This window comes from Lissotriton helveticus, chromosome 1_1 (genome assembly GCF_964261635.1).
Source record: "Lissotriton helveticus chromosome 1_1, aLisHel1.1, whole genome shotgun sequence".
NCBI classification, from domain to species: Eukaryota; Metazoa; Chordata; class Amphibia; order Caudata; family Salamandridae; genus Lissotriton; species Lissotriton helveticus.
This window is the reverse complement of record NC_136057.1, coordinates 696,228,706-697,236,935: the sequence shown is the minus strand read 5'-3', so window position 1 is coordinate 697,236,935 and position 1,008,230 is coordinate 696,228,706. Positions and strand designations below refer to the sequence as shown.

The 1,008,230-nt window shown below is 45.0% G+C and overlaps 1 protein-coding gene and 1 pseudogene across 1 annotated transcript; both read left to right on the top strand.

The window, feature by feature from the left end:
• Positions 1-33,940: 33,940 nt before the first annotated feature.
• METTL25 (methyltransferase like 25) lies at positions 33,941-724,424 on the top strand. The gene is made up of 12 exons (XM_078674227.1): positions 33,941-34,285; positions 201,235-201,399; positions 250,193-250,299; positions 265,654-266,289; positions 289,917-290,064; positions 363,382-363,476; positions 399,594-399,623; positions 530,648-530,721; positions 599,738-599,831; positions 657,842-657,916; positions 697,876-697,947; positions 724,120-724,424. The coding sequence occupies exons 1-12, from the start codon at positions 34,033-34,035 to the stop codon at positions 724,207-724,209; spliced, it is 1,839 nt and encodes a 612-aa protein (XP_078530353.1). The 5' UTR covers positions 33,941-34,032; the 3' UTR covers positions 724,210-724,424.
• Positions 145,915-147,787, top strand: LOC144762841 (uncharacterized; annotated as a pseudogene).
• Positions 724,425-1,008,230: the final 283,806 nt, after the last annotated feature.

Below are 1,008,230 nucleotides of genomic sequence, written 5' to 3'. Positions count from 1 at the left end.
TGTCGCCACCACAACATCACTCAGCGCCACCACAGCATCAATCTGTGCAACCATTAACACCTGGTTCAAATATGTTCTCTCAATGTTTCAAGCTTTATTACAAATGTCACAAAAAGATGTTAATATTTCACTTCTGATTTTCGTCACAATAAAATACACTGAACATAATCTTCACAAAAGTTATTTACAAAAGTTTCAGCTATTGCCATTATAAATTACAATAACTTTTATTTAATTATTAATTATTTAAAAAAATTAAAAGCCATTGTTATTTGTAACATCAATACATCTAAGTCACGTAAATACAACACATATTGCATTACAAATGCTATAGGTGTCACATTTGCGAAAGTTATAACTATTGGCATTGTAAATGACGAAGCTATTAATTTCGCTATTTTCAAAACAACACATAAATACAAAATTTGTCATTTACAATACCAATACCTCAAACTTTCCTAATGCGAGACCTATTGCATTGCAAATGCTTGTTATTCTTGACCACTACTGACAAACCAGTAGGTCTTCCTCCAGGTGGAGGTCAGCATACTTACAAACAAAAAGACCCAATGATGATGCTGAAGCAGTACACGTAGGTGGAGAACCAAATATACCGCCAACGGCCTGTGTACTCATATGAGGGTTTTTTATGACGGTTCACACACGAATAAAAAGACCCTGGTTATACAGGACAAGTGGTCCATTCTCCCCCCCCCAATCTTTGATTGTTGTACTAACCATTGGAAGCCGAATGGATCACAGCTTCTCTTTCCCTCCACATTGATTATTAAGAAGTCTCAGGGAAAACAGACTTCACCAGCCAGCTCCCCAAGAGGTCTTTTGAAGTGCCTGCTGTTGTGTTGGGCCTTCTGAGGGACTGCGTATTGCAAGGAGCTGGAAGCGCGACTCACGAAGAAGAACCGTGATGCCTCCGCAGCCGCTGTCGTCGCATCACTGGAGAAGAGTGTCTCTGCTGCCGCTTCGCCTCGCAGAATCGCCTCGCATCGCCGGAGAAGAGTGTCGCCGTCATATCATCGGAGAAGCGTGTCGCCGCCGCTGTCGTTGCAACACTGAAGAAGGGTGTGGCTGCTGTCGCATTGCATCGCCGAAGTGCCTCGCATCACCGGAAAAGAGTGTCGGCGTCGCACAGTCGCCTTCGCAGCGTGTCACAGGGCCTGTCGCGACTCAGAAAAATCATTGAGTCGCTGCACGGCCGTCGGGTGTGCACGCATCGTGTCGCATCAAGAAGACGCCTTTTTTGTTTCATTGCACCGGATCTTCATCGCATCACGGTGCTGCTGGTCTCATCTCCACGAAAGCGCAGTAAGAAACCAATGCATCACCTCCCCACGCGGAGAAGAACCAACGCATCCCGTACACAGTAGTAGGGACCCAACGCATCACCGTTCTTGAGTGTAAGGAACCGACACATCACCTTCCCTGCAACTCTTTCGTTTTATAGCGTTACGCATCAAAAGGTACATTGAACTCAAAGTTTCACATTTTACATCTAAAGAGAACTAAGTTATTTCTACCATTTTTAAAGTACTGTACTGTGGATTTTTGTTGTTTGTGGTCTTGTGTGAAGTCTATATAAAAATACTTATTTTTATACTACAACTTGTGTGGTGTCCATCTGTAGAGTTGTCACTGGGTTACTGTATATGATCACAAATGCTTTACACACTGCCTCTAAGATAAGGCTGCCTGCTCGTGCCAAGCTACCAAGGGGGGGGGGGTGAGCAGGGGTTATTTTAGGAGTGTACCCCATTACCCTGACTAGACACAAGTGTCCCCATTTGGTCAAAGGTACCTACCTCTCCCAACTAGAGACCCCCAAATCTAACAAGGGTCACGTGGGTTCTTCTTTTACCAAAAGACGGATTTGTGAGTCGTTTTGGTGATCGAGAATGAACACCGAGTTTGCTGAAGTCTGCTGACAAAAGCCCAAAGGTGATTACCCCGCTCCTTATACCTACTGTATCTCCAGATGGATAATGGGTTAAACTGGGCATAGATATTATGGGTCCATATTATACCTTACCAGGAGGTTCCAGATTTATAGTGGTCTTGATTGACTATTGTTCAAAGTGGCCCGAGTTGAAAATAGACAGAGATCTAAATGCAGGGACCATTGTTGATTTTCTTAGAGATATATTCACAAGGGAATGATTTCCTGAGTACATTGCTTCTGATAATGGTACGCAATTTGTTTGTAGGTAAATGGCAAGTTTTCCTCAGGAGCGTGGAATCAAACATCTTAAAAGTTCATTGTGTCACCCTCAAACCAATGGTCTTTTGAAGTGGATAAATAGAGTGGTGGAGTTGCATCAGGTGGGCAAAAAGCTCTAAGATTGATGTGGTGAAAGCTGTGAACAGTATGTTATGGTTTTATAGGACCACACCTCACTCCACCACCAACATTTCTCAGTTTGAACTTCTTAGAGGCAGGAAAGCCAATACTAGTTTCTGTCCTGTATGGATATCGAGATGGCTCAAAAGTGAATCTGATGTGGAACTGCTGTTGGAGTTGATGAGGAGTGATGTGGAGTCTACTCAAGAGACACAGAAAAATTGGTATGATAGAAGGAAGAGTGCCATATTGGTTCAAGTCAAGATTGTTGATTTGGTTTGCATAAAAAACTTCTGTCCGTGTTCAGAAAGGAAAGAGTAAATTCAGCAGTCCTTTCAGGGTGGATAACATTTGTAGCAATGCTATTAAAGTTTGTGGCAGACATTAATAGAATCTGGCAAAGGTAGTAAAGGTTGGGAAAGTGCCAGAGGAGTGTGATGCATTGGTCCCAGATTGCTGGTTCCATCAAGGTCTATTTGGTATGATCCTCAAACCGGGTGCCAAAGAACAAGTTCTGGTTGTTGAATGTGAGGATGTTGCATGCATTTGGATGGAGCAGGAAAGTTTCCACCTTGTTTGGAGAAGAGCTTGGCAAAATGCATGGTTTCAAACACAAAATTAGATTGAAGCAAGGGGCTGTTCAAGTTAAACGCAAATGTAGGGGGTGGGGGGTCCCTTTCAGCGTCAGATATGATCTTGAAAAAGAACTCAGGAGTCTGTGTGAAAAAGGGATCCTTCAGAAGCTTTTGCCTTACATTGTGGCATGTAAAAGGTGTGGCCAATTGCATGTGTGTGTGGATCTTAGATAGCTAAATAAAAAAATGTTAGTAGATTCTCATCCATTGCTTAAAATCTCATGATTTATGTGCTTGTACTGCAGGTGCCACCGTTTTTTCTAAACTTCATCTACCTAGCGCTTATCATCAAGACGAACTTCATTTGTCTTCCAGCCATTTGATGGCATTTATTTTCCGTACCTTATGATGGCTTTTGGTTTGGCCTCTGTATTTCAGAGGGTCTTGTACAACCTGTTGAAGAATGTTGAAGGGGTCCTGGCTTTCCAGGATGATGTGTTGGTTTTCTCTAAGAATGCTGTAGAACACAAAACTATTCTTGAATGTATTTGGAAGATTTTTAAAGATGATGGTGAGGTACTGATGAAGGAAAAATCTAACGTCCTTTGCAGTGAGGTGGAGCATCTGGGACGTGTCATTTCTAAGGACAGCCTAAGTCCTACAACTGGTTTAGTGGATTCATTAATTGGAGGTGCCCTGTGCAGTGCCTTGTCCAGGTAGGTGTTCGAGGCCCTCCTGCACCCGCAGGCTGCTGCCTGCGCCTCATCCCTGGTGGTCCAGTGGGAGAACCTTGCTCTTCTGCTTGTTTCGCTGCTGTCTGTATTGTGTTGTGCCTGTTTTTCTGTCAGTTATTTTTGTTCCTCTTTTTCTGTTCTACTGTTATTGTGCCTACATATTTTTATTTGTGATCTGTTATTTGTTGCCTTGTCATACTTTGTTTTTGTTTTGTTATTTTCTGCCCATTTCCCTTTCCCGCCACTGCTGCCTCCACCTCCCAGCTGCGCTTTTCTCCTCCCTTCCCTATTTAATAGTGGCCGCTGGCGTGCAAAGGGTGCACCAAAGGTAAGCCCATCTGTGCCTGTCCGTGACCAGCGCCATGGACCCTGGATCTCCGACCACCCACTGCTATTACTCAGCTGCCCTCCTTGCACTCAACCCCGGAAGGAACAACAACTGCCAGTTGTCCATGCTTAACACCACCCACGGACAGTTCTCCTGCCGTCACTGTCGCCAAACCTTCACCACCCTCCGCACCACTCCGACTGCTACCCTCATGCCGGATGCCAACACCACTGAAACCCTGAGGTGCATCCTCCTCAACGTGTGCTCCATGCACAGGCACGCTGTAGAAATCTGGTACCTCTTGCCAAACGTTGCCTTCTTCACAGAAGCTTGGACCAACTCCAACTCTGCCCCCGACATCGCCACTGCCATCCCCAACGGATAGACAATCCAGAGGAAGGACCGCCCCAACCGCCTAGCTAGAGGACTTACCCTAGCACACAAGAGCTCCTTTCTGCTCACGACCTCCAGCTCGAGCGACAGCAGTCCCGCCACCGAAAAACTCAATTTCCAGATCCAGACCAGCCCCAGAATGACCCTACGAGGCACCCTCGCCTACAGACCTCCCGGACCTCGAATTGCGTTCACCACTACCATCGCCTCCATGGACTACGTGCTCATCGGAGACCTCAACTTCCACCTCAACAACCTCAGCGACCCCAATTCTGCCACCCTTCTGAACAACCTAGCCAACCTCGGACTGAAAGAACTCCCCAACACCCCCACCCACAAGACAGGACACACCCTCCACCCCATCTTTGCAAGAGGTAACAACAGCCACTTCAGCCACACCACACAACCCCCAGACGGACCACCACTGCGTACACTTACACATCGACAAACCCACTGCACCCAAACCTGCACCCCACCCTCCACGCAGGAACTAGAGCAAGATCACTGAGGAGCATTTCAACTCCACTCTCAACCGCACTGTCCCCTCCACCTCGACCGACGCCAACCTCGCAGCCAAAGAACTCCACAGATGCATAACCAAATGCGCAGACAAGCTCGCACCCCTAGGTAACCCTGACAGACAGCACTCCAGAAAGGCCACCTGGTTCACCGCCGACCTCAAAGAATCCAGACGCACCTGCAGACAGCTTGAGAAGAACTGGAGAAATAGCAAATCCTCGGAGAACCACACCACCTACAAGAACGCCATGAGAGAATACCACTAACGTATCCGATCCACCAATAGGACATTCATCTAGAACAAGATCCTCGCCAGCTCGAGCAACTCTAAGGAACTCTTTAGCATCATTCAGGAATTCACCAAACCCCCAGCGAAACCACAGACATCACCTCTTCCCAGGACCTGTGCAACAAGCTTGGCTCCTACTCCCATCAGAAAATCAAGGGCCTTTATGACAACTTCAACGACCCGACACCTAACGCCGAAACCACTCCCTCCTCCAGCAACACCAGCCAGCCCACCATCTCCTCCTGGACCCGAGTCACCACGAATACACCACATCAACCATTAAAAGCATCCACTCAGAAGCCCCCATGGACCTCTGCCCAAGCACATCTCCTACAGAGCCGCTGCCACCATCGCACCAGAACTACGTCACACCATAAAATGCCACCTTCCAAACCGGCATCTTTCCCGATGACTGGAAACGCGCAGAAGTCAGACCCCTACTCAAGAAGCCCTCAGCAGATCCCATGGACCTCAAGAACTATCAACCCATCCCCCTCCTCCCGTTCGCAGCAAAAGTCACTGAGAAACCAGTCAACATCCAACTAAATTCATCTAAGAAAACTCCATCCTCGACCCCTCCCAATCCGAATTCTGCAGCAACCACAGTACTGAGACCACTCTACTCGCTGCCACAGACGACATCTGCACACTCTCAACCAAGGACACATCGCAGCCCTGATCTTTCTCGACCTCTCTGCAGCCTTCGACACTGTCTCCCACTGCACACTCACCACCAGACTCCACAACACCGGCAACTGTCTCTACTCTTTCCTCACCGACAGAACTCAAAGAATCAGACTTCCACCCTTCCTCTCCGAACCCACAGAGATCAACTGCGGAGGACCTCAAGGATCACCGCTCAGCTCCACGCTCTTCAACATCTACATGGCCCTCCTTGCCATCATTGTCAAGACAGCAGGGACTCAGCATAGTATCCTACGCCGACGACACCCAGCTCATCCTCTCCCTCACCAAGGACCCCCTCACCACCAGACTCAATTTTCAAGAAGGATTGAAGGATGATGCATCCTGGATGAGCAGCAGCTGCCTAACGCTGAACTCGGAGAAGACAGAGGCCCTCGTCCTCGACCCTCCCCCTCTGCATGGGACAACACCTGGCGGCCCACTGCACTCGGAAGCCCCCCACCCCTATGGACGACATGCCAGAAACCTCGGCATCATACTCGACTCCTCCCTCTCCATGAACCAACAGGTCAACTCAGATGCCTCTACCTGCTTCAACACTGTCCGCATCCTCTGGAACACCTTCAAACGGATCCCCCCCGAATCAACGAAGACCGTCACCCACGCACTCATTAGCAGCAGACTGGACTATGGAAACACCCTCTATGCCGGGATCAACAAGTCTCTGTTCCTCAAACTCCAGACCATACAGAACACCATAGCCAGACTCATCCTCAGCATCCCTCAGCACAAACATATCTCCCAACACATGCATAACCTCCACTGCCTCCCCATCGAGAAGAGAGTAACTTTCAAGATACTCACCCATGCCTACCAATGCCTCCACAACACTGGACCCCAGTATCTCAGCGATAGAATCTCCTTCCTTGTACCCAAGAGGAACCTCCAATCCGCCAACCTCACCGAACACCCGTGCATCCGCAGAGCAAGAACAGGTGGATAAACCTTCTCCTAGATCGCTGCCAAGATTTGGAACGAGCTCCTGGTCGACATCAAATGCACCCCCACCTTGCACATCTTCAGGAAGACCCTCAAGACCTGGCTCTTCGACTGACTGGAGCTGCGCCCTCCCAGTGCCTTGAGACGCTCTCGGGTCAGTACCAATCTTAAAACTCCCTGATTGTTTGACTGAGCTCCACCTCCCTCCGACAAAGTGGGGATAAAATCATTTTTTCGATTGTGCAAGTTTTATTTGTGTTTCATTCATGATTTACTAAAAAAAAGGCACTATCTTTGTATGGTGTGAGTAGTGTGATCTGGAGTTTCAACAGATTAAGACATAGTTGAGGTAAGGTGAAGCTCTGGAACCTTATAATCCAAGGTTGCCTTGTTACATTACTGTTGATGCCAGCCAAGTTGGACTTCGGGCTACGTTTACACAGTTTGATGAAAACAAGGAACTCACTATAGCTTTTGCTTCTAGAGTTCTTAGGGAGATGAAAGTGCAATATTCAGTCACAGAAGATAAGTAATGTAGTTTATTTAATAAATATAGCTACTGAATAGTGGAGGACAGACGTGCTCCTCCACTGCTAACCACAGCTTAACTGTCAAAACTAATGTACCAACATTCTTTGACCCACTACATCAGAAGATTACTGACTATGATCTTCACAAAATATGTTCAAGAATACAAGTACATTCAACCTACACATACAAAGTAGTACATGTTGCTATGAGGTGACCCTGAAGAGAATTTGCTGCAGCGGAAAGGAAAGTAGCAGGAGCTGCGGCAAATTGAATCCCACCGGCGATGCACCTGAGTTGGATCAGCCTGCAGGTAGGTCCTGGTCTCCTGTTATTTCTCAGAGTAGTTTTTGCTGAAAATGTTTCTATGTTCCAGGTTTTGGATTTTGGCAGGAGGTGGCCACTTTAACATCACAATAAGGGTGCAGCACCCTGGGGGGCACCACATGGGGTTTAGGGCCCACTCCAGCAGGAACCTTCCGCAGAAGGCAGGCACATTTAATTGTCTTTGGTGCTTAGTGTGCCCATGTAGCTCACACAGGATTTCAGCCAGCTAGCCTTTGGAGTCACTCTCTACCCCCACCTCTGGTTCTGTTAAGTTCTTACCCTCCCCTGTCAAGACTCCAAACTGCCTGGGGTGACAAAAGGCTGGTGTCAGGTTCCTTTATGTGTGCCGGAGGCACAACCCTTTGAAGTTTAAGTTGGGCAGGGTAAAGCTCTGCCCCAGCCATCCAGGCAGGATGGCCCATCCTGTCCACACCTAATCCCCTTTGTGTCACTGTCTTGGAGGAATACACAAACTACAACAAGTAGGGCCTTTCAAAGTTATGTGACCCAGGATACTGGCAGAATGCACAATTGGTTGCGGCAAGAAAATGCCAACTTTCTAAAAGTGACATTTTTATAATTGTGACTTAAAATCAGACTTTATCATTAAAGAGGATTTTAAATTACAATTAACTAGAGCCTACACAGCACTTCTTTATGTGCTCCAAATCCAAAGTTTATTACAAAAAACAGTGGACCCTAGTAGTTTGGGTGATCAGGGTAAGGATAGACACAAACTGGAATAGTATGTATGTCCTTTGTCCAGCCGGACAGGAATTTATTTGGCGATGCACACAATCAGAAAGTAATGTCAAGGGGCACAGCCCGTGACCCACAGTGAACAAGACAAAACAACAAGTATAGGCAAGAACGAGCAAATCGGTCTGTAAACTTATAATCAGTGAACAGACTTGATTGTACTTTGAGTGACCATTGTACATAGTATTCACAAGCATATTCAGTACATATGATCCTATTGTGTCGACGACGTTTCGATGCCGAAACACAAGATAAATGGCATAATCTTCAGGACAAATGTATAAATCATGTTTGTCTTGGAATTATAAACAATTGCCTTTCTTGCTACATACAAATGACGTTAGTGGGGAAAAATAAGGGAGAGAAGGGAAAAAAACAATGTAATTACGTGGCCAGGCATTTTTAAAACAAAAAACACACAGTGGTGCATTTTACTATTCGCACATCAAGGACCGTTCTTTGCTGCCATGCTTAGTGCTGGAGCAATGATGTCAACCTGTGCACTTAAACATCGGTGCAGTGAGTTCGGCGCAGACGGCGAAAAAGGAAGAAGTGATGGCGCAGTGCGAAATGGTGTTGGAATTAAAAAGCCTGAGTTCCAAATGGGAACCAGTTCAGAGAAGGGGCAATTAAAAAAACAAAACGTTGCATATGGCGCAGTGCGAGACAGTATCCAGAATAGAAGTGAGAGTGTCCAGAGTGACTGGTGCATTAACGAAGACTAAACAGTGGTGGATACAGGGTTGTCTATACAGGGAGCAGTTTTATGTAACCTGCATGGAGACATATGAAGGTATTATCACAGCAGATCCTAACCAGGTATACAATTGTCTATACAGTGAGCAGTATTTGGTGAACGGCGTGGTGGCATTCGGGGAGAAAGTTAATATCATGGCTAGTCCTTAAGGTGTGGACAATTATCTCTACAGTGAGCCAGTTTGTGTAAACGGCGTGGTGATAATAGTGGAGAAGGGTATTACCAAGACAGATCCTTAGGCGGGGAGGTAGTACAGGTCGAGAGAGGTGGATCGATTTGGACCTATGGAGAAGGTGGCCTGGATAAGTATTGTGCAGTCATGGTAAATTGAGCGTTAGAAAAATGAGCAGATAATTGTTACCAATGTTAGCGTGTATTTCAGATTATCCCGCTTTTGAGTCAATTAGACCGCCCAGATCACGGCTCGCTGGGGAAAGGAAGCATGGGCTCAGTCAAAAATGTGTGACAGGGGGGCTGGGGTAAGGTTAAGCGGGTTGGGGTGGGTGTACTTACAGTTGTGCCGGGTGCAGAATCGCAGGACGTGGCATCTCTGGTGGGGAATGCTGTTGGGCTGTTCTATGGGAGCCGGCTAAAAAGACATGTGGTCTGGAAAAATAAAGAAGGGACTAGCGCTGACCGTGTGATGGCCATATTGGAATGGCAGTCATGCAATTAGTACGTGGTGGCCATCTTGGAATAGAGAATGAGATAGCATGGGGCATGTGATTAGAGGAGGGACTAACGCTTAGCTAAGCGGTTCAAAGGTTAACTAGGACGTGGTGGCCATCTGGAGTGGAGAATGAAAGGTGGTGAAGTGGAAGTGGTGGTGATATAAGTGAAAATCAAGACTTAAAAACAATGTACATTCAAAATATCAAGAAGTGAAACAGATGATCACATTTGAGAAAATATTTTCTATCCAAGGACAGAGACAAAACATTTCTTTTGCACAGTAATTTTTCATTGACACAATGATTTTTAACCAGGCATATCATGGGGATGTTTGCACCTTCAGTTAGAGGAGGGTTGTCCAATCCTCAAGGCGGTTGAGGCCCATACGGATACTGTTGGTCCTTAGTATCCAATGGAGCTCCTCCTTGTTAAGTAGTTGTGACACATCCGCACCACGTGGTGGTGGTTTGATCTGTGTAATAATTGTCCAAGTCAAGTCTCTTTCATTGTGTGCCTTTTCCACAAAATGTTCCACCAAGGGGGCGTTTTCCGTGTTGCATTTTATTCTGCTCCGGTGTTGCCCAATGCGAAGCTTTATGTTCTGAGTGGTTTGACCTATATACATTTTCATGCATGGGCAAAAGATCGCATACACCACATTTGATGAATTACAATTGGTAAAATGTTTTCTTTCAAACTTGATTGAGCCAAATGAGAAGGTTTTACCTTCAATAGTTGAATCACAGGCTACACAGTTGCCACATTTCATGTGGCCAGTAAGTGCGGGTAGTCCCCATACATCATTTAGCGTAACTTTGGATGTAGGTTGTGGGAGGGATGCTCGTACCAGATGATCTTTGATATTTTTGGCCCGTTTGAAAGCAAACATTGGGCGTTCTAATTGTAGTTCCCCTGCATTCAGTACTGGCCAGTGTTTCAGTATGCTTTTCCTTATAGAGTTTGAAGCTGGTGAGAAGGTAGTCACACATATGAGTCTGTCTTGGTTCTTTTTAGGCTTGGGTTTAAGCAAGACCTCACGGGGCAGTACCAAGCTCTTTTAAGAGAGCGGCGTACCAATTTTTTCGGGTACCCTTTGTTTTTGGGTTTATCACTGAGAATTTTAGCCTCCTTAAAATAATCTTCCTTAAAGTAACAATTCCTTCGGATACATAGGAACTGGGAGTAAGGGAGGGAGTCTCTCAGGGTACGGGGATGATGGCTGTTGTAAGTTAACAGAGTATTACGCTCAGTGTGTTTACGATGGAGACTAGTGGTCAGATGGCCATCTGTGTGTTTAATTTCCAGATCAAGGAATGGTATTGAGTCTTTACTCATGGAGAGCGTGTATTTCAACCCTCCACTGTTATTGTTAAGCCGGTGTAGAAGGTGAGTGTCTGTAGAGTTAGTCCATAGTAGGAAGATATCATCTATGTATCGTTTCCACAGGACTATGCCACTGTGGAAAGGATTAGAGGAGTTCAGGATACATGATGTTTCTATGTGGTCCATGTATAGAATGGCCAGGTTGGGAGCAAAAATAGCCTTCAACACTGGCTTAACAACAACAGTGGAGGGTTGAAATGCACGCTCTCCATGAGTAAAGACTCAATACCATTCCTTGATCTGGAAATTAAGCACACAGATGGCCGTCTGACCACTAGTCTCCATCGTAAACCCACTGAGCGTAATACTCTGTTAACTTACAACAGCCATCATCCCCGTGCCCTGAGAGACTCCCTCCCTTACTCCCAGTTCCTACGTATCCGAAGGAATTGTTACTTTAAGGAAGATTATTTTAAGGAGGCTAAAATTCTCAGTGATAAACTCAGAAACAGAGGGTACCCAAATAAATTGGTACGCCGCTCTCTTAAAAGAGCTTGGTACTGCCCCCTTGAGGTCTTGCTAGACCCCAAGCCTAAAAAGAACCAAGACAGACTCATATGTGTGACTACCTTCTCACCAGCTTCAAACTCTATAAGGAAAAGCATACTGAAACACTGGCCAGTACTGAATGCAGGGGAACTACAATTAGAACGCCCAATGTTTGCTTTCAAACGGGCCAAAAATATCAAATATCATCTGGTACGAGCCTCCCTCCCACAACCTACATCCAAAGTTACGCTAAATGATGTATGGGGACTACCCGCACTTACTGGCCACATCAAATATTGCAACTGTGTAGCCTGTGATTCAACTATTGAAGGTAAAACCTTCTCATTAGGCTCAATCAAGTTTGAAAGAAAACATTTTACCAATTGTAATTCATCAAATGTGGTGTATGTGATCTTTTGCCCATGCATGAAAATATATATAGGTCAAACCACTCAGAAAATAAAGCTTCGCATTGGGCAACACCGGAGCATTTTGTGGAAAAGGCACACATTGAAAGAGACTTGACTTGTACAATTATTACACAGATCAAACCACCACCACGTAGTGCGGATGTGTCACAACCTCTTAACAAGGAGGAGCTCCATTGGATACTAAGGACCAACAGTATCTGTATGGGCCTCAACCGCCTTGAGGATTGGACAACCCTCCTCTAACTGAAGGTGCAAATATCCCCACGATATGCCTGGTTAAAAACCACTGTGTCAAATAAAAATTACTGTGCAAAAAAAATGTTCTGTCTCTGTCCTTGGATAGAAAATATTTTCTCAAACGTGATCATCTGTTTCACCTCTTGATATTTTGAATGTACATTGTTTTTAAGTCTTGATTTTCACTTATATCACCACCACTACCACTTCACCACCTTTTATTCACCAGTCCAAGATGGCCACCACGTCCTAGTTAAGCATGACTGCCATTCCAATTTGGCCACCACACAGTCAGTGCTAGTCCCTTCTTTATTTTTCCAGACCACATGTCTTTTTACCCGGCTCCCATAGAACAGCCCAACAGCGATCCCCGCCAGAGATGCCGCGTCCTGCGATTCTGCAACCGGCACAACTGTAAGTACACCCACCCCAACCCGCTTAACCTTACACCAGCCCCCCCTCACACATTTTTGACTGAGCCCATGCTTCCTTTCCCCAGCGAGCCGTGTTCTGGACGGTCTAATTGAATCAAAAGCGGAATAATCTGAAATACACGCTATCATTGGTAACTATTCTCTGCTCATTTTTCTAACGCTCAATTTACCATGACTGCACAATACTTATCCAGGCCACCTTCTCCATAGGTCCAAATCGATCCACCTCTCTCGACCTGTACTACCTCCCCGCCTAAGGATCTGTCTTGGTAATACCCTTCTCTACTATTATCACCACGCCGTTTACACAAACTTGCTCACTGTAGAGATAATTGTCCACGCCTTAAGAACTAGCCTTGATATTAACTTTCTCCCCGAATGCCACCGCGCCGTTCACACAATACTGCTCACTGTATAGACAATTGTATACCTGGTTAGGATATGCTGTGATAATACCTTCATATGTCACCATGCAGGTTACATAAAACTGCTCCCTGTATAGACAACCCTGTATCCAACACTGTTTAGTCTTCGTTAATGCACCAGTCACTCTGGACACTCTCACTTCTATTCTGGATACTGTCTCGCACTGCGCCATATGCAACGTTTTTTTTTTAATTGCCCCTTCTCTGAACTGGTTCCCATTTGGAACTCGGGCTTTTTAATTCCAACACCATTTCGCACTGCGCCATCACTTCTCCTTCCTTTTTCGCCGTCTGCGCCGAACTCACTGCACCGATGTTTAAGTGCACAGGTTGACATCGTTGCTCCAGCACTAAGCATGCCAGCAAAGAACGGTCCTTGATGTGCGAATAGTAAAATGCACCACCGTGTGTTTTTTGTTTTAAACATGCCTGGCCACGTAATTACATTGTTTTTTTTCCCTTCTCTCCCTCATTTTTTCCCACTATTGTCATTTGTATGTAGCATGAAAGGCAATTGTTTGAGGTGTGGCGCCGCGGCCATGGCGACTGACTCCGGAATCTGGGGATCACGGTTTGATCCCCGGCACCGGCGGCAGTTTAGCCCAGCACCATGTGACTCTGGGCAATAGCTTGCTTAATCTTCCCGACGGCCCCCAGCGCCTAGAGACCCTAACGGGTGATTGTGCGCTTTACAAATGTGGATATTATTTTTATAATTCCAAGACAAACATGGTTTATATATTTGTCCTGAAGATGATGCCAATTATCTTGTTTTTCGGCATCGAAACGTCGTCGACACAATAGGATCATATGTACTGAATATGCTTGTGAATATTATGTACAATGGTCACTCAAACTCCAATCAAGTCTGTTCACTGATTATAAGTATACAGACCGATTTGCTCGTTCTTGCCTATACTTGTTGTTTTGTCTTGTTCACTGTGGGTCACGGGCTGGCTGACATTACTTTCTGATTGTGTGCATCGCCAAATAAATTCCTGTCCGGCTGGACAAAGGACATAAATACTATTCCAGTGTGTGTCTATCCTTACCCTGATCACCCAAACTACTAGAGTCTACAAACTACACTGTTTTTTGTAATAAGCTAAACGCCCAAGGTCCCTAGTGTACTACTTTCGGGTTCCCTTGTTTCCTATAACCAAATCCAAAGTTAGCACTTCTTAAATGTAATAAGGTAAACCAGTGTTAGTCAATGGGAGATATTGGCTTTACTCTAGTGAAAAATGACTTTAGGAATTTTTCACTGCCAGGACATATAAAACCTAAGTACACATTCCTCTATTTTTTAAATTCCCTGCTCTAGAAGCTGTTAGCGCCTACCTGAGGAGTAACTTGTACATTATTAAAAAGAAAGGTTTAGGCCTTGCAAAAGGTTTATTTTGCAAGGCCAAATTTGCATTTAAAACTGCACTATTGGCTACAGTGGTAGCCTAAGACTTGTTTTAAAGGGCTACTTTAGTGGATGGCACAATAGGTGTTGAGTGTCCTCTAGAAGCATGTAATTTATAAGCCATGTGTGCATGGCATGTACTACCATTTCATGGGACTAATAAGTAAATTAAATGTGTCAATTAGATGTGGCAACATTTACCATGTTTTGGAAGAGAGTACAAACAGTTTACACTTTTTAGCAATGGGAAATCTCAGAGTCCTAAAGCCAACAAAATCGAATTCAGCAAAACAGGAGAGGTGAAGGCATAAACGTTTGGGGGTGACCCTGCAAAGAGGGCCAGGTCCAACAATTTCACAGACTGAAATGCTGTCTTGATGGTGCCGGTCAAGACAAAATACTAAGAACATCCCTTACTTGGGACCTGGATATTGTTCCACTATAACAATGATTCTTAGCGTTTTGACTGCTCTGGGCCTCCACTGACTCATTACCAGAAGTTAGAGACCCAGAGCCTAAGCAATTTCTACAATTTGAACCTCAAAACAAACCCCAAAAATGCAAAAACATGTATATACCAAACACATGTCCAAATATTGGAACATTTAGTTTAATTCACAATCAATTTTTGGAAAGGTTTTAACATTTTCAGTTTTTCTTCTTTATTTGTATATACTTTTTATAATTTTATTTATGAATTTTAATATTATGTAATTTTGTAAAACATCCGCAGAACCCTGAAGAGGCCTCGTGGACCCCCAGGAGTCCCTGGACCATAGGTTAGGAACCACTGCACTATAAATCTATTTATAAATGAGTATACCAAACTTGGTTGCATGAGCAAAATTATCTCGGAATGTGAATCTCGAGGGTAGTTTCAAATCTTTATTACACAATTCAAGTATTCTACACCTGGAGCAAGTGAGAAAGTTTTGTAGTTATAACTAGTGTGTATGATCAGAGACATTAATATTTGTGAAGCTTCTTTAGAACTTACTGATAAAATGTTTGTTTCTTACTTCATTTGGTTTGCTTTGAGACCGGCCTCATCACTCTATATTATATAATTACAAGAGTTTGATAGGAAGTTTATTCATGTTGAGGTCTTTAAAACAGAGTATATTCTAGGAGTCCATTTTTTAGGTGAAAAGTGAGACAGGCGGTATTCTTGCACATGTTCTTTGTCAATGTTTTTTTATTTTTCAAAAATCTTCATTGATAAACTTGCACATCAAGTTACAATGCACATAGGCGGGTGTTCCGCACCAAAAGAAACGAACCAGATCTGGTACATGATTCATGAAAACAACTATACAAGAGCAGCTCATGGCATAACCTGGAGCGAAATGACAGGGGATGGGGTGAGAGAGAGATGAAGGGTTGCCCAGAGGAGATCAAGTGCTAGTGAGAGAGGCAGCAGAGAGCCGACAGACAGCACAGAGGGGAAGGCAACACCCTACGAGTCAACACCGGTGACTGCAGTGGACAGAATGCTGGCAGGAGACTCGGAAGAGGCTGCGGGGGCCAAAGCGCTCTGGCATAGGAGGTAAGAGACGAGGGAGCCCCAGATGTCAAGCGGGCGGGAAGCAGCCAGCATTAAATCCCAGAATTCGGCTAAAAGCGTCTGACAGCACGCAGCGTCCTCAAGCCAAGCGCTAACCTTTGGCGCGGGTCTCTGACCCCAGTGTATGGAAACCCTACACCGAGCAAGAATAAGCAGCATAGCTGTGAGTCGGCGGGAGGCGTCCGGACAATATTTCACGAAACCTAAAAAACATAGCAGCGGGTCAGGCATAACAGGTGTAGAGGTCGTCTACCTGATGGCGGTGCACACAGCGCGCCAATATGCAGAGACCTTTGGGCACAGCCAGGCAAGATGGGAAAATTCAGCAGCGGGGATTGAGCAGTGGAGACACCTATCGCTGGGAGTGAGGTCCATTTGTGCAGCTGGATGGGGAAACGGTACAGTCTATGCAGATATTTAAAATGTATGAGGTGCAGGCGGTAGTTAGGGGACAGCCGCCTGGTCTGCTTGCAGCAGTACAGCCAGACTGTCTGTGAGAGATCGCTTCCCAGGTCCTCGCTCCAAGTCATGCGGGCACGGTCAGTGGAGATCTGGGATGCTGCCAGAGTGAGGGCATAAAGTTGAGAGACAAGTTTGTGTGGGGAGGCGGTTGTGTATGCAAAGTTGAGGGCAGCCAAACGAGGGGAGGGCTGAGGAAACGCGGGGTGCAGCTCCCTGCAGGACGCTCTAAGTTGATAATACAGCAGAGTATCCAAGGGGCCAGACTCGGCTGGAAGGGAAAAAAAGCCACCAACCGGACAGAGGTCAGACAACGTGGACAGCTCCAGGTGCGTTGCGCGTTTGGCCATCCCGGCGGTTTGCAAAGGGGGGATTACGGGATTGTGTGTGAGGGGCATGGCATTGGCAGAGAACATGCAGGCACCGGGGTATCTACGAAGGCCGTTCCAGGCCCATCGCAGGGTCTCCACGATGTCAATCTCGCCGCGTGGGGATTTTACAGGGGCAAAGATGGTGGTCTGGAGTTGCCAGGGGGCTGCAAGATCAGCTTCAACCGCGATGTGGGGCTGGAAATGAGTCGGGTGTAGCCAGAAGTGAAGATAGCTGGTCTGAACGCTAGGAGCGTATAATTTGAAATCTGGGTGCCCATTCCGCCACACGATGAGGGAAGCGTGAGGATACTCTAAGGGATTCTAGGCTGACCCTGGCCCAGACAAGAGAAATAATAAGGGAGCACATTTTACAAAAAGAGTGAGCCGTGGGAGGGATGGGAATATTCAGAAACAAATAAAGAAACTTTGGGAGCACCACCATCTTAGCGATGGCTATGCTCCCCGACAGAGTCAAGGGCAGGCGCCGCCAAAGGTGGATCTTAGTTTCAAGCCAGTTGACTGCCAGGACAAAATTAGCCCTCCAGAGTTCGTGCACGTCCCGGCTGAGCCAGATGCCCAGATATCTGGTGGGCCCGACGCCCATACAAACGGATACTCTGGGGTGAAGGGAACAGTGGCATCCGTCAGGGGAAAGAGAATGGATTTACTCCAGTTGACCTGGATCCCAGACTGATCCCCGATGCGCACCACCTCGTGGACCATGGGGCCCAGGTGTTCTTGGGGTTTGCGGACATAGATTGTGACGCCGTCCGCATACATGGAGACAACCACGGCTCGGGCCGAAGAGCCAAGACCCCTCTGGGTGTGATGCTGCCGGAGCCTAGCGGCAAGGGGCTCCATAGCTACAGCAAAAAAAGAATGGGTATGAAAGGAACCCCTGCCTCGTAACCCTAGCGATGGGGATAGGCTCCGTGATTTAACCATTGTTCCGGGGGCGGGCTGTAGAGAGGAGAAAAAAGAAGGTGGATTTTGCACAGAAAGACCGGGCTAAAGCCTAAGCAAGGGAGAAGATAGAAGAGGAAGGACCATTCAGGAGTATCGAAAGAAAGCTTTGGTAGCGTCCAAGAGGGCAGCCACAGCCGGGAGTGCGGGATTGATTTGATGCAGAACGGCAAACATAGTCCGGAGATTATGCGATGTGGCGCGGCCCGGAATAAAACCGGAATGTCTGGGCTGTAGCGATTCTGGGCATGAAGTCCCGGGCAGGGCATTATAGCAGTAGCGGTAGCACTACATCTCCCAGAACACCCTGGGCTCAAGCAGTCCGGAACAGGCAATTAGAAACGGATACATAAGCACCTCCCAGGAAGTGCTAAGTGTTTGTCAATCTTCCCCGATTCCTTGCCTGAGCCTGTTCGTAGTATCGTCATCAACGTTGCTGAGTTCCGCGGACGCTTTCCTTCCCGCTATCTGGAGGACGCCGCTGACGCCGCTGCTGGGTCCCGCGGACGCTTTCCTTCCCGCTATCTGGAGGACGCCGCTGACGCCGCTGCTGGGTCCCGCGGACGCTTTCCTTCCCGCTATCTGGAGGTAGGAAATAGACGATAGCTCGGCCGTGCTGTCCAAACTGCTTCTTTTGTTTATATTTCGTACTTTTCCACTTCCCGTATTCAAAAGCGTACATTACCAGATAACCACTCCTGCTTTGCAACCAAACAGTGCCTGCCCCGTGGGGATTACATTGCAATCCCAGGACGCCTTGCAAACACTGTTAGACCTTGCTTTCCTAAGGGCTCTGTGAAGAAACAGCCTTCGGATTGTTAGGGGTATTCTTCTCTTCGGATATCATTACTGCCGAAGTATTTCCAGACGTAAAACTGTGGGGCATCTAGTGAGTATTCCCAGAGTTACTCGTGTATGTAATAGTCTAGTTCAATCTACAGTCCTGGGTAATCAGTTTTCTTTTTGTTTTAATAGCTCCGCTGAGCCAAGAAGAATCCCATATTCTGGACCAGACCTAGACGGGTGCCCTATCAACAGTGTCTTTTCTTATTTTGTCCCCTTCCCTTTTCCCCGGAGTGCGATCTTTCCTAAGTGTGTTTATTCACATTGGGAGTGTTGGCACTTGTGGGAACTGGGAGGCCTCTCTTCAAGCTGTGGTCCCCGCTGGCTAGAAGAAAACAGGTTAGTGGCATGTGCGTTACTTGTTTGGGCTGCTAACCATCTGTTATCCGTGACATGGGCAAGCTATCAGGGGCATAAGCGGAAGGAGACGGGAGGCCAACAGCTTAGCGAAGATCTTATTATCGGTGTTAATGAGGGACAGAGGGCGGTAAGAATCTCGGAGCTCGGGGGACTTGTCCGGCTTTAAGAGAAGCGTTAGCAGGGCCTTGCGAAGCGAAGGAGGAAAATGGCTGCACCGAGTTGTTGTACATTGTGCTGGACTCGTGCCACCCCCATTCCATGATGCTGGACGAGGAGAGGCGAAAAAACTTTGTAAAAGGATGCAGGCAGACCGTCGGAGCCCGGAGCCTTATCGTCAGGTAGACTATTAATAGCAGCCAGGATCTCCTCCTTAGAGAAGGGTTTGTTGAGATTCTCCCGGTGGCTGTTGCCCAGCCAGAGGAGCTCCAAAGTGTGAAATAATTGGTCAAGGATGTCACGCGAGGCCACAGCCATAGGGGTGTAGAGTTGAGAATAGAAGGTGGTGAATCTAGCCACCACCTACTCAGGAGAGGTTGTTCTGTCGGGGCCACCGTCCTGGAGCGCTGTAATATAGGAGGCAGCGCGAGGTTGGTGTAAGAGATTGGCCAAAGTCTTGCCTGGGAGATCTCCCTCGCCAAAACGGCGCACCCTCGCCTCTCTGCCCAGGAAGGGAAGTTCCCTGTCAGCCTCATCATTAAAGTCAGAAAGTTTGGTCTGAAGCTGCGCTAGTGTATCAGGGTTAGGGCTAAGAGAATGCAAAGAGTCAAGAGCCTTGATTTCTCCCACCAGTCGCTGAAGGGTACCCCGAATAGAGTGCAGTACGCCAGACTGCTTAGAGATACATTCACCCCGAATCAACGCCATAAAGCTTTCCCAGAGAGTGGAAGGGGAATCAACGGAGCCTGCGTTAAGTTTGAAATAGTTTACAATAGCAGTTTGGATCTCATTGCCGAACACTGTGTCCCGGACCGCATTAGGGGGCAGTTGCCAGGCAAACATATGCTGTGGGGCGCAAGCTGAGGCGGGCAGGAGCATGATCAGAAAGGGTGCGTGCCATATGTTCTACGGAGGTAATCCATGCAAAAACATCCGGAGTAGTGATCCAGAGGCCCAGATGGGACCAGCGGGCCAGAGAGGCCGTAACGCAAGTGCCCTCGAGTGCCCCCAGATGAGTAGGTCTCCACACATCGAGAAGTGGGTTGTCGATGAGTATGGAGTGGAGGAGAGAGGTAGCGCGTGGGTGCAGAGCGCAAGGCCCAGAACAATCGAGGGTGGCCCAGGGTGTAATGTTGAAATCGCCCCACCAGAGCAGTGCGGAAAGGCCCAGGGAAGAGATACGGTGCTAAAGCTGCTCAAGGAATTCAGGGTCATCGGAGTTGGGGCCGTATATCGCTGCAAGAATCAGGGGTTGAGCAAGGAGGGTGCCACACAAAAAAACAAAGCGCACCCCAGGGTCCGCAATGGCCTGAGATGTATGCCAGGGAAGCCCTTTGCACAGTAGGATGGACACCCGCGAGACTAACAAGAATAGAAGGAAGAATGAGTTTTGCCCCAATGTCTTGAGAGAAGCCTGGAGGACGTGGCGGGTAGCAGGTGGGTCTCCTGGAGAAAACAGATGATAACCTTATGGTGGACATGTACTAAATGGGCCTTACGATGGTCATTGAGACCACGGACGTTCCACATCCAGAGTGTGATGTCCGTCATATCGCTTTACCAGAGAGGCGAATGGCAGATAAAAACAAATGCAAAGAGGAGGCCAGATGTGATAGGGAAGGGACGTGCAGTGCAGAATTCAATGTAACAGATGACATAGTACACAAAAAAAAACACAATACATAAAAGCCAACAAGCTTCGTGGAGGAGGCAACACCCCAATGAACCCCACTGCCCACACCAATCCCCCAATTAGGTTGAGAAACCATCCCCATCCACCTAATAGAATCCCAACAGGGAAAAGGAGAATCAAGAAGAAACAATACCAAAGTGCATTACACCCCCCCTAACCCGCCACCCACTCCAACCCCCCCAATAAGGTTGAGATGCCGATCCCGCACCCAAGGAAACCCTAACTGGGAGAGGAAGAAGCACAAGAACCAAAGGGAGTCATCCCATGGAGGCATGGCTCTACCAGGCGTACACCCCCGCCACAAGGACAAGGTGGCCATAAAAATTATACAGTGCAGCCCCCCTACACCAAGGGAGCATCACCACAGAGCATAGCGCAAAAGGAAACAGCAATGAGCATTCGAGGGCCATCAGCAATTACAAAAGGTAAAGTCAAGGGAGGATCACTGGTGAAAGTCAGTCATTATCACTCGTGCCACCCCCATCTTCTGGGCTGGAACGGGGTGGGGGCAAGCCCTGCTGCTTGTCCAATTATTTCGCAAAGGCCAGGACAGCTTTCAGCTCTGTGAAAATATTCATATGCGCACCACTTTTGACAAGCAGCTTGGCCGGATCGGCAAGGGAGTAGGAGACTTCATGCTTCTGGAGCAATCGCTAGGCCGGGAGGAATTCGCCTTGGGCGGCCTGCACCGCCATTGTGTAGTTGGGGTAAAAGGCAAGGGAATTTCCCTGATGGCGGACCTCACCTTTATCCCGGGCAGCACGGAGGATCACATCACGGTTCCTAAAGTGTAGCAATTTAGCGATGATTGGGAGAGCAGGTAGGCTGGGGGCAGGCCCTTGACCCAGAGAACGGTGCGCCAGCTCAACAATAAAGACGGAGGACAGAACATCACCAAAGAGCTCTCGGAGAAGTTGCTCGACAAAGTCCTCCATTTTGGTGATGTTGGAGGATTCGGGCACACCCGTAATGTGAAGATTGCTCCTGCGGGAGCGCGCTTCCAGATCCTCATTTTTATTTTTGATAAGTTCCAGCACTTTATCCATCTGTAAGAGCTTCCGATGATCCATTAGGTAAAAAGGACTATAGCAAGTTAAATTAACATATAGCAATATATTCTAGGCATAAACGTAACCACTTGTTATAATCTATGAACAAATCAGTAATACACAAATATTACTAAAGAAATAAATATTTTCGGTTATTTTACACATCTCCTTTTTTCTTTTTTTGCTTTAGTTCATTATTATATAGTGTCATTAACAAATCAGTGTACAAAAATAGAGTTTAGATAAAATGATTCATCGTATTCGCAGCACATTTCCAAGCTCAGGACAAAAATGGCAACAAATATATGGTAGATGTAAAGTTGATGGAGGCAATGCAGTAGATGTAAGCTACGCGCGTTTCGGCATTACTGCCTTCATCAGGACACCGTCTATTGCACTGAAATTCAGTATAGGGCAACTTGCTCAGCATGAAAAGCGATAGCAGGTTTCCATACGATGGATACAGAAATTAAGATGAATAATTCTTAGCGATCTCAGATATTCCGTCCTGTCGGGGACTTAAAAGTCTAACCCCAGGTTAAAGCGATACTGTACCAATTGAAAAATTAGCATAATTTCGTAAAAAATAAGTTATTAGCTTTCATAGGGCACCGCTATTGGTATGTATCTGGGCAAAAGTCTCACAAATGAGCATCCAAATCGATGTTGGCAGACATTAAAGACTGGAGCCTACAGGTTATCGTGCAGGATAATTAGGCTTGATAATCGTATTGGTAAAATGCCACCTGGATATAACTCACAGCTGTCCCTTGATTATTTGAAATGGATTCCTCACAGGGCTCAGGAGAGGTAATGCATCTCAGGAAACGCCGGAGCTTCTGATGATCACCAGCCATAGCGTCCTCAACATCCGAGACCCTTGCCTACACCTGGGCCAGCTGCGCGTCATGAGAGTCCACCCTGGCCTTTACTGGGTCCAAACGGGCCGCCAGCTGGTAAAGCTGAGCAGCGAAGCCTGAGACAGTAGCCTTTACATCCAGAATGATCGTTTTAAGGTCATCTTCACGCATAGGGCAAGAGTCCGATGAGGGAGTGGGTTCACCAGTGTCCAAAGCAGCGCTTTCATGCCGAGTTGATCTGTGCTGGCCAAACGCCAGCTTGGGCTGCTTGTAGTCTGCTTTTCCCATGACTGAGCCACCCCAGCCGGGCGAGCCACCCCTGACCACACAGCGGGACACATGCAGGTAAGGAGTCCACGGCCCAACAAAGCCGCCCAGAAGCGTAAACGCTGTGGAGGAGGCGACCGGCGAGCTCAGCTAGAGCAGGGGCCCAGACAAGGGGCCACGAAGAAGGAAAGAGGCAAACTAGCAGCGCAATGTACAGGCAGGAGCTGCAAATGAGGGGCACATCGGGCGAGGTACCAAAGTAGCCAGCAAGTACTCAATGCAGCGCCAGAGCCAGGCATCCGTAGAAGATGCCCGTTGTCAGTAGAGACAAGGTGGAGCAGCCTCCAGTCCCCACTCGAGAAAGAAATGGTGAGGGAGCAGGTCGCGGGGCAGTGAAACAAACAGGAGGCGGCATGGAGGCTTGAAGCGGCATCCCGGTAAGGAGCTAGCAGACACTGAGCGGGCCCCCTGCAGCGATTGGAAAGCCGGAGGGCCCGTGCAATGAGGCCAGGTTAACAAGGCGGCAGCGCAAGGCTCACACATCCGGGGGGGGACAGAGAACAGCGGGGAAACGTGGAGAGCACACCGCCCGCATCGCGGGCCCGGGTTCAAACGTGACAGGCAGTGAGGGAATGAGCGCCAGAGCAAGCGCTCACCAGCAAGGAATGCAACTGCAGGCCCCGCTGTATGACACGCGCACTCCCAACCCCACAGCTAACCCCCACACCCACCGCACCGTCCTACCAGGCTGGGACCTCCGACGGGTAGCAGGAATCAGCGATGAGACGCCCCAGCGTCGGCAAAGCAGTCCAGGCGGGATCGCGTCTTCACAGCACCGCGCTGGAGCCCCAGGCTGTGCGCTGCCAGGAAGGCTAGGCAGACACACGGTGGTTGATGTCGCAGTCCATCTCTCTGTGCCTGAGAGAGCGTGCCACAGGCAAAAGGATTGACAGGTGCCCAGTGATGCAGGGGGTGGAGGGTCAGCGCCCCCCTAGTCCGCAGGATGATGTCGGATAGATAGGCTTGGCCGGCAGAGCCCACTCAATGTGCGGCCATCTTGCAGCCGGCCAAGCCAACCCCTTCTTTTTCTATGGTTAAGAACTGTACAGCACCATATGTCACCATGGTCACTCCAAAGTGCATAAATATAAACCTACAGAATAAATAAAATGACATGGGAAGAGGATTTGAGTCCAGTTGGGTTCTGGGACTACTCCAGATCTGCCATTCTTTGAGTAATCCCCTTGATGAGGTGCATTCTTCAGCATAAGGATCAAAGAGACCATTGACTGACTGACTGACTGAAGTACTTATAAAGCGCTCGAATGCCGAGGCGTCTTGGCGCTGCAGTGACGACGAGAGCGGTGAAAGCAGATCTTAATGTGAGGAAAAAAGCCAGGTTTTCAGTGCCTTTCTAAAACATAGTTTGGATTTTTGTGAGCGCAGAGCAGGGGGAAGAGAGTTCCATAGTCTGGAAGCTTGGTAGGAAAAGGACCTGCCACCCCATCGCATTCTTCTTATTCTTGGCTGACATATCATATCATGACTGGCTGACCTTAACGTACGCGATGCTACATGCAGCTGGTTCAAGATGCACCCTGTTAGCTCTTCACCTCTAAGTTGGCACCACCAATGTCCCACTGCTGGTCATGTGAAACCAGGAGCATCCATATGTTAAGGAGTCACTCCACCCATCCCAGGTGGGGCGTCCCAGCACATGGTGGAATGGTCCAGAGGCAGCAGCCCATGCAATACTTGTTTGCCCTATTGGGAAAGTGAAGCACATAATGCATAAGAAACACATCTTGATAAACGTGTTATATTTTTCAGGGCATAGATTACACACCACCATGAGCAGAAAAAGCTTCCATGCGCTTCAGAGGTTTGCCATTAAATGATCTCTGTAAGAAATGGGGTTACTGGTTGACGGGGTGAAACCCTACTCAAGAAGGAACCACAATCCTTGTCAAAGTGAAGTCACAAGTAAACCCTAAATTGACCTGTGCTCAACCATCAGGTAACTTGGCATAGAGCAGTCAGGCTTAACTTGGAGGCAATGTGTAATATGTGTATGCAACACTTTAAACAGTAACACAGTGAACCCACTTCACAAAATGATCCCCACCAGCTTAGAACAAGAGTAGTTTTTAATAAATAAAACAAGATCAAATCGACAAAAATACTATCAGCAGAACCGGAGATATGAAAATTTAAATGTTTTTGTCAAAATAGTGCAGAAAAGTAAAAAGGGCCAACTGTGGATATCTGGTTGAGACGGACTGGGAAAAAGTGACAAGTTAAGGCCTACCGCGATGGAGTGTGGGCTGGCCACAGGGACCCAGTTAGGCCCGTTGAACAAGAGCACCACAAATCCAGGTAGAGGAGTGGTGCAAGGTCCTGACCTGAAAATGCGTTACATAGCCAAGGTGATGAGTTGTCATTGAGGATCCTGTAGACGAGGGCTTGTGATGTGAAGTCTGGCGTCGAGGATGCGCTGCGCAGTCAAGGCATTTGATCGGTACGGAAAAGCTGCGAGAACCTGCATCAGCATTGAGGCTAGTCTATGAGAGATTCGCGATGCGAGGGCCTGCATCAGCATTTCCTATACGGGCTGCGAGATTGATGCGGAGTCCTTATGTGGGTAGAACCCTCTTAGCAGAGGCAATGCGTTGGTTCGAATCAGGATTGCGCTGCATAATTGAGGAGATGCTTCAGTTCTGCTGGATCCACAGATAGGCTGGCAGAGCACCTTCAGGTTCACTTTTCAGGATCCAGGGCTGGGGTGGCATCACTTAGCAGGGTAGGACTAACAGATGTCAGAAACCAGGTGCTGAGTTCAAGGTTGCCGTAGCCTTCTGTACCCGAGGCTCTAGTCAGGAGGCCGGTCAACTAGCCTGTGAAGTCACTCTGGGGTCCTGTGTTCAACAGATGCAGTATATAATTTAAATAGGGAAGAGTCTTTAGCCTTGAAGAGCATTTCTGAGAACAAAAAATTGACGATAAAGGGATGTGATAAAGGAGGAGGAATTGTTGTCCTCAACTCTAATGATTATGAACGGAATATGATCTCCATGCTAGATGATAGTTCCACTTATACTAAGATCAATTCCAACCCTATTGAAAGTGTAATGAAGAAGATACATTGTTTGACTGATGAAGCCTTGCTGAATGGCGACATTAATGTCAAGGAGTTTGAATTTTTAAATAGTCACAGGAACAAGACTGCCTGTATCTATGGTCTTCCAAAGATACACAAAGATATTAACAACCCTCCATATAGACCAATTGTGTCTACTATTGGCACACCAACTGAACCGTTATCCAAATTCATAGATCACTATTTAAGACCGTGTATACCGATGATCAAGTCATATGTGAAAGATACAAGCCATATGATCAATATAGTGGAAAATCTTGAATTTGTACCTAACAGAGACATAATGGTGACAATGGATATTGCATCTTTATATAGTAACATCCCACTTGATGATGCCATTAGGGCCACAGATTGGTTTATCGACAAACATGGAATAGCTTGCCCCAAGAAGTTCCTGATTGACTGTTTGTTCATCGTGTTGACTGAGAACATCTTTGAATTTGGTGACTCTTTATATCGCCAGTTAAAGGGAGTCAGCATGGGGGCTTCTGTTGCCCCTTCGGTCGCAAATATCTACATGTCTTTCTTTGAAGACAAATTCATTGAGAATGAAATAGCTCCGTTCTTTGAGTCCATTTCCCATTGGTCCAGATATATTGACGATATATTTTTTATCTGGACCAATGGGAAAGATTCCCTTCTGGAATTCCTGGAATGGATTAATCTTATGGACGATAATCTGAGATTCACCGCTCAATACAGCACTGATCAGGTTGAGTTTCTGGATTTGTTGATAAGGGAGAACAACAACAAGTTAGAGGTAGACTTATTCGTGAAACCCACGGCCCGAAACACATTACTACATTTTAGTAGTTTCCATCCGAAATGTCAGCGGGAGAGTATCCCGTTCTCCCAATTCCTCAGAGTTCGCAGGAACTGTACAAACTTGGCAGATTTTGATAGACAGGCGTCCCTTATGAGGAAGAAATTCCTCGAACGTGGATACCCACATAGGCTCATAAGGAACTCTTACAAAAGAGCGCGTTTTTTTGATCGTGACGCCCTACTGAGTCCAAAAGAACAAAAAGCGACAGACCAACTTGTCTGCGTAACAACGCACTCCACTATGAATGAACGTGTGAGGCAAATCATTAACGCTAACTGGCACATTCTTAATTGTAATCCTACCTCTAATGTGTCATTAGTGAAACCACTTTTCGCACATAGAAGAAATAGAAATCTAAAGGATAAGATTGTGCACTCAAGATTTGGTAACAACCAGTCTGGCTCATGTTTAAAACAGAGATCCTTATTGGGCAATTGTCCGGTATATGGAACAGTTCCTTGCTCCTCTTGTAAATCGTGTAAAAATATTCTTGGTGGCGCGGAGCTGGCCTACAATGGTTTTGTGGCCAAAGCGAACGAGTTATGGAATTGCAAAACCACTAATGTGGTTTATTTCCTTCAGTGCCCATGCGGCCTGGGCTATGTCGGTGAAACCTGTAGAACAATTCAGGTACGTTTGACCGAACATAGGTCCGCAATAAGAACCAGTAAATTGACAGCGCCTTTGGTCAAGCACTTCATAGAACTAAACCATAAACCCGATGATTTTAGCTGGAGAATTTTGGAGAGAATTAGGACGCCTGACAGTAAGGGCGGACAGGCTATTAGAAAGAAAAGAGAAGTGTTTTGGGTGTTTGTTCTTAACACTTTTAAAAAAGGATTGAACAACGAAATCCCGTGGGAGAATGCTATTGTATGAATCTCTTTTTAATATATCTGTAGTCAATACTTTACTGAGTTTACTGTTCTTGACCATACGTAAAAAATTACGCATAATGTGCGCGGGGTCTAGAAAGCTGTTTAGTTTGAAAACGCGAAATAATATTACCTAGATATGGTCATAGAATCTGTATTAAAATTTGGATTATTTATTCAGAATTTTTAACTGAAATGTATGGTACACATCTTTATTATTGCGATATTCCAGCATTGGGAAAATTGCCGCTAAATTTTGAATCAATAGAGAAACGGGCAACTTGCTCATAAGGGTGTAGAAAGTTTCCTTTTCCTGCGCTTTTAAATCTATAAGTCGATTTCCCTTTAAGAACCAAGGGAACATGCAATGCGAGCGGGAAAATGCCACGCCTTTCATACATATATAGGCGTTTCTTTCTTTGTAACAAGCGATAACATTTTTGGCCGTCGGCGGGTTGCGAGCAGTTATCCCTTGCAGCACCCGGACGTATCTCTGCACCATCCGAGTTTCAAAACGGTAACTATTGCACTCCTAATGAGCGAGTAGTGATAGGAAAGAGAAGCAGCTCTCTTTTAAAACGTTAATAAGTTGTGCGCGCATTTTTTCTTTCTATACAGATTGTACCTGGAGTATTATATCTGTCCGCTTTCAAGTCAAGAAAAGGTGCACCATTTAAACAACGGCACGGTAAATATTGTATTCCTAATGAGCGAGCGGTGATAGGAAAGGGAAGCGGATTTATTTTAAAACGTTAGTAAATAGTGCACGCGTTTTTCATTCTATACAGATTGTACCTGGAGCAGTACATCTGCCCGTCTTAACGCTTAGAAAAGGTGCACTATTTAAACAATGGCACGGTAAATATTGTATTCTTTATGAGTGAGCGCTGCTAGGAAAAGAGAAGTAGCTTCCTTTTAGTAACGTTAGTGAATTAAGCACGCGTTTGTTTCCTATGCAGACTCTGCTTGGAGCGGTTTATCTGTCCGCTTTCACGCTGAGAAAAGGTGCAGTGTATTGCCTGCAGCTAGTGGACTTTAAAGAATCACCAGAGCGGACACGCCCGACATTCTTTAAGAGGTAAGAGCAGCTGAAGAAACTTGTGTCAGGACTTGCCTTGCCCTCACGTTAATTGCTAGTAATTCAGATAAGGCTTACCGTCGGGAACTGATGCAAGCTTATGTAAGTCGCTAGTTGTTAGTTAATGTGAATCTCCCGTATGTTACATAGAAAGTATGCGTGGTAACATAGCTTTGACATAATTTATAGCTAAGCGTCAGCGTCTAAATGCACTGGGCCTGAGAACAGGGAGGCTCTTGTCACCGAGTTCTGATTTTAAATAGACAGGAACAAGTAAATCGACTTGAAGACGCATGTCGTTTTTCAGGGCAAAGACATGTAATTTGAGGGGGTTGTTTGGAATAAGAATTCAACTTAATTAATGAAGAATGTATAACGACATTTGCTGTGAGTGCTATAGGCTAAAGTATAAAATACAAATTTATTATGTTTATAGCAGACAGTGTATCACTATCCTGAATATACAGACAAGCTCACATCAGGAGCAGTCGATGTCAATTCAAATAACTGCAATACACAGTTACCTCCAAGTGCATCGTTCATTTACTACAGAGGCAGTACTACCACATATTTTAGGTAAGGATAGTGGGGTGGAAACTGAATTCTCTTTTTTTAAATAATTGAAGAACCGTTAGCACACTTACATGTATATTTTCTCCACATGTATTATTATATTTTTTTACTATAGATTTAGAAATTGTTCGTGGGGAAAAACTCTTCGCAAAAGGTGGCTAGATCTTGGCCATTCTTATACTAGAAGCTGTTATAAGTGATCAACAGAATATCTTTCTGGTAAGAGTAACACCCCATTGTTGAGATCCAATAACCAATCTATAAGTAAGGCCTTCTGGTGTAAGAGCAATGTGTATCTGATCCCATTTTATATCCTACTTTGTATTACATGTGTAGGATAAGTAACATTGGACATCCTATAGCACCTGCTAAATAAGCAATGACTGGTTCATGTTTAAAAGAGGCCTCATGGATAAATATATAGTTTGATGCCAAACCTAGGCTTGTAAGTAATCTGTGGATGAATAGGTTCCTATTTTAGTATAATAAGCACAATGAAAATCTATTCCCCGTAATTTTGAAAACTAAGAACTGTTCTGGGTTTATTGGAGACTGTGGTTCAGTAGGCCCGGTATAATTGAATGTCAACTGCTCAAATATATATAAAAAAATGGATATATTATTTTGTATTATGTCGAGTAATATCAGGACTGTACTCGTAACATAGGGAAAGTGTTTTCAAGGTTTTGCACTATCACTGGAGTTTTAGATTGTAATAATATTGTATAGGAAGTGGATGATTCCTGTTTTTTTTTTTTTAATTGTTAAAATTAGTTTTTTTGATAGATGTCATGTTGATTATGTGCATATTTTGTATTTCTTTAGATGAGAAATTGTGGCTCCTGAAGAAGGCGTTGTCTGCAACGCCGAAACGCGCGTCGAACAATAATCATTGCCACTGATTATTATTTTTTATTTTTTTGTCAACTTATATATATTGTAGTACAGTATGCTGTGTAATCTGTTTCTTGCTTTTAATTATTAAATGTATGTTTATGTTAGTATGACAGTTGATGTCTACTTTTTAATATGATTGTTATTAAATGAATCAAACTTATTTTATAAATAACTTACTCTTGTGCCGGTTTCTTTGAATGTACCTTTCCCTGTTGACCTATAGTTGTTTATTGTAACCTATAGTTTTGTATTCACTTTGAGTTGCTATTCACACACAGTTTTTGTCCCTGCCCCAAGAACTATCTATTCTATTAGCAGGGGACCCTTGATATTCACAGTGTTCAACAGATGCAGGTCCAGTCCTTCTCACCCAGACAAGAGGGCAGCGGGTCAGCAGTCTTTTAAAGCAGCAGTCCAGCAGAGTGGTAGCCATTTCCACAGCATAGCAGTTCTCCTTCCTGGCAGAGTATCCACAGGTCCAGAAGTGTACTAAAAGGCTCCTCTGCTGGCTGCCAGTCAAAAAGCACATTTTCTTTCGGATATTCTGTCTTGCTCACAAAGCTCTATTGGGCAAAGCCCCTCTGTATCTGAAGGAAAAATTAAGCTATGACTACCCCTCTTGCACTCAGGATATGCGGCAGAGCTTTCTCCTACACTGCAACGTGGGAATGGAATCAGCTTCCTGATCATATCTGTAGCAGTGTGGATGTTGCCCGATTCAAAAGACTCCTAAAAACCTGGTTGTTTTAACACCTTGCCTGCTAAGGCAATTACCGCTGGGTGCTGAAAGTCCTAAAATCCTATTCTTCATGACAAGGTCAACTCGTCATAAGCACAGATCCAGTGTACTGCATGACAAGCTGACCTTGTCATTAGCATGGAAGTGGTTAATGTGTGGGTGCGACTCTGAGGTTGTCAAGAGCCGAGATTCACCTTAGGTGTGATTCATTGCACTTTATCAAATGAACATAACATAAGGGTTGCCGTTTGCGGGCCAATATTTATACCTGGGCCTTCCTTTAAAGTGGGAAAATCTTCTTGAGGTTTCCCCATTGAAGTCCACAGGTTTCCTACCTTCCCTTCTCTGGCTCCAGAATAACTACAAGGGCTATGCAGCCCTTTGTGTGGAGGCAGGACCAATTCAAGTGTATATAGGACTGTGCCCACCTCCTTCCTCCCATCCTGCCAGGGATAGCCCATTCAGGCCCCCCAAAGCTCTCTATTGAGTGTGGCTGTCTAGAAGGAATACACAAAGCTGAAATGTCAGCTATACCTAGTCATGTGACCCAGGTACAGGCACTAAATGGCTAAGGTAGGAAAATGCCAACTTTCCAAAAGTGGCATTTTCAAAACTGTAATTTAAAATCCGACTTTACCATAACTCAAGAGTTTTCATCACAATTTCAAAGACACCAACATGAACACATTACCTGTTCCCATTTGAAAATTACAGCTTATTGAATGCAATAAGGTAACTCCAGAAATTTCCTATGGGAGAGGTAGACCGTGCAAAAGTGAAAAACAAATGTAGCTTTTTTTCACTATCGGGGCATGTAAAACTAAAAAGTACATATTCAATCTTTTAAATAAACTGCACCCTGACGTTTGGGATGTACAGGGCCTAACCTGGGGGTGACTTACAAGTATTTAGAAAGAAGGTTTGGGCCTGGAAAAAGGGTTGAAATGCCGGTTAAAACTGCCTGCACAGGCTGCAGTGGTAGGTCAGAGACCTTCTTGAAAGTGCTACTTAATTGGGAGGCACAATAAGTGTTGCAGGCCCACTAGTAGCATTTAAATTACAGGCCCTGGGTACATGTAGTACTGCTTTACCAGGTACTTATAATTAAATTAAATATGACAATTGGTTATAAGCCAATGTTACCATGTTTATAAGGAGTAAGCACATGCACTTTGGCATTGATTAGAAGTGGTAAAGTGTGCAGAGGTCTATGGCCAGAAAAAAATCGAGGAGGAAGGCAAAACATTTGGGGGAACACCACACTAAGGCTGAAAGGTCTAGCAATCTCACTCAATCTGCCCACCCGAATTCAATATAAATCAAATAAGGTACCTGCTATGCCACCATTTAATGATATTACATGCAACTGAGTAGTTATGCGACTAAACATGGGAAGGAAAGTGATGACCAACTTTTATCAGGAGGTTACAGAACTTCGAGGCAACTTGCAATATCCTTTTCACATATAGTAGCGTGGATTTTATTACTTTTAACACTTGGTCACACAATCGCTAGCTACTCCGACTTTCCATTAAATACCTGTCTTTTGCATCTTAACAAAATAGTTTTTCTGGGTGAAGATAATGGTTACGTTTGCTAGCAGAGCCATACTAATGGAAATATACCAAATTCATAGTAAGCAAATACCTTTCCATTCACCCTTGCCCTCACAATGAACAGCTGTCGCAGGGCGCCATCCCCAGGAAGCACCAAGTTATTATTGGAGAATACAGGTACTAATTGCTTTAAGAGGGGCAGGCGAATCCATACTTTTCCGGTGGGAACATAAACGTGTTTGCCGCCCATAAACAGCACCACTGTTTCATAATGAATTGGGAACTTTAAACCTACCTTAAGCACCACAACTGTTTCTTTTAAATAATTTACGAGGAATTTTAAGCATGGGTACATACATAATGTTTATATTTCTTTTTTATTCCCTGCATTTTCATAATACTTCTCTAATGCAGGGACTGGTGGTCGAGAAATTGAGATTGTTCCACCATTCGGTGTCAAAGTTTCATCTGTTGAGCAAGGGATGGGTTAAAATTGGTTTCCCTTATTAATATAGTTTTGATTCACATTAAGGGATTTAATGTGATTAAAATACTACGATTGTACGAAATAAGCATTGTTATTGCTAATTATACATTCAGGCGAAGCAGAATATTCTTTTTGCATTTGTCACTCCGCTAGAGGATTTTACCAATTGACGGAAGCGCCAAACTGTTCCAGTATCGATATCAATGCGCTTTAAAAGCACCAGAATTTAGTTTTTTTTTCTTTTTTTATTTTTGAGCTGTGCTTTCTTTTGAAAATGAAGCTCACTCGCGGACATTTTGGGAAGGTCGGTCATTAATGGCTTCAAATGTATTGACTAGGTTGTGACGCGCTACAGAAGTAAAATAATGTTTACTTTAATAGCTCGAAATTTGTCAGGGGGAGAGGGCCGGGGACACTAACAGGCAAGCGTGGCAGCGCGCTGCAGTTCTAGGGATGAGGCGTGTGCTGGGCGGGTTGGAGGCAGGGCTGTCGCTCTTTAGCGGGCCACGCTGCAGGAGTAAGCTGCGTCTCACAGGCAGGCAGACCCCGCCGCCCTAGACCAGCAGCGGCAATGTCCTCCTCTGACCGCCGCCCGCTCTCTACCCTGGAGCAGCCTGCCTGGGAGCTGCTGCGCCAAAGGCTGCGGGCCGTGCGGAGCTTCCTGTCCGTGGCTCTGCCCATCTCCAACGCGCACACGGGGGACTTCTACACCCGCGGGGTGTGGGACGAGTTAGTGTGTTGCTCCCCCGAGGCCGTGCTAGCAGCCTTCACTCGGCACCACCCACCAGAGCAGCTGAGGCACCCCGAGCCCACAAGGACCTGGGGTAAGTTCTGCCGGGGAGAATAAACTGCTAGAAATGGGTAGGAGGGACGTAGAAAAAGTCCCACCTCTGCATACAAACACTCTGCCTACACCATGCTCTTCCGGGCACACTGTGCCTCGTCATATATCACTTCCTGTAACCGGATCATAACAACTGCGAGCGTTAATGGGAGGCAGTCCAGGCTTAGATGCTGTGTGGCCCCATGGCAGCTGTGATACATTTAGTTGATGCCAGGATTATCGTCGCTGGCGGTGTGATCGCTTCATTGCTTTCATTTCTTTGGGAATACCTGCAATGCATTAAGTGAAACTACGAGCTCCAGCAAGCAGATGCTGTTTATTAAAAAGCCAAGGGTGCTCGGAGAGGCTGTTAACGTTTTTTGACAATGTGAAATTTTAAATAATATTTGTGAGATATTAATTTTCATAATGTGTATGAGCATAACCGATGAAGTAATGATTATACACTTTCAATAGTAATGTGTAGAAGTGTGATTAAAAATGTAGTTTAGTATTGACATATTTTCGTAAAGACATCATTTTATTTAAAAGAATACAATTTCTGTTGTTTTGCTTATTCTGCTGGTGCTCATTCTCCCTCCCAATCAATGCCCCCCTATGAGATTTCTAACCCCACAGTTTCCACGTAGCCCAGAGCTATGTGACATAATTGGAAGATTCTTTATTATTCTTAGAAGTGGGCTAGCGTTATAGCCTTTATTTGTGACAATACAATTTCTGATTTGTCTATGTTTTGTCAGTGATCATGCTATGCTGAATCTTGGGTTTTCCTCATAGTTTTCGCTTAATATATGTATAAAACCCGCAGGTTTTATGTGGCTGGGGTGATTTTTTATTTTTTCTCATGGAACTCTGTCCTTTTGAGAGAGACTTTAATTTTTCTCAGTAAGTCTGTTCGATTATTGAAAGACTTCCTTCTCAATTAAAAATGCTGTTAGTGTTCTTTAAGAACCTGACAAAATCGATACTGATTTTATATCTTCGTATCTGTGCCTTCATGGCGAGCAGCATTCATTATTTTGTATTGCATATTCTAATTTTTGTAATAAAACTCTAACTTTTTATTGATCTAGACTTCAGTTCTTTAGTGGTCTCGGTCACTGTTTGGTTTACTTTGCTGCTACTTGGGTGGGCCTGATGTTGGGTAAGGTGGTGTCTCTTAATGCTGGATCAAGGGTGTTGGAGTTGAATCGCCAGAGGTAAGTTTTGGGGGTGATCAAAATATTGGTGTTCATTAAATTATTGGGATCGGGCTTCCACAAATTTACGAGCAGAGGATGGTTGCATAAGAGTGCCTCCTAATTCTTGGGGATCCCTAGAGTTGCCCAAATGTTTCCCCATGATTTTTGAGGTTTTGATTTCTGTACAAAGGGAAAAAGAAGTTTTTGGAACTCTGCCAAAAGTTTAGTGTCATGGAGATTCTTACGAAGTGACAAGCTGATGTTCCTGTACAATACGGTGTGCAAATTTGAATTGGGAGAATTGATTTTTTGTAATGCTTTTAAAAAAAACAAGCATTGAAAATGCAATAGGTCTCGCCTTAGATTAAGTTAAAGCCATTTACTTTGCTAATGGTATTGAATTGTAGCTTTGCATTATTTAGTGTACATTTGTGATATGTGCATATATGTGCACATATTTGCTCTTCCCTCGCCCCTTTTGTGTGTCTTTTGCTATTGTAATCTCACTACGAAATTAACACACATGCTATTCTTCTATTCATTCACCTCCCAAATCTGAAACACTGCTCTTTTCCTAATAACGCTATGCTTTAAACTACAACACAGCAATTTTAACTACATACAACTACATCATATCCAAAATATACACTAAATAATGCAAAACGAGAATACAATACCATTAGCAAAGCAAATGGCTTTAAACTTAATAAAAAGCGACACCTATTGCATTTTCAATGCGTGTTTATTAAGGCAGCTGCCCCCAGTCAGTTCTCTGCTGCTCCACATTTACTGCCCAACTAGAATGTTAAGATCCGCTGATCTCAACCTAGCTGCTATTCTACACTTCAAGCTGGCTAGACAGGGAGGTAGGTAATGCCGCGTCTTGGCTCCCAGACTCTGGAATAAAGTTCCCATTTACCTAAGCAACGTCCCTAACCATCTCAGTTTCAGAAAACAGTTAAAGACTTGGCTGTTCTAGGCGGGAGTACCTGTTTTAGTGACTGAGGCTTCTGACGCGATGGGAAGCACTTGCCTGGGCAGCCATTAGCAGTGTAAATTATTATAGCATAACATAATTGTCTGTCTGTAACTGTGCTGGCAAGCCACACCATAAAAACACCCCAATGTCATGGCAGAAATTCAATAAAATATGTTATGAAAAAAAAAAAAACAATACAAATACCCGTTCAAGTCTGTTTTTGCATTTGATTGCTACTTTTGCTGGAAACAATTAGGAGTAAAGTCGGCAAACGTTTTTGGGACATTTTTGGGCACAGCTCTACTCTTCATGATTGCATGTCAGCATGTTACTGAGGGGAATATTGTCTGACATTATATCCTAAATAGGGTTTACAGAGATATTGTCCCAACGGGTGTAGATTTTTTATGAACTCAAATGGGGTGAGATTTTGGTAAATTATATTTGGAACCCAATATTAATGACAAATAATATTCTGACACTATTGTTGGACCACACCCCCTTCACACAGATTTGCATGCTGTATCCCGTAGGTGGATCTTGCAGCAATGGCCTTCACAGAAATTGTGAGAGTGACAATCAAACCAGACACGTAGCTGGGAGAGGAGGGGCAGACCACCATGGGTGGCACTTTTTGGGGGGCGGTGGCGGGCGCAAGCTAAGTTTTCTTTTTTTATATTTTATTCTGTCTCATAGTCTGTTGCCTCCCGCCGCTCGTCGTACTCTGTCAACCCTCCCCCTCTTACCTGCACAGCTGTCATAAGCAGCCAAATGAAAGATCGACCCAGCGGCAAAAGCTCTAGCTACCCCACCATATAGAACTGTGCTCCGAATTGGCGCAAAGTGCAAAACTGGGGACAAAAATATTTACGATCATCAATTCTCTATGCGTCAATTTTACAATGAGGCAATAAGCCCACAAAATGGGTAATGAGCCCACAAAATAAGTGAAAATCCTTCCAAAATTCTAGGCATGGAAATTTAAAATGTCTCCTCTCAAAAAGACAATTGAAGTTCTTCAAAGTTTAAGCAAATGTGAAGACAAACAAGAGAGCCAACAAAAAGAGAGAAGAAGGTGAACAAAAGACAGAGCAAGGCAGAAGGGACAAAATACGCAGCAATATGGAGAGGGACCGGAATGTGATAAAGAGATCCGGAGAGACGGCGAGAAACCTGCAAAGCGTATAGCGGGAAGGAGAGGGGCTGCAGAGACATCGAATATTTATTTATAGGCAGCACTTTTACCCAGAGGTCTCGAGGGATGTGAACCTGGAGAATAATTACAGCTGCATCCACACAGTAAGAGACACAGCAGGAGCAGAGGCTAACCAAGGTGCGGAAAATACCGCAATCATTAACTGCGAAAGGAAGCCACGGAAGGGATAGAGAGGGCAGGGAGGGTCGGGTGAGGGAGGGTTGACGGATGGAGAGAGACGGGGACGGAGGGGGTAAACAGAAGAAGAAAGCGAGCTAGAGGTGGGGCGAGAGGTTGACAGATAAAAAGCAGGTGGCACGAGTAGACAGGAATTTGGTTTGAGGGCTAAATGTACGGAAAACGAATGAAGAGGTAGGGAGAAAGATTGGCAGATGACAACATATGAACAAATGGGAAGAGAGCGGGAGAGACATGGATAGATGTAACGAGGTACACATTGAGAGAGATGCGTGAGACAAGGAAAGCGAGAGAAAGACTAGGGAAAGGGGTAGAAAGAAAACAAGCTCGGCATTGCGTGGCGGGAGGGGGCGGGGGGAACGTCGGAGGGGGGGAGGAGAAGTCTGGGCAGGCAGGATGACTCAGGGGAGGGGGCGGAGCGGGGCAGAGCGGCATGTGGGTGTGAAGAAGCCGGGCCTTTGAAGTGAAGCTAAGCTTCACTTCAAAAGGTGTCGGAGGAATGCGGGCGGCTGTGCACGCGCTTTTAAGCTCAATGCACATGCGCATTGAGCTTAAAAGTCACGGGCACTGCAAGGAATCGCCACGATTCCTTGCAAGTTAGATAAAGTCTGGATGAGCCCCTATAGTCTCGCTTGCTCGATGCGCATGCGCATCGACAGGCGAGACCTAAAAAGGGAGTTTGAGAGATGAAATTCTGTTTCTGTTGTGAGTTTGGGTATGTGATGGTGATTACGGGTTCAATTGCTGTATTGATTACTGTGGTGCTGTCTTATTATTCATATTTCTTAAAAGCACGTGAGGTTTTGTTGGTTTGGTTATCAAATTTCTCAAAATCCAAGATCTCGAGATATTGACAGCACCTGTCTATAATTGTTGGTATGTGGACCAAAGCACCGCTCACATATTGATAGGGATTCTTGACTAGTTCATTTTTTTCCTATGAGGTATGCCTATTTCTGGTTGGTGTATATTATTTCTGTGCACAGAGCAAGTGCACTGACTCGGGTGGATTGCTGCTGGGGGGGGATCTACCTAGTGTGAATCATGGTTTAAACTGAGCTTTTGTTTTCTGTTCTTGATTTGGAGTTTTGTTTGTGCTTCTGAAGTTTCATGGTTTTGATTGAATTGGTTGATTTTCCTTTCTTTCTAGGGTAACCAGACAATGACTTTATTTAGTTATTTGAGTTTAAAGAGGCTATGTAGTTTTCTGAATCACTGATAATTTGTGACATGATTAGTTCCCGCATCCGGAGAAGACCCTTCACGTTACACTAATGGCATACCGCCGTTCATGAAGTGACAATTGGCAAAACCCGCCATTGTCAGAGCTACACGCCTTTACGACATTACCATTTATTTCATGTGCGGACCTTTGCACACTATTATTATAAAAACCCGAACAGGAGCGGGTTGGAATTATCACCGTTCTGCCGATATTACGAAACTCCATACATTCTCAGCCCTGAAGAGTCAGGGGTTATTACCCCAACTGACGAAACACGTGTCGGCTGGTTTCCTTTTGTATGGATCTCCTAGATAGGAGAAACATTCACAGACTTATTAAAACAGGAATGAAAAGAACATTCGTGTGTGATCTTATCCTGTGAATGATTTCAATTTGATTACTCATATCATTAATATTGTTGTGTGCGCTTGACTGGTTAGTTCATGATTAGTTGCTCAGCTAGGGAGCCGCTCTTTGATTAGTGTTCTGATTGGTTGCTGATGAATCTGCACTGTGATAGGGTGACCCATCAAAGAGCCTTGCTGGGACTTGTCATTGTTTGCTAGGTTGTTTATTGTGATTTTGAGTTGATCCTGTGGGTTATTTTGAGTGAAAAAAAGAATGGGAAGCTTGTCGGTAAAGCCCAAGGTTACTGTAGTATCCAGGGAGGGTCAGAACAGACCTACAGAATGAACACTAGCCTGGAAATGATGAAAGAGATAGGGTACTAAATGTGTACCTGAATTTTAGATTGGAATGAATATACCACACACAATGAAGCTCTACAATTTCCAATAGAGGGTACTTTAAATGTCAGAAAACTAGGTTTCTTGAGACAAGCTATAGACGACACAAAGCCAATGCCTAGACCTACACAGTTACAGGCACTTGACAACTGGGATCGCATGGCTACAGAAAAAGAAAGCAGGTGAAAAGCTCGTTTTGACAGTGGCTGAAGAATTAAGTGAATAAACAAGAGAAAACTTGGAGAGATGAAATGATAGACCGTGTGAAAACGTTCCTTACTATAGTCACAGAAAAAGAAGAGCAGGATAAAGATAAAACAGAAATTAAAATTGAACATGTTGCTCGGGTTTGAGATCTTTAGAAAAAAAATAAGACAAGAGGCGTTTGGCAAAACAGGAACATTTTGTTTACCCAAACAGTTCGTCCGGGAGAACAGTTACAGGCACTAAGTGTGAGAACTGTCACGATTTACATTTGGTAGATGTCCTTATATACAAAAAATGACAGATCATAAATGTTTCTGGCATACCATATATGGTGAGGAATGTTGGTTGCTGCCTTTGGAGTCATAAATGAATGGTCAAATGGTTACTACAGGTGGGTCTTGACCTCGCGTGGACACAATGTGGCCAGTGGTGAACGCATTGGTGGCCAGCACAGGTGAACGTGGCGGCGGCGGGGTGGGCGGTGGTGGAAGTCGACAGATGACAGAATAGGTATAATTAAATAAATAATACCTATTACGTGGTCTGTCGGCTCCCCCTCCCTGCCGCGTCCTGCCCCACTGCACTTATCTGTGCCGGCCGCTGCTGGGTGAACATGACCAGCTTGGGAAGGTAAACAACGTTTACCACAAATTTTTCTCCCCGCAGGGATTCCGCATACCATTATTCCCCAAGTCAGAACGACGACTTGCGGAGTGGTGGAAAGGTGTTGGATTTAAAATCCAACACCTTCCCTATTTTCCGCATAGACTGGAGTTGGAATGGTAAATTATACTATTCCAACATCCAGCGCCCCCCCTCTGCAAGTCGTTGTTCCGACTTGCGGGGTAATGGTATGCGGAATCACAATACAGTCGTTGTAACAACCGCGTTGTGATTCCCTGCGGGGAGAAATACAGCAGGATAATAACATACATTCGCTTGGGAAGCACATCATCACTACATGTGCTGGGTCCTGATTAACTATGCATTCCGAACACATGTGGCATGTGACTTTGTGTTGTTTTTAGGAGCGCGTGTACCCCCTACGGCCATGTGTGTTTTTATTGCGCAATCTCCCCTGACCATTATAGTGTCACTGTGCTTATCTGTGGAATTTCAAAAATAACAATTGAATGATATAACGCTGAACAATGTCACTCACTCACCCCAGTACAGAGATCTGGGTCTAAATCCATTGTTTATTTGCTTCCATTTTAAAGCTACATTCAGATCAGTCTTGACCATGCTCCTATGGAAACAGCCCAGACCGAATTTCCAGTCCAGGTCCTCCATGGACCGGAAACGAGCATCCTGTGGGACCAGTTTCAGGGTATCACCCCTCTTCAGCCAGGCTAGCTTGACTCAAGTGGCATGGAGAGCATTTGACCCACGTCTGGGCATACCCATCCCACTTGGGGTGACAAAGGCAAAAAGAACAATTGATGGACAGAATGTTCAACAATGTTAAACATTCACTCCATTACAGAGATCTTGGCCTAAATCCATAGTTTTTAACCCAGATCTCTTGACTGGGGGTGAATGTTGGATTTGTTCCGCATTCAGTACACATTTGTGTGTCTTTTGCTTTCTCCCCCTAAGTGCGCCAGGTATGCCCAGACGTGGGTCCCAGGCTCGCTGGGCCACTGGATTGAAACTAGCCTGGCCGATGAGGGTTGATACCCTGAAACCAGTCCCAGGATGCTTGTTTCTGGTCCAGAGAGGACCTGACTAAACAGTTCTGGATGGACTTTTCCCATGAGGAGCATGATCAAGACTGATTTGCAAATGGCTGCGTCTAAACTGGGGTGGCATGGTGATCAAAAGAAGGATGTGTTTAACCCAGATCTCTTGACTGGGGGTGAATGTTTATTTGTTCCGCATTCTTCCATCATTTTTGTGTCTTTTGCTATCTGTGGAATTGATCAAGAGTTTCCTGCTCAAGTGTTTGCCTGCCAGCTGTGCACCCTCTCACCTCTGAACCATCAATCAGTAACCCCAGGCCAAGGTCTCAGGGCCTGCTTGGCTACATATTTGCCAGTCGAGATAGATGTGGAGTTCAGAATGGGCAATTCTGTTAATAAGGCGAGATTTCATTTTTATCGATGAATGCAATAATTTCCATATTAACAAAAATGCAGATTCATCTGATGATGATAATTTTATACATGAGCTTTGAATTCTAGACCTCCTCCATATACAGAGGCAGTGACCACCTCTGTTCCTGCTACTGTGGGAGTAGACACAAGTGCTAGGAGAGACTGTGTGGAGGTACAAACCCCTACTGGGGTGGTATCAAGTGCACTGACAAAATCAGTAATGACAGCAGTGTCTGTTACAAGTAGAGATATATCAATTGAGATTCAGAGACAGGCTGTAGCACCAGAAGTGATAATTGAGCCTCCTCCTGAAGATATTAGCATAGGCATTTTGAAAATTTAATTTAGAGAGATGATTCAGGGCAATGTCAATTTGAATATGATGTTGGCTTACAAGGCTGATGAAATTAGACATTTGATTAAATAGGCAGCCAGATTTGTGAATCAGGCACATGTTACATTTGAGGAGTTAGCTGATGAATTAGTTGAGATCAACAAACTAAAAAATGTGAAGCAAAATTATTAAATGGATTTGACACATGACATTAAAGAAATGGGCTTGATTAACTTGAAACCTTATGTTAAAGATTTAAATAAAAAAACTTGAGATTAGAATGACTTGAAAAAATATTGAGAAAGATGGTAAAAGGGGAAAGCAACTAAAAAGAGGAAGAAAGGCGCCGAATGCAGGGTGACAAATGTTGCAAGTGACTCAGGTTGAAGGAGGGCCATTTTTTGAATTTCATGGACGGAATCTTGTACATGTCCCATGGACAAAAGCTGATTTGTATGCCTTTACATATAATTTCCCAAGTTGTGAGAGGATCCAGCAAAGTGGTACAATGAAACACATAGGCTAACACACATTTCTAACATATTGTGGACAGATTAGAATTCATTGTTTAAGGTCGTGGTCCCTTGAGATTTTTGGTTAGCATGTACGGTTGTGATTTATTGGCCAACACAAGAACCAGCTAGAATTGGCCCTAATAATGCACTGGCTACTGAGATATCAGACAAATATAAGGCTGTCATCTCTGGTTGCTGTACCAGAATCAAGGAGAGTAGCTAAGAACCTTGGATTTCCAATAGACCACTCCCTTTCCATGCAGGATCAGGTGAATGCCACTTGTGGCAAATGCTTTGACCTGCTCAGACAAATAGTCAAGCTCTTCAGCTTGATAGCGGTGGAATTGATATGAACAGTCGTTCAGGTATTGATTATGAGCAGACTGGGTTCCGGGAAAGCTTTATGTTTGAGAATGGCAGACATGCTGTTTACTCCTCGCAGCAGCTCGACCGCTTCTCTGGCTCAAGGTTGAGTTAAGTGTAACGGAGCTTAGAAGCTGGGAACTTGGCTATACATGGCTGCCCGAGCATTTATTTGGGTCACGTCTTGCTGAATGTGCGTCCTGATTCTGACACGTGGCCTCAAAGTAAAGTGCCTGCATTTTTTAATTCGACCTTATTTGTAGGTTTCCCCATGATGCACGGCACCAATATTATAAGCCCGTATCGAAAATTTCTCTATTATCAAAACTGTGCCATTTTAAGCAATCAACTCTTACAGGTTTTCTTTTCTGCTTCGGTCATCCTTTGTAAGGTGGTGATGAACGCTGCTTGCATCAAATTAAGTCATTTACATAGAAGAATGACTTCCTTTCAGCTGGAAATAGTGGAAAGCCTTATGTTTTGCTTCTGCTAGAAGAAAAACTACGAGCATAATTAAGTGATCACTGTTGGTATGTTGAATAATAATTTTAGATTTTTTAAAATATGTTATAATTTGTTATATTGGTCTGTTATTTTAGCAAATTGTGATAGTTTGTTATTTTGATTCTCTTGCATGTACGTCGGAGAAGATCATGGTTGCCTCAACTAGTTTTCTAGCGGTACCTAGGGAGCCAAGTATCCCTTGGAAGAGGTGGAAAAAAATTGTTTTTTAAGTATATGTTGCCCATAGGTGGAGACAAGTATGGTCCGATTGGAAAACAAGCCATATTACTACACCATATAGGAGTGGAAGGGAGGAGGATTTACGATGATCTTCCCCTTTGGCCTCACTGGGCATGGGGAATGGGAAACCCCTGAATCCATATGAGATGTCACTGCAAATGTTGGAGAAACATTTCACGCCAAAGTGAGCGTGGTTTTTGAAAGACATATATTTTTTTGCTGAGTGAAAGGGCATGATGAGAATATGAGTTATGTTGCTGCATTACGAGGGTTAGCAGTAACGTAAATTGATCAAATTGTTAAGTGCTCAAATAACAGAAATGTGAAAGAAAGGCTACTATCTATTGATCCCACATAGGAGGAATCCATACAAATTACAAGGAGTATGGAACACACTACTATGTGGATGAACAAAGTTGATATGGGCAAACTTTATGTAAAAAGTTCAGAGAAAGGAACTTTGGTTGAGGTAAAAGAGATCAAGCTGAAGAAACCCATCAAGCTTGTGGAACCTAGTAGTCGTAAATCTGAGGAAAAACGGAGAATAACGTGTCACTGATGTGGTTGTCCTGGACATATTGCCTAAAGTTGTGCCTGTGGGTCAAAAAATGCGAATTGTAGGTCCTGGCGAAGGAAAGGGCATCTAGCGAAAGTTTGAAGGCTAAAGGGAAAGATGCAGGGCATTGGTATGAAAATGGTGGAAGATCTGGGTGAAGTTGAGGAGGAAATAATATTAACGATAAATGAGACAGAGGATTCAATTCAACAAGAAAACAAGTGCACCTGTAGTAGGGGTGGAAAGGAGAAGAATTTACGAAAGTTGGAGAAGCCTCATTCTAGTATCACAGTGGGAACTGTGCAGGTTAAAGTATTGGTGGACTTAGGGAGTCTGTTTACTTTGATCTCCAAGGAAACCTATGAAAATGACCTGAAAGCGCAGATTGGAAATTTACAACAAGCTGATGTAAAAGCAGTGGAATATGGTGGCAAAAGGATCAACATTATAGGAATGCAATGGGTGGATTTCTTCTGAAAGCAGAATGGCGTGCATGGGAGATCCGTCTTCGGATTGACTTAAGAGCTCTAAATAGAAATATATGGGTGGATAGACAACCCTGTACGAATACTGCAGAAATGCGGAGTATGATGGGAGAGGACAAGGTATTCAGTGTTTTGAATATGTTGGTGGCATACCACCAGATCAAATTACATCTGGAATCCCGACCATTGACATTATTCGTCACGCCTTTGAGGGAATATTGGTATTGAATGGACTGTAAACGATTAAAGAAAAAGTCTGCCATTCCAAAATATAAAGCGTTGCCGTAACACAGCCGGCTCATAATCACTGCCTGAACAAATGTTCGTAGCTATTCCACCAGTAAACAGCTGAAGAACTGTCACAATATGTAGTAACCACGTACACTCCAGGGTTTCTTCTTCGCTTCCTTTAATTACAGGAGCATCTTATTACAATGGTAGCCTCCAGCTATAATGACAAAGCAACACTCCTTGACACCCCATTCCATCTGCATCATCAGTGCCACCACAACATTCCATCTTGCAGTACATCTCCAAACATCTCCCCCCTTTTCATAAGGCAGCACGATTTACACTAAAACTAATCAATACCCCATAAACCTAACATGTAACCAAAATATTCTCTTCGAACAAAGACTAAGATACATGAGGTCACATTTCTATACTTTAATTTTTCACAAAAAAGAAATACAAAAATGTGAAATGCATAGAAATACACGTTTGAAAACTTGAAATGTATAGAAATACACACTCAAAAGTTTTAAGTGAATAGAAATACACATTCTCAGTGTGATCATTACAGAAGATAAATTATAAGTGGAGGTACTACACTCATTCCCCAACATCGGGGTTTTAACCTTACCCAGATTTCCCATACTCCATTCTCTACCATCATCCAATCTCACAACAGACTTCATTACCTTGATCACCTTCTATGGCTAGGAAAATGTACTTTCCCCTTTCTTTACATAACCCGTTTCCCCACTACTACCCAGTCGCCACACTCACAACCTTAACCCCTTTCATGTTATCATACCATGCCTCATTTTACTCTGCCCCTGTAAATATTCCACTCTTGCCCTCATGCATTCACGATCTACCCATACCTGAACCTTCTGTGCAACCACAGAGCATATATGACATCTTCAGGAGCTCCTATTACAAATAATGTGTACATATTACTCCTACTAAATGCCATACAGAATCCAAAGGAAGTTGCTGTTGTGAATTGAACAGCTTTTAAATCTGGCAAAGATTTGATCACTTTAGGAAACAAATATGCAGACCAGTTGGCTTAGTATTGCACATTGCAAGAATAATCAATTGTACAGGAGAATGAAAATGAACCAAAGATTTGGAAATAGTTTTCGTACAAAATGTAAATAATGTGAATTGTTTTTTTACGGATTCAATGCAAATTGTTTGAGGGAGTTGAGGTAGTTACAGAAAGATGCTACAGAAAACGAAAAGAGAAAATGGGAGAAGCTAGGGTATAAAAAAAATGATCAGGATTTGTATGTCAATGCAGAACAAAAGAATATACCACCATATTCAATGCTACATCCGATGTGCAATTCTTTGCATAATCAAGCACATGTGAGAAAAGATAATCTGACCATGACTTTTAAAAAGTAATGGGAGAATAAAGGATTTCAAAATATTATTGAGGATGTTTGCAATTGATTTATCACATGTCATTTAAATAATCATGGTAAAAGAACAGCTACAATCATGCATTTTATGAGGCTCCAAGCAGGTTTTTATTGAGATGCCAAATTGTAGTGGCTTAAAGTATGTCCTAGTAATTATCAGCTTGTTTCCTAAATTGGTGGAATTAAAGTTTTTGACTTCCAACTTCTGTTGAGACTGATCATGGTGCCCATTTTAACAAGCATTTGCAATGCAATAACTCTCACATTTGGGTGAGTTTGAGCTATTGGCATTGTAAAAGATAATGCCTTTTATTTATGTGTTTACAAAACCTGCAAGTAGTGCGTAAACGCTGTTACAGGTTTTGTAAACACATAAATAAAAGGCATTGCCATTTACAATGCGAATAGCTGAAACTCTCGCAAATGCAAGTCCTTTGTGGCACCCGCGCTTCAGCTTTCAACATCGTAAGCTAAAGCTCAGGTGCCGCGATAGCTTTAAAAGTAAAGAAATATAATTATTTTCTATTTCTTTACTCTTGAAGCAATCGTGGCTCCCAAAAGTAAACAAAGAAAACCTACTTTTTCTTTCTATTTATTTATTTTATAAGCAATCGCTGCACCCACGCTTTAGCTTAAGATGTTTAAAGCTAAAGCGCAGGTGCCGCCAATTAAAAAAAACATAAAAAGAAAGGCATGTGGCCACTTTCGGCCAGCAAATAACAAAAGAATAGCGCAGCCGCCATTATTCTTGCCGAGGCATGCAGCGCTGAATAAATAAATAAAAAAAACATTGATGGAGAGGTGTCTTGCCTGCAACAGCAGGCAGGATAAAGTTATTTAAGAAAATAGTGCTCAGAGGCTGTAATTAAAGCCTACCGAGTAGCAACACATGTAACTGGGGGTGTTCTCATGGGAGGTTACAAGAATTGAAAAGGTGGTACTAAGGAGGGACTTCTATGCCCATTGACCAATGAAAAGCTTCCATTTACAAAGTACAGGGACAGTAGCCAATTAAAAAGATGGATGGAAAGTGGGCGGAGCTTCATGCCCTATCCAGTGGACACTTTATCTCCTGAGGCACAGCCGGGAGAAAGCTTGGTAATATTTTAAATATCTTGTTGTGATACTGTGTTTGTCTTTTAATTCCCCCCTCCCTGGGCACTTACTCATCCTCTCCTCGCTCTGGGCTTCCCCGCGCAGCCGATATTATCGCTGCTGCGGGATACATTCTTGACGCCATTTCCCTGCTCCCACAGGCGACGCCCACTGCATCAGGCCACGCCCCCTGCCGATAGTATATAAAGCGCGCTGACTACTAGCGCGAGCCAGTGGACACTATATCTCCTGAGGCACAGCCGGGAGAAAGCTTGTTAATATTTTAAAAATCTTGTTGTGATACTGTGTTTGCATTTTAATTCCCCCCTCCCTGGGCACTTACTCATCCTCTCCTTGCTCTGGGCTTCCCCGCGCAGCCTATATTATCGCTGCCGCGGGATACATTCTTGACGCCATTTCCCTGCTCCCACAGGTGACTCCCACTGCATCAGGCCACGCCCCCCTGCCTTCTTTTCCGGTATATCAATGTGCATTTCCCGGCCGCGCAGCGGGCGCGCCTAAGGCAAGCCCGTCTGCGCCCGTCTGCGCCCGTCCGCGCCTGGACCGAGCCTAGGGCCACCCCCCCTGCCAGTTTTTCTAAAAATAGTCCTGAGGTGATCTTGACTTATGATTCTAAGCAACTTCACTTGTTAAATACATCCCCTCTCCTCTGTCCTCGTCTTGAACTTGCCAACCAATCATATTCCCTCCCTTATGTTTGTCCTAGATGTTCTTTTGTTACTAATAACTATTGTCGTTTACCAACAGTCACCCCTTGCAGGAAGAAAACACTGTCTAAACCTTGCATTGCAGCATTAATAAATGCACGTTCCCTACCCAAGCACAAATATGAAATCTTGAGCTTCATTGAGGACTATAATCTTGATCTTCTTTTCTTAACCGAAACCTGGGGTGATCCCTCCTGTGGACCTGATTTTGTTACCGCAACTCCTGACGGATTCTCGAACATAAGAATGGACAGACCACCCCCGAAAAAAGGAGGTGGCCTGGCCATTATGTATCGTAATAATCTAATAGTACGAATGGAGGCTGTCCCTACCACCAGTTGTGAATCAATTATTTTTACAATTGCAACTCCCAATGTTTCCCCGTTTAAAGGCACGCTTATCTATCGTCCTCCAGGGCCTCGTGGTGCATTTCTTGCTAATTTGGAAATGCTATTAGAACCACTGGCAGGCGAAAATCAGTACACTATTTTGGGTGATTTTAACTTTCACCTAGAGATGTCGGACAATCTTGACACAGCAGCTCTTTTATCTGAATTGGAAGTAATAGGACTCTCACAACTAGTCTCTGGTCCCACCCATACTGCGGGCCACCGTCTGGATGGTCTTTTTTCCAGTCATACATCACTCAGGATGAGAGATGTTCTCCCCTTGACATGGACAGACCACTTGGCGATTCTTTTCGAATTTTTACAAAAAGACACCTCCTCCCCAACTAAAAATCCCTTATCTAACAACTAATTTAGAGCTTGGAAAAGCACTGATATTCTCGCATCTCAGTCATCATTACTTACCTCGCTGCCATCTACTGTGACTGATCCTGAGCTAGGAGCTATTAACTATACCAATTGGATTCAGAACACAGTGAATATGACGGTTCCTTTGAAGAAACAATCCATTAATAGGGCTTCCTGGTCTGCCCCTTGGTACAATGAGGTCCTCAGGCAGGAAAAGCAAAAATGTAGACGTCAGGAACTTAGATGGAGACGAGATTATGACCCAGAACAAAAATCCTGCTACAGAATCATGATGTCTAAGTATAAACAACTCATTGTTACGGAAAAAAGAAAATTTTACAGCACCCAAATTAACCTTGCACATGACTCTGTGAAACAACTCTTTCAGGTAGTCGCGCGTCTCTCTGGTCAAGCGACATCCACCCCCATTATAGCTACTCAAGAGCTCTGCGACTCTCTGGCGGACCACTTTCAAAGTAAAGTGACTGACATCTATACTCAATTTAAGGCACACACAATCAGTACTGGACATTCATCCTCCACTCCTAAGGATCATACGGACTTGATGTGGGCAGGTTCTACCCCACCTGACTTAACCTCTCGTCCTTCTTTTCAGAACTTCACTCAGGTTCCATCAGAACTGGTGTCACAACTACTTTGTACTACCAATTCTGGCTCGCCTGAAGATCCATGCCCCCCTTCCATTCTTAAGAAGTTTCCTGACATCATAGGTCCCAAACTTACGGAAATATTTGATGCTATGTTTTCCTCTAACATCTTTCCGTCTATCTGGAAGAAAGCGACCATTAAACCTCTCATTAAGAAGAGTTCTCTAGATCCCTCTATAGTTGCTAACTCTAGACCCATATCCTGCCTCCCTCTCCCCGCCAAAATTGTTGAAAAGATTATGAATATCCAAATTTCAGAGTACATAGATCACAATAATTGTTTGGATAATTCACAATTTGGATTTCGAAAGGGACATGGGACGGAAACCGCGCTTATCAAAGCCACGGATGAAATCAGGATGACACTCGATGGGGGAGGATCGGCAGTGCTTATCTTGTTGGACCTGTCCGCCGCGTTTGACACGGTCGATCATTCCATCCTGATCGACCGTGTCTCAGCGATGGGGATCACACATGGTGCCAGGGATCTTATTTCCTCTTTTCTCACTGATCGAGTACAATCCGTCCCCTTTGGCAATTTCACCTCACCACCTTTTGCTATCCCTTGCGGTGTCCCCCAGGGATCCTCGCTAAGTCCAACACTATTTAACATCTATGTGTCGGACTTGGCGAGGGTCATTAAATCCCATCACCTGGCGGTGACATCCTATGCCGATGACACTCAGATTGTCTTGGCTATTAATAAAAACGGAGATGAAGTGGCTTCTAATTTTAGTTCAGGAATGTTGGCAATAAGTGACTGGATGTCCACAAACTGCCTGAAGCTTAACTCCTCTAAAACGGAGGTGATGGTGTTTGGTAATCTCTCCCCAGCTTGGTCACCCACTTGGTGGCCAGATGTTCTTGGACCACCACCATCTCCAGTGCCAAAGCAAGAAATCTGGGGGTGATATTGGACACTAAACTTACACTTAAGCACCATGTTAATGCTGTGGTGTCATCCTCATTTTACACTATGAGAATGATCAAAAAACTCCTCCCTTACCTTCCCATGAATATGGCCAGGACTTTGGTCAGTGCATTAGTCATATCTCGCATTGATTATTGTAACGCGCTCTTAGTCAATGCCCAGGAAGGAGTCCTAAAAAACTACAATTGGTGCAGAATGCTGCGGCCAGACTGATCACTGCGACCCCCAAGTTTACCCCTATTTCTAGCACTATTCAACGGCTTCACTGGTTGCCAGTAAAGAAAAGAACTAAATTTAAGTCACTTTGCATTGCCTATAAAGCAATTCACTCCCTAGGACCTGCTTTCTTAAAAGATGCCCTTTGCCCTTACATTCCTGTTAGATCCCTTCGCTCTGCTACTGCCGGTCTTGTACAGGTCCCAAGGACTAAGAAAGTTTCCTGGGGTGACAGGTCCTTTATAGTGACTGCCACCAAACTTTGGAACAGTCTTCCTAGCCAAATAAAAACCTGCACTTCTCTCCTTTCCTTTCGCAGACAGATAAAAACCTGACTTTTTAAACAGTAATCACTTCACGGACAGCATAATGGACACTCAGCGCCGAGACACCCTCGGGTATTTGTGCACTTAACAAATTTTCTAAAATAAATAAAATACCACATGTCTCGATTCGATACGCAAGTGCTGCCTGGGCAAGACCTATAAATAAAAAAGGCACTTAATAATAAAATGGCTTTAACTGTTTTGAAGTGGCCTGATGCCCTACCTCTTATTTTGATGGGCATGAGAAGTACTCCTGACTGGTTCCTCTCCCCATGAAGTCGTTATGGGCGGAGCAATGAGACTTGCATTTGTACCTTCAGCTACACTAGTTTTAATAATTGATGACATTATTCTAGATTATATCAGGGGTTTGGCTGATATGGTGAAATCTGTCTCTCATCAGGTGAATGTATTAACAGTAGAATACAAAGATACTCTGCCATGGATTAAGGCTAGCGGACTGGATAGTAATCTGAAAGCACATCCGCAAGGGGTGTCTGGACGAATGCTGAAAGATGCCGTGTCAGGTGATTTTGATAATAAATACTGCAATGACATGCAAATGTGCCACTGTGGATCCATTTTAATCACACATGGAGTGTGCGAGTAGCTAGAAAAGTGGACAAATCAAATAATCTGGTAAAAGGCACATCGACTGCACAGAGTCAAGTACAGAATCAAGTTCAAGTTAGCAGCATGAATCGGGGGGAGAGGTGAAAATGTTGATAATGAGACTAGTGAAGACAATGAGCAAAGCCAATCTGATGGTTTGAAGTTTCAGGTTAGTGAAAGCTCCTATGAATTACCTGAGAATCCTGACATCCAGTTTTCAAACAGTGATCAGAGTGAAGAGCTGTTACTGTGCAGAAGACAAACAATTGAGTGGCAGAAAGAAGAAGTAGTCTCCGATCCAAGCAGTGAAAAGTTGCAGTTGAAAATCAGACCCCCAAAGGAAAGAAGAGGTTTATGTGAACAAAGGAGACGGAGACAAATCGGATCAATGTTCGAATTTGAGTTTGGGTTTGTGCACAAGACAAAGTGTTGTTGAAAATAAAGAGACAAATAATGTTGCTGAGAAAGAAAAGTCAGGGGGAGACATTTCAAGGAAAATAACTTGTAAAAGGAAGCATTGTGAACCAGAATAAAATCAGCAAGACAATTAGATCCTGAACTAGTGGGAGTGAGTCACTAATTGATGAGGTCGACAAGAAAGAGAGTTCCAAATCGAAAATACGCCTCGCCTGAATTGGGTACCTTGCTACTGTTTCAGAAGAAGAGGAAATCACAGATGATTACTCATTGAAGAATCGGTTCCAGTACAAGTTTGAGAGTGAATCAGAGACTGAGTTGGAGACAGAAGAAGAACCACCTTGAAAATGATAAAAAGGACTGTTGAGGAAAGGGAAGCAGGTGAATATATAATTTGGATAAAAGAATTTGATAAATTGAAAAGATTTTTCCTGAACAGAAGACTTATTAATTTTTGACATTTTCCTATTTTGAGCCGATTAGGAATGATGCTCTTTGATTGAAACTTTTGAAAGAAAAAGAGTAAAGAAAGTAGAAAAACAGATACATTTTGTTTTTAATTATTGTTTTTAAAAAATAAGAAAACATTGTTTTAAAGAAAACTGTAATGTTCTTTGATTTTTGAGTTCTTGCCATGATAAGACTTTTTGTCTCAATAGAAGATGGAATGCAGCAATTGCTACACAATTATAGAATACATAATACTAATATTAACATAACTGTGTCGGAAATGTTTCTGATCGTCTTAACAATATCAGTGTTTAAATGACTACTAAAAGAAAGTAATTTAAACATGATATACTGACACAGGGAATTCTTAGTGGTTTTAAGGATAATATTTATACTAAAATGATTAGAGAGTGTGTAGACATAATGAAGGTTAGTAAATGTTATGTGTCTGCTTACCTTCCTACGTCAGATATTGAGGGATCCACTTGGGTGCAGTTGCTGATTTTGCATTCTGTATTGTATATTGTTTATACTGCTATTTTTAATCATGATGAATTTCTTTCTCCATATTTGATTGCTTTTAATATGTCTTTAGAGGATTTACCTATTAGGAAGGATGGCTGTGAAATTAAATATTTTTAAGTATTTGTGAGGGATAACGCAAAACATATTTGATACTAACCCGGATAAAAGTTATTTTTGTCTTTCGAGTAAAGAAGGGCCTGATTTTATTAGAAAATAAAATGGGAGAGGTCTAAAGCTCGAGAGAAACTGGGAAGAGCAGAAAATTGCATTAGAAAAAATAAAGGAAGAAGAGGAGTTTGGATTGTCAGGGTTGCTACTTAATTTGAGAATGGAACAAAAAAGGAGAGGTTAGTTGTGCATAAAAAGGATGAGCTTCCCTTTTGCTAAAATTGAATTTTCTTAAAAAACAGATGATGAGGTGTTTGGCAAAATGGAAACAGTTTGTTTAATTTAACAGTTTGTCCAGGAGAACAGTTACAGGCACTAAGTCTAAGGACTGTCTCAATTTACATCACGTTTGTGCTCTACATATATACAATATCAGAAGCAATAAAAGGTTTCTGGCATACCATATATGGTAAAGAATTTTGGTTTCTGCCTTTAGAGTCATAAATTAATGATCAGTGGTTACTACAAGTGGGTCTTGACGTGCATGTGAACATTGTGGCCAGAGATAAATGTATCCAGATATCCGACATGGGGAGCGCGTGATCACTACATGTGCTAGGCTCTGAATGGCTGGCTTTGTGTTTCTACCTCATGTGACATCTGACTTTATGGTGTTTTAATAGCACGCATACGCCCTCCGGCCATGTATTCTTTATTGGGGCAATCTCCCCTGACCATTGTAATGTCGATGCGCCTATCTGTTGAATTGATCAAGAGTTTCCTGACCAAGTGTTTGCCTGCCCGAGTGTTTGCCTACCAGTGTTGCACCCCCCCCCATCTACGACTCATCAATCAGTAATCCCTGGCCTAGGTTGCAGGGCAGGGGTGGGGAATTCCTATCTCCCGACGCCCGAAACATCTAGATTTCTTAGGAGGGCAAGAGGTTTTAATTTGCATTTTGTCCAAAGGACAAGTAGACAGTTTAATGGTGCTGGGGCCTGCACTTTAATTTCCCAAGAGCAGAACAACAACAGAGATATAGCAGAGCTCAAAGTTGCAGCCAGCTCCATAAGCTTGTGTGCCCCCCAGGCCCGCCCCTGTTCCTTTTATTTTCTTTGAGCAGGAGACAAACATCGTGCTTCTGCAGCTCCAGAACACTCGCAGCAATGGCATGTAAGAGGCTGCCTTATCTGCCTCTTGGCCCCTTGCTCTGACTTGAACTCTATGACCCCTGCGTTTTAATCTCTGCTCCACTCTTGGGCCTCATACGGCCCCAAGAGCAGCGCTTTCCCTTCTCATGCACCTCGTGCACCCCCTTCTTTGCACTTTGCCTTTCCTGTACACTTTATGTTTCACCCGGTGCCTAAACCTTGACACCCCGGACCTGCTCCCCTTGGCCTCTCGTTTTCTTAGTCATTCAGGGCTTACATTAAAGCTCATAAGTTTCTCCATGAGGCTTTCACGCAGGCCTAAGGCCACCCCAATTTCTGTCCTTGCACTAGGCCTCTCATCTCACTTTGTGCATACACTAGGGGCATTTTGAACACACTGCCATAGCAACTACAGCAGCTGTGGAGTTCTTGATGGGCCTCTTCAGTCTGCAGGTCCGCACACAAAGGCCCATAATGGATTTGAAAGGGGTGGGTGGATGAGTGATAGGGTGGATGAATAGATGCATGGATGAATGAGTGAAAGGGTGGATGGATGAATAAGTGAAAGAGTGGATGATAGATGCATACATTAATGAGTGAAAGGCTGATAGATAGATGCATAGATGAACGAGTAAAGGCTGGATGGATAGGTCCATGGATGAATGAGTGGAGTGAAAGGGTGGATGGATAGATGCATGGATGAATGAGTGAAAGGGTGGATGGATAGATGCATGGAAGAATAAGTGAGAGGGTGGATGTATAGATGCATGGATGAATAAGTGAAAGAGTGGATGATAGATGAATACATTAATGAGTGAAAGTGTGGATGGATAGATGCATGTATGAATGAGTGAAAGGTTGGATGGATAGGTGCATGGATGAATGGGTGGAGTGAGGGTGGATGGATAGATGAATGAATGAGTGAAATGATGGATGTAAGGAAGGATGCGTGAAAGAATGGATGGGCAAGGGTGAAAGGATGGATGGCTGAGTGGATGGATGGGGTGAAAGTGGATGGATGGGGTGAAAGTGGATGGATGAGTGAAAGGATGGATGGCTGAATGAAAGGGGGATTAATGGTTGAGAGAGAGTAGATAAATGGATGGATGGCTGGGTGAATCGGTGGGTGGGTAGGTCGCTAACTGGGTGGAAGGGTGGATGGATGGGTGGATAGTTGAGTGTAAAGGTGGATGGAGGGATTAGTGAAAGGGTGGATGGAGGGATTAGTGAAAGGGTGGATGGAGGGATTAGTGAAAGGGTGGGTGGATGGATATATGAGTGAAATGGAAGATGGATGGGGTAAAAGGGTGGATGGATGAGCTAAAGCGTAAATGGAGGAAGTGAAAGGGTGGAAGGATATACGAGTGAAAAGGAGGATGTATGTATGAGCAAAAGGATGGTGGAGGGATGAGTGAAAGGGTGGATGAATATGAGCGAAAAGGAGGATGTGTGGGGTGAAAGGATGGATGCGCAAAAGGATGGATGAGTGAAAGGAAGGCGGGATGGATGAGTTTGGTAGATAGGTTTGGAGATGGAAGGATAGAATGAACAGGGGCTTCGTGAACACCCCACTTTAGCAGCTACTGTAGAGGTGGAGCTCTTGATGGGCCTCTTCTGTCTGCAGCTCGACAGACAAAGGCTCATAATTAATGTGAAAGGGTGGGTGTGAGTGAAAGGATGGATGAATGTGTGGGTGAAAGGATGAGTGAGTGTAAGTGTTGCTGGCTAAATGCATGGATGAATGAGTGACAGGGATGGTTAAGGGACGGGGATAGTGGATGGACAAAGGATGTTATAATGAAGGAAAAGATGGATGGATGGGTTACAGGGTGTATGGATTAGGGAGCGAAAGGATGGATGAGTGTAAAGGATAAATGGCTGAGGGGAAGGATGGATTGATGGATTGGTAGATGGGTGGGTGGATGAGTGAAAGGGTGGATGGATGAGTGAAAGGATGGATGGATAAGTGAAAGGATGGATGGATAGATGGATGGAGGGAAAGGGTGGCTGTATGGATGAGCAAAAGGATGGACAGATGGCTGAAATGGTTAGGTTTGGAGATGGATGGGTAGGTTTGGATATTAATGAGCGGATGGACTGACAAATCCACAGATGGACGAACACATTGGTGAAAGGCTAATGGATGAAATAATGAATGGATGACCATGTAAAGATGAAATGCTAGATATCAGTGGGTGAAAGGATGAATGGATGAATGGATGGATGCTTAGATGGAAGAGACGGAGCAATTCTGGAGAGGACTCTAGTGACTTTTTTCGCTTGCTTGGTGGCATAAGAGCTTTGGATCAAAGTGGGGGGTATTTCAATTTTCTGGTTACTCACTTGGCCTGCACTATGCTCCTTTCTCTACCTGGGGATTATCAGGTAGGTGTGGTGCTGTTCGCCAGCACGTTCTTACTAGACAGCCAGTTTTTGGTCTCATAAAGACCTCAGTGCCATAGAAATTCCTGGTACTGAACAAAACTACTTTGTAAAATAGCAGAATGTTGTCACACACAATCAAGCCAGCCGATAGATAGGATGAGAAAGCATTTAAATAAAAACAAAAAGTCTTGGTTAACTCAGATTGAATAAGGGGCTCAAATGTTAAAGAAAGTCACAAAAGTGCACCCAGGATATATGTCCTTATATTAATGCAGATTTACGTTTTTCATGAATTCACATGAATTTCCTTAAGTAGGCCAGGAAACCGTAATTCTAGAAAACATTTGTGAATTGCATTTTAGCATGAGCAAAGATGAATGTGCCCCAGTGGAAATCTGAGTGTTTACAAGTTCACTTTTCCTCGAACCACATTTTTCCCAGCCCTGGAAGAAACTTTACTTCGGTCATTGTCAGGGGAAGTAAATTTCCAACCTTTCTCAGTATGGGAAAAGATTAGAGAAAAGCTAGTGAAAACCCCCAAAAGTCAAATCCTTTTATAGTATTAGCCTGACATTAACCAGAGAGGCTACTATCAAAGCTCTTCTATATTGAGATGGCTGCCATTATTTTACGGCGCACTATGTGGCACCAAAGGGACAAGTGGGTTTTGTTACAGGACAAGTAGATTTATGAAGCTACTTGTCCCTTGGATAAGTACATACTTCATTAAATTCCACACCCCTGCAGGGCCTGCCTGACTACACACTTGCATGTCGAGGTAAATGTGGAGTTCGGGACGACAAATCTATTAATAAGGACAACAGTTCATTTTTAGCGATAAACGCATCGATATACATATTAACATTCCCGCTCTAGTTGATTCTTCAATTACACAAGCTAACTCTTGCGTTTGTACCATTATTTTATTTTGGCCCTGCTTTTGACTACAACAACCTTCCTAATTACGTTCTTTCTACCCAGTTTGAGGACTGCGTTTTTACAAAAAATGATCCCCAATCAATTGTATAATCCCGAAACTCTATAGAAACACAACGATTACTGGCAACAGTGATTTACACAGACCAGATATCCATCGTGGGAGCCAGGAGAAACAATTTGAAAATCACTCCTGCTCAGGGACACCTCCGTCTTCACACATTCTTCTCTGTCGATTATGCAATGCTTCGATTGTAAGTGTAAAAGTTCCACTGTTCATGTCATTCTCTGGGATGAATTTACAGCAGATGGCGCCGATCTTGGCACAGACCCTTCCCTCCATTTAGGTCATTAATCCAACACATATGGTGCTGCATTATCATGAGGCAGACAGCTCGCATTCGTTCCTGATTTAATTGAGGCCGAGCTCAGTGCTGGTCCACCTTTTTCAGAATTGCCCACTGGGTGATCTGGAGCCAATGGGCGTTAGCTTTTGTCTACAGGGTGAAGAGGGGCATTTCCCCCCTTCTTAACCCCAGTTGTGCTTCGAGGATCAGTCTAAATTCTTTTGGAATGTCTTTGAACTGAGCCCAGCCAAAATAGTCCACCACTCTCCTTTCGCGAGCTTTGTCAGTACGGTGGTCTTTTTCTTTGATGGGTACTTTTACAAGTCCATAAGCTCTTCTCTGGGAATCACCAGTGTCTGAGTGTGCAAGGTCACCAGGGAACACAAACCTGTCCATCAGGGAACCAGATGAGTATAAACATGCTCGCCACACAGCCAATAAAAATACATAAGCGTGAATGTGCCCTATTGCCTATCCGGAATATGTAAAATCACTCTGGAGTTAGCATTCCTGCCCATTGGAAGCGTTCCTTTTCACATAAGGAATACAAGGCAAGTTTCCATACAATCAGGGGTTAACCCTTCCCTGCTGACCAATTGTATCCAACCACCTCGGTGTCCATGATTTCCTGACATGGGTTCGCCATACTTCCATTAAACCCTCCTCCATTCAACCCATTCCCCCTTTTATGTCTGAGCTGGATCGCCCTACAGTGGAATTCTATGCCGGGAGACCACATGTTGTTAAAGAAGACTACCCCAGATACACTAATAGCCACTCTTGGTCCACAGATGTACCCTGGAGCGGAAATATTAGTGCACTTAGTTAGGGGTTTGGCTACATCCAAAACTCTCTTCTCTGAAAATCTTGGGACCAGGTATAGGGCTATAGGGCGAAGGGATGAGATGTGGGGATGCAACAGTATTTTCTGGGACCGGTATTCTAGAAAGGAGTCGAACCAAGATAAAGTTGTCCCCATCACTTACTAGTTCGAGGTGTGAGTCCCTTCTGAGCCGTCTGCACTCCCCTGGTGGCTGTGTTAAGGCCTGTGGGGTTTTCTTCCTTCAATTGGTGTAAGTTTGGAAATGTCCTTTTTCCCTCCTTCGTGTGGGTTGATGAAAAGTTGCGTTGGTGCACTCTGTTGTCTTTTTGGTTACCTGTTTTTTTAAAGTAGTTAGTTGATTGTAGAACAAAAGAAATGGGGTCCTATGGGGAACCACAAAGAGTGGTATCAGTGGGAAAACTACCCGTGTTTAGTCGCACCTTAGTCAATGATACCAATCACACAATGGACAAAGAAACCTCAAGATGTTCAGTTGTGTTTACCTTCTAGTAATCAAAGTAAAACATTTGGTTGGACCTGTTATATAATATTCAAAGTGATGCATGCAGCAGACTTAGTAAAAGTTAAGTACATAAGTAACAGTAAAAACAACAAAAATATTTATCCGGCAAGAATATTTTTTAATCATAAAGGGTTGATATCATTTATACAAAAAAGTACACAGTAGAAAAATCAAACACAATGCATCATATTTAAAACGAATAAAATAATGTAAAAAACTCAAGATGCACACTACAGAAAGAGAAAATGATAAAAATGTTCAAGAGGAACAGTTGTCGACGCGGCGTTTCGGTACAGTGTTAAAAACCTTCATCAGGACAGTTTCTGTTAAAGAAACAACAAAATTACTGTGTGTTTGGTTTACATATATCATCATTTTTTTAAAAAAATTACAGACAAGCTGTTATAACCCAAACCATAATTCCAAACTGTTTGTTTTACATATTTTAGTCTTGTTTATTCTTCACATTATTGCACTGCAACAAGAGGCCAACACAAAAAGTAATCGGGCAATGAATCGAGGGAGGTTTACGTTATTGGTATCATGAAAAAGGTGGGGGTAACTGAAGGAGTGCTAAACACTACTATTAAGGAATTACATATATCCTTATTCTCAATATACATGGTAAGGAAATGCTTACCTCGGTCATTAAGAGGTATGATGATCTTAATGATGCACTGAGATAGCGTGCAGGGTATTGGGTATGAGAAGTACAACCAAATTCATAAATTTTTGGCTGGGCTTGAAGATAAAAACAATCTAAAAAATAACAAAGAAAAAGGCCATCAGCAAATTGTAATTGGAGGTATAGTTGCTGGCACAATGCGTTTTGGTGGGCAGATTGAAAATACACCCGTAATCAATACCTTTCTTAGTTAAAGAGCAAGCTCACACTGGAGTAACAGGAGCCACCGATCTCAAAATCCTGTTTAATTGGGTGTATCTGAATATCCTGTTTGATTGGATATACCTGAGACGAAAAAGAGGAGGGCAAGGCGGATTTATTAGTGCTGTTACTGCCTATTTAGTATCATCAGAAGCCCTCTGACTCTGATTTTAACTTACCCCGGTTGTTTACTTGGGTAAGAAGCAATGCGACCACGGTTTGTGAATAAAAACCCGTGTGTGCACTGGGAGAGAGGGGGAAGTGACAGCCTCCCTCGTAGCCACCGAAATCTGTGAAAAGAGAGCGCTATTAGTTTGCAGTTTGTAACTATATTAAGCGCATGAGATATACTGTTTATTTACTTTAAATTAAGTAAAATTGCGAAGCAAAGACCCCACGGGTCAAGGGCTGTTTGTACATAGATTTGTTATTGATCGAGTGGCCACGTCTGGTTCAAACCGCATGTGGCATCACTCGTGATGATCAACTCTTAAGATATGCTATTTGTTTGCTTTAAGTTGAGCAACGAGGATTTGTCTGTTCAGAAATTATTGTTAATAAAATAACCTCGTAGCGCTCACTAGACACGTAGCAACATTAGCGTCTACTAGTGCTTGGTTGTGCGCATTCAAATGACTGACTTGGCAGAATGGCAATATTCACGCTGTTATCCGTGCGTGCAATTACACTTGACCGAGCCGCTGTTAGGCAGGGCTACAGATCTAAGTTGGAGGTTTAAAGTCCCTATCGCTTACCTCAATCAATCGGGCCGGCCTCCCTGCTCCTGTTAACTTCAGCGTATCGGGGGTTCTGGCAAAGTATTTTTGTATTATCGCGCGTAGAGCGTCTTATATCAAAAAGAGCCGCTCATTGGTTTGTTAAGATCTACAACCTGATTGGACTCCAGTGGGTCACATGTTACGGACGCTTTTTTTTGGAAATTGCGAGATTTGAGAGACAAACTTTATTGTATGTTACGGGGACATCCGTGGCGGCTTATAAGCCTTAAAACCACCGCACTATAGTTAGGGAGAGTCAAAATAATGTTGTTTGGTCAAGTGCAGTTATGCAAATTATAAGGGACCGAATTGAAGATATTGGCACCCGTTTACTTGGTAAAGAGGTGGTATCTGGGTACAATTCAGATGCAAATGTATAGACAAATTTAAAAAAAAAATACATTTATTAGTAATAAACCATGTTCAAAAGCGTCTCTTTGTATAGAGAATAGGCGTTTGGTCTTTATATTCCTACTGACAATAACGTAAGGGCATTAGGAGGTACTCTCATAAATGCATTAAAAGGTCCTATACTATGCGCTCCCAATCTTCTCTGCTATTTAACCCTTGCCTGACACTATTAAACTTAGACATATAAAATTGCTCACGCTTCTTTCTTTTCTGGTTAAGGTCACCGCCTCTCGTTGTGATGGTGACAATTTCAAGGCAGCACCACTTAAGGTCACAGATGTTGTGTTTCGCCTTGCACCAGTGTTCTGTAAGCGGTGCCCCTTTCTTATTGGTGCGGAGGGCTGACCTATGTTCATTCATCCTAATGCGAATTTCTCTAGAGGTCTCCCCTATGTATATGAAATTGCAGGGGCAGCGGATCAAATATATAACATTTTTAGTCCTGCAATTCATAAAACTTTTGGGTTTACAGGTTGCGTTATTATTGGTGATGGTGCTGCCGCGGATAATATCGTTGCAATTACTGCAACCAGAGCAAGGGAAAGTTCCAGTTGGCAAAGGGGCATGGTCAATACATGGCTGCTCATGTCTTTTAGGTTCACTATATGTGTGCACGAGGTTATTATGAATCGTGCAGTTTCGTCGGAAAGAGAACATGGGTTTAGGAAGTCGACTCTGATGTTTGTCGCTTACTAGATGCCAGTTTCTGTTAATTATGTTCTTGAGTTTGTTGGTGACATGGTTAAAGTTAGTTACAAAGATAATAGGTTTAGGGGAATCATCTCTGTTTGTCTTACCATTGAAAAGACTTTCTCGATCATAATATTTCGCACGTTTGTATGCATGCCTAACCATTCTTCTCGGGTACCCTCGTTCGATGAATTTAGTTTTTAATATGGCTGCATGTTTGTCAAAGTCTTGGATGGTAGTGCAGTTTCTTTTAAGCCTAAGAAATTGGCCAAATGGGATGTTGTTGACCTGGCAGGGGGGATGGTTACTTGTGTAGTGTAACATAGTATTCCTGGCTGAAGGCTTGGTGAAAAGTTCGACATTTAGGACACCGTTAACATGTTTGATGATAATGTCCAAAAATTCACAGCTTTGAGAGTCGAAATGTGATGTGAATTTGAGGTTATCATCACCTAGGTTGAGCCAAGCAATAAACTCAATGAGAGTCTCGCTTGTGCCTGTCCAAATAAAAAAAAACATCATCGATGTAGCGGGACCACATCGATACGTTTTCAAAGAATGGGGAAACCTGGTTGTATATATGTTTCTCTTCAAATTGTGATACATACAAGCAGGCCAGACTTGGAGCACAGGTAGCCCCCATGCTGGTCCCCTTGATTTGACAATATAAGTCCTTATTGAATAAAAATAAATTATGTTTAAGGACCAAGGTAACACAGTCAATGATGAAAAGTTCATGTGCGGTATGATCCCTGTCCTCAGAATTGAGCATAGAGTTGATCATGCTAATAGTATCGTCTTGGGGTATATTTGTATATAACGCCTCGATATCCAGAGTGACTAGCATCTGGGTATCGGGGTTATATTCCACACCTTCTAGTTTCTGAATAATGGCCGTGGTGTCTTTAATGTAGGCCTTTTGGGCTATCACGAGAGGCTGTAGAAAAATGTCAGCATACTTGCTGAGTGGTTCGGTTAGGGAGCCTATGCTGGACACAATTGGCCGCATGGGAGGATTGGTAAAATCTTTGTGGACTTTGGGTAGCCCATACAAAGCCGGAATGGTAGGGTTCAGATTGTTTAGAAATGAGAACTCTTCCTCACATATAATCTCATCATCTTTTGCTTGAGTTAGAAGGGTATTAATACTTGTTTTGAGTGAAGCCCAAGCTTGCATGTTTGCTGCTTCGTAATGGTCTTTATTCTGTAATAGTAAATGCATCCTATTGATGTAATCGGTGGTGTCCATGATTACAATGCCACCACCTTTGTCTGCTGGTTTAATAGTAAGGTTGGTGTTTTCTCGCAGGGCATGGAGTGCCAATGATTCATCTTTGCTGAGGTTAAAATTGATCCACTGTTTTTGTTTAAGTAAGTCATCTACGCTTTTATCTACAATACGCTCAAAGACTTCAATGTCTTTAGGAACCATGTTAATATTAGGTGTCCATGTGGACTTATTTTTAAGGCCAGATCTATTACTGTTGGTGTGCCTATCCTTGCCATCAAAAAAAATGGACAATCTTATTTTTCTGAAGAGGCCTTGAAGGTCTCTTTCAAGTGAGTATCTGTCCACTGTGGAAGATATAGCAAAACCCAGGCCTTTCTCTAGGAGTGTGATTTCATGGTTACTCAATACATATTTGGAAAGGTTGATTATAGGGGCTTTCTTGGAACTATTTAGTCCCAATGCTTCTGACTCCTTGTGTGAGGACGTCGTAGGAATGGGGGTGTGGAGTTGTAATTCCCACGACCCCTTCCTCTCCCTCTCGGGGGACCAGAATTTTGATGGCGCTGTTCCAAAAAAGAGAGCCCTTCTTGGTTCGGGCCTGTTGTTGTTTCCCTCTCTTTGGTGTTTCTGTTGTCATTGGAGTATTCACCCTCTGAGTCTGTGCTGCTGTATGATTGATCAAAAAATCTGACCTTTTTTTTGGGGAAATTTCTTGGTTGGTTTTGCCATTGTTTACGTTGTGGATTGTTGTCTCTAGGTCTGTCATAGAAGTCTCTCTGAAGGTAAGGATACACGTATTCTAGATTGTAATTAGCAATATCTTTGCGCAGTTTATTACTCTTTTTATTAATCAGATAGTCATTATAGCCTGCAACATCTTTATTTATTTCATCTAATTTTTGTTTTGCATCTAGCAGGGCAGTATTATCATTAAGTTTTGTTTCTAACTCTTCTATTTCTTTACGCTCAAAGACTAAAACCTCGTGGGCAGTTTCAATGATTAACAGTATCCAATCGCGGCTACATCGGTTTGCCACCAAGGTCCAGTTTTCAATGAACCTTCTGTTATTGATAAAAATTCCTGGTTCATTGACCACCTGCAACCCTTTAGGAAAAATACCCTTTTTGCAGTATTCAACTAGGTATTCGGCGTGTAATTCAGCTCTAACGACCTTCTTTTTTAGGTTCCATAATGTCCGCCATTCTTCCTCATCATGTTTATCGAGGCGAACTGTGGAAATATTTTTAGTTGGAGGACCATTAATAATTTTGTTAAATTGGTCTTCTGTGTAGCTCAATGTTTTGAACCCTTCCATAAAGGTGTTCGGTATTAACGCCCACACAGGGTCTGTTGGATAGGATTTGAGTGAACTGCCTCCTCAGCAAAAATGCTGAGTAAAAATAAGTAACAATGAAGGAGGCCCCCTACTGGTAATGATTATGGACCAGGGGAGAACAAAGAACAAAAGAAATGGGGTCCTATGGGGAACCACAAAGAGTGGTATCAGTGGGAAAACTACCCGTGTTTAGTCGCACCTTAGTCAATGATACCAATCACACAATGGACAAAGAAACCTCAAGATGTTCAGTTGTGTTTACCTTCTAGTAATCAAAGTAAAACATTTGGTTGGACCTGTTATATAATATTCAAAGTGATGCATGCAGCAGACTTAGTAAAAGTTAAGTACATAAGTAACAGTAAAAACAACAAAAATATTTATCCGGCAAGAATATTTTTTAATCATAAAGGGTTGATATCATTTATACAAAAAAGTACACAGTAGAAAAATCAAACACAATGCATCATATTTAAAACGAATAAAATAATGTAAAAAACTCAAGATGCACACTACAGAAAGAGAAAATGATAAAAATGTTCAAGAGGAACAGTTGTCGACGCGGCGTTTCGGTACAGTGTTAAAAACCTTCATCAGGACAGTTTCTGTTAAAGAAACAACAAAATTACTGTGTGTTTGGTTTACATATATCATCATTTTTAAAAAAAAATTACAGACAAGCTGTTATAACCCAAACCATAATTCCAAACTGTTTGTTTTACATATTTTTGTCTTGTTTATTCTTCACATTATTGCACTGCAACAAGAGGCCAACACAAAAAGTAATCGGGCAATGAATCGAGGGAGGTTTACGTTATTGGTATCATGAAAAAGGTGGGGGTAACTGAAGGAGTGCTAAACACTACTATTAAGGAATTACATATATCCTTATTCTCAATATACATGGTAAGGAAATGCTTACCTCGGTCATTAAGAGGTATGATGATCTTAATGATGCACTGAGATAGCGTGCAGGGTATTGGGTATGAGAAGTACAACCAAATTCATAAATTTTTGGCTGGGCTTGAAGATAAAAACAATCTAAAAAATAACAAAGAAAAAGGCCATCAGCAAATTGTAATTGGAGGTATAGTTGCTGGCACAATGCGTTTTGGTGGGCAGATTGAAAATACACCCGTAATCAATACCTTTCTTAGTTAAAGAGCAAGCTCACACTGGAGTAACAGGAGCCACCGATCTCAAAATCCTGTTTAATTGGGTGTATCTGAATATCCTGTTTGATTGGATATACCTGAGACGAAAAAGAGGAGGGCAAGGCGGATTTATTAGTGCTGTTACTGCCTATTTAGTATCATCAGAAGCCCTCTGACTCTGATTTTAACTTACCCCGGTTGTTTACTTGGGTAAGAAGCAATGCGACCACGGTTTGTGAATAAAAACCCGTGTGTGCACTGGGAGAGAGGGGGAAGTGACAGCCTCCCTCGTAGCCACCGAAATCTGTGAAAAGAGAGCGCTATTAGTTTGCAGTTTGTAACTATATTAAGCGCATGAGATATACTGTTTATTTACTTTAAATTAAGTAAAATTGCGAAGCAAAGACCCCACGGGTCAAGGGCTGTTTGTACATAGATTTGTTATTGATCGAGTGGCCACGTCTGGTTCAAACCGCATGTGGCATCACTCGTGATGATCAACTCTTAAGATATGCTATTTGTTTGCTTTAAGTTGAGCAACGAGGATTTGTCTGTTCAGAAATTATTGTTAATAAAATAACCTCGTAGCGCTCACTAGACACGTAGCAACATTAGCGTCTACTAGTGCTTGGTTGTGCGCATTCAAATGACTGACTTGGCAGAATGGCAATATTCACGCTGTTATCCGTGCGTGCAATTACACTTGACCGAGCCGCTGTTAGGCAGGGCTACAGATCTAAGTTGGAGGTTTAAAGTCCCTATCGCTTACCTCAATCAATCGGGCCGGCCTCCCTGCTCCTGTTAACTTCAGCGTATCGGGGGTTCTGGCAAAGTATTTTTGTATTATCGCGCGTAGAGCGTCTTATATCAAAAAGAGCCGCTCATTGGTTTGTTAAGATCTACAACCTGATTGGACTCCAGTGGGTCACATGTTACGGACGCTTTGTAGGAAGGTGGCTACCTGACTATGGTTACCCCAGATTTTTTGCCTGTGTTTAGCTGGTTTTTTGACTTAGTTGACCTGGTTCCCTGCTAATCAGGGCCCCAGGCCATCTGCTCTCTCTGTAAAATGGATTCCATGTACCCTAGGTACATACCAATTGGAAATGGACTCCTTGTCAGCCCCTGTAGAATGCACTATAGGTGCACAGGGCACAGGAGCCACTAAGGCCTACCAGGGGCTGCAGCATATCTTTTGCCACCCCTGGCTGGTTCTTAAATTGACACAACTGGCTGATCACTCAGCTGGGGTAAGGTGGTGTACACACCCCTTGCTTAGATATAGTATACCTATGTCTAAACCTATATCTGGACACATGTAAACCTGTGAGCCACTCCTATAGACAGGCCTCACCAATCCTGGAGGCTGGGTGCATGGTTTTTATGTGAGATGGAGCTCTAGCATGAGCTGAGCCTGTCTGCAGCCGTCGGGAACAAATCCCTAAGCTGTTTCAGGATAATGCCATACCATATACTATTAAGTGCCTTATAATCCTCGCGGTTATTTAGCAACTCTGGTTTGGCTTTATCAAAACATGTCGTGTAAGGTGTCATACGCTTTGGAATACCATCCCCTCGCCAGTTCTGGCGACGGGGATGGCATTCCACCCCTCTAGAGGGGTAAGACATGTTACTTCACTTTAATGCGGTTGATTTCTCCAAAGGCCTTAAGATCCACAAAATGGATGCCTCTGCCACAGACAAATGTCTGGACCCCTGGAGCTGACCGAAACCCAGTCAAGGGGGTCCTGGACAAAGGGTTTCCTGTCACAGGAGGGTGTCACCGCCCTCCAGACAGGAGATAGTGTATTGTAGCAGGGAGGTTTGAAAGAAACCAGACACTGCCTGGGGCGCACAAGGCTGCCCCTTGCATAATCCGGCCAAACCGGTTCTGGGGCACTCCAGCCCTCGTGCCAGGGCGGCCTGGATCAAAGGAAGGGGGTGTATCCACCCACTTCCTGGGTCCCACCCATAGGAGGGGACCTAGCAGGTAATCACGCCCCCCAGATTGGAATAAGAGTGGGAGCAGTGCCAATGCACATCAGATTTCCTGGAAGAAACATTTGAAACGATATTCTGGACCCTTCGCCCTCCATCTCAACGTGGAAGCCCGAAGAATCTCCCTTGTGGTCAAGGAGTGACCACCCTGCAGCAGCAGGCACCATCCAGCCCTCGACGTCTACTTAGTTGCAGTTCCCGCCGGAACTCGAGCGACTGAGATCGACGAGATCAAGCCTGCCCAGCTTCTAACAGCCCGATCCACAGTCCATGCAAAGCTGAGACCCGTGGAGGCGACCGGAAGCGTGGGGCACGCCATCTTGAAGTGACCACGAGACGCTGACCGTGCAGCCCACGAGTGACCCTCGAAGCTGTACACCGGGGTTTGAGAAGCCCCCACCCTGAGCTACTCCTGAGCCGAAGTTCAGCCCTCCACACTCGACGAGTGCTGCGTGGGGCCCTTTGGCACGATTTGGCTCAACGCGTTGGCCCGGTCACTTGCCAGCTGGCTTGTGGTCCCTGTGCCGACGAACTACCAAAGAAGACTCGTGAATCTGGTTGCTCCAGATCCACACCAGCTCCCCTGAAAAGGAGCCCCGACTCTGACCTTCCTGGTCCGAGTGAGAAGCAATCTTCCGATCCTGCGTGGATTGCTCTTACCAAGGCTTGTTTGCTCCAAACCTGAAGCCGACTGCACCGACAGTGAGAGCCTGCGTGGGACAGATCGTGACCTGCTCCTGGACGTCGCAGATGCCCCAGAGCCCACGTGACAGCGGAGAGAAGCTCCTCGACGACCACCTGATTGCGCCCGACATTGCCTGGTTCCGTCCTGGTTCCACCCTGGTCACTGCTGAGTGACCCAGACTCTGTCCCCTCTGCTTTCAGGTACTCTACAACTTGAGTCCACCCTTGGACTCCACCGGACACTTCGTCTTCACCCTGCCTGCAGCCCTTTCAGCTTCAAGCACCAAGAGCCTGCGTGTCAAAACCCGACGCTACTTCGACCCTGTGCACCCACTTCCTGTGGGTGAGGTAACTTTGCTCCGCCGGTGTTCCCACACTGGTGCACACCTCTAGGGTCCGTGTGTTAAGTTTTGTTCCTCTAGGTTCAGCGGAAGTGCCCTTAAACTTTAACTATTTGACTTTTACGCACCATTGGTTAACATTGGTGCATGCGTGCGCTTTCCGCACATCTCCCGAATCCCGAGGGCCATTCCCGACTTCAGCATTGCTTGTCCTGACTGCTCCCAGCGATTCCCTAGGCCCTAGGCCTAACCACTGTTCGAGTGGCCTCTCTTATACCACTTGTTTAGTATATGGTTTGAGTGGCCCCCTGCCCTCATCCATAATTGTGCAACTTGTATGTTTAAACAGTGCTTTTGATTTAACGCTTGTGCCCCTTTATTCATAAAGAATACTGGGGATTGTTTTTAGTAATAAACACATATATTTTTATAATATATACTTGTGTGGTGTCCTTTCATTTGGTATTACAGGATTGTATGTGGTAAAACAGCTCGCTTAACACGACCTCTTAAGTTAAGCCTTTAGGCTGCTTAGTCCATGCTACCCCTAGGATAGCTTGTCTAATAAGGTTGACTTACAACCAGACACCATAAGGGATTGTTTGGTCAGGTAGTAGGTGGTTCCAGAATTGGAAACATCCCCTACCAGGCCAACTTCTCACATTGGTGAGCAGCGGTGCGGATTTGAGCTTGCTGTTGTTTTACCATTGCAATCTTTATATCAAATTGAAAGATCACATCAAGTACCTCTAGGTACATATAAAATCAAAAGCTTAGCATATTAAGTTCTACTGAACTTAGTAGTTGTAGGTTGAAGGGATTAGCACACCCTGACTACAACTAACTAGCAAGGTACAGTAGGAAAACACTTAGTGTAGGTAAGTGCACCACTTACACCTCACTAGTAACCATGTCTGACACAGGAAAGGCCTCAGGGTCTAGTCCTGTGACAGTTGACCCTACCCAGGCAACTTTTGGATATGACAAACTAACCCGCAGAGACTTGATTGCCTTGTGCAAAGCAAGAGGGTTAAAAAGGGGCAGAAGCCCCACCTGCCTAATCCTGGTAGAAATCCTAGAACAGGATGACTTAGAGAAGGCAAAAGCAGCTTCCCTAGATACAGGAACTGGAGGGAACCCCCCTGCAGTTGATCCCCTTGAAGAGGAGGATGATGATGACTTGGATGAGGACTCAGATGTTGAGGACTTAGGAGTACAGGATCAGGGTAGCCAGGTTCCAGTTGGTAGGCTTAGCCAGGCCAACTTGGACCTACTGGGGAATGGAGAGGGCCAGCACCTCCCCAGAACCCAACATATGATTCTCCCAGGCAACAGAAGAGTGAGATCTCCCTCAGGGGACTCTCATCTTTCTAGTGCCTCCAGAGAATCAGAGAGAGGCATGAGTGCTTCTCAGAAAGCTGAGCATAGGGCTAGAATGAGGGCTGTCAGACTCCAGATAGAGAGAGAGGAGGTAGCCCTGAGTCAAGCTAAGCTTACCTTAGCTCAAGCTAAACTTGCCTTGGCAAGAGAGCAGAAATTAAGTGGCTTAGATGTCACTGGTGGCAGCAATTTTCCAAGAGAAAAAGACAGGGCCTATGACAATAGAAACCTGACCAAGATTGTGCCCCCCTTTAAAGAAGGGGATGACATCCACAAATGGATGACTGCTCTTGAGAGAGCCTGCATGGTACAGCAGGTTCCTGAGGAACAGTGGGCAGCAATCTTATGGTACTCCTTTTCAGAGAAAGGGAGAGATAAGCTCCTCACTGTCAGACATGAGGATGCAAACAATTACAGAGTCCTGAAGAGTGTTCTGATAGATGGGTTTGGCTTAACCACTGAACAGTACAGGTTGAAGTTCAGAGATACCCAGAAGACACAGACTCAGGACTGGACTGATTTTGTAGATTGTGCTACTAAGGCTCTGGAGGGTTGGCTACATGGCAGCAAAGTACATGACTTTACAGGATTGTATAATTTGATTATGAGGGAGCAGATCCTAAGTAATTGTCAAAACCAGCTCTTACACCAGCACCTGGTGGACTCTGATCTGACCTCTCCCCAAGAATTGGGAAAGAAGGCAGACAAATGGGTCAGAACCAGGATTAGGCCTAAGAATCAGGACAGTAACCAGAAGAAGGAGTCTACCAAGCCTCAAGATAAGGGTGGGGATAAAAATAAAGAAAAGACTTCCCCAGGGCCCCAAAACTCCAAGAATGGGGGTGGGTCCCAAGACACTTCTTCAACTGAGAAAAAGCCTTATTGTTATGCCTGTAAACAGGTTGGGCATTACAAAACAGACAACTGTTGTCCCAAGAATAACAATAAAGAAAACATACCTCCAAAGCCAGCTTCAACACCTCCTGTTACTGTCAGCAGTAATCCCCCAGGAAGTGGAAGCACACCCAGGAATCTGGGTGGGTTTACTGTTGGAGCTCAGGTGGACCCTGGCCTATCCAGGTCCCCATCACCCAATGATCTTGTTTATGAGACTGGCATGGGGTTTGCCAACTTCTCTGCTTGCCCAAATACTTTGAGCAAGTATAGACAAGAACCCATCATCAATGGTTTGAAAGTTGAAGCTTTTAGAGACACAGGGGCTAGCATCACCATGGTGGCTGATGGCATAGTCCCCTCTAAGCAACTTTTACCTGGTGCCACATACCAGGTTACAAACATTGATGGAATCCAAACAAATCATCCCATGGCAGTAGTAAGTCTCAGCTGGGGAGGTGTCATTGGCCCAAAGAGAGTGGCAGTGTCACCAAACTTGCCTGTAGACTGCCTACTTGGTAATGATTTGGAGATCTCAGCCTGGGCTGAGGTTGAACAGGAAACTCATTCTAGAATGGTGAATTCCAATGGAAAGGTTAGTGGGGCTGTAATGGCTACAGCCCCAATTCAAGATGTCCTTCCTGAAAAGGTTGGTAGGGCTGAGAAACTCTCTGCCCCATCTTTAGCAAAAGCTCTTCCTGAACAGAATAGCAAAGCTGTTATGATAACAGCAGAAACCCAAACTGAGTCTCCTCCTGAAAAGGTTGGTGGGGCTGTGATGGCCACAGCCCAAACTCAAACTGATATGTGTGTTGTGAAACCTGAAATGATGGATAACTCCACACAAACTGAGAGCATGGAGGAGGAAGAGAAATCTCCCCCTCACCAGACTTTAGAACAGGATCAGCCTCCTCAGGGAACTGATCTTACCCCTGATGAAGGAACTGCCCCAGAGGTTGTTAGGCCTGGCCTGACAGAGCCTCTGATGGCGGTGGACCCTTCTCAGGTGGGACCCAGTCTGGAGCAGGTAACCTGCCCCTCTCTACCTTGCCTTAGCCAGCCCAGGGCTGCAGAGGACAAGAAGGACAGTGAGACCCAGAGGGCCCCCTGTCAAATAAAGCACCCCCATCAAAAGATTAGGTGCACCAAAACTAGTAGCCCTAGTAAGGTGAAAACTTTAAAAACTCCTAAGGGAGCCCCCTTAAAAACAGTTAGGGACCTCCCACAGATGGATTCTGTTGGGCACAGCCAAACCTGGGACCCAAAGGGCCCAAACCTGAACTGTCCCTCCAGCAAGCCAAACAGAGGGACCCAGCCTCCAGCTTTAGGTAGCCAGAGGTTGACCCTGAGAGCACAGTGCAACTCAGTTAAAGAAAGGAAGGCACACATGGTGGAAGATAATTGGAGGAAGCTAAGCCCTAAATTAGTAGAGCCTCACTTCAATACTCCATATCCAAACCAGCCTTTAACTTTGCATAAACACACCCAAGGTAGTGATTCCCTATGGTGGAGACCCTCTAATACCCAAAGGGTGAGGGACTGCTTAGTGGACCATGAGACAGGGGGTACCCATGCTAGTGCAGGTACTTCCTTATATGGCCACTCAGGCAATATAGGCTTACCTGGCCAAGGATAGCCTTATCTCCTTTCGTTTGGGGGGGGGTTATGTAGGAAGGTGGCTACCTGACTATGGTTACCCCAGATTTTTTGCCTGTGTTTAGCTGGTTTTTTGACTTAGTTGACCTGGTTCCCTGCTAATCAGGGCCCCAGGCCATCTGCTCTCTCTGTAAAATGGATTCCATGTACCCTAGGTACATACCAATTGGAAATGGACTCCTTGTCAGCCCCTGTAGAATGCACTATAGGTGCACAGGGCACAGGAGCCACTAAGGCCTACCAGGGGCTGCAGCATATCTTTTGCCACCCCTGGCTGGTTCTTAAATTGACACAACTGGCTGATCACTCAGCTGGGGTAAGGTGGTGTACACACCCCTTGCTTAGATATAGTATACCTATGTCTAAACCTATATCTGGACACATGTAAACCTGTGAGCCACTCCTATAGACAGGCCTCACCAATCCTGGAGGCTGGGTGCATGGTTTTTATGTGAGATGGAGCTCTAGCATGAGCTGAGCCTGTCTGCAGCCGTCGGGAACAAATCCCTAAGCTGTTTCAGGATAATGCCATACCATATACTATTAAGTGCCTTATAATCCTCGCGGTTATTTAGCAACTCTGGTTTGGCTTTATCAAAACATGTCGTGTAAGGTGTCATACGCTTTGGAATACCATCCCCTCGCCAGTTCTGGCGACGGGGATGGCATTCCACCCCTCTAGAGGGGTAAGACATGTTACTTCACTTTAATGCGGTTGATTTCTCCAAAGGCCTTAAGATCCACAAAATGGATGCCTCTGCCACAGACAAATGTCTGGACCCCTGGAGCTGACCGAAACCCAGTCAAGGGGGTCCTGGACAAAGGGTTTCCTGTCACAGGAGGGTGTCACCGCCCTCCAGACAGGAGATAGTGTATTGTAGCAGGGAGGTTTGAAAGAAACCAGACACTGCCTGGGGCGCACAAGGCTGCCCCTTGCATAATCCGGCCAAACCGGTTCTGGGGCACTCCAGCCCTCGTGCCAGGGCGGCCTGGATCAAAGGAAGGGGGTGTATCCACCCACTTCCTGGGTCCCACCCATAGGAGGGGACCTAGCAGGTAATCACGCCCCCCAGATTGGAATAAGAGTGGGAGCAGTGCCAATGCACATCAGATTTCCTGGAAGAAACATTTGAAACGATATTCTGGACCCTTCGCCCTCCATCTCAACGTGGAAGCCCGAAGAATCTCCCTTGTGGTCAAGGAGTGACCACCCTGCAGCAGCAGGCACCATCCAGCCCTCGACGTCTACTTAGTTGCAGTTCCCGCCGGAACTCGAGCGACTGAGATCGACGAGATCAAGCCTGCCCAGCTTCTAACAGCCCGATCCACAGTCCATGCAAAGCTGAGACCCGTGGAGGCGACCGGAAGCGTGGGGCACGCCATCTTGAAGTGACCACGAGACGCTGACCGTGCAGCCCACGAGTGACCCTCGAAGCTGTACACCGGGGTTTGAGAAGCCCCCACCCTGAGCTACTCCTGAGCCGAAGTTCAGCCCTCCACACTCGACGAGTGCTGCGTGGGGCCCTTTGGCACGATTTGGCTCAACGCGTTGGCCCGGTCACTTGCCAGCTGGCTTGTGGTCCCTGTGCCGACGAACTACCAAAGAAGACTCGTGAATCTGGTTGCTCCAGATCCACACCAGCTCCCCTGAAAAGGAGCCCCGACTCTGACCTTCCTGGTCCGAGTGAGAAGCAATCTTCCGATCCTGCGTGGATTGCTCTTACCAAGGCTTGTTTGCTCCAAACCTGAAGCCGACTGCACCGACGGTGAGAGCCTGCGTGGGACAGATCGTGACCTGCTCCTGGACGTCGCAGATGCCCCAGAGCCCACGTGACAGCGGAGAGAAGCTCCTCGACGACCACCTGATTGCGCCCGACATTGCCTGGTTCCGTCCTGGTTCCACCCTGGTCACTGCTGAGTGACCCAGACTCTGTCCCCTCTGCTTTCAGGTACTCTACAACTTGAGTCCACCCTTGGACTCCACCGGACACTTCGTCTTCACCCTGCCTGCAGCCCTTTCAGCTTCAAGCACCAAGAGCCTGCGTGTCAAAACCCGACGCTACTTCGACCCTGTGCACCCACTTCCTGTGGGTGAGGTAACTTTGCTCCGCCGGTGTTCCCACACTGGTGCACACCTCTAGGGTCCGTGTGTTAAGTTTTGTTCCTCTAGGTTCAGCGGAAGTGCCCTTAAACTTTAACTATTTGACTTTTACGCACCATTGGTTAACATTGGTGCATGCGTGCGCTTTCCGCACATCTCCCGAATCCCGAGGGCCATTCCCGACTTCAGCATTGCTTGTCCTGACTGCTCCCAGCGATTCCCTAGGCCCTAGGCCTAACCACTGTTCGAGTGGCCTCTCTTATACCACTTGTTTAGTATATGGTTTGAGTGGCCCCCTGCCCTCATCCATAATTGTGCAACTTGTATGTTTAAACAGTGCTTTTGATTTAACGCTTGTGCCCCTTTATTCATAAAGAATACTGGGGATTGTTTTTAGTAATAAACACATATATTTTTATAATATATACTTGTGTGGTGTCCTTTCATTTGGTATTACAGGATTGTATGTGGTAAAACAGCTCGCTTAACACGACCTCTTAAGTTAAGCCTTTAGGCTGCTTAGTCCATGCTACCCCTAGGATAGCTTGTCTAATAAGGTTGACTTACAACCAGACACCATAAGGGATTGTTTGGTCAGGTAGTAGGTGGTTCCAGAATTGGAAACATCCCCTACCAGGCCAACTTCTCACACGCTTTTTTTTGGAAATTGCGAGATTTGAGAGACAAACTTTATTGTATGTTACGGGGACATCCGTGGCGGCTTATAAGCCTTAAAACCACCGCACTATAGTTAGGGAGAGTCAAAATAATGTTGTTTGGTCAAGTGCAGTTATGCAAATTATAAGGGACCGAATTGAAGATATTGGCACCCGTTTACTTGGTAAAGAGGTGGTATCTGGGTACAATTCAGATGCAAATGTATAGACAAATTTTTAAAAAAAATACATTTATTAGTAATAAACCATGTTCAAAAGCGTCTCTTTGTATAGAGAATAGGCGTTTGGTCTTTATATTCCTACTGACAATAACGTAAGGGCATTAGGAGGTACTCTCATAAATGCATTAAAAGGTCCTATACTATGCGCTCCCAATCTTCTCTGCTATTTAACCCTTGCCTGACACTATTAAACTTAGACATATAAAATTGCTCACGCTTCTTTCTTTTCTGGTTAAGGTCACCGCCTCTCGTTGTGATGGTGACAATTTCAAGGCAGCACCACTTAAGGTCACAGATGTTGTGTTTCGCCTTGCACCAGTGTTCTGTAAGCGGTGCCCCTTTCTTATTGGTGCGGAGGGCTGACCTATGTTCATTCATCCTAATGCGAATTTCTCTAGAGGTCTCCCCTATGTATATGAAATTGCAGGGGCAGCGGATCAAATATATAACATTTTTAGTCCTGCAATTCATAAAACTTTTGGGTTTACAGGTTGCGTTATTATTGGTGATGGTGCTGCCGCGGATAATATCGTTGCAATTACTGCAACCAGAGCAAGGGAAAGTTCCAGTTGGCAAAGGGGCATGGTCAATACATGGCTGCTCATGTCTTTTAGGTTCACTATATGTGTGCACGAGGTTATTATGAATCGTGCAGTTTCGTCGGAAAGAGAACATGGGTTTAGGAAGTCGACTCTGATGTTTGTCGCTTACTAGATGCCAGTTTCTGTTAATTATGTTCTTGAGTTTGTTGGTGACATGGTTAAAGTTAGTTACAAAGATAATAGGTTTAGGGGAATCATCTCTGTTTGTCTTACCATTGAAAAGACTTTCTCGATCATAATATTTCGCACGTTTGTATGCATGCCTAACCATTCTTCTCGGGTACCCTCGTTCGATGAATTTAGTTTTTAATATGGCTGCATGTTTGTCAAAGTCTTGGATGGTAGTGCAGTTTCTTTTAAGCCTAAGAAATTGGCCAAATGGGATGTTGTTGACCTGGCAGGGGGGATGGTTACTTGTGTAGTGTAACATAGTATTCCTGGCTGAAGGCTTGGTGAAAAGTTCGACATTTAGGACACCGTTAACATGTTTGATGATAATGTCCAAAAATTCACAGCTTTGAGAGTCGAAATGTGATGTGAATTTGAGGTTATCATCACCTAGGTTGAGCCAAGCAATAAACTCAATGAGAGTCTCGCTTGTGCCTGTCCAAATAAAAAAAACATCATCGATGTAGCGGGACCACATCGATACGTTTTCAAAGAATGGGGAAACCTGGTTGTATATATGTTTCTCTTCAAATTGTGATACATACAAGCAGGCCAGACTTGGAGCACAGGTAGCCCCCATGCTGGTCCCCTTGATTTGACGATATAAGTCCTTATTGAATAAAAATAAATTATGTTTAAGGACCAAGGTAACACAGTCAATGATGAAAAGTTCATGTGCGGTATGATCCCTGTCCTCAGAATTGAGCATAGAGTTGATCATGCTAATAGTATCGTCTTGGGGTATATTTGTATATAACGCCTCGATATCCAGAGTGACTAGCATCTGGGTATCGGGGTTATATTCCACACCTTCTAGTTTCTGAATAATGGCCGTGGTGTCTTTAATGTAGGCCTTTTGGGCTATCACGAGAGGCTGTAGAAAAATGTCAGCATACTTGCTGAGTGGTTCGGTTAGGGAGCCTATGCTGGACACAATTGGCCGCATGGGAGGATTGGTAAAATCTTTGTGGACTTTGGGTAGCCCATACAAAGCCGGAATCTGGCATCTAGTAAGCGACAAACATCAGAGTCGACTTCCTAAACCCATGTTCTCTTTCCGACGAAACTGCACGATTCATAATAACCTCGTGCACACATATAGTGAACCTAAAAGACATGAGCAGCCATGTATTGACCATGCCCCTTTGCCAACTGGAACTTTCCCTTGCTCTGGTTGCAGTAATTGCAACGATATTATCCGCGGCAGCACCATCACCAATAATAACGCAACCTGTAAACCCAAAAGTTTTATGAATTGCAGGACTAAAAATGTTATATATTTGATCCGCTGCCCCTGCAATTTCATATACATAGGGGAGACCTCTAGAGAAATTCGCATTAGGATGAATGAACATAGGTCAGCCCTCCGCACCAATAAGAAAGGGGCACCGCTTACAGAACACTGGTGCAAGGCGAAACACAACATCTGTGACCTTAAGTGGTGCTGCCTTGAAATTGTCACCATCACAACGAGAGGCGGTGACCTTAACCAGAAAAGAAAGAAGCGTGAGCAATTTTATATGTCTAAGTTTAATAGTGTCAGGCAAGGGTTAAATAGCAGAGAAGATTGGGAGCGCATAGTATAGGACCTTTTAATGCATTTATGAGAGTACCTCCTAATGCCCTTACGTTATTGTCAGTAGGAATATAAAGACCAAACGCCTATTCTCTATACAAAGAGACGCTTTTGAACATGGTTTATTACTAATAAATGTATTTTTAAAAAAAATTTGTCTATACATTTGCATCTGAATTGTACCCAGATACCACCTCTTTACCAAGTAAACGGGTGCCAATATCTTCAATTCGGTCCCTTATAATTTGCATAACTGCACTTGACCAAACAACATTATTTTGACTCTCCCTAACTATAGTGCGGTGGTTTTAAGGCTTATAAGCCGCCACGGATGTCCCCGTAACATACAATAAAGTTTGTCTCTCAAATCTCGCAATTTCCAAAAAAAAGCGTCCGTAACATGTGACCCACTGGAGTCCAATCAGGTTGTAGATCTTAACAAACCAATGAGCGGCTCTTTTTGATATAAGACGCTCTACGCGCGATAATACAAAAATACTTTGCCAGAACCCCCGATACGCTGAAGTTAACAGGAGCAGGGAGGCCGGCCCGATTGATTGAGGTAAGCGATAGGGACTTTAAACCTCCAACTTAGATCTGTAGCCCTGCCTAACAGCGGCTCGGTCAAGTGTAATTGCACGCACGGATAACAGCGTGAATATTGCCATTCTGCCAAGTCAGTCATTTGAATGCGCACAACCAAGCACTAGTAGACGCTAATGTTGCTACGTGTCTAGTGAGCGCTACGAGGTTATTTTATTAACAATAATTTCTGAACAGACAAATCCTCGTTGCTCAACTTAAAGCAAACAAATAGCATATCTTAAGAGTTGATCATCACGAGTGATGCCACATGCGGTTTGAACCAGACGTGGCCACTCGATCAATAACAAATCTATGTACAAACAGCCCTTGACCCGTGGGGTCTTTGCTTCGCAATTTTACTTAATTTAAAGTAAATAAACAGTATATCTCATGCGCTTAATATAGTTACAAACTGCAAACTAATAGCGCTCTCTTTTCACAGATTTCGGTGGCTACGAGGGAGGCTGTCACTTCCCCCTCTCTCCCAGTGCACACACGGGTTTTTATTCACAAACCGTGGTCGCATTGCTTCTTACCCAAGTAAACAACCGGGGTAAGTTAAAATCAGAGTCAGAGGGCTTCTGATGATACTAAATAGGCAGTAACAGCACTAATAAATCCGCCTTGCCCTCCTCTTTTTCGTCTCAGGTATATCCAATCAAACAGGATATTCAGATACACCCAATTAAACAGGATTTTGAGATCGGTGGCTCCTGTTACTCCAGTGTGAGCTTGCTCTTTAACTAAGAAAGGTATTGATTACGGGTGTATTTTCAATCTGCCCACCAAAACGCATTGTGCCAGCAACTATACCTCCAATTACAATTTGCTGATGGCCTTTTTCTTTGTTATTTTTTAGATTGTTTTTATCTTCAAGCCCAGCCAAAAATTTATGAATTTGGTTGTACTTCTCATACCCAATACCCTGCACGCTATCTCAGTGCATCATTAAGATCATCATACCTCTTAATGACCGAGGTAAGCATTTCCTTACCATGTATATTGAGAATAAGGATATATGTAATTCCTTAATAGTAGTGTTTAGCACTCCTTCAGTTACCCCCACCTTTTTCATGATACCAATAACGTAAACCTCCCTCGATTCATTGCCCGATTACTTTTTGTGTTGGCCTCTTGTTGCAGTGCAATAATGTGAAGAATAAACAAGACTAAAATATGTAAAACAAACAGTTTGGAATTATGGTTTGGGTTATAACAGCTTGTCTGTAATTTTTTTAAAAAAATGATGATATATGTAAACCAAACACACAGTAATTTTGTTGTTTCTTTAACAGAAACTGTCCTGATGAAGGTTTTTAACACTGTACCGAAACGCCGCGTCGACAACTGTTCCTCTTGAACATTTTTATCATTTTCTCTTTCTGTAGTGTGCATCTTGAGTTTTTTACATTATTTTATTCGTTTTAAATATGATGCATTGTGTTTGATTTTTCTACTGTGTACTTTTTTGTATAAATGATATCAACCCTTTATGATTAAAAAATATTCTTGCCGGATAAATATTTTTGTTGTTTTTACTGTTACTTATGTACTTAACTTTTACTAAGTCTGCTGCATGCATCACTTTGAATATTATATAACAGGTCCAACCAAATGTTTTACTTTGATTACTAGAAGGTAAACACAACTGAACATCTTGAGGTTTCTTTGTCCATTGTGTGATTGGTATCATTGACTAAGGTGCGACTAAATACGGGTAGTTTTCCCACTGATACCACTCTTTGTGGTTCCCCATAGGACCCCATTTCTTTTGTTCTTTGTTCTCCCCTGGTCCATAATCATTACCAGTAGGGGGCCTCCTTCATTGTTAGTTGATTGTAAACTCAGAAACATTAATAACGAATACCCAGTATTTCACCCTAGCAGTGCGAGTCCAACACTACACTAGTCGCGATCTAGTGAGGGTACCAGAGGGTGACCCCTATTAAAAGCGTCTTTCAGTGATATAGGGAGTGAGGGTGATTATTATTCCCTAGACAGATCTTACTTTCACGAGCTGTTGAGCCCACCCCTCTAATCCTACTTGGGTGGTTTTTAGACCTACGACATTTCGATTCTGAGTGATCAGATCAGTGAGGGGTATGTTGGTGAGGTGGTCTCATGAATACAGGGAGCAATAGGACTGTGGTATTTAGTAGGAGTCCTATGAGTGACGCTAGTCTTGCAGAAGCGTTGCAGCTCCGTATCGCTATAGGTGCGCGGAAATGTAGGAGGAGAGGGCGTGTTGTTGTGTGGTGTAGCTGGTGTCTGCCACATGCCCCATGAGCACGTTTCGGTGCTTGTGCTCCTCCCTGTTCTCGGCACATGGTGTGTAACATGGCCTCCCTCGTGGCCACAGGTTGTTCTGAGTTCGCCCCCGCCTTTGATCTAGAATCTTCCTTTTGTGCAGTTCTTAATTTTGATTTTAGGCCACACCATTCATTGTTTCCCTTGCCCTGTGGGGAGAGGGTCCAAGGCTGCTTTGTGTTTCTTCTCCCCTCCCCTATACTGATCCCTGTGGGGTGGGCAGTTAGCGCCGACTGTTTCCTGGATGGAGCCTGCAAGGTTGAAGCAGCAAGAGTGGCCTATGCTTGCAACAGTGTTAAACCTAGACGGGGTGCACGCGGTGACCTTAGCGGGGGTAGCGACTTGGAAGCCTTCGTTCCTGGCCCCCCTCGCCCTCGGGCCACACCCACATTGGAAGGTTTAGTGAGCCCCAGACTGGAATCTCAAGTTCTTAATTACTGTGAGGTTGGGTGAACAAATTTCCTAAAAACCACAAAAATCTGAATATTACACAAGAATGGGAGTAGATTGCAATTTCACTTCGCAGAGGAGTGCAGAACGCCTGGAAGATGACGCTCGTCAAGGGAGCCATTGCAAATTCCTAGTCGCTACGGGACATGCATAGACTAACTACGGGTTGAAAGGCTAGTTAGGTGGGGTCTCCCAACACCTCGGAATATCTGCCGAGATAGATGGCCAAAAAGAACAAGCATTGGCATAGCCAATAGATCTCGCCTTTGGGACCTTATAAGTGTTTAGCTAGAGATATTGACTTTGCCTATGTCTTTAAGCTGTGCTGTACAGAAGTCTGCAGCATGCTGAAAAGTTATAATAAAGAAGTGTCAGAAGCATTTTTGTTACCTTATAAATGAGCAAGAAAGCATTATGTACAACTGAACGACCATATTAAACAAGCATTTACAATGCAATGGTTTTGCCTTTGTTAAAGTTAGAGCTATTGGCATTGCTCTTGACATTATTTTTATTTATGTTTTTTTTAACATAAATAAATGGCATTGTCATTTACAATGCCACTAGCTTTATCTCTCGCAAATGACACCCACAAACACACACACAGAGCCCTTCCACACACACAGCCACACAGAGCGCCCAAACACACAGCCACACAGAGCCCCCCACACACACAGCCACACAGAGCCCCCCACACACACAGCCACACAAAGCCCCCCACACACACAGCCACACAAAGCACCCCACACACACCCACAGAGCACTCTACACACATTTACACAGCACAAGCAGGCAACAGGGGCACACGGAGGCACAAGCAGGCAACAGGGGCACACGGAGGCACAAGCAGGCAACAGGGGCACACAGAGGCACAAGCAGGCAACAGGGGCACACAGAGGCACAAGCAGGCAACCGGGGCACACAGAGGCACAAGCAGGCAACAGGGGCACACAGAGGCACAAGCAAGCAATAGGGGCACGAAAACGGAGGCACAAGCAGGCAACGGGCACACGGAGGCACAAGCAGGCAACAGGGGCACACGGAGGCACAAGCAAGCAACAGGGGCACACGGAGGCACAAGCAGGCAACAGGGGCACACGGAGGCACAAGCAGGCAACAGGGGCACACGGAGGCACAAGCAGGCAACAGTGGCACACGGAGGCACAAGCAGGCAACAGGGGCACACGGAGGCACAAGCAGGCAACAGGGGCACACGGAGGCACAAGCAGGCGACAGGGGCACGAAAACGGAGGCACAAGCAGGCGACAGGGGCACACGGAGGCACAAGCAGGCGACAGGGGCACACGGAGGCACAAGCAGGCGACAGGGGCACACGGAGGCACAAGCAGGCAACAGGAATCCTTGCAAAATTTGTTTGTGTGCTTTTCGATAGCATAATTTCCAGGGGCATGTATTAAAAAGAGGAAGCAGGTTGGCACATAAGACGACTTAAAATTGACTTACATTTTTACTGTATTATGTATATAGATTAAATGATTTTTAACTTAATCTATATGGTAGCACTCTTAAGACTCAGGATTTAAGCTATCTTTTATAACGTCTTTTTTCTAAAATGTGACTGTAAATATTTTTATGATACTTTTATGATCTGTGTAAGATCGAATAAAGGATTTGATTGATTGACTACTGCTAGTCCACTGAACAACATTAGGCCATGTGTTAGTTGACACCTACTTTGGTATTATAATCCCCAACAGAACTGAGCCAGAAGAGTGTCCGAAGCTTAACTGCAATAGTGGATAAACATTTCACATTAAAAAAATTAAAGTTGGCTCAAAATCAGTGTTTCCTGCAAAGTGTCTTTTGCATAGAGACCATTTGCAGTTTGAGTTGTGCAGACTAACGAAAAAGCATTGGAATAATGAGCTCCAGATCATGCTGGATTTCAGATCCTGTATTTGGAAGGTTATCTTCGATGAAGAAGCATCATAGCAGCATTAAAAAACTTAAATGTGCAAAGAGAAAGGACCCTTCAACTTGACAGCATATTTTTCTCTTTTGCTAAATATGGCGAGTATGAAATGTAACGAGTCTTAAAACTGACCTGAATGTTTACCTAGACAGAAATATGGTAAGGAATGTGTGCCCTCTTATTACTTTAATGCCGTCCAGTTAGGTCATGGGAATAAAATCGTAGAAAGAAAAGCCCTTCTTGAGGTTGGTAATGCAAATGTATCTTACATTTATAGTGGAAATGAGCATACCTTTCTAATTGTCAATTCTCAGTTTACCAATCAATCTTCAAGCATCAGAGTAACTGTACATTATGGATTACTGATTTAGAGCATCTTTAATATTCTAGTAATTTAATCCTATTACATTGATTTTAAGTATTTAATCTGATCCAGACTTGGCTCCAAATACTAAAGGAGGCCTATGACAAAGAATTGTTTCAGAAGCATCAGGAACGTGAAGTTTTGTAAACAGAGAGCCTTGTCTAATATAGGCAAGATACCAAGATGTGATGGGAACGAGCCACAGAGATGTGTAACTGCTACATTACCATAAAACACGTATTTTGTATTTAATACATATTTACAATTTGGAGAACAGAGGCATAGTGGTGTATCAAACATGACCTTCATTTCAGGTGCCCAATTGGGAACGGAATCCAGCTGACCAATGTTGACTGTCTATTATTAGGGTCACCTGACCTTTCAGGTTCAATGTAAAACCATGGCCTTGTTGAGGCTTACATCCATGACCTCTCCAACAGGATATTCAACTAAATCATTTTATTTCTGTAGAATATAGTTCCTAATGTGGTTCCTGCTGCCATATAATATAGTTGGTCAAAGACATGTCGGCCAGAAAACCATGTCTGATTTTAGAACCAAAGTGCAATGCAAGGCTCACAGATTTTCCCAAAAAGCCATCAGTCAAGAATCCTGTGCCGGTGCATGTGCACTACGTGCGCTCGCCAGGCAAACCTAAAAACTCATCACACAGTAAGGACCCAGAAGATGACCTGGAAAGGAAAAGCACGCTGTGCTGAATGGTTTGGTGGTGGTCCTTTCGTACTAGGACAACCACAGACTGAGTTATGTGCAAACACATTTTTTTAATAAAGGGCCCTCAAAGCATTGTGGGGTAAGTTTCCATAGTGCAGTGAATATTATAGTATCGGCTCCCACACTGACCCAGGGAGAGATGCAGTAAACTTTTACTTGTGTTTTCATTCCTTTCTGCGGCCTCGCGCTGCATTTTCCTTCTTTTAATGGGTGCACTTCCGCGTGCTGCTGCGACAACCGTCAGCCTTTCCTGGTGTCTGCCGCTCCAGCAGAAGCACACACAGTCTGGGGTTCCTGACCCCTTTAACATAAATCCTCCCAGAAGCACCTATATCGCATACAAGATGGTGACAGTGTAACGAGGCCTGAGATGGGTGTGTGTGGAGCGGTTTTCTTTTTTTAGTGGTGCATTGGGAGGAGGGAAAGGGATGGGAGAGTAACACGAGGGACGGGACCCACTGCTCAGAACTCAGGAGTCCAGAGAGCATGTCCCCAGGGAAGCTGTTTGTTGTGGCCTAAGAAGGACTTCTTTAGAGGTGTTACAGGATACTATGCTAGAGGTCGAGTTCCAAACTCACTACCACCACCTCTCGGAGTAAACATTGGCTGCTTAAGGCAGGTGACGTCGATGGAGAAAATGTCTTGGTTATCCAGCTGAAGACATGGGACACACCCAAGGGAACCCCCCTTACCCCCAGGGAGGCCGCCTGATAACTACAGACTGGACCAGAGAAGAGGCAGCAGCACTCGCTGGATGCGGGTCTTGTACACTTTGTAAAGCCTTCACTGTGGCTATCCTGCAACCTGGCAGAGAAGAGACACGTCTAATTGTATGTAAAAAGAGAAGCTTACTCACCAGTCAGGGACACGGAAGCCATCTACTCCACCGCCCCCATTACAGGGGAAACTAGGAAGACGGTAAACAGAGCGCTATCTCGGCGGGAGATGCATTTTGACAATTTACCCAGCGGTTCCACAGCTCGTCTTCCCCGTCAGGTCCCGGGCCGGCAGCCAATCACAGCGCGGCCCGGGAATGACGTCACGGGGGCGTTCCCGAGAACAGGCGTTCGGCTGACGTAGCCAAAAGCCAAAAATTCTCGGGAACGCCCCCGAATCTGGTCCGGCATTGACGGACAGGCCCGTCTTCCAATGGCTAGCCTCCATTTATGGAGCTAGCCAATGAAAGACGGGGGCGGATTCCCAGCCCCATACTATACTCATTAGGTTTTCGCCTAGCGAAACGATGCTTTTGCATCGTTTTCGCCAGGCAAAACCTAAAAAGTATTAACAATAAATATTGTCTTGAGTTTTTTTTTGTCCTTTCAAAGCTGGCAACTTCTATCTGCCTGTCCCAATGGTTGCTTGTTATGGGGGGCATAAATAACAGGAGGGTGAAGGGTGGGAAATAGTACCTGTATAACAGACAGTAAGAGAGTCAGTCAGTGAGAGAGTCAATGAGAGAGAGAGCGAGAGAGTCAGTCAGTTAGTGAGAGTCAGTGAGAGAGAGTCAGTCAGTCAGTGAGAGAGTCAGTCATTCAGAGAGAGAGAGAGAGAGAGTCAGTCAGTGAGAGAGAGAGACGGCGAGTCAGTCAGTCAGTGAGAGAGTCAGTCAGTGAGAGTGAGTCAGTGAGAGAGAGTGTCAGTGAGAGAGAGAGAGAGAGAGAGAGAGAGAGAGAGAGAGAGAGAGAGACGGAGTGATTCAGTCAGTGACAGAGTCAAGTAAGAGAGAGTGAGAGTCAGTAAGTGAGAGAGTGAGAGAGTCAGACAGTCAGAGAGTCAGTCAATGAGAGAGTCAGTCAGTGAGAGAGTGAGATTGAGAGTCAGTCAGCGAGCGAGAGAGAGTGAGAGAGTCAGTCAGTGAGAGAAAGTGAGAGACACCACCACTAACAACGGTCACCCGCCCAAGAGGATTACAAGAGGACCAAGAAAGGGTCCAAGTATTTCATGCTAACACCTGGGGCTGACCCACAAGTATATTCCAAATTTATTTAGCAACATTATTTTTCTTTTATTTTCATAATATCAGACAGAATTATCACATTTCAAAAAGTACATGAATACAATTTACAAAATCATCTATGGATATTTATTATATTTTATTTTATTTTATTTATTTAAGAAGTTTTCTATAGCGCTGTCCAGACCCAGGGGTATCGGAGAGCTTTACAGTAGGAGTATAGCAAATAATCATCAGATACATGACATAGGAACGATGTAACAACCAACGAGTGTCAGAGTAAAGAGCAGCGTATTGTAATGCTGAGCCTTTTTGGCTTCAAGATTCTTCAAGTCTTAGTATTGGAGCATCTCTCGATGATTGCTGTCTGTCCCAGGTTATCCACTTCCTAGGGAGCGGTTGAGGAACAAGGATTTGAGTTGTCTTTTGAATTCCACAAAGGAAGGCAAGGTTCTGATGTGCGGGGGGATGGAATTCCAAATTTTGGGAACGCTTCTAGTGAAAGAGCATTCAGCTGTTCTTTTCCTTCTGGTTTTGGGTGGGATGAGAAGGAGGGAGTTAGAACTTCTCAGATTCCTGGATTGGCCTGCTTTTCTGAGTTTTTTCGCCAGGTACTCAGGTTTGCCAGTGTGCAGGGCTTTATGGGTTAGGCAGGCTGTTCTGAAGCTACTTCGCATTTCGACTGGAAGCCATTTGAGTTCTTTGAGTGCAGGGGAGATATGATCAGATTTTTTTAATGCCTGCCGGTGATCATTCTAGCTGCTGCATGTAATGTTGTTTTGATGGGTGCCAGGTGCGATTTAGGTATTCCTGTTAGGACTGTGTTCCCATAGTCCAGTCTAGTCTAGATAGTACCAGAGATTGGGTGGTCAGTTTAAGGTCCTTGGTTGGAATGTAGGGTTTGATTTTGTTCAGAAGTGTGAGGTTAAGGAACGCACTTTTGGCCGAGTTCTTAATGTGTCTCATCATGTTCAGTTTTGGGTCTAAGGTGATGCCTAGAGATTTGACAGAATCTTCTAGAGTGAGATTCCCTTTGAGTGCATTGATAGCCTTTAACGATTCGGTGATTTGGGGGTTATCCTCCTTGTGCGAGATGAGGAGTGTCTCGGTCTTGTCTGGATTACGTTTCAGGTGGTTGCTTGTCAGCCAATCTTGAACATCTTTCAGGAAATCATTTAGTATTTGAACGTCTTTGAGAGAGGTAGTTTCCAGATAGATCTGCATATAATCCGCATAGCGGTGTAAGCAGATGTTGGCTTTTCGGAGTAGTTTGGAAAGAGGTTCCATGTAGACGTTGAAGAGTTGTGGAGAGAGCACCGATCCTTGGGGGACAAACTTGTTGACTTGTTGGATTTCGGAGGTGAAGTTTTTGATTTTGATTTTTTGCGCACGGTTGTGTATAAAGGAGGAGAACCATTTAAGATCTACCTCGCCAAGACCAGCTCTTTCTTGGAGAGCCCTTATGAGGAGTTCGTGGTCAGCCGTATCAAATGCTGCCGAGAGGTCAAGGAGAATGAGAAGGCAGCATTTTTCAAAGTCTAGTGATCCATGCATATCGTCCATGATGTTCAGAATCGCGGTTTCTGTGCTGCAGCCTTTTCTGAGTGGTACAACAGGGGGTGGTGATGGACGGAGCATCTGAACCAATCAAACACTCACACCCAGTCAACAGATCTGGGTTTAATCCATCACCATTCTTTAGCCCACTCTGTCTGCCACCCCAGTTCAGACATGACCATATGCAAATCAGTCTGAGCCTGTGCCTCATGGGAACAGTCCAGCCCGAACTGCCAAGCCATGCCTTCCCTGGACCGGAAACAAGCTTCCGAGGACCGGTTTCTGGCATTTCAGCCGTCTTCAGCCCGGCTTGCTTGACTCCGGTGGCAAAGTGAGCAAGGGACTCACGTCTGAGCATACCCTACCAACTTATGGCGAACAAAGTGGTACAAAAGGGGGTGGTGATGGACGGAGCATCTGAACCAATCAAACACTCACACCCAGTCAACAGATCTGGGTTTAATCCATCACCATTCTGTAGCCCACTCTGCCACCCCAGTTCAGACATGGCCATATGCAAATCAGTCTGACCCTGTGCCTCATGGGAACAGTCCAGCCCGAACTGCCAAGCCATGCCTTCCCTGGACCGGAAACAAGTTTCCGAGGACCGATTTCTGGCATTTCAGCCGTCTTCAGCCCGGATTGCTTGAATTCAGTGGCAACGTGAGCAAGAGACTCACGTCTGAGCATACCCTGCCAACTTATTGCGAACAAAATGGTACAAAAGGGGGTGGTGATGGACGGAGCATCTGAACCAATCAAACACTCACACCCATAAGTTCGACTGTCTGTGGCTTTTAATACAGTCTCACACACCATTCTTTTAGATTGTCTTGCATCATTTGGCCTATCAGGAAATGTTTTAGAATGGATCAATAACTTTTTACAGGATCAGCGACAAGTGATCGCATTGGGACACTATAACTCAGTGGAAAAAGAACTCATATCAGGGGTCCCTCAGGGATCGAGCCTGATCCCGACCCTCTTTAATGTTTATATGTCCCCCCTGATTAAGCTAATATCGTCCTTTAAGATCAATACGATTTCATAGGCGGATGATACGCAGATTATTCTGGTCCTTGATAATAACACTACTGAGGCGGAAGTAAATCTCAGAAAATGCCTCTCTGCTACTTTTGAATGGATGACTAACAACCACCTGAGGTGTAATTCAGAAAAAACTGAGATTTTGCCATTTGGCAAACTAAATCCTTTCGTGCCTAAACTCTGGTGGCCAGAAAATGCTATCCCACCCCCCAATACCATTAATGCAGCTTGAAATTTGGGAATAAAGTTTGACACTACTCTTTCTTTCAAACATCAAACCCTGGCAGTTGCAGGCACCTACTTCCATATCATAAAAAGCCTGAAGAAATGTTTTGACCTACTCCCCTTTTCAGCCAGGCACACTGTTGCTGTTGCTCTTATTACATCAAGACTGGACTACTGTAATAGCCTGTATGCAGGAGTTAATAAATCAGTCCTGAATAAGCTTAAGATGGTCCAGCATGCGGCTGCTCGGCTGGTACTAAAGTGGTCTAGGAAAACTTCTGCCTCTGCTGCATTAGACACCTTACACTGGTTGCCAGTTCATAAACGGGTGTTGTTTAAGGTCCTTATTATTACTTTTAAGGCCTTTCATGCACAGGGACCACAATACCTTCAGAACCGTTTCAAGTGCTATGTTCCCTCTCGTATTCTCAGATCTTCCAAAGCCAATCTGTTGGTTATGCCAACCTTTAGATTGGTATCTAAGGGAGGTAAATCGTTGGCAGTCTTGGGATCAAAGGCATGGAATCAATTGCCTTCTCAGCTTCGCCAGACTGCCTCTGAGTTGGTCTTAAGAAAAGCTCTTAAAACCTGGATTTATACTGTACCAGACACACTGTGTAAAACCCTGATTTGATTCCCGTAGTTCCCTGCCCTATGAGCAGCATACCGGCTTTTTCCTTCTTTTGTCCGGTTTCCCTATCAGCGCCAAGATGCTCCTTGGAGTGATAGCTGCGGTCTACAAGTTTATCTTTACATTACATTACATTTGCATATGGCCATGTCTGAACTGCGGTGGCAAAGTAGGCTAAAGAACGGTGATGGATTAAACCCAGATCTGTTGACTGGGTGTGAGTGTTTGATTGGTTCAGATGCTCCACCCATCACCACCCCCTTTTGTACCGCTTTCTTCGCCATAAGTTGGCAGGGTATGCTCAGACATGAGTCCCTTGCTCACTTTGCCACTGGATTCAAGCAAGCCTGGCTGAAGACTGCTGTAATGCCAGAAACCGGTCCTAGGAAGCTTGAATCTGGTCCAGGGAAGGCATGGCTTGACAGTTCGGGCTGGATTGTTCCAATGAGGCACAGGGTCAGACTGATTTGCATATGGCCATGTCTGAACAGCGGTGGCAGAGTGGGCTAAAGAACGGTGATGGATTAAACCCAGATCTGTTGACTGGGTGTGACTGTTTGATTGGTTCAGATGCTCCGCCCATCACCACCCCCTTTTGTACCGCTTTGTTTGCCATAAGTTGGCAGGGTATGCTCAGACGTGAGTCCCTTGCTCACTTTGACACTGGATTCAAGCAAGCCTGGCTGAAGACGGCTGTAATGCCAGAAACCGGTCCTAGGAAGCTTGAATCCGGTCCAGGGAAGGCATGGCTTGGCAGTTTGGGCTAGACTGTTCCCATGAGGCACAGGTTCAGACTGATTTGCATATGGCCATGTCTGAACTGCGGTGGCAGAGTGGGCTAAAGAACGGTGATGGATTAAACCCAGATCTGTTGACTGGGTGTGACTGTTTGATTGGTTCAAATGCTCCGCCCATCACCACCCCCTTTTGTACCGCTTTGTTTACCATAAGTTGGCAGGGTATGCTCAGACGTGAGTCCCTTGCTCACTTTGCCACTGGATTCAAGCAAGCCTGGCTGAAGACGGCTGTAATGCCAGAAACCGGTCCTAGGAAGCTTGAATCCGGTCCAGGGAAGGCATGGCTTGGCAGTTCGGGCTGGACTGTTCCCATGAGGCACAGGGTCAGACTGATTTGCATATGGCTGTGTCTGAACTGCGGTGATGTGGTGTTCTGTGCAAAGGACACCCCTAGCCATCATTCCGTTCTCAGTATTTGTCCCAAGTATGAACGTTGATCCCTGTTGGTGCTTATGCTAAATAAGAAAAGAAAACCACGTGTTTGGTTTACCAAGGACCGCTAAATAATACCCATCAGACAAACAGGGAGTGGCGCAGACCGTGAGGCCGCAGGCGCGATACGGCATCCATTACCACAAAAGGGAAAAAAAACATTTATCAAATCAGACTAAATTAGTCTTACAGAAACAGCCCCGGGTGCCACTCCTTATCGCCTCGCCATTGTGACTCGCCACAGCCCCCTGCTGCACACCAGTCCCAGGAGGCCATGACTGGGTTAGCTGAATGTGCTCTCAGGGGCTCTCCAAGGCGCCAGCTTTGCCATACCTCAGCACTAGCAGCAGCCCACCGCCCCCCAAAATACCTCACAATGGATAGGTCTGGTCCCAGGCGTCTTTTTGTTCATTCGTGTGAACGAACGAAATGCACCTACGAATGCATTTCACAGATGTTATCAGGGGCGATTCCAATTCAAGCATTGCACGACCGTCTCTCTCAATTCCACACTGAAATACCACCGCCCCCGCCGGTTGCTACCATTGGTCTGGCTCGGAGGTGCAAACCACCCACATCAGTGCCAATCGAGCATCAACCCCCCAACCCCCCCCCCACACACACACACATAAGTGAGGACCATAGGGCATAGAACAGCCCATGGGGGTCACCCCATGTGGAGCACAGACTCAAAAGTGTAAATCGAATGCTCAGACCCCACCCCCATCCCTTTAACAGACACACGTCTCGGGTTGCTTCGATTGGTTTATCTATCTGCGCCCCAGCCCCATCAGCCTGACCAACGCAAGCAGCCTGTACAAACAGCAGAAGTCATCTCTCAGACCAACACTATCTGCTAACAATGCAGGCCTCGGGCTCCTAGCCATGTGCCCCCTCCCCCCGGCAGGGGCCGAGAGCCAAGTGTACTGATAAGAGCGAGCCAGAGGCCTCAGTCACACACTCTGGGCTGCCAGTGCCGATAAAACCACAGCTCCGCCGAGGCACCTCGGATGTGCAACAACACAGCCTGCTGCAGCTATCCAGGGTTTAAGACACACACACACACCGCTCTGTTACAGTTCTGGGACGCACACTCAGATGTCAGTGCACTTCAATCCTGAAGTGTAGCATTTGTACCATCTCAGTACTTCAATCCACTCAACTCTAACGACGCGCCCCGTTCCCCCTCTTGGAGTCTCGCTCCCATTCCAGGAATTGAACACACGCACATCTTTCCGGAGCTGTAGCACTTTTCACTGGAAGCTGGCTTAAATACACAGATCCGCCAAAGCGCATCAGCAGCTACTTTGCTATTACTGCAGATCTGACCTGCAGACCTCCGACCCCCAATTTCAGTACTGAGCTCTCTTTTTTATGTGAAAGGTTTAATAAAGCGTGAACATGCAGTAGGAACAGGGATACACCTTACTATAACCAATACAATCGCAACAACTTTGCCATTTCGTTACTTGCACCCCCATGCAAGTACCACTTTAAGTACCTACCACCGGCCAAAATGGAAATGGCTCACAGCCGCCTCTGCCAATGCAAATCGGTCATAACTAGAGTTAGAGTACCCCTAGTATCTCAGGCCTGTGGATAACATCCACAAGCTGCTCAAACCAAGTCTCCCAATTCCTGCCCTGCAGCATCTCACCTGGCCTGCCGACTCTGCCAATGCACCTCCCACTTAATCTGCAGCCACCCACAACACTCCCGTCTTGTGGCTTACACAAGATTCAACGAACGTACACCCATCCTCCCAAATGGCACTGTCTGCCAACCCCCTTGGCCGCGCACACGCCTGGTCTAGTCTAGCTCTGCTCTCTGCATCCACCGCAGTTCAATCAATTCATAAAGTAAGTCCCTGGCAAGAGTCACGGGTCAACGTAAGGACGGAAGCGCAGAAGGGTGAAAACAAGCACTGGCGTTGCCAATAGGTCTCGCAGTAGGAAAGTTGGAGCTATTACAATTGCAAATAACAATGCCTTTTATTTTTGTTTTCATTTTAAATACATAAAGGGCTTTGTCATTTACAAAACCAATAGCTCCAACTTTCCTACTGCGAGACCTATTGGCAACGCCAGTGCTTGTTTTGTTATGCTATGCTATGCTGTGTTTTGTTATGCTATTCTGGTGAGGGTGAGGGAGTGTGAGGCTGAGGGTGTGTGAAGGTGAGGGTGTGTGAGTGAGGGGGTGTGAGGGTGAGGGTGCGAGTGTGAGGGGGTGCGAATGTGAGGGTATGTGAGGGTGAGGGTGTGCACACAGGCAGAGCTCCGTTTGCTAGAATGAACCTGGAACACAGACCGGCCGTGCACACAGGCGGAGCTCCGTGTGCTACCATGAACCTGGAACACAGACCGGCCGTGCACACAAGCGGAGCTCCTTGTGCTATCATGAAACTGGAGGCTTTGAAAGATATGCGGCTGGGGGGTGGAGTACCTGCATTGTATCGCAGGACTGCACAAAGCAATGGTTAATCCCACAATGGCTCGCGGCCATGCACCCCCTGCAGACTACAGAAGCAGAGACCTGTGTAAACATCACAGAGGCGAAAAGATAAGTGAAAGAATAGGAAAGGCAGATTTACCGCCTATCAAAGCGCCAACTCCTAACATTTGCTTAAGATAGAGAAAGAGATTCAAAGTTTACCGAGCAAGGTAAAGCCAATAGCCGTGGATTTTGTATACTGAAGACCAATTCTTGCTCACACGGACACTCAAGGCAAGGTAGAACAAGGAGGAAGAAATGGAGACGAGAGGGGTGTAAAGGGAGGGCGATTAAGGTACGGTAGTGCACTCCCAACAAAGGCAGGGCACAAGAGAGGAGAGAGGTGAACACATGAGAAAGGTGGGCAGCACAGCCCGGGCTAGAAAGAGGTGGGCATGGAAAAGAAGGGAGCGGCATTATAGATGTGCACAGGGGAATCATGGGTAAAGGAACAGTGGTGAGATCCGGGGACGGAGGGGGAGGGACCGTGCAACCAGGTGTACGTGGACACAGGTGTACCATTATAGAGGGACGCAGGGGAATCATGGGTAATGGTGCGCTCGTGGAGGGGAGGTTAAGTGCAGCTCTGGGTAGAGGTGAGCGTGGGTGCAAGTGCACCAGGACAAAGGAACACAGGACAATGGGGGTGAAAGTGGCAGTGCAGATCTTGCTAGAGGTGGCGTTGGCACAAGTGCACAACAATAGAGGGATACAGGGGAATCATGGGTAAAGAAACATTGGTGAGATCCGAGGGCTTGGGGGGTGGGGGTGTTCAGTGCAGCCAGGTGTAAGTGGACACAAGTGCACCATTATAGAGGTATGCAGGGGAATCATGGGTAAAGGAAGAGTGGTGAGATCGGGGCAGGGGGCAGTAGAGATGTGGCACGGGGAAAGGAGGGGGTGCAGGACATGTGCCCTCTAGTCTTCGGCAGAGACAGGAGGTGGCCCTGGAGAGAGGTCCGCCTGAGGAAGAGTGGTGAGATCGGGGCAGGGGGCAGTAGAGATGTGGCACGGGGAAATGAATAGTGCAGGACATGTGCCCTCTCGTCTTCGGCAGAGACAGGAGGTGGCCCTGGAGAGAGGTCCGCCGGAGTGAGAGCTGTAGTGCTCCAAGAATGGAAAGGCACACATTCTAAGAGCAGCTTCCGGGAAGAGGCCCTGCACTAAAGGGTGAGCTCTGGGGGCAGAGGTGTAATAGGAGAGGGGAGGGGGTGAAAGACAGGAGGAGAAATACAACAAGAGGAAGAGAGCCGAGGGATTAAAGTGAGAGAAAACCACGAGAGAAAGCATAAGAATGGGGTGAAGTGGTGGCTCTCACTGCAGTGAGGGCAGTGCCCACTGCAAGGTCATTCAGTGAATGAAAGCAGTATTTGTAAAGCGCGAACGAAATTGCCAGCAATCCTCTGACTTCACGGCTTGAGAGTGGGGTGGGGGTAGATGGGAGAGGGAAACAGAAGACGCACTGAATTCTCCATGAACCTTTGCTTGACACGCGAGGAGGGGGAGTGAAGGTGCCCTCGGAATGCCTGTGCGCAGCCCAGCTCTCGTGAAGACTTTTTTATCAGCTTGCTAAATAAACAAGCTGATAAGAAACGTCTTTACGCCAGCTACGGTGTCTGGAGGGGCTGTCCGAAAAACCGACAGGGTGGCACCCAAAAACACTCCTTTCCATTGGGAAGCCAGACGCTACCCAATGGAAAGGAGGGGTGGGGATTACAGTCCCTTTTTATTTACAATATCTCTCGGAAGGTGGGGCAGCTTTGCTGCCACGCCCAGCCGAGACTTAAAAAGCACGTGAGTGCTTTCTAAGCAAAAGGGAAATTTCTGTAATCCTTATAAAGGGCACGCAGGAGTTTCAGTACCCTATGTGTTCACTTGGAATTACCGTTTGAAGTGTTGTAGATGTGCAGGGATGCTGCACTCTATATGTTCATGGTGATATTTGGATTTTTGTATAACCAAACTGCTGCAATGTCATGTCCTGATGCGTTTATGTAATTTTTCATGCCTGGTAAGTATTAAGAGAGAACTCTCTTAGACATACATAGAAAGCTACCTTTAGTCAAATATGCAATCAGCCAGGTACGTTACCACATATACACTGTTTTATCACACATATGATTACATCCACATGAATGGAGACACAAATCTGAACGGAGGAGGCAACTATATGTCACACAAGGATGAGAAACTCAAATATATAACACTATCAGGGTTTATTAAAAATTAATTTGAAATGACAACTTTGTTTTGATGACACTTATAAAATACATAAATTCACAATTAAAAAAACATTTAAAAACAGCATGAGAGACAAATTAAATATTTGTGAAACACTTGAATTCATGAGAAAAGGTTATTCCCAATAGGAATCAAATGCATATACATCATCAGTCTATTAGTTTGTAGTTGCATTAGACATGAAGCTGTTCCTGGATATAACCCAATACAGAGGTTCAGGCGTCGACGCGTTTCAGTGGTGGAAAATTATAAAAGTACCACCTTCATCAGGACATATATAATAATTGTCTCTCTTTCAACAGATTTAGAGTTTGAAACACCTAATTAAAACAAAAGCATATAATGAACACAATCCTATAATGAACACAATCCTACAAACTATTTTACATAGATATTGGTTATACTTATTTTCATTAACGGAAACCCCCACATTCCAACAACCATTTACAAATACAATGTATATTCTCAATATACAAATAACACATATATATAAAAACAAACGAACTTCATTACCATTGTCTGAAAGTCTGTTATCAACGTGTCCACACAATTGCTTAACAGGTTCAACATTGCCACACAGTCTCTTATGGCCCTTTTTATCACATGAAAATACGCCATGCTCAATCCATATAACACCCCTAACATCATAGCCCTCCGTCGCGCATATATCCACACTCATTCAAACGCTCATATGATTCATTAATCATTCGCAAAAAATACGTACCGCTAATCGTGTGTAAAAAAAAAAAAGGGAGTGATGATTACAAAACCGATCCTTCCAAAATGTCTTTAAAATTTAAACATGGTCTATTGAGATCCACTGTGACTTCACCTTATCGGTGGTTATGGTCCTAATGGGAGAGCAGTAAAGGTACAATCCAATCTAGCCCATATCCAATCTATAGTGATCTAATGTAGCTCCATTCAGACACTATGGTCACCCACTCACCTCAGTTGGTTTGTGTATATTTTGACATATCGCCGAGGGTCAGGCTTTCAAAGGAAGTGTGTAACGGAGCTTAATGTCTAGAATCCGTTACTATATTCCAAAAGTGGCACACAGGCTTCACACCTAAAATGATGACATTATATCTTTATTATTATTACTGTTGTCCTATTTAGTGCTACTACCGCTCTTTTATCTTCAATTTTTCATTAATGACGGATACAATTTTATATCAGTTATATCCATTGACTGATCGATTTTGCATCTGCTCCTAATTGCAGGCCTATGGTCATCATTATATGAAGAATAAGGAGATATCTGCCAAATTGCCCCTATATCGAAATAATACCCTTATAGTATACCGATTATTTTCTCACAAATGTATTTAGTCCAGGTTCAAAATCTGCTCTTATGCTGTTTGAAAGTAATGCAAATAACCCAAAATTGGCCCCTTCATAATGCGGGTAAAATACCTTTTTCTGATGGCAAAAGCAATAATCTCCTTAATTCTGTCTATCTTCGAATTCTGCCCCTTCACTCAGTGGACTAAAGGTGCCAGCAGTTGGGAGCACCTACGTATTATTCCTTTCTCCATATCACTATTTATTGAATCTCACAGGACCCTTCCTATCGCCCAGTATCTGAGACTCGTGATGGTGTATCGTGATGTATCCCGCCCTTCTTATAACATACTCACTAGATTGTATACAGAGTATTAAGACATCTAGATGCAATCCTACAATAACACCACATTTATGCTTACCTTAAAAACTGTACTGAAAACAGATAACCGTGTGTCAAACAATCGTCCTCTATTTCATGCCTGCACTGTCAGGATAACGAATACTATTTCAGGACCAGTATTTACTTTATCACACTACCTATAATGTTATGACAATTGCCTAGTTGAACAAAAAAACTATGAGACTGAGGTGTCAGCTTTGCCCAATCAGGATAGCTATGTCACAAAAATCAGTGTCCTGGGAATTATCTAGGGCTATACATATTACAGTATATTCACCTCAGCTAGCGGTCAGCTATCGAACAAAGGTGGCTACCACTGGAACACCGCCTAGGCCGCCTTACACCTAATACAGTTAGGACGTATACAATAATTAATATGCCAAACCTGGTCACTGACAGGGCGCTCATTTATTTTTACGCTTCTCCCTAGTTTGCCATATGCCAAATGCTTTAGATTAGGTTTTAGTTTCGGATGTAGTCTCTTATCCTCTGTGACAGCTGCTTCAGGACAGACGGCTAATCAATTGTGGTGTCTGCCCACCTTTCTCATTGTTCAACGGAAATCCGACAGGGCGGGATCACCTTCCTTCGGCTGGAGTCGGATACGAGGTCCCAATTGTCCTGGCTGGCTTGCCAAAATGTTGCTCAAATCAAATTCCCTTAAAAACAGAAGACAAGAGGCTTTGACAAAACAGGAAGTTTGTTTCATTTAACAATTCGGCTGGAAGAACAGTTACAGGAACTAGGTCTGCAAACTGTCTCAATTTACATCGAGTTTGTGCTCTACTTCTATACAATACATTAACAAGCAATAAAAGGATTCCGGCTTACCATATTTGGTGAGGAATGTTGATTACTGCCTTTAAAGTCATAAATTAATGGTCAGTGGTTACTACAGGTGGGTCTTGACCTGTATAGACACAGTGTGACCAGTGATGAACGTGTCTAGATGTCCGGCATGGGGAGCACATCTGCTAGGCCCTGATTGGCTATGTCTTCCTAACTCATTTTGCATCTGATTTCGATATTTTTAGGAGCGTGCATACCCCAGTGTCCATGTTTGGTTTATTGGTGCATTCTCCCCTGGCCATTATAATGGTGCAGCGCCTATCTGTGGAATTGATCAAGAGTTTCCTGTCTGAGTGTTTGCCTGTCAGATATATTGCCTCCCACCTGTGACCCATCAATCAGTAATCCCGGGCCTAGATCGCAGGGCCTACCTGAATACATACTTGCATGTTGAGGTGGACGTGGAGTTCTTAACGGGCGATTCTGTCAATAAGGACGATAGTTCATTTTTATCGATAAACGCATCTATATCCATATTCGCCACTTAAAGGGTGACAAGGTGGAATTTGTTGGGGAGAATGTGTGCAGTAGAATTCATTAAGTTAGTGGAGATTATTTAATTAGTTTGAGATGGGTGAAATATAGTTGTACAAATAGCCTTAGATATGAAGTGAAGATTAGGCATTTGTCTACAATAATAGATGGAATTGCTGTAGATACAGCAGGGTCTTTTAAGCTTGTAAATATTGAGATGGTAGCAATTTGAGCTATGGTGATGCAAAGTTGTCTTGCATTAGCTATTCATTTGGCAAAAGGGGTCAGAGTTTGAAAAGTGATTAAGGAGAAAAGGTGTTTTACATTTATACCTTATTTTTGTATGGTTATTGATTATTCAATTACGGATATGACTAATTTGACTCATGAGATTAGGTCCCTAGGGGAAACAGGCTTATTGTAAGCTGTAGCTCTTTGTTTAAGGAGTTAGGAGAGAGTTTTGATGGTTTGGTAATATAGGTGGTGGTGTATTTCAATCAATTCATACGCCTGTAATAATCGGAATGGTTTGTGTAATTATTCTTTTCCTTTTGCTAAAACTGAGTGTATGATTAGCAGATCTCAAATTAATAGAAATGGTGGTGAAAGTAGGTCAAGGAACAGGAAAAGATCCATGGAAATAAAGGATTTTAAGAAACGTGTTTACATCTAGCTAAAGATAGTGGAGGAGAATGTTCGACAAATGAAGATGTAGATTTCTACTAAATAATGTTTCAGAAATCAAGTTTATTAATTGCTTATAAGTCAATATTTAAAAAATATCAGAGGGGGAACTGTGAATGGTTTTTCACAGTGTGCAATTTTGAATGATAATGTGTTTGAAATATTTGTCTTTAGACTGTGTTTCATCATAACCGATGTACTAATGATGTTACACTTAAAACAAATTAAAAGCAATGTTTAGAAGTGTGATTAATAATGTTGTTTAGTTAATCCACATTTGTATGAAGACACCATTTTATCAAAATGGATTCAGTTTCTGGTGTTTTCCTCATTCTGCTCCTGCTCATTCTCCCTCCCAGTCAATGCCCCATGAGTTTTCTCTACCCACAGTTTCTGCTGAACACAAAGCAATGTAATGTAACTAACTGTTTCTTTGGAAAGGATGCATAGTAAATGACACTTTCATCATGCACCTGATGTATTATTTAGAAGGACACTTATGTTGGAATTTTCAATGCTGTCTTCCTAGCACATTAGTGTATTGGTATTTGTTAAAAAATGTTTCATATTGTGTTTTGCATCTCCTGAATTCTGTTGCTGTGGAAGGTAATGGAAGATACTTATTGTTATTAGAAGTGGGCTAGTGTTATATTCTTTATTTGTGATGATCCAATTTCTTATTTGTCTAAAATGGTTGTATGACAGAGGCGCTCATGGCTACAAAATGCATGCCTCTACAACACGGCCCGAACAAAGAATTCATCCTAATCCCTTTACCACACATACATTTTCCCACGCATGCCTTTGCCACGCAATTCAGTTGTAAAGGCATGATTGCTAAAGGGATATGTGTGCTAAAGATCACACCCCAGTCCCTCTGCCCTGAGCCCAAAAACCCAACGCTACGAACTTAAGACTACCCTGACCCCAGACCTGCCCTAAATGTGCCCCTAGCCCGGAAAACAGCCCCCCCTTCTCGCCCTGAACGTTAAAACTTGCCCCATGTCCTAAAAACATTCCTGATCCAGCCCTCCGCCCTGATCCCTAAAACTGCCCCTAGCCCTGAGAACTGCCCCTTCCTCCAGCACGTCCTGAGCCCTAAAAAACTGACCCGCACGTCCGACCCCAAAATCCACCCTGAGCCCTAAAATTTACCCTCTCCCCCCTGAAAACTACCCTGACCTCCCTGTCCTGAGCCCTAAACCCTGCCTTCTGCTCTATAAAACCACCTGACCCCTAAAAGCTTCCCACCCCTAAAAACTACCCCATCCCTCCAAAACCCAGCCCCACTAACCAGACTGCATCCTCACCCGATCCTTCCACTTCCTGTGCCTACCCATCCGTGCATCTAGACCATGCACTGCCTCAACAACACATATGCGTGGTTAAAGCATATGCGCGGTTGAAGCAAGCATGGTTCCACTTGCGGGGAAACGGCACACGTAGCACAGCCCGCATTGTAAAGGCTGTTTACCGTCTAAAATTTGTCATTAATGATCATGTTGTGCTGAATCTGCAGTTTTCCTCGTTGTTTATGAGTGAAATATGTAAAAAAAAATTACAAAATGGTTTTATGTTGTTGGGGACGGCTTCTGTTTTTCCTCATGGAACTGTGTCCGTTTGGGCGAAATGTTAATTTGTCTCTCAAACTCTGTTTGATTACTGCGAGACTTCTGTCTCAATTGAACATTTAGTTAGTGTCCTTTATGGACCTGACGAATATCAATACTGGTTATTGATTTTATATCTTTGTATCTGTGCCTTCATGGGGAGCAGCATTCATTATTCTGTATTTTAATTTTGTAATATAACTCTTTAATTTTTTATGATCTAGTACTCAGTTCTTTAGTGGTCCCAGTAACAATTTGTTTTACTCTAATTGCTTGGGCTTTATGTTGGGTTGTGTGTCTTAACGCTAGGTCAAGGGTGCTGGAATTGAATCCCCAGAGGTAAATTCTGGGGTGATCAAAATATTGGGGTTCAGAAAATTATTGGTGTTAGACTTGACAGCTTTAGGTTGGTCTTCCTCCGCAACCTTTTTGTTTCCTCCTCCATTTTTCTGACCTTGATTTTGATGGCCTTAGGACTCTGAACACCTTACCACTGATAATTAACGGCTAAAGTGCATGTGCTCTCTCCTGTAAACATGGTAATATTGACTCATACTTAATTTACTTCTACGTCCCTAGCAAAGAGTGCCCAGGACCTGTAAATTAAATGCTACTAGTCGGCCTGCAGCACTGATTTTGCCACCCACTTAAGTAGCCCTGTAAACATTTCTCAGGCCTGCAATTACAGAGCCTTGGTGTGCAGTTTAAACTGCCATTTTGACCTGGCAAAATAAACCTTTTGCCAAGCCTTCCATTTTAATACATATAAGTCACCCCTAGGGTAGGCCCTTGACAGCCCAGAGGTACAAAAGGGGGTGGTGATGGACGCAGCATCTGAGCCAATCAAACACTCACACCCAGTCAAAAGATCTGGGTTTGATCCATCACTGTTCTTTAGCCCACTCTGCCACCCCAGTTCACACATGGCTATATGCAAATCAGTCTGAATCTGTGCCTCATGGGAACAGTCCAGCCCAAACTGCCAAGCCACGTCTTCCCTGGACCGGAAACAAGCTTCCGAGGTCCAGTTTCTGGCATTCCAGCCGTCTTCAGCCCGGCTTGCTTGAATCCAGTGGCAAAGTGAGCAAGGGACTCACGTCTGAGCATACCCTGCCACACTTATGGCAGCCAAAGCGGTACAAAAGGGGGTGGTGATGGACGGAGCATCTGAGCCAATCAAACACTCACACCCAGTCAAAAGATCTGGGTTTGATCCATCACCATTCTTTAGCCCACTCTGCCACCCCAGTTCAGCTATGGCTATATGCAAATCAGTCTGACCCTGTGCCTCATGGGAACAGTCCAGCCCGAACTGCCAAGCCATGTCTTCCCTGGACCGGAAACAAGCTTCCGAGGACCGGTTTCTGGCATTCCAGCCGTCCTCAGCCCGGCTTGCTTCAATCCAGTGGCAAAGTGAGCAAGGGACTCACGTCTGAGCATACTCTGCCACACTTATGGCGGCCAAAGTGGTACATAAGGGGGTGGTGATGGACGGAGCATCTGAGCCAATCAAACACTCGCACTCAGGACGATATTAGCTTAATCAGGGGGGACATATAAACATTAAAGAGGGTCGGTCTCAGGCCCGATCCCTGAGGGACCCCTGATATGAGTTCTTTTTCCACTGAGTTATATTGTCCCAATGCGATCACTTGTCGCCGATCCTGTAAAAAGTTATTGATCCATTCTAAAACATTTCCTGATAGGCCAAATGATGCAAGACGATCTAAAAGAATGGTGTGTGAGACCGTATCAAAAGCCGCAGACAGTCGAACTTATGGGTGTGAGTGTTTGATTGGTTCAGATGCTCCGTCCATCACCACCCCCTTTTGTACCACTTTGTTAGCCATAAGTTGGCAGGGTATGCTCAGACGCGAGTCCCTTGCTCACTTGCTCAATTCAAGATAGCCTGGCTGATGAGGATTATGAATCCAAAACCAGTCCCGGGATGCTTGTTTCCGGTACAGGGAAGACATGGCTTGGCAGTTCGGGCTGGAGTGTTCCCATGAGGCACAGGGTCAGACTGATTTGCATATGGCCATGTCTAAACTGGGGTGGCCGAGTGAGCTAAAGAATGGTGATGGATTAAACCCAGATCAGTTGACTGGGGGTGAGTGTTTGATTTGCTCAATCCATCATCCCCTTTTGTATCGCTTGACAGCCCAGAGGGCAGAGTGCAATGTATTTAAAAAGCAGGATATGTACTTTATGTTTTACCTGTCCTGGTAGTGAAAAACTTACATTTGATTTTCTCTACTGAAGTTGGCATGTACTTGACTTAGCCATTTGGTACCTGCAGCCTGTCTCTGGTCACATGACTGAGTGGAGTTAGGCTTTGACTAGTCTCCCTAGACAGCCACATACAAGGGGAGCTAAGGTGTCAATGAGTGGGTCAAGACTGGCAGGATGGTGTTAGGAGCTGGGCCCAGCCTCACTTACACATGAAAAGGCTGTGTCCTGTCTTGACACAAAGGGCTGCATACCGCCTAAAGTGAGTCTGGATCCAGGGCATGGAACGTAGGGCATCCATGCACTTCAGTGACATGTGTCTAGAAGCCTCTCCCCACTTCAAAAGCAGATATGTGTATAAAAGAAGGACCTCAGACACCACCACTTCAGTACACTTCTGGGCCGGTGGATACTCTGCCAGGAAGGAGGCCTGCTGTGCTGGTGATTGACTGCCACTCTGCTGAAGTGTACTCTGCTGGACTCCTGCTTTGCTGACCTGCTGCCTTCTTGCCTGGGTGAGAAGGACGGGGCCTGCATCTCTTGAACTCAAAACCCAGAGTATCTCCAAGGGCTAGTTGGCTGGCCATCTGATCTGAAGCTTCAGGGACATAACAGGCTTCCAACCACCTTGCACCTGGACTTTGCCATCTGTGTATACCCCGCCAAGTGGTGCCACCCCAGCCCTGGCCCCCTTCTCTGCTGAGCGATGTATCCCTTAGCAGAACTGATGCATCTTTTCAGCTGAGCTGTGCATCTCCACTGCTGCATCTAATGGACCCATCGCAAAGACATGGTACTGTAGTGTAGTCTCCTAGCCTGGAAATTAAAAGGGACCTCACTGAAAAAATATAGTCTTAAATATACACAAGCCCCATCTGTTATTAACTCACCGTCTAGTGATTATGACCAAATGCTGTAAAACTCAATTTAACTGCCATGCTATGGACCACTTCCACCCCTAGTTGGAAACGAACAAGGTTCAAAAGAAGGGTCTAAAACAAGCACCATTTTGAAATGGTCACAACACTTTTAATACCATATCATCCCAGCTTCAAAAAAACTAAAACTGGCCTTTATAGCTATATATTAAAAATCAGAAGGAATTAACATGTCTCTCTGCACATATCAATCATGTAACCTATCTACCTAGCTACACAGTGATCCCAAAGAATAAATACTGCCACCATCCATGCGGATTCGAGAGGTCCGGCTACATGCTGTTCTAGTTCATGTTTAAATAAAGGGGAATTATACTGTGATATCAATATGCAACAACTATAGCAAAAACCTATGATGAAAGAGTATATCTAAATAACGTAATCCTCCTTTCTGTTAAAAATACACACTTAAAAAACAAGAATAAAAAATCTTTAATAATCTCGACATTAACCAATTTTGCAAAATCACCTAAACACTTCATTCTTACCAGATACAAACTTCCCGTTGCTTGTGTTCCGGTTCAGAGAGGACGTGGCTTAGCAGTTTAGACTGAACTGACCTATTGGAGCAAGGTCAAGACTGATTTGCATACAGCTGGTTCTAATCTGAGGTGACACTGTGGGCAAAAAGCGATGCACTGGGATGTAGCCCCAAGTAATTACCAGAGGTCGAGATTGATTCAATCATCCCTCACATCTAGTTTTTGTTTACATCAGGCATAAATGTGGCATCTCCAGATACTTGTTTCAGAAAACTTGTGGACCTGAGGAATAATAGAAGCAGAGGAGACCTGGGCTTGGTGTCTATGACCTGAGAGGAGCCCTGAAGGACTGGACCTGCTCTATTTTGTAGCCAAGACAAAGAAGTGGACTCCAAGGGTCATAAGGCTGACCTTATGTTCAAGCTGCAGGAATACAACCAGGTACAAGAGGCCTTTCCTACAACTGCTTAGCTGACCAGTGGCAGCTAGACCTGGACTGGACCCTGCGGTTGGCCTCTAGCTGACATCCGATGAATCTCTTAAGTGCCTCTCCTGAGTTCTTGTCGGCTTTAGAACTGTACTTCTGCTGTGGATCGGGCCTAATAGACTAAGTCATAAGGTAAAATCTTTGACACGGATGAACCTGGTTGGTGTATCCGATGTGCGCTCCATTGTGTCCAGCCTTGAATTGTGCCTAAGGTCCGGTCTACTGTGTCCAAAGGCTGTCATTTGTACTTTATGCTTCTTAGTGCTGTTCCTTGCTTAACATTTTAAATATACAGTTTTCTCGTTTCTCTAATTGGATTTTTGTCATTTTGCAGTCAATTGGTGTTTTTTTTTTTAATTTTTTTTTTTAAAATGCAAGACTTTATTGAATTCCCAACAGCATACAAACGTGCGCCTGCAACCCTGAGGCCGGCTGTTACTTTCATATGTTTCACAAAAACTGCGCGTATTCATACTAATCGGGCTGTGACTCATTTTAGTACATACATTTGTTATCATCTTGCTTTTCAATTTTATAGCAACAAAAACTCAAATTGTGACTCAGTAAAATAACACACGACATTCCTTATCTCATCGATCTTTCAGTCTATCCTGCTAGGCATCACACTAGTGAGCAGTATGAGCACCCAACCCCCACCCGGAAAGGTCCATAATCATAATCTGATCAGAGATCACTTCGTCCTAAAGTTACAGCAAGATCCCCGAGTAATTACTGCAATCAATTTGTTATCCTCTGTCTCATCCTCAGAGCTATCCATTTCGTCCTCTGATAACGGGTCACAAATGTCCCCCCTGTATGTGTTCCAAGGCTGCCAGACTTTGTTCCACTTGCGCGGGTTAGCTCTTGTTTTGTATACCGCCCTTTCTGTCACCATAAGTGCGTCTACATTTCTGCACCATTGCGTCAAAGTAGGAAGCTCTGCCGCCCCCCACTTCTGCGCGATGTCACGTTTAGCTGTCATGAGGCCTATTGTAGTCCACAGCTATTTGTAGTCCGTGGTATGATAAATCATTAGGCCCCCATATGTTCAACAGGCATACTCGGGGGTCAGGTGTTAGTGAGACTTCCAATGTCTGTGAAATGGTGCGCAGCACCTGCTGCCAGTAACCCTCGAGGGCCGGGCAGCCCCAAATTGTATGTATGAAGGTACCTTCGCCTCCGCATCCCCTGAGACAGTTTGGATGGTCTGCTCTCTGCAATTTGTGTAGTGTGGTTTGTGTATAGTAAATCCTATGTAAGATTTTCAATTGTATCAGACGGAACCTAGCCGATACGCCAGCCTCCCGCGGCGACGCCATTGCTGCATTCAAATCTGTGTCGTCCAGGGCTCCTACGTCCTCCACCCATTTCTCCCGCAACTTCCCCAGCGCATCGGGCAAGTTATTCAGTAATTTCCGGTACGTCAGGGAAGTCGCGCCTTCCTGCATAAAGTCCGTAAGTAGGCGGTCCTCAAGCGGTGAGGATTCCGGGATGTGCGTCCCTGGTGGGATGGCTGCTTGTAGAGCGTGTGCAATTTGGATGTACCTAAACCTTTCTGTGGGACCCATCTCGTAGTGTTGTTGAAGATACGAGAATGGGACCACCCCTTCTCCCGACCACAGGTCCCCAACCGTCGAAATCCCTATATCATCCCATCGGGTGAATCCTTTAGTACGTCTTAGGTGTCCCAACACCTTCGCATCCCACAATGGGGTCATCTTCGTTATAACTCCTCCCCATTTAAGTCTTGTCTGTGCCCTATACCACAGTGTTACTACATGTTTGGTGGGTCCTGTGAGTTTTCCAGCAGCTCCCTTATGATATAGCGGTGCCAGTAAGCTATGTATGCCTTGTTGGGCCCTGTCAGCCATGTATGCCGGGTCGGTCTGTGGGGCGTGAAGCCATTGGTTAATAAGTTTAAGCTGCGCCGCCCAGTAATACAATTGCATATTTGGCAGAGCAATCCCGCCATCATACCAGCTCCTGTTCAGTTTTATATGTGCTATGCGGGCTGGGCGATCACCCCACAATAAACCCGATATCACCGCTGTTACTTTTTGAAAATAACTCTGAGGTATTAGAAGTGGTGTGTTTTCGAGTATGTATAGGAAACGAGGCAATGCCATCATTTTGAACAGGGCTGCCCTGCCCAGCAGCGTCAGTGGGAGCCCCTTCCAGTGCTTCACGTCGCTACGTAATCGCGTGAGGGGAGGCATTAAGTTGGACTCGAAAAATTCCGCAGAGTCCTGTGTAATGTATATTCCTAAGTATTTGAAGGATGTGGTGGCCACTGCCAGAGGGCAGGTGTCTGCAAGCGCAGGGGGGGAGCCCTTCAGTGCATAAATTATCGACTTCGCCCAGTTAATGGTGTAGCCCGACGCTTGTCCGTGCGTGTCACATACTGCTAGGAGATTCGGGATACCTCTCTCCAGGTCCGTCAGATAAATCAGCATGTCATCTGCATACAAAGACACCCTATCTTCCCAGTTGTCATTCCAGCGAATCCCCTTCAGCAGTGGCGTCGTCCTAATGGTAATCGCCAGTGGCTCCAGTACCAGCGCGAACAAGATGGGCGATAGCAGGCAGCCCTGTCTGGTCCCCCTTGCCAGGCGGATCTCGCGTGATATGTGTCCGTACGCCACTACTCGCGCCATGGGGTCAGTGTATAGTAGTTTCACCCAGGAAATAAATTTGGGACCGAACCCCATGCGGGTCAGTACCGCAAACAGGTAGTGCCATTCCACCATATCGAATGCCATTTTGGCATCAAGTGACAGTATTGCTGCCGGTTCCGCCAATGACGGTGCTCTTGCCAGCACCCCATGTACCCTTCGGAGGTTCAGCGCCGTACTTCTATGCGGCATAAAGCCTGACTGGTCTGGATGTATCAACTGCTGCAGGTATGGCAGCAGCCTGTTCGCTAACAGTTTCGCAAGGATTTTAGCTTCTGCATTGAGGAGCGATATGGGCCGGTAGGACGTACATTCGCTAGGTGGTTTGCCAGGCTTCGGTATAGCCACAATGGTCGCCATCCGGTGGTCAAGGGGCATTGTTCCCTTCTTCCTACTTTCTGTGTACATCCGTAGAAGGGGTGCACTCAGGGATTCAGACATCATTTTAAACCACTCAATGGGTATCCCGTTCGGGCCCAGAGCTTTACCCGACCGAGTCGCGTTGATAGCCAATTGAATCTCTTCAATTGACAAATCTGATTCGAGGTCGTTTACCGCCTCCGCCATCAGTGTTGGTGTTTGTACGTCACGGAGGGCCGCCAAAGCTGTACCCTCATTTACCTCTACTCTCTGGGTGTATACCTCCCGGAAGTGGTCGGCCAGTATGTCCACTATCTCCTCAGGCCGTGTGTGCGATTCCCCGTTTACATCATTTAAATTTAGGATATTCCTACTACCCCCCTTTTTCTTGTCTAGCCATGCCAGTAGTTTACTCGCCTTGTCCCCTATGTCATATACTCTATGTGTGGTTGCTGCAATGTCCGCCGTCGTTTGGCGTGTCAGGTGGTCATCGGGAAGGCGTTGGCGCAGTTGTAAGGAGTGTAGCATGTCGTCGGTTGGGTTAGCCATATGGGATGCGTTTGCCCTGTCGAGCTCCAGTTCAAGCTCTACCAACTCCCTCCTTTGAGCGCGCTTATACTCTGTTATCGTGGCAATGGCTTGTCCCCTGAGGACTGTTTTGTAGGCTTCCCAAAGGATTGAGGGGGAGTCAACTGAGGTTAGATTTTCTTCAAAGTAATGTCGGGTTGCCTCCTTTAGGTCTTTACCAATCGACGGTATTCTTAAATACCCTGGATACATCGGATATAGTCTCCTGTGGGTCCTCTCATGACTGGACAGGGACAGCGTTAGTGGTGAATGGTCCGAGATGCCCCTCGGTTTTATCTGTACATCATCTACAATAAGAAGACCATTGCCTAGTGTGAGGAAATAATCAATTCTGGACAGGCTATTATGCGTTGCGGAATAATAGGTGTACTGCTGTTCTTCCGGGTGTGTCTGACGCCAGATATCGACCAAGCCCTGTGTCTCCAAGAAGCCGCTGAATCTATTTGTGCCAGCCACTTGTGATCGTGCAGGGAACCTATCACGGGCGTTGTGTAGGACAGCATTAAAATCTCCCCCCACTATTAAATCGCCTTCCGGAAGCTCTAGTAGGAACCTGCCAAGGTCCGGCAAAGCCACGGCATGTAGTGCCGGAGGGACATAAACCGATACCACGTTCAGCGGTCTACCTTCCCATTGTCCGTGTACAGCAGCAAAGCGGCCCTGATCGTCTACCTTGGTGGACTGAAGTATGAATTGTGAGGACTTTCGTAACAAAATGCCTGTTCCGCGTGAACCGGAAGTGAAATCAGCGTGTGCGATCATTTGGTACCCCCGTCTGTCTAACGCCCGTCGAGCAGTGCCCGCTAAATGTGTTTCTTGAAGAAGTACTAAGGCCGGGCCCAGTCTCCTAATGCCCTGAAGTACCAGTCCCCGTTTTATCTTATCCCCCAACCCCCTGACATTACAAGACATTATCTGTAGTGGCACCACCGGGGCCATTCGGTCAACCTCGCCTAAGGCGCTATTCTGTCGTGGGGCCACCATTCTGTCGTTGGAATGAATGCCGCCATCTCTCTATGAACGAACCTCCCGGGGGGCTGAACCCATCCCTCTTTGCCTGGAGCATGGTGTCTTACCCGTGGTGAGGTAAATGTATGTGATGTAGGTGCGCTGTCGCGTGTCATTTCTTCCCGCTTGTGATCCCCTACAGTCTTGTGTCGTGTCGTGATGTCATGAGTCAGACAGTTACCCTCTCTAGTTAAACAATCTGAAAAGTCAAAAACACCTCTTCCCTGAACTCCCCCCCCTCCCTGCCCCCCTGCTATACGGACTCAGAACTGCCCGCCCCCCCAACTTAGCAGAGTGCTTGACCCCTCCCCAATACAGTGTACTTGCACGCTGGGGTAAAGGAATCTCCGGATTCGGCGGCCTCTCTTCATCTCCTCGGAGGCCTTCTGCCCAGTGTCCATTGGCAGTCCGTCAGGCAGGCCGTGCATTAAACTCGCGTTGCCCGAGTCGGGAAGTTATTGTTCCTCGGCTTCTTCGTCGCCCTCAGTTTCTCCCAGCGGTGATTGTTCCCCCATCTCGCCTCCTGATGCTTGGGGGCTCGGACGATGGCCATTGTCCCGGTATTTCTGTGTTCTGTTGGATCTGCGAGGTTGAGTAGCCGGCCTCCACCCCTCCAGCAAGTCCTGTGCGAGCTCCGGGGTGTCAAAGAACCATGTCCTATTATCCACCACTATCCGTAGCCTGGCTGGAAAGAGCATTGAGTATGGAATCTCCCTTGTTCTGAGTTCTTTCTTCACTTCAAAGAACGTTCTCCTCCTTGTGGTAAATAAATAATTAATTACCGGTACTATTTTTGAATACATTGAATAAAACAGATAGCTCAATAAATAAGAGACAGGATTCGAGGTATCTTGAGTCTTACAGGCTTTAATCAGGCATAAGGGAAGGGACAGGAACGGGATAGCCTGCACGGAAATAGAAAGGATGGCAGCTGCCAGAGAATGGGTAAGGGGATAAGGGGTAACTTTCAGTAACAGTACACAGTATATATACTAAAACAATTACATTACATTCAATACAGTAGGCGTAGCAGTAGGCGTAACTCGTAGCAGTCGCGAAAGATAAGAGTAAAATGGGTGTAACAAGAAGGCGTGTACAGGGCGTATACATAGACATGTGATGTAGACGTCATGGAAGTGTCATAAATGGGGCGGAAACATGGAGGGGGCTGCCTGAGAGCAGCTGGGACCTTTAACCTAGTGGTGCGCGCAAACGGGCAATGACGTGTTACCAGGAAGAACTGGGGCTATGACTTCTACGCTGGAAGAGGAGACTAAAGTCTGCAGTGTCAGAACGACTTGTACCTATATCATATCTGGTATCTTGTGTTTGGAATACATGTTGATAGAATCCAAAAGTTATCAGGGCAAAGGCTACTTGACACTAAGACTGGTGCATGCATAATTCTACATGTATTGCGTGTGCTAGGAATATTCTATGAATATTAATACAGTATTTCTCTTACATGGAGACAGAAAGGCTAGACCATAGCTGGAACTATTGATGCGATTCAGTAGCTTAGGAATGCAGAGAAGGAGGGCTGGACTGATAACTAGAAGCATAACATACTCTTGGCAGACTGGGAGGCAGAGCCAGGCCGGGCCGGGCACCGCGAGGCAGGAAGTAAGTGAAGGGTCAGGGATGCAGGTGGGGCTGCATCGCTCCTCGGAGCGGGTTCAGAAGACTGGAGCTTGAATCTGGTGTCCGGGCCCTTTTGAGGCCTAGAAACGGGGACAATGCGGTAAATTAACGTGCACACTGAAAATCGTGGTAACATGAGCCTAATACTTGTTGCTTTCACGAGAACTGGAGACTGGCATACTAGAGATGGACACAACTATGATTGCGTCTTTAATCGATCATAGGGGGATACATGCATATCGATCATGCACATATAGCATAAAATGGGGAACACGTAGGCACATATAACATGGCAAAATTTACTTTTCCACATTCCCTCCTTGTGCCCTACGTTTCCATCAGGAAACATCAATATTCATGATACCATCTATCTGTTCATATAGCATCATTTGCTCGTCTCGAATTGTCTTGGAACGGGACTTAGAACTAGGAATACAAGAGGTAGCACACATGCCGCAAATCGCAGGGCCACATTGTAAACAGAGGCAGCAACTGAATATGATCATTACTGCTATACCTAGGAATGACAATACTTTCCATCCCCAGGCAGATATAATACTCCAGAGCCAACCGGACCACGTCCAGGTGCCTGGATTCTGGTGTAACTGATGGGCAATTTTATGAAGTCTGGTTATAGCTGAATAAACAGACGGCGCGTTATTAGGAATGAAAATGCAGCAACTAGATCCGATGACTCTACAAGCTCCTCCTCTATCGGCCAGTATGACGTCAAGGACGAGACGATTTTGGAGCACGACAAATCTAATGGCAGATTGCTCTTCGGTTAAGTTACCTAGAGCGGAAGTAGTCTCATTCACTACTGCTTCAAGGGTTCTGGTTAACCTACGTATTAACTTACTATTCTGGACAGGGCCTATAAAGAAGAAGAAACCTTTATTGAAGTCTTGATATTGTTCTAGAGCAGTTTCAGTTTGATCGACAATTGGGGACTCGGTCTCCCTTCTATGTCTAACGTGTACTAGATGTGTGTTTCTGTGATAATCAGATGGGGCTAGAAAAACTGGTGGCAGTAGGAAGGCAATATAACATGTTCCATCCCAATCAAGGGGCAGACGAACATATGCGGTCTGACCACAAACAAAATAAGAATGACGTGAGGCTTTGAAAATAGATTTCCCACTGTCACTATACTCGACAGTAGTAGTACAACCACTATGTCCTACATGTGCGGAACCATTCTTTCTGACACATAATTCGCCTTTGACGGGTAGTACTGAAATAGCAGGCAAATCTGGAGTAGTATCGGACTGAACATTCAGGACCATGAAATTCGAGGAATAATTACCTAAATCATATACTTCGTTTTCTAGATCTAACCCTGTTCTATGGGAAAGACCTTCCTTGTCTGGAAAACATGTTCTATTCAGAAGGGACATATCAGTTGAGGATGACGTTAACGTGGACCATGCTCCACACGAACCATTATGTGAAAACGGATAAGGAAAAAGTGGCAGAACTCCCTTCGGTGTCTGGAAAGGGGGGAGTCGACCACACACCCAACAATTAGTGGCATTGCTGGTCTGGTGTGAATAGTGCAACATTCGAATGAATGTATTGTTACGCATAGCAAGACGATAGGATAGCTCGTGAGGAGGCAGATCACTAAATGTGTGCTCTACTGTAACATTAGAAAGCATATGTACATGTGAAATTGGAAAACATAAATGTAAAGCATAACTTATGCATGTAACCATAAGACTCAAAAATAACAAAAAGAATAGAACGATAATACATCTTTTAAAGTTTTGACTAACTCTCTCACTGTGTGGGTCTATCTCATACATGTCAGGAACCTGTCTAACCGTTTCACCCGAGAGGGACTTAGACAATTAAACTGGCTGACTTATTTTACTAGACCGGAGTTTGGCTTTATACTCCTGCTGCGGAGTTTTCTCTAACAGGGAAAGTTTGAATACAGAGTCTGTTTTTGGGCAGTCCTTAGGAATAAGGCAGTCTTTAATCAATGTCTTTTGTCGCAGTCCATGGAATTTCTTGATATGACTGATGTGGACCCATCCTCGGCGTCCTTCTAGCTTGACTGCGGTCCTTGTAGTTAACAACACCATTTGGGGCTCCTTCCAACGGGGCTCCAGCGGACTTGAACGATCGAAATTTCGCACCAGGACATATTCTCCCGGAACGACCTCATGCGGTTTCACCTCAGTGTTGTCTGGAAATGCAGCGGCAACCTGTGAACGACAAGAGTGTAGGGCAGACATCAAGGAAGCTAGGTAATCTGTCAGCATATTACTGGAAACGTCTGTGATCTTTCGGGGCATAGGTGTACCCCACATGTTAGGAGGACGGCCGAATACGACCTCGTACGGGGACAGACCTGATCTGGAATGTGCAACCATTCTCATGTAGAACAGAGCAACTGGCAGGGCAACTAACCAATCAACACCTTTTTCTGTACATACTTTAGCAATGCAGATTTTCAAAGTCTGGTTATGTCTCTCTACGAGACCGGCTGCTTCAGGATGGCGTACACAATGGAACTTCCACTGGTACCCTAACAGAAGGGAAACTTGTTTCATGAGCTCGGATGAGAATGGCTGGCCGTTATCTGAATACACGACCCTAGGCAATCCAAAGCGGGGAAAATACTCACGAACCAACTACTTGGCAGTGGTCGCAGCTGTATAATCTGGAACTGGATATGCTTCTGTCCACCTGGACAAAGCGCATACAACTACGAGGACATACTTAAAACCTCGACATCGCTCCATCTGAATATAATCCATTTGGAGGACTTCAAAAGGGTGGTCAGGAGGTTGGAATCCCCCTTGTTCCACCGGGACACTTTTACCTGGATTGAACTGACAACATATCATGCAGGTACGCACTTTCTGTTTGGCTGCTGCTCGTAAATGCTTGTTGAACCAAAGGTTCTGGATACTGTCTAACATAGCTTTTTCTCCTAGATGTGCTGGACTATGTGCGGTATTAATAATGACTTGAACCATAGAGTCGGGGAGAAACCATGTGGCTTTTCCCTTCGTCAACCATCCTTGATCTGTCTGGACCCCTCCTTGTTCGGACCATTTCTTGATTTCTTCGGGAGTAGCATGTAACTGTATGTCTATGACATCTTGTGTAGGGTCCTTAACTGTCATACAAGTAGTCTGATCTGGAGTGAGTGTCTGTGTCGTGTTAACTGGAATGTCTGGAGTCTGAGCTGTAAGCTTGGCTGTTCGATCTGCTAGATCGTTACCTTGAGAAATGATATCAGTAACTTTCGTATGTGCCTTGCACTTCATGATAGCGATAGCTGTCGGCAAATGTATTGCATCTAACAGAGCTTGAATGAGGAGACCATGCTGGATCTTGGTTCCATGAGAAGTCATAAAACCTCGTTCTTGCCAGAGCACTCCGAAGTCGTGTACGACTCCGAATGCATAACGTGAATCTGTGTATATGTTAACTTTCAGGTTCTTGGCACGTATGCAGGCTTGGGTCAGAGCGACTAACTCTGCTGCTTGAGCAGACAGGGTGTCAATACGATGTGTTTCTATAACTTCGGTGTCAGTAGTCACTGCATACGCGGCTACTAGTTCTCCTGTACTTGTTCTCATACATGAACCATCCACATAAAGTGTCAGGTCGGGATCAGGTAATGCAATATCTGTCAAGTCTTGTCTTGGCTTTGTCATGGTGTTAACAATTTCCACACAGTCATGTGTGGCAGGATTTGAAGTAACTGACGGTAACAGTGTAGCTGGATTTAGAATGTTGCAGCGTCGGATTTCTATGTGTGGCTGAAACAGTGTCAATTCATAACCTGTTAAACGTGCAATTGTCAAGTGCTGAGTCTGGGTTCTGTTTAAAAGAACTTCTACGGAGTGTGGAACTTGTACTGTCAGAGAATGTCCTAACACTATGGAATCACTTTGTCTGATAGCTAGAGCTGTGGCTGCAACTGACTTGAGGCACGCAGGTAGAGCCTGGGCCACTGGATCTAATGTGCTAGAAAAATAAGCACAGGGCTTGTATTGTCCTGCTTGATCTTGTGTGAGAACAGATAATGCAGTACCATCACGTTCTGTAACAAAAAGTGTAAAAGGCTTACTGTAGTTTGGTGTTGCTAGAACAGGTGCTTGGCATAAAGCTTTCTTTAATTCATTAAAAACAAGTGTATGTTCCTGGGTCCAAGGGAGGACAGTCGATACGGCTGCCTCCTGTGTCGTTAACTGTATCAGTGGTTTGGCTAGATATGCATACTGAGGAATCCATTGTCTGCAGTAAGAAGTGAGGCCAATAAAAGCTCGTACCTCCTTCTGAGTCTTGGGCTGTGGAAGATGTGCTATTAACTGGATACGGTCAGGTGTCAACTGCCTACCCCTCTTGGACAGTAAGTGTCCCAAGTATACCACTTGCTGGACACAGAATTGTAATTTGGAAGGGGACACCTTGTGCCCCATCTCGGCTAGAAAATACAGAACTGTAAGTGACGCACGTTCGCAGTCACGTTCAGAACGGGCTGTGATCAGTAGATCATCGACATACTGGAGCAGGGCAGTGTCAGTTGGCATGTGAATACTGTCTAGTTGTCTTTTAAGTGCTTGACTGTAAATGCTAGGGCTTTCTGTGAAGCCTTGAGGTGCTCATGTAAATTTATAGCTTCTTCCATTTAAACAGAAACCAAAAAGGAACTGGCTGTCTGGATGAATAGGGACACTAAAGAATGCGTTCTTGAGATCGATAACTGTGAAGAACGTAGCTTCAGAATCAATGGCTGTCAAGAGTGATGAAATATCTGGGACTACTGGGTACTGGGGTATGATACATTTATTAAGTTCTCGAAGGTCAATCACTAATCGATATACTGGGGGTGCATTTGGATCAGTACGTTTCAGGACTGGAATGATAGGAGAATTACATACATTGGAGTCAGTTTCTACAACCACTCCTTGAGCAATAAGTTCGTCAATAATTTTGGATAAGGCTGCTACAGCCTCAGGTGGCAATTTGTACTGTCTGATTCGTGGTAATACTACACCTTGCTTCAGAGTCACACGATGGGGTGTGATATGCATACAACCTACATCAGTTGGACCTTGCGCCCATAAATGCTGTAGTACATTCAATAATCTTGGATCAAAATCACGTAATACATAATGACCTTTGAAGTCTCTCAAAAACAGGCGGACCCCCTCTGGGGAACAGCAAATAACTGCTCCTAATTCTTTTAATGTCTTAATGCCTAACAAATTTTCTGGACAAGATTTCGTGAGTAACTAATCAGTAGTTCGGGACAATGGACCGACTTCTAGAGTAACTGGTTTCGATATTTCATTAACAATAGGCTTTCCTGAAAATCCAAGGGAAACATTTCTTTAGCCTGAGAGCGGAGCCCCTGGAACCTCGTCATGACTGATGGTAGCCCTACTTGCCCCTTTGTCAATCAGAAACTTTCTGTCTTTCCCTAATACTTGACTATGTACATAGGGACCCTCTTGATCTACAGGAATCTCGATGAGAGGCAAGCCTACCTCCCTCTCTAGGCTGTTTCATGAATACGGCTGATAATCTGGATACTCTGTCTGTGCATACTGGTACATCTGCTGTGTAACATGCTGTGTTGCAGCTATAGGCTGCGGTACTGTAACTGTCTGTTGTGCATTCTGCGGTGGCTGGGAAGTCTGTGAAACTTGTTCTTGTCTCGGCGGACGTGGTCTTTCTTTAGTTTTACCAGTAGCTATGTTGTGTTTCAGAACTGCACATTCGTTTATAAAATGACCTGGCTGTTTACAGTAATTGCAAGTCCCTTTGACGGGAACTGCAGGATGACTGGCTTGATTCGGACCCCTCTTCTGACTGTCTTGTGGAACAGATTGTGCAACTAGTACTTTCATTTTCGTGTCTTTCATACGTCTCCTTTCGTGTTCCTGCTCTTCCCTGATTCTGTTCTGGTGATACTGGAGCATTTGTAACATTTGTGACGGAGTATTAGCTTGCCAGGTACTTTCGACTTTCAATACTCGATTTTTAACTTGTGGACTTGAATTCTCGACTAGTTTGGTAACAAAAAGATGAGGGTATGACTCACTACTTGTTTTCAGACCACTGTTAATAATAAAACATTTTTCAAATCTAGAATAAAAATCACTAGTGTCTTTATCTTGTTTCTGTTTACAGGCTGAGATGGCATCCCAGTCTTCCTTTTTCGTGGCTAGTAATCTTGGCAAGACTTGTATCAATAACTCGGGCAATTCTTTGGCTTTTGCCCCAAGACCGGTACCTGGTACTCGTGTGTTATCTTCAGTTTCTAATGCGGACCAATCTATCTTTTTCTCTCCCACCTCCCATTCTTTTTCCTTGAGTTTTTCATATATGCCCGCAGGCAACAGGACCTTTAACATTTTAATGATATCAGGATACGTGTATTCTCCCATACGGAGCATGTCTTTTAATTCACGGTGGAACCCTGCTGGATCTTTGTCGTGACAGGGAATTAACTTTTTCATCTCTAAGAGTTCCATTTTCGTGATAGGGGTGTAAACAAATACTCGTTCTAGATCACCACCCGTTGTCCTAACTGGGTGTACTTCTCGTAACGGATTCTGTCTGTCTATGTAGAATGGTTGACTTTCTGGGGGTGAGACGTGAACAAAATGCGGATTCAGAAACGTTCGATATTTGTGGCGTTGTTCTAGAATGACACTAATTAAATCGGTACCTAGACCTCTCCATCTATACTGGAGTAACTCGTTCAATACATCATGTAAAGGACCTGGATCAGAATGCTGTTCCTCATACAGTGTAATGAGGTACTGGATCATATACATACCTACCAGACGTTGCTCGGCTGGGGGCAGTTTCAGAAACATTTGTGCCACTATTTCGTCTGGAAAAGTGGTAGAATCAGTAGTCCACCGGACTGCTGATCGGGCTAGTTCTTGTTCATGCATTGTACTAAGCTCACTATAGCCTATTCGTGATTTCAGAATGTGATCGGTAGCTTGGAATACTTGCTCAAGGGAACCTTGTTCTGGTGCTGGAGGAGGGAAAACTTTCTTGTAATCTGGACGTGAATGTCTGTCGGAAAGTCTAGTTCTACCTACATACGCTATTCTGGAGGGATTCTCGTCGTCTACCTCTTCGGTAGGAGAGTCGTCTTCTTTCTCGGTTACTTGTGCTGCTTCTCGTTTCTCGTGTAACTTTATTATTTCCCTACGAATTTTCTTGTACATACTCTCTATACAATTCTGTGTCTTGTGTCTTCCCTCTGCTATATGGTCACTCCACCTGGTCAGGACTTTCATTTCTTCTTGATCTTTTCCTGGACAATCTTGTTCTCTTATTAAACAGTTAATTAAAAACTTTAAAAGCATAAGCTGGGTCTCGACTTTTCTTTGAATCATGGCGTCGCGAACACTTTCTGGATCCACTCCTGTACGGATAAAACGATATATTCTGTCTAGATGTTCTCTCATATCGGGCAGGGTGTCCAAATAGTCGGTCACCCGTCTTAAACGTAATGAATATATGACCATAGTACCATCGCCTGGAACTGGATCATAACGACATTCGGTAAGTGCTCGCTTGATATCTGTAAATGTATGAACTTTTGGCGTACGCTGTAACGCTAGTTCATGTAGCGTCATACGTCTGTGTTGAGGCGGGGTACCAGGAGGACTTCCCCCCGCGGCTCCTAAACTGGAATCGTCGGTGGGTACTGTACGTGTTGGTAGAGTGACTGATGTAGCTGGAACATGTACTGTATGCTGGGCCGGGGGTGCTGTAACAGATGTTGTAACGGGTGCGGTAACGTGAACTGTACCCACGGCCCTGGTGGCTGGAGGAACAGGAATTACATTATTTATGGGAGCAGGCGGAACAGGATTTGCATATTCTGGGACTGTATCGTCCAAATAGGACGAGAGAAAAATATCAGCTGCGGTCGGTTTGTGACGTAGCTTAATCGGAACTAATGGTGGCGGGAAATTACATGGTGCTTCTGGGGTTGCCTTTGGCAAGCCCTCGGCAAGAAGAGGATACATGCCCTTAACAAGGGCATTTCTCTGTCTGTCTGACTGTTCTGCTTTAACTCGTTCACCTACTTCGATTAATTCCCTTTCTTGGACTTTTTCTGAACATTTCCTACTTAATTCTGTTTTTCTGATTTCTTTTTCGGTTCTTCTATGAGATTCTTTGCGCCATAACTCGATGGCATCTTTCTGGGACTGTCGGGCTTTCTTTTTCCATAATGTCTCTTCTACTCGCATGATGCACTCGGCATCCCATGTACCTGATATGGGCCATCTATATTTCTCTTCTAGATCCTTGGTATAGTCGACCCATAAATCTAAATACAATATGGCACTTAAGCCATGCTTATGATACATAAAATGTCCTGGACTGTCCCTAGGCGGGACAGGAACTGCTTCCTCGAGCAACCCTTTTCGGGTTTTTAACTGACGTAACTTAGAGAATAGAGGCATTCTGTACTTGATTCTGAACACAATACAATACACGATAAACACAATAATGACTAGAAAAACAAATCACTCATACCACGACATGACACATTAAATAACATTTAGAATAACAGTTCGGACAGAAATATTACCTGGTATACTGAAAACAAAGACTTGAATTTCTCGAGAACGAAACTTACTAGAATTACTAGATGCACTGCTAAAACAGTACGAAACATACCGGTCCCCTAAAGAGACACGTCAGGACCCGTATCCACCTAGGTGGACACTTCGGACTGGATCTGCGTACCCAAACCCACGGACCAGAGACAAATTAATTGACCCTGTCTAGATACTACCCCAGCAACGGTACTCACCGGGCAGCAAGAACGGAAGGCCTCGGACTGGACTGGACTGCTACGACGTCAGACTACGAACTTCGGACACTTCGGACTTCAGTTACAGGTGGGCCTCTGGATACCTCGGACCTTGGACTCTCGGCTTGGGCTCTGGTCGGGACTCGCCGCGTTCCTCACCGCCTCGTCTGGATGCTGGACCGCAACCTCCGTCTCCTCCGTGGGCCTGAGGGATACTTGAAGCAGAAATATCTGCACGTGCACGGTATAGTTCCGTCACGGCTGCAGAGGGTCAGGGGGCCTGCGTGGCTTCGCCGGCGCGTGGGGAAAGGGCAAGTCCCTATTCGGGCGCCATTATGTGGTAAATAAATAATTAATTACCGGTACTATTTTTGAATACATTGAATAAAACAGATACCTCGAATCCTGTCTCTTATTTATTGAGCTATCTTGAGTCTTACAGGCTTTAATCAGGCATAAGGGAAGGGACAGGAACGGGATAGCCTGCACGGAAATAGAAAGGATGGCAGCTGCCAGAGAATGGGTAAGGGGATAAGGGGTAACTTTCAGTAACAGTACACAGTATATATACTAAAACAATTACATTACATTCAATACAGTAGGCGTAGCAGTAGGCGTAACTCGTAGCAGTCGCGAAAGATAAGAGTAAAATGGGTGTAACAAGAAGGCGTGTACAGGGCGTATACATAGACATGTGATGTAGACGTCATGGAAGTGTCATAAATGGGGCGGAAACATGGAGGGGGCTGCCTGAGAGCAGCTGGGACCTTTAACCTAGTGGTGCGCACAAACGGGCAATGACGTGTTACCAGGAAGAACTGGGGCTATGACTTCTACGCTGGAAGAGGAGACTAAAATCTGCAGTGTCAGAACGACTTGTACCTATATCATATCTGGTATCTTGTGTTTGGAATACATGTTGATAGAATCCAAAAGTTATCAGGGCAAAGGCTACTTGACACTAAGACTGGTGCATGCATAATTCTACATGTATTGCGTGTGCTAGGAATATTCTATGAATATTAATACAGTATTTCTCTTACATGGAGACAGAAAGGCTAGACCATAGCTGGAACTATTGATGCGATTCAGTAGCTTAGGAATGCAGAGAAGGAGGGCTGGACTGATAACTAGAAGCATAACATACTCTTGGCAGACTGGGAGGCAGAGCCAGGCCGGGCCGGGCACCGCGAGGCAGGAAGTAAGTGAAGGGTCAGGGATGCAGGTGGGGCTGCATCGCTCCTCGGAGCGGGTTCAGAAGACTGGAGCTTGAATCTGGTGTCCGGGCCCTTTTGAGGCCTAGAAACGGGGACAATGCGGTGAATTAACGTGCACACTGAAAATCGTGGTAACATGAGCCTAATACTTGTTGCTTTCACGAGAACTGGAGACTGGCATACTAGAGATGGACACAACTATGATTGCGTCTTTAATCGATCATAGGGGGATACATGCATATCGATCATGCACATATAGCATAAAATGGGGAACACGTAGGCACATATAACATGGCAAAATTTCCCGTATAATGCGTTAAGAAAGCCAGCGTGGAGTTTTGTATTTTGACTGGAGGGGATATCCGCGCTGCCTGTAGGATCGCGTCCCTATCACGGAAGTTGAACAGCCGGGCAATAATGGGTCGTGGAGCAGCTCCCGGTTTTGGTTGTCCTCCCGGGACACGGTGCGCTCTTTCTACGGAGAAGAATGCGGACAGACCCTTTGGTTTCAGCTCCTTTTTAATCAGCTCCTCCACATAGAGGTCCATTGCCCTCGACCCCTCAGACTCCGGCACTCCAAGTATGCGGACGTTATTACGTCTGGAGCGTCCTTCTTGATCATCCAGTCGCTCTCTCAGCGCTTTATTTTCAGCTGACATCCATTCCACCGCCGTCTGCAGCTCAAACACATCCTCCACCAACGATTTCGTCACAATCTCCATTGTATTGACCTTCTCCGACATTTTATGAAAGTCCGCTCTGATCAGCGTAATTTCAGTGGAGATCGAACCCACAGTTGCCTGTACCTGCGTTAATGCTTGCATCACATCATCCAGCGTCGCCCCTTTGCTTCCCGTTCCATCTCCGGATTTGCCGGCCGGTGCTTTTCCATCCTTCGGGGAGGATGTGGTCTTGTCCCACGCATATTTCTCGATGCGGGTCTGTGCGATGCCACTCTTGGGGCCTCTGCCAGCCATTTTTATGGGGCTCCTCGGCAAGCACCTTTCGCCACTAGAGCTGTCTTTTGGCGTGGTAGCACTACAGCATCTTTCTTTAATTTAATGTGATGATCATAGTTCTTCAAACAACCCAATTTCTCAGTAAAGACAGTTGGGAAATTCTTTTTCAAGTTATTTGAGAAGGGCTCATCACAATCTTGGTTTACATTGACAGAATTAGTGTTAACAAAGGGTAAGTCCTTTAAGATGATGGGAGGAGAGGAATTTGGATCTAACATCACACCCAAATCTTTTTGAACAAACCAACTCAAAATATTGTCCCCTTTTTGTGAAATATAGATTTTTGAGTCAGTGAGTCTCTCTTTGTAATTAATGTTTCCTTGGAAGTATCCTAAAATTTCTATGGGTTTCCTACCATATGCAAGTGGTTTTATATCTGGACGAAACATGTTAACTTTACCTTGTAAATATTTGAGATAAAATTCCTTTGCCACAATGGTGATTTTTGCACCTGAATCAAACAATACTTTAACAGGATGACCATTGACTAAAATTTCATCAACAGGACAATTCTTTGGTTGAGGACCGAAAACTACTTGAACTAAAACTTGACCACACTCAACATTCCCATCATAATCACTTGTGTCATCAAAATCATAATAAATCTCATTAACTTTGCCTTTGTATTCCTTTCCCTTGCAAACATTAGTAAGTGTCCCTTCCTTTTGCATTTGCCACAGGTAGCTTTCCATCAGGGCATTGTCTATCATTCGCAAAGTGTCCCATTTTGCCACATCTAAAACACTTCACTTGTGTAAAGTCGAATTTCTTATCTGATTTGGCACTGAGAGGTTTGTTATTAGTTATATCTCTCATACTACCTCTCTGGTTAGCATTTTCTTTAGTTGCATTTGGGGTCTTTACAAGATTGACAGTGCTATTAGTTTTACTTTCACCATTCTTTTTTATGACATCTACACACTTAATAGAATGTTCAATCCTTTTTGCTATGGTAATTACATCATCTAAGTCAGGTTCATCTTTTTGCCACAATTCCTCTCTAACACGCTCAATGCTACAACCTAGCATGAACTGATCTCTTATTCTTTCATCAGAAGAGGCAGCAAACTTACAAGATGATGCTAATTTTCTTAGCGCAGTTATATAATTTTCTATGCTTTCTTCTTCATGTTGTAATCTGCGGCCAAAATGATACCTTTCTAAGATAGTAGAAACTTTCGGAAGATAGTGTTTATCTAACATAGCAATACAAATTTCATATTCATTAAGATTCCTATCTTGTATCTCTGGTAGATGATCAAATACCTCCTGGCCCTCTGTCCCTAAACAGTGTAATAACAGAGCTGTTTTCCTTTCCGCACTTAAGTTGGCCCCACAAACTTTTGCATATCTTTCAAACACTTTACACCATTTTTTCCATTTAATGGGAGGATCCCCAGAAGTTTGTAAGAAAAATGGAGGAGCAGTGACGTTCTGCATTATGTATACTTGATCAATGTCACCCCAAATAAAAGAAAGTGAAACTTTTTCAGGATTAATAACAATAAATTGTTACAGAACTTTTTAAAACTTGGAAACAAAATTTGTGTTATGAATACAGTTAGAACATTTGAAAAGTAATCACAGTGTCTCTCTTTCCTTTTTTAAAATTTAAACACAGTCTCAGTGTCTCATTTCTTTTCTTAAAAAATGTATGAATTGTCCAGTTTAATACCTGTTGCTGCACGACTTCTCTGTAAAGAAAACTACTTGAAATGTTTAAAATTGAAAATAATGTAATCGTGGTGAATCTGTTGTTCTATAAATTAAATCTGTGTTATTTGTGATGAATCGGTAGTTTTCAATAAGAAAATGGCTGCCGCGTCGTGGTAAACGTCATGACGCTTCTTTCTAATGGTAACAGCTGAAATGTCCGACGTTGTCTTGGAGCGCGAGAGAACGAGCGTTGTGCTCGAGTGGTAAGCCTTTGAGAAATGCTGCCGATGTAATGGTTGAAGCTGCGCTGGAGCGCGAGAGAACGAGCGTTGTGCTCGAGCGGTAAGCTTTTTAAAAATGCTGCAAATGCAATGAGGTGTTGCCTGAAGTTAGTCAAAGTAAATAAACAAGTTGTTGATGTGCCGCAATATACAAAGACATGGGCTGTCACAGCGATGAAGTACACAAACACACGGCTTGGAACAGCGATGCGATGTGACCTGAAATTGCCAGAAACGAAATACCTAGGCAGAATAGGAGCTCTGAAGGCTGTCGCGTTAATTGAAAGTAGCAACACCAGAGAGAGCACAAAGTAAACAAGTTGTAATTGGTAGATTGTGCTGGCAATTGGCAGATTGAAAGTACTAAAAGGCTAATGAGCGTTGCGTGTGCTAGATGAAATCATCAAACAGCGCTGTGTATAATGCAGAGTGCAAGTGAGAAAGTAGAGTTTAGTTAAAATTCAAGAAATAACGCTGGGGTTTTTCCTGGAAGTAGGTTTAAAGGAAATAAGAGTTACTCAATCCATGAAAGGTCATAGAAAGTTGCAATTTTCGTCCCCGGATCGGCGCCACTTCCTGCCAGGCTATGTCGGGAGGACACTCCCCGGCCTCTCTTCACCTCGCAGGCCGCTACGGGATTCCGCCAGAACTTGTCTTCCCGACTTCGGATTTTCTTCTAGGTTGCCGCCGTCTGTTCCGCCCGGTCCTGGGTTTCGGGTCACTCCTCCAGAGCTCTGGATTTTGTCGGATAGCTGATCGGATTGTAGGAGAGGCCGCCTCAATCACGGAGCCTGTCCCTTATGCTGCCGCCATCATCGGCTGCTAGCCACGCCCCTCAGTCAATTGGTGTTTTAAATTTGAATCTATTTTTCTAATTTGGTTTTTAATGGTATATTATTATGCATTATATCTCATTACTGTTCTGATAATACATAGCTACTTTACACATTGCCCGCCATAGGTTAAGCCTGTTTGCTCTGTGCCATGTCTAATTGGGTTAAGCACAGGTTGATTTAGTTGCTCTTATTGTTCACCCTGATAAGGGTTGTGATTATTCCTTAAGGTGAGTAGCTGCCCACCTCAAATAATATTCCAATTCCCTACAATGGTGATGTTTGATTGTTGATAAATATTTAGCAAAGTGACTTTTAGAAAGTTTTTTTTGTCTCCTGCCTGTAGATTCTTTGGACTAATGTACATTAGCCTGTCAGCAACTGCCCTTGCCAGTGCTTGACCATAATGAGGTATGACAATGCTCACAGAGCAAAACAGTGGATTCATCTTTATGACATGATGGATTGGGTGTGGGGCCCACTGTCCCTATCTGCTCAGGAAAGGCAGCTGGGGAGGTTCCAGGAACTGCATTAGTTTGAAAGGTGCAGAGGTTAGACCTCCCCATTCATAGTTAAGTTTAAGGAGAAAACTGGAGGGGGTTGGGACTCTATGATCCCAGGACAAATGGTAATCAGTCTGGCTACGTTTGGTATTTTATATATAACTCAGCAGGAGGGGACTGTTTATTTCGCCAAACACTCTCCTGATTGGCACACAAGCTCCATTCAAGGGCAGTAGGCCTGTGCCATCTTGAATTCCCAATAGAATAGTGCATTTTGGACCAGTTTTTAGTAAAGCGAATAGGATATTCCGCAAAAATGGAAAGGGTTGCCCATGGTAACCTTTTCTTCATTGCTTGGGGCATGTCTAGGAGTCACCCCCACCCACTGGCTATTCAACTGTACAAAAGTGTACACTAGCCTCTCAGAACACATTCTAGACCTGTGAAAGAATAGAAGACAAAGTGCACCTGCTCCTGGAGACCTGTTAGGAGACCTGTCTGTCTCTTTGTAGTTGCTGCGAAATTGTGCCTCCTAGACCAAAAATTGTGTTTAATTCATTGATGGAGAGTTAAAAAAATTCTCCCTATCTTTGTTTAGCCAATGAACGATCCTCACTTAGAATTGCTTTTCCCATATCTTACTTTTGATATGAAACCCAACTGGTTTAGTCAAATAATAACTCACGCGTCAGGTTATTAACTTAGATTAGATGTTTATCTTTTTTGTTTCTTAGATTTCATCTCATATTTTTAAACTTGACTATAACAGTAACATACATATTACACATAACTCAATGATGACCGGTTGTAAATACAAAAGTGAATGAAATAATGATTGAAACATAGTGACCATACTGACAAATTAGAAGTACAAAAGTAAATGAAATATTGGTTAAAACATAAATTGACAATACATTTAAGAGTTTTTTATGCAGTGATTCGTGATTTACTACATTGCATGCATCCAACACAGTAATTGCATATTATGTGCGTTATATCCTATATTTATACATTAGTGTCCAACTCCAGTTTTATATTGGAACCTGTTACCCTTATGTCCTCATACACTTTGTGGTAATGTGTGGTCCTGTGGAGGTCAGAGCATGAATATGTAGACTCCTGTCTAGGCTACCTTAATTGCGCTTTATTATATGGGGCCTTTTGTGCTCCAATTAATAGTTCATGGTGGCTCTTGGCCTCAGGTTGAAATGTGCCAATGCGTTTTGACCTTCTTGCTTGACCTTCCAATCTAGGTGTGGATTGTATAGAAGGTCTTCTTCAGGGCAGTATGTGTTCTTATGGGACTTCTCATGGCTGTGCACTTTGCATATTTTGTTGGCGAGGTAAGGCGGTGTATTTTGATGGAGGACTTTGTGTCTAAAGCTGGCAGTTTTGTAGGTGGACCTTCCTTCAAAGGGGAGCTATTTAAGGGTTTTGAGGGCTGGGGAGATGTGGTCGCAGCGTTTGCAGTCAGTGATGAGCCTTGCTGCTAGGTTGAGCACAGATTTGAGCAGAGCAAGGTGGACCTTGGGGATTGCGGTGAGGATGGTGTTGCCATAGTCAATACGATTTTCCCTTTCTGTGATTTCTGTCTTTGCCTGTAGTTGTTACAGTTTAAAAATTGTAGTTGTAACGTGCCTGTGATTGGATATTTTATCACCTGTTTTGTGTTTTAAACTTGTGTTTTTTCCTGCCCATGATTGCTTCCATTAAACGTGTTGAATTGTGGGATTGGCAGTCCAAACTCTGTAGTTTTTCCCTTTCATTGCTGATGACTTTCCGTTTTCCCTCCAAATTTCTCCTTTGCTCTGTGCTAAGACCTGTGTGTTAAAACAGTGCACCCCCAGCCACCACTTTGTGTTCACAAGCCAGTGAAACCATCCCCCTGCCTTTTACTCCCAGCAACAGGGATATTCTACATCAGAGGGTGCTTCTGTGAGCTGTTTAAACTGTGTTTACTAGGCACTGTGCACTTCGTTTTATGGCCAGTAGAGGGAGTAAAGTTTTATTCAAACATCCATCAGGAGTAGCAAGCTCTATATAAATACAAACCTCTTTCCCTGCACAATCCCGCCACCTACCCTTCTCTACCCAAATAACTGAATAACATCCATTACTCAAATTACTTCATATTTTACTATACTCATTTTCAACACTAATCCTTTCTGAGTTCCGGAGTGGTGTGCTACTCGCCAGAAAAGCGCTTCAACATCCATCAGGGGTAACAAGCGCAAAATGAATACAAACCTTTTTTTCCTCCTCTATCCTTCTGCTATCATTCCAAATCCAAATAACTGACTAACCTATCCACCACTTAAAATGTACTTGCATGATTCACTATACTAATTCAACTCTAATTCCCTATGGGTCCCGGAGTAGCGTGCTACCCGCCGAAAAAGCGCTTTGACGCCTTGTCAGGGGTAGTAAGCGCTATATAAATGCAATTACAATACAATACAATATTAAGGGACAAGGTGAGATTGGTTGTTGTCACTGGTACTTATTTCAAAGTTGGTACTGTTATCGTTCCAATATATTCTACATACCGTATTTTTTCTTTTGGAAACCAACGGGTTTCTTAATTTTAATTCATGGCCCTGCACGGAATGTATTCTTCCTTGGAGGGAAGTGTAGGCGTGATGCCTTTAGTTCCTGTGCCTGGGGTGACAGGGGAGGGAAAAGATTATAGGTATTTCGTTCTTATTATTGTCTATGTAATTTCCCTCCTCTCTTTCCATCAGTGAAAATACACGATATTCAAAACAGCCACAAGGTGGTGCTGTTCAACCACTCAAAATGTTTATCTCCTTGAGGACCGTTTTGGATGAGATGAAAAAGTTCTTTCTGATTTGGGATTTGGAGCGTAGTCTACGCAACTCATGGAATCGTGTGATGGGGCAACTTAATTATGATACTAACATGCTAAAGTTATCTGACTTTCAGAATCAACATAATAACGTAGAAGTGTCTAGAACGTTTGAAAGGTGTAATCCCTGATTTTCCCCTTGTTTTTAGCTGTTTCTTGTAGTCGGCTATTCTTCCCACCTAGGACAGTCTTATCTGAGCACCATTTTTATTTCGTCAATTACGATCGATGAAAGAGCTCCGATACCGATATGTTTTGTCTCACAAAGAATGGATTTGTTAATATGATTAAGAGACGATCCCACCAAAGGGATCAATCGGTGTTCTTCCGTATATTATTGGCCGCATATGCGGCTTTAGCACCCATTCTGCTACAAGGCGTCAGGGGTATGACAGAACCTCATGATAGAAGTTGGATTCCTTATACATGTCTACTCAGACAATGATAGCGCGGCAGTGAGCACAGCCTCGCTGTTTATTAGTGCACTATGTAACGTTAATAATGTTGTAAAGCACCTGAATACCAACCGGTATCTTGACGCGATTGTCAGACATGATGTCACTGGCCAAGGCAGAGAAAGTGAATTTAAAAAGAGGAGCAAAAAAGTCCGGTTTTTAGTTGTTTACTAAATTGTAGGAGATTTAGCTAAGCTCTAAGGTGGCCAATCGCTGAGTTCCACTATTTAGATGTAAAGAAGTATGTTGAGCTGGGTACCTCGGCCACATTGTTGAGCATCCAGGCATTTTTTTCTTCTGAATGTGATGCAAAGATTTCGAAACCATATGCCTATGATTGAAATAATACGTAAGATATAGGAAACAATCTGGCGATTAATATCTGATAAAACAATATGGCTGTAGTAAAATGACACTACACAGAGCGTTAGAAGTGATGACTTTATTAGTCATAAAACATCCGATGCATCCAGCTGGGTAGCAAAGTAATCACAACGTTCCAGAGCTGCCTCCAGCTGACAGCCAGGGTTAAACCAAGGTGGTGGAAAAGGGAGGGGGGAAACGGAAACCAGGAAAGGGAAAGGTTAAGGTTACAACACACCTTTTTCCCTAAGGGAAGAAGCAAAGGGGAAAAAAGGAAAGACGAATAAGGTAAGGCTGAAGTAATTGACATGAGTATTCAAAACAAGCCTATGCAGATAAATACAACACCTAGGGCAGGGCCCAAGGAAAAGCTTTGATGGCTAGGGGAAATTACCTCATGCTATACTGACGGTGCCATGCTGGGATGCTCTTTTTCCTATGACTCTCCCTGCGGTGCCCTAGCTCCCTTGCTCTGTCGCTAGAACCAACCCTATCCTCTCTAAGCCTGTGGTCCTCTGATGTGGCTGGAACCACCCTATCCTGACTCCACACCCTCCCGTCCTGCATAACAACCACATTGCTCTTGACTTCTCTTATCTTCCCAGGAGGGTAGAACCTGTCTTCACCTTTCCCCATTCTTTCAGGCTTCCTGATGTACACCATCTGACCACACTTGAGTTCCTTTTCTCTAACTCCCCACTTCTTGTCATACCACTCTTTATATTTGTCTTGCTTGTCTTCAATCTTCTTCTTCACTTCTCCAGAGTCTATTTCTAGACGACTTCCTCTCTCCATCCATTGTGGGGACAGCTTAGATCCAACTTTCCTCCCTCTCATAAGTTCGAAAGGTGAATGCCCAGTTGTAGAATTGGGGGTGGTATGGTAAGCCCACAACGTTTCCACAATAGCGTCTTCCATATTTTTTCCTGATCTTCCTGCCAACCTGATGCTCTCCTTAAGTAAACGATTTGCCCTTTCCACTTTGCCATTGGCCTTGGGACAGTACAACGGCGTGCGGACGTGGGAGATGGAACAATCTTTTAAGAATTCCGTCATTTCTTCTGAAACCAGCTGGACTCCGTTGTCCGTTATTATAGTAGCAGGAAACCCCTCTCTCGTGAACACCTCTTTCAAGAAACCTATCAAAGCTTTGGTGTTGATGTTAACCACGAATTTGTGAGAGATCCAGTTGGTAAAATAGTCTATCAGCACCAAAAGATACATCTCCTGTGAACCCCTTCCATGAATGGGTCCTGTGATATCGAATCCCAGTTTACTCCACGGAGCCTCAGGTACTTTAACTGGTATCAATGGTGCATGCTTGGTGATTTTTGACTTGTCGCTGATGCTGCATGCATAACAGTCCCGAACTTTTTCCTCCATCTCACGGTCCATCTCTGGGAACCAATAGTCAGCTCTTAATCTGTTCTTGCACAAACTCCTGCCCAGGTGGCCTTCATGGGCTAAGTTGATGACTTGTTGCCTCACTCCCTCAGGAGGCACTAGTTTCCCTGACTTCATGACAAAGTTCGCATCAATAGAGAGATCCTCTCTTACATTCCAAAACGGTTGGACTTCTCTTTCCAGCTCCTTGCACTTATTTGGCCATCCCTTGACAATGTACTCCTTAACCTTTTTCAAAGTCTCATCTTTTCTTAAGTGCTCTTCCCACTCTTCTTTCATCACCGCAGATACTTTTATCTCCAAGATGTCATCTTGCACCTCTTCCTTCGCTGTTTCATCGGAGACCGGAGCTCTAGAGAGGAAGTCCGCTACTCTGTTTAGTTGACCGGGAATGTAAACTGCTCGAAAATTATACCCCTGTAGGCCCAAGACCCACTTGGCTATGCGTGGGGTCATGTCCTCCATATTCTTCTTGCTGAATAGTGGGACCAATGGCTTGTGGTCCGTGTGTATTTCAAATGGTACCCCCCACACATAGAACTTGAAGTGTTTGATGGCCCAGAATACTGCCAGAGCCTCCTTCTCCACTGTGGAATAATTTGCTTCTGGGGAAGTCAGAGTTCTTGACGCAAAAGCAATCACCTTGAGCTGTTTTTCCACCCTCTGAGATAATGTTGCTCCTATTCCCTTGTTGCTTGCATCTGTGGTTATTACTATTTCTTTACCTTGATCAAATTTACCAATGAAAGGGGCCTGAATTATAGCATTCTTTATGTCTCTAAACGCCTCTTCCTGTCTTTCACCCCACTCAAACTTGCTGTCTTTCTTCACCAATTCTCTCATGGCATGTGTTCTGATAGCGAAATCTTTAATGAACTTAGCCATGTATTCTGCCAGTCCTAGAAATGACAACAATTCCTCCTTGTTGGAAGGCGTGGGTGCATCTCTGACCGCATTGACCAAATCACTTTTTGGTTTGATTCCTTCCTCAGAGATAGTATGCCCCAAGTAGTCCACGGAACTCACTCCTAACTTGCATTTGCTCAGCCTGGTAGTAAATCCAACATCTCTTAGCTTCCTTAAAACACCTTTCAAGTTTTCACTGTGTTCCTCCTCACTTGAGCCATAGATGAGAATGTCATCTTGGAAGCACATGGTCTTGCTGCATTCCCTGAGTATGTGCTGCATAACCCTTTGAAAGGCAGCTGCCGCCGACGCCAACCCAAATGGCATCCTTAAAAACTTGAAATTGCCGAACGGAGTAGTGAACGCTGTCAAAGACTGTGAATCTGGATGTAGCACTATCTGATAATAGGCTGAGGACAAATCCAACACACTAAAATACCTCGCCCCCTGTATGGTGGTTAACATCTCTCCAATTCTCGGGAGGGGGTATCGGTCCACGAGAATGTTTGCGTTCAAGTCTCTCAGATCCACACACAACCTAATGTTCTTTCCTCCGTCCTTGGTCGTGATCACAACTGGGGCCAACCATGAGGATGTCTCTATCTCTTGGATCACTCCTTGGCTAACCAGCTTGTCCAACTCGGCTTTCAAAGGTTCTTTCATGCGTAGAGGTATGGAACGTGTTTTGTGTATCACAGGCCTCGCCCCCTCCTTCAGTGTAATCCTGTGCATATAGTTCTTTAGCACCCCCAGCTTTTCATTAAATACTTCCTCAAACTCCTGGATAACCTCTTCCGCGACCCTAGAAGGTTCCACTAAGAGTACCTGCTCTTTGTTGTTGGGATCCAATTTGATACCCAGATCTTTCTGGTGTTTCCACCCCAACAGATTAGAGCCCCTCCTGGCTACATACACTGTCCCTACTGTGTGCCTATCCTTAAAAGTTATTCTCATTTTCGCCATTCCCTCTAGCGGTATGCGCTCCTTGTAATAACCTACTGGGTTTATGTCTGCTCTCTCCAAAACTATCCCCTGACCCGCAAACTTTTCCTCAAACTCCTTCTTGTCTATGAGAGTGTAGCGGGAACATGAATCAGCAAAAACTTCGAATATTTGACCATCCAAGGTAATTTCACATTTGGGATGTTCATCACATTCACTTTCCTCCTCCTCCCCCACCTGGAAAATATAAGACTTCTCCTTTGCCTCATCTATTTCAACACTTTCCACCATATGTATTTTCTGGTTTACATTTTTACACACCTTGGAAAAATGCCCTCTTTTGTTGCATTTCCTACACAGGGTATCCCTGGCAGGACACTTCCAGCTGTTAGCCAGGTGATTAGGGCTACCACATTTGTAACATAACCAACCCTGGGGGTTATTGCGCTGACCAACCTTCGTTTTCTCCCCTACCTTGCAAATGGTCTCCCCCTCTTGAGCCCCTCTACTCTCATTCTTCTCCCTCAATGCTCCATCATGTATTTTCATCTCCTTCATACACATGGCCGTATGCTCTAACCCTTTAGCTATACTCAAAGCCTCATCGAGGTCTGGATTTCTCGTTAAGAGCTCTTCCTGAATCCTTGAATCATTCGTGCACCTTACAATCTGGTCCCTTATCATAGAGTCCGTTACTGCACCAAAATCACATGTAGCAGCTAAACCCTTTAGAACCGCTACATAATTTGTGACTTTCTCATCTTTCTTCTGGACCCTTTTATAGAACTTGTGCCTCTCCAGCACCACATTGAGCTTCATTTTAAAATGTTCTTCCAATTTTATCAAGGTATAATCATAAACATTCACACCTTCTACCTCTTCTTGCTCATCATCTACTAGTCTTCCCGTTATGTCTTCAAACACCTTTCTTCCATGTATGCCCAAATTATGTAATAATATGTGCTGTTTCCTTACATTGTTATAATTAGCCCCCCCTATCGCTATAAGATAAGACTTGAAAATTCCAACCCATCTCTTCCAAGGTATTTCTGGCTCTCCTAGCTCGTTTAGAAAAGGTGGGGGCTGGCTCATACCTGCACCTGCCATGGCCATGCAGTGGGGAATGGAATTACTAGCTTTCACTCAAATTTAAAGAAGAATAAACTAATGTCACACCGAGTATTCAATAGAAACACCTTTTCACTAACATAACCTTGAAGAATGAAGATTGCGAGAGTTAAGTTCCCCAGTACTCCCTATAACACAGCCTTACACATAGATATTATCCCTGGCTCCTATTCTAATAAATCCCCCAAGTCCTCTTTCAGTTTCCTCAGTTCGTGGAAATGGGCGGGAACTTCCTGTGGTGGGCGCCGTCGCTTTCCCTCAGCCTCACCGAGCAGGAAAAAACGCTGAAACTGTTCAATGCCCTCACAGCGCCGGTTTCCCTCAAAGAACTGACGAGGCAAGGCTGTAATGAGGGGAAAACGTTCAGCACTTCTGGCAAATCACATAGGGGCTGTGGAAAACAGAGCGCCTCATATAATGACCGCCCTTCACCAGAACGCCGCTCTTCACCAAATCGCGGCTTTTCCTCAAAGGAGGCTCGGCCCCCTAACGACGTCGCAACTCCTCTCACACTGGGCACTGAATCTTACTTGAAGAAGTCAACATGCGCGACCCCAGCACGGTGAAAAACGAAGCCCTCTCAAAGGTGATCGGCGCCAACAGCCTCAAACGAAATCAGTCACCATCCGCTCTTCTCCTCACGGTGATCAGCGCCGACAGCCTCAGACGAATCCAGTCACCTTCCGCTCCTCTCCTCACGCGTCACCCGACACCGCTTTACAATAGAAGACGAGCCTTCACTTCAGAAGTCGGGACAAGAACCAGCTCCGCCGCCTCAGCTAAAATACCTTTTAAAATGTATTTCTCTTTCACGCTGTCCTCCTCACTCAACTCCGATTCCAGATGACGATATCCATTGCTTCCGAAAACAGGACACACAGCCAGCTCTGCCGCATCCGCAGATAAGGGTCAGCTAACAGCCAACTCCCACGACGGTGCCTGGAAGCCACTCAATGATAATAGTGCTTCGCTTTCAGCATCCCCGGCAAGAGACACCGAGAAGTCACCAGCGGTGATGCCTGGCAAAGGTTCATCGGAACAGGTAGGAGATAAGTCTCAAATTTCCTTTTCCTTCCCCAGCATAAATTCACTCCAGGGGGACGCACCACGCTGACCCTGGCTCAGCTCCTTGACCCTCGTCGCCATAAAATGTAGTAAAATGACACTACACAGAGCGTTAGAAGTGATGACTTTATTAGTCATAAAACATCCGATGCATCCAGCTGGGTAGCAAAGTAATCACAACGTTCCAGAGCTGCCTCCAGCTGACAGCCAGGGTTAAACCAAGGTGGTGGAAAAGGGAGGGGGGAAACGGAAACCAGGAAAGGGAAAGGTTAAGGTTACAACAATGGCGCTATATTAAAATTTGATAAAAAAGCATGTCACTTACTTTTAAATATTTATTAAGTGCGAACCACGCTCGTTTGGGTGCTTGAGCGCTGCGAGGTCTGGCTACATTGAGTTTCAAACTCAAGAAAGGCCTGAAACGAAGACCAAAAAAAACAAGCACCCTTGGTTTGACAGACGATAAAAGAAATTAGCGAAGGAATCACCGAGAATGAGGCTGTGGAGGAAGACAGAATAGGATCTTTTGGGCAGTGCTTAATTTGTAAAATATGAAGTGCATGTGCTCAAATGTTTGGCAGAGGCCACACCTACTTTTCTCTGGCTCCGCCCACTTCATCCACTGGCTCCACCCACTTACTATATTAGCTCCACATATAACAGCGTTAGAGACGCGTCTGCGGATGGCCTCCAGCTTCATCTCCCGCCACCTGGGCTCCCACCTTCTCTCCTGGACCTCTTGTCTTTTTGCTCTGTCCTGGCCGACACTTTCCTGCTGTTTTCGGACAGTTTTCTCTGGAATCTAGCCCTTCTCCCAATCCCTCGTCCTTTAACCCTTTTCCCCGTGGATGATCCTCAAATGTTTCCTCCCTTTTCTGCTTCCCCTTATCTCCATACCCTGGCATCCCTCGCACCCTCCCTTTATGCTGTGACTGCATCCACACTTATGGAACTCTGCTCTTTGACTTATTGTAATAACTCTAATCAATGATGGTATTTGCTTTAGACCTTGCACCATATACCATTCCTGAGTATATCCATGTGTATCCCCTCCCTAAGTAGATAGAGATATCACTAGTATATGCCTAGAGTTTATCTCCTCCTTGTGTGACTTTATCTCTTGTACATTTGCATTTTTTTCTGTTTGTAAAACTTTGTACCTTTTTTATAACGCATGTATTCCTAAGTCCGTATGTTTTCAACTGGTTCTTATGTAAGTCAAAAATTTGCCGCTTGTAGCCTTCAGTCCTTATGTTTGAAACTGGGTCCTATGTAAAGCGCTCTGACACCTTCGGGTAAAGTTCGCACTATATAAAATTGCACAAATAAATAAATAAATTCTTCCATGCCTTCAGTGTGTACTTGGTTTGTGTGTCTCTCTCACTCAGGACTGCTCTCACCTCACGCCGTATCCAGTATTGCTTCAGAAAACCCCAGCCCTGCTTTGCAAATGTTAATGTGTAAGTCAGAACATTTGCGCACGCTGCCTGCAGTGCTTGCCTGGCACAGCCCCAGCCAACCCCCACAGATTTTATGAGCATGCCCGCCGGCCTGCCCTGAAAACGAACACGAATCCTGCCCTGGGCCTGCATCCTGTACTGATTCCAGGCAGCCTGCAACTGCGCAACAAATAGCCAGTGCACCTGTCCTGCACACACTGCTGGCAACAACAAAGTTTCAAACATGATCGTGCATCGATTCGTGATGATCAAAGTACCAGTAGCCAGGGCATCAGAAACAACATTTAAGCAGTGTGACCTGCGTCCATGAACATAAAAAAGTAAATCTGTAGGCCTCGCCTGCACAGATTTATTAGTTAATTCATTATGTGTCTGACTCTGCCGGCCTACGCCGCCTATCATTCCCAGGCCAATCTTCATGATAACCAACGACCAACCAATCATCAACATTAACAATGAATTGATTTTTAAAAAACTTAATCCTGTGCCTGCGCAAACATCCTCTCACTGGCTCAACATCTTCTCACTGGTACAATATTCTCTCGCTGGAACAAAATCCTCTCCCTGGTACAACAACCTCTCACTGCTCCATAACATCCTCTCACTGGCACAACATCTTCTCACTGGTGCATCCTCTCACTGTCCCAGCATCCTCTCACTGGTACAACATCCTCTCACTGGTCCAGCATCCTCTCACTGGTACAACATCCTCTCACTGCTCCAACATCCTCTCACTGGTACAACATCCTCTCACTGGTACATCCTCTCACTGGTAAAACATCCTCTCACTGGTACATCTTCTCACTGGTAAAACATCCTCTCACTGGTAAAACATCCTCTCACTGGTACATCTTCTCACTGCTCCAACATCCTCTCACTGGTACATCCTCTCACTGCTCCAACATTCTCTCACTGGTACAACATCCTCTCACTGGTACATCCTCTCACTGCTCCAACATCCTCTCACTGGTACAACATCCTCTCACTGGTACATCCTCTCACTGCTCCAACATCCTCTCACTGGTACAACATCCTCTCACTGGTACATCCTCTCACTGCACCAAAATCCTCTCACTGGTACAACATACTCTCACTGCTCCAAAATCCTCTCACTGGTACATCCTATCTCTGATCCAACATCCTCTCACTGGTGCAACATCCTCTCACTGCTCCAATATCGTCTCACTGGTACAACATCTTCTCACTGGTACAACAACCTCTCACTGGTACAACAACCTCTCACTGGTACAACAACCTCTCACTGGTACAACAACCTCTCACTGGTACAACCTCCTCTCACTGGCACAACCTCCTCTCACTGGTACAACCTCCTCTCACTGGTAGTTTCACTGACTTCATCGACCCTACCAATGCTGCTCGGCAAACCCTCCACAGCAAACTGTTTCCAGGCTCTTGAGCCTTTGATCTGTTGGTAGGCAGCACCATATGTTCTGTTACCACTTGTTCTGCAGACTAATCAAAATGGCTTCTGCTTAGTAGTCTCAGTACAGGTGCACCCGTACACAGAGTTATCAGAACAATGAAAGCTGAAAGAGACAAATACACCATTCACCCTTGGACCTCCAATGCAGCTCTTTTAATAGCTGTAAGGCTACGTCACATTCAGATACCTTCACCGCAGGGGCTTCTGGTTAGATGACAATCAGTTGCCCCCCTGTGCCAAGGCCTTATAATAAGGAAGATGTTGTTCTTTCTCAAGGAACCTTTCTTTTAAAGTCATTTTAGTTAGATCAGTAATGAAAACTCTCATCCACGCCAATAAAGTTCCAATTCAGGGTGGTGGTGCAATATGCTTCATATTTACTAGTAAAGTGCACGGCGATCAGTGTAAAGTGAATGTGATGGAATTCAGATCTACAATCGGATATTATATAAAACAATAAAGGTAACAGTCACAACTAGGACGCTTGGGGTCATTTCCCAACTGGATCGCAGTTCCCACTTGTCTGCTCATGCCATTGTCAACGCCTATGCACAAACACTCACACTATACAGAACGGCAACAACTGGGAGACTTCAGAGTTGCCAAAACAGAGACCTGCTGTGCAGGTGCGGCGCATCCCGTGCTGCGTGCCTTATTATGCTCAACACGTGCTGCTTACAGTCTGTGCATGTACTTCTATCCTTTCCTTATGTGTCCGGAAATGCAATTGAGTTCAATGTCAGCGCATTCCAAGGACTCCGTTTCCTATGCTACCTGGTGCACAGTCGCAAGGCATAAATTGGGCTGGCCAGTGATGCATCACTGACGCCCTGTAACACCGTGTCCCACAAGCCTGATTATGTGCAGCCCTGCGGCCCCCGCCGCCCCCCGCCAGGCCCTGCCCAGTGCCACTGTCAGCCAGCCCTGCCTGCTGCCTCGCCTCACCTGCCTGCGGAAGCGCTGCTCTGCTTGCCTCATCGTGAGGATTATTTGTTTATTTATTTCGGCCGGCGCCGGCCTACCCCCCCATCTTGTCCGACTCCAGGCGCTGCTCGTAGCAGACCAATGCCAATCAGGAATGGATGATTTTAAAAACCTGACTGGCCACCACCACCAGTAAATTAATTAATCACCACTACTAGTGTAAGGGCGCCAGGCCCTGCCTCGCGAGTCGCGCCTCGCCCTCACCTGCTGAGCGCTCGGAATCGGATGGATGGCTGCGCTCCCAACTCCGAGTCCAGCAACTTTGGGCGGCGAAGGAATACCAGAGCAGATACTCGCCGAGGGCCAGGGAGAGGGGTGCGGCCGTGCGGGTATGCTGGGGCGGGCAGAGAAAATGCGCGTGCAACATGCAATCTGCGCACGCGTCGCTTCCTCTGGCGCGCACAGCCCCAACCCCCACAGAGCAAAGCCCTGCCCAGTGCCCTGCCCTGGCCCCGCAACTGCAACAACACTCAAACAGTGTCCCACCCACTGGGGCCCTGATCCGCGCCACGGCCTGGAGGAAGAGAGAGAGTAAACTGGGACTGGGAGCAGCAGGCACGTGACGTCACGTCACCGACATAGCAGTAAGTACTGCCAGTGCAAGACAGTGCATGCATGATCATCGAAGACTAAGTGAATGAACAATCAATCAACAAGTTTGGCAGTACAGCAGCAGTAAGCACAGCAGCGCACGCTCTCTGTGTGTGCCAGAGTCACTCACCGAGTCACCAGTCAGTGCGCAGTGACATGCACGAGTCACGTCTTTAAAAAAATTAAATTCTGAGGCAGGAGGACAGGTGCACTTAATGCCGCGTGATAGACCCGGCCCCCATAATTAAGTGCCGGTGCTGAGCACCGGCAGGCTCCGGCTCAAATTAAGCCCTGCTTTTGGGCCAGGAAAAATGCAGTAGTGGGTAAATGCCAAAGTTCTTGGTACACGAAGAACACGTGCTACCTGATTTGAAAGCCTGTTTGCGGGATGTTTTAAGTAACAGTTCAGATATTCCTGGTTCAAGGATTGGAATGAAAGTGAAAAATATCTCTAGGAAGGTTTAGATTGATCCGAGTTTCAAGGTACAGATTAGCCTAGGAGTAGACTGCGTTCTAGTCATTACTCCGTTCTAACTCCACTGGAGAGAGTTAGATTCCAGATAAGCTTCATGAGAAAGAAAGCCTCGTAATTTACTGCGTTCAGAAGCTCAGGGCATTGGGAGGGTCTTTGGTGCGAACAGAGCCATCCCACACGAGACTGTGAACAAGGATGCGTCTAGGCACTTCTTTTATTGTATTGTATTGTATTGTAATTGCATTTATATAGCACTTACTACCCCTGACGAGGCGTTGAAGCTCTTTTTCGGCATGTAGCACGCTACTCCGGAACACACAAAGGATTAGTGTTGAATTAGTATAGTGAAATATGAAAGTAATGTGAGTGGTTAATAGGTTAGTCAGTTATTTGGATTCAGAAGGATAGCGGAGGGAGAGAAGAAGGAAAAAGGTATGCATTTATCTAGCGCTTGTTACCCCTGATGGGGCTTTGTGAAGCGCTTTTTTCGGCGAGTAGCCGGCTACTCTTGAACCCATAAAGGATTAGTGGTGAATTAGTATAGTGAACTATGAAAGTAATTTGAGTGGTGGATATTAGTCAGCTATTTGGATTGTGAAGGATAGCAGAGGGATAGAAGAGGGAAAAAGGTTTGCCTTTATATAGCACTTGGGGTGTTGAAGCGCTTTTTTTGGCAAGTAGCATGCTAGTCGATAACCCATTAAAGGATTAGTTGTGATTCAATCTATATACTGCAGACCTAGGAAGTGCACAAAACATATTGCTTCCCTCCGAAGATTTGTCTGTAAAAGTTTCCGATTGTTCAATATGCCGACAATCTGGTTATTTTAGACCAGACCACACGGGCACTGGATGACTGAATAGATACAGTGTAATTAATAAGTTAATTGTGAACGCAAATAAAGCCAAAATTATGGTGTTTGAAAAAAAAAAAAATAAGCATGTGCATTTTTGGTCGGTAGATCAGTTAAGGATTACTTATACAGCAATATACCATTATCTTGATGTCTGGATAACTGCTAATGGTAGTTCAACTGTGCTATAACATTTACCTTGTGTAATCCACATTTACAGCTATACAGTCCTTTGGTAGAGGCGTTCATAAAGTCACCAAAGCAAAGTTGATCCCAGCAATTTCCTATGGCCATCTTGCTTTCCCTTCTAAATTCTTGCAAGTATTACACACACTACAATATATAGCATACATCTCCCACCCTATACCCAAAGAGCCCAGATTTGCCTTGAGTTTGCCCTTCATAAGTAGTACTTGGATTGCAAATGAGCAATCATGAAATATTATTAAATGGCAATGGTTATCTAAGAAATTTACAAACTAGGAAACACCCCCTCGTCAATATACCTAAATGTGGCCTTAAAGGCTCTAAACCTTGTTAATGATGACCTATTACAAATTAGACCTATTATTCTCTAAAAGTCATATTGAAAAGGAAAGTAACATAATTATAGTGGTAGACCGATCTAAGTAAACTTGAGGTGGGTGGGTCTTTAGACAAATTTTCCATCTCTTATGAAAAAAAATAGAATTCAACCACACCTGAGGGAGCCTCTAACTAGGCCATGCAAAACCATAGAAGAGTATAGAGCAACATGGTAGAACAAGCCTAGATTGAAATCGCAGTGCAGATTTTGCAATCATAGGAGGGAATCCATTGTTTGGCTACTCTGCTGTTGCCCTAAAGTTTTACCAGCACGCCACACTTTACTCAAATCCTTTCTCCTAAAAAAAGATGGGGTCTCCACATGTAAAGAAGCATTACACCAGTGTTTCAATGCCAGTGATATTACAGAACTAGTCCGGTTTGGTTAATAGATGAACATATTTTTTTACAAAATGAAATGGCTCATATGATGTAAATTATGAAATATTCCGATTTAAGGACTATGCTGTGTAAATCATGTCGATCATGCACCACATGTATTTTACAGTAGCAATTCTTCTATTTTAACTTGTCTGTAATTATGTATCATTTAATACATTTTAATGATGTATACATTGTAACAATCCATAACCTCATTCATTTGTTCACTCAAGACTGCGAGTTTCTTTGACAGGTAGCTGCATGTGTTTGTGTGAAGAGGAGCAGGGGTTGGGCAGCTGTTTTCATGATGGACTTGGAAACCAAGGCCTGGCCATTTGATCCCGTGGATAAAGTTTCTTAGCTAGCGACAGTCCTAATTCCTCTGTTTTCTTTAATTGGCATTTAGGTGTATGATAAACCAAACAATTTGTGAATGCATAATGTATCTTAATTTCATGTTTGCAGTTGTATTCATCAGTTTATAACTTTGCAAAAACTATTCGACTCCCATTTTGGATGAACACTTGGTAAAGCACTGAGGGCCGATGTAGGTCGCCAAATACCGGTCGGTAACGGCCGATTTCGGCCTTTACCGACCGGTATTTGAAGATGGAGATGTAGGGGCATATTAAAATACAGAATCGGTAATTTTACCGATTCTGTAAAATACCAAATCGGTAAAATTACAGATTCTGTATTTTGACATGTAGGTAGCACTGCAATCAGTGCTACAGGGGTCTAAGAATTCGTTATTTACCACCAACTAGAAGTTGGTGGTCAATAATGAAAACACTTTAAAAAGCATTTTTTTGCTTTTTAAACAGTGCCATGTTGCAGACATACATGTATGTCTGCAACATGTGCACCCATACACATTTGAGGGGTTCAACAGGGTGTCAAAGTGACACCCTGCCACCCTTCAATGTTTCCCCCATTTACCGAATCGGTATTTACCGATTCGGTAATTGACATTCATTCCTATGGGCCTCCAGGCCCATAGGAATCAATGGCAATTACCGAATCGGTAAATACCGATTCGGTAATTACCGAAACTCACCGACTCGGTAAATTTTTGAGAAAAATTACCTACATCCCGATTGCCAGTTCTTAAATACCGAATCGGTATGATTCGGTATTTAAGAATCGGTAATCTGGGATTACCTACATCGGGCCCTAAGTGTTCAACCCAATGATGTATATGCTATTTGCATAATTACAAAAAGGGGGTGGTGATGGACAGAGTATCTGAGTTAATCAGAACACTCCTACCCAGTCAACAGATCAGGGCTTGATCCATCACCGTTTTTTAGCTCATTGCACCATCCCAGTTCAGAACCTGGCTATATGCAAATTAGTCTGTCCCTGGCCCAGTGCATCATGGGAACAGGGCAGACCAAACTACCAAGCCAATTCTTCACTGGAAAGGAAACAAGCTTCCGGGGACCGGTTTCTGGCATTACAGCCGTCTTCGGCCCGGCTTGCTTGAATCCTGATGGTGCAATGAGCAAGGGACTCATGTCTGAGCATACCCTTCCACACTCATGGTGGCCAAAATGATTACAAAAAGGGGGTGGTGATGGACAGAGTATCTGAGTTAATCAGAACACTCCTACCCAGTCAACAGATCAGGGCTTGATCCATCACCGTTTTTTAGCTCATTGCACCATCCCAGTTCAGAACCTGGCTATATGCAAATTAGTCTGTCCCTGGCCCAGTGCATCATGGGAACAGGGCAGACCAAACTACCAAGCCAATTCTTCACTGGAAAGGAAACAAGCTTCCGGGGACCGGTTTCTGGCATTACAGCCGTCTTCGGCCCGGCTTGCTTGAATCCTGATGGTGCAATGAGCAAGGGACTCATGTCTGAGCATATCCTTCAACACTCATGGTGGCCAAAATAATGGCCAAGCGTGGAAGGGTATACTCAGATGTGAGTCCCTTGCTCATTGCACCATCAGGATTCAAGCAAGCCGGGCCGACGACGGCTGAAATGCCAGAAACCGGTCTCCGGTAGCTTGTTTCCTTCCCAGTATAAGATTTGGCTTGGTAGTTTGGTTTGCCCTGTTCCCATCATGCACTGGGACAGGAACAGACTAATTTGCATGTAGCCAGGTTCTGAGCTGGGATGGTGCAGTGAGCTAAAAAACGGTGATGGATCAAGCCCTGATCTTTGGACTGGGTAAGAGTGGTCTGCTTAATTCAGACACTCTGTTCATCACCACCCCCTTTACTGAATCGTATATGCTATTTGCAGCAGCCCAGTTATTAGTCAGACAGAATACCATCTTACAAGCTCTGAAGATCAGGTTCCATGGTTATCTGTTGGGTCAAGGCTAGTGGGCATCCCCTTCTCTGAAATAAAAAGTTTGACGTATGGATCAGGTTCTCGGTCCTCTTCAGAGGAGATACGAGTACAGGATCTGTTTGTCAAAAATACATGCATGTGCAGCTGTTATTAGGCGAATCTGTTCTTTAATCAATGCTCCTTTTAGAGTGAACTAAGCAATATACAGTCCTAGAAAGCAACTTCTTGGTAGGGACAGTTACTCGAATAGATACCGAAGACACGCAAAATCCCTTCCCTACATGAAGAGAGCGTTTCTAGTGAACGAGATTGCTCATTTCATTGTGGTTCGAGCCCGATCATACACCCTTCAAGCCTGAAATATTGGGACACGTTGGGAGATCTACAAGAAGAGGCCCACCGTCACACAAAGCAAACCGTTCATATTCATTTTCTGTTGACATGGCGCCCACTGACCGTGTTCTAAAACTGCAGTACCAAGTTAGGAGTATTTTTTTTGTTTCAGAATTCAATTCAGTTCATGTTGTATTTGTATAGCGCATGGCTACCCAAACAGGCCTCGCAGCGCTTGATGCGAAACAACCCTTCCATGAACCTGAGATGAACCATTTACTCAAGCCACGTTTAGAAAATATGTTTTTTTTGCATTTTCCTGTAAAGGGCTTCCAATGGCTGACTTCGATGGGAAGCTGGAAGAGCATTCCAGAGCCTGGAGGTGAGGAAAATAAAAGAGTGGCCTCCATTCCTTGCTCTTTTGATCTTGGGCACCACGAGAAGTCCCTAGTTGCTAGAGCGAAGGGCCTCTTCCTGGAGCATATGGGGTAAGCAGGGATCGAATGATGGGTGGTCCTTTTTCATGGATGACCCAATATGCGATACAGAGAGCCTTCAAGTGAATTATTTTTTAGGTCTCTCGTGACGTTCTGCGCACATGTGCCGTCAAGCTCGCGAGATTTTATGTTTTGAGGAGAACTTCACTAGCGAGGGTTAAGCCCCGCCCCTCTACTCCATTGGCTGGCCTCCTAAACGGTGGCCAGCCATTGAAGAAGAGGTCCTAGTGACATTCTTCTTCCTCTATAAGCCCCGTCCTTTTCAGATTGGGTTCCTTGACTTACTGCTGAAGTAAAAGGTTTCTTATCTTCTTTATGGGTCCAGATGGCCGCATAAAGAAGATAAGGAACCTTTTACCCCAGCAGGAAGTCGGGGCGCCCAGTCTGAAAGGGACGGGGTTCAAAGACAAAAGGCTGTGTCATGGCAAGCGCTTTTCTCTGACGCCGGAACGTTTTTCTCAGCTCGCTATTTCCGCCCGGAACAGCTTGTCCATTCCGCTATACTTCCGTATTACTGCTCGGGATGCTCTATGTTCCGATCTGGACGCTGCTTCTTACTTTAACTCTCTATTGCTTTTGGATCAAAGTCATTTACCAGCGAACTAAGGGGTTGAGAGCTAGGGGCCTTTGCCCTGCTTTAACTGAGAGGTCCTCTGAAATAAATGGCAATACGGAAAAACCTTGCTGCGCTCGGTCAAGAGAGCCTTCACCTGAGAGGCACTGTGATCGCTCCTGTAGGGACCTATCCGGTCCCTGTGCTACCGTAGAAAGGCCGTGCGCCCCTCCTCAATCACTAAGCTTTCCTATCGGCCTGCTGCTAAGAGTAGTTCCCATTTCCTTGCCTCAGGGAGATTTAGCTGCACCCCGGCCATCACTAAGAGGCCCCTTTGCATCTCCTATGGGACTCCTTGTCCTACCAATGACAAGTCCATACTTTGTTGCTCAGCCACTGAGCGGTCCAGACACGAATGCATCTCTACTGAGAATACACTCTGCCCCTGCTACCTCCCTGTGACACTTGCTGAGCCCTCGCTTGAGAGGCGTTGTGACGGTTGTCCCTCCGCAGAGAGGCCCCTTGACATTAAAAGGCCTGGTTGCCGTTGTCCCGTCACTGAAGAATACTGTGCCCTTGGCACTGGGGGACTTATTGAACCATCTTTACTCAAACCCGCATAAGTAGTCTGTCCCGAAAATGTAGGCGTTACGGTCACAGAAAAGGACTGTTCCAAGACACTGCCTGCCGTCGATGCCAAAGTGCTTTGCATCTCCATTACAGCAGGGCCCGCTGCCACCCTCTCTAAGGAGGTATGCCTCCCCTGTCCAGGGATTCTGAATCTGTTCGGTGTCCCCACATCGGAGACGCCCCACGTCCCCGGCCCAGAATGCCTTAAGAGGACCAGTCCCTTCTCCCAGAAGAGCCGTAAGAGCAACAATTTCCCCTGTACGGAAGACACCGATGTACCTTTCCGCTGGAAGCCAGAGGTTCCACGGGTGAATGTCCCCTTCAACGAAAACGCAGATAGTCTTGGTGTCTCCAGCCCGGAGAGGTCTGAGAGGTCCAGTATCTCCTGCCAGGATACCCCAGAGGGGCCCGGTGTCACCCAACAGGAGAGCCTTGAAATGCCCTGTGTCCCCTTCGAGGTGGGGCTTGAGACTTCGGGCATTCCCTACTCGAAATATAATCGGAACACTATCCCCTTCCGGGAAAACAAAGAGGGGCCGTGTATCTCCCCAGAGAATCCAGGGAAAGCCGGGCTATCCCCTAGTAAGTGCCACTGGAGGCCCAGTGCCCCCTCCCAGAAACATCCAGAAAACTCTCCAGCCCTCAACTCAGAGTACTTTGATAAGCCTCTCGGGACACAGTCGGGGTCCCTGACCCAGAAGGATGCGGAAAATCCAGGAGTCACGGAGTGCACGAAAAGCAGAGAGACCCATGCAGAGTCAGCTGTGGTTTCCACACCTATGCCATCTACCAGAGGAGCCCAGAGAAGCTGTGTACCCCAGGACCAGAGACGTCCTACGCCCAAAATGCTGAAAGGCCCAGAGGGCATGTCCCATGCCAAATGAGTCCAAGTGTTCCCTTTCCTGGAGGGCTTAGGCATGTATTGCTCCTGCTAGCTCACCCTGATGATGAATGCATGCTCTTTGCACCAACTGTCATAAGTTTGGTGAAGTTACGCTACTTGCCCGAACCACCTCACATTAGACTGGAGCGTACACACTGGTACTCGAGGCAAGCTCTGCAGGGAGTCGTGGATTTGCGTGTTTTGATTCACTCCCGGAGCAGTGCCTTGTGTCACTGCGGAACGAACATCACGGGGTTTTCCCATCTAGACATCTCAAAATGGAAGCCAGGCAGGAATAAGGGGAGGCGGAAGTGTTGCTGCTTGGCTTAATGGCTTTCAGATGTGGGAGAGATGGCACTGAGCACTGCAGTGCACAGCGCACTACATCATGGGTGGAACTGCTGAGGCGTTCAGACATCTTACAAGCCTTCCTGTTAGCTCATCTGCCGAACCGACAGTCCTCTGTGCGGCCGCCCCCCGCCCGTGAGATGAAGGAACGGCTGCTGCGGACGTGAACGGTAAGTGGGTGACCACCACCACCCGAGCCCCGGTCAGCCCTTCACCAGAGTAAACAAATGTGATGTTGGGGGGACGTGCTGTGTTCATTGGGCAGGCTGCGGGGGAGGGGTGCCACCACTTTCCAGACTCTGCACCTGGGATGATCCAGACAATGCTGGCGCTCAGAACCAAAACTTTCATCTGTTCAAGTCCTTGAAGCTCCCGCTTCACACACTCACATAACACATTTGCATCTGTGCCTCTCCTATGTTGAGGCGGAATCCTTGTCATCTCGCTAAAATTATCATTCTGACACCAGTCATCTTAATTATATGGCTATTCCTCTGTCGCCGCCAACCCTCCTCCTGACCGCAGCAACTCCAAAGCAAAAAGTGTTTTTAAGACGCGGACATTATTTGATCGATTTCCTTTTAGGGGCTATCTCTCCCATCGGCAGAGGTCTCAGTGAGCGTTAAGGAAACTAAAACACACACTCAGAGGACCTAAAGTAAAGAGGTCTCCTTGTGAAACTGTTCAGCTAATGTCACACTCTGCAGGCACGCGAACATCCGATTCCTTACGGAGGCTGGTTCGGGGCATTTCAAGCCCATCAGACAGGAGCGTGGCTCTGTGTGTGTGGCTTTGTGTGTGTGTGTGGCTTTGTGTGTGGCTCTGTGTGTGTGTGTGGCTCTGTGTGTGTGGCTCTGTGTGTGTGTGTGTGGCGCTGTGTGTGTGGCTCTGTGTGTGGCTGTGTGTGTGTGTGTGGCTGTGTGTGTGTGTGGCTCTGTGTGTGTGTGGGGGGCTGTGTGTGTGTGTGTGTGTGGCTGTGTGTGTGTGTGTGTGTGGCTCTGTGTGTATGTGTGTGTGTGGCTGTGTGTGCTCACCTTCAGGAGGCTCATCAAGACCTGGCTCTTCGAGCAGTAGCAGCAACCCCCCCCCCCCCCCAGCTCCTTGGGACCCTCACGGGCTAGTAGTGCGCTTTACAAATTCTGTGATTGATTGATTGTGTGTGTGTGTGTGTGGCTCTGTGTGTGTGTGTGGCTCTGTGTGTCTCTGTGGCTCTGTGTGTCTGTGTGGCTCTGTGTGTGTGTGTGTGTGTGGCTCTGTGTGTGTGTGGCTCTGTGTGTGTGTGTGTGTGTGTGTGTGGCTCTGTGTGTGTGTGTATGGGTGCAAATGCAATAAGTCTCACATTTGCGAGAGATTAAGCTATTGGCATTGTATATGACAATGCCATTTATTTATCTGTTTTCAAAACCAACACATAAATAAAAAGTTTGTCATTTACAATGCCAATAGCTCTAACGTTTGCAAAAGCGAGACCGTTGCATTGTAAATGCTTGTTTTAACTGGAAGCCAGTGCAACTTCGGTAGTTTTTGAAGAATTATTGTGACAGCATTTTGTACCACTTGGAGCCTTTTGATCTCATATTGTGGGATCCCAAGACACACGTAGTCGCAGTAATCAAGGTGAGAGTTTATAATACCGTGCACCACTATCCTTCTAGTAGGGAAGAATAGTGTCTGCAAGAATTTCCTGAGAGATCCTAAAATGCCAAAGCAAGAGCCTGCCAATTTTTTGACTTGTGCCTCCATCGTGATCTTGTTGTGTATCCAGATTCCTAGGTTCCTAGGCTTTTTACTGCTTGGACTGACTTAGGGCTATCGCTCAGGTAGTCTGGCCATGAGAGTTCCTTCCACTAAGAACTAATATTGTCTGCCACCAGAATCTCCCTTTTCTGGCCGTTAAGCTTTAGACTACTGCTGGACATCCAATCTGTGACTTCCCTGAGGCAGGAGTTTAGTTGGGAGGTAGTTTGAGTGGTGTTGGGTGCAAGGGCCAGGATAACCTGAGTGTCATCAGCATATGAGACTAGGTTAAGCCCATGTGAGTGGACAGTTTCAGCCAGAGGGCGTACAATCAAGTTAAACATTGTTGGGCAAAGGGAGGAGCCCTGTCGGACCTCACATGACAGCGGATGGAAAGAGGAAGCAGGGGTGTCTTTACAATCTAGGAAGCTCCTGTCCGCTAGAAAGGCTTCCAGCCATTTAATGGTGATCCTTGTGATGCCAAAATCCGGCATCCTCTGGATGAGGATGGTGTGTGACAAAGTATTGAAGGCTGCACTCAAGTCTAGCATGATCATTGCCGCAGAGCCACCTTGGTCTAGAATGGGGCGGAGTTCTTTGGTGGCTACCAGCAGTGCAGTCTCTGTATTGTGGCCAGACCTAAAGCCTATCTGAGTGGGATGGTAAATGTCATGGAGTATCAAAAAGCTGGACAGATGTTGATTAACATTTATTTCGAGTATTTTACTCACTACCGGTAGTAGGGAAATAGGTCTGTGGTTTCCTGCTAGCTCACGGTTTGCTGTTGGCTTCTTTGATAGTGGCTTCACTATAGTATGCTTCTAGGCAATAGGAATATGTCCTTTTTCGATCGAGCAGTTGAGGATAGTCCTGAGGGTATTTAAAGTATCAGGGTAGCAGGAAAGTAATGCGGTCAGCTATTGTGCTACTCTACCTTCTGCCAATCTGTTAGAATTGGGAATAGGTTCATGCCATTTTCAAGATACATTTCTTCTTGTCCATACTAAAGGAGGTAAAAAAAAAAACTGGAATTGCAGAAAATGTTCACCATGCTTTTACAATATAGACAACAGATTTCTCCTTTGTACAAAAATAATGTTGCCAATTTCATGACTCTTGCGCTTTACAGTTCAAGGGACATGGCCTATTGCAGTTGCTGGAATTGAATGGCTGAGCATCAATTACATCTTATTTTGGGCAACTGTGTTCCCTTTCACTCCAAAATATTAAGTGGCTGAACATAGTTACCCATAGTGTGAAATTCATCGTCAGATATACACTTTAGAATGAAAGTGAATCCAGGGCCACCTTTCTCCCTTACATGTCTGAAAAACATTCAGATTTTGTTGTGGACGTAAATGTATCTGTTTTTAGGTCTTGCAGATGACAGTGCATGCTCTGTCTTTTGCAAGACATTGTTATTTTACAGTGGCCCGAGATCCCACCCATTGCTACCATTGGTTGGCTTCACTTTTATTCTCATTTACTTGCTTATCATGTGTTAGTTGTGAGGGCTTTCCTTCCTCCTCTTGTGTTTGTTCTGCCCCTGGAGCACAGACAAATTACTGTGTCCTACCCCTGCTCACTTTATTAGGTGTTACTTTTTTCTGTTTTGTTTAAGCACTCTATGATAGGGCACGTGCTCTCCTGCTGTCTCCCTCGTGTGCTTTTCTTATCCCATCACCTCATTCGCTTTGGTAGTGTTCCTCTCCTGTGTGCTTCTTCACTCCTCTGTGTTGCCTTCTCACCCCTGTGCTTCCTTCCTGTCAGCTTCACATTGCTCTCTTTCATTAATGTAATCTCCCACCTGTGTTGCGTGTTGTTTCCACCCCTTATGTTGCTTCTTCCCTCCAGTGGGCCCCTGTGTTTTTTCATCCCTCAATACTGCTTTCCTCACTTGCTTTAAAAAGCCACCGCCCAGGTGTGGTCCTGTGTTGCTTCCACCCCCAACACACACCCGAGTTCCTTTCTCCTCTTCGTTTATTACCTGCTTTAAAAATAATAAAAGAACACTTTCACACTATTTTTCTTTACCCAATTATTTACCTGATTCAACTCAGATTGGCAACTAAAAAGAAAAAATAAGCGCTCATCTCATTTTGTAGGTGCTCACATGCATGGGGCGCATGTGTACAAAATGATGTGACTTGCAGCGTCCACATTATGGGGCAGATTTATGAAGGCCTTGCGCCGCCGGTGCGTCACTTTTTCCCATGTTAAAAATGACGCACCGGCGGCGCAAGGCCTTCATAAATCTGCCCCTTTTTTTTTAACCTATTGGCTTTGCCAGTGCTTATTTTATTTGTTGGTTAGGGCATGAAACAGATAATAAAGAACGCTTTATCTTTGTTAGGACTTTCCAGAGTACTTTATTAACTGGCAAAATGTACCTTCTATTTTATTGGTTCCACTTTCTATTAACTGCTGGCTTCCCTGCAGGTTAGATGAATAATGCACACACGTTTTCTGAATTTGCATCTAAATGTCACTAAAACTTTGTAGCCTAAACAGGGACAGCCATTTATTCTTCGCGATTCATTGCTGGAAGTCTTCAGTAATGGGGATTCCAAGTCAATTAATTTCACCTGCAGCCTCTTACAGCTGATTAGGGGGCACATAAAACTATACTCTTGAGTCTTAAGTACTTGCTTAATTTGCACGATGGAGAGATTTAAAGTTCGGAAAGGGTATCCTTGTAATAACGTATGTGGCAAGCAGCGCTTTTCTTTTCGGAGGACTCAGACAAATTGCTTAATGTTAGTGGCACACGTTCAAACTTGGACAACGTAAGTGTATTTATTTAATCACGCTCCTCTATTAACTGTCTGAAGGGAATTTAGTCTGCTCGTTTTGTGAATATTTTGAATATTTTTCTTTTGTGCTAATAAATATTCAACTTGATCTTATCTTTTACTTGCTTCTGTGGATCAGGTGGATTTGTTAGACCCAATTTCGCTTTGCTATTGACAGAACAAGTCTAACAATTTTTAGTTCTGGCCAAAAAAAACTTTGGCTCTCAAGCAGTCAGTGATGTAATTTTCTATGATTAAATGTGCACATCCTCCTAAAAAGAAATGCACTTCAGTACCAGAGATGCTGGGAAAATACTTTGTCAATTATTTTTTCTTTCCACTCTTTATCTTCTTTAGTTATCCGTGTGTGAATAGACATTTTCTTCATGATTCAGTAATTCAAGGCCCACAGTACATTTTTTTGTGTCAATAGAAATCATTTTTCTTTGAAAATACTGTTCTATTTATATTACAAGCATTGGTTATTAGTTTTTGTATTTGAAATGTTAATTGTAAGCGTATGGCCACTGCCTTTGTTTGTCACATGTTTTTGCAATACACTTTAAAAATACAATTTCAACATCTTGCCAAGGCCAGACCGAGCATTGCCAATTTGTATTTTTCTTTGGAAACCCGCTATTCCAGGGATTAGTTTACAGTAACACAATATCCATGCTGGAAGAAAGGGAGTGTTTTTTTAGTGCTTCTTTATGGAGATTATGGATATTATAGATTATGGAAATGCTTCCCTCATTTACTTCCTCTCTCCTCAGTTTCTTACCATAAAATATCCATCGTTGAGTAAAATGTGTTGTGCCATGTGTTGTTGCCTCTGCCACTCTCCTGCAGTACTGACGACACTTAGTATAAGAACATCCGGATTCATATTTTCAAGCGGTTGTATCACACTGTTGGAAAATACATTTACTGAGTTCCATTTGCTAGTTTTCCCTTCCTTACTTGTTTGTGAATGATCAGGTCGCGCCCTTCATTGCAAATTGGTAATCTAAATTGTTAATTTTCCTCACTCGATGCTAACATAGGTTATTTCGTTTGCATGATTAGGTTAAGCAATTCCAAAACTAAAGACAATAAAAGCGTCCATATACCGTGGCCTCAATTACAAAAGCTGCAATAATGGTAATGTTCCTACAGGCATGAGGGTGAACTGTTCTCTGATTTAGCCAATCTCCCACAGTACCTGACCGTTCCCAGAAAGCGTCCGACTTTGGACACATTCGACTGCATTGATGCCATTGTGAAGTACTCTCTCACGACGGGAGTGATCCTGTTGTGATGGGAGGGGGCAGGGCTCAAATGTCACTGTATGAGAATGGTTCATAATGTAACAATGTCGTATTCTGGGTATGTATTTAGTTCAATGTGATGTTTATGTAGCAATCCTTTTTAAATGTGTATTATTTGTTTGTTGCACTACACAGAATGCATTACGGGCGGTACCTGAAGTAAAGACACTTAACTAAGTGAAAAAAGCTTTATATATATATGCCACATCCTTTCTTTGTCTCTCGTAAAGGGAATGTGCACTGATTTGCATTAAAGGTAGGTGTGTGGGAGCAGAGTGGCTAGAAAAGAATATTGAGTCATGATAAAATAATTGCAGATACAAACAATCGGCGTATTGTGTTATAAATTAGGCCAGGATTTATGGAAAAGGGGGTACACACATTCTTAACACAGTTTGAAGTACTAGACAGTTCTTGCGTCTTTTGAGATTTCATACAGAATCGAGGCATAACTGAAGGACTGCATTTTCGGTTGAATGCACTGATGTTACTTTTTGTTCATTTAGTCTATGGTCCTCCAGATTCCAAAGGAGTCTTTTGTGGCAATCTTTTTCTTCCTTCCCATGGTTCAGGATGCCATTGCTGGCTGACTGATCAAGACTGCAATTTGGCATTCTATTTTTTATATTTATGACCCTGTACCGTATGCAGTCAAATAGCTCAAAACACAAAGCCTTGTCGTATTTTTTTATGTGCTTCATATTAATATTGATGCTAAATACTTGGGATTTTATAATTAACAAAATGGCTGAAGGGGACGGACACCAATGAAAAGACAACAAATATGGAGACAGGAAACATGATATAGAACTACACAGAATGAATGTTGCTCTTCAAGGCTAATGAACTGCAGAATCTTTTTGTCTTTTAACGAGATGCATGAACTTCATTTTCCTTTGAACGAACATCATCATATTTTCAGTGCTTTCTATCGCTTGCCTTAAACATAATTTTCTCATTAGATGCCAAAGAACACAAGTTATAAAAACATTTGTCTACTATTGGATTCTGGACTTCTGGTATTTCAAAATATCAGCCTTCCAAGGCACAGGTTAAAGTTCTTTGGATTCATTGACTCGGACATGTAGACCATGTTTTGAAATTCCACCTGTGCATTGAAGGTTTTGAAGCTCAACCTGCAGAAATAATAAAGCCCCACGTGTTGAAAATGTGCTTATGTACAATGAGTCGGGCTGCAGTGGTGTTTGGTGAAGCCCACTCCATTCATCCTAACATCCATGTATGCCAGTGAGAGCCACTACCTTGTCATGAGGGTTTACAGTCCTCTGGTGCTTTCTCTTGATGGCCCCTTGGTCACTAAGCTCATGTTGATTCAGATGCAACATCATCTGGGTTCTTGACTTCGTTTCCCACTACAAGCTATTGTGATACCCGTGGTGTTAGATTTTACACTTTTATCAGTGATCCCTGCTGCTTCTAGCTTTTTGAGTTCTCTTTCCAGTTGCGCTAAAAGCTGTGCCACGGGTTGGCCAAGAGGATTGGGCATATGCTCAACTTTGATTATGATTACAAATTCTAGTACTTCAATGCAAAAAGCAAATGTTAAAGTGACATAGTTAGGTTTTGAAATGAGATAAAAACTAATGACAGAAAAAAACACAGAATTTGTTAAGATGTAATTTAGTGAACAAACTATAACATACTCCTCAGCCACGCACTGCTTATGAGCTCACATATTACATCACTCGTGATCTGGTAAATTACATCTCTGATGACACTGCTGTTCAGATTACCTCATAAACCCGTACAACATTTTTAAAAGGAAACCTATTAGCAAAGGGCCTATATTCATATATACAGTTTCTGTCGACAATAGATTTCCAGCCCGTGGATGTCTGGGCATGTGCCTATGTAAAATAGTTACAATACAGTACTGTAGTCTAATTTTATGCAAAAAGGACGTTTGTAAGGTGTGGCTGTTAATTTTCAGAATTTCGCTGAAAACTTTGAGGATGTTAGTTGATTTTTTAATGAAGTTGAATATAGGGGTGAAGCATGCAGAGATGGTTTAATTGGCAGTGGGATTGTAAGCCTCTTTCTCAAGTTGTATGCCATTGTGTTCATCTCTGGAATGTGTATAGTGTAATTTAGCAAACTAGCGAGGGTTATCTATAGGGCCTGGCAGAAAGTGTCTTATCAGTGGTAAATTCATACCTGTCAGCCTCCTGACTCTAAATTGTGGATCATGTGAAGCCTTTAGGATAGGTGATCCTGTTACATGAATAGAGTACTCTTTTTTTGTAGTGTGTACAAGGTTTAACAAGCATTGGCATAGCCTATAGGTCTTGCTTTTGGGACCGTATAATTATTTAGTTATGCAGCACAATATCCTTGGTGCAACAACATCAACTGTTGCATGGCTAAACACTTACATTGACAGTATTATAAGGACTTGGTTCAGTTTGTTACTAAGTGTCACTCATATGGTCACACGATGTGGAAAGGTCACACCTAACGACACTGAGAGTATGGAAATGTCACACAAGTGAACTGGTCATTTATCAGCTGTGAATTGGGTTTAGCCTATGCTGTCCCTCCTAAAATAATGTAAAACCTCAACACAAGTCACAATAAAATTTTTTTATAAGTACGGTGCTTTCCACGGTTGACTAAGCACAACAACAAGGGCACAAAAAAGAAATCTCAGTAGCTCAAGAGACTTAGCTAGCAGTATGACCACCAACCAGACAAACCCACCCCACAGAGCGATCTCACAAAAGCTCCATGACATGCGACAAAGACAAGAACAGGACCTACACAAACACAACCTACCCTTCCTGTCTGTTATCATTCATCTACAAAAAAACCCAGCTACTTCGTCAACCGGAACCTCAAAATACAGAGCTTCCACCATACGAGTAACACGTGCTTCTCTAGTCAGTGTTTGGCTGAATATGACTGACGCGCATATGGCCAATGTGGACTCAAGGTTAAAGGGGCTTGAATTTTGGGGAAGAAAGGACTAGAAAAATGTGGTGCTGTTGCTAGGTACGGGGAGAATGGTGTACCAACCTACTGTCTGTAAAAGGGTATGCAGGGATCGAGCGTGAGATTCCTTTTAAGACGGGTCACTATTCCAATGGTAAATAGGTTTGAACAAATACGGTAGTAAGTGCTATATACATCCAATTTCAATGAAATACAGTGTTGTGCTGATATTAACTAATGCAATGCCAGTGTGTGGCTTCCGTGCTTTCTGTAACACTTTACATTATCTGCAGTGTAGACGTGAGCGAGCAGTAGCATCACATAACACAGATGGCCATTACCCTAACGCTCATTAAAAAAATACATCCGACACAGTAAGTAACATACCCTGACTTTCGGTGAGCTTTTCATTGTCTCTGTAAATCTTAAGTATGCGTTGCTTGGCTTGATTGCATTTGATGAAGCCATACATTGCTGTAATTTTGGGATTAGAGATCCAATTGTAAAATGGCAGGCAGATTCTTCTTGAAATTTAAAGCAGCAAGCGCGGCTGAATCCTTCTTTTATGTCTAACCTCTTGTGCTTAGAGTGAGAGCACAAATATCCGGAGAGCACCATTCTCCGGTCTACGTATTTTGTGTAGCAAGTAAGAGAATACTGTATTTCCAGCAAGTAATTTGTGAGACGGCTTTCATAATATTAGTCATAATTGGTTGTAAGTCTTTCGGGCTGGGCTGGTGACTAAGCAGCTCTGTAAAACAAAGAGCAGCATGGTGGTGGAAGGCCGTGGGTCGCGTGATGGTTTTGTGGAAGGCCGGTACTACTAGCTGTAATGAGTGTGCTAATCAGAACTGCTAACGAGGACAAAAACCATGGAAACAGAAAACAAGTGCGGCCACGAAAGTGAAAGCGACCGCACTGTGTTTTATTAGTAACATGATCCACAACAACAAGGGAGGAATGCAGCTCCCACAATGCGTGCCGCTGCTCGCTCCCGACACCAAAACGCTATGGGAGTGAACATTTAGAGAAACGGTTGTTCATACACCCCCCTTTGGCAATTTGTGTGCTTTTATTATTGAAAGCCACACGCAGAGGCCAATGGAATGTGTGGGAGTTGCCAAACCCACACGGAGATGTTTCAGGGAAGTTTGGAGTGCTCACAAGAAGCCTCCCAGTGCAGCGCATGCTCGCTGCGTTAGGCTCACACTAAATAGAGGGTCACCCCAAAGTAGTCTATGAAGGCATTTTAATTGTTAGGCGGGTGAATTTAAGTAAAAAGAGGATAATATCCACCAAATGTGGGTTACTTGACAGATCTGCTATGTGTGCAGCATGAGGTGATAGGTTATGTTCATTATAATTAATTGGTTACAGGAGAATGGACACAGGAGTAGTGTGTTGAATTACTTTAAGTCAACAAACTCTGTGGTACTCACCTGAGTTTGAGTTTAAAATTACTTGTAAAGCGCACATACACCTGCGGTTTCTTGGCGCTACAACTGATAAGATCCGGGGCTAAGAGACAAGGGAAGCTATTGGGAATTTAGTCAAAGGCCTTAGTGAACAGGTGAGCCTTGAGGTGTTTACGAAATTGCGAGTACAGAGTGAGGGAACGGAGTTCAAGGGGAAGGGAATTCCACAGGATCGGGGCAAGGGTAGCAAATTTCGAGCCTCCCCACTTCTTTCTCCGATAGCGAGGGATGGTGAGGAGGGACTGAGAGGAAGAGCGTAGTTCCCTGGTGGGAACATAGGGGGTGATCTCAGAAGAGATGAATGCGGGTGCCAAGCCCAGTCGAGCCAAGAAAGTGATGGAGGCGAGCTTGAATTGAACCCGAGCTCGCACAGGGAGCCAGTGTAGAGATTTCAAGAGGGGGGAGGAATGGTGAAATTTCGGAAGATTGAAGACCAGGCGGGCCACCTGGTTTTGTATCTGCTGCAAACGCCGTAGACTATATGCAGGAATAACTGCATATAGGGCGTTGCCGTAATCCAGGCGGGACACCACCATGGCCAAGATGATAAGTTTGAGAGCAGAGAAGGTAAAGAAACGGGACACCCTGCGAATAGTGCGCAATGAAAGGAAAGAAGAATATACCACGGAACTGACCTGGGAATGAAGGGTGAGTTGAGAGTTAAGTTTTATGCCAAGGGTTTTAACAGAGGTAGTGGGTACAGGAGAGGGGCCCAGTACAGGGGGCCAGAAAAGAGAAGACCAGGGGCTGGATGAACCACCCGTCAACACCAGCTCGGTCTTATCGGGGTTGAGTTTCAGGTGATTGTGGTTCATCCAGTCCCGGATGTGAAGCATAATAGTTTGGAAGTTAAGAACAGAAGAGGGGGAAGAGGACAGGTTGAAGACAAGCTGGAGGTCATCCGCATAATTAAATACGGCGACCTCCATTTGTTGAAGAGAAAAAATAAGAGGGGCAACGTAAAGATTAAACAGGAGGGGGGAAAGGGAGGAACCCTGGGGAACCCCGCACTGAACTTTCCGGATGTCCGCTGTAAAGTCACCAAGGCGAACGGCCTGGGTGCGGTCACTCAGGAAGGAGGATAACCAAACCAGAGCAGTGCCCCCGATCCCCCCGCCTTGACACGGGAAAGTAAGATGGTATGATCAACCGTGTCAAAGGCGGCTGAGAGGTCGAGGAGCACGAGGGCCTGGCATTGGTTGGTATCCATACCCTCCCTGAGGTTGTCCAAGACCGAGATGACAACGGACTCCGTAGAGTGAGCGGGGCGGAAACCGGCCTGGCGGGGAGCAAGAGCTCCGTGCATCTCCACAAAGGAGCTCAGAGCGCAGGTGACATGGCGCTCGAGCACCTTTGCCAAAAATGGCAAAAGGGAGATGGGGCGGAAATTGGCAGGGACAGAGGGGTCTGCCCCAGGTTTTTTAAGAATTGGCACAATAACCGCAGACTTCAAGGGGTTGGGTACTACACCTTGGGCCAGGGAGCTGTTGAGGAGATGAAGGGGGGGGTCTGGGCAAGTAACAAAAATGTGACGAAGGATGTGAGCAGGACAGGGGTCAAGTGGAGAGCCAGATTTAACCAAGGGTACTATGGAAGTAAAAGCTTCCTTAGATATGAGAGGGAAAGTAGTGAGCTTTCCCTTGGGAGGGGGACGTTGAGGATCAACAAAGGAGGGAGAAGGGGGCGGGATATTGGCTTTGATGGTAACGATTTTGTGAATAAAGTAGTTATTGAGAGATTGGCAGAGTTCTTCGGACGGGGCGGGCTTAAGGGTTGTTCTGTCCGAGAGCGCCAGATTATGAACAATCATAAATATCTCCTTAGACTGGTTTGCTGCGGCAAGGATTTTAGAGGAGAAGTAGGTGGTTTTGGCCTCCAAGATGTCTTTTTTGTACTGGGTAAGAATGTTGGTATACTCCAGTCGTAAAATGGGGCAATAACTTCTCCTCCAAGCCCGCTCCGCGCGGCGTACTGTAAGTTTGGTGGCCTTAAGTTCTGCATTGAACCACCGATTGGCATCCTTATCGCGCTTGGAGGTAATGCGTTTGAGCGGGGCAGCAGAATCACTACCCGCGGAGAGCCACTGATCTATAGCCTCGACCTGGGAAAGGGTGGAAAGGCCCTGCAGGGAAGGGAGGGAGGTGGTAAGAAGGGAAGAAAGTTCTTCCAGGTTGGCTCGGCCCCATGCTCGGACCCAGATGTTTTTGGGGCGAGGGGGCTTGGCTGGGGGGTGAATGGGCAGAGAAAATGAGATCAAGTGGTGATCGGACCATGTGCAAGGTGAAATAGAAAGAGATTCCACGGGACAATTCAGGGACCAGATCTGATCAAGCATGTGACCTTTGATGTGGGTGGGGGAGTGAACAAAGGAAGTGAAATTAAGGGATTGAAGGGTTTCAGAAAATTCCTTTGAGGACGAGCATTCAGCTGGGTCAGAAGGCCAGAAGTTGATGTCGCCAAGGAGTAAGATAGAGGAATTATTGACTGTAATGGTAGCCAAGACTTCCAAGAAATCAGAAAGAAACTGTAAGGGAGATTGGGGAGGGCGGTAGGTAAGAAAACAGGTCAAAGGGGGAGAGGTGGCGGTGGTACGGATAACCAGGTATTCAGTGGTTGCAATGTCAGGCAAGGACACGGTTTGAAAAGGGAGATCGGTGCGTGCGATGACCGCCACTCCGCCCCCAGCTCTGCCAGAAGGGCGGTCTGCCCGGAGGGCATAGTAAGTAGCCGGTAAGGTGGCCAGTAGGGCGGGGAGGGAGTCATCGCCGAACCAGGTCTCCGTTAAAAAAAGAAGATCTGGGGTATGAAGATCCAGCAGGACCGAGAGTTCGTGCGTATGGGCGACAGCGGACCGAGTGTTAAGATAAAAAGCTGTTAAAGGTTTGAAGGTTGTAGGGTGAGTGGTGCATGTGGGTGAGAGAGAAGGGCCAGCTATAGGAAGGGGGATGTGCGGAGGAACAGCATGGGATAGACCAAGGGAGGAAATGTGAGAACCAATGGAGGCTGCGATGGGCCAGGGTCCCTGGAGGCGGCGTAGTTGGACCGGGGTATAGGTGATAAGCGGGGCAGAGTAACGCGCCCCTAGCCCCGGTCGGCCGCGGACGGGCGCAGACGGGCTTAACTTAGGCGCAACTTCGGCGCGCCTTCGTCGCGCCCGCTGCGCCCGCCCGCTGCGCCGTCTATGAGGGGAAGTTGTAATATAGGGACACATGGGAGGGGGTCTAAGAGGGGGCGTGGCAGGGGGTGGAGGGACAGAGGAGCAGCCCCGCCAACCACAGAGCAGCCCGAGATGGTGGGCACGCCCGTCCCCGCCCTCGTGACCTGCCCGTCAGAGGGTGAGGGAACGAGCAGCGTGGGGCGCTCTGGCGGCGGCTGGCAGGGGAGTCAGGAGGCGTCTGGGGGTGCGCGATGTCCAGAGCGCAGCCCCTGCACGAAGAAGGCAAGGTAAATTTAAAATAGTCTCGTGGTTTCTAAAAGCAAAGTTGCACCGCGCCTCAGCAGCGTTGTAGCTCCCGGCAGAGCCTCGGGAGATCTAATCAGTATCAGGGCCTGAACTCGCCCAGCTGAAGTAGATTGCCAGGGGAGGAGGGACAGAGGAGCAGCCCCGCCAACCACACAGCAGCCCGAGATGGTGGGCACGCCCGTCCCCGCCCTCGTGACCTGCCCGTCAGAGGGTGAGGGAACGAGCAGCGTGGGGCACTCTGGCGGCGGCTGGCAGGGGAGTCAGGAGGCGTCAGGGGGTGCGCGATGTCCAGAGCGCAGCCCCTGCACGAAGAAGGCAAGGTAAATTTAAAATAGTCTCGTGGTTTCTAAAAGCAAAGTTGCGCCGCGCCTCAGCAGCGTTGTAGCTCCCGGCAGAGCCTCAGGAGATCTAATCAGTATCAGGGCCTGAACTCGCCCAGCTGAAGTAGATTGCCAGGGGGGGAGGGACAGAGGAGCAGCCCCGCCAACCACAGAGCAGCCCGAGATGGTGGGCACGCCCGTCCCCGCCCTCGTGACCTGCCCGTCAGAGGGTGAGGGAACGAGCAGCGTGGGGCGCTCTAGCGGCGGCTGGCAGGGGAGTCAGGAGGCGTCAGGGGGTGCGCGATGTCCAGAGCGCAGCCCCTGCACGAAGAAGGCAAGGTAAATTTAAAATAGTCTCGTGGTTTCTAAAAGCAAAGTTGCGCCGCGCCTCAGCAGCGTATTGTAAAAACTGTGTGGCAAAGATACCACGTGGTAAAAGATGCATGGTGAAGGTTACATCCGGTATTTGTGAGTATGTACTGTCACGAGACATCTTTCTTCTGTTACTTTATTACACTTTTTACATAGTAAACTGAAGCAATAAAATGCTGCTAAACTGCAGCATTTTGAGAAACGATCCTGTATTTAACACGCAGGTAATTTTTGAATCTGGCTTTTTTAGTAAAAGGGTTTCATTATTCATCTGTTAATGGCTGAGCTTACCATAATGAAAACTAATTAGTTTTAAACTTCAGCTCATGGCTACTCCTATAAGTCACATTCTGACCGGGTACACTCACTTTGGTACACCTCACTGCATTATATTGACTCATTTGTTTTATGTCTGCAGTTTTTAATGCTGTATATTGAAAGTTTTTGCATATAAAACACAGCAAACAATGAAGCCATACTAACTTCAGGCAAATTTGTACTTTTTAAAGTTATTATTTTTAAATCATCTCCAGAGACGACTAATTTGGAAGTTCTTTGAGCAATTAGGTGTTCATTATGTACCAGGAATAAAATAGGATGCTTGTGAAATAACAACGGCTCCACTAAAGAAATTAAATTGTAATTTTAGCAAAGAGAGCGAGAACAAATATCCAGGCAGTGGCTCAGGAAGTCTCGAACCACCACTTTAGCATTCACTTAAGTGACAAATTGTTTAATTTTAATGAAATAGCGCTTATGCCTGCAGAGAAAATCCCCGGTGAACATGCAAAATGCAAAATAAAATGAAGTGACTGCAGAGCTACATTCACGTAGCCATTAAGGAGAGGTGAAATTCAAGTCGTTCAAGATAATTCAAGTCGTTCAAGGTTTCATATGAATTTGCCTAAGGCCCAATATGAGAAACAAGGTGAAATGTACTTATTACTTATACAGTAGAATGTATGTAATTCTCTTTTTTTAGCTTGATGGGGAGGCGAATTCAGCTTGTACATTTTGTACATTTTCCCTCTGATCTGTAGAGAAAATATACTTTTGTTTGCAATTTGTCGCTGGACACTGTATTTTGATGTCACAGCTTAGCACCTATCCTGCACGTTCTGTGGGGCCATTAATGTAAATTCATGTCACCCTACTATATTATCCCAAGACAATGTCCTCTTCACAGGTTTTCTCCATCCAAAATACTTCACTGCTATAGAACTCTGGAATTCTTTGAGGGATGATACAAAAACAGATGTCTCTAAAGCAGATGATCCGCAATATATTTCGTCAGTGCCCGTCACACCTCTAAACCCTTGCTGCTGTTGCCTGTATTGCATGTGATATATTGTGTGATATATATGACATGTAACCCTATAGTAGTGAAATCGCGCTAATGGAGTAGCATTGTGCCCTTCTGCTTCAATCTCAGCCCATTTACGACTCACGCAATCCTGAAACAAGTTGCCTATTTTAGTTATCTGGAGTGTTCCTATCGCAACTACAACCTCCTTTTCCATGCAGATTGGTAACAACCAATGACACCACTCCAGCAGTGTCAGAGGAGAGTACAAAACTGTACTCGCTTGTCTCTTCAGTAAATTCTACGAAGCATGTATTGTGGCATTAATAGAGTCCAATATACCCACTCTCCTAGAAGGGGCGTTGAACAAAAATGTTGGGAGGGGGGCAGGCCTATCTGCCACCCTTTTGATTTGTAGGTGTGGAGGGATATCATCTTGATGCACCCAGTGGTAAGCATACGAGCACTCTGCCACCCTGTAATAAAGCTCTATATCTGGTGCCGGTAACCCCCATGGAATAAGGGAGAGTGAGAACACTCCATTGGGCATGAGGCTATTTACCAGCCCATACCACCTTAACCAACAGTGATTGAATGGTCTTAAAGAAATGTGAGTGGAGGACCATGGGTAAATTGAGGAACAAGAATACAAATCTGGGTAGTACCACCATTTTCATCAGGGAGATATGGCCCATAGGCGACAAAGGCAAGCGAATCCAGCGCTCTACCTCATCCGCCAATTTTTTAATTGCCTTCTCGTAGTTTTCTGTGAAAACTGTTTCTGAAGACGTATGCACCTGTATCCCAAGGTAATGTACCAAGTCAGTAGTCCAAGTGAGAGGGAATTCCAATTCAATGGGCTCCATGACCTGCGTCAGTGGAAAAATGGTAGACTTTGTCCAGTTTATTTTAAGACCAGAATATTCCCCGTAGCGCACTATCTCCCTCAGAACTGGGGACAGATTTGTTTCAGGCTCTCTAATATACAGGAGTGTGCCGTCTGCATATGCGAAAATAATCAAGTTATATCCTGGGAACCTAAGTCTCCTATGCCCGTGATATTCTCTAAGGGCACAGGCTTGCGGTTCAGCAACTAAGGCGTAAAGAAGCGGGAATAATCGGCAACCCTGCCGAGTGCCTCTGGAAATTGTAATCGGGCTGTTACCAGGTCTCCTACCCTGATCCTGGCAGTAGGGGCATGATATAATACCACCACTAATTGTAAACAGACGTCCCCTAAGCCCATCCTCCTCAATACTTCTGACATAAAGGACCATTCTACAGAGTCAAATGTCTTCTCTGCATCCAGAAAGACCGCTGCCGCCTTAATCTCTGGTTCCGTGTGTTGTATCACTCCAAACACTGTGCGTAAGTTATATGTCAGAGTACACTCCGGCACAAATCCAGCTTGCTCAGGCGCAACCAGTTGTGGGACAAGCCGGGCTATGCGATTAGCCCACACTTTGGCGAATAGTTTAGTATCGACATTGAGGAGTGAGAGGGGTTGATATGAGAAGCATTCGTTAGCAGGTTTGTACGGTTTCAGGAGGGTTGCTATCAATGCCTCCTGCACAGAGGGGGGCATCTCCCTGTACTCACCCATCTCCCCGAACAGGGAAGTCAAGTGTGGAAGCAGGATGTCCTTAAATTGCTTGTAAAAGACTACAGTGAGGCCGCCTAGATCCACCTCACTGCCAGAGCACATAGTCATCAAAGCAGTTAGAAATTCCCACGATTCCAGGGGTCTCATAAGGTATTCCCTGTGAACATCAGCTAGCCACTGTAGCTTAATATGTTCTAGGTACTCTAATCAGTAGACCCTTTCGAGCAATATAGCTCAGAATAGTATTGGCTAAATCTATCTGCTATGACTGCCAGATCTCAATTTGCCTCACCCACCGCTGAGCATAGTTCTGAGACTCCTAAAGCTTCCCTTCTGCCACGCTGCAATGCCGCAAGAGTCGCCCCAGGTCTCTCACCCTTTCCATATGTTTTTGCTGTTGGGAACTTTCCCATGTGTTTGATCTCACTAGCTGCAACTTCGTGGTACTCCTCTAACGTTTTCTTGTATTCTTCACTGTTCAGACCCCCTCCACCTGCTAACTCCTCGTGCTCAATCTCAGCTAGGCATTTTTCAAGTATTTCTAGTCGTCCTTGTAGTGCAAAAAGGACTCTTGAATGCTTTGCAGTAGCTATCCCCTGAATATAAACCATAAAGGTTTCCCAAACCGTGGCAAAACTGCTAACCAAGCCTATATTGGTTGCAAAGAAAGTTTCAATAGCTTCCGATATTTCAGTTTTAAAAACATTGTCCAGTAATGAGTATGGGGGAAAATGCCGTGTGAATGGGGCTGGTTTCGTCTGCGGGATTTAACATCTATTTGTATATGCGAGTGGTCAGAGTATGAACGAGGGTGTTTCATACAGTCCCGAACATAGCTGAGTAGTGTTCTGGAAAAAAAAACAATAATCTATTCTTGTGTACAGATTGTGAGGCGCGGAATAGTGTGTGGAGCCTCCCACCCCTGGCGAGCGCGGACTTCATGTGTCTACCATGCCCTTGGCTGCAGCTGACGGACGCCTGGCAGGGCCCGCTGAGCGATCCAGTGATGGGTCTAGTGTGCAATTGAAATCCCCACTCCATAGTAGTGGAAGGGAGGTGTTTTGCTGTAAACTATCCAGCCTGTCTCGGAAAAATTGCGGACTGTCGTAATTTGGGCCATATGTATTAGCAACTAGCAAGTCCATACCCCGCCCCTTGCACCTAGAAATGACGTACCTGCCCTCATTGTCTGACTCTATGGCCTCTTTGGAGCTATCAGACTTAGGGTTTACCCATGTGAGTACCCCCTTGTGTGTGAGGTGAAACCGGCCGCATGAAAATGACTGTGTAACCGCCGGCGTATTAGTAGCTTGCTTTCTATGGGTAGGTGAGTCTCCTGCAGAGGAGCAACGTCAACACCATATCTAGTGAGATAGGCTAGTGCTTTACATAGTTTTCTGAAGTCGTTAAGGCCCCTCACATTCCATGTGAGAAATTTAATAGTTCTGTTCTGGCCTGGCATTATGGTAGGTCATATTTGCTATACCTGAGCAAATGTTGACAGTCTTGCTATCCCTTATCTTAACTGGCAGCGTACTCCTCCAAGAGGTGCATCTACAGCCTTTAGGTACACTGTGATCATTACCTTGATTCAACAACCCCCCCCCCCAAGCCAGGTCACCCCCAACTTGACATGTACGAAGTCCCCTTCCCCCCAACTTGAAAAATTTGTGTTGACCCACCAGTTTAGTGGGTAACAGGCAGAGGCAGATGTTGCCTCTTCACCTCCTAGTACACCACTGAAGTGTGGATCTGATCTAGCCATCTAAGCAAATAGTGGACATATAACATATGACAAAATGATGTGTATCCTCCATGCGTGTTACGAGTACCACCCCCTCCCACACAGTCTGCCAATTGGTCTGGCTTCTGGCAGCAGCATCGCACAGCTAGGTCTAGTTCGTATTAGTTATAACCATATTAAATCAATGCAGGCATTAGGGCACAAACTGTAATGTCACCTCACCCTTTCGTAAGGACTAGGATTAGGTCCCTTTGGCAGCAGACATCTCTGTGTGAACACCATTACCACCTGTCTGCATCGTGTCATAGTGGGCTTGCAAGAGATCTTCTTGCTAGTCTTGCTGATCAAGTGGGCTCCCTGTTTCCTCAGAGAGTTTGTCGGCCTCTTCGTTTCTTGCTACTGGTTTTAGGTAGTCTTTGAGGGATTTCTGCAGGGATTTGGAGTCTAGGAATGTCTTAGACTTTCCGTGCATGGTGACTCTTAGTCTGGCAGGGTAAAGCATTGCGTATTCCAAGTTATGGTCTCTCAGTCTCTTCTTCAAGGGGGCAAATTGACGCCTAGCCTCCTGTACTTTCATAGTGAAGTCCGGCATAACGAAATCGCCCTCATATTGTAAATCCCCCTTTTCTCTGGCCTGTCGTAACGCTGAGTCTCGGTCTCTATAATTTAGGGATTTAGCATTGATGAGACGAGGCGGTGCACCTAGGGGAGGCCTATGTCCAAGAGAGCGGTGTGCCCGTTAGATGACGAACATAGTGGTGAAGGTGTCTCGGCCCAGCAGCGCAACCAGCACCTTCTCAATAAACACCTCCATATTGCCGGTGGGCGTTGATTCCGGAAGGCCAGTGATTCTCATATCACTTCTTCTTGACCTGGCTTTTAAGTCTTCAGCCTTGTCCTGTATGACAGGTAGGAGCTTTCCACACTGCTTTTGGACCAAGTCTGCCTCCGTTTGCATTTCCTCTATTTCAGTAACACGCCACTCAGCCTTATCGAGTCATTCTCCATTGTTTTATGAGTCTCTCGGACATGCGGTCCGTGCGGTAGGATAGTGAGTCAATCTTCCCATCTATGGTGGACAGGCTCTTTTGCATGGCTGCGAGTATTTGGCGCAGTTCCCCCACCGGTTCTTCTTCCATTTCCACATGATCTTCGGGAACCTGGGTGCCGCAGGCCTCCTTGTTCTTTGCCTTTCGCTGCTCGAACTGCAGCTTGGGCTGTGTTCTGTCCACTTTGCAAATTTTTATGTGGGTGTGTGCCCGATCACTCTATGCCTCTTCTCCAAGTGCGTTTTAGTCAAGGCGCCGTGCGTGGTAGGCCAAGGATGTCAGTCTGGTTCTTCTATTTGGCGCTATACTTGGTCGGACGCTGGACAGGCAGTCCACAGGGTACTATCTGCCAGCGTGTGCTCTACGGGCCTTGGCTTGCAAGGGTGATGGGGGCCGTGTAAATCCTCGTTCTAGAGCAACCTCCTGCCTCACTCTGCAGATAGATGCTTATATTCCCAGGCAGAGTATGCTGTGAGTCTGACTTTGCCTTGGGTGGGTAAGCACAAGCGGAACCATAAGCCTCCTACGAAGCTAGGGTGACCCCTTAGGTGCAGGTTCATGGAGTGAGCCGCTTGCTGATTGCATTCTCTCTCTTGCAGATCACTACTCAGCTCAGCCCCTGCTGCCTTTCAATGCATGTAGTTCCACCCTCCATCTAAGCAGCAATCGCGCCTCAATCCCGATCAGGTTTCAGCAGGGTTAAGTGTGTCAGGCCCAGTTGCTCTAGGTGCCCAGCCTCACCTTAGTTTGTGTCACCAAGCGCTCGCTGAACATCACACATTCATAGGTCAGTGTGCTCCGTGCTGCCAGGGCGCTGCAGGGCTCGTTTCTCAAAGATGTGCGGAGTATCAATGTATGTATTAGCCTATCTGCTTGTACCAGGGTGGGTACCCTCTGCTATTTTTGGCCCCGTCCCAAGGCCCGAGGGCAAGATCCGCACTCCCGGGTCTCGGCGGTAGTGTCGTGCAGTTTCCGATCCCGCCTCGAGTCGGCCATCTAGCAAGGATCGTGCTGGAGCCACGCCGACAATCACCACCAAACTGCGGTCACAATCCGCTTCCGCTCAGGCCGGCAGCCCCCTACCGCAAGGACGTCGGAAGACGCCATCTCCGCCTGGCCACGCAACTCACCCTCGGTTGCGCCCTCGAGGCCTCAATATCAGCGCTTGGCCACAGTGTCACTTCCCGCTCCTGGCACACCCCGCAGGACCTCCAAGGTATCGATTGGAAGTCTCAATACTGAGCAGTAAGGTGGTGTCTTGGAGTGCTGTTTTGACCACTAAGTTGTGAGGGTTTCTGCTGGATTAGTTTGATGGCTTGCGAAGCATGTTCAAGCCACAGCCATCTTGCATCTTGGCCAGCTCCGCCTCCCCCACCATGCATCTATTTTTTACTGACTCAGTCTATCTTCTCCACTCCTCTCTTTTCAATTCCATTGTCCTTCCTCTTTTTTTAATTCCTTTTGGATTATGTGTTTCCATAATTTCGGTATGTGTGGGACGCGCCAAACCTTTGCAGCAATGCCGTGAGGGGAACGGCTTCACCTACCCTCTGCAAGAGCTCTCACCTGCTTTCCTGGGGCCCAGTCACTTTGCCGCACCGCGCCGCCGTGAGGGGAACAGCCAGGCGGTTGCGGACTACAGATCCCAGAGGGCCTTGCATGGCACCACGCGACGACATCACCGGAGGAGGCCCTCTTATTCAGCGCGGTCCTCCCGCAGCGCGGGAGTGCCCGGGCAAAGCCCGGGCGAAGGGCAGGCCCGTCTGCACCCGTCGGAGACCGGAGGAAAATGTGCTGGACCACTTCCCTTTCACCTGTGTTTTGCTGATCTCAACCTCTCTTAGGTGAGCCAAGTATATTTTCCCATATCTATCAGATATAAAAGTTAACGTGACTATGCGGAAGCGTGTGGGACAACCGGCATTTAGGCCTTCCACAACAAGCATTGATAGTATGCTAGAAAGAGCAGTCAGCATTATCAGCAATGAAATCGTACTGACCGAGAGGCACCTCTCTCTTGGCCTGTGGGTGCCACCCCCACCCATAATTCCAACAGTGGAGGGCATTAACTCGAATACCAGTGACTTAGACAACTCTATCATTACTTGTACGGACCCCAGAGGTGACACCACATCCCATGCTCCTGCATCAGACTTTAACACATCAGCTATTCCAACGAACATTGATGAATCTATTTGGGCGAAACGTAAAAGGAAGCCAGTTAAGGCAGTAAGCGCCAAGAGGAAGCAACCGATTCGTCCTTGTTCATCTCGCGCAACGATGAACTCTTGGATACGCCCTCCTACCAATCATACAACAGTTGTGGCCCAGGTGCACACACCAGTTATCAACCCCCTCTGTTGCTCCATTGGAACTCAGACTGAGACTGACCTGTTTTTTATTGATAGCAGCAGTAGGAGTGAAGTGGCCATAAGCCATATTGTGGATACCATTACTGATAGTGTTAAGAGTGCACTTGATAGTTTCCTTGCCACATTGAGGGATTGTCTGCTTGTGCCACAACTTGTGCACCCTATGCCTCAGCTTGTGATTTCTAATACTGCTCCCCCGCAAATGTCAGTACGATTGTGTCCACTGATTTGGGAATGCCAACTATGCCACCTAATAACTCCCCAATTCATCAACAGACCCCGATTGTGGTCCCCAATTTGAATCCAGGGTCTACTCATTGTGATATGTGTAACAAAATTCGGCTGTGTTTTGAACCTGGGGGTTTTGGTGGGGCAAATAGGAATATTGTGAATGGTGGCATAAATCGAACTCTTGATGGAAATGCGACACAAATCATGCCACTCACGAGTATTCCCTCTGCGGTCTCAATTAACACTCACGCTGTTAGCAACACACTGCGAGAGGGTGCTATCGACTCCACCTGTTTATCAGACCTTAGGGGCAAAAGGGAGTTATTAAATTCACCTCCGGAGGCGTGCCTCTATGTCGTGGTTTTAGCAGGTGTGCCCCCTTTAAGGCCTGACCGAACAGAATCATGGGAGCAATTACGCTATAAGAGCTTGGATTGACTCTCCCAACATAAAAGGTTTAGGGCGTCACTAATAGAGAATATTATTATGGTACGGAGAGTAGGATGGGTGGGTACGTCCCCAAAATTTTACAAGGGAGATTGTATAGTTATTAACTTTCGCAGACTATCTGTGGCAAAAGCAATACTATCGCTGCTGGAGGAGCAAGCTAATTTAACTACCAGTATTTGGGCTCTGCCACTGGGTTATTTTTATAAGCCCTCACCAGAGGCATCCCGCTCTGATGTGTCTTTTACCCCCGCCCTTTTCCCCTACTTAATAGATTTATGCCCTTATCAGGTTTGGATTGTCAAGATTGACTGCCTATTCCTCTCATAAACCCAGAGCCACCAGAAGTAGAAGAGCCAGTACCCTGCCGAATTTGTCCCCTGTCTTGTGAACCCGACATTCCAACTGTACTTAATGAAGATTCTACTCTCAAAATATTGAATTGGAATGTCGCGGGCCTGGGATCTCAATTAAATTTACCAGATTGGTTAGAGTTAATTCACAGCCAAGACATCGTAATGTTTCAAGAGACCTGGGCAACCCGGGAGTTAATCTTGGAGGGGTTCGAATATTTTAATATCGTATCCCCTGCCTCAGATTCAGGACGGCCAGCTGGAGGCCTTTCAACGTGGGTTAATATTAGGGCAAGGGGTCGTGCCAGGGTTCTCCATACCTACAATGATAAATTCCAGGCCACAATCTACACACGGGGGATTTCGTTCTATTTGATACATTTTTATAAAAATGATTTTAAAAATGTACCCAATATGAACTTTATCGGGTTGTTTAAATCGTTTTCTAATTTACAAACAGTCAATCGTGGCGTTCAAGTTAAGGGCATTTGCTTAGGTGGTGACTTTAATGTAAAAATCCCAAAGGGTATCTATTCAGCTAGTCAACCTACTGACACGACACCGTTATGTCACAGAGGGCACCAGTTACTAGAAATTCTAAGTTCCAATAACTTCTTAGATGTTATGGAGCTTGCAGCTGTGCCCATAGGGATGGCCGCATAGAACCAACCTATAGAGGTAGGGGTTCAGCATCTACTATCGATTACATTTTCTTCACCGCTTGTCTAGAAAACTTAAAAGCGGAGGTAATTCCTACACTTCAGGGGGACCACAACCCGATTAATTTGACTCTGAGTCTCACATCCAGACCAATTTATGACAATGTGCATGGTGCCAGCGATCTGACCCCCACCACTGACAACCTTAGACTAGTTTGGCGTGGTATAGATAACAAAATGGTATTTGATAGGATGGTAAGATCTTACCCTCACCTGATTAACGCTTGTTTGATGTTCAGAGAATGTAAGCCGGAGGTAGTTGGTGCTTTTTCAGAGCTTTGTACCGGTATTCAATCCTTGTTGTCCAGGCCCAATAAGAAAACTCGCATAGATCCAGGTTGGCTTAATGCCGACTGCTCCTCAGCTGATAGAGCCCTTCGAAGGGCACTTGCCAACCAACCTAGAGATAGCTCGCTTATTAAATCACCTAGGTTGAGTTATAAGAGAGCTATCACAATCAGAAAGGAGGAGATTAAAAAAGAGCATTGGGATAACCTCGTTCGGGCCAACACCCTAAAAAATGGCAAGGATTTCTGGCTGGCTGTTAAATGCATGAGGTCTCTGGAAAACTCAATCAGCTGTAATATTTCCAGTGAGTCTTGGGAGGCTCATTTCAGCAAGATCTATGCTGCCCCGGCTTCCCCCTCTGTTATTAAAGAGAATACACCAATTACTAGGGTCCCAATTGATTTATCAGAGGTAGGGGAGGCTATTGACCAGAGTCTGCAAAGCCCCCAGGCCTGATGGTTTGCCTATTGACCTTATCAAAAGCCACCCATATGTTTAGGCGCCACTATTGCTAAATGTTTTTAATAACTTAACTAATTCCCCTATACCCCACACTTGGTCCTCCAGTATTATAGTGCCGATTTTCAAGAAGGGGAATCGTTCGAATCCGAGTTGCTACAGGCCGATCTCCCGGATCGATAATACTTTGAAAATCTTGGGGAGGGTACAGTACAATAAAATTAGGTCATGGGCCGAAGAATGTCAGATTTTACATCCGTGTCAGTTGGGGTTTAGGAGTAACATCAGCACTGTGGAACAATGCCTTAACCTCAACTTGATTATTAGCAAATACAACAAAGCCAAGAAAACACCTGTATATCTGGCATTCATGGACCTTATGTCGGCCTTTGATTTTGTTAACAGATCTCGGCTGTGGGCCAGTCTTGTAAATTATGGATTGGAAGATCTACACGCCCGGGTGCGTATTAGCAGGGATGGTGAGGTCTCTAAAGCCATTGAGGTAGGCAGGGGGGTCAGGCAGGGCTGCGTCCTGGCCCCCCTCCTATTTGTCTTATACATCAATGATTTAAATAAGTCTCTGGTAACATTAACTCAGGACGTCCCACTTATCAACGGTAATAAACTCCCTTCATTGTTATATGCTGATGATGCGGTGCTGATGGGGCGTACCCCAAAAGCTCTCCGCATCTTGGTCCGTGGTTTCGTAGAGTTTATGGCAGCCCTGGATCTATGCACCAATTTAAAAAAAGCTTTTTTAATGGCGTGTGGGTCTAAAAAGTATTTTAACTCCTCTATAGTTTTAAATTCTAATTTTTTACAGAGCACTCGCACTTTCCCATACCTTGGTTTGGTATTTGCATCTAATGGGTTGTGTACTGACCATGTGGACTATTGTAGAAGAAAGTTCACAAATTCTATTAACACGATACTTGGGCTTCCTAAGCCGAGAAATATAGAGGTGGTGCCTGCAACTGTTAAGGTCTTCAAACTCCAATGCATACCAGTTGCAACTTACGGTGCCGAAGTCTGGGGGCATACTAACAGTGCTAGCATCCAGGGTGAAGAGAATAGATTTTGTTGTAAAATCCTGGGTCCACCCATCTCATCATCCAAATATGCTAGTCATTGTAAACTAAATCTGCCATACATTGAAGACTACATTAAGGCTCGCCCAGCCCTATTTTAGTTGAGAATCTGGAAAAACCCAGCGGCTCAACTCACCAGAGAGATAATTTTAGATTGTGTGAAATGCGACAGGGGGATGGATATACCATGGCTGGCTGCGGTTCACAAAAGTTTAGCTAGTGTGAACCATAAATCGGTATTCCTAAATCCCTCAGACCTTGGTACCATTAGTAGTATATCCCTCCTAAGGACCCTCTATGAATCGTATAAAAGTGCTAGACTGGTCACAGAGTGTAAAAAAAGTCAGTCATCAGATATATGCATATTGAGAACGTCTCTCCTGCGGTCTCCAGTTATTTGTTAAAACCAATTGGCCATTGGGAAAGGGGCTTACTCTTCCGGCTGAGGACTGACACTATGAAATTTATGCTCTCATTCCCCGTGGGTTTTATTTCTAATCTTGACCTTCTGCCTTGTCTGTGCAATAACCAACACAAACAATCGATGCTGCACTTTTTATTTTTCTGTTCTTATTATTTAATTCTAACCAAAAGGTTTTTGATCCCTTATTTTAAAGCTTCATGTGAGATTGATTACAAGGCAGCTTATGGGATGGTCATTGCTCCAAATGATGATGAAATAACCTTTTGGGTTGGCTCTTTTTTGAAGGCGGCGGTGTGCACCCATAACTCTATGCACCCCTGCTGAATTATCGCACTTTATTTCATGTTTTTAACCTGAATTGTCAAATTTTTTTTTAAAGATTTATTTTATTACTAGATTGTGCACGGTATTACTGGAGGCCCAATTTTAATCTTAATAGATGTCCTAATTGTTTTTCTGTTTTTGTACCTTTATGGACATGTATTTTATTTTCCTATTTTTTCTATTACTCTACCTCTTTAACACTTTCCTTATTTCTCATCTGTTTCTGTCTTCTTCACTTCTCTCTCATTTTCTTTCCACTTTGCTTCATCTACTTTTCTGTTACAAGACTGCAAGCTTTGTTTGTTTCTCCTTTTTGTACATCCTCTCCATTTCATGCTATTTCCTTGTTCTCTTTAGGGCTTTCCTTTCCCTTCCCTTTTACCGCAATTGTTTTCTCCTTTCTTTTCCTCTTTTTCCTCTCCCTTTCATTCTTCCTTTTCTTCTACAGTGCATTGTTCTAATTCACTCTTTGGAACTCTACCTTCTTTTTGTCTCTCATTTTTATTATTAGTTTTTTCTTTATAATCATAATAAGTCCCTTTCTCCCCAGGTACTGCACGATTGTCACTATTACAATCTTTATGTCAACAAAAAAATGGTACACCACAGACAGGAGTACATGATCCTTGCCAGAAGGACAAGGTTTGCCAAATGCAGCAGCCCTGCAAGTTGTGGTTACCCTCTGAAAAGTTAGGATTTGTCTAATGGCAGAAATAATGAATGGTTTCTTCACACAGATGTCACACCACACGAAGTAGCAGTCCAAGCTTCCATTACATAAAACAGACATAGCGCAGGCAGCTGCTCTGCAAGCTACCTCCAAACACAGAACATGGAAAGCTGTAGAACACACTTTCTCCCACAACCAAGGAACTGCAGTGACAGTAGATATGAAAAACCACCCTCAAACAAAAAAGGTACAACAGAGGAAGCTGCAGAGGAAGCCGGCCTTATAAAAATGGCACTGAACAAGAATTAGCAGTTAGCAGTGCATCACTCACAAAACAGGTAAACAGTTGAGTATACTGCCCTCACGAAACAATTGCTGTATGAGAAAGAATTATACAAACCTCGGTTGCACAAATTATGAAAAGCATGAGCAGCAGCATTGAATCCTGTTTTGCTAAACAGTCACAGCACAGGAAGTGATCCATCAGTGCAACTCTTCTTAACAAAAAAAAATTCAGCATGGGCAAAAGCTGGTTTAGTGCTCCTCCCTCCTAAAACAAATGTAATATGGACATTAGCTAAACCCGGCCACCACACAAAACAGGTGTACCACAAGAAACAAGCAGTAATGAAGATTTTCCTCACAAATCTTGTACAGCCTGGGAGCAAGATTAGGCTATTAAATGGTTTTCCTATGTAAAGCGGTCATGAGCAAATGTTTTAGGTCCTACCTGTTTTATATTGGCATGGCACAACTGCCTTAAACCGTTTATCGCTTGAGACTGTACCTTCTGGGATATCCTACTGCAATGTTCTAGTATTTGTGATAATATACCCATAATTCACATCTGTCAAATGTGGCAGTGTGGCAAAATAACACCCCATCGTATGTAGCATCTATGTCAGGGCAGTACTGCTGTACATACACACCTAACATATGTGAGTGTACTGTGGTACAGTAATGACATCTATGAAATGCAGAAGCACAGATATGCAGATATAGTGAGGTAGATTAGCTTTAGAATTGTGCAAAATGTGAGATGTTTATTGTAACCCTGCAAATGATCTGTCCTTGGATGTTTGCTAAGGACCACAACAACTATGCCAGGTGGATGCCAGTGTTCATGAAAACGCTTGTCGAGCTGAAAACAAGAAATCCAGATGTTTATGAAGAATTTTCAAACTGATATTTTGTTGCTGGTAAAAGTGGTAGACGTTGTTCCTGACTATCTCATGATCAGATGCGTGAGCAGTGTAGCAAGGATATAAAATCAGAAGGTGGGGCAGTTGGTATTCTTGCTAATCCTAGTGCATTGATGAAATGGCTGGTGTCTGGACCTCTAATTGCCAGCTTACTGGGACAATTCAATGAAGAAATGGGATTCAGTGAAAACAAAAATAACTGTGTTTACCATGAAGACAACGTCTCTTGCAGCACTCAATTTGTAAATGATGTTAAGGAACTTACACAAGTGTTTTTGCAAGATAACAGAACTCTTTATGCCTGTGGTACTTGTGGAATGATTTTGGTATTGGGAAACATCAAAGGCTAGTACCCATCCATGAGTATGCTAATAAACAAAAGTATTTGTGATGGGATTTTATTTTTCCATGCTTTTTTCCATGCATTTACATGTTGCGACACTGTAGACTATTGTCTCTTCCATGTACTAATCTTTGTGTTTGTAATGGACAATGCAATCAGGAGAACATGTTTTAGATGACTGACCAAATTGTAACCTTTAAAAAAAATGTTGGATAAAATAACAATAAACATTCATAACAATATCATTTGTATCTTCAATCTTTTTCAATAAAAACATGTTTAATGTTTAAATGTTAAAAAAAATCAGTTTTAATATTATAACAAAAAATATAGAAAAAATATGCAGGGTGTCATTTAAAAAATGTGTAATAGACTTTTGGTACACCCTGTATATTGGTACCAATATAGAATAAACTAGACATTTTTTGATGAACCATGATTTTGTATTTATATCTTTTGCCGTTCAAAGGCTAAAGGGGGGGGGTGACCATGTTATAGGGAACACACTGTGTATATCTACAATATAGCTACATACTTATCATAGTGTACTATGAGTCAATTAAATTGCAACATTTTTAAAATCCTTGCCCAAAAACAATTGCAATTCTGTGCTGGAAGACTAATATTACATTTATGATCATTTACTGGCCTGGCCCTTGAGGCAGATATTTTGTATTATGACATCACATGCCTAAAATGGGAGGTCAGATTATTGGGGTCTATATCAGAAATCAGTGCTCATATGACCACCTAACACTTTGCTAAGTGCCATATTTGTATCACATTTTGTGCAAATCTTTTGGGTTTTGACGCTAAGCTACCTCACTAATAGAACACTGCAGTTATTGCATATGTCTGTCATGCATGAGTGTGATAAAGCATATAGTTTGTGCCAGATTACAAAGGAATGTGAGCATATGTGTTACACACCACTGTAATATGTGGGATATTGCAAAAATTAACACCTAGGACGAATGACATATGAACATTAAGGATTCATAGATAAGACATGCCTGCATTATGTGAATGGTCAGCTGCATCAGCATTCTGACACCTTAAAGGAGACTCCTCCATTACCTTTCCAACACTCCCCTCAACTCTTGATCCCACAAATCTCTGTTCCATCACTGACCCTTGAGTAAAAGGAGGGACATATTAATCTGCCTGGCCCCCACTCTATTCCGTCCCACCTCCAACATAATAATGTCACCAAATACTTTACACTAGACTTAGTTCACCACCTCCTCAGCAACATCACCTACCAGTTCTAACACCATCCCTCCTGCCTCACCCTACTCATTTCCAAACATCCTTTCAAGAGACCATGCACCTCTTCTACACTCAGAGGCAATTACATGTCTGGCCCCTTACAACCCTTTGCTGCCATACCAGGATAACCTGCAATTTATGCACTGTGTGCTTTCAAAAACAGCTAACCTAATATATCAATAAATCATTGAAATGAGGATAATATTTTAGACAAAGGATAACATTAGCAAGCAGCTGCAATGTTACGACAGTGTCTTGGAAAAGGGGTACAAGCAGCAAAGGAATAGTCTGTGAGCAATCAGCGAGACGCATACCAGTGCGATTATGCCAGAGATAGGACACTGCTGTATGATAGATTAGTAGAGATTGTATACCGGTGATGATTCCCTGTGGTAATCACTTGACTTTGACTGATGATTACGTGGTTAAGCCCACTTGGGTATAGGTGTACTTTTGAACACGACTGTGAAGTAGTTTAAATATAGCACATTACAAATACAACACCTCTTTGCAGGAAAGAAGCATGTCTCGCTTTCGATACCCTGGGACAAACAAGTACTGGTGCTGTGTATACTCATGATGAGTGTATGAGAGAATTGTCTTTTTTGCCACTGCACGGTTTTCTAATGCACCATTTTCCAATCTGTGTTATAGTTTCTTTTTCTCTGGCATCACTAATTTACTGAGCCATTATTCATGATTAAATAATTAAGAAACTCTTTCTTGTATCAGTGTTATATATCTACTCTTATTGCAAGGCCGTGTGGAGTGTGCATCTGTAAGAAATTGGGTTATCGGTTGAAGGGATGGAAACCCCACTCGGGCAACAATCACAATCCTTGTCAGGGTGAACCACAAAAGTCACTAAATTAACCTATGTTTAACCCTCTGGTAGTTTGACATATAATGTTGGAACAACTATTAGGGAATTCAGAGGTTAGAAGGCTTAGGATTATTATAACAGCCAGACTCCTCATGGTGGCTTGCATCTGTTCTGGCCTCCAAAGATGGGGGCTAGAGCATTCAAATGTGTACACAACTTAAACAAGTGCATCTGGGTTGACTTATAGCCACTGTCTCACATTGCTGAGGAACTGGCAATTTTAACCCCTTCACTGCGGCGGCTATTCCGCCGCATTGCTAAGGGGGCGGGGCGGCCGTGCGGCGGGCGCATGCTGGTGACGGAACCGCTCCGTCACCAGCCGCGGTTGCGCTGTGCTCATGACGGAGCGGTTCCGTCACGGCCCCGCCCGCTCAATGGAACGCTCAGCGCAGGCGCGGAATCCGCGCCGCGCAGGTGCTCCGAGCGGGCCGTGACGGAACCGCTCCTTCATCAGCACAGCGCGACTGCAGCTGATGACGGAGTGGTTCCGTCACCAGCAGGGGAGGGGTTAAATAGGGCGCAGATGTTCATTGTGTTGTACCTGTCTTCAACTTACCAGCAGGTGATATTGGTTGAAGATTCAAAGCCTTTGAACTCTTTTTTGACACCTGCGGGATGTTACGTTTTTTTTCATGCCATGCGATTAGCATCTGCCGTGGCCTGCTTTCAGCATGTGATGAAAAATGTATTGGAGGGACGCGAACACCTATTGCTTTTCTAGGATGATATACTTGTATATTGTAAGGACATGATGGAACATGATGGTGTGCTTTTGAAGTTTTGAGAATTTTCCAGTCAGAAGAAATAAGTGCCAGTTCAGGGTTGCAACTGTGTCCTATCTGAGATGGTCTATCTCAAGGGAAAGAATATGCCTAAAGACAAACTTAGCAGAGACTATCCTTAGGGGACTAGCACCGGACAGTAAATATAATATCTGTTTCCTTGGTTTGGCTGAGTACTTTTCAAACTTCGTATTAAACTGCTAGTTTAGTGCGTCCTTCCATGGTAGTCATGAAGAAGGGTGAGAAATATGTGGTTCAGGGTTGACCAATTTTGTTGAGCTCTCGGAGACAGATAAACTCTTCTCGTAATTGGAGAACAATTCTATTAGTAGATGCGTGTTTTGCAGGTGTGATAGCCTGATGCTACCTCAAGGATAAAAAATAAGTGGCAAACTTGACCCATTAGTGCCATCGAAGCAGCACTTGAACCAAGTCAAGGGTCCAGGTTTCTTACTGGTAGCCCAAAATAGACCGGTTGCTAGAAGGTATTGTTAAGGAACCTATGCAGTGCGTGTGGTATGATAAAAGCAAGAATGTGAGCAAAACTTCTCTGTCTACAGTGGAAGTGCCTCGTGAGTCATGGCGGAAGGTGTGCATCACGTTTGTTGATCCTTCAAGTTTATTGCAAGGGTATGAGAGGAATGTTATTTTGTTGATTGTGGACATGTATAATTGGGTCATAGCTAAGTGTGTTGGATCTATTTCAACTGGTGTTGTTCTGACATTTTTCTGGGACGTTTTTGCGAGTGAGGGCATTCCGAAGGCTAGTATGGCAGATAATGCAGTGCAGTTTGTGTTGAAGGAAATTAAAGTATTTTTCGATTAATTGGGTATTATACAGTACAAGATGGCTTAATATCCCCCTCAAGTGAATTGTTTGGCAGAAGGTATGAATAGGTTGGTGAAAGGTTGTATACAAAGAGAAATCCAATTCAGGATAACATTGAAAGGGTATTGCGAAAACTATTCAAACCACACCGACGGGGCACTTTTTGAGAGCTTGAGAGGGCATGTGGCAGGGACTTTTTTGATCCCAGTATGGCAGAAGCTAATTGCAGGAGAGAATGTATGTAAGAAATCTAGCTTAGATGGTTGGATTGCTAAATATTGGAGCAGGTACAAATTGTGGTATGATCCAATGTGGAAGGTCATGAGGCATGAATGTCAAGTGTTTGAAGTTTTTAAAGGTCACCAAAGTGATTAGGAATGTTGTTGAGGTAAATACAGGTAATGTGTAAAGCATGTCTAGATTGGTGAAATGCACAGGTGCGCGTTCACTGCAAATTAGTGCTGGCTGTGATGATCTTGATAGACCCCAATGAGTGAGTGGGTTCCGATGTTAGGTGGTGAACAGGAAGTTTCTAAGTGGGAATGGCAAAGAGTATGTGTGCAGTTAGCATCAAGTATGTTTCCATAGCTCCTGTGGCATTCCCTGTTGTGCAGGTAAGCTACCTCCTTACAGATGTTTCCGTTGAAATTGGCCCTTTCTGTTTCATTAAATCAATTATTTTCATTTATAATGTTTTCCCCATTTTCCTTTTTCTTGCTATGTTCCTTCTTTTGATTGTGGTTTTGCTTATTTATGTTCATTTTTATAGGGTAGAGTATGTGTCATGTCTTATCCCTGCAATGTACCAAGTGGAATCAAGTAATGTCATAGGATATATCACTTGGAATGTGACATGGCTGAGAACGGAACCTGAAGTGTGATCAAGTGAGGGTGCCGGCTAATCCTCTCTGTTTGGTGGTGAATGCTCTTATTTTAATTAAACAGCATACTTTTTGTTACATCCATTATTAAAGCAGCGACTTGCAACAGTGACCTGCCCATTAGTGTTTGGTTGCTTCCTGGAAGCACGATTTTTGACTGTTCAAGCACTGCTCCCCACAGACAACTGCTAAGTAAATCTATACGACCTTTGTTTTTACGTTTTCACCATTTTTCGATGTCATTAAGGTATCTATAGATGGTAGAAGGTTCAGAACACTGATGGTGGTGGGTGAATTCATAGAAAAACTAAAACATAGAAACCACACTGGAGGAAACCAAATCATGGAAAACAATTTTAAGGAAATACCAAAAAATCAAAAATTAAAGGAAACATTTTGCCTATTAAAAGAAAGATCATTTTAAATCAAAATGACATTAAACTTGGGTGGAGTCTAGGATTACTGTGGAGTTTGTCATCTCAGCGATTGCTCATGCTTATGGTTATGAGGGGGTTCTTAGAGGTCAGGAATAATTGGCGTAAGGGCATATAATTGGGCTTTTAGGGTTCAGATAAGGGTGGAGTGCAGGGGTCAAGAGGGCTTTTTAGCGTTCACGAATGAGGTGTTTAGGTGTGTCAGATGTTTTCAGGTTTCAGGGTTCTTCGATGGTGGAGTTTAGGGCTGGTGAGGATTTTTACGTTTCAATTATGGGTAGCGGCTGGGGTGGTGAAGAGTTTTTAGGGTTTAGGATGAGGTGGAGTTTAGGGTGGTTAGGGGTTTTAAGGATTCAAAGATAAGTGGAGTTTAGATGTTGAATGGGTTTTTAGGGTTCAGAAATGAGTAGTTTAGGGTGATGTGTTATTACGGGACATGGATGGCTGGTGTTAAAGGTGATGAGGGTTTTTAAAGTTCGAAGAAGGGTGGTGTTGGGTGTGCTGAGATGTTTTAAGGGGTATGGGATTGATGAGGTTTAGGCTTAGAAAGGAGTTCTAGGGTTCAGGAATGGAAGGGTTGAGGAAGTGAGTGATTTTATGGTTCAGGGATTGTGGATTTGTGAGGTAGAAAGGACTTCAGGGATGAGTGTTTAGGTGTGGTGAGGGGCTTTAGGGGACAGGGATCGATGGTGTTTAGAAGTTGTGAGGGGTCAGCAAAAATGTTTCTGAAAATGCAACCATTGCATTTACACATGATAAATATGCATTCAAAAGCCAATTTCGACCAAAAATACTTTCTATTAATTGGTTTCTACGAAATGGTAAATGCCATTAATTCTGAAAATACCTATTAAACAGTTTAGATAAATTGGTTTCTCAGTAATGGTATTCCATGAAATCGTTTTTCTATAAAATCACTTACAACCACGCTGACTATGTTCGCCATTTGCTACATACTATTCTCTGGTTTCCAAGAGTGTGTGCACACATTTTAACAAAGAAAGCAGAGACTAGTTAGAGAAATATAACTGGCTTGAAGATTCTGTTCGCAATGTCACTAGAACCATAAAGTTGTGGCACAAAAATGTCACTCTCCCCCATGATTCTTTTTTTGGTGTGGAGTTTTATGTAGCGCAAACTAGACCCCAAGGTATCAGAGCGCTTTACATGAGCACCAGTTACGTTACAATTACGATTTCATATTAGAGAAGAATTTATTTTTTCTATACTTATCGTGGATCGAAATCCATATTTCATGAAGTGGTGTTATTCCATTGCATTATGCAAAATATTTCAAGGGTGTGACATCATTCCTCATTGTTGAGGCGTTTGAACGGAAAGCTCTAACCCATCTTTAACCCATTATGACGAGACATTATTATTGTGGCCAACACATATTTGTATCTTAGATGTTTTTCTATTCTTCCAAACCGACGTGTAGAAGTGATTATTGTGTTCTTTCGGAATATCTAATTCTTCCTGTATGTGTAATGTATAATGCGGGGGAAAACAACGTTTTAGATGTCTTTTCCTGGCAATATGAAAGTCTCATGAGTTGTACAGAGTCCCGAAATACGTGCAATGCTGTAACGTGCCAGGACAGTTAATAAATGTAAAGAGACTAAACTAGATACAAAAACAAACTTCTCTGCTGGCACAAAATTGAGGTGGGGGACGAAGCCAACCTTTACTTCAAAGTCAAGTTATTCAGTCAGGCTTGGTGCCAAAGAGATGCAAAATGTGCTAGACATTTAAAAAAAAAAACCGCACAGTGATGCGTGTCAAGGAAAATCATAAACACATTCAGAATATGTTGATAGGCCAAAAGTAACTGATGCATTGCAAAAACATTAAATAAATAAATACAGTAAAAAGGGCACATTATGGTTAAGATAATAAACACCTCTCCTAGTCACCGCCGAACACACCCACATTTTCAGCTTCTGTTAATAATAGTTGTCTTGTGAACATAATCATAATGTAACAATTTCAGAGATTTTCAATCTCTAAAATGTAAACATTTTTTAAGGTTAGAATAAGGGGATATTTTACAACTGATTTGGATAAGTATGGGTCCATTGTCCCTTCCAATCCTCCATTTGTTTTGTAGAACACAATTCTGCAACCTGTTTTTGCAGTTCAAAAGCAATCTAAAAGGAGTTGCAGCGAACATCCCTTTAACTTTAGGCCAATCAGGTTCTTTGCAATTTTCGAACCAGGGTTGCTAATCTGAGAATTATACAAACCTCCTTGCCTGTCAGGTTTGAATGCATGTTTAAAAATGTACATCGATTCTCGATTCTGTAGCTACAGATGGTTCAATTTTTAACCCTTTGTTTCTTGTTTTTCTAATATAAGTTTCTCAACAACTACAGATCACAAACAAACCCTGTTCTGATGTGGACCTATATCTTCATGTAAAGATTTTCCCAGCAGATTGTGCTCCACGAGGGAGTAAAACATTGTTCTGTAATAATAATGGGACAAATCACCTTGTGGAACACGTTCCTGAAACTTTGCCCCCCCTGAAAAAATCTGCACAGAATTCAGCTAAAATTTCAAAGATAGATTCTAACCTAAATTCAAAAGGATTTTGCTAACATTTTTAAAATGGCATCTTTTTTCTATGTATCATTTAACTTGACAAATAGAATTTGATATTAAGATAAACTGTTTCTTAAATGAAACGCCCCACACTCAACTTTTTAGGTTTTGCCTGGCGAAAAGATGCGCTCTGCGCATCTTTTTCGCGCAGGCGAAAACCTGATGAGAACTGTAGTGTGGGTTTGGGTCGGCCCTCGTCATTCATTGGCTGGCTCCATAAATGGAGCCTAGCCATTGGACGAGGGGCCTGTCCGTCAATGCCGGACCAGATTCGGGGGCGTTCCCGAGATTCTTTGGCTTTTGCCGACGTCACGCGACGTCAGCCGAAAGCCGGGAACGCCCCCGAATCTGTTCCGGCATTGCCGGCACCCGCCTTCCTGCTTGCGTGAGTGCTTTTCCGCCACGTCTCTCCTGCGCTCTCAGCGCTTCCGGTCACCTTCCCCTTGCTCCTCGTTATGCCCCCACAACAGTCGGGGATCTCTGGTGACGAGTTCGCCACACGCGGGGTAGGCAGCAGTCACGCGAGGTCCCAGGGGCTGGCAGGAGGACTTCCCCCGGCAGCAGCGCCTCTTCTCGAGGGGCACAGGCGCGCGTCCAATCCGTGCGCGGCTCTCGGGACGAGCCCCTGATGACGCCGCACGCCTCTCCGGTCCTAGGCCAATAGGAGCGCAGCTCCTTCGTGTAGACCCTGGCGGTGGACCAATGGCAGCGCGTCCTTCTCAGACGAGCCTCCCTGAGCGAGCCAATCCTAGCGCGGCCGCTCCGATGCTGCTCACGGGTCCCGGGCCGCTGGCGGTGTGTTTTCTTAGCTCAGCCTCTTTTACAAAACTATAAGCCGTTGCGGTGTCTAGGTGCTGAAACCAGGATTTTTGTGGCCGGTGTAGGTGAGCCCAGATGTGGGGCTCATGTGGCATTTTTCCCATATCATAGTGCGCTGGGAAAGCACTGAAAAAACCTATGGCCCAAAGATGTGCGCCCCTGCTTAGTACAGCACGGGTAGGGCGCTTCTAACTATAAACTTCTAAGCCTGAGAAGTGGGCTCTTACTTCCTCATGATGAGAGCAGCCGTGACGCCAACTGGAAGTCAGGCTGTGGAAGCCTGGTCCTTGGCGGGGCTCCTGTGAGGAAGAGTGCTCCGTGGGTTTCCTCAGCCTTGTTGGGGGTAGGGCCCAGACACACACAGTAGAGACCGGAGCCTTGCGGGCTCCATTCAGCCGCTTTCGACATGGACCCCCTAGCTGGATAGCAGCCCTGGGTGCGTGCATTGTGAACGATGGCAGGAGCCTCCCAGCCGCACCAGGCGGCCTGCAGCAGAATGTGAGGAGACCGGACCAGCGGGCGGCTGCAACCTACACTCGCTCAGCCCCCAGGGAATGGTAAGTGAGACTGAGCTTCAGGCTGATGAGCCCCATGCAATGCGCTCATGGGACCAGTCCTTGGCATGAAGGGAGGTCCCCGGTCAACGTGGGCAGAGCATGGGACACCTCTACCCGTGGTATTTCGCCTACATTGGGGTCTCCAGATTTTTGGCGTTAAGGCAGGGTGTGTTGCACCCCTTACTTGTGGTGTTGTGCTCCAAAACGGGGTGAAACCTCAACGGAGGCCCCCGGGGACGAGGACTGCTGCATTTTCTGGTGTAGTTGGGTGTCTGGCCCGGAAGCCTGTACAAAGGACACCAAGTACCCAAAGGAAAGCGCAGGTGTTGTGCTGATTGGGATGTTCATGTATTGGTGTTTGCACTGCTACAAGTGGGCTGTGGTGCACGACTAAATGTTGGTGCTGGATATCATTAGGGGGCACAAATGTTTCTGGGGGACTTATGGTCCTATGGCCTCCTCTGAGACAAAGTGATGTGCGACTTATGTGATGCTTATGCCTAATGCTTTATACTAAGTACAGTTTCTACAAATAGTTATTGACTATCCCTAACTGTAATGGTCATGACAGTGGCCCGATTGGTCTTGTGATGTATGTAAAGTTATGACACCTGCCTGATTGGCACACTGATTTATGTACTACCTGTGAAGTCATGACAAGAGCCTGGTGGCACAGTATATATATGTGATTGTGTTCTAACGTGTTTTTATGGATAATTCATATTACCTTGTGTGGAGTTTCTTTTGTGGTGTGCCTAGTGTGTCGCTGATGTATGAGTGTGTTGCTCAACTGCTTTACACATTGACTTTAGGAAAAGCCTGACTGCTCTGGTCAAGCTACGAAGGGGGTGAGCAGGGGTTATCTTCAGCTTGTACCTCCTTTGCCCTGACTAGAGTGGTGGTTTCTGCCTGGCTTCGGTGCATGCCCTAGCGAACCAGAAACCCCATTTGTAACAGTGCCTCTCTGTCCTAGACAAGAATTGAAGGAAGAACTTGACAAATTGTGTTCCATGTCTGTTATTGAGCCCATAGAAGAGGGGGAGTTATCTCAAATTATGTTGGCACTTGAAGCAGGTAAATCTTTGCGTCTATGTGTGGATCTACGCAATCTTAATCGCAAAATTTGGAGGATTGTCAACTGCTTCAGCATATCAATGAGATGCTAGCTACATTGAAAGTTATTTCAGTTTTTACAATTTTAGATATGTCTGCAGCATACATTAATTGAGTTACACCAGGATTCGAAACATCTCACTTCATTTGTGACACCGGAGGGGTCATGTTGATATAGTTATTTGGATGATAATTTGGTCAAAATAATTATTAAGAATGGCTTTTGGTGTCAGGGATGGGATGGAAAGGTCGACTCATAAATATTTAGTGATTATCTCTCCAGCTGAAGGTTCTATTATATGCCTTGAAAGTGTGTGGCAGTCAGTGGGTGCTGGTTCTCTTTTTTTTTTACTTTCTACATTTAGGTCTGTCATTGAAACTAGACAGTAGCTATGATCAATCATTTATCACAAGTGAGTGGAAGTGACATTTGTGGATCAAGTGATCACAGAGAATGCTGTTTGGTTCTTTCTAGAGATATTTAACAAAGAAGGTACATCTGGTGTTATTCTGATAGAAAATTAGGTTCATTTACCTTTAATGTCATGAACAATGTTTAACAAAGTTTTAGTGGGATGTGTGCAGAGTGCCTACCAGTGCAGAGCTAAAGTTGTAGATACTGTTAGGGACAATCTGTGGTCATGCAAAACTGTGCAATTATTAGCTACTGTCAGGTCACCATGGGTTTTACTAAGAAGAGGAAGGGTATGCAGTGAGTTGTGTTCTTTGTGGATGACTATAGCAATAAGTAAGGGTATGAGTGGTGAACTGTCGAAAAGGCCAGGGTGCATGCTGATGTCACATCATGTATGGAGGAGTGTGGTAGCAAATGTCATCGTTCTCTTGTTGGTTTTTGGGTGCACCCCTCCTCCCGCTCTCCGTGTGTCCGTTCCTGCCCCGGCACCCCCCATCCCGCTCTCCGTCTGTCCGTTCCCTCCCGCTGATTCTCCCTCCTTCTCTCTCGCCCCCTCCCCTGGTGGCCCTGTTGTGGAATGGGGTGTATGTCGTCCGCAAACACCATGAGGCAGCGGCAGGGACGAGCACACAGCACCCCTCAAAAGCGTGCATCCGTGTATGACCCTTGCTGCGTGGGGGGCCGGTGAGCCGACCGATGTGCACGGCGGCGCATTCAGGGGGTCCTGGAGAGTCGGGTGTATGTCGCTCTTACAGCTCCCACTACCGCACCTTCCTCCGCCCTCAGTCTTTGTGAGGTAGTGTCGGGCTGGTCACTCGGAGCTCCCTCGCTCCTCACAGTATTCAGCAGGAGGATCCGGGCAACAGCAGGCCCGCCGCACCCTCGTTCGCTGCACGGACAGAATTTGTCCACCTACCCTGTCCCCGCAGAGCAGCACGAGCCGGGGCTCCCAGTTTCCAAGAGAGGGCTGGTACAGTGATGACGCCCACCAGTGGCCGAGTGGTCAGTGCCGAGAGCTCCACACCTTAAGGAGGGGGGTCAGTACTCACAGAATTATGGCGCTATAACATGCCCCATTTTCACGGCGTCCTCAGTCCCAAGGCACAGCCCGGTAGTGTCCTGCCTGCAGTGGCCTCCGTGTGCCCCTGTTGCTTGCTTGTGCCCCTGTTGCCTGCTTGTGCCCCTGTTGCCTGCTTGTGCCTCTGTGTGCCCCTGTTGCCTGCTTGCCTCCGTTTTCGTGCCCCTGTTGCCTGCTTGTGCCTCCGTGTGCCCCTGTTGCCTGCTTGTGCCTCAGTTTTCGTGCCCTTGTCGCCTGCTTGTGCCTCCTTTTTCGTGCCCCTGTTGCCTGCTTGTGCCTCCGTTTTCGTGCCCCTGTCGCCTGCTTGTGCCTCCGTTTTCGTGACCCTGTTGCCTGCTTGTGCCTCCGTTTTCGTGACCCTGTTGCCTGCTTGTGCCTCCGTGTGCCCCTGTTGCCTGCTTGTGCTGTGTAAGTGTGTGTAGAGTGCTCTGTGTGGGTGTGTGTGGGGGGCTTTGTGTGGCTGTGTGTGTGGGGGGCTTTGTGTGGCTGTGTGTGTGGGGGGCTTTGTGTGGCTGTGTGTGTGGGGGGCTTTGTGTGGCTGTGTGTGGGGGGGCTTAGTGTGGCTGTGTGTGTGGGGGGCTGTGTGTGTGGGGGGCTCTGTGTGGCTGTGTGTGTGGAAGGGCATTGTGTGGGTGTTTTTGTCTGTCATTTGCGAGAGATAAAGCTAGTGGCATTGTAAATTACAATGCCATATATTTATGTTAAAACAAAACATAAATAAAATAAAAATAATGTCAAGAGCAATGCCAATAGCTCTAACTTTAACAAAGGCAAAACCATTGCATTGTAAATGCTTGTTTTTAGTGGTGTAAGCGACAGTGGCAGCTCCTCGAGGGAGTGCTGCAGGGCAGTGGGATGGACGGGGTAGGGGCAGGGTGGGGATAGTAAACGCTGGCATACGGCTGAACCTAGGTAAGTACAAAACAAAATAAATAAAACTAATTCCATTGCGCAACCAGCATTGCCGATTGGGTTGCAGCGCGCGCAATGTAATTCGTTTTATTTATTTATTTATGTACAAACCTCGGTTCAGCCATATGCCGGAGTTTACTACCCCCATCCTGCCACTCCCCCGCCCCACCCCACTGCCCCCCAACAATCCCTCGAAGAGCCGCCTCTGGTAAGTGAGGGGGTACTTTTAGGCATTAGAAATTCAGCTTATATGTTTTATTGTAGTGTATCCCACCCCCAAAATCTCCAAGTCACACAATTTGTGAAGAACAAGATTATATCCTTATAGAAAGCAGCATAACTGCTTGGCATCAACCAAGGTATGGCTTCAGTGGTTCCCAAACTTTTTTCCCTTGACCCATTGGCCATTGCCTGTGGCTCCCCACCACTTTTTTTGGACCTCAGCTCGGCCTCAGGAGTACTTACATTTTTCTCCCTGAAAATAATTGGGATGAAGCTGATGAAAGTATTATAATCATATACGCAGGGTGTTTTGTATTACTATAGCAGGTCCTCTAATAAAATATTCCTAGTTACACTTCTTTGCCCATTCCTTTTTTAGAGTACCCTTTCAAACTTTTTTATCCCACTTACAGTGCTAGATAGCACCTCTATGCATGTAGGCCCCATTGCCAAAGAGTTTCTGCGTTTGAAGAATATTTGCATGCTCTTCAATTTCTACCCATGTCATACGTGCTAACAAACCTGTCTCAGCACTGTGACTCATGATTTTTAAACCACATACAGCTTTATCTTTGCTCTCTCCTCCCTAAAATTGCCTCCAAATCAATGCAAGCCAAATAAGTTTTTTTTAAACATCCCTCTTTCTTGCTTCCAAATGTTGACATTATGCCATATATGCTGTTTTACTTCCCTGTGGCTCAAGGAGAGAGCAGGCCTGTCGGGAAAATTGTGTGTACTGAAAGAAATGTGTACTGGTAGTACCTATGGTTCAAGTACAAGTGTCAGTACTTAATAATACTTAATGTGTTTAATAGACAAGACAACTGCACTTTCCTGATAACTTGCATTGGTGTAAAATGCATTTGGAAAAAAACAAAACTATTAACGAGTCTAACAAAATAAATCAGGCATCTTTCGTGTACTTTGAGAGTGTTGGAACGTGGGGATTCAGTGAAATATGGAGGTCATCTCCCTTGACATGCCATCAATTAAGCACTATGTTTACAGCTTTAGGCATGTCACTTGCAAATCATCTACATCATGCGTTTAAGTCTAAGTAGCTTAACTGAAGCCAACAGACCCTTAAACATCAAATGCATTAAAATGCTAGGTTTGTCGGCTCCCCAGGGAGCCACGGCGCACAGTTTGGAAACCTTTGGCTTAATCCACATATTCTCCTACTTTCTGAGAGCAAAGCAAGTTTTTGATTTTGTGTTTTAACACACTGTTTGTTACAATCTGCATGTTCTAATCAACAAACCCTTTAAATTAATGATAAATATTAATGGCATATAATAAGGTGCTAGAGCAAGCCCATGCAGTCAATCAATATATATTTTCTACCTTTCAACTTTTTCATAGATGGCAACATTGTAAAAAAGATTTGCTGATATCTCGAAGACCCGTTTAACTTAAGTATATGCTATTGTGAAGGAATCAGAATTTTATACTCCAAATATCAAGAACAATAACTGCTAAAATAGCTGCAAGCATGGGTTAGCTGGGAGCTCATTGTTGCATGTGTCAAACATAGCCTTGATTTAAAAAGACATTAATTATCACCATGTTTTCTGAACCATATCAGGGGGTTGGGCATTTTTATTCCTGACGTTTTTAAGCGATGCTTACTTTACCTTATGAAGAAGACATACTTTCAAGCTGTCCGTAAGAGCACCTGGTTGTATGAACTTTGCAAAGGTTAGCTTCTAATGTCCGTAAATCGCCATCTATGTATAGAAGTTGCATGTATTGTGGTGTTGGGCCTAGGCCATGCAGCACTTTGTTGAAGTACGTACATATGTGAGGGATTACTAAATACAATTGATATTTAATATCTCAGCTCATCAAAATGTAAAATTTGCTAGTAATCATGAAGGAAAGTTTCAATTCTATAGAGGACCCCAAGGTGAGGATTATCCTCAAACTTTCTTTTATTCACTTTCCAGCAGCTTCAACTAACAAGACAAAAAACTGTCTCTCCCATGAGGCATATGGTAGCGGTCAATGCGCAGTCAACCAATAGGCAGTCCAGGATATCCACGAAGGCAGGCTCTTCCTGGAAGACTTCCTCTTTCTTTATTGCGACCTGCCAATCCACGAATTTCCATTACTCTGTTTTGGAATTATCGGAACCTGAAAGAAGCCAGAGGAAGTACGAATTAATCTGAACTCGGCCGATCCAATGCAAACGAGAGGCACAGATTTATCGGACTATTCATGCATCGACAAACTGTAAATACTCTAAAGGAAGATGAGACAATGGCAGTATATACACAAAAGAAAATGCACAACTGCTATCACATATACTACTAGAGAAAAAAAGAAACTGATACTTATAGCATACTACTGCGTAAAGCAAAGTAGGGCTCTTCAATTTGCAAATTCACGGGGTTGGGACAAGGATCTCAGGAAGCTTGGGGCGGTAATAATGCTCCTCTCCATGTCCTTCATAGAACTGAAACTTTCCTTCATGATTACTAGCAAATGTTTCATTCTGTGTCCGGACCGAAGGCGACGATTATGCTTGTTCAAAGCTTGCCCACCATCAATGATGCCATATCAGCAACTGGCTAAAAGTAGAATCTTTTGAATATGGAGTCTGAAGACCAGTCTGCTGCATTTACAATGTCTTCCAGACCAGCGCCAAGGGCGAAATCTTTAGAAGCCATTGCTTTTCTAATGGACGCCAAATTGCGAGAAGTCGATGCCTGCCTCTTGCATGACCCACCTGATCCAGCGGGCTATGGTAGGAGGAGTAACTGCTTTGAAAGGCTTCCTGAGACGTTCCCCTGGAGGATGAAACGCCTCTGTCATGCTCTCGTACACCTTGAGACAATGGACCACACACAACTTTGGAAACGTATCGAAGTCTTGTTAGGACACTACTTTGAGTTGGACCAGGCACAGTAGCATGGCTAGCTTCTCCGAAAATTCCTTGCAAGACAAATATTTACAGGCTGCCAAGAGTGGAATAACTGAAGGACCTTATTAACATCCCATAAGGTTGAGTATCTGGGTTCTGGAAAGAACGTCAAATGAATCCCCCACATTAATTTGCATACCAACTGATGTTCACCCACAGGAGCTCCTTGAACCGACACATACCCAGCAAAAATAGCATAGCTGATCTATAGGAGCTGATGGTCCATTATGCCAAACCTTGAGATGCTAAAGAGGCCAAGAAGTTCATGATGGCAACCACCTTGCACCCCATGGGGTTCTGGTTTTCCGTACACACTAACTAACACTTTTGGGCCATGCCGATCCATAATGCTTTTTTGTACTGGCAGCCCATGCTGCTGCCAGTAATCCTTCAGCCTCATTCGATAGGCCTGGTATTCTCCAGCAAAGCCTGAAATCCACTGTGCCATGAGAGGCATGCTACCTTGCAAGACCAGAGGGTGGGGATTGTCTTGGGGATCCCTCAGAATAGTCTGATCAAGAGGTAGAAGGATTGGAGAATCCCAGAAAAGTTCCAGTAGTACTAAAAACTGCACTATCTCCTTTAAAACGTGAACACCATGACCATCGCCTTCTGCCTGCGGGCCTGCGCTTTGAGTCCCTTTATCATTGCTTGAAACTTTGCTCTTTGTCCAACATTAAATGGCAAAGGACCCGCCATCAGTTCCAGGCAGTTGATGTGAAGGTGATGCTTGTCTGCAGATCATTTTCATTCGATAAAGGAGTCGCCACATCGAGCTCTCCACCCGGACATGCTGGCATTGGATTCTATCACGATGTCCAGATCTTAGCCGAAGGTAGCCGAAGGTAGCCTGCGCATTCCATGCCTCCATATTATCCAGCCATCATCTCATCTCCACTCTCATCCATTAGGGCTATCTGGCCCAAGCATTGCAGCCCCCAAAGAAGGTAGAACACTTTGAGGCATTGCAGGGCTCTGTAATGGAGTGGCCCCGGGACGAAGGCCTGTATATATGTAGACAGAAGTGCTAGCATCCGAGCTGCCTGCCTTAACGAAGTGGTGGAATGTGCCAGCATCCTTTTCAGCTCTTTGCAGATTTTGATCACTTTCCGGGAAGGAAGGCTCAAAGTCTGTGTTTCTAAGTCAATGACGAGCCTGAGGAAGGTTTTCTGTTTGGACAGTACCAAGAGTGACTTCTTGGCATTGATCACAAACCCTAGGCCCAGAAGCAGATCAACCACCACTTGTAACTGCTGTGACATCCTCGACGGATACTGACCCGAAAGGAGGAGGTAATTGAGATAAATGATGAGGTGGAAGCCCCTTTCCCTTAAGTTCAAGTTCAGGCATTTATAAAGCGCACTACTCACCCAGAGGGTCTCAAGGCGCTAGAGGGAGGGGTTCACTGTTTGTCGAATAGCCATGTTTTCAGTTCTTTTCTGAAGGTGATGTGATTCTGAGTAAGGCGGAGGTGAGTGGGGAGTGAGTTCCAGGTCTTGGCAGCCAGGAAGGAGAAGGATCTGCCACCCATGGTGGTTTTTCGGATGCGCGGGACTGCGGCGAGGGCTTGATTGGATGATCTTAGTTGGCGGGTGGGATAGTAGAAGGACAGTCGGGTGTTGAGGCATTCGGGTCCTAGATTATAAAGGGCCTTGTGTGCGTGGGTAAGAAGGCGGAAAGTAATTCTTTTGTTGACGGGAAGCCAGTGGAGGTTTTTTAAGTGACCGGTGATGTGCTCTTGGCGCGGGATGTCTAATATGAGTCTCGCTGATGCGTTTTGGATGCGCTGGAGCTTTTTCTGCAATTTTGTTGTAATTCCGGCGTAGAGTGTGTTGCCATAGTCCAGTCGACTCGTGACCAGTGCATGGGTGACAGTTTTTCTTGTTTCGAGGGGGATCCAGCGGAAGATCTTTTTGAGAATGCGAAGGACGTTGAAGCAGGAGGATGATACGGCGTTGACTTGTCTGGACATTGAGAGCGAGGAGTCTAGAATGAAGCCAAGGTTGCGTGCATGGTCCGTGGGTGTGGGCGCTGATCCCAAAGCGGAAGGCCACCAGGAGTCGTCCCAAGCTGAGGGGGAGGATCCTAGGATGAGCACTTCCGTTTTGTCTGGTTGTTTTTGGCGGTGTTGGGGTCTTTGGTGAGGGAGAGGATCAGCTGGGTGTCGTCGGCGTAGGAGATGATGTTGAGGTTGTGTTGACGTGCGATGGAGGCGAGGGGACTCGTGTAGACGTTGAAGAGGGTGGGACTGAGTGAGGAGCCTTGAGGTACGCCGCAGATGACTTCGGTGGGCTTTGAGTAAAAAGGGGGAAGTCGGACTCTCTGGGTTCTCCCGGCTAGGAACGAGATGATCCAGTCCAAGGCTTTTCCTTGAATGCCGATGTTGTTGAGGCGTTGTATTAGGGTGTTATGACAGACAGTGTCGAAGGCGGCGGAGAGGTCGAGTAGAATGAGGGCCACTGTTTCACCGTTGTCCAGGAGTGCTCGGATGTCGTCGGTCGCCGCAATGAGGGCGGTTTCGGTGCTGTGTTTGGCTCGAAAGCCGTTCTGTGAGGGATCCAGGGAGTTGTTGGATTCAAGGAAAGCTGCGAGTTGGCTATTGACGGCTTTCTCGATGACTTTGGCCGGGAAAGGGAGGAGGGAAATGGGTCGGTAGTTTTTCAGTTCTGAGGGGTCTGCTGTTGGTTTTTTCAAAAGGGCGCTGAGTTCGGCGTGTTTCCATATTTCTGTAAAGGTGGCGGAGTTGAAGGAGCAGTTAATGACATCGCGGAGTTGGGGAGCGATGATGGAGTCAGCTTTGTTGAAGATGTAGTGGGGACAGGGGTCAGAAGGTGAGCCAGAGTGGATTGAGTTCATGAGGCGAATGGTGTCTTCAATGGTGAATGGGTTCCAGGAGTTAAGGTAGTTAGTTGGAAGGGTGGGATTTGAAGGGGGTGGGGTGAGTTGTTCATTGGGAGTATTCTTGAAGCTGTTGTGGATGTCGGCAATTTTGTTGTAGAAGAAGGATAACGCATCACAGAGGTCTTGGGAGTTAGTGATGTCGTTGGATGCTGCGGGAGGGTTGGTGAATTCTTTGACGATATTGAAGAGTTCCTTGCTGTTATGAGAATTGTTGTCGAGACGGTCCTTAAATGCTGATTTCTTGGCGGATCGAATCAGTTGGTGGTGTTTGCGGGTGGCAGTCTTGAGGGAGGCCATGTTGTCTGAGGTTGGTTCTTTTCTCCAATTCTTCTCCAGGGTGCGGCATGTCTTCTTGGATTTTTTAAGGTCATCATTGAACCAGGGAGCCTTTTTGCTGGATGATTTCAACTGGTGTTTTTTCAGGGGTGCTAGTTCGTCAGCACTGTGGGTGATCCATTGCCTGAGGTTGGTGGCTGCTTGGTCTGGGTCCGTTGCTAGGGTGGGAGTATTTTGGCTGAGTGATGTGAGGAGTTGGTCGGTGGTGATTTTGTTCCATTTTCTTCGGGGAATGGGTTGTGGACGGTTGTGGGTCAGGGTTGTTTTGTAGCTGAAGTGAACACAGCTGTGATCCGTCCAGTGGAGATCTGTAGTGTGATCGAAGGAGATGTGCTTGCTGGAGGTGAAGATAGGATCGAGCGAGTGTCCGGCTGTGTGAGTGGGGGTGTCAACAAGTTGTTTGAGTCCGAGATTGGACAGGTTGTCCAGAAGGGTGGTGGTGTTGTTGTCGAGAATGTTGTCAAGGTGGTAGTTGAGGTCTCCTAGAAGAATGTAGTTCTCTGAGGCGAGGGCGTGCGGGCTGACGAAGTCAGTGATGTCGTCGCTGAATTGAGATCGGGTGCCTGGGGGCCTGTAAATGAGGGTTCCTCTAAGTGTGGTCCTGGGGTCGGTGTGGATCTGAAAGTGGAGGTGTTCGGCGGTTGCAAGACTGTCGTCAGAGCTGGTTGTAATTTTGATGGTGTTTCTATGGACGATGGCGATGCCTCCTCCAGTTTGATCAGTGCGGTCTTTTCGAATGATCTTGTAAGTGTCCGGTATGGCTATGGCGATGTCGGGGGCAGAGGATGCATTCATCCATGTTTCAGTGAGGAAGGCGATGTCAGGTGACGCAGTGTCGATTAGGTCCCAGAGTTCGGTTGCATGTCTGTGGACCGAGCAGGTGTTCAGTAGGATGCATTTCAAGTCGTTGGGTTCGGAGCTGTGGGTGGAGGAGGTGTGTTTGGTGAGGGTCCTGAAGCAGTTGAACTTACAGGAGAGGCAGGAGAATGGGCCGTGGGTACGTCCTGGGGTAGCTGCGCAGCAAGGAGGGGTGCGTCCGGCGTTGAGGGCGAGGAGAGTAGCGGCATCATAAGTTACTCTGGGGAGTTGGGAGCGGCATAGAGCAGGGGGACGGGCGCTGGGCGCGGTCCAGGCGCGGACGGGCGCAGACGGGCTTACCTTTGGCGCGCCTTCGGCGCAACTAGGGCGCGAGCGCTGCGCGTGAACGCTGCGCGTAGGTCCTACTGACATAAGTTGGGAGATTGAGGGGGGCGGAGCGTGGGAGGGTGAGCTGGGAGGCGTTAGCGAAGGGGGAGGGACGGGCTGCAGGCACAACAAAATGGAGGGCTCACAAACAACAACAGGACGCTATGCGAGGGCAAAGTAAATACACATCAACAAATGCGAGGACTCAAAACAGCAGCGCTATGCACACAGGTCAGCAAATAATATTATAAAGCCTGAAATGGTCAACTGCAGTAACAGCGCAATACACGTAGGACACAATATCTGCAATTAACTACGCAAATGCGGAGCGCTACGCTGGGAATTGGGCGCTTAATCAGGAGTGAATGAAAATGCCAATTAGAAAAGATAATGCCAGTGGATAGTCAGCGCTACGATACCACAGTGGCGCTTGTAGGTCGGGAGGTGGGCAGGAGCAACCGCTTCACGAGGAGTTCAGCTGGTCACAGGGGCTCCTCAGCCGAGTAGTTTCTAGTGCTTCGTGGGTGGGAGGGTGAGCTGGGAGGCGTTAGCGAAGGGGGAGGGACGGGCTGCAGGCACAACAAAATGGAGGGCTCACAAACAACAACAGGACGCTATGCGAGGGCAAAGTAAATACACATCAACAAATGCGAGGACTCAAAACAGCAGCGCTATGCACACAGGTCAGCAAATAATATTATAAAGCCTGAAATGGTCAACTGCAGTAACAGCGCAATACACGTAGGACACAATATCTGCAATTAACTACGCAAATGCGGAGCGCTACGCTGGGAATTGGGCGCTTAATCAGGAGTGAATGAAAATGCCAATTAGAAAAGATAATGCCAGTGGATAGTCAGCGCTACGATACCACAGTGGCGCTTGTAGGTCGGGAGGTGGGCAGGAGCAACCGCTTCACGAGGAGTTCAGCTGGTCACCCTTAAGGTCCCCACAACCAGTTTGAGGACCTTGGTGAAACACCAGGGAGCCAAGGATAGAGGCGAAGGGTGGTGAACTCGTACACTTGGTCTTTCCACCTGAGCTCTAGGAAAGAAATGGGTGTGCGGGGCAAACATTTGGACCACCAGGTGTGTCCTTCCAAGCGCACCTTCCAGTCGTAGGAGATCTCGCAGAAGATGGATTCCCTCTATCGTGAAATGGTGGTAAACCAACCAGTGGTTTAATTCTCTGAGATTTATTACCAGATGTTGACCACCATCCATCTTGTCCACTAGAAAAATGTTTCTGAGGAAGTCCCTGGGGTGGAGGCAGGAGTGGACAATCCGGCATTTTTGCAGTATGTCCATCACCTCTCGATCTATCAAGGGGACTTAGTCTACTGCAAAAACTAGTGGAGGAGGTCAGGATTCTTGGTTCGGTGATCCGTATAACTCTATATGAAAACCTTTAATGGTCTGAAGGATCCATGCGTCTGAAGTAATTCTTCCCCAATTGTGTTCGAACTATGCCAACCTGCCACTCATCCTTAGAAGGGGAAAGTCTCACCTGCTGTGGCATGGAATTGCTCTCTGAGGCACCTCAACCACCACCGCTGTTGTGGCCCCTTTGCATCTGGAAGAATTCTCCCTGCTTCGATGTGTCTTGGGACCTCTTGAATCCTCACTGAGGGCCTTGGGTGGAGAACCGGCTGGCTAAGCGCACTCTGGCACGTCTGGCCTGAACAAAAATGTGAGGATGACAAATCTTCTTTATTGATGCCTGCGCTTTATCCTAGGTGGTAAACGTGGCCACAAATGTGCTCAGCTCCTTGATGAACGGGCCTACGAAGAGCCCGTCCTGAGCCACCTCACTAACATTGTAGTAACCAGGTCTTCTAATTTGGGATCCACCTTCAAGAGAAGGGAGCAACACCTCTCAGTTGAGAGAGCGCAATTAGCATTTCTGAGAAAAATGATCACGTGCTATGCTCAACTAGAGATTCTTTCTGGGGAAAGGGGAGTGCCTTATGCCTTGACTTTTATCGTCAGTTCTAGGTCTTTGTAATAGGGCCTGAAATATCTAACAATTTATCCTGGTAAGATCTCCAGGAGCGATCAATGCCCTTCTTTGGGTCCCTAATATATTTTTGGAGGAAAGTGGGAATACTTCGGTCGATTTCCAAAGTTACCGCCACCTTACACAGTAGGGTGGGGCGAGGACATTCCGCTCAGAGGCAGGCTCTAAGCTTCTTCTCTCTGGGTTCACAGAGGTGCCAGGTAAAAAAACGTAGAAACGTTTTTGGAAGGGGCAAACTGTGGAGTGTGGGTGTAACAGGTTTGCAGGGACCAACAGGTCAGAGGGGTCCTCTGGGTCGTTCTCTGGCCCCTCATGGGCAAGTCCCTGGGTAGGGCGCTACAGCCTGGAGGGGCCGGCCTCGTCGTTTGAGTTCCCTGGGTAGTCGTCCTCCTCTGCCTCAAGTCCTTGTGGGGTGGATACATCAGTCACGTCCAATAGGGTGTCATACACCCCTGCATCTGGCTGGGCCAGGAAAGCCTTCTTCTGGAGCTCGAAGATCCCCAAGTCTATTCCAGAGTCTCCTTTGCGCTTAGGGACATCCTTCGTGGAAGGCATGAGTGCTGGATGGGACGGGGAATTCTGGCAAGTGTAGGCCATTTCCATAATGCGGCACTCCAAGGGGCTCATGGCTGCCACCACTGCTTGGTGCATAGAAGCTTCTACAGCTTCACAAAATTCATCATCCGGGGGCAGGACTTGCAGAGACTCTTCCTCTGTGTAGTCCTCCTCCATGGCACCAAAGTGGTATGACTAATATGCTTAGGGCAAAGACCACAATTAAAAAGGTGTAGAACCAGAAGTTCTAGAGCCCTCTACTAGGCGTTTCAGCACTTTCAGCAGTCTGACGCTTGCAATCACTAAGTGAATAGCAATTACTGTATTTGCGGTGAGCGCTTGTGTCTTTTGGCAGCTTGAGGCCTACATTTTTGGCAAGTCAAGTGTTAATAGTTTGTACACACTGAACATGTGAAAACAACGGGCCGCTGCCCTGGGGTGGCTCACCCTGCCTTGCTCAGGTGTCTGGACCCCTTGACCTGCCCTCCCTGCCAAAAGGGAATGTGGACATTTTGCCGCATTGGTGTTTCAATAAGAATACAGACCTGCTGCATGTGGGCATCAGGCTGAGAAATTATTTATGTGCACACCCATGACTTGATGGGCGTCCGACTTCCAGTTGGCTTGAGATTTGCTGATACTGGGGGAGCGGCGTGTCAGAGCACTAGTTGCCTGAAAATTACAGCAGCGGTCCCACATGGACCAGCGAGATGCACTGACACTTGTGCCCTCAAGGCAACTCCGGTACGCACCGCACCAACGCGCTCCTGTATTCTAGAAAGGGCGTGCGAGCGGAGCAATGACAACGCTCCAGCGGGCCCATAGTAAACATGCAGTGAGGCTACTCGCCGCACAAAAGCAGAAAACAACAAGGCATTAACATAATAGCATCGCAAAAGCAATATTCACACAATAAATCGCTCAAAACATGAGAAATAAATCAATGTGCACTTAACAGCTGGAAGCAAGAAAAGAAAGAGGAAGTCTTCTAGGGAGAGCCTACCTTTGTGGCTATCCTAGAATTCCTATTGGTGGACTGTGTGTTGACCATGTGCATCATGGAGAGATAGTTTTATGTCTTGTTAGTTGAAGCTGCTGGAAAGGGAATGAAAGAAGGTTTGAGTATAATCCTTTCCTCCGCAACATGGAATTTAGAGAGGTTTTAGAGGATAACACATAAAGGTTCTCTGGTTAGTGCAGTTTAAAGAATACCAGTTCTGAGAGATTGATACTGTTGGTTTCATTGCTGCAGTAGCTGCTTTGGATATTCAGTCAATACTATATCGCCCTTCAGGACATTTAATTTTTATAAAAATTCCCATTTTACAAAATTTACTTTGAAGATACACACAGTTACAAAATATCTCACTTCACTCACCAATCCTCCTACCACTCATCCAGGTAGCTGTATGCGCCCGTGGGTCTGCTGTAGATATATGTATGTAACTTGTAGGTCCATCCATGGATGATTAAATATGTGCAATTGGGTCAGATAAAATTAAAATGTTATCTGCACCAATTGAATGCACTCTATTAAGTTGTCTGCTATTACTATTATGCATGTGACATTTAATACTAAAAATATAATACTAAACATGCATATTGACCTCATCATTGACATGTTGAAAATAATTCTGATTCAGCCAATCACCCTTTTGTCTGTCTTATTTTCCATCTGCAGATGAAAATGAACTGTCGCAGATTTTCTGCAAAGCGTCTCACAGACTTTTAGATCTGGAGTCCTTCCTAGAGGCTGCAAAGCATCATTCTCTGCCTTACCTTGGAGTGTGCACGCCATTAGGTCATCTGCTAGGATTTCTGAATGAAAAGGAACATGGCAACTATGGTGCGTTTGTCATTTTAATTTAAACACATGTATGATTTTAAGTTTCTAGTTTGTTGCTTCAGAAAAGATGTAATTTTTGGGTGGCTCCTTGGAAAGAATTTTAATTAGAATTGCAAACTGATCTAACACTGTATGGTAACAGTAGGTACCCATTGGCATCCAAGTGTTTCTAATTTATTATGAGTATCAGTTATTAAAATTAATTAGCCCTTTTCCCACATTTTTTAAATAGCACATTTTTCTTGCTGAAAATAAATTATGTAAATCACCCGCCCCTTTAATTTCAAATATCTAATCTTGAGATGAATATACTGCTCAAGTGCACATGTTTCTTCTTAAGTCAAGAAGTCCGGATAAGTTAATTATGGTAATTTGTTTGAGAATGTAAGAGAGGTGTGTGTTTTAATTCTAACAATGCATCTTCTCCTTCTGGTATTTTTAGCTCAAGCACACCAGGACGCACACGCTACCTAGTTGCAAATGACTTATTGTGAGCTTACCAAAAATGTACAGATGCTTAAAGAACGCCCATTGCGTACCATCGCTTGTGTTTATTGTCATTCTCATTTTCTAACTTCTAATTCAATTGGTTTCTGTGTCCCAGCTTGTCCATCTTATGTTTGCTGTCCCCTGGAGCAAAGCCTTGTTACGATCTCTCTGATTGGCAGTCTTCCATCTTTCTACTGCTCACTTTTAGGGACCTTTTTTCATTTTAGTTAAGCACTCCATGAGAGTGCGTGTGTTTCAGCTCTCTTCTCCCTTCCATGTGCTCCCCCCAAATGCCCACCCCAGACTCCATGTTTCTCTCTTTTGTACTTCTCTCCGACCCCAGGTCTTTGTTATTCTCTCTTGTGTACTTCTCCTCCTGCCCCCTCGTAATTGTTGTTCTCACCCTTGCCTGCTTTTTCCCCGATCCCTAAGTTGCTTCTCTCAATATCTTGCATGTTCTACTCCTCTCTCTTCAGCTCTTTGTTCTTTTGTCCCTCTGCACCCTGTTGCTCTGGGTTCTTCTCTTAATTTCCATGTTACCTTTTCCCCACCTGCGGTCCTTTAAAAAAAAAAAAAAAAAAAATGTGCGCTTTTGCACAAAAAGAAACCTTCATTTTCTTTTATATTGACCGAGTCAAGTGCCATCCAACATCTTGGATTGGTTAATAAAAATGAGATCTCTGGCTTTGCCAATGCCTTTTTTTAACTTTAGCTCAGAAAATACAGCTATGTTGGGCTGCATCAATGTTTTTTTTAAAGAAAAAGGTAGTTTTTCTAGTTGTGCACATCACTCCTCCAAACGAACCACTGAACACAGATTCCTTTCTGCAGGTGAAGCCGGTTTCCCCCACTTTTTGGGTAACAAAACCACACCGCTTGAGTCTGCTACTATACAGTAGATGGTAAGAGGAAAACAGCTCAGTTTTTATAACCTGTTTTCCTTTTTCTTACTTCTTGTCAGATCTGCTGTCTGTTTACAAACAAAAGAACATTATTTGCTTTTTTGTTGCAAAGCAGAAGATTTGATATTGGTACAAACATACAAGAAGCTTATGTTTTTATGTACAGTTCTATCAGCAAAATCATTCTAGCCTCAGATTTTTTGCCTGGTTAAGGACTCATTGTTTTTCTCTACTCATTACCTTTGGCTTGCTTGTACTCTGTGATCCCATATGTAGATTCAAAATATTGCAATTTCAGAATAAAGAATATTTATTTTTAACCCTTTTTAGGTCTCGCCTAGCGATGCAGTGCTTGCTGGCGATATTGTGGATGAGGACTTTCAGAAGTAGGCTTGAAGCCCCGCCCCTCATTTCCATTGGCTGGCGTCACAGTTTATGCTAACCGGTGGCCTGTCATTGGAAATGGGGTTTTGTAGTCACTGTCCTGTCTCCTTTTCAGACGGCCCATCCGGACAGGCTCATCTGATTCACGGCTGTCATGGAGCAATTCCTTATCTTTCTAGGGGCCATCTGTTTTTAATTAGTCTTCTACATGTGGTTCTGTAATAGAGGCTTGTTTACACCGGAAGGCACAGAGCTCAGAAGTGCAGGGGGTCACGGGGAGAACAGTGGGATCTCGGCACACTGGGTGCTTTTCTGCCGAGGCAGCAGCGAGTTCATTTTTGCTTTGTGCTTTTACACAAAGTGAAACGCGATGCTAAAATAAACACGCTGCTGTGTGCCTAATGGCAACAGCTTGTTGTAGGAGTTGACAACTAATGTGTGACCTTCTCGCGGTTGCAATTTTGCAGCCCCACCCCCCTTTTCATCACTCTGCTAAACAATGAAACCGATTAACTAATTGTGCATAATTCAATTTTGGTATCGGTGGCGATACTCACTGTGCAATCGATTAAAACTCAATCTGGTAGGCTGCCGGCTGATATCGTCTCTCACTCACCTGCTGTTCGCGGTATCGACTGGTGGCTTGGGTGGGCCCCAGCCCTCTGTTCCCCGGCGGGTTTATTTCCTATTTTATCATTTAACCGCCGCTTTAAGCCAGCCTGACTTCGATTTCCCCCGACTGAAAGCAGAATCTGATATCACAGGTCTATGCCTCTCCCCCGGCACCAATTGGACATATTGATTGGTAATTAGTAGTTGACGGGCAGTAGCTATGGCCAATGGCTAGGGGTCTGGACCACGCCCACCGCGAGATGTCAAACTAGGGATAGCGGGGTGCAGGCTGCTCGGAGAGCAATCTGTCCTGCCCATTTAGCCTCGAACATGAGCGATAGTAAGAGCAGCTAATAAGAAGGGCACTTTCCAATGGCCACACCTTCGGCGATTAACACGGTGAGCGCTCAGATGCGCTTTTAGATGCGAGCAGCAATTGGTTCTGCCCATTATAATTGAGGCAAGAGGACAAATGAAGGAGCCGATAGGATAAGAGTATTTACAGTAGCCTGCAGCATATTTAAGAGTGTGATGTCAGATTTGCCTTTATCTCATCACCAATGTGATGAATGGCGTCAGGGGAATATGCTACTCTTGTGGAATGAAGTGGGCAGAAAAGTAAGCGGCACTGGGTATTATAACACAAGTTGAGAGATGGAGGTTAGAGGGGAGTAGAGGTGATCACGTTTGCTGCAAAGAGTGGAGTAACAGGTACAGGGTAAAGAGAGAGAAAGGGGCTAGTGTGAAAGGTCCTAAAAACAAGCATTTGCAATGCAACAGGTCTCGCATTTATGCAAGTTTAGCCTATTGCCATTGTAAATGACAATATCTTTTATTTATGTTTTATTAACCAAAACCAAAATGAAAGGCATAGCCATTTACAATGCCAATAGCTCAAACATGCATAACTGCGAGACCTATTGCATTGCAAATGCTTGTTATAGTTGAAACAAGGTTTATTCAGACAATTTGGATTCAGCAAATTGTGAGAAAATGCTTTTTTTGAATGGTCGGCCGTATTTTTGGTGGATTAATACTGCTGGTAGATGAACTCTGCATACTGGAGTATTGTTGTTCAGTTCCCAATGTAGGTGATATGACCACTAAAGCATGATAAATTGGCTTATCCTCAGTTGGCATATTTAACTTTCCACTAAGGCCATAGTGAAGGAAAATACACCAATGGTATAGAAAGTAAAACGACATCTGTGGACTGCAGCACCTATTGTGCCATTCACCAGGCTGACAAGGAAAATATGGCACGAGGCCTACTTTGCTGCAGGCTTTAAACCTTAAGGGAGACTGGCCAAAATAAACTTTAACAGGAGGGAAGCCCCGATGTTCAATGTTAAATAAGTAATCCCTAATGTAGCCCAGAAGGAAGGGTGCCTTGTTTTTAAAAGTGATAATGCCATCTATCGCTGCCTTCCGAAGTACTTGCTGCAAATCTTATGATAGCCCAAAATTCTGCCTCCTCTGCCCTTAAAGATGAGCATTTGTTTCCTGTCAAGAAGAGTATCATTTTTAAGGTTCTGAGCTTTGTACACAAAGCCATCAGCAATTCAAGCCTGCTTATTGGGGTCCAAATTTAAACTTTATGTTCCAGTCCTTTTTGTGCACTTTATCTACATTGGATGTTGCTCTTTTGTTTACTGTGCACCCAGGCTGTGGAATGAGCTCCATATTGGTCTTAAGTCTACAACCTGCAGCTTATCATTCAAGGAAAAAACGGAAAACTCAGCAGTTTTAACTCTTATTTCTTGCAGTCATATTTTCGTTTCCTCGCTCCGATGGACTTTGTTGCCAACTCCCCTACTTCTTTTTAGATCTCGCCTATGGAGCGCGCATGCGCTGCATAGGAAAAAGACCTTCTGCAGTCGACACAGCTTTGCCGGCAAAAACGTGCACCCGTTGCATTGCTCTGAATAGCAATGCGTGTACGTTTGGCGATACCCTTGCGGGAATGAGATTTGAAACCATTTGGTTCCTGCTCGCTCCCGCAAGGGAAACCGGCGCAGGCCTCCTCGGCTCTCCCCTCCCTCTTGTAGTGTAGTTCCTATATTCCCAATAGGCTCTGGGCATTGGAATAATATATCCTATAGATTAGACGTAGGACTGAGGTCGACTAGGTCTCTATCGAATATATTAAACTTAATAGTGAGTGCCAGCTAGCTCAGAGGTCACTAGAAACTTTCTCTAATTCACAAGAAGGGATTCGTTTCTGACAACTGCATAAACATGACAACTTTGTTTCCCAAGAATAAGAAATATATCTCTAGAGTCGTGGAATCAATAGATAAGTATTTCACTCAGTCACTCGTGCATGCTTCGTTTCTACAGAGTTGCAGAGAAATAGAGAGATGGGCGTTTTCAATAAAAGGTTTATTGAACAGTCTTCTTTCTCATGCAAGAAAAGTGAACTGTTACAATCGTAATGCAGACTGCAAAGTATAATGCGTACAGCGAGAACAATGTTATAAAATAATACTGTAAGAGCATTGTATGGTTTCTAAACCATATATAAATACATACATAAATAACAATGACTATAAATACTCAACTGGTGCTTCTAAAATACGCCTACCCCAATGTACCTAACCTAAGTCTAGTACGCGGGAAGAAGTAAGTATTGTGTAGCATAGGTTTAAGTTATCTTTGCAAAGAATCTATCCAAGATTTCTCTAGGTTCTAATCAGCTCCATACCTTAGTTTAGAATGAAGGAGGTCTGGTGTATCAGTCTCGGGACTCGATTTCCCAACACCCCGCAAGGGGAGCTTGGAAACACTGGATCTGGATTCTCGGCGAGAGAAAGGCAGCCTCTTGATCAGTGCGTCAGCTGGAGGGTCGGCTTCCTTCGGCACTTGCTGTAGCGAGCTGCGTTGGGCAAGTAGATAGTTGAACTGCTCCGAACCACTGCGTCTTGCTAGAGCAAGTAAAGGTATATTTATACCTTGAAGGTGTATAGGAATGCCATAGTTTGACGTAAAGTCAGGCATAATAACGTCAGGAAAGAACCCCTAGGGAATAGTCGTTCTTTGCAAAGTACATGAGGTCTTTGATAAATCAATATTCAAGCAAGGGAAGGTCCCTGACTGCTTAAGCCGTTTTTCCAAGAAATCATTGTGACGTTTGGTACGGGTGGAAGTAGCCATGCCTGTATTTGGTCTGCATAGGCTATTTCTAAATAAGGGCTTGATTTCTATGCCTATATTAGGGTAATGTAAATTGTACCTATGTAAGGGCATGAATCGGGAAAATTCACTCGCAGCCTAAAACGCCACACAACACCCTGCTGCCTCCTTTTAGCGAGAGGAACGCGCTTGTTTTGTCTTTCTGATGGCTTCTTATCCACAAGGACAGACGGGGGCATATGGGCTACTTCTTTGAAAATATCCACTGCGTTTTTTTGTACTGACTGATTAAAAGTGATTTTCTTGAAACCCGCCTGTGCCCAGTTTGCAGCCTTTTTGAAGCTGCTTAACTAGCCTTACGGCTTGCGGGCTTGGACAGCTCGCACAAGCAGCCCACAGACTTCCTTTCCACCTAGTCAGCTCTCGCGTCTCCTTCATGTTGGGGGCCAATTGGCATGGGCCACCGAGGAACTGCAGTAATCCAATGTGGCTACTCAGATTGCACTTTGCTAACCAGGCCTGCAGGCCAAGGTGAGGGTATCCAATCTGTGTAATGGCCCCTCTGTGGGAGCATGGGTGAGGATTTGCAGCAATGGGTAACACTCTGGCTCTGTGAGGAGGTAGGGAAACAAAGCTGCTGTATTAGCAGGAGAAAGCACCAATCCCCATGCGTCACGTTTTGCCATCTTGTCCGGGCCTACACCCTCCCAACCACTGGGACCATACTTTTGTGGAAAAGTACAGTTAAGTGGCACCGAGCATTGTCACGGATATACGTCATTTTTTTAACTGAATACATTATATGGGTGTTTTTGCTAGTTTTAGAAGGTGTAATCAGGGTGATTTTGCGCGTGTTTTACGATTCCTAGGGGTTTAGTCTCCGAAAAGCTCTAACATCTCATAGCTGCAATAGTTATTGTTGAACACAGATGGTACAGCCGAGGGTTTTATGTCTTTAATAGAAACCAAAGGTGGGGGTGGACTGGGCTATGTTACTGTAGTGGAGTAGCACCGCGGTGACCTCTGACCCGCCATGATCCCACAGAACAGGTGATTGCCGCCTCGGGGAACTAGAGGTCACCGCTGTTAGGCTGAGGTCGGTATGCCCAATGCAACTGGATCCTGCGACCGTACCCAGGAGGTGGTACCTACTGGACAGCTGGCACGTGCCCCAGGAACCACCAGACCAAGAGTGAACACATGACTGGTACCCTCGCAGAAGGGGGAACCTGTTGCAAAGTTTGGGTAGGCATATGTTGATGAAGTGACTGCATGTGCGGGAGTTAACCCCAGGCCATGGCAGTTCTTAGTAGCTGGGCATGAGATCTTGAACTACACAACTCTGCTGTGTGTTCAGTGTTGGATATCGCTGCCATGGCCGCAAGTGCACGATAGGTTGTGCCCGTTCTGGTAAAGGATGAACGCTGTTTCCAGGAATCAGTTGGAGATATGTCCTCAGAGGGGAAGACAAGCCTCATTTTCCATTTTATGTTTATCAGTATTTTTAAGAGCTCTTGCAACATTTCCGTGGCACTGGCACCAGCCAATGACAATAGGACGCATCTGACAGATGTGCAAGTAAGCAGGAAGGCTTTTTGAGGAACCCTTCATCCTATCCACCATTCGTCATGCAGCTCCCTCAGCCTTCCTATTAGGGGCTGTTCCACTCCGTGTACCCTACAATACTGCCTGGGCTGTCGACCTCATCCTCCTATGTCATATTAGGGTGTGGGGTATCCAGTGCCACGTTCAGTCCCTCCTTTCTTATAGTACTTGCTTTACGTAGCACAGTTTACACTCCCCTCTCCTACCACTACCTACCTCCCACCTCCTCTGCTGACCCTTGTGCACCATGCCTACTCCACCACTATGTCCTGTTTTACGCTGTTCTACATCCTCCATGAGGTGAGTTCATGCTGTTGTGTTCCGCTAGTGCGATGCTCATTGTGTAGATATGGTTGAGACACAATAACCAGTAGTTACTCCCCATCCATGTAGAAACATTGGTATTGGGTGAACGTATATCTGTAAAATGAAAATATTGGGTGATCGTGTAGGGAAGGACTTGTCTGGGTAGCTCTTGCAGCAACCGGGTACCAGACTACAGGTTGAAACAAAGTGGTTAGTGGTTCTGATCGGTGAGGCAGTTTACTACCAGTCCGAGGTTGTACGCGACGTAGGCGGCCGCATAGCGTATTTTCATATCAACAGATAGCGCTATGGAGTGTTCCGTAGGGCATTCCTTTGGAGGTGGGTAGGAGCCTGGGCGGAAATGGTCTCAGTGGTAGACTGCTGAGCCTTGAGAGTAAACTTGCACCCGGGTAGAGAGGTTGTTGGGTAGATTTGACGTGGTTGTGCACACCACAGAAAAGGTGCTGGTAGGTCCAAGGGTGGTTTCTGACTTTCAGTTGGTTGCATTGTCTGGTGGAGAGTTATCCTGCTTGGTGTCTGAGTGTTTGGGGAGGTCCGAATATGACCCGGTGGCAAAAGTGGAAAGCCCTGCATTTTAATTCATTCTTTCCTCAAGCATTTTTGTTGATGTCGTTTGTTTCCTGGGGTTAATCTGGCATGTGGATTTATATCATCTAGCGCCTAGAAGTCTAACTGTATTGTATGTTGTGCTTAAGAAACAGTTGAATGGAACTTGAACAAAGGGTTTGAGGGTGGCAGTCCACAGATGTGCTACACCCCATTGCCAAGGACATAACTGCAGACTTGTTGACCCTCTGAATTGATTGTTTTATTTGGTTGCCTCACCTAGAAGCCTGGTCACGGACATTTGTTTGTGCTCCATAAATAAATATAACTCACGGAATGTTTTTGGATGAACTTCACTTCTCCCAGTAAACTGCAGAGTGCCCGTCGTTATGTATAATTACATATGCACCACTAGCGCTAATAGTGACAAATTAATTTTCACACATTAATGTATAAGGCTAGTTAAATATGCATTACCTCTTTTCCACGTAGATATTCAAGCTGTGTCTGAAAGAGTACATGTCTACAGTAAGAACTTTTTTTGCCGGGGCGGGCAGTTTTTAGTATTTAAGTCATATTAAGAATATTTTGTATTGTTTACGTTAATTAAAACCACAACAATACATTTTCTAATTAGTTAGTAAACTGTAGTAAAAATTGTTATTATATGAATCATAAAACCGACTTTAAAACAACTTGTGTTTAACCGTTATGAGCTCTCGAGTCTGTATAAAATGTCAACAATTAGTTTATCAATCTCTTAATAATATGCTGAGGTTTTCAAATGTTCTTAGTTAACAGGTGATTAGACCAGAGCTTAATTACTGCCTAATCAGCTGCACAAGGGGGAATGTTTCTTCAGATGTTCTTGGCCAACTCTTCAAAGAAATGCAAGTTCTGGGGCAGGACTGGTCAGTCTTATTTGATGTTAAGGTACCATGCTCAGAGATCTTCATAGTTTATTTATTTATTGTTATTAGTTATTTTTTATAATGTTCCCATGTGCAGAGAGGAACTTTATTAATTGACAGTTCAGCGGGGTATCTGTTGGGTCCAAGCCTGCTATAATAGCGGATCTGCATTTCCTTATGCCTCTGGTGTTCATGGCATGTTTTAGAAAGGTGGTTTGTTCTTGTGATAGTTTTGGACAAATGCAAACTAGGTGATCAAAGTCCCCTGTACTACTCCTGCATAGTCTGCAATCTTTCGGCCCTTTGTATGCCCATGTTGGCTGATCTGCGATGGACGGCAGTTTGCCTAGGCGCAGGGCCATTAGTTGTAACTTCCGGTGGGCCGAAAATATGATATTTAAGTAGGGCGCTGGAGTAAGTGTTTTATAATTAGTAATTACCATCCAGGCATGTTTTCTCTTACTGAGGATGTTTTTGTCGACTAGCAATGAGAGAAATTTTGCTGACTTATTTATAGCTTGCTTGGAGGCTGAATAGGACAAATTGGTTTCCCAGAGCTCGCATGTACTGGTTTCTGATAAGGCTTTTTTTAGGTAACGGTTGTATGGGGACTTTACATCGTTCTATAACTCCTCCCACAATGCCTTATTTAATTCTGAGTCTGCTGCGTTTTGATTCAGGCTATACGTTTAATGGTTGCATACATTCTGAACCTAAATGGAATAAAGAGACTCAATTGATGAACTTCTTTCTCACTATGGACTTAATAATTGACTTATATTAAATTGTAAACTGTGATGTGATGCACCTGTGCTTTTTTCTGGTTCTAATTGTTGAGGTCCCTTGGAACGGGCACTGTGACAGTGGGTGCTTATCGGTGTGCACACGGACCCCTGAGAAAATATAAAGGGCAATATATACTTTTGGGAGTAATATATGATTAGGTGCTGGCAGTGAGAAGGCTCCACTGGCTTTCCAAATAACTTTTTGTGGTTGCATACATTCTCCCCAGTGTCTCATTAGTTACTCCAAATTCAAGCCTTACTTGCGCTGGAGATGCGGTCTGATGGATTTGAAAGGCTCTTTTATAAATTAAAACTTAGATTTATGTCATATTGTTTTCTGGAATGCTCGGCCAAGGAGTTAAAATCTCTCTCCCCATGGCAGCCCACTATTTAATGCACAAAATATAGGCCGATAATTGCATTAAGATATGTATAATTATACCCTGAATAAAAGCTCCCTGTTAATTGCAGGGCTGTTTTGCAACGATGCTGCTGCACCCTGCTGGACAACCTCGCCAACCTTGGACTCAAACAACTGGTGAACACCCCCACCCACTATGCCGGACACACGCTTGACCCCGTCTTCTCCTCCAGCAAGGACGTCTCCTTCAGCCACACCACCGGACTGCACTGGACAGACCACAGCTGCGTCCACTTCAGCTTCAGAAGAACCACGACTCACCACCACCCGCAACAGGTTCCCCGCAGGAGCTGGAACAAGATCACCTCCGACCAGCTCTCCACATCCCTGAACCTGAATCCTCCCGCCAGCTCAACGGACCCAAACCAGGCAGCCAACAACCTCACACAGTGGATCACCAACTGCGCGGACGACCTCGCACCCCTGAAAAACCACCCCAGCAGACCCGGCAGCAAGAAGGCCTCCTGGTTCAACGACGATCTCAAGAACTCCAAGAAGAACTGCCGCAACCTCGAGAAAGCCTGGCACAAAGACCCGACTACAGACAACATGACAGCCTTCAAGCACGCCACCCGCAAACACCACCAGCTAATCCACGCCACCAAGAAAACAGCATTCAAGGAACGACTAGACAGCAACGCACACAACAGCAAAGAACTCTTGAACATCGTCAAAGCGCTCTCGAACCCCAGCGCCGGGACCAACGACATCACCCCCTCGCAAGAACTCTGCGACTCACTCACCTCGTTCTTCCACAACAAGATCGCCGACATACACAACAGCTTCGGGGCACAGACCACGCACCTAACCACCGAACCGATGCCCCCCACCACCACCCTCCGCGCCTGGACCCCGGTCAGCACCGAAGACACCATCCACACGATGAACACCATCCACTCCGGATCACCAACCGACCCGTGCCCCCACCACATCTTCAACAAGGCCGACTCCGTCATCGCACCCCAACTCCGGGACATCATCAACTGCTCCTTCAACACCGCCACCTTCCCGGAGAGCTGGAAGCACGCCGAACTCAGCGCCCTCCTGAAAAAACCATCAGCAGACCCCACTGACCTCAAGAACTACCGCCCCATCTCGCTCCTCCCGTTTCCTGCCAAAGTCATCGAGAAGACCATCAACCGACAGCTTGCCGCCTTCCTCGAGACGAACGGATCCCTCGACCCCTCGCAGTCCGGCTTCCGAGCCAACCACAGCACCGAGACCGCCCTCATCGCAGCCACTAACGACATCCGTATCCTGCTCGACAACGGGGAAACAGCTGCCCTCATCCTCCTGGACCTCTCCGCTGCATTCGACACTGTCTGCCACCGCACCCTAGTGCAGCGCCTCAGCAACATCGGAATCCAAGAGAGGGCCCTGGAGTGGATCATCTCCTTCCTTGCCGGAAGAACCCAGAGAGTCCGCCTCCCCCCGTTCAGATCCGAGGCCACCAAAGTCATCTGCGGCGTACCACAAGGATCATCACTCAGCCCCACCCTCTTCAACATCTACATGAGCCCCCTCGCGGCCATCGCACGCCAACACAACCTCAACATCATCTCCTACGCCGACGACACGCAGCTGATCCTCTCCCTCACCAACGACCCAGCCACCGCCAGAACCAACCTACACGAAGGGATGAAAGAAGTAGCCGAGTGGATGAAGAACAGCCGCCTGAAACTCAACTCTGACAAGACGGAAGTCCTCATCCTGGGAACATCTTCCTCCACCTGGGACAACTCCTGGTGGCCCCCGGCCCTGGGCAGCGCACCCAAACCAACGGACCACGCACGCAACCTGGGCTTCATCCTGGACTCCTCCCTCTCGATGACCAGACAAGTCAACGCCGTCTCATCCTCGTGCTTCAACATCCTACGCATGCTCCGGAAGATCTTCCGATGGATCCCCACCGAAACCAGGAAGACGGTCACCCAGGCACTCGTCACCAGCCGACTGGACTACAGAAACACCCTCTACACCGGTACCACAGCCAAACTACAGAAGAGACTCCAACGCATCCAGAACGCCTCCGCACGACTCATCCTGGGCATCCCCCACCACAGCCACATCTCCGGACACCTGAGAGACCTGCACTGGCTCCCCGTCAACAAGAGAATCACGTTCCGACTCCTCACCCACACACACAAGGCCCTCCACGACCTGGGCCCCAGGTACCTCAACAGCCGCCTGACCTTCTACAGTCTCACCCGCCAGCTTCGATCGACCGGCCACGCCCTCGCAGCCGTTCCACGCATCCGCAGGACGACCATGGGAGGAAGATCCTTCTCCTACCTGGCAGCCAAGACGTGGAACTCCCTCCCCATCCACCTCTGTCAGACCCAAGACCACCTCGCCTTCAGGATGCAACTCAAGACCTGGCTGTTCGAGCAGTAGCAGACCCCCTCCCTAAGCGCCTTGAGACCCTCCGGGGTGAGTAGCGCGCTATATAAATCTCTTGATTGATTGATTGATTGAACGATGTGCGTTGAGTGATTCAGGCTTCGCTAAGGCTCGCCTAGCGGAGCTGGTAATGGTCTGGTGCGTTAGACTCCGCCGCCGCAGCGGGCCTGCCTGCCGTAAGCGTGGATATGTGCTCCAGATACAGTGATGTCCTATTTTAAGATGCACACACTACTTGGTCAAGATAGGCTGACTTTGAGCGAGATATAAGTCGTTCCCCAAAAGACTGACCACTCTTGGTCAATTCTTTGAATTTTGACCCCTAATGAGGGATGTCCTATAAGGCCCCAAAAGGTTCTTGAGCAAAACACTGTTAGCGGAACTCTAGTGTAAGTCCCCGATCCTAGAACACCCACGGGGAGGAGGCCAGTCTGCTCCTGCCAATGGGATCATGAGTTAAACACAGTTGGTGGAATTCTGGATGGTCTAGCTCCAAGAAAACTCATAGTGACGAGTCCAGTGGGCTCTTTTCCCATTGGGTCATGAGCTAAACATGCTTAATGGTAGCCTGGCAGAAGACACCGTTCTTCATAGGTTATTTTGGTTGGGAACAATTCAAATTACTGGTCAGCTACTTGCTGGATGGCCAAAATGAGACCCCTCCCTATTTCCGTTAGCAAAGCAAAAAGTTTGGGAGTCATTTTAGACGATCGCCTAAATTTAGGCAAACAAGTCAAAGCAATAATCTTGTCCTCATATCATGTGCTAAGAATTCTGAAGAAAATACCTCCCTATTGCAGTCAGAAAATCCGTTATCTCTACGCTCGTACTATTGAGAATCGATTATTGCAATGACCTCTACAACAGCCTGCAGGCCCAATATGTGAACAAACTGCAAGTATTACAAAACTCTGCAGCAAGGTCGTTATTGGGACTTCTCACACCAATCAGCCTCCCATGCATTGAAAGACCTTCACTGGTTGTAGGTCAAACACAGAATCTCGTTTAAGACACTTTGCCTTACTTACAGAGCTCTTCATAACTTTGAACCCTTGTTTCTGAAAAAAGCCTTTACCTGGTGTTCACCTGCTATTAATGTAAGATCGTCCGGTGCTTTCAAAGGCAATTTTATCAGATTAAATAAACCAAATCGGGAGGAAGCAGTTTTGTGGTGAGAGCATCCAAAGCTTGGAACCTTCTCACCGTCCCCCTAAGGACAGCTCCCTCTCTTCTCCAATTCAGAAAGCATTTAAAGACATGGCTTTTTAATCAGTAGGCCCTTCTTTTCTCTCTGGCTCACTGTTGTTTGCAGAACTAGCGCCAAGACACCTTCGGGTAAACGCAGCGCTCTATAAATTGGCTAACATAACAACATCACGTAACATAGAAAACACATTGTGTTTAGTCCAGAGGCTCTGTTCTCATGGAGCGAGGAGCGGAACAGGCTTAATGGAACTCTGGTAGAAGATCTTGTTCCAGGAAAACCCATGACATGGAGTTAAAGCTTCTCGCCAATGAGGTCATGAGCTTAACACACTTAATGGAACTCTGGAAGAAGACCCCGTTCATAGAAAACCCACGAGGAGCAGTCCAGGAGGCTCTGTTCCAATAGGGTCATGAGCTAAACACACTTAATGGAACTCTGGTAGAAGACCCCATTCATAGAAAACCCATGGAGTGCAGTTGAGTCTTTTCTTGCCAGTGGTGTCGAGATCCAAACACAGGCAGCTGAACTCTGGTGTACCCTTGCTCAGTGATGTTCATGGTGGACATTACGTGCTAGCAGAGGAGCTACCAACAGAGTAGTGAGCGGTGGCAGCGAGGCTGCAGTTCTGGCCCTTCTGTGTTTATAGGGCTTTTTGTGCATTCTACAGCACTACTGTCATTTTTAGCCACCGCGTGATGGATTGTTCCTCTGTACATTTGTGCTCGCCTCAGAAGCTACCTTTACCCAAAACTGCCAAACTGCAGAGTATTCATGTTGATAACACTAATAAACATGAGGACGTTACAGAAAGGAACTGAGTAGCAGTAATATTAGTAGGGCATGTAGAAAAGGAGAGAACATGGCTCTAACTGGCGTGAAAACGCGTGCCCTGGTAAATAATCCCATGGCGTGTAGTCTTGAATCCCCAGCATGCCTCTTTCATCCATCACCAGACTTCTGCCGCACCTCGGTCTCACTCCGCCAGGTTGTCTACGCACTTCTCTCACTCTGCCAGGTTCTTCATCTCTGCTTTCTATCTATTTTTAGGTCGGGCTTGCGGCAGCGCGCATGCGCTGCTCACTTTGCGAGGCAAGCTGTAATAGAGTATGCAGTGGAAGCCCCGCCCACACGTGGCTCATATTTTTATTTGGCTGGTGTCATTGTCCTTCGTAAAAGCTGAATTGCGATTCATTATGAGGCTTGTTAGTCCCGCCTTGATACCGCCTGGTCTCCATTTGTTACCTCCTATAACGACTGAAACTTTTTCTTGGCTCGTTACACGGTCTCTGTTATTTAGGGGGTGAGCACTGTTTTCTTTGATGGACTTTCCTTATTCCAGCACGGTCCACTATCACTTTAGTGGCCGAGCTGCTTTATTTAATTAATTTACTACGCGGTTCGCATCAGTTCAGTGCAGCACAGGCAAACAAGCATTTGCATTGCAACAGGTCTCTAGCTATTGGCATTGTAAATGACAATACCTTTTATTTATGTTTTAGTTTTTGAAACCTAAATAAAACGCATTGTCATTTACAATGCCAATAGCTTAAACTCTCATAAATGCGAGACCTAATGCATTGCAAATGCTTGTTCTGGTAGCAAGTACCCGGGCACCCATTGTTTTTTTAACGTCATGTTCAATAAATCCCAGAACATAACAATGTTTGCCTGTCAGTGACTATGTACCAAAAGTTATTTTCACTATTAGGACTGCAGTTGGTTCTGTCAAGAAAATTGCTGTAGAGATTTCTAGCCACATGTTCCTCACCTTTTGATAATTCCCCAGGCATCAGACTGGATCCAGAAACTTTTCATCACTATCTATGCACATCAGAAGGTGGAGGCATGCGACTCCACACTGATGCCATTCTGCTCTGGAAATGATGTGAGGGACCTATGTAAGTGCCGTTCCCACACACTCATGTCAGTTCCTTTCTTTCTTCGGTGTGCAAGCGATGTCACCTCCTAAAATGACTGGTTTCAAGCCCTGAAGGGACAGTTGAAAACAAATGTCTGTGACAGATCCTCATCATGTATGTCTGTGATGCCTGGGGGTGAACCACAACTTCAAGGCCAGCAGTGACTGCCCGTTGATAAACCCCAAAGGCCATGAGGGAATGCAATGCGAAACACTACATCGCAAATCATAACAAGACACCTTCCAAGTCACGCTCTGCATCCAAGGTTCGATCTTGGTCTAGTTCTGATTTGCATAGTCGACGGAGCTGCTTCAGCGGCCGGTCTTTGTTGTGTATCAAGTCTTCTGATAATGAAAAAAGAACAAGAAATTGAAGTTGGACTATGTCCCTCGCGCCACTCGCATTCACCTAAGCAGGCATGGGGTCATGCCACCCTTCTCGATCTTGCTCCCAAAGTCTTCAGAGCTAATCCCATATCTGGCTCCGGCACAAGTTGTGTTTCTGAGGCTTCTTTCATGGAGCAACAGATCAAAGAATTTTGCAAAGGCATGCATCAGCTCTTTGGATCCCTAACAACTCACTCTCTGGTATCCCTTTGGTCCCAAGGAGCCGAGGGGACATACACCTGGGATATCACCAGCAGCTTCACCCTCCACATCATCTGGACCATCTGAGCCTACCTGGCCTCCGGCTCTTGTTCCCACCCTGTTTCTTGCTCCCCGACCCACTCAAATCCCAGACACATGAACACCAATGCCAACTTCAACGATGCCTTAGATGGGGCCCCCGATTGTTCTCTCTGACGCGAGTCGACGCCGGTCCGCCCTCGACTGACGTCACAAGTACAACAACACACTCTGCATTTCCTTCTTGCGTCAGATGCGGATAGTGACTGTAACCTAGGAGATTAGTTTATCTTAACCCTATCAGGAAGACAATTAATATAATGGCTTACTGGAGGCTTTGGCCTCAAGATCTCCCCAGAGATGGCCAAAGATCTTGACTTCCAACTCCCCACCTTGGAGAATAAGACAAATGTTTTGACTGAGGTCCTCCAACAAGGGCAGACATCTTCGGAGCCCTTTTTGCCTTCAATGAAGTGCTGACTGTTACCTTATTGGGTGCTTGGGCCAAACTATGATCTGTCCGACCAGTCACTTAACAGATTGATAGATAGTATTGCCCGACTTCAGGCGATCTGGCTTTTCTTTCACAGCACCCCTCAGTAGAAAGCTTAGTGGTGCAACATTCCACCAGACACTCCCTGAATGGGAATATAAGCAAGTGGAAACGGTCAACAAAAGTGTCTTTTTCTACCTGCTTGGCCCTCCACCCTTTTACGGGCAGCTGTTTGTTGGTATGCTACTCTCAGGCCCTTTGGGATTCGATGACACAAGTCCTCCTTGGTGTGCCTGAAGACCCTATCCTGTGCTCTCTCAGGTGTTTCAAAATGGTCATGAGGCAGCCAAGTTCATGATTCGTTGTGCCTTGGAGACCACACCATAGGCATCAGTGTTACCATTTGACACCATTCGTGGCTACAATGGACTGAGTTCTCTGGCGATGTCCAGTCCTCCTTGATTGAAATGCCCTTTGATGGAACTCGCCTGTTCAGGAACAAAGCTAACTAAGCTTTCAAGCTTTTTAAGGAGAACAATGCTACTGCTCGCTCTGTGGGCCTTTCAGTCCCACCTCGCCCACAGCAACAGTTCCATCGCTCCTTTTGCCTCTTTGGTCACAGTACCCCTTACTGCAAGTCTGTCCAGCCCCCACAGAGAACTCAGAGTTTTGAGGTAGAGTTGGAGGTGTCCATCACCACAGCGGTCCAGGTCAGCATGCCGCCCCTCCTGGGGCTCCACCTGCCAAACCTCTGTAGCAGTCCCTTGCAGGTACGCAGCCACCTGGTGGGAGGCAGAATACACCAATTCTGCTCCGTTTTGAAGGTGTGGCAGGAGATCACATCTGACAGGTGTGTCCTACAGATTATTAGCAGGAATACTACTTACCCTTCCGACCTTTCCCGCTGTATCTTCCACCATCCACTGTCCACTCTACCTCCAATGACTGATGGAGGACCATCTCTCTGGTTTGTGGCATTAAGTGTAAGCTCTTTTTGCCAAAGGGGCTGTTGCGAGGGTGCCAGCATGGTTATTTATGCTACTTTCTGGTGCCTAAGAAGGACTGAGCTCTTCAGCCTATTCTAGAATTGCACCGTCTAACTGCCATTCTCTGGAAAGAGAAATTCAAAATGCTCACCCTGGCCTGACGCATTCTGCCTCTTGTGTAACTCGACACTCCTTTATGGCTTTCCACTGATACCACTCCTGACCTGAGTCTTCAAGAAGATCAGGACTGACTGTGCCCAAGTTATCCTAGTGGCTCTGGATTGGGCATGAAGAGTGTGGTTTCCAAATCTTCTGGGCTTGAGCATATGTCATCTGATCATTCTTCCCCCAGGGAAGTCCTGCTGTCTCAACAACAGGGCAGGGTTGTGCACCCAGGCAGTTGCAATCTCCACCTTCATGAGATTGAGCAGCGATAGCTGAACAATTCCGACCTTCTTCTGAAGGTTGTTGATGTCAACTTGGCAGCCAGGGGTCCCTCAACGTAACTGTATACACCTGTCGCTGCAACAAATTTGTGATTTGATGCAGCAAGTGTCAGATTGACCCCACTCCAGGACAAGTTATTGGACATTTTCTTGTTTGTTCTGTCTCTTGCCCCACAATGCTTTGCTTTGGGCACAGTTAAGGGTTACTTTTCAGCCCTTTGAGGCACCTTACGGTTGCCAGATGAGTCCTCATTCTTGAAGTTACCAGCTGTGATGCTATTTTTGAAAGGGGTGCAACTTATGTCCCCCCCATTTCTCCTTTTGGAATGTCCCAATGGTGCTGACTTATCTGACGTGCACTTCGTTTGAGCCGCTTCCCAGCTGTCCTTTGTGACTCCTTAATATTAAGACTGGGTTCCTCATCACCTCAACGTGTGAGTGGGTTTCAGGGTCTTTGTGTCACTCCACTGTACACCACCTTCTTCCCAGTAAAACTGGTCCTGCGGAATCAGGCATCTTTCCTGCCAAAAGTTGTGACACTGTTTCACATCATACAAACTATCACCCTGCCAGCGCTCTGTGCTCCGCCTCAAGGCTCTGGGCATTGGAATAATATATCCTATAGATTAGACGTAGGACTGAGGTCGACTAGGTCTCTATCGAATATATTAAACTTAATAGTGAGTGCCAGCTAGCTCAGAGGTCACTAGAAACTTTCTCTAATTCACAAGAAGGGATTCGTTTCTGACAACTGCATAAACATGACAACTTTGTTTCCCAAGAATAAGAAATATATCTCTAGAGTCGTGGAATCAATAGATAAGTATTTCACTCAGTCACTCGTGCATGCTTCGTTTCTACAGAGTTGCAGAGAAATAGAGAGATGGGCGTTTTCAATAAAAGGTTTATTGAACAGTCTTCTTTCTCATGCAAGAAAAGTGAACTGCTACAATCGTAATGCAGACTGCAAAGTATAATGCGTACAGCGAGAACAATATTATAAAATAATACTGTAAGAGCATTGTATGGTTTCTAAACCATATATAAATACATACATAAATAACAATGACTATAAATACTCAACTGGTGCTTCTAAAATACGCCTACCCCAATGTACCTAACCTAAGTCTAGTACGCGGGAAGAAGTAAGTATTGTGTAGCATAGGTTTAAGTTATCTTTGCAAAGAATCTATCCAAGATTTCTCTAGGTTCTAATCAGCTCCATACCTTAGTTTAGAATGAAGGAGGTCTGGTGTATCAGTCTCGGGACTCGATTTCCCAACACCCCGCAAGGGGAGCTTGGAAACACTGGATCTGGATTCTCGGCGAGAGAAAGGCAGCCTCTTGATCAGTGCGTCAGCTGGAGGGTCGGCTTCCTTCGGCACTTGCTGTAGCGAGCTGCGTTGGGCAAGTAGATAGTTGAACTGCTCCGAACCACTGCGTCTTGCTAGAGCAAGTAAAGGTATATTTATACCTTGAAGGTGTATAGGAATGCCATAGTTTGACGTAAAGTCAGGCATAATAACGTCAGGAAAGAACCCCTAGGGAATAGTCGTTCTTTGCAAAGTACATGAGGTCTTTGATAAATCAATATTCAAGCAAGGGAAGGTCCCTGACTGCTTAAGCCGTTTTTCCAAGAAATCATTGTGACGTTTGGTACGGGTGGAAGTAGCCATGCCTGTATTTGGTCTGCATAGGCTATTTCTAAATAAGGGCTTGATTTCTATGCCTATATTAGGGTAATGTAAATTGTACCTATGTAAGGGCATGAATCAGGAAAATTCACTCGCAGCCTAAAACGCCACACAACACCCTGCTGCCTCCTTTTAGCGAGAGGAACGCGCTTGTTTTGTCTTTCTGATGGCTTCTTATCCACAAGGACAGACGGGGGCATATGGGCTACTTCTTTGAAAATATCCACTGCGTTTTTTTGTACTGACTGATTAAAAGTGATTTTCTTGAAACCCGCCTGTGCCCAGTTTGCAGCCTTTTTGAAGCTGCTTAACTAGCCTTACGGCTTGCGGGCTTGGACAGCTCGCACAAGCAGCCCACAGACTTCCTTTCCACCTAGTCAGCTCTCGCGTCTCCTTCATGTTGGGGGCCAATTGGCATGGGCCACCGAGGAACTGCAGTAATCCAATGTGGCTACTCAGATTGCACTTTGCTAACCAGGCCTGCAGGCCAAGGTGAGGGTATCCAATCTGTGTAATGGCCCCTCTGTGGGAGCATGGGTGAGGATTTGCAGCAATGGGTAACACTCTGGCTCTGTGAGGAGGTAGGGAAACAAAGCTGCTGTATTAGCAGGAGAAAGCACCAATCCCCATGCGTCACGTTTTGCCATCTTGTCCGGGCCTACACCCTCCCAACCACTGGGACCATACTTTTGTGGAAAAGTACAGTTAAGTGGCACCGAGCATTGTCACGGATATACGTCATTTTTTTAACTGAATCATTATATGGGTGTTTTTGCTAGTTTTAGAAGGTGTAATCAGGGTGATTTTGCGCGTGTTTTACGATTCCTAGGGGTTTAGTCTCCGAAAAGCTCTAACTTCTCATAGCTGCAATAGTTATTGTTGAACACAGACGGTACAGCCGAGGGTTTTATGTCTTTAATAGAAACCAAAGGTGGGGGTGGACTGGGCTATGTTACTGTAGTGGAGTAGCACCGCGGTGACCTCTGACCCGCCATGATCCCACAGAACAGGTGATTGCCGCCTCGGGGAACTAGAGGTCACCGCTGTTAGGCTGAGGTCGGTATGCCCAATGCAACTGGATCCTGCGACCGTACCCAGGAGGTGGTACCTACTGGACAGCTGGCACGTGCCCCAGGAACCACCAGACCAAGAGTGAACACGTGACTGGTACTGTCGCAGAAGGGGGAACCTGTTGCAAAGTTTGGGTAGGCATATGTTGATGAAGTGACTGCATGTGAGGGGGTTAACCCCAGGCCATGGCAGTTCTTAGTAGCTGGGCATGAGATCTTGAACTACACAACTCTGCTGTGTGTTCAGTGTTGGATATCGCTGCCATGGCCGCAAGTGCACGATAGGTTGTGCCCGTTCTGGTAAAGGATGAACGCTGTTTCCAGGAATCCGTTGGAGATATGTCCTCAGAGGGGAAGACAAGCCTCATTTTCCATTTTATGTTTATCAGTATTTTTAAGAGCTCTTGCAACATTTCCGTGGCACTGGCACCAGCCAATGACAATAGGACGCATCTGACAGATGTGCAAGGAAGCAGGAAGGCTTTTTGAGGAACCCTTCATCCTATCCACCATTCGTCATGCAGCTCCCTCAGCCTTCCTATTAGGGGCTGTTCCACTCCGTGTACCCTACAATACTGCCTGGGCTGTCGACCTCATCCTCCTATGTCATATTAGGGTGTGGGGTATCCAGTGCCACGTTCAGTCCCTCCTTTCTTATAGTACTTGCTTTACGTAGCACAGTTTACACTCCCCTCTCCTACCACTACCTACCTCCCACCTCCTCTGCTGACCCTTGTGCACCATGCCTACTCCACCACTATGTCCTGTTTTACGCTGTTCTACATCCTCCATGAGGTGAGTTCATGCTGTTGTGTTCCGCTAGTGCGATGCTCATTGTGTAGATATGGTTGAGACACAATAACCAGTAGTTACTCCCCATCCATGTAGAAACATTGGTATTGGGTGAACGTATATCTGTAAAATGAAAATATTGGGTGATCGTGTAGGGAAGGACTTGTCTGGGTAGCTCTTGCAGCAACCGGGTACCAGACTGCAGGTTGAAACAAAGTGGTTAGTGGTTCTGATCGGTGAGGCAGTTTACTACCAGTCCGAGGTTGTACGCGACGTAGGCGGCCGCATAGCGTATTTTCATATCAACAGATAGCGCTATGGAGTGTTCCGTAGGGCATTCCTTTGGAGGTGGGTAGGAGCCTGGGCGGAAATGGTCTCAGTGGTAGACTGCTGAGCCTTGAGGGTAAACTTGCACCCGGGTAGAGAGGTTGTTGGGTAGATTTGACGTGGTTGTGCACACCACAGAAAAGGTGCTGGTAGGTCCAAGGGTGGTTTCTGACTTTCAGTTGGTTGCATTGTCTGGTGGAGAGTTATCCTGCTTGGTGTCTGAGTGTTTGGGGAGGTCCGAATATGACCCGGTGGCAAAAGTGGAAAGCCCTGCATTTTAATTCATTCTTTCCTCAAGCATTTTTGTTGATGTCGTTTGTTTCCTGGGGTTAATCTGGCATGTGGATTTATATCATCTAGCGCCTAGAAGTCTAACTGTATTGTATGTTGTGCTTAAGAAACAGTTGAATGGAACTTGAACAAAGGGTTTGAGGGTGGCAGTCCACAGATGTGCTACACCCCATTGCCAAGGACATAACTGCAGACTTGTTGACCCTCTGAATTGATTGTTTTATTTGGTTGCCTCACCTAGAAGCCTGGTCACGGACATTTGTTTGTGCTCCATAAATAAATATATCTCACGGAATGTTTTTGGATGAACTTCACTTCTCCCAGTAAACTGCAGAGTGCCCGTCGTTATGTATAATTACATATGCACCACTAGCGCTAATAGTGACAAATTAATTTTCACACATTAATGTATAAGGCTAGTTAAATATGCATTACCTCTTTTCCACGTAGATATTCAAGCTGTGTCTGAAAGAGTACATGTCTACAGTAAGAACTTTTTTGCCGGGGCGGGCAGTTTTTAGTATTTAAGTCATATTAAGAATATTTTGTATTGTTTACGTTAATTAAAACCACAACAATACATTTTCTAATTAGTTAGTAAACTGTAGTAAAAATTGTTATTATATGAATCATAAAACCGACTTTAAAACAACTTGTGTTTAACCGTTATGAGCTCTCGAGTCTGTATAAAATGTCAACAATTAGTTTATCAATCTCTTAATAATATGCTGAGGTTTTCAAATGTTCTTAGTTAACAGGTGATTAGACCAGAGCTTAATTACTGCCTAATCAGCTGCACAAGGGGGAATGTTTCTTCAGATGTTCTTGGCCAACTCTTCAAAGAAATGCAAGTTCTGGGGCAGGACTGGTCAGTCTTATTTGATGTTAAGGTACCATGCTCAGAGATCTTCATAGTTTATTTATTTATTGTTATTAGTTATTTTTTATAATGTTCCCATGTGCAGAGAGGAACTTTATTAATTGACAGTTCAGCGGGGTATCTGTTGGGTCCAAGCCTGCTATAATAGCGGATCTGCATTTCCTTATGCCTCTGGTGTTCCTGGCATGTTTTAGAAAGGTGGTTTGTTCTTGTGATAGTTTTGGACAAATGCAAACTAGGTGATCAAAGTCCCCTGTACTACTCCTGCATAGTCTGCAATCTTTCGGCCCTTTGTATGCCCATGTTGGCTGATCTGCGATGGACGGCAGTTTGCCTAGGCGCAGGGCCATTAGTTGTAACTTCCGGTGGGCCGAAAATTTGATATTTAAGTAGGGCGCTGGAGTAAGTGTTTTATAATTAGTAATTACCATCCAGGCATGTTTTCTCTTACTGAGGATGTTTTTGTCGACTAGCAATGAGAGAAATTTTGCTGACTTATTTATAGCTTGCTTGGAGGCTGAATAGGACAAATTGGTTTCCCAGAGCTCGCATGTACTGGTTTCTGATAAGGCTTTTTTTAGGTAACGGTTGTATGGGGACTTTACATCGTTCTATAACTCCTCCCACAATGCCTTATTTAATTCTGAGTCTGCTGCGTTTTGATTCAGGCTATACGTTTAATGGTTGCATACATTCTGAACCTAAATGGAATAAAGAGACTCAATTGATGAACTTCTTTCTCACTATGGACTTAATAATTGACTTATATTAAATTGTAAACTGTGATGTGATGCACCTGTGCTTTTTTCTGGTTCTAATTGTTGAGGTCCCTTGGAACGGGCACTGTGACAGTGGGTGCTTATCGGTGTGCACACGGACCCCTGAGAAAATATAAAGGGCAATATATACTTTTGGGAGTAATATATGATTAGGTGCTGGCAGTGAGAAGGCTCCACTGGCTTTCCAAATAACTTTTTGTGGTTGCATACATTCTCCCCAGTGTCTCATTAGTTACTCCAAATTCAAGCCTTACTTGCGCTGGAGATGCGGTCTGATGGATTTGAAAGGCTCTTTTATAAATTAAAACTTAGATTTATGTCATATTGTTTTCTGGATTGCTCGGCCAAGGAGTTAAAATCTCTCTCCCCATGGCAGCCCACTATTTAATGCACAAAATATAGGCCGATAATTGCATTAAGATATGTATAATTATACCCTGAATAAAAGCTCCCTGTTAATTGCAGGGCTGTTTTGCAACGATGCTGCTGCACCCTGCTGGACAACCTCGCCAACCTTGGACTCAAACAACTGGTGAACACCCCCACCCACTACGCCGGACACACGCTTGACCCCGTCTTCTCCTCCAGCAAGGACGTCTCCTTCAGCCACACCACCGGACTGCACTGGACAGACCACAGCTGCGTCCACTTCAGCTTCAGAAGAACCACGACTCACCACCACCCGCAACAGGTTCCCCGCAGGAGCTGGAACAAGATCACCTCCGACCAGCTCTCCACATCCCTGAACCTGAATCCTCCCGCCAGCTCAACGGACCCAAACCAGGCAGCCAACAACCTCACACAGTGGATCACCAACTGCGCGGACGACCTCGCACCCCTGAAAAACCACCCCAGCAGACCCGGCAGCAAGAAGGCCTCCTGGTTCAACGACGATCTCAAGAACTCCAAGAAGAACTGCCGCACCCTCGAGAAAGCCTGGCACAAAGACCCGACTACAGACAACATGACAGCCTTCAAGCACGCCACCTGCAAACACCACCAGCTAATCCACGCCACCAAGAAAACAGCATTCAAGGAACGACTAGACAGCAACGCACACAACAGCAAATAACTCTTCAACATCGTCAAAGAGCTCTCGAACCCCAGCGCCGGGACCAACGACATCACCCCCTCGCAAGAACTCTGCGACTCACTCACCTCGTTCTTCCACAACAAGATCGCCGACATACACAACAGCTTCGGGGCACAGACCACGCACCTAACCACCGAACCGACGCCCCCCACCACCACCCTCCGCGCCTGGACCCCGGTCAGCACCGAAGACACCATCCACACGATGAACACCATCCACTCCGGATCACCAACCGACCCGTGCCCCCACCACATCTTCAACAAGGCAGACTCCGTCATCGCACCCCAACTTTGGGACATCATCAACTGCTCCTTCAACACCGCCACCTTCCCGGAGAGCTGGAAGCACGCCGAACTCAGCGCCCTCCTGAAAAAACCATCAGCAGACCCCACCGACCTCAAGAACTACCGCCCCATCTCGCTCCTCCCGTTTCCTGCCAAAGTCATCGAGAAGACCATCAACCGACAGCTTGCCGCCTTCCTCGAGACGAACGGATCCCTCGACCCCTCGCAGTCCGGCTTCCGAGCCAACCACAGCACCGAGACCGCCCTCATCGCAGCCACTAACGACATCCGTATCCTGCTCGACAACGGGGAAACAGCTGCCCTCATCCTCATGGACCTCCCCGCTGCATTCGACACTGTCTGCCACCGCACCCTAGTGCAGCGCCTCAGCAACATCGGAATCCAAGAGAGGGCCCTGGAGTGGATCATCTCCTTCCTTGCCGGAAGAACCCAGAGAGTCCGCCTCCCCCCGTTCAGATCCGAGGCCACCAAAGTCATCTGCGGCGTACCACAAGGATCATCACTCAGCCCCACCCTCTTCAACATCTACATGAGCCCCCTCGCTGCCATCGCACGCCAACACAACCTCAACATCATCTCCTACGCCGACGACACGCAGCTGATCCTCTCCCTCACCAACGACCCAGCCACCGCCAGAACCAACCTACACGAAGGGATGAAAGAAGTAGCCGAGTGGATGAAGAACAGCCGCCTGAAACTCAACTCTGACAAGACGGAAGTCCTCATCCTGGGAACATCTTCCTCCACCTGGGACAACTCCTGGTGGCCCCCGGCCCTGGGCAGCGCACCCAAACCAACGGACCACGCACGCAACCTGGGCTTCATCCTGGACTCCTCCCTCTCGATGACCAGACAAGTCAACGCCGTCTCATCCTCGTGCTTCAACATCCTACGCATGCTCCGGAAGATCTTCCGATGGATCCCCAACGAAACCAGGAAGACGGTCACCCAGGCACTCGTCACCAGCCGACTGGACTACAGAAACACCCTCTACACCGGTACCACAGCCAAACTACAGAAGAGACTCCATCGCATCCAGAACGCCTCCGCACGACTCATCCTGGGCATCCCCCGCCACAGCCACATCTCCGGACACCTGAGAGACCTGCACTGGCTCCCCGTCAACAAGAGAATCACGTTCCGACTCCTCACCCACACACACAAGGCCCTCCACGACCTGGGCCCCAGGTACCTCAACAACCGCCTGACCTTCTACAGTCTCACCCTCCAGCTTCGATCGACCAGCCACGCCCTCGCAGCCGTTCCACGCATCCGCAGGACGACCATGGGAGGAAGATCCTTCTCCTACCTGGCAGCCAAGACGTGGAACTCCCTCCCCATCCACCTCTGTCAGACCCAAGACCACCTCGCCTTCAGGAAGCAACTCAAGACCTGGCTGTTCGAGCAGTAGCAGACCCCCTCCCTAAGCGCCTTGAGACCCTCCGGGGTGAGTAGCGCGTTATATAAATCTCTTGATTGATTGATTGAACGATGTGCGTTGAGTGATTCAGGCTTCGCTAAGGCTCGCCTTGCGGAGCTGGTAATGGTCTGGTGCGTTAGACTCCGCCGCCGCAGCGGGCCTGCCTGCCGTAAGCGTGGATATGTGCTCCAGATACAGTGATGTCCTATTTTAAGATGCACACACTACTTGGTCAAGATAGGCTGACTTTGAGCGAGATATAAGTCGTTCCCCAAAAGACTGACCACTCTTGGTCAATTCTTTGAATTTTGACCCCTAATGAGGGATGTCCTATAAGGCCCCAAAAGGTTCTTGAGCAAAACACTGTTAGCGGAACTCTAGTGTAAGTCCCCGATCCTAGAACACCCACGGGGAGGAGGCCAGTCTGCTCCTGCCAATGGGATCATGAGTTAAACACAGTTGGTGGAATTCTGGATGGTCTAGCTCCAAGAAAACTCATAGTGACGAGTCCAGTGGGCTCTTTTCCCATTGGGTCATGAGCTAAACATGCTTAATGGTAGCCTGGCAGAAGACACCGTTCTTCATAGGTTATTTTGGTTGGGAACAATTCAAATTACTGGTCAGCTACTTGCTGGATGGCCAAAATGAGACCCCTCCCTATTTCCGTTAGCAAAGCAAAAAGTTTAGGAGTCATTTTAGACGATCGCCTAAATTTAGGCAAACAAGTCAAAGCAATAATCTTGTCCTCATATCATGTGCTAAGAATTCTGAAGAAAATACCTCCCTATTGCAGTCAGAAAATCCGTTATCTCTACGCTCGTACTATTGAGAATCGATTATTGCAATGACCTCTACAACGGCCTGCAGGCCCAATATGTGAACAAACTGCAAGTATTACAAAACTCTGCAGCAAGGTCGTTATTGGGACTTCTCACACCAATCAGCCTCCCATGCATTGAAAGACCTTCACTGGTTGTAGGTCAAACACAGAATCTCGTTTAAGACACTTTGCCTTACTTACAGAGCTCTTCATAACTTTGAACCCTTGTTTCTGAAAAAAGCCTTTACCTGGTGTTCACCTGCTATTAATGTAAGATCGTCCGGTGCTTTCAAAGGCAATTTTATCAGATTAAATAAACCAAATCGGGAGGAAGCAGTTTTGTGGTCAGAGCATCCAAAGCTTGGAACCTTCTCACCGTCCCCCTAAGGACAGCTCCCTCTCTTCTCCAATTCAGAAAGCATTTAAAGACATGGCTTTTTAATCAGTAGGCCCTTCTTTTCTCTCTGGCTCACTGTTGTTTGCAGAACTAGCGCCAAGACACCTTCGGGTAAACGCAGCGCTCTATAAATCGGCTAACATAACAACATCACGTAACATAGAAAACACATTGTGTTTAGTCCAGAGGCTCTGTTCTCATGGAGCGAGGAGCGAAACAGGCTTAATGGAACTCTGGTAGAAGATCTTGTTCCAGGAAAACCCATGACATGGAGTTAAAGCTTCTCGCCAATGAGGTCATGAGCTTAACACACTTAATGGAACTCTGGTAGAAGACCCCATTCATAGAAAACCCATGGAGTGCAGTTGAGTCTTTTCTTGCCAGTGGTGTCGAGATCCAAACACAGGCAGCTGAACTCTGGTGTACCCTTGCTCAGTGATGTTCATGGTGGACATTACGTGCTAGCAGAGGAGCTACCAACAGAGTAGTGAGCGGTGGCAGCGAGGCTGCAGTTCTGGCCCTTCTGTGTTTATAGGGCTTTTTGTGCATTCTACAGCACTACTGTCATTTTTAGCCACCGCGTGATGGATTGTTCCTCTGTACATTTGTGCTCGCCTCAGAAGCTACCTTTACCCAAAACTGCCAAACTGCAGAGTATTCATGTTGATAACACTAATAAACATGAGGACGTTACAGAAAGGAACTGAGTAGCAGTAATATTAGTAGGGCATGTAGAAAAGGAGAGAACATGGCTCTAACTGGCGTGAAAACGCGTGCCCTGGTAAATAATCCCATGGCGTGTAGTCTTGAATCCCCAGTATGCCTCTTTCATCCATCACCAGACTTCTGCCGCACCTCGGTCTCACTCCGCCAGGTTGTCTACGCACTTCTCTCACTCTGCCAGGTTCTTCATCTCTGCTTTCTATCTATTTTTAGGTCGGGCTTGCGGCAGCGCGCATGCGCTGCTCACTTTGCGAGGCAAGCTGTAATAGAGTATGCAGTGGAAGCCCCGCCCACACGTGGCTCATATTTTTATTTGGCTGGTGTCATTGTCCTTCGTAAAAGCTGAATTGCGATTCATTATGAGGCTTGTTAGTCCCGCCTTGATACCGCCTGGTCTCCATTTGTTACCTCCTATAACGACTGAAACTTTTTCTTGGCTCGTTACACGGTCTCTGTTATTTAGGGGGTGAGCACTGTTTTCTTTGATGGACTTTCCTTATTCCAGCACGGTCCACTATCACCTTAGTGGCCGAGCTGCTTTATTTAATTAATTTACTACGCGGTTCGCATCAGTTCAGTGCAGCACAGGCAAACAAGCATTTGCATTGCAACAGGTCTCTAGCTATTGGCATTGTAAATGACAATACCTTTTATGTATGTTTTAGTTTTTGAAACCTAAATAAAACGCATTGTCATTTACAATGCCAATAGCTTAAACTCTCATAAATGCGAGACCTAATGCATTGCAAATGCTTGTTCTGGTAGCAAGTACCCGGGCACCCATTGTTTTTTTAACGTCATGTTCAATAAATCCCAGAACATAACAATGTTTGCCTGTCAGTGACTATGTACCAAAAGTTATTTTCACTATTAGGACTGCAGTTGGTTCTGTCAAGAAAATTGCTGTAGAGATTTCTAGCCACATGTTCCTCACCTTTTGATAATTCCCCAGGCATCAGACTGGATCCAGAAACTTTTCATCACTATCTATGCACATCAGAAGGTGGAGGCATGCGACTCCACACTGATGCCATTCTGCTCTGGAAATGATGTGAGGGACCTATGTAAGTGCCGTTCCCACACGCTCATGTCAGTTCCTTTCTTTCTTCGGTGTGCAAGCGATGTCACCTCCTAAAATGACTGGTTTCAAGCCCTGAAGGGACAGTTGAAAACAAATGTCTGTGACAGATCCTCATCATGTATGTCTGTGATGCCTGGGGGTGAACCACAACTTCAAGGCCAGCAGTGACTGCCCGTTGATAAACCCCAAAGGCCATGAGGGAATGCAATGCGAAACACTACATCGCAAATCATAACAAGACACCTTCCAAGTCACGCTCTGCATCCAAGGTTCGATCTTGGTCTAGTTCTGATTTGCATAGTCGACGGAGCTGCTTCAGCGGCCGGTCTTTGTTGTGTATCAAGTCTTCTGATAATGAAAAAAGAACAAGAAATTGAAGTTGGACTATGTCCCTCGCGCCACTCGCATTCACCTAAGCAGGCATGGGGTCATGCCACCCTTCTCGATCTTGCTCCCAAAGTCTTCAGAGCTAATCCCATATCTGGCTCCGGCACAAGTTGTGTTTCTGAGGCTTCTTTCATGGAGCAACAGATCAAAGAATTTTGCAAAGGCATGCATCAGCTCTTTGGATCCCTAACAACTCACTCTCTGGGATCCCTTTGGTCCCAAGGAGCCGAGGGGACATACACCTGGGATATCACCAGCAGCTTCACCCTCCACATCATCTGGACCATCTGAGCCTACCTGGCCTCCGGCTCTTGTTCCCACCCTGTTTCTTGCTCCCCGACCCACTCAAACCCCAGACACATGAACACCAATGTCAACTTCAACGATGCCTTAGATGGGGCCCCCGATTGTTCTCTCTGACGCGAGTCGACGCCGGTCCGCCCTCGACTGACGTCACAAGTACAACAACACACTCTGCATTTCCTTCTTGCGCCAGATGCGGATAGTGACTGTAACCTAGGAGATTAGTTTATCTTAACCCTATCAGGAAGACAATTAATATAATGGCTTACTGGAGGCTTTGGCCTCAAGATCTCCCCAGAGATGGCCAAAGATCTTGACTTCCAACTCCCCACCTTGGAGAATAAGACAAATGTTTTGACTGAGGTCCTCCAACAAGGGCAGACATCTTCGGAGCCCTTTTTGCCTTCAATGAAGTGCTGACTGTTACCTTATTGGGTGCTTGGGCCAAACTATGATCTGTCCGACCAGTCACTTAACAGATTGATAGATAGTATTGCCCGACTTCAGGCGATCTGGCTTTTCTTTCACAGCACCCCTCAGTAGAAAGCTTAGTGGTGCAACATTCCACCAGACACTCCCTGAATGGGAATATAAGCAAGTGGAAACGGTCAACAAAAGTGTCTTTTTCTACCTGCTTGGCCCTCCACCCTTTTACGGCCAGCTGTTTGTTGGTATGCTACTCTCAGGCCCTTTGGGATTCGATGACACAAGTCCTCCTTGGTGTGCCTGAAGACCCTATCCTGTGCTCTCTCAGGTGTTTCAAAATGGTCATGAGGCAGCCAAGTTCATGATTCGTTGTGCCTTGGAGACCACACCATAGGCATCAGTGTTACCATTTGACACCATTCGTGGCTACAATGGACTGAGTTCTCTGGCGATGTCCAGTCCTCCTTGATTGAAATGCCCTTTGATGGAACTCGCCTGTTCAGGAACAAAGCTAACTACGCTTTCAAGCTTTTTAAGGAGAACAATGCTACTGCTCGCTCTGTGGGCCTTTCAGTCCCACCTCGCCCACAGCAACAGTTCCATCGCTCCTTTTGCCTCTTTAGTCACAGTACCCCTTACTGCAAGTCTGTCCAGCCCCCACAGAGAACTCAGAGTTTTGAGGTAGAGTTGGAGGTGTCCATCACCACAGCGGTCCAGGTCAGCATGCCGCCCCTCCTGGGGCTCCACCTGCCAAACCTCTGTAGCAGTCCCTTGCAGGTACGCAGCCACCTGGTGGGAGGCAGAATACACCAATTCTACTCCGTTTTGAAGGTGTGGCAGGAGATCACATCTGACAGGTGTGTCCTACAGATTATTAGCAGGAATACTACTTACCCTTCCGACCTTTCCCGCTGTATCTTCCACCATCCACTGTCCACTCTACCTCCAATGACTGATGGAGGACCATCTCTCTGGTTTGAGGCATTAAGTGTAAGCTCTTTTTGCCAAAGGGGCTGTTGCGAGGGTGCCAGCATGGTTATTTATGCTACTTTCTGGTGCCTAAGAAGGACTGAGCTCTTCAGCCTATTCTAGAATTGCACCGTCTAACTGCCATTCTCTGGAAAGAGAAATTCAAAATGCTCACCCTGGCCTGACGCATTCTGCCTCTTGTGTAACTCGACACTCCTTTATGGCTTTCCACTGATACCACTCCTGACCTGAGTCTTCAAGAAGATCAGGACTGACTGTGCCCAAGTTATCCTAGTGGCTCTGGATTGGGCATGAAGAGTGTGGTTTCCAAATCTTCTGTTATATGGAAAACAACAGTGGTCCCTGACAACAAGACAATTAATTACAAATAAATATAGACTCAGTCAGTTCTATATTGTAGAAGACATGCCCAGCCGGGCAGAGGTCCTCAAAATATGTATTTAAATCAGAAAATGTTTTCAAAACACAATAACACCTTCAACAATTCACGTGCGTGGGGCACAACCTGTACCCAGCCGCAACATTACACGAACAACATACAGAAAGGGCTTGTAAGGCAAAATCAACAACCTCTGAAAAGTTGAAATTTAGACAGAGAATATCTTATAGGTACCATTACACATTTTTTGTAACTAATAGTATCACAGGTATATGGTACACACTAGGTCGACGACGTTTCGGACCCCTTGCTAAATGATGGGGTCCATCATCAGGACAAAGCAATGGTTGCCTTTTGAGTTTAAAAAGCCTCTTTTGCCTAAGAAGAAAGAGGGACAAGAAAATTACATTAAGTTCTAATACACATAATCATGGTGACTATCAGGCCGAATTACCAGCATCCAGGTGGAAAAAACGAGTGGCATTGGTAGTAGTGTCCCCAAGTTTGTGGCTAAGTGAGGAGGCACATTTTCTGGTGCATAGTACGGTGAGTGGGGGCACGTGAGTGAAATCAATACTAAGGCTCCGAGTGGCAAGCAGGCTCCGATCAGATAACATACGGCGCGGTGATACCAAGGAACATCAAGGAGAAAGTGCAACAATATATTTATAATTTTTTAGAGAACATGTCAATAAAACGGTATACAAATTAAAAAACGGCGCAGTGATACGAGGTGAGTAGTGAGGATGTGGCTACAATGAGGTAGAGGTAAAAGGCTTACCAGAGGGGTAAAGGTACTGGAGCTCAGTTAGACCCGGGATCCCTTTAATTAAAAGTGGTAAAATCTTCTGGGCTTGAGCATATGTCATCTGATCATTCTTCCCTCAGGGAAGTCCTGCTGTCTCAACAACAGGGCAGGGTTGTGCACCCAGGCAGTTGCAATCTCCACCTTCATGAGATTGAGCAGCGATAGCTGAACAATTCCGACCTTCTTCTGAAGGTTGTTGATGTCAACTTGGCAGCCAGGGGTCCCTCAACGTAACTGTATACACCTGTCGCTGCAACAAATTTGTGATTTGATGCAGCAAGTGTCAGATTGACCCCACTCCAGGACAAGTTATTGGACATTTTCTTGTTTGTTCTGTCTCTTGCCCCACAATGCTTTGCTTTGGGCACAGTTAAGGGTTACTTTTCAGCCCTTTGAGGCACCTTACGGTTGCCAGATGAGTCCTCATTCTTGAAGTTACCAGCTGTGATGCTATTTTTGAAAGGGGTGCAACTTATGTCCCCCCCATTTCTCCTTTTGGAATGTCCCAATGGTGCTGACTTATCTGACGTGCACTTCGTTTGAGCCGCTTCCCAGCTGTCCTTTGTGACTCCTTAATATTAAGACTGGGTTCCTCATCACCTCAACGTGTGAGTGGGTTTCAGGGTCTTTGTGTCACTCCACTGTACACCACCTTCTTCCCAGTAAAACTGGTCCTGCGGAATCAGGCATCTTTCCTGCCAAAAGTTGTAACACTGTTTCACATCATACAAACTATCACCCTGCCAGCGCTCTGTGCTCTGCCTCACGGAGGAGAGGCTCCATCACTTGGACCTTAATAGAGTGCTTAGCTTCTACATAGATTCCACCAAAGCACACCAGGTGACCAATCAGATCTTTGTGGTGTTCTCTTGAGCAAAAATATGCAGGGCAGTACAGAAGAGAGCCATCTCCCTCTGGATCGTGCCCTGCATTAAAATCTTCTACACCTTGCCAATATGCATTCTCCGGAAGGACTGTGTGCTCATTCTCCCAAGGCCAATGCTGCTGTCACTGTGTCGGCAAGTAGAGTCTCTGTTCTAGACATTTGCCAGGCAGCTGTATGGGAATCCCTACATACGTTCACATGGCTCTATTGCCTGGACAGTCAGGTTTGTCAGTAGGGGAATTTGTACCCCTTAGGTCTATATGACTTTCTGGTTTGAGTCAATTAACAGACCCTCCTCTGAATAGGTATTGATTTTGTATCTATTCAAAAGGTGAGAGAATCTGCGGCTATAAGCCTCTATCAGAAGTTATTTACTTACGGTAATGCTGTATATAGTAGAGACTTTATCTAGCGTGACATTCCTCACCAACCCTCCCATCCTCTCCGTTCTGTGATTGTACTCTATCCCTTAATAGGATCCCAAGTCTAGGAATCTGTACACTCTCTAACAATTTGCTTCTGGGACTGTGCTTCTCGGCGCCCAGACAGGCTCAATAGCAGGAATGGCGTCTTTATTGGCCCTGCGCACCATTTCCGGAGTGAACCGGCTTCAGTGAGGAGCTGCATGGCATCATCTTTCAGCGCACTGAGGAACTGTTGACAACTTTCCAGATCGAGTCTGACACCTGGGTAATATTGAAAAGGTGAGGAATATGTGGCTAGATAGAGATTATACCAGAAAGAGCTTTACCATTGCTTTTAACATTTATTAAATAGCCAATTTAATAATACATTTGGGTTTTTGTTAAATGTACAGGAAATTCATTTGTAAAAAGTAATAATTTTCTGCCTGAAGTATGTGCAGAATAATTAGCATTAGGTTGTATTTGGCGGGCCTGTGAGTGCTGATTTGATGACGTGTGAAAGAGTACCCTCAATTAGAATCAATGGTGGGTGCCTGGTAGTATGGCTTGGCGGAGGAATATGACACAGCTTAATCCAAGAAGAGCAGTTATGGTGTGACCAGTAACTTCTCCAATGTTAAGGGGCCCATGAAAGACCCATACCTTTTTAATTTAGTGATGAGAGAAGCCTGTAGAAAGGGGTGTCTTTTGATCCCAATATACACCTTATCCTCCTGCCCTTAGTCTCAGTAGAGGAGGGAGCTGACTCAGAACCAGTTTGAAATCGTTGATTTAGAGGGGACTGCTCAATTTATCAAGCACAGTCCTACCTGTGCCACAAGCTCCTTCGAGGGACAGAAAGATGTTGCCCTGTAGGATTTTACTGAGATTAGTGCCCTGTGGGATAGCTTCCAGTGAGGCAAACAGGATGTGCTGCAAAAATGGAAATGTTTGCCCCTAGGACCTTTTTGCCCATTTGGTCAAAGAGTGTCCATTAGTCATGCTTCTCCACTGGCTAGTGAATTCAACAAAAGTAGCACCTCACCCCCAGTTCCTCAGAAACCTTTCTGGACCTATGCCAGAATGGTAGAGAAAATGGACTGCTGTCTGTAACCTGTTTGGAGTCCTAATGGGCTAGGGCTACTCCCACTTATACCCAAAACTATGAAGTGGATTCTAAGGTTCCAAGGCTGCATGGTTTATTCAGTGAAGTCCTCTCGAAGTCCGACAGTCTCTGTAAGAGGTCTCGCTGAAACTGTTGGTATGGTGGAAAGATCTCCACACAGGAAGATTCAAATTTCGTTCCTGCCAAAGTCCTCTTGTCTGGCAGACACTTTTCGCCTCTTCGCCTAGTCAATATTTCAACCTTTGGAATTAGTCTTTATTTGGAGATCCTAGTCTCCCATCAGGCCAAAGGTATACTTGAAAGAGTCTTCTCGAACCCAAACACCTTTGTTGTGAGCTCCAGAGGTCTTGGAGGGGAAAAACTTCCCATCTTTTCGGACTTTTGGGAGCCCTTCTTCTTAGTCACTTCTAAAGCTCCCAGGACATCAGGGACAACACTTAGTGGCCAGGACACGCTCCAACAGAGGCCAGCAGCAAGGTTCAGTCCAAGCACAGTTGTAATTGGGCAACTGGTCACCCCAGGAAATAAAAGTCTCTTGTAGCTTTTGTTTTCCCGGTAGCCACACAGGAATTAACTTTAACTTGAATACTTGCTCTGCATTGTGATGTCATTAATTATGTCATTTCAGATGTCATCAGAGATGGTATCAATGATATTATAGAACATATCATGAGTATGTGAGGTCATAAGCAGTGAATGCCAATTGTGCAAGCTATAGTTACTTCAGTTAACTATAGCTTGTGAATTTCAGACTTTTTAAACATTTTAAATGGTATTTTAACTATAACATCACTTTAGCCTTTGATTTTTTTCAGTGACTTTCCAAGTGTTTTTAATGCAAAGTATTAGCATGCCTAACCATAAAATCACTTTAACCTTTTGTTTATTCAGTGAATTTCTAGGATTTTTTTCAATGTGAAGTATGATTTTATTACCATACCCAACTATCCCAACCCCACCCCCGCAGCGCATGGCAGTTGAGGCATTTTGGCTGTAATGTGTCTAAAGTTCCTATGGGAAATTGCATAGGGAAATCACGTTTTGGAACTACTAATGAACAGTGGTATAATGCTTAGGTATATTGGCGCCACTCAGGAGAATAACACATGTATGTGTACATAAAACCACTTATTTGGAAGGCGGTGCTGTAAAGTTAGGAGAACCACCAACCTCTCCAAAATAGTGGCCACAGCCAACAAAATATACAAAGAAATCCTCAGCACACGTCATAGGTGTATCAACAATTCATTAAGTGCACGATGTAAGCACAAATTATAAACAAGTTATTTCAATTCTTATTTTCTTTATTCATTCTTTTGGTCTTGCTTCAGACAGCCAACACGTTTTGTCGCTTACAAAGGGAAACATCCCGCAACTTTCTCAAGTCTATGTCCTTTTTGATAAAGACCTTTCTTTTGTGGTAATATTTCCAACCCACAAAGGGATTCAGTATCTTGCGCAACGTCAATAACACAGTCCAAAAATCTGAGGGATCCTATTTTGTCCCCAAATCTTGATCTTGTGAGTCTGGCGGTCTCGTCCCAAACGTTGCTCTTCGTGTAGCTCGTACAGCTACAAATCTGGAAGTACTGTTCGATGATCAGCTCTGTTATTAGAAACAGATTAATCAAATTACATCCTCCTGTTTTTTCCTTTGAAAAATTATGAAAAATATCTTTCCATTAATCCCACAAGAGTTTCAAAAAAGTAGACTATTGCAATGCCCCTTTCTTGGGTATTGACAAACATTTACAACTAAAACTACAGTCTTTACAAAATGGTACCTCTCAGGTGCTGTTGAATATTCCCAAATTTGATTCCATATCCAACAGCATTAGGGATCTCTGCTGGCTACATGTCCAGGAAAGGATTAGGTTTAAAGAACTATGTTTGGTGCAAAACGCATTGTACGTGGGGGCCTTTCAATCTGCAGAAAAAACTTTGCTTGCTACATCCTGCACCAGGACCTAAGGTCTGTCAATGCTGGGTTTGTCCTTGTTCCGAGGATTAGAAGGGCCAGGTTGTAGGGGGGGGGAGGGAATGGCAGTAACCTATCCTACCGGGCAGCGAAACGTTGGAATGCACTGCCTGCCAAATCAGAGTGCAATCTAATAGATACTCCTTCAGGAAGCTGCTCAAAACTTGGCTTTTCTCCCCAAATAAAAAGTAAAATATGTCCTTCTATTCTAGATGAAGTACGTGTCTCCTCCAGCGCCAAGACTCCTCGGCATTTGGTGCACTTCAGAAATGTTGTACTTACTTACTTACTTACTGAACATGCTCTCCAACATTAAGTGCTAAAGTGTAAAGGCCTAATTAGAGTTTATTGCCACTGCACAGCAAAACTGAAAGCAATATTTACTGCTTAACAGATTCCTAATAACAATTACTATACACAGGGAAATAACTCTCCTAATAGTTATGAAGTCTCTTTAATGTGAGTTTACCATACTGCACAATCGTAACCTCTGTTATCCCTGTTTTCATGAAATATCTTTCGTTAAAACAAGCACATATGAACAAACACAATGGCATAAACAATATACACAGATATGTGGAGTATACTATTTATTGCCACTGTTAAGGGAGAGTAGGGGCATCATGACTCACTTGACACTTCGCCTCTCAGGAGTCATTGCCCCTCCCTACAAGGAACAATGATAATAATTAGCATATTACATTCTGGCATCTGCATGTATAAAATATATGTATGTGCAAATGGCTGCTCTTAAGGAGAAATGATGAGCCTGTTTTGGGGGGACAAAAAGATGCCTAAATTCCTTGAAAATAAGTATACAAACAGATATAGACATAAAAGACATACTTCCACAATATCAGCTTGAGTGATAATGTAAAAAGTTATATTTCTTATCGTAATATGCTTCCAATGTTTCTGGTTATATTAATGAGTTCTATTCAGTAAAAGCGATCTGACTGAGATTCCATTTGCAATGACAACTATACAATTATAGACATTAAAAAAATGCCAAATAAATCCCACGTAAATCGAATTATATGTGAGGAGCCCTCAAGAGTGTCAAAAAATAATTAATAATCATTCAGATGAAAATATGTGATGTGTCACAAGAATAACATTTACTAAGTGATATGTGATGTGAACTATTCCACAACCGAAAATTATTCAAGGGAAGCAGGAAGCAAAGCGACTGATCAGTCCCAGTCTTTAGGATCTGTATATATTTCTGTAATGTTTAAAAGTAACAGAGTGTGTTCATTTAAGATGGGTGATAATTGATAGCCGTAATAGATTATGCCCAAGTGAGCAACCCATTAATGTATAGGACTTCACTGTGTGGATCAGTATATAAATCTTTATTGTTAGGAACTATCCTCATGGATTGCCTATGGTGTCTTATTATGATGGCATTTGATACCCAATTACATTTCTGGAACTTTTTATTGCCCCAGTATTGGAACTTTCATAGATTCCCATGCTTTGTATCATTCCCCCGTCGTCGGATTGGGAACCTCGGTAAATAAAAAATACTATAGCAATAGGCACAAAGAGAGAAAAATTAGGCCTAGGCCTCATCTCATTTTGTAGCTTATACACCTCTTTGTGTAAAAGAGCCCAAACTTTCTGCAGTAACCAATCAGCAAAGCCTCACCCCATAGAACCCTCCTGAGAGAGAACCTCAGAGCCGCAGGATTTTTCTACCGCACGTTGTGCTAGGGAGTCTCCTCTGAGCTCAGCTCAGTTTTTTCTCTACAACTTGGATTCTTTTACATTTTCTTCAGATTAAAATGTCTGACAAGGAGAAAAAAGCATTATTTAGAGCTTGTGCTACTTGTTCTAAGAAGAGGCTGTTTGTGGGGGACAAGCATGAGGACTGTATCTACTGCTTGTACCCGGACCACAAGGCCACAGATTGTAAAATCTGTAGGACTTTCTCCACAAAGACTTTGAGAGACAGAGAGGGCCGCCTGTTAATTTGGCTGCAGAAGGTAAGGAGGTAATTTCATCTGACGATGAGGACTCTTCTTCAGCTGCTTCCTCCAGAAGATCCAGAAAAAGGGGTAGGTCATCCCCTTCTGCTTCTACTGGGCCACGTGTCAAAGCCTTAGAAAAGATCTCTGATAGGTCTGAAAAGGCTAGTCCCATTAAATCTCCTCACCGAGGTGAAAAGGAGAGGCTGGGATAGGCTGCAGAGTCAGAAACAACCAAAAAAGAGAGAAAAGATGTTTCGGTTACTTCTCCACCATCTCATAGGGAGAAGAAGGGTAAAAAACCTTCTACTGTCCCTCAGGAAGGAAGGCCTGACAAAAAACAGCGTCCGTCGACGACGAAATCAGGAGGTACGTCGACGACCGCTTCTAAGAAAGACCAGAATACTCGTGTGGCGGTGACTTCGTCGACGACGGCAGCCTTGATAACTTCGTCGACGTTTGAAGTGCCTGTTTCCTGCTCGTCGACGATGGTGTCTACATTCTCGACGTTGACGATTATGACAGCGAAGATGGTGTCGACTGCGGCTACGACGACGGCTAAAATGTTGATGACGACGAGCTCGTCGACGACACAGTCTATGATTAATCCACCGTCGACGACGAAAACTCCGTCGACGAGATCCTTTTCTCCGTCGGCTGTCCCGTCGACGGTTCTACCGACGACGATCACACCGATGTTACCGTCGACGACGAGTCCGTCGACAATCCAAAAAGTCCGCATTTCAATAAAAAGGCAACAAATAACACCAGAGATGACTTCTCCTAGGCGGGTAACACCTTTGCCTCCCACTCTGCTATTGGATGAGGAGTCTGACGAGGATGATAATGGGCCTTATGGGAATGTCTACAGCCCATCAGACTTAAATGTAAAGTGTCAAGATACAGATTCTGAATACTATTATGATGAAGAGCGCCAGTATGTCCAACAGGACAGGCCTCCACAGGATTTGCGTCAGGACATGGTGGCGATGCCCTCTTCTCTGATTTCGGGTTTGCAATTAATGTTGCAGGATTATAGGAACAGGTTTCCTACGCAGACGGCAGTACAACAGGAGCGTCTTCCTATTCCATCTATGCCTGCTACTTCTGCGGCTGCAGTGACGCATGTGGTTTCACAGGTTGCAGAACCAGCCCCTAGAGAAACTTACTAAGAGGTTGTGCCTGTTCAGGATGACGATGTCTCCTCTGATGACAATCTTCAAGAAGATCCTCCTCAGGATCCAGATAGAAATTTTGATGATGATGATGATGACCTTCAGGATCCGGATGCTCCAGTACCGGATGCTGCCACCTCCCCTCCAGCTGATATTGGAGGTTTCCATAACATTATGGAGAGGGCGTCTAAGAGATTTGGCCTGCCAATTACTACTGTTCAGACAGACTGTTTCCTTTATGACTTTAAAGAACCTTACAAGAAGTCCATTCGGTCAATCCCAATAATAGAACACGTATGGTCAGAAGGTATTAAAGTCATGCAAAATCCGGCGACAGTTATCCCTGTTCTTTCCCGGCTGGAGAAGAAGTATAAAGCACCAGAGGCCAGTCCAGCTTGCCTACTTGGACAACCAAAACCGGATTCCGTCATTTCCCAAGCGGCGCAAAGTAAGTCTTAAAACCCATCGACTCCACTTACAACACCGCCAGACAAACAAGGGAGACGTCTGGACAATGTGGGCAAAAGATTCTCTTCCATGGCCAGTGTATTGGTTCGAGCTGCGAATGCTCTTGCCATCTTGGGCAGGTATGATTATTTGTGGACCAGCTTCCAGAGGCTGCGAAAGATGAGGCCAGGAAGGTCCTGATGGAAGGAGAGCGTTCCTCTTCGGAGGTGATTGATTGTGCTATGGACATAGCTACTACTGCTTTTCGTGCCCTGGCTGGGTTGGCTGTATCAAGATGCCAGGGCTGGCTGAGGGCAACCTGGTTTCGCCAGGAGGTCCAGAACAAGATCTTAGATTTGCCATACAATGGAGACATGCTTTTCGGAAAGCATGTGGATGAAGCCCTTCAAGGAATCAAAAAGGACACGGACACAGCTAAGTCCTTGGGGTCTTTAAATTACCGTAAGGTTCCGTTCAGAGGTGCGAGGGGCAGAGGTTTTTTCTCATACAGAGGTGGCAACCAACAGCGGTACTCTTCATACTCGCAATCCTCCCAATCTTACAAGCCCCAATACTCCAATCAACGCCGAGGCTAGTTGGCGTCTTTCTCTCGCCAACCGCAGAGGGGGCACCAAGGTCGTCAAGGACGGGACAATTCCAAACGGCAATAGCGGCCTCTCGGCTCTTTCTACTGTTCCTACCCCTCCGATGACATCAGTGGGGGGCAGGATTTCTCATTGTCCAAACAGTTGGATGGTTATTACATCAGACCAGTGGGTCCTAAATATCATTCAGAGTGGCCACATGTTGGAGTTTCAACATCTTCCTCCAAACAGAGCTCCAGGCGCCAACGAGTCCAAACATCTGGGCCTGCTACGTCTCGAAGCCCACCAGCTTTTCATCAAGGGGGCAATAGAACCCGTACCTCTTTCACAAAGGGGGAAAGGGTTTTATTCTAGGTTCTGCCTGGTTCGCAAGACGACAGAAAAATGGCGCCCCATATTAGATCTACGGGAGCTAAACACCTATCTCATCAAGCTCTCCTTTAGGATGGTCACTCTCCAGGATATTCTTCCTTTGCTAAATCCAGGAGATTACATGGCAACTCTGGATTTAGAGGACGCTTATTTCCATGTGCCGATCCATCCAGCTCACAGACAATACTTGCGCTTCACAGTAGGCAAGAGCCATTTTCAGTTCAAATAACTTCCTTTTGGCCTCTGGTCTGCACCAAGGATATTTACAAAGGTGTTGGCTCCGGTGGCAGCATTCCTCAGGAAACAGTCTCTGGAAGTTTTTCCCTACATGGACGACTGGCTGGTCAAGGCTCCATCTTTCCAGGGAACTTCCAAGGCCATTTCGACCTGTATCCAACTATTCAGCCACCTGGGCCTTCAGCTCAACAACGACAAATCGGTTCTTCAACCATCCAGGACTGGAAGGTTTCTGGGATCCATGCTAGACACGACACGCTGCAAAGCGTATCCAACAGAGGAACGTAAAAACAAATTGATGTTATCGGCTCGCCTCTTGATGAAGAGGAAATCCCGGTCAGTACGGCTCTACAAGTCCCTGCTCGGATCGATTTCTTCCTGCATACCATTGATTCCACATTGCAGGCTGCGAATGCGTCCTCTGCAAGAGCATCTCGACCAGCAATGGTGCCAGGCGGAGGGCTCTTTTGACGACAGTATTACGGTGACACCAGCAATGAAAAAGCATGCGGCTGGTGGTTGGTGAAGGACAACATCGCGAAGGGGTTAACATTCACACTTCCGCCTTCTCCCATGGTTATCACCACGGACGCCTCGTTAGAAGGCTGGGGAGCAGTGCTCCAGAAACTGCACGTGAATGGTTACTGGGATTCAGTTTCAACGCAGGTGCCACAACCTGTTAGAACTCAAAGCCATTCGATTAGCCTTACAGGCTTTTCTGCCGCGAATTCAGACACGTTCAGTGCTGGTCCGGACGGACAATACAACGGCCATGCACTATATCAACAAGCAGGGCGGGACAAGATCCAGGATTCTCTCCAAAGAAGCTCAAGTGATTTGGGATTGGGCGATTCTTCACAATATTGCTCTGAAGGCAGAACACCTCCCAGGTTCGCTCAATATTACGGCGGATGCCCTGAGTCGACAGAAATCGAGCAGTCACGAATGGGAATTGGACCAAACCATTCTGGAGGAAGGGTTTTCGGTCTGGGGAACCCCGACCATAGACCTGTTTGCAACTCCGGAGAACACCAAATGCCGGTACTATGCAAGCAGGGATCACCATCCGGGGTCCTTGGGGAACGCGCTTTCGATTGCCTGGTACGGCGCATTCTTTTACGCTTTTTCTCCGATACCTCTAATCCCGAGGTTGATCAGGAAAATCAAGGCAGAGCCGTGCAGAATGATCTTGATTGCACGGGCGTGGCCCCGCGAGTTCTTTTACACGGAACTCCTCCTGCTCTCTCAGGACCATCCAATTCACCTGCAACCGGTTCCTTCTCTGTTGTCGAGGTCTCAGGATCAAGTGCTCCATCCGGACCCGAGCTCACTTCACTTGACAGCGTGGCTCCTGAGCACAGGGAATTCCAAGATCTAACCCTCACCAAGGAGTGTAGGGACATCTTGTCTCAAGCTTGAGCGCCAAGTACGAACAGAACGTATAGAGCAAAGTGGAAAAGGTTCTGCCTCTGGTGTCGAAAGCAACACCTTCACCCTTACACTTCAGCTCTGCATCAGATTTTGCCATATCTTCTGTCGCTAGCTAAATCGGATTGGCTCATTCTTCTGTTAAAGTTCATCTGGCAGCCATCGCAAGTTTCAGACGTACGTCTTCAGGTCCTTCGCTTTGGTCCGCTAGGATTGTCAAGCAGTTCTTGAAAGGCCTGTTCAGGGTTTTTCCTCCAGTCTGTCCTTCTCCACCAGTCTGGCAACTTAATTTGGTCTTAGCCCAGCTAATGAGGGCACCGTTTGAACCCATTCACAAAACGGACCTTAAATTCCTATCTTGGAAGTTAGCTCTTCTGTTGGCATTGACATCAGCCAGAAGGATTAGCGAGTTCCAGGCACTGACAATCGTGGAGCCTTTCCTGCAATTCAAACGGGATGTCCTGCTCCTACGGAAGAATCCAAAGTTCATCCCTAAGGTTCCAACTGACTTCCATCTGAATGAACCCTTAATTTTGAAGTCTTTTTTCCCACGACCTACAACTCCAGCAGAGAGGTCCTTGCATTCTTTGGATGTTCAAAGGTGTCTAAAGTTCTATTTGGAGCGCACGAAACCTTTTAGGAAATCTTCACAACTGTTCGTCTCCTACAGTGCCCCGCGGTCCAAACACAGCATTTCTCGCTGGATTTCCAGTGCTATTCAGTTCTGTCATCAACAAGCGGGCAAACCGCTTGAAAGAAGAGTCCTGCACATTCCACAAGATCAGTGGCATCGTCAGTGGCTCTACTTTCAGGAGTTCCTATCAAGGATATCTGCAGGGCAGCAACGTGGAGCAGTACGCATACCTTCACGAAGCACTACTGCCTGGATTCCTCTGCGAAGGATGATGCAGCTGTTGGACAGGCAGTCCTGAGGAATCTTTTTCAATGAGAGGTGAGCTTTCCCTACAATCCCTCCTTCCTGTGTTGCACATTTTGTTTCACTTGTGTTTTTCCTTGCTGAGGTTACATGTATGTGTGTATATATATATAGATATATATATAGATATATATATCTATATATATATCTATATATATATCTATATATATATATCTATCTATATATATATATATATAGATAGATATATATATATATATATTTGGTTTTTCCAATGTGAGTCTCTATGTAGCAAGGTGCTGATATTCCTATTACAAATTGTGCTTTTATGGCTTACTGCTAGCTTCTCTGATACACAGCATGGGAATCTATGAAAGTTCCAATACTGGGGCAAGAAAACAAGTTACTTACCTGTAACTTTGGTTCCCCAGTATTGGTAACTTTCATAGATTCCCATGCACCCACCCTCCTCCCCTGGGAAAGCTCGGCCTTTTTTACTGAGATAGTGGCTGTTGCACAACGGCTACGAAAATCTGAGGCTCTGAGGTTCTCTCAGGAGGGTTCTATGGGGTGAGGCTGTGCTGATTGGTTACTGCAGAAAGTTTGGGCTCCTTTACACAAAGAGGTGGATAAGCTACAAAATGAGATGAGGCCTGGGCCTAATTTTTCTCTTTTGTGCCTATTGCTATAGTATTTTTTATTTACCGAGGCTCCCAATCCGACGACGGGGGAATGATAAAAAGCATGGGAATCTATGAAAGTTACCAATACTGGGGAACCAAAGTTACAGGTAAGTAGCTTGTTTTCATAATATGTTATGGGGAAATCAGTTATACTTTAAGTTTATGTAAACAATGTATTGTGTATAAGAAGCATAATCATGTGTTATGAAGTGAAATCTGGGCCCACTGACATTAATTCAATTTTAGTGGTTAAGAACCCAAAATTGATATAACCTTTTGCTACCTCTTGTTCTCTTTTGATCCTCCGAAGGATCTTCCTCTGAGCTGAGAGGTACTAGAATATTTGGAGGATGGATAATTATCCAATGAGGACCAGGAACGGGATAATTGCCACTTTCTCTAAGCAACTATAATGCACATAACCCTATTAATACTCACCCCACCGTCGTCTTCGTTTCATCATTTCTCTTCAGAACTGGCACTCGGTAAGATCTTCTACTGAGCTTGAGTTTTTGGACAGAACTATAGGAACCTCAATAGGAATGAGATGATTGCCACTTTCGAATTTACCCACAACTTTTAATCCCACATTTGAGAATTCCCTATTCGTTAAATCCCATCAAATTGTACTCCACGAAAAGATGAGACTGAATCAGCAGAGTTTAACATTTTTAGTTATTTCAACTCAGATTTTGATAAAACAATTTAGCATTTGATTTAATAATATGTCCAGTTCTAATATCAAGTTAGTATGAATTATTAATATGTCATAAACCTCTCAGGAAAGAGCCAAAAGATTGTATCCCCCTCATCTGAGATGGATCAAGGATAAACCCATGGTATGAGTCAATACAATATAGAGATCAGATAAAACTAATGCATACCCTTTAGGAAGGCCAGCAAAGTTTCTGAGTAACCAGTTCCAGTTTGTAAAGACTGCAACAATAAGTCACAGTAATTTTGTCATGAAACCCTTCATCTGAAAGGTTTACTTTGCACTAGCACATCAGTAGTAGTAGTAAGTGCATTAGCTTTTCATAGATTGCCAAAATCCTAAATGTCCAAATAAGCCGCCATCACAATATGTATTGTCGCAAAGTCGTAAATCGGCAATAGCCTACTATCAGTTCCCAAAATCGAACATTTATAGTCCTCAGGTTTCTGGGTGACACCCTTTGGCCTCACCCTAAACGTCAGACCACTCAGTCCCATGGGTCAGAATCCTTGAGATAAGGATGATGTAGCAGAGAAAAAGAATACAATCCGGAAAAATCAAGTAAACCATTACGTCGTTTCCTTTAGTCAAATAAGCTTGAATTGAATTAACTAAGGGATTATTTCAGCAAAAGGAAATATAAGCATTTGTTCAATGCCTTCTCGGGCAGCTGTTCTAAAATGTTGCCATTTTCTTGCAACTGTATTGAAGCTGAACAGAGCATGTCAAAGGAAACTTATCAAGTTGGAGTGTATGTGGCAACACTGCAGTTCTTTACCACAGACTTCAGAATAGTCCGTTAGCGTTGACCTAATAACAAGAGAATGAGGCCTACCTGGCACACAGCTAGTACATGGACAGATTGTTGTTATAGGTCTCATATTAAAATATAACCTAACATTGGTGATTTTGTATATGAACGCACTAATACACATTTTATCAACCTGTAATTAATTCACATAAGTATAGGGTACCCATAAACTTTTTGGGGGATAAATATCAACATTGCATATATATAACATGCACATATAAGTCATTTATGCAAAATGTTATTCGAAGCACACATAAATGTATAAAACAGGACATTTTACAAACATTTCCTAACACTAATTAGTAACACCTGCTTTTCTTTTGTCCTTTTCGGTGCACACGTTTAACATGAATCAATGTTTTCCTACTTTTTTATATGTTACTTTTATCTAATACACAACATCTCTTAGTTTATTGATAGTAGGTGAATAAATAATGAAATCAAACTATTAATACTTGTTATTGATCACATGTATTGCAGTAGTTAAAACATAAACCTGTTCAGTTTCAAAAGCGTAGGACCTTTGAACACATTAGTAATACTTTTTTTAATGCTATCAAAATCATCGCTTCTGTCATCGATTTTATCAAGTGTAATCTTTGCTTTTTCAGATGTAATGGACCCATCCCCATGTAAAAGGCTGATTTCATAAGGTGCTGAATTGTTCTGTCAATGAATGGCTTGCTCTGGATATCTGATATTCAATTGGTTCTGCTAGAAATTCTAATTAAGAATATAGATGTGTGAAGAAACTTCCTGTGAGTTGATTGATCAATGGACTTCGGTCATTTTTTTGGGCCCTACTGTGTAGCTGAACATCTGTATTTAATACATTTTTCTGAGCGTTCTAATATTTTGTGACTAGAAGAAATTATTCAAGAGTGTAAGCCCATCTCTAGCACCACATTTTGGTATAAATATGTACATTTCTCATGCTCATATAGTTGTTTTCACAACTCTTGCTGCAATACCATCTTATTTTATAGTGAGTGGGAGGTCGAAAACATAAGGCAATTCCTGCCCACGTTAGCGCCAAAAAAGGCTAAAGAAGGTGGAAATGAACTCATTACAATAAAGTGAATACCTTTTAGTGCCACTGTGTTTTCATAAAGTGTAACAGAACTCCTGTACAAAAGTCTGCAATTAACGAAAGAAATTGTGTTTGCAACTTTAAGGCACTTTTTTTTAACAATATATTAAAACCCTTTTAGACTCATAAAAGTGATTCCTACCCATAAAGCGACTTTGACGATCCATTATGAACTGCAAATAAGAAGAGTTGTGGAAGGGGCGTGCCCCTCCTGTTTGGGACTCTCGTTGTTATGTATCAGTGATTTGTGACTGCAGCTGCAGTCACAACCCAATGATCACTTGACCCCTAGTTCTTGTGGCAGCTGAATCTCAAAGGGCAGCTTCCCATTTTAGAATCGTGTCGGTGGCGCTGAAACACTGCTTGCTTCACCCGTTGTATCCCCAAATGGGAAATATTTTTTTAAAGAAGCCCTTGTCCTTTATTTGTATGGGGCTCATTTTAAAAAGAGAATCTTACCTGCTAGGGAATGCAGATGCAGGGATTGCTGTTTGCTATCCCTTGCAAGCGTTATCCCTGCATTAACAGCCATTCACAGGGAGATTACAAATTGCGAGTTGTCTAATTAATATTTGTTAGCCCGTTTGTTTTGCAACCATCTCCTCCTCATGAATGGGCATATTACAACGTAACCTATTGCTATATGTAAGTCACATCACAAATGTACAGGCAAGTTGCAAAACGCTGGTGCTCAGTTTACGCCCAGTATTTCCGACCTGCTTATTTGTATTCCTGGCCCAGGATTCTGACTTCAGCTCTGTTCAGTTTCATGTAGATAACTGTAGTAATTGTTCTGTTGATTTTTTTTATATTAGATACAAAGATAAAAACAGACGAATTTATGAACAATAAGAAGGCGCATGAAGTTCTGGTGATGTCGCAGTTGATAGACAGCATTGCAAACTATTGTGGTATAAAACAGGTAAGCTTCAATCTAGCCATTAATACACTTTATGATGAAGAAGGGTTATGTGTAGCCCTGCAAACCAGGTTAGGAACGTATGATTTAGATATTTTTGCAAAGTAATGTATATAGTTGTTCCTTATATAGTCTAATTATATATTATTACAAAAAAACATACACCCACCTGTTTTTCTTGATGAATTGTGATTTTTTTAAATGTCGTTTTTTACCTGCTGTTTCAAATTAACAAGAGCTTTTTAGCTGCTGATTAAATTAGAAATAGCTTACCCTTTTGAAGGCACCTTAAAACCGTGATCCAGTATATTTGCTCAGCCCAGAGCTACCCCCATTTTGTTGGTTAGCTGTTTAATCAAAGGGGCTTGTTATTATGCTGTTTGTTATAAATAGAAATACTGGGAGCTACTTACTATAAAGCAGGAGAGACAGGTGAGCCAACCGTTAAATCAGTAACTCTTGACTACATTTTTTTTTTTTTTGTCCTCATCTCACCTTGGCACGTACAAATGAACACTCGCAACCCGCTATCCATCCTGGGCGCCCCGGGTTGAAGTTCTTGCTGTACCCAGAGCCGACCCGGCTACCCCTTTATTCCGGGGCCAGGTGTAATCATTGGATCATTTCAGGGTTTCTTACCAGCCTCATTTCCTTGGCCCATTCCATCAAAGGTTGCCATACTGCGCTATTCCTATTGTGTGCTGTGCTGGTTTCTAAGCGTGCTATTCCTAGTACAGATTGAAGCCATTTTTCGTGTAGGGGGGTGACATCCTTCCAGACTTTACAGATTTCCCTACGTGCAATTAGAATAAGCGTGAAAAATAAAGCCACCTGTGTCTCCCTTAGCCCATTTAAGAGATCAATGTCCAGACCAAAGAAGACCCTTGCAACATTAAACCTAAGTTTCATCTTGAAGACACTCTCCAGTGTCTTCTCAATGGTGGCCCAAAAAGAGCCAATCCTAGGACACTCATAAAAAACATGGATATCATCGGCCTCTGGCGTATCACATCTGGGGCATACAGGGGGTGGGTTGACAAATTTTGCGATTTTTTTAGGGGTGTAGTAAAGCCTATTTATAACATAATAGTGATTCTTTTTAAGGGGAGCGGATTTAACAAATCTATATAAATATTGAAGGGAGAAATTATATAGATCAGCTGAGGATGCCTCTAAGACAGAAAGTCTCCAAACTTGATGTAATGGTGTAGCTCGAATTTCCTCTGCCTCAATCAGCTTCCTATACAAAAATCCCACTTCTTTCTTCCTCTGAGTTGGGGGCGAAAGTGCAAACTCAATGTCCCAGTTTCCACCAGTGTTATTTTTCTCAGAGGAATACCACGAACAGAGTTGAATATATTTAAATTTTGAAAAGGAGTCCCCAATCCCAGACCGCAACACCTCCCAAGGATGTACCCCCTCTGATGATATTAGGTCTGACCAGATTGTTATTCCCGCTCTCCTGACTGAAAGAGAGAGGCTATCCTGGAGACATTGCGGAGTACCCGGGGAGTCCCATATAGGGGCAAGATCTGAATAATATTTTATACCCCAATACCCCTTAACTCTGTTCCAAAGAATCAAGGCCGATTTCAATACCTTTAGGCGAACCTTCTTGTAAAATCTTGGCGCACCAAACTTATATAAAAAACCAGGGCCACCCCCTTCCTGATCTAACATTGTATTCAAAATCTGCCCCCAATGAGAGTTGTCTGGACTACTTAAAAGTGTGCGGACGTTTTTTAGCTGGAAAGCAAAAGCATACCACGCAATGTCCGGAAGTGCCAACCCCCCCTTTATCAGTCTTCTTTTCAGTTTTTTCCAGGACATCCGGGCGTTCTTATTTGCCCAGATAAAACTACCTATCTTCCCCTGGATCTTCCTTAAGATTTTATCCTGGAATGTTAAGGGGATCGCGTTAAATAGATAGGTAATTTTGGGCAAAATGACCATTTTGACCAAATTAACGCGGCCATATATTGTTAATGGAAGGTTTTGCCATCTCGAAAATCGATGGTCAATATCTGTAGTCACCTTTTTCAGATTTATTTTGACTATATTATTAAGATCAGATGTAATTAATATGCCTAAATACCTGAACTGGCTGCTTGTTGCTTCCTCCCACTGGTCTACACCCCAGCACATTATTTCTGTTTTTGTATTGTTGATTAAATAACCGGAGTATCGACCATAGTCTACCATTATCTCCTCGACTCTGGGAAAAACCTCTACTGGGTTGCTAGTATAAACCAGTAGATCGTCTGCATATAATGCCAGTATTCCTTTATTTTAAAAGGAGTAATTTGCTCGTCTAGCCTCAATGCTTGTGCCAAAGGTTCGATATAGAGGTCGAACAAGAGGGGTGAGATGGGGCACCCCTGCCTTGTACCCCTCCTGATATCAAAACGTGGTGATAAAGAGCCATTTAGTTAAATTGCCACCGAAGCACCCTCATAGCATCCTCCTATAGTTTGAATAAAGGTCTCTCCGAACCCCATGATAGTAAGAACATCCCAGAGAAAACCCCAATTGACACAGTCGAAAGCCTTTGCCGCGTCATAAGCTGCCACCGCTAAAGGCTCCGACCTCGTCACGGCAAGATCAATATTACCGATCAACTGTAAGGTCAACTCATGGATGTATCTCCCCGGAATGAAACCCTTTTGGTCCGGATTGATCAAGCACGGGACCAGTTTGGCCAATCTCCCTGCCAAAACACTAGTAAAAACTCTTGACTACATTACAAAGGGACTGACTTTTAAGCAAAGAAATAGAGGCAATGTAGCTCAACCAATTAGTGACTAGTAAGAGTTTGCTTCCAGGGGCAGAGCCAGCACAAGCACGGCGCGCAACACATGTCGCGGTGACCACAAAACGGCGGCTCTTAGCATCCTGAGGGAGTGATTTTCGCCTTGCATTCAGGATAATATTCCCATGATTGCCTATTAAGCATTTGAATACTGAACAAGTAGTGTAAGTACAATTTTGTGTGTACGTCCTGACGAAAGCTCCACCGACCCTTCTGGGCCTCTAGGAGCTGAAACATGTCGACTTTTAAAAAACAACGTATATGATAATCTGGTCACACGATTATCGAATATATCCATTGGTTTTTAGTTTACAGTATTCACCTTCTTTATTAAATTTGTTTTTGGTGCTTATACTGTTTTTTAACTATACCCTCGCTGGTTGGCCATTGTACCTCTCTGTTTTTGATCTCTGGATACTTCTACACTCTCCAGAGGTGCCTCGGGTGAGGCAGGCATACCTTACATTTGACTACCCAATGACTATGCCATGTCGCTAGAAGAGGGGCGGACAAACAAATATACCGCATCGTAAAAACTTCTGGCTTCTATGAGGGTTGTCAAAGTGAACCAATGGGTTTGTAGATACAAGTGTCCTTTTCTACTTGATTACTAGAATAGTAAGAGTTTCTACCACCCAGCACTGGAACTGTTACACAATCAGAGAAGTATGCACATGGGCCGTTTAAACCCACTCTGTGGGGAAACAGAACAGAAATACTTAGCCACTTTGAGGAAAATACGATTGACATTTTATTTTTAACTAAAATATGGGTAGTGGACAGACCTGTTCCGGGAATCTTAGCCGTACTGCCCCCTCAATACATAGGGCCCGATTGTGATATAAGTTGTCGGACCGCCGACTACTGTTGCAGCGGTCAGGAGACCTCCTGACAAGCAGTCGGTGGTCTCACCACCCAATTACGATATGACCACCGTGGTGGCGGTTGGAAAGTGCTTTTTTACACTGTGGCTTGTGCTGTGGCCCAGGATAAGGCCTTCAGCACAAGCCACACTGTAAAAGACCACATCCATGCAGTGTGTGCCATGCACCATGGCAAATGGTGCATAGATGTGTGTGGGGGCCCTAAATGTGCCCCCAGGGCCACTTTGCAGTGGCCCACGAGGGACCAGGGTCCTGTTTGAATGTCCACGAAAAGGCTGTTGGAAAGACACATCGTAATCCCGACAGTGGTGCCTGCCTCAACACCTCCGCCACTCAAAGGATACGATTCCGACTGCTGCCCAACGGGATCGTAGATCCTTTCGGAGGCAGCTGTCTTCCCTCTATAGTTTTGGTCCAACCCCCTGCATCATAATGCAGCGATCGGACCCAAGGGCTGTCTGTCAGTGGGATTGCCACCAACGGCCTGTCGGTGGCAGTCCCACCGGCATCATAATCAGCTCCTTAATTTCCATAAAAAAATAGGGCTAGTGATAACAAGCATTTTCAATGCAATAGGTCTCACATTTGTGAGCTTTTAAGCTATTGGCATTGATACTGAAAATGGCTTTTATGTATGTTTTTTTAAAGGAGCACATATATAAAAGGCATTCTTGTCTAGACAAGCTCCCGGGGGACTTATTTCGGTGTGAACCGAAAATTTGGGCACCATATTTGGGTGTTCTCTTTAATGCCATATTAAAGGGCATGGACCCACCGGATACCTGGTTTGGAGCAGAAATAGTCCCCATCCACAAAAAAGGCTGTCCCCTTGTGCCATCAAACTACAGGCCTATCAGTTTGATAGATACTACTCAAAAACTGATGGGACGGATTCTTTTAGATAGAGGTCAGGTCTGGATAGAGGAAAACGAGATCTTGAGTCCCCTCCAGGCCGGCTTTAGGACGAGTATCTCGACCCTGGACCAGATATTTAGACTCCAGGTTTTGTACTGGAAAACGGTGAATGTGGAGGGTGGCAGCCTCTACCTCATCTTTGTTGACCTACGGTCAGCTTTTGATCTGGTCCCGAGGGATAAGTTGTGGAGGGTACTACTTGACTTAGGCCTGCCAACCTACCTATTGGATGACAAGTGTGGGAAGCACGGAGAATTGACAGCCCGCTTCCCAGTGAAAAAGGGGGTGCGCCAGGGGTGCATCCTGGCCCCTACCCTATTCAGTCTATATATAAATGGGCTTATAGACCACCTACTTAGAGTTGAGGATACCAATGCACCGAGGCTGGTCTCTGGTAGGGTGCCTGCATTGATGTTTGCGGACGACACTTTGTTGTTGTCCAAAACATCAACAGGCATCCAACGAACCCTGGACGTCTTTGCTGATTTTTGTGTTTCGAGAGGTCTAGAAATAAATTTAGCTAAGACTAAATTTATGATTTTCAATCCTCCTAGGCAGACTCGGCCAAATCCACTTTTGGAGGGAATCCCACTTGAACGAGTAAAAACTTTCGAGTACCTAGGTATTACCCTCACGGAACACTTTGATTGAGACGCCCAGTTAGCAAAAGCTGCACTTAGATTAGCACAAGTGGCGGGGGGATCCTGAAAGTGCATAGAGTTTCCGAACTTAAACTAGCTGCCCCTGTTCTAGAAATCTACAAACTTCAGGCTAGAGCGGCTACTATGTACGAGGCGGAACTTTGGGGACACCGTAGGCCATCCAACCTCATGAAGGCAGAACACACGTTTATGAGGAACTTACTGGGCCTTCCAGTGAATACACCGCTAGTGCCTGTCCGTATGGACCTAGGGTTATCTCCGATCGAGGAGGAAGCAGCTTTATGGACACTGTCATACTGGAGAAGATTATGGTCAGTTCCTGAACTAGCTTCCTATAAAAATGAATTCTGTGAGGTCTGGGCTGCACTAAGAACAAAGAAAATTCCGTGGCTAGTACAAATCAAGGCAACCTGAACCAGGATTGGCCTGTATGAGCTCTGGGAAGCTCCAGATACAACTTGCCCAGTAATATCTAGGGCTGATCTGGTCTATCACTTCAGGCAATATAATCTATTGTCCTTGCATGCGAGTTCTACAATGGAAAGATTAACAATAGAGTTCCTTCAGGTAAAAGTAGATTACAGGCAGGAGGATTTTCTCGACTTGATCTATCCACCACTGGCGAGGAAACTCTATATGCAGTTCACAATTGGTAGTCTTCCGCTTAGGGCATTTACTAGTAGATGGGATAGTACGAGGAATACTGAATGCCCTGCATGCAAACACAGTCTTGAAGATGACCCTCATGTCTTCTTCTTTTGTCCAGCTTATCAGGCCACACGGAAGTACTGGCTGACTCCGATCTGTAGAAACCTAGGCTTCAGACAGTGTACTCAAGCCTTTAGAGTTCTAAGGTACTACACCCATCCCCCCATTACCTTTGCTGTCTCGCGTTTTTTAAATAGTATGTGGCATAGTCGTAGGAAATTCTTTGAATAATTTAATTGTTAACAGGAATATTCGCCTAAACAGTGTTTTAACTTTTTCGATAACTAATCATTGTTTAATTCGTTTTTATGATGCATTACTTCTTCGTTTTAACCTTGTGACTAATGTGTACATATATGATGGGGTTTGAATTTGCACTTTATATATGTTATTTAATTAATTTACCTTGTGTAATGTATATATTTTATCTGCACTTTTATGGTACTTTGTGACCGAAATAAAGTTATCGAAATAAAATAAAAGGCATTCTTGTTTTTAATGCCTAGAGCTCAAACTCTCGCAAATGCGAGACCACCATAATGGTGGCCTTGCCCCTTTTTTTCGACGCTGCTCGCATATTCAGGTTACTTTGAGCAGCATCTAAACAAAGGGGCTCGGCCACCATTATAATGAATGCGTATATGGTGCTTTCACCCAAAGTTTAAAATAAAAAAAGTAATTTCAAAAGCTCTGTAGCGCGGTCACTAAAGTGAAAGCGACCTGCGATGGTAATTAAATAATTAAATAAGCACGGCTGCTAAAGTGAATGCGGACCGCGCCTTATATTAAATAAGTAAATAAACGCAGCCGCTATAAAGAGGACCGCACTGTAATTTGAATAAAAATCTATTACTATTTTAAACAAAGTGGGCGAGTGCTCCGATGCTGTGGGTGGAATATTGGAAGAGCATTAAAGAAAATAGTGCTCACCAACTTATAAAGCAGACCGTGTAACAACCAAAGTAAAAGAGCCAGTCCTCGTTGGAGGTTACAAGTGAAGACAGCGGTACTAAGGAGGGACTAACAAGTCTATGTACGAATTAGAAGCCAGCATTTACGAAGGGCAATGAGATAAGCTAATGACAAATATGGACGGAGTGTGGGCGGGGCTTCAATAGCATACTCCAATACAGAATGCCTTCCGTAGCGAGCAGTGCATGCGCACTGCCCTTAGGCTCGACCAAAAAACGGTGGAGGGGTGGCAGTAATCTCACAATGCTCACTACATATTTCGGCCATTTCTGAGGTGAACAATGCAGTGGTGGTCCACCCAAATTCTCTTATTACTTACCACCCAGCGCAATATGCCTAACTTTTCTAATACCCATTATGCAGTTATTTGCTCATTAAGGACCACCTACGCTCAATTGTTCATGGTCCGTGATTTTAACTACTCGTATGATGATCCTTCAGTCAACTCAAAAGATATGGAGTATGTTGAGCTTATGACATCCTTTTCATTGACACAACACATTAGGTGTCCTTCTAAAAATAAGGAACACACACTAAATTTAATATGACCTGCCAGTTTCAATAATAGCGAGTTAACTATCTTACCCTGTCTTTGGTCAGACCATTATCTAATAAAATTTGAGACACCATGTGTGGTGGACAAATATCAAAATACCGCTAAAGTTAAAATCATACAATGGTGGTGATGATGATGTCTGAGTTTAAAAAAGTAGGCCTGTTTTTAGCACCACTGCAGATACTGATGCATTGGAATTTACAAATTGGATGCACAATGCTAGCAACATTAATGCCCCTGAGTTGTCATAGAATAAGGATTTGCTCAAAACATGCAGTCAGTTCAACACTGAGCTACAGGCAGGGCACTAAGCTACATCTTCACCAATTAGAAAGTCATTGTCATAAGGACTATAACATTGAAAAAGAGCAAAATTCAAAGAGAGAATGATAGAGTATAAAAAGTTACTCTTAAAAATGTAATCTAACTTTTTAGTAGCAGAATAAATGAAGCTTACAATAAAGGAGACCTTTACAATGTTGAAAGAACTCTCCTAATAGAGTGTCACGGGATCTTAAACCATCCCAATAAATGTTTTATTATTTGAATACTTACTGTATGGAAAAGATTAGGATAATTAAAGAAAGTATGAATGATACACCTACCTAGACTGTTGTGGATGACCGTAATACTCATATTGTTTCCTCTTTTAGTCCCTTAAAAGATAGTAGATGAGAAAGGTTAAGTCCAGCCAAAATGAATAACTCGAAGAACCACAGGTCCCTCTTGGCCAAACACAGGCTACAGCTGATCTCCTAGATCCAAATCTTTTTTCCTAACATCTGAATTGCACCCTGTTTCACACCCAGGAGCTTAACGTTCCTCCTCTGTCACGCCCAGCGGTCCAAGTGAATAATACCTCTCAAAACTTTCAGATACCAGTAGTTTTTAAGAAACTTGTTGTACTGAGAAAACCCTGTGGGACTAAAAAATAAGATTGAGGTGCGGGATCTATATCACACCCCAGGTCCATGAGTACCATCTGTTTCACACCCAGTGGTCCGATCGGTGAGGCCTCAAACCTGTATCACACCAAGGGGACAAGCGTACCATTTGTGCCATGCCCATTGGTCCAATAGACAATCAATTTCACCCTTCCTAGCGTGCTGACTATTGAAGAAAGGTGACCTCCGCGAGAATGCCTCTGAGGCAACCCTACCACTGTTAAGTACAGACACATAAAATAGATAACATGTCAGATTTCTGTCAGAAGCAAGGCACTCAGGTGAAATTTTTGTGCTTCTTCCTAGTTTGCCGTACGCCAAATGCTGGGACTAAAGCCAAGATGTGGTCCCTTACCCTCTGATGGCAGCTTCAGGGTGCATAATAAGTAGAGTTTCCAAATAATTGCAGTGTCTGCTCACCTTCTTTGATGCACAAGTGTGAATCCGTCCGGGCGGGTTTACTTTCCTTCAGCTGCAGTTGGGTCTGAGGTACCAATCTCTACTGGCTGGCTCACCAAAATGTTGCTCGAATAGGAATTTACCTTGACAAACAAAAGAGGCGTTTGGCAAAACAGGAACAGTTTGTTCAATAAAACACTTCAGCCAGTAGCACAGTTACAGAAATTGGTCTAAGGACTGTCACAAAGTACAATCAATCTGAACAGGGATTTATACATTTATTTGGGTATCATAAAGTGCTTCCAGCGATCCTTGTTTGGTAAAAGAATGTGATGTGGGCCTTGCCTGTGGAGTCATAAATAAGTCCCCTGATAACAAATGCAGGTGGGCCTCGACCTTGCTTGGGCACAATATGAGCAGTGGGTAACATGTCCAGATGTCCGCCATCAGGGGCGCGTGAACACTCTGTGTACTGTGTGTGCTGTGTCCTTATTGGCTATGTGTTCCAATCTTCATGTGGTATCTGAATTTATGGTGTTTTGGACTTTTGCCCACCCCTCTGGCCATGTGTGCTTACTTGGAGCCAATTATCCTGGACCAATGTGGTGTTGCTGTGCTTATCTGGGGGATGGACCCGAGTTTCCTGTTTGCACATTTGTCTGCCGGCTACATGCCACCCCACCTGTGACATGTCAATCAGTAACCTCACTTAGGTCGCAGAGCCTACCTGACCATTCATTTCTGAATCGGGGTTGATGAAGAGTTCATGACGGGTAAATTTGATAATAGTGATGCAATTTCGTTCTTATGTGCGAATGTATCATTATAAACACTGACATCGATTCGACCAATATTAACAGTAGTGCTTTCAGTTACAAACATGACCTATTTGATTTGCTGTTAGTTGGTTTGGGAAGGCTTCCATTTGTGTGTGCGTGCTAGTTTGTGAGTAATGTAAGAGTGCTATTGGTATGTCAAGCCGTTAGACTGTGAGGAGTTTGTGGGCCCTGCCGGTAGGTTGAGGCTTGTAGTATGAGGGGTGCGATAGTGCTGCCAGTATTTTTAGGCTTCTACTCCATTTCTAGTGTGAGAGTGCTTCCAGTAGTCTAATGCTTCGAGTCTGTGAGGGGTATCTACATGCTGTCTGTAGAGCCTCTCTGCCACAAAAGTACAAGGAGAAATTGAGTATAAATATTGGGGCTCAGACCCCAGAACTTTAGCTTACTTCTGGGCTCAAGAGGAACCTCTGCCATGGAGAAGAGCAGGGAAAGCTGAAGGAGAAGTAGTGCCCGTTTACTGTGTGCTGTCTGGGGTTGGCCTGCAGTGGCTGTTTCTGCTAAGGAGGGTACAAAGACTTAGCTATGTGCTGTGTATCCTGCTTGAAGAAGATATCCAAAGACTTGAAGTAGAGTTTGCCTCCTGTTCTGAAGTCTCAGGGACACAAAAACTTCACCACCAGATCCCCTGAACTTCCTTGCTGGGAGTTCTGACCTGCCAAGAGGCGCCTGTTCTTGTGTTGGGCCTCTATATGTTGTTCCTGCTGCTGGAGAGAAGCAACTAAAGAAGCGTGACTCATCTGTACTCGTTTCCGATGCAACACCACTGTGATGGAATGTTAGACCTGGCACCATTGGTGTGGGTGTCTCTCCGATCTTTCGCTTTTTGTCTCCTCTGTGGTTGCTGGTGTTAGATGCTCTTGGCGCTGTGCCACTGCCATTCAGTGCCACAGCGCGAATGCTCCCTATTGTAAATTGACTGCATGAATTGGCATTCCCATAATTGGCTCATTTGATTTACCTGTTAGTCCCTAGTGTAGTGCACCGTGCATGCCCAGGGCCGGTAGACCGAATGCTGCTAGTGGGCCTGCAGTGCTGATTGCACTACCCACCGAAGCAGCTTGTAAAGTGGACAGTCGAATTTAGTACATCTTTTAGTGAGGATTATTTTTATATTCTATGTTTGAAAATATCACTTTTACAAAGTAGGTATATTCTTGCCTAAGCCTTCCAGTGAGTTCTGCTGTTATGTGTATTGGCTGTCTGATTTTTGAGGGGCAGGGCAGGCTGAGCCCGACCTGGATTGAATAGAGAGATCTACAGTTGGAGTATGGGGAGGGGTAACCCTTTGATCTGAGCAGGGCTGTGCCTGGCAAGGTGAATGATGGCTGCACCTCCCACTGTGTGTCTGATGGCAGACCCCCTCTTCCTGAAAGGCAGGATGCAGCCTTGTAAACAAAGTGCTCCAGGACGACACCAAACTGGTTCTGGCTGGGTTCAGGGGTTTTGTGACTTTTGAGAACAAAGACTTTTTGGGGTATAAGGACCTGTGCAAAAAACCCTACACGGTGCGTTACTTCTGGATGTCAAGACGAACCTCTGTCCGTGTAACTAGAGGGAAAGGACTTTGAAACTTTCATCCATCTTGCTGAAGCAACTACCCAAGGGCCTGATTTGAGCTTGCCTCCTGCTGAAGTCTCAGGGACATTAGACTTCACCCATCAGCCGTCTGGATTTCTATTTGAGGGGAATTCTACTCGCAGATGAGGCCTCTGTTGAGAATTCCAGAGCCTCTGGTTCTACTGCGGGGAACGGCGACTGAAAGTCATCGATGTCGCTATTTTGAGCCGCCGCAGCTGAGAAGCTGTTGCCGCTGAGAGCCCGCATTTGCCTATGTTTCCAAAGTCATCGTTATCGCTATTGTGTGCCGCTGCAGCTGAGGAGCTGTGCCGCTGAGTGCCCACATTTGCCGTCCTATGAGAATCATCGCTATCGCTATTGTGGGCCGATGCAGCTGAGGAACTGTGCCGCTGAGTGCCTGCATTTGTCGTCCTACAGGAATCATCGCTATCGATAATGTGGGCTGCTGCAGCCTAGGAGCTCTGCCGCTGAGTGCCCGCACTAGTCACCACTTCGGGGATCTTGTTAACACCTAAGTGTGCCGCTGGGTGCCCACCTTTAAGCCCCGTCCCAGGATTATCGGGAGTGCACGCCGCGGATCGCTACAGCTAGGAGCTGTGGCCGCTTCGAGTCCGCCTGTCACCACCACGGCTTCCGTGTGAGGATGTGTGCCGTGCCCTTTTAAATCTCAGGTACATTGTGCATCACCGGGTGGCGTGGACCCCAACCTCAAACTTAGTCCGTTCCACGCACTTTTTGAGTGCCTTTATTGCTTTGAAGTGAATCTGTAATTATGTGCATTGTGGCTCCTTGAGTGCTTGTAGCCTCGTGTTCAGTCTATATAAAGATAACTATTTTTCTATAACTACTTGTGGTGTCCGTTTGTAGCGTCTCTCCTGCGTTATTGTTTATGGTCATAAATGCTTCACACAGTGCCTGTGAGATAGGCCTGTCTGCTCGTGCTACGTTACCACAGGGTTGAGCAGGGGTTTTCAAAGGGTGTAGCCCCTTTACTCTGACTTAGGAAGAAGGATCCCTATTTGGACCTCTGCGCCAGCCGCTGCCAACTAGAGATCCCCATTTCTAACATGGATGAATTCCCACACATCGCCATCGTGCTGCTGAAGAAACCGACGCAGCGCCTACCTGCTGCTGGAGAAATTGCTGCACACTTAGTCTCAATCACTGATCGCCGAAGTCCAAGATCACCGCACCGATTCCAACGCTGGCCATGCTGCGCGACTGCAAAAACTGATGCACCGGGGGACCGCGGCTGGCGAGATGAACGCAGTGCCATTGCAGCTGCCGCATCGAGAACCTATGCATCCCCGAATCCCCATGCATCGCACTGGGGGGCCAAGTCTACAACAATTCCGGGGTTGCAGTAAGAAACCAACACATCGCCTCCCTTCACAGTAAGAAACGGAAACATCACCTCCTCTTCAGTAAGGAACCGACCCACCACCTCCCCTGGAGCAAGGAACCAACGCATCATCTTCCTTGTAAGTAAGGAACCGGCGCATCTCCTTCCCTGCGGCTGTTTTTGCTTATGATTTTGGAGCATCCACGGTACTATGTGTTGAAAGTGTTGCATCTATAGTTTGCTATGGACAGAACTGTTTTTACCTTTTAAAAGTCATATCTTGATAACTGTATGTTGTTTTTTTGTTGTTTTGGTCTTGTTTGGTTTAGATAAAGAATACTTATTTTTCTAAAATGGTGTGGTGTCCATTTGTAGTGTTTCCACTGAATTAGTGTACGTGTGCACAAATGCTTTACACACTGCCTCTGAGATAATCCTATCTGCTCGTGCCAAGCTATCAAGGGGGTGAGCAGGAGTTGTCTAATGGCGTAACTCCCTTACCCTGACTAGAAGCAGGGGTCCCTAGTTGGAGAAAGGTACCTACCTCTGCCAACTAGAGAGAATTGATAACAGAAGGGTGAATTTCACTCATACAGACTAGGGACAGTGATACAGATGTAGAGCTACCTTACTAATACAGTGATCACATACAGCACATGTTCTCAAACTGTATGCTCCCTTCCAGAGTTAAAGCTTCCCTTATAAACAAGTACAGTAAAGGCAGCAGCAGTGCAAGGTTCCCTAATACACAGAACAGGTATAATATAGGCATCCGCAGTGCAAGCATCTCTCAGAAACACAGAAGGTATGCTAGCAAGCTTAGCTCACACACTTGGAGAATGATGCACTAGAGACAGGACGTGGATGCTTGTCCCTCTTTCAAGTTTCACATTAGAAGCTTCACTAACACACAGAACAGGTAAAGTAGGCTAAGCCTCCATTTATCAGACTTTGTATAGCACTGTCAATAGGAATGCAAGTTTTAGTGCATGTACGGTGCAGGCATCCACATAATGACCTTCCCACTCACACAAACACACAGAAGGTGCAGTACAAACATCCACAATAGTCCTGCATAGTGCAAGCTTTCCTAACACACAGGCCAGGCTCAATACACTCATCAGCAGTCGAAGTGTCCATCATACACAAAGCAGGTACAGTACAGTTGCATGCAGTGCAAGTTTATGTAACAATAGTGCATGTCGAGTAGCAAGCTTTTCACACACACATACATACACAAAAGATACAAGACCTGAGAGCAGGACAAGCTTCCAGTTCTTGAACTGGTACAACAGCAGCACAAGCTTCCTCCACAAACGCACTAGGTACGGTATATGTATTATCAGAGCAACCACCACTGAGCTCAGAATATGCATAGCAAGGGTAGCAGTGCACTTTTTCTTTACGCTCAAAAACTGTGGTCAAAAGGACAACCATAACTCACTCAAAGCAGGATTAAAATACAAGTATATATAATGCACAAATATGTCGCACACAGATTAGGTGTTCAGGCATCCACATTGTATGCCTCTTTAACACAGTAGGTCCAGTACAAAATTCAAAGAGTAAGCTTCACACTCGCAAAGAAATGTAGGAGTCCTGCGTGCTTTTTCCACATTTTTTGGTCGAGCATTCAAGACCTCTTGTATAAACTTTAGTATATACTTATATGTGTATGTACTTTGTGGGCTCTGGAGATTAGCCCTAGGACTTTTCTGCTTCCGCTTAAGGACTTTTTTTTCTGTCCAACTGCCTCTATTTAACTGTCTTGATGGAAAACGACCAGTAGAGGTCAGTAAAATACTAGAATTGCTTTCTGCTGAAGGACTTTCTTTTTTAATTTTTCTGGAAACAGCCTCTATTTAACTCTCTTGATAGAAGACGACCAGCAGAGATCAGTAAAATACCAGAATCACTTTAGCATTCTCTAGATTCCAGTACATAGAAATTGTCTTCCACTAGCACCCGTAGACAGTAGTATTTTTTTCAAATCTTGTATTTTCAGTGACATGACCACCGAAGGCCCTGATTTTATATTAAAATCAGAGCTTTGGCCATTTCCCGCTGAAAGGCAATATTTCTCTCCATGTGTTCTCATACCTGGCGTGTCACGCAGTTTGGTGCTTACTTTCCCTCCATGTTGAAGAACAGTAGATTTTTTAGCACCCAGGCTAATGTGCTGGATAGCTAAATTTCAATAAGGTCTTAAAGGCGAGACTGGTTGCATTGCAAATGCTTGTTACTATTGTCTACAACTATATATGTACCTCTTAGTGTATATTTCCTAAATATTTCCAGTTTCATAGATACATATTATAACAACCCAACCTACCATTCTTTAACTAAGTGTTCCATGTCTTAAATACTGCATATTAAAGAAAACAGTTGGGATACAGACTTATTGCCGTTCCACTGCTTGTTTTAAAATGATATAAATGTATTTAAAGAAACTTTTAAAATTAGATTCAAACTCTCAGAAACTAGTACAAGTAACCACTGTGACTGACTGACAAATTGTTTCCTGAGAAAAACAATCCAATTTGAAGTTTGTAACTAAAAACCGAAAGTCTAGTCAACACTATATCCCCTGGCAGAACAAGAGCTGAGAAAAATCAGTAGGGGCCTACATTTGTTTGCTTTGAGTAGACGAATCCTTGCAGTTGACATTTGGTTTAAATGTTTAACTAATCTGCTGTTCATTAAGATGGGTGCGTTTTATTGGTGATTCTTTCTGTTTTTTCCTCTCTAGGTGATTGACCTTGGCTCTGGAAAGGGCTACCTGAGCTCATTTTTGTCCATGCATTATGATCTCAAGGTTTATGGGATTGATTCCTCCAGCACAAACACCCATGGAGCTACTGAGAGGAACAGGAAATTGAAAAAATACTGGAAGGTTTATAGAAGCCGAGCCAGGGCAGATTCCAAGGGCCAGCTGTCAGAAACGAAGAAAGAACGAGGGGCATTGCCTGACAACCCGGAATGTAAAGCGAGTATCAGTGGAGAGCTTTTAAGTAACAATAACATTGGTTTAGGCCGAGGCCAGGACAAGCCCAAGCTTCCTCCTGTAAACTCTTCTGGTAGTTTTACAGACCTTGCCATGCCTGATAGTAATGAATTAAACAACCAGTTTTGCACAGTGCAGGATATAGACAAATCTCCTACAAGCGAATTCTCTTTTTTAAATATCCTGCCTGTTGATGCTGTGGAAGTTGTAACATCGCCAAAACTTTGCCAAAAAGTTCTCTCTGATGAAGAAAGGGAGCACAGAAAAATGGCAAACCTCAAGGCCAAAGCAAACAGGTTGAGGGAATCAAACTTATATTCGCCTTTAACTTCATTTATCACCGCAGAAACTGAGCTCCACGATGTAATTGAGGACCTAGAGGTATGTGTACATATTTACATGTTTTATTGTAACGAGGGCCATGCGAAGCCGTCATGTGATCTTTAGTGACGTTAATGTGTTTGTTAAAAGCGGTAGGCATTTCTTCTCTTTGCAACCATCATATTTGATAGCATGTGCCCTCTCGCATATTTGGATATTCGAAATACACTGCTGGGATAGGGCTCTGTTTTATTTAGCAATTCTTATGAAAATCTGCTTATGAACTGCAGTTTGGCCTGTCCCACCAAGCGGACCAAGTATCTGTGGCATGGAATGCGTTGGCACAGTTGGAGATGGGCAATGCTGAGTTCCATCCATCCCATCACCAATGTAACCTGCAATGGATGCAAGTTAATTTTTCCTTTTTTCTTACACTTACTTTCTATAATTTAGTAAAGTAGTATCACTTTTGCACATCACTATTGGTCCTGAAGAAAGCCCATAAGTCCGAATCCCGGCTAATGGGGCTGAAACATGTTGGCCATTTTTTATCCTAATGCTGTACGTCCTGAAAAAACCTAATTTTTTTCAATAGAATGCACTGTATAGAGCATTCCCTTATGGGATTTACCCGAACCCAGATCTAATAAAAAATTTTCCTTTCTGGTTTTCCGGGTAATTTTTAATTTTGAACACTGTCCACATCACTGGGTCACTACTGTTTTAAACCAAGGGTAAGATCCTCCTGGTGGAGGCTGGATACCAAGAAACTAACCCTATGATTATGCACACACGTGTATGAAGAGCGGAGAATCAAGATATACCGCTAACCATACTTCCCAACACGTGCATGAGGGTTTTTTACTGGAGACCATTTGTTTTCGTTTCCTACATACCCTGGTTCATGCAGGACAAGTGATCCTTCCCCATTTGATTATTTGTTTCCTCCTGGGGCCCAGCAGTAGCAAGTCCCCAAGTAGCACAAGGAAGCACACTTTCATGGGGTAACAGCCCCAGTATATATACTGTATTTCTCTTTGTCTGCCCTGACACAGGGCTTGGGGGAACCAGTCTCAACTGGTTCTGTGGGGTGTTGAAGCACTCTGTTTACCAGGCTTCCACCCTCCTTTGTCAGAGTGGGCTCGGTCATCAGACACACCACAGGGGGTTGAGCCAGCTTTCACCTAGGCAGGTACAGACCTATTCAGGGTCAGGGGACTACTCCTCCCACTACTCGAAATGCAGATCTCTTATTCAGCCTAGCGCTGACTCACCCTACCCTCCCGGGAGCCACACACCTCATGATCCCCTGTCACGCCAGAGACAGACATGCTGTACACATCCAGCAGGCAGACACATAGCACACAGAAATGCCAACTTCTAAAAAGTGGCATTTCTAGAATAGTGATAATAAATATGCGCACACCATTGCACAGCATTTATTATTACTATTCCAAACATACCAAACTTGACCACGCTGCTCCTCTCATACCAGAAATTACCACTGAAACACTTATCAGGGAATCCCTAATGCATTCCTATGAGAGGGCAGCCTCACAGCAGTGAGAAACCAAAATGGCTGTTTGTCACTACCAGGACATGTCACACACTTAAGGTACGTGTCCTCACTTTTAGCTACAATGCACCCTGCCCATAGGGCTAGCTAGGGCCTACCTGACATGCAGTAAAAGGGGAGTCACAGACATGGCACACACTTTATGTGCCACGTCACAGTGGCGGTAACACTGCACGCACAGGTCCTCCAATGCCAGAGGCCTGAGACAGGTTTGAAGGACTACTTTGGAGGGTGGCGTAATCAGCGCTCCAAGCCCACCAGTAGCATTTAATTTACTGGCCCTGGGTATCTGAGATACCACTTTACAACGGACTGTAGGAAAATTAAATACGCCAAACAGGTGTAGACCAATCTTACCATGTTTACCACATACAGCACACGCACTTTACACTGGACAGCAGTGCTAAAGTGCTCAGAGTACTAAAACCACCAACACCATGTCAGAAAAAAGGCTAGGAGGAAGGCAAAAATTTTGGGGATGACCCTGCATAAAGGGCCAAGTCCAACATCCATCCATAGCAAGAACCCATGTTTCTTAAAAAAAATTGGGAGTCTGTCAGACAGCAAGACATTTTCGCTCAAAGGGAGTAAGTCTTCTAGTGGTGGCCCGCTAGCAAAGCAACAATAAGGGGGCAGGTCTTCTCCATTGCCGTACTGTTCCTTGGAAATCATTGGAATCACAATTAAGGATAAATGGTGATGATCATAGTTTCAGGAGAGCCCTCAGCACATTACTGTTCCCAGTGTACTTGTTTGGCTTTATCCTTAGCGCCTGAGCGCTCAACCAAAGCCCCTCATAAACACCTGGCATGGCTCAAGCTTCAAAGTATGCATGGAAAAAAAAAAAAACATCATTAAAAAATAGCTAACTTGTGGGGAATGCAAGATTAAGTAAAGTATGTAAACTAAGAGAGGAACAAAATTGCTGAAATGCATTCCCTCTATGTTTTTAACACTCATTGTTTGCAAGTCAATCCATGTTTTTAGCACCAGTGGTAACTTAGGGGCATTTACACAGGACCAGTTTTAATGCCATACATCAGAGAACTGGCCACTGTAAGCACGCGTTCCAGGATATTTGGATCTATTTTACAAGGGAACAAAAGCTAACCCTGCTCCTTATTTGGATCCATTTCACAAGGGAGCAAATACCACAGCTTCACTTCTAAAGGAGTGAACAATGTCTTTGAGGGCCTGGGGTGTCACAGTGGGGGAGGTTAGAGTGATGAGAGGTTGTGGCAAAATATACAGAACACAGCATTAGCTTGCAAACACTTACCATTACCAAAACAAGGCACCGGATAAGACGTGCTTGAACCCACTTTCACGTATGTCGAAGGGTGGGATCTACACCTTTGAATGATGAACATCTGAAATCATGCAGGGATGAAGTCTCTGATGCCCGAAACCGTGATGTTTATTGCGTCACTGGCCTACAGTGTGCATACAACCAGAGACCACAATGGCAATGAAGGGCTTTAAAACAGAAAGCCCTGCTTCGTGCTTTACGTTAAGAGAGTTGAATTACTACCTGTCTTCCGTCTCCTGCTTCAGAAAGAGGTGGGCAGGCAGCCTGAAACGGACAACCCAGACTTAAATACATCAATTTATTTAGAGATACGATTGTATCTCTAAATAAATCGATCTATTTTATATTTTTGAATGTAAATGTGAAGGAATTTTCAGAGGGGTGCAGCCTCACCGCTCTAATGGAGAAACCGCCCCTGTCCAAAGTATTGTTTCCTGATCTATGCTGAGTTCTTCAACCTTCCAAAGGGATTTTTACTGTCTGTTCCTGATTTTTATGTCTCGTTGATGCACTACAACAAACAACAAGGTAGTGAAACGAATGTTTAACTGAATCTCAGCATCTGACGATCACTCAGGCCACATTCCAGACTATCGTTTTTCACCTACTATGCCACATTTCTCAGAGAACACCCATATGCACATTAGTCTTGGTCCTACAGTAGGACTTCTGCAAATCAGTTTTGGTACTGGACCATGACCATGACTGATTTACATATGGAAGGTCTCTTTCTAGAGTAACAGTGTGGCTAATGAACAGTCGACTGAATGCAGCCTGAGCTATCTCCAGTCGCTGAAATTAGTTCATTCCTTCCATCATCTTGCTGCTTGTTACAGCAGGCGCCATAACTATGATGGATATGGCACTACCTGCCGCCCCTGTTTATTGTCCCACAGAACTGATGCTATACCTTACCGATGAGACCTAAGTAAGTTGAGACCAGTTCAGGATTGCTCATGTTACCATCTTCAGGAGATATGGCCTGGCAGTTCAGGCAGGACTCTTCTATCGGAGCAGAACCAAGACTGATTTGCATTTTTCAGGTCTCTCTCTAGGGCAATATAGTGGGTGAAAATGCTCATCTGGAATGCAGCACGAGCAATCACCAGTGGCTAAGATTAATTCAGCATTCCTTACATCACCCTACTGTTTGTATGTGAAAGAAACACTTAGTGATAGATTCCTTACCTTAGAATTACCCCCAGGCGTCAGACTGGATCCGGGAAGCTTTCGTCAGCAGTACCCACGCTCGTCGGTAGGCGTCGTTGTGTGGCTCCGCGTGCGTCGTAGGCGTCGTTGTCATTGAGATGATATCGCTGGAGCTACTTAGACGGGCCAACGCGCGCTGACGTCAGTTCTTTCTTTTTCCACGCCAGCAAGCGCAAATCCGGCCTTTCTGCCTATACCACTTCTACCCAGAGTGCTGAAGAAGTTCATGCACGACCGGACCCAAGTCATTCTTGTGGCTCCGGACTGGGCTCAAAGAGGATGTACCCCGAGCTACTCAGCATGGCTATCGATCTCCCGATCCAACTGCCTCTTCGGGAGGATCTTCTGTCACAGCAACAGGGGACGGTTCTACACCCGAACCTGACCAGCCTCCACCTCCTTGTGTGGAGATTGAGCGGCAGCAGTTGACATCGTTTGACCTGCCTCCGGAAGTTTGTGATGTGATATTGGAAGCCAGGCGTCCCTCCACTAAGACGGTATACGCCTAAAGGTGGAATACATTTGTGGCATGGTGCACAGCAAAGGCTGTGGATCCCCTTTCTTCCCCTCTTTCAAAGGTCCTCCTATTCCTCCTTTTTTTGGCTCAGCATGGCTCTGCTCTGGGCTCTATCAAGGGCTATCTCTCGGCCATATCAGCCTTTTTACGGCTTCCAGATCAGCCTTCCCTTTTCAAGTCCCTGTTGTAAATAGATTCTTAAAAGGCATTACTCATCTTTTCCCTCCTTTTCCTTTCATAATGCCTCAGTGGGACTTGAACCTGGTTCTGACATATCGGATGTGTGCTCCCTTTGAGCCACTTCACAACTGTCCTCTACGTCTTCTTACTTTAAAGACATCTTTCCTGGTGGCTATTACCTCTGCCAGAAGAGTGAATGAGCTCCAGGCTCTTTCTTCTCACCCTCCTTTTCTCTCTTTCCATCCGGACAGAGTTGTTCTGAGGACTCGTCCATCTTTTCTGCCAAAGGTTGTCACTACCTTTCACATCGGGCAGACCATCACTTTGCCCACCTTCTTTCCGCCTCCACATCCCTCACAAGAGGAAGAGAAGCTCCACCATCTGGACCCAAAACATGCGCTCTCATTCTACCTCAACAGCACACAACAGTTCTGGGTGGATAACCAGCTCTTTGTTGGCTACGTGGGCGCCAAGAAAGGTTGAGCCGTGCACAAGGGGACCATCTCTCGATGGGTCATTCTGTGCATTAAGGCTTGTTATTCTTTGGCTAAAAAAGAGCCTCCAGTGGGGCTATGCGCCCAATCTACCAGGGCTACGGCAGCCACTACTGCTTTGGGATGGGGAGTACCCTTGCATGACATCTGTCAGGCAGCTACGTGGGCCTCGCTGCACACTTTTACCAAGCATTACTTACTGGACAGCCAAGTCTGGAGAGACGGCTTCTTTGGCCGCTCTATTCTCCAGGACTTTCTGGTGTGATCTTGGTTCGCAGACCCACCACCGGGGTTGGTATTGATGGGTATCTATTCTAAGGTAAGAAATCTATCACTACGTGTTTCTTTCAGATGCACAAGTTACTGACCTTCGATAACGATATATCTGTAAGAAACATTAGTAGTGATAGACTCCTTACCGCCCCACCCATCCTCCATGTTCTGCAAACTGATTTCTAGGGTTAAGGTCATCCCTTTCAGGGCACTAGTTTCAAGGCACCAGTGGTCAGTTTCTTGCATGGCTCTGCGTTCCTGGCGCGGAAAGTCGTGTACAGAACTGACGTCAGCGCACGTGGGCGTGTCTGAGTAGCTCCAGCGACATCATCTTGGTGACAACGACGCACGCGGAGCCGCACGACGATGCCTACCGACGTGCATGGGGACTGCTGACGAAAACTTTCCGGATCCAGTCTGACGCCTGGGGTAATTCTAAGGTAAGGAATCTATCACTACTAATTTTTCCTGCAGATATATCGTTACCGAAGGTAAGTAACTTGTGCTTCAGTACACTTGTTAGAAATGGGGGGTCTCTAGTTGGCAGAGGTTTGGACCTTGTCCAAGTAGGTACACTTCCTTCCAGTCAGGATAAGGGAGTTACACTCTTTAGATAATCCCTGCTCACCACCTTGGTAACTGGGCATGAGCAGACAGGCTTATCCCAAAGGCAATGTGTAAAGTATTTGTACCCAAACACACAGTAACACAGTGAAAACACCACAGATGGATACCACACCAGTTTAGAAAAATAAAGTATCTTTAACAAGACCAAAACCACAATACATATATCAAGATATCACTCTTTAGAGCAATTATTGCAAAACTAATTATTGTAGAAACAAATAGCTCCAACTGGGGCTATTACGATGTCATGACAGGCATATATCCAAAGTATAGCGGCCTCTGTGAGTTGCAGGGACCAGTCACGGATTCACACAGACCCCCAAGCAACAGTACCTTGAAAAACGAAGTCAAATGACGATGCACAGTATCTCTGAGGTGAGGCATCAATGGGCTAAGGTGAGGCCGGCTCCTTACTGCCACGCAGGAGGCAAGGCGTTGAGTCTGGGCTGGCAGGGGGGGGGTGAGGTGGCATCGGCGATGAGGCTTCGGTTCCGTTCTGCAGTGCTGTGTCGATGAGTTCTGAAAGTCACCTATATCGATATTTTGCAGGCGTCGGCAGGCATTAGAGCTGCAGGGCGGTGTGTTGTTCACTTCACAAGCAGTGCCCACAGCCTCATTGCAGATCACTGCATCACTGGCGGTGTTGCTGATGGCGCCAATGATGTTTTTTTGGGTTGGGGCACCAACCACACGATTCCAATGGCCCAGGAACTGAAATGGGCACTGTTTGGCAATCAGGGGTCCAGCAGAGGAGTCCAAGGGCTGTTTAGCAAGTTGCAGGTGAAGTATTTGTGTCCCTGAGACTTCCGAACAAGAGGCAATCTCTACTTCAAACCCTTGGAGAATTTTCTTAAGCAGGATACCTCAGCAAGGTAAACGTCCAGTCCTTTCCACTGTCCACAGATAGAAGCAGCAACTGCAGGCCAACCAAGAAACGGGGCAGCACTCCTCCTGACAGTTTTTCAGCTCTTCTTCTCGGCAGGGTCTTCTTAGTCCAGAAGTAATCTAAAGTTCTGGCGGTTTAGGTCCAATACTTATACCCGAATTTCTATTTGTAGTTTTTGTTTCAGGAGTCTCTGAACTCTTGAAACAGTTCTGTCCTCCCTGGTCACTACAGGAGGTGGAGACAGCATTGTGCAGAGCAGACACAGCCTATTTAGTTGCTGGTAAATACTCGTCCGACCACTCTAAATTCAGAATGGTCTATTCAACCTTGCTATGCGTTACCCAGGTAAGGCAGGACACACCGCAACTCCCTTTGTGACTGTCTAGAGCCATGATACTGAAAGTACGGCCTGGGGGCCGCATGCTGCCCTCCTTAACTTTAGAAGTGACCACTGAGCAGCAGCAGGACTGGGCTGCTGTTTACTCGACTCAGCACTAACATTAAAAATATTTTAAATATACAGCATGCACTTAATTCAGGGTTAATTGCAGTTAAACAAAAGTAAATAATTAGGCCCTTAACTTTAGGAACACCTTCATTTTTAAAGAGAGCAAACATGTAAAAATACGATAGTCTTTTCCAAATTCAAAAAGTGTATTTCATTGACCTGTACAACAATTTCACCTTAGGAAATCAAATCATAGCAGTGCATTCAGAAGTAATATTTTAAAGTGATGGTTCGGTTCTCCAACATGAATTTAGAAACGTCCATGCTTCCCCCCACCCTGACAACAATGCCATTAGGGATTACATCCAAGCCCTGAAGATAGTCTTGTACAGCATGCATTCTGATGTCATATATTTCGAGGTTCTTATATGTTATAATGAAGAAAAAGGAGGGACATTTATATTAATCAATTGCCCAGGGTCACACAATTTGTTCAAGTGGAGAAGCTGAGATTCACCCCATATTTTCTGGTTTTGCATTGCGCAATTTATTTTAGCCACTAGATATACATGCTTCGCTTCCTCTACACCCACAATACACCCCACCTCCCCTGCTGGCATTAGTGCGGCCCTCGGTCACACCAAAGACCAAACTTTGCGGCCCTTGGGAATGTTTCAAAATTCCTGAGCAAAGCTCTTTCCTACTGCATCGAGTAGGACAATTTGTTGGTAATTTCTTGCTGTTTTTTGCATCACTTTTTATGGAGTGGTATGATAATACTCACTTTCCATGATTTCGGGATTGAACCAGAACCATAGAAATAACATAGTGGCCTCAGTAATTTGGCCCGCAGTTCAACATTTCGCTTATATACAGCTATCAGAATTTCATCTGGGCCCTTGGCAGCAGCAGATCTTGCTCTGTTTATATAGCCAACTATTTCATCATGATTTGGAGGAATATAGGTGCACAAATGGTGGCAAAATTCAAATGTTCATGTACCCACATTTTTCCTATAGAGATTTGAAATGTAATCTACCAAATCTTGAGCGTCCATCACATTTGCATAAACTTTAGTTTGTGAGCAGCAGTTTAGGGCTACAGATCGCCAGAATGACCTTGATTTTTTTTTTGTGTGTAATACGATGGGGGTGGTACCAGTTCAGATCCAACTGTCTTTTCCCTTTGAGCTGCACCAATCTTGCTTTGTTTCTTCCTAAGAGAACTTATCATTTGCATTTCTTCTGTAGAAAACGAAAGAAACAGTTTTTGAGTAAGTTTATTTATCTCCTCAGACAATTTAACTTCTGTAAGCTACTTCATTGGCTTATTGAAATTTTATTATCTTTCATAAGTTGTACCAGGGCATACATGAGAGATTCATAGGAGCTTATAGGGTCTCCGAAAAGAGAATCATATGGTGCTAAAACAAAAGCGGTAACTACATTATTGAAAAATTTAATATGACGAGGGTTCCAGGGGAACGAATATCAATTAAGCCAGTACCTGTTTTTAGCAAACAATCAGTGGTTACCGCAAGAGGCAGGGCAATTATCATTCGAAGACAGGCATGATCAGTGATTATTGTATTTAATACCTTCATTTACAGGACAATATCAAGTACGTTTCTAGATAATTATCATATAATCATGGATTGAAGATCCCCTGAGGCAGTGCCTAGCTACCTTTGTTGGTATATTAGGGTCAATTCGTCCATTTCGGATTGTAGCACCTACCTATGGGCTTCAGCTCACCCAAGAGAATATCTCCGAATTTGCCTGCTCTATAATTGCTTGGGAACTGAGACTCTGGGATATTCTAACTTTCCTCCAAATCAGTGTTCACAACATCCTGCATTGACTTATTGCATTGACCTTTAGCATTAAAGTGTCCATTGATAATAACAAAGGTAGTCCTCTTTCTATTGTTCAATTTGTAAGCTGCAATGCATTAGTGAGTAAACTGTTATTCTGCTTTACCAGAGGTATATAAACATTAAACAAAAGCAAAAGGCAGCCCACTATTTCATTACTCATTGAGAAACCGATTTTTAGGCACTGAAAATGATTATTGTAATATAAAATGAGAAGAGCGTATCAATCAAAATCGGTCCAAAGTAAAATAGTGGTACCACCATTTGCATGGCCATGGTGGGAATTAGTGCCTATGCTATTTAATACATAGCATGATTTAACCACAAAGTCCGCAACTGACCAAGTTTCCTGGAGACAGATGATGGTTGCTTTGTATGCCTTTAAATAGTTTGTTTTTGATTTATCGAGCCAGACAGATTTGCTATGATTTGTTTTGAGATGTATTTTCTTTCCATGGCCCTGAGAGCCAAGTCCATAAGAGATTAGTATTTAACTGCTTAAACACTTTATTTTGATCTTGTGTTTTTACTGTTCTGCCGAATCTGTGAATTCCCCCACTACTGAGAAAGCCAAATTTGGATCCTGTGATCTTTCAGAAGAGTTGCTACATTCCAAATCGAAGACTGCTAAGTCAAGAAATGTAGTTGTTTCTTTTCTCCCCATGCTACTTTTATGGGTTCCCATTATTGGGAATACATCATATGCTGTTCTTTCTGATAGCTAGCTTAGACCTAAAATCCAGTTTACTATAAGATAAGCCATTTTTTTCTGGGAATGACACTCTTTATTTCTGCCGAGGTTACGGATTTCAACAATGGTATCAAGTGTAACTGTTTCAAAATGTGGGCTCTGCTTAAAGGGCCAGCTTCCATCAGAAACAGAGCACAAAATCCATTAGTATTGGTTGAATTCAAAGATTATTGTGGATCACGTGACAGGATCACATTATTTGAGTGTGGACTACATAGTTTGGGAGATCGAAGTTGAAAACTCGAAGGATTATTATCATTTTCAAAACACTTACTTGATTTGAAAACTATGGTTAAAGGACTCAGACTGGTACCAGTGGAGCATTCTGAAAATACCTTATTTGCTGGAACCGTTGTTCCTGCTAGAGCTTCTCTCTCAATAATGCAACATACTACTTCTGTAGGTGGTACGTCAGAGTGAGGTATTTAATTAGAATCTTGACAGAGTCCTCAACTCTCCAGGATGGACCTAATCTTTCTCCTGCTTTTTTTTGGCATCCTCTGTTTTTTTGCCTTTCCCTTTTTCTTTTGTTGCTTTTTTGCAGATTTCCTAAATATGTTTTCTTCAGAGGGCAACTCTGACTCCCTAGTTACCACCTTTTGGGGCAATACCTTATTACGTGGACCTTTTATTATTATTAAAAATCAGAAACAGAGTGATTTGGTTTGTAGACGTTGAGGGGGTAAGGGGATACCTGCAATTTATCTATTAAGACTTTGGGGACAGATGTGTGGAGAAAAGAGGTTCCAAAGTCTATGTGATCCTTGTTATTGCTGTTTTTTTCTCCTAGGCTCCATTTGCCCATAATGACCCTCCTACTTGGACCATTACGTTTTTTTTTCCTTTTTCGCCCTTTTCCACGAAAGATGATTGAGGTTGGCTCAAGCTGGGAAGAAGGTTGTGGTAAAAATTCCTTGTGCTGACCTGCTTTAATGCCATAATTTGTTATAGAAAAGCGAATAGCAGATAATGTTTCCGGTGTATAGTCAGAGTCAAATGTAGTTTTTTCCCCAATAGTTTAGGTTTAAAACCAGAATGCCCTGTAACACATGTAGGGTATTAGAGACATGAACATACTCTCCTGGAGGGTGAGTACTGTTGTTTAAGAGCAACTCCGGAGTATTAGAAAAATCCTCCCAAGGTAGAAGGGTACTTTCAAAGAAAGTAATATCTCTCTTGGTGATGGAGTTCTTTACAGTTCCTCTGTAGCTTTTTTTCCCCTACTGTTATATATTTGATCATCTATATCTGGTAATGTATAATCATCTGAGGTTGGATCGGGATGCAAGTTATCTGCTTTCTTTGTGCACTTCCTCTCTTTTGTTCTGATTATCATCAATTACCGATGTGGGGGCTGGTGAAGCGACCAATGAAGGCTTCCTATAACCTGTTGAAAGATTTGCTGCTGACAATTACTGCCTGTGTGAAATGGCTGAACTGAAGTTATGGTCTGCTTTTCATCTCCATTGCTTGGAAAAAATACTGAATTTGGGGCAAGCCAATCAATGTGCCAAAATGTAAGGACTTTCTGCGGACCAGATTCGAGCTTTTGGGGACAAATGATGTAAACCTGTTGAAAGACTTCACAGCTGACAATTACTGTCTCTATCAACTGGCTCGACTAGCGTTATAGGTTAATTTTTTTCTGCAAAAAAATTCTCCAAATTTGGGGCAAGCCTATCAATGCGCCAATATTTGAGGACTTTCTTTAACAAGTTTTGATCTTTTGGGGACAACTGATAAGCAAGTTGATTTCAGGGCTAAATTCCTGCTTCTTAGATTTTTATAAGTCATTTTTGTTCTTTAATATTGTGCCTGACTTTTATCGAGACAAAGGGCTCTGCCACACAGTAGATCTTGTCTCTATGCAGATCATAGCCCAGAGGACCCCAGGCTTAACATCTCTTAGTATAGTCTTAATTTAGACTGTCACTGCAGTCCGGAAAAAAGTGCCAGGATGCAAAACAAAGCCCGATAGAGACCCGTTTCGAGACAGCAAGCACATCGATGTGCGCTGCTAACACTGCTCACTTCTCACTAGTGGAGAAGTTATGGCAAGACGTCATGCCAGGTGAGTGTTGTGGAGGAAGGGAAATCCTTTAAAGAGTCATGTTCTTTCTGTATTTCTCTTCTCTTTCTGAAACGCAAGAGCAGCAACATTGTGGTAGGGTCACCAGGGCTTTAATTGGAAGCTTTGTCAATATTATATACAAGCCATAGTTGCAGCTTATTTATCTTCTGCAACTAATAACCATTGACAAAGCCTATAGTTCTTACTTGTTGTAGGTATGATGTTACTTGTTGTGTCACATGTCTGGATGCCATGACCGAAACAGCAAAAAACAAGTCGGGCGGCACACTATGCTAAGCACATATTTTTAGTGTGAGTGTTTTAAAGCCACGCCCCTAATCACACTGGCCACGCCCCTTTGAGAGACCCCCAGTTTTTTCATCCCACTTAAAGCCCTGCTTATATGCAGGGCCGGTCCTAGGCCTTCTGAGGCCCCGGGCGAATGGGAAGATGCGAGGCCCCCCTAGTTGCATATTGCGTCACAAGAAGTGACATCACAGAAAGCGACATCGCAGTACTATTGATCTTATTTGGCATCACTGAAGCTAACTAATGTGGATATCAGTAACATGGACAAAAAGTAGAGGGGATTGAAAACAGGTGAACAAATATCAATTTATTATAAAAAGTAGATAAAATTAAATATTGCAATCAAACAAGGTTGAGAGAATGAACACAATGCTTGTTGCAAAATGCAGTGAGGTCACAAACTCCAAACCAGATCGCTTGTAACCACAAAAATGCTTTGAACATCTGGCCCATGGCTCTTCTAGCTGACAAGTTAAAACTTTTTGATTCTGCTGGTTTTAGTTTGAAAGTGAAAATTACATAGATTGGTCCAAAGATCGCCGACCTTGCACCAGGAAGCTCAGCACCTACAACAGTGATTACTCAGGATCAGGCACGTTGCCTATTGGGCTCAAAGGGCTTCAGCATCTTTTTAATTGATATTTTTCAAACAAAAAGTACAGGCACAGTATAGAAGAAAGAGGAGCAATCGCATAGTGGGGTATGAGGACTGTGAGACGGAACAGCATGCTTTGCTATCAAGTTGTAGAGTCAAGGTACCATCATGACGTAACATAACATAGTAACATTTAATCTTAGTATCCTAGGTCATAGGTGCTTGAGAAGAGTAAGGAGCTATAAGAGGAACGGCGAGTGTTGAAGCGCAGAGAATTCTAGAGGAGGCCACCACACCTACCGGTAGTGAGCAGCAATGTAGAGCAGACTTTTTGTGCAGTGGCGAGCGTTACTATTACGTAATCTTTAAGGGTGTGTAATATACCGACCTTGGAAGGTTAAAAGCGTTAGCTTGCCTAGGCACGATTTACGTGTAGGAACCGCAGGTCAGGAGTGAGCATCTGATTTACTGACACATCTTGCCAGTAACGCATAAAGAGCATCTTCTGGTCTATGCCGTACTTCAGGACTAGAGGATAAAATGTGTTTTGAAGCAATATGGTTGAGATGTGATAGCATGGCCATCGAAATGATCACTGCAAGAAGTCACTCAGCACCACCACAGCATCACTCAGCGCCACCCCAGCATCACTCAGCACCACCACATTATCACTCAGCACCACCACAGCATCACTCAGCACCACTCAGCACCACCACAGCACCACTCAGCACCACCACAGCATCACTCAGCACCACCACAGCATCACTCAGCACCACCACAGCATCACTCAGCACCACCACAGCATCACTCAGCGCCACCACAGCATCACTCAGTGCCACCCCAGCATCACTCCGCACCACCACAGCATCACTCAGCGCCACCCCAGCATCACTCAGCACCACCACTCAGCACCACCACAGCACCACCACAGCATCACTCACGGCCTCCACAGCATCACTCAGGGGCACCACAGCATCACTCAGGGGCACCACAACATCACTATGCGCTATCATAGCATCACTGAAAGTCACAGCATCACTCGTCGCCACCACATCACTCCGCGCCATCACAGCATCAATCTGTGCAACCATTCAACAACAACTGGTTCAAATATATTCTCTCAATGTTTCAAGCTTTATTACAAATGTCACAAAACGATATTAATATTTCACTTCTGTTCTTGGATTTTCTTCACAATAAAATACACTGAACATAATCTTCACAAAAGTTATTTACTAAAGTTTAAGCTATTGCCATTATAAATTACAATCACTTTTATTTAAGTATTAATTAATTAAAAAAATTAAAAGCCATTGTTATTTGTAATATCAATACATCTAAGTCACGTAAATACAAAACATTTTGCATTACAAATGCTATAGGTGTCACATTTGCGGACGTTATAACTATTGGCATTGTAAATGACAAAGTTATTAATTTAGCTATTTTCAAAACCAACACATAAATAATAAAATTGCCATTTACAAGACCAATAGCTCAAACTTTCCTAATGCGAGACCTATTGTATTGCAAATGCTTGTTTAAAAGGTCCACTATACTTAAACGGCAAGGTGCTGTTCTACTAGTAATTTATGAATGTGGTTTCCACTGCAACTGATTTTGCTTCACTTACTTTTTCACGTCTCTGCTTCCTGCCCAATAGCCACCGATGGCTACAATGCCCACATTACAAAGATGATAAAAATTTTGTGGTCCAGGACAGGCTCATTGGAGGCATACATTGCCACCTTCACTGACTTGCCGAATGTATCACCAATATATGAATGAGTCCTGCTTAAAACCTACACTCTTTCTGCACTTTCTGAAACAGACACCGAAGGCTACAAGGCCCAGGGAAGGGGGCCCCCACACCATGACCTTCCAGCTCGACACAGTGCTATGAGGCCCTGGGAGGGGGCCCCCCTCCCCAGGGCCTTCAAACCGTAACAAGGCTCTTCCCAAGACACTGCAGAGAGCTCATCAGTGAGCAAAAAAAAAAAAAAAACATCAGCTGAAGGGGTGTGCTTCAATTGTAGCTGTACCTAGCTTAGATGGCAACAGTAAATATATTTTCGATTTGTATGTAATACTGCCCCCCTGTGTCAGATCAGTACAAGCCAAATATTGCTTCTGCATAAATGAAATGCGTTTAATGTATCGAGCTGTTCAATTAAGATACGAGACACTGCCCTACCAAGATTCGAAGTATAACAAAAGCCAGTTGATCTGGCTGCTCCCTCCTCCCCCCCTCACCCACCTTCTCTTACCTGTGTCCGGCTGGTGCTCGAAAGAAACAAAGGGGCCTCTGTTGCCTGGATACAAAATGCCCAAACAGAGCCGAGAATGGCCGGTACTTAACCGAGGCGCTGCCGGGGGCCCTGTAGTGAGCTGTGAAAGTGTGACCTTTCACAGGGGCGCGAGGCCTCCTGTGTTTTGCTGAGCGCGAGGCCCTGGGCGGCTGCCCACCCTGCCCATGCCTAGCACCGGCCCTGCTTATATATGTACAATTCTTATGCAGGTCTTATTAAAAAAATGATCGTGGAGATTTTTACTATATCTACAAGCTCATCAAAGCATTCTCATAACAAAAGTAGACTTAGATGAGGTGGGGTTGTAAAGCAAAGTGCCACTTGGATAATAAAGAATGCGCTTATAGAAAAATCCCTCTTAAGCAGTGCAGGAGATGATAGCCATCCGTTATTGCAGTGCCATTCTGCCGTAAACCTGCAACTGCACGTCTATCTATGGCTTCAGCTTGACTTGACCCCAGGGAACCTGCAAGCTGCACCAGAGGCTACTGTCACCCCAGTCCGATCACCACGATGAGAACTCAAGCCCATCATTTCACTCGCCCGCTCCTCCCACACGAGGCCAGTCCCCCTGCCGTACTCACCGCTAAGCCTCCACGCTGAACAGCATCTGAAGAACAAAAGTGCGTGGAGGCCCAGAGCGGGAAGGGGGACCTGAGGGAAGACCAGCGGTGCACAAAAGCACCACCCTGCCACTTCTGTGGACCTTCAGTTCTTCATCTCCTGTACTGCTGAAGTTCAGTTCAGCTGTGACACATCTCCGGTATCTTGAGCAAACTCTCGCCCTGTAGGAGGAGCAATCCGTGCACAACTTGCAGAAACTGTTTTCGTCCTCAAGGTGGGAGCAAATTAATTTAAAACATACACTGCCGGCCACTCCGCCATTGTAGCTGTGGTACACAAACAATGATGCGTAGTCCAGGTGTAGTAGTAGTTCCTTCTTTATTATCAGGTAGTAAGGTGGCAGATTACAGGATAGGAAGTTACAAGGAGAAAACCCCACCAGGAGAGAGCTTCCAGCTCCTCAGCCTGAGATGACCAACTGACTCTCTAGTTAGAGTCAGGCACTTAACATTCCATGATGTCACAGGACATTCTGATGCAGTGGTAGAGGGGAAAAGATATAGTAAGCATTTACCACACATCCTCTTCCGTTAGTGAACAACAGCAAATAATAAGTTAAGATAGAATAGAGGAAACCAGAAGAGACTATGGTGTAGTAGTAGTTCCTTCTTTATTATCAGGTAGTAAGGTGGCAGATTACAGGATAGGAAGTTACAAGGAGAAAACACCACCAGGAGAGAGCTTCCAGCTCCTCAGCCTGAGATGACCAACTGACTCTCTAGTTAGAGTCAGGCACTTAACATTCCATGATGTCACAGGACATTCTGATGCAGTGGTAGAGGGGAAAAGATATAGTAAGCATTTACCACAGTAGCATTCTATTTTTTTAATGAAAAAGCAGTGACCGTGATATGCTGTTTTCTCCCAGCATGTGGGATGCATTGTTCGTTTTTTTTCTCTTCGGAATCACCATAAATACAATAAATAGAGATGGCCTTCCGATGCCCTATCCAAATGATGCTTCTTACGGTGAAGCCGGTCGTGTCTCTGTTATCAGAAGCACAGCTCCTCTCCTCCTCTGAATGAGGGACGGGAACTGAGCACTGGTCATCCATCAATTTCTGAAGTATGTCCATTACTGCCAACCTTTAAATGAACCCTTTGTTTTCCGTAATTCTGTAGGGATATTGCATCCATCAGTAACATGGGCATGAACATTCTGTCAGCATGAGCTCAAAAAATAAATTCAGTCACTACACAGGCTGCCTTCCAACACTGAATTAATAATGTAGTCTCTTTCTTCTACTGTTCAGTCATTTGTGGACCTTATGTTAATATCTGAGTTGTTCTTGGCAAGTCTAGAGACATTTTTCGTAATTCTGCCTACGTTGAAAACCGAAGCTGTATTTTGGTTAATGTTAGACGACAGAATATTTTTCATCGAAAAGGCAGCATGCACAATATAATTATCCAGACGATGGCACCATCTGTTCACCTATCTGAACGTGTATCCACCGAAGATTCACGGCTGATTTCCTCTGTACGTAGAAACTGTCATTTGTCGTTGAGTAGCACATCTGTCATTTTTCTGTGGAATCGTAACTTTTCTAAATACTTACAAGGCACTTTCTTTGACTATTCTCCCAATCCATATCTAACTTCATGTGGGGATTGACTGATTTGAAATCCAAATATTCACTATATCTGTTTCTTGAACGATCGATCAAAGTTTTATTTTTATTTAAGTGTTGTCGAGGAAAGCCATTAGCATGCTATTTTAAGAGGCACATTTTTTTTGTAAAAATTGCGTAACAGTTGATATCCCCTTTGGTTTTCATACAGAATAATGTTTTTTTCTCCTAATGTGATGGTGCATCAGTACATGAATCAGTGGTCCCTGTACTCAGGCATGTAACCAGACTATTTTGGATTTGTCATGTTTGTTCCTTTGTAGTGCTCATTCTAGTGGACAATATGAATCGATGCATGTTCCGTGGAACTTGAAAAGAAAGTTGTAGATGTCCTCCCATGTAATCGCTTCACATGTGCTTGTAGAATCCATAGTTTTCCAGTTTTAAAGAGGGTGTTGATTAAAGTGTTAATGAAATCTGCAGCACGTAAATCATGTGTGATACTTTCATCAAGAAACTATATCCCTTTATTCCTGGCTCTTTTCCAGCTTTGTTCTTTCGTGATACCGTCACCACTATAAGAATGTGTTTGTGTGATTTATTCTTCTTACTTTATTTCTGTGAATGAATAGGACAATATACAATGAAATTTGCTGTGGCAAATATTAAAGCCTTATAGCCCGCCGTAGCGGGCTATACCGGCTATTAAAGGCCCGCTGCAGTGTTAAAGGCCCGACCAGGGGCGGTGGGTGAGATTTTAAAGTGGTGGGGCGCAAACTAATTAGCATACAGCACCGTAGCGAGCGAGCGCAGCGAGTGAGCCCGAACCCCCAAAGGGGGGTTTGGGGGGATGACCCCCCCCCCCCAGAAAATTTTGAAAAAAAAGAAGAAAAATCGTGCATTTTCAAGCAAATTTGAGAAAGCAGGAAGGTCAATAAAGCAATTGTGAAAGTGCAGTTATTACATTAATAGATGGCATAACATAGGTAGCTGCTTATTCAGTATTACCACAGAGCTTCATACATTCTGTCCTATTATGCTCAGGTGCTGATTCAGACTATAAGACTTTCATGGAAATCTCAGCTCTAAGAGTAGAAGAAGTTGCACAGCAGTTGGGAAACAGCCTTCACAAAGCATTGGGAACCACAGCCCACACAGCTCTCACAGCCCGCACTGCGCTCACAGCCCACACAGCTCTCACAGCCCACACAGCTCTCACAGCCCACACAGCTCTCACAGCCCACACAGCTCTCACAGCCCACACAGCTCTCAGCCCACACAGCTCTCAGCCCACACAGCTCTCAGCCCACACAGCCTACACAGCTCTCACAGCCCACACAGCTCTCTCAGCCCACACAGCTCTCTCAGCCCACACAGCTCTCTAAGCCCACACAGCCCACACAGCCCACACAGCCCTCACAGCCCACACAGCCCTCACAGCCCACACAGCCCACACAACCAGCATATCGACGTGGTTATAAAACAGTTGCAAAATAGAAATTATGCATAGATTAAATACTATATAAATATATCAAAATGACATTGACTCCACATTATCATGCTAGAACACGTTGAATCATTAATTGCCCATGATATACTTTTATGTTTCGTGGCGGAATTTGGCGAAAGCAATGACAATTTTTTCAAAAAACGAGAAACATGACAAAAGTATCGCTAATGCCCCACAAGCTCAATCAACTACACACCTGAAAAACACAGAAACTAAATAATGGGTTCATCTACATAGCGCATTCCAAAAATTCTAAATACTTCTGCGTGCAACAATTACATTGGCCTAAAACATTAATTAAAATGCACGGACCTAGCGAAATTCCCACGTAGTACCTAGCCGTACTATTAATGTAACATTCACTGCTTGAACTTCACAAACCTTACAATGAATTACATAAAAGTGACATTGTATCCGTTTGACAGATTCTGTAAACAACGGCCCCTGCCGGGATTTACCGAGTGAATCTGACCCGGAAGGAAACACGTCCCCGCCGCCGTTGAAACTCACAGAGCAGAGCGGCTTTTTTTTTTTACAAAACACACAAACAACACGGTAAAATAAAGTTAAGTAGGCAGAAAGTGAGTACTTCCCGGAGTGTCTGCACTTACCCTGGGATGTAGTGCGGGTCTGGGGTCATCAGCGTGGGGCTGATCTTGGGGGCAAACTCAGTGGCCATGCTGCTGGATGTGGAACACACATCCACCCAAACACACATCAACCCCCCCCACCCAAACACACATCCACCCCCCCACCCCCACCCAAACATACATCCACCCCCCCAAACACACATCCACCCCCCACATACATCCATCCCCCCTCCCAAACACACATCCACCCCCACCCCCCACATTGCATTTTATTTTCCTTAGGCATGGCAGAGTCAATATATTTCGACACTGGAGTACCTCCTTCACACACTTTCCAGTTATAGTTGACACATATCTGTAAATCAGCAGCGACTAAGAGAAACAGCCCTTGGTGTCAGCTGGAGATTTCAAAGCTGACTTGTCCAAAACTATTCTGAACTAACCCTTACTAACTTGCACCCCAAGGGCAGTGTCAGTGGGCTGAAAATACCGCTTTCATTTGATCTTAAAATGATTTAGGAGTTTGACTTCTAAGGAGTGAAAGCCAGAATTGTGTAGAATATTAGAGCATGCCTGCGCCTTACACAAAAGTGTCTTTAAGACCGGGTTCTCGCCTTGCACGCCTGTTAAACCACAGTTCCTCGAGGATGCGGCCACAGCTTCAGTGTGCCCCCTGATGTCGAGGCATGCCCTGGACCAACAGATGGCCATATCAAACACGGCAGATGAGGACATCCGACTGCCTGAGCGAACCTGTGAGGCTAGTACAGGCTGTGAAGACAGCTCAGACTTTTTAACAGCGTTTCAAAAACCCATCGGCTCCAGACATTAATCACACCTCCGGGCTGTGAAGCGCCAGCGTTGAGGCTGCGCTGAAACCCACCAACCCTAAACAGCAGCCACCACTTAAAGGCGCCTATTTGCAGCGTTTAACACAAGTGAACCTGCTAGCCTTAGAAATGTCTTCAGTACAGACAGTGTAAAAATGTTATTTTTTAGGCCGTGTTTATCGAGCACTCATCCCCCAATTACCAATGCCTTTTTCTGAGGCAATTTTGAAGGAACAGCACTCTCGCTCTCCTTGTCTATTCAAAGGATGAACATTGAGCCATTCGGCCAAATAAGGCTTTACTCCTGAGATGTAAGATCATGGCCCATTTTCCTTTCTTCCTGCACCTCAACTGCCTCGAAATATAACTTCACTCTTTCCAACAAGTTTCTTTACTTGGGCACTTGCACAGAGGGAGCTCCCTTTATTACTAAAGGTTCTATTGCAGGAATGCTGGCCATGATAGAGGCGGCACTTGGGTTCTTATTTTTGAGCAAGAGATGCAACTGTTTAATGCAAAGCTGGCACTGGTGAGCTGGTGTAGGATGGTCTGGGGACTCCACCTAAGCTACCACTGCCCATGAACATGTGGGTTTGTGTTGTGGGCGATCCATCTTGTTCATTCCTGCAGTTGTAGTACTTATCCTGGTGCGCAGCCTTAATATTACCCATAAACCTGGCTAGGCGAGCAGTGTTGATGCAATCTATGTCTGAGGCCTGTAGTGGCCGCTTGTTGAATGTCACTCACGTTCCTCTGGCAAAGATGAAAGGCTTTCGCATGTGATGATAAACGGCCCTCTCATGTGGGTGCAAGCAAACGTGCAGTGCTGCAGCCGGATGGAAGCCACCCGATTCCCCTTCAGGATGCACATGGCAGCACAGGTAACCAGGAAATGGGGCCATCGGCAGGTCAGAGAACGCGATTTAACATGCTCCAGCAGACTGCTAGGCTCTCATGGCACCACGTTCTCAAGGAGGAAGCATGCAGCCGCCGCACACCGGCGTTCAACACTGAGGGCACGGCGTGAGCAAAAGGCGCAACACACCCTCTGCAACAATATTATGTTGGTCGCTCAGGAGCGCCGGCAGACGCAGTATATCTGAGCACTTACCCTCCGATGTAGTGCGGGTCTGGCTGGGGTCATCAGCGTGGGGCTGATCTTGGGGGCAAACTCGGTGGCCATGCTGCTCCTCTCCCCTCTCTCTGCAGAGTGCCTCCACTGATTTGCTAGCCAATCCTGGCGCTGCATGCAGCGCCAGGATTGGCTGGTCCAGTGCAGGCCAATTAGTGATTGGCCTGCACTGGACCAGCCAATCCTGGCGCTGCATGCAGCGCCAGGATTGGCTAGCAAGGCACATGGACTGCTCGCCCTTGGGAAGCCTTTAGAACCCGCCCGGCTGAAGCCTCACCCCCGGCCTCTTCTCTATGCCTAAGGGCATCAGCGCATGCGCGGGCAAGTCGCCGCACGGTGATATCATGCGCACAGTGCTGGCCTGCTGCAGACTGTCACTCAAGCAGCCGCAGCAGGCCAGCAGCCCCGCGCCCCCCCCACCCCCGCGCACTCCGAGTCCGACCGCATTGAGACACTCAGTCGCGCTGCGTGCGCTGTTATATTTAATGTATTTGCTTTAGTCGGAAACCACGGTGCGTCCAGGGCTTGCTTAGTGGGGCTACACCCCTACGCCCCAATGGACGCACCGCTACTGGGCCCGATCCGAAGGCAAGGGACTCAAGGCAGCAGGACTTAATAGCCTGTATGGCCCTGCTAGGAAGGGCTATAAGGCTATTAGAACATTCTGCCACTAGAGGGCAGAATGTTCTAAGAAATAAAACAAAGCCTTCAGGGAGCGTATCCACTCGTGAGTCTGTGAGGTTCATCCTGTACGAGCTTTGACAAGATGCACCCTTGCAATAAAGAAGGTACATTGGTGCCAGATCAAATTAGAGACAATGGAGAAAGCGGCATACAGTACTAGTATAGGGCAGAGCCGTGGCATTAGCGCTAACACCATACAGGAAGGCAGGATTGTCCCATTACTTCATCCCCCTATTACATGTCTCCCTCTTGTGAAAGCCATCCCTCCCTCCCCTCACACTCATGTTTATTTTTAATTCACACTGCTGCTGTGCCTGGCTGTTGTTCCCTGCTCACATGATCTGGGTTCCTTCCGGTACTCTCCCACTAATGTACTATTGCCTGCACTCTTCCATTACTGATGCTCATAGTGCTGCTGCCTTCACTCTCGTCTCTGGCCCAATGTGCTGTACGGGCTACTTGTGAAGCATTCTTCGGTCTAAAATATCCTTACCTTTGAGAACGTCCCTGATGCCTGTAATAAATAATTGTGTGTCGGTAACAGTGAATTATGTCTACTTGTTCATTGAGCAATGTACTGTAATGTTCAGCAAGAAAGAGCGTCACTTTGCAAAAATCCCGTACAATTTCAGAGGCTTTAACTTGGCACATTAATTTCATTTTTATTACCTGTCCCTTTCTACATTTTACTTTAGAAGAAAAAAAAATCTATTAGATTATGTTGGGTGGACTCTGATGCCAGTTCCATTATGTTTTCCAAGCCCTGTAGGGATTCCGCACTGGGTGTCTCTGGGTGGCGCTGGAAGTTTTGTAGTCTCCTTCGGTCAATTTTTCACTCTAAACAGAGGCTTGTCTTTCGTTTTGTTGACGTCACGCGCCAGTCTGCCTTACCTTGCATGTTCAAGCAGTCTACTTATTGCTGCTACTGCGTTCCTGCCCTGTCACTGCAGGCTGCTGGCATGTCCTCCCTTTCTTAAAGCCTATACTGCTAGTCCTACCTTCGAGTTTGCAAAATCCGTTTATAGTGTTTGCATTTCAAGGGCTAAACGCGGTGAAAGAACTGTGTTCTGTCTGTGAACTGCCCCCGGGGCGGCCATTTTAAGTAGCCCCAACTCCTTACGCAGACGGGTGTCCGACACCAAATATTGTCTTATGTGTTTACTGCTAAGCAATGCGAATATCTTTCATCTGCATTCAATTTTTTTTACCATTAACTCTGGTATGTCATCGTTTAGAAATCTTTATGGTTTTATCTACAAATCTTTGAATCTGACTAGGAATTTTGGACTGTTACAAAATGTGCTTCCTGTCTTTTGTAGGACTCTATAATGGTAGGTCTGCATACCTGTGGCGACCTCGCTCCGAACACTCTTCGAATTTTTGTTGGAAAACCTGAAATCAAAGCAGTTTGCAGTGTGGGCTGTTGCTACCATCTCCTATCGGAAGAATTTGAAGTCCAACCTGAAGGTAAAATATTTTCCTACACATAGCAAGCTATTCCAGACCTCTAGTTTCAAGTGATGAATACATTTCACAGATGCAATTCAGTGTTTTTTATGTAATGAAACCATGTCAACTTTACGATGATTATGTTTACGATGATGATTGTTTCTAATTCCACCAAAACAGCCCAAGAGCAAGAACTTTCATTGACACTGGGAAAATAATGCACGGGAGCTTGGTGACTCCATGTTTCCTACCAAAAAGTCAACTTCTGAAGTAATTTGTTGCACAGTTGTTGGTACCATAAGGCAGCTGCCTGCAGAAGTCTTAATAATGTGTCCAGCACCAAAATGGCCTCATAGCAAACAGTGATCAATTGCATGATCTGCCAGTGCTTTGTGCTATAGGCTGCTGTGGAAATTCACCTCATGTCTTTTAATGCTCTGGGGTTGACTGCCCCTTTCCATCTGCCACATGGAGATTTACACTGTTCAGTGACCAGTAGTCTTTGTGTCTCTTTATCACTGACAAGATGCTGTCCTAGGTGTCTAGTAACTGTGGTGTGTGGAGCAGAACAGGCCATTTTATCCTCTGCTTCCGCCTCAGTTCACTGCTGCTCCCCAAATTTAATTGGCTCTCTATTTAGTACGCTATATCGGACTCTGTGATACGAGTACAAGCTAGCTTGTGGTAATAGTACAAACAACCAACATAATATCCTTTATTTCACAGGAAACCATCACAGAACCTCACTCACTGAAAAGCACAACTAGCTTGATCATTTTCTCACCCATCTCACTAGTGCTTGGTTAAGTCACCAGCCTGCAGGATAAAACAACACTGTATATTTTTGTCATCTTTGGGGGTGGTGTAAATACACCCTGCAGCCCACACAAAACATTTAAGTCTCATGCCATTGCTGCCTTATCTGTATCCTCTCCTGGGGCCTTACAGTAAAGGTGAATAGTGATGTTGGGTGAAACCAATTTTACCAATGCTATATTAGATCCAGAGCACACGCACTGTAACAATGAATGGCAGTTCAAATGCCAGAAAAAGCAGTATCAAGAAAAAATGCTAACAATCTGTGATGGTCCCTATCCAGGTGAATACACAATCATAACCACAAGACTACAATCCGTGTTGGGTATGTTACTGTTCAAATGGAAGGTATTGTATTTATTAAAAAAATTAAATAAACAAGAACCAACATATAGTATCATGCAGTGATCAGGAAGTGACGGGGTAGTGGAAATCAGCCAATTTTCAGACCTCAGGCATAGAGCTGCAAAGTGACTTTTGGTGACACATAAGTTACAGTACTCACAGTTGAAAAAACATCCTATGCTCAACATAAATCATAAGTAACGGTATGGAGTCAAGATGTAGTTGTCGGTGACGTTTCGATCCCCAACAATGGTTATGGGATCATCGTCAGGACAGGAGAATCAAATGCCTGAGATGGTTGCTGTACATCCGGGATGTGGACCACCAGTATATGTGGTGTACAAGGGCTGATGTTCGGGGTGTCGTGGCACGGTAACTTGGGCTAGGTCAAGGGATATAGACTTTCTATTTGGTGGCTTTATTTGTTTTAGGCTTACCAGCTTGAGTTCGCCCCCACAAGGAGCAAAGTCTTTTCACTCTAGCTCTCCTTGTATTCTTCCACGAGGGCTCCTTTCTGTAAACAGGCCTGTACACCTTGTTCTAACCTTGTCACATTTTCTGTGCATTCACAGAGGTTAATGTCAGCCTCTGTCTTCCGAAGGAGCTTGGTGTTAACTTTTCTTTCTCTTACTTCAAAGTGAGAGGATTTATGTGACAATCTTGCTGGATATTGGTGGTAGGAAAGGGTTTATTTTCCTAGCACACAACAACATTTAAATTAATGGTTTAAGTATTTCAGAATATATCAGAATTAGAAAAGAACAAATGAAGCATATGTTTTGTTAATTCCGAAGCAAATCTACCAAACATTTCTTAAATGCAAACTGATCATTTAGGAAATGCTATTACCATCGACTCCAAGTCAATGGTAACGATGTGCAATTTTTAAAAATGCACAAAAAATTCATTTTTCAAAGTGCCTTGCAGGACACACATGCCCCTAGGGAATGTGTGCGCTTTACATGTGGACAATGTTTAGGGGGGTGTTTCAGGGGGCCTTGGGCCCCCCGGTTTTGCATTACCTAATTTGCAATTACCAATTAGGTAATGCAAAACCATTTGCACCTATGCGCCTTTAAGAACAAATGGAGTAGCATTTCCTAATAGCGATTCCCTAATTGCGATTGGGATTCTGTAGGAATCGCTATTTTCTTACATACCATTTTGCATTCCCTAAATAGCGATTACCTAAAATCCGCTATTTAGGAAATGCAAAATGGAACTTTGATACAAGTCTTTTTGCACAAGATAGCGATTTTCCCTCCAATTTATTCAGTTACTTTTTAAGTGTTTTCAGATTTCAGACTGTCAGCATTCCATCCACCGACGCTTGCTTAACAAATCCTGAAACATTTGACGATCCTTCTCATTGGTTGAACTGCCAAACCTCCACTATAAGCACAGCACTTTGCTAACAGTCCTTTGGGCAGTCTTGTATTCAGATACATTGTCTTTCATTTGAAGCATATCGCAATTTATTACCTGAGTTCCATACTTGGTAACGTTTGTAGGGCAGTCTAAATTGTTGCTTAACAAATTCTTAGGGCTCAATAAGGGTTTGAGGCAGGCATAGTCACAGAAAGTGACACAAGGCAGCCGACATTCCATGGACTTCGATTCATCAAAATGCTTTGGGTATCGGAAGTGACATCACATGCCATGTGACCCACCCCAATGATGTCACAGGTAATGACATCACATGAACTTTGACCTGGCAATATGAGGGTAAGTGACACCACCTGCCCTTTAGACCCCCCATGAAATCGGAGGAAGCGACCTTTGACTTGGTGCTATCGCAGGAAGTGATGCATCTAACCTTTGGGTACCCCCGTCACACATAGAGGCTGGAAAATCACTACAGATACAAAATAAGTACCCTATGAACAGAAATACCTAAAATCCTATTCACGGGCGCGCAACCAACTTGTAGCGTAGCCAGTGTGTCCTTGGCTGTGCTTGAAATCGAAAAATACAAGTGCAGGTACCAGTGCGAATACCTAGTCTGCCAAGTCTTGATTTGAGCTCTCAGGCCTCTTTAATTCACCGCCAGACTCTCCCTGCCCCTTCATCTCACTCTTGGTTGCTCTTTTTCACTACTGCTTTCTCTCACTGTCACATTTTTTTTGTCTTTCTCTTCCTGCTTCTTCCCCCCCTTGTGGGAATTGCGCTCTCTTGTCTAATTCAAAGTCTGATGAAGACAAATTATTGCTGGTCCCCAACAGTGAGTGGCGGTGGGCCCCACCTGCAACCACTGGCTCAAATTAAGCACTGGCAGTGGCAGGTAACCACTATGCCACGGTGCCTGCTTGTTTCTCAGAAATGCCATTACTCTCCAATTATAAATATTGCACCTCTGCTGAGAAGTGCTGATATTCTCCTTCTCAAACTAACCCGACATTAAAGCCCATTTAAAGAACCAGTCATGCTCCCTAGTGCAAGAATGGAAATTGCCCCTGGCTGCTGTTTGAATTATAAAATACAGCAGTAACAGGAAATTGCCCCTGGCTCCTGTTTGAATGATAAAATACAGCAATAATCAGGGTTCAGTTGCCTAACTTCCATTAGTGCTGCAGGGCCAAGATGCCTGAAGGGCCCACTGAACCCTGATTATTGCTGTATTTGTTCAACACTGACATTGAATTCACAGGTTTCTATTGGTGAGCAATACATATGCAGAGCCAGGGATGGGTGGATAGTTCACAGGCTCAGGGGGTGGGCAAGTTCACAGGCTCAAGAGTGGGCCTCGGTCCCTCTCGCACCCTGAGCCCAGCCAGACTCCAGATTCATTCCTGCTGGCTTCACATCACCTAAACGATACCTTCGCCTAGATCTCCGCAGCGGATCGGGGACCCGACCCTGCTTTATAGGCTCTACCCGGACTCTTCCATTTAAACTGTCCCTGAATTTTTCTGAATCGGCCCTTGACCCCTGCAGTCGATCGGGACTCCGACACTGCACCACTGGCCACCTTTCATTGCCTGGCAGCACAACCTTTTTATGGAATCGAGCAGTACTTTGACTGCACTTTGAACAAGCCTCCTCCAGCCTCGCTGACCCCTGGTCTTTTCGCAGAAGTTCACTCCCTCTCACGTTGATGTTTTCTTCACCACGTTATCCTCATGCCACGTTCCCACATGCAGTTCCTAGTTGATCCAATTCTTCCTGCTTGCCTACACCCTACCGCACTTCCTTAAATTGGGCAATCTGGTCCTGCTGATGGTCCTGAAGGAATAGGACCAAAACGCCATCGACCTCTCCCTCAGCGCAACTTATGGTGCATCCTTTTGCTTTGGTTCTTCCAAAATTAAGACATTTTGTACAGTCATTGTATATAACTGCCCGTGTGGAACCTTTGATCACTGTATATAGCTTTTTGCCACCTTGTCACTTTGGGCCGCCCGCTGTGTTCTGCACTAGTTACTTGCGCCGTCATTCTTCTTGCCATGAGCACAAGGTGCACTTTGCCACCTTGGTTGCCACTACTATTTATGCTCACAGTGCTGTTGAAACTGTAATGGATAAACTGTGGTTTCTAAAATATATGATGCCATGAGCACTTTCATACAAACTCTTAGACCTGGCACCATTGGCGTGGGTCTCCCTTCCATTTTTGCTACCACCTCATGTGTTTTTGCTGGTGTTAGATGCTTTGGGCACTGTGCCACTGCTGTCCAGTGCCACAGTGCAAGTGCTCCCTATTGTAAATTGATGTACTAATCAGTGGTTCCATGTTTGGCTATTTGGTTTACTTGTCAGACCCTAGTACAGTGCACTGAGTGTACCCAGGGCGTGTAAATCCAAATGCTGCTGGTGGGCTTGCAGCACTGGTTGTGCCACCCACAGAAGCAGCCTTGTAAAATGTGTCTAAGGTCTGCCATTGCAGAGCCTGTGTGCAGTCTGGTACTGTCATGCTGACTGGACAAGTGCACCCACTTGGCAGTCCTTAAACCTTCCCTTTTCTTCATATACGTCACCCCTATAGTAGGCCCAAGGGCAGGGTGCATTGTAAATGTAAGGTAGGACATGCCCTGGTGTGTGTGGCATGTCCTAATAGTGAATTACAGCCATTTTCGTTTTTCACTATTGCAAGGCTACCTGTAATGGGCTACCTGTAATGGGCTGTTAGAATTATTACATTTTATAATCCTAACTGACTCATAGAACATGGTAGAAATTCGAGTTTAGTATGCCTGGACTCAGAGTGATAAAATGCATCTTTTAGTGAAGTTGGTTTTAACATTCTGTGTTTGCAAATGCCACTTTTAGAAAGTAGGTATTTGCTTGCCTAACCTTTCAAACATGCCTCTGCTAGGTTGTGTATTCCTTGTCTGGAGTTTGTGAGTGACAGGACTGGGTGACTCCAAGAGACAAGGGGCTAGATGTAGGTAAATATAATTTACCGATTCTAAAATACCGAATTTTACCGATTCGGTATTTTAGAATCGGTAAATGATATGTAGTTAATGATTCGGTAACTTTTACCGAATCGTTAAAATTCGGTAAATACCGATTCGGTATTTATCGAATCTGTATTCCCCATTCATTCCTATGGGCCTGGAGGCCCATAGGAATGAATGAGAATTACCGATTCGGTAAATACCTAATGGTAATATGGGGTAGACCTACAAGGGTGGCAGGGTGTCACATTGACACCCTGTTGCACTCCTGTATAGTGCATGGGTGCACATGTGGCAGACATACATGCCCTGAGGGCATGTATGTCTGCCACATGACACTGAATAAAAAGCAAAAAATTGCTTTTTGAAAGGTATTCGGAATTTACCACCAACTAATAGTTGGTGGTAAATAACGAATCCTGAAATGTAAAAAGCACTCACTTGAGTGCTCTCTACATTAAGGATTCGGTAATTTACCGAATCGGTATGTTAAGAATTCGGTAAATTACGTGCAGGGCCTTATGCATCAGGACAATGGCCTTAAAGACCACCATCTTTTTTACCGGGAGCCATTGAAGGGCCCTCGTGGGGTGTCATTTTGGAGCTAGTTGGGAGTCTAAGTACCAGTCTTGCCGCCGAGTTCTGCACCACCTGCAGTCTCTAAAGGAGATAGTCTGGGAGACCGAGGTACAGAGCATTCCCATAGTCGAGTCTCGACGTAATCAGGGCCTGCACTACCTTTCTGCCAGCAGACTCAGATAGAAGGGTTAGAAATGTTTTCAGCATACGAAGCACGCTGAATCAGGACCTGGCTAGGGCTTTGAATCGGTGGTCGGAAGGAAAGGGATTTATCTATTTTGATCCCTAAGTTCTTTATGCAGTTTTGTGGGGAACCCGGGTACGGCAAGTTGCTCGGACAGCAGGTTTCCATGAAATTGTGGTGGACATCTCCAAAGGTTACGATCTCTGTTTTGTCCGGGTTGCATCTCAGATGGTGCAGATCCAGCCAATGAAACACCTTGGTGAGACACCGTGAAATCACCTTTCCCTATTAGTCCTTCCCCTTCTCTCAAGCAAACAGAAGGCGCGTGTCATCAGCATATGAGATGACTTTTGCGCCAAGAGACTCTATAAGGATTGCTAGGGACATCAGATATATATTGAACAGAGTGGGACTGAGCACAGAACCCTGCGGAACGCCCACATTCAGCGGTCTGGCTTGTGCGGTGGAAGGCGGCAACCAGACTTCCTGAGTCCATTTGTGCACAGCGGGTGGCTTAGAAGTTGCAGTTGGGACCCCTAATTGACGTCCTTACGAAATTCTTATAAGGGTATTTGGGTATTTACTTTCCAGCACAAAAGGTATTTTGCGCTGGAAAGATGCCCTTTTCTCAGTGCAAATTGCACTTTGCGCTTCTTAAAGTCATTTTGCTTCAATGGAACTTTATTCAGGTGTTACTTTGGCAGATTAGCACAAGCACCCATAGGTTTTGGACCATAGCCTACTAAGCTAGCCAGAAAAGTTTTACCTAAAAAAATAGCATGTAATTGAAGCAGAGGCTAACATGGAAATATTTTATCATTTATCGAAACATTCCACAGATTGCCTGTGGGCTTCACTGTAGCAGTGGAATGTTTAAGAATTTGTCTCGGCACAGAAATAGTAAGGATATGCTTCTAGTACAAATTCTATGCTAGAAAAACACACACACAATACATCAATTAATCAATCAGTATTTATTAGGAGCGACTACTCACCTGCTAGGGTGTCAAGGAGCTGGACACACACACACACTTCCTCATTTTCTCCAAAGGACCTCCCTGTATCTCTCTTCAAACTATTTCCCCTCTCACATAACCTCATCTGTTATGTTAGCTTCCCTCTGACATGCTTCTACTACCTTACCTTCCCTCAACCCTTTCTCTACTTTGTCACTCAGCCATATCTCTGTCTCAGTTCTGTCTTTACCTAACACCCCCTCACTACCTGTGGAGAAGCGTGGCTCAATGGTTAGAGCGGCAGACCCTGATGCAGAGGTCTGGTCTGGGACCAGGGTTCAATTCCTGCCTCGGCGGCTCTTGGACTCAATTTCCCCGGACCTGATAATTCTCGCCTCAGTGCCTAGTCTAATCATGGGTCCCACTCTGTGACTCTGGGCAATAGCTTGCTTAATCTCCACAACGGGGGTCATTGAAAGGCTTACCTGCAGCGGGGGTCAACTCTCCCTGCCAGTTTCCCCCTCGCCGCCGCAACTACAACAGCGGCCGGAGCGCGAGGGGTGGAAACTACATTCCCCAGACGCCCCAGCATCTCGCCAGACACGGGAGCAGCGCGCCAGGAGGCGCATCAAAAGGACAGCAGTTCCGGGGGAGCGGGGGGTCATTGAAAGGCTTACCTGCACCGGGGGTCAACTCTCCCTGCCAGTTTCCCCCTCGCCGCCGCAACTACAACAGCGGCCGGAGCGCGAGGGGTGGAAACTACATTCCCCAGACGCCCCAGCATCTCGCCAGACACGGGAGCAGCGCGCCAGGAGGCGCATCAAAAGGACAGCAGTCCCCGCGTTGCGGGATCACGCGTGGGTCGGCGCCCGGGGCTAAGCCCGGGCAAAGGGCGGGCCCTCTGTGGCCCTCAGAGGCAGGAGGAGGCCGGGACGGGCCACCCCACTTGATCCCATCACAGAGGGAGGTATTGTGTTGCAATTTTAATAGACCTTTGTGGCGTTGTAAATACTTTCATAAACACGATGTCCATATGGGAAGAACTCAACGCCCTGTGTGGCACAAAGTACGTCCCTGACTCTATAACCTCCCCTGTTGTGGATACATTTTCCCTTAAGTCAAATGGCTCCGCTCATAAAGCTTACAACCAAATAAATGCTGTGCCCCTGGTTTCCGACAATAGATGGAAGAATGACAGCGAAACTGACATTGGGAACAATACATCTACACAAACTCTGTGCACCAATGTAATATCATCACCTGCTAAACCAACAGCATTTATTGAGGTCCCGGCCGCGGATAATTCAGAGCACCCTCTCTTGTCTCCAAATTCGACTTTATTGGCCAAAATTGAGCAACTGCTGCTAGCTGCCATTTCTCCCTTGGTCTCAAAAATAAACGATTTAGGGGAAAGACTGACTAACATTGAGTCAGTAATTAGAAAGCATCCTTTTCCAGCTAACATAATGGCCACATCCGTCTGCTCTAACTATCCCATCGCCCCCGAAAAGGATAAATCTGGAAATGGTGCCACCCAAATACAGCCACCCTGCATACCTGCTCTAACAGGCCCCAAAGTAATTTTAAAACCTACACCATTAACCCATACAGTGGTTAGGTCGGCCTCGGCAAGAATGCCACATATCAACCTGCCCCCTGAGGCCGCCCCGTATGTGTCCGTACTCTCTGGGGTTCCTGCCCTCACCCAGGGAACACGTGAATCCCAGCAGGATTTGCTAAATAAGGCAATTTATTGGCTAAAAAACAATAGACCCTTATCGCCGGAGCTAGATGGGGGTATCTTGAGTGTCAGGAGGGTGGGGTGGTTAGGGACGCTGCCTAAATGCATTGCTGGGGACCTGGTACTAATTAAATTCAAAGACAGGAATGTTGCCCCCTTTTTACGATTTTGCCCCCCCAAAGATAGACAAGGCACCATCCGTATTTGGGATCTGTACGATTTCTACCCGAGCTCCCCCAATATTACATAAAACTAATTCTTAAGCCTTTTAATGGTATTTGAACTTTGCACAAAAATTATTTATTGATTCATGTGTATTTATTTAATTCCGTAATGATTGTTTTTATTGTGTCTATGAAATGAAATGTCTACGGTTTTTATCTCTGTACTGTTGATGCTTTTATGATTTTTAATCTAAAAATCGAATAAAGCTTAAAGCTCCACAACGGCCCCAGCAGCGCTTGGATGTCTGGCTTCACCTTGGGGGTGCCCAGGAGTGGACATTTCACAGGAAAGCCAGGATGGGTTCCACAGCGGTATGAATACAGCGCTACGAGACCTCTGGGTAGAAGTGCGCTATATAAATACAAATACATTTACATTTACACTTACCTCTCTCTCGCTCTCTCTCACTAGCTAACCTCTCAATTTACTTCACCATTAGTTTACTACCCAACCTCTTCAACCATCCCTTTTCTTGGTCTATCTCTGTTCTTTTTCCTTCACCTCTCTAGATATCTTACTCCATTCTTACTACCTCTTTTTCTCTATCATCAACTCCTCTCTCTCTCTCACTCACACAAACAGATATCTATTTCTGTGCCTTCTTCATTTTAACGCACTCATCCACCTCAACTATCTCTCTCAACCTCTTTCTTTAAATATCTTGCTACCCCACCATCTCTTTCTATTGCAACTGTGTAACTCTGTATAAGTATCCACTCTCGTTCTCTACTTCATGTATGTCTCTCAACTGCCTCTTATTGCTCTACACCACATTTCTCTTTCTACCCTTCACACATCTCTCTGCCTTTCCCTCTTCCCCAGTTTTCTCTTTCTTTGCCTGCTTTTCCTATACTTCGCATATCTTTGTTTTTCCTGCAGTTTCACTAGCTACGTGTGCTTCTGGCTACTTTTACCTATGTGTAACATACATCTTTTTTAACTTTTTTTGTTTCTCTACTTCACCGCTTGGTGTGCATCACCGTGCTGTCGCTTTATCTATTTTTCTTTTTCTCTACCTCTGTCTCTCACGCCTGCTCTACTGCACTCTAAAGCCTTGCCTATTTCTCTACTTCTCTTTCTCTACCCACATCTTTATGCCTCCCTTTATCTTTTATTCTGGCTACCTCACATTTCGCAGTTTAATACTGTAACTATTTCACAAATCTTTCTACATCATCTGCACCTGTACCTCCCTCTACTGCACGTCTCTAGGTATATTGTTCTCTTTGTCTCTGTCCATCCCATGTATGCAGCCCATCTAATTTTTCTTACTCAGTAGGATCCCATGTAACTATCTTTCTAGAGAAGTGCACACTTATAAAGAGGAGAAAAGGGACACGCTGGGGAAAAGGGGGACGAGAAATTAGGAGAAATGTATTTCATTTTAACCAATGGAATGCAGACAATCCTTGGAGCAACACTTTTATTTTCACTGCTGCAGCAAGAATGTCAGTAGTGATCGGAAACATATTTTTGATGACAGATATTCTGCAATTTCAGCTACGATTTCAAGTGCTATGTGCATATGTTTCATTTTATTATCATGTCCACTAAACATCTAACAAGTCATCCTTAGCATATTTTTCCTACAATGGGTGTAACAAAGTAGTATGACGTTGAGTTCCGCATGAAAAGGTTGTTCTAAGTAAATAATCTAGATTCAAACTCAAAATGAAATGGTTTTTATCAAGGTTTGTTTAAGTTTTATTTTAAAATTAGTTGGCTGTTGGGCATCAGGCTGCTTGAGCTTTGAGCTGTATTTTGCGTGTCCTCATTTATGAAGGTTTAACATAGAATTCAGTGTTGTTTGGCATCACCAGGGCTTGAATGAGCTCAAAAGGAGAACTACATTAAAAGTTGTTCCAAATAGTGCGGCTCAAAATAATACATCATGTCTGTGACCCCACAAACCCTAAAGGTACTGGGGTCTGTCCATCTTTGTAACTGCCTCTCAGTGTTCCTGAGAGCAGTAGGTTACCAGCTGTACACATTGAATCTAAAATCTCTGTACTACTACGCTGAGCCATAGAGGAAGCCAGCATGTACCTGTCTGAATGAATTTCACCCTTGGTTTGACAACAGAGCACATGCAGATTAACTGTGGCATGATGCCTGTGACTTTGTGCTTGGGAGGGGAAAAATGCACTCGTTTTTTTAGACGTTTTTCAACGGTTTTCCTTGTTTTCTTGTGCATTGATCATCAAAGGTCCCAATACATTGTCACCCTTGTCTTGTTTGTTTTGTGAAATAGTCAAAGTGCTGAACATCCTTTTAGTCTCTTAAATGAGCTAACATCGAATTGTCTTTTTCTGCCCTTGTCCCAGACTTTTTATATCTTGATGGCCCTACGCACTACATTCATCTTTGGATCTGGATCTTTGGACCCCAGGCAGTTTTTAACATTAATCTCTCTCGGTAAACAGTGAGACTCCATTGCCTGAAGGTGGCGGTAAACCAATATTGATCGGTCATCTGCTTACACCCACTAACCTTCACTTCCACAATGACAGCCTGCCTGCTGCAGCATACTAAAATTGTTAGCATACTTGATGTTCCCTTGCCTGTATTTGGTTTGCTCTTGTCCTCCCCTGAAATTTGCAATTTTTCAATATAGACAACCGACCTCTAAGGAGTAGACAAGACATAGTGGAAAGGGAAGCACGATGGGAGATTCACTCAAGGACAGCTATGTCTTTCCATGGCTAGTATCCCAAAGACATATTTTCTTAATTTGCATTAGATTTCAGCCAGATGTCATGGATGAAAGAATTGTTTTCTGTTTCATTGAAGAGCAGTTCATTCCTATGATCTATGTACAAAGCATATACTGCCAGATGCTTTGTGCCAGTTGGCTTTGGGCCAGTATGAGCAGTGGAATAGCACAGTGTTCCATAACATTTTAATATGAAAGAAGTAAACTTATTTACAGAAGTTAGCTAATTGAGCCGCGAATACGCTTAAAGTCGAAACGTAGAACACATTTACTTTGATCAAGAGCATTGTAAAATGCGTTTGAATGTGAAGTATACACATTTATCCTGCCCTGAAGTTAATTTTGCATTCCATTAATGTAGTTGTGATCTGATAATCAATTTGGAAAGTATTACAAATAAATAGCCAATACAGCTGTGAAACAGAATGGGAAGTAACGGTATTAGTACCCCACACTACTTTACTGCCCTTAGTTTGTAGCATGTATCCTTTCGAGCATGGGTTTACTATATAAAGGGCTAACATAGTCATTGAACGTTCTTTGCCATGTCCTACCTTCACTCAATGACGTAGAATAGAATGGCAGAAAGCCTACCTTGTTGTAACTTACAATACGCTATGTCCTGGCACGCTGAGCGAACTCTGCCTCCTTTAGTTAGTGTGACCTGTATAAAAACAGCAAAGCACTTGCATTTCCCACCATTCCCCAGGTTTGATATTGATTTAAATATTTGGTCTCCAAACTATCCTTCTCACCTAAACTACCCGATTTGTATCTATTGACTGGACAGCAGAAATTCTGACCAATTACATAAACCTTTCGATTTGTTTGGATTTGTGGTGGCATGGTTTTAGCTCTGGGGAGCTGAAATTGTGTCTGAATGACTTCACTGATGTTCTCTCTACCTAATTTCGCTACGGCATTACTGAAATTAGTTTTGAACATATGATATTGTCACTTAGTGAAGCACTGGGATGAGCTACTGGAAAGCTGGCCTACAACTCTTCCAGTCGTGGTGATTTCTCTCACCATCTTTGAAATGATGATCTTATGTTTAAAACCTATGACTCTTCGAATTTACAAAAACACATCCCTCAGTCATGACAGACTGATATGTGGGACCCATCTCAAGATCCTAACAGTAAACAAGACGTGTGACACATCCTTGAGCTACAATTGGTCTTCCTGTCATTAAAGGTCATCTCAGTGGACCAATCCAAGGTGGTCATGATATAGATCGGTAACACAATTGCCTTTAAATATGTTCTGAAAGTAAGAGTCACTTACTTTCTACATCCTTTGGCAGCTGCAGAGTATGCACACAAAGGAAATGACTGGCACCATCACTCATCTGACCAGACAGTTATTGAACCAGTCTCCAGGGTATAGGGATAAATAGACATAGGGCCCGATTACGATCTTGGCGGATGGGATACTCCGTCAAAAACGTGACGGATATCCCGTCTGCCGTATTACAACTTCCATAGGATATAATAAAACTGTAATTTGGCGTACGGGTTATCATGTTTGTGACCCTGTCCGCTAAGAACGTAATCAGGCCCATAGATGGCTAGGGAGCTGAAGAAAGAAGATGTACAGCTCACTGTTGCTTCAACTGGGCCAACGTGTTGAGAGGGGACCTGATCCAAGCATTAAAAGAAGGAGATCCTAGGCTTTATACCGGAGTCAAGAAGTACCAAAAATGTGGTGACTCCTAACGCTAGAGAAAAATTATTAGAGGTAATTCTAAATCAAAGACAACTAATTGATTATTCATGGAAGGAAAAGTAGTATGAAGGGAGAGAGAAATAGCATCAAAAAGGAACCAAAAATGGTAGGACTAAATCACAGGGAAAAAGGAAGATATACTAAGAAAAAAAAAAATATATATATATATATAAATATATATATATATATATATATATATATATATATTACCTACTGGCGGTCGCCAGTAGGTATATATAGTTAGGATTTTTTCTCTATGGGATTTTTGAAAATTCTATGTCTAATAACTTTGGCGTTTGTGGACGGAATTGGCTGAAATTTTCAGGAAAATGGCACATTTTGTTTCTGAGCAGCCCCTGAAAATTTTGGGGGGGTTCGTCAAGGGGGGGCCGAGAAAAAAGGGGGGTCCCAAAACGCGTTTTTCCCATGTTAATTTCCATAGGGCGGTTGGCCTCACTTTTAGCCCGAACGGCTGAATGGATTTGCACGAAACTTGGCAAAATTGTAGGGACTGGTAGCCCGATGTGCCTTTTGTAGGTCTCAATATATGTGCTCCAGTGGATTTTGAGAAATTAACGTTTAAAAAAAGATATATATCTGTAACAGCGGACCGGGCAGCGCTCCAGTTCGCGTACTTTTCGCGCAACGGAGCTTTGTGAAGCGAAGCTGATTGGTTCTCCGGCGTCTGTAAACATTCCAAACAGTCCGTAGCGGCCGCCATCTTGTCTCTCGGTAGGATCGAGAGACAAGAGGAGGCCAAAGCGAAGGGGCAAATGACCATAAGGGGGCATAGTAGATTGTCGCTGACCCCCTAGGTTTGATGTGGAGGTTTTAAAAGGGCCCCGCGGGGCAAAAAAAAAAAAAATAATAATAATCGAACGGCTGAATGGATTTGCACGAAACTTGGCAAAATTGTAGGGACTGGTAGCCCGATGTGCCTTTGCTAGGTCTCAATATATGTGCTCCAGTGGATTTTGAGAAATTAACGTTCAAAAAAAGATATATATCTGTAACAGCGCTCCGCTTCGCGTACTTTTCGCGTTACGGAGGTTTGCGAAGCTGATTGGTTCTTCGGCGTCTGTAAACATTCCAAACAGTCCGTAGCGGCCGCCATCTTGTCTCTCGGTAGGATCGAGAGACAAGAGGAGGCCAAAGCGAAGGGGCAAATGACCATAAGGGGGCATAGTAGATCGTCCCTGACCCCCTAGGTTTGATGTGGAGGCTTTGAAAGGGTCTCGCAGGGCAAAAAAAAATGCGGACGGGAGGCGTCACGATGTTGTTTTCTAACGCGGCAGTTGCGGTAAAGAAACGTTTACCGGCTCGCGGTCTATTTCGCGGCATCAAGGTCAGCTAACGGGAAGCTTCCCGATTCGCGAAGCGGGAACGAAGAAAAAAAATTAAAAAAAAAAAAAAGTTATTAATAAACATATAAAATATATTTTGGGATTTAAAGAAGAATACATTTTACAGCTACAGATATTTGCTATTAAAAAACCATTGAAATTCACTGAAAAAACCATAGGTTATAGATTATATATAGTTAGGAATTAGCATTTACAAAACCTTGAAAATTTACTGAAAAAACCATAGGTTATAGACCATATATAGTTAGGAATTAGCATTTAAAAAACCTTATTTTACTCACACAAAACCATTGAAATTCCATATATAGTTAGTTGCACTAACTATATATCGCGCACCCGCAATCCACTGCTGATGATGTCACATATTACATCATTCATGACATGGTCAGTGACATCACTGATGACATCACTGATGACATCTCAAATGACATCACTGATGACATCACTGATGACATCTCATTTGACATCATTCTTGTGCTAATACGATAAACGTCTTCAGACTCTAATATAACCTTAGATACACTCAGTGTATACAGAAACTCACACACTGTCACTCATCCATGGAGTTACTCACACACCTAGTCAGTCATGCAAAGAAACAATCTCACCTCCATTTCCTCAACTATACAGTTATACACACCTTACTTATTCAAGCATATACTAACACATATTTACTCTCTTATACAATCCCTGATACAAGTTCACAATGATCCATACAGCTACTCACACATTCAGTGGCTCTCATGCACAGTTATTTATATATGCCAACTCTCACATGTACTGTGTTTTACATATGTACTTACTTTGACATGTAGCACTGAGATATCCATTCACTCACCAATGCACTCATGCACACAGTCAACCACCCATACAGCTGTTTCCACATGCACTTTTGAAGCCATACATCTAGTGAATCAACTGCTCACACATCTATGCACAGAGTCATACACCTCCCAGGCACCCACACACACACTCAGTCTCCCATACAAATACTTGAGCAACCAATCAATAACCCATATACTTACTCATATAGCTACTGATCAACACATGCAGCAGTTTACAGAACAACAAACATAATGATGCACAAATTAAGACAGTTTAGTCACTAACCCGTGCACTCAGTGAGACACATTTAATCACTCACTCATACAGTCAGTCATGCACCTACTAAATCCTTCGTCCAGACACTTATACATCCACTCATTCTTCAATATGTAAGACATATTTAAACTTTACAGAAACAAAAAATCACTGGATGTTGTTATCAGTGATGTCATCAGTGATGTCATTTGAGATGTCATCAGTGATGTCATCAGTGATGTCACTGACCATGTCATGAATGATGTAATATGTGACATCATCAGCAGTGGATTGCGGGTGCGCGATATATAGTTAGTGCAACTAACTATATATGGAATTTCAATGGTTTTGTGTGAGTAAAATAAGGTTTTTTAAATGCTAATTCCTAACTATATATGGTCTATAACCTATGGTTTTTTCAGTGAATTTTCAAGGTTTTGTAAATGCTAATTCCTAACTATATATAATCTATAACCTATGGTTTTTTCAGTGAATATATATATAATTATTTTTTTTGCACAAAGGACGCCGCACACAGCAACTTCTTTTTATCAGTTTATTTCAGTGCCCAGTCTAACACCAACGCGTTTCAGTACTATACCATAATGCAGGACATATACATAGATGCAAGTTGCAATGAGCTGGTCTCATATACACAAAAATAGTTGAAAAATGTATAAATGCAACACTGCTACATGTATGAGAAATGTTATTAATAGCATTTAAATTTAAAATTTTGAAAAGCTTGCTAACATGTCTGATCAAATACACACTTGTTTTTGAAATACATTGCGAAAAAATATCCCATGAAATAACTTTGAGAACATTGTCTAACAGAAAGTGTATTCTTGTATGTAAACATGGACTACATATCCCAGAAGTCTATGGGAATAGTAGAAATCAAAGAAAGTATAAACAGTTGCAAGAAAGTAATTGCACTTACCGTGAGCAAGGCCGTCAGGCTGAAACGCGTTGGTGTTAGACTGGGCACTGAAATAAACCGATAAAAAGAAGTTGCTGTGTGCGGCGTCCTTTGTGCGAAAAATTGCCTTTTTGGCCATTGGTCTGGCCCAACGCCAGCACCCGCTGTGGAGCGATCCTGTGAGCAGACCACATTGTTTGGAAAAAAAAATATATATATAAATATATATATATATATATATTACCTACTGGCGATAGCCAGTAGGTATATATAGTTAGGATTTTTTTCCTATGGGATTTTTGAAAATTCTATGTCGAATAACTTTGGCGTTTGAGGACAGAATTGGCTGAAATTTCCAGGAAAATGGAACATTTTGTTTCTGAGCAGCCCCTGAAAATTTGGGGGGGTTTCGTCAAGGGGGGGCCGAGAAAAAAGGGGGGTCCCAAAACGTGTTTTTCCCATGCAATTTTCCATAGGGCGGTTGGCCTCACTTTTAGCCTGAACGGCTGAATGGATTTACACCAAACTTGGCAAAATTGTAGGGACTGGTAGCCCGATGTGCCTTTGCTATGTCTCAAGATATAGGCTCCAGTGGTTTTTACGAAAATTAACTTTGAAAAATATATATTGGGCTACATTGGGCTATATATATGTTGAAGCCCAAATGTAGCCCAATGTAGCCCAAAGATGGCCACCAGAGACAAAAAAAACAAATGTAGCCCAAATATCAGCCAGATGTAGCCCAACTATAGCCCAATGACAGAATGTCCCAGAGTGTTCTAAAGAACAACTAGAGTGCTAACAGTCCTACTTATTACTAAGGTATGGCACACCTGAAGCCATCTTGATTGGAATAAAGTGGTAACTCTTAAAACATTTAATTTAAAAAGGAACAAAATGAGGGGGTTCATTTTGACATAGAAAGTATGATTAGCGAATATATGACGAAATCCCGCATGTACTATTAGGCCGCAAATTAAAATAACGAAAACTTTTAGAACGAATATGCCTTTAGCATACACTAAACAACTAAACTACCCTAAACCCTAAAACACTACCCCCAGCATGACCCTACACTACACAAACAGTACAACACTACCCTAAACCCTAAAACACTACCCCCAGCATGACCCTACACTACACAAACACTACAACACTACCCTAAACCCTAAAACACTACCCCCAGCATGACCCTACACTACGCAAACACTACAACACTACCCAAAACCCTAAAACACTACACCCCAGCATGACCCTACACTACGCAAACACTACCCTAAACCCTAAAACACTACCCCCAGCATGACCCTACACTACACAAACACTACAACACAACCCTAAACCCTAAAACACTACCCCCAGCATGACCGTACACTACGCAAACACTACAACACAACCCTAAACCCTAAAACACTACCCCCAGCATGACCCTACACTACGAAACACTACAACACTACCGTAAACCCTAAAACACTACCCCCAGCATGACCCTACACTACGCAAACACTACAACACTACCCAAAACCCTAAAACACTACACCCCAGCATGACCCTACACTACGCAAACACTACAACACTACCCTAAACCCTAAAACACTACCCCCAGCATGACCCTACACTACGCAAACACTACAACACTACCCAAAACCCTAAAACACTACACCCCAGCATGACCCTACACTACGCAAACACTACAACACTACCCTAAACCCTAAAACACTACCCCCAGCATGACCCTACACTACGCAAACACTACAACACTACCCTAAACCCTAAAACACTACCCCCAGCATGACCCTACACTACGCAAACACTACAACACTACCCTAAACCCTAAAACACTACCCCCAGCATGACCCTACACTACGCAAACACTATAACACTACCCTAAACCCTAAAACACTACCCCCAGCATGACCCTACACTACGCAAACACTACAACACTACCCAAAACCCTAAAACACTACCCCCAGCATGACCCTACACTACGCAAACACTACAACACTACCCAAAACCCTAAAACACTACCCCCCAGCATGACCCTACACAACGCAAACACTACAACACTACCCAAAACCCTAAAACACTACCCCCAGCATGACCCTACACTACGCAAACACTACAACACTACCCAAAACCCTAAAACACTACCCCCAGCATGACCCTACACTTCGCAAACACTACAACACTACCCAAAACCCTAAAACACTACACCCCAGCATGACCCTACACTACGCAAACACTACAACACTACCCAAAACCCTAAAACACTACACCCCAGCATGACCCTACACTACGCAAACACTACAACACTACCCAAAACCCTAAAACACTACCCCCAGCATGACCCTACACTACGCAAACACTACAACACTACCCAAAACCCTAAAACACTACCCCCAGCATGACCCTACACTACGCAAACACTACCCTAAACCCTAAAATACTACACACCAGCATGACCCTACACTACGCAAACACTACAACACTACCCAAAACCCTAAAACACTATCCCCAGCATGACCCTACACTACGCAAACACTACAACACTATCCTAAACCCTAAAACACTACGCCCAGCATGACCCTACACTACGCAAACACTACAACACTACCCTAAACCCTAAAACACTAGCCCCAGCATGACCCTACACTACGCAAACACTACAACACAACCCTAAACCCTAAAACACTACCCCCAGCATGACCCTACACTACGCAAACACTACAACACTACCCTAAACCCTAAAACACTACCCCCAGCATGACCCTACACTACGCAAACACTACAACACAACCCTAAACCCTAAAACACTACCCCCAGCATGACCCTACACTAAACAACCACCACAACTCTACACTACACTAACACAACACTACACTACACAACACTACACTACACTACACAATCACTAACCCACGAAAAAATTAACACAAACCCACTTACCTCTCTCGTCATCGTGGTTTTCACAACGCAAATGCATTTACCATACATGCCTTTAAAACGTAATTCTTTGTAAAGGCATGCGCGATAAATGCACATGCGTTTTGAAACAATGCGGGATAATGGTATGCGAGGTCAATGACCTTGCGGGATAATGGTATGCGGACTGAAAGTCTGCGGGATAAAAAATCCAGGAAAATGGCTGCAAACCATGATTAGCAGCAGACTTCCCTGGTGAGCACTAGCTTTACTACAGTGATCTAATGAGCAACTAGAGTGCTAACATTCAGAATTTATGGCAAATGTGTGACACATCTGAATGCCTTCTTGGTAGAACCAAAGTAAACAAGCATTGAAAATGCAATAGATCTCGCCCTCGTTTAAGTTAAAGCCATTCTGTTTGTAATGAGGTGGCTTTTTCGCTTTGCTTTTATTAGTGTTTTTAAAACTTTCATGTAAATAACATGCATATGTATGCATATATGTATATGTATGCATGCATTTATATTTATATAGATATGCAGATTATATATGTTTATATATGTATATTACCTACTGGCGATAGCCAGTGGGTATATATAGTTAGGATTTTTTCTCTATGGGATTTCTGAAAATTCTATGTCTAATAACTTTGGCGTTTGTGGACGGAATTGGCTGAAATTTTCAGGAAAATGGCACATTTTGTTTCTGAGCAGCCCCTGAAAATTTGGGGGGGGTTTCGTCAAGGGGGGCCGAGAAAAAAGGGGGGTCCCAAAACGCGTTTTTCCCATTCATTTTTCCATAGGGCGGTTGGACTCACTTTTAGCTCGAACGGCTGAATAGATTTACATGAAACTTGGCAAAATTGTAGATATGGTTTGCCCGACGTGCCTTTGCTATGTCTCAATATATGTGCTCCAGTGGATTTTGAGAAATGAACGTTTAAAAAAATATATATATCTGTGACAGCGCTCCGGTTAGCGCCCCGGTTCGCGTACCTGACGCGTAACGGAACTTCGCGAAGCGAAGCTGATTGGCTCTCCGGTGTCTGTCAACATTCTAAACAGTCCGGAGCGGCCGCCATCTTGTCTCTCGGTACGATCGAGAGACAAGATGTGGTGAAAAACGAAGGGGGAAATGAAGGAAAGGGGGCAAGGTAGACCACTCCTTACCCCCTAGGATTGATGAGGGGGATATTAAAGTGCCCCGCGGGGCAAAAAATAAATTTTTTTTTTTTTTGCGATTTTACGCCGTAGAGGCGCGTCCCGGTACGCGAACCGGGCAGCTCACCGGGCAGCTCATCGGGCAGCTAACCGGGCAGCTAACCGGCAGCGTAGCTGTCAACATTGTAAACAGTCCGGAGCGGCCGCCATCTTGTCTCTCGGTAGGTTCGAGAGACCAGATGTGGTGAAAAAAGAAGGGGGAAATGAAGGAAAGGGGGCAAGGTAAACCCCTCCTGACCCCCTAGGATTTTCGCGGTAGAGGCGCTTCCCGGTACGCGAACCGGGCAGCTAACCGGCAGCGTAACGGGAGTCCGCCATCTTGTGTTTTTGGAGCGTCCGGTTCGCGTACCGGGTAGCGTCCCGGTAAGCGTAACAAGGGAAAAACCAAGAGAAACAGTAAAAAAAAAATTAAGGGAATAGATTTCCAGCAAACTTGGCAAAATTGTAGGGACTGTTTGTTTGATGTGCCTTTGCAAGGCCTCAAGATATGTGCACGTGTGGATTTTGTCTAATTAAGGTTAAAAAATATATATATATCTGTAAGCGTGCTCCGGCACGCTTACGTTACGGGTTTTGTTTGCGCTGCAGAGCCGATACGTCACGGTTATGCGACGCGCCATGAGGCGTCTCACGTGGCTACGTGATACGTCACGTAATAAAGAATATATTTTACAGCTATAGATATTAGCTTTTAAAAAACCAATGAAATTCACTGAAAAAACCATAGGTTATAGACCATATATAGTTAGGAATTTGCATTTACAAAACCTTGAAAATTCACTGAAAAAACCATAGGTTAGAGACCATATATAGTTAGCTGGACATTTTATTGACATAAAACCAATGAAATTCCATATATAGTTAGTTGCACTAACTATATATCGCGCACCCGCAATCCACTGCTGATGATGTCACATATTACATCATTCATGACATGGTCAGTGACATCACTGATGACATCTCAAATGACATCACTGATGACATCACTGATGACATCTCAAATGACATCACTGATGACATCATGACACACCAATACCAGTTACTACATACGCACTCACTGATTCCTACGTCTACACACACATTCACTCATTCACCCATACAATCACTCATACATACAGTCACTCATTATTACAACACTATCATATGCACTCATACACCTATGCAGACACTCACACACTGCCACTCATCCATGGAGTTACTCACACACCTAGTCAGTCCTGTAAAGAATCAATCACACTTCCATTTCCTCATCTATACAGTTAAACACAGAACACCATACTTCAGTGACATCACTGATGACATCACTGATGACATCTCAAATGACATCACTGATGACATCTCAAATGACATCACTGATGACATCATGACACACCAATACCAGTTACTACATACGCACTCACTGATTCCTACGTCTACACACACATTCACTCATTCACCCATACAATCACTCATACATACAGTCACTCATTATTACAACACTATCATATGCACTCATACACCTAGTCAGTCCTGTGAAGAATCAATCACACTTCGATTTCCTCATCTATACAGTTAAACACAGAACACCATACTTTTCACACATATACTAACACATACTTACTCTCTTATACAATCACTGATACAAGTACACATTGATATGCACAGAGTCACACACCTCCCAGCCAGCCACACACACACTCAGTCTTTCATACATCCACTCATTCTTCAATATGTAAAACATATTTAAACTTTACAAAAACACACAGACACTAGATGATGTCATCAGTGATGTCATTTGAGATGTCATCAGTGATGTCATCAGTGATGTCATTTGAGATGTCATCAGTGATGTCATCAGTGATGTCACTGACCATGTCATGAATGATGTAATATGTGACATCATCAGCAGTGGATTGCGGGTGCGCGATATATAGTTAGTGCAACTAACTGTATATGGAATTTCATTGGTTTTATGTCAATAAAATGTCCAGCTAACTATATATGGTCTCTAACCTATGGTTTTTTCAGTGAATTTTCAAGGTTTTGTAAATGCAAATTCCTAACTATATATGGTCTATAACCTATGGTTTTTCAGTGAATATATATATATATATATGTATGTATAGGACAAAATGGTATCTGCAGCGTGTGGAGCAGGGCAATGGACTGCAAGGGGGAGGTGGCTGCTGCCTGATCTCCCAGTTCTCTTGTGTTGCAACATCCATATAAACATTATACAGAAAGGATCAGCTGCTAGTAGAATTATAGGCATGAAAGGTGTACCTTCATGTACCTTGAGAATATGAAAGTACGGCTTCATCTGGCAAAAGTATTACTAGCATATCCCAGTAGCGTCTGTTAGTGGCTGTCTCTTTCCCCTAGAAAAGAGTAGAGAACAGTACTTAGCGCAGTACGTATGTCTGTTTTAAATAGCAGCCGAATAAAGCTTTTCTTGAACTTGAACTACTTAGCGCAGTATTGGAACACATACCACATTGTTTGTTTTGCTCTCTAACCTGTGCAGAGCAGTGGCTTGTCTTCACCTCTTCACAAATCTGGAGATGGGCTATCTATGCTGACAAAAGACTTCTGGAAGGAGGTAGAGGGAGCGAGCTGCCAGATTTGAACTGGGAACCATGTATGCAATCTGAAAAGAGTACTTAATCTTTCCAAATCTCTAATATTTGGGGAGTCCCCAGTGCTAAAGTAGTTAAACAAAGCCTACGTTGCAAGCTGGCAAAGAGGGAAGCATTTTAGCGACCTATGAGTGGAATGCTTGGGATTCCTGATGATATCACAGAAAAATATCTGTCTAAAGTAAGATGCTACTTTCCTCTAACGCTCCAGAAATGTGTCTACAACAGTTGAAGATGTGATGAGGCATTTGGGGGAACTGAAGACAGCCGCAGCCATGTAAGATTCTCACATCCCTCATGCTGAAGTATTTTTGAGGCCAACAAGAAAACGAAAAATATCAGTTTGTGTGCTGGTTACTGCACTGTGGAGATCAGGATTGTGCTAGAGTTGTACACTATACCCCACTTGAACAATTCACTCGGAACCCTTGTTCGAATTGGCTGGTTTTCAGTACTGAGCTTGAAGAGCAGCTTATGTCAGATTCCATCCTGAAAAAGGATGAGGGAAAGACACTGGTCTTCTCAGGATTTCATACCGAATACATTCAAGTATATTTTGGTAAAAGTAGTGCCAGATTAGAGTCATCTTATTGCCTGGTACTTTGACTTTAAGATTTGTCATATGTTTTGCACCCATTTAAGTAAAAAAAACAAGTGTCTGTGGGATCGTCAGGATACACACTGATGAGGTGTCATTAGCATATGCCATTAATGGCCAAAATGAGTTTTCCGTAGATTATACAAATTATATTATACTACATTTTCCTTGTGTAAAAAGTATTTCAGGTATGGCCTAGAGACTATTTCGCCAGCCTCAAGTAATAAAAAAATCAGGAATTAAAAAATACCTGCATATTAGCGGCTTTGGACCAGCCTTCTTCATTGTTGCTTCCCACTCACCACAGCATACACAATAGGGCAGTGGGTCAGCCCACTCTAGCCATTGGCTATTGCACTGTGAGTGCTTGTATTTTGCCAGATCGGATGTGCACATTTACACAAAAAGAATTGCACTTTAGGCTCGGGGTTGGTGGGCCAGTACTTAAATTTAGCTGTGTGTTGCATTTGTAACTGTGTTTTTGGTAACTAATTCGAAGTCATTGCTTCTACCTTTTCACTGCAATTCAAAGCCAATAACGTTGTGCATTACACCTGAGAATAGTTTTTTATACTTGTTCTAAGTATACCTGCCTTCTCGGAAGTATCTGTGCTGTTCTTTAACATTATGTACGATCATTTCTTTTTAAATGAAGATTTTTTTTATTGCACGCTTATGAAGGCCAAATTTAGTTGTTGGAGGGTTTTCTTTTGTTTCCTGTTTTTTCATTGACATATGCTTGCTATAAAAAAGAAAAAACAAACCACACCGTCTTGACATGGCAAGGCCTTCTGCCTTTGTTAATGTTTGTTTCTTTCTTCTTGTCCATCCTTTGGCAGTGTATCTATTTGTGAGAAACACACATTCACAACACTTTAGGAAATGCACATTAGCAATAAACAATCATTTAAGCAATTATTAATGTATTTGCTGTTGTTCTTGAACCAAATATGTATTTGATGGTATTCTTCACTTTTTCAAACACTCTCTTTCATTAACTGCAATGTTTTTTCTTGTGACCACCGAAAGAATATTCTGCCCTAAAACTGTTTCTCCATCGCTTTTTCCCATTAAATTGAAACAGTCGTGGTTAATTTTGGAAAGTCCCTTTTGTGTGTCGGACAGCATGAAAATTGAATCTGAGTTGCATTGGTTTTGCAGGAATACTTTTTACGTTCAAACAGGCGCACATTTTCTTAATTTCCAATTGTCGAAAAGCGTTAGAAATTACCATCAGAATTTGCTGACAGAATCGAAATTTGCCTAGCATTGTAACGGTAAGTTTCAATTCTATTAAGGACACGGAGGCGAGGGTTATGCTTTTTCCTTCTTCGCTGTTTTATTCACCACAACACACAGCAGCCAAAAAAGCAATAACAAGAGCCCAAAACCCTAAACAAAGGTAAAAGGGCTGAAATTACAACAACAAAAATTTTCTCAGTAAACTACAAGTCCCATGACAGCAAGTCAGGCAGTCCACAACATAGTCCTTCCTCCATCTCCATGCAGGCTAGAAAGGACGTCCTCCCTGTGTCCACTTCCTCTTTCTTCGCGCGAGTCACGCCATAGCATCACTGGCCTTGTTTCGCACCATCATTTCCTAGCAAGAAAAATACACAAAGCGTCAGCCGTGCAAGGATAAGAAACCCTATGTGCACCAGCAGGAAAAAGGAAGACTGTGAGCACAGGACAGGTCATCACCATACAGTAAAGGAAAACTGACTACTTACTGCAGAACGGGGAGGGATCTGCTTCCACCGAAGACCTGGGAGGGATAATCCTCGCCTCCGTGTCCTTAATAGAATTGAAACTTACCGTTACAATGCTAGGCAAATTTCGATTCTATGTCAGGACCGGAGGCTTCAGATTATGCTAGTTCAAAGCTTACTTACGACCAAATGTGCAATATCCACCACCGGTTTAAAATAGAACCTTTTGAAGGTGGAATCCGAGGACCAGTCCGCCGCGCGCATGAGGTCCTCCAAGCGGGCTCCCAACGAGAAAGCCTTTGAAGCCATGGCCCCTCTGGCCGAATGAGCACCAAACTGCTTCGTGTCAATACCTGCTTCTTGCATGACCCACCGTACCCATCTGGCAATGGTGGGAGACGAGACAGCCTTGTGCGGTTTTCGCAACGCAATCAGGAGCTGTCGTTCGCCCGCAGGGCGAAGTTCTAGGGTCGCTTCCTCGTACGCCTTCATGCATTGCACCACACAGAGTTTGGGGACGTCGACGAAAGATGGGTAGGAAATCGTCCTTGACCCACATTTCGTACGGCGCCCCAAAGTGAAGACGACCCCATCCGGGGAAAAAACCCTCGCTGAAACGTCCAGAGCTCGCACATCCGAAACTCGCCTGCAGGAGACCAGGCACAAAAGCATCGCTAACTTAGCGGAGAGCTCCTTCAAGGACAAATACCTATTCTGCTGCCAAGACAAAAAAAGGTTCAACACCAGGTTAACGTCCCAAAGGACCGAATATCGCGGTTCCGGGGGTAAGGAAAGGCGGATGCCCCTCAACAGTCTACAGACAAAGGGATGCGCCCCAATCGGTGCGCCGTCCACCGGATTATGGCCCGCTGAAATCGCTGAGCGCATTGCATTGACAGTGCGATATGCCTTGCCGGCCGAAGCCGAATCTGCCAGGAAATTCAGAACTGGCACGACTCCAGCGACCACGGGATCCACACCCCGTCGAATACACCAACGAGACCACTTATTCCAGGCCGAGCGGTAGCGTTTCGCTGTGCTGCCGGCCCAAGCCTTGGAGAGGAAAGCCTCAGCTGGCCCCGAAAGGCCTGGGAGCGACCAGCGTCGCCCGAAAGCCTCCACGCCATGAGGTGGAGAGAGCTCTGCATCACCAGAGGATGGGGATCTCCGTCCGCGTTGAGAAGAAGCCGCGGAAATCGGGGGAGTAGGATTGGAGAATCCCAAGAAAGTTCCAGAAGAACTGGAAACCACACTTGAGACCTCCACCAAGGGGTCACCATGACCACCTCCGCTCGCTGGCGGCGCATCTGGGCCGCCGCCCTCAGTATCGTTGAAAATGGAGGGAAAGCGTACGACCTCTCCGGATCCCAGTCCTGGAGGAAAGCGTCCGTGGCTTCTGCGAGAGGGTCCGGCCTCCAGCTGAAAAACCGCGGCAGCTGACGGTCCAGGCGGGATGCAAAGAGATCCACCGAAAACTGGCCCCAAACACTGTCCAGCCACCTGAAGACCCGCGGGTCTAGCTTCCACTGACTGGAGTCCCGCAAGTGGCGGGAGTGCCAATCCGCTACCTGATTGGCCCGGCCCGGCAAGTATTCCGCCGTCACCGAGACGTGGTGTGCCAGGCAATAATCCCAGAAATCCTTCGCGAGATCCGCGAGGGCCTTGGAGCGAGGTCCACCCAAATGGTTGACGTAGCGGACAGCTGAAATGTTGTCCATCCGAAGCAGGACGCAGGAACGCACTGACTCTTTGGTCCAACAGCGCACCGCGAAGGACCCCGCCAACAGCTCCAAGCAGTTGATATGCAGCTCCTGCTCCTCGGACGACCAGGCGCCGCCTGTAGAGAATTCTCCGCAATGGGCGCCCCAACCAGCCCTGCTGGCATCGGATTCTATCACCAGGTCCGGAACTGGTCCGAAAATCGCCCGACCGTTCCAGGCCTCCATATGAGCGAGCCACCACGCCATTTCCTCCTTCACTTCGGCGGAGAGAGGGACCACCTGATCGTAGGACAATCCCCGACGTAGGTGGTGCGCCTTGAGGCGCTGAAGCGCTCGATAGTGGAGAGGACCCGGGAAGATTGCCTGGATGGACGAAGAAAGCAGCCCCACCACCCGGGCAATCTGGCGTAGGGAAGTGTGCGACCTCGAGATCGTCTGGCGCAAAATGTGACGGATCTTCCCCACCTTCCTGGGAGGCAAACTCAGGGTGCACTGCACCGAGTCCACCGTAAACCCCAGAAACACCACCGACTGGGAAGGAGAGAGAACCGACTTTTCCTCGTTCACGACAAACCCCAGACCCTGAAGCAGGGACACCGTTTGTTGAAGTTGAAGCGAGAGCTTTCGGGGGCACTGCGCCATTACCAGGATGTCGTCCAAATAGACAATCATCCGCACCCCCTGGCTCCGCAAATGCTCCACCACAGGGTGGAGAAGCTTGGTGAAACACCAAGGCGCCGAGGAAAGTCCGAACGGAAGGGCGGTAAATTCGAACACTCGACCTCCCCACCGAAATTGAAGAAAACGACGGTGCGGGGGATGGATGGGCACCACGAGGTACGCATCCTTGAGGTCCAGCCGGACCATCCAATCGCCGGGAAGTAACACGTCCCGCAGCAGATGGATACCTTCCATCTTGAAATGCCGGTAAACCAACCATCCATTGAACTCCTTGAGGTTGATCACCGGTCGCTTGCCCCCATCCGCCTTCTCCACCAGGAAAAGATTGCTCAAAAACCCGGCAGGGTGTTGCGTCGAAAGACAAACGGCTCCCTTGGAAAGCAAGTCTGAGACCTCTTTGTCGACCAACTGCGCATCCGCGTGGGAAAAAAACGATAGGATGTGGAGGCCTTCGCTGAAAGGGCCGATCGTAAAAGTCTAAGCGAAAACCTCGGACGGTCTGCAAGACCCAAGAGTCCGATGTGATCGCGGCCCAGGCCTCCTGGAACAAAGCCAACCTCCCCCCAATGCGGACCCGATCCGCCGGGATGACACTCACCGTTTGAACTGTTTCCCGCGGAGTTCTTGAAACCGCCTCTGCCTCCGAAGCGCTGGCCCCTGGTGGGGTAGAAGGAGTTGTAGTTGGAGGAGGCGTTAAATTGACCTCTGCCGGAGCCTTGATTCCTGTTGCCAGCTTGCTGCTGGCCGCCACGGCCGGTCGCGCGGCCCCCACCGCGACCAGCCCCCCGGGAGAAACGCTGCTGGAACACTTTTTTAATGCTAGACTGGGCCCTGTCCAGAGACGTAAAGGTGGAAACAAATTTCCCCAACTCTTTGATGAAAGGGTCCCCAAAGAGTCCCCCTTGGGCCACCGCCCCGCCTCAGAAGAGGCCAAGTCGCCTAGCTTCGGGTCCAATTTAATTAAGAGGGACCTACGACGCTCGGTCGAGAGGGCACAATTAGCATTTCCCAGGAACACCACCACTCTCTGAGCCCAATTAGATAGTACGTCTGGAGAAATGGGAGTCCCTGATACCTTAGCCTCTTCAGCCATGTCAAGTATCTTTGTGATCGGGCCAATGGCATCCAAAAGCTTATCCTGGCAGGAACGCCAGGATCTATCAATCCCCTTGCGAGGGTCTTTAACGAATTTCGCAAGGAAAGTGGCCATCTTTGGATCTAATTCGGGGGTAAGGGCCACCTTGCCCTCCAACGTAGGCCTAGGGCACTCACCCCGCAGACAACTCCTCGCCTCATTCGCTAGGGGCTTGCGGAGGCGTCCCGCGACGAACTTCGCCACCTTTTCCCCCGGAGCCCAGGCAGCCGACCGCGGATGCATTATCTCATCCGGGTCTAGCATACCCGAGCTATCCTGGGGCAAGTCGGCAGCGGAGCCCGAAGGGCGCCAAGAACGCACAGACCCATCCTCGTCGTCCGTGTCTGCCGGTGACATACCCCCCGGAGAGGAAGGGGCCGTGGCTATGGACCCCGAAGGATCCAGGGTAGACGGAGGCGCAGGGGTGGACGCGGTTGCCTTAGCCAAAAAAGCGTCACGCAGGCGCTCAAAGGCGTCCCTGTCCACACCCTGCGTCACCCCGGGAGCACCCTCCTTACACACCTTCTTAGGGGCAGGCGGAGAACAGCCCTCAGGGGCTGCCGCCGAGCCTGCCATCCCTGAATGGGCCTGGGAGAGTCTCTCACACTCCTGCGTGATGCGAGCAGAGAGGCGGTCCTCCATAGGGCCCACTATCTCCTGCACGCACCTGTAAATAGAGCTGTCTACAGCGTTATTGTATTGTATTGTATTGTATTGTGATTTGTAAAGCGCGATTGCTGCCCAAATGGGCGTCCAAGCGCTAGAGCATGGATAGCCGAGCTGAGGGTGGCGGAGACTGAGATTTAAGTGGGCCTGGCAAACAGAAAGGTTTTCAATTGTTTGCGGAATGAGAGTAGGTTAGGGTTGGACCGGATTTGTAGTGGGAGTGAGTTCCACATTTTAGCGGCCTTTAAGGAAAACATCCTTCCTCCGGTCCTGGCTCTCCGTACTCTTGGGACTACGGCCAGAAAGGCCTCCGTGGACCGAAGGGGTCTATTAGGGTGGTATTGAGTGACCAGTTTGTTAATGATCGCTGGACCTGACTTCCAGAAAGCTCGGTGGGCAATACATAGTGCCTTGAAAGCCACTCTCTGTCTCACTGGGAGCCAGTGTAGGCTGCTCAGTGCGGGTTTAGCAGACTGTGTCCTTGGAATCTGTAGCAGGGCGCGGGCTGCGCAGTTCTGGACCACCTGTAGCTTTCGCATGGACGTCTCAGGGGCACCCACATACAGGGCGTTGTTTGAATCCAGCCGGGACTGAATCAGGCCCTGAACTGCCACTTGTTTGGCTTCCATTGGGAGGAGGGGGAGGACTTTCCTTAGAGTTCTGAGTAAGCTAAAACAGATGGCGGATAGTTTTGTAGCCTGGGTGGAGAAGGAGAGGTTTTTGTCCAGCCATACTCCTAAGCTTTTTACACTTTCTTTGGGAGTGGGAGGGGTGCCCAGACACCCAGGCCACATGGAGGGAAGTGACGTGGGTGATGCGGGACCTAAGAGCATGAGCTCGGTTTTGTCTCCATTAAGTTTCAAAGAGGAGCATGTCATCCACTTTTTAATGTCCTCTAGACAGTTCGTCAGACTTCCTGAGGTGTGACCGGCGCCTTCCTGAGTCATTGAAACCACTAGCTGGGTATCGTCAGCATATGATACGATTTTTATACCCGAGGGTTCGACGAGTCCAGCCAGTGGTTGCATATAGACATTGAAGAGCGCGGGGCTTAGTGAAGAGCCCTGCGGTACTCCACAGTTCAGGGGTTTTCTGGCTGATATTGTGTCCCCGTCAAAGATCTGGAAGGATCTATTGTGCAAGAATGAATCAAGCCATCTTAGAGCATCGCCTCCGACACCGATGTTGCGCAGACGGTTCAGCAAGGTGGCATGGCTGACCGTGTCGAAGGCTGCGCTTAGATCAAGGAGGATCACTGCCACTGATCCTCCCTGGTCTAGTATCCTTCGGGACTCTTCGGTGACTGTCAGCAAGGCGGTTTCAGTACCGTGTTTGGGTCTGAATCCTGTCTGGGATGGGTCAAGGAGTGCATGGCTTTCCAGAAACTGTGTCAGTTGGGTATTTATGTACTTCTCCAGTACCTTGCTTACCCAGGGAAGTAGTGAGATTGGGCGGTAGCTGGAGTGATCTTCTGGGTTGAGGGTGGGCTTTTTCAGCAGAGCCCGTACCATAGCTCTCTTCCATCCATTGGGTACTGTGCAGGAGGATATGGATGAGTTGAGGAGCTCTAGCACCACGGGAAGAATGGCTTGGCTTGCTTGGAGCAATATTTCTGGTGGGGCAGGGTCAAGGGGAGAGCCAGATTTAACTTGGCGTGCCAGTTGTTGCAATGTCTCCAGGTTTAGTGGGGGGAAGTGGTCCAGCGTTGGCTGTCCTGGGGAGGGGGAATTAGTCGGAGAGGTCTGATTGGGTGTTATTGAGTTGTTGGCAGCTGTAGGGAAGGCGGAATAGATCTGAGTGACTTTGTTATGGAAGAAGTCTGCAAGTTCATTGCATTGTTCTAGCGTTTTCGGGGCTGGGGGGGCAGTGTTGACGGTAATGCATTTTTTGACCAGGTGGAAAATTTCCTTGGGTTTTGATTTTGCTGCCATTATTTGGTCTGCGAAGTAGGAGGCCTGGGCCGCCCTAACCCCATTTCTGTAGGCCTTAATAGCCTCTTTGTATTGGGTTTTTTTTTCTGGGAGAAAGTCTAGTCGCCAGGCTCTCTCTTTTTTCCTGCAGAGGCGTTTTAGGTCTCTCAGGGAATCTGAGAACCAAGGAGCAGATTTGTGTGACCTCTTGGGAATGGATTTCCGTAGAGGAAGGATCGTGTCCAGTGATTCCCTGATCCAACCCTCATAGTTGTTATTTGCTTGGTTGGGGTTTGTGCAGGGAGGTGGGCGAGAGCATTCAAGGTTAGTTGTCCATGGCTCTATGAGAAGTTTTTTCCAGTTTCTCTTGGTAATGGGATGGGGGGTCAGTGAAGGAGGCTTGGTGGTAGACCAGGTGAGTGGGACAAGAAAGTGGTCTGACCATGGGAGGCAGATAGGTTGTCCGACCATTAACTTGGAGCAGTTGCTAAAAATTGGGTCAAGTAAGTTCCCTTTTTCATGGGTGGGGGATCTCACCAACTGGATCAGTTGTAAGGCTGCTAGGTCCTCTGTTAGTTCCCTGGCAGCAAGGTCTGTAGGGGAGTTAAAATGTAAGTTGAGGTCTCCTAGAACCGTATAGTTGGCCGAGGTTAGAAGTCGATTAGCGATGATATCTGGGAGAGATCTGTGGAACAGCTTTCCTGGGTCTGGGGGGCGATATATCAGGGTGCCAGAGAAGGAGCTGTTCGCTGTGAAGTCTATGCTGAATGCTAGGCTCTCGCACTCAGGAATAGCTTCAGTAGTAGTGCGGCAACCAAACTTATCTTTTAGGATGATAGCCAGGCCTCCGCCTCTTCCCTTGGTCCGGTCTAGTCTGTGGATTTGGAACCCGGGGGGTAGGGCTGAGACTATGTCTGGCTCTGAATGAGACATGAGCCATGTCTCGGTCAGAAAGATAACGTCTGGGTTGTAATTTTCTAGTAAAAGACATATTTGTGTGCTGTGCCGAGGAAGGGATCGACAGTTTAACAGGTACATCTGGTATTCCTGGGACGTGGCAGGCGTCTCAATGGTGTCAAAGGAGTGTTTGCAGCCAGGGCATTGGATTGGAAGTTCGACTGGGAGGAAGGAGAGCGGGCATTGCGCCATGGTAGAGGGCCTAATCTTTTTTATGGCAGCCGAGCTGTAGGTCCTGACCTGGGTGGGGTGAGGGGCAGGGGGCGTGGCCCCTGGTCCTGTCAGGTCGCGGGCGGGCGCGGATGGGCTTGCCTTTGGCGCGTCTTCGGCGCACCGCCGGCGTGCCCGCTGCGCCCGTCCGCTGCGCCTCCGGAAGCAGCACATTCTTAAATGTCGTAGGCGGTGGGGGGGGGTGGCCTAACTCAGTGGGCGTTGCCCGGGGGGGGGGTCACGGCGGCTGTCCTCAACCCGCTTCAGTGCCTGACTCGGCTGCGTGGGGGGTCAGTCACCAAGGGAGCAGTAGGTAGGGTTATTGGGTGTTACAGGTTTAAACATTGAGAGCGTTCAGTAGAGTATCGTGAGACATATTGCAATGATCGGCAGTGGGGTGGACTAAGCAGAGGAGAATAAAAAAAAACAGTATAACAGGGTGTATAACAGAAAGGGGATATAGCATAACGAACATTCCTGGATAAAAAAGAAATAAGATGGAAAGCGTCACAGTAAAAAAGCATAATCGTAACGGTATAAAAGGTAGTGCAAATATAAAAACATTGTAAACTGAGTGAGAACAAAAAGCTGTTAGCCCGGAGGGGGCTGGAGAATAGGGGGAAGTAGAGAATGAGGAAGAAAATATTATGGAAGGGGTATAGGTAGTAGGGTGGTTCAAAAGGAGAGTCAGTGGGATGGGCGATAAAAATAGAGGGAGGTGGTAAAGGTAGGGAAATGGAAATACGTGGTGTAATTGAGTAGGAAGAAGAAATGGTTAAAAGGTGGAATAGAAGAGGGAAAGAAGAGAAAGGGAAGTAAGTGGAAAGAGGGAGTTATAATTATGGATAGCGGGGGTAATGCATGCTAAAAAAAAGTATGTGGGAGAGAGGGACATATCAAGATGCAGTCGCTTAATATAGAGAATTTAGATTGAAAAGGAGTGACATATAAATTAAGAGAACATGATCAAGGTACAATATTTAAATGGAGTAAGGACACGTGATAATGAGCAGTAATAACAATTATAGGGTTAGAGGCGAAGAGAGATATGCAGTGTAGGTTTGAGGGGGAACGACAATGAAAATAATAGATTTAAACATAGTAGTATCAATCTAAATTAATAAAGTACCCAAAGTGAACAGCAGTGCAATAATAATCTGAACATAAATTTGTAAAGTGCACAAGGTAATAAGGTAGAGAGTGTTAAGGGTTGTGGGACGAAGGATTTAGTGATAAAAAAGTGGTGTCAGGGCTACTTTCAAGATGGCTGCTGAATTCGTGTAGGTGATGTTAGTCCTTTCACAGTGTCTATAACTCCGATGGGCAGGGGGGAGTGACAAAATGGAGTCTTAGTTAACAATGTAGATTGTCCGAGAGTAAACAAGACAAAATGAGTTCCAATTAGATTAGATTGTCATGAGGGAGGGGAAAAAAAAAGTAAGAGTAAAAAATAGTGCAAAAATCGAATTATGACCAAATATTTCTGGGAAGTGGGGTGTGGGATCATAAGCTTCTAGTTCGGGATTCAGTTTAAAGGTAAATATGGGAGCGAACTGCAACTATCCTGGAGCTCCTGTCGCTGAGATCCCGCAGACTTACCGATGCCTACTCATCTCGCGGTATAGGGTTGGAGAGAGGGGTATGCGGCGCTTGGCACAGATTGCACACAGTGCAAAGCCTCAGAAAAGCAGCGTTTCGGACCAAGCAACAGGCGCACAGGCTCGACTGGGATGGAGGCGCAACAGCAGGGGGTTCGGCGCCCAGTGAACAACAGTCACCTCCTCAAGGTGCCTCCTCAGGCCGCCGCGTGCAATCTCTCCAAATCGGCAGCGGCAGATCAAAGCAAGCTCCGGGCATCGTCGAAGGAGCCAAATTAGGACCAGAGCTCCAAAGAACCAAGCTCCTCGACACGGGAGCAGAGAGCCAGCAACTCCCGAGTGGGAAACACAGGGAGCTCCGATGTCCGGGAGGCACCGCCAGAGACCATCTCAGGCTCTGAGCAGCCTGTGCAGCGCGAAAGGGGGGGCGAGGCAGAGATGATCGGGACGGACCGCGGGATCCTCCAGCCTCGGGAAATGAAAGCAGTCCGGAGTGGGGGGGGGGGGGGTCAGCCCCGCACCGTCACCGTCACCGTTATAAAACTCCTCATCGTTTAAATACTGATGGGATTCCTCCTCAGTGTAGTAAGTTTCCTCCTGATCCATGCCTAGCACCTTAGGCCCAAAGGGAAGGAGAAGTATCAGGCACAAATCAGGGCAGCAGGCAGTGCCCGTGCAAACTGTGGCGCAGATGGAATCTGCCAAATGAGGCCCCGGTGGAACCGGAGGGGGGGGGGGGACAGACCCCAAGCGCGCTGACCCTTGCAGGAACCGGGCCTACACCACCTCCCTGCGCGCTTACAGTAAGGGAAGCAGGCTTTCAAGCGTCCCCACAGAAAAACGCCCGCAAGCGGCAACGCGGTAAACACCGCAGTACAGACCCCGTCGGGGCGTCAGAGCAGAGCACGGGCCAAGTACAGACCCAGGAAAGGCACCGGGCGTCACGGTGAGGTGGCAGGAGGCTCCGGCGGCTCGCGTCTTCCAGCGCGTCTCTCCTGAGGAGAAACCCGCGCTGGGACCAGCGAGACGCTCCGGCGCCCCCTAGCGGCTGGAGGAGGCCGCAAACCTATGGAAATACCGCGGAAGGGACCGCGAACGTCCCCGCGGTTAAGAAGGGGCTCTGAAAAGGAAAACAGAGCCACAATACAAGAACCAGTCGCAACAGCGACCCAGCATACAAAGCACAACAAATTACCACTCCAAAACAACCACATTAAGGGAAGACAAGGAGAAGCACTTAACTGGCTGCGAAGCAGCGAAGAAAGAGGAAGTGGACACAGGTAGGACGTCCTTTCTAGCCTGCATGGAGATGGAGGAAGGACTATGTTGTGGACTGCCTGACTTGCTGTCATGGGACTTGTAGTTTACTGAGAAAATTTTTGTTGTTGTAATTTCAGCCCTTTTACCTTTGTTTAGGGTTTTGGGCTCTTGTTTCTTGTTATTGCTTTTTTGGCTGCTGTGTGTTGTGGTGAATAAAACAGCGAAGAAGGAAAAAGCATAATCTGAAGCCTCCGGTCCTGACATAGAATTGCATTCCTTCCCCATACGCCTTTGATTTGGGTCGGTTTTAATGTGACCGCTAATATGAAGGGAACCATTGGAGGTTGAATGTGGTTTGTGTCGTGGTTACCGCCTAAGTGGCATTGTTTTGGTAACCTTTTTTGTAATTTATAGCCTAGGAGGAAAAACCAGTGTATGCAGCTGCTTAGCAATTTTTCCTGCCATATCACGTTAGACTGTTAAGAGGGTCTGACCCGAAAGTCTGAAAGAAATTTCTGACAATAACTGTAAATGAGTAATTTGGATATTTCCCATTGTGCTTGGCCGTTTCTTTCCCAGCTACCTCATTCAATTTCTAACCGCTTCATCTGATCTCAGCTCAGTTTTGTGTGTTTAGAAGGCTTGGCTCCTCTAGTATTATTTACTTTTACCCGAGGGTATTCTGTTGCTACCCACATGTGGTTAGGAACTGAGCTCTAACATTTATTTCCTTTCTACATTTTTAACTTGCACTTTATTACAGCTTTTGTGACAGAAATTGGTTTTCGTGTGACTCCGATGTTTGCTTTGGCGTACACCTCACACGTCTTTGCACAATGTCATCACAATATGAGGTTAAATTATATGTATATTTATTGGATTGGCAGAATAAATGCAGTTAAGATGACAATACTTTTGAAACTCCTATACCTGTTTCGGGCGCTCCCTATAGTCCTAGATCGGGAGTCCCACTCCCTCCCAACTCCTTCAACTTTAATCACATGCTTTACTTGGCAAAATGGGAAAGCCCGATTGCCCTTTAAACTGCTCCGACGTCCTCTGAGGTCGGAAGGTGGTCTGGCATTACCAGATTTCCACCTTTACTACAAGGCGGCCCAATTACAAGTCACCTCTGAATGGTTTATGTGTTCTTCTGACAAACATTGGCTCCACATGGATAGGTCAATAGTAAGTAGAGTCATATGGTACGTACTTTGGAAGCCCAAGGGAGACTGGCCCCTAAGTGCTTACTTGAGCACCCCTACAAAAACAACCCTCAAAATCTGGGACTAGGAGAATAATACTGTGAAATGGGTAACTTTTCCATCGCTACATATACCAGTTCTTTTAAACCAATATTCCCTCCATCTGTGAAACCTGGGTCCTTTGATGCCTGTCGGGACGGTGTGGCCTTACCTTAGCGAGCTTTTCCACATTGGGATATACTGACCTTTGAACAATGTCAGCGCAACTTCCAGCTTCCCTATATTGAACACTTCCATTATCTACAATTGAAGCACTGGGCTATACAGCCGGAGGGTAGAGCTGCAGCCACTACAAAACAGACACCCATAGAGCAGTTTGTGGTGCGAAGAGCGGGCTCTTCTAGGGGCTCTATATCCTTTTCGTATTCCCTATTGTTGAGCACATTACATGTTCCACAGCCATGTCAGGTCGCATTCTGGAAATGCACTTTGGGCAAGGAAATAACCAGGGGAATATGGAAGACATTGTAGAAAGACATCACTGACAATAATTACTCAGGCATGAGAGAAGCCCATTATAAGATACTATATGGCCTGTACTTATACCCCAGTAGATTAAGATTAATCTTTCCTAACACATCTGATCTCTGTTGAAGCGGTTGTGGTTTCCTTTGAGATTTTCGACTTATTTGGTGGGATTGCCCAACAATTATCCCTGTTTGGACAGAAATCTTGCTTCAAATTAAAAATGTGTTGGGCTATCCCATTCCTTATACCCCTGACTTTGCACTCTTGTGTCTGCGGACCCCTTGTTTGAAATACCAAACTAGGAGTGATAGGTCTATAATATGGACATGTTTAGGAGCGGCAAGGCTGGCACATAGAAGAAACAGGAGGCACAAACTTTAACAATGGCATGCACGCTTATGGCACACACCTGCGATGGAAGGTATGGCAGACTTATTTAGCAATGTCTTTAAACAATTTGAGAATTCATGAGGTCTATTGAGGTCCTACCTCTCCCCTTTGCCCTTATTGGCCTGCTTCCAGAGTACACGAGCATTGCACCTCTTTCAGTTCTAATGCTCTTGGAGACATCCGGAGGAGATTAATTCCCAATGATCTACTCAACTGACAATGCTTGAGAGATTCTGTGTTCAACATCCATGATACCCTTCCTTTATTTTTACCATCCTGCTGGTGTTTGAAGTTTAATACTGTTAATTTAGGGTGGGAGGGAGACAAGGGGAGGGAGATGGGAGGAGGAGGGTTTTTTGGGGGTTAAGTTCATGTTTTTGGATGACACTTTTTCATGATTATGGCATACAATGTGATGGATCGAAAAGTGTTTATGTGAAACTGTTGTTTTATGGCTCTATCATTTGAAATGCAGAGATTTATTAACTAATAGAGTGGCCATGTCTGTAACATGTAAATATTCAATAAAAAGAAGTTTGAGAAAAAAAACACCTAGTATATTGTATTTATATTTATTTAGGGTTTTCCATACCCCTTGCAGGACTAAAGAACCGCTTTCTCGATTGTTAAGAGAAGGGTGTAGCTTCAGGGGGTGTTTGGGGTGGTCTCATTGCATTGGAGCTCTGATCACTTTGTAAGAAAAAGTAACGCAACAGAGTACATTGTTCTGACTTGCTTTATTTTGAGTCAGGCAGGCATTCCATGGGTTGTGCATTGGCGTTCCTGTGCATTCACCCATGGATTTTGACACAAACCCATATTTACAAAGAGTTGTAGTCATGGGTTTATGTCAAAATGGTGCGCCTGCCTGATGCTTTCATAATAAAGAGAAATATCTATATTTCTCCTCGTTATTTCCTCTTTGCATTTGTGCTGCATTCTGCAACACACATGCAAAGAAGACCTGAAGACCCTTCAGGATAGTTTATGTGTAGGAAGGTGGTACCCCTTCCTGCACAAAACGTATCATTACCATAATGCAGACACCCTTGAACTATGGAGCAAGGGTGCCTGCACTGGTGCTAGGCAGCCCAAAGTGTGGCAGCGCTTGGAGAGAAGAGAACTGTGCAATATCTTTGTCGATATAGTGCAGTTCTGCTCTGTTCAGATGACACGATACAGTGCAACAACTTCGTTTGTTGAGCTGCGTTGTGCCACGTCTTTGTAAATAAGCCCCTTAGTGACCAGTTTACCAAAAAAGTAGCAAATCTGGACCCTTAGAAGTACTGCTTGACTGGATGCAGATTTACTATATTATGAAATTTACAAACATTGTCAGTAGTAGGCGTGGAGATCTTAGTCTGTCTCAGGTTTCCAGACATACTACTGGCAATCAAGCTCTCAAAAGGTGATGGGACAAAGTCTAACCACTGACAATCCCTCAGGATAGCATTCCAAAGCATTTTCTTTCAACCACTGTGCCACTCCGGACAGAGGGCCTGATTTAGGACTCAGCAGACAGAGTAAAGGCAGACAGGGTCGCAGAAGACTTTACTGCCTTTACTCCACCTACCAAATTTAGAGATGACTGCTAGAAATGTGGACATCTCTAAACATTGACAAGGTACCATCATCATGGTGTTTCTTGTGAGTTTAGGAAATTTTTAATGGACGGCTCTGTCTAACATGATGTCTGGCTGACAAAATATTCCAAAGTTTATATTTTTCAAAAAGAAACTCCCAAAGTGGGAAAAATTAACCCCCCCTACCCCCCCCAATAGGTTGTCTCCCATGTCATTGGAGTCATTTTTCCCATCTAACCATCCATTTTAAATAAGGCGGATTGTTAACTTCCAATGGCAGTTACTCCATCACGCTACCGAAAGAAGTTTTACTCTGACCGTAAATTTGACTCAGTTGGTATAAAACTTGCAGTCTGCCCAATTCAAAATCAGGCAGGAAGACCTTGCGAAGCTCACCTAATGCATATAAGTACTGACCCTGATCCTCATGGGAACAGTCCAGCCAGAACCCTGGTCACCTCACACATTCACCCTCAGGTCATCTGCTTTTTTATTTGGGAAATTTGAATTTCAGACTCTGTAAATCTCACCGACAAAGCTACATCCCTGTTGTTAAGTAAGTGGCTCTTCTGCAAGTATAATTTGTATAGTGCTTCACGGTCCTGGTGAAGATACTAATCTGGAATGACGAAATCAAGTAATTGTTTCCTACCACTTTAGGTGGTCCCGACAATCTAATTAACGTGTTGCCAGCAGGTGCAATGTGTATCGTTGGCTGGGGTAGTTTGAGTGGCTGAGGGTCTGGGTCACGAGGCATAGTCAAAACCAGTGATTTCTTGACAATTACAACTGTATTCAATATTTAGGAATGCTGTGGTTTATGCAAATGTGATAGTGAGAAAGTGGAATACCTCTAAACAGCCTACATATATGTTTCTGCCATTTTTGATGTGGGAGGGATCGCTTGGATCGTGAATACCTTGGGAAAAGGATGCACATGGGTTTATGTCACTTTCGAGGCTGAGGGGATAACGAAGCAAGCGAATTCCTATGAAGTGTACATATATGTTCATGTTGTTCTCCTGCTTATGGGAGAGTTTGACAGTTACACATAACTGTAAAGCATATATCCAATGTGTATGTCTATTTGATTTCAATGTGTTATACAAAGACCAGTGTTTTATACATACAGTGTGGAGTCTTTTTGTAGTGTACTCCGTGTGTTGCGTGGATGGAGCTGTGCCAGTGCTTTACTGTTTGACCCTGAAGATGAGCCTGACTGCTCTGTGCCAAACTACCAGAGGGTGAGCACAGGTTATCTGACGAGTGGATCATACTTATCCTATCTAGGACAGTGGATTATCTCTGGCTTTGGTGCTTCCCAGCTTCCAGAAACCTCTGGACCTAACAAGCCAGCAAATAGAAAGCAACAAAATGTGAGTTACAAACCACAAAGCCAATGGTAAGCAATGGCCGGAATGCATTCCCAGGGAAATCTTTCCACAAGATGTTGTAGGAATCGACCTAAAAATGCCTCTTTGAGGTGTTCAATTAGCATTGCTAGATCCCCTGCCCACTTGTGTCCTACAAAAAATATTCAAGGACCTCCTCAAGGCTACCTCTGCAATGATACCAGCCAGTTGAAAAATAAATGAATCACTAGCGTGTGACGAATTCCTCAGGGACTAAACATTTTGTACTGCAACCCAATCACAAAGAAGCTAGAGCTGGACTCTAAGAACCAGATTAATAATAAACTGATATCAAAAAGCCCATTTCTGCTTAAACTATATGAAAAACAGCGTTCATTCAGATCCCAAAATTCCTTTTGAAAAATATCTCCACTCTAACCAACTAGCAATAGCAAGCAGTTTCTGACCTGCTATTGGCACTAAATCAGCATTGAATGCAATGTAACAGGGTAGCTTCAATTGTTGTACTTTACCTCAATGGGCCACAAATTGCTAACATATTTATGTATTCTGTAATACAGAATACAGCCCTAAAATGGTTTCAGTCCTGCCTGACAGATTGAAAAGAAGTTATATCACCACCTCCATACCCATCAGCTCTATTTTTGCAAAAGGTGTTCTCTGGGGCTCAAGATTGTCCTTCTTTTCTCAACATATACCCAGCCTCACTCTCTGAACTTATGAACAGGTTATGTCTTCATAAAAATTGATATGCAAAACGAAATGCTGAACAAATAAAATATTCACCCCAGTCCAGAGATCTGGGTTAAATTTGTTGTTTTTTTGCTCACTATGCTACCACAGCGTTCTGCTGCGGTAGGACACATGTTGAAAATGACAGTCGTTTGTTGGCATCCCCCTATATTTTTTTGCCTCCATTTGCTGAACCAATTTTTGTTGGCCATCTCAATCTACACAATATACTCCAGCAGACCAGTGGCAAGGGGTTTGTGCACTCGCGTTTAAACATGGCAAAATTGGTATACGCCTAGTCTGCACATTTAATTTACTTATACGTCCCAAGGATATGGTACTACAACAACATGCACATAGGACCTGTAATTTAAAGGCTACAGTGGCCTGCAGGACTCATTCTGACATCCAGTAAGGAAGCATTGTAAAACATGTCTCTAGACCTGCCATTGTAGCCTTACTGGAGCTGGTTTGGGAATTTAAAACCATACTTAAGCAACATAATTTATTTGAAATAAAATACAGATGATACATAATTTGGGAATGTAATACTGGTAATATATGGTTCTTCACAGATCAAGCAAGGATTTCTATTTGCATTTTGGATTTCAATGCAAATAGTACAGAATCATGAGAGTTACATACATACATTCATGCGATCTATGAAGTGTCTTGTGTGTTGCATATGTCACTGCATAAAGGATGACATACACACACATGTTCTTTAAGAGGAGTAAGAGCTCAGGTGCCAGCAACTCTTTAGTAGCCCAGTCACATCACATTTGACACAGGTGGTGCATGGTTGAGCAAGTGTGAATAACAGCCCCATGCAGAGGCAATTGTACATTAATGTCTCCTCAGGGCACTACACCCCTCCCAACAATCAAATAGAAGTCATAGTTCAATAGGGAAAAACAAAACACGGAAATAGGACACCACTTTCCATCAGTCTCGGGGTTAATCAGCAGGTCAGTGGAGGATGCCAAACGAGTAGTTTTGGCTGTAACAGGACTTTGCCACTCGGGTTTATAATTTAGCTTGATGGCGGGTGAGGGCATGAACATTCAGGGGCATAGCTTTCATTGGGATGTGACACCTACATGCCAAATAAATACTTTCTTGGCTTGGTAGTTTGGTCTCAGGGACCTGAGTCAGGTGTGCTATGTGTGTGTCGGTTTTTCATGTCATCCTGATTTCACAAAGAGGTTGTAACTTGTTTTTAAAAAACAGAGTCTTAAATATATTTAGGCCCAAATTTACAAAAATTCAGCACCGGGGTGGCGTCACTTTTTGACGCAAGCTGATACGAAATCCTTTTTAGGTCGAGCGTAGCGAACGGACCTCATGTATACTTTAGTATACTTTTGTAAATGGGACAGGGAGGTGCACGCGCTTTCCGTCTCGGATCTCGGATTTGACCTCGTGAGCGCGCATGTGTGCGAGCGCGACTCTGCCATGCGCTATGGAAAACGAAACCTAAGAGCCGCGCGACGTGAGCTGTCTACGGTAGAAGCTCACGCGCGCGGCTCTTAGGTTTCGTTTTGACTTGTTTGTTTCCATGTTGCTCATTATGCCGTTCTGTAATGGTTGTATCCGGGCAAAATGCTTGTTTAAAATAAAACACTTTTTCTATTTTAATTTAACATGTTGGCTATAGGAGTGTAGGCATGGCTCCTCATGACGACTGTAATCTCACAATGCCTTACTTGCTGACCACAATTTTGCAAGATTGCATACGAGAACAGCCTCAAGCTCAAACCTATTACAACAGCTCTGTATCTAGTTATTGTTTCTTTTGCACTTTGAGCTTGTTTTAGATTAATTGATAAATTAACAGTATCCCTCGTTCTGAAACCGCTCAGCACTGCTCTTTCTGTTGTGTTGGCATACAGGAGATTCCTTGTTCATCCCTCTTCCTCCATTATTTTTTCAGTGAATTGGTAGAGACTCAGTGCTCCCCTTAAATCACACAGTGGGGGAGCCATGCTGATTCTGGATTCGCAAAGGCTACCTGCCATTTGGTTTAATTCCTTACTTGTTTTCATGTTGTCTTCTGGTGCCTTTTCTCCGAACCTCTCCTGTGCGCCTTGAGTTGAGTGTGCATTTTATCCAGCAAGTCCGACCTAGCCTTTGAGAAACCAGCATACCTGCTTAGCAGAGCACCTGGGTATTGTGCCTTATATAAAGTTTGTCAATGCAAGAATGCACCTTGTTTGAACCTGGGTTTCAATAACAGTCTTTATTATTTTATTTTTTACAGTGTTTATATTGGACAGGATATTATGGATTGCAATATTTGGCCAGAAATATTGGTGTAGTGTAATAAACAGCTACAGAACAGTGTTCGCTATCACTGGCTGTATGCATAAGGTGGCATGCTAAACGAATTTTCACAAACTCACTGGTGAGATAATACATGCTTCTTGTGTGTTGATTGTTGCTGTCGTGAGATAATACATGCTTCTTGTGTGTTGATTGTTGCTGTCGTAAGCACAGATTATTCTCGCAAACAATTTTAACAGTCATGTTAAATGTCGGATTTAGTATCAAAGACCTGAATAAGCCTGCAAATATAGTCACACAAATAGGGCTGTTGCATTTGTGGAGATTAGCTTGTTTTTAGATTTGGTGTCAGTCACGAGCTTTTTTTGATTTTACTAAAATTGTATCTCCCTCATGCTTATAGGGGCTTTCAGACTGCCCTCTTCATCCATTTGTCTATTGCTGTGTTATTCTTATTTTTGAGGTCTCGGCTCTAGACGGCACTCGAACGAAGACATGCTGTATCTACATTATTGGCTTACAGGCATCCCTTCTTTTGCTTTGTTTCCTTTTGCCTCCTCTATGCCCTCCTTCTTATGCCTCCTCCTTTTTCCTTCTAACTCTCCTTTTTAGCCATTGCTCTGCCCCCACTTTGACATTCACCCAGCCACCGGTCTTTTTCTCCCTCACAAACTTTTACTTTTCTGCCCTCTTATGCTCTCTACCTGTGTCCTACTTTTGCCATGCTGTTTACCTGCCTTCACCCTCTGCTTCACCCCATTTCCTCTCCTCTTGGTCCCCTTTTCCTTCTGTGCCCATTTTCCACACGCATCTTGATTCCTCATTGTTCCTGATCAGTGGAACTCCCTCTCTCACTTCATCCTGCTTTTCCCAATGTCCTCAAAGAAAGTGCTGTAACACGGTCAACGCTGGCCACATCACACGTCCTAGCATTTATTCGATTTGTTTTTGTTTTTACTTTCAACCATTCACCATAGCAGTGCTGCTGTACAACATGGATAGAAAAGATTGACAAAGCCACCCACTTCTAGAGACCGTAGACCACACAGTCCCTGTGCTGTTTTCCTGTCCTGTTTCTCCGGTTCCCACCCAGCTGGTCTCGAATTTCACTATTTGGCGAGCAAGCCTCTTGTTTTTAAAGTGTTGATGAACGTTTTCTCACGATAACGAAAGTGCAGGGTCATCGGTAAGCATAAAATAATGGACAAATTGGTTCTCCAAATCCCTGCTCACATGGAAGATAACAGTGGTCGAAAGACCGTATATGGGGTTCTCCTTTTTAGGTCGAGCGTAGCGAAGGGACCTCTTGTATACTTTAGTATACTCAATATGTGGACAGAGTCAGACGCGCGCATTTTCCGTCTCGGATCTCGGATTTGACCTCGTGAGCGCGCATGTGTGCGAGCGCGACTCTGCCATGCGCTTTGGGAAACGAAACCTAAGAGCCGCGCGACGTGAGCTGTCTAAGGTAGAAGCTCACGCGCGCGGCTCTTAGGTTTCGTTTTGACTTGTTTGTTTCCCTGCAGTCTCGATCTGCCGCTGAAGTTTCACCCGGCTGCTCTCGGTGCACACTCCTCTCCCTTGCGGTCCCAAGTTCACCGGACGCAGCCTCGAGGAGACCGTCTCTTCTTCGCACTGGCTACGGCAGCCTCACCTCGGGCTGCCTGCTTCCCAGCTGCTGTATTTTTTTTCTACGGGGAGAGAGCTCCCAGTTCACTCCTTCACATTCCTCTGTGGACCGCGGCCCGCTGCAGATGCCGACCCAGGGACTCCGATGTCGGCCCCTCCCTGCTCAGTCGGATCGATTCACTCACCGCATCGTCCTCTCAGATCGACGCCGTTGTCCCTGAAAATGCTTCTTTCAGGTGGGTGTCCGGATTGCTGTTTACTTTTTGTAATGGCCGCTTGTTTGGTGATGGTGTGTAGTGAGAGCTTAAAAGTGCCAGTCTGTGTACCGCATAAAACAATGCATGGAGTTATTCTTTATTTATTTTTTGCAAATTATTCATCTCCGGTGGTGTTTTTTGCAATTTATGACTAGATGTTAAAAGCTGTTTGGTTACCATAGCACTTAATAAGCTTTCAGCTTTAAGACGGCATTCCTTAAACTAGGGTTCGGTTCAGGTAGCCTGAGCGCACGGATAAGGTTCCGCCACTGACTTTGGCATGACCTGGGTTGAAAAATGACAAGGACAACACCAAATTCAGGGGCTCTCTGTCGTCGAGAATGTTTGATTTGCGGTATTTTTGTCCTCTCGCGGTTTGTAAATACAAAACATATTGCATTACAAATGCTATAGGTATCACATTTGCGAAAGTTATAACTATTGGCATTGTAAATGACAAAGCTATTAATGTAGCTATTTAAAAAAAAAACCATAAAACATAAAAACTTTGCCATTTACAATACCAATAGCTCAAACTTTCCTAATGCGAGACCTATTGCATTGCAAATGCTTGTTGGTATTTACAGACATGTAAATGTTGATATGCATGGCTTTGCAGGGTTTTATTTGCATTTATTTATTGATGTAAAATGGAAAGCCAAAGTACAAATAGCATCCTACAATGATATCTCATCTGATCTGTTGGGTACAAATAATAATAACACACACAGCACAGCTTTCTTCGACCTAATACCTGGTTACCATGTTAAGTTAATTGAAAAACGAAAAGAAGTAAGGTGGGGGAGTATGTGCCTCCAAGAGGGGGCTCCTGAGGAATGTTGGTGTAAGGAATGGAGGGTCAGGAGAAGAAGGAGGAGACTATAGGGGGTGCGAGACAGAAGGGTCCATGGTAGTATGCTAAAAAGCATGACGTGCCCCACGGTTGGGCTCCCATTCGACAAACATCAGAAGCGGCTGCTAAGTAAGTGCCTATGGTTTTGTTTGCTGGAGGTGGGGGTGAGAGTGGAGACGGGTTGAGAGGATACATGCGATCAGAGCCACCATCCGCTAAGAGTCACTGATCGTCCTTCTGAAAAGGTGACCTTGTCGGCCTTGTCTTGCATATTATAAATGAGTTTCTCCTACGAGGCTGATTTCTAAATTTTTATGGGCCATTCCTTGTGTGTAGGTGTCTGTGAGGAGCACTAATGGCAGAATATGCAAAACGTAGCCGCCATCAGTTCTGTGTTAAGCAACCTGCGTTCTTAGTGGGACAGTTCGGGAGAATCCACCGTAGCGTGAAAAAGAATCAGACGGCGTGGCTTTGGTGCAGAAATCAATATTGTCCCACTCTTTGTGGATCCCACCTCATCCCAGAGGGCATGGATGTCAGGGTAGTTGTGCAGTATATATGTACAATATTGCAGTGTGCATGTCCGCAGGGCCAGCAAGTAGAGTGAAGTAAGGAGCCCAGCCGCTTTGAGTTTCGCCGGCACCCAGTGCTACCCCTGCAGCGTTTAAAAAAGGCAGAATATCATCCAAGCCTCTCCCACTCCATGGCTGAGTTTGTCCAGGATCTCAGCCCAGTCTTCTGCCTCATAGTCCACCTGTAGTCGATCCTGCCATTTAGCATGCAGTTTCACTGCTTGTGGCTAGGAGTACAAGTGACAGATCAGGAGATTGATTTGCATGTCTTGTAAGACATTGCGCTGCCTTGCATTACTCTGGTTCAGGTAAGTGTTTCAGGCATCCACCGATGAATTTTAAGGCAAACCCATATTTACATAAGGCCTGATTTACAAAGATTTTGTATTGCAAAATCCTTTTTGGTATTTGCAAAGCCATGCAAATATGAATTTGCGTGGCCTGTTTAAAAAAGTAACGCAACGCAGTGCATTGCGCTGCCTTGCAGTACTTTGCATCAGGCAGGTGTTCCCGTGAAATCACCCATCGATTTTGACACAAACCCTTATTTACAAAGAGTTGTAGACACGGGTTTACGCAAAAATAGTGAGCCTGCCTTAGGCTCGTGTAACAAGGAGAAATATCTATGTTTCTCTTTATTTCCTCTTGGCATGTGTGCTGCATTCTGCAACATATATACAAAGAGAAGAGCCATCCAAGGATAGTTTTTAGCTGTCGTCTATTATATTCCGCAAGGAATAAATAGACGAGAGTATTGTGAGCAAACCAAGCTCTGAAACCATGCGGATTATGGACAGTGCCTGTGGATTACTCAAGCGGAAAGCGCGTCCACATGAAAGCCATCAGCCTCCCTCCCACAGGCATCTGAAGCTCGTGTGAAACGCGCGTGCACAAAGCCATCAGCGTCGCACCGCAACGGAATGCTGCCTCCCAAGCTGCTCCCCCGCCCCCCCATCAGACTTCATTGCAATGCGCTCCCGCCCCGCCCTCCCCCCACAGCAATGCCAAGAACTTGTTTCTTGTTACTTTCTACTTATTTATTTTACACAGCATCTCTCCCAGGTTCTTCCTTGAGTTACTATGTTTTCACCCCCCCCCCACTCCCCCCAAAGCAATGCCAAGAACTTGTTTCTTGTTACTTTCTACTTGTTTATTTTACACAGCTTCTCTCCCAGGTTCTTCCTTGAGTTATTATTTTTTCACATCTCCTGGAAAATAGCCGATTAGTTTCTCGCAACTTCTCTGTGCAGCGCTGCAGAGTGCTGTGGACACAGCGCGCTGCTAATTTCGGTGTGGAAATCCTTCGACGTGCATTTTCGAAATATTGTTATATTGTTTTAGAGAGGAGAAATTTTGCATCAGCGTGCACTTTCACATTGAAATGTATTTTGGGTTGGGCAGAGAGGCTGTATTGTAATGTGGCCGCCATATTAACATGCTCCTCTGCTTCCTTGCCGGGTGTGAGACACTTTCAGTTTGTGTGTGCTTCTTACTGTCCTGACTCCTGTTCGGGATTGGTTCACGTGGTTGACCAACGTCAAGATTGGCGAAACCAGAGCACAGCAGGCACATTGAGAATCGCCGCAGGCTGACTGTGTCTATCTCTTCATCTCACACCCCGTCTCCTGACCCCCTACGCGGTTCGCCTCTCCTTTGTTTGGATCCTCTCCCACACAGAGAAAGCTCTTCACATACTATGCTGCCTAACAAACAGCCCAGGTCTTTCACACGCGGGGGGCCTGTCACCTTCTCCTTCACAAGCTGAACCTGTTGCTTTGTGCACTGACCTGTCTCTTGCTCCGCTACCTCATGCAGTGAGCCTCTTCGCACACACACACACAGACCTACCTGCATTCCGCTTTTCCTTTCTGCACCCTCTATCCTGGACCTACCTTAGATCTACGGGGTGGTCTGCTACTGACAGAGCCAGCACCCCAGCCCTGCACCTTGCAATTAATCATGTCCCATCCATGCGCTCTGTCCCATCGCTCACCAGCTCCAGTCCTGCAATATGCCATATGCTGTTCATTAAGCCCCAGTGCAGCATTACTCTGTCATAGTACCTAATTTTTCCAATCATTCACCGTTGCAGCCCTGCCTAGTACCACCACAGTCTCCTTCCAAGGACCTGCACTCCCTCTGCCTCGGGATCTGTCCCACTTCCCCACACTGCCCTCAGTGTCTTGCCCCCGCCCGCAGTCTGCTCACAGAGTTGCCCCAACATGGCACTTTGACATCAGCCTTACTCTGCCCCCAAGCCGCCTCTCACTTTTACCCTTTACTGTGGGCTCATTGGGAAGTGAAAATAATAAAGTCACCCCACTGCCTGTGGGTTGCTGCTCTCACATCACCTTACCCTTTACCCCCTTCATTCACCTGTGGCCAGCCCTTCACGCTTCCCCAAACATGTCCCTCCCTGCACCTCTGAAGCTTCCCCAGCGTGCGCTCGGGCTCAGGCATTCAAGCTTGAAGGTTCCCAAGCGCACGATCAGCCTCACTTCTCCTCCCCCCTAATTCACCCCTGCTGTTGCTGCCCATCGCCGTATTTCACTTTAGCACTAGCTCATTATGCCGAGAGCTTCACTTCAAAGGGGTCTCAGGATGGCTTCTTGAAGGACCGCCTACTCCAAGACTCTCACGCAGGACCTAAGGCTGACTTCTTAGGACTGACTTTTCCAAATCTCTGTCCCTCAACCCTTCTTTATTTCTTCTTTCTCTCACCCCTTTCTTTCTTTTCTCGTCTGCTTCTTTTCTATGTTTACTTCTCTCACCCCTATCGTTTTCTCTCGCTAACTCACACTTTGTTTCTTTCTCTCTCCACACTATTCTTTCCTACTTCCCCCTGTATTCTCCCTCTCATCCTCCTTCTTTCTCTTTCATCTCCCCTCCCCTTCTATCCTTCCTGCCTCTCTTTAACTCTCTCTTCGTATTGTCGCGTCTTCTCCGGTGTCTCGACTTTTCTCTTGTTTGTTCTCTTTCTCACCCTCTCTACTGTCGTTATCTCCCCGCTGCTTCTCAAGAGACTGAAAGGGTGTGTTCTGAAACAGACGATTCAATAGAAGTTGGAATTTACTTGAAAAACCCACTATAAGCTAAAACATAATGCATTTAAACCTGCGAGGATTGTACCTCGGAAAGACTGGGATAATTGCCGGCAAAATACATACGCACACACAAATGCGCGTACATACTTACACACACACTAAATAAATGCTCACATATACACAGATATGCTCGCATATACACGCATGCCTAAACGTATCCACACACACATACATACACGTGCATAAATACCTTCAGCAGTTCAGTTGTTTGATTATGCGGTACTCACTGAAGCAATATTCTCGTGGTGTTTAGTAAATATGTATACTATCTGCCTGTGACGTTTCTCGGGGCTCAGATAGCTGGACCAAGGAATGTAATGTTTATGAAATGCGTGAATGGCCCCTCCACTGTTTTCCTCGTTAGAGTCAACAAAAAACAATATAGGGTTATACCTAATGTTTATGAAAACACAAGTCCTGTAGCAGGACCCATGGGAGTCGGGAGAGATACAGGCACAGCCTACGCTTTCAAAGTCATTGTCTTATCGGACTGTTCGACCTTCACTATCATTGGTCGCATTAGGTCACAGGTAACTGGAAACAGATAGGGAAAGGCTGGGGATTTCGAGCACATAGAGGCAGTAGAGGCCGGTGTAGCCAGAAGCACCACTCAGCACCACCACAGCACCACTCAGCACCACCACATCACCACTCAGCACCACCACAGCACCACTTAGCACCACCACAGCATCACTCAGCACCACCCCAGCATCACTCAGCACCACCACAGCATCACTCAGCACCACCACAGCATCACTCAGCACCACCACAGCACCACTCAGCACCACAACAGCACCACTCAGCATCACCACATCGTCACTCAGCGCTACCCCAGCATCACTCGGCACCACCACATTATCACTCAGCACCACCACATTATCACTCACCACCACCACATTATCACTCAGCACCGCCACAGCACCGCTCAGCACCACCACAGCATCACTCAGCACCACCACAGCACCACTCAGCACCACCACAGCATCACTTAGCAGCACCACTCAGCACCACCACAGCACCACCACAGCATCACTCAGCGCCACCCCAGCAGCACTCAGCACCACCACAGCACCACCACAGCACCACTCAGCATTACCACAGCACCACTCTGCAGCACCACTCAGCATCACCACATCATCACTCAGCGCTACCCCAGCATCACTCAGCACCACCACATTATCACTCAGCACTACCACATTATCACTCAGCACCACCACAGCACCACTCGGCATCACCACATCATCACTCAGCGCTACCCCAGCATCACTCAGCACCACCACATTATCACTCAGCACCACCACATTATCACTCAGCACCACCACATTCACTCAGCACCACCACAGCACCACTCAGCACCACTCAGCACCACCACAGCACCACTCAGCACCACCACAGCATCACTCAGCACCACCACAGCATCACTCAGCACCACCACAGCATCACTCAGCACCACCACAGCATCACTCAGCACTACCACAGCACCACTCAGCACCACCCCAGCACCACTCAGCGCCACCCCAGCACCACTCAGCATCACCACAGCACCACTCAGCACCACCACAGCATCACTCAGTGCCACCCCAGCAGCACTCAGCACCACCACAGCATCACTCAGTGCCACCCCAGCAGCACTCAGCACCACCACAGCACCACTCAGCATCACCACATCATCACTCAGCGCTACCCCAGCATCACTCAGCACCACCACAGCACCACTCAGCACCACCACATTATCACTCAGCACCACCACAGCACCACTGAGCACCACCACAGCATCACTCAGCACCACCACAGCATCACTCAGCACCACCACAGCATCACTCAGCACCACCACAGCATCACCCAGGACCACCACAGCATCACTCAGGAACACCACAGCATCACTCTGGAACACCACAGCATCACTCTGGAAAACCACAGCATAACTATGCGCTACCACAGCATTAGTATGCGCCACCACAGCATCACTCAGGGACTCCACAGCATCACTCAGAGCCTTCACAGCATCACTCACGACCTCCACAGCATCACTCACGGCCTCCACAGCATCACTCATGGCCTCCACAGCATCACTCAGGGGCACCACAACATCACTATGCGCTACCACAGCATCAATCATCGCCGCCACAGCATCAATCATCGCCACCACAACATCACTCCGTGCCATCACAGCATCAATCTGTGCAACCATTCAGCAACAACTGGTTCAAATATGTTCTCTCAATGTTTCAAGCTTTATTACAAATGTCACAAAAAGATGTTAATATTTCACTTTTGTTCTTGGATTTTCGTCACAATAAAATACACTGAACATAATCTTCACAAAAGTTATTTACAAAAGTTTAAGCTATTGCTATTATAAATTACAATCACTTTTATTTAAGTATTAATTATTTAAAAAAGCCATTGTTATTGGTAATATCAATACATCTAAGTCACGTAAATACAAAACATGTTGCATTACAAATGCTATAGGTGTCACATTTGCGAAAGTTATAACTATTGGCATTTTAAATAACAAAGCTATTAATTTAGCAATTTTCAAAACAAACACATACATAAAAAAATTGTCATTTACAAGACCAATAGCTCAAACTTTCCTAATGCGAGACCTATTGCATTGCAAATGCTTGTTGTACAGGCAGGTGCGCTTTTCTGCACAAAAACGATCCTTATCATAATGCAGACACCTTTACACTATGGAGCAAGAGTGCTGGTGTTGGCACTATGCAGCCCATAGAGTGACAGCACATGGAGAGAACAGAACTGTGTCATTTCTTTGAAGATATGGCACAGTTCTGCTCTCTTCAGGAGACGCAATGTATTGCAGCAACTATGTTCACTGCCCTGTTGCATAACTTCTTTGTAAATTTGCCCTATATTGACTTGTATACCCAAATCATAGCAAGTCTGTACTGATAGAAGTGCTCCAGGAATGGATAAAAATGTACTGCATTTTAAAATTCACACAATGCATACCGGGGATCCAGAGGGAGATGCCCTACCAGAAATGATTGACTCCCTACATATAACTGAAACTCACACAAAGTACGTCTAGTATCCAACAAGGGGAAAAAAAGTAAAACTGCAAAAGGAATCTGTGTCTCATGAAAGAATGCTTCTTTAAGGAAGAGAGCCCTCACTCTCCCGAAATTGACATGCTTTATCATTGGGTTCCATCTTCACACCAGGACCACAGGGTATCTGGTGTTGGCTACAACTCTGCAAGACTGGAGGAGCTGAGATGTTTTCAAGCAGATTTTGGTTTACATTGAGGGGCAGAGTGCAAAAAATGAAAAAGAGAAATAAGAATAAAACTAGCTCTGGATGGACTGAGTGAGTTTTATTCTGGAGCCCTTCGCGATAGAACTAAAAACAAGCTAGGGCATTTTTTTTTATATACCCTCTTTATGGGGTCAGCATGTTTCTGCCTACCATTGACCCTAACGAGGGCACTAAGACACTGATCAGGACCAAAAAGGAGTCTCTCTGCTAAGAAATCGAATTGATTTTACCTGCCTCCCAATAAGGTAAGCCGTGTAGGAATGGGATGGCCCAGTGAAGCTCAGGGTCCACTGAAATTCTACAAAATACAAAAAAAATGAAATAAAAATTAGAAGCGTTCAAACAGCATTGCATATCAGACAATGGGACACAGTTGCGGCACCCTGTTTATAAATTCAGTTTGATGTGCCTAGTCCCCAACACCCAACAAGCAAATTCATGCCCGATGAGAGAATATGGGTCATCTTACCCACAATGGAGAGATATGCTTCACTCTCAAGCCTAAAAGGCTGCCTTGCTCCTACCGCTGCATCATAGAAAACAAGAGAAACAGTACAATCTTTCCTATGGATCTTTACGAAAAGTAGCTCTTACAGCGAACCCTGGAATGACATCTGTTGATACATGTCTGATATAGGAGACCACATTGTCCACATACCCCTGCCATGTGTGTGCCTTTTGTCAGTACTCAGGACATGTCTGCTTTGTAACTTATGGCCCATGCTTTTGAGGGCATCCCGACAATAAGATGTGTGCTTATGTTACATTCACAGGAAGAAATATGCAGCATCAGGAGTCATTATTAAACTGAAAAATATCATCAATAAGCATGACACACATTGTAGAGTGTCGATAAAAGACTACCCTATGTGGCTCATTCGAGTGTCGTGCTGTGTCAAGTAAGGTAATGGCCAATAACAGCTAATCCTGCCGAGACTGTAGGAAGATTAGCAACGTAACCGCTGGGTGAAGTAACCGCTGTCACTTAAAGCCGGGACCTAACAAAAGTAATCATGATTGGCCAACACAGTTACATGGGGATCCCAGTGGTGGACCATGCTCCTATGGAAGTAAGGCATCAGTGAGACGTGGTGTGTAAGCGTCTCGTGCCTTGTAAGGAAAACGAGATACAGGTAGGAAGCTACGTGGCCTTAACTGAAGAGGACTCGTTACGGCCACAGAGCGATCAACACAGTTGTGGCGGAGGCAGAATTGGCACGACCTCTAAGCAACTGAATAAGTAGTTAAACAAGGCCCCTAACTCCCCAAATCCATGTGACAGAAAAGTCACTGTGGGAGAGATCTACAGTGCGCTTGTTGAGAGTGGAGAAACAGTGCCCGGCACGTCATCTGAATGGGCCGCCAGTGATGGGGAAGCGTTGGTGAGGGTGCCGGGGAGAGTGGCAGGAATCTGTGAAACATGTTGTCTCACAGTAAAATCCACTCAACCATCAAGAGTTGAAAGGTGATACCAAACAACCCCACTGATATTTATCAAACAGGACCATACAATGGTCTACAACTACCTGAGGAATGTGGCAGGGTCACTCTATGATATGTACTTAGGTAATTGAAGGGATTTATTTGAAGAGTCATGCAAACTGACACCGTGAATAGTAAGTAAGTGGGGCAAAGAGTTTTGGTTTTTAAGGAACTATTTATAGGGTACTGTGGCCAGAGCACCCTGCAAAGACTGCACAAATAGAGCTGGTATTGCAGATGGGAGACGCCATCAATCTACAATGTAAATAGCTCTTTTCAGTGAAGGGGCACCTGGGAAGACTGATCCCAAGACAGCCATTCTTTCCTTGGGGTGGTGATTCACAAAAGACATTGTAGGTCAGAGCGAAAACCAGGTAAACAAATGTGGAAAAAATAATATTAAAAATTATATATCAAACTCAGTGACAGACCCCACTCAATTAGGGCTATCTAATCGAGACTCCCTATCTCTATGCCCATCATTCACATCCTGAAGTGGTAACAAGCTACTTTATCAGTGGTGAGAGGAAATGGTAAAAATGGATAGAGATTGACTAACATCATAGCAAGCATTACAGAGAGATGCAGGAGTCCAGCAAAGTGAAGCATCTGGGCTGGACACTCAGGTGTTACAGAGTGGCCCATGGAATATTGTCATTGAAGCACTGTGTGCTACTTTTAAGTCGTAAAATCCGGTGCTGTTATCTCTGCAAGAGTACTCCGCCAGAGTGCCCATAATAGTCATATATTAGGGTTTGTCTAGGACCACCCACCTGATGTCATCCTCAGTTTGCCCAGATGTAAGATTGTGTCTGCTTAGTTTGGTGTGTGATTTCTTGCCTCTCACCAAATTTCGGTGTTCTTCTATCCTAGTTTTGGCTTTGCTGGTGGCCATGCCTACATACAGCAACTTGCTGCTGCAGGTTATGAGGTAGATGAGCCCCTCAGTGTTGCAATTAGTATGTTTAAATAGTTCCCACAGTGTCTTGGGGCCAAGGTCAATCCAGGTAGTAGGCTGTGTCAGATGACTTACTGAATAGGAGCCACACAGAAAGTGACCCTTCACCGGGGCAGAGACCACAGAGTATCGTGAAGCCCTCTGTGAATGGTGGAACGTGGTCTGGTATGGAACACCAGATCTCCAATGTTCCTACTCCGTTTAAGCGCAAACAGCTGTTTAGGTAGTATTTTATCTCTTGTAATAAGAATGTGCCAATTCTTAATAATAGCCTTGTTGTTTTAGGGTAAGACTGGAGGAGAGCCTCTCTGCTGTTGTTCTTAGCTTGTTTTGCTTCCTTGCGAATGAGGTCCTGTGAATACTATCTCATGGATGGAAATTGTTGTAGCACAATAAGGAATTATGGGCCATGGGTTTATTTTACTGTTCATAGGACACTCCTGCTTCTTTAGGGTATGGCAATAGACCCAAAAATGGAAGGGGCACCTTACTCTACTCTCAGGTGAATTTGAGATTATTACCCCTCATGTGTAGCCATTCCGAGAACCTGTTCAGAGATGTTAAGTCCCCCTCCAAAATCACCAAGATGTCATCTAAATACCTCTTCCACACTTTGAGATTTCTACTATAACAGAATATGATCCAGTGCCGTTATTTTGAACTTGGTTTAGGAAGGGCCTAGCAGTGCTCATATTACGATTATGCATTCTTACTGCCTTCGTTCATACTGAGCACTGCTTTGAGACAGTTGGTCTGTTACATGTTCATTACTTTACTAGGAATTATTGGTTCTTATTCAATTTTCGTCCTCGAGGCTCCGAGGCACTTATGTTATGTCTATGACATATTGATTTGGAACAGGTGTGATCAATCTAAAATACATTTAAGCCTTGAAAATGTTTCAAACGACGAACATGTGTCGGCTGTATTCACCGTTGGACTACACTCCAGATTGCTTCTCTATGAAAATGAAAGTATATGAAACTTCAGAACCCAAAGGTGTCTTGTGTTTGGACCCTAATTAAGGCTTGTACTTTCAAAAGTGACATCTCCTTTGTGAAAAAACATTTGAACCTGTCAGGCAGACAGACCAAGATTTTTTAACTCTGTGGTACTTTCGGACATTTTAGTATCATTTCCTGTAAGGGGTTGTCAACTGGATATATATGCGTGTTCTTGAAGCTCTGCATGTAAAGATTCACCATGCTTGGGGCAAAAGTCCTGCCCATAGAGGTCACGATGAACTGCCAATACAATTGGTCCTGTATTAAGATTTTTTTTTCTTTCATGGCAATCACTGCACATTCATTGACACATGAGATGGAGTCAAATCCTCCAGATGTTCCTTAACTGTGTGTAAAGTATCATCTTGTGGGATGTTTGTATACATGATTCAACATTGTAGGGGACCAGGTAGTGCTTCTGAGGATCAAAGGGAATGTCAGTGAGTATTTGCTTGGTGTCCTGTAGATAGGAGGGCATCTCAGTAGCCAACTGGTCTTAAGAACCAATCAGCAAACTGTGAGAGAGGCTCTAGGAAGGAACCAGTACCGGAGGCAATCAGTCTTCCTGGTGGTGGTCGTCTAGGTTTGTATATTTTTGTTAGAATATAGAAATAGGAGGGCCTCGGGTGGGTGTTTAATAAGTACTCAGCTTCACCTTTGGTGATCCACCAGGCATCCCTCCCTTTGTCCGCCAAGGTACTGATGGTCTTCTGTAATCATGGAGTCGGATCTCTCTGTAATGGTCTTTAGTATTTGAGGTCACTCAGTTGATTGAGGCATTCCCCCTGGTAGGTCTGGTGATCCAAAATCACAGTGGCTCCCCCCTTGTCGTTTGGTTTTATATGATCTCTTTATCAGAACCTAGTAACCTCAGGCAACCCATCTCCTCCCTAAAGAGGTTAGAAAAGGGGTGGTTGGCGAAGGTTTTTTGGTTCTCGAACTCTTTGAGAACAGGCTTCTCAAAGGTTGCTACACCCGGGGGAACCAGGTGCATTGATGGATTGAAGGAGGACTTGTTCCTCAAACGAGTGCTAATTCCGGTATCCAGAACAGTATTCTCAGTTTTGTCAAAGAAAAAGGGCATGCGTATCTTATGAAGAAATTGGGACAGTTCTTTATGTATGGTGAAGTCATCTCCCAGATTAGTGGGGATGAAGCCCAAATCCTTGTTTAGGACGTTTCTGGGGTAGTCATTTCTGCGGCTCACATTTACGATGAAGCTGCCATGTTGCTCGTCAAGGGGGTCAGTTCCTTGGTCCTATCTCTGCGTCATTCGTTGTTCTATCGCGGGATCACAGTGCACCTGGTTCTTCTGTTGAGCCAGATGATTCTACTGTGATGGTCTGTTTCCTCGTCTTCTTCCTCTTCTCCCGCAGACCTTCCCCAAAAAAGGCAGATGACCTTGGCCACCAAGAGGGGGTCGGTAGAAGGGTTGTTCTGAAACCCCCCAGGGTTGAGTGGGCCACCACATTGCCTGTGTAGGAAAGCCCAGAAAAAGCCCCTGTCTCTTGGTCGTTTCATTCTTACCCGAAAGGAGCTATCAGTCATTCCAGTTGAAGTCCTTTGTATTGCTCCATTCCTCTGAATTGGAGGTCTGTTTGTAAGTTCCTTGGCATCACCCTCTAGTACCCCTTCTATTGTTGTTTTTATGCTGTTGTAGCTGGTAGTCATCTGCCAAATAAGAGTAGGCCTTCTCATAAGTAAATCTGCCTATGTCTTTCTTAAGCTTGTTTATCTTATACCTAGAGATTTTCTTTGGTCTTGCTCAAGGTGTTGTTCACCTCCTCCAGTTTCTTTTTGAAAAGGATAATTTGCAATGTACACTTCATCTGATTCTCAAGTTGTTAAATCTCAATCATAAGGAGGTCAACTTTTCTCCCCTTATTGGATACCAGACATTCTTTTCAAATTCACAGACATCGTCCATTAGTAGGTTTGGAGAATCTTGTCAGTCTAACATTTCAAGACATACTACTGGTAATCAAACACTTAAAAGGTAATGGGACAAATGCTTGCAAATAGTCTAACCACTGGCAATCCCTCAGGGTAGCATTCAAAATCATTGGTTTTATTTTATCCACTGTGCCACTCTAGACAGTGGGGCTGATTAATGATTTAGCAGACAGAGTAAAGGCAGATACGGTGGTGGAGGACTTTACTGCCGTTGCTCCATCCACCAAATTTAAAGGGGTCTGCCACGCGGGCGGAAATCTCTATACATTGGCAGGAACCACCGTCATGGTGGTTCCTGTCAGTGTCAGAAAGGTTTTACGTACAGCTCTGTCAAACATGATGTCTGGCCAGCAACATTTTGTAAAGTTTTTATTTTACAAAACAAACTCCGCAAGTGGGATTTTTTTTTTTAACTGATGACCCCCACACCTACTATGGTGTAGGGTTAATGTTTCTCCTTTCACCGTCTTTCATTCACCACTGAGATATATCTAGCAGTGATGTACAAAAAAAAAAAAGAAAGAAAGAAACAATCTGACCATCCACTCTAAATCAGGTAGACAGTTGTATGATGACCATCTTCCAATGACACTTACTCCATCGGTATGCTGAAGGACGTTTTACACTGACAGGGTAAATTTGACTATGTTGGCTTAAAACTTAAATCCGTCCAACTCTGAATCGGGTGGGAAGTCCTTGAGAGGCCCACCTAATGCAAATTAGTACTGACCCTGCTTCTCATGGGAACTGTCCATCCAGAGCCTTGGTCATCTCACGCATTCACCCTTGTTTTTTTTAGTTGATAAATTTGAAATTTACACCTCCGAATCTCACTGACTAAGCTACGCCCCTGCGAGCATTGATTTATGTGTGGGTCCAGGATCTTTGAAGGTATGCATGGTAGAACGATGCTTTAAGAGTTCAGTGTTGGCTTACTTTTCATATGCTTCTGGGCATTTGTAGCTATTGTGCTTGGCAAACTAGAACAGTCATGTGGGATCCGGTTTGGGCAGGTACAGTGTATCTGGCGGCTGCAATTTTTCTCTCTTGCTGTGCACCCCTGGTGTGAAGAAAAAGAAACCAGCATGGCGTTCAGCTACCCCAGAGCCAGTTTCTGGTGCAGGTCGGACCCGACTTATATTGGAACACATGCTGTACGACTACCGGCTCACCGTGAGAAGGTGATATTGTGGTAATTGGTTACTTGCTGCACTGTGCTAGCCTGCTGCTTCCATATCGAATATCTTATCCATACAACTCTAGAATGTAGAGAGTGCTTGGACCCTGTTGCCAAGTGCTCAGTTCAGTTACTGCTGGGTGCCCTGTGGGTGGGACGTTGATGTACCCTGAAGCTGAAATAAAGAAGTTCATCTTGCTGTCAACCAGTCTACTGTACTTCATCACACTGGCGACGTGCGAAGAAGATTGAACCCTGCAAGACCACCTTAATGAAGACTAGAGGAGTCTCCTGTGTGGCCTGACAGCTTTCAGCAAACGTCCTATCACAGCTAAGTTTTCTTGGAACTTCAAAGTACTGTGCGCGCCTCTTTATAGAGATTTACTCCAGGCTATTTTTCTCGCTCCACTGCTTTACTTTACGCTTCTACTTTCCTGCCTGCTGTTGTCTACACACTCGCAAGACCCGTTTCTACAGGTGGATAATTTCCCCAACACTTCTTGAGCACCCTGCTCATCCTGCAGCAACCTGGCGGCCTTCCTATTCGTTTGATCTGGATTTTCCCCAAGCCTACTACCTCTACTACCGAACCGCCCTCGCAAGGCCTGCACTGTTTCCTTCGCACATGAACGGTGCACACCCTTTGTTGGCAGGATTTCCTTGTGTTGTTTGTGACACTCTGACACTTTGTGTTGCGCAATTTCGCCAAAGCTTGAGACTCCTTTATCCCCTGCTTTCTTTCATAACGGCGCATGTCTCATTAAGCATCTTTTGAATGCCCGCAATACCTCCTCGCGCCGAACGCCTCGCCACATGACTGGAACGCCTCCATTCTTCCTCTCTGTGAACCCCAACGTCAATCCCGAGTCTTACACTCGTGACGTCCTACGCTGTTCAAAGCCCTCGTTGCCGAGCAACCTGTCCTGTCTAAAGAGCTTCTTCGTCTCCAGACAACGCGCTGACGCGCACAGCCATTCTTCTTACGCATTCCTGCTTTGCGTTTCTTCGCGCTGATGCGCTCAACAATTTGCATCAGTTTCTCGTAATGCGCTGACGTGCACAGCTCAACGTCTTATTTTCTACAACATCTGCACATCTCCATGCTGATACGCACAGCACTGCAGAGTAAAATCCACGTATCTGCTATTGTTTACCTGTCGTCCTGCGCTGATACGCACAGCTGACCATTCATTTCTTGGAATTTGCGCTGCTTCTTCCATCACCCTAATGAGCACGACTCAATTACTTACTGTACCCTTAAACATTAATTTCTGTGTTACTCCTTACTTACTTTGTGTGCTGTTTACGCCGACGCGCACAGCTTGAATTTCACACAGAATAGAAACTATACACATTTATTTTTTTCTACTTCCAAACTTTACTTGACTTTTATGCTGGTACTTTTGATACTCACTCGCTTACATACAATATTTTTGTTACTCTTGTGTCAACGTTTCACATCACCTTTACTACTTATCTACATCTTCAAGTTTTACGTCCTTATACAAAATGTAACTCCTCCTCCCTTCTTTCTCTCTAACCCTGGTGATCCAACCTTGTGTTGGTCAAAATAGAAAAAGGTCTTCCTTAATTATGCAAGGGTTTGTGGCGTGCTGAGAGAAAATTACTGTTACACTGTCTAGGCTCTGAAGGACAGGATGTTTTCAAACATCTTCCAGATCTTAATCATGGTGAATCAGACAGCCTCAATGAGTTTGAAATCTGTCTTAAAAAACTGGATAAGCACTGCCTCCCAAAGGTTAGCACCATTCTTGAGCACTACCACTTTGGGAAGCGCTTGCAAAAATCCGACGAGTCAGTTGAAGCGTACATCACCGATTTGCGTAAATTGGTTGCCACATGTACATTTGATGGATTCCTTGAAGAGCGCATACGTGATCAGTTCATGCTTGGTTGCAGTGTTGAGAAGATTAAGGACGAACTTTGGCAAAAAGATGACCCAAAGCTTGATGAGGTTGTGGTGTTAGCCAAGAGGATAGAACACTCTTTGGCCTCCGTGGAAATCATTAAAAAAGAGAATGGGGTTTTGGAAGAAAAGGTTCACACTGTTACCAAGAAACCTGAGAGGCCTGTTTGGAAACAACGCGAACCTGTCCATATCTCTTCTAACTTTAAATTCAAGGGAAACACCAGAATGAAACTCTACCATTGTGACATGTTTGGTCACCTCGCCAATGACAAATCGTGCCCTACTCTCACTTCTAAGTGTCACAACATGGGAAAAGTGGGGCACCTAGCCAAAGCTTGTAGAGCCAAAAAGAACTAGCCAGGCAAGCGTGTCAAGGAGGTTTCCCTTGAGAGTGGAAGTGACTCCGATTGCAACTATGATGATCTACATTGTGGTGAGGTTATCAGACCTGATGTTAAAAACAAGTGTAAGGGGCTGTTGATGATGATCTAGTGAATGATTGCAACATTAGGATGCTCTTTGACTCTGGAGTAAAGATCTTTCTCATCCCAAAGAGTTCTTCGACTTGAAGCTGCACGCGAAGGTGAAGGTGTACAAGCCCGATATTAAGCCACTAGCGTATGGTGGTCAGACCATAAAATTGTTCGGCTACTTCATCGGCAACATTGAATATAGAAGATGGCAAACTGCTGGGAAGATTTATGTTTCATGCAGAGGTGACAGCATAATCAGCTGGTTTCACCAGGCTGATCTGGGCGTGTCCTTGGTTCCTGGTGGTGATCCTTGCATTGTTCTCAGAGACATATCCTCTTATTCTTTTCCTTCAAAGTCTATCTCGACTTTGAATAATGCAGATGCTGTTGCTAGTGTGGGTGATTCTAGGTGTGCCTTACGTGCTGAATTTAATGAAGTCTTTAGTGAGAGTTTAGGTTGCCACTCAGGCTATACTCACAAAATCACATTGAAACCTGATACCTTGCCTGTCACGTGTAAGGTGCGCAGTTTGTCCATGAGAGAGTCTATGCGTGTTTGAACTTGATAAGTTAAAGAGAGAAGGTATCATTGTTGAGACTGGGCTAGTGAGTGGTTGGCCCCAGTTGTTCTCGCACGCAAAGCCTCCGGTGAGGTACGCTTATGTGTGGACCTTCACGCCCTCAAACCCGCAGTGGTCGCAGACTGGTACCCTCACTAACATCACGGAAATGTTAGCCCAGTTGAAGGATGCACGTAACTTCTCTACCTTGGATCGTCGGGCTGCCTATCATCAGGTCAAGATTGATGATGAGTCCATGGACTTGACTGCCTTCATAACCCCTTTTGGAATGTACAAGTTCACACGTCTTCCCTTTGGTTTGATATCTGCAGCCTCCGTCTTTCAGAGGGCCATGGAAGACGTGTAGAGCGGTGTGGAGGGAGTCAAGATATACCAAGACGATGTCTTGATCCATGGCTCCTCTCAGGATGAACACAATACAAGATTGATGTGTGTGCATGATCGATTCCAATAGAGAAGTCTGACTATGCGCAAAAACAAATGCAAGTTTACACTTCCTGAAATTGATTATCTGGGTCATCGCTTGACTTGTGATGGAGTCAGGCCCAAAACCGCCTGGTAAGAACCATTGAGGATCTTCTCATTCTGCAATCAAGGGATGAACTGGTAACCTTTTTGGGAATGGCCGAGTACTACAATAAATCTGTCCCACGGTTCGCCTGCTGCACCTATGCTCTTAGGTCTCTCTTAAAGAAAGGTGTGAAGTTTTCCTGGTCGCTCCAGTGCCAGTAGGATTTTGAGGGAGTCAGAAAAGCTCTTTGTGCCGCTCCCTCTTTGCAGAGCTTTGACACTTCTTCGAGCTGCATCCTGATCACTGATGCCAGTTCTAAAGGATTAGGCGCTGTTCTTAAACAGACAAAAGATGGCAGGGAAGAAGCCATCATGTTTCTCTCAAGAGCTCTTGTTGGTCCAGAACTACAATATTTGGTAAATGAAAAAAAAGCGCTGTGCATTTGCTGGGCCATCAAGAAGCTCAAGAAATGTCTATGGGGTACCGCTTTCGTCGTTCATTCAGAGCACAAACCCCTTAAGACTTGTTCTACAAAAGGGCCTTAGATGCTTCCTCTTCTAGAATATGTAAATGGATCATAGCACTTCAGGATTTTGACTTTGTTGTGAAGTACATCCCTGGTGTGGACAACAAAGTTGCAGACTGTCTCTCCCGCTTGGTGCCCAAACAGTGTGATGTTACCACTCTTGACTCTGAAGATACGTGGGAGGTTGAGGACTTCAAAGTCTGCGAGGTTGTTGAAGGTGTTGTGTCTGAGGCAGAGTGGAGTGACTCTATGAAAGGTGACAATGATTTGCTTGAAGTGTGCAGATTGGTTTCTGGTGGGTGGACGGGCATGAAGAGTCTGACTGAAGGCGCACGGAAATTCTGGAATGTACAAATTAAATTTCACTGTGTAGTGACTTACTTTGGAGGGGGACGCGCCTTGTCCCTCCAACATCTCTCAGAGAGAAAATAGTTCATTTGGATCACCAGGGTCACCAAAGCATCTCCAAAATGAAGGAGAGGGTTTGCCTGCACTTCTGGTGGCCTGCCTCGATATTCTTGTAGGCCGTATGGTGAGAGACTGCACAGAATGTAATGTCTTTGATAAAGTTTGCAAAACTAAGGTACAACCAATGATAATACGAGAACCTCCCACACGGCGCTGGCAACATGTAGCCTTGGACCTCTTGGGGCCTGTCTCCTCTAAGGTAGGCCAATCCTATGTTCTAGTTTTAATTGATATGTACTCCAGATGGCCTGAGGTCAAGGTAATGCAGAGTATAGAAACCAGAGATATCACAAAATTCTTAGAGGACGTTTTCTGCAGGGAGGATCTTCCTGAATCTCTCCTGACTGACAATGGGGTACAACTCTTGTCAAGGGAGATGGAGGAGTTCTTGGCTAAGAAAGGAATTGAACACAAGCGTTGTTCTCTCTACCACCCAGAATGCAACGGAATGGTGAAGCTATTCAACCGTGTTCTGAAAAAATCAATCCAACTGGCCAAGGAGCAAGGTCGTGACAGGAGATCTGTGATACTTGAGAGAGTTGTGGCTTATCGCTTGACTCCACCAATGAGAAAGTTCCTTTTGAGTCGTTTAGAGGCTGCACTCCCAACACTTCCATATTACAAACTTGGATGAGAGGGAAAGGTGCTGACTTTGAGATTCGTGAAGATCCCCAATGGCGGGCACTGCAGGATCTCAAGTCAGCTAAAAGAAAGGTCAACTTTGATGCCAAGTAAAGAAAAAACAAGGGAGGTACCCTTGATGCTAAAGTTGCGATTGCTTGCACCTTGGTTAATGTGGGTGATCACATGAGTATACCCTTTCCTCAGAAGTCTGGTGGTGCAAAATTCTCTCCTACTTTTAAAGTGACTAAACTGTTCCTTAATGCTGTAAAACTTGATGATGGGCGCATATGGAACTTAAGTAGGATCGCACCTTTGCATCTCTCTGTGTGCTCCAGTTGTGAGTACCAACTTGTTTCTTCTAAGGTTGTTTCTCCTCTGCGTAGGAGTACTCGCACACGTAAAACTCCAGAGAAATTGCATAGCTATGTTTTGAATTGAATATTTTTTCCTGTTCTTGTTTTTGTGTTGGGGGAAGGTGTGTGGTAACTGGTAGCTTGCTGCTCTGTGCTAGCCTGCTGCTTCCATATAGAATATTGTATCCATACAACTCCAGAATGTAGAGAGTGCTCGGTCCCTGTTCCCAAGTGCTCAGTGTCAGTAACTGCTGGGTGCCCTGTGGGTAGGACGTTACTGTACCCTGAAGCTGAAATAAAGAAGTTCATCTTGCTGTCAACCAGTCTACTGTACTTCTTCACAGATATGTTTGTGGACAGGTAGGAGCAGATCCACGTGCAGGGCCAGGCTGTAATAGGCAGCTTATTTATAGCTGCTCAAGTAATTTTCTTTGGTCTTCTATATCATTGAACTCTTTTCTGTGGCTGAAGCAGAGCCCCATTGATTCTCTCGGGCACATATTGAGGCTGGAAAGGCTAGGCTTCATTGCTGGTGCAGGCCAGGGTTTGTTTAGTAAGTGGTGCAGGTGCTTCAGACCTGGGACTCCTTCCCAGGAGCATCATGATGAGAGGGAGGTGCCAAGTACTCTATCTGATCCAGTGCCTACCGCTACTAACAAAGGATGGTGGGGGTTGTGCCGGGGGAGCGATGGAGAGCGAGCATGGTGAGGAGAGCGAGCATGGGGGACGGGTTAATAATAATAATAATAATTTAAAAAATGTACCTGATACCTCCAGCCACCTCCCGTGTCGCGTCATACCTGCTGACCTCTTCCTGGGTCCCAGCAGTCCCTGGGACAGACTCCCCACCAATCCCTCTGCAGCACAGGGATTGGCCTGAGAGGGCAGGAAAGACACTCCGTTCATGGCATTGAGTCTGTGGGGTTTCCCCAGCCCCAAGTGCGCATGTGTGTTTTGGTAGGCCTGAGACGGCCAGCAAAACACACATGAGCACTTAGGATGTGCACAAGCACTCCTCCTCCTCTCTCCCATGCCCCGCCCCTCCATGCTCACAGTGGCTCAGAGCCGCCAAACGAAAAATAAAATGATGTTTGAGCATCGTTTTATTTCTTTTTGCTAGCTCGGTGCCAGGCAGTAGGGCGATGCTCCTCTGCCATTGTGGAGGAGCCGCACTGAGTCTGACCTCCTTACTTTCCCTCAAATGAATGAGAACATTCCGCTCCAGGTCAGAAGCACTTGAGGTCGTGCAGCGAGGAGGGGAGGTGTGCGGGATAACCACTGCTTGTTCGCCTCCTGTTGAAGGACTGGGCTAGGCAGGAGCACTTCAGGCCTAGCAGACTCTCTTCAGTGGCCCCTTTGCTGCTCCGTGCACAGGTCATAGAGGTGGTATCTTAACTCTTGGGGCACTGTATTCAAATCGACTGCAGGTGGAGAGCAGATGCCCAACGCCTATAGGACTCAAAGGGCTTCAGCCTCCCCCGTTGTGTGTGTCAGCCCGGGCTGTGACAGCTTCCTGGGCACCCACACAGACAGTTTTTGAGTACTTCACAGGTCTTTAACAGACCACTTACTTGTTAATGAGGCTTTGTTGTATTTTTACCCCTTCTTAGAGCCCCTGCAGCTCCACTCTGCCTATTGATGGAAGAATTAGCCCCCCCCCCCGAAATTGCTATTAGCCTCTACCCACCACCCGCCTGAAATTTGGCTCTAGTTGCTCCTATGGTGGAGAGGGCCTGTAGATGGTGCAGCATCTGCTGAAGGTGGCAGTGTTTCACGCAGTGCTTTTTGCCAAGGGAGTGCTGTTGTCCAGACATCTTATCTTTCCCTGAGGCAGCATGACCCCTTCAGACCTTTGGAGAAGTGGACAGTTCTGCTGAAGGTGGACTCCGGAGATCGGGCCGGCTACATGAGAACAGATGCAGGAGCCGTTCGCCGTGGCTCGTTTGACAACTTGCTGTAGTGACACAAGCATCCTAGGTGTCCTAGGGAGAATGGGATGCTGGGTTTGTCAGAGGTGAGGCATCAACAGAAAGCCCGCACACATATTACACGTGGGATCCGCAGTGCAGATACGGGTCTGTCAGTTTCTGCTGGGAGACACCATCTTCTTGGCCTGCTGCTTGAGATGGCGGCTTTTCTTGTCTCAGACGTGCACGGGCCTCGTATGTAGGAGTCAGTAGGCCAAATCGGGTCCTTGACATGTGGTGGGAGGGAGGGTCCCGTCTACCTCGGGGCCAGTGACATGTCCCGATGTGTCACAGGCTTCGCTGAAAAAACAACGGCACAGATGTTCACATGATGAGTAACTGGAATAAAGAAATGCATGCTCAGCTCCTCTTTATTAGCCCAAACACATGACATGTAACACGGGGATGCATAGGTGTGGCCTTTTGTGAAGTAAAGGGTCATGGAGAATGGACCGTACAGTTATGTGTCCCCGGTACTCTTCAACTCTTACCAAAATTAAATTGCCTTACTAGCACAACAAACTAGTCAAGCACAGGCACACCGTTGCATCACAACACATCATTGCAGCATCACTCTTAAAACTATACCAGAAGCACAGGCACAGTTGCAGCATATCACTCTCGCACCAGTACACCATCATGGCACCACACCATCAGATACTCAGACGTGCATCACACATTCACACATCCAGACACAAGGCACTCCCTCATCCCTTCTCTGTCACACACACCACACTGAGTGCGGAAACCCTAAACTGAAGCTGCACGTGCTGTATACGAGGAAGCCTCTCACTGCTGCTACATGACCTGCAACTGTTCTCTGTATGTGAGGGAAGCAAGCATTATCTGGGAATGCAGTTCAAGGTGTGTGTAGATGTGTGTTTGGAAATGTGCATCAATCAATCAATCAAGACATTTATAAAGCGCACTACATACCTGTTAGGGTCTCAAGGCGCGGTGGGGGAGGGTGGAGGGATGCTGCTACTGATCGAAGAGCCAGGTCTTAAGGAGTCTTGTGAAGGCCAGTAGGTCTTAGGTCTGCCGTAGGTTGGTGGGGAGGTTGTTCCAGGTCTTGGCGGCGAGGTGGGAGAAGGATCTGCCGCTGGCGGTCGTTCTTCGGATGCGAGGGACTGTGGCGAGGGCGAGGCTGGCGGAGCGGAGCTGGGGGTGGGGGTGTAGAAGCTGAGTCGCCTGTTGAGGTCTGCTGGCTGGTGTTGTGGAGAGCTTTGTGTGCGTGGAGGAGGAGCTTGAAGATTACCCTCTTGTTGACGAGGAGCCAGTGTAGGTCTCTCAGGTGGGGGGTGATGTGGCTGCGACGGGGGATGTCGAGGATCAGGCGTGCCGAGGCATTCTGGATGCGTTGCAGCCGTCTCAGGAGCTTGGCCGACGTTACTGCATAGAGGGCGTTTCCGTAGTCCAGCCTGCTGGTGACGGGGGCCTGGGCGACTGTTTTTCTTGTATCGGTGAGGATTCACTTGAAGATCCTGCGGAGCATCCGGAGGGTGTTGAAACTGGATAAGGAGACGGCATTGACCTGCTTAGTCATGGAGTGGGAGGCGTCGAGGATGACCCCTAGGTTGCGTGCGTGGTCGGTGGGTGTCGGTGCTGTTCCCAGTGTTGTCGGCCACTAGGAGTCTTCGTAGGCTGAGGGGGTGGGGCCGAGGATGAGGACCTCTGTCTTGTCTGAGTTGAGCTTCAGTCGGCTGTTCTTCATCCATTCTTCGAAGTTCTTCATTTCTTCGTGGAGGTTGGTTTTGGCTGTGTGAGGGTCTTTAGTGAGGGAGATGATCAGCTGGGTGTCGTCGGCGTAGGAGATGATGTTGAGGTTGTGCTGTTGGGCGACGTGGGCGAGGGGTGCCATGTAGATGTTGAACGGCGTTGGGCTGAGGGAAGAGCCCTGGGATACGCCACAGATGATCTCGGTGGCCTTGGAGCGGAAGGGGGGGAGGCGGACGCTCTGAGTCCTGCCGGAGAGGAACTATGTGGTCCAGTCCAGGGCCTTCTCTTGAATTCCGGCGCCATGTAGGCGTGTTTGTAGTGTGTTGTGGCAGACCGTGTCGAAGGTGGCTGACAGGTCCAGGAGGATGAGGGCTGCTGTTTCTCCGTTGTCAAGCAGGGTCCTGATGTCATCCATGGCGGCGATGAGGGCAGTTTCGGTGCTGTGGTTGCTGTGGAAACCGGACTGGGATGGGTCCAGGATGTTGTTCTCCTCGAGGTAGCTAGTCAGTTGTTTGCTGACGATTTTCTCGGTGACCTTCGCCGGGAACGGAAGCAGGAGATGGGTCGGACGTTCTTGAGGTCCTTGGAGTCCGCCTTGGGTTTCTTGAGTAAGGCGTTGATCTCGGTGGGCTTCCAGCTCTCTGGGAAGGTTGCTGTCTCGAAGGAGTTGTTGATTATTCTCCAGAGATGGGGTGCGATGGCTGTGCTGGCTTTGTTGAAGATGTGGTGAGGCCATGGGTCTAATGGTGATCCACAGTGAATGGTGTTCATGATCTTGCTGGTGTCCTCGTCGTTGACGCTGGTCCAGGATAGCAGGCGATCGGTGTGGGTGGTGATCGTGTGGGTGGTGGTTGTTGGGGTGGTCGTGGCGCTGAAGCTGTCGTAGATGTCGGCGATCTTGTGGTGGAAGAAGGTGGCCAGTGAGTCGCACAGGTCTTGCAAAGGCGGGATGTTGTTGGTGTTGGAGCTGGAGCTGGGGTTGGAGAGTTCCTTCACGATGTTGAAGAGCTCCTTGCTGTTGTGTGCGTTGCTATCTAGGTGGTCCTTGCATGAGGCCCTCTTGGCAGCTCTGATGAGTTGAAGGTGTCTGCGGGTGGCGTTCTTGTGGGCTGTGTAGCTGTCCGGTGATCGTTCGCGGAGCCAGTTCTTCTCCAATTTCCGGCATGTTCGTTTGGAGGCCTGGAGGTCTTCGGTGAACCAGGTGGCTTTCTTGCTGGTGTGGCTGTTAGAGGGTGACTTGAGCGGGCGAGGGTGTTGGTGCAGTTGTTGATCCATTGTCTGAGGTTACAGGCGGCGGTGTCGGGATCGGTGGTGACGGCGGACGGGTTCTGGGTGAGGGTGGCCGTTAGCTGGTCTTTGGTGACTTTGCTCCAGCAGCGTCAAGGCCTTTGTTGAGTGCTGTGGTGCGTGGCGGGCTTCCTGAAGGTGAAGTGGATGCAGTGGTGGTCTGTCCAGTGGGGTTCGGTGGTGTGGTTGAAGGAGACGTGGGGGCTTGTGGTGAAGATGGGGTCGAGCGTGTGGCCGTCAGCGTGGGCGGGTGTTGTCACGGGCTATCTGAGTCCGAGGTTGTTGATCAGGGTGGTGAAGTTGGCGTCGTTGTTGTTCTCGAGGTGGAAGTTCAGGTCCCTGAGGAGGATGTAGTCTGTGGAGGCAAGGGCGTTCGTGCTGATGAAGTTGGCGATGGAGTCCCTGAACTGCGGTCAATGTCCGGGGGGTCTGTAGATGAGGGTTCCTCTGAGGGTGGTGTTGGGGTCGGTGTGGATCTGGAAGTGCATGTGTTCGGCGGTGCTGAGGGTGTCGTCAGTGCTGGTTGAGAATCTGAGAGTGTTCCTGTGGATGATGGCGATTCCTACTCTGTTGGTACGGTCTCTGCGGGTGATCTTGTGGCCTTCCAGGATGGCTATGGCGATGTCGGATGCTGAGGCGGGGTTCAACCAGGTCTCTGTCAGCAAGGCGACATCCGGGGTGGTGGAGTCGAGAAGGTCCCAAAGTTTGACAGCATGTTTGTGGGCGGAGCGGGTGTTGAGGAGGATGCAGTTGAGGTAGTTGGGTATCTTGGTTGGTGGTTTGGCTGGCCGGATGCTGGTGAAGCTGCAGCTCCGGCAGGAGAAGGGTCCTTGGGTGTGCTTCGGGGTGTCCCGGTAGCAGGTTTGTTCTCGGCCGGTGTCAAGTGCGAGGAGGGTGCTGGCATCGTAGCTCAGTCAGGTGTCGTTGCGACAGCGGGGACCAGGGGTTCTGGTGCTGGGCGCGGTCCAGGTGCGGACGGGCGGAGACGGGTTTGCCTGAGGCGCGCCGCTGCGCGGCCGCGCAGCGGCTGCCAAAAAAAGGGGAGGTGGGAGGGAGAAGCAGCTAGGAGGGGGGAACTGACAAATGGGAGCGGGGGGGCAGTTGGTTTGCTTTCTCGATATCTGTTTTGATATCAAACACTTCTTTGAGTAGTTTGCTGCAGGAGCAATGGTATTTAAGTCTCTGAAGAGGAGGAAGCAGTAGATTTGGTGTCATGATTTCCTTTAATAATCTGGACACTCATGGGCAGTGCATTTGTAAATATCCTCTCCTGTCACTACTAGCTGTACACAAGCCACAGTTGCGTTAAACTGAGTGACATTAAGTTTCTCATTTATGACAAAAACCTCATTTGGTGCTCTTGACTAACATGGACCGTTGTGATAATGACAAACTAGAGGACTAGTCAGTGGGACTTAACCTTGAATTCTGTGAATATTGTCTCTTTCCCGTTATTTACCCTGTTATAAAATTTTAATCCCAGATCCTCATTTACATCTTTCCCTAGTGGATGGGTGGGGTAAAGAGAAATTAAAGAAAACTGAGAATAAAGTAAGGCATGCTGTCAGCAGGCCTGTAAATTGCACCTTCAGTATTTGGCTGTCTAGCAACTCCCCCGAAGTTAGTTTTTCTCAAATTGCAGTTCCAGTTCAGTAAATAAAATTTTGAGTGAAGTTATCACATTAAGTAACACCGAACATGAAGCCAAATTGATTTGCTGTTTGGAACAAGAGTATCTTCAGGAGAGTGTTGTACGAACAGCGACACGGCTGGTTCCTTCTGGAAAACACGCACAAGAGATAAAAACCAGATCAAGGGACTTGGAGCTTAGCTATAAAATATAAATGCGCACATTATTCCAAGCGAGGCTGCCAAGAATCAGCACTTTTATGACTAAAAGAAAACACACAGGTAACACGAGTATATCCGGCTACCAGTTACGCTGGCCAAAATAGTACATTTAGAATTGCAAGTCTGTTGTTTTTTCCTATATTTGGTTACGCGATCTGCATTAAGAAACTGCGGTTTTTGTTTAACAAAAAAACCTTCATTGATTGACTCCAAAGGAATTGGATGTAAAATATTTAGGCCTCTCGTTTAGAGCTTAAGCTTACTTTGTGTAAACGTGTGCATGTGTGTTTAGTTTTGCACAACATTATTCTGCAATGTATCTTGTATAACTTAATATACATACTGTTATCCTCTCTACAGGGGAATTATGTAAAAGAAACAACATATTTATAGTAGGTAGCTTATATACTTTTCCTTTGCAGAAAACACCCTAGAACAGTGGGGGTTCCCCATGTGCCAAGATTTGAAAGAAGAAGGCTGGTGTTGTGGACGAAATGCTAGGATGTCAGCTTGCTTGGTACAGTATGATACTTTCTTTTAATATGTGGCATGGATGATTTTGCTGGATATGCTTAAGTTTAATATTTGTGTTTCATAGTTATCAGAAATCATGAAATCAGTCTCAAGATATATATAGATATATAATATATAGATATAGATATAGATAGATATATATTACCAACTGGTGGTCGCCAGTAGGTAGTTATAGTTAGGACCTTGTTTCTATTCAAAAAGCATTTTTCCTTTTCCCAATAACTTTGGCACCGGTTGACGAATCTTCGCAAAATCTTAAAAACTTGTAGGGCGCTCCGGTCAGCTTCTAACTAGAAAGTTTCGGGGAGATTCGGAAAGTGGGGGCTGAATAAAAAGGGGGGTCCCAAAACGTGTTTTCTCCATGTTAATTACCTTAGGAAACTTTAGACACGGCTACAGCCCGAACTGCTGAGCGGAATTACACCAATTTGGCAAAAAGGTAGCCCTTGGTTCAGAAAGAGACCTTGTTTTAAATGGTGTAAATCCGTTCAGTAGTTCCTGAGAAAATCAAAAAATAGAGGCTGGAAAATCAATTTCCCATATGAACCTTTAGACACGGTTACAGCTTGAACTGCTGAACGGAATTACACCATATTTGGCAAAAAGGTAGCCCTTGGTTCAGAAAGAGACCTTTTTTTTAAATGGTGTTAATCCGTTCAGTAGTTGCTGAGAAAATAAAAAAAATAAAGTTTCGATATTTAGAGGTGCACCCTCCCGACCACGAGCTTTATTCTAATTGGCTGTCAACACTCCAAACCAGGAAGTGTTGGCAACAGAAAAAGAAACACAAAAAACAAGAAAAGGGGGCAGGGTAGAAATATCCTGACCCCATTGGCCTGCTCAGTGGGTCCCACAAGCCCCCTCCCGTCCCAAAAAAGCATTTTTTTAAAATAAAATTTGCCGAATTCGTGCTGGGTGCACAAATCCGACCGAGGAAAAAAAAAAAAAAAGTGCGGGCTCCCGCGCCTCATTTAATTAAGCCCCTGGGTGGGCCATGTCCCGGGGGCATGCTGAAATAAAATTTTCGGAGGACCAAGGGGACCACCGCAGCCCCAGGGACCGCCACCCCCCGGGACTTTGATAAAATATTTGCGGGGGCACACGTCCCCCCCGCAGCCCCGGGACCACCACCCCCCCCGGGGCTTCTTTAAATATATCCATGTGTGGGGGGGCTTGAGCCCCCCACACGCCCCAGGGATCGCCACCTCCCCGGGGCACTATAATGAAAATTTGGGGGTCTGTTACGGACCCCCAAGCCCCGGGGACCACCACCTCCCTGGGGCTGTGCATTGGTTGGGAGGGGGGCCGGCCCTGCCATAGCAAACACTGGTTTGGATTTTGGAAGAGAGAGCAGGAACCTGTTCTTTCTTCCAAAATCCAAACCATATTGCTTTTCCACACGGGGAGCTGCATGTTAGCAGCTCCCCATGTGAAAAAGCAATACCGGCTCCCACAGGAGGCGGGGAGCCGGCAGGGACCGTGAGGGCATTGGGACTCCCCCCACGGTCCCCAACGAAGTGGCCAGGCCCCGGGATGAGGTCCCCGGGGCCAGAAGTGGCCAGGGTGGGGTGCCACGCGGCCCCCTCCCCCATAATAAAATGGGGTCCCCGGGGCTATTAATGGCCTCAGGAGGGGGGCCACTCAGCCCCCCTTAAAAAAACAAATACAAAACAATACTGGCCATGCCCTGGGACCGAACATGGCCTCAAGAGGGGGGCCACGCGGCCCCCTTCCATAAAAAAAAAAAAAATAGGAGTTAGGCCCTGGCGGATAGGGTCCCCAGGGCCCATAAAATAGGAAAGTAAGGGAAACAAAAGAAAAAAGACGCGATCGGGCCGGAGGCCCCGCCCCCTTCCAGCAACACTCTGCAAACGTGCCCTGTGGCGCGTTTTAAGTTGGGGAATTAATTCCCCTTCAATACTGGGGTACCTGGGGGCCTACTAGCTCACCAGGTACCTCCAGTAAGTGCCACTGTGCTGTATTGCAGAGAGGTGGGCCAGGCCATGCCTCTTTTTACACCTCTCTGCAACGCAGCTCTGTGGCGCTTAATGGAGGTACCTGGTTGGCTAGTTGGACACCAGGGACCCTCAGGATTCAAGGGGACTTAATCCCCCAACTTACAACGCGCAAGTGGGCGAGTTTGCAGAGTGGTAGAGAAAGGGGGGATGGCCTTTGTCTACCTCTTACCAATCCCACTGCGTGGGGCTTACTGGAGGTAAAAGGTAGGCTAGTTGGCCCCTAAAGGACTCCCAGCAGTGAAGGGGACTACAATGCCCATCCAAGGGCGTGCCAGGGAGCGCGTTTGTAGAGTGGTGGGCAAAGTGGGTGTTGCCTGGTACGAGTACTTACCAGTGCTGCTGTGTGGGACTGACTGGAGGTAATAGTTTGTGAAGTTGGCCCCCAAGGATCTCCTTGGAGGCCTACTACCCCTCTTGTTACCTCCAGTAAGTCCCACACAGTGGGATTGCTAAGACGTCTTCGGAGGCCCTGGCCCCCTTTCTCTAACACTCTGCGAACGTACCTTGTGGCAGACTACGGGATGGGATGAAGTTCAATTTAGTGGTGAAGGAGTACCTCCTGTAAATCCTACGCAGCGGAATTCCTTAGCATTGGTTGGACGCCCAGCACCCTTTCTCCACCACTCTGCAAAGGTGACTACTAGTAGCATATTTCTGCACCTCTGACTTAAAGGTAGTTTTAATCCCCCTGCCCTATTATGTACTAGGGCCTTACAGAGGAGGTCATGCTAATCACACGGGTACCCCAACGCATAGTGTTCCCTAGTGTATGCAGGTGTTTTCACTGTATTCTAAGTATCTTTTAGACTAGCACTGGCTCTAGGCCTGGTTAATCAGAGTCAATTACCACCAGTACCCATATGAAAAAGTTGTGGGCACAGGATGATTTTGCAACTAGGCCTCTTTCTGCTCCTCTGATGGTTCTTTCTGCACATGTCTTGCTTCTTCCTGCACTTTTCTTCGTCTTTGTGGATGTCTGTTGCTTCTTTCTGCATTTCTTTTGCTTCTTTATGTGTGTTTTTTCTTCTTTCTTCACATGTCCTACCTCTGTAGGCATAGTTAGAAACTAGCATTTAAAAAAAACTTTGAAATTCACTTAAAAAACCATAGGTTTCAGGCACGTTATAGTTAGAAATTAGCATTTAAAAAAACTTTGAAATGCACTGAAAAAACCATAGGTTTCAGGCATGCTATAGTTAGAAATTAGCATTTAAAATACCTTGGAAAATCACTGAAAAAACCATAGGTTTTAGGGAAAGTTATAGTTAGTTGGAAATTTCACTCGTACAAAATCATAGAAATTCCCTCTTTATAGTTAGTTCAGCTAACTATAACTCGCGCCCCCGCAATGCACTGCTGATGATGTCACATCTTACATCACTCATGACATGGTCAGTGACATCACTGATGACATCACTGATGACATCTCAAATGACATCACTGATGACATCATCCATGTGATAGGTTGATGCATCTTCTCCCACCCTAATATAACTTTTGATATACCACTCTAAATTACAGACTGCCATTCTCAAAACCGTAGACACTCCAACACCAATAACTACGTACCTCCTCATTGTTTCTTAGGTTTACACACACACATCCACTCACTCACCCCTACAGTCACTCTTACTTATGGTCACTCAGTACAGGACTATCATATGCACTCATATACCTATATAGACACTCACACACCGCCACTCATCCATAGAGGTACTCACACACCTAGTCAGTCATGCAAATAATTAATCACAGTGCCATTTACTCACCAATACAGTTATGCACACACCAGCTCAGTTCCTCATACAAATACTAGCACATTCTTATGCTCTTATACAATCACCGATACATGCACACACTCATCCATACAGCCACTCTCACAATCACACACTCTCACTTATAGCCATTTATATACTCCAACATACATATATACTGCCTTTCACATATGTAGTTACTCACACATGTACCACTGAGATGTACATTCACCCATTAACACCCCCATACAGACACTCACCCACCCATACAGTCCATCACAGATGAACTCTTGAAACCAAGCACCCAGTGAATCACCCACTCACACATCTATGCACAGTCACACACACCCCACGCACAAAAACACTCAGGCACCCATACAGATACTCAGACAACCAATCAATAACCCATATAGACACTCATGTAGCTATTCGCAAACCCATGCAGCTGCTTACACACCAACAGACAGACGGATACAGACATTCACACAGTTTACTCAATAACCCATGCATTCAGTAAGATACGTTTAATCACTCACTTATGGAGTCAGTCACGCACCTACTAAATGGTGCACATTGTCTCTGCTGTATTGGCAGCCAGTGGGCCACTTAGAATGCTCTAGAACCACGCCCTGACATTTGGGACAGAGGGCATTTTGAGCTCCAGAGAAATGCCAGTTGGCCTGGGGTCAGCTTTATGGTGTTGATGGGCAACAAGGCCCGAAGGTGATGTATGCACCTAGGGAGTGTCACTAAGGTGCTCTCCTAATTGTGAGAGATTGCATAATGTTTTTATGCTTATGATTTATGCATGTGTGTTTTATGCCTAATGTGATGCAGCCATAATGTGTTTATGTTGCTAATGCTAATGCTGAGAACAGTATTACGCCACTAGTTACAGGTAGAGATTTATTTTTACTACTTCTGCTTGAGATGGTTCTGACAGTGGCCCGATTGACCCTGTCATGTATATAATCCCCTGTAAATTAGGACCTGGTGCCGGTTGGCGCAGTGTATATGTGTGATTATGATTCTAAAGTGTTTTGGATAATACAAAGGCTATTTTTTATATAACCTTGTGTGGCGTCTCTTTTGTAGTGTGCTTAGTGTGTTGCTACTGTGTGTGTGTTACCCAAACGCTTTACACATTGCCTCTGGGATAAGCCTGACTGCTCGTGCCAAGCTACCAAAGGGGTGAGCAGGGGTTATCTTCAGCATGACTAGAGTGGTGGTTTCTGCCTGGCTTAGGTGCATGCCCTAGCCAACCAGAAATCCCATTTCTAAAAAGCACTTATTGTGCCATCCTCTTAAGTAGCCCTTTCAAATATGCCTCAGACTTGCCATTGTAGCCAGTGTGCAGTTTTAAACTGCCAATTCGACCTGGTAAAGTAAATCTTTTACCAAGCCTAAACTTTCCTTTTAAGTACATATAAGTCAGATTTTTAAGGTAGTCCCTAAACAACTCATAGAGTAGTGTGCAGTGTATTTAAAACGCTGGGCATGTACTTTCATTTTTACATGTCCTGGTAGTGAAAAACTTCCAGATTCGTTTTTCACTACTGTGAGGCCTACAACTCTCATAGGATAGCGTTGGGTTACCTTATTACATTTAATATGTGTTAACTTTTGATTGGCAACAGGTAGAAAAGTCATGTTTGGTCTCAAAAGAATTGTAATTTAAAATCCTATTTAATGATGAGGTTGGATTTTAAGTAAACATTTTGAAAATGCCACTTTTAGAAAGTTCAAAAAGAACAATTGATTGACAGAATATTGATCAAACATGCCTGGCTCATGAGGGGTTATGCCCCGAAACCGTTCACAGGATGCTTGTTTCCAGTCCAGGGAGGACCTGGCTTGGCAGTTCGGGCTGGACTGTTCCCATGAGGAGCAAGGTCAAGACTGATTTGCACAGGGCTGGGTCCAAACTGGGGTGGCTTAGTGAGCAAAAGAATAATAGATTATTCCCAGATCTTTGTGGCTGGGGGTGAATGTTTGCATTGTTCAGCATTCCGTCCATCATTTGTTTCTTTTGCTTTTGTTGCCCTAAGTGTAAAGGATATGCCCAGATGGGGATCCTGTGCTCACTGCACCACTGGATTTAAGCTAGGCTGGCTGATGAGGGGTGATACCCTGAAACCCGTACCAGGATGCTTGTTTCCTTGCCAGGGAGGACCTGCCTTGGCAGTTCAGACTGGACTGTTCCAATGAGGTGAAGGGTAAAGACTGATTTGCATATGGCTGTGTCCAAACTGGTGAGCAAAAGAATGATGGATTACACCCAAATATTCGTGACTCGGGATGAATGTTTGCATTGTTCAGCATTCTGTCCATCATTTGTTCCTTTTACTTTTAGAAAGTTGGCATTTTCTTGTACTAACCATTTGGTTCCTGTAGCCTGTAACCTGGGTCACATGCCAGTGAATAGAGTGGGAGTTGGTCTTTGTCTATTCCTCTCAGACATTGAGACAAAGGGGGACTAGGTGTTGGCAGGATGGGCCATCCTGTCTGTATGGGCGGAGCGAAGCTGTTCCCTACCCCTCTACATTTCAAAGGGGCTGATGCAGCACACTCACAAATAACTTGACACCACACAATTGTCTCCATAGACCTCTTGTGGCCTGGGCAGAGGAGGAAGGAAAATTCATGAACCAGATGTGGGGGAAGACTAGAACTTTTTCCCCCTTTAAAGGCTGGCACCAAGTATAAATAATGGACCCTGAGACCAACTCTTCAGTACATTCCTGGACCTGTGGAGGACACTTTGAAGGCCTGCCTCCTTGTACTTCAGAGGACTGCCCTGTTTGAGGCCTGCCTTGTACCCTCAGAGGACTGTTCTACTGCTTGAGGTCTGCCTTGTTGCTTGAATCTAGGGCTACCAGAGTGTCTCCTAAGGCCAGTTGGCTGGCTTTTTTATCTGAACTACAGAGACATAAAAAGCTCCAACAACTTGAACCCTCCACCTGGACCATGCCTGAAGTGAGCCCTACCTTCTAAGTGGTGCGGACCCAGTCCTGGACCCTTGAAAGGTGCCCAAACAGCCAAAACTGTGACTCCTGAAATATTCCATCACAAAGTGGCCTGAGAACTGCCAGAAAATAGGGACCTCACTGCTCAACAATCTGACCAAGGTGCATTGCTGGTTGACCTGACTTTGTGGTAGCTCCTGCTATGTTTTTCTACGCTGCAGCAAATCCTGTTTAGCAGCTCCTATTTGAAAGGTATCCGGTCTTGTGGATCCCTCGTCAGCTATAGGTTGCAGCTTTGTCCCACTGACGATTATTGATTTCATATTGAAAATGTAGAAATCGTAACTGTGACTACATCCAGTGGTTCCCCAATGATGACGCTGCCTCCTCCTCGGACACCGCCGGCTGATTTACACTGCTGAACTATCCTTCTCAGACATTTTTTCACAAAATTTCTCTTCAGGCTGAAGATGAACCAAGACTAGGCTCAATCCACTTTGTTTATCCGAGCCGTGCTTCATCTTGGTCAGCCATAACTTTTGACTTTGCCCCAGTTCTCACACAACTAGATGTCTGCTGTTGAGGCATTGTGTTTCACCAAAAATCAAAACAAAATCCATAACTTCAGTTATACTGATTGGATTTAATTTGTTTTGGTTTAATCTTATTTATTAAAATGGTCTCTATTTTTCTAAATTGCTGTGGGACTTTTCTTTTGTTGTATTGTCACTATTTGAGTGCTGCAAAAATACTTTACACATTGCCTCTAAATTAAGGCTGAATGCTTTTATGCCAAACTACCAGAAGCTTAACACCAGGTTAATATAGTGTCTGTTGCTGTTCACCCTTCACCCCCCTTAATCAAAAACCCTATTTCCTACATTATGTATCTCCTTTCTAATTGCATCTGTCTCATCAAGGGTGAGAACGTAAGCATTGTAATTGGTGTCCTCCCTTGTTCAGCAATATTCCTATATTTAAAGAAAAAAAAGAACACCATTGAAATTATTAAGGAGGACACCTCCAACCAACTCTATACACCCACTCTGGTTAGGTAGGAACACAGTTCTGAGAGAATCTCTGCTCAGTCGCTCGTAGCTACGGCACAAGCAGCAGGAATCCTTAGAAATGTGTTTGCTAAGTTGAAGCAGTACCAACAATTTAAAAGTAAAGTACACAGCACAATAAAGTTCTCAAACCTATTTAGAAAAATAGTGAAAATGTTAATTAGCAAAAAGATACTAAGATCATAAGAATAAAAGTTTCAAGGCAAAAAGCTCAGATAAAAAGTTGAGCACCATGTAAAAACAACAGTTGTAGTGGACCCTGTCCTATGTGTAATTTCAGGCCAACCAAGAGTGAACGGAGGTCATGTGCACCAAGAGAGTTGTTCCGGTCAAGGTTTTACCTTCAGATGTAGTCACCATCAGCTGGAAAACATTCTTCTGGTCAGTCCTTCAGCCCCTAGATCCTCAGGGCAGACTTCGGGCACCAGGTCTCTCTCCAACCAGGTATCCTGCAGAGTGTAGCCCTTTTTAGTCAGCTGGCCCTCTTGGATTCATATATACATTTCTAGGCATTGCAGATTTGTGCAAGAAATTATTACCATAATGGTTATAACAATACATTTGTTCATAGTCAGATGAACCCTCTAAATATTCATGATTTGTGAATACTGCAGACATCTCTAGATCAAACATATTATTAACAGTCTCGAAGTCCCAATCATTAGAAAAGTTACTAGAGGTAATAAAGTCACTTAATGAGATCTTGAATAAGTGTGGAATCTTCAACAGCTCCGACGGTCCAAAAATGTCATATTCTGTTTTGTCCCAAGCTATACCATCAAGTATAGGAACGGCTGTGATGTTCACTGCTAACAAGTCTCTTTGTTCATGATGGGATGATTTGTGTGGCTTGAGGAGTAAGTTGACTTTCTTACTTGCTGTGTTCATTTTTACATATCTTCCATTTATCAGCATACCTAGAGTTATTACCAGAGTTAACCAAAGTAGAAGAAAAAATATTCCCAACACAATCCGAAGTTCAATCCATGGTGAAACCAGATAAGTGTTTTCCAAGTGATGAAAAAAGTCATTTGCTTGTTCTTTGAAAGTTCTTTTTGCTGGCGTTGTTTCAGGTTCGCTGGGATCCTCAGAAAATGTATCAAAGTTAATAAAATAGCCAGAGGCAGTTCTGTCTATGGTTGGAATTGCATCCGGATTTGTTGAAATCGCTGGCACCACTTGATCACTTGTTACTTCGCTGTAGACAGATGTTAGTTCGTTGTAGACAGGTGTTTCATGACGAACTGTTATTGGGTCTCAAGAGGTACAATTTCCATAGCTTTGTTGCTTAGTCCTTCTTTTCTCACTGCAGATTCCTCAATGGTGATGAGTCTCTCAGTTTGAACCTCTTGGACTGTAGCTAGAGGAGAGCTTATGCTACATTGGGGGAGTCCACTTGGCCTACTACTTAGTATCGTCCACATAGTGTGGTTTGATCAGGTCAATAGACACAAATCGGTTCTCCTTTTTACCAGCAAGGGGCGGCAGTATCACTGTTCTTGTTCCGTGGATTGCTAGGACAGGTACTGTTTGTCTGTAAGAACGCCCAAGTTCCTTCTTGTCCGCTATCTTTTCTCTGACTAGATCACCAAGCTTTGGGATCCAGACAAGCCTTGCTGGGACGGTTGGTTTTTCCCAAGTGGTGGTTGGCTTCAGGAACACATTGCTTTGTTTCGTTCTTAGTTCATTTAACCTGTAAAACATCCAAATGATCTTTGATATCAAATTTCTTAGTTTCCACCACTGCTGTGTGGCAATCAAGGTCCGAGACCAACATTCTTGTCCCAAATAGAACCTCATATGGAGTGATACTCCCTAGAGAACTTCTTGGCAAATTGTTAAGACTACGGTGGACCCCAATTAGATGTTTGACCCACCTGTCACCCAAACCTAATACCCTAGCTTTTATAGACTGCTTTATGTCCCTGTTTTTTCTTTCCACAACCGAATTTCCCTCAGGATGGAATGGGCTAGAGTACCGCAATGCAATGCCCAAACTGGCCATGGCATCTTTGTAAGCTCGAGGGCTAAATGCAGGACCCTGGTCAGAATGTAGCGTGCCTATTGCGTATGTGCCGAAAAAGACTCGCAAATCTTTTATAACAGTACGAGTGTCAGCCGAGCGCTGTGGCCACATCCAAAGGAACCTATATTTAGTGTTTGTGGGACTGCATTCGTCCATAAGGACGCCTGTATGTAGATAGTCTAATGCTGTCTAACAATGGTGTCTGTACTAGTGCTGGCTATGCCATTGTCCTGTATCTGACGGCATTCTGTGCTGCAATCTCTATGTAGTCTTTGCAGTCAATGACAAACATGTGAATGTGTGCGTTCATTCCTGGCCACCAGCACATCCCTTTTACAGTTAATATTGTTTTAGAGATCCCCTGATGTATCAGACCCCCTCCCAGATGTGCTTCATAAATCAAAGTGGCTTTTCGCTCCCTGTTTGGAATTTCTCTATCCCCCACTCCAGGAATTCTAGCAAACGGAACGCTATTCGCATCAATTATATATGAGTATTTGAGTGGAAACTTCCAAGGTAACGCTGCACCCCTGCCATTGCTTGTCGCATTGAAAGCCAGCATTATTTCACTGTCTATTTTCGTTTTTGAACGAGTGATTGCAGCTACAGAAGCCGATTGCACAGCCCCTTTCGTGACCTTATCAGCCAATGAATTCCCTTCAACGTGAATGCCATCAAGTTGATGACTCAGCTTGTATATCACGTGAGTGTTTTGTAGTCCGTTTCGCAACTGAACTACTTGTTCCCAAAGCGTTTTTGCTTGATTGTGCAACCTTTTGCATCTCCTAGAGATTGCGTTTTTGTGACCATAGGTCTAAATTTGCCATCGTGCATACAACCTTTAACGATCGTGCATGCAGCACTATAAGCTTGTTTACCCCCGTAGCTGGTTGTGCTGATCCGTCAGTATAAATTATACATTCATACTGGTCTAGAGGTAGAAATTCAGTAGGCAGAGGACATTCTTGTTCGTATTGCAGGAATGCTTGTGTTTTCAAATAAGGATCAAAAAAATATTCAACATCAGTTGCTGCAAGAGAATTAACACATTGTGTCCATCTCAGATGTAAAGCTTTAGCATTTGGAATGCTCGCTTTTGTCACTGCCTCTAAGGCAGGTATAGGAGTTACGACCATTGTGCGTTTTCCCCTGTGCTAGGATATTTCTTTTGCTACAGCGGTTTGAATGCTGTCAGAATTTTTTCTGTATAAATGAATTTCATTTCTGCTTGTGTGTACAAATGTGAATTATATGCTATTGGTATTTTTCACCTTCGTTAAAAGTTAAGTAGGTGAATCCGCATTGACCCGGAATGATTCGGATCACTAAGTAGCGTACGTTTAGGCGTGTTTGTAAATGTTAAGTTGCTAACATGTCTGTTTGGAGTGAACACAACATTTCTGTGTGTTTTTGTGTCCAATGTTCTGCGTAGTTTAGAATGTAAGTTCTTCCGAAATTCAGGAAACCTAGAATCGACTGTAAGTTTTTCAGTGTTTTTGGTGGTTGGAGCAGTGCACACCTTTTTTTTTAAACCTTTATTTGTGAAAGTTTTGCAGTTGAACATGTTACAACATTACATCATATACAATTGACTCAGTACGGTGTCTCTACATCGTCCACATAGAAAGCATGAGGCATAACCCATAAAACATTTGTGCGGCTGTACAGGAATAAGTCCAGTCATTAACAACATTGACATGGTAGTCCGTCACATGAGGGGCATTGCATTTTTCCAGAGTAGTGGCCACCAAGGGAGGGGGCTCCAATGAGGCGATCCATCATAGTGCATTTTACAGATGTAACAGAGTCCACAGCCGTATACAAAGATAAAGTGGCGCATAGAAAAGGGCGTTGAGCAACTCTTCCTTTATACAAGACCCCGGAAACAAAAACATCGCCATACCCATAACCCACAGCATAGGGATCACACTCCCAGATTCCTCGTTTCAGGGTTTTCATTCTCTATATCTCCCCCAGAGTCTCCCACCTCATTCTCCATCAAGTATGTCTGCAGTGGTTCCCCACACATCCTTCGGTCTAGAGGACATCGGCAACAGCTCCGAATATACAGAGAACTGCTCCTGACAATAAATGAGATCATGCAGTCATTCTTTGAATTTCGGGGCTCTCCCCCTACCCCATCTACTAGCAATGCTATGCTTTGCCAGAAGAAGGGCATTGTCAAAAAGCCTCCACATCTGTTTAGGGATATCCCTGGTATACCCCAATACCATCACCAAAGGGTCCATTTCAGAAGTAATGCCTCCCATGCGTTCAAGTGCCCCATGTACCTGTGACCAATACATATATATAGCTGGGCAATCCCAAGCCAAATGTAGAAATCCCGCCCCAGGCCTCTGACATCTTAAGCATCTATCATTATCTGATAAGTGAAAACGATATTTCCTGGCAGGAATATAATATACACGTTGCAAAAATTTATAATGGATGACCTTGAATCTACAGCTAGCTGATATACTCTCCGTAGTAGTGCAGCAGTACCTCCACTGCTCGTCCGATATGTCCTGCCCCAGGTCTTCCGCCCATTGGGCTGGTGCGGAACCAGTAAGTTCTTTCCTATCTGCCCGTATCATTCTGTATAATTTCAACACTAAGTGCTTCCCGTCAGGCGAACTAAGGATAAGGAGCAAGGGGGCAAAAGTCTCCGGTTCAGAGGGAAACTCTGGGAGCAACTTCCTCATTCCCTGTCGTAAACGGATATATAAAAATACCTCCAGTGGCGTGGGTTGAACCCCCTGGAACAAATGTTCTCTTGTCCGAAACTGTCCGCCAGAAAACAGATCACCCCATGTGGTAATCCGCAGTCGTGTGCACATGGCACGAAACCCTGCTTCCTGCAATATAACCATGCTCGGGTGATAGGTGAGGGGCATACGTGGTGAATAATGTAACTGTGTTCCCAGGATGCGCGCCACGCGCCTCCACGCATCCAGCGTATAGGTGACCGTTGTGAGTGGAGTCTCCACTACGCTAGGTGGACCAATCTATAACCCCACTAAGTGGTAGCGGGCGAGCCACCCAGTCCTCCACTGCTAGCTGGGGAATGAACGGCGTAGGGGCCATCCAGTGATACGCATAGTGAACTTGTGCACTCAAATAATAAATCTCAAAGTCTGGGGCATCGAACCCTCCCTTATCGTATGGTTGTGTGATAATAACCCATTTAAGACGAGGCTGCCTACCACCCCATACCAGCCGCAGCATTTCAGTCCGTAGTCTCTTAAAGAAATAGGCACCAGGGTAGTACGGGACATTGAGGAAGAGGTACAATAATTGGGGAAGTACTACCATCTTCACCAGGGAAGCTCTGCCCGCTAGCGACCGCGACAGCACGTTCCATCGAGTAATCTTAGCCTCCAATTTAGTTATTACTGTGCCATAATTTAATCTAAGCGTCTCCTCTCGATCTCGGGAGACCTGTATCCCCAGGTATCTAAGGTCGCCATCCCACCACTGCATCGGGAAATCTAGGGGGAACCTAGTCACGACCGGCGTAAGGGGGAAGAACTGTGACGTACTCCAGTTTGTTAATCCCTGAGAGTCTACCAATACCTAGGAACTCTCTAAGAAGTGGGTTCAGGTTGTGTTAAGGGTCCCTCACATAGAGTGTAATGTCGTCGGCATAAAGCGACACCAACACCTGCCGTTGTTGACATTGGAACGCTCTATCATTATGGATCTGCCGTAGTATGGCCGCTAATGGCTCGATCGCTATTGCAAAAAGCAATGGTGAGAGCGGGCAGCCCTGACGAGTGCCCCTTGTGATCCCCATCGCCGAAGATAAATGACCATTGATCACTATCTTAGCTGTTGGTTTAAAATACAGCAACTTGATCCATTCCACAAAGATGGGCGGGAAGCCCATCCTCTGCAATACTTTAAACAAATAACTCCATTCCACAGAGTCAAAAGCCTTTGATGCATCCAAGAAAATCGCCGCTACCGGAAAGTCAGGGGCTATCGTCTGTATTAGGGAGAAGAGAGTTCGTAAATTATGTGTTGTGGCTTGCCCTGGGATAAATCCCGATTGGTCGGGAAGGACAATCTTGTCAATTATTAACTTTAATGGGGTAGCCAAGACCTTGGCTAGGATTTTGGATTTTGGTGTCACAATTGATGAGTGAAAGTGGTCTGGTTTATCAGGTTTTAATAGCAAGGTGATAACCACTTCTCTCATCGAGGCAGGCAGTATCCCGTCTGTCAGAGATTCCTCAAAGATTTTGCGCAACACCGGCGCCATAATATCCACATAACATTTATAGAATTCAACAGGGATACTGTCCAATCCTGACGCCTTCCCATTTTGTAAGGACATTATCGCCTCCCTTATCTCATCAGTCTCCAAAGGGGCGCCTAAAACCTGCCTATGTGTATCACTCAACCAGCAGATTGCCAACCCCTCCCCAGGAATTCCTCCAGATCCACTTCGCCATTGTTAGAACTGGGATTTCTGGTTGGCTAAGGCTTACACCAAAGCCAGGCAGAAACCACCATTCTAGTCAGGGCAAGGGGGTCACACGCCAAGATAACCCCTGCTCACCCCCTTGGTAGCTTGGCACGAGTAGACAGGCTTATCCCGGAGGCAATGTGTAAAGCATTTGCACACGCACACAACAGCAACGACATCCTGGGCACACCACAAAAGGAACTCCATACAAGGTTATATAAAAATAACTTTTGTATTGTCAAAACACATCAGATAGTAATCACACAATATACATTGTGCCAACTGGCACGGGCAATATTCATAAGGGATTATTTACACCAGGACAGGGCCACGTGGGCCACTGTCAGAATCAGCACTTAGTAGAACTAGCACTTCGAATAACTGTAACACAAACTGACAATTGTAGAACACCAGTAACCACTGGTAAAGGTAGGTACACATTACGCAATACTAATAACCATAGGCCTAGATCACGCAGGGACACAAACGCACTAGTATAACATACTAGGCAAAGTAAACTTCTAAGCATGAGCACATTTAGAAGTATAACACAAGCATAAAGGCAAAGCACATTACACAACAATCTCATTTAGGCCTAACCAGTAGAACTACAGTAGGCAATCTCTCACTAGTCTAAACACATTAGACTCTGCCTCCTAAGAATAAATCACATTTTGGGGCGTAACTCACAGAGTGAAAACATCTCACTAGCATCAACCTACATAGGTAAAATAACCTCATAATCATAAACCAAAGTTTAGAGGTATAAAACACAGGGTGCGTAAAACATACTAAATGCATTACATTTCCTAGCACCACATCACTTAGCATATAAATCACATTAGGCAATTACCATCATAAACATAGTAACATCACATTGCGCAAAAATCACATACCAGCCCCCTGGCCAACTGGCCATCTCAAGAAGGGGCTCAAATGCCTTGTGTCCAGAATGTCAGGGCGCGCTGCCAATGCAGCGCCAGGCAGGAGTGCGCCACCGGCGCAAACCTAAACGTTGCAGCTGCCCACTAATTGCTGGGCAGCTGAGCACAACCACAGGGCCTAAACGTTGCAGCTGGCACTAAGTGCTGCGCAGCTGTAGAAGGCCTGGCACCTCTGTACCACCTCTGTCCCTCCCAGGGACTTGCTCCCCATTGGCGCCTAAATGGTGCAGCTGCCACTCCTTGCTGGGCAGCTGGGAAATAAGAAACTGGGGCACGGGCCCTCAATAGCCCTTTGGAAATAAAACTGCGCCAAACTGAGCAATCTGGCTCTGAAAACAAATATGCGTAGGTTGGAGCCCTCTAGGCTCTAGGACTCATGCTGCGGGGCGGGTGAGCCATCTAGGCTCAGGAACCAATGCTGCGCCCGTTGGAGCCCTTTGGGCTCTGTAAACAAACGTGCCCCCAAAGGTTGGAGCCATCTAGCTCTGAAAGAAATAAGGCGGCTGTTGGAAACCGGCTATTTCGGGTAGGCTAAGGCTGACGCCAAAGCCAGGCCGAAACCACCATTCCAGTCAGGGCAAGGAAGTCACACGCCAAGATAACCCCTGCTCACCCTCTAGGTAGCATGGCGCAAGCAGTCTGGGCTAAACTCGGAGGCGATGTGTAAAGCATTTGCGCCAGCGCACAACAGCAACAACATACTAGGTACACCACAAAAGAGACTCCACACAAGGTTATATTAAAATAACTTTTGTATTGTCAAAAACATATCAGATAGAAATCACACATGTACATTGTGCCAACTGGCACGGCAATATTCACAAGGGATTATTTACAAGACAGGGCCACATGGGCCACTGTCTGAATCAACACTTTGCAGATATAGAAATACTTGTCAGAAATTAGAATAAAAGTATATAAACTTCACTGTAACACAAAGTAACAGTTATAGATCACATCCAGTAACTACTGGGAACAGGTAAGTACCACCTACGCAACCCTAAACTCCTTGGGAGACTGTCACGCAGGGGACCAGGACCTCACTAGGACCACCTGTACTAAAAAGAACAACCACCTAAGTATCACACAGCATTTAGGGGTCTAAGAAAGAACACATTACCCATGATGTATGAAGATACATTCAGAGGAGTAATAAAGAGAAACACATAATGTATAAACCTACACATTCAGCGGTGTTAAGAATAAAGCACATGATGCAATAAAATTACATTCAGAGGTACCAGAATAATACAGTAGCGCAAAAGTCACATGATGTCTAAAACATTCAGAGGTGCAGGAATAAGCCATGATGCAAGAAATCACATTCAGAGGTGCAAGAACCATACAATTGCGCAAAACCTACATAAGCCACCACCTGTGGCAGTCCCTAGGCCAACTGGCCTTGTTGGGGCTAGAACGCCCTGAGTCTCAATGTCAGGGGCCTAAACGATGCAGGGGGCCACTACTTGCTGGGCCCCTGGGAACACTCATAAGGGCCTAAACGTAGCAGCTGGCACTAAGTGCTGCGCAGCTGGGTAGGCCTGGCACCACGGTGCCCTCGCTGTCCCATGCAGGGACTCTCTCTCCAACTTGCGCCTAAACGGTGCAGCTGCCCACTAATTGCTGGACAGCCGGAGAATCATAACTGCGCCGGGGCCCTCACTGGCCCTAGAACGAACTACGCGAAAGGTTGGAGCCACACAGGCTCTGTCAATAAACTTCGCAACTCCGTTTGAGCCACACAGGCTCTGTCCTCAGAAATGCCCCCTGAGCCTAGCAGGCTCTTAAAGCAACTGTGGGGGTCGTTGGAGCCCTCCCTCGGGGGCCCGACATCAAGCACCTGGCCCCCGAGCCTCTCTGGGCTCAAAGCACACAAAATGAGGCCCCTGGAGCCTCTCGGGGCTCTGGATATCGTTGGGGCGACCCGCTGCCAACCGGGGCCGCCCTGCTCCAATTATGCCCCTCCGAGCCTCTGGGCTCGCCAAACGAGATGAGGCCCCTTGAGCCCCTCTGGGCTCATAGAACGTTGGGGCGACCCACTGCCATCTGGGGCCGCCCTCGAAGCCCTCGTGGCTTCACACTGGCTATCGGCGCGAGCTCGCGCCACTGGGGGGGGGCGGACACCGCAGCGTGCCCCGGCGCCCCTCCCCTCTTCTGCCCGGCCCTCCGCCCAGACTCACCGGGCTGTACTCGGCGGGGGCTCCTCTTCGCTCGCGGTGGGGGCAGGCACCGACAATGTGCCTCGCGCCCCCGCCGCAAGTCTCCGCCTGCCGCTCCTCTCCTCACTCGGCGCGCCTCCTCCTCAGATGCCACCGGGCTCCCTCAGCTCACGGGAGCCCGGCCGACCTGCCGCCATGCGTCCTCTTCTCTCCCTTCCTTCCCCGGGCTCGCGGTCGCCATTTCTCGGCACCCGGGCTGCGGGGCGGGACTTCCGGCCGGCCGCGCTGGGATTGGCCGGCCGGCCAGGTACTTCCGGGTCGCCGCGGGCAGCGCGGCGGCCCGATTCAGGCAGGCAGGCGGGCAGGCATTAAAGATATCGGCGCGGGCAGCCGAAATACAAGGACAGATAAGCGAGGTGGGCACTCGCAATGTAAATAAAGCGCTCCCAGCGCTAAATGACGACCCACAGCGCTATAATTCAAATAAAGCGCTCTACAGCGCTAGAAATCAGGCAGAGCGCTCCCAGGCGCTCAGGGGGAAGCACAGCGCTTCCTGCAAGCAAATGCAGCTCCTCCATGCTGCAACACGGTCCCAGAGATTCCAAGGGGGCAAGCAAAGTCCCCCCATCAGCCCAGCAAGGCAGAGGGGTCCCCCAGGAGTCCAGGAATGTCCATCAGAGGTCCAGGAGCTGGGCAGGGCTCAGGGATTCCCTGAGCCCAAGCATCAGCATGCCCCTGGCAGATTCAAGTCAGAAAACAAGAACATTTTGGAAGGGGCAGAGCCCCTTCTTATACACAGAAAAAGCTTTGAAGCCCTTTGAAGTCGTTGTGTAAGCGAGCCCTAAGCTCTGGGTGTATCTGGTTTCCCTCTCCTGTCAGCCTCAGGTCAGAGGTGACAGGGGGCCATCAGGAGGGAGAGCCATCAGGGGTGGGCTGCCAGGCACGGCACGGCACCACCAGAGCTCTTTCCACTCCTCCCTAACAGCAGATGGGGGCCTTTCATCTACGGCTTGACTCAGACCCCCCTCCTCCAGACAGTCCATCTACCAACAGGCCCAGGCATGCCTGGGCCAGGCCCATCAGCCAATCACGTGCTAGCAGACTCACTACACAATTATGCCAACTTCTAAAAGTGGCGCTTCTGGACTAGATACCGCCATGCCGCATACACCATTCTGCAGCATTCATTCTCACGAGTTCATACATATCAAACTCGCCCCTGCACTCCCCATGCATCAGGAATCTACCATGGGCATACATATTCCCCATTCATTCCTATGGGAGGGCAGGTCACTCACCATCCATACACAGAAAGCACACGCACTTTACACTGTACCACAGTGAAAAAGTGCGCAGAGGCCTAAAATCACCAACCCAGGTTCCAAAAACAGGCTAGGAAAAAGCAAAAAGTCACGGGGTGAACCTGCCCAAAGGACCGGGTCCAACAGCGGCCAACGTTGGAGCCACACGGCTCAGTAACCAAATCAGGTACCTCTGGGACTAAGGGGGGTGGCCAATGTCCATCATGGACAGCACGGGGCCTTGGGACCCCCCCACGGGGGCCCTCTCATACAAAGGAATGCCCAATCCTTGGAGCCACGCATGGGTTCTGTAAACTATTAAGAACTTGTTAGGGCGGCCCACTGCCATCCGGGGCCGCCCTATATGCACCCCTACCCATGTGCCTTTCCCAGGCACCAGGATCAGCCCCTACGGAGCCCCCCAGCCCGTTTTTGCTTACCGGGCTGCTCTCCCGTTGGTCACGGCGCGGCTCCTCTCTCTGCTGCGGGACCGGCATTACTCCTCCCGGTCTCGCAGCGCAGCGCTTTACTCGGCGGTGGCAGCGGGCGGGGCTCTCTCACTCCTGAGAGCCTCGCGGAGAATGCTGCACCGCGCTCCACCGGGAGCGCATCCAGACGCTGCAGGGCTCCCTCCGCTCACGGGAACCCTGCCGACCAGCCGCCATGCTCCTTCTTCGTCTCGGGCTGCGGGGGCGGGACTTCCGGCCCTTCTCCCGGGGCCGCGCTGTGATTGGCCGGCCAGCAAGCTGCTTCCGGGTCGCCGTGGGCAGAGCGGCGGCCCGAGGGAATGCTCTCTTCATTGGTGTCAATCCGGGGTAGGCTCCCGGTCGAAATAATTAATATAGAGGAAAAATATGCGGCGTGGGCAGCCGCTTGGGAGGAATAGGAGCGCTACCAGGCGCTTAGGGGCAAAATCAAGAGCTCCCAGGCACTAGTGTAAAATAAAGCTCTCTCAAGCGCTAGGGGCCTAAATAAAGCACTCCCAGGCGCTAGTGTAACCAGAGGACTTAAAATAAAGAGGACACAGCTAAAACCACAGGCCCCCGAGCAGGAAATGACCCCTACAGCAAGAAGGGTCCAAAGAAGTCCTGGAGTATCAAGATGGAGCCCAGCAGCTCCCAGCAAGGCAATTCCTCCAGCATCCAGGGATCCAGGGGCTGGGCAGAGCCCAGGGAGGCAAGCCTTCCCCTGGGCCCCAGCAGCAGCACGCCCCTGGTTGATTCCAGTCAGAAACAAGAACATTTCACAAGAGGTCACAGCCTCTTTTTATACACAAAAATCCCTTTGTCTTTCAGGGTGTAGGAAATGTAAGAACCAGCTACAACTGTTTATGGGGAACTCCTTTCACTGGCCAGGCTAGGGACATCAGATGCACCATAGGGGGTGGAGCCAGCATTGTGGAGGGAAAACCCAGCCCTATTCAGGTCCCAGGTGTACCCCTCCCTCACAGCAGCATGCTAATCTCTCCATTCACCACCGGGGCAGACCCATCCTGCCTCCTGGAGCCAGGCTCACCAGCCAGCTCCAGCCAATCACACGCCAGACACAAATTACACTAACATGCCAACTTCTAGAAGTGGCACTTCCACACTAGACACAATCATGCCGCATACATCATTGCGCAGCATTCAATCTCACGAGTCCGCACATACCAAACCCGACCCTGCACTCCCCATACATCAGGAACTACCATGGTCACACATATTCCCCATGCATTCCTATGGGAGGGCAGGTCACATCACCACACATACACAGAGAGCGCACGCACTTTACACTGGACCACAGTGAAAAGTGCGCAGAGACCTAAAATCACCAACACCAGGTTACAGAAACAGGCTAGGCAAAAGCAAAAAGTTTTGGGGTGAACCTGCCAAAAAGGGCCAGGTCCAACAGCCATCCTGTTGTGTAGTGTAGAATGCTTCATAGTGCGCTTTGAAGGCATCCAATATGCCCATCATATCACGTCTTGGAGTTCCCTCTTGTGTTTCAATTTCTAACACCGCATTACTGAATCTGGGACATCTAGTAATCTCAGCTAAAGCCCTCCCTGGGCGCTCTTCCTCTCCATATCTGCGTGCCACCCAGTGCCGTCCTCTGAAATTTGCCTCTCTAATGGCTTCCGCCTCGTATGCAGTCAGCACTTTCCTAAACTCAGCCTGCAATGTCGCCTCTCCCCCTCGCACCATACGATCCTCTATGTTCTTCAAGTCACGTTCTAGACTATTCAACGTACGTCGGATGTCCCGCAAGACCCCAAAGCTCTTAGAGATGCAGTAACCGCGTATAGTGTCTTTAAAGGCTTTCCATATGATTTCAATGCTGTCCACAGAGCCTTTATTTCGTGCAAAGAAATCCTTAATCTCTTCTCCTAGCTCCGTTCGGAACACCAAATCTAACAGCGCCTTGGGCTATTGCCGCCATATAGGCCTTGGTCTCTCAAGGCCAGGCAAATTAAGCGTGATCACCACTGGACAATGATCAGAAAACGTGCGCGCCAGGTGTTCCGCTTTCTCCAAACCCACGACCAGCCCCCGCGACAGTAAACAGTAATCTAGTTTCGCCCACGATCCTGTGTGCGCTGTGTAGTGCGTGCCCTCTCTCACACCGGGGTGCAATCGCCTCCAGCCATCAGTTAAGTCTTCCCCTGCCATTAAGTCTAGCAGTAGCTCTCAGGATCTATTATGGTATTGCACAGTACCCTCCATCCTATCAACCGTTGGGACCAGACTGACATTAAAGTCGCCTCCCCAAATCACATGTGTGGACCCCGCCATCACTATCTATCCCGATAGTATGGTAAAGGACTCCGGCGTGTCCACATTGGGAGCATAACAATTGGCAAATGTGATTGTATCGCTGCCCAGCCGTCCCCAAACAATGACATATCTACCTTGCGGGTCCGACAGGGAGCCCACCAGTGTGAACGGGACACCCTGTTTATTCAAGAGGGCAGTCCCTCTAGCATATGAGGAGTAAGAAGAGAATATACGGGTAGAGGCCCATCTAGCTGCAAAGGTATTTTGTGACTGTGGGTGTAGGTGCGTCTCTTGTAGCATCGCCACCTGGATTCCCTGTCTGTTTAAATACGCCAGCACCTGTCTACATTTATGTCCATTGTTTAACCCCCTCACATTCCAAGATAAAACGTGTGTGTTACGATCCATAACCTGCCCCGCTATAGTCTCCATCATCAATACAACTATGTATTTGCCTCTCCTTTTGATGAATCCAATACTGAGTCCATACGTACACTCCTTTCTCAACATAAATGCCTCTACCAGCGATCATATAACACCCGCACATTATCTCCTGCAGCCATTGATACTTGCATACGCCAGCCAATATCACACACATCTCCCAACTCCCAACTCCCCACCCCAACCCCCCTCTCCCTCCCTCCCCCAGAACCTCTCCTGCCATCAGAGATGCTAATAGTAAGTATCCACACGACACAGTAACATCCCAACCCCCTGTTCTCCGACCCCCCACCACCCACTGAAGCAACCCAAACTTGCCAGAATGCTCTACCCTCCCCCCCCACCCCCCACCCCACTCCCCAACATCAACATCCCCAACACCACCCTGGTGATAAACTCCAGCATAGGGGAACACCCGTTGGGGTTCAGCTCTAGACTGCGACACAGCCACTCCCCTCCCCCCAAGCCCCACGCACTGTGCTACCTCTGGGCTTTGTCAGGGGGGAGGAGGTGGTGCCTGGAATACCTTACCACTGGAACAACCGATATCGTCTTTAGTGTCTCGCCATATAAGTATCCTCAGTCCCATCATCGCAGAAGAACCGCCATTTGTCTCGCTCCGAAGATCAGTGTCTATTCTGCGAGAGTTTCCTTTCATTGTTCCTCATCTGCCTCCTGATCATCGGCGTGCTGTGCAGAACCTCGACCCCCTCCTTCTCGATTTGCTCGCTTCAGCATTCGAAGGAAATCCGCCACTTGCTGTGGATTCGTAAAGAAACGCTGCCTGCCCTGGTGCGTCACTCGAAGTTTGGCAGGGTATAACAATGCATAGTCAATCTGTGCCGCTCGCAGATTTTTCTTCACATCAAGAAACTTGCGCCTCTCCTCCTGCACTATAGGAGTGAAGTGCGGATAGATCGAGAATGGGACTCCATCATACGTCAAATCTTGCTTGGTTCTTGCCGCGCACAGGGCCACATCCCGGTCCCGGTAATTCAAAAGACGTGCAATGATGGACCGAGGTGGATTACCAGGTGCCGGTCGTGGACCAAGAGACCTGTGGGCCCTTTCAACAATGAACTGTGCGGAGAAGGCGTCCGCACCGATGGTGGTCAAAAACAAATTCTCCACATACTCCTCCATACGCCCAGTGTTGGTGGACTCTGGCACACCAGTAACGTGTATGTTATTCCGCCTACTACGGGCTTCCAAGTCCTCATTCTTCGCTGCTATAACCCGCAGTACCTTGTCCATTCTTGCTATTTGCACCATGTGACCATCCGGGGTGTCATCGTTGTCCAATATGCGCCTCTCAGTCTCTTTAATTCGTTCTTCGCGCTGGTCCATTTTGTGCGCTATCGCGTCCATTCTGGACAACATCCGATCCACCTTGTCAACCACGGTAGCGAACCCTTGCCGCATCTCCTGCAAAATCTGTTGCATATCCATGCCTTTAGCGGCCGCAGCATCTTCCGGCATATCCGTCCTGTTCGACGCACCTCCTCCGTAGTAGGCCTATTTACTTTCTTCGCCGCCTCAAAATTAGTTTCGTTTGGCGGGTATCCGGTTTGCCCATGGCAGAGCCAATATAGGTCTCCTCAAGCTCACCACAGCCCAACGTTGTAGGCCTTCCCTTAGGACCCGGGCAACTGCCCACCTCACCTCAATAGTTCAGTGCCAATATCTCTGCCTAACTGATTCTCCACTCTCCCAACCGTTGGCGTTCAGGGCACTTCGTCGTCTGCTACCAAGTATATCAGTGAGACTACTTGCCTGGGCGGGGCAGGAGCACTCCACAGCGCCCCGATCCAGAACGCGAGTCCGAGGCGTCTGCGTGGGCAAAGCCCTGACTCAGCTTCTCAACCCTCCGCAACTCCTGCAGTGGCATGCACTCAGCAGCCTGGCAAGTCTCAGGGCATTCAGACACCTCAGCACTCTTCCTAGGCAGGGCCTGCGCAATGCTGTAAATCCCGTCATGTATGCGCCACCAGTACCAACCATCACCAGGTCCCAGCAACTCACTACTTCCTTGCAGCTTTAAGGTGCCCCGATGTCCCAGCAAGCCTCACAGTAATTTCAGCTCCAATCCCACCGCACCTCAGTGAGCTGTTCTCACGCTTCTCGCGCCTATGTAGCGCTATGAAACACCACTCGCTGTGCCCCCAATCAGGCCGCTCTCATGCTCGCTCACCACCAGGGCCGGCCGCCCGACCCCCGGCGGTAACAAACTCTCCGTTCCACCGGTCACCACTGCAGCACAGCTCCTCCACACCTTGCGGTCCTCAAAATCAGTCGCAGCACTTCCCAAGGGGTCATGGTTCTTTTCAGAGCAGTCCCGGCCGTCCAATATCCCCGGCCATCACAGCTCTCACGTACGCCGCCAGCAGCCTTGGCCTAGCCACCTCGTGACAAGCCTCGGACTTTCCCAGCTTCAGGCTCTGCGTCCGTCACACCTCCCTTCTCCAGCGCTGGCCTCGGGCAACTCTTCCTCACCCCATCCGGCAGTCAAGCAGCATCAGATCCTCACAGGAATTTCACCGAGGTTAGATCGTAGGTCAATCTGCGTTCCGGGCCACTTTACCTGAGATAACAACCAGTTGTTAAGGATAAATTCAGGATTGTACTTCGAGGCAGCGAGAGCCTCACCGGAGCGCAGCCATTCCGCTTGTGCGCCCTCTAGCGCCCGAGCAGTGCACACATTTCTAAAAAGTTGGCTGCCAGGCTTTTGCCTTCACTTGATAACTCATATCCTAAGGAAAGGACGTTGCGATGGGCGATTCTAGACTTTTTTTAAAATTGAATTTGTACCCTTCAGAGGCGAAGCCCAGTATAATGGTGTTCACCCTGTTCAAGTCTTTATCCAAGTCATCGTCTGTCAGATAGATATCGTCGACGTATGACAATGGCTCGTCATCATACGTTTGTAGTAATTCTGTTACCCTTGCTGAGAATAACCCAGGACTATTCTTGAATCCTTGAGGGAGACGCTGTGTCCCCATTATTGAGAAAGCGGTCACATACCTACTTTCTTATGCAATGTTTTGACAAAAGAAACCATTTGATATGTCTAATGTGGTTTTATATTTTTTACGCACAACGTTATTCATTAATGCTGTACTGTGTGCATTTTGAACTGCAAACGTTTTGCAACAAGAGTTTAGATGTCTGTAATCCAAAACTAGGCAATATGTATTGTCTGGTTTGGAGACAGGAAACAAATGATTGTTCATTGATGAGATGCATGTTTAACTCACCCCTTGGTATTCAAGTTGATTTAAAATCTCCCTGACCTGTTTTTTTTAGCTTCCTGCTTAACTGGATACTGCCTTTGTGCAGTTGGTTGATTTTTCAACTGGAGTTTAAGGTGAGGAGAATCCTCATCCCATTCTACATGATTTTTGTATAATGCTGGGTGATTGGGCAACTGCCTATTTCCTGGCATAAGTATATTTTAAATGTATTGGAATATGATTGGAGAAGGCTGGCATAATGATGTCTTCGCCATGTGGGCACTCCCTGACAAATTCTGGTGGCCAGTCTTGTTCAGCCAGAAGTATATCATAGCCTTTTGAAAGTCGCTCCCAAAAGAGTGCTTTCACTTTTCTTGGTATGTCTCCCTCCATCCGGAGTGTTATTTTATATAACCTATGTGGAGAGCTAACCCTGGTGTCTGCAGTTTCAACTTCAATGTCTTCATTCAAGTCCACTGTCTCCAGAAGTCACTTCAGGTTCTGGCGAGCGATTGTTACTTTTGCTGCGCTGTCCAGCATTGTCTGAGCCCATTCTCCGTTCTTGAGTTGTGTCCTCAAGATCCTCGGCAAGTCCGATTTTTAGACCTGCTACCTTCTTTTTGGTTTATTGAGGTTTTGGTTTGCTTTTCTGAACTTGTTGATCGTCTTTGGACTTCACGAGTTCTTCCTTGTTGTCTGACCGTCCTCTTCTTTCGGATGTCTGTGACGAGATTTGAAAGGTATGAGAGGAACGTGTATCAGTATCTTGATACCGGTCAGGTTTTCTCAAATTATCCCTGTTCTTGAGGTTATACCTCCTTTCAGGGGGCTCCTTTTGAGGAGACCTACCTCTGGAATAAGACCGCTTCTCTTTGGAAGGTTGTTTGCTATTTTCCCACTTCTGTTTAGAAGATGTAGGAACGTTTTTTGTAAAGACCTTTGGCTGTATAATTCTATTAAATTTTGTATGTTACTAAGTAATTCCTTGTCCGAAATTGATTCAATGTCAGGTGTGTAGTCGGCTAAGGCTGACCATGTTGCTCCTGGTCTACCTAGTGGACCGAGCCTGGAAATGTGATTTAAATGTTTTAGGGCACCTTTAAACAGGAGCTCATGCTCCTGGTATGCAAGTGGAATTTTAATATCCTTGAAAGGAATATATTCATCTAGTGGATCACCTTCTTTGTAGAAGTGAAACATACGTGTTACTGGATTTGCTTCTGGGAAGACTATCCATGAGTAGAATACCTCTGTCTGGTGATATTCATGTGCCTCTATCACAAAAGCTGCACTACCACCTCTGTTATGTTATTATATGTTATTATAGGTCTTCTATAGCGCACGGCTACTCCAAAGGAGAGTCCCGGCGCTTTATGCTCCAGACCAAGAAAGAGAAAAGAAACATACACCACATAACAATAAAGAACAGAACAACAGGGTCAGAACAGGAGAATGAGAGACTCTAGCCAGTAAAGAGCCAGGTCTTGAAGCTCTTCCTAAAAGCAGATAGGTTGGACATGGAACGCAAGGACAGAGGTAAGGAGTTCCAGAGCTGAGGGGCCAACAGCCTAAAGGATCGCCCTCCGATACGGGCTTTCTTGATGCGGGGGACTACTGCTAATGCCAATGCCTCTTGATGATATGCCATGTGTTATAAGTTTTATAGTGATGGCTTTCCTTAAATTTGGAGGAATTATTACAGCATTCGCATCGGTTTCAGTAAAACCTGTTATGTTAAAAGCTGCTCCAGTGTCATCGCCTGTAGCTCCACCGCTTTCGGTGTTATCCTCGTCAGCCATTTTAATAAAAGTTGCAGAGCAAGTTTCAAGGGAACAAAGTAAGATGAACAATATTTTGGAACACTGTATCCTTCAACGTTGAACAAACCAAAAAGCTAATACATAGGATTTTTTGCCCTACTCAGCTATGGTGGATATTGTCCCTTACCCAGTCCTGATGTCTATTAGAGTTTTACGAGTAAAGGGGTCTCTGAGAAAAGCACGACTGAGTTACTTCAGTATCTAGCAATAAATTAGTGCCTTACCAAACCATTGGGCGCCATGTAGTGTAGTTCCTATATCCCTGCTAGGCTCTGCGCATTGGAATGATATACACTGAGAAAGGACTGAGGTCAGTATGTCTCTATCGAGTACATTAAACTTAATGACTTGTGTGTGCCAGCTAACTCAGAAGTCACTAGAAACTTTCTCAAATGAACAAGAAGGGATTCGTTTCTGACAACCGCATAAACATGACAACTTTGTTTCCCTTAGAGTCGGAACAATATCTTCAGAGTTGTGGAAACAATAGATAACCGTTTCACTCAGTCAATCGTGCATGCTTCATTTCTACAGAGTTGCACAGGAAATAGAGAGACAGGCGTTTCAATAAAAAGGGTCTATTGAGCAGTCTTCTTTCTCATGCAAGAGATATGAACTGCTAAAATTGTAAGACAGAATGCGAAGTATAATGCGTACAGTGTAAACAGGAATATAAAATAGTACTGTAATAGAATGGTCTGTTGCTATGACATATATAAAAAAACATACACAAATAACACAGGCTAAAATACTCAACTGGTGCTTCTAAAATAATCCTACCTCAGTGTACCTAACCCAAGTCTAGTACGAGGGAAGAAGTAGGTGTTGCTTTAGCTATAGTCTAGTTTAGTTTAGTTTTGCCCAGAATTGCCAAAGGTTTCTCTAGGTTCTAATCAGCTCCATACCTTAGAATGAGAGAGGTTGGTATCTCTCTCCCGGGACTCGATTCTCTAACACCCAGCAAGGGGAGTCAGAAACACTGGAGCTGGATTCTCGGCAAGGAGGATGACAGCGTCTGGTCAGTGCGTCAGTTGGGGAGATGACTTCCTTTGGGACTTGCTGTGGCCAGCCGCGCCGTGCAAGTAGGTAGCCGAACTGCACTGTGCCTTGCCATAGCAAGTGACGGTATATTTATACCTTGAAGGAGTTTAGGAATGCCAGTATTTACGTAGAAGTCGGGCATATGAATGTCATGACTGAACCCCTAAGGAGTAGATGTTCATGCATAATAAATGAGTTCTTGGAGAAATCAATATCCAAGCAAGGGTAAGTCCTAAAGGCTTAAGAGTCTGGTTTTCCAGGAACTCGTTGTGACGTAGATGAACGGATGTAAGTAGCCATGCCTGTATTTGGTTAGCATGGACAATTCCTAAATGAAGACTATATGCCTATATAAAAGCAATGTAAAATGTACCTGTATAAGGGCATGAATCGGGAAATTCATACAGAATCTAAATCAATACACATCACTCCTGCTTTTTGTGTCCCTGAGCTGATGAACAGCAGGCCAACCACTTAACCCTTGAAGAGCAGTTCCCGTCTGTGGGAGCCAGCAGGATTCAGGGGTCTGTGAGTCCTTATGTGATTGTTGTTCTTACAGCAGGACTCCAGAGTCAGAAGTCAGGATTCTTCTTCTTCAGGGCCAGACTTCCCAGGTCCAGGAATAATCTGAGGAGGTAGAATAGCAGATTTATCAAGTGCATCAGCCAGCGTTTAAAGAAATTCTACCACCCAATGCTAACAATTTTCAGCACTTCATTTTTGCCTTACTATTACGTTGCCCTTGTCTCAAGATGGTGGCCACCAGGCAAGCTTGTCTTCAGCTTTTTCTGCTACTCTTCTTTCTGACAGGTCTAAACTGGTTATCTTCTAAGAGAAAATCCCTCTTTTGCATGGTCACCCCATTTTTGCTGACTGGTATTGCTAGTTTTGTAATTCTACACACTGGGGCACTACTGTCCACTGTCCACTCACAAGTGGCCTCTGCCAGAGTGAGTTATGGCCTCTAAGTACTGTCCCTGGTGCTCTGGGTGTCCTAGAGACCAATAGGGACTTCTCCAGAATGTCTGAAAAGTTGGGAGGATCAACGTGACCTTGTTGCAAAGGTATCAAAGTTTGATAAGATTTTGTTGAATACTGCTTCCACGTTTGGCCACAGGAGGATTTTGAGCTCCAAAAAGGTAGAAATCTTGAACGAACAAAGGCATGAAAAGTATCCGCCCAACAAGAGGACTTTGACCGCTGCAAAATTAAAATGTTCCTCCTCAGACATTTACCCACAAAAACCAGTAGCTCATCCAAAGGATATCCTACTTTTTTTTTTAAAAATTGTATTTATTGGCATTTGTAAAACAAAGCAGACATATACAATACAGTATCCGGATATACGTCATACAGGGCGTTTAGTTAATACATACGGTTAAAACAAAACCTAACAACAGAAAACAGTCAGGTCAGCATCTTACAATCATTACGAATCTTACTGTGCACATTGCGTGGCAAGGTTACATCTACACATTTCGAGTGGGTACTACTGTAGGTGGAATAAGGTCACACATATAGTACATCGTGTCTTCTCGGGACAGTCATTTGGGTGAATATCAAGGAACATGGGAGCATCATATATGTACAGTACACATAAGAATGACATTTGCAGCTCAACAGTGCCTGCGGAGCTATGAACAGAGAAGGATGGTCGCATCTGCTTACATGAAATCAACATAGACATAATCAGGGTTCTTCTTCAGAGTCTCCCACGGGAGGGGATTGCGCCCGGGCTCTGGACCATTGGAAAAAGGGCTCCCATATGTCTCTAGGTCTAGAAGCTGCAGGCATCAGTTCCCAAAAGAGCCCCAATTGTGTGTGGCCATAACTCACATCCGACAACCATGCCGCAAATGTTGGTACCCTTCTTCTTCCCCATTTCAGAGCAATTTGCCAACGAGCATACAACAGTAGGAGAGCATGCAATTTTTGATTCTGGGGTACAGTATCCTTCACCAGACCTAGCAGGCCCAAATGTGGGGTGAGGGTGTCAGACCTATCTATTATCTGCTTGATCGCCTCAGAAATGTCACGCCAGAAGTCCATGAGTTTCGGACAGTTCCAGGCCATATGAAGGAACAAGGCAGGTTCAAACCCACATCTCCAGCATCTTTCATTCTCCCTCAATCTCATACGGTATAAACTAAAAGGAGTCCTATAGTACCTGTGCAAGAATTTAAAATGAATGAGTCGCAGCTTATAATTTGGGGATAGTTCACACAGCTGTTTACAACAGAAATTCCATTGTTCCTCATCTAGCGGGGGGTCTAACTCTGCATTCCAGAGTCTCAGGGACTGCGGGTGGATTATTGGGGCTTGGTTCTACATGGCTGTGTATAGTCTTGTCACCAATTTACGCGGTGATGCCCACCCTAGAATACTTTGCAGCGCCTGAAAAGTAGGGGGCGCCTCAGGGAATCCGTCCCACAGTGCTTGACATGCTTTCTTTAGTTTGTGATATTCAAATTTCTCCCGAAAAGGCACCTCTCCGCCATCTACACCAGCAGGAGGGGGCCGAAATGTCCCATCCGGGTACAAGTCTGCAAAAGTACGCATCTGGGTGCCATCCAGCTCAACGATGCCTCCGCCTACCTCCAAGCAGGCCAGCAAGGGATTATTACGGAGGGGGACAGACGGAGCGAATAGTAATGGGAGGCGAGCGCGCCGCTGGAGGGAGCGCCAAGCCCACCTCAACATGTCCGCAGTGTCGATTTTTTGTACAGCGCCACCGTCAAAGAGGTCGGCGCTACCACGTCCATCTCAACTGCCACATGCGGCTGGTACGGTGTCGGATACATCCACAAATGTAGGAACTGGGCTTGTGCACATAGTGCATGGAGCTGCATATCTGGAGCCCCCAAGCCGCCCTGCCGCAGCGACAAAGTCAGGAGGGCCCATGAGACTCGTGCCTGGCCCCCCGCCCATACAAGAGACAGCAAGTGGGTGCGAAGACATGTAAAGAATTGCTGTGTGAGCGGGATCGGTATGTTTACGAAGAGATACAAAAATTTCGGTAGTATAACCATTTTTGTCAGTACCACCTTTCCGGCGATGAAGAGAGGAAGCTTGGACCATATTGCCACCTTACCCTCAAGCCACGCAACTGCCCGCCCAAAGTTCATGGTCCAGATATCTTGCAAATTACGACACAGCCAGACGCCCACATATTTGACTTCTTCCGCTTCCCAGCGCAATGGGTATTCAGACACGACCGCAGGGGTCCCATCCGTTAACGGAAATATAACTGTTTTTTTCCAGTTGATAGATATGCCTGACAGCCCCCCAAATTTTATAAATTCTCGCAGCACTGGGTCTAGGTTCTCAGAAGGATTAAGTATGTATAGGGTGACATTGTCCGCATACAGAGAGATCAGTAAATTACGAGAACTGAAGCCTATCCCCCTGGCCGTGTGGAAGGATATCCTACTTTGAGAGGATTTTAAGGGATACAGCCGGCTTCCCTGCCCCACTAGAGTATTTCGACATCCATTGCAGAAACTAAGTCAGAATGTAAAATCTTTGTCCAGAATGACACGCATTGTATATGCAACTACTGCTCCATCGCAGTCGGTCAGAAATCATGTCTAGATCCTGTTCAACTGTGAAAAGAGACTTCTAATTGGCACTATACTTCTGCTTTGCGTATTTTGCCCTAAAACTTAAAAAATCCATAATTCTGGTTCCTCTAGTCAGATTTTAGTCATTTTGATGTCATATTTCCTACTAACGTTTTCTCTATTTAATTAAATCGGTTGCAGGATGTTTTGTATTTTTTACTTTTTAATTGTATTATTACTGCTAAATACTTTACACACTTTTCCTTAAGTTAAGCCTCTCTTCTCTGTGCTGCCAGGGTTTGAGCCTAGGTTTGTATATTGAATTTGTGTGTGAGACCTGACAAGATTTTGGATGTATTACTTGGGGACAACCTCCCGAACTAATAACCTTTTTTTCATGCAACCTCCTACTGTGGCTAGGGCCTGACTGTCTAGAAGGGTGCTGGAGATGTATAAGAGAATCTCTTCCACGTCAAACAACTTACTTCTATACCTGGACTTTGTCCTGCCAACCATTCCTTCCACTTCCAGACAGATAATTCCTGCTAGGGGGCATCAGTTATCACCCATTGGTCTTACCTGACAAGCCATTGTCATCTTAGCTAGAATTGTTAACTCTGCCAGCCAAGGATGCATATTCCAGGTCTTGAGGTTTGATGAGTGACAGAACTGGTTTTAAGCCAGTTCTGGCTTATATAGTCTAAAGTAAATTTTTACAAAGTTATTGCACTGCTTAGGTTATCAATAATCTGATGTCACCTTTAAGGCAGATCTTAAAAAGTAGTTGAGTAATAACTTTAAAGCATTTGTTTTTGGCCCATACCTATGTGGGTGTGGGAAATAAAGATTTTAATCCGTCCAGGCCTACAAAATATAGCCTGGCCTACATAGTGAAATATCTTTGGGTTTTATTCCACAGTGAAGGCATACTAAACCCAATATGTGGTGTGCCCTATTTTTACATATTAGCTCCATGCCCTGTGGGTTTTATAATTACAAAAGAAACACTTGGGGCCAGATGTAGGTAGGCTTTTACCGGTCGGTAACGGCCGAATTCGGCCGTTACCGACCGGTAAAAGGCATTTGAGATGTAGGGGGCAGAATCGGTAAATTTACCGTTCTGTAAATTTACCGATAGGTAATTTTACAGAATCTGTAAATATACCGGTCGGTAAATTTACTGACCGGTATATTTACAGATTCTGTAAAATCGATATGTAGGTGGGACTCTTATGAGTCCCACAAGGCCTTAGAAATCGGTATTTTACCATCAAATTCAATTTGATGGTAAAATACCGATTCAGGTGTGCATGCAAATGTGCGCATGCACACCTGTGCCATATGACAGGCAGACCTGCCCTTAGGGCAGGTATGCCTGCCATATGGCCCCCGAACCTTTTTTGGGGGTGCTAGAGGGTGTCAAAGTGACACCCCCTGCACCCTTGCCAAAAATCTGTATTTACCGATCGGTAAATACCGACCTGTAATGCCCCATTCATTCCTATGGGCTTCAAAGCCCATAGGAATGAATGGAGCATTACAGGTCGGTATTTACCGAATCGGTAAATACCGACTTTTACCGATTCGGTAAATAAACATCTGGATTTCCCTACATCTCCCCCCTTCATATTTACCGACTTTTAAATACCGAATCGGTAAAATTCGGTATTTAAGGGTCGGTAAATATGCTTTACCTACATCTAGCCCAGGATGGACGGAATGCTGAACAATGCAAACATTCATTCCCAGTCACAAAGATCAGGGTTTTATCTATCATTCTTTTGCTCACCACGCCATCCCAGTTTGGACCCAGCCATATGCAAATCAATCTTGACCCTGTGCCTCATGGGAACAGTCCAGCCCGAACTGCCAAGCTAGGTCCTCCTTGGACTGGAAACACGCATCCTGAGACTGGTTTCGGGGCATCACCTGTGGGTTTTATAAGGCACAAATTAGAGGCGCCTTCTGAACATGTAAATAAATAGGGTTTTTGTACATTGCAGAGGCATTTTTCCCACTCACATGTCACTGTAGTGTATATAAACTGCCACCTAGCCGGAGCACAGTTGGGTTCCTGGCAGAAACATATTTTTGTTATACCTGTGGGTACTGTAAATAAACACTCCAGCCCACACATGACATCTAACTTACCATTTAAGGCAGTATTGCAGTGGACTTATGGAGAAAGTAAATGTGCCAAATAAGGAGTTCTAATGTTCAGCTTATGTTTTCGTGATGAAACAGGCAATTTACTGCTTCTGGGCACTGGCAAAATGCACAGAGTTCGAAATCCGTCACATCTAGACATGCAGATATTGGGGGACCAAATAAAAAGGGGTAATTTCTTAAACATTGAATGAGGTAGCTTTTTCTACTGTCATCTACAGTGGATTCACACATCTAGCTATGTATATTTGACTCTGCCGTGCTCTGAATTGCTGGCCGTCACAAAATATTTTCTGTTACATCTGCCATTGCTCAACACTATTCAATGAACACCGTTTTGGGAAAAATAGCGAATAAAGGGATCTTAGGATAACCAAAGCTGTAATTTACTGTTTTTTGGAGTAAATACACACACTCACTTTCTCTCACTTTCTCTCACTGACTGTCTCACTCTTTTTCTTTGGGTAGGGAGAGAGAGAAGGATTTATTTATTCATTTATTTATAGTTTTATATAGCGCGAACAAGATCCCGAAGGATGTCAGAGTGCTTTACAAAGGGATGGAAGGAAGGTAATAAATGCAGTAACAACCTCAGGTACGAGTAAAAACAAGACTAATCGCATATTGCACTACGAATGGGTCTAAGGAGATTGCGCATCATTTCCACACTGATGATCCATAAGTAAAGCAAGGTATTGCTAATGCAACCAACTTTAAAAAAATACTCACAGACCACAGATTGATCTTTCAAAATTTTGTGCAAATTTATGTGAAAGCAGTAAAGTGTCTAAGGGATCCCAAAAGTCGCATTCCCCATTCGAAATCAAACTGGAAGTCTACACATTTAAACTCGTTCAGTAGTAACTGAGAAGATTAAACAAGAAGAATATAGGGCTATATTGCCCATTTGGTTCATGAGCCAGCACATGAATCTCAGTTTCAAGGTTGTATCATGATTGACAGAGATACTTTTTCCATCAGTCATTTTGAGTTTTGAAATTCACCATCTGGTGCAAAAGATATCCTTGTTCTGATCTATGCTTTTAAGAAACGGTGCTTACAAAGACATGCAAGGCAGATGTTCCAATTTACAAGTGAAAATAATAAAAATAGCTCCACGGTAGATATTCAATAGGCTTTTCTCAGGGGTCCAGTGCCTCTAATCCCTATGGTTGGACTTTTTACAAAATAGCAAAACCCTTCAACCTTCCTGGCCTACTCAATGTTCTGTTCAACAACTCAATCCATGTTGCCAAGCCTTCTTGCCACCTGCCATGCCACGTGGCAGCCTGCCCCCGGCCTTGCACAAGTGCTGGGATCAATGTGTATGAACCTTTATTTCTTCGTCCATCTCACCTTACCCATGGTTTGAGGCATATATTTGCTGTTCCGATCCTCCTGTAGCTGCAGTCGGAGTGGTAGAGGTTGGGCTGCTAACCACTCTTCTGTTGTCCTACAACATTAGGAACAACTAAAAAATGCTATAGGAAAGTATGCCCCACACTGTCCAGAAAGAAGACATGTACCATCCTTCCACCAGCCCCAGTGGGTGACAAAAAAGCGCAAGACAAAAAATAAAGCAATTTAAAAATAACCATGGGGGCAAACCTTTGTGTGCAAAAATAAGGTTTATGGGAAGTTAGGCCTCTGCAGTTTTACAGAGCGTGTCACTTTGCCATGTTCTGTGCCCAGAGCGACCTGGAAATGACCAGGGGCAGTAACCTGGTGACTTTGAGGACCATTGGACTGGTCACATGGAATGCCGATGGCCACCTTGTGTACTGTGATCCTGCTAGGCAGGGAAAGTATATTATATGTAGAGGCACAGTGAAATGCCTTACCCTTGTTTAATTATAGCATGAAAAATCCAAATGAGTTTCCAAGCAACTTCAGGCGACATCTGCAGTCACCATTAGGAAATTAATATGGAGAAAACCTACATTCATATCTAAATATATCTAAATACGTGTTTCCACGATTGCCTATTCTAACCTATATATTAGCACCAATGCAAATATTTAGCATATTGTTTGGAATTGACAGCATTACTATTAAACCAATGTGTTTTAAATTCTTGTGATATATGATTTAGTTATGCTAGAAAGCAGTTTAATGTTTCAGCTAGCAAACATTTTAATGTAGTCTAAACATGCGTTTATGGCAGAACTTGAAAAGGCAGACTTTTCAGTTTGACTGCACTGTGTAAACGTAGAAAATGATGTATGAACTGATGAAAGCCCCAATAAATTCTAACACTTTTAAGCACACAACTTTATTATGTATAAGACAGACAACGCCCTAGGTCATCAGTCTCACAGACCTTTGTATTTTGTTTGGAACCATCTGACAAAATATTAAACATATTATCTGTTTCACTTTTAAGGCTTTGGATCGAGTTGCGGTTGGCCAAGGAGTAAGTAATGCTCTTTATTATAACATTATAACATTTATACTTAATCATTTAATGCGATGCTTTATGCTTGACGACAAATGGAATAGATTGTTAGTAGTGCATGCTACATTTTGCACGCTTTAGTGGTAATCTCTGTATAAACTGTGTAATCCAGTTGGGGATTTTTATTATTATCTACAGGCTACGTTATCCCGTTTTCTTTGGCTTTAAAGATAACTGTTTGAAAACGGAATCACAGAAAAAATAAATATTGTGCAGCTTTTAGGAATACGTCTGTGTTTCCACCTTGGATAAAGATGGATTGTATCACAGAATATTCGATATTTTGAGAATTATGTTGCACAATAATTTCAAATGTGTGCTTTGTGCAATTTTTAATTTTCTTTTATAATACTGTTGTATGTCATGAAAAAACACTTTTACAGACTTGTGAAACATCAGGATATTTTTACTTATTATTGTTCTGAAAACTCTATAATTTTGGGAGGAAAGTTTTCTAAAATCTCATTGTAGCTGTAAGATTTTTCCTTTCCTTTTAAGGATCTTATGCTTTTGAGTTCTTTAGAATCTCTTTCCGCCAAACTCCTAAACCGTAGTCAGGGCTCAGACAGTTCTCATATAGGCAGAATAGTATTGTTTGCAAGTTACGTGGATGGTACTATACCAGGCACCGATCCCACTTCAGAAACGTATACAGATCACTGGTTAATATAATACAGGTCAATTCAAGTAAATAAAATGTTAGATAGCCCGTTATGCAAACATTCACACAAAATAAGTAGGTCGCTTAGCTGTACAGCCAAGATGTTGGACATAGCTAGATGAGGCTCTGGACTCTCGTTCCATCATTAACGAATGAAAATGTCCTCAGAATGAGCTAAAGGATAGATGAGGTGGCTGGTTAAGGGGCATGGAACACTGGCAGGAGGTTAAGTATACCATGCCTAAGTTGTGATGTAGAGCAGATTTGGATCCAAGAGGTAGGGTGCCCCACAAGACTTGTGTGAGTAGATGACAGTCCGATGCCGTCATGTTGTGTAATTGTGAAGACAAAAATCTGAGAGAGAGGCCAGGATAGACTTTCTTGAGCCTTTGACTTGGAGGTGGGCGGCTGGAACTCTGGGAGGGTGGAGGCAGCGTCCGCACCATTAACATAAAATGCATCTTATTAGTACAGTGTTCAAGTGGAGGCACAAATAAGACACAATGGTTCGTGAAACAGGAGGAAGGGATCAGAGAGGCATTTGGTCTCATCACACACACACACACACACAATCCAGCATGGAATTCTTTACACCAAGCCTCAAGTTCAGTAGCCCACTTGTATTACTCACTCCTACAAGAGCTATGCAAGAAATGGAAATCAAGCGAAAATAAAACAGGACATTGAGGAAGTTCAGAGAGATATATAGGAGACGGTAATCACTCTGGGGCGAGATGTGGAGTAGGTGGGCTAGTCATTAATGGACCTTGTCAGAGGCCTGGCAAGGTAGTAAAAAATAGAAAGGTAGATTCAGTGACCTGCAGCACCCACTAGAAATCCCTCACGTGCGATTGAAAGATTTGGAAAATCATGCAAGAAGGGACCATATCAGGGTGTGGGATGCAATGGAAGATGCAGCAGGTTAAAATGATGGACTTTGTCACATGGTTAGTCACACAAATACTGGATCTTAAGGAGAGGAAGAAATCTGTGCTAAAAGAGTGCACAGGGTGGGACCCGGAAATCAAAGAGAAAAAGCCTGCCCAAGAGACATATAGGGCTAGATGTAGGTAAATAGGTTTTACAGATTCTAAAATACCGAATTTTACAGATTCGGTATTTTAGAATCGGTAAATCCTATGTAGGTAATTATTCGGTAAAAATTACCGAATCGTTAAGATTCGGTAATTACCGAATCGGTAGTTACCGATTCAATAATTGCCATTCATTCCTATGGGCCTGGAAGCCCATAGGAATGAATGTCAATTACCGAATCGGTAAGTACCGATTCGGTAAAATAGGGAAATAGTCAAGGGTGGCAGGGTGTCCCTTTGACACCCTGTTGCACCCCTGAATAGTGCTGGTGTGCACATGTGGCATACATACATGCCCTAAGGGCATGTATGTCTGTCACATGGCACAGGTGTAAATGCACACATTTGCATTTACACAGGAATTCCTTATTTACCACCAACCAATAGTTGGTGGTAAAAACCGAATCCTTATAGCACAAAAGCACTCTTTAAAGTGCTTCCTACATCTCATTTACCGATTCGGTAAATACGGAATCAGTAAATGATGATTCTGTAAATACCGAGTTGGTAAATGATGATGCGGTAAATACCGATTCGTTATTTACCGAATCGGTAAATATACCACCTACATAGGAAAAGGCTATTACCGGTCGGTAACGGCCGATTTCGGCCGTTACCGACGGGTAAAAGCCTACCTACATCTGGCCCATAGTCGCCAACCTGATGCTGTAGTAAAAAGAGCAGATTCTTAACCTTTTCCATGCTCATGACGAGCTCAGCTCGTCCTGAGGCACGGTTGAGCTGCACTCATGACGAGCTGAGCTTGTCATGACCGTTGGAACGTTCACACGCGGGGATAATTTCCCCGCTGTGCTGAACATTCCAAAACGGGTGTGGCTGTGACGAGCTCCGCTCGTCATGAGTGCAGCTGCACTGTGCCTCATGACGAGCCGAGCTTGTCACAAGCACAGCGGCGACGCGCACAGCCCCCCTCCCCCCCCACACAGGGGGGAAAAACACCCCGCAGCGAAGGGTTTAAAGAAAGCAGAAAGAACAACTCCTGGCACTCAAGCACTGCTGCTGTAAGACTTTTCCTAGACCACTCTCCCTAAAAGGAGCCGTTCCTGCCCATTGACTAGAGATTTTAAAATGCTAAAAATGCTGTTTCGTTGGACATTCTTGTGAAGAGTAGACCTCCAACTAGAGGGTAATGATCACCTCGTCACAGAAGTTAGAGGGATCAATACTCCTGGAAGAAATTACAGATTCCCCTGTTGCGTCATCCGTGAATGCCCACAAAGCCCGCTGCCCACTCTTATGGAACACTGAAGAATCCTGGGACATAGGTTGGGCATGAAAGTAAAATTGACAGGATGTTCTGGAGTCGGGCCCCCATAAATGATGGTGGTAGACAAAGGATCAAATCATTTTAATGAAATGTTACTAATTTATGTATTTTATTGTACTTTTATGGTTGTTTTTTTAATAATAACCGAATAAAGTTATTGATTGAACTCATTTATGTACACGGACGTAGCATAGCCATAACTCAATTATAATGGAAGTAGTATTCACATTGAAACATACATTTAGCATGCAGTATGATGTCGATCACACAAAACTATCAGCAAAGTCTGACTTCACAAAATGGATGTGAAACCATTTAGTACTATTTAGAAAATGTTAACACAGTAGAGATACCGCAAGAAATATTGTGTGGCACCTTAAAAGTGGTGGTGAGGGGGAATCTTTCACCTTGGCGGCAGCAGGAAAGTGAAATAAGTCACAAGAGCAGGCACAATGAGAGAAGGTTTTCGGGAATTCTGCAAATATACACTAAACAGCCAATACTAGATTCAACTCTGGAAAGGAAACGGCTGTAAGAGACCAACTAAATAGGCTACTAATAAACAAATCAGAAAAATGCCTACTCATGTTAAAAAGGTATAATCGCAGTATATATTGCATAGTTGATAAGCAAGGGCCCTGCAGGCTTGGTAATTCAGGAAAATGGTTTATTATATATGGGAAGGCAGAACTGAGGTTGGTTCTTTAAGGATAGAGTATAAGTAATAGTTTTCCTGGATTTCTTTAGACTGTACAATAGTGTGTAGAGTTTTTGGAGATTGAATTGATCAAGTTAGAAGGACTAAGGGCCTAATTACGAGTTTGGCAGTCCATACGACCCCCAAACCTGCAGTGGTATGGTGGCTACCGCTGTATTACTACTTCGGCAGTCGAACTGACATTGGACTGCCGCACCCACCGGGGATCCCCGATCCCTCGTTGTTGGCATGGCACTCTGGGAGAGCAATATGCTGGCGGTGCCACAGTGTCACTCCAAAGCATACTATGACTTTCCTGACCTCCACACTTTTCATAGTGCTGATCCTGCCATGAAAAGTGTGGCAGTCAGGAAAGTACGCGGGCCCTACTGAGCCCCCTGGTGCCCTGTGTATCGGGGTGCATGCAGGGGGCACATGGTGTTACCCCGGTGCGCATGCACCCCAGTTCTTGCATGGCATGGACTGCAAAATCCTTGCTGTGCAGGAACTTGCTTTGGCGCTCCCTGGGCGTTGCAGTACAAATGCAAATAAACACATATGAGCCTTTGAACTGCATCACTGCAGGACAGCCGCGCAGCCAGCCTGTCAGACCACACCACAAAATGACTCATAATCTAACGGGTGGCGTTCGACTTTGGTGGTGTGGAAGTGGAGTGCTGGCATGGCGACCCGCTCGCACACTGTCAGTCATAATCAGGCCGAAAGTTTCCCCAGGCTTTCAGCTGAAAATAGAGACACCATGCGCAATCCTATTGCGTCAGAGTAGACTGATCTGTTATCAATGTTTCAAAATCCTTGGCCCACATGAGTTTACAGGAGCATTTTACAGGACCTTTGTGAACTCTACCACCCTATGCTTTACACAGATATTTCAAACCATAGTGAGTAAGGGACTGATTATATGTATGATGAACATATAGTCGACCTAGATATGCTAGAAAGAGATCTCGTAAATTGCTTATCACATAGACCAATAGCAAATTGAAATTTAGACATTAATTATAAGTGAACATCTTGGTCAACTAACTAGCATTATTCCTGCTGAACCTAATACACACCTTCCATTGAGGCTTTATTTGTGACAGGCAAACCTTTGAAAATATAAGAAGAATGGTTCACCTTGTTGAAAAAAAATTACCATCATATGTCAGCCATGAATGCTGAAATGCTTTTGACTGTGTGAGCTTGTCCTTTTTAAAACCTAAAGAGGAGAGATTTGGCATAGGGAAACAATGGTTAATAATTGTGATTGTCCCATATGTTGACACTTGAGCTAAGATTATGATTAATGGGAATTTCTGAAGGCTTATGGAAAGGAACGTGAGGCAAGGATTTCCGTGTCTCACATTTTTCTCTCTGGCAGTAGAGCGGTTGTCAATAGCAGTGAGACGGTCTCTGGACATAGGGGTTGGTTTGCTGGAGGGATAGAACAAAAAATTCACTTTTCGCATATAACATGCTGCTTTATTTGACTGATCCAAGGGTCTCGATTCCCCTGCTAGTAGAGCTGTTGAAACAGTTTGGAGACGTCATGGGATTGAAAATCACGTCATGATGAGTCAGAACTGCGATTGCTGCATATAGAAGGAGCAGAACACAAAAGGCCGAAAGAGAGCAACTCCATTAAAAAATCAAGGAAGGCTCAAGGAAATATTTGGGGACGGGGGGGAACGTCTATATAATCCATTGATTCCCAGTTCTCTTTCTGCCAAATGCAGTACCATTATTAACAAAAATGAAACATGATCCTTACAGGTGAAGGACTCGATATATGTCATGCCTATGAACAATAGTCATTACAAGGATAGCCAATAGGGCTGAGGTTGTTTGTATGTTGTCCAAGTGTTGCCCTTTAGAAGAAGGAAAGAAACCTTTCTAGCACTGCAGAAATTCTTGATGACGGTTGTATGGCATGAAAAGGCAGAAGTTCTTGACATAAAGTACTTATGACACCGAGAGACATGGGAGACCAGGGATTCCCACACATCACTAATTATTGTAGAATATTATATCTACCAATATTAAGTGACAGGACTAGGAAAAAGCCCAATGGTCATTAAGTGCACATGGATAGACCGGTAGCAGTCAGGTCAGTATGGGACATTTTACAGTTCACTAAGGCAGATAGGCCGCTGCAGTTGATCCAGTGGCCTGGCAAGAGTACAACAGTTGTACTCTTGACAGGCCACTGGCACTGCATTATAGATATGGGATTCCAAGCGCTAATCAAAGTGGTTGCGAATTTCCTGTCCTTCCTTGACGGCTTTCCATCACAATAAGGATTTCACACCAGCATTCAAATGAACCAGACCAGATTTAAAATAGAAGGGACAACTTAGATCCATCGAAATATATAAGAAGACATTTAACCCCTTAACCGCTGCAGCAATTCTGCCGTGGTTTAGCAGGGTAGGCGGGGCCTCATCGGCCAACGGACGTGCGCAGCACTACGAAGGTAGTGCGCTCGACGGCCGTTGCCCGACAAACACGCAAGGGGTTAAGGTGACGAAAATAAAATATGTCAGATATCTTCAAATAAGTTTCATGCCAAACCTGGTAAGTATTGTGGAAGGATAGTTTTTCATATAACAAATCCATATTACTCGAGGTGTAATCCACAAAAATTATGATGGGTGGTACCTTGCACCAGGCCATGTAGACCGGAGGATTGTAGGGGCTAGCAATGGTTGCTGTAGGGAATGTAGGGTAATGGGGACCCATTTCATATTTGGTGTAGGTGTCCAAAACATGAGATTTTTTGAAAGAGGTACTAACATCTACCAAAGAAATAGTAAGTATGACCACTTTGTTTTTTAGGTCTCGCCCTGCGATTGCAGGCCAAAGGCCTGCTGTCGCAGAGCGAGACTATTGTTATCATTCCGGCTTTCAAGGACTGAAAGGGAGCCGGAGAGGACAACAGACTGTCACGCGCATGCAGCAGCAGCAGCCTGCCGGGATCAGGTCGCGCGCATCAACAGCGCTCCGATTCCGGCAGGCTCTTCACAACACATGCACAACACACATACAGCCCCCCCCCCCACGCATACACACACACATACATACATACAGAACCCCCCCATACATACACACACGCACACACGCACGCACGCACACACATACACAGAGAACCCCAGGCGCTTACACGCACATCCCCTACCTCGTCTCGGCGTCTTCGCGCTCCCTTGCCCCCGCTCCTCTGGTGCGCGCGCACCACTAGGTTCGATTCCCGCGTCGGCTCCTCTACAGCCAATCAGGAGGCAGAACTCCTTTTAGAGATGCTCCCTCTCTGGTCCGCTACCATTTTTTTCTTTTTTAAACAGAAATCAATTAAAATATTAAGTATACATTTTCCCCAGTGATGCAAGTGAGTGCGGGCACCTAAATAACGCCACTGTGAAGTCACCCGACACAATGCAGTGGCGGTAAGGTGTGCAGAGGTGTGTAGTGCGGTGAAAGGAAGAGGCGTGACGTGAAATCCAGACAAGGCGTCATGACATTCGGCAGCCCCGAAGGCGGACCCCAGGGAAAAACGTTGAACACCTGCACTTATTTATTTGTTTACTTGTTTATTAATTCATCCATTTTTACACATTCAGGTAAAACAAAAGGGTTGTTCAGTGATTAGCCCAGACCTCAGTGTTCACCGTAACTTGTTTATAGCGCGAACTCGACCGAAGGTATCGGAGCGCTTTACATATGGAGCACCAGCGGGGCTACAGACGGACACATTCGGGGAGAGAAGTGATTTATTTTCCCAGGACCACGGGATGTTTGAGCCGGTCCCTGCTCCGGTCTTTAGCGCCTCCTGCAGCGCTGCCATCAGTTCTCTTGGGCTCGAGGCGCCCTCGAGGGTCTGTCCTTGGTGCAAGCTTGAAATTAAAATCTGTTTATTTGTTTATCTTCTCGGTGGTGGCAGAAGGAAAGAAAGACACAGGCCTCTTAAAAGAAAGAAAACAGACTGCGTCGAGCCCTGGGCCTCTTTTCATCTGGGTAACCCGACCCCCTATCTTTAAGAGCAATGCCACCTGGGCCTGGGAGAGAAAGGGCGGGCCACAGCCCCCAACATTCAGGAGTTAAACAGAGGAAGCGGGGGGGGGGGGCGGTGTTCAGAATCCGGGCAGCCCCGGCCTCCCCCATTACATGTCAGGGTGGGCTGCGCTCTGGTTCCCGGTGCCTCGTGCTCCCTCATGTGTGGCACCTTGAGCCAGCCGTAACTTTAGCCGACAAAGCTGTTTTTTAAGCCAGTAAGTTCACCGGAACTACAGGTACCAGAATGCACCGTGCGTGCTTCACAGAGCATGGGCTGGCTGAAGACCACTCGCCAGGCTCGCACATGAAGCCTGGCTCGCCTCGAAGTGCTGTTGTAACAGCGAAATCATACCGAGCCGAGCTTTCATGTGGCGTCTGCCTTCCTCAACCCGCGGTTTGGTGTTGTGGCGTTGTGGCCTGAGCTGCCAGGTTCGAATCTTAGCGTCCGCTCAACATCGTGTGATTCTAGGCATTCATCTCCCCATGGCTGTAAGCAATGCATGGATACTAGTTGTGTAATGAACTGATACCCACGTAAAGCGCTCAATATCTGGGGTCCAGGTTTTGCTGTATTTTTTAAATGCAGAAGAATGCACTGAGGTTAAAAAAAACAGAACCCTACTTACTGGCTGTTTGTACAGAGTGAAACCAGAAAACCTCCTGGACAGACACCTGCTTCCTTGCTTAAGTTGTGTAATTCTAGGCATTTTTTTTTGTTTTTTACCAAATCCCTTTTTTGTTCGTTCTCACGCATGAAAGCCCCTGCGAATACGTGAGTTCAGACTAGCATTTGTAGAAAACTATTACTTTTAATAAGTGCTTCTCAGAGCAGCCCTATAACGGGCCCTGTTGATGTCAGATCGTCCACGCGTTACAGAAATACATTTTGTGAACTCTGAAGACTCGTCATCATATTTGACGTGGTTTGTTGTATTTGTACTCGTGGTTTATGGTGGGGTGTACATATGTTCAGGGCTCGGCTCGTGCACGGCTCTAAGATCCGAGCCCGACCCTCGGCTCGGCTCGCCCTGTTCATTTGTTGGCTTGCCCACCTCTATTCCGCACACACATTGTTTCAGAAAGAGGCACAGCGCCTCTTCAGCGGCAGTCTCTCAGACCCCCCCCTCCCCCAAAGAGTGAGTGGAGTGGGAGGGACAGACATGATTGTTGAGAGGCAGGAGCAAGTGACCCTCGACTGTCAGATGTTTGAGCCTGGGCCATCTCCTTCCTGCCCCCCCACACCCTTGTCATCTCCTCTCTATATCAGTTCATCATCACCTCCTGCCCTCCTCCTCACTGGCACACTCGCGTATCTTTACCCCTGTCCTCTCTTACCACCCCCGCTTCTTTACCCATGTCTCTCCCCTGTGGTTGGAGTGTCTGCCTCTTTGGAGTATTTTCCATGTACTGGTGTTCGGTGCCCTTTTGTAACATGCACACACCACTCTGCCCTTGCAACACACGGCTGCTACCTCTCACTTGTCTTTACCTATGATACTTGCACAAGTGCCACCTTGCCCACGTAACGCTTGTTCCTGAGCCTGAGTGTCTAGCACTTATTGCAGGACTATACATCTAATTATACTCTGTTTTCTCTTATAACTGTACACTTGTCACTTTTCCTCTTGTGCACTTTTAACTACATGTATTTTTGGTTGCTCACAATTTTGACTACCTCATGTATTTTGTTTGCTCACAATGTCACTATTACCTTAGGTAAGTAACGTATGTTTTTGCAATCTGTTCTTTTGTAATGTTTCTCATTATGTTTCATTTCTGTTCCTATTGTGAAGCGCTCTGACGCCTTCAGGTAAAGTCCGCGCTATATAAAAGCGTGCTCTCGCTGAGAGCCTATAGCTGTCGGCCGACAAGGACTGGAGACAGGAGATGGCCACGCGCATTAAGACGGTAAAAGCTCACGCGCGCGACTCAATCCCAAGGCGCATGGCAGAGTTGGATTCCGACGCGCGTGACCCAATCCCAAACCGCGCGTCGGAATCCGACTCTGCCATGCGCCTTGGGATTGAGTCGCGCGCGTGAGCTACCGTAGACCGCTCACGTCACGGGCCTCGTATGTTTCAGTTTCGTTTTACGTGTGGCCGGTGGAGAGGAGCCAAGCGTCGGCGGCCGCAGAGGCATTGCTAAGTGCAGTGGGGAGACAGCGTCCCGGATACCAGCACGTCTGAGCCCAGGTAAAGTCCGCGCTATATAAAAGACTGGCCCGTTGCTCATTCGGTTCATGTTTGTTTTTGAAAAGGAAAGCTAGAAGCTGGTTTTGCCCCTCAGTAGAGACGACGACAGGCCAGGCACCTGAGTACTGTGTGCGTTTCTCCCCTGTGCCAGATTCCAACTTGTAATAGAGAGCCCTGGCATCGCCTGACCTTTGTGTGAAGCACGAGGGTAAAAACAATAAGTGTGGGAACTCACCCCTGATTGGTTGATTGAGGTTTTAATGAGGTCTGCTGAGAAGATTGTTCACAAATCAAGAAATGTTTAGTGAGTGAGCCATTTAGTGATACGTGAGCGAATCATTTCTACTCTCTTGCTACTAGCAAACCCTGCCAACATTTTTTTTGTACCCCTCTGACTGAAGTATCTGACAGCTGACTTGAGTATGTGCTTTGGTGGATGATTGTTCATGTTTTCATTGTGATTATGCAATTGCTCCGGCATCAACTTTGAAAACAAGCATTTGCAATGCAATAGGTCTCGCATTTACGTGAGTTTACACTATTAGCATTGTAAATTACAATGCCTTTTATTTATGTTTTAAAAACAAAAACAAAAATAAAAGGTATTGTCATTTACAATGTCAATAGCTCAAACTCGTGTAAATGCGAGACCTATTGCATTGTAAATGCTTGTTTTTGTTTTTGACATTTGCTTGACCTGGTTTTTAAGCTCTTTGGCCTGTCATATTCCATGCAAGTAAAATTGTTTTGAATCACACGCTTATCGCTTGTATTTTAACAGTAATATTTAGAACCCCCTTTTTGTATTTATTTCTCTCCAATTTGATGTGAAACAGATGGTTTTATATCGCTCTCCTGAGTCCCACTGATTAAGTCTAAAAGGGTCGAAACGTCGACGAAATATTGAAAACATTGGACTGAGACTGTCGAGCTAGAAGTGTTTGAGTACTTATTTGGACTGTCTCCATTTCTTACTATGAAACACAATACTAAATAGTTAAGACATTTAAGCTGTCTGTGTAAATCTAGATATTCTGCATCAGCTGTTAGAGAGCACAGCACCAGCTGCAGTTTTGTCACTTAGGGCCTGAGAGATCGGCGAACACGACAATCTGTCACAAATGTGACGGATATCCCGTTTGCCGTATTCAAGTTCATTAGATCCTATCCTATGCCACTCGTAATACAGCGGACAGGAAAGCCGTCACGTACGTGGCAAAGTAGCCTGTCCGCGGAATCAGGCCCTTAATGAGGAATGGAGGAGAGACATGACCTCGATGTAATCATTTGTGCGTTACTTCATAAAATGTGTTCACATTGGCTTGATTGAATAAAGACAGCAATCAAGTTGCAGAAAATGGGCGTTCATGAAATTGATACTGAATAAACCCCAATGTACCATGATAGTTTTTACATTTTTTGGCAGAAGGATTAGTCTTGGGATACTATACCCAGTTTAATACAGCAACTAATAATTGTATTTTGTGATAACTAATTGTGTTCAGGTGCTTTCAGTTGCGTGTGGTGAGGTCTGTTGTATTTCACCAGGAATGATTAAACACACAGACTAACAAGCATTGGAAATGCAATAGGTCTCGCAGCATTAGAGTTTGTGCTTTTAGAATTGTTTATGTTTTTTTTTTTTAAATCTTTAGCATTTTTGTTTCCTGTAGGCAATGCTAAAGAATTACAAAGAAAAAAAGCCATAAACAAATCTAAAAGCTCTAACTCAAATGCTCCGAGACCTATTGCACTGTGTGAGGGTGAGGTGTTGAGGGTGAATGCAATAGGTCTCGCATTAGGAAAGTTTGACCTATTGGTATTGTAAATGACACATTTTGTATTTATGTGTTGGTTTTGAAAATAGCAAAATTAATAGCTTTGTCATTTACAATGCCAATAGTTTTAACTTTCGCAAATGTGACACCTATAGCATTTGTAATGCAATATGTGTTGTATTTACGTGACTTAGATGTATTGATATTACAAATAACAATGGCTTTTAATTTTTTAAATAATTTATACTTAAATAAAAGGTATTGTAATTTATAATGGCAATAGCTTAAACTTTTGTAAATAACTTTTGTGAAGATTATGTTCAGTGTATTTTATTGTGACAAAAATCCAAGAACAGAAGTGAAAAAATGTAACATCTTTTTATGACATTTTGTAATAAAGCTTGAAACATTGACAGAACATATTTGAACCAGTTGTTGTTGAATGGTTGCACAGATTGATGCTGTGGTGGCGCTGAGTGATGTTGTGGTGGCAACGAGTGAGGGCGGTAGAGTGAGGGTGGTAGAGTGAGGGCGGTAGAGTGAGGGTGTGAGGGCGGTAGAGTGAGGGCTGTAGCATGAGGGTGGTAGAGTGGTAGAGTGAGGGCGGTAAAGTGGTAGAGTGAGGGTGGTAGAGTGAGGGCGGTAGAGTGGTAGAAGTACAGGCTTACCTGACTCTTCGCATGCACCCATTCAGTTGTTGGCCTCTCAGCTGAGTCTGCCAACTAGACAACAAAGTGGAGGTGGGGCGGTTAACTAATGAGGCAGTAAAAAAAAAAGTGCGTTCTGAATTAGTGAGACCGTGGCAGAAGTGCAGGCTACCTGACTCTTCGCATGCACCCATTCAGTTGTTGGCCTCTCAGCTGAGTCTGCCAACTAGACAAAAAAGTGGAGGTGGAGCGGTTAACTAATGAGGCAGTAAAAAAAAATGCGTTCTGAATTAGTGAGACCGTGGCAGAAGTGCAGGCTACCTGACTCTGAACTATCCCACAAAGTGGGTCATCACACTGCCCTCCAAAAACTAACAAAGGGAGCTAAGCATGAATGCCGAGAGGCGAGTGAGATACTAGCGCTGCCTGCTCTGTAAGCATTAGAAACAAAAGTGCGTGGCAGAAGTACAGGCTACCGGACTCTTCGCACGCACCCATTCAGTTGTTGGCCTCTCAGCTGAGTCTGCCAACTAGACAAAAAATCTCAATTTACTAAACTACCCATAAAACGGTAATGGGATCCATGCCTCGTGCGGCGGGGATTATTCAAGCAGAGTCCCGCTCGCGGGCAGATGTCAGAGGGGGCGGGGGTGGGATGCGCGCGCTCTGGATGAAGTCGGCCGAGCTCTTCCTGAGCCCTCGGGTCCCGCTCGTGCAATCAGGACATGCCGTGGATCACATAACATGAGCAAGACCAGCAAGTAGCACAAATTGATGCGGAGACCACAAGACGCAGCCGAGGGCCTGAGTGCATTTCTTCTTAGAGGGTGGATTTTAAGTGAAGCACGTAGGAGGTTACCATGGGTAACATGAGGGAATGAGGTAGCATGAAATGGAGGAAATCAAGCAAATGTGCAATAGCAAATGTGACACCTATAGTATTTGTAATGCAATATGTGTTGTATTTATGTGAGACTTGGATATATTGATATTACAAATAACAATGGCTTTTTTTAAAATAATAATAATAATACTTAAATAAAAGTTGTGTAGAGAGAGAGAGTGCGAGAGAGGTGTGTAGAGAGAGAGAGAGATAGTAAGAGTACGCGAGGTGTGTAGAGAGAGAAAGATATGCATATAGAGAGAGAGAGATGCATATAGAGAGAGAGAGGTGTGTAGAGAAAGAGAGAGAGAGAGGTGTGTGGAGAGAGAGTTAGAGAGAGCGATGTGTAGAGAGAGAGCTTGTGCTCTCCTGGCTCCTCGGGTCGGTTTAGTGTTAACACGTAATTGACAAACCCATCGTCAAGCAGGATGCCTCTGTCTATGTTGTTGCCCACTGGCGCCTGTTGTCTGTTTCAAGCAGAAGAGCTGGAGAAGGCGGATGCACATGCTGCTAAGGGAGAAGGGAGGGGGTACCCCCATAAGAATGGCTCTGTCTGCCTTGTCCCCAGTGGCGCCAGTTGTCGGTTCCAAAGTAACACTTGCTAATTAATAATTGTAGCAGAGAAAATGAAAAAAAACGACACAGATGTGTACCAACAGAGTGTAGAACCGGTATTTCTGTAACAAAATGCACAACCACGCAAATGTTTTTCCCTTCAGTAAATACTTAATGTAATAAAAGCGCTTGTTTTTTGAAAATTACCTTGCACCTCGCAAACAGAATTCCTTAATGCACGCGCTCTATATATTGTGGAACAAGCATACTAAGCCCTGTTGAGTTTTCAAACCACATGTAATATAATTGGGCATGTATGAAAATGAACTGTGCTTCCCTTGTGTACTTGTACACAAATGTAAAGGAGTAGTGCGAAATAATTCCAGGCTGTATCCTGAAAAGCGATCTTTACAGGTTATAGGTTGAATCCCTTCAATCTTGTACGTTTGTTTCGGTACGTTTGTTTCGCTACCAAGTGAAATGTTGGTGGTTTGCATGTAAGAAGGGATAGATGTTATATTTGTCTCAAAATACGTAGCAAAATAATTAGATGTATTAATTTAGTGTAAACTTTTAAAGCTTGTAGAGATTTCCCTGCATTGGGTTCTTCATTATGCGCCGTTAGTTATTGTCACACCTCTCGGTTTTAGTAAAAAAAAAAAAAATTTCATCCACCCCAGAGACTTAATTGCAATTAAATAAAACTTCTAAATTCACCGATGCACAGAGACATACAAACGCGCAAGCACAGATGAAAAAAAAACGTGCAAACACAGACCAGGCACACCTTTGGAAACCCATCCACTTGCAGCCGTATACACTGATGTATGCAACTACACATGCATGCAGCGACCAGCACATACAAACCTACACACGCACATAAATATAAACACAAAAAAAGCATGCACAAACATATAGGGCATTAGCAATTTACACACACATAAACAAGCACACATATGCAGGCACTCCTACATACCTACACATATTCACACTCAAACACACATGCATGGAGGCATGCTCCCGCACATATACACGCACACGCTCTTGTCTGTGAAGCGACTTTAATGAAACATTTATTTTAATCCTTCAAAAAATGCAACATTTTAAAGTGCTAATACGGTGGCAGCATGTGGGAATGCCCTCTGTGTGGGAGTACACATACTAAACGTGGTTAGTGGGCATGTGAAGCGTACGCTGTGTGGGAGGCGGGTTCAAATAAAGGCATGGACACATGCTCCCGCACATATATACAAACACTCTCTTGTCTGTCATGCGACTTTAATTAAAAATTTATTTTAGCCCTTTAATAAATGCAAACTTTTACATTGCTAAGACGGTGGCAGTGGGTGGGCATGTCCTCTGTGGGGGAGTACACAAAGTAAACGGGGCAGTGGGCGGGTGGAAGCGTCAGATGTGTGGGAGGTGGGTGCAACTAAAGGCACTGAGGCATGCTCACGCACATATACACTCACACGCTCTCGTCTAAAATGCGTCTTTAAATAAATGTTTATTTTAAGACTTTATAATTTTAAGACTTTAAAATATTTAAACTTTGACAGTGCTAAAACGGTGGCAGCGGGTGTAAATGGCCTCTGTCTGGATGGACGCAGGGGCAGTGGGCGGGTGGAAGCGTCCGCTGTGTGGGAGGCGGGTGCAAGTAAAGACAGGGCAGCTGGTGGAAATAAAACTGCTAAAATGAAATGGAAGAAGGGAGTAGGTGCATGCGAGATGGTAGCGTCCGCTGTGTGGGAGGCGGGTGCAAGTAAAGACAGGGGAGCTGGTGGAAATAAAACTGCTAAAAGGAAATGGAAGAAGGGAGTAGGTGCACGCGAGATGGAAGCGTCCGCGGTGTGGGAGGCGGGTGCGAGTAAAGACGAGAGCTGCTAAAAGGGAAACTGCTGAGAGGGATTGGGATAAAGGAGGGGGTACATGCGAAACAAGACGGAGGGAAGAGAGGGGAGGGGGGAGGAGAAATGCGAGGGGCCAGAGCGGGTAAAATAAACAAGACGGAGGGAAGAGAGGGGAGGGGGGAGGAGAAATGCGACACGGCGGGAAGGGGCAGGCAGGATGACTCAGGGGAGGGGGCGGAGCGGGGCAGAGCGGCATGTGGGTGTGAAGAAGCCGGGCCTTTGAAGTGAAGCTAAGCTTCACTTCAAAGGTGTCGGAGGAATGCGGGCGGCTGTGCACGCGCTTTTAAGCTCAATGCACATGCGCATTGAGCTTAAAAGTCACGGGCACTGCAAGGAATCGCCACGATTCCTTGCAAGTTAGATAAAGAGTCGATGAGCCCCTATAGTCTCGCTTGCTCGATGCGCATGCGCATCGACAGGCGAGACCTAAAAACGCACACTCTCCCTTTCTATGTTTGGAAAGAGAATACATGTTGGTTATTTTACAAAATAATGTGTTTTCTCAGTACCCTACCAATCCGCATTACTCTCCCATTCCACTGCCTCTTAAGCCCCTCTCATGGCCCCTGCTTGTCATATATTAATATTTAACATTATGAGATATATTTACTAAGATTTTGTGATGTGTTTGCATCACAAAATTAACGCAAATCGATATAAAATATTTATTTCCCTTTTTAATTCTCCAGCACTAAACCTGTTTTGCTCTGGAAATTCCATTGCCATACAAAACAGTGCATAGAGCTGCTTTGTATTACTTAGTACCACGTAGGCATTCCATTGGTGATAAAAGGGCATTCAATGCATCTACCCACGTTTTTGACTATTTACTAAAAAAAAGTAGACCGAGTTTTGCATCAAAAGATAACACCCATTTCAAACAGGCACTATTGAGGAGAAATGGTTTTATTTCTCCTTTCTTTTTCGACTTTGCATGTGAGCTGCACTTTACAGAACAGATACAAAGTGGGAAACGTTTTAAAGTTAGTCTAAGCATAGTATTTTGTACTGGAAGGGCGATTCCAGTAAAAAACCTGTACTAGACTCAGACACCCTTGCACTGTGGTTTAAAGTTATGTGAGTGGCGCACGGCTACCTGATCGTGCACTGGTGCTAGGAAGAGTAGAAGAGAGTGCCATATCTCTGTAAATATGGCTCACTCCTCCTCTCTCTCACGCAGCGCAGCATGTTTGTCTGCAGCGCTGCATGAGAATTTGGTAAATTCACCCCTATGTGCCAGCATGAGTGTTCGGAAATCTGCAGCTCACATCCCTCCAGTCTGACTGACCAAGCACTGCCCCTTATGATATGTAATCTAGCGTTCAGTGTTTTCATGTTTGTTGAAAAGCATATAGCCTTTACATTTTGATATCAGTACATTTGAGTGCATTACGATTGCAGACACATCTTAATTCAGCAACAAAGGGCTGCTTTTGGAATTAAATTCTCACCCAGAATAATTGTATTTGTGCAAAATAAACAAAAACAATAAGGATGTACAAGAAATGCGCCAGTATCAGTTTGAGTGCAACTTAATTAGAACCAAAATAAATGCCCTACTTTTAAAAAAATTATGTTCTACAGAAATGTAAAGAAAGAGGTCTCTAGTCACACATTTCAAGACCGAATTTAACCACTTCTACGCCTGCCAGGATATTCTCAAAAGGATTAACGTGTACAGAAATCTCCATCATGGTGCGGAGATCTCTGCACACTTAAATCCCACTCAAGAAGGAGGAAAACAGTGTTCCAAGACGTGGATAGCCCTGGGAGTTTGTGAATGCCCACAAACATGGATGCTTGTGGACATTCACAAATCCTCCTTCCTCTTCAGACTCTGGAAACCTTAGGGTTTTTACTCGAGTCAATGGTTGGCATAAAGGGAGTGTAAAGGAAGGGGTTTTGCCACAGTGAAAAATATTTTCCCTGTGGAGAAAAAAAGGTGCTTTTGCCCTGGGGTTCCTATCCCATCTGTGTTGAGGTCTACATTATGGATAAGGCCGCACAACGGGAGTAGGATTCTGCTGGGAATGTCTGTTCCCAGAAATATGCATGGAATCCTCTTTCCAAGTGGAGTTGTGGGAGTGCTTAAGAATTCCAGAAATAGGTACACATCAATAGATGGAGGTTTAGTGCTTCCTTTGTGAATCAACCATTTCTTTATGAATCAGGCTCAATGTTGTTAAAACCTTTAAAATGTGATAGGGAATATAATAAATACACCCTATATGTAAAGTAAATGGAAGAAATACTAGAATGAGGAGCAGTGCTGTTTCAGAACCTTTGAGTAATAAAATAGAAATGCGGACAGTGGATCTGATAGTAATAGGTCTGATTGTATGAGGTACACTTTGATCATTATTAATTTGCATTCTTAATGCGAAATGCATCTACTGCCTGTCGACTTAAGTTCTCTGCAAGGAGGCCTGCATGTGTAATTATTTACTTCAGAGAATCAAGATTTTTGTGCGAAGTTGATTACATTTAGTATTTTCTAATTACTTTTTTGAAAATCTTGCATAAGACAGCTTACTTCTCTCCATGATCAAAGGACCTTCTTGCCAGTAGAAGTCCTTTTGAATGGTCCCCTTGTCCGTCATCTCAGAGGATGGTCTTGTAAAAATAATCAAATTAAGTATGGAAATACCTGCATTGGCTGACACTTCTTTGTCCATGCACAGCCTGGGGGTTGATGGATGCGTGGAATATGCGGAAGGAGCATCACATGAGTCCTTGAATCCCTAAGTCTCTACTGTAAACCTATTAATTTTATATTCCTTCTCCCGCTGTCTTCATTGGCTGGTGTACACTTTACTCCATTTCATTTGTATGTGGTATTTTTGGGTATTCTGGGTATCCACTAATGGATGTTGGTAAGCCAATGATTTCTCCTCCCAAGTGAATTCCCTCCCCTACTGGACGATGTCTTACAGGGTCAGGTAGTCCTGCTGCATTTGAAACAAAAGTGGCATTTTCTTTTACTTTTATGCACTGATGTACTTTTCTCAAGAGTTTATCGGTATGTCATTGCTTCTGGATGTCATATATATAATATTCATTTTCCTGGAACTAAACTAATCCTCTAATTATACCAGGGAACTCAGAACACTAGATAATCATAAATCCAATGTCTCGCTTTGAGAAAGAAGTGAATTCATTATTTTTCTGCCATATCCTTAGGTTGGTAGTTATTTCTATCAAAATTAATTCACCCTTCCACTGCACATTTTCCTTGAAAGTACCATTATTTTGCTGTGTAGATGTATATTTCACTGCTGCATCATGATACAGGCAAAGTGAATAGGTTAAGAATTACAGGTTGACAAATCTTAAAAACCATCTTTATTACCTTCTACTAAGCACATCTAGAACCCCAAGGAAGTGTTCTGCTATAACATTGAATCATATTGTATCCTCTCGAGTAATGAAAAAAGGGGGATTTTATTTCTCCGTTGACTTTCCCCATCATATTTTTCGATTATTGTAATTATTCATATGTTTTTTGTGACTAGGTTTGATAGATATCCCTTTCTAAGCGGCCTGAATATGTATGTAAAAATGTACTGGTTATTCTTTCCAGTATTACTGGTCCAGGCAACACAATTGATTTGGGACTATATTTATTTGTGTCCTTTCGCCAGAGGTGCTTGAAACCGTGTGTTAAAGTGATACACACTGAACACTTAGAGTAGGCCATTTATTATCTTCTGGACTCAGGGCCAGTGCTCAATCTTCAGTTGTATTCTGACCTCTGACCATCTGTGTAGAGGCTTTGATATTTCAACCGGTTTTCTTAATCTAGATTAAACCAATGACCTAGCAGTCAATGTCAGTGACCTTTATGGCTGCTTTATGTCTCCTTTGAGTTTATGGCCTTGCTTAAAGCCAAGGAGAGTATGTTCCCTCGTGGCTAGGATAGAAGACCATTTAAAACAAGCATTTACAATGCAATAGGTCTCGCAGCATTTAATTTAGAGCTTTTAACATTATTTTGTGACCAAGTTCTTTGTAATGAAATGATAATGCTTAATATTATTTGTTCGCGCCGCCGTAGACAAAGCAGAAATATATTAATACAGAGTTGTGAGAAGTCTGCTTTACATATAAAACCGCGCGCGACCGGCTCCGATCGCTTTCGCTTTCCCCACCGGAAGTCAGGCAATGTCGCCTGTGACGGGGGCGGGGCCGCGTCAGGACCGGAAGAGGAGGCATGCGTATCGCGGCCCGGGGCTCCTGTGAGCAGTGGAGAACCCCGGGCCCGCCAGCAGGAGGTTAGGCGACTGTTGCGGGGCTCCCTTGACCAAGAGGGAGCCCCGTGAAAGGAGCTGGCAAGAGCTGCAGCGGCGGAGTCCCCCGAGATTGCCCCGGTAAGTTAGAAAGGGCTGGGGGGTGCGGTGTGCGGGGGGGGGGGCGAGGGGGGCAGCACTCGTGTGTCTGTGTGCGTGTGTATGGGAGGCTGTATGTGCGTGCGTGCGTGCGTGCATGGGCGCTTCTGTGTGTGTGTGTGTGTGAGAGTGCGCGTGCTCGTTTGAAATCGCCTCCAAGGCGATGCGCGCGGCCAGCAGTGTCTCCTGGAAAGGAGACACGGCAACAATAGGCTGTCGGCGGACACGCGCTTCCGCGCGTGCAGCCGAGACCTAAAAACACACAACTTCCCTCTAAGGATTTTAACCAGATATTGTTGTCCCGCATTAAAACTTCGCAGATGGAAGGTTTCATGTATCAACTTCTGGTTAAGTTCATTAAGCCTTAGGTAGCCAGTGGCACTTGTCAAATCACCAGAATTCCACGGAGCACAGACCTCTCGCAGTTAGTTAGGTCCGCAACTCCGCATGTGTGCAAGAGGAAGCATGTTTGGAAGAGAGCGAGTGCTACATCATTTCATGGACTATTAGACACGGCTGTGTACACCCAGGAGTTTAAATCAGGATGAGCAATCCATATAGAAAACCTGGGTTGGTCCCTTTAAAAATGTGTTGCGATGTTCATTGTTGTGCAGTTGAGTGTAAATGGAAACATTTCATTTAATTAGATTTTGCAGACGTTTTAGAAAGGCTTGCAGCCTTTCTCAAGCACGTGCGATTGTATTGTATAGTTTACTGATGCACTGCCTTGTTGATGAACCAGACACGTCTGGTTCCAGAAGTCAAGTACACCTAACGGAACTAGCATCTTGCAAGTTACTAGTAAAAGTGCTTACGGCTAAGGCAAGAACAGTAATCAGTTCAACGGACAAAATATACCAAGTACCACGGCAAGCAAATTGAAAGCAAATCAAGCTGTTCCATCTTGCCGTTCCATTACTACCCAGATTTCCTGTTCTGGACTGGTAGTATTCCAACATATGGAAGCCAAAATAAAGAAATCTATGCCAAGGTGAATGGTGGAATTAAAGCGCCTCTCTTTCAAAACATTTCCCACGTTTAGGGAGGGGTATTTAGTATAAAATGTTTGATAATTGTTTGTTTAAAATTGTTGATTTGAATCATAAAAGCAACTTAATTTGAAGTTTTTTCGTGAACAACTTGAATGTTGAAAAGTGAGCAGCCCTCTGCACATCGCAAACCGTATTGTGGCATTCCATCTTTTGGATATACACCATTTAGGGAAGTGAGGAGGATATACATATAATAGAGGGTACATTTTCAAGTGACGTTGCTTTAGAAAAAAAGATGTGTTTTGATTGCTAAAACAAAAAATGATAGGTAGAATTGCATGAGATGAGTCTAGCTTTGGTTGTCTGCCAGGAATTATTTTAGGTATCATTCTATTATTTTATTTTTCACCGATCTATGCCGTTACAAAGAGGATCAACCATAGGCACTGCACACATTTTCTATTCAACACTTGGGCCGTAGTAGCACCAATACCTTTCAAACCTATCTCTCATGATCCGTATTTGTTAAACAAGCTGGGCCTTGAATTAAGCAATGACGGAGAAATGGCTCCTAGGAATTTCACTAGTTGGATAAAAAACGCTGTAAATAAATGGGCTCCTCAAAAAAATGTAAAGTCACATAGGAAAATTCTCTCTGCCCCCTGGTTTACACCTGACTTGAAAAAATGTAAACAAAAATGCAGGGCCCAGGAACGGCGGTGGTGGAAGGAATACCGGGAGGATGAAAAAGAAAAATACAAATGATTAATTAAAGGGTATAACGCTCTGATCATGGTAGAAAATCTAAGTGTTTCCCATAGAAAATTAGTTAAGCCATGGATTAGGCAAGAGAACTATTTAAACTGATAAACACCCTTTCGAAATATCGTAACACACAGAGCTTTATCCCTTCACAAGCTTCTGCTCAAATTTGAGTTCTTTCAAGCTAAGGTCAATGTTACGTTGAATCATTCCATAGTCGGCTGGAGAGATTTGGGTTAAGAGGCACAGCCCTAGCCCTAACCTTTCTTAGCTCATTCCTCTCAGAGAGAGAACAACATTTCTCCTTCAAGACTTTCAGAGCCTTTCTCTCTCCACTGTGGGGTTCTGCAAGGCTCATCTTGATCAGCTACTTTGTTCAACATCTATGTTACCCCTTTGATTAAACTTATTCGCACATTTGGATTCAAAGCTGTATCCTATGCCGATGACATACAAATAGTGTTATGTGTCATCAGAAGTTGAAAAAGTTGCTAGCAAATTCAAAACTGTCTTGAAAATATCATTATCTGGACGCAGGAAAACTGTTTAAAATAAACTCAAATGAAACAAAACTAATTATTTTTGCGGCCAATACCTCCATTTGGAGTAGGATTTGGTGGTCCATCAATTTGGGATCTATTCCCTATCCTGTGTAGAAAGTTAAAAATCTAGGAGTTCTATTTGATAAACAGTTGTGTTTTCCCGACCTTGTTACCTCGTCTTGCTGTTCCCTTCTAAGAATGCTGAGGAAAGCACTCCCTTTAATCCTTATGGCAATGCAGAAAATGGTTGTGTAGCCCTTGTACTGTCTCAAATTAATTAATCCAATGCACGCAGAAACGTTTGATTCGGAGGCTTCAATCGCTTAAAAACGTGGCAGTCCTTCTTTTCTTGGACATTCAAAAATCTGCCCCTATTTCTACAGGGATCAGGTACCTTCACTCGTTGTCAGCGCAATAATTACATTTAAGGCACTGTTTATAGTCCATAAGACCCTGCACAGTGATGGCCCAGCTTACATCCAGAAGAATTTTGCGTGGCACGTCCCTGGCTGGAATTTGAGATCTGTCACAACAAAATTGGTCTCAGTGCAAACGATTAGGAAAGCCAGATGTGGTGGGAGAAGCAGCAGAGTCCAGTCCTGGTCCAGTTTTCCCTGGTCCGTTAGGCATTTATAGAAAAGCCCTCTTACCATATGTTAAATATGCTATATCCTTGTAGCTTGAACAGGAGGTCAGCCTTATGACCCTTGGAGTCCAATTCTTTATCCTGGGTACAAGAGGGTATTAGTCCAGTCCTTCGGAGCTCCTCTAAGGTCACTTACAGCAGCTCCAGTCTGTTTCTGTTCTTTCTCAAGTTCAGGAATGTTCTGAAGTGAGTGCCTGGAGGTGCCACATTTATGCCTGTCACAAGCTGGAGGGTGGAAAGGACTCAGTAGGGTAAAATTTACCAGGCCCAATCCTATCCCCTTTGGCATTTACAAGATGGCAAATGTTTTTGGGCACCTAAGCCTGGACTCTGGGGTTGATATGTGTGTGCGGAGTGTACTATAGTAATCCTAGTGCCTGTCACATCTAACACTAAAATCCATTTTGAGCCCACAGCTGTACGCACAACAAACCTTTACACAGATGTCTGGTAGATCAAAAGTAGGGTGTTCCTGCAACCAGGCAGTGGATACAAAAGGATTGTTTGGGCATCCTGTTTCCCTTCCTTTCAAGTGCTCCTCCAGTGTTATATATGAAACCCAGAGAAAGAAGTCTGGTCGGACAAAGCAAGTCTTTCAGCAAACAAATAGCGCATACACAAGAATTACCTTGTCATCCTGTCCTCTGCCTTTCAAGTGCAACCAAAGTATTTTCCGTAAACCCAGGAGACTGCCAAGTAGGTTTTGACTCTCAAGCAGGATTTGATACTCTAATTTCAGGATGTTCATAGTCCCCATCCTGCTTATTATGCGAGGTTCAGAGACGTTATCTATGCCCATTCAAGTCAGTTTATTGTTTGCTGCTGGGAGTCATTTCATTCACCCTTTTCAAACTATTTGAAATGCTAATCCCTGGCTGAAGTTTGAGAACAAATGTTCTTTAGGAGCATTAGGCAGTAAAAAGGTAACTTCCTAAAAGCTACTTTTCCATATTATTGATTAAAATCCCGCTTCACCATTGAATTTGATTTTTAATATCTATTAAAAATAGTTATTTAATAATTTTGCTATCTAGTCCCAGCCCTGAGATATAGTATCTGGATTTTAATCTGAACTCTGATTTTCTACATAGGACAGGTAGGCCTACCAAATAAAAAAAAAACACTTTAGCGTGCTAGTCATTAAATTTCTACATATCCTACTTTTGAATACCGTAAACCCTAACTCATGGGCTCCAGGGCCTACATAGGGGGGCCTTATTAATATTTAAAAGGGAGGTTTGAACCAGTCAAAAGCATTTATTTTGACAGGTCGAACTGCAATGTTAAAACAGACACAGTTAGGCTACAATGGTAGGCCTGAAGCCATGGTGTACACTGTCACAGTAGCGCCAGGACCCCTGGACCCCAGAGACGCCACGACACACGCCAGCACCCTCCATGCACTCAACCCAGGACAAGAACACACCTGCTACCGGGCCACCCCGCAGCGCACCCAAGGGCTCTTCACCTGCCGGAACTGCAGCTTCACCAGCATCCATCCCGCCAAACCGTCGACCAAAGAACCCAACCACCTCCGATGCATCCTCCTCAACACCCGCTCCGCTCGCAAACACGCCTTTGAACTCTGGGACCTCCTCGACTCAACCGCCCCCGATGTCGCCTTCCTGACGGAGACCTTGCTGAACACCACCTCGGCACGAGACATCGCCATAGCCATTCCCAGAAGGCTACAAGATCTCCCGCAGAGACCGCACCAACGGAGTGGAATCGCCATCGTCCACAAGATTACCATCAGAGTCTCGACCAACACCGATGACACCCTCAACACCGCCGAGCACCTGCACTTTCAGATCCACACCGACGCCAACACCACCCTCAGAGGAACCCTCATCTACAGACCGCCCGGACCCCGACCACAGTTCAGCGACTCCATCGCCGACTTCATCACCACCCACGCCCTCGCCTCCACGGACGACATCCTCCTCGGGGACCTAAACTTCCACCTCGAGAACAAGAACGATGCCAACTCTACCACCCTGATCGCCAACCTCGCCAACCTCGGACTCAGACAGCTCATGACAACACCCACCCACGCTGCTGGACCCACGCTTGACCCCATCTTCTCCGGAAGTCCCCACGTCTCCTTAAACCACACCACCGAACCCCACTGGACCGACCACAGATGCGTCCACTTCACCTTCAGGAAACCCACCACGCACCACTGCACCCAACAGATGCCACGCCGCTGCTGGGGCAAGGTCACCGAAGACTAGCTGACCACCACCCTCGCCCTGAGACCACCCGCAGACCCCACCAACCCCTGCACCGCTGCCCTCAACCTCAAACAGTGGATCAACGGCTGCGCCGACACCCCCGCTCCACTCAGGACCCCCGCCACCAACCACTCCAACAAGAAAGCCACATAGTTCACCGAAGACCTCCAAACCTCCAAGCGCACCTGTCAGAAACTGGAGAAGAACTGGCTCCGCGAACGATCACCAGACAGCTACACAGCCCACAAGAACGCCACCCGCAGACACCACCAACTCATCAGGGCAGTCAAGAGGACCGCATTCAAGGACCGCCTGGATAACAACGCACACAATAGCAAAGAGCTCTTCAACATCGTGAAAGGGGGGCGTGGCCAAGCAACATGGCCGACAGGATGTGAGCTCCACCAGCTCCGACCCGAAGACCCGCGAATCCTACAAAATAATCCTGCCTGGGCTGTCGAATTGCCTGGAAAACGTCCTGGAAGCCCTGCTGACTCGACTGAGACCCCTGAGTTGCGGGAGCGATCCGGGGATCGCCTGTGAACGGAGGCGGCTGCACTATCGGCGCTCAGGGCACCGCGCTGATCTACGTGATGCCGCGGTCTGGGTCTGCGACGCGGGGCCGAGCTGCGAGCGACCCGCCCTGCAGTGACGTACGGAGGTCTCTGGGCCGAGCGACTCCTTGACGGACCCCGGCGCCCTGCACTCTACGTCTAGTGTGCGGTTGGAGGTGGTGATCGGCCGCCGAGGGACCCCGGTGATATACCCCGTCCGGGGTTGGAGGTTCGTGACGCCGTCCTTCCCTGGCTGTGCTCCTGCGGCGAAGCCCCTGACTGCGTGCAGATGCTACCGGGGTTCGGCTGACCGGCCCCGGGGCCTCGGGGATCCTGTCGGGCACGGAGGATGAAGTGAGTACCATTGCCCTGACCCCTGTTGGGAGCGCACGACGAACGCAGCAGATCCTGCACTGTTGGGCGGCCGGCCTGACCCGCTTCCTTTTCCTGCGACCTTCGAGGGCTGCGAACTGCTTCCCCCCCCCCAACCCCCGAACTGAGAACTGGCTTACACTCTCCCGCTGGGAATTGCAGATATTCGAGGGGAGACAAGGGACAGCGCCTTGGGAGCCGCAACCACGCGGGCCCTCCTCCCCCACTCGCCCGCCATCTTGATTTCCTGCTCGGGCGCTTCCTTGGGAGTACTGCGGGCACACGCGGCGGGGGGGACCTCTCCAACAACTTGAGCTGCAGCTGTGGGCTCCCCCGAGGGGGTGCTCCTGGAGCCCCGGGGGCCGTCTGATTGCGGACTGGGGGTGTGGGGGAGCACCGTGGAGTGATTTGATGAGCATGCCGGCCGCCCCCTTCATCGTTGCCTCTGCAGGCCACCGCTAGATTCCCAGCTTTGACGGGGGGACGTGAGCCCGCTGCCTCCTTTCTATCCTTGGTATTGAATTGAATAGCCTGATTTGAGTACTGCCCACACTGCACTGGCCGCTAGCCCTGGCGCGACCTCACCGTTCCTGCTAACCCGGACCTAGGACTAATTGCCCATTACTTCTCGGATCGACGGGGCCTAGGAGGAGCCCTTTGAAAAGCGCTGGATTGGCGCCGCTTCTGCCATACACGATGGCGACTCGCAAAGATAGATCCTCAAAAGCCTCCCACCCTAACACTATTGTACAATATACTACTCCACGTCTGCCACCGCAGAGGATCACGCGCCAGACGGGGCCTGAGGTCGGGAGTGAAGGCTCTGAGGAACCATCTAGAGCCGAAATTTTGAAGGCTATTCAGGGATCCCACACTGCCCTGGAGCGACAGATAGAAACTGTTTCTATAGATGTGAACCTACTCCGGACTGATCTTCGCAAAGTGGCTGACAAAGTGTCGGACGCGGAGGGCAGTATTACCCAATTGCAGGGTGAGGTGGCCTCTCTGCAAAAAAACTGTTGCGCAACTTACATCTACCACCCGCGCACTGGAGAGACGTGCTGAGGACGCGGAGGGTAGGGCCCGTCGAAGCAACATAAGGGTCCTGGGGGTTCCGGAACGATTGGAGGCGGGGAACGCTCAACGCTTCCTAGAGACCTGGATCCGCACCCACCTGTGCCGGACTAGTTTGTCCAATGTCTTTATCGTGGAGCGGGCACACAGGGCCCTGGTGCCCCCTCCGCGCCCGGGCGAACCTCCCAGAGCTCTCATCGCAAAGATCCTGAACTATAAAGACCGCCACTGTATTTTGAGAGCTGCGAGGGAAACAGAGTCCCTAACCATTGAGAACAGCCGCATATCAATCTACCCTGACTATAACCAACAGGTACAGGAACAAAGAAAATCCTACCTGGGAGTCAAACAAAAACTCAGTGAAATGAAACTCCAGTACATGCTTTTATATCCAGCCAAACTTAAGGTGCTCTCCCAGGGCCGTGCACACTTCTTTGAGTCACCTGCGGAAGTATGGGAGTGGCTGGAGATTAGAGGAGATGATCTGCCCCCGGGTGAGCGGGGTGTCCCTCGTGAAACTTTGGGGATCAGACCACCGAAAAGGCGTCGAGGTAGAGGAAGGCGCCGTTCTGGATCCCGTGGTTCTCCTGAGGCTCGAGTTACAGTAGGAGCGGATGGCGCTCTTTGTATGGACACGTCGCAGGCGGGGGCGGGACCGAGGTCGCCTGGGGTCCTTGCCCCTGATGAGATGTTGGTCCCAGACACCTTGCAGGAAACACCGCTTGATACAGACTCTACAGCCCCGGTGGTCCCGGAAACTGCCCTCTCTGCACCAAGGTTGGAGTAAATTATTGACTTGAGTTGCATATCGCTGTGCGTGTGGTTGTGCTCTGATTTGGGGGACCTCATGTGGACACTTTGGTAGTCCGCTACTGCTTCTCATTGACACAGAGGGTCTGGGATAACCGTCCGCAATGAAGGGCCTGCGCCCAGTATGGCCTAGACTATGGGGTGGGAGTGGGGGGCAAGCTTTCTTCCTGAGTAACGTGTTGCCCGTGCTAATTGCTGATATATGAAGTCATGCCCGGGAACTGTATTCGGACCACTGGGTCTTTCAGCGAGCTGGGGGGGAGGGTGGGTGGGTTTGTTTTTTCTGTGTGTGAGTGTGTGTTGAGTGAGTTGTATGGGGTGGCTGTGTACGTCCTGGCACTGGCAGGGGAAGAGCGGGGTGGCGTTTTCTTTTGTTGCTATCCTTCTGCTCGTGGGTGGGGGTGGGGGAACTGTGTTTGCAAACGTTCTGTATTCCGGGGTATTTGGGGGGTGGGCTGGGGTTCGTGAAGAAGTTGTTATTGGCATCGTATACATGTTGAATCCGAATTGTGTGTGGCCCACTAACAGGGCTACCCCTTCCGGCTTACCTGGGATGGGAGCTGAGTGGCGACCGGTCATGTTGTGCATCTATTGTGGCCCGAAAGGGCGTGTTCATCGACCATGGGTTTTAAATTCTTAACTTGGAATGTGCGTGGTTTGGGTACTTGCACTAAGAGACACAGAGTCCTCTCCTTCCTTAAACGACATGGGCTCTCAGTGGCCTGTTTACAGGAGACCCATTTAGATGAAGATGGTGCGCAGCGATTGTCCAAGAAGTGGAGAGGTCAGATCTTTCATTCTTCCTTTTCCACGTATGCCAGGGGAGTCCTCATCTGGGTGGCCCCAGGGGTTCCTTGTGCTGTTCAGTATGTCGAGGCGGATGTTGACGGCAGGTATCTATTGGTGCGGCTTAGATTAGATGATAAGGAATTTCTTCTCCTTAATACCTATGAACCAAACACTGATGACCCGGCCTTCTTCTCTCAAATCCAGGATCTTGTGGCTTCGGATCTGGATGCGCCCCTCCTCTGGTTTGGGGACTTTAATGCGTGTTACATTCTGAATTAGACCGTCATCCACCCCGATCGGGCACTAAGCGCCGTATGACGGCGCGTCTTCGGGAAGTCATGCTCAACCTCGGGGCGCTAGACGTGTTGCGGACTTGTCACCCTGTCCAGAAGCTCTACACGTGTTACACTCCGACACATGGCACCCATAGCAGGTTGGACCGTGTCCTGGCGGCTAATCTCACCCCCTCTCTTACCTTGACAGTTACGCATCAGGCCCGATACTTATCGGACCATGCCCCGGTGACGTGCGTGGCGCAGTGGGCTGATCGAGCTGCCCGTCCCCGTACCTGGCGAATGCCTACTGATATTCTTCAGGACCCAGTGGGTAAAGACCATGTGGCGACATCACTGTCGGACTACATAGAGCTAAACTGGGGTGGCAAGGATCTGCCCTACTCCACCAAATGGGAAGCCCTGAAGGCGGTGGTACATGGAGCATGTATGGGCCTCACCTACGGGGTCCGAAAACAACTATTGTCTGAACTACATGATGCGGAGGTTGTGCTTCAGCGCGTCCAGTCCCGCTCCGATCCGGACGCGTTGGATCAACAATCGGAGAGGGAAGCTCAAGTATCGATACATGACATCCTTACCCGCCTTGACAAATTCACGTTGGGCCAGTACAGGCAACGCCTCCACCGCGAGGGTGATAAATCTGGCCGTTTACTGGCTTGGATCCTTCGCCGTGAGTTCGCACCTGAAAGGATAGTTGCTCTGCGGGACCAAAAAGGTGTTATGGTCCACTCCGAGTCCGATATCCTTGAGGTCCTCCGATCACACCTGCAGGTCGTGTATCAGGCTGACCCGTTGATTACAGAGGACTCTTATAGCTCATACCTGGAAGATTTAAACCTCCAAACCCTGCCAGAGGCGGTGGTAAAGGAACTCGATACTAAGCTGACACTGGGTGAGATCAACGCGGCGATGGCCGCCCTCCCTCGTGCTAAGACCCCCGGCGGGGACGGATTCCCGGCTGAATTTTATCACTCATTTGGGGACGTTCTGGCTCCCCTCCTGTTGCAGGTTTATGATGAAGCGCTGAGTACTGGCACCCTTCCGCCCACCATGAGTCAAGGGGAAGTCTGCATGATTTTGAAACCGGGCGGTGATAGTAGTGATCCCGCAGCGTTTCGCCCTATCACCTTGATTAATACAGATGCAAAAATCCTTACCAAGTTGTTGGCCACTCGCCTCGCCCCACACATGACTCGGTTGATCCACTCAGACCAGTGCGGATTTATACCGGGGCGTAATACGGCGATGAATTTGCGCCGCCTGAATCATGTCCTACATGAAGTACAGGGAAGAGAGGGTCCCCATGTGTTGGTGTCGATTGATTTGGCTAAAGCCTTTGATACCGTACATTGGGGGTATCTAATGCAGGTGCTCCATAGAACAGGGTTCGGACCGGGATTTTGTAATTTGATTTGGGTGCTCTATGGTGCGCCCCGAGCCAGGGTCCGGCTGGGTTCAGCCCGCTCGGAGGAATGGTCATTGGAGAGGGGCACCCGACAGGGTTGCTCTCTCTCCCCTCTCCTGTTCACTCTAGCGGTCGAGCCCCTCGACGTCTCCGCCCGCGCTGAGCTAAAGCAATGGGGAATAGCAGTGGGCGACACTATAAATGTGGTCTCACTCTACGCCAACGACGCACTGTTCTATCTGACCTCCCCCACTGAGGCCCTCCCCGCTTTGATGCGAACTCTTGACCGCTTTAGTGCAGCCTCTGGATTACGTATTAATCTCAATAATTCCCTGGTATTCCCGCTGACGGGTTGTGTTCCGGACCCAGGCGTGGATTTGTCGTATCTGGGTCTGCGTTGGGAGCGGAAGGTGTTTCGATACCTTGGCATTCAGGTGGCCGCATCTGATGAGGCTTTGCTGACTCACAACGTAGACAGAATACTCCAGGCCCTCCATAAATCGGTTACCTTCTGGAACACACTTCCTCTCTCTCTTATGGGGCGACTGGCGATCGCCAAAATGGTGATGCTCCCCAGGAACTGGCACTGCTGGCGGGTACGGCGACTGAAAAGGCTCTGAGGGAAGCCTTGATGCAGGGTCGTGGCGCCGCTATGACTCTGCCGTATGTGGTGCGTCACGCGGCGGGGATTTGGCAGCGGTTTGTTGAGAGGGTACTGAGGAGGGCTCCATTTCATAGAGAACTCCCGGTTTGGATCCTGGCCCCGGTGCTCCGGTTGGAAGAGACCATGTCCTACCGTGAGTGGCGTCGTGGCGGATGTGAGACCCTAGCGGACCTCTACCCGGATGACTCCTTCGTGTCCTTTTAACGTGCCATGGAGTCCTTTGAGCTCAGTGGGGGACAGTACCTCCACTACGGAAGCCTCCGGGACATAGCCAGAACAACGTGGCCCCAATACCCGGAAGCACCTTCACTCACCTATACTCTCGACATTATTTTATCCTGTGGGAGGGGAAAACGTCTGATCTCCCTGCTTTATTCGGACATGCGTCGGGACTCGACCCCCCCGATCGCACCGGCTTGGGCGGCCTGGGAGGCTGACTTAGGAACGGAGTTGGAACCTGAAAAACGAAAAAGGATCGGACTCTTGACCCGTAAGGTCTCTTGCAACGTCCGTTTTAAACTTATACATTTCAACTTTGTCCACCGCACTTATATGACCCCTGTATCCCTGAATCGCATATCAGCAGATAAACGACACAATTGTCCCAGGTGTGCGGCGCAAAGAGCGGGCTTTCTCCATCTCGCGTGGGAATGTCCCCTGGTCCATGACTTCTGGAGGGCATTGCTCGAGCCTCTAACATCAGAATTCTCCTAGACCCGCTTCATTGTCTCCTAGCACTAGTGCCCAGGCCCAGAAAGAAGAAGCTGTCTTATAAGTTCTTACAGCTGCTGCTAGTTTTGGCGAGGAGGCGCGTGGCTATCACCTGGATGGGTCAAAGGGCGCCCGAGATTTCCCTCTGGCTGAGGGATGCTAGAGAATGGGCACTGGCTGAGGAGACGCAAATGCAGCACGCTCGTAAAGATGAGAAGCTACAGGATAATCTGATTGCTTGGAGGATGTTGTGCATAGAGGGGTTGGCGGATGATGACTCGGATGCAACCAGTGCTGAATTATTCACTCCAGCGGACTCGAAGTCTGAGTGTACTGAAGTGGGAGCTGACTCGGGGAGTTTGGACCTAGTGTGAGGGCCCTATGCAGCCGCGTACGTATTCCTTCATACACATAATTGTACTTAGCTGTGATCCCCATGGGTCCTTACTGTATCAAAATGACTGTGCCTCAGCTGGCCCTCACATAATTGACCTGTCTCGTTAAAATCTGTACTAATGATGCCATAGTTGGGGTAATTGGTTCTTGTTACACGTTACATAGCATAATTGCACAGAAAAAGAAAATCTAGCGAATACAAGGATAGTTCCGTATCCTTAGGGCACGGTTGAACTTTTTTCTCTTTACATGCTTTGTTCCTATGCCGCCCAGCCTCCGGGATGTGGGACGAATATGGCTGTGTATTGTTGTAGACACTGCATGTTATTGACCTTTGCATGGAAGTGGGTTGGATGACCGTGTACCCTGTGCTTTTTTCCAATTTCACAATAAACATATTTTCAACAAAAAAAAACATCGTGAAAGAACTCTCCAACCCCAGCTCCAACACCAACGACATTCCCCCATCTCAAGACATGTGCGACTCGCTGGCCACCTTCTTCCACCGCAAGATCTCCGACATCCACAACAGCTTCAACACCATGACCCCCACGTCCACCGCCGAGCCCACCACCCCTGCGACCACCATCCACACCAGCCGCTTGATCTCCTGGTCCAACGTCAGCGACGAAGACACTATCAAGACCATGAACTCCATCCACTCCGGATCCCCGTCCGACACATGCCCACACCACGTCTTCAACAAAGCCAGCACAGTCATCGCCACCTTCTCCGGAAAGCGATCAACATCTTTTTTCACACAGCAACCTTCCTGAAGCTGGAAGCATGCCGAGATCAACGCCTTACTCAAGAAACCCTAGGCAGACCCCAAGGACCTCTGGAACTTCCGTCCTATCTCCCTGCTCCCATCCCCGGCGAAAGCAACAGAGAAAATCGTCAACAGACAACTGACCCGTTACCTCGAAGACAACAACATCCTGGACCCATCCCAGTCTGGCTTCCGCAGCAACCACAGCACCGAAACCGCCCTCATCGCCGCCACCGACAACATCAGGACCCTGATGGGCAAAGGAGAAACAGCTGCCCTCATTCTTCTGGACCTATCAGCCGCCTTCGATACGGTCTGCCACCGCACCCTAAGAGCACGCCTCCACGACGCCGGAATCCAAGAGAAGGCTCTGGCCTGGACCACATCCTTCCTCTCCGACAGAACCCAGAGCGTCCGCCTCCCACCCTTCCGCTCCAAGACCACCAAGATCATCTGCGGCGTACCACAAGGATCCTCACTCAGCCCGACGTTGTTCAATATCTACATGGCACCACTCACCCACGTTGCCCGACAGCACAGCCTCAATATCATCTCCTACACCGATGACACCCAGCTGATCATCTCCCTCACCAAAGACCCTCTCACCGCCAAAGCCAACCTCCACAGGGGAGTGAAGGCCGTTGCCGAATGGATGAAGGACAGCAGGCTGAAGCTTAACTCTGACTCATCCTCGGCTCCACCCCATCACCCTGGGACAACTCCTGGTGGCCTACCTCCCTGGGAACAGCTCCAGCACCCACCGACCACGCACGCAACCTACGGGTCATCCTCGACTCCACCCTCTCCATGACCAAGCAGGTCAACGCCGTCTCCGCATCCTGCTTCAACACCCTCCGAATGCTCCGCAGGATCTTCAAGTGGATCCTCTCCAAAACGAGAAAAACCGTCACCCAAGCCCTCGTAACCAGCAGGCTGGACTGCGGAAATGACCTCTACGCAGGAACAACAACCAAGCTCCTGAGACGGCTGCAACGGATCCCGAACGCCTCAGCACGACTGATCCTCGACATCCCCCGATGCAGCTACATCACCCCTCACCTGAGAAACCTACACTGGCTCCCCGTCAACAGGAGGATAACCTTCAAAGTCCTCACCCACGCACACAAAGCCCTACACAACGCCGGACCAGCATACCTCAACAGACGACTCAGCTTCTAAACCCCCACCTGCAGCCTCCGCTCAGCCAACGTCCCCCGCATCCTTAAAACGACCGCCGGTGGCAGATCCTTCTCCCACCTCGCCGCCTAGACCTAGAACACCCTCCCCACCAACCAACGACAGACCCAAGACCTACTGGCCTTCAGAAGACTTCTCAAGACCTGGCTCTTCGATCAGTAGCAGCTCCCTCCCCCCAACGCCTTGAGACCCTCACAGGTATGTAGTGCGCTTTACAAATTCCCTGATTGATTGATTGATTGATTGATGGCACAAGAGGTGCGGCAGTACACTAATTACATTTAACTTACAGACCCTGGGTCCATTTTGTACCATGTATTAGGGACTTATAGGTAAGGTAAATATACCCACCTGACTCCTGAAGCATAATCAACATACCATTGTCTAATATGATTTACATTTTACACCAATACATGGCATATTTAAGAAACTTTGCTATGCACTAGGTTCTCTGAGCATTATAGATGTGAATTTGAAGAATTGTCTTCCCTGGAAAGTTTCTTCTTTGGCTTTTAAATTTCTTCAGGTCATAAAAATACAATTTTAGTTTTAGAACAGCTTAAATGTTTTTTAAAATAGCATATACCGCTCTGTTCCTCTGCGCCATTCAAACTGATATTTTAGACTTTTAAAAATATTATTTTCATACCATGGTTCACACGCTAAACAACTACAATGATGATGATGATTGTAAATCCACTTTTTAACTCCATTCATAAGTGTAAGTTGTGTATAACATTGCCAGGTATTGTTTGGTACTATTGGATCAATGCTTGAGACATCTCGTCACTCCTTAATTTCCGAATTTAAGTAACAAATGCTGTCCTTTTGCCATCTTTTTGCTGATTATTGACATTCAAGTTAGTGTATTGTTGCAAGAAGTTTAAATACCCACTTTGAAGTTCATCACAGGATGTTTGCGTTCAAAAAAGGAAAACTATTTATGAATGCAGTTTAATTTTTTTTTTAATAACTAATTTTATTCGGTTTTTCTGATATAATATGGGCCGAAGCCCTACAAATACTTGCAAGATATAATATGAATCAGAAACACCATAATGTTTTGAACAATTGTAACTCCTGCAGAACTGCAGGTTCAACAGTGTAAACATTGTGCAGACAATAAGTCCCAGCATTTGCATAAAAATTTCAATAATACAGAGGCAGACAATTATATGATATGGAATGAAACAGCTAGCGGACATTGGTAAAAAGTGGCGGGGTATGTCAAGGGTCTAAGGATTCTATCCTTCGGTATGTCGCCCAACGGGTCCATATTTTTCTATGCTTCTGGGGGCACCCACGGGCCAAAAACACCGCCACCTCAGCGCCCATGCACCTGTCCAGTTCAGCCTTCCATTTACCCATAGTCAGGGGAGAGGTTCCCTTCCACAGCTGGGCTATGTCACATTTGGCAATGGTAAGAGCCAGAAAGAGTAGATGTTGTTTATATTTGTTGCCCCCTATCTCGTCAGTACTGTGTAAAAGAAAAAGTCTCAGGTCCTGTGGGAGCTCCCATGCAAGTATGTCCCCTAGACAAGAAGCCACCCTCCTCCAGAACTAACCCGGGGCGGAACACTACGCTACGCTCGCGGAGTGTGCGTAGTTTGCGCAACTAGGCACTACAACAAATTGCACATAGCACAGTGCAAAAACGTATAGCGTAGAGGGCATTTTTTGCTCGCTCGCGGACCTCAACGTCAAGTTGGCCCACGTGAGCCAGCAAAACACCATCCCGGCGAGACTTTCTCCTCGTTCGCGATCAGCACGATCAAGTTGCCGATTGCGAGCATGGAAAATAAACCTCCCGGCGAGATTCTCAACGCGGGGAGGTCAGTACAAATCTACTCGAGCAGCAGAAAACGACCACTTGCACTGTGCAAATTGGTGTTTGCAATGATTGCACAGTGCGGACAAGCTTTCGGCACTGCAATCAGTGCAAACAGCATTTTCCCTCCCGCACTATGCAGTTTGCGTAGCTAGCGTAGTGCGAAGTGCACTTCGCGTAGCTATGCGTATCGCTACTATGCGAACTATGCCCAGGGTTATACAGAATGGCTGTAGCACCGAACAGCTCCAGACTGTATGGAAGAACATACCCTCTTCCCTTTTGCATCTCAAACAGGTGGGCGATTGAATTACCCCCATTTTCCAAATGCGGGATCGAGTGTAGTACGCTCTATGTATATATTTAAACTGAATAAGGCGGTAGCATGTAGATACCTTGGCACCCCGAGGACTGGCTGTAGCTTTGGCCCAGTCATCCTCAGTCAACTCTGGAATATCATCCTGCCATGCTCTCTTAGTTTTATCAAGGGTTGTTTGTGTGTGCATCGTCAGTGTTTGGTAAATTTGCCGGATTTTATAGAACCCCAGGTCACCCATCAGTAGGCGACCCTATAGTGGATGAAATTCTGGTAGAGTTTCCAGAGCACGTATCCGGGGGTCCAATGCGTGACGTAATTGAAGATATTTATGAAATTGCGTCTTATGTAGGTGTAATTCCCATTGCAGCTGTTGGATAGACTTCAGTGATGTGCCTTGCATTATGTCTCCCAACGTAGATATCCCCACTAATTCCCCTTGACGAAAACCCTGCAGGGCCGTCACGGGGCGTAGGTATGTGCCTTGCCAGAGAGGGGGTGTACGAGTCAAAGTCCCACACCATCCCATCTGTCTCACCTTGTACCACCAAAGCTGAATCACGGTTCTGCTTGCGGGGGGGCAGTGCATTGAGGTTCCTAGAGCTATATAGGAATTGGAGAAGGTGAACCCCTTCCATTGCTGCATGCTCCACTGCAAAGGCAGAGTCAGTGGGGGAATTGTACCACCATTCATTTATAATTAACAGGTGAGATGCAGTGTAATAGGCGTACACATCCGCCGCCGCGATCCCCCCACAATACGTGGATTGTGTGCCACCTGGATCGCCCCCCGTTCCATAGGAATTTATTGTGTAGGGCATTAACCTGCGCAAACCAGGACCTCGGTATGTTGTAAGGGAAGTTTTGCAGTTGATAGAGAATTCGTGGCAGGGATGCCATCCTAAATATGGCTGACCGCCCATATAAAGATAATGGAAGGGAGGACCATATTGCTGTTTCATTGTTTAAACGTGTGAGAAGTGGGTTGATATTTGCCCAAGAAATCTTTGGACAGGATGACATGAATATGCCTAGATATTTAAACCACCACATACTGGAAAGAGCACAGATATAGCAGGGTTAGTGTGAAGGCCTGTGGATTCCCCGAACACCCTAAGAATTTGTAAGAGACGCGGGCCTGAGAACCACAGGTCTGTTAAAAAGAAGAGAACATCATCCTCGTATAACGCAATGCAATACGGTCACGCATGAGGCCACTCGAAGCCACAAAATACCGGGTCATTCCGAACCCACACAGCCAGGGGCTCCACGGCCAAAGCAAAAGTGGGTTCAGGGGGCACCCTTCCCTCGTACCCCTGTGTAGAGGGAATTGGCATGAAAGGTCACCTTCTATACGGACTGAGGCTGTCAAATCAGTGTACAATAGATGGATATATGTTATAAAACAAGGGCCAAAATTAGCTGCGTCAAGTAATTGAAAAAGGAAGACCCAGCTGAGAAAATCAAAAGCTTTGTCTACCTCGGCCAGTAGTATAGCCTCTGGGCGTCCTAACTCTGGGGCCAGCGCCATAGCATTTGGTACCCTACGGATGTTGTGACTGGTAGATCAGAATGGCATGAAGCCAGATTGATCTGGATGGATTAGATCCGTCACACAGGTCCATAGGCGATCCGCCGGGACCTTCCCCAAGAGTTTTGGTTCGAAGTTAATGAGGGAGATTGGACGATAGGAAGAGAGCTTTTCTGGAGGGTGACCGGGTTTGAGGAACAGAACAATCCCTGCGTGGCGCCACTCCCGGGGCAGTGTATTCTGGTTGTGGGCTTCCTGATTTGCCGCTAGTAGATGTGGGCCGAGTGCATGCCTGTGCAACCGAAGGAATTCAATGAGAAATCCGTTAGGTCCGAGGACTCGCATAGTACGCATGGCCTGCGGGGCGCCATTTAGCTCATCCAATGTAATTGGAGCGTCTAATTGTTCCCTCATATGATCGGTGAGTTTGCGGGGTGGAATATCTTAGAGGAACTCTGCTATTTGGGATTCTGAGAGTTGCTCTTGGTGTTCGTAGAGTAAGGTAAGGTGTAGTGCAAATTCTTGAGTCACCCGTCCTGGGCATGAGCAGAGGCAACCCTGCGTGTCACGTATGGTGTGGGCCACGGCGGGGGACCTGTCTTCTTGGTAGAGCCTATGCAACATTTTGCTAGATTTGTCCCCCCACTGACAGTATTCTATGCTGTGACGCCTCCCAGATCTCCTTTGCTTCATTCATTAGGTGTTGTTGTATAGCTTGTTGCACCTGCACTAAATTACGCTGCAGTGAGGGGTTAGGGTCTGTATTAAATTGCAGCGCCATGGACTCTGTCATGTCTCTAGGTCCACCAATTGTGCCCTCTGCGTGTGTTTTTCTTTGGTGCGAAAGCTAATTTCCGCCCTCCCGGACCGTGGGTTTTAGGGCTTCCCGAAGGATACCTTTTGACGGAGCCGATGTAACTTTTACATCAAGGTAGTCAGATACTGCCTGGGTTCGCATATTTTGATAATCTGGGTTATGAAGATGCCACGAAGACATGCGCAATTAAAAGGGGGGTCTGCGGGATCCGGTATGGAATTTGAGGGTAACTGGAGAATGATCTGATAACCCTCTGAGAAGGTGAGATATTTGCGAGAATCTATGTATATAAGTGTGCAGCGTGAAGAAGTGATCTAATCTGGATTGTGTGCCGTGCACTGCAGATAGGTAGGTGCAGGCTCGTTCGGTTGGGTGGTATTCGCGCCAAATGTGTGCCCATCCTAAAGTAGTGGCAAGGAGGTGTAGTTTAGAAAGGCCTGCTGGCTTGTGGTGGTCAGAGCTTCCTTGTCAATCACCAGGGGTTTGGTTTGATTTTTAATTAATTTTCTCTTTGCATGTCTTTTTTTTTTTTTTTTGCTACAGCATGGAACATTTACTAATAAAAATTTGTGTTGCATTAAGCATGATTTTTTTGCTTAAATACATTTTTGTACTAGAAAGGTAACCATACAATTTTTTACTTTAGGTTACGTTTATGTTTTGAATATGTATAACCAGTATTTCAAACGTGGGATATTTCTCCCACTTTAGTGCACCATGGGATACAATAATGGCCTATTCATTTAAGTTCTTAGATTGAGGATAAATACTAATGTTTTTCATGGTTAAAGATGTAGTGTTATCCATGGTTCTTCTTGCTATAGATCTTCTCTTCTGCTTGTTGTGCAACAGATGAGGTGAAATCTGTTGTTGATATGAATGGCATCCCTGTTTCCTAGTTAGTTGAAAACGCCTTCATGCAAGGTCCTCATATTTATTGGTGTATATTGACCACAAATCCTGATTTTCTTTGAAACTCATCTACTTGCTACACTCTCCATTCTAAGCTATCTCCAGTCTCCCCTTTGTACATATTAGAGACTGAAGGTGTGAATAGCAGCAGCGGGCAGGTAGGCTCTCTGGGATGGTGGTGATTTTGTGTTTCTGGGGTTCTTTTTTATTTTTAACTATTTTCTTCTGGTAAAAGCAACATCTCCATTCTTCAAACTACTACCCAGGCCAACCCATGAGTTTTGTATTGTTTTTTTCAAGAATGAATCAATGTAGAAAATAAAGAAGGAAGGAAGAAGACAAAACTATGAAAACAATGACTAAAGGAGGACGAAGGTTTGAAAAAGAACCAGCAAGATTGTGACAAGGATTCGGGAAGTGTAGGGTGATAGAAAAAAGAGTCATGAGGTAGCATGGAGCCAGCGCTGGATTTGCAGCTGGCACCATGTTGCATTCAGTACTTGTATTTAAATTAAAGATGCAATAATGCTAGTACTGATGGCTAAAGTGCTGAGACTGAATGAAGGTTTCATTGCCACTGTCTTCTGAACTCATTCATCTGCGTGTAGCTCCTCTCACCTGTGGTAGGCTGTTTCTTTACTAGCTGTGGTCAATCACAGGCTGCCAACACCTTCCTCGCCATCAGCTACCCTCTCACCTCTACCCAGAACCTTGCTGCAATGTCTACACCTTCCAGATCCATCACTTTACTTTATTCAGTAAAAGCTACACAAATTATAAATAAACACACCAACAACGGCAACAAAAATTAAATAATAATCCAAAAGTTAAACAGATAAATATCAAGTTAAAATGTAGACTAATTCGACTGGTATCTTGTTACTTTCCAAGTTGTCTCAATATAAGAAGCAAATGGGTGGAAGGTACTCGGGAGTCAGACCAGAGGCACAGAGTCATGCTACAGAGCTGTTTATTATACTTTCAAAAAAAGGGGAAAGCAATTGTTTGCTTATTAGTAGAGTTGTTGTACATAGCACCATAAAACGTTTCAATATCTCTTGTCCACCTAGATCGCAAGTACAATGCAGTGAGCATTCCTTATTTTCAGTTCACTCTATTGTATATGTAAAAACGTGTAAAACGTGTAATCTGCATTTAATAGAACGACTTCTGTTTGTCTCTGGCTGTATGGGTCATAGAGTCTGGAAGACTTAATTTCCATATAAGAGGCTTTTGTTTTTTTACAACATTATTATTATTGATGCTAATAGATTCTTCTAATGATATTTTTACAATATTGAAAAGTTGCATATATTATTTATTAAGCTTGGGCTATTACAAAAATGAATGCATCCTATTTCCTTTTAGAATTTGTCAAATGAAGTACTGCCATTGAGTTCTTGTGGCATCTCTGCTCCCCAAGAGATCAGAAAGTTTTTAGATAGATGTGAGCTGCAGGATGTGTCCTAAATCTAAACGACAAAGAATGGGATTTAGATGTTTTTCAGACTCAAAACAGGGAAGATCAGGGCGTGGCCAAGATGGCGACCTAGGAGGTAGCAAACCCTCGAGGCTCCCCACCCTGAATCCCCCTTTGTGGCCGTTTCGGAGCTTTTTCACCCCGGTTCTTTGAGGAACCGAGCCGGGAGCAGCGCAGAAACGAAAGGCGGGCAGCAAGGACGTGTGAAGCTCCGACGACCTTCGGTGGATCAACGCGATGGTTCGGGGCCGGCTGCAGTGAAATGACGGCTGAGTGAGTCGGATGCCCAGGAAGGTGTGCCTGCTCCCCACAGGACGCCCTAAAGCTGTGCAGGGTCGCCGCAGCTGGTCGGTGGTTGGCCTAGACGTGCCTGTGGTGCTGGGCAGCAGTGGCGGAGCGAGAGACGGCAGACTGAGGGTACGGCTGGTGGCTGGTGCGTGGCCCCGTCACGGGGGTCGCGAAAATTGAGGTGCTGGCGTCTGGGCCTGGTCATCGGCTCCGGAGTGCTCTTGGGCGGCGGACGGATGTCGGGCCCTGCAGTGTACCCCTGGGGCTGCGGCAAGGAGCGGTGAACTGCAGCAACGACATGTGTGGTGGTGAGTGAAGACGACGCCGGTGGTCGGGGTGGCTGGAAGGCCCCACTGGGGCAGATGCAAATATCGACCCTGGGGCGCCTGGGCCTGGGGGCCTGGCGCGGCAGCGGCCTGAGTTCCGGCGGATGGTAATAGCAGTGAAGTCTGGCCCCGAAGTGCACCCACATTTGCAGAGGTGAGGAGCGGACCATGGTAGCCGGCGGAGGGACTGAGCCCCGATCCCAATATGCAGCTTGCGGGCCGGGTGTTCTGGGAGGCCCAGGAGCAGCCAGGTGGTCACAGCGGAGGACTGGGGCAAAGACTGAGACCCCTGGCAGGGGGCCAGACGGAAGCGGCGGCCCTGAATCTTGGTTGAACTGCTGTCATCTTTCGACTAGCGAAGGCGGGGGCCCCAATTCTATGAACTGGCGGGACGCCCCCACAGGGTGGAACGAAGGGCCCCAAGTCTCTAGCCCGGAGTTGCCTGAGGGTCTGAGCACGGGGCTCTAGACGACCAAGACAACTGAGTTCCTGGCTGAATACCGGGGGATCCGGAGGTCAGAGTTCCCGGGGTGGGGCGGCGCGGAGGATCTCTCCGCCGTCACCGATTCGGCACAGAGCTCGGGGTCTGCATCGTGGAGGGCTCCCCGACCCCAACGTAGCACTTGGAGGAAGTACCTGTCTATTCTCTCATAGGGCCTGTGGAGCTAGATTTAAGGGTCCAGGAGCCCACAGAGGAGCGGCGACCGGCGTAAGTGCTCAAACACACACAAAAGAGTCCGGCATTACAGGAAACAGCGCCAAGAGTGTGATACCTTGCAGAGAGGCCCCTGTGACAACTCGGATCAACGTGCTATCCGCTTACCGAGGCTTGGGTGTGTCATGGCTAATGCAAGGAAGAAGGGAGAGCGCTCTCTCAAAGACATGCTCATCAAATCACCCTCTACAGAGGATGCCAGGGGTGCGTCTCAGACAAATGCACGGCCACAGCAGTTCCTGATGCCTACGGAGACCCCCGTTACAAGGGAGGTCTTGGAGACACTGTTCAATACCCTCCGGGATGAGTTTCGGTCATTAAAGCAAGAAGTGGCGGGCGAAGTAAAAGAAATACGCCGAGATGTTGATGGACTGGGGGAGCTGGTCGCAGCTATTGAAGAGAGTGCGCACTCCAACTGCGAGGAAATCGAGTCCCTGCAACAAGAAATCATTCGCCTAAAGGACCAACAATTGAACCTTCAAGCACACGCCGAGGACCTGGAAAACAGGTCCCGGCGCAACAATATTTGCGTCAGAGGGGTCCCGTCAGGAGAAGAAGGGTCAGATATAGTGGGATACCTACAAGGCCTTTTCAGAAACATTTTGGATGACGCTGCCGATTTGGAAATACGCATTGATCGGGCACACCGGGTGGGCCTGGGTAGGCGAGCGCCGGCCCCACCTCCGGACATTTGGCTTTCCTACCTGACTTTGTGTTGAAAGAACGTATTCTGCGGGAGGCCAGGAAGAAACAGCCTCTCCAGTATCAGGGTCATCCTGTAGCTCTCTATCACGACCGTGCCTCTATAACATTACAAAAAAGGAGAGCCTTTAAGGAAGTGACATCCTATTTAAGGGACATAGGGGTGCCTTACTTGTGGGAACACCCATTTCGCATAACCTTTAAGTGGAACGGCAAGTTACAGCAGCTGAGATCTCTTCAAGAAACCTGCGATCTACTGGGCATCGAGATGCAGAGCCGCGAGTCCTCTCCCGCCCCAGCACAGCGACCGTCGAGGGATGGTTGGCAAACAGTGGAACGCAGGCGTTCCCCCAAAACTGTCATGAAGCTGGACACTCTGGCGTTGACCCAGGAAAGAGAAGCGGCCCTAGAGGCGGTGAAGCGCGATACCTTCCATATCGAGTGAATGCATGGTAGCAACCGGGGTGTGCATAGCACGATGATTTAGCTGGCCGGGCGGAGTGGGGTTGCCCAGACTCCACCTGGACCCCTCATTCTTTCTATATGCCAAGTGCCCGCAACTGTGGACAGCAGGCGCTGGACAATGGTGACGGGATGGGGCAGCATTGTTGGGATTAGGGAGGGGAGAGGGGGAGTTGGCGGGGGGATGTCTCGTTGAGGTTAGGGTGGGGGGAGAACTAGGGTGGGGCTGGGGGGGATGGGATGCAAGGGGGGTGGAACTGGTGTGCAGTCTTTGGGGTAGTTGGGTATTGGGGTTTGCGCGCCCTGGAGCTCATGCATCGCAGAGGCCCGCACACGCGACACTTACACTTTTTTCCCCTGCCAATGGGACACTGTAGGTCAGCGCCATTTCCAGGTCTTTTCTCGTGACCAGAGTCTTAACACTTAACGTGAAGGGGATAAACAACCCTATTAAGAGGCGTGCGATTTTGAGCTATCTAGAGAACTCGGGGGGCCTCTATCTGTTTATTGCAGGAGACACATTTACTACCCAAAGACTGGCATAGAATGATGTCCTGAGCCTTTCCGCAACAATTTTATTCCTCCATGCCGGATAAGAGGGGGGGGGTGGCCATACTCCTTGCAAGGCACTTTCGAGGTAGGGTTGGTGATAAGGTGGCGACACGAAAGGAAGACTCTTGGCATACAGATTTCGGGTGGGAGACACTTCTGTAGTTATAGGTTCTATTTATGCCTCTAACTCTGGACACAAGCCATTTCTCGTCGATTAAATTTCGGACATCCTCCGTCACCAAGACAGAAGGGTCTTATTGGGGGGGTCCTTAACATAGTTATGGACCCAGATAAGGACAGGTCAGGTCATAGGCACGGGGCTACAGGGGCTCTTTCCAAGGTAGGGGTAGACTAGCTCCGGGATAGAGGATTGGTAGATATCTGGAGGGTAGCCCATCCCCACAGAACGCAATACTCCTTTTATTCCTGTGTCCACCATAACTATGTTCGCCTAGATCACTTCATAGGGTCATCCGCACATAATGCCCTGGTCCGTTCGGTTGAAATCATCCCCGCGGCATTGTCGTATCATGACGCGATACAGTTGACTATTGACTTGCGCTCCATGAGTCAAGGGAAAGGGAAGTGGCGTCTACGGGAGTCTCTGCTGCAGCGGCCGGATATCTGCGGGCAAGTGCAAAAATGTCTGACGGACTACTTGGCATCCAATGACACCGCTGACACTCCACTGACGACCCTATGGGGAGCTCTCAAAGCAGTGGTGAGAGGGGAGCTTATCGCGATCTCCGCAGCTGACAATCGCGTGCGTAGGGAAAAGAGAGAGGAGTTGGCAGCCAAGGTGCTGGAACTTGAGCGTGTTCACAGCCGGACCGGAGCCCCGCGTACATGGCGGCAACTCAAAGCAGCCAGAGCACAGTTTGCAAGTCTGGATCTCGATAGAGCTGAGTATGCCGCTCTCCGGCTTAAACACTCCTATTATATAGGTGGTGATAGGATGGGGAAACTACTGGCAAGCAAACTGAGGGCGCGCACAGAAAGCTCCAGAATTGCGGCTGTCCATTACTCGAATGGGGATAGGGTCGAAAGCGACGATCAGATTGCGGAAGCCTTTGTGCTTTCTATGCTTCCTTATACAGCATGGACCCCACCATTGATGGAGCAGGAGAGGGATACCTTAGTCGAGCTGCAACTACAGCTCTCAACGCTTCGGGGACTGCGGCGCTCGATGCTCCCATTAGGGTTGAGGAGGTGATCTGCGCGATAACCCGCCTCAAACCGTTGAAATTACCGGGCCCGGACGGGTTTTCCGCTGGCTTTTATAAGATTTTTTGCCAGTCCTTGGCGCCTGTCTTGACGCACTTGTTCAACTCCTTTCAGGGCCCAGGGTCGTTTCCGGCAGATATGTTGGAAGCAGACGACGTTGTTCTTTCCAAACCGGGGAAGGATCCCACCCAATGCGCGGCATATCGGCCGATCTCCCTCCTCAATCTTGATCTGAAATTATTCACTGGTGTTTTATCAGCCAGGTTGGGCCCGCGCCTCCCCGGTATAATCGAGCCTGACCAATCAGGCTTTATTCCTAACAGGCAAAACAGCGATAACACCAAGAGAATTATGCATTTAATAGATAAAGCCCACTATATGGTCCTGGATGCCCTGTTGCTCTCGGTCGATGCTGAAAAAGCATTTGATCGGGTGGACTGGGGGTTATTAGATAAAACACTGGCCCATTTCAGGATGGGAGAACGCTTCTGGGCCTGGGTGGCGAGTTGCCACGATAAACCTAGGGCAATGATACGGGTCAACGGAATTTGTTCAAAACCTTCTGATATTCGACGGGGCACAAGGCAAGGGTGTCCCCTTTATCCCCTGCTTTTTACGTTATACATAGAACCCTTTGCGCAGCGTATCTGAGACAATCCCCAGATATCCGGTATCCCCTTTGGCGGGGAACAGCACACGGTCAGTTTATACGCGGATGACGTTTTGGGGATGCTCGCATCTCCTCAGCGGTCTGTTCCAGCTTTTCTGGGAGAGCTTGATGAGTTTGGCACGGTATCGGGATTTAAGGTCAATGTGGGGAAGTCTATGCCTTTGCCCCTGGGCCTCCACGAGGGTGCCCCGGTGGATGCTTTTCAGGAGATGGGGGGATTGAGGGCCCAAGGCGAAATCCCATATCTAGGGATCACACTAACACCGTCTACCGGCTCAACACTTACCCGCAACTACACCTATCTCACCCTTCAGGTGACCACCGCCCTGCAACGATGGAGAACGCACCCTCTGTCGCTGTTGGGCAGGGTGGCTGCAGTAAAAATGTCCATGTTGCCTAAAATACTGTATGTATTCCAGACGATACCGGTAACACCCCCCCCCCCTACGCTACATTCGCATGTTGCAGTCTGAGATCCAACACTTTATTTGGGCCGGGAAACGGCAAGGCTCCGTCGTGATTTGGCCTCTCGTTCTCCCGATGAGGGCGGTCTAGGAATTCCTCATCTTATGACCTACTACAAGCCAGCCCAGATTCGTTATTTAGTGGAATGGACCAGACCAGAATCCGAAAAGTGGTGGCTCTTTCAGGATAGGGTCATGGCCCGCCTTCCCTTGTGGAAGGTTCCTTTTTTTAAACCAACTGACCGCCCCTCATACATGATGAGATCTCCTATTACCCGCTCAGTGATGAGGGTATGGGACTCGGTCGCTGTGCAGAGGAATCTCGCTTCCTTCCCCTAGCATCTTACTCCTCTTTTTTGACAACCCTGAATTTCCCCGGACACGCTAGCTTTCCCTCAGTGGCGCGTATCACGTTGTCGATCGGCGGGCCACCTTTTTGATCTTCAGGGCTTCATCTCTTATTCGGATTTGCCTGAATGGTATGACATTAAGGACCCCAAACGGTTTCAATATTTTCAGCTCCGTCACTGGCTGCTCCATTCAGATGTGCGCCCCTGGGTTAGCCGTAACCTTATGACCTTTGAGAAATGGCTTCTCTCCAAGCACTCCGATCGCAAAATGATCACTGAATTGTACTCTATGTTGCTCCCCCCCGCATCGCAAGACAAGCCAGCGGGTCAGCGCCGCTGGGAAGCAGAACTAGGACGAAGCCTCTCGCCAAAGGAATGGCAGCAGATCTATTATAGGGCTCACCACACAGCACGGAACGTGGGGAGCAGGGAAGCAGCGGTTGAGGTGGTCATTTACTGGCATTTGACACCGGCTAGGCTGCATCAAATCAATCCCTCCCGTAGCCCTGAATGTTGGAGAAGTTGTGGAGCAACAGGCACCTTGACGCATATACTTTGGGAGTGTAGGGAGGTGCAGGGGTTTTAGGAGGAAGTTCTTACAGATGTGGACACCTATTTTGAAACAGAGGTTCCCCGCTGTTTCCGCCTACACCTTCCTAGGTTTTCCTAACGCACTCACCTTTCCTCTTAAATCTCTACGGGGGAAACAAATGGGGATAGCTTTAGGAGCAGCTGTACATCATATCTTATCTCTCTGGGGCACTAAAATCCGGCCCTTGCATACTGGGTGGCTGCACAAATAATGGTACACTATTGGCATGGAGCGCTTGCAACCCTCACGGCCTCGACAGCATCCTTTCACAAGGTGTGGCGACCGATCCTCTCGCTGCTGGCGCAAGAATTTAATGAAGTGACTTGCCCCAAATATCTGCGTTTGCTTAGGCTCACAGATGCTCCGACTCCTGCGGAAGGGTCTCAAGATGTATAACCCATTGTTCCTACATGGCACATGGCACACCGTTTCCGGGGTGGGGGGGGGGCGTTGGGCTAGGGTGGGATTGTTGGGGGGGATGTATGGACGGGTGCGCTTAGGGGAAGGATGCGTTTTCTGTTGGCTACAGCACCATTGGCATTCATAGCCCTGGGTTAGATATCTCACTTCTATCCTGGGTGTTTGCTGGTGGGACACCGAATGTTTATGCTGGGGCTGGATGCTTTTGTTTTTGATTATGCCTACTGGGCTCTAATAGGGGCCGTGGGTGTCTTTCCTTGATTCAATGTACCTTTGTCTGCTTAAAATCAATAAAATAAAGTTATTTAAAAAAAACAGTGAAGATCCAGTTCTAGCCTTACAGCTATCATCAGTGTACCTGGGCCTACATGTGGCATACGTTGGGAAAAATGTTTTCGATCCTTTGTAGCTAAGTTAATTAAGACCCATAGTTTAGCACCATATGTAGTTGCAGCTACAGCTTTAATTTTGAGGACTTCCAGAATGGTCTTTATTTCTGTTTTTCGAAGGCAGGACCCAAGTGTTTATACAGTTCAGAATCAAGCATACAGTGGATTGAGTATACAGAAAACCTGGTCAACAGGACTCACATAAGCAAGAGAAAGTCCAGCGTAGAATTCCTCAACTTCATGTATTTAATGCACATAAAGTAAAGCATTATTGAATGGTCTTTAGCTTCCACTTCTGAATCCGGCCTCAAGATTGGATATAATCTTATCTTTTTTTACCCTCTCTTGCATGCAATTAATAAGTAGCATATTATAAATTTTCACTGCCGTTCTAGCAATGAAATCGGGAACTAACTCCTAGGATCTGAGCAAGATCTGTTAAAAAAATTAGAACCTATGATGATAGGGTGGGGACATCCCCAGATTTCCAAGTAACATCAGAGAATGTTTTTAAAAGTGGGATGCAAATTGATATATATATATATATACACAAAGATATCTGATATGTGAAGGGAATCTATTCAGCCATGGTGCTTTATGCAGGCTTTAGCTATATATTGCTTCGCTCACTTCTTCCTCAGTGAACACTAGTTCCAGATTCAAGTCTGTGTGCTTTTGCATATGTTGTAAATAGGAATACATCGTTAATCCATTGAGCAGGGCAGACTTCTGTGTCTAGATGTGTAGGAGGGGTCTCAGAGTCCCAGCCCACTCCTTTCTAAAACTTTCATGAGCCCTTTTTCCTTATAGCATACCAGCTCCCAAAAATGTGTATTAGATTTGTCTCTTTTTGATCATAATTAAACGTTTGAAGCTTTTCTTTAGATCTTTTCAGGACTTCTCTTTTAACGTATTCAGATGTCTGTGTTTTAATGCTTTCATAAGTGCTTGTTTTTTTCATAAGGCATTCAACATCATACCTTTCTCTGTTTTTCATGTATGTGTTTACAGATTTTGTGATTATGACTTCTTTGATAGCAGAGGAATCTCGGTATGCCTCTAATGGAGTTTTCCCTTGATTGATATTTTCACAGTATTGTCTCTTGAAGATGTCAACCAGTTTACGAATTTGTGTGATAGAAAGTATGGTTTCCAAATGATGTTCCTCTAGCCAGGCTTCACTGCCAGATTTAGTGATGTTAGGCGATGCTCCACTTTTGAGGAACGAAGTTTAAAAAGCTGTAGCAAAATTGTGCAATAAATGGGTCATGAGCACTTTCAATTCTCGTTTCAGCATGCATGTCAGTAACAAAGACTCAATACTATTTAGAATATAATCTATTAGGCTTGCAAGATTGCCTTCTCTGAAGGTTTTCTTTGCAAGAGTATCTGATTATTTGGCCATTAATAGTACAATTTCAACATATTGCCATCTTTGAGGCATATAATTGTCCTTCTCTAGTTCACCTAAATTCATTCATTGAAAGTTCCTCTACACCCAATACAGACTCTATATTAATCAAATCTGGATATTTTATCATTTTGTGGGGTTTAATATCAACATTTTTGTAGATCATAAATATTTTTGTTTTTGTTTTGCTTCTAGACCCTGGGTTACCCATTGAGCTTTAATTTTTGCTGATACTAGGTTTTTTAACAGTAGCTGTCATTAATTTTGTACAAAGGTAAATAAACATTGAATAAATATATGGTTGTGGTATTTTTCCTAGCATTAAATGTTTTAGGTTGTTATTAATAATATACCTCACTTGGGCATTTGGAAAGAGCCTGATAGAAATTCACCTACTTAAGCCACCTTTTGGTCTACCATTCTTGGATTTAGCAGTTGGTACATAATATGATGTTTTGCTATGCAGTGCAATTTCTTCAGTTGTGCAGGTTTTCTGACAACAGCAGACATCAAGGGATATTATAAAACATTTCATTGTAACCCCCATCATTATTCCAGATTAATATAAAGCTTATGAAAGACAAGGTCTTAAATATTCCCAGCTGTTGTTTCTTATGACACTGGTCGCGCTGCTGACCACCTCCAGTCATGACTGTTTTGGCCAACTTTACTACATTGGTTGCTGTTATTTATAGGAACATGTTTTTTTTTGTTTTGTTTTTTTGGTTTTGTACTTTGTACTGTGACCTTTTTTATTCTTCTTTCGGGATCCTGGGATAGGGTTTCTCTAAGCTTCAAGATATTTGTATGCCCCAACTTGCCAGATTCCTGTAATTGCCCAATATTATTCTTACTATAGTAAGTCTAGACCATAGGATCACAGTTGAGACTCTCACCTCAGGATTTTATTCAGGACGTTTACTATTGCTTTATCATTTGAGGATGCATGTTCCAGACCTGGCAAAGATATGATTCATTTACATTTATTTCTCCTATTCAAAATATTGTGATGCCCCTAGAAGCATACAATGTGATTAAAATTATGGCATTACTTCATATGCAAATGACCATTTGCCATTTTTCTGCCTAATGCCATTGAGGGATATCATTTGATCTTTTCCAGATTGTATCCTGGTGTAATTCGATGGGCAGGCCAGTGTTTTGAAAGGCAGAGAATATTAATTAATTCCCCAGTTTTTTGTTGATACCATAATAATTTTATCCAATTTAAGAATTCTACTCAATTTGTAGTAGGCTGTGATTGCCATTTTGAGTGTGCTGTGCACACTCTAAACTATGAAGCAGAGAGAAATAAATGATTCAAAGAGTCATATAGCATGTTGGCTGTGAAATTGGAAGCTATGATGAACAGCAACTATTAGATGATGATGAACTGATATCTCAAGGGAGGGTCAACAATCACTGCAATAATTTTTTTTTTTACTGAAGATACTAAACGGTCGGGAAAAGACCTCGGAGACCAATCATGTTTTGGTATTAAGTCTCATACAGAACATGTTTCAGATTAAGTGGGTGTGTATCTGGCATGCATGGTGAGCATTTAATGGTTCTATATATGATATACTGAAAACCTACTAGGACAGTTGAATGGTAATCCATGGTATAATGACTAAAAACTAATCACTATGGATGTAGACAGACTTTATACAAGCATAGGCCATTGTTAGGACTTGAAGCTTTGAAATTCTATCTATTTATGAAATCAGCTAGTTACTTAGAGGATTTTGTCATTCTATTAGATCTCACCAGACTTATATTAGAAAAAAACATTTCACTATCAAAATGATTTGTATCACCCAAAAAGTAGAAATGCAATGGGACCCAGGTTTGCTCCCTCTTTTGCCTATCTATTTATGGGTTTATATGAGAGGGAGCATGCTTGGAGTGGACCCAAATACATCCCTGAAAAGCTGGCATATTGGGGCCGATATATAGATGACATTTTGATGGTATGGAAAGATACAGCCTTGAACTTAACAACACCTCATTTTTCTGAATGTTGGTATCTAGGATGTATTGGAAGCTAGTAGTAGTAAATATATTTTTGCATGTGAAATCAGGACATCATAAAAGCCAGAAAATCGGTATGCCATAGGGCGAACTACTAATAGCCAAACATGATTGTAGTACAAATGTAGAATATGATCATGAAGAAGGAATTGTTTTTAGGAGATTTAAAGAAAGAGGCTACAAAAAATGGGGCATGGCCTTGTCGAGCACCAAGATGGTGCCTTGACCATGAAGCTCCAAGGAGGCTGCATCAACGCAGCTACATGCCGGCACCCAAGTGGGAAGTGCAGCATTCAAATCGGTGGCAATGACGACCCAAGACTGGCGGGCATGCAGGGAGAGCTGTGGGGATGGTGAGAGAGTCATGTGACGCCTGCAGCCGTGCCTTCGCGGCCTGACGCGGCCCTCGGAGGCCCCGCGACGTCAGGGGATTTGCACCTACCACTACGCTGCTGAGTGGGAACTGTGCCACTGGATCCTGACTCTGGATGGCTGGGTGAGCATCGCACTAGGGTGAGGGGCTCTCCTGTTTCCCCCATAAACTAAACAAGTGCCCCAGAAAGGTTGTGGAGGGCTGAAGGAGGCATGACTGGGACTGGCTGTCCATCTCACATTGAGGGCTGCACCAACCATCAGTGGAGACTGTTTGAGCTGTGAGACTCATACCGGTCAATCAAAATAATTAGATGCTCAGCTGCAGACACTTGAGAAGCGATCACATTTGTAGCTGAGGTGGCCTGCGTAGAGAGGTGGCGAAGATGCTTGTGGCCTGTGCCCTGGATCTTGGTCTATGGCATGGGGAATAGCTGTACCCCTCCCCCCACCGCCCTGTGCTCTATGCCTCACGATATTGCCTAGCCCTGTTAACTGATTCCCTATATTGCCACTATAAGTACTCGAGAAGCGAGGGTCGGGTGACCCTAAACAGAGGCAGCTCACCTTTGAAGCCTCCAAGACCCAAAGAAAGAATGGCGAAGATGGCGTGCCATGGGAGGATTCCTCTGAAAGTGCAGATCCCCCCCAGGGCTGGTGGTGCTATGGCACAGGGAACCACCACCATCATGGCTGAATTGCGAGCTGGGTTTAAGGCTATCGATGCACGTTTTGAATAGCTGGGCGTGCGGATTGATGGCATGCCAAGCCGCCTGGAGCAACATGAGGCCTGCATAGACAATGCTGAGCAAAGCATTTCTGATGTGGAAGACACCCATGCTGCGATGAACAAGCACCTAGAGCGCGTAGAGCACCTTCTGAAAACAACAGCGGCAAAGTCGGAGGATCTTGAAACGCTGTCGCGCCACAATAACTTACGAATTGCAGGGATCGCAGAATCCACCAATACTGGCAACATAGAAGGCTTTGTGGAGCGGGTTCTAACTGATCTCTTCGGCAGAGATAGTTTATCAAACACATTCGTGGTGGAGCATGCCCACCGTTCCCTGGCCCCCAGGTCTGCACCTGGTGCACCCCCGTCTTGTCATTGCGCAGCTGCTGAATTACCACAACAGAGTTATTGCGTTACGAAAGGCGGGAGATGGAAAATTCACAATTCTAGGGAATGTCTCTCGTTCTACCCAGTCTCTACACCTATGGTGCAGGAGGCCAGTCGCAAGTTTCAAGAAATTAAGCGAACTTTGAGAAACAAAAACCTCTGCTACGCTATGTTGTATCCTGCACGCCTGTGTGTACAGTTGGGAGGTAAAACACTTGTCTTCGACACCCCGGCAGAGATAACAGACCACTGGAAACGCCATAAATCAGTTCAATCCGCTTCCCCATAAAAATAGATGTGTGCATGGACTGGGGATATGGGCTGAGTAACTGGGTGCCCATCGCCCTTTTGAGGTAACATGGTCTTCGGCACAAACTCAGACATACTCAAAAAATGGGTAAATGTGATGTCTTTTCATCTTCTGTTCTTTTTACTTCAATAGTGCCGCACTGGTTACACTATTGTTGCATGGATGTAGCTGCATATAACTGATGTTGTAATGTTATCACAATCTGTGGCTTGCTGGGGGCATTGCTGCCCCCCTAGGAGATCTCCTACGACTCACATTGTGTGCAGGGTTAATTCCTGGATTTTTTTGTTTTGTTAGAGTGAAATGTGCTGGGATTCACCGGATATAGGTTGGGGGGATATCTGATGGGGTGGGTTTGAGGGAATTCCGGTTGATCCTATTTGTTTTGTTTGTTTGTATACAGGTCATGGACAGCACCGATGATTGACTATCTAAGCATACACATAATGTTGCACTGTTCCTCACAGTAACACGTCGGTAGGGGCGGGAGGGAGGCCTGGAGGGCTTGAATTGTGATGTTTGTCATGGAATGGCAGGGGACTATCAAACCCGCGTAAGGGTAGATAGGTGCTTGCATATCTAGCTAGGCTTGACATACATATTGCATTGTTGCAGTAGACCCACTACGCTCCACAGTCTGACAATAGATTTGCAGCCTCCTGGGTGCACGACCGATACTTCACTGGGTATAGTATCTATTCCCGTGGGGTCTGTATATTGGTTCGTAAAACACTCCCGTTCGTTGCTCAGTCTGTGCTCAAGGACCCAGAGGGCCACTACCTCTTGGTGCACAGTGACTGTTGCTCATAAATGTCTACGCCCCTAATGTGGATGCTCGGGACTTTTTCACTAGTATTTCAATGCACATCACTGCCATACCAATTCACTCTATAATATTTGGTGGGGACTTTAACGTTACTCTACAGCCTGGGGCGGACACCACGGGTGCTGGACACACCACTCAACCATGCTCCCCGAGGGAACTTCATGCGTTACTACACACACAACTGCTGACAGATGCCTGGAGACACCGGCTCCCGACTGCCAGGATGTATTTATTTTATTTGTCCACACGCAGTAGTTGGTCCTGCATACATCAATGGTATGTCACACCTGATTTACTCATTAATATAAAGACAGTGGATCACCTGCCACATACTCTGACCACTCGCCAGTCCTTCTGTCACTTATCTTGCCTGCTGTTGTGCGTCCGTCCATGGCTTGGTGCTTCCCTGCTGAAGCACTTCTGGATACTGTGTTTAGCAGTGAAGTGCAAGACACAATAGTAGAATACTTTCAGATGAATACTGGTTCCGGGCACCGTTATGCCACCCTGTGGGAGGACTTTAAGGTCTATGTCAGGTGTATCTGCATTGCCAAACAATACGGGGTGCTCCGCACGATTTGCCTAGAACTTGATCCTGCCAAGCAAGAACTACAGAAATTGGACACCCGGAAATTGACCAGTGCGGATCCCGCTCCACTGCACTGGCGTGCCAGGCTACTTGGTGAATTCCAAGAGCTGGCACTGCGGGAGGCAACCTACTTTGGGAAATGTGCACGTGCTAGGGTATATGGAGAGGAGGAGAAGCCAAGGCGCACTCTAGCACATTTGCTCACTCCCAGGCATCAAGCCACATATATAACTCGGATTCAAAATACTAATGGCGCCCAGGTTATGAATGGTGCTGACATTCAATCTTGCTTCTTCTCCTACCATACCCGCCTTTATACTTCGTGCTCTCCGCCAACTGGTGAATCACTAACAGAATACCTGAATGAAATAGCAATGGTATGGCTGGAGAGGGGGCAGCAGGGGTTCCTCGCCTCGCCCATTGGTGCAGACTGAATTATTGAGGCCATAGATGGCATGGAGGGCTCGTGGTCCCCTGTCACGGATGGCCTCACTGGCGTGTTTTATAGGAACTACAAGGAGCAACTTGTCCCGCAGTTGCTAGAGGTCTATGCTGAGGCATTGGACTCAGGTGAACTCACTATGCGCGTGGCGATAATAACCCTACTATTAAAACCGGGTAAACCGGCTGACAACTGTGCCTCGTACAAACTGCTATCCCTACTAAACCAGGTCTACAAAATATTAGCAAAAGTATTGGCCATGTGTATCTCGCTTATAATTGGACAGATCATATCCCCCTTCCAGTCGGGTTTCATGCCTAACAGGTCCATCTCAGTAAATATACACACGCTATTCACAGCCATTAACCAGGTTAATCCTGAGCTCTCTGCTGCGGCAATTTTATTATATGCTGAAAAGGCATTTGATTCCTTGGAGTGGGATTTCTTGCATGCAACATTGAGTAAATTTGGCTTCCCTCAAAATTGTAGGTCCCTGGTTCGCCTTTTGTACACTAACCCAGTTGCACAGATTTGCGCAGTCGAGGGGCACCCGGCAAGGGTGTCCGTTATTACATTTACTTTTTATTATTGCGATGGACCCACTGGTGCGGCATTTGCAGGAACGTCACTTACAGCGGGGAATAGGGTTTTATCAAGGGCCCTGCTTGCGTCATTATATGCGGACGACATTCTTCTGTTTGTCGGCGAGCTGGCTGTAAATCTCCCTCCTGTCATGAGAGAGGTGGTAAGGTTCGGCATTTTCTCTGAACTGGTTGTTAATTGGAAGAAATCCGAAATATTTCCCCTGACGTACGCCACCACGCCTTTCACGCTTGAGTTCCCGATGCAGTGGTACGATGATCCCCCCCAAGTACCTCGGGGTAACTATACCCTGCGTGGCCTTGGAAGTAGTACAACTAAATTATGCTCCTGCTATTGATAGGCTTTCTGGACAGATAGACCACTGGGCGCATAGCAATAATTAAGATGGTGGTGCTACCCAGATTTTTTTTCTGAACATTCCTATTCCACTCACAGTAACCTTTTTTAAAACCCTTAGAGGGATGCTTACTCAGTTGATCAGGGCCGGGAAGCAGACGCGAGTGAGTTGGAGGACACTCATTCAACCCTTTGAGAGGGGGGGTTTGGGGTAGCTGATTTTAACCTGTACTATTGGGTGGCACAGGCACATTACTCCTACTTTTGATATCACCTGGATATCTGCGTTCAATTCCTGAAATCCGAGCACATGCAGGCCCGTCCCTGCACACTCACCACAATTCTTCTGCGTGTGCTTAGGAGAACTCCGGCTGAAATCAACACCTTACAAACCACAAGTTGGGCCTGGGAGCGCTTGCTCAGATATTTGGGAGCTGAACAGCTGTATTTCCCACTTCTGCCGCTTTTAAATAATCCCTGGATGGCACCCACGACTGAGGCGCTGACACAGCAGGTGCTCTGCCCCTGTCGGGTGGACACTGTGGGCGGCATGTTCCAGAACAGTCTACTCCGTACGGTGGCAGTTATAAAGGCGGATCGAGGTGTCAGCATGCTTGACCGCTTTCTGATGCATACAACGCGGACCGAGCTGGCTGTCGCGCTTTGCCCTGAGACTGGGGAACCTGCGGCTCTCCCTCCATTAACCACAATTATTGCAGCGGCAGATGGTGCACACTTGGTCTCCAGACTCTACTGACAGGCACCAGCATTGTGACCGATGATGGGGTGTGATGCCTGCACAGCCTAGGAGAGGGATCTGGCGCACCCTGTGACTCTTAAGATGTGGGCATACTGTTATGAACACCTTTAGTGTCCAATAACTATAAACACAAACTTCTTCATTTTAAATACCTGCATATCATTTATGTCACCCCAGTATTGCTCACAAAGATGGACCGTTCGAAACCAGACCACTGTCAGAGATGTGCGAAGGCACAGGCTGATTTTATTCACTTGGCACGGAGCTGCCCCGCGGTGTTGGCCTAGTTGAGACGGAGCTCGCACACACACCTTGCTTACCCTGCTGGGATATGTGATTCCGCTGAGTTGGGGGATTAGGCGCTTTACTGCCATTGCGCTAAATGGCTAAAATAGCCAAAACATGTGAGAAGAGGGACTTCGCAGCCCCGTATCCAAATGCACAGCTCTGTGCCGCTGAATTTGCGTGCACATAATATTCACTCTCCTTAGTCCATTCTGACTTTTTTAACCATTTTTATCCATATCTTGACGCTTTTATATGACATTTTAATTCATTGTTTCAATCCACCAATCGGGTAATGTGCCAATTTTCAATCTTTAACATTCAGACTGTGCCATTCCAGGCCTTCATGAAAGAATGCGCTAGATGCAAGAAGTCCTTCACAAGTAGTCGTTTATTATGTAGTTAAAAAACCCAATGCATTTCGGGCCTCCATGTGCCCTTCTTCGGGGGTCACTACAAATCAATAACAATACAAACAAGTTAATCACATTCTGTATCTAAAAGACTCCATGTTACAACGCACTTTTAACACTGAGCTTAACTCGCGATAATTATAACATTTCTCCCTGATGCGCTGTGTTCCTATGTTTACCCTTCTTATACCTAAAATCATCATGTGCTTAATCATCAGTATGCGGGGTATGAAACCAAATGTTCACCATAATAGTTCTCCTGCTTGCAATGTCAGTTTGTTTCTCTCCCACCAAATGTAATCACAAAACAGAAACCCTCCTGTGCCCCTCTGTTTACAAACGCGATGCCTCCGTTAGTGAAACTTCACGCGCTGCTTTATACCAAGGTTTTTAACTGTTCCACATGAGCTAGGCTTCACTTTAAACAGCATCCTGCAGATTGTAAAGTCTATTTTCACTATTACGTGTTACTCAGATTCCCACATAAATGAGTGCTCATTCCCCCTGACACTTACCCATTTCTACGAACTACTAGCGTCTCCCGTCCTCATCCTGATTACTCAAGCCGGTATAACAAATCGTTTCCCGCCCTCGCTATTTAAAGTCCTCCACCCCTGTGTTCTCCCTCCCAATTCCCCCGTGGTCCTAACGCCTCCCATTGCCTCAAGACCATTTCCTCTAGGTAAACCACATATCCCAAAATGCATCAAAGGAATTTATGACGAAGTGGTGGAACACAATTTGATGAAACACACAATCGGAGCAAACATCGGAGTCCCTCGCAAGAGAACCAATCACACGTATTGACCTTGCAAGATTTCAGAATTGAGTTGACACACCTAAATGACTTTTTTAACCTTGCATGCTCATGTACAACGTTAACCTTTTTAAAAATGATGCATTTTGGGATATGTGGTTTACCTAGAGGAAATGGTCTTGAGGCAATGGGAGGCGTTAGGACCACGGGGGAATTGGGAGGGAGAACACAGGGGTGGAGGACTTTAAATAGCGAGGGCGGGAAACGATTTGTTATACCGGCTTGAGTAATCAGGATGAGGACGGGAGACGCTAGTAGTTCGTAGAAATGGGTAAGTGTCAGGGGGAATGAGCACTCATTTATGTGGGAATCTGAGTAACACGTAATAGTGAAAATAGACTTTACAATCTGCAGGATGCTGTTTAAAGTGAAGCCTAGCTCATGTGGAACAGTTAAAAACCTTGGTATAAAGCAGCGCGTGAAGTTTCACTAACGGAGGCATCGCGTTTGTAAACAGAGGGGCACAGGAGGGTTTCTGTTTTGTGATTACATTTGGTGGGAGAGAAACAAACTGACATTGCAAGCAGGAGAACTATTATGGTGAACATTTGGTTTCATACCCCGCATACTGATGATTAAGCACATGATGATTTTAGGTATAAGAAGGGTAAACATAGGAACACAGCGCATCAGGGAGAAATGTTATAATTATCGCGAGTTAAGCTCAGTGTTAAAAGTGCGTTGTAACATGGAGTCTTTTAGATACAGAATGTGATTAACTTGTTTGTATTGTTATTGATTTGTAGTGACCCCCGAAGAAGGGCACATGGAGGCCCGAAATGCATTGGGTTTTTTAACTACATAATAAACGACTACTTGTGAAGGACTTCTTGCATCTAGCGCATTCTTTCATGAAGGCCTGGAATGGCACAGTCTGAATGTTAAAGATTGAAAATTGGCACATTACCCGATTGGTGGATTGAAACAATGAATTAAAATGTCATATAAAAGCGTCAAGATATGGATAAAAATGGTTAAAAAAGTCAGAATGGACTAAGGAGAGTGAATATTATGTGCACGCAAATTCAGCGGCACAGAGCTGTGCATTTGGATACGGGGCTGCGAAGTCCCTCTTCTCACATGTTTCTTAACCGATGGCTGCAGGGCATGCCTTCAAATCTCATTTGCACGCAATTCAAGCGAAGGATGGATTAAATGGAAGAATAAAAAAATGTTGGTCATAACTGGTGTGCATCCCCCACTTTCATGATTCGTCTTAAAATAGCCAAAAGACAGGTCTCTGTGAATTGGGGAGGAACTGCATCGCCTTTGGTGGGGGCATGGCTCAGGGATATGATGTATTGTGACATGACTAGTGATATATATTCGTCCCTGCTTCCACCTGCTTCCCGGCCCAAAACGTCTGGCAGCCACTCCTCATCTATCTGTTGGCACATCCGTAACTTGCTGATTAGTGTATTACACAGCATGCAATGTTTATTGGATTAGCCAATCGGTCCTATGCATCGGAATTGTAAAAATGTCTTAACTACATGAACCTGTATTGTTGTTTTTTTATACTTAACGATGACGAACTTATTAGTGCTCTGTATGGATAACTCATTGTCGATATCTGTCAACCTATGCTTCATGAAATCTACATTAAGAGAACAATGTACTTTTGTTATCCTTTTCTTTAGGGGAAACACATGGCAAAGCATCCAAAATTTCTAGATTATAACTACTAAAAGACAAACCCAAAAAGAGGATTCTGAGAATATTAGATTGACTACTAGAGTCACCAAAAATAATGAATTTATCTTCAAGAGCACATTAAAATGCTGGAGGATACTCAAGATTGATATGAGTTTAAGCAAATACATAACAGATAAACCATTGGCCACATACAAACGGGCTGAGAAATGTATTAACTCTTAGTGATACCATCAAATATTGTGAGAAAAAGAAAGGCACATACAAATAGATGTTAGTGTTGTAATAAATGTATATGGTGTAATTATGTCCTAGAGAAGATGTGTGAGTTTCAAGATTTAAAAAATTCTAGGACCCATAAGATCTTCTCTTTCAATAATTAACACAAATAATTGTGTTCGTTTTATCATATGCTCTTGTGGTTTACGTTATTTAGGGTCCTGTACCAGAAAACTGAAAGTAAGATGCAAAGAGCACCTTAGGTACTCCGAATGGTGATATCCAATACCCAGTGGTTACGCATATGAAAGAACAACATGCAGTTAGCTGTATTAAAAAGATCAGATGTATGGGTATAGAATGCTTCAATCATAATGGGAGAGGTAGAGACATAGAATGGCAAGTGAGGGCAAGAGAAACCTCCTAGATTGATAAGCTGTGTACAGAGATAGGGAATTGCATGCCCTGATGTATTAATGTTTGGCAGAATTATAATACTCAAATTCAAGTGGCCCTGCAAGCTGGCTCTTACATTTGAAGTCTAATTTCTGAACATAGTTCAATTTCAGTGTTAAGTAAAGTCTACTGCAATCAGCACATTAGTTATGTTTGAATAGCTGGAATAATGACCAACAAATGACTTAGATATAAAAAAAACGGACTTTGTCCAACTTGTCAGTTTTTCTGGCTAATGCACATTGTGTGAAATATCAAAAATATAATTCTGCAGCTAAATGCATAAAGCTGTGATGAAAGCCTGTAATATTGGTGAAGAACGGAGCACAGTATTGACTTGCAGGTTCGAGTCCACCCTCTGTTAGAACGGTTACATAAAAAAACTCTTTCTGGTGACTATTTTTGGCATTAATTTGATGGATAAATAAATGGTATTCATGTGACTATAAGAAATACACAAACATGTTGAAAGTATGTGTTAATAAACAAGACAAGAGTGTTCCAAGGTAGTAGTGAACCACCGTTTTGGAGCAAATAAACGACTTCACTTAAGGCGTTAAGGAAAGCCCTCACTCACCACCTAGTGATGACATGCTTCATCATCGGGCCCCACAAAAGAGACCTAGCGCCTCTTTTGTGTGCTTCAACGCCAGATCTACTGGGGAGCGGGTTGGTGGGTTAAGGCAGTGTTGTGCAAAGAAAATTAAGTGGGTGGTGAGAGGTTAAAAAAGAGTCAGTAGTGTATCAAAATTAACTTTATTATAATGATCACTAAGGACTTATAGATAAAAATTATGTGTAGGAAATTCGTCCACAATTAATTAAGTGGTAGTTTCCTAATATCAGTCGACATGTTTCAGCCACGAAAGGGTATGAATTTACCTGGCATTCATCAAGACTCAGTGTAAATAAACCCTGGCGGTATGGACTCTCTAATGCCCACCCTTACCTAGGGGCGTGAAAGTGAAAAATACAAAGTGAAAAGTGCAAAAAATTAGGAAGAAAAATAATGTCTTCTTAATTACTCCTGGTTTAGGAGGCTTCCGAACTTACGGTTTCTGCACTTTTAAGGTGTCAAGGGGTCAAGGATTCACACCATGGGTCACAGGAGGGGGGTGGGAGCGTAATTGGCACATCTTCGGGGTCCAGTCGAGGGTCGATGCAGGTATACAACGGGTGCCGAGCGTCGAGGGCGGTGTGCCAATTATGCTCCCACCCCCCTCCTGTGACCCATGGTGTGAATACTTGACACCTTAAAAGTGCAGAAACCGTAAGTTCGGAAGCCTCCTAAACCAGGAGTAATTAGGAAGACATTATTTTTCTTCCTAATTTTTTGCACTTTTCACTTTGTATTTTTCACTTTCACGCCCCTAGGTAAGGGTGGGCCTTAGAGAGTCCATACCGCCAGGGTTTATTTACACTGAGTCCTGATGAATGCCAGGTAAATTCATACCGTTTCGTGGCTGAAACATGTCGACTGATATTAGGAAACTACCACTTAATTAATTGTGGACGAATTTCCTACACATAATTTTTATCTATAAGCCCTTAGTGATCATTATAATAAAGTTAATTTTGATACACTACTTACTCTTTTTAACCTCTCACCACCCACTTAATTTTCTTTGCACAACACTGCCTTAACCCACCAACCCGCTCCGCAGTAGATCTGGCGTTGAAGCACACAAAAGAGACGCTAGGTCTCTTTTGTGGGGCCCGATGATGAAGCATGTCATCACTAGGTGGTGAGTGAGGGCTTTCCTTAACGCCTTAAGTGAAGTCGTTTATTTGCTCCAAAACGGTGGTTCGCTACTACCTTGGAACACTCTTATCTTGTTTATTGATTCATACTGGGGTATAAGAGTTTCCCTCTACTCTCCCTGCCTCTCTTCTTGTTTTGACTCTTGACGAAAGTATGTGTTAGACATGGGGTTTCTTATTGGCAAAGGTATGCACTGTGTCCAAGAAGGAACCACAATCCTATTCAGGGTAAGTCAGTAACACACTTTAAATTAACCTGTGCTCACCCTCTGGTAGCTTGGCACAGAGCATTCCGGATTAACTTAAGAGGCTATGTGTAAAGTATTTCTACAATACTTAAAACAGTAAAACAGTGTAAACACCACAAAAAGACTATACCAGATCAGAAAAAAGTACTTCTATTTTGGTATCAACAAAACAAGACCAAAACAACAAAAATCTAAATAATAGAAGTCAAGATATGAATTTTTAAAGAATACATGTTTTTGTAGTGCTTAGCAAACAGAAAGCACCAGGGCTATCTGGTTGCGCTTAACCGGGACAAATCCAAAAGTTCAGGCAAACTGTGACGGATGCACTGTCATCGAACTGTTGGGTTGTAGGGGTAGTGAGCAGCAGTAAGCGATGCGTTGGCACTGAGCCGCTCAAAGTCGGAGATGCGTCGGAGGCAGGGGTCGATGTGTCATGCGGTCAGCGATGCATTGTCTGCTGTTCGTACAATAAGGGGTGGTGATGGACAGAGTCTCTGAATTAAGCAGAATACTCTCACCCAGTCAAGAGATCAGGGCTAGATCCAACACCGTTTTTTAGCTCATTGCACCATCCCAGTTTCAGAACCTGGCTGTATGCAAATTAGTCTGTCCCTGGCCCAGTGCATCGTGGGAACAGGGCAGACCAGACTACAAAAGCCAATTCTTACACTGGGAAGGAAACAAGCTTCCGGGGATTCTGCTTAATTCAGAGACTCTGTCCCTCACCACCCCTTGTTGTAAATATTTTTGTCCACCCTAAGCGTGGAACGGTATACTCAGACATGAGTCCCTTGCTCATTGCACCATCAGGATTCAAGCAAGCCGGGCCGAAGATGGCTGTAATGCCAGAAACCGGTCCCCGGAAGCTTGTTTCCTTCCCAGTGTAAGAATTGGCTTTTGTAGTCTGGTCTGCCCTGTTCCCATGATGCACTGGGCCAGGGACAGACTAATTTGCATACAGCCAGGTTCTGAAACTGGGATGGTGCAATGAGCTAAAAAACGGTGTTGGATCTAGCCCTGATCTCTTGACTGGGTGAGAGTATTCTGCTTAATTCAGAGACTCTGTCCCTCACCACCCCTTGTTGTAAATATTTTTGTCCACCCTAAGCGTGGAAGGGTATACTCAGACATGAGTCCCTTGCTCATTGCACCATCAGGATTCAAGCAAGCCGGGCCGAAGATGGCTGTAATGCCAGAAACCGGTCCCCGGAAGCTTGTTTCCTTCCCAGTGTAAGAATTGGCTTTTGTAGTCTGGTCTGCCCTGTTCCCATGATGCACTGGGCCAGGGACAGACTAATTTGCATACAGCCAGGTTCTGAAACTGGGATGGTGCAATGAGCTAAAAAACGGTGTTGGATCTAGCCCTGATCTCTTGACTGGGTGAGAGTATTCTGCTTAATTCAGAGACTCTGTCCCTCACCACCCCTTGTTGTAAATATTTTTGTCCACCCTAAGCGTGGAAGGGTATACTCAGACATGAGTCCCTTGCTCATTGCACCATCAGGATTCAAGCAAGCCGGGCCGAAGATGGCTGTAATGCCAGAAACCGGTCCCCGGAAGCTTGTTTCCTTCCCAGTGTAAGAATTGGCTTTTGTAGTCTGGTCTGCCCTGTTCCCATGATGCACTGGGCCAGGGACAGACTAATTTGCATATAGCCAGGTTCTGAAACTGGGATGGTGCAATGAGCTAAAAAACGGTGTTGGATCTAGCCCTGATCTCTTGACTGGGTGAGAGTATTCTGCTTAATTCAGAGACTCTGTCCCTCACCACCCCTTGTTGTAAATATTTTTGTCCACCCTAAGCGTGGAAGGGTATACTCAGACATGAGTCCCTTGCTCATTGCACCATCAGGATTCAAGCAAGCCGGGCCGAAGATGGCTGTAATGCCAGAAACCGGTCCCCGGAAGCTTGTTTCCTTCCCAGTGTAAGAATTGGCTTTTGTAGTCTGGTCTGCCCTGTTCCCATGATGCACTGGGCCAGGGACAGACTAATTTGCATACAGCCAGGTTCTGAAACTGGGATGGTGCAATGAGCTAAAAAACGGTGTTGGATCTAGCCCTGATCTCTTGACTGGGTGAGAGTATTCTGCTTAATTCAGAGACTCTGTCCCTCACCACCCCTTGTTGTAAATATGCTGTTCGTACAGCAGCGGCAATTCATTGGTGTCCAGGGGAATACTCAGGTTCCAATTAACGCAACATTGGCGATGCATGGATTTCCTTAGTTGCAGTACTTGGTACTCGCTTCTAAGGGCCCTGGACTGGATTGGCACCGCTTGGCAGAGCGGGACTCACAGCAGACAGAGTCGAGGTGCTGGTTGCAGGATGAAGAACGATGTCCTTGGTATCCCTGAGACTTCAGAAATCAGAAGGCAAGCCAGCAATTCCTGGGAGATACTTTGGTTCTGGAATCTAGAGATGCAGGTCCAGCCCTTCTCACTCTACGGCAAGAGGCAGCAGGCCAACACAGCAAAGCAGTTCAACAGCCCTTCATCCTGGTAGAATGGCCTCAGTTCCAGAAGTGTTGTAATTTGGTGGTGTCAGAGGTACAGTACTTATCCACAGTTGAGCCTTTGAAGTGGGGTAGACTTCAAAGAGATGCTTTAATGTGCACATTGTCCCTTTCTTTACTGCCCTGACTCCAGACTCACAACATGGGGGTATGCAACCCTTGTGGGGACAGGACACAGCCCTTTGAGGTGTAAGTGTCATGCAGATGACCACTTAGTCACACCTACCCTTCTTTTATGTGTGGCTGTCTAGAAGGGATGCAGGAAGGGAGCTGTCAACCAGCCCAGATGTGTATTCCAGAAACAGGCAGAATGCATCAAATGGTTACTGTACGAAAATACCAACTTTCTAAAAGTGGCATTTTCTTAATTACTATTAAAAACCAACTTCACCATGAGTTGTGATTTTTAATTGTGATTGCAGAGACACCAAATTTGGGACCCCATCTCTTCCCAATTGGAAATTACAATTATAAGATGTAATCAGGCAATCCCAATGTTTTCTTATGGGAGAGATAGATCTTGCATAGTGAAACAAAAATGTAAGAGTATTTCACTACCAGGACTTCCAGGATCTGTAAAACTTAAAAGTACATGTCCTACTTTTTAAATACAATGCAACCTGCTCATGGGCTGCCCCGGTACTACCTGAGGGGTGACCTACATGTAATGAAAAAGAAGGTTTGGGCCTGGCAAGTATGTTAACCTGCCTGGTCGACATGGCAGATAACAAATGCACACACAGGCTCTGTAGTGGCGGTCCTGAGACATGTTTAAGTGGCTACTTAAGTGAGTGGGACAATCAGTGCTCCAAGCTCAATAGTAGCATTTGATGTACAAGCCTTGGGCACATGTAGTTCATTTTAGTAGGGACTTATAAGTAAATTAAATATGCCAATTGTGGATTAACCAATGTTACCATGTTTTAGGTAAATGGCACATGCACTTAAGTACTGGTTAGCAGTGGTAAAGTGTGCAGATTCCTACAACGAGCAAAAACAAAATCAGCAAGACAGTCAAAAACAGGAGTTCAAAAGGCAAAAAGTCAGAGGAAACCATGCCAAGGATGCCAGGCCTAACAGTACAAAACACAATTTGCTTCCTGGGATTGAAAATGTGAAGAATATTTTTAAGGGTTTACACTTTATTGTGATCATTCGGTTAAAGATGATGAGCATTGCGAGACTTAAGTGAGTAAACTATGAAATGCTCTGTTAATTTGCCTGTAGTGACCTACCAGAACATGAATAGGCTGATAAGACAGCCTAAACATAATTCTTAAGGAAATGTGTGGTGGCAACAGAAGAATACTCACTGAACTAATATGCTGATGATTAAGGGTTTGAATCTAGTAGCCGACTTAGATATAGAGTCATGAAAGTATATATACAAAAATACAAATATGAATAGATTTAATCAATTCTAGATTAGCTATTTTAGAACATGATCTGTACGTAGACTCAGATAACCAGGAAGACAAGGCATACAATATATTGAACAATACTAATTGTTGCCTTAATGTGCTATGAATTGATCTCATGTGACACATTGATGCTTAGAAATAATATTATGACAGCATTCTTTTGTTGCTGTATTCATCAGTGATGAGAAGGGTGTCTTGCTATAGCCTAATATATGAGATGTTTTATGCTGCTTGTGTTCAAGTGTATTGTTGGGGTCTGAGCGGTATGTGGGGAGCTGGAATGGTTACTGTGTTATTTATTCAGTATGGTGGGGATGGTAGGAATTCTATAAACATTTGGATGAATAAAACATTCCTTTTTACTAAGTGATTATGCATGAAAATAAAAATTAAAAATATTGAGATATTTCAATTACTAAATTTGTCTTTTTGTTTAAATTAGACAGTTGACTCTATTTATAGAGCTCTGTCTGGAGGCGTTTGTTTTCCTGGTTGTTCTGTATTTTCCCTGTCCTGCTCCAAAATTTGGTTTGTTCTAGGGATCCCCTTCATATACAATTAAACACGCGGATAAGACCATGAGGGGGACACAATTCTACTAGTCTTCTGAAAAGATTAAATATTTAAATCTACTAGACAGAAACAACTGTCTGTGTGATTTCGTTAGTGCTCCCCCGAAATAAATTGTTTTTGACTTCTGGGTTGAACCAAGTGGAACCCGTTTGAGCAGTAATCTATGCTAGGTATACATAGATGTTCCAAAATGGCAGTATAAATGCTGCATTACTAATTGACGTTTCCAAGCTGCTGCATTTGACAGACAGAAGGGGTGAGTACCATAAAGGGACAATGATTAATGCTCACTGAAATATGAGCTCTTTCCAATGTAAAATGAAAATTCATATTCACGAGCAAAAAAAAACGGAATCAGTACACATCAGTTTTAGAATATTGATAAAAGTTCAAATGAAATCAAGTGTCCATGATGATTTGAAGACATTTGCAAAAGTATGTAAAGTTGTAATATCAAAATATTAATCTTAAAATGACGATGGTGAAATGAGGATCATCAATAAGTGGCAAGGTGGCCAGCGGTAGTGTGCACAGCATATATTCGCAAATATATGCTTTTTTTGCAAAAGGCTTTTGACTAGTATTGGATTTTGTAAAGACCACAACTTAAGAGCCCTGAAGAAGTCTCCTATGAGAAGAAACACGTTGGCTACATGGCTTAATGAAATATGTGGATATTGGATTTTAATGACTATTGATCAATAAAGAAAATATTTGTGGATACAAAGACAAATTTTGGACCTTTCAAATTTCTTCAAGTCATCATGGATACTTGATTTCATTTGAACTTTTATCAATAATCTAAAACTGATGAGTGCTGATTCCGTTTTTTTTGCTCTTGTTCTTGGGGTCCCTAATAGGAAGTGTAGAGGGGTGCACTCCTGGTTTCCTAGCACCATCACTAAACCAACTAGCCACTTGTAGTGATAGGTGCGGACTTGTGCCTCAACCCTCTTTCTTGCTTTTTTCTTGAAAATTCATATTGTTGACTTAATTCCTAGTGATTTTAAAGAATTGTAAATGGTTTTCTTGTAACCTTCAGCAACATCAGAATAACAACGGGCAACTAAAAATTAAAAAGGTAAAGAAATATTTGCTCGATCTCAGGTATATTGTATATTCTTTATTTGAAGTAATGTTTATGGTATCTTTGTGTCTTTTTAGATGTCACAATTTACAATGTAATAGTCAGTAGTGAGATCAATACAAAAAGATTAATTGAACAGAATAGATATAAATAATGTCAATACATTTTGAAGCTTCCAATTAATACTCCTAATTTTTTTATCATAATTTCTTATATGTGTTTAAGTTAGGGATCTAAACTACATCATATAATTGAGACATATCCCCATAGATCTAGACTAATGTCATATTATTAGTTTTCACTTCTTATTGGAGTTTATATTTGGTAAATCAGAGAATGTAAATGGGAAGGGAGATTGAATATCTTGTGGAATGTCTATATGTAGCGAATATCATTTAGAAAACAGTAACAAAATGATCAGAAGTATTCACAAAAATCATCTTAAGAAACAGGTGGGTTAGCATATGTAAGAACGACTTTTTTTTTTGTTTTGCAGAGTTTTATATAGCGCGAGCTTGACCCGAATCTGGCATCAGAGCACTTTACATAGCACCAGTTATGTTACATGAGGACACACATTCATTTTTGTTAGGCACAGGGAGATTCAGTGATTTGCCCAGAATCACAGGATGTTTTAGGGTCATTACTGAGACTCGAACCCAGTTCCCGAGGTCGAGTGCTCTAGCCGTTAGACCGTTTTGACTATGTATGTGCCACCTGTATTGAGAATTCATATCTATGAACCGTCAATAACAATGAATTAATGGTGATGTTTTCCAATTTAAGATCAATTGTGAGGTCTTTACAAACAAGTATAAATTACATATACATTGTGAAAGGTTTAATGTGTTTGAGCAAATTAATATGGTTGGAATTGTGATGCACTAAATAATGTACAAAAGTTTTGTTACATCAGAAGGCGTGATGATATTAGATTCAGGTATAAAATGTACATATATTTATGGATTTAATAAATTATAGAGGGGCTATTTTAGAATGGGATACGTATATACACACAGATTAGACAATAGGGGCAACATGATTCCACTGGTCTTCTGAAAAGATAAAATATTGAAATCTACTAGACAGAAATGACTTTCGTGATTTCAGTGGTGCTACCCCGAAAGAAGTTGTTTTCGACTTCTGGGTTTAGCCGTGCAGACCACGTTTGAGCAGGAATCTATATTGGGTATAAGTAGATATTCCAAAATGGCACCATGAACACTGCATTACTAGGTTATGTTTGCAAGTTGCTGCATTTTCAGGATTGAATGGGTAAGTACCATAAATTGACAGAGATTAGTGCTAAATGAAACATGAACACTTTCCAATGTAAATAGAAATTGATAATGTTGACTTAGGGCCTGATTACGATCTTGAAAAGGGGGTGGTGATGGACAGAGCATCTGAATTAAGCAGAACACTCATACCCAGTCAAAAGATCAGGGCTTGATCCATCACCGTTTTTTAGCTCACTGCACCATCCCAGTTCAGAACCTGGCTACATGCAAATTAGTCTGTCCCTGGCCCAGTGCATCATGGGAACAGGGCAGACCAAACTACCAAGCCAATTCTTTACTGGAAAGGAAACAAGCTTCAGGGGACCAGTTTCTGGCATTGCAGCCGTCTTCGGCCCGGCTTGCTTGAATCCTGATGGTGCAGTGAGCAAGGGACTCACATCTGAGCATACCCTGCCACTCCTATAGTGGCCAAAACGATTCAGAAAAGGGGGATGGTGATGGACAGAGCATCTGAATTAAGCAGAACACTCATACCCAGTCAAAAGATCAGGGCTTGATCCATAACCGTTTTTTAGCTCACTGCACCATCCCAGTTCAGAACCTGGCTACATGCAAATTAGCCTGTCCCTGGCCCAGTGCATCATGGGAACAGGGCAGACCAAACTACCAAGCCAATTATTTACTGGAAAGGAAACAAGCTTCCGGGGATCGGTTTCTGGCATTGCAGCCGTCTTCGGCCCGGCTTGCTTGAATCCTGATGGTGCAGTGAGCAAGGGACTCACATCTGAGCATACCCTGCCACTCCTATAGTGGCCAAAACGATTCAGAAAAGGGGGTGGTGATGGACAGAGCATCTGAATTAAGCAGAACACTCATACCCAGTCAAAAGATCAGGGCTTGATCCATCACCGTTTTTTAGCTCACTGCACCATCCCAGTTCAGAACCTGGCTACATGCAAATTAGTCTGTCCCTGGCCCAGTGCATCATGGGAACAGGGCAGACCAAACTACCAAGCCAATTCTTTACTGGAAAGGAAACAAGCTTCCGGGGACCGGTTTCTGGCATTGCAGCCGTCTTCGGCCCGGCTTGCTTGAATCCTGATGGTGCAGTGAGCAAGGGACTCACATCTGAGCATACCCTGCCACTCCTATAGTGGCCAAAACGATTCAGAAAAGGGGGTGGTGATGGACAGAGCATCTGAATTAAGCAGAACACTCATACCCAGTCAAAAGATCAGGGCTTGATCCATCACCGTTTTTTAGCTCACTGCACCATCCCAGTTCAGAACCTGGCTACATGCAAATTAGTCTGTCCCTGGCCCAGTGCATCATGGGAACAGGGCAGACCAAACTACCAAGCCAATTCTTTACTGGAAAGGAAACAAGCTTCCGGGGACCGGTTTCTGGCATTGCAGCCGTCTTCGGCCCGGCTTGCTTGAATCCTGATGGTGCAGTGAGCAAGGGACTCACATCTGAGCATACCCAGTCAAAAGATCAATTACAACAATTCTCAGTTTTAAATATTACACCATGTCTACCAGCCACTGGGAGCACTGTGTGTAAATTCAACACTTTGAAATGGGAGAAAATTAAAATGAAGAGTTAACTTTATGTTCAAATGGATTCCATAAAACTCATCATTTAAATTTTCTCCCATTTAAAAGTGTTGCATTTACAAACATTTACAAACAACAGGGATCTTGTACCCAGTGGCCTGCAGACACTGTGCCACAATTACTACAGAAAAATACAGCCATTTCTTTAAATATAAGGAATTTAAAGTGAAGAAATATGCTTCATGAAATACTAAGACGTAATTGGTTTAATTGTAAGTGGAGAAACACATTGACACAATTTTTCATAGAAATATTTGTATCCAATTTAATTTTTTCCCATTTGAAAAAAGACAGTATTTTTCAGTTATAAATATGGCACAGCTTCTATGGGCCACTAGGAGCAAGAGTCCTGCTTTTTGTAAATGCAACACTTTGAAATTGGATCAAATAAAATAAAGCAGTAACTTAATATTAAGTGAACTCTTCATTTTAATTTTCTCCAATTTAAAAGCATTCAGAAACATAATTATGTTCTCATTCTCCAATATTGAGTGGACAAGGACTTTTATTGAAAAAGTAAATAACTCAGTGCTTCAGTTCTTCACCTCTGTACCCTGGGTAATAAATCTGACTACAGCACTTCTCCATTATCAGGCTCTGCTTTCTGCAACCTTAAGGTAATAATGTAAAATAGAAACAACCTTCCCTTTATTTTAAAAGGAGAATGTGACCCTGTGATTAGTTAAAAATGAACTCAAGTCTGTGAAGGTGTCTTTGAGCTACTGGTTTCTCGTGATCGACTGGTTGGAGACACCTGATGTAGGGAGTATCATTCAAGAAATAATAATGAAATGACCAAAAGTATTCACAATTACCAGCTTTAGGAAGAGAGTAGGTATGTATGGGTTATTGAAAACACAATTTTGAATCCGTATGTACCACATGTAATTGAGAATTCCTGTCTATGTACTGGCAAAACAATTGAATTAACTGTTGATGTTTTCCAATTTAAGATGAATTGTGAGTTCTTTACAGAAAAGTATAAATTGCATATACATTGTGAATGGTTCAATGTGTTTGAGCAAATTGATATGGATGGGAACTGTGATTTACTAAATAATATATACAAGTTTAGTTAAATCAGAAGGCATGATGATATTGGATTCAGGTATATCAAGCATTTTCCATACAGACCTGATTAAAATGGAAGCTTTATCTAGTTTATATATTCAATTTAAATGTTTAAATTTAAATGTTTCTAATGGTTATAGGTATTTGTCTACTAAAAGTATAATAATATGCCGATATACCTAAGTAATATTTTGTTTTTGATGTTATTTTATAGTCCTGAGGAAACATGTACCCTGAAAACACGTGTTGTACGTGATTTTCATATTACTTGAGATTTGAATTAATCTATTAGAATGAATTATTATTGATTACAGAAAGATCAAGAGAAAACCTTGACTCTTTAATTCATTAGCTATTGGAAAAACATAAATGAGTTTTACCAAGTGCTGCAATATTGATATAGTTACTGACACCATTGGTTATTGGTGCTGCTAGAAACAATAGTGCTGGGCTGTATGTCTGATTATTATTATTATTATTATTAACCATTTTATAACGCGCTCCATTACTGGGGAGTATCCTGGCGCGAAAAGAGGGAAAAAGAAACAGACAGCAGAACACAGAGAAAGAAAAAACACATCAGATTGTACTCTTGAAGAGGTGAGTTTTCAAGTGTTTTTTGAATGCAGCCACTGTTGGCATGGAACGCAGATGGAAAGGGAGAGCGTTCCAGGCCCGGGCCACAATCACAGAAATCGACTGGCCACCAAGTCTGGCACGTTTAAAGCGTGGAAGGGACAATTTGAACAGAGTAGAAGATCTCAGGGTACGTGCAGGGACATAGCTGATAAATCTCTTTCTCAGATAGAGGGGGCCTTGATCATGGGTTGCCCGAAATGCCAGCACCAGAGATTTAAACACAATGCGCTGTCTAACAGGGAGCCAATGGAGCGTGCGCATCTCCGCGCGAACGCTCTTCCATCTAGGTATGTTAAATAATAGACGGACGGCCGCATTCTGAATAATTTGCAAGCGCTGCACCAGATAGGCAGGAATGCCACTAAATAGTGCATTGGCATAATCCAACCTAGCCAATATGAGCGCCCGAGCAACCGACTCCCTCGCATCCCTGGGAAGCAGGGGGAAGAATTTGCGAAGCATTCTCAAGGTGGCGAAGCAGGTGCCTGTAAGCTTCTTAATATGATGCTCAAATTTAAGGTCCTCCGCGAACCAGATGCCAAGATTTTTGGCAGGTCTCCCCATCTCCTTAGGGCCAGGAATGTTAGAAGGCCACAGTGAGCTCCTGAACGAGAGGGGAAAAGAGCCATAAAAGAGCACCTCTGATTTGTCCTCATTACACTTCAGCTGGGCCTGCGTTAACCAGCGAAATACAGAGGACAAACACAAGTGGACCGTAGATGTATCCAGATCGGCATCAGGCCAGGTGAACAGCAGTTGGGTATCGTCAGCATACCCTATGATCTTAGCCCCAAACTGTTCCGCTAGATAAACCAGGGGAGTGATGTAAATATTGAACAGTAAGGGGCTAAGAGTTGACCCCTGCGGGACACCTGTGAGCAGAGGTTTAGGCTCAGAGGCATGGGGAGGCAGCCAGACCTGCTGGGTCCTATCAGATAAAAAAGAGGACAGCCAATCTAGGACAACACCCCCAATGCCTATAGCCGCCAGCCGGCCGAGGAGGAGCTCATGAGGGACAGTATCGAACGCGGCAGAGAGGTCCAATAAAATTAGGACCGCTCTGCCACCTCCGTCTAAACAGTCCCGGATAGCCTCGGTCATCTCCACCAGGGCCGTCTCGGTGCTGTAAGCAGCCCTGAAGCCCGATTGGGCGGGATGGAGGGCGTTAGAGGTTTCAACAAAGCTCTCCAATTGTTGAAGTACTACCTTCTCACAAATTTTAGTAAGTGCCGGTAAAAGGGAAATCGGGCGATAATTCCCAGGAGTCGCCACGTCCAGTCCAGGTTTCTTCAAGAGTGGCAGAAGTTTGGCCCGTTTCCAGACAGGAGGAACCTCGCCCGTATAGCCTTGAAATGTTTATATAGAAGATGACTCCCATATGTTAGAAATGGCGTCTCTAGTTGGCAAAGTAGGGACCCTTCTTCCTAGTCGGAGTAAGGGGGATACACTTCTAAAATAACCCCTGCTCACCCCCATGGTAGTTAGGCATGAGTAGACAGGCTTATCTCAGAGGTAGTGTGTAAAGCATTTGTGCACACATATAGTAACACAGTGAAAGCACTACAAATGGACCCCACAGCACTTTAGAAAAATAGGAATTGTTTATCTAAACCAAACAAGACCAAAACAACAAAAATCAACAATACGTATATTCAAATATCATCAAAAATAGGTTATTCACACAAATAAAGCTTGTTGTAACAAATAACTCCACCTGGAGCTATTACGACGTCATGACAGATAAAAATCCCAAAGTACAATGCCGACCACGAGGTGCGAGGCTTCGGGCCTGGAGTCACACAGACCCCAAAGAACAGTACCTTGGCAAATGATGAAAACAGACAGTACACGGCATCGGGGAGGTGATGCTTCGTTGGCGCTGGGCAGCGGCGGTTCCTTACGTCCACTGGGGAAGTAAGGCGGCGGTTCCTCACTGCAATGCAGAGGAGGTGAGGCGTTTATTCCTTACTGTTGCCGGGAAGGTAACAACGCAGTGGTGCAAAGGCATCGGTTCCTTACGAAGGCACAGGGGCAGTACTTCACCTTCAGCTTTCCCAACTTTTCTCCTTGTCAGAGGCTTCTCTTGAGTCCAGAAGTAATCTAAAGTTCTGGGGTCTGGGCTCCAATATTTATACCAAATTTACCTTTGTTCTCCTGTGGCAAAAGCCTCTCAGCTCAGTCCAAACCAGTTCTGTCCTCTCTGGCCCAGCTTCCTGGCAGGAGGTGGAGACAGCATCGTGCAAGGGAGACAGGGCCTATGCAGTTACAACAGAAATCTCCTCCCGCCACTGTAAATGCAGACCAGGCCTATTCAGGTGCTAGTGAAACTCCTCCCACTACTCTAAATGCATCCCAGTTCTATTCAGACCAGCTCTTAGTCATCTAAGAAAGGTAGGACCGACCTCACCCCACCCCTCAGTGGGTGTCTGAAGAGAATGCACATCCCCAGCCTCTGTCACTCCAAAACCAGACAATCAATCCACAAACTAGCAGAGGCACACAGAATAAATAAGCAAGAAAATAGCCACTTTTTAAAAGTGATATTTTCAAACACACAAAAAAAAATCACCTTTACTAAAAGATGCATTTTTATATTCTGAGTTCAGGCATACTAAACTCTGTCTTTCCATCTTGTCCCCATGGAAAGTTATACTTGTAAGAGCCTACAAAGTATTCCCCATCCTATCCTATGGGGCAGATAGCCTTTCAAAAGAGAAAAAGGAAATACACTGTATTTCACTATCAGGACATGTCAACTTCACCAGTTCATGTCCTACCTTTCACGTACACTGCATCATGCCCATTGAGGTGCCTTGGGCCTACCGTAGGGGTGACTCACATGTAACCTGGCAAGTGGATGCACTTGCCAGGTCGACATGGCAGTAAAAACTGCGATCAGACACTGTAGTGGCAGGTCTGAGAACCCTTTGAAAGGCTGCGTGTGTGGGTGGCACAATCAGTGCTGCAGGCCAACTAGCAGTGTTTGATTTAAATGCCCTGGGCACACACAGTGCACTGTACTAGGGACTTAGTAGTAAATCAAATAGGCCAAACATGTAATCACCAATCCATAAACACAATTTACAGGGAGAGCATACACACTTTAGCACTGATTAGCAGTGGTAAAGTGCTCAGAGTCTTAAAACCAACAAAAACAGGTCAGAAAGAGGAGGCCAAAAACGAAAAGGTCTGGGGATAAACCTGTTGCAAAAGCCAGGTCTAACAGTATAGATCATGATAATATTTTCGTAGACATCTTTTCCTAAACTTTAGACCCTGATTGTACTGAAGAAACTCTTTGAGCTCTAGAAGCAGAGACTTAATAGCTTCACCTTTTTGGAGAACCTATTCCCTTTTTAGGTCGAGGGACCATAGGCTAGCTTGCCAGCCGGAAGTCCAGAGAATTAATGTGTCTTAGTGTGGCAGCTTAAACCCGCCTCCCTCCTCATCTCTCATCCATTGGCTGGCTTCCTAAACGGAGGCCAGCCATTGGAGGAGAGAGGCATCCCTGGAAAGAAGCTCCGTCTCTTTCGGATTCGGGGGCGTGTTGGTGCTGTTCTTTCCACTTTTAAGCCCCACCCCTTTTGGGGACGTCCAAACACGCCCCCGAATCCGAAAATTTTCGGAGCTTTGCGGCGCCATTTTTCTGCTCGGTAAACCAGGAGAGGACATGAGGTAAGTGTCCTGCCGTTTTTATTCTTGCCTTATACCTTCCAATTGTGCAGCGGCCTCTTTGTGGTGTGCTCGGCTGGTCGGGGCGTGGCCGGTGTCTTCGGGCCGCAGTGGAGTTTAGGGGTCCCCTAACCTACGCACGTCTCTCTCCTGTGCCGGTGCAGCGCTCCCTCGGCTGGCAGCCGAGGCGGCGCTCTCACCTCTCCAGCCCGTCATGGGTTAATCCTGGCTGGGAGGGGGAGGGGTGTGCTCGGCTCTGCCCCCCTGCTCCTCTCCCAGTGTGGGACAGCGCGCTCGGGGCTGCTGAGTGAGAAGACCCAGCAGTGCCCGTTGAGCAGCCCCACACGGGCATGGCAGAGGAGAGAGGAAGGTGTCCGCGTGCAACGTTACCCTCTGCCCCCTCCCCAAGACCCCCCCGGGAGCGCCCGACCTAGGAAGCCACTGGCTTGGAGATGGCGCAAGGTAGGCATCAGCCACCTAGAGAACGACGTGTTTGACTTTGTGTGTGGCTAGCGCTCCGTGCGTGGAAGATGCTTGAAGGCGCTTATTTGTGGAAGTAGCTAACAGATCGTACGGTTTCTGTCACTTGTAGCAGTACTCATTTGCGAAGCAAAAGAAGTGGCGATAGATGGCTGCCCCACACTGTTTCCGATGCCCGTGAGGTGGCGTTGCATTTCAGAGATGGAAGTCACCCCTTGCCAAGTGCTAATAGCGCCGCACGTTGGTTCCCATGTGTACCTTTTGCACTCTGCTGTGGTTTTACATGCCCTGTTAAAAAAAGCAGGACTACAAGTACCAGAATGCACTTTAAACACCGGGACTGCTAGTGCGAATATCATGACTGGCTTATCTCCTCCGTCTAGGTATCCGATAACTTGTGTTTTTTGACTCTGCCCTTTTGTTCCTTCCACATACCTCAGTGGCAGGCTGTAGGCTAACTACCCAGCGTGTTCCTCCATTCCCCAGTGCTATTTTTGTGTTAACGAGGAGCTTAACGAGAACAGCATGGCCGGCGTGTTTGTTTTGGTGACAGAAGTCACATTTTTACTGCCTCCTGTCTTGGTTTGCAGCAGCCCCCTTGCTTTCTTCTGCTTTCCTGCCCGGTGGAGCTGTTAGCCCCGTGCGCTCCTTTTACTGCGCGGGGTTTATTTACCATATAAAGCCATGTGCCCTGGTAACTCTTGTTTCTACAGGGAGCAGAGCGCCCGGGACTCAAGCATGGTGCACACGGACTGTACTCACCCACCCCCGCCCGGGACCGGTGACCTTCAGAGGGCAGTTGACGTGGATTAGGGGATTTGGCCGATAAGACATTTACTTGGCTTGTGTTCTTTAGGAAACCTGCATTCTGCCTTTTCCCCTTGGCTTGCGTTTTTTTTGTGTCCATTTCAGCCTCCTTGGAAGCCTCGAGACAAAACAAACACCCCTCGCTCGCAGCACTGCCAGTCTGCTCTGCCCCCGTGGGCTTTATCTGTGTTATAAATAAGAAAGAGGCGGAGGATTCCGGTAAGTGAAGTTTATTCCATAAGTAGATGACTCCACCCGTCATGGACGTCTGGTCTCCCGTGCATACTGTAATAAACATGTTATGATTTAAATACTTTCCTCGTGCACGGTCGACTGTGTCTTCCCGTTTACCATTGTAACCACCGGCTTAACGGAGACCAGACGTCCATGACGGGTGGAGTCATCTACTTATGGAATAAACTTCACTTACCGGAATCCTCCGCCTCTTTCTTATTTATAACATATTTTGGCGACAAGACGGAGACTCCACCTCACCCACGCTGATTTTTCCCCGATTCAGCACCTCGTCAATCACAAGCATTTCCATTGGACGGTCGAATCTCTTGGTTTCCCAATCAACGGAGCTGCCTCTACAAATTTCCTCAACCGGCAACTCTTATTGGACAGTGGCAATCTTCTTCAACACGATCAGCCTCATTGGATATCCTTCCATACAACTTTATTGAGGTATCGTGCGAAGTCTGTTTACAAGACGCAACCACAAGGTACTGTGTTGATTTAAAATGTTTCTTTGTTGTACACACCTTCAACGATACGCACGTTGTAATTGAAGACATTGCGTGTCACTTCAGCGACACGCACGCTTTCGACTTACAACGCACTTGTCATTTAAATAATTCCTTTCAAAAATACAAACATTGCGTGTCATTTTCAACGATACGCACGTTGTTATTGGACCAACATGTAAACATTGCGTATCATTTCAGCGATACGCACGCTTTCAACAGATAATCACAGGATATTCACAAGGTTGTGCTTTACAGCGATACGCACGCTTTTCATTAATTGAATGTGCATATTTACAACGTTATAGACGTTATTAGAAACATTTATCTCGTTATTTAAACAACTTTTCCACATCTTAAATCACAAATACTCATTTTAAAAATGACATCTTGTTAATGTTAAGGTTATTGTGATTTTAGATTTATAAAACCTCACTCATATTTCTGCATTTATATTTAACATGGCTAATAACCAGTGGCATCAAATAACTCAACCTCCACCTTTCTTGAGCAAACCAGGCACTCCAGACATAATTTGGTCTGAGTGGTTCGGGTTGTTTGAGAATCATTTAATTGCTATTGATGCCGCTGAATATTCTGACAAAAGAAAATTCGCTATTCTTTTTGGTTGTTTAGGACAAGCTGGTCAACGAATCTTTAAGAGTATTGTTCCCATAGCACCACCTATTTCACTAGATGAAAGTGGAGACAACCTTTGGAACGTTTACATCGAAGCCATTGCAAGATTAAAAAAACAATTTTGTGATGAACCTAACATTATGTTAGAAAGGCACAACTTCTATGCCAGGAAACAACATGAGGACGAGAAGGTAGAAGAGTACATCGCTGCACTCAGAGTTTTAGCAATCACTTGCAATTTCGAACCTTCTCCTGATAAATTTATAAGAGACCAGTTCGTATTTAATTGCGCATCAAGGAAGATTAAACAGAGAATTCTGGGATGCAAGAACCCATCTTTAAATGAAGTCATAGACCTTGCTCTTAGCATTGAACGTTCTACATTAACCAGCAAAGTTGTTATGGACCAACCTAAACAGGGTGTTAATGCTATAGACTGCTATGACTCTGATGAAGGAGAAACTCTCTGTGCCATTACTAATAAAGGCAAAGTTCAACCCAATAAATTTAACCAAAGAAAAAAAACTTACTTTTGTTATAGGAACTCGTTATATCTCTCAGGAGCCCTGATGTGTCTGCCGAAAGAAGAAATTTTTGTGTGGGAGGGGACTTCCTGGCTAACAACAACGTTTGGAGGATCCAGAGTAATCTCCCCTGAGAGTTGCACCGAAGATTGAGGAGTTTGTGGAAGGGAATGTTTAGGAACACTGGAAACAGAAGGAGCATCCATCCAAAAACTCCAATTCAAGTTACTGGAGTTATCATTATGCTTCCTTCCTTTGATAATCTCTGCTTGGTGATCAGAGACTTTCACTAGTTGGCGTTTGTTCCACCAACCCTTTTTTCCTAGAAAGGCTGCACCCTTACTTACTTTAACTACCTGAATGGGTGCAAAAAATTTTGAGCGTCCTTTCATTACTCTACCTGGACTTTTGATTAAAACCCAGTCACCAACCTGCAGGTCTACCAATTTACCATCTGAGGTACCATCAAACTGTAACTTCATTTGGTTCTGTTTTTCTAGAACAGATTTCTTAATAGAATTCAAATCGATAATTTTATTAGCAGAGTCCTGATGTAACCATGAAGGAAATAGAACAGAACGATTCTCTCTACCTCTCAGCAAGGAAAACGGGGAGACCCCAGTTACGCAGTGAGGGGAGGTATTGTAGTGCCACACTTTTTGTTTTACAAATTCAACCACATTGTAACCACAAGAAATCGCCGTCTGAACACCTTCTTTAACCACCTTATTCCCCCTCTCGACAAGACCATTCGAAGCTGGGGAATAAAGAGAGACTTTGAGTTGTTTGATGTCTAATTGTTTCAAAAATTTGGACATTTTATCCGAAACAAAGTGAGTTCCGTTATCTGTGACGATAAACTTGGGAGATCCCTCTAAATCAAACACTCTCTTGAGAAAGGTTATTGTGGAATCTGAATCAGGAGTCTTAACAAAATCAAAGTACATCCACTTTGAAAAATAGTCCACCAAAAGAATAATGTACTTATTCTCTTGTTGAAGAATGGAATATGGTCCCGAAAAGTCTACCCCAACTTTTTCCCAGGGAGAGCTAGGAAAATCCGTGGGATGTAGGGGAACTTTCAGTGTGCGCCAATGTTTATCGGATAATAAACACTCTGGGCACGAGTCAATCAGATTTTTAACTTGGACATCAATTGAGGGCCACCAATAGCGCTGCTTAATGCGCATAGAGGTTTTAGTTGTCCCCAGATGCCCTTGATGTGCCTTATTAATAATAGACTCCCTTAGTTTAAAAGGAGGGACAAATTTCTCACCTCTTCGTACTATACCGTTCTCAACAGACAGTTCCTCAGAAATTTGAGCAAAACTACGTAGATCGCCATTCAGACTTCTTGGTTCAGGCCAACATCGTGTGGTAAACTCTATCACTTTTAACAACACATTGTCTAAAGCAGTGGCTTCCTTCCAATCGCCCTCAGAAATCACATCACTAACTTCATCTACTGCATCCACAAAGGTAACACATTCGACGTCCTCTACAAGAAAATCCTCCTCATCGTCCTTCTCCATAGCCATTCTAGATAGGCAATCAGCCCGAAAATTCTTGCCACCAACAATATGCTTAACAGAAAAATTGAACTCTTGTAATTTTGATACTAATCTCATCAGTCGAGCTGACATGGACGCTGAACTGGATTTATCGAAGATGTAAATTAGTGGCTTGTGATCAGTGACCAACTCAAATCTCCTACCCCAAATGTACATTTTAAACTTGTGTACCGCCCAAGCACAAGCTAGAGCTTCCCTTTCGATAGTGCTGTACCTCTGTTCAAACTCTTTGAGTGCTCTAGATGCAAATGCCACAGTTTGTTCCTGACCATTCACCTTCTGTGTAAGAACTGCCCCTAGACCAGAATTACTCGCATCTACAGTGATAACTGAGGTGGCATCTTCTCTGAAGGCATGTATGGCTTTAGCGGAAACAATCATCTTCTTGATCTCACAAAAAACCTTGTCTAATTCCTGTGTCCAAACGAAACTAGACCCTTTCCTCAAAAGCTTCCTTAAAGGTTCCACTAATTGGGAATACGACTGGACAAACCTTGCATAATATTCTGCAAGTCCTAGGAAGGATCGTAAGGCATCCTTATCGGGAGGAGGTTTTGCATCTTGAATGGCTCTAATGACTGAAAACTTGGGAGTGATACCTTGGTCTGATATTGTATGCCCCAGATAATCAATCTTGTTAACCGCAAACTTGCATTTGTCTGTGTGAACAGTCATGTTCCTAGACATTAAAATTGAAAGCACATTTCTAAGAATAACGTTGTGTTCGTTTAATGATTTTGCAAAAATCAGGATGTCATCAAGGTATGCCTGCACACCCGCTAAGCCTTGAAACATCACATCCATCAGCTTCTGGAAAACGCTTCCGGCAGACGCTAACCCAAAAGGGAGGCGAAGGAATTTGAAAGCTCCGAAAGGAGTAATAAAAGAGGTAAGTTCTTGGGATTCCTTCGCTAAAGACACCTGATGGTACGCTGACCTCAGGTCGATTAAAGAGAACCATTTAGCGTCGCCTATGTTAGCCAGAAGCTCGTGGATTCTTGGTAGCGGGTGACAGTCAACAATAATGTTCTTATTTAATGAGCGTAAATCCGCACATAATCTAATTTCCCCAGTCTTTTTGCGTGCGACTACAATTGGTGCGACCCATTGTGAAGAATTGATGGGGGAAATGATACCTTGTTTACACAGATCATCCAACATTATTTTTAATTCAGATCTGACACTCAGTGGGACAGCTCTAACTTTATGACTAACTGGTTGTGCCCCGGGTATCAGTCTAATCTTGTGCTCAAATCCTTTGACACTCCCTACCATTTCCATGAATACTGGTTTAAATTCTGTCAAAATTTCTTGAACCTTTGCGTTATGATCATCAATTACAGCAACAGGTAAATCAGTTTTAAAGGTAGGTAACTTCCCAACTTTAATGGGGTTCTCATCACCTGGAACTAAATAAAGACCCATCAAGGCTAAGTCTTTCCAGCCCACGATGTCTTTGCCTTTTTCTGCTACATAAATTTTAGTGACGGTCTCCCTCCCCAAGCATTGGACTAATCCTTCAAAATACCCTAGCATGTTAATATTCTTCTCCCCAAATGCTAGTGGATTAACATCAGATTCAATCAGTTCAATTCTTTTGTCCCATTTTTCGTAAAAGGTTGAATCTCTAAGGATAGTGTATGGGGAGCCTGAATCCGCCATGACTTGGAGATGTACATTATCAATAATAGCTGCGCATAGTGGACCTTTAATAGAATCAATGTCACCGTTAGCATCAAGAGTCACGATGATATTTTTAAAAGATTCAGTACATGCGTCAAAGTCCACCATATTAACGTTTGGAGGTTTCTTCGCAAATCTGCAAACCCCTTGAAAATGTCCAATTTTTTTACAAATAGAACATCGCTTCTTGAGGGCAGGGCAATTTGGTGCGTTCCCAATGTGATCCTTTGAACCGCACCTATAACAAAAGTAAGTTTTTTTTCTTTGGTTAAATTTATTGGGTTGAACTTTGTCTTTATTAGTAATGGCACAGAGAGTTTCTCCTTCATCAGAGTCATAGCAGTCTATAGCATTAACACCCTGTTTAGGTTGGTCCATAACAACTTTGCTGGTTAATGTAGAACGTTCAATGCTAAGAGCAAGGTCTATGACTTCATTTAAAGATGGGTTCTTGCATCCCAGAATTCTCTGTTTAATCTTCCTTGATGCGCAATTAAATACGAACTGGTCTCTTATAAATTTATCAGGAGAAGGTTCGAAATTGCAAGTGATTGCTAAAACTCTGAGTGCAGCGATGTACTCTTCTACCTTCTCGTCCTCATGTTGTTTCCTGGTATAGAAGTTGTGCCTTTCTAACATAATGTTAGGTTCATCACAAAATTGTTTTTTTAATCTTGCAATGGCTTCGATGTAAACGTTCCAAAGGTTGTCTCCACTTTCATCTAGTGAAATAGGTGGTGCTATGGGAACAATACTCTTAAAGATTCGTTGACCAGCTTGTCCTAAACAACCAAAAAGAATAGCGAATTTTCTTTTGTCAGAATATTCAGCGGCATCAATAGCAATTAAATGATTCTCAAACAACCCGAACCACTCAGACCAAATTATGTCTGGAGTGCCTGGTTTGCTCAAGAAAGGTGGAGGTTGAGTTATTTGATGCCACTGGTTATTAGCCATGTTAAATATAAATGCAGAAATATGAGTGAGGTTTTATAAATCTAAAATCACAATAACCTTAACATTAACAAGATGTCATTTTTAAAATGAGTATTTGTGATTTAAGATGTGGAAAAGTTGTTTAAATAACGAGATAAATGTTTCTAATAACGTCTATAACGTTGTAAATATGCACATTCAATTAATGAAAAGCGTGCGTATCGCTGTAAAGCACAACCTTGTGAATATCCTGTGATTATCTGTTGAAAGCGTGCGTATCGCTGAAATGATACGCAATGTTTACATGTTGGTCCAATAACAACGTGCGTATCGTTGAAAATGACACGCAATGTTTGTATTTTTGAAAGGAATTATTTAAATGACAAGTGCGTTGTAAGTCGAAAGCGTGCGTGTCGCTGAAGTGACACGCAATGTCTTCAATTACAACGTGCGTATCGTTGAAGGTGTGTACAACAAAGAAACATTTTAAATCAACACAGTACCTTGTGGTTGCGTCTTGTAAACAGACTTCGCACGATACCTCAATAAAGTTGTATGGAAGGATATCCAATGAGGCTGATCGTGTTGAAGAAGATTGCCACTGTCCAATAAGAGTTGCCGGTTGAGGAAATTTGTAGAGGCAGCTCCGTTGATTGGGAAACCAAGAGATTCGACCGTCCAATGGAAATGCTTGTGATTGACGAGGTGCTGAATCGGGGAAAAATCAGCGTGGGTGAGGTGGAGTCTCCGTCTTGTCGCCAAAATATGTTATAAATAAGAAAGAGGCGGAGGATTCCGGTAAGTGAAGTTTATTCCATAAGTAGATGACTCCACCCGTCATGGACGTCTGGTCTCCGTTAAGCCGGTGGTTACAATGGCAAACGGGAAGACACAGTCGACCGTGCACGAGGAAAGTATTTAAATCATAACATGTTTATTACAGTATGCACGGGCCGTGGCTCGTGCATATAACTTTCAAATGGAAACAATGTTAGTCTCGGGCTTTGGCTCGTGATATAGATGTGAGTCGAACTCACGAGCCAAATCCCATGAGCCAAAATCATGTGAGAGTCAATGCGAGCGAAGCCCGCCATTACAATCTGGTTCAAAGATGACCTGGTTCACCCAAGCACTAATGGCTGAAAGTTTACTTTGTTCATTTAGAAGTTCCAAATGTGTAAAATATGACAAAAATGGTTATTTAGACCCGACAAATGGGTTGGCAGTAAAGGAACCGGTATAGAAAATGTTCTGCTTCAATGGTAAAGCGCTTTAACATAACTTTTTATATGTGGTTATTTTAACCCACGTAAAGTTTGTACTCTTTTTAACAACATTTAACAGATTAAAAGGCCGACTTTGTAGAGATTTGAATCTGTAACCTGCGGGTCTCATCAGCGAGTGCTTAGCTCGCTGAGCTACCTAATTCGGTAGTCCAGGCTGTTTCCTTTATAGAGCCCCTGAGGGTGCCCAGGAGTAGGAGTCACTTACATTCATTAAGGGGGGGGGGGGTTCTACTGCTTGCTGCCTGTTTCCTGTTACAGCCTGCAGAACTTGTCTGTGATTTGTGTTTAAATGTGAGCTCTCGCGACAAAGTTGTAAACCTGATTGATTTGTTTTCGCTGTCTGAAGTTTTTTACACGTCATTGTTTGTCTTTGATGTGATTTGCGGTCTTTGAGACACGCCCGGGCCCCCAGGCCTGTATCTTCTGGCCCCGGGCCTCTGCAGACAGTTCACAGGGGCGCTTTTGTCTCTCAACAATAGCCCCAGAAGGAGCCCCCGTGGGGGGAAACAACCCGAAACGTAATATAGTTGTCTGGTGGCCGCGCTTCCGACCACAAGATGGAAATGTGAGCACGTACCGGGTGATGTCACTTGGTGAGGAGCCCCCCCATCCGTGTCTTGAGTGGTGCAGACCGGTGAGGCGTGGGGGTCTGGACCTGTGGGCTACTGTGGGGGCTGCGCAGAGTTCAGCTGCTAATGCCAGGTGCTGAGCCAAGGTAGATCCTATCTGATCCTGGCTGCTGCCGACGCTCAGTGTCTCGCCTTTGTACTGGTGCACATCTCTGACTGGACACTCCTGGCCCTGTGGGTGTAAGGTACTCCAAGGAAGGCTTCAGCTTTTATAACGGAGTCCGCCGTGTTTTATTATCCTGATAAAGTGATGCAGGGAGACAGCCTGGTACTCATTTTAGGTTTCACCTGTAGAACCCTTGCACTGTGCTTGAGAAAACGATTGTGTTTAATATAAATCTACAAGGGACTTATATCCTGCCTCACTCTCTCACTATAGAATACTTACTCTTTCACTTTTTACTACTCGCTCTCTAATACTCTTTACTAATAACTCTCTCCTACTCACTATCAACTACTCACTCTATTACTTGTTTTGATTGTATAGAATGTACATGTACATGTGATGTGTTGTATATGAACTGTTTTCTGTTGCGCCTCTCTGGCTGTCCGCCCATATATGTGTATATGAACTTATATATATTTTTCCTTGATTCAATTTGTTAATCACAAGATAATTTATTGTTTCTTCTTTGATAATTAAAAGTGGATTGATCCCTTCAGTACCATTTTTCTCTCTACTTTTTCATCCTTGGATGTCTCCTGCTCAGGTACGGGAGGGTGAGGTGGGCAGAACCCCTAACCATTTTTTCTAGTCTTTTCAAACATTTGCAGACACATTTTCCCATGTATGACATTAAATACAGACATGCAAACAGGTGTTTGAGAAAGGGAAGCCGGCTATCTCCGGACAGTTAAAGGTCGATTAGGATGGCGGACGGAAACGTGTACCGTCCGCCGCGGAAGGTGGCTAGATACTCCGGACCTGTCCGCGGAAAATCCGCAACAGCAATTAGGATAAAACATGCAAAAAACGCCGACCGCGGCGTACGGAGCACACCAATCCCCGTCCGCGGCGGTCGGAGTACACCTGAGTCCGCGGCAGGCGGACGGAACAGTAAAAACACCGACCGCCGCGTACGCACATGACCGCGAATACATCCACCACCCCCGCGATACCTGCGCAATGTCCGTGTCCGCTATTAGGATAACTCCGCAAGTACCCCGGTAGTCACCGCCATCCACGTCCGCAGCGGTACAAATGCACCGAGAATCCGTGCACCACAGCGGAACGACAACACAAACAACATCCCTACTGTCAAACCAATGCCATACATTGGCACGGAAGTTAATCACCAAACACACGAAAAAAAACGCCCACCCACCGCAAACATCCAAACCAATCACAACACACAATGATCCACCGCCAAGCACCACACAATCCACACCTGGCAACACTCCCACCTAGCACCTGACTGCCAATACCCATTCAGACACGGTCTAGACACACACCATAAAAGAACTCCCACCCACTCCACAACTCCTCTGCATCACAGCATAGCTGCTAGCAGGACACACCACTGAACTGAGACCAAAGAGAAATAGCATTCACACAACCCACACCCAAACACACCCACCACACAAACTTCCACCACACCATTCTTACACACCACACACCTGCACCTCCCCATCCACGCAAACCCACACCCCGAGCACCACACACCATGGCACCAAAAAAAAACCCCAAATTCACTGACACCGAGTTGAAGGTTATGGTAGATGAGATCATCCGTGTGGAACCCCACTTATTCGGGGCCCTAGTGCAGCAGACCAGCATAGCCAGGAGAAACAGCATGTGGGACCGGATAGTCACCAGGGTGAATGCCTCCGGGAGCGTCCCGAGGACGAAGCAGGACATCCAGAGGCGGTGGCACGATCTAAAGACCCGAGTCAAAGCCATACGAGCCAAGAACCATCTCCGGGCTAATCACACCGGCGGTGGAACCCCTCCGGAGCCCTTACCCTACACCGAGTGGGAGGACAAGGTGATGACCATCATCCACCCTGAGAGCCTTGATGGACTTCCTGAGGGAGAAGAGGCTGGTAAGTACAAACCAAGCACCACGAGCACTACTACATGGTGTGCCTCACACAACTGTGAAGACACATCTCCCAGACCCCAACCCATGCATGCAGTCCACATACTCACCAACGTCGAAATCACTCCAACAGGCCCCCATGTCCATAGGGATGGCGGTGGTGGTGGGTGTGAGGGGATGGAACTACAACTCCCAACAGGCCCCCATGTCCATAGGGATGGCGGTGGTGGTGGTGGTGGTGGGTGTGAGGGGACGGAACTACAACTCCCAACAGGCCCCCATGTCCATAGGGATGGCGGTGGTGGTGGGTGTGAGGGGATGGAACTACAACTCCCAACAGGCCCCCATGTCCATAGGGATGGCGGTGGTGGTGGGTGTGAGGGGATGGAACTACAACTCCCAACAGGCCCCCATGTCCATAGGGATGGCGGTGGTGGTGGTGGTGGTGGGTGGTGGTGGGTGTGAGGGGACGGAACTACAACTCCCAACAGGCCCCCATGTCCATAGGGATGGCGGTGGTGGTGGTGGTGGTGGGTGGTGGTGGGTGTGAGGGGACGGAACTACAACTCCCAACAGGCCCCCATGTCCATAGGGATGGCGGTGGTGGTGGGTGTGAGGGGATGGAACTACAACTCCCAACAGGCCCCCATGTCCATAGGGATGGCGGTGGTGGTGGGTGTGAGGGGATGGAACTACAACTCCCAACAGGCCCCCATGTCCATAGGGATGGCGGTGGTGGTGGTGGTGGTGGGTGGTGGTGGGTGTGAGGGGACGGAACTACAACTCCCAACAGGCCCCCATGTCCATAGGGATGGCGGTGGTGGTGGTGGGTGGGGTGAGTACCAGTGCAGACAGAATCGGCAAAAAAAGTGAAAACAACCTGTCAAGTCCACATTACTCATCCTCACATTTTTGTTTTGCAGGTCATCCTAATCTGACAGCTGGAAGCAACACCCGCCCTCCAGACTCGCCAATCACAGACGTCTCAGGGGACGATTGGCCAGCCACCTCCGGGGCAGAGGATGATCCCGGCACAAGCAGCCAGCCAGGGCCATCTGGCTCCCAGGTCACCCCTGCACCAACAACTACGGCCTCTGCCATTGTGACAACACCGGCCACTGTGACCTGCACAGCCACCACCAGCACCACCTCCACCACCACCACTACTACTACCACCACTCCTGCCCCTGCCACCCTGCCCAACCCAACGGCCAACGCCGTGCCAGCGCCATGCCAGCCACGCAGGGAGAGTGTGAGGCAAGGCAGAGATGCAAGGCCAGATCCGGCAGGCAGGAGCATACGCCAAAGAAGACGGGAGGATACCAACACACCCAATCCAGTGCAACAGTCATTGGAGGCACTGGGCAGGGTGGAGGTGAGCTACCAACGTGGTCAGGCACAGGCAGACCGGGCCCACCAGGACTTTGTAGATAACACTGCAATGTTGGGGGCCATTGAGAGGCGGCTTGGCCAACTAGTGGACATCTTCACCAGGACAATCAGGCCACAAACAACGCCACCGCCACCGCCACCTGCGGCGGATGTGGTACCCGATGCCCCAGCGCAACCAGCTGACTCCGTACCGGCACAAAGACGGAGGGGCCGTCCGAGGCAGGAAGTGGGCGACAGCAGTGTGGAAGCAGCTGCCACACGCTCCAAGAGGAACAGAAAATGACTGTACCAGTACCTGCGCATGCCATTCACCCTGGCAACTATCCGGTCCCACCTGCCACAGGCCTGCTGTACTAGGCAGACACCACCCTATGTGGTGTCCGCACGGAATTTTCATCTGCCATAACCTTCTACTCTCACTCCCCCACCCCTTCACTCATTTGTAAATATGCACCTACACCCATGCACAATTTGTAAATAAAAGCCACTTACTCACTCAATCATGTGTTGCCTCCATGTTTATTCACATGAATGCATCAGAAACAGATGTTACTAGGTACAGGTATCCAACTGGTACAGAATCATGGCGCTGCGGGAGTGACCTAGGGAAAATAGAAACCGCAAAGACACGTCAGGAAACATGATCACACTCATCAGAACACACTGCAGTGCAACATATAACAACCCACACGCATCACAACAGTAATGGATGAGACGACACACATCATGGAGACGTGCATTGGCCACAATTTAGCACACACACACACATGCATGCATCACATAGCAGAACACAGAGATGAAGCACACCACTATGCCACAACACCAGCACACATTCACAGGGCATACCCAAGCAGCACAAGAGGAGCACACTCACAATCAAGGGAAGTAGCGATCAATGATCTGGCGCCTCTGGTCCACACCTTCCTCCTCACCACTATCCTCATCAGTTGACATGGCTGGGTCGGGAGGGCGAGGAACTTGCAGTTCATCAGGGTCCAAGAGCAGTTCAATGTTATAGCGCACAGCCAGGTTGTGAAGCATGCAGCACGCTATCACGATCTTGCATACTTTGCCTGGTGAGTAAGGCAGGGCCCCTCCAGTCTTATCCAGGCACCGAAACCTAGACTTCAGCAGGCCAAATGTCCGTTCTACCACTCGACGTGTCCTACCATGGGCATCATTGTATCTCATTTCTCCAGCTGTAGTGGGATTGCGTAAGGGACTGAGCAGCCAAGGCCTGTTTGGGTACGCCGAGTCGCCTGTGTTGGTGGAAGAGAGAGAGAGAGAAACATCACAACCTGCATTGTGGGTCACACCATGCCACACAGATATCACTCCTGTCACCACAGCATACTCACCAACAAGCCACGCTTGTGCCGGACGCAGATTAGCCATCAGTTGGGGGACCATGCTGCTCCGCATGATGTGGGCGTCATGTGCAGAGCCAGGGAATCTTGCACACACATGTGAGATGATGTTGTCGGCCTGGCACACCACCTGCACGTTCAGGGAATGGAAGTGTTTCCGATTCCTATACACCTGCTCACGTGCCCGTGGTGCAATGAGAGCGATATGCGTGCCATCAATGGAACCCACAACGTGTGGTATACGACCCAGGGCATAGAAGTCAGCTTTGACCGCTGCCAAGTCCGCCGCCTGAGGGAAATGTATATAGTCATGCTTGTACAGCATCATGGCTGTCAGTACATCCCGGAGTACCGTGCTGAACATGGCCTGTGACATTCCCCCGGCATCTCCAACTGTGTACTGGAATGTGCCTGTTGCAAAGAAATGGAGTGCCGCCATCACCTTTTGCGTGGGTGTCATGGAACCTGGATAGTTTCTTCGCGGCTGCAGGTGAGGAGACAATAGGGTCACAAGTTCCAACAATCGACGGCGATCCAGCCTGAATTTCCGGATCACCTCCTCGTCCACCATATCCTCCAGCACAGTGTATGGGCGATGGACATTTGGAGCCCTCCTGTGTGGGAGTAGATGGAATGGAAGTCAAATCACATACAACGCATGTGTGTGCACCTCAATCACATGTCAACGCCCTCTACCAACATGTAGTATCCAGTGTATGCTTGTCATATGTGTGACTCCTCTGATTGTCAGGACAACATGGATCGACGTGGCAACAATGTGCATCCACTAGCAACATGATGTTTAGCAACATGTGCAATGCACACTGTCTCACCTCAACATCACTGCCAACCAGACATGTGACATGACCCACATGTGTAGGCCCAACATCACATGCACACATGTAAGTACATGCACACATACTAAATTAAACACCCCCCCACCCCCCCATATCATGATGCACCAATGGCAACACCAGGAATGGTGGGCATACAGACATCACATGCATGGGGACACAATAGGCAACACACATGTACAGTACACAACAGAACCCCCACCATAGTCATCATCTGACACATACCACTCACTGACAACTGATTCACAGGTGCCCATACATACGGGATCTACTGTGTACATGTGAGGTACGACAAAATTGTGTAGGGTACTACCCGATGTGGACATGCACACGTGATGGACACTTGTGGCTCACCGATGCCCATGGTATGGACACACATGGGATGGAGCATGACATGTGTAGCCACGCAATCACGCACACAACCGTGAGCAGGCAGCTGCAGACAATGGTACAAGGTGCATCATCGGCTAAGATGCAAACATTGACCACGCCATGGCGGTGCACTGCATCCGCTGTTTACGTCTGGGCATACGCGGGCCGCCTTCGACATTCACATTTTCTGCACGTGCACAGACCGTCACGCCCACACACCGGCAAGTGCATGTGCAAGGATCCGGGACGGATGGTCGATTTGCAACAATGTTGTATCACTGGCGCCTCCATGGCGGTGCACGTACACAGCGGGGGAGGTGCAGGCCTATACACCCTGTAGATGTACTCAATGGACATGCCAGTTCATGACCCCCCTTACAGTCACCTTGCATCATCCACCGTACACCGGCCGGAGCGGCCGGCCCTTCCACTACCGCCGTGCCAGGCCCTGCCCAGGACCGCCGTGCCGGCCATGGCAACAACCGCCATTGCACGGACCGCCAGGGAACGCCGGTAGTGGAAGGGCCGTGCTATGGCGGTGGTTGGCATGGCCGGCACGGCGGTCCTGGGCAGGGCCTGGCACGGCGGTAGTGGAAGGGCCGTGCAATGGCGGTGGTTGGCATGGCCGGCACGGCGGTCCTGGGCAGGGCCTGGCACGGCGGTAGTGGAAGGGCCGTGCAATGGCGGTGGTTGGCATGGCCGGCACGGCGGTCCTGGGCAGGGCCTGGCACGGCGGTAGTGGAAGGGCCGTGCAATGGCGGTGGTTGGCATGGCCGGCACGGCGGTCCTGGGCAGGGCCTGGCACGGCGGTAGTGGAAGGGCCGGCCGCTCCGGCCGGTGTACGGTGGATGATGCAAGGTGACTGTAAGGGGGGTCATGAACTGGCATGTCCATTGAGTACATCTACAGGGTGTATAGGCCTGCACCTCCCCCGCTGTGTACGTGCACCGCCATGGAGGCGCCAGTGATAGTACATTGTTGCAACTGAAGCATCCGTGCCTGAGGCTTGCACGTGCGGTTGCCGATGTGGGCCCGTGACGGTCCCTGCACATGCAGCCAATGGGAAGAGGGACGCTGGCCGCATACGGCCAATCGCAAGTAGCGGAAGCTGTGCACCGCAACAACAGGGCCAGTCATTGGCCCATTTCACGATCACGCTTCCAGGGCTGACCAATTGCTGGCGACGTATGCCACTGACACGTGCTGAGGGCCCTATATATGTGTCTTGGCCAAAATGAAACTTCCTACCCTGGGGACCATTGCTGCCTGTGACCATCACCTCGACCTGCTGCTGCTGCTGAGCTGACCACCGACTGCTGCTCTAGTGCCATCACCTCGACCTGCTGCTGCTGCTGAGCTGACCACCGACTGCTGCTCTAGTGCCATCACCTCGACCTGCTGCTGCTGCTGAGCTGACCACCGACTGCTGCTCTAGTGCCATCACCTCGACCTGCTGCTGCTGCTGAGCTGACCACCGACTGCTGCTCTAGTGCCATCACCTCGACCTGCTGCTGCTGCTGAGCTGACCACCGACTGCTGCTCTAGTGCCATCACCTCGACCTGCTGCTGCTGCTGAGCTGACCACCGACTGCTGCTCTAGTGCCATACTCCGTGATCTTGCCATGTCGAGAGGCAAAGAGATCCGGTCTCGACCCTTCACCGCCGCGGAGCTTGATGTCCTCGTGGACGGTGTACTCCGCAACTATGGACGCCTCTACGGCGCACCGGGACGGGTGGTAAGTGCAGTGTGGGACATGTTGGTGTGCATGAGGGGGCCAAATGATCAGGCCTATTTCTATCTTAGCTGTGTAGTGTGGGCTAGACATATGTTCCTGATTGTGCATGGCTGCTGACAGTAACGTCTTGCCCCTATGTGTGTGACAGGCCACCTGTCCACTGACTTACACCCTTTTGTCTCCCATCATGGTAGGTCAAGCTGCACCTTCGCAAGGACCTGTGGAGGAGCATAGCACGGGAAGTACGGGCATTGGGGGTGTGCAACAGACGACATACACACTGCCACAAACGCTGGGACGACATTTCCAGGCTGAGCAAGAATGTAGCGGAAGTAACACTGGGCCTGATTCCAAGGACGCCCCGTCTGTCCCGACGCTCCATGACCCCTCTCATGCACCGTATCATTGCAGTGACGCATCCTGAACTGGCCGAACGTCTGAGTGCCGATCAACAGCAAACTAGCGGTGAGCATACTGTCTGTGTAGGAAACTTGTGAGTGCTATGCATGTATTGGTGCACAGACACACTATTGAGTTCCGTGTTGCGTATGTATGCCTGTGAAGCCATTTTGGTCCCATTGGGTGGTACTCATTTGACATCCAGGTCCGCCATGTTGACACGCCACTTGCTTAGTAGTTGAGTGTAAAAGCACATCCCCTAGTGGTCCATGGCCCCATGGCAGAAAATGTGAGGATGACTGGTAGGGGTGGGCCATGTGCAGGATGAGGGCTCCTAAACCTTTGTCTGCTATGTGATTTGGCTATCCTGTTCCTTCTGTACGTGAGTGTGCCCATGACTCACACATCTTTTCTGTGCATTTCAGCTTTGACAGAGGACACTCAGCCACAGACGGTGGAGAGTAGCCGAGGAAATGAGTCCGGCTCAGACTTCGCACACACGCAGACTGACACGGAGGAGGCCAGCGCCGGAGAGGGGGACAGGACCGTCCCTGAGGACTCGCATGTGGAGACACCATCGTCCTCCTCGTCGGACACTCGTGGTGAGCCTGCACTGTTGACACAGACTGGGAGTGGGCACTCATCACCTTCTGTCGTAAGACAGCACACAGGGCCCACACTTCCGCCAACTGCACCATGTACTGTTCGTGGCCGGAGGAGTAGGGGGAGCAGAGTGGCGTTCGGTGCAGGCACCGCTGCCCCTGCCACGGTGAGCCAAAATGCACTGTGTGCTGAGGCCGTTGATCTGCTGCGACAGCTGTGTGTGGGGCAGACCAATATGACAAATGCTTTCCAGGACCATGATAGGAAGTTGGGGCAGGTGGTGGCATTCATGGAAGGGATGCATGGCGATCTTGCAGGTCTACACAGGACAGTGCAGTCATTGGCAAGCAGTGTGTCGTCTGCAATAGTACAGTCGAACGAACAGGGTGCTACTTCTGTTTCACCATCTACACCGCTGGATGTCTCAGGGGGTAGTGATTATTCTGAGCAGGACTCAAATACAGGTTATTGCACTAGAAGCAGCGTCAGACAGCACGTCAGGGCACGCAGGGCACAGACCCCATCCCCTAGATCAGCTAACTCTGTTCACGTAGACGACGTCAGATGCACTGGAGTACACACACAGGATCCACAAGTGTTGTTGGGGGACATGCCTTCCGGAGCTACACAGGCATTCAACACGAAAGGTACTCCCAAGGCAAGGGATACTCACATGTCCATGGACTGTTCCTTGGACAAGGCCAGTCAGAAGACAAAAGCACCTACTAAGAGCAGGGAGACTCCCAAGAGCAGGCCCACAGCAGAGGTAAGGGACACTCCCAAGGACAGTGAGAAGACTAAGGCACCTACTAAGAGCAGGGAGACTCCCAAGAGCAGGCCCACAGCAGAGGTAAGGGACACTCCCAAGGACAGTGAGAAGACTAAGGCACCTACTAAGAGCAGGGAGACTCCCAAGAGCAGGCCCACAGCAGAGGTAAGGGACACTCCCAAGGACAGTGAGAAGACTAAGGCACCTACTAAGAGCAGGGAGACTCCCAAGAGCAGGCCCACAGCAGAGGTAAGGGACACTCCCAAGGACAGTGAGAAGACTAAGGCACCTACTAAGAGCAGGGAGACTCCCAAGAGCAGGCCCACAGCAGTGGATAGGACCACTCCCAAGGGCAGGGACACACACAGAGAGCAGGTGTCTGCTGGAGACAGGTGCACCACAGACGACAAGTCTGCTGGCAGGAACAGGGCGGCGAGCAGGGCACAGGCTACATCCAGAGACAACACTCCACCTAAGGATAAGGCACATCCTACGGACAAGGCATCTCGCATGGACAATGGCGCTATCAAGGACAGGCATACATCACTGAGGCTGATGTTTTCTACTAAACGCCAAACTGATGTCTCCGCGGCGGAGTCCCCCCATACCTCCACTCCCATCCAGGCCAGTCAGAAGCAGAGGAGGGTGTCCCCTGTTGTTGCATCCCCCATTACACATCATTCCGAGTCCAGGCGGCAGGCACAGAGCAAACGGCAGGCAGGCTCCAGCACGTCCCCCGAAACAAGATCCCCGGCAGCAGTTGCTCCACCTATGCTGGGTGGTGATTCTTTGGAGTCCCCACCACTTGGCAGTCCTGTCCTGTCCAGGGTGCACTCACACCTCCCTAAGAAACGCAGACACACACCATTGACACCTGCCAACCCCGATTTGGCTCTAGGTGAGCTATCCCCAGCTCCCAGGCCCACCCTGCCTCCTGGCCCATACAGCCCTGTGGCTCATCATTTCAGTAGTCCCAGTGGCGCTGGTGCAGTTGACTCTCATGTATCAGATGGTGGCACAGTGTCAGTTGTGCCCTCTCCTGTTGCAGATCCTGGCAGGGTATGTGGGTCTATGGCTCACGTGTCAGTTAGGAGATCTGTGTCTGTGTTGCACACTCCTGTTTCTGGTGCTGGCAGTCTGTCTGGGTCAGTGGCTCACGTGTCAGTGACTACATCTGTGGCTGTGTCTCACACTCCTGTTGCTGGTGCTGCCAGTGTGTCTGGGTCCGTGGCCCATGTGTGTGTCACTCGGGCTGTGGCTGTGTCTCACACTCCTGTTGCTGGTGCTGCCAGTGTGTCTGGGTCCGTGGCCCATGTGTGTGTCACTCGGGCTGTGGCTGTGTCTCACACTCCTGTTGCTGGTGCTGCCAGTGTGTCCGAGGCAGGTAGTTCACGCAGTCCCCCTGATTCTGTGATGTGAGGTGCTGTACACTTCACTCAAATGTTAGTTCACATGGTGTGTCCATTGAGAACTGTGTGGCACTCTTGTGGTCCCTGTGACGGTTTGGTAGGGACACGTAGTTGTGCTGCCTCTGATGTACCTGCTCTGTACTGCACAATGCCCTGTTGATGCTCTGATACTGCATACTGCCCTCTCGTTACCTGCCTATGATGTACCTGCTCTGTACTCTACTATGCCCTGTTGATGCTCTGATACTGCATACTGCCCCTCTCACGTGCTGCCTCTGATGTACCTGTTCTGTGCAATGGACTGTTGATGCACTTAGCCCCTCTCACGTGCTGCCTCTGATGGGCCTGCTCTGTGCAATGGACTGTTGATGCACTTAGCCCCTCTCACGTGCTGCCTCTGATGGGCCTGTTCTGTGCAATGGACTGTTGATGCACTTAGCCCCTCTCACGTGCTGCCTCTGATGTACCTGTTCTGTGCAATGGACTGTTGATGCACTTAGCCCCTCTCACGTGCTGCCTCTGATGGGCCTGCTCTGTGCAATGGACTGTTGATGCACTTAGCCCCTCTCACGTGCTGCCTCTGATGGGCCTGTTCTGTGCAATGGACTGTTGATGCACTTAGCCCCTCTCACGTGCTGCCTCTGATGGGCCTGCTCTGTGCAATGGACTGTTGATGCACTTAGCCCCTCTCACGTGCTGCCTCTGATGGGCCTGTTCTGTGCAATGGACTGTTGATGCACTTAGCCCCTCTCACGTGCTGCCTCTGATGGGCCTGCTCTGTGCAATGGACTGTTGATGCACTTAGCCCCTCTCACGTGCTGCCTCTGATGGGCCTGTTCTGTGCAATGGACTGTTGATGCACTTAGCCCCTCTCACGTGCTGCCTCTGATGGGCCTGCTCTGTGCAATGGACTGTTGATGCACTTAGCCCCTCTCACGTGCTGCCTCTGATGTACCTGCTCTGTACTCTACAATGCCCTGTTGATGCTCTGATACTGCATTCTGCCCTCTCGTTACCTGCCTATGATGTACCTGCTCTGTACTGCACAATGCCCTGTTGATGCTCTGATACTGCATACTGCCCTCTCGTTACCTGCCTATGATGTACCTGCTCTGTACTGCACAATGCCCTGTTGATGCTCTGATACTGCATACTGCCCTCTCGTTACCTGCCTATGATGTACCTGCTCTGTACTGCACAATGCCCTGTTGATGCTCTGATACTGCATACTGCCCTCTCGTTACCTGCCTATGATGTACCTGCTCTGTACTGCACAATGCCCTGTTGATGCTCTGATACTGCATACTGCCCTCTCGTTACCTGCCTATGATGTACCTGCTCTGTACTGCACAATGCCCTGTTGATGCTCTGATACTGCATACTGCCCTCTCGTTACCTGCCTATGATGTACCTGCTCTGTACTGCACAATGCCCTGTTGATGCTCTGATACTGCATACTGCCCTCTCGTTACCTGCTCTGATGTACCTGCTCTGTACTGCACAATGCCCTGTTGATGCTCTGATACTGCATACTGCCCTCTCGTTGACTGCCAATGATGTAGCTGCTGTGGTGCCCACTTTGCCCATGCTCACGCATACACTGTGATTTAACCCCTATTTTGTACAATAAAGGTAGTCTATCAGGTCTCGTGGTCTGTCGTTGTCATTCCTGCTTGCGTACTACTAATGTGTATTTGTATTTGCTTCTCATCAGTGGTTTCGGTAACATGACACTCCCCCTCCCTACGTCACGTCCCTTACTGGTATTCCCCTGCAGACGGCCAATGGTTTGTGCCTTACCTGCGTCGTCGTCCATGGTGGGCCATGACTAGGACGTGGTGGATCGCGAAGAGCATCGGGAAAGCGTGTAGCGCTGGGTCCATGGTGTTGGTCAGCTTGCGGTGGGTATCTCTGCTATGTCACCTGTCTTCGCAGTGGGGATTCCGCCGTGTTCAGACAGGTTGTTTTTCCGCTGCGGTTTTATGTGTATTTTCCGCCATCTTGATTTGGGGGACGGTCTTCGACGTCAGTACGTACGGCGGGGCATCCGGATGTGTTCCGTCCGCCACGGTCTCGTGTGTAGTTCGGCGGCGGAGCGTGCTATTCCGTCGCGGACGGAAATTTGACACGTTTTCCTATCCTGATATGGCGGACGGAGTATCCGCGGCAGGCGGACACGGAAAAGGCTTTTTCCGCCTACTCCAGGGCCGCGGTGGCTCTTCCGTCCGCCATCCTAATGAGCCCCTTAGTGTTTTACGTTTTTCATGAATACATCGAGTCAATTTACATTAAAATCACCTACTCTCTGCGTTGGTAAAAGTAAAACACTGTTTTTTCATGGCAGTACACAAAGAGTTTCAAGGAAGGCTTTTAGTCCTTGCTGGAGTACACTGAAGTCACATTCATGCCTGACACCCCCTGTTGGTTAAACTCATCTTTTGCATTTGACACGCTCCGCTGGCTGCTGGTGAAATGCACTTTGAATAATTCACCAGTGGAGAGAAAAACATATAATGTCTCCTCTCTTTGTTGTTTTATATTTAATGCGTTTGGCGGAGGATTGAATCTGTTCCTAGCTGCTGTGTTTACAAAAGTGTGTCAGTGGATGTAAAACCGTGCCCTGCATGGCAACTCTTTTTAAAGACCCTTCCACACTCACCTGGTGCCAGCTAACACAAGACGGCCTTTGGTACTTATTTTACACTACACTTATTTTAATGGGCATTCCTGGAAAATAGGGCCTGCGGTTGTGGTTGACTTTCGCTGTTTTTGGCGTACACACACGCACACCTTATAACTCAGACATACATATACAAACACAGACTTCAACTGTCCACCAGCCAAACAGGCACACTATAAGTGGATGCACACGTACACAAACATACATGCACAAATACACATATGCAGATTCCTATACACAGACCAAAGCAGACTGCTGGAACAAAACACACATGCACACACAAACACACATAATACTCGAAATTGCAAAACTGGGCTTTGAAATTACCAGTACTGTTTGATTTCTCTGCAGCGTTTTAACGCAGACTGTTGACAAAAAGGCTAACTTTTTAATTATGTTTGACGCCCCCCCATTGTTGCCAGTTCCACAATGAACACAGTCAATAGTTACTATTTCTGTATCCGTGTTACGGGACAGCTAGTCTTTGTGAAACCATTTTAAAGTGGCTACAAGTAGTGAGAGTACACATCAATTGAACTTTCCTAGCTGGAAGCACAGGCGGTTGTCGTCACCACAGCTTTGCGTTTTATAATGCAGTGGAAATCTTGTTTCAGCTAGGCTCTGTGTGTGTGTGTGGGGGGGGGCTCTGTGTGTGTGTGGGGCTCTGTGTGTGTGTGTGGGGCTCTGTGTGTGGGGCTCTGTGTGTGTGTGTGGGGCTCTGTGTGTGTGTGGGGGGCTCTGTGTGTGTGTGTGGGGCTCTGTGTGTGTGTGTGTGTGGGGCTCTGTGTGTGTGGGGGGCTGTGCGTGTGTGTGGGGGGCTGTGCGTGTGTGTGTGGGGCTCTGTGTGTCTTTGTGTCTTTGTGGCTCTGTGTGTGTGTGTGTGTGTGTGGCTCTGTGTGTGGGTGGCTCTGTCTGTGTGAGGGTGGCTCTGTGTAGGGGTGTAGCTATTGGCATTGTAAATGACAATGCCATTTATTTAACGATTAAGCTATTGGCAATGTAAATGACAATGCCATTTATTTATGATAAAAAAAAGAAAAGAAATGTCATGAGCAATGCCAATAGCTCTACCTTTAATGATGCCGAGACCATTGCATTGTAAATGCTTGTTTAGCTCTGTCTCTAGGATGGATGAGTAATGACTACTAATAATGGCTAACTTCTTATGTAAGGGACTTAGGACAGTCTTTATACTCCTCCTACAGTCCACTGGTATTATTTGTATTACTTCTGGAACCTCCCTGAACTTGGCTAAGATTTTTGAGTTACAGAGATTATTTTGAATAACACAGATTTTCGATGAGTCAGCCACAATATCCTCTAATAATGCTGTTCTTTAGTCAGTGGTAGCATTGCAAGAAACCGTTTCTTGCATATTCATGGATTGAGCATCCATCATCAGTGATTGTGATGTTTAAGGGGTTATGTCCAAAATTCTGCAGATGATCCTCATTAATGAGTAGGACTGGTATTGGTTTGTCTAGTTTTTTTGTCCCTTTCATTATTGTTGGTTTTCCTTCATTTGGTGTTAGTGAGATTATTTGGGGTGTTGTTCATGATATTTCTTACAGAGGGGGTAAGCCACGGAGAGGCAAAGGTATCCATCGTTGCCATCACATCTCCATCTATCTAAAATTAAACATCTGTGATTTTATTTTCCTTGGGATCTTCACAGAATGAATCAGAGAATTAGAAAAGTCCAATAAAGCTCACAATTGACTACTTCCTGCACATATTAGATAAGGGACTGTTTGGTAAGGAAGCAAGGGTTTTGTTCATGTTTAATGGTATATCGAGAATTTCAGCTGTGACTATGTTGCATGCTTTCATTGGTTTAGATTGAATTGGTCTTCTTGGTAAAATCTGCTTAATTGATTGTGTTTCAGTTTCCTTGCTCCCTCATGTGTAACAAGCCTTTTGAGTAAGAATTACTTTGACAAGATAATTTTACCATTTGGAGATTTATCATTGGTGAGACTTAAGTTGAATTATAATTGAACTTAATACCAATGAAAAGGGTATCGATATTGACTGAATGCAGTTTCAATTTCACCTCTGATGCTATAGTCAAACAAAATATTAATACCTTTATCCTGGGATGAAGATCGATTCGATTAATAGCTTTAATCGGCAAATAAAAAAACTTCCATAAAAGTACAAACATAACATCAATCATAAATATATACAAGCATAAAAATGCACTAATAAGTTAAAACATTAGTTAAAACAGCCTCATCTCAGCCATCTTTTACCTGAGTTATATTGCCTTCTTAATAAAGTGCCATTTCAATACACAAGGGAACCCAAGGAAGCAATACGCTAGGGACCTTAGGGAATTACGTTTTTACAGAGGACAGTGGTCCCTAGTCAATAGGATTTTTTACAAAATAAATATAGACTAAATAGCAACTATATTCATTGTCCAGCCGGACAGTAAATACTGTCCGGCTGGACAATGAATATAGTTGCTATTTAGTCTATATTTATTTTGTAAAAAATCCTATTGACTAGGGACCACTGTCCTCTGTAAAAACGTAATTCCCTAAGGTCCCTAGCGTATTGCTTCCTTGATGCACTTTATTAAGAATAGGATTTTTTACAAAATAAATATAGACTAAATAGCAACTATATTCATTGTCCAGCCGGACAGTATTTACTGTCCGGCTGGACAATGAATATAGTTGCTATTTAGTCTATATTTATTTTGTAAAAAATCCTATTCTTAATAAAGTGCATCAGGTATGAGAATACACAAATAAGGTAAAACAACCTCCTCTCAACCATCCTTTTCCTAAGTTATATTTCCTTCATAATAAAAGAAGCAGCATTTAGACACAGGGATAGGTAGTCAAGTGCATACAGGTAGCTTAGCGCAGACTTATAGTCTCTAATATTTTGTGCCAGGAAGATTAGTTTAAAATGGTATCTCCTCAAATGCGTGTAAAACCACAAAATAACATGAAGTGCAGAGGGCTTTGTTTAGTGCGCCCATCACAAAGACAGGGCGTCATAACCAGGGGGGCATACCTTCATCACTGGGAAAGCAACTGAATGATGTGCCAGCACAAAATCTACACAATACAAGACAATGCTGAATATTTGTCTCACAAGATAAATAATACTGACAACCAACCAGTAGGGCAGATGACATGTAAAAGGCAGCAGTGACTTCCTTAACTCAGCACACATTCTCCGGTCCTGCCTATAATTAAGAACGCAAGTCTTGATAGAACTTTTATCAAGGGTCAGGAATTTGAGGGGATTTTGATGAACAGAAATATTGAATAAACTCCTAAATGATGCACGAATGTAAGAGAGCCAAGAGATATTTAAAACCTGGTCCAGAGCAGGACAGTCTGAAATGATTGATTTGGTAGCTTTTCTTTGGACAGGACAGAGAACTAGAGCGATCGGGGTCTTGCAAGGAGCAGATCTACCAGAAATTGCAGACCAACCTCCCTATAAATAATCACTGATGAGGCTGAGGCAGGCAGGCATAACAGCCGCTTAAAAAGGAATTCTCCTCTACCTGGAGGGGCTGCTGAGCGTATAACCCCACAGGCCTCCTCCAAATGTGGCGGTGGACAGTCCTCTCGCTTTATATATGTCTACCATCCCTTATCTGTCGACTGCCCTACTTGTGTGAAAACCTAAAAATTCCCTGGCAATTCCTGGTCATCGTGGACCAAGCATTAGCGACCTGTTGAGGCCATGCGCCATTGCTTGCAAATAGAATCTCTAAATAACATTGTGTTAGCTCTAACAATGGGTGAATCCCCAATAAAAAAAATCTACGTCTCTGTGTCTTCTTCCCGCAGGCCATAGTAAATGTTTTGGACTTATTAATAAATATTTTTCGGGAAACCATAAAATCCCCAAATGCATTAATCAGTTTCTGAAGGCCATTTAGTGTCCTAGATAATAACACCATGTCATCAGCTGATAACAACACGAGAACAGGCCTGCCTGCTACACTCGGTGCAACGGCCTGCACAGAGTACCATCCACCCCATTAATAAAGAGGGAAAAAAAAAAGATGCCAGTACACAGCCCTGTCTGATTCCCCTCTTCACTCTAAAGAGGGCAGAGCATTCCCCACTTGCGCCATACCAGACCTTTGATGAAAGATGAGCCAAAAAGCAAATAATCTCCTCCGGGGCGCCAAGGGAGATCCATGTAGACCAAAGGAATGAATGGTAAGCTAAATCAAAAGGCGCTACTTAAATCAGCAAACGTAAAGGGACCCAGACTTAACCCTGGTATACTTGCCAATCAGCAGCTCAAGGTTCACACATTGTTCAATTTTACCCAAACCTTTCCTGAAACCAAACTGCACCTCTGAAAGTATGGAGTTTTCCCTTGCCCAGTCCTCAAGTCTCGACCGGTGAATCCTGCTCATCACTTTTGCTAGGAGGCAAATGGGGCAATAAAATGTCAGGTCTGCCTTGTCCCCCTTAATAAAGATTGGGACAATAACAGACACAGCTAACGAGGGTTGGAATCTTACACTCTGCTGCCGCATTAAACCCCTGTGTCAGGATGGGGCCCCAAAGATCCCTCGAGGCTTTAAAGGCGTGGACCGGGACCCTGTCTGGGCCTGGTGCTTTCCCTCTTCTATTGTGTTCAAGGGCAATAAGAACCTCCTTAAACAGTGATATCAAGTGGAAGATGGTTTGAACACAGGCCTTGGTCACCGTCGACTGGTCAGCAAACCTCCAGAGCGGAATCAAACATGGTCGAAAATGTATGCCTTGCAGGGGACTAAAGAATTTAGCTCTGGAAACCTGTCATCCTTAAGAAAGGGGGCAATAACAGTATTCCAAAACAACTTATGGTCATGTGTCTCAGTGGCCTGTAGCAGTTTAGACAAGGCCTCATCTTGCAACTCCTTTTTCCTGGCTGCTAATACTTGGCTATACTTCTTGCGCAGTAGTCTGATGGCCCGGTGTTCCATTGGGGTAATGTGTAGAGCTGATTTCAGGAGCTTAAAAGCCATAGTGCACGAGTGGTCACACCACCTAACTTTTTTGGAATTATTCGAAATTGTTGGTCGTGTAACAAGTGTTCTTAATGTCCTACTGATCATGTCAAAGGATGCCAATAACTTTTCATGGTCCACCACCATTTCTAAACAGTAATTGAACTCCACAGAGTTTCTTGGTACTAGTTGATGTAATATGGAATTAGGTTCAATACCTGCCCATTTCATACGTACACCATTGGGCCTTGCTGGAGCAATATTACTTACACATTCTGAATCTCTAACACATTTGGCCCGGAAGGATATGGACAGAACAAGTGCGTTGTGATAGCTCATTACAGTTGGGATAACACACAAAGAACTAACCAAATATTTGCTGGGGAGGAAACAAGGACATGGTCAATAATTGTACGGGCATCTCTACCTATTAAAGAGGGGATCAACATTCCTTTGTCATTACAACTACTTGTAACTAAAAGGAAGTCATATTGAAAAATCAGTGAATTAAGTGCATCCCCATACTCATTGTGTGGGTAATGTAGGATACCTGCCACTTATATATTAATAATCCCATAAATCCACTTGACCGGCAACAAGCAGACCTGAATATTAAAGTCACCACTCCAAAGTATAATAAAATTAGAATGGATTGGGCTTAATAGTGCTTCCAACCCTGTGTCCAATGCATGGACCACCATATTGAGTGACGAGTCAAATACATTATTGTAAAAATTGACCACCATAGTCACAATTTTAAGTTTGACGATAAATTTAAAAAAAGTTTTGATAACTTTTTCATGACATTAGGATAGTATAGAATTCAATTTCAAGAAATCATTACGTTTTTTTCCTAAACACCCAATATGTTTTGTATGCTTATCTTGGGGATGAATACTCTGCGGAATTGAATTTGAGAAGATATCTAGTTATTCCTACTAAAAACATATTGCAATACTTTAGATGACTGTGTCTTTGACGGATATTTTCTTCATAAAATTTTTTACATGAACAAGATGATTGGTTCATTAGCCCTGAAGAATTGAGTGTTCTCATGAAACACATGTTGGCTGTTTGTCACAAATTTATTTTTATGTAGTTATCAAAATCAAGATCAAGGTTTATTGACATATATGAACTAAAAAGGTTTTGTATAAAAAAAAATAAACATCGAGATTGTGTTGTTTCCACCTCTCGGAAAACAAAGTATAAAATAGGACCATTAACCATCCGTATGTACCCCGCCCCTAACTTGAATGTGTGCATGCAACCATTCTAGAAAAGCCCACAAGACTCTGTCATAAGGCTTTTCTGCATCTAATGTGATAGCTACCCTGGTTCAGCTGTTGCGGCCGTGTGTTCTAATATGTGGCAGAGGAGTCAGGTGTTATCGTTAGACATTCTATTACGTAAGAATCCTACCTGGGGGTTGCCTATGATTTTTGGGAGAACAGAGTTTAGTCTGGGTGCTAGTATTTTGGCGTAAATTTTGCAGTCTACATTAATAAGGGATATGGGTCTGTAGTTTTTTGGCGACATTTGATCTTTCCCCTCTTTAGAGATGACTATAATGTTGGCCTCTGACATGGAATTTGATACTGCCCCTCCTACCGCTGACTGGTTAAAGACTTGTTTCATGGTGGGCTTCAGCTGGTCTAAGAAGGCCTTGTAAAATGCGGCCGTAAAGCCATCCGGCCCCGGGACTTTATTATCCTTCAGTGATTTGACCGCCATTTCTATTTCGGAACAGTTAAACTCTTGTCCAAGCCTAAGAGAGTCCTCTGCGCTTATTACTGTAGGCCTAGTCTATCAAGGTATTTTATGCACTCCTCCATATTAAGCTTCTGTTCATTCTTGTGAAGCTCTTGGTAGAATTCTTGAAAAGTCTTTAGTATATTCTTGTGTCTTGTGTGCGTTTGCTTCTTAGAGTCAGTGATGGATGAGATGGCAGTCTGATTTCGTTTGTGTTTAAGGTAGGAGGCTAGGAGTTTCCCAGCTTTATTGGCCTCACAGAGGTTAAGGGCTTTGTATTTATGGATCCATAACCCCGCCCTCTCGCTCAGTATTTTGTTGTACTAATACGTTGTTTGTGTTAGAATCTTAGGTTTGTGCTCTTAGTTTTATTTCAATTACTGTGTCAATTACTGTGTCTCTAATAGTTGCCTTCAGGGCATCCCAGAGTGTGGCAGGGTTGGTTTCAGGGATGTCATTGTGCTTGAGGTAATCTATAATGGCCTCCTTGATCTTTTCCTTGTGCACGGGATCCACTAGCACATCGTCGTTTAAGCGTCATCTCCTTGGGACGGCTTCATTGTGGTTCCCGCTCAGTTTTAGGCTAATGCATGAATGATCTGACACTAGTCTCTGAGCTATATCAGAGTATTCGATTAGGCGTGTGTGCAATCCAGATATTAAGATATAGTCTAGCCTGGTGTAAGTCTTGTGAGGGATGGAGTAAAATGTGTAGTCTCTAGTGTCCAGGTGTTTTAAGGCGCCATGCGTCCTTTAAGTCGTATGTAGAGCAGATATTTTGGAGTACCATGTGCGAGTTCGGGGGGTGATATTGACAGGAGGATTGTCTGTCCATTATGTGATCCAACAGGATGTTGAAATCCCCTGCTACCACCATAAGATCGTTTTTGGGGAAGTTATCTAGCGTGTTTGCCACCTTCGACCAGAAGGATGGGTAGTCTGCGTTGGGGCCGTATATGTTTGCAAAGTGTATTAGCTCCTCCCCCTTCTTAGATGTGTCACTAGTAGCCTACCTTCACAGTCCTGGGACTGTGATTCTAAAATAATGTTGGACCTTTTGGATATGAGTGTCATGACTCCATGTTTCTTTTTGTCGGCGGGTGAACAAGCTACCTGCGAGATCCAATTGCCCCTCACCAGGTTTGCATCCTCCAGGGACAGTTTGGTCTCCTGTAGAAAGATTATATCGCTCTTGGTTTTGGCTAAGTAGTCTATAATTTTCCAGCACTTAACAGGGTAGTTAAGTCCTTTGACATTAAGCGATACTATGTTAAGGCCGGTGACCAGGGTGGGTGAATTATTGCGGTCCATTGTTTGGGTTTAATGTGCTAAAAGCCTCTGTTGTATGTGCTTGAATCATAAGGACGCTGGCTCTGGTTTTGGCCCTGATGAGTTGGAAATGGGGCCCCCCTTATGCTCACGTGGTTCTGTGCTTATGCCCTACCCCAAGGGTTTTGCGTACATTGTGCTTGACACCACTGGACCCTCCTGTAAGACAGGGTGCTTTATGGAGTTGGCTAACATGGCCTGTCGAGCCCAGTTTCTGGGTAGAAAAGAGTTGAAAAGAAAAGGGAAGACAGAGAATACAGAAAGCCACGAAGCGATAAACCCTAGTGCAGATTTCCCTCCCTCCCACTGCTCGACATTCAAGTGGACAACTAAAAGGTGATGTTTTTTCCAGATTACACAATCCAAGTGCAGAAACAGAGACACTCTTACTTGGCAGTGAAGAGGCATCTCAGACAATATGATTTGAAGTATTTGCTGTTATTTCCGGCGCGCTTGAGGGTTGTGGCCAACGGCAACGGCAAGACGCATTTCTTCACCACCTCTGAGGAAGCTGAAGGCTGGCTTGACACCTACTCCCCCTCGGGGACTTCGTCTCTACCTGATTGTCCTAGGAGCAATCCTGTCAGTGAAACAACTCGTCGCCGGCGCCCGACGGGGAAGAAGCCGAAGGAATTGCAATCTGCACTAGTAGCGTGTAGCAGGGATTCTGTTCTCCTACAGAACTGTGCATAGAGACTTGGAACCTCAGTGAATTAGGGTGTGCCAAAACTCACCTCAGTACCCAAAATCCCCTTACCGAGCTAGCTACAGTGTCTCATTGGTCATTACAAACTCCCAATGTTTAGACAAACCAGAACATGAACTTAGAATACCTCAGGTCACATGGAATACATGAGCACTCTTTCGTTATACAATCATTTCAAACCAGAACGTGGAGTAAATGAGGACTCGTGTATATTTGAAATATTTATCCACTAATGCAGTGCTCTCAAACGCAGTATCTTAGATAATACAAGCAAACATATTATAAGAAGCAAAGTTATCAGCATAGTTACTAGTCCATAGAATACAAAAGATGACAACATACTAGATATGCTGAAATGAATAGGAGTTAACAACACCTAATTCTCACCCTCCCTAACTAGCATAATATATTATATCTAAGAAGGTCTCATTGGGTTTTAGCAGGGCGGCCCCATACCTCAAGATCCTAGTGTGAAGGGATCACATCATCTTCCACCAGCTCTCTGCATGCGAAACAGCATCAAGTGTAACGTGTGCCCTGTGTGCAGCAATATAAAACGTGCCTAAAGCAAGAATTTGGCTGATGCTTGCATGTATGTTATGTCTAGGAAGGTGCAAAGATCAGACCTCACAACAACACTGTGTCAAGTTATCCTTGAAGGCTTCAGCACTCACTGTACAGACACAGTTTACCAAGCAAAGCTGATATCAGAGCAATAACATATTATTCTCGAGTAAATCACACCGCTCTACTGGGCTGAAAGCTAAAACAACAATTATGTGTCATGTGCAGAAGCAGCAAAAGGTAAAATGGCGTTTAAAGCATTTAATAAGCTCATGCTAACTTAACACAGTATATAGGTAATGCGTATCAATATGACAAGCGGGTCCGGACCTGGACCAAGTACTGTGTGGTTAACGAGACGCTCTGCAAGCCGTGGCGACCATCAGCGGGTCACAAATGAAAGCTAATGAATCTGTCACTAGCCAGCAAGATCAAGGTAGCGATGCTGATGACCTCTCAGACAATCCACTCACCACGCAGGACTCTTACGATCTACCAGTTGTCACTCCACAGACTGCCGATAACATTGATTGCTATCGCCTCCTGTTTCACCTGATCCTTCAGACTTGATGCAAACGCACGCAAGTATATGGTTGTGAGTTGTTTGTCATTGTGGAATGTTTGTGATAATTGTACGATTTGATGCTCCACTGTCTCGTTATTTTTATGGGATCGCCATGAGTGTTATATGCAGGAGATGTAACATGGTGTGCGATGCTTCGTGGTCTCTTTCATGATGGACGTGTGGGGCGCTATTGGTGGGTATTGCCCGGGTGGGTTCATGATGGGCTGACCTTCAGTGGGGGCCTCGGGGAAGACTCTCCCCCCTTTCTTTCTTTTTTCACTAGGCGTTTAAAAGTTGCGACACGCAGCTCATCCCCCCTAGATAGAGATTACATGATGTTTCCATGCATCGTTTGGACGATTGCCTGTTGCATATTCGCCCTTTTGGTATTTCTTTTATGTTTTTATGGCTGTCAATTGTTTGTACTTTGTATGGCTTTGTTTCTTTGGTTGTTATGGCTGCTATTTGTTCTGATCTTTATAATGTACTGTTTTGCTTGCTGGGCTGGGTAACCTGTGACATAGGTCGACATGGAGAGATAGACTCTGGGCTCACGTCTGCATGCATGCGCTTTCCAATCCTGCCTTCAGCCCCGCTTGGATTGACTATACTGTTAACCTTACTACTCCTATGGCATCTATTAAGGTTGGTACCTGGAATGTAAGGGGCATCCATAGTCTGTCACGCCGCTATCTCATTTATTCATATCTCAAACGACATCACGTACAAGTAGCCCTATTACAGGAAACACACTTGCAATCCTCAGAAATAACGCAGCTGCATAGGCGCTGGAGGGGTCAATTGTATGCTACTGGCAATTTGGCGTATGCGTATGCGTGTGGAGTGCTGTTGTGGGTTAGACAGGGGACTCCCTTTCGAATGGTAGATTCCTGCATAGACGCGGAGGGTAAATACGTAATAGTCAAGGGTGTTTTGGATGGAAGGTGGGTTATCCTTGCCTCAATATACGCACCCAACATAGAGTAGGTGGTTTTCTTGGATTCAGTCTCCCTTAGGTTAGCCGAATGGCACGATGTCCAGATGATTCTGGGAGGCGATTATAATAGTGTGATGGATGGGTCGTTAGACCGCTCCTTTCCTCCTTTACCTAGCACGGCTACACATGCGGCTGCGAAGGCGTTGACTCAATGGGCCGCACATTGGCGCTTAACTGACATCTGGCGCCACCGCAACCCACATGACAGGGTATACTCGTACTACTCGGGTGCACATGGTCTCCATGTGCGTTTGGACCGCTTCATGATATCAAATGACCTTCGCTCTAGTGTATCTAAATCCTATTATATGGGGCAGACGCACTCTGATCATAATCCGCAAAAGGTAGAAATAAAATGGCGAGACACAGTAACTCCAATTCCTGTATAGTGATTGCAGCCGGATACTCTGCTTGACGCTCCCTTCCAAGACTTGTTGGCCACGAATGTAGCACAATATTTTGATGAAAATGCAGGCACAGCTTCCTCACCTGTGCTTGAATGGGATGCCCTTAAAGTGGTCGTGAGAGGTCACTGTTTAGGTACACAAGCGGGTTTCAGGGTGCAGCTCGAAAAGGAGTTGACCGCGTTGGAAAGAGACTGGCAGCCAGGGAACAAGATGCGGTGGAGGGATCTCAGGGCTCGCCTGCTGGCTACAGGGAGGAACATGCGAAATTGTTAGAACGGCTGCGATGTCTCAATTATGCCACACACTCGGCGAGGACGCATCATATGGGAGACAAAGCTGGAAAACTGCTTACATGGCTTACGCGCCAAGACGACTCTTCAGCCCCCATTACGTCTATACGTACGGCGTCCGGGAGCGTCGCTTACACTCTGCGGGATATACACGAGGCCTTTGTGGCCCACTATGTGGGCTTATACATATCTCGCCGACGCTCTACGGGTCCGGAGTTACAGCTTTATCTGGATGGGATAGATCTGCCGGCACCTACCCGTGCACAGACGGAGGAAGTGAATGCTCCTCTTCTTGTTGAGGAAATGCGGGACAGTATATATTCCTTAGTGAATGGGAAGTCGCCGGGACCAGATGGCTTACCGGCTGAATTCTACAAAGCGTATGCATATGTTTTAGTTCCACAGATGGTGTTGGTGTACGAGACGGCGTTGGAAGAATGCACGCTTACTGACATGCAAAATGAAGCTTTATTAGTATCCCTCCTTAAACCAGACAAAAATTCGGAGGCGCTGGGCTCCTACCGACCCCTCGCGCTTCTTAATACTGGTTATAAAATCTTTGCGTCCTTACTCGCCAGGCGTATATCGCCCTTAGTGAAGTCATTGGTGCACCCAGACCAGAATGGGTTCGTGCCGACCAGGAACACCTCACTTAATCTCCGTAGAATTTACAGGGTACAGCAGTATGCGACACACAGATGGCCCTGTTCAGGGTGCTTAGTGTTGGAGCTGGAGAAGGCCTTTGAGTCGCTTGAGTGGCCTTATCTGGTTGCGGTGCTCAACAAATATGAACTAGGTGACCTTTTTCAGTATGGTACAGCTGCTGTATCAACGTCCTACTGTCCGTGTTCTCACTTGTAGGCTCATATTGGGTCCTATCCGAGTGCGCAGGGGGACGCGCCAGGGGTGCCCACTGTCCCCGCTGCTTTTTTCCCTGGCTATGGAGCCGGTGGCAGTGTTACTCTGTAGAGGTGGCGAGGAGTGGGGCATACGACTGGGTGACGGGGCGCATGCAGTGTCTCTGTATGCTGATGACTTATTACTATATGTATGTGATGTAGCTGACATCCCCGCCTCTATAGCAGAGGTGCTGAAGGCGTTCGAGGAGGTTTCCAGACTCCGGGTAAACTGGGCTAAGTCTGGAGTGTACCCATTTAGTGCGGACACGTCAGAAACAGACGTGATCATCAACGGTTCGCCCCTCCCATGGTACCCCACTACTTTTTGCTATCTTGGAGTCCTCATGTATCGGACGCCAGACAATTCGCTAGAGGGCAATTTAAAGAGGGCAATCTCAGCGGTGAAGGCCCAAATGCAATTTTGGAAATCACTCCTGCTGAATGTCATGAGTCGTGTGGTACTGCTGAAGATGATAGTCCTTCCTAAGCTCTTACACTATCTCTCGAATCTCTCAGTTTATGTCCCTACTAAGACTTTCCGTGAACTGGAAAGTATGTTCCGGGATCTCATTTGGAACAAAGGCAGACCCAGAGTAGCACTGTGGAAGTTGTATGCCCCCACCTCGGAGGGAGGGCTAGCGGTTCCTAATCTGGAACTGTACTACATAGCAGCTCAGCTGCAGTAGGTAACAAAATGGCCTAATGGCACTAACCTGGAAGAAACGGCAACCCTGCAGCAACCGTGGACCCGGATGTATGATAGTACAACGCGATCATTTTGATCACTGTACTTTACATCGCGGATTTTACAACGCAAGTCGTTACACCGACTTGCGTTGGAGGGCGCGGATTGAGGATTATAATTTTATATTCCAAAACCAGTCCACGTAACAGTAGGGAAGGTGTTGGAATATAAAATTACAATATTCCTTAACCAACAGCGCCATCCAGCGCAAGTCGTAGTAATGACTTGCGTTGTAATGGCAGCGTGGTAAAGGTCGTGCGGTGTAAACACCGCGTTGCAAACGACGTTTACCGTGGACCCACACCCAAATATGTCATCTGTTCCATCCAGCGGCTAAACCCCCGCGCCCGTCTCAATTACATTTGAATTTGGCGTATAGGTGCTACAAGAGAAGTTTGTCTCTTACCCAAGCGGCACTCCCCTATGCCCCGATATTGCCACTCCTGTGGACCCCTAGAGGACGACAGATCACCTCTGAATCCACTCTAGTGCATTGGCATGCAGCAGGTATAGACACCCTGGGAGACCTATACGAGGAAGGCGCTCTTTTGACATTTGAGGCCCTGGCAGAGACCACTGGCTTGCCAGCTGGACAATTCCTATTGCATACCTCCATTACGCGAGCGTTATCTGCTTTCCTGAGAGATTTAACGTCCGATCCACCAACACATTTATTGTCAACTGATCGATCAACTATGTGCTTACTGTTAATCAGCGCCGGGAAACCCTTATGGGTAGCTGTCGCGCTCTATAAGATTAATTAATAAATAAATAAATAAATGGGGGCGGGTTCACACATCGTACACTGGCTGGTGACAGCCCTGCTCACGCATACACTGAAACCAATGTTGGCACTTCGCATCCGCTGAGAGACGGACAGAGGCAGGGCCTGGTCGGATAAGGAATGGTCCACCGTCTTAGCTGGTGTTACCTATATACCCAGGAATTCCAGGTTCAAATTATATAATACATAGGGCATATTTATCTCCAGACAAAGTTAATAGATATTTCCACACAAACACGGCAGAATGCCCACGCAGTCGGCAGCCTGACGCGGACCTGCTCCACATGATTTGGTCTTGCACCTCCCTTCACGGTAATTGGAGAGAGGTCGCTGCAGCCCTAACGCATTGCATTGACACCTCCTTTCCACCCACATGGGAAATTTGCATATTAGGGGTATATGCCAGATCTAAGAAAAATAGAGTCACATCGAGATTCAGAGACCTGGGTTTCATAAATGCCAAGCGCTTAATTACAAAATGGTGGAAACAGGTTGATCCTCCAGACATTAACAGCTGGAAGGGCTCGCTCAAGATATGGGCACAGGCAGAGAGTACGGCGATGCACAGGGAGGAGACAGGGGGGATCCGCAAGTACCCCATAGCGCAACAATGGAACACCATGCTTGCGACATTCAGTAATGAAGTAGGTGGGGAGGACAGTGACACTTAGTGAGTGGCTACATGATATACTACTTGAAGTTTCCGGGTGACCCGGAGAGAGATGGCGGTGGACATTTGTTGCAGTCCACTGGACGATACCCCTTAGGGGCAGTCGGATGTACTGGGGGTCCTGCTCTTTTTTGCCGGACTTTTGGTGCTGCGACATTAGTCTCCTACATACACGTGAGCACAAGTCGAGTCTCGATGAGTCTCCACGTAGTTCTTCATGCCATAACCGGTCCCGCACTCAGTAAAGCAATGGTTAATATATTCTTTTTCAGATAGCTGCTCTTTAGTTTGATTGTTCAGCACGTTAATTTAGATAAATATGCTTTATTTATAGGTCTGTTGTTATTATCATTCATCACCACTTTTCCTCTTCGGCAAAGCCCGCTCTGCTGCAATATTGAGCAGGCCACATGTATGGATCTTCAGCGCCTAATAACGTTGTGCTTAATTGGACACAAAGGACTTAAATACTGCGGATGAGGTTGACCCATGCAGTTAGCAGCATCTCCCTCTGCCCCCCCCCAACCCCCCCTCAGCATAGATATATGGAGGCTGTTGAGATATGTGGTGGGCAGGTGATCGCAACAATGTATGAGAAACTGATAGAAATAAGCTAATATGAGATTGTGCATGTGAAATTGTGCTGCAGCAGTAGGAGCAGCTAATTACTCTTATGTTGTTCTGATCACGATTGCGTGCTGATGTTTATATTGCATCCTTCACCATCTTTGCTTTGTCATGTATTGTAAGGAAATGGAATAACATGAAAAAGACCAATAAAGACCAGCCTGTTCATAACCTCTCTTCAGCTTACCTGTCTGTTCTCATCTTCTACTTGCATATGTTTTACCACATTACGGTATATGTTTTTATTTCTACTGTCTCTTTAAACAGCAACTGCTAGGGCCCCACTTTATTTATTATGTTTGCATATATAACCTGCATATAAATCAAATAACAAAGAGTGCTATATTGGTATCACAAAAAAATGCCGAAGGCGACCTACAGCTAGATCTAAAAAGTGAAGAAAATTTATTTATAGAATTGAATCTCTGAAACATGTTAGTTTTAATGACTTCGCTCTGGTTTTCTGCTCATAAAGATAGAAGTTAAATATCTATGATTCATTTTTTTTCTACATTTGGGATACTAAACTAATCTCCTTTGGTTACAGTTATATTAGCTCTATAATTTGCTTTACTGTGATGTTTGAGGAGATATTATTTTTAGAGGTGCTTTATTCACTTGAGGAGTACGATTTTTATAGACACAGTAATTTATTCTAATACCCTGGTTCTGATTTCTATATTTGTCAGAAATGCATTCCGTTCATTCTTCTTTACTCAATGTGCCAAGATTGCACATATTATCAAGAATCAGCCAATAAGAAAAATGGTGGAAATGATGGCTCAGGTCTCTTCTTTCAGTTATACTATGTGCCAATGCATGGCATTGTGACTGCGTTGGCATACAAAGCACCCTAAAGTCTATGGCATTCTCATTTGCAACACCAAGCTAGAGTGCCATAATGGGTTGATTGCATGTATGGAGACCTGAAAGCAGTATGGGTTATACAAATAGAGATACAACATGTTTAGGGAATGCTATGGTTCATTGAAGGATGAGATATCAACAGAAAAAAAAGATTATTACCAAACTGTACAGATCATGTGTGACCTCAGTTAGGTAATTGTTGACAGTCTGGAAACTGCATCTGTTAGAAATGGCGGTCTCTAATTGGCAGAGTTATGCACCTTTGTCCAATCATGGACTGTTGCTTCTGTGGTTCTGAAAATCTAGACCCTATTGTTATCCCAATATCGAGGTCCAATACCCGTGTCACAAAATATCAACGTACCATGACGAATTTAGTGTCCGTGAACCGATAATGATTAGGACATCATTCCTATGTATTTGCGTGACAATCGAGGGTAGCCAACACCCCTAAATCGTAGTTTCCGTCCCAATCCCTTAGACTCCATTTTGTGAACGGCATCCATCTTACGTCTTGCCCTCATGTTAAGTCAATTAAAGGTCGAGCTTGATCCAAAAGGACATGTCCACCTTCCCTGACTTCCCCCTGACCTGTCCAAACTGACTCCATTGCCTTAAGCCAAACCTGTTTGGGCGGCTCCCCGCCCAGTGGCCGAATACGATACTATCGACACATAACATTCCACAAACCATTCACCCCATACAGAACATGCTTTCTACAAACATGCACCTGTCCATACTTCTTCTTTATGGCCAGTTTTATGACTGGGTGGTACCTGCCTTTATTGGTGTTGCATCGATATCTGATGGGAGTCCCGGATCTTGCTGGGTAATCTGTCACGAACTGGACATCTAAAATGTGGGTTTGCTTACGTGACGCCGCACTTTGTATTATTACAGAAATATGTTTACAGCCATATCATAAACTCAAGAATTCTTGCTTGAAGCCATTATTTCTGTATAAAAGGAGAAGACTGGTTCTGTAAAAACGAACACGTACAGTCTCCTGAGAATACATGACCCGTGTTTGTCGTGCTTCTAGGACACGTGTTACTTGGTAGCTACCAATAAAAACTTGATCTCTGACTGCGACTAGAAGACTCATTGTTTCTGTGGTCCGGAACAAGGGAGAACTCAGAGGTCTTCGGGTGTTGTCCCCTGGCACCACCGGGTTCCTAAAAACCCGGCACCTCAATTGGCGCCCAACTCGGGGCGATATCAAGCGGCGACGGTCCAAGCCAGATGTTCGTGAGGAGCTTCGTGTGAAAATTCCGGAGGACGGCCAGCCACTTCAGCGACCCCTGTATGTCGACGTGGTTCCGAAGGTCTTTGCTGCGAGGTTCCCCGCGTCCCGACGGCTACAAAGGACTGCTGCCCTGACTATCGCCTTGTTTTGGACCCAGTGATCCTTGGTAGAGCGAAACGATAGACGAGTCTTCTAGCGACGTCACCGATCTTCAAATACTTCAGTTAAGTATAAGTGGAGCGTCTCCCAGTCCTTAGTTTGTCCTTAGTTTTTTGTATCCTGGAGATACGACTTGATTTGGCACTTGCAAGCCCCAAAGCCGAAGGACTCGTGTTTTCACGAGAAATATCATAATAGATAAACCTTTGAAGTTTGAAGCTAGACTAGTGAGCGAAGATGCCTGGTTTTAGCAGACTTGGAAACTTGTTTTGTCTTGGTTATAATAGGGACTCCCGATTAGAGGATTCGTGTCCGGTTCCTCCAATTGGAACTCCAACGTATGAGCTCTATGTAAAACATGGCGTAGGTCCTATCACATATAATGAAGTGTGGATAAAATACACCCGTAAAGATGGTGTTTTAAAATGGCCCCAATATGGTAGTTTCGGCTCAGAAATTCTAGATAACCTAGAGGTCAAACTGTTCAAAAAGAAAGCCCGACCTGCGATGTTTGACTCTTTCCGCTTATGGCGTAAAGAGGCCAAACAAAAGGCAATTAAACTAGAAAAGAAGAATAAGAGGGAAAGGGGTATTTCAGTAATACAAGCCGCGATAAAATTTAACGAAGAGGATCGAATAAGTGAGCAGTTGCACAGGCAACGTAAAATGGCAATAGATAAATGCTATCCTGTTTTACCATCTCTTCAGCAAGAGACAGTAAAAGAGCGTGAGAAAGATCCATTAATGGCGCATTTGCTGAGTTCGCCACCACCCTATGCGCAAAATGCCACAGCACCTCCGCAACCTTTAGTTGCACCTCTGGTAGCTGTTATACCAGCTCCTCTACAGCACTCACCAGCTACTCTTCAGCTGGCTTCTATTTCTCTAGTGCAGCCTCCTCAAGGCTCACCAGTCACATCTACTTCTCCTACTGTTCCTTCTACAACTTCGCCTAGCGCACCTTCTATTTCTTCCGATACTAGTTCTGCGAACGCTTCTGTTTCTGCTTTGCGTGACTCTGTTCTGACACCAGTTATTCCTCCACTTTCACCTTCCGTCTGGCATAAAACGGCCAGCATTATTACTAACATTCCTTCACCACTTTTTCGGTCGCCTAAAACGACCCCTAATACGGGACTAAGACAGTTACGAAGCCAAATGCCTGATTATCGAGAGAGGGAATGCCTGAATAAGTTAGCACGGAATTGGGCTCTGGATACAGCCAGATATGATGTAGAGTCTGTCATGAACGTTTTCCGTCAATGGGATGAACCGACGCAAAGATATGTTCTGTGTGAGGATTTGGAAGATAATGGTCAAGAGAGCAACTCTCGAGAGTTGTGTAGTATACGATATAAATTTGGGGAAGGCATGATTGTAGGTCCCGATGTCGACAAAGCAGTTGAGGTATTATTATCATATCGAAGCACAGGTGGTAACTCTGGGTCATCGTCTGAATGTGGTACGTCTAGTAGGAAAAGAGCGAGACAGTACCCCATGAGAGAGGTTCCTCCTGTTTGGAGGGAAGGTGATGCGAATGCTAATCCACCAATTCTGCCCCATTTCCAGCGTGTATGGGTACATGTCCCATGGAAAAGATCGGAAGTATTAGCACTCAAACAGTCACTACCTGACCCTCGTAAGAACCCAACTGGGTATTATAAGGAGTTATCGCAAACTGCAAGCTCATGTATAATGAATTTAGCAGATGTAGACATGTTATTTGGGAACGTTGTTCCACATCCTTTATGGAGCAAGATACGTCATACGGATCACGATCAGGAACTAGGTGACTCATGGGCGAACATTGCGACTACAGATGCTAGACAAGTCGGTGGTTTTAAACCTGAGCCGTTAATAGCTGAACTTCCCGGTAGAATTATAGCGTACATGAAGACAATAATGCCTGAAGTACGCGTAAATTGGGACAAGCTATCAGCATGTAAACAAAAGAAAGATGAGAATGTGTCTGACTTTTTCACGAGATTTGAGGAAACATTCACCGACAACAGTGGCCAAGATATGGCTACGGAGGGTGGCCAAAGATTGTTTGTGGACAAGTTCGTACATAATTTGCTCCCTGAACTATGTAATAAACTAAAAGACTCTGAGAGTGCTTGGGCTGTCTCTACGTCAGCACAGATTTTAGCTACAGCCCAGTACTATGAGAATAGGCGCAAAGACGAGCTAGACAAGGCAGATAAAAAGACGAAAGATTTGAAAACTAAGGTTCTCCTCCAGCAGGCCTATCCGCCTCGCACGGCTAGTCAGCCCGACTATCAACCGCGACAGCAGTATTCGAGGAACGCGCAAGGTAACGAGTTTTCCCACCAGCGTCCTACATATGGCCCGAATCAATGTGCGTATTGCAAAGAAGAGGGTCAGTTTAAGGATAATTTTCCGGCTCTTGCGCGACGTTTAAACGGTGGTCAAGGTGTAAGGGGGAGAGGTGTTCAACATGCCCCTAGAGGTAGAGGCCGTGGAAATTTCACTCAGAATACAACTTCTTTTCCGCCTCAGAAGTCCATGAATAGCTTTGACCAACAGAATAATTCATCGTCTAAATCAGCTCAGTACTATGCTGACGACTATTACGCTGAACACGAAAATGAGGGTAACGATTGCTAGGACAGCCATGGACAAAGAGAGGGAGTTGTCTCAGTTCCGGTAGATCAGAATGGACCTTATGTCGAGGTAATAGCCTCAGGAGTGTCAGAGCCATTTCTGCTGGATACTGGTGCCACAAAAAGTTCTATCATGCACTCGAAACTTCCTGGCGCACCTTTGTCTGGCGAAATGAATGCCTCAGTAGGTTTCTCTGGCGCCCCTGTTAGAAACTCGATCTCTAGTCCTATGTCTCTTTCTGTTGGCCCATGCGAATTAGAAGCACCCCTCATTTTGACAACAGGTTGTGGTGAAAATTTGCTAGGTTTGGACTTACTAAAAAGGTTATATGCGACCTTGTACTGTTCTCCCTCGGGAGTACAACTTACTTTAGGCAAGAAGGTCATTTCTTCGATGTATTTATCAAAGGAAAATATTCCAACTGAATTATTGTCACTTCCTGATATACTCTGGGCTAATGGTTCTAATGATGTAGGTCGTTTGGAGATAACACCATATGTCATAACGTTGAAAGCCGACGTTAGGTTGCCACGTATTCCCCAATACAAAATATCTAGCGAATGCGAAAAAGCGTTGTTGAAAATTGTTCATGATTTGATTGATAAAGACGTCATCGAAGAAACGACAGGAAATGTCTGTAACAGTCCGGTTTTGCCCGTCTTAAAACGTACTGATCCTTCACAACCCCCTGTGTATAGGTTCGTGATCGACCTCAGAGAAGTAAACAAGATAGTTATCCCACAGTTTCCAGTCGTCCCCGACATTACTGCTTTATTGACAATGGTTCCAGCTTCAGCAAATTGGTTCTCGGTGATTGACCTGAAGAACGCTTTCTTCAGTATCCCGATTGCCGAGGAGAGTAGAGATATTTTCGGATTTAATTTAGGAGGACGAAGCTTCCGCTTCAAGTGCGCTCCTCAAGGCTACTGCGAAAGCCCATCCATATTCAGTCAGGCCCTGAAAACACAACTAGACACGATTGTTCTACAAAGTGGTTCAACTCTGATTCAGTACGTAGACGATCTGCTGATCGCTGCGGACACTGAAGAAATTTGCAAGAAAGCTACGTTATCATTATTGCATCACTTATGTGACATGAAGCACAAAGTCTCCCTTTCCAAACTACAATTTTGCCGACAAGAAGTAACCTACTTAGGTCACGTCTTGTCGAAGGAGGGAAGGAGACTGACACCAGAAAGTGCAGAACTAAGTGCCCCAAGGACACAGAGAGAAGTTCGAGCTTTTTTGGGCATTACATCGTACTGTAGACAATGGATACCGAATTTCTCACTGCTAGCTAAACCCTTGCTGGCACTACTCCGTAAAGATACGCCCAATCCTATGCCCTGGTCTGAAGATTGTCAGACGAGTTTTCACAAGTTGCGTGATGCATTGTGTTCAGCCCCTGTGTTGGGAAACCCCAACTACAGTAAGCCTTTCACATTATATGTCCATGAGAAGGAAGGCTGTGCATTATCAGTCTTAACACAACATTTTGGGAACAGACAGCGCCCATGCGCGTATTTTTCGGCAACTCTGGATCCTGTGGCTAAGGCACTACCAAGTTGTCTGAGGGCTACCGCCGCAGCAGCTGTCTGCATTCGACAATCCGCTGGATTAGTCATGAATAATACTCTGATCGTTATGGTTCCGCACGCAGTAGACATTTTACTAAACAGGACGAAGACACAACACCTTACTAGCGCTCGACTATCCAGTTACGAACTGACGTTGCTAGCAAGCCACATCCACATAAAGAGGTGTGATACACTGAATCCCGCAACGTTATTACCCATTCCGACAGGAACAGACAAGAGTGATAAACATGACGGCTGCTTTAGGACAGAAGAAGAGACAAAAGGGAGAGTAGACTTACAGGACACTCCCCTTCCTGAATGCAATGATACTTTATGGGTTGACGGTTCATGTTTCAAGTTACCGAATGGTGATACGACTGCCGCATATGCTGTAACAACATTACACACCATTATAGAGACCGCACGTATTTCCCACAACTCTGCACAAGCTGCGGAAATTATTGCACTTACCTGAGCATGCGTGTTAGCAAAAGGAAAGCGAGTGAATGTGTACACGGACAGCCAATACGCCTTTGGCGTGGCTCACAGTTTTGGGAGATTATGGCGTGAACGTGGTTTCCTTACCTCACATGGTGCAAAGATACAACATGGTCAGCTAGTTAATGAGCTCCTTGAGTCACTGACCATGCCACTACAAGTTGCCATTATGAAATGCAGTGCACACAAGAAAATTCAAGACGATATTGGCCGCGGGAATGCATTTGCAGACGAGGTTGCGAAAGAGACCGCAAGGGACACGATGAGTCGAATGTATGTTGCGGGTCCCGCTAGATGTACTGCTGATGTGGGAATGTGTGAGGACACCATTGAAAGCGTAAAATGCATACAAGCTGAGGCAACTGAGAATGAGTTGAATGAATGGAGAGAAAGTAAGGGTAGATTGGTTGCGAATGGTTGTTGGGTCGAATTATCGGAACACCAGCGATGGCTACTACCTAATGCATACGTACTTGCAGTAGTAACAATGGCTCACGGCATGGCACACATCAGTTCGAAAGGAATATGTAAGCTATTGGCCCCAGTATGGCAGAATAGCAATATCCCAAAATATGCAGAAAATGTGGTCAGAAACTGTATGATATGCCTAAAACACAATCCCGGTAAAGGAACTCCAACTCCAGCTGTTCACTTTGCGCCTCCTACGTATCCGTTCGAGGTTTTGCAGCTTGATTTCATTCACATGGAAAGGTGCAGCAATCTAAAGTATGTGCTCTTTGTTGTTTGCGCTTTTTCAAGGTGGGTGAAAGCGTACCCCCTTAAAGACAATACTGCTATGACAACTGCCAAAGCCCTTGTCAAAGAGTTCTTCCCGAGATTCGGTATGCCTAGAATTGTCTGGAGTGATAATGGAAGTGAATTCATAGGACGAGTGATGAAGAGAGTGTGTGAGTGTCTAGGCATACACCAGAAATTCCACGCTGCAAATCACCCCAATCAGCTGGTTTTGTAGAGTGCTACAATGGCACTTTGAAACTCAAGCTAGCCAAGATCCAAGCCAGTACAGGTCTTAAATGGCCTGACGCCTTGCCCCTAGCACTCTTGTCAACTAGGATGACTGTCCATTCCAGATTAGGTCTTAGCCCCCACGAGATCGTGTTTGGCCGCCCAGCCAACGTCTGGGGCGTGCCAAGACCGAAGAAACTCCGCGAAATAGAACACCCCGTACTGCTTGATTATTTGTGCGAATTGACAGCTAAATTGCGTGTTTTACACCAACAGGTTCACAGTTCCTCTCCGCCAGCCTCTGACGATCCAGGTCATACAATCAAACCCGGTACGTGGATATTGGTGCGGAACTTCCAGCGCACCAACAACGGACAGCCGAGGTGGACCGGACCATACCTGGTACTTCTTTCCACGAGATCAGCGGTTCGGGTGGACGGCAAAAAGAACTGGGTGCATGGGACCCATTGCAAACGGGTCCCTCTGCCCCTTCCATACGACCGGTGGGTCGATAAAGGACTTGCCGACTCTAAGACTGAATCCGTACCTCATTTCATCCCTTTCAGCGATGCACGTTTAAAAGAGACTGGTACCGAAAAGGAGAGTGATCGTATTTTGCAAGGACGTGTGTCACCATCTATGCAATTGGACACTACCGAACCTGAGACATTGTTTAAAGACCACACCGTACCTGAGAAGCGACGATACAACCTGAGATCCAGCCCCAGGGACTAATAAAACCTTGATCTAATGTGATTTCCCTTTTCCCCCAAGAACTATTTTTTATCTTCCAGCTCTCTCGTCCCAGGGAACTAGCTCATTTTTGATTTTCGAACCGCCATCCGGTTCCGCTGCTAGGGTCGCGGTTGAAGTGTAGGGAGTGCAACCAAGGAAGTTTTAGGTCCACGGTTCTGGTTGGTCCGAGGGAGTCACCCCGGACCGAACGGAGCGCGCTCCCTGGCAGAATCAACCTACCACCGCGGGCAGCAAGTAGAGGATGGAGTTTCCAAGGGTAGAGAGACCTGTCAAGCTTACGAACTTTGAAAAACAATTGTGTACTATACTGTCCAAGAAAAGATTTTTAATAATATGTGTTCTAATGCTGTGTAGCACTGTGATGCTTTTGATTGGTTATACTCTATTCGTATTTCAAGTTTCCCTATTCTCAAATGACACTCTGCCGACGCCTTCTCCCACTCTCTCCCCACATTCTTTTCACCCTCTACCTGAACACGAGTCTGCCAGAAGGCTCGAATTTGTAAATAACTCTTTCATCCAACTCCTACACCAACACCAGTCTATAATGAACACATCGAACTGTTGGATATGCGGACTCATGCCGCACACGACGGATAAGGGTATCCCATACTTCATCCTGCCATTTAGTTATTATGGTTCTCTGTGGGCTTTTCAGACCATGTTCCTATTCGCCCTAGAACCATACCCGACCCGTTCCACTGAAAGCGATTCCAGTAACAAGGCACTAATAGCAGGGATAAGAAATATGAGTAGAGAGTTCGACACATATCTGACTATCCCCAAAGATGAACTGACTCCATACACTCGTTGGAACGTAACCAAACATGGCGTTTACCTGATCAAGAGCCAGGCAGCAAAGAAATCCCGCCCAGTTTGGATAGTGCCCCACCGAGGTCACCTATGTTTACAAGGTATTGGTAGAGATCCCACTGCACAGTTAGGAAAGAGCATTTGCACAGAAACATATGTGCTCGCCTCCCGAACTTCCCCTATAGTCTTAGCAGCCAAAGGCACGTATTTCGTCTGCCACGACCAAGCCTATACATGGTTACCCCCTGACTTCTCAGGCACGTGCTTCATCTCATTTCTGCTGCCTCCTACCTACACGGCCCGAGCAGATTACCATCGGACAAGGACAGCTAGAGGTGTCGTGAGTAAAGACGACACCGCGGGTCAGGAATTCGCTGACTTCGCAAAAGGTTTTCTGCCATTTTGGGGGCCTATGGTGAACAGCAGGAATATTCGCCAGTTAGCAAGGATAGTTGAATCCGCCGTGACTACAACGGCCGGAGCACTTGGCAATTTGACAACCGAGCTTCAGTCGGATCGACTTATGACCCTTCAGAACTGAATTGCCCTTGATATCATACTCGCCGATCGTGGTGGTGTGTGTAGAGTCATCCAATCCAGTTGTTGCATATTCATCCCTGATAATGCACCGACAGTATACCAGGCCATCTCTAAACTACATGAAATATCTGGTTCCTTTCACGTTGAGAAAGGGGATTGGTCCTTGCTAGGGTGGTTCTGGGGACTGATCGCTGCCTGGGGATGGAAAACGCTAATCTTCATTGGGATGATCTTAACACTTCTGTTTATGTTCTGCCTATATGTCCAGTGCGCTCCTGCACTCTGTTGCCTCTGTGCTACTTCATGTGTACGGAAGCCTGCGTCAAGGGACGAACTAAGCAACAGGATGATGTTACAGCAGCATCTCCACGAATTCCTTCATACAGATTTGGACTCGGATTAACATGAGTTATTGCCTTACATAAGGGCAAAAGGAGGGTCTGTGGTTCTGAAAATCTAGACCCTATTGTTATCCCAATATCGAGGTCCAATACCCGTGTCACAAAATATCAACGTACCATGACGAATTTAGTGTCCGTGAACCGATAATGATTAGGACATCATTCCTATGTATTTGCGTGACAATCGAGGGTAGCCAACACCCCTAAATCGTAGTTTCCGTCCCAATCCCTTAGACTCCATTTTGTGAACGGCATCCATCTTACGTCTTGCCCTCATGTTAAGTCAATTAAAGGTCGAGCTTGATCCAAAAGGACACGTCCACCTTCCCTGACTTCCCCCTGACCTGTCCAAACTGACTCCATTGCCTTAAGCCAAACCTGTTTGGGCGGCTCCCCGCCCAGTGGCCGAATACGATACTATCGACACATAACATTCCACAAACCATTCACCCCATACAGAACATGCTTTCTACAAACATGCACCTGTCCATACTTCTTCTTTATGGCCAGTTTTATGACTGGGTGGTACCTGCCTTTATTGGTGTTTCATCGATATCTGATGGGAGTCCCGGATCTTGCTGGGTAATCTGTCACGAACTGGACATCTAAAATGTGGGTTTGCTTACGTGACGCCGCACTTTGTATTATTACAGAAATATGTTTACAGCCATATCATAAACTCAAGAATTCTTGCTTGAAGCCATTATTTCTGTATAAAAGGAGAAGACTGGTTCTGTAAAAACGAACACGTACAGTCTCCTGAGAATACATGACCCGTGTTTGTCGTGCTTCTAGGACACGTGTTACTTGGTAGCTACCAATAAAAACTTGATCTCTGACTGCGACTAGAAGACTCATTGTTTCTGTGGTCCGGAACAAGGGAGAACTCAGAGGTCTTCGGGTGTTGTCCCCTGGCACCACCGGGTTCCTAAAAACCCGGCACCTCACTTCTAGTCAGGGTAAGGGGGTTACACACTTTAGATAATCCCTGCTCACCCTCTTGGTAGCTTGGCACGAGCAGACAGGCTTATCCCAAAGGCAATGTGTAAAGCATTTGCACACAAAACGAACAGTGAAAACACCACAAATGGACACCACACCAAATTAGAAAAATTATGTTTTTTTATCTAAACTAAACCATACCAAAACAACATAAATCCAGCATACATGTATCAAATTATGACTTTACAACAGTTATTGCAAAAATAGAACTTGTAGATACAAAATAGCTCCTACAAGGACTATTACAAAGTCGTACATCCAAAGTACAGGGCTGACCGCGAACGAAGTGCGTGGCATCAGGCATGGAGTCACATGGATACCCAAACCCTACCTTGGAAAACGAAGTCTATGGACAATGCACAGCATAGTGGAAATGAGGTGTCTGTGCCGAGGTCGAGGTCGGTTACCTGGTTGCCATGGGGGAGGCGGGCTGTTGTGTCTATGAGGAGGCGAGGCGTCGAATCCAGGACAGGGAAGTCGGTGGTGTCAGTGATGAGGCATCTGTGCTGGTGAGGCCTCACTTCGCGATAACGGGTTACAGGCACTGGCGGTGATGGCATTGGTGTGAGCGCTAGAGTTGAGAAGGCCGATAACTGCAGGTGTTTGAGCTGTGGTGCAGGCGGGGCGGTGTGTTATGCAATTCCCGAGGGGTGCCCTCGGCCTTGGTGCAAGTCTCTGGTGGCATCGCTGACAGCGGCAGAGTTGTTTTTCTTGTTTTGCTGCACCAACTACACAATTCTCAGGGCCCAGCACGTGGAATTGGTGCTCTTTTGAATGCAGGAGTCCACACAGGAGTCCAGGTGCTGGTCAGTGGGTTGCAGGTGAAGGCTTTGTGTCCCTGAGACTTCAGAACAGGAGGCCAGCAAACAGTTGCCCTTGGAGATTCTTCTTCAAGCAGGTTCACAGCGAAGTTCCAGTCCTTGTCTATCCCTTGGCAGAAGCTGCAACTGCAGGCCAACTGAGCAATGCACACAGCAAAGGGGCAGTACGCCTCCTCATAGATCTCCAGCTCTTTTCCTTGGCCAAGGTTCTTCTTGAGTCCAGAAGTGATCTAATTCTTTGGGGGTTAAGTCCAATACTTATACTCCATTTTGTCTTTGTTCTCTTGGTGGCAAGGGTCTCTGAGCCCAGTCCAAACCAATTCTATCCTCTCTGGTGCAGCATGACCACCGGAGGTGGAGACAGCATTGTGCAAAGTAAACACTACCTATTCAGGTGCAATTGAAACTCCTCCCACCACTCTAAATGCAGGCAAAATCTTTTTCAGCTTAACTATGAGTCACCCAGGAAAGGCAGGACACACCTCAACCCCCTTGTGGCTGTCTACAGTGAATGCCCAGCCACAACCCCTGTTACCCCAAAACCAGACAGTCAATACACAAGATAGCAGACGCACTCAGAATGGTTAAATAAGAAAGTGCCTCCTTTCTAAAAGTGCAAAAAAACAATTGATGGACAGAATGCAGAACATCAATTGTGTGTCTTTTTCTTTCTAAAAGTGGCATTTTCAAATACACAATTTAACAAGCATTTACAATGCAATGGTTTCGCCTTTGGAAAAGTTAGAGCTATTGGCATTGTAAATGACAAAATTTGTATTTATGTGTTGGTTTTGAAAACAGATAAATAAATGGCATTGTCATTTACATTGCCATTAGCTTAATCTTAATCTTAATTAGCCGCCGGAGGAGCTGCAGATCGGTCGTCTGCATCTGTCACCACGATATTGTCTCATGGATCTTGTATTGGGGATCATGCCAATATTGCTTGTTTGCCCTACATGAGTGGTATATAACAAAGGAGCGTCCCATTCCCTGCACAATATATAGGCGGGGAATGCTGCTAGAGTAATAGCCACTAATGCGCCAATGGCAGGTTATTTCATTTCGGAGTGGTGCTGTAGTTTAACCTATAACGGTTTCTAAACACAGCCGTGATGTAAAAGGCATCTGAAGTGAAAAACGAAACACCAATGTACAGTGGCACCTTTATCCCTGCAATGGCTAGATAATTACACCCAGGGATTACTATAAAAAGTGGTGGTCGTAGTTTAACATATGGTGCTTGCAAGCACAGCCGTGCATGACAGGCATCCAGAATATTTAACTGGACCGGTGTCTCTGCAAATGCTAGTTTAGAATCAATAGATCCCTACTGTTAACAATAGATCCCCTTGCTATTAAACACGACCCAGCCACTCGTTCTTTAGGTACATAAACCAAGCCCCAATAACCGTGCCCTACACTTACCTCTCATTGGTACCTTGTTGTGGTACACGAGCTGCGACCGGAGGGCAGGACAGCCATTTAAGTAGGTCTCTTCCCCTCGCCTCGACGTTAGGACCCATAGGTGCCTTGTAGCAGTTCCAGGGTATTTTAGTCAATGTTAACACTGCGCATGCGTGGCAAGTTTACTGCGTGTGCAGATGCTACACCACTTACAAAGAAACTTTGAATTAAGTAACTTTATTACGCGTGTGTCTCAAAATACTTGCGCATTGTCATAAAAATGCCTAAATATCATGTATCACTATACTTGCGGCTCCACAAGGTGTGTTAGCTGTCAATCAACATCAAACGCTCAAAAAACTATCAAAAAAACTCTGTACCACGGATCCATACGTATACTTCGTTGAGTAATGATTGCAAAGCGTTACATGGGCCCCTTAGGATACATATCTAGTTTAGTAATGATTTCGAAGTGTTGTATGGGCCACTTATGGTACATATCTAGCAGAATGAGCATGCTATCATTATCATAAGTATGACCAGCCCAAATACGGCCGTCGTGGGGTGCCCGTAGGAGAGGGTGGTGGGGGGGCAGAGGATCGGGTGCAAGCGAGCTCCGCACTGCTTGGTGCCGGTAGGAGAGGGGGGTGGAGGGGGGGGGCAGAGGATCGGGTGCAAGCGAGCTCCGTACTGCTTGCTGCCGGTAGGGGGGGGGGGGGGGGGGTGCAGACTCACCGCGATAGCAGCTCAGGCCAGCAATGTCCCGACGGCCGATTTTGATGCTGTGGAGACTCTGGTGTTCCGCGGCTGTGTGGTTTGTGCCTCTCATCTGGAAGAAGGGAGCCATAAGGATGCCGCCGAAGACAGTTTCCTGGGGAGAACGTAACATCTCGAGCATCCGCTCAGCCCCAGCTTCAGGAAAAAATGGCGGCCGCAAACATCAGCCAAAAAAAAAAAAGTAAACTCCCACAATGGGCCCACCTCTTCGTGACGGCAAAAAAAGGGGCGGGATGAGTAAAAATGGCAGGAACACCCACGAATCTGCTCGCAGAATGACGAGCAGGTCTCTGTTCCAATGGCTAGCCTCCATTTATGGAGCTCTCCAATGGGACAGAGAGAGGGGACAAAGCTGCATACTGTGTAAACATAAGATTTCGCCTGCGCGATACTGCTTGCGCAGTAAACGCCAGGCGAAACCTAAAAACCATCTCCCTAAAAATGTGTGTTATTAAATTCCGAGTTTGGAGAGCCTAAACTCCATTCTCAATCTTGTCCCAATGGAGAATTATTCTTGTAAGATGTAACAAAGTAACTCCCATATTAGCCTATGGGACAGATAGCCTTTCAATAGTAAACAACAAAATTGGCAGTATTTCACTATCCGGACATGTAACACACTCTAGTACATGTTCTACCTTGCACATACACTGCATCCTGTCCATAGAGTACCTTGGGCCTACCTGAGGGGTGCCTTACATGTAAGAAAAGGGAAGGTTAGGGCCTGGTAAGTGGGTGCACATCCAGGTCGACATGGGCGTTTAAACCTGCGCACAAACAGTGCAGCGGCAGGTCTGACATACCTTTACAGGGCTACTCGTGTGGGTTGCACAATCAGTGCTGCAGGCCCACTAGTAGCATTTGATTTACAGGCCTTGGCACACTCAGTGAACTTTACTAGCGACTTACCAGTAAATCAAATATGCCAATCGGGGATAATCAATCAGAATAACAATTTACACAGGGAGTACTTGCAGTTTGACCCTGATCAGCAGTGGCAAAGAGTCCCAAGCATCCAATCCAGCAAGAACGAAATCCAGCACAGCATCAAAAAACCAGGTGGTAGAGGCAAAAAATCAGGGGAAACCACACAACGAATGCCAAGTCTTACAGCATCTCTAAATGTAAAGAGAGACATTTTGAGAATCAGGAGAATGTATATGCAAAGTGGTATAGATGTAAATTTGCATGATCAATACGGAAAGTGTGCCAGGTCGAGAACCCTATGAATTTCATATGGTCACATATCATGACATTGTAGTGGAAAAGCGTGGTAGGCAAGAAATCTTCAGTACAAAAGATGTTCCAGAACATGGGGTCATTAATTATTTGAGACGGGGGATCTGGGTGTAGATAAAGATTGGATCTTACTGTTTTTGGATACCCAGTCTAAATTTGCCCTCCTTGTCCTTTCAGCTTCCACTGGAATCTTTATTTTATCGAGCAGTGCTGCAAGTTATCATCAAGGAATGTTATGATAATGTCAAAAGGTATGTAGTGCTACTGTTATGCCTTTTTCAAGAAGCAGTTTAATTTCTACCCATAGCAAGTGAGGCATTATTTGAAACCATTATTGTCCATTTTATACAAGGGCCGATAGATGGATCAGGGCTCTGTGTGAGTCTTTAAAGTCAAAAGACCGTACTAATACAGAATTTCATGTAAACACAGAGGAACCATATGTGAACTTCCACACACGAAAATCCATATAAGACATAATTCACACACTACGTAGGGTTATTTCAAATTCATGAACCATTACTGTAGACAAAAAGATACATGGTTAGTCAATTACATCCGGAATATTCAAAATGCAAAATATATACAAATGTCATTGGCATTGGAAACTGAGCCCTATTGTAATCAATAGTTAGAATCAAATTGGGCCAGGCATAAAGTAAATAATGGGCAAATTGTCATAAGGACTACTCGGGGCAAGACAGGAGACAAGAACATTGGAAAATATTCTAAGTGTAGCTCATAGTGTCGTGATGAACAGACTAACATGGAGTCTGTTTTCTAAGGGAATCTGGACGGGACATTCGTCTCACAGAAAATAAGTGCTATAATAATAAGAACTTTGACTTGAGGTCTGCCTCTAAGGAAAGCAAGTGAATATGTTTGCTCCCCTCTTAAATGGAGAGGCGTTATACACTTTACGATAGAGAAATCATTCATTTCAAGAAAAAAGTCTTTGTAGTGTGCACTTACTTCATGCAGGGTGGAAAAAAGTGCAAGTCTTTTTGCCATGTGGACAAAAATTGACTATTCCGAACCCTATGATAAGGCATGCCACCAAAGGGCAACCCTGGTGGGTGAGGGTTGTATAAAATAGCCCTGCACTTTTTCCACTCTACAGGAGGTTAGCACACACTACAAAGACTGGCACTGTTTTCCAGAGATATATGCAACTATGAGAACGAGCCCCTCTTATCTCCCTTTTCTTTTGCTATAGAGAAATCATACAGCCACCATGGCGTGAAAGAGAGGATACATAACATAATCCAAGAGTAAAACAGAAAACATATCACATGGTAAAATGACTTTAGCACTACATCTAATGAATAAGCCTACATTATTCTCAGTTCAGCCAACGGAAGTTGCCTTAAATTGTACACATTCAAAATGTTTCCTTATTTCAGGAACATCATGGATTTAAGCGAAACATTGTAGCTGATACAGGGCAAACTGGATTATAGAGCACATTTATTTTCGTACATGTAATGAATGTCGTATCTGAGGCTGCCGGTACAGAGGCAGGAAAAGAGAAAAACATGACAGTTTAAAGTCATGTTATGTGCAAGATTTCGAAAACACAGCTAGGCCTTCTCATGCTAATTTAAGAGTTTCATCATGTTAAAATACAGTGCAAACAGTTCAGTTGCGCATAATTAAAGTTCATTTTAAGCACAAAGTCATAGCACTCATCAGTATAAGTAGTTAGCATTTAGTACACTTGAACAGTTGAGGTCTGAGGTAGTTACCAACAGTGTACAACTCCTGCAGGTTTAGAGACCATAGTTTCTTGAGTTTGCTTGTGGCTCATACCCTTTAGTAATATATTTTTATTATGTGGCAAAAATTGTTTTAATTGAAAAATCTAACTTTTAGGAATGCAGATATATAGCAACCTCTTGCAGTTAACAGCTGATGCTAACTAATTAAATTATGGCATGGTAACCAGGTTTTAATGTTTCATTCATGGGTCTTTCTGTCTTTGACGTGATTGTAATTTTACATGGGTTGGAATGGAATTCATCAACTCTTGGACATGAATCAGATTGAATTGTATCTCAATATCAAATATGAGTTAGACATAAATGTCAACTGAGTACTTGATTTACTCTTTTTGATGCCATAGTTATCATCTTGCACTTAATTTTATCATTTTACATTATTTTATTTGTTTTTATGCAGATTTCCATATTGCAGAATTGTTAATGGTTAGCAAAATGTGGAGACCACACTTACCTTTTAAACATACTTAGCAGATTTTACAGTCGCTGCATAGCATTTATAACAATTGCTTTCTCATCATTTATACTAAAAGCATTTTGAAAAATGTATTACTATTTGGAGTTTCTGGACTAAATCCTGAAAAAGAACATTCAACCTGTAGTGATGTTCACTGTCAGTTGTATTCGAATGGGCATACATTTTTTAAGAATTGCAATAAGCCATTTCTCCATTTGTCAATAACGCTCTTTGTACTTTAGATGACTTCTTTGCATTGAACAATTTGGCTGTAACTCAAAGTACTGTTTGCAAATTACTCCAACTGTCCATCCAACAGAAGTGGTTCGCTCGTTACACTTACTATTGTTTTTACAGCTGATTGGAATATATTGTACATTTCTGGTTTGCCACTTATACTTATCATTATTGCTAAATGCTATTTTAAATATGATTGCATTCAATTAAGAAGTACCTCTTCTGTTACCTGGAGCTATTCCCATCATACTTGCAACCCTGATACCCCCTATAATGCATTTTAAATAAAGTTTTCTAGCTGTGATTTCTAGCCATATTCCATACATTGATATAAAATTGTGTTGATATTCTTCTTTGTTCTAACAGTAATTTCTTAGCTGTAGTCTGGGAAAGTTATTATATTTCCGTGTGACTTCGAGTTTACTGTTGGCAATTTAAGTTTTACTTTTACTAAGTGGAGAGTAGTAATGTTACTGCTGACTTCCAGATGTAATATATTTGTAATCTTTAATCATTCAATTCACACATGCTCAAGAAGTGTGTGAATGAAGGGATACTTGTAAAGAGCAAACGTAGCTAAATTTGCATGTAGTGCAGCTCATATGCATTTATAAGTATGCAGTTTGAAAATCATAGCATAATGGATACTTTTAAATGTCCCAAAATAAAATGCATGAAATACATAAAATCACGAAGAAATGTAAATTGATGTATTCAGATTGATATATGGCTTCATACTCCAAACTTTGAATTGTCAAAATATACTCTCTATATCATATCTTCTGTGTCCTGGGCTTGCTTTATCCTACAGTGTTCATGAATAATTTGCAGTAGCAACTGATGGATTTTAAGTGTTAGAGCAAGAAGGTTGAACTGTATTTGAACATGCGAGCACAGCAAGCAACACTGAACTCCAGGAGGGGAGTGGAGCAAGAGGGGGGGGGGGGGTTGTTAGGTTCTCTTTCCTGCAAGAATTCTTTGAAAATAATGGTTTATTTTACCATATACATTTTGAGAGCGAAGAAAAGTAGAAGCCAAGCAATAATAGAAAAAATCAAGCTGGAGGACTGATTTCCATCAACCATCTACAAAGGAAGTGAGATCACTGGATTTCTCATTATACACCTGCACAGAAAGTAATATGACTGGATTTCCCATCATCCATCTGCACAGGAAGTGACATGACTGGATTTCCCATCATTCATTTGCACAGGAAGTTGTACTATTTGTACCCAGGGCCTGTCAACTGAATGCTACTAGTGGGGCTGCAACACTTATTTCGCCACCCACTTAAGTAGCCGTTTTAAACATGTGTCAGGCCTGCCATTGCAAACTGTGTGCAGTATTTCGCCTGACAAATAAACTTTTTGCTGTGCTTAAACATTCCTATTTAGGTTTCGCCTGCACAGCACTTGCACTGTGCTTGTAAAATCTCTTGTATTTAATATAGCTTAAAAAGGGGTTCCTATCAGTCCCCCTGGCCGATTTACTGTGTTCATTCGCTTCTGTGTGGAGCTTTTTTGTTTTAACCTCCCCTGGCTGAATGCATTAACGATACTCCTACTAAAGCTGTTCACACTGTTTAACCGGTTCCATGATGCCAATGCCGTCGGCCAAAGATAAGATCTGTTCCCACGGAAAAGACAGACAGCTTCTAACACTATGCTGGAATTGTTGCTTTTTAGGTCAGGGCATGGACAGCTCTGCAAGGCATGTTGTAATTCTCCTTGGGTGATGGAACACACCGAGCACTTTTTCATTGGTTGCTTGGTCTGCCTTCACACATTCCATTGTTTTCTTTAGTTAATAGTGTACATTTTCCTGCCTTCTGGCTGTTTTGATAACGCCCTGGGACTAGCCCTGCTACTTGGATCGTTTCAGTAGTGGCCATTTGTTTTGTTTCTGTGCATTACTTTTTCTTTTCGCCATTTCCTCGCAGCTCAATATTTTTTTTTTTTAATGACACGGCTCGAATTCGGTTTCCCAGTACCAAAGACGGGCGCTCAACGTCTTATGCACATCTTGTCGGGTTAAGGATAGGCATTTTTTTGGCCTTTTATCTACATTTCCTGAGGCACCCTCCCAGCACACCCACCCATACCCCTTTCCTCCCTCCCATTTGTTCCTTATTGAGACAATGCACACTGCCACTGTTCTGCGCTATTTTCATTTTAGCCGTGCATTGTTAAGAAAAGTGAGCTTTTCGATTAACAACGAAACTAACAGCTTTCATCCTCTTGGAGCAACAGCCTTTTTGTGTTTATTCATTAAAGCTTGCATGCGATTACTGAAGCTTAAAAAACATTAGAAAGAAGAGAAGGGAAACAGCAGGCATGATGGAAAGACGGACTTTAGGACAAGCATTTGCAATGCAATAGGTCTCGCAGCATTAAAGTTAGAGTTACTGGCATTGTAAATGACAATGCTTTGCATAAAAAAAATTTAATTTGCAATTGGTATATAAACATTGTTTGTGAGTGGTTAGCTGTTGCTAACAGACACCCTCACAGACCTAGAGCACTGCATGGCTCATATAATTGAATATGCACTGAAATCGGAAGGCTGCAATGCTCATTGAATGCATAGGGCTCCGTGTCCATGCACACCTGATGTGCAGCCAAGGCCTACCTTACAGAGGGCCCTACAGAAATTAATCAGTGATGCCACAGGCCTGGTGCCAAGTAACCCGAGAGCAAACAATGTGTCACGTGAGTGGATGCCTGTCATCAGCTGTGGCCCAGCACCACACTGGCACGAAATACAGCACGCAGGCCTAGAATTCGGCATGGCCTCTTTTGATAATCACTATGCATCCAATCAGCGGTGCTAAGAGGTACCTATGATTAAAGTCACAGGAAAACAGCTTTGGCATGGCGGGGAAAAGCCCTATGATAGGCTATGAAGTTAAACTCACATTTTGTTTTGCTTTTTGCAGTTTTATATAGCACGAACTCGACCTGAAGGTGTTGCTAGGCACCGGGAGATTAAGTGACTTGCTCAGAACCACAGGATGTGGAGTCTAAGACGAGGCTCGAACCCGGTAACCCAGCTCTAAGGTCGGCAGCTCCAGCCGTTATACCACATCCTGTTTTTACTGCAGCGTCCACGCACACATTTCAAGAAGCAACTAACTTCATGCACAAAACGCACATTGTATTTGGGAACATGTGGGCTGGCGCCTTCTGCATTTTCAATGGCACATATCCACATCTCCATGGTGTACTATGCTGATTTGTTAAGTATCCGTGGCTCTGCTAAGCAACTTCAAGCAATCAAATCCCCCGCCCCACCAGCTGGGTAAATGTGGCACATTCTATGAGCACGCAGGTAGGGGAAACGTAAAAACTGAGGAGAGGCATGCGTCAAATACCTAAGCTTGGCCTACCTTTGGAATAGTCCAGTACAAGAAACTGTCATTATTAGCATAGGTGTAAGAGGAGGAATGGAGCAGCGCCGTAAAGAAAGGACTGCGGGGGGGGGGGGAGGTGATGGAACACTATACAAAACTGCCCCAAAAAAATAAGCATAGAGGCGTTTAGGCGGCACGCGATAAACAAAAAATTCAATAGCACTCCTAATATGTGGCTGGACCGGTAACCCATAAAAAAAACAAAAAAACATTAATGTAGGGGTGCGAGATGAAACTGAGTACGCGTGAGGGAGCTAGATACGGAAGCAGTACTCAAAGAACAGGGTCCACACGATTCTTTCCTTTGCCAGCTTTTGTTCTCCTCACCTCAAAACATCTGGGAGGAGGGCTTTAGCTACACGCTCACCCATGGGAGGATGTTTACAATGTCCGTCGGGGTCGGTGCCTAGTACTACACAAACAAGCGTTGAGTTAGGCGGCCGCGCGGTATCTGTCCGTGCCCATGGGTGGTGCAAGCCTCCTGCCTGTGACGCTGGTGTCCTCGCGGTGCCGTAGTTTTTAAATTGTTTTGTGCCAAGACTCAGTGCGGAGCTAACAGTGGATGCCATACAGTCACAAGCGTTGAGATACATAAATAAAGACTGCCAGTCACTGGCACCACCTCCATGCGGATGTAACACACATTCTAACAAAAGTCAAAGCAGACACGGAAAATGAAGTGCCTCTCTGCGCCGCCTGGAACCTCGAGGCACTGGGTAAAGTTTAATAACTAGCATCGAACTGCACTTTTTGCTCAGCTGAAGGCTAGCGCTGCGTCTACCTTCATTCTCCACGGCCGCTTGGTACCATAACGGTGACACCAGCTCTTTCACAATCTGCACAGCACAGAGAGGCTGCAAAAAAAGGCGAGCTCCCCCTCACAGCGAGGCTGGGAGGCACGGCAGACAAAGCGATCGCTTTCACTTTCGCGATTCAAGACGTACGCGTGCATTGACAACCAGCATGGGGGGCGTGTCTTAGCCCGGCTCATGTAGCCCCGTAGTAATCCTACACATACACAATCCTGCTGTAAATCCTAAATCTACGATATCCTACCTGTTGTCCCGGTCACCACATACCCTGGGCTGCAAACTGCGACCTCCGTAGCTGCAGTGGACCGCGGAGCCCCAGCCGCCCAACATCCGAGTGTTGCGTGCGGCCCAACCTGCGACTGCCGCTGTGAGCTGGTGCCAGAGTGTGGCATGGACCTGGAGTTGGGCGGGTGCCCAGACCCTAGCCCTGACCGACGATGACCGCTAACTCTGCTTAGCAAAGGGAGTGCCCCAGGTCCATGTGTGATGGAGTCTCGGCCTCCGTTGTTTTCCTGGTTGCTGCCGGGGCCTCAGCTGAGTGCGAACTGGAGAACTGGTGAGGAGAGGTGGGGAGCCACAGCGAGAGAGCCATCAGGACACAAGACTAGGGCATGGGAGACCTTTTTGGTTGGTGCTCACATTTCTGTGCGGCAGCGGGGGGGGGGGGGTCTTGGTTCTCTCTTGTGTTTGTATGCATGCGTGCGTGTGTGTATGTGTGTGACGGCGGTGGCGGATGTCTTTGTATGAGAGCCCCAGGTCCATGTGTGATTGAGTCTCGGCCTCCGTGGTTTTCTTGGTTGCTGCCGGGGCCGCAGCTGAGTGCGAACTGGAGAACTGGTGAGGAGCGGTGGGGGCCCACAGCGAGAGAGCCATCAGGGCACAAGACTAGGGCATGGGAGACCTTTTTGGTTAATGCTCACATTTCTGGGCGGCGGCGCGGGGAGGGTCTTGGTGTTCTCATGTGTGTGCGTGCGTGTATGTGTGCTGTGCTAGCGGAAGGGAGCACTTCGGGGCGCGTCTGTGTGTGCCTGTCTGTTTACGTCCATATCCATTGTGTGTGTGTGTGTGAAGAGCCTTCCGGAATCGGAGCGCGTGTTCACACGCGCGATCTGATCCGATTCCGGCAGGCTGCGTGCGCGTGCCAGTCTCTTGTCTCCAAGTCCTGCTAGTCCTTGAAAGCTGAAACGATAGCAATAGGCTCGCTTTGCGACAGCAGGCGCGAGACCTAATAAAAAGTGTGACATCGCCACGTATAGTCTGATACAGCACAAAGCACAGCGGCACATTTAGCAAAGCCAAGCTCTCCTTGTTGGGAAACCTGGACAACTTTATCTTTGATGTAGCCATCTTCAGACTGGCCTGTAAAAAGGCTGCGACGGCTGTTTCATTTTTTTTTCTCCAGCAGTAGTGAGGGCGGGAAATTTCTGCCCAGTGCGTATTGGAGTAAGGTGATGTGCCAGTAACCGTGGCTCTCTGGCCATTTTACATTATTAGGTAGAGACATGCCCTCAAAATCAGCATTTACAGAGCGTGGATGACTGCACTGCCAAGATTTGTAAAGCGCACATTAACAAGCATCAGGGTACTTGAAAAAACTTCTCAATAGTTTAAACGATATCTCAACCAGAGTTATTATTTAAATTATTCTAGTTCAGTTTGTGGTGTTAGGCAAGCAAAAGGCCTTTTTTCTAGAAGGGTGTGGGATCACTATCTTTTAATAAAAGGTTTGCATTGCACTGCACATCAGCTAAGTCACTTCAAAGTACTGTAACAGAAAGAAAGCAAGCATCTGCAATGTAATATGTCTAGAATTTCCGAGAGTTTGAGCAATTGGCATTGTAAATGACAATGGCTTTTATGTGTGTTTTGGTTTTTAAAACAGATAAATAAAAGGCATTGTCATTTACAATGCCAATAGCTTAAACTCTTGCAAATGCAAGAGTTATTTTATTGCAAATACTTATTACTTCGTTGTGTAAAGCAGATGCTTTAGCTTAGAATGTTTGTAGCATTTCCTATTCATGCCTTAGTAACTTTTTTTCAATTTGTAGGCATTATTGGATTGATTATTTCAACTTAACGTAATTGGTCATTATGATCAAATTCTAAAGGTTGTAATAAGCATTGCACGTTAAAAATAATGTTAATAGGGGTTAATAGGGGGCGTGGCCAAGCCGCCAACCATCCCACAGATCCGAGCCCCTACGGTGTGTTTGGTGTGGATACGTTGTCATGGATGCCATGTATTAAATATTTAATTAAGGTATGATCGAGCAGCGTCAAGATTCGACTGCTGCAGGGCCCTGGAGAGCTGTTGTGAAATCCTGAGGGCAGAGAGCAATGGTGGCCTGCATCGGGCCTGCGACTACGTCATAGAGTGGAGCGCATGTGGCAAGGGAATGCAACCCGCTGGCCGTGTCTACATCTGGCACTGAAGTAACAGAGAAGCGAGTGCGGGTAATCACATCTAGATTCGGCTGCGTCAGTCGCAATGGAGCTCTGGTCGTCAGAGGGATTGGGCTGCCACTGAGAGCCTGTGGCCATCCGGGTGCGGTGAGCTGGGTTGTGCCGGGAAATTGCTGCCGTTCGATCTAGAAGATGGTGCAGTGCAAACTTCCATAAGGGTAGAAGTGCTGGAACGGCAGGTCAAGAAGCTAGGCATGAAGACGGAGGATTTGGAAGAGAGAGGGAGGAAAAATAACCTGTGTATAATGGGGATACCAGAATCGATGAACTATGGACTTCTAGACCAATTTTTTGAAAGGCTGAACTGTTTAGGGCCGAATCTTTCACTACCACGTTTGTTGTAGAACAATCCCACAGATCGTCTGGGCTGCGCCCATACCTGGGACTCCTACCTTGCCCCATCATTGCGCGGCTTCTGAGCTACAGGGACAGAGACACCACACTCAGGCTAGCGAGGGAGAAAGAGCCATTTACATGGAAAGGATCAGATCTGTCTCTAGTCTTTGAATTTACTATCATGGTGCAAGAGGCCAGATGCAAGTACATCGGAGTTAAGTCCACGCTGCGCAACCTAGGCTTGCGGTATGGAATGCTGTACCCAACATGGCTGCGGGTTGATGCGCAGGGGAAAGTGTGCATTTTGACAACCCCACAGCTGTGCAGGAGTTCTGCAGGGGCTTTTTGAAAACTCAGCAAAACAACTACCGTGGATTACCTGGAGAGTCGCAGCCGGAGATCCACTCTAGTGACTGCATGGACTTGTTCCCGTCGGGGTAACCACCCAGGTCGGTCTGCTTGACCCGTATATCTACAAATAAGTCCGGCATGACATTTATACATTTGTACATGTGCCCCAAGTCCTGCAATAGAGAGAATGTTGGACATTATGGTGCAGTTGCCACACACAGACTGGAGACACAGTAAACATTTATATTTCAGGAAGCGGGTCTGATTTAGCATTGCAACAACCCCAGCGTAGTTCACATTAAAGAGAAATGTTTAGCCTAAGATGGCATTGGGGAGTTGAACATTTGTTATGTTTAATGCTTTAGGTAGCCGCTTGGCATGGGTGGGGGTAGGGGGAGAGGGAGTTGGGTCAGTTTGTTACCTGTAGGTGAGGGGAAGTTTTGAAGACAAAGAAGCAACAGTGTCCAGTAGTATTTAATGTGAAGATGATCTCAAGGTGTGAAGTGCATGATGACGGCGTCTAACGTTAAAGCATTTGGAGACATAGCATTCATGAAATGGAACATTAGGGGGCTCAATAATTTGTGGAAATGCTGGCAGGTGGTACGGTACATGCGGCACCACACAGTAGATGTAGTATTTTTGCAGGAAACGCACCTCGCACCCACCCGAGTTCCCACTCTGGGATCTACGTGGGGGAAAGATAGATATTTTGCCAGCTACAGTTTTTACGCTCGGGGTGGCCACCTTGATACGTAGAAATTTGCAGTTCAGACACTTACACACAGTGTTAGTCCAGATGGAGCATTATTTGCTTGTGCTGGGGGTGTTGTCGGGACACAGTATACTAGTGGTCACCGTGTACGCTCCAAATGTAGACAACCAAGGTTTCTTCCATGACTTACAGAAGCAAATTGCTCTACTAGAAGCGGACCATATTCTAATGGGGGGAGACTTGAACATAGTATTAGGCCCTACACTTCACAGCACAACCAGGGTGTCCCATACTAAGCCAAGAGCCCGCCTGGCATTAACAGACCTCTGCGAGCAGTACACGATGCATTATGCATGGCGTCTGCGATGCCCTGCCGGACTGGCGTACATTCACTATACAGCGTAGTACAATACATGGATGAGATTGGACTATTGGTTGCTGTCCCGAACCATAACCCCCTGGCTGCATGATGTAAAACACCTGCTCCGTACACTATCTGACCACTCACCGGTGGTCCTGAAAAGGTGCATTCCAGGGGCAGGGTGCACAGAAAGACAGTGGCGATTCCCAGAGAGGGCACTGATGGACACAGTCTTTAGAAGTGAACTGAGGAAGGCTATAATTGATTATTTTAAAATTAATGAAAGATCAGTCCAGCAACAAGCTACGCTATTGTAGGCATTTAAGGCATACATGAGAGGGGTGTGCATCTCCAAGTGTGCAGGGATATTGAGGGACCTCTGTAACACGCTTACCAAATTGAAGGACGGGAGTGCACGCTTAGATCAGGAGCAGGCCGAAGGGACATCTCATGAATACTTGCCCAAGAGGGCGACACTATTAGCGGAATACCAAAAAGCTGCAAAGACAGAATACCACTATTTGAGTAAATATTCCACTTCTTGGAGGTACAAGGAAGGGGAGAGCCCGGGGCGGACCCTGCCACTCCTGCTACAACCACCACATGGGCAATTGTACATATCTAGCCTGTGTGGGCCGCAGGACGAATACATAGCTGACACACCCAATATTAAACGAAAGCTGATGAGGTATTATAAAGCTCTGTATACCACCAGGCGCACAGAGGGAGATGACAAAATTTGCCAGCTATCTGGAGAAATTAGCTATGATATGGCTCAAAACTGCCCAACAGCAGTTCCTGAGTGAGCCCTTCTCCGTCGTGGCAATTAAGCAAGCAATAGAAGCCATGGACGGGAAGAAAGCCCCTAGGGCAGATGGGTTCATGGTTGCCTACTATAAAGCCTTTGGGGAGTTATTGGCGCCACAGCGGCTGGAAGTGTATGCTGAGGCATTACAGGAGGGCATTCTCCCCCCTTTGTTATGGGAGGCAGTTATTGTGCTACTTCTCAAGCCTGAGAAAGATCCATTGCTCTGCGGCTCTTACAGGCCATTGTTGCTTTTAAATTTCAATATCAAAATACTAGCCAAAATGGTGGCGACTAGGTTGACGTTACTGATGGTGCAAATAATATCACCTGCACAATCTGGGTTCTGCACTAAACCTCTGCACGTTCTTTTCTATTATGCACAGAATAGTGCCCTTGCAAAAGAACTTTGGCTCACTCAAATGGCCCTTCCTCCAGGCAGTGTTGCGCAAGATGGGATTCCCATTGGAGTACATTTTGCTTATCAGCCTGCTATACACCCAACCTACAGTGCGTATATGGATAAATGGCACAGTAACTCACTCTCTTGAGATCACGCAGGGCACCAGACAGGGCTGCCCCCTATCGTCATTTTTATTTAGTATTGCCATGGACCCCCTAGTGAGATGCCTACAAGAAAATCATCTGCATAGAGGATTGCAATTTCAAACTGGCCCAGTTCTTGTGATGCTGTATGCGGATGATATTACATTGTATGTTTGGCACCCCACCGAGAATTTAGCCCCATTGCTTCGTGAAATCACATGCTTTGGGTGTCTCTCGGGACTGCATATCAACTGGACAAAATGGGTGGCATTTCTATTAACTGACGTATAAGACCGTATATGTGAAGGGGTTCCGCTAACATGGTGCAATACAGAAACTCAGTACTTTTACATAAGGAGACGGAGCAAATATTGCAGCTTAACTATGGTCCAATGTTGGAACGAGTAAGTGTCCAAATTGACCAATGGATCAGTCTGCCGCTCTCTATGGCTGGTAGTATCGCTAAAATTAAAATGGCTCTTTTACCAAAGCTGTTATATCTTTCTCATAATATTCCCATACCACTGACCAATTTTTTTTTGCTCAGCTGCATATACACTTGACGCGCTTGGTGTGGGGAGTATGGCAGCCACGTTTTGGGTGGGATACTCTAGTCCTACCATTTGAGTTGGGAGGGTTTGGAGTCCCAAACATGCCGTTGTATTTCTTAGCAGCACAGTGTAGCTATCCATGGCATTATTATCAGTCAGTCATAAGCTTTTATTCGATATGCAAGATATCTTGTAAGCACATTTAAATACAAGCATTACAGTTTCAAAAATAGAAAAACATTGCGTACAAGAAGCCAGTATAAAACTCATTTAAGAGGGATAAAAGGGCATGAAGTGCCCATTAATAAATTAGCTAAAAAAAATGAATTAAACAGCTACTGACAATCTCTTACAACGAATAAGCCAAAACTGCTTTAAAAATTTTGCTATTCCACACACTATAGGGGGAGAAGTGTCTGTGGTTAGGATACGCAAGGCTACTAGGTGGTTACGTGTGCCCATATTTCGACATAGAGGTTTCAGCCAAGAGCTCCTAGGCCTTGCATAATCCGGGCATTCGAATAGAACGTGGGCAATGGACTCAATCCTGCTCGGGCAACATGCACAATTAGGGGAAGTTCGGCCCGCTAATGACCATTTCGATACCACAGCACCTACTGGGAGGGATCCAACTCTGAATTTAAAATAAAGTGCTCGATCAAAGGGGATGGTAATCATGTCCAGAAAGGGTTCAAAGGCAACTATGTCTTTAATTTGTAAAAAGGCAACCGTGGATTTGCAGTGGTTGGAGTTTGTACTTAAGCGCTCCGAAATCCATTTCCAATAATGTGTCTTAACCACTTCTTTTGGTGGGGCTGAACGTGATGGCCAACAGTCTCCTAGACCGATCTTCTTCAGGAGGTTTTTAGTTTCACTTAACCATCTTATCTTTGGCCAACCCCCCAGGCTCATTATATCCCCCAGGGCATCAGCATAGGACTTTAATTCTTCGGCCCTCCATATTCGTGTCCATAATAGGAGCGGCCGGAGCTGGGCCTGGTCTTTGATATTTTTACAGCCCGTGTCCAACCACACTGGTACAGATGGAGTGCTCAGTGGAACGGAGATAATGGATTTCAGTAGCTTACTCTCCGCTGTCACAAGGGTGTCCATTCGGCAGTGGCCCCACAGTTCAGCCCCATACAAGGCCGATGACACAACTTTGGCCTTGTAGATGTCAATTACTGGGGTAAGAGATCTCCTAGGTGAGGCCCTGAACTCCCTCATAAGGGCTCCTCCAACTCTCCTATGGTTGAGGACCATTTTTTCAATGTGGTTTGCCCAGGACAACCTATCCGTAATTCGAATGCCGAGGTAATCGAATTCGGCTACTTTTTCTAAAGGGATCGAATTAAGTGACGGTGGGCGGCCTAGTTTCTTAGGAGGGTTTAGGACTAAATATTTTGTTTTATCCACATTTATTGTTAACCCTTTTGCTGTACAAAACTCCTGAAATCGTGTTAGCAATTTCTGTAGGCCTTGTGGGGTCTTCGAAATCAGGAGCGTGTCGTCCGCAAAGAGTAGGGTGGGGATGCGGACTCCTCCGAGGCAGGGGGCGTCGGCTGGTTCTTGCTGAAGATGTTTGACCACCCCGTTCACATATAACGAGAAGAGGGTGGGAGCCAAGACACAGCCCTGTCTTACGCCCCTAGACACTGGTATCTTCTCGGTGAGCTCTCCGTTCTTACCCCAGCGGACTTGTGCATAGGCATGGGTATGAAGGCTAATGAGAAGGGACAAGATATAAGGAGGTAGTCCCATCTCGTAGAGAACCCTCCAAAGCTCTTCCCGGGGAACCAGGTCAAAGGCAGTCTTCAGGTCTATAAAGGCCAAATAAAGACTACCCTTGCCTAGCTCCACCACCTTCCACCCCAATAGTGCCAGCCTAAACACCTGCTCTATTGTCCCCATGCCTGCCCGGAAACCTGCCTGGAAGTCTGATAGGATTTTATTCTCCTCCACCCAATGAAGAATCCTACCAAGGATAGCTTTCCCGGCTATCTTTTGGGTGGAGTCTATCAGACTTATAGGGCGGTAGTTCCCCGGTGTTTCCCTACACCCTTTTTTGTAAATCGGGACCACCACTGCCCCTTTCCAGGATTCTGGCACTGCCCCTCCCGCCATGATATCGTTCAGGAGAGCTGCTATAACCCTAGCCCACTCCGTTGGGAATGCCCTCATAAGGTCCCCCGGTAGGCCATCAGGGCCTGCTGCCTTACGCGGTGCTACCCAACCTATAACCCCCTCAATCTCTAGGGGAGTGAAGAGGTCATAGGCAAGGGGTTCAATTTCACGTGTAAGGTCCATCCCCAAGATCAGTTCCCCATCTGGAGGGAGATATAAATTCCCAAAATGTTTTACCCAGTTTTGGGGCGGGATGTTACAGGGTCTCATTGATGCATCGGGTTTATTCCGTGTGCTAATGAGATTCCAAAAGGCCCTTGAGTCCCTGATCTTGCTAGCCTGGAGGAGGTCATCCCAAAATTTTGCTTCCCATTCCATCCTGGCAAGTTTAATAGATTTATTATAAGCCTTCCTAGCTTCCTGAATCACGCCTCGGGATTTAAGTTTAACCGCCTCTACTAGCCTTGCCTTGCCTTGTGGGCCCTACAGGTTTGGGTATACCAACCATCAACTAATTTTTTTGATTTTTTATTGCCCGACTGGTTTGGATACATGATAAACACATTGGTTAGGGCTTCTACCAGGGAGACAAAAAGCCCACTAGCTCCACCCGCCCCTTCTAGGGAGGTTCCAAGGGTTGTTACTGCTTGGATTAAAAGGGATTGAATTTCCCCTACCTTTGCCTCGGATAAGACCAATTTCGCCCATTTTATTCGTCTGCCACAAGGGGAGGCTTCGGACTCATCCGGGGATGGGGCTACCAGGTTAATATTAACCCTATTTGAAGTGCACCACCACTGGACCATACTTAGAGAGAGTGAATTGTGGTCACTTTCAGTCGAAGGGACCACCTGCATGTCCCTTACATAAGGCCATAGACATACGTCTATTAGGAAATAGTCTAATCTAGAGGAGTGTCCTGGCCTATTGTAGGTGTGGGCCCCCCCCCTATCCGAGGGTGTCCTCCCATTTGCTGCCCTCAAATTAAATTCGAGGCACAGTGAGTATAACTGGAGCGCGACTGCTGTCCACCTTCTAATCGGTGGGATTTCTAGTGCCGGGATCCCCTTCCTGGAATCCTCCTCATCTTGGTCGAGGGAGACATCCGAGCCCAAGGGCTCGAACGTACAGTTCATATCACCTGCGACCAATGTGCATGTTTTATGAGGAGTGTTATTTAACAAAGTCTCGAGGAGTGATATTACAGAAGACTTCCTGCCACCCTTTGTTCCCCGGGCGTAAACATTGTAAATGTTTAAGACAATTCTTCCCCTTTGATCTAATAGGGTGATGTTTTGTATGTCCGGGGAGCCTGTGGGGAACTCCACTACTCTACAGTCTAGGGATGCTGCGACCCAGATGAGGAGGCCGCCCGATGGTCGCCCTCTCCCTGATGGCGAGACTTGTGCTGGGGTAAAGTAGGAAGAGAAACCCACCCTGTGGGCCGGGACCGAGCTCCATGTCTCTTGAAAGAGGCACAAGGAGTACTCATCAACCCAAGCATTAAAATCTGGTAGAGACAGTTTTCTTGCAATCCCCGCCACATTCCAGCTGAAAACCTTAAAGACTAGGTCCGTCACAGCTGGAGTGCAGTTGGGCACTACAAAGCCCCTATCTAAGGGCCTCCTCTCCAGCATCTGGGGGGAAGAAGAACCCTGTGGGGAAGCTACAGAGGTTCTTATTTCATTAGTGTGGTTTACTTGGGTAAGTGGTACTCCTGCGGGCTCTACTCTGCTCCCAGTATCCAGTCAATGAGGGCCTAATGCCCACAGTTGGTTCTCCCTAGTGCCCCCCGAGACCCCAGCCCAGTTTTGACCAATCAAAGGGGAACCAAAACTTCCTTCAGTTGGGCTAGCATTTTGCCTGGGGTAAAAGTAAGAAAGGTCTACCACCTTTACCCCCGGGATCCCCATACTTTTAATCGGAGTACAGATCGTTGGGACTACTCTTGAGTCTTGGAAGTTTATCATCCAAATGCCAGAAAGCCATATACAAAACCCGAGGTAGACTTGGTGGCCCCAGTGTCGATATGAGGGCTCTTCCCTTCAGAGAGGCCATTAGATGAAGTGGATATTCAAACTGTGTCAACTACATGCTGGGCCGGGGGGAAAATGCAATGGGCAATGGGGGTACGGAGCTATATGCTTCACAAATCCCACTGCATAGTTATAGAACATGAGGTGAAATTGATTGATCAGTGCCAGTAATGACTTCATGTAGATGTTGAAAAGCTTGGGTGAGATGATAAAGCCTTGAGGGACCCCTGCTTTTGTGAAATACGGTTTGGAAGAGAAAGGGGGGATATGGATGACATTAGTTCTGTTTTGAAGGTAGGATGTGATCTAGTCAAGAGCAGTCCCATCTATACCAACTTTGTTGATTCTTTGTATCAGAGTGTCATGGTCAACCGCGTCCAAGGCAGCTGAGAGGTCCAAGAGAAGTAGTATAGCAACCCCGTTTTGCGCAACTATGTAAGGTCATCACAGATGGCAATGAGGGCAGATTCTGTGCCTCTTCCTGGATGGAATCCTGTTTGGAATTCTGAAAGTATTTTCGATGATTGTGGCATCTGGGCGAATGCTGCTCCTTCTATCAGTTTGCCCAGGAAAGGCCCCTTTGTAATCGGTCTGTAGTTGTCAGGGTTCATCGGGTCCAGGTTTGTTTTCTTTAGTAATGTGGGTATGCATGACTTTTTTAGTTCTTCTGAAAATATTTACGTAGTTAAGGAATTGTTGATGATTCTTTTTACTGGTGTCGCAGCAGAGGTTGTTAGAAGAATTTTATTGAATGCTTGTGGTGGACAGGGTCAGAAGGGCTACCAGCAGGCCTGCTTACATTGACCAGGTCCATAAATTCATTGAGTGAAATTGGTTGAAAGGAATGAAAAGGCTAGGTTGGCGTATTCTTGGATTGCTGTTTGGAAAAAGGTTTGGAGCGTGCAGTTTTTGTTTATTTTAAATATGAGTCTAACATGTCTGCTTTGGCCATTTAATGATTTGCCAGTTTGTCTGTGAAATCTTGAGTAGTTGGATGAGCTCCTTCTAAGCAATTTGGTTTGCAAAATTCAGTGAGAATTTTATAGAATTCTTTATCTGCACATTTCACATTTTGAATTCTGTCCGAATAGTATCTTTTTTTTGTAGCTTTTTTAATACCGGACTTGTATAATCTGTTAAGTTTCTGTAGGCGAAGTTTGTCTTGATTGGTGTTTGTTTTGAGCCAGGCTTGTTGCAGCTTTCGAATTTGTTGTCTTATCTCTTTTAGCTCTGTATTTCTCCAAGTTGCCTGTATTCTTTTGTTCTATAGTGACATTTTTAGAGGTATTGGGATATCAAAAGCTTTCTGTAGCCACTCACTTTTTGAATGGAATTTATTGTGTCTGGATCTGTACTGGATGTTAGCTGTGTTTCTGAGTGTTCAAAATTTTGTTGGTACCACTGTTGAATGAAGCTGCACGTCAGTTGGTTTTAGGTGTGTCGCTTAGTGTTGCTTTATGTTGGAAAGCAAGCAAATGGTGGTCTGACCATGTGAGCGGAATCATTGTTTGAAAGGTAACTAGTTATGTATTTGTTTATCAAACCCAATATGCCCCAGAATGCATAGGTTTGAGGGCAGTGTGATAAGGTTTAAAAACTTGTCTAGAAGTGTGTCTGGAAATGTTGCATTGCTAGCTGGAGGTCTGTAAAGAAGCAGGACGTTGGCCACCTCCTCTTTTGCCCATATGATTTTGGGTGATAGTTTGATAGCCTAGAGGAACGGCTTCATGCTACACTGGAGCCATATCATTTCCCAACCATGATTCAGTTATAAAGAATATGTCTGGGTTTGTGTCATTGAGAAGGTTGGAGATCTGATGCTTGTTTTTAGAGAGCGATCGTGCATTTATTAGTAGCCAGTTTAGAGAATGTGCTTTGGTTATAGTGTGACTTTGTTTTGTAGAAAAGTGAGCAGTATTTTGTGGGCTTGTAGGTGGTGTGTCCTTAGTGCTGTTATTAGGTGTATGAGGAGAGCATTGAGCAAAAGTGTAACTTTTCTGTATCGTGTTCCTCGTCTAGCAGGCTATGAAGGCATTTTGATGGGTCCGAGTGGGTAGGTGGTGGAGATGGTGGTTGAGAGTGAGTTGGTGAGTTGTGTTGTTTTTGTAGTGTAGCCTTGTTGTGCAGTAGACATGAAGAAGTGAAGTTGTGTGGAGTGGTATGTTGCTTATTTTGTATCCTCCTGTTTAGGGTGGAAGGTGTATGAGTTAGGGTGGTGCAGCATGTGGGTCATGTTGTAAGGCTCTAAATTGTTCAATGGATGAGAGGCGGTTAAAAGAGAGTTGCTGACTTGCTGTACATGTGTTAGGTGTGGGGGAGGAAAGAACGATTGGCACTGGTGTTTGTTCATGGTGTGAATCATTTGTGGAGTCAGGAAGGTGGGAGTGGGTGTATGTTTGTAGTTTGTGATGGAAAGTATTATGAGGTGTTGTGCATGAGAGATTTTGTTGTGCTGGTGTGTGTGTTATGATTGTTTTGCAGAGTTGCGAAAGGAGGTGCTGGTGTATATGTTTTCTGAGAATGATTTGTATGTAAAGAACTGTTGGTGAGTGGAAGTTGTAAGGTAAAGGGGCGGTGATGTGTTTGTGAATAGAGTATGGTGTGTAAGAGGGGATGAATTAGAGTTAAGAGTGTTTGTGGTTGATTTGTTTTCTGAAAGAGGTAATACAGGTGGTGCAGTGGAGTGTAAGTGTTGTGTGGTTGTGTTATTGCGGAAGAAAGAAGAGGAGGGTGACGGTGGATGAAAAGATGGAAGGCTGAGTATAGGTTTATTGGTGACTGTTAGATTTGGGGGTCTATAGTTGGCACAGGTAGGTACTTGTGACAAATAGGGACCCTCGCCTCTAGTCAGGATAAGGGGATTATACTTCTAAAATAACCCCTGCTCACCCCCTTGGTAGCTTGGCACAAGCAGACAGGCTTTATCTCAGAGGCGTTGTGTGTTAAGCATTTGTGGCCACATACAGTAACCCAGTGACAACACTACAAATGGACACCACACAGGTTTTATATAAAAAATAAGTATACTTGGGGGCGTGGCTAAGAGGGCGAAGATGGCGGTCGCAGCTTAGAGGAGCTCCCGCCGGCCCACACGTTATCCGATCATTATCCTGGCCCCCGAGCCCCGCAAACTGCCCTACCTGTTCTGGGAGTGTTCCGGGTGGCACCGAGACCTCTCCGGTGTGCCGCCCCGCTTAATCAGCTGCTCCAGTGACCCGCGATTGTTGGCGACGCGGTGCGGCCTACTGTCCACGAGTGGAGCCGGGGCCTCGATTTTCGGGACCCGGGGCCGACGGCCAGTGGTTGGGCCGGTCGGGGGATTCCCCACCCTGCAGCATCGGCGCCGGAGCTCACGAGGACCACTGGGGGTACCTGGAACGCCGGAGGCTGCACCTGGGGAGTTCCTGGGACAGCGTGGGGGCACCGCGGCCTGTGCGGACCCCGAGAGACCGGGACCTCGAGTTTTGCGACCCCGGGCCGGTCCGAGTCTGAGAGACCGGGGGTCGCAGAGGTTGGCTCCTAGGGTCGGTGTGACACCTACTGTGCGCAGCGACCACTGACCACGTCCAGGAGGACCCGGAGGGGCTGGGACGCGGATCACACCCGACTGCCCGGTGGCCTTGCATTTTGCCCATAACGTGCGCTCTGAGGCGCGCCTCCCCGGGCCTGTTCCCGAGACTGCTTGGGGCCGGTGAGACGACGGAGGGAGCCCCCGCTGGATCCTGCCTCGGATACTGGGGCTCTGGAGTGTCCTTGAAGCCTGCCTGGCCCTGGGGACGCCGGGGCCTCGAGTTTGGTGGGCCTCGGCCGGATGGTATTTTCCCTGGCTCCTAGACCGGGAGGTGGGCTCGGAGCAGCTGGAGAGCTAGAGATTTGCACGCCACGTCGGACTTGGATGGCTGGAGCTGGTGGTGCCTGGAGGGACGAGCCTACTGCCCGGATGGTGCGTGGAGGTCTCCCACGGATAGCCCGAGACAAACTGTGAGTGGCCCCCCCCCCCCTCCTCCTCCCCTCTGGTGGACCGGCGCTGGGGCGCTGTGACGGGACTTGTGACCCGGGAGGTGTTTCGGGGCTAGTCAGTCTGAAGACCCGAGTGTCTGCCCTGCATCATCCGCTGCTTTGGGACACGAGTGGGGTGTGGGGTGGCCAGGCAGACGACGGGGCTGGACGTCCCCGGTTCTTGAGACCTTCCTCTGCGCGTCCTGGCTCGCAGATCCTGGGTGAGGTCCGGACTGAGATCCAGGAAGCCCTAACCTGGTGAAGTGACTATCCTGTTGAACGTTCCCGCTGGGGCTTGCTGCCCGGAGCTGAGCTGCGGTGTCTGTGTTCTGGGGGTGCCCACTAGAGACAGCATTTGAGCCCCGACGGAGTCTCCTTGGCCCCCCCGAGTGGACGATCCGGTTGAATTGCTCTAGACGAGGGGCCCACCGCTGGGGCAGTGAGGCCCTCTTCCTTGCCACTAACCATGACGAGAGGTGGGGGCGGCACTGGGTCCACCAAGCAAGGGACGATTGATAAATTCACAGGGCCCAGTGGAGGATCCGGGGCCTCCGGTGGTGGCCAGAACACAGGCCCTGATAATGCGGCCCTGATGGCCGCCATCACGCAGTCCAGAGACATGCTTGATGCCAAAATTGGGGCGGTTGGCGCCGATGTCATGCTGCTGCGTCAAGATCTCCGCAATGCTGTGGCCCGCATCACCGAAACCGAAACTCGGATTACAGGGGTGGAGGACGATGTGGTGGCTTTGAAAAAGAAAGTGGAGGACATGGCCAGGATCCAAAAGGGGCTAGCGCTCCGTGTCGAGGATGCGGAAGGGAGGGCGCGAAGGAATAATCTGCGCTTTGTGGGCTTTCCAGAGGATTGTGAAAAGGGGTCCATGGATGTATTCTTGACACGCTGGTTGGAGAGCTGGCTTCCCCCGGACGTCTTGTCACGCTGCTTTGTGGTGGAGCGCGCCCATAGGGCCTTGGCGCAGAAACCGCCGGCCGGAGAGCGACCACGTCCAGTCATCGCCAAGATCCTTAACTTTCATGACAGGGACGTTATTCTCCGGGAAGCAAGAGCAAAGGAGGACTTGTCGTTCGAGGGTCACAGGATTATGATTTTCCCGGATTATACCAGGCTGGTGCAGCAGCAGCGCCGATCCTTCCAAGATGCGAAAGCCAAGTTACGTGGATTGAAAATTCAATATTCACTGTTGTACCCTGCTCGTCTGCGGGTTGTGTTTCATTCCAAGACCCACTTTTTCGACACCCCGGAGGCGGTGTTTAGCTGGACAGATGAGACAGTCAGGATCCGACCGAATGCCCAGCCGGGCCTGAACTCCGGAGCATCGCGTGGGTCGTCGCAAGAGAGGGGCAAATCATCCAACAGGAGCAAGAGACACAGGAAGTCTAGGTCACGGCGACGCTCCCGATCCGGGGGTGGCCAACTGGATGGTGCACAGTCAGACACTGCTCAGTCTGGGACTGGGACCTGAGAGCCGTGGAGCCCCCCTCTTGTCTCCTAAGCGACATTTCGTTTCTGGCCTTGGCTGATGGCCATTGGGGTAACACTACTGATTGATGGGCGGGTACATGGTGTGGTGTGGTCTGGGCCATAGCTGGACACAGGAAGGGCGTAATGTCTGTTGTAGTTCTGTCCCGCTGCGCTTAAGCGGTGGGTCACATGTGCTTAATGGGGTTCGGGGTGCTGACCCATGGGCGGCCTACTCCTCTCATGTTCGAGGGGGGCCCTAAGGGGAGGTACTGTTAGTTGGGGAGTGTAGGGGGATCCATTGGCGCGGGGGGCTTTGGGCGCTCTGTTTTGGGCCTGAGGCTCTTCATGCCGCGACAGGTACTTCACTGTTCCATGAGGTATAGGGGTGGGGGAGGGGGGATAGGCGGGGGTTTGGTAGTTGGGGGTGTTGTATTGGTGAACGGGGAGGGGGGGGTGCGGGGTAGTTGGGTAGAGATGCACGTGATCTTTGCTGCTGTGATTTCTGTAATGCAAGGTGCTTGGGCTGGGTCCGAGGGTCTCCAGATGCTCTCCCACCGAGACTATGGGTGATTCCCCGGTGAAGGCGCCTGTTAGTGGCTCCATGAAAATACTTAGTTGGAATGTCAGGGGGATGCTGGACAAAATTAAACGGGGAGCGGTACTGCGCTGGGGTAAGAGAGACTCGGCGGATGTCATGTTGTTGCAGGAAACGCATATGTTAGGAACGAAAGTTCTGAGTTTACAACGATTTGGCTATACCCAGGTGTTCCATGCAGGCTTTACCAGGGGGTCGAGAGGGGTAGCTGTCCTTATTCACCGACGACTATCTTATACTCATGAACGCCATTGGCTCGATCCCCAGGGTCGGTTTGTGATTGTCAAGGGCATGATTGGTGTGGAACCTGTGGTGTTCGGCAGTGTGTATGCTCCCCCTCCCCTGCAATGGTCTCTGGCGGAGCGCCTGTTTGAATTGTGGGCCGACGTCCCGGAATGCCTGGCTGTGATAGGGGGTGACTGGAACGACGTGGTGGATGTGGGTCTGGACAGGCAGAGAATGCGGGTGGCCGCAGTGGCACCTACCCCTACGCGTCTGAAAGCGATGATTGATGGGTTGGGCTGGGTAGATGCATGGCGACATTTGCATGCCAGGTCGCGTGAATACACGTATGTGTCAGCAGTACATGGCTCCTTCTCCCGTTTGGACTGTGTGTTTGTACCCGGGGCCTTCCTCGATAGGGTGAAGCAGGCCGTGATTCAACCTCGGGGTCTGTCGGACCACTCCCCGGTTGCAGTACGGATTGCACTGCGTAAACCACATCAGCCGTTCCGTTGGCGGATGTCTTCGTGGCATCTCCAACGGGCAGATTATACGACACACATGCGCGGAGCGATTGCCCAGTATTGGAGGGAGAATTCGACAGAGGGCATGGATAGTGTGACGGTCTGGGAAGCCATGAAGCCCACGCTGCGGGGGTAGACATCGCCTGGTGTGCTGCCGCCCGTCGGAAGCGTCAGGAGGCCACTGTAGCAGCCGCGGCTAAGGTGAGAGCTTTGGAGGGGCAGTGTAAAGGAGGTGCAGGCGATGTGGCGCTCAGGCTACTCCTACAGGCACAGCAATCATATGCTTCGATCCTACTGGACGAGGCTCGCCAAGCCTGGCTGGCCACGCGGAGTAGGGTGTACCAATGGGGCGACAAATCATGCACTATGCTCCACCGGTTGTGTCAGCAAACTCTGCAGCCGATCTCTCTGCCGGGCCTGACGGACGGGGAGGGGATTGCCATAACGGACCCTGCTGCGCTGGCGGCGAGTTTTGCCGACTACTATAAGGTACAATACGCTTCACGGGATTGTCTCCCACCGGAGGCAATTGACAAATTCATAGCTGACCTTCCCCCCCGGGTGGTATCAGATGAGGCCAGGGCAGCTCTAGACCTTCCCCTGTCGGCGGAGGAACTGGGCGACGCGCTGGGACAACTTAACATGGGTAAGGCGCCCGGACCAAGTGGCTTTCCCAGTGAATTTTACAAAACATTTCATTTGCAGCTGGGGCCGCACTATCGGCAGGCTTTGGAGGCAGCTCGGGAGTGTGGTTGCTTGCCGGTGGACTGGCGTCAGGCTGAGATTGTGGTGTTCCAGAAACCGGGCAGGCCCCCTGACAGACACGAGTCGTATTGCCCGATATCTCTCAATAATTTCGAAGCCAAATTGTTGGCTAAGGCGTTGGCGAATCGTCTTCTCCCATACGTGGCGGACCTGGTCCACCCGGATCAGCCGGGCTTTATGCCGGGCAGAGCGACAAGGCACAACATCAGACGGGCGCAGGTAGCGGTGGGTGCGATGGGGGCGACTGAGGAGCGGGCGGCACTCCTACTGGCGGATATCGACAGAGCGTTTGATTCTGTCAGCTGGACTTACCTCTTTGCTCTCTTACCGCGCCTCAACTTGGGTCCGGTTTTTGTCTCATATGTCAAACTGTTATACACTGACATCACGGCCTCGGTACGTGTCTCGGGAGCCACCTCGGAGAGATTCCCAGTTGCTAGGGGGACCCGGCAGGGGTGCCCCCTGTCCCCGTATCTCTTTGCACTAGTCATGGAGCCGCTGGCTGCCTGGGTGCGCATAGACGCGCAGCTTAGGGGCTTTGTATGGAGTGCGAGCCTCACAGATAGGATCGCACTGTATGCAGATGACGTCCTTTTCTTTCTGACGGACCTTGATCGCTCGGGCCCGCGTATTTTGGAGATATTACGCATTTTCGGTGACGTCTCGGGACTCTACCTCAACCCGCGCAAATCGACTCTCTGGGTGCTGGGGGGCCGGCACGAGGTGTCTCCTTGGGCAGCGGATCTGCAGGTGGCGATTGGCGGCCTGAAATATCTGGGAGTTTTCCTGTCGGAATCTGCCGCTATTGCGTGGGAGCGTAACATACAACCGGTATGGGATAGGGTTCAATCCGACGTCAAAACGTGGTCACGCATGCCTCTTAATATCTATGGCAGATCTGCTATTTTTAAGATGGTTGCCCTCCCTAGACTGCTCTACCAGCTGCAAAATCATCCGTACAGAGTGGACCCGCAGTGGTTCCGGCGTGTAAATTCCTTGCTAGGCCGGTTTTTATGGGCTGGGGGTGCTTCTAGGGTAGCACTGCGGACCTGCTTTTTGTCCACGTACTGTGGTGGTCTTGCGACGTCCGATATCTTGTCGTACTACCAAGCCTCTCACTTGTTGGTCTTAAATGAGTGGTGGTACGGTGGCCGTGACGATCCAGCGTATGCCCTAGAACATTTTCTGATGGGTGATGCCACGCTCCATACACTCTTGTATTCGGCAGGGCGGCGGAAGAAACTGCCACATGTGACTCAAGTGGTCTTCCTGATTTGGAGGCAGGCACTGCGTCGCATGGGCTGGTGGGGACGACTGACGGCCGAAACTCCGCTGTGGAACAATGGACGGCTCCCTGCGCTGGCCTCATTGCAGGGGTTTGGAGGCTGGGACTCCATAGGGATCTCGTCGCTTGGTCATGTACTTACTGGGACTACCCTTAAATCCTTTGAAGCGCTCGGCGCTGAGTTTGACATGCCCAAGACCCAGTTTTTTAAATATCTACAGCTTCGTCATGCTCTGGCGCCGAGTCTGGTGGAGCTGGACCAGCTTCCGGACTTTAGCCCCGTGGAAGCTAAGCTTTTCATGGGAGACCTAGGGGATAAAAAAGTCTCAAAAATCTACCAAACACTGATCACTCACTGCTCCTCTTCCCTGGTGTCGTTGAAGGCCTCTTGGGAGGTGGATGTTGGTCCGTTGGATGAGGATGACTGGCGGGAGGCGCTGGAATCCCCCCGAGGCACGGCTATAGCAGTGAGGTTGCGATTCATACAATATAAATACCTGCATCGGGCTTATTACACCAGAGAGAGACTGTGGAGGGCGGGCCTTATCGCTTCCCCAGACTGCCTGCGCTGCGGGGCCGAGAGAGGCACGTTGGTGCATACTGTGTGGTCGTGTGTGAGCCTGGTCCGGTTCTGGGGTGGGGTGTGGGACTGCCTATCGGAGGTGCTGGAATGGGATCTACCTCGTACACCTAGGTTGGGTCTTCTTCATGTCCTAGATCAAGTGGGTGGGAACATTTATAAGCGCCATCTCCTTCTATTAGGACTTGTTGTAGCCAAGAGGGATCTGGCGAGGGCCTGGAAGAGTGACCGCGCCCCCCCACTTTGCGCATGGAAGGCGGGCTTAGACTTCCTCATGGGGCTGGAATTGCCGGTGTTTGAGGCCAGGGGCTGCCCTCGGAAACATTACAAGATCTGGAAGCGGTGGGCGGACTATAGAGACCTGACATTGGAACCTCCCGCTGAAACAGAAGATGGTCTATCCACTGATTGAGATCTCAGGGCCTGGATAGCTCCAAGACACTTAGTCGTGTTTTCTTATGTGTACTGCAGCTGATTGTGATCACGTGCATCGGGTTAGGGCGGGATAAGGGGTGGGTAGTGGGAAATGTTACAGTTGTGGGGGGGGATACTGGGGCGGGTAGGGGCTAGACAGGAGTTTGAGCTATACGTATATTCTACTGTATTTTGCCTGCTGATGTGTTCTCCTGTTCCTGGAGGACTGTACACTTGATCTGCTTGAACTTCTAATAAATACTGTTATGAAAAAAAAATAAGTATACTTTATATAGAGTTACCACAAGACCATAAACAACAAAAATACACAATACTATTACTTTAAGATGGCAGATTAAGCTTAGTTCAGTTCAGTTCTTAGATGCAACACTTGCGTCTATGTACCTTAGATTGCGTTGCGCTTCCACGACAAGCAATGTCGCAGCGATGGAAAATGCGGCAAAGTTCAGATACAAAGAAATAAAGATGTGAAGATCTTCCAGATGCGGCACGCTTCCCGGGGATGCAAGAAGTTCTCGGTTCGATGCGTGACTGCAGCGGCGACACCCTGACGATGCGACGACAGCAGCTCCAGCGGCGACACTCTTCTCCCACAATGCGTGAAGCTTCCGCTCGATGCGACAACTACAGCGGCGTCATCTACGATGCGATGGCAGCAACTCCGACGGCGGCGCGCTTCTCGGGGATGCGAGGTGCTCTTCTTCGATGCGGTGTAGTGCGACAGTTCCAGCGGCGACACCCTCCTTCGGAGTTGCAACAGCAGGCACAGCGACGGCGACACGCTCCGACCTCATTGCGAGATTCTTCTCCTGATGCGGTGCAGTGCGATAACTACAGCGGCGACACCCTCCTTCGGAGTTGCGACGGCAGCAGCAGCGACGGCGACACGCTTCCTCTTCGTTGCACCTCTCCGATACGGCCCAGTGCGACAGTTCCAGCAGCGACACCCTTCTTTGGAGTTGCGATGGCAGGCCCAGCGACGGCGACACACTTCTTCTCGTTGAGTGGTGCTTCCTGCTCGTTGCGAGAGGCAGTTCCTCAGAAGGCCCAAAACAGCAGCAGGCACTTCCAAAAGAACTCTGGGGAGCTCGGGGTTGGAGTCTGTTATCCCTGAGACTTCAGCAGGAGGCAAGCTCTTTTCAAAGACCTTGGAGATCCTTCACAAGTTGAAAGTAAAGTACACAAAGTTCCTTTCTCCTTCCTTTGGCAGTAGGGCAACCTCTGCAGGCCAATCCCCCAAGCAGCTCTTCAGCTTGGGAATAGTCTCTCCTCAGTTTATTCAGGTTCCTCTCCTCAGTAAAGGTTTCTTCTTGTAGTCCAAAAGTGATCTAATTTCATGGGATCAGGGTCCCAATATTTATACCCCCAAATCCTTTGTTCTCTGAGGGGAGAGGGGCCTTTGCCCAATCCAAACCAGCTCTGAAGCACTCTGTTTATCAGACTTCTTCTTTCCTTTCACAGTGCAGGGCAGGCACATCAGACGCCCCACAGGAGGTGGAGCCAGCATTGTGGAAGGCAAGTACAGTCCTGGAGCACTTTGTTTACAGGGCTCCTTCTCTTCTTTCAGTGTGCGGGGAAGAGACATCAGCCGCTCCCCAGGAGGTGGAGCCAGCATTGCGGAAGGCAGGCACATCCCTATTCAAGGTTCAGGTGCAACTCCTCCCTCCCATCTAGATGCAGATCTCTCTATTCACCACTGGGTGACTCAACCTGTCTCTTGGAATCCCCCAGCCCTGTCACTCACAAAACCATACAAAGGAATACACAACCTAGCAGAGGTAGGTTTGAATGGTTAGACAAGCAAATACCTACTTTCTAAAAGTGGTACTAGCAAACACGGAATGTTAAAACCAACTTCACTAAAAGATGTATTTTATCATTCTGAGTTCAGGCATACTAAACTCGAATTTCTACCATGTTCTCTGAGACAGTTAGGGTTATAAAATGTAATAACTCTACCAGCCCATTCTGGCCTATGGAGAACAGGTAGCCTTGCAATAGTGAAAAACGAAAATGGCTGTAATTCACTATTAGGACATGCCAACCACATCAGGGCTTGTTCTACCTTGTACTTACAATGCACCCTGCCCTTGGGCCTACCGTAGTGGTGACTGATATGAAGAAAAGGGGAGGTTTAGGGACTGGCAAGTGGGTGCACTTGCCCAGTCAGCATGACAGTACCAGACAGTACCAGACTACACGCAGGCTCTGCAATGGCAGACCTTTGACACATTTTACAAAGCTGCTTCTGTAGGTGGCATAACCAGTGCTGCAAGCCCACCAGCAGCATTTGGATGTACACGCCCTGGGAACTAGACTAGGGTCTGACAAGTAAACCAAATAGCCAAACATGGAACCACAGATTAATGCATCAATTTACAATAGGGGGCACTTGCACTGTGGCACTGGATAGCAGTGGCACAGTGACAAAGCAGCTAACACCAGCAAAAATACATGAGGCAACAGCAAAAATGGGAGGGAGACCCACGCCAATGGCACCAGGTCTAACAGTGACAAAGAGGGGTGGGTCTGTTTGGAGTAATTAGAGCAGGGAGTGTTCGTCTGGATATAGTTAAATACGGTGTGGATTTGGGTTGTGTTTATGATGAGTGGATTGGTTAGTGGTATAGGATGGAGTGGTGTATTGTTTGTAAGTTATGGTGCTAATGTGTGGTAGCTGGGGTCGAAGGGTGTTTAGGTGTGGTTTATGGGGTTATGTAGTGGAGACATTGAACTTCGTGTAGTAGTAAATTAGTACATTTGCTGTGAGTGTGTTAATATGGTTGTGGGTGGGGTAGGGTGGGTGCTGGTGTTTGTAAATTTGGACAGCATTTTTGGCGCTGTCAAATTGCGACCACTTTTACTGAATGCATTGCACGTACATCTGGTGCTAAATTATTAAACTGAAGGATATATAAATTGGCATAACTAAACCAACAGTGTATATGCCTAGACTACATTTGCAGATGTTTCCCTCACTGGCTTTTAAGTAGTAAAATGGCTATAAAGAATGTGTCTTCATTAAGCAGGTGAAACCGACCTAGAAGGTTTCCAGGTGTCGGAACAAGAGATTACAGTTTGGGTTATGTGTAAAACCCTGATCTTGTTCCAAGTTAGCACAGTACTGAATGAATTATGCTGAGATATCGGTAAATGCACATGTGTTGTTGAGGAAACCTCTGGCAGAAAATCCATGCAGCCGTTATCATCACTGTACTCTTGCCACAGGTGGTGAATTGAACTGCATTACTGAGTATCAAAGCAGACATAAAACTGTGGTTTCAGTTTCCACGTGATTGTGTGAACACCTTTTACTTGCGTACTGCAAATGTGTCTTCATTACTTCCTTAGTAGTAGTTTTAACTTACAGAATTTTGTCATTCCATGTAGCACACAATGCGAGCTACATTTCCCAACCGTGGTCCAGTTTTAAGCTGGGGGTTTATGGGCTAACGTGATATTAAAAAAAGTATTTTTTATATTACCAAACTTAACAAATGGGTAGCTTCATGTATATAATCCTCCCCATCAATTCATAATGGAAAGCTGTGTACTTTTGGATGAAAATTGATGACACAAATACAGAAACTCTAATTGGAATAAGATTCTGGTTTTGAATTCGCAAAACCACAAAAAGGCCTCGTAATTGATTGCTGGTTAATCATACACTTGCCAATTATATAGGTCTCATATGAGACAGAAAAATGTGCAGCATCTCTTATCTCTCTCCAGGTTAAAAAGAGCTCGCTATATTCAGTTTTATTATAACCACCGAATACTGTGGGTGGGCGTTGTCACTCTTCCTGGCCTCTCCAGAGGTCAGGCAGGCTCAGGAATGCACATTGGGTGGAGATCTGTTTTAGGGAATAAAATCGAAGCTTCCAGCTGGAGCCACTTCCCTTTTAGCTGCCAAAGTAGATTTCTCTTCAAAGAGACCATACAGCATTAGAATGAGGGTCAAAAAGAGAGAACATGTCCGGGTCAGTGTAGTAGTTGGGAAAGAAACAAGTGTTAGTGAAATTGGCACTTTAATATACTAGTCTTTAGTATGTAAATGCGAGATTGAGTTTTGTTGGAAATGATACAAACAAGAAACTATATTTAGCTTATTTTATTAGATTAGGCAGTGTCTTGACTAACCTTTTGAAAAAATGTATGCGTGCCTCAGTCTCTCACCGCCCACCATTACAAGTATTAATAGCGCAAATTTAGCTGTAGTAAAAAGCTTACTTCTCTCAAGCACTACAGTGTATGCGCATCTGCTCTAGTTTGGGTTCGCGCTTGTTCTTTTTCCCATCGGAATAGAAATGGAGAGCTATTAGTTGGCCAGAAAGTTGATCTGTGTTATTTTGCTCTGAGTGATCTTCATGAATGTAGCTGTAGTGAGCTCTCCATCCCAGTTATTTCACAGATAATTGATGCTTCTGAGCAGCTTTGCTCATGCCCCCGATATGGTTTACTTTCTAGGGAGTGCTGTGGGACTCTAGGCACCTCCCTGTCGTTACTCTCCGAGGGGCATACCACACAGCATTAAAGACCGGATGGTGTTTGGAGTCTTTCTTGTTGGTCTTTCTGGCAGCTGGTAAAGGGACTTGCAATGCTGTGGGGAGTTGAGAAGATGTTTGGGAGGTGATAAGCAGTGAGGGGTAGGGTGTTTAGGAGGTATCTCCCGGGGTGGAGAAACAAAGCGGTGTACCGTATTAGCCAGCCTTCTGGTTCCGTGGTAATGCTGGTTGTACTATGGGTGGCAGAAAGGCATGGCTACTATAGAAAGCTCCAGAGGCTCACCCAGAGTTTGAAATCGATCAAAGGTCTTCCTCCAATGTAGTGTATAAACACAGAATTAGTCGTCTGGTGCTTCTGAGGAAAGGCTGCAAGAGCATTTCTATGCATATTTTGTTGTGGAATATAGATGTGAAGATTGATAGACAATTTGAAGAAGGGGTAGCTTACATGTTTTGCTTGGGGTGTATATATGAAGAGCATTGATAGGTGTCCTTTGGACCTGGGGATGTTGTGAGTATGGTAAACACTTAGGCCCCAGGATATCTTCAGTTTTTGACCTCCAGAGACACTTTCTGCACAGTTGATTGACCATATTATGAACTCTTTCTAAATGTCCATTTTTGACGAACAGGAGTACACTTTAAACACCAAACTGTTGAATCATAGCTAACATTTGATATCTAGTCAAATATTGTTAGTTGCAGTGTGACTATGTTTGCATGACATTGGTAACAGTTCCTGGTGATGGGAAATGCAGTTTATACTATTGAGTTTCCTTTTTCTCTTTCAGTATCTTGTACACCATTGCTACTTTAGAGTGTGGAACTTTATATGCATTTTCATGCCTGTCGGTTCTTTTTACTTCTGAGGTTTTCTACCAACCACAGAGCCTATTTTCCTCAATATTAGCTTTGTCATTATTTGTCAAGCATGCCAATATGCATGCCTATGGGTTTATCGTATTTCATCTTCGAAGAAAATAAAAAACAGTAACGTTAGTATCTTTGGGACCAGGCAGTTGGTTACCTTCTCAGTTTTGAAAGAGTCGATCATACTAGCAGGAGTGAGAGAGGAGAGAGCCATGAGTGACTGAAGATATTGAGGCATATATCGCCAAGTTATCGTCACTTTATCGCAGCCAAAGTGGCGATAAATGTATCGCCTCATTCACAAGCTGGTGCTAACAGCCAATATCACCAGTTTACCTGTGATAGCAGCCACCAAAAACATCGCCACAGATTACCCCGGCAACTATCGCTAATGAGAAGCAGAGTAGGCGTTCCCATGCAAAAAGCCGCGACAACACCACTCCGCAACATTCTCAACGACCAGTCAGATCGGCGATAAGATCCCAAAACAGGCGATAAGGCGAGTTAGCAGCCGGGATTTAACACCTGCTCTGACCTGGTGTAAAGGCGGATGACAAGCTGCATCAGAAAAGGAAGCTCAGGCCAGACCTACACCTGAAGAAACACAGATGCCATGGAGCTACTGATCATGCAGCCCGAAGCCCCAAGAGGGCAACAACACCCACTGCCACCACCCCCAGGACCCGCCCCCGCCCCCATCGGGGCCCTACTTCGGGCATCCCCCACCCCCTCCCGGGCATGATATGTTACATCAACTTTACAAAATCATGAACAAAACAATACGCCTGATGTCGCACAATTACAACACTTAAAATACGTGTGTGGTTAGAAAAAGGAGAATCATACATTCACCTTAGAATTTCCAAACAATTTGTTTTATTCAGAATAAACACAAAACAACTATTATGGAGAGGCATGGCAGGTCTTCTCAGGACTATCTGTAAGTCACAGCCTGCAAGACAAAATTCTAGATAAGAAGGTGTGTCATGTGCTCATCAAAGGCCAGAGAGAGAGAGAGCGAAAGAGAGAGAGCGATAGAGAGAGGGAGAAAGAGAGAGAGAGGGAGAAAGAGAGAAAGGGAGGGAGAGAGAAAGAGAGAGAAAGAGAGAGAGAGTGAAAGGAAGAGAGTTAGAGGGAGAGAGAGGGCCGACACTGCAGACCCAGGCCTCACTGCTCACCTGCTGCCACCGGTGTGTCTCCAACCACGTGCCGGTATTCACTGCAGTTCACCAGCTCCCTTATCTGAAACAGAGTCTAGATTTATGAATGGCTGAGCACATACAATTGCACAAGCGATCATCGCTTGCTCGCCCCTGCGCACACAGGCTGCTGCACCTCAGCCCCTCCCTCCACCCAGCGGTGATTGCCCGGCCCTGCGCACCCTGGCCGCACTGCTCACCTTCCGCCACCGGCGTGTCTCTAAGAGGGTCCACCACGTGCCGGTGCAAGCTAAAAGCCCGGCCCATGACCTTGGCACCCTCCACATCATGCAGCCCAGCTCCAAGGGCCACAGTTCACACACTTGATTCTGGGTCTTGATTTCGCTATGGCAGAGATCATATCAGTGCACACGGCATCAACAAAGGCTGCACATCCGCTCAGCCCTTTACGTGCCACTAACTCTGTGACCCACGAGGCAATGCCACGTGGTGATAGGCCAGCACTGCCCGCTGGCTCAGGCCTACACTGCGGTCAGGCCTCACACAAATCCTAACCAGTCCGGACCGCCAGGACGGGGCATCATCGCAGGTTGCACACCCACTCAGCACTTAAGGTGCACCAAAAGTCACCGTCCCCTGGCGGTGTGCCTGTGCCGGCCGCAGTGTATCCGGTGCCACCAAGTCTGTGCCCTGCAAGTCATGGACCCTTCATGATTTAGTCTTGTGGTGCGGACACCATCATGTCACCTCCGGCACTGGGAAATGTGAAGTGGCAGGCCCCTAGGTCCTCATGCATGAATAATACCCACACAGATACACCCAGATAGAGAGTGGAAATGGCCTCGAGCACATGCGCCTGGCCCTTTTTATTGGCAGGGTCACATGTCCTATGACGCGTGTGCTGGATGGGTGTGGCGTGGGTGTAAACTAGTCGTGAAGGAGTGGCTGTGGTATGCTGATAACTAGACCTGCGATCAGCAGATCACAACAGGGAAGACCTGGGACATGTAGCGTTGTCGCCCCCCCCGTGAGCGTAAGCAGAGTTGGCTTGCCTGACGTATGCCAGTCCATCGTAAGGGTGTGAACAATGACCCTGGGGCTCGGGCGTTGTTCTGTCATGGGCTGGACAAGGAAGTAACTAATGTGTGTGTCTCTGTTGTAGTGTTGGCGCCACACGGACCACAATCGGCAATGTGTCACCCTGTGACCCAAGTCGCCCAACATGAGCAACATGGACGTAAGGGGTAATCACTGACCCTACATTCATCCATACTTCCTCACCTGAAAGATCAGAGACAAGAGACATCTGTGTGAATATGAATGTTTAATGCACATTCAGTGGAGTGTTGTAGCTGGAGCAGTACAAGGCCATGCAAACCCCACTTTACATTGTTGGCCCGTGGAGGGCCGGCCAGAGTCTTTTAGGGAATAACAAGTCCATTGGAAGAGGCAGAGTGCAGTCCACAGTCTGAATGCTGTGTCATTGGTGACCAAAAAGAATATGGCAGTCCATGTCGAGGTCCAAGGTGAGTGTTACAGAGTGTATCGGGGGACAGTGAAAGGTGATGATGAAGAGGGTAGAACCAAGCAGATACAGGCGATATGGCGGAGATGAATGCTACTGCGTCCTTCTTACCATGAAGGCAGATTCATCCACATCTTCTTCCTCTGCTGTTTCATGTGCCTCACATGTGGATGGTGGTGTTCTGTCTCCAGCACGGTGTGGCAGTGATACCTCAGGGGCTGGAGGTGGATTGTCTGCCGCACTCTGTGGCACTGACACTTCAGGGGGCGGAGATGTGGATGGAGTGGTAGCAGCAGCATGCAACAGTGCCAGGCCTTGTGGCAGCAATGCCCTGGGGAGGTTCTTTAGGGCATTGAGGAACCCAGCTACCTCTCGCTGGTGTGCAGCCGTGGCAGCAGCTCTTTCCACCTGCGCCCACTCCATGTTCTCCATGATCCTCCGCATGTGTCCCAACTCCTGGGTGACATCGCTGGAGCCACTCTGACTAGACAGTTGTTCTTGTCTCTGAGTCAGGACTCCAGCGATGTCAGCCATAGATCGTTGGAGACCATGGAGCGGACTGTGGGTGTCTGTTAGGGACGACTATGAGTGGTCCCTGATGGGACTTATACACCCACTTATGACATCTAGTTTGGCTGCCATGCGGTCGAACTCCACTCGCACCTGTCCAGCCAGCTTCTCCTGGCAACCCAACACATGGCATTGGAAGATCATGTGTTCTTCGTGGGGGTACTGGGAGGCAGCTGTGGTGGTGGGTGATGCCTGCTGTGTGGTCTTTACAGGGGCTGGGGTCTCCTCATTGCAGCTGGGCTGCCCTGCTCCTGGAGGTGGGTTGACATAGCTGTCAATAAACTGTTGGAAGGCATCGTTCGCAAAGGTGTGGTGGTCCTCTTCTGCATCAGAGAAGAGAGGTTCGGTCAGCTCTGCTGGTGGTGGTGGATTACCCTCTGCAATGTGAAGGTAAGATGCAGTTTAACATTGTGTCCACATGTATGTAGACACATTGTACATGTTAACATTCAGACTGCATGACAGTGTACATTGTGACTGTTTGGGAGGATCTGCCTATTTGATGCGGGACTGTGGACATTTTGACAACATCACAGATGTGTGTTTGTATTTGTACATTGTCTACTCCCATTTCCCTGCAATGCCAAATGTGCTTGGCCAGTAGCTAAACACAAGGGGCACCAGTTGTGTCCTCTGTTCTGTTGTGTACGTGTTGCGGTTTGTACCACATAGCTGTCAATGTTGATGTGCTCTGCATGTTATGTGTGTGCGCTGCATTTTGGGGGAGTCACCCCTGCAGCTCTGATTTTGCTGCCCCTTGTCTCTTTCATTCGGTGTTGTGTGCCTTTGACTTCTGTGCTTATACAGTGCTGGGATGTTGCATACTTGGGTACATTAGGCTTTTGGTGGGAGTTGGGGATCTGGGGCATGGTTTGTCCACAGATGTGCTATACTTAATTGTGCATGTGTGCAATTGTGCCCATCTCCCCCCGTACCCCAGTCCATGGTCGTTACTCACCCTGGTGCTGTTGTGTCCGGTCATGTTGAGCAGTGTCCGGTCCACCAACTCCTGCCACCGTCCCCCCACTGATGATTGTGGACACCATTTAGTCCATCTCGTCCAGCTCCTCCTGTGGCGCTGGACTCCCACCTCTAGTCTGCATTGCTGCCTTCCGGTTGTTGGTGAGTTTCTGCTTCGTTTTGCGCTTGACGTCATTCCAGCGCCTCTTGACCTCTTCCATTGTACTCTTCAGCACTCCAACTGCATTCACCTTGTCCACAATGGACTGCCATATTTAGTTTTTTGTTGCCAATGTCAAAGTGGAGGTGATGAACAGTAGTTAATGGTGTTCTACCACCTCTTATCAGGATCCTATTTTCCTGCGGACTGAACCGCTTCATCCTACTTTTCTTGTCCTTGCCCTTCCCTGACCTAGAGGTTTTAGGCTGGTCCTCCGGGGGGCTTGTGGGGTTCTGGTTGTCCTCTGTACTTGGTCCGGCTACCTCTATTGTGCTTCGCTGTTGTTTTGATTTTGTTTGAATGTTTTTTTTCTACTTTTATAGTGATTTTTCCCGCATGACGTGTTGGAATTGCAGGCCTGTCTCTGGTTTTCGCTGATTTTTGTATTGCGAGTGGTCTCATCGCTACTATTTTCACGTTCGTGTATTGCATTTTTCAGCATCGCGTTAATTTTAACACGGTCATTTGACCCGTTAGCGTGAGACTTTCGCATGGTACAGCCATGTTGGGAACACAACGTTAACACAGTGTTATTTTGTCGCAATAGACTGCGATGTGCAAAGTTGCGTTAAGTTAATTTTGCAATGATTATCACACGTTCTTGAGAATATGCCCCATTGTGTGTTCACTCAGTTGTACTAGGAATCAGTCTGTACAAAGTCCCATGCTTTGTAACAAATCCCAGTCTCTGGTAAAGGAGCTCTCTTAGCAGGGAAGATCTCAGGGCCCCTTCTTGATGGTGTATATGTAGCTATATGTGATCCCGTGCTCAACACGGCACTAGATAGATGTTTTAAAACAAATTTCATTCTAATGTTACAAAAGATGTCCTTATAACTAGGCTGTAAACCAGCATTGCACAATATGCAGAATATTGCTTTTCACAACATTGATTTCATTAAGGTACTGATTTTCCCAGTGACTTAATACCCTTGTTGTCCGTTACATTGCACTTTTTGTCATTTGCACAATACTCTTCTTCATACTCCTTCCAATACCGTTTCTTATTTTGGGCTTCTGATTTTTTAAAACAAATTATTGATAAATTAAAACGCACTTTTTAATGACACCTGATAATAGTTGTGAAAGTGTTTATCTCATACCTTTTTGTGTTACTGTCATTTTCTTTAGCGTGCCTGACTAAAACATCTCCGAGGATGCTTCAAAAACTTAAACTCCAACATATGCCACTACTACTTAAGATAATGTATTTCTTAATAGTGCTTACTCGATGTTCGGATCTTAGCATTAGTTTTAAAACACAGTTTGCGCAGTTTGCTAAACAACTATTATACTTGGCTACACTATACCCACACAAAATGTCTCAGAACAGAGCATTCAAAATCAGCATCAGGTCTGTCAGTTCAATAATGACATAGAGCCACAGAGGGCCAGTGAACCCGCTTCAGAATATTTTGTCCACCTAAATCTAAGGCAAACATCCATGCGCTTTGCGCTAGTAGAAATGCATTGCAAACACTCATTTTGCTTCTTCATGGATCTAGGTCTTCGGTACCAGAATCTACTGTATCCGGTCAGCACTATACCAAATATTCAAGTAAATTTCACATACGGCTTGGTTTTTCTTCATTTACAAGTTCTTTCAGCTATTGACTGTGTTATGCTTTTTAATTTGTGTGTGTTTTTTTTTAAATTTGCTCTATGTCGCTTTCTGGACACTTCGCAGAGAATAGTCTTCCATGTGCTACAAAGCAAGGGCGTTGTCTTCAGGTCCTCTGATAAAATGGTTGGCGGTTGGTGGGTTATTCAGTTTGGTGGTCCTGTCCTATGTTAAGGGGAGGGGAGGAGAGGAGGTGGTTTTTGCACGGAGGTGGTTTTTTAGGTTTCGCCTCGCCGAAAGGCTGCGCAGCAGACTTTCTGCGCAAGGCGAAAGCTTTAGTTCTAGAGTAGTGTGTGTAGTACCGCCCCTCTGTTCCATTGGCTAGCTCCATAAATGGAGGCTAGCCATTGGAACAGACATCTGTCCGTCATTGACTGAGCAGATTCGTGGGCGTACCCGCGATTTTTACTCATCCCACCCCTTTTCCTACGTCATGCGGCGGTGGGCGGTGCTTTATTTTTTTTTCGTATCAGCATGTTGGTTTCATTACCAACGTGTGCCTTGCAGGGGTGGGCTGCGCGATTTCGAGTTGCTAGCAGGTAAGCTTTTTTTTTCACCTGCCCGCTCTTCGTCTTCCCGCCCCCCCCCTCCCGCTGTCCGTGCCTTTCCCGCCCCCGCCCCCCTCCCGCTGTCCGTGTGCTCTGCTCTCCTCCGTGGAAGATCCTTGTTCTGTTGTATGTTCAATTCTCCCGCTTTCATGTTAAGTAGATAACTGTGTGATACGTTCGTTAAACGGTGGCATCAAAGGAATCCGATGGTTGACTAGCTCTGAAGAATGCATTGCCCATTTGAGTCACTCGCACCTTGCTGTGTCACACTTCCACGCCTCCAGGAATAGTCAAAAATACATTCTGGGAATAACAAGTTGTACTTTCTAAACCTGACACTAGGTGGCAGAATTATGCGCGCCTATCTGGATCAAACCAAAACAAGCAGCAAAGTAATAGCTGCATGGATGTAATATTTTTCTTTTATTGTGTGGTATCATTTTACCCTTGCTGAACTTGTGCTTGTTTGCTATTTATGCCACGGCCTGCCAAGGGGAGCCATGTGTTAATGTCCGTGTTTTCTGCGTGCGCTTTTTCCTCCTATTATTTTCAGAGTACGGGTTATCTCTCTGGATATATCCATGGAGGTTTCTGTGAATTTACGCCAGCATGTGCGAATGTTTTGAGACATCGGATGTTTGTTTGTGGCTGGATTCCGGTCAGTATTAGTTATTTGATGGATCCGTGCAACTCTGCCTTACTCGTAGATCTTATGCAGCGCCATTAATGGGATTTCTGGCCCCGTATGCGACATTATCTTATGTGTCGGCGCCGCCTCCGGATTGGATGCAAAACATTGTAGTTTCTGGGCCTTTTTGGGAAGCCGGCGTGTGTGCAAAGAAAGGGAATTTCCTCGGCAGCCGCCGTAAATACCAAAGCGCAGCTATTATATGGCGCGCGATATTGGTCAATTTCTGAAAACTCCCTAATTTGGCAAGAAGTAACCGAGACACAGGTAACCACTTCGCTCATGCGGTCATTTATGGAGTTTGTTTTCAGGCTCCGTAGGCGACAGCCTTAAAAAGTCTAGATGGCATTGTAAAAAACACATTATACGCATTTTAGAACGTCAGTCTGGAAATGAATGAGAAATATAACCAGTCCTTCGAAATTAGGTACGATATGACCAAGGCCTCAAGAATTATGCGACAGGGGAGAATCACATAAAACAGCGCATGCTCTATTGCATGCACGAGATAGTGTAGGAGCCTGCCTACTGCTTACCATTTGTGGGCTTGTCACTCTTGCTGTCTTGCATTTGGCCAGCGCGAGCTGGCTTCACTTTTTTTGTGTGGCTCATGGACCAAGTACTGATTGCTTTGTCTTGATTAGTGTCCTTCCACTGGTTTGGTACTATTTTTCTCTTCTACTTTCATCTTTCTGTCTTGTTTCTTTTTTCTTTTTTCTTTCTTCTTTTCATCAGGTTGATGTTTTTCTTTCCGTCGTTGTGCTGCTCATTGTCAGTGTTGCTCCCTCCTGTTGTCTGTACTGCTGCTTCCCTCCCTTGCTCCCTCCCACCCTCCCGTGGTCCATGCTGCTGCTTCCCTCATTCCTTCTTTCCCTCCCTCCCACCCTCCCGTTGTCCATGCTGCAGCTTCCCCCTCCCACCATCCTGTTGTCCATGCTGCAGCTTCCCACCTCCCACCCTTCCGTTGTCCATGTTGCAGCTTCCCCCTCCCACCATCCTGTTGTCCATGCAGCAGCTTCCCTCCTCCCACCCTCCTGTTGTCCATGCTACTGATCAGCGTCCCTCCCACCCTTCCGTTGTCCATGCTGATGCTTCCCTCCCTTACACCCTACTGTAGTCCATGCTGCTGCTTAAATCCCCCCACCCTCCTGTTGTCTATGCTGCTGCTTCCCTCCCACATTCCAGTTGTCCATACTGCTGCTTATATCCCTCCACCCTCCTGTTGTCTATACTGCTGCTTCCCTCTCTCCAACCCGCCTGTTGTCCATGCTGCTGCTTTCCTCCCACCCTCCTGTTGTCCATGCTGCTTCTGTCCCTCGAGTTTTCCTTGCTGCTGCTTCCCTCCCTTCAGTTGTCTATGTTGCTGCTTTCCTCCCTCACACCCTCCAGTTGTTCATGCTGCTGCTTCCCTCCCTCATACACTCAAGTTGTCCATGCTGCTGAAAGCTTACTTCCCCGCCCCCTCCCGCTGTCCGTGTGCCCGTTCCCGCCCCCTCCCGCTGTCCGTGTGCCCGTTCCCGCCCCCCCCCCTCCCACTGTCCATGTCTCCTGGATGTGCGGTGGATTGCAGTTCACAGCACTTGCCTGGCCCAGTGTACTGTAGTGATGACTGTGTATGGTGGGTGACAGCTGGCTGTGTAACTGGACTATAGGTGACAGCTGTACTGTGGACGGTGGGTAAGTGTGCTGCTTATGACGGTTGATTTTGCACTGTTGGAAGCTGGTTGGGAACAGTTACTGTAGGCAACTCCTAGTCGTACATTTTACAGGTGACAGCTGGCTGTGCAGTGTACTAGGAGTGACAGCTGATTGTGCACCATTAGTGACATCTGTCTGCACAGTGGTTGTCATCCAGCTGTGCATACTATGATATGGGTGACACATGGATGTACGTAAAGTAAAGTAACAACTGCTTGCATTGTACAGTGCATAGCAGGTTCCTGTGCAAAAATAGTAACAACTGGTTGTGCACCGCGTAGAAAAGTTAGCAAGAGCCGGCTGTAGTTTGCTGTAAGTCACACCTGGATTTGCGTGTATCATGTATGGCAATTGGATTTGGTCAGTTTGCGACAGATAGCGAGCAGTTTACTGTATGTGATTGCATTCTGTTTTGTACTCTAGGTTGATGTGCGTAATGCCCCGTGGCTGTAAGCTGAGTGCTCAGTATGACAGAGATGTCAGCGTGCTCAGAAAAGTATTGTGGTTGGCAGCTAGGTTTTTGTTTTCCAGCTGGTGGAGCTGATTTTGCACTGTGTATCGTGGGTGACAGGCCTGGGCATGCAGTGTGTTTTGGTATAAAGCTTCATGTGTAGGGTATGGTCGTTGAACTGCACATCATAGGCTACATAGGTGGGTGCTTGCAGTGTATTTTGGTGACATAGGTCTGCTCAGTATAGGTCACATAGCAGAGTGCTTACAATATGTGAACGAGCTAGGTTGAATATATATGTACAAAATAAGCATGCATTCTTTACAGTGTGCAGCTGCCTGCAAATGTGTACTCATTACAGAGCGTTGGTGCACAGTCCTCAACTTATTTTATGTACTGTGTGTGTTGGGGCTGTGTGTGTTGGGGCTCTGTGTGTGTTGGGGCTCTGTGTGTGTTGGGGCTCTGTGTGTGTTGGGGCTCTGACTGTGTGGCTAGCTTTTTTTTGTAGGTGGCTGTGTGTGTGGGTGGCTCTGTGTGTGTGGGTGGCTCTCTGTGTGTGTGCGTGTGGGTGCAAATGCAATAGGTCTCGCATTTGCGAGAGATTAAGCTATTGGCATTGTAAATGACAATGCCATTTATTTATCTACCAAAATGGGGTCGCACACTGCTAGTACACCAGCGGGATCACCCCTAAGGACCATGGTAACTGTAGTACTGTTCTCTGCGATGCATCTTCTTTCGAATTCTCGCGTATCTTCAAATCTTCGCCATCCCTGTACACGTGTTTCGGGGTATTTACCCCTCATCAGCAGGGATTAGGCCATCTTCTTATCTTCTGGGGTTGCTGCGTGCTGCCAACATATTACCAGTTATAGTACCACACAAAGGCGCGCAGGTGCGGGGTCCCGAGCTCGTCAGCTCAAAGCTCCAAGGAGCATAAACATTCACCAAAATGGGGTCGCACACTGCTAGTACACCAGCGGGATCACCCCTAAGGACCATGGTAACTGTAGTACTGTTCTCTGCGATGCATCTTCTTTCGAATTCTCGCGTATCTTCAAATCTTCGCCATCCCTGTACACGTGTTTCGGGGTATTTACCCCTCATCAGCAGGGATTAGGCCATCTTCTTATCTTCTGGGGTTGCTGCGTGCTGCCAACATATTACCAGGTATAGTACCACACAAAGGCGCGCAGGTGCGGGGTCCCGAGCTCGTCAGCTCAAAGCTCCAAGGAGCATAAACATTCACCAAAATGGGGTCGCACACTGCTAGTACACCAGCGGGATCACCCCTAAGGACCATGGTAACTGTAGTACTGTTCTCTGCGATGCATCTTCTTTCGAATTCTCGCGTATCTTCAAATCTTCGCCATCCCTGTACACGTGTTTCGGGGGATTTACCCCTCATCAGCAGGGATTAGGCCATCCTCTTATCTTCTGGGGTTGCTGCGTGCTGCCAACATATTACCAGGTATAGTACCACACAAAGGCGCGCAGGTGCGGGGTCCCGAGCTCGTCAGCTCAAAGCTCCAAAGAGCATAAACATTCACCAAAATGGGGTCGCACACTGCTAGTACACCAGCAGGATCACCCCTAAGGACCATGGTAACTGTAGTACTGTTCTCTGCGATGCATCTCCTTTCGAATTCTCGCGTATCTTCAAATCTTCGCCATCCCTGTACACGTGTTTCGGGGTATTTACCCCTCATCAGCAGGGATTAGGCCATCTTCTTATCTTCTGGGGTTGCTGCGTGCTGCCAACATATTACCAGGTATAGTACCACACAAAGGCGCGCAGGTGCGGGGTCCCGAGCTCGTCAGCTCAAAGCTCCAAGGAGCATAAACATTCACCAAAATGGGGTTGCACACTGCTAGTACACCAGCGGGATCACCCCTAAGGACCATGGTAACTGTAGTACTGTTCTCTGCGATGCATCTTCTTTCGAATTCTCGCGTATCTTCAAATCTTCGCCATCCCTGTACACGTGTTTCGGGGTATTTACCCCTCATCAGCAGGGATTAGGCCATCTTCTTATCTTCTGGGGTTGCTGCGTGCTGCCAACATATTACCAGGTATAGTACCATTTATTTATCTGTTTTCAAAACCAACACATAAATAAAAAAATTGTCATTTACAATGCCAATAGCTCTAACTTTTACAAAGGCGAAACCTTTGCATTGTAAATGCTTGTTTCTCCAATGTGTGTAAAGCGCTACACTATCAGAACGTTTTTAGCATAATGTACAGAGTACAGCATAGAGATGCATTACATCCCGTGCAGAAAGCTGGCGCACAGACACGCTTCTCTTTATAAACATAGGGATCAGGGCATGTGTCGTAAATCATGAGGAGTAGAAATAACTAAGACATCAAAGAAGGGGCTAAGATTAGGCTTTCAGTATAGCCAGTCGCAACTAAGCACAAGAAAGTAGGAGGCGTAAAGTGATAGGAGATGGAATAAAGGGTGGGGGTGAGATAGAAAATTAAGCAAGAAAATGGGTCACAAAGCAAAGTGAAAATAGATAAAAGAGAGAATTAGGCCAAATGTCAGCCATGGATGGAGAGCCCAGAAATAAGGTCGTTGTGGGCAAGGCAGTTGAGATTGCCATAATTAATTCGAGATTATAGCAGAGTCTGCACTGCATTGCTGAAAGTAATTGATTGCAGAAAGTATTCTAAGACTGCTCAAGGAAGTAAAGGTAGATCTTGTGGCTTTTCTTATGTGTTCAGTTTCTAAGGTCATGAAAACATTAAGGTCGATCCACAAATCCAGATATATGACTCCTTTGGAATCAGTCAGTGTATGGTATAGAGAGCAAACCTTTGCTGAATTTTGGGTCCATTAGCCATTTAATGATAATGAATTCTATTTTTCCTGAGAAAATTCAGAGACGTCCATTCATGCAGAGATGCAAGGCCTAATATTAATGTGGGATATCTTGGCATAAGGATATTTTAGATAGGTTTGTGCGTCATCTACACATGAATGTACAGTAACCCCTGCCTTCTTCATCCAGATTTTTAGCAGTTCTATATATAGTTTGAAATGCACAGACGGAAGGATAGAACCCTATGAAGCACATCAGGAGGTACGAATGAAAAGACTTCTTCAGGGCTCTTCAATAATGTAGTGCTGTGAGTACTACACCACTCGTGTTAATTTCTCTATCAGTGCTAATTCTAGCATTGGTGCATGGAACCATTATGTTTAAAATTGCATGAAATGTTGCCCTACCTAAAACTCTGCATAAAGAAGAAACCCAGCTTAAAGCATTGATCAAGTTGTCAATGAAGGCATAGTGTGCGCAGGCTGATCTACAGTTATGTAGATCGCCTTTTGATAGTATAATGAACAACTTGATGATGGGGGAGAAGCTCACATCACTGGCAGCAAGTTTAAGATTCTGTTGGTTTTTTCCTTAGACTGACTGTTATGTGATGCACCTGTGTATATGTGGGGTGACAGTATACTGGATTTATTAGTATAGACACACAATGACTTTAAAGAGAGAGTAAGACAGCCCTGAAGGGAATGCCGTCTCTTCACATGCTGGGAGTAGGTGGTTTAAATGGCCTCACCAGCTTATCAGCTGAAGAAGTCAAATAACTATTACGTGGTGCCCATCATTATCCTTTCTGAGAGAGTTTTGAAGAACGTAGGTAAGCAGTGCCAAAGTTGTGTTTCAAAATGCTGGCATTGTTGGAAATGAACAGTCTATGAGCCATCATGATAAATGTAACGACTGACAAAGAGGGTTTAATCTAATAGGAAAAGTATGTTGAGTGTTAAGGCATTGGTCATCCAGTAGGTTATTAGCTCCTGAAATATTATAACTAAGACTTCAATATGTCATGAATAGACATTGAGTTTCAAAGCTAAGGTTAATTAAACAAGTGAGAGTATGTTACAAATGAATTGCAAGAATGGAAACGATGTCATGATTAGTCTTCCCTAGAAAATACTTTATACAGCTATACGAGTTGCCACTTATACTATGTTTAATTATGATCTGACTCTTGGGAAATTATAAAATATGTCAGTGCAAACTGCCACAAATGCATTCCCTTGTACATGTTTGAACGTATTCAATAGACTGGTGTCTGGATTTTCTATTATTTGCCCTTCCAATATGTCCACCACAGTTTGCTATGCCAGCTTCTTCCTATGAGCTACGGAGCACACAAACCAGTTAAACAGATTCTAGTAGATTCAATAGACTGCTTCAAATTGGGCTATTAGTTGAGAGGGGCGAGAACCCAACTGAAGTAATACTCCCAATCCTTGTCAGGGTGAACCACAAATGTCACTAAATAAACCTGAGTTCAAACTTCTGGCAGCTATGGCACGTAACTTTAGAGTTATTGTGTAAAGTATTTATGCAGTTCTTAAACAGTAAAAAAGTCAGAACACTACACAAGAAAAATCCTTAACCAATTTAGAACAATAGAGAAATTTTTTATTAAATAAAATGAAACCAAAATCACAGAAAGAGGGGAACTAGAGATCTGAATTTTTAACGTTTTAAGTAGAAATAATGCCTAGAAGCACAAAGTGGCACTGAGAGTCAATGGTCGCAGTAGAACAGGACTTAGGTGCAATTTGACGCTGAACAAGGTGGAGCGTGGATTGAATACAGAAACCAGGCTTGACATAGCCAAAAATGTTACTTTCTGTCTTTAGACCTTGAAGTCCCAATCCTCCTTAGGAGTATACTTCTAAAGCCCCCAGGACTTCAGGGGAGCACTTAGACTCACAGGGTGGCAGTCAGAGGCAAAAAAGGGTCCAGTCCTGTTCAGCTGGCCAGTTGCAAGAAAAGACCTCTTGTAGCATGTCGTGTCCCTATAGCTTGAACAGGAGGTCAATATTACGACCTTGGAGTTCTTTCTCCTGTGTACAAGCGAGAGCGAGAGCAGGTCCAGTCCTCTGGCCTCTTCTCAGCTGGCAAGCAGCATGTTCAGTCCTCCTTTGATCTTCCACAGGTCCAAGAGTGTTCTGAGGAGGGTACTGTGGGTGCCACATGTATCCCTGGTACCAGTATGTGGTTGGGGACATCTCCCGGCCACTCCCTAACCAAATTAAATGCTTCCAGTGGTGACCCTACCCTTTTTTGCAACTCTTCCTGTGGGTTATACTTTAAGCCATCCCACAGTTCCCCTCTCTCCCTAAATCCAGCATGGCAGTAGCTTTCCTTCCCTAATCAGAGCTCTCTGTGCCCACACAGAGATATGGATATGAAAATGGGTAACCCATCCCATGTGGTCACTTTAAAACAGTTATGGGGCAGCTATCCCTCCCACAGGAATTAGGATAGGGACTTATAGGTAAGTTAAATGTACCAATTAGTTGTGACCCAATTACATCAGGTTTAAAAGGAAGCACAAGCACTTTACCACTGGTTTGCAGGGGTAAAGTCCGTAGAGGTCTTGGGCCAACAAAGACTGTCAAGTCAAATAATCTGAGGGACTACCAAGCAAAATCTGGTAATTTTCAACACTCATGATCAGACAGTCTAGGTTTTTGTGCTTACAAGATGGTTTCTGACATTTTCTAAGATGTGTACTTCCTATGAGTCACCAGATGTGGTATTTAATTGGTCATTAATGTGTGAGGTCATAAGCAGTGCATTGCGGAGGCGTAAGTTATAGTTAGCTCAGGTAAATAAAACTGCTGAATTTCTAGGGTTTTGTATGAGTGAAATCTGAGCCTAACTATAATGTCCCTGTAACCTTTGGTTTTTTAAGTGAATTTCTAAGTTTAAAAAAAATGTAATTTCCTAAATACAGCGTCCCTGTAACGTTTTGTTTTTTCAGTGAATTTCTACGTTTTTTTTAATGTTATTTGCTAATTATAACCTACCTGTAGTCTTTGTTTTTTTCAGTACATTTCTGTTTTTTAATTTTATTTCCTAACTATAATGTCCTTGTAACCTTTAGTTTTTTAACTGAGTTTCTAAGGTTTTTTAAATTTGATTTCCTAACTGTAATCTTCAACCTTTGAGAGTGAGTGAGTGCATGAGTGACTCAGTGTGTGTGATTGCATAAGTGTCTCAACCGATGTGTGTGTGAGTGTTTGAGTGGGGCTGGGAGTAGCTGCATAAGTGTCTCACTGGGTGTCTTAGTGGGTGGGTGAGTGGGCCTGTGAGTGTCTGAATGGTTGTCTAAGTGGATGCATGAGTGTCTGAGTGGGTCTGTGAGAGGGTGTGAGAGTGTCTGAGTAGGTTTGCGAGTACCTCCATGAGTGTGTGAGTCAGTCTATTAGTGAGTGCATGAGTGTCTGAGTGGGTCTGTGAGCGTGTGTGACAGTCTCTGTGTGGGTCTCTGAGTGGTGTGTGGGTCTCTGAGTGGCTCTCTGAGTCAGTGCATGAGTCTCTGAGTAGGTCTGTGAGTGGGGGTGAGAGAGTATGAGTGGTTCAGTAAGTGGGTGTATGAGCATTTGAGCGGGTCTGTGAGTGGCTGTACTTTTCTGGGTGCATCTGTGAGTGGGTGTATGAGTGTCTGAATGGGTCTGTGAAAGGCTGTGAGTGTCTGAGTGGTTCTGTGAGTGAATACCTGAGCGTGTGAGTGAGTGTGAGAGTGTGAGTGCATCTTTGAGTGGGTGCATGAGTGTCTGAGTGGGTATATGAGTGCATGTGAGAGTGTCTGAGTAGGCCTGTGAGTGGGTGTGTGAGTGGGTCTGTGGGGCCGACTCAAGGACGTGCGTGCTACCTGTTTTGCGGGCTACAATCCACTGTGAAGAATAATATAGGTTGAAGCTTACTGCCCAGAGTTGTGGGAGCAGGTGGCTATGTGGAGGATGAGAGATACACCGGTAGCCTAGAGTTAGAGTGGACATTTATTGTAAAAGGACATGTTACATACATGGAGAATTTTTGAAGATGCAGTGAACAGCTAATTTACGCCTTACAAGTGATGTCGCTCTGCGAATGCTTGAGAACGTTGGTACATTGCGCTTTGGAATCTGAGAAGTGAATCTCCTGCGCGATTTCTTCTCTAGAAAGGTGAGAAGTTCTGGGTACTGTGACTTTTTTCGTGAGAAGCGACAATACACGATCTTTAGTCATTTCAGGAGTTTATAGCTGTATCTTGTGACAATCTGTTTGAAAAGTGGCAGATCCTCAGTCGGGGTAGGATAAATGAAACAACCGAATGTATCCTAATAGATGACAGCGGAATTACATTTCCAGTGGTATCTCTTTTCCCCAGGTGGAGCGGCTCTTTTTGGTGCTCTGTATCTGGCAGGGCCTGAGGAAGGTGGCATTCCATCGCTTTGCAGCCTCCAAAATGCGTCGACGATTGCCTTGTTAAATCCTGCTATATGCAGTTGTTGTATTTGGTCACTTAAACTACAATGTCACTCTGTAGTTAGGTTCCCCTGATATATGTTATGAGTGTGATGGTCGCTCTGGGTGTGTGAGAGTATGGTTTGAATGGTGGTGTGTAAATTTGGTTTGTGTCTCTCTACCGGGGGTTATTCTGTATCTATTGCTCTATTGTTCTTTTTATTCAGATATGACTATTGATAAATTTTTGTAATGATTTATGTTGAGTTAAAAAATATATAAAAAGAGTATTATGATGAAAACATTTTTGATAAAAGAAATGAAATAAAATAATATATTTTTGTTAATTGTTTGAGTATTTGGTTATTGATAAAATAATTTTTCTTTGGTGCTCACGTTTTGTATTTTGATTAATTCAAGTGTAAAAGGATTTGAGGTCGATAGGGAGACTTTTTTTCTTGTTGTGTTATTATTTCCCCTTTTCTCCCTGACCTTGATTGTTCTTTCAGAGGGGGTCCCTACATATTGCATAGTGGGTCTATGGGTGCCCGAGTATCTAAGTGTCTGTGTGTCAATAGCTATGTCTGTGACTTGGCTACAATGGAACCACACCTGCCCCTTTATCCAAAAAGAGTCCAGGGGTTTGCACAAAATATCTACCCAAGTCGAGTACTTTCTACTGGTTAATTATTAAGTGCTAACTCCTTAGGTAAATGTTCAGTACATATTCTACAGCTGCGTAAAGGAGCACTAGGAAATGTCACCAATGACTTTGTGTGCATTTTGGCAATATGATTGTTCCTCGTACGTCTTTATCCAGAAATTTGTGATAACATGAACCTTCCTATAGAGAAGATGAGAGTACAAAAAGGTAAATCTCCACCAAACAAGCATCCTCCCTCTTAACTATATGAAGTAAGTGCTACTTTGTTTGGTGGAGGGGTCCTCATATTCCTCAGCATCAAGAACACGTCACCAAAATCAGCTGTAAAAGCACTGGGGGGCCTTTTGATAAGTGGCCCATCATCCTGGCAAAAGGCGTGAAGACCATTGCATACTACTAAGGTGCACAGGGTGGGGCCAAACTGGCGGAGCTTCAGGTGATTTTGCACATTTGTATTCTTGTAGTCATTTAAAGGAAGAACCATGGACTCTGCTTTCACCGGGTAAGGAGAAGAAAGAATCCACTTGTCACAGCCGCTACACATTGCACACCAATAGATAAACAATTAATTCACCTCCACAAAGCAATCCAGATCTTCTTTCAATGTGGAATTGTCGAGAAAACACACTTGCTGGCTTTTATCAAGCCCTGGAGGTCACGATTATTTGTCCTTTAAAGAAGTGAAGCTTAAATTGGGGCACATGCTATGTTTATAAATGTAAGTGTTTCCCATTGAGGGTTAATTTCTGTAAAATGTATGCAGGTCCTCATGCCAGCTCCCCCTGTGACAGTCCTCCAGTCCAGCTTGCCCGTAGTCTACTATCCTCTGCTTTCTGTCTACCTTCTACCCTCTGTTTGTGTTTCCTCTGCTACTTTCTTGCTCTGTTTTGCCTGGTCTGTTCATTTTTCTGCCCTCTGTTGTGCCTTTTGTGCCCTTTGTTTTGCCTTTCCTGCTCGTTTTTCTGTCCTCTGTTTTGCCTCTGCTGCTCATTTGTCTGCCCTACGTTTTGCCTTTTCTGCTTGTTTTTCTGCCATCTGTTTTGCCTTTTACTGCTTGTTTTTCTGCCCTGATTTGCCATTTCAGCTTGTTTTTCTGTCCTATGGTTTGCCTCTTCTGTTCATGTTTTTGCCCTCCATTTTGCCTTTCTGCTCATTTTTCTGCCCTGTTTTGCCTTTTCTGTTACTTTCTGCCCTCTGTTTTGCCTTTTACTGCTTGTTTTCTGCCCGCAGTTTTACATTGCCTGCTCGTTTTTCTGCCCTCTGTTTTGCATTTCTGCTCTGGCCTTTTCTACTAATTTTTCTGCTCCCTCTTTGGCCCTCTTCTGGTCTGTTTTCTACCTGTTTTTCTGCCCTCTGTTTTGCCTTTTCTGCTGGTTTTCTACCCTCCATTTTGCTTTCACTGCTCATTTTTCTGCCCTCTGTTTTGCCCTCGTCTGCTATGTTTTGCCTTTCTGCTCTTTTTTCTGCTTTACCTTTTGCCTTTGCTGCTCATTTTTCTGCCTTCTGTTTTGCCTTTTCTGCTCTCTGTTTTGCCTTTTCTGCTCATTTTTCTGCCCTATGTTTTGCCTTTTCTACTAGTTTTCATGCCCCATGTTTTGCCCTCTCCTGCTGTCTTTTGCATTTTCTGCACATTTTTCTGCCCTTAGTTTTGCCTTTTTCTGCTTGTTTTTCTGACCTCTGTTTTGCCTTTTCCGCTCATTTTCCTGCCCTATGTTTTGCCTTTTCTGCTAGTTTTCCTGCCCCATGTTTTGCCCTCTCCAGCTCTCTTTTGCATTTTCTGCACATTTTTCTGCCCTTAGTTTTGCCTTTTCCTGCTCTTTTTTCTGTCCTCTGTTTTGCCTTTCTGCTCATTTTTATGCTTTCCGTTTTGCCTTTGCTGCTCATTTTTCTGCCTTCTGTTTTGCCTTTTCTGCTCTTTGTTTTGCCTTTTCTGCTTATTTTTCTGCCCTATGTTTTGCCTTTTCTGCTAGTTTTCCTGCTCCATGTTTTGCCCTCTCCTGCTCTCTTTTGCATTTTTTGCAGATTTTTCTGCCCTTAGTTTTGCCTTTTCTGCTTGTTTTTCTGACCTCTTTTTTGCCTCTCCTGCTTGTTTTTCTGACCTCTGTTTTGCCATTTCTGTTTATTTTCTGCTCTTTGTTCTGCCTTTCCTGCTCGTTTCTCTGCCCTGTTTTGCCTGTCCTGCTCATTTTCTGCCCTCTATTTTTCCCTTTTCTGCAATGGGGAAGGGGCTCACATCTACCTGGATGCTCTGGCCACAATATAGGGTGGGTCTTAAAGATGTTTTAGACAGGCTACAGGGAGGAGTGAAGCTACTGTGGCTGGATTAGGTAAAACTGTTTCTTTACTCAAGGGACTAGTTAAATCCAAATACCATCATACCATCTGTAAGAACAAAGTTGAAGCTCACCTATTGGGAGCATGGGGAGGTAAAACTGTCTAATCAGGGAGGCTTGGGGCACATGACCACACACTTTTTAGAGGTCAAACCACTTCCTTCCATTGAGAATTATATGGACGAGATTGATCTCCCTTTCACAAAAGCCCTATACTTAAAGTTTAGGTGGGGTACACTCCCTCTTGCCACATTTACAGCTAAATGGAAAGGTAGCCTCGGGGTTAACCAAATTTGCCTTGCATGCAGAGGGGTGAAGAGACTGATGGTCATTTATTGTTCTTTTGTCCTAATTATCGTAAGCAGCGGACAAGTTGGATTGTTCCTCTATGTCGTTTCCCGTGTGTCTGCCAGTTCAGGGTATTGAATAGAGAAATGTGAAGCTGACACGTCTCTTGTCACTGTTTATTCTATTGCTAAGTATCTAGAGATAATTTGGTGTAAAATTTCTCTCTTTGTGCCCCCACAGTCCTACCCTACTTCCAGTTAGTCAACACGCCGGCCTCGGGCCATTTAGTTATCACTTTTTAATATTATACTGTATTGCTTTATTGTTCTTTTTGAGTTTGAAAATGCATATGTTTTAAGTCAGCAATTATAGAAAAGTTTGACCTACAGGCATTAGATACATCTGTGTTTATCTTAAGTAGAAATGTGGGGGGAAGAAGTAATCTATTATAGATAATAAAAAGTGTTTGTATGGCGTTAGCTGCCCTAGAAGAGTTCCGTATTTTGAGCCAAATTTTGTTCCATAGTGAGATGGGCCAGTTTAGGACTAAATCATAATGCCAGTCTAGCTCCACTTTAGTTTTGTCTCTAGGAAGCTTGGAGTTATGCAAACAAGCGTATAGATGTGATGCTTTAGGGCATGTGCTGAGAAAATCACGGGTGATATTGGTATGAGTGCTAGATGATATAGAAGTCAGTTCGAGCAAGGGCTAGGGTTAGAGCATTGTAAAGCAATTGATATTTAGTAGAAAATGAAATAGGGAAATCAGAAATAGCCTGAGCTTGGAGGAAAGATATGAGTGTATCAGTCTGAAAAAGTTGATGGACCCAAATAATTTTATTTTATTTATTTATTTATATCATTTATAAATCGCGCTGTTACCGAGCGGTGTCCTGGCGCTGAAGTGATAACTCCCCTAAGTGTCAGACCTCTGCCTACTGCCTGAAAAGCCAAGTTTTTATATTTTTCTGAAAGGCCATCAGGTCCGCACTTTGTTTCAAAGCTAGGGGTAGGGCATTCCAAGCAGTGCCCGCCCCTCTGACGAAGCTTCTGCCCCCCCATCGTGCCTTCCTGATCCGGGTTGTCTTAATCAACCCTTTATTGGGTGACCTCAGCTGTCTGCCTGGCGTGTACCATTGGAAGTACTGCTGGAGAAAAGATGGACCAATTCCATGTACCGCCTTGTACACTATACACAGTGATTTAAACATTATCCGTTTGCGCACAGGGAGCCAGCGCAGTTTCCTGAGTTCCCGGGCAACCAGTGCAAACTTTGGCAAACCGGCGATGAGATGCACGGCAGCATTTTGCAGCACCTGCAGTTTATTGAGCAACCCATGTTGGGCCTCAAGGAGAAGACTGTTGCAGTAGTCGAGGCGGGAGAGCACAAGTGCCGTCATCACCGTTTTTTTGCAACTGTCCGGCAGGAAAGGGAGTATCTTCCTAATAATTTTCAGGGTCCAGTAAATGGAGGAAGTCAGTGCATTAACTTGAGGTTTGAAGGAAAGTTGATTGTCAATAAGAACACCCAAGTTCTTTACCTTAGTTACCGGAGTGGGCAAAATGCCCATATCGTCCGGCCACCATTTGGGGCTCCAGAAGTTGACATCGGACCCAAAGAGTAAGACCTCGGTTTTGGAGGAGTTCAATTTAAGGCAATTACTTGCCATCCAAGTACTGACTGCGGTCATACAGACCTGGCAACTACGCCTTCTTCTCTCCCCGGGAGCAGTGATACGACGATCTGAGTATCATCTGCGTAAGATGGTAATTCAAACCCGGATCACCGGGGCAAGAGATGAAACATAAATATTGAATAGGGTGGGGCTAAGGGAAGAACCCTGAGGGACCCCCCAGGGAGTTTGAAGGGTCTGGACTCAAAATCTCCCAGGGCCACCACCTGAACCCTATTCGTAAGGAAGGATTTAAGGATGCTCAGGGCCCTCCGCTGAATCCCGCAGTCCTCTAAACGATCCACCAGAATACTATGGTGGACCGTGTCGAAGGCCGCGGACAAGTCGAGGAGGACCAGAGCCGCACGTCCCCCTTCATCCAACGCCTTCCTGATCTCTTCAGTAGATTTAATCAGGGCGGTCTCAGTGCTGTGATCTTCCCTAAACCCATGTTGGGCTATGTCCAGACCCTGAGAAGATCTAAGAAATGTACAAAGCTGAAAATTCATCACCTTCTCAATAAGTTTGGCTGGCAACGGCAGCCGGGCTATGGGCCGGTAGCTGTTAGGGTCAGAAATATCGAGTGTGGGTTTCTTGAGCAGCGGGACAATCGATGGCCGTTTCCAGAATGTTAGAAAATCCCCGATATCGAACATCTGGTTAAAGAGATTAGCAAGGGTGAAGGCTATAGGGGAAGCCGCCAATTTTGCCACTGACGCTGGACAAGGATCTTGAGGTGAACCCAATTTTGTCGCGTGCAGCAGTTTTGTAATCTCTTCCGCGCTCACAGGACCAAACCCAGATAGTATCGCCTCCTGTGGATTGGCTACGGGATTCCTATGCGATCCTTCAAGTAGAGTCTGCCCAACTTGAGGCTTGAGCGCGGTAAAGATAAGTTCCACCTTCTTTAAGAAAAACTTTGCGAGGGTCTCGCAAAGTTCCAAGCTCGGAGGAATGATCACTGGCTTGGGAGTGGCCAGACTAGTGACTGTGTTAAAGAGTTCCCTAGGTGAATTTCTGGCTCCCTCAATACGGTCAGTGAAATATGAGCATTTGGCCTTCCTTATCAAATCTTTATAAATCCTTTGACTGGATTTAAGTTTGATTTTGTCCGCCTGATGGTAGTTTGTGCGCCAGGCTCGCTCGAGATTTTTGCAAACAAGCTTGTGTTCTCGCAGCTCGTTAGTGAACCAAGGAGCAGATGGTGTCGTACGAGTGGGGTGGCATACTTTCGGCGGGGCTAATGTGTTGCAGGCTCGATCAATCCAATCAGTATACATATCTGCTGCTTTGTTCACCTCAGCTGGCAAAGTAATCATAGAGGATGTCAGCAAATCCTCCAGTGCAGTTCCCTCAACCTTTTTCCAGGTTCTATACATTCTGGCTGTCTTCCTATCCTGCCTTGCCTTTTGCAATGGGGAACTAGAAATATTAAATAGCACAGCCGAATGGTCAGACCAGGTCACGGATTCAGTATTGACAAACTGCAAATCCGGGTTGTTCGTAAAGATCCCATCCAGAGTGTGCCCTGCTATGTGCGTGGGCCCCTTAACCACCTGATTGAGTCCCACCCCCTGCATCACTTCAGCCAGGGCTAGAGAGTCAGGGTCTAAACTACTTTCTAAATGGAAATTAAAATCCCCCAGTGCTGTGAAGGATTTAGTACACAGGGCTTCCTCCAACATACTGCCCACGGTTTCACGAAACTGGGACCTAGTCCCGGGTGGTCTGTACAAGAGGCAGCCCTGGAAGGACTGATGATTGGACAATGAGAGCTTGAACCCCAGTGCCTCTCATTTCTATGAAGCCACTGACTGAAAGGACCCTAAGATGGAGGCGTGATAAATAACAGCAAGCCCACCTCCTCTTTTACCGGGTCTATCCAGAACAAAGCTCAGGTATCCAGGAGGACTGGCCTTCACTAAGTCCAGCCCAACTGCCTCCTCCGTCCAGGTCTCAGTAATAAATGCAATTTTTACCTCTTTATCCTGGATCAACTCAGAGCATTCAACGCTGTGCTTTACAAGGGATCTGGCATTAATCAGGAGACAATTTATATTGTTCGTCACCCCCTCCCCTCTGGAGTTGTGGGTCCTGATAAGCGCCCTGACTGGTCTACAAAGGATGGCAGGGAGGCTAGTTAAACACACCGGGCACCCATGAGAGCCTGTCTGCATATCCTTTTCTGGCCTCAAACAGATACAGCTCTCTTTCCTCCCCCCCGCATTGAGGCCCTGCAAAGACTCACGGCTATAGGCCCCGCTAAGCTGGGAGTCTGAGCAAAATTGACCAAAGGTCCCGGCACTAAGCACGGGACTAGCGCGGACGGGCGCAGACGGGCTTGCCTTTGGCGCGCCTTTGGCGCGCCCGCTACGCTGACGAAGCCCCATAAAGATTTAAAGGGGCGGGAGGAGGGCGGGAGGCTGCCGACAACTAGTCCGCAAGCCTGAGCGTCCCCCCAAGATGGCGGATCCCCGTGGCAACTACCGCGTCAGCGCCTAGTCGGCTGCGCGTGTGCCCGGGTATCAGGAGGTGGAGAGAAGCGGGTAGGAAGTCGCCTAAGATCTGGCAAGAATAGAAGTGGTGGCCAAAGTTAAAAATCCACAAATAAACAATATTTTTAAATCGGAACTCGCGGCCTAATCCCCCGGCTTTCCGCCTCAGGGGAGAAACACAACTGAGCGCAGCACTTTCCACGCGCTTTAAATCCCCGGAGGGCGGGAGGCTGCCGACAACTAGTCGGCAAGCCTGAGCGTCACCCCAAGATGGCGGATCCCCGTGGCAACTACCGCGTCAGCGCCTAGTCGGCTGCGCGGGTGCCCCGATATCAGGAGGTGGAGAGAAGCAGGTAGGAAGTCGCCTAAGATCTGGCAAGAATAGTAGTGGTGCCTAAAGTTAAAAATCCACAAATAAACAATATTTTAAAATCGAAACTCGCGGCCTAATCCCCCGGCTTTCCGCCTCAGGGGGAATAAGACCCTTCTGTCGCCATGATTTCCAGTAAATAGGTTTGCCATTAAACAATATGCGTTTTTTATGCCACATAGTGGACTGTAAGAGTGAGTCAGTGTCAGTGGAGACGTCTAATAAGAATGGGTCCAGTAACTTGTATGTGTGTTGAACAATAGGAGTAGAGAGTTTTTGGGGCTTCAGAGTAAAAGATAGGTATTCTTGAGAAGAGAAAGGGGTAAGGAATGAGAGTTCAAGTTTAACCCATAGAGGAGAATGCAAGGTAGAGCCAATTAACCAGTGAGATATTTGTCGGAAAAGAAAAGCTTTGTGATAGGCAGGAAAATCAGGAATATTAACCCCTCCTTCTAGTTTAGTACGAGTGAGTTTTGATAGGGACATGCAGGCCTTTTTGTTACTCCAAAGAAAAGATAATAATAGGCAATTAATTATTTTGAAAAACTATTATTTTGAAAAACTTCTGAGGTATGGCGTTGGGAATATTGAAGATGGTAAATAGAACAATCAGGGAAAGCATCATTTTAATTGTATCCAACCTTCCCCACCAAGAAGGTATAGAGGATACCATTTGTCTGTCAGGGAAGATAGTTTCAAAGAGCATTTATCGAGATTAATGGAGATTGTTGATTTAAGGGATGTAGAGAAGTACATGTCTAAGTATTTTATATGTTGAGTATTCCAGTGAAAATTGGCTACTTGAAAATCATCCTTAAAAGTAAATGTAGTCAGGGGTAAAATTTCATATTTGTCATTATTAAGTTTATAGCCAGAAACAGAGAAATAACCCAGGGTTTATTGTAAGAAGTTTGGAAGGGAAGATTGGGGCTGTGAGAGAAATAACAAAATGTCATCTGCATACGCAGCTAACTTAATGTGAGTATTGCCAGAAGGAAATCCAAAAATAGCAGGGTTTTGATGAATTTTGGAGAGAAAAGGTTTGAACATAATTAAACAAAAAGGGGGATAGGGGACAACCCTGTCGAACACCTCTTCACAAGGTAAAATAGGAGGAGGTAAGACCATTTGCAAAAATTGCCGTCTTAGGGGAAGCGTATAAAAAAGAGATTAGATTGATAATTTTAGGGCAAAAGCCAAACCATTTAAGTGTTGAAAAAATAAAATGCCAATATACTCTATCAAATGCCTTTTGGGCATCTACAACAATGGCTACTAGATGTTAAGGAGTGTGAGATGCTTTGGAGAGTATATAAAAAATAAACGTGTATTGTCTGTCAGATATCGACCACCCCACTAAATAAAGCCTCTTCATCAGAGCCCCATGTTTCCTGCCACCGCCGGCCCCGTGCCTGACTTTAAAATGGCGGCCAAAGAGGACGTCGCCTGACCAGAGCCTCCACCGGAACCACCTCTCCCCACACAGAGAGACACTGGTAGATACGGGGGGGCGCCAAACAGAGGGGCAATCTGGGATGTCCTGCCTCATCTTTCATAGGGAGCTACAGGGGCCCTTGCCCTATCTCCAGTGTGACCAGTTCTCGTGAACTTATAACCGGGACACATCAGAAAAACAAAAGTAGGACTACAACAAGGAGAAAAAAATAAAATAAAAAAATATAGGTGAATGAAGAGAGCAGTAAAGGAAGGGAAAGAGGGCCTTCCACCTAGGCAGAGGTCCTGGGTCTAACTGCCCTGCCCCCGACCATCACCTGCACGCCGTTGCGCAGAATAGCGGACCAGGAGGGCCTGCAATGCCCCACATGACTTCTAACCACGTGTCCTACTGAACCGCACCTTCGATCTGTCGCCTGCCCTCCGGGCCACCCTAGCGCCACACCCCTACCTAATCAGGCTCCCCCTCCACCACACCCACGATGGCCCGGGACCAGCCCCCCCCCCCCCCTCCTCCACCAGCCCCACTTGCCCACCTTAAACCTCACAGCCGGAACTCCTTCACCATCATTTTCCCCCCACTCCTCTCTACTAAGTTGCGACGCACCTTCAAGCAGATACTCATTCGCAATCACAAAGAAACCCTAATCACTGACATCTACCACTCGGCCTCCAATGGACCGACGAAGATGGACCTAATATTCCACACTGAAAGACCGGAATACTGGGGCTCCACGATTAGATCGCGGATGTTTATCGCCAAAACAACTTCCACTCTCCACAGCTGCAAACTAACCGCGACTCTCCCGTTCAGATCAGCTGGCAGAGGCTATATAACCGTGACCATCTTTACCAATGGCACGGTCCTCATCCAAGCCATCAATGAGAACCTGGAAGCTTTCGACTCCATATTTCCCGCACTCAGGTCAGCCCTTCCCTCCCTCCATATCCTCGCCCCTACGCCGCCTCCGACCACGACCACAACTAACAGAGAAGACCTCGATACTCCCTTCCGCAACCCTTATCCAGCCCGAAAGGCCCCCCTCCCCCTGCAATACCACACCCTCCATGCACAGCCACCCAACATCCACAGGACACTCAATCCCCCTCCTCTACCCCTTCCTCCAACTACCTCACCTCCCCCAACATTAGGCTCCGACAGCCTCCTACAGCAATCACCCCCACGCCAACAGGCTGCCTTCAGATAACGAGCCTCTTCCCCTCGAGTCTCCCTACATCTCTCAATCCACCCCTGTCCAAACCCCCTCCTGTCCTCCTCCCTTCCGCCCCCTTGTCTAAACCCCCGCCTGACCCTCCCCTGAACACCCCCCCGTCCTTCACCCTGACCCCTATCTCCCAACCCACCCTCTCGAACCCTAACACTCTCGGACCCACTGCGGATGCCCACATCCCCTTCCTTGAGTCCATATCAAAACGGCTCGCAGCCCTGGAAAACCAAGTCAACACTATCACCCATGGTTTATCAGAAATCATCTCTAACCTTGGTATAGTCTGTAACCCCTACAAACTCTCCCCCCGGACCACCCCCACGTCAAAACGTCCTCTATTTCTTCTCCCACTCCAGCGGGCTCAAATCACCCGACCTCCAGGCCGCTTAGATCAGAAGCTCCTATGTCAGACAGGGAAGCAGCCTTACTAGCCGCCACCTATGACTCCTCCACTACGGAGTCACCCAAATCCAAAATCCAAGTTATCACAGGTCACCGGAAAGACCTACCCATCGTCAAACCACAGAGATTACCAGTCCTCACCGCTATACCTAGAGAGACTAAAGATGGAACCACCAGCAATCAGGAGAAATTCACCAACTGCCTCCTAATCAATTGCAGATCGGCCTCACTACATGCAACGGGCTTAGCCGAAGCCATCCTCACACATGACATTGACGTTGCGTTCCTCACGGAGACTTGGCTTAATAGGACATCCCTTCCCTGCCTAGACATGCTGGTTCCACCCGGTTTCTCCCTCATCTCCAAAGATAGGAATAAGCAACGAGGAGGTGGGGTCGCTATCATCCACAAGGACAGCTGGAGCATCACAGAAACCTCCTCCTTCGAGTACGACTCCTTTGAATGCCTATCCACCGTCATCAAGACAAAAGACAACGACTCTCTACTGTGCCACCTACTCTATCACCCCCCGGGCAGAAATAATGAGTTTGGAGAACAACTATCAAACCTGATTGCACAAGACGCACTTGGCGACTCCAAAAACTTAATTCTTGGTGATCTGAACATCCGATGGAATGAGACCCATAACCCTCTAATCAGATCGCTATCTAGCCTCCTTGATGAGAACAACCTCACCCAACACTGTACTGAGGAGACTCATTACAAAGGAGCCACACTGGATGCCATCATTGCCCAAAAGAATTCTATCACGGTCAACCACATACTACCAGTTGACTGGTCAGATCACCACATGATCTTATTCCACATCAATCACCCCATCATCTCGCTTAAACCTCCGCAAGACCCCCCTAAATGGTCGAGAAACCTCTCCCAAGTACCCCAAGACATCCTGGAAGGTCAACTAAGCGCACTTCTTCCAAATAACACACTGCACCTCTCGACCAACGACCTCGTCGACCACTACAACTCGGGGGTAGTCTCCATACTTGACAATCTAGCTCCTCTAAAGCTCAAAAGAAGCCGAGCCACTCCATCCAGAACCTGGTTCACTGCGGACCTCAACGCAGAAAGAAGAAACCTGAGAACCAAAGAAAGAAAGTGGAGAAACAACCCAACCGCCATTCTCCGCCTCCAACTAAAATCAGCCCGCAGGAAGTACAACAACCATATCAAAAACAAGAAATCCAGCTTCTTCCGCGAGGCATTGGTCAAATCCAAAAACAGACCCAAAGAACTCTACAACATAATCAGACAACAAACAACAAAGCCCTTGCCCTCAACCCTACAGGTTTCCAAAGAACTCTGTGACAACTTTGCCAACTTCTTCAACGATAAAGTCCTAAAAATCGAACTATCTCTAGACATCAACAGCCCACACCTCCAGAAGAGCTACTTGGCCACCCCAGTGGCACTTCCATCCGACTCCTTTCCCTCCCCCTGGCTAAGCTTTCGCCCCGTCCAGGAAACTGAGATAATCGCGCTGATCTCGACCTCCAAACCATCAGCACACATTTCAGACCCCATTCCCCCATCTTTAATAAAAAAAAATGAAGCTTACCTTAGCGCCCATCTGGGGAAGAATCATAAACAGCTCCTTACAAAGCGGTGTGGTCCCCAATTGTCTAAAAATGGGACAAGTCACTCCTCTACTGAAAAAACCCGGTCTCGACTCAACTGACTTGAACAATTTCAGACCGATATCCAACCTCCCTTTACTCTCGAAAACACTTGAACGCTGTGTACTCCTGCAACTGACGCAACATCTGGACAACATCAATCTCCTGGACCCCCTCCAATCTGGCTTCAGACAAGGCCGCAGCACAGAAACCGCGATGCTGAACATCATAGACGACATCCATGGATCTCTTGACGCTGACAAGTGCTGCCTCCTCATACTCCTTGATCTCTCAGCAGCGTTCGACACGGTGGACCACAAGCTCCTCATCATGACTCTTCAAGAAAGAGCCGACCTTGGCGAGGTAGTTCTCAAGTGGTTTTCCTCCTTTTTACATAACCGTTCGCAATTAATAAAAATCAAGAACTTCACCTCCGATACCCAGCAAGTCAACAAGGGTGTCCCTCAAGGATCAGTGCTCTCCCCCCAGCTCTTTAACATCTACATGGAACCACTCGCCAAGTTACTCAGGAACGCCAACATCCACTTCCAGCTCTACGCGGATGACACACAGATTTACCTGGAAACCTCCTCTCTCAAAGACATCCACAGACTCAACGATGTCCTAAATGAAGTTCAAGACTGGCTGACAAAGAATCACCTGAAACTCAACCCCGACAAGACAGAAACACTCCTCATCTCAAACAAAGAAGATAACCCTCAAATCACCGAGTGGCTAAAGTCGATCGATGCTCTCAAAGGTAACCTCACGCTAGCCGACTCCGTTAAATACCTGGGCTTCACCCTAGACCCCAAACTAACCCTGACAAACCACATTAAGAACTCGGCGAAAAGCGCATTCTTCAACCTCAGACTTTTGAACAAAATTAAACCTTACATTCCCAACAAGGACCTCAAACTAGCCACGCAATCTCTAGTTCTATCAAGACTGGATTATGGGAACTCAATCCTAACAGGCATCCCCAAATCGCACCTGGCACCACTAAAAACAACGCGGCAGCGAGAATGATCACAGGCTGCAAAAAATCTGACCACATCTCCCCAGCACTCAAAGAACTCGAATGGCTCCCTGCGGAAATGCGAAGTACCTTCAGAACGGCCTGCCTAACCCACAAGGCCCTCCACACCGGCAAACCGGAATACCTGGCTAACAAGCTCAAAAAAGCAGGCCAAGCCAGAAATTTGAGAAGCTCTAACTCCCTGCTGCTCATCCTACCAAAAACCAGAAGGAAGAGAACTGCGGACTGCTCTTTCTCAGGAAATGCCCCCAAAATATGGAACGCCATCCCCCCGCACATCAGAACTCTACCGTCCTATGCAGAATTCAAGAGCCAACTCAAATCCTTGTGCCTTATCCGCTCCCTTGGTTGTGGATAACTTGGAGCTGCAAACGTCCCAGAATCCATGCGGTAATGTTGAATCGTGTACCAAGAAGCCCTGCTGTCCGAACTTTTCTTCTTTCCAAATTGTCACTCGCTGATTGCTTTTATTGGGTTTGTTTCATGTTGTTCTCTTTTTCATTCCCTCTACTGTGAAGCGCTCTGATACCTTCGGGTCTTGTTAGCGCTATAGAAAACTTCTAAATAAATAATAAATAATAAATATCGGCCCTTTACAAAGCCAGATTGTTCCCTGCCTGATAGGTCGGGTAGAAGCGAAACTAGTCTGAGAGCTAGGGATTTTGAATAATCTTATAATCAATATTTACCAATGAAATAAGTCTATAATTTTGACAGAAACAAGGGTCCTTATACTCTTTAGGTATATGACATATGAGGGCTTCCAATAAGGGACCAGAGGAAGTACCTGCTTGCAAAAAAGAGAGCAGGAGTTTATGTAGTTTAGGAAGGAGTAGCTTGGAAAAATGTAAAAAGAATTTGACAGTAAAAACCATCTGGGCCTGGGGCTTTATCCTTTTAGAGTGTGTGTAATGCAGTGTGTAATTCTTTTAGTGAAATATCAAGTTCCAATAAGTCACATTTTGAGTGGACATCAAAAGGTCTATCAACAGAAGAAAGGTAATTGGAAGTGGCAGCGTCTGTGGATGTAGTTTCAGGTGTGTATAGGGATACATAAAAATTATGGAATTCCTGCAAAATCTCAGCATCTTTATATTTGGGTTGTTATTTGGGTTGTTGTCACTCATCAATTATCGACTCAATGGCAAATTTATGTTTTTTAACTTTAAGATAATTTGCCAACAACTTTCCAGATTTGTTTTGGCCACCATAAAACTCGGCACTAGATTTGAGCAAGAGGCATTATTGAATGTAAGTTTAGTGGCAATAAGTTACGCCAAGCAAGCATCCGCACTGTTAGCATAGTAGGAGTGTTCCAATCTCTTTATCTGTGAAAAGAGTGCTGTGGCCGGCTTATGGGCAATATGACGATTTTTGGAAACATAATTAATGATGAAATCAAGGGCCGCGGCTTTGAAAGCATCCCATATTATGTGGAAAGGCAGAGTGTCTGAATCATTAAAATGGAAGTATTGATCAAAAAAAGAGGCAAAGGAGGAAGTAAAAACAGGATCAAGTTGCAATAAGTTGTTAAAACTCCAGCGTCTGGAGCTCGAAGGAGATGAAGTATATCCAAGAAAATAAAAACATGGGGGCGTGGTCAGAAATCAGAATCAAGCCAATCTCAGCACAATGAATGAACTGGGAAATGTTATGAGAAATAAAAATAAATGTGGTCAATACTGGACTGTGTCTTGTGGACTGGAGAGAAGTAAATATACTCTCTGAGGGTGGGGTTGCATATTCTCCATGCGTCAATCAAGTGTCTATTTTGAAAGGCATGGAGAAATGCTGTATGTGCTTTAGAGGGTAAAAAAGGAAGTTACAGAATTTCGGTCTATGAAGGAGTCTATGATCTGATTACAATCACCAGCTAAAATAAGATTATCTTGAGCGTATAGCCTGAGCTTTTGCTCAAGTTGGGTCCAAAAGCGGGAATCATTAGTAGTAGGTGCATACATATTGAGTAAAGAGAGTGGAACCTTCCCAATCAATAAATCTGTAAACAACCAGCAACCTGCATCATCATTTTCTTTGGAAATAAACTTGACATTAAGAGATTTGTGACATAATGTAGCAACACCATTACACTTGCCATCACCTGGAGAGAAGACTTCACCTACCCAATCTCTCTTCAATTTTAAGGACTCAGATGCTGTGAAGTGGGATTCTTGAATCATTGCTATGTCTGCTTTCAATTTAAATAGGTATGTTAAAACGCATTGTCGTTTCATTAGGAGAATGCAAACATCGGACATTCCATGTAACAATATTCAATGGCATAACTGAACAATTAAACAGACTATTTGAAAAAAAAAACAGACAGTATATGGACTAGTTTGAAGAAAACCATAACGTTATGTAAATGAGGAAAGGAGTAACATGAGATATGGTGAAGAAAGAAAACAAGAGTATCAAAAAAGGAAAATTAGAGAGGTAGCAAGTAAAGGAACAATATATAAAGGGGGGATGGGAAAGAAAGAGGTAAGAGGAGAATGATAGAGGATGAAATGAGAAGAATGTAAGAGAAGAAACACATACCAGTAAAAATCCAAAAAATGAGGAGGAAGGGGGTGAAACCACATGGAAGGATGGTGCATCCAGATCTCACGGAGGGGGGCACAAGGGCGACTGGAAATGGTGCAAGATAACAAAAAAGACACACAGCAGGGAAGGCTAAAAGAAAAAAAAGAGGATACGGTTAGGTTACAAATATATACCATAACAATGATGGGAAATGCAAAGCAACAGAAAACATAATAAAAAAGGTTTGAACCTGATGGTCATAATATAATCTATTCAACAGAAAACAAAATGATAGAAGGAGGATGAAGAAAGATAGACAAAAAGGATAACAACAGCTAAGGTAATAACATCATTATAATGGAAGCAACATATTCAACCGAATTGGGAAGTTGAGGCACCGGAGGTCCATAGTTTCAACTCTGCAGGAATTGAGAAAGCTTTTAAGTTTAATCGGGTCTTCATATGAAGTTGTCTTGTCGCAGTAAGTTACCTTAAAGAGGCAGGGATGGAATAGGCCATATCTAGCGCCAAGAGCACGAAGGTCCGATCTCATACTAAGAAATTCTCTGCATCCGTCAGCAGTGCTCTTAGCATAGTCCTGCGAAAGGAATAACTTATGACCTAACCAAGAGCTGGATGACAACTTTTTAGAAGCTGAAAGTATTTTATGGAGATCAGTATATTCAAGGAAATACAAGATGACACCTCGAGGGCGATTGGATCAGGAGCATTAAGATGTTGTCGACCCAATCTATGGGCACGTTGAATGTTCAGATTAGTATCATCGGGCAGACCCAAAACCTTAGGGCGAAAGCTTTTGAAGAAGGTGAGAGTGACCGCACCTTCCGTGTTTTCCGGTATATACGTAGATTATTCCGTTGATTTCTATTTTTCAAACCTTCAACTTGCTTTTGCAAGGAGGAAACCTGAGATTGAAGAATATTTACATTACTTTCAGTCGTGTGATAAGATGAAACGCTCTGCTCCACTGTAAGAAGACGCTCATCTAACTGGGACCTTTTGTCAGTAAGAAGTTGAAGCTTGGCATTTGTCTCTTCCGTGAAGGGTTTTAAGGCGCATATTACTTCCAGTAGCAGCTCCAACGAGGCCAGAGGTGGTGACTTCGCAGGAGAAGGAGGATCGTTTTTGAGGCGCTTGAGGTTAACCTTGCCCTGGTTAGCCGAGATGACTGCCGCTGATGTCGTAGATGGAGTCGCCAATTTTTGACTGAGAGACAGAAGTTGATTCCATTAAGGCAAACTGCGAGAAAACAGTGGAATTTTTGATAAATCTGCGTGTGGGGAAAAGAGTAGAGGTAACAAGCTTTTAGAGCCTCCCCATCAGCTGTATGATAGCAAAATGTTGATAAAGTCGTGTTGAGAGGAAAAAGACAAAAATTCAAAGAGAAAGGCTTATTAGGGAGAAAAACAAGTTTCCAGTGGTAAAAAAGGAAAAAGCACGATGCCTAAAAGACAGGCTGCACAATATTTATGTGGAAATTCCTTTGTCTGCAACCATCACCCTGTGGGACTGGAACAGCAAGAAAGCTGAGGTACAATACCACAAAACGAATTATGTACAGCACATGTAGTAAGCACAAATGCAGATATGCTAAAAAATAATGGCCGAATCAATAAAAAACATAGTCCATAGAAGCTGGGGAGCGGCGCATGTCGGGAGCAGGCTGCCATTAAATACTATGAGGAGGAATATAACCAAGCATTTAAAGAAAAAAGCATTGGCTTATGAAAGTTATTTATTCAAAAAAAGAAGCCAGTCAAGGAGAAGAGAGGAAAAAGGCAGAAAGAGGTGAGCAAAACCTCACCACATGTCGAGAAGCAGCTCGGTAAACAAACATGCACGCCAGGGGCGGCATGACGCTGTGCAACTGGTTTCATGGGGCTAGATGTAGTCCCATCTCTAATTAGAGAAGCAGCTAAGGCCAGGCACGAAGGTAGAGCAAATAGAAGCAGCGCACTTCTCCTCAGCACGCTGGTAGCAGGTGTTAGCGGTCGCCTAAAAAAAATGGTGGCCGCGTCACCTGTAGGGACAGAGCTGCAGAGAATACCTTAACGGAGCATTGCTGGAGTGCTACAAACCCCACCAGAAGTCGTCGGGACAATGAGAAGGCTGGACTCGTACCGCATGAGAAGAAGAGGTCGCGGGATCCTCCGAAAACAATTGCTGACTCATGCCCACGCACCGGAGCTCACGGTGCAGCCGCCATCCTCTGTGGTCATTAAGCCACGCCCCCCCCTTGTTTTATTGTTCTTATCAGACCAGTGTTGCTACCATGCGAGTTTATAAATTACTCTTTTAATGAATTGCTTTTTTAATAATTGTAAAAATGTGGTGTATTCGTACTGCAATGCTGATTTGTCACTTCATGGTCTATGACTGAAGTAAAGTACTTAAACGTAAACATAAGTCTATGAAAAATGCTTGGGGATTTTGCATTGTGGGACCCCTTTTTATGTCGATCATTCAAGGCCTCTTGTTTATACTTTAGTATATACTTATATGTGTATGTTCTTTGTGGGCTCTGGAGATCAGCACTAGGACTTGTATGCTTCTGCTTAGGGAGTTTTTTTTCTGTTCAGCTGCCTCTAACTGTCTTGATAGAAATCGACCAGTAGAGATCAGTAAAATACCAGAATTGCTTTCTGCTGAGGGACTTTCTTTTTAAAACATTTCTGGCAACTCTCTCTTTTTAACTTTTGTGATGGAAAACGACCAACAGAAGTCAGTAAAATACCAGAATCACTTTAGCATTCTCTAGATTCCAGTCCATGAAAATTGTCTTCCATGAGCACCTGTAGACAATAATAATTTTTTTCAAATCTTGTTTTTTTAGTGATATGACCACTGAAGGCCCTGATTTTATATTAAAAAGAAAGCTTTGGACTATACAATTTCCAGCTAAAAGGCATGTGTTCCCATACTTGGCGTGCCACGCAGTTTGGTGCTCACTTTCTCTCCATGTTTAAGAACAGTAGATGTTGCAGCACCCATGCTAATGTGCTGCATAGCTAAATACATATAAGGTCCCAAAAGCAAGACCGATTGCATTGCAAATGCTTTTGTTTCTCTGTCCCTGCTTGACGGTTAACATCAACATTTTCTAGCATAAAGTAGTCAAAATGTTGCACCTTTTTGAAGTGTTTAGTGGAGATTCTTCAAACGGTACGAAAGGTGTTAGCAACACAAAAAACGCTTTTCGAATGAAACAGCTGCCCAAACTATAACTATCTAGTGGTGACTGCCACTGGGTAACATAAATATATTTATATATATATATATTTTATATATATATAATATATTTTTTTTTAAACTTTTCTCTTTTAAGAACCGCTCATATTTATCGAGCACCATTGGCTTTATGTTAATTGAAGACATTCCCTCAGAACCATTTGTCTTGACTTGAAAGCATTGCTTCTTGGCCCATCTTTACAGGAGTTGTGAGTTTTAAATCTTCCACCATTTTAGGACCTGTTAATCCCCCAGTTGACCTTGTACCTTGAAAACGATCCAAACAGTACTGAAGTATTTGGATCCGATCAACATATCAATGTCCTGGCTTCCTCTTCACTAACTGTAATGTCCTTAAAGTGTGAGTTAGCTCTCAGTAAACTAGTGACTCTGTAAAAGAGGAATAAGAGTAACCAACATCCTTGTTTAGTAACATTCCACTTAATGGATTCTAATAGAGTCCTATTACTAACTACTTGTGAGATGGAACCCTCATATATCTCCTTAACCCCTGAAATGAAACTACAACCAAGTATTCCATGCCAGGAAAGTCTTCTCCATGTCAATTCCATAATCACCTGGCAGTCTTTTCTCTACTGTTCACCTCTAATTTTTCTACTCTTCACCTCTACCAAATGCTGTTGTACTCGTGTTGCCGATACCTTTCTATCATTGATACATGTGGGGAGTTAATATCATTTGTATTGCGCTTTTGTCTTGTTTATAGTTTTATTGGAATTGCTGTGGCAGAACCTTCTGATGCATGAGGGTATTGAGTGTGCTATAAAAACAGTTCAATAAACAGTTCATAAATATTATGTTGTTACAAACACTTGTTATATGTGTGTAAGAATTGAATTCATAAAATAATATTGACAGTTGTATTTAAAAATTATAGCTTCTGGAGATGTAAATGACATAGACATGTTTTCCTTTCAGTGACCGTCGGGTTGGGAAAGCATTTTCCAAATCGTCATGCTTCCTAGATTATTGCAGAGAGTCTCTCAAGAACCTTGGCCTGGATGAGTCAAAGGTCAGTGTTTTAAGATGTGTCTTTAACTTCAGTGTGCTTCTTATCTTTGCATTGTTCATAAAATAACAAGCATTTGGCAAAGCCAATAGATCTGGAGTTGATTGCCAGGCTTTTGGAAATGCTTGTTTTGTTCTGTCAGAGTTTTTGCTAAACTATATTGCTGGGGAAGCTGTTGGGCCCTTGTCAATCTAAAAAGAAATGGCTAATATAAAAAATATTTTCGGTCTCAAAAAGCTTACGAAATAAGTCCTCTGTGGAATAATGCAACCAAGAAAATGCAAGACACACTGAGTAAACAGATTCAATTGACACCAAGGTTGGGGATCCTAAACATATGGGAGGCCACAGATTTGACAGAACTCGAGCAACAATGGGTAGCACTGGGGTACCTGCTGGTAAAACAGGCTATAGCGATGCTTTGGGGATCTAATAGACGGCCCTTAACAGTTGGCTGGGTGGCAGAGATGGATAGATGCATGATAGCAGAGAAGGAGGTTTACAAACTGAGGGGCTGCCCCAAGAAATGGGACAAGAAATGGGATGGTTGGAATGCTTATAGAGGGTAAATTTGTACCTTACCGACAGCAGACATGGCAATGCTGAGACGACCAGAACTATAACCCCCCAAAGTACTGAATATACACAGACCATAAGTGTTGTTGAATTGTATTTCACTGCAGCAGAAGGATGATATTGTATTGTAATGACTCTGTGTTTTCAACTTCAATAAAATTGTATAATAAAAAAAGAGCACACATTGTCGTAGTAGTCTCTAGCTTTGAAGGCAAATACTTTGTGTGCGATGTGCTCCTTATGAAAGGGCATTTTAATTCCTCCGTTCCTTTGAAGAGGTTTTTACCGTTTTGCCTCTTAATATTAAATATTATAAGTATCACTCTGTTAAGATCATTCTCTTCTTCATAGTTTTTGACTGTGTGTCTTAACCTGTGGTCAGTGATTCGCTTGGGGTCCTCAAACTCTACTCTGGGTTAAAAACCACTTCGAAAATTGAATAATCTTAACACATTGATAACATCTAAGTGCCTAATTTATTTATTGCCAGATGGTCTGTTTCTCCACCAGGGTGATGACTGATTTAATTACTAAAGCACTGGCAGAAACAGCTGTCATAGCAGTTCTTGTCAATACTTTTTGCAGTTTGGTGCAGAGCTCCATCAACGTCACAGATCCTTGCACCAAAAGGTTTTCTTTTTTGTTTTCAGAAAGAAATGGATTTTCTTTTGGCAAATGAAAAGATAAAGCCCCATTCACCATAGCAGTCATCTCCCACGGCAAGGGGGCATTGAATGTTTTTTACTATTCCTTACCATCAGGGTTTACCTGGTGGTGACGGATATTAAAAAACAGCTATATGTCCACCCATCCTAATTGGACCAATGGCTCTATAGCCAATTCTCTGATGACCCATATGCAGCTGGAGAATGTTGGCCACGGCAATGATGGAGTAGTCACCACAGTGGGCAAACAATGGTCCACCCACATTTAAAACGGACAGGCAGACCACTATGATGGCAGGGTCATCGTTGTAATGGACTTTGCTCTCCGCCAACATATAAATTAGGTCCCCTGTAAATAGAGAAGCAAAATTAAAAACAGATAATTTTAAAATGTTCTATAAGTTTGAAGGAATTTGATATTGGAGGCTAAAAATTAGGTTGATATTCATAGGTTGATTTGTAGGAGCAGTGCATGTACATCAACCATATTATATTATGAATGATGGATACCCACTATGGAATTTTAAAAAAATTCTCCCTTCGCATTAAAATGTATATTTTGATATATTTATATTTGCTTATAAATTAATTAAACTCTCATCATTTGTGTATTTGTTTGAAGAATGCTTTATTCTGCATTTCTGTGTATTGTTTTAAGGTTCAAATCATCTAAATTGTTTAGAGCAGAGTCCCTAGCTTCATGTTACGTCTCAGAGGGAGATCTTCGGATTCCAGTGTTGATTCAGTGAAGGTCCCCAGATTCCTGTAATGATTAAGTGGGGGTCCACAAAAAAAGTGACCGAGAACCACTCATCAATGAATTAATGTATGCATTTCTTACACTCTGTAGTTAACACATAGCGTTAGAAAAGCTGAGAAAATGTTTAACGTGAGAAATTAGTCTAATAAAATAAAATAGTAATGATAATTTGAGTTTCCAACATAAGTATAACACACTCTCTCATGCTGTTTGTAACAAATTTCCAATTAATCTAATGAGATGGTATGCATCTTGCATTAAGAAAACATACATATTTTAAATCGGAAAATCAAGTGTGTTGATAAACTGTGTTGTAGGTAGTTTTTTTTTAGTATTATCCTCAGTGTCCTAATTCAAAGCTGTTTTCATGTTTGTTTGTATTTATGGGAGTTTTTTCAAGCTGTTATTTCATAAAATACTGATGCTAGAACATCAGATGCTCCAAAATAAGAACGATGGATTTAACCCAGATCTCTTGACTGGGGGTGAATGTATGATTTATTCAGCATTCCGTCCATCATTTGTTTGCGTAGCACTTTTCACCCTAAGTGGGATGGGAATGCCCAGACGTGGGTCCCTTGCTCACTGTGCCGCTGGATTCAAGCTAGCCTGGCTGATGAAGAGGGATATTCCCTGAAACCGGTCCCAGGATGCTTGTTTCGGTCCAGGGAGAACCTGGTTTGGCAGTAAGGTCTAGACTGTTCCCATGAGGCATAGGGTCAAGACTGATTTGTATATGGCTGGGTCTAAACTGGGGTGGCATGGTGAGCAAAAGAACAATGGATTTAACCCAGATCTCTTGACTGGGGGTGAATGTATGATTTATTCAGCATTCTGCCCATCATTTGTTTGCGTAGCACTTTTCACCGTAAGTGGGATAGGTATGCCCAGACGTGGGTCCCTTGCTCACTGTGCCACTGGATTCAAGCTAGCCTGGCTGATGAAGGGTGACATACCCTGAAACTGGTCCCAGGATGCTTGTTTCCATTCCAGGGAAGACCTGGCTTGGCAGTTCGGTCTGGACTGTTTCCATTAGGCACATGGTCAAGACTGATTTTCATATGGCTGGGTCTAAACTGGGTTGGCATGGTGAGCAAAAGATTGATGGATTTAACCCAGATCTCTTGACGGAGTGAATGTATGATTTATTCAGCATTCTGTCCATCATTTGTTTGCGTAGCACCAAAATAAAAACAGCCACTAGAATCACAAATCTGTTTTTTTTAATCATCTAGAACATGGAAGCAATTATTATTTGTTAAAACACTGTCTGATCGCCTCATTTGTGAAAGGCCAATACACCCATGTGTAAATACACTGATGCAGTCATAATGTTACTACTAACTGTAAGTGCTGGATTTAGGATTGTGGAGATAAATGAAGAATAACTTGTGGTAGCAAGTACCTTACATTTTTTTTATTTACATTTATTAGCATCTAGTGTCAGGGCTAACCTTTTATTGGTGGCAACCTATAATAGTACTTTGATGATATAGTGCAATATTGCTGCGTAGTTTAATCACATGGGGATGGTAAAAAGTTTGTGATTAACACACATTCAACCATTACTGAAGAACTCTGAATCAGCCAGAGAGCTGTTCCTCTTGAGGGCTAGCCTACAAAAGTTGCAAGTCTCTTTACTGTTACAGTAAAGGCGGTCTACTGGTCAAGCATCGAACGATGACTGTTTCCATGTCCTGAGAGGATTCTTGATGGAGAAAGCATAAGTCGGAGGCTGACAAAAGGTGGATGGAAGAGGAAATCTAAGGGTTGTTTGGTTGTAAATCATCATCACTTATTCTTAAATGTATTTTGGCCTGGCTCAAGTCTTGTGATTGGCTTGACTTTATTCCAGAATGAAGCACACTCATGTTCTGTTTGCAATTAGCAAAATATGACTACCTATTGTTAAGTTACATGAATATGAATGACTGCTTAGAATAATAACTTTTCTTTTGTAGTGTGTTTTAGAATGTTAAATGATATCCTTAGTGATATGCGAACCCAATGAAACTTTATTTTCCCTATATTCATGGATTCTCTTTACTAGAGGCAATTTGCAGATCCTTCAGTGATTTCCGTGCAAGACCCAAATGGACCAAGTTACAGCAATCATTCCGCTAGAATCAGGGACGTTTTATGGTTAAATGATAGAGTAGAACCTACGCCTCAAATATTAGGGCCTTTTTAATGACTGTTAATTTGTTACTTAAATGTTAGACTTGCATGGAACCACATTTTTCCAGTGTGTGTTGCACACCCTAGAACTCATTCCATGGTGCACACATTGTAATATCACGCTATTTGCCAGTAATATCTTACCAGGGTTTACTCGTCCCACATTTGTGAGCACAAATAACATGTGCAATTGGCGCAGGGATAATTGCCACCTGCAGAACACAAATCAGAGTTATCACCCAAGCCATAGTTAGCCTGATATCTGTAATCATGACCTTAATTGTGGAGGACAATCTTTTGGCTCAATTTCCCCCAATTTACTATCGTTATGGCGGAAGAAAGTCAGCAGGTAGATGTTCCTCCTTTCTTAAAGTGTCCTTCCTAACAGCAAACTGGAGAGTTTTCACTTGCCTCTTCTCTCTAAATCATTCCAAAAGTCACATGCACCTCATTTGGTGTCCTTATTACCCCCCTCTCGTCCAGACTCCCCAATAAGGTCATTTAAAATTGACCTGTATCTAATAAATAGTGCGTGTGCTTTAAAAGAAATCGCGTGGGGAGGCATTATACAAGTTCATGATGTTTGATCCTCTTTGTTACCTTTAATTGATAAGTTTATTGAAAAAACTGCTGCACAACCGATATGGGGAATAAAAATCAACTACATAGAAAAAGCATGTGCGATTCTCCACCAATCCAGCCATTTCTAATTTCCTTTGTAGTCACACTGACATGTACAGTAATGTGCCCTTCATTTGGAACCAAACATGCACCACCACCTCGTTTAGAATCATTTAGATTGTGTTCTGCATTTCGGCAACCTTTGCTCTGTACAAAAACCTAATACTCACATAAGTACTTGCGGTCAGAAGGAATTAATTCGGAAAAAAATACGTTTTCGCTCAGAGTCGGAACTGACCAAAACTATTTTCTCTAACACCGGACATTTCGCTTTATTTTTCCTTTCTGGCCCACGAATCTATATTTCCAGAGGGAGGACTGAAATGTTGGTGCCAATCGTGACAACATTGTGTTATTAACACTTAAACTCGGCAACTGCAGGATCCTGCGGCTGGTTTGATCTTAAGCGCTGGGAGAGGCAGGAAATTGATTCAGGACACCTTCATATTTAACTGCTGGCGATTTGAAGCGCCGTGCAACGGCTATGAAGCATTTACCGCAGAAAACGTTTTCGTTGCTTTAATCCCTCCCCAAGGTGCATTTCTTCTACGGAACACTTGTACTCCGTTTTCAGTTCTAGCGCAGGTGATGCGTGATTGAAAATGTCATATATGGTGCACTACGTATTTCATGGCTAATTATCAGAGTTTGTCATTTAGCGTCTTGCATCTGCTTGATTAACCAGTTGCATCTTGCGTTATGTTTCAGTTACTAATTTTCCAATTACTGGTAGTTATTATTTAGGGCGTCAACCGCCTTGCTTACCCACACCTTAGGAATTATCTCTACATCCCTTGTCCTCATACTACTCATTACTTTTGAGGTGGACCCCATCTCCCGCGAGACAGAAAAATAGCACAGGCGGAAATCCAACGCTCCCCATCCTATTCCTTAGGTCATAAAAAGGTCTTGGACCTCCGGAATCACCCTGGTCTTAGGCGTGGTCCGAGGGGTGTCCATGAAAGAGATTTTAGGGCCGTGGCACATGCCTCTGTGAATATTTTTGTTGGACACTACAGACTAAATAAATGTGACTTAGATAAGAAATCATTTGGTGTTGGAGGTCTTGGGTTTCGTTGTGTCTTAAACCATTTAGGTTGCTTAACCTAAAATACAACCTGAGTTGATATAATATTGTCAAAGTCCAAGTATCTTGCTTTCCTCCAAAGTAATGACTGCTACGAGAGCAAAGAATAAAGAGAGAATGCTGCAATTACTTACTGGTAAAGTTCATTACTCTTAGTCCCACTTCCTAATCAGACTTTTACTCAGTCTGAAAATGTAGTCTTGTGCATGCCGATTATGTGGAAATTAATGTGGTGAGCTTATAAGGTTCTCATGGGCACCTCAAGATCCCAAAAGATTCCAATCACCTTCAAAGTACTCAAGGATTCCATACTGTCTTCTGTTATATTCAGCATCTACATGGACCCTATTGGTGCTTTATTCGCAGATACCAGCATCAACATTCACCAATATACCAATGTCAAACAACTCTACTTGAAAGTTTCCTCTCCTTCAGACATCCAACGCCTCAAACACTGCCTGTGCATCATCTAGACCTGGATGTCCAGCACCTACCTGAATCTCACTCCAACCAATAGAGAATTCCTGTTACTTACAACAACAAAAAACAAGAAACAGTACAAACCTATCTTAACAACATGTAACTTTACAGCTCCGAACCCCAACTTTCACTCAATGTTAAGTCACTTAGATTCAGACTGGGCACCAACCTCACTCAAAAAGAACCAGGCCTGGTACCAGCTTTCTTTTCTAAAGAAAGTGAAAACATTTCTTCTAGAATGCAAATCAGAACTGATGTTCAAACCCTCATTCTCTCGCATCCGAATGGTGATAACGTCATGTTCTATGGCCTTTCAGACACCACACTGGACAAACCTTTAAAGGCATCCTACACACCGGAGCACGTATCACCCAGGGCCTGAAGAAATAAGATCTCATCACTTCTATCCTGACGGAAATCAATTGCCTCCCCATGACGGCCCACACCAGCAGCATCATTTACAAAGTCAACACAACCAGCACCCACACTTGTGTTGCAGGTAAACTCCCCTTTTCTCGTGGTTCTCCATGTACCCAGAGCCAGGACTATATCAGACTCCAGACTAAAAAGTGCACAAAAAAAACCCAAGGAAGCAGACCTTTTCAATCTAAGTTCCCAGGATCTGGGACAGCATATCCATATGCATCAGGACTGCCTAAATGTTGCTTCAATTTAGGAAAGAGCTGAAGACCTAACTTGTAAAGAGCACTCCATCACAATGCATTAACCATCCATACCCAGCTGCTTCCCCCATCACTCGTTGACTTAATGCTTGTCTTTGGCTAATATTGTTGCTATGTACATTAACTTGATGATCTACCTCCTTACTATGCCCCCTGTTCACCTACCCTTCCACCTGCCTTTGTAAAGCGCTCTGTTATCTGCAAGGATCTTGTTCGCGCTATATAAAACTTTCAAAATAAAAATAAATAAATATAGCTAGGTTTACGCCTTAGAAATACCACACACATACATAAAAGGTCTTCCTATTGTCATGCAAGCAGAGGAGGCTGTATTAGGCCGATTACAAATTATTTTATCCTCTTTGCTCCTTCTGCAGTGCTTCTCATAGTACATAATTGACATTTGTGTGCAAAACTGTATCCGCAGCAAAACCCACGAAGATTTACCGCATGGCAGCACTGACAATAAACTTTTCCTAACCCCGTGATATTTTTTTATCACACAGAAGTCTATATTCTTCCCAGACCAACAATTTACTTCAACTTAAACATGCAGTGAGTCTGTGGGCAGCAGGCTGTCCAAAATATTTATATTGCACTTAGGAGCCTCATTAGCGTTCGTTTTACAGCGTGGCATATTTTCTTTGTCTTAAGTGCTGTGTTCTTAGCGAGACAAAAATGTGTAATGTGGGAAGAGATGTTTATCGTGTAGTTCTTTAACGCGAGGGGACGTCTCTGTGGCTGTGCAGAGAGGTGTTAAAAAGTGATATTTGACATTTCCTCTCACTTTTCTGTAAACTATGTATTCACATTCTTGCTCAAAGGATCCTGTTCGTGCCAGTGTTTATTTAAAATTAACCTGACACTTTCAAGGAGAACAAGTGGAATTCCTGCAGCTCTTTGCCAAATGACTGCCTGCAATTTATGACTAGGTTACATAGCAAACTGCTCGCCTTTGGGATAGCCTGCCTATCCTCATGCACACTTTAACTCGGAAAGCAAAGCCCAGCAGTAAAGTAAACCCTTCTAGCAATATTAGCGCTATGAAGCTGTGCATTTAACGCTGCACTCTCCTTTGGCTCCATGCTAATGGTGCGTGTTGCTATAGAAGCAAAGCCAAAGTCGCCTGTTTGCAAATGTCAGTTGATGAGACTGTGGGAGCAACATCCACCTCTCTCTGGGTGTATGCCTCTACTGACCACAATAGTTCAGTAGGTGCTTCACAGAGTATGGGTATGAATATTCCAACGAGGACTTTATAATGGTAGAATATGAGATTTCCCAAATTAAGCAAACACTAGGATCAGAAACGGGTAGTAGGAATTCCCTTCTGCTTCTTCTGTGCTGCTCAATGGGCCACTGCAGTTCTGCCTACAACCCTATTTACTACAAAACACCGCCTAGCATGTTGAAAATCTTGCGTGCCTTTGCTTCAGTCCTGTTCTTACAATACCTTGCAATGCATTATGGTACACGTAATATTTTTCCTTCTCAAATCGTGCTGAAATACATACTGTCCTGGAGGTAGCAACATATTTGGCCTGCTGTTGTTCGATCACTGCAAATTCACTTACATACACAATTTCTTGACTTTACTCTCGCTCTGCTCCGATACAAACTTGGATCCTGGTTGTCCATTTTATGTTTTCTAGTCCCTGTAGTCTTTATCTCGCTCAGTCCATGCACAGCCTGACTTCTATAGGACACGCTACCTGCATATTGTTTGAGGTCCTACCTTCAGACCCGTTTACTACAGAACATGATCTAGCACATTGAAAATCATACTCCCATTTTCACCCAAGTCATGGATTGCACACTACTGTAATGATGTATTCTGGTTCATATAGTCCTTTGACCTGTCTAAGATTGTGTTTTGAGGCAGAATCCTGTTTGTGCCATTATGTTCTGTTCCCAGCAAATTCAGTGACTCACATATTTACACTTCCATAACTTTTTTCTGTCTCTGCTCCAATACATTCTAGTTTCTGGGTATTGCTGCCAATCCTTTACTTATCAATACTAGCATCATCTGAGTCAAGCATCTGAAGTCTGCTGGACCTACTACATCTAAATAGGGTTTCAAATGGTCAAATGTTGGCAATCCCTCTAGATGCTGGGAAAGCATTTTTGATAGAGTGACTTAGCCCTTTCTGTTTTTCCTTCAATTTTATTGCATTGATTAGTATCTTATATACAAATGCCAGTACTAAGGTTTTGACCAGCAGTCTAGTGTCTCCTTGTTTTAACGTTGGAAGAGGCACATCACAGGATTATCCCCATTCTATGATTCTTTTCAACCTGATTCCCAAATCCTTACTCAATCATTTTACCAGAAATGCTAAAATTGATGCACAAAAAGACCGAGTTCTAATGCGAAATTTATACCAACATTTCGATGACAGCACCATCCCCCTTGGGTAGGCTAAGGGTATTCATGTGTTCCTCCTTTAAAGGACTTCTACAATCACTCCGTGGCAGTGGTACAACATTTTATTATTCAATAGAAAATAGTAAAATAAAGTGTAAGTGCTCTGAAATGTGCAAGTTGTAAATGTAAGGTATTGGGAGAGGCAGATATCATTCTACTGCTTCTCTAAGTAGACCAATTCAGTAAATTGTCTGGTTATATACTAAATGTATTCAAATCTAAAACCAGACGGGAACCTTGTCCCCTAACGTTCGCCTTAGTTTCCTGAGGTTCAAGTACCTCCACTAGCTATACTATACGCCACTGAAGCTCTTCAGCATTACTATTAAGAGTGACTCCCAATGTTCCAAGTCCCGTGCCACTGGGGCACACTTTCTCCTTATGGCATGGTGGTGCCACAAATAGCTGATTACTGGTGTAATGTTTTCAAACTCCTCTCCGACTTGACTGATGATACTTTTGTGCCATCCCCGTACTTTACACTTCTGGGCCACACCAAGGGTCTTGTCTCAGAGCATTGGCGGTTTGTCTCATTAGCACTGCTGCTGGCGACGTGATGGGTGGCAAGCCCGTAGGTCAGGAACAGAGTTTCCACAGAGAGGGCCTTGTTCACTGACCTAATATATTTTAACAACCAATTTGAACTGTAATAATCCAGAGTCACACCAACCAACCGTCCCAAAAACATTTGGGGCCCCCTGCAGGGCTTTCTTCTAATGCACAACATGTCCGGCTAATGGAGAAGTTCTGCTGTCGTGTGTTACGCTGTGGAGGGTATGTCTCTGTGTGACACTTGTGCAGGGTCGCTGAATCACTTAGTGATGCAACATGCCGGCAGACTGCCAGTTGATTGCGGTAACTGGGCGACGTCTACATTGCCTCTATTATAATCCCAGTCTGCACTTGTATTGTTCACTCTTTCCAAATTTCCATGATGGTACGCACTGTACGATTTTGTGCTTTGAAGTTGTTTAATAAGAAAAAATATTTAAAACATTTCTAAAGCCAGGCCTGTATCCAAGTATTGTCACATTTGACATATTAGAACTTTTAGACTCAAATGGTCTTGTTGTAGTATTAAGTACTTAGTTATAAGGATTTTGTAAGAACTTTTGCCAGATTTGTAGGATTATTTTGTTCTAATGAAGGAAGATTGTGATCAGTGGTTTACCTGAAGTTTTCGAATTGTGGTATATGAACATTGCGTACAAATACTTTGCCAATTAAGTTGCTTTCCCCTCTGCATATGAATGAAAGACTTCTATTTATAAAATATTGATATTTGTTGCTGGAGTTTAAAGGAATAGTCTACATACTCCTGGAAAGGGCTGAAAAGCAATGTAAGAGAATATGATTTTGGATTTCAACATTTCAAAACCTATTAAAACTCTTTCATGGGGGGCATGGCCAGATGCCAATGGAGTAGGTCGTACCTTGCAGTGTTTCCGCTCCCCCGCAGCCGGCTAACGATAATCCTATGGCATTGGGACCCGGAAAATGCCCATCAAGACTTCCCTAAACTTCCTGCCGCTGTCTGCTGCAGTCTGATGGTGCAGGGGGTTCCCCGTGATGAATCTATGGACTGGCTGGCTGCTCCCTGAGGAGCGATCGGAGCTGGTGGTGCCATCTTGAGGTCCGCGGCGGATGGCCTGCTTCTCCCCGGGAGTTCTAGTTGACTTTCTCTCCGCTTCCTGGACCCTGTGAGGTGGTCGGAAGCTTGTCACGGGCGAGGGTGTGGACCTTTCTCCCCTCTACCACCTCATTTGTAACCCGGGGGACAGCATGCCCACGGAACCTCACGCCGCCATCTTCCTGTGCCTGGGCCTGGTGGCGGGCCCTGTTGGGTGCGTGGCCGGGAGCCTGAACATGCATTCCTTCCATGGCCCCCATATGGGAGCGCAGCAGGGGTGCCGCCGAACCACAACGTGACCCTCCTGCAGCCGGAAGAGCGGAGAGGGCCCAGCCGCATCATGGTACAGCGTGACCCACAGAGGAGAAACTGAGGGACGTGCACTACCTGTCTTCCAGCCCTCGGACTACTGCGACAGTCAACTGAACCGCAGAGCATTGCGGCCTTGCTGAGGCGGATTTGAGGGGCCTGATCTGCCTATCTCTCAGCCCTGGACCTGCTGTTGTGGCACCCGCTGCACTCGGATACCTGACTCCTGCTGCAGCCTGTGGATTACACGGAGACCCCCTTGCCGAGCACAGCCTTGGGTGCCCTATGGTCTATGGTGGCCCCTTGCCTCTCTGCGGGGCGCTTATATGTCCTGTGCCTGAGGTCTTTTGCCCCACCCTAGGGGAGCTGGTTGCCGGACTTGGAGTGCTGATCCACCCTCGCAGACGTCAACTGGAGCGGGAGCCTCGCCGCTAAGGTAGGGGGTGATTGGCTGCATCATCGAGCAGCGGATGTCCTACCCCCGCCCTTGCGCCTGGGTCTAGCCGTGCTCTTGCAGCCTCATTGCAGCCTCTGTCATCTTGGGCCTATCTCCTGACCGCCTGGGGGACCCCTGGGTGCTCCTTCTTCCTACTTACTACTGGGATCCTTGCCTGGCTGCTCTCTTGGGACACCCTGAGCCATACTGACCCAATGGGCTGTCCTGGCCTGAAATGTTTTCTGGGGCCTCTTACCTGGCCTACCTCCACCTCAACTCATCGGTCAGCGCTGAGGGCCTCTTGCTGGATACCCCTTTATACGCCTTCACCCTGGGATTTTGTCGGGGTGAAAGCTTGGCCTCCCTGGGTGGCTGGAGTCCCTCCCACTCGGGTCCTCATCTCCTAAGCACTCCTCGACCCTTTGCAGGTACTGGGGGGGCTTGGGGCTCCGCACTCGGAGTGGGCATGTCCATGAACTGACGGGTGCGAGGGCGCCATCTTCTACCCACTCCAGAGGTCTCTCAGCCCTATGTCCAACCGGGAGAGACGACTTCAGATCTAAGAGGGGCCCCAACTCCTACAAGATCCTTGTCACGAGTGGACCAACCCACACTGAAGCAATACCTACCCTGACTCCTGCCCTCTATTATGGCAAATCCGTGACCTTCACTGGAGGATCTTAATCGGTGGGGCCCTTACAGACCATGCCCTGCACCAAAGCTGGCAAAGAGGCATCAGTCGCTCCATCTAGAGACACTATGGTTCCCTCCATGTGGCTCAAGTCGAGCTGCTCAACCCCGGTCTCCTCAGACCCCCCGCATGCCTCGACCCCTGGCGAGCATGTGACTAACTTTCTACAAGAGATAAAAACAGAGATTTTCTCCCTCAAATCTGAATTCAAAGCCTACCTGCACGATCCTAGATGAGACGTTGCAGAATTTGCAACCTGGAACGTACACCAGATTCACGCAAAGAAGACCAGGAGAACTTGTGGCGTAAGATGACTATTATCGAGGAGCAACATATTGACCTCCTACTACAGCTGGGAAACAGGAGCAGGAGGAACAACCTCTGCATCTGGGGGATCCCTAGAGGCTGGGAGAGGGCAGATTTCATGGCGGCGGCTGACCTTCTCCAGACGATCAGAGGTGTCAATGACGCCTCCCTGCTGGCCCTGGATAGAGCCCATCGAGTTGCTGCACCGCGGTGCCGCCTAGACTTTTTACCTGACATCCTCACCCGGGTACATTTCTTCTAGGAAAAGGAGGCTATCCTGCAAGCTGCAAGGGGCAAGGCGGAGCTGATTTATAATTGGCATTACATCCAAATCTCTCAGGACATCTCCCCTGTGATGCTGCATGCTGCAGGGACTTCAACCCATTGCAGATAAACTGTGCGACCTCAGCATCAAATACCAGTGGGGCAATCTGTTTGCTCTGATCTTCCCGTGGGAGAGCAAACGCAGAGTACTCCGCTTCCTAAGGGACGCACAACAACATCTCCATATCCCAGCGGCCTCCAGAGAAGCCAGCCCAGTCCTGCCACACGCTTCACCCAGAGATTCTATAAGCCCAGAATAGTCTACGGTTCCGCCCCCCCAAGCATAGGTTATACGCAAAGGGAAAAACGTCCTTTCAAACCAAGCACGACATAGTTCCATGGATGAGACCCAGTCTCATTTCCAATCCCCGCTGGCTTCTGAATGAGTGCTAGCATGCTTATCCATCGGCAGTCTGTCATTTAACACAATGACCCCATGCACCCCTGATTACTGGCATGACGAATATTCTGACATGACACACACAGACTAGAGCTGAGCAGTAGAGGCATCTGCCCAGTCATTGTAGACTTTAGCACGAACTTAGTTCACCTCTGGGCCGACCTATGGCCCCTCTCCTCCAACCATAGGGTGGCTCGCTTGTGGGACTGCCTTGTTACTGACCTGGTTCCCCTAGAGGGATTCCCTCCACTCTGCTGTACACTTGCTGCAAGGTCTGGAGACCACGAGATGCAGTAAGCCTTCTCCCGCACTTCCCTCGTTCAATTTCTCCCTTTGGAGAGTGACTTCCACAGAATGGGGTTGGTTCTGATTGATGGGCTGTTCCAGGACTTGAATGGTGTTCTTTGGCCCTGTTGGCCTTTTAGTATTTTTGCCATTGGTCCCTTGTTCCCTTCCCATCCCTCCCTTTCCTGGGTCTGGGGTGGGGGCCACCTGGGCTCCTTTTTGCCTCTTTCTCTCCCAAAGGAGGAAACATCATTCATCACGTAGCTGGAAACACCACTCTGATCTCTTTGCCATCTACCATCCAATCCCTTTTCAATTGAATTAGGGAAACCCTTTGGGATCGTAATTCACAACCTCCCGGCAGATTGGGCTGGCTCCTCTCTCCCTGCCTTGGAAAGCCACCCCTACATATTGAACACACTGCAGCGATTGTCTGCACTGTTTTCTACACTGGCAAACATATCATATATTAGATTTCTCTCCCTTAATGTGAAGGGCCTCAATGCCCCCAATATGAGATGCCAGATCTGTCGCTATCTTCTCTACTTCTACGGACCCGGATGATATTTTCTTACAAGAAACAAATCTCTTACGCTCAAACACCTATTGCATGGCCCACCCTAAATACCCGACCCAATACTGGGCATCCTCTACATCTAAGACAGCTGGAGCTGCAATACTTTGTAAAGAAGGTCTCTGCTTGAAGGGGGCTCAGGTGGTGCGGGATCGTGAGGGTTGCATTCTTAAAATTAGACTCCATCTGGATGCACAACCTTTTACTTTGATTAATGTCTACGCCCCCAACCAGCTGCAGGATACATATCTCAAGAACCTCCTAAAAGAACCAGTTACACAGGAGGAAAGGCATCTACTCATTGATGGGGATTTCAACTTGGTCTGGCATTCTAAGCTGGATCACAGCGCAGCCTCCTTAAGGGTGCAGGGGCGATGTCTGCTACATTGAAAAGGGATATCACGAATCTGAACCTGGTGGATGCTCGGCGGTATAAATCGCCAAACTACCAAGACTAAACCTTTTTTTTCCATTTCCCTCACTCGTACTCACGCATTGATTATTTCTTCCTCTCACACTCAATAATTCGGATCCTCGACCTGGCGCACATCTCAGACACCTCTATCTTGGATCATGCCCACCTCGAGGTGACCTTGTGGAGCTCAAATGCAGCAACCCGAACTCTGCCTCAATGGCGACTCCCTCCATATATCCTACATGACTCAGTCAACGTAGAAGAGATTCGGCTAGAAATCCTATCCTACTTTGAGGCACATGGCCTACCTGACACTGCGGGCCACGCTCTGTGGGATGCCTTCAAGGCGACCATCCGTGGCACCGTCACTTCAATTGTAATCGCCTGCTCCTGGGAGGCCCGACTGGTTGAGGCCGGCATGACTAAAGACATTAAGGTCTTGGAGCGTTTGGACCACACTGCACCCTTGCGACAGCATAAGAAGCAGTTGGCTCTGCTTCGGGGCCAACTGAGGGTCCTTCATGTGAATAAGGCAGAACGCTCACTTCTTAAGTTGAAGCAAAAGTACTACAAGGGAGGAGATAAAGTGGGTTTGCTCTTGGCCCACTGACTCCACACCCCAGCCGCCCGAGCCCACATCTCTAAAATCAAAAAAGAGGATGGTACGTGGGCCACGTCCGAAAATTATAAACAACAGGAATTCCACTCATTTGACTCTGCTCTATTTATTCAGAGCGTCCTCACTCCTTGCATCTTGCCTGTGGGTGCCTCTTGACCCCATTCACACGCAACTTCTGGAGGCACCAATCCTGCTAGTTGAAATATAGCAGGCACTAAATGACCTACCAGTGGACAAATCCCCAGGCCCAGATGGCCTTAAGGTCTCCTTGTATCGCATGCTCCTACCTCAATTACAACTCCACTTACTCTGTCTTTTCAAATCCTTTTCTGAATGTACTGGCTTCACCCTTACGATGTCCATGGGTGAGATAGCTCTCAAACTAAAGCCAGGGAAGGATCCCACCCTCTGCGTGTCTTATTGCCTTACTTAATTCAGATGTCAAGATCTACACGAAGATTTTGGCGAACCATCTGGGGCCATACCTACCTCGCTTGATAGACCTGGACCAGGTGGGATTCATACTCCAGCACACTTGGTAGAGAAAGTACAAAGGCTGGATATCCTGGCATGTCTCCTCTCCCTTGACATGGAGAAAGCATTCAACAGGGTTGATTGGGCCTTCATGCGAGCAGTACTACAGAAGATCGGATTGACCCGGCCATGATTTCCCAGATAATGGTAACCTACGTCGCTCCTACTGCACAGATCAATGTTAATGGTCTCCTCTCCCGGTCTATAAACATTAGAAGAGGAACCCAGCAAGGCTGCCCACTTTCTCCTTTGCTCTTCATCTTGGCGGTGGAACCGTTGGTGATAGCCATACGCCGGGCGTCCACCATCAAAGGAATCCCTTTTGGCGGTGCCAAACATAAGGTGGCGCTCTTTCGAGATGATCTTCTATTTACTATTCTGAACCTAGGGACTCCCTGCCTGCATTGGTGTCGCTCCTCCACACCGTTAAGCAGATATCGGGGCTCAAGATCAGCATGGCCAAGTCACAGGCGCTGAATCTATCGCTCCTACCTCAGGAAGTCCATATACTTCAATCATACACCCTGTTCCAATGGGCATCTCACTCGATCTGTGACCCCCCCACCCTGACCTCGTGGTCCCAAGACAATTAGCCGGAGTTTAGACGCTCTGTTTTGGAGGACCTGAAGCTCTGGAATCCGCTTTCCATGTTGTGGCTTGGCCGCCTTAATGCAGTCAAGATGGCCATATTGTCGAAAATCCTGTATCTATTACAAACTCTTACCTATGCCTATTACCCAGGCAGACATTCCACGCCTTCAGAGGGATGTGAACTCTTTATCCGAGGAAAGGAGCGTTCGAGATTCTCCAATAACCTTCTCATGCTGCCCAGGGATCCGGGGACTTGCCTGCTGTAACTTTGTGGTTTACTATTGGGCGTCACATCTCCGCCATATTTCGGAATGGGTGGTTCGCGAAAGCAAAAAACATTGGTTTCACATGGACCAGGCGGTGGCGTGTAGACCTCCCTGGGACTTGGCCTGGTTCTCGAAACAGACTCGACCTCGCAGCGCATACATAGCCACACCTATAAATACGGTCTTAGACATCTGGGATGAAGTTGCGATCTCCTTTTCTTCGCCCAATACCCCACTGGCGAGTAATCCTAGCTTTCCTCTGGCCCTACACCCTCATTCCTTTTCAGCCTGGGGTGAGGGAGAGTGTTGCATGATCCGGGATCTATTAGAGGGAGATGTTTTTAAGACATTTAACCAATGCAAAAAGAACTTTCACCTCCCTGACACGACAGGACTGCAATACTACCAACGCCGACACTGGTTACTTACGCCAACTAATACACAAGGGGCAACACAACCACTTACCCCCTTTTTGTCGCTGGTGCGCTCCTTCAATGGCACGCAGTGACTGATCTCCCATACATATCAGGTTCTACAGCATTTCACCCCCATACCCACTCACACCTATCAAACACAATGGCACACAGACTCCACAGAGGACATCTCCCTGGAACAATGGGAACAACTATGGCGCGACATACTTGGGATATATAGTAGAATAACACACAAGATGATGGACGGAATGTTGCACAATGGCTAAACATTCACCCCCAGTCACAGATCTGGGTTTAATCCATCGTTATTTTGCTCACCAAGCAACCCCAGTTCAGACATGGCCATATGCAAATCAGTCTTGGCCCTGTGCCTCATGGGAACAGTCCAGACCGAACTGCCAAGCCATGTCTTTCCTGGACCGGAATCAAGCATCCTAGGACCGGTTTCTGGCTATCAGCCGTCTTCAGCCAGGATAGCTTGACTCCAGTGGCTTAGTGAGCAATATAAAGAAGCATCCCACAATGTAAAATGGCCTATAAAATCATGACTCACTGGTATTACAAGCCGGCACGTTTACAGAAAATGTTCCCCTTTCTCCTCACCCCTTGGTTGGCGTTTTAACTGTGCGACGAAAAATGTCATTCATATCTGACATCTTGCCCACTTCTAGCCCTGTTTTAGAAGGAAGTCCTGAGTCACATCAACATACAGTCGGCTTCCCCATACCAAACTCACCCACAGTGGTCCTCCTGGGTATCCGAACGCAACACCTCATAGCCATGACACACACTGACAGGCAACTCATTGCACACATGTTGGGGGCAGCTAAACAAATCCTTGCCCTCCATTGGAAGAAACCCTTGGCCCCACCTACCTCCTTGTGGTTTATACGCCTCTTGCACATCATGGCGGTGGAACTCTTAACATGCTGCTTCTCACACTCCGAACCCAAATTCATGCATACTTGGCAACCGCTGCTTGAGCATTTTTCCAGATTAGAATACTCCTTCGATTTACTCCCTCCCGACTACGTGCCCTTCAGCTCTTCGAAGATGCACGCCTACCCCTTGGGGCCAAACTCCCACTGTGAAGTGCTCTACCACACAGCATGTGAACGTCCCCCTGTTCATTCCGCTCCCCACTATTGCAACAATTCAAATGTTTCTTGCCATATCCCTCGCACTAGCTTATCAGGCCACATGGAGTGGTACTTCTGGGCCTGCTCCCCGCCTCCCTCCTCTCCCCCTCCCCTCTATTCCTCACTATCTTAGTTAACATATGTTGCTGAGTATAGTGCTTCTCTGTTCTCTCACCATAGTCTTTATTTTTCTAAATGCACAGACATTAATCGCTTGGCCCCCTTGAGCGCTCTACTACAAACTACAGTTTACCTGTGGCATAAGCCTGCTATAAGCCGTGAACTGTGGTATGTGTTTATGTTTTACTGTGAAATGCTAATAAAACAGATTTTCAGCAAAGCTCCTTCATACTGCACCAGCTATCCGAGTGCCTTTTGGGTATTGTATTTTAGAACTTCAACTACCAGCTCAAATTCTTGTAAAAGTAGAGTAGACTTTTGTATCACATATCCAAACTCGGCTACCACTGCTGGCTTTTGAGTCTGTTCCTTGCAATCTTTCCAGAACTTCAATCCTTAATCTTATGAAAAGTTGCATTATTTCAGGCTCGCAGGTCAGTGTGAGACATCTTAGTCAATGCTAATTTGACTCATGTAATGCATTCATGTCAAACGCTAAAAAACTGTTGGAAAGAGAGTTTAGGCTCCAGTTCTTTAGCTGTGGTTAGCCAGGCCACAGGCTAAAATAACTGATATATTTGGGTCTAGATAAACAATTATAATCTTTTTTGATACCTCAAAAATCTCAAAAATATTTTGTTGGAACAGCTCTCCTAATGGCCAAGAGAGGTGTTATGAGATTTTGGAAACAGTGCCCTATTCTAGAGTCCTGTAGGCCATGCCGGGCATCCGAGGCAGCTCTAGAAAATGTTCACTATAACTGATTTTGTCATTTTTAGGTCTCGCGCCTATCGTTGCAGTGCACAGCATTGCCCGCGCAGCGCGAGACCTCTTGTATGGGGTGTAGAAAGCTACCCACACGCTTGTGCGTGTGGGTTTGCTTTCCCCGTGTGGCATTGGCTTTCGCTGGCTTTTTTTGTAAAAAAAACGCACGCTATTGGGCAAAGGTGGGCGCATGTCCCGTTTTTGCCGTGCCCATTCCGACCGGTGGCCAGCACGCGCAGCAGCGCGCGTGCTGGCCACCATTGGTAATGGGCGTGTCTTTGCCCCCGCTCCTCTGTGGTGCGTGCGCACTAAGGACGTCGTAACCGTGTCTGCCTCTTTCTTCATCCCGAGGCAGCTCTGTCACCCTCTGAGGCAGAGACCGTCTGCTCACCGCCAGGCTCCCTCTGTTCGGCAGAGGCTGCGGAATGTGAGACAGGAATGCTGCCCGTGCACAAGGTGCCGAAGGGGGCGGAGTCCTCGGACTGCCCCAACAATTACTTTGTTTGTCCGAGCTGCTCCTGTCACACAAGCTCCTGTGGGCACAGATATACCATAACCTCTGGGCACAATAGAGCGATCAGCGGCATCACGTGCATCCAGGCGCAGGGTGGGACGCCGGGTAGCCATTGGATACAGGGGCAGTGCAGGGAGTTCTGGCGCTTGCACAGCACACAGCCACTACTGCCGCCGAAACTCACAGATATCATGAGGGTTTTTTATAATGAAAGCAAGGCGCTATCTTAAACATTTACCTGAAATGCTTTGGCCAAGAATGTTCTGAAGGTTTACAGCCCCAATGGAAAGATTGCTCATAGCTTCAGAGAACATGGAGCAATCCAGACTCCCTTTGTTCCAAAAAGTATCCTGGGCTAAGGAAAGAACACAGACCATACAGAGGGCCACTGGAATTATGGGATTCTGTGGCATTTCCCGCATAATTATGGATTCACAGTTTTGCTGCATAATCCATCCTCTGGTGCATAATCTGCAGATGTTAACAAAATTAACGGTTCTAGCCCAAATGTATCAAAAGTTACCAAAATTGCAGCAACATGTGGTTGCTGCCCAAGGAAAGGCGCGCTGCAAATGTTGACTGATCACTTTTCAGTTGCTGTGTTTGATTTGATTTGGACTTTATAGAGCGCAGCGTATGTCCTGAGGCGTCTTAGCGCTACCCATAGCATGAAGGACAGAACTACCAGATAACAAGCATTTGCAATGCAATAGGTCTCGCATTTACGCGAGTTTAAGCTATTGGCATTGTAAATGACAATGCCTTTTATTTATGTTTTAAAAACAAAAATAAAAGGCATTGTTATTTGCAATGCCAATAGCTCAAATTCGCGTAAATGCGAGACCTACTGCATTGGAATGTTTTGTTCCAACATGTTCACTTTCCAGTGTCTGGGCGGTCCTTTGGTGTGCCATCAGCTTGAAAGCTGCTGGACACTTTGGCCCTCTCATCAAGGAGTTGATCTAGGTGTTGTAGGTGCCGTTGGGTGTCCCGGAACCTGCCACATTATTGTTCAATGAGTTCTCTCATTGGAAGGTTGGCAATAAAGATGGCGGCACCCATGTGCTGCCTGCCACATAACCTTATCAAGGTCAGGGCTTTGCTAGGCAGTGTGTTTCACATCAAAAACGAATTTCAGAAGACCAAGGTTTTCCTGTACTTGGTTTCGTTTTCAGTCACGTGCTTTGCCACACCCGGATCCTGGATCTTGTGTTTTGGTGTGAGGCACCTGAATAGTGATGAGCCTCCCTTTCACATGACTTGGTGAGATCGTGTTTCATGAGTACCCCCCTGCAAGGGCAAATTAGCAGAGAGTGGCTACGCCTCACCGGTCCCGCCTTAATTACAAGGCTCGTGTTTCACCTTACGTCACAACAAAGCCGAAACTCCAGAGGTGACCCGCCGGCGCTTGGAACTCGTCCACAGGAAGGCTTAGTCAGAATCGTTCTCATGTGACTCGCGCAACTTGAATGGCAAAACCTGAACATAACTATGACTTCCAGTCCTTAATCCGCAGCGCGCCAAAAAGGTCCAAGCAATGAAATTGTCACAAACAGCTAACCATACTTCTAACTAAACAGTAAACACTGATAAACGATTCACCCCGATCAGGGCCGGCTTTTGCACTGGTGGCGCCCACTGCGACCATGTTTGTTAACTCCCTCCCCCCCTCCACTCCCGACCTCCTGCGGTACGGATTTCCTCACTGCCACCCTTTAACAGTGACCCTCAAGTCTCCACAACCATTGGCTCGCATGCATTTCTTTTGTTTTATAGCGCCACTCATCCCTGCATAGGGTGTCAGAGCACTGTATACATCACACACGTTACAGAGAGACAACGAATCACACTGTAAATCAGTGTATAGAAAGGTTCCATAAGAACTAGCATTTGCTATGCAATAGGTCTTGCATTATTAAAGTTTGAGCTATTGGTGTTGCATTATTATTAGCAATGCCAATAGCTCAAACTTTAATAATGCGAGACCTATTGCATTGCAAATGCTTGTTATTAAATGTCTTGTACTTTGCAGTTTCCTACTTTCTTCTTCTAATCCCATCATTTTTCATCTTCTTTGCTTGCTAAATCATGATTTTACATAGTAACAGATTGCTACAAGGTTTTTTAAATGTTTTATTCTATCATTGTTAAGCACATCTTCATATATGTTACTTGATTTCTATTTTGTGAAGCTGCTATAAATTAAAAAATCCTTCAAAATGAAAAACGTATTTCGGAGAGTTTATGCAGAGACAGTGAGAGGTTAATGATAAAGCCCTAACAGATTAAAAAACACAGGAAAGCATGACTTTATACAATCTGAGCTTAAAAAGCATCCTCAAAGCATGATGCAGGCTTCGTTCCAGCTTCTATCGCCGTTAATGCTTATGAGAAACTGATTAAATGTTTGCCAGGTATGTCTTATTTTGGGTTCAAGAACAGGAAGGGTACATGTAGGAACGTGGCTATGCATGAGTTCTGAATGAGAAATACATCAATAACAAAACAAAAAAAGAAAATAAATTCGCAAAATGCCTTTAATTTTCCATGCTCTAAATTAGCATGTAAAAATACACATTTCTCACTATATCATCGTGGCATTGCTGCACCTGCCTCGCATTAGCTAACAGATCAAGTTGACAGCACTTTGTTTTGTCAATAAATGACTGCACTCCTACATCTCTACCAATTAAGTTAGATCGTTTCAGCCATGCTCAAACTTAGATGTTTTGATCAATATATTCTAAGAGTACGCATTGATGTTGTCCATCTAAAAATGCTTGGAGATAAATTGGCTCAAATGTAAAAAAATCTTGAAGTACTGGCGTTATCCCTAAGGTATGGCTGTTTCCAGACTCCATGGAAATTCAGTCACCATCCAAAATCTACAGCATCTATATACCTACAGGTGATGAACATTGCACTTCAAAAATTCAGTTCACTTCCCAATGTATACAAACAACCCTACAAGTATCTATTGGAGGTGTCAGGTCGCCTCAGTATAGAGCCAGCCCCTACAAATTAGGCCATGGAGAGTCAGTGAGACCCCTGTCTGTTTTTTCAGCTCTATGTCCACAGTCCAAGGCAAATTTTAACCAGTCTGCAATGCAGAGGGTTACAATTAACACTTGAGTTACATCAACTCACTTTAGCACTCTTCTCCTGAAGCTTCCTAAAACTCTAACCGAAGACCTTGACCTCGCCTCATAGTGATCTCTTTTAGTTAAAGGAAGATACTTTTCAATGGAGCCCAAAATGAATATTTGGGGTACTTAAACTTGTTCTACTGCTTTGTACTTCACTATTGTTTTGCTATGGCCCTTGTCCTTGGTTCTTGTACTGTGTGTGTCTTTTCCCTAATTTTGTTTTCCGAAAGAATTACTCAGTTCCTGTCCTGTTTTTAGAGCCCAGTCTGCTCCAGTCTACTGTAGTGTTGAGCTCCTGTCCATCCTTTCGTCTGCCAGGCTACCAGTACTCAACAGAAAGTGACAGAAGAGCAGGGATCAAGAGACTGGGATCGCAACCCAGCCCTGGAAATTTTGTCCACCCGGCTGGTGGGGAGTAGGGGTTTCTTATGGCGGGAACACTGCTGCTGTGCTTTTGTTACAAGGGGTTGATGCACTACTGCGAAACCGGCCCCCAGTGACAAAAACGCCCCCCACTCTTCCGGCCCACTGGGGAAAAGCCTGCTGCTGCAACAGCCAGTCCAGTCCTGCAGAAGAGATTGATAGTAGAAATGTAGAGAGGGGTATTACACAGCACATAAACTTACTGCCGTCCCACAAAGTTAGTGTTAACAATCCAGAGAGGAGATGGCCTTTGTATATGTTTACACTCTAACACACACATTTGAGGACTTCTGGGCCAAGCCATACATTACTTTACTACTTTCAGCGCTCCTAATGTTACCAATTGGATGGGCTACAGCCCTACTTCGTAGGGGAACAGGCTTTTCTCCTCTGTCAGCTGTAGTGCCATAAGCAATCGCCATCAGGCGGTCCGACTCTCGCAGTTTACTGCGGAAAGGGTCAAACTGACCTGTGGTGTCCCGCAGGGTTCCTCCTTATCCCCTCTTCTTTTTAATTTATATTTGGTTCCCCTTATTAGTTCTTTGCGAGGCAGCCATGTCACCGCATTTAATTACGCGGATGACATTCAGCTGGTCTTTAATATCGACTCCTCGGCTCAGTCCATTGCTAATTTCCAGTCAACTCTATGCCATATCAATGACTGGATGGGGGCTAACCACCTCAAACTTAACCCCGACAAGACCGAGTTGGTTCTTGTCGGGGGCGCTACCAACCCATGGAAATCCACCTTTTGGCCTGCGAGGTTGGGTCTCCCCCCCGTCCAGTCGACTCAGCTAAAAGTCTGGGGGTAATCATTACCAATGATCTCGCACTGAAGCCCCAGATCAATGCCGTAGTCTCTTCGAGTTTTTTTCAGCTGCGGAAAGTCCATAAGATTGCTCGTTTTCTGACCATTGAGGCTCTTACTTTAGTTCTGTTAGCCTTAGTCATCTCAAGGTTGGATTACGCCAATTCTCTTTATGTGTGTGCATCCCGGCGTATTTAATGAAGAGGTTACAGCTTGTTCAGAACTAGGCTGCGCGCCTTATCTTCCATCAACCCAGACACCAACACGTTCGCCCTTTGTTAAAATCCCTCCATTGGCTTCCCATGTCCGAGCGCTGCAAATTCAAACTGGGTTGTACTATTTTTAAGTCCCTTGCCGGAACGGGTCCGTCCTTTATTTCCTCACTAATACACCCTTATGTTCCCTCACGCAACCTCCGTTCTTCTCATCTTGCCTTGCTTAAAGTTCCAATTTATAAACGCAAGAAGCATGGAGGTTTGCGATTTTCTTTTCTTGCCCCCTCCCTTTGGAACTCACTCCCCCTAGGTATTAGACTTGCTTCCTCCTATACTTATTTTAGGTCCCTTCTTAAAACCCATTTGTTCTGTAATGTTTATCACTAACACCTTTGTTCTGTGGACTGTCTTCCCCTTTGTGCTCGAGCGCCAAGAAACCGTTTGGTGTTAGTTGCGCTATAGAAATATTTTTTTTACATTGCTGTTATGGCTAAGTCAGAGTTTACATTGGAAACACGTGCTATGTTTTCTTAGTAACTTTGTTGCGGTATGACAAATCTGCAGAAAACATTAAAAAAAATACATCCACCTTCATCAAACGTTTCATGCAGATCCATTAAGCAGGCCCAGAAAAACGGAGGCCATTTCCCATTTTAATTCCCATAGAATTCTCTGCCGTTAGATACATAAATAATGGCTGAACTAAATTACATCTAATTTGGGATGAGTTGAACTTTACTCAATGATTATGCTTTTCTTGGTTTAGTGTAAATCTTTTTAGTTATCGTTGAGATTTTGCCATAAAAGGATGACCTTCCTATTGCGATGGCTCTCTTACCTAACTCCGGCCACCTTATATAAAACATTTCTGGTGTTGAAAACAAGTGTTTTCGATGCTAGATGGATGGGGAAGGCGGGTGGCACCACACTTTTTACTCATGTCCAGGCCTCAGGATTTTTTGGGAGACAGTTTTTTGGGATATCGAGCAAGTAATTGGAAAGAGTATTCCGCTCGAGGCCGAAGTTGATTTGTTCGAAATCTGCAGAGGGGAAATAATGCAATCCCAACCTGAAAGAGCTTTTATATTTATTTCTTGTTTGGTGGCTCGCTCCCTAATTCTGCAAAATTGGAAATCTAGGGAAGACCCTTCTCCTCTGATATAGTTAAAAAAAATGAAAAGGACCCGATCATTTGAAGAAGCATATGCTAGGATAGTAGGCGTTATTACATTTTTTTAAAAAAATTGGACGTTTTTTAATGAACTAGAGAAGTTTAAAGACAGATCATAGCACTTGAAGTGGTAATTCAATATACCAGCTTTTTATTAAGAGGCATTTGCACTTTATTGTACTGCACTTTAGTGGCATCAGCATCTGATAGGATCACGTATTTCATATCTGGGTCAATAATATAATGAGCCAGTATAGTCATTTCTTTCCGTGTTTAAAAGATGGTAGTTATGATGGAATTTGGCAACAAGATGGCACTAGCACTTTATTGATATTGCACTTTAGGCGTAGTAGGATTTTTTTTTCTTTTTTAATTGCTGCTATGTAACAAGAAAAATTTGCACTATGCACTTTGTTTTGTGAATGTCTAAAGGATTAGCTGCTTTAACTAAAAGGCTGTCTTATTGTTTTTTCTTTGTAACTGGTTTTAATAATGATTTTAAGTATATAATGTACCATGTACTCAGTACTCAGTACTCAATACTCAGTCCTATGTTGTTTAACCTTTATCTTACTCCTCTAGCTGGTATCATCAGAGCACACGGCTTTCAGACCGTGTCCTACGCTGCCGATACCCAATTGTTCGTCACCTGTGACTCTGAACTCGTCAGTACCCAAGTCCGCTTTAAGAACTGTATGGTTCAAATCAACAAATGGATGAGTGCAAACAAGTTACAACTAAACAGTAGATCATATGTACGTAATCTGGGGATCACCATTGACAATTTTTTGTCCTAGAAACCCCATGTTAATCAGGTATTAGGGGTCTGGTTTGGGATTCTGCGTACTCTTTGCAAAATCTTCAAATGGCTACCCACGGAAGCAAGGAAACCACTGGTGCAAGGTCTTGTTATCAGCCGTTTAGACTACGGTAATGCCTTGCTTGTAACTTTGAATGATGATCTGCTGACCAAGCTCCAGATTCTTCAGAATACGGCGGCAAGGCTGGTCCTTAATCTCCCTCGGAGAGCTCCATCTGCCCCGAATCTTCGGACCCTCCACTGGCTTCCAATTCGTCAAAGATGCCAATTTAAAATTCTACGTCTTGTTCATAAGTCAATGTACGGGGCTGGTCCACATTACCTTAAAAATAAACTTAAATGGTACTTACCTGGTAGAACTTTAAGGTCATGCTCCAAAATTTATCTTGTTCAGCCCCGTATTCAAACCTTACGTAATGGAGGTCGCGCCTTCTCATATCTGTCCCCCTCACTATGGAACAAACTACCCGAACACATTTCCTCCACAACTGACCACAAATGTTTCCGCAAGACACTCAAAACCTGGCTTTTTCCTTAGCTGCCACTAGTCGCGGACTGCTGGCTGACCTACCGTCTACGTTTGCTGCTAGCGCCATGAGACCTCACGGTGATTTGTGCGCTCTATAAGACGTTTGACATTTGACATGTACCATGAACCTAATGCTCTGTTTAATAAAAAATAAAAAAATAAAAAAGAGATTTTGCCGTCTAAATGTAGTTGTACACGCCACGGACTGATTACGATCTACTATTCGACTAGTACTCACTTTGGATATCGGGGGCCTGATACAGAGAACTTGAAAAACTTAAGATGTATACTGATTGAAGAACGCACGAAGAATTACATTTTTATCTTATTGCTCTCATGATGGAGAGTATTGTGTGACACTTTAACGTTTCCTAGCTATAGCCCTGAAGAAGTCTATGGTTATATATACCAAGATGAAACACGTGTTGGCGACGGCTAATGTGGTTTTTTGAAGTAGAACATCTCTAATAAAAGAAGATATGAAGATTACACAACTTCTGGAATCTGTTTTTCTGAATGTGGTTTTGTGTTTGCATTACCCAATTTGGTTATTGTGGGGTGACAATAACCTTATCCTTTGAGCTGTCAACAAGATTGTTACATTTTACATATTGTCACACCTAGCGCAATTGACACTCAGTCACCTCCTCTTTTTCTGTGCTAAATGTAGTTTGGTTTGTGCTTAAAGTGGTTAACATTTAGAGATATCTGGACTGTTAGTTTGTAGAGGATTCACTGTACTGATATTATGGACCTCTGTGGCTTCAAATTAAAACAACACTTGAATTGGATTATTCGGGGGACTATTTCTCCTATCTATTTTTTGGGGGATTGTGAATCTGGTGTAGAACAGGTGGAACCAAATGGAACTCATTAGTTGGCCTCAACGTTAGGAAAAAAACTGCATTCGGCATTATAAGATGCAAGGACTTTTCTGAAAATATTTGTAAAAGTGCAACTAACAGGGCAGTGTGAATACACCCTAATCCCTGACCTCCATGCCCACCTAGGGAGGGAGCTAAAAGGAATGACTGCTTGGTTTAAAATGAAGAAGAAAATAAATACATTGTGGAATTGGTTCACAGTTTCAGCAACTGGATCCACAGTTCCAAGCAAGGCTCCCATGTGCTGCAGACCCTGACTGGGAACTAAGGAGCCTAGACAGATTTTGCAGCCTGGTAACTTAAAACATGGCAGACTTAGCAGGCTACTGTTAATCTGTTGCTGGATTTGTGGCTCTTGTTCCTTAACCATTGATCCACCAAAAGTCCACGAAGCTTGCTCTGGGATCATGGTACCAGGGAGAAAAGCTTCGTTTTGGTACTGCAGGTCAAGTTGTGCTTCCACAAATCCAATAAACATTAAATATAGAAGGTCCTGGTTGTATATTAGGCCCTGTGGCCCACCCCTGTTACACATGACCAAAAGCCTCATGTAGAGGAGGTTGGCTGCCGATGGTGGAGCGATGAGTGCAGAACCCTACACAGCAGGGGTTGTCCGCCTGCAGAACATTGGGCACAGAGTCCGAACAGAGGTTTTGCCCTGCTACCAACCCATACTGTGCACATGCACAGCAACAGTTGACCACATGGGGAGAGATGAGGGATGGCTTTTTAACCAACTCCAGTTCCACACACCTAAGACCGTAGAAAACAGGGGTTGATTCCCCACATATGAGTTGAACACACTAGCTGAAGGTCAGGCCCAATGCCCAAGCCCCGCAGCACACAGACAAAGGCTGTGCGCAGCTGGTGTTAGTGCCCATAGAGGGTTGGGTGCAGATTTCTCTTCGATGTGGTATATTGTCCCAAAAAAAGCCTTAAAAAAAAAAAAGTTTAAAATGAAGTTATGAATGTCCTTCTTAAAACAGCCCAAAGTATGTTAAAAGAAAAACCTCAGAAATTCAACTACAAAAGCAATTAAAGGGCAGTTAAGTTATGGTTACAAATTTAAAAATCTCGCACAACAGCCATGCAAACCATAACACACACACCAAAGGATACTGGTGAAGTATTTCACATCAGCTTGAAAGGAGGGACTATGCATCTGTGGTGTGTCTCTAAAGCAAGCCTCATCAGTGATTGTTGGTACATGGTCACAGTCTAACAGGTCAGTTGTGGACTGTTCTAATCTGAATCCCTTTGGCTCAAATGATATCCTCGGATTCAGCTAACACACATCTGTGTTTGCATCATGTAGAAAAATATAATTGGGTAAATCTTGAGGGCTTTCGGTAAATAATTCTTGTGCCCACATTAGTAGGCACCTGTTCACCTTGCATTTCACTTGCCAGTAGCTTCCAGTTCCTGCTTGTTCCAGCTTGATCCAGCTGCCCACTTTTGACCAAGTGATCCTGCACCTGCCTGGGTTTTCCTGCCTGGGTTTTTCCTGCTCACTGTTCTTCCCACCTGCATAAGCCCTGCCCACCCAGGAACTACTTATTGCAGGCTGGAGCGTGACCCCATTAGTAGTCACTTGGGCACATAGCTTGCCACTTGCCAGTGGCCTCCAGTTCCTGCTTGTCCCAGCCTAATCCAGCTGCCGCCTTTTGACCAAGTGACACAATCACTGCCTGGGTTTTTCTAACTCATTGTCCTTCCCACCAGCAGGAGCCCCGCCTTCCCCAGGACCTATTTAATGCAGGCCGCAGCGCTCCAGCCTCAGCTGCCACTACTCCTCCGCCATCCTCAGTTACCTCAACAACACACACTGGAAAACACCCTGCTTCCACGGATCCTCCAGCACCACAGTAGAAACTTTCTCCTGCCCCCATTGCGTTTTGACATGTGACACCTCAGACGCCGACCCCACCATCTCCAAACATCCGACGCATGCTACCACCACCCCACACTAGCTGTCCACCATACTCTTCAATGCCCAATCCCTCAAGAAGCACTCCACCGAAATCTGGGCCCTCCTCAACACCAACTTTCTCTGCCTGACTGAAACATGGTTCAACCAAGCCTCCAACCCAGACATTGCTGCAGCCATCCCTCCCACCTAATATTATTAATATTAGGAAGTTTGGAAAGCGCTATGGTTACTCCAAACAGAGTGTCCCCGTGCTAGGACATAGATGAAACCCAGCAGCCCTCCCATGCCAGCCAGCCTCCTACGCAGACCGCTACACAATTACTTTAGACCTCCCGAAGGGTAACGGAAGAGCCAAGTTTTCAGTTTCCTGCGGACCAGGGACTCCGACTCAGATGTCCTCAGATCCACAGGGAGCACATTCCAAGCCTTGGCTGCCAGGAAACCAAAGGATCTCCCACCCAACCGGGCCTTCCGCACCCTGGGCACAGTCATTCTCGTACTGTCGAATGTCCATCAGATCACCAAGCTGTATCCTCATCGGGGACCTAAATTTCCACCTGGAAGGCACCACAGTCTCTAACTCCACGGCTCTCCTCAACAGCCTTAACAACCTCAGATTCACCCTGCTTGTCCAAGGAATAACCCACACCCCTCGACCCTATTGTCTCCTCCAACAACAGTATCACAATCACCCACATGACCTTGGTTACATGGTCTTACCACTACATCTTACATTTAAAGGTACCCCCCCACCGAGCCACCCCACCAGAAAAACCTAAAGCACAGTCACAAGACTGCAGCAACATATCTGAAGAAAACTGGACCAAGACCCTACAGGTATGTATACCCAACCACATTGGGAACCTCAATGTTGACATGAATAAATGGTTGGCCGACAGCACCAACTGCACCACTCCCACCAGAAACAAGACCTACAAAAACAACAAACTACCCAGCTGGTACACTAATGACATCAGGGGGTCCAAGCGCCACTGCAAACAATTTGAGAGAAAGTGGGGGCATTTTGTTCCTTGCACTAGGACCCATGGCCACTGAATACAAAATACCAGGGTATCTGCAGACCGGGCCTCAAGTGGAATTCCTCCTTCCTCACGGACATAACTCAACAATTCCAACTTCCCCCTACACCTCATCACCCAAGAAACTCTTCTACGGAGTCCCTCAATGGTCATCACCCAGCCCAACATTCTTTAATTGTCACATGACTCCTCTCGCAGTCATGGTCAGAACCCAGGCCAATAAAACACACAAGTCATCCTCTCCTTTTCCGACTCAACCAGTACCACCAAAGCAAATGTTGCTAACTGCATGAGCAACGCCACTGCTTGGATGAAAAACCACTGCCTCCAGCTCAACACAGACAAACAAGTCCTAATCTTTAGTAACAACCACTTCCACAGGGACTTCTCTTGGTGGCCTCCGAATTTGGCCTCCCACCCATGCGGACCATGCAAAGTACCTATTGGTCCTCGTTGACATCAACCTCTCCATGAGCAGACAGATTAACGCTGTCTCCTCATCATGCTTCCTCATCCTTCGAAATCTATGCAAGATTTTCAAGTGGATCCCACTGAACGCCAGACAAATGGTCACCCAGGCTCTTATCAAAAGTAGACTTGATTACGGGAACACCCTCATTCATCGGAACCCCAACCCATGTCCTACGCCGACTGCAAGCCAACCAGAACACCACCACCAGACTTGTCCTGAATACACCACTGCAAGATCCACAAACTAAGTCGCCCTCAATTACTACCACCAACAACCACGAGATGCAAAAAAAGGCCCTAACTCTCAGACCCAAAGTCAGCTCCAAAAATGGCAAAGAACTCTTCATCATCGTCAAGGAGTTCTCAAATCCTGCAGCTGACAACAATGACATCTTCCAGTCCCAAGCACTCTGCATCTACCTCTTAAACTTCTTCGAACAGAAGATTGCCAAGATCTACAACACATGCAACCCACAGCATTTTGATACAAACTCCCCCAAACTGCTGGACACCTCCTTCATTGCCAAACAGCAGCGAAGGAACTCAGCCACGGGCCATGCAGGTGAGAGCGGAGGGGTGGTACGGCTGTGTGGGGGGGATTCGGATGGATGATGACAAGGGAAAATTAAATAATTCATGCATTTTCCCTCGTCATCATCTGACTAAAACCCTGCCCCACCTCTATCACCTGCACGGACATGGCTGAAGCAACTGTAAGCTCCTCTTGAACAAAGAAAACACTCACCTGATGAGTTCCTTACACTCAGGGACCCCCTCAGACCCTTGCCCCCACTTCATATACAATCTTGGAAGACCCATACGCTCTCCCATGCTCGCCGCTATCATCAAACCTCCACAACCAATACCCCCTTCCAATTGTGCTGGAAAAATGCAGAAGTCAACACCCTATTGAAGAACCCAAGGGACCCCAAAACCCTCAGCATCCACAGCCTCATCTTTCTCCTGCCTTTTCCAGCTAACATTATCAATACCCAACTTGCGGACCACATAGAACGTCATCAAGTCCTAGACAGTTCTCAATCAGGCTTTCTCCGCAACCACAGTACAGAAACATCCCTCACTGTTGCCACCAATGACATAAGAAGCATTGTTGACTGAGGAGAAACAGCCACACACCAGACTTATCCTGAATATCCTGCAAAATACCCACATCTCTCCACCAGGGGCGTTTCTGGGTCAGTAAGACTAGTGGGCGGGTAAGACTTAGATTTTTCAACACTCACGCTGACATATAATGTTAAAATACATTATATGATAAGCAGGGTGCATGAGAGGGGCTAAAGTTGCAGTGGAAAGGGAGATGAATGTGGAGTGGTAGGGGAACTAGGAGAAAATACAATATTTTGTGAAATAACCCAAATTTTAGAAGACTTTCAAAACAGATAGGAGAAAGTGTGTGAGTTTGTGTCTGTCCATACTAATATTATAAAGAGAGAGCCCAAACCTTTGAGGCGGGTAATCTCAGTAACCACAGCACCTATCACAACACCCAATACAGCGTTGGAAAGGGCAGTTGCAGCAGAAGGACATAGGCTATGCAGACGGCCACCATATATATATATTTCTTTTATAGCGCGAACTTGACCTGAACTGAATCAGGTATCAGAGCGCTTTACATTGCACCAGTTACGTTACATGAGGACACACATTCATTTTTGTTAGGCACGGGGAGATTAAGTGATTTGCCCAGATTCATAGGATGTTTGGCGTCGTTACCAAGACTCAAACCCAGATCTCCAGGTCGGAGGTCGAGCGACTTAGCCGTTAGGCCAACTCCTCTATACATTTAAAAGGTAAAAGAACCATGCCAGCAAAGTCGTCCCTTGTGGGCGTGTCTGCGTTGTGCTGTGGGCGTGGGCTGTGGGCGTGACTAACGCTGGGGGCGTGTGGTACGGCCATCACATCGTGGGCTGTGGGCATGTGCTGGGGGCGTGACAAACGCTGGGGGCGTGTGTCTGCCCTTCATGTCATGTGAGTCATACATACAAGCGGCAATTACATTGCTGCGCAGCATCAAGGGGCACGCTGGGGGCGTGAGAAACGCTGGGGACGTGTGTCCGGCCTTCATGCCATGTGAACACAATTGCGCCGCATCAAGGGGCACGCTGGGGGCGTGAGAAACGCTGGGGGCGTGTGATACGTTCCGCCCTTCATGCCATGGGGGTCGTACATTAATCAGAAGATCCTCTGCTGTGGCCGTTTGATGGGGGCATGACAAACGCGTTCACCTGGAGGCCTGGTAAGTAACGTTACTGCAGCCTCTCCTGCGCGCTGTTACTGAACTCTCTCATTCAACGAAATTACACGCGCCTGCTACCATCAACCAGGGCTCCAGCCAGGCTCAGGCGGCTGATCAGTACACTAATTACACGTGCCTGATAACATCAACCAGGGCTGCAGGTGGGCCTCAAGCGGGGGAAGACGCGCCTGCTAACATCAAACAGGCCTGCATCTGGGCCTCAAGCGGGGGAACACGCAAATGAGCGTGTCTGCGGGGACAATTACTGCAGCCTCTCCTACTCGCGGTCACTCAACTCTCTCATTAAACGGATTTACCCGCGGCTGATAACTCTCTCATTCAACGACATTACACGCACCTGCTAACATCAACCAGGGCTGTAGCCGGGTTCAGGCGGCAGATCACTACACCAATTACACGCGCCTAATAACATCAACCAGGGCTGCAGCTGGGCCTTCTCCGTCCCTATTCTAATTAAACAAACATTTTTGTCTACCGCAAGGTTTTAAAATAAATTGCCCTTGCCAAATACACACATTACACACATTCTATTTCATACCCGGAGAACGTTGGGACGGGCTGCTAGTGTGTATATAAAATTCCTGGTGAAATATGACAGAAACCTCACAGTAATCAACTGAAAGCCCCTACTCCCAACTATTTACCATAACATGCATTTATTAGGGGGGTGTACCACCCCAATCATCCACCCAAAGCTACACCGCTGCTCTCCACACCTTAGCAATCACCACCTAGTCCAGGGAAGATGAAAGTTCAAGCTACTCCCTCACGCCTATAAAGCTCTCGACAACACATGTCCAGCTTATCTCAACCACTGCTTCAACATCTACCTACCCACCAGACACTTCAATCTGCATCCCAGGCAAGAGCACACCTCCCTCGCATCAAGAAGACCTGAAGCGGAAGACACTCCTTTTCATACTTCTCAGCCAAAACCTGAAGCAACCTCCCTTAACATCTCAGAGCCTACCCCTCCCTCAAGGACTTCTGAAGGAACCTCAAGACTGGGCGCTTCCCGACGAAACAGGCATGATCTCCTCCCCCCCACTCAGGCCTTCCCTATTCAGCTCCTGGGTACCCTCACGGGTAATTAAAGGCACTTTACAAAGTCACATAACCTAACACCTTTTGGTTTTATAAAGGACAATAGAAGAGAATAACAAAGTTGTTTCACACCTCACAGATGAACAACTCCCTTTCTTTCTCTGTAAAGAAAACAGTACTAGAAGATGTTACATGCTTCACATTGGAGTCTGGGGCAAGTTTCTTATAAGATGATGATTTTTTATTGTGATGCAGAAGATTTGGAATCATTAAGCAATTGTACGTGTTGAATGCCACTAACCATGTGTTGGGCCCCACCTGTTAAAACATGACGTTCTATTAAAGTGTTTTCACTTTCTATTCTATTCAACAGTTGAGTAGTGTGGTGGGGGTTATTTGAAGAAAACAATGCTCAACCAATACTGTAAAAAGGTGAACCATGAGATATTTGTATGGTCTCTTGGCTTGCTTTGGTCATTGTCTGTATTTCAATAGCAAGGGAATTGTATTGCCTTTTTTTTATAACAATTTAGAAGTAGGTTTTAAATTATATTGTATTTTTCGATTACGTTTTCTAGTTTTGTATGAAAAATAAACTTAAATTACAAATGCAAAATGGAAACAGATGTCAAATATTCTAGGATTTAACTATTTATGTTCTAGTATTTGAGGTGCGCAAAAACTGATATATTTTGCTTCTGCAAGTTCATCCTTCTGTACGTGCCGCCCATTAACTGCACAAAATGTATACACAGTAAGTTTGTTCTTTTCTCTCAGTTATTAAAGAGAGAGTTGGGGAACAACGCTTCTAAAACACTAGTAAACCATATGGTAAAACTCGATAAAAATAGTATTAACTATGAGAGTGGAAGCTCTGTGCTCCAAAGACAACTGTTTATGTGTTAAGTATAAATTATCCTTTCAGCATGGTGGTTGAACCGCCAAATTCCATTTTAATAGTGATAAAGACTTTTCACAGCTGTAGCTGCTAATGCGTAACTAGAGAAAACATTTTAATAAATGTAAGTGTTGTTTTAATCCGATCTTGTAAAGGTGTCTGGTGATCCGAGAGAATTCGAAAACATTTCCATTAATTTTCGAGGTTAACGGAAGGCTAGCACATGGTAACTCTCCCAAAGTTACAGGAATAAGGGAGTCAGCAAAAGATAAACAGTGCTGTGGGTAGAGGTGCCTGCACTCTGCTAACAGTTCTTCTGTAGGAGTGAGAAGCTTAATAGAAGTTTCCAATAAAAAGCTTCCATATTTATTTTTGTTTGCCTGATGTAACTTATTAATAGAATTGTTATATAAAGTAGGGCACCAAGAGTTGAGTCTAGATTTGAATATGGGCTTGCGCGAGTTAAAGATATAAAATGTGAGTGACAGTGAGTGTGGCAACTTTTCCTTTCTACAGAGTTGAATCCCGCAATCTGTGCTTAGTTGTTCTCCTTCACTGGATTAATGCCGACGTTTAGAATTCCGTAAAAGTATCCACATCGTCAGCAAATGTTGTAGGCCGATTGATGGCCTTCATAGATTATTCTTTCGTCTTTCCATGTGACTATCCTGCATACATTTTGTTATCCTGTTTCTTTTTATTTGACAGCAGCTATTTCACTAGCCTCAGTGTGCTGGTGTGTGTAGCCCAGAGTATGGGCTAGTATCACACTAACGTGTAGTGTGGGTTAATAAACACATATGAAGCATCATCACTCTATTTCCCTCGGACACATAATGATGCATGCATGGTCATACTGCCCTTCTGTACTCTAAACAGCATTTGTTTGTTTGTTTTTCGCTTTTTGCCTCTCCTACATATATACTTGGTGGTTGGACCTGTTTTTTTTTCTGGGGTAGTATAAGAAATCGACTTATTAGTTAAAGGAGTAATTACTCACCTCAAGTAATAATAACAATCCCTATCAGGGTGAACCATTAGTGTTAATAAATAAACTAGTGCTTAACCGCCTGATAGGTCAGGGACACAGCACACAGGCTTAACTTAGAGGCATTGTGTACAGTATTCATGAAGAACTAAAACAGTAATGCTAAACAATAGCAATCCCAAAACGAACTGAAAAAACAGATTGAAATGTAATGCACAAAATGACACCAAAATGTCAAAACTCCAACAAGGCGAACCAGGGATATATATTTTTTTTAACGTTTTAAGTAGAAATAGAATCGCAAAACAAAAGTGTCAATTATAGTCAATGATTCCATTAAAACAGGACCTAGGTGCAGTTTGATGCTGACTGCAATGGAGTGTGTGTTGGACACAATAATAAAGTTCACCCTGGTTATAGATTTTACTTTCTGAAGAACAAAAACAAGCAGGGGTTGAGGCAAAAGAACTTGCACCTAGTTATTACAACTGGCTTATTTTGTATGGCGATGGTGCTCAAAACCAGGAAGTACACCCCTCTTTACTTCCTATTTGGAAAAACCAAATGCCAACAATGACAAAATTGAAGTTAGCACCCATCCAAAGTTATAACATCATTATTTTTCATAACAACATGTGTCCATGGAAAAGATCAAAAGAGCAGGTCCCAGATTTACTTGTAATAAGAAACTATTCTTTATTGATACACTTCAAACGTCTTTAAAATCCAAATAGTCAGAAATTGATTCCTTTTTAGCCAACGCGTTTCGTCTCTGTCGAGATTTCTTCAGGGCTCAAGATGAAGTACAGAAGGTTATGATGAATTCCGCTGACACAAATAAATATAGTCAAACGATATTGGTCAATCAAAGGTCAATGAACAATCTGACTTTGTTGTTTACGAGCCAAAGTAGCAAGAGTGGGCATGGTGGCCAGGAGCAATTCAGGACGTCAGGGCATGTTATTATGAAAATTAATGATGTTATAACTTTGGATTGGTGCTAACTCCAATTTTTCAGATTTTACTTTCTGACTGTATTCCTTTAAGACCTAGTCCACTACAATAGTGCAATTCAAAAGCACTAGGACCTCAGGGGAGGCACTTAGAGACTCCTAGGGGGGCGGGCAGAGGCCTATAGGAGGGTCCAGTTGCTACTTGTCAACTGGACAGCTGCAGAAAAGGCCTTTTAGAGCTTGTTGAATCCCTCTAGCTTGAACAGAAGCCCATCATTATGACCCTTAGAGTCCATTTCTGTGTCCTAGGTACAAGAGAGAGAGCAGGCAAGTCTAGTCCTCCAGGAGTCTTCTCAGGTCCAAACAGCAGGGTCAAGTCTTTTTCTCATCTCCCTCAGGTCCAGGAATGTTTTGAAATGGGGGCCTGGAAATGCCACATGTTTGCCTGGCACTAGCCAGTGGGTGGGAATGACCCCTGGGGATGCTCTAACCAATGGGATAAAGGTTCAGAGGCTAACTCTACCCACTCTGGGAATTTTCAAGCTAGCCAAAGTCTTCAGCCAGATTAAACTTAGGCTCTAAGGGCTGGGTGTCTGTGTGTGTGGGGGCGCGGGGGTGGTGTACTATGGTAATCCTAGAGGCTTCCCACATCTAGCAATATAATCTAGTTGGACACAGGTCCTGTCCCCAAAAAACTTTCAAATATAAAAAAGCTGAATTTTCAGCAGCCAGAGAGTGAATATACAAACATTGTTTTGTCATTCTATATCCTTCCATTAAAGTGCACCCCAACTGTTCTATGTAAACCCAGCAGACCTCTCAGACATGCTTTGACACTGTAATGTCAGAAATATGCCCACTGTGTTTGGGGCCTGTCTGGCTGGGGGAACAAATAAAACTCCTGCCCAAGTGTCAGCTAAAATGTGCCTGTGACAAGGAAGGCCTCTTTAAAGTACGCCACAAGTTTCATATGAAAAATCCCAGCTGAGCTGTAGCAGGATATGACGTTCAAGCAGGATTAAACAGTAAATGTGTAAAAGAATCCTCACAACCCAGCCCTGTATATTCTGTCAGGTTCAGATGGTTCATATTTGCCCATTGAAGTCAGTCTGTTTGCTTCTGGGAGAAAGTTCACTCTTAATTCATACCTATTCAGATGCTAATTCTTGACTGGCAGAAGTGAGAGATCAAAATGCAGATTTAGATTCCAGGGATTTCTGGCAGGGTAAAGGTAACTTTCTAAAAGTTCACTTTCCAGATTATTTATTACAAATCCAACTTCATTGGTGAATTGGACTTGTAAAACATATTTTTAAAAGTCCAAAATTTAAATCTGTAAGTGTTCCCTAGATGGGGATAACATTTATTTAACTTAATATTGTATCTCAGTGCTATCATATGGAACAGCCAACCTGGATACAGGGGACATATTCTTTAGGGCTTTTTAACTGTAAGGACATGATTGACGATAATCTTTTACATGTCCTACTTTTTAATAACATGCACTCAGCCTCATGGGCAATAAGGCCTACTTAGGGGTAACTCATTAATACTTACAAGAAAGGTTTAGGCCTGTGAATAGCAGAAAGTTTGACTGGTCAAATTTGCAGTCTTAAAACAGCACAGACCAGTGACAGTGGTAGGCTTGGAGACGGGCTCTACAGTGCCTTCAATGGATGAAAAAATGACTTCTTCAGTCTACTGGTAGCATTTCATTTACAGGCCCTGTGTACACTTGGTACCATATAGTTGTGACGTATAGGCAAATTTATTAAACCAAAATCCTATTTCACCACGTTGACTGGAGCAGCCCAAACATCTTACCACTGATTAGCATGGGTAAAGTGCACAAAGTTCTGTAGCCAGAAAAAAATAGTGTTCAGCTAAAAGGCAAACAAATCCGGGGTGACCCTGCAGAAAGGTTAAAAATTCCCAACAGGTAGTCTTCCCTCATCACTCAAATCTAGATTTTCTGAGATGTAGAAGTCCTCTTCGGAAGAGAAGGTTTGGTATGGCCCACCAGCTAAGCAGAGTTAGAAGAGGTACTATGCAGGAAAACCTTGGAGTGTTGGCACATAGGTGGCCAAGGAAGGGGACCTGCATACCGAGAGATGCCTGCACAGTGGAATTACTGGGGCGAATGCATACCAGATCCAGGAGAAAGCAAGCATTGTCGATGCCTATACAGGAAGATAGCACTAGAATATTCACACCAAAGCTTGGTGAACGCAAGCCCCAGTGATTCTCATGCAGCAAGACAGCACCATAGTGATCCCCAAGAGAATGACCACTAGATCTGGGAGCAAGCCTGCACCAGAGATGCTCACACAGTGTGACAGCACTAAGGCATTCCCTCAATGGAATTCTAACCAGATACAGGTGGTAACTTGCCCTGCGCATGCCCACACAGTGTAATTGCACCATAACACACCCCTGGATACATTGTGCTACAGATGCAGGTGAACACATATTGAGGTGCTGGTGATATTGCTTTAAAATAAATTAGAAGTGTTGCCAATTGAACTACTAAAACATGAATGACAGCAACCAAGATGCACACTCAGTGGGATAGTAGCATTGCACAAATCCAAATCCAGGAGAAAGCCTTCTACAAAGAGTGAGTGGCACTAATGTGCACTGAGAACGTTTTTTACAGGGAAAGTGGAAGAAATTATATTTTACTAGGAGAGAAGGTGGTAATAGAATATTCATTTCAAGAGTGGTGCAGGTGTTTGCAAAGTCAATAAGGTGACTGGTCTAAAACATTTCAAGAGGGAAAGACAGTATACTGGGGACAGGGTACAACATATGACTACCGAGGCACTGTGTGTGTTTTTGGTAATGTGCTTACGTGCACAACTCAGAGGTTATATTTTAGCATATTAAGTATTTTTTTTCCCTAACAATTTTCAACTGCAAGTGAGCTCGAAAATAATTTATCAGGCATGTATGAGTTTTTAGTTGCTAACTTTCAAGCCTATACATGTGATGAAGCAAAGCTTCGCATATTTTGCGACCTTGCCGAAGTCATGAACCTCGTCTAGGTGTAACAAGGTAATAAGTGTACGTCTTACTAACGTTTATATTTAGTTTGAATAAGGATTAAGAAGCTTGCCTATGTATATTCCTAATGATTTTAATCCGTGTCCGTAAAATATGGCCGCCGCTTGTATTTAGTTACTGCGCATGCGTCAGCCACACTCACGTGTCCTGACGGGTCTGCAGAAGTGGAGGGAAATTTATGCGCATGCGTAATTCATAGCTTTGCCTAGAACATGGTACTGCTCGTGCCACTGCTCTTGTGTATGTTATGTGTAGCTAACATTTAGACTGCATAAGTATATTTTGTAGTGATAAGTTGAAAGTTCAAAACCAAATGATGTGTTTTCATAACGTTATTTCTATGTATTAATTTGTTCTCGCTTACTTTTCATGTACCGCGGGGAATGGGGGTCTGTCTGTACCGATGAGCCATCTTGGAGGTCCCTTCTGCGCATGATCGCTTTTCCAGGGACCTGACAACTTTGGCTGATGGAACTTAGCCAGCTGGCAGTGATGGGCAAGATGCTCCTGAGAACTGACCTGAAAAACCCAGGAAAACAGAGACAATTGTCCTAGCTCGGCAGCAATGTAAATTGTCACTCGTATTTCTGCACAATTTCTCATGGGAACCCCAATCTCGCTAGGCGGTACCCAAATATGTAAATGTAGCATCTAAATAGACTGTTATGATTGGTGTGTTACCCAAAGCCTACCTTAGGACCAATCGAAATTGGGGATTCTGACACTTTGCAACATTTGGGGGGTGGTACACTGACCCAAAAGAGTATATCTACCCTGGGTTCACCTAGGGAATTGTCCGACTTGTCTGGTTTAGCTGACCTGTCACTGACCCATCGTACTCAATAGGTGACTGAAGATACAGAGCGCTGCGGAGCACTCTGTCCGAAATTGACCATAGACTAAGGTTTTACTGAACCTTAAAGTGCTGGCGAAGCACTTTGCTGGGAGTTCGCAGACCCAATCGGGGTCTTGATCGATAGCTGCAGAGAGGGTGGAACGCAGGCGTTGCTTCCAAACTGCGGGTGTGGTCCTGTCCTGAGCGGTCCTGTCCTGAGGGTTTGCTGTCCTGTCCTGAGGTCCTGTCCTGATTCCTAATCTGAGGGTATCCTGTCCTGTCCGGGGTGTCCATTCTACACCTGCTGTCCTTTGAAGGGTAACCTTCCTTGAGGGTTTCCTGTCCTTAACAGACCCGTGGCCAGGGTTTGGTTTCCACACCAGTCTAGGTAAATACTGCTCTAAGTTTCTTTAAACTTGCACCTTTCTATATTTCTGTCTTTTGCTCAAATAAAGAGACATCTTGCATACGTTGATTTTCCATGCTTTTGCCGCAAACTATTGAAACGTAAAGTCATTTGCATAATTTTTCTTGATATGTTCTCATGTTACCCTACCTTTTAGAGATCATATTTTGCATTGCAGTTTGTCATTTTCTGATATGGTCTAGAACGACCTTACTTAGATTTTCTAAAGAATTCCTGCCTTTAATGCATAGCATATTTCCTTTGCATCTCATTATTGCATTTTAATGATTACTCTGACTTTATTTCTCTATAGTTATGTACTTTTCATTATCTTGATTATCGATTGCCTTATTCTTGTAAATCTCATGTTTTCAGAAAACGAACTTTAGATAAACATTTTAAACTTCCAGTTGTCCGTGGTCATTTACAACAGTATTGAATGTCATTTTGAAATTTCATTTGCTGCCTTTCCTTTTACAGCTAGGCCCCTGATCCATTGAAGTCATAGGTACCCGTGTCGGTGGATGGTAAGTCGGGTACACTAAATAATAACAGTAGGGAACACACACAATTGGTAGCAGCCCGTGAAGTCGCCTGGTCAATGAGTAGTGTGAATTGAAAGTATATGGGCCCTGAAGCCGGAAACGGCGTAATCATTGGCTGGGTGACCTCGCGCGCTCTATCAGTTTTCTGGTAGATCAGAGGATGGTTAGGGACTAGCTAAAGGTTAGACTAGTTAAGTCGGAAGCTGCTAGTACATTAATGCTGCTATAAGAGCGGCTGTTGCGAGGGAACCGATCACTCTCTTGTGAATACGCTGCTGAAATTCATGAATTGTTGTATTGTTATTATTCTTGTTCTTATATTGTTATATGTATTAATCCATGCATTTGTAAACCGTCTCGTATTGTGTTGTCCGAACTCCCCGGTGAATTGAAAGGGCAAGTGGTGAATAGAATCCATTGTCCTGAGGTCACAGGCTTAAGGAAAGTTAGGTGCAGGTTAGGATAACCGGGAAGCACTAACTAGGGTTTTTCTGAATATATGTGTGAATAAATGTCAGTAACGAGGTTCATTGGCAAAATTCCCATAGTGGCGTAACCTAGTAAGGGTCACATCGGAAGAGTAGCAGGTTCCTCGGAGCTTGGGTGAAAGCAAAGGGGTCCGCTGGGAAACCTTAGACTCGGATATATCCCGGAAAGAAGTGGATGAGTTTAGGGGAATAACAGGTGCACCGATGCTAGAGTGAAGGGTAGGCGGAAGAGATCTACCCGCAGCGCGTGTAAAGTAAATGGAAGTAGTTTACTTACAGTAAAAGAAATCTGTTCTGTCTAGACACTTGAGCACTGTGGCGAATGTGTATTTGTTGTAAAATAACCAAGCACTGAGCACTTTAAAGGGAAAGAAAGTTTCCGTTACCTTGTGAAGGGAGGGAGTCAGTCGTAAAGCGCCTCTGACGTCACTCCGTGCCGCGCTGGGATTGGTAGAAACAGCGGGCGGGTAGCGGGGCTGAAATTGTAAAGGAGGGGTGAAGCGCCGAGGAGTGAGAACTGTCTCACGAAGGGGCCGCGCACCCATTGGCCAAAATTATTTGAACGCGTGCACCTCATTGGTCGCACGGAATTGCAAGACGCGTTCTGATTGGAGGTGACTTTGTAAACAGAGTTAAGCATAAAAATCGTATGTGGCACTCGTATTGTCCAGAGACTAGACCCGATCCAAGAAACCAAGGGTTTGAAAGGGATCAGTGGAAAGCTAATAGATACGATATTATGTACGGAGCTAAGAGAAAGATGTCCCTTGTAAGCAGGGTAAAGAATTTCTTCAAAACGGACAACCCGATTAAGTCTAGAGAGGGTGTTACTATCCCGCCACCGAATACTCCTGCCTCATTCATGATGTTTGACCGAGGGTACAACACCTGTGTGTGGTTGGAGAATTGGGTAAAGTACACAAAAGATGACGGAGTATTGGCTTTTCCGTTAGACGGTACTTTTAATGGCAGAATTTTATTTAATTTGAGAACCCGCATGAATGAATTACATCCCAGACCGAGACTAACGCAGTATGAGGCATTAGAGGAATGGGAAATTGAGGCTTTTGAAAGGGAGAAACCCCGGATGGACAAAGGTCTGACCAAGTGGTACCCCAGGCTGAAACAAGAGACCAGGGATAAGAGGATGAAACAGTGGAGGCAGAGCATGATTGTTGAGGGTCTGTTTCCTATGATGCCAGCATGTACCCCGTCGGGGGGAGAAAAAAGGACAGAAAAGTGTAAGCATTGGGGAGCCCTTGGAGAGTCAGATGATGAATTGTTAGATGACATCTTTACGAGAAGTCCGCCCCCTTATAATGAAGGAGCCCGACCTTCCAGTACAGGAGAGAATCTCCAGCGTCCATCTATTAAGGAGGAGGACAGATCCCTATGTAGGGGGGGAGGGGGCCAGGTATTGCCCTATTTCGAGAAGCCCGAGCCCCCGGAGGTACGCAATATATATCCTAGAATGCCCGAGAGCTCAGAGGAAAAATATTCCCGTGAAAGAACATTTTACCCCAGACCTCTTTATGAGAACGAAGAAAAGCCAGTAGGTTCAGGGGTACCCTTTTTGCAGCCTCCATATGGGGAAGAGCGTAGGTCGTTGGGAACAGGAACTTTGTTCCCGAAACCAAATTATGGTGGGGGTCCAAGTGAAACGCATCCTACCGCCCGAGTCTTACCCCTCACTTGACCCCACAGATGATACCTGACCGGACATTAGGAAAAGTACTAGATGAAAGGGAGCAAGAGGCCCTAGCTAGACAGAGGACAGAAATAATTCAGAAGATCTCCCAGTTAAATACCAGTCCTGAAGCTTTGACTATTCCGGTAACAATCGGACCAGTGGTTCCGTTGTACGGGAATAATCAAGGAGGTCTGAACCCTCCAGTTATGAACCCGATAATGGCCCCGCCGAGGCAAGAGCCCCTACTGATAGACGATCAGTCCAGTGAGTGTGAGTCCGAAGTGGTGTTCTTGGATCTACCAAACAAACAGACCGGAAAGGGAGTGCAGAAGAGGCATAATCCTTTTGATGCGAAAGAAATTAAATTAGAATCAGCAACAGGGACTAGGAGTGTTTCCTTGGTAACGCCAGAAGAGATTGAAAATTGGAGTCGTGATTTAGAAAAACAGGCTCCGCAAACGAAACCTTTAGACCTCTATAAACTGAGGGTAGAAATAGAGGAATTGATGGCAGGAAATGTGGGGTTAGACAGATTAAACACCTATTCTGAAGAAGAATTGCTGTTCATGTGTAAAAGCCTTACCAGAAGTACTAGGGTGCTCCACGAAAAACTGACCGACACTGCAGCTAGTATGGGGATAGATATATCGAGATCAAAGCCCTTGCAGAAACCATACCGAGCTGAGTTCTCAGATAAGGATTTAGAGAACTTGAATGTGTCAGGGAGGAAGTTGCAAATTAAAGAGTTGCTTGCAGTTTTGCAAAAATGGGGAGACGTGGAAAGGTGGAAAACGAGGTGGGCACGTAAGAAAGATGAGGCCCGATCGAGACAAGCTACCCCTGAGTTCCCTCTGAGAGAAGTAGACAAACCCGAAACATTATGCCCCATGCGGGAAGTACCAGGTGGGAGGTATGTGCACGTTCCATGGTCCAGACAGGATATTGTGTCCTTTACTAACGATTTCCCGAAACTGCGCGAGAAACCGGTTGAATGGTACCGGCAAGTGGAAAGGTTCATAAAGGTGCAGAAATGCCTGTGGAAAGACCTGGATGGGTTTTTCGATATTGTGGTCCCGGTCGATCTATGGACCGAGTGTAAAATAGCCATAGCCTGGCCTAGTGAGGAGTATGCAAGAGATAAAGAAACAGGGGAACCTTCGAAGGAAGTCATGAGAAAGTATGAACAAGTAATTCAGCACTTGAAACTAAAGGTGCCAGCTAAGGAAACTGATTGGACCAGGATAGATAGAACAACGCAGGAAAGAGAGGAGACAGTGCACTCCTATTATGAAAGGCTGTTGCAGGTGTTTAAAACGTACAGTGGTATAGATAACATCGAGATGAAGGACATGACGCACTTCATTTACAGGTTTGTAAACGGTTTAAGACCTGAAATTTGTCAGTGGATAAAAGATACGTTACGTTACGTTAAAATTATTTATATAGCGCACTTTCACCAGCGGTTTCATGGCGCTCAAATGACAATAGCGGTGACCCGGGCGAAGGAATTATTGGTACGCAGATTGGAAGAGCAGAGTTTTCAGTAGTCTGCGGAAAGTGTCATAGTGGGGGCATAGGCGAAGTGAGGGTGGCAGAGAGTTCCAAGTAGAAGGGGCCAGAACCGAGAAGCTCAAACCACCATGCTTTTTCCATTTGAATCTGGGGGCCACAAGGAGGTTGAGAGATGCTGAGCGGAGAGCTCTAGAGGGAATATGACGAGTCAAGACGGAGGAAATGAACGCGGGGGCTGTGTCCGAAAGGGCCTTGAAGACTGAACATGCCAGCTTGAAGGTGCAGCGTTTGGAGACAGGAAGCCAATGCAAACTACGGAGGAGGGGGGTGACGTGCTGATGTTTAGGCTGGCGGAAGATCAGGCGAGCAGCCTGATTCTGCACCAGCTGCAGTCGGTGGAGGTGGCAAGCCGGAATCCCCGCGTACAGCATGTTGGCATAGTCGAGCCTGGAGGTGATAAGTGCAATGATGACTTGAATCAGGGCTTCTCTAGTGAGAAACCTGCTGATTTTGCGGATCCGCCTGAGGTGGAAAAAACAGGCTGAGGTGACAGAGTTAATTTGCGGTCTCATTGAAAGATCTTCCGAGATGATCACCCCCAGACTTTTCACTGTACTCAAGATAACAAAATCTGTTGGCACTCCAAAAAGGTAGACGAGGTCCTGCGGTACGCAAAGTACTGCGAGGACGAGATGGCAGAAAAGAAAAAGGCTCTCAAAGAAAAAGTGATGTGGGCTCAGGTGAAGCTCGCAGAACAACAGGAAAAGCAGTTGAGTAACATGGTCAAAAATACAAAGAACGAAGGCCCTGGGGGAGGGGGAGGGGGAGGAGGCAAGCCCCGGCCCAAAATGAGCAGGGAGGAGGCTATGAAGAAATTTCCCTGCCATCAGTGCGGCGAAATTGGACACTGGCGTAACGAGTGTCCTTACTTGCCCGAAGATAACCCCAAAACTCCTGATTTAACTCCACAGACGCAGAAAGAGAGACCAAGAAAGACTCAACCACAGGTAAAAACAGTTCAGGTGCCCCGAGCACCAAAGCAAGTATACAGGGGAAAACAGGCAGAGGGAGATGAGATAGAAGTCTGGGAAAGCAATGAGAACAGAAATGCAGCAACTTCGCAGTATCTTCTAAATGATACCTTCCTTTGTGATGACCAGTACTGACGGGGCCTGAGAGGGGAGGACGAGGAGTGCGTACTTGGCGCCTCCTTGCCGGTAGACCAGTCCGGACCATACATTGAAGGAAAGGTTGACGGAAACGATGTCACCTTTCTGTTGGACACTGGCGCTACCCGTTCTACTGTGAGAACAGTGGACGTTCCAAACCTACCCCTCTCGGGAGAAGCCATCCAAGTAGTGGGTGTATCTAATCAATTGATTAGTACTCCTGTTACCAAGCCCATGGAGATCTCAATTGGAAATTTTAGGGAAATGCATAGATTTGTCGTTTGTGACACCAGTCCAGTGAACTTACTGGGATGGGATTTGCTGTGCAAAATGAACTGTACCATCTTTTGCACACCAAAGGGTGTGGAAATTCAGACCCTAGATGAAGACGGCATTTATAAATTAATGTTAGTCAGACCTGACTCGGAAATTAAACGAATGACCATGCAGGATTTGCCCAAAGAACTCCAAGAAGCAGTAAAGCCAGAGGTGTGGGACTTTACCGGGAAAGATGTAGGGTTAATGAAAAATGTGGACCCCATACAGATAGCAATAAAGGACAATGCAGTATACCCCAATACTAAACCCTACAGGATGAATGCAGAAGTGAAAGCTGGTGTTGCTGTGGAAATAAAGAAATTGTTAGAAGGAAACATCATACAGGAGGTAATGAGTAGTCCATGTAACTCTCCGATTATGGGTATCAAGAAGCCTAGTGGCAAGTACAGAGTAGTACAGGATCTACGAAAAGTCAACAAAATAGTAGTTCCCTGTTGCCCTATTGTCCCGAATCCAGCAGTGATTCTGTATCAGATTCCCTGGGATGCTGAGTGGTTCACCGTGATAGACTTGTGTCATGCATTCTTTTCCATTCCCTTGCATCCAGATAGCAAATTTCTTTTCTCATTTGCCTTCGAAGGTCACGTGTATTGCTGGAACCGGGTCCCTCAAGGGTATACAGAGAGCCCCTCTATCTTTAATCAGATCTTGAAAAAATGTTTGGAAACTTTAGTCCTACCTGGGAACTCTGTCTTAGTACAATATATAGACGACCTCTTGGTGGCGTCTAAAAGTCATAAGGATTGTGTGATTGACACCATTGCCCTACTGAATCACCTGTGTGAAAAGGGACATAAAGTGTCCCCTGACAAGTTACAGTTTTGTGCAAAATCGGTGAAATATCTGGGGCACCAGATAGAAAAAGGTGTCAGAAAAGTGACATCGGAAAGAGTGAGAATAATTCAAAAGATGCAGTTGCCCCGTACTCAGAAAGAAATAAGAATGTTCCTGGGTGTGATAGGATACTGCAGGCAGTGGATTCTGGGATTTGCAGTCCTAGCCAGGCCCTTGATAAAAATGACTAAGAGAGGAACACCGGAGATTGTAGAATGGGATGATGAAAGCTTAACAGCCTTCACCAAACTACGAGATTGTCTGTGTACTGCTCCTGCATTAGGGATGCCAGCCTATTCCAAAGAGTTTGCCCTATTCTGTGACACTCGCGATAATTGCGCATTGGCAGTCCTAACTCAAGAACATGGCACGACGAGAAGGCCTGTGGCATATTTCTCTGCCACTCTAGATCCAGTAGCTGCTGGATTACCAGGTTGTCTGAAAGCAGTAGCTGCTACCTGTGCCAGTTTAGAGCAGAGTGAGTCAATTGTCATGGGACATCCGGTAACTGTGTATGTTCCGCATGGAGTGGTAATTTTGTTGACCAGAACAAAAACTCAGTATCTCACCCCTAGTCGGCTGACTAAATATGAGAGGATTCTTGTGGGTGCTGCAAATGTAAACATTGTTAGGTGCAGTATTCTGAACCCAGCCACCTTACTCCCCGACCCAAAGGATATGGAAGGGGGGGTGGATGATGAACATGATTGTATTGATCTAACAGAATTCAATACCAAGCCACGCCCAGACATAAAGGAAACGCCATTGCCTGTGCATGATAAAGAACTATTTGTAGATGGTTCATGTCTAAGGCATGAACAAGGAGGCCTGAGTGCTGCCTATGCGGTAGTGTCCCTAGAAAAAATTGAGGAAGCAGGTTATCTATATCACATCAAGTCTTGCTATGATAAAAGCTTGCCAAATTGGGAAGAACATACGCATAACAGTGTATACTGACAGTCAGTACTGTTATGGGGTTGTGCATGACTTTGGCCAGTTGTGGCTACAGAGGGAGTTCCTGACTTCATCAGGTACCCCTATTCGAAATGGAAAAGTTGTCCAAGACCTTTTAGAGGCAATCCAGTTACCAAAGGAACTGGCAGTGGTAAAATGTGCTGCTCATAAGAAGAGCATGGACAAGGTATCACTGGGAAACGATTATGCTGATCGAGTGGCCCAATGGTGCGCAAGAGATCGGTATATTGTAAATCCAAAACGAGGGGGGCCAGGAACCAGCTGCCAACTTCAAGTGTTTGAGGAAGTGCCTACATGGGATGAAGTGAAAGAGTGGCAGCAGGCGGCGCCTTGGCAAGAAAGAGAGAAGTGGAAGGACGATGGGTGTAGACCAAGACGTGTGGATGGTGTCATTTTAGGTCCAACTGGTATGCCTGTATTGCCTAGACACTTACTTAGCACAATGGCGAGGTTGATACATGAAGGATCACACATTGGTAGGGACGCCATGATTCTAGTGTTCCAACAGACTTGGTACAGTAAAAAGTTCAGGAAAGTAGCAGAGTCCCTCTGCCAGAGGTGCCTGTCATGTCAAAAGATGAACCCAGGGAAGAGGACTGTGGTGGAACTGGGGAAAATTGGGAGGTCTGGGGGTCCCTTTATAAGGATACAGGTTGATTTCATCACCATGCCCCGTTGTGAAGGGAAACGATATGTCCTTGTCATGATCTGTTTATTTTCAAAGTGGGTGGAAGCTTTCCCTACTCCCCAAAATGACGCAAAAACAGTAGCTAAGTGTTTATTAAAAGAACTGATACCTAGGTTCGGGGTTCCAGTCACTATTGAATCAGATCAAGGCTCACATTTTCAGAATGCAGTGATCGACGAACTCTGTAAGGCCTTTGGAATTTCCCAAAAGCTTCACTGTGCCTACCGTCCAGAGGCTTCTGGAGTAGTGGAACAAATAAATGGAACTATCAAAAACAGACTAGCAAAACTGTGTGATGCAACTAAACTAACCTGGGTGAAGGCCCTACCCTTGGTCCTGATGGGACTCAGAAGTATTCCTGATCGCAAGACAGGCCTAAGTCCCCATGAAATCATTATGGGAAGAGTGATGAGACAAGCATGGGTGCCTGGAAGCAAACTGTTGAGTATTACTGATGATTTGGTGCTTGAATACTGCAAAAGATTGGGTGACCAAGTGCGTTCTATCTCTCGCCAGATCGGAGAAGACGCCATCCTCAATCCAACGACTCCTCTCCACAAACTGGTCCCGGGGGACTGGGTGAAGATAAAGAAGCATACTCGGAAGAGCTGCCTGGAGCCAAGGTGGGGAGAAAAACGTCAGGTGATTCTGGTTACTACCACAGCAGTCAAGTGTGCAGGGGTTCCGCGTTGGATACACGCCAGCCACACCCAGAAGGTACCACCAGACGAAGTGCCTGAAGCAGAAGGGCGTCCAGCAGAGGACTCTGCAGGAGCCAGACCAGAAGTAGCTGACAACGTACAGCCCAGTACCAGTCAAGCTGCAGAATCAGCAAACGTTGGCCCAAGGATAGTTGATGACGAACTACCAAGAGTCCAGCCTGCTGAAGGGGTCCAAGAAGCTGAGCCAGAAGTAGCTGAAGACGAGCTGCCAAGCATATGGCCAGAAGAGTGGATTCCCTTGATTGATCTCACCGAAGACCCCATCCGAACAAGTGAACGACTTTGGGAAGGTAGAGAGTGGACTAGAGAGGAAAAGCAAGGCACAGGTGAAGAACCTCAGACTCTTGAGATTCACATCAAAGCTGAGGAAGGAGAAGGTCAGACAGGGACAGAGCACGTGATTGATACAGAACAAGTGAATAAGACTGAACAAGTGCCCGATACTGAACAAGTGAAGGATCTTGATCAAGAGAGGAATACAGAACAAGTGATTGATACTCCTCCACTGACACCTGATATCGGGAAGGGACAGACTAGACATAGTGTAATAGTTCAAGCAGAAGAAAGTCCAGAGATCGAAGTGCTTGAACGGGATCAGATAGAATTAGAAGAACGTGTTCAGGAAATAGAGTCAGAGACACTTGAAGTGCAAACACACAAATTACCTGAACAAGGCCAGATTAGTACCCAGGCAGAAGAAACAGATGCTAGCCCTGGAATTAGTCAGATAGAAGAAGAAGAAACTGAAGCAGAATTGCCACAAGCTAATGAAAATAAGAGGGCAAGAGAAGAAAACGAAGTCCAAGTACCAACCAAAAGACTTAAGAAAAGAAAGCATCTTGAGCCTAAATACATAAAGAAATTGAGATTGAGAATAAAAACAGTAGAAGAAAAACGTGCAGAAGAAAGGAGAAGTGCTCGTATAGCAGAACAACCAGAAGACACTTCCAAGAGAAGGAGTGATCGGATAAAGAGACAAAACAAAAAGTACAAGTCACCTGAATGGACACTTGTGTTAGAAGAACTTGAAGATCTCGATATCACTGATGTAAGCGACGGAGAGCCCGTCCCTGAGTACTCTGACGAAGAGGGAGAAGAGCCACCATGAATTTGCACAAAGTAAGATACTTGTGTAGAGACACAAAGAGGGGTTGAGAAACTTCTTCTGAAGCCAAAATGTCTGATTCAAACGTGAATGGTAGACCTAGTCGCAGCTGTTGCAAAACATGCTGCAAGGTATGTGTCTGTAGTATAGTTGTCCTGATATTACTCTGGATAGGACTAACAATTTTCTTTCCCTTTGCTGTAAGCAAAGATACTAATATTGTCCCTACTGAAATTGTAAATACTGACAGTGAAGAGCTGACAACACAGAGTGTAGCTAGACATGAGAGAGCACTGAGACAAACAAAACAAGACTTAGAAGCATCAGATGAGGAAGAACTACACTATCATAGAATCAAAAACAGGACACGCTTAAATGTTTTCGCAAACTTGGTAATACACTATGTAGAGACTATGGAAATTGAAGATTGCTATGTCTGCATGAAGCTACCTACTTCTGTAGCTGAAGGCGTGACATACCATCACTTGCCACTGACATACGGAATTTCCTGTAGCATTTTAGCTAGCTTTTTTTACAAAAGAGGACCGTTACAGTACTATTACTCTAATAATGACGTGATCTTTTCTGAGCTTCCTATACGTGGGAACTTGAATCCTGTACATACCAAAAGTGACGCAATACGATACATGGGGGATTACTTCCTAACAATAGGTAATATCGACATAGCTGACGCACACAGAGATAACTTGACTTGTTCTTTGCATGAGCAAGAAAAGATGTTCCTAAACATGGCAGAGAAAAGGAGAATTAAAATACAAAAGAAGGCTAATGACGAAAGTCAGAAAAAGCCAAAGTGGGCAGAGAACATGGAAGGCACCTCAACTGGTGGGGCGGGTCCTGCTCTGTTGCTGGATTTTGAAAAGAAAGGCAAGCTATGTCTTCACCGCGAGAAGACTAGCTATTATAATAAAATTTTCATTGGTTCCAGTGAATGCGAACATAATTACAAGGTAATTGGAGGTTGGGGTTTCAAAAATGGGTCAGAGCCTGTGTTTCCTGGAATTTATTATATTTGTGGGGACAAGGCTTATTTCAAATTGCCGGATCACTGGTATGGAAGTTGCTATTTTGGCATTGTCTTCCCGAAAATATACCATGTGAATGGAGTTGCTGGAAGCAGTGAAAATACTAATGGCTTAGTGCGTAGTAAAAGAGAAAGTATAGGTGAAATTATGGGTAGTATTTTCAGTGCACTGATACCTGGAGTGGGAGTGGTTCTGAACACTCACAGAATTTGCAAATTGTCCACTATAGTGGATGTGTTGTCGACTGAGACAGCTCATGGATTTCTGCTGGTTAATACCGAAATGGTTGCGATCAGATCAATGGTTTTGCAGAATCGACTTGCTCTTGATACCTTATTGGCGAAAGAGGGCGGAGTCTGCCGGATGTTGAAGGCGCAACATTGTTGCACTTATATTCCGGACAAAAGTGTGCAGCTCAAAAGATATGTGAGAAACATTACTAATTTGGCAAAGGAACTCAGACCACTCGAGGTTGATAGTGCCTGGAAGAGACTGGCAGATGGTCTCTCAAATGTAGGTCATTGGTTCGCTAGTATAGGTAAAGGCTTATTGCTCAAAGTACTGATGCCAATTGGAATTATAGGTCTCATCCTATTTTTCATATTTGTCTGTTGCAAATGCCGCAAACACACAAAGAAGTATGAGGTGAATGCGAGAGAAGAAAATACAAGAGGAGTGAAACGGAGTGTGGATGAGCTCGAATTAGAAGAGATGAATAATCAGATCTATAAAAAGGTGAAGAATTCTCACCCTACCAAAACTGAACGAGAAAAGCTGGAGCGATTGCTAGAAGAGATAGAACTGTATAAAGTGTGAAAGAAAAGTTGGCATCTGGTTCCATTTATTTTGTGATGATAGTAAATATCATCAAAGAGGGGATTGATGAAGCAAAGCTTCGCATATTTTGCGACCTTGCCGAAGTCATGAACCTCGTCTAGGTGTAACAAGGTAATAAGTGTACGTCTTACTAACGTTTATATTTAGTTTGAATAAGGATTAAGAAGCTTGCCTATGTGTATTCCTAATGATTTTAATCCGTGTCCGTAAAATATGGCCGCCGCTTGTATTTAGTTACTGCGCATGCGTCAGCCACACTCACGTGTCCTGACGGGTCTGCAGAAGTGGAGGGAAATTTATGCGCATGCGTAATTCATAGCTTTGCCTACAACATGGTACTGCTCGTGCCACTGCTCTTGTGTATGTTATGTGTAGCTAACATTTAGACTGCATAAGTATATTTTGTAGTGATAAGTTGAAAGTTCAAAACCAAATGATGTGTTTTCATAACGTTATTTCTATGTATTAATTTGTTCTCGCTTACTTTTCATGTACCGCGGGGAATGGGGGTCTGTCTGTACCGATGAGCCATCTTGGAGGTCCCTTCTGCGCATGATCGCTTTTCCAGGGACCTGACAACTTTGGCTGATGGAACTTAGCCAGCTGGCAGTGATGGGCAAGATGCTCCTGAGAACTGACCTGAAAAACCCAGGAAAACAGAGACAATTGTCCTAGCTCGGCAACAATGTAAATTGTCACTCGTATTTCTGCACAATTTCTCATGGGAACCCCAATCTCGCTAGGCGGTACCCAAATATGTAAATGTAGCATCTAAATAGACTGTTATGATTGGTGTGTTACCCAAAGCCTACCTTAGGACCAATCGAAATTGGGGATTCTGACACTTTGCAACATTTGGGGGGTGGTACACTGACCCAAAAGAGTATATCTACCCTGGGTTCACCTAGGGAATTGTCCGACTTGTCTGGTTTAGCTGACCTGTCACTGACCCATCGTACTCAATAGGTGACTGAAGATACAGAGCGCTGCGGAGCACTCTGTCCGAAATTGACCATAGACTAAGGTTTTACTGAACCTTAAAGTGCTGGCGAAGCACTTTGCTGGGAGTTCGCAGACCCAATCGGGGTCTTGATCGATAGCTGCAGAGAGGGTGGAACGCAGGCGTTGCTTCCAAACTGCGGGTGTGGTCCTGTCCTGAGCGGTCCTGTCCTGAGGGTTTGCTGTCCTGTCCTGAGGTCCTGTCCTGATTCCTAATCTGAGGGTATCCTGTCCTGTCCGGGGTGTCCATTCTACACCTGCTGTCCTTTGAAGGGTAACCTTCCTTGAGGGTTTCCTGTCCTTAACAGACCCGTGGCCAGGGTTTGGTTTCCACACCAGTCTAGGTAAATACTGCTCTAAGTTTCTTTAAACTTGCACCTTTCTATATTTCTGTCTTTTGCTCAAATAAAGAGACATCTTGCATACGTTGATTTTCCATGCTTTTGCCGCAAACTATTGAAACGTAAAGTCATTTGCATAATTTTTCTTGATATGTTCTCATGTTACCCTACCTTTTAGAGATCATATTTTGCATTGCAGTTTGTCATTTTCTGATATGGTCTAGAACGACCTTACTTAGATTTTCTAAAGAATTCCTGCCTTGAATGCATAGCATATTTCCTTTGCATCTCATTATTGCATTTTAATGATTACTCTGACTTTATTTCTCTATAGTTATGTACTTTTCATTATCTTGATTATCGATTGCCTTATTCTTGTAAATCTCATGTTTTCAGAAAACGAACTTTAGATAAACATTTTAAACTTCCAGTTGTCCGTGGTCATTTACAACAGTATTGAATGTCATTTTGAAATTTCATTTGCTGCCTTTCCTTTTACAGCTAGGCCCCTGATCCATTGAAGTCATAGGTACCCGTGTCGGTGGATGGTAAGTCGGGTACACTAAATAATAACAGTAGGGAACACACACAATTGGTAGCAGCCCGTGAAGTCGCCTGGTCAATGAGTAGTGTGAATTGAAAGTATATGGGCCCTGAAGCCGGAAACGGCGTAATCATTGGCTGGGTGACCTCGCGCGCTCTATCACATGCATCTTAATTACTTGTTTATATCAAAAATAGATACCAGGGTCTGTATTACGATATGAGTGCACTTTCCCTGTGTGTGCCATAGCGCACCTTTAAACAGGGGCGCTGGACGCAAACAGGGAAAGTGCACCCTATTACGGTGAATGTGCTGCTTTTAGGACAGCCACAAACTCCCACTGCTGTCTAGGCAGCACATTCAAGTGACATACGCAGCGTCTACTTCAAAGCTGCTCCGTGTTTCACAGTGCAGATGGCTCCCACCTGCTTTTACAAGAAGGATTAGAGATCCCCTAGCAGGCAGGTGCAGTGAGCAACTGCACCCGGCTGCAAAGGGATGTGTGGGGGTGGAGGTCCATGGGATACCATTTCTCCCCTCCAGAGTGCTGCCTTTAGGAGGGGCACTGAAAGTCTGTCAGCTTTTTGTGGAGCACTTTCAGTGTATCTCCCAAAGGCATGTTCGCCTCTTCACCTGGCACTACATATGCACCAGTGCTATCATTATTACAGAAGTGTCTGCGGCCCCTTCTGTAATACCAGTGTCCCAGGGCACACATGCCCATTGTGCCCCAGTGGCGCTTTTTGTAATACGCCCCTGATAGTTGGTTATTATTCTAATATGGTTACCTGCAAATAGAAATCATTATTTGCAGCTGTAGACGGCCTCTCTTGTGGTGGCAATCTTGGATCAGGTCTTCTCTAACCGTGAGTAATTAGAGAGCATGCCTGTAAGACCTCTTTTATGTGTATGACTCTACTGTTTAAACTTGCTTTGCAGTCTCGAAGGCCCATTGCTTTCCCTTTCAGCCTCAGTGCTCCCCTGATGAGACTGCAGATTGGCTACACACACTGCCCTTTCTGCCACTCTCTACCTGTAGTTACATTCAGGTGAAATGGAGTGTTATGGGGCAGCAGATAGATCAATGTTGTCACAGCTACCTTCATATAAAGGATAGTTGCTGGGATGAGAATGTGGTGGATGTCGGCAGGGGGCAGTGTTGTGTGGGAGCTGGTTGCACAGGATACACACAGAGCATAGCTGCCATCTCACCACATACACATATAAGGTCTGACACTTTGTCAGCTGAAATTGGGTGCATTGTCCAATTGAGGTCTCGCTAATTATGTGCACAGTAGTTATACAACCTTCTTTTCTTCTGGTTAACACGCTCCCTTTGCATTTCATAATATAAGTTGCTCTCCTCAAGGCTGCCACTCGTTGTTTAGCCACATTTAGGCTTCTAATTATAATCCTTAAACTCTTCTTCTCCGGGGTGATCTAAGAGACTAAAGGTCGCGTTATGGCGCGTGACATGCCGTGTCTGCGCACTCAATGCAGCATGGCTCCATACAAATGCCAATGAATAATAACGAGGACTGTGAACTTAAATGCGCTGAATATGTTGACAGCACTCTTCCAGCTTCTAAATAGATACACGCCGTACCTTCCATATCCGGAATCACTAAACAACGCACCGAGGAGTCCCTCGCCAAGGATTGGTCCCTCAGTCAACAAGTGCGTTCAGTGTTAAGGTTTGATTGGCGTTTCCACTTTAAACTGCAATTATACCATTAATCGTTTTAGCGATGTATCACTGACATACGATTTTTGACTACCAGGAATGCTAAATAGTCTTACATTTGGCAAAACGTTTATGAAATGCACATTTAAAATAGAAATTACGCGCAATATTGACAAACCTGCATGTGTGAATAATGTTTACTTTGATTATCCAATATTGTTCCTGGTTTTACAGTCATTACGGGTTTTGTTTTCTGTTTTGTAAAGGTTGTGAGGGGAATTGTTTAGTTTGCAAGCACAAGGTTTGTAATTTGTAGATGTTATATCCTCTACAATAGTTGGCATTCTTTATGCATTTGTCTATTGTGTTTAAAAATGTGTTTTTAAAGTCATCTTCATGTTCTCCAAAAACCATCACATAGCCCAGGGCCTTAAGCATGTACCACAGTATAAAGTAAACCCCTAAAAAACTGCTGATGCCTTGAAATGGAAGTTATCTCCCACCTCTAATGGAAAATAAACAAATCTCTGAAGACTTCTGAAAGAAACATTTCATTAATACCATAATCAGCTGTAGCACTCCATAGAACTATGTGCTCCATTTTAAAAGATGCTGTCACTTAGTAACTGTACAATTAATGTGGGTATAGCAGTTTTTGATTGGATTAAATTGTTGTCCTTTTTGTCTCTTTAACACCCAGCTTTCAGACAGCTGTTTATTGGAATACTATGAAGTGTACAAAAGTCGGAAGAAAGAACTGGAAGCATTCAACATGGTAAATTGAGGTTTTCTTGACTTATTTTGCATAAGTTGTCGCTCTACAAAGTGTCTCACAAAAACAATAAGACCATAGATAAATGTATTGTGCATGATCTAAAACCCAAAACATGATACTCACAAAATACCTTTCTACTCAAATACTTAGTTTCAGTAAGCCATTCTGGCCTCTCTGAGATTTGCAAAGAGTTAGTTCTGAGTCATTCTTATGACCTTCCTAAATTCCAGCCCATCACTCAACTACCCTTCATTTCAAGATCCTCGAAAAAGCAGCCTTGACTCAACTCCAAGATTACATCAGTGCCAACAATCTCCTACATGACTATCAATCTGGTTTCAGACTACTCTGCAGCTTGGAGACAGCTACCTTACAAGGCATAGACAACACCAGCCTGGCTAAGATAAAAGTGGCACCTGGAGCCTTCTATTGCTGGACCTCCCTGCTGCTTTGACACTATTGACTATCCTACCCTCATTCACACTCGGTAGCCTTTAATGGGATTCACTGACAATGTCCTTCACTGGTTCTTCTCCAATATACGCAACCAACACCAGTTTCTTCACATGGGCACATCCAGGTCCCAAAAGATCCCTACCATGTGTGAAGTCCCACAAGTTTCTACCTTGTCTCCAATCGTCCTCAACATCTTGGGAGACCTTGAGGCTCTACTCTCCAATAATCGCATCAAAATGCACCAATATCCCAACAATACACATCTCTACTTTGAAGTCTCCTCTTCTGCAGACATCCACTGCATCAAAAAGTGCCTGCAGCTGGTCTTGTCCCGATGTACAGTACCTACCTTGACCTCAACCCAATAAAAAACAATTCCTTTTATTTTTAAGACATTTTCAAAACCTATCCCAATGACATTGACCTGGATAGAACCAAACTCAACTCTTGCAATAAGCCATGTCACTTGAATTTACCTGGGGAAAAAAACAATGAAGGCCTAGTATCAGCTCTCTTTACTAAATAAAGTGAAAGAGTACTATCCCAAAAACTACATCATAGCTGTTCAAGCCCCTGTACTGTCACATCTGGGTATTAGCATTGTTGTACTCCATGTATATTCAGACTTCACACTGACCCCCATTAATGCATCATAAATGACTCAGCACAACTCACCCAGGGCCTGAAGAAATATGACGTTTACCCCAATCTTGAAGTAATTCGACTGGTTCCATTTTGGAAATGGCCCTTTCTGCAGAGTCACCCCAAACGTTTTGGCTTCCTCCTCCACTTTTTCTAACCTCGGTTTTGCTCTGTTAGAAATGGGATTTCTAGTTAGCTATGGCAAGCGTCTAAGCCAGGCAAAAACCACCACTCTAGTCAGGGAAAGGGAGTTACACACTGAGGATAACCCCTGCTCACCGCTCACCGGTTTCTTTGCACGCGCAGTCAGGCTTATCCCAGAGGCAATGTGTAAAGCGTTTGGCCAACACACTCACACAGCAGCAACACACTAGGCACAACACAACAGAAACTCCACACAAGGTTATATCAAAAATAGCCTTTGTATTATCCAAAAACACATTAGAACATAATCACAATTGTACACTGTGCCAATCAGGCGCGAGGTATTACTTTACAGGGAATTATATACATTACAGGGCCAATTGGGTCACTGGCATAACCAATAGAACAGGTAGGTAATAAAACAACCTGTAACTATCGGTACAGGCACCTAGACCTAAATCACCTTAGGCATTCACATTTATGCATAAACGCATTATGCATAACCCTTAGGCACAAACACATTGTGTATAAGTCATATTGGCATACATTTTAGGTATGAACCACATTAGGCCGTAATCACCTATGTACCCTGTGCCATCTGGCACTTAGTATGACTTTACAGGGGTTAGGTACCCTTACAGGGCCAAACAGGCCACTGCTATTACCATTAGAGCTAGGATCTCCAGTACCAACTGGGAAGGTTTTTCTTTGGCACAACACACTATTTAAAACATCATCACGCACTGTGCACCCCCATCAACCATGCACCACAACCCACTGGTAGCAGTGCACACCTTAAATGCATTAGGGGAGGAACCTTAGCCGCAGTGCATTACCCTAACTACTCATAAGGTGCTCATACTACTCCCCGAGCACTGCCATCAGCGCAATACTGGCACTCTTCTTTAGGGTACTTGCACCGTATGCCACCTACTATAGCCACTTCAGCAAGACAAGAGCAAACACTGGCCACAGTACATATCCGGAGCACATGTCGCCCACCTTTAGTCTTGTGCGGACTATCACACATCAGTACACTTAGCCTGTACCTCGAATACACTTGGACCACTGCAATCCGGTACTTAGGCCTTAAAAAAATGAAAATGCCTCAGTTGGTGGGAAGACTTCACGTGGACTCCCGCATCGTTAAACTGACACCAGGTGCAGCCGCCATCCGGGATATTCTGATCCCCAACTGAGGTACCCCTGCCCAGTACCTTTACTCGTTGTCGGTCTCCTCCGTGAGACCGGCTGCCTTTGGAGACCCGCCTTTCCCTCTAACAGGTGGGAGAAAGATGTGGTAGGAAGAATCCCATGAGGCTCTGGAGCTATCCTGAAGCTCCTGTTCGGTCGTTCCAGCCTGCACCAGTTGTGGCCTCTTGGGACCGGTTTCGGATTCATAATCCTCATCAGCCAGTCTATCTTGAATCCAGTGGCCAAGTGAGCAAGGGACTCACGTCTGAGCATACCCTGCCACACTTAGGGCGAACAAAGCGATACAAAAGGGGATGATGGACGGAACGTTGGAGCCAATCAAACACTCACCCCCAGTCAACTGATCTGGGTTTAATCCATCACCATTCTTTAGCCCACTCAGCCACCCCATTTCAGACATGGCTATATGCAAATCAGTCTGACCCTGTGCCTCATGGGAACAGTCCAGCCCGAACTGCCAAGCCATATCTTCCATGGACCGGAAACAAGCATCCTGGGACCGGTTTCGGATTCATAATCCTCATCAGCCAGGCTATCTTGAATCTAGTGGCCAAGTGAGCAAGGGACTCACGTCTGAGCATACCCTGCCACACTTAGGGCGAACAAAGCGATACAAAAGGGGATGATGGACGGTGCGTTTGAGCCAATCAAACACTCACCCCCAGTCAACTGATCTGGGTTTAATCCATCACCATTCTTTAGCCCACTCAGCCACCCCATTTCAGACATGGCTATATGCAAATCAGTCTGACCCTGTGCCTCATGGGAACAGTCCAGCCCGAACTGCCAAGCCATGTCTTCCATGGACCGGAAACAAGCATCCTGGGACCGGTTTCGGATTCATAATCCTCATCAGCCAGGCTATCTTGAATCTAGTGGCCAAGTGAGCAAGGGACTCACGTCTGAGCATACCCTGCCACACTTAGGGCGAACAAAGCGATACAAAAGGGGATGATGGACGGAGCGTTTGAGCCAATCAAACACTCACCCCTAGTCAACTGATCTGGGTTTAATCCATCACCATTCTTTAGCCCACTCAGCCACCCCATTGGTGGGTGGCGCAATCAGTGCTGCAAGCCCACCAGTAGCATTTAATTTATTGGCCCCGGGTATATTAGATACCACTTTACTAGGGACTAATAGGTAAAAAAAAATGTTTTATTTTATTTTTTATTTATTTATTTATAACGCTTTATATAGCGCGAACAAGATCCAGATGGATATCAGTGCGCTTTATAAAGGAAGGGAGGAAGGACATAAATCCTGTATTGGCCATAAGTGAGAATATATAACAGGAGTAATCGCATATATCCCAGACAAATAAATGCATAGTTTTCTGACAAATGACATAAGGAGAATAGTACAATAAACAAGTATGTAACAGTCTAAGAAAGGGAGTATACAATGCGGAAAAAGAGCATAGACCCAGTATCGACAACATGTATGAATACATAACAGGAATACTCACATGTTTCCCATACAAGTGAATCACGGCAAATACTATGAAAAACCTGAATATAACCCTACAAGAAACAATTATGGCCATAAAGTCAGTCAAAGCTAGCAAAGCTCCTGGATTAGACAAGATCCGGGGAGATCTTTACAAACATGATACTAGCGTATGGGGACCCTACATCAACCACCTATGTAACTTTGTAGCGCCCGGAGCAGAAATCCCTGAAACTTGGAGGGGTGCTGAAATCATTTGTATTTTTAAAAAGGGCGATAGGAGCGATCCTGGGAACTATCGCCCGATAAGTTTAATTGATATTTTACAAAAAATATATGCAAGGCACATTTAAAATCGCATCAATCTTTGGATTGATGATGAGCAGATTTTACCTAAATTTCAGGCAGGATTCAGAGCCAAAATCAGGTGTTCAGATTCGCTTGCATGTGTTGGAAATATGTTAACCTAAGGAAGGGCCACTTATATGTGGCATTTGTTGACTTAAGAGCAGCATTCAACCTTATCCCGAGACACTTATTATGGGAAGCACTGTAGTGTGTTTATCTAGGTACCCATATTGATACTCCTATTTCTGACCCTTGTCCGGTTATTAATTCATTAATGTCCATACACCGGCACCGAAACCCGTTTTCAGATTAGGTCATAGCGCATGCTGTCACATTAAGCAAGCACTATCCCTTCAGCCCCCTAGAAAGCACACCGAGTTCTCAAAACAAATCAAACCTCCAACAGACCTGGGAAATCCCCCGCAGCTTTTGTTTTGATTTCGCTCGAGAACTCCTGCAAAGAATGTAAGAACGACCAGTCCTTATGACATTCTTGCTGACGTCTTATGTCCATCCTTACGTCAAACACGCCACCTTTCAGGTATAAATATACCGACGCTGCCCTAAGCTAAGACACGGTGGTGACGAGCTTGGAGCAGCGCTACTTGCCGGAGAGCCCAGCTGATGCAGAAAAGCCCACGGACGCTGCCCCTCCCTTTTGACGCGCTGAGAGAGACGCTGCCTTTTCTCCTGCCGAGAAATCCAGCCTCCGGCGTTTCCAGCCGCCCTCGCGGGTAACTGGGATATCGAGTCCTGTGACAGAGATACCAACCCTCCAGCCTTCTAAATCCCAGGTACTGAACTGACTAACCCCTTACAGAGAATTCTTGAGTCAGATTCTTGGCAACACAAACTTAACTTAAACTGCTACTTACTTACTCCCTCCCAAGTATTAGGCTTAGGTCAGGTAAACCGGGGTAGGCGTAGTTAGAAGCACCAGTTGAGTACGATTAGTCAATGTATATATGCATGTATATCTTTTATCCATTTTAAGTATCATATGGCTAAGAAACCATATAAATGCTTTTACAGTATTATTTTATAATTCTGTTTTTACTGTATGCACTTTACTTAACTATAAGTATTGCAATAATAGCGATTCATTTCTCTTGTATGAGAAAAGAGACTGATCAATAAATAACATCTTTTTATTGAACCACGCCCATCTCTTATTTCTCTACAAACTGATTAAACTAAGAATGCACGTACTGACTGAGTAAAATAGTTGTCTTTTGTTTTCACACGACTCTAGAGATATACTCTTGATTAGGGGAGAGCAAAGTTGTCATGTTCTATGGTTGTCAGAAACTAAATCCCTTCTTGTCTATCCAGGGAGGTTAAACTCCTCCTTGCCTATTCGAGAAAGTTTCTAGTGAACTCTGAGCTAGCTGGCAGACATAACTTTAAGTCTAATATCGTCAGTAGAAGACCTAGTTAACCACAGTCCTACGTCTATACTATTGAAGATATTATTCCAATGCGCAGAGCCTATTGGGATAATAGGAACTACACTACATGGCGCCCAACGGTTTGGATAGGCGATAAATCTAACGCAAGACATTAGAGTAACTCAGTCGTGCTTTTTCACACAGACCCTTTTTTCCCATAAAACTCCAAAGACGTCTGGAGTGGGTGAAAGGTTAAAATCCGCCAAACTTAGTAGTAGGAGACTCCTATGTATGGTTTTTGCAAACTGCAAACTGACCCGGGTGCAATACTCATCCCGGACAGCATAAGAAAAACTATAACTTTAAAACTTATAGAAAATGGACTGACACCAAGAGGTGGTACAGTCATATTCGTAATTGAGGCACACGAATATCGGCAGACAGAGGTATTCTATTCATGGATAAATTTTCCAGCAGCAAACGCTGTAACAAAGGAGTTCCATTATTACACCCCTTTCGAGGAGGTGGAAATACCACTCAAATACCAAGAGCACCTGCTCTGGTTTAAAGGCGCCCTAAAACATAATGATCACATCACCAGGCTCGGTCCACTAGGTAGACCAGGAGCAACGTGGCCGGTTCTAGCCGGATACACACCGGATACACACCACATCCAGACATTGAAAAAATGGCAATACCAGAACTTTTAACACAGTTAAAACAACTGATTAAAATACACAGACAACTAGTCCAATATGTAATGAGGACTTCAACAGTCCAACCAGCTATTAAAATTCCACAGCTGACCCCTCATCAGGGGAACACAAATAAAATCACACCACAGAACATACAGTCCTGTCTAGGTAAAGTACCCATTAAACGGGAACAAATTCCATTCTGGTTAGCACAAAAAATCACTCAAATAGAGGCGGTATTTCCAGATACCACCCCTGTTGAGAAACACAGAATTCTGACTATCTGTCTTCCAATGGGGATCGCACCACATGTGGAGGACTGTGACACTTGGGGTACAGTCTTTGCTTCCATTTACACAAAAACACATGGTGTTCCGTCCATGGCGGTAATACCAGAAGTGCTAAAACAGATTCAAAATGAATACGGTCCAGAACCTGCTTTAACTCTGGGTATGAAATTACTGAAAGACTTCAAGCAGGTCTCGGCAATATTACTAGCAAACATAAAAGGGGAAGCAGCAAATGTGGCGATCCGCCAAAGATTGAAGGAAACAGATATAGCAGACCAACCATTTGAACTTGCCAGAATCATAGAAAAATCCTATGAAGAACTAGGAAGAGATAGTTTGGGTGGGAAACCAGTGAAACCCCAACTAATTGAAAATCCTGAAAAAGTATTTATTAAAAATAATCTAAACACTTAAAAAAAGAACTGGGATGGAAATAAACACTCCCAAAGAAAAAAGATTCCAGTCCAGAGGAAGGTCTCCTCGGCGGAGAGAAAGATCTCCGGACCAAGGACACAAGTCTCCCCAGAGGGAGCCCTCTGAGAAAAAATACAACCTTAGAAATAGGGATAATCTGAAGAAACCTGATAGATATCAAGATATTGATACACGTCCCTCTCGATCTTTTCAGACTTCCTCGCAGAAATCGGAAAGAAGAGGACGATCAGAACACAGGGAAGAGCACGTCAAGTCCAAAGACAAAGAACCTGCTCATCAAAGTAAAAAGTTACAATTTCCAAAGAAGAAGGTAGCCAGCATTAAAACAATCAAACATGCCGAGGATCCTGAGGACTCAGCTGAAAAACGGAGAGTGGGCTCAGACAATGCTAGACAGCGCAGCAGAAGTGAGCATAGCTCGCAAGATCCTGATGAATCATCTGGAGACAGTGGACACGAATGAGTACATTCAGGTGGAAACTGCAGATACCAGAGTTAGCAAACCTCATAAAATATAGGAAATAACCTTACGTATAGAGGGAGATAAAACTAGGAAAATAAGGGGTCTATTTTGGGATAATCTCTCCAAGGGCTATGACATCCTTCTAGCTGAAAAAGACTGGCCACCAGAGTTTGTCAGGGAGTGCCCTCATGGCGAAGAAATGATTATGCCTGCCTTCTCAAATCATATTCCAATTCATAAAAAATATACACTTGCAAGAAAGTGGGCAGTAGCCCAGGCTCCTGCACTATATAAAAATCATGTGGGATGGGATGAGGACTCTCCTCCTCACAAAATCCAGTTAAAATCTCAACCTACTGCACAGAGGCAGTACCCAATTAAGCAAAAAGCTAAAAAACAGGTCAGGGAGATCTTAGATCAACTTGAATACCAGGGGGTGATTGAAACATGCACCTCACAAATGAACAATCCTTTGTTTCCTGTCTCCAAACCAGATGATTCATATCGTCTAGTTTTGGACTACAGACACCTTAACTCATGCTGCAAAACATTTGCTGTACAAAACTCACACAGTGCAGCACTAATGAATAGCATAGTGCGCAAAAAATACAATACAACATTAGACATCTCTAATGGGTTCTTTTGTCAAAATATAGCACCTGAAAGCAGATATTTGACCGCTTTCTCAATAAATGGCTCGCAGAAAAATTTCTGTCGTTTGCCCCAAGGGTTCAAGAACAGCCCAGGATTATTCTCAGCAAGAGTAACAGAGTTACTACAAATGTATGATGATGAGGCATTATCTTATGTCGATGACATCTATCTAACAGACGATGACTTGGATACTCACTTGAAAAGAGTGAACACCATAATACTTGGGTTCGCAGCAGAGGGTTACAAATTCAACTTCAAGAAGTCAAGAATTGCCCATCTGACTGTCCTATTTTTAGGATATGAATTATCAAGTGAAGGCAAAAGCCTAGCTAAAGATTTCCTAGAGAAATGTGCTGTAATCCAAGCACCTAGGACACTGAAAAACTTGCAATCAATTCTAGGTTTCCTGAATTTCGGAAGAACTTACATTATAAACTATGCAGAGGGGGTTAAACCTCTCTATGTTCTAATAAAACCAGATTTTAAAAGAATCAATTGGACTCAAAAACACACAGAAATTTTGAGATCTTTACAAACAGACATGTTAGTTAAAACAAAACTGCAAACACGCGATAACACACGCAACCTTGTGATTCGAGTCATCCCAGGAAGATGCGGATTCACATACCTAACCTCAAATGAGGGAGAAAAGGTACCAATAGCATACAAAACACATTTGTACACAGAAGCTGAAAAAACATTCAGCATTAAGGAAAACATTGTTCACGCGGTTCAAACAGCTGTAGCAAGAGAAAGATACCAAGCTGACGGCAGACAGATTACAGTCAGAACAGCAGAATCAGCCTTTGAGGCATTAACAACCCCATGTAATTTACCTACTATGGCACTAAATCCAAAATGGATACAATGGGAAGATTCTCTTGCTACAGACAGAGTGAAATACTATTTTGATCCAGAAATGACAAAATAAAAAAATCTAGAATATGAAAGAGAATATCCTCTGCCAATCGACATTCTGCCCATACGACAGTACGCCTGTGTGATACATACAGACGGACATGCTCAGCCCTCAGTTTGGGGAGAACAAGCTTATAACGCCACATGCGAAATTACAAAAGATGTGTGGTGCGGAGGTAAATTAAAACCTCTGTTTTCAAAAACACACTCAGTGGAAAATAATTCAGAACAACAAACTGAGATAATAGCATTAAAAATGGCGCTAGATAATGCGGATCGCGAATTCCCGACACTTATAGTGTGCGATTCATATTACTGTGTCAAATCATACAATAACGACTTGCAGAAATGAGTTGAAAACGGGTACAAAGATGACACAGGTGCCACAATAAAGCAAAAATTGCTTTGGGAACAAGTAGTTCTTTTGCAGAAAGAACTACCAAAGACTCACGTGATACATACACTGAGTCATCAGCGTGATGGCATTCACGTAGCAGGGAATTCATTGGCTGAGACAGCCACAGCGGAAACAACTAAATCGGCTTCCGTAGCTACAAAAAAGCGTTCAGTAAAATACATTGACGGGGAAACAATGCTGGCGGTGAAAACGTCATCAAAAGGCGACTGCTCAGCACTACCCCTCATGTATCCACTCAATTATACATACATAATCGATGCAAACTCCGTTCCTTTTGCTCGAATCCCTGGAGTGGGGGATAGAGTGATTCCAAACATGGACAGGAGAGGTTTGTTAATAGCAGACGCACATATGGGTGAGGGTCTTAGACACCTTACACTTAAGGATTCTCTAGAAGAATTACAATCAACATACTGGTGGCCAGGAATGAGCCTGCAACATCACATATTTGCAAAAAACTGTCCAGACTGCAACAGAGACCGCAGGGGTGAACGAAACAGTGTATTCCCATGGCTTTTCGCTAAATAAGGATTAGGCTATCGACATAAAATACCCAGTATGAATAATGCGTCATATTAACATATAGAGACTATTTTCACTTAAAATGTAGACCCCAGCTCTCGGCTGACGTCTGAACTGTTATACAAAGATTTGCGAGTCTATAATGGCATATACGCTTTGGCATGCTACATTCTGACCAGGGTCCTGCTTTTAGCTCTCGAGCTTATAAGACGGACATGGCCGGCATGGGCATAGCATTGCGGTACTCTTGTCACCTCCTTCCTGAGGGAAACGGGATGGTGTAAAGAAAAAACCAGGGCATAGAGCAATCTATAACAGCAAAGGTATTAGGTTCGGGAGATGGGTGGGTCAAACATTTAATAAGTGTCCAACGTAGTCTTAATAATCTGCCAAGAAATTCTCTGAGAGGTCTCAGTCCGTACGAACTATTGTTTGGGACTAGAATGTTAATCCAGGACCTTGATAGTCATACTTCAGTGGTTAAAGAAAAATGCTTTGATATCAAAGATCGTTTGGCTATTTTACAGGACTTAAACGAAACAAGAAAAGACCTGAGCAACATAAAATTGAAACAGCAGCCAATAACCACTGAAGAGAAACCACCTGTCCCAGCAAGGCCTGTCTGGATTCCAAAAATCGGGGATCTGGTCAGAGAAAAGATCGCGGTGAAGAAGGAAATTGGGCCTTCTTACAGAAAAGCAGTTCCTGTCTTGTCTGTCAACGGGACAAGATCAGTAGTACTACCGCCCCTTGCTGGTAAAAAGGAGAACCGAGTTGTATCCATCGACCTGGTTAAACCACAATCATGTGGCCGATAACAAATAGTAGGCCAAGTGGACTCCCAAGAAGTAGTAGTACACCAAAGTTTGCTACAAATACAGAGGTTCATACTGAGAGACTAATCACAATTGATAAACCTACAGTGAATCAACAAGGACTATGCAACAAAGCCATGGAACTTAAACCTCTTGAAACCCAAATCAAAAACTTAAATCAAGAAACACCAGTCTACAATGATGTAACCACAGACTATGCTAATGAAACAAAGAAAATTCCAAAAACGAAAAGGAATCCAGAAGCAATTGAAACAATTGACAGAACAACATCAGGCTACTTCATCAACTTCGATGATTTTTCTGAAGATCTGAGTGAACCAGAGGAACAGCGGACAACAAAGACTTTTAAAGATAAAGCAAAGGAACTCTTTCATCAACTAAAAGAAACCTATCTGATTTCTCCATGGATTGAACTTTGGGTGGCACTAGGAGTATTCATCCTCATACTTTGGCTCATCATGGTACTATGCTTGGGACATTTCATTGAGGGAAAATATGCTACAATGGACACAGCAAGTCAGAACATCAACTTGGTCCTGAAACCACACAAGTCTTCACACATAGAGAAAAGAGAACTTTCTTCAGTAAACTTCACAGCCAATCCTATACCCGGTGGGGTAGCATGGGACAAAACTGATTACGAAATATATGGTCCGGTTGAGCTCCTGAAGTATCCTCATCAATTCAAGATTTCATTAAGTGACTTTGTAAAACCAAGCACATTTGCTGATGATTAGGACTTTGAAAGTATTAATGATATGATGTCTGATCTAGTAATGTCAGCTAAATTTACAGAACATGATTATTTGCAAGGGTCATCTAATTACGATCAAATGTTTTGTTACAACCATTATGGTAACCATTATCTGCATAAATCTACTCAACCTAGAAATGTTATAAATTTTAACCAATGGGAACATTGTGCAACTCCACCAAAAGGCAGTTCAAAGACATTTTTTGATAAATATTCTTACTTTTCAGGGTTCAACACAAGTAATGCAGAATCATTTTATTTCAAATTATTAAATAAGACAGGAGTGAAAACCATGCTTACAAACACAAAATTGATATATTCAGACTCATTTTTTGAAAAAATGAATACATTCGGTTTTGATTTCTGGAACAATAACATTGAAACGAAAACGATCTGGGGCACAAAAGATTGGCAAGTGCAAGGTATACAATCATTATTTAGAGCCTGCATGATCCCAGAACAAATTATATTTTTGAATGATACAATTCAACAGACATCCTGTCTTGGCCTAGCCAAAATTAAAGACTTAAATAAACCGTCTATTCCAAAACCAACACCTAATAGTAATAGCACAACGGATGTTGAGATAGACGTATCCCATATTTTAAACCAAAACAGAACACATGCTGATTGGAAGCAATGGTTGATCTGGCCCACAGACACAAATAACTGTCAAGACAGATTCCTGAACAAAATACAGGGGTTCACATTGACCAGGCCAGACCCAAGATACTCCCAGAGACAACATCCAGGGATTGTAACTACTTATAGTGTGGGGAAACTCTGCCTTCAATGGCTACATACATCCACACTGTCAGAAATTAAGCAACACTTAACTTTACTTAAAGAAGGTGCTGACTTGCGTGATTTCATCATGGGACCACGCAAACAGCGTCTAAAACGTTTCATAGCGGCCTCTATATATGCAGCTTACAACGAAGCTTGGAAAGTAACTCAAATTGAGACAGCAGAAAAAATACGGGAAATTGACCGTGTTAATTTGGAAAAATCACTTTCTGTTGTGGACAATGGGTTAATGACTCTGTCTTCCAGATTATATTCACTGGACAGTATTGTATCTTCTGCAATCGATATAATAGAACAAGACTTACTACTGTTGCCACACGGTCAGTCTCAATTACGTTCTATTGTACAGCTTGGCTGGACGTTACAAAATCTGCGTTCAGGCTATGTGCCTTGGCGTCTAATCAACACAACGTCACTATTTAATATCTTTAACCTTACTGATAAACAAGTCAGTTTGGCACAAAAGGGTGCTGACTATACAATTCTGAGCATTGAAAAACTTGAGAGATTACCATTGACAATGTCAGAACGACCTGTCATTGAATGGATAATACATGGGATAATAAATATTCCGATAACAACTTTCCAGTTTCAGTACTGCCAAAAATATATACAGGCAGGCCAGTATGAAAGGTTGGGTAAAGGATACATTAAATCCACATGGAACTTGCCCTATACACACACATGTGTCAGTAATAACGGACAGAGTGTATTTCTTAGTGGTAATAATTGTGAAAAATCATTAAGTGGCATACTTCTGTGTCAGGGTATTAGTTTGCATGGGGCCTGTGAAGGGACTTCAAATAACCTTTCATGTCACCAGTTAGGCACAACTGCAACACAAATGGAACCATTCTTTAGAAGACTTTCGAACAGGAGTTACATTCTAATTGTAGATCACAGATGTTGTGGCTTGCTGCCAGGAAAACCTTATCTTGTAAGCGTGACTTCCAGGGTCATGTGCTGTGAAAGAGTATTGTTCCCGAATGATGCTCCAGACAGGGAGGGAAGGTTATGGCCCATTTTAAAAATCTCTTCTATTCGAATTGATACTTTAAGCAGAATGAAGACTGTGCTCCTACAGACGCCAACCCAGTTGACGTCATCAAAAGAAACGTATGATCTCCAAGTTGCAAGGACAACGGCCGAGATTCATTCAATGTTATCAACAAATTGCCCCCTACACTTCGCAGAAATGCTGAACGAAATCTTAAATATTTCTGATACAAGTGGTATCGCGAGTGTATTTAAGACAGTTTTTTCAGGCACTTTAACCCCATTCAAAGCGATCCTGGGTATCTTTCCAAATTTCGTCCATTCCATCTTTGGCGGACTTCCACTCCTGTTGGGACTCGTAGCAGGCATTTTATTCTTGCTACTATTGCTTCGTTATGGCAAACCATTTCACAGACAAGACTCCAGCAACAATGGAAGAAACGATCCTAGCTATCCGCTACCGGGACCGCATAACTAAAGTCCTTGGCTTAGCCCGGCTACGAGATCTAAATATGACCTGGTTTCTTTCATTCAGACCCATCTGGCAGAATTGTGTTATGCCTGTATTAAGGTGCATGCTATGCGGCGAAGAATGCGTGTTGGACACCTGTCTTACACTACAATCAGACGTACCATTGGATGCAGATACTTTGTTGAGTCCAGTAAAGGCTCATGCATTGTGCTGTCCCCAGCGGCTACCTATCCTGATGACGGCATTCGTGGAGACTTCACCACTACGATTGAAGGGTAGTGAAGTACAAGATGAAAGCAGCATCAATCAGGTACAACCATCTGTAAGCAGTTCTGATCGACCCATCATTGAAAGCACTCATGCGCACGACTGCATGGTAGCGACATTTTCCAACCTGGTCGAACTTTCACCAGAAGCTGTAGACTGTTTTTTCGAGAATCTGTCTGAAATTATGTTTTCATCGGAACAGAGAGAATGAATTTAAAAAAAACTTGCACACGGCGTTCCCTGAACTCTGAATTTGGCCTTCAGTCTTTTGAAAACAAAGTGACTGTGAACTATTTTTTCTCTTCTCCCCTGAATAGCGAAAACTTTTTCCAATTCCAAAATATTTACCTTTTTGGCACTTATCTTCTGCTTAAAGTAAAACTATTCTTAGAGAACAGAACTTCTATTCTTAGGAATACTAGAGACATTACATTACCTCAACCTCTAGTTTATATACAATTAATTGTGTTTATATGTGATGAGATGGTCTCGCAATTTTTTCTGTATCAAGAGCCATTTCATGTGTAATTTCGCAAATCATTCATGCCGATATAAAATGTGCATCTCCTTTTTGAATGATTATACTGCTTGAATGCATACAGTACCTATACTCATTTAGTGCATTTTGCATACGCCATTTAAAAAAAAAAATGTTTTTGGGGTGGTTCGGTATACACATGCACTATTAGTTATGTTTACTATTGCTTAGTTTAGTAAATATGTACATAAATTTGTGGAGTGGGTGTAGTGTGTTTATCTAGGTACCCATATTGATACTCCTATTTCTGACCCTTGTCCGGTTATTAATTCATTAATGTCCATACACCGGCACAGAAACCCGTTTTCAGATTAGGTCATAGCGCATGCTGTCACAATAAGCAAGCACTATCCCTTCAGCCCCCTAGAAAGCACACCGAGTTCTCAAAACAAATCAAACCTCCAACAGACCTGGGAAATCCCCCGCAGCTATTGTTTTGATTTCGCTCGAGAACTCCTGCAAAGAATGTAAGAACGACCAGTCCTTATGACATTCTTGCTGACGTCTTATGTCCATCCTTACGTCAAACACGGCACATTTCAGGTATAAATATACCGACGCTGCCCTAAGCTAAGACACGGTGGTGACGAGCTTGGAGCAGCGCTACTTGCCGGAGAGCCCAGCTGATGCAGAAAAGCCCACGGACGCTGCCCCTCCCTTTTGACGCGCTGAGAGAGACGCTGCCTTTTCTCCTGCCGAGAAATCCAGCCTCTGGCGTTTCCAGACGCCCTCGCGGGTAACTGGGATATCGAGTCCTGTGACAGAGATACCAACCCTCCAGCCTTCTAAATCCCAGGTACTGAACTGACTAACCCCTTACAGAGAATTCTTGAGTCAGATTCTTGGCAACACAAACTTAACTTAAACTGCTACTTACTTACTCCCTCCCAAGTATTAGGCTTAGGTCAGGTACACCGGGGTAGGCGTAGTTAGAAGCACCAGTTAAGTACGATTAGTCAATGTATATATGTATGTATATCTTTTATCCATTTTAAGTATCATATGGCTAAGAAACCATATAAATGCTTTTACAGTATTATTTTATAATTCTGTTTTTACTGTATGCACTTTACTTAACTATAAGTATTGCAATAATAGCGATTCATTTCTCTTGTATGAGAAAAGAGACTGATCAATAAATAACATCTTTTTATTGAACCACGCCCATCTCTTATTTCTCTACAAACTGGTGAAACTAAGAATGCACGTACTGACTGAGTAAAATAGTTGTCTTTTGTTTTCACACGACTCTAGAGATATACTCTTGATTAGGGGAGAGCAAAGTTGTCATGTTCTATGGTTGTTAGAAACTAAATCCCTTCTTGTCTATCCAGGGAGGTTAAACTCCTCCTTGCCTATTCGAGAAAGTTTCTAGTGAACTCTGAGCTAGCTGGCACACATAACTTTAAGTCTAATATCGTCAGTAGAAGACCTAGTTAACCACAGTCCTACGTCTATACTATTGAAGATATTATTCCAATGTGCAGAGCCTATTGGGATAATAGGAACTACACTACAGCACTTAACAGTCAGGGACTACCGGCCAACCTCCTGGAGCCATTAACTAGATTACATCATAATAATTATGCAAAGGTGAGGTGGGGACCGGATGGTGAAAATACTGGTGCAATACCAATAAAAAGGGGCGTCCGTAAAGGATGTGTTTTAGCACCAACTTTGTTCTCCTTATTTGTAAATGATATCCCCAGTTTTTTAAAAGGCTGTAGTAATGATGCCCCAAAACTGGGAGGTGAGACAATACCTGCTGTCTTATTTGCGGATGATACCATTTTAGTATCACAAACACCGAAGGGTTTGCAATGTTTGCTCAACACTTTCCAAATCTACTGTAGCAAAAAAAAGGCCTAGAGATCAACACAAACAAAACCAAGTATATGGCGATAAATCCCCATAGGTCTTTTAATGGTAACATGGTTTTAAATGGACAAAGAATAGAATATGTTTCTAACTTTGCGTATTTGGGTGTCTCAATCGATTAAAAAATGTCCTAGAAAATCCAGATTGAAAAGAGGAAGCTCTTGCTCACGCAGAATACACCACCAATCCTAAAAAACATGGTAATAGTCATAATAAAGCTGTTCTTCCTGCGCTTGAGGTTTTTAAGTTTAAAGCGAAATCTCCTGCCATATGCGGCGCAGAGTTGTGGGGACCAGCATACAAAAGGGAGTTCGAGCTGAATGAAAATAAATTTTATAGAGCATTGCATAAATTACCTACTCGTACCCCGTTACCGCCATTGATGCTGGACCTCAATGTAAAGCGAACAGACTACCATGTAATTATCAGACCTCTAATGTTTTGGGTCAGGATTTGGATAACGCCTGAACTAATGGATTATAGGGCAGCTCTAATTGAGATAAAGGATCTAGACACCTATAGTTGTCTCACATGGTTTAATCACGTTAGGACATGGTTGACAACGATCGGTCTTGCACACTCGCAATGACAACTAGCTCAAGGAAGATTCTAAAAACATCTTTTTGGGCTTATATGGAAGAAAACAGACCAAATGACAGAGTAAATGGATCACTGGCTAGTGAATTTCTGTTGTTCAAAGCTAGCCCAAGTTTTGAATCTTTTTTAAATGAGGTAAAACCCCCCCTTGCCAAATCTTTATACCTGAAGTATAGATATGGTATCCTAATGCTAAAATCATGTGTGGCAAGATGGACAAAGGATAGCAATGATTTATGTACTTTGTGTTCCGGGGGTATAAGGGAAGACATTACTCATGTTCTTTTTTTTTTTGCCCAGGCTATGGGATGGCAAGGAAAAGATGGATAAAACCATTGTGTAGAAATATAGGTGTGAGATCGTATCGAGAGGCGCAAAGGCTATTAAAAACAGATACCAGCCAAGTATTTGTCTTTGCTGTAACTAGATTTTTGTTAGCAGTGAACTTTATTAGGATAAAGGCAGACGAGAAGTTCTAGAACACGTATGAGTATCTAAATATAGACCCAAGAAAGAACTATGGTACAATGTGGGATGCTGGATATAAACTATGGTTTGGGGATGATAACTGCCGAACTACTTGTAAATTTATCGTAAATTGATTGATTTTTAGTTTTTGATACGTGCCTTTTTACTATGTATTGTATTTATTCTAAAATTTTGATCTTCACCATCCCTCCTTATTATTATTGTAAAATCATACCAGTAAGAAGTTGTATCACCATGAAAACGCCTCTGGATGAAAATGTATTTTGATTTTTTTTTTTTTAAATGTACCTTTTATGATACGATTGTATCGAAATAAAGAATTGAAAAAGAGTATAACAGGCTAAGAAGGGCGACACAAAATGCAGTAAAGACGAGCAGCATCACATGAGGGTACAATGGTTGTAGGAACAGTGGTTTCGAGCAAGTGATCCAAGCCCAAATTAAGATGAAAATGTGTTCATTTGGAATCTTTTGGCTTCAAGTTTGAAAATGGTAGTTGAAGAGATTCTGCGAACTTCCGGTGGAAGAGAGTCCCAAATCCTTGGAGCAGTGCCGGAGAAGGCCCGGAGAGCGGTTCTCCTTTTCTTAAGGATGGGTGGTTTCAGGAGGAGAGTGATAGCGCTTCTTGATGCTCTCCCACCACAGGATAATTCAAGCTTTTGGGCAAGGTACCTGGGAGTTTTGAAATGCAGGGCTTTGTGCGCTACAACGGCAATCTTTAGCTCAATTTGCGCTTCATAAGGCAACCGTTTAAGAGATTTTAGGATTGGGAAATGTGCTCACTTCGTTTGGTACCTGTGACCAATCTGGCCGCAGCATTCAGTGATGCCCCTAGTGGTGCCAAAGTGTATTTGGGCAGGCCGTAGAGCGTCATGCTGCCATAGTCCAGCCTCGGCTGGACCAGAGCTTGTACCACCTGCTTGAAGTCTTTTGTCAAAGGATTGGTTTGATGTTTCTGAGTGTCCTCATCAAGTGATTAGCTCCCTTACACACTTTGCTAATATGATTTTTCATATTCAGTTGTTTGTCCAGGGTGAGTCCGAGAGATTTGACTGTGTCTATAATGAGAGGGGTGCAATTGAAGGCAGTAAGGTGATTCAGCCAAGGAACTAGATTAGGGATGCGGTTCGGAGGAGAGATAAAAAGGAATTCAGTTATGGAAGTGTTGAGCAGTAGATGGTTCTTAGTTAGCCAGTTTTGTGTAGAGTTTATGGTAGAATTGAGTGAGATGATGTTTTTCGGGGATGAGATTTTCAAGTAAAGTTGTGTGTCATCCACGTACATATGGAAGAGAATATTCGTGGAGTTTAGAGAATTAGCTTGTGACTCCAAGAAAAAGTTGAAGAGGATAGGAGATAGGGCGAAACCATTGGGGAACACCCATGAGTACAGGTGAAGGCTGGTAGAGGGAGTGGTTTGCCTTGTTTCTTTGTGATCTGTGGTGAAAGAAGGACGAGAACCATTGTAACACCCGACCTGATAAACCCATCCTGTTCTTCAGAATGGATAGGAGGTTTTCGTGGTTCACCGTGTCGAAAGAAGAAGAAAGGTCCAGGAGGATTAGGAGGCATAAGTCATGTTGATGAATCATTTTTAAGATGTCATCCATCACATGCGTGAGAGCCGATTCGGTACTGTGCCCCTCCGGAAGCCAGATTGATGCTGGTCTAGGAGTTGGAAATTCTCTATATGATCACAGAGTTGGGATTGTACGCATTTTTCAAGTAGTTTGGCTAATGTGGGGATGTTGGAGATAGGGCGGAAATTATTGAGGTCAGGGTTATCTGCTTTAGGTTTCTTTACATTAGGTGACACCTGCGCTGCTTTTAGGCCGTCTGGGATCATGCCGGGTGAAAGAGAAGCATTTACAATCCTTGTCCAGGTGGAGATGAGTGCATTCTTGATTTCTTTGTAGATGGCCGGAGGCAGTGGGTCACTAAAGTGGTTAGATGGATTGATGTTCTGAAGAATTTTGTTGATGTCTTTTTCACTGAAAGGGGTAAAGGTGTCCCATGTCGCATTATTCTTGGTATTCAGGCTGATAGGTTTGCTCTTTTTTGAGAGGTTGAGGGGTGGTACTGACCCAGTGGATGGTAAGAGCGCCTTCTTGGTGTCGAGATCAATGGAGAAGAGCCTTGATTTCTCAGTGAAGAAAGCAGCAAGATTATCGCAATAAGGTGGGCTGCCTCCAGAGTCAGAGATGTTTGGGACTACAGTAGATTGCTGTTCGACCAACTCGGATAGTTTCTTGGGCCGGTTTGCAGCTTGATCCAGTTGATGTCTGAAGTAGTTTGCCTTGGGGCTCTTGATTTGTGTGCTGTAAAAACTTCTAACCTCTCTAAGGAGTTTTAGTTGTTCCAAGGAGGGATTTGATCTCCAGGAGTGTTCAGCTTCCCTAAGGTTGTGGCGTTCCGAGTTTAAATTGTCATTGTACCAAGGTTTGGATATTTTTATTGAGGCATTTTTTGTTGGAGCGGTGCAATGTCATCCAAGATGTTGGAGATGGTCGAGTTGTAGGATCAAGTCTGCTTGGGAGGAGAGGGCAGATTTACATTGGGCTGCTAGATCAATAGAGTTTATTGACCTTTTCCAGACCTCTGATTTCGTAGGTTGGGCCTTCCTCAATGCCACCTCCCTGTTTATATAAAACAAGATGCAGTGGTGATTGGACCAGTCGCAAGGGGTAATGATGTCCAATGTGATAGTCTGCCCGTTCGAGATAATGAGGTCTAGAGTTTCACCTTTGTTGTGATTCGGTTAATCACAGTGTCAGTTCTTGATCATTCAAAAATCTTTTAAGGTAAGTTACCGCTTGGTCATTGGAGTTAGACTAGTGAAGGTTAAAATCACCAAGGAAAACTTTCGGACACGGCTGAGTCAATATTGCCAGAGATGACTTCCATTAATTGCTCAATGAAGGGGAGATTGTCTCCCAGGGGTGGTAAAAAGTGTGAAGTTTGCAAACCGGTAGGTTATTACTAGAGATGCTGAGACAAAGGTACTTATAGGAGGAGGGCAGTGAGAGATCGAGAGTGTGTTCCTATGAATACACGCTAGACCCCCTTCCAGCTTTCGGGCTCTGTCTAGCCTAATTATGTCATGAGTAGGAGGTACTAGTAGGTCTAGGAAAGGGGTGGAGGTAGGGTTTGAGCCATGTTTCAGTGAGGATGATAATGTCTAAATCTTTGTGTTGGATGAGGTCAAAGATGTCGTGTTTATTGGCTGACCTGCAGTTGAGTAGTACACAATTAAGTCGCGGAGGATGAGTGTGTGACGGAGACTAATTACATTCACTCTCTTGAGGTTGTCTTTATTGATGACTCTAAGATTGTAAGGAGGTTCTCTGTACAGGTTGGAATGGATGGATTGTGTTTTGTTCGGTGGGATCAAGTTGGAATGGGACCTGGTAGAGTAAGAGTTGTGCAGGTCATTGAGTTCAGTGGGTGCCAAGTAATTCTCACAACTTCTGGGGCGGGATGGCACATTAGATAAAGGAATAGTTTGCAAGACTGGGCCAAGGACCGGCCCAGGCGATCACTCCCACTTGGGGGGGTTCTAGGCAGGTTTGTAAAGGTGAGGAGGGATCTGATCATGGGGAAAAGACCATGTGAGAGAGCTTTCAGGTCACGTATTTCAGTAGCGAGGAGGTGCAGCTGGAGAGAAATATCGTCCAGGCACGTAACCCAGTCAGAAAGGGCCAAGGGGTGTGTTGGGACAGCGAGCGGAGAAAGAGGTCCTTGGTGTAGGCCCTTGGGGTCCAAGGTGATGGGGAGTGGCTCCTGGGGAGGGAGTTGATCCAGTGGGACTAGTGGAGATCCTTGACCTTTAGATAACAAGGTTGGGGCATTATGGAATACGCCAAACAGGCGTAGACCAATCTTACCATGTTTACCACATAGAGCACACACACTTTATACTGGACATCAGTGCTAAAGTCCCAGAGTCCAAAAAACACAAACACCAGGTGAGAAAAAAGACTAGGAGAAAGGCAAAATGTTCAGGGATGACCCTACAAAAAGGGCCAAGCCCAACATGCTCACTTTAGGACTGTGCACTTTACCACTGCTAGAGTTCTTGTGCCCTCTCCCCCAATTGACCTATTTACTTTGCTTATAAACTCCTTAGTAAAGTGCACTACATAAATTAAATCCTACCAATGGGCCTGCAGCACCCACTTAAGTAGCCCCCTAACCATGGCTCAGGCCTGCCTTTGCGGAGCACGTGTGTGCAGTTTTCACTACCACTTCAACTTCACAAGATAATCCTCTTTTCAGGCCTAAACCTTCCCTTTTTATTCATATAAATTACCCCTAAGGTAGGTCTTGGACAACCTAAAGGGCATGGTGCAATGTGTTTAAAAGGTAGAACATGTACTTTTAAGTTTTGCATGTCCTGGTAGTGAAAAAGCCTCCAATTCTTTTTTCACTATTGTAAGGCCAATCTCTCCCATTGGACCACATTGAAATTACCTGTTTTCATATTTTAAGTGTACTTCCCAATTGCAAAGAGATATACTTTTTGGGTTTGGTGTCTATGGAATCACAATCACATCTCATGGTGAAGTCGAATTTTAAATTGCATTTCTGAAAATGCCACTGTTAGAAAGTCGTAATTTTCTTAATTGAGCTATTTGGTGACTTCTGCCCATCTCTGATTGCATTGGGTAACAGCTGTGCTTTGTGTATTTCCTCGATGAAGCGACATATATTGGGAGCTTACGTGTGACTTGATGGTCCATCCTGGGAGGTTGGGAGGGAGAAACTGGACACAACCTCACAATTATACCCAAATAGGCTGTACCCTGTCCCCACATACAGGATGGGCTGCATAGCACCCCTATAGTGAGTCTAGAGTCAGGGCATGAAGGGAGGACCTCTGTGCACTACAAAGACCCTTCTTTGAAGTCTCCCACACTTAAAAGGCACAACTGGGTATACGTACTAGACCCCTGATACTCAGTACACTTATGGACCTGTGACCACTCTGCCAGGAAGAACTGCTGTGCTTCTGAAAGGTCTGGCACTCTGCTGGACTGCTGCTTTGCAGGACTCCTGCCTTGCTGTGCTGCCCTACCACCTGCTGTTACCCTGCCTGGGTGAGATGGGCTGGACCTGCTCACTTGAACCCAAAATTACTCCAAGGGCTTGCTAGCTTGCCTCCTGATCTGAAGTCTCAGGGACGTAAAAGACTTCCAGCCCTTTTGCTGCTGCACCCTGACTCTGCCATCCTTGAATCTGCCCTGCCAAGTGGTTCCATCCCAGTCCTAGACCCTTGCAAGTGAGACCTAAGTGCTTGGTTCAACAAAATCCACACATCCACTCCATAACAGGCACATCATCACTGGTGCATGGATCAGAGCTGGTGCATCACATTCAGAACCAGCATATCGCTGCCGTTGCATAGATCAGAACTGGTACATCGCATTTGGAAGCAGCACATCGCACTCAGAATTGACGCATCCTCTGCTACAAGAGCAGTAGCAGCAAATTGCATTAGAAACCATTGGATCGCAGTCTGAACCGGCGCATCGCTGTTGTTGCATGGAGAATATCGGCCCATCTCCTCCACTGCATGGCTCGACACTGACGCATAGCTTTGGCTGCACCCTGCCTCTTCTTCGACTGCAATGCAGCCCGGATCAAGATACTTTTGTTTAGTGGACCTAACTGGGTCCCTGTATTCATCCTGTGCTCCATCCTGATTAGCCTAAACTTTTTACGTTGTCACGGTCCGTGCAACCAGATAACTTACATAAGTATATACTGCTTCTAAGCACTGTTTTACAGTTTATTCTTTAAACGTTCATACCTTGACTTCTAATTGTTGTTTGGGTCGTGTTTTATTCATAACATTAAGGTCTAATTTTCTAATCTCCTGTGGAGTCTTTTTGTGGTGTTTTCACTGAGGTACTGTTTGAACTGTTGCACAAATACTTTACACATTGCTTCTTAAGTTAAGCCAGGCTGCTCTGGGCCAAGCTACCACAGGGTGAGTACAGGATAATTTAGGGTGTGTTTGTGAGTTACCCTGCCTAGGATTGTGACTCCTGCTTGGACAGGGTGCAAACCTCTGCCAACCAGAAACCCAATTTCTAACACCCCCCTTGCTAGCCCACACCATCCCCATACCAGCTTTATAATTTCAAAGTCATCACAAAGATTACCCCTGCTTAGCTGGCTGACGAGCTCATCCTGGATCTGCATCAACATCGCTCCAATTTAGAAGAAAGATCTGAATAGTCACCTCTTTTGAGAATACTACATAATGAAGCAGTAGCATTACACTTCCGCTCCCAGAACGTAGCTCTCTTTCCAACCACTCATTACTTGTATTTTTGCCCTTGACACTTCAGCGCCTTGTTGCATTTTGGCTAGGTAGGTCGAATATTAATACTGTATACATAGATGCACAAATGCATATATTAATTTATATGCAAACAATACTTCTATTAAAGTACCCACTAAATAATTCAAATATAGCATAGGCAATAAAATATACTGACATCAAGTTTAAACAACAATAGAATTGCATTAAGCTATATTTTTCTACAGAGTTAGAATCAATTATTAGCCAAACTGTGTATCCACAATACTACAATCAATCAAAAGGCATATTAAATTAAAATAGAAATTTACATTTTTTTTTATGTTACATTTTATGCGTGCACCTAAGCAGGCTTTGTTAAAACCAGTAAAAGATAAAGTATCATTCTGCTATTCGTAAATATGAGTAGCCATAAAAGTGAAAAGTAAGAAAGGGGAACGTTAATCTCCAACACTCTGTAGCAGGACCATCATACAGAGTCTAAAAGCTTTGTAATCACTGCTGCAGGCAATGCTTATATCCTAGACAGTTATACATTATATTCATGTTGTTTTAGAATCCTAATTACTTCTAACATGAATCTGGATTGCAATCTTATAAGAATGACCACTTAAAAATAATGAAAACATATGACATAGACATATATTTTCCTGTACTTTTGAGCTAAGGTGTGTTCCGATAATATAGAGACTTAGTGGAAGCAGTTAATGATCACCACATGTTTTTTTTTTTAGTTGCTTCAATCAACGCCACACCAAGCAGTATCTCTCATTTGGAGAAACTAAAGCAAATTCAATAAGGCTAAATATGTAGTACATCTATTTTAAGTTCAGTCTTCACAGTATAAGTACATCTTAGACTAATATTTACAGGCTACTTTAGTTCACATTACAGATTTGTTTCGAAGTAGCAATATAAAGAAATCTGGACATGTGGATAGGATGTCCAGGGATACCTGTATTGAGACCCTGAGAGCGCTTGCACAATTTGTCTGGAAATAGTCTTTGTCCTCTTCGAGGTTAGAGCAATACATTAAAATACGAAAAATATATTTTGTGTACGGTTGACACAAGTAGTGTACCCTCTCCTTGAATGACTATTTTAGCAATTTACATTCACCACTAGGGTGATGATTTAGTTAAAATAAAGATAATATAAACATGTGCAACATATTTGGCTATAAATATTGTTGAGGGGTAAGTGGAGCAAATCATCTTCTAAGTTGTGACCAACATTTAGCTTAGTCAATTCCCACATGTCCTCTGTAAAACCAGAATACCTGACTATTGGTTGTGCTCTGGCACTGATAGTACAAATAGATATGGTTCTTGAGACCTCTGGCTAAAATCTTCTAATGCTTGTACAGTGGCCCTACTCATGTCAGGGCCTGTCCTCCAACATGTCTGCTCCTTACTTTCTTGTTCCCCTTGCCCATACCTCACTTCTTTGTCCCTCTGATGCATTTTCGGTTTCAATGTCATTACTGAGGAGCAAAGCCCTTACAAACACTAGAACATGATATCGCCACCATTGTTCAGAGAGAGAGAACTGCTGACCTTGATATGGAAAGGTACAGCTAATAACAAGCAAAACAAAAACAAAATAAAGAAACGATTTCCAGAAAGAGACAGATGCACTTCTCAGAAACAAGAATATTTGTGTTGACAGAGGAAACTACATGTTCGAGGAATATGAGCTGTAGATCATATGCTTTAGCATAGATCACCGTCTGGTGTTGGGTCCGGATGTTTGCACTTTGTTTTTGTTCGAAGAAGTCTTTCAGTCATGAGATAGGTGACTCCTCCTTTCAGTGATCGTGCGCATGGGTATCGGCTCCATCCCCAGATATTTTTTTTCCGCCATTTGGTTTGGATGTGTATTGCTGCGCTCTGGTTCGGTATCGTTTTTTAACCCCTTCGACGTGCAATCCTCTACCCTCGACGGTATCGTCTATCGATCGCAGTTTCCATTCGACGTGCATCGTCTAAAATCTGAAAACCTTTGATCGGGACATTCGGGTTGGGCCGTCGGGCCTACCTGTGCCGACCACGCCAGCAATCGATGGAACAAACTCCATTCAAGTTATGTCCTGGGTATCGTGCTAAGTTTCCACCCACTGACTTGCACGAGATCTGCAACCTTTGCCTATCCCCGGAACACGACGAAAAGGACTGTGAGACGTGTCGATCATTCCGATCGAAGAAAACCATTCGTGACCGTCGAGCTCGATGCCTCGAGATGCACTGTAGCAGCGGATCCGTACCAGACATCTTCGGCGAAGATTCTGATTCCCACCAACCAGATCCAGAAGCCGAGGAAGAAGAACTGGTCTACATGTCTGGAGCCGATTCCGATATGGAAGAAGAACCGACCATCACTCCGGGTCAACGTACCGTGAGTACAGATCCCCCTGTGCCCACTCAGACTCAGGTCGGCACCGAGAAGAAGTTTCAGATGTCCCGCCCTCTAGCTCGGGCTACGAAACACAAACACAAGCCTTCAGGCTAGAGCCAGCCACATTCCGGTGCTGAACCAACACCCTCAGCACCGAAACACAAACACAAGGCTTTGCCAGTCTCCACGACACCGGCACCGAAAACATCTTCGACACCGAAGTTCTCGGAGCCTAAACCTGCCAAACACAAAGACCCGGAGCCGAAAGCCTCCAAGCCTAAAGCTTCGGAGCCGAAACACGCACCTTGAGCCTCGGAGCCAATATCCACACCAAAAGCCTAGGAGCTGAAATCCACATCTAAAGACTTGGAGTTGAAACCCACACCTAAAGACTCTGATACGAAACACCCCACGCCTAAAGGCTTGGCGCCCAAACCTGCTAAAAAGCACTCAGACTCAATACACTCGGTGCCCAAGGATCCTCAACCTAAATCAACTCCATCCAAAGAACCTCCACCCGAACAGCCACCTTTGGATCCCAAACAAAAGAGACTCAGCATTGACCCTAAAACTGGACACCTCCAGGTCATTCTTCCTAAAAAAACGGAAGCTGGATCTCACGGAGGATCATCCTATACCTCTGAAAAAGAAGAACATGGGTACTAACCCTTCTCCCCCTTACATACCTCCCTCTCCTCCTCCTAACCCAAATTTGATATTTACACCATCAAATTCACTACCACCTGACACACAGGACGAGGATGATGGGGATGAGGACCTTATGTGCCACATGACATACCACAGACACTGATCCCTGGGACAACCATGATAAAGATCTAGACCAGGATAACGATCCCGACCTGTATCCCTCCAGAACCTCCACACCTGATGATAACATCGGTTTTGCGCAGCTTATTTACAGAGCTGCTCAATATCACGGGGTGGAACTACACTCAGACCCTCTAGAAGAGGATTTCCTTGTGGAGACATTCATACATTCACAAAGGTCTACTAACACCTTACTGATGTTCAAGGGCTTACTAAAACACACTGGCGAAGTATTTAAAACCCAGTTAGAGCCAGAATAATAACACCTAGAATAGATAAAAAATACAAACCCACTCCTACAGACCCAGCATATATAAAAGGAGAGTTGCCTTTAGACTCTCTTGTTGTAACTAAAGCCAGTAAGAGAGCTATTTCTCAAACAGGTGACCCCCCTCCTCCTGATAAGGAGTCATAACTTATTGATGCCTCAGGCAAACGAGTGGCTTCCCAGGCGGCTAACCATTGGCGTATTGCCAATGCTCAGGCTCTGTTAGCACGCTATGATAGGGCTCACTATGATGAGTTGGAAAAACTCATGCAACATTTGCCGGATGAGTATAAAACTATAGGTAACGACCTCATCCAGGAAGGGAAGCTCATCACCAACACTTCCATAAAATGCGCAGTAGATGCAGCAGACACAGCATCCTGTGCCATCAACACTAGCATACTGTTACGCAGGCATGCTTGGCTTCAAATCTCTGGATTCAAGCAGGAGGTACAATCCTCCATACTTAATCAGCCCTTTGATAAAGAACATCTGTTCGGGCCATCAGTAGATACTTCGTTAGAGAAAATGAAGAAAGACCGCAAAGTCCATGGGGGCCTTACCATTGCCTTCTAACCAGCGTTCCTTTTGCCGTTCCTTTTGGAGGGGTGGCTCAAAAATGGTGTTGTCAGAAAATACCTCCTCCTCGTATAAAGGTAACAACCACTCTAACTCCCCTAGAGGCTATTTTAGGGGAAACTACAGATTAAATATTAACAAGGGAAGAGGTAGAGGCAACTCCACCCACACTTCCCCTGCCACTAAGCATTGACTTCCCTCCGGTACCCCAGATCATCCCACCCCTGTCGGGGGACGTCTCTCAGAGTCCCTACATGTCTGGAATTCCAATACCTCAGAAAAGTGGGTAAGACAAATTATCCAATATGGTTACTGCCTGGAACTTACCAACACTCCCCCAAATATTCTTCCAAAGCAATGTGTAATGTCACCAGAACATCTCGCACTCCTGAAACAAGATTTTATCTCTCTCTTACAAAAACATGCGATAAAACCAGTCCTGTTCCATCATCAGGGAACAGGAGTGTACTCCCTGTACTTTTTAATTCCAAAAAGGACAGCTCTCTAAGGCCTATACTAGACCTCAGACAGCTAAATTCTTACATTCAGTCAGACCACTTCCACATGGTCACCCTCCAACAAGTGCTCCCATTGCTTCAACAAGGCGACTTTCTATCCACTCAGGATTTAAAGAACGCCTACTTCCATATTCCCATCCACCCAGCTCACAGAATATATCTCAGGTTAGTGGTGGACAGACACCATTATCAATTCAAACTTTTCCCCCTCGGGGTAACTATGGCACCCAGAGTATTCACCAAGTGCCTTGCAGTGGTCGCAGCTGATTTAAGAAGACTGCGCATTCATGTCTTCCCTTACCTGAACGACTGGCTAATGAAAGCCAAATCACAACACAGCTGCATACTCCACACTCACAAGAAAGTACAGCTGCTTCACGACTTGGGATTCACTATAAACCTCACCAAGTCTAACCTTCAGCCGTCCAACACGCAGCGTACATAGGAGCTACAAAACACACTTGCAAAGCTCTAGCATACCTCAACCCAGTCAATATATGCAACATGCGAAATCTGATATTACAATTTCAGCCCCAACACTCACTACCAGCCCGAGTGTTCATGCAATTGATCGGCATGATGGCTTCTTGCATTCTAATCGTTCCTTACAGAAGACTTCAAATGCGTCCCCTACAGGAATGCTTGGCACATCAATGGAATCAGGCTCAAGGTCAGCTAACAGATCTGGTGTTGGTAGACAGCCACACCAATAGCTCTCTGCAGTGGTGGAATACACAAAGCCTTTCCAAAGGGCAGCCATTCCTCGACACAGTTCCACAGAGAGTGTTAACAGCTGACGCATCACTCAATGCTTGGGTGCTCATCTTCAAAAACACACTGTTCAGGGCACATGGACCCTACAACAGAAACAACTTCAAATAAACTACCTAGAGCTAAGAGCGATTTTTCTGGCATTGAAAGCTTTTCAACTGCATCTAGTAAGCAAAGCTGTCTTAGTCCGTACAGACAATGTGACAGCAATGTACTACATAAAAAAACAGGGAGAGACACACTCTCTACAGCTTTTACGCCTAGCTCAAAGCATATGGAGATGGGCCATACCTCAAAACATATATCTCCTTGTGGAACACCTCCCAGGAGTAAACAACCAAAATCCCAGATATGCTCAGTCGTCAAAAACAACAGGTCCACGAATGGGAACTACATCCTCAAGTTCTGATCCCATTCTTTAAAATGTGGGACTATCCAGAAATAGATCTGTGCACAACACATTTCAACGCAAAATGCCCAAACTTCGCGTCCAGTAGCCACACCCATCATCCAAAGGCAATGCGCTATGGATGAATTGGTCAGGCAGATTTGCTTACCCTTTTCCACCTCTCTCGCTAATTCTATTAGTGTTTCAGAAGATCAAGTCCCTCACAATGATACTAGTTGCTCCCGCATGGGTTCGACAACCCTGGTTCACAACCCTATTGGAACTATCAGTAGTTCCTTACCAAAAAATGTATCTCTCCCCCAAGCTTCTCACTCAGAACCATGGAGAGATAAGATATGTAGATCACAGTCAACTCAACCTTGCGATCTGGCACCTGAAATCATAGAGTTTGGCTACCTTAATCTCCCACCAGACTGCATGAACGTCATTAAAGAGGCTAGACCACCTACCACTAGAGCATGCTACGCTGCCAAGTGGGAGCGATTTGTAATTTACTGCTCAAACAATCAAATCAATCCACTAGATGTTTCAATCCAAAACATAATTTGCTACCTATTACACCTACAGCGTTGTAATTTAGCCTATACATCTATACGGTTACATCTTGCTGCAATAGTAGCTCACCTACAAAACAGACAACATTTGTCTTTGTTTCGCATGCCCGCTATCAAGGCATTTATGGAAGGACTTAAAAGAATCATCCCTCCTAGACTTCCACCTTCTCCAATATGGAATCTTAATATAGTCCTTACAAGACTCATGGGCCCACCATTTGAACCTCTGCACAAATGTGAGCTACAATTTCTCACTTGGAAAGTAGCTTTTCTTATAGCCATCACATCGCTCAGAAGAGTTGGTGAGCTCCAGCACTAACTATACAAGAACAATTTTTACAAATGTATCAAAATAAAGTGGTTATTAGGACTAATCCCAAATTTCTACCCAAAGTTGTTTCTGCCTTTCATCTCAACCAGTCTGTTGAGCAACTCGTATTTTTTCCTCAACAAGACTCAGTGGCAGAACGTGCTCTTTACACATTAGATGTAAAAAGAGCAATTCTATATTACATTGAAAGAACTAAGGGGTCGATTACGATGGCGGTGAATCCGCATCCTCCGGGCCGGTGGAAGCCACCGCTGGCCCGGAGGATGCGGATTCACCGCCGCGGCATAGAAATCACCCACCGCCAGATTATGATGGGGTGGGATCAGCGGCGGACAGCAGGTCTGTCCGCCGCTGATCCGCGGGGTGTGGACCGCAATATGGTGGCGGTATCTGCAAGACACCGCCAGCCACATTAGGATGGGTGCGGAAACATGCTTTTCCGTGGCGGCTTTTCCGCCATGGAAAAGCATGTGGACCTTTGCTTCTGGGCGCCCCTTGCGGGCCCCCAGGGTGTTGGGGGGTTGGGGGTGCACATGGGGGGTACCTATGGTACCCCCCTGCTTTGGCATGCACAAGGTGCATGTCAAAGGAAAACATGCATTTTTAACTTTGCGGCGGGTGCTGCTTAAAGCAGCACCCGCCGCAATGTAAAGTATATGAGATGTGACCACCAGGGTGGCGGTCACATCCTAATTCCAACAGAGGGACAGCCGCTGCCCCTGCGGACGGTCCCTCCACCTCGGGGGTGGCGGACAGACACAGGTCCGTCCGCCATCATAATCGACCCCTAAATCTTTTTGAAAAACAAAACAACTCTTTGTTGCTTTTTCACCACCGCATAAAGGGAATCCCATATCTAAAGCAGGTATTGCATTGTGGATTGTTAAATGTATCCAAATATGTTATATCAAAGCTAAGCCAACATCAACAGTTCCCCCTAGGGTGCACTCTACACGCAAACTAGGGGCTTCTATGGCATTCTTAGGGAACATACCCTTAGATGACATCTGGAAAGCAGCAACATGGTCTATGCCACACACATTCACAAAACACTATTGTGTAGATGTGTTAGCGAAACTACAAGCTGGTGTGGGTCAGACCGTTTTAAGAACACTATTTCAAACCACTGCCACAGACACAGGTCAGCCACCACTTGGGATATAACTGTTGTATAGTCTATGCTAAAACATTTGATCTACAGCTCATATGCCTTGAACTAAAAATGTTACTTGCCCAGAATGCATCTGTTCTTGGCATATAGAGCTGTATATGCCATGTTTGATTTCCTATGGAGCTATAACAGTATAGGCACACCCTCAGATTGCTATTTTATGAAGTGAAATGCATTGCAAGTAATTAGTATCTTTCGAGATTGAGCTGTCATTTAGTTCTTTTCACTTAATTCATCTTAAAAGATACTTCGAAAACTTTGTTTGCAACTTTCTCACTTGACGTTACTGCAATTACGCCAACTCTCCTGGCCCATGATTTGTTGTCTTAACATAGCATTGTCAATGTGCACAGAACTTGGATTACTGGTTTACTAGCATTTGAGCCCTGGTCAAGCAGCAACCACAATCCTATTCAGGGTAAGAGGCAAGCAGACCCTAAATTAACCTGTGTTCACCCTCTGGTAGCTTGGCACAGAGCAGTCAAGCTAAACTTAGAGGCAGTGAAAGCACCACACAAAAAGATCCAACTCCAGGTTTAGAAAAATAGAGTATATTTTAATAAATAAAAAAGGCCAAAATGACAAAATTCCAATCAGGGAAACTGGAGATATTGAATTACAATGTTGTAGGGGAAAATTGTGCCAACAAGAGATATCTGATTGTGCTTGACTGGGACACAGTCACAAGTTCAGGTGGACCGTAATGGAGCGCGGGCCAGCTACAGGGACTAGGTTAGGCGCGCTGAACAACGTACCTTAAATCCTGTTTGCTGAGTGTTGTAGGGATCCGAGGCAGGAAGGGTCGTGCAATGGAAGCAATTAGTCAGTTCTGAGATGCGGCGAGGCTGCAGTGCGAGATCTTGTGAGTCATCGAGGATCCCGTCGATAGGGCTTGCGATGTGAAGTTCTGGCATCAAGGATGCAGTGTGCAGCTGAGGTGATGCGTTGGATCCAAGGAGTTAGGAGGCTGCTATGCACAGGCCTGCGTTGTTGTTGAAAGATGTGAGAACCTGGTTCAGAGATGCGCTGCGCTATTGGCGATGCATCGGTTCTGAAAATGTGAGGTTGATGCAGACCTTCTGCACCAGGCCCACGCCATGTAGCAATGCACTAGTTCTGCATGAGAATGAGCCGCTCAGCAGAGAAGATGCCTCAGTTCCGCTGATAAGAACCTTAGACCCACTTCCAAGTGTCCAGGACTGGGATGGCACCACTCAGCAGGGTAGACTCACAGATGGCAGAGTCCAATTGTAGTTGGAAGGTTGTTGGAAATCTATTATGTCCCTGAGGCTCCAGGTCAGGAGGCCAGCCAACTTGCCGTTGGAGTCACTCCAATGCAAGGCCAGTCCTCACCCAGGAAAGGAGGGTAGCAGGGCAGCAGTTCTTCCAGAGCAGCCGCCCAACAAAGTTGCAGTCCTTCAATAGCACAGCAGTCCTTCTTCCTGGCAGAGTATCCACGTATCAAAAAGGCAAGAAAATGCACACTTTATAAAAGTGGCATTTTCAGAATTTTAATTTAAAATCCTACTTCACCATGAATTAGGATTGTAAATTTGGATACCAGAGACACCAAACCTCATTCAGTCATATCTTCCCATTTGGAAATCTCACTTATAAAATGTAATAAGGCAATCCCAATGTTACCCAATGGGAGATATAGGCCTTGCAGTAGTGAAAAGGTAATGAAAGTGTTTTTCACTACCAGGACATGTAAAACTTAAAAGTAGATGTCCAACTTTTTAAACGCACTGCACCCTGCTGTTGGGCTGCTCATCGCCTACCTTAGGGGTGACTTGTAGGTATTAAAGAGGAAGGTTTGGGCCTGGTAAAGGGTTTATTTTGCCAGGTTGAAATGGCAGGTTAAACTCCACAAAATTAATTAAGTAATCTTTATTGTGTCACTTTTTAAAAATTAGTCCAAAAACCTCAAGGTAAAACAAAGTTTCATATATATTATGCCAATAATTGTAAAAGCACCAACATTAAAATAAAAAGTTTATGAGCCTGATATTTTGAGGTCAAAGATTTTAAAGGTTCTGAATGAAGACTTTAACTTGAGTGTATATATCATCAATTCATGTATAAGCCCTATTTTCCAATGTCTTCATGGCAATATCCACGATACTTACCAACTTGTCAAACTGTGCTAAGTCTATCGCTCTGTTGGTTCCAATACAATAGCTCCACGTTTCTTGGTCAGTTAAAATTCCCTGAGTTAAAGTCATCATCTCCAGTAAAGTGTGGTGTGCGGTTCAAGTTCCTGGCCAGCTGCCTAGGATATGGAGCATAGTTTCTCTCCCATACTCGCAAAACCTACAACTCATTGGGCTGTACTGGTTTAACCAGTTAGATCTATTCTAGTGTATATGCAGGACCATTAGTGTAGCATGAATTATTAAGTGCCTACAGTTTCTGCTAAAATACCTGTTTTAAATAAGGCTGCATCTTTGTAGTGTCAAAAGTGTTGGAAATTATGTAGGCGTAGGAAGCATCATGAATCTTCTTCAAGCCACTCTTTCTTGACAAGGATAGCACCTGTTTTTTAAGAACAGATTTAATGACCTGATGTGTAGCAGTCATTGCAGTTACTGTCTCCAGGTAGACAATTAGATAATTTGCCGCAGTTGTTGAGTGTGTTGCCTAAGGATTATTTGATGTCCCGATAATCTCCTGTAGAGCATTAATTAGAGTTCCCGGGTTGGCTGTGGCAACAGATATACTTAATAAAACAATGGTTTGAATTCTAGGTCCTACTTGCTCAGCCCAAACTCACTTCACAGCAGTGATTTCCGTGTGTAGTTCGGTAAGTTAAAAATTCTTCTGTAGGCTTTGAACTGTGCCGATCCTTAGTGGCTTGCTTCTGGCATTGGATATGGCTGCACAGTGTAGAAATTGAACAAGACAGGAGCTAAAACACAACCTTGTTTCAGGCCTCAAGTTGGTAGTATTCTGGGTGTGGTCATGTTCCCGTTTCCTGGCTTAACACAAACCCATGTGTCCGTATAGAGGTCGATAATACCTTTAAAAGAGTGCCAGGGATATCCCATTTTGCAAGCTTACACCATAGTTTATTTCGATCCACACCATCAAATGGAGCAGAGTAATCGATAAGCAGGCAAAATCAGGAGGTGAGAGGTGTGATGAACAAGGTAAGGTAGAGCAACTGTGTTATCTATAGCAGATGGTATTTGCCTGAAGTAGGTTTGACATAAATAAATTATGTTATCACCTGAAACCCGTGCCTCTATTCCATACATAAAGGGGCCGATTCCGATCCTGGAAAAACGCTGTACAAATCGTGGTATGGAGCGTTTTCCCCATACAACTCGTACTTGTAAGGAGGCCCCTACAACCTAGGAAGTACGATCCGTACAAATAGACGCACTCCATACAAATTGTAAAAAAGACCATACAACTCGTATATACAAGCGATTCCGATTCGGATTGCTCTGTACGCGACGTTCCCATGTATTCCTGGCAGCAGTTTACAACCCGGCAAGTACGATTCGTACAAACGACACTCCGTACGGCTCTTTTTTTACAAGAGCCAAAAAGTGCCGGAAAAACCTTGTACGCTCCGAAATCAGTACGAGACAGACCCCCCCATGTATGCGTCGTACACCCCATGAATACAGGGGTACGGTGCGTATGTACGGTGCATACGGATGACACGGAAAGTGGGGTACGGTGCGTACATACGCGATGAAGGGGTACTGGTCGTGTACGCACCGTACAAGCACCGTACCCCAAAATCGCCTGTGCGCGCACCGTACCCAAATATCGCGTATGTACGCACTGTACCCCAAAATCGCGTATGTACGCACCGTACCCCAAAATCGCCTGTGTATGCACCATACCCCAAAATCGCCTGTGTACGCACCGTACCCCAAAATCGCCTGTGTACGCACCATACCCCGAAATCACCTGTGTACGCACCGTACCCCAAAATCGCATATGTATGCACCGTACCCCAAAATTGCCTGTGTACGGACCGTACCCCAAAATCGCCTGTGTATGCACCGTACCCCAAAATCGCCTGTGTACGCACCGTACCCCAAAATCGCGTATGTACGCACCGTACCCCAAAATCGCGTACGTACGGTGCGTAAATGCGCAATGTTGGGGTACGCACCATACACACGCCTCGCATGTGGGGGGACCCCTGTATGCCTCATACCCCTATACGAACCGTACCCCGGTATGAGTCGTACCCCCAGAACGAGTCATACCAGGGTACGAGGCGTATAGGGGTTCGCTTCGTTGCCTGGTACGAGTCATTCCCCGTATACTGGCCATTTTCCATCCAAATCGTATGCTAACAACCCGGTACAAATCGTACTTGGCGGGTTGGACAGCCTTTTTACAAATTGTATGGTCTTTTTTACAAGTCCGTGTCGTACAGCTTTTCCCGATCCGATTTGTAAGGATCGGGCCGATCTGTATGTATTTTTCCGGTACGAATCGTACTACACGGGTTGGAAGGGACTTTTATAATTTGTATGGAGATAAAATACAAATCCTATTTGTATGGAAAATAAAAATCCAGGATCAGAATCGGCCCCAAAGTGTTTAGTGTAAGCTTTTGCCTCCACGTCTAACAGTGCCATAAGTTGGTAGTTTGATGGATCAGTGTTTGAGCCTTTTTTATGGATGGGATGTAGTATTAATCCTCTCCAGGAATTCGGAATTTGAGCAATTAATGCACATTGATAGTAGAGGGGAGTAACAAGGGTAACCCAGAAATCTATGGCTGTCCTTAATATGGATCCTGGTAGGCCGTTAGACCTTTGCGTCCCTTCCTCTCTGATGGTTTTCAAAATCTTGCTGACTGAGGTTTTGCTGAATGGGGTCGATACACTAATGAGACATTTTTGTGTAGGTTATCCAAGGTGTCGCACATACCTCCATCAGTCAGATTCAACCAAGAAGAGAATATTTTCCCAAATGGAACATTGTCGACAGTTCTTGTAAAGTCTGTATTGATTAATTGGGGCGACTTTATCTAGATGCCTATTTCATTTTGTTCATTGTATAGGTCCAAAACATACATAATCCATTTTTTCATAGGCACTACATTCACCCTTGTGTGGCCATATTGTGTAATTTGTTAATGTACTTCCAAAATGTAACCGAATTGTATAGACTTAGCAAAGTATGTAGGTGAATCCTTTCAGCTTCAAGGTATTTGGCCTTAGTTGACCACAGTAGCCTGCTATACATGTTTCTTAAGGCTCTTAGGGCCTGATTTGGATCTTGGCAGACAGGTTACTCCTTCACAACGGTGAGTGTTTTCCCATCCACCAAAATATAAATCCCATTATATCCTATGTGAATTATATTTTAGCGAACAGGATATCCGTCACCTTTGTGACGGTGTAACCCATTTAGCAAGATTTAACTCATCTTCCCGGAAGGTCTGTGAGCTTCAGGCCTTTTATTCCAAGCCTACTTATCTTAATATCTATCAGACAAATTAGTGCTTCGTACGAGAGCTCCCTTTCTTCGGAAAGTGGTCATTCCATTTCATATAGGCCAAACCATTACTCTTCCGACTTTTAACGCTCCGCCTCACTCCTCTAAGGAAGAGGAGTGACTTCGCAGTCCAGACCCAAAGAGAGGTTCCCTTTCTACTTTGACCACATGAAACGGTTCCAGGTGGACAATCAACTCTTCATGGGGTATGTTGAAGTGTAGAAAGGACAGGGGATCACTGAAAAAATATTGAATTAAAAAATATAGACTTACCAAAATATCGATGCCAAAATATAGAATGCAAAAATATCGGATTCCTATCTACAAACAGGTAAGTACAAAAATATCGAATCAAAAATATTGTTGTAAAAAATATAGTTAGTCAAAATATCGAATTTTTTTAAATGTCTTAAAAGTAATTTAAAATGAATGAAATAATAAATATAATTAACTAAAACATACTTAAAAATACTTAAATAACCTTAAAATTATTACAAAATTAATTTAAGTTATAAAAAAACATACAATTTTATTTTTTAATACATATATATATATATTAATATAATGTTAATAAAAAATATACAATATTTTTACCGTAGGATAGCGGGAGGGTAATAGTTACTATTACCACTCCAGTGAGTGCAACATTAGGGAAAATGTTGGATAGAGTAGGGGTAAAAATAACTATTCCCACTCCAGAGAGTGCAACAGTAGGGAAAGCGTTGGATAGCTTAGGGGTAAAATGTACTATTCCCACTCCAGAGAGTGCAACAGTAGGGAAAGCGTTGGATAGCGTAGGGGTAAAAATTACTATTCCCACTCCAGGGACTGCAACAGTAGGGAAAGTAATGATTTAATATATTAATAAAAATAATTTAAATATTAATACCAATAAAAAATTAATTAAACTTAATTACCAATTTAATATGATGTAATAATTAATCAATTAAAAATACAAATAAATATTAGTTATTGAAATTAATTACCTATTCATAATTAATTAACAACTAATTAATGTTCCATAACAAAAACTAATTAATAATAAAAAATAATACCAATTTATAATTAACAGTAAATTAATTATCAATACACAAAAAGTATATTTAATATGTAACTTATTACAATTAAATTACTTCCCACCCTATTCCCCTATAAACCCACAACCCGCTACAGAACTAATAATTAATCAATTAAAAATACAAATAAATATTAGGTATTGAAATTAATTACCTATTCATAATTAATTAACAAGTAATTAATGTTCAATAACAAAAACTAATTAAAAATACAAATTAATACCAATGCATAATTAACAGTAAATTAATTATCAATACACAAAAAGTATATTTAATATGTAACTAATTACAAATAAATTACTTCCCACCCTATTCCCCTATAAACCCACATCCCGCTACAGAACTAAAACGCAAAATTAAATAAAAAATAATTAGTAATTTCTAAAAATTAATATTTAATTTAATATAATTAAATTACTACCCACCCTATTAATATTTAATTTAATATAATTAAATTACTACCCACCCTATTCCCCAATAAACCCACAACCCGCTACAGAATTAAATCACGCAAAAATTAAATAACATAAAATTAATTACTTAGAATAAATTACAAAAATAATATACACTTTTCACACATATACTAACATACAAAAAACTATGAAAAATTCGATATAATTAAATATTCGATATTTTGACTTTCTTTATTTTAAAAATCGATATTAAATTACTTACCTTCAATTCGATATTTTTCACCACTATATTCTGTCCATTCTATATTTTGACTTCAATATTTTGTCCATTCAATATTCTGAATTCGATATTTTGTGTAGTTACCAGGACAGGCCATGTCAGAGCTGAAGCTGTAACAACTGCATTAGCTAGTGGGGTTCCAGTCCTGGATATCTGCCGGTCAGCAACGTGGGCAACATTGCACAAGTTCACCAAACATTACTGTCTGGACAGTCAGGTCTGTAGACATGCTCGTGTGAAATTTGTCTGGAGACCCACCTCCGGGGTGGTATTGTTTGGGTATCTGTTCTCAGGTAAGTAATCTGTAGCTAGAAGTTTCTTACAGACGAACAAGTTACTTACCATTGGTAACGCCCTATCTGGTAGAGACTCTATCTAGCCACAGATTCTTTACCGACCCACTCATCCGCCCCGCTATACAAACGTATTTCTAATAACAGGGCATTTCCCTTTGAGGGCCCTAGTTTTCCACACCAGTGGTCAGTGTACTTCATAGCTCAGTACTTCTGGTGTGGAAAGTCGCAAAAAATAACTGATGTCAACGCGCCTGGGTGGCTCCTATATAGGCACCGCGAATATCACTTTGGGCACGGACGACACCCCGCAGTGCTGAACGACACCACCTACCGGCACGCAGTAGTACTGCTCACAAAAAATTGTAGATGCAGTCTGATGCCTGGGGATAATTGTAAGGATAGGAATCTTCGGCTAGATAGACTCTCTACCAGATATGGCATTACTGAAGGTAAGTAACTTGGTCATCAGGGAGTATCCATTTTAAATATGTACATCCCACCCACTTCAGCTTCACATTGAACCTTTGAAATGATAAAGTAAGCATTTTGTATAAAAACAACCTCTCCAATACCAATACTGTATTTCGTTTCAAATCCTTTACAGCTGAGAGTTGTTCTGTCTCCTTGTATTGAGGCACTAATACTCCTCGACCGACTGTGCTACCTGAGAGAGCAGGTATGTTTACATACAAATTTTTGAAGGGTAAAAGGGTGATTATTCATACTAAATTTGTTGTTGTTCTTTTGCTTAATTTTTCAAGGCATGAATTGCAAACCATTTCTTAAAAGTTGTGTATCATAGATAAACATCTGAGATTTGTGTATATTGAGATTTGTTATTAAAAAATGTGTCAGGCATAGTCATAGAAATCTATGCAAGCAGTATATTCCCATGAGTAATCCTCATGTAATAAATTCTTTTTGCAGGTGTCACTTTGCACATATGTAGTATGTTTAGCTGCAATGCCTATTTGCACATTGAAAATTATTTTGCCCAGCAAGAAAATAGTTTTACTGATAACAAACGCCTTTGTCCTCTATCTCTATCAGCTAGTGGGACATTCCACTTCAATTCTGTTACAAAGTCACCCTTTTTGGCCTGTTCACCTCCATTTTTTTTTTAAACCTTTATTGTTCTAGACAGTCCTTCACGTATTCACACAGCATTTAGCCTACAACCCATAGGGCCGGCCGCAATGGTTGTTAGACAGGGAGTGTTGAGCAATGTGACACAGCCATTCAGCCGACAACCCGGGGGTCAGGCGGAGTAGTGTGAGGAGAACGCGTGGACACAGTATAGCATTGGGTACAACAAACTATTAGGTCCATACATTTTCCCATTTTCTGCAGTAAGTCTGGTTGGTTCGACATTGCGCCCATGACGCTTGTAACAGTCAGACAGCAATCTATGTCCACAGCGCGTGTGTATTGGCCTGTTGACCTCCATTTGTTGATGCTGAATGGAACTGGTGGCAGCTGACTCTGACTGTGACTGGGCTCTGCTAGGCAGGCCCAGGGCCAGTGCTATGTTAAACACAAACACATATATTGAGGTACACTTATGATAGGCATGACCTCCCCTATCAGTACGTAGTGGATAATAGGGCCAGGAGATAAAAACTACCTATACATCCCTCGTATATAATAGGGCATGGTATTTTAGAGGCCAGCATACCTTGGTGCACTGGTATGTGTGCACTGCTGATAGCCTGTGGTCACTTTAAAAGCAGCCCTGTGTTGCAGCACTGCTTTTAAGAATAAAATTCACTGCAGACTCGATTTTGATGGTATGGGCACTTTAAAAGTGATAATCTACCTTATTATAACTTTGTGGGTTCCCCCAATGTCTCCCCTAGTTGTTCCAGGGGTGGGGTGTCCTGCAACTATAAGCAGGGTCCCATAAAATAGGTTTTATAAACCCTAGTGAGTGGAAGCTGCCCCTTTTATTTTTTTTCCAGTGTAGGAAATTCGCTACAAATTTGACATTTGTTGTTTTGAGCACTGTGAAATAATAACCAAAATCCTTTTTGATTATTAGGAGCCTCCCAGGTCTCCCCTCGGTGTTTCAGAGGTGGGGGTTCTGTAATTATGAGCATGGGCTTTAGAAAAGTGGTTTTATAAACCCTGGTGAGGAAGAAATTACACATTTCATTTTTTCCCCTTGAAGATAGTTGGTCTCAGAGGCTAAGATGGCAATATGTTATGGACGCCTAACTATTACTGGGAAAGTGTAAAAAAAATCATTTAAAAACAGAATGGTATTGATAAATCCAGCATCTTGGCATTGGTGAAGTTATCATAACATGTACAGAAAATAAGTTATAAGACTTTCTTTTCTGTAAGCCAAACTCCGGCCTCTAGCAGTCTTCCCTGATTGGTCAGTCCCGAGGGGGTTAGCAGAGGCTAAAATGATGGAGAGAGGGCTGTGGGGTCACATGAATGCCAGAGCAGAGGGTTAGGGCATAAAGCCTCAGCTTCAAAGAAAGAACAGGTCAAAGCAAACCCTTGAACAAGGGCCACCACTCTCCCTGCCAGATGGGAGGCTTAAGGAAGGAATTTACAGATGTGAGTGGGGAGAGTTTATGGAAATATGCCATCCTTTGAGATTGGTTTAGTTAGATCTTGCTGCTCTGCTGATGTTTCAGCCATGATGGATTTTGAGAGAATAGTGATTTAGGGACAAGACTGTGCCACACTTTGGAGGAAGTTGTCATGCACCTCATTGGACAGGGGTGCTCCCCTGCTTGTCACCAGAGAACATTGGATAAATATGTGAGAAGTGCAGAGCCTCTCAGTTCTGCTGTCTGAAACTACAAGAAGGAGGGTTGTCCTGCTGGAATTCTGATCTGCTCCCAAGGGCCGCCTGCCTGGTGAAGACTGAGCCTGCTGCACTACCTGGGACTACAGCTCTGAGGACTTTGCCTTGCTCCAAAAAGAGTAAGGAGTGGACTCCTTGCAGCTACAGGTTAACAGAGCTTAACTGACCCTTCGCCAGCCAGAGTCCCCCTCTTGGAGTACAGCCAGTGATGTTTTAAGGGGCTGACTAAGTGTATTGTGGTAAGTGAAGTCCAGGCCTGACAAGGACTGTCTAGGAGATTCCACACCCTTGGATTTGTGCTATGGGCGCTTGGAACCCAACAGGAGAACTTCTGGAAGGATCTCCAGAGGTTTGGGAAATTGTTAGAAACTTTTGGGAAAAATGCTCCAGGACGTGACCAACCCAACCGCTACCTTCAACCGCGACTCAACCTGGATTCCAGGTTCGTCCTGTGGAAGAGGTCTGGAGATCCGACTTCCAGAGTTTTAGCGGGCGCTCCCTGAAAGTCAAACCGCTGAACACTCACCGAATCTGGACTGGTGAAGAGCAGCAAGGGCCCTTGGCAGAAAAAGCTCCAGAAAAGTTTCTAAGTCTGAAGGTAACATTTTGACCGAGGCCTACCACATGGGGTATCCAAGCAGGCCTCCATCGCAGTGAGCCTCAAACTTTGACTTTGTCCTGGTCAAGAGCGATTAGATGTCCAGAATTGTCGCTATTGGTTTCTAAGCACTAGAAAGTGTTTATTCTTTACAGATTCATATCTCTGGATCCCTACATTGGATTTTCATGGTTTTGATGTCATTTCAAAGATAATAATAGTTCCTATTGTTATAAATTGGTGTGGGATTTTGATTGTGTGTTGTGTCTTACTTATTCACTATAAGGGTATTTTTAAATGCTTTACATGCCTGTCTCCTAAGTTAAGCCGTATTGCTCGGTATAAACTACCAAGGGTTAAGCGTGGAACAAATTTATAGAGACCCATATGTGACCCAGTACCGTGTTGGTGACCTTGTTGCCGGTGGTAGGTGCCTAACTATCACTCCCTATAACCAACTTCCAACACATTCCCACCATCAAAATACTAGCACTGCAACATTTTTATGGAGCAGATTTACTTTTTGTTTTTTTTTCCTTGTGCATCATATTTTCATATTTTTATTGAAGATTTTTTCCCTTTTTTACATGCAGGGCACGGCAAAATGTTACATCAGATCTCAATATAAAGCATTTCATTGATTCTTCTTTGTTAAAAAAATAAGTCACAATAAAGTCATAGGGGAAAGCAATTAACATACTACAAATCTTTCCAATACATGGAAAAAGAAAAAAAAGAGAATACCAAACAGCCAAAGGGGACCAATATCTGAAACACACTTATATATATTCCACTAGGCAGTAAGCAAGTGCAATACTACAATTTCAGTCCATATTCCCTTCTTTCCATCGCGTAATGGGACCCCAAATTTGCTTGCCAAGCTTCCTACCTTTTTTCCCCTTCCTTGCATATATCTCAGTCTCCAAATTATATACTGCTAATAGTTTAGCCAACCAATAATGGAATGAAGGGGGTAAAGGGTCTAACCATGTAGATGCTATACAAAGTCTCATAACTGACAAAGCTACAAACAAAAATTCCCCCCCACCCTGCATTTGCCCCTCATCCTCATTTACTCCCAGAAGAATTATCGAAGGGGTTAGGAGAATTTCAGTTCCTATTACCTTATTTATAAATTCCTCTATATCTTTTTTGAGCAGTTGCAAGTGAGGGCATGTTGCAAACACATGTATCAAATCTGCCTCCAAACTTCCACACCTAAAACAACTAATCCCTGTTGTGGCTCACCACTGAGCTATCTTTGCAGGGGTATAGTATAAATGGTATATAGTTTTATAGTGTTGTGCCTGGAGAGGAGCCGAGCATAGCAGCGTATATCCCTTTTCTAAAGATATGTAGAAGCTTTCCCTCTTGATATCCAAACTATTTTTCCATTTGTCTGCCCATTTTTCCATATCATCCTGCTTCGAAATTATCAATTCAGCATAAAATCTCTTTATTGTACAATCCTCCCCTGCTTGAATCACTTCCATAATAGGATTTTTGCTGAAGCCCGCCGGTCCTCCCTTCTTTTTATACAAAGAGCTCCTCATTTGTAAATATTTATAAAATTGTCTAGTATCTAACAGAAACTTTGTCTGTAGTTCAGAAAACTGGTAGACCCCTTGTTCCCCCAGGACATCCCCTACCCTTCTGACTCCCTTCCTTTCCCACTCTGCAAAAATAGGGTCAGCGAATACCTCCTCTGGGAGACTTGGATTATCTTTCAGTCTGGTATAAAAGTTATATTTCCCCAGCCCATATCTTTTTGAAAAAGCTTTCCAAACTGTATAAGCTGCAATGAGGGTCTTAAACTGAGTCCTTTTATAATAGCAAGTCTAGGTATGTTTCAGGAACACATTCTCTGCTTCTACTCCTAATACTAGTCCATATATGGCCAATGAACCAAACTCAGTCCAGCCTTCAGTCTCTCCCCCCCCACTAAGCCTACCATATATTGTAAAGCTGCTGCCCAATAATATAGTTTTAACTCTGGCAGTGCCCACCCTCCCCTATCCCGTGGCAATGTCATAAACCTAAGTGCCCTCCTGGTCTTCCCCTTTGACCAGATAAATCTATTAATCATGTGTTCGATGTTCTTAAATAACTTGGCCGCAAATAATAAGGGTATTGCTCTAAAAAAGTATAAAAACTTAGGTAAGACCAACATCTTAACTATGTTCGTCCGCCCCACAATTGAAAGATGTAGATTGTCTAACCTATCTAAGTCCTTCCGCACTTTATTAATTAAAGGTGTTATATTCTTTTCTACCAAGCTATCTAGATCAGCCGAGATAGTCACCCCTAAGTATGTTCCTGCCTGTACCACTCGGCTATCAGTACAGATAGCATGACAATTTTTAATAATCTGCGTCTTGGCTGTGTTCAATTTATAGCCCGAGATTTGCCCAAACCTCAATGCCTCTATTTCAACTTGCGCTATAGCCTCCGTAGGGGTCGGTGTAATCACTGCCACGTCATCGGCGTATGCTAAAATCTTACAATAGCCAAGACGTGTAGGCAATGGTGTTATTAGGTCACACATCTCTATTCTGCGGATCAATGGATCCATATACATTGCGAATAGAAGCGGTGAGCAGGGGCGCCCTTGTCTCGTGCCTCTTCTTATCCGAAATTGTCCCGTAGACCCTGCATTCACTCTTACAGAAGCCACTGGATCAATATATAGTGCCTGGATCGCTTTAACAAATCGCTTTTTGACACCTGATCTTTCCATTACTAACCAGAGGTAGTCCCAGGAGACCCGATCAAATGCCTTTTCCGCATCTAACAGCATAACCGCCATCGGGTCTCCTGGGACTGCTGTGGCATCAAATAGGGTTATCACCTTGCGTGTGTGATGGGTGGTGCCCCTTCCAAGTATAAAGCCATGTTGATTGCTGCTCACAATTTTATCGATTACCCCGGCATATCTTGTTGCCAGAGCTTTAGAGAATACCTTAGTATCCGAATTCATCAAAGTGATGGGCCTGTACGAGCCTGGTTCTTCCGGAGGTTTCCCTTTTTTCAAGATTATCACTATTTCCGCGGCCCCCCATGATCCAGGAATAGATTCACTAGTCTGTGCCTGCTGCATTGTCTTAATTATATCCCCTTCTAGACTATTCCAGAATACTTTATAAAACTCAATTGGAATCTGGTCGGGGCCCGATGCTTTCCCTGAAGGGAGGTTTAAGATCGCATCCTTAATCTCTTCTAGCTGCAAATCCTCTTCCAGGCCTTCTGCATCCATCTCTGTTAGCTTAATTACTGGGATCTCCTGCAAGTAATCTCTAATTGCCCGGATATCTCCCCTCACTGGTTCGTCATACAATTTCTCATAAAAGGTTCTAAAAACCTCCCTTATTTCCTCTGAGTCTGTATGAGTCCTGCCCGAAATATCCCTGATCTCTCTCACCGTGCTTGACGCTTCTTGTTGCCTAGCTCTTATAGCCAAAGTCCTCCCTACTGTTTCACTAAACTCATGGCATCTCTCTCTTTTTGTCGTGTATATTTTCGCAGCTTTTCTGGTGATATCTCCCTCTGCCTCCCCTTTGGCTCTCGTAAGTTCTATCATAGCAGTATCTAATGGGGTTCCAGTCATGACACATTTCTCCAGCTCCTCCTCAGCTTTAAGTACTGCCCCCGCTAATTCTATATTCTGCAGCACTTCCTGCTTTCCTTTAGAAGAGTTAAAGCTCAACGTCTCCCCCCTAACTCCTGCCTTAAAAGCATCCCAGACGATCCCTGTGGCAGCACTACCCCTGTTAGTCTCGAAGAATTCCCTAATCCATTTTTTCATATGTTCCACATATTTATCTTCTTGTAAAAGCCCTCTTTCAAAAGTCCACGTTCTTTGCTGTCTGATGTTTATTGACTTAGTTATTGTAAGTATAAGGGGGTTATGATCACTGAGGATCCGTGGAAGTCTTTCTATCTTCGAGTCAGAGAGAACTATACTTGAAACAAAAAAAAATCCAGTCTTACACAGATTTGGTGCGGAGCAGAATAATATGTAAATCCCTTATTATCTGTCCTTTTTTTCCCCCAAACAACTGATAGAGCATTATTTGCTACTAGTTTTTGTAGCGCCTGATTTACTCTCCTATTCCTACCATGATATTTACCAAATGAACCCAATCCCAATCCATCGGCCCCATTAGTATTAAGATCCCCTGCCAAGATGATTTTAGGAGCCCAAGTAGCTAATTCCACATCCAAAAACTGGAAGATCTCAGGGTCGTCCTCAGTTGACCCATATACTGTTACTAACGTGGTCCATTCCCCATCTATCATACACTCAATCATTGCCCATCTCCCCATTGATCCTGTGCCTTCCTTCTTGTTGGCAAATTTTTAGTTTTTGTTAATATAGCTACCCCCCTCTTTTTGACAGCCTGCCTCGAGTTTACCAATACATGAAAGCCCAACTGGTTCAAAAAGTATTCTTGTGAGACCATAACGTGTGTTTCCTGTAAAAAAATAAAATCAACATTCATTTGTCTTAATGCAACTGAAACCTTTGACCTTTTTTGGACATCATTTAAACCACAAACATTCCATGTTACATATCTAGTCCCCATATATAATTCTTAAAGTTTTACGATCTATGCTCATATTTTTAATAACCAAATTTATTTTCGCTTTTCCCCTAATTTTTAATTCATTTGCTTTATACCATCCCCCAGCTAGTGCCTTCCTTCTTTCAGATCCCAAGCGCTTGTTCCAGTCCCCCTTCCCTTCCATCGCTTCTCCTGTGCAAAATTCCAGCTTTTGCTGCCATGCCATGCCCTGCATTCCCCCCTCCCCTTTCCCCCCTGTGCCCCCCCCCCTTACTGGCAAATAGGTCAATCCTGACCTATATCTGACAGCCGAACCCCCCTAGAAAGCTTCTCCCACCCGCTCTCCACTATCCCTTTCTTAGTCCTGCATACATAAAGTGTGCTGATCCCTCCAGTTCCCTTCCTTCATTATTGCTATGTCATATGCGCTGTCTGTCTTATAGCTGCAACCCGGTCGCTTTGTGTCTTTCCTTCCCTTTGTGCCTTCCCTTCTCTTAGGAAGGTGAGGTACTCCTGTGCCACTATTTCAGAGTAAAATACTCTGAACTGACCATTAAATCCAACCTTGAGACGACAGGGAAACAACAAATATACCTCACATCCTACATTTTGAAAGGGTGTTATTAGCTGCCTCATGCGCCACCTTCTCTCCACAGTAGTATGGCAAAAGTCCGGACGAGCAAAAAAGATTATGTCCTTGTATGATCTCTTGGCCACTGGCTTTGCCTTACTAATTACTTCCTCCCTTAACAGAAAATTCCCCACATACACCAGTATAGCCCTTGGTTTAGAGCCTGCATTGTTCTTTCTCTGAGTCAAAGGAAAGCGATGCGCTCGCTGCACCTCCTTATCCCAATCCCACTTATCCATCTCTGGGAAAGCCCCTTTCAACAGATCAACCACAAAGGCACGCACGTCCCCACCCTCCTTCCCTTCCTCAATTCCCAGTAGCCTTATGTTGTTACGTCTTTGTCTGTTCTCGAAGTCTTCAAGCTTCCAAAGAACGTCTGATGAGGTCTTTTCTTGCTCTTGTCTATACTCCTGTAATTTCACTACTTCATCCTCCATTTTTCCTGTCCTCTCTTCCACCTCCTCCAGTCTGCCAGACACTTCCGCATACATTTTGTTAACTTTACGTAGAGACCCTTGAATTTTCTTATTTGCATGCTTAGCTCTCCGACTTTCAAGCCGAGCCTCCCCCTGCATTTGCTTCAGGGTTGAAAACAAAAGATCAAAGCTAGTTGCATAATCTCCCTTCTGAACCTGGGCCTGTGGCTGATCCTGACTTGCCTGGCTTGCTTGCTGGGGACCGCAAACTACTCCCTCCTGACACGACTGGGAAGTAGCTGCATAGTCCAAATCCAATCTCTTAGCTACCCCTGTTTGCATTATGTTCCCGAGTTTCTTGGCTCTCCTGCGAGACCTTCCTTTGGCTCTATTTGATTTAGATACTGGATTTCGCTTCAGTGCGGTGTTGTGCTCTATCTCTAACTCTGACTCTGAAGTATCCATCTCTGACTCCTCCGAGCAGCTCTCTGTTGATGGTGATAGACCGGTTGACAAATCATCACTGAAATCTGAATCATCGTCCTCTTCTTCGTTATCCTCATTGTCCTCTCTATCCTCATCGTTACCGGTGAAAAAGCAGTCATCACTAGGTGAGCCAGCGGCAGATAGGGGTATATAGTTTTTTCTACTCTCATCTCCCTCCTTCGCCTCTCCCATATCCTTGGTTTGATCATTGACTGGGCTTTTATAAGCTGCCTCGCCAGTGTTTTCCGTACTGCAGCCTTTAACTTTACTGGATCCATCTGCTAACTCCGTGTTTAATAGAGCAGCCCCCAGTGCTTCATTATTGCCCAGTGACAGCTGCGCTTGCTGGACCATCAAGATGCCATCGCTCAGCTGGTTACTCGCCTCTTGTGCCTTGCCCGTCTGGAGTTGCTGCACATTTTGATCATTTACTGACACTTGAAAAACAGACACGGCCTCTGAAGCATCTGCTACCATATCCACCTGCGAGACTGTTTCCCCCTCCATAATAACAGTCCCGATACTTATCAGGTTGGAATCGGCCATCTGCTCCACGACTGTGTCTCTGAGCTGCGTCTTATTAATTAAAGTACTCTCAAGACCGGGAGTGACCATCCTGTTCACACCCCCTCCCTCTCGAGTCTGTTGCATCAAAGCTACTGCTGCTGCTTCTCCTACTGCCTCCTCACCTCGTAAACCAACGCCGTCATTTTTGTCATCCGACTGCGCCGGGCGCTCACCTCCATGATTGAGCTGTATCACATCTGTTTCCCCGGGCTGTGTCCCGCTTAGTTCAGTGACGTCAGTCTCAACCTCCTGACGCGCGGCATTCCCTACAATGGACAGCGAGCTCAGCTGCTCTGTAACACCAGTTGGCCCGGCAACGTCCGAGGTCGTCGGCGCCGACACAGGCGCGGGCGTTTTCTCTGTTCTCGCCGCTGGAAATGACTCAAACCTTGTGGGCTGCCGCAGGTTGACTACCCTCGAGGACTCAAAGCCGATATCCATACTCTTGAGGGGCTTTTTCCCAGGTAACTCCTTCTTGTTTTTTTCGGCTTCTCTGATCTGTTTTCTTCTGTCAGCTGCCGATAGCCTCTCCTCTTCGCGTAGTCTGGCAGCCTCCCTTCGTGCTTGCGCTCTGTGTCGGCCCTTTAATCTCAGGTTTGCCGCCGGAATATCCGAGTCACTCGCTGGTCGATCTTCATCTTCTTCTCTCCTGATTGTGTCTTTGATTGCTCTTTGTACCTTCGGGGCCATAACCCGCTTGATAATGTCCAAGCCCGAGTAGAAACGTCGGAGTGTCTCCGTAATCACCAGCCCGGCTATCCGCCAGATAACTCTTGTGTCGTCTTTATTAAGGCTATATACGTGAGCTGGGGGCCACTCCGCCTGAGAAAGCCAGCTGATATAGTTCTCAAGCATCACTCTGCGCGGGTCGGCTGTAACTGTCTTTCTCCTGCATTCAATATTCAATATTCACTGTGCTGCATACTTTTACAAATGTTTCTAAGGAGAGGGTCTATGGCGTCTCAGGTCTAATTAAGCCAAGGATCAGCACGACAATACATCACGATGGGAGAGTAGGTTTGGAGCTGCTACCTCCTACGGTCTGTCGGTGGCCATCTTGCCTCTCCCGTGCATCATATGGAGCAGATTTACAAGTGCTGGGAATGCACACAAAAATACCCACTAAATCCTGTGTTCAATACATTTTGCATGACGCCCTGCGTAGCACTCTCTTTTTCGTTCCCCTAATCCTAAATACCTTTGTCTCAAATATTCTGTATTTCAAGACTTCATTAGAAGCATGTACCCTTTCAAATCCAGACTGAACCTGAAGAATTATGCCATCAGACCTTTACATATTTTAGCGGAACCTTCATACACAAATAAATGAGGACTGAAAATTTGCTCTGTCAAATGGAATCAGTTTTTGGTTTCGCTGAAGAGTGCTTTAGCTCTTATGCTATCGCAATTCATGTTCAACAAAAGAGAGTTTATGCAAATGCATGCGCAAATTGAATCAATGGCTTCTGCTGGGTTTTTATTGAAGTTTGTTAGGATATAGTTGAAGAGAGCTTTAGCCCTCATGGCTTAATGCAAGTACAATAAGTATTCTAAGGACAGTGTTTTTTTATTTAAATTTGAAATTGAAGTCTAAAAATTAAGTTGATGTCATCAGATTTATTTTTGGGAGCAGTGCAGGTGCATCAATATAAAATGCACAGAGTGTTGCATCAATTGAATGTAGAAAAGCTCCAACTTTCCCATTAAAATGTTGATTTTTCCAGTATTTTGGATGCAAATTAAATAAAATATCCTTTGTGTGTTTATGCTTGCTTCTGCATTTTTGTGTATTATTTTGCAGTTTGAATCATCAAAAATACTTTGTCCAGGGCCCCAGCATTGCAGTAATGACTCAGTAGGGGTCTGGGGTTTCCAAAAATAGTTCGGTGGTGGCTCCTGGGATCAAGAAAAGATTAACACAGGGTCCACTGAGATAAAAAGATAAAGAAATCTTGCTCTAGGCTACCCTTCAGAGCAGGGGATCTGTTCCTGTTCCAGTAGCTCTGACCCAGACAACTGACCGCGCAGCTCCACAGGCTCTGCCACTTAAGGCAAAGCTGCAACTTCTAGTATGCTATTTCCCATTCATCTAGGCAACAGCTTTCCAAACTGTGTGGCGCGACACGTTACTGTGTCGCAACCCACACGTAGGTGTGTCGCGTGACGCGATGACGAGATGACGTCTGCCGGCCGGCCGATATTAGGGGAATGTGACTCGAGCCCCCTCAGTGATCACAACATGGACGCGACGTGCAAGGCGGAAGGCGGAGCAGCTGCAGAGCGGAGCCTCGTGGACAGGAGCTCCAGTGAGTATTGACCCCCCCCCTCCGGGAGTGCTACGGCTCGGCTCACGTCCCTGAGCGCGCGGCCTTGCTGGGACACCGTGATTTTGGAGCCACCTCTACCCCACCATCTCAGGCACTCGGTTGGTAAGTACTGAGGCTTAGACCATTTTGGGGCACTTTCAAATCGCTAAATCTCTGTATTTTGCACGTTTTTGCATATGTACATTTCATCAACGCCACAAATGGGTATTAGAGTAAATAAATAGCTCAGTGAGTTGTGGCGCCCACCGCGGCGCCGAGGGCAACCTGCAGTTTTGAGTGAAAGGCGAGTCGAGCCAGCCTTTCACCTTTATATGCCTGCTCGATAGTGTATGGTCGTAAATACAAGACAACAGCCCCGCTTCGAGTGACCCCTCTCAGATCTCGGCGCGCCCACCCAACCTAAAATCTTCCTTTTTCCTTTTTTACTGGCACCTGCTCTTATGAGACTAGATAACATTTTGTAAATATTTCACATTCTGTGTTAATCACTTGACACATTCTTCTATAATCTATTCACTCATCTTTAAACCAGACGCCCTATAATCTCAGGAATTAGCTTTATGTGCACTGCTGTAAACTATGCTGGGCTTAGACGCCAATTAACATCCCTCGTGTGAGTCTCCAAGTTTATTACATTAAAATTATGTGTACGACCTTAAATTTCGGAATTTGCCTTATTACTTGTCACTAAGGACGTCCGCTGAATTTCAAACAGTAAACTGCTTCTAAATCCACATTTTATTCAAATATTGAGTCGCACATCCCTTTTGCCTTCAGCTCCTAATGAAAATTGAGAGATAATCTTCATTTTGTATCTATATATTGCACAGCTTTCCAAACTTTTCATGTTGGTGACACAGCCTTTTATGAAAAAATTCCGATGGGCACGGTAACGCGAGCGCAGCGAGCGAGCCCGAACCACCTAATAGCGGTTCGGGGGGTTCCTCCCCCTGAGACATTTTTGAAAAAGTAGTGGGCAAATGGTGCATTTCCAAGCAAATTTGAGAAAGCAGGAAGGTTAATAAAGCAATTGTTAATCTGGTCTAACAAAGCCAGTGACTGGCAAAACTGAGTGTAAGCAAGGTTAGGTTTGTGCATGAAACAAGATTATAATCATGCACACATTGACACATGCCCCAGTGATTTACGGCACAAAAAGGGCAGGTGTACAACCTGCCAACCCTTTCAACCACGTGCAAAGTACACCTGCTGCCTTGCTGAATATGACTTATATAAAAATCTGTTCCGGAAGGGGGAATTATGAGTGATAAAACAATCATGCAACTTATCAACCGGTCTCTGCGCATTGAACTCAGGTGGGACCGCTTTCCTCCGTGCAGCACGCCAAAAGGCAACAGAAAACAAGACGAGTCATGTGTTTTCCATTCAGCACTTTGAGCTAAAATTAACTGCATATAAGAGAGAAGGACAAATACATATATGTCATAGAAATTGGAAATATCGAAATGTATGGGGACACAACATATCGCACGAAAACCGTTCATTGTTTTTTTTTAAATGTATGATATGTAATATAACAAACATACATTCCAAAAACATGATGTCCTTTATGAGTAACAATTTTTAAATATGTGCAAGAGTGAAAAATTTTGAATAAAAACAACAGCACTTACTATTTTATTGAGATGAATGAAGTGGATAAGATTAACACAGCTGCTCAATATTTGGTGGAAAATAAGATAAAGACACTGATGCAATCATAGTCTTGGATTTCAGCATTTGGAAAGTAATGATGAATGTTGTCTCCGAGCAATGTTAAATGGTCAACAATCAGCAGGGTGATATCACATTTCAGCCGGCACTCAGCTGTTTTGGAAAACATTTCAACATTTCCTCCATTCACTTTGCTTTTCCATATTGCTCTTTTGTCTCTCATAGCACAAGAATTACAAAATGTGAATAAAAATAACAGCACTTGTCTTACTCTTTCAATGAGATATATGAGGCTGATAGGATGAACAGAGCTGGTCAATATTTGGTTGAATATTTGATAAAGACACTCGCATTTCATCATCAAGCATTTTCAAGCATCCACGTTTCAGTGTCTTTAAGTTTGTCATTGCTGAAAAGGATACTTCACAAATGTATGTAGTAGAAAACTGCAAGAGAATTTTTTACGCTTTTTTACCTAGGTTTGGGTGCATTTTTGTAACACAAATCCAAAAGCTGTCTAAATCACCCTCTGAATGCATCATGAACATACTTCGATAATTTTTTATTTCAGCTAATCCTTCTTCTTCAGTAAGAGAGAAGTTCCCAGGTGCAACTGAAAGGAATGGATTTCTGATCAAATCATAGTCTTGGATTGCAACATTTGGAAAGTAATGACAAATTTTCTCTCCAAGCAATGTTAAATGGTCAACAATCAGCGGGCTGATATCACATTTCATCTGGCACTCATCTGTTTTGGAAAACATTTCAAAACTGCCTTCTTTCACTTTCCTTTCCCCAATTTGTATTTTGTCTCTCAAACCACAAATTTTATCTACTGCTGTTAAGATATTTTCTCCTTTTCCTTGCATACTGGTGTTATTTTATTCAAATGTTCAAATATGTCACCAAGATATGCCAATTTTGTGCACCAAAGTTTGTTTTGAATTAGAGCGCAGAATTTGTGCTGCTTATTGTCCTCAAAAAGTTTAAGCATCATGTCACGTAATTTGTATACACGACAAAGCACACGACCTCTTGAGAGCCAACGAACGTCTGTGTGCAGTAGGAGCTTTTTGAACCTTGCCCCCATTTGTTCACAAATGTGAGCAAATATTCTTGATTTAAGAGGTCAACTTTTATTGTAATTCACCATTTGAATCACTTTGTCCATAACTTCCTTTAATTAATTCCCAATGGTTTGCGCGACTAGTGCCTCGCGATGTAAAAAGCAATGTTAAATATGATAGTTTCATTTTCTTTCTTTGCTAAAGCTATAAAACCTTTTGTTGAGCCAACCATTGACGGTGCACCATCCGTGCATATCCCAACACAATTTAACCAGCGTAAATTATTTTCCATCATGAAGCAATCTAAAGTTTGAAATATAGCCTCACCTCTAGTTCTCAATGGAAGTTCTAGGCAACACAGGAATTGCTCAATAATTTTGTCAGTATGAATGAAACGTATACAAACCAGTAATTGAGCTAACCCACTGACATCTATTGATTCATCTAGTGGCAATGTAAAGATCATATTGTCGTCTTGAAAAATATCCTTCATTTGCAGCTTAACGTTAGCAGACATATCTTGAATCCGTCTTCCAATTGTGTTGTCTGCCAAAGGGATTTTATTAACTCCAATCTCAAAGTCTTGCCCAAACATTGTTCGAACAATAGCACAGCAAGATTGCCTTATGGTGGTTTTGGCAACAGTGTGTGGTTCCTTGTTTTTGGCAATTATTTGAGCAACCAAGTAACTTGCCTTTTGTGCTTTCTCTGATGTCTTCATTTGCTATGTGAATGATGCAGACTGCTTCCTTAAAGATTTTGCAAGCTCAATAAATATTCTACTCGTTTTTCTGACAAATGGCTGTGTTTTGTGGTAAAATGGCATTTTAATTTATTTGGTACCATACTTTCATTTGCCAGTATTTCCCCACCAACTAAACACTGGGGACAAGGATGGTTTTCATTACCAGAAAATGTGAACCCCAGTTCCATATAAGCTTTATTATATAAAAGGGGATTGGCGAATTTCCCTTTAGACTTCTTACGTACTGAGAAAGATTGTTCAGTTGATTCTTGGGTACTCTACTCAATAGCTGCTACATTTTATTCTTCGCAAACGTCATCGTCACCAGCTTTTCGCTTCCGAATAATAAACTTATCCATTTTGAGTTTCCGTTTGCCCGATGGTGCAAGGTGATTGTGCATGGGCGCTTTATTTTTTAAAAATCAACTACAAAGAAATTGGCAATAAGGAGAAATCAGGCTGTGATCTGTTCTGCTTAATTGGTTGCAAAGTCTGCGTTTTAAAATATATCATGGGGTTAAGGCACAGCTTTCCAAACTGTGTGGCACAGGTTGCTTGGGCTGGAGGGGAGTAATACCTGCCTCTCATTGCCCCTTTTGGCCACCGCTCAGATTCCTGGCACAAAAGGACTTCCAGGGCAGTAATAATATAACTGCATACCACAGCACATTCTAGGGTTGTATTTGGGCTCCAACGTGGTAACACGACCGAGGCAATGCCGTGGACCTAAGAACAATTCACAATGCATGCCCTAGTCATCAGGGCAGGACGGGGGGAGAGAGAGGGAGAGAGAGAGAGAGAGAATGTGTGTGGCGGGTGAGAGAGAGAGAGAACTACACAGAGAGAATGGGAGCTCAGAAGAGTGAAAGCCACTGACAGGCAGAGGTACACATCTGCAGTCGCCTCTAAAGTCTTGCCCCATTCTTGTTCAGATAACATGCCTAAACACTTCTCTTGCCGGTGCAAAGCATGAACTTGTGGATCAGTGGTAGCATGACCTGACCTGACTCTGGTCGGGGACGGTCGCTCCACCCGCCGCGCAGCTCTCCTTGAGGGCGCCCGGTGTCCCTGCCTGCCGTTTCTGCCCGTTACCTGTGCTTGCTGCTCCTCTGGTTCCTGCTCCTATTCACCTTCGCCATCTCCTCGCCCTTCTCTGCCCGCTACCTGTGCTTGCTGCTCCTCTGGTTCCTGCTCCTGTTCACCTTCGCCGTCTCCTCGCCCTTCTCTGCCCGCTACCGTGCCTGCCGCTTCCCTAGTTCCTGCTCCTGTTCACCTTCGCCGTCTTCTCGCCCTTCTCTGCCCGCTACCTGTGCTTGCCGCTTCGCCACCTTTTGCCGTCTTCCCGCCCTCCCCGCTCCCCGCCGCTGCTCCCCTGCGGCCCGCCCCCCCTCTTGCCTTCTCTACCTGATCCCCTCCCCTCCCCGCGCCACCCCGCTCCCACCCCCCAGCTGCTCCTCCCTCCCACTCAGCCCCCCCCACTACGCCATGCGCGCCGATTGTGCGCCGAAGGCGCGCCAAAGGCAAGCCCGTCTGCGCCTGGACCGCGCCCAGTGCCAGGACCCCTGGACCCCGCAGATGCCATCCCACCCGCCGGACTTACGACGCCGCCATCCTCAACGCACTCAACACCGGCCGGACCCCCGGCTGCCACCGAGCCACCCCAGGACGCACCCACGGACCCTTCACCTGCCAATCCTGCAAGTTCTCCTGCATCCGGACCTGCACCGCATCCGCCAAGACGAGCACCAGCAGCAACCACCTGAAGTGCATCCTGCTCAACACCCGCTCCGTCCACAGACACGCCGTGGAACTCTGGAACCTCCTCGACACCACATCTCCAGATGTCGCCTTCCTAACGGAAACATGGTTGAACGCCTCCTCAGCCCCACGCTGTTCAACATCTACATGAGCCCCCTTGCGGCCATCGCACGCCAACACAACCTCAACATCATCTCCTACGCCGACGACACCCAGCTGATCCTCTCCCTCACCAACGACCCCGCCACCGCCAGAACTAACCTACACGAAGGGATGAAAGACGTAGCCGAGTGGATGATGAACAGCCGCCTGAAACTGAACTCAGATAAGACGGAAGTCCTCATCCTGGGACCCTCACCCTCCGCCTGGGATGACTCCTGGTGGCCCCCTGCCCTGGGCAGCGCACCCAAGCCCACAGACCACGCACGCAACCTGGGCTTCATCCTGGACTCCTCCCTCTCCATGACCAGACAAGTCAACGCCGTCTCCTCGTCATGCTTCAACATCCTCCGCATGCTACGTAAGATCTTCCGGTGGATCCCCACCGAAACCAGGAAGACGGTCACCAGGCCCTCGTCACCAGCCGACTGGACTACGGCAACACCCTCTATGCCGGAACGACAGCCAAACTTCAGAAGAGACTCCAGCGCATCCAGAACGCCTCAGCACGCCTCATCCTGGACATCCCCCGACACAGCCACATCTCCGAACACCTGAGAAACCTGCACTGGCTCCCCGTCAGCAAGAGAATCACGTTCAGACTCCTCACCCACGCACACAAAGCGCTCCACAACCAAGGCCCAAGATACCTCAACGACCGTCTGACCTTCTACACACCCACCCACCAGCTACGATCGACCAGCCACGCCCTCGCCGCCGTTCCCCGCATCCGAAGGGTCACAACGGGAGGAAGATCCTTCTCCTACCTGGCTGCCAAGACGTGGAACTCCCTCCCCATCCACCTCCGCCTGACCCAAGACCACCTCTCCTTCAGGAAGCAACTCAAGACCTGGCTGTTCGAGCAGTAGCGGACCCCCTTCCCCCAGCGCCTTGAGCCCCTACGGGTGAGTAGCACACTATACAAATGCTTGGTTGATTGATTGATTGATAGCTATGCACTTCTTGATCTATGAAAGAAAAATGTGTGACACAGCACTGGCGCAGGACACAATATAAATTATGGACCAGGACTGAACTGTCTGTACAGCAAAACTGGAAAAACTTGGTAACTTTGTAATGAGATTCCACAAGACAGGTTCATCCCTAGTTAAAAGAGGCATATTATACTAAATGAGACCCCACTCTGATTGGCATTCTAAACTGAGATGCAATGAATTGACACAATGAGCACCTAGTTGTAACTACACCTCCGAGATTGGCGCTATACTAGTTAACTAACCTAGCACCATGGGATACAAACTACACCTCCGAGATTGGCGGCATATTAATTTTATGCTTACGGCATTAATGGGTTGGCCTCTGTATGCGTGTTTTTTTCTTTAGTATCAACTGCTATTTGCAATTTAAAGGGCACGTTTAACTACGAATTAAGGAGGATAAAGAAGCGAGGAGAGGTGTCGCCCTTTGCCTGTCTGTGCATAATGTGCAAGACGTGCTTGAGTCGCTAAACTGGCGGACATCAAAGGCCAGTGTGGGTGTACCCCTCCACTCATGCCCTGCTTGGCTCGCACAGCAGAGCCTTGACACCCATGTGAGCTCTAATTTCACATGATTATCTACTACTCAAATCCTGAAATGTTACTGGAGAGAATGAAGACTGTAAGCGAGGCGTAAGATTTTTAAACTTCGTATCTCATGTTCTTCCTATCTCTAGATTTCCACATTTCATTTTCCTGGAAGGCAAACAGAAACTCAAAATGGATGCGTTTATAATTCGGAAGCGAAAAGCTGGTGACGATGACGTTTGCGAAGAACAAAATGTAGCAGCTATTGAGCAGAGTACCCAAGAATCAACTGAACAGTCTTTCTCAGGACGTAAGAAGTCTAAAGGGAAAATCGCCAATCCCCTTTTATATAATAAAGCTTATATGGAACTGGGGCTCACATTTTCTGGTAATGAAAACCATTCTTGTCCCCAGTGTTTAGTTGGTGGAGAAATACTGGCAAATGAAAGTATGGTACCAAATAAATGAAAACGCCATTTTACCACAAAACACAGCCATTTGTCAGAAAAACCAGTAGAATACTTTATTGAGCTTGCAAAATCTATAAGGAGGCAGTCTGCATCATTCACAAAGAGAATGAAGACAGCAGAGAAAGCTCAAAAGGCAAGTTACTTGGTTGCTCAAATAATTGCCAAAACCAAGGAACCGCACACTGTTGCCGAAACCACCATAAGGCAATCTTGCTGTGCTATTGTTCGAACAATGTTTGGGCCAGAATTTGAGATTGAAGTTAATAAAATCCCTTTGACAGACAACACAATTGGAAGACGGATTCAAGATATGTCTGCTAACGTTAAGCTGCAAATGAAGGATATTTTTCAAGACAACAATATGATGTTTACATTGCAACTAGATGAATCAACAGATGTCAGTGGGTTAGCTCAATTACTGTTTTTTATACGTTTCATTCATACTGACAAAATTATTGAGCAATTCCTGTGTTGCCTAGAACTTCTATTGAGAACTATAAGTGAGGATATATTTCAAACTTTAGATTGCTTCATGAAGGAAAATAATTAGCGCTGGTTAAATTGTGTTGGGATTTGCACAGATGGTGCACCGTCAATGGTTGGCTCAACAAAAGGTTTTATAGCTTTAGCAAAGAAAGAAATTGAAACTATCCAATTTACTCATTGCTTTTTACATCGTGAGGTACTAGTCGCGCAAACCATTGGGAATTAATTAAAGGAAGTCATGGACAAAGTGATTCAAATGGTGAATTACATTAAAAGCCGACCTCTTAAATCAAGAATATTTGCTCACATTTGTGAACAATTGGGGCAAGGTTTAAAAAGCTCCTACTGCACACAGACGTTCGTTGGCTCTCAAGAGGTTGTGTGCTTTGTCGTGTATACAAATTGCGTGATATGATGCTTAAACTTTTTGAGGACAATAAGCAGCACGAATTCTGAGCTCTAATTCAAAACAAACTTTGGTGCTCAAAATTGGCATATCTTGCTGACATATTTGATCATTTGAATAAAATTAACACCAGTATGCAAGGAAAAGGAGAAAATATCTTAACCGCAGTAGATACAATTTGTGGTTTGAGAGACAAAATAAAAATTTGGGAAAGAAAAGTGAAAGAAGGCAGTTTTGAAATGTTTTCCAAAACAGATGAGTGCCAGATTAAATGTGATATCATCCCGCTGATTGTTGACCATTTAAGATTGCTCGGAGAGAAAGTTTCTCATTACTTTCCAAATGTTGCAATCCAAGACTATGATTGGATCTGAAATCCATTCCTTTCAGCAGCACCTGGGAACTTCTCTCTTACTGAAGAAGAAGAATTAGCTGAAATAAAAAATTATCGAAGTATGTTCATGATGCATTCAGAGAGTGATTTTGACAGCTTTTGGATTTGTGTTACAAAAATGCATCCAAACCTAGGTAAAAAAGCGTTAAAAATTCTCTTGCAGTTTTCTACTACATACATTTGTGAAGTATCCTTTTCAACAATGACAAACTTAAAGACACTGAAACGTGGATGCTTGAAAATGCTTGATGATGAAAGGCGAGTGTCTTTATCAAATATTCAACCAAATATTGACCAGCTGTGTTCATCCTATCAGCCTCATAGATCTCATTGAAAAGTAAGTCAAGTACTGTTGTTTTTATTCACATTTTGTAATTCTTGTGCTATGAGAGACAAAAGAGCAATTTGGAAAAGCAAAGTGAACGGAGGAAATTTTGAAATGTTTTCCAAAACTGCTGAGTGCCGGCTGAAATGTGATATCACCTTGCTGATTGTTGACCATTTAACATTGCTCGGAGACAACCTTCATCATTACTTTCCAAATGCTGAAATCCAAGACTATGATTGCATGAGTGTCTTTATCTTATATTCCACCAAATATTGACCAGCTGTGTTAATCTTATCCACCTCATTCATCTCAATAAAATAGTAAGTGCTGTTGTTTTCATTCAAAGTTTTTCATTCTTGCACATATTTAAAAATTGTTACTCATAAAGGACATCATGTTTTGGAAATGTATGTGTGTTATATTACAAATCATACATTTAAAAAAAATCAATCAACGGTTTTCGTGCGATATGTTGCGTCCCCATACATTTTGATATTTCCAATTTCTATGACATATATGTATCTGTCCTTCTCTCTTATATGCAGTTAATTTTAGCTCAAAGTGCTGAATGGAAAACATATGACACGTCTTGTTTTCTGTTGCCTTTTGGTGCGCTGCACGGAGGAAAGCTGTCCCACCTGAGTTCAATGCGCAGAAACTGGTTGATATGTTGCATGATTGTTTTATCACTCACAATTCACCCTTCCTGAACAGATTTTTGTATAAGTCATATTCAGCTAGGCAGCAGGTGGACTTTGTGCATGGTTGAAAGGGTTGGCAGGTTGTGCACCTGCCCTTTTTGTGCCGTAAATCACTGGGGCATGTGTCAATGTGTGCATGATTATATTCTTGTTTCATACAAAACTAACCTAGCTTACACTCAGTTTTGCCAGTCACTGGCTTTGTTAGACCAGATTAACAATTGCTTTATTAACCTTCCTGCTTTCTCAAATTTGCTTGGAAATGCACCATTTGCCCACTACTTTTTCAAAAACTACTCGGGGGAGAACCCCACTGGCCCCCCTTAGGTGGTTCGGGCTCGCGTTAACGTGTCCCTCGAAATATTTTCATAAAAAGGTGTGTCACCAACATGAAAAGTTTGGAAAGCTGTGATCCAGGCCCTTCTTTGATGCTGCTTTCGAAGTCAATAATGCCTTAGGTCACAGACTCCAATGCCATCCAAAGAATCAAGAGGGTAGAGTAATATATGTGTGGTGAAGGAGAAAGTCTCGGCAAGCTTTAACTGAGAACCATATTATGAGCACCTCCCCAAGACTAAAAGTTTTGCCCACTTTGGGGCGATTTTCAGTTCCAAGTCAGAATGCCTTGCATATGGACCAAGGTTACATGGAAGATGATGACTCAGAGGATAATCATCTCCTCCTGCATTACTATACAATATTTGGACTTATTAAATGCCAGTGACCTACATACTTCACCAGAATGAGACATTTCCTACACCTCTGTTCCTACTTGAGAGGAGATCTTATCTTTTATAACAATAATTCACAGAGGCCATGAAATTGACTTTGCCTTCTTCGTAAGTGAAGTCTCGCATTCTGGCGAAAAAATTGCACTTTCTCTGCCTTAGTTGCTGTTTAATAAAGTTCTTATAGAAACTCTTTAACATTCCACAGGCAGTTCGGCAGTCATCACAGACCTTCTTTGGGTGACCCATCTTTTAGTTCGTTCTGCCACCCGTCAAGGGAGAGTTGGATGTCTGAGACTTCATCGTCAAAACAGAACCCAAATGGCATCCCTCAGGCTCCTCCAGAGAGGGAATCTAAAACATTTGAAGTCATTTGTCACAAAGTTTGTGCATTCAACAGGTTGGCTCTCTGTACGGCTTATGTCCTCTGCATTTCCTTAAGTAAATGTGTGATACTCACAATTATCACACTATGAAAAGCCCAATTTGTACCTGGTCAGGATGGCTTAGATGCAGCAAAACAGATTGTGAAAAGTGGCTTTGACTCCACAGACATGCTTTGTCTGTGGGTACAGCTGTCCTGCTGAATCAGCATGCTTGGATGCATTACACTGGATTTATGGGAGATGTTCAGGGTACCGTCGTGGACATGTCATTTGACAAAGAGCAACTAATCAGACGTGAGGCAGAATTCTCCGTCTCAGGAATGGCAGGGCTATGGATTATGCCTTAGGCCTGACTTTCTCTGCACTGCCATCTCATCAATTTTATCTAAAGTTTTATGGTTATTCTAGGACTGTGTAGCCCCCGAAATGGCAGCCCTCTCAGTCCATCCAAATGCCAAAGCAAATTTATCTCTTCTTTCAACAGGGGTAGGTTTAGGTGACAGCAGCAGCAGATCCAGTCTTCAACATCCTTTGTGGCGTCTGCTGTCTCCAAACCACTCTGATGTACTCCACAGCATCATCTTTCAGTGAAGGGGTGGTAGCCTCCTGTTTTGTCACCAAGTAGGAGGTGGTCACAACATAGCACTTAGAGATAAAGCTGATATGCCAGCACTATGCCCTTCTGTTATTATGTTCCCCACCAGAACCCCACCCACCTTCCTATAGGGCTTGTTCTCTGGCTCATGCCTTGTTCATGAAGGGAGAAGTCTTTGCTATGTTAGAAAAACGGGCAACATATGAGGGGCCTCTGGAAGCGAAGGGTGCAGGATTTTACTCCCTGTACTTCTTGGTCCCAAGGAAGGACACAGGCCAGAGGCTTATCCTGGTTATTCACCATTTGAATCCTGCACTTGTACAAAAACGGTTCCCCCAAACTAAACTGGCCCCTACCCTTCCAGTCGCCCTGGGAAACGCCTGCTCCTGCCCTTTCACTGCTCCTGTCCAGTCAGTACTCCTGCTCATGCTCGATCAACACTCCTGCTTCGTCAATTCCCCTGCATTCCCTATGAGTGTTTGCTTTTTCCTGAATTAATCCTCAATTAAACATGTTTATCCGTTGTTTTAATTAAATAACGTTATAAGCTGTAACTGGTCAGTGAAATGCTAAACGTACTAAAAATTGGTATGTTTCGCTATTTCTAGCCAAACCCTGACTCCGCCCACTGATTCAATCTTTGGTTATTCCCGCCCCCTGATTCTCCACCCACAGTTCCCCTACTTTTTTTTCCCACTTCGACCACTGTGTAAGACACATATAGCATGTACATAATGACTTCTGACATGCCTTTTAGTTCAGTAATGGAAGCTTCAGTGGCCCCTTCTCTGCAATTGAGGAGGAGCGTCACCTCACTGTCTCCGAGCCAGCAGCTGAAAAATAAAACAATATTTTACTATTGTTTTATTTTTTAGCTGTTGACTCTAAGCCAGCGTGTGCAGGGAGGGACAGAGCCAGGGCATTGGAGGGGGAGTAAGACTGGTTTGTGCACTTCCTAGGCACTCCAGCAGAGGAGCACAAGGTGGCCAGCAGCACCAGTTAAGTGTTTTATTTTATTTTTATCATGAATCCCCCGCCACGCACCCCCGTGTGCTTCCCTCTGGCCCCCTCTCCTATTTTTTCTGGTTTCGGATTGTTCAATTCATCCACTAGATGTTTATGCTTTGCTTACCCTACACCCTCCTTGCTGCCAATCCTCCTCGAACCACCCTTGCCCGATCTCCACCCCGCTGGCATCAATGTGTACCACGATCACATCACAGATCAAACTTTATGGCCCCTAGGAAAATGTTTGCGAGTACCCATCGGTTGGACGATCCTTCAGGCAGTGCCGCCCGATGCTGGCGTTGTGCATTATTAGCACTGTGTTCAAGGCAGGCTGGGCCCCCTCCGACCTCTAAGCCCTGGTGCATTGCGCAGGCTGCACCAATGGTAGCTACGCCCCTGCCTGGCTACCCTGGAGAGTCCTTTCTCTAGGAAAAGGTTTCTGGACAAGCCTAAAGCCCAGAAGGAATATTCTAAAAATGAGGATTCTGCAAGAAGATTATGTATCCACCAGTATCAGAATGTTTTGAAAATGTGTCCTGTCGGACTGTAACTTCTTTTATGTTCAGTAAATATGTATTGGCATTTAAATAACCAAAGTACAGCACAAAGATGCATAGGCATTGCATCATACAGGATGTATAGAATAGTGAAAAATAATTAATTGTATTGGAGTACATAAAATATAATATGCGTATTAGTACATCATCTGACTAAAAATAGCATAACACAGAAAACATGTAAGACAGGCATAAGTAGTGGCCCAAAAAAGAATCATAACAATTTTTGCTGATATCAAAAGGCATGGTATTGCGAGACAATAAAAGGGCACAGAGGAATATTTATCAAATAAATCCTGTAAAGCAGTAAGGACTAAGGTTATGATTATGATTCCTTATAATAGAGCGATTTGAAGTAAAACAAGAGAAAATCGGAGATCATGTCTAAGGGTGGCAAGAAGCGTAGCAAGATCTAGTACCCAACCTTGTCATGAAATCAATAAATGTAATGAAAAGTAGGAGGGGGGGGGACGCCCAGCTAAATCACATACGTAGGGTTTAGATAAAGGCAAGTGTATAATCTATAATGTTTTTATTATCCTTTTAATGAAGCAGATTTGTCTAAGGTGAGCCAGACATTAGGGGCTATCTGTGGGAAGGACCGTCTCTTTGAATGTGAATTATGAGCAGTTCTTAAAAATGAGACCCACGTCCACCAAGTATGATGCGAAATGTGAATGAATGATTTCCATTCCGATAAAATAACCATCACATCACAGCAAGCGGGAGGACTGTTGCTTCTAAGCAGTACTGTGAAATTGATGCAAGTCTTATAGACTACAGTCTTTTCATTTTTAGCCGTTGGACTGCACAACTTCTTGTGTTAAAGTTAATGACATAAAATCACGAAGATTTATTGCTAACTAACATGCACGATGGTCCAGAACAGTTGACAACGTACAAATGCGGCACGATTTGTTAACCCCATATGAAACCCCCTTCTGGGCTGGATTATGTTTCCGAACCATCATGTGCCCATTCCTTCAAGAGGATCCAAGTAATCACTCCCATGAAGCCATTGCAACTGGGCCGACATTTGAATTAATGTTCTTAGCCCTGAACTCAATTACTGGACAACCCGATTCAAAGTCCACGGAATGAGATCAGATTTCCATTTGCCCAATGTTTTGTTGCACGCTTAATCATTTTAATCTCAGTTAATTTTCTCTCAATTGCCATTCGTTTTGTCCACAACATTCCATTATATTACAGGTCAGAGTGCAATCCACATGTGGTGTGAGTTATATGAAAAAGACAGTCCAACAACAGGCATTTTCCTATTTTGACAAAATCTCATCGGATTTTTATCTTTGGTCCTGAAATGCACATTTCCTTAAAACATTTAAAATTCAGCCATAGTTCCACTTACCGTTTGGGTCGAAATGAATCGCGTTATTTTTACAAACCAGTTTGTCCTGCTTGTGTTCATTTGCTTTTCTTGTATATTATTTCCAGGGAAACGTTGCCTGGGCAGGGCTGGTGAAGCTGTTCGACCCAGTGACATCTCCTAGATGCTATGCTGTTATTGCTGTGAAGAAACCCTAGCGCATTTCGAGGACAAATACATGAATAAGCGACACAGCTGCAAATTGATGTTTTTTTCATATTTGAATCGTCTTTTATATTGTTTTTCATTTTAATGTATAAAGTTACATGCCTTTGCAGGTAACAAGTCTGTACTGTTTTAAGATTACAAACGAAAATTTAAAGAATGGGTTGGCTAACTGCAAAACCTGGGGAAATAAATGTAGGGCAAACTATTAACAGTGTTTCTGAGTTTTCTTTATTGTGAACGAAATATAAAACAATATTTACTTCCAATGCAGATCTTTGATATTCAAGGGCTCAAATTTAGTGCCAGGGTTGCCTGCACCAAAAGATATATAATGTACTAATTGCACAGCAATATGTGCAGGATTTAATTTGCCTGGAGTATGTGAAGGAGTTACCGAAATAACCCACACAGCAGGTCTGAACTCATCGAATATTCCAGATGCCTTTATGCTTCTATACTGCTGCTTCTCCAGCAGCCAAACACAACACCTGTCTCACTTTACAACTACGCAAGAACTTTTTCACCAAAGACTACTCTTGGCGCAGGCACCATTTTAATTGATTTACGGTCTATGAATCATTTCTTGTAGTTATTGTGCTGTAAAGAAGTATAGTTACCTTCCCAGTGGTTAAGAAGAAAGCCTCACTCCCTCTCTTTGATGGGGATTTCCGCACTTCAAGGTATAAGAAAATTTACCCTGAGACTCTAGAGATCTTTTTGAACAGTCGGCGTCTCTGCAAATTCAACCTGACACAACAAATACACTTATTAAATTAGACTTTACCGCATGTTCTTCCATATATGATATTTTGAGGGAAAAAAAGATTAAATTAGCCCATGGAATGCAGGTGACACTTGAGGCAAGGCAGAAAGGGAGTGGTAATTCGCGAGCGAATTATATCAGCGATGGAAGGTATGTCACATCCCACTCACAAAACCATTTTAAGTGCAAGTAAACTTGGATGTTAGCTACCCAGTCTTGAAAAAGTAGAACTGACGCACAGTCTGCCTCACTGCAGGGACCCCAAAGAAGGCTGACGTGGGAGAGCTCTAAGGACAATGGTCAAATTAAACTTAAGCTTCCATTAACTACATTACAAGGTAAACACGATAGGAGAGTTAAGTTGCCAGGCTCGGTCAAAGTGAATACAAAACAGAGACCTTTATCCTGATATTTATCAATAACAATTATTTCTATAGCAGCAACCTAGCTATTAGGTCTTGGAGCTCTTAGCCAAAGCTTACAAAATGGCAGAGTGGTGAACATAAATCAGAACAGAACCGGATAAGTAAATAGAAGATAATTAACTGAAATTCCATAGTAAATTAAGGTAGCGCTTTAGTATAAGGATCTTAATAGAGCACAACAGAATGAACACTGGTGAGCTTCAAAAAGCCAGGCAAGAAAAGTTTCATTGCGACTCTTTCATTTTTTGATTATGGTGATTTCCTGTAGGAACGTGAGACTTGCTTTTGGTGATTCATCTTTATTGACCAATGGCAAGCTATTATTTTAGGTAATTTGTATTAGAGAGGTTGTTGGCATGATGACAAGAAACCAAAGAGGGGACATCTTTCAGCTTTGTGTGTTTCTTGGGCGGGAGATACTTTAGGGATGTTATCACGAAAGGAAGAGTATCATGTATATATTAGTGAAAGGAGATGCCTTTCCATGCAGAGGTTAAACAGGAGCAACAACCTAGATCATTCGAGCACTACAGGCAAACGATAGACTGAGTAGGACCTGACCTGTAAGGCTTTATTTGTTGAAATTGCTATCTTCCCATTTGGAATTAAGATAATCAATACAGTACCGTACCTGCAAAAAGACAATTTGAGCAGAAACCAGTGCCACATTATCAGCCCTACTCTGCATCCTATTTACAAGTTGAACTTTCGTGGCTAACTGCTGTTGCACTCTCAGTTCTCTGTTTCTCTGACCACTGGAGAGCTGGTTGGTTGCCCAATGTGATATGAGGTACTACCAAGTCCCACACACTATCGTGCATTTAAAATCTTTACACTGGGGACAAATTAATTCTGCAGGGTGACAAAGAAGTGCGGGTTAGATGTGCTAAACATTTTTTGTGCCGTTATATTGCTTTTTCTTATGTACTAATTAATCAATCCTTCATTAAGAGTTAGAAATGTTTTTCCAACTTCTAATATGGGACTCCAAATGGATACTGATTTGGTAGGTGGAAAGTGGTGTGTTTTAGGCATCACTTCGAAACACTGAATCAGTATCTAATTTATTTAATAATGTATTTTTGCCAAAATCCATTTGAAAAGCATTAATATATTACAGGTACTTCAAAGGAGGTGGTAACCCATTCACAAAGAAAAGTTTACCTTTTTTTTTGTTTGTTTTACGAGTCGACATTGGTCCACAGGAACACTGCCTTCTTGTAAACAAACTTTTTATTACATCTACAACGGGGAAGTGATCCTTGGAACCCCTCATCTCTGTGAATGTAAATAATGTTTGTTTAAGAGGAGGCGTTGGTCCACAAAACCACTGCCAACTCCTCACAAACAAAAGGTATCTTTTCTTTTAAAAGCAGTCCTGTTTCGCTTAAGGAAAACAGGCTGTAATTGCAAGAAAAGAAGAATTTGCTTTATTAAAAAGCAATCACAGACTTGGTGAGCTGCTGACCCTCTAATCGTAGTGAGTTGCAATTTGTGACCTGCTTTATTAATACATGTAAGGCAGGTCGGATTTCGACACACTAAAATCTGGAATTTTAAGATCTGGCCTTTAAGTATGTAGGTCAATTAAAAAAAATCTTCACTGGTCAAAAAAATACTGGTATCTAATTGCAAGCAGTATTTTGCAATCAGCAAATTGTTAATCTGGCCCTACAACTCCCAGCAACCTGGACCATTTCTAACTTCAAAGTCAACAAATTGACCATAAAGCCCATATTCTCCTCAATATTCTCTGATGCCCCTGACCTGCATATTTCTTCTGCCATGGACATGTTGCATTTTGCTTTCAACTTGCCCTCGCCAACTTTCTGTTGAAGTCCATTTCACATTGACACTTCTCGGCTTTACCTACTGACATGGACAAATATTTCCAACTTGCCCACTAAACAGTCTTACTGTGAACCCTTATAGAAACCTAGTAAAGCATTTGCTTTCTCTGCAGCACTGCTATTCACTCGTGGTTGGGCAAGGGAGTAGAACACGCCAGGCTCTTTCTTTTGTCCACAGACCTACGGCAACTAGGGTGACCAACTGGCATGGGTGCAAATTCAGGACGTTAAGTGTAAAAATTCAGGACAGAGGGTCAAAATTCAGGACAGAAGCTCAAAATTCAGGACAACACTTCGGAACGAAAGGTAAGTTTTACAGACACGTCAGAGGAATTGTTTGCAACCAATTAGGTACAAGTCCAAATAAGTTTTATATTAGGTTGAGACAATTGTGCACTTCTCGTTTTGTTGGTATAGGTGAAACTTTGAGCAACTGTGCAGGTCTTTTTGTGGTATTTCATAAGATAATAATCTATTTATATGGTTACTGCACTGGGTTGTCCAGTCTGATATTTTGATTACAGCTCATGGTCCGGAGCAGGCATGTTTGTTGAGAGAAGTGGTCTGGAAGATCTGCTTGGATAAACTTTGTTACTAGCATCTCATGTCTAAGTGCCATTGTGAGATGTAAAGCGGCATGCATAGGTGAACTAAAGGGAGGATTGCTGTGATGAACCTACTATAGGGAACGCATTATGGGTGTTTCAGCAAGAGGAACTTAGAATATGGAATCTGACTTTGCTATGGGGGCTTAACAGAGAGTTACACAAGCTGATGGAAGTCACATAGGTGCTTTTACCTGCAGCTTTCTTAAAGAATGCACTGTCAATACACTATTACATAGTTTATTTTTGACGCCTTGCCTATTGCTCAAACACAATATACTTTTTAAGCACAGCTCATGGCACTATGAGGCTCTCCCTAAAATGTTACACCTAAAACAAAACATGCAAACATTTACAATTACTAGAGTAACATTCAAGTAGCAGTTGGGTGTCACTCAAAATGTTATCTATTAATTCTTTCATCCATCATTCAGTCTTTCACCATTCATTCTGTCCTTCCCTCTGTGTGCCCATCCATATCCAAACCTTTTCAACCATTTGCACACCTATCAATCATCTATCCTTCCATACATCTATTCATTCATCTATCCAACCATTAACCCTTTCACCCAAGCAAACCCTTCACTCATCCATCCACTCTTCCACCCATCCATCCATTCACTTATCCATCCAATCATTTACCCTTTCCCCCATCCAGCCATTCTTTCACTTATCCATCCACCCAGTCAGTCTTCTGTCCACCCATTCACCCTTTCACTCATCCATCCTTTCTTCCAGCTCTCCACCCTTCCATTCACTCATGTATGCATTTCTTTCACTCATCCAGCTTTACATTCTTCTTTTCACTTATCCATGCACCCATTCGCCCATCGGGTCTGACAATCATTCATCCATGCATCAGTCATCCATCCATCCGGCCTCCCTTTCCCTCTCCATTCCTCTTTCAGCTTAGCCACCTATCCTTCACCCATCCAGTTGCAGACAGAAAAGGCCCATCAAGAACTTCACCCACGCTATAGTTCCTAAAGCAAGGGGTGGAGTGGGGTGTGGGGGATGAGGGTTCACTATGCCCCTGCACATAGGCAATCTGAAAACTTGAAAGTCATGAGTCATGCATGATGCACAGTGCCAGGACGTGAGGTGACAGTCACATGGTGTTGTTTCTAGGGCTTTAAGTGGGATGAAAAAACGGGCTCTCTCCAAGGGGCGTGTCTGATGTAAGTAAGGGTGTGGCTTAAAACACCTAAGCTAAAAATGTGCTGAGCATAATGTGCCGCCTGACTGCTATTTTGCTGTTTCTATCATTGCATCCAGCAACATTAGACCTACAACAAGCCAGGACTTCTGACTTTGTCAATGGGTGTTAGTTGCATAAAATAAATAAAGAAGCAGCAACTATGTCTTTGTATTATATAATAATAAAAATGCTTCAGCTCTGAAATGATGAGACTGTGTAAGAACTATAACCTCTTTTTTTTAACTTTGCATGTTTGTTTTGTACATTTTAACACCCCTAGACAGAGGCTGGAGAATGCCCACCACATGCTGTAAGAGCCTAAACTGTCCCATTGTCATTCTGTATGTGGCAAACAGCCCCAGACAGAATGACAAAGGGCAGGGTGTGGCTGCTCTTATGCTCCTAGGATGAGTGCAAGGCGGCCCCTATCAGGGAGCTGAGGCCTCTCGCAGGAGAACAGCCCAAAATTATGAACAAAACATCCATAAAAAGGATCCTCACAGACAGCGGACGTGAGGTTTAAATTACGGACGGTCCGTGAAATTTACGGACGGATGGTCACCCTTACAGCAATATATGTGAGATGCTGTCACAGCAAGTGTGGCTGAATCCTTCCTTGCTCACTTCCCTTACTGTGGATGTTATAACAGTGGCTAAAGCCGTGTCTGGTGCACCCACACACTATGAAGTACTTCCTAAGTGTACCTTGGTAGTGTGGTAGTAAGTAGCCCTAGGATGTGTTTTGTATCCAGCCCCCTTGAGCCACACGTTCATTGTCAAGCTGACACAACTCATGATACTGTTCTAGTAATGTTCTAATGGGAAAGTACTTTTAGAGGTGCAAAAGCCATCTGTAGCAAGCATTGTCAAAGCTAATCTTTTCTTCATTTGTATGGTACATGAACACAGCGACACGTGGCATACCTATTGGCATGCACACACACATGCTTACAGATCAATAGACTTAGAATGCTATATACACAGATCAGCATGTATATAGGAAAACATCCAGAGTGTCAATTAAAGGCAAACACAAATAGACTGCATTCAAAGGCCTCATACAACACAAATACAACCAAGTATTCACGATGCACATAAATAGGGGATTCATAGATTGTTGGGTATGAGTGACTATTTAATTAAAAAATAAATGTGAAAGGATAACTATATTTCTATGCATCGGTATAGTAGATTAATTAACTAAATTGATAATTAAGAACATATATTTGTTTTAAATTTTGACAATTTGACATCTTTTTGTTTTGTTGTTTTGTAGTGATATAACATGTCTCCGGTGTTCACATTTTGCTATTATAACAATAACAATGTTTTATCTTCACTCTGCACCAAAATATGTTTCTGTGTACTGGTGCACCAGTCTATGTTGCTATATTAACCTCCAGTATTTAAAAAATACAACAAATTGATTGAAAGTGTTGAGAGAAATATTCCAGCATGAACAAATCAATTATTTAAAAGTGAGAAAAGTAATCCTACATACACCCAACATATGATAGTGGGCCATGTAATGAAATGCGCTCAAGTATTTAGAGCAAATGCCTAGCTATGTCATAGAGACTGTCAAGCCAGCCAGTTATTTAGAATTAAACACTAATGTCAAGAGAAAATGAATTGCCAAATGTGAAGCATCTAACATTCATTCCTTCCTCCACTTCAAGCAATCAATACCCGTTCAACTTTGTAAGAGTTCCATCTCTACACACTTCTAGATCGCTGCATATAAGGCCACCTAAACTCTGTTACCAGCTGTTAGTACAAATGTCAAATATCTCAAAGATAAGGAATTTGATGAGAATGGCTCCTTAAATACATATTTTGGTTTACAGCGGTCTAAAAAATGGACAGCTTTCAATATTGGCATTTACATAATATATACAATGGATTCCCTTCAGTAATTGTTTGAAGATGAGAAAAAACATTGCATTGGAACCACTTTTAAGGTTGTGTCCCTTTCTATGCATGTATCCAGCTAAGGTCTAGTTTACACCAACTTTTCATGGAAGGTTGCTGTTAACTTCTAAGGATTTGTGTCGTCTCTAAGGTGGTGTTGGCTGCAAGAGTGACGATGGTGGTAAATATTTGAAAAGTAATTAGGAGAATTCATTATATGTACACTTTTACATTGTATGTGCCCCGAAACCAGGCCAACAATACTAATCCCCATGATACGGTTGTCCCTGAAAGGAGAGTGATGGGCAGGATGGCTGTATGAAAATTCATGATGTAGAATATTCAATTACATTCAGCATTTGATGGAGCGAGGTGGCAAACACAAAATTCTGTGTACCCCTCGTAAAGTTAATGTCCCATAACAGTAACGTTCACTAATTGCATGTTTTGCAAAATTAACCAACCATAGAATAAAGTGCACACATTATTTTTATTATTATACATGGGGAGAACTAACTTTGCTTGCATGTTGCAAATAAAACTGAGCTAATATGTATTGTTATTGTGCTGTGAATTAATGCACAGCCTGGAAATAATCAAAACGCAATTTAAATGTGCTTATTACATTCACTTATGTGATGGAGAGGTCGAAATATAAGTATAAAATGCATTTAAGTGGCTTATTTGCTAGGTAACAACTAACTGGGAAACATTAGTTAAGTGGGAGGTAAACAGAATAGGTTTACAATTCAATAACTAATGTGAATCTGTGTTTGTTTCTACGATAGTTCCAAAAGTGGCCTCTGAGGCCTGGGCAAAGATGGACACTTGGGTAAACTGTGAGCAAGAGCTGAACTGCGCAGGTGCGCCAAAACCTGCAAGTCAGAGTGAACTGCTTGTGCTCGAGGAGGTTCAAGGCTGATGTGGCCCGGAACCTAGGATGGGTGCCAAACCTGGGTGACTGAACTTTGAGAACATGGGAATATTGCCTGATGTTGCCAGTCAAGGAAATGGCTAGGCCAAAGACTGTCCTAAACAAAGACCCTTTATTCCTCACAGAAATGTCGAGAAAATGATGTCGTAAGGATGAGATGATGCTCACCCACCCCGAAATTGTCCAATGAAATTTGGAATAAGGAATGTTAGTTACATTTTAGATAGATTAAGTTAGGGATTTAGGGTATAAAAACCCCTGGTTTTGTCTAGTCGGGGTCGTTTTTTCAATTTCCATCGGAGATGCTGCCCGATTGCTGACCGATTCCTGGATGTAAGATAGAAGGATAAGATGAGGGCGTTAGTTAGGGATGTTAGGAGAGAATGACTTTGGAACTATCTGTTCTTTGCTGATCTTTGCTGATCTTTAACTGTTTCCTAAAATAAAGCGATTCTTTACTTGAGCTCTAAATAAAATGATCATTTTGAAATAAAGATTAAGATTTCACTGAATAAAGATTTACTATTGCCTAAATGTCAGACATGATAAAAATTAGATAAATGAAGAAGTAAGAGCTGGTCTTTGAATTCTTCCTACGCCTAATTTTCATTCTAGCAGATCTATTGCCATTATGGTGGTGTGTCTGAATAATTTAAGTCTGAATAAAATCATGGTAAATATTTAAATCTGCAGATGTAAATAATAGTTATATAGGTTTAGACGCTCCACCTAAATGTTACAGCGTTTCTCTGCTGCGATTTACCAGAGCCTTGAAGCCGAGTGTAAGTGAACAGGGTAAATGCGCAGTACTATGGGCCCCACTGATGCATGATTTGTGTGGTTTAAGGTTTCAGGGTAATGGTGAGTGTTAATTAGAAATGATTTCCGGAGCTGCGCTGTAGCAGTAAATACTTGGTAGCAGAGGATGGTTGCTAAGGAAATTAGCTAGGGTTATGGTAAAGTACTATATAGAGTTTTGATGTACAGAATTATGACTAACATCTGTTGAGTTTGTATTACGTTACATGTAGTCCTGGAAAGGCTTCATAGAGTAGTGTGAAGCCAGTGCCTCCGTCTGCAGGTGGAGGAAGTGTGGCAAGGTAGTCGCACAGTGAATTAGTCTGTTTCAAAAAAGGAGTATTGCCAAATACTGCGGTGGTATCGGCGCATTTCACTGTTTAGGGACCTTAGGTGTGAAAGGATAAATGTATAGTGAGGACAGTCTATGACATTTCAGCCTTCAAGTATAGGGATCATTCTGTGCTTCCCGACTAAAACTTACTGCTGGGAGAGTAATAGTTCTTAACCCGAGCTTGCTTGAAGGGTAAAAGGAGTGGCGTCTCTCTTTTGCTAACAAAAGAGGAATTCTGTGGTGGGTTAGTGGACGCGCTGCCTACTGGTAACACAGACTTCATGTATATATGAATAGGGTTTTCCGTATGAACGTGTGTAAATGATATTGCAATACGCGTTCAAGCGAAACTCTGGGACTGACACTATTGTATGTGCTTTCCTAGAGAAGCGAGATCGCTATTGCCTGATAGAAGGGTAAAGCCAGTAGTGTTGCTTTATCGTCGAGTCTAAAAATTCTGAGGAGATAAGCGTCGTCTACTCCGGTTACAGAATACTTGTGCGATTGAAAATTCTATCACTTTATTAGCGAAACAGATTAGTGGATTTGTTTTGTGTAAGTTACTAACTGATTTTGTAAAATATCTTGTAAATACGGCTTCTTGAAAAAAACCTGTAAGGGAGGGGTCAGTCGGCACTGCAGAAGCGGGAGCGCTGGTGACGTCAAAAGTGTTGCGCTGGGATTGGTCCACGTGACCGAGACAGAGTAGGAGTTGATTGGTTCATCACAAAAAGCAGCAAAGGCTATTGGTTAAGTACTACAGTGACGTAGCGTGTTCTAACTGGTGCATTAGTGCGAACTGCGCTGTGATAGGTTGGTGTTACGGAATCAACAACAGAATAGTACGTGATCTTTTGAAAGCAGGAAAAGTTTACCGAAAATGTCATGCTACTATTATGATGATGACAGAAAGAAATCTTCATGGTTCAAAAAGCTGAAAAACATGTTCGTAAAAGACAGAGGTAGTTACGAGAGAGGGAAAAATACTTCCTTCACCGAAAACGCCTGCTTCCTATATGTTGACGAAATATGGTTACCATACGTGTGTTTGGTTGGAAAATTGGTTACAGTATACTAAGGATGATGGTGTGTTAGCCTTTCCGGAAGGAGGATCATTTGATCTAGCTGTTCTGAGAAATTTGAGAGACAAAATGATGAAACTTGAACCGAGACCCAGACCAACACAATTTGAGGCATTAGTTGAATGGGAAGATGAAATGCATCATATGGAAAGGGAGAGGTTGAGTAGGTATCTTAGACCGAAAGGTAGAGGCAGAGATGTGTGGGGGGAAACACATGAGACTAGAATGCGAAGATGGAGAGATAGTAGTATGTGCGATGGCATGTATCCCGTCAGATTGGTTGAAGAATATGAGGGACGAAAGAGTACGGAAAAGAAAAAGAATACAGAAGTGGGAAATCAAGGCTATGGTGAAAGCGAATCAGAGGATGCTGTTTTAGAAGAAATATTAAATAGGAGACCACCCCGTATCAGCCAAGTTCTTTATGGACTACCCCAAATGCCCCGATGTCAGAAGAAAGAGTAAATGAATCACCAAGACAACCATCAAATTTTAGAGATTTTCCTGAAAGAGTAGAAACAAGATATGTCCCGAGTACACCGATTGGAGAAGCTAGAATTACAGGAACTCCTGTACAAAATAATTCACACAGAATTGTGCAAAGTGCAGAAAGACGAAGTAATGAACAGCCAAATATGTCTGATTATGAGCGTTCTGCACATGAATTGATTCAGAACCTTACTAGGAATATGGAAGCTGTAACTGTACCAGTAACAATAGGACCTGTGATACCGGTATTCGAAGATCAGAAAATAAAAGAGCCTAGATTACCAATTCCGTTAAAACAAAGTTTACAAAGAGCAAAGGAGAGTACTTGTCCTGATCTATCAGAAATAAGACAGAATATAAGTGTAAATCCACCCGAGTTAACTTTTAATCAAAATTTGTCATGCGGATACCCAACAGGAGCAGAATCTGACTCTGCTACTCCGGAGAGAAGTGCAGATAAAATAGATTTAACTCAAACACCCATGGGACCATCAGAAAAAGAGTTGAGTGAATGGATAAAATCATTAAAATTAAAAGAACAGGAATTAAAAGTGTTGGATGTGGCTAAATTAAAAATAGATATGGAAGAATTAATAATTGGAACAATTAGGACAGACAGATTGAAAACTTATCAGGATGATGAGCTCATGTTTTTATGTAAAAGTATAACATGGAGAGCAAAGACAATGTATGATCAATTAGAAGAAGTGGCAAGTGAATATGGAATAGATTTTTCCAAAATAAAGTCATTGCAGAAATCTTATCGAGTAGATTTTGCAGAAAGAGACATTGAAAACATGAATACTGCTGGAAGACAAGTCCAGATAAAAGATTTTTTTTTTTTTTTTTTTTTTAAACCTTTATTGTACAGAAAGTGCTCACAGATACGGGCCTACAACCCATCGGGCCGGCCACCACAATAAAAGAAACATAGCAGGCAATACAGAAGCTCCCACAGGACATCACAGCAATCCATATGAGAAGCAGAGGCAAGAAGCCACCGAGCAACCATCACGTACAGGATGAGAGAAGGTTGATTTTATAATAGAAGAAAGGGTGTCTCAGAATAAGGGCAATCCGTAAAGTCCAGAGGGCCGTGGTGGGCCGCGAACAAGCAGCAGTATCGAACACAGGAAAATTCAAAAAGAACAGGTACATTTTGGCAAAGTCAGAACGTGAGTCCCACAGTAATAAGCAAATGCAACCGCTGCCCAGCGCCCTCCCACCACTACGAAAACACACAATAATACACAGAACTAAAAATAGGCTTGCAAAACAAAGAGCCCTCTGCCACAACAACCCAGGGGAGGAAAGAAAAAGGGGGAGAGGGGAAAAAAAGGGGGGGGAAAAGACATAGGAAAAAAAGGGGGGAGAAGTAAGAACGCAGCATCACTGCACGCGCCCCACGGCTAACGAAGCACTCAAGAATAGATCAGCACATGGAACCAGTGGTAACAGGAGGAATGAATGCGCAGTAAACCGTGACGGCAGGAATACCAGAAGGCCCATGCTAGCAAAAACACCCCAGGGGGCCACATGCCGACACCGCGTCTCGAAAAAAGGGGATACATAAGAGCCATAGAACCAAAAAAGGAATGAGGGGAAAACACAATACAACAGACCCCCCCCCACCCCGGACATCCCACCCTGCACCCCTGCAGAAGGCTATGGCCTACCCCCCGGCAGCGTGCCTGTCGCCCTAATCAGAACCCGAAATATAGAAGAGATAAAAGTAAGCAAGAACCACAAAGACAAAAAAAGAAGGGAAAACAGGGAAGTAGCAACGGGAGAGGAGCCATATAATCAAAACCCCATCAGCTCCCACCCTCCCGTCCGAAAATACGCAGAACCCATGGGAAGATAATAAGCACAAGGATAAGCTCCAGGAACACGAAGGAGAATCGAACATAGTCATACAGTTACAAACGGATCATCCGATCATACCGCAAGATAACAGTCCACCGAGGCAAGTTCATCTCAACCCTGTCCTTGTTTATCCCAAGCTGTAGTCGTCCAACGCACAAGGAACCAGATCATGTGGAACAGGAGGTGAATAACAGGGAGTCCGATCGGCAATCCACACAAGTCATATCGATTGTGACCCGGATGAACCGGAAAGGACGGCAACCACCTCAGGCAATGCAGGCACAGTTCCGACGACAATATGAGGGAAGCCGATCCGGCGGAGCAATGACAGGATCTTCGTTCGGCCATTCGAGGCAAAAAGGGAAAGGGAGATCCAACAAGGCCGGTCCGGACGGGACCCGGCCGGCAGACCCCCTGTACAGGGGGGGAGCACAGGATGAAGGAGGGCAGCGGACATCCGCACACCCACGCCAACGGCAGCCGCCGGGCCCACGACCTCCAGGAAAGTTCCAGCAGTACACAACAGAGATGAAGCCGCACACACCGGGGGGGGCTCGGCAGGCCCGGCAAAAGGATCCTCCTCCAGGTCAATGATAGGCGCGGCCATGGGAGCACTCCAGGAGCGCAAGGCGGCGAGGATGTCGCCAAGTGTAGGCTCACCTTTACGGTATTCAGCAAACGTGCCATGCGGCGGATCAGCGTCGCCAGTCTCGGCCAGTCCGAGAGACATGGGGTCGGCCGCCATCTTAGAAGCCCGGCGGGGCCGCGGCAAACTCCGACCCCCGTCCGGACACCAGCGGGGCAAACAGGATACAGCCGACCACCAGCAGAGGCACCACCAGAGCAGGAAGGGGGCCACCAGAAGAAGGCGGGTCGCCGGCTCCCCACACGCTACCGGCTCCGTTCTCCGAGTCCGGGCGGAGGGACTCAAAATGGCCGGACCGGAGAACAAAGGGGAGACGGGCCACATACACGGTCAACCCCGTCCATGGAAGGCAGCGCCCCAACACCAGGCCGCAGGACCGCCGGATCAGGCCCGGATAGCCGTAATCGGTCTAATGTCACATCGGCCTCTCCGACCGAACCCACACCGCCACCAAGGGCCGGCCACAGCGCTCCGCCCCGCCCGGGCGCCGCCAAGGAGTGTCAGGCCCGCTCGCTCCGGAGGCCCCGAAGCAGACAAGGGTGCAGCCCAGGATCCGCGGCACCCAGGAACAAACGGATCAAACGGTAAGTGCCTGTGAAATGTCGTAGTTCCATAGTCTATCAAAGAATACTTCCCGGGGCAGGATAAAACACAGGATAGACGTTCCAGACAGGAAAGCGAACGGAGCCGAGCTAAAACGCGGCCATCTCGGACGCGAGCTTGGCTCCTCCCCCCCAGATAAAAGATTTGATTGTGTTGTTGCGCAAATGGGGTGATGGAGGAAAATGGAGAGTCAAATGGGCAAAGAAGAAAGAAGAAAATAGTGACAAGTCTACTTTAGCTTTCCCCATAAAAGAGAAGAAAAAAGTGGCAACTGAATTCCCTATGAGAGAAATTCCTGGAGGAGGATATGTCCATGTGCCCTGGAGCAGACAAGATATATTGTCATTTACGAATGAGTTCCCCAGATTGAGAGAGAAGCCAGTAGAATGGTATCGACAAGTGGACAGATTTGTAAAGGTGTCAAAAGTACTGTGGATTGATTTAGATGGATTATTTGACATAGTGGTGCCAACAGATTTATGGACAGAATGTAAAATATCTGTGGATTGGCCTAGGGGGGAGTATCCCAGAGATGAGAAAAACAGGAGCTCCTTCACCAGATGTGATGAGGAAGTATGAACAAGTGATAGTATGGTTGAAAAACAAGATACCTCCAAAAGAAACTGATTGGGTAAAGATAGATAGAACAACACAGGAGCCGAAAGAAACTGTGCATTCATTTTATGAAAGGTTGTTAGTTTTTAAACAGTACAGTGGTTATGAGGAGTTAAATGAGAAGGACATGAGTCACTTTGTTTATAGGTTCGTATATGGATTAAGACCAGAAATCTCAGACATGATTAGACATAGCATGATGGATTGGCAGTCGAATTCAGTGGACAAGATTCTGAGACAAGCAAAATATTGTAGTGAGGAGATTGATGCGAAACAGAAGAAGCTGAAAGAGAAAGCCATGTGGGCACAAGTAAAAGTAGCCGAACAACAAGTAGCACAGATGGAGAATAAGAATGCAGGGAATCAAGGTGGGATCAAAGGTAAACCAAAATTAGTAGGGAATATTGATGAATTGAAAAAGAAAATGCCATGTTTCAACTGCGGCCAGATAGGGCATTGGAAACGAGAATGTAAATTTCCGCCTAGAGTTAATGGGGAACATACATCATTGAATCCGCAGGTGCAGTTTGAGGTAAATCAGCAGCAACCGCAGCAACAGCAGATAGCAAATCAGCAAAGTCAGGTGCCGCAACCGCCACTGCCATACAGTGGGAATCATGAATGGTAATGGTGAGTTTTAGCCCACCTAATCAAGCACTGTTCACTTGGTGCTCCGCACCTTAATAAATGAAATAGTTTAAACAAACTTCTTTTTGTTCGTTGTTAGCAATTATTTTTGCATTTATTATACACTTCTTTTCAATTGATTGCTTATGTTATTTAATATTCATAACATTTGCTTTAGACATTTGTGAACACATTGGCATCAAAACTTATATACATCACATTGTTTTACAGACAATCATAAGTAAGCACACTTTTGCGAATAGGCCCAATGCATTTCGGCATCCGAGGTGGTGCCTTCATCAGGGGCAATGCTGCAAGAGATGAAAAAATGTTCAATGTAATGGTGTATTTCATTTGGTTGAGCATGGGGGTATGCATTAGCATGGAAATAATAGCGTACCTGATATCAAGTTGGGTTGTTGTAGAAGATATGTTTAAATGATTAACTGTGTGCCTGGAACACTGTATGAATAAATGACAAAGAACTAATAGTATGAAACTGGGTACTGATATTATCACAATAATATCGTGCGCTAAGCCTGTGACTCTGTTTATAACGTACCTGCTTGTCTGGCTCTTGTGTGGCTGTAACGACAAGCAATATTTGAATGAGAATCCAGATCGTGTGCCTGAAACCACAGCGTTAGCGTGTTTCAGAAAAATAAATGAAATGCCCTACCTTGTCTTCGTGAACTGATGTTCTAAATCTATAAAAGCGAAAAGGTAATAACGCCGTTAATAACAATACGAGTCATAGACGGCTCAGACTGCACGTTCTGTGGATAGCTAAGTGGTAAATACCTGAATAGGAGAAAAAACACGATCTGCATAAACGGTATCGCTGCTAGTTGCGTGTTGGGTCGCCGGAGTCTCACGAACGCAGTACTTGTGATCTCAACACTCCCCTTCGCGTGTGGGAAGAGTTAACATGAAAAACGGACTACAAGTGACATAGTCGCTAGATGAAGGGATTATTGTGCACGCCATCTTAGAATTGCAGTTGTGCTGATAAGGATAGCTGAATTCCGTTGCCTACTCCTAGTTGGGCAAATCGAATGCGCCCATACGTTAAGTGAAATAACATTGTTAACGATCCTAAGAGTTGGTGTTTAGACGATGAAGTAATTGTAGGTATACTGTGAATGGAACATGATAACCACATCAACATTCAACACTTTAGCACCCTGTCCCGTTCTTCATAAGCAAGGCGTACGTGTAGGCGAGTACATTATTCCCATTCACAGTATACCTACAATTACTCCATCGTCTAAACACCAACTCTTAGGATCGTTAACAATGTTATTTCACTTATTTATCCTTATCAGCACGACTGCAATTCTAAGATGGCGTGCACAATAATCCCTTCATCTAGCGACTATGTCACTTGTAGTCCGTTTTTCATGTTAACTCTTCCCACACGCGAAGGGGAGTGTTGAGATCACAAGTACTGCGTTCGTGAGACTCCGGCGACCCAACACGCAACTAGCAGCGATACCGTTTATGCAGATCGTGTTTTTCTCCTATTCAGGTATTTACCACTTAGCTATCCACAGAACGTGCAGTCTGAGCCGTCTATGACTCGTATTGTTATTAACGGCGTTATTACCTTTTCGCTTTTATAGATTTAGAACATCAGTTCACGAAGACAAGGTAGGGCATTTCATTTATTTTTCTGAAACACGCTAACGCTGTGGTTTCAGGCACACGATCTGGATTCTCATTCAAATATTGCTTGTCATTACAGCCACACAAGAGCCAGACAAGCAGGTACGTTATAAACAGAGTCACAGGCTTAGCGCACGATATTATTGTGATAATATCAGTACCCAGTTTCATACTATTAGTTCTTTGTCATTTATTCATACAGTGTTCCAGGCACACAGTTAATCATTTAAACATATCTTCTACAACAACCCAACTTGATATCAGGTACGCTATTATTTCCATGCTAATGCATACCCCCATGCTCAACCAAATGAAATACACCATTACATTGAACATTTTTTCATCTCTTGCAGCATTGCCCCTGATGAAGGCACCACCTCGGGTGCCGAAATGCATTGGGCCTATTCGCAAAAGTGTGCTTACTTATGATTGTCTGTAAAACAATGTGATGTATATAAGTTTTGATGCCAATGTGTTCACAAATGTCTAAAGCAAATGTTATGAATATTAAATAACATAAGCAATCAATTGAAAAGAAGTGTATAATAAATGCAAAAATAATTGCTAACAACGAACAAAAAGAAGTTTGTTTAAACTATTTCATTTATTAAGGTGCGGAGCACCAAGTAAACAGTGCTTGATTAGGTGGGCTAAAACTCACCATTACCATTCATTATACTCACCAGGAGTGACTCTCCTGATTAATCAGAGCACCGTTGGAGGAATTTTCAAAAAAAAATTGTGTTTAAATTGGAGTGCTTCTCACAACCCCAATTACTATACAGTGGGAATCAGCAGAGATATAGTACAGAGACAGGATTCAGTGGTGGTGAGCAGGTAAAAAGACCGCAAAGAGTAAATGCGTGTCCTCAATATTGGTTGCAAGAGGAGAATGGCAGTGAGCCGGATGAAAGTTTCTGACGGTGCCTGAGGGAGGAAGAAGAGTGTGTGCTTGGAGCCACTCTTGAGGTAGATCAGTCAGGTCCATTTGTGAGTGGAAAGGTGAATGACGTGGAAATAACTTTTCTAGTGGACACAGGTGCTACCCGTTCCACTGTTAGGTCAGTGGAAGTTCAAAATCTTCCTCTCTCGGGTGAAACAATCCAGGTTGTGGGTGTAGCTAACAGACAGATAAATACTCCTTTGACAAAACCAGTTGAAATAGAGATTGGAACATATAAAGATATGTATCGGTTTGTGGTATGTGACAGCAGTCCTGTTAATTTGTTAGGCAGAGATATATTGTGTAAAATGAACTGTAATTATAAGATGTACAAACACAAAATGTGAGAGCATCCCTGAATAGGGCACACCATAGGTTCTTGGAAAGAAGACTCCTCAGAAGGTTTCTTTAGGATTTGTGCATATTTATTGTTCCAAAATGTATTTATTTTCTTCTTGATATTAAATTCAAATCAATCTTTATGTGCATTCAACATAGTTCATCATTGGAAACCATTATCTCATAATACGTAATCCTGAATACTCCAATGCATTTCGGGAAGCCTTGCCCTTTGTCAAGGAGCGCTAAAAACATAAGGATATAGCAATCAAAAGCACATAATGCATAATAATAACGTAACCATAAAGAAGTGCAATGACACTAAAATTGACCCCAGTGCTCAGTGCTAAATATGTGCAGTAAGGTACTAGTGACCCGCGTGTGGAGAACAGTCGTGGTGATTGTGTACCAAAGGTAAAAAACGATCAATCAATTTAACTTTGGTACACAATCACCACGACTGTTCTCCACACGTGGGTCACTAGTACCTTACTGCACATATTTAGCACTGAGCACTGGGGTCAATTTTAGTGTCATTGCACTTCTTTATGGTTACATTATTATTATGCATTATGTGCTTTTGATTGCTATATCCTTATGTTTTCAGCGCTCCTTGACAAATGGCAAGGCGGCCCGAAATGCATCGGAGTATTCAGGAATACGTATTATGAGATAATGGTTTCCAATGATGAACTGTGTTGAATGCACATAAAGATTGATATGAATTGAATATCAAGAAGAAAATAAATACATTTTGGAACAATAAATATGCACAATTCCTAAAGAAACCTTCTGAGGAGTCTTCTTTGTGAGAACCTATGGTGTGCCCTATTCAGGGATGCTCTCACATTTTGTGTTTGCACATCTTATCATTATAATCTTGAAGTGTGTGGATGGACACGCCTCCTGCAGGAGCACCCTAACCGATTGAATCTAAAGAACGTTCCAGTTAAATCAAGCGACAACATATTGCAGTGCACCCCCTCGTTACATTGTTTGTCAGTAAAATGAACTGTGCCATATACTGCTCACCAGATGGCATAGAATTGCAGACTCCAGATGAAGATAGTTTGTATAAACTGACAATGCTTATGATTGAGGAGGCAGAACAAGACAAACTGTTTCCTGTTTTTGATAAAGAGAAAATTCCGGTTGAACTGAAAGAGGCAGTGAGAGAAAATGTGTGGGATTTCACTGGAAAGGATATAGGTTTGATGAAAGGAGTTGATCCTGTGAAAGTGTCCATAAAAGAGGGTGCGAGTTATCCGAATATACCGCAGTATAAAATGACTGCTGAGGTAATTGAAGGGATTACTCCAGTAATTGATAAGATGACTGAGCAGGGAATCTTAAGAGAAATTGAGAGTAGTCCTTGTAATTCGCCAATTATGGGATTGAAGAAGCCAAACGGAACATTTAGAATTGTGCAGGACCTGAGAGAAGTCAATACAATTGTTGGCCCATGTTGTCCAATTGTCCCGAATCCAGCAGTGATTTTGTACCAAATACCACATGATGCAGAGTGGTATACAGTGATCGATCTATGCAATGCGTTCTTTACTGTCCCATTGCACCAGAGAGCCAACCAATTTTTGCGTTTCATTTCCAAAATCGTATCTTAGCATGGTGTAGAATTTCACAAGGGAACACTGAGAGTCCATCGATTTTTAATCAGCTGCTAAAGAAATCATTGGAAAATTTGAGCATGCCTGGAGAATCCGTGTTAGTACAGTATTCTGATGATCTTTTGGTTACATCGAAAACAAAGGATGCCTGTGTGATTGACACAGTGGCATTGTTGAATCATTTGGCAGAGGAGGGACATAAAGTGTCTCCATCAAAATTGCAGTTTTGCCAGAAAGAAGTACAGTATTTAGGCCACAAGATTGCAAAAGGAATCAGACAGGTCACAATTGAGAGAATTGAAATGATACAAGGAATGCAACCCCCTAAGACTCAAAGACAAGTAAGAATGTTTCTAGGAATGGTGGGTTACTGCAGACAGTGGATAAGTGGATTTTCATTGATTGCAAAACCATTGCAAAGATTGACAAAGGCAGACATCAGAGACCCTATTGTTTTGACCAAAACAGAGATGGAAGCATTTGAACAGCTTAAAACTAAATTGTGTGAAGCACCAGCTTTGGGAATGCCTGATTATGAAAAAGAATTTGAACTATACTGCAGTGAGCGTGAAGGATGTGCTTTGTCAGTATTAATTCAGAGGCATGGAAGAATGAGAAAACCGATTGCGTATTTCTCAGCTGTTTTAGACCCTGTTGCAAAGGCTTTGCCAGGTTGTCTGAAAGCAGTAGCAGCAACCAGTGTAAGTCTGGAGCAAAGTGAAGGAATTGTGATGGGATTTCCTGTGAGAGTCTATGTACCTAATTCAGTGGAGATTCTCCTCACAAGAGCAAAGATACAGTACATGACTAACAGCAGAATGACACGTTATGAGAAAATAATTTTGGGAGCTGAGAATGTGACAATTGCAAGATGTGTGAATGTTAACCCATCAACACTGTTACCTGATACAGTTGAAGCAGATGTGAAAGGTGAGCTTGATCACAAGTATTTGGATGTTCTGGAATATTGCACAAAGCCTCGTCCAGACATTGAAGATGAACCTTTGCTTGAATCAGATTTCGTAATGTTTGTGGATGGATCATGCTTGAGAACAGAGAGTGGTGTTCTAAGTGCTGCATATGCTGTTTGTACAGTGGCAGAATTGTTGGAAGCATCTTGTCTGAAAGGAATTCATTCTGCTCAAATAGCGGAGTTGATTGCTTTGATACGAGCATGTGAGTTGGGAAAAGAGGTGAAAGTAACCATAGTGACCGATAGTCAATATGGTTATGGAGTTGTTCATGATTACGGACAGCTTTGGTCCCAAAGAGGTTATTTGACCTCGGCAGGAACACCTATTCGGAATGCAGAGTTTGTTAAAACATTGATTGATGTGATACAGCTGCCTGAAAAATTGGCTGTGGTAAAATGTTCGGCCCACAAGAAAGGTGAAGATTATATCACTAGAGTAAACAATTATGCTGATGCAATTGCAAAACATTGCGCCAAAGATCAAATTTCAATCAATCGAGAGAAAACTGAAGAACATGTTCCAAGTCCTTTAATGCTAACCACTGTAGTGGAAACTTGGCAGGAAGTGAAGCAGATGCAGGAAGAGGCAGAAACAGAGGAAAAAGATATTTGGTTAAAATCAGGTTGCAGACAAAGAGAGGAAGATGAAATTTGGGTTTACAAAGATGAAAGACCAGTAATGCCTGATAGCATGATTTCAGATATGGCCCAAATGTACCATGGTCAAGCACATATTGGCAGAGACGCTATGATTTGTCTCTTTAGGCAGACTTGGTATAATCCAAAGTTTAGAATGATTGCTGAAAGTTTGTGTCAAAGATGTTTGGTCTGCCAGCAATTCAATCCAAACAGAAAAACTGTTGTAAGTTTGGGAACCATAGGACGGGAGGGTGGCCCATTCACAAGAGTTCAGATGGATTTTATTGAATTACCTCCATGTAACAGACTCAGATATGTGCTTGTGATAATCTGTTTGTTCTCTCGATGGGTAGAAGCTTTTCCCACGAGAAGAAATGATGGAATAACTGTTGCTAAATTGTTTCTACGTGAGATAATACCAAGGTTCGGGTTTCCGGTCACGATTGAATCGGACAGAGGCCCACATTTTCAAAATGATTTGTTGCAGATGATTTGTGAAGCTCTGGATATTAAGTAACCCTAGTGTGAAGCAATGAAAAAGTAGCTGCTGGTATGACAGGGGCTAAGCTCGCAAGGCTCTTAATAATTGATGTTGACATTAACCATAAGGACAAGGCATCTAGAAAATTGGCCGAGCAGTTGTGGTAAACCAGTTGAATGATCTCCCACTAAGAATGTACCAAACAGTAAATCTCGAGGATGCCTTCTTTCACATCCCTGTATTGTACCTCATTTTAAGTTTCTTTATTTTTGCACACTTTTCAAAATCTTTGAACATTCTTAAAATGACACACAAGATCATTACCAATTAAAAGCAGTGCGGATACAATAAGATCTGAAAATGAACGTACAGTCTGACGTCCATACTATATTAAAGCAGGTGCTATGTGTGTCAGAAAAGCAGAAACTGCAACAGTTAAGCGAAGATGACATAAGTGCAAAAGCAGCATGAAAAAATGACAAAAGGTTTGCAGCCACTTAAGTCTCAGTTAATTTGTAGCTGTGGGATGCAAAGTTCAGAAATCCCATCTCAGCAACAGTTGAAGTGCAAGTGCTATCGATACTAAAAAGACAGAACAAAAAAACAGTTAGACAGGAACCAATTCCATCAAATTCCGCTGATTGCAGACTAATACTGTAGATACAGAATCTCCAACAATGCAAACGCTGTAATCTGGTTGAGTTTTGAATAATACTGTGATATCCCTAGTGATACCAATTAGATGCTAATTTAGAAAAAAACATTAAAAAAATATACTAATCTTTGGGGGCTTGAGACCGCAGCATTAAGCATTGTTACTTCAGATTTAATCAATTTTAACAATCTTGCACATTATTGGCATGAGTCTCCCATTAAACAATAGTTTACTGCTGCTTTGCAAGATCTGATGTTCAGCCATCAAAAAAATGTTGCTAGCCAGAAGCTCCTAAGACAGGAAAGGTAAGTACACAGATCATCTCTGTCTTGGATCGATATCCCCTGCATGTGGCATCCTGATCTCCTGCTAGCCGCCTTTACCTGTATGCTTTCAGCGGAATCAAATAAGTGGAAAGTGAAGTAATTGAGTTTCAACAAGAAGTTTAGATGGATGAGATAGATATGTTGGCAGGTTTAACGGCTGGTATCGGTCTATGATCAGTGTTGCATGGGCCTTCACACGGATGACTTGCAGATCCTCATGAGCTGTAAGCAATCTTTGTTGTTTCAGACAGTTGTTTGCTAACGTTTTCCGTGGTATAGAGATTTGCATAAGATCTTTGGCTACAAGCCCATCAATCGCTGCCTGGTACAAATTGTGCATTTCTGATTTCTTATCTTGTATAATGCTTCACAAGAAATGCTTGTTGGACCCCAGCTCGGCTGATTTCAACTCAGCACAAAGAGAAAGAAATCGTGCATTAAAGTAAATAATCTTGAAGAGCCAGATTAAACTCAACTGAATCTGAGCTGTGAATGACGGTAGCTGGAAAAGACGCCTGTAGCATCAACATTGAGCAAGATCCATCCATGTTGATAGACATTTTTTGTAGATGAAGGAGCCATATGTAATGGTGGCCATTAATTTGCTGTTGATAACTACAAGTTGCAGAAAGATCTGGGCCCAAAAGATTTTTAAGGAGTCATCGAAAGAAAAATAAAGGGTATTTGGCGTGTTGGTTAGTGCCTCAATTTATGTAGGAGGATGAGCTCGGTCATTCAGCCATAGCCCTAGATACTTGATTGTGAAAATCCTTTCGACCATTTAAAAACCATGCACCATGTTTTTGCCCTCCTGTCACCAAAGACTAGGATCTTGGTTTGTTGATGTATTGATACTGGGTTTGTTTGTTTAACAATAATCAGCCAAACTGGTGAACAATCTTTGTAAACCTATTGTGACTTGATTAATTAAAATGGTGTCATCAGCATACTGCAAGAGGAGCAGAGCAGTACCTGCAATTTTAGGCTGGACTGAGATGACCATTCAAAGTGATGGTGAGATCTTTTTTGTATGGATTTGAGTTAGGCTTTCAGGGCAAGATTTGTTTTATCCTTATTTACGGCCCTACTGATTTAGTTTTTTTTTAACAATAGAAAGCTCCATTTTTGAATGGAAGAAGGTTTAGACAGATGTCCCGAGGGTCTGGAGAGAAAGGAGCAAGAGATTTTCATAGGTCATTGGTGAAATCGGCCCAGCCTCCAATTAGTTGATGGGTTGTATTCATCAGGAAAGATAGTAAAGCTTCCAGATGCTCAAACGGGCTATCTTTTGGTCCACACTCCCCCCGGAGCCAATTTCCATCTCTGATTGATATCCCAGCAACGTTTCTTTCAGCGAGGGGACTGCTGTAAGATGAAATGAGCATGATAGATTGACATGCTTACTAATAGGAGTCTGGTTAATGTTAACTTATTTAAGCCAGTGGAAATGCTGGATTGTTACCCACAGTTAATCAAGCTTGGCAATCCTCTGATGTGACATATGCATGTGGGCTGCTACTTGGTTGCGTGTGCTTCTGCCATTCAGCAACCACAGGCCTAGGCTGTTCAGGGAGGTAGTAAGGGTAATACCAGCCTTGATGCTTCTGGCTGAGAGAGCAGCATTTGCATGAGGAATTCATCATAGCTGATTCGCAATATCAAGCCATTCATGGTCGCTCAAAGAGTTAGCAAATTAGTATTAAACTCCCTGGCTACTAGCTGTTGGAACTGGCCCTTCTTGCAGGGTCATCCCCAAACTTTTTGCTTCTTCCTCCCTTATTTTTCCTGACCCGTGGCTGTTGGCAATAGGACTCTGCGCACTTTACCACTGCTGATCAGTGCTAAAGTGCATATGCTCTCTGTGTAAATTGTTATTCTGATTGGATATACATGTTTGGCATATTTGTATCACCATGAAGTCCCTAGTAAAGTGCACTGGGTGTGCCAGGGCTGGTGATGACAAATGCTACTAGTGGGCCTGCAGCACTGATTGTGCCACCCACAGGAGTAGCCCTAAAATGATGTCTCAGGCCTGCCACTGCAGTGCCTGTGTGCAGTTTAGAACTGCCATGTCCTCCTGGTCAGTGTCCCCACTGACCAGGCCTAACCCTTCCCTTTTTGTGCACATCAGTCACCCCTATGGAAGGCCCAAGGTACCCCCTTGGGCAGGGTGCAGTGTATGTGAAAGGTAGAGCATGTACTAGTGCAGGTGACATGCTCTGGTAGTGAATGGCAGCCATTTTCGTTTTTCACTACTGTAAGGCTATCTTGCTCCATAGGTTAACATGGGGGATGCTGACTACTGTGGTTAACAGCATTTCTTCCCATAGGAACAAGATAGGACATAAGTATCTAGTATCCCTGAACTCAGAATTTAATAACATATCTTTTAGGAAAGGTTGTTTTTAAATCCTGTGTTTGAGAACAGCACTTTTAGAAAGTTGCTGTTCTCTTGTCTGACCCTTCTGTGTGCCTGGGCCTGTTTGTGTATTGACTGTCTGGTTTGAGAGTGACAGGAGCTGGGGGATTCCCCAGGAGGCTGGATGAGTCAGCACTAGGCTGAATGACTGCAATTGCAACCGGAGTGGTGGGAGGAGTTAGCACCTGGGCTGAATAGGGCTGTGCCTGCCTTCCACAATGCTGGCTCCACCCCCCTGCTGGGCGGCTGAGGACCCTGCCCCTCACTCTGAAAGGAAAGATGCAGCCAGAAAAACAAAGTGCTCAGGATCCACCCAGAACTGGTTCAGACCGGGCTCAGGGCCCACATGCACCAAGAGAACAAAGACTTTAGGGGTATAAGTACAGGAACCCTGACAACAGAAAATTAGATCATCCTGGAATCAAGAAGGAACCTCTGCCAAGGAGACAGCTGAAACTGAAGAAGGAAGATTGTCCTGCTGTTGCTCTGCTGGACTGACCTGTTGCTTTGCTGCCAAGGAGAGGGGAAGGACTTTGCTGCTGTGCTGTGTCCCCTTGCTTGAAGGAATCTCCAAGGGCCTGAGAAGAGCTGGCTCCCTGTTTTGAAGTCCCAGGAACAAAAGGACTTCACCCCCAGCTTCCCTGAACTCTGCTGAGAGAGTTCTGTCCTTCCTAGAGTGCTTGATCCAGTTGTGGGGCCTCTGGAAGTTGTACCTGAGCTGGGAAGCTTGAAACTAAGCTTGAGTGACTTTTGAACTTGAAAAGTGTTGTATCGCTCGCTTGCGGAGCGCATCCCCGACAGTGCGAGAAGTTTCACGCCGCTACGGAGGTCGAGATCGTCGCAGCGCCTGACGCCGCTGCCGGAGACGTCGCATCCTTCGTTTGCGGGACGCACCAGACCGGTGCGGGAGAATCGAACATCGCTGCGAGAGTCGTCGCAGAGCCTGTCGTCGCTGGGTGAGAACGCCGCACCGCTTGCTTGCGGACCGCATCACGTCGCTGCGAGCATCGTCGCAGAACCAACGCATCGAGGAGCTGCGAGAGAGAGGATCCCCGCTGGACCGCGCATCGTCGCCCCGCAGATCGTCGCAGCCCCTACGAGATCGTCGCATCGTGCCTTTGCGAGAACAGACTTCCTACGGAACCTACGCACCGGAATCCATACAAGTGGCCTTCCTCCCCATACAGACCGGATTCGTCGCAACACGCCCGCTGCTGCAGCGGGGCTGTCGCATCGCCTCCCCAGGGTCTCAGGAGCAACGCATCGCTTGTTTTCCACCGCACCAGCTTCTGCTTTTGGAACTTTGTTGCAACTAAAAGGTACTGTGAGTAAACGTGACGCAACTGTGAACTTTTCACGCATCAGTAGAGAATTCTATCGCAACGTAGAGAATTCTATCGCAACGTAGAGAATTCTAACGCAACCTTAAGAACTCTTTTTGAAACCATATTCTTGAACTGTGTATGTTGGATTTTTTGTCGTTTTGGTCTTGTGTAGTTTAGATTAAAAATACCTTTATTTTTCTAAACTGTTGTGGAGTCAGTTTGTGGTGTTTTCACTGTGTTACTGTGAGTGTTGGTACAAATACTTTACGCATTGCCTCTGGTTAGCCTAGACTGCTCGTGCCAAGCTACCTAGAGGGTGAGCAGGGGTTATCTCAGAGGGTTATCTCCTTGCCCTGACTAGAAGCAAGGGTCCCTATTTGGACAGTGGTACCTACCTCTGCCAACTAGAGACCCCCAGATCTAACACTAGCCATCAGGATTTTAAGTGCACATATGTTAATTGGAGGAGGATGTCAATTAAATATTCCATTGTAGCCCTTTTATTGGCCCGGTTTGGTTATATACAAATATTTGCCAGGATCTCAGAATTGTAGGAGAGATTTTGCCCAGCAGATATCTCAAGCTTTATCATAATAATTGCAACATTAGATTATACCAAAATAGCAGCACTCAGCCTCAGTAGATTATGTGCATAAATTTAAACGCGGCTACCCTTTTCTGACCTTAGTGCTGGCTCATGAAACTCAGTACAATGGGGCTAGGGGTTTGAGGTCCATTGATAAGTTTCTTGTAGGCCAACTATTTTAAAAGTTTGTACGTATTGGAAATACTCCAATAAAGAGATTACATTTGTATATCCCCTGATGTTCCATGAGCAAATATTATGTATAGTGGTGTGCTTGTGTTAGAGTTGATGTTGAGTAATGCCAGAGAGCCGTGTCCAGTTGTCGGCTGTTACTTTAAGCAAACAACAGTCCCTGCTGCCTGTCCCATTGTCTGTACAGATTATTCGATTATTCCATTTAAATGGGGTAAACTTTCACATTTTTCAATTGCATTGTGAAGAACTGAAGTCCTTGCTCCATAATGACCTCTTTTAGGCTGGCTAGAAATTTAAATAATCAGATCAACGGTCCTTATACCACATTGTTCAATACATGTTTTTATGCTTGGATTCAATGAATGATATTCTTATCAAAGAATCATATCTGCGTTCTTTCATTAATTTCTTCTTGGAAACCTGAGGTAAAAGCTATAATGTCTATGTTGTAGGAGGTAATATTCCCCAAACTACTTCCATCCTGGTCAGACAGACTGACCCATCAAATAACATCCCTGGGAGTCCTAAGAGCTGTTGGCACAAGTTGTTGCTGGCTGCTATTTGCAAACCCAGACTGAAAGGCAGAGTGTGCCAGCCGCCTTTTGTGTTGTTGGGCTCTGTGAGAAATTGTGTTACTGGTTGAGGGGGCGAAACTCTACTCAAGCAAGGACCACAATCCTTAGTAGGATGAGGCACATGCAAATCCCAAATTTAGCTGTGCTCAACCCTTTGGTAGCTTGACACAGACCAATTGTGTGTCAATTATGTATGCATTACTTCAGACAGTAATAAAGTAAAAATACAACAAGAAAAATTCTACACCAATTTAGAACTACAGAAAATTTTGTTATAAAGAAAATAAGACTAAAATGACAAAATCCCAATCAGTAAAACCAGAGATATGTAATATATGTGAAAATAGCACCAAAAAGGACAACACACCAGCTATGGATATCTGGCCATGCCAGACAGAGACAAAATCACAAGTTCAGGCTGACCGCGATGGAGCGGGGTTTAATCTGGGTTGCAAAGCATTACAAGGTCCCGCAACAAGGAGGCGTCATACAGCCAGGGCAATACGCTGGTTCTGAGTGGCTGCAATGTGAAGTCCTGCGTCATTGTAGAGGATCCCTTCAACGAGTGCTTGGGATGTGAAATCCAGCATCAAGGCTGCATCGCACAATTGAAGTGATGCACCGGTTCTCAGGAGCTGTAAGACTGCAATGCTAAAACCTGTGTCATTGTCATTGAGGGAGAGGTGTGGTGCAGTGGCAAGAGCAGCTGATTTCGGAGTGCGGGGATCTCGGTTCAATCCCTGGCGATGGCGGCAACTTAGCTCAGCATCATGTTCCACTGGGCAATAGCTCACTTAAACTCCCTGACGACCCCCAGCGCCTGGATACTCATATGGATGATAAGTCACGCTTTACAAATCTGTAATTATCGTTGAGGGAGGCAAGAGATTTGCGATGCGAGGGCCTACATCAGTGAAGCTTCACGCAGCCGAGGTTCCACTGCGGCTGCAAGGTCGATTCGGAGTCCTTGCACTGCTGGATCCACAGAGAGGCTGGCGGAGCACCTTCCTGCCCTCTTCGAAGGGTCCAGGACTTGGGGGCACCACTTGGCAGGATAGGACTCACAGATGGCAGAGTCTAGGTGCTGCGTTCAAGGTGGTTGGAGCCTTCTGTCCCTAGGGCTTTAGTCAGGAGGCAAGTCAACTGGGGTCATGGCTTCAGCAGATGCAGGTCCATTCCTTCTCACCCAGGCAAGAGGGCAGTAGTTCAGCAAAGCAGAGCAGCAGTCCAGCAGAGCAGCAGACCTTCCAGCAATATATCAGCACAGATCCAAAAGCGTACCGAAGAGTTGGTGTCTGGTATCCAGCATTTATACCTAAGCCTTACTTTGAAGTGGGAGACGCTTCTAGAGGTTTCCATTTGAAGTCTACAAACATCCTGTTTTCCCTGTCATGGCTCCACACTAACTACAGGGTATGCAACTGTTTGTGTGGAGGCAGAACACAACCTATACAAGTGTAAGTAAAGCAGTGCCCAGCTCTGCCCTCCCATCCTGCCAGTGATGGGTCATCCAGGCATCCCTAATCTCTCTATTGTGAGTGGCTGTCTAGGAGAAATACATAAGGCCCAACTGTCAACTACACCCACTAATGTGACACAAAGACAGGCTGCAGGCACTAGATGGCTAAGTCAGGAAAATGCCAACTTTCTAAAAGTGGCCTTTTCAAAGTTGTGATTTAAAATCCGACTTCACCATTAGAGAGGATTTTTCAATACATTTACTAAGACAGCAAACACAAACTGGTTACCTACTCCCATTTGGAAATGATCACTTATTAGATGTAATATGGGAACTCCAATGTTGGCCTATGGGAGAGGTAGGTCTTACAGTGATGGGAAACACATTTAAGAGTTTTTCACTACCAGGACATAGAACACTTATAAGTACATGTTCAACTTTTTATATACACTGCACCCTGCCCTCTTGGCTGTGTAGGGCTAGCCCTGACCTATATGTATTAAAAAGGAAGGTTTGGTCCTGGCAAAAGGTTCTTTTTGCCAAGCTGAAATGTCAGTTTAATACTGCACACACAGGCTACAGTGACAGACTTAAGACATGTTTGAAGTGCTGCTACAGTGGGTAGCACAATCATCGCTGCAGGCCCACTAGTAGATTTAATTTACAGGCCATGGCACAGGTAGGGCGACTGTACTAGAGACTTACAAGTCAGTTATATATGTCAATTCAGAATAAGCCAATTCGGCCGTGTTTTAAGGAGAGAGCACTTTAGCACCGATTAGCAGTGGTAAAGTGTGGAGAGTCCTAAAGCCAGCAAAAAAGAAGTCATCAAGTCAGCAAAGCAGGGGGGTTAAAGGCAAAAGATTAGGGAAAAAAGCATGTCTAATGGACACATTCGGCCTTGGCAGTATTTAATGTTATTATGGGCTAGTGTGGTAGGGCCCACTGTAGCCTTGACATAATAAACTATCTGTGCTTGATGATGCCATTGTGATACTCCCTGCCAATTGAGAGGCACCTGCATTGATTGGTGAGTTAATATTGCTTGTTTTTGTATGCCTGAAAAGACTGGCATTTGCTGTTACTGGAGATCTGTTCATTGTCTTGCTTTGTGTATAGGGTAGGCTCCAAGATAGCATCTATGGGAGAGTTGATTTCAAGCACCAGATCCTCAGCTCTTGACAAGATGTCAGTCGGTGTAGTTGAGGCATTGGGAGGACTCTTGCTGAAGTTAGGCATTATTTTAGTTTTTGCTGTAGTTGTGTCCCCACTCAATGACCTTGATTTAGCAAAAATAGGAAAGAGATTTAGTGAGATAAATACCTAATTTCTGGTATCTAAGGTTAGTGGTGGGTTAAAAAGAGTTCCTCAGTTGGGGGGGCAGAGCTAGCTCGCGACCACGATGGCCGCTTGAGCCGAGTGCTCTGTCAGTCTGCCACACTATCCGCCAAATATCCTACAGCTGCCACGATTTGTTTTTTGTAATCACTGAGCGGGCGACTTTCTGTACCCTTCTGCTGCCTCTATCGGAATGAACGAGCCTCCTACCTGATCTGGACGCCGAGATCGACGATCGGCAAGGGGGACATCTGAGCTACCGGGTGAAGCGCAGGGACTTGGAGGCCTACCTTTACCCTGCGGTCTGGGGGGGCGGTAGTGGCTTGTGACGGTGCTGCAGCTGAAGTGGTGAGGACGGACACGCTTTCCCTGTCCTTCGGCGCTGGCGTTCTGCCTGGCGTGTTGCGGTTGCTGGATCGGGTGCTGCTCACCCCGCGGGAGTTACGCTGCACAGGAGCTGTGGGGCGTGCGGCGTTAGCGGAAGGCCCGGAGAGGAAGAGCCTGGCTGGCTGGGATCTGGCAGAGAACCACGGCCGCGCTCATCTGGAGGACCCGGTGGAGGAGGGCACTCCGATTTCCCCCTGGGCTTTCAACTCTGGCCCGGAGTGCAGAAGAGGGCAGCCTGGACGCTGAGGGCTGCTCCAGCGCGGGCGGGCGCGCTGCCTGATGCGTGGCCTGCAGACCGGACTGGGGGACGGGGTTCCTGAGGCCTACTCCCCGGGGCCGATTACATCCTCGAGACAAGGCACACTGGGACACAAACTCGGGCGGTGGTTGGGCCCAGTGCTGCACCGCCGATATTGAAAGTGGGTCACTGTGAACTGGCCCTGCTAGTGGGAGGTACGTGCTGGATGCTGCTTGGAGTGGGCTGCGGCCTTGAAACTGTCTGTGCAGCCCGGACTGACTGCGGCCTAGCCGGGGGCCTTGATGATATCACTGGCGCGCAGCTTGGGGTAGTGGGCCCTACAAGTGAAGTTGAGAGTTGGCTGTGAGGAGCGGCGGGACTTTGCAGAAGCCCATATTGGAACACTGACACAGGTGGCTTCCCATTTCTAGTGGACACAGGAGGCTTCCACTGCCCTATACGGGGGGCACACTGAAGCATCTTGTGCTGCCCCCACCACATAAGAGTGATAGCTGCGGGTGGCCTAGTGTGAAGAAAGCGGACCGCATGCTGGTGGACCCCTATCCCCCCCATTGTGATTGCTGGCGCTGCGTGATGATTTGCCGCTTGTGAAGCTTGAGACAGGGCGGACGCGGTGTGGGAGGGAACGCTGGGACCCCGTCGATCGTGGGTTGGTCTGCCAAACAGATACCGCAAGCGCGGTGTGGAGATGCCATTTTGCCAGACACCTTCCTGTCTACTCGACTCTCTCCACTCCACCTGAGGATGGGGCAAGTGGACAAGACACAGCCAAAACTGTCCTTTGACACTAAGAAGTCTAGGACCGGGGAACCCACCCCTGAGGATGGACTGGGCGAACGGGAGAGGGCCGCGGATGACCCGGGCCAAGATATCCGCGCCCTCTTGGTAAATATAGAAAAGAATCTACAGGGTGGGATAACGTCCCTGGGCACCAAGATGGACGCTCTTACCTATAGAATGGACCGCATGGCTGAACGCTTAGACAAGCACGCTGAAAGACTGGGCATGTCAGAGCGTAGGCTAACGGAGGCGGAGGAGGCCCAAACTACCCTGGACGCGGAGCATAAACAGTTGGGCAGAGTGCTCCAGATACTGCAGGACAAGACGGAGGACCTAGAAGCTCGCTCCAGGCGCTGTAATCTACGCATCACGGACTTGCCCGAAAATACTCCCACTGGAAATATGGAGCTCTTCACTGAGAAATTAATATAAACACTTTTGGGCAACACCTCATTTTCCAGCATGTTTGTCGTGGAAAGAGCTCACCGCTCCCTCGGCCAGCGGCCGAAACCTGGAGCTCCCTCCAGACCCATAATTGCGAAAATACTCAATTACAGGGATCAAGATGTAGCCCTATGCGTGGCCCGTGAGAAGCAGCCGCTGAGGTTTGAGGGATCGTCAATTTCACTCTTTCACTTCACTGCACGAGTTCAAGAGGCAAGGCGTTTGTTTGCTCCTATGAAACGACAGCTGCATGACTTTGGAGCGGACTATGCTATGCTGTACCCTGCTAAGCTGAGGGTTAACTGACAGGGACGTTTGTTAATCTTTACTGACCATAAGGCCCTGCAGAAAGCAATGAAGGAATGGGCGAAGGAGCAGCGCACCTCCCCGGAAAGACACCTCCTGAATAAGGCATCGGGAGGGCCGCTAGATGAGCAGGACTGGATGCTGCTTCTCTACCTTGGCTGCTGAGTATCCTTAGTTGTTCGGGGACAGGGGGCTGCTCCCCAATCGGTCTGGTTCTTGGGGATTGTATGGTGGTGTACCTGTAACTAAACTCTTGGCCCCCCAGGGCAGCTGACAGACTTTATTAACAACGCCATACGAGGGATGAGGGCCCACTGTCATATAGAGATGGGTCCATCTAGGAGCTTTAACCATGGTGTCTGTCATAGGGGCCATCCCCGGGATATGAGCAATAATGATGGAACTCTGACTTGGCATTGCGTTATAGCTGTGCGCTATGTGGGCGATAAACGTGATGTTCGGATGCAGCACACAACTTTGTCATGGGGAGCCCGGCTCACACTAGCTCTATTGCATTCCTCTGCGGCTGTGTAGACCTCTGTTTGGCGGATTGCGGAGTACGACCCTACTGGGTCGTTATCTCTCTATATTGCGAGCTACATCCACCTCGGAGTAAACCACACCTGGGATGTGTTTTATTGTTTAGAATAGGGTGGGGGGTTGCTGGTAGGGAGGGAGGGATGGGCTTGCAGCCTAGTTGGGGATGGGCAGACGTGGGAGGGTACGGGGAGGGGCTCGATTTGTAAGAGTTGTTATTTACACATTGCTATTGCTCTCATTTGCAGTTTACTGTCTTGCATGGTCTCGGCAGCATTGCTTGACCTAAGGTGTTTCTGTACCTACTTAAACAGGGTGGTCTGGTTGGGGGGTCCTTTGAAGTTATTGCTTGTTATATTGGGTACTGCTGCACAGCTTAGACATGGTACGGACAGACTACACAGCTTCCGATTGATTCTCTACGATATACCCTCTCGCAACTGATACGATTGTGACTGATTCTGACAATGCTCCCGATTCTCTGGTGTTGATCACCTGGAACGTACGTGGTCTTAACGACCACCGTAAGGTTCGCAAGATTTTAAGCTACCTCTACAGACACAAAGTAGACGTTGCTCTCTTGCAAGAGACACATCTACACCCGGACAGTCCAATGTTACGCTCTAGGGGTCTTGTGGGCAACGTTCACACTGCAGGCATTACTTCCCACGCTAGAGGGGTCATGACATGGGTGAATCCGAGGTAATACGTAGCCTTGACGCCACTAGAGACGGACCCAGAGGGTATATATGTTCTCTCCATATGTCGATTGAAGGGATTGGACCTTATTATTCTAAATGTGTACGGACCTAATTTTGACCACCCAGATTTTTACACAAACCTGGCGGCGATCATGCAGCCATATGCTCAGGATCATGTACTGTGGGGTGGGGATTTCAATTTTACCAGACATCCCTCGATTGACAGGTCTGATGGTCCGGACAGACGACCCTCGGCATCGGCACGGGTGGTGGAGGTGACACTTTTGAGGTATGACATGGGTGACGTCTGGCGCCACGGGCAGCCACGACAGAGCGGTTTCACACACTACTCTGCACAATACAATATCCATACTAGAATAGATTATTGGTTTGCCTCTCGACACTTACTGCAGCAGATCCGTGCATGTTTGATCTTACCACGCACCTACTCTGACCATTCCCCAGTGCTAATTACACTTGCTTCCCCCAAGATGCGTTGCCCCCGTTCTCGTGGCGCTTTCCACCATACTCTCTTCTTGACAATGCATTTAAGGAGGAGCTGGCTCAGTCCATAGAGACGTTCTTTGAGGCTAATGTGGGGTCGGTGGACTCTTTCCAGATCGTTTGGGAAGCATTTAAGGCCTACATAAGGGGGGTTACTATCTCGAATCACTCAGGAGTCCTCAAGTCGATACGTACTAGGTTGGTGACTCTGGAGAGTAAGCTCAAGGAACTAGAAACCACCCGTGAAATGGACCACAATACTGCTCTCGACGAAGAGCTTACGTGGACACTTCGTGACTATTACGAGGAGGCAGATACCAAGCTAAAGCATCTCAGAAAATATGCCACTGCCAGAACATATGGGAAGTGGGAGAGACCGGGGAGGGTCCTCGTGCAGATAGTTAAACGACGCAGGGACAGAACAGCTATACTAGATATGGAATCGAAACAGGGGGGCTCTCCGCTCACAGAGCCTCAGGTGGTGGAGAAGTTCAGAGAATATTATGCAGATCTTTATTCCTCACATGGATCTCTTCAAGAGGAACGTATTCTTGATTACTTGTCCCATATAAAACTACCATGGTTGTCCAACCTGCACCGCGAGTTACTAATGCGGCCGATTGACCGTGACGAGATTATTCTGGCTCTCACGGAAATGAGGGCTGGGAGTGCACCTGGAGGTGATGGCCTCACCGTAGCCTTTTAAAAGGCGTTCCAAGATCTCTTACTCCCGCACCTGCTTACACTATTTGAGGACATGTGCACCTCCGGAACTATGCCCCAGACTCTGCGGGAGGCGATCCTGGTTGCCATACTTAAGCCGGAGAAACCCCTGAGTGACTGTGCATCATACAGGCCCTTATCTCTCATGAATGTTGATACAAAGATCTTCGCGAAGATACTTGCCAATCGTCTTAGCCCCCTGATCACCACCCTGGTCGCCCCAGAACAGGCAGGCTTTGTGCCTAGCCGGAACTTGACCTATAACTTGAGAACGGTTTTTGCCGCAATGCAGCACACGCGCCCAGAGGTCCCTGCAATTACGGTCATTTTAGACATGGAGAAGGCCTTCAACTCCGTTGAATGGCCTTTCATGAGACATGTTTTGAGCCGTATGGGAGTCGGAACGGTATTCCTTCAATTATTGGCGACATTGTACCATTAGCCCACACCCCGCGTCCGGATTGATTCCCTGGTCGCAGATCCCATATGAATCTGCAGGGGTACAAGACAAGGATGCCCCCTATCTCCGATCCTTTACGCACTGACTGCTGAGCTGTTAGCTTGCGCCCTGCGAGAATATCACGGACATCGGGGCATACGATTTCCGAATTACCGGCTAATTGTGTCTACGTATGCTGATGGCACCCTTCTATATGTTAGCGATCCTGAGAACAACCTCTCGCCTGTCCTGTGCGAGGTGGTACTGTTCGGCTCCCTCTCTGGTATCAAAGTCAATTGGGGCAAGTCCAGCATGTTTCCCCTGACGCCTACTACGGTCCGGTTTACGCCGTAATATCCGTTACAATGGACCACAGATCCGGTGAGATATCTGGGTGTCTGACTTCATACTGACTCTGAGATTGTCTTGAGGGAGAATTATGGTGTTGCCATTTCCAAATTAGAAGACGATGTGGATGGCTGGATTCACCTTCCATTGTCACTGATGGGCAGGGTATCTTTGATGAAAATGATTGTCCTACCCCGGTTCCTCTTTCTCTTCGCGAACATCCCTATGGTCCTCTCCAAACATTTCTTCCAATGCCTACAATCGATACTGGTCTGCCTGGCGTGGGCGGGCAAGCAGCCGCGTGTGGCCTGGAAGATATTGACGCTTCCATACGAGATGGGTGGCCTGAGCGCTCCAGATCTCGAACTATATTATAGGGTAGCACAGTGCTCCCATGCATATCATTGGATACATGGCCCCCCTGATCTACCGCACATACGGATTGAAACCACTGTGGCTGACCCTAAACCGCTGCAAGTCCTATTGTTCTCGCCCGCGATAGACGCACCGGTATATTAGATTCTCTCTAACCTTGGTCACTCATGCGTGGCACTGCCTGCTTGACACACACGCTGGTAACTTATTGTACTCCCCACTGGCTCGCCTTGACTGGTGCCACTGGCTGGCGCCGTGCAGAGACAGAGGAGTCATTGCAGCTCTTCGGACGTTGAATGTGCATAATATAGGGGATCTTTTTGCGGAAGGCGTGGCTCGCACTTCAGGGGACATTATTGAGGGAGCGGAGTCGCCCTCGACGTTGGCACAGTTCCAGCTGCATAGAACGCGGCATGCGCTGCGGGATCTTCTCGGGGAGGACATGGCAGAACCCCCGGAGGTTATTGCCCTGACTGTTGTCATCAAGGCACAGTCTCCTGCCAAATTGGTATCTAGACTCTACCGTGCAACTTTGGCCACTAGAGATGGCGCATACACTAAGCCGCTGATCTGCGACCTGCAAACGGAGTTGCCCGACGATAAATGGCGGTATTGCTGCCTCAGCACTAAAAGGATATCCCTTAATGGACGTCATAGGTTAGTTCATTTTAAATTTATAAATAGAGTGTACTATATGCCGGAGCGACTATATCGCTATGGTCTGAGTGAGAGCCCACGGTGCGACCGCTGCAGCACGCAAGTTGCCGATTTCCTCCACGTTGCGTGGTCCTGTCCTGGGATCGCCAACTTCTGGGAGGAGGTCTTCCACGAGGTGACTCTCGTAACGGATATGACGCTTGCACTGGACCTGCTCATAGCTATACTGGGCTACTCCAAACCACTCCCTAAGTCCCACAGGCGGTTTGTGGATATGGCTTTCCTCCTTGCTAAAAGATGCATTGCTGTCTGCTTGCTGCGCGGCCCGACCCCCACATTGACACAATGGTCCAGGGACATGCTGTTCTTTTGTACACAAACGGAAAATTACAGTGAGCTACTAATCCCTCCCCCCCCCCCTCAGCAGACCCAAGAATTTCTGGTCCCTGCACATGTCAAAGAGAAGCACACCAGAGGCACCTGACAGCTCCGACTCCCAGACAGTGCCTACCCCCACTGACAATGGCCATGGCTCGCAGCTGGCCCCCTTGGTAGTCCTGGACTGCTGTCTCCCTCTCATTCTTTTAGAACTTCTGCGAGAGACAACGATGCAGGTCAATCTCGAGTACTAGTGTTGTCAAGTTCACATTTAGAAGTACTGCTGTAGAAGTATTGAAAAAGATGAATGTGTATGTGCCCGTGCTGAACTCTGTGTAATGCTGTTTTTGCTTTGGTTATTACGATGTAAAATACCAATAAAAAAAAAAGAGTTCCTCAGTTAGTGCATATTCCTTCATTCTGAGTTTGTACAATAGGGTCTTTACCAAGATAATGACAACTTCTTTCGTTACCGTAAAATCCATATATTCATCCATGCCTCCACACATAGCTGACCATGGTCTTCACTTCTCAGGAACTCATTACAAATCGAGAAGCTTCTGATCCTGAAGACCAAGGGCCAGATGTAGGTAAATCTCATTTACCGATTCTAAAATACCGAGTCATACCGAATCGGTATTTCAGAATCGGAAAATGAGATGTAGATAAAAAATCGGTAAAAATTACCGATTCGGAACCAGTCGGTATGCGATATCGGTATTTACCGAGTCGGAATTTACCTACTCGGTAAAATCCGATTCGGTAAAACCCAATCACACCAACGGGTCCATGGCCCATAGGAATGAATGGGTAATACCGAATCGGAAAATACCGAGTCGGTAGATACCGACTCGGTAAATACCGAATCGGTAAAATCCGAATCGGTAATTTGAAAGTGACAAACATGTGAGCCTGTGAACCAATCAGGAACTCCAACCACACCCAAATCCAAATCCACTGGGGAACTAACCAATCAGATCCAAGCACCCCTCCCCAGTACCTGGGACTGGCCACGCCCATGCAGGTGCAGAAACCAACAGTCAGGAGAGCAGGAGGACAGAGTGTGGAGCAGGCTTCCCTGAGCTAACCAACACAGCGCCATGGAGAGTCAGGAGGCACAGAGGGATGCTGCAGAGCGCAAGAGGAAGCAGAAGTTCAGCCAGGAAGAACTTCATGTGCTTGTATCAGAGGTGACAAGCAATTACAGCAAAATTTTTGGAAAGCTATCCCTGCATGTAGCAGAATCCATCAAACGCAGCACCTGGATGGAAATACAAGGCAAGGTAAATGCCATTGGTGTCACCCACCGTGACCTTGAAGACCTGAAAAAACGGTGGTATGACATCCACATAATTACAAAGAAAAAACTTGCTGCCCACCGCAAGGAAAGTGATGCAACAGGGGGAGGAAGAAACCGAGCCCCAAGACTCAGCGACATCGAGGAGATGGTGGCATCCACCCTTGAGCAGGAATGCATCCACGGCATCGGGGACGCAGACAGCTCAGCAAGAGGCGCAAAAAAACAAGGTAAGATGCAAGTACATTGTAATTTACCCATTTACCTATTCCCCTCACACACTCTGTGTGCCCTAATCAGACTCCAGAACAGGTTTAACTAATGTCCTGCAATGCATCCTGGGAAATGTAGTCATGTGTAGATACCTCAGAGCAGTCAGCATGCATTGCAGCAAGGGGACCAACAGACAACTAGCATAGGCAAATGAGAGACAGGCAAAGGTGCAATAGAAGTGTGTTTTATCATGAGACACAGGTGAAAAACTCCACTGACACAATGTCCATGTCTGTCCACAGGAGAGTCAATGCGCAGGAAGGAGCAGGACCAAGCACATCACACGGAGGGAAGGACCAAGAGCAGGCAGCCGTGTCACCAGAGGAGCCTACATCACCACATCCACAGTCCCCTCTCTTATTCGAGAGTCAGGAGACAGGAGCGGCTGGACATTCACCCACCCCCACAACACCATCCCCAGTGCTGGGAAGGGCAAGGTGCCATGGTGTGCCCCCTCGCAGAATACTAGAAACATCGGAGGAGGAGGAGGTGGAGGGTGACACACAGGAAACAGGCAACACCGAAGAGCTGCCCACTCCCAGAGTTACGCGGGCCAGTGTCCGAGGGCAAAGGCCACGGGAGGCAGAGGATGTGCGTCAGGTTCAGGGTGTCTTCTGCGGACTGGAGGCCACCATGGTCAAAGTTCAGCGCCTGCAGGCAAAAGCGATGATGGGGGTTCAGAGGCAGGCACGCACAACAAACAAAAAGCTAGATGCAGTAGGCAAGGGCATAGGGGAAATGGCATAGAGCATGCAGTCTATGGCGTCTGGCATATCTGACATTACACAGTGCATGACTGTCCTGTGTGACAAGTTGGACAGGGACCATTTAGAGAGACGCAAGGCCCGTGTGGATGTGCGGCAACAGACAAAGGCCCTGAACAGGTTTGCCACTGCTACCACCATGCTGTGCAGACGGTCAGTGACGATGCAGGATGCCATAGTGCAGTGCTGCAACAATTTATCAGAAGGAATGGCCAGGATGACCTCAGCAATGGAGCTCGTGCTCGCTCAACAGACTGGCACTGGAGGCGACACTTGTGTGTTGGAAAGTGAGGGGTCCACCAGCAGGAGTGGTGCAAGCACTCCTGTGCAAGACTTACGTCGGAGCGGCAGGCGTCGGGGAAGTGAGCCAGGCCACACTAAGAACATTGACTCACAGCCACAGCAGTCCCGCCCTGTGGTCCGTGGCCACAAACAATGACTTTGCCCTCCACCCAAGGAAGAAGTCACGGTGGTGTTAACCGTGACAACACAGTCATGGACTGTTTGACATTGTGTGCCCAATGTGTGCTATCAATGCAGTAGCGTAGTGCAAATTAAACTACTTACACAAATTACTTTGCCTGCCTGTGTATCATTACTCACTCAGAAATATTGCTGTGTAATCTCTTCCCGTCTCAGTCTCCCATCTGTAGCTGCTGCTGCCACCGTAGCATGGGGCTCTGCCTCCTCTGTGTCGTCATCTATGTCCTCATGAAATGTGATCTCCACCTCTCTGCCTTCCTTTGTTGCGAGATTATGTAACATGGCACATGTCGCTATGATCTTGCAGCAGATTAAAGGGGTGTACTGCCGTGCCCCTCCACTCTTGTGGAGGCAGCGAAACCTGCTCTTAAGGAGTCCAAATGTGCGCTCCACTACGTTTCGTGTAGATCTTTGAGCCACATTGTAGCGCCTTTCACTCCTGGTGAATGGGTTGAGGTAGGGAGTGAGCACAAAGGACCGCAGGGCATATGCACTGTCGCCTAGGGGGGAGAAAGAATGACATTAATTGCATGTACATGAGACGTAGATCTGCTGTGAGTGTCATGGTGTGTCTATGTGAATTACCTAGCAGGTATCCATTTCCAAATTCTCCGGCAAGTAGGCATGTGTATATTCCACTATTCTGGAATATATATGAATCATGGGTACTTCCGGGGAACCTGGAAACGATGTCTGTGATGAGATTCCCTGCGTTACATATGACCTGGACATTGATGGAGTGCGTCGACTTGCGGTTTCTGTATATGTGCTCTGTGGCTGCAGGTGGACAGAGTGGGACGTGGGTACCATCGATGCAGCCTATCACGTGAGGGAAGTGTGCCAGGTGATAGAAGTCTGTCTTGGTTTTGGCTAAATCTGCTGGTGTTGCAGGGAATTCAATGTAATGCCCCATCCTCTGCATCATTGCGTCGAGAAACCTCCTGAAGAAGCGGGACAGGCAGCCCTGGGACACACCACCGACTGCAGCTATCACACTCTGGTAGCTCCCAGAGGCCAGCAGGTGTAGGCTACATAGCACCTGGACATGGGGTGGGATGGCGTGGGCCCTGGGTGTTGGGTGCTCCAGGAGTGGTTGTAGGTCCCTGATCAAGTCCTTGATGGTTTGGGGATGTAGCCTATACCTCTGGAGTATTTCAGGCTCTGTCAGTTGGAACAGTGTTATCCTCTGCCTGTACACTTGTTCCTCCCTTTGCCATTCTCTCTCTCCTGCTGCCTGTAGTCTTTGCCGTCTTGCTATGACGTAAAAAGCCGCCATTATGGTTCCAGAGGTGCATTTTGGGTCTCTTTTTATGGCCCTCCCCTGGTTACCACCTGCATTCAATCCATGGTAAATACCGACTCTTAAATACCGCATTTTAGCAAATTCGGTATTTTTGGGCTTTCCTACATCTCCATGGCCTGTTTTTACCGTTTCTTATTTACCGATTCGGAAAATAAGAATTCGGTATATTAGAATTCGGTAGATTCCGCCTCGGTAATTTACCGATTCATATTTACCGAGTCGGTATTATTCCGACTCATATTTACCGAGTCGGTATTATTCCGACTCATATTTACCGAGTCGGTATTATTCCGACTCGTATTTTCCGATTCGGTAAATATTGGGCTCCTACATCTCATTTCATGGTTACCGGTCGGTAACGGCCGATTTTACCGATTTTCGGCCGTTACCGACCGGTAAATGCCTACCTACATCTGGCCCCAAATAACTTGGGCCCATTGAGGAGGTGATGGAAGATTTCTACTCAAGGTTTTCTATTTTGAACAAGAGTCTTGCAAGGATACATTTTGTTCTGTACCTCGTTCTTTTAAAAAAAAAAAAACTGATAGAGGAGAGGTTCATACAAGCATGGCATAGGTTCATGAAGTGAACTTGCTCGTGGTCAGACTGCACAGCGAAGACCGAAGCCAGAAGTCTTCAGTTGAATGAAGGATTTATTCATTTACATGAAAGATAAGTAAAGCAGTCTAGAGGGCTCAGGTTAGCAGGTACAACTGCCACAGGAGCATTCTCAATTCATAGGCAAACATTCTCAACAAGTAATATACAGAATACATGAGCCTTTGTAGTGGCTATTCAGTATGTTCAAAATTATGATGTTGATTCTTATCAAGCTTTAGTAGAGAACAAACTTGAAGAACTACTATTGGCCATAGACTGCGTTGATATTAATGTTGTCTATTCTGATAAGAATTGTGTCAGATCCTTTAGTGCAGATTTCTATTGATAATGTAAATATTCCTTTGCTTATTGATTCTGGTGCAAGAATTACCATTATTTCTGTTGACAGATATAAACAAAACTGGGGACACAAAATGCTTCTCCCACCAGATGTCATTACCACTGCTTTTAATGGAACTAAAATTGAGTTGGCTGGATATTTTTGTGGTAATATTACCTTTGAAACATTAACCATTCAAGGGAAAATTGATGTTGCATTTAAAGGTATCAATGTGTTGGGTTGGTGGCATCAAGCTGAATTTGGCATGGTCATCAAACCTGGTCTTAAGCATCCTGTTTCTCTCACTAATTCTGTTGCTGATCATACATTTTCTCATGGTAGTTACTGAAAAGATACATTTAAAGATGCGTTCTCAGACAGAATTGGTTTGATAAAAAACTTTTCGCACACTATCAAAGTTAAAGAAGGTGTAACCCCTGTGAAACACAGATTACGTAATGTACCTCACGGTATAAGGCATGAATTAACTACTATGTTGAAAAATATGCAAGACAATGGTATTATATAAAAAGTAGATGCCACTTTATGGCTTTCTCCCATTGTTTTGGCAAAGAAAAGGAATGGCGAGCTTCGTTTATGTGTAGACTTACGCACCATCAATAACCCCATTTGGGTAAAAAGTTTTCCTTTACCTTGAATTGAGGATCTCATTACTACTGTTGGTGAGTCTAAGTGGTTTTCAAAATTAGATTTACGAGCTACTTACCATCAGGTGGAATTGGATGAATCTTCATGACACCTTACAGCATTCATTACGCCTGATGGTACGTTCCAGTTCCGTAGAATGCCATTTGGACTGGCGTCAGCAGCGTCAGTCTTTCAAAAAGTGATGAGTAATATGTTTAGTAGCACTCCCAATGTAGTAGTGTTCCAGGATGATATCTTGGTTCATACTAAGTCAAAAGATGAACATAATACGCTCCTTCAACAAGTTCTCACGATTATACAGGATAACCATGTTACTGTTAGAGAAGACAAGTGTGTATTTGAAGTCAATGAAATTGAATATTTAGGTCATGTGCTATCCAAAAATGGAGTCAAACCAAAACCTAGTATTGTTGATGGTATTGTTAACGCTCCTCACCCTACAGACAAAGAACAACTACGATCATTCATTGGTTTATGTGACTTTTACTCCAAGTTTATTGAAAACTTTGCAGTGCTTACTGAGTGCTTTAGAGGTTTGTTGAAGAAGGGTGCTGATTTTGTTTGGACTTCCACCTGTCAGGATTATTTCCAGTGTATCAAAAATAGCATACTTTCTGCACCTGCTCTCCAAGCGTACGCGGAAGGTCGTGATACGTATATAACTGTGGATGCCAGCTCATATGGTATGGGTGCAGTTTTGTCACAGATGGTAGGCAATAAATAATTCACTATTGGTTTTTTGCCTCTAGAAGAATGAAAGAGGTAGAATTGCGATATTCTGTCATCGAAAAAAAGAAATGCTTGCATGTGTGTGGGGTGTTGAGAAATTCAAGCCTTATCTTTGGGGGAGGACATTTTTTCTCAGACCAGATCACTAGCCTCTTGTTGATATTTTGTCTGGTACCAAAATCAAGAAAGCCACTGCTAGGCTAACTAGACTGTCTACGAAATTGTTGGAATTTGAATTCACTGTACAGTATATAGCTGGTGGCAAAAATGTGAAAGCTGACTTTCTATCCAGACTTCCTGTTCAAATTGATAATTCTAGTGAGATGGAAGAGGATGATATTGAGGAATGTATCATTGCTGCCATTGAAGATAATGTGATTTGTAATGTTATGGAAGAATGGTGCAAAGCCTTGGAAAATGATTCTTTGTTAAAAAAAGTCATGTACTGTGTTATTAACGGTTGGCCTAAAGAAAGATCTATTGATCCTGGTCTACAACCCTTTTGCAAAATTGCTAATGAGTTATCTTTTGAGGGTAAACTCTTAGTCAGGGAAGGCAAACTAATTCCACCGTCTTGTTTCAGAAGAAAAATTTTAGAGACTGCGCATAATGGTCATTTAGGGATGACTGCCACCAAGCGCAGGATTCGTAACGATTTTTGGTGGCCTTCTGTTGATCGTGAGGTGGAGGCTCTGGTTAATCATTGTACCCAGTGCTTATATAGTGACAAACATTTATCTACTTCTTCTGCACCTATCAAACCTACAATTTCTCCTGATAGAGTTTGGCAAATAGTGGCTGTTGATTTTTTAGGACCTTTTCATGTACTTCCTAACTGTATGAAGTATTTCATTGTTTTAATTGACCATTTATCGAGGTGGGTAGAAGTCAGAGGTGTGTCTGAACCTAACACTAAATCTTTGATTCGTTTTCTTCAAGATGTGTTCAGTAGAGAAGGTACTCTGGAAGTATCACTCACAGATAATGGAGTACAATTTACTTCACAAATTATGCAAGATTTCTTTAAAAAAAATGGGTATACAACATCTACGCACTCCACTGTCCTTTCCTCAAGCCAACGGAAAAGTTGAAAGATTTAACAGAGTGTTGGTAGAATGCATCCAAAGTGCATTAAAAGCTAAGGTAGACTGTGAGTCTGCCATAACGGATGTTGTGTGGGCATATGGAACCACACCTCATTCTATTTCAGGATGTGTTCCCTTTGAACTAATGAGAGGCAGGAAAGTTGTTTCTACTCTCAATCCATTTTGGAAAGTGAATTCTTTAAATAGTGATTGTAATGTAGCTAAAGAATCTGTCAAAGCAAACAATCTTAGTGATGCTGCTAGTATTCGTAGATGTCAAAAAAGTGTCTCTTCTGCAACGAAACAAAGAACAGTTCATTTCACCGTTGGTGATAAGGTCTGTGTCAAAGATCCTTTGCTCTTGCAAAAAGGGAAATCTAAATTCAGAGAACCAGCTAGCATTGTTAGTATTAGAGGTAATGCTGTTAAATTGGACAATGGCCAACGGTGGAACATGGGTCGCATAGCAAAATTCAAGACCCCTGAGCCCTCGAATAATAAATAAAACAGATAACAGTTCCTTGAAAGAAGCGTGGGTAGCGAAGTAAACAGACGTAAAATGTAAGAAAAAAAATTCCCAAACTGTCGCCAAAATTGAAGTGAACTTGCTCGTGGTCAGACTGCACAGTGAAGACAGAAGCCAGAAGTCTTCAGTTGAATGAAGGATTTATTCATTTACATGGAAGATAAGTAAAGCAGTCTAGAAGGCTCAGGTTAGCAGGTACAACTGCCACAGGAGCATTCTCTATTCATAAGCAAACATTCCCAACAAGTAACCAACAGAATACATGAGCCACTACAAAGGAACATTCTAATTTAACCATACTCTATAAAAGAGGAGCACTAACACATACAGTATAGATACCACAGTCTCTATTCGGGTTGTAGATTTTCTTTGTCTGGGTTAACCAGGTACATTTTCTAATTTTCCATTAAGCAGCCTCATTGCAAGTTCTTCACATTTGTGGTGACGGAAGTATAGTATAAGGTGCTTGTCTTCTCTATTGCAGGCCTATTACCACTGTGGCCAACAGTCTGCTAAGTACCCATGGAACTTGCAGACTGTTGGCCACAGTGGTAATAGGCCTGCAATAGAGAAGTCTCTGTACCTACTCACTTCTCGATCACATATTGATTCTGTCTCCCCTCAAAGAGCATAGCACCTCTTTAACACCCAGTGCATCAACTAAGTATGGAAGAGCCAGGAGGGGGCAGATGTAGAAGAGATATAGTGATATATATATATTTTTTTGGCAGAGTTTTATATAGCGCGAACTAGACCCGAACCGAATCGGGTATCAGAGCGCTTTACATAGCACCAGTTACGTTACATTCATTTTTTTAGGCACGGGGAGATTAAGTGATTTGCCCAGAATCACAGGAGGTTTGGCGTCGTTACCGAGACTCGAACCCAGTTCCTCCAGAGGTCGAGCGCCCTAGCCGTTAGGCCAACTCCTCTCCCTTTTTCTTCAGAATGTGTTTGAGTGCTGTCATCATGTGACACTCATAGGAAAAACATATCACTGTACATATTTATTACCTTGTTAAGCATTAACACTATATTAATGAAAATGCATTTTGTTACACTTGGTGTGATAGACTCCATGTCCTTATTTAGGCTTTTCCTCGGTTTTTAGGTCAAGCCTAAGTGCAGTGCGCAGCGCTGCTCGCTCTACTAGGCATGCTGTATTGGAGTATGCTCTTGAAGCCCCACCCACTCTCCACCCAAATTTATCATTGGCTTATGTCATTGCCCTCCGTAAATTCTGGCTTCTGATTTGTACATAGGCTTGTTAGTCCCTTCTTAGTACTGCCTTGTCTTCACTTGTATTCTCCCACGAGGACTGGCCCTTTTACTTCAGTTGTTACACAGTATGCTTTATAAGTTGGTGAGCACTATTTTCTTTACTGCCCTTCTCCTTTTCCACCCACGGCATCAAAGCACCCGCCCGCTTTGTTTTGAATTGTAATATATTTTATTCAAATTATAGCAAAAGTAGCCGCACTTACTTAATTATTTAATATGTGGCGCGGTCCGCATTCACTTAAGAGGCTGCACTACAAAAACTTTTGAAATGACTTCTATTTTTTATAAACTTGGGGTAAAAGCACCATACTCACTTTCACTATAATGGTGGTAACCCCCCTTTGTTTAGATGCTGCTCACTGTAACCTAAGTACTGGAGCAGCATCTAAAAAAAGGGGCGTGGCCACGATTATAGTGGTTTCGCATTTGCAAGAGTTAGGCCTACATCTTTGTTTTAATGAACTACAGTGACACCGCACATGTTTATTCAAAGCAGGATAACGCCAAACTAAAGGTTTAAAAATGTTCTCTAATGGAGATGTGATGTATTAGGTTAGTAATCATATAAGCAAAATTATAAATTAGGTACAAAAATCATACAAATCGATGTGTATAAAAAGCATTCTGTTTCTATAAACGATGCACAGCTGTAAACAATTGCAAAAGCATATGGCATTGTGGCTGGTCCACCGATCTTCCAGAAATACATTCTTATTCCAATAGCAAGCATTTCCAACAAACGATTTAATGTTAAAATATCAAACAAGCGCCGACTTAATACAATTTAAATATTCGTCATTTTTCTGGACATGTATTTTTTTTTATTTCATTTTTTTATGTATACAACAGTACAAACAGATAGGGTCCAGCATGTTATAGACAATGTAGAAAAAAACATACACAGCAATAGCAGTTATTCAGGTTGTGGTTACATCTGTAGAAGCGTTAAAAATGACTAAGACATCAATAGTATTATCCTCCCACCAGTCCGCCACAAATCTCACATTTATGCATAATGAATGTTTAAAACATCAGTTACCAGTACAACCACATCAGTAGCCAGGGCTCATTTACCACTGATAAACAGGGCACATATCACGTTATGAAGGCTGCGAGCATGGGCCTTTAGTAGGTTCTATTGGATGTTCTATGAGGTATAATTTAAGGGGGTCCCATATGTCCCGAGGCCGGGACGAGAGGTGGAGGAGTTTGGCCTGAGTATATGCTTGTTCTTGCCAAAGTATCATGTCTCCAATCCATTCCTTGAATTTTGGCGCTCGGCTCCTGCTTCACAAACAAGCCACGTCTGGCAAGTAGTATACTAAATGTGACAAATTTGCGCTGTCACTGGTATCGCCTCAGCATACCTAAGAAGCGCCAGTAGCGGGGATCGTGAGATTTCAAAGGGTGTCATCAGTTCCAGTGCCGCAAACACCTGGTGCCAGTATGCATGCACTGTGCTGCTTTCAGACACAATGTGGAGAAAGTCAGCATTCTTTGCCTTGCACTTGTCACATTGTGTCGCGGAGACCGTACCAGGGTATAATAGAGACGATGTAGGACCTTGTGGTGAGTGATACGTAATCTACTGCTAGAGGAGACCTGCTCAGTCTGTTTACAACAATATTCCCTCTGATGATCAGTAATGTCGTGCCCAAGCTTGGCGCTCCATTTGGCGCATGCATCGCAGCGGGGGTATACTATTTCAGTGTAGAGGCTATCGTACAGTATAGATACCAAATGGGAAGCATTGGCGGTCCGTAACATATGATGCAGTGGGGCCACTGTTGGGGGCTCCAACGGTACGAGGGAGTGTGTTCCCTGATGCCCTGTCTCAGACAGACATACAGGAAAACATCCATAGGGGACGACGGAGCTCCTCGAAATAATTGCGGCATGGTGCAAAACTTGCCATTTCCCCAGCAAGTTATGTTGAACTTAGTTTTAGTCCTAGTAAAAACTCCCTCCTGTTGGACCGGCATCCTCCGATGGTATGTAAGTGGAAGCAATGGGGAGTAGAGCATGGGAGCCTGGAGAAGGCGAGCAAGGCGTTGCCATGCTCTAACTGTACAGTCCACTGAGGTCGGACACGTCATGCGTGGCGTGGGAACAGTCAGTATGGCCCCATATAATGGGCTAGGGTCCACCAGCCAATGCTCCGTTGTGACTTGTGGCGTATATCTGGGTGGGTGGAACAAATAATGGGCAAAGTGTGCCTGGGCACATAGAGAGTGCATCTCAAAATTGGGGACATCGAAGCCTCCCTGAGAGTAGAGACGTGTGAGTGTATCCCATTGCAACCGAAGTTGCTTACCGCCCCTAACCAGTCTTATTAACTCCAATCAGAGTATAGAAAAGAAGTGTCTGCCTGGGTAAAGCGGGATGTTCAAGAACAAATATAAGAGCTTGGGAAGAAGACTATTTTTATAAGCGAAATGCGCCCCGCAATGGGGAGGGGGAGGGCGATCCACCGTGTGATACTGCTCGTTATATGTTCCAAACGTGCGACCATACTTAAGTTGCAGTAGTTCTTCACAATCAGTAGTAACATTTAACCACAAGTATTTCACTTCATCTGCACACCACTCTATGGGAAAGTCAGTGGGGAACGGCGTTGCTGCTTGAGTGAGTGGGAAAAGTTGAGACTTAGCCCAATTAATATGTACGCTCGTGAGCCCGCCAAATCTGACGAATTCCGGAAGGAGCCGGTTGAGATCCCGGAGCGGGTCCTTCACATACAACGTGACATCGTCCGCATATAGAGATACTAGTATGGGACGAAGAAAGCAACGAAGGGACTTTTCCTTATGGTGCTGTCTGAGTTTCGCTGCCAGGGGTTCTATTGCAAGGGCAAATAGTAGGGGGGAGACATGGCAGCATTGGCAGGTGCCACGAGTGAGTAGGATAGTAGAGGATGTGTGCCCATTAATCATCGCCTTCGTGTCCATGATAAAAACCTAGCAGGGAACCCCATGCATTGAAGAATAGTAAACAGATAATCCCAGTCCACAGAATCAAAGGCTTTCGTGGCATCCAAAAAGAGTGCCATGAGAGCTAATTGTGGGTTAACATTTTGTAAAATGGAAAATAGTGTGCGAAGGTTGTGGGAAGTCGCTTACCCGGGGATAAAACCTGCCTGATCAGGCAGTACTAATTTCTCCATTTAAAGGCTGAGGCGGTTCGCCAGAAGTTTCACTAGGATTTTTGCATCAGTATTAATGAGGGACAGAGGCCGACATGAATCACAATGATCCCCAGGTTTGCCAGGCTTCAGGAGGGAGATAATATGGGCCGCTCGCATAGATCCTGGAAGGATTTGTGACACCTGAGCCTCCAGATATACCTCCTTCAGTACTGGGATCATCCGGTCTACATAGGACTTATAGAAGTCAATGAGATGCCCATCGGAGCCCGGGGCTTTCCCCGAGTTCATTTGTATAATTGCCTCGCGGAACTCGTCGTCCTCAAAGGGCGCAGCCAGGAGTTCCCGTTGGTGGTCCCCTGACCATCCTAGGGCAACATCTTCAAGAAAGGGAGTGAAATCAGGGGGCCCAGTTCTACGGGAGCTATATAGATCTCTGTAAAAGGCAGTGAATGTGTGCAAGATAGCCTGACTATCTCGGTGGCATTCTCCTGAGGTATCTAGTATGTTCATAATATAGTTAGAGAAGCGAGGCTGGCAAATATCCATCGCCAGCACTCTGCCAGGTTGTTCTCCTTCCCCATATCAATGAACGGTGTAGTATTTACCACGAAAGCGAACGTCCAGTTTAGCCATAGTGGTGTATCCCAAGAGTTTATCTCGAAATACAGCCCTCTGGGATCCAGACACCTCCCACCACATATCTGCTTGCCAGTTGCTTCAGTTCTCCTTCAAGCCGATGCAGGCTTCACCGAATGTCCCTAAGGACTCCAAAGCTTTTTGCCACACTGAATCCCCTCACAGTAACTTTGAAAGCCTCCCAAAGCATGCTCATATGCACGACTGAGCCCTTGTTTCGACTAAAGAAGCTTGCAATCTCCTCCCTATCTCTGTCTGAAAGACGGTATCCAATAGTGCCTTAGGCACGAGCCGCCAGCATAGCGGAGTAGAGATTGAGTTGGGGGGTGCTATATCAATGCATAAGGGGGCATGGTCTGAGAGGGCTCTGGCCATGTGTTCTATTGAGACTATCCACGGTGTGACCCCACGGGAGATGATCCAGTAATTAAGGTGGGACCAGGAAGCGTGGGCTGTGGTGTAGTATGTACCCTCTCTCCCTGCGCGGTGTACATGGCGCCATGTATCCCCGAGCCCGTGTGCAGGGAGCAGGTGTGAATGTGTCCCATGAGTTTTGTTGTAGTGATGAGGTTGAGGATGTGATCTATCAATTGACGGGCACAGTGCAATATTGAAGTCTCCCCCAGATGACATGCGTAGATCCAACTTTAAGGATTTGTTCCCACAGTGCAGTGAAGTAGTCCGGTTCATCGATGTTAGGCCCATAACAGCACACAAGTGTGACCGATTGCATACCCAGCGTGCCCCAGAACATGCAGTGTCTGCCGGACGGGTCACTGAGGGAACCATCCAGAATAAAAGGCATGCCTTTTTTAACCAAAATCAAGGAACCCTGTGAATATGTTGAGTATGAGGAAAAGACTCGATTCAATGCCCATCTTCCCCCGAAGCAGGGCAATAGACGTGGGTCTGTGTGCGTCTCTTGGAGCACGGCTATGTGATTCTGATGTCGATCGTGGTAGGCGAGGATTTGGTAACATTTGCGGTGGTCCCCGAGGCCTCTAATATTCCACGTGAGCAAATTTATGCGAAGCATGTCAGGGGTCGAGGACATTACCGCAGAGATGGTATGCACCTAGAGATGACGTTATGGAAATGTCTGTGCATATGTATCACAAAGTGTACTGGTATGTCTAGCTGCCAGTAAAGTACATTGGAGCGAGTAAAAAACAACAACTGTCACAGTCCCTCCCTCCCACAACAGCACCCCAATCGTGCTGGGAATGTACCACCCATCTAAAACCCAAGAAAACCATGATAAAGCAGTCCAGTTCGAAGTAGATCCGTAGTGCATTTAAAAGAACAAAACCATGATCAGAGGGGATCACCCATATGAGGGGATCTCCAGTGGGACACGAAAGCCTCCCTTCCTTCAGTACTGCCCAGTCACCGTCTCAGTGTCCCGGAGGGGACTGAGGTAAGAAAGAAGGGGTGCTTGGCATAGTCCAGTATCAAACCACCTGCTCCATGTGTGTGTAGTCACCCAAAAAAAATACAAAGTCTGTATATGAGGTGAAACACTTAGCTGTCCATAATGAGTAGATGGCAGTGTGGCATGTTGGGGAGAAACAGAACTTTCCACATATAGTACATGATCTTTAAGTTCTCAGCCGATGTACAGTTCAGCGGGATATCAGGCACTCGGGAGTTCGCCCCGCTAAAGGAAGGCATACCGCACAGCAATAGACATCCAAGGCAATCAGTCAGTTTGAGGAGAAGGCAATCTGGATGTGTGGTCTTCAGAGGTGCTCCTTGGGGAGTGGTGTTGGACGGATTTGAGGAACTCTTCCACCTGGTGCGGGTTGGTGAAGATGGACTGCTTGCCATGGTAGGAAACCCGCAGATGCGCTGGGTACAGAAGGGCATAATTAATCTGCGCTTTACGGAACTTTTGCTTGACCCCGAGAAATTTTCAGCGCACCTCTTGCACTGTTTTGGTGAAATCTGGGAAGATGGTGAATTCTACGCCTTCATATCTTATTATGCTCATGGGCCGGTTTCAGCGCAGTGTCCCGGTCTCGATAATTAAGCAGACGAGCCACAGTGGGTCGAGGGGGTCCCGCAAGGAGGGGAACGGGGCCCCAGGGAGCGATGCACCTTCTGCACAATAAGCTGCATCGAGAAGGTGTCTTCCTCACAGGCTCCTGGCAACACATGCTCAACAAACTCCTCCATGCAGCCCGTGTTGGTGCTTTCCGGGATGCCTATTATAAGTATGTTGTTCCGGCAGCTGCGAGCCTCAAGGTCTTCATTCTTGGCTGCGATGAACTTAAGAAGTGTGTCCATTTGCGACACCTGAACCTGCAGCTGCGAAGTGGCATCCTCATTGTCTGATATATGCTGCTCTGCTTCTTTGTTCTGTCTGTCATGTTTGTCTACCTTCTGGATTAGGAAGTCTAAGCGGCTATTCATGGTGTCCATCTTCCCGAGAGGTAAGTCAGGCTATGTTGCATGGCGAGGAGCAGCTCTTTGACCTCATCCCTAGGGGACGATGACTGCGCCTGGGCCGTCTCTCCGGTTGACAGGGTTGAGTCCTCTGAGGCCAAGCGCGTGGCCTCTCTCTTGGCATCAAACACCAGCTTAGACTGGTGGCCATCCGGCTTCCCCATTGTAGCTGATTAGAAGCTTGGCATGGGGGGTAACAGAATACACCTCAGGGGGTGGGCACCCTGTACCGCAGAGTTGGGCAGGAGGTATTGGCAGCAGTGGAGAGGGGGGTCCACAGTAAGGGCGATGTGTGCAGCCAGGATTACTTTGATTGACAGCTTTTTGGATGACCTCCTAGAGGTTCAGAGATCCCCTCACAATGTCAGAGAAGGAACAAAGCCAGATCGGGTGTGGGGTCCTACGTTGCACAATCCAGGCAGGTCCCTCCATCAGATATCAAATAGTAGCACATCAGCGCACAGCAGGCAGCGGCAGGCTCTCCAAAATGGCGGATCCGTGCAGTCCGACGCGTACCAGCGTACAACCAGTCGAGCTGGATGGTGGCTCCATAGGCCTACAGCAACCGGCTGTTCAAGATTAGTGTGTGGCTCCCTGCCGCTGGCACAGCACAGGGCACCCTCACAGCAACAGGATGGGCAATACACTTCGCCAGACTAGGCCTCCCAAAAGTGGGCCAGCAGCACACAGTCCTCTATGCAGCAGGTAGTGCAGGTTGGCCTTGCACTCTTAGAGGTTCGGCAAGGAAGGCCAGTATGCAGGGAGTGCCCACGGGGGCATAGTCTCGATCAGTTTTTTTGTTTTCCCAGCCACAGCAACTTTCTCACCACTTCAAAATGCTGCTAGCACACAACTTGAGGCCCCGCAGTAGTCAGGTTATGAGCGACGGTCAGGCGCAGCAAGTCACCGATGCAGGAACAGGGGAATAAACACCACGTGGTGGTCGCCAATCTTCCAGGTCTCTATCAGGTGTGCCGCGAGCCTGCCTCACTCACCGCAATCAGGGCGCCCTCTCCCTCGGGGGGGGTCACACTCCCAAGGCAGACAATCCAGAGGGTACACAAGTCCTGGCATGGCAGCAGCCACTCTCCACACTCTGGGTGCGCCAGCCACCGGGGCTCGTCTCCACGTGGGTGCCGCGGAACCCGAGTGTCACCCGCCGCCGAGCAGAGCACCAGGCACCAAGGTATGCCGAGATCGTTCTGATCTCCTGCCAGTGCGGGTTTCTGCAGCAAGAGGCTCCTGCTCTCAAAAAGCACACCGAAGATAGAGGGTGGGTAGAGGAGTAGTTTCCAGGCACAGCGAGTGGGCTTAGCAGGCAGGGAACCAGGATTAATGGAGGATCATGTTTCTAGGCAGCCAAAGCCTCACTGACGTGCGGCCATCCAGGTCGTGCGCCACCTAGCGCCCCCTCCCCCCGGATGTGTATTTTTTGTGGTGAAATGGTTACTATATTCAATCATCCAACATGGTAAATGATTATGGGTGAAAAGGTGGGTCTGGTCATAAGTTATTGAGAAATAATGGTGAACTACTGCTTAACTGTCTACCAAAGAAAAGAAACATTATCCTTATCTACCATCAGACGTAGTCTTTTTTATGTCATTCAAAATCTTCCAACGGGGCAAATCTTAAACTGTATCTGACGAAGTTGCTTCAAAATCAGACACCTTTGCCTTGAGATCCCTCTGGCGCCCTGCACAACTTGGTGGTACAAAAACTTAACTAAGTCCTAACTTTTCAGAGTTTGTGAGGTATCTTCTCTTGGTCACTTCTGTGGTTCCCACTTTAGGGTTAGAACTCTCTCCCGCACAGACTGAGTTCTAATTGCTACTGGTCAGCCGGGCTCCTCCGGAAAAGGTCCTTTTGCAGCTTGTTGCATCCCTGTAACCACACAGAAGGCTAACCAACTGACCCTTGGAGTCAACTTCTGAGTCTTGGGTACACGTGAGGTCCCAAACAGCAAGCTTAGTCCTCTTTTATCTACTGCAGGTCCATTGAATAGTCTGATGAGCTGTGGGCGAGGTAACACTTTTGTAGAATTCACTACCCATAGGCAGGGGAGACTCCTGGTCACTCTCTAACCAATGAGGGAAAATTTCCCAATGGAAACTTTTCCACTTTTGCCGCATATCCTGCTTGCTTTACTGCAAGCTATTATACAGAACAGTACTCTGAGGTATATCCAACATAGCAGATGTGTTTTGTCTCCTGAAAGGAGCTTTTGTGCCAGCCATGGCTGCGTTTTGGAAAATTAGAAGTCCCCTCTGTCTTAGCAACACCAAAATAATTGAGTGCCCAGTTTGCACTCCCACTGGACTGGTACCAAACTGGGTACAGAGGACATCAGAACAAAATACTGCTATTCCCAAGGTCTCCCTTTACACTTAACTATGAATGGGCAGACCTCACTTTGGTAACTTTCAAGTTAATGAAGTTCCTGGACCCTCCCCAGCTTTTCTTCCTGAGCTGATAAAAGCCCTAAGCCATTGATCTTGCCCTAGGAGCAGTTTTCACACCTTACAATTGAGAAGCACTAGCAGGGCTATCTGCCAGTTGCCTACTGGAGGTTCAGGCAGGTAAAGTGTAACTTTTTTAAAGTAACTTTTCTTAGATATCTACTAAAACCCCAACTTCACAATTGAGTGTTTGAATGATTTCAGTAGCTGGTCTTAAACTAAATATAGCAGTCTAATGATGTTTCATAGGGTAGCTACAGCCCTTTACAGTCAAAATAGTTTTCATGGGCTAGGTACTGTATGTACATTCCAACATTACATTTCTGCATGTACCGCTTTTAAATCCTAGGCATTCTTCCTAGTGGGCTACAAGGCCAACTTAGGGGTGTAGGGTTCTTTCCAGGCAAAAAGGGTTATTTTGACAAGTTCACCTGCAGGATTAACGGTTACTAGAGTCAGCAACACAGTTAAATGCTGCAGCCCACAGATGATATTAAGATGTCTGTCACGCTGGTGCATTTTCAGCTCTATATATTGTGGCACTACTGTAAGTTAAATATGTCAATAGGGGATTAGCCAATTTTACCATGTTTTAGGGGTCAGAGCACATACTCTAGAGCCAGGACAGCAGAGTCCTAGTGTGCACAGTTCCTAAACTAGAAATAAATATCAGCAAAAAATGGAGGTGGCAACACACAAAAAGAGACATTATCACCCACACCCCCCCCTTCCCTCACAAACACACACAGATTAAAAGTGAGGAGTAACTCAGGAATTCCCATGGCAGTTTTCATCACCTAAGTGGAAAGGTGGTGTAAAACGCCTCCTGCATTGGCTATGGTCAGTTCCAGATTCAGATCTTCCTGTTAAGACCACGCCCACTAAGAAGTGAGACGACCTCAACAGTTTTGGACCTTGCTCCACTTTGATAGTATTGCACTATGTCAAGCTTAGCTCCAGCCACTAATCTGAACAATTGTTTACTCCTCTTATTTGCTGACTCAGCCTAGTAGAGGACTTCCCCTTGCCTAACCCTCAGAAGAATCTCGGGTGGAACTTTTTTTCTCCATGCCATTGGTTTATTTCCTTTACCATTTACTATGGCTTACTGTAAAGTTAAGTATGGGAATTGATGATAAGCCAATTTTATCATGTTTTAAGGCTCAGAGCACATGCACCGGGGTGTGGGAAGCAGTGCCCCAGTGTGCAGAGTTAGAAAAACTGCAAAATCAGTCAGCAAAGAAAGGTGGTGATTACACAAAAATAAATACTGAATACGGAAGGGATGGTGGCAGAGTTCCCTAGTCTGCTTGAGGTGTGGCTGGGCTGATAGGCTCACTTCTTTTTTAAATCCAAACGTGACACTTTTTAACTTGGGGCAATACTGTCTTTTAACTTATAGAGGTGAGGGCTTGGGGCACCTACCTGTTCTCGATTCCTTCGTCTGCACGCCTTGGTCCGACGCGGTGTTTACCGTTGCACGGAGGGCGGGGCAGACAGAGACAGGCACTTCCGGCGGGGGCTGCGCTCTAGTGGGGGGCGAGGGAGCCTTTAGATTGAGTTCTCCTCGGTGGCCGCGCGGTGGACGGTGGCAGAGTTCCCGAGTCCGCTTGAGGTGTGGCTGGGCTGATAGGCTCACTTCTTTTTAAAATCCAAACGTGACACTTTTTAACTTGGGGCAATACTGTCTTTTAACTTATAGAGGTGAGGGCTTGGGGCACCTACCTGTTCTTGATTCCTTCGTCTGCACGCCTTGGTCTGACGCGGTGTTTACCGTTGCGTGGAGGGCGGGGCAGACAGAGACAGGCACTTCCCGCAGGGGCTGTGCTCTAGTGGTGGGCGAGGGAGCCTTTAAATGAAGCTTTCCTCGGCGGCCGCGCGGTGGACAGAAGGGACGGTGGCAGAGTTCCCGAGTCCGCTTGAGGTGTGGCTGGGCTGATAGGCTCACTTCTTTTTAAAATCCAAACGTGACACTTTTTAACTTGGGGGCAATACTGTCTTTTAAGTTATATAGGTGAGGGCTTGGGGCACCTACCTGTTCTCGATTCCTTCGTCTGCACACCTTGGTCCGACGCGGTGTTTACCGTTGCACAGAGGGCGGGGCAGACTGAGACAGGCACTTCCGCAGGGGCTGCGCTCTAGTGGTGGGCGAGGGAGCCTTTAAATTGAGCAGGCCTCTGCGGCCGCGCAGCAGATACGTGCAGCGGTCGCGCCAAAGGCAAGCCCGTCTGCGTCCGTCTGCGCCCGTCCGCGGCCGACCGGGGCTAGGGGCCAGAACCCCTGCTGGTTTTGGGCCAGCCATTCAGTATAGTGCCCAGACACTCCGCTCACTCTGCCCCACTCTGAAAACGCAGTGTAAGCACAGTATAATTTTAGATAGTAAATGCTGGCTGTGCGAACATTGCACATTTATGCCGAAGGTATTGATGACAAACAAGAAAGCAGGCTCCCGGCTCACCCTCTCTCTGATTAATTGTAGGTCCATGAGGAAGCACAAGTTTGAGATACACGATCAACTCATGGAAGGTCAAATAGATGTTCTATTTGTCACTGAATCTTGGCTTGCCATGGACTCTGCACCAGATATACTGGAGGCCCTTCCTGTAGGATATGGGATAATGAGACTAGATAGACTATCGGGCAGAGGAGGGGGCATTGCTATTATACACAAACACTCTATACAAGGCTCTCTTGAGCCAGTTGTAATTGAGGACAGTGAATCAGGACTATTTACTCTTAGAACGGCCACTAACTATGTTATTAAAGGCTTATTGGTCTACCGACCTCTGGGGCCCCACAGTAGTTTCTACCGTAGTTTAATTGATTATCTGGTGCAACCGGCTCTAAAGCATGATAAACTATTGGTGTTGGGAGACCTGAACATGCACCTGGATGATGCACTGAACTCAGGGGCACAAGAGCTGTGCCAGGATTTAGCGACACTTCAACTAATACTACAGTCGGAATCCCCCACACACAGGCAGGGACATCTACTTGAACCCATTTTTGACAACTGGGATGCTCTGGTGGTTGAATCCCCATGTCCGTTGCCGTGGTCAGACCAATTCTGGATACCTTTTACTATACAACTCCCGACCCCCAAAGCAAAGGAAGAAGCTAAAATGGGTTTTAAAAGCAGGAAGTGGGTTACCTTCTCCCAGGAGGATTTTAACCAGGCCCTTATGAGAGATGCACCCCCATCTGGTTTAGATGTAAGCCAGGCGTGCGAAGCCTTAGCGAAGCGCATTACTTACACTCTCGATTGTACTGGTCTAATAAGGTGTCCTCAACAAAACGTAAATCTGCCCCTTGGTTTGGGGAAGAACTTAGGACAGCCAAAACAGGGTGCAAGTGTCTTGAAAGACGATGGAGGAAAGATTTCTCCACCCTTGTGGAAGAGGAGTATAAAAGCTGCATTAAGTCCTATCATTTGCTTATTAAGAAGGCGAAATCAGCCTATTTTAAGGAGTGAATCCAAACTGCCGAAAACTCCCCGAAGGAGCTTTTTGTACCACTCTCTAAAGGCTGAGAAACTATGGATGGTTTGAACATTTAGAAGGAGCTTATTTGAGGTTGTAGTTCCCCACGACCCGAAATTACTTTCCTCCTACTCCTCACCTCTTCATATGAGCAACATTCAGCAGGATTGAGTTGCTGGAGTAAAGGTCCTTTCTGGGGAAATAGGAGGTATAAAATATGTTAAAAATATTGGGCATGTCTTGTAATATTCCCCATGTATCAGGCAAGCTACTTTAAGAGCAACCCTTTTGCTCCCTGTCAGTCGTCTTAACCTCTCTCTGGCCACTAAAACATGATCACATTTTTGCCACTCTTGTCACAATTCTAACAGCTATGTTTTGTAGTCCCTTTAAGGTTCACTGGGGACTTGCTATGCAAAAACATGTAGGTAGCTATTTTTTTAAAAATGTTTATTTTATTGCACAGTTACTTAAAACCATTTGCAATATATCACACTTTAAAATACAAGGGATACCTCCATTCTTTCTATAGCAAAACATAAAACAGTATAACATTTAAAAAGATCATTGAGTCTCAAAAGGTCTTATCACCGCGGTGTGACTTCTCTTTTACTTATCGAGAGTCTTTTTGTAAAATTATCCGATTCATCCGCTTTCTACAATTTAGAGCGAACTTCCTGCATATATCTCCCAATTCTGGCAAGATCCGTTGTTGCTGTGCAAGCGAATATAAATGTAACTGCTTCTTTTGTCGTTCGCACACATTTGTGTAACCATATAGGTTTTAGTAGCTTCCGCCGGGATTGTAAAAGGCCTGTGCAACAACACATCAAATGTGGCAATGATTCTGTTTTAAAATCGCATATTCTACATTGAGTTTTATTTTCCAAGGTTTTCCAAACCGGATTTAGCTCTTTTATTGGGAGTGATACCAGTCTAGCCCATTGGATATTTTTTGGGCCTTTCTCCCAAGTGCTTGATTAAGATAGGGCTGAAATCTGTGCTCCTTGTAGGTTGCTATCACCCCCGATTGACATCTTCCTTTTTCCAAATTTGTTAAATCGCTTTCTCTTGACAGTTGATAGCAGTGTTTGTTTATTGCCTTTTTAACAATTGGATAAATTATGCCTTCCTGGCTCCAGTTTTGTATTGCCAGGCCCAAAACGTATACCTCTTCCTGCAGATAAGCCTGCCATGGATTAGATGAACCATCATAAATGGGTTTCAGCCTGCTCTTCAAGCTCCCTTCCGGTGCTCTAAGTACAGAAAAGTAGTATTTTGCATGTGCTCCTAGGCATTCTTTGCTCTGGTGTAGCAGGCCAAATTCTAAGCGAATCCCGCTGTTATGTGTGTATTTTGGTAGTTTAAAAACACGTTTATGTGCACAGCAGTGTGCTTTATCCATCATTGAGCTCATTTTGCCTGGGAAGGCCTGATGGGCGTATCCCGCCACTGCCCTTATTTTTGCTTGTAATACCTTTCTGATTGGAATGGTAGTGGGGCTCTGCATTTTCTCTTGTAATTTGCACAAAGCATACATTGTTGATTCCACCTTGGATTCCATTTTATGTAGGTGCATGTTGACTTTTCCTGTGTCGCTCAACCAACACCCAAGATAGTTGTAAAACTTTGAGACCGTTATTGCCTCCTTTACCACTTGCCATCTTAGGAGTGTTTTTCTTTTGCAATTCCCAAAGATTACAACTTTGGTCTTTTCTGCATTTATCTTTAGTTCGTAGTTTAGATTGTAATCATTTAGAGCATTAAGGGCCTTTTCTAAGCCTATTTTCGTGTGGTCCATCACCACCAGGTCATCCGCATATTGTAGGATTTGAATTTTGCTGCCCCCAATTTTTGGGACTGCTAGGTTTGCACTTTGTATCGTCTTGCCCAGGTCTGCTGTATATAAATTAAAAAGGGTTGGGGCGAGTACACATCCCTGTTTTAAGCCCCGATTAGTAAAGCACTTTTTTGTTGTGATATTATTTACCAATTTAACTTGATCAACATTCAGCAGGATTGAGTTGCTGGAGTAAAGGTCCTTTCTGGGGAAATAGGAGGTATAAAATATGTTAAAAATATTGGGCATGTCTTGTAATATTCCCCATGTATCAGGCAAGCTACTTTAAGAGCAACGCTTTTGCTCCCTGTCAGCCATCTTAACCTCTCTCTGGCCACTAAAACATGATCACATTTTTGCCACTCTTGTCACAATTCTAACAGCTATATTTTGTAGTCCCTTTAAGGTTCACTGGGGACTTGCTATGCAAAACCATATAGGTAGATATATATATATATATTTTTAATTTTATTGCACAGTTACTTAAAACCATTTGCAATATATAACACTTTAAAATACAAAGGATACCTCCATTCTTTCTATAGCAAAACATAAAACAGTATAAAATTTAAAAAGATCATTGAGTCTCAAAAGGTCTTATCAACGCGGTGTGACTTCTCTTTTACTTATCGAGAGTCTTTTGTAAAATTATCTGATTCATCCGCTTTCTCCAATTTAGAGCGAACTTCCTGCATAATATCTCCCAATTCTGGCAAGATCCGTTGTTGCTGTACAAGCGAATATAGCTGTAACTGCTTCTTTTGTTGTTCGCACACCTTTGCGTAACCATATAGGTTTTGATAGCTTCCGCCGGGATTGTAAAAGGCCTGTGCAACAACTCATCAAATGTGGCAGTGATTCTGTTTTAAAATCGCATATTGTAGGATTTGAATTTTGCTGCCCCAATTTTTGGGACTGCTAGGTTTGCACTTTGTATCGTCTTGCCCAGGTCTGCTGTATATAAATTAAAAAGGGTTGGGGCGAGTACAAATCCCTGTTTTAAGCCCCGATTTGTAAAGCACTTTTTTGTTGTGATATTATTTGCCAATTTAACTCTGATCCAAGTGTTACTATATAGAGATATGATAGCATTACGAAGGTCAGAGGGAATTTGCCAGTTGCGCAATTTAAACCAAAGCTTGTCACGTGGTACTCCATCAAATGCTGCTGAATAATATATGAAGCAAGCATAGACTGTTTTTTTTCCCCTGCGATTGTATTGCTGACCCAAATAGGATATTGCCGTAATGTTGTCAATAGCCGAACAGCCTTTGCGGAACCCTGTTTGATAAAAAGGGAGAATATCATTTTCTTCGACCCATCTGGTTAATCCTGTGGCAGGGTATTTGCATAGGCGTTCCCTTTAATGTGCAAAAGGGCTATTAATCTATATTTTTTGGATCTGTGTTGTCTTCTTGAATATGGGTAGTAGAATTGACCCGTGCCACGAGTCTGGCACCTTACCGTATAATCGGCATTCGGTGAATAGTCCAGATAGGACTCTCCCCCAATAATTTGGATCCTCCTTGAACATCGCAGCCGGGTGACTGTTGGGTCCTGGTGCCCCGTCTTTCCTTATCTTTTTTATCACTTTTCCACAGCCCTTATGTCCTGATCTTTAAGCATGGCTATGTTTGTGGAGTTTAAGTTTTCTGCGTTGTTTTGAGTGCTCTCTGTGTGCACTGTGACGCTTCCACGTTAAGTGGATTCTTCCTTGTCCATGTATGTTGCGTCTACATGTCTCACCCATGCTTCAGCGTGAACAGCATTACTTCGGACTACCTTATTGTTGTCCAGCTTTGCTATATATTGCCAGAGTTGGCGTTGTTTGAGGTTTTGTTAATTCATGGATTTTAATCCACCCTTCTTCAAGCCTATTTTGTTTGATTGTCCAGCGCAATTGTTTCTGTTCTTTGTGCAGTTTGTTGTACTTTTCCAATGTATTTTTCGAGCCACCGATCTTATATGCTCTTTTTGCCCTTCTTAGATTACGAGTTATATCCACCAATTGATTATTATTGTCTGTAGGTTTTGAGGTCTTCTTCTCATTAGGATTGGGCTCACCTGTCTTCAGACATGTTTTCAAATCGTTTGTCCACTTTGTCTAATTTTCCCTGTTGGGCCCTGTGCCAGGGTTGCCGCCTGTTTGCTCTTCTTTTTCTTTCTAATATTTCAGAGCCGTCACCTGATGCGAGTTCCATTTTATTCGCCTCACCAGGGCGTGTTCTTCGGCGCCATTAGATTGGGAGACCATTATAATTCTTTTCCGTTCTTCTGTAGTGGCATTAAGATCTAACAGGAGTAATGCATGATCGCTTGTGTCATCCGTTTTTATTTTGAAATCTGCAATTTTGGAGGCTGACTGGTCGCATAGAAAAATATAGTCAATTGTGGAGCTGTCCTTGAATGTAGTTCTCATTTGGTTGTTTAGGTCCGGCTTTTTTTGTGAGGACTAAGCTGAGGTTAATTCGTATTCTAATAAAAAGTTATTGAAGATTCTTTCAGCGCCAGTTAGGTGATTCCTTTCGGACTGTTTTCTTCCTAAGTGGTGCAAATTAAAGTCACCCACAACCAATTTCGCCGGAGACCGATGTATGGATAGGATTTCCTGCATCGTAGTAATCAAATATTGTGTAGCCTTTAATTTCCATTGGGCAGGTGTATTTAAATATACATTGATTAAGAGACAAGAGGAGATCTTTTCCTTGGCACTTTTTCCTTCTATTAGCAGTGCTTGTAGCATTTTTGAATCGGTGTTAATATTCTTGACAGTAAATTGTTTAGCCTGTTTAACATAAACTTCCGTTGCCCAGGTTTCTTGTAAGCATAAAATGTCGCACTCTAGCAATTTATTTGTTGCTGTCATTTGTTTGAGGGTATTTTGTAAGCCAGCCACATTCCAGGAGACAAGTTTGAGATTTTGGTATGTTTTTTGACCTGGTTTACTAGTGATTCCCTCTTTTGCCTCGTTTGTTCTAGGTTTGGGATTAAGATCCCCTGAACAGTCCCCCTTATATTCTTTAGTGTCAGGTATGACGAGTGGAGCTATGAGTGCCATTATGATTCTCCCTCCATGATGTTTTTCGAGGTGCTTCCTCTTTTATTGTTCTTTGTGCGATCGCTTCCCCCTGGGAGCTTACGATGATGCTTAGGTTGCTATAATTCTGTTGTAATTGCTTATTGGAGGTGCCTTTCAGTATGCTACACGTATTTTGCTTTACTTTCTTTAGATCGTTTGATGGTTCCAGTAAGATTTGTGGGTGTTGTTCTTGCTCAGGTGTCATAACTGCTATACCCCAATTTTTGAAAGTTTCAGTTTCCAAGAGCACGGCCTCTGGAATGTGATGGTTTATCCAGGTCACTACCGTGTTTTCCTGGTTGGGGTTTTCATCCCTTGGTTCGAAGTGAACACACTCCATGTCTGCACTAGTTATGCTAGACAGTGATAGAATATGTTGTAAGAGCCTTAATAGGTTGCCTCTATATATGATGTCATGTCTGCCCTTTGATTTATACGATGGCTGGAAGACGCTTATTCGTGGTTCACTTCTTTCAGCCTGATAGGAACTATTTGGGGTTACGTTGTGCAGGAGTTTGATTGCCACGGGGCTAGTCACCCCGAGGGCTTAGATATAATCCCATAAAATTCTGTCTTTTTTTAGTTTTTTCTTCATACGTCTGGTCATGTGTGATTGTGTTAATTGTGTTGAAGCTCCCTGTTTTTTCTCCAGGTTTAGTACTTCTATAGTATCTGTAGATTGGCTGGCCCGGGCTAAGTCAAAAACTGTGCTTAGTTTCTTCAATTCCTCTTCTCTGTTGATGTTCTGAGGCCGTACCAGATTGTTGTTAAGCTTGTTGTCATCATTAACCCAGATCTTTAAATCCTCAATAAGGGTAGTCAGGACCTCTGGGATTGTTGCCAGTTTGTCCATTGTTGGGCATTAAGCACATTCTGCATTTAAAGTGGATGTGTAGGCCTGTGCTCGCGTGATTAAAGAGTTAAGATCAGTCAGTTTTTGATCAATCCTTGAAATTGCCTTTGTCATGATGTTTAGCAGGTCAACTTGCACATCCATCTTGTTTGATTGATAATTTAGTGCCTCCAAAGTGAGTTGTGATGTTTTGAAGAAAATATCCCATACTGTCCCTGAGTCAATTGGTGACGCTATTTTGGTTATTGGTGATGCTATTTTAGTTGTTGGTGCTGGCTCGTAAGTACCAAGGCTTTGGTTCAGATTTGCCCCTTTAGGCGATTTTATTATTGGCGATAATTTTGCAGACTGTGCAGATTGAGCGGGTTCCTCTAGCGCATTGATGTCCTGTTCTGCTTCCTCATAGTGTGCTTGCATTGATATTTGGTTAAGAATTTGTACCTGAACCTCTATTGGTTGTTGTGCCTTATTGCTCGTGCAATGATGTTGTGCTTTTCGCCCAAGTGATATAGCAGGATCTTCATGTGGTCCTTCTGTCACATGCGGAGATTGTTCTCTAGATTGTTCTCTAGATCTGATTAACTCCAGATCTGTTATGGATCCCCATGTATTATCTTGAGGTTCCCTTGATTCTTGATGTAACGTATGCTCTGTTAAGCCCGTTGCATTACTTTTTTCATTTAAGTTGTCCAAAACCATTATAACATGCTCTCCTTTTGTATCCCTTAGTTGTGTACCCCTAGTGTTCTTAGTTATTGGTGTAATTGGGGGGGGGTAATTGGTTATCTTCCTCTTGTTTGGTCAGCATTATCCTTACTGGATCTTTTAAGAATTCCATCTTACTTGGTCCATTGTTTGTTCTCATGAAGGCTCGAAATAGTGGCGATATTAGTGTTTGTGCCTCCCCTTCCATTTTTGCTTTGTTGTTGTTTGCCGATAATCCTTGCGCTTTTCTTTTTCTTTTTGTTGCCGGGGAAGGTGCTCTGTCTCTTCCAGACCTCATGCTTTATTAAGTTGAGGTTTTTTGTGTAGTATTGGTATTAGATTGTACACCACACTAGACCTCAGCCAGGGCTAGAGGCCCAGAAGCCAGAGAAGACAGCGAACTTCAATCCATGTGTAGTTTTGTGTTTTGTAGTTTTATATTTTGCCCTACACAGTGCACTACACAGTACCTCAAGACCTGGCTGTAGGCCCTGAAGACAAGGAGATACAATCCGCGCCCTAGCTCCAGCTGATACGCTAGGCTGCCTGGCCTGCCACATGATCTCCACAACCCCCAGTAAACGCAAAGACACAATCTGGAGTCCTCTGAACAAATGCTCTCTCAGCAGTATTCCCGTCTGCAGCGTCAGAACAGGAGCAGTCACGGTAGAGTTATAGAGCAATAAGCAAAAGAGGCAAAGAGGCAAGGGGGCAATATGACACCTCTATTCCTCTATGCCTCCTTCCCATTCCTCTGTCCCCGCCCCAGCACCTCTGCTCCTCGTCTCCTCAGCTCCAGCTGCTATGCTTGCGTGCGTGCTGCTTGTGCCAATTGTACACGGACCTTATATTATTGCCAATGAAAATGTCAATATAAATGTCAGTGATAATGGTTACAGCTAGTTATAGCTATGTTGACATTTTACCCAAATCAAATGGTGCTGTACCAGCTGTCCTCCTGCCACGCTACTCCCTCTCCTGCTCCAGCTCCAAATTCCAACCCAGCTTTCCCTGCCTCCCTGCTCTTCCCTGGCTCCAACTCAGCCCGCGCTCACAATTTTTCTTTTTTGCAGGTTTGCAGGCAGGAGCAAATCAGGAGCAGGGCTGCCAACCCATGCCTCCGCTGATTCGTTGCCGCAATCCAAACCTCCTACGGCAACCGGCAGCCGGCAACAGCCTTCGCCCGCGGCCGCCGGAGTTCAGGCAGGCAAACAGATGACAGATGCAATCGCGATCCCTGGACGCTGCTGACGTCCTTCAGCTGGCGTCTTTTCCACTCCTAAGCAGCTGCTCTGCGGCTCTCAGGTAACGCGTTTTCCCCGCCTGATTGCAATCAGCGGCGGTGTGGAGTGTGAATCTCGGAAGCTCCTGTTCCACTTTTTGCCGCCTTACCGCCTGCGCTGCCTCTGCTCGCGGCACTCGGCAAAGTACTCGGAGGTGTAGAAATGCGGAGAGGATGGTGTGAGAGTGTTGAGCAGCGGTATTCCCAATCTCCAATCTCCGCTGGTCATCCCCGCCTCACCGCCACATCGTATCAGCTCTCCTGCTCTCTCTCTCGCTCTCCATTCCAGAGTCCACAAATGTGAAACTAACCCCAGTGTAGCAATACAGTAATCAATATAGGATTGAATACATGCTGCAATAACATGGCCAAATGCTCCTTCAGAGAGGAGCTGATCTCTGTGGGTTTGGAGAGGAAGGCTGGAAGTCTTATTCCTTGGGTTCTGCTGGTGAGGAAGGAGCGAAGCCAGTCAAGGGCAGTTCCCTGCATGCCTGCGTCGTGGAGTCTGCTGGTGAGTGTGCGGTGGGAGATGATGTTGAAGGCTGCAGCGAGGTCGAGTAGGATCAGGGCCGCAGTGTGTCCTTGGTCGAGGAGGGTGCGGATGTCATCTGTAGCGGTGAGTAGAGCGGTCTCAGTGCTGTGCTTGCTGCAGAATTTGGATTGGGAGGGGTCGAGGACGGAGTTTTCTTCATTAAATTTCGTTAGTTGGGTGTTGACAGTCTTTTCAGTGACTTTGGCCGCAAAGGGAAGGAAGGAGATGGGTCGGTAGTTCTTTAGGTCCATAGGATCTGCTGAGGGCTTCTTGAGTAGGGGCCTTACTTCTGTGCATTTCAAGTCATCGGGGAAAATGCCGGTTTCGAGGGTCGCATTGATGGTGCGTTGTAGTTCCCATGCGATGGCGGCGCGGCTCTGTAGAAGATGTGTGGGGGGCTGGGGTTCGTGGGTGCCCCTGAATGTGCCTTTCATGGTCCCTGTGGTTTCATCGGTGGCGACTGGTGTCCAGGAAAAGATGGTGGGCTGGCTGGCGTTGCTGGATGGGGGAGTGGATTTGGAGTCATCTGTCTGGTCATTGAAGTTGTCTTAGAGGCCCTTAACTTCAGATGGAAGTAAGAGCCAAGCTTGTTGCAGAGGTCCTGGTAGGGGTTATGTCCATGGTTTTGCATGGAGGTTTGGTGAATTCCTGAATGATGCTGAAGAGTTCCTTTGAGTTGCTGGAGTTGGCACGGATCTTGTTCTGGATGAAGGTACTTTTGTTGGATTTGTTGCATTGGTGGTATTCTGTCATGGCGTTCCTGTAGGTGGTGCAGTCTTCCGAGGATTTGTTGTTTCTCCAGGTCTTCTCGAGACATCTGCAGGTGCATCTGGATTCTTGGAGGTCGACGGTTAACCAGGTGGCCTTTCTGGGGCGCTGTCTGTTGGGGCTACGTAGGGGTGCGAGCAGGTCTGTACAGTTGGTGATCCATCTGTGAAGTTCTTTGGCTACGAGGTTGGTGTCACTGGAGGTAGAGGGGGTATCACGTATGAGGGTGGTGTTGAGCTGCTCCTCGGTGACCTTGCACTAGTTCCTTCGCGGGGGAAGGGTTCTGGTTTGGGGGCAGTGGGTTTGTCGATGTGGAAGCGTACCCAGTTGTGGTCCGTCCAGGGGGGTTGCGTGGTGAGGCTCAAATGGATGTTGTTACCTCCTGCAAAGATGGGGTTGAGGGTGAGTCCTGCCTTATGGGTGGGGGTGGTAATGAGTTATTTCAGTCTGAGGTTGGCAAGGTTGTCCAGGATGGTAGCAGAGTTGGGGATGCTGAGGTTGTCGAGGTGGAAGCTGAGGTCTCTGATGAGTATGTAGTCCAAGGAGGCGATGGCGTAGGGTGCGATGAGGTCGGCAATGGTAGTGGTGAACACGGTTTGAGGTCCCAGAGGTCTGTGGGTGAAGGTGCCTCAGGGTTGTTCTGGGGCTGGTCTGGACCTGGAAATGGTGGTGTTCTGTGGGGGGCAGGCTGATGCTAAAGCTGGAGGTGGTGAGCCATATGTTGCTCTTGTGTGCGATGGCAAGTCCTCCTCCTGAGCGGTTGGGGCGGTCCTTCCTCTGGCTCTTGTATCCATCGGGGATGGCAGTGGCAATGTCGGGGCTGGAGGTGGAGTTGGTCCAAGTTTCTGTAAAGAAAGTGACGTCTGGGAAGAGGGTTTCGAGGAGGTCCCAGATCTCTATGGCATGTCTGTGCAGGGAGTGCACATTGAGGAGGATGCACCTCAGGGCTTCCGGGGTGCTGCCGTCTGGTCTGTGGGTCCGGAGGGTGGTGAAGGTTAGGCGGCAGTGTCGGCAGGAGAATTGGCCATGGTTGGTGTTCAGCATAGACAGCTGGCAGTTGTTTTTCCTTCCGGGATTGAGTGCGTAGAGGGCAGCTGAGCCGTAGCTGTGGGTGGTCAGAGATCCAGGGTCTCTAGCGCTGGTCGCGGTCAGGTCACAGATGGGCACAGACGGGCTTACCCTTGGCACGCCAGCGGCGCGGCCGCACAGCGCCTGCCATTAGATAGGAAAGGGGAGAGGCAAGTGGAGCTGGGAGGCAGGAGCAGGAATGGCAGGGGCGAGGGGCCGCGAGGGCAGGAGCAGTGGGTAGAAGGGTTGCAAAAACAGGCAAGGAGGAGCAAAACAAGGGCAGAGGCACACTAACTAGAAATGGGCAGAAATCAAAATAGCCGGAACCAGAATCACAGAAAATGAACAACACCAGGCACAACAATAACAAAAAAGACGGTAAAGGGCACAACGCACAGACAGACAGCAGCGGGCCTTGAAAACCTACCAGGAGAGGTGTAGGCTGCAGCGGCACAACAGTGGAGCTGCAGGGGCAGAGAGCAGGGACTCTGGCCAGGAGGTCAGAGGTCCTGCTCAGACACCCGAGCAGCAGCCGCCATTAAATAGGAAAGGGGGGAGGGAAGTGGAGGAGGGAGCGAGAACGGCCAGGGGTAGGGGTCGTGGGGGCAGCAGAGGCACCAAAAAGGGCTGTGAAAACGGGCACCAAAGAGCAAAACAAGGGCACAGGCACCACAAAAAAACATGTGCAGAGATAAAAATAACTAGAACCAGAATCACAGAAAATGTACAACACCAGGCACAACAATAACAAAAAAGGTAAAGGGCACAACATGCAGACAGACAACAACGGGCCTTGAACAACTACCAGAAAAGGTTTAGGCGGCAGCGGCACAACAGCAGAGCTGCAGGGGCAGACTGCAGGGACTCTGGCCAGGAGGTCAGAGTTCCTGCTCCCTCTCTACCTTAATAACTTGTAAGAGAGACTCTTGAAGGTGAGCTGGCCAAAGATTAGGGGTCCAATGATTTCTTTATCAATACCTCTGCTTCTCTCTGTTCTGTTTTAAGAAGTTCCCAGTCATCCTGGGTTGAATTCCTCAGAGGCGATCTTTCAGCCCACCAGTAGAGTTTGTGGGCCTCTGAATTTTTTTTTAGCTGTTAAGTGTCATCAGCATGTGAATAATACTTAAGAGCCGTAAAAGATCGTGAGGCTACAAAGGGTCTGTACTTATATTTTAAATAGAATGAGTGACATGGCTGAGCCCTGAGGAACTTCACGGACCAGTGAAATTTTGTTGAAGCGAAAAGTCGACGAAAGCGCTGATTGTGATCTATCTGGTTGTAATCGACTGATTATCACGTCAGTGTTAACTGTATCAAAGGCTGCGGAGGGATCTAGGAAAATAATTCCTTGCAATCACCATTTTTCCTGCCAAGATCTTGGTTGATCCAAGACTTTAACGGACAGCATCTTGGTTGGTGTTTGGATCTGAAACATGCATGACATTTACTAAAATCAGTTGTTTCCTCAGGCAGTTTTTATCCCCAAGTCGCCTTGAAGCAGTATTTACTGTTCCAAGGGCCCATTAGATAAACCAGGCATCAAAATAAAAATGTATTTGACCTTGGTAGTCTGTGGTCCATGTAAAAGGATGTTACACATGACCTTGGAATTCCATGTCCTTATAAAGGGCGCTTTGCCTGCAGCCTTGCACCAATTTTATCACGGACCCTACTCCTTGATTTGCAGTATCCTTACAATGTGCAGCAGGAGGGACATTACTTGTATACTACAGCAGTATGGGCTCCTTACCAATGGTCTTTATATGGGTGATGGAATTGGCTTCAACGAGTATTATATATGTCAGAAGTTTGCTTCGGCTTGATATAAAACTTCCTTTTTTGTATCACAACTAAATGTTTTTAGTGAGACCTAGCTGCGTGTGTTTTGGGTGAGACCTAGCTGCCTGTTTTTTTGAGTGAGGCCTAGCTGCCTGTGTTTTGAGTGAGACCTAGCTGCCTTTGGTCGTTTTTTGGAAATACACTGTATGCCCCTGCCCTAGTAACACTGTATGCCATTGAAACTTAGTCTAGAATGTATTATCTCCGTTCGAAAGCAGAACAATTTTTGTCGTGCCAGCCCCATATTCTCCCAGACTCTGCTTTCTTTTGGATGTAACCACTTCCACTGAAGCAAAGAATCGCCTGCAGGGTGTTGCATGAATTGTTATCTTCCTTGTGTAGAGCTTGCTGGCTTTGCTTCAGCTGATGAATGGACTCACATAAAGTAATAGCCTCTTTGCTTGGGAGTCAGCAGTCGGTGATTGCGAGTGTATAATCAGGATAACAAGATTGGTGGCTCTCCGATCCAGCGTGCTTCTACAAGGATTCTCCTTTTTCATTTCGTTAATGTGAAAAGTGTCTAATGTCTTACATTTGTTCTAAGTAATCACCCCTTCATTCTCAGTAATTGAACTGTTATTTTTGTAATGCATACTTTGAGCCCTTGGTGTAAAGAGTACATGAAATTAAAGTCTGCCTCTTTGGATGGGGCTGCCTTTAGGTTTTAATAAAAAAAAAAAAAAACACTGCAAAGGATGGTGAAAGTCCTGATCATGGGGTTTATTACATCTTTCAGCTCCCGGGGTGCACATTTAGGCTCATTCGCCGTGGGGGAATTACAGCAATACATCTAACTGGAGCTTTCAGTGTCTCCGGCCCCATGTTAGTACAGTATTAATATTCATTTTCACGTCCATGCTTCGACTTCAAAGTGGGCTGTAGACATCAAACAGATTTGTGCTGAAGCTCCATTACAAGAGACGCCCTGCTAATCTAAACTGGAAAGATGAAAGCCCCATTAATCCGCAGCAGAGGCTCAGGTTTGCTCAGATATTACAGCGAACACTGTCCCTCCAGCTGTGCGAAGCTTGTGCCATAACTGCTGGACAGAGTACAGAACTGAAGTGAAAACTTAATATATTTCTAGAGCAATGCCGCTTTCAGCAAGTAGCACAGACCCCGCGGCTGCACGTTATTATGAGATATATTTAATATGGTTTCAATCAAATATGCATTTGGTTATTTGCCTGTTCCCGGTTCATTTCTCTGATATTTATTAAATACTGGCCCTGTCGAGAAATGGTTTAATCGTGTCACAAGCTGCAAATGCCGAGTAATGCAGACACAAACCAGAAAAAAAATCAGTAACAATTGGCATCGAATAAGGAAACATTTCATGGTATGCCCACAACAACACTCTCGAGTTAGCAGAGAAGAGAAACAGCACAGTGGGTTCACAATCTCAGCCCTTCTTGAGCACATACCGCCATCCCAGTCCCAAACAAATACTGCAGCTGGCCAATGACAAAAGAAATAACGGCTATTCCCACATTACTACATAAACTACATAGTTGCTAAAACAAATACGATGAGTGTACAAATAGAAATGCGATGCCACGGGTTAGTAGAGGAGGAGACAGAAACAAGCATTGTCTAAACCAATAGGTCTGATTATCAGGAACTCGATGTGAAGGGAGGCGACAGCGAGTTAAGAAAGTGAATCTAAACCAGGCTAGTCAACAGAAGGTAACGGTTTAGCATAAACAAACATTAAAATAATGGTGAAGGTGGCGCCTGCCTGGGTCTGTAGACGAGGGTGTGAGAGGGAGGGACTTTCAAGCCATGAGCAGACCGAGTGGGGTGGACGCTTCCAGCGTAGCTCAGAGTCTGTAGAACTGAAGAAGTTGCCTCGCAGCTTCATTTGCTGTAGGGCTTCCAGCAGCTGTTAGTTGGTTCACAGTTTGACACCTCCTTAAATGTTTGGTGTGTTTTGCTGTTCTGCATGTGTGTCAGGTGCTGACGCTGCTGGGTCTGGGGAGGGTTCCTTCAACTAGGGCATTAGAAGGTTAAAAGAGAGGCCTCAGAGAAGTTTAAAATGCTTAAATTACATGAACCATATAATTATAATCGGTTCATTAATGTTTCTAAAAAGAGTATATACATAGGGAGCCTGAGCCTATTACAAAGAGAGGGAGGAGTTACTGGATGATTGACGAAGTAGAATTAAGACCATGCAACAGTGCCCATTCCAGTGTGTCTGTAGGTCAGGTAGGGCATGTAGTGGTGTGTGTGACACTTCCTGATAGTGAAATACTGTGGATTTAGTTTTTCACTATTGTAAGGTTGTCTGTCCCTTAGGCTATCATTGGGGCTGCACTATAACAATTGTACATGTGAAACTTTCAATAGGGACCTGATAGAAAAGTTTTAATTTAGGCTCTCTGAACTCAGAATTTATTAACACATATTTTAGTAAAGTTGTTTTTTTAAATTATGTGTTTGACAATGCCACTTTTCGAAAGTGGGAATTTTCTTGCTTTGCTATTCTGTGTGCCTCTGGCTGTTTGTGTAATTAGCATCTGGTGTTGGAGTGACAGGAGCTTGGAATGTGCATTCACTTTAGAGAGTCACAGGGGGGGTTAAGGTGATTGGTGACTCATTGATAGGCTGAATGGATCTGGTCTGCATTTAGAGTGGTGAGAGGAGTTTCGCTTGCACCTGAATAGGCTGTGTCTCCTTTGCACAATGATGTCTCCACCCCATGTGGTCATGCTTCACCAGAGAGGACAGGACTGGTTTGGAATGGGTTCAGCAACCCTTGCCACAAGGAGAACAATGGCAAAATGGGATATAAGTATTGAACCTAAAACCCAAAGACTTTAGATTACTTCAAGAAACAAGAGGACCCTGCCAAGAAGAAGAGCGGAAGGACTGTGCAAGGAGTGCTGGTTTTCTGTGTGAGGGGTGAGTCGGGTCGCAGTTGCTGCTTCTGTCTGTGGTGGAGGAAAAGGACTGACTATTTTTTCCCTGCTGTGGTATCCTGTTTGTGAAGTATCTCCAAAGGCTTGTGTGTGCTGGCCTCCTGTTGGAAGTCTCATGGAGATTAAAGGCTTAAGGAAAGATTTTGAGTCGATCTAAGAATAACCTTTCTGGAAGGAGGGCTGGGAGCTGTGTGATAAGTGCTGCCCCTGATGTTTGTGGGGTGGGACGGCCTGCAGTTGCTTCTCCTGTCTGGAGCAGGAGAAAGCACTTGACTGTTCTTTCACCACTTCACAAAACAGCGCGTGGTGAGCGCTGTATTTTCCATCTAAAGAAAGAAGATTTCCTTTCTTGTGCTTTCATGTTTATTTGAAGCTACCCTGTGCTTTACTTCTATTTGGATCTCTTCTGTGCTTTACTGATGTGGGAGCGATCCTGGAATTTCCCCACATGGAAACCTCCAGTGCATCGCTCACGTGAAGTGGCTGTCACCCACTTGCAGACTCTGTGCCAGAGTTCTGGGCTTAGCCCCTCCTCAGTTAAAAAGAAAATGAGAGCTCAGAGGGTGGCCGCTCGTCAGCTGAGCAAGCTCTGCTGAGGCACCAGGCATTGCTCAGCAACCTGCTGAAGACTGCAATGTGCGAGGAAGACAACAGCACATCGCAGCTCCACCTGACAGGATGCAATGCAGATTGCAAAGAGCAGCGAGGATGCTCTCACTCGATCAGGAGTCTCGCAGCCATCCTGTGGTGGAGACAAAACACTCATGCCTCCTGCTCCATGTAGCTGGAGAGGCAACGTCAGAAGTCAGCTGTTCTTGGCGGGTGAGTGCCTTCCCCCGCCTCTTCGGCCTCACAAAGCCCACACCGCAGTGCCACAACAGTGTCAGCAGCCGCTATTTTTATCTGAGGAAGGAGGCATTTCCAGATTGGCTACCACAGAGCTGGTGGTAATGCACAGCCGTCTTAGCAGCCTGGGTTACCAACCGGCGTTGCTTCAGTTATTAATCAAAGCCCGCATGTTTAAGGTCAACCCATTTTATGAACGACTTGTGACGTGTCTACGTGATCAGTATTAATTCAATGCCCATTTTCTGTTATGGTCTGTGATGTATGTAATAACTAAGTATTAATGTGTTTCACCTATAGGAACCAAGTAATGGTTGTTTACTTTGTCTTCTGAATGCAGAGTGACAAGTGCATATTTACTGAATCTACTTACCCTCTAAGTTGTGCAGGGAAAGTAGTTTATGATACCTGCACATCTAAAAATTGATCTACTGTCTTGGCCTAAGAGGTTATGTTTATTACAATTGCCTTCTTGCCAAACTGAATGTGTTTTCATGCATTGCAGGGACAAAAAAGACGTATTAGGTTCAGAGACTGCATATTATGCATGAGTCTGTTGTTTTTATGGTGTTCTGACATGTGCAACCTATGGGTATTTATCTTATTGCATTTAGGGGCTTAGTACTGGGGAAGCTGGGATTTTTATTTAGATTTTCTTACCCATCTCTAAAATCCCAAACTAGGTCGACTGGATCTTTTTCCCTGTTCTAGAAGTATAAAGGAAGGTTTCTACTACAATAACTCTTGAATAGCTTCACCATCAAATCCAAATTAAACTCAAAGGACCACTGACTACAAACTGAAGTTTCAAAGATTTATTACAAAGCCAAAAATAGTTGAACATACAAACATCTCAGCAAGAGGTTCAGAAAATAAACTGGCACTAATACAAACATAATTCTACGCAAGATTCTCAGACGACTCAGAATAAAAAGCAAAGTCAATTCGAGTAACATTAGACAACCGAGCACAGTCCCCACTTGAAGTTTGGACAGCATTTACAAAAGGAAAGAAGTGGTTAATCTGTCCCTACACTATTCTAAAGTGACATCCCTACTTAACAATCCCTTCAGACCAGAGTAAAGGTGTCAGCAGTGAAGACTCCCAAAGAAGTACATTCACTTTCCTTAAGTAGATAGTCTAACTATCGAGCTTGTTCTAAGATGCTCCTTCTTACACCCCACTCTACCCTACATTCCCCAAGCTCTCTCTACAGCTACCTACATCCTGCTCTGTTAATCCATTAACTAAAAACTGCTCTCCACCCTCGGGTGCTGTCCCTAATACAAAATCCCAATAACAGTTGACACGCCCAGAGGTATGCCCCTCTGGCAGGTGAAGATCTTCTGACTTTTCCAGTATGGCACCTCTCCATCAAGCATCTGTTGGTGTATCCTTGGGTCCCAGGCACCTTCCTCGCTAAATGTTGCACTCCCAAATTCTTTGGCAGCTCCTCTGCTCTCGCGCCTACTATCCTAACTCCTAAACAATGAATCCTTCTACCTAACGAGCATGTGGCCTTGCACCTGTAAGCTGAAATACATGGGAACATCTCTGCGAACATTCGAAGTTACAACTTAGGATTTGCTGAGGACAGCTTTTTCCCCCGAAGAGGGAAAATCTTTCCTTCTCGACTAAAACTAACAAGAGAAAATACAGTTAGGCCTCTACTGGCTTTAGCATATCCCGGCCTTTGCACGTTTTTAAAGCCATTTCTAATACAACATGCCATTACATTTCACCACAATAGAGCATTAATACTACTGTCAATGTAAGCACTACCTTTCATATTAAAAGCCTACATTAATTCACCCATTAATAAGCACGTATATATTTTAAAAGCATTTCTTTAGTAATACGACATTTCACATATGGTTATACCTCCACATTAGGCAACACTACATTTCGATTAGAACACTACATTAGTCTCTGATTAATAAACACATCACTACATATCATGCTGATTCCCAGCCTAACGTTACATTTCTAACAACATTAGTATACCCTCTAAGAGGGGCTTGGCTTGGATGCCGAGGCAGCCAGCAGCGTGAGCGCTGAGCTCCGCTAAGGACCCGACACTTATCCTGTGGATTGGCCCCCTGGACCCCCCCACGCACCCGCGAGGGTCGGTGAACTGACAGATAGCCGGCCTGGAGGATCCCGGCGAGCTGCGGCGGCGCCTGTGGGGCGGGCCACGGTGACTGCACCGGCCGAGAGAAAGGATCCAAAATGGCGGCGCCGTTCTGTTGAGAAGCGTCCGAACAGCGCCGCGAACAACGTACTGTTGGCACATTGCTGAGTGAATCTGACCCTGGAGCGGAGCACTTAAGGTGCAGCCACAGGACGAGTGAGATGGCGCACCGGCGGGCGCCCCGGGGGCACCAGATCGGGAACCACACCTCCCTCCCCCGGTGGGCGCTTCAGTGCGGCTTGGCCCCGGGGGAGAGACTCTGTTGGCGGCAGCGAAGGGCCGGAGGCTGAGCAGCGAGGCGGCCCGCACCATCTGGCACTACTGAGGTGATGGCACTCCGGTGGCAGAACTTGGGGCTGTGGAGGCCGGGCTATGGATGCTGGGGCTGAGTGCTGCGAGGGACACCAGGTGGCCCTTGGGGCTGAAAACTGAGTGCCGCCAGACAGAAACGGGTGGCGGCCATCTGGTTGGGCCTCGACACAGAACTGCGGTGAGTCGGGAGGGTCCTTACTTGAGGGCGCACTGGAGGAGCCTCGTGGGGGCGGCGGCGAGTTAAAAGGACTGTGGCCCTGATTGGGGGGAAGCCTGCATGATTGAACGTACACCTGCCTGGACCCCGCGGCAGAGACGGGGAGTTTTTCTTAGAGGCGATTATAACTGAAGCTGCGCACCGCTCTGGGCTGAGAGTAGCGCTGGCCGTGGACCCTGACTGCTATAGCCCTCTCGGGGCTTGTGTGGCTGCTGCGGTGGAGTAGACGGGACTGCTGGCAACACAGTGAGAGGTGGGCCTTGAGGTACCAGGCGGAGTACAGGGGGGACATCTGACTGACGCCCCGGACTTGGGGGCTGACCCTTGGGATAGCCTGGAGTGCGTCGAGGTGTGGTAAATAAATAATTAATTACCGGTACTATTTTTGAATACATTAAGAATAACAGATAGCTCAATAAATAAGAGGCAAGATCCGAGGAATCTGAGGTTATCAGGCTTTAATCAGGCATAAGGGAAGGGACAGGATCAGGACAGCCTGAAATAAAGTGACATCGAAGGCACGGGATGGCAGCTGCAGCTCTTTCATCACAATTCAACATATATATAGTAAGACATTTCAATTACATTACATACAGTAGGCGTAACTAATGACAAGCGTAAGATAAGGAGACATGGGTGTGAAAAGAAGGCGTGCACAGGGCGTGCACTTAGACATGTGATGAGAACGTCACAGAAGTGTCATGAAATGGGCGGAAACATGGAGGGGGCTATCTGAGCAGCTGGAACCTTTAACCTAGTGGTGCGTGCAAACGGGCCATGACGTGTATCTGGGGAGAACTGGGGCTATGACTTCTGCACTAGAAGAGGAGACTAAAGTCTGCGGTGTCAGGACGACATGTACCTATAGCATATCTGGTATCTGGTGTTTGGAGAACATGTCGATAGAATCTAAAAGTTATCAGGGCAAAGGCTACTTGACACTAAGACTGGTGCATGCATCTATTCTACATGTATTGCGTGTGCTAGGAATATTCTATGAATATTAATACAGTATTTCTCTTACATGGAGACAGAAAGACTAGACCATGGCTGAAACTGTTGATGCGGTTCAGTAGCTTAGGAATGTGAAGACGAGAGGCTGGACTGATAACTAGAAGCATAACATATTCTTGGCAGACAGGCAGGCAGAGCCAGGCCGGGCACCGCGAGGCAGGAAGTAAGTGAAGGGTCAGGGATGCAGGTGGGGGCTGCATCGCTCCTCGGAATGGGTTCAGGAGACTGGAGCTTGAATCTGGTGTCCGGGCCCTTTTGAGGCCTAGAAACGGGGACAATTCAATGAATTAACGTGCACACTGTAAAACGTGGCAACATAGGCCTAATACTCGTTGCTTTCACGAGAACTGGAGACTGGCATACTAGAGTTGGACACAACTATAATTGCGTCTTTAATCGATCATAGGGGGATATATGCATATCGATCATGCACATATAACATAGGATGGGGAACACGTAGGCACATATGGCAAGGCAAAATTTACTTTTCCACATTCCCTCCTTGTGCCCTACGTTTCCATCAGGAAACATCAATATTCATGATACCATCTATCTGTTCATATAGCATCATTTGCTCGTCTCGAATTGTCTTGGAACGGGATTTAGGACTAGGAATACAAGAGGTAGCACACAAGCCGCAAATCGCAGGGCCACATTGTAAACAGAGGCAGCAACTGAATATGATCATTACTGCTATACCTAGGAATGACAATACTTTCCATCCCCAGGCAGATATGATATTCCAGAGCCAACCGGACCATGTCCAGGTGCCTGGATTCTGGTGTAACTGATGGGCAATTTTATGAAGTCTGGTTATAGCTGAATAAACAGACGGCGCGTTATTAGGAATGAAAATGCAGCAACTAGATCCGATGACTCTACAAGCTCCTCCTCTATCGGCCAGTATGACGTCACGGACGAGACGATTTTGGAGCACGACAAATCTCATAGCAGATTGTTCTTCAGTTAAGTTACCTAGAGCGGAAGTAGTCTCATTCACTACTGCTTCAAGGGTTCTGGTTAACCTACGTATTAACTTACTATTCTGGACAGGGCCTATAAAGAAAAAGAATCCTTTATTGAAGTCTTGATACTGTTCTAGAGCAGTTTCAGTTTGATCGACAATTGGGGACTCAGTCTCCCTTCTATGTCTAACGTGTACTAGATGTGTGTTTCTGTGATAATCGGATGGGGCTAGGAAAACTGGTGGCAGTAGGAAGGCAATATAACATGTTCCATCCCAATCGAGGGGCAGACGAACATATGCGGTCTGACCACAAACAAAATAAGAATGACGTGAGGCTTTGAAAGTAGATTTCCCACTGTCACTATACTCGATCACAGTAGTACAATCACTATGTCCTACATGTGCGGAACAATTCTTTCTGACACATAATTCGCCTTTAACTGGTAGAACTGAAATAGCAGGCAAATCTGGAGTAGTATCGGACTGAACATTCAGAACCATGAAATTCGAGGAATAATTACCTAGATCATATACTTCATTTTCTAGATCTAACCCTGTTCTATGGGAAAGACCTTGCTTGTCTGGGAAGCATGTTCTATTCAGAAGGGATATATCAGTTAGGGATGACGTTAACGTGGACCATGCTCCACACGAACCATTATGTGAAAAAGGATAAGGAAAGAGTGGCAGAACTCCCTTCGGTGTCTGGAAAGGGGGAAGTCGACCACACACCCAACAATTAGTGGCATTGCTGGTCTGGTGTGAATAGTGCAGCATTCGGATAAAAGTATTATTACGCATAGCAAGACGATAGGATAACTCGTGAGGAGGCAGGTCACTAAATGTGTGCTCTACTGTAACATTAGAAAACATATGTACATGTGAAATAGGAAAGCATAAATGCAACGCATAACTTATGCATGTAACCATAAGACTCAGGAACAATAAAAAGAATAGAGTAACGATACATCTCTTAGAGTTTTGACTAACTCTCTCACTGTGTGGGTCTGTCTCATACATGTCAGGAACCTGTCTAACCGTTTCACCCGAGAGGGACTTAGACAATTAAACTGGCTGACTTATTAGACCTCAACTTTGCTTTATACTCCTGCTGCGGAGTTTTCTCTAACAGGGGAAGCTTAGAGTCATTTTCTGGGCAGTCCTTGAGAACGGGGCAGTCCTTGAGAAATGTTCTAGTTTTGAGTCCATGGAATTTCTTGACGTGGCTCGCGTGTAGCCACCCTTTTCGGTTTTCCACCTTCACCGCTGTCCGGGTGGTGAGTAGGACCAGACGGGGCTGCTTCCAGCGGGGCTGCAGCGGACTTGAACGATCAAAATTGCAAAAACAACAAGTGATGGACTGAATGTGGATCAATGTCACACACTCCCCCAGTCAAAAGATCTGGGCCCAAATCCATCGTTGTGGAAAAACGATGGATTTGGGCCCAGATCTTTGGACTGGGGTGAATGTGTGACATTGATCCACATTCTGTCCATCATTGTTGTGTTTGCAGTTACCGCTCTAAGTGTACTGGGGATGCTCAGACGTGAGTCCCAGTTACTCCACACCACTGGAATCAAGCTAGCCGGGCTGAAGAGAGGTGTTACCTCGAAACCGGTCCGGTCCTCGGATGCTTGATTCCGTTCTGGGAAGGACATGGCTTTTGTAGTTCGGACTGGACTGTTCCCATGGGGCAACAGGGTCAGAGCTGATTTTCATATCGCCATTGTCTAACCCAGGGTGGTGTGGAGTGGAAAAACGATGGATTTGGGCCCAGATCTTTCGACTGGGGTGAATGTGTGACATTGATCCACATTCTGTCCATCATTGTTGTGTTTGCAGTTACCGCTCTAAGTGTACTGGGGATGCTCAGACGTGAGTCCCAGTTACTCCACACCACTGGAATCAAGCTAGCCGGGCTGATGAGAGGTGTTACCTCGAAACCGGGCCGGTCCTCGGATGCTTGTTTCCGTTCTGGGAAGGACATGGCTTTTGTAGTTCGGACTGGACTGTTCCCATGGGGCACAGGGTCAGCGCTGATTTGCATATCGCCATTGTCTAACCCAGGGTGGTGTGGAGTGGAAAAACGATGGATTTGGGCCCAGATCTTTGGACTGGGGTGAATGTGTGACATTGATCCACATTCTGTCCATCATTGTTGTGTTTGCAAAATTGCGGATCAGCACGAGATCCCCCGGAACGATCTTGTGTGGTTTCACGTCGGTGTTGTCTGGAAATGCAGCGGCAACCTGTGAACGACAAGATTGTAGTGCAGACATCAAGGAAGCAAGGTAATCTGTCAGCATATTACTGTCAACATCGGTAATGATACGGGGTCTAGGTGTACCCCACATATTGGGGGGACGTCCAAACACTATCTCATACGGGGACAGACCTGAACGGGAATGAGCAACCATTCTCATATAGAAAAGGGCAACTGGCAGTGCTACTATCCAATCTACGCCTTTCTCTGCACATACTTTTGCGATGCGGATTTTCAGAGTCTGGTTATGTCTCTCTACGAGACCGGCTGCTTCAGGATGGCGTACACAATGGAACTTCCACTGGTACCCTAACAGAAGGGAAACTTGTTTCATGAGCTCGGACGAGAATGGCTGGCCGTTATCTGAATACACGACCCTAGGTAATCCATAGCGGGGAAAATACTCACGAACCAACTGCCTGGCAGTGGTCGCAGCTGTGTAATCTGGAACTGGATATGCTTCTGTCCATCTGGACAGAGCGCATACAACTACGAGGACATACTTGAAACCTCGACATCGTTCCATCTGAATATAATCCATCTGGAGGACTTCAAAAGGGTGGTCAGGAGGATGGAATCCACCTTGTTCCACCGGGACACCTTTTCCTGGATTGAACTGACAACAGATCATGCAGGTACGGACTTTCTGTTTGGCTGCTGCTCGTAAATGCTTGTTGAACCAGAGGTTCTGGATACTGTCTAACATGGCTTTTTCTCCTAAGTGTGCTGGACTATGTGCGGTGTTAATAATGACTTGAACCATAGAGTCGGGGAGAAACCATGTGGCTTTTCCCTTCGTCAACCATCCTTGATCTGTCTGGACCCCTCCTTGTTCAGACCATTTCTTAATTTCATCGGGAGTAGCATGTGACTGTATATCTATTACATCTTGTGTAGGGTCCTTAACTGTCATACAAGTAGTCTGTTCTGGAATGTGTGTCTGTGTCGTGTTAACTGGAATGTCTGGAGTCTGAGCTGTGAGCTTGGCTGTTCGATCTGCTAGATCGTTACCTTGGGAAATGATATCAGTGACTTTCGTATGTGCTTTGCACTTCATGATTGCGATAGCTGTCGGTAAATGTATTGCATCTAACAGAGCTTGAATGAGGGGGCCATGCTGAATCTTGGTTCCATGAGAAGTCATAAAACCTCTTTCTTGCCAGAGCACTCCAAAGTCGTGTACGACTCCGAATGCATAACGTGAATCTGTGTATATGTTAACTTTCAGGTTCTTGGCACGTATGCAGGCTTGGGTCAGAGCGATGAGCTCTGCTGCTTGAGCAGACAGGGTGTCAATACGATGTGTTTCTATAACTTCGGTTTCAGTAGTCACTGCATACGCGGCTACTAGTTCTCCTGTACTTGTTCTCATACATGAACCATCCACATAAAGTGTCAGGTCGGGATCAGGTAATGCAATGTCTGTCAAGTCTTGTCTTGGCTTTGTCATGGTGTTAACAACTTCCACACAGTCATGTGTGGCAGGATTTGAAGTAACTGACGGTAACAGTGTAGCTGGATTTAAAATGTTGCAGCGTCTGATTTCTATGTGTGGCTGGAACAGTGTCAGTTCATAACCTGTTAAACGGGCAATTGTCAAGTGCTGAGTCTGTGTTCGGTTTAAAAGAACTTCCACGGAGTGTGGGACTTGTACTGTCAGGGAGTGTCCTAACACTACGGAATCACTTTGTCTGATAGCTAGAGCTGTGGCTGCAACTGACTTGAGGCACGCAGGCAGAGCCTGGGCCACTGGATCTAATGTGCTAGAAAAATAAGCACAGGGCTTGTATTGTCCTGCTTGATCTTGTGTGAGAACAGATAATGCAGTACCATCACGTTCTGTAACGAAAAGTGTAAAAGGCTTACTGTAGTTCGGTGTTGCTAGAACAGGTGCATTACATAAAGCTTTCTTTAATTCATTGAAAACAAGTGTATGTTCTTGGGTCCAAGGGAGGACAGTCGGTACGGCTGCCTCCTGTGTCGTTAACTGTATCAGTGGCTTGGCTAGATATGCGTACTGAGGAATCCATTGTCTGCAGTAAGAAGTGAGGCCGATAAAAGCTCGTACCTCCTTCTGTGTCTTGGGTTGTGGAAGACGTGCTATTAACTGGATACGGTCAGGTGTCAACTGCCTACCCCTCTTGGACAGTAAGTGTCCCAAGTAGACCACTTGCTGGACACAGAATTGCAATTTGGAAGGGGACACCTTGTGCCCCATCTCGGCCAGAAAATACAAAACTGTAAGTGACGCACGCTCGCAGTCACGTTCAGAACGGGCTGTGATCAATAGATCATCGACATACTGGAGCAGGGCAGTGTCAGTTGGCATGTGAATATTGTCTAGTTGTCTTTTAAGTGCTTGACTGTAAATACTAGGACTTTCTGTGAAACCTTGAGGAGCTCGTGTGAATTTATAGCTTCTTCCATTTAAACAGAATCCGAAAAGGAACTGGCTATCTGGATGAATGGGGACACTGAAAAATGCATTCTTGAGATCGATAACTGTAAAGAATGTGGCTTCAGAATCAATGGCTGTTAATAGTGAGGAAATATCAGGGACTACTGGGTACTGGGGTATGATACACTTATTAAGTTCTCGAAGGTCAATCACTAATCGATAAACTGGAGGTGCATTGGGATCAGTACGTTTCAGGACTGGAATGATAGGAGAATTACATACATTGGAGTCAGTTTCTACAACCACTCCTTGGGCAATAAGCTCGTCAATAATTTTGGATAAGGCTGCTACAGCCTCAGGTGGCAATCTGTACTGTCTGATTCGTGGTAACACAACACCTTGCTTCAGAGTAACACGATGGGGTGTGATATGCATACAACCTACATCAGTTGGACCTTGCGCCCATAAATGTTGCGGTACATTCAATAATCTTGGATCAAAATCACGTAATACATAATGACCTTTAAAATCACGGAGAAACAAACGGACTCCTTCTGGGGAGCAGCATATGACTGCTCCTAATTCTTTCAGTGTTTTAATTCCTAACAGATTTTCTGGGCAAGACTTCGTGAGTAACAAATCTGTAGTTCGGGACAATGGACCAACTTCTAGAGTAACTGGTTTCGATATTTCATTAACAATAGGCTTTCCTGAAAATCCAAGGGAAACATTTCTAGAGCCTGAGAGTGGAGCCCCTGGAACCTCGTCATGACTGATGGTAGTCCTACTTGCCCCTGTATCAATCAGAAACGTTCTGTCTTTCCCTAATACTTGACTGTGTACATAGGGACCCTCTTGATCTACAGGAATCTCGATGAGAGGCAAGCCTACCTCCCTCTCTAGGCTGTTTCATGAATATGGCTGATAATCTGGATACTCGGACTGTGCGTACTGGTACATCTGCTGTGTAACGTGCTGTGTTGCAGCGATAGGCTGCGGTACTGTAACTGTCTGTTGTGCATTCTGTGGTGACTGGGAAGTCTGTGAAACTTGTTCTTGTCTAGGCGGACGTGGTCTTTCTTTAGTCTTACCAGTAGCTATGTTGTGTTTCAGAACTGCACATTCGTTTATAAAATGACCTGGCTGTTTACAGTAATTGCATGTCCCTTTAACGGGAACTGCAGGATGACTGGCTTGATTCGGACCCCTCTTCTGACTGTCTTGTGGAACAGATTGTGCAACTAGTACTTTCATTTTCGTGTCTTTCATACGTCTCTTTTCGTGTTCCTGCTCTTCCCTGATTCTGTTCTGGTGGTACTGTAACATCTGGAGCATCTGTGACGGAGTATTAGCTTGCCATGTACTTTCGACTTTCAGTACTCGATTTTTAACTTGTGGACTTGAATTCTCGACTAGTTTGGTAACAAAAAGATGAGGGTACGATTCACTACTTGTTTTCAGACCACTATTAATAATGAAACATTTCTCAAATCTAGAATAAAAATCACTAGTATCTTCGTCTTGTTTCTGTTTACAGGCTGAGATGGCATCCCAATCTTCCTTTTTCGTGGCTAGTAATCTTGGCAAAACTTGGATTAACAATTCGGGCAAAGCTTTAGCTTTATCCCCAAGACCGGTATCTGGAACTCGTGAATTATCTTCAGCTTCTAATGCTGTCCAATCTATCTTTTTCTCTCCCACCTCCCATTCTTTTTCTTTGAGTTTTTCATATATGCCCGCAGGCAACAGGACTTTTAACATTTTAATGATATCAGGATACGTGTATTCTCCCATACGGAGCATGTCCTTTAATTCACGGTGAAACTCTGCTGGATCTTTATCATGACAGGGAATTAATTTTTTCATTTCCAAAAGTTCTATTTTTGTGATAGGGGTGTAAACAAATACTCGTTCTAGACCACCACCCTCTTTCTTGACTGGATGCACTTCTCGTAACGGATTCTGTCTGTCTATGTAGAATGATTTACTTTCTGGGGGTGAGACGTGAACAAAATGTGGATTCAGAAACGTTCGGTATTTGTGGCGCTGTTCTAGAATGACACTAATTAAATCGGTACCTAGACCTTTCCATCTATATTGGAGTAACTCGTTCAATACATCATGTAGCGGACCTGGATCAGAATGTTGTTCCTCATACAGCGTAATGAGGTGCTGGATCATATACATACCCACCAGACGTTGCTCGGCTGGGGGGAGTTTCAGAAAAATTTGAGCCACTATTTCGTCTGGAAACGTGGTAGAATCAGTAGTCCATCGGACTGCTGATCGGGCTAGTTCTTGTTCATGCATTGTACTAAGCTCGCTATACCCTATTCGTGATTTCAGAATGTGATCGGTAGCTTGGAATACTTGCTCAAGAGAACACTGTTCTGGTGCTGGAGTAGGAAAAGCTTTCTTGTAATCTAGGCGTGAATGTCGGTCGGAAAGTCTAGTTCTACCTACATACGCTATTCTGTCGGGATTCTCGTTGTCTACCTCTTCACTAGAAGAGTCATTCTCTTTCTCGGTTGCTCGTTTTTCTTCCTCTTTCTGGTGTATACGTATTATTTCTTTATGAATTTTCTTGTACATACTCTCTATACAACCTTGTGTCTTGTGTTTTCCATCGGCTATATTGTCACTCCACCTAGTCAGGACTTTCAGTTCTTCTTGATCTTTTTCTGGACAATCTTGCTCTCTTATTAAACAGTTAATCAGGAACTTTAAAATCATGAGCTGAGTCTCGACTTTTCTTTGAACCATAGCTTCGTGAATACTTCCTGGGTTCTCCCCAGTACGGATAAAACGATATATTCTGTCTAGATGTTCCTTCACATCGGGCAGGGTGGTCAAAAAGCTGGCCACCCGTCTTAGACGTACTGAATATAAGATCATGTGATCTTCGCCTGGAACTGGATCATATATACAATCAGTAAGAAGTCGCTTGAGATCTGTGTATGTCGCCACTTTTGGCGTGCGCTGTAACGCTAGCTCATGTAGCGTCAGACGTTTCGGTTGAGGCGGGGTACGAGGAGAACCTCCCCCCGCGGCTCCTAAACTAGAATCGTCGGTGAATACTGTACGGGCTGGTAGAGTGACTGGCATAACGGGTGCATGTACTGTAGGCTGGGCCGGGGGTGCTGTAACAGGTACTGTAACATTAACTGGACCCACGGGACCAGCGGCTGGAGGAACAGGGATTACATTATTTACAGGAGCAGGCGGAACAGGATTTGCATATGCTGGTACTGTGTCGTCCAAGTAGGACGAAAGAAAAATATCAGCTGCAGTCGGTTTATGACGTAGCTTAGTCGGGACCAATGGCGGTGGTAAATTACAGGGTGCTTCCGGGGTTGCTTTTGGCAAGCCCTCGGCAAGAAGAGGATACATGCCTTTAATAAGGGCATTTCTCTGTCTATCTGACTGTTCTATTCTAACTCGTTCACCTTCTTCGATTAATTCCCTTTCTTGGGCTTTCTCTGAGGATGCCCTACTTAATTCGGTTTTTCTGAATTCTTTTTCGGTTCTTTTATGAGATTCTTTGCGCCATAACTCGATGGCATCTTTCTGGGACTGTCTGGCTTTCTTTTTCCATAATGCTTCTTCTACTCGCATGATGCACTCGGCATCCCATGTACCTGATACGGGCCATCTATATTTCTCTTCTAGTTCCTTAGTATAATCCGCCCATAAGTCTAGATATATTATGGCATCTAAGCCATGCTTGTGATACATAAAATGTCCTGGACTGTCCCTAGGAGGGACAGGAACTGCTTCTTCGAGTAACCCTTTTCTGGTCTTTAACTGACGTAATTTCGAGAACAGAGGCATTTCGTTTATATATTTGCAACACAATACACAAGAATCACAGTAATAAAATAGCGAACAAAACACTCATACCACGACATAAAAATACATTAATAACAGTTTCGAACAGAAATACTACCTGATACACTGAAAACAGAACACATGAATTTCTCGAGAACGAAACTTACTAGAATTACTGGATGCACTGCTAAAACAGTACAGAACATACCGGTCCCATAAAGAGACACGTCGGACCCGTATCCACCTAGGTGAATACTTCGTAATGGATCTGCGTACCCAAACCCTACGGACCAGGACCAAACTAATGATCCTGTCTAGATACTTCCCCCGCGATGGTACTCACCGGGAAGCAGAAACTGGAAGGCCTCGGACTGGACTGGACTGTTACGACGTCGGACTACGAACTTCGGAAACTTCGGTTACAGGTGGGCCTCCGGATACCTCGGACCTTGTTCTCTCGGCTTGGGCTCTGGTCGGGACGAACCGCATTCCACACCGCTTCGTCTGGATGTCGGACCGCAGTCTCCGTCTCCTCCGTGGGCCTGAGGGAGACTTGAAGCAGAAATATCTGCCGGTGCGCAGTAGAGTTCCGTCACGGCTGCAGAGGGTCAGGGGACCGGCGTAGCATCGCCAGCGCGTGAGGAAGGGGTACGTCCCTGTTCGGGCGCCATTTATGTGGTAAATAAATAATTAATTACCGGTACTATTTTTGAATACATTAAGAATAACAGATAGCTCAATAAATAAGAGGCAAGATCCGAGGAATCTGAGGTTATCAGGCTTTAATCAGGCATAAGGGAAGGGACAGGATCAGGACAGCCTGAAATAAAGTGACATCGAAGGCACGGGATGGCAGCTGCAGCTCTTTCATCACAATTCAACATATATATAGTAAGACATTTCAATTACATTACATACAGTAGGCGTAACTAATGACAAGCGTAAGATAAGGAGACATGGGTGTGAAAAGAAGGCGTGCACAGGGCGTGCACTTAGACATGTGATGAGAACGTCACAGAAGTGTCATGAAATGGGCGGAAACATGGAGGGGGCTACCTGAGCAGCTGGAACCTTTAACCTAGTGGTGCGTGCAAACGGGCCATGTTATGTTATGTTATGTTATGTTAAATTAGGGCTTATATAGCGCAACGGCTACTCCAAAGGAGTGTCCCGGCGCTTTGAGCTCCAAACCAAAAGGGGGGCAGAAAACATAACAGTAACAAAAAAAGGGGCCACAGAGGGGAGAATTATCCGGCAAATAGCCAAGTTTTCAAGTTTTTCCTGAAAATAAGCAAATTAGAGGTGCTCCGCAGAGACAACGGCAATGAGTTCCAAAGCTTAGGAGCGAGAAAGCTAAAAGACCGGCCGCCTAGCCGAGCCTTTTTGATACGTGGAACCCGAGCCAAGGCCAAAGTTTCTGACCTAAGGGAGCGTGCCGGTCGATAAAAGTCCAGCCTCCTCTGAAGATACTTGGCACCAGTGCCATATAAGGCCTTGTGGGCAAGAGTCATAGTCTTAAACAGTATCCTCTTCCGCACCGGGAGCCAGTGAAGGGATGCAAGAAGATGAGAGGCACTAGTCCGACGATGAAGGCCAAAGATGGCACGCGCAGCAGCGTTCTGGGTGATCTGCAGGCGTTGGAGGAGGTATTCAGGCAGGCCCAGATAAAGAGCGCAGGCCCAGATAAAGAGCAGCAGGCCCAGATAAAGAGCGCAGGCCCAGATAAAGAGCCATGACGTGTATCTGGGGAGAACTGGGGCTATGACTTCCGCACTAGAAGAGGAGACTAAAGTCTGCGGTGTCAGGACGACATGTACCTATAGCATATCTGGTATCTGGTGTTTGGAGAACATGTCGATAGAATCTAAAAGTTATCAGGGCAAAGGCTACTTGACACTAAGACTGGTGCATGCATCTATTCTACATGTATTGCGTGTGCTAGGAATATTCTATGAATATTAATACAGTATTTCTCTTACATGGAGACAGAAAGACTAGACCATGGCTGAAACTGTTGATGCGGTTCAGTAGCTTAGGAATGTGAAGACGAGAGGCTGGACTGATAACTAGAAGCATAACATATTCTTGGCAGACAGGCAGGCAGAGCCAGGCCGGGCACCGCGAGGCAGGAAGTAAGTGAAGGGTCAGGGATGCAGGTGGGGGCTGCATCGCTCCTCGGAATGGGTTCAGGAGACTGGAGCTTGAATCTGGTGTCCGGGCCCTTTTGAGGCCTAGAAACGGGGACAATTCAATGAATTAACGTGCACACTGTAAAACGTGGCAACATAGGCCTAATACTCGTTGCTTTCACGAGAACTGGAGACTGGAATACTAGAGTTGGACACAACTATAATTGCGTCTTTAATCGATCATAGGGGGATATATGCATATCGATCATGCACATATAACATAGGATGGGGAACACGTAGGCACATATGGCAAGGCAAAATTTACTTTTCCACAGAGGGACCCCACGATGTGGCATTGGATTGCTCCAGCAACCACGGCCATGGGTAAGCCCAGGGGAAGGAAGGAGGAATACCCGCCGCCCTCTGACTCCGAATCCCCGCCTTAAGAGGATAGGAATACGCAATATCTGCAGAACGCTCCGGAACTCCAATTCCAACTAGATAAAATTCTAGCCGCCATTGCGGAGTCTGGCACCGCCCTTCAACAGGACATTGCGCAGGTGGCGACAGGATTGGGCCTGCTGCGCGCTGACCACTCGAAACTGTCTGATCGGGTGAAACAAGTGGAAAACAAGGTCCAGGAGATTGGCCCTTCGCAGACCACGATGGCCGCAACGATAGAGAGTGCCCTGGACCGAATAGCGGTGCTGGAGAAGTGGGCGGAGGATGCGGAGGGCAGAAATAGGCGGAACAACATCCGAGTGGTAGGGCTGCCGGAAAAGATAGAAGGGTCAGACATGGTGAGCTACCTGGAAACTTGGCTTAAAACGGTGGTGGCCCCTGAGGGGTTATCGGCCTTCTACACCCTGGAACGAGGGATGCCCCCCCACGGTCTGTGGTAGCGCGGCTGTTGCATTTCAGAGACCGTAACTTGCTCCTTCAGAAGGCCCGTAGAGACGGCCCTTTCCAGGTTGACAATAGCAATGTTACTCTGTTCCCGGATTACTCACTCGACACTCAGCGGCGCCGCATGTCCTTCCAGGCTATTAAGAAAGAATTTCGACACGCCAGAGGAAGCATGGGCCTGGCTGGAGTCTTATAGTGCTGGCAAAGACGGTCGGGAGGTGTAAGCGCAGGAGTTAGCTAGAGACTCTCAGCCTCGCAGGTCGCAATGAATACGGCGCCGACGGCGGGGTTTACGGAAGCCATCGACTGTGCAGATGGCAGTGGAGCGCAAGGGAGCACTAGACGCAGTGACAGAGATTTCTGGAGAAGTGCGGAGGACCTCGACAACGGGCTCGAACCTGGGAAGTGAAAAGGGCCAATCGGAAGCAGAATCCTCTGCATCAGACAGTGTACATCTGCCGCTGGTTACGCCTGGAACGGCGGACGGACTGCTAGATGAGTAGACTTTGTATTGTTTTGAGTTTGGGAGGTCGGATGTGGCTAGCTGCATCGCAATGGTTATCTCAGTAGGAGGATTCCTCTAGGCCCAAAAAAAAAGGGGGGGTTTCGGGGGTACTGGGGGTAGTTACATCTATGGGGGTCCTGGGGCGGACAAAGGGTGCGATTCTGGTTGTTCGTAGATTATTTGCTAGGCCCTATCCAACCCCCACCGGATGGTACCAGTTAGCTTGCATTAGTTTTGTCTGAGGCGCACAGTTGGGTTCGTTTGGATGGGTTCACTATGTTGGTGCCTGTTCTTGGGGGGGAGGGTTCTGTAGTGGGCGGGGTGGGATTGTTGGGGAGGGGACTGTTTTGTCTTGGGGACAACGCCTGCTGGTGCGACTAATTGGGAATGTAGGGCTCTTGGGTATTGTGCATTTGCATTGTGGGCCCGTTACCTGGCTGCCAGTGAGGGAGGAACGATTTGTGTGTTTTTGGCATTACCATCATGGGTCCATCACCTGATGTGAAATGTGTGACCTGGAATGTTCGGGGACTGCACTCCATGCAGCGTAGATATAAAGTTCACTTCTATTTAGTGCGTAGGGGAGCGCAGATAGCCTTCCTACAGGAAACTCATTTGACTAGGACGGAAGGGCTGGCACTACAGCGTAGATGGCGAGGTCAGCTTTATTACACCACTTACTCAGCCTTTGCACGGGGGTTGTTGATTTGGGTTAGGGTGGGAGTCCCCTTTCTGGTGATTGATCAATTAGTAGTCTCTGAAGGCCGCTACGTTGTGGTTAGGGGACGCCTTTATGGGTGGGAGGTGACCCTCTGTAATATCTATGCCCCTAATGTGGAACAGGCGCCCTTCCTGGAGGCTTTGTCCACCGCTCTCGCGGATTATTTTACGACTCCAGTATTAATGGGGGGAGACTTCAACTCACTTGTAGATGTGACCATGGACAGATCCCATCCCCCGCTGCCTTCAGCTTCGGCTCATAAATTAGCCACGGTTAGGGCCCAGTGGCAGGATAAAGGTGCATGCTTGCGCGTTATGCTGCTGGCTATTTAAGCGTGTAGCGCTTACTACTGCTATTTTAAAATACCGCTTTTTTTCACCTTGCATTTATAAATTTGTTTCCCCTGGTTTTAATAATTTTACTATTGTGCCCACATTCCTGCACTATAAATTGTGCCCTCACCGCATTTGTGCGGAGTCTGTTGTCCTTGTCTGATGTCCTTTGTGCTGCCTTCGCGTGGCGCTTGGCCGCCATCTTGGGGGTGGGTATTGCCGACCGGGTCATCTGCCTGAGCGCTCTAGCGCTTGCCAGGACTCCAGGTGAGCCGGTATTTAAGACAAGCACTTCGGTTGCTCGTTCTTGAGAAAGGTGCATGCTTGCGCGTTATGCTGCTGGCTATTTAAGCATGTAGCGCTTACTACTGCTATTTTAAAATACCGCTTTTTTTCACCTTGCATTTCTAAATTTGTTTCCCCTGGTTTTAATAATTTTACTATTGTGCCCACATTCCTGCACTATAAATTGTGCCCTCACCGCATTTGTGCGGAGTCTGTTGTCCTTGTCTGATGTCCTTTGTGCTGCCTTCGCGTGGCGCTTGGCCGCCATCTTGGGGGTGGGTATTGCCGACCGTGTCATCTGCCTGAGCGCTCTAGCGCTTGCCAGGACTCCAGGTGAGCCGGTATTTAAGACGAGCACTTCGGTTGCTCGTTCTTAAGAAAGGTGCATGCTTGCGCGTTATGCTGCTGGCTATTTAAGGGTGTAGCGCTTACTACTGCTATTTTAAAATACCGCTTTTTTTCGCCTTGCATTTATAAATTTGTTTCCCCTGGTTTTAATAATTTTACTATTGTGCCCACATTCCTGCACTATAAATTGTGCCCTCACCGCATTTGTGCGGAGTCTGTTGTCCTTGTCTGATGTCTTTTGTGCTGCCTTTGCGTGGCGCTTGGCCGCCATCTTGGGGGTGGGTATTGCCGACCGTGTCATCTGCCTGAGCGCTCTAGCGCTTGCCAGGACTCCAGGTGAGCCGGTATTTAAAGCTCACACGGGCCGCGCAGCGGTGACGCGCAGCGGTAGCGCCTGACTCTCGCCTGAGTCAAGCCAGAGTCTGCCCGTCTGCGCCCGTCAGCGCTAAGGAAGTGCGGGGTGCGGCAGAACTCTATTGCCGTCACCCTATTGCGATGGCTACCTCTACTATCAGGTACTGTAGTGCAGATTTATTAGCTTTACGTGACCGTCTCCCTATGTGTCCTCTATCTCCGGTTGCGCCGTTAAGTGGCCCTTATCACTGTACTTGGTGTTGTTGGCGCCTGCCGGCACCCTCTCGCATTCGTTCCATTGACGTCTCATCCCGGCAGACTCACGTGTCTGGGGTGAAAACTACTATCATTTATAATCTGAACGTCAGATCCTTGGCCAAACACCATGCGGAGATATTTGATATCCTCACTACTGATTCTCCGGATGTGTTGTTTATGACCGAGACGTGGTTACAGGATGCGGATACTGCGATATTAAATCTTGCTCTCCCCCCTGAGTATACCATAGCTACTCTCAATCGCGGGACGCGTGGAGGTGGAATTGCTATGGCATTGAAACGCCGTTTTCCTTTCGAATGGAAAGAATTAAAAATTCCAGGTTGTGAATGTGCCCGGTTTAGAATTTCCATCTCCCACTGTTTTAGCCTCACAGGACTCTTAATATATCGGCCTCAGGGCTGCGATGCTGCCTTTAGGGCCGCTCTCCCGGATGTCATTAGTTTCGAGGCCCTTGGCTGTGCTAATTTCAATGTGCTAGGCGATCTCAACTTGCACTTTGATTGCACATCTTTACCCTCTATTCGGAGCTGCTTAGCGGATATGGAAGCTTTGCAGCTTTCGCAGAGGGTATCTTCCCCCACGCATCAGGGTGGGCATTTATTGGACCCACTGTTTTCCAATCTAGAGGACATAACCATAGGACTACCCACCCAGTTAATCTGGACGGACCACATGTTGGTGAAGGCTGTTATTCCTACAACAGACCCCCTTTTTATATTACAGAATAAATCCACCCTGACGCGCCAGTGGTATAAACTAAAGTTAGAAGATTTCTATCTTCTACTGGAAAAGTCACCTCTACCTTCTTTCTCTGAGGTTAACTCTGGCTATGATTCATTCTGCAATTGGATCTCCTCGGCCTTGGACTTGTTAATTCCTCTGGTCCGTTCGAATGGTCGGACTAAAAATCACAATCCTTGGTATGACGAGACTCTAGCGTCTCTTAAGAGAGATTGTAGGAAAGCAGAAAGGCGATGGAGAAAAACATATGACTCCGCGCTTAAGACCTGTTACCTCACTCTAACTAAGGCATACCACAGAGCGATCTGTCGAGCCCGAGCCACATTTTATGCGGAGGAGTTCCGGAATAGTCCTAACCCCTCTAAATTGATCTTCAAGGTCTTAAAGGACCTCATGACGAAGAGGGCCTCCGCAGCTGAAATCTGTACCGACGCCCACTGTGAAAGCTTGGATGCCTTTTTTAGCCAAAAGGTTCAGGCAATCTACCGCTCCTTTCCAACGAGGACGCATCATCCGGCCTTAGATGGCTGCCCGAGGGATGATGGTGTGACGTTAGACCTGCTGGCCCCCCTCTCTGAGGAAAGGTTTGATCTACTGTGCCAAAAAATTAAATCTGGCTCCCCTAAGGACCCACTCAAACCGGTCCAGTTCAAAAGCATGCAGGCCCTATGTCGCTCACCCATGCTCGCCCTCATCAATTTATCATTGTCCTCAGGAATCGTGCCCATTAGCTGGAAGCATGCGGTAGTAACACCCATTTTGAAAAAGCCTTCCCTGGACCCGGTCAAACCTGAGAACTATCGCCCTATCTCTCTGCTGCCGTGGGCCGCCAAAATCACCGAGGCCCACGTGAATGGGATCCTGGCTAACCATCTCGCCAAATCTAATATCTTGGATCCGACTCAAAACGGATTCCGCGCAGGGCACAGCACGGAGACTGCTCTGTTGTTTATGACCGAACATCTGCGCTCCGTGCTGGACAGCGGACGAACAGTGGCACTCTTGTTATTAGACTTGAGTGCTGCGTTCGATACGGTGTCCCACGAGATCCTGTTACGGCGGTTAGAGGAAGTGGGCGTCAGGGGATCCGCTCTTTGTTGGTTCCACTCATTCCTCTCAGATAGATCCTTCCAGGTTGCTATCCCCCCCGGGAAATCCACCTCCTACCCGCTCACACTGGGGGTCCCACAGGGTTCATCGTTGAGCCCCACTTTGTTTAATATCTACGTTAGACCGCTGGCTGATGTTGTCAAACGCTGGGGCCTGACAATGGTCTCCTATGCGGATGACACACAGCTGGCGGTCACGTTAAGTGGGGACTCAGCTGTGGAGGCCCTCAAGTTCTGCGAGGGGCTTCGGGCGGTGGCCAATTGGATGAATCAGAACTGTCTCCAATTGAACACTATGAAAACAGAGGTCATGGTGTTTGGTAAGCAACCTGGATGGTGGAATGACCACTGGTGGCCTTCTGAGTTAGGTATGACCCCTACTCCTGTTATGGAGATGAAAAATCTCGGAGTCTGGCTGGATCCTTCCCTGAGTTTTACTTATCACACTGAGAGGGTAGCTGCCACCTGTTTTGGTGTCATTAGAGGCATCAGGCCGGTACTGAAATTTTTTGATGCCCCCACCAGACAGCTTGTGGTTCAGGCCTCAGTGCTATCCAGGATAGATTATGCCAGTGCTCTGCTAGCAGGTACCAACCAGGCGGAACTTAAACGGTTGCAGCGAGTACAGAACGCCGCTGCAAGAGCGGTGGTCGGCCTGCCTAGGAGATGTTCGGTCTCAAGAACACTGCAGGCGCTCCACTGGCTTCCAGTAGCCAGGAGGATCGAGTTTAAGGTGCTCTGTCTGGCTTTTAAAATTTTAAAAGGTATAGCCCCACCCATATTGGTGAATCTCCTGACCCCATATGTTCCCTCCCGACCCTTGAGATCCATGGGTCAGAATCTGTCTGTGGTCCCACGTTTTCTGCTGAGTAGGACTGGCGGTCGCTCCTTCCGAGTGGTGGCTGCAAAGCTTTGGAATTCCCTCCCTGCGGAAATTCGAGCACTAGAAGATCTACTCCAGTTCAGACGTGCTATTAAAACAGTACTTTTTAACAAAACCCTCTGATTTAGCAGCAATGTGCAATGTTATGTTTACCTTTCTGGGCGCCAGGACGCCCCTTCGCTGGGGCAGCTGTGCGCGGTACAAAAGTTATTAACATAACATAACATAACATAACATAACTGGGGATTTATTGATGTGTGGCGGGCGCAGCACCCGGATAATAGAGATTATTCATATTTCTCAGCTCTGCATGATTTGCATGTGCGGCTGGACACGATTTTTTGTAGTCCTGGCCTGGTATCCTTGGTGGTCGGCAGCGAGTATTTGTCGCGCACCATATCGGATCATAATCCGTTGTTGGTGAGTTTCTGCTGGGTTGCGGAGCGTCCCATAGTACCGACCTGGAAGTTGCCCCCGGAGATGCTGGAGGATCAGGCTTTTCGAGCGGAGCTGGGGGATGGAGTTGAGCAATACTTTGCGGAGAATGCAGGTACCGCCACGACTACGGCCCTGGAATGGGATGCCTTTAAAGTGGTGGTCCGCAGGATCTGTATTGCTAAGTGGGTGGGGGTACGGAAGCTGCTATTACAAGAAATCGAGGCGGGCGAACCTGCCCTAAGGGAGGCTGAGAGAGCCCACTCTAATGGTTCTGAGACGAGCGACACGGATCAGTCCCGGAAAGAAGCAGTGGCGGTGATAGTGGAGCGCTTACGGTGCTTCGATCACAGAGCTTACTTGGCCCGTGCACATGCGGAAAGGGATAAGGTGGGAACACTACTGGCTTTGCTGGCTGATCCTGCTCCTAGATGTGTGCCTATATTGGCACTAACATCGTCCTCGGGACAATTGGAAAATACACAGCATCAAATCAATGACCGGTTTCGGTCTTTTTATGCGAGTCTATACACCAGCCAATTACAGACTGGGGATATGGAGGCCCAAGTGTTTTTGGAGGAGTTGAAGCTGCCTAAAATTGAGGAGGAAGAAGCGGAGGCCCTCGGTCAAGACATCACACTAGCCGAAATTCACTGTGCATTAAGCAGCTGGCGCGCAACAAAACTCCGGGAAGCGATGGGCTGCCTATCGAATTTTATTTAACGTATATTGATCTCCTGGCTCCCAGACTACTGGCGGTGTATAAGGAGGCTAGACAGCGGGGGGTACTGCCGACCTCCACTAGGGAGGCTATCATTGTCCCTCTCCTCAAACCAGGGAAACCTCAGACGGATCCAACCGCATACAGGCCTCTATCTATGCTCACCACTGATTATAAGATACTGAGCCGGGTGCTGGCCACTAGACTGCTCCCCTTTATGACACGGTTGGTTCATTTTGATCAGGCCGGTTTTATCCCGACTCGCAATACAGCCAGCAGCATACGTTGGTTGATAGGAATATTGGATGGGGACTATGGAACGGAAGGGCAGGAGATGATCCTCTCGGTTGATGTAGCTAAAGCATTCGACAGCCTAGAACGGCCCTATTTGTTCTCAGTCATGAAAGCATTCAGCCTCGGAGCCGGATATGTCCGCTGGCCGGAAATATTGTACGCGTCGGCGACCGCTAGGGTTCGCGTTGGCAGATTTGTTTCCTCCTCTTACCCAGTGGGGCGGGGCACTAGACAGGGCTGCCCGCTCTCCCCGCTACTGTTCGCCCTAGCGGTGGAGCCATTGGCGGTGCCGCTAGGACTGGGGGGGCGTTCCAAGGTCTGCAAGTTAACAACCAGTTGCACTATATCTCACTGTATGCGGACGACCTCCTATTATTCCTGAGAGATGCGGGGGAGGCCCTGGAGGGGGTGCGCTATCTCCTTGGTAGCTTCGGAGACATCTCGGGACTGAGGGTGTGAGCCGCCCACACTGCCGCCAGATTTGGCATGGGAACCTAGGTGTCTCCCCTATTTGGGGATGCACGTATATCATACTCAGGAGGATCTCCTCAAAGGTAACATCGGCAGAGCGTTGAGGGGCCTGAGGGTTAGCATGCGGTTCTGGGGGACTCTGCCATTGTCGGTGGCAGGTCGCGTGGCGCTGCTGAAGATGGTGGCGCTTCCCCGACTCGTATACTTTTTCCGGACCCTACCGATCCGGATACCTGTTGCTCTCTTTTGACAGCTCCGATCTGCGGTGGGGAGCTTTATCTGGGGTGCAGGGAGACGCAGAGTAGCATTGGATACACTGATGCGGCCGAGGGCTGAAGGGGGCCTTGCCGTCCCAGATTTCAAATTGAACTATTTAGCTGTGCAATTCCAACACTTTACCCAGGCAGTGGCGTTGGAGTTTCGAGGGCCGGGCAGGGAATCTGAACCAGATGTGCCGCGGCATGTCTTATCCTTCGTGGTCCTGCAGCAGCGGCTGCGGACTGCTGGATTGTCAATGGTGGAGGGTGCCCTGAGGCATTGCTGGAGAAGGTTCCACAACAGAATTGGGGTGCAGAGGCCATATGCCCCCGAGATACCGCTGGGCATGTGTACGGCATTGCCGCATGGTGGGGAATGGTCCGCCCTCGCAGACTGGGAGGAGCTGGGCCTCCAGATGGTGGGTGATCTGTATGCAGAGGGTGTACTATTACCCTTTGGCATATTGCAATAGACTTTTGGCCTCACGCGTGGTCATTTCCACGGCATTGGTCACCGCTGTCCAGAAGCATTGGGGCACTGGACTCTCAGAGCCACCAACAAGCGGAGCGTGCCAATAGGTGGTGATGGCAGCGGGCACGTATAAAGCGGTTACATGCTATATAAACGTATGTTGGGGGAGGGGCTGAACCCATTGCAGAAGGTACGGGAGCAATGGGCGACGGACTTAGGTAAAGAAATACCCGATACGGCCTGGTTGCAGATAAGTAAAAGAGCATGGAAGAGCACCAGGAATGCTAGGTTCCAATTGATCCAATTTTTTATACTTCACAGGGCTTTCCTTACGCCGGCTAAAATAAACCAATATTTCCAGATAGACACAGCACTATGCCCCCGGTGCAGACTACAGGGCGTGGACTTGAGCCATATGCTTTGGGACTGTCCGCATTTGGGCACATATTGGGAGGAGATAACTGATTTGCTCTGTAGAGTAACCGGGCGACGGATTACTCCGGATAAGGGGTCTTGTCTGTTACACTGGTTTCCACACACTAGTAAGACTAAGTTGACTAGCAAATTCATAGACCTAGGTTTCATCCTGGCCAAGAGGGAAATTACATCTCACTGGAAGGCAGCGGTAGGCCCTAGCTACGCTAGATGCAGGTACGGAATTGCTTGTGTGGGCAAGCAGCGAGAGTTCGATTAGATTGCAGCAGGCTCATAGGACCCATAACGACAAGCCGCTGGCGGCGGCAAGAGACTAGGAGGCCTTGGTGTTGGAAATACGGACATCGGGTCTAGACACTGACTTAGAATCCAGTGTGCCGACAGAGGATGGGGACTAATAGACGATCTCCAATAGCCGTGGGGGGGACAGCATGTGAGATGATTCCCGACTTCCATGGTAGTCAAGATATTTAATGGTATTGTTGATGTGATGGTATGTACACAATCTGCACACTAGAGTGGTACTTGCTAGCATTTACTCTTTTGGTTGTAGTGCCGGCAGCAGGGGTGGGGGGGTAGGGGTGGTTAGACGGGGAGGGAGGACCTGCATATGGGCTTGAATGATGACCTAGAGCCCAGAACTTCAATCAGGGTGGACTTTGAGCGGGGGGGGGGGGCTTGACGCCGTAGCGGTAAGCCTGGTACAAGGACCTATCGACACTGATCGTACTTCTGTAAATGATCTGTCGGATTGTTGAACTAATGCCAATGTTGTTTTATATTCCTGAATGTCGGGCTCTATGTAACTATGATGGCCCTTCCTTATGTCTGTTTGTGTTTAAAACAATAAAAGGATGAAAAATAAAAGAAAATTAGTATACCCTCTAAATATGTGGGTGCTGACTACTCGGGATTATGGTGCACCCCTACAATTTTCAAAAATAACATGGTGCTCTCTCATTACGATGTTGGTCGCAAAGACCGTCCGACGGACTCGTTGTCGGATACATTCCGCCCAACTCGACCGCGATGTCTCTGACCACTGTATTATGATGTACAGCAGGGAAAACCTAGACTGCGTCGATCAGAGACGATTCTGATCTGACCACTTTGGTCAGAATCAAGTCTGAACCAACCAAGTCGGTCGGAAAGGCTGTCCCATAGGCATTCAGGTTACGATCACACACAGCTTCTCATCCAGTCCAAACAAGCCACCTGGAACTCTGCTTTCATGACAGTGAATGGAAATATGTCTGACACTGGGGACTGGTGTTTGGAGCACAAGGCCTTGAAGGGAGTTGTGGTCAACTCCTCAGACACTAGGCACCAGTGTCAGTCATCTTGATAGTCCATTTTCACTCACTCTCAGGAAAGCCCAGTTCCTGGTGGGTTGTTTGGGCTGGGTAGGAATAGTGTGTGTAGGAGGGAGCCTGATGGGAGTTGTGGTAATGGCAACCACTACTCCTGCCACCTAGCCCAACCATGCAACCTGGAACTGTGCTTTCCTGACAGTGAGTGGAACTCTACTGGCAAGATGGCCGACACTGTTCACTAGTATTTGTAGCACAAGGCCTTGATGGGAGTTGTGGTCAACTCAGACACCAGTGTCAGACATTTTGCGAATACACTTTCTCTCACAAGCTGGATACCACTCTTCCTAGTTGCCTGGTTGAGCAGGATGGGAAGAGTGTGTGTATGGCAGAGCCTGTTGTGAGATGTAGCCATTGCAAATACTCTTCTTCCCTCCCATCCCACACAGTCTACCTGGTATTGTGCTTCCCTGGCAGTGAGTTGAAGTGTACTGACAAGATAGCTGACACTGGGGACTGATGTGTGGGGCCTTGATGGGAGTTGGGGTCAACTCAGACACCAGTGTCGGCCATCTTGCTAATACACTTCCCCTCACTATCCAGAAACCACTCTTCCTGGTGGCCTGGTTGAACAGGGTGGGAAGAGTGTGTGTAGAGCATAGCCTGATGTGAGCTGTAGCCATTGCAAATACTCTTCCTCCCTCCCATTCCAAACAGCCTACCTTGAACTGTGCTTTCCTGAGAGTGAGTGGAAATGTACTGGCAAGATGGCTGACACTGGGGACTAGTGTTTGGAGCACAAGGACCTGATCACTACTCACCTAAGCACACCTCCCTGTATGTCCACTGCATCTGTTGCTACTACATCTGCACAAGCCACAGGGAGGGACATTAAGTCAGTTGGAGAGTCCCCAGTACCCCAGAAGCCTGCATCTGTAGTTCCCCTACCCAAATGTGGTGTGGGGCATCCCAGGAAACATCCGTGAGAGTCAGATGGCAATGCACCACTCCCAGGTAGTGAAAAAGGTGCCCTTGGTATCATCCATTGAGTGCCAAGCATTCACTTTGTTGACTGTCCAAAATAACTGCCCCACATCTGTTGTAAGGTCAAAGTTGGACTTTGGACTTGAATAACTGTGGCAGGTCTCTGTTGGATTTTATCAGCAAACATTATCAACTCCAATCTGCACTTTATGTTTCGTTATGAGCACACAACCATTGTGTGGCTTCAATTTTGCACTGTTTACAAAATAAACCACTGTACACAGCAATACTTGTTCATGTTGTGACTTGAATTCAAAATGTACATATTGTCATAACAATAGGTTTTCAGACACACTGTAGTACACGGTACATATGAACTGTAAGTCAATTGTCTACACAGCTACCACCACTTGCCAGCCCAGTCAACAATCATTGTTAGCCAACTAGTTCATCATGGTCAAACTTTAATTTGAACATGTTTGGATATGTGATATCAGAGAAGGCATACCTCAATGTGGAACACATGTTTATTGGCCAGATCCAACATGGTACAGGTTCAAAAACTATGATTGCGTCACACAGTACTGAAAGGCACTAATAACAAAATCACCAGAATATCAGGTCTGAAGGAAGTGCGTGCCAGGGAGTTCTGCAAAATTTCCATGTCAATGTCTGTCACAGCATCAGATGTCTGGTGAGGTTACAACTCTGCAAGACCACTCTGTAGATGACATGCCAATGCACCCTGGTAAAAAAAAGCATAAAGAACATAGTTTAGCAACCAGAAATAAGGTAGCACAAGTCAGAGAACTATGATATCTCAAGCACAGCAATTTCATTCTTAACACTAGCTAGGCTTCACTGAAACACTATCAATGTAAATTTTAACATTTCAATACCAGTCTCTGAAAAAACTTGAGGACACTTATCATACACTCTCAAGCATACATACACATTGTCCACCAGCAACACAACAACAAGCAATGGTAGTTCGTCACCTCCTCTCGTTACATGGGAAAAGGTTGTAGATAAGGTACTGTCTCAAATCCACTACATCATCATCACCACTGTCAACATGGCCTGGACCAGGATCCTCCATCTGGTCTCCTATGTCCACTATCAGAGGTATATCCTTATAAATTGCTGTGCTGTGTAGCATGCAGCAAGTCACGGCTATCTAGCTCACCTTTACTGGAGTATATTGGAGGGCTCCTCCTGTCTTATCCAGACAGTGGAATCCTGACTTCAGGAGGCCAAAAGTCCACTCCACTATCCGCCTGGTCTGGCCATGGGCCTCATTAAAGCACACTTCTGCTGGGGTGACTGGGTTTCGCAGTGGTGTCTGTAACCATGGCTGGTTGGGGTATCGAGAGTCTCCTACATTAGACACAGTAACAAGTTCAGTTGTCGAACAACATTTCACTAACTGACATACAACCAACACACATTACAACATTCATATGCAACATCACCTACAACAAGCCAGGCCCAGTCAGGTTGCAGTTGACTCATCAATTGAGAGATGATGCAGTTACACAAGATATATGCATCATGTGCAGACCCAGGGAACCGGGCACAGATGTGTGAAATGCACATGTCAGGCAAACAAACCCCCTGAACATTGATGGAGTGGAAATGTTTGCGGTTGCGATGCACTTGTTCATTGGCCTGTGGTGGTAACAATGCAACACGAGTGCCATCAATAGATCCAATTACATGGGGTTTCTGTCCTAATCCATAGAATTCCCACTTGATGTCAGACAATTCCCCAGGTTTAGGAAATGTGATGTAGTGGCCCATGTAACAGGTCAATGCCTGCAAGACATCCGGAGAACATTACTGAACATGGGCTGGGACATTCCACCCGATGTTGCCACTGTGTAATGGAATGTTTCCATGACAAAGAAATGCAATGCTGTCATCACCTTCACCTTGGGGGTTAGTGCTGTTGGATAAGTGCGCTGCAGCCACAAATGAGGTGACAACTGCTGGCACAACTCATGAATTGTTGCCCTTTTAGATGGTATTCCTTGATGATGTCTCGCTTTTCCAATGTTTGTAGGTCTGGAAAGGGCCTGTGCACAGGAGGTTGTCTGCCACATACTATGTGATAGCAATGTGTAGAGTGTATACACAGTTGGTGTTAGTTCACAATGTACCAAGCAACATGCACTTAGACCAACCGAAAAGACAAATTAACCACACATAAAACTCTATGTCACTGAAAAGACACATTTCAATGAACAATGTTGACTTTAGATACATATCACAGCATACAGGCCATTGCTAAACATGTTTGAAAGGTTTGGTGTCACAGAAATCAGAGTGCAGTAGTGTAATCTAATCTAGTTTCTGTGATTGTTCAGGTAAAGCAAGCAGGACATACTCCAAACCTCACAAGCCAAAAAGCCTTTATTTATGTTTGTGAGAACTATCATATGGTTCATTTGTACACACAATAGGATCATGTAAAGCATGACATCTAGAACACAACATACATATAGCATATCACATTGTACATTATGCACACCAATGGGACAGGGTTGAGCCAGTCTTGCTGTCATGTCTGCATTACACAAACAATTACATACACAAACCATTTACAATTTAGAAGTTCCAGAAAATGCAGTTGTACACATAAGTGTAGCACATAAAGATACCCTCGAAACTCATATCATATGTAGCTGCTTAATGTTACAGTGCAGTCATTCCTCAGGAAATGCAGTATCCAGGACTTGAAACACACACCACCTTTCCAGTCTCACATCATACAGATCGCTCACTGGGTCACACTGTACAGTAATACATTGACTAGGTGAAGACTGTACTTGGAAAGCACCTTAAACACATTTTGAATGTGATCAACCAAGAGAGGCAAAAAAGAGTAGTTTCTTTTCCTGTTGGTATTAGCCTCCCAATCAGTGTGTAATGTGCCCCTCAAGGTTAGGTCATCATGGGAGTGTGAGAGTTTCAGTTACATATCCCTTTTCACAGAAAAATGCTGCATCCAACCATGGACTATCACAAACTTACAAAATTTAAAAAAGTGTTTGCCCTGCCGATCGATTTTTCAAAGGTCACAATAGGAGCATCATAACTGAATTAGACAAAGCTATAAGCTGTTAGTTGTTATGGTGACAGTGGAAGGGCTCCAATTGTGTCCACTTCACGTGTAAACCGAAGTGGTAAACTCCCATTGGTAATGTATCAAAGTCGCTCGCAGTCCGATTCTATTTTTTGAACCTCGCTGTAGGAGTGTCATCATTAAGTAATGGAATGCATTGGACATTTTTGGAAAATGAGATCGACGTGGACCTATCGCTCCCTTTGGCTGCATGGACTGAAGACCACCCATGCGGTTTACATGTAAGTCAGTTGGTTCCCTAGAGAGTTCACTTGTTTGCACTAATTGCAGGATTTCCGGACCTCTCCATTTCTCTGCTGCTGTCCACATCCTCTGGGAGCTACAATGGCCCGCTGTACAGAGTGCAAGGTCCCAGCCTTCACATCTGAGGAGCTGAAGGTGCTGGTGGTGATGGTCCTGCCCCTGTACAGGCAGTTCTATGGCAAACCAGAGGAGCGGGTAAGGGATGATCAGACAGCATTGTCCGCTTACATGTGCAATAACCACGCACGTCTGGAATTATGAATCCTCAAGACAACCATTTAAACAGGATTTTAAAAGTTTCAAAGAAAGTGCGTATATAACTGTTCAGGGCAAGTTTACTGCTGCAGAAGTGTATATACTGGTGTAAACATCATATCACTGTTTTCATGGGATATAGTCATCATTGAACATTGGTGAAGTGCACAGAATGCCACTTTGCTAACCTTTAGACAGTGTGGGCAAGCTGCTCATGAGCTATGTTTACCAGTATTTGTATATCTACATGTTGCATGTGAACTAAGGGCCTGTCACCATCTCATCCTTTCAGGTCAACTCCCTTCAGAAGGTAGAGGAGCATCACTTGGATGGTGCGCTCCATGGGGGCACTCGTTGGCGCAGTGCCCACTGCAGGAAACAGTGGCAGGGCTTGAGAGACTGGACCAAGAAGATCGCAAGAGTCCAGCTGGGCCTATCACCTCCAGGCAAGAGGGGCGCACGCCGTACCCTAACCCCCTAATGCTACGCATTCTTGTGGTGGTCCTCCCTGACCTGGATGTGTACTTGAGAGCCAGACAGCAGCAAGGAGGGGGTGAGTATGTGCCTTGTTGCAAAACATATTAACCCATGCATGCGTAAGTATGTTAGCCTGCTGGCCCTTTTTTAGGTTGTAAGACACAAAATACCACTGTTCAGTGTTAAAAGATGCATATGCACAAGGATAAGTAGATGCATGGTTATGTCTATGTTGAGGGCTTGGTGAATAGTGATTGGTCAGTGTGCCAATGTTAGGTCCAAGCACTGGTGCCCAGTGTACTCCAGTGTTTGCCGATTGGCCAATTACAGGTTTGGTAACTGCTGTCACCTGTCACACTGGTCTTTCACTTGATTGAGTGTAGGATTCCCTCCTCTCTATTCCAAAACTGAGTCCATGTTTCGGACTCTGCAATAGTGACAAGACATGCCATTCAGTGGCTAACAAAGTGGGAAACGACCTTTAAAAAGCGGTTGTTACACCGCAATACATTTACATTGCGGTCATTACAACGTCAGTCGTTACAACGACTTGCGCTGGATGGCGCTCTACACCAAGGAATATTTATTATTTAGATTTACTATTCCAACACCTTCCCTACTGTGGCACACACTGGATTTGGAATAGTAAATCATACTATTGCTAAGTCCAGCACCTCTAGCGCAAGTCGTTGTAACGACTTGCGTTGTAATAACCGCAAAGTAACATATCCTGATCTAAATGATCATGTTGTATTGTCACATATCCTAACAAAGTAGGTCTCTGGTGGAAACAGGGATTTGATTGAAAGGGATGATGTCAGATACACATTCACAATAGTTTTCATATGTGTGAATGCTCGTGACTGGTCATACATGATGCTTTTTAAACCATGCTTTGGTTGCCTTACTGTTAGATTCAGAGATGTCACATGAGCATAATTCGGAAGTGCATTACAGAAATGAGATAAAAAGCAATAGCATTTAAGCTGGACAAAGTGTGCACGGTGCAAAAAATAAGTGAGGGACATTCAGACTTGGTCTTTATAAATGTGGACTTCTGCAGTCTTGACAAAATGGTATGAAGTGTTGAATACACATTTACAAGTAAGTTGTTCAGGACTAATAGTTTGTACAGACGATGCATCCAGACAGCCCAGTGGCATAGTGATCCACATGAAACATGAGGAAGATGCAGTCATTGGACTTGGCTTTGTGCTGACCTATGTTTACATGGCAAACTCGCGAAATGTATCCAATGTAGACAATAATCTGATTCATCTTTCTAACAGTGCATGAATTACACAAGACTATGGGCCATATACCTTTCACCCTAGCTATGCACACTACCTTAGTGTCTCCACAATAAGAGTTAGACATGTGACCTGACAAACAACTACCTCAGCTACTGGACAGATCAGCAAAATCAATATGATCTGTGTGATATGGCCTATTCAATGACAACACCATTTAAAAAAAATAGCTTTTTATTCATTTTCATGTAAACCATACAATTTACAAATTCAAAACATAAACATGCAGTACAGCATCTCACAATGTTTTTGGACACATTTGTAGTTTTCCCCAAGTTCAAAACCAGCAATCTTACAGCAGTCGAGACCCTCTGCCCTTTCTCCAATATTGTGTCTTTAGACCTCCTCTGACTTCGAATCACTGTCCTCTGGGTCCGACAAGGGATCATAAAGCTCACCCCTATATGTATTCCATGCCCCCACATTGTATTCCACTTTTTTGGGCAACCTCTAGTACGATATATCAGTCTCTCTGCAATCATGGCTGCATCCATATCTTTGCTCCATGCCACTAAGGTTGGCACCTCTATCCCCCCCACCTTTGTGGTATATTCCTTTTGGCAATCATTATGCCCAACGTAACCCAGCTTTGTCCGATGCGCGTGAGATCGTTTGGTATTCATATATTTAACAAACAGCGCTTAGGCTCCGGCAGCAGCGAGACCCCCTCTACCTGTGAGATGGCCCGCAGCACTTTAACGCAATATTCTGCTATTTTGGAACAATCCTATATGGTGTGGTGAAAGGTACCTTCCTCTCCGCAACCCCTCAGGCAGTAGGGTTGCTCCACCCTCCCTATCTTGTGTAGGGTGCGCCTAGTGTGGTAGGAGTGGTTTAATATGCGCAGTTGCACCAATCTGAGTCTTAAGGTTAAACCCACCTCCATTGGGGACGCTAATGCTTCCTGCCATTCTGTGTCATCCATTTCGCCACGGTAAGGTGCCCATTTATCTCTTAGGGGTCCCACTGGGTCAGGCAAGTATTTTACAAGTTTGCGATAGGTGAGAGAAGTCGCCTTCTTCGGCATGTAGTCCGTTAACAATCTATCCTCTAAGGCGGACGCTTCTGGGACCTCTGAGCCTGCCGGCAATACTGTCATCAGGGCATGTCGTATTTGTGTATATCTAAAACGTTCCGAGGGGGCCATTCCGTATGTTTGTCTTAACTGCTCGAAGGGAATCACCTCCCCTTTCTGCCACATGTCACCAACAGTCGATATCCCAATAGTGTCCCAGTGCTCAAAACCCTTACTTTGTCTGAGTTTCCCCAGTCGCTTCACATCCCACAATGGAGTGAGTTGAGTTATCACTCCTCGCCATCCCAGTCGCGCCTGAGCTGTATGCCACAGACCAAGGGTGTGTCGTAGCGGCCCAAACCGTGTTGTCACCATTTTTTTTTCATAGAGTGGAGCCAACAAATCCCCCATGCCCAATTGTGCTCTATCTGCTTCAAGTGCCGGGTCTGATCGCGGAAGATGGATCCATTGATTAATTACCTTCAGCTGTGCTGCCCAGTAATAAAGTTGTACATCAGGGAGCCCTATTCCGCCATCATACCAGCTGCGCACTCGCTTAGCCTGCGACATACGTGCCGGTTTATTACTCCACAACAATTTAGATACCTGCGCTGCAATTACTCTAAAATAGGTGAGTGCTACCGTTAATGGCGTGTTTTCTAGGATGTATAAAAATCGAGGAAAGGCCATCATTTTAAAAAGTGCTGGCTTCCCTAACAGGGTTATCGGTAGTATTTCCCAGTGACGTATGTCTCTTTTGAGATGGTCAAGTGGTGGCTGTAGATTTTTGTCATAGAAATCTCCTGGGTCAGTTGTGACGTACACCCCTAAATATTTGAACGTTTGCTCCGCCACCAGCAGCGGGCAACCATCAGGAAGATGTGGTGGTGGACCGTGTAGCACGTACATGATGGATTTAGACCAGTTAATGGTATAACCAGATGCTCGTTCATACGCTGTACATATATCTAGAAGGGTATTAATGGAGCGTGCGGGGGATGCCAGATACAGCAGGATGTCGTCAGCATATAGGGAGATACAATCTTCCCAAGTGTCTGTCCATCTAAGGTCCCTCATCATTGGCTCCCACCGTACCCATGCCGCCAGCGGCTCAAGCACCAGTGCGAATAGTAGGGGTGATAAAGGGCAGCCCTGGCGCGTACCTCTTTCCAAGGGGAAGTCAGCAGAGATGTGGCCGTTTGCGGCAACATGTGCCATCGGTTTGGTATAGAGCAACCGGACCCAGGAACAAAACTTCGGTCCAAATCCTAAATGGTGTAATGTGGCGAATAGAAAGGGTCAAATGCCATATGTGCATCCAATGACAGTACCACTGACAGTTCCAGCAAAAACACTGAGCGCGCCAGTACCCCATGCAGCCTTCTGAGGTTTAGCGCCATGCTCCTGCCCGGCATAAAGCCCGACTGGTCCGGATGCACGAGTTTTGTCAGATGTGGGGTCAGTCAGAGCGCCAGCATTTTGGCGAGGATTTAAGCCTCAGCATTTATAAGAGAAATAGGCCGAATGACTACACCATCTTGATGTATGACAGTAAACATATGTAACCTTGTGGTATGCTTCACTGATATAGTATTATGTTTCATGTACTTATGTTTTATTTCACTTTTCCTTTAACTTAGTTCAGAATCTGATTGCCTAGCGAGAGTCAGTTGAGTCTCCGCTGGTCAGCCTGCATGCTGTGTTGCTGTGGGTTCCTGCATTCTACTTAACTCTTCAGTTTTTCTCTTCTTGTTCTCTCTTCTCTTCTTTTCTCTTCATTCTCTTTCCTCTGCATTTATTCTAGCCTCTCTGCATTATGGCTAGTAATCACAGAGTCGTTCAACCTCCACCTTTTCTACAAAAGCAGGTAAACCAGATATCAAATGGTTGGAATGGTTTCACATTTTGGAAAACTATCTGGGGCTATTGATGCTGAAGGGTATACTCCTTCCACATAAATGTTATTTAAGTATTTAGGAATTGCTGGTCAAAGAGTTTTTCACAATCTTGCTGCTTCTCCAGCACCAGTTTCTGAAGGCACCCCTTGGAACGTTTATTTGAAAGCAAAGGTACATATGAGGAAACAGTATCCTGATGTGTCCAACGTTTTATTGAAAAGATTCAATTTTGCTTTGTGCAAACAACGATGCGATAAATCCGTTGAGGACTACGTTGCTACACTCAGAGTTCTGGCTGAAAAGTGTGAATTTGGTGCTATGGTGCTAACATTGACACTCAATTCAATTCAAAACAGCTTTATTCGGTTGGGACATACAACCATAAAAGCACAATTTATAACACATGACAATTTAAAATTTATATAAATTGACATACATGTTAAAAGGGCATACAGTTACAAATTTCCATTATTCGTCCTATGTTACATCAGTTCTCATAATGTGAACATTAAACACATTGCAGCTTTACATAATAAGAGTTAAGAGTAACACCAGAAATTTACAAAGTGCAGTTTAAAGTGCATAGATTATGACATAACTCCTTAGAAGGTACAAGATCTAAAGTGTACGGTGCATGATCAATAAAACTTCCCTAAACATTAAACACATTACAGCTTCTAATAATTGGGGTTAAGAGTACCACCGGAGTTTCGCAAAGTGCGGTTTAAAGTGCATAGATTATAACATAACTCTAGATGTAAACAATAGACTCATAGCAGCATAGTATGGTTATGATTACGAGGGATCGAATCATATGGGCTTTAGAAGGTACAAGATCTAAAGTGCATGATGCAGGATCAATATCAATCAATCAAAGGTACTTTATGCGGTTAAAATTATTAACATTAGAATAGCAGTAGAATTTTAAATAAAAGTACTTCAGTTTTCCTTCCAATCAAACAATACAGAATTGGTAGGAGCGATATCCTTGTCCTATCGGAGTAATTAATCTGAGCCAGGGAGTAGGTTCTGATAATTATAGGTGGGTATCTGCTGGTAACTAAATGATGCAGGCCTCCTTCTACCCCCCCCCCCCGGTGGCATCCCTCCACACTCCACCTTTTAATTGGCGAATACGCAGGTCTAGGGTAAAAAGCGCACAGTTCAAGTGTTGTTATAGGTCCATCTCCTCTTTGTGGCTCCCAGCTTTGCAAATAAGGGACGACCTGGTTGTCCCGGAAGTTAACAATAACCAGGTCTCCCGCTATGTTCTTGGGACGGGAGCCTATTCACCCCACCCTTCTCACATTTAGGATTGTCCGGTTAATATTGGATGGAAGCGGTCTGTTCTTTGTCATCCAGAACTGGACTTTGTTTTTAAGGTCCTGGTGTCCTTCAATTTTTCCGGTAGTGAGCTCAGGGACTCCCGAGAGGACACACACGTAAGGTGCTGCCTCTGGTGGTAAATTTATGGATTCATTACTCGCAGCTAACCCCTCAGAACGTTTGCCTACTTTCGACCACCCAGCTCGGGGGACAGAGCTAAGGGCCATTGTCGGTTCTTTGACTTCCTCCTTATTTTTAGAGACTGCTGGTACAGGATATGGTGGCTTAATCTGAGCAATTTTGCTGTGTACAGTGGAGTCAGACGTTTTTAAGGCAACTACTCTCTGGGATTGGTTGTTTAACTTGGTTGGCCTGGTGTTTTCATCTATTATTGAGAGCTTTTCCCCAATTCTCTCTATCCTGTCAATAAGCGGGGATAATAGGGTTTTAACCAATTCTTCAAAGTGGGCCAACAAAATAGATGGTAAAAGGAGTATAGGGGTTTCCAGTATTTGACATTCTTTGGGTGTCTCGGGGGTGATGGTGGCAGTAACCAGAGGGGAGCTTAAGTTAATTTTTTGGAATTTAGCTGGTTTTCCCTTTAGTTTAATACCCTTGCGGTTTGTACTATGGGTAGGGGCCTGAGGATGTGCTATCCCCTGAGGGGTAAATGTATCTGTTGTTACTGCGGGAGTCTCCACTGGGCTTTTATTAGGTTGATCCAGATTCCTGGGCTGGGGGCTTCCGATACCCATAGGGCATGATGGGGGACCAGTTTGTTTAATTCCCTGTTCTATGGGTATATACTTGGTGTTGCAAATAGCATTTAATTCCCTCAGAAGTAAAGAGTTCGGCGAGTCGGTTAAGAATGGGGGGGATCGTTCGTAACATATGGTGTCTTTGGATAGGCTGTGTTCAATTGTCTCAAAAACCGAAGACACCCTAGTTAAATATAGGTCCAATGTCCCCTTGAATGACCCTCCTTGAGAGGCGGATTGTTTAGATGGCCCTTTGGTGGTCATAGTGCAACAAGCTTGGGTCCCAGCTACACACACCTAGTACAGGACCAGTGGGTATCTAGGTAGACTAAAAAGGTACTGAATAACAGTAAACAAGAACAATCGTTATTACACTCTAGATGGTTAGTCTAGCAGCAACGGTTGAATTTTAATTAGATCTTCCAGAAAATAGATACCCAGTTCTGTATGACAATTATAGTTTGACGTGCTCGATGGGAGAGACAATAAAAATCGTAAAAAGTTATTTTCACTTATTTGCAAACTAGTAACGTTTAAATTTCCCCAAATACCAGCCCCATATAGTGCTACTGAGACACAGCTACTCTTATAAATATATAGCAGCTCTTTGACTGGCTTTTTGCCCATCTTTTTGCTAAAGGACTTGAGGGCCATTGTGGCTTTGGAGAAAAGTAAGTTCCTGGCCTGTATTGCCCTGTTCCAGTTCCCAGTATGATCGAAAAGAATCCCCAAATACAAAAAGGTCGGAGTATGCTGTAGTGGGGTTGATCCAATGAACATTGTTTTCTTCTTTTGTCGAACATTTCCCCCACAATTCATCACAAATGTCTTGGTACAGTTAATTTGAAGTTCGAGTTTATCCATAAAACCACTAAAAGACTAAATCATGGCCTGCATAGCTAACGGGGTTCTGGCCATAAGCACCGTATCATCTGCATAAATGAGTGCAGGTAACCGGCGAGTCATGGCACTTGGCATATCATTACATTCCTTTAGGAGTGAGTCCTCTAAGTTGTTAATGTAAATAGAGAAAAGGAATGGGGCAAGGACGCACCCCTGCCTCACGCCCCTCCCCACTCTAAATTCCCTTGTACACTCACCATTTAAGCCAAATCTGACCATTGCACCAGCTCCATTATATAATTCTCTTAAAAAGCTGATGATATTCGCTTCTACTCCCAGGCTAGTTAGGATTATCCATAATTTGCCGTGGTTTACAAAATAAAATGCTGAAGTGAGGTCTAAAAATGTTAGATAGAGTCTACCTCCCTTAGCCGTGGTATATTTCTCAATCAGGATTGATAGATTAAGTACTTGCTCAGTTGTGCCAACTCCTTCTCGGAACCCATACTGGAGATCACTTATAATATGGTGTTCCTCTGCCCATTTCTGGAGTCTGTCTAAAATCACTCTCCCAATAATTTTTATGGTAGAATCAAGTAGTGATATGGGCCGATAACAGGCACAGCTGGATCTATCTCCTTTTTTAAATATCGGAATAATGATCGATTTATACCATGTATCAAGTAATCCTTTAGAGCATGTGGCATTAAAAATCCTGGTAAGTATCGGAGCCCAAAGATCGATATTCTTTTTAAAGATGTCTACTGGGACACCGTCGGGCCCTGGTGCCTTGCCCCCAAGACTAGACTTAATACCCTTAATTACCTCATCAAGTTGGAAGTTAAGTTGATGGCCTTCTACATATTTCTCCTTAGCCATAGGTTCCTTTATAAAATCGATAGTGGGTACTGCTATTTTATATAGAGTTTCAAAATGCTTTACCCAATCTTCCTCACTTACGGTTATCTCCATACGGGCCTTTGAACTATCCTTAAAAAAAGGTGCATTGACTGCTTTCCAAAAAGCAGTCATGTCCTTTAGTTCTGAGGCTTCCAGAATGGCAGACCATGCCTTATTTTTTAAAAACTCCTTTTGGGTTTTGAGTGCTGTTTTGTACTCCTTACGTAAAACCCTTATCAGGGATTGATTTCTCACTTGCTGCTGCAGAGCCAATTTTAGCAATTTGTGAGCTTTGCTACATTCCGGTGTAAACCACCCTTTGTTTCTCGCTTTACACTTGTTAGCCTTAACATCAACCCATAGACCCTTTTTTATGTTGGCAATAATCTCACTGAAATTAATTATAATTTCAGAGTCCTTTGTTTCCGGGTCTAGACATGCGTCGAAGTTTATACAACAAGCTTTCACAAGTTTACTAAGGAATATCTCAGGGACCACCTTAGTCCATTTGAGGGCATACCCATTTTGTCTATTTATATCCACATCAATAGAAAAAACCTCTGCTTTCTTATGCACAGTTAGACATGTATCCAACAGTTCTAGCCTTATCGGAAAATGGTCGCTAAGAGGGACATTCAGAACGCTATAATTATCAATACAATCATGGTAGCTGATAGAAATGAGGATATAATCAATAGTCGACATCGTTCCTCTGCCATTAAAGGTTGCAGTAAATGGCATTTTGTTATGGCATAGTTCATTTGCAAACCCTAGATTATAGGTAAACAAAATATCATTTAATGCGTTCCCCAATGTTGAATGCTCAAAATGGGATGTATTAGTATCCCTTTCTATTGATAATCCACAATTTCCTGTTCCAGCTCTTGAACATAAAGAACAGTTAAAATCCCCGCCCCATATTACCGTAAAGAGTCTGTTAGAGCCATTGATGATACTGTTTAACTTGTTGTTCAGAGTTTTAAGTACCAACAATATAGTTGCAGAAGGAATGTTATTGTAAAAGTTAACTATTAGGGAAGATACAGAGCTACTAAAGTGAACCCCAACGATATGAAAGAAGGATGTGTGGGAATATAGCTGTAATTTTTTTTAATTTAGGCGATTTGAGATATACATACATAAACCCCCTTTCGCTCTTCCATGTGCCGAAGCTACAGCAGGGATAGAGACTGTTATGAAGCCACTCAAATGATGTCCCCCCTCTGCCCATGTTTCCTGAAGGCATATGATGTCACAGTTTTCAGTAAAAAGCCTCCAAGCAGGATTCTCTAACTTAGCCGGAAGGCCAGCTATGTTCCAAAATGTTATGGACCATTTTTTCCGAGAGGTTTCGTCTAATCCACCACTAGCACATCGCTCACTGTCTTTGGTTATTTCCGGGAGGCCCATCTCCACTATTTCATTGCCTATATCAGTTTCATGGTAATTTTCATTTGCCCTAAGCTCATCAAGTATGCTGGCAGGATCAGCTTGACCTATATCATCACTATTACCGTTACCACACATTTTTGGAGCATTTTCTGTTATCATTTCAACATTCAACAGGTGCCCGTCAGACAATTTTTCCCTCAGACATTTTACATTGAGTCATTCATTCTCATCCAATCCAGAGAAAAGGTGGAATAAATTTGATAATGGTATATCCCAATTATCCCTGGGATTATTGGTGTAAAAGTTTTCCCTGGGATTATTGGTATATAAGTTGTTGTTGTTAAACAATGGTTGATTTGGGTACATAGGTGAAAAGCAAGGGATGTTATTCCTGCTGTGAAAACTACGGGCAACTGGGTTCATAGTTGAATTCGATCTGTATGGTACATGAGGTCTATACATCTTAGGGAGAAGAGGAGTAGGCATGGGTTGGAGAAAAGGGGAGTCATTTCCGTTGTAATGTCTGTGAACTGGATTCAAGATTGGGTTTGATCTATATAATGCGGCAAATCTCCGTTTATTTAAGGGATAATGATTTATATTCGACATTGGTGGATTATTATTATTTAGGGGCATCATTAGAGCTTCCGGATAGAAGTAGCTCAAGTTGCGCGTAGAGATGCCTCCCTCACATCTCCCTGGGAACCAGTCACTGATGTATGTGACCAGTCTATGATCTTTAAAATTGACGATGATCACATCCCCTTCGATATCCTTAGGTCGAAGTCCCACCCAATTACATCGCCTAACTGAAACTATATCTCCATTTAAGTGCAAGGGAAGTGGTCTATATTTTCGCAGCCAGGGAATGACTTTATTTTTAAGACTGGAATTGTGTTCTATATTTCCAGCTGGCATGACCGGGACTCCTGTAAGAACAATAACATAATTTGAGGATTCCAGGGGCAGATCTGCGACCTTTTTTAATTTTTGTTCTAGTTGTTTGAGTGGGCTTACTTGGGGGTTCATTTATGGTATGGCCTCTTTTTGGTATGCCTATATGGGGTTTTTCCTTATTTGTGTTCTCGATAACTGTGGGAGGTTTAGTGCCCATCAATACATTAGATTTTACTACGGCAGGCATTTTATTTAATGTAGAAGTGGCAATTTGTTGCTTGAGTGAATTACTAGAAGGCTGTTTTACTGCCGGGTGCATTATACTTTGGTCACTAGGTTTGTGACAGGCTGCTAACTTTTGCTCTTGCAGGATCTGATCCATTTTCTCTCCTAACCTTTTAACCCTTTCGGTAAGTGGGAGAATTAAAGCCTTGATAAGGCAATCAATATCCTTTAATAGCCCTTCGTAATTTGGGGCAGATATCGAATTGGCAGTCAGATGCCCTATAGAGCCCACATTCCCTGCTTCCTTAGTTATCTTGTGCGGAGAGTACATATTACTAATGAGAAGTCTATTCCCCTTTTTAATGCCACCCTTCCTTCTTCTCTTTCTTGGTGGTGACCTCAAACTAAACCCGGACAAGACCGAACTGGTCCTGACGGGGGGTGGTTGCAGTCCCTGGTCCCCTTCCTTCTGGCCTCATTCACTTGGTCCTCCCCCCCTCCCAGCTCCCAAAGTCAAAACTCTGGGTATTTTCATTAATCCATTGCTCACCCTCCATACTCAGACCAGTTCTGTTGTGTCTGCTTGTTTTTTCTCCCTCCGGATTATCCGGAGGGTTTCACGTTTTTTTTCTGCCTCCGCACTCAAACTCATTCTCATGGCCATGGTGCTCTCGCGCCTTGACTATGGGAACGTTATCTTGAACGGTGCACCGGCTTATCTCATCCGCCGACTCCAACTGATTCAAAATCAGGCGGCCCGCCTGATCTTTGGGCTTTCCAGGTTCAATCATACGACCCCTTTGCTGCAGTCCCTCCACTGGCTTCCTGTGAGGGAGCGGGCGCTCTTCAAGCTGGGATGCATCACCTACCAGGCTAGAGCTGGGACCGCCCCCGCCTTCTTGTGCGAAGCCATCTCCCCTTATCTTCCGTCCAGAGAACTTCGCTCCTCTCATCTGGCCCTCCTGTCAGTTCCACGCTTCAGGAAACAAAAGGCCGGGGGAGCGAGATTTGCAGTGCTGGCTCCATCTTTTTGGAACTCACTTCCACTCGCTCTCAGGATGTCTCCCTCTTATTTGGAATTCCGTAAGCAACTGAAGACCTTGCTGTTCTCCAGATCCGCTGTAGTTTAGCCAGCCTCTCACTGACCCTCGGCTATCCAGCGCCATGAAACCGACCCGGTATAAGAGCGCTCTATAAATATTTTAAAAAATAAAAATTCAAATTCAAAATCCCTTAGTTGAAGGTGTTTTAGACTTTTTATCAAGTACAATGATCGGGTGAGGATCAGATCCTAAGGGTGTGAACACCGGGGAAGGTACATTTATATCATGAAGGGGTACTACATCATTAGGTAAAAGAGTACTTAAGTCAATTGGCAGATTTTGGTTTGACTCAGAAGTATTAAGATCAGGAATGACTATAATATCGTCTACGGCAGGGTGATTAGTTTGAAATATGAGCGGAATATCATCTGTGCTAAATAACTCGGCATCAGATTCTTTATGTATAATTAGATCTGATGAGGTGCATATATCCACCCTCTGGGGAGCGAGAAGTGGTCTTTGTTTTAAGAGCTCAATAGAGAGACGGCGCCCAGCTCGCTTCTCTGCTAGCGTAATCTCTTTATCGACCTCGTTCTTCACTTTAGAAAAAAATTTGTCCAGTGGACCAAGAGTAGAGGCTACTGATGAAGACATTTTGGTCATAAGAAAAGAGTTTAAATGGAACATGTATGGGAGAAACCTAAGGGTGCAATTAGTAACAACCCCACTTAAACATAACAAGTCATGTAAAACATAACAATCAATAGAGAAAACAGGAATAAAGACAAGTCAAACTTTGGTAACTATACCACAGTTCCGCTTTCCAAATATAAAGGGGGTGGCCCAGCCCAGCCTCTTACGGCCCCTGACGGCCACGGACGGTCCCGCCCTTGTCCGGGGCTTCTCCCGGTCGCTCCCGCGCTGCGGGACTAAGCCAATGTACTTATAGGATCTAAAAGAGGGGGAGGAGCCTGCAGGGAGAGCTGCCCAGGTGTATGCAATGAGGGCGGGCGGGCGCTCCTGGGACTGGTAGTCCTGCGCCTCCGCTCACTCGCAGCCCTGCAGGTTCGGATGGCAATTGACCCCTCTGATAGCAAATTGTTTATAGGTAGCTGCCCACACGACCCGGGACCCGCGGAGCGGATACCGCGAGTTGCTGGTGAAGGCGGAGGGAAAAGAAGAAAATTCAGCTGCTGTCGAGAAGCTGCTGCCGGTGAATCAGCCGCAAGGTATCCCCTTGGCAATGAAGAAACCACTGCAGGCCAACCCAACAAACATCACACTGGCAGAGGTGCAGTCCAAACTCCTGCAGCTTCCTGGGTTCTTCTCCTTGGCAAAAGGTTTCTTGTTCCCAGAAGTGATCTAAAGTTCTTGGGACTGGGTCCCAATATTTATACCCCAAAATCCTTTGTTCTCTGAAAGCAGAGAGACCTCTGTCTAGTCCAAACCAGTTCCTGAGTACTCTGTTTACAGGACTCCTTCTTTCGTTTCACACTGCAGGGCAGAAACATCAGACGCCCTACAGGAGGTGAAGCCAGCACAGGGGAGGGACGGCACAGCCCTGGAGCACTTTGTTGACAAGATTCCTCCTATCCTTTCACAGTGCAGGACAGAGACATCAGACACACCACAGGAGGTGGAGCCAGCATTGTAGAGGAAAGGCCCAGCCCTATTCAGGTCTCAGGTGCAACTCCTCCCTCCCATCTAGATGCAGATCTCTCTATTCACCACTGGGCTGCCTCAGCCTGTCTCCTGGAATCCCCCAGCCTGTCACTCAAAACTACAGACAAGGAATACACAATCTAGCAGAGGCCGGCCTGGACAGTTAGACAAGAAAATACCTACTTTCTAAAAGTGGTATTTTCAAACACAGAATGTTAAAACCAACTTTACTAAAAGATGTATTTTATCATTCTGAGTTCAGGCATATTAAATTCTAAATTCTACCATGTTCCCTGAGTCAGTTAGGATTATAAAATGTAATAATCTAACTGCCCCTTATGGAGAACAGGTAGCCTTGCAAAAGTGAAAAAAAGAAAATGGCTGTAATTCACTATTAGGACATGCTACAACCACCAGGCCAGGTCCTACCTTATACTTACAATCCACCCTCCTCTTGGGCCTACCATAGGGGGGTCTGTTATAGGATAGGATAGGATAGGATACACATTTATAAAGCGCACGAATGCAAACAGCATCTTGGCGCTAGTGTAAGTGAGGGGTGTCACCCAAATGTCCAACTATACTTTGAAAATAACAGCGTTTTTAGAAACTTCCTGAAGTTTCTGTGATTGGGTTGCAGTCGCAAAGTAGATGGCAACTTATTCCACAATGTAGCTGCATGATGGGAGAATGTTTTACCACCCCATCTGGCTCTCCTAATTTTGTCTACTTGCATAAAGCAAGCCTTGCTGGATCCTAATGTCCTAGCTGGAACATAGGGCCTGAATAATCTCTGCATATCCGTGGCCCCTCCCCCTTAGAGCACTTTATGGACAGTGCATAAGGCCTTAAACTCCACCCTTTGCTGTATAGGGAGCCAATGGAGGGCTCTAATACCCTTTGAGGTAGAACTTCACTTGGGGATCATTAGCAGCAGCCTGGCAGCTGCATTTTGCAAGGACTGTAGGTTGTTACTCTGGGCTTGGTCAATCCCTAGAAGCAACGCCTTACAGTAGTCCAATTTAGACAGCAGAAGACCAACTACCACTGTCTTGAAGCAAAGGGAAGGATTAGGGACTGGCAAGTGGGTGCACTTGCCAAATCGACATGGCAGTCACACACTGCACACAGGCCTTGCAAAGGCAGGCCTGAGACACACTTTACAAGCTGCTTCTGTGGGTGGCACAACCAGTGCTGGAAGCCCACCAGCAGCATTTGATATACAAGCCCTGGGCACACATGGTGCACTGTACTAGGGTCTGACAAGTAAATCAAATAACCCAATCATGGAGTTACTAATTAGTACACCAATTTAATATAGGGAGCACTTGCACTGTGGCACTGAATAGCAGTGGAACAGTGCCCAAAGAATATAACCAACAAAAACATATCAAAAACAGAGGAGGCAATCAGTAAAAATGGAAGGGAGACTTACGCCAATGATGCAAGGTGTAACATTCCTGAATCCGGAGCAGGGGTTGCCTAGCGAGAGTCAGTTGAGTCTTCGCTGGTCAGCCTGCATGCTGTGTTGCCATGGGCTCCTGCAATCTACTTATTTCTACAAATAAACTACATTGCTCCTGTTACTGGTCTCAGCCTGTCATTTCAGCTCAACCCCGATGCCACAAACCTGTAACACTAGACCTAATGGTCCCCAAGTTGATGAATAGGGATTGCAGAATGAATACCAAGTCTCAAATCAATTGTGTTACTCATATTCCCATTATAAGGTCTAAACTCCCTTGCATTAGATGAGATAGGTATGTTATGACACTTGGCCATCAGTAGCGAAAGACTAAACATCAAAGGGTACATAGTGATGTTAAAGACATTTTGGCGGCAGATTTTGAATTTGCTGCGCCCAATGTCGCTGACATCATCCTGTGTGAGGGTGCATAGGTTTACTTGCATACTAACTTGTGGTATTTATGGAACAGTATCAAATATTTTACCCACAAGTCTGAATGATGTAGTTGGGTAATCTTGGAAGAGTTGTGAAAAAACCTATGTGTCAAGTACATATGGATGACTCGTGATTCATTGTATTTCTTGTACACAGCATCAGAACTGGCCAGCGGAGGAGACAAAACCACGGATGTTGGGGAAGAAACTAGCCAGAGTTGTTCCTGTGCTGACACAGAGCAACGGGAAAGCAGTGGCACAGAGGGTGAAGGGATCCTCACTGAGGTTACTGAAGTAACATCTGTCAGCTTGACAACAAGCTCCAGCTCCAGTGAGGACTCCCATGTGCTGGCGGATGAACCAGGAACTGGATCCACTCCATCAGAGTCCACCCCCACCCCTACCATCTCCACCATCCCAGTTTCTCCCCCGCCCACTGTCCGTGGCCGTTCCCCGAGAAGGGGAGGCATCTCCTTCTCACCAGGCAGCTCACCCCCTGCCTCTGTATGCCCTGCTACTCTGAGTGTGGAGGCCATCGACCTCCTGAGGCAGATCTCTCTGGGGCAGACAGCAGAGTTGACTGTCCTCCAGGTACATCCCAATCATCTTACCAAAATGGTATCTTTCCTGAAAGGCATTCACTCAGACTTGTCTGCCCTACAGAGATCCAGTCAAGCTCTAGCCTCACCACTGACAGCAGCATTGTCCCAAATTCAGATCTCCCACCCCCTCCTGCCTCTTCCCCATCCATAGTCTTGACTACCCTCCCTGACCCAAGCACACGCAAAAGCACACGCAAACATAAGCATGCATCCACCTCAACATTCACATGCAGCACACAAACATAAGGACAAACACACGCACACTCACAAGACAGACGTCACACTCACTGCTACAGACATGCCAACAGACATCCCACCAGCATCCACAGATATTCTGCAGACCTCACAACCCTCTGCCTCCACAACCCTTGCCCTTGCCTCTCCTCAGACCCACTCTGCCCTTAAACCCCACCTCATTGCTCTTGACCTCTTCCCTACGCAAACCGATAAAACCCCTCCCAAAAAGAAGAAAATGACCCTGAAGCCCCTGGCATTCACTTCAGAGCCCACCCCAAAAAAAATGTTCCACCAAAAGAAAACCCCCTAGTCCAAAAATTCCAACCCCCTCTTGAAACCCTGACTTCCACATCCCACCCCAGTACATCCCCACCCAAAAACTCCTACCCCAAGAAATGTATTTATTTATTTAATTATTTATTTTTCACATTTATAGAGCACACTGTTACCAGGAGGTATCCTGGCGCTAAAAAAGAAATAACCTGCCCTTCCTATTCCCTTGCAGACCCTTAAACAATATTGTATCCCCAAACTCATGAAGCCCAGCCACTCCCCCATCTGTCCCTCCCACTGCAGTTTTCCCACCCACTCCTTCGGACCCACCAGTGCAGTTGTCCCACACCCTCCATCTGACATTACCACAGAAGTCGTCACCCCCTCTTGATTCCATCCCGCCCAAAACCCAACCCAGTCCTCCCTAGTTTGTCCCCTTGGTGCCTGGCCTTCCCCTTAGATGCCCCTCCCGCGGGAGGTATCCCTTTGCAGGACTAGTGCAAGCAAGAGAAAATGGGTATGATGTTTGTGGCCCAAAAAAGCTATGAACTTTATTGGACTGGCCATTGGCCTTTTTCTTATTTTAATAGTCCACTTATTTTGCTGAATACAGCGTGTTCTAGTTTTGTTTTCAGATTAATATTTCCCCAAAATGGATATGTTGTTAATTGTCATTCATGTGTAAATTGTGATGTAAGTATAAAATGATGTTAGTATGGCATGGTTTGCATATGGCCCATGGCATATGAGCACTTGATTAGAATGTAGTCTAGATTGTTGTGCCTACATTGGCTCGGTGTCAATGTCAACATTAGTTGTTTTTATGAGTGTGACATGCAGTCACAAAGCTTTGTTTTGGCAATTACACTTCTATATAGGTCATGCTTACAGATGTCAACATAGTTCAAGTGTGGCAATGTACAACAGTTTAGAAGAAGCATGCTGCATATGTTTGTAATGGGCTAAAAGACAACTGTCTCATCAATACACCTGGATTCATATGGACTTTGACTACATGGTAGTGACTTTGGGCACACATATGTACACAGAGTAATGGTACAATTGTTGTATGTGACTTGATAGTGGTGGACACGTGAGTGTGTCTTCTATAGATCTGGTTGACTAGTTACAACAACAACCTTGCCACAGGTAGCATGCCACTGTAGGCCAATACCCTTATCGAGGCTGTTGACCCATATAATAAGTTTCCTGTGCCTATAGTAAGTGTAAGATAGGTATTATTATGACAGTGTCCCGACCCAGTTGCCTTTCAGGACTCCCCTTTCTACAGATATTCCTGTTATGCGAGGTGTCTGTGGTCTGTATTATCCAATGCCTTTAAAATTAGATGTTCGTCATTACATCATGATTTTGTTTGGGTAGATCATGTGGATGGTGTTTATGTCCTGGACATGTCTCAGTAAGTTACAGTGTTTTACTGCCCTTACAGAGACACAATTGTTGTGTGTGTTAGTTCCATGTGTACACAGCGTATGGTACATGAATGGTTGTCACACAATTGGAATGCTAGTGATGACATTTTGTGAATGTAGCGTTGTACAGTACATCTCAATCTGGCCTTATGCCACAGTTAGAGTGTGAGAGTCTGCGCATTTCCCTAATCTATGAACTGGAAATAGGCCACAGCATGCTTATGTGATGTTACTTTGGATTATGTATTATGGCACACATGGACTTGCATTTGCTCATACACCCAGATACATGATGCGCCATACCACACTATGGTAAGCAGCAGGATAGGGGATGTATGGCCTACCCCTGGATAATGATAGTTGCAATATGGTGTCCAAACTTTTCAATGAGTATTTATGAGATAAGTGAAGTTGAGTGTGTCTACATGGCCAGAGAGGATGTGTGACAAGCTAACAGTGACCAAGACACAATGTGTAGTACTTCTGGCTTGTGATTTTGTGGTTTATTCTACTTGTTGTTTGCATTGTGACAAACCTTATGTTGATCCTTCAATGAAACCTATTGTGTATTTTAGTTAGACAAGTGTTTGGTTGCGTGGAGTCATAAGGGATGTGTATCATGAGCATGTGTCTACCTTTTCCACACAAATAAGCAACTTGCTAATGCATTTCACATATAGGCACTAGTTCTAAATGTTGTTGTTTCAGGCATATGATGATTATGAGATAGGATATGACACACCTAACATTGTACCTAAGATGGCAGACAGTTTGTATTTGCCAAAGGCCATGATAGTCATGTCAGTTATGTGACACATGTGACCTAGCTCCATTGGGATTAGGAGTTGTCACAATACTGTCAGGAGTGGATTGTGCTTGTTGTGTCCAAGCTATGTCATCTACTTGTTTAGGGAAACTGCTGTGTTTCATATATTTATCCAAAGTCTATGCATTTCAAAGGGCATTTTTTATGTTTTTCAAATTGCCCTCTGGGGAATGCTAGGCTAGGTCAAGTCATCTTAGTACATTATGAGTGAACAACATTTCTCTGTGCTTAGTCAACCAATGCCCCTTCTAGCCCCCTCATGTTAAACAGCTGAAGGTATACCTTTGCTTCATGACAATGCCCAGCAACAATATCCTTCTTGGCTCAGTTCATGAAAGCAGACTGAACTCAGTTGTTGGTAACAGGAGTGGTGTAGAGTGGATGCTGTGTGCCATTCTGAGCTGACGCTGCCCGTGGACACCTGTCCAGGGCATCACAAATGCCAATGACTACAGAGCCCGGCAACAAATCTCTGACTTTAGTGGGCTGTCACTGTTATGAGCTACAGGTGGACAGACCCCTTCCTTGGGTTTTTCAAACATGGTGCATCAGGGTGATGCACAATCAACGCACAACATCCCTCACCTGGATCCCTTAGGAATGGGCTGAGATGTAAATCTGTTTGGCACAAACAGCCTTTCAGTTTACAAACTGGAATGAGAATGTTTATCTGAGTTTGTTTTCATGCTACACTTGACTTGCTCTCACCCCTCACTTGACGTCCACAATGCATCGTCATCATTACAGCATATAGCCACATCACTTGAGACTGCTATGGATGTGACCAAAACCATCCCCTGGTTGGATGAACATTGTCAAATCCTATGGTATGGCCACACACTTCATGTCTGACAGCCATAATGGCATTGCAGCACAATGGGGACTACTCCACAGGGATGAGGACAGAGGGAGAAAAGTGGAGAATGGATGTGATTTTGGAATTTTGCTCACTTTTCTACTTACAAATATTTGTTTGTTCAAGCTAGGACTATACAAATTTACCCACACATCATTTGTACTTGAACCTATGATATAGTAGTCAGTTGTGTATTGAAAACGTTTGAGATATGCCAGATGCTGGCCAGGATTACACAGAGATGTACTTGGAGGGTTGTTAATGCTAGTGGATTTCCCTTTGCTACATGTGGTAAGTCTAGTGGACTGTGAGTGCACAGAAGTGTTGTGGGCCTGTCTGCTGTGCAGGTGCTACAGGAGCCAGTGTTACACCCATGCACTAAACTGACAGACAGGTGAGGAGGTGGGTGTTGAAATGTGAGGGATAGCTACAAATGTTGTTGGAGAGGTTAATGTTGTAGGGGCTGAGCTAGCTAGACAGGGGTAGAGGTGAGAGTGACTTGGGTTTCCATTTTGGACATGAGTGGAGACGCAGACGCGATAGGGGCAGAACAAGTACGTTTTTATAAGAGTGGAAGGGAAGAGCAAAGGTCAAAGGCAGTTCTTGTATAGAATACGTGAAGTATCCTCATTATCACAAAGTGATTTTTTTAAATGCTGGGGTGTGCTTTCAGAGTGTGCAACCTTTAAAAACAAGGTAAAGCCTGTGTGAGGTTTTCTAGGAATAGGTAGATGTGACTGAGGTAGAACCAGCTAGATAAGGTTAGAGGCTGGCAGGAGTTGAGATCTGTAGTCTGTGGCACTAGGGTGAGAGATGGCTGTGATAGGGCAGATTCATTGAGAAAGGTTGTTGTTGATGTGCAGAAGTTAATAGAGGTATGGAGCATAGAGCTCAGTTGTGGATGTAACACAGTGAGAAAAAGTTAATGTTTTAAGGTGAAACAACGTGGATAGGTGTATGTCAAGTGTATACACCAGTTGTGTAAGTTAGGGTACTGGATGGGGAGATGTAAGGTGTTGGCCAGTAGATGAATGTTGTGTTTGAATCTGTGGATGCACTAGTTTATCAAATGACTATTAGTAGGCCTTAAGCAGAGTAGGATGAGTGATAGGTACCATGCGATGCGAATGAATGAAGACATATTCATTGAGCAATGTAAGTGTCTGGATGAGAGATGTGGTGAGGTGTTAAGTGTGAATGTCAGAATTGGAAATGATGGTGCACCTTGTGAAAAATGTGCAGTCAAAGCCATTGGAAAGGGGTCAAATGGGGATGAGAGGTGTACATTTGACATGATACGGTGATGAGTACAGTGCACTGTGTACATAGCATGAATGGGAGAGGTGTTGTGTACTTAGTGGTGAAGAGTGGTGCTGAGAATGTAGGTCTGGATGTAAGAGATGCAGCACCAGAATGAGAATATGAAAGTCTAGGTGGAACAGTAATAGTACAAGGGTAGAGCTTGGAGGGCAAAAATGGTTTTAAGGATGGTAGCACCAGAGAGTGATTGTAAAGTGCGTGTGGAAGAAGGATAGTTTGAGAGATGAACATGTACTTTAAGGTGGATGTGAGAGGGGTCAGACCAGCACAAGTAGAGATCATGCATGCCAAGAGGTTATGTGGAAAGATACACAAGGTGAGGATAGGTAGATGTAAGTATGAAAAAACATTTACTAGATTCAAGTTTAGGATGTAGTTTGTTTTAGCTGCTGCTTGCTGCCTGCCACTGATTGTTCTTGATAGATTGTTGAAATGGCCACTATGAGACAATTAGCATATGCAAAACCTATTGGCATCACAGGACATGTTCCCTCCACCTTGCCTTGCCTTGCCTTGCCTTGTGTGTGGGCATAACTGCTAATTTTCCCTTCGTAGGTTGATGTTGTCACTGATTGCTCAGTCTTCCTCTTGGATACTGCCCGGGGACGGAGTTGTTGAGGGTTCATGTTTTCTTTCATGAGGCAGAACCATGCTTGGCAGTCCATCGATTAGGACCCATAGCGCCCTCAAGTAAAAACTATAGGATGTGTGTTGGTGGCCCACCTGGGGGCAGACTACCCCTGAAACGCCTCCCCACACCTTCCATTACACTACAAAAACATGGGTACTCATGGCATTGTTTCTGAATATACGAGGTATAGGGACGACAAGGAAGAGACACGCATTGTGATGATGTATTTGGATGCGCTGGGAAAAAACATTGCACTGTTACAAGAGACAATTGACACTGGAGCATTAGACCCAGTCCCAGAAGTGTTTGCAGAGCCATTATTTTTACATAATAATCTCTGGTTTGGCAACGGTAGCACTTTTGTGGGTCCTACAGGGGTCCCATTTAGCTCATTAGACACTGCCATGAAGCCTGAGGGCAATATGTCCTTGTGGAGGATCTTCTTGATGTTTTCCAAGACTATGGGGCGTTGTTCCTGTGCCGAATGTGGATAAACTGGACTTCATTCTGCACCTATCCGTCATCCTCACGAGGTGTACCCATATCCCCTGGCTTGAGGATGGCAATGTAAATTTAGTCCAAGAGCCACAGATTAAACATTATCCCCCCGGCATCCTCTCCAGTGTTGGCAGTGAGCTTTACACAATGGGATGTGCACAGGTACCTACAAACACTGTTGGTGGTGAATCCTACATACTGAAACCCATGAGTAGTCCTACTACTCTGCAGTACACAATCAGTACATTCTGAATTGAAATATTTTTAACACCACTCCCTACAGTTTGAGTTGCTAGATGCTGAATGCCTGTGAAGAACATTTTCTGTGCATAACCCAATACACATACACATTGGGTTGTCAGCAGCGACCCCCACTCCACACATGGTGCATCCTACGTTGTTATTGGCCCATGCATTTTGCTCATTACTGAGGAATTCCATCTTCAATTATTTCACTGACAACTGGGTCAGAGCCACTTGTAGGTTGTTGGAGAGGGAGGCACTGAAAGCGGTACTGAGTGGCAGGTGGTTGTGGATTTAGTGGTGCCTAGGGCCAATATCCACAGGGCTTTGATGGAAACAGAGGTACCACTAGGTCAGCATGAGACGGCGGTACAGTTGCATCCTGGGATGTTACCCATGCTGACAGATTCTCAAATACACCACAACCATTTAATTGAGCAACTGTGTTGCCTTTACTTTAAAACATGACAAGCTGAAATGCACATGGAGGGAGATAAGTCAGGGCAACTCCTGTCCTGGCTCCTGCGTTGCATAAGAACAACCCAACAGATGACAATGATTATGGATCCTCTGTACCAAATGTTCCCTAGTCAGGCACCATCTATGAATCCTTCATGGGGCATTGTTGTGGCCTATACATTCACCTACAGTCTGAAAGCAGGGTAGATGTTTCCTAATTCCTGACTGGATTGAATCTACCTGTACTTGATCCGGTAGCACATACAGTGACCAACAACCCTTTGGCTGATGCCAGAGATACACAGAGTGATTATGCGCACTACCACATTGACAACTCAAGGGTTGAACGGCCTCCCATCCAGGCATGACAAGGCCTATGAGCTTGAACTTGCCCACAGGCGACTGTAGCTCTCTCCGGCCACCTTGAGTGATTGGAGACAACCACAGTAAATGCAAAGGTCTTTTTGGGGATCATTGGTAAAACCCAAGAGTGACCTGGCCAACTGACATCTTAAATTCCATTGTCCATTCTTGCAATGGATTTTTAAACCTTAATACAGCAGTTATGTTATGTTATGTTATGTTATTAAACATTTATATCGTGCACGGATACTCAAGAGTGTCCCGGCGCGGAAGTGAACCATAACGACAAGCAGCATATTTAGATGAATTGATTAAAAAGGAAGGTCTTCAGCTGTTTCTTAAATAGGATAGTGTCCTGGATGTTACGCAACTCCAGAGGGCGAGAATTCCAGGCCACTGCAGCCTTAACATAGAGGGAGCTACCCCCTAGCCGAACCCTGCGAAAGCGGGGAACCGTGATCAGGCGAAGAGTGGTAAAGCGAAGGTTTCTAGAAGGCGTGTAGAAGGAAAAGCGCCTCTGGAGGTAAACCGGGCCAAGACCATGCAAGGCTCTATGAGCCAGCATAAGGGCCTTGAACTGAATGCAGTGGCACACATACTGCATCTAGTGCTTGGTGTCCAAACAGTTTATATTCCTGATAGATCCTAGATGCTTAACATTCAGAGATGAAAAAGGATGCTGTTTCTGGTCCAGGGAAGTTGTCCCTGTGTAGCCTGCCTAGTACTGGGATAAGTGAAGGCATTCCATACCGTGGATTGGGTGTACATGTTTACCACTAAGTCCGAAGTGGACATTGCTGGGCAGGTGCGACAACACATGTCTTTTTCATACCAAGCCAAGTTTTTTAATAGACATGTCACCGTCTTTTAGATTGAGCAGGGGGACTCATCAGGGCTGTCCCATTTCCCCACTGCTCTTTGTCCTGAAAATGAAGCCGCTTGCCCAGCAAATTTGTCAGGGGTGGGAAGCATGGTAGGTTCCACTAGGTGATGAAGTACATGTAGTATCCATTGATGCAGATGACATGCTGCTCTAAATTCAGTCTATCTGCAGGGGCATTCTGGATATTTCTGTGAGACTGTCAGATTTGCAGAGTGTGTCGAGTTTGGGTGCTAACTGTGCCGAATCGTGTGTTTTATCCTCTGTGTGGAGTATCCTCTGCTAGAGGTGTTAGTGGGTGAGCAGAGGGTGATGTGTGAGCTACTTGTTTTTTGGTACTTAGGGATCTTTAACTGTCATGATGCAAACCATCTTATTCTGTGAATCTGAGCAGGACCATATCCTCGTTATGTCCACAGATGGATTTTGTAGCACACGCCCAGTTACAGACCAAGGCTGTATTTCATTTTCCAAGATGTTAATACTCCCCTGCATTTTGTATTTTTGCCATCACCTAGCGGTGTCTGTGCCTCATGCCACCTCCAGGGAGTTGGACACCATGCTGCGAGGGTTGATCTGCAATAGTTGCATGATAAGTGTGGTTCTGCGGAGGTTGCCTCTGCCTGTGTGAAGGCTGTCCAGGGTGTGCGTTTGTATGCAATGTTATGTGTCAGCACCACTGCAATGGCCACTGTGATGTTTGGCTTGGAAGCAGTCATAGGAAGTGGGCTTGTTCCCAACATGCAGGGCACAGGAGATTGCAGGATCCATGTTGCTCCCTGGAGTGCAGCTCCCCTGTGGAGCTGACAGCCTGGTGAAAGTAGCTTATTTGAGCTAAAAGGGCTTGAGGCTACTGAGGGACATGACACCGTACTCTTCGTCTGTTATTCTGCACTTCCTAGCTCTTTTCCATAGAAGCATTGTTGGAAAGGATTGACAGCATGGACAGACCTGGGATTGAGCTCAGTGGTGGACCTAGTCAGGGCCCGGGAGCACATTACCATTGGCCAGTTGCAGGAAGATCCTGACATTCCAAGGTGCCATTTCTTGGCACATGGCACACTGATAGCTGAGATGGGACACCTGTGGAGAGTCACAGACATTTAATCGGCACAGCACCCCCTAAGCCACGCCCTGCACATCATGGGTAGAGGTCGGAGACTGGTGACTTTATTATTATTTTTTTTATTTATTTTTTTTAAAACCTTTATTGTACAAAGAGTGCTCACAAATACGGGCCTACAACCCAACGGGCTGGCCACCACATAGCAAAGGCATAATTAGCAATACAAATTTGTCCACAGGATATGACAGCAAGAACACAGGAGATACACCAAAAGCCATAGAGCAAGCAGCAGGGACAGGATATTGGAAGGTTGATTTTCTTTTACGGGAACGGGGAGTACAGGATCATGACGGGTAGTAAGTCAAACAACAAAGGAAGGGCCGTGGTGAGCCGCGATCCGGCGATCATAAAAATACAGGATAAAGCCAACACGAAGTAAACATATCGATAAATACAAGCACAATCGGAGTACCACAAGGAGAGGCAATGGCGTTCGCCGTCCAGCGCCCACCCACCACAGCAACAACCCGACTTAACAAACATAAGTAAAAAAGACCCCATCGTAAAAGGCAATACGATACGCACCCCAACGGAAGGAAGGAAATCCCCCATGAAAGAGGGAGGGGAAGAAAGAAAAAGGAAAAAGGAAGGGACTCCTACCCAACCACGCGCCCCCCGGGGACAAAGCAGGAAAACCGAAACCGGTACACGGCATCCATTAAAGGTCGATGACAGAACACAGAGCGAGCCATAATCAAAATACGACCGGAAGGTCAAAGCATCAGAAACACCCCAGGGGGACACATGACGAGACAGAGTCCCGAAAAAGCGAATACTCAAGAGCCATAGAACCAAAAAAGGGAGAAAAAAGGGGGGAAAAAGACCCCCCAAAGTGACAGACCCCCCCACCCACCCCTCAAGCCCACCCTGCACCCCTGCAGAAGGCTATGGCCTACCCCCCAGCAGCGTGCCTGTCGCCCTAATTAGAACCCGAAATATAGAAGAGCAAAGACAAGACGGAAACAGAAGACAAAAACGGGGGAGGGGAGGGGAAGGGAAAAAGAAAGGAAAACACACACAGGAGAGGGCCAAGGGACAGTATTATCAGCACCCACCCACCCGCCTGAGAAAAAGGGCAGAGCCCTCGGGAAGCCAAAAGTAATCAGGATATACTCCAGGAGCACCATAAAGTCACACATAATCATACCGTTACATGCCGATCATCCAACCAGTACAAGACTACCGCACACAGAGGCAAATTTGTATCAGCCCTGTCCTTGTTTGTCCAAAGTTGTAGCCGTCCGATCCACTAAGAACCAGACCACAAAGAACCGAAGGCATAGAACAGGGAGGTCAGACGGCAGTCCAGATAAGACACGTGGAGTTAAACACGGAAGATCCAGGAAAGTCATGGAACATCGCACACAATGCAGGCACCGTTTCAGGGACAGTTCAGGAGAGGCGGACCCAGCTGGGTTGGCACAGGAGCCATGGCCGGTCAGTCGAGGCGAAAAGAGGCAGGAAGAGTCATCGAGTCCAGGCCAGACGGAATCCGGCCCCCGGACCAGCGGCAAAGGAGGCAGCACAGGACGATGAAGGGCAACGGAACTCCGCACACCCACAGACGCGGCTGTCGCCGGGGCCATAATTCCTAGGATAGTTCCAGCCGCACCCTGCAACGGTGAAGCCACACCCGGTTTTGGGGGCCCGAACGGCCCGAAGAGAGGATCCACCTCCAGGATGAAGACGGGTGCAGCCACAGAAGCTCGCCAGGAGTGCAGGGCGTCCAGGATATCCTTAAGTGTAGGAAAACCTTTACAGTATTCGGCACCCGGGCCATGCGGCGGGCCTCCAGAGCTCGTCCAGGCCCGGCTGAGACACTCAGGGTCGGCCGCCATCTTGGAAGCCCGGCGAGGCCGCGGCGGCCGTCAACCTCCGTCGGGGCAGCAGCGAGGCAAATGAAGACCAGCCGACCGGCGGCAGGGCACCCCGGGGCAGGAGGGGGGGGGCCACCAGAAGATGGGGAATCGCCGGCTCCCCGGTGTCGCCGGTCCCGTTCTCCGAGTCCGGGCGGAGGAAATCAAAATGGCCGGACCGGAGAACAAAGGGGGAGCGAGCCAGATATACGAGTAGCCCCGTCAATGGAAGGCAGCGCCTCCACCCAAGGCCCCCGGCCCACCGGAGCCGTCCAGCAAGCACAGCCGGCCTACACGTACAACGGCCTCCACGACCACGTCCACTGCGCCATCAAGGGCCGATCATCGTGCTCCGTCCCGTCCGGGCACCGCCGAGAAGGTCCAGGCCAGCCCGCCCCGGAGGCCCCGAAGCGAGCTGGAGCGCCGCACAGGATCCACAGCACCCAGGACCACCGGAGCAAAAGGTGAGTGCCTGCAAGGCGTCTTAGCACTACAGCACAGCAAAGAGAGCTTCCCGGGGCAGGATAACGGCAGGATAGACGATAAAAACAGGCAGGCGAACGGAGCCGAGCTAAAACACGGCCATCTCGGACGCGAGCTTGTGACTTTATTTGTTGATGTGTTTGCACACATGAAGAATGACCCACTGTCACCCTCTCGCTGGCTATGAGACACTGATATATTACAAGCCCTCAATGCCAAGGAGTGCGAATGTACTAGGCACTACCAATGTACAGTATCTCATGATGCCAAACTCCAGTCTATTCAATTTGACATCTAGCAAAGGACATGTCTCACCTCAGCTGTCCAACCCAGAATATTTGTGTCCTGCCCTCTGTGCACACGATGCAAAGCACCTAATTTGGATTTCTGACATATGTTCTGGGCATGGCTGTATGCTGCAAACCTGTGATCTGGAGTTACAGATGTACTTGTCACAGTGAGTGGTTGGTTCAACCTCCTTCCATTGGAAGGAATGCAGAGAGGGAATATTCATGCAGATGAGGTTTAAAAGTGTCCTTTGAAAGGATGGATTTGTAAATGCTCATCACACGCCAGGACATTTGCATGCATTGTTAGGCCACTGCAGTCCCAACACTGCAACCCTTGGCCACAACGTCTTGCTAATGGAGTAGGGCTGAGACTACTGTGGAGTGCAGGGAGTGAGTTGTGTGCCTCCACAGGATTGCAATAGCTAATATGTAGGAGAACTTGTTACAGGACTTACAGGATGCACAAGAAGAGGCACTGAATGGGTGAAGGACTTTAAAGGGTCAGGCTCACATCCACATGGTCATGGATCAATCGGAGGTGATCCGGACATGGATAGATGAGGCAGCTGCTCTGTCATGTGAGGCAGACTGGCTGCCTAATATATCCTCCTTCATTCACATGTAGGGGGTCTCTTAGTATTCACATATGCTACAGTGTCAACTGTTCACAATGCTTATTGTACTAGAGGTCATGGTATCACCCCCATGTCTGGACTGTGAGGTATGTGGGATGTTGACCTTCTAAATGCCCATGATCCCTCCGTGCTTGTCCATCATGTTATGGTTGTGTTTTTGAGTTGTTCAATTTTGTAGTATATGCTCCTGTTGTGGTATAGTTAACTCAATGATGAATGTTAGCTGTGCCCAGCTGACCGGATCTGCATTGCCTGCTTAAAGAAAGATGACGTACATCCATCCCAATTTGTGCCGAAGACATGACGATGAGCTGATAGTAAGGGATTTGTTTGGATGTTGAAATGTCTTGCGACTTGTGTGCAGGTACATGCATTGACCCATATGCCAGGAAACACAATTCTGTCTCTTACTTTTGTATGTAAGAAATTGTCTTAGTTTTGAGATGTGTGTCTTCCTTCCCCAAGATTTTGGACAATGAACCATCCTTTATGTGCCTGCAGATTTGAAGCCTGCTCCGTGTGAACTCTTATTACTTTAGACCTTTTTGAGTACTGTAAATCCAAGTGGGACATTTTGATACCATGTCATGACTATACAGGTAGGAATCCTAGCTCATGCCCTGCTGCTGACCTCAGTGAACAGTGGTGGATGAATAACACAGGCCCACCAAGGGCGTGTACACCTGGCCTGGCAAAGCATAGGGAGCCCCAAGATAGTTGTGTCCCAATGTATTTGAGTGAGGTTTGAGTGTGTGCAAACAGACTTGGCTGCATGCTAAGGGTTAGGGATTTTATGGAAGGGATTCATATGTCTGAGTCTTGCTCTGGATATGTGCTGGATCCTTCAAATCGTGTTATTATTAACACATCCAACATCCCATGTTGGTTGTGACTCCCTATGATGACCTGGCTACCTGCCCCGTGGTGAGGCTGATATAATGGAGAGTGGATGCTTTGATGGATGCCTGCTCCGACACTACTGTACTCATCAGACACAGGATATGGGACTGCACGAGTGGGCTGATGGGGGAGTGGCAGGCCAGGTTGGACTGTCTTAGTTAATTTGGTGTTTAGAGTCATGTATTGATCTGTCAACAATTGGTGCATCAGGTTCAGTTATGTGTTAGATTGTAAACGAGCTAGGCCTTGCTTTTCTATCTAATTGGGTGGATGTATTGTATTGCTCCTTGGTAGATCAGCCATATACTTTGACATCATTTTCATGTGGGGTTTATACATGCTGTTGGGCAATTTCAAGAGGACCACACTAGATAAGGTGTTTCTTGCAATGGTGTTTGAAACATGGCAAGGTAATTATGGTAAAAGATGTCACTTCCTGCAATGTGACTTTCTATGACATGACATCTTGTGGTATTTATATGCATTTAAAATATTCAGGTTCTGCCCGGGGAAATGATGATTCTAGGTGCGGCACTGTTACCGGTGCATATGTTTCTGTGGACATACTTTTGTGAGTGCATTGATGTTCTGTTGCCATGTAATGTTTCTTTGTGTGCTGTGGTTGTGTGCTGTGGTGTACTCAGGTATACATACATATGTATACTAGGGGCGTTCCTGTTCCTGTTCAACATTAATGTGTTGATGCACCACTTCCATAATCCTTGGAATTAATTGGATCTGTATATACCAAAGGAAACAGTGTATCCAGGCCTAGTTATAAAACTATTCGATCAGATATGTTTTGGGAATTACAAAGTATATTGTCTAATGCTCTCTTCTCTCTTTATGTCATGTAATGTTTTGTTGTTTTATTGTATTACATGTGTTGGATTTCTTTGAGTGTTTTTCATAATTTTATATGAATTGGTGGTATATAGTATTAGTGATGATTTTTTTATGAAATACAGTAATATGTCATGTTTTTTAAAATAAAAAGGATTATTTGTGAGAACTTTTGGGTGTCACAATACAAAAACATGTTTGTGTCTGTTCCATGGGCTGTAATATTGTATCTATTTAAAGGCATGACTCTAATATGAGTAGAGCTTTTCACTACCGTTTTTTTACACATCCAATGGATTATCTGTTCTTACTTTTCAATAGTACCCTATTCCCTTGGCAGACACTAGGGGTCCCTCTCTTTTCTTATATATTTTTATTATTGTGGCCATACCCGATTCTGCATCTAATTCTCTTGGACCTCAACCCACTGAGATATTTCAGGTTACCTATTGTTGTGCTTTACTTATTGAAATTACTTTGGGTTTGCTTATATACTGGATTGATTTGTTAATCCAAATAAAACCCTTTAACCAAATTTGCAGATTCCTAGTTCTTATTGTGGAAGCACATTGGCTTCACAAGTTAGAAATGTATTGTTGATCTCTTATCCATTCCAATACTTCACGTCAACCTACAAAGGTCCATACAACCAATGGGGAAAAGTCTATGACGACTTGATGAAGAGACTACGTTGTAAGGCCCAGCGTTCTTTCAGTAGCATTAAAGTATTGGACATGGAATGAGTAACAGTAATTTTCAGAAACAAAATTGAGCATGATGATTAGCTATACATTTCAGATTTGACCTACCCCCTCATGCATGCCAACAGAGACTTAAAAATATATCAAAACAGCCAAATTAACAATAGTGAGACTAAAATACTCCTCTGGACTGATACACAACATTGATTGATAATGTCTCAAGCCAATGGCAAAAGAGTCCTGAGCCAAAGAACCCAATCGATAAAGGGGGCTGACTCAAAGACTACTATATGTGTATATTATTAGTATAATTACAACTATTATTGTTGTTGCTTTTTTTATTTAAAAAAGGTATTGGCAAAGCGTGCAGGCGAAGATGGCGTCCGACTGACATCTTTGCGGAGATGCTCCGCTGAGTATCTCCCTAAAGAAACGTTGCTAATGCGTCTTCGGATACCTTCTGGAACGGAAATGCGAGGGAATTGCTAAATCATAAAATATGCACCAAACTCAAAAGAAAAAGAATGCGGCAGAAAAATTCTATCGGGAGCTGGCAAGGAATTCTTTCACAACGGCTCGTACTCCCGTTTCTCCCCTGCCGCAAGGACATCAACTCGGATCGGGCTTCACTGATTCATCCTGACCTGCGTGAGTTCTTCCCAGCACGTAATTGGGAGTCAGCACGCATACCTTGCTGAACGGGAAGGTATCAAGCTTAAGCAGCGTTGCAACTGCTACCGAGATTGTGTAAAGATCGGAACAATTCGGAACTCTGTATCTGCAATTGCATCTAAATCTACATCATCCAAGTAAGAATGACCGGCAAAGGGGCGAGAGCAGTGAAGGCAAAGAGCACGCTAGTATCCTCTCAGTCTAGCACAATGCTGGCAATTACCCGACAAAAAAAGCTGGATATTTTAGGTACTAAAAGAGTAGGTGGGGGAGAAAAAGGGGAAAGCTATGACAAGAATTCACTGGAAAAAGACACTGTGTTTGAGGATACTGTTAAAAAAGGCACCGCCCGATCACATAAAGAAGCTGATGTCTCTCAACCCTTAATCACCAGCAGTTTCAGCGCAGGAAGAGGGGCGGAAGACAATCTGCGAGCAGAAAGTCCTCGGGAGGCAAGTGGGATGGCGAGTCAGATTGTAGTAGGAAGGACTGACTACACTTCACCTGCAGCACTGGGGTCATTACCGACTTCAGACACTCTCTCTCCTGCTGACATAGTAAACGCCCCAGAACCTGCGATTCTGCCGATAGAAGGCAGCCTAGGGGATAATACTACTAGCTGCGGTAATAATATCAGTACAATTACTGTTAAAGATATTGCAGGCTCGGCTAACCCTCCACCAACATCTCCAGCTGGTAACAGTGTACCGCCGGACTACACACCAAAAACACCTGATAACCAGGACAAGTTTTATTCTCTGACAGATGAGTAGAAGATATCAGACATAAGTATTTCCTTGTCGAGTGGGGAGGAAGGCAATAAATGGTATAGCAGCCCCAACACGAACACTCAGAAAAGTAAACAGGGTACTAAAAAGCTGCTTAAGAAAAAAAAAAGATTGATTTAAAAATAATTGCGACATTTCTGACAAAAAGGGTGCAAGAGATCTGAAATGGGATTACAATGATACCCCTCTTACGATATTCTCCAACTCCATAGCAGCCTCTGGGGGCAACCAAACAATCAGTGGCAGCGACAAAGGGGGAGATCAAGGAGACTCAAGAAATGAACCTGCCTCGACAGATATTCTGCAATACTTCAAAAGATTCCGGGAGGAAGTCAAGGCAGATAGCCGTAGAGCCCGCCTGGCTGCCAAAAAGCTGCCAGAGGCAGTCAGGAAGGTTGGCAAAACCTGTGCAGAAATGGCATATCGAATGGCCTCGGTGGACTGAACAACTAGAAAAAGACTTTGCCACGTTGAAAACACAGCATGATGAGCACAAGGGGGTGGTTAAAGATCTTATGTGGAAGATGAAGGAGCAGGAAAACCGGCAGAGGCGTAACAATCTCCGCTTCCTAGGAATTCCGGAAGGGGTTGAGAAAGACGACCGAAGGAAATTCATGATTGAAGGGGCTTTTCCAGAGCTACAATCATGGGACTTGGACAAAGAAATACAGCGAGCCTACAGATTCCCTCTGTTTCCTGGTAAACGCTCCACGGCACCGCAACATTCTTTTGTGCTTTTGTTCTTTGGTAATTTTCTACTCTGCCAAACTCTTTTCGACTTGGCCAGATCCACAAATAAACCGACCTGTGACGGGATAACCTTCTTCAATCAATCAATCATATCAATCATATCATTTGTAAAGCGCACTACTCACCTGTGAGGGTCTCAAGGCGCTGGGGTGGGGAATGCTGCTACTGCTCGAAAAGCCAGGTCTTGAGGAGTTTTCTGAAGGTCAGCAGGTTCTTCACCAGACCTGATTTCGCACACGACACAGTAGAACGCAGGTGGAGACTTAGACAGGTTTTTGAACAGTTTCAGAAACAAGGAGCTGAGGTGTACTTACAAAACCCGGCCAGGTTAAAAATTGTATATAAAGAGGTCACACGTAGCTTTGTTTCAGAAATTCAAGCCAAAAAGTACCTAGAGGAAGTTTTGGGCCATAAGTAATGTGTACAATATGCATAATGATGGTAACCCCCTTGCAACTTGATACTCAGGTAGATGCAACGTGTCGGGAATATAGGTTTGTACTAAAGTGCAGGAGTTCTTTTCATGTGTTGGCCTTTTTGTCATATTTTTTTCTGATGAATATTATGGTACATTTTTTGTTTTTGGTGTAAACTTCTATAGAAGGTTATATCTCTGGGGGGGGGGGAGGCTCAGCAGGCTCGCAGGGCTCTGCACACCGGATGTCTAACTCCTGGCCCGGCCAGGTAACCTCCAAAGGTGGTGGAGGGTGGAGGGGTAGGAGGGGGCGGTCACGGGTCAGACAGGTTGATCAAAATTGCAAAAAACTTAATAGACACAACTGGTATGCTGGTAATACTAGGACACTGTCCATTCAAAACTTTGGACATATATATGGAGTATACAATGTAATGAGATGGGATTGTTAAGAGTTTTATCGATGAATATTTGTGGCTTGAATGATATTAAAAAAGGCTAACTGTAGCGGTAGGGTTACAGGCATGGGTCACAAGTATTGTCTGTCTAAAGGAAACGCACCTAGAGGGTTCACAAACACACATTTTAAAAACATTAGGGTATAGGTTGGTTTGTGCCACCACACAAGGAGCTAGGGTGTGCGTTTGCTATTTTAGCCAAGGGAAGTGGGTATGTTTTTAGTCACTCTAAAGCAGACAAATTTGGTCGCTGGGCGATTACTGAATGCCAATATGGGAGCCGTCAAAAGATAACACTCTGTGCCATTTATGGAAGCAACAGCGATGATCTGTCGGTTTTTGACCAGATCTCAAACAAACTCATGCATTGGCCACTACCTTTAATGATTTGCGGGGGCTTCAATATCAACCTTCCTAATGATTGGTCCATAAAAGATGGTTGGCAATATGTTGGTCGCAAACCTAAAGTGTTTAAAGCATTGAGACAGATGTGTTATACGCATGGACTAGTGGATGGATGGCAGACCTTAAAACCTAATGATCCAGGGTACACATTCTTTTCCAATCCACATCTCACCCATGCAAGATTGGATTACATATTGGAGTCTAACTCACTCACTCAAATTGAGAAACTGCCTCGAATCCTATCGGACCATAATCCGTTAATCTGCATCGTAGAAATAAATATTGGAAATGTTACACCCAGTTCTTGGACTTTTGAGAAATCCCTGCTTTTAGACGATAATTATTGCATCCATATGAGAGAGTGGATCCGCAATTTTTTAACAGACAATATAGGGAGCACTTCAATAGAAGTAGTATGGGATGCCTTAAAAGCTGGGATTCGAGGAGAAATATTGCAATACTTCTTAAAGGCAAACAAACGGGCTAGGGAAGATTTGCAGGTGCTTCAAGAAAATTTGAGGATGGCCGAGGAAGGTCTTGTCAGGGTGACTTAGGAAATAATTGGCAAGTAGAACCAGCAAAAATACAGAGCCAAGTCGCAATCGCAAAAGCTTTAATCACAAACATTTTTACTGACAAAGCGGTTAAAAAAGTGCTTTCTTAACCCCTTCCATGCTGATGACGGCCCCTGTCCGTCATGCATCATGGTGGGCATGTGCTGATGACGGCTGGGGGCCGTCATGATCCCGCCCACTCTTTAAAACGGCCGCACAGCGCGAAAATTTGCCGCGCATGCAAGGGGTTAAAAGGAAATGCTTTACGAAGTGAACAAACAAATCAGACACCAGCTAGCCGTGCGCATGAGACAACAGGCCTCATCAAATTTGATTCGTGAAATTCATGATCCTCAGGGAGGCCGAATGTCTGACCCAGAACTCATACGAGAAGCCTTTTGGCGATTTTACCGAGATTTGTATACAGATGCAGGGAGAGCTGCCCGAGCAAATATTGAAGAATACCTAGATAAGATTGGTAATGAAAAATTTGAGGATGAGGATTTGGGTATATTAGAGGAAATCCCCAATATAGGAGAAATTTTAATCATAATCAAAGATTTGCCAAAAGGGAAAGCAACTGGGTTAGATAGCATCCCCTCTGAGTTCTATGTAACCTTTTTAGATCAAATTAAAAACATCTTGACAGACCTTATTATACATTTTTTTAAAGGTGGCCAACCCCAAAAATCTTGGTCCAGGGCAAAGATAGTTATTTTTCCCCAAAAGAATAAACCTCCGGACATACGGACTCTAAAATATACTTGAAAGTTTTGGTCAATAGAATTGCTCCCATTATCCATAAGGTGATTGCTAAAAGCCAACATGGCTTTGTCCCAGGTAGATCTACTATTAACCACATTCAGCGAGTGATCACTTTATTTGATGGTATGGATGTTACAGGAGACCCTATGACGCTCGTTCTTCTTGATGCAGAGAAAGGTTTCGATAGGGTCTCCTGGCACTTCCTGTGGGCCGCAATGTCCAGAGTTGGTATAAAAGAAGGTTGTATACAGGCAGTCGAAAAACTGTATGTTAATCCTACGGAGGCAGGCAGTCATGGTAAATGGTAGCTTAACTAAAGAACTGATAATATAGCTTGGAATATGACAGGGCTGCCCTTGCTCGCCGCTGCTTTTTGCAATTTACATAGACCCTTTCATTCGCAGATTAGAAGGGAGCGCAGAAATTAAACCCATATGGTTTATCCCAGGATTATCCCACCAAATCCTTGGCTTACGTGGATGATATAGCTATTGTAACACCTGACCCTATTACAGCCATGAATGCCATTGAAAGTGAGGCTAACCAATTCGGATTAGTGTCCGGATACGCACTTAACAAAGGAAAAACTCAAATTGTATTGAATAAGAAAAGCGAAAGGAGGGATTCCCGAGTAGTATAAAAAGCTACCTATTTAGGAGTCTGCATCTCATCGAATCTCGAAAATCTGGTTAATTTAAATCTCAAACCAATGACAGACTCAATGCAGAAAGATCTTCAACGCCTAGACAAGTTACACCTCTCTATTATTGGTAGAGTAAATGCAGTTAAAATGGTCTTTTTCCCCAACAATATGCATCTGCTCAGAGTAATATGCCTAGAATTCTTAACTTCTTGGTTTAAATAAATAGAACGTATGTTTTCAAGTTTAACTGGGTATACTCACAACTCCGGTGGGACTATGAGCTCCTTACTCTCCCCAAGGATAGAGGCGGATTAGCTCTCCCAAACTTGAAGGCTTATTACTGGGCATCCGTGCTATTATATAGTAGAGAGTTATTACAGAACAACAGGGAATCGGAGGGGGGGTGATTGTATGCCATCCATCTTTCAATTAATTCTAGGCTGTGAGAGTAGAGGATATCTTTGGCAACATTTGCACGACAGCTATCATAAGAAGGTTACATTTAAAACGTTGTACGGCGGATTTAAGGTAAGGAAATCTGTTAGAAAAATGCTTGGTATAAGGCGACTGTCTTTCTACACTCCCTTAAAGGATAATCCAATTCTCCTGGAAATTTTTAGCGATAGATGTATACACAAATGGAATGATGCGGGAATTGGCAAGATAGGCTGCCTCCTTTCTTCTGCAGGGATTTAATCCTTTGAAGAACTTAAAAGAAATTTTGAACTGGACTGGCAGGACTTTTTTAAGTATCTCCAAATTAGAGACTTTTTGTCAGGGTTTAGCAGGGTTGTGTTTGAAAAAGTCGATATAGTGAAACACTAATTCACGTTAAAAAAAGCACTATTCGGGGGATTTACTCTCTTATTAATGCGCTGTTTCCGGACTATATGGAGAAAACCTCACAGATATGGCAGATAAAAGTTGGAATGTCAAGTGATGAATTTAACTATGCTTACCTAATGTCAGCAAAACTACAAGCACAATTTTTTAAAACCTGTTTTTTTTATATTATACGCTTGACAAAATAGCTAAATGGGGAAGCGGCAAGAGTACGTGCTGTCCAAGATGTATGCTATATAATGCTGACTGCGTACACATCTTCTCTACTTGCGAAGGATTAACATCTATAAAACAAGAGATAGGGACATTTTTGACCGCAGTACTCCAAAGCACAATAGTACTATCTAGCGATGTCATTCTATTGAGGCCGGCAGATCCTAGCAATGCTAGAGTAGGCCATGAACTCATCTTTATAGCTATGGCTGTTTTCAGGCTGTGTATAGCCTCAGCGTGGCTGGACTCTTCCTCTCCGTCGTTCCAACAATGGCTAGCCAGGCTACTAGCCATCTCTAATATTGAGATTGCCATTTATAAGCGGAAGGGCAGGAAGCGACGCAAGAGAGGGTAAACAATCTGGACCCCGCTAATAGAATGGTGTCAATCTCAAGGCTGTAATTAGTTGAGTACCAATGATTAATGGGGATTCAGCTGTGGGTGCTTCTCGCTTTTTGGAAATTAATGTATTCTGGAACCAGTGTTTTCTAAAGTTATGATTTAGTGTGAATAATGGAATTGTATGTATACTTGTCTGACCGGGAGGGGTGGGGGTGGGAGTGGGGGTGGATCGAAAATTGCAGTTATAAACTGAATAAAGATATGTAAAAAAAAAAAGAAGTATTTGCTTACACCAGAGCTAAAAAAAAGGTTTATTGGAGAATACCAAAACCTTTATAAGAACTGGACACATCACTGAAACAAACAATTTCATGAAAATATCAATACCATATTACTACTTAAATTAGCCCGAATTGGCAGATATCATTTACAATGTCATAACAACGCAAATAAAAGTAAGAGAAACTAGTTGAATTTGCACCATAGCAAGAATCTAAGCAAAAAAGCTAGGTTCACATTTTAGCTAAGTGCTCCAATTTGCGACCAACTAGTGACACGAGATTAGAAACACACATATTTAATTAAATTCAATGCACTAGATCCAGTGAAATATAACACATACATCGGAAAGGCCAGATGTAATCAATACCAAACGAGAAAAGGTATATTACTAAATGCAAAAGAAGCCAATGTCTATTTTACGCATGTGAAATATAGAGAAACAGATAACCTATTATTGCATATCAATGACACTGGCAGAAGTAGCACCAGAGAACTCAACATCCAATTTCCATTAGTGATGATTAAAGTGCAGTAAATTAATACATTAACACTGCAGAGAGTGTATCATTCAAAATCAAAAGCAGTACACAACAAAATATAACAGAAAACAGAACACAGCGAAGAAGATCACTCATCACAATCTCACATTTTTATACTTATGTTAGTGAGAGAGTAAACTAGACATAAACCTATCCAACGTAGTTTAAACAGACTGCAAATTTAGTCCTAAGCCTGACTTTTTGATAATCCTCTCCTTGGTTACGGCATCAACATCCAAATTGAAGACATTTTACCAGCCTTAGAGATGCTATTCCCTAACTGTTGTGTGGCGTTTTAGGCTCCAATTGAATTTTCCCTATTCATGCCCTTTTATAGGTACAATTCACGTTGCCCTTATATAGGCATAGAAATCCAGCCCTTATTTAGGCATAGCCAATGCTACCCAAATACAGGCATGGCTACTTCCATCCGTTCACCAAACGTCTCAACGATTTCTTGGAAAACCAGCTTAAGCCGTTAGGGAACTTCCCCTTGCTTGACTTTACAATGAACAACTATTCGCCAGGGTTCATTTATGACGTTCATATGCCCAACTTTACGTCAAAATATGGCATTCCTAAACACCTTCAAGGTATACCTTCACTTGCTATAGCAAGATACGGTGGTTCGGAGCAGTTCTAAGACGTACTTGCCCGACGCAGCTCGCTACAGCAAGTGACGAAGGAAGCCGACTCTCCAGCTGATGCACTGATCAGGAAGCTGCTTTTCTCCTGCCGAGAATCCAGCTCCAGTGTTTCCGGCTCTCCATGCGGGGTGTTGGAAAATCGAGTTCCCGAGACAGAGATACCAGGCCTCCTTCATTCTAAGGTATGGAGCTGATTAGAACCCAGAGAAACCTTTGGTAGATTCTTGGCAAAAACTAAACCTATGCTAAACAATACTTACTTCTGCCCTCATACTAGACTTAGGTTAGGTACATTGGGGTAGGAGTATTATAGAAGCACCGGTTGAGTATTTTAGTCTATTTTATTTATGTATGTATTTTTATATGGTTTGGAAACCATACAATGCTCTTACAGTATTATTGCATATTACTGTTTACGCTGTACGCATTATACTTTGCAGTCTGCCTAAAGATTGTAGCAGTTCACTTCTCTTGCATGAGAAAGAAGACTGTTCAATAAACCCCTTTATTAAAAATGCCCGTCTCACTATTTCTCTGCAGCTCTGTAGAAACGAAGCATGCACGATTGACTTAGTAAACTAGTTATCTATTGTTTTCGCAACTCTGAGAGATTAATTCTTACTCTTGGGAAACAAAGTTGTCATGTTTATGCGGTTGTCAGGAACTAATCTCTTCTTGTGTATTCGAGAAAGTTTCTAGTAACCTCTGAGTTAGCTGGCACACACACAATTAAGTTTAGTATATTCGATTGAGACCTACTGACCTAAGTCGTACATCAAATCTATAGGATATATTATTCCAATGTGCAGAGCCTATTGGGAATATAGGAACTACACTACATGGCGCCCAACGTTTGGTAAGGCATTTATTTAACGCTAGATACTAAAATAACTCAGTCGTGCTTTTCTCAGAGACCCCTTTTTCTGTAAAATATTCCAATAAACGTCTGGAGTGGGTAAAAGGATAATATCCGCCATAGCTGAGTAGGACGAAAAATCCTATGTATTAGTTTTGGTTTATTCAACGTTCAAGGATGCAGTGTTCCAAAATATTGTGCACCTTATCTTTGTTTCCTTCAAACTTGCTCTGCAAACTTTCAGTCAACGAAATGTCCCTCGATAATAATACCGAGGCGGGTGGAGCTACAGGCAAAAATGCTGTATGAACTTTAAACTTTACAGGTCTCCAAGAGACCGACGAGGATGCTATAAGCATTCCAGAAAATTTAAGGAAAGCCATCACTATAAAACTCATACGAGTTGGCCTATCAGCAAGATGTGGTAGGGTAGTTTTTGTGATAGAGGCACATAAATATCACCAGACAGAGGTACTCTATTCATGGATAGTCTTCCCTGAAGCAGATCCAAGAACAAAAGTGTTTCACTTCTACAAAGAAGATTAACCACCAGAGGAATACATTCCTTTCGAGGATATTGAAATTTCACTAACTTACCAGGAGCAGGCGCTCTGGTTTAAAGGTGCCCTAAAAGATATAAATCACATTACCAGGCTCGGTCCACTAGGTATACCAGGAGCAACATGGCCGGTATTAGCCAGCTATACACCACATCCTGCCATTGAAGAAATGTAAGATGCAGAGCTATTAGTTCAACTGAAAGAACTAATCAAAATCTATAGACAATTGGTTCAATATGTCATGTGGACTCTTACAGTCCAACCGGCAATAATGATTCCACAGCATCCTCTTTACCAGAGGAGCACAAATAAAATTACACCACAGACACTACATTCGGTATTTGTTAAGTTGCCTGCAAAACGGGAACAAATTCCATTCTGGATATCTCAAAAAATTACTCAAATCGTGGCAGTATTTCCGGATACTACCCCACATGAGAAACACAGAATTCTAACAATCTGTTTACCAATGGGGATAGCACCACACCTGGAGGACTGCGACACTTAAGGAACATTCTCTGCTGCAATTTACACTAAAACACATGGTGTTCAGTCTATGGCGGTAATACCAGACGTCCTGAAACAGATTCAAAATGAATACGGGGCGGAGCCTGCTCTAAATCTAGGTATGAAATTACTGAAAGATTTCAAACAGGTCTCTACAATTATATTAGCTAATATTAAAGGTGAAGCAGCATCAGTGGTGATCCGCCAAAAGTTAAGGGAATTTGATGTAACTTGAGCAACCACAAGAACTGGCCAGAATAACCTCAGGAATAGGGAACATTTGGAAAACTTGATAGATATCAAGATACTGATACACATTCCTCTCGTACCTTTCAGACTTCGTCACAGAAATCCGAAAGAAGAGGACGGGCAGAGAACAAGGAAGAACGCGTGAAGTCCAAAGACGATCAACACGTTCAGAAAAATAAGAAAACTCAATTCACCAAAAAGAAAGTAGTAGGTCAAAAATCAGACATGCCGAGGTTCTTGAGGACACAACTCAAGAACGGGGAATGGCTCAAACGATGTTGGACAGCGCAGCATAAGTCACCATAGCTCGCAAGAACTTAAAGGATCATCTGGAGGCAGTGGACTTGAATGAGTTCATTCAAGTTGAGACTGCAGATACCAGGGTTAGTGTCCCACATAAGTTATATGAAGTAACACTCTGGATGGAGGGGGACATAACAAGAAAAATAAGAGCACTCTTTTGGGAGAGGCTTTCTAAGGGTTATGACATTCTTCTAGATGAAAAAGACTGGCCACCTCAATTTGTCAGGGAGTGCCCACATTGCGAAGCCATAATGATGCCAGCTTTCTCCAACGACATTCCAATTCATTTAAAATATACTTATGCCAGGAAATGGGCGGTTGCCCAGGTTCCTGCATTATATAAAAATCATGTAGGATGGAATGAGGATTCTCCTCACCATAAAATCCAGTTAAAAAATCAACCAACTGCACAAAGGCAGTACCCAGTAAAGCAAGAAGCTAAAAAAAAAGGTCAGGGTGATATTAGATCACCTTGAATACCAAGGGGTGATTGAAACATGCACCTTGTCAATGAACAATCCTTTGTTTCCTGTCTCCAAACCAGACAATACGTATTGTCTAGTATTGGATTACAGATATTTAAACTCTTGTTGTATAACTTTTGCAGTACAAAATGCACTTAGTGCAGCACTAATGAATAACATTGTGCGTAAAAAGTATAAAACCACATTAGATATTTCTAACGGTTTCTTCTGTCAAAACATTGCATCAGAAAGTAGGTATTTGATCGCTTTCTCAATTATGGGGACACAGACTTCTGTCATCTCCCTCAGGGATTCAAGAATAGATTAGGGTTATTTTCAGCCAGAGTAACAGAGTTACTACAAACCTATGATGATGAGGCATTATCATATGTCGATGACATCTATCTAACAGACGACGACTTGGATAGGCACTTGAACAGGGTGAACACCATCATACTTGGCTTCGCATCTGAAGGGTATAAATGCAATTTTAAGAAATCGAGAGTTGCCCATTTAAACGTCCTCTTTCTGGAATATAAATTATTAAGTGAAGGCAAAAGCCTGGCAGCAAACTTTCTAGAGAAATGTGCGTTGTTCCAACCTCCGAAAATGCTGAAAAACTTACAGTTGATTCTAGGTTTTCTAAATTTTGGAAGAACTTACATTCTAAACTACGCAGAAAGGGTTAAACCTCTCTACGAATTAATCAAACCTGATTTTAAAACAGTTAATTGGACACAAAAACACAGAAATTTAGCGTTCAGTCCAAACAGACGTTAGCAACAAAACATTTGCAAACATGCATAAACGTACGCAACTTAGTGATCCGAATCATTCCACGACAATGCGGATTCACGTACTTAACCTTAAAACGAAGGAGAAACAGTACCAATAGCTTACAAATCACACCTGTACACTCAAGCAGAAATGAAAATCACTCCAACAGAAAAAATTCTAACAGCTGTTCAAACTGCAGTAGCAAAAGAGAGTGCCCTCGCCAAGGGAAAACAAATTATGGTCGTTACACTTGTACCTGCTGATTTAGAGGCTGTAACAAAAGCGAGCATTCCAAATGCTAAAGCTTTACATATGAGATGGATACAATGGGTTAATTCTCTTGCTGCAACAGACGTTGAATATGTTTTTGATCCATATTTGAAAACACAAGCATTTCTACAATACGAACAAGAATGTCCTCTGCCTACTGAAATTCTGCCTCTAGAGCAGTATGAATGTATAATTTATACTGACGGATCAGCTCAACCCGCTACGGGGGGAAAACAAGCCTTTAGTGCTGAGTGCACGATCGTTAAAGGTCGCTGGCGCGATGGTAAATTCCGACCAATGGTCACTAAAACACAATCTCTAGGAGATTGTACAGCTCAGCGAGCTGAACTGCAAGCATTCAAGATGGCGCTTGAAAATACTGATCGCGAATTCCCCAGACTCATAGTGTGCGATTCGTATTATTGTGTTCAATCTTACAATGAATACTTGCAGAACTGGATTCAAAACGGTTACAAAGATGCAAAAGGTGGCACAATCAAGCATAAATTGCTTTGAGAACAAGTAGTTTAGTTACGACAAGGACTACAATGCGCTCACGTGATATATACGGAGTCAATAACGTGATGGCGTTCACGTTGCAGGGAATTCATTGGCTGATGAAGCCACGAAGGCAGCTGTGCAAACGGCTTCCGTAGCTGCAATCACTCGTTCAAAAACAAAAATAGACAGCGAAATAATGCTAGCTGTCAATGTTTCAAGCAAAGACAGTGATAAAACATTACCAAAAGGCTTTCCACTCAAATACTCATAAATAGTTGATGCAAACTCCGTTCCTTTTGCTCGAATCCCTGGAGTGGGGGATAGAGTAATCCAAACAGGAAACGTGGAGTAGCTTTGATACACAAAGCACATTTGGGAGAGGGTCTAATACATCAAGGGATCTCTAAGTCTATACTAGAATTAAAAGAGACGTACTGGTGGCCAGGGATGAATGCTCACATTCACACATTTGCAATTAATTGCCATGACTGCAACAGAGATCGCAGCAGGGAACGCCGCCAGATACCTGACTACAGTGTAGCCAGCCCAGTACAGACACCATTGTTAGACAGCATTAGACTATCTACAGGCAGAAGTCCCTATGGACAGATGCAGTCCCACAAATATTAGGACAGGTTCATTTGGGTGTGGCCTCAGTGCTCGGCTGACGCTCAAACTGATATGAAAGATTTGTGAGTCTTTATCGGCCCATACGCAGTCGGCACGCTGCATTCTGACCAGGGTCCTGCGTTTAACTCTCGAGCTTACAAGGAGGCTGTGGCCAAATTGGGCGTTGCATTGCGGTACTCTAGTCCATTCCATCCTGAGGGAAATTCGGTAGTGGAGAGAAAAAAATGGGACATAAAGCAATCTATAACAGCTAGGGTATTAGGCTTGGGTGACGGGTGGGTCAAACATCTAATAATTGTCCAACGTAGTCTTAATAATCTGCCTAGAAGTTCTGTAGGGGATATCACTCCATATGAAGTCCTTTTTGGAACAAGAATGATAATTTCGGATCTCGATTGTCAGACTTCAGTGGTAGACCAAAACACCCTTTGATATCAAAGACCGTTTGGCTGTTTTACAGGACTTAAATAAAATAAGAACTAAACAAACTAACGTGTTCCTGAAGCCAACCACCACTGAAGAGATACCGACCGTCCCAGCAAGGCCTGTCTGGATTACTAAGCTTGGGGATCTAGTCAGAGAAAAGATCGCGGACAAGAAGGAATTTGGGCCTTCTTACAGACAACCTGTACCTGTCCTAGCAATCCACGGATCAAGAACAGTATTACTGCTGCCCCTTGTCAGTAAAAAGGAGAACAGGTTTGTGTCCATCGACCTGGTCAAACCACATCATGTGGCCGATCATAAGCAGTAGGCCAAGTAGACTCTGCCAATGTAGCAGACACCCTAATCTGGCTACTATCCAAGAGGTTCAAACTGAGAGACTCATCACCTTTGAAGAATCTGCAGTGCGAAATGGTCTATGCAACAAAGCCATGGAACTTGTACCTCTTGAGACCCAAATAACAGTTCGTCAAGAAACACCTGTCTACAATGAAATAGCATCTGACTATACAAATGACAAACAAGTGATCAAGTGGTTCCAGTGATTTCAACGAATGCTAATGCAATCCCTACAATTGACAGAACTGCCTCTGGCAATTTCATTGACTTTGATAGGTTTTCCGAGGATCCCAGCAAACCTGAAACGACACCAGTAAAATGAACTTTGAAAGAACAAGCAACAGATCTTTTTCATCACTTGGAAAAGACTTATCTGGTTTCACCATGGATGGAACTTTGGATTGTGTTGGGTGTACTTTTTCTTCTACTTTGGTTGACTCTGGTAATAACTTTGGGAATGCTGATAAATGGAAGATATTTTAAAAAGGACATAGTAAGTAAGAACATCATCTTACTACTCAAGTCACACAAATCATCTCATCGTGAACAAAGAGACTTGTCATCAGTGAACATCACAGCCGTTCCTATACCTGGTGGTATAGCTTGGGACAGAACTGATTATGACATTCTTGGCCCTGCAGAGCTGTTGAAGATTCCACACCAGTTCAAGATTTCCTTGAATTACTTTGTTTCATCTAGTACCTTTTCTGATGATTGGGACTTTGAGACTGTTAATAATATGATATCAGATTTAGAAATGTCTGCTTTATTTACAAATCATGAATACTTAAAAGGTTCATCAGATTATGATCAAATGTATTGTTATCATCACTATGGTCATCATTTCATAACCCTAGAAATATACTGATGTATAACCAATGGGAACATTGTCCGACGCCACCAAAGGGAAGCTCAAAAACATTTTATGGCAAATTTCCATACTTTTCAAGTTTTAATGTATCCAATCCAGAATCATTTTACTTTAAAAATGTTAATAGGACAGGAATGAAAAGTAGGTTTCGACTTTTGGAAAGACAACATTGAGACAAAAAACTGTCTGGGGCACAAAAGACTGGCAAGTGCAGGGATTGGAAGCCTTATTTAGAGCCTGCACCATCCTAGAGCAAATATTGTTTTTGTATGACACTGTCCAACAGACATCTTGTCTTGGGTTAGCCAAGATCAAAGAATTAAACAATCCGTCCATACCTACACCTGATAGCAGTAACACTTCAGAGGGGGAGGTCGACATACATACTATTTTGCATCACAGCAGAACAGATCCAGATTGGAAAAAATGATTAATCTGGCCCACAGACACAAACATCTGTCAAGATAGATTCCTGAATAAAACACGGGGGTTCAAATTCACTAGGCCAGATCCAAGATATGTTCAGAGACAGCATCCAGGAATAGTAACAACATACAGTGTAGGGAAACTGTGCCTTGAATGGTTACATAGATCTACACTAAAGGATGTTAAACAACACTATTCTTTACTTAAAGATGGAGCTGATCTTAGGGAATTCTTGCTAGGACCAAGAACACCGCGCCTTAAACGTTTTATAGATGCTGGTATCTATGCATTTTATAATGAAGTATGGAAGATTACGCAAACAGAGACTGCAGAACGAATACGAGAAATTGTTCGTATTAACTAAGAAAAATTTCTCTCTGTACTTGACAATGGGATAACAACTCTGTCGTCCAGGATATATTATTTGGACAGCATAGTATCCTCTGCCATAGACATAATGAAACAGGACTTGGTGATGTTGTAACATGGTCAGTCGCAATTACGTACTGTTATGCTATTAGGCTGGACGTCACAAAACCTTCATTCAGGCTATGTGCCTTGGCGTCTAATCAACACTACGTCACTGTTTTCAGAATTCAATCTCACTGAAAAACAGATCAAACAGGCACAGAGGGGAGCAGACTATACGATGCTGAGCATTGAAACCTGGAAAGATTGCCATATTACAGTCGCTGAAAAAACAGCTATTGAATGGATAATACACAGAACAATCACTCTGCCTGTTACAATTTTCCATTTTCAGTATTGCTTAAAACATATACCAGCAGGCACATATGAAAGGTTGGGTAAAGAAAACATCAAGACAACCTTGGAATGACCATACACACAAAAATGTTGGAGTTGGGGTAGCAAAGTTTTTCTTAGTGGTAAGAATTTCAAAAACACACTAAGCGGTTGTCTCCTTTGTCAGGGTATTAATTTACACAGGGCCTGCGATGGTTCCTCTAACAACTTATCCTGCCACCTGCAAGGCTCACCAGCTGCAGTGATTGATCCAATTTTTAGGCAACTTTCCAATGGAAGTTACATTATGTTGAATGATCACAGCTGCTGTGGCATGTTGCCAGGTTTACCCTATCTCGTAACTGTGTCAGCCAGGGTCACTTGCTGTATGCAAGTATTGTTTTCTAAAACCAAGACAGACTGGGAGTCGCTGTTATGGCCTTCACTGAACATCTCTTCTATACGAATTGATACTTTAATACTTTTTGAAGGCTTGTGTCAGGTATCGCTCTAACTTGGTTTAATAATTAACCGTATTTGTTTTTCCCAACCTGTCTGTTCTTTTTAAAACTCATTTGATTTTTTACCTATACGCACTAGCACTTTAATTCCTAAATAATTTTTACTATGTCCCCCCAGATTGTATGTATTGCTTATATGTTTTAAACCTGTACTTTTATGGTTTCCTAAAAAATTATGGAAACCGAATAAGGGAATGTTTGATTTGATTTGATACTTTAAGCAGAATGAAAACCATTCTTTTACAGAAACTGTGCCACTGACCTCAGCCAAAGAGACCTATGATCTGCAAGTCGCAAGGACTTCTGCAGAGATACATGCCCTCTTAACTACAAATTGCTCTATACATTTCTGAGAAATGTTAAGTCATATCTTAAACATGCCTGATACGAGTGGTATTGTACATGTATTTAAGACAGTTTTTTCGGGACTGTTAGCACCCTTTGAATAAGTCCTAGGAATATTTCCAAACTTCGTGCACTCTGTGTTTGGCGGATTACCTCTCATTTTGGGACTCGCAACAGGGATACTATTTTTGCTCCTATTGCTTCGATATGGCAAGCCAAGTCACCAGCGATACCCAGTTCACTGTGGAGACCACTCTACTGGTGATGAAGTGTCATGAGCGCATAGTCCAAATTTTGGGATTACCTCGCTTAAGAGAATTGAATACCAAATGGTTTCTCTCATTGAGATCAATTTGGCAAGATTGCACCTTACCTGTTCTACGTTGCCTACTATGTGGAAAAGAATGCGTGTTAAACATCTGTCTCACACTCCCATCAGTCATGCCAATGGATGTTGATACTTTGCTTGAACCGGTAATGGCCCATGCACTGTGTTGTCCCCAGCGGCTACCAATTCTGATGACAGCATTCATTGAGATCTCACAGACGCAAAATGCTGACTTTGAGGTACGAGAGGAAACAGGCACACAGGTATCATCCACTACGAACATTGCTAATGCGACCATTGCTGACGGCGATGCTTCACATCTATGTGCGGTTGATCTTCTTAACGAGGTCATCCAACTTTCACCTACAATGGTAGACAAATTCTTTACAGACTTAGAAGATTTAATGTTTTCTCCACACAATAACACTGACTTCTAAATTTGGCACACAGTGTTCTGATAGACTCTGAATTCGACCTTCATTTTTTCAAAACAAAGTTCTAACTTTGGGACTCTTTTTTTCTATGATTCAACTTTTGTTTTTCCAAATTTGTATTTTTCATATTTTTGGCACAAAGTAATCTGCTTAAAGTAGAACTATTCATAGAGAACTAGAATTCTGTGAAAACTTCCAAAGACAATATTTGACCTTGTCCACATACACAAACAGTTTATATAATCTGTCATGAAATGTCTCGACTTTTTCATCTGTATTTTGTAGTGTAGTTCCTATATTCCCAATAGGCTCTGCGCATTGGAATAACATAAACGATAGTTTAGACATAGGACTGAGGTCGACTAGGTCTCTATTGAATATGTTAGACTTAATTGTGAACGCCAGCTAGCTCAGAGGTCACTAGAAACTTTCTTGAGTAAACAAGAAGGTGTTAACTTTCCTGAATAGACAAGAAGGGATTAGTTTCTGACAACTTCATAAACATGACAACTTTACTCCCTCCAGAATAAGGAGTATATCTCCAGAGTCGCGGAAACAATAGATAACTATTTTACTCAGTCAATCGTGCATGCTTAGTTTCACCAGAAGCGCAGAGAAATAGAGAGACAGGCGTTTTCAATAAAAGTGGTTATTTATTGAACAGTCTTCTTTCTCATGCAAGAGAAGTGAGTTGCCACAATTGCAATACTTGTCATAAAGTAAAGTGCGTACAGTAAAAGGAGTATTATGAAATAATACTGAAAAAGCATGGTACGGTTTCTAAGCCATACCGTGTTTTAAAAATGATAAAATGTATACATATATAAAATCATTGACTAAGCGTACTCAACTGGTGCTTCTGAAATACACCTTCCCTGGTGTACCTAACCTAAGCCTAGTACGTGGGAAGTTAAGATAGTTTTTGCCAAGAATCTGAATCAAGAATTCTCTACGGGTCTAATCAGCTCCATACCTTGCTTATAGAATGAAGGAGGTCTTGTATCTCGTTCTCAGGACTCGATCTCCCAGCAACCCGCAAGGGTGACTGGAAACACTGGAACTGGATTTCTCGGCTGGAGAAAAGACAGCGTCTCTCTCAGTGCATCAATGGGAGGGTCGGCTTCCTTCGGCACTTGCCTCAGCAGGGCGTCGGGCAAGTAGATAGCTGATCTGCTCCAAACCACCGTGTGTTTTGCTAGGGCAGCTGTTGCTATATTTATACCTGGAAGGTGCCGAGTTTGACTTAAGGTTGGACATAAGACGTCACTAAGAACTCGCAGTTCTTTTTAAGACTCCAGGAGTTCTAGGACAAATCAATACAGAAGCAGGGTATTCCCGGGCTGCTGGAGGCTTGGTTTGTTTAAGAACACGTTGTGCTTTCTAGGAGTCTATGGGAGTAGCCTTGCCGTATTTGGACTGCATTGGCTATGACTAAATATGGATATGATTCTTATGCCTTTATAAGGATATGATTTGTTATAACCACAGAAGGGCATAAATCGTGAATATTTAAATAGGGTCCTAGATTCGTTCACAACAATTTAAGAGCCATTTCATAAATGTATTTTTTCATGATTCATTCTGTTAGCATTTTCAAATGTCAAACTATATGCTTTGAATGAAACATTGCTTCAAATAAGTACAGCACATCTGCTCTTTTCCTGTACAACCAGTACAAAAGCATTTTTATGTGTTTAGGGTGGGTTTTTAACACATCGTGTTTAGATATGTTTATCGTATTTAGAACTTAGTAATATCGTACATAAGTAAGTGGAGTGGGTGTTGTGTGGCGTTTTAGGCTCCGATTCATACCCTTATATAGGTACAATTCACGTTGCCCTTATATAGGCATAGAAATCCATCCCTTATTTAGGCATAGCCCATGCTACCCAAATACAGGCATGGCTGCTTCCATCTGTTCACCAAATGTCTCAACGATTTCTTGGAAAACCAGCTTAAGCCGTTAGGGAACTTCCCCTTGCTTGAATATTGATTTCTCCCAGAACTCAGTTACTTTTCAATGAACAACTATTCCCTAGGGGTTCATTTATGACGTCCATATGCCCGACTTTACATCAAACTATAGCATTCCTGAACACCTTCAAGGTATAAATATACCTTCACTTGCTATAGCAAGATACGGTGGTTCGGAGCAGTTCAAAGACCTACTTGCCCGACGCAGCTCGCTACAGCAAGTGCCGAAGGAAGCTGACTCCCCAGCTGATGCACTGATCAGGAAGCTGCTTTTCTCCTGCCGAGAATCCAGGTCCAGTGTTTCCGGCTCCCCTAGCGGGGTGTTGGGAAATCGAGTTCCCGAGCCAGAGATACCAGACCTCCTTCATTCTAAGGTATGTAGCTGATTAGAACCCAGAGAAAGCTTTTGTAGATTCTTGGCAAAAACTAAACCTATGCTAAACAATAGTTACTTCTTCTCTCGTACTAGACTTATGTTAGGTACATTGGGGTAGGCGTATTTTAGAAGCACCAGTTGAGTATTTTAGTCTATGTTATTTATGTATGTATTTTTATATGGCTTAGAAACCATACAATGCTATTACAGTATTATTTCATATTACTGTTTACGCTGTACGCATTATACTTTGCAGTGTGCCTAACAATAGTAGCAGTTCACTTCTCTTGCATTAGAAAGAAGACTGTTCATTAAACCATTTTATTGAAAACGCCCATCTCACTCTTTCTGTGCAACTCTGTAGAAACAAAGCATGCACGATTGACCGAGTGAACTAGTTATCTATTGCTTCCGTGACTCTGAGAGATATATTCGTATTCCTGGGAAACAAAGTTGTCATGTTTATGCGGTTGTCAGAAACAAGTCCCTTCTTGTGTATTCGAAAAAGTTTCTAGTGACCTCTGAGTTAGCTGGCACACACACAATTAAGTTTAGTATATTCAATAGAGACCTACTGACCTAAGTTGTACGTCAAATCTATAGGATATATTATTCCAATGCGCAGAGCCTATTGGGAATATAGGAACTACACTACATAACCACAACCTATATTGCAATCCTGTATAGTAATCCTTATCAAATTTGAATAATAATTGTAAAACATGCCTCTTTTTGCATGATCACCTCCATTGTTTTGGGAGTGATGCTGTTAGTTTTTGCATTTTGTATACTGGAAGTCTGCTAACCAGGCCCCAGTGCATGTGCTCTGACCCCTAAAACTTGTTGAATTGGTTAAAATCCCTGATTGCACATTTAACTTACCTATACAACCATGGTAAATGGTACCCGTGTGACCGGGGCCTGTAAGTTTAATAGTAATAGTAGATTGCAGCACTCATTGTGCTACCACTAAAGTGACCATATAAACATTAATCTAAGCTTGCCGCAGCTGCCTAGCTTAGCAGTTTTAAAACTTCAATTTTGACCTGCCAAAATCACCCTTTTGCCAGGCCTAAACCTTCCTTCTATATAATAGTAAGTCACCCTTCAGGAGGCCTTACTAGTTGTAAGGCAGGATGTTTTGTATTTAAAAGTAGAACACATTTGTATTTTATATTTTTACTTGTCCTTACAATGGAAAGGCCCCAACCCTATTCTCCACTGTAGCAAGGCTAGCAGTGCCATAGAAGCACTCTGTACTTTATTACACTTATTAAAGCTAACCTCAGATTGGCACTAAGTAGAAAAATACATCAGACACTAATTTTCTTTGTTAAGCAAAATCCAACTGAATGCTAAAGTTGATTTTTTTCTAACTATTTTAGAAACAGGGGCTTTAGAAAGTCAATATTTTCCTGCCTAGAGCCTCTAGTAGCTTTTTTGAGTTAATAACCAACTATCACCTGGCAGCCTGCTGGTCCTCTGCCAGGAGGTGTTAATTCCTCCCAGGAAAGGGACCAATAGGATCTTGAGTAGGCGGACGCATAACCTCCTGATGGCAACTCGTGGAAGGATGGCCTGGGAGATGTGCGCAACAAATTCACAAGATTCAAAGAGCAAGGCATCTCCTGTTACAGGCAAATCTAACTCACACCTAGGTCTGCTCCTTCCATTGTCCAGTAAGCCAGGATGGCACCATTCCCAGTAGAGGGAAACCTGTTTCAGAACTTGTATGCAAGGAGAGTTCCTCATTTCCCTAGACACACCTCAGGGGTGTCCCCAGTGCTCTGTGCGTAGGAAGAAAGGCTCTGCCATGTTGGATTGTGGCTGAACAGTACACTGTGGGATTGTTTAGAGCCTGAACCCCAGGAAATGATGGCAAATTGGGTAGTGTCGCCCAAGGGGCACACAAGCTAGTGGCAGGCATAAATGTGGCTCATCTGGATAACTTCGTCAGAACACATATGGACCTGTGGAAGACTGAAGAAGGACTTTCCCTGCTTTTACCCAATGGAGGTAGACTGCAAGGGCTGGACCTGCTCCCACCTATCTCAAAGACTGAGAAGTGCACTCCAAGGATCAATTGGCTGACATTCTGTTAAGTTACAGGGGCACAAAAGCTGCAAGAACTCTCCTTTTTTCCAAGAGCCCAGTTGACCATTTTCAATTGGATTTGCCCTGGACCCTGCTGATGGCTTCTAGGAGACTGATTCATGACTTGCAAATGGTACCCACAAGGTCCTGGACCCTTGGCGGGTGGTAGTGTGTAAACCTCTGATCCTAAAACTTGCAAACTGGACACTTAGCAGCTTTTTCAGAACATTTCCTCCACTTAAGAGGAAACACGTACAAAGGGGAAAACTGCTGTGGTCATGACGTAATTCATGATTGAGGAGGAACACAGGAGAAATCACGAGGCACCAAACTCTTCCTGACATAGGAGGAAGAAGAAAGTCATGTTACACCAGGGTTAGGATCCAGAGGGAATCCATCCTGCTAGAAGAAAATATCTGTGACCAAAATAAATAGCAAGGGGCAAAGATCATGTTGAAAAATCCGAGCGTATCATTGCACTTCCACTTGTAAAGCTTCCTTCAAACAGGAACTGGAATCACAGAAAAAGGATTTGCTACTTCCTGGATTGGGAACTTTCGATATCTTGCTGTAGACAGACCAACATCTTGGAAAAAAGTGTTTTTAAGGATTGTTTATGCCCTTTTTGAAGAACTCATGGCAATGGTTGAATACTGACAAAAAAGTTCAAGTTTGACATCCCACGTGCTGTGCTCATGCTAGGCATGCCTTTCTGAAAACCAACCCCACTGATCAACCACAAATGAAGCAGCTTCGGAATGAACTGGGGGGGGAGGGGCAGCCAGCCATAGTTTGAGCCCAGCCTCTGACAACACGCTGATGCAGAGTGCATGGAATGCGTCTTCTATCTCCGCTCTCAAGGTTCTCTCACTACTCTCTGCAGAAATCTCATGATTGCAAATCTGAGGGGCGTGGCTTGGAGGCCGATGGAGCTGGCTGCGTGAGCGCCGAGCTCCGAAATGATTCCTATGAAATCCTGAATTAACACGGCCCTTCGTACCACCCGGTGGCACCAAGAGTAGCAAGCGGGGGGTTGACCCTGCCCTGGAGCCTGCCCGGCGACACATAAGGCGTGGTGTGGGGGCTCTGGGCAGTTTCTCCGGCCCGGGACTGGCGTCAGTGGAGTGGTACAAAATGGCGGCAGAGCTGGAGTGGAACGTCCGGGACTCCGGCTGAGGCGATACGGAGCTGCCTGATGTGAGAGCAGGAAACGGCCAGGGCTGGAGTGGAGCTGCACAGAGGGGCCGGAAGATCGACGGAGTGCGGCTGTAGCTGCGTGGGACGCGAACTGTGGAGCTTTACGCTGCAGGCATTCTGCACGGGGTGACCTGTAGAGACGGCGGATTCAGAGTGAGTGCACCCTGCGGCCTGGAATTCCTGATACAGCACCCCGTGGACAGGAGGCTGTACAGCGGGGAGGAACCGCAGAGCGACGAGTGGTGGAGCACCGCTGCCTTCCTACCTGCCTCGGTGAGTGGGGTGCGGCCCGTCCTGCGGCCCTTGGCTGCGGAGGCGGTCGTGGGGCCGGGAGGGCGGCTGCAGCTTGCGAACCGTGGCGGGGATGGAGGGGGACGCGGGCGGAGAGCAGAGGCCCTGCTGTAAGAGGATGCTGCGGGCCCACTTGGCGGCTGGCAAGGAGGGAGCACAAGTTTGCATAAGAAGACCGCCTGGGTGAGACAGCCCCGCGAACCGGGACACGACAGGAAGAGGTGCGCAGCACACTGCAGAGGGGAGCTGGTGGCAGTGACCCGAGCCGAGGGAACGGCGGAACGAGGAGCAGAGGAGGTCGTGCATGCTGCGGCTCCGCCGCGGGTGAGGGAGCTACGCTACCGGCACATATCGCGTGGCAGTGCACAGGCCTTCGAGGACTGAGCTTGGCCCAGCACCGTAGGAGGGGCATGGACTGAGCGGTGTTGCGGGCTGTGAAGCGGTACCGCATTGACTTCGAGGTCTGACCGGGTCGTGGTTCCTCTGGCGACGCTGCAACTGCCAGGGGCAGGGGCGCACTATTGTGGATTGGGAACTGGGGAGGCCCGGGTTTGGTCGACACCGCTTGCCCTCAGGTTGCGGAAGGGGGCTGATGAACTACACGCTGAGACACTGGGGCTGTTAAGGGAAGTCTTCCCTGACAAGTGGGGCACCTGAATTCCTCTGAGGAGGAAGCGGGCACTGGTGTTACTCTGGGAGCCTGGGACACAGCGGCGAGCACACTCACACCTAACCGGTGGCAGGAGACTTAAACCATGGGGAAACCGAGAGGAAAGCAGGGGGGAGCGGCCCAGCCGCCGGAGGGCGAGTTGCAATCCCAGGCTGAATCGGATGGGGCAGATGAGGCCCAGGACCCCCAGTTGCAAAAACAGTTCAACCGTATACTAGCGGCGATTGCGGATTCGCGCACAGCCCTGCAACAAGACACTACTACTGAGGGCAGACCACTCTAAGCTGGTGGATAAAGTGAAGCAGGTGGAAGTGGCACTGCAGGAGGCGACACCGGCCCAAAAGGTATTGAAGAGCAAGATGATAGATGCGTTGGATTGCATACAAGCGTTGGAGAAGCGAGCGCAGGATGCCAAAAGCCGGATTAGGCGAAACAACATTCGCTTGGTGGGCCTACCTGAAAAAGTGGAAGGGTCAGATATGGTGCAATATCTGAAGCAATGGTTGAGCACAGTGGTGGTGGCGGAGGGTCTATCTCTCTTCTTCACATTGGAATGCGCACACGGGGTGCCTGCTAGGCCGCCGCAACCGGGACGTCCCCAACGCCCAGTGGTAGCTAGGCTCTTACATTATAAGGACAGGGACCTACTACTCCAGAAGGAGCGGACGGATGGGCCGTATCAGGTCGGCAATGGTAGAGTGACTATACTCCCGGATTATACGCTGGAGATTCAGCTCCGTCGCACATCATTCCTGGCAGTAAAAAGAGAGCTGAGATCGGAAGGCCTTCAGTACTCTTTACTATTCCCACCAAAATTGAAAATAATGCTGGATGGTGAAACTCATTTCCATGACACCCCGGAAGATGCATGGGCATGGCTAGAAACTTACAGGGCCGGAATCGACCGGAAGTAGCGACGCTTGCGGGAGACCTCTGAGGGGCTGCCCCAGCACCAATCACAGCGCCTGCGACGCAGGCGACAAGGGGTGCGGAAACTGTTGCAGTCCCAAACGGAGTTGGAAAGACAAGACGAATGGGAGGCAGTGACGGCGTTGTCTAGCAGCCAAATGTTGCAATCGCCAGGGAGCACGGACATGGAGAAGGACAAAACACAGTCGGACACTGAGACCTCGGAGGTCAGTAGTGTTCGGATGCCGCAGGTCACCCCGCCACAGCAGATGGACTCCTGGATGAGTGATAGGTCGAACTTCCGGAAGATGGATTTGGGGGGCTGCTGGGAGGGCTGTACCCGGGCCATGTACTACACTGTAGTTGAGCGCTGTTGGCGCGAGGTGGATTGAGAGAGTATGTTGGGAGGCTGCCCCGGGGCAGGAAAACACCTCAATGCACAGTGATTTGTTAAATTATTGACAGGTGCATGGGTGGGAGAAGTTAGCTGTGCTTTCTTGGGGGATTGCAGTGGGGTTACTATATGCGAGGGTGGTCACCCGTTAGAGCTATGCCCGCCCCCGTTGCCTTTAAGGCAAGCCTGCAGTGGCTACTGCTGGGCTTAGGTATGTGGTATGTGTTGGAATGGTTTGGATGGGGACTAACAGTTTTGTTTTAGGACCTGTTCTTGGTAGGGTGGGGGGAGGGGGAGTTGGGGGCCGGGTTGGGATATGGGGTTCATTGGTGTGTTCATTTCTGTACGAGGGGAGAAGTGGTTGAACTTTGACGATGGGGGCAGTACCTGATTTGCGATGTATCACTTGGAATGTACGGGGAATACACACGATGACAAGGTGCCACAAGGTTCCTGCATATCTGGTCAGGAGGGGGGTGCATACAGCACTGCTCCAGGAAACGCACCTCACTAAATCGGAGGGACTAGCACTGCAGCGTAGATGGAGGGGACAGGTTTTTAGTACATCTTATTCGGCATTTGCGAGGGGGGCATTGATTTGGGTCAGGGCTTGGGTCCCCTTTCAGGCGACTAAACAAACAATAGACGGTGAGGGCAGATTTGTTGCTGTTGAAGGGTGCTTGTATGGCAGGGAGGTAACTTTATGTAGTATTTATGCCCCGAATGTGGAATAGGCGCGATTTCTGGACCGGATGTCCGGCACTTTGGCACATTCCTTGGCAGGCCCGATAGTATTGGGAGGTGATTTTAATTCAATAGCGGATATGGTCATGGACAGGTCTCACCCCCCGTTACCAGATTACCCAGTTCGTAGACTGTCCAAGTATAGGCTTGATTGGCAAACTAGATGGCATTTGGTAGATGTATGGAGGTTACATCACCCGCAAGTTAGGGATTTTTCTTATTTCTCAGCACTGCACGAGCTTCATGTTCGGCTAGATGCCATACTGTGCTCCACGTTGGTGGTGCCTTCTGTAACCCACGCTGAGTAGGACCCTCTCCGACCACAACCCATTGCTGGTTACCTTGCATTGGACGAGAGAAAAGGCCGAAATCCCTAAATGGCGATTGCGGCCCGAGACGTTAAATGACCCAGTGTTCCATAGGGAGGTGGGAGAGGGGATAAAGCAATACTTTAATGAGAACGCAGGGACTGCTTCTACTAGGGCAGTGGAATGGGATGCCTTTAAGGTTGTGGTAAGAGGGCTATGCATAAGCAAGTATGCTGGAGTAAGGAAAACCCTGTTGCAAGACGTGGAAAAAGGGGAACAATAATTGACGCGGCAGGGTTGCCCACTCTCCCCGCTATTATTCGCTTTGGCAATGGAACCTTTGGCAGCGTGGGCTCGGTTGGGACAGTGGTACAAGGGCTTAGCTTTTAGAGGGGAACAGCAATACATCTCGTTATATGCGAATGATTTGTTGATGTTTTTGGCGAATACGGATGATGCACTGGTGGGGACAGCACGACTGTTATCCGACTTTGGAAAAGTTTCAGGACTGCAGATTAATTGGTCTAAATCATGTTTATTCCCAGTGCAGCCAGGGAGTGTGGTAAATAAATAAATAATACCCTATTTTTGACTAGACATATATCATAACAGATAGCTCAATAAATAAGAGTCAAGATTCGAGGTAGTAGGAGTTTTGCAGGTTTAATACAGCATAAGGACAGGAACAGGACAACCTGCATAGGAATAGGATGACAGGGCCCAGCAGCTGCTGGGGCTCGACCTGGGATGAGCGCGCTGACTTTTAATAACAATACATGAGCATATATACATAACGCAAACACATAGCATTACATTGCAGTAGGCGTAGCAGTGGGTGGAGCAGAAGGCGTGACGCGTAGCAGTCGCGAAAGATAAGGGTAAAAGTAGGTGTAACTGGGCGTATACATAGACATGTGGTGCAGACGTAACAGAATATGTCATGAATGGGGCGGAAACCATGGAGGGGGCTACCTGAGGAGCCGGGACCTCTAACCTGGTGGTGCGCGCAAACTGGCAATGACGTATCACTAGGAGAAGCTGGGGGCTATGAACTCTGTGCTAGGAGCAGAGACTGAAGTCTGGAGAGTCAGGGCGACATGTACCTAAACCCTATCTAGTATCTGATGTTTAGAGAACATGTTGATATAAACTAGAAGTTAAGAGGGGAAAGGCTAACTTGATTCTAAGACTGGACCATGCATTATTCTACATGTAGTGCGTGATGAAGAATATTAAATGACCATTAAATACAGTATTTCTCTAACGTGGAGACGTGAAGGCTAGACAATGACGGAAACTATTGATGCAGTTCAGTAGCTTAGGAATGCAGAGAAGGAGGACTGAACTGATAACTGGACTCACAACATACTTTTGGCAGACTCAGAGGCAGAGCCAGGCTGCACCGGGCACTGCGAGGCAGGAAGTAAGTGAAGGGTCGAGGATACAGGTGGGGGCTGTATCGCTCCTCAGCGAGGCTTCAGGAGACAGGAGCTGAATCTAGTGTCCAGGCCCTTTTGAGGCCTAGAGACGGGGACTTTACAATGAAATAACGTGCACACTGAGAAACGTGGCAACGTAGCTTTACATAGGCCTAATATTCGTAGTATTCACGAGGACTGGAAACTGGCATACCAGAGGTGGACACAACTGTAATTGCGTCATTAATCGGACATGGGGAGTACATATGCATATTTAATCATGCACACATAACATATGATGGATGATACGTAGGGACACAGAACATGGCAAAATTTACTTTTCCACATTCCCTCCTTGTCACTACGTTTCCATCAGGAAACATCAATTTTCATGATACCGTCTATCATTTCATACAGTATCATTTGCTCGTCTCGAATTATCCTGGAACGGGATTTAGAACGGGACTTGGGACTAGGAATACAAGAGGTAGCACAAATGCCGCAAATCGCAGGGCCACATTGTATACAGAGGCAGCAGCTGAATATGATCGCTACTGCAATACCTAGAAAGGACAATATTTTCCATCCCCAGGCGGAAATTATATTCCAGAACCAACCGGACCATGTCCAGGTGCCTGGATCTTGGTGTATCAGATGGGCAATTTTATGGAGTCTGGTTATAGCTGAATAAACAGACGGCGCGTTATTTGGAATGAAAATGCAGCAACTAGATCCGATGACTCTACAGGCCCCGCCCCTATCGGCCAGTATGACGTCAAGGACGAGACGATTCTGTAAAACGACAAATCTCATAGCAGATTGCTCTTCAGTTAAGTTACCTAGAGCAGAGGCAGTCTCATTTACTACAGCTTCAAGGGTTCTGGTTAATCTACGGATTAACTTACTATTCTGGACAGGGCCTATAAAGAAGAAGAAACCTTTGTTGAAATCTGTATACTGTTCTAGAGCAGTTTCAGTGTAATCGACAATTGGGGACTCCCTTCTATGTCTAATGTGTACTAGATGTGTGTTTCTATGATAATCAGATGGGGCTAGGAAAACAGGTGGCAGTAGGAAGGCAATGTAACAGGTTCCCTCCCAATCGAGGGGCAGACGAACATATGCGGTCTGACCACAAATAAAATATGAATGACGTGAAGCTTTGAAAATAGATTTCCCACTGTCACTATACATGACAATAGTAGTACAATCACTATGTCCTACATGTATAGAACCCTTATTTCGGACACATAATTCGCCTTTGACTGGTAATACTGAAATAGCAGGTAAGTCTGGAGTAGTATCAGACTGAACATTCAGGACCATGAAATTCGAAGAATAATTACCTAAATTATACACTTCATTTTCTAGATCTAAACCTGTTCGGTGGGGAAGACCTTGCTTGTCTGGGAAACATGTACTGTTAAGAAAAGACATATCTGTTGAGGATGACGTTAACGTGGACCATGCTCCACACGAACCATTATGTGAAAAAGGATAAGGAAAGAGTGGCAGAACTCCCTTCGGTGTCTGGAAAGGGGGGAGTCGACCACACACCCAACAATTAGTGGCATTGCTGGACTGGTGTGAGTAATGTAACATGCGGATAAAGGAGTTATTACGCATAGCGAGGCGGTAGGACAACTCGTGAGGAGGCAGATCACTAAACGCGTGCTCTACTGTAGTATTAGCAGACTTATTTACATGTGAAACTGGGAAACATAGGTAAAATGCATAACTGGTGCAGGAAATCATAAGGCTGGAAAACAATATGAAACATAGAAAAACGATACATCGGATTGAGTTTTGACTAACTCTCTCACTATGGGGGTCTATTTTATACATGTCAGAAACAGTCTAACCGTTTCACCTAGGGGAGGACTTAGACAATCAAACTGGCTGACTTAATTTACTAGACCGTAGTTTCTGTTTATACTCCTGCTGCGGAGTTTTCTCTAACAGGGGAGGGGTTGTAGCAATGTCTTTTGCGGGACAGTCCTTGAGAACAATATTCTGGCAATCCTTTGAATCCTGGGAAATGTTCTTAAAGACGGGTTTCAGTCCTTTAAAAAGTTTAACATGAGAAAGGTGCACCCAGCCCTTGCGTCCTTCCAACTTCACGGCTGTACGGGTGGTGAGGAGGACCTGTCGGGGCTCTTTCCAACGAGGCTCCAGCGGACTTGATCTGTCAAAGTTGCGGACCATCACCATGGATCCTGGAACGATTTCATGCGGTGCCACCTCGGTATTGTCTGGAAATGCGGCGGCAACCTGTGAACGACATGAGTTGAGGGCAGACATCAAGGAAGCTAGGTAATCTGTCAGCATATTACTTGAAACATCGGTAATACTTCGGGGTCTAGGAGTACCCCACATATTTGGGGGGCGGCCGAAAATGACCTCATACGGGGACAGACCTGATCTGGAATGTGCGACCATGCGCATGTAAAATAGAGCAACTGGCAGAGCTACTAGCCAGTCCACACCTTTTTCTTGACAGACTTTGGCGATGCGGATTTTCAGGGTCTGGTTATGTCTCTCAACAAGACCGGCTGCTTCAGGATGGCGTACACAATGGAACTTCCACTGGTACCCTAGCAAAAGGGAAACGTGCTTCATTAACTCTGAGGAGAATGGCTGGCCGTTGTCAGAATATACGACTCTAGGGAGTCCATAACGAGGGAAGAATTCACGAACCAACTGCTTGGCAGTGGTCGCGGCTGTGTAATCTGGGACTGGATATGCTTCTGTCCACCTGGACAAAGCGCATACAACTACAAGGACATACTTGTAACCTCGACATCGCTCCATCTGAATATAATCCATCTGGAGGACTTCAAAAGGGTGGTCAGGGGGCTGGAATCCACCTTGTTCCACCGGGACACTTTTACCTGGATTGAACTGACAACATATCATACAGGTACGGACTTTCTGCTTAGCTGCAGCTCGTAAATGCTTGTTGAACCAAATGTTCTGGATACTATCTAACATAGCTTTTTCTCCTAAATGTGCTGGACTATGTGCGGTATTAATAATGACTTGAACCATAGAGTCGGGGAGAAACCATGTGGTTCTACCCTTCGTTAACCATCCTTGATCTGTCTGGACCCCTCCTTGTTCGGACCATTTCTTGATTTCATCGGGAGTAGCATGTAACTGGATATCTATGACATCTTGAGTAGGGTCCTTAACTGTCATGCATGTAGTCGGATCTGGAGTATGTGTCTGATTAACTTGAATGTCTGGAGTCTGTGCTGTAAGCTTGGCTGTGCGATCTGCTAGATCGTTACCCTGGGAAATAATGTCAGTGACTTTCGTGTGTGCCTTGCACTTCATGATAGCAATAGATGTCGGTAAATGTATGGCATCTAACAGAGCTTGAATAAGGAGACCATGCTGAATCTTGGTTCCATGAGAAGTCATGAAACCTCTTTCCTGCCAGAGCACTCCGAAGTCGTGTACGACTCCAAATGCGTAGCGTGAATCTGTGTAAACATTAACTTTCAGGTTCTTGGCGTGTATACAGGCTTGTGTCAGAGCAACTAGCTCTGCTGCTTGAGCGGACAGGGTATCAATACGGTGTGTTTCAATAACTTCGGTGTCAGTGGTCACTGCATACGCGGCGACTAGTTCTCCTGTACTAGTTCTTAGGCATGAACCATCCACATAAAGTGTCAGGTCGGGATCTGGTAACGGAATATCTGTCAGATCTTGTCTTGGCTTTGTCGTAATGTTAACTACTTCCACACAGTCATGTGTGGCAGAATTCGAATTAGCTGATGGTAACAATGTAGCAGGATTTAAAATGTTGCAGCGTCTGATTTCTATGTGTGGCTGGAACAGTGTCAATTCATAACCTGTTAAACGTGCAATTGTCAAGTGTTGAGTCTGTGTTCGGTTTAAAAGAACCTCCACAGAATGTGGAACTTGTACTGTCAGGAAATGTCCTAAGACTATGGAATCACTTTGCCTAATAGCTAGTGCTGTGGCTGCAACTGACTTGAGGCACGCAGGCAGAGCCTGGGCTACAGGATCTAATGTGCTCGAAAAATAAGCACAGGGCTTGTATTGTCCTGCTTGATCTTGTGTGAGAACAGATAATGCTGTACCTTCACGTTCTGTGACGAAAAGTATAAAAGGCTTACTGTAGTTCGGTGTGGCTAGAACTGGAGCTTGACATAGGGCTTTCTTTAACTCATTGAAACTGAGTGTATGTTCAGATGTCCAAGGGAGGACAGTCGATACGGCTGCCTCCTGTGTCGTTAACTGTATCAGTGGCTTGGCTAGAAATGCATACTGAGGAATCCATTGTCTACAATAAGAAGTGAGGCCGATAAAAGCACGTACCTCCTTCTGGGTCTTGGGCTGAGGAAGACTCGCTATTAACTGGATACGGTCTGGTGTCAACTGCCTACCCCTCTTGGACAGTAAGTGTCCTAAGTATACCACTTGCTGGACACAGAATTGAAGCTTAGAAGGGGACACCTTGTGCCCCATCTCGGCTAGGAAATACAGAACCGTCAGTGACGCTCGCTCGCAATCACGTTCAGAACGGGCTGTGATCAGTAGATCATCGACATACTGGAGCAGGGCAGTGTCAGTTGGCATGTGAATGTTGTCTAGTTGTCTCTTGAGTGCTTGACTGTAAATACTAGGACTTTCTGTGAAACCTTGAGGAGCGCGTGTAAACATATAGCTCCTTCCATTTAAACAGAATCCGAAAAGGAACTGGCTGTCTGGATGAATTGGAACACTGAAAAAGGCGTTCTTGAGGTCTATGACAGTGAAGAACGTGGCTTCGGAATCAATGGCGGTTAATAGGGAAGAGATGTCTGGGACAACTGGGTACTGCGGAATAATACATTTATTAAGCTCTCGTAGGTCGATCACTAATCGATATACTGGGGGTGCATTTGGATCAGTACGTTTCATGACTGGAATGATCGGAGAATTACATACATTGGAGTCAGTTTCTACAACCACTCCTTGAGCGATGAGCTCGTCAATAATTTTGGATAAGGCTGCTACAGCCTCAGGTGGCAATCTGTACTGTCTGATTCGTGGTAACACTACACCTGGTTTGAGAGTCACACGATAGGGTGTGATTTGCATGTACCCTACATCAGTTGGACCTTGCGCCCATAAATGCTGTGGAACATTGGACAGTCTTGAATCAAAATCTCGTAATACATAGTGACCCTTAAAGTCACGTAGGAACAGACGTATTCCCTCTGGGGAACAACATATAACTGCACCTAACTCTTTCAGTGTCTTAATGCCTAATAGATTTTCTGGACATGACTTAGTAAGTAACAGATCAGTGGTGCGGGACAATGGACCTACTTCTAAAGTAACTGGCTTTGAAATCTCATTTACGATAGGTTTTCCTGAAAATCCAAGGGAAACATTTCTTGAGCCTGAGAGCGGAGCCCCTGGAACTTCGGCGTGACTAATTGTGGTCCTACTTGCCCCTGTATCAATCAAAAACTTTCTGTCTTTCCCTAATACTTGACTGTGAACGTAGGGACCTTCTTGATCTACAGGTATCTCGATGAGAGGCAAGCCTACCTCCCTCTCTAGGCTGTTTCATGAATACTGCTGGTACTCTGGATACTCAGACTGTGCATACTGGTACATCTGCTGTGTGACATGCTGGGTTGCAGCAATAGGCTGCGGTACTGTAACTGTCTGTTGTGCATTCTGTGGCTGAGGAGTCTGTGAAACTTGCTCTTGTCTAGGCGGACGTGGTCTTTCTTTTGTTTTACCAGTAGCTATGTTGTGTTTCAGAACTGTACACTCATTTATAAAATGACCTGGCTGTTTACAATAATTGCAATTCCCTTTAACGGGAGCTGCAGGATGACTGGCTTGATTCGGACCCCTCTTCTGACTGTCTTGAGGAACAGATTGTGCAACTAGTACTTTCATTTTTGTGTCTTTCATACGTTTTCTCTCGTGTTCTTGCTCTTCCCTGATTCTATTCTGGTGGTATTGAAGCATCTGGAGCATCTGGGACGGAGTATTAGCTTGCCAGGTGCTTTCGACTTTCAAAACTCGATTTTTAACTTGCGGGCTTGAATTCTCGACTAATTTAGTAACAAAAAGATGAGGGTATGACTCACTACTTGTCTTGAGGCCACTATTGATACTGAAACATTTTTCAAACCTAGAATAAAAATCACTAATATCCTCGTCTTGCTTCTGTTTACAGGCTGAGATTGCATCCCAGTCTTCTTTTCTAGTTGTTAATAATCTGGGTAAAACTTGAATCAATAATTCTGGTAATTCTTTACATTTCTCTCCTAGACCGGTACCTGGTACTCGTGCCTTGTCTTCAGCTTCTAGAACTGTCCAATCTATCTTTTTCTCTCCCACCTCCCATTCTTTTTCCTTTAGCTTTTCATACACCCCTGCGGGCAACAGGACCTTTAACATTTTAATTATGTCTGGATAAGTGTATTCTCCCATACGGAGCATGTCTTTTAATTCTCGGTGGAACCCTGCTGGATCTTTGTCGTGACAAGGAATTAATTTCTTCATTTCGAGGAGTTCCATCTTTGTTATTGGAGTGTATACAAACACTCGTTGCATTTCACCGTCCTCTGTCTTAACTGGATGCACTTCTCGTAACGGATTCTGTCTTTCCATGTAAAATGGTTTACTTTCTGGGGGTGAGACATGAACAGAATGCGGGTTCAGAAACGTTCTATATTTGTGGCGCTGTTCTAGAATGACACTAATTAAATCGGTACCTAGACCTCTCCATCTATACTGGAGTAACTCGTTCAGGACATCGTGTAACGGACCTGGATCAGAGTGCTGACCCTCATACAAAGTAATGAGGTGCTGGATCATATACATACCCACCAGTCGCTGCTCGGCTGGGGGCATTTTCAGAAACATTTGTGCCACTATTTCGTCTGGAAAAGTGGTAGAATCAGTAATCCATCGGACTGCTGATCGGGCTAGTTCCTGTTCATGCATAGTACTTAACTCACTGTAACCGATTCGTGATTTCAGAATGTGATCGGTAGCTTGGAACACTTGTTCTAGGGAACCTTGTTCTGGTGCTGAATGATGGAAAATTGACTTGTGGTCTAGGCGTAAATGGCGATCTGGAAATCTAGATTTTCCTACATACGCTATCCTGGCGGTATTCTCATCGTCTTCCTCTTCAGGATCAGAGGTACTTTCTTTCTCGCTTACTTGTGCTGCTTTACGTTGTTCGTGTATCTTTATTATTTCTCTACGGATTTTCTTGTACATACTTTCCATGGCACTAATGGTATTGTGCTTACCCTCGGCTATATTATCACTCCACTTTGTCAGGATTTTCATTTCGGCCGGATCTTTAGACGGGTAATCTTGTTCTCTTATTAGACAGTTAATTAAAAACTTTAATATCATACGCTGGATCTCAGCTTTCCTTTGAGACATGGCATCACTAATACTTTCTGGATCATCCCCTGTACGGATGAAACGATATATTCTGTCTAGATCTTCTTTCATATTGGGTAGGGTGACTAGATACTCGGTCACCCTCCTTACGCGTACTGAATATAAAACCATATTAAACTCGCCTGGAACTGGGTCATAGACACATTCGCCAAGGGTTTGCCTGATCTCTGCAACAGACTTATTACTTTTAGGAGTACGCTGTGATGCTTGAGCATGTAATTCGAGTGCTGATAAACGCTTGCGTGGCGGCGGGGTTTGAGGAGGACCTCCTCCTGCGGCCCCTAGACTAGAATCATCGACTGATATTCTTCGTGGCGGAGCGGGAAATTGAAATGCTGGCTGGACCGGGGGTACCGTAGCAGGTACTGCATGGGGTGCCCCGGTGTCTGGAGAAGCAGGATGTGCCTGATTTACTGGGACTGGCGGAGCGCGAACAGGATTTGCATATTCAGGGACTGTGTCGTCCAGATAGGACGAAATAAAAATATCAGCTGCGGTCGGTTTGTGACGTAGCTTGGTCGGAACTAATGGTGGCGGAAAATTACTGGATGCCTCCGGGGTCGCTTTTGGCAAGCCCTCGGCAAGAAGAGGATACATACCCTTAATAAGGGCATGCCTCTGTCTGTCTGACTGTTCGGCTTTGACTTGTTCACCTATCTCGATTAATTCTTTTTCTTGTGCTCGTTCTAAGGATTCTCTACTTAATTCTGACTTTCTGATTTCTTTTTCGGTTCTTTTATGAGCTTCTTTACGCCATAACTCGATGGCATCTTTCTGTGACTGTCTGGCTTTCTTTTTCCATAATGCCTCTTCTACTCGCATGATGCACTCGGCATCCCATGTACCCGATACGGGCCATCTATACTTTTCTTCTAACTGTTTGGTATACTCTACCCATAAATCTAGATACAATATGGCACTTATGCCATGTTTCTGATACATAAAGTGACCTGGACTGTCCCTGGGCGGGACGGGAACTGCTGCTTCCAGCAGACCCTTTCTAGTTTTTAACTGACGTAACTTGGAAAATATGGGCATGACTTAATCTAGACACAATACAATACACAATGAACACGATACTTATTCCCCATTCATACCACGACATTGAAATACATGAAAAACATTTAAAATAACAGTTCGAACAGAATACTACCTGGAAATACTGAGAACAGAACACATAAATTTTCTCGAGAACAGAAACTGACTAGAACAGAAACTAGATGCACTGCTGAAACAGTACGAAACTTACCGGTCTCATAAAGAGACACGTCAGGACCCGTATCCACCGAAGTGAACACTTCGTTTGTGGGACTGTGTACCACCAACCCACAGACCAGAGTCAATTAAATTGACCCTGTCTAGATACCACCCCAGTAACGGTACTCACCGGGCAGCAAGAACGGAAGGCCTCGGACTGGACTGGACTGCTACGACGACGGACGACGAACTTCGGGCTTCGGACTTCAGTTACGGGTGGACCTCCGGATACCTCGGACCTTGGACTCTTGGCTTGGGCTCTGGTCGGGACTCGCCGCGTTCCTCCACCGTCTCGTCTGGATGCTGGACCGCCTCCTCCGTCTCCTCCGTGGGCCTGAGGGATACTTGAGCAGAAATATCTGCCACTGCGCAGAAGAGTTCCGTCACGACTGCAGAGGGTCAGGGGGTCGGCGTGGCTTCACCGACGCGTGGGGAAAGGGCAAGTCCCTGTTCGGGCGCCATTATGTGGTAAATAAATAAATAATACCCTATTTTTGACTAGACATATATCATAACAGATAGCTCAATAAATAAGAGTCAAGATTCGAGGTAGTAGGAGTTTTGCAGGTTTAATACAGCATAAGGACAGGAACAGGACAACCTGCTTAGGAATAGGATGACAGGGCCCAGCAGCTGCTGGGGCTCGACCTGGGATGAGCGCGCTGACTTTTAATAACAATACATGAGCATATATACATAACGCAAACACATAGCATTACATTGCAGTAGGCGTAGCAGTGGGTGGAGCAGAAGGCGTGACGCGTAGCAGTCGCGAAAGATAAGGGTAAAAGTAGGTGTAACTGGGCGTATACATAGACATGTGGTGCAGACGTAACAGAATATGTCATGAATGGGGCGGAAACCATGGAGGGGGCTACCTGAGGAGCCGGGACCTCTAACCTGGTGGTGCGCGCAAACTGGCAATGACGTATCACTAGGAGAAGCTGGGGGCTATGAACTCTGTGCTAGGAGCAGAGACTGAAGTCTGGAGAGTCAGGGCGACATGTACCTAAACCCTATCTAGTATCTGATGTTTAGAGAACATGTTGATATAAACTAGAAGTTAAGAGGGGAAAGGCTAACTTGATTCTAAGACTGGACCATGCATTATTCTACATGTAGTGCGTGATGAAGAATATTAAATGACCATTAAATACAGTATTTCTCTAACGTGGAGACGTGAAGGCTAGACAATGACGGAAACTATTGATGCAGTTCAGTAGCTTAGGAATGCAGAGAAGGAGGACTGAACTGATAACTGGACTCACAACATACTTTTGGCAGACTCAGAGGCAGAGCCAGGCTGCACCGGGCACTGCGAGGCAGGAAGTAAGTGAAGGGTCGAGGATACAGGTGGGGGCTGTATCGCTCCTCAGCGAGGCTTCAGGAGACAGGAGCTGAATCTAGTGTCCAGGCCCTTTTGAGGCCTAGAGACGGGGACTTTACAATGAAATAACGTGCACACTGAGAAACGTGGCAACGTAGCTTTACATAGGCCTAATATTCGTAGTATTCACGAGGACTGGAAACTGGCATACCAGAGGTGGACACAACTGTAATTGCGTCATTAATCGGACATGGGGAGTACATATGCATATTTAATCATGCACACATAACATATGATGGATGATACGTAGGGACACAGAACATGGCAAAATTTACTTTTCCACAGGAGGGTGGCGCCTATGATGCCGAAGACCGTGCGGTGGGAGCCGTCTTGCTTAGCGTACTTCAGTGTACATATCTACCATGAAGCCAGTTATATACTAGAAGGCAATATAGGGAGGTGTGTGTGAGCCCTAAAGTGGAGCATGGCGTTTTGGAGTAAACTTCCGTTATCAGTGATGGGGAGGATAGCCTTGCTGAAGATGGTGGCACTCCCTCGGCTGCTGTACTTTTTCAGAACATTACCCATATGGGTACCTTGCTCCGTGTTTACCCACTTGAAGTCCATGGTCGTGGGGTTCATTTGGGATTCTGGGAGGCGCAGAGTGGCTCTAAAAGCACTGATGAGACCAAAGGCGGAGGGCGGACTGGCAGTTCCTGACCTGGAACTGTATTATATTGGGGCGCAACTCCAGGTTCTTACACAGGCGGTAGCCATGGAATTCCTGGGCCCTAAATCCGCGAGAGGTGGTGGAATCCCGAGACATGTCCTGTCTTTTATAGTATTGCAACAGTGATTGGACCTTAGAGATCTCTCCTTGGAAGAGAAGACTCTGAGGTTGTGCTGGAATAGGAGTCAGCGGAGAGCGGGTGTGCAGCACCCTTATGCGCCTGAGATACCACTGGGGATGCTGACAGCATTACCCCATGGAGGAGACTGGACGTCGTTGTGGGAGTGGGTTCAGGCAGGGATCCAAGTGCTCGGGGACTTATACGAGGATGGAGAGTTGTTACCTTATCAGGTATTACAGGAGAGGTATGATTTCCCTAGGGGAGGTTTTCTGTTATATGCTGCCCAGGTGCGTGCAATTCAGAAGCATTGGAAGGGGGGATTGATAGAGCCTAAAATAACGATGGCGTGTCAATATGTGGTGATGGCAGCAGGTACGTTTAAAGCAGTTACATGCCTACATTCAAGAATGCTGAATGAGGGATTGGCTCCGCTAGATACGCTACGACTAAAATGGGAAGCGAGCACTGGGAAGTCCATACCGAAGGCCACATGGGGGCATATTCAGCGCAGGGCAAGGAAGGGCACCAGAAACGCACGATTTCAACTGGTGCATTTCTTTATATTGCACAGAGCGTATTTGACACCTGGTAAGATCATGAAATATTATAATGTTAGCAATGCAATGTGTCCTAGATGCGCTAGAGTGGGAGCAGAATTGGAGCACATGCTGTGGGGGTGCCCGAACTTGGGGAGCTATTGGTGAGAAGTGGGAGACCTATTTAATTTAATTACGGAGCACCAATTTGACTTTGATATGGCTGCAAGCATATTACACTGGTTCCCTCAGACTTCCAAGACGAAGGTAACAAGTGAGTTTGTAGATATGGGACTGGTGCTGGCTAAAAGAGAAATAACGATGTGCTGGAAGTCGAAAGAGGGTCCCAGCAGTAAGAGATGGAGGGCTGGGCTGATTAAGTGGGTTAGTGGTGAGGGTGCTATTTGCTTCCAGCAGGCGTGACGTCTGAATAATGAAAAGGCGCTGGATGCGGCAAGAGCGTTGGAGGATCTGGTTCAAACACTGACAAACTACTCGTCTGGGAAAGACCGAGAATAGAGTGATCGGGCACACGAAGGTCACTGTAACATCCAGTAGGGGCATCCTGGCTTTCTGTCAACACGAGACCTAAATATTGAACTGTTGTGGATACACGGAACACACCGGTGGAAGGGAGGGGGGAGGGGACAAAGGGAAGGGAGTTATCATTTATTCATTTGATTAGAAATAGTATGTAAACATTGTTGGTTGTCTGGCAGCAACGCCTGAGTATTATCGGTACGGTGAAGTTTTCTTAATGTACTGCCAAGGGAATACCGGGCATGACCGTTTACTAGCAGAATAGTTGATATGTAATTGGGCCCACTGATACCTGAGTAATGAGTGAGGAGAATGTTTGTTAACTGCGATGACGTTTACCTGATTGATGAGATGAAAATCAATAAAATATGTTTTTAAAAAAAAATGAATGCAATACTGACAACCATACATTCCATTTACACAGATAGAAAAATTATTTCACGTTCCTTAACCCACAGCGCCCTCAGCACAGCCAGGGAGTGTGATTAGTGAACTGTCACCTAGATTATATAAATGTTTGCTGCTAAATGTCATGTTTCAGGATAATGCTTTGTCAATAGTGGTAATATGTTGTGGAGATTGTGAGGCCTATGTGTGTGTGGATGAGAAAGTGATTATGAAGAGACAAACGACTTATAGAGAGGGAGTGACATCTGGCTTGATCTCAATGCACCATTTCTGTGAGCACCTCCTCAGAGCACGTTGAGGCTGGTTCAGAAATCAGGGAAAGAGCAGCCATGGAACCCTATGGGAGCTGAACTGACATTCCTTTTCTTTATCATATGTATGAGTAGATGCATGAAGACAACATGTAAAGGAGTCTATGAATGGCCTGCATACATTCTCCTGTTCAAATGAAGCAAATTATTTTACACTTGTGATTGAAAGTAAACGCTGTAAATGTGAAAAGGGAGGACTATTTAAGAACACTTACTGATCTTCAGTTCCTCCTGGTGGGCTTGTAATTCCCAATTTGGCTCGGCTGGTAACTGTAATAGAAATTCAAGACAAGGGATGAAGTTGGTGCGGATAGTGGTGAACTTTAAAGATGTACACAGCAAAATATTGTACGGAAGTTTCTTTTGACAACCGGCCAGTGTTTTAATTGCCCTTTAAACAAGCTTAAAGGCCAGTATATCCTTACTCTGAAAGTAAAAGAAGCTTTAAATCATACACAATGTTACCACACAGCAAACTGAAACAAATGGGTGCACACGGGCCACTGGTGAATAGCACTCTGCTTTTGTTTCATCACAGGCTTAGGCGTCCAAACAGCAAGCAGTAAGCCTAAAAATCAACAATCAAAATGTTGTTATGCCTGCAAAATAAGGACAATTTAAAGCTGCATGTAAAAATACACCCACAGTTTAACATAAATACTATTGGGTCCCATCACCAAAACGAAAGGTAACACATGGAATGATGTAACTCAAATGCCAGGGCCTTGAAAGTAAGTCCATCCAAACAGTGAAAAACGATACAAACCCCATGAAAGTCAATGGCTGAAGAGGGCTGACTCAAAGCCAGCTTTCTCTATGTATTTCTTTATGCTTCATTTTGATGCACTTATGACAGGACATCTTATGGTAGACAGTTAAAGCCATATGCTTGGGGAATTGTCAAACACATCTTGAAGAAGCATGTCAGTATCACCCTTTTCTTTGTGGTTATTTTGTTGTGTACTCCTGCTTACATTGGTATACATATGGAAGTACTTTCTCATCAGTGAGCAGTCTGGTAGCATTGCACAGTGAGCTGAAAAATGGACACTACAGACACACAGGCACTGAAAAAGCCTGGAATTCTCATATTCATGCTTTTTAAAAACAAATTCTCAACCAGGCTGCTGTACCTTAGGAAATTACTGGCGGTAACTCGAGATAGATGTTAGAAGTAAGCAGCGGACTCAAGATGAGAAGAGAAGCTGTTTATCAAACCCAGATCCTCAGGCACCTGCTAGCAACTGACGCACACCAACATTTTAAGATGAGCTTCACTCCAACATTCTAAGGTAGGGACGTACTAAGGGTGGAGGGAAAGGAGGGGTGGGGTTGGCTGAGAAGATACTAACTATTTAAAAGATAGTACAACATGTGGAATACAGGCATAGATTACAACACACCTCCCTTTGAATAGGGAAGAGAACAATTGCAACCTAGTAGAATGTAAAGAAGAAAACCATCAACAGAAAGTAAAGGAAAAATTGTATCACATTTCATAGTCCTCTTGCCACTGTAATGGACGATGTGTTCTGCCATCCTTAGGCAGTTGCATGTTAGAGAACGAGTCATCCTGACTTTCTTTCATAGTAGACATAGGAACACACACTTTGGGGCAGCAAGCCATATTGTCCATGCTCCAACTACTACCATCTTCCAATACTACTGAATTACTATTTATACGTTGGATTCATAGAGGTTTGGAGAATGACGATACTTTGGAATGACCTACATAGGGTCTTTTGATAAGTACCCATTGGCCTACAACCCATTCCTTACTGGCAGTTCCCCACTTCTGGTCATATTTACCTTTGCAGTCATCTTGATGCCAACCCACTTTCTCCATGACAGATTCCCTATCTACCCAGACAGGACTTCCACCATTTAGCCAATTGGGTGTGAGTTTAGAACCAGGATTCCTCCCTTTCAGAGACACAAAAGGGGAAACCCCGGAAATGGCATTGTAAGAGGAGTGATAAGGCCATAGTATCCATCTCATGGCTTCTTCTATGGGTTCATGCGATGTAAGAGCCATTTGAATGGCGTTTTTATCATCCTATTAGCCCTTTCCACCAGTCCATTTGCTTTAGGACAATATAGAGGAGTTTTTACAAGTGAAATGTCTAATTTGGACAAGAACTGCATCATTACATCTGACATAAATTGAACGCCGTTGTCTGTGACAAGGGTACTGGGTATCCCTTCTTTAGAGAATAAATCCTTCAGAAATTCAATAAGATATGATGTGGTGATGGAGGAAACTATTTTGGTAGAGATCCAATGTGAATGATAATCAATGAGTACGAACATGAATCTTTGAGAAACATTTAGTAGGTTTAAAGGTCCTATAATGTCCAGGCCCATTTTGTCCCAAGGTTTGGATGAGACAGACACTGGAATAAGGGGAGCTTTGCGAGTGACTTTGGATTTGTCACATGACCCACAGGCTAAGCAATCTTTTACTATCCTCTCCACCATGTAGTCCATGTTGGAGAACCAATCGTTTTGAATGATTTTACTTTTGGTCATACTCCTTCCTAGATGACCCTCATGTGCCACCTCTATGATGCGTTCCTGCATGTTAATGGGTGGAACAAATCTGTTGCCTCTGTAGATTTGATCCCCAATTATGGATAATTCACCTCTCACCACCCAGAAAGACTTTAGATTCTCTGGAAGATCTTCAATAGTTCTTGCCCATCCTTTGCAGATCATGTTTTTTAGATCCATTAAGACAGTGTCTTCTTGTAACCCTTTCTCCCATTCCTCCTTGTTAATGGCTGAAACATCAATTGCAAGGATGGTTTCATCTGGAGGGTTAAATTGTGAATCCTAATATGAATTGGGAAGTCTCAACAAACAGTCAGCAACCTGGTTCTTGTCACCAGGAACGTAACACATGGTATAATTAAAACCTTGAAAGCCTAACACCCATTTAGATATACTGGGAGTGGCCCTTTCTATGATTTTTGTGGAGAACATGGGAAGTAGAGGTTTGTGGTCTGTAAGAAGAGTAAAGGGAGTTCCCCATAAGAAAAATGTGAAATGGTTTATCACCCAATAGCAAGCAAGTGCCTCTTTCTCAATTGTGGAATAGTTATGTTCAGGCTCTTTCAATGTCCTGGAAGAAAAGCTATCACTCTCTCTTTACCATTAACCGTTTGAGTGAGTGATGCTCCTAGACCTTTCATGCTTGCGTCTGTTTTCAAAATTGTCCTGGCACTAGGATCGAACATTCCTAATATGGGAGCTTTCACTATGGCTTGTTTGATATAAGTGAAGTCACTTTGGCATTCGGAATTCCAATTAAAAGGGGACCCTTTTATTAACAATTCTCTTAGAGAGTGTACATGTCCTGCAAAATGTTCCACAAACTTAGACGTGTACGTTACCAGGCCCAAAAAAGATTTTAGCTCATCCTTGTTGGTGGGAGCTGGGGCAAACTTGACTGAATCTACTAAGCTGGTTTTAGGTCTGATTCCTTCATCAGAGATGGTGTGGCCCAGGTACACTACAGACTTCACACCAATTTTACATTTGTCTGTATGGGTGGTGAATCCTGCCTTGCTTAGTTTACAAAGAACCTCTCTTAGGATCTTGTTATGTTCTGTTTCTGACTTCCCATATGTCAGGATGTTATCCTGGAAACACAACACTTTGTCCTAACCCTTCAAAATGTGTTGCATTATACGTTGGAACACTGCTGCTGCTGATCCCAGGCCTAACAGCATTCTGCTAAATTGATAGGCTCCAAAGGGTGTTATGAAGGATGTGAGGGCTTTAGAATCAGGGTGTAGAGCTACCTGATGGTACGCTGCGCAAAGGTCTAGGACGTTGAAAAATTGGGCATCTGGTTGATGTTGGGAATAGGGTGTCTATCTACCCAAATGTTTGAGATAAAATCCCTGAGAGCCACACGTAGGCGGATACCTTTCCATCTTTCCTTAGGTGTGACCACTATGGGAGCTAACCACTCTGAGCTTTCAATTCCTCAATCACACCACAAGTTTTTCTCTCAACCACACCACAAGTTTCTAATCTCTCTAATTCTCTTCTACGAGGGTCTCTTATAAGTAAGGGGACAGCTCTAGATTTGTGGACAACTGGTTTGTGTTGTTTCCTTAACTTGATGTTATGTAAGAAACCCTTCAGCAGACCCAACTTGTCTGAAAATACTTCTGGAAATTCTTCACAAACTTCTTTCCCTACGCCAGATCTCCCAACCAAATATACTGGTTCTGAAGCATTGGGATCCAATTTTATCCCAAGATCATTTTGGTGTTTCCACCCTAATAAATTCGACCTATTCCTTGTAACATAAACTTTCCTCACTGTAACCCTGTCTTTGAAGTTGATTTGCATAACAAGCATGCCCACCAAGGTTCTAACCACCTGATTGACATCAGGGGGAAACGTTTCATAATCCTTGGTTCCTGAGTTGGCCTTGAATGTAGCTTCATTGATAAGGGTATAGGGGGAACATGAGTCTGCAAATACCATATACGGAATATCATCAAGGAGAATTTCACATTTGGGGTAGTTACTTTTAGGTAATTCCTTAGAGTCTGCTACTTGAAATACCATGTCATAATTCGAAGCAGTGTCACTGTTGACCATATGAGTGACATTTTTTCTTATAACATTGCAAACTTTAGAGAAATGACCACAATTTTTCCTTTCCTACACGTAACATTCCTAGCTGGACAATTTACATTGTTAGCTAAATGATTGGGATTACCACAACAGAAGTATTTACATTTTGAAACATCAGTTCTTTAAATACCTGTTCAGTGGGAGACACTTTGTTCTTAACATCCTTAGGTGACACCTTAAGTACACTATTATCATTGATTTGTTTGATCTTAACAACATCTTTCATTTAATTCATACAAAAGGCAGTGTGCTCTATGCTTTTCACAATATCTACTGCTTGTTTTAATTCAGGAGCATCAGCTAATAACTTCTCTTGGATATTCTTGTCACTAGTACACCTTACTAATTGATCTCTGATTAGAGACTTTGCTAACGTACCAAACTCACAAGTAGAATCTAAACCTCATAACACTGCAAACTAATCTACCACTTTTTCATTCTTCCCTTGTGGTCTAGAGAAAAATGTATCTTTTCACCAAATTGATCTTTTCACCAAATTTAATTTCTAATTTTATATAAGGTTATTTTGATAGACATCGTGTTGAGGATCTCCATGAGCATCCTCACTTCCGCTTTCACCTTCAATTATAGTGTCAGGGAGGTCATCAAAAATTTGTCTTGCATGTTTTCCCAAATTATGTAACAGAATATGCTGTTTGCGTACAGAAGAAAATCTGTCCCCCCAATAGCAACTAAATAAGATTCAAAAAGATTCACCGATCTTTTCCAAGGAATGGGCAGTTCACCCTCATCATTCAAGAACGATGGAGGGTGATCCATAGCAAATGACGCCATAATAGGAGAGAAAAGAAAAAGAAACCAAGGAAGGACAAGTAGAGAAAAGGAGAATAAAAGATGAGAAAAGGGAATGATTAGTGGAGAAAAGAAGAAGAAAAGCTAGTCATACAATCTAGAAGAGAATAATAAAAAAAAAATATAGGAGTATATGACAAAAGTATTGCTGTTTCAAGGCAATATACTGAATATGTGAAAACTGAATATGGCACCCAATGGAAAATCAAAGGCACAGAAAGAACCAAGTTGTGCCTGTCAGTGATAAAATGGACAGGCTAAAAGATGAAGAAAAAGATCCAGATAAGGACTCCACTATATAGTATGCTGTGCCTGTCAGCAATGTAGACTGGCAGGCAAACAACTTGTTTAATGTCAATGACGATGCCACAACCACTTGAAAGAACCAGCACTCCAGCTACGAGTAGGTAAAAGAATTTCCATACTGCCAGACTTTTAACACTGCCAGAATAGATTGACAGTGCAGTTGTTGACTGAAACCTTGAAGGAGCAGACGGCGCGGTTCATAAATTCTCTAATGAAGCTGAGACAAGGAAATTAATTTCCTTACTGCGCCGTTATATTATATTCCCTTATTCGAGCTGAGACGTGGAGTTGAAATTGACTCAGTTTATGGAGGAAAGACAGCTGAATCGAATGTTCAGTGGGGAGCAGCAGCTGAGCGTTCGCCTGGAGGAAAGCCGCATCTAGCTGTGACAGAGTGTTGAAATTGACTCGGTCTCTGAGGAAAAAAAAAAACTGAATCGAACGTTCGCTGAAGAGCAAAAGCTGAGCGCCAACCAGACTGAAAGCCGCTACTCCTCTGGCAATTAGGGTCCTGCTGTGAACAATCACCTGTGGATTACCTTCACTGAGGGGATGAACAAATGACAGAACGATACCGAAGAAAGCAGGCTAGGTGCTACCAGGGGAAACTGCCCACAGAGGATCCGACAGGATTCCCCCGATTGCTGAGGAAGTTTCAAAATGTCGCTTGGGACACAGCTAACATACAAGGCGAAGAGCGCTCAATAAACAATTGGAGGTGAGAGAAGAGAATGTCGCTTCATTTTGGCATACGCTGGGTACAGCAAACGAAATTGCACAACAGTGCTGCTCCAGGGCACCGAAAGACAACCGTTGAGGGGAGTCACGCTGATGAATACAATACAGGCGTGAGAGAAGACAATCTCAAAACGCTCTGTACACGCGTGGATTCAGTGCCTAAACTGGAAAAAAGTCACTCAGGACACCCCAGGACCAAATGTTACGAGTCTCCACTCACCAAAATGGAAGGAGAATTAAATAGGAATTCCCACGAAGTTCAGCAAAAACGGACCACCAGCTGGTGTAGGTGAAACAGGGGGAGGATCTGGAACTGCCCCCAGTGCAGCAACTCGTCGCCAAATTGTTAGAAGTAAGCAGCGGACTCAAGATGAGAAGAGAAGCTGTTTATTAAACCCAGATCCTCAGGCACCAGCTAGCAACTGACGCACACTAACATTCTAAGGGGAGCTTCACTCTCAACATTCTAAGGTAGGGACGTACCAAGGTTGGAGGGAAAGGAGGGGTGGGGTTGGCAGGGGCGATACCTACTATATAAAAGATAATACAACATGTGGAATACAGCCATAGATTACAACAATAGACACAAGTGCCTTCTTTAGCAGGGTGATGTACCTTAAGCCTTAACTAGATATCCCATAGGTATAATTTGTCCCTTTTTTACAAAAAAACCCACCTCAGGCTCAATGTAGGATATGTGAACTGCAGAGGTGAAGGCAGGTTTGGTATGGTAGTGTAGGTATGGTAGGCATGTTAGGCTAGGTATGTTAGTTTATGTATGGTAGTTAGGCTAGGTATTGGAGGTAGATATGATAGGTAAGTAGGTATGGTAGCATAGGTATGGTAAGTTAGGCATGGAATGTTAGGTGCTGATGCATGTTAGGTTAGGCATTAAGGGAAGGTCAAAAGTTATGACAGGTAATGTAGGTACAGTTAGTATGGTACTTATAGTAAGTAGGTCTGCTAGACATGATAAGTCTAGGCATGGTAGTTATAATAAGTTAGGTAGAATTAGGTTAGGAATGATAGGTTTGGTATGGAAGGTAGCTATGGTTCTACAGGTTTGGTAGGTTTAATATGTTGGTTTGGTAGGTAGGTATGATAGGTTACGGTTTGTTAAGTTAGGCATCTCAAGTAGGTATGGTTAGCGTGGTGAGTTGGTTCTGGGGCACAAAAGGGCCATTGCCAAGTTTGTACTCCCAGGTCGTGGAACAAGAGGGGATCATGGATCCACACTCCACGCTCCATTAAGTATTGAAAGATTCAGAACTACATGTACAACATACTGGAGAGACCCCCCACATGGGCTTTTATCTACCATATCTTCATGCGAATATCAATCCTGACTTGTGTAATACAACTTTTCTGAACAGTGGTGAGGTTTCGGGTTCCGATAGAGATGTGTCCATGTTTACTATACTGTGTGTATTCACATAATGAGATGTCTCTATCTCGAAGCAGAGCTCTCTTTAGCTCTACCAGCCTTGTGCATACATTTCCTTTCATTCAATTTTGAATGATTTTGAATCACTCTCATGGTCGCACCACCCTGAGATGGGTGTCCTGTGGGAACACTCGAATTTCATGAGCTGGGCAAAAGCGAGCTTCTTAGTCTGCTTTCTAGACACAGCTTTGTGGGAAATTATGCTTCTCACAGCTGTGTCTGCATCCTGGAGCACCCATAGAATTAGGCTAAAAAGAGAAGTGAGGTTAGGTTTCTGCACCTGTTATCAACCTTCCCGAAGCAGTAATAAGGGATAGACCAAAGGCAGGCCTCACCTAAAGGTTTCCTCACTTTGCACAACAAGGTGTGCAGTCCCAACCCTCACCCCTACAATCCACGAATTGGAGGCCCTCAGGAAGACTATTCAGCATATCCTTGCTAGAAAAGGCCTCATAGAATATCTAAAGGGTCCATGTCTCCACCCCTTCTGTGACTAAGGGCCTAATTACGATCTTGGGGGTCCTCCAGCAGCACTGCCACTCTGCCGTCCGCTAGAGGATTCCCAACGCCGTGGTGCGCCTGCCCCCCAGTTTACAAGTTTAATCCATGGTGGGCAGGCGATGCAGTGGCGGTCTGATGAAGGTGATCTGTTTGGCTAATGGGAGAGCCTAACATGCAGACACCCACTGTGAAAGCCGAGACTGCAAGCTCCTACATGGTGTGGCATGCATGCCACACCGTGCAGGAACTGGGGGTGCAAATACAGGGGGGGCACATGTTGTGCATGCCCGCATGCACCCTCAGGCCCAGGAGCAGCAGGAGTCCCTGTTAGGGCCCCCTTTGTTGCATCTCTGCCACCCTTTTCATGTCAGGCTCAGGGCTTCAGACAGGTAACTTGTAATATGTTTGGTTGAGCATAATGCAGCTCCCTGACCGCTGCACGACTGCTGTGGGATCCCGGATTCCCGGTGGATGTAGCAGTCCTGTGACAGTGTGACCACCACACTTGTAACACTGCAGGTGGGTCCCGCAGTGTGGCTGTGGTCCGGCCCCACTGTGACTACGGCAGTCCAATGAGCCGCCGTACTCGTAATAAGGACTAATTCTCCTTCCATCAAAGGGGAATACAGGCAATACACTTAAACAATCTGGAAAGCTGTCTTCCTCCTCATCAAGTGACATATGGCTGGACCTTGCCCTTTTTTCAGGATCTCCTCCAGATTTTTTCCTTCCATTGCTGCACCTGTTTTTGTTGGCATTAGGACTCTGCACTTTGTTCCTGCTAATCAGTGGTAAAGTTCTTCTGCTCTCTTGCTAAAGCATGGTAAAATTACCCAACACATAATTGGCACAATTAATTTACTAGTACAACCCCTAGGAAAGGAGACTACATGTACCCAGGACCTGTAAATGATATGATACTAGTTGGCCTTCAGCACTCATAGGGCAGGGTGCATTGTATATAAAAAGTAGGAAATGTGTTTTTAAGATTTACCTGTCCTTGTAGTGAAAAACAGCTAAATTAGTCTTTCTCTACTGTAAGGCCAATCTCTCCCATTGGATAACATTGGGTTACCTTATTACATTTAATAGGTGCTAACTTTTGATTGGGAGCAGGTAGGAATGGCAGATGTAGACTCCCAAAAATTGAAATTTAACGTCTCTTTAATGGTAAAGTCAGAATATTAAGTCAGGATTCTGAAAATTTCACTTTTAGAAAGTTTGGCACTTTCTTGCCCGAACTATTTGTGACTTCTGCCAGTGTGTCACATGTCTGTGAATTATTTTGCTGTTGGGATGTGTGTTTGCCTCCAAGGCATTAGCAAACAATAGAATTGTACAGAGTTCCCCAGAGGGAGCTAAATAGTTTTTTCGGAGTTGATTCTGCACCTACCCCTCCCACTGGAACTCCGGTGACTGGACAGCCGGAGTTCCAGTCACCGGAGTTCCAGTGGGAGGGGTAGGTGCAGACAAGCCTGCCACCAGCGATACCTGAGGAATTCCTCCATCGCTGCTGGCCCCACCTGGGCAGCCTGTGAGGCAGTAAGCAGGATTTCCTATGGGAGGTCCATCATAAGGAATCAACTCCGAACGACACTATACAGGTCGTATACCAGTGTCCTCCGCTATTCGGGGGATGCTAGCAATCATATGAGCACAAGGTCCTGAAGAATCGCCCTTAGGGCGAGAAACATGTTGACCGTTTCCACAAACAAGGGTTGAATAAAGGTTTGGTCTCATTGTTTACCACTCCTTGTTACCCCTTTATATTTTTTTAATAAAGCAGTGAGCCTGACCAATAAAAATCTTCTCTTTTTAGGACTCTACTGACTTTTTTTAACACACACCACCACGCTCACTATTGCACCTTATATAGGCCCCTCACACCCACACACCCGCTGGCTCGGAATAAAAGATCTCCGCCAAAGTGCAGCTTATCTTGCTGCCCGACGGGCATTGCACCGCCAGCCTGTCGTAGGAGCAGGATACCAATGATGACGCTGGACGGTCATCGGCTGGGACAACAGTTGTGGTCCTGCCGTTAGCCTGTGTGAGGTATCCTTACATTCTGAAAAGGGTCTACACCATGCATTCAACCCCCCACTTTTTTATCTAGTGAGAGAGAAGAGAGGCTGAGCTAAAACTATTTAGCTCCCTCTGGGGAACTCTGTACAATTCTATTGTTTGCTGCTTCTCAGGACAAGTACATTGGACCCCAGTCAAAATATCGTCCACCCCCTATCCCCCTATTTGATACCTGCCTCCAAGGCATTGACACAAAAAGCGGTTTAGCTGTGGACAAGAAGGCCATCCTGCCTGAATGTTTGGGGCGGAGCTGTACACATCCACTTAGATTTCAAAAGGCTTTTCCCCTGCACACACAAAGGAAACTGGCACTGGTCTTTTGTAATTTCAGACTTCTTAGATCCTTGAGAGGGAAAGGGTAGAACTTTCTAGAGCATGATGTGGGGGTAGTATTGGGAATACCCCCATTTCAAATGCTGCCACCCAGTTTAAATATTGGACCTCAACAGCCACTCAGCAGCACACTCCTGGAACTCTGGACACTACAGAAGAAGGACTGCCTTGTTTCCCAGGCAAATACCCTGCTGCTACCAGAAGACTGCCCTGCTGCTGGAGGCCTAGTAACAGTATACGCCTGTGCTCCATCACGGTCATTCAGAACTTGTGACTGTCTCCAGCACTCCGTCCATCATCTCCTTGTGTTCTCCAGGTCAAGCACGACCAGATGACTATGAGTGACGCTTTGGTTTTGTGAACTTCCACTGAGAGGTTTGCTGCCCATCACGTTTTTTCCGCACTGATAACATTGACTGAAGATTAAATTTCATGAATATCAAGGAGACTATCTTTAGAACAGACACTACGTGAAGACTTAGATTTCACTGTTCTGTTAATCAAAGATATCAGAATACAACCAGGAAAACCAGTGATTGTCCTTGAATTCTATGCAACACTGCCATGGTCTGAATGATTGACCAGTGTCTGGAAGGGTCATTGCTAAATGCAGATTGTGTTGTCCTGAAGATGGTCTAAAGGATTCACATGATAGACTGTAATATCCAACTCCTTGTGTATTATTATACATTAAGTGACTGTTTTATTTGTGAAGATATCGGTCACCTGTATGATTTTATCAGGAGAGGATTTTTTCTTATGAAATATAGGTTGAAATAAGATGTACCATTTTTCATTTGTATGCATTTGAATCAACCTGAATGTTGAATGTACCCTTTGAACTTTGAAGTCTAAAAAAGAAAATACACTTTTCAAAATATATCCCCGTGTTTGTTGTTCTTGACTAAATTCCTTATGCATTTATTGCCTGTATTTTTGAAGAAATACCCATAAGTTCACAGAATTTATAGATATTGAATCTGTGGAATTTGTGAAAAGAATTGCTCTGTCTAAATAAAATCCCTTGCAGACACTTTTACTAGCTACTGTTAACTTTGCCCAAGTCTCCAAGGGTATATTGGGTTCCCCCACTTCTTTACTATATTGTTTTCTTAGGCGCACTATCTACCTAAAACTTTAAAATTGCATATCTTCGATTCTAATTATTGGATTTTTGTCAGTCTAATAACATTTTATTTATTAAACGTTTCTCTATTTTTCTAAATTGGTCTGGGATTTTTCTTGTGCTGTGTTTTCATCTCTTGTCCATTTTTGTAGTCCAGATTTCAGTCATATTTACTTAAGTAGCAGGACAGAACCAAGTGCTACCAGAATCACTCCTGTTGCAAATAAGTCTCATTTATATTTTCATATGATATTTGCCAAGGATCAAGGAACTTTGAGTGATTCCACCTTACTCAACTGTGGTGCCTCAGGCATTTTTCTGGGTGCTGCTTTTGTAAAACAGCATAGCATGCAATTGTTTTCCAAAAGAGTGGCTAAACTAATCTTCGCAGTTGAGAGTCAACTATAGTTCCCTGGAAATGTTACAGAACAAAGCAAGGTGTTACCCATTACTGCTGATCATGGTCATATCAAATTTCTTTCTTTTGACATCATTTATGCACCTGGTCTTTCTGTTATTTTGGGTACACAATAAGAAAGAATCTCTTTCACATCCTGTTTTAGTCAAGGACATTTTTATATCTAGAAACCTAGATCAACACATTACATTAGTTATACCCAGGAAAAGAAGTGAAGTGCTATAAGCGTCTCCTCCAGGTCTATCAAGACTTCACTGATGTATTTGAAGAGAAAGGGGTGAGTCAATTACCACTGCACTGACTGTATGATTGTGCATTAGAAATTCTACCTTAGGCTACCCTTCATAACATAACTTGTGTATTTGTAAAGCTCATGTTCACCCACAGGCATCCTGGCTCTGAATAACAGATGTTTATTGTTACCCATTTTATCGACCTCAGAAGGATGAAAGGTTAAATGCCCCCGCCAGGATTTGAACCTGTGACCATGAGGTCAAACACAGACCCCTACATTGGTCACATTAGTCCACTAAGCTACCAGACCAGGCTGACATATTTGAATCCGTGCATCCACCCAGAGAGAAGAGGCAAAGTTGAAATAAAAATAATAAAACATGGTGATAGGATTAATTCCATCTCCATCTTTCATGCAGGAGCTCCTGTAATCTTTGTTGCTAAAGCCATTGGGGATTTTTTCCTGTATAAACTAAATGGACTTAAATATAATTGCTATAAGAAAAAAAAGCATCCTTCATCACTCATCTCTATAATTTAAGACCCATTAGGACAGTTAACTAATTCACTAAACTGGATCTCTGTGTTACATATAATGTAGTAAGAGTGAGGACAGGAGACAAATGGAAAACCACTTTTCTTACCAAATTTGGTCAAATGAGTATATTGCTATGCCATTCCGGCTGTGTAATGCATTTTTGCAGCCTACCAGCATTTCCTCAACAATGTTTTCTGTAATGTATAACTTCCCCTGTTCACTCCTATTAGATGCAAATCCGCCCTCTGTTTTTTTTAAACAGGTGCCTTTGCCGCTCTCATGGCAGCCATCTTATCCCAGTTCGACCTCCAGGCTAAATCCCTTTATCCCGAGGCATTCTTTTCAAGAACTTTAATGGTAACAGACCACCGTGATGCTAACTGGTATAAGCCATTTCTGGCTATCAGAGATGCATTCACACATTGTAAACATGATCTAGAAGTCTCTAATCATCAAGTAATTGTGGGGACTGATCACAAAACCCGCAGATCCCTTCACTCCATGCAGTGTGAGAAACCTCGTCGTGCCAGGGGAATGTTGTTTTTCTCTTTGTCAAAGTATTCCATGGAACAGACATGGAAAGGCTGATGATTATCACAAAATCAAGACATTGATGAAACTCTAAAACCGGCTCCTTTCACATTTCCTGTTGATAAACTCCACTTTCACTGCAGCTCGTTCTTTTTTGACTCAGGTTTGTACAAATCAATTACATATCAGCAAGGAATGTCTCCAATAAGAATCTGATCAGAAAGAGTTGAATTCTCTCTTACTATATGCTTATTTATTTAGGGTTTCTTAAGAGTGTTTTTTTTTGCGGTGAAGATAAAGCAACAGCAATCATTGCAATGGTGTCACGGTGCAGGGCATGAGAAAGGATGTCAACGGCTGTGTAAGAATTGCCTTGTGTGTGTACAAGCTAAATCATCAAATACTAAACCAGTAGGATATATATACACCCTTTGCACACCCTAAATAGACCTTGGTCCACTATTTCTATGGATTTTGTGATTGACCTTCCCCACTCCCACTCTAACTCTGCTCTATTAGTGGTAATTGCTTTAGTATAGAGGGCATTTAATTCCTCTGTAAAAAAGGTCTCCCCTCCTGAAGGACTACCAGAACTCTTTTGCAACACATTGTCCATTTACCTGGCCTCCAGTCATTATCAGCTATAGAGGCTCTTTGTTCATTGCACGATTTTGGTCCGGCTTAAAATTTACTTGAGCTATTTCAGTTTATGAATGTAGCAGTTTTCATCCTCAGACAGATGTCCACTGTCAGCGGGTAACTCAGGCAATAGAGCAATACCTACACATTTATAAAGATGACTGGTCTCAGTGAAGTCCCCTTGCAGAGTTTGTATATAAACTTCCTTGCACAGATCCCTAAAACCCTCTCCATTTTACTGCACATACGGGTTGTCATCCTCACATTCCCAGACTATTTACCCACTTGTTCCTTTGCTTTTGTCTCCACCTTGGAGTCATAGCCTGCAACTTTCCAATAGAGAAGATTATTATTCTGGTTGTCCTTGGCCTTTAAGCTTCCATCTCAGTGGAATATGCAACTAGTTTTTATTAATTACCTGGTTACGCCTTCTCCACTTTCTTCATCCTATGTTTGACCCCTGTCTGGTGAGTGTCGGCAATGCCACTGAGTGTGAGGTTCAAGCAATCCTTGATTACCAGCGAGTCTGTGGTCAACTTCAACGCCTTATTGATTGGCAGGGCTGTGGTCCAGTTGGTCACCCAGCATCTTTTGTCCATGCTCCCCAATTATTATGCAATTCTCTGGAAAACTGGGGGGAGTTCTGAGGGTGGGATACTGTCAGAACTCACCAGATTAGGCATCCCCGATGGGCTTCATATTTTGTGACCTTCCCGCCGACTGCCTCGAAGCTTCGTGCAACATTGTGGGGGCATTTCACCATGGTATTGTTTGGGCATGACAGGTTTTATAAGGTGCTGTCAGAGTCGTGGGCTTAACCAGATCTGAGGCGAACCCAACTCTCCCTTCACCTTCACTGTCCTAGGTGTGGCCAAGGTCTGGCTAAACACAGTAGGGGGCAACAGGAGTATGGGGTCTGGAAAAAGAAAAGACACTGTTGATCAGAGGGCCTTTGAAAAGGTGGCCCTAAACACATTGATGAAATCCCCTTTTGTGAAATGGCACTGAGCAGGTGATTTTAAACTGGATAGGAACCCTGACACCTCTCAAACCTGATATTGACGATGGATAAATATCTAGAAGGTGGGAAAGAAAAGCACAGGCATGGCGTAATTACCAAATATGTTTGAGTTTAATAGATCTATCTCCAGTGAGACTATAATGATCGAGGAGGAAGACCCGGGGGAGAGGGTGGGGGTATTCCAAGCAACCAGAAAGGAGAAGAAAGAGGCCACAGGAACAATTTGAGCCCGCAGAATCAGCAAGCAGAGACAGAGACAGCATGAAGACACAAAGCCCTTAATAGGTCAGGAAAGTAAAAACAGAAACAGAGGGAATGGAGTTGGGCAAACAGATTAAGCGACGAAAATGCCGAGTGACAAACCAAGGCAGCAGTGAAAAGCAGCAGCAAAACAAACAGTTGACCCTATCCTGACCTAGAAGGGGAATTTACAGCAGGTATTCCCATTGGTAGGACATTAGATCGGTAAACTTTCCGTCGTCTCCAAACTCTCTGTCCGTGTTGTCTTGTCAGTGGAGGGAAGCGTGGAGGGAGGGGGGTGTGTGTGTGTGTGTGTGTGTGCGTGTGTGTGCGTGCGTGTGTGCGCGTGGCAGACTGAACTGCCATGTGGCATTTGACAGTCATATTTAATTATCGTAAAATAAAATGATGAAGGTATGGATTATAAAATGACCTAAAACAATATATAAACACATATTTATAGTTGAAGATAAAATAATGTGTGTTTAGTGCAACCACCGTGTAAATTTGAGACTTCTCATTAAAAGGTGAGCAGAACATTGACGTTGCAAACAGTTACTTTACATTATTTTGTGGCATGAATTTGGTATATTTAGGAAAATTGTGTAACATTTGAGGTTCAAAAGAAATTTTATTAAACTGTTTTGAATCCTACCCATTTTGCCCACTGTTACCAATGTGTTTACAATGTCCAAATGGACACGTCTGTCTACAAAAATCCTTGTGGGAAAACCCTGCTTCACTTTAAAGTAGTTTTAGGTTCTATCAAGTTTTGAACAGTGTTATTGGCTCAGTATACCACAAAATACATCAATTACCGAAACATTCGAGCGAGAGCTCCTTGCCAACCTGTCTGGAAAGTAGTCTTTGTATTCCATCCAATTTTCGACAATTTTATTGGCCCATTGTGTAGCTGCCAAGTGGCCTCAACTCATGTGTGACTCCTGCAGCTGGTCCTCATATTAGTAGTCAAGGATTACTTTAAGATGTACTTCACACTAATGGTCCCCCAGATAATTGGGGGAGAACGTTCAAACCGTAGCCCGTTCCCCCTTAAACTGCATTTAAATGATGTTCACTTTTGACCTGGTCGGGCAAAATGTATTTAAAATTGACCCATTTTGCTTAATCATTTAGAACTGTCCTGGGGAAGAGCAATATGCCCCCTGTGAAATCTTATTTTAATGATAACTTGTTTTAAACACTTTAATCACGCCATTGTGTTTTAAAATGAACTTTTTCTTGGGGTAACCACTGAAACCCACCCACAAAATGATCTGTAAATCTCACCTAGTTAAACCTAATGTTATTGATCCATTGTACTTTAGAGTTTTATATTTGCCTGGAATTCTTGAAAGGCGCTTTGGGAAAAACCGAAAACCACCGGTAAAGTCGCTTTTGAATCATTTGAAGTGTTGACCAACATCACTGGCTCACAAAAGTGCACAATTTGCCAGAACACTTCATCAAGCATTCATTGAGGGAGAACACGGATGCCAGTTTTACACTATAAAAAAGTCTTAAACATCTTTCCAGTTTCAGCCAATGGCGCTGGTCAAGTGTCCTTTAAAATGCCTCAATTAATCACTAATTTTTCCAACTCGGTCCCTGGGGGACCATACCCGTACGCATGTTGTTTTTGGCACTTTCTGCCCGTTCCATGTTTTCAGACATACTTTGCATGCTAGCACTTAAACCCAGTTATAATTAATGGGAAACCAAACACATACTCCCAGGAAGCAAAGTGCTGCTTGCTGAAATGGCAGGATTGGAGGTTTGACAGAAAGTTTCATGCATGATATGGAGTCACTGCAAATTCTTTAAACTTAATTGTAATCTTATTGTTTTTTTACTTGTACTTTCATGGTTGTTTTTCTTTTAATAACCGAATTAAGTTTAAAACTGAACTGAACTGATTGAAAGTGTCACGCATGATATTGAGTCACTAGGCGCTGCAGCTTTGTAAAACGTTATTTAAAAATTCTGTTAGCCAAAAAAACTCGGCCTTCCCCAGACAAAACAAACTGTTCCTCAGATATAAATTCTGCCTACACCCTTGGCTCAGGATCTTAACTGACAGGTGGTTGCCAGTGGATTGCACGTTTATCAAATTTATCAAGTGCATTCCAAACGACTCCTTTATGGGCATAGCACTTAATTAGCTAGTGTGTTGTCATTGCAGAGAGAAGCATTTGCTAGCAAGCATATTGATCTCAATTCTCCAGATTATTGCACAAATTTGCAGCTTAGTGCCATAGGCAATGGTCTGTGACTAATAGATATTTCAACTTAATTATCATTGTCTGAGTTCAGCCCCTGTGGGCACATACAGAATTTGGAATAATGTGCTGGAATAGTTTTTCCCAATTTGCAGACAGATTTTCACTTGGACATTTCATTTGCCTTGAGCAGATGTAATGTCCAGATAAAAATTCGGCAGGCACAGTATTCTCTCGGTTTCACTTCGTTCACTGTAATCCTGACGCTGTCACGACCTGCCACATTGGCGTTACTGGGCCACTCATAATGAAGACCTACGTGTCAGCACCTAATCGCTTTAAGCAGAAGTTGTGCATGCCATATTCACCCAACCATCTACCATTTACAGAAAATACATAGGGGCGTAATAGCAAAAACCTCGTTAAAATTATCACCATTTTAGCGGCAGGAAACTGCAGCTAAAACGGCGATAATGGGCTTGCTAATATACGTTATAGAATTCCAATAGAAGCCCAGGTTAGATGTCCTGCACATCTAACCTGGGCTTCTATTGGAATTCTATAACGCATATTAGCAATCCCATTATCGTCGTTTTAGTGGCAGTGTCCTGCTGCTAAAACGTCGATAATGTTAATGAGGTTCATGCTAATATGCCCCATAGTGCTTTATTTAGATCCACAGGTTGCCAAGCAGGAGGGGTAAGCTATGCATTGCCTCCACGGTCACAGTTGCAACCTACCTGCAATAATTGGAGTTCCAGTTTCAGCAGTAGCGGCCCGTGGAGGGTGTTCCGTGGGCCTTTGAGGCAGGGAGGGGCAGAGTGCGGGGTCGTAAACAGTGTAATATGGATGAACGGAGGTAAGTTAACATTTAAACAAATAAAACAAATGCGCATGCTGCATCGCAAAATGCAATGCAGCGCGTGCAGCGAAATTCATTTGTCCGCCCTCCCATAGCAGTCATCCCACTACACTGTCATTACGTCAGGGATCACATTGGAGGTTTTCTGCATGCATACAGAAAGCGGGGTTGAGCAAGCATCTTAAAGAAGGCTACCAGCCCCAGAAGGGTCAGAGGGAGAGATCGCCAATGTCTAGCATCCGATCTCAGACGGGTCAGGGGCCCTAGCAGATTGGATTCATAGAACAAAGTCGGATCCGGGGTAATGAAGATGCTGAGGTACTTGAAGCCCTGTGATGCCAGAGGTACGTCGTAGCCCCTGGGGCAATGTGGCAGTTCCCCTCACAACACGTATCCTCCCTGAGAGTGCCTATTCTGCCAAGGACCCCATTCAACCGCTCCAGGCTCAAGGCCGTGTACCTTCCTGGCATAAACCTTGATTGATCCGGATGCACCAACTCGATAATATAGGGGATAAGTCTGTTGGCCAATAATTTTGCTAAAATTTTCACCTCGACGGAGAGGAGGGAGCTAGGGCGATAGGATTTAAAATCACCCGCTGGCTTGCCTGGTTTATGTATAACGACAATTGAGGCTGTCCTAACGGTCGGTAGACAAAATATCGATTTTTAAATATCAACATACAATAATGTCGATGTTTCAATATCGAAGGGACATAATATAGAAGGTAAGTTATATCGATATTTTTAATATCGATGTTAGTAATATCGATGTTACTAATATCGATGTTAGTAATATCGATGTTACTAATATCGATTTTTATACGATTGTTATGTAGATTATTATGTATTTAATTATGTACTTTGTTTTTATTTATGTAATTGAAGTACATTTTGTATTTTAGTACCGTAGCGGGCTGTGGGTTTATAGGGGAATAGGGTGGGAAGTAATTTAATTATACTAAATTAATTATTAATTTTTAAGAATTATAAATTAATTTTAATTAATTGGTAATTAAATTTTATTAATTGGTAATTAATTTTAATAATTGATTAATTGACAATTATGTTCTGTTGCGGGTTATGGGTTTATAGGGGAATAGGGTGGGAAGTAATTTAATTATAGTAAATTAATTATGAATTTTTGGTAATTATAAATTAATTTTAATTAATTGGTAATTACATTTTATTAATTGGTCATTAATTTTAATTAATTGAATAATTGATAATTACGTTCTGTAGCGGGTTATGGGTTTATAGGGGAATAGGGTGGGAAGGAATTTAATTATACTAAAATAATTATTTATTTTTAGGAATTATAAATTAATTTTATTTAATTGGTAATTAATTTTTATTATTTGGTTGGATATGTTCTGTAGCGGGTTGTGGGTTTATATGGGAATAGGTTGGGAAGTAATTTAAATGTAATTAAGTATTAATTTATTTTAAGTAATTGTTTTGTTAATTATATTATTGTTAATTAATTATTATTTGACAATTAATTATTATTAATTGGTATTTATTATTAATTTATTTTTCCTTAATTATTTATAGCTAATCATGTTTTTAATAATTATGTATTGATATTTGTAAATAGTTTATATTTATTTAATAATGAATTTTTTAAATATTTTAAAATGTTAATGTATTTATAAGTATGTTATTTTTAACTCTAAGCTATCTTAACACTTTCCCTACTGTTGCGCTCTCTGGAGTGGGAATAGTAATTTTTACCCCTACGCTATCCAACACTTTCTCTACTGTTGCACTCTCTGGAGTTGGAATAGTAATTTTTACCCCTACGCTATCCAACACTTTCCCTACTGTTGCACTCTCTGAAGTGGGAATAGTAATTTTTACCCCTAAATTATCCAACATTTACTTTTTTTTAAATTTGTTTAACATTTTTATTAATTTGTATTTATATTATTATTTTATGTGTATACATTTATTTGTAATTTATAATATTTTTATTTATTTATAAGTTATTAAAATAACGTTTAAAAGTTATTATTAAGGAAGTATATATTATGTATTATATGTATATTATTAATTAATTTTGAATGGAATTATGTATATTATTTATTAATTTTAGATATAATAACATATTTTTAACTATGTTTACTACATTTATAAGTATTATTTTATTTATATTACATTTTTTTTAATTAAAAAACACGATATTTTTTAATTACAATATTTTTGACATCGAGATTTTTTGGGGGATATTTTTTGTACTTACCTTTTTAGAGATAGCATGTCGATATTTTTGTAATCGACATTTTTTTTGCGATATTTTTGTAGGTAGATATTTTTGTAGTCAATATTTTGTCAGACATTCGTCCTAACATCAGTTGGAAGGATACCTAGATCAAAACTTTCGGTGTACATGTGGAATAAATGGGGAGAGAGCTTGCAAGTCATTGGTTTAAAAAGTTCAATTGGGTGCCCGTTGGGTCCCATAGCTTTACCTGATCGTACGTCCTGAATTGCTTTTTGAATTCCAGTCTCCGTAATGTCACTCTCTAGGGAGTCTCTGTCCTGTGTGGAGAGGCGAGCAACTTTGATAGTAAACAGGAGGTCCGCAGCCATAGGGGCCTGGGAAGTCTCGGCAGCTGTATATTCTGATGAGAAGTAAGAGGTGAATGTTTGGGCAATCTGCTGAGGATCAGTAAGAAGCACACCATCAATACCAAATATCGAGTGGACCCACCTGGATGCCCGCTTCTTTTTTCTAGCCAGGCCAGGAGTTTACCCGTGCGCTCACCATCCTTGTAAATCTTGTGACGGGTGGCAAGATAGAGTGTCTAGGCAGCTTCCGCCAGTAGCTGCCAATAGTCCAGATGCACCATATTTAGTGCATGCTGTGCAAGGGGTTTTTCCTTGACCAGGATTTCCTCTTCAAAGGCGGCACTTAGATCCAGCAGGATCAGGGCCACCGTATGACCTGCGACCACAAATTCCACTACTTGTTTGGCAAGTTCCCTGCTAAGCTCCACCATTAGTGATAAGGCTCGGCCCTTAATGACAGCACCAAACGCCCCCCACAATACACAGGCGGAAGTGACGGACCCCACATTTTCTGTGAAATAGTAGTTGGTGTCTTTAAGTAGTGTTTCCCTAATGTGGGGTACTTTAAGCGCCCAAGGATTGATAGAGGTAGTACAGTGCCAGGTCTGCCCCAAGGTTATAGTTGTGAGAATGGGGGAGTGGTCAGAGATTCCCTGCGCAAGGCACCGGGACTCAGAAAAAACATGAATATCTTGGGCGTGCGTGAACATGTGGTCAATATGGGATTGACTGTTGTGGGCCCCAGATTGGAATGTAAATTGTATGGTGGTCAGGTTAAGCCATCTCCAGATATCCACCAAGCCCATGGTGGATGAAAACTCAGTTAGTTGGGATCCCCCAGGGAGGTCCCTACAGGGTGGGAGGCGATCCCTTGAGCTGTCAACTGCCAAATTGAAGTCACCCCCCAGCACCAGTAACCCCAACGGCAAGTCAAGTATGAGCACTCCTATGCCTCGCAATGCGGGACGCATTAGTCCAGGGGAGACATACATGGATATGACATTGAGAATCTGCCCCTCCCAGGTGCCAGACAATACTACGTATCTACCTCGCGCATCCGTCCATGTCCTGTGGATCATGTATGGACAGCCCCTACGGAGGAGTACTCCCGCCCCCGCGAACCCGAGGTAAACCCTGAATGAGTGACCAGTCGATATCCCCACCTGTTCAGTGCCCCATATGAGTTCCCCACTTAATCTTGTCACCTAGGCCGTTGACATTCCCCGTAAGGACTTTAAGGACTAAGTGTGAAGCCATACGGGTGATATGCTTGGACGACAAATAGTCGGGACTCAGAGGGTGGGATCAGGATTGTGTCAGTGGGGCAGCAGAAGCCGGGAGCCTGCAGTGCAGCCATAAGATGGATCGTGGTCCAGTCGCTTCATTGAGTAGACAAGTGTACTGATCTCTAAGTATCCCCAGCACTCCCCATTGTAATACCATTGTATTCTGGCGGTGAGCATAATATGTCACAGACAAAGTGAATAGGTGCATAGGATGATTGGACCCATTAATTAAAGGGAAAACAAATATTAGCACTGCATAAGTACAGTAAACAAAACACCAAGGACAATCAAACCCCCTTCCCCCCAAAACTCAACACCCACCCCTCCACCCTGCCTCCCTTCACAACGGGTACATAACCACCCGCCACCCCCATCTTGCAGAGTGTTTGTCACCCTCCCTCAACAGTGTCGGGAACATGAACAACCCCACTCCCTGGGGCAACGATTCACGAAGACAGGAATAGCCCCGGCCAATAATTTCATAACATGGTATATAAACAAAGCAAGTAAATTGTTGCAGTAGGCAAGAGATAGCATTGTCTTGCACACTGAAAACCAAGAACAATACGGAATTGGAGCAGCATGAACCCTGGTCTATTGGAACCCATGCAAAAGGTGAGGCACCCTAAATCTGAAAGCCGCTACCAGATGCATGCTCAGGAAGTCAATGACTGAGGGGCAGTCACTTATACTTGCTGATCTTCAACCTTCATCCCTTGGGACTCTGTGCATCCCTTTTTAACGGACGTGTTGCAGCCGTTGGTCTGGGACGGCAGAATAAGCATAGAAAGGGTATTCTCGAGGATAGACTTTCTTCTTAATCAGAGTAACCATCCATAGTGATAAGGTACATTGTGTCAGTGAATGCGGTATTTCGAGCACTCAAGTGATCTTTATAGCATTCTCGTTAAGAAGTCAAATTAGGACATTTCCATTAAAGAGTTATTTATATATAAGCGTGCTTTGTTTGGACTAGAAAGTGAGGGGAAACTTTGTGTGCATAGATAGGTTAATAAACGTGACCTCCAGATGTCTCATGTCATTTTTGTTTATTAACAAAATTGGGAGAATCTGTGTGGTAATAGTTTCTGTTATATTCCCTCATTTTATGTTGTTATGTTATGTTATGTTAGGCAAATTTATAAAGTGCAATGGTTACACTATGACCAGTGTGTCCCCGTGCTGCGGTACCGTTGCCCAGAATTCTACTACCCTCCTCTACTGCCCTACTTAGCCTGGGGGAAGAGATAGGTTTTACAATTTTTCCTAAAGCAGCTCTTCTGGACCTCCATCCAGAGGCCCACAGGGAAAGCATTCCACTGCTTGGCCGTCAGTAGGCGAAACGACCGTCCACCCATCCTTGCTCTCTTGACAGCAGGTACACACACCAGGCCCACCCCACCTGATCTCAACTGGCGTGTTGGAACATAGGGGGTAAGTAGATCAGACAGGTACGACGGAGCAGTCCCATGCAGGATCTGATGACACACACAGAGTGCCTTAAATAATACTCTTTCCTTTATCGGAAGCCAGTGTAGCGCCGCCTGTGCTGCCTTCGCAGAAGTCCTTCTTGGGCGCATAAGAATCAGGCGGGCTGCCACATTCTGCACTCCCTGGAGTCGGATCATACACTTGGTTGTCGCACCCAGATAAAGAATGTTGCCATAATCCAGGCGCGACGTCACCAGGGCATGGACCATAGTCTTCCTGGCCGCCGAACGCAGTAGGTCCAATGTTTTCCGCAGGACCTTCAGGACTCCAAAACAGGCGCCTGCCACCCGCCTGGTTTAATAGTCAAAGAAAAGGTTGGTGTCTAACCACACTCCCAAATTCTTTGCCTGCGCACAGGGCGTGGGCGTCGCCCTCAGATTCTGGGGCCACCACGCAGAGGACCATACCTTCGGGGCCCTTCCCACCACAAGCATCTCCATCTTGTTGCCATTCAACTTCAGGCAGTTCTTTGCCATCCATGCAGCCAGTTATTGCAGGTATGCAGTGAAGATGGAGGCAGCTGTCTCTGGTGCCTGAGTTAGGGAAACAACCAACTGAGTATCATCGGCATAGGATACGACCCTGATCCCAAACCCATCAGCAATCTCCGCTACGGGAGCCACATAGAGATTGAACATGGTCGGGCTCAGGGTCGATCCTTGCGGTACCCCCTGACTCAGCTTGATGACTCTTGAATAGTGATCGCCCTGCCTCACCTGGAAGCTGCACCCAGACAAAAAAGATTTTAGCCAGCTCAGGGCACTGCCCGACACCCCTCCATTCCTCAGACATTACACCAACGTGTGGTGGGCCACAGTGTCAAAAGCAGCACTTAGATCCAGCAGGATCAGGGCCACCATATGTCCTGCGTCCACAAATTGCCTGATGGATTCTGTGGCAAAAAGCAAGGCTGATTCTGTGGAGTATCGTCGTGCTCAGAAACTGGACTGGGTGGGATGAAGGAGATCGAATTCCCCAATATGTGCTGTCAGTTGTTCATTCACCACTTTTTCCGCCACCGTAGCAAAGTGCGGCAAAAGCGAGATGGGGCGCTGATTGTCCAGTTGGTCTGGACCAATGTGCGGTTTCTTTGGGACCGGAAGGACCACAGCTTCCTTCCAGCAGCTAGGTACTATACAGGTCCTGAAAGATGTCTCCACCAGGTGTCTTAGGTAAGACTCCAGGCTCTCCAAACTCCCTCTCAACCTTTTAGGTGGTGCCGGGTCCCTGGGAGAACCTGACTTTATCCCGCTGCAGATTTTAATTAGCTGTTCCGGGGGGGGGGGGGCATAACAAAATTCTTCAGCCCCTCTCCCTCCTCGCCATACTCTATCTCCTCCGTCCCTTCCTCTCCTACTCTGGCCGAGTCAAGGAAGGTGGAGTACATTTTCTCCAATTTAGCGGAGAAAAAGTCGGCTATCCGATTACATAGCTCCTCTGAGACTACAGCCGGTGCAGATAGAGTTGTTAAGGAGGATAGCTCCTTGTAGACCTTAAACAGTTCATGAGTAGAGTTACTAGCTGCATCAATTCTCTCCGGATAATGAGCTGCTTTGGCTCCTCTAAGTAGCCTGTGATAATTCCTTAGTGCCTCTTTATACTGCCCTCTCCCTGCTCTGAGAAATCTACCCTCCAGCGCCTTTCCAGTCGTTTGCACCCAGCTTTCGCTACTCTCAAGGCGTCTGAGTACCACGGTGCCGATCTCTGAGCTCTGCCCTGTTTCCTCCGTGCCCAGGGGGCAGTACAGTCCAGAGCCTCCGTGATCCATCTCTCCAAGTTCCTACATGCCTCTTTGGCACCTATACCACCGGGAGGGCCCTCCTGTACAAGGACATTGCTGAACTGTCCCTACAAAACTCCCCCCACCTCCGGCAGACTATGGTCTTTCTAACAATCTCCCGTCGCTTAAGCCCAGGCCGTATTACCGCAAAAGGGACCAGGGAGTGGTCTGTCCAAGTGACAGGGAGAAGGGAGTAGACTATAATGTCTTCCCAATTCGTAAACAGGGAATCCAGCAGGTGTCCCTTTATATGGGTAGGGGAGTTGGATCTAAGCCCTAGATGCAATGTGGCCATTTATCGACATGCCTACGGAGTGAGTAGGAGCTCTTTTCTTCTGAAATTAATCTTAGCGGCTTCGAGGCATTTTTAGGAGTATCCTCATCTGGACTTCAATTATTACAATTCTTAAGGTGTTAGTACATGGTGTTATCGGGTGGGCCATTTCCCATCAATGTGTCAGTTTATCTGTAAAATAGATTGGTGTTCTCTTAATTTGAAAGATCCTTACACTTTCAGATAGTTTTTGTAAAATATAGATGTCTTAGTTCTATGTGGGCGTTCAATTGTCTGCCAGCTACTACTCCCAATTTTCCTTGAAGGTTTTCACATGTCTTTGTTCATCTAGATCCAAGGTAATCACAACAATTCAAGGCTCCCTGGTTGTTTATAGGGACTGTCCATGTTTGTTGTCTACTAGTAACTGTCTTATTTCTCTGATTATTATCTCTATTGTAGAATAACAGTCTGGTCAGCAGATGTTGTGTTCAATCACACTAAGGGGATATGGATGTTAAGCCCGTTGTTAAATGTCCCCAGACAGTAAATTCATCTTTGTTTCTTTTTTTAAATAAATTCCTTTCTGCATTGATGCCAGCATAGTCTAAGGTCTCCAGAACAACCCACTCCATGCCATCTGTGCAGTGGCCCATGTTGAAAAAATGCTTACTCATTTTGGTCGTCAGCCTCCTACATCTGATGTTGCTTCTATGTTCACAGGTGCAAGTTTTTACCCTCCTGCAGGTCATTCCACTTTAGCGTAGTTTACATGGGCGTGTTATAATATATATAACAAGTGAACTGTTGCAGTTGGTATGTTTCCTTAAGGTCCACTTGAAATCTTCCTTAAGGTCCATTGTTTTGTGGTCTTTGTTAGATGGCATACAGAGTAATTACCACATGGATGGTGGCCTACAACAGCAGGAATGCCCTGGTTCAGGATCAGCCTGACAAACCAGACTAGTTAGATAAGCCAGACCAGCTGCCTTCGACAGAAAAATCAATGCTCTCAACTGAATTAAGTCTCCAAATTCATCCGGCAAGTAGTTTGGATCTATCCATTGCCACAGCCAACTTACAGGAAAATAGACATCAAACAGAATTTCAAGCACCAGTGTTTTTAATTCAGGAAGAGAAGGAAATCTCATGCAAGATGGACATTAAAACAATGTTTAATATGATTTTGGAGGAAATTAGAGACATGAAGAAAACACAGCTACTAGAGATTCAGTCAATACAGTAACGTTTGGGAAAGATAGAGGAAGCAGTCTTGAGCCTGCCGGGTCATCTTCTTGAGGCTGAGTCCAGGATTTCCACCTTGGAAGATCAAATGATTGGTGTTCTCCAACAAGTAGAATCAGTGGCACAGGAAAAATTAACCATGGAGACTAAGATTGAGGAACTTGAACATTTTTCCTGACGTTCCAACCTTCGGATTGTTGGTGTTCCTGAACGGCTTGAAGGAGGTGACACTATGAAGTGGGTGGAAACATTCATAAAAAATGCTGTGTTACCGGATTTCATGGGAGACTTAACTTTAATCAGGGCTCATCGGGTTCCTGCTCATCTTCTTCCAAACAATACATTTTCTCACATGATTCTTGTCAACTTTGCAGATTACTGTGTAAAGGAAAAAGTTCTATCTTCAGCAATTCAGGTGAGGCAATTTGAAATTGATAATGGAGGAAGGTGTAGAGTTTTTTACAATATGTCAGTAACGGAAAAAGTTTGTAAAGTTACTATATTTGTTTAAGGCTCAAGGGGCACAAGCTTCGATTGCACAACAATCGAAGCTGAAAGTTCTTGTTCATGGCAAATTTCATTTATTTACCCGTTTAGAAGATGCACAAATGCTGCTCAAGACAATTTCTGCTGGAAATTAATGGTTTAGTTAATTCTTTATTCAGTCTGACTCGAAGGCTGTAGGATTAGCAGAACCTTCTGTCCTGAAGAATTTATTCTCAGGGGTTTTAAAAAATATATTTTTTTTGCTGAGGGGGTGGGAGATCACTTTGGGGTGCAATATCAGGGCACCTGTATGTGTTGGGGGGATGATATATGTGGACAGCGGGAACATCCACATTTCGGAGGGTTAGGGTGGTTAAGCGTGTTTGAAAAAATTAGCAGGTGCTGTATGGAATTCGTGAAATGGTGTGGGGATTTATTGAGAATAGTATTGCAGTATGTGGAGCTTCTTGATTTCTTTTTTGTATTCTACAAAAAATGTGTTTATTCAGTAACTGTCGAATCCTTTCCGTGAATGTAAATGGTATTTTGAACAAACGTAAATATGGGGGATTGATCAGGTGATTAGTAACTTTAAATCTTAAAATTCTTTTTTTACAGGAAACTCACCTGAAATCCATTACTCCAAAATGTTATATCCCAGAAATGCTTCTGCTGGTGTCACAATGCGGGGGGTAGCAATTTATTTTTCTCAGGAATTTTGATTGGGCATTTCTTCGGGAACAAAGAGATCCTCAAGGGAGATGGTTAATAATTAGCTCCCAGACTTACTCTCTAAAAGTTTATGAAGAGAGCCAAATGGTGGGGAAGATGCTCGCTTGGTCTACTTGGGCTCGACAAGAATCCGCTTGTATTGTTGAAATATTAGAGCATCAAACTAATTCAATGGTTACTGATTGAGCGGATATTTCTCGAATTTCTTTTAATCATCATCAACAAATTTATACCAGCAAATATTCGGTTGATAAAGAGCTGATTGAGGGTTATTTTGATTCACTTCAAGTCCCCAAATTATCACACAGTTTGGTGACAAGGCTGTAAATGCAAATAACTGCAGCTGAGATAGAGGAAGGGATAACATTTCTGGTGGGAGCAAAAGCTTGTGGTGAGGACGGGCTTCCAAGTGAATTATATAAATTCTTTATGAAAGAGTTGACCCCGGCGCACTGCGTATGGAGAACAGAGAGGACGCCGCTTCATGAACGTGAACGCGAACGCCAGGTGAACGCCAGGTACCGGGAGCACAGGGTGAGCTGCGAGCTGTGGAGTGGCTACGCCTGAAGGCGCCAGAGACGCCTGAGGACGCCGAGCTTGGCGAGCGCTCGGAGAAAACGCTGAAAATCCGAACTTGCAAAACTGCGTAAAATTCGTGAGATTGTTTACAGCTGCAGACGACGGGTTCAGACGCCGAGCTTACAGGGACGGTATCCCCGGACGAGCGTTGAGAGCTTTTTGAATCTGCTCTTCGAAGTTAACATGGAACCCAAGGGGACTCGCAAAAAACGGGACCCAGAGACTGCAACAGTGAGTACGCAAGCTGTGCATAATTTGGCTGGGTCTGTACAAAAAAAAAAAACGGAGGGAGCTATATCAGCGGAGAATGTGAGTGATAGCCCTAGTATAACTGCAGCTGGGTCAAATAAACAGACTATCTCTACGTTGTTTAAAGCAGTTGAAGCTAAAAAACGCCAGGAGTTGGTTTGTAGCCCACAGACTGCTCTACAAGATCTTCAGGGGGGCCACTGAAGCGCCCAATGGAAAGCTTAACGCTATAAATGCAATTACAGCTAAACCAGGGCTGGAAGGAGAGCCTTTAATAGATACTATGCCTGGAGTGGTTTCCTCACTAAATGGTAGTTTTACTGGCATTCTTACCTCCCCCCCACTCCCGTGGAAAAAGTCTTAAATCCTGGAGTACTTCAGAGAGACGCTTTGGCCGTTTTGGGAATGTCTAACCCACCCGAATGCAGCCTTGACTTAAATACAATTAATGAGGCAGAATCATTGGACTTCTATTCAGTCTCAGAAAACTCAGCTTCTTCATGCGAAGATTTGGCTGCTCAATACTCTAAAAAAATGCATTTGGAGGAGAGTGAGGTCGATGACGACGATGAAATTGAGGGTGAGGAATATATTGAAGACAGTCCCATTACTGTTAGGGGAGAGGGTGATGTGTCTCTAATTGAGGGGGCTAAAGGAGGTTGTGAAGAAGATCTTAACGAAAACATCACTTTAGCTACAATCTATCAGACCATTTTGAGTCACATGGAAAAGACAGAACAAGACAGTCAAAAAATTCAAAATTCTTGTCGCAAGTTACAAAGTTCTATCCGGAGGCTCACGAAATCTCAAACTGACTTTGCTGAGAGATTTAATGAAGTTGAGACTAGAGTGTCTAATATCGAAGATGAACTGGTAAAACAAAAGGCTGTTACTGAAAACTTTAGTGCTAATAAAGAGGACATACTTTGGAAGATGGCCGATTTTGAAAATCGATCTCGGCGTAATAATCTTAGACTGATGCAAATTCCCGAGGGGAAAGAGGGTCAAGATCCACGTAAATTTGTTATTGAACTATTTCAAAGTGCTTTCCCGGAGATGAAGAGGTGGGACTGGGAGCGAGAGATCGAACGCGCCCACAGATTTCCATTTAATATTCAACCTAGACAGGGGGAAAATGCCAATAAACCCAGACCAATCTTGGTCGCATTCAACAGTTTTCGTGCTAGAGAAGACATTTATACTAGCACACGACCAAACAGCAAAGCCTTGGGAGCAGGATTTACATTCTTTGCAACATCAGATTATTGCAAATACACTATGGACACTCGTTGGCAACTAAGACAATTAGTGAACCAATTTCAAAGGAAGGGTGCACAAGCATATATCATGAATCTGGCCAAATTGAAAGTCATATATAAAGAAAGTACCCGCTTCTTTAATAATGTTGCAGCCGCCAAAGGATATTTGTATGATTTAAAAGATGTTTAGAACATGAATGAACTCAGCTTTACTTTCACTCTCTTTTTTTTTTTTTCTTTTTTTTTCAAAACTGTGCAGTGTATTTTGCTCAATTTTCAAGGAAGTGAAAATATGATGTTATAGCTTAATAGTCACTGCAAGTTGTATACATTTCATAATCTGGTCTATAGTTGATAAAATCTTAGATTATGAACGTTGAATATTCTAAGGTTTTCTCATGAAGCTTTGTTAAGTTAGAGAAAATGATTAAAAAAAAGGAAAAAAAAAGAAAAAAAAAAGAAAGAGGTTAGACTGCATAGTATACTTATATGTTGTAATAATGACCTGTGAGGCACAAGAGGGGAGAGACGTAGGTCAGCTCCATCATCAGGACCAGGAGTCCGAAAGCCTCGGTAAAGGAGGGGGGGGGTAGGGTGCGGACAGTTGGGGTAGGGGCGTGTTGGTGGAGGGTGGCACGGTGGGTAAAAGGGAAAAATGCCTCGGGGGAGTCAAAAGTGTGTATGGTATCAATAATAGGGAAAAGAGCTATCACTAAAGGGCCTGTAAGTTCGAAGATGGACTGCTGTAATTTAAACAATGCAATCTGTTATTACTGTAATGGCTAAGAATCTTAAAATATGCTCTTTTAATGTGTCGGGTCTCAATAATATAAATAAAAGAAAGAGGATTGCAGCTGAAATTCGATTTATGAATCCGTATATTGTATGTCTACAGGAGACTCATCTTCCCTGGGAGAAAAGAGCCTTAGCATATGATTTAGGGTATTTACTTTTGGCAACATCTCGACAAACAACTATGATCAGAGGGGTAATGATCATGATAAAACCGCGGCTAGGTACTCTTGTAAAAAGCCTATCGGATAAATGGGGTAGATGGGTGATAGCCACACTAAAAATAGGGGGTATATTTATCATGATTTGTTCTATTTATGGATCTAACTTGGATGAAGGGGAAATATTTGAATATCTAAATATGGAACTAGCCAACTGGAGATCACCCTTAGTCCTATGTGGGGACCTAAATATTAATTTGTTAGGAGGGGAGCTTGAGGCTGGATTAGAGAATTATAAGGGTAGAAAACCTCGTGTATTTAGAGCATTACATGATTTAGTGAAAGACCACGCACTGGTTGATATATGGGCTAAAAATCACCCTACCACACCAGGCTATACTTACTACTCCTCGCCCTATAAGAAATTCGCACAATTGGATTTCTTTTTTACATCAATTGCAATTCACGCCAATATAAAAATTCAGTTATATCCCAGGGTAACATCGGATCACTCCCCACTGATAATAGAGATAGCTCACATAGAAGAAATAAAACAGAATAAGAATTTCTCTTTCGATAGAAAATTATGTCTGAATATAGAATATAGAGAGGCTATAAATAAATGGACTAATGAATTTATACAGAATAACCTAGGCTCTGCTAGTATTGAGATAATCTGGGATACATGGAAAGCGTGTTTTAGAGGGGAAACAACGAGTTATGGCTTTTACTATCAGAATCAACAGCGAAGAAAAATGCGGGACTTATATGAATATCTTTCTAAAGCTGAAGAAAATGTAATTTCAGAGATTAGGAAGGGGGATAATAATCTAATTAAAATACAGGAACAAGAGGGTTTAGTTGCCAAACGCCGTGCGTGCATTTGCATTTGGTCTGAGGAGATAGCGCGGAAGTACTTAACACACAGGAGGTATATGCATGAATATGGAGAAGCTGTAGGCAGGGCTTTGGCCTTAAAACTAAAAATGAAGGAATCTAACAGTAAAATTGCTGGTTTACAAGATGAAAACGGGATATTACACGAAGATCCAAAGAAAATATTAGAAATATTCTACAAATTCTATTCTGATCTTTATACTAAGCAACCCAATTTGGTACCTGATACTTTTTTGTATGGAGGTATTTTTAATAAACTAACAGATAGTGAAAAGAAGGCTTTAGAACAACCCTTCTCAATGGAAGAATTGGAGAAGGCAGTTAAAAGTATTTCTAATGGTAAGGCAGCAGGCCCCGATTTTATTCCAGTCGAAGTCTATAAATGTTTTTTTGAATCTTTAAAAATAATTATGTTGGAGACCTTTAGAAGGACACAATTGGGGAAAGCTCCACAATCATGGGATGATGCTTTAATTGCAGTCTTCTTTAAAAAAGGGAAACCCCCCGAGCAACCTGCATCGTATCGACCCATATCCCTATTGAATTGCGATAGCAAGATATACTCAAAGATGTTAGCAAATCGATTGTCTAGAATAATCACACCGCTAGTTTCCCTGACCCAACATGGGTTTATTCCTAATAGAGGAACTGTAGCACATATTAATAAGGTGATCACTTTAATAGACATAGCAGAAATTGAGAAAAGAAACTTTGCTCTGATATTACTCGATGCCGAAAAGGCGTTCGATCGTGTAGAATGGGCTTATATGTGGGAAGTTTTGGATAGAATGGGATTCGCCACAAATTTTGTAAGAGCAATTAAGATTCTGTATCGCTCACCAAATGCGAGAATTGTTGTCATGGGTCAAAAAACGGAAAAAATAACCATTACTAGAGGTACCCGACAGGGCTGTCCCTGTTCTCCACTTCTTTTTGCGTTATTTATTAATCCTTTTTTAAATAAATTACTAGAGTCATCATACATTAAACCATTTGTTGTTGCCAATATACCCCATTCTATATTCGCTTATGCGGACGATATAGCTATAGTTACCACTGATCCTAGTCAGGCAATTATAGAGATAGAACGTCTAGCTACTGAGTTTGGAAACTGCTCTGGCTACAAATTGAATGCGTCAAAAACGCAGATATTGTGTTCAGACAGCACTCAATTTAATGACAATAGGGTAACATCAGAGGTGACGTACTTAGGGATCATTATAAAATCCCAAACAAAAAAGATTGTGGAATCTAACTGGGCTAACATATCACGTCAAATTCAGAAATCTTTAGATAGGTGGGGGCGACTTCAACTTTCTATAATTGGTAGAGGGAACATTATTAAGATGAATGTATTACCTAAAATATTGTATATATTCCGCAGCATTCCCCAAGAAATTCCTAACAGCCAGATATTGAAATTGCAATCCTCATGTACAAAATTTTTATGGGCACCTGGGAAAACAAGGCGTGCAATGAAATGGCTTACACTTCCGATAGAGAGAGGAGGGCGGGGGATACCTGATTTCTTATTTTATTATTATGTGTGCTTTCTACAAAGAATGTGAATTCTATTGACTGGGGAACAAATAGAGGACCCAGCAGAGTCTCCGTCAATTTTTTATTTGCTATTGGGAGAACACCCAAAGGATGCTTATTAAAGGAACTGGAAGGAAACTATTATAAGCACACTAGATTCAAGGTGATGGAATCAACATATAAAGTCTGGAGAAAAGTCAGGTCCTTAATAAAAATGGAGAAGATCACTTATTATACTCCGTTCTCAGCAAAGAGGATACTTCCCTCTATATTCTGGGACCATGTGGCCAAGGAATGGAATAGGAAAGGAATCACTCGAATAGGAGATTTGTTAGAGCCAGATGGAACGTTCAGAGCCTTCTCCGATTTGAACAGTAAATATCAAATATCCCATTTCAGTTTTTATAAATACCTTCAACTTAGAGACTTTTGCTTAAAGAAATTAAATAAACCGCTTCCTATCAGCTTAATAGAGGCAATTCAATCAAGGAAAAAAATTGGGCTAATATATCGGCTATTGGCCGACTATAAACCGGACGATTTAGATAAATACAACACTTTTTGGCAGGCTCAGCTGGAAGAAAACGGTTGGAATATCTTGGATTCTATCCTGATGAACAAAGAGTTATGTTTGTCAGCTAATATGAAGGTTCAGGTATATAAAACCTTGTTCAGATTATACTATACTCCTAAACGGATGGCCACATGGGGTTCACAATATGATGGGAAGTGTTTTCGCTGTAAAGGGGAAGAGGCAGATATTATGCACATTTTTTACAGTTGCTCTAAATTGCGGTTATTCATTTCTAATATAGAAAGATTCATTACTGAAGTTATTCACTATCCTATAAAAATTTCGCCAGCTCTCATGCTAACTGGGGTGAGCCAATCTATCAATGATAATATCGAATTAAGTAAATATAAGAATTTTCTATTTGTATTAATGATTATTACTCGGCTCTGTATCGCTACTGAATGGCTACAACCGGAAGCACCTTAGTTTGAGTTCTGGAGAAGAAAATTATTCAATGCTTATGAATTAGAGTGGAACCTATATGCGTTAAAAGGGGCAAGAAAAAAGAAGATTGGTTTATCTATTTGGGGGGCTCTCAAAGAATATATAGAGCAATAATTCTTTTAAGATTCTTGTTGTATCTTTTTTCTTTCTCATGCTGTTTTGGAAATGAATTATTGTACGCTGTGAATGTATTCTTTTATTTTGACCAAACCGAGGCAATAATAAAAAAAAAAAAAAAAAAAGAAAGAGTTGACCCCTTTTTTGGTTAAATTATTTGATTATATTGAAATAGGTGGAGTAGTACCTTTAGAATTTAAAAAAGCGATAGTAGTTAGCTTTGTGAAAAAAGGTAAACCATCTAACAATTTGAATTCCTATCGTCCAATTAGCTTATTGAACACAGATTATAAAAATGTAATGAAGATTTGGGCCCTGCAGTTAAGGAAGTGATCTATGGCGATCAAACTGGGTTTATCGGGGGCAGAATGATATCAACTAATACCCGCTTTTTGACCCAAGCTCTCGATTTCTTTAATGTGAATAGGGCCCCTTCTTGTATTGCGATGGTAGACGCGGAAAAGGCCTTTGTTTTAGTTAATTGGGACTCATTTTTGTATGCACTTTCTATGTTTGGCTTTCCATCACTTGTAATAACTATGATTAAAAATATTTATGAGGGGGCACAGGCTCAGATTATAATTAACGGGGTTCAAGCCGGTCTAATAAAGATAAATTGTGGAACTAGGCAAGGTTGCCCTTTATCACCTCTTTTGTTCACTTTTTTATTGAACCCCTCGCGATTAGAATACGCACGAATAGTAATATTAGAGCCCCTATTGAAGGGATGGCAAAACTAAAACTCTTTGCTGATGACGCCATTTTATATTTAGATCCGGAAAAATTAAATATACATTGGCAGAATTTCGCAAGTTCGAACAAATAGGGGGCTATAAAATAAATCCTTCTAAAACAGAGATTTTGATGTTAAATTCTGGGTTGGCATGTCTGCCGGAAGAATTAAAATATCAGGCAATGAATACTGATCCTGTCAGATATTTAGGGATGTACGTTACAGCACATTACAGGGATTTATTTAAGAATAATTATGAAACCACTAGTATTAAGATTTTTAATCTTTTGAATAAATGGTCTCATCTTCCCCTGATGTTGATAGGATGAGTGGCTTTAATTAAGATTTTCATTTGACCCCTTTTGATTTTCTTGTTTATAAATATCCCGATTAAAGTCAACGTTAGTTTTTTTTATACAAATTGATGTTATGATTCGAGCTTTTGTGTGGAATAAAAAGATTTCTAGAGTGAAGCTCCCAATTCTGCAATTAGACATTATGCTGCGGGGGCTTTCACTCCCGAATATTGGATTATATTATGAAGCAGCACTATTTGATTACATAGCATGTTTATTATCTAAACCCTATCAGTCAGATAACTTTTTCATCAGTAAGATGATCCAAGAGGCCGGAACGCAACTTCCGACTTTTTTAAAGACTTCAAAATTTCACAAAAAAAGACTTTAGTAGACCTCTCAAATAGCTTATGTATGGTTTTCAAACAAAAAGATTTTTCTGTTTTTTGTTTGCTTAAATTAACTGAGTGTTGTATCCTAGGATGATATATGCACTCTGCTCAACTGAAAAATTGAAAGACTCCGGTTTGGGGGTCCTGAGTTATTTAGGTATTCATGGCAGGGTAATTATTTGGGAGGAAGCCCAGACTAGATGCTTGGGTTCGAATAAACTTTATTTTTTTTTAATTTATTCAAATTATTAATTTTTTTAAAAAGTATAACTTTATTTACAGCATCCCCCCTGGCAAAATTGCTTCCGCACTTTACGTTGCGAGATTAACTGGAGTGGGTAACTGGTACCGTATACTGAATCATCAGGATGAATCCCCTTTGGTATTAAAGATGCGGGAGAAAGTCTAAGCACAAACACAATGGGGTTGATTCTGATCCGGTAAAAAGCGCTCCGAATTGCCGTTCGGAGCGTTTATCCCCGTACGAATCATACTCGTAAACGTCCCCGTACGAATCTGCAAGTACGATCCCAAGCCAACGCGTCACTCCGTACGACTCGTAACAAACTCCGTACAAATCGAATGTACATACAAATTGCATCCGGCTGACGCTTTACGCAATGTCCGAACGTAAATAGACCGCGTTATCCGTACCAGGAAGTACGATCCGTGTTGAAGACACTCTGTACGGCTCTTTTGCTACGAGAGCTGAAAACTGCAGTAAAAGCAGAGTTCGCCCCGGAACAGGTACGGAACGGCCCCCCCTGGGTACGGTGCATACCCCCTATGAACGCAGGGGTACGCACCGTACCCCTGCGATCATGGGGGGTACGTACCGTACCCCGTGATCTTGGGGTGTACGCACCATACCCCATGTACGCTGGGTGTACGGTGCGTACCCCTTGTCCGCTGGGTGTACGGTGCGTACCCCCCATGATCACAGGGGTACGGTGCATACCCCTGCGATCATGAGGGTGTACGCACCGTACGGTGTGTATGTGAATGTGCGAATTTCCGTACGAATCGCCCTTACCTGACGTGGACCGTACGAATCGCGTCCTGATACCCCGGTCCGGATCGTACTCGTCGAGTCGTACGGTGTGTGTACGAGTCGTACGGAGACGGCTCCGGATGCGAATCGTACGGACGAGAATTTTCCCGGATCGGAATCGACCCCAATGTGTTTTTTCCTATCAGGAATGGCAAAGGATCTCATCTCAAGGTAATAAGGCTCTGAGAGCTGCTAATTATAAAAGAATGGCATTCTTTGCCAATTGGATGGAGTATTATACTCAAGAAGCACTAAATAAAATTGATCCGGAGGTGCTTAATAATTGCTTTTGTTGTGATACTTTAGCAGTTGGGGGATGGCATCATATTTTCTTTTCTTGACCAATGCTGCAAGTTTTTTGGGAACAAATATTTCTATATTTTAGTGGTGCGATTGGGCAAACGTATAAACCCTCTCCAGAAGCTGCTATGTTTGGTATCAAGTAGCAAGGAGATGATACTCTCTGACTCCCAGGGACGTTTTTTTGCAATCACGATTTTAGTTGCTCATTCATTGATCTTACAAAACTGGAGATCAGGGACAATACGGCTGTTTGAGAAATAGATGAGTAAAATGAAATGAACAAAATGTTTTGAATAGGCCTATGCGAAGCGGGTGGGGGCAACAAATACATTTTCAAGGGTTTGGGATTATTTCTGCTGACTGTGAATTTCTATTCATTTTTTTGTTGATCTTATCTGTTTAATTTGGATAGGATTTTCTTTAAGTGCAAAATGGGTTTTTCCTCTTGTTTCTTTCATAATGTGTAAAGAAATGATGTTTCCTTATGGCACTGCTCAATAAAAAAATTTAAGAAAAAAAAAGAGAAAGTACATTCTGTGAATATCAAATTGAGTAAGTGCCGTCTGTGAATACCAAAATGAGTAAGTGCCTTCTGTGAATACCAAAACGGTAGTAAGTTTTATCTTAAGTTAGTTTTGTGAATCCGGCCCACTCCTCCTAAAAATGCACCAAAGCCAATAAGATTAATTCCAGCAGAAAAGAGCCCCTACTCACTCCATAGACATGTCGATAAAATGATGGAATATAACAGAAACTGTTACCGCACAGATTCTCACAACTTTGTGAATAAACACAAATTACATGAGACATCTGGAGATCATGTTTAATAACCAATCTATGCACACAAAGTGACCCCTTACTTCCGAGTCCAAACAAGGCACGCTTATATATAAATTAAGGGTGGGCGTAATTTGCATAATTACGTTACGCAAGTCTCCGTAAAACGGTAAAACATCTCTACGAACACGCAGAAATTCCACGAACACACGGAATTGCTTGTTCACAATGTTTTTTCCTGTTCACAATCGCTGTTTGCATGCTCGGGGGAAATATTTTGTGAACACGCATTTTGAGAACGTGAACAAGCAAAAAATTTCGCGGAACGCAAAATTTTGGCCAATTTCGCGTTCTCTGTGGAACGCGAAATTACCCAATTCTGCAAATTCCGTGAACAGAACGAAATTTACCATCCACGCCTAATATAAATAACTCTTTAATGGAAATTTCCCATTTTGACTTCTCTATGAGACTGATGTAAAATAAAAAAGTAAAAAGTGGTCAAAATACCGCATTCGCTGACACAATGTACCTTATTACTATGGATGGTTACTTGTGTCTATCCTCGAGAGCACCCTTTCTATGCCTATTCTGCCTTCTGAGACCAACCGCCGCAACACTTCCGTTAAGAAGGGATGTTGACAGTTATGCCAGGTAGTGTCCAGGATGGGAGGGACAATTGTGAAATGAAGGACCTGTGCAACAATTAAGTGGGTCCACATGGAGACAGTATGTTGGGTACCCCCATGTAACGGGGTGTACAGGAGATCGCCTGAGGGTGGCTCATCCCCACCGCCTACAAGTCCCATAATGCATCAGGGCGCTCAGGAGTCTGTGGCGGTACACCGCAATGCTCGTTTACCACTCCCCCTCTCTCTCTTCCCTCCCCACAGGACATTGAGGTGGGTGTTACCGATGCCTCGGAGGAGGAGGTATGGCCCTTTAATTCGTGGAAGGAGACGGTGTGGGAGGAGCCGGCATACTACGCGTTTCCGTCAAAAGGAGGTGACCCGGAAACCAAGGTGTGCTTGTACACCCGGAGGTCGGAAGAGAAGAGCGTTTGGAGTGCGGAGGTTCAGGAGAAGACGGAGTCGAGAGGAGAAGAAATCGAGAGGAGAAGAACATCGGAGGAAGGAGCTGAGAATACCGGAGGTGGAAGAGAGCGGCGAGGAACATCCGAGGCCGGGGGAGAAGAGGAGTAGAGGCACCTGCAGGGAGCAGAGTCGGCACCTGCCCAGGACGGAGAGAAGCCAGGAGGCCACCGTTCCCGCGAGCCGCCCAGCCACTCACCCAGGGGAGGTGCGTGGCTATCCCAGGTGCGTGACCGATTGCGGGGCTGGGTGGAGGGTAGAGGTACTCTAGGTACAAAACCACGGGAAGCCTAACATCCCGGTTCCCCTTTCCCTGTGCACTTTACCCTACCCCCACTTTAGGACACACTTGTACAAAAGAGCACCGGTGAATCCTCTCACTCCCTTCCCTTGTGAAAGTTACCTTTGAACGGAGATCTCACGGCCCCCTTGTTTCTCTTTGCCTTTTCGGGGGAGCCACACGTCCCGCCGTGACGGACTCCGAGGAGGAAGAACCGGCCCCTCAGAGTCCCGAAGGATTCCGCCAGAAGGAGAAGGCCCGCCACCGGAGACGCAGTAGAAGCAGGTCCCCGCGGCGACCCCCTCACAGGAGAGCAAACTGTACTGATCACTTGCTTGCATCAATAAAACCCTCTTTAACCCGAGCCCGCTTGTTGCCCATAACTGCACCCCTACCGGCGCCCCACGCAACACCCCACCACTAGCGAGGGGAAACATCCTTTACAACGCAACTTTTACCACGCAGTGCCTTTACGACGCAACTTTTACAACGCAAACCATTACAACGCATTGTGCTGGGGGGCGCTCTAGGATAGGGAATAGGTTTAATGTACTATCCAACACCTTCCCTACTATCCACGGGGACTGGAGTTGGAATAGCAAATTAAACTATTCACTATCCAGCGCCCCAAAGCACTATGCGTTGTAAAGGCATGCATTGTAAAAACCGCGTTGTAAATGCATGCGTGGTAAAAAAGCATGCGTTGTAATGTCATACATCCCTAGCGAGCGTTAGGTCAGTCGGGACAGCCGCGTATCCAGCAACTGCCACAAGGAGGCACTTAATCAATTTACCCTTTTCTCTTTCAAGGAGGGCAGCATCCACCCCTTTTCCTGTTTCTATGGGGCCCGAATGGAAAACAATTTACAACAAGGGGTGGTGATGGACAGAGTCTCTGAATTAAGCAGAGTACTCTCACCCAGTCAAGAGATCAGGGCTAGATCCAACACCGTTTTTTAGCTCATTGCACCATCCCAGTTTCAGAACCTGGCTGTATGCAAATTAGTCTGTCCCTGGCCCAGTGCATCATGGGAACAGGGCAGACCAGACTACAAAAGCCAATTCTTACACTGGGAAGGAAACAAGCTTCCGGGGACCGGTTTCTGCCATTTCAGGCGTCTTCGGCCCGGCTTGCTTGAATCCTGATGGTGCAATGAGCAAGGGACTCACATCTGAGTATACCCTTCCACGCTTAGGGTGGACAAAATAATTTACAACAAGGGGTGGTGATGGACAGAGTCTCTGAATTAAGCAGAGTACTCTCACCCAGTCAAGAGATCAGGGCTAGATCCAACACCGTTTTTTAGCTCATTACACCATCCCAGTTTCAGAACCTGGCTGTATGCAAATTAGTCTGTCCCTGGCCCAGTGCATCATGGGAACAGGGCAGACCAGACTACAAAAGCCAATTCTTACACTGGGAAGGAAACAAGCTTCCGGGGACCGGTTTCTGCCATTTCAGGCGTCTTCGGCCCGGCTTGCTTGAATCCTGATGGTGCAATGAGCAAGGGACTCACATCTGAGTATACCCTTCCACGCTTAGGGTGGACAAAATAATTTACAACAAGGGGTGGTGATGGACAGAGTCTCTGAATTAAGCAGAGTACTCTCACCCAGTCAAGAGATCAGGGCTAGATCCAACACCGTTTTTTAGCTCATTGCACCATCCCAGTTTCAGAACCTGGCTGTATGCAAATTAGTCTGTCCCTGGCCCAGTGCATCATGGGAACAGGGCAGACCAGACTAATGGAAAACAACACTGATAATTGGGAAACAAAATGTTACAAACAGTTAGTTTTGCACCATACCACCTCCCAGATTAGTTTCCTTAGAGGATAGGAAAAGCACCCTCTGGTAGAGATCTTCATGACCTGGTAAAATATCACAGCTGGAAAACACCACACTCATAGACCAATCACCCCTGCCTGGTGATATTCACATTTGGTTAATGACATGATAACTGTAAAAACATAGGTGTGTGCATATGAAACACCACAATAAAGTACTGATATATCACTTTGATCAAGCCAATGTAAAGGATACTGAACCGAGAGACAGCACTTCTCTTTAGAAGAACTGTTCAGAGACAGAATGTTTTAATATACGCATTATTCGTTCTCAAGGGGCATTGAAAAGAGATAACTAACAGGGCAAGATCAGCAAGTATAGATACATACACAAGACACTTTTAAGAGACAGCTTTTGGCAAAAGCTGATGATAAAGCAGGTAAGCAAAGCAGAACATTTCTCGAAATTTAGCATAAGATGTAATTGTCACAAATAGTGACAATAATAGAAACTGAGAGATAAGCGCACAGTTAAACATATACTTGTATGACTGACTCTGCACTCTATAACGGGACCCCCGTCCCTTTTTCTTCCTTTCCTTCTCTTCCACTTTTATATGGGAACATTGTTCTCTCCATACAGGAAGCAAATAGCTATACCGTAATGTAACAGTATCTAGGGGACGGTATTCCAAGTATTCTTAACTACTCAGGAGGCACTCCCCTAATTGACATAAAGGGATCCTCCGAAACAATTTATTTTAACAGTCCTGATGAAAGCGACCGACCCTTCAGGGAGCACAAAGGCTGAAATATGTTGACCTAGACCTCACTACAGGATGTGATGGATACATTATACATCCATTACATACATCCACTCTTTCTTTTAGCCTTACCCTTGCCTAATCTTCATTAAACTTTGAATAATAGACAAGAGGGAATTGTAGAGCACTTTGTTTGTTGCAGATCCCCATGAAAAATCTCTTCGATTACAAGAGATCACCTGCTGGTTGGAGGAAGGAAGACCCGATGATGACACTATCAACTACTAGTACGTTAGTGGCAAAGCATATACCACCGACCGAAAGTAGTTGTTGAGGGCCCCACTGACTTTTTCAAAGGGATCCTCTGAAATATAGATCCTACTCACACTTGATTTTTGAAGTTAAACCTCTTGCCAGGCCCAAACCTTCCTTTTTCATGCATATAGTGGCCTCTACGGTATGACCTGGACAGATAAGGCAGGGTGCAATGCATTTAAAAAATGGGATATGTAGTTTTACCTTTTACATTTCCCGGTAGTAAAACATTCTTAATTTAGTTTTTGTTCACAACTGCAAGGCCTGTATCTCCCATAGGATAACATTAGGATTACCTTATTACATTTTATAAGAGTAATTTCCAAATGGGAAAATATACCTGTGTCAAGTTTGGTGTCACTGGAATCCTAAGTTAAATTCCGAACTTATGGTGAAGTCGGATTTTACATTGCAATTCTGAAAATGTCACTCTTAGAAAGCGGGCATTTTCTTGCCTTAACCGTTTGCTGGCACATGCATCAAGCAAAAGTCCCCTCGCAAAAATTGTGAATCGGTAAAGTAGCCCGTAAACGACAGCAAAACAACAATTTTCAATGCATCGACCCCAATAACGAAAATTCAAGATAATCGGAAAAATGCCCCGCAAATTTAGCGATAAACAAAATAGCGATTATATAATAGCAAAAATTAAAACTGCTCCTGCAAAATAGCGAATAGCTAATAATGAATCACAACCCAATGCATCAAAACTCGCTAATAGCTATTTTCACCCCAAAATTACAGGTGCAACCAATCTGAAACCCTTTCAAAATGCATCAGGAGGCCCCGTAAGCCATTCACAATGGCAGCCCCCTACGTGCTTGCAAGGAGGATGAGGATAAATGCAGCAGGCCAGCGCAGGAGGAGGATAAAAGAGAGGGTATTCCGAGTGCGCATAACATTGCTGGGCCACAATGGTGAAGAAATATACGATAAGTACCGTCTGAATCGTGCAATGGTTATGCGCCTAATTGCAGATTTGGAACCCCAACTGCAGCACCAGACCCGTAGGACCAATGCCATTCCTGCACATGTCCAGGTCCTATGTAACCTGCACCTACTGGTGTCAGACAGTTTCCAGGGGGTCGTAGTGGTAGCCGGAGGTGTATCCCAAAATGCACTCTCACGCTTCTTCTGTAAATTCCTTGACGCCGTGATGACAATCATCCATACCCACATCACCTTCCACACAACCCTACAGGAGTTGAATTAGACCAAACTGGAGCACTACCAGGTGGCTCAATTCCCACATGTAATTGGATGCATTGACTGCACGCATGTCCACATCTGTCCCCCCTCAGCCAACGAGTACATCTTCCGAAACAGGAAGTCTTACTACTCCATCAATGTCCAGGTAGTGTGCAATGCTAAGCATTTAATAACAGACATCGCAGCACAATTTCCCGGAAGCACACATGACTCGTATATATTTAGCCACAGGCGTCTGCTCGGCGGTGAATTTAGAGAGGGACACCTACTTGGTACATACATATACATATTTGTTACATCATTATACCAATGTGATTGCATTACTGCGGCTAACCCTTTGCTTCCCAACCTGTAGATGACAGCGCATACGCCTTGCGCAAATACATCCTGACCCTTTACCTCAATCCAGCAACACCACAGGAATAGCGCTACAACGCGGCACACATTAGCACAAGGAATGCGGTCAAAAGGACATTCGGGATACTAAAAAGTCACTTCAGGATCCTTCATAAGACTGGTGGTGTGCTACAGTACAACCCTGAGACCTGTTGCAGGATTGTGGCTGTATGTGCCATGCTGCACAACATTGCCACAAGAAGAGGCGTACCAGTCGAGATGGACGAGAATGACAATGATGGTGACGACCAACCACATGCACAACACCGACAGGCACATGTGGCAAACACAGCCGAAGGTCAGAGGAGACGTGTACACATTACACAACATCATTTCTGAAGTAGGTAAAAATGAGCCATCACAAGATATCGTTGAATGTGAATGTTTTATTAACATGAGCACATGTCAAACAAAAGATTTATGTGTAGAAAATGCTGATGGTGACTGCATAGGTTAATTAAGTCAAAATAAACTAGTTAAAGCACTGGAGGGCAATCACAATGTTGAAATGGACCATGGTTATACCACCAAGGCCAAAGAGGTGGATATGCATGGCTAGCGCCTCTTGCCATGTACCCCCTGCCTAATGTCGCATGACTCTGCAACATCAGCCTGATGTGTGCCTGTGGATGTGGAGCTGCGCAAACTGTGCCTCCTGTTAGTGGTCACTGGCACAGATACACTACTCAGGCTCAATGCCTCCTCACTACCCTTCTCCCCTTCCAAGTTGCTGGCAATCACAGTCCCAGACTGGAGGTGTTCCACAGCAGTGTTCACTTGGCCTAAGGCCCTTGCAACATCGCACAAAAATGGCCCAGATCAATCTGCAATGACACGGAGCGCCGTGCCAATACTGCAGTGGTGTTGCTGAGCTTGGTGATGGCCCTTGTATTAGCTGACATACGTAGCAAGCTCCGGCGATGCCTTCGACGCTTAGTGCGTTGTCCTGCAAGGAAAGCATGGGTGAGCTCCTGTAGGCTCTGGTTTGCCTGTCGATTTCCCTCCGCAACAACTGTTGTTAGGTCACGCACACAGTCTAACATTGTGCTTATGTTTTTGGCCAGCCTTCTCCCCTGCAGGCGCTGCACACATAGCATCTGCGACTCAACGCCGCCATATACATTTGGAGCCTGTTCAACATCGGCCGCAATATGGGTCCTGGACCTGCACCGTTGTCCTAGTCGGACCGGTACTGGTGTTGGAGCTGGTGAAGGGACACGTGGCTGGCTGGGGACTGTTGTGGGTGCTGGAGTCGGCTCTGATTCCATTTCTTGCAGTGTGGGTACATGTGCCCTGCGTTTTGGTGGTGGGGGTGGTGTACATTCAGGGTCCACAGGAGTCTCTACATCCGTCTTTGCAGGTGTCTCTGCAGGTGTCTCAAAGATGATGAGCCGGTCACTGTCCTCGGAGTTCACCTGAGCTGTATCTGTGTGTGAAACGGTGCAGTGTTAGTCTTGTTTGGTCCTAAATCTGTTTCTCACATGGCCTACTTTGTACATAATAAATCACTGATTTAAACACACTGTCTGACATGAAGTGTTGGTATGTTTTATTAAGCATTGATGATTATCCATGGGCACTTGGCTCACATGACTACAACTCCCATGATGCTTTATGTGTATGAGGGGAAATGTGGAATGGACTTCTCCCTGCACACTGTGATTTGCCTGGGGTTATGTGCATGGAGATACAGTAGGCAAAGTATTAGCGTTGCATGCATCTTTCCTTGTGTACCTGCTGCGCCGGATGTGTCCAATTGGGTGACTTCCACGACTGCCTCGGGCTCGATCGTCCTCTCAACAAGGTCCTCCAGGGCTGTGTTGATGGGTGCTTTCATGGTCCCCCTCCTGTGCCATCTGCTTCCTTCACCCTTTCGGCTATGCGCTCCTTGGCACGTTTCCTGCGGTCATACCACCTTTTCTTCAGATCTTCAATGCTGCGGTGGGTGACTTCCACAGAATTCACTCCCTCCTTGATGCGCAGCCATATTTTGCCCTTCAGGGACAAACAGTTTGTCATGGCTGCTGCTCACCCCCTAAATCAGGTGTTCGAGTTCCCTCTCCGAGAACTTCATCTTCCTCTTCCTGAGCGTGGCACTCTTCCCTGCAGCATTTTAGGCCATCCTGGCTATGTGAACTGTAGCTGGATTGTGAATGTGATGTGTCTCTGCTCAGCTTCAGTACTCTGCCTCCTCCTCTGAGCTCCTCAGGGCACTGAATGAAGCATGGACTGGATGACTTTCTGGTTGTGATGTCATCGGCCTGCTTCTAATTCGACCCGCTTTTTGCGAATTCACAAATACCGATTTCGGTATTAGCGGAATCGCTATTTGCTAGTTTGAGGGTTAGCGACTTGTAATCATGTATTCAGTATTTCTTTTGCGATTTTTAAGGGATTGCTAAAATTTACCGAATCTGTACATGCATCCCAGTTTGCAATACCAGGGCTCACACCTCAGAACGAACCAACAAGCCAATTTCTAACAGTATGAGTGAGTCAGAGTGGGTGTTAAAGTATGATACATGGGCCAGGTGTGGTCTGGTGTCAAAGAAGAAGGTGGCTCAGTAAGAGAGCTCCTTAAGCGGGCAGAAAAACTCCCCAATAAATCCTGTTTAGACATCTGCCATCCTATAAAGAACAAAGCAGAAGTGGATGCCAACACATCCGATCTGCAGATGGAGGCAGGTATTGAAATTGATTCAGACTATGGCCAGCTCAGGCTGCAATGACACAGAATGGCTGTCGGCCTCTAATGAGGCCTGGGCCCAATCAAGCATTTGGAAGATATCCCACTGGGATGCTCCCTGTCCATTATTTGTGTACTGGAGGAGCTTGGATACGGCCAGTAAGTGCTGTGGCTGACACTGCTAGCGCTTACACCAGACAAGCTTAGACCAGTGTGGGGACTGGATGGTGCCCAGGGTACTGTTTGGAGCAGCCTGTCATTGTGCTCAGGCAGAGGAGCCATACTGGAGCACCGGGGAATAACTGGTGAGCTCTCCATAGCCACACTTACTAAGAGAGACACCATCACAACAGTGGGCTCCCTCCCCTCTCCCTTACTGCATGAGGCTAATGCTTGAAGAGGTAGGAGACCCAATGAATTGGGGCATCCAAAGTGTAGCTGAGTCGGCTGGCCTGCTTTGGCACCAGAAGTGCCCTACATAGCTGGAGGGGTGAAAGGGTTCAAGAACATTGGCCTACTCTATCTCCTCATACATGTTGCTACCCAGAGGTGGGATGTGACTGAGGAACTATACCCAACAGGCCAGGCAGGATACTTATAGTGGTATCTCTCTAAAGCAGGTGTCAGTGAGTAACTCTGTCCTTTGCTTTGCCCCTCCCCCACAGGAACTGACTTAAAGATCATGACATTGGCATCTGGGACCAGCACATAGGGATTAGTACTGATTATTGTCCCAAACCCAACAAATCGAGATGCTGAGGGAACATGTTGCCAAGAAGGTGCAGCTGAACAGAATGAACAACTGCGCCTTTATGAGGAACAAATCAGGGGAGAGCTATGGTGCGGAGCATGCAAGCCAGCTTATCACTGATGAAGATGGGGCCCTCACTCTGCAGGACCTGATGATAGCAGTGAGTGACACTAAAGTGACCTTGGAAACCAAGATCGATACACTCACGATCGCAGAGGGCCTTCTCAGAATGAACCTCTGGAAAGTCAGTGGCAGAGCAAAATTGGTTGAGTCACACTCATGCTCTACTAAGACTGACTGACTGACTGAGGGTATTTATAAAGCGCACTATTGCTGAGGCATCTTGGTGCTGAGAAAAGTACCTAACATAGGAGCTGGCAAGTTAAGGGTTGGGAAAAGAGCAATGTTTTAATTTCCTTCCTAAAGACCGATCTATTAGGTAACCTTCTCAGGTGCGTAGGCAGCGAATTCCAAAGTTTGGATGCCAAGAAAGAGAAGCGTTTACCTCCACACCTTACTCTTTTTATCTTCAGAAGTTGTACCAGGCCAAGGGTGGCTGACCTTAATGAGCGGGGTGGCAGGTAGCGGGAGAACAAGGATTGCACATCCTCATCCCCACCGCCAAACAAGACTTTGTGTACCAAACAAAGTGTCTTAAAATCGACATGTCATCGGACTGGTAGCCACTGGAGTTGTTTTATAGTATTCGATGTGCGGTGATGTTTAGGTAAACTCTAGCTGCCGCGTTCTGAATTGATTGATGTTTGACAAATTGGGCAGCGCCTGCTCCCAAATACAATGCTTTACCATAATCAATTCTAGAAAGAATTGTGGCAACTACCACAATTTTCCTCAAAGAAAAGGGATGCAAGGGAGAATATTACTAAGGCCTTTAAACATAAAGAAACAAGCAGGAAAACGTGATTAATATGAGAGGCCCAAATGAGATCTTTGTCAAATATGAATCCGAGGTTTCTGGTTTTGTTAATCGGCACGGGACAAGTACTAGCAGGAGTTGGCCACCAAAGATGATTCCAGATCGAAACTTTCTGACAAAACTCTAGGACCTCAGTTTTGTCAGTGTTCAACTTTAAAAAGTTAGCATTCATCCAAGTCATCAAGGCAGAGGCGCACTTACAGAACTCAGCTGCCATGGCATCCACTAACTGAGTTACAGACACTATAAGCAGAGTGTCATCAGCATACAACACCAGCGTCAAGCCGTAGCTTTTTATTAGTCTAGCCAGGGGAGATATGTAAATATTAAAAAGTGTAGGGGATAAGGCCGAGCCCTGTGGACTCCACCAGGAAGTATATACTCCTCTGACTAATATCCGTCCCAGAAAATCACTTGTTCCCTAGATGATAGAAAAGAGGAGAGGAGGGCCAGAGCTGAACCACTGATACCTACATCCTGTAATCTTTGTATTAATACTGCATGGCTCACTGTATCAAAGGCTGCTGTTAAGTCAAGTAGGACCAGTATCGCCCTTCTTCACTCGTTCATCACCTTACGTATTTCCTCTGCTGCCATAATCAAGCCTGTCTCCGTAGAGTGTTTAGAGCGGAAGCCATGTTGTGTGTTATCCAGAATGTTATTGGTCTCTAGATAAGATGATAGTTCTAAGTTCATGGCCTTTTCAAGAACTTTGGCAGGCAGAGGCAAGCAGGAGATAGGATGATAATTTTTCTCGTCTAGTGGTCCAGCTTAGGTTTTTTTTATCAGGGGACGGATACAGGCTTTTTTCCATGTAGTTTGAAAGACTCCTGAACATAAAATTTGATTTAGTACAGGAGATAGTGAGATACTAATCTCCTCTGGGGCCAGATGTAGTATATACGGCGGACAGGGGTTCAGGGGGGAGCCTGATTTGATCTTTACCAACAGGTCCACCACTTTCTCCTCTGCCAGTGAAGGAAATTGCGATAGGCCGCAATGCTCGACCTTGTCATCAGACTGAGATGAGACGTTTCCCACTGTATCTTTACTGATTTTGGGAGGCCGTTATATACGGACTGGACCTTATTTTGAAAAAATTCATCTAGTTTATCAATAAACCTTTGGTCTGGTGTAAATATTGCATTCCGCAGATACTTCAATAGTGCGGAGACTGTTTGGAACAATTCTTTTGGGGAGTTTGTGGCCTCTTGGATTTTAGTGGTGTAATAGGCAGTTTTAGCCCGTATGATCGCGACCTTATAATCTTCAAGAGCCGCAAAGTAAACTTTCTTTCGTGCAGTGTCATATTGAGATCTTCAGATACGTTCCCTTTGCTTGCACTTAATTTTTGCTAGTTTAAGATCGGCAGAGTACCAGGGAGATGAAGCCTTTTTCTGTCGAGGTTGCATAGTCCTTTCTGGTGCAACCATATTAGCGGCTCTATTTAGCCAATTGTGGAAGTCTGTAGCACCTTGATTGGCATCAGTAGCAATTACAGGCCTATCACTAAGTGCTGACACATAGTAATTTTTACTGACTGACTTCCAAGCACGATCTTTGACAGTCAGAGGTCTGATCCACCGTCTACTATTAGATGTTGCTAGCGTGACGGTGAAATGCACCGCAGAATGGTCTGACCTAAGAGAGGAAGCTACCTCCATCCGATCGACACTTAACATCCTCATTGCCATACACACCCAACTTAAAGATGCAGAGGGGGTTCAGAAGAGAAAAAACATCTGGCTTTAGAGGTTCCCAAAGAAAGCTGAAGGTTCAAGAGCAGATCAGTTTTTTCAGGAGTGGATAGTTAAATATTTGTAACCTAAGGGACTTCCTAAATATTTCTCTTTGGAATGAGCGCACAGGTTTCAGAACCCCCACCCAGACCTGGACAACCACCAGGATCTTCAATTATCATGATTGAGATATTATTTTTCTGGTTGCTTGAATGCAGAGAAATCATAAATATGAGAATGTTGTAATGGGTAAATATGTTGTCAATGAGTACCATGATGTGTGCAGGTCTGACAACGGCAATGACAATAAATGCAATGCCAATGTATGCCATAACCTGTGCCCATATGACAATGTCAATGCTCATAAAGACAATGTCTATGTATGTCATAATCTATGCCTGCACAACAACAATTATACCAGTAATGGCAATATCTATGTATGCCAGACTCCATGTACAAATAACAATGTTATGACCAGTAAAAACTATGTCAAGGTATGTCATGACCTAGGAATGTATAACTATAACAATATCAGTAAAAACAATACCAATGTACGCTATGAAAACTGTACATGTTTTGAGAATGTCAGTACAAAATTACACCAGTGACTACCATATTAGTTTTATGAGTTTCAGTGAACTTGCAATATTGCTGTCGGATTTACCCAAGGTGATCTCCCCATCAACCCAGAGTCAGAGAAACAGGCTCAGGCAGGCCCTGTGAACTACACCCACTCTTTTCGAATAACAGGTCACAGGTAGGGGTCTCTCTTAACTCAAAGATAAATGCATGGCCAGGGAATACCTTGATCGATCCCACAGATGGATAGTTGCACCACAAACAGGTCTGCTGAAATTAGCCCCAATAAAACACGTTTGGCTAGAGGTTCACATTCTCCAAAAATACCACAAGGCTAGATGCCACACGTAGATAGAGCCAATCAGCCATGAAGCCACGACTTGCAATCGACACACAGTGATCACGAATTCCTTAGGCTGGACATCTGGACACATACACATTGGGCTACAATAGCTTTCCTCATGGTTGAGAGTCATCTGTGTCCTTATCAGATACACAAACGTATTTAAATTTATGACTGTAATGTCTTTTAAGAATGTAGAAAACTTTTTATGATACTTCACAGGGTGTGTATAAAACCAGCCAAAAACTTTGTATACCGTGTATTTCTTCAGACGCATTCTGTCGAGACTCTCCTGGTCATTGCGTTTAATCAAACCAACTTGTTCCTGTTTTGCCAAACACTTCTTGTTTTTTCATTTCTTTAAGGCAAATTCATATCCAAGCGGCAATAATGTGTCTGTTGGACTTGGCCTTCTCTGCAGGGTCATCCCTAAACTTGTTGACTTAAGCCTCCTGTTTCTGAATCTGTTGTTTTGTTGGCTTGAAGGATTCTGTGCACTGTACAACTGCTATCCATTGCTAATGTGCTCAATCTTTTAAACATGTTAACATTGGCTTATACCCAATTGGCACATTTCATTTACTTGTAAGTCCCAAGTAAATTGGTTCTACATGTACACAGGGCCTGTATATTTAATGCTACTAGTGGATATGCAGCACTTATTGTGCCACACACTTAAGTAGCCCTTTTTAAAACAGTCTCAGGCCTATTATTGCAGCTGGTGTGTGAAGTTTAAACTGCCATTTCAATCTGGCAAAAACACCTTTTGCCAGGCCTTTCTTTTTAATAATTATAAGCCACCCTATGGTAGGCACTGAAGGCTCATCGTGTCGGGTGCTTGTTACTTAAAAAGCAGGACATGTGTGTTTAAATTTAACATGTTCTGATAGTGAAAAACTCCTAAAGTCATTTTACACTGTTGTAAGCCCTATCTATTGCATAAGGTTAGATTATGAGTGCTAACTTTGGATTGTGAGAAGATTGAGAAATAATGTTTATACTCAAATGGATTGTAATTTAAAATCCTCTATAATGGTACAGTTTTAGTAGGTTGGCATTTTTCTACTCAGATTTTCTGTGGCATTTCAAGGTGTGGGCCTGCTAATGGTTCCTTCTTCAAGAATGTCTATTGGGCCCAGACAGTGAGCAATGGGACCTGGATGTGGCTGGGAGAGGCTTTTCCTGGCAGGGTGGCTGGGGATCAGCTGTTCCCTTCCCTGATTGCATTTCAAAGGACCTTGCCCACAGCACACACAACCTGACACCAGTCCTGCTTTTGTTACCATAAGCAGTTTGGAGTGAGGACATTGGGAAGGGAAAGAACTGACAAGAACCAATTTTGGGGGTAGACCACCCATGTAGGCCCCAGGGACCTTCAAAACACTCCTGTAGATTCACAAGAAAGACTGCCTTGCTGCGAAAAGGACTGCCTTGATGTCTGAAAAAAAAGATTAGACCTGCTTGCGTCAATCACAGGTTATCAAGAGTGATTCCAAGGGTCCATTAGCTGATCTCCTGTGTGAGCTACAGGGACACAACAAGCTTCTAGAGACCTCCCTGCAACTGACCAGCACCAACAGAACCTGCCGGAGCCCTGCTCCTGGCTTTTGTTGAAGTGAGTCCCCATCCCCAAGAGGTGGACCCTTTGCTGACATCAGTGAAAGCTCCTCCTAAAGTAAAAGGTGAAAATCCTGAAGTTTGGGCACTTCATGATCGTGAACAGGCCAAAACTCTGCTGCCCGCAACGACTGTCAATGCAAAGCTCTAGTGAGACCTGCTCTTCATGCCGACAGCGACCTTCCACAATGACCAGCATTGCAAGACCTGCAGTACGTGCTGACATGAACTATCCATGACGATCAACCAATGCAAGGCTCCAGAGACGACCAACTGTTTGCACTGCAGCAACGACCGTCCGTGACGCTTTACCTGTTTTTCATGACAAAAACCTCCTCCTCCTGGTGTCATCCAACACAAATGGAACTCTTTGCTTCGAACTAGAGAAGGTATCTCTTTAGCAGGACTAACCTGGTGGCTATATCCGACCCGCATTCCATTGGGGTAGACTTGAATTAGTGACTGTTCCCAGATTATGATTTTGGTTATTGCTTGAGCAGGGCTTCCACTCCTCTCAGTCAATAACCCAATTTCTTACAGGGGCTATTTGGAAGAGCCAGGTTTTCAGTTTCTTTAATATTCTTGGGCTTTGAATTGTTTTGTTACAATAATGATAAGTAGATCATTTCAATCAATAATTCAAAAATAGCTTTATTCAATTTCGTATTCGAGATCATAAAAGCACAAAATATACTCAGATTAATAAGGTTAACAGTTTTCAACTTAAAAAGCATAAAATATATCTCATAAGCTAAGATAAATATAAATAGAAAGCATTAAAAATTATAAAAGTTCATGGTATGTAAACACATTTACATAAATTCCTTAATCTATATTTTAATAATCAACTAATTGCTATATCTTTCCAGAAAGGCATGGAGCACCATATATATTGATATTGCATAACAAAGTTCAGATTGGGTAATTGCTAGGAAAAGCACATAGCAGGTTGTAGTGCCTGAAGTTATACTCATGCAATATAGGTAAAATCAAACGCTTACTCAGGGTAGCATAATATTTACAAAATAAAATAAAGTGCTTTGTGCTTTGTTCTGATATATTATCACATACTTACCAATCATTCATTTTCAGAAAAGACACTATTTGATTAATATTATTGCACCTAAATCTTGTCAAAACATATCTATGTTGGATGTTTTACATGTTTTCCCAATACATTTGGATGCTGTCATTAACAGTCAACAATTCTTGATAGATTACACTCAGGGGGATATTCTCAAGTATGTGTGATAATCACCGCAAAATTAGCTTAACGCAACTCTTCACATTGCAGTCTATCACGGGAAAATAACACTGTGTTAACTTAGTATTCACAACAAGGCGGTACCATGCGATAGGCCCACGATATCGCGTCAAATGTCCACGATAAAGTCAAAGGGACGTCGCAAAAAATGCAAAACACGCACGCAAAAAAAGTTGCGATGAGGCTAATCGCAATACAAAAACCAGCCAAAACCAACAACTGGCCTGCAATTCACACGTCAGGCGGGAAAAATCACCAAAAAAGTCGAAAAAAACATGCAAACAAAAGCCAAACATCAGCGAAGCACAATGGAGGTTGCCGGAGCAAGTACAGAGGACAACCAGAACCCCACAAGCCCCCCGGAGGACTAACCTGGGACCTCAGGGTCAGGGAAGAACAAGGAGAAGAAGAGTAGGAAGAATCAGTTCAGTCCGCAGGAAAACAGGATCCTGATAACGGAGGTGGTAGAACACCATCAACAACTGTTCGTCACCTCCACTGTGTCATTGGCAACAACAAATGGAATATGGCAGTCCATCGTGGACAAGGTGAATGCAGTCGGAGTGCTGAAAAGGACAATGGAAGAGGTCAAGAGGCACTGGAATGATGTCAAGTGCAAAACCCAGCAGAAACTCACCAACAACCGAAGGCAGCAATGCAGACTGGAGGTGGGAGTCCTGCCCCACAGGAGGAGCTGGCCGAGATGGAGGAAATGGTGTCCACAGTCATCAGTGGGGAGACGGTGGCAGAAGTTGGAGGACCGGACACTGCTCAACATGACCGGAAACAACAGCACCAGGGTGAGTAACAACCAGGGACTGGGGGGACGGGTGAGACGGACACAATGGCACACATGCGCAATTAAGTAGAGCATATCTGCAGACAAACCATGCCCTAGACCCCCAACTCCCACCAAGAGACCAATGTACCCATTACAGCACTGTATAAGCACCGAAGTCAAAAGCACACCACATGTAGGTGAGAAGGGGCTGCAAAATCAGAGCTGCAGGGGTGAATCCCCCAAAATGCAGCACAAACACTTAACATGCAGAGCACATCAACATTGATAACGATGTGGTACAAACCGCCACACATCCACAACAGAACACAGGACACAACTGGTGCCACATGTGTGTAGAAACTGGCCAATCACATTTGGCATTGCAGTGAAATATGTTGATAATGGTCAAGTACTAACACACATCCATGATGGTGTCAACATGTCCACTGTCCCGCATCAAATAGGCAGCTCCCCCAAACAGTCACAATGTACACTGTCATGCAGTGTGAATGTAAACATGTAGAATGCGTTAACATACATGTGAACACAATGTTAAACTGCATCTCCCCTTCACATTGCAGAGAGAAATCTAACACCTCCTGCAGAGCAGCCTGAACCTCTCTTCTCTGATGACGGAGAAGACCACCACAGCTTCGACTCTGACGCCCTTCAAAAGCTCGTGAAGAGTCTCCGCACCCCACCTAAAGGAGCAGGACAGCCCAGCTGCCATGAGGGGGCCGCACCCTCTGCACAGACCACGCAGCAGGCAGGAACCACCACCACGGCTGCCTCCCATGACCCCCACAAAGAACACATGGCCTTCCAACGCCGTGTGTTGGGGTGCCAGAAGAATCTTATTTTTAAGTGACTTGGGGGCATATTATCAAGGCCCTGCAATAAAATTATCACAACTTTAGCGTCTGTTTTCAGGTGAAAAGCGGCGATAATTTTATCGCACCATCAGCAAGGACACGCTAACGCGTGTTCCTATGCCTCTGCGCCGGATATCCTAATGCCCATCTTTGCAACGCCAATGATATGCAAAGTGGGCATACCCTGCCAAACTAACGTGGAGAATGTCGCTAACAGACATTTCTCCAATTATCAAGCTAATCGCTAACCTGTGTAGCGACGAGGAAAGTAGCGCTAACCGCGCTTATCGCAGGTTTGCTTATGCCTGCTTGTAAACTGACTAAGCCATTATAGTCTGTGGGTGGTGGATCATAATGATGAGACCACCCTACCCTATCATCAACATATTGCCTATCACTGTGCTATTATCGCTGGCTTTCCAGCGATAATCGCACATTTAGCCGCCATCGCTTGAATTCATATCTCATTGGAGATAAGCATTGTTGATAGTGCGTTATCTATGCGATATAATTCAGCGATAGCCAGCGATAATGATCCTCGCGCTAAGCGCGCTTAGCGATAATTATCGCCGGCTGTTTTTTATATGCCCCTTGGTTGATTTTCTTAATAGTTGTGACAATGATGCTCTCAGATTAGCAGCGTGAGGGTCCCGACCCTCATGTTTGCTTACGATACTCTCCTTTTAGCCAAGTGACTGAAGATAACAGTTTTTGTGTGCCAAGAGGACTGGAAATAAATATGAATAAAACAAAATATATGGTTTTTAGTCCCTGCCATACCACCTGCCCAACTCCTTTTCTAGAGGGCAGTCCACTACAACAGTTTCATGTCTTTGATTACCTGGGCATTATGCTAGATGAAAAGATTAACTGGATTTACCATATAGCAAAGTGGAGACTTAACTTGGAACAGCATACAGGGGGGCTGCAAAAGTTGCACAAGGGGTCCTTAAGTAGATCTGTCTCCCTGGTCTTCCATTTGTACACTTACCAGGCACTATCTGGGGCCCTTTATGGTGCTGAGATTTGGGGACATAAAGTTCCAAAATCTTTGGTAATGGTCCAGAATAAGTTTATGAGGTGTCTTCTTTGTTTACCAGCCAGCACTCCCTTGATTCCATTGAGGTTGGACTTAGGGCTCTGACCAATCTCTGAAAAGATAGAATTTCGACCACTGGCTTTTTGGAGGGGATTGTGGGTTACCCCTGAACTATCGCAGTACTGTAGTGGTTTGGAGGAAATACTGAAAAATACCCTTGCCGTCAAAATCCCCTGGATCAAATATATTAAAGACTCACTTGAGGGGGTGAGTCTTGCCTATTTCTGGCTTGACCCTGAGGACTATTTCATGAGTGCAAAAGAATTAAAGAATCAATTTAAAATATATAAGTTTAATTATCTTTTAATACATGCACAAGGCTCTTTAACAAATAACTATTTAGCATCTAAGGATACTTATCTTTTAGAAACGTTTCTTGCTCAAATTGAGCCTAATGTTGCATAAAACCTGTATCTTCAGTTTAGAAATGGGACACTACCTTTGCATGCTTTTATGTCATGATGGACAGGATTATTACATGTGAATGACCAAGGGTGCTCTATGTGTAGTTATAAGAAAGAAAATGCACATTATTTCATATTCTTTTGCCCTGCATATAGCAGGGCAAGAACTAAAAGGTTGATCACTATCTGGAGGAACCTCATCATTAGAAGAAATGAGCAGACATATAGAAGTCTCCAAACACACTTGGCACCCCATATGTTTTTCGCTATTTCCAGATTTTTATTGCAAGCATGGTGATAAGGAAAAGACAGACCAATGTAGCAGTTTTAAAGTACATTGATAGTTGAGCTCCTATTAATATTTGGCAAATGTTCAGCTATTAATTGGGTAATGCAACCCTTTCAAGGCTCTACATGTAGCATGACCCTGGGCTCATAGACTAGACACTTTCTTTCTTTCAGAAATAGTCTTTGTATGTTTTTATTTTTGTTAATAACCTTGTTCTTCATTGTTTTATGTATCTGTTTTATGGTAATGTACTGAAATAAAGCGTATGAAATGAGCATCTAGAATCAAACCACCCCTTATTCATATCCTTTTTACTTTATATGGATATCCTTAGCTGTTCTACCATTTTAGAGGATATAACAATAAAAGCACTTTTGACTTCCTCTTCCTTGGCAGTTTCCTTTAGGTAAGTATTAAATTGCTTACAATTACCCTTAATGAGTTTTGTAATAACATTTTCAGGATTATCTTTACTCCATTTCTAGGAAATGTCGTTTTCCGTCGCTAGTTCTATCTGTGTCTTTTTCCTTATTATTAGGTTTTCCATGGATACTAAAAGGAATCACTTCCATACTTTATGCATTTTGGTCACTTATCCAATTTGGGTGTGTCCCAAAGTTGCGCACCTAATGCCCCAGATTGTTAGTAATTAACAGGCAATCAATTGTGGTCTCATAAGCTCTGCCCTTAAAGGTAACTTCAAAGGGCGCAGACAGAATACTCACCTCGTTAGCAAATGCCATATTATATTTAGAAATCATGTTGTTGATCTGCTCCTCCTGGCAGATGAGGATTCTGGGCAATGGAGTCTAGTTGAGTTGCTCCCGCACTGTTGGCAGCGAGTGCTGCTCTTATGCACCCACTGCTGATGTCCTCCCCCGCCTGGCAGATGAGGATTCTGGGCAATGGCGTCCAGTTTAGCACGTCCCGCGCTGTGGGTAGCAAGTGCTGCTTCATGCATGCTCTGCTGATGCTCCTGCTTCCTGGCAGATGAGGATTCTGAGCAATGTACTCCAGTTGAGCGAGATCATTTTATATTTCTACCACTCTTCTCACCTAAATGAGATCTTTCAATCATTCCCTTTTTTGATCTTTACTTGTTTGTTTGAAAATCATCATGTGGCAGCATGCAGGAAGACTACTGTGAAAATGATATTGGATAGGATTACCCATCTGGCAAGGGGAGCAGACATTCCTACATTGGCAATTCAGCATAATGACTCCACGTCTGGGTTTTGTAGAAAGTGGAAGGTGACTTAGCCAACCCATTGGTCACTTCTCAATACAATAGGACAGAACATCAGATCACACTCTAAATTTAACCAGCCAGATACCGGGCAGTGTGGGATCTGTAGAAGTTGGTGGCGTACAAAACAACCAAGGTGAACTGGAGGTGGGAGACAAGGAATGGACACGGAGTACAGGACAGTCAGCAGAAGAAACAATCTGAGGTGGCAATAAAATAACAGATGAGGCACAGAAGCAGTGGAGAGGAGGCAAAAGGAACCATTGGAAGCCACAAGGAGGTGAGAAATGAAGAGGAGGAATAGTGGTGCGGAGTAGCCACACTGACAGGAACCATCGGAGGCAGTGAGGAGGCAAGAGCCCAGGAGCAGGAGTGAAGCAGAGGATAGGCAGCAGAGGGATTTTCCGAGGGTGGTGAGACAAAGCCAGGAAGTAGGCAAAGCAGTGAAAAGTTCTCTTGGACACACCCTTGCTCCAGACCTAGTGGTCAATAGAAGGTAGGCCTGAGTCCCTAAGTATCATAACCCAATATTGCGGTCCTGGCTTAAGGAAAGTTTGGGGAAGTTGGTGGGAAAACTCATAGGGGAGAACCTCTTGGAGTCTTGTTTATCTCAAGCACCCCATTACAACACCAAATATACACTGAAGTATTAGGTTCCCTATTTGGGCAGTCATCAAGTGAATCAAAGACACTTTATTTATATAGTCCTAAAGACACTTCATTAGGGTTGTAGGAGTATTTTGTCCCCAAGCAACCCTAACACGTTCTTCTAAGTCTCAAACATAGTGTGGTGTTTGTTTTGTTGTTGGTGAGACCCCGAAAAACAAAACCATACCATTTTTGATAGTTACTTTCATTATATGTCATGGGTGAAGACCATTCCAAGAAAGATTTTGAGATTATTAGAGATGTCCAAAGCACTACTAGAAGAACCTTCAGATGAACTCCCAGCCTAAGTCATCACAACCTTTACTAGAACCCGTCCCTAAAACAGATATTGACTCCATAATAAAGAGAAGCTTTTTGATAGAAATATCACCACTCTTGTGTGCTGTGCCTTCTGTACATTAGCACACATCCCAAACTGAATTAGGCTTAAAAGGTGGTACTCCTGTTTAGGTTAGTGTCATCCATATGGCTCATGTTTTGTGGCTGAACTTTATGGACTCTCCCCAGCTCCTTGTTACCCAAGTTAAAATGTTGGCCAAGTTGATTGATGACAAGCTTTTATTTAAATCTGTCATTCAAGCTTCTCACGGCATGCTGTTTGACACTGCAGTTACTCAGCAAGATCATAGCTATTTTCCCTCAATCTGCGCATAAATCTATCACCCAGGCTTTAATTACATCTAGGCTGCATTCTAATAATGTGGTCTATATCACATTTAGGTTATTGAGAATCTGGCACCTCAGTTGTTTCTTGGTTGCTCTTGCAAAATGTAGTGATCAAGACTGTTGTTCCTTTCCTAATGATGGTATTGATAGACAACAGAAGCACATGGCTGGCAATCACAGTTGTTAACATTTGGTCAAGGGGTGAAGTTTATGAAAAATGTTTTCTTCTAACAAAGGGCTTCCTAAATCTGTGATAATAATAATAATTGGGGGCCTTTTGCATTTGAAACAATTGGAGGAATGTTTCAATAATAAAAAGATTGAACTTTTAGGGCTTTAATATACCAACCGGAGGGTAAATAATTTGTGTAGAGTGTCGAAAATGGCATTCGTTTAACTTACTTTAGAAGATGGATTAAATTGCAAATGAGGGAAAGAAGGCTAAACCCCATGCTGATGCCCAGACACTGATTAAAGTAGAGTGGGAGGTAGAAGAGATCAGGAAATAGAAAGGTTAATGATCTACATGAAAAGTTTGAGACTATATAGAAGAGGTGTAAGGTGGTGAAGTTGAAGGTTGATGAATTTGTTGTATTGACTGCTTAGTTGTAAAATAAAAAATGCCACTGTTGAAAGTTTTTTCCCCAGAAAACTCGCAGCCTGATGATGAATATTGGGGTTGCCGAATATGAAGGCTGTGTAGTCTGTTTCCATCTCATGCCTCTTTCATTCTCCACCCTACACTCCTTGCTCCTTTAGCTCAATAATGCAGAGGTGTTTTCATCCCTGCTTTCTCCCTTTCTTACTGTATTTCTGCAATTCCCTTTATCATTCTTTCCTCCTTTTCTTTACTCCAGAAGAGGCCATCAGCAGAGTTCAGTCAGTGTCCAGTTCCTACTTGTCTTCCAAGAAAAGGGCCTCTTGCTGCTTGTTGTGGCCCTTTACCCACACAGGAGGTCAGTGAACTGAACCTTGGAGTTCTCTTTTCAGTCAGTGGAAGAGTGTCCAGCACATCAGGTCCCCACACAGATGATCAAAGACAGCAGGCCCAATCTTCTCCTATTTATCCACAGATCCAGAGGTGTTTTGAGGAGCTGGGGGTGAGGTGGGGGGTGAGGTGACACTTAAACAATACACTAACCAATGGGCAAAAAGTTTCCGAGACAAACCCTTAAACAATTTGCAGCAGATTCAGTTTGACTTCAATCAATCAATCAAACAATCAATCAATCATTCAGACATTTATATAGCGTGGCAAATCACCCATGAGGGTCCTAAGGCACTAGGGAAGCTAGCTGCTGTGCAGTGGTTTGTTCATTCGAACATCAGGGTCTCGAGTTCTATCATGGATTGCTGGTTCAATGGGGCGGTCCTGAGTTGCAGAGGGAGGTTGATCCATGCCTTGGCCGCCAGGTGCGAGAAAGAACATCCTCCACCCTCAAAAAAAATCAAGATGGATTTATTTATGTGATTTCTTTGTATTGGGGTGCTTGATGAATTGTAAAAATCACCCTGTGAAATATCAAATGGTCGTCAGTTTTCGTAGTAATTGACATCGTTGATCAAGTGACCGGGAGTTCCGGGGGTTTTAAAAACACAGCTGATTGAATAAAGCGCAAAATGAAAATTATTGATGAGTTTTACTCTGGCGTTGGGATCTGATTTTGATCGTGTGAATTGGAAGTGGAATCAATATATATATTTATATATATATGTTCACTGAAAAAAACAAAGGTTACAGGCACATTATTGTTAGGCTAAGATTTCACTCGTACAAACTCAACAGTTATAGTTACCTGAGCTAACTATAACTTACGCCCCCGCAATGCACTGGCTATGACTCATGACATGGTTAGTGACATCACTGATGACATCTCAAATGACATCACTGATAACATCACTGATGACACAATCCAGTGAGTGTAAGTATGTTGTAAGAGTTTATGATTGTTAAACATATATACTAATGGACTACAAAAGTTTAAAGTAGTATACTAGGTGTACTACTAATGAGTGATAGTACTTTTAATATATATCATGTGAGTGGCTGTGTGACGGTATGTATCCTTTTGCGTACGGTTGTGTGAGTGTTTGTACGGGTGTATAACTGGGTGTGTGAGTAGCTCTGTGGGTGAGGGAGATGCTGTATGAGTCAGAGGCTGTATGAATGGGTGAGTGGCGATGTAAGTGGATCTATGGGTGGGTAAGTGGGTGTATAGTGAATATATGGGTGAGTGAGTGGGTGTCTAAATGGCTGTATGAATGAGTGACTGGGCACGTAAGTGGCTGTATGGGTGAGTAAGTGGCTGTTTGAGTGGGTGTTTCATTAAGTGAGTTTGTGTGTGAGTGGCCATAGTAGAGAGTGAGTGTCTGTGTGAATGGCTGTATGGGTCACTACGTGGATGTGTGAGTGCATGTATGGATGTGCAAATGGGTATATAAGTGGCGGTGCGAGTGAGATTGTGAAGGCTTCTATGGGTGAGTGAATGGCTCTGTTGAGAGGCTGATTGGGTAAGTGAGTGGGTGTGTGAGTGACTTTGTAGGTAAATATGTGGGTGTGTGATTAGCTGTATGGGTGAGTGTATGGTTATGTGACTATCTGTAGGGTGTATCTAGTGGTATGAGTGGCTGTATGGGGTAGTGAATGCTTGTGTGAGTGGCTGTATAAGTGAGTGAGTGGGTGTATGAGTAGCTCTATGGAGGAGTGAGTGGGTGTGTGAGCAGTGGTATAGGTCTGTGAATGGGTATGTGAGTGGTTGTGTGGGTGTGTGAGTGGGCATATGAGAAGTTGTATGGGGATGTGAGTACATGTGTGAGTGGTACTATGGATCATGTCCTTAGAGATGCAATCAGTGATGTCACTGACCATATCATGAGTGGTGTAATATTTGAAGTCATAAGCAGTGCATTGAGGGGGCGTAAGTCATAGTTAGCTCAGGTAACTATAACTGCTGAATTTCACTGGTTTTGTATGATTGAAATCTAAGCCTAGCTTTAACGTCCCTGTAACCTTTGGTTTTTTAAGTGAATTTCTATGTTTTTTTAACCAATAGTCATGTTTTCAAAGTGGTGGACAAAGGGGGCAACGCATCCGACCAGCTGTCAGGAATCCTGTTGTGTCAGGCTTACTGGAGGTAACAAGAGTGCTTCTGAGCCACCAAGAACCCTCAGCATCCAAGAGGACTTCATCCCCCTACCAGCAGTGTGCCACAAGGTACATTTGCAGAGTGGTAGAGACAGGGGGCGTGGCCTCCAAAGTCCTCTCAGCAATCATGCTCTGTGGGACTTCCTAAAGGTAACAGGAGGGCTCGTTGGCCCTCAAGGACCCTCAGCATCTAAGGGGACTTCATCCCCCACCAGCAGTGCACCAAGAGTCATGTTTGCAGAGTGGTGGAGAAAGGAGACGTGGCCTCTGAACACCTCTCAGCAATACCACTGTTGGTACTTTCTGGAGGTAACAGGAAGTCTTGTTGGCTCCCAAGGACCCTCAGCAGCCAAGGGGACTACATCGCCCCACCATCAGTGCACCGAGAGGTGCGTTTGTAGAGTGGTGGAGAAAGGGTATGTGGCCTCTGAACACCTCTCAGCAATGCCACTGTGTGGGACTTACTGGAGGTAACAGAAGGGGTTGCCGCCCCCAAGGACCTTAAGCAGCCAAGTGGACTTCAGCCCCCCACCAGCAGCACGCCAGGAGGCACAGTTGCAGAGTGGTGCAGAAAGGGGTCGGGGTCTCTGTCATGGTGCAGGTATCATTTCATTTTTTTAATTACAAGGGAAGGAGGGACATGTGGCCCCCCTTCCCCAGGCCGACTATGGCCCCAGGGACCCCATCCCCTGGGGCCCAGAAAATTCATTTTTTTTACATTTCTTTTTAATAAATAAAGGGGGACCAGTTTTGGCCCTGGGGACCGCATCCTCAGAGGCCTGCCCTTTATTTTTAAATACATGGGGGGGTCCACGTAGCCCCCTTTTGTGCTTATTTTGGCCTTGTGATCTCCATCCCCGGGGCATGGTCTCTATACTGGGTGCCCTGGTCCTACCCAGGGCTCCCAGCCTTTTTCGTTGGAGACTGCGGGGGGCCTGAATGCCCCCATGGTCCCTGCTGGCTCCCCACGTCCTGCAGCAGACCAGCATTGGTTATGGACGAGGAAGCTGCTCAACATGCAGCTCCCTCTGTCCAAAAGCAATTCTGCTCTGCTGCAAGTAAGCGAGAGCATTTACATTCCCTTGCTTACTCAAACCAGAGCAGGGTTTGCTGTCTCTCTCTCTCTCTCTCTCTCTCTCTCTCTCTATATATATATAAATATATATATATATATATCTCTCTATATAAATATATATATATATATATGTGTATCCCGCCCCTGCCGCAGAAGACTGTCGTATCTGTGTGGTTGGTGCAGTTATGGGGAGCGGAGGTGTTTCCTGCACAGCTTCACACAGGAGCAAGTATTCCGTGACATTTGACATCATTGATGCGGTGCCGGACCAGCGCACTGCATCCTGGAAGTGGATTAATTAGCGCGCACACCAGAATCGCGCTGTGAGAGGCCCCTGCACCGCAAAGAGGCTCCTGGCTGCTGGTATCTGCCTTGGTGGAAATTGTGTTGTGCCCGAGTTATTGGGATTCCGGGAGCCCACCACTGGAAGCGGCACGAAAATACGGTAGTGTTCGAGTAATGTACTTCACCTTGGGCACCGGATCATTGATCCCGCCCCTGCCGCAGAAGACTGTCGTATCTGTGTGGTTGGTGCAGTTATGGGGAGCGGAGGTGTTTCCTGCACAGCTTCACACAGGAGCAAGTATTCCGTGACATTTGACATCATTGATGCGGTGCCGGACCAGCGCACTGCATCCTGGAAGTGGTAGTCCTGACGCACTGGGCGTCCTACCACGTGTTCCTGCGGCCAATGACATTCTGAGCTGTGGGGGGCGGAGTACTTATCCACCTGGCAGATCGGGACCCGGTATACTCACCGGTCACTTTGTCCAGACGCTGCCTGAACCACGTCGCGCTGAGGAAGGCTCAAATAGGAGCCGAAATGCATTCGCATGGACTTTGGTTCTTAGAACCAATGAAGGAAACCTTCAGTGACTCCCCTGTGTGGCCTCACCTTCTTGCTGCTGCAGAGGTATTTGGTTAATTAATTAGCGCGCACACCAGAATCGCGCTGTGAGAGGCCCCTGCACCGCAAAGAGGCTCCTGGCTGCTGGTATCTGCCTTGGTGGAAATTGTGTTGTGCCCGAGTTATTGGGATTCCGGGAGCCCACCACTGGAAGCGGCACGAAAATACGGTAGTGTTGGAGTAATTTACTTCACCTTGGGCACCGGATCATTGATCCCGCCCCTGCCGCAGAAGACTGTTGTATCTGTGTGGTTGGTGCAGTTATGGGGAGCGGAGGTGTTTCCTGCACAGCTTCACACAGGAGCAAGTATTCCGTGACATTTGACATCATTGATGCGGTGCCGGACCAGCGCACTGCATCCTGGAAGTGGTAGTCCTGACGCACTGGGCGTCCTACCACGTGTTCCTGCGGCCAATGACATTCTGAGCTGTGGGGGACGGAGTACTTATCCACCTGGCAGATCGGGACCCGGTATACTCACCGGTCACTTTGTCCAGACGCTGCCTGAACCACGTCGCGCTGAGGAAGGCTCAAATAGGAGCCGAAATGCATTCGCATGGACTTTGGTTCTTAGAAGCAATGAAGGAAACCTTCAGTGACTCCCCTGTGTGGCCTCACCTTCTTGCTGCTGCAGAGGTATTTGGTTCATATATATATATATATATATATAGAGAGAGAGAGAGAGAGAGACGGGCGTTTTCAATAAAAGTGGTTATTTATTGAACAGTCTTCTTTCTCATGCAAGAGAAGTGAGTTGCCACAATTGCAATACTTGTTATAAAGTAAAGTGCGTACAGTAAAAGGAGTATTATGAAATAATACTGTAAAAGCATGGTACAGTTTCTAAGCCATACCGTGTTTAAAATAGATAAAATATATACATATATAAAACCATGACTAAACGTACTCAACTGGTACTTCTAAGATACGCCTACCCCGATGTACCTAACCTAAGCCTACTACGTGGGAAGGAGTAAGTGAGCTGCAGTTTAAGCTACGATAGTTTTGCCAAGAATCTGAATCAAGAATTCTCTTCGGATCTAATCAGCTCCGTACCTTGGTTATGAAATGAAGGAGGTCTTGTATCTCGTTCTCAGGACTCGATCTCCCAGCAACCCGCAAGGGTGACTGGAAACACTGGAGCTGGATTTCTCGGCAGGAGAAAAGACAGCGTCTCTCTCAGTGCATCAATGGGAAGGTCGGCTTCCTTCGGCACTTGCCACAGCAGAGCGTCGGGCAAGTAGATAGCTGATCTGCTCCAAACCACCGTGTGTTTGCTAGGGCAGCTGTTGGTATATTTATACCTGGAAGGTGCCGAGTTTGACGTAAGTTTGGACATAAGACGTCACTAAGAACTCACAGTTCTTTCAGGACTCCACGAGTTCTTGGACAAATCAAAACAGAAGCAGGGGGGAATTCCCGGTCTGCTGGAGGCTTGGTTTGTTTAAAGAACGCGTTGTACTTTCTAGGAGTCTATGGGAGTAGCCTTGCCGTATTTGAACTGCATTGGCTCTGACTAAATATGAATATGATTCTTATGCCTTTATAAGGATATGATTTGTTATAACCACATAAGGGCATAAATCGGGAATATTTAAATAGGGTCCTAGATATGTTTACAACACCCACTCCACGTATAACGTCCATCATTACTAAATACTAAGCAATAATCAACATATAACTATGCATGTGTTTTCCAGCCCACCCCAAAATACATAAAATGCATTTGAAATGGTATATCCACGAAAAATGAGTAGTATACTGTACGTTTTTTAAGCAGTGATATAATTCAGATAATGCAAATATAGTACGTTCAAATATTGGCTGAATGAATCGCGAAAATTACATTCATGAAATGGCTCTTAATACAGAAGAGAAGGTCGAGACCATTTCATCACATATTTATACAATACTGTACATGTGCTAGAGGCTGAATCAAAATATTGTCTCTAGAGTTTCAAAATAGAAATCTTGTTCTCTAAGAATAGTTCTACAGAGTATTGTGTGCCAAAAAAAGGTAAATATTTTGGGAACAGGGAAAAATAATTTCGCTTTCATGGCATAAAATAGTTCCACAGTTTTTTAGAAGCTCTGTTTTAAAAATTGAAGGTCGAATTCAGTGTTCAGGGAACGCTGTGTGCTCAAAGTTAACTCAGATAGGGCTGCCAAGAAATTTGTCTACAACATTAGGGGAAAGTTTGACCAAGTTCAAAAAAGCAGAAATAGTGCAGACATGAGAGGCATTGCTGTCGTCGGTGTTTAGATCAGCAATGGTCACAGAAGGTGGTACCTGTGTGCCGCTTTCATCTCGTACCTCACCGTCACCTAATCGTAATGGTGAAGTCTCAACGAATGCCGTCATCAGAATAGGTAGCCGCTGGGGACAACACGTTGCATGAGCCGTTACCGAACCAAGCAAAGTATCGATATCCAAAGGTACTGCTGATGGTAGTGTGAGACAGACGTCCAACACGCATTCTTCTCCGCATAGCAGGCATCGTAGAACAGGTAAGATGCAATCTTGCCAGATTGGTCTGAATGAAAGAAACCATGTGGTATTCAGATCTCTTAGTCGAGCTAAACCGAGTACTTTAGTTATTCTTTCTCGGCATCTCATCGCAAGGATCGTTTCTTCCATGGTAGCCTGAGTTTTGTTTGTGGCTGGATTTGCCATATCGGAGCAGAAGGAACAAAAATAAAATTCCTGCTACGAGTCCCAAGATGAGAGGCAGGCCGCCAAACACAAAGTGCATGAAATTCAGGAAGATGCCTCGGACTGCTTCAAAAGGTGCTAATAGTCCCAAAAAAATTGTCTTAAATACATGTGCGATGCCACTGGTATCAGACATGTTTAAAATTTGACCTAACATTTCTGCGAAATGCACGGGGCAATTGGTTGATAATAATGTATGTATCTCTGCCGCTGTCCTTGCAACTTGCAGATCATACGTCTCTTTGGACGAGGTTAAAGGCACAGTTGTTTGTAAAAGAATGGATTTCATTCTGCTTAAAGTATCAATTCGAATAGAAGAGATATTCAGAGAAGGCCATATTGCTGTCTCCTTGTCTGGTTTGCTGTTTGGCTGTACAGCAAATGACCCTGGAAGTAACGCTCACGAGATAGGCTATTCCTGGCACCATGCCACAACAGCTGTGGTCACTTATTATAACGTAGCTGCCGTTGGAAAGCTGTCTGAAAAAAGGGCTCTATCTGTGTTGTAGGGGTGCCGTGCAGTTGACATGAAAGGTTGTTTGATGTACCTTCGCAGGCTCCATGCAAGTTAATACCTTGACACAGAAGTGTACCTCTTAGTGATTTTTTACAATTGTTGCCACTAAGAAATACTTATTTTTTTCGCTTCACTATAACTTCTATGTGTATAAGGTAAATTCCAGGATGACTTGATGTATCCTTTACCCAACCTTTCATACAGGCCTGCTGGTATATACTTTTGGCAATATTGAAACTGAAAAGTTGTTATCGGAATTGTAATTGTACCATGTATTATCCATTCAATGACAGGTCGTTCTGACATTGTCAATGGCAATTTTTCTAGTTTTTCAATGCTCAGTACCGTATAATGGGCTCCTTTTTGTGCCAAAGAGATTTGTTTATCAGTAAGGTGAAAGATAGAAAATAATGACGTTTTGTTGACTAGACGCCATGGCACGTAACCTGAACGCAGATTTTGCAACGTCCAGCCTAACTGTACAATAGAACGTAATTGGGACTGGCCATGTTGTAACATTAGCATATCCTGTTCTATTATATCAATAGCAGATGATACAATGCTGTCCAGTGAATACATTCTGGAGGACAGAGTCGTTAACCCATTGTCCACTACAGACAGTGATTTTTCCAAATGAATACGATCAATTTCTCGTATTTTTTCAGCAGTTTCAATTTGCATTACTTTCCAAGCTTCGTTGTAAGCAGCGTATATACCGGCGTATATGAAACGTTTTTGACGCTGTTTGCGAGGTCCCATTATGAAATCTCGCAAGTCAGCACCTTCTTTAAGTAAAGTTAAGTGTTGTTTAATTTCAGGCAGTGTGGATCTCTGTAGCCATTCGAGGCATAGTTTTCCTACACTGTATGTTGTAATTATCCCTGGATGTTGTCTCTGGGAATATCTTGGGTCTGGCCTGTTCTGTTTTAACCCCTGTCTTGTATTCAGGAATCTATCTTGACAGTTATTAGTGTCTTGTGGCCAGATCAACCATTTTATCCAATCAGGATTTGTTCTGTTTTGGTGTAAAATATAGGATACGTCTATCTCCACATCGGTAGTGCTATTACTATCAGGCATTGGTCTTGGAATAGACGGTTTGTTTAAGTCTTTTATCTTGGCTAGGCCAAGACAAGTTGTTTGTTGAATGGTGTCATTCAGGAACATTATTTGTTCTGGGATCATGCAGGCTCTAAATAATGATTCTAGACCTTGTACCCGCCAATCTTTTGTACCCCAAATGGTTTTAGTTTCAATGTTGTTTTTCCAAAATTCTAAACAAAATGTAGACATTTTTTCAGAAAATTTTGTGGAATATATCAATTTAGTGTTCGTCAACATGTTTTTCATTCCGGTCTTATTTAACATTTTAAAATAAAACGTTTCTGGATCAGTGATGTTAAACCCTGAGAAGTATTGGAATTTCTCATAAAATGTTTTCGAGCTACCTTTTGGCGGTGTGGGACAATGTTCCCATTGATTATAAGTAAAAACATTTCTAGGATTAGCAGATTTATGCAAATAGTGATGCCCATAATGATTAAAGCAATACATTTCTTCATAATTTGATGAGCCTTCTAAATAATCATGTTCTGTAAATTTTGCTGACATTTCTAAATCTGACATCATATTATTAATATTTTCAAAGTCCCAATCATCAGAGAAAGTACTTGGTGATAAAAAGTCACTTAATGAAACCTTGAACTGATGTGGATATCTCAAAAGCTCAACCGGGCCATATATGTCGTAATCAGTAGTGTCCCATGCTACACCACCAGGTATAGGAATGGCTGTGATGTTTACTAATGATAGTTCTCTTTTTTCAATGTGAGAAGATCTGTGAGGCTTTAGGACCAAGTTGATGTTCTGACTTGCTGTGTCCATTGTACTATTTTTCCTTCAATGAATTTTTCCAAGCTTAAAACAAAAAATGAGCCAGAGTAGGAGGAAAAGTACACCTAACACAATCCACAATTCAATCCATGATGAAATCAGATATGTTTCTTTGAGTTGATGAAAGAGTTCAGTCATTTTTTCTTTGAAAGTTTTAGTTGCTGGCGTTTCTTCATGTTCACTTGGATCATCAGAAAAGTCATCGAAATTGATGAAGTAGCCAGATGCAGTTCTGTCAATTGTTGGAATTGCTTCCGGATTTTCATTTATCTTTGGATATGTATGTTCAGATGCTACATCATTGTAGACGGTGTTTCTTGACGAACTGTTGCAATTTGGGTTTCAAGCGGCACAAGTTCCATGGCTTTGTTGCATAGTTCTTTTTTATTCACTGCAGGTTTATCAAATGTGATTAGTCTCTCAGTTTGAACGTCTTGGATTGTAGCAAGGTTTGGTCTTCTGCTACTTCTTGGGAGTCCACTGGGCCTACTACTTATTATTGGCCACATGATTGTGGTTTTACCAGGTCGATTGATACAACTCTGTTCTCCTTTTTACCAGCAAGGGGCGGTAGTACTACTGATCTTGTTCCGCTGATAGCTAAGACAGGTACTGCTTTTCTGTAAGAAGGCCCAAATTCCTTCTTCACCGCGATCTTTTCTCTGACCAGATCCCCAATCTTTGGAATCCAGACAGGTCTTGCTGGGACAGGTGGTTTTTCTTCAGTGGCCGTTGGCTTTAGCTTTATGTTACTTAGACTTCTTCTTGTTTCATTCAAGTCCTGTAAAACAGCCAAACGATCTTTGATATCAAAGGTTTTTTGTTCCACCACTGAAGTCTGACAATTGAGGTCATGAATGATCATTCTAGTACCAAACAAAAGTTCGTACGGAGTGATAGCTCCTAGAGAATTTCTTGGCAGATTATTAAGACTACGTTGGACACTTGTTAGATGTTTGACCCACCCGTCACCCGAACCTAATACCCTCGCTGTTATAGATTGCTTTATGTCACGGTTTTTTCTCTCCACTACCGCATTTCCCTCAGGATGGAATGGACTAGAGTACTGCAATGCAATGCCCATGCTGGCCATTGCCTCCTTGTAAGCTCGAGAGCTAAACGCAGGACCCTGGTCAGAATGTAGCATGACAATTGCATATGTGCCGATAAAGACTCGCAAATCTTTTATAACCGTTATGGCGTCAGCCGAGCACTGGGGCCACATCTAAATGAATCTCGTCTTAATAATTATGGGATCGCATTTTTCCGTCTGGATGTCTGCGTATAGATAGCCTAATGCTCTCTAATAGAGGTGTCCGGGCAGGTGTCTGGTCAGGTTCACAACTGCGATCTCTGTTGCAGTCCTGACAATACATTGCAAAGTTATAAATTTGCACGCTCATCCCCGGCCACCAGTATTGTGATTGTAATTTTATTAGAGAATTCAAGATCTCTTGGTGCCTCAGACCCATTCCCATGTGTGCTTCTTGAATCAAGTAAGCTCTCCGGTTCGTGTTTGGAATTACCCTATCCCCCACTCCAGGGATTCGAGCAAACGGAACGGAGTTCGCATCAATTATGTATATATTTCCGAGTGGATAATTTAGAGGTAACGCCGCATAGTTGCCTTCTATTGAGGCTTTTACTGCTAGTAGCGTTTCTCCATCTATTTGTTTTTTAGGACGCTTTTTTGTAGCTACGGAAGCCGATTTGACCGCTGCCACTGTGGCTCTGTTAGCCAATGAATTCCCCACAACGTGAACGCCATCACATTGATGACTCATTGTATGTATCACGTGAGTCTTTTGTAGTTCTTTCTGCAAAAGAACTACTTGTTCCCAAAGTTTTTATGCTTTATTGTCCCACCTGTCTCATCTTTGTAACCGTTTTTGATCCAGGTCTCCATGTCATTATTGTAAGACTGGACGCAATAATGCGAATCGCACACTATTAGTGTGGGGAATTCGCGATCAGCATTTTCAAGTGACATCTTTAAAGATCTTATTTCAGCTCGCTGAGCTGTACAGTTTCTGAGTGATTCAGTTTTAGTGACCATCGGTCTGAATTTACCTAAGCGCCAGCGACCTTTAACAATCGTGCATGCTGCATTGTAAACTTGTTTTTTCACAACGTAGTGTTGTGCAAATCTGTCCGTGTAGATTACACAGGTGTATTATTCGAGAGGTAGAATTTCGATTGACAGAGGACATTCATGTTCGTATTCCAGATCTTCTAGTTTTTTCATTTTCGGATCAAATGCGTGTTTCACGTCTGTTGCAGCAAGAGAATTTTCCCATTGTATCCATTTTGGATCTAAAGCTTTAGCATTCGGAATGCTTGGTCTTGTTACTGCATCAAGGGCTGATACTGCTGTTAAAACAGATATGCTCTTGCCTTGGGCTAGGGCTCTTTCTTTTGCTAATACAATAACAATGGTAACGGTTATACAGGAGCGCACAGCGTGTATAAGAATGTACATATAAAGAATAGTAAAGTAACCAGTTGGTGCTCAAGGCGGAAATGAGTAGGTTACCACTACTCAAATATATAAGCCAAGGGCTTTAAAGCAAGTCCAAAATTCCACCAAGCACTCAAATTGTAAAATAAAGTTCCAATAAATCAGTATCAAAAAGTATCTCAGAATTATCAAGAAGTTTTCATTTCTTTGCTTTATTCCATATTTCAGCGTAGCTTTCGAAGCACAGCCAACACGTGTTTCGTCTTGTCAGTCACAGACAAACAGACTTCTTCAGGGCTGTAAACAAGTACAGTAACCAATATTCAAATATCATTGCTATATTAAACAATGTCAAAGTACAACCAAAATTCACCGAGCAGATGGGCGAAAACTAAAGTCAAGACTTTCAATTACAATGACACTGGTGATTACTCCATAAATATGTTCACTGTACTTGTTACTGTACTTGTTTACAGCCCTGAAGAAGTCTGTTTGTCTGTGACTGACAAGACGAAACACGTGTTGGCTGTGCTTCGAAAGCTACGCTGAAATATGGAATAAAGCAAAGAAATGAAAACTTCTTGATAATTCTGAGATACTTTTTTATACTGATTTATTGGAACTTTATTTTACAATTTGAGTGCTTGGTGGAATTTTGGACTTGCTTTAAAGCCCTTGGCTTATATATTTGAGTAGTGGTAACCTACTCATTTCCGCCTTGAGCACCAACTGGTTACTTTACTATTCTTTATATGTACATTCTTATACACGCTGTGCGCTCCTGTATAACCGTTACCATTGTTATTGTATTTGTATTGTTGGTTTAGGAGCAGCCGCATAAGTGAACATGAATAGAGACAAAGAAGCTGAATTACTTTTTGATAACTTAGTGGCGGGTGGAACAATAGGAGCCGCCATGGGACCTGCTAAAGAGACTAAGAAGGAAGGCCTCAGAGCCAAGTTTGTGAAGTTAGAATCCCTTAAACGCACAGAACTAAACAAATGGTGGGATGCGGCGACTTTAAGACAATACTTAAAACTTAATAGGATTCCACGTGGGCTGAGATCCCAAATTATACCTACATATGAGGACTTAGAGCCTGATCTTTATTTGACTTGGGAAAAAGAACTTAATGCAAGTTCCAGAAATCTTATTAACATTCTGATTGAAAACGCTGAGAGGAAAATAGCTAAACTGTTAATTGAGATTCAAAAGGTTGAAGATGAAATTAAGGAGATGAACTTGCCAGAGGCTACTATTAAAAATTATACTGTTTTAGATGAAAAACTTACAGATTTACAGAATGACATTAAACAAAGGAAGGCTAGAAAAATCAAACGCGACGAACGAGATTATCGCTCTGGTCGTGTCTATACCTTCGCAAGGAAATACGATTACTTGATGGTTAAATCACCCACAGGGAAACAGAAGAGTGGCACCCCATCAGCCAGTGATAGTGACCCTGGCTCTAGTAATATCTCTAGTAGTGATAATGATGATATTCCTGATTCCGCTACCCTCCCCACACCCGAGAACAATTTTTTAGTAGAGGTGCGCAGGTTACGTCGGGGAAACAGGGATTCAGAAAGGAATCGGGTACCAAATGTACAAAAACCAGGAGAGGCAGCAGAGGCGGTAGGAGGTCAAGGAGGAAGGGTAGGGATGCGAACGAGATCTTGGAAACCATAATTGAAAATGATGTAAATGACTGTGGGGACATTGAAATTGTGAACTTGTCTTCAATTGAATTATCTGATGATATGAATAGCTTACTTTGTAAAGGGATGGGTTTCTGTCCTATGACTGAAGCGGATTGGTACCTAACTAAAATTGACTTGTTTAAATTTGTTAGGAGACTTAAATTGAAAAAGTACTTTGCTAATGTACCAGAGAAAAGCAAACATGAAAAATTAAAACCTTTGAGTAACATTACGATCCAAGAACTTAAAGAGACTCAATTATTATTATCCCTCACTGAGAAGGAAGATGACCCGGTGACTTTGTACAAACTATTAGATGATCTTGAGATAGATAGATTTCTTAGTGAAGGTAGTGGGTTGAAAGAAAGATCCATGTGGACACCCACAATCTCATCTGGCAGTACTATAGAGGCATTTTATAAAGCAGTCAATTTTGATATTGACAGGATTATTGATGCTAAATGTCGTGAGAAAAATAAGAGGTATAATGACAACTTGTTACCTGGAGAAAGGCTTGCACTTAAAGAACTTATGAGTAACCCATCTATCATAATACGAAAAGCAGATAAAGGTGGGAACGTAGTTATTCTTAATACCACTGATTATAATGATGAAGTTTACTCACAACTGAATAACAACAAATACTATGAAAGATTATCTGCTAATCCTATGCTATCTCTAACCAAAACTATTAACGATCAACTGAAAACTTGGTATGATTTGATGTTATTGGATCACGATGAGTACCTTTATTTACAGGTTGTGACACCCAGAGCACCGTGCATGTACATACTGCCCAAAATTCACAAGTCCAGGGTCAAACCACCAGGAAGACCCATAATTTCGGGTATTGGGGGGCCTACAGAACGCTTATCCCAATATGTTGATACCTTTTTGCAGTTGTATGTGAAGAATTTACCATCATTTATTGAAGATTCTAAACATGTGTTGAATTTAATGAATGATGTAGCATGGGATGACAGAATGATATTGGTCACATTAGATGTGGTATCACTTTATACCAACATCGATCACGAACTGGGTATTAGTGCTATTGACTTCTTTCTCAGTAACAGGCCAGCTGAATTTTTTGATCATAATCAGATGATTCTAATGATGACAAGATTGGTGTTGCAAAATAATGTATTTCTCTTCGATAGTAAATGGTACAGACAGCGTCTTGGTACTGCGATGGGTTCCAGATTCGCTCCGTCCTTCGCGAACCTCTTTATGGGGTGTTTCGAGGCGGAGAAAATCTGGGGCCCATCAGGCAAAAAATGGATACAACACATTTACTATTGGGGGCGGTACATAGACGATTGCCTTTTAATTTGGACTGGATCAGTGGATGATCTTAAAGGCTTTTTTGACTACCTGAATGATAATTCACTCAACCTTGAGTTTACCACTCATTATGACACTAATAGCATCACATTTCTGGACATCGAATTATATATTCAAGAGGGCAAGATTTGCAGCCGAATGTACCGAAAACCTACAAGCTGCAATGCTGTTTTACATGCCCGTAGCTGTCACCCAGCTAGTCAAAAAAATGCTATTCCCTATGGAGAAATGGTGAGGGCAAGGCGTAATTGCTCAATGGACAATGAATTTGATAAAAACCTCACTGATTTGTCACGGAGATTTCTCAAAAGAGGTTATCCGAATAAAGTGGTTGATAATGCTGTATTAAGAGCTAAAAAATTTAAAAGATCTAAAACCTTAGACAAAAAACTTTGTGAGAACAGGGATGAAAGGATTCGCCTAATAACTAATTTTAGTAGCGATAGTGCCAAACTGTATAGTATACTTAATAGACATTGGCATCTTTTGAGTATGGATAAGGACCTTGAGTCCCATATTGGAAACAGACCAGGATTGACTTTTAGAAAGGGACGCACTTTGTCTAACTTTATTAGTCCCAGTTACCCGGTAAAGAAAATAGAACCTGATTGGCTTACTGAAAGGACAATAGGTTTCCACAAATGTGGTAAATGCAGTTCCTGCAGATGGGCGAAAACTAAAGTCAAGACTTTCAATTACAATGACACTGGTGATTACTCCATAAATATGTTCATTAACTGTGACACTACATTTGTGGTTTACGTTATAGTGTGTTCCTGTAAACAAATTTATGTAGGCAGCACTATCAGGAAACTGAAAGAAAGAATGATGGAACACTTCAGAGCATTAAAAACAGGCGATACCCGTTATCCTATTGCTTCTCACATTGTTAGACATCATAATGAGAAAGAGAAACATAAGTTTAGTTACCATGGTATTGATCATATTGAAAGAAATCCAAGAGGTGGGAATAGACAGTTACAACTGAGACGAAGAGAGGTACTTTGGCTTATGAAACTTAAAGCAGTAGAACTGGGTTTAAATATTGATCAAGAATTGGAATATTATCTAGGGAATGATTAATACTGTAAACAATGAATAATGTTATCATTTTGAGTACATGTTTATGTGACAGCTTTCATACTGTATATCCAGAGCTACTGATTGCTGTTAGTCTGAACTGATCCTATATGTATACTGTTATCTATGCCTTTCCCTTGCCTTTCTACTCATCCTTCCCCTCTTTCTGATTTTCCGCTAACTTTTCCTTCTATACTATTTTACCCCCGGGGGAGATATGCACTTTTGGAATATTAAGGACATCCTTTATACTGTGATAACTCACTAACCTAATACGGTGTATACAATAGCTTTAATTACTCGTTTCCAGCGCGCAGTATTTTATGAATTCTATTTGCTTACTTATACATGATTATACTTATTATGGTATTATGACTTTAGATTTTCTATAATATTACTCGTTATGTATTGAGCGGTATAAACTTGGTTTCTTGTATCTTGGGATGATAAATAATCCATTATCATCACTTAAGTATATCCTTAGCGTTACTATTTACCGTTTTACGATGGCGCGCATCTAATTACTATTTGTGGTACCATTATGCATTGGTACATCAGGCTACATTTTGGTTATTCCAAGATGGCGACCTTAGATTTTCTATAATACTACTTGTTACGTATTGAGCTGTATATACTTTGTTTCTTGCATTTTGTGATGATAAATAATTGATTATCATCACTTATGTATAACTTGAGCGTTACTATTTACCGCTCTATGATGGCGCGCATTTATTTATTATTTTGGTACCATTATGCCTTGGTGCATTACGCTACATGTTGGTTACTTAAAGATGGCGCGTCCGGTTTTTACTTTATCAATTTCTACGTTTTATTGTCATTTGAGGGATGATGTCCGTTTAGTACGCTATTTACCTCACGAGGACTTACAAATAGACATGCAGTGAATTTGACGAATGCATATATGCAGCATAATTACGTTATATCATTCTGCGCTTTGGAACATAGAGTTACTTTTTAGCCGTTCAAAGATGGCGTGCTCGGTAACTTACTATAAATTGCCATTGAAAGATGGCGCCTGTGTAGCACGCGGAGCTTTTCAGGACGACTCTAAGCAGATATGCGGTGAGTTCTCTCTTGTAGTGTGCGCTGGTATTGATTTCTTTGCCAGTATTATGTTGGGAATCTGGTACTAAGGAACTTATCATTTACTATTTTAGATATTGGATTTATTGACGGATTATTAGTGAATTGGATGACTAATTGTTTCGACCCTTGACTCGGGTAAGATTACGATTTTTACAGATGGCGATCGAGACTTATATTTTGACGTTTATCTAGCTGTTATATGATACTTATTTGCTTACAGAGTGGAGTGTTGTTCTACTACTTGCAACTTACGGAATTTGATACTACTTTGTTTATTCGTGCTACATGACTTATTACATATTAATATGGTGAGTTACACGATACTCTCTTTTTATACTAGTCCCCTTTTTTTCGGAAGAGCCTATCTGTGACCGGGGCCTTTCTCTTACCCCTCTTGTGTATTTTAGAATACTCTACAGCGATTAGCTTACTGAACTCAATGAGGAAAATTGAATACTTTTGAATTTTCGTTGATGGTATGTTATACTAGTTAATTTCTATTTACTTATTATAGAACTGTTAACTTTGGTATTGCCTTTTGGCCTTTTATTACATCTGAGGTGATTCTAGTCTTTTTCTTGGTGTAGGGCTTTTTTACTTTTTACTTCACACTACTCGGTGAATTTTGGTTGTACTTTGACATTGTTTAATATAGCAATGATATTTGAATATTGGTTACTGTACTTGTTTACAGCCCTGAAGAAGTCTGTTTGTCTGTGACTGACAAGACGAAACACGTGTTGGCTGTGCTTCGAAAGCTACGCTGAAATATGGAATAAAGCAAAGAAATGAAAACTTCTTGATAATTCTGAGATACTTTTTGATACTGATTTATTGGAACTTTATTTTACAATTTGAGTGCTTGGTGGAATTTTGGACACACTCTTTCTTTTGCTACAGCAGTTTGAACCGCCGTCAAAATTCTTTCAGTAGAACTGAATTTCATTTCAGCTTGTGTGTACAAGAGTGATTTAAAAGCTATTGGTACCGTTTCTCCCTCATTAGAGATCAGGTACGTGAATCCGCATCTTCCTGGGATGACTCAGATTACGAGGTTGCGTTCATTTGCGTGTGTTTGCAGTTTTGTTTTAGTTAACATATCTGTTTGTATTGATCTTAACATTTTTGTGTGTTTCTGAGTCCAATTAATTGGTTTGAATTCAGGTTTTATTAATTCATAGAGAGGTTTGACCCTCTCTGCATAGTTTAGAATGTATGTTCTTCCGAAATTCAGGAAACCTAGAATTGATTTAAGTTTTTCAGTGTTTTTGGAGCTTGGAGTACTGCACACTTCTCTAAGAAGTTGTCTGCTAGGCTTTTGCCTTCACTCGATAATTCCTATCCTACAAATAGGACAGTGAGGTGGGCAATTCGTGAATTTTTGAAGTTGAATTTGTAGCCTTCTGATTCGAACCCAAGTATAATGGTGTTCACTCTTTTCAAGTGTGTCTCCAGGTCATTGTCTGTAAGATAGATGTCATCGACATAGGATAATGCCTCATCATCATACATTTGTAGTAATTCTGTTACCCTGACTGAAAATAATCCTGGGCTGTTCTTGAATCCCTGTGGGAGACGACAAAATTGCTACTGGGCCCCCATACAGGAGAAAGCGGTCAAATACCTGCTTTCTGGTGCTATGTTTTGACAGAAGAAACCATTTGAAATATCTAATGTTGTTTTATATTTTTTGCGCATGATGTTATTCTTTAGTGCTGCACTGTGTGAGTTTTGTACTGCAAATCTTTTGCAGCAGGAGTTTTGGTGTCTGTAGTCCAAAACTAGACGATATGAATCGTCTGGCTTGGAGACAGGAAACAAAGGATTGTTCATTTGTGAGGTGCATGTTTCAATCACCCCCTGATAATCAAGTTGATCTAAGATCTCCCTGACTTGTTTTCTAGCTTCTTGCTTAACAGGATACTGCCTTTGTGCAGTAGGTTGATTTTTTAACTGAATTTTATGGATAGAAGAATCCTAATCTCATCCTACATGATTTTTATATAATGCAGGTGCTTGGGCCACTGCCCATTTTCTAGCATATGTGTATTTTTTATGAATTGGAATGTGATTTGAGAAGGCAGGCATAATCATTTCTTCGAGAAACAGTGTAATCCCTATGCACTCAGTATTCAAGGTTATTCTAAAAGTTCATCAGATGGTGGTGGTGCGTGAACGTCACACGTAGTCTGGCCGTGCCTTATTACAACAATGTAGTGGTGGGGATAGAATCAACGATCCTCGAGTTTACGCACTCAGTTATACACGAAACAATAATGCTTCTTCACAGGTTTTTCTTTATTTGTTTGTTTTTTACGACCAATTCTTCATTCATTGGTACATACGATTATTTCATATTCGTTTCTTTGCAAACATAATGTGCTCCTTATGTCGCCATTTTAACAGTTAGCTTGCATTTATCATCACCCAATGCATTTCGGGTCATAAACCTCGACCCTTCGTCAGGGGTGGAATAGCGGCAGTAACCGTCAACCTTGAACGAGTCTCGGTGAACCTCGGAGGTTCCTTGTCTTTGGACTTGACGCGCGAATGTTAATTTTTCCATTGTTTTACATTTTGAATTCATTATTTTGTTCAGATTGTATAACCACCATCAGATATATAGACTTTATTTGCAAACTGCAGGAAATCATACCACATTATATGTAATCACAGTATTATTTTTGTGTTGAAGATGTGAATTATCTAGGTTTCTATGTTCAGCTGCTTAGGGAACAAATTTGAAAACACGCTCTTCTTTATGTTCTGACCGTCCTCTTCTTCCCGATTTCGGTGAGGAAGTCTGAAAAGATCGAGAGGGACGAGTATCATTATCTTGATATCTGTCAGGTTTTCTTAATTTATCCCTATCTCTAAGGTTGTATCTTTTTTCAGAGGGCTCCCTTTGAGGAGACCTGCCACCCCGTTCTGGAGATCTATTTCTCCATTGGGGAGACCTTCCTCTGGACTGGAATTGTTTTTCTCTGGGAGTAGTCTGTTTATTACCCTCCCACCTCTTTTTTGGAGTAATGAGATTTTTCTTAATAAACGTTTTTTCCGGATTTTTAGTTAGTTCTGGTTTTAGTGGTTTCCCACCCAACCTATCGCTACCCAATTCTTCATAGGATTTTTCAATTATTCTGGCAAGTTCAAAAGGTTGTTCTGCTATATCTGTTTCTTTCAATTTTTTGCGGATCGCTGAACCGTCAATTGTCAATTGAACTAATTCTCTATATGCTTTTGTTATTTTTTTTAGTTTAATTAAAAGTTCTTGGTCTGACATTTTTTCAATGTCAGGATTTGGTGTATAGCCGGCTAGAACCGGCCATGTGGCTCCTGGTCTACCTAGTGAACCGAGCCTGGTGAAGTGATTTTTGTGTTTTAGGGCACCATTAAACCAGAGCTGGTGCTCTTGGTATGTTAGTGGAATTTCAATGTCCTCTAAAGGAACGTAGTCCGTTGGAGAGTTCTCTATTTTGTAATAGTGGAACTCGCGTGTCACAGCATGTGCTGCTGGAAAATGTATGCAGGAATAGAATACCTCTGTCTTCCGATATTCATGGGCCTCTACTACAAATATGACTGTCCCACCTCTTGATGATACTCCATTATTTATAAGTTTGTAATTTACACTCTTCCTTACATTGACTGGGATGAGTATAGCCTCCGGGTCATCTTCCCGGAGACTTGTGTCTTCCGCTAAAAGTGGAGCTGCTAATTTAGCTCTCTCCCTTTTGTCTTCACTTTCTGACATTTTTCTGACAGAAAGTTTGCAGATCAAGTTTCAAGGAAACAAAGATTAGATGCACAATATTTTGGAACACTGTATCCTTCAACATTGACTAAACCAAAAACTAATACATAGCATTCTCATCCTACTAAGTTTCGGCGGATATTAACCTTTCACCCACTCCAGACGTCTATTGGAGTATTTACGGGAGAAAGGGGTCTGTGTGAAAAAGCACGACTGAGTTACTCTAGCATCTAGCGTTAAATTATCGCCTTACCAAACGTTGGGCGCCATGTAGTGTAGTTCCTATATTCCCAATAGGCTCTGTGCATTGGAATAACATAAACGATAGTTTAGTAGTTTAGACGTAGGACTGAGGTCGACTAGGTCTCTACGTTAGACTTAATTATGAATGCCAGCTAGCTCAGAGGTCACCAGAAACTTTCTCGAGTGAACAGGAAGGAGTTAACTTTCCTGAATAGACAAGAAGGAATTAGTTTCTGACAACCTCATAAACATGACAACTTTGCTCCCTCCAGAATAAGGAGTATATCTCCAGAGTCGCGGAAACAATAGATAACTATTTCACTCAGTCAATCGTGCATACTTAGGTGCCCATTATGATGCCGGGCGGATGGCCTCCGCCAGGCTGGCGGTAGCCACCGCCGGCCTGGCGGAGGCAATCCGCCCGACACCTATGCCCAGATTCCCCCCGCCGTATTAGGATGGCAGGGGGGAGTGCGGCGGACGGAAAGACCGTCCGCCGCTTTACCGCCGCGGTTGCAAGGCGACCGTGGCGGTAATGGAATAATATGGTGGCGGTGTCCAATGGACACCGCCAGCCATATTACAATGGCCACTGAGAGGTGCCTTTCCGCGGCGGCAATGCCGCCACAGAAAGGCAGGCGGTGTGTGCTGGGGGGCCCCCAGGTGATGCTGGTGTAGGGGGAGGACAGGGGGAGACCTATGGTACCCCCCACATTTGCATATGCAAAGCAGCAGGCACCACGCGGTGCCTGCCGCTTTGCAGATGCAAATGCGTGCACAATTGTTTTGCATTGTGGCGGGCGGTGCAGAGTGCACCGTCCGCCACAATGCAAAACATGGAGGACGTGCCCGCCACAGTGGCGGGCACATCCTAATTCCCCCTACGGGAACCCCGCCCTTATGGTGGGCGGTCCCATTCTCCGTTAGGGTGGCGGGCGGACAAAGTCCGCCCGCCATCCTAATGAGCCCCTTAGTTTCACCAGAAGCGCAGAGAAATAGAGAGACGGGCCTTTTCAATAAAAGTGGTTATTTATTGAACAGTCTTCTTTCTCATGCAAGAGAAGTGAGTTACCACAATTGCAATACTTGTTATAAAGTAAAGTGCGTACAGTAAAAGGAGTATTATGAAATAATTCTGTAAAAGCATGGCACAGTTTCTAAGCCATACCGTGTTTAAAATAGATAAAATATATACATATATAAAACCATGGCTAAACGTACTCAACTGGTGCTTCTAAGATACGCATACCCCGGTGTACCTAAGCTAAGCCTAGTACGTGGGAAGTAGTAAGTGAGCTGCAGTTTAACTTAAGATAGTTTTGCCAAGAATCTGAATCATGAATTCTCTGAGGATCTAATCAGCTCCGTACCTTGGTTATGAAATGAAGGAGGTCTTGTATCTCGTTCTCAGGACTCGATCTCCCAGCAACCCGCAAGGGTGACTGGAAACACTGGAGCTGGATTTCTCGGCAGGAGAAAAGACAGCGTCTCTCTCAGTGCGTCAATGGGAGGGTCGGCTTCCTTCGGCACTTGCCACAGCAGGGCGTCGGGCAAGTAGATAGCTGATCTGCTCCAAACCACCGTGTGTTTGCTAGGGAAGCTGTTGGTATATTTATACCTGGAAGGTGCCGAGTTTGACGTAAGGTTGGACATAAGACGTCACTAAGAACTCACAGTTCTTTCAGGACTCCAGGAGTTCTTCGACAAATCAAAACAGAAGCAGGGGGGAATTCCCGGGCTGCTGGAGGCTTGGTTTGTTTAAAGAACGCGTTGTACTTTCTAGGAGTCTATGGGAGTAGCCTTGCCGTATTTGAACTGCATTGGCTCTGACTAAATATGGATATGATTCTTATGCCTTTGTAAGGATATGATTTGTTATAATCACATAAGGGCATACATCGGGAATATTTAAATAGGGTCCTAGATATGTTCACAACAGAATTACTTCTCTGTTTTATTTGTACACAATATTCAAAATGCTATAATTTTGTGGCATGATCTTTAAAACTCTGTATTCTATATTTTGGTAGTATGGTACCATACCACCAAGAACTGGCCTCGGATTTAATGGCATCTTTCGAGTATGTCAAGGAACACTCTTATAATATTGTGTATGTAACTGTAGAGTGAGAAATCCCAGGAGAGCTCCTCAAAATCTTTTTGAGTTATAATAAAATAACATTGGCATACTCCTTTTAATATACCTTTGCAGACTCATGCTGCAGTGTTGGATTACTTAGTGCGACCATTAAGAATACACAATGAGAGCTGCTAAATGTAGAGAGACTAATGTTTTATTTAGAATCAACATATACACCTCAGTCACAGCTGTCATCCACTCCTTCCTCATAAAGCTGGTAACTCTGCAGTTCAGCTTAGAACTCTCAGGGGTCGAACATGTATGTATGTATGTATGTATAAACCATTTTGTAACGCGCTCTGTTACTTGGGAGTGTCCTGGCGCGATGGGGAAAGGCAGAGGAAAACTTTAACAGAAACCAACTTACCCCAAACTAGTGAAAAATGCGTTTTTAAGTTTTTCTTGAACTGGGCTACACACTGAACAGAGCGCAGATGCAGGGGAAGGGCGTTCCAGGCCCGGGCAGCCACCACAGATATGGACTGGCCCCCTAGTCTGCATCGCCTAAAGCGGGGGAGAGTCATCTTATATTGAGAGGCTGATCTAAGATCTCGAGAAGGGACATATAGAATGAATTGTTTCATGTCAATAAACAGCAATATTGCAAAGAGGGATTGGCAGGGGAGGAACACCATTGGGATACCAAAGGGGAGGAGGGCTATGGGGGGAAGACATCTGTTGGAAGAAGATACCACACATCCTCTTCCTTTACAATGAAAGACCATCTGTATTTTCTGGCAGATGGAGAGGGTGAAAAGTGGAGTAGAGACTAAAAGTGGGAATACAGATTGATAGATTTGCACAGAATATATCAATGTCACACTTTTGTCAAAATATACATTGAGCATAACCATAGTAATAACCACATACATTTCACATAGTAGTAACCACATAATCTTTTAGGAAGTTGGGGAGGCATATCTTCCTTCCACCAGACCTGAAAGGGATGCTAACCTCCTCTTTGTTCGGTTCAGAAGTGTTATTCTCTTTGGGAGTGTCTCCTTTGCCACATGCCTTAATGTCAGAATCTGTATTAGGGATCATGCACTTCACCACTCTCCACATGTTCCAAATTCTCCCATCCTGTGTTTTTACCACATTTTTAAATAGCTTTACAACGTTCTTTGGCCCCGTGAATTTGGACCGTTTCACCCTTCCTATGGGAGCTTTAACCTTCACAAGATCACGACTTTAAAATCTTGCATTTTGGCTCCATGTATCTTGTCATACCTTGCTTTGCAATCAGCTTGGGACCTATAGTATTGTTCCTTTTTGTGAGTGTTTTCTAATTTGTTTATCCACCTCTTGTGCCACTTTATCCACCCGGCACTACCCTGGAATTGGGCTTTCTCGCTTTCAATCATTCAAATGGGGTTTCATTAGTGGCTTGGTGGGGTGTTAGATGGTATGCTTACATCTGTTTCATTATCTCTTCTCTCCAGCATAATCATTGGCCTTAGCTGGTTGGATGCCGTCCTTGATGGTCCTATTAAATCTCTCTACCATCCTGTTTGTTTCCGGATGGCACAACACACATAGTTTCTGTCTTATGCAATTACAATGAAGGAATCACTTTATCTCGGCAGAGTTGGACCCCATTGTCAGTTAGTTTATTAGTAGTAAAATACTTTATTTTGTCCATAGGCCATTAAAGTAACACAAAGTACTGGTTAAAAATGCATTACATTGATTTGTAAACAGTGCAACAGACTTGCATTAAAAGTTACATAAGATGCTCCACTAGGTCGGATTACGCAAGGGAAGTTCAAATGCGCAACCAGTGACAAAAACCTAAATGGTCTGCTATGTCTAAGAATAAAATTCCTATATTATGTAGTATGAGAAGAAATTTTAATTGAGTGCAATTGCAGACCACATAACAATTAAATAAAGGAGGCGCATCAATTAGTACAAATACATGCCCTACAAGGTCCCATAAGGCAACCAAATTAAATATAGTGCGAGTGCTAGATTGTGGAAAGTGGGGCAAATTGAGGTCCTAAACAATCACACTTACAGGTTAGCTAGATATAATACTCTAATATTATAATGGGGAGGCCAGATCTCTTTCTAATTACACCCATTGCCAGTAAAAATCTGGTAATGCAGAAAAACGTTAATCTGCTGGTGTCAAAGCTCAGGATTTGAAAGGCAAGTGTGTAAAGTTGGAGCCCAGACTCTGGCAATGAGGTTTAGGCCACTTAGCCCGTGCTGATGAATACAATTGCAACAAAACATAATATGCTCTATAGACTTCACTTTATCCAAACAAAAGAGGATCTCGCCTCAGGGTTCAACTTGTTCCACCTTTGAGTGTGACTGTTTATGCCAAAGTGCCAACCCTAAATTTGACAAAAAGCGTTTTGGCCCACTGAGAAACTATCTCATCAATGTGTGGTTCAAACTAGAGAGAAGATATTATAAACAGGAACCTTCCAGTAAGGCTGTTGCTATCGGCATTACGGTTGTAATTCACCTTTGATCTACCCTTAAATTCTTTACTGAAGTCATTTTAGTAGGGTTAATATCAAAAGGCTTGGACCATAGTGCTTCCAGGGCCAGCTTGAGGATTTATTTTTTGGTGTTTGCTAGCCAAGGAGGAGTCGTGTCCCTGTTTAAAAGCATAAGTTCATGGAGGGCTTCCCTATAAGATTCAATCTCAGGGCATGACCATAGCCTGCCTCAGTAGACCAAGGATCTCAATGCGGCAAGGTCACCAATTTGCTTAAAGGCTCGGTTGAAATACAGAGGGACAAGTGGCGTGGATTGGGGAAGAGATTAAAAGGTCCTTATTAAATGGTTTTCTCTAACTGTGAGAATATTCAAGGAACCTGTACTCCAGACCTTCGCCCTTGGAGAAGGGACGACTGGACCGCTACCTTGTAAACGTCTACTGCTGGTCAGTTAATATAGTGTTGGGCAATCCCTCTCTAAAGAAAATTTCAACTACAAAATTTATGGCAGTTTTTGTGTTAATCTCAGAAACAAATTTTATTTCTGGCCACCTGGAGTAAAGTTCCTTAAGCACCAGTATGCAAGATGTCTGCCTTTTACCAGTCAAGGGTACCACTTTGTCCAATGCTATGTCCACCCATGGGCCCTCAGGAAGTGGTCTACAGTGTAGGGGTGGAGTGCGTAACTTCAGACCTTTGTCATGATGAGCATGGCATGCACTCACATATCTCCCTCTCTATACACAAGTTCATTTTAGGCCACCAGAAGTCAAGGTGTAGCCTCTGCTTCGTTTTTGCCAAGTCCATGAGTTTGTACCTTATAGATATGGGGAGTGGTATTTAATTTGGTGCCTTATCGCCTGTTTTGGGTTCTCATCGCCGATCTGGATGGTTATTGAGAATGTTGCAATGTGAGGTTGTGGAGGCTTTTGGCACGGGAACGCCTACTCTGCATCTCATTAGCGATATTTGTGGGGGTCATCTGTGGCGTTGTTTTTTGCGGCTGCTATCGCAGACACATTGGTGCTATGGGCTGTTAGCACCAGCTTGTGAATGGAGTGATAAATGTATTGCGACTTTGGCAGCGATAAAATGCCGTTAACTTGGCGATAAGTCCTTGAGAATATGCCCAAGTGAGCGCTGCTGAGTGGTGCGAGCCAAAATCTTTATTTAGAATCAATCTATACACCAAGACACATTTGGAAAAAGTGTGAGGAGAGAGAAGGTACTTTGATATTTCTATGGAGTTTCTGAGGTTTTACCTCAATATCCCATTAGTGTCTCATAAGAGGGACCAGTGCACTACTTGGGTGGGAAATAAGAACTTAAGAAAACGAAAATAAGATAAATTACAGATGAGAAAATTCAAGAACAGTGATCTCCAGTAGAAACCTCAGGTCATTGGTGTCATCTTGAACAAATCGTGCTATGCTACCTTCTATGGAGTCACTGATGAAGCACTGTTGTAAATGGGGGCTATATTATTAAGTCCCAAATCAGTAGTGTGCCAATTTAGTAACAATATTTGCACCAAATTAATGCCACAAAAACAGCTTTTGCACTGTGCATGCAATATCTACACTAGTTGGTCGGTGCAGCATCGTTCTGCACTGTGCAGACTAGTCTGGATTTATGTCAATACATCAAGCTCATTGATTAGAATCAAGGTTAGGTTATGTGAAAGAGCCAACTTGAAGTAATCAGCCAGTCAACACAATGTTTAGTCAAGGTAATAGTCTAGTAGAATTTATGCTAATCAGAGCAGTGGAGGTCGAAGTTATGCAGGTGTTGCCATAGTCATTATACATGTCACATCACCATTTCTTTTCTTTACCTTTCAAGTGTATCTCCATTGAATCCAATGTTTTATGTTATGTCAGAAACCCCCAGCGTGAAATAAAGCCTATCTGTGTCAGAGTCAATAAGAAAACTGTTGGACCTAGCCCTCAGCAAAGGATCATCCCCAAACAATCTGCCTTTTTCTCTCTACTTTTTGCTGAATTCAGTTTTGTTGGCCTTAGGACTCTGTGCACTTTACCTCTGCTAAGCAGTGCTAAATTGCTTGTGCTCACTCCCCTAAACAACATTTGATGGGCTTACACCTGTAAAATGGTATGCCATATACCCGGGCCTGGAAATGATATGGTACTAATGGGCCTGCAGCACTTAATGTGCCACCCACTTCAGTAGCATCTTAAAACATGTCACAGGCATGCCATTGCAACCTGAATTCAGTTTTAAACAGTAATTTGACTCGGCAATATAACCCCCATTCCAAGACTTAGACTCTCCTTTTAGTGCATGTAAGTCACCCCAAAGGTAGGCCCTAGGTAGCCCATGGGGCAGGGCACTTGTAATTGAAAGGTTGTACCTGTTCTTTTCAGTTTTACATGTCCTGGTAGTGAAACGCTCTTAAAATTGTTTTTCACTGCTGTTAGGCCTACCTGTCCTATAGGATAACATTGGGTTACCTTATTACATTTGTGGTGAGTGGGTGGTGGCAGAGCCCTCTAACTGCTGTGCATTGCGCCTAACATTTTAATTTGATGGATGCTATAATTTTAATTGTGTGAGCAGTGTGGCTACTCGTGTTTTATTTTCACTTTAAAAAAAAAATAATAACCCGACTTGGGGGCTTGTTCCACGATGACCCTCCCGTTATTTTTAAAGTGGGGGTCTTCTCTGCACCTACCTGAGGGTTGGGCTCAATCTCGTTCCTTCCTGGCCCGGTCCGATGCGGTGATTAGCACCGTTGCGCGGAGGGTGAGGAAGGGTAGAGCCAGGCACTTGCGGTGGGCTGGTGAGCCGGTTAGCGGTCTAGTGGCTATTCTTCCAGGGATAAAAGACGCCTGGTTAGCGGCCGCGTTGTGGTGAGTGGGCGGTGGCAGAGCCCTCTAACTGCTGTGCATTGCGCCTAACATTTGAATTTGATGGATGCTGTAATTTTAATTGTGTGAGCAGTGTGGCTACTAGTGTTTTATTTTCACTTAAAAAAAAAAAAATAACCCGACTTGGGGGCTTGTTCCATGACGACCTTCCCGTTATTTTTATAGTGTGGGGGTCTTCTCTGCACCTAACTGAGGCTTGGGCTCAATCACCCTCCTTCCCGCCCCGGTCCGACACGGTGATTAGCACCGTTGCGCGTAGGGCGTGGAAGGGTAGAGCCAGGCACTTCCGGTGGGCTGGTGGGCCGGTTAGCGGTCTAGTGGCTATTCTTTCAGGGATAAAAGTCACATGCTTAAGCTGGGACCGCGGCCAGAACCCCTGGTCGGCCAGTGGTTAGAATACAGTATAATTCGGCAGATTTCCATGCGATGCACACCCTTATAGCTAGCGTGTGTAGACTTAGCATGATGGTCAACAAGGATGGAGATTGTAGTCATTGCTCTTTTAAGTGTAATACTGAGCGAATGAGGCAGACAGGGAGTTCAGGATTGAACTGTGGTCTACTGAATTGTAGATCTCTAAGTAAGCATAAAATGGAAGTCTTTGACTTGCTCTCGGAGGGGAAGTTTAATCTTCTGTTTCTGACGGAGACATGGCTAGACTCCGATTCTGAGCCGGAAATTCTAGAGACATTACCCCCTGGCTATACGCTTACTAGAATTGATAGGGCAACAGGTAGAGTAGGGATAGCGATTATTTTCAAATTCCCCCTCCAATGTTTCCTTGAACCGTTCACGATTGCTGATAGTGAAGTGGGCTCCTTCACGATCAAAGTTAGCTCTAACCTTACGGTGAAGGGCCTTTTGGTCTACAGACCACCTGGCCCACAAACAAGGTTTTCGCCCAGCCTGGTTGAGGGTATTACTCATCTGGCCATAAGACATGACATACTTCTACTGTTGGGCGATTTGAATCTCCATCTGAATGATCCCCTGAATAGGGGGGCCGCTGACTTACGTCAGGACCTACTGTCGCTCTACCTTAGTCTGAAATCATGTGCTCCTACCCATCAGCACGGCCACTTACTCGATCCCGTGTTTGCCAATTGGGAGGATGTAGGAGTAACCACCCCCCTCCCTGTCCCCTGGTCAGACCACTTCTTGGTTCCCTTTGTGGTGAGGGTTCCAGAGCCCAGAGTCCAGGAAAAATCCACTTGTAACTAACCCTGTAGAAAATGGACAGGTTTCTCGCTAGATAATTTCGACAGAGCGCTGACTTTGGGTGGGCCCCGGGGGGGGGGGGGACAGATATTGGAAACGCCTGTGACAATTTAGAGAGGCGTATAACTGAAGCACTAAATAGTGCGGCTCTGCTGCTTCCTAATAAGACGGCAGGCATGGCATCTAAATCAGCACCTTGGTATCTCACTGCTTTGCACCTGACTAAAGCTGAATGTAAACGCCTGGAGAGGCGATGGAGAACAGGATTTTGGAGCCAGGATAGATTGGAGTACCTTAAAAAACGGAAAAAAATACCATGAACTCATTAGACGGGTTAAGGCCATTCACTACCAGCCTAGAATTGGGGCTGCGGGAAACTCTACAAAAGAACTTTTTAAAATCTACAAGGAGATTTCCTCCCTTGCAGCTTCCGCCGCACCAACAGCGGGCTCGGCTGAGTCATGCAACCGGATTGCGAACTATTCCTCGGAGAAAGTGGAGAAAATGTGTTCCTCTTTCCTGGGACCGTAAAGATGGGTATGGAATTTGTGGAACAGATTGGAGGAGCTGGGGAGGGTTTGAGGCTGGAAAGCTTCATTATTCCCCCCCCTTGTTGGGGAATCCAGCCTTCTGCACCCTTATCAATCGGGCTTCCGGGCTCTACATTCTACAGAGTCTGCACTACTCCTTGCCACAGAGGTCATTAGACAGGGGGCAGATGCTGGGCAAACTATGGCCCTGATTCTGCTGGACCTGAGCGCCGCCTTTGACACTGTGGCTCATTACACCTTGCTGCAGTGTCTGAACAAGGGCGGTGTCTCAGGCCCAGCCCTAAAATGGTTGCAATCCTTTCTGACACAGCACAGCTTTCAGGTCAGACAAGGTGCTCATTACTCTAAGGACATCAAATTGGAACAGGGTGTGCCACAAGGCTCGGCCCTGAGTCCTACCCTGTTTAACCTATACGTAACCCCTTTGGCGGAGATAGCGGAAGGTTTTGGAATCAGGGTCGTCTCATATGCCGACGGCACCCAGCTGGTGATCACCCTATCACAGGCACCGGATTTTCCAGCTTCTAACTTCAGGGCATGCATGCAGGAGCTTGCCTCCTGGATGGCTAAGAACTGCCTGAATCTTAATGGTAACAATACCGAGATGCTTGTGGTAGGGGGTGCTCCGTCGGTCTGGACGTCAGCTTGGTGGCCTTCGAGCCTGGGTTCCACTCCTACACCATGCACCCAGGCGAAGAACCTGGGTGTATGGTTGGACTCATACTAGATGTTTAGTGGGGACATGTTTTGGGGTCCTTAAAAGCCTGCGGAAAACTATGGATCTCCTCCCTATAGTGGCTAGGAAGACGCTGGTGCATGCCCTCATTACATCTCGCCTAGACTATGGTAATATAATTTATCTGGGCGCCACAGCTAAATGCTTCAGTAGACTTCAGGTTTTGCAGAATGCAGCCGCATGGCTGGTGCTTATGCAACCGAGGAGGGCTGCCTCCAAAAGAGCTTTGGACACTTTGCACTGGCTAACAGTGAGGAAAAGAGTGATGTTTAAGACGCTTTGCATATGCCACCGTATCATCCAGGGCACGGGCCCTTCCTATTTGAGGAATCTTCTCACCTGCTATATGCCCGCAAGTTCCCTTCGATCGAGTGGGACTGGCCTTCTGCTAGTACCTAAGGTTAAGAAGGCCAGGATGGGAGGCAGGTCCTTTCGGCTTCTGGCGGCTCATAGTTGGAATAAACTTCCTCTGAGCATCCGGATGGAAACTTCCAAGTTGAAGCTTAGGAAGGCTCTTAAAACCCATCTGTTTTCATGTTAATTTGTTGGCGGTTCTGGACATGGTTTCTCGGCATTGCTTCCTCCACTCACCCTAGCGCAGGGACACGCCGCTATGGCTTAACCAAGCGCTTTATGCATTTCTTTATTATTAATATTAATAAGTGCTAACGTTTGATTGGGACCAGGTAGCCGGTTCATGATTGGTATCTATGATATTGTAATGAAAAATCCCCTTTAATGGTAAAGTTAAATTTCTGATTCAAAAATTTTAAAATTACACTTTTACAAAATTAACATGTCCAGCCCTTAGCCCTTTTGTGCCTGCAGCCTGTCTTGGGTAACAAAAGGACCCCAAACATGACTGGTTGTACCCGACAGTTAGACTTTGTGAATTCCTCCTGGACAGTCGCACAACCGAGGGATTAGTTAATCCTCAGTGGGCCATCTGCTGGCAGGATGGGACGGAGCTAAACACAGACCCACTTGCCATCGAATAGGCTGTGCTCTGCCTTAACAAAAATGATTTATCACCTCCATATTGTCTCTGCAGCCAGCTTGGAGCCAGGGCAAAAGATTCAGGAAATTCCATGCCCTTCAAAGAAACTTTCCAAAATCTTCTCCAACCTTCCAGAGGAAGGGCACCTCTTATAAAAATAGGCCCCTTAGACCCACTCTTCAGTACTCTTCTGGGCCGGTGGATACTTTGAAAGAGACTGCTATGCTGCTGAAAGCACTGCCACTCTGCCAGACTGCGGCACTGAAGGAACCATTGCCCTGCTCTGCTGACCTGCTATCTGTTGCCATCATGCCTGGGTGAGAAGAATTGGACCTGCAAGGTCCCAAAGTGACTCCAAGGGCTGGTGGGCTGGCCTCCTGACTAGAGCCGCAAGAATAGAAGTCCTACCCTGCCAAGTGGTGCCACTCCAGTCATGGACCCTTGGAAGTGGGTCTGAAGATTCTCTGCCAGTCCTTCTGTAGACTGAGCAGAACAACCGCATCTCATCTGCTGTACAGTGCAAACCCGAGCAGAACTGACTAATTGCCTGTGCTGCTGGGGTATCGCAATGCAAAGGACTCTGCATCAACCTTGCAGCATGCATCAGAACCCGCCGCCTGTGCGAAGCTTTCATGATGCAGGCCCTCGCATTGCACATCTCTCGTCCACAGCAGCCTCGATGATGCTGCAGGTTCTCGCATTGCAGCTCCACTGCTCCTCGTAACCAACGGATCGCCTCAACTGCGTGAAACATCCCCAGCATTGGACTGGACAAGCCTGATCAACGGGATCCTTAACGACAATGCAAGACCTCGCAACACAGCTCCACAGCTCCTCAGAAGTGAGGCATATCCTCATCTGCGCAACACATTCTTGGTGCTGGACCTTGCAGACCTCTTGGATTTAAGGTTCTTTTATTCAGCGGGTCTTACTGGGTCCCTGTTGCTGGCCCATGCTCCAAAGCAGTCAGCCTGAACCTGTCACTTCATCCAGGTCCGGCACAAGCAGATATCCACATTTGGCTCTTTGTACTTTTTGGCGCTATATTTACTGAAACAATCTGCCTATATCCAGTGTTACTGATTTGATTTTTGTCATTTCGGCCTTGTTCTATTTATTAAAGACAAATCTATTTTTCTAAGTCTGTTGTGGGGTCCTTTTGTAGTGTGATTTCACTATGTTACTATTTAATAGGTTACACTAATACTTTACACATTGCCTCTGAGTTAAGTCTTGCTGCTCTGTGCCAAGCTACCTGGGGTTGAGCACAGATTAATATGGGGTTGCTTCTGTCTTTACCTTGACATAGATTGAGGTTTGTGCTTGAGCAGGGTTTAGCTTGAGCAGGGTTTAACTCCCCAGCCCCTAAACCAGCATCCCAATTTCTTCCAAATACTGTAAGGATGATACAATATTTTTGGTTTTTATAATACGATAAAAAGTTTTAATTTTAATTTGATATAACTGCATGAGGGTTTATATTGGTCCTGAAATGAATGCCTTTATGAAATTTCACTTCATGAAGGTCACTTATATATATTTATATATATATATATATATAAAAACACATTCCTCCTTGGATAATACCAATGCGCACAGGTTTTATAAACTGGAACAGCAAGCGATTCTTTTCTCTGAAACATTTTTGCATTTAAGAAATATGATGTAAGCATCATTCCAAAGGTTGGATGCAATAGCTTTCTGATTATCTAAAATAAACTGCCGAGCAACTGTATTAAGGAAGGCTGTTTTCAAAAGATGTATTTATTTTACTGTGACAAAAATATTGCTAAATGTTTAGAAGTACTTCATCTAAAACATGTCATAACGTTAAAATTCTGTTTCGAAACATATTCTAACAATATGGGAGAGGTAGAAGGAATCTGAGGTGAATTATTCAGTGTTTGTGGAAAAAGTATTTACATGACTCTCCAGAGGTTTCACAATATTCTTGACAGAGAGAGGCTTGAGGTGTTCAGTGGTGTGCTTCCATATGGCTGCATGTAAGATGAAAAGCGGTGGAGTCCAGGAATTTGGCAATCATAATTTAAAAAAAGAGTTGCAATATATAGGAATTTTCCATCACAGTCTGAGATTATTATATGGAAGTCATTGGCCTTAATTTACTAAATGCAGATGTCTCCAAGAGGTCTTCTACAATCTCCTGTCAGCCGGTGGATTCGGTTTTCTCAGGAGATATACAGATTCTGAATCTGTTATCAGACACACTTACAGTACTGTGTGAAGAGCTCCTTGTGGGAAACCTGCCCATCTACCCAACATGAGGAGATTGTGACTGAGCATTTAGCCGTGTGCCCTGTCAAACATGAGAATCATAATTACAAGCAACTTTGAATGTATATGAATTTTGTTGAGCAGTAAAAGCAGTGATTTATGTTTCACTGCGTGTCAAAAAATGGGTCTACTTTTGGGATGCCATGTTTCATAGACAGTTACCAAAACACAAGGAAACACAGCAGGCGCATTTCATACCCATAAAACACAGCAGTGTATGAACCACCTTTATAACAGAAATCTAAGGAGGAAATGTGATTATTAAACATTATAACCAAGGTTTATGTTTAAACCTCTATGTACAGCAAGGGGAAATTGGACACTTCAAAATGGCTGCCAATGGCGTTTATGTTATACACTTGGTATTTGCACAGGATGTAATTGATGTGCTTTTAAAAATGTTGGAGTGTACGAACTCAGCGAGCGTGAGCAAGCCGTAAAGGTGAAACGCGTCGTTTTTCCACTTGCCGAATAAACTTTCACTGCAAGTATCTTGGGTGTCCGAGTATTTTCCTAAAGACTGTTGGAAAGTTGCTGTGAATTTATGGAGGAGATCGGGTCTCCCAACTCGGACCGACTGTGACAGCTCGAAGGTTCTATGTGATACGATATATTTATATATATATCACTGAAAAAACCATAGGTTAGAGACCATATATAGTTAGCTGGACATTTTATTGACATAAAACCAATGAAATTCCATATATAGTTAGTTGCACTAACTATATATCGCGCACCCGCAATCCACTGCGGATGATGTCACATATTACATCATTCATGACATGGTCAGTGACATCACTGATGACATCACTGATGACATCTCAAATGACCTCACTGACATCATCTTGTCTCTCGATCCTACCGAGAGACAAGATGGCGGCCGCTCCGGACTGTTTAGAATGTTGACAGACACCGGAGAGCCAATCAGCTTCGCTTCGCGAAGTTCCGTTACGCGTCAGGTACGCGAACCGGGGCGCTAACCAGAGCGCTGTTACAGATATATATATTTTTTTAAACGTTAATTTCTCAAAATCCACTGGAGCACATATATTGAGACATAGCAAAGGCACGTCGGGCAAACCATATCTACAATTTTGCCAAGTTTCATGTAAATCCATTCAGCCGTTCGAGCTAAAAGTGAGTCCAACCGCCCTATGGAAAAATGAATGGGAAAACGCGTTTTGGGACCCCCCTTTTTTCTCGGCCCCCCCTTGACGAAACCCCCCAAATTTTCAGGGGCTGCTCAGGAACAAAATGTGCCATTTTCCTGAACATTTCAGCCAATTCCGTCCACAAACGCCAAAGTTATTAGACATAGAATTTTCAGAAATCCCATAGAGAAAAAATCCTAACTATATATACCTACTGGCTATCGCCAGTGGGTAATATATATCTCTATATATATATATATATATATATATATATATATATATATAGATATATATTACCTACTGGAGATAGCCAGTAGGTATATATAGTTAGGACCTAGTTTCCATAGGAAATCCATAACATTCTATTGGGAATAACTTTGGCGTCGATTGAGGAAATTGCGTGAAATTTTCCAAGCTTTTGGCCAGCTCAGTTCTGCTCCTTCCCTGAAAGTTTTGGGGGGATTCGTCAAGCGGGGGCTGAGAAAAAAGGGGGGTCCCAAAACATGATTTACCCATGTTAATTTCCATAGGACGTTCAGACATGGCTACAGCACGAACCGCTGAATGGAATTACACCAAACTTTGCAAAATTGTAGGGACTTGTACGCAGAAGTGCCTTTTCTATATTTGGTGAAAATAGCTCCAGTGGTTTTTATGAAAATTAACTTCAAAAACACATATATATCTATATAAGCTTACTGTAAGCTTACTGTAAGCTTACTGTACTCTGTACCTTCCCGAGTACGAGCTGCATTCTGATTGGCTGCCAATGTCTGTCAACACTCCAAAACAGAAATTGTTGGCAGCCATCTTGTACCTCGGTAGACTGAGGAACAGGAAAGCAGAAAAACAAACGTGTAGAACTCAGAAAGGGGGCAGGGTAGAAGCACCCTGACCCCCTAGGCCTGCTCAGGGGGTCCCACAAGGACCCCCCAGACCCCCCCCAAATTTTATTTTTGGGAAAATGGCGGGGTACGCGTGAGATATGATTGGCTGTCAGCACTTCATCCAAGAAGTGTTGGCAGCCATCTTGGGACCAATATACATGATAGCACCTCATTAAAAAGCATTGTAGTTAATAGAGGGTTTTAGGACTTTAGTTACATTATAAATTATTTGTTGATGGTACCATACTCATTTTAGGAATTGTGGTGTGTTCTAAGGTGATTTTACTATGTGAAGCCTTCTGCTGGGATATCATGAATCATGTTTGAAAGAAAACTATTATCTCATGCTTTTCCCACAGTGGTTTGGAAGGGGATCTATAAGCTAAACTGAAAGCATATTTTCTGTAAATTCACATTATCTTTCTCAGTCATGTGAGAATGAAGTCTGACATTCTCAGTAAAACATGTAGATCCAACAAGGACAGAGACTGTCAGTTGATTCCTTTGTGTTCTACTGCAGCTTCCCAGAGTGTTCTAAAGAACAACTAGAGCGCTAACAGTCCTACTTATTACAAAGGTATGGCACACCTGAAGCCATCTTGATTGAAATAAAGTGGTAACTCTTAAAACATTTAATTTAAAAAGGAACAAAATGAGGGGGTTCATTTTGCCATAGAAAGTATGATTAGTGCTTCAGAAAGAAAAATGAGGGCACATTTTGAGTGACTTCTCAAATCCTCTTCTATTTCATTACAAAAATTCTGACATGCAGACAGAAACATGCACTTTAAATACCAGCAGCAGATTTCCCTGGTGAGCAGTAGCTTTACTACAGTGATCTAATGAGCAACTAGAGTGCTAACATTCAGAATTCATGGCAAATGTGTGACACATCTGAATGCCTTCTTGATGGAACCAAAGTAAGCAAGCATTGAAAATGCAATAGATCTCGCCCTCGTTTAAGTTAAAGCCATTCTTTTTTTAATGAGGTGGCTTTTTAGCTTTGCTTTTATTAGTGATTTTAAAACTTTCATGTAAATAACATGCATATGTATGCATATATGTATATGTATGCATGCATTTATATTTGTATTTATATAGATATGCAGATTATATATGTTTATATATGTATGTATATATATATATATATATTCACTGAAAAAACCATAGGTTATAGACCATATATAGTTAGGAATTAGCATTTAAAAAACCTTATTTTACTCACACAAAACCATTGAAATTCCATATATAGTTAGTTGCACTAACTATATATCGCGCACCCGCAATCCACTGCTGATCATGTCACATATTACATCATTCATGACATGGTCAGTGACATCACTGATGACATCTCAAATGACATCACTGATGACATCACTGATGACAACATCCAGTGACTGTATGTTTCTGTAAAGTTAAAATATGTCTTACATATTGAAGAATGAGTGGATGTATAAGTGTCTGGATGAAGGATTAAGTAGGTGCGTGACTGACTGTATGAGTGAGTGATTAAATGTGTCTCACTGAATGCATGGGTTAGTGACTAAACTGTCTTAATTTGTGCATCATTATGTCTGTTGTGATGTAAACTGCTGCATGTGTTGATCATTAGCTATACGAGAGGCTATATGTGTTATTAATTGGTTGCCCAAGTATTTCTATGGGAGATTGAGTTTGTGTGGGGGTGGCTGGAAGGTGTGTGACTCTATGCATAGATGTGTGAGCAGTTTATTCACTAGGTGTATGAGTTCAAGAGTGCATGTGGAAACAGCTACATGGGCAGTTGACTGTGTGCATGAGTGTATTGATGAGTGAATGGATATCTCAATGCTACATGTCATAGTAAGTACATATGTAAAACACAGTACATGTGAGAGTTGGCATATATAAATAACTGTGCATGAGAGCCACTGAATGAGTGAGTGGTTGTATCGATCATTGTGAACTTGTATCAGGGATTGTATAAGAGAGTAAATATGTGTTAGTATATGTTTCAATAAGTAAGGTGTGTTTAACTGTATAGTTGAAGAAATGGAGGTGAGATTGTTTCTTTGCATGACTGACTGGGTGTGTGAGTAACTCCATGGATGAGTGGCAGTGTGTGAGTGTCTGTATACACTGAGTGTATCTAAGGTTATATTAGAGTCTGAAGAGGTTTATCGTATTAGCACAAGAATGATGTCAAATGAGATGTCATCAGTGATGTCATCAGTGATGTCATTTGAGATGTCATCAGTGATGTCATCAGTGATGTCACTGACCATGTCATGAATGATGTAATATGTGACATGATCAGCAGTGGATTGCGGGTGCGCGATATATAGTTAGTGCAACTAACTATATATGGAATTTCAATGGTTTTGTGTGAGTAAAATAAGGGTTTTTAAATGCTAATTCCTAACTATATATGGTCTATAACCTATGGTTTTTTCAGTGAATTTCAATGGTTTTTTAATAGCAAATATCATAAGCTGTCGAATGTCAAGTACGTGGTAAGTAAAAACATTTTCGTGTTTATGCACACTGATCTGCTTTGAATGCTGCCCCCCACCCCTCATTTCTATTAGGAGTACTCTCTCTTTGCAGATAGTGAAGGGTAGTTAACGCAGGCCTTTGCCCCCGTTGTAATCCGTCGTGCCTGCTTCTCTCTCCATTTGATTGATTGTTCTCTTTGGTTCATTCTCTATTTACAAACAAGCACAGAGTCGCAATACTCTGTTTAGTCTTTGCAGATAGCGAAAAATCGTGTAAAAAAACAAAAGGAATCGAGCAAAATCAGTAGGCCACTAATGGGATCTCTTTTTGACCTCCCTAAAATAGAAACATTAGGAACAACCTGTTGATAATACCAATGTGTATGTACATAAGCGGCGTTCATTTGTGTTCACAGTACCCCTTGTTGATTGTTTGAATCGAGCATTGAATTGTTCGAAGTTGGTTCTCTTAAGAATCTTCTCTGCCTGCAAACGAGGAAGAATAGGAATATTCTCTCTCCCTTTGCAGATAGTGAAGGGTAGGTAACGCAAACCTTTAACACGTCGTGCCTATTTCGTTCCTCATTGATTGATTGTTTCCCCAAACATTGACTGTTTGGGAATTGGTTCTTTTTGGAGGTATTCCCTGTTTGCAAATATATGTAGGAAAATCTTTGCAAATAGTGAAAGGGTACGTAATGCGGACCTTTCTCCCCCGTTGTAATCTGTCATGCCTATCTACTCCCCACTGATTGATGCACCTGTTTCACCCGGACCATTTACTAGAGATACGTCATCTGGCCCGACCAGAGAGCACCCCTAGTGAGAAGGACATATGCAATAATAACGAAGTGATCACTGTATCCTGTTAACAGAAACTTTAGCATGAAACAACCTGGAAAGAAAAGAATAGGAAAACGAAAATCAGTAGGCCACTGATGAACATGAACTTTTATTAAACAACGAACAAAGAAACGATAACATAACGTAATGATAAAACCTATTAATGTCCTAGAAACAAGAAAACGTTAAAATATGCCAGTGGTGAGAGACCAGAAAAACAGTAAGAGAAACCAAATCACCCCTCGCTGTCCCACCGCCTGCCACGCCCAAAAAATCGATAGACTAGGGAAAATGCAAGTCAGTAGAACATCCGCCCCCACTCTGGAAACTTCCAAGGTGGGGCAGGGTTGCGGCTACGCCCAGCCGGGAGCAGCCCATATAAGGCGGGTCCTGCTGCCACGCCTCGGCCAGGAGATCCTAACGTAGGGTGTAGCCGGAGGAGAGGCCGAGGCCAGCGGGACCCGGCCAGGGGATTGCCTTTACAACGCTGAAGAGTTGCAGGGGGGGAATATCTCCTCGACCCTCCCCTCTCTCTCCCAGTCCGGCCGCGGTGGCCCTTGACAGTTTCAGGTAGTCCCGCCACATGCTCTTCCGGTCCGGCCACCAACGGTCGGGGGGCCGAGGCCGACGGGATCCGGCTGCAGCCGATAAACCAAGGAACCCGTTCATGGGGCCAGAGCCAGGGGCGTCCGGCCGACATCCACCGGAAGCCCGGCCCGAAGACGGACGGGACACTTCTTCTTTCTTGAATAATGGCTGCGACAACACTGGGGGGGGATGTCTTGCACATGCCTCCGACCCCCCCCCCCCTCGTCCTCATCGCCTGGTCCGGCCATAACAAATCTCAAGCGAGACGCCGTGGGGTGCACTGGGAGGGAGAGACGGTGCGAACAGGCCTCTCCCGCCTCCCCAGGTGGAGGCTTCCCAGCTGCACCCTCAGCGCTCCAGGCGCCCGGAAAAGGGTTCTTCCACTGTGGCCATGCTGCAACGTCTCGCCCGGCAGGGTGGAGCCCGTCCGCTCATTTGACCCCGCGATCGCCAGTGGCTACCGAACTCTCAAAATGGCGGTCGACCTGGCAAGAGCGGGCCCAGCATAAAGAAATGGCCCGGTCACTGGTTGACTCCACCACCGTAGTCCTCCACGACCTTGAAGATTCTAGAGGAGCCGCGGGAGTCTCCGACCCCCGATGGGGAATGACTGCCATGATCGCCCGTGGAGTGACGAAACTGTATCCGCGGGACGTCGGCGCTCCCATGCTGGCGCCAGCCTCACTTTGAATTACTAGAATCCTGCAGACCTCAGTTCCGGTGAAAGCACAGTGTGACCCGGTAGGAAAAATTGTTGCACCCCCTTCCCTTTTTGACTGATAGTTCAAACCACCGATCCTTTCCTTTGCCCTTTTAACGGAACTTTGGACTGCCTCCCCCTCTTTTACATTTTCTAGAGAAAACAAAACATTAACCACTACATTAGCATAGCAGTTGACACCAGAACTGTTTTCAAATTGAAAACCAACAACATCTTCAACAGAATCCTTTTTGTTTCTGCTGTGACCCTGCTACAGCACAGGCATTGTCCCCAGCAGTAATTCTGCAATGCCGGTAAGAATAGCTGTGGTGCCTACTGGACTCACTCACCCCCGCGGCGCCCCACGCCGTTATTTGCTGGGCGGCAACTTACTAGACATCACTTTCGTGCCATCTAGATTTCAGCGCGTTCTGCTGCCTTGGAACTATTCGCACAACAGACTGCTACTGACGACCCACCCCCAGGCAACATCTTCTGAATTTTCATAATTTGAAAGAACTAGTAACATGTCCTCATCAGGAATTCAAAAGAAATTGCCACGGTCTCTTCGTTGTTTAAATGTTTTTACTGTTTTTGTTTTGTTGTATATATTTATATGTTATTTTATATTCCTACTACTTTGTTGGAGTGCTATATATTTTTAATGTGACACATAATTGTAAAAACTTTGATGTACAAAGAGTCATTCCTGGAATCTTCCGCTTCAGGCTCGGTCCCCTCCCCAATCACAATACAGGATGGTTTTCAGATAGTAGGAACACGTGTGGTGTGACGGATCTCATCGGGTGTGGGCCTTGATCTACTATAACTCCTTTGAAGAGGGGTGATTCTTTACAGCTGGAGCCATAAACTACATCTGCAGGGCTAGCTGATAGCCTGGACAATCGGACACAGAGGAAGAGGAGTGTCAGAGGGTGCGGTAGTGAATAGGGCGAAAGGGAGGTGTCGGGCGGGCACAGAGTGTGATTCTCAGGGAAGAGCAGCACAGATGGGGGGAGGTTTATTGCCCATGCATAAGACAGAGAGCGGGGGTGACCAGTGCCTGGGGAAGATGCTTGCGAGGGTGGGGAGCCATGCTACGAATCGACAGCGTGCAGAGAGTGGGTCTGGTCAAGGCATCTAAAATGGCTGCCGTGCACGACAAAAGTGTGGCATTTCAAAAAAGGCAAGATGGCGCAAACAATGTTTTTCAACACTTCCTCATTTCCTTCGAATCGAACGTTAACAGACGTTGGTGCATATTACCAAAGTTAAGCGATATTTATCGCTAACGATGCTTACCAACAAATTGTTTACCGCTAAGCATCGTCAGAAATTATCGAAGATAAACCTTGCTATTATCAAGGTTTATCGCAAATGCGATAATAAACGGCCGCAATGCATGAATATCGCTAAAAAGTCCGCGATATTCATGCATTACCGAGCTAATGCTCTTAGCCATGTTATCCACCTCCCATTGGATAACATGGCTAAGAACTGCTCAGGGCAGGTGTTACTTTTTGGAGATATTCGCGCTTAGCGCGAATATCTCCAAAAGTTGGTAATAGGAGATAGATATCTTGCATGTTGTAATGCAAATTATTGTGGTATATGGAACTCATACCATAATCTCTTAGGAAAGCAGAAACTGATCCTTTTGGGACCGCCTGAAAAGGCCTAGGGGGTGAGGGGTACTCTACTTTGCCCCCTTTTCACGTTCCGAACTATTTTATTTTACTCTCTTCTGTAATTACACAAAATAGCAGCGATAAGATGCATCGGAGACACACAGTGAGAGAAAGGAGGCCGGAGATGAAGAAGAGATGTCAAATACACATTGGAGATAATATAGTGGCAGAAGGGAAGTAAATATGAGTAAACTTACCATGTAACATAAAAATGTTGCACTCTATACTATAAGTCTCATTTTATACTACAATCACTTCGCTACAACCTCATAAATTAAAAATAAAAATGAATAATGTCTCAAACAATTTTTGATTTCTAAATATAAATTTATTCTTCAGAATTTTCTAAATTTGAAAGAACTAGTAACATGTCCTCATCAGCAATTTCCTCATGAAAAGTCTGCAATGATGATTCTTGTAACTCTATGGTCTCCAAACATTCGATAAATTCGCCATCAACAGATTGATCAAAAAAATCATTCAAGTCATCTCCTCCTTGTGACAATATTTCATTATTGGTGCTGTCAATTTCAATCAATGTAGTGGAATCATTCAAGTCATCTCCTCCTTGTGACAATATTTCATTATTGGTGCTGTCAATTTCAATCAATGTAGTGGAATCATTCAAGTCATCTCCTCGTGACAATATTTCATTATTGGTGCTCTCAATTTCAATCAATGTAGTGGAATCATTCAAGTCATCTCCTCCTTGTGACAATATTTCATTATTGGTGCTGTCCATTTCAATCAATCTAATGGAATCATACAAGTCATCTCCTCCTTGTGACAATATTTCATTATTGGTGCTCTCAATTTCAATCAATGTAGTGGAATCATTCAAGTCATCTCCTCCTTGTGACAATATTTCATTATTGGTGCTGTCCATTTCAATCAATCTAATGGAATCATACAAGTCATCTCCTCCTTGTGACAATATTTCATTATTGGTGCTCTCAATTTCAATCAATGTAGTGGACAATTCAAAAGAAATTGCCACGGTCTCTTCATTGTGAGCCATTTTATTTTGAAATTGCTTGCTGTAAATTGCAGAAAAAAATAATCACTTTCATTTATCGTTTTTAGTAATACATAATATAAAACTAACTTTATCAAGTATTTAGTATAACAGAAGGACTGCAAATAAATAACAGAAAACATTTTTCAAATTATCTTCAAGTGTACAACATAGTTCCCCTTACAAATTAACAACTCACCTTTTTAAAAGTAGGAGAAGTGTTAGTACTGTGTAAATCAAACACCAGAAATTCACCACCAAAAATTCCTCACAAATGTACCTCAGACAGTAGTATCACAAAATCGCTGTGGTTTCCTCTCATTTGACATATATACATAACCAATTAACTTTCATCACACACAAATACAAAACCAAAGTAACATTTTAATTGGTTCTAAATTTCAACACTTTCAAATGTGTTTTCCCCATGCAATTTTCCATAGGACATTTACATACGTCTACAGCCTGAATGGCTGAACGGAATTACACCAAACTTGGCAAAATGGTACATCAAACCTAAGAGGTCAGGAAGGATCTACTATGCCCCCTTATGGTCATTTCCCCCTTCGCTTTGGCCTCCTCTTGTCTCTCGATCCTACCGAGAGACAAGATGGCGGCCGCTACGGACTGTTTGGAATGTTGACAGACGCCGGAGAACCAATCAGCTTCGCAAAGCTCCGTAACGCGAAAACTACGCGAAGCGGAGCGCTGTTACAGATATATATCTTTTTTTGAACGTCAATTTCTCAAAATCCACTGGAGCACATATATTGAGACCTAGCAAAGGCACATCGGGCTACCAGTCCCTAATATTTTGCCAAGTTTCGTGCAAATCCATTCAGCCGTTCGGGCTAAAAGTGAGGCCAACCGCCCTATGGAAAACTCAATGTTAAAAACACGTTTTGGGACCCCCCTTTTTTCTCGACCCCCCCTGGACGAACCCCCCCCCCAATTTTCAGGGGCTGCTCAGAAACAAAATGTGCCATTTTCCTGAAAATTTCAGCCAATTCCGTCCACAAACGCCAAAGTTATTAGACATAGAATTTTCAAAAAACCCATAGAGAAAAAATCCTAACTATATATACCTACTGGCGACCGCCAGTAGGTAATACACATACATATATATAAATGCATATGCATATATATATGTGTGCGTGTAGAGAGAGGTAGAGAGGTAGAGGTGTAGAGGTAGAGAAGTAGAGGTAGAGAGATAGAGGTAGAGAGGTAGAGACTAGTAGAGAGAGAAGTAGAGCGAGGTAGAGAGTAGAGAGTGAGTAATAGAGAGTAGAGAGTGAGTAGTAGAGAGTAGTAGAGAGCAGTAGAGAGAGTAGAGAGAGTAGCAGAGAGTGAGTAGTAGAGAGTAGTAGAGAGCAGTAGAGAGAGTAGTAGAGTGAATAGTAGAGTGAGTAGTAGAGAGTAGTAGAGAGTGAGTAGTAGAGAGTGAGTAGTAGAGAGTAATAGAGAGTAGGTAGTAGAGTGAGTAGTAGAGAGCAGTAGAGAGTGAGTAGTAGAGAGTAGTAAAGAGTGAGTAGTAGAGAGTAGTAGATAGTGAGTAGTAGAGAGTGAGTAGTAGAGAGTAGTAGGGAGTGAGTAGCAGAGAGAGAGAATAGTAGAGAGTAGTAGAGAGTGAGTGGTAGAGTGAGTAGTAGAGAGTAGTAGAGAGAGAGTAGTAGAGAGTGAGTATAAGAGAGTAGAAGAGAGTGAGGA

What these genes read in the sequence shown, in the direction of transcription:
- METTL25 (XM_078674227.1), top strand. Translation starts at nt 34,033, where the DNA reads ATGTCCTCCTCTGACCGCCGCCCGCTCTCTACCCTGGAGCAGCCTGCC. An exon ending in ACTATTGTGGTATAAAACAG is followed by an intron (nt 250,300 to 265,653) that starts GTAAGCTTCAAT and finishes TTTCCTCTCTAG; the next exon opens with GTGATTGACCTTGGCTCTGG. An exon ending in TTGGCCTGGATGAGTCAAAG is followed by an intron (nt 599,832 to 657,841) that starts GTCAGTGTTTTA and finishes TTTAACACCCAG; the next exon opens with CTTTCAGACAGCTGTTTATT.